At 43.0% G+C, this 1,153,433-nt stretch overlaps 1 protein-coding gene and 1 long non-coding RNA gene across 7 annotated transcripts; one reads left to right on the plus strand and one right to left on the minus strand.

Moving 5' to 3' along the window:
* Nucleotides 1–34,457: 34,457 nt before the first annotated feature.
* On the minus strand, nucleotides 34,458–40,636 carry LOC116974017. The gene is made up of 3 exons (XR_004412257.1): nucleotides 40,482–40,636; nucleotides 39,256–39,260; nucleotides 34,458–34,484 (listed from the first exon to the last, which is right to left on the minus strand). It is a non-coding gene; the product is annotated as an uncharacterized LOC116974017 (long non-coding RNA).
* A 13,221-nt stretch (nucleotides 40,637–53,857) lies between these two features.
* On the plus strand, nucleotides 53,858–837,075 carry pcdh9 (protocadherin 9). Of its 6 annotated transcripts, none has more exons than XM_033023038.1 (3): nucleotides 53,858–57,067; nucleotides 541,408–541,609; nucleotides 835,616–837,075. In XM_033023038.1, exons 1-3 carry the CDS (start codon nucleotides 54,041–54,043, stop codon nucleotides 835,990–835,992), a joined length of 3,606 nt encoding a protein of 1,201 aa, XP_032878929.1. In that variant the 5' UTR covers nucleotides 53,858–54,040; the 3' UTR covers nucleotides 835,993–837,075. The 6 variants fall into 6 exon arrangements, with proteins under 6 accessions (XP_032878929.1, XP_032878930.1, XP_032878927.1 ...); XM_033023039.1 differs by having other exon boundaries at nucleotides 541,534–541,609; XM_033023036.1 differs by lacking the exon at nucleotides 835,616–837,075 and adding an exon at nucleotides 587,176–588,364.
* Nucleotides 837,076–1,153,433: the final 316,358 nt, after the last annotated feature.

Genomic DNA, 1,153,433 nt, shown 5'->3' on the forward strand with positions numbered 1-1,153,433 from the left:
TAAATAAGGTAGATATAAGAATCATTTTCCTCATGAGGAGGTGTGTCTAAGACAGGAGGACATAAGTTTGTGAGAGGTAGGAGATTAAGATGATGATCTGAAGCAACTTATTTCATACAGGGACTAGTTGGAGTGCGGAATGTCGTTGCCTGGGGAGGTGTTGAAAGCGGGTACTCACAACACTTGAAAAGCATTTTAAGCACTTAGAAAACGATGGATCTAATGTGGGTAAATTTGGTTGGTTAATATGATTACAATGGTTGGTATGGATGGGATGAAGAGACTATTACTACGTGCGCAACCTATAATTCAAAACTGTATTTTGGGCACTCATTTGTTTTTGATTTTTTTACACAAACAAAATCTCAAAAACTTTATCTACTTTTAAAATATCTCACATCAACACACAGGAGCAGGCTGGCGATGAGATATACAGATTTCAGGACCTGGCACATATTATAAATAACTATTCTTGTTATCAGTCAGATAAAGCAACTTTTGTATCATGCTGGGTCAAACACATGCTGAGAAATAGTTCAGCTTCAAGTAGTTCAAGAAAAGCACCAGGATGATAATGAGCTTGTATTACAGAACACCAGTGCAGGGACAGAATAATAAAGACATGGTACAGTGCAATCACATCAGTTGTAACTTTTCATATTCTTCATGTTTTCTTAAAACTTTGTAGACCATTCAGTCGGTTGTGTCAATGCTGTAGCAATGTTACAAAATTTTGAGATTTTAAAAATCAAGTCCTTAATTTATCCCATCAGATAAAGAATAAAAATAAGTTTAATTTGACACCTAATTCACTTTCATATCTTCAGTATTAAAAATTTAAGAGAACTGAAAGAAATTTTCAGTTAATGTAGATTGAAGCATTCTGAAACAAATATGAAACAATCTTACTTAGATGACTTGAAATTAAAGCATATAATTAGTTAGTTACCTAATCGTAGCTAATTACAAAATGCAATTACTAGATCTAAACATCTATCCATTTCTTAAGAATAGATTAACATTTTTAATAGCCTAAGTGTCCAAATAACATTCACACAAGAATTCAGAATATAACATAATTTTTAAATCTCATTGTCATGAGTTTATAGGCCAAATGGAAGGAATTTAATGTTTAATACCTGTAAATTAATGGCCATTTAAATCAGCTTGCGAACGGGATTTTCTGGAACGGGACCATTTGGAACGTTCAGGTGCGGTGAATTTAGTCCCCCATATCGGCAGCAAATACACTGCTGGTTCTTCGGGGGGGAAAATCACCGTTTCGCAATTTAAAATGTGAATTAAATACATCTTAAGAAACACTTTTATACATAAAAATAAACTACTTTCTGTTACCTGGTCCTCCATAAAATCCGTCCCCGTTGTCGGCATGGACGGCTTCAGAAGCTGATTTTAAAATCATTCCAGCGATTAACTTGTTGGGTGAATTTTTTTTTAAAACACACAGAACGGCCGTAGGAACGATTCTTTAGCAACATCTTGCACTCCAACAAATATAATTCAGGACCAGGTCGGGAAAAAACCCCGTTTTAACCCCGCCCCCCCCCCCCCCCTCAAACGCGCCAAAATCGCGCACACGGCCAGTGGCAGAATTGCAGTGCCGTTGAAGGTAAGTTTTGTAACATACCTAAATGCTGGTTCTCAGAGTGTTCCCATCAGTCCCATTCTACTCCCCCTCCATTTGCATTGCTCTAATTGCAGATGGCCATCGATAATCCCAACCCCTTGCTTTTTCTGCTGCCCACCTATACAAGGGACAATTACACTGGAGATACAAGAGAATGCAGATGCTGGCATCTGGAGTAAATAAAAACATAACTGTTGGAGGTACACATTGGGTCTAACAGCATCAGCGGGGGGATAAGGAATTGTTGATGTTTCACCTTGAGAGTGGAGAGGGAAGATGGCTATTATAAAGAGGAGAAGAAGTGATTTAAACAATGTACTCAAATCCCTGAAAGTGGCAGCATGGGTAAATAAGGAGGTGAATAAGTCATGTGGTGTGCTCATCTTCATTGGTGGTGACATAGAATTAGGACATCATATTACGACTTTCTAAACGTCAATCACACATGGGTTTTATGTGCAGTTCTGGTCACCACATTATAGGAAAAGTGTAATAGGGCTGTAGAGGATGCAGGTTGCCTGTAGGTGAGCATTTCAGTTAAATGGATAATTTGGATAGGCTGGATCTGTTTTCCCCAGAGTGTAGCAATCTGAGGGGTGACCTGATAGAGGTCCACAAAATTTTGAGAGGGATAAATAAAGTAAATAATATGAATCTTGGTTTTCTTTGATGTGGGATGTCTAAGACTAGAGGACATAGTTTAAGACTAGAGATCAAAGGTGTCTAAGAGATTAACTATCAGTTCATCTTTGCTGGTTAAACTGAAGGTAAGTACTTACCTAAAGCTTCCTCTTTCAGGCTTGTAGCGGGAGCGCCTGACTCCCGCCTGCCGCTGTTGCCTGCTGAAACGTAATGCCGCGCATGTGTGCTGAGCGGGTTCTTCACGGAATCACTCACGTGACTCCGAAGTAAAATCTTTATTTTAGCAAATTGTATACCCTTGCTATGCCATTCTTAATATTATAAACTTCTACCTGGTCTCTCTGTAACCTTTGACAATCCAGTAAAAAGAATCCCAGTCTAACCAATCTGTAACTAATACCTCTAATCCAGGCATAATTTTGGTAAACCTCCTCTGTACCTTTTCCAAAGCCTCCATATCTTTCCTATAATGGGGCAACCCGAACTGTGTGTAATACTCCAGATGCAGCCAAAGTCTTATATAGCTGCATCATGACTTGCTGACTCTTATACTCAATGCCTCAACCTCTGAACGCAAGCAAACCAAATGCCTTCTTTACCATTCTATCTACTTGTGTTGCCAATTTCAGGGAGTAGTGAACTTCAATCTCAAAATCCTTTTGTACATCAATGCTGTTAAGGACCACTCTATTAATTATATATATTACCCTTACGTTTGACCTCCCAAAGTGCAACTCCTCGCACTTGCTTGGAGTGGTAAGGTTTGGGAATTTTCTGCGAAATAGTGTGTTACTTTTGCAGGTGATGGGCATAGTGTCAGGGGTTCAGGGTACTGGTGTAATGGGCTATGGGGAGAATGCCGGAGAATGGGGTTAGGAGGGAGAGATAGATCAGCCACGATTGAATGGTGGAGTTGACTTGATGGGAAAATGGCACAATTCTGCTCCTATTACTTATGACCTTATGAGAAGAAAAAATTAAAGGATTAAGCTCAGATATTCCTTAAGACAATCTAAAGCTCCCACAAATTCCTGGGAATTTTCTGGCCCGTGACTTTTCAAAGTGAAGAAGGTGCATTCAGATGGTCTCAAGTTCCTCATGAGAAAGCAGTGGGGAGCACACAGAAACTCGTCTGTAAACAACAGAGCAGTGCACCACGTCAGAGATTGCACATCAATCCCATCAGTCAGCTCCTGCCCTATCTGTGGAAGAGCCTGTGGCTCTCACACCCGGTAACATCTGCCATCTCCGAATCCATGAAAACAAAATAGATGTGAGTCACCCTTGGTCTTGAGGGAAGGAAGATGAAGAAGAAGTAAGAGGAGAAGGGGAAAAAGAAGGAAAAGTAGAAAAGAAGAGAAGGAGAAGTGGCAAGAAAAGAAGGAAGGAAAAACATATGAGACAGGGAAGGAAAAGAAAGGATGTGAAGAAGGAAGAGAGAGGTGGTGAAAGAGAAGGAAAAAAAACCCAACATGACCTGAGTAAGTGCTTTGGAACATGATAACTGATATTTTAAGAATGTGAACAGTTACAAATCAAACTATGTATCTGACACAGAATCTACTTTACAGCAATTTTGTTGAAACTAAGAAGCTTTCCTAAATAAATAAAATATAGCGTAGGCTTCCACATGATATACATCTGCAAGAACAATTTCATGAAGCACTATATGATGCATTATAAAATCCAGCTTTATGGGACTGAGCATCTTCTCATAAAACAGACAGACATCTACAGTAAATGGGATTTCTAATCCACAAGACAGCAAGTGGAAAGCAAAAAAGGTCCTCCTTTACAGAAATGTTAGATTTTACACCTTAAATAAAAAAGGATTTGAAAAAGTGGATAAATCAGAATTGCCAAGCTTGCTTTATTTACAAAATGGTCCTGTTCAAGGTCATGGTCAGCTGACAGTTCATGCGGAGAATCAGATAACTGAAGTGAAAGCATCTGATTGTTGTAGATGTCCATGTCTTTACGCATCAAGAGAAATACATTTCTCCACAAACTATTCCATCAGCAACTATATGGATAAACATTGGTGTGGGTTTACTTAAATGTTACATCACATATAGAGGCCACTCGGTCTATCATTGCCTCTGCTAGATATCAAATAAAGTGTGAACTAGGAGTAAGCCAGATGCCCCTTTCCACACGCCCGACCATTCAATAAGATATGGATGATTGGTCACCTCCAACCACTTTCCAAAAATCTATTAATCTCTGTCCTGGATATACTCAACAAATATTGGATATACTCAACAAATGATGATTGGTGCTGTAGTTATTGAGATTGGGGCAAATGACCTGCACTTTTTTGGAATAATTTTGTGTGACCTTTTGTATTCATCCAAGGAGGCATAATGTGGCTTGGGTTAAGACTTCACCTGAAAGTGTTCATCCTGGTAATGCAGCACACTTGGCTCGAAAGCTTCAATCTTGGTTACTTCACTCAAATCTCCCATAACTTTCCAACAGAATCAAATGTGCTACCAAGTCAGCCTGTAGCTGCAACTTGGAGAGCACTTCTGTAAAAGGCTTTGCAGGCTTTTGTTGTAAACAGAATTGTAGACATAGAGATATACAGCACAGAAATGGCCCTTCGGTCCACTGAATCTGTGCCATTCATATACCATCCACTTACCCTAATTCCACATTAATTATGTCTTATTCTCCCCACATTCCCACAACTTTCCCCAGATTCAACCATTCACCAAAGCACTAGGGGCAATTTGATCAGTCTGAAGAAGGGTCCCAACCCGAAATGTAAGCTATCAATGTTCTCCAGAGATGCTGCCTAATCCGCTGAAATACTCCAGCACTTTGTGTCTTTTTTGTAAACTGGCATCTGCAGTTCCTGATTTCTACTCGGGGCAATTTATGGTGTCCAATTAAACTAACGACTTGCATGTTTTTGGGATGTGGGAGGAAACTGGAGTGCCAGTGGAAACCCATTGAGTCCACTCAGACAGAGGTTGGGGTTAAACATGGTTATTTTGTGCTGTTAGGTTAAATATGGTTATTTTGTGCTGTGAGGCAGTGGAGCTACAAGATTTGTCACTAAGCCACCCATCCACTATTGAATACAGATCATGATTGCCTCAAGTAACAATGACTTTGCATTTTAAATAAAAATAAATGCATTAATATCTCACTTCAGAAACAGATAAAATAATATATATATATTTTTTAAAAATATTTTTATTTAAGTTACAGTAAGTTACAGTAGTACAAGCCACTTATATCTTATTACATTTATTGTACCCCTTCATTTTTTAAGCTTTAAGGAAAGATAGAAATAAAGAAAGTAAAGAGAGATAGAGTCGTGTTAGTGTAAAAGGGTGATCAAAAAGAAAAGCCCATTAAACAAAGAATTATGGAAGAAAGTTAAGAAATAGGCCATAGATAAAATAACATCTTAAGTAACCAATGAGGATGCTAAAAAGAGGAAGAAATGAAACTGTGTTGTATTGATGACAGTGACAAAAACATGGGGCCCAGTGCACGCAGCTGGTAGATCTGCTGCCTCACAGTGGCAGAGACCCAGGTTCATTCCTGACCTCGGGTGCTATCTGTGTGGAGTTTGCATGTTCTCCCTGTAACGACATGGGTTTCCTTCGGGTGCTCCGGTTTTCTCCCACATCCCAAAGATATGTAGGTCAATTAGCTTCTGTAAATTGCCCCCTAGTGAGTAAGGAATGGATGAGAAAGTGGGATAACATAGCACTAGTGTCAACGAGTGATCAATGGTCAGCGTGGACTTGGTGGGCCGAAGGGTGTACTTCTGCGTTGTATCTTTAAAATAAATATAAAAATATTGAGCACTTTATTTTCTGTATTTTGACTTGGTTTTAATGGGCTTGTTTCCAGTTTTTCAGGAATATGATCGACCGCACTGGTTTTATGAGAAGTGTCTTTCCCATTTCAGGAAATCATCTTTGGGATGTGAGAGAAAACTGGAGCGGTCACAGGGAAAAAAGCAAACTCCACACGGACAGGTGAGGATTGAATACCTATCTCTGGCTCTGAAAGGCAGTGGGTCTACTAGCTACCCATCTGTTATTGAACATTGGTCGTGATTCCCTCATAAACATCTCAACCACACAATACAATCAATGTACTGTAGAAGCTTGCAGCATTAGGAGTTATTAATCTATTTTATAAACTTTCTGAGAACGCTAGTGAATTTCACTACCTGACATCCACGAGCAAATAAAATCTGCAGATATCTGCATCAATAACATGCTTTCTAAGGTGTGTCCACAGCAGTTCTCCCTTTAAGGATTGCATGGAATAAATGTTCTTGTGTGTACTGCACTCTTTGCTTTCATTAACACAAGCTTGGATTAATATTCCAGAGTTGTATTGTGAAACTGAAATTAAACTTGCATCAATTCACTACAAACTATGACTATCGGTGTAATGCATTTAAGGAGAGCTTATTTATTTCGAACATGTAAAAAACAGACCATAACAAACAATGACACATGATGGGCTGTCAAAAGGTGGCCCTTGTTAACAAGGATAATGACACTTGTTATGTACTTGCAAATACCACAGTAATTTCATTCAAGGGACAGATGTGTAATTAAATACGTAACTTCTGAAGCTCCAATCTGAGTTGCAATGCCCTGCTATTAGCAATTAGCTTTAGGAAAAGTATTTGCCACGGCATTGAAATGCATTGAATGGTAGAAAGTTATTGAGCTGAATCTCACTGGTCAAATCTAATGCTTTAACTTGCTGTTGGTTGCAAGAACCCAATTTACATCAACAAAGATAGGCGAAGTCTTGCTGCAGCTGCATGGGGCATGGATGAGACCATTCTGGGAGCCATCTTTTTATGGAGGTAAATACTTGCTTGGAGGTAGCTCAGTAGGTTGAGTCGTTTGATGTAGGCTTTTCGTAATGAGAAACAAATGAGCAGGTTGGCTCCATATTCAATGGAGTTTAGAAGAATGGTAGATGACCTTTGTGTAACATGTAATATTCTGACAGGTACTTACTGAGAAGATGCTTTCCTTAATGAAGGAAGCTAGTGCAAAGGGTTTCGATTCAGAATGAGGGGTCACTGATTTAAGATGGAGATGAGGAAGACATCTTATCTCAGAGGGTTGGGAGTATTTATCCCTGGCAGCTGTGAAGGCTGAATCATTGAACATAATCAATGCTGAGAGAGACTAATTTTAACCTACAGGGAAATAAAGGGTTATGGGGATCAGGTAGGTAACTGGAGTTGAGACTAAGATCAGAGCATGGCCATATTGAATGACAGAGCAGGCTTGATAGATCGATTTCTTCTGTTCTTACAGAATGGAAGAGTGCAGATCAGGAAGCAAAGGGGAAAATAAGTTTGCTTTTTAAAGTTATTTTACTTTAGTTTAAAGTTTTCATGTATGTTTTGGGAAGTTTTGTTAATGTTTTTAATATAAGACTTAATGTCAAGATTTTAATTTATTTTAATAATATACTGCAATTTCTTCCCCCTCTTTTTCGTCTTCTCTCTCCCTTTCTCTTTCCTCCTCTCTTGTTTTCCCCCTCTTCCTTTGTCTCTTTTTACACTCGCACCCTCTCTCTCTTTCCGTCTCCTTTTTTTCTCTCATAGAAACATAGAAACATAGAAAATAGGTGCAGGAGTAGGCCATTCGGCCCTTCGAGCCTGCACCGCCATTCAATATGATCATGGCTGATCATCCAACTCAGTATCCTGTACCTGCCTTCTCTCCATACCCCCTGATCCCTTTAGCCACAAGGGTCACATCTAACTCCCTCTTAAATATAACCAATGAACAGGCCTCAACTACCTTCTGTGGCAGAGAATTCCAGAGATTCACCACTCTCTGTGTGAAAAATGTTTTTCTCATCTCGATCCTAAAGGATTTCCCCTTTATCCTTAAACTGTGACCCCTTGTCCTGGACTTCCCCAACATCGGGAACAATCTTCCTGCATCTAGCCTGTCCAACCCCTTAAGAATTTTGTAAGTTTCTATAAGATCCCCCCTCAATCTTCTAAATTCATCTTTCCCCCCTCTTCTCTCTTTCATCTCTAAATCTTCTTAGAAAGCCTAGGTTTATTGGAAGGCATAAATACTTTAGAGGTAATCTATTACCTAGAAGATGGCTGGAATACAGATTGTACTGCCTGCGTAGATGGTGGGGCAGCATCTCTCAAAGTTTATAAGAAGTATCCAGACAAGCTCTTGAATCACTAACGTTGAGAAGGCTATGGACCAGCTACTAGTTAAAGGAATGAGTGTAGGCAGTTACTAAATGGTGGCATATACTAACCCTCTGTTGGCCAAAGGACTTGTTTCTGTGCTGCATGGCTCTGCCTCTATGACTCCAAACAGAAATTTGTGAAAAATGCAGGCAATTATTCCTAGACGGGGGATGTAGAAATAAGGAACTGCAGATGCTGGTTCACAAAATAAGACACAGAGTGCTGGAGTTGATCAGCGGATCAGGCAGCATCTCAGGAGTACATGGATTGGTGACGTCTCGGGTCGGGATCCTTCTTCTCATCAGTCAGAAGAAGGGTCACGACCGGAAAAGTCACCTATCCATTTTCTCCTGAGATGCCGATTGACCCGCCGAGTTACTCCAGCAGTTTTTATTTTCATTCCCAGAAGGGAGATGGTTTTGGGAGCTAGTTCAGCAGGATATGGCTTGCTTAGTTGCACGGTAAGCCTTTCACAGAAAATTAAGCTTCTCCGCCTTTTAACAACACAGTAAGATAGATACTGCTGATCTCTAGAAATAAAAATAATAGTCATCACTTATAGAAGTTCTATCCTTTGCATTTTGATTGTTGTTACAGACCTATAGAGGAAGTGAATTTATTGGAGATGTTCTTTCTAAATCAAATCTTTCTGGCATCTTACTTCCTTGCACAACTGATTCAATACAGTTGATCCACCTCCTCATATTGAAACTTCCTTCTCAATTCTTGTGCAGTGAATATATCACAGTCCTTTCATTTGGGTCAGGTCGGGGGGAGTTCCCCCCATCCACGGGTACCACGTAATCCCATGCTACCTGCTCCATGGTAGGATAGTCGGCGACTTAACCATATCTCCCACCTGGTTTGCTAGGTGAAGTGGGGGATGTGGACCTCCAGCAGGACCAAAAACAAGACCTCTCAAAGGGCGGATGAGCTTCTGGCGAGCCAACAGCCATCAACACTTCAGTGGAAGTTGCAATCACTATCGTATATAGCATTGTAAGGAATGATGATAAAGCACACACACCAAAATCTATACTTCCAGTGGTGGAAGTCCGCAGGAACTGGTAGGTCGGAGAACTGTGGTGTGTCCGTCACCGTTCCTGTTGAAAACCAGCACCACTGCATCGCTAATGTTTTCAACGATGATGATGATGATTTCATTTGATAGGTGGAGGAGATGCCCCATTGATTTTTCTGTCCATTCAGGTCTCTTATGACCTATTTCACACACTTGCCACTACCCATGAATCTAGTCAAAGAAAGAGTCACCGAGAGAGATGGACAGCACAGAACACCAAGCCCACACTGACCATCAAATCTTTACACAAATCACATTTACATTCATATTATATATACATATATATTCATGCGAATTATGCATTTAATTTTATAGTTCTGGGTATATATGATATAGATCAATATATTAATGCTAATCTTGAAAGGTTATTCTCACCACATTCCCCCTAGATTCTACCACTCTTTTACCAGGGAGAACGATACACAATAGTCAACTTGGCTACAGACCACCATGCCTTAGTGATGTAGGAGGATAATGGAGCTACTTTCAGGAAAGCCATGGAGTCATAGGGAGAATGTGCAAACTTTATATGACACCACTTGAGATTAGGATTGAATCCAAGTATCAGGCACAGCGAGGTAGTGACACAACTTGTTGCGCGTTTGTGCTGTCCAACTGCCTGGTTTAATACTGAACCATTCTAGTGCAATTGGGATATCAAATGTAGACAGAGGTCAGGCAGGAAATGATCGAAACAGCTATAATCATATCGAAAGATGATTATATGTTTGCAAATTATGATTATTTTTGCATAGATGATTATGAGAGCAGTCCTGGCTCTTGCTCTTCTTAACAATTGATGCAGCTCACTGTTTGTTATCCAGACTCGATCCCCTTTAAGTATTTTGTAAATTACATTTAAACTCATGTTATGATTGTATTTTTTTTTAAAAACACATCTCTGGCTATCACTTTAGTTAAACAAGAATATATATTGTTTTTGTGTAAATGCTTCACAGAGAAAAATATGGGTACAAGTGTTACATCTTAACCATTGCAGTAATCAGACACCGGATAGAATGCTGGTATCCTCTGATTATTTCTTGCCTTGTTTTCCTTAGGCAAGATACTGGAAATCAGACTTAAATTGGAGCTGGCACTGATGTCACAGTGGGTGAGAAAGAGAGGGAGAGAAGAGGATGAGACTACACAAGGCATTCATAGCATGGTTGTATGTTAGAATTTGCAACCTATAGGAATAGGAGATGAGGTGGCATCCATCTCGTATTGAACAGGAATTTAGAGACGTTAGATTTTAATACGATATATAAACATAATATATTAATATGCATTATGCAATTTATTCTATTGTTCTGTGCACAGATGATATAGATCAAGATATTAATAGTGATCTTGAAAGCTTATCCCTGTGCCTTACAATTTTACTTTCATCATCACATAGCTTCCCATTCTCTGATTTTTAAATATATTTTTACTTGCTTACGTGCAGTTAAGTAATTGTAAGTAGGTAATAAAGTAAAATGCAGAAACTTGGCTCCTTTCCGAAATACTTACTTGATCGGTGCCATTTGTGCAGCGTCATGTGAAATGAACACTAAGCAAAATATGAATTGGGGACCTATATGCATTGTTAAAGAGAATGTGTTCAGTCAAATCAATCATGTTTGCTACATGTAATTGGGCTGTTGTAATTGCTGATGTTGTCTTGTCCATTGGTTGCATTTTATTATGTAACTAATGCAACATAGCATAAAGTTAGAAAATATGCTAAATCATATTATAGTAAACATACCATGACTGCCTTTGATGCAGTGATGACAATGGGCGGAACTTACAATTGTAATGTGGTAATGTAACAAAGTGGTACTGGTCCAAAATGTCCAATTAAAGGGTCTGATGACAATGGTTTGGTTTGACAACCATGTTAAAATACATCGTGACAGCATTCTTAAACAATACTTCTGCCTTGTTCATTATTATATAATGCATTTCTGTTTGGTTATATTTTGTGTGATTGAGTTTCTGTCTGTGCAAAGCACTTTCTATCGTACTAATGTTAGCCAATAATAAAATTATGCCTCGCTTTATGTCAAAGCCAATCTTCCTCTATTGAAATCTTTGAAGAGTCGGTCCCTGGTGGCAGGCTGACACGACACCTACACATGAAAACTTCATACACAAAAGCAATTTTGGTGAAGAAAAGTACTTACATACACATTTTGCTTCAGTGCTGTGAATTGGATCTCAATGCAATCTCTGTTAACGCTTTGCTTTCCCTTTGCGTAGCTAGACCCAGAGAGAATGGAAGCGAGTAAAAGCTTCTATGCTTTCTGTAGTGTTAGGAATTCCTGTACTTTATACAACCTCAAGCAAAGTATACCTGAAATTACAACAGCTTTATTTTTGAACATATTCACATATAAGGATATCAATCCAACATTAACTGAATAATTATATCAAAAGGAGCTTTATGTGGATCAAGTTAAACCATGTTGGCTGTAACTGATGGTGTTGAGCTGTTTTCATTCAAGTAAATCTGGAATTTGTGTGAGAAAAAAGACACAAAGTGCTGGGGTAACGTAGTGGGTCAGGCAGCATCTCTGGAGAAGAAGAACATGGCTAAATGATGTTTTGGATTGGGACTCTTCTTCAGGCTGATTGTGGGTGGGGGAAAGCTGGAAGAGAGGTGGTGGCAGGACAAAACCTGGCATGTCATTAATGGATACAGGTGAGTGGGGGGGGTGGGGGGGGGGGGGGGGGGGGGGGTTGACCCATCATCAAAGGCCAGAGATCAAAAGACAAAAAGTGTGAGATAAAGGACAAATGAAATATGAATTGTGAAGCCAGAGGAAGGAGTATACGTGGAAGGAGATGGGGAAGGGGAAAAGGGGAGAAACGGGTGCAAATCTGGGCAGGGTACAGGGAAGAGAGGAGGGTAAAAAGGGCAGAGAGAAGGCTGAAGGGGGTTTGTAAGTTAGTGTCCTAAAACTGGAGAATTCAATGTTCGTACCATTCGGTTGTAGGCTACCCAGGCATTGGCTTTGTGTGTTCCTGTTGTAATTTTGCTTGCACTGGTAGAGAGATGTCAAAGTAGCTGCTGTTCAACTCTAACATTAGGCTCTGCACTGTTCCATCCATCAGTCCTTCCTCCATTGGTAATCATGACGTCATTCGCCACAGCCTGAAATCTTGACTGCATTAAAATGTATGTCTTTGATCACCCTGATATCTAGGCATCACTAGCAAGACCTGCATTGATGACTATTCTTCATTTTCTTTTCCAAAAAAAATAACTTTATTTCTAATATACACAGTAAATACAAATGGGACACATCTTCCTCTATATACATTACACTGGAAGTTCAATACATTCTCTTACAAGGTGTGAAAGTCATTCATATTTCCCCCTTAAACAAAAGACCCATGATGTGTTTGAGAGCTTGTTACACAACACCCAGTTCCTCAATGTGCAGTGATGGCAGGACTCTAGTGAGTGGTCCTTCAACACAAAGATTTTACAATGCTTCAGTGCATCCCTCACTATGTACTCCGGCACCTTGGAATATCCCAGTTGGCAGCATACACTTGCAGACAAGTTGAATTTATTGTTACAAGCACAAATACAATGATTTCTAAAAGGAAGTAGTCTTCAAAAAAAACGTCCTTGGTTGTGCAAGGGGTGGACCATATTTTCCTATTGTCGAGGTAGGATTAGGATTGAAAAAGAACAAAGTGCTTGAGGAACTCGATGGATCAGGCAGCATTTGTGGGAATGTTCAGACTGAAGAAGGGTCCTAACCTGAAACATCATCTGTCCATTCTCTCCAAAGATGTCGCCTGACCTGATGAGTTCTTCCAGCAATTTATATTTTGCTCAAGAATCCAGCATCTGCAATGTATGTAGAATTAAGATTGTGCAGGTTAGTTCACGAGCCAGGTAGTTTATCGGAAATAAGCTGTTCCTGAACCTAGTGGTGTGTGGGACTTCAGTCTACCCTACTTCCTGCCTAATGGTAACAGTGAGATGAGACTATGTCCCGATGGTGGGGATCCTTGATGATTTCTTAACACTGAAGACCAAGAGGTCTTTAAAGGTTTAGGATTGGTTAAAAAAAAAAGCAACAAAAGCCACAAAGGCAGTTAGAGTTTTAAAATTACAAGCAATATTAAAGTTCATAAAATTATGAGGGGCATAGATAAAATAGATAATCACAGACTTTTTTCCCAGGGTAGTGGAGTCTAAAATTAGAAGGCAAAGTGAGAAGAAAAAAAGTTAAAGGGGACCTGAAGGGCATGTTTATTTCCCCCCCACAGAGGGTGGTGGGTACTTGAAGCAAGCTGCCAGAGGAAGTGGTAGAAGTGGAAGCAATTACAACATTTCAGATCTGGTTGAAAAAATTTGCCCTCAGATCTCTTTCGAATTTCTCCTCACTCACCTTAAACCTATTCCTCTGCATTTAGACTGCCCTACCCTGTGAAATAGACTCTTACTAAAGGGCCTGTCCCACTTACGCGACCTTTACAGGCAACTACCGGTACTCGTCATAGGTCGCCGAAATTTTTAACACGTTGAAAATTCAGCGGTGACCAGAAAGACACTACGACTCTTTGGAGACCTCTCACGACCAAAGGAGATCTCTCACGACCATACAGGCGACCCCTGGCGACATGTCGCCGGTGACCACTCACGACCATAGGAGACCTCTCACAACCGTGGTCGTGAGAGATCTCCAAAGAGTCGTAGCGTCTTTCTGGTCACCGTTGAATTTTCAACATGTTGAAAATTTCGGCATCCTATCATGGGTGCCGACAGTCGCCTGTAAAGGTCGCGAAAGTGGAAGAGGCCCTTAAGTGCACAATGAGAACAAACCCCGCCTATACTGTCCAAGACATTTGGACAGTTATATAAACAGAAAATGTGTATATTTTGTGTAAATATCCTGTGGCATATGGGCCAAATGCAGGCAAATTGAATTAGCTTAGAGAAGGACCCTGTTCGGCATGGACAAGTTGGGCCAAAAGGCCTACTTCCATATTGTATAACTCTATGATTATAAATTTTTAGCAGATCTCTAATTTACATTGAACAGAGTAGCTTGCTAGAATATTTCAGACGGTAATTAATAGTTACCCACTCTGCCTGAGGTTAGGATTAATATATAAGCCAACTGAGTTCAAACAGTATATTTCCTCCTTTGGAAGCACTGGTGTACTAGAAGGGTTTTACAACAATTCATTGTCATCGTTACCGATACTAACTTCCTTTTCTTCCATTGACTTAGTTAATTGAATTTAAATTATCCACCTGCCTTGCTGGCAATGGGATTCTCGTAAAGACAAGCCCAGTTTCGGATCCGGTGACCTTGACAATAACCCCAACACTACACAATCCCTTCATTTCTTTGGACGGCCTGACAACACTGCCTGTCCAGTAATAATCCTGTGCAGCATCTTGGATTGTTTTGTTGCATTGCAAAATGTAAATTGAAATGACTATTGTTGATGGGGGCTTCATCTCTGATGTGTTATTTACCCTGGGGTGCATCAGGCTTAGTCCTCTGATATCAGTTGGCAAAGGTTAATTGAACCAAGTCATACAAACAAAATTCAAACAACTATTTTAAAATTGCATATTCTTATCCCATTTTTATATTTCCTTTGTAAACCTTCCCTTCAAAATTTTAGTGACGTAAGCAAGCATTTGTGCCAATGCCTCGCTGTGGTGTAACAATGTTTCCACTAATAGGAAGGTACATTTGGCATGTTTACATTAGTAATTTTCGTTGCATTATCCTAGAGTTCAGCATCCCTCACTGTGAGCCTTTTGTCAGACTTGCAGTCTGCTGCTGGCCGGAATGATGAAGAATAACAGTATAGGGAGCATAACAGGCACATCAAATAGACCTCAGTGAAAAGCAGGAGCACTAGATGCTCAGAATGTCAAACCTGCCAGTTCACTTTCCCACTGGATTCCAGAGGCAGAACTTTGTCTTATGGGCCTGTCCCACTTAGGCGATTTTTCAGGCGACTGCCGGCAACTGGGACAGCGACTGTCAGAGTGGAACACACACACACATCGCTTCCTTCGCCAGCCTGTTATGCAGGCGGGGGACAGGGCAAGCGGGGGGAGCACTGTCTGAGTGAAATTCACACGGTGCAAAGCCAATGTGATACAGACACACACCGCGATGAACAGGAAGGTTGGCGCTGTAATTAAGACGGCTAAAGCACAGTGTACGGTAAGTCCTTTAAAGGGGGGGGGAGAGTGGGGGAGAAAGGGGGAGAAGAAGTGGAGACAACTTTTAAGAAGCCAGAGATACACGGCTGTGAAGCTCGGCAGACATTAACATTTCCGGTCGGTTATCCTTGGTTCTGAAAACTACTGCTTACATTTTTTTCCCCCAATGAATGAGCCAATGAAATTCACCGGTCAGCACCGGCTACAACCTACAAGAACCTACAAGAACCTTCGAACTCCTGGCAACCCACCTATGGCACGAGAATTCTCCCTACTCTCCATGGCGATAAATGTGAGGTTATCCATTTTGGTGGCAAAAACAGGAAAGCAGACTATTATCTAAATGGTGGCCGACTAGGAAAAGGGGAGATGCAGCGAGACCTGGGTGTCATGGTACACCAGTCATTGAAAGTAGGCATGCAGGTGCAGCAGGCAGTGAAGAAAGCGAATGGTATGTTAGCTTTCAAAGCAAAATGATTTGAGTATTGGAGCAGGGAGGTTCTACTGCAGTTGTACATGGTCTTGGTGAGACCACACCTGGAGTATTGCGTACAGTTTTGGTCTCCAAATCTGAGGAAGGACATTATTGTCCTAGAGGGAGTGCAGAGAAGGTTCACCAGACTGATTCCTGGGATGTCAGGACTGTCTTATGAAGAAAGACTGGATAGACTTGGTTTATACTCTCTAGACTTTAGGAGATTGAGAGGGGATCTTATAGAAACTTATAAAATTCTTAAGGGGTTGGACAGGCTAGATGCAGGAAGATTGCTCCCGATGTTGGGGAAGTCCAGGACAAGGGGTCACAGCTTAAGGATAAGGGGGAAATCCTTTAAAACCGAGATGGGAAGAACTTTTTTCACACAGAGAGTGGTGAATCTCTGGAACTCTCTGCCACAGAGGGTAGTCAAGGCCAGTTCATTGGGTATATTTAAGAGGGAGTTAGATGTGGCCCTTGTGGCTAAGGGGATCAGAGGGTATGGAGAGAAGGCAGGTACGGGATACTGAGTTGGATGATCAGCCATGATCATATTGAATGGCGGTGCAGGCTCGAAGGGCCGAATGGCCTACTCCTGCACCTAATTTCTATGTTTCTATGTTTCTATGGCGGCTTCATTCTGGTCGCCGCAGCTTTTTCAACATGTTGAAAAATTCACGGCGACCATAATGAGGCCGCGACTAGTTCCCAGATTATGGGAACTCCTTACGATCATGAAGGCGACTCCCCGGCAACCTCCCACGAACTTGTGGCGACCACGTGGTGACTGCATAGTCTCCTGCAGTCGCCTAAAAAGTTGCCTAAGTGGGACAGGCCTATTACGGAGGAAATTCCTCATCACTTTGCCTGGAGAATTGCCTCTTAGATTTATAACAAGCAGATTATCCACAATCCCATTTACTGCAAGGAGGATTGCAGAAGTGTGAGCAAAGGGGAAAATATAATTTCATGTCTACTTAATTAAACAAAAAACATTTGTGATAAATTTTAGCTGGATGTAACTTATATTATAAAATTTTAAATAATATTCTTTATCTTTATTTACATTGTCGACTTCATTTTTAAAAGTGTTTAAACATCTCTGTGTGTCTGAAACAATGCAATTTCATTAAAACAAAGGGCACTGATCTTACAGCCAGCAGAGCAGTGGCCGACAGAGACTGACAGGCATGGGGTCTCCTCACTGCATCCTCAGAGGCCATGGTGCCTCCGAGTCCATGCTGAAACTCTGGGAGCCAGACAGTCTGCCCTTTACGTCCACTACAGCTCTGTAGAGGGACTGTGGATATCAATTCCAGGCTGAGAGAGTGAGCCAGCAAACTCTGACCCGTTATTTCTCTTGGGATCCATCTTATTTTAAATCTGGAGAGAGCAATTTATGATGTAGAATGAAAAGGGAATGTGACTTAACAAATCACTAGATTGTTATCCTTGGTGCTACCTGCTGGGTTATGAATTTGAGGGCATAAGAATTAGATCAGAGATAGGCTTCAGTTGCGATCTGCCAATCACCAAGGTCATATCTCATTTTTTAATCTCATCTCCATTTTTCTGTACCATTCTCACATTCCTTGTTTCCTTTGATATCTAGAAATCTACAGATTTCTATTTTGACTGGATTCCATGATGGGGAGTCCACAGGCATCCAGCATAGAAATTCCAAAGATTCACCACCTTCTGAATGAAGGAAACTCTCGTCATCCCAATCGTAAATGACCTACCCTTTATTCTGGGACTGTGTCGCTGGTTCTTGACTCCTTTGCAAGGAGAACACCCTTCAGGATACCCCTTGTCAAACTTGGTAGATATTTTGTATGTTTCAAAATATAAACGCAAAAAATTGTGATCAAAAGCTGGCTATTCGTCCACTCAAGCCTGTCCTGTCTTTCAATTTGAACATGAATGGTCAGGCCAGGTCTCGTTTCTTCTTTTGTGCCCTGCCCTCAATTTCTTAAACTTTACAAATGTAAATAACCCCTACTATCCTTCCTCCACAACCTGGCTTAGAGCCATTCAGAGATTCACCACCCTATATGAGAAGAAATCCTACACTAAAATCCAACTAATTTGCAACAAAGCCAACATCCCATTGCCTTCCTTACTTCCTGCTGCACCAGCCTGCTGACCTTTTTCAATTTATACACAAGAACGCCAAAATCTCTCTGTGCCTCAATCAGCTGAAATCGGTCTCCATGGACTTAATAGTCTACCTTTGGGCTTATTTGACCAAGGTTCATGACATCACACGTTTCCACTCTGAACCCATTTGTCAGATTTTCACCTACTCATTCAACCAATCTACATCCTGTTGCACAATCCATCTTTCTGCTAATTTAATGAACATCTACTTATTTTCATTTCATCAGCAAATCTGAATATCTTATGCACTTATTCTCCAGGTTATTAAAGTAAATTGTAAATAAGTGAGTGCCAGTCACTGATGCTTGGGACACTCCATAGGTACACTCTTTCAGCCTGAAAAATATCTATTTCTTCCAATTCTCTGTCTTCTATGTGATAATCAATCTTCAATTCATACATACACACTTCCCTCAATTGGAGTTCTTGTCTTGTGCATTGTCCTTATATGAGGCATCCTATCAAATGCGCTCTGTCAATCCAAATACACTTCATCTACTGGTTCCCCTCTACCAACATTGTTTGCTTTATACTCAAATAACTTGAAAAAATAAAATTGCTTGTTCGTCTAAACTCTAGAAACTAATGTCCTAAACTATTCAAACTCTCCTCATACACCAATCCCTGTTTAAAAAAATGAGTTTCCTGACTCTTCGTGGGATCTTATTGCTTTTACTTGTTCTTCTTTTCTGCTATCAATTGATCTCAGTCTTATACTCACTTTCATGAATTATTTTTCTGTTTTCCTTCTGGCCTTCTTCATCACTCCTGTTTTTCGGGCTACTTGTGTGTCACTAGAAATAGAACCGTGGCTAGTTCCAGGCAATGCTTAAAATGAACTGGCATGAAAAAGTATCATTGGACCAAAACCATGCTCAACCCTCACCTCCTCACAACCCTCTGCCTGCATATAGATTTAGATTAGATTAGATTAGATTCGTTTATTGTCATTCAGACCTTTCGGTCTGAACGAAATTTTGTTTCCCTGCAGTCATACATATAATTAAAAAATGACAAAAACACACAATCAACACAAATTTAACATCCACCACAGTGAGTTCACCAAACACCTCCTCACTGTGGTGGAAGGCAAAATCTTAAAGTCTCTGTCTCTTCCCTTTGTTCTCCCTCTGCGCCGAGGCCACGGTTCAAACTCCGCGGGTGGTCGCTGCCGCCGCCACAGCTCTGAGAGTCGGGTCTCCACTGCCGCCGCCACGGTTCCGGGGCCGAGTCGGGTCTCTGCTGCTGCTGCCGCCGCCGCCACAGCTTCGGGGCCGAGTCGGGTCACATACCCAACCATCCAACCATTGATGCTTAGGTTCAGTCACTCCAGACATGCCTACCCAATGCAGGGCTGGAATGATGTTGGGGGAAGAGGCAACGCCAAGTAGCAAAGCCATAGCTGACTTACCATTGAGGGAATGCTCTGGAGTGCTCTTACTGCCTTTGACAAGTGTCATGTCCTTTGGGTACAGCCTACCATCCTGTCAAAGGCTATGAGGTTTTCCAATCTTTTTGTTGTATGTCTATTGCATTCAAACTCAATTAAAAGTATTGAAATCCATTAAAATATTTTAAATTAAAGTGATTTATAACTAATAGAAAATAAATAACATTTATCAGAACAGTAATAAATAATTTTAAATGTTTAAACAAAATAATTTAAAAAAGCGAATAATTGGATTTGCCATTATCTTCTTAATCTCTACATCACAAAGTCATAATGCAGAAAACAGGCCTTTGATTCAAGAAGTCCACATTTAACTCCAGCACACATCTATATGAAGCCCATTTCATTTCTTCTTCCTTCTTTCCAATCATTTTCCTCCCTATTCCAATGCGTATCTACACACTCAGGCAATTCACGGTAGTTAATTGACCCACCAAATCACATGCCATTGGGATATAGGAAGAAACTGCAGCACCCAATGAAAATCTGTGATCACATTTAAAACATGCCTACCTCATGGAAGTAGCAACTGAGGTTAGGATCAAACTTCCTATTTGATGCACTTAAATAATAATGCCTCTTGGGATTTAGGATTACTGTCAAAATTAATAAATCACCATTTTCCACCAATGCCAAATGTTTCAACAAGTAATTCAATTGTGTATCCCATAATAACATAATCCTGACAGATTTTGAATTTATTCGATTTTGTTTGCAAACATTAACATTTAAGCATTACTAAATTGTCTCTTTTTAATTGATACTGGGGGAAGTATTAACTCTGCTTATGAATCCAAACAAACTCATCGGCTTTGGATCATACATTTACATTATACAGTGTGAAAAACCTGTATTCTCCATCTTCACTTTCGATTAGAAACACTGCACTTAATAAGTTTACCATCCTGGAGAAGCCCAATAGAGTATAAGGTATTTTTGTTCCTGTAAAGAGCCACTGACAATCAGATTATATACCTAACAAATAGCTATGGTTCTGATGCAGGGAACACCATATCAAGTCGCCAAGATATTTCATGACTGCTGGTCACAGCCAGCAATAATCATACTGTTCACTGGCTCCGGATTTCAGAAGGGAGTTGATATTATTACTGGCCAGCATGACTTTAATCCATCCTGCTTTGTTTATAGAGAAGGTGCATTAGCGCTGCAGGGTTGCACTGACCAATATGTTCTGGATTCAGTCTGATCAAGGAAGTTTTGAATGCTAGGAGAGAAAGCTTCAAGGTTTTCCAAGGCTGAACAAAACACAACAAAAGGATTGTAGGAAGGAATACAGCACCGAAACAGGCCTTTTGGCCCACCAGGTTCCTGCCACCCATCAAGCACCTCTTTTCCTTGTCTCATTGAGTCAATGAGGTATACTGTGTGCACTTTTGCAATGGCCAATTAACCTACCAATTTGCACATCTTTGAGATGTGGAGGGAACTGGAGCAACTGAGAGGATCCTTCCTCCCTGTACCCTCCCACCTATATCCCTACCTCTGGCTTCACCTTTCAAGCATCTTCTCTTCTTATTTTACATTTTTTTTTCTCTTTTTATCTCTTGCCTTTGTCCATCCATCTGCTAAATAAAACCCCTCTCACTTGTATCCACTTATCAGTTTCCAGGCTTTATCCTGCCCCCACCTCTTCATCTTTCTCCCCCCTAACGCAATCAGTCTGAAGAAGGGTCCCGACACTAAATGTCACCTATCCATGTTCAGCAGAGATGCTGCCTGACCTGTTGAGTTACTCCAGTATTTCATGCTCAACCCATATGATAACATGCAGAACCGGCTAATTCACACTATTTACACTCGAGGTCAAGACTGAATCTGTCTCTGGTAGAGTTATGCCCCTGTCCCACTTAGGAAACCTGAACAGAAACCTCTGGAGACTTTGCGCCCCACCCAAGGTTTCCGTGCGGTTCCCGGAGGTTGCAGGTGATTGTCGGGGGTTGCGGGTAATGGAAGCAGGTAGGGAGACTGACAAAAACCTCCGGGAACCGCACGGAAACCTTGGGTGGGGCGCAGTCTCCAGAGATTTCCGTTCAGGTTTCCTAAGTGGGACAGGGGCATAAGGAACCAGCTTTACTCAGTGCACTACCATGCTGCCACACAGTGCTTCCAACATATTAGAAGGAGTGGAAATATTCAAGATATCAGCAGGAGCTGACATGGTATGGAAGCAGGAGCATCATCAGATAAACTTAGCAAAACCACGGTGGCTGAGAGCAATAGCAATTAATCCACTCCCTCTGAACCACAAAGACAGCATTGGAGGTCAGGGCTGAATCTGGGCTGCTGGACCTGTTAAGTTGCAGCTCTACTAGTGTAAATAGGTTCAATAATCTCCAGCGGTACAACGATGTTTGATCTGTGGAACATCCTGAGGTACAATCTTGTGTTGGCTCTGTGTCAGGTTGATAATATATGCTTCCATTGATTTATAAGGAAGGGAGGTGTAGTGGCAGATTATTATATCATTCAAGGAAATTTTTCCTCCAACCACTATGATTGAAGACAGGGGTAAGGAGATAGTTTATTTACGCATCCACGAGCTCTCCATGAGACATTCAATGCCGTCGAAAGATAAATCTTCAATACACAGTTTATTGATGAATATCTTTTCTCATTTAGCAGTGGATATTTACAGCAGCAGCAGGGTAGTTCTTCTGGTTCCTGCTTTTGCTGTTCCTTCTCAAGGAGCCGTAGATAACCCATCCTAGTAGGGTTTTCACAGTAAACGGTCCATCACCTTGCTCCTCACAGTCTGTATAGGTTCCAATGCCTTCAAAGCATTAGTTCCAATAAGTAGATTAATACTAGAATTTATTTTAGGAATCTTGACATCCTTAAAGTAAGGCCATTGTCTCAAGTCCTCATGTCTGGGTATATTTTGATGACAAACAGGCATGGTCTCACGTGTAAACACTTCAGATATTGTTATAAAATTGTCTTCATCCAGACTAGACATCTCCATACTTGTAATGTAATGACTAACGCACTCCTTCTCTTCATTCATGGTACGCAATAGAATCTTAACCTCTTCTCCTGTGATGTCCATCCTTCTCATCAAGCTTTCTGTAGCCAAACTTCCGTGTTCCAAAAATGCATATGTTTGCAACACTGTTCTCGTCTTGCTATTCCTTACCTGTACTGGTAAAATAGAGAAGATACAGGTTTTTACCCTGGCCCCAATATGAGCAGTTATCTGAGGTGAGGTGACAGCATCATTAGTAGCTGGCTTCTCCTTCTGTTCTATTTGCTCTGGCTTCTTCTTTACAGTGCAAAGTGCTTCAGGATGATCTTACTTGCACTTATCACAAGTTATAGGACTCTCACAGTCTTTAACCATGTGTCCTTTTTACAAACATCCAAAACAGATTCCCTTCTCCTTTAAGAAATCCATCTTTTCTTTATATTCCTTCTTCTTGAATCTTCGACTCCACCTTATGGTGTGATCAACTTCATCACAAAAAACAAAATCCTCTTTGCTTGATAGTAGATACATCTCCTTTCATTCCACCTGTCGTGTCCACAGGTATTATAGCGGTAGCAAAACTGCCTCCCTTAGGTCCTGATCTTCCTTTAGTTTTAGTAAAGGTAGAACCTTTGACAGTTGCAATTGGTTTATGATCTTGAATACTTCTGTGGCGTGGATCTAACATGAACCGTACTTCCCTTTCCAAGAAATCCACCAGGTCTGATAACATGGCTACTCGATTCTTCATTTCCATTATCTGGCCTGCTTTATCTCTCCACTTAACTCTAAGTCTGAAGGGCTTAGAATGATGGCTCTAGTGTTACTAACAAGTTTCATCTCCTCCATGTGGTCGAGATTTTTAATCGAGTTGCAACAACCTCCAAGAAATATCGCAAACTCACTTAATGCCTCCACATCTTCTGACTTGATATCTTTCCAAGCAGAGGCCTTTTTCATATATGTGTTAGCAATCTTCTGTTCATTACCATAACGTTCTTGAAGTAACCTTCTTGCCTCTCGATAGCCTTGGCTTTCAGGCCTATTTTGACAACTTTCGACAAGTATCTTAGCAATTCCGCTTCTGTAATACGCCAGAAATCGTAGGCGCTCTTTTTCATCAGTAATTTTAATTTCTAGTACTTTGTGAAATGTCATTATGAAAGCTTCATACCGCCAAGGATCACCATCATATCTAGGAATTTCTATGGGTGGTAGGGTGGAAGAGAGATTTTGTTGAGCTATGAACTTGTTGAATTCAGCTTGATTCTTCGCCAATTCAAAGAATTCACCTTGAGATCCTTGGCTTGGCACAGACAGATGATAAACAGGTCTCTGATAATCATACTGGCTTGCTTGAGCCTATGTATCAGGCCTCAGAAAAGGGTACTGAGTTGATGGTTTGTCCCGAGACTCGACAGAAGCCCCATAAGTATTTGTTTCGGGCTAGCACCCAGTTGCCGAGATGAAGTTTTATCGGCACGCCATTGTTCCGATGGGTTCGTCACTGTTCCGTCAAAGCCATGAAATCTGGTGGTCCTCGGTTGTAGAATTAATCCAACTTCTGTCTCACTTTGAGCAGTTCTTTTTCCTCAAATAAGAGTTCTTCCCTTCAGATACTTTAGAGCCACCTCTTGAAGCTTGGCCCTCCAGTATCTTAATCTTCGTCCTGGCTTCTTCCAACTTCATATCCAGTTCCAACTGTTCCTTTTCTCTCTTTAACTGCCTTCTTCGTTCCTCAACTTCGCTGTTCGTCTGTTCCGCACGTGCCTCGACCTCTCTCCTCAACTCTTCCAACTGATCTTCCCGTGATTCAATTGCATGCTTTCTCGCCAAGGCGGCTGATCGTAGCATAAGAGCAGCCACAGTTGCTGCAGCTTCCATACTTTCAGGAAACATCCAAATATTTTCGAAGTATTGAAGTGACTTTGGTTCAGAAAGAATGTGTCTTAACTCAACTTCAAAACAAACCAAGGCTAGCACCTGGATCTCCAGTCACTTACTTCCAGTCACGCTGCCTTCCAAAAACTTAGCAGAACTTGCTTCTCCAGCCTCTTTTATCAGAGCCTGTAATTTAAAAAAAACACGACCTTTGTCGAACTTTCACAGCATCTCATTAAGAAGCTGTTGTACATTAAAGCATTCCAGCTTTCAAATTTACAGCATAATACAATAGCTGTTCTACTCACGATTTTGTGGTGAAGTTTTCAATCAGGTAGGCTCTAAATCTCTAAGCCAATCTCTGGCTGAGATCTATTTTCTTCAGTTCCTCTTCCTCGGAACCAGTCTTCAGTTCCTCTTCTGGAACTAATTCTTCTGGCAGTAATCTCTCCCCAGAGATCCAGCCCAATCTTCTGTCCCTCTTCTATGGGACCAATTCATCTACCTCCTGTCTGTAAGGTAGCTTTCGACTGGATGTAGTGGCCGATTATTATATTGATCAAGGGATATTTTTCTCTAGTCACTATGATTGAAGACAGGGGTAAGGAGAGTTTCTTTACACATCCACGAGCTCTCCATGAGACATTCAATGCCGCCGAAAGATAAATCTTCAAAAAACAGTTTCTTGATTAATAGTTTCTTTATTGTCGTAGTAAAAACAGTGAGATATTCATCCAAACTTCTTCTTGTTTAAGTACATTTTGATCTTACTCATAGTCAAACTCGTGCATGGCTGAAAGCTGTCACCTTCCCCATGTTCTTCAGAACTAAACTAAAACTACTCGCGCGTCGGCGTGAAAATCGCAGCCGTAAACACGCCACCAACTACGTAATAAATCCCAATTACAGGCAGACAAAATTTAAAGGTAACTGGTTATAACTGGTTATAGTTTATAACATACTGAGTTAAGCTAAATGGCTACTAGAGGAGGCAGAGAATGCATCATAACAAGCTACCCTTCACGTACATTTAAGAGTTAAGTCAACAGTCAAGAGTGTTTTATTGTCATGCTCAGATAGAACAATGAAATTCTTACTTGCAGCAGCACAACAGAATATGTAAACATAGTACTCTGTACACTATAATGAGAAAATAGTTCAGTCTATATACTGTATATATATCATAAGATCATGTGATAGGAGTAGAATTAGGCCACTCAACCCATCAAGTCCGCCATTCAACCATGACTGATCTATCTCTCCCTCCTAACCCAATTCTCCTGCCTTCTCCCCATAACCTCTGACACCCGTACTAATCAAGATTCCATCTATTTATGCCTTAAATGTATCCACTGACATTGCCTCCACAGCCTTCTGTGGCAAAGAATTCCACAGATTCACCACCCTCTGACTAAAGATATTCCTCCTCATCTCCCTCTTAAAAGAATCTATATACTTTTAAAATTCTGTGTGTGTGTGTGTGGGTGTACGGCAATTTGCATTTGAAATGTTTCTCCTTGAAAACAAGACGCAAAAACAAGGAGATTTTTAAAATTTCGTTAGGGATTTAACTTAGGAATTCGGATATCCACTCATTAAATTTTGTCATTTATCTCTACACATTTTCAATAAAATTCTTCACAAAACTTACTGTTTTGTTTAAATCAGAGCGTTTCCCAGCTGCGGCAGCTGCGGACATCACAATGCCCTTGCTCGTGGCACAGCACCCCCCCCCCGCCCCCACTCTCGATTCAAGCAGATGCTGGCATCGCACCCTCCCCCCCCCCCCCCCACTCAGTCCTGGACTAATTGTTCAACATTATTAATATTTCAAATGCAAATTGCCATACACCCACACACTAAAGTCTAAAGTCCCGCACCCAGCCCAAGTACGCTCGCGCCACGCCTCCCGCAGCTGGACTCCCACGCCCGCCCGTGCGCCCATTCCAACCCACCCTCCCCCCCCTTCTCAACCTCCCGTTCTCAAAAATGCTCTGCAGATTCGGAGGTCACCGGAGGTCACAGCAGGTCACAGCCGTTGATCGTGCTGCCAGTCGCGCCTCTCGCAAGTCCTTTGATAAAAACCTTGCGACCCCCCCTCTCTCTCTCTCTCTCCCCCACCTCTCTCTCTCCCCCACCTCTCTCTCTCCCTCTCTCTCCCCCACCTCTCCCTCTCTCTCCCACACCTCTCCCTCTCTCCCCCCCCCCCACCTCTCCCTCTCTCTCCCACACCTCTCCCTCTCTCCCCCCCACCTCTCCCTCTCTCCCCCCCCTGTTCCCCCCCCCGTTCCCCCCCCCGTCCCTGTCCCCCCCCCTCCCTGCCTACGTCTTTATTCCTACTACCAAATGCATGATTCCACACTTTGCTACACTGTATTCCATCTGCCATTTCTCTGCCCACTCTCCCAACCTATCCAAGTCCTTCTGCAGAGTCCATGCTTTCTCTACACTACCTGCCCAACACTACCTGCTCCTCCATCTATTTATATATCATCCGCAAACTTGGCCACAAATCCTTCAATCCCCTCATCCAAATCATTACAGTTTTTGCCCATTGCTTGAACACTATAGACCCATGCTTAGACCAAAGTAACACAACTTGAAGTTTTTGTTACTATACCTTAAACACATGTAACCATACCTTAAACAAAAGCGCTGCTTTGCACTTTAGTTGCAATTCTGCAACACACTTGCTCCTGCACACTCCACACTATTTCATACATAAGACACTTCGTTCAAAAATGAAATCTCAGGGTACCATTGGGAAGACACAGCTATTCAAAATACAAAACACACCGGGTAATTGAAAACACTAAGATACACACCTGAAAATACTTACTTACAACACTGAACACCAATCAGCCAGCTACAAAAAGGCCTCAGTTAAGCCATTTTGAGAACTTTGCAAGCATGGATGCAGGGAGAGCAAGAGGAAGAGGAAGAGGAAGAGGAAGAGGAAGAGGAAGAGGAAGAGGAAGAGGAAGAGGAAGAGGAAGAGGAAGAGGAAGAGGAAGAGGAGGAGGAGGAGGAGGACGAGGACGTGGTCGAAGAGGCCATGCACGGACCATTATTTCCGATGACATAAGAGCAACTTTGGTGGACCATGTCATAAACCATGGCCTGACTATGAGGGAAGCTGGGCAGAGAGTCCACCCTAATCTAAGCCGTTGCACAGTTTCATCCATAATAAGGACATTTGGACTGGAAAACAGGTATGTCTTCAACTCTCTACTTTCTACTCTACTCGGATGGTATCTAGAGTATTTACAGTACTGTACCATATCACATTACCGTATCACATGTATTGTATTGCAGGGTGGCTAATGCTCCTTTTGGAACAAAAGTGGTAGTTTTGTGAAACATACCGTGATTGCGTATATTGAGATGTTTCAGTACAGTGTATGGTATATACAGTAAAGTACAGTATATACAGTACTGTAAAAAATAAGCAAACCAATAACAATTTGTGGTTGCATTTTGCTATAGAATGACTAGAAGACCTTCTGGGGGTGGACGCCAACGCCTGTTCACCCAACAGCAGGAACTTGCCATTGTGGACCTAGTCAGAGCAAACAATGCAATCCGTCTCCAGCAGCTACGGCAACAAATACTTGCAGATAGGCAAGTGTTCAACAACATAAACCGAGTAAGCATTACCACTATAAGACGCATCTTGGTAAAGCACAAAATGACCATGAAGCAACCGTACAGGGTCCCATTTGAGAGGAACAGTGTCAGGGTCAAAGGACTTTGACGTGAATATGTACAGGTAAGTGTTACAGTTCTTTACATTTACAATACAGTATTGGTGTAATCCAGTAACAGCTGAATATGTACCATTGTATCAGTACCACATAGCCATCCACAATATGTATTTTTTGTTACAGAGAATCTTGGCCATGGATGGAGCTGCACAGCCTCATGAATTTATTTACATTGATGAGGCTGGATTCAACCTTCGCAAAACAAGACGACGGGGTCGTAATATAATTGGCCAAAGGGCAATTGTGCACGGCCCGGGGCAGCGCGGGGGAAATATCTCATTGTGTGCCGCCATAAGCCTTCGAGGGCTTCTGTACCATCATGCAAAACTAGGTCCATACAATACACAACATATCATCACATTTCTAGATGCTCTTCATAATATAGCTGTACAGGACAGACCAGAGCAGCCCAGGTTTGTTGTTGTCTGGGATAATGTCAGTTTCAATCGGGCTGCTCTGGTCCGGACCTGGTTCACCAACCATAATCAATTTGAAGTGGTATACTTGCCACCTTACTCGCCATTTCTAAACCCTATAGAAGAATTATTTTCGGCTTGGAGATGGCGTGTATATGACCGCCAACCACATGCCCGCATGCCTCTTCTGCAGGCAATGGAACAGGCCTGCGGAGACATTGAGGTGAGGTCAATCCATGGATGAATTCGGCACACAAGGGGATATTTTCCCCGATTCCTAGCGGGAGAAGACATTGCTTGCGATGTGGATGAGATCCTGCGGCCAGACCAAAACAGACGGCAGGATCCATAAGCCCACCTACAAACGATTGCCGTGTTTTTCTGTGTTTACAGTATAGTGTATTTTTGGTTTTATTTTTGTTTTATTTTTGCTTTAACTGAATTTACAGTACAGTGAAGTACAGTACTGCAATGTACTGTATTGAGTATTTGATTTTTTGGTTGTTGTGCCTTCTGTGGAACTGAATCAAAACAGTGAAAATTAAAAACTGCAGTGTTTTATATAAAGTAGACTAGTGTGTTGCTGCTGATCTGAAAGTGTATTCATATGATGCAAGTGTGTATCATTTTGTCATCAGAGTGACGTTAAGACAAAGGATTGTTAGGTTTTCATAGCAGAGTTTAGGTTTCGATAGCAGAGTTTCAATTTGACATGGATGTGAATGGTTTATTTCCCAGTGTTTTGTCTTATTTGCTTGTGTGTAGAGTTTTGACACAATGAGCGAAGTTTTGCAAAACGTGTTCAAGCAACGGGCAAAAACTGGACACACACACAGGACACCGGCCTGAAACTGAGGAGAAAGAAACGTGAGAATCCTATGAATATCTATCCTGCTGCTGGAGTGCGGTCTTAACACATAGGTTTTTCAACAGATAAAGAACAAGCATGGTATTCACTGAAGATTAGAACTCACACACAAGTGATAGCCTTTCCTAGATAAGGATTTAGCAGGCACGAATTTCTGACTTTCTTTTGTGTACTTTCTCTCCTTCTGTTATGGGCTTGTGGTTCTAAGGTTGCTGATAAGTGGTACCTCAATTTGGCTGCAGCTCTTCATCTGTGAACCTAGATATTAAATGATTGCAAGCTATTCCGTCGCTGAGCAACAGAGAGTGCCATTTCTATGCTTACTTGACATATAATCATGGACATTTTCCAAATGAGTTTAGCTCTGGTTAGAAACTAGGAACAAAATCCTTGGTTTTGCCTGCTGATTTCACAGACAGTGATGCCAATTACAGTGCAATGCTGTCATTTGGCTGCAATCGGATTGCTCAGCACAGTTGGATATGGTAACCTCATTGCTCACAGTATATGCCTTTTGCAAAGTAGCAAACTGTGCATTACCCCCAGAGCTATTTAACAATTAATTTTTAACATCACTGCTTCACCATATTTGAGGAGTTTGATCTGAGAGCAATATGGCAATTGTTGCTACAGTTAACAAAATTCACCATGTGCATTATATTGATGCTAACACCATTTTAATGATGGTAACTTGTCAAAGAAGCCAGAACATATTTACACTTACTTCTTCTTCGAGTCCGTTGCAATCTCAGATGTCATTCTGCCAGTATCTGGCGCAGGTCACAGCTGGTCGGGTCGGTTCAGCCAGGTCCTGGGGGCTGCACTGGGGGGCGTCGTCACACACCAGTAGGTGGGACATTGTCTGTACTGCTCCACAGCTGCATGTGTCTTCTGCCTGGTAGTTCCATGCTTTCATAAGTGCTTTGTACCTCCCCTGCTCCACTCGTAATCTGTTGAGGGTCTTCCAGGTTGGCCATGGGAGGTCGTGCCCGCTGGTGAGGCATTCAGTCGGAGTGATTCCTCTCTCCATTCAGTCGTGGGCTCATGTGTTGAGCTGGTTCCATTCATCTTTCCAGATGTTGGTCCTTGCTGTTTCTTTGGTTGTCTGGAGAGGTGGGACTGTCTGCAGGAAACTGGCTCTGGATTTCAGTCGGGGTGGAGGTGCTGTGTGTCCGTGCAGGCGGTGCCTGGTATCGATCTCCTGTGCTCTCCGCTCGTCTTGGGCAATGATGGATCGTCTGATATGTGGGGGGGGCAATACCAGCTAGGGCGTAGAGGCACAGGACTGGCGTTGTCTTTATGCATCCCGTGATAATGCGGCAGGTGTTGTTGAGGGCTGTGTCAACCAGTTTGGTGTGGTGGGAGCGGCTCCAGCTTGAGCATGCGTATTCAGCTGTGGAGAAGCACAGGGCTAGGGCAGTTGCACGGATGGTTGGTGGATCAGCGCCCCACTTTGAGTTTACCAGTTTGCGCAGGATGTTGTTGCGAGTGTGGGCCTTGGCTTTGGTGTTCTGAAGGTGGGTTTTGAAAGAGAGTGTCCTGTCGAGTGTGACTCCGAGGTACACGGGGTGGAAGTGGTTGGAGAGTTTGTGGCCATCCCATGAGACGCTCAGTTGTTTTCCTGCATCTCGATTTTTAAGATGGAAGCTGCATAGTTGGGTTTTTGATGGGATGGGTTTCAGGTGGTTGTTATTGTAGTAGGTTGTCATCTCTTGGAGGGCGCTTTCCAGGACAGACTCGATCTTCTGGAAGTTCTCCTGTTGGGTGGTGATGCAGAGGTCATCAGCATAGATGAAGCGGTGGCATTGTGGGGGAAGTGGTTGGTCGTTGGTGTAGATGTTGAAGAGGAGGGGGGCCAGTACGCTGCCTTGTGGTAGGCCATTCTTTTGGGCTTTCCATTTGCTCTTCTTGTCGTTTAGTTGAACGAAGAAGCGCCTGTTGTTGAGAAGGCTTTTGATGACTTGGCACAGGTCGAGGTCACCAGTCATGTCAAAAAGTTTCCTGATCATGGTGCGGTGCTGGACAGTGTCGTAGGCAGCGGTGAGGTCTATGAAAGCTGCTCCGGTGAAGAGTTTGCACTCAAAACCGTCCTCAATGTGTTGGGTGAGGTTCAGTAGCTGCCCGGCACAGGAGCGGTCACTTACTGAATTCCCCTGACACCGTCATTACATCCACTTGCATTATTGATCTCCCTGATGTTCCTTTACACAAACGATTCCAGTCGCTTCAATTATTACAATAAATACAGTTTTTAATGATAACACAGTATTAGCCAGTGTGCTGGATGCATAGCTTAGAAAATACTTGATGGTATGGCAGGAAGTTATTCATAATAAACAATCTATTTAAATAGCAAAGTATGAACTATGGGAATTGCTCCTTATGAAAGTAGGGTAGTTGTTACGGTAGATTTGTACAGGTGTCAGCGGTTATGGGGAGAATGCAGGAGAATGGGGTTAGGAGGGAGAGATACATGATTGAATGGTGGAGTAGACTTGATGGGCCGAATGGCTTAATTCTACTCCTATCACTTATGGCCTTATGACCTTATGATCTTAAGAATGCAGTGAGTGCAGGAGAGGTACACACAGATTACATGTGTAACATTGATCATTTTCAGCAGTGTGTTCTTAAGGGGAAACATCTCTTTGGCTGGGAAATACATTGTCACAAGAGGAGTATGATGATACATCAAAACATCACCAGCTTCCTTTGTATAAAAAACAACGTGCTGGAGTAACTCAGCAGGTCGGACAGCATCTGCGAAGGAATGACAGGCAACATTTGGGTTGGGATTTTCGGATTTATTGTAGAAGGAAAGCTGGACGAAAGGTGGGTGGGGCAAAGCCTGGTATTCACTAAAATTTAGAAGGATGAGAGGGTATCTTAGAGAAACATGTAAAATTCTTAAAGGATTGGACAGGTGAGATGCAGGAGAAATGTTCCCGATGTTGGGGGAGTACAGAACCGGGGGTCACAGTTTAAGAATAAGGGGTAGACCATTTAGGACTGAGATGAGAAAAAACTTTTTTCACCCAGAGAGTTGTGAATCTGTGGAATTCTCTGCCAGATGAAGTTCATTGTGTCACCAGAAACCTTTAAACATTTTTACTGTCCCCACTCTACCTATCTCTCGCAAGTTTAGTAACATTGTATTTTTCTTTATAGACAAGTAATCTTAAGGGGAGACACAAAATGCTGGAGCAATTCAGTGGGACAGGCAGCATCTCTGGAGAGAAGGAACGGGTAACGTTTCAGGTCGAGACCCTTCTTCAGACTAGTTATTTTAAGGGACTTGATTAATAATCTACAAAATGCCATATTCAATGTTGCCAGGAATTTGAAAACCAGCAACTGTAAAAGGTCTCATCAAAGCTAATACATTGTTCATGCATTTTAACTTTCTCACCAATATATTTTGAAGAAAAAAAGTCTGTCGTACAATTGGAAGAGGCATGAGTTGATTATGTGCTGCTACAGACAAGCATGGTTATATGGCACCTTTAAGTGCCAGGAATCCTCCTGAAATCACTACCCGTGGACCCACCTAGCTTTCTTCCTCCATGTGTTACCCCCCCCCCCCCCACCCCCTTACCACAATCAGAAGGGTCCCAACCCGAAATGTTACCTATCCATGGTCTCCAGAAATGCTGTCTGTAGGTATTTTGCAAAGCCTACCTGAAGATCGCTGAAAATCTGTCCCAGCCCGTGTGCGCGATTTTGGCGCCGTTTAGAGGGGGACGGGTTTAAAACGCGATTTTCCCTAGGCTGTTCAAATCGAGGTTTTTCAGCCTAGTTCATTATTAACGAAAAATCGCTGGTAGATTCCGTAGCTGGAGCTATTTTTAGTTTTAAGGGGTTTCTTTACTTGTTATAGTAGGTTAAAAAATAACCTCTAAACCCCCGACCGCCGACAACGGGTCGGATCTCATATAGGGGGAAACGGAAGGTAGGCTGTTTATTTTTACGTTAAAAAGGGCTTCTTAAGATCCCTTTATACAAAGTTTAATGTTGCGAGTAGCTAATTTGGGCCCCATTATATCCCGCAGTATTTTTCTGGGCATTTGAGGGCACAAATCTACCGCAATGTGAACGTTCTAAACCAGCGCGTTCACAGGATCCCACTAGAAAGCTGATTAAAATGGACTTTAATTTACAGCAATTGAACACTAAATTCCTTCCATTTGGCCTATAAATTAATGTAAATGAGATTTAAAAATCATGTTTTATTGTGAATTATTTGTGAATATTATTTGGACACTTAGGCTATTTAAAAATGTTAATCATTTATTAAGAAACGGATAGATGTTTAGATCTAGTAATTGAAGTTTGAAATTAGCTACAATTGGGTAACTAACTAATTGTATGCTTTAATTTCAGGTCATCCAAGTAAGATTATTTTATATTTGTTTCAGAATGCTTCAATCTATGATAACTGAATATTTCATTCAGTTCTCTTAATTTTTAAGAAAGTTATGTGCTTTTGACTGTCCACGATCACAGCTTTTTTGTTATGTCCATAGAAAATCAATAGGGAACAAGATGCTAATTTCCGAGTATGAAAATGGCCATAACTTTTTAAATACTTGAGATATGAAAGTGAATTAGGTGTCAAATTAAACTTCTTTTTATGCTTTATCTGGTGGTATAAATTGCAGACTTGATTTTTAAAATCTCAAAATGTTGTAACATTGCTACTGTCTGACCCACTGAGTTATTCCAGCACTTTGTGAACCATGGACTCAATGTCTTTTCTCATCCTACCCTGTCCTTCCAGGTTATCAAAATTACGAGGTCAATATAAAGGATTTTAAGTAGCTGTGAGGTAAATTGAACATAAATAAATAAATAAGAAATTGTTAAAGTTATTTACCTTTTCAAAGAATAAAACAGATAAGAGCAACAATACAAATAGTAAATTATCAAAAATAGCCTTATTTCACTCCTCCCCTCTCCTGTGCTCCACCAGGATTCACATTTATTATTACCACCCCCCCCCCCCCCCCCCCCCCCCCCTTCCTGTTACTTTCCTCACTCTAGCTTCACAATTCACAACTCATCAATCCTGTCTCATATCTTCTGGTTTATCTCTGGACTTTGCTGCAACCATCTGCCCATCAACCCCCACCCCACTTGTCTGCATCAACTTATTACCTGCCACATTTTGTCCTGTCTCTCCTTTCCTCTCTTCCAGCTTCCTTCTTCCCCCTACAATCAGTCTGAGGAAGCCTCTCAACCTGTTCTCCATAGATGCTGTCTGACATGCTGAGTTACTCCAACATTTCTGTGTCCTTTTGCATATTAACCAGCATCTGTAGTTCCTCGTTTTTGCATTCCAACAAAAACATTGCTGTGATTTTGAAATCAATGGGTCATTGGATCTTGCACCATGCTTGATCCGAGCAAGACTGGGCTCCACCATTGAGCTCATGTGGAGACCCAGAGTTCTGAATATATTGGTGCATCTGGGACTTCTGCACTTCATGGGCATCCATAAAGGAACCAGGTTAAACCTTGGGAGTCACTGGCATTACAGAGCAAGACCTGGCCAAAGGTAAAATTAGCATCTATGCAGCTCCAACCCCAGACTCCATAAAGTTTGGTTCAATTTTAACTACCCTGGGATGCCCTCACATTATTATACTGTTTTCTCAGGACATCTGGACATAATTATCGGTCTTGCTAAGAATGCCCAAAATTTTTAAAAGTTTTTTTTAAATATCAATAACAACTTTTTTAAATTTAAATATTAATGACAACTTCCGTGGTCAGACCTCAAGCTTCATTATAACAAACTAAGTTGATAAAACTGGAAAAAATGCATGTTTAATTTTCTTCCTGAGCTGATATAACTCATTAATCAATAATAATAGTAAAATACTCAGCAAGATATCGTCAGAATTACGCTGAAAAATGTCCATTTAGTTAAGATCATACAGTGCTGCCACTCTGGAGCAGTTGCCTCACAACTTCAGTGAGATTAATTCAATTGACCTTGGATGCTATCTGAGTGTAATTTGTACATTCTCCCTGTGGTCACGGGGTTTTCCTCTGGGTCCTGCAGTTTTCTTCCACATCCCAGAGACATGTGAGTTGGTAGATTTAAATTGTCAGCTGTAAATTGGCCCTAGTGTATAAATGGGCAGTAAAATATGGGGGGAATAGATGGGCAAATGGGAGAATAAATTGAAATAATTGTAGGATTAGTGTAAAACGGGTGCTTAATGACTGGCACGGACTCAGTAGGCCAAAGGGCTTGTTTCTGTGTTGTTTGACTTTATGACTCTATCACTCAATGACTCTCTTTCCTTCTGAGACAATGCAACTCTGCACATTCAAACTATGTAATGATTTTTGTCCAAGTGTGATGCTATCGCTCTTGGAGTATGTTACCATTGTTATTATGTTACTGACCTAGTTATCCGAAAGCCTGGATTTGGGACTGGGAGATGTGAGTTTGAAACCTTATTACGCTGCTTATGGAATTACAATCAAAATGAATTAAGATGTAATTTTAAGAAAAATTAACATTGCCCTATAAATAATATTGAAACTGCCTGATTATGGTCAAAATCCCACCTAGTTCAAAAATCTCATTTGTAAATCCTGAACCACAAATCAGGCCAGATCATGATGGAGTTGGTTTGTTCTGCTGATCACATCCACATTTTGCAGAGGTGCAATACTGAATAATTTGTGGCCTTGATCTCATGATCATCCAGTAAAGGGGAGCAGTGATCAATAGACAAAAGTGCTTTATTTGTCACATATACAACTGCACAGTGATGTTCATTCTGCATATATTACACTTGCGGGCGCTGCCATCTTTGGCGCCATTATTCAAAGTCCAAAGTCCGGTCGGCCCATCTGGCCATCATTGTGTTTAATGGACTTTGAAGGCGCTGGAAGCACTAGCCTGGTTCATCCTCCGACAGGCCCCTGTTCCTCACATCCAATGTCTCCAGCTCCTACCCGGTTACACCGTCCAACAAGCCTTTGGGCACATTACCGGTCCTGCTGGCCGACAAGCCTTCGGACAGGCCCCAATCATGAAGCCCTGATGCCCTTGTTCTTCCAGCTGGTAGATGTTGTAGACTTGAAAGGTGCCTTGGTGAGTTGCTGCATTACATCATGTAGAGGTGCACAAACCACTGCTGATCCTATGCTGAATGATTGTGGATGAAATGTCTGCCAAGGCTCTTCTTCAATCTGAAGAAGGGTCTGTAGATTAGCCCTTATTAATTCATGCCATTTATAACCTTCACCACACATACATGCATGCCACCCTTTACATGGTATTATGGTACTACACAAAGACTCTCTCTCTCTCTCACTCGGGCACACTAGTTAGTAAGCCAGACGCAAGCAGCTGGCCGTTGAAATGTTCCAGTGTATTTGATGGAATAAAGTTGGATTTCACCATGAGTGTGTTTTTATTATTGGGCCGCCGATAAACATGGTGTCAGAAGTGGGATGAATTTTCCAAGGTAGTTTACCATGCCTAAGAATCGTTGAGAGCAGTCATGTCCATAGGTGCTGATATTTCGTTGATGGCAATGGTCTTAAATGGGTCTGGCTTAAGTCCGTTCTTGGTGAACACATGGCGCACATAAGTCACTTTGTTAACCCAAAACCTGCATTTGAGAGGGTTGAGTTTGAGATGTACCTCCCTGGCACGATCCAGGACCTGTTTCAGGTTTGAGTCATGTTCTTGTGCATTGCGCCCGGTGATCAGGATGTCATCTACAATTATGTAACATGGGTAGCTATCAAAGAGTTGTTCCATAATAAGCTGGAAAACCTCACTGGCTGAATTGATGCCAAATGGCATTCGTAAAAACCGGTAGCGTCAGAGGGGCGTCGCGAATGTGGTTAACATGGAGGATGTCAGGGCTCAGGGCCTGTGCTGCGCAGCTGACAGACGTCTGGACTGACATCTTCAACCTGTCACTTGCCCAAGCAGTTGTCCCCACGTGCCTTAAAACCACCTCCATCATGCCAGTGCCAAAACACTCCACTGCGGCAAGCCTCAACGACTTCCGCCCAGTTGCACTTACCCCCATCATCACCAAGTGCTTCCGCCCAGTTGCACTTACCCCCATCATCACCAATTGCCCAATGCATCACCGGTTCCTCGCTCCCCTCCATTGAGTCTGTCCAAAGCAAGCGTTGTCTGCGGAGGGCGCTCAGCATCGCCAAGGACTGCTCTCACCCCAACCATGGACTGTTTACCCTCCTACCATCCGGGAGGCGCTACAGGTATCTCCGTTGCCGAACCAGCAGGTCCAGGAACAGCTTCTTCCCGGCGGCTGTCACTCTACTCAACAACGTACCTCGGTGACTGCCAATCACCCCCCCACCCCCCGGACACTTATTATCACTTATTATTATTTATTTAAATCATTTGCTATGTCGCTCTTCCAGGGAGATGCTAAATGCATTTCGTTGTCTCTGTATTGTACACTGACAATGACAATTAAAATTGAATCTGAATCTGAATCTGAATCTGGATGCTTGGTCTAGTGGCATTTGCCAAATTAGTTCTTTGCATCTAGGACAGAAAAAACTATGGCTTTACCCAGGTTGGCGGCGGCGACTTCTTCCACTGACCCATTGGGTGGTGTGGCCATTGATGGCAGTATTTAACTCCTTAGGGTTGATGCAGATCCTTATTTCGTATTTGTTCTTCTTGACTGCTGCAACCATGGTGGAGACCCAAGAGGAGAGGTCGTTGACAGGTGCTGTTACACCCAGTGATTCCATTCAGTCTAATTCAGCTTTAACGCGGTCCTTCATTGCATGCGGGATTTTGTGAGGAGAACGAATGACAGGTATAACTTCCTTGTCGGTTACAATGCTGTATTCTGTGGAAAGCTTGCCCAGCTGATTGTCAAAAAGGTCTTTGTATTGTTCGAGTAGTTGTTGGGTAGGACTTTCAGAGGTCGACAGCTGATACACAGTTTTGCCGAAGAAAACTAGGTTCATATTATGGCATGCATCATTGCCCTTTTATGATACAGATGGCTTTGTAGTGTAACCGTACCCACTGGTTGCAATTCCCCCCCGAAATGCTGCAATCGCTGGCCACTATCATCCGCCGCGATTGGCCGGAGAAACAGCACCACCTGCCACAAGCTGTCCGCCAATTTTTCCCTGTCCGTGACGAACTGGTTATTCAGGACGGCGTGATAATGAAAGGCCACAAGGCGGTCATCCCGAAGTCTCTTCACAGCAAGTAATTCGGCATTGTCCATGGGGGCCATCCCGCTGCAGAAATAACCCTTCAACAAGCGAAAGGAATGATGTTCTGGCCAGACATGGCTAACTACATTCTAGAGAAGGTTGCTGCCTGCCCGATCTGCAATAGCTTGACCCCACACCAACAGAAACAACCACTCCTCCTGTACCCCATGCTGGACTTATCTTGGTCCACAGTAACAGCCAACATCTTCGAGTGGCACGGCCAACAATACCTGTTTTTTATTGATTCCTACTCAGGACGGCTTGAAATCGACCTGCTCAGTAGCCCGACCTCAGCCATTCAGAAACTAACTCGACACATCTCTATCCACAGAGCCCCCCTAAAGTTACTCTCAGACAATGGACCTCAGTTCTCCAGTCAGCTCTTCAGGAATTTCGCGAAAAACTGGGACTTTCACCACATTACCAGTAGCCCCGAGTACTCACAGTCCAATGGCCTGGCCGAGCGCGTGGTAAAAAGTACAAAAGAACTAATGGAACGCTCACACAGGGCCGGCTCTGATGTTTATCTTGACACTCAACCTTCGGAACATCATCCGCGACCCTCTCCTGGGATCTGCAGCTGAACGGTTCATGATGCGTTGAACCCGCTCCACTCTGCCTATGGCCAAGCAACTACTACAACCACAAGTTTGTGCGCCTCAGTTATCCAATCCCAGCTCCACCACCGCAACATACAAATAAAATACTACGATAAAACCAGCTCTCTGCTTCAACCACTCAACAAGGGATAGGTTGTCCGTTTGCGGTCACTCCGAGGTTACATCCACCTCGGAATCATTCTGGGGTCCACCGCAGAACCACGCTCGTACTTGGTCAGTATTGACAACGGCATTTATCGGCGAACCCGCCAACAACTCCTTCCGGTTAATGAACCAGAACCAGCACCTCCACGTCCTTACCCGGACCAGCTTCCCTCACGCTCTGCGAATGCTGCTCCAGCGATTCCTCTGCCAGTGCCGGTGCCATCCCTGCCTTCCCCGGTGCCCCAAACTTCACCGTCTTCTCCACGTTCACCCGATAAGGGACTTGCTTCCCCAGTGAAGGATGAGGTGTCTACTGGAGGTTATTATCATACACGTGCAGGTCGTGTCTGTGGAATTCTCTGCCTCGGAGGGCGGTGGAGGCAGGTTCTCTGGATGCTTTCAAGAGAGAGCTAGATAGGGCTCTTAAAAATAGCGGAGTCAGGGGATATGGGGAGAAGGCAGGAACGGGGTACTGATTGGGGATGATCAGCCATGATCACATTGAATGGCGGTGCTGGCTCAAAGGGCTGAATGGCCTACTCCTGCACTTATTGCCTATTGTCTATTGTCCATTGCAAGCCAAACCCGCTAATTGGAAAATGTACTGGCTATACCTGAACTGTGCATAACCTGTATAGTTTTATGTGCTCTCAAATGCAGTAAAATAATAAATGCCGCACCTTATACTGGTGTTTTCTATTTGCTCCACTAACACTATATATGCTTTACTTCTTTAAGAGGAGGGATGTCGATTAACCCTTATTAATTCATGCCATTTATAACCTTCACCACACATATATGCGTGCCACCCTTTACATGGTATTACGGTACTACACAAAGACTCTCTCTCTCTCTCCCCCTCTCTCTCTCTCTCTCTCTCTCTCTCTCTCTCTCGCTTGGGCACACTAGTTAGTAAGCCAGACGCAAGCAGCTGGCTGGTGAAATGTTCCAGTGTGTTTGATGGAATAAAGTTGGATTTCACCATGTGTGTGTTTTTATTATTGGGCCGCCGATAAACAGTGTCTCGACCCATAACGTCACTTATTCCTTTTCTCCAGAGATGCTGCCTGACCTGCTGAGTTACACCAGCATTTTGTGTCTCTCTTCGATGTGTACTAGCATCTGCAGTTCCTTCCTACATATGTGTATATGGTTACTCAAGTTCAATTTCTGTGTCTAGTTGTAGTTGGAATACAGCTGAGGGCAGGTAAAGTATAGACGTTGGGAGGTCATGTTGCAGTTGTACAAGACGTTGGTGAGGCCACATTTGGAGTATAGTGTTCAGTTCTGTTATAGGCTGGGATGAGAGATGCAGCACATTGCATTCCTGATTTTTGGTTAGCAATGCATAGGCCTGCAGTCAGGAACATATTAAACTTGTGCTCTTCAGCCAACCAATACTTATCCCCTGAAACATCGACTAGCCATTCCCAAGAGCCCTCCCAATGCAGTGGACTCTTAACTATCCATTGATCTGAGTAATTAGAGATGGGGAAGAAATCTTGGTACAAAATGTTAACATTGTTCCAAATATCTGGATCTGCTCAATTTAACAGGGTCTCTTTTGGGTAGTAAATAAATTATGATAAAGTACATGCTTCTTGCAGACTATTTAAAAACAAATCATTTTGTTTACTGCTGGCTTCTGTCTGGTTTATTTAATTCATTTTTGCAGTTTCACAGTGATCTGGTAAAAGCAAATTTCTTCTCCAATTTTGTTTTTCAGTGTTTGTATTTTGGTGAAGCGGTTTCATATTTGTTGATGCAGCATTTATGAAAACTTGCTCTGATTCACTGAACCTAATGATCTACTTGGAAAAACTGATGTAGTAAGCATTCCATCCTTTATATTGTGCGCACTGCAACCATTTCACTGGAAGGTCTATCAAAGGAGGCATCAACTCTCATGACAGCTTGTTTGGAAATTATCGGAATGTAGGATGAGTAGTGTCTTGACTACCGCTCATGATGGGCACCCATCCTATTATTTTTAGATATTCCTAGTGGGTATGGATAAGGAAAACAGCCTTTGCCCTCAGACAACCGGAACAGTGGCAGCTGGAAATCGGCATCCATGCTGAGAAGTTGCTCTTTAGCCACAGGCTCATTCTCCAAAGCTACCTGCATCCTTGCCCACATTCTCAAGGTTGTCAGCCAAAATATAGGCCACAAAGATTGCATTATATAACAGCACAAGGACAGAGAAAGGCAGATAGTAAAGAGATGTATAAGGGTAATTATTTGGTTTATATGCACCCTATACGTATTTCCATTAATAAATTTGGAATGGAAAATTTACTTACAGATTATTTCAATTATTATCAATTATTTTTTCCTGTGTGGACACTGTCTTGTTAACTAACGTCATATTTAAATGTATCACATGTAACTATGAGTCAGAAAGGTCAGAGGACACATGTTGCTGGGATGTAAAGGAATAGCGGACGAATAAAACAAAGCATTTATTTTCAGTGTCCTTGAAGCGTGTTTATTCCATTCAGATCCAGGCAAGGATATGACAGATACACGAATGCCGTGCTTGTCAATGAGATAGGAACAACAAGGTTTGGGACTTGTGCTCCATGAAGAAGTGGAGATGCATGAATGTTATTGGAAGCAGATGAGGATGATGCACGATGAGGGCTATCTAGGAAGTTGCCTCTTCCTTCCCGTCACATCCACCTCTTCACTCCTCTTCATTCCTCTGCCTCCTCCTCAATCCTCTGGTCCTCAGCTGCTCGCTAAGTGGATAGTTGCAGTGGGTATTGCCTCACAACCACTGCAACAGACTGTCTGAAGAAGGGTTTCGGCCCGAAACGTCGCCTATTTCCTTCGCTCCATAGATGCTGCTGCACCCGCTGAGTTTCCCCAGCAATTTTGTGTACCTTGTCCCAAATGTCTGTAAGGCTCTTCCAGAGCACATATTTTTTATTTGGCCAGTCGATATCCTCACTCTGCACAAGCAGAAGAGGGCAAATATTTACTCTGAATTGTTTCTGGAATCTAAACTTGCTTTCAATCCAATCTGAAGGATTGTTAGCAAATTGCATTGCTGGATAAGATGGGTGATGTGTGCTGGAAGGAAAAAAGCCGACATGGGAAAGCTTTTAAGTGTAATACTTAATTGTACTCATAATGTTATTATTTTACGTTTGTAATTTATTAATAACTCTTACATAATTTATAAATTGCTTACAACGGTAATAAGTGATACAGACAATCCCACTTGTGTGAATACCCACAAACTAAATTGAAAACAAATATCCTGTCCTGAATACTATTTGTGCTCACTGCTGAGGGAGTATTAAAACAAGGTCATTTTATGATATCACAAAAAGAATTCATCCTCTGGCACTGATGTTCAACTTCATCGAGTCTGTGCAGTATACTCCTTAGCTGAAAATCGGTTCCATTTAAGTCATTGACATGAATTTGAGAACCAGAGTAGAAATCAGAGTTTTGACTATTGGTGTTATTAGTCAAATGACATATCGGGCAAGGGAACCCACCAGCCAGAATTACCTTATATCCAATGTTCCCACATACCTTGGCTAATTTCATTGTAGATAGCCAAAGTTGCATGTTTCTGGCTATTACCTATATTAATTGCAACTCTAGTGAATTACAATAAGGTTTAAATCAATACTGGCACATACATGTGTACATTACACTCAATTTTATAATTAAATATATATATAACGATTAGCAAAATTCCCTTCTGTTATAACTGCAGAAATTTGAGATAACTGAGTGTATACTTGCCAAACATACATTCCTGCAATTTTCTGAAGAAAATTATTTTATACTGTGATGCATTTGCATAGGCAACATCAATCACTCACCATGTTCAATGGTTGAGCATTGGTGGAACTGGAAGGGATTCATTGTTGCCAGGCCCGTTAAGACATATAGGGAACATGGGAGAAGTGAGAGGGGTATGTTTGGGAGGTGTTTGTAGATAGTTCACCAAACCTCCCCTTCCCCCAACCCTCTCTTCCCTATGCCCCACCTGGATGCATACCAATTTCTCCCCTTCCCCTTCCCCCTCCCAATCCACCTATATTCCTTCCCCTGGCGCCACAATTCATACCTCTTCTATACTTATCCCATAGCTTTTGTTTTTTCATCTCTGGCTTTTCTCCAACAATGTGACTATCAAAACAAGCCCTTACCTGTATCCACATATCACTCGCCAAGCTTTATCCTGCCCCTCCTTTCTTTTATCGCCCCCCCCCCCCCCCCCCATCAGTCTGAATGTCACTTCTTCACATTCTCAAGAGATGATGCCTGATCTGCTGAGTTAATCCAGCACTCTGTGTCTCTTATTGTTCTCTAGCATACACCTGTAGAGATTCAATACAATATTCATCAACATACTGCATCACCTCAATCATCGAAGGAAGTAAAGGTGTTAATGTGTGATTGCATCGATATGCTGGACCCAGGACAGATCTTCAGAGATATGCATGCCCAGGAACTTGAAGCGTTGACTCTCTCACCGCCATCCTGTTGACAAAGATAGTTTTGTGGATCCTTGGCTTTACTCTCTTGAAGTTAACAGTCAGCTCCTTGGCATTGCTGATGTTGAGAGCAAGATTGACTCATCAATGCCCATTATGACCCTCATATGGTCCTAATATCTTTCCCTCTGCAACCCTCCTCCACCACTACCAACCAGCAGTTTGCTGTAGTTTTGAGGGTTGGCTTCTAGTGGACTTCTAAATGACGTCCTCAGCAGAAGCCCAATTTTTCTGTTCTGCTCAAATCAAAAGAGCCCATCGGCACTTTGAAAGAAAACAAGCTGGAGCCCCTGCTGGTGTTTTGACCACAGTTAACCACTCAGCAAATTGTTTGGTAACTCATCTCATGGCTTGAGGTGGGAATGCTGGACACAAATTAACTGCACCATTTTTCACAAAGCAAAAATAACTTTTCAAAAGGATTCCATTGAGGGGAGGTAGCAATTTTTTTTAACCTGGTTTACTTTCGGAGTACGAGATGAACATCTGGCTCCTGAACATTCTGGCTCCTGTTCCAGCATTGTTGCTGCTCTGTAACTCTCTTCCACCTGCCTAACAAAAAGAAAAGCTTGTATATTTAAGAAAGACAGATCTGTAGCATGTAAAGACAGAACTTCGGAGAAGACGCTTTGTAGGCAGAAACACTTGCTGTGAGTGCAGATATATGAACTTAGAATTGTCTGTTTGTTTTTGTCAGCCTGGTAATGCATTATTCTCTCCAGAAAATTTCCGTCTGATCATAACCTGAAAAAGGTGTAAATCTTGATGGTGCTACAGTTATCAAGTCAAAAATGTCAAAATCATATTTTTGCTTTTGATGCTCTCAAGCTTGTAGCTTAGATTGCTGACGGAACAATCTCATATCTTTAAAGTTGTTTACGGTGTACATAGCATCAGTCAGCAATTTCCTATCTCTTTTCTGTCTTACATCTTATTTCTGCAAGTTTGTGCAGAGTGACGGAACGGAATATAAATGCGTCTGTTAATTCTTCTCAATTGTTCACAGACCATTTCCTGATTATGACAATGTTTAGAATATTGTAGAATAAGCATCATAGACAAATGTGCAAATCTCTTCAGAAAATAATTATTACTGGTAAAACTTCACCAACCCTCTGCCTTTTTCTGTGGAGAGACAATGTCAGCAATTGCATATCCCGATTTATTAATGAGTTATTTATTTTTGGATTGAGACATTGCGTGGTCTGTCAGCATTTATTACCTATCCCTTATTACCCCATAAGTAACCAGATAGTTATATGTAGCCCAAGTTAGGGCACAGAACTTTGTATACATACACACTCACAAGCACACTAGGGGTGATTCACTGTGGCCAGTTAATCCACCAACCCACATAGTCTTTGGAATGTAGAGGGAAACAGAAGAACATGAAAGAAACCCACAAGATCACTAAGATAATGTACAAACTCCAAACGGACAGCTCCCGAGGTCAAGATTGAACTCGGGTCCCTGAAGTTCAATCTTGTAGCTGAGTCACCCATTGGTGAATATGGAGTCATACATCAATCAGATAGGATAACACTAGCAGATTCCTTCTATGAAGGATATTGGTTTACTAGATGGGTTTTATAACAATCTGCTATTTATACAGTCACTGTTGCAGGGGAATAAATAGTGAGGGCTAATAACTAGTAAATAGGGATGTGGATTACATAGAAAATAGGTGCAGGAGTAGGCCATTCGGCCCTTCGAGCCTGCACCGCCATTCAATATGATCATGGCTGATCATCCAACTCAGTATCCCATACCTGCCTTCTCTCCATACCCCCTGATCCCTCTAGCCACAAGGGCCACATCTAACTCCCTCTTAAATATAGCCAATGAACTGGCCTCAACTACATTCTGTGGCAGAGAATTCCAGAATTCACCACTTTCTGTGTGAAAAATGAAAACTGTGACCCCTTGTTCTGGACTTCCCCAACATCGGGAATAATCTTCCTGCATCTAGCCTGTCCAACCAACCCCTTAAGAATTTTGTAGTTGGACAGGCTAGATGCAGGAAGATTATTCACGATTGTGCTATTGTGGTGATGGGGAACCACAGAGAAAGCATAAAAGCAGAGACATTGAATGCAGCAGTGACAACACCCAAGTTTCAGGAACTTCATTATGTTATATTTAGTAATCAAGATCTAGTTTTACTGTTAATCCGGATTATGTGAAATCTTGTCAACTGGGAATATAAAAGTTGTACCAAAGTTGCGCACAGGAGATCAGCTTTCACTGGTCTCCTGATTAAATAAATAGCCCGTTACCTCGAACGCCACCTCCATGTGGCCTTTCCATTTGCACCTACAGTCACCATTATGGATTTATTCAATGACTTGAATTTTACATCTCTTGTCGCATGGCAACCAGAATCACTCCAGCTTGGAACTTGGACCTTCAGGGTGTCCACTGAGGTGCACATGTTCCAAATACTAGGCTTAAATAGGGACCTAATAGCTACTGTGATGCATCAACCGTGCATCTCTATTGTGATGTCTGACACAGATGTGTACCACTGCTTATTTTAATTTGGATAGATGCCAACAAACCGCCACTGTTCACAGCTGGCATCATATTTTTGGTAGTTATTTCAAGAGAGCTTAAGAGTTAGGCCTGTTTAATGTTGATAAAGTGCTATTCAACGTTCTACTATAATCCAGGTGCTTCAGAAGTGCAAATGGTTGTTATAAATGATTCAAGATATGGGGAAGATCACATCACAACCAACAAGGGCTCTATTGAAGTCATTGAGGAAGAACTTCAGAAGCTTTAATATACTGTGGGCCATGAGCATATTATGCAGTTAGTTCATGTGACTAAGAATAATTTTTACCACAATGTGTTTATCAACATTGACATTTAACATTAGTTACCAGCAGACACTATATTGTATTTTTCACCTCCATAAAAGAATGTACTGTATGTTAACACTGAAATACAACTAATGCAAATAATGCAACTTCTTGCTCAGAAGTTCCTTATCCACTACTTTGAAAATTCTGTGCTCCTTCAGTTCCCTTCTTTATCTGTGCCTGATTCCCCAAATCTCTCTATATTTCCACTCCTCTCTCCTTTGAACTCTTTCATAAAGCTTTTGGTAGTGTGTTTTAACATCTCTTTAAGCAGTACAATAAGACATTTTATTTGATGATGTTTGTTTATTTTGCAGGAATTTATTAGCCTTTATTGTCCATCTCTTATTGCCATTGTTTGTTTGATGAATCTAAAACCACTGCAGTCCTGGTAATTGTGTCCCACAGTGCTGTTGGAGAGGGAGTTCCAAGATTTAGATCCAGTACTGATGAAGGAATAGCAATGATTTGTAGAAAGTGTCTAAACAACTGCAGATGCTGGTTAATACACAGATGGTCACAAAATGCGGGAGCAGGTCAATCAGCATCTCTGGAGAACAAGGATAGGTGAGGTTTTAGGTCGAGACCCTTCTTCAGACTTTGAAGTCCAATTGATTTCCAAGGTTCATTTTGGAGGGGGATGTGTTGGTCTGGTGTTCCCTACTCCGGTCCACCTTGGCAACAATCACTGGCTTAGTAGTTGCTGTCAGTGTAGAATTAGTAATGGAACGATGGTACACTCAGTTCCCAGTGGCAGAGGGAATGAAAATTAAGGGTAGTGGAAAAGCGGTCAATCAAGCAGGCTGGGGTTTTTTTCTGGATTGTGTAGAACTTTATTGCAGCTACACCCATCCACAATGCTTGCAGTTTATTACCTATATTAAAATCACAATGTAAATAACAGATGTTGCAATTTTAAATTAAGTGGAAAATTTGCATTTATATCTACAAAAAGTTAAAATGCAAAGAGTGCACCATCTGAGCAAGGTTTTGCTTTAGTACTATAACATTAAAGCAGCAGAAACACTCGGCAGGTCAAGCAGCACCTTGGAAAGAGAAACATAGTTAATATTTCAAATCAAAGAACTTATGGCATTACTTCACCCCGCCCTCGGGCTCCTCCTCCTCCCCTTTTCCTTCTTTCTCCCCCCCCCCCCACCCCCCATCAGTCTGAAGAAGGGTTTCGGCCCGAAACGTCGCCTATTTCCTTCGCTCCATAGATGCTGCTGCACCCGCTGAGTTTCCCCAGCAATTTTGTGTACCTATGGCATTACTTATTTGGTGTGCCCATTTTATTTCCATATTATGCTCTCCTTGAAGAAGTTCTGCTCTTCAAGCGGATTTTATTTGGCTGGTTTATGTAATAACTTTCTGGTTCCTACTGCAAAATCTTCTGATGAAAGAAGTAACTTCAAAGGTCCATGTTTCACTACAGTATCCACATTTATTGCTTCATTTTGCATTGATAGCTTCCTTTGCAGTTATTACAGGAATACATCTACTGTGCCAGCTTTAACAAAATGCTGTTAAATATCTAATGTTTATAGAAAACAACCTTGTGTGACTAAAAGTAAAGTTAACAAAGAAATGAGATTGACGGTTACATTCTACTGCATATATATTAAAAAGTACAGAAAATCACCCACAACTTGACTTGATTGAACTATAATGCAATGGGATTGTATTTTCACCCTTTTATATGCGAGACAGACAATCTACTGCAGATGCTGTGATCTTGATCATACACAAAATGCTGAAGAGACCTTGCGGATCAGGCATCTGTGGAGGGAAAGGGACTGACAACGTTTTGGGTTGGGACACTTCTTCAGACTGATGAAGTTGATGGCAGAAAGACGCTAAAGAGAGGCAACGATAGCGTGAAGCCTGGTAATCTTTATGAACTCCGAGTACTCCATTTCCTTTTTATCTCCTCCCTTTCCCTTCCTTCTCTTTCCTTATCTGACATCCTTTTGTCTCCGTTTTCCCCTCAGCCTTTGTCACTGACTCCCCCCATCTACCAATCACCATCTGAACTATACTGTATATCACTTGCTAGGCTCTGCCCCACCATTACATCTGTTTTCCACTTTCATTCCTTTATTTCACCAGTCTGAAGAAGTGGCCTGACCTGAAATGTAGTCTGTCCATTCTGCTCAACAAATGCTGCCTGACCCACTGAGTTCCTCCAACACTTCTTTGCTGAATCTACTCCAAGCTCCGTCACAGTAAGGGATTGCCAGGTGGAGGGATAGAAAGATTTAAGGACTTTCTCAAAACCTCCTTGAAGATATGCAGCATTCATGGGAATCCCATACCCATGAATATTCAAAATGGAGAAGGAGCATTTGGGATAGTGTTGAGAACATTAGTTCATTTGGATGGACTGCACAGAAGTCCAGCGTAAACAAGCACCAGCCACCCTTCTCACCAAGTATGTCCTGTGATACAATCTGTAGATCCCACATTAGCCTCATCATTGTCCTCAGAGCTCATGGTAGCAAGTCATCAAAAGAAGAAGAAGGTAGCCACAAAATTAACCTCATTTATTAACTTCACAGCCAAAGCATACAGACTGTGGGTTCAAGTCTTTAGCAGTAATTTGAGCACAAGAATCTAACTTAAGATCAATTGCAGCTCTGAGTGAGAAATCTTGTCAGTGGTGCAGTATTCCAAATATGATACTGAAATATATTACTTCCAACTCTTTCAAATTCCTTGAAATTATCTCAAAAACCAAAGCAAGAAGTTACTCTCACTATCCTGACCAATATTACTACTCAATTATTGTCCCTAAAACCGATTACTCAGTAATGATTGATTGCTATTTCAGCAAGCTGAATGTGTAAAAATAGACTGCTGCATGGCTAACATTTGGAATTGTTGCATTGGCTGCATAGAGCTTTAGCATGTTGTGGAAAGACCCCAATTTGAGTCCAGTCAAGTTGAGTTTATTGCCATAATTGTTTATTAAAGTAATGAGAATATTAGAAATAGAAGCAGCAGTATGCCCCTTTGCCCCTCATACCTAAGCTGTCCTTCAATAATCACATTGAATCTGTCCATTGACCTCATCTCCACTTTCCTACCTAGTCTCCATAACCATTGACTCACCTTTGTTTAGCTCAGGCATGAATACATCCTGGGTAGACACAAAATGCTGGAGTAACTCAGTGGGTGAGGCAGCATCTCTGGAGAGAAGGAATTGGCGACGTTTCAGGTCGAGACCCTTCTTCAGACCGAAACGTCGCCCATTGATCAGTCTGAAGAAGGGTCTCGACCAGAAACGTCACCCATCCTCAGCCTGAAGAAGGCTCTCGACTCGAAATATTGCCCATTCCTTCTCTCCAGAGATACTGCCTCACCCTCTGAGTTACTCCAGCATTTTGTGTCTACCTTCGATTTAAACCAGCATCTCCAGTTCTTTCTTACACATGAATACATCCAGTATCTCTGCTACATAGTTCTCTGGGTTTAGAGAATATCAAAGATTTAAAACCCTCTGTGAGAACAAATTCCTCCTCATCCCCAATTTAAATCAGTGACATATTATTTTAAAACAGTGTTTCCATCATTCATGATTCCCTCAAAGGAGAGCCATTCCACACTTTTATCTACCCTATCTGTGGCTCGCCCCGTAGAGTAGGAGAAAGGCTCACCTAATGCCAACACAAAGATTTAGGGGACTCCTTCGAACGAAAGAATCCACATCCTTCAGGTGAAGAGGGCAGTGTACATTTTGAGTGCAACTGGACAGATGGAAAGGAAAGCGTACCTTGGATAAGTTGTTATTGATGAAAAGCCCCTCTAGATGGCAGTATTGACTAATGTAGAACCACGAGATTTTCTTACTTGAGAAGCTCTCGGGAGAATTTTGTGCTTGCCATATCTCAGTTTTTAAAAAAGTGATCAGAACGCATTAAAGTTTTGTTTTGCGCATTCTAAAGGGCGTCCTCGAAGCAATCCTGATTTCGATTGCATTTTCACGTTACTTGCCGAAGGGTTCGACTATAAGACTTCAGCGCTCTACCCCTGTGCGTCTAGAAATTGATGGCCACATACTGTGTTTCTGCTTATTTCTATTAATGAGGTTATTTAGCATTGCCCTTATGGCCCGAAAACCGGTGCTCGCAAAATAAGCCTCAACATTATTCAGAATTAACTTAAAACAGAATTCAACAAAGGTTCCAACTTTGTGTGTTTCAAATTCCGGGATTAAGATTTGTTGGGCGTGCAATTGGAAAGGCACTGTGTGTGGGGGATAATAGCGTTGAAGTTCAACTACTAATTCCGCACTAGTTGCTACGCCCCTAACCTTTGCTGCTCCATGTCATGCGCCAGGAAGATTGAACAGGATGACAAGTGTTTTTCGGCAATTTGTCATTGTCTAGGCAAGTCGTGGAACCAGTCATTTCAGGTAAGGATGGCTTGATTCACCCTTCCCCTTCACTCTACGTCTACAATTGTGGTTAATGAGCGAAACATGCCGCACACTCAAGACGAGAGATACGGAAATAATTCTGACAACTACACCACTAACGCGTTAGTCCCATACAGAATGAAGCCAATTCCTGCAAAATTATCTCCGGTTGATTTTTAAATCTCCTGGGAATAATAAATTTACTTTTAAAATGCTGGCAACAAATCTCCCCAATAACAGGACTTTTAATGTTTCAGTTTGTGCTGTGTAGTGCATTGGTTGGTATCGCGCTTGTGGTTAAATCAAAACGTTGAAATGTGCGCTAAAGTAGTGTTAACCGCTCGAACTCTTATTGTGTGATTCCCCGATGTTTGAGTCGTGACACTGTGCATTAGGAGCTACTCTAGTATCTTTGATTAGGAGCGTGTAACACGTGGCCATATACCACTGGCACTGACGGTAAAGACGCAAGATATTTGTTTTGCCTATTCCCATCCCCATATTTGCCCCTCCTCCATAAAATGCAAACAAGTTAATGGCCTGTGTTTTAACACACGTCGACTTCCATCTCAGGTGGAGTGTATCATACTCAGCATTTGATCGCGTCTAAAGCGGAATTATTGTTTACATTTCCTTGTACATTTAATATCTCCGTATGGACACCTTGGTATCTGAAAGAACTGTACTGCGGATATTTTTGCCTCCTTAAACAAATTATTAAATACAACTTTTTTTTTTTTTAAATGTCACCCGTTAGGGAATAAATCCTAAACGTGGATAGAGGGCAGGGCTTTTGAACCATGCGGGACTGGGTCCACTTGGGTCATGTTTGTGTGCATGTTTAAATAAAGGTTAACTCATGGTCACCCGAATGCACTTGATGGCAATCGCTGGGTTACGTGAATGTGCCTTGTCTACCAATATTCAATCGCAACTCTCTGATTCATGTGGTAATTGTATTCATGATGTTCCTTTTGCACTAACTGCATTTAAGTCAACCGACACATTTGCAGTTTGGTTAATTTAAAACTTAAAAGAAAAAAATCTAGATTCATTGAATAAAATGCCTATTTTAATCAATGATCACTGGTGTGGGTGTGCGCGAATGGAGATGTCAGTTTGAAAGTCGGATATTATGTTTTTGATTCGGGAACATTCAATTAATGAAACCAATGCAATACCTCAGATATTAAATTGAATTGGTGGCACATAAACGAGCCGTACAACACAAAGGGTGTCCCTTTCCCACAATCTATTAGCACATCCTTTCAAGCGTTTGCTGAGTTTTCTCTTGGACATGTCGGTGTTATTTACTTTAAAACATCCCATTTTGTGAATGAGTTATCCATATGATATTCTCCATACTCAGGATAGATTATCCAGGGAAGGTAGAATGGATTTCTTTAAGACTATTATTTGCTATCACCTGCTTGCTTGGTGTGCGTTCTGTAAGTATGCAATAAAAGCCTCTTTGGGGCTGGTGTTAGCTTGGCGCAGGTTGCTGCTTGGGACTGCTACATGACATCAGCTTTTTGGCTTATTAGGAATTCTGCTCGACTTTCAAGGCTGCGCTGTTGATCGACGGACGGTGGATCCAATGCCTGGGCTTCGCCGTCTTCCAGCTGACGGGAGGAGAAAAACCAATGGACATCGGGCCCAGAGGCGGGATCAAGAGAGCTTATACTCACTTCGGCTCATTGAGAGTTAGGGAGAAGATTTAGTGGAGAGACGTGTATGTGGGAGAGAGAGAGAGAGAGACAGACAGAGATAGGGATCGGAGGCGACTCAGACAGACAGAAGGAGAAGATGCAAACTCCTGCCTCCTGCAACTTGCTCCATCCGTAGTTAATGTGCGTTGGCCTTTTAAGAGAACAGTCTGGAATTAAGCTGCAGAAGGTGAACAGCATTTAAGAAAACTGGGATTTAAAACGGAGAGAGTCAAGAAACGAATCTTCTGCATTTGGGTGTAGTGTTCGCAACTTCTGATGCAATGCAAACTGTCGCAACAGTGGAATAACTGCAAATATTTCAAGACTACGCCAGCGGTTTCGTGTCTTTTTTTAAACAAGAATAAAGCCAAATGCTTATCCTCATGCGGCCGAGTCACACTAAGAAGATTCTGCAGGCTGCTTCTGCTGCTTGGCAGTTGCGTGCAACCTCCGACAGTTTTGTGCACTGTGCATTCTGAATACCGCACCGAGGAGAATATAGTGGTTAACCCTCTCTGCAGCAGTCTTCGCTAGCCGGTAAATAAATACGGTGAGGGGGGGGGGAGGTGGTGAAAATAAACTTGTTTGCAAAAACCAATGGGGGAATCGCCTCGGAGGATAGATAGCATCGCTCCCAACATTGTGCATAATTGTGTAGGTCGGAAAGGGGTGGGTGGGAAAGGAGTCCGGGGGTTGTAAAAAGAAGCGGTGTGATCTGCCTTTGCATATTCGCGGGATTATGGACATGCGGGATTTTTACCTGTTTCTGGCGCTGGTTGCTCTCCTGACGGTGGACTCCGCTCTGGCTCAGGAGCTCGTCTACACCATTCAAGAGGAGCTGCCCGAGAATATCTTGCTGGGCAACATCCCCAGAGATCTCAACATCTCACGGCTAAATGCGGCCACGGGGTCGAGTGCCAACCTTATCTACAGGCTGGTGTCCAAGGCAGGCGAGGTCCCCCTGTTGCGGGTGTCCAGCAGCACCGGGGAGATCTTCACCACGGCCAACAGGGTGGACCGCGAGAAACTCTGCGCCGGCACCTACACCGACACCGACTGCTTCTTCGAGGTGGAGGTGGTCATCTTGCCCAACGACCACTTCAGGCTGGTCAAGATCAAGGTGGTCGTGCGCGATGTCAACGACAACGCGCCCATGTTCCCGTCTCCTGTGATCAACATCTCCATCCCGGAGAACACTCTGGTCAACAGCCGCTTCCCGGTGCCTTCGGCCACCGACCCGGACACGGGCAGCAACGGGGTGCAGAGGTACCAGCTCTTGAACGGCCAGGGGGCTTACGGCTTGGACGTGGTGGAGAGCCCCGAGGGCGAGAAGTGGCCGCAGCTGATAGTCCAGCGCAGCCTGGACCGGGAGCAGAAGGACACCTACGTGATGAAGATCAAGGTTGAGGACGGGGGGAGCCCGCAGAAGTCTAGCACCGCTATCCTGCAAGTGACGGTCAGCGATGTCAACGACAACCGGCCGGTGTTTAAAGAGAGCCAGCTGGAGGTTCGCTTGCCCGAGAATGCGCCGCTGGGCACCTCTGTCATCCAGCTGCACGCCACCGACGCCGATGTGGGCTCCAACGCCCAGGTCCGCTACCTCTTCAGCCCGCAGGTCTCCGCCGCCGTCCGCAGGCACTTCGCCCTCAACAGCACGGCGGGTCTCATCACGGTGCAGCGAGCCTTGGACCGGGAAGAGACCTCCCTGCACAAGATGACCGTGCTGGCCACCGACGGCAGCTCCAGCCCGGCCAGGGCCACCGTCACCGTCAACGTTACCGATGTCAACGACAACCCCCCAACCATCGACATCCGCTATATCATCAGCCCCATCAACGGCACCGTCTACCTGTCCGAGAAAGATCCGGTCAACACCAAGATCGCCCTGATCACCGTGTCGGACAAGGACACCGACGTGAACGGGAGAGTGGTCTGCTACATTGAGAAAGAGGTGCCTTTCCATCTGAAGGCGGTGTATGACAACCAGTACCTCCTGGAGACCTCTGCCTTATTGGACTATGAGAGCACAAGAGATTACAGCTTCAGGATTGTGGCATCGGACTCTGGTAAGCCCAGCCTGAATCAAAGTGCCCTGGTCAGAGTGCGCCTGGAGGATGAGAATGACAACCCTCCCGTATTCAACCAGCCTGTCATCGAGCTGTCTGTGGCCGAAAACAACCACCGTGGCCTCTACCTCACCACCATCAGTGCCACGGATGAGGACAGTGGCAAGAACGCCGAGATTGTCTACCAGCTGGGTCCCAATGCCTCCTCCTTTGACCTGGACCGCAAGACCGGGGTCCTGACCGCATCCAGGGTCTTCGACCGGGAGGAGCAGGAGCGCTACATTTTCACGGTGACCGCCAGAGACAGTGGCAACCCTCCCCTCCAAAGCCAAGCAGCCGTGATTGTCACCATCCTGGACGAGAACGACAACAATCCCAAATTCACGCACAACCACTTCCAGTTCTTTGTGTCCGAAAATTTGCCAAAGTACAGCACCGTAGGTGTAATCACGGTGACGGACGCAGATGCCGGGGAGAATGCAGAGGTGATGGCCTCTGTTGTTGGTGACAATGACAATTTTATCTTGCACCCAGTGAACGGAGTTATAAGATCCAACGTCTCCTTTGACAGGGAGCTGCAAAGCTCGTACACGTTCGAAGTCAAGGCAATAGATCGAGGTAGACCGGTCCGTACCTCCATTGCCAAAGTCACCATCAATGTCATAGATGTCAATGATAACAGTCCCGTTGTAATCTATCCACCTTCAAACACCTCATTCAAACTGGTCCCCCTCTCTGCCATCCCTGGTTCAGTGGTGGCAGAGGTATTTGCAGTGGATGTTGACACAGGAATGAACGCCGAACTCAAGTACAGCATCGTCAGTGGAAATACCAAGGGCTTGTTCAGAATTGATCCAGTGACTGGCAATATTACCCTGGAGGAGAAACCCGCTGTTGCAGACCAAGGTTTGCATCGATTGGTGGTAAACATTAGTGATTTAGGGTACCCTAAACCCTTGCACACCCTGGTCCTTGTCTACTTGTATGTGAATGACACCATAAGTAATGCTAGTTACATCAACGAACTCATAAGAAGAACGATGGAGACGCCATTAGATAAGAACATCGGGGACAGTACCCAACCTTGGCAAAATGAAGATTATCTTACCATCATGATCGCCATAGTAGCGGGGGCAATGGTGGTGATTGTGGTCATATTTGTCACCGTGTTGGTGCGTTGCCGGCAGTCGAGGTTCAAAGCCACTCAAAGAAACAAGCAGGGTGCAGAATGGATGTCCCCAAACCAAGAGAGTAAGCAAAACAAAAAGAAGAAAAGAAAGAAAAGAAAGTCTCCAAAGAGTTCTCTTCTAAACTTTGTTACCATTGAAGAGTCCAAACCCGATGACCCTGCCCACGAACCCATCAATGGGACCATTACTCTTCCAGCTGAGCTGGAGGAGCAGACTATAGGAAGGTTTGACTGGAACACAACACCACCAACAACCTTTAAGCCGAGCAGCCCAGACCTTGCAAGGCATTACAAGTCAGGCTCACCACAGCCCTCTTTTCATCTAAAGCCGGACACTCCAGTTTCTGCAAAAAAGCATCATGTGATTCAGGAGCTCCCTTTGGACAACACCTTTGTTGGGGGGTGCGATACCTTGTCCAAGCGCTCATCTACGAGCTCAGACCACTTCAGCGCGTCGGAGTGTAGTTCCCAAGGTGGCTTCAAGACAAAAGGCCCATTGCACACCAGACAGGTAACTGAGAGCTTTTATTGGTCTTTCAGCACTTGCATGATTCAATATCACAATTCCCTGGCACCATCCAGAGCAAAACTAAACTAGTAACTGCTCACTTGCAAGAGATGGTTTCCCCACAAGTCTTTTTATTGAAGTAAGTTATCATTTAAGTAAGTTACAAGCAGTGGAAACAAAACAGTTATTTCCTTTTCATCCAAACTTTTTTTTTTTTGCCTGGGCTCATTTCTTATCCACTATTAAAGATATCCAAGGTGTTTTGGGGTTGCAGATAAACAAATTGGAGAGCAATGTGGATGGCCTGTAGATGGCACTGGAGCACTTTCTGCTAATCAGTGGCAAATTGCCAACTACAATCTCTGCAGTGGGGGAAGGTGCGGAGGAAGAGGTTGTTGCTTGCTGATGATTATACTGGAAAGGACCAGATAGTTGCAGTTTGTTTGTTATGTTCAAATGCCCAGTATTCCACCCGTAATGTTGCTTTGTGGAGAACTGTAGAATGCAATTGATTTGTTAGGCGTGATGTGTGACAGAGACAAGACACTACAGATAAATGCTGCTCGTCTGGAAGACCCTATATAATTATCATGCAGAGTTCCAAATAGAAGGCTGATATTATTTGCTGAAGTCTGATGTCAAAAAAACCTTGCGAATATTTGTGTTTCTATTTTCCAACTGTTTGATTATGAATGCAACAGTTGAGAGTCCACCAACCCTATATTCAGAGATGTATACATATACTATTGCTTTTTATCTTCATGTTATTTTGCCTTTGGATTTGTGAATTGAATTATTTCAGAATTTGGGGAGAGGGGTACAAGAAACTTTTTTTTCAAAATTAGTACAATTATTTTTAATATAATAAAACTTGGATCGGGGGCCCAAATAAAATGCCAACACAATAAACAATTACTGAGTACCTTTTAAGCATTGGCTATTGATAAGATTTACCAGAGTCTCTTTGAACACACAGACAAAGCATGCATTTTGAATCTTTGGTTTGAATTATACTGTGCATAGGATGTACAGCAGGCATGATATTTGAGTGAGAAGGAAGATGATGTACATAGGGTGAGTGTTGTATTTGTGGGTAGCATGTGCGAATATCACTACGGCCCACAGCTTGGTACTTTCGCAGGCACCAATCCACTGAATTGTTTTCCAATGTTGAAGAGTTTTGTTTTTCCATTCAGTTGAAGCAAATTCAGATTCAGCTGCTGCAAAACTCAGGATACTGCAGGGATTTTTCAGTTGTGCAATTAATGTCGGGCATTCTAAATATCAGAACTTCCTATTCTAGATTTCTGCCTATTTAATTCAGAACTCTGGGGGGAGAGGGGGGGGTTCAAACAAGTGGCTGTAGTTTTGAAGTTGATCAACAATACAAAAATCCAGTTTGCAACAGTATCAGGCTTTGCAAATATTCTGGTGCTCACTGGAGGTTGGTCACTATGTCACCACTAATAGTCTCCAAGGATATTGCAATGCTACCCGGCCTCTGGCCAGTAGTGAGATGGTAGGGGCTGCTAATTCCAAACTAGAGATGTGCTGATTTCCTGTTTCAGTATGCTATTATGAGAATGTTTTTTTTTAAAGTATCTGATGTTTTTGGGAAGCTGGTTTGAAACCATTCACCAGGTACAACTTGGTCATCACATTGCTGGTTATTGAATAGATTTTACACTAGTATCATAAAGAACACAGCTCACTTAAGATCACCTCATTGGTCCACTTTTTGTACAATCTTTGAAGAATGTTCTACAGATATAGGGTGATTTCACGAAAGGTCACTGGATCATAGATCCTCACCCACGTGACCGCAAAATCCAACTGGGGTACAAACGTCACTTCCAGTACATGTTATTGATGCTGAAAACGCGTACTTTCAAACCTGTTAAAAAACACGAAAACGGCCCGTTTTTGAGCTGTAAATAACTGTGCCAGTCGGGGTGACCGCGAGGCACAGCTATCTTACTTTAGAGTCCAGAAGATAAAGAAGAACGAAGGTAAAGACAAGAGAGCGCTGAAGGGAAAATAACAGCGGAAGTTGTTGGCCATGCAGATATAAAGATAGAAAATATCGGGATTTTATCGCGTTTGCTCACTGCATTTCATCAAAACATCAATAATGCCTTAGTTTTGATGAAATGCAGTGAGCAGACGTGATAATTCCCGATATTTTCGAGCTTTATATCTGCACGGCCAACAACTTCCGCTGTTATTTTCCTTTCAGCGCTCTCTTGTCTTTACCTTTGTTTTTCTTTATCTTCTGGACTCTAAAGTAAGATAGCTGTGCCTCGCGGTCACCCCGACTGGCACAGTTATTTACAGCTCAAAAACTAACCGTTTTCGCGGTTTTTAACGGGTGTGAAAGTACGCGTTTTCAGCATCAATAACATGTACTGGAAGTGACGTTTTGTACCGCAGTTAAATTTTGCGGTCACGTGGGTTAGGATCTATGATCCAGTGACCTTTCGTGAAATCACCCTATAGACGGTGCAATTTAATTCTCACATTTTCTTGCCATCCTAAAAATATTTATTGAATTCTGAAAAAGGTAATACCTAATTGAATGATTGCTTTAAATTAGTGATGAATACTACCATTTCTATTTGGGTGAGGGGGAAATATTTACAAAAATTGTAATGAAATAATACCTCGGGGTACATTGACACAATAAGATGGTTTTAGCAGCACAGTGCAAATATTACACTTCCTGTTCGTTCATAAAAATAATATATTGGATTATATCGCAGTTTCTGGTTTAATTCCTAATTTAGAAGGATTATTTTTGATTAAATTTTGCACCTACATCAAGTTCTTGGACAACTTGAATGTGGTAGCAGTACATTGTAAAATCACAGCAAGCAATTTTAATTAAATAATGTGTGTGTTGGACTCTGGGAACTAATTGGTCCTAATTTTCTTATCTCGCAGAAATATTCAGGTGAGTGCTAATTTGACAGGCTGCATGACGTTTATTTTGTGTTGATGCATCTGATCGTGAAGTTCTAACATGTTAGCTATTTACAATGATGTATAAATTTAGAATAGCAGACTTGGCCGCTTAATTGCTTTACACAGTCACAAACCTTGTTAGGATTATCTGTGCAGTTATGTGTGCCTAACAGATCCATAGAGCTGAGCCAGTGGACAGTTGGGAGTTAACTGGAGTCCTTCATTTCAAATGCAAAACTTCCATCAGTTTTAAGCCCGCTTAAATCTGACATTTTGTTCTGCTTCCACGAAAAAGAATGTGTGTATTGTTTCCATAGACTTTTTGCTTCACAGAATCTATTACTTCACATTTCATTCTGTCATCTACTTAACATTTTTGCTTAGACATTTAAACTTCCTGTAAACAAGTAAGAGAGAGTGAGGCACTGATAGTTGTGATGCATGGTGATACAACAAGAATAATGTTTTGCTTGCCAGCCAAATGTTCTACTGGTACATATTTAAAGGACATTAAGTAACCACTAATAACATTGCCAACACTTTTGGTGCCCATCTGTGTTAACGTACCATTCCTTGGACTCTGATTAGTTTTACGAGGCAAGGTAACAGGAATCCAGTTTGTGCATTTCCAAAGGGTTCTCGGAGCAAACCTTGTACATTTACTCACACTTTGGTTAAATCAGAGCATGCAACAGACAATGGATTGAGACTTTGGAATATCTGCTTCTTTTCATTTATTTATTTATTCATTATTATTTTTTTAAATTAGGTGAGCTTTGTTTTTATTGTTGAATGAGAAGTTAATTCTATAAATAGAGTAATATTGGGCTCTATTCTTTTCCAGAATCCTGCACAGTATTCCCAAAAGTATGAGATGGAAACATGTTATGGTTAAACCCTGAGCAAAGTCAGTTCTCAAAAGGGTTAAGATGCTTCTCATCCGACGCTTGCACATCCCGACATTCACCAAGTGCACACTTAAATTGTCGGAGAAATTTCTGGCCAATATGTTGGAGTGATTTATACATAAGCATAGTGCTCATGGTTATGCCTTGGCTGAAATTTGAACATTGCCTCCTTTAAGCAGGGATTTATACAGCAGAGGAAATAAAGTGAACAGTCTCTTGCATTTTAAACCGTGGAACATCTTTTGTAGCGGAAGTCCTTGAGACGATAACTTGATGCCTGATCCGTTTAAATTGTTACCAATGGGCTGTTGTCAAAGAGAAAATATGAGAATTTCGGTTTTCTGCCAAAATGTTTCTTTAAGTTGCTGCATTTCGAGTGCAGGGTCAGAACAGAATCTATATTGCCATGACCTTAGCAAATGCAGTAAAATGTTCAGCTTGGATTCACTTACAAAGTTGGCTGCGTTCCCACGTATGTTGAGACTAAAATCACCTGATAAGATTTCATTATCAGTCACAAAAATATTATGGTGCTAAATATTATGGGTGTCTTGTGACATACCAAGAAAATTTAGGCTACTAAAAATCTGCCCCTTGTTGAGGGAATTCATGTTATTCTGAGATTCCATCCCAATCGGACTCATGGAATTTGGAGATGAGATGAAAGAGTTAATGAAATTTATTGGAAGCATATCCATAGAGAAACTGAGCGATGAGGAAAGGCTGCTCCTGTTAAAATAGCAGACTGCCGAAACTGCCCTCCAATCCTTGCCCTTGGGTATTTTGAGCTGGTCTTTTCCTTTAAGCCGGATCACTGAATGGCTGGAAAATACTTTGTGGAAAGCTTTATCAGTAACCAGACACCACACATTTTACTGCATCTGAAAGGACTGGTCTTCTGGGACTTGCTGAAAAGGGTCAGATAGTCATGTCAGTGCTGGAAGGGTGAATTTATAAATATTATAATACAGTATTCGCAGAGACAGTGGTTTGAATCGCTATGTACACTTAAATATTTCCAGTTATTATACACTATTTATTTTGCTGTTTTTACCATTGTATTTAAAAAACTATATGCTGATATTGTGGTTGAAGATTATTGTACTAAATAAAGTAGAGCCTGATTATTAAATTTATTTTGTATCATTGTGTAATTTATAATTTTGTGTATGGTGATTTTTGTTTTGTCCCTGTTTATTCATTTATTTCTGTTGTCTCTTCCTGTAAGAGTTTTTTTCTGATTTTACCTAGATTAACAACCTAATATTTTTGTTTTTCACCCCAGTAAATGTACTCTATTTCAGTCTACATAGTTGCTCAGATTCCAAAAGTGAGTATAAAGTTTGTGCCCTGGTAATTCTTCAGTGCCTAGTTTAACACCTTTATATTTGTTATCCTTATTTAATTGCCCTTGCATTGTGACCTGAACTGGTTGTTTCAGTAAATTGACAACATTTTGGATTTTCTCAGGCTAGAAAAGAAGACATTTGTAGCACCTTTCGTTTCTCTCTTACAATGTCAGAAAGCATTTTTTTAAATTACAAATTAATCACTTCTGAATTGTGGTCATTGTTATAGTGCAGAAAGACGCTCTTGGTTTTAACATTGTGCTCTCAAGCATTGCAATCTAATCATGACATAATAATCCATTTAACACCATACTAGAGGATTAAATGTTCATAATGATGTTTGGCTTGCCTCTGCTGGTGGCCTTCAGATTAATGCTGTACGATCTCTTGCCTACCCAAGAGAGAAGACTGCTTTTGTTTTGCAGCTCATCTAACAGACTGCATCTCCGATAGTGCATGGCTACACTGGGGTGTCAGCCCAACGGTTTGGGAGCATGCAACTTGAATTCAAACCTTCTGACTTGGAGGCAAGATTACTGACCCACAACATAAACCTAGCCAGGAAATAACACTTACAAGACTGAGCAGACCGTATGAGAGATCTGGAAGGTCAGGCATTGGGGTTAACTACCATCCAAAGTGTTGTATAAATGCAATGAGATTCAAACATATTGCGATCTGATTTTACGTAACTACATTAGAGGCAAGTGTGTTTAATTGTCATATGGAACAATGACATTCTCACTTGCCAAACATTTACAAGCCCATTAATGCAATAGCACAGCAAAGTAAAATATATTAATTGATAATGCAATAAATAAAGTTATACTGGGTAATCAAACCATAATAGTGCAAATTCAAAGTATGTTGTGCAACCAAATCAAAGTCCATAGCAGATCGTTGCTGAGGTAAGATTGTGGTTAGGGATGTGCCGTGTGGTTCATGAATTGTGATGGTTGCTTGCAAGAAGCTATTCTTGAAGGTGGAGGTCACGGTTTTCAGGCTCCTATAGCTTCCTGATGGTAACAGTAAGATGAGAGTGTGGTCAGGGTAGTGTGGGTCTTTAATTTAGCTGCCTTTTCGAGGCAGCACCTCCTGTAGATCCCATTGATGGTGGGGAGATCAATATCAGTGATGGATCACATATAGGCTGTATCTTTTTTCAGCCATCTCTGTTTCTGGGCATTTTAGATACCAAACCAGGCTGTATTGGCATGTTTTCTACTGTACACATAGAAACTGGATAGAGTATTCAGCGATATAGTGAATTGCCTCAATCTTCCAGTAAAGCAGACACATTCGTGGTGAGAGAGAACTGCAGAAACATTGTAATGAACATTTAGGGAGGGGAACTAATGGAGAATGGTAAGGTGACTAGCAATACATTGACATGATTTTATGTCTTTATTGGTTATAAAATCAGCACATCCAAAATTGTTGTAGCCTCCCCATGTATAGCAGTTCTCTCTACAATACGTAGATTAAAACGTGCTAAATCACTTAAGCCCCTGTCCTACTTACGTGTCCTAGGCATGCTAATTGAGGCACGACAGTCCCGCGAAGGTCGCGCGCGACTTCACGTGTCTGCACAACCATCTGGTGCACGTGACGTCATTTGAAGATAGACACAAAATGCAGGAGTAACTCAGCGTGACCGGCAGCATCTCTGGGTGATGTTTCTGGTCGAGACTCTTCTTCAGTCTGAAAGAAGGGTCTTGACCCGAAACGTCATCCATTCCATCTCTCCAGAGATGCTGCCGGTCCCGCTGAGTTACTCCTGCATTTTGTGCCAATCTTCAATTTTCTTGGCCCCGCTATGGGAGTAGAAGTGGGGGCGGATTTGTTGCTGTTGGAGGTGAGACGTTGCGTCGCACCAGGGTCTTGGGCCTGTTCCACTTTGGCCGTCAGTTACGCGACAGGCCGGTGGCGCGCGTAAATTTTGTTTGCGACAAAATTTCGGAGCACCGCGCGATATCGCACACAACTCCATACCCCTCCATGCTCCTCAGTGGGACCGGCCTCGCGCGGCCACACGATGCCACGAGGTCGCATAATTTGCGTGCCAGGGACACGTAAGTGAGACAGGGCCTTAACTGATCACGTTTAATGCAATGGATGCGTGCATCTTACAGGGTGAGAGCATTCAAGCCTTCCAATTCATATTCCCTTCTGCACAAACATATAGTACCCAGTTATGTTATATTCAAGAGTCCCCCAAGGGAGAAAATTGCTTAAAGTGTGAGATTTTGGACAAGGAACTCTCCTTGCTAACATTTGAATTTTAGAAATCCAAGTTGATTTGACTAAATTATATGCTGATAACTATTTTGCCTGTCATTCAAACAATTTAACTAGTTTTTGCTATCCTGTTGAGACTGCAGTTCCTTCGGCAACTCGACAAAATGCAGAAAGTGCTGGAGTAACCCAGTGAGTCAAGCGACATCTCTGGAGAACATGGAAAGGCAATGTTTCAGGTTGTGACCGTCAGTCTGAAGAACGGTCCCGACCCCGAAACACGGCCTTATCCATATTCTCCAGAGATGCTGCCTGACCTGCTGAGTTACTCCGGCATGTTGCACCTTTTTTTGCAAACCATCATGTGCAGTTCCTTGTGCCAACAAAATGCATATTGGCTATTTTTGGTTTGCAAGGATAATCCAGATTCCAACATTAAATTGCCAAACAACCATTTTTAGGATTTAACTGCACACCAGCTAAAATTCGGCATTGGATCATTATCATTGCTGCAGCCAAATAGAGATATTACATTTATGAAATTCCTAAATGTTTCACTGAACATTTAAATATGGGACAATTTTGCTATAATTGCTCTGAACAAATTACTCCGGGGTGTTGTCAGTAAATTTGCTGAAAACACTTGTACGAGGCAATTTGCAAGCAAGTCTACTGGCAAGGCACAGCTGTAGTAAGAGAGAGGGAGCACAAGCAAGTGGGGTAGGGGTGTTTGCAGCTAACTGCAGCCAGGGTTGGGGGTTGTGAAACCACTGTTGCTGCTTTTGATCCTTTTTGTTATTTACGTGCCAAATTCACCTGTCCTCAATCACTCAATCCTTAAACTGGCTCCAGATCCACCGTTAACATAATCTGAACAAGCCTGAGCTCTGATTTAAGGGAAGATATTTTGACCCCAAGCAGGCATAGGTTCAATAGGTTATTCATTTGTAATTTATCTGTGTTTGCGGTTTAAAGTCAGAATCGCATGCGTCTCCTTCTGAGGACTATTACAAATGCAACTAAGATATACATTTCTCTGGGAAAAAAACATAAACTGAAATAGATACAGTCTAAGCTGTTCCATCACAAGTCCAAGGACTGCATTTGGTATTCTTGGTTAAAAATAGATCGCTATCTCATTACATTGTGAGCTCCCATTGTCTTGGCTGCTATTTGAATCAAACCAGAGTTTATTGTTTCAATTAATGAGAAGGAAGAGAATGTATTTATTTTGTTAACTTGAGACAGATCGGAAACCTAATGTTATTTATCAGCAGGGGTGAGATGTCTCTCATCTGATTTTTGTTTGTACTGTAGCATAGAAGCCACCACAGAGGAATGAATCAGCTTCAGGCTCAGTGATGACACATTTGGGAACAACACACTTGTTGTTTACAGAACATTTGCCTGGGCATCTTGAGAGGTTGAAGAAATAGGGGTAAGGGTTATAATAAGATATTTTTTTCCCGGTATTCAGGAAAGATTCAGTGGCAAAAACTGTACCGATTAAGTTGTTGGGAGATTGACATTGATGGGTTAGGTCAGGAATTGATTACTGGTTTATTGATAGAACTTCACTATATACACTGTTCGGTGAGTGCTCTGCCCCACTCATTCAGCAAAAAGGTCAACCTTTAACTCTTGATGTGAAAGATTTTCAGCAAGATCTAATACTTGTAGATGGACGTCCAATATAGTTGTATCTTTGAACTATGGTTTATTGGACACTTTGTTTCACACCATTGGGTATTGAGAGTCCAAATTGTAACTGGCAGGACATCCCTGACAGAAGATAGACACAAAATGCTCAAGTAACTCAGCATTTACTCAGGCAGCATCTCTGGAGAAAGGAATAGTTGACATTTCAGGCCGAGACCCTTCTTCAGGCGGAGAAGTCCCTGATGGAAGCCTGGATGGGAATCTAGGTCAATAATAATATTGTGTTCCCAAAGTACAGAAGAATTCCTTCTCGATGTAGGAGTGGCCACTTTGTGCTGAAATGCAACACATTACCATCAGAGCAGCCGGGACGTTGTTGTCAATGCTTTGTGATGTCTAATGCCCCTGTCCCACTTAGGAAACCTGAACGGAAACCTCTGGAGACTTTGCGCCCCACCCAAGGTTTCCATGCGGTTCCCGGAGGTTTTTGTCAGTCTCCCTACCTGCTTCCACTCCCTGCAACCTCCGGCAACCACCTGCAACCTCCGGGAACCGCACGGAAACCTTGGGTGGGGCGCAAAGTCTCCAGAGGTTTCCGTTCAGGTTTCCTAAGTGGGACAGGAGCATTAGGTATGAACCAGTGAGGATTGCAGCAGGGTGCAGGAGATGGCAGGGGTCTGTCATCTTATTGCATGATGATGACTGACTTTGCCCCTTGAGGCGCATAAGAATTACCTTTTCTAATATCCTGCTAGCTCCTCTGCATAACTTGTGCAGAGGAGAGAGTACAGATAAAGACCAAGCCTGTGTACCAGTGGGTAGGTGATGAGAGCTTTTCATCATGCAGGCAACAGCAGCTTAATTCATCCCTTGTCCAGACACCTCTTCATTCATTACCTTGCGTCTCAGCTGAGAGTCGCACAGTGGTCAGCTTTCAGTATCCATTTTAGTTACCAGCCAGCACAAGCAATATGTCACACTCTTCCCTCTCGCAAGTCCAGGAACTCATTAGGATGCCTCAGTTCACTTCACTAGTTCCAGACGTAAGTGCAGTCTTGTCGGAATGAGCATTTGGGGTCCCCGACAGCCCGTTTGCATGACAGCTGCTGGTTCAGTTTACTGCCAGGCTCTCAACTGCTCCGCGTCGAAAGACTGTGCAAAACCGTGTGCACTGAATTGAATACATGGTGTAAACTGTGTGTGGTGAATTAAAATGCCTGCTGTAAATGGTGCAGCTGTAATTAAAATGTGCGGCCCAAACCGTGTCCATAATTAACATGCGTGGTGTAACCACATGTAGTGAATTAAAATACATGATGTAAGTGGTGTGTAATGAACTAAAATTTATCATGTAAACAGCATGTAGTGAATTGTGTTGTGTTAATAGAACACGTTAGAAACATAGAAACATAGAAATTAGGTGCGGGAGTAGGCCATTCGGCCCTTCGAGCCTGCACCGCCATTCAATATGATCATGGCTGATCATCCAACTCAGATTATGGATTAAATGGACAGTGTAAATCGTGTGTGGTGATTGTGAGTGAATAACAACCATTTATGTTCTGCCGTTCAGTGCACTAAGCATCATATTTTAATTCTCATGAGTGTTACAGTGTGAGTGACACACATACACGTACAGACTGAGAGATTTATGGATGAATTTCAGAGTTTAAGGCCAAGAAAACAGCATATAACTGCAAGGGGAGTGATAAATGAAACTGGGAATGCACAAGAGGCCAGGATGGACCGTAGAGCTGGGGAAGGGAGCATCATGGAACATAATACATTTTAAACTGACATGGAGCCAGTGTGGGTCTGAAAGCTCTTGGGTGATGGGTGAACAGGACTCACGGTGAATTAGATATGGTTGCACATGGTTGAGTTCATGGAACATAAGAAATGGGAGGCCATACATGGAAAAATTAGATAATTCAATGAATTGCAGTAAATCATGTACACCCTTGTGAATTAAAATATGTAATGTAAATCATCTGCAGTGAATTAAAAGAACAGCATGTCATTAATCTGGAATTGGTAAATGGGTGTGAGATTTTGTATCAATTTAAACCATGGTTTGATCTGTCATTTTCAACACTACCCAACATGTTTCTCTCCAGCAGGAATGCACTCTCTCAACACTATTCTGCCTATCAGACCGGTTGCACTGTGCAAATTCCAGAGTACAAATTGAACCCAGATGTAGAGATGATGATACACGCTGATCAATCCCTGTTGTTAGAGTAATAATAAACACATATTGAAAAGTTTAAAGATTGAAAAGGGACTGGAGCACTGGGAAGCCACATGGATTTTAAAGCCCTGAACAAAAAAATTAGACTTGAAGAAAAAATTAATTTGATTTAAGAAAGGGACAAAAGCACAAAGACAAAAGTTGATGCTTGTGTTGCTTGACAGGAATGTGAGAGGAATGTTTTGGTGATAACCTAACCAGGTTTTTAATTGATAGAATACGGAGGGTAGTATAATGGTCTGAAATTTAAATTTGAAAGGTGGAGATCAAAGGAGATCTTTTATACTTGCGAGCCCATTTGATTTATTACGTTATGTGAGCAGTGATGCATTTCACGTACAACTTTTGCTACCATGAAAATGTTTCCACATCACAGTTCTAAAACAAACACATTCCCACATGGACTTCTTGTTTAGATTAGAGATACAGCACAGAAACAGGCCCTTCGGGTTACGTTTACCGACTTCGCTCTGACCAGCGATTGCCGTATACTAGCACTATCCTACACACTAGGGACAATTTACAATTTTTACCGAAGCAAAATTAACCTACTCTTTGGAGCGCGGGAGGAAACCAGAGCACCCGGGGAAATCCTACACGATCACAGGGAGAATGTACAAACTCCATACAGCAGCACCCGTAGTCAGCATTGAACACGGGTCTCTGACGATGTAAGGTAACAGCTCTACTACTGCACCACCGTGCCGTCCTCGGTCTCAAAGGAAATGGCAGTTTAATCTGAGCTAAATCTGATTGATTTTCCTTGGGATGATGAGAATTTATCTCCTGCACCTACATGTCAAAATCTTCTTTTGCAAAGTTAATCTTTCAGCTGCACCATACTGAATATCATCAACAGTTCCTTAGTCACAAAGCAACCAATTTTTACTCATCTTATTCCCCCAATCTGTGCTGCTTTAAGTCAACACTCAAGCAGTATTGATTATCTTCAACAAGATTTCCGAAGACCACACTAATGGAAAATCAATAATATTGCTATTCTTACTGAATTAGCAAAGTAGCACCTCTTTGCCTTTCATTATTTTGATCAGCTTGAAATTGCTGATCTATCATTACCTTAACTTGGTATTCTGCACTCTGAATTCTTTGAGAATTCCAGGTGACATAACTTTTTGTTTTCAATAACAGATGCAACCTCACAGAGACTGTCATCTTTGGTGTTTCAACTTCTCATTTTGATTCCAATTCAACCAATCTCACTGTGTGCATATCGCACAGTGTGGTGTAGCTTTGCTTCTCTTCCATGCATTGCTCCGTGTAATTTTTATTGGGCATTGAAATCAGTGATGTGAAAGTCTCTTAAAAAGCAAGAATTTCCATTTCCAGCATTAACACGCACCAGCACTCGCATTTCACTGTGTAATTCCGTGCTGAAATTATGTTGTCGTCTCGGTCAAATATTTTGTATTCTGGTGTTGTCACATTCAGAGGATTTTTCAAAGTAAAACATGTGGGATCCTTGCAGGCAGTTCTCCAGGGGACCCAGTGCAGTACAAGAATATGCTTCTAGCTTCTGGGAAGCGTTGGCCTTGAATGCAGTAACGGTGGTGTAAAATTTGGGTGAGGCTGTTCCCACAGAGCAGCAGTCGTAGACAGGAACATTCCCGTGAGGAATATTCTTTTAGGGAGGACTCAGATCTCTGGAGATGGACTACAGTTTCGGGGTTCCAGCCAGATTCGGTTGAAAATATATGTGGTCAGATTAGTAAATTTGCAGATGACACACAAGTTGGTAGATTTCTGGATCATGAGGAAATATTTTGAAAGATGCAGAAGGATAAGTTGGAAATTTGGACAGAGAAATAAAATGGATAAGTGTGATGTGATGCATTTTGTGAAATTAAATATATACGAGGAAAACATACAATAAATGGAATGACCTTGCTCATTGGGAAAGCTTGCAATGCAGGTAAGTCCCGTAATAGTTCTCCCTCCAGCTGTGGAATGAAAGAAAAGTAGCTGACATCTCCTCTTCTGGAGAATAGAGTTTGGGCGACCTCCCTTGTGAGCAGTGAGCACCTGAAATGTGGCTGGACAAAAGTTGCAACTGCAAAGCACGGTGCTATGGTGAGAAAGCTGAGAGTATCCCTGCCTCTGCCCTCCATAGGCAATGCATCCTTGACACGTGTGAGGTTCCTATTGAGGTGCTAGGAGATCGTAGATCTCAGTGATGATAAATATTGCTGCACAATGCTGATATTTGAAGTAGCAACATTTCACGGCAATGAGAGCAAAAGCCGCTATTTGTGAATAAATAATAGGTGATCTTCAGACCAGCGAAGTTAAAGATCTTACCGCAGAGGAATTTGTGCAACTTACTACAATTTACAATGTTCAATGGAGCGTGTGAAGCAGGGTGCAGAGAATGGTAGCACTCTGACCCAAAATGTAAGGGAGAGAGAAGAAAAAGAAAATAATCAGAGAATAAGAGAGGGTGGGTTTCTTAAATGTGTATATTTTAATGCTAGGAGCATTGTAAGAAAAGTGGATGAACTTAGAGCCTGGATTGACACCTGGAAGTATGATGTTGTGGCGATCAGTGAAACATGGTTGCAGGAGGGCTGTGATTGGAAACTAAATATTCCAGGATTTCGTTGCTTCAGGTGTGATAGAATTGGAGGGGCAAGAGGTGGAGGTGTTGCATTGCTTATCAGGGAAGATATTACAGCAGTGCTTTGGCAGGATAGATTAGAGGGCTCGTCTAGGGAGGCTATTTGGGTGGAACTAAGAAATGGGAAAGGGGTAGCAACACTTATAGGGGTGTATTATAGACCGCCAAATGGGGAGCGAGAATTGGAAGAGCAAATATGTAAGGAGATTGCAGATATTAGTAGTAAGCACAAGGTAGTGATTGTGGGAGATTTCAATTTTCCACACATAGACTGGGAAACACATTCTGTAAATGGGCTGGATGGGTTGGAGTTTGTAAAATGTGTGCAGGATAGTTTTTTGCAACAATACATAGAAGTACCTACTAGAGAAGGGGCGGTACTGGACCTCCTGTTAGGAAATGAGATGGGTCAGGTGGCAGAGGTATGCGTTGGGGAACAGTTCGGGTCCAGTGATCACAATACCATTAGTTTCAATATAATTATGGAGAGGGACAAAACTGGACCTAGGGTTGAGATTTTTGATTGGAGAAAGGCTAACTTTGAGGAGATGCGAAAGGATTTAAAAGGAGTAAATTGGGACAGTTTGTTTTATGGGAAAGATGTGGAAGAGAAATGGAGTACATTCAAAGGTGAAATTTTAAGAGTACAGAATCTTTATGTCCCTGTTCGGTTGAAAGGAAATCGTAAAAATTGTAAAGAGCCATGGTTTTCAAGGGAAATTGGACACTTGGTTCGGAAAAAGAGGGATATCTACAATAGTTATAGGCAGCATGGAGTAAATGGGGTGCTTGAGGAGTATAAAGAATGTAAAAAGAATCTTAAGAAAGAAATTAGAAAAGCTAAAAGAAGATATGAGGTTGCTTTGGCAAGTAAGGTAAAAGTAAATCCGAAGGGTTTCTACCGCTATATTAATAGCAAAAGGATAACGAGGGATAAAATTGGTCCATTAGAGAGTCAGAGTGGCCAACTATCTGCAGAGCCAAAAGAGATGGGGGAGATATTGAACAGTTTCTTTTCTTCGGTATTCACCAAGGAGAAGGATATTGAATTATGTGAGGTAAGGGAAACAAGTAGAGTAGCTATGGAAACTATGAGGATCAAAGAAGAGGAAGTACTGACACTTTTGAGAAATATAAAAGTGGATAAGTCTCCAGGTCCGGACAGGATATTCCCTAGGACATTGAGGGAAGTTAGTGTAGAAATAGCAGGGGCTATGGCAGAAATATTTCAAATGTCATTAGAAACGGGAATAGTGCCGGAGGACAGGCGTACTGCGCATGTTGTTCCATTGTTTAAAAAGGGGTCTAAGAGTAAACCTAGCAATTATAGACCTATTAGTTTGACGTCAGTGGTGGGCAAATTAATGGAAAGAATACTTAGAGATAATATATATAAGCATCTGGATAAACAGGGTCTGATTAGGAACAGTCAACATGGATTTGTGCCTGGAAGGTCATGTTTAACTAATCTTCTTGAATTTTTTGAAGATGTTACTCGGGAAATTGATGAGGGTAAAGCAGTGGATGTTGTGTATATGGACTTCAGTAAGGCCTTTGACAAGGTTCCTCATGGAAGGTTGGTTAAGAAGGTTCAATGGTTGGGTATTAATGGTGGAGTAGCAAGATAGATTCAACAGTGGCTGAATGGGAGATGCCAGAGAGTAATGGTGGATGGTTGTTTGTCAGGTTGGAGGCCAGTGACGAGTGGGGTGCCACAGGGATCTGTGTTGGGTCCACTGTTGTTTGTCATGTACATCAATGATCTGGACGATGGTGTGGTAAATTGGATTAGTAAGTATGCAGATGATACCAAGATAGGTGGGGTTGCGGGTAATGAAGAAGAGTTTCAAAGTCTACAGAGAGATTTATGCCAGTTGGAAGAGTGGGCTGAAAGATGGCAGATGGAGTTTAATGCTGATAAGTGTGAGGTGCTACATCTTGGCAGGACAAATCAAAATAGGACGTACATGGTAAATGGTAGGGAATTGAAGAATGTAGGTGAACAGAGGGATCTGGGAATAACTGTGCACAGTTCCATGAAAGTGGAATCTCATGTAGATAGGGTGGTAAAGAAAGCTTTTGGTGTGCTGGCCTTTATAAATCAGAGCATTGAGTATAGAAGTTGGGATGTAATGTTAAAATTGTACAAGGCATTGGTGAGGCCAATTCTGGAGTATGGTGTACAATTTTGGTCGCCTAATTATAGGAAGGATGTCAGCAAAATAGAGAGAGTACAGAGGAGATTTACTAGAATGTTGCCTGGGTTTCAGCAACTAAGTTACAGAGAAAGGTTGAACAAGTTAGGGCTTTATTCTTTGGAGCGCAGAAGGTTAAGGGGGGACTTGATAGAGGTTTTTAAAATGATGAGAGGGATAGACAGAGTTGACGTGGAAAAGCTTTTCCCACTGAGAGTAGGGAAGATTCAAACAAGGGGACATGACTTGAGAATTAAGGGACTGAAGTTTAGGGGTAACATGAGGGGGAACTTCTTTACTCAGAGAGTGGTAGCTGTGTGGAATGAGCTTCCAGTGAAGGTGGTGGAGGCAGGTTCGTTTTTATCATTTAAAAATAAATTGGATAGTTATATGGATGGGAAAGGAATGGAGGGTTATGGTCTGAGCGCAGGTATATGGGACTAGGGGAGACTATGTGTTCGGCACGGACTAGAGGGGTCGAGATGGCCTGTTTCCGTGCTGTATTTGTTATATGGAGCTGCACGCTAGTGACAAACTATTTGAATAAAAAGCCATTCAGAAGGGAAAAGTGTGTGCAAAATTGCTTTACCCCATTAACCCAATTTTCATCAGTGGTCACATGAATATTTCTGATAGATACATGTTCCAGAAGTAATAGACCATGTAATTCTTCTAAGGAGTGCCAAATCTGAACAAAGGGAATGGTAACGGCAGAGTGTAGAAATATGTATGAATGTATTGGAGGTATAAGTATTCAAGCGTCAAGAGAGTTTCATAGAAATAGAAACTTAGAAAAAAGGGCAGGAGGAGGCCATTCGGCCCTTCGAGCCAGCACCGCCATTCATTGTGATCATGGCTGATCGTCCCCAATCAATAACCCGTGCCTGCCTTCTCCCCATATCCCTTGATTCCACTAGCCCCTAGAGCTCTATCTAACTCTCTCTTAAATCCATCCAGTGATTTGTCCTCCACTGCCCTCTGTGGCAGGGAATTCCACAAATTCACAACTCTCTGGGTGAAAACGTTTTTTTCTCACCTCAGTCTTAAATGGCCTATCATTATTATATATCCCAGAGAGAACAATGACAAGCTTACTGTGGTGGAAGGAACTGCAGATGCTGGTTTAAACCAAAGACAGATAAAAAAGCTGGAGTAACTCAGCGGGACAGGCAGCATCTCTGGAGAGAAGGAATGGGTGACGTTTCAGGTCGAGACCCTTCTTCTTACTTGCAGTAGCAGAACAGAGTATGTGAACATAACATACTGTAAACAATATAATAAACAAAAACAAATTCAGTGTGCGGGTAAAGGAGCATAGACAGGAGACAATTATTCCGAATAGTATTTGGATGGAGGGGAAGTGATTTCTAAACAAGCCCATTGAACCACTTTTGCGGTATCCTGAAACCAAATATGGCGAAGTCTTGATGATTATGCTCTCTCCTAATTCTTGGGTTAGCCTATAATCCCGTAACATACTGCATGGAATGAAAACAAGTAGATAAATGATAAATAGCGTTTAACAGGTTTTTTTGGGGGGTTCAACGATAGTAGGTTTATTCCTGAATGCTAAGATTCTTTGAATCCTGCAGAGTTTCTCAGTCATGCAGAAAAAGCCGGCACTCTTTGCATCTGTCAAGTCCTTTCTCCTGCAATCCATCAATGTACATCAATCAATCATGTTCTGTTAATGACCTGATAGCAAAGGTTCTAGCCTTTGGAATGTGGTTCTCTGTCTTTCTAAGGTTTGGCAGAGAGTGGTTCTCAAGGGACTGTATTCAGTTGCTCCTTGTTTGAAGCAGTGTACCTTAAAACAAGGGTCAAAGTAGTTAGTCTGAATTCCAGCCGTTAACATAAACAACAAGAGACATCACTCTGATGGATGGCAGGGTAGAACCTTTCAAATATACTGATGCAGGCATTCCACAGTAGGACCTATGTTTGTGAACAAGTACATAGGAAAACACGGGTCCCGGTTGGGAAATACCTATAAACCAGACCAACATGATTGACTCATGAATTGCTTTTAACAGACCAAATAGAAAAAAATCACGTTCATACCACATTTGTAGTTGAAGGTGATCTTTATGGTAGGAAGGGATGCCATTGAAAAACTGGAAGAAAAGAGCTGTCATTTGAGTTTCAAATGCTCACTTTCAGTGATTCTTTGTATTTAATTTGTATTTAATCCTTTATATTTAATTTAAGCAAGGTCATGTTGTCCTGATCCAGATAATCGATTAATTGAGGAAGAAGGCAGTTCTACTTTTTAATCCATCAGTCTGAAGAAGGGTCTCAACCCGAAACATTATGTGTCCATTTCCTTCCACAGATGCTGCCTGACCTACTGAGCTTTTCCAGTGGTTTGGTTATTGCTCAGAATTCCAGCAACTGCAGTCTCTTGTGCCCTACTTCCTTTTTTCATTCTTCAACTTAAAATCATAGTCATACTGCACATAAACTGTTCATTCGACCCTACCTACCCATGCCAACCAAGATGCTCCAAGATGTCCCACCTCTCTGCATTTGGCCCATATCTCTCTAAAACTTTCCTGTCCATGTACCTGTCCAAATGTCTTTTAAATATTGTTATAGTATTTGGCCCAACTACCTCCTCTGGCAACTCGTTCCATTTACCCATTGTGTGAAATAAATTGTTCCGCAGGTTCCTGTTAAATATTTCCCCTCTTGCCTTAAACCTATGCCCTCTGGTTCTTGAACTAACTTGAACGTGCTTAATCATTACACGCTAGTCCTTTTGCTTTGATCTCACCCGTCTCCATCCTCCTCCAGCCCCAAGCCTGGGAACTGCAATCTTCTAATGCCTGCCTCTTATCCTCTTACCCTTTTGCCACACTTGGTCAGAACCATTTCCATAGGCAAGCTGCAAGAATTGCTACTTCTTCCTTCACAACTCTTACCACTTCTCCTCCTTTGGATACTAAAGCATTATTTCCTGATGTCTGACATGTACCAGTTAGGTACCTATGTGACAATTCCTGGGTAAAATGCAATTACGTTTTAGCAACAATATTTTAATGATTTTCTGTTTTATCTATCCAAATTACTGGACTTTTTTGTTCATAGGTTTAAAACTTAGAACCGAGCAGCAAAGGAAAAGGCCTTTCTGCCCACAATGTTGTGCCAAACATGATACTAACTTAAACCAATCGCATCAACCTGTATGTGATGTAAATCCATCTGTTTGCAGCATATGCATGTGCCTACAGTACCTAAAAGTATTTTAAATGCGAATATCATATCTGTTTCTACTGCACCTCTGGTAGCAAGTCCTAGGGACCCACCACACACAGTGTAAAAAAAATGACTTGCACATCACCTTTAAAATGTCCCCCTTTGACTATAATGCTATGCTCTCGAGTACTTGACATTTCCACCCTTATTGGAATTTAACACAATTCCTGGAGACATAGAAGAAGGACATTTGACCCCTTGAGCATTTATCAGCTCTCAGAATAATTCCATCAGTCCCCTGTCTCCACTTCTTTGCTTGTAATTCATTCTCTCTCAGTTTCTATCAACTCTCCTAATTCTTTTGCCATATCATTTACAGTAGCTAATTAACCTACCAATCAGCTCATTTAAAATTCTGCATTTTTACTAAAGGAAACCAAAATTAAGCAGGGACATGTTCATTCATCTTTCTAGGAAATCCTTAGTCTGATATCGGTAGTTACATGAATTAATAATTAGCGATTATCTTAGTATTTTATTTGGTTAGTAGTGGAAGTAGGAAAGAGCAAAACATGTGTTTCTATCCAATATTTTTGTTGCGGGCTATGAATGCTCCCCTGTCAATTTTTGTGCCTGTGTGTTTGAGTATGTGCGTACATGAAAATAATTGTGAGTTTCAAGCTCAAATCACTTTAATCATTCGAGGAAAGTCAAAACAGAGCCGCCATTGGTTTATACTTTTTTTTAAAAGCCTTTGCATTAACTTCTCCCAGATGTTATGGCCCTGATCAACAGTGCAGAGATAGGGGACAATGATATTGCATCTTTACATAATTTAAAATATCATTGAATATGCAACTTAATTAGATTTTAAGATCAGAAGCACGTGTCTAACATGAAGGAAGCTCGTAAGATCATAAGTGATCGGAGCAGAATTTGGCCATTTGGCCCATCAAGTCTACTCCGCCATTCAATCATGGCTGATCTATCTCTCCCTCCTAACCCCATTCTCTTGCCTTCTCCCCATAACCTCAGACACCTGTACTAATCAAGAATATATCTATCTCTGCCTTAAATATATCCACTGGCTTGGCCTCCACAGCCTTCTGTGGCAAAGGATTCCACAGATTCACCATCCTCTGACTAAAGAAATGTTCCAACCTACACAGGTCCTGTGTTTCTCTTTATCTCTGTAACCTCCTCCAGCCCTCCAAGATTTCAGTGCTCCACCATCACCAACGGATTTTTGGCATTGAACCACTGGCCGTGGGTGCCTTCTAAGGTGCTTCAACCTTAGTTACCGCATCTCACTCCTTCTGCCTCTGTTTAGGTCATGCTTAAAGCCTTCCTGATATCTCTTTCACATCCCTCAAAGTCAAATGTTTGATCAATAATACTCTTTGAAATGCCTTGAGGCATTTGCTGCCTTAAAGAAGCCCTTTAGGTATATTGTTGTTTGGACTACGATGGAATCATTGCAACAATACGGTGTGTAGCTCTTGTTCAGAAGACATCATTTCAGATCGCAATCTGAGCTTTTAATATAACATGAGTGCTATTACTGGATAAGATTTGAAAGCATTCCTCTGGGCTGTTCGGTTGATAACTTTAAATAATACATTCCAACTCATTTTAAGAAATATCGCTAAAGCTTCCTTTCCACATTATTGAAGTCATATCAATAATTCTCCCTTCTACACCTCGTGTCATGTGTTGACCTAGTGGGAGAGTTGCTGAGGAGATAAGGGAAGATACAATTTTGAATGCAGTAATTTCTTCAATTTTCTTTTGCAGCAACATTGAATTTTGGAGTTCTTCTCGCCAGGCAGTCTTCAGCTAAACGGCATGATCACACTCCTGAAATAAATCGGGTTGCAGGGGTCTTGTTCTATGGACGGTTTCACCAGCCAGGGTTTTGTGATCTGATTGCTGTATTTTCTTGCAATTTTGTTTTCAAGGTTTGGTCAAAGCTAGTTTGCTATGGGGTCCACCTTAAAAGTTACAAATATTGATTCCAAAAAGAGCAAAGGACTCAAAGTGCTTCAGTAACTCAGCAGCTCAGGCAACATTTCTGGAGAACATGAAATAGGTGGCGTTTCAGGTCGAGACCCTTCTTCAGACTGATTGTAGGGGGGGAGAAGAAAGCTGGGAGATAGGAGAAGCAGGACAAAGCATGGCAGGTAATAGGTGGGTGCATACGAGAGGGTTTATTGTTAGGCAGATGGTTGAAACAAAGACCAGAGGTAAAAGTGGAAGGTGTGAGATAGGGTTCAAGAGTTGCGAATTGCGAAGCTAGAGAGAGGACAGTAGCACGAGGGGAAGGGGAGAAATTGGTGGGAATGTAGGTTGTGCACAGGGGAAGAGAGGAGAAGGTTGAAACAAAAAGTGGCAGTGTGGGGTAAAAAGGGGAAAAGGGCTGTGGAGGGGGGAGGGGGGTTAGTAGTAGGTTAACTCAAATTAGAGAAATCAATGGGTTTTCAATGGGAAATCAATGAAACTCACAATTATTTTCATGTACGCACATACTCAAGTGAATTCTTCCTGTCCCTAATATGCCAAGTGTTATGGCAACAGTTCTGTGGTTCCTCTGCTATTGTTGCTGGACCGAAGGGTTATTGCTATACCCAGCAACTTGACCACTAAGTTGGACAGGAATATTTTATGCAATGAATTTTTATGGTCATTGGATATGGAGGGAAATTTTGATCTTTCGCTGTTTACAGGGTTAAATTCTTGGTTCAGGGGAAAATGTCCAGAATAATTTTAAAATTATACAATAGCATTGTGACTGATATAATTTTTAATTTAGTTCGTCACGCAGAAGAGATTCACCAGGATGTTGCCTAGATTAGTGGACATTAGTACAAATTAGTACAGATGCCAGGGGTTATGGGGAGAAGGCAGGAGAATGGGGTTAAGAGGGAAAGCTAGATCAGCCATGATTGAATGGCGGAGGAGACGTGATGGGTCAATTGGCCTAATTCTTATCCTCTCACTTATGAACTTATCAACATTAATTCTCAGGAGTGATTGGATAGACTGTATTTGTTTCCCCTCCAACGAAAGAGACTGAGAGGTGAGCTGATACATAATTATGCATAATTGTCTGAAGAAGGGTCCCAATCCGAAACATCACCCATCCTTTTTCCCCAGAGATGTTGTCTGACCCACTATGTTATTCCAGCACTTTGTGTCTATAGAAGGCTACAGACCTTATGTGGGCAGAAGAGATTTAATGTAGATGAGCACAATGATTAGTGATGGGCTGAAGGACCTGTATCGGTGCTATATGACTCTTAAGACTGTATGAATGAGTGGTGAATCTCTGGAACTCCCTGCCACAGAGGGTAGTCGAGGCCAATTCATTGGCTATATTTAAGAGGGAGTTAGATGTGGCTCTTGTGGCTAAGGGGATCAGAGGGTATGGAGAGAAGGCAGGTACGGGATACTGAGTTGGATGATCAGCCATGATCATATTGAATGGCGGTGCAGGCTCGAAGGGCCGAATGGCCTACTCCTGCACCTAATTTCTATGTTTCTATGAACACCAGCAGTTGAAACACCTCTGGGAGTCTGATTCATTGCTAGATTTTCCATTGGAAATAGACAATAGACAATAGTTGCAGGAGTCCCTTCAAACCAGCTCCGCCATTCAATGTGATCATGGCTGATCATCCACAATCAGTGCCCCGTTCCTGCCTTCTCCCCATATCCCCCGACTCCCCTATCTTCAAGAGCCCTATCTAACTCTCTCTTGAAAGTTTCCAGAGAACCGGCCCTCTGAGGCAGAGAATTCCACAGACTCCCAACTCTCTGTGTCTGTCTAAATGATGCTGAAATAGATAGCGTTGATCATGAAACTGGCGATAACTTCTTCAAATCGCAGATTAAAGCACAAATCATAGTTTCTGTCACTTATTCCCTGATCACCCATTGAGCATGCTGTTTTGCAGCTGCTTTCAGTGTTATCTTCTGAAGTTAATGAACTGATGGGAACCAGGCTATTTACAAACTCTTCGTTCAAGAAGGAACTGCAGATGCTGGAAGATCGAAGGTACACAAAATTGCTGGAGAAACTCAGCGGGTGCAGCAGCATCTATGGAGCGAAGGAAATAGGCCTATTTCCTTCGCTCCATAGATGCTGCTGCACCCGCTGAGTTTCTCCAGCAATTTTGTGTACCCTATTTACAAACTCTGCTTGCTGTTAGACGTAGAAAACATACCGCACCACTGCATGCAAAGCTCTCTCTGTTTGAAATAGGAACTTTTATGTGCACTTGAGGGGATTGACAGAACTTTTGTTAATGTCTGTCTAAATGGATCCTTGCACTCTGAAAGGAAAGATGCACTGAGTACTCTACTGATGCTTTGTTGTCACATGTACAGAGATTGCCCAGAGTAGGTGAATCGAAGACCAGAGGACATAGATTTAAGGTGAAGGGGAAAAGATTTAATAGGAATCTGAGGGGTAACTTTTTCGCACAAAGGGTGGTGGGTGTATGGAATAAGCTGCCAGAGGAGGTAATTGAGGCAGGGACTATCCCAATGTTTAAGAAACAGTTAGACAGGTACATGGATAGGACAGGGTTTGGTGGAATATGGGCTATACACAGGCAAGTGGGACTTGTGTAGCTGGTACATGTTGGCCGGTATGGACAAGTTGTGCCGAAGGGCCTGTTTTCACGCTGTACTCTATGTACCTAGGTACAGTAAAATGCTTTGTTTTGCATACAACCCAGTAAAATCGCAGCCCTCGCCACAACTCTCGTCATATTTTGGCGCCGACAAAGTTACAAAAGTTCACTGAACAGTCCTATCTACAGTCTTCCCCTCGCCCCTCCCACACCTCAATAGGCCCCCCCATTTTTGGCACCCCATCTCTCCCTGCCGGGTCCCCCCTTTGTTCTTGGCGGCCCCCTTCACTTTCTGACAGCCTTTCTTTGCTCTCCGATGGCTCTCTGGTGGCCCTACTCGCTCTTCGACGGCCTACCTAACTCTCCGACGGTTCCCTCGCTCTCGATGGCCCGCCACGCTTTCTGGCCCACTTTGCTCCCGGTGGTTACTCGTGGGTCCCTTCTTGCTCTCGTAGTGCAGGTCCTATTGGCGCTGGTGGCACGGGGCTGGGTTCAGAGTCCACGGTGAGCGAGCGGGCCTACCAGGCTGTGTCCTTGGTGAGATATGGTGTGGGAGGAGCGAGGAGAGGACTGCTGCTACGAGCAGCAAAAGACAGTAAGTAGAATTGTTTGGCGAACTTTTGTAACTCTATCGCCGCCAAAACGTGGTGACAGTTGTGTACTGCCGAGGTGTCTGTAATTTTACTGGTTTGTATGCAAACCAAAGCATTTTACTGTACCTAGCTACATAGTGTCATAGAGGAGTCTTACAGTGTGAAAACAGGCCCTTCGGCCCAACTTGTCTACACCGGCGAACATGTCCCAGCTACACTTGGCCCACCTGCCTGTGTTTGACCCATCTCCCTCCAAACCTGTACTATCCATGTACTAGTCTAAATGTTTCTTAGCCTGCCGAAGGGCTTGGCCCCGCTCACCGGGAACTGTTCAAAGAATGTGCAAAGCACAAATTGTGCTAAAGTCGTGCCTTAATTCTGAATAAAATCTAATTCCGAGGACTTGCGTATTTCCACTTACCAATTATTAGTAGAAAGGACCAATTTAGAAGTTGCTTGCCTGCATTAGTTTCTTTTTGTTAGCATGGCCTGTTCAAAAGAAAATCTGTAATGCATGCGGTTGAGTGCAGGAAAGAAGTAGGAGCCTGATAATGACATAAGTAGAAAAAAGGGATATTTAAAACTTTTTCAAAGAGAGGATATTTTTTATGTTAAGATTAAAGCAGATTTAAAAGTCACATCCTATTGTTAAAGTCAAATAAGCTTTGGCAGATGAAAATTTGAGTCAGGGTGATTCACTTTTGATTGACCAAACGACTGCTTTAATAAGAGGAAATTGAACATGAAATGTAGGGCAGTGCAGTACTGATATACAGGAATAGTAGACAATGAACCACCTGATTCATAGAATGCTGTATTGTATGCTCATCTAGTGTGAAGGCGTTACATGCTGATCAAGTTGCAGATGAAGTACATTTACTTCTGATATGTAGAGAAATCCAATTTGTGAAGAGCTTAGAAAACAGTTTGAGAGGAATGAGAGTTGCATGTAAAGCAACAGCGAAATGTTTGTCTGACACACCAACCCGGTAGACGAGAAAATATCCATGTCATTCCAGAGACCAGACTCTTAGCTTTCATCTAGTTGCCCTAAACATATCAGGGCTGTCAATTTGGCAGAGGTTTTACCCATTTTCTTTCAAAAATAAACTTTATTCATACACATCTTTACATTCATAGTGTCGCCAAGTTGATACACTTGTTGTGTCATCGAAGCAACATATTCTATGTACAAAGCTCTCCTGTGGCCCTGTTTTCTTCAATGTTTTGTAGCTTATAGGAGATAAACATGAAAGATAAGGTAATGTTAAATGTCCGCTAAACTTTATTAAAAGTTGTCTGGCTTCTTAAAAGTGTCTCCACTCCTTCTGCTCTCCTTCTCCCCCCTTCTACCCCCTTCTCTCCCCTTCTCAGTGCCCTCACCAATGAAGGCCAGCATACCGTATGCCGTCCTTACCACTCTATCTATGTGTGTTGCCACTTTCAGTGAATGATGGACTTGGACCACAAGATCCCTCTGCATATCAATGCTGTTAAGTGCCATTGTTTCAATAAGTTGGGAGCGTCAGAGATTTGAACCCACATCCTTATGACTGAGGGGCAACACAGCTGACATAGGCTTTTCCTCATAAACCAATAGAAAAAGCTGCAATTCAGCTAACATTGCTGAGTGGACTAATTTCCTCACTGTAATAAATGATTTTGATTGGAACAAATCTCACAGCTGATTAGCAAGTTGAAATGGCTCCAATGTCTATATGCAGAGATCCTAACATATCTACAAGCACAACATTGTTGATACACAGAATATAGACACAAAGTGCTGGAGTAACTCAGCAGGACAGGCAGCATCTCTGGAGAAAGGAATGGGTGACATTTCATGTCTCGTCTCGACCCGATGCTGCCTGTCCTGTTGAGTAACTCCAGCATTTTGTGTCTATATTCGGTTTAAACCAAAATCTGCAGTTCCTTCCTAAACATTGGTTGTTCCTTTCCCAACAGCACTGAAAATAATGATTGAGTTAAATACTTTTTCATGGTACACAAATTTTAGGCTGTTAATGCAATAGCAAAAGCAAGAGATGAGTAAAAATATGAGTTTTCTACGATTGCTGAAATCTTGTAAAATTTGTGAATTTTTATTTTGCTGATAAACAGTTTATAAGGTCAGGACAAGATGCTTCAGCAGGCTACAGATTCTGTTATTTTAAACTGAAATGTTCCTATCGTTTCAAGGAAGACTCTTCACATCAGTCATGTGCCTTACAAAATGGAGGCTATTCTATACACAAGCAGGCCAGACTTTCCTTGCTCTTGCCGCTGGATAAATACAGCGGCCATCCTCACACAATGTCTCTGGATACGTATGTATTGCACAGCCTTCCACAGATAAAATGGCTTGCACAGTCTCCGGCTTGTACACAGGTAATCTGACAGCAACTCGTGTTGATTCCTTCTCTTGAGGGTTTTTTTTCCACGAAAAGGTCTGCACCAACCAGCGATCCCAGCACATTACCACTACCGTACACCCCACTAGGAACAATTTTTACATTTACCAAGCCAATTCATCTACAAACCTGTACATCTTTGAAGTGTACGTCAGGGAGAACATACATGCTGAGTGTTTCCAGCATGTTTTTAATGTTTTCTTTAAATTTACAGCATTCTGATTTCCTTTATGATAAGTTATGGCATATATATAAACAGAGATTTGGTTTTCAGATATTGAACCCCATTTGTTTTTGCATTGTTCTGTCTGATCTTCTTTAACTGTTTACTCAGTTAGAAGTCATTGACACTTATTGTAAAGCCAATTGGAGGCTTTCAGCTGAAGCTTTGAGATAGTTTTATTTTATTTTAACGAAAGTTTTTTTTTTAATTTTTCTCTAAGTCAGCTGCATATGGCTTCCTGATTTATGGTCAAATCCATTCAAAGGCGTATGGTGATCTCTCTTCCCATCAAATATAGACACAAAATGCTAGAGTAACTTAGCGGGACAGGCAGCATCTATGGATAAAAGGAATGGGTGATGTTTTGGGTCGAGACCCTTTTTCTGACTGAGCTTTTCCCATCCTTGTTCTTTTAGTGGTGAATGATATGGTTGGGCATAGAAGATAGAGAGACTAACCGCATTAAATGCATATCGGCCTGGGGCTAATTGAATTATGGAGTAGGCCAAAGAGCCTGTCTCCATTCCAATGTTCTTGTAAGTATAGAGTGTTTATGTTGAAAGTAACTAGCGGAGTCAGAATTCAAGACAGCCTTGAAATTTTTGATAGAGTTAAACAGCCTCTTGTGAACAAGAGATGCATTTTGTACAGTTTATACAAAAGATGAGTTAGGCTTTCAGTTTGCCTGACATTTTATTGGGACAATGCTTTAATTGTGATCTTTATAGAGTCATAGAATCATACAGCATGGAAACAAGCCCTTCGGCTCAATTTGCCCACACCGACCAACATGTCTATTCTACACTAGTCCCACCTGCCTGCGTTTGGCCTATATCCCTCTAAACCTGTCCTATCCTTGTATCTGTCTAAATGCTTCTCAAACATTGCGATAGTACCTGCCTCAACTACCTCCTCTGGCATCATGTTCCATATACCCACCACTCTTTGTGTGAAAAAGCTACTCCTCAGGTTCCTATTAATTTTTTCCGCCCTCACCTTAAACCCACGTCCTCTGGTTATAGGTTCCCCTGCTCTGGGCAAGAGACTCTGTGTCTACCTGATCTATTCCTCTCATGATTTTGTACACATCTATAAGATCACCACTTCTTCCTCCTGTACTCTAGGGAGAAGAGCCCTAGCCTGCTCAACCTGTCTGAAAAAGAATATTGGTGAGATTCCCTCAGAGTGTATCAACAGTTCTGTGGGGAAAGGAAGAAAGGCTAGCGATTATTTATTTTCTTACCTGTCTCTTTCAGAACATGCTGAGCTGCCTGACTGTCGATTAAGTACTTTGAAGTAGAATTGCTGTTATAATGTAGCAAGGCCACAGTAATGTAATAATGTTGGTCCAGGAAGCACAGAAGCTTGCAGATGCTGGAATCATGAGCGAAAAAAAAACAAACTGCTGGAGGAATTCAGAAGATCAGGCTGCATTTGTGAAGGGAAACAGGCAGATGACAGGAGGGTCCTGACCCGAAACGTCATCTGTCCATTTCCTTCTACAGATTTGGTTTGTTGTTGGTCCAAGGATAGCTCATTGTGTCTGCTCTGCTCAGAGACGAGAACTTGGCCTAAACCTTTAAGCACTAGATCTATGACCCTGAAGATAATAGCGTTAAAAGTATTGTTCACATGAAATGAAACATTGCGACTTACAGCACTTTTCCATGCACCGTGGTTCAGACCCCAACATCTCCTTGGAGTGAAAAAAAACATTTCCTTGTCTGCTGATACCCTACAACCTCATGAGTAGATATCAGCTGGGGTACTTAGTCTATGTCAACTACCTGAGGGAATTATTTGTGATCTGTAGAGCGTAAAAGAGTCCACAACCCATTGGAATGCTTTAGATGTTGATGAAACATCTTCTGTGGCGAATAAAGTATTTTTAGTAATGCTAGGTAGACCTTGCTATTGAAAAATAAATAATTTGTTGATTTGCAGCTATGAGCTTGCTCCACGAACATCTGAAAATGGGAATATAACATTGATACATTACCAATTCAAAATCACTCTCTCAAAGAGCAAAAAATAAACTATTGAAGGGACTCAGCGGGTCAAGCAGCGTCGGTGGAAGGAAATGGGCAGACAACGATTTGGGTTGTGGGCCCTTCTTCAGACTCTCTCATTGCTAGAATTCTCAATAGCCAGCCAGATTTGGAGCTGTTTGTTTCAATGCTCATCATTGTATTCAGCATATTGTATTCAAGTGCTTACATCCAGCATTCGTTGGAAGCAAATTCATTACGAAGCAACTTTTGGAATGATGTTTATTTTCATAATTATAGGTTGCCATGGTGCCACACCAGAAAAGGAGAATGGTTCAAATTCTAAAATGAATCATACAAATAAATCCAATATGAATTATAATAAAGGCCATCATCTTAAAGTGCTGAATCCTCTTCTTGGTTAACTTAACAGAGCTGTTGAACATTATTGTAACAGTAGTTGCATGCACAAACAATTAATAATTTGGTTCAACGCCACTTTTTGTGTTACCAAACAAGGATTAACGGATAAACATGTTAATGACAAAACCACAGAAGGCTCTAAGTTGTGCAGGATGGAAATGTTAGTTCAGTTTTCCTATTACAATGGGCCCAATCCTATTGCCTGTGATTTGTTTTTTTTCTGGCTACGTTAAACAAATGTGATTGAAGACAGGCTTTTTCTAGCAATTTGGTGCATTTCCTTCTTATTCCTTTGTGTGATGGAATTGTGAACCCTATTTGTTTTTGTTTTTCATTTCAGAGTAAACAATTCCATTTTCTGATTTGTATCCAAAAAATGTAATGAAGAGTGAATCATATAGTCCCCAATGTATTCCTTTATTTTGCCTGTACATGGGTGAGTTCCATCTCAACTCTACCTATTTGCCAGCATTGGAGGGCCTTAGTTCTAAGGACAGATTGGATAGACTGGAGTAACTCAGTGGGACAGGCAATATCTCTGGAGAGATGCCTCACTAAATTCCTTCTCTCCCGAGATGCTGTCTGTCCTGCTGAGTTACACCAGCATTTTATATCTATTTATTGGGTAGACTGGGCCTGTTCTTCTTGAAGCAAAGGAGGCTGAGTGGTGACCTGATGGTACATAACCTTTTTAAAGGCATCGGTAGGAAAGATAGAATCTTTTCTCAATGTTAAAAACAAAAGATCATATGTTTAAAGTGAGAGGGAGGAGGTTTAGTGGGGATTTGAGGGGAATGTTTTTCTCACAGAGACTAGTTAATATCTGGAACACGTTGCCTGAGGAGATGGTGGAATCAGATTTAATCATTATGTTTCAGGTATTTTAATAAACAGTTGAATAGGCAAGATGTGGAGGGATATGTACCTAATGCAGCCAGATGGAATTATAGCAGATTGGTACAATGGTCGGTTTGGATATAGGGCCTGTTTCTATGCCGTGCTATTTTGAAACTCTATTTACCTTCATCCCTAACCTTTAATACTTTAGCTAAGAAAAATAAAACGTTTGATCCTTGGTCCACCATACAAAGCTTTTTAGGCAGTTCATAAATTTCCATTTATTTTGTGGAAAAAAACCCTTTAGAGTTTAGTGAGGCAGTTGCCATTAGATTTCCCCATCTGAATCAATAGTTTATCTGCATCTGTGCTCAAAAACAATTATCATACTAAACAAGTTGAATTGGATTGCATCTTCACCATTTAAGCTCAATCATTCCTACATGATGTGCAATGCCCAAAATAGGATCCAATAGTCTAGGGTACGATCAAAATTGCCTCAAACTTGTAGCTCACTTTAGTCACACAGCTTGGAAACCGATTCTCCGGCCCATCGAGTCCATGCCGAACATCTTCCACTCATTCACACTAGTTGTATGCTTATCCCATTTTCGCATCCACTCCCCTACACACAGCCAATTTATAGTGGCCAATTAGCCTCCTAACATGCACGTCTTTGAGATATGGGAGAAACCAGAGAACCCATGCCGTCATGGGAAGAATGCACAAAGCCCAATTAGACAGTACCCGAGGTCAGGATTGAACCTGGGTCTCTAACGCTATGAGGCAGCGGCTCTACCATCAGTGCCTGAGAGAACAGAACTCCCTTGATCTTGGGGCCCACACATTATGCACAGCAAATAAATAGACTTGTCTTTACAGGAACAGTTCTGGACTCTACAATCTGCTTTATAGCCAACTGCATCTTTTTTGAGGTATAGTCACTTCCTAAAGTGCTTTGAAAGTGAAATGCAGAAAATCCACCAATTAATTTCCATGGAAAGTTTCAAAAACAACAACATTGTAAGATTCAAATTTGTTTCTGGTGATGTTAGTTGGTCAGGAAGCAGACATTTTGTTTGGTTTCTGCACCCAAATTCGTATTTGGTCTTTTTAGATGCAAGCTAATTGACCTTATATTTTATTACATTGATCCCCAACTGCCCTCGTTTTATCCATTCACTTAATATCTTAAGATCTGCAAGACATATCGTGTCTTCGATGAGTGTAATATAATGCCACCAATTTGAGCTGTTGTTGTGTTGGAAAATGACAGCCAATTTGAGGACATCAAGCTCTCAAAAAAAACAAGTGATAATCACCAGGTAGTTTGTTTTGAAGAGGTCACTAGAGGGATATGAATTGGCTAGATTTCTAAAAATAATCCCTTTTGTCAAAGTAGATGTTGAGTTGTTTTCTCGCATGAGAAGTTTCAATGAGGAGGCATAGTAACAAGATCGGGGGTGCTCATTTAAAACAGAGGTGTGTAAGAATTTATTTTCTCAGTCTGCTGAATTGTTGGAATTCTGAAGAAAAAAACTCAGAGCATTGTGGAGGTATTTAAAAAGGAGGTAGATATTTTTTTGAATGATCAGGGAACTGAAGATTATATGGTACAGGTAGTGTATGCCCCTGCCCCACTTAGGAAACCTGAACGGAAACCTCTGGAGACTTTGCGCCCCAGCCAAGGTTTCCTTGCGGTTCCCGGAGCTTTTTGTCAGTCTCCCTAATGGTCGAAAGTGGTTTCCGCTTCTTCTATGTTCCGGCGATTATTTCAAAAAATTCAAAACCGGCCGCGACTAAAAATAGGTTGCCGTTTTAAAAATCGGTAATCTTTTATTCAATGTCGGTTGCGATGCTAGTTGAAGGTGGTTGCCGGAGGTTGCAGGTAGTGGAAGGTAAGACCATTAGGTGGAGACACAAAAATCTGCATATAACTCCTGCTGAAGGTTCTTGGCCCATAACATCAATGATTCCTTTCCTTCCACAGTTGCAGCTCAGCAGCTTGCCCCAGCAGCTTGTTACTTAAGAGGAGGAGGCCAGGACAAGATCAAATGTGATTAAATTGAATCAGCTGGCTGGGCAGGTTAAAGTGGTGGCTTACTCCTGTTTTATTTTCTTGCGTTTTTATGTAATAAGTACCAATGTTTCCACTAGTGGGAGAGTCTAGGACTAGAGGTCATAGCCTCAGAATTAAAGGACATTCCTTTAGGAAGATAAGAAGGAATTTATTTAGTCAGAGGGTGATGAATCTGTGTAATTCTTTGCCACAGAAGACTGTGGAGGCCAACAATGGATATTTTTTAAAGCAGAGTTAGATAGATTCTTGATTAGTACGGGTGTCAGGGATTATGAGGAAAAGGCAGGAGAATGGGGTCAGGAGGGAGAGATAGCTCAGCCATGATTGAATGGTGGAGTATGGGCCGAATGGCCTAATTCTGCTCCTATCACCTATGACCTTATGACCAATGGATCACTCAGAAGGCAGTGGCCAAATTATGTCACTTTTGGGAGTGCATTACTTCCTCCGCCCATTTTCCCAAGTGGTTGACATTGCAGAACAAAGTTCCCACATATGAGTATGTATTTGTCAATGCATATAGTGCAAATCACAAAGTGCTGGACTAACCCTGTGGGTCAGGCAGCATCTGTGGAGGAAGTAGGTGAGGCTTGGCCTAACGTTCCATCCAAAGGACATCAGCTTGGACAGTGCATCACCACAGCGCCAATCCAGATCTCATGCACAAGGCTGACGAGAAGGTCGTGGAGGAAATAGATCGACAACATTTTGGGTCATCAAGCAAAGGCTGCAGGTGAATCATAGCAACATAGAAACATGCCCTCCACCCACTGAGTTTGCACAGACCACTAATACCCATTTACACGAATCCTGCATTCATCACTTTTTTTGTATTCTTCCCACATTTTACTCCCTGGTCACTTGCATACACTACATAACTTGTTTGTCTGGTGTTTCCTGTTATCAAAACAAAGCTATCAGTTACAAATGTAATGGAAGATGAAGCATAACATTTGCAGAACATTTGTAAAACATTTCTACCGCTTTTTGTTTGCTCACCAGCAAGTGAGAATGGTAATTCCTACACCTTTGACATCCACATATGGAAGCGTTACAACCAAGTAATAAATGTACTTCAAGATGGCAGCATTTCAACAGAAACAGATTTGCCTCAGTACTGTCACAGTTTTAATCTAGATAATTGGTTAACAGATTGTACATAATTAGGTCATTTCTCTAGTGCTGCGTTCAGCTGGTACAGTGTGAGTGTGTTTCCATTTTCTGTAAAAACCGTTAACATATTAGCCTCCTGCCTCTGAATCAGAAGGTTGTGATTGCACGACCTTCTCGTCAGCCTTGTGCATGAGATCTGGATTGGCGCTGTGGTGATGCACTGTCCAAGCTGATGTCCTTTGGATGGAACGTTAGACCGAGCCTCACCTACTCCTTCCACAGAGAGTTAGTTGGAGGGGACGAGGGGGAGGAGGGGGTGGAGGGTGTTTGTTTATCCCTTCTGTCCTGGCCAGCGTTCACCCCTAAAGTGCCATCAGTAAACAAATTATGCTGTTTGCAGGTGGTACAAATTGTCTTTTTTCCAGCTGACTCTATGTTTCAGAAACACTTGCGTTAAGTGCAAAGCATTTTTCGGATCCCGTGAGACCCCAAAAGTTTCCATTCACATGGCATCTTTTAGTTTGGTTCTAAGTGGCTTGTAATTGTTTTTGGATGATTTTCCATGGATTCTCTGCTCAGGTTGCAGGGAAAGAGCAGAAGGCCTTGGAGGGAATTGTCTCTCAGTGTATTAATCCTCTACATGAGCCTCGCTTGTGCCCACAGGGGCGGCATCAGCTGCTTCCATCAGAAGTGAGTGGTCATTAATTTCACCTGTATGGAAAAGAGACGGTTCCACCAATGTGGCTGTTCATGCTGTTCACACGGACCTCCTTCCACCCTATCTCACCCTAACCACCTACCTCTTTATCCCTCTCATTCTTTACGTTTCATCTTTGAGGGGTGGCACGGTGGTGCAGTGGTAGAGTTGCTGCCTTGCAGCACCAGAGACCAGGGTTCGATCCTGACCACGGCTGATGTCTGTATGGAGTTTGTACGTTCTCCCCGTGACCTGCGTGGCTTTTCTCCGGTTGTTCCGGTTTCCTCCCACACTCCAAAGACGTACAGGTTGTAGGCTAATTGGCTTTGGCAAAGTAGTAAATTGTCCTTTGTGTGTAGTGTAGTGTTCATGTGTGGGGATCACTGGTTGGCATGGACTCAGTGGGCCGAAGGGCCTGTTTCCGTGCTTTATCGCAAAACTAAACTAAATCTCAACCACTACCTGTGATAACAAGTGCCACATTCTCACCAATCTGTGTTATGATTCACCTCAATTCTTTATGGATTTATCGGGTATTCCCTTTTGGGTGCCGCAGAATTGAAAACATCTCTCTCCAAACCTCAGCTTCATATTTTTGACAGAAGAATGGCTCAGTTGGTTAACTGTCTCTTGACATTTTCTAAGCTCTCAGGTCTTGTCTCATCATTGGCATCTGCTCTGATGTTGCTATCTACTTGCAATGTACAGATGAGAACTGGAGACACCTGCTACTTATTACATGTAAGATGAGGTAATGGAGTAAAATGGCAAACTGTGTCCTCAATAGCAATTTCTGTTTAGTTTATGAACTAATTACTACGTAAAAATGACATGGTGCGAAAAACCAGCTAGACTCAGAAATCAAGGTATTAGGAGGCATCAATGTCCACTTCCTTTGAATAACGGAGCGGGATTCAATAAAATAAAATGTAAGTATATGATTTTGATTTTGAGGTACAGTGTGGAAACAGGCTCTTCGGCCCACTGGACACTAGTTCTATGTTACCCTACTTTTACGTCGTACACACTAGGGGCAGTTTACAGAAGCCAATTAGCCTGCAAACCTGCACGGCTTTGGAGTGTGGGAGGAAACTGGAGCACCCGGAGAAAACCCACACAGTTACAGGGTGAACGTACAAATTCTGTACAGGCAGCAACCGTTGCCAGCTGGTGCTGTAAGGCAGCAACTCCACTACTGTGCCACAGTGCTACCCCAGACCAAGGAGCATTTAATCTAAAGGGATACCAGACAAGCAATCAAACAAATAATCCTTGTGTACCTTCGATCTTCCAGCATCTGCAGTTCCTTCTTGAAAACAAATAATCCTGGTGTCTCATCTTGGTCCAGATGATCACACATTCCTGTGGCCTGCTGATTGGAGGGGAAGTGTAAGAAACAGTCTACAGCCATGTACAAGCTGCCGTCATAAGGTGAAATCTTTCACTGTGCCCTCACGAGGAGGAATCTTGGGTTGTGGGGGAAACAAGCCAAAACCAAGACTCTGCCCTTACTGTATTACTGTGACAAATCCCTTATATAATCAAGGGAGTGGAGAGTAGAAACTTTAAGTATCCTCTAGGTAAAGAATGTGGTTATTCATCTGTGTTGAAGTCTGTTTCTGATACTCAATTCCATTGAAGCAAAAGTAACTGAATTTCAAGTGGACTTCATTAAGTCTACATTACTGTAATTACGTTTTTAGCGAATGCAATCGAGAATGGATTTATAATGTTAGAAAGGCACAACATAGCTTCCAGTGTCACCGACCACAACAACTAGAACATTTTAATTCCGTTACAAAATGTTGGAAACACTCAGCAGGACTGTGCCCGATGAAGGGTCTTCAACCTGAATGTTAGCTCCGTTTCTCTTCCCAAAGGTGGTGCCTGACCTGCTGAGTGTTTCCAGCATTTTCTGCTTTAATTTCAGACTTCCAGCATCCACAGTTTTTTTTAAATTTTCGATTATCTTATTTTTGCAACAGGCTTACACTGTAGTATGTCCCATATAATTTATTCATGACATGTTGGTACCAATCTTTTTGGCTCAGGAAATCTTGCAGCCATCTGTCTTTTATTCTCCTCTACATTTGACGTTGACCCAGGCATTTGTCTGCTGAGTGCTTGCTCATTCAGTTCTATCGATAGAAGTGTCTTTGCTGCAGAAATAATTGCTAAACCTCCCATAGTCCTGCCGTAAAGCAGCATGTGTACCACACCAGCCCAAATGCAGGCCAAATGTAAACATTGTGAAATTAATTGATTTATTAATTTTTATTTAATATACAGTGCCCTCCATAATGTTTGGGACAAAGACCCATCATTTATTTATTTGCCTCTGTACTCCACAATTTGAGATTTGTAATAGAAAAAAATCACATGTGGGTAAAGTGCACATTGTCAGATTTTAATAAAGGCCATTTTTATATATTTTGGTTTCATCATGTAGAAATTACAGCAGTGTTTATACATAGTCCCCCCATTTCAGGGCACCATAATGTTTGGGACACATCAATGTCGTGTAATGAAAGTACTCATGTTTAGTATTTTGGTGCATATCCTTTGCGTGCAATATAACCATATAATATAACCATATAACAATTACAGCACGGAAACAGGCCATCTCGACCCTTCTAGTCCGTGCCGAACACGTATTCTCCCCTAGTCCCATATACCTGCGCTCAGACCATAACCCTCCATTCCTTTCCCGTCCATATAACTATCCAATTTATTTTTAAATGATAAAATCGAACCTGCCTCCACCACCTTCCCTGGAAGCTCATTCCACACAGCCACCACTCTCTGAGTAAAGAAGTTCCCCCTCATGTTACCCCTAAACTTCTGTCCCTTAATTCTCAAGTCATGTTCCCTTGTTTGAATCTTCCCTACTCTCAGTGGGAAAAGCTTATCCACGTCAACTCTGTCTATCCCTCTCATCATTTTAAAGACCTCTATCAAGTCCACCCTTAACCTTCTGCGCTCCAAAGAATAAAGCCCTAACTTGTTCATAAAGCCCTAACTTGTTCTATGATTGACTGAAGTCTGCGATTCATGGACTTCACCAGTTGTTGGGTGTCTTCTCTGGTGATGCTCTGCCAGGCCTGTATTGCAGCCATCTTTTAATTATGCTTTTTTGGGGGCTAGTCCCCTTCAGTTTTCTCTTCAGCATATAAAAGGCAAGCTCAATTGGTTTCAGATCGGGTGATTGACTTGGCCACTCAAGAATTGACCATTTTTTTGTTTTGAAAAACTCCTTTGTTGCTTTAGCAGTATGTTTGGGATCATTGTCTTGCTGTAGAATGAACCGCCGGCCAATGAGTTTTGAGACATTTGTTTGAACAAACAGATAGAATGTGTCTATACACTTCAGAATTCATTTTGCTACTACCATCAGCAGTTGTATCATCAATGAAGATAAGTGAGCCAGTTCCATCAGTATCCATACATGCCCAGGCCATAACACCCCACCACCGTGTTTCACAGATGAGGTGGTACGCTTTGGATCTTGGGCAGTTCCTTCTCTCCTCCATACTTTGCTCTTGCCATCACTCTGATATAGGTTACTCTTTGTCTCATCTGTCCTCAAGACCTTTTTCCAGAACTGTAGTTGCTCTTTTAAGTACCTCTTGGTAAACTGTAACCTGGCCATCCTATTTTTGCGGCTAACCAGTGGTTTGCATCTTGCAGTGTAGCCTCTGTATTTCTGTTCATGAAGCCTTTTGTGGACAGTGGTCATTGACAAATCCACACCCGACTCCTGAAGAGTGTTTCTGATGTGTTGGACAGGTGTTTGGGGAATATTCTTTATTATAGAGAGAATTCTTCTGTCATCAGCTGTGGAGGTCTTCCCTGGCCTGCCAGTCCCTTTGCTATTAGTAAGCTCACCAGTGCTCCCTTTCTTCTTAATGATGATCCAGACCAGTGACGGAAATCGCTATCAAAATATGAAGGGGACCGGGGGGACACAATTTCTTGGCGGCCGCGTGCGAGGCTTTGAAGGCTTCTGCCGTGGGCCCTGTGAACGGTAATTACAGCTTAATCCAGCACTAAATGCAGCTCAACTCTGCCTGTCTCGCCGGGTTAACCTACAGCCCTTCCTGGACTGACGGGACACCAGTCCGGAGCAGTGGAACTGCCGCTGCTTCTCTGCGCTGGCTGTAAGCCTGGACCATATTTCCCTTAACTGCAGGCAGGGCTGTGGGTTAATCTGGCGGGACAGGCAGAGTTGAGCTGGGTTTAGCGCTGCTTCTCTGCGCTGGCTGTGGGCCTGGGGGCTCTGCGCCTGTCTGACTCCCGATGTCCCTGGCCACCCCCGGGCGTGGGGGGAGGGGCACTCGGGTGGGGACGGGGCGGTTCGGCAGCGATTGCAGCGCCGGAGGGCCGTCCGGGATCGATCCTGGCTGCGTATGAGGCGCAGGTCTGTGTCCAGGGCTGCTGTTGTGACCCTATGAACTGGGCACGTCTCCTTCTTCTAATGACCGCGCTCTATCCTCAGTCCCACCCCCCTACTTCCGCCTCTGACCGACACCTCCCTCCTCTAATCTCGCTGAATCATCATGTCCCGCTACCATTGCCTGCTGACCGACGTCTCTCTTGTCTAATCGTCGCCTTCGATAATCCGTCCCACCCCCACTGTCTTGCGGAAAGCGGAGTGTTCACCACTTTTCATCCAGATTTTAAAATCCGGATTATAAAAAATGGGGGGGATCGTCCCCCACCTCTCAAAACAGAGGGGAGACCTGGCCCCCCCCTAGCCCCCCCTGGGATTTCCGCCACTGGTCCAAACAGTTGATTTTGATAAGCCTAAGGTTTGGCTGATGTCTCTAACAGTTTTATTCTTGTTTCTCAGTCTCATAATGGCTTCTTTGATTTTCATTGGCACAACTTTGGTCCTCATGTTGATAAACAGCAATAAAAGTTTCCAAAGGTGAGGGAAAGACTGGAGGAAAGACTAGGTGCTGAGAGCTCTCTTATACCTGCATTAAGGAGGCATTTAAACATACCTGTGCAATTACAAACACCTGTGAAGCCATGTGTCCCAAACATTATGGTGCCCTGAAATGGGGGGACTATGTATAAACACAGCTGTAATTTCTACATGGTGAAACCAAAAATACCCTTTAATGAAATCTGACAATGTGCGCTTTGACCACATGTGATTTTTTAAATATTACAAATCTCAAATTGTGGAGTACAGAAACAAATAAATAAATGATGGGTCTTTGTCCCAAACATTACGGAGGGCACTGTACATCCTGTAAGAGTTTTTCTTCATTTTATTTGATATTAGGGCTTTTACGCTATCGATTTTAAGTATGTGACAGGGTTATTCCACCCACTATTGGACAGCCAGACAACAGCATGTTCTAAGCCTGCAGTGCCTTGTGTTTGTTTAAGCAGAAGAGCTTTAGGCATAAACCAGAGAGCCATCTGCTGAATTATTTATCCCGGCTCGTAGGCCGGTGCTGTTGTATCATTATTTAGGAAAGAATATTATATTGTTATTGATTGTAGCACTTGCTGTTACATTTCATTTGCCAGGCAGTGTGTGCATAGCATTTTGATGACTGCTGTAGCTCAGCGCTGTGATCAGAGATAAACTGAGGAGGAAGAAATGCGAACCTCCTGTATTTGAACATATGTCCGAAAACCCATGAATCCTTCGTCTCTCAGAACTGGATAAAATACACGACTTTAAAAGCTAGAGGGCAAATCGGCAGACGGAAACAAGAACAAGGCAAAGCTACATAAATAGATACGATGTCCTAAATTACCTACATGTGTTTTGTAACCTTCATCAACAAAACATTGTAGTTATAAACCACTTTGAACCAAGCTATCATGTCCTTTGCCAATAATTCTTACAATGGCAGGGCTGCTTAAATTAACAACTAATTACATTTAATTGGTGACATTTTACCATTAGAATTGTGGACACTTTATGGACAAGGAATAAGAGGAAAAAAATGGACATCAAATCACAAGCGTTTAGGTCGGATGATCAAAATGTTGGTCAAAAGGTCAGGATTTAAAAGGCATTTTAAAGGTAGAAAAGTAAAGAGGACAAAAACATAAGGGGTGAAAAATGATTGTAATATATACACACATATATATTTATATATACATATATATACATATATATATATATATATATATATATATATATATATATATATATATATAGTAAATGATCTGGATGAAAATGTAGATGGTGTAAGTTTGCAGATGACTCAAAGATTGGTGGAGTTGTGAATAGTGAAATAGTGAAATAATTTGTCTTACAGCAGAATATAGATCAGTTGGAAATCACTAAAGGTAGACAATATTCTGTAGTTTTCAATATTCAGTAGGGACAGGCAGCATCTCTGGATAAAAGGAATAGGTGATGTTACGGGTCGAGATCCTTCTTCCTGTTGAAAATCACGGTGGAGAAATGGCAGATGGAGTTTAATCTAGACAAGTGTGTGCGATGCATTTTGTAATGTCCAATATTGGAGGAAATATATGGGAGGATCCTTTTTAGCATTGATGTGCAGAAGATTTGGGGTACAAATTGATAGCTAAATTGAAAGTGGCAAACACAAATAGATAAGGTGGTAAAGAAAATGTATGGCATGCTTGACTTCATAGGTCAAGACACTGAGTATAAAAATCAACAAGTCATTTTGCATTCATGCTGGGCCACACTTGGCATATTGTCTACAGTTCTGGTTGCCACATTATAGGAAGGATTTGGAGACTTTTGAAGCGGGTGCAGAAGAGATTCACCAGGACCATTACCTGGATTTGAAGGTATAAACTATAAGAAGAGGTTGGAGAAATTTACATTGCTTTCTCAAGAGGATCGGAGCTTTGAGGGGTGACCCGATAAAAGTGTATTAAAATATGTGAGGGATTGCTACCGTAGATAGTTCAATTTTTTCCCGGAGGGTGGAAATGTAAATGCATGCAGGCACAGTTGAGAGGGGGAAACTTTAAAAGCGATGAGCAAGGCTAGTTTTTTTTATGCAGAGAGTGAAAGGTGCCTGGTACGCACTGTGCAGGAAATTGGTAGATGCAGATACGATAGCAACATTTAAGAGGCATTTAAACAGTTAAATTAATAAGAATTAAATAGAGAGATATAGTCTAAGTCGAGGCAAATGGAATTAATGAGATTGGTGTGATCGTCGGCAGACATGGTGGGCCAAGCAGCCTGTTCCTGCACTCTATGTTTTACGTTCCAGAAATTGGCAATTGAAAGCATGAACTCCAATCGTGGACTAGTGAACACTTTGATTTCATTGATCAACGTTTCATTGGCAAGGTCAGCATTTATTGCTCATGCAATTTACTGGGCCATGTTAGACCATTCTTAGACGTCAGCTACATTGTTGTGCTTGAAGTCGCATTTAAACCGGTGTGGGTAAGAATGACAGATGTATCCTTACTGAAGGAAATTAGATGCATTTTTATGACACTTTCATGGCTCCATATTGTAAATGCACTTGAATTTATATTTCTCAGATTTGGAGGATTGCCATGAACGAAAGTTTAGATTACAGAAATTGAATGGGACGATGTTGTAGAGAGGTTTAAGTTTAGTACAATTATCATGTACTGAGGAACAGTGAAAGGCTTTGTTTTGCATGTTATCCAAAGAGATCAGATATACTACAGGTGTATATAAATGCAATCATCAAACTCAAGTACAATCGGATCGCTGGTCGGAGGAGGACTCAGTGGGCCGAAGGGCCTGTTTCCATGCTGTATCTCTAAACTAAACTAAACCAAACAGGAGCCTCCTGAGGTCAGCTCATATCCAGGTGATGGACAAAGGAGACTTAATGCAAGTTATAACCTGAGTGGGGGAAAAAATTCAGATCAATTCCAAATACTCAGAAGCAAGAACTGGTACATTTCCATTACTTTATAAAATGTTATACCAAGGGAGCAACAGAATATATATAGAATTAACAAATCAAGGAGGCTCATTTCTGCACATTCATTGGCATTGCTGACTTCCTGCAAATTCAGTTGGATACAATCTAGTTGGATCGGACTTGCTTGGAGAAACTTAATTGGCTTAGGCTGCATTTAAAAATGGAACAAAGTGTGAGTGAAGGGCACATGGGAAAAACTGCCTTTTTTGTGTCTTCCTCCAAGATGATAGATTCCATTGATAATCTGCACTCGCTGTGAAGCATTAAACAGAAGAGGAATTTAAGAATGAAAGGAAAAGGGTGCCGTAAAGGGAGAGTAATTTGGGCTTGTAGAGGCTAATACTGAGCAGAAATAAAAAACACTTTTTTGATAGGCATGCAACTGAGTTTTCTAAAATCGACATTGGAAGATTGCAGAGGAAATCTCCAAATTGAGGTGCTGCATATTCTTAACTCTACCTCATTCGATTATTCCGTCATTGCACTCGAGTATTTTTTTTTGTTGCATTACTCCAGATTGCATTACACCATTCAGCTCTTTTGTGTTTGTTGGCGTATTTATTGCTGTACCTGTCATATCATGTATTTTGTGTACTCTGTGCGCTTCATGCAAACAAGGAATCTCCTTGCACCCAGTGCCTATCGCAGTAAATTAATCTGAATATTAATCTGAATGACTGCTGCACTTTTTAGAGAGGCATTACAAACATTTTATGCTCTAATAATTCTGCCACATTTGATGTTACCACTTGAATGCTTCCATATCCTTGTCGTTTTTTTAACCAATTTCTAGAAAGCTAGAAATTGTCACACTGTAAATGAGGGTGAAGCACATAAAAATAATGCCTTTTAGGAAAGGAAGTAGCTGATCAAGTGATCCATATTCTTCATGGTAACTTGACATAATATACTTCGTCTTAATTTTCTGGATGTAGGTTAAGTAGGTAATAATGTTCCTATTACCCTTGTGTGCATGTGTGGAGATCTGTTTGGACATCAGGGTTGATCTAGGTTCACCAGTCAGGGCATTGAGTATAGGACTTGGGACATTAGTTGCAGTTATACAAGACATTGGCAAGGCTGCACATTAACTATTGTGTACAGTTTTGGTTTCATCTTATAGAAAATACTTTATTAAGCTGCAAGGTAGACAAAAGTGCTGGAGAAACTCAGCGGGTGCGGCAGCATCTATGGAGCGAAGGAAATAGGCAATGTTTTGGGCCAAAACCCTTCTTCAGACGCTGCAATAAGTGCAAAGAAGATTGATGAGAATTTTGCCGGGACTCGATGGCCTGAGATTAAGGGAGAGGTTGGGTCGGCTAGGACATCATTTCTGGGAGCATAGGAGACTGAAGGATGACCTTATGGAGGTGTATACATCAGGGCTGCCAACTGTCACGCTTTGAGCGTGAGAATCACGCCCTCAAACAAACTCTCACGTCCTCACGCTGATCAGAAATTTCTCACGCTCTGTGGTGAGAAATTCGGTGATCTACGAAAATTTCAAAACTCGGATAAACTGCATTGCCCGCGGGTGTTGGAGAGCCGGGGCTGAGGGAGGGATGGGAGCAGAACCAGCGGCGGGAACAGATGCGAGGAGTCAGGACTGGCGATGTGTTTGCGGGGCTGGCGTGTCGCTTGCTGCAGCTCTGGCCATGGAGCACTCCGGTCAGTGCAAGTCCCGGGCCGTCGGGGGGCGTCGGAAGCGTTGTGCCGCTGCCGCGAGAGTCTCTGTGCCGAAGGGGCAGACACTCAAAGGGAGGTGGGGAGAGAGAGAGGGGAAGGAGACAGGGAGACAGTGGGGAGAGAGAGGGGGGTAAGAGGGAAGAAAGAGGGAAGAGAGAGAGGGGGTGGAGAGGGAGTAGAGGGTAGGAGAGGTGGGAGAGGGGAGGGAGAGAGAGAGGGGTGAGAGGAAAGAAAGAGGGAAGAGAGAGAGGGGGTGGAGAGGATGGGAGAGAGAGGGGGAAGAGAGAGGGGTGGTAAAAGAGAGAGGGGGAAGAGGGTGAGAGGGGGAAAGAGAGAAACGGGGGAAGAGAGAGAGATGGGGGGGAAGAGAGAGAGATGGGGGGCAAAGAGAAAGAGGAGATAGAGACAGAGGAGAAAGAGAGAGAGAGCCAGGGGAGAGTGAGGTGAGAGGGAGAAATGGGGGAGAGGGAGAGAGAGGAGGAGAGAGAGAGGGGGGAAGAGAGAGAGGTGAGAGGAGAGACAGAGAGAGAGGGGGGAGTGTGTAGAGAGGGAGGGAGAAAGAGAGAGAGAGGGGAGAGAGGGGGAAGCAAGGGGGGGGAGAGAGGGGGAGAGAGAAGAGGGGGAGAGAGAGTTAGGGGAAAGAGAGTAGGGGAAAGAGAGGGGAGAGAGAGTTATGGGAAAGAGGGGAGAGAGAGAGGAGAGAGGGGACAAGAGAGAGGGGGAGAATGAGGTGGCAGGGAGAGATGGGGAGAGAGAGGGGGAGGGGGGAGAGAGAGAGAGAGAGGGGGAGAGAGAAAAGAGAGGGAAGGGGAGAGAGGGGGAGAGACAGGGGAGAGAGGGGGGAGAGGAGAGACAGAGAGAGAGAGGAGAGAGAGAGGGGGAAGAGAGGGGAAGGGGAGAGATAGAGGGGGAGAGAGAGGGTGGTTGAGAGGAGAGAGAGCGGAAGAGAGGGGGGAGAGAGAGAGAGTCTCTGTGCCGAATTCGCCCAGGTGACCGGCATGGATCAGGCTGTGGCTCGGTGCATCCTGGAGGACAACCAGTGGCTGCTGGAAGTAAGTACTGGGTAGAAACGGTGGAAGATAGTGGACTTCAAATGCGGGTGGTTGGTGAAAGCATCCTGCTTGCCTGCTAGATTTTCACTTACTGTAACTGCAGGAGAAATGTTCCCGATGTTGGGGGCGTTCAGAACCATGAGTCACAGTTTAAGAATAAAGAGGGGGCCAGTTAGGACTGAGATGAGAACAAACTTTCTTCACGCAGAGAGTTGTGAATCTGTGGAATTCTCTGCCACAGAATGCAGTGCAGGCCAATTCACTGGATGTTTTCAAGAGAGAGTTACATTTAGTTCTTGGGGCTAACAACATCAAGGGATATGGGGAAAAAACAGGAAAGAAGTACTGACTTTAGATGAATAGCCATGATCATATTGAATGGCAGTGCTGGCTCGAAGGTACCGATGGCCTATTCCTGCAGCTATTTTCTATGTTTCTACGCTTGAGTATATGGCAATAAAACTCGATCACTTGATTTTGAAGCATTCATGCATGGTGGAGGTATAATGTAGTCATAGAGTGATACAGTGTGAAAACAGGCCCTTCGGCGCAACTTGCCCACACCCGCCAACATGTCCCAGCTACGCTACCTGCTTTTGGTCCATACCTCCAAACCTGTCCTATCCATGTATCAGTCTAACTTTTTCTTAAATGTTGGGATGGTCCCTTAAAAAGTTACATCTTAAAAATACTTCATACAAAAAAATATTGAAATCATACTTCTACAGTGCACTAAAACATGATTTTAATACATCAAATTTCAAAAAGTTCCTACCCTGGGAGGGGGGACACTCTTCTTCCACACCCTCTCCCCACTCGGTTGCTCCACTCCTTCACCGGGTACCCCCAAGGCCAGTGATCAGTGATCCCTTTCAAAAATGCTCCAATCCAATTTAAAGCATATATATTGCATTCAAGTGTAAGTTAAAAGACTCGCTACAGTATGCACCATATTGCACAATTTCAAGCTGAAAAATGCAAACGTTCCGTACCAATGGGAGGGGGACCCCCCCCCCCCCCCCCCTTCTCCAACCCCCCCCCCCCTCCCCCGGTCGCTATGCTCCCCTGGGCTTGGTCTCTCGCAATTTCTCACTCCAAACTCTCACCCAATGTTGGCAGCCCTGATACATTCATGAAGGCCACAGATAAGATGAATTTTTTTAAGAGAGTATTGTGTTCCGTTTTGGTCACCGTGGTGTAGGAAGGAAGTCATTAAGTTGGAAAGAGTGCAGTGAAGATTTATGACAATATTGCCAGAATTCAAGGGCCTGAGCTATAGGGAAAGATTGGACAAGCTAGGATTTTATTCCCTGGAACAGAGAAGCCCAAGGGTGATCTAGTAGAGATGTATAAAGGAATTCATTGAGTGAATTTACACAATCTTTTACCAGGGTTGGGGAAACAAGAACTCTGGGACATGGACTTAATGCAAGAAGGGAGCCCCCTTCTCGAGCCCCCATTCGCTGTGATGGCATTTCAGTCCCAGTCACAGAGGCCAGCGTCACAAAATCCTTCAGAGCGGTGAACACTCGAAAAGCGCCTGGACGTGATGGTATACCCGGTCGTGTTCTAAAAACCTGTGTGCACCAACTGGCTGGAGCTTATACGGACAGTTTCAACCTCTCACTTCTGAGGTCTGAGGTTCCCACCTGCTTTAAAAGGGCATCAATAATACGGTGCCCAAGAAGAGCAAGGTGATGTGCCTCAACAACTATCGACCAGTGGCACTAACATCGGTGGTGATGAAGTGCTTTGAAAGGTTGATCATGGCGCAAATCAACTCCTACCTCGACAAAAACCTGGACCCACTACAGTTCGCTTACCACCACAACAGATCAATGGTGGATGCGATCTTGCTGGCTCTCCACTCCGCTCTGGACCACTTGGGCAACAAAAACTCATATGTCAGGTTGTTATTCATTGATTACAGCTCGGCATTTAATTCAATCATCCCCTCCAAGCTGGTTACCAAACTCGCAGAACTGGGTCTCTGCGCATCCCTCTGTAATTGGATCCTCGACTTTCTCATTTACTCCTTGACTTTCTCATTTACAGACCACAGACTGGTGGAAAGCCTCAATAACAATCAGCACGGGAGCACCTCAAGGCTGCGTGCTCTACCCCCTGCTTTACTCACTCTATACACATGACTGCTGGTCATACTGCAAACTCCATCATCAAGTTCGCTGACGACACCACTGTTGTGGGACGTATCACTGATGGGTTTAAGAAGGAACTGCAGATGCTGGAATATCGAAGGTATACAAAAATGCTGGAGAAACTCAGTGGGTGCAGCAGCATCTGTGGAGCGAAGGAAATATGCAACGTTTCGGGTCGAAACCCTTCTTTAGACTGATTGGGATGGGGGGAGGCGGGGAGAAGAAAGGAAAAAGGAGGAGGAGGAGCCCGAGGGCTGAGGGAGAGCTAGGAAGGGGAGGAGACAGCAAGGGCTAACAGAATTGTGAGAATTCAATGTTCATGCCACCAGGATGCAGACTCCCCAAGCGGAATATGAGGTGCTGTTCCTCCAATTTCCGGTGTTGCTCACTCTGGCTGTGGAGGAGGCCCAGGACAGAGAGGTCGGATACGGAATGGGAGGGGGAGTTGAAGTGCTGAGCCACCGGGAGGTCAGGTTGGTTAATGCGGACCGAGCGGAGGTGTTCGGCGAAATGATCGCCAAGCCTGTGCTTGGTCTCACCGATGTAGATCAACTGACATCTAGAGCAGCGGATGCAATAGATGAGGTTGGAGGAGATGTAGGTGAACCTCTGTCGCACCTGGAACGACTGCTTGGGTCCTTGAATGGAGTCGAGGGGGATGGTAATGCGACAAGTGTAGCATCTCTTACAGTTGTAAGGGAAAGTGCCCGGAGAAGGGGTGGTGCGGGAGGGAAGGGAAGAATTGACAAGGGAGTTACGGAGGGAGCGGTCTTTACGGAAGGCAGACAGGGGGGGAGATGGGAAGATGTGGCGAGTGGTGAGGTCATGTTGGAGGTGGCGAAACTGACGGAGGACTATTTGTTGTATGTGACGGCTAGTGGGGTGAAAGGTGAGGACCATGGGGACACTGCCCTTGTTGCGAGTGGGGGGATGGGGAGAGACAGCAGTGTTACGGGGTATGGAAGAGACCCTGGTGCGAGCCTATAGTAGGGGAGGGGAACCCCCGTTCCCTGAAGAATGATGTGGACGAGTCAGAGTATAGAAGAGAGATCAACCGACTGACCAAATGGTGCCAGCACAATAACCTGCAATAAGACTGCAACATGCAGTATCAGAAACAGCTTCTTCCCCACAGCCATCAGGCTATTGAACTCAACTCAAACAAAACTCTGAACATTAATAGCCCATTATCTGTTTATTTGCACCATCTGTTTTATTTATTCATGTGTGTATATATTTATACAATGGTATATGGACACACTTATCTGTTCCGTATTCATGCCTTCTATAATTCTGTTGTGCTGAAGCAAAGCAAGAATTTAATTGTCCTATCTGAGACACATGACAACAAACGCTCTTGAACTTGAATCTTAAAAGATTTAGAAGGGATTTGCGTGGAAACCTTTTCACTCAGAGAATGGAGGGTATATAAAATGAGCTGCCAGAGCAGGTAGTTGAGGCAGGTGGAGTAACAACATTTAAAAGACACTTGGACAGGTATATGAATATGAAAGGTTTAGAGAGATTTGTGCCAAATACTGACAAATGGGGCATTTTGGTCAGAATGGAGTTGGGTTGAAGAGCCTGTTTACATGCTGTATGACTATGAGTCTTAAAAATGTATTTTTGACCATTATTAACTAACTTTGGTATAGCGAAACACCAATGATGCATTGACAACCAAGTAACATGATTTCCAACAATGATGGGACAGCAATTGACTTTTCCATCTTGAATAATGGACATTAACGACTTCCATTTACAGTGCCAGGATAACGATTAGCACATAGGAGTGTATCAAACCAGATTTAACAATGGGCCATGCGGAAAGTATTAGGATGGGTGAATGGAGAAGGAGATCAATGATAACGGTATTGGAGACATCTCAACAAGAAAGATACATATAGGTTTGTGGTGGGAATCCACGAATTGAGGATCCAAGCATTTGAATATAAGGCTGCCCATAGTAAATGTGGAAAATGTTGTTTCAGGCTTTTTGGAGAATTTACAGATATAGCATGGAAACAGGCCCTTCGGCCCACCGAGTCCATGCCAACCCAGTTTTGTATCCTAAACACTAGGGGCAAATGAAAGAAGCCAATCAACCTACAAACCTGCACGCCTTTGGAATGTGAGAGGAAACCGGATTTGATGCAGATGTTGGGATGCCCCTTTTCAACACAAATTTAGAACATAAAATATAATACACAGAAAAATACAGCACTGTACCAGGCCCTCCAACCCACAATGTCCGTGCCAAACAGGATGCCAAGATAAACTAATCTAATCTCGCTGCACATGATCCATAACCCTCTATTTCCTGCATATGCATGTGCCTATCTGAAAGTCTCTTAAATGCTACTATCATATCTGCCTCCATCACTTCTGCTGGTACCTCTTGACAGAGAGTAAATCATCTAACAGCTGTTAGATGATGTACATTTTCTGTGGAAATGTTCATTACTATTTGATTGACGTTTAATATATATGACATTTAAAAAAATTAAGACCCGCAAAGAAATCAGTCATATCAGAGCATATCATCATATTCGATGAAGTGACATTTTGAAAGGTGAGATCAGATTGGGCTTTCTACATTGCAGCAGAGTTGGTAGAAATAAGCAGCTAATATTTAGCCAACCTTCTTTTAATCAACCTTCTAAATTATATTACAGCCATTTCACTTAATCCTTCTGAGTGGTTAAAAACTAGAGGCAGCCTTTTAACTGGTTATCTTCATAATTTGCAACGGGGACTTTCCTTAAAGTACAACAATATTATGTTGCATTTATACAGTCCCTCTTCTGCACTAAAATAGAGTATTAACAAAAAGGAAGTTAATAACATTAGGAGAGTGATAAGGATAGAAGAAGTATATAATAGATATCAGGATTCTCAGGAGCAATGAAGTACAGAAAGGACTTAGGGTGCCAGCCCATTGCTCCTTAAAAGTGACCACACAGGTAGTTAGAGTTGTAAAGAATGTGTATGAGTTGTAGCATTGCATACAAAAGTCGAAAAGTCATGGTGCAGCTGTGTAAAACCTTGGTTGGCCCACATTTGAAGTATTGTGTTCCATTTGTCACACTGTAGGAAGACTGTGGAAGTTATGGAGAGGGTGCAACAAAGGTTCACCAGGATGTTGCTTAGATTAGATAACTTGGATTGTTTACTCTGGACCATTGGAGGCTGCGGGGAGACTTGGTATACAACATTATGTGAGGCAGAGATAAGATAGACAGTCAGAGATTTTATTTTCCTTGGTTAAAAAGGTCAAATACTTGAGAGCATAGCTTTAAATCGAGAGGGAACATTTTAAAGGAGATGTATGATAAAGGAGTTTTACACAGAGCGCCTGGAACCCGCTTCCTATGGAAGTGGTAGAAGCAGACGTGATAGCTGTGTTTAAGAGGCATTTCGACAGGCATACATACAGCCACTGTTCAGAGGTATATAGACCATGAATAGGGAGGTGGGATTAATCTAGATTGGCATCATAGTCGACATAGACATGGTGGGCAAAGGATTTGCTCTTGCACTGTACTGTTCTATATTCTATGAATGGAAGTTTGCTTGAAGATGTGGACTTTCGATGGGTATGTGCAGATGTGAACAAAATGAAAAGACATGATCATAGCATTCACTTTGTGCAAATCACTCTGATGGATCGCAAATTTGATCCACCACACTAAAATTGCCAGGATTGTCTTGTGCGGGTGAGGATTATTCTCTAAATTCTTACTGCAAAAAGCACAAGAATAATCAGGAATAAGCACAAGGACATTTTGAAAACCAAAATAATCTTTTGATCCCCATTGTTCAATTGTAAAAGAAAGTATGATATTGGGAGGTGAGGCTGTTTGACTGAATCAAAATTTGGTCAGCCAGCAGGATGAAGAAAAAACTGGTGCATTTCCAGGAGAAGGTGGGAAACCATGTGGAATAGATCTACTCCCCAATCAATGCGCACTGAAGGGTGGGGATCAGGTGATGCCATCTCCAGGAGTGTGTCTACTAAGATTTTCCGGGTATGCCTGACTCAAAACTGTAAAATCACATGGATCCTTTACAGTTTGCATATCAGCCTAACATCAGTGTCGATGATGCCCTCATTTACATGCTGCAGAGGGTGTACACACATTTGGACACTACTGATGCATCTGTAAGGATTACTTTTTTTGACTTTTCAAGCGCCTTCAACACTATTCAGCCCCGACTGCTAGGGGAGAAGATGGAGAAGATGAAAGTGGATCCATCACTGGTACTGTGGTGTTTGGATTACCTTTCCCTCAGACCACAGTACGTGCGCCTACAGAACAGTGTCTCGGGCACCATCCTGAGCAGCACAGGGGCTCCACAAGGAACTGTGCTGGCTCCGTTCCTGTTTACCATCTACACAGCGGATCTCCAATGGAACACCAACAGCTGCTTTTTGCAGAAGTTTTCGGATGATACAGCTGTTGTCGGCCTCATTAAAGGGGGCAATGAGGAGGAATACAGAGACATTATAAGTAACTTTGTGGAGTGGAGCGCACACAATAATCTCCATCTTAACACCAAAAAAACAAAGGAGATAGTGGTGGACTTTAGGAGGGGGAGGAGGAGGACTCAAGCAACGCCGATCACCATTAAGGGCACTGAGGTGGAGGTGGTTGCTAATCACAGGTACCTTGGGGTGCAGCTTGACAGTGAGCTGAACTGGAAGTGTCATATGGAGGCGGTGTACAGGAAGGGACAAAGCCGACTGTATTTTTTAAGGAGGCTGAGGTCTTTTAATATCTGCCAACCCCTACTGTGCAGTGTCTACCATTCAGTGGTGGCCAGTGCTCTGTTTTTTGCTGTGGCCTGTTGGGGAGATGGCGCCCGTATAGCGGATAAAAACAGATTGGACAAACTAATCAGGAAGGCCGGCTCAGTGGTTGGGGCTGAGCAACGAACGGTCCGGCAGGTGGCAGAGGCCAGAACACTAAATAAACTAGGTTCCATAATGACAAACCCCACTCACCCACTCCATGCCCTGAAGGTGATCAAGAGCAGCATCTTCAGCCAGAGGCTGATTGCACCAATGTGCAAAACGGAGAGATACAGGAAGTCCTGTTTACCAGCTGCTATAAGACTTTATAATGAGCATAAATAACTGCACTTTTTTTAAATTAATTGTATTTTAACTTGTATTTTAACGTATTTTAACTTGTTATGTATGAAAGCGTGGTGTTATGTTTGTCTTGAAGCTGTCGTGGCACTGTAATTTCCTGAAAAAGGATTATTAAAGGAATAATCTAATCTAAAAAATCAAACTCAGCACATGACCTACTGAAATCCATTTGCAAATTAGCTTCTACCTGACGCTTGACAAAAATGCTCTTTGTCAAAGGTTGGAATCCCTGTTTTCCTCCCTCTTCCCATTATGTGGTGGTTAGTGGGTTAATTGGCTGCTGTAAATTACTCCTGTGGTGTTGGTGAGTGGTGGAATCTGTGGAGAGTTGATGGGAATATGTTAAGAATGAAATGGCATTTGTGTGAGATTGGTGTGAATGGGTCACCACAGACTCGATGTGCCGAAGGCTCTTTAGCTCAAAGAGTCTTATCGTTCTGTCTTATCTACATGACGTAAGGCACATTTCATGGTTGAACTATTTTCCCCTTTTTTCTATTTAACTCATTGCCAGAAACAATTTGCTGCTGCTATTTTCATGCGGAGGTTTGAGTGGATTCCTCACTTCGGAATGTTTAATTCCAATAATAGTTTACAGAAGAATCCAAATAGACAAACAGCGTGAAGCCTTGATCTGATGTGCTGCGAGCTGCACTAGTTTCACAAGAGCTATCACTCAAACTTGTGTGCTCCTTATGCCCTGTGGTGTTCTTGTCAATGTAATCCCATTGGTTTACACCCTGTTCGACAACAGAATTGTGCCTGTTACCAGCTTGTATTTTCCATTGATTGCAGACTGTTCTGGAAACTGTGAAACATTGGTTGCTCCCTTCCAAACCAATTGTGCCACGTTAGTGATCTGTTTCGATGATCAGAAAAGGAAACTGTGGCAGATTACGGGTAACCGTTTGCCACCATCAGCTGCTCTGTGTGCATTCTTGCTTAAATTCTCCAATTTTCTTCCAAGTAAATTTCCAATCTTGTTTACTGACTTGGCTTGAGAGATTCTACAGATGTGCTTTACATTTAGAAAGGATCTGATATTTGCTCTGTGGAGGATATCTGCCCTGCAAAATTAGGCTTTTTTTGGTTTCAGAATCTTACACCCAAGTACAGTCAGATGCTCCAACTCTATCTGCCCCTAAATTCACAGCAATTATATGGGCCAATCGATATGATCAGCTTATTTATAATTATTTATATCTGCACTATTATTTTTGATCTTTGGGTATCATTGATTTGCTCACCTACAAGTCATAATCCAGAACTAAGCATAGAATCCAATATGGTGGATCATTATTGGAGGTGGTATCTTCTGATGCAACTTCAGAGTGAGAACCAGTTTACTCACTCACCTTGACTTAACAAACACTGTACTCTCATGCATCACTTATCACAGAGCTGTTTCTGAGATCCTGCTATGTACAAATCGGCTGCCATATATTCGTAGGCTGTTTAGGAGACTAGAAAATAGACACACAATGCTGTAGTAACTCAACGGGACAGGCAGCATCTCTGGAGAGAAGGAATGGGTGAAGTTTCGGGTCAAGACCCTTCTTCAGACACTTCTTCTGAAGAAGGGTCTTGACCCGAAACGTCATCCATTCCTTCTCTCCAGAGATGCTGCCTGTCCTGCAGAGTTACTCTGGCATTTTGTGTCTATCTTCAGATTAAACCAGCATCTGCAGTTACTTGCAACACAAGGATGCTAGAAGGACAGGCTGTGACATGTGCAATAGAAATACAAACTTGCTGTTCGGAACTCTGAGACATACAAGGTACTTTGCAACTAGAGTCGTACAGCGCAGAAATGGGCCATTGGGCTCACCACATCATTCTGACCGTTTTTGACCAAAAGGCACAATAGGACTGATGGCTTTGTTCTGCAAGATGCCTGCATTAGGATTGCATCCATCTATGCCTCTTAAACATCTTAAATGTATCTGATTGTATCACCTTCTCTGGCAGTGCATTCACCAGATACCAAATATTATTTGTATTTTTAAAAATCCCTAAAAACCCTCTTTAAATATCCCAGCCCGCCCCTTCAAACTGTAGTCTTTTGATTTTGATACCACTGCCATGTTTTAAATTTTATTTTTCTTATGGGCTCATGATTAGTTCCATCCCAATGCTCCAACATCAGTAGTACAGGCCACTTTGTCAAATACCCAAGCATAATCTTTTCTTCAATAATCTTTGCTCCTTCTTTAGGTCATGAACACTGACCTCTGTTCTCCTCCCCTGCACAATTAATGATGTTCTACGTCCATTATATGGGCACTGCCATTCTGTGTTTTGCAATATGTGATACTGTATATCTTCATTGGCATTTCACAGCTCACATCCTTGTCTTTATTACAACAACACAAAAGGAGGACACGGCCTGTTGAGTCCAGATCGGCATCTTGCAGAACAAAGCCATCAGTCCTATTGTGCCTTTTTCTTCTTTTTCCATGGCCTTGCACATATTTTATCTCACACCTGCCTGTTAAGTCCCCTGAGATTCCTTCAACACTTTCCTACTGTATGGTTTGATTTACATCAGCCAATTAACCTTTGGGATGTGGGAGGTAACAGGACCACCCAGTGGATACTCAAATTGTCACCGGGAGAACATGCAAACTCCACAAAGACAGCACCCGAGGGTAAGATTAAGGTGCCCTGGGGAGTGTTGTCGAGCAGCGAGATCTAAGAGTACGTACATAGCTCCATGAAAGTGGCGTAAAGATAGAAAGGGCAGTGAAGAAACTGTTGGCATTCTGGGCATCATCTATGGGTCTATGACTCTTAACAGCTGCAGATAATGAACCAGCTGGCCAACAATATTTTATTTTTCTGGTTGGTGGAACTACTTGCAAAATAATCACTCTGGAGCCATGTTTATTAAATATTTCCACTTAGTTAGGCCAGGTTAATCAGACTGTTCCTGTAAGAGTGAAGTACAAGGTTGGCAGCATTAGGGAACCCTGGTTGATAAGACATATTGAGGCTCTGGTCAGATAAGGGCAGCTGGGTACAGGAAGCAAATCCACTGAGTATAAGGGATGTAGAAGTACATTTCTGCCATTCTGTACGAGATTCTTTCAATATGTATGGTGCAAGGGAACAGAGGATGAGACAGATGTTCGGCAGCTGTGGCGGGGCCTGAATGCGCTCACCTCCTACAAGGCGAAATCAGGAGGCAGCTCGAATGTCAGTGAAACATCACTCCCTGACGAGCTCAATGCGTTTTACGCACGCTTTGATAGGGAGAATACTGATGTGCCTTCCCAAGCCCCCATTCGCTGTGATGGTATTTCAGTCTCAGTCTCAGAGGCCGACATCAGGAAATCCTTCAGAGGGGTGAACCCTCGAAAAGCGCCTGGACCTGATGGTATACCCGGTCGTGTTCTAAAAACCTGTGCGGATCAACTGGCTGGAGTTTTTACGGACATTTTCAACCTCTCATTTCTGAGGTCTGAGGTTCCCACCTGCTTTAAAAGGGCATCAATTATACCAGTGCACAAGAAGAGTAAGGTGATGTGCCTCAATGACTATCGACCAGTGGCACTAACACCTGTGGTGACGAAGTGCTTTGAGAGGTTGATCATGGCGCAAATCAACTCCTACCTCGACAAGAACCTGGACCCACTGCAGTTCGTTTAAGGCCACAACAGATCAACGGTGGATGCAATCTCGCTAGCCCTCCACTCCGCTCTGGACCACTTGGACAACAAAAACTCATATGTCAGACTGTTATTCATTGATTACAGCTCGGCATTTAATACAATCATCCCCTCCAAGCTGGTTACCAAACTCGCAGAACTGGTTCTCTGCGCATCCCTCTGCAATTGGATCCTCGACTTCTTCATTCACAGACCACAGTCTGTTCGTATTGGTGGAAATGTGTCAGTTTCGATAACAATCAGCACGGGAGCACCTCAAGGCTGCGTGCTCAGCCCCCTGCTGTACTCATGACTGCATAGCCGGTCATAGTGCAAACTCCATCATCAAGTTCGCTGATGACACCACTGTTGTGGGACGTACCACTGATGGGGATGAGTCAGAGTATAGAAGAGAGATCGAGCGACTGTCCATATGGTGCCAGCACAATAACCTGGCCCTCAACACCAGCAAAACCAAGGAACTGATTGTGGACTTTGGAAGGAGTAGGATGGGGACCCACAGTCCCGTTTATATCAACGGGTCGAAGGTTGAAAGGGTCAACAGCTTCAAATTCCTGGGCGTGCACACACCTGAAGATCTTTCCTGGTCCGAGAAAACTGATGCAATTATTAAGAAAGCACATCAGCGCCTCTACTTCCTGAGAAGATTACGGAGAGTCGGTTTATCAAGGAGGACTCTCTCTAACTTCTCCAGGTGCACAGTAGACAGCATGCTGACCAGTTGCATCATGGCTTGGTTCGGCAACTTGAGTGCCCTGGAGAAGAAAAGACTACAAAAGTAGTAAACACTGCCCAGTCCATCATCGGCCCTGACCTCCCTTCCATCGAGTGGATCTATCGCAGCCACTGCCTCAAAAAGGCTGGCAGTATCATCAAGGACCCACACCATCATGGCCACACACTCATCTCCCTGCTACCTTCAGGTAGAAGGTACACAAGCCTGAAGACTGCAACGACTAGGTTCAGGAATAGCTACTTCCCCACAGCCATCAGGCTATTAAACTTGGCTCGGACAAAACTGAACATTAATAGCCCATTATCTGTTATTTTATTAACTGGAGGAAAGGCTGGCATGACAAGCACTTTAGAACATGGATGTGCACTCTGGGAAGTTGGTGTGAAACAGCACATCCCTGATGGACATCCAAAAAGTGTTTAACTAAGCTTGAATAGCATCCAAACACATATGCACGTGAAAAAAATAACGTGGCATTTTAAAATTCTTGCATACTGCCATGGTTTAGAGGGAAGGAACGAGAGTTCTAAGGAACTAATTTGTGGTAAGACTTTGGTTCCTTTGGTGGTGTGGGGGGTTGGCGTAGAGAATGGAAAATGCATCAATGGTTTGGACAGATGCTCTGAATTATTTAATTCAGTTATGTTTACTCTGGTATGCGCATTGAAGCAATGTTGATTGACAGGGAAAGGAATGCAAAGGATTAGGAATGCTATTGTGTGGAGAGGTTTGAGGAAGGACATCCTTGCTATTGAGGCAGTGCAGCATAGGTTCACGAGGTTAATCCCCGGGATGGCGGGACTGTCATGACGAAAGATTGGAAAGACTGGGCTTGTATTCATTGGAATTTAGAAGGATGAGAGGTGATCTTATGGAAACATATAAAATTATATAAGGACTGGACAAGCTAAATGCAGGAAAAATGTTCCCAATGGGGGAGTCCAGAACCAGGGGCCACAGTCTAAGAATAAAGGGGAGGACATTTAAAACTGAGATGAGAAAAAACTTTTTCACCCAGAGAGTTGTGAATTTGTGGAATTCTTTGCCACAGAAGGCAGTGGAGGCCAATTCACTGGATGAATTTAAAAGAGAGTTAGATAGAGCTCCAGGGGCTAGCTCAAGGGATATGAGGAGAAGGCAGGCTTGGGTTACTGATTGTGGATGATCAGCCATGATTACAATGAATGACTGTGCTGGCTCGAAGGGGCAAATGGCCTCCTCTTGCACCTATTTTCTATGTTTCTATGTTTCAAATATGTTTTTCGTTGCATAGAAATCATTCTTGCAAATGAAGATCACGCTGTTGTTGTTTCATTGACAATGCAATGACAACAAAACAGTTCCAGCATGTGACACATAAATAAATATGCTGTCTATTGGAATTGCAGTGCGTTCTGGCTCAAAGTCCTTGAAATATATAACAATGAATTCTGAATAGAGTCATAGAGTGATACAGCATGAAAACAGGCCCTTCAGCCCAACTTGCCCATACCGGCCAACATGTCCCAGCTACACTAGTCCACCTGCCCACTAGTCCCATTATTCAGAAGATGACAATAACATATTTTATTATTTTGGGGACTTTGTAAGCAAAGTATTTTTGTTTGTGTCCATGAAAAGACACCTAATAGGAAATATTTAAAAGACGTGCCACTCATATCCAGGTTTTCTAATGAATTACCTTTGAAACATTATCCTGTATCTACAGTGGACAGCTTTATAAAAGGTTGGTTTGACCACAATCAAAGAACTGTGCAGGCTCTGGGTACCACACTTTGGGAAAGATGTGAAGACATTGGAGAGGCTACAAAACAGATTCACTAAATGGGCTAAAGTATTTAAATTATGCAGAGAGTCTGGGGAAGCTAAGATTCTTCTCCTTGGAACTGAAACATTATTGAGGATTTCTGAGAGAGATACTTAAGATCATGAAGAATATAAGTAGAGTAGATTAAGAGAAATGGCTTCTTTTGGGGGCAGTGTCAAAGGGATGACATAAAGGTAAATAGCAGAACAACTGCATGTAACATGAGCAAAACATTTACACATCAGTCAGTCAGTATCTGGTGTCAGTGAAGCCAAATTCAGTTGCAGTGCTCAAAAGAGAACTAAATATGTATCTGAAAGGAAATAATTTGTAGGCTGTGGGGACGATACACTGATGTAAGATTAGCTGGATTGCTTTTACGTAGAGCCAGTATGGATTCAATGGGCTGAATAGCCTCCTTTCTCCCACAACCATTCTGTCAGTCTGTAACGCAAAAAGATAGGCAAATTACCCCAAATTTGCATTTGGTTACTTGTGTAACACCGTCAAAATATATCATGGCAACTAACTAATTATTTTTCCTTTGATCAGCTAATTTGAATAATGTAACGATAAACAAATCACTCGTTATTAAAACAATATATTTCTTACTGCCTATTTACAGGACTTGTAGCTATGCATCTCCAGGACTTGTAGCAATGCATTTACAGGACTTGTAGCAATGTCTGTCAATCCTAGCTAACAATACATTGATTTTGTCTAAACAAGTTGGATTGCAATTCACCTCACGGAACATGCAAAGGCCAAGAGGGGAAATGAGGCCAGTTTTCCCTAACAAACCAGCTTCCCTGTAAGTTTATGCTACAAGTTTATGTGGTGCAAAATTAATAGGAAAACAATTAACTTTATAAATAGTAGTGCTGTTGCTTTCAGATATAAGTAACCAGTCATAAATAATTTGCTGTTTCTTGGACTATTAAAAGGAACTTAACTGTGAACAGAACAGGGACAGTGGTTGAAGATTTAACAACTGAGTGTTCTGTCTTCATTCATACTGCATTGTGCCAAGCGGGTATAATTAAAGGATCACAGCTGGAAAGATATTGCAGCGATATTGAGCTAAGAAAATCACTATTTTAAACAGAAGAATACCCTTGCCTTTAAGGTTCAAATGTTAATAACCCAGGCAATATGTGGAACAACAGAATGAATTTTTATGAGGGCAAAGTGATTTTTGAAAATTACCATCTGCTATGGAAACTAACAAACAACCTCTTCCAATAGTCAGTAAACAATTGTGTGTGTGTGTGCGCGTGCATGTGTGGGTGTATGTGTGTGTGCGTGTGTGTGAAGATTAACTACCGGGCATTCAGGAACGGGTTTCTGGCCTTGCCATATTTATGCAACCTAATGCTGGAATAAATGTTCCCAATTAAAGGGGAATTACATGCTCAAATGGAGAATTTTTCATATTATTCTTTTAGCTCCTGGGGAGAGCCACTAATGAACCATCACTGTGTTGATGGCTCTGTCAGGTCTGAACTGCCAGAAGCTGTGTATCTGTTGCAGGATGATAGAGTTTTGATTATTACAGATAATGTAAAAAATAACACTGTGTTTACCAGACACAGGTAGCACGATGTGTGTGTCTTTGTGGCTTCTTGAATTTCGAAATGGAGTTCAGTATCTTTTGCAGGAAAAGATAGTACTGGTAGAAACAAGATAGTTACAGTTCCATCAAGATCACCTTGGTGCTGTTTGTAAATGTTTGCTAAACAGTGGGGCATGTGAACATAGATGAATTTGTAACCTGTAAACATGCAGTGCTTATGATTTTGGTCTTTATCACGTCTACCTAAGATTCAATCTGCTTTAAATGGCATGCAGTGAAATATAATGGAAACCAACAAAGCGTGTGGGATATAAAAAAAATCAAAATTCAGTCAATAGGATAACTGCTTTCAGCTTCTGTGTAACTATCACGACTTTTGAATCGAATAACTTTGTAACTATGGAGGTTTTAAAAACCAAAAATCTTAGATTAACAAACACACTTTAAATAGGTTGACATTCATTCGTTTACCAAATTGAGTATAGAATCATAGTTAAACAGCATGGTAACGGGACCTTTGGCCCAACTCATCCATGCCAACCAAGATGTCCCAAGTACCCGCCCGCATCTGACACACGTCCCTCTATTATTTTTCCTATCCATGTACCTGTCCAAATGTCTTTTAAATCTATACCTATCTATCTTCTATATTATATATATTATATATTGTATATATATTTATATATATATTATATATTACTTAACTAAAACTCTCATCTTGTCCTCTTGCGTTTTTTACATTTGCGCAAAAACGGTACCCGATAGCGCTGCCTTACTCACCGTTCTCCTGTGCTGCAAGTGCACCAAGTTTTGTTCCGATCGGTGAAATGGTACAAAAATTATGAAGGTTTAAAAATCGTACAGACCGCCCCTTCCGGCAACTGCTGTCAATCACCGGCGGAAAGGAGAATAAAGCTGAAGGAGCGGAGAGAGCAGAAGTGCGGAGAGAGCGGAGAAAACGAGTGCGGAGTGAGCAGTGCGGAGTGAGCAGTCAGGAGAGAGCAGAAATGCGGAGTGAGCAGAGTGAAGCCGAAAGCTGAAGGAGCGGAGTGCGGAGTGCAGAAGTGCGGAGAGAGCAAGCTGCTTCTGCAGAAACCATCACGATGAGCCGGGAGCCGCTGCGTGAGGCTGAAGGTGCGGAGTGAGCAGAGTGTGAGCTGCGTTTGCAGTGACCACACCCCCCTCCCCCCCCTGCCACCCCCCCCCCTTTGGAATACTTGACTCCAGAAAACTGTGGAGGTAGAGTTGTAGAGCTATACAGCACGGTAACAGGCCCTTCCGCCCAACCCGTCCATTTTGACCAAATTGCTTTCCTGAGCTTGTCATTCAATATATAGTTAACATGTTAAATTTAACATTTAATAGATTTACGGTAAAGACTGACAGTTATTTTAACAACAGGGATGTGGGCAAGAGGGGGAAAGCCACTCCATCTGCCAAACATTTATTTCACAACCGGAACGTTTACCAGCTCTTACCCCACCCCTTCCCGCTCACCTCTTTAGGCTGGCTATCTCCGCTCTATTCTTTAAGTCTAAATGAAAGATCTTGGCCCAAAACACCAACCAAAGCCCCACTGGCCCACTGATTCCCTCCAGCAACTTGCTTTTTGTCCTGGACCATGTACTCTTCACCTCATTGTGTAATGATGTTCTATGTGTCTTCACCCTCTCAGCGATAATAACTTTGTCCTTATCTATCCGTTCTACCCTCTTCTCTGCAACTTAAAATAATTGTTTGTTTTTTTCCTCTCTCTCCCGGTTCTGATGAATGGCCTCGGGTCAGAGACATTGACTCCATTCCTCTTTCCACAGATACTCCCTGAATTTGCTGAGGGTTTCTGACAATTTGGTTTTTAGTTTAGCTTCTTCTGTGCCAATTTAATCTGCCGCTGATGTTAAAAACACACCTCTATTATATTAAGAGCAACTTGACTCTAATTGAAGCTCGAGTGCAATCTTATGTGAGCACAGAGTGTAGAGCAAACAGCTGTCTTTCAGATGCCCTGTGCTCCTTCATTGTGACATTTTTGCTCTCACCGTTTGGGTACGGATTAAGTGTACTGCTCATTGTGAATATATATATATATATATATATATATATATATATATATATATATATATATATATATATATGTCCTTCAAGTGTCTATGGCTCTTTGCTGAGAAAATAATATAATTATACCATTCACCAGCTAAAGAATAATTATAAATGATGATCCCGTTTGCACCAAACAATTACAAATTGTCATGGTAAAATGCATATGCAGATTAGATTTAAGATCATAAGTTTAATACGATTAGAGTGACTATTTTGACTCAATCATTTGTCAATTCTTCTCTGCATCCACTTGAATAATTCCAAAGCTGTCAACCTCCCAGACATTGCTTGTATTGGTCACCCTTTGCCTGACAGCATAATCAGCAGTCAACCATACATTTTCCTTCACTGGTGTGAACCTGCAGCCAACAAGGCTGTTGTCAAGAACAGGTTTGAAGTACTGCTGCTAAAATCTTAACCAGTACAGGACTGCATCCAGCAAGCATCCCACGCAAACTGAACTATGTTGCCTTCTGGTTCAGCAAGCCTTTAATGTTCAAATTTTAACATTGTCTTCAAAATCCTCCATGTTTCTCTGTCCCTGCCTGTCTGTCTGTCTGTCTGTCTTGTCTGTCTGTCTGTCTGTCTGTCTGTCTGTCTGTCTGTCTGTCTGTCTGTCTGTCTGTCTGTCTGTCTGTCTCTGTCTGTCTGTCTGTCTGTCTGTCTCTGTCTGTCTCTCTTCTCTGTCTGTCTCTGTCTCTCTCTCTCTCTTTCTCTCACTGTCTCTCGAAACAATCCTCCATTATATATGTTGCTCCAGATCCGGCTTGATAAGTTCATAAATCATGGGAGAAGAATTAGGCCATTCGGCCCATTTGGTGTACTCCGCCATTCAATCATGGCTGATCGATCTTTCCCTCTGAAGCCCATTCTCGTACCTTCTCCCCATAACCCTCAACATCCTTGCTATTCAAGAATTTATCAATCTCCGCCGTGAGAATACCCATTGACTTGACCATCGCAATCCTCTGACAAAATAAAATCCTCCTTATCTCCTTTCTAAAGGTACGCCCTTTTATTCTGAGGCTGTGCCCTCTGGTTCTAGACTCTCCCACTCGGGAAACATCCTCTCCACATCCACTCTACGCAGACCTTTCACTACTCGGTAAGTTCCAATGACGTCTCAGCTCATCTTTCTGAACTCCAGCGAGTACAGGTCCAGTGCCGTCAAAAGCTCCTCGTACATTAACCCAATCATTCCCGGGATCATTCTCGTCAACCTCCTCTGGACCCTCTCCAATGCCAGCACATCCTTCTGCGGATATGGGGCCCAAAACTACTCGCAATACTCAAACTAGTTATATATACATAACTAAAGCTCTGATCTTGTTATCTTCCGATTGCGTGGTTATTCTATCTGCACAAAAACGTTATGCGATAGCGCTACGATTTTTCGCCAGCTTACTCACCGTTCTCCTGCGCTGCGATTGCACCAAGTTTCGTTCCGATCGGTGGACTAAAGTAAACTTTAGCAAGGTTTAAAAATCTTAAAAACTGTGCGTGCGCAGATCGATCTCCTCTCCTGCCGTTCAGCGCCGCGTGGATTGGTCTTTTCTCCTGTCACTCGGTCCGCCCCTTCCTGCGCCATCGCGTCTTTACTGTAGCGGTGGATGGCTGGCGGAGGTTTCCAACCGGACACAATATTCGGACGGACTGGAAACGGCCTGGCCCGGCACGGGAAATGTCGCCAAACGGAAAGCGTAGAATCTGATCTCGGCTGAGTAGAACGACCAGCGGCCAGCGGTCCAGCGACCGCTGTGAGTCCGCTCCAGCCCCTTCCCGTCTTGTCCCCCTCCCTGGCTCCTGCCCCCCTCCCCCGTGATACCCCCCAGAACCCCCGTATTTTCTCCGAGCTCCCTCCCCCCCGCCCCAAGAACTCCCCCACACGCACACACGCCCTCCCCCCCCACCCCCTCCCTCACAATCCCCATCCACCCCACACCCTCCTTCCCCGACACCCCCCCTCCACAACACCCCCCTCCCCCACACACAACCCCCTCTCCCACAACCCCGCCCACACAACCCCTCCCACACACCCCCCCTCCCCCACACCACCCCCCTCCCCTACCCCCCCCCCCCATCCCCCACACCTGTCAGTTGCGCCTGCGCAGTAATACCTGCGTGTTCTACATCACAATGAGAACCCAATGGGCAGGAATGGCTGCGCCACCAGAGAGCCGCTAAGTGGATGGAGTGAGTGCGTGGGGATGGAAGGGCAAGAGGTGGAGTGGGGGGGTGAAGGGGGGTGGGGGGGGATCAGTGGCGTCACAACGGGAACCCGTCAGCTGTGCCTGCGCAGTTAGGGGCTATGGAATAATGCATCGGGGGAACGGGTTGTGTTGGGGGAAAAGGTGAGTGGTGGAATATTGCGTTGGGGAATGGGTTGCGTTGGGGGACCAGGCCTCCCGTGTGACTGGGACCCAACAGGTCCCACTTAGTCTAGTTTCTTATAAATCTGTGATTTTAGTTGATCCAGTATTGGTGCTTTCAGTTGCTGAGGCTTTTGTCCTGAAGTCCCTCCCTCCATCTCTCCACCTGTCTAACTTAACAAAGAACAGCACAGCACCAGAACAAGCCCTTCAGCCCACAATATCTGTGCCAAACATGATGCCAAAACCTTCTTTTGTCTACCTGCACATAATCTGTATGCCTTCATACCCAGCATATACATATGTCTATCAGCATGGGATCACATAAACGTCTTTAAGATCTTCATGAAATCTTGCTTTACCCGCCCTGATGACCAAACCTTCTGCTTGGTCCTATAACATCTGCCATTCGATATGCTATACCTTGACTACCCCAATGTAATAATCTTCTGCTCAGCAGTGTTAGCCACAAGACACTTGTACTCCTCCATTAGAATCCAAAAGTTATCCTGCTGGTGCAGTAGGGAATTATCAGATTTAGCAATCTGGATGCCGAAGATAGAATCCCTCTATGGCAGCTGTGGAATTTAAATTAAGTTAATAATGTAGAATTAAAAAAAATAAAGTTGTTATTGTTGCACCTCACCACAAATTTCCTGAGTTTCACAAAAAAACCCATTTGCACTAATCTTTGAGAATTTTTTTCAAAATTAATGGTATTATATAAATTCAACCTTATTTTTTAATAGGGTTCTGAGTTTATGGTGTCATCCAGCAATGAAACTGATCCTTCGGCCAACCATGTTAACAATCAGGAACCCATATGCATCATTTAAATGTCCCCATTTTCCTATCACATCCCCCCCAGATTCCTCCACTCGGAGCAAATTACAGCAGCCTATTAACCTACCAACCCGCACATCTGTGGAATATGGGACACGGGCCACTGATGCTGTGAGCAGCGACTCTCTGCTCACTGCAACAATGCGCTGCTTTATCTTTTACTTACCCTTTGCTGTCTCATAAATGTTCCTCACGCCTCATTCCAGCCTCGCTTCCTTTAAAGAATGAACTGATAAAATTGCTCCAGTCACTGCCAATCAATCAATCTTCTCACTGCAGGGGTTATAGCTCCACTTCAGCACTGCCCCTGGAGTTCCCCTGTTTTACTTGCACATTGACAACTGACACCCAGTGAGATGTCTAACAAGTACACCCTGTTTTCAACATAGCGCCTCATCCTATAATTTTACTGATTTAGTAAAAATAACCCTGCATTCTATTTGTTTACTGCTGGCCTGGAAGGCCTTAACTTTGTGCTGGATCTGTCTGAGTTCATTCATTTCACCTCTAATTCAAAGTAATCCGCAGCATAATTTTCCTTTTTTTTTCTTGACAATGTCAGAATCTTGCATCTGTTCATACTGATTTATTACTGACTACCTCAGCTATTTTCTTTTTGTTTCAGGGTAAGTGTTCGATGTCTAGAGAGAATGATGAGAAACAGTATAGATTAAATGGCACCGTCCTGCAGGGTGTGCAGAAACAAAGGGACCTGCATGTTTACATGCATTAATCTTTGAAGAGACAGGACCTGTTGGTAAAATGTGCAGGAAAGAACTGCAGATGCTGGTTTAAGTCGAAGATCGACACAAAATGCTGGAGTAACTCAGAGGGACAGGCAGCATCAGACACAAGTTATCATTTGCAGATAGTTCAAAATATGTCAACTGAGTCAAGATGATGGGCAAAAGACACAAGGGATATGTGGGGAAGAACTTATTTATATATAGAATTGTTATCATCAGTAATCTGCGACCTGTTAAGGTGCTGGGATACAAGAATAATTCATGAGGGCGGCACGATGGCACAGTTGGTGCCTTACAGTGCCTGAGACCCGAGTTCGATCCTGATTATGCATGCTGTTTTGTATGGAGTTTGTACGTTCTCTCCGTGGCCTGCGCGGGTTTTCTCTGGGATCTCCAGTTTCCTCCCGCACTCCAAAGACATGCAGGTTAATTGGTTTGGTAAAGTTGTAAATTGTCCCCAGTGTGTGTAGGATAGTGTTCATGTTAGGAGTGAGGATCACTGTTACCGCACTGTATCTCTAAACAAAACTAAACACTGGAGGGAAAATGGCCATGGGATAAGAGTGGAGGAATAGGGCTAACTAGATCATTGTACAGGGAACCAGCAAGGATTTGATGGACAAAATGGCTTCCTGTGTTGTAATAATTCTGTGATTCAACCAAAGCGGACCCCAGCAACGGTCCTGCTCAGCTCAGTCTGTACTGCAAATAGAAATAATTTACATAGAGATCTCTAGACAATTTCAACACTTAAAGGCCTTGATGCTCTGACCAGGACTTGCACTGTCTGCTGATCCCTACAATAATTGCATATCAAGATAGGCAATTAAGACAGGAATTTGTTTCAACAAAGTTATTTTTAAATTTAGAACAGTAAGGATGGGGTTTTCTCCTCCCCTCTTGCTGCTTTTAGCATATGAGATTCTTAAAGACATGGTTTGTGAATCAATTCCAGATGGACTACTTGCTGCTCAAGAAGTACATAAAATAATATGCAGTTTTCCATCCCCTGACATATTGAAACGTTTCAAATGTGCTCCTCACAATTAATTGCTTCCGCACTGTTGACATGCAGACATATTGAGGAGCTGAATGATGTAGCAATCTCATTATAAGTGGGAGGCTCACTCATTAATGCTCTGGTTGTCCTTATGACTTGTGACAATCGGTGATATTTGTGTCTTGGTGTGAAACCTTGTTTGTTTAGAAGAGCAGGAACCTGCATTTCTAAAGCACCCATCATGGGCTAACGGCGTCCCGGAATGCTTGACAGGCAACAACATACTTTTGAACTCGTCTTCCCATTCCCACACTGACCAGTCTGTCCTCGGCCTTCTCCACTGCCATGGCGAGACTAAATGAAAATGAGAAGAACAGCATCTCATATTCCATTTTGGTAGCTTACAGCCCAATGGCATGAATTTCCCAATTTTGATGTTGCACTCTCCCAATGCTCCCTTACCATTCCCACCAGTCCACCAGTCTCACTTCCTTTGTTTGCCATTTCCATCCCCTCCCATCATTAATTAGGCTCATGAGGGAAAAACCTTCACCCAGAGAGTTGTGAATCTGTGGTATTCTCAGCCACAGAAGGCAGTGGAGGCCAATTCACTGTATGTTTTCAAGAGAGAGTTAGATATACCCCTTATGGCTAATGAAATCAAGGGATATGGGGAGAAAGTAGGAACGGGGTACTGATTTTTGATGATCAGCCATGATCATATTGAATATCATGGCTGGCTCAAGGGCCAAATGGTCTACTCCTGCACCTATTTTCTATATCTATGTTTCTACATTTTATTACCCTCACTCAACTGATTTTAGTTGGCCATCACCCACATAGATATCCACTTGACTTTTTTTTCTCATGGTTCATCTTTTCAAACCAATATTCCACCAGGTTTGATGTGCCTGACATCCCTCTCTTATCTTGTTCCATTGATCACCTAACAGCTTCTGACTCAACAACCACTAACTGATCCCCCTCCTCTCTTGGTTTGACTTGGTCTGTGGTCCAACAGCCTCTGTCTCACCCCCTCCCTCGCACAACCTAGGCCTACCTTGTCTCTATACTTTTAGTCCTGAGTTCCAGCAATTTATTTTATCCTCCAGAAACTAGCTTCCACAGTTGCTTGTCTCCAATGTACTTTTGATCTGTTGATTTGTTGCAATGCAAAATCCAAATTGCATGCAGCAAACTACCATAAATGACAACATACTGAGCTAATACGAGGAAAGAAATTTAATCTAAAATTCAATCTCTGGAGAAAATTGATTCTACCTTGTGTGGGCTTTGAAAATTTGGGCTCCCTGTCTAGGACATCCATGAAAGCTGATGGACCTGTACATTAAAGTGGCTGGCACCGTGGCGGAACAAGTAGTGCTGCTGCCTCACAGCTCCAGAGTCCCTGACCTCCAGTGCTGTCTGTGTGGAGTTTGCATGTTCCCCCAGGGGCTGTGTCTGGTTAGGTTATTTCGCCTTTGTATATTGCCCTAACTGGAGGTGAGTTGCAGAGGAAAAGGGGAAAGCGAGGAGCAAGTGGAAGAGATAGAACTTGGATATGTAAGCGAGGGGATGGGACAATTAGTAGTTCTCTGAGAACCTGCATAGACAATGGGCTGCATAGTCTACTTTTTTTTCAGAAGGAAATCTGTAAATTTATCATCCAGCATGTAATGGATATTCTTACATCACTTACAGAAAATGAATTTGTATGTCGTAGGCATGTGATTGTTAGAGGAAGTACCTTGTAGACTTTTTCCCATTGAAGGCCTGTTGGCTTGAGCATGACGCTTAGGGCCATGTATGCACCTGTAGATTGCTGCAAGTTCAGCATGCTGAGGTGCTGAGGAATTTCAAGGTCTTTCCTCTGCTGAGATACGCTGGCCTGCACACAATGCCAAGTATCCTTACCCTTCTCTAGAATAGAATTCTCATTATTTTTTCTATATCACAAGTTGCTGATATCTGATCCATGGACATCTCCTATGGCCTTACCTCTTGGGTGTATGCAATGGTATCAATGCAGGAAGTAAGTAATAAGGTGGGTAATGTTCTCCATCCCATCGGTGTGGTCATGACCAAACTAGAGGCATAGAGTTGTACACGCCATGAATAGAAACGGATCGGAACTAAGTTTACTTTAGAGATACAGTGTGGAAACAGGCCTTTAGGCCCACCAAATCCAGTCCGACCGGTGATCCCTGCATACTAACACTATCCTATGCCACTAGGGTCAATTTCCAATTACACCAAGCCAATTAACATACAGACCGGTACGTCTTTGAAGTGCGGGAGGAAACTGGAGATCCCGGAGAAAATCCACGCAGTCTCACGGGTAGAATGTACAAACTCCGTATAAACAAGTACCCTTAGTCAGGATCAAACCCGTGTCTCTGACGCTGCAATGGGCCTGTCCCACTTGCAGATATTTTAGGCAGCTGCCGGCGACTGTCATAGTCGTAGCAGGTCGCCGAAAAACCAGCGACAACATGCGTCATCCTGGCGACAACCTATGACAGCACCTACCTCAGGAGAATTCAAGCTACGCTCATTGGCGTCATACCCACTGTTGCCGAAAATTTTTCAACATGTTCAAAATTTAGCAGCGACCAGAAAGACGCAACGACCTTTTGCGCGACTGAGGAGACTACTCCCGGTGACCACCGGCGAACATTTGGCGACAAACTAGTCACCTGTAGTTGCCTTAAAAAATCGCCTAAGTAGGACAGGCCCATTAGACAGCAATTCTCCCACTGCGGCATCGTGCCTCCCTGGAATTTTACAATTCCTTATAGGAATTCTATTTTGGGTGAAATGAAACTGCTCTAGCCACCAGGACACATTTGAATTCACAAACCATTGTGAATGCTAAGACTGCCATTGAATTTAAAAAAAAACTGCTGATGCTGGAAATCTGAATTAAAAACAAAAAAATGCTGGAAACACTCAACAGGCCAAGCTGCATTTCTGAAGCGTAAAACAATTAATGTTTCAGGTCTGGAACCTTTCATCTGACTTTGATTTAAAAACATAGAAACATGGAAAATAGGTGCAGGAGTAGGCCATTCAGCCCTTCGAACCAGCAACGCCATTCAATATGATCATGGCTGATCATCTTCAGTACTCCGTTCCTGCTTTCTCCCCATATCCCTTGATTCCGTTAGCCCTAAGAGCCATATCTAGCTCTCTTGAGAACATTTATTTTCAACATATTGTTATTTATTTAACAACAGCTAAAGTAACATGCAACATGCTTGAGTGCAACCACTCTCAGTATTCTTGTTAATTGTACTAAACACTACTGTATTTGGTTTCTTAAAATAATAATCTTCCAAAAAAAACAGACATTTAGTTGTAATTCGATATGTAATCACCACAGATTGGTGGTATTTTATGGAAATTCACTCAGCTTTGTACAAGTATTTGCATATTGTTACTGATTTTATCAGCTGCGAACTGCATTGCAGATATGAAACTTGGTTATTCAGCATTTCCTCCTTGATATTCTTAAGTCTTTGAAGTTTCCACAGCCCTGTACCTTCACTGCTGAGGCCGTTTTTGCAGCTCATTAACTGTCTAAGTTTCAGAAGCTGGCATAATTACAGGTACATCAAGATGGGTTAGCTTTTGACCATGAAAGTGAAAATGTAGCTGACATATTTTATAACACGGTGAGTGAGGAATAAAGCTTTCTCCCTCATGATCCAAATTTGCCTGTCAACATATTTTACATCTCCGCAAAGAAAGTTTTGTACCTGTGAAAGAATCATTATTTCACAGACAAGGCCTGTTTTCCTTTGAGCATAAAAGATTAAGAGGTAGTCTAATTAAGTATTTAAGGCGATTAAAGGATTGCAAAGATAGACAGGAATTGTTTTCTCCGGTGGACAGATCCAGAGCAAAGGTCATAACCTCAGAATTAGTGGCATTTTGGGGATGACATCAAAGGACAACTCTTTATGCAAAGGCTCATGTAAATCTGACCCTTAGTCAAATGCAAATTTTGACTGATGTATTTTGAAAACAAAATCATCAACATGTTAACATGTTCCCGATGTTGGGGGAGTCCAGAAACAGGGGCCACTGTTTACGAATAAGGGTTAAGCCATTTAGAACGGAGATGAGGAAACACTTTTTCACACAGAGTTGTGAGTCTGTGGAATTATCTGCCTCAGAAGGCAGTAGAGTCCGGTTCTCTGGATACTTTCAAGAGAGAGCTAGGTAGGGCTCTTAAAGATAGTGGAGTCAGGGGATATGGGGAGAAGGTAGGAACGGGGTACTGATTGTGGATGATCAGCCATGATCACATTGAATGGCGGTGCAGGCTCAAAGGGCCGAATGGCCTACTCCTGCACCTATTGCCTATTGTCCATTGTCTAAAATGCCTGAAATACTATGCAGACTTTGTGGAGAGAGAAAAGTGGGTCAAGATTTCATGCTGATGACCCATCATCTGAACTGGAAAACATAACTTTATTTTTGTGCAGGAAGGAACTGCAGATGCTGGTTTAAACCGAAGATAGACACAAAAAGCTGGAGTAACTCAGCGGGACAGGCAGCATCTCTGGAGAGAAGGAATGGGTGACATTTCGGGTCGCAACCCTTCTTCAGACTTTCTTTTTCCCACCTACACAGTTCATGTGTGATCATACGTTCAAGTTCAAGTTGAATTTACTGCTGTATGCACAAGTACAGGAGGACACAGAAGAAATGAACATTTTGCTTGAGGCATCATCACAGGCACGGACTCAGACAACACACAAATGCATAAATTATACATAAATTACACATAGAATTTCTAAATGAAGGACTGTGGAAAAACAAAATACTTTAGTACAAAAAACATATTTCCAGCATTCCCTTTTGTTTATTTTTTCAGCAACTACTGTGCCCTGTATCAAACAGATTCCATTGTGTTATTTTATCGTTTTCTCTTGGCCTTAATTGCCAACACAACTAATTGATTCCTGGACAACTATATTACATGCACTGCCCCACTCTTACCCCTCTCAGTAACGTTAAACACAGTTTGTTTCTTGCTCTGATGAATTTGGCATATCTAGCTCTGATGAAGGTTTGTCGTCTTAAAATGTCAACTCTGTTTTTCTCCCCACAGATGCTTTCTGACATACTGCAAATTTACCACATTGTCTGTTTGTTTATATTTCAGATTTGAGCATCTACATTTTTGTTTTGGTTTAGCTGGGAGAATTTGATTGGGAAATGTATTAATTTTTACTGAAGTTGAGATGGTGGTTCATAAGTTCTTTACATTTTCTGCAGGTTTCCCACATTGGGCCCCCATTATCGAAATGAAAACAGCAAATATTTATATATAGCAGATAATCCTATTGTTTGTGGCAGTTTGCTGTGTACAAATTGTCATCTATGTTTCTTAGATTATGCAGTAATCGGGGTCAGGAAGTACTGCTGTGGTCCATCTTGAAGGACAAATGTGCTGGAATAGCAATCTTACTTCAATGCCTCAGTTGCCTGAAAACTATTACATACCTGTTACTGTGCTCTGAGCAGATGTGGACTAAATATTGGAAGACAGACTTAATATGGATGGGTCTAATGGGCCAAATGGCCTGTTTCCATGTTGTATGACTCTATGGGTCTCTGTGACTAAAGCGGCAGACCAGTTGCTGGTAACTGAGATAAATAGAGATAGATAGATAGATAGAATCTTTATTTGCCACACGACCAGGGTTGGTGGTATTTGGGTTTGGTACATGATGGTACACTGCTTTAGTCACATTAACACTAATAACAACACAGATCACAGTAATAAAGTGCATCCATACCACATCACAAATCTCACCAACAATACATAGTGCAAAAGAACAGACAAAGACCATAGACAAGACACTGTATACATCAAAAGTCCTTAATATTGACTGTTATTGGAGGGAATTGAGTGTTCTTATTGCTGAGGGGAAGAAACTGTTTTTAAAGCGGGTGGATTTTGTAGCAAGTGACCTGAGGCGCCTCCCTGAAGGGAGAGACTGGAAAAGGTGGTTTGCTGGATGGGAGGGGTCCGAGATGATCTTTATTGCCCGTTTTGAGGTACGTTGGAGGTAAATGGAATGGATTGAGGGGAGGGGGGAGTTGATGATCCTGGAGGCCTTGGAGACAATGCGCTGTAATCTGTGTAGTGAGTGACTGTCAGTGTTTCCGTACCAGACTGTGATTGAGGAGGTGATGATGCTTTCAATGATGGATTGATAGAAACGGACCAGGAGGTGTTTGTGGACTCTGAACTTTTTGAGCTGTCTGAGGAAGTATAGGCGTTGTTGTCCTTTCTTGATGATGTGGTCTGCGTTGATGTGCCATTTTAGATTATTGCAGATATAGGTGCCCAGAAACTTAAATGGGTTTGTGGAGGTTATGGGATGGGAGTTGACATGGACCGAGGGTTTGGGGTTTTGTTTGCGTCTGAAATCTATGATGATTTCTAAGGTTTTTGAAATATTAAGCTGGGGGTTGTTGTCTGCGCACCATTTGACTGCGCTGTCCACTGTTTGATGGTATTGTGATTTGTTGTTGTCTGAGATGAGGCCAATTATTGTAGTGTCGTCTGCATATTTAAAAATGGTCAGGATGAGCGAGGTGGGCCAAAGGGTCCCTCTCTGTGCTGTATAATTATTCTCACACGATTGGGCAGGCATGCTGGAGAGAATGGAACAGAGGTAATATGTTGGGTCAGTCATCATTCATTGGAACCATGATTCAGATCAATGATCTTTAATTGGTCAATGAAACGTCGTAATCTGAAGCATTAATACTTTATTTCTCTTCACAAGTGTTTATTGAGTATGCCCACATATTTCTAATCTCCATTATCCATTGCAATTTGGATTTTTGTGTCTCCATTGCTGTGTGCAAATTTGCCCCTCCTTCATTGGCAAGACCGTGTGTGATATTTTTATTTTTTGATGAAATTGTGGAACATTTTAGATTGATACACCATGTGAAAGACTACTTTTTTTACTCCTACTCCATAGCCAAACCAGTAAACTGCCAGTCTGGATGTATGAGACAATATCAGGTGCTAAAGAGCAATTTTACCAGCAGCAAGTAATGATGTGATTTTATAACAAGAACCTGTTCTCATGTCTGAAGAAGGGTTTTGGCCCGAAACGTCGCCTATTTCCTTCGCTCCATAGATGCTGCTGCACCCGCTGAGTTTCCCCAGCAATTTTGTGTACCTTCTCATTTTATTAATTATCTACTGTAAAACCTGATCCCTAAATCACGCTGCATGGCTTGTTTGATATACCAACATTTCTGTAATTTTCCTTTATATCTCTACAGTTATATATGTTTAGAAATTGCAAGTTACTGCTGAACAGTGAGGTTACAATTTGGTTGAATAGAATTATACGCTGCAGATAATTCATATCTGTTGTGAATCTAAAAAATTTGGAAGATAGCTTGTTTTTTGCTTTTCACAAGGTGCTAGAAAATAAAATGTAGATGAACTGACAGTATCATAGGATGTATAGTGCAGAAATGGATTATTTAGCCCAACCAGTCCGTGTCACTACTTGTCTTCCATTTCCTCAGACGTTTAAGGAGGTTCAGCATGTTGACGGGCACTCTATTGAGCTTATTCATGCACGGTAAAGAACATACTGACTGGTTGCATCACGGCCTGGTTCGGTAATTCGAATGCCTAAAAACAAGGGAGGCTGTAGAAACTGGTGGACACTGTCCGGTCCATCATGGATGGTGACCTCCCCAAGGGGCGCCAAACGATGGCTGTCTCGCCAATGGTCTTTCTCGTCTTTTTCCTTCTTTGTATTTTTCGTCTGTTGTATGTTTTAGTTTATCTTTAGTTTTGTGTTATATAGAAGGGAGTGATAGATCAGCCATGATTTAATGGCGGAGTAGACTTGATTGGCCGAATGGCCTAATTCTACTCCTACACTTATGACCTTTTTTTACAATTACTCCCCTTGCTGAGCTCATCAGTGGTCATGGGGCAGAAATGGAGACAGCATTATACTCCAACACCCTCTCCCCATAATCCTAAAGTGCTGTGGCAGTTTGTGTTAACAAAACTCTTTTTCACATTTCTTTACAACATAGGAAGAAGTGTTTATGGCCCATTTAGTCTGTGCTAGCTCACAGAGTAATCTCATTCCCCACTCATTTTTCTTGTAACCTATTCTTTCCACATTTCCTTTGATTCTTCCTAAATTCTACTATTCACCTACACATGCAAGATAATATATACCAGTCAATTAACCTTCTAACTTGCACGTCATTGGGACGTGGGACGGAATCCGAATAAACTCCACGCGGACAGCACCAGAGGTCAGAATTGAGCATGGGTCAGTCAGCCACACAAGAAACACAGAGATAAGGCCAGGATTGCCCTGAAGTCCTTCCGCTTTAATACAGACCCTGTGGTTTTATACCCAAAAAAACCTTCAGATTTATTACTGCGACCTTATTCCTAAAGGGATTAGGGAGATCTACACACTGCAGTTCTGAATGCACCTCAGGAGATTATAGCCTTTGAGAAACAAGAAATATAAAAATTGTGATTTGTAAACTATTGACAGTTCAATTTCACACTTTTTAAGCAAATATACATGCACTTTTGAAGCTGCTGAAAATAGACATCAATACGGTTTTGTGTTAAAAGTGCATTGATTTTTGCCGGTGCACCGTGGACTCTTCAATGTGTCAGCTCCAAAAGATGGTTTGTGAACATAGAAATTAATTTCATGGCTACAAAACTTGGTGAGAGTAAGCCGCAGGGAGATAATCAAATCACCTCAGCTGAGCTTGTGCAGGAGCAGATTATAGATACTGTGCATAGAGGGAGGGAGAAGTTGTACAGTGTGTTTGTGGAATAAAGGAGAAAGTTGTAGATTATGCATGTGGAGTGAGGGAGAAATTGTACAGGATGTTTGTGGATTAAGGGTGTGTGTGGATTGAAGCAGAGGGTGTGTGTAGAGTGAGGAAGAGGTTGTCCAGGGTGTGTGCGTGGTGTGACAGAGAGGTTGCAGAGGTTGTCTGTGTGGTGTGTGGGAAACATAGAAACATAGAAAATAGGTGCAGGAGTAGGCCATTCGGCCCTTCGAGCCTGCACCGCCATTCAATATGATCATGGCTGATCATCCAACTCAGTATCCTGTACCTGCCTTCTCTCCATACCCCCTGATCCCTTTAGCCACAAGGGCCACATCTAACTCCCTCTTAAACATAGCCAATGAACTGGCCTCAACTACCTTCTGCGGGAGAAAATTCCACAGATTCACCACTCTCTGTGTGAAAAAAGTTTTCCTCATCTCGGTCCTAAACGATTTCCCCTTTATCCTTAAACTGTGACCCCTTGTTCTAGACTTCCCCAACATCGGGAACAATCTTCCTGCATCTAGCCTGTCCAACCCCTTAAGAATTTTGTACGTTTCTATAAGATCCCTCCTCAATCTTCTAAATTCTAGCGAGTACAAACCGAGTCTATCCAGTCTTTCTTCATATGAAAGTCCTGACATCCCAGGAAAGGTTGTATAGTGAATGGCTGAGTGAGGGAGTAAATAGCATTGTGATTATGATGATTGCCATGAGTCGAAAGATAAATCAGATGCAAGCTCTCGACTTTCTTCAGAAAAAAATGCTCCAGAATCTCCTGCTTCTACCCGATAGAGCAGATGGTTCAATATTTGAACACTTCTCTGAAAGATAGAACTGCTGAATAGGTTAGCACTCCCACAGGACTGCCTGGGTGAGTCAGTGAGGTTTCCCACCTAAGCTGAATTACTAAGTGAGGAATGCCTATCAATTACATTGTGTAGGAAGGAACCGCAGAAGCTGGTTTACACTGAAGATAGACACAAAATGCTGGAGTAACTCAGTGGGGCAGGCAGCATTTATGGATAGAAATAGAAGGAATGGGTGATGTTTCGGGTCAAGACCCTTTTTAGACCGCATTTACAGATGATAACCAGCCTCACAGAGATGTGTGCAAGTGATTGGAAGTACCCGTCCTTGTGCATTTCATCAGTTTGCTCTGGGTGTATTCAGACTGGGCAGAATTTTAATTTGCAGGGAAGCTTGGGAGGATCGATCTGGCAAAATTGCCAGCACAGCAGGAGTCTATCTCCAACACTTTATCTGTTGCTCGTTAGACCGCAGGCAAGAAAATTCTCTTGGATAAAGCAGATTGACAATTTGAATTGAATTGAATTGAATACATTTTATTAGCCAAGTGTGTACACATACAAGGAATTTGCCTTGGTGCTTTGCTCGCAAGTAACAACACGATTACAAATAAAACATTATAATTTAAACATGTGAAGAATGAATTAAAATACAAGAGCACAAGGAGGCTACAGACTTTTGGCTGTTAAGTCGAGCTACTGCTCGTGGAAAAAAAGCTGTTTTTATGTCTGGCTGTGGCAGCTTCGACAGTCCGGAGTCACCTTCCAGATGCAAGTGCTTCAGAGTTTGTGGCCAGGGTGAGAGGGGTCAGAGATTATCTTACCCGCTCTCTTCCTGGCCCTTGCAGTTCGGCGATGGGGGGGGAAGGTTGCAGCCAACAACCTTCTTGGCTGATTGAATGATGCGCTGCAGTCTCTGGATGTCATGCTTTGTGGCTGAGCCAAACCAGGCCATGATAGAGAAGGTGAGGACAGACTCTATGATGGCAGTATGAAACTGGACCATCGTTGCCTGTGGCAGATTGTGTTTTCTCAGCTGCCGTAGGAAATAAATCCTCTGTTGAGCCTTTTTGACTGTGGAGTCGATGATGGCCTCCCATTTAAGGTCCCTAAAGATGATGGTTCCAAGGAACTTAAATTACTCCACAGATATGACTGTGGTGTTGTTGATGGTGAGTGGGGTGAGGGGAGGGGGAGCTCTCCTAAAGTCTACAATCAATTGCACCATCATAAGAGTTTTGAGCTCCAGGTTATTGCGATGACGCCAGTTGTGTCACTTCCTGTCTGTAGGCAGATTCCTCCCCATCCTGGATCAGTTCAGTCAGGGTTGTCTTGTCCGCAAACTTGAGAAGCTTGACAAAGGAGTCAGTGGAGCTGCAATCATTGGTGTAGCGAGAGTAAAGGAAAGGGGAGAGTACTTAGCCTCGCGGTGCTCCTATGCTGAGGGTTTTCTGGTCCGAGATGTGCTTTCCCAGTCTCACATATTGCTTCCTGTCTGTCAGGAAGCTGGTGATCCACTGACAGAGGGGTTCAGGCACAGTCAACTCGGAAAGTTTGGAGTGTAGTAGCTCTGGCACAATGGTGTTGAATGTAGAGCTAAAATCCACACACAAAATCCTTGCATAGGTCCCCTGGCGGTCTAGGTGCTGGAGGATGAAGTGCAGGCCTAGTTTGACTGCTTCGTCCACTGATCTATTTGCCCGGTATGCAAACTGCAGAGGGTCCAGCAGGGGGTTTGTGATATTTTTCAGGTGGGCCAGCACAAGTCTCTTGAAAGAGTCTTCATGATTACAGAGGTCAGTGCGACAGGCTAGTAGTCATTAAGATCAGTAATCTTTGGCTTTTTGGGTACGGGAACAATAGTGGATACTTTGAAGCAGGCAGGGACTTTGCAGGTTTGCAGGGACCGATTGGAAAATGTCTGTGTGGACTGGTGCCAGTTGTTCAGCACAGTGCTTGAGGGTAGAGGAGGAAACATTGTCGGTCCTGGAGATTTTCGGCCTTTCTGTCTCCTGAATAGCTTTTCCACTTCCTATATTGCTATTGTTGGTGATGGAGAAGTGGCCAGACTGATGTTGGGCAGCAAGGAGGGGGTGGGAAGTGGGCGAGGGCCCAGTCTTTGCAGACTGGAGTCAGGCAGCAAGAGGGTGTGAAGTGGTGATTGAGGAGGAATGGGTGGGGATGGGTCCAGTCTTTGCAGACTGGAGTCAGGCTGTAAGTAGGTGTGAAGTGGTGATTGGGGAGGAGTGAGTGGGGAGCTCGGATTCCTCTTCTCAGCTTGTACCTGGCCTGCCTGTAGAGGTCTTCATCCCCGGTCCAGTAGGCTTCATCTTTAGACTGGCGGAGCTGTCTGAGTTCTGCTGTAGACCAGGGCTTGTCATTGTTGAACCTGATCCGGATCCTAGTGGGAATGCAACTGTCCTCCCAAAAGCTGACATATGACGATACAGTGCCTGTACATTAATCGAGGCATGTGGTTGCTTCCCTGAACACATTCCAATCCGTGCAGTCAAAGCAGGACTGTAGGTTTTCATTGCCCTCGTTTGTCCACTTTTTCATTGTTCTGACCACAGGTTTAGCAGATTTTAGTTTCTGCCTGTAGGGCGGAATAAGTTGAAGAGAACAATGATCAGAGTCCAAGAGTCACACGGGGAACAGAGCGATATACATTCCTGATTGTAGTATAACAATGATCGAGTGTTCTCTCCCCTTTGGTGGGGCAGGTAACATGATGTCTGTATTTTGGAAACTCTCCAAAAGGCTGAAGTTGGCCTGTTAAAATCCCCCATAACAATGACCATGTAGTCTGGGAAGTCACTCTCTACCCTAATTATCTGATCAGCGAGCTGCGTTTGCACCTCACGTTTGCAGGCTTGGGGGGGGGGAGGGATGTAAACTTCAGGGAGAATGAAAGAGGTAAATTGCCTCGGTGAATAAAAGGGTTTGCAATTTATTAAAAACGATTTCAGATTAGGAGAACAGTAGTTAGACAGTACTGTGATGTCGCTGCACCAGCCCTGGTTGGTAAAGAAGCATAGTCCACCGCCTCTTGAGTTTCCCGCTGCCTCCACTTCGCAGTCCGCACTGTGTAGTTGAAGCTAGTTGTAGCACATTGTCCGGGGTTGACTCACACAGCCAGGTCTTGGTGAAACACAGGGCAGAGGCTCGAGAGAAGTTCTTGTTTGTTTGGCACAGGAGTTGCAGTTTGTCCACCTAGTTGTTGAGAGAACATAGATTTGTAAGGAATATACTCGGGAACGGTGTGCGTAATCCTCATCGCCGGAGTTGGGTGAGTGCTCCAGAGCGCTTCCCACGGGTCCTCGAAGACCTTGAACACAGCCATAGCCCTGCCGACGAGTACGTCCAAATAATCCAGCGAGTCAGAGAAATCCAGAACAATGTTTGGAGGTACCGAATATCTGATGTAAATGAGTACCTCTGTCATGAAATTGATCTTTGTGGGATTTTCACAAAAGGAACAAACACAGACAAAACAGCAAGGAGCAGTACACCGTGGCAGCCATCGTCGGCGCCACCTTTGCAAGAGTCTCTTATTAATAGGTTTCCTCTGGACAATTTCCTCTTATTAATAGGTTAGTTACTGCAGTTTAACTGCTTGCATGCTGGTATTTGAGGTAGTTCAAAGTCCTAGTGATTGGATCTTTCTCTGCACACTTTGGAGATCTGATCCACACTTCAGAGCAGCAAGGGCATCGTTGCCTGCTGAGGAGAAATCTAACCAAAAATGTTAATAAGAGCAACAAGAGCTAACTGCTTACAGCTTTGTAGGTCCACAACTTAGCCCTGAGAGGAACATTTTGGTGGAGAACAGAACCAGTCACGTATTTGGTGAAAACAGCTTCAATTTGGTTTGCTCCTTTCATATACTGGATTGAAATATGTCGTGGGGTTCATCAGCATCTAATGGGTGTTGTTTGGTTGCGAAACCCCCAAAACTTAAATATTAACACAGCATTAGTGCATTCTGGTGTTAGCTCCCGTTCTTGTGACTATTCCTTGCCCTGCCATTGCATTTGAAGGTTAAACTCTGGGTCTGGGAGTTAATCACAACACGGTCAGTAGGAAGCCCGCCTTTGCTCCCAATGATCACAAGAACAGGCTGCTTTGTGCTGTTACTAATTCCCATTGGACATATTCCTGGAGTTGTCATCATCTCTGGCTGAGGCTGAGGCTTTATCAGACACTGGTCTGACGGCATTTGGAGTATTGTGAGCAGTTTTGGGCCCCATATCTGAGGAAGGATGTGCTTGTGGTGGAGAAGGTCCAGTGGACTTTTACAGGAATGATCTGCAGGACAATCGGGTTAACATACAATGAGCATTGGAAGGCACTGCTGGTGTTTAGAAGGATGAGTGGGGACCTCATTGAAACTTACCAAATAGTGAAATGCCTGGATAGAGTGAATGTGGAGAGGATGTTTCCACTAGTGGAAGAGTTTAGGAACAGAGACCAGAATAAAAGGATGTACCTTTAGAAAGGAGATGCAGAGGTTGGTGAATCAATGGAATTCTGCTACAGGTGGCTGTGGTGGTCAAGTTAATGGATATGTTTAAGGCGGAGATTGATAGATTCTTGATTAGTTAGGGTGTCAGGAGTTATGGTGAGAAGGCAGGAGGATGGCGTTGAGAGAAAATGATTGATTGACCAGCCATGATTGAATGGCGGAGTAGACTTGATGGGCCGAATGGCCTAATTCTGCTCTATGAACTTATGTAGCCACAACTTTCATCCACTTCACTCCCAATTCCCTCAACTGTTCACCCAACATGTCCATCCTTGTATTGCACCGCCATTCCGTCAAATGGGATGTCAACTGACTTTTTTGCTGATTGCACGATTGTTGATCATTAATTTTCCAGCTTTCAATACATGTTTAGTTAACAATATAAAGATGGTTCTTTTAAAACCTTGATCATTTACATCTGTTATTTTCTTGAAGGATTTTTGGTGGAAATCAATTTTCATGTTATCCAAGGCTATTTTAGAAGGTGGGCTACCACACCAATCAGATATTATTCTGCCCCAATACTGCCTTCCTTTCTTGTCAGAACTATTGGTTTGTCCCTCAGTGTCATGCTACCTCAAACACTTGCAGTCAGTTTGAAGACATTGGTTGTTGCATAAGTGCAGTGTACATTGTGAAAACCACTTCAGAGAAACATTAAGGTGATTGCATATGTTCAAGTTCAAGTTCAAGTTAGTTTATTGTCATGTGTCCCTGTATAGGACAATGAAATTCTTGCTTTGCTTAAGCACACAGAAAATAGTAGGCATTTACTACAAAACAGATAAATGTGTCCATATACCATGATATAAATATATACACACATGAATAAATAAACTGATAGTGCAAATAACAGAAAGTGGCTGGTAATAATCAGAGTTTTGTCCGAGCCAGGTTTAATAGCCTGATGGCTGAGGGGAAGTAACTATTCCTGAACCTGGTTGTTGCAGTCTTCAGGCTCCTGTACCTTCTACCTGAAGGTAGCAGGGAGATGAGTGTGGCCAGGATGGTGTGGGTCTTTCATGATACTGCCAGCCTTTTTGAGGCAGCGACTGCGATAGATCCCCTCGATGGAAGGAAGGTCAGAGCCGATGATGGACTGGGCAGTGTTTACTACTTTTTGTAGTCTTTTCCTTTCCAGGGCGCTCAAATTGCCGAACCAAGCCACGATGCAACCGGTCAGCATGCTCTCGACTGTGCACCTGTAGAAGTTAGAGAGAGTCTTCCTTGACAATCCGACTCTCCGTAATCTTCTCAGGAAGTAGAGGCGCTGATGTGCTTTTTTGATGATTGCATTAGTGTTCTCGGACCAGGAAAGATCTTCAGAGATGTGCACGCCCAGGAATTTGAAGATCTTGACCCTTTCAACCATCGACCCGTTGATATAAATGGGGCTGTGGGTCCCCCTCCTACTCCTTCCAATATCAATATAAGACTCTCGCCAACTCCCTGATCTAAGATCATAAGGTCATTAGGAATAGGAGAATTAGGCCATTCAACCCATCAAGTCTACTCCGGATTTCAATCATGGCTGATCTATCTCTTCCTCATAATCCCATTCTCCCTCCTTCTCCCCATAACCTCTGATGTACTAATCAAGAATCTATCTATCTCTGCCTTATAAATATCCACTGACTTTGTCTCCACCGCCTTCTGTGGCAAAGAATTCCACCGATTCACCATCCTCTGACTAAATAAATTTCTCCTCATCTCCTTCCCAAAAGAACGTCCTTTAATTCTGAGACCATGACCTCCAGTTCTAGACTCTCCCACTCTCCTTCACATATACTTATCAGAGGTCTAAAGGGCAAGATACAGAATCTTTGGGAAACTTGTGTGGTACATAGTGTAGAATTGAAGGTAAGAAACTTTAGATTCCAACCACAGTGGTTATCCCAAGATTCAAAAGCCAACACAGAAAGCCATAGCATTGATGTACCACAGTAATATCTGTAGATACCATTGTCATAGTACTGTGCAGCTTTGAGGATTGCCCCTCTCTAGATTCTGAGCTTCTGTTGTAGAGAATTGAAGAGAAATGTGCCCATTCTTCTCCCCCGCAGAACCATGCAGGTCACCCTGGATACGTCAATCACCATCTTTTATAATCCCTGCCCACCGCAGCCCAGCAAGCACTCCTCACAAAAACAGCTCAGACTTGTATATTGTCGAACCAACAAATCAATAAGCATTAGGAGAGCATCTAGTCACTGAACACTGTTATGCACACATGAATAAAAGGACGATAATTAAAAGATATTCATCGAGAAATGAGTGGAGTTTCATTAGATTGACAATGGAAATAAATCAGTGCTCCTACTCTACCAGTTATTTGCATCGAAACATTCTCTCTCATTATTGAGGCAACTGGTGAGTCGAGCCAGGATTGATTTAGGTGAAGTGCTGAACACTGCCAGCAATGGGAAGGGACTGACTGTCCTACTCGTTTCATAAGCAGCTGTCAGAGTAGTGTTATCCACTAGCAAATCAAATGGGGCATGAAATCTGCCATTTCCTTGCTTAGAAAGTGAGCAATATATTGGGGTTGGATGCGCATTATTTTAGAAATGGCAGCGCCCTTTTGAAGTTAAATCTCTATGTGTGGAGAGACTATAATGTGAATATGCAGCAATCTCGTGCATGATTTAAAAAAATAACCTGACATCTTAAATTATCTCAAAAAAAGACATAATGTACTTGAGGAAATAAGCGGGTCAGGCAACATCTCTGGAGAACATGGATATGTAACGTTTTGGGTTGGGACCCTTATTCCGATTGATTGAAGAAAGGTCCCGACCTGAAAAGTGGCCATATTCCATGTTCTCCAGAGATGTTGCATGACCTGCTGAGTTACTCTAGCACTTGGTGTTTTTGTTAGTAAAGCAGCATCTGCAGTTTCTCGCATCTTAATTTATCTCCCTTTCAAATTCCAGGTAGTTTGCTGTGGGTTATGATGTATGTGTTCTCCCAAATATATTTCTATGAATGTAGTGTGCTTCCTATTACCAGGACATCCCAAAGCACTTGACACCTATTTAGCAACAGTCACTGTTGTACTGCAGGAAATGCAGAAGCAGGAATCTCCCACAGACAACAATGTTATAGCACAAAGGTACACAAAAATGCTGGAGAAACTCAGCGGGTGCAGCAGCATCTATGGAGCGAAGGAAATAAGTGACGTTTCGGGCCGAAACCCTTCTTCAGACTCGTTATAGCACAGATTGGTGGTGATATCAGCTAAGGGAGAGAGGAATGGGGAAAACTTAGACCTAACATCAGAACCCAATATTTTGGGCTTACCTTAACCCATCATCAGACAATAGAATGGGTATAGACACAAAAAGCTGGAGTAACTCAGCGGGACAGGCAGCATCTCTGGAGAGAAGGAAAGGGTGATGTTTTGGGTCAAGGCTTTTCTTCAAAACGTCACCCATTCCTTAGACTTAGACTTAGACTTAGATCCTTTATTTGTCATTCAGACCTTTCGGTCTAAACGAAATGTCGTTGCCTGCAGCCATACATGTAATAATAAACAACAAAACACACAATAAACACAAATTAACATCCACCAAAGTGAATTCACCAGGCACCTCCTCACTGTGATGGAGGCAAAAATCTTAGGGTTACTGTCTCTTCCCTCCTTTTCTCCCTCTGCGCTGAGGCGATACCCCACCGGGCGATGGTAAGTCAGTCCCGCGGCTCACCGAGCTCCGCAAACGGGCCGGTTCAAGCTCCGCGGCCCGGGGTGGTCGAAGCTGCCGCCCTCCAGTCCAGCGGACGCAGCTGTTGCCGCGGGAGCTCCGGAAAACAGGCACCAGCCTGTGACCTGCGAGCTCCCGACGATGTCGTCTACTGGCCCGCGGCCGAGCCCCGGATTCAGGTCGCCGCCGCCAGAACGCCGCCTCAGCTACCGGAGCACCGTCTCAGAGATGCTGCCTGTCCTACTGAGTTACTCCAGCTTTTTGTGTCGATCTTCGGTTTAAACCAGCATCTGCAGTTACTTCTTACACAATAGAATGGAGATGATGAGACAGAAGGAACTTGGTCCATCTGGGCAAGTTTGGCCAAAGGACCTGTTTCCACGCTGTATGACTGTCTCTGATATTCTTGAATAATACCTTCCATGCATTTTGTCAGACCTGCTCCTTAATTAACAGAGTGCAGAGAATCACATTGCGGTTCACTGCCACATCCAAGTTACACCATACTCCCTCAGTGCTGCACTGGAACATTGTGCTTAAGCCTCCAGAGTGGAGCTTGAACCTCTGAATTAGAGGTGAGATGCTCCCAGCTGGGTCACAGTGGCACCTGAATAAAAATCTACATTACTGGTTGTAGAATAGAACTTGAAACCACAACCTTCTAACTTCAAGCCAAAGTAGTTGGTGACAATGATAATTAGAGCTTGCCCCAAGGAAGCTGTGATTATTGTCAGCTTAGATATTGTAGCAGTAAAGCAAACTGCCTTAAAAGTTATACAGATACAAGACTGACTCACATTTTACGATTGTCAATTTAGCCATTTTTTCTTGATTTATTTGTTCCTTAAACTAAAATATCCACGTGAAAATATTACAAGGCAACCTTTCTTTAACCTTTTCTCTTAAGACAAAACAATCCTTCATTTCCAAGTAGAAATATTTCTGCAAAACAGCACCTTCAGTTGATTATTAGATTGCATTTCATTTCAGTACATTGAATGCTGCAGTTGACAAAAGGATACACAATTGTGATATATGTTTCTCTTCTGTAAACCTTGTTTTCTTGCACATTGTAATTGCTGTATTTGTGTCATCAACTAAACAGTGAAGGTCATATCCCTCAGCTTTTTCTTTGCTCTAACTGCTCTGGCAATTTAGAAGCTGTGCTTCATAAATCCTGTTGCTTACCAATCTGTTTGAAGGGGGTTGCTACTTTCAAGCCTGCCTCTCCATTTTGTGATGTGAGAGATTGAGGGATGTGTGGAGCAATAAGGTTCAACATTTCTCCAGCAAGGGAAAGGGTTATGTCAACATACTATTTGGTGGCACCATGAAGGAGCAAAGGTATCCGTAAAACAGATCCGGATCAAGCACTGCCAGTTTAAAATTAAAGAAGACGGACACAAAATGCTGGAGCAACACAGTGGTTCAGGCAGCATCTCTGGAGAAAATGGATAGGTGCCATTTCGGGTTGGGACCCTTGAAGCATTTTGGGTCTATCTTTGGTATAAACCAACATTTGAGGTTCCTTTTTTAATTAAATTTAAGGAATTTGGAAAATCAGAATAAAGGGTCCGACCTGAAACATCGCCGATCCATGTCTTCCAGAGAGGCTGCCTGACCCGCAGAGTTACTCCAGTACATTGTGTTTTATTTTGTAAACCAACATCTACAGTTTTATGTACTGTATCTATGTCAGAACAACGTTCTCTGAACCCGGACGTGGCTTCGAAGGATGAGAAGCCAAAGGGAAGCCAAATTACTGAATGGAAACAACGCCAATAAACCAAATAACCGAAAGGGCACAACGCCGAAAAGCCAACTAACCGAATGGACGCAACGCCGAAAAGCCAAATAACGGACATGATGTCGCGGGGGGGGGGAGGGGCGGGACTTGTCAGTGATTGGTCCAGACCCCCGCGTCCATCACATCACTGGCCGGGTGAGACGGGAGGGTGGGGGTCATTTTCACACACAAGACCACCCGGGGCTGGAGGGTGACTGGGCGCTCTGAACCCGAGCACCAAGGCGTAAGCGGCCGAAGGAGCGCATCCCTCGGGACAGCCCCCACACTCCCCCCCAGGTACAGCGCTGTCCGGTCACGGCTGCCCTCCGCCTCATCTCCCCCATGCGGCCGCACTGTGACGGGCTGTGGGTCGGCAGCACATGCCCACACGGGGCCGGGTGGAGCAGAGTTGGGGACAGTCTGGTCCCTCCACCCACCCAGAGTCACTGACCGCGATGCATCACCATTGGACCCCGACCCCCACATCAGGGTGATTTACCCCCGGAACCTGACCCACACACCGAGTGATTCACCCCCCCCCCCGGCCGCAGGGGATGAAGTGTAGTCACCATTGTGAAGGCGATCAATTTTCAAACAGCAAGCCTCTTAAGAACATTGTGATTATGACCAGATAATGAATTCATTCTTGGAACTTGGTGTATTAAACAGTTGAGGACCAATTAACATTTTGTTTGTGGAACCACTGTGTATCTGTCAGGAGCACAGATAGGAAATGTGTACAGTCTATGGCAAAATAAATGGAATGGGGTGGAGAGCTAGATAATTGAGAGCAAGGTAGACAAACATGCTGGAGAAACTCAGCGGGTGAGGCAGCATCTCTGGAGCGAAGGAAATAGGCAACGTTTTGTGTCAAAACCCTTCTGACTAATTGAGAGCAAGGTTGTTGTTCTAGCGCCATTCAATCAGATGATCTATCTCCCTCCTATGCTGTGACTCATCATTACTTGTAATGCGTCCAATGACAGTGGTGTTGTTGGCAAATTTAACGATGGAATTGGAACTGTGTCCTGCTAAACCATCATAGGTATAGAGTGAGTAAAGCACGGACTGATTACACATCCTTGTGGTGCCCTTGTGCTGATGGTTATTGAGGTGGAAGTGTTGTTGCCAATTTATACTGATTGTGTTCTGTTGATGAAGAAGTTGAGGATCCAGTTGCAAAGGGATGCACTAAACTCCCTGAGCTTTGGAACAAGTTTGCAGGGGATGATGGTGTTGAATGCTGAGGTATAGTTTCTGAACAAAAGCCTGACTTATATGTTTATATCGTCCAAGTAGTCCAGTGTAGTGTGGAGAGCCAGCGAGATTGCATCCTTCATTAATTTATTGTGACGATTGGCAAATTGAAGTGGTTCCAGGTTCTTGCTAAGATAGGAGTTGATATGAGCCATTACCAACCTCTTAAAGTTATTGTGTAGGAAGGAACTGCAGATGCTGATTTATACCCAAGATAGATGCAAAATGCTGGAGTATCCCAACGGGTCGCACATCATCTCTGGGGAAAAGGAACAGGCGAGGTTTTGGGTCAGAACCCTTCTTCATCCGGCAGTCTGAAAAAGGGTTCCAACCTGAAACATCGCCTGTTCCTTTTCTCCAGAAATGCTGCCTGATCCGCTGAGTTACTCCAGCATTTTGTGTCCAGCTCTCGAAGTGCTTCATCACCATTGACGTTAGTGCCACCAGTCAGTAGTGATTGAGGCATGTCACCTTACTCTTCTTGGACACTTGGGTATTATTGATGCCATTTTAACAAAGGTGGGAACCTCAGACCTCGGTAATGAGTGGCTGAAGATGTCTTAAAAAACTACAGTCAGTTGGTCCGCCCAGGTTTTGAGAACATGACTAGATATGCCAATAGGTCCAGATGTTTTACAACGGTTCGCCCTCCTGAAGTATCTTCTGACGTCAACCTGGATGACTGAGATTGAAATGCCATTCGGGGCTATAGGGATCCGATATCAGCAGTGTTGCATCAATGTGCTTGTAGAAGCTGTAGCAAGTTAAAGACATCACAGTTCCTGTTCATGTCTGGTGCATATAACAAATAATCTCTCTTGAAAAGAGACTCAAAGATACTAATAGTCATTAGGATGGGAGATTTAACCATCTCACCAGTGCACATAACGTTCGAGTCATTGATCACCAGAGCAGCTCACATTCTATTTTCTACTGCTCTGCTCAAGCAGAATTCAGGAGAATTAAATACAATGTCTCTGAGGATTGTATTTTTTAAAAGAAAGGAATCAATTCTTTATGAGAAGAGATTAACAGTGTTTTTAAAACACAATGAGGAATGGAAGTACTTGAAGACTGACTATTGCTCTGGGGTTTGTGGTTGCAGACGCCCGGGGGAACTGGATGGGATTGTCACATTGTGCTGATCAAGCTTCTGCCTGCTGACACATAGTAGTTTTCCACTCTGATGGACGTGGCCAGAACTCCCATGACAGCCTGGGGGTAATAATCATGGATTCAATTCTTCCAGCTTTACACACTGGAGAAATGTAGCCATTATATGAACTATTAATTTCATCCGCATGGCATTACCCAGCTGTTTTCGCTCTCATTCTCCCTCCCCTCCTCAACCGCCAAATTTTCCAGTGGTAATGTTAACAGACTGAGTAACAGATTATGTAGCTGAAGCATGGTTTAAGCAATCGTCTGATTAAGGACAATTTGTGAGCAGTGATGTTGGAAGGTTACAAAACTGAAGAGCAACTTTTATTTGTTCTGCCCCTATCTTTATTTCAGAAGAAAAGTTTATTCAGGAAAAAATATAAATATATAAAAATATATTTATATAAAATATAAATATATATTTTTTACTTTATATTGTAAAACAGCCATGTGTCATTACATCCATAGAAGGTACACAAAAATGCTGGAGAAACTTCTTCAGACTGAAGAAGTGTTTCGGCCCGTAACGTCGCCTATTTCCTTCGCTCCATAGATGCTGTTGCACCCGCTGAGTTTCTCCAGCATTTTTGTGTACCTTCGATTTTCCAGCATCTGCAGTTCCTTCTTAAACATTACATCCATAGAGTTGTGCAGTCAATACATTGATAATGTTATCAGAACGATAGTTTAATTTAGTTTAGTTTAGAGATACAGCGCGGAAACAGGCCCTTCAGCCCTCTGAGTCTGCACCGCCCTGTGATCCCCGCACATTAACACTATCCTACACACACTAGGGACAATTTACGCATACACCAAGCCAATTAACCTATATACCTCTACGTCTTTGGAGTGTGGGAGGGAACTGAAGATCTCGGAGAAAACTCACGTAGTCACGGGGAAAACGTATAAACTCTGTACAGACAGCACCCATAGTCGGGATCAAACCCTGTTCTCCGGCACTGCAAGCGCTGTAAGGCAGCAACTCTACCGCTGCGCCACCATGGCCGCCCATTTCTATACATTTGTTGTGTTGGTCCATTCTATTTACAAGGTACCATTGGCACTCATGTGGGGTCTCCAAGGACAATACACACCATATAACCATATAACCATATAACAATTACAGCACGGAAACAGGCCATCTCGGCCCTACAAGTCCGTGCCGAACAACTTTTTTCCCTTAGTCCCACCTGCCTGCACTCATACCATAACCCTCCATTCCCTGCTCATCCATATGCCTATCCAATTTATTTTTAAATGATACCACTTAGAGAGTTTGAGAAGCTTTTGCACAGGACCCCTCAGTGTTGAGTGGCGACAGGAACTTAGACTGCTGTTCTTCCCCATAGAATCATTAGGTTGGCTGCACTAAGCTCCACTCCATCCCTCACTCAACATGTATCCCTGTACCATATTGATGATCTTCTTGCAGTACTTAATATCTGTCTCCAAATGTCCCTGGGAGCAGCCGGTAGCTCAGAAACTCATCTGTTACACATTTGTTTGAGATGAACATTGAAAAGGACCCTTGTATCCTTTTCCAGACCTTCTTTGCCATGCACAGTCCACAAAGATTTGGAAGACTTGGCTCATCCTCATCCCCGCTATCTCGAGGGCAGTGTCTGTGGAGGATCAGTTATTGACCTAGAAGGAAGGTTTATACCTTTTACTTGAAACAAGCTGAAGAGCATCTATCGATTTTAACATGATTTCCCCAATAAAGACGTCAGGTTTGTAGGTTAATTGGCTTGGTATAAATGTAAAATTGTCCCTTGTGTATGTAGGATAGTATTAATGTGCGGGGATTGCCAGTCGGTGCGGATTCGGAGTCCCAACAGGCCTGTTTCTGCACTGTATCTCTAGACTAAACTAAACTAAAGAACAAGCTGCAGTTGCACAACTAGTAGATCCCCTGTCTCACAGTGGCAGAGACCCGGGTTCAATCCTGTGTGGAGTTTGGAGTTTCTTCCTGTAACTTGGTGAGATTGTTCTGGGTGATGCTGTTTCCTCCCATATCCTAAAGACATGGAAATTGGTTGGTTAATGGGCTAAAATAAATATGGGTGAATGTTGGACTCTGGGGAAATTTATGTTGGATTAGTGTAAATGAGTGGTTGTGTTCAGCAAAGACTTATTGGGTTGAAGGGTCTCTTTCCCTGCTTTATCTTCCCCTTTTTATTATACTTACCCTAGTTCACTCTGTCGATAGTCAGGCTAATGCTGGATTATGCTTTAAGGTTTCAAGGTCAGTTATTGTCACATGTACCAATTAAGGTACAGTGAAATCCTAATTACCATACAGCCATTCTTTAAAAAAAAGCAACAAGACACATAACTACATAAAAGTTAACATAAACATCCACCACAGCAGATTCCCTACATTCCTCACGGTAATGGAAGGCAATAAAGTCCAAACTTCTTCTTCTTTAATCTCCTGCGGTCGGGGAAGTCTAACCATCCGCAGTCAGGGCGATCGAAGCTCCTGCAGCTGGTGGTCGAAGCTCCCGTGTCGGGGGGATCGAAGCTCCCGTGTCGGGGGGATCGAAGCTCCCGCGATCGGGACGGTCGAAGCTCCTGCGACTTGGAGTTCCCGAAGTCGGTCTCTGAGCAGAGACCGCGAGCTCCATGATGTTAAAGTCCACATGCCCCTGCGGTTGGAGCCCAGAGGTCGATCCCTGGCAAAAGGACCGCGAGCTCCGTGATGGTAAGTCCACAGGTACCTGCGGCGGAGCTCGCGAAGTTGGTCTCCAGCAAAGGCCGACAACTCCTCGATGTTCGGCCGCAGTGCGGACGGAGATACGATACGGAAAATAATTGCATTTGTGTCGAGGTAAGAGAGTCGAAAAAGTTTCTCCCAAACCCCCCCCCCCCACTCCCACATAAAACAAGCTATGAACACTAAAAACATACATTTAACACATACAAACAAATAACAAAGAAGGGAGGTTGAAAGACTGTTGGCAAGGCACCACCCGGTTTCCCATTAGCTGTGAGATGTTAGTGGCGGAGGCAGTGGCGAACTGGGTCTAAAAATATTGGTTGCCAGGAGACAAAGGAGGCCCACTTCATCAGTGGCCCACTTGATATAGGGAGCCCACTTCATCAGTGGCCCACTTGCCATCGGGCAAGCTGACACCCTGGCCAGTCCGCCACTGATTGCAGGAGTATCCTTGATATCAAAACCATAAACTTGTCTTAAACTGGCAAAGCAAATCCATTGCATCTCTTTCTTCGGCATTCCCTCACCCTCCTCAGATGCTGACAGCTGTTCAGCCCCACTCCTGGTCCCAGCAGCCAGGCCTAACCCAGACCTCTCCCAGAAAACTCTTCAGAGCGGCACAGTGGCACAGCGGTAAGTTGCCGCCTTACAACGCCAGACACCTGGATTTGATCCTAACTACATGTGCTGTCTCTACGGAGTTTGTACGTTCTCCCTGTGACTGCGTGGGATTTCTCTGGGTGCTCCCGTTTCCTCCCACACTCCAAAGACATGCAGGTTTGTCCATACCCTGTAAATTGTAAATTGTTCCTAGTGTGTAGGATAGTGCTACGTGTACGAGGTGATCTCTGGCCGGCCTCGACTCGGTGGGCCAAAGGGCATGTTTTCACACAGTATATCTCAAGTCTAAAGTGAACTACTGCAGAATACAAAGAGGTGGTGGGTATATTGATGTCTGTTTATTATTAGTACCTGTACTGAGATGCATTGAAAAGGAAAATATTTGCATGTCATCCAATCAAATCAGTATTATTCATGAATACAATCAAATCATAACAAGTCCAAAGAGAAGAACTACTAGAGTGCAGAATATAGTATTACAGTTTTATAGTGTCATAGTAACAGAGAAACTTGTGCACAATATTTAAGTCAAGAGTGTTTAATTGTCAGATGCACTGGAATGGGAACAATAAATTATCAGTTAAGCTAAGTAAATCAGACCATGATAGTGCAGGTCAAAAGTATGTAGTGCAAAAGCTACAGTAGTTTGGTGCTGAGGTAGGGTTGTGCATTTGGTTCAAGAGCCTAATAGTTAATAGGAAGAGGTTGTTCTTAAACATGGAGATAGTGGTTCTCAGGCACCTGTATCTTCTTCCTGATGGTAGACGTCAGGTGATAGTGCAGCTAAGGGTGTATATTTAAGATTTTCTAGACCAGCATTTGAATTGCCAAGAGAGAGATAGCTATTGACCAAGTTCTGATAAATGGGATCAGATAAGTTTTGATAGATACTTATGGTCGGCATGCACACGATGGGTTGAAGGGCCTATTTCTGTGCTATATGTGCCAATGACTGGCTACAGGAGAAGAAGCTTTTTGCTCAGCCACCACTCATCACTCAGCACATGCAGGACTCTCAATTCGGGCCTCTTTGAACACAGTATAGGCTGCAAACTTATGGGCTTGTCCCACTTAGGCAACTTAGAAGACTATGCAGTCGCCATATGTTCGCGGGTGGTTGCCGGGGATTCTTCATGGTTGTGAGGAGTTCCCGCATTCTGGGAACTAGTCGCTGCCTCATTATGGTCACCGTAAATTTTTCAACATGTTGAAAAATTAGCGGCGACTAGAATGAAGCCGCCATGGAGAGTAGCGAGAATTCTCGAGCTGTAGGTGGGTCGCCAGGAGGTCCTAGTGGGTTGCCAGGTTCTTGTAGGTTGTAGTCGGTGCTGACCGGTGAATGTCATTGGCTAATTGAGGAAATAAAAGGTCAGCGGTAGTTTTCAGAACCAAGGATAACCGACCGGTAATGTTAAATGTCCGCCGAGCTTCACAGCTTGTGTATGTCTGGCTTCTTAAAAGTGGTCTCCACTCCTTCTCCCCCCCCCTCTTTTAAAGGACTTACCGTACCCTGTGCTTTAGCAGTCTTTTTACAGCGCCAACCTTCCGGTTCATCGCGGTGTGTATCTGTTTCACCTTGGCTGTGCACCGCAAATTTTTTAGACAGCGCTCTGCCCGCTTGTCCTGTCCCCTGCGCAATGGGCTGGTGAAGGAAGCGATGTGTTTGCCTGTGCGTTCCACTCTGACAGTCGCCATTTCAGTTGCCGGTTTTTCAGGCGACTGCTGCCAACTTGGCAGTCGCCGGCAGTCCACTGAAAAATCGCCTAAGTGGGACAGGCCCATTAGGTCCTTCATCTCCCACTCTCTCTTTAAACCCTTTTACCGAGGCAGGAGAAGACGGGACACTTTTCACTCACTGATTTTCAACACTTTCGCCTCTTTCCTATCAATTTCTTTCCCTTGAGTGTTTTTGTTGTTGTTTATTTACACATTGCAAAGTAAAGGAAACAAAAAACATTTATTTCTGCAACCCCTGCCATGGTCTCAGGATGCCTGAAACACTGCACAAACTATGAAGCACTTGCGATGTGGGAAACATGACAGCCGGTTTATGCACTGCAAGTTCTAACAAACAGTAACGTGATAACCATCAGATGATTTGTTTTTTGGCACGTTGATTGTGTATTAGATAATGGACATCGTGGTTAATACTCCTGCTCTATTTTAATGATTGCAGATGTTGGGAATCTTTTTTTATATCCAAATAAAAGGGCAGGCAAGGCTTCTGCTTGATGCAACGCTCCCTCAGCCTTACACTGAAGCAGCAATCAGGACCTTTATGCCCAAGCTCTTGAACCCATTGGAGAGCAGGTACACTGACAATGGAGTATGGCTTACACTACCCACAACACCATGGCTGAATGCAAGGCTTCAGGTGGAGGTATGGGTAATTTCACTGAAATGAGGATCCTTGTTGATTGCCAGATATACTTGAAAAATATCAAGAAGCACCGACTTGCTTTGCATACGTTGGAGGTGACACTGAAATGTGAATAAAGGCATTTGAGAGCAAAGAGAGTGTAGTGCTTCGGATGAATGATCGTTCTGCTCGGATGAGCGTGTATTGTTGTTTATGCTGCTGCCTCTTAACCTGGGCTGGATTTCACCATCATTTGCCAGTGAAATGTTTTAAGCAATTCACTTGTGTGGCAAGTAGATAATAAAAGCCAAGATTAACATTTTCCACAGTCATACTTCATCGCCTGCTTCATGTGGTCACCAAGACTCCTGTGTACTTAGGTACAGTGAAATGCTTTGTTTTGCATACAACCCGGTAAAATCATACAACAGAAGTTCACAAGAGTCGCCACGTTTCTGGCGCCGATAAAGTTAGAAAATGTTCACCGAACAGTCCCATCTTCTGCCAGCTGCCGCACGTGGCAGCAGACAGCCCCACTCCCAGGTCTCCACTTCATTCTCGCAGCCCCCCCCCCCCCCCCACCAGGTTCCCCCTCCCCCATTGCTCTCAGCGACCAGTGATCCCGAACCTCGAATGTGACCTGTGATTAATTTTTATCTCTATAAAATGCAAATGTTTTCACACCTTTCCCAACTTAACTTATAATAAGTCAGAACTTTACCATAATCATAGAACCCTCTCTGCCCACCTCGTCCAAGCTGACCCAGATATCTTTCGACATGAATCGCATTTGCCTGCATGAGGCGTGTATCCCTCTAGGCTTTTCCTATCCAAGTACCTGTTCCAATGCCTTTCAAGCATTGCAATTGTACCTGCCTTTGCCGCCTCCTCTGGCAACTTGTTCCAGATTGCGACATGTTTTGAGTGTGTGCCGTGGAGTGATCTTTGTTATGGTCACACAATGGTGTGCTGGTTGCTGATTGTAAGTGGGAGCTGAGTCTTGAAGGGTCAGCTGTCCATTGCATCCAACCCATGGCTTACAATTTACCAGATTGCAGTTAATGTTTCTGATGGGAGGTGGAATATCACTGTTTTTGGCTGCTTGGGTGTTCTCTCTGTGTTCAGATGCCAACCTCTTGTCCTTGGAGAATGGCAGATGGTGTTGTTATTGTTATAAGTGAGAGACCAGGGCTGCAGTGCTCAGTCAGCAAGGTAATGCATTTGGCAGTGATGAAGTTGCGTTTTACTGCTGAGGTACATTCTGGTACACACTGTGCTCAGCCCATTTCCAGATTTATTGCCACATTGTTAGTGTGCATCTAACGTGCAAGATGTTGCAGAGTGACTGGACCTTGGCATATTTAAAGGGGCAGCAGGCGCTGTTTCCCTGCCGTATCTCTTTTTGTTATATCTTCCCTAGTTCACCCTGTGGATAGCCAGGCTAATAGCAGATTATGTTTCCCATTAACTGTGAGATGTTAGATGTCTAGCTGTAACCTTATGTTAAAACTGTAAACCTGTCTTAAACCAGCAAAGGAAGGTCCATTGTTTTTCTTCCTTCAGCAGTTGAATTGTCCTGAAGGTCCATCCTTAGTCATAGAATTGCATAGTGCAGGAACAGGCCATCTCAGTCCATGCCGACTATTTTGTAACAATTACGAAGATAATTTCCAAGATGTTAGTGAGCTTGCACATGGAGTATTATGTTTAATTTTGGGAAGAATCCGTTAAAGCTGGAAAGAGTGCAGGGAGGATGTTACCTGCACTCGAGGGCCTGAGCTATAGGGTGAGATTGGATAGACTAAAACTTTATTTCTTGGAGAGCAGGAGGCTGTGGCGTGATCTTATAGAAGTGTATAAAATCATGGGCGGAAAAGATTGTCTGGGCGGAAAGTCTTTGTCAAGTGTATGCGTATCAAGAACTTGAGGGCGTGGGTTTAATGTGAGATGAGAAAGATTAATAGGATCCTGAGGGGCATCTTTCGCATACTGAGGGTGGTGGGTTCATGGACCAAGCTGCAGAGGAAATGGTTGAGGCAGGTACAATTAAAAAATGTAATAGATATTTGGACAGGTACATGGAGAGGAATGGTGTTGAGTGATATGGGCCAAACGTGGGCAAATGGGACCAGCTTTGATGGGGCATCTTGGTCGACATCGATGAATTGGGCCGAAGGGTTGTTTCCATGCTGTATGACTATATAACTCTGTGACACCTGAGCATTTCAGTTGAATATAATGACTAGGGTACAGATAGATTGTGCCGATGAAGAACAAAAGTCAGCACCACAAATTAGTTAAGGCTTTTTGTTCGTAACTCAAAATGCCACGAAGCAGCATGTGCTTAATTGTTCTCTTTCCCCTCAATGCACACGTTCATAGGCCTGGCATTACCCTGTAAAATAGTCAGAGGGTTGTAGAGGGCTAGAGAGCATAAAATAGGCCCATATTCCTCCAAACCTTGGAGACACAAGAGATTGCAGATGGTGGGATTTTGAGCAATAAACAAACTGTTGGAGAACTCAGCAGTTCAGGCAGCATTGGTAGAGATAATTGGACAACACTTTAAAAACCCTTTCTATCCATGTACCTGCCTAAATGTCTTTTAAGTGTTGTAATTGTATCCACCTCTCCCATTTCCTCTGGCAGCTCGGTTCCTTATACGCACTACTGATGCACTTTAGAAAGCTTCATAGGGGGTGCATCACAGCTTTTTCTGGCAATAATTCTGCCCAAGACAACAAGAAATTACAGAGAGTTGTGGGTGTAGCCCAGCTCATCGAACAAACAAGCCTCTTCATCATTGAACCCATCTATACTTCACACTGGTACACAAAATTGCTGGGGAAACTCAGCGGGTGCAGCAGCATCTATGGAGCGAAGGAAATAGGCGACGTTTCGGGCCGAAACCCTATACTTCACACTGTCCAGGGAAAACACGCAACATAATCAAGGACCTTTTCCACTCTGGCCATTCCCTCTAAACCCCTCTCCCATCAGGCAGAAGCAAGAAGCATCTAACATCTTCATATCTTTTTTTTTTTACACTATTTCCAATTTAATTACATCCTTCCTATCACAGAACAACCAGATCTGTACAAGGTATTTTCCAACTGTGGCTTTACGAACGTCTTGTACAGCTGAAACATGATGTCCAGATTCCTGCACTCAATATCTTGACCAAAGTAGACAACTGTGCAAAATGCCTTTTCACCGCCCTGCCCGCCTTCTCAATAATGGTGAATATCAAATTGAGAAAATTGCAAAATAAATTGCTGAAATAGAAAGCTGTGAAATCTCAAAATAATTGTCTTCTTTTTATTTATGAAAGTCTTTGGTGAAGTCCGAAAATAGTATCATAGTGTTTTCAGATAAAGATTATGATCAAGAGACCTCTGATTGGTGGCAGTGTTATCACATCACCATCAGAAAAGATGCATGATTAGGTTTTAATTGTGATAATGAATACCTCTTTGTGTGAAAATCCTTTGTTCGCTCTTTTAACAAGAGTTGTTAAATTGTGCTAATGTTTTCTTTTGTGACCTTTTCTCTGGCAGCCACGCTCTGTGCTATTAGATGTGTCTCAGTAGGCAGAGCTGTTGCTTCAGCGTTAAGGGTATTGTGAGTTCAAATCCCACTCAGCAAAAAAAACACAGTGCAAATTCTAGCTTAAACCAGTCGCACTTGAGGAAGTGGTGCACTATTTGCGCACTCTGGCGCACTTGAGGAAAGGGCAGAACAGTGGCGCAGTGGTAGAGTTGCTGCCTTACAGAGCTTGCAGCGCCGGAGACCCGGGTTCGATCCCAACCACGGGTGCTGTCTGTATGGAGTTTGTACGCTCTACCCGTGACCTGCATGGGTTTTTTCTGAGATCTGTGGTTTCCTCCCACAATCCAAAGACATGGAAAAAAAGTAGGTGCAGGAGTAGGCCATTTGGCCCTTCGAGCCAGCACCGCTATTCAATATGATCACGGTTGATCATCTAAAGTCACTCAGTACCCCGTTCCTGCTTTTTCCACATATCCCTCGATTTATTTAGCCCTCAGAGCTAAATCGAACTCTCTCTTGGAAACATTCAGCGAATTGGCCTCCACTGCTTTTTGTGGCAGAGAATTCCATACATTCACAACTCTCTGGGTGAAAAAGTTTTTCCTCATCTCAGTCCAAAATGGCCTACCTCTTATTCTTAAACTGTGACCCCTGGTTCTGCACTCCCCCAACATCGGGATCATGTTTCCTGCACCTAGCCTGTCCAATCCTTTAAGAATTTTATATGTTTCGATAAGAAACCCTCTCATCCTTCTTATTTCCAGTGAATACAAGCCCAGTCGACCCATTCTTTCATCATTTGTCAGTCCCGCAATCCCGGGAATAACCTGGAAAACCTCCGCTGCACTCCCTCAATAGCCATAATGTCTTTCCTCAAATTAGGAGACCAAAATTGCACACAATACACCAGGTGAAGTCTTACCAGGGCCATGTACAACTGCAGTAGGACCTCTTTGCTCCTAAACTCAAATCCTCTCGCAATGAAGGCCAACATGCCATTTGCTTTCTTCACTGCCTGCTCTACCTGCATGCTTACTTTTAGTGACGGATGTACAAGTACACCCAGATCTCCTTGCACCTCCCCTTTTCCTAATCTGACACCATTCAGATAATAATCTGCCTTCCTGTTCTTGCCACAAAAGTGGATAACCTCACATTTATCCACATTATACTGCATCTGCCCACTCACCCAACCTATCAAAGTCACCCGACAGCCTCATAGCAGCTCACACTGCCACCCAGCTGTGTGTCATCCACAAACTTGGAGATGTCCCAAATAATTCCCTCGGCTAAGTCGTTATTATATATTGTAAATAACTGTGATCCCGGCACTGAGCCTTGCGGCACCCCACTAGTCACTGCTTGCCTTTCTGAAAAGGACCTGTTAATTCCTACTCTTTGCCTCCTGTCTGCCAACCAGATCTCTATCCATGTCAATACCCTACCCCCAATACCATGTGCTCTAATTTTGCACTCTAATCCCTTTTGTGGGGCCTTTTCAAAGGCTTTTTCAATGTCCAGATACACCACATCCACTGGCTCTCCCTTATCCATTCTACTTGTACATCCTCAAAACATTTCAGAAGATTAGTCAAGCATGATTTCCCCTTCATAAATCTATACTGACTTTGACCAATCCTGTCACTGCTTTCCAAATGCACTGCTATAACATCTTTAACAATCGACTCAAGCAACTTCCCCACTACCAATGTAAGGCTAACTGATCTATAATTCCCCATTTTCTCTCTCCCTCCTTTCTTAAAAAGTGGGGTTACATTGACTACCTTCCAGTCCACAGGAACTGATCCAAAGTCGAGAGAACATTGGAAAATGATCACCAATGCATCCACAATTTCTCAGGCCACCTCCTTGAGTACTCCGGGAAGCAGACCATCAGGCCCTGGGGATTTATCTGCCTTCAGTCCCAACAGTTTACGTAACACCATTTCCTGACTAATGTGGATTCCCTTCAATTCCTCCCTCCCACTAGTACTGGTCTCCTAGTATTATTGGGAGAATGTTTGTGTCTTCCTTTATAGGTTAATTGGCCTCAGAATATTGCCCCTGATGTGTAGGGTGGATGAGAATGTGGGATAATTAATATGAATGGGCGATCAATGCTCAGCGTAGACATAGTTGGCTCCAGGACCTCTTTCCATGCTCTATGTCTAAACAAAGTTAAAGTATGGGCACGTAGTGTCTTATGCAAATTTAACATAACTTGTAGGTTATGTTCAACTTTAGAAATAATGTGAGGATTGCAGAGGGGACACAAAGTATGGGGAATGGGAGTGATGTAGAGACATAGAAACATAGAAAATAATTGCAGGAGGAGGCCATTCGGCCCTTCGAGCCAGCACCGCCATTCTTTGCGATCATGGCTGATGGCTGTGAATGCTGCATTGATCCGATGGTCCAAATGGCCTCCAGCTCTGCCAAGCAAATATGGGAAGAGTTTTATTAAGGAATGGTTTTAAGGTGTGAGTTGGACTGGAATAACTAGGGTGACCTCTTCAGAGCAAAGACATGTGAGAGGGGATCTGATGGATAAGATCAGGATGAGTTACGCCAGCATGGAGAGAGGATTGCCATTCTTTCAGCTGTTTGTTCAAGGAGATGGGACATGGATTTATAGTGAAGCACAAAAGCTTCAGGGAAAATGTGGAAAGTTTCCTTGTATGAAATGGAACTTAACTGTGAAGGCGATTAAAGAGGTAGGTCTATGTAGAAAGAGCAGAGGAATGAAAATTACTTTCTCTTCAAGGAGCTACCTTGGAACTAATAGGCGGACTGTCCCTCTTTTCGTACCTGAGTAGTTTTCTCCTATTTTCATAATACTGGATGGTCCAATTTCACCTCTTCGTCTGAGATTGTTACATTTCCTTGTACACAATTTCTCCTTTAATTTTTGCTTGATCTTCTGAAGTTGTTACATAGTTTTTACATACAAACAGTTTTTATCCACGAGTAGTTGCTCTACTCAACAGCCAAATATCTGTAGCCTCCCTTTGATCTGGTATTTTGTTGGTTCACATGCTGGTGTTTTATCATTAATGTCTATTATTATTAATGTTTAGTGTTTTCTGAGTTATTCGTAACTGTCACTGTATGTCATGATGTTACTTGTGGGCGGAGCACCAAGGCAAATTCCTTGTGAACACTTGGCCAATAAACTTACTTACTTATATCATGGAAATCATGCCCCAGATTGATGGAGCAAATTAGTCGGTTAGATGGAAGTGCTGATTAATGCTGATAGGAAGAAATTTGATGAGATTTGCAAAGCCACATGTGCAAATAAAGAATATTGCACTGTATTACGTTCATTAAAGCAAAAATACACAAGCGTGGAAATGGCATAATTTATCAGCAATCAAGCCAGTGATTGATAAGTACCTGATTTGAGTAATTTATTTACTATAACCAGCATAAATAGATTCAGCAGCAAAAAGACACAGCTTGACAAGTGTTTCCTTGCAGCGTTGCTGGTTGTAAAGATTTTCCTCAGGGCTAAATCTTATTTCTGTGCACCAACTACGCTCAGCTGTTTTATTGCTGGTTCTGCTTTCACACCATAGTTTTGCAAACTTTTAAAATCCTGAGAAGTCACTTGTTTTTTTTAGAAAAGATTGACTTCTATTTCTGGAGTGCAATTCGCATATGTTTCCCCAACATGTAGAGGAACCAACGAGAGAGCAGGCTATTCTAGACTGGGTATTGAGTAACGAGGAAGGGTTAGTTAGCAGTCTTGTTGTGCGTGGCCCCTTGGGCAAGATTGACCATAATATGGTTGAGTTCTTCATTAGGATGGAGAGTGACATTGTTAATTCAGAAACAAGGGTCCTGAACTTAATGAAAGGTGACTTTCAGGGTATGAGACGAGAATTGGCCAAGATAGACTGGCAAATGATTCTTAAAGGGTTGACGGTGGATATGCAATGGAAGGCATTTAAAAACTGCATGGATGAACTACAACAATTGTTCATCCCAGTTTGGCAAAAGAATAAATCAGGGAAGGTAGTGCATCCGTGGATAACAAGGGAAATCAGGGATAGTACCAAAACAAAAGATGAAGCGTACAAATTAGCCAGAATTTCAAGGACTGGGAGAAATTCAGAGTCCAGCAGAGGAGGACAAAAGGCTTAATTAGGTAATGGAAAATAGATTATGAAAGAAAACTGGCAGGGAACATAAAAACTGACTGCAAAAGTTTTTATAGATATGTGAAGATGAAAACATTAGTTAAAACAAATGTAGGTCAGAAACGGGCGAAATGATCATGGGGAACAAGGACATGGCAGACCAATTGAATAACTACTTTGGTTCTGTCTTCACTAAGGAAAACATAAATAATCTGCCGGAAATAGCAAGGGACCGTGGGTTAAATGAGATGGAGGAACTGAGTGAAATCCAGGTTAGCCGGGAAGTGGTGTTAGGTAAATTGAATGGATTAAAGGCCGATAAATCCCCAGGGCCAGATAAGTTGCATCCCAGAGTACTTAAGGAAGTAACCGCAGAAATAGTGGATGCATTAGTGATAATTTTTCAAAACACTTTAGATTCTGGAGTAGTTCCTGAGGATTGGAGGGTAGCTAATGTAACCCCACTTTTTAAAAAGGGAGGGAGGGAGAAAACGGGAAATGACAGACCAGTTAGTCTAACATCGGTAGTGGGGAAAATTCTGGAGTCAGTTATTAAAGATGGGATAGCAGCACATTTGGAAAGTGGTGAATTCATTGGACAAAGTCAGCATGGATTTATGAAAGGTAAATCATGTCTGACGAATCTTATAGAATTTTTCAAGGATGTAACTAGTAGAGTGGATAAGGGAGAACCAGTGGATATGTTATATCTGGACTTTCAGAAGGCTTTCGACAAGGTCCCACATAAGAGATCAGTATACAAGCTTAAAGCACACGGTATTGGGGGTTCAGTATTGATGTGGATAGAGAACTGTCTGGCAGACAGGAAGCAAAGAGTAGGAGTAAACGGGTCCTTTTCAGAATGGCAGGCAGTGACTAGTGGGGTACCGCAAGGCCCAGTGCTGGGACCCCAGCTATTTACAATATATATTAATGATCTGGATGAGGGAATTGAATGCAACATCTCCAAGTTTGCGGATGACACGAAGCTGGGGGGCAGTGTTAGCTGTGAGGAGGATGCTAGGAGGCTGCAAGGTGACTTGGATAGGTTGGGTGAGTGGGCAAATGCATGGCAGATGCAGTATAATGTGGATAAATGTGAGGTTATCCACTTTGGTGGCAAAAACAGGAAAGTAGACTATTATCTGAATGGTGGCCGATTAGGAAAAGGGGAGATGCAACAAGACCTGGGTGTCATGGTACACCAGTCATTGAAAGTAGGAATGCAGGTGCAGCAGGCAGTGAAGAAAGCAAATGGTATGTTAGCATTCATAGCAAAAGGATTTAAGTATAGGAGCAGGGAGGTTCTACTGCAGTTGTACAGGGTCTTGGTGAGACCACACCTGGAGTATTACGTACAGTTTTGGTCTCCTAATCTGAGGAAAGACATTCTTGCCATAGAGGGAGTACAGAGAAGATTCACCAGACTGATTCCTGGGATGGCAGGACTTTCATATGAAGAAAGACTGGATAGTCTCGGCTTGTACACGCTAGAATTTAGAAGATTGAGGGGGGATCTTATAGAAACTTACAAAATTCTTGAGGGGTTTGGCAGGCTAGATGCAGGAAGATTATTCCCGATGTTGGGGAAGTCCAGAACTAGGGGTCACAGTTTAAGGATAAGAGGGGTCTTTTAGGACCGAGATGAGAAAATCATTTTTTACAGAGAGTGGTGAATCTGTGGAACTCTCTGCCACAGAAGGTAGTTTAGGCCAGTTCATTGGCTATATTTAAGAGGGAGTTAGATGTGGCCCTTGTGGCTAAAGGGATCAGGGGGTATGGAGAGAAGGCAGGGATGGGATACTGAGTTGGATGATCAGCCAGGCTCGAAGGGCCGAATGGCCTACTCCTGCACCTATTTTCTATGTTTCTATGTCTATGTTTCTATGTTTCAGACCACCTCGTAAGGCACTTTGGAAGTGTGCTTGCTTTTGCATTGTAGGTAATGCGGCAGCCACTTTTTACATGGCAAGATCAGCTATGCTCCTCTCTATTTTGTTGTCTTTAAAAACTGCGGGTCCATCAATGTCCATCAGGGCCACAATCCAATAATTCAAAAGCCGGAGAGAAGAGACTTGGAAATTGGGAGCAGGTTAAAAACGTGAAACAGAGGGAAAAACTGGGTTTCCCGGGAGAATAATTGGGATTTGGAATTCACTGTTGTGGAGAAAACAAGGTAAATTAATAACTGCACAAAGGGAATTAGATGGATGCTTACATGAGTGGAATTTACCAGGTTATGAGAAAGAGCTGGGAATAAAATTGACAATGAATGGAGGGGACATATTTACAGTACCTTTTATCCCCTTTCCCCCTTTTATTGCCTTTTCCCCTTCCCTATTCCCTTCCACTGAAATCCCTCCCTCTGGCTTGACATTTCATCTCATCTCTTCTTTCCTAATCTGACACCCTTTTGCTTCTTTTGCCCATCTTGCTTTTGTCACCATAACCACCCATCTACCTATTATCGCCCCTCATCTTATGTGATACCTGCATCACTTGCCAGGCTTTGCACCGCCCTCACCTCTCCTTTCCAACTTTTTCTTCCCTACTTCACTTAGTCTGAAGAAAGATCCCAACCTTAAATATTGTCTGTCCGTCTTCTTCTACCGTCTACCGTCTGACCCGCTGAGATTCTCCAGCACTTTGTTTTTTAAATAAGACTGACAGTGTTACTCAGCAAGGAAGCCAGCATGAGCTCAATAAGCCTTGTGTGCAATAACAATTCCATTATTCTATGTACCGTCAACAAATCCTGACCTCTCTTCCACTCTCTTTGTTGTATTCAGCTGAACAAAAGGTATATCAAAATATATTTAAATATACAAAAGGTATAACAAAAGGGATTTTTGTTTCAGTAAACTGTTGGTTATATATTTTGAAACCAACCAGGTAAACTGGTTGATTTCGATTGCAAAGTCGAACACCCATTGGCCTATCACATCTGCAGCAACATCTCGAATTTAAGGCAGTATTTCATGGTTAGAATGACAAGCTTAAGTTCTTGTTTCAGTAGTTTTTGAAGCATTACACACACTCAGCTCAATTGCTGGTTTGTAATACTTCAAGTGATATGTTTATTTTTGCAACACTATAAATTGCGTGGATGTCGTTTTCTGCAGAGACTGATAAAATGGCTTTTATGCTGGCAGAAGCAATAATATCATTTTGCATTTACGCTGGGCTACTACACATTGAGGGAAGAAAAAGTGAGGACATCTTGATACAAAACTTGGTGTGATCAAGTGGAGATAACAAACCAGAAGCAGTCCTTAAGCTTGCTCTGCCAATCAATATGATTGTGACTGATCCTCTGTTTCAAAGTACGGCATCTCCACCCCACACACTAATTCACATATCCAAAAATCCATCCAATTTAGCATTGAATAGCCTCCACAGCCCTCTGGGCTGGAGAATTGCAAAGATGTTCCACCAGTTGGAGATTTTGATCTATCAGTCTGGCTGATGAAGAATAAGATTTAGAAGGAAGGGTGAAGAGATGGAGCAAAGTGAGATGTCAAAGGGGCCAAGAATAGGGACAGAGGGCAATATGAGATCTAGTGATAAGGATCACTTTGCCAGTGGCTGTGTATGTTTTTCTGTACTGCAAAATTGACCACACTTCAAAACTGCTACACTGGCTAAAAGATCTGAGAGGAACATAAGATGCTATATAAATGCAAAATGTCCTAGAGCAGCATGATTTATAAACATTATCTGAAGCTCTTCTGAGCTTAAATTAGTGCATGCTTAACATTTTTTCTTCTTTTGAGCTTAAACATGTTTGTTTTCATGAGATACCTTCCCCATGCTTTTACAATTTCCCTTGCACATACATGCTTCTGACACTGGATTCATACTTTCCTTTATATTTTGAAAATCGTTTTTAACATGGAAAGTGTGCAAACTCAACAGAACTGGAGTACAGGGTGAGAGTGTATCCAAGAACTATTCTGGTTGGATGCTGGTGAGATTTGTTTAATCTGTGTTCACAGGTATCAGAGTTGGGCTCCATTTATTTTGTAAAGTCCTTGCTGTTAGAGTTAACAATTCCAATGTTACATTTCAATCCCAATGATCATTAGATAATTCCGATCAGTCTGAGGAAGGGTCTCGACCCGAAATGTCAATTATCCATGTTCTCCAGAGATGCTGCCTGACCTGCTGAGTTACTCCAGATATTTGTGTCCCTTTGTGTATTAACCAGCATCTGCAGTTCTTTATTTCTACATTCTTTGTTATTTGCTTTGGTTCCATAATCTGCAGGTTGTACAAAATTATATCCCTGTAAAAGACAGAGTGGGGTTACTGGGCAATTTCATAGATACATAGAAAATAGGTGCAGGAGCAGGCCATTCGGCCCTTCAAGTCTGCACCGCCATTCAATATGATCATGGCTGATCATCCAATTCACCACTGTTGGTCAAGACAGGTTCCCCATGATTATAAAGGGCTTGTCCCACTTGGCGATTTTTTCGGCGACTGCCGGTATCATTGACTGATGTATCAGGTCACCGAAAAATATGCGGCGCGACGTGGCGTGATGACGTATGACGCGCGGTGTTTTTTCAAGTGTCCAAACATTTTTTTTGTCGCCGCTGGATTTTGAAATGATCAAAATCTTTTGGCGACACTGATATGACGCCGACAGTCACCGAAAAAATCGCCAAGTGGGACAGGCCAATCTGCTGATGTAGATTGGAAGCAACATAATTTGTTATTGTCCTCCACTGATTGCAATCATCGTAGCAGCTTACTATATATTGAGAGAACTTGCTACAGTTTACGTCATAAGATTAATTTCCTCCATTCTGTTTTATGAGCATATTATCTCTGCCATAAAAATTATGGTTTATTATGAGACTGGGCACCTTGGATACACCAGCAAGGTTGTCAATAAACATTAAGTAACCGTTGGTATTTTTGTCTAACAATGTCTATTCATCTCAGCTTTGAATATTTCCACTGGATGATACACAACAACATTTTAACGGGGGAGTTTCAGATTACCACCTCTTTCTCCCCACTATAGAAACAATTTCTCTACATCTTCACAATTTTATCCTTGAATCATCTTAAACATCTCTATTATATCAGCACTTCATCATCGGTAAACAAGAGATCTTAGACTTGCAGTCTTATACTGTATGTTTTGTGACACGCTATAGTCATGACAGTATATTGGGACTTAATATGTGGATCATTAAGACCATAGGTTTCCTCTAGAGTTGTCTGTGATTTTGACACGCAAACACGTGGAGTTACGCAGATCTGCTTTTGGCATCCGAAGGTGTTAAATGCATGCTCATACATAAATTATGTGATTTTCATTGATACGTTGTAGTGAACAGGCTGCTTGCCTGATCTGCTCAGTCAGGACTCACTTGTGAGATGAACGTCCTAGTAAGTTAATGGATGTCTGTGCAGGCCAAAGAAGGAGCCGTACATAAGCTCTGTACAGAATCAAGCCGTACATAAGTACTGCAGGTAATGCAAAAAGAAAAATACCAGAGTGCAGAATATAGTTTTGCAGTGTTATAGAGAAAATATAAATATAAAAGTGTAAGAGCAGCAATGAGGTAGGTTGGGAGATGTAGTTGCAATCTTTGATTTACGAGAAAACTGTTTAGAAGTTGATAGCAACGGGGAAGAAGCTGTTCCGAAGGGGGAAGAAGGAAGATCTTGAACATAATTTCGCACTAATCCTGTATCCAATGGGACTGCCAGTCTACCGTTAACAATTTTTTTGAAAGGTTGATGAATTCCTACTTAGTCAGTTCATTGACTGAAAGGGGTTTACTGCTTCGTACCCACTGGGGCCTGCCTATTTAATTGCCCAATTATGAAGCCATTGTCAGATGCCTGCAGAAAGCTGTTGGTTGTTCATGTGGAAGTATGTTTGCACAGTGGCACTTGAGCATTTCACGTGAAGGAGCGTTGCAAACTAAACATGCTGTTTTGAAATTGGTTGAGAATATTGTTACATTTTTATGTAAAATATTAATGGAAATATCACACAGTGGAATTTTAAAAGTGTATCACCATAAATGTTCAAAACTATTTGATCCATTTCTTTCGAATCAGTGTTTTGATCATTGAGGGTGCTTGACATTCCAGTAGAAATATTACAATTAGATTTGGGGTTTTTTAATGATTAATAGACTCAACCCAGAAGTAAAAGACACTTCTATTGGAGGAAGGGACAGACAATTCAAATAATTCAGTGTGGTATGATGGCGTAGCGGTGGAGCAACTGCCTTACTGCGCTAGGGACTCGGGTTCCATCCTGACCACGGGTGCTGTCTGTCCACCGTTTGTAAGTTCTCCAGTGATCTGCGTGGGTTTTCTCCAAGATCTTCTGTTTCCTCCCGCACTCCAAAGACGTACAGGTTTGCAGGTTAATTGGTAGTATAAAATGTAAAAATTGTCCCTAGTGTAGCAATGTTACAAAATTTTGAGATTTTAAAAATCAAGTCTGCAATTTATCCCAGCAGATAAAGCATAAAAATAAGTTTAATTTGATACCTAATTCACTTTCATATCTCAAGTATTTAAAAAGTTATGGCCATTTTCATACTTGGAAATGAGCACCTTGTTCACTATTGATTTTCTATGGACATAACAAAAAAGCTGTGATCGTGAACAGTCAAAAGCCCATAACTTTCTTAAAAATTAAGAGAACTGAATGAAATTTTCAGTTATCATAGATTGAAGCATTCTGAAACAAATATAAAATAATCTTACTTGGATGACCTGAAATTAAAGCATATAATTAGTTAGTTACCTAATTGTAGCTAATTTCAGACTTCAATTACTAGATCTAAACATCTATCCATTTCTTAATAAATGATTAACATTTTTAAATAGCCTAAATGTCCAAATAATATTCACAAATAATTCACAATAAAACATGATTTTTAAATCTCATTTACATTAATTTATAGACCAAATGGAAGGAATTTAGTGTTCAATTGCTGTAAATAAATGCCCATTTAAATCAGCTTTCCAGTGGGTCCCTGTGGAACGCGCTGGTTTAGAACGTTCACATTGCGGTAGATTTGTGCCCCCAAATGCCGAGAAAAATACTGCGGGATATAATGGGCCCAAAATGAGCTCCTCGCAATATTAAACTTTGTATAAAGGGATCTTTAGAAGCCCTTTTTAATGTAAAAATATACAACTTACCTTCAGTTGTCTGCTTTATGAGACCCTGCGGTTGCTGGTGGTCGCGGGTTTAGAGATTGATTTTTAAACTACTATAACTATTATTCAAGGCCTTTAAAACTAATAATAGCTTTTGCGACGGGGTCTTTCAGCGATTTTTCGTTAATATTTTACAAGGCTGAACATCTTCGATTGGAACAGCCTAGAGAAAATCGCGTTTTAAACCCGCACCCCTCTAAACGGCGCCAAAATCGCGCACACCCGCAGCGACAGATTTTCAGCGACGCTTCAGGTAGGCTTTTGCAACATACCTACCTAGTGTGTATAGAATAGTGTGGTTGTGTTGGGATTGCTGGTCAGCGCGGACTCGATGGGCCGAAGGGCCTGTTTCCACACTGTATCTCTAAACTAAACTAAACTAAATGAGTAATAATGTTGGAAAATACTTCCACAAAATTTTACCAAAGCAAAGGACTAAATTTTTAGATACTGCTTGGCTGTGATGTAATCTGAAATGTCTGAAGGAGCAGCTGTAAGGAACACTAGAAAAACACAAATAGCTGTGGGAACTGAACAGGTTAAGCAGCAGCGGTGGAAGCATTTTAGGTTCATGAATCAGAATTGAGAGTGGAGAGGTAAGACAGCAGGTAAAAAAAGGTAAGAGGGAGTGGTGAGATGGGCTGGTAGGTGATGGAGGGGAATGATACATTGATGGAACCAGTTGAGGGAAAGGATGGGGGGAGTTTAGAGACAATGGGCGATAGGTGGAAACAGGTAAGGAAATTGAAGGAAGAAGTGAGGTACAAAATCATGAGAGAAATAGATTGGGTAGACGCACAGTGTCCTGCTCAGAGTAGGGTGAAAGATTTAATAGGAACCTGAGGGGTAATCTTTTCATACAAAGGGTGGTGGGTGCATGGAATGAGCAGCTGGAAGAGGTAGTTGAGGCAGGTACTATCGCAACGTTTTGAGAAACATTTAGACAAATACATGGATAGGACAGATTTGGAGGGATATGAGCCAAACACTGGCAGATGGGACTAGTGTAAATGGGACATGGTGGTCGTTGTGGGCAAGTTGGGGTGAAGGGCCTGTTTCCATGTGACTCTATGAGTTAACTCTAAAGCCCCTGTCCCACACGTTTCCTTGGCACGCTAATTACACAACCTCGTGGTCGCATTGAGGCGCGACGGTCCCGCGAAGGTCGCGCGCAATTTCATGCGCCCGCACAGTCGTCTGGAGCGTGTGATGCCATTTGAAGATGGACGCAAAATGCAGGAGTAACTCATCGGGACAGGCAGCATCTCTGGAGAGAAGCAATGGGTGATGTTTCGGGTCGAGACTCTTCTTCAGTCTGAAAGGAGGGTCTTGACCCGAAACGTAATTGATTCCTTCTCTCCAGAGATGCTGCCGGTCCCGCTGAGTTATGCTAGCATTTTGTGTCTATCTTCAATTTTCTTGGCCCCGCTTTGGTAGTAGAAGTGGGGGCGGATTCGGACCGCAACGGCCGTGAGCCCCAGGCCGAGTTCAATGATCGTTTGCCTGCTTCTGCTGCTGTTGGAGGTGAGACGTTGCGTCGCGCCAGGGTCTTGGGCCTGTCCCACTTTGGCCGTCTCTTATGCGACAGGCTGTTGGCGCTCAAAGATTTTGTTTGCTACAAAAATTTCGGACCCCTGCGCGATGTCGCGCACAACTACATACCCCTCCGCGCTTCTCAGTGGGACCGGCGTAATTTGCGTGCCAAGGACATGTAAGTGGGACAGGCCCTTAAGAGTTTAAGCAGATTGAGCCATAATATTCCAGTATCCTCCCATCTTTCCATCTCCTCCTCATTTAATACCTTGAATGGTCTTGAATGGTCTTCACTTTCTGGTTTTAACCGTGCATTAGATTTCAAGATCATGATCAAGATCAAGAGAGTTTATTGTCATGTGTCCCAGTTAGGACAATGAAATTCTTGCTTTGCTTCAGCACAACAGAAATTAGTAGGCATGAATACAGAACAGATCAGTTCTGTGTCCATATACCATTATATAAATATATACACACATGAATAAATAAACAGACAAAGTGCAAATAAACAGATAATGGTCTATTAATGTTCAGAATTATGTTTGAGTTGAGTTTAATAGCCTGATGGCTGTGGGGAAGTAGCTATTTCTGAACCTGGACGTTGCAGTCTTCAGGCTCCTGTACCTTCTACCTAGCTAAAAGCTAAAAGAAGATATGAGGTTGCTTTGGCAAGTAAGGTAAAAGTAAAAGTAAATCCGAAGGGTTTCTACCGCTATATTAATAGCAAAAGGATAACTAGGGATAAAATTGGTCCATTAGAGAGTCAGAGTGGCCAACTATCTGCAGAGCCAAAAGAGATGGGGGAGATATTGAACAGTTTCTTTTCTTCGGTATTCACCAAGGAAAAGGATATTGAATTATGTGAGGTAAGGGAAACAAGTAGAGTAGCTATGGAAACTATGAGGATCAAAGAAGAGGAAGTACTGACACTTTTGAGAAATATAAAAGTGGATAAGTCTCCAGGTCCGGACAGGATATTCCCTAGGACATTGAGGGAAGTTAGTGTAGAAATAGCAGGGTCTATGGCAGAAATATTTCAAATGTCATTAGAAACGGGAATAGTGCCGGAGGATTGGCGTACTGCGCATGTTGTTCCATTGTTTAAAAAGGGGTCTAAGAGTAAACCTAGCAATTATAGACCTATTAGTTTGACGTCAGTGGTGGGCAAATTAATGGAAAGAATACTTAGAGATAATATATATAAGCATCTGGATAAACAGGGTCTGATTAGGAACAGTCAACATGGATTTGTGCCTGGAAGGTCATGTTTAACTAATCTTCTTGAATTTTTTGAAGATGTTACTCGGGAAATTGATGAGGGTAAAGCAGTGGATGTTGTGTATATGGACTTCAGTAAGGCCTTTGACAAGGTTCCTCATGGAAGGTTAGTTAAGAAGGTTCAATGGTTGGGTATTAATGGTGGAGTAGCAAGATGGATTCAACAGTGGCTGAATGGGAGATGCCAGAGAGTAATGGTGGATGGTTGTTTGTCAGGTTGGAGGCCAGTGACGAGTGGGGTGCCACAGGGATCTGTGTTGGGTCCACTGTTGTTTGTCATGTACATCAATGATCTGGACGATGGTGTGGTAAATTGGATTAGTAAGTATGCAGATGATACTAAGATAGGTGGGGTTGCGGGTAATGAAGAAGAGTTTCAAAGTCTACAGAGAGATTTATGCCAGTTGGAAGAGTGGGCTGAAAGATGGCAGATGGAGTTTAATGCTGATAAGTGTGAGGTGCTACATCTTGGCAGGACAAATCAAAATAGGACGTACATGGTAAATGGTAGGGAATTGAAGAATGTAGGTGAACAGAGGGATCTGGGAATAACTGTGCACAGTTCCATGAAAGTGGAATCTCATGTAGATAGGGTGGTAAAGAAAGCTTTTGGTGTGCTGGCCTTTATAAATCAGAGCATTGAGTATAGAAGTTGGGATGTAATGTTAAAATTGTACAAGGCATTGGTGAGGCCAATTCTGGAGTATGGTGTACAATTTTGGTCGCCTAATTTTAGGAAGGATGTCAACAAAATAGAGAGAGTACAGAGGAGATTTACTAGAATGTTGCCTGGGTTTCAGCAACTAAGTTACAGAGAAAGGTTGAACAAGTTAGGGCTTTATTCTTTGGAGCGCAGAAGGTTAAGGGGGGACTTGATAGAGGTTTTTAAAATGATGAGAGGGATAGACAGAGTTGACGTGGAAAAGCTTTTCCCACTGAGAGTAGGGAAGATTCAAACAAGGGGACATGACTTGAGAATTAAGGGACTGAAGTTTAGGGGTAACATGAGGGGAAACTTCTTTACGCAGAGAGTGGTAGCTGTGTGGAATGAGCTTCCAGTGAAGGTGGTGGAGGCAGGTTCGTTTTTATCATTTAAAAATAAATTGGATAGTTATATGGATGGGAAAGGAATGGAGGGTTATGGTCTGAGCGCAGGTATATGGGACTAGGGGAGACTATGTGTTCGGCACGGACTAGAGGGGTCGAGATGGCCTGTTTCCGTGCTGTAATTGTTATATGTTATATATGTTATATGTTATATGTTATAATGTAGCGGGGAGAAGAGTGTGTGGCCAGGATGGTGTGGGTCCTTGATGATGCTGCCAGCCTTTTTGAGGCAGCGACTGCGATAGATCCCCTCGATGGTAGGGAGGCCAGAGCCGATGATGGACTGGGCAGTGTTTACTACATTTTGTAGTCTTTTCCGCTCCTGGGCGCTCAAGTTGCCGAACCAAGCCACGATGCAACCGGTCAGCATGCTCTCTACTGTGCACCTGTAGAGGTTAGAGTCCTCCTTGACATACCGACTCTCCGTAATCTTCTCAGGAAGTAGAGGCGCTGATGTGCTTTCTTTATAATTACATCAGTGTTCTCGGACCAGGAGATTCCCTTGCAATTCAATTGAATGTTACGTTACATATTTCCATATTAAATCCTTGATTACACTGTTGTTGGAAGCAATGTTTTTATACCTAAATATTTTTCTTTATTTTAAAACAACAGAAATGTTTCGTGAAAAAATATGGCATTAAAACCCATTCGCTGTTGTGGACCATTGAGATGTTTTTTTTTTAATATGTATTTTATTAGAAGCAATTGTACAAGAATAAAGCAATCGGCATGAGAGTTATACAATTTTCGTACAGCTTCATTGAGATGGTTTTGAATCTCTTTGTTTCGTCATTAATCCTTGAACCAGTTAACTATTATTTTGCGTCTTTTTCTTTATATATTTTTTATTTTTAGTCTACACCTGATTTTTGATGTGATCAAATATAAAAAACTAATTTTACTTCCAAGTCTTTGCCATTGCACAGTCTACCTGGATTTAAATCTACAATGTTAACACCAGTCATCTTGTTCCTAGTTTTCCATCAACACTCTCTCTCTGCTGAAAATTAGATTCCTCCTATCTCTTCTCAGCAACACTACCAAATCCAATTTTCAGTCGGCTAACTGCCAGCACCTGAAGGGAGAACTTAATGTATCAGGTATGAATCTCCAGTCAGATCTTGGAGAAAGAAATTGCAGATGAATAGCATTTATAGAGCAAAGAAAATGGATGAGGGGGGCAGGGGGTTGTTAAACAAAAGCAACATGCACAAGTGAAATGCATCTACCGCCTTCACCAGATGCCCAGTATTGGATATAATGAACATTAAATTACTCTTCGGCAGTTCAATCCCATTAGAGTCATAAAAAGACACATAGAGCTATATGGCATGGAAACAGGCCCTTCGGTCTACTGAGCTCGGGCTATCAGCACCCATTTACACAAATTCTTCCCTCATTCTCGTCAACTCCATCAGATTCTATCACCCATCTACAAACAGTTGATAATGGCCAATTAACGTACCGACCTACACATGGTTGGGATGTGGGAGGAAACACACAAGATCACAGGAAAAATGTGCAAACTCTGTGCAAGCAGGATTGAACCCGGTCTCTGGTACTGTGAGGTAGCAGTACCACTGGGCCATCCCATTTGCATCTAACGATCTCGATTTCAAAAGTAGCATATCTTGAGTAGCTGCTACTTTATATTTTCAATATGCGCAACTGACAGGATGAAGCTACAAATCACATTTAACAAGTGTGTTCATCAAAAACAGGAGATGGTTGCATTATTGTTACAAAAGGCTGGGCTTTGCTGATACTCAAACTTTTCCACCCCTCAAACCCACCATATAGCCAGTAGTGCCACAGTGACCTTGTGCACCAATACTTATTCTTCTATCAAAGCCATTTATTAATATATGTGGGGTCTTGTTTGTGCTCAATTTGGTTGGTGTGTTTCTTGCATTTCATCAAAACGTGTACTCTGGTGTCTACTTTAGGACATTCTAAGTTTATGCAAAGCATTAGATCGGGCCATTTATACAAAACATAATAATAATAATAATAATAATAATAATAACTTTATTTATAAAGCACTTTAAACAACTACAGTTGCCACAAAGTGCTGTACATGAGAACTCATGAACAAAAAGCTATTACAAACAATTAAAAACCATTAAAAACCGTAAAATGAAGGACTATAAAAAACACACTAAAAATTAAAAGACATTAAAAGCACTAAAAACAGGAGCAATGCCTCAGCCAGTGTCGAAAGCCAAAGAATAAAAATGTGTTTTTAGGGAGGATTTGAAGATGGACAGTGAGGGGGCCTGTCTGATGTGCAGCGGCAAGGTGTTCCAGAGTGCCGGAGCAGCAACAGAAAAGGCTCTATCCCCTCTGAGCTTCCGCTTAGACCTTGGTACCTCAAGGAGCAGCTGATCAGCTGACCTGAGGCACCGGGCAGGAGCATATAGGTGGAGCAGCTCAGAGAGGTAAGGCGGGGCGAGCTAACATAAGACATAATAGAGTTAATCAAGTGAGATTGGATTCCCAGTTGGAAATCTTTTCTAGCTAGGAATGGACAGATATGCATCACAGTTCATCTCATTGGTTCCCACAAGTAAGGTCTTCACCACTCAACCTTGCAAAATCCCATGCAGTTGAGTGAACATGAGTGACACTTTTTACACCTTACTCCACAGGAACTTTCAAAGGTTGTAGCCTTCACTTTCATTGTTGTCTTACATGTGTCACGGCAGAGAGCTGGGCAGTGACGTCTGAACCTCAGGTGAAGCCAAATGCATTAAATACCAGGACTGGATCCTCTGGCTCACTTCTTACAGTTCCAATATTTTGTGCAGCATGAAATACCCTCCCCACTGTCCATCCAAATACTACAATCCTCTGGGAGAGCATAGAGGACATTTGATGGGAAGTTAGGAAACATCTACAGAAAAAAGGTTGGTATTGTTCTATCTGTAAAAAGTTTGACAGAATTACCCAGATATTGCAGGGTAACAACGTTGTTGACTTGTAGAACGAGGAACTGCAGTTGCTGGTTTACAAAAAATAATACAATGTGCTGGAGTAAATCAGCAGGTCAGGCAGCATCTCTGGAAAATATGGATAGGTGAGATTTCAGGTCGGGACCCTTCTTGGGTGGGGGAGGGGGTGTGGAAGACCTTTATAGAACATGGACCCACTGAGTTACTTGCCTAACTGAGTTACTCCAGCAGTTTCTGTCAAACTTAGTTGACGTGTTTACCAGGCAAGCTGGGAATCCATACTTTTTTGTCTTCAGTAATTTTATTTTATTTTTCTATGGCCTAATCCTCCTGAAGGTTGCTTCAGCAATGAAATCATCTGCTTGCAGAAAATTAGGATCTTTGCAACATTAAAAGGAGGAGCAAGGTCTCGATTCAATTATTCTCAATCCTTTGTAATCCGTTCATAACGGGCTGATCTATGCAGAACGTCGATCATAAGATTCAGCATAAGAGTGAATGGACTGACTTGGAGTCACCAATTTGATCATTGCAAGTTCCTATAAGTACTAAAGTCATAGTGATCGCTAATAATAGTCTGTTATTTACTGATGTTGATTATGGAATAGACATTGACCTATCCATCAGTTTGTTAAACTGATGCCATGAAATCTTTTGCATCAGTTTATTATTTTATTCTGAAAGATAACATCTCCAACGATGCATCACTTTCTGAATAAGACATTGCAAGATCAGCCTAGATGCTTTTAAGTTGTGAATTCGGAGTGGGATTTGAACCTGCAACAACTCAGAGGTAAAACTCCAAAGGGATCCCACTACCGGCCACATCTTCCCATCTCCTCCCCTTTCTGCTTTACACAGAGACCGTTCCCTTCACAACTCCCTGGTCAACTCGTCCCTTCCCACCCTAACCATCCTCATCCCAGGTACTTTCCCCTGCAGCCGCATGAGAATGGATTGAATTGAATTTATTTGTCATTCAAAAAATAATAATTTGAACAAAGTGTCGTTACCATACAGTCATAACAATTAAAAGCAAACAAAACACACAATTACATAAATTTAACAAAAACATCCATCACAGTGGGTCTCCTCCAGTCACCTCCTCACTGATGGAAGGTAAAAAAAGTCATCTCTTCCTTACTCCTTCTCCCACGGTCAGGCAGTCAAACTGTTGCATCAAGGCGATCGAGGCTCCCGATATTGAAGCCCCCGCCGGGCGATGGAAGATCCTGTGGCCTAGCTGCGCCTGGGGATGAAAGGTCCAGCGTACGGGCCGATTCAAGCCTTGCGATTCGTGGCGGATGAAGCTGCTGTGGCCGGAGCCCCCAAACACAGAGCTACACACACGACTGCAGGTGTGGTCTCATCTGTATAACTGCAGAGAGAGCCTTGCTCCTGTATTCAAATGCATATAATCTCGGTCTATACTATGCAGAAGTCTTGAGGAAGTCTCTTTACTTTTTCTTGCATGATGACATGCTGTCATCATCATACATATTTCAGGGTTTTTTTTGTCATGTACATCAGTTTAATTTATACTCATGTCCATATTTTCCGACATAGCCAAGAAACATTGATCTTCAGAATTAACCTTTGAAGAAACCAACCTCCTGATCGTGGTTTGTGAAGTGAGATGAACCCCTTGTGGGGAATGTTACATCCTCATCATATCTAATACTTAATGTTTGTTCTCATGTAATGCCAATCAGACAAGCATTGTAGGCTGCACAGGCTGGTCCTTGGAAACTCTGCTTAACAGTGATAAACTACATCTGGTGACGTTTAATATGATCTGGACTCCAAGGGGAAAAACAAGAAAAAAGAACATTTATTACTACAAGGGTTGGTCAGGATTGAAACTGAAATTTAATTTGACTGGGAATCGTATTTAGATCTTCTGCAGAATTAAATCCAAAAGAAACAGATATTTAATGTTGGAACATCAGGATTAGAGGGGATTCAGTTTAATACATCTGAGATTGAAATGGCAGTGTGTGATTAAGAGATTTTTTTTTGTTTGATGTTTTTATAATTGCTTGGTATTTCATTTAATACTGCACTTTGGTAACATTTGAAAATAACGTGCTACTGACCTATTTTATAAATACAATTCCTGCCTGGATTTTAATAAGTTGCACTCTGTTGCTTAAAGTTTCTGCTCCTAATATCCTTCTCCACACTAATTAAATGTCACAATTTCTATCTATTTGAATTATTTGAATTCGCTTACTTCACATGTATGAGGCAGAAGATTTCTATTTAACATATTTAATTAAGTGTTGATTTCTTTAACTGTTTCATGGTTTCAATGGCAAAGTATAATTATTTTACATTTATCGATCCTACTGACGTGTAGTGTCTTAAAACCCAAAGCCTTAAACTATGTGTGAAAGGGTGCTATTGAAAGACAGTTTCCTCACAAGGCTAAAATTTAACTTTAAGGTGCGAACAGGCTATTGTATAAGATTTTCTTTTTCTAGATTTTAATTCTCAGATTTTACTTGAAGGAGAGATTATATCTCCCTCTGTGTCCTCTTCCATCTCCTTTTATTCCCTCATTTGTAAAATACCTGGAAGTCCTGCACAGGCTTGGAAAATACAAATAACCTGTGGGGGGGGATACTGATGCACTTTTTTTAAATCATAATTCTATTTCCTTTCCTCTGAGAATTTCCAAAGTATATTTTGAGAGGTGATCAACAATATTTTTTAATGTAGAATGCCTGCCTCGCAGCACCAGTTACCCTAGTTCAATCCAAACCTAACGTGCTTTGTGTAGGAGGTTTACATGTTCTTTTGCGCGTGTTTTCTCCAAGTACTCTGGTTTCCTACCATATCACAACGACATGTAGCTCGGAAGGTTAATCAACCACTATACTGCATTGCTCTAGTGTGGAGGTGAGTGGTGATAATTGGGCATAGTTCAAGAGTGTTTTTACTGTATTATCAAAAGTGTTTCATATTTTAGTGTTTTTGTTATTTTAGTTGATGAGAAAGGGTAATAATAATATTAATATTATGCAGGCTCTTTTGTATGTATGAATATCCACACGTTTACTGTTTACTAACCATGCACGACCTGTGTCTGTTTCTATAAGGTTGCCTCTTATTCTTCTAAACTACAATGGATTCCTTTACTGCTTGTGATAGACTCTTGATACAGGTTAATAAGGCTTTGATGAACCATATAAGGAGAATGACATCCAGATTGTTTCTGGTTATTATGGAGGGTTAGACTTAAACAAGAGACAGTCCAGAGAAGTTTCTTCATTCTGGGGATTAAGAGAACATGTTATAAGAAGAAGAATTTCTTCTCTTGGACCATCCTGAAACTTTAGAGTTCTCTACCCCAGAGAGCTACCATTAACTATATTCAGAGAGCATGTTGGACACCGCACATCTTGAGGAAATGCGATTCCTCCTAATGGATAAATCAGACCAATTCATAACGAGTTGGTCTCCATTTGTCGTCTTTTTGGAATCATATGGTGCAACACAATCGTAAAAGATAACTGTTTCAGGACTGGACGAGGGATGGTCAAGATTATAAACAATGATCTCCTTACTTCTTTTCTTTATGTCTTATTCTCTTTTTCCTATTTTCTTTTCTCCAACTTTCTTCATTCATTCGTCTTTTTTCTTTTTCTTCACACACTATATATCTCACGTCTTTCTATCCTTTACTATCTAATTTCTTTTTCTTATTCTTATTTTTCTTTATTATAACAAAACTATATTCAGAGAGGAGAGTGGAGAATAGGGGAGACAAGGATTAAGACATCAGGCAGGAAGATGGAGGTGAAGCAAAGATCAGATCAGCCACAAACATATTGAAAGGCAAAGAGTGTCAAGGACTTTATGACCAATTCTTGCTCCTGTTCATTATATTACCGTCTTTATAGCCACTGAAGTACTTTTGATCACTTTGTAATGAGGAAAAATGATCACATTTGTTCTTAATTTTCTGAGGAGAGACTACTTATAAGATGGTTTGTATTAATCGTGTGTTGTTAGCACAATAAAAATCTTCAGGGTGAGTGTTTGGAACTGGATCACCTATTTAATTATTTTAAATGTCTCGGGATGTACCATTTGCTCATGTACAATAAATAAATGCAAACTGTTCTTATTGTTGTAGCGGCATTTGTACCCAGGCTCAGACACTGGCAAAGTGAACCACATGCAAATTAGGACATTTTAGAGTGTATGCATCATGTTTTCTATGGAAGATAGACACAAAATGCTGGAGTAATTCAGCGGGTCAAGCAGCATCTCTGGAGAAAATGGATGGGTGACGTTTCAGGTTGGAACCCTTCTTCAGTCTGGAAGTAGGGGGGGGGGTAGGTTGGGGGGGGAGGGGAGGGGGAACTGGAGGTAGGAAAAGGCCAGAACAAATCGGGGCCAGCAACAGACGACCAAGGAAGGGTGGCGTCCATCATGGCCCATTGTCAGCTGGGGAAGGGGTAACAATGAAGCGATACACATGCGAACAGTGAAACTAGTAGAACGACTAGGATGAGGGAAGGGGGGGAGAAAGACAGCCAGGGGTTACTTGAGATTTGAAATCTCCACTTCTTTTCTATGGGTTATTACACAACATACTTTATCCTTTCTTTTTATTCATCTCGTGTCATTGGTAAAACCAGCATAAAGGTTTATTTATTAGAGGGGCAATATTGCCCATCGCTAATTGTCATTGAGTTGGAGAAGGTGAGCGCCTGAGTGCTCACCTCCATCTTCTGATGATAGTACCTCCAGATTGCATTTGCTTGGGGATATATATTTCTTAGATCTGATGATGATCATCAGAAAATTGTCAACACTTTATTGTCTTTTTCAGAGGTAGGAGCATACCTATTTATAAAAGAACGTTGCTATTGAGAGAGAAAGTTCATAAAGCATAATTAGGCAGAGTTCCAGGTAAAGTCTATGAAGTCATGGACAGTCTGAGAGCTCTTTATTAAATGTAATGCTGCTTTCATTCTCTTTACAGGCTTCTTTCTGTTCTCTTATTGTCCATGAACTTTTGCTCTTTTAAGATCCTCAGTAATGAAAAATTTGCACAGATACAAGGACAGGAAATTGTATCCAGTTCATTTACATATATATAGCGTGCCTGTAAAATATATGTGGTTTCATTTGGTATTCTTCTCTTTTACCTGGTAACTGCTTCCATTATATTCAGATGCAGATAGCAAAGTAGGTTGAAGTAGGCCTTTTCTATTATTTCTAATGCAGATTTTGTTGACTTCACTCCATCTGTGTCAACATAGTGTAATTATTTTAAATCTTCCACAACTTAGTAGATTGAAATCCTTAAACCTGATCAGGAGTCAAAACTGTCCAAAAACAATTTGTAATGATTTTGCATGGCCCTGCTCATGAAAAATACCGTTAAAAAACAAGCAATCATCGTTTAAATATTTCACTTTGGTTCTTTTATCTTTTGTGTTGTTTCTTCTTTTCCAGTTGTATTGTTTAAGAAATCTATGAACTTAATTGCTTTTATTCAAGAGGAGGCATTGCCTGTAGGAATAAATTGTAGGGAAGTTATTCCATAGGGAATGGTAGGAATTGTGATGTTGATTGGAAAGTGATATCGATCTCTGTCTTGTTCATCACTGTGAATAAATACATCACATGGGTGAATAAACCTCACTTGTTTTAAGAGCGTCTGGACCTGCTCTCCCAGTGAGACTGAATGCTCCCAGCACTTTATCTCCGATACAAGCTTCCTCTATTCACAAGAAGTTAAATGCCCAATCCTGAAACCATATGTAATGAGCTCACGTTAGCTCAGGATCCATTAGCCAAGTAGTCTCAGAGAATGGAGTTCAAAACAAGAGATGTAGAAACAAAGAACTGTTGATGCTGGTTTACAAAAAGGACACAAAGCACTGGAGTGACTCAGCGGATCAGACAACTTGGCTGGAGAATAAGGATAGGTGACGTTTCGATCATGCCACTATCCATTTTCTCCAGAGATGTTGCCAGCCCCATTGAGTTACTCCAGCATTTTGCGAACTTTTTTTGAAACAAGGGACAGCACAGTGGCACAGCGGTAGAGTTGCCAGAGCGTTAGAGACCCGGGTTCGATCCAGACTAAAAGTGCAAACTGGGGAAAGAACTTTCAAATAACATAAGAATGGATCAGAATCTCTGGTCCTACTTGAGGACCTTTGGATTGTTAGTCCAGGCTATCTTTGTCTATCTGTCACCCATTAGCCACTGTCTTCCAACTCCATCCCTCCCTCACTTCCAACTGGCTTAATCTGCACATCATCTCCAGCCTCACCTGGTTCCACATATCACCTACCAATCCACTGCTTCACCGTTACCTCTCACCTCTTTAAATGGCTATTGCCCTTTTATAGTCTCAACATCGAAACATCTGCAAAACCTCTGCCACCAGAGATGCTGCTTCACTGGTTGAGTTCCTCCAGCAATTTGCTTGTTGCTCCACATTACAGCATCTGCTGTCTCTTGACTTTCCTCTGGATCACTAGTCTGGTAATTTAACCACTGCACCTGCATTATTATTGGTTTTATTTCGGGGTCATCCCAGAATTCATTAATGTTTTAATCCAATAACCTTTGTCAAGAATTAACGATATTGGTTATACAAGTGAAAGTAACCTTGCATTTCACAGTGTATTAATAACGTATAATTAATAATATATGTTGTTTTACTTTTGAGGAAGGCAACTTAGCCCAAAGACTTTATGAGTTTGATGTCCCCAATTTGAGTGTCAATCTATTTCAGTGCTCAGAAAAGTATTTCATGCAAATGGACCTTAAATACATTGATTTTCGCAGTGTCAGCTGTTCAGACAATTCATTTTGCTTAATGCATCTGTGTAATTTTTTAAAAACAATTAGAGAAGATAGTATAATTGGATTGAAAATAGTGTGCTGAGTGAAACATTATCTACTAATAGATTCCATGAATCTTTTGTATCATTCTCTAAGCATTTTGGCTGGCAGTTCTACTCACCTTCAATGGAACTGGAGGAAATAATGCTTGATACTCATGCACATGTTTAATACTAAATACCGCAGACAATCATGTCAAAATTAAAATCAAAGAAACTGAAGATGTTAGAAATCTGAAATAAAAACATAAAATGCTTTAAACCCTCAGCAGGCCAGGCAACATCTGTGGGGAGAGAAACAGAGTTATATTTCAGGTCGAAGACTCTCCGTCAGAATTAGATGATTATCTTAAGCACTTTATGATCATTTCTGCAGATCACTTTGGACATGTTTTCAGTCTCGATTTTTAGCTGTAAATCATATCCCAACCATTGATCACCTTGACTCATTGTTTTTTTGTCCTTGCAAAGTGAAGGCAGACCTAAGCTTCCCTCTCCACCGATTATGAAATACATTTGGAAAAAACACAAAGTGCTGAAGTAACTCAGTGGGTCAGGCAGCATCTCTGGAGGACATGGATAGGTGATGTTTCGGGAAAGACATTTGGAAGGGGATAGGCTTCGATAGGCTGGGTTTAGCGGGATATGGGCTAAATGCAGGTAAATGGGTCCAGCCCAGAATGCCAACTTAGTCAGCAAGGACATGGTGGACCGCAGGACCTGTTTCTGTGCTGTATAGCTCTATGACTCTATAACTTAACTATTAATCTCAAAAAATGAAATCAGTCGCTTTGAGGAAACAGCTTAGGAAAATAGCTTTTGCACAAGGAGTGCATTGTTGGATAATTGCAGGGATAAGAGAAGAGCTCAGAAAGTGGGACTGGCTAGATAGGAACTGTAAAGGAGTTAAGTCTGACACACTGTAACTTTACTGAGTCTTTAATAAAGGCACATGTCAAACACGTCCCAGTACTGACTGCATCTAGTCTTCAGGCGTACTGGAACCAAGGGAGGAGCAAGGGGAAGATATCACAGTTATACTGAGATGACTGGGCGTGGTTAGTGGTATTGAGGTAGCTACATTATAGGTTGCATGCATAAACCATCTACATCCTTTCCCTTAGAAATCTAAAATTGAAGTTATAACAGTGGCAGTGTGATTATACAAAACATGCAAATTTAAACGAAATCACCGTAGCGGACAGGAGGTTTGACAACCCGACCCGAGCATGTGCGTATAGCACCATCACCCTCCCCACCAGATAGAAGAGGAGGCGGAGCAGTAGCAGCCGGGAAGGAGAAAGTCGGCGGAGACCCAACCGGGAATGCGGGAGGTGACCCAACCGGCACAGGTGATCCAGGAGGAGGAGACGGGGGAGAAGGAGGAGAAGGAGAATGAGCAGGGGAGGAGATCATCTGCCCAAAACCAGGAAGCGCAGAGGGAGGAGAACGCGGCAAGCGAACTGACCGGGGCATGCAGGGAGCTGTGGGGTAATTAGTAATGACAGGCTTGAAACGCAACGGAGGAGCGCAGGGATCCGCAGGAGGAGGCAGAGGCTCGTTAACGGCCAACCGGTGCTGGCGGCTCCGGCGGTAGACAGTTCCATCAAAGTCCACCAGGTAAGATCTCGGGGAAGTGTCCACACCAACAACGGTTGCGAGTCGGGAGAATCCGGTGGCTGTCTGCATGCGGACGACCTGGCCAGGCAGTAGTGTTGAGAGCGGGCGGCAGGTCTTGTCGTGAGAGCGGCGCTGTACCTCATGCTTGTGAGCAATCCGTTGCTGAACGGCGGCAGGCTGGAGGACCTTGGGCACCAGGGATTGTTGGGCGATCGGCATCGGTGGGCGAAGCACGCGGGACATCAGACGCTGGGCAGGGGATCGCATGGTAGGGTCCCGTGAGATGTTGCGAAGGTTTAGTAGACCCAGGTAGAAGTCACCATTGGAGAGACGAGACTGCTCGAGCAAATTCTTGGCACTGCGGACAGCTCGCTCGGCCAGGCCGTTGCTCTGCGGGTATTCGGGGCTGCTGGTATAGTGAGTGAAGTTCCACTTCACAGCGAAAGCCTGGAATTCTGCACTGGCGGACTGACGGCCGTTGTCGGTCTGCAAGCGGACCGGGGACCCAAAGGTAGCAAAATGTCTGCGCAGCTTACTGATAACCATTTCAGAGGTGATAGCAGGGAGAAGGTCCACTTCGAACCAGTTGGAGTATGAATCAACCAACATCAGGTAGTGCTTGCCTCGCCATTCGAATATGTCAGCAGCCAGCGAGGTCCAGGGCATGGCAGGCGCAGGCTGCTGCAGAAGTGGCTGGCACTGCTGATGTGGGGCAAGAGTGTTGCAATCAGGACAGGAGGCTACTCGGGCTTTAATGTACTTGGCCATGCCGGGACAATAGTACTGTTCTTGGGCATGTGAGACGGTGGCATCGGCTCCGGGATGCCCCATGTGGGCAGCGTTGTAGTACAAGTCGTATAGGGAGGCAGGGACGACCACCTTGTGACCCTTGATGATGATGCCGTCCCGGAGCACAAGCTCGTCGCGGACCAGAAAGAAAGGGTGGGCGCCCACAGGCAGTGAGGTGCGTCTGCTGGGCCACTCCCGCTGGATGACAGCTGCGAGCTGTTGCAGGTCGGGGTCGTTGGCTGTGTGCTCAACCAGGCACTGCAGCTGCTTAGAGGGAACAAAGTTAACATTGAGTACCTGCAGATCCTCCTGTTCGTAGGGGTGCCTGTCAGAGGAGGACGGGGGGCCCGGGACAGCTCGTCGGCCACATGCATCTCGGTGCCCCTCTTGTACACGATCAGAAAGTCGAACCGCTGGAGCTGTAACATCATGCGCTGGAGTCTAGCTGGAGCGATATGGATAGGCTTATTGAGGATGGTCACCAAGGGTTGATGATCCGTCTCGACGGTGAACCTGGTACCGAAAAGGAAGTCCTTGAACTTGGAGCAGGCGAATACAACCGCAAGAAGCTCCTTCTCGATTTGTGCATAGCGCTGCTCAGTGTCTGTCATGGTACGCGAGGCATAAGAAATGGGCTGCAGCGAGCCGTCATCATGGAGTTGCAGGCAGGCAGCACCGAGTCCGAAGCGGGAAGCATCACACGTAACTACAATTGGACGTTGCAGATCGAAAAACTTGAGAGTCGGTGTGCTAATCAGCTTTGTTTTGAGAAGGTCGAAAGCCTGCTGGTGTTGGGGAAACCAGGACCAGGCAATGTCTTTTTTCGTCAGTTGCCTCAGGGGTGCGCTCAAGTCGCTGAGGTCGGGGATGAACTTTCCCAAATAGTTGACCATGCCCAGGAAACGCTGCAGGCTGGTCACGTCGGTCAGGGCAGGCAGCTCGGAGATAGCGTTGGTCTTCTGCGGATCAGGTTTCAGCCCGTGGGCTATGAAGATGTGGCCAACATAGGGTACTTCAGCTACACGGAACTTGCACTTTGACGGGTTAAGTTTTAAGTTGATCTGGCGAGCGCGGTCCAGAATCCGTCGGAGGTTGTGGTCGTGCTCAGCAGCATCTTTCCCATAAACCAGGATGTCATCCACGATAATGGCACACGGCAGGCCGGCAAACAGTTGCTCCATGGAGCGTTGAAACACTTCGCTCGCAGAGTTGATGCCGAATTGCATCTGCAAAAATTTGAATCTTCCGAAGGGGGTGCCAAAGGTGGTTAAGTCTGAGGAGTACACAAAATTGCTGGGGAAACTCAGCGGGTGCAGCAGCATCTATGGAGCGAAGGAAATAGGCGACGTTTCGGGCCGAAACCCTTCTGAGGAGTGTTTGTCTAGAGGTATTTGCCAGAATGAGCTCCTGGCATCAAGGACAGAGAACACCGTGGCCTGACCGACCTGGGCAGCAACATCTTCAACAGTCCTCATGGGGTAATGAGGACGTCTTATTGCCAGATTTAAGTCTTTGGGGTTGATGCACACCCGTATCTCGCTCTTACCCTTCTTCATGGTGGCGACCATGGTGGAGACCCACTCGGTGGGTTCGCTGACAGCTTCAAGCACTCCCATGTCAACCATGTTCTTCAGCATGGCTTCGACCTTGCCCTTCATGGCAAATGACACCCTGTGTGGAGCACGGACCACTGGTACAACCGACGGGTCAGTTGCGATCTTGTATACAAGGGGCAGCTTACCCAGTTCATCATCGAATAGGTCAGGGTACTCGGAGAGTGGATTCAGCATCACCCGCACTTCGTGGACAGTACGGTCAAAGGACACCAGCCCGAGATCCTGACACGCCTGATTGCTCAACAGAGTCACACAGTCACAGTCAAGAATGAAAAACGACAGGTCACGCAAAGATTTCTTCAGCACACAGTGGAAGGTGGCCCACCCCACAGGTTTTAGCTCCTCTCCCCCATAAGCACGCAATATGGAGCGATCAGCAGTTAACAGCTCATTATTCCTTATCTTCCTGAACAGGGATGTTGACATAACATTCACCTTCGCCCCCGTGTCCAGTTTAGCAGTGAAGGATTTGTTGTTGACAGTGACAAGCACAGAAGGATCGGGGAGGCGAGATTGATTATGAAGGAGAGAATAAACACTTGCATCTCCCATGGAAATACTGGGCTCAGAGTCGAGGGCAGTGTCGACAGAAGACTGGGAACCGAATTTGTTATTAACTTGTTGAAGGTTGTTTATAACTTGTCTGGGAGCTGGAGGAACGTTCCCATGGGAGCGACAGGCAGCTGAGAAATGGTTCATCTTCTTACAGAAATTACAAGCTTTACCAAATGCTGGGCACTGCGACTGCATAGAGTGGACATAATTGCAGTTGGGGCACTTCTTGACAAGCGGGACCCGAGCGGCATAAGTCAGCCGCGGTGCAGGGCGAACGTTGTCTTGCTTGCGACAGGGCATAGCAACACCAGTCAGATTAATAGCCCGATTGTCAGATCCCCTCTGCCCATGTAGCGGGGCAACCACCTCAGCTATTCGGCATGCATGCATAGCCTCAGTCAGGGTGAGATCCGGTCTTCGCAGCAGCTCCGCTCGTAGCTTTTGATCTAGCATGCAGGTGACCAAAATATCTCTGGTGAGCTGATCACGCATGTTCTCGAAACGGCACCGCTGAGCAAGGTAGCGCAGGTCAGCGATAAAACATTCAACAGGTTCATCAGGCTGCTGTTTCCTTGTAAAGAACCTAGCCCGCTCCAATATACGGTTGGAGGGCAAGTCACAAATCTCCGCAAACTTGTGTAAGAGACATACCGGGTCATTGGCAGATTCCGCCGGCTCGACGACCTGGTCGTTGTCATCCAGGACCGCTGGATTGTAAGTGAAAGCCTGAGCACGCTTCATAGCATCGGGACCGGCAAGGTTCAGCAGGAGTGAGGCTTTGACCACCGCATCAGGGTCATTTCGGTGCACGATGTTGATGAAGTGGTTGTAGTCCACCACAAAAGTAGCCCATCGCTCCGCAATGTCAGCGTCAAAGACAAGGGGAGAGGGCTTGCGGCACGAGAATGCCATGGTAAATAGGGAATTAAACACTAGTAAAACTAGGAGCAAATAAAACCCGATAAACAGGAGCTGTGCGTTTAACTTACTGACACCATGTAAAGGAGTTAAGTCTGACACACTGTAACTTTACCGAGTCTTTAATAAAGGCACATGTCAAACACGTCCCAGTACTGACTGCATCTAGTCTTCAGGCGTACTGGAACCAAGGGAGGAGCAAGGGGAAGATATCACAGTTATACTGAGATGACTGGGCGTGGTTAGTGGTATTGAGGTAGCTACATTATAAGTTGCATGCAGAAACCATCTACAGGAACCAATACAGATTCAACAGGAAGACATCAATTCAAGTTGAGTTCATTGTCATGGTTTAGTTTAATTTATTGTCACATGTACCGAGGTACAGTGAAAGGCTTTTGTTGCGTGTGAGGTACAGATACAATGAAAAACTTGCTTGCAAGGACTCAGTAACTCCATATCTCTAGAATGTCCCAGTAACCAAGAATTCAGTGTGGTTCATCCATGTTGCTTCCTCTCCAATTACCCCTGACTAATATTTCCGCATTTCTCTATCCCAAGTACTTGAATATTCGTTGTAATGTTTGCATCAGTAATGAACCAAAATCAAATCTACGGCGTGAGTTTGGGCTGACCGTGTCAATGTGCTGATAAATGTCTATCAGTTTAACAAATGCTTAATTCCAGTAATTGAATCGACATTTCTAGAATATGTTCAGCATTAATTTGAATTGTTTCTGTGAAGCTGTATGGATCTACAGTGAAAGGAAAGACACATTCTAAGGGAACGGGACTCTCTTTTCTGTTCGCGGCAATCAAATGCCTTTCGAGGTTGTACTTTATGGCATCAGTTCTTGTAGAAATCATTTTGACACATAGGCTGCAAAGTGTTTATATAAGGAAGTCATTTGCAACCTATTCATGTCAAAAAGACATTTATACAAAGTAATAACATGAATTGGATTTAGGGATTAACAACTTGAAAATATGAATTCTAAGCAGTGCCATTCATTTCTCCCTTCAAGACAATGCAGCAACGTTGCCTGACAGTTTCCTTTGTAGCTGTGTGGCAGGAATAGCACCTATATTCTGAATTGATTTGACTCTTCTCAATCCATCTGTGAAAAGCTGAATTTCAGCTCAAATAGCTGCAGCAGAACAATCCCAGATTATCAGTGCCGTCTTAATTCTAGAAAATGAATAAGCTGCCCTTTTTGTTGGATTGTTGTTACTTGCTGCTTTCACCAACCTGTGTTCTGATTTCCGAATCAGAACAGTTTAAAGAAGGGTCTTAACCCAAAACGTCACCTATTCCTTTTCTCCAGTGATGCTGTCTGACCCTCTGAGTTACTCCAGCTTTTTGTGCCTATCTTTGGTTTAAACCAGCATCTGCAGTTCCTTCTTACACATTCTGATTTCCGGTGACTGATTGTGCAGAGTTCGAGCAGCACAGTTTGCGCAGTGCTAGAATTTCTGCCTTACAGCATCAGAGACCTGGGTTTAATCCTGACTATGGGTGCTGTCTGTACGGAATTTGTAGGTTCTGCCTGTGACCATGTGGGTTTCCTCGGCTTCGGGTTCCTCCCACACTCCAAAGACGTGCAGGTCTGTAGGTTAATTAGCTTCGGTAAAATGGTAAATTGTCCCTAGTGTGTAGGATAGTGCTAGTATACAGGGTGATCACTGGTTTGCACAGACACAGTGGGCCGAAGAGCCTGTTTCTGCGCTGTATCTCTAAAGTCAAAAGTTAGTGGGCAGTAAGGTTTGCCTCCAGAGAGCATGGCAAAACGTTCTCCTGATGCTTCTTGGTTCTATATTTCTGAAGCTACGTGTGCATGGCATGGTAGACAATCAGAATCTTTTCTTCCCCATTGTAGGGGTATCAAAAGCAAAAGGGTATAGTTTTAAAGTGGAGTTTTAAAGAGGAGCTGAGATGGAAAATGTTTCCATGGAGAGTGGTTGGATTTCTGGAACATGCTGCTAAAGAAGGTTGTGGAGCCAGACACAATCATAATTCTTAAGAGATATTTAGGTAGGAAGTTAAAGAGGATACGGTCCCAATGCAGGAACATTGAATCATTGTTGTGGGTAAAAAGGTTGGTATGGATGTGGTGGGATGTTTCTGTGCTGTACAACTCCATTAACAATGTGACCCTGTCCTCGCTATTTGCCCTAATGCCTGGGTTTTGGAATTGCTTCTCACAAACTTACTTATCTCCTTATCTTACTTATCTCCTTCCAGAACAAGGGGTCACAGTTTAAGGATAAGGGGGAAATCTTTTAGGAACGAGAAGAGAAAACCATTTTTCACACAGAGAGTGGTGAATCTCTGGAATTCTCTGCCACAGAAGGTAGTTGAGGCCAGTTTGTTGGCCATATTTAAGAGGGAGTTAGATGTGGCCCTTGTGGCTAAAGGGACCAGGGGGTATGGAGAGAAGGCAGGTACAGGATACTGAGTTGGATGATCAGCCATGATCATATTGAATGGTGGTGCAGGCTCGAAGGGCCGAATGGTCTACTCCTGCACCTATTTTCTATGTTTCTATGTCTCGCTGGCCACATTCTTAGCTAACAATCCTGATATCTCCTCACACATCAAATTAATTTGAGGACAACACACTACAACAGCTAGTGATGTCACAGCTTCACAGCTCCATCAACCTGGGTACAACACTTACCTCGGGTGCTGCTTGTGGGGAGCTTGCACAGTTTCCTTGTGACCACATGAAGTTCCCCTGGGTGCTCTGGCTTCTTCATCGCTTTCTAAAGACATGCGGGTTGGTACATTAAGTGACCACTGAACATTGTTCCGAGTGTGCAGTTGAGTGATGGATTCTGGGAAAGTTGTTGGAAATGTTTGGAGAATATAATGGGGTAAATTCAGATTAATGTAAATAAATGTTTGATGATCAGTTCTCCAAAGGGCTTGTTTTCATGTTAAAAGATTCAAACATCTTAGGACCTTTAATTCATGCAAGGAGCAATAGCCGGCATTTGGGAGAAAAACTCATGCATGGAAAATTGGGGTTGATCTAAAGGTTAGAATTCAGGGTTTGGCAGAGGCGAGAGAATTTGATCACCTTTTGTATGGGTTGGTCAAAGAGCTACTAAGACAGGTTTTGGCATAGGTGGGAAATCATCAGCTTGGTCAGTTAAGTGAGTGGGGTTGAATCTGAAAAAGGATTGGGAGAATGGAGAATGTGCTGGGTGGTCCTTAGCAAAGGTTGGTTGAGTGAAGTTGTGGATCATGGAAGGAGAGCAAGTTAGTAAAAAACTCGAGATAGACACAAAATGCTGGAATAACTCAGCGGGACAGGCAGCATCTCTGGAGAGAAGGAATGGGTGACGTTTCGGGTCAAGACCCTTCTTCAGTCGATGATGTAGAGAGATTAGAATTAGAATTAGATCCTTTATTTGTCATTCAGACCCTACGGTCTGAACGAAATGTCGTTACCTGCAGTCATACATACAATAATACAATAATAAACAACAGAACAGACAGTAAACACAAATTAACATCCACCACAGTGAGTCCACCAAGCACCTCCTCACTGTGATGGAGCTAAAAATCTTAAGGCTGCAGTCTCTTCCCCCCTCTTCTCACTCTGCGTTGAGGCGATACCCCACCGGGCGATGGTAAAATCAATCCCGTGGCTCACTGAGCTCCGTGAACGGGTCGGTTCAAACACCGCGGCCCGGGGTGGTCGAAGCTGCCGCCCTCCAGTCCAGAGGACACAGCTGTTGATGCCGTCGTCCACTGGCCCGCGGCCGAACCCCGGACTCAGGCCGCTGCCGCCAGAACGCCGGCTCAGCCACCGGAGCACCGTTCCAGCCCCGAGCCGGGTCACCCACACGTGAGCGTCTCAGCCACGCGCCAGGCCGCCCCCACGGGAGCGCCGTTACCCTCGAGCTGGGTCGCCCCGACGGGAACACCGTTACCCTCGAGCTGGGCCGCCCCGACGGGAATACCGTTACCCTCGAGCTGGGCCGCCCCCACGGGAGCGCAGTTACCCTCGAGCTGGGCTGCCCCGATGGGAGCGCCGTTACCCTCGAGCTGGGCCGCCCCCACGGGAGCGCCGTTACCCTCGAGCTGGGCCGCCCCCACGGGAGCGCCGTTACCCTCGAGCTGGGCCGCCCCGACGGGAGCGTCTCAGCCCCGCGCCAGGCCGCCCTCACGGGAGCGTCACAGCCCCTCACGGGAGCGCCGTTCCAGCCCCGAGCTGGGCCACCCTCACGGGAGCAAGCCCACGGCGAGTCCTGACAGGCTGCCTCCGGAGCCTCGAGGTCGCCAGCTCCGCCATTAGGCCTCAGCGCAGACGCAGGCAGAGAAGGGGGATACGACAAAAAAGTCGCATTCCCCCGAAGGGAGAGACAGCAAGCCCTGTTTCAAACCCCCCCCCGCCCCCCACACATAAACACAACCTAAAACCAAAACCTTAGCTAAACAAAACAAAAAAAACAACACAAAAAAGTAAAAACAAACGGACTGCAGGCGAGCCGCAGCCGTTCACCAGCGCCGCCACTTCCGGAGAGATGGAGAGATATAGAACGAATGAAAGAAAGTTATGCAAAATAGTAACAATGATAAAGGAAACGGGTGAGACCGAAGAGCTGGTGTGATGGGTGGGGGAGAGATGGAGAGAGAGGGAATGCAGGGGTTACTTGAAGTTAGTGAAATCAATATTCATACCCCTGAGTTAATCAAAGAGTTAATCAGTAAGTCATCAGAATGAACAGTCCCTGCGGAAGACAAAAAGAGGTGGAGATGGGAAGATGTGACTAGTGGTGGAATCCGAAAATGTCGGAGGATTATGTGTTGTATGCCACGGTTGTTTGGGTGAAAGGTAACAACTAGGGGGGCACTGTCCCTGTTGCGACTAGGAAGAGGGGGGGGCAAGGGCGATGCTGTGGGGTACCGAGGAGACATGTGTGAGGGCCTCAGCTAGGATCAACAGGTACCTACCTGTATTGGTTCCCAGTGTTAAGCTGAGACCCACTCGAGGAGCCCTTTTAAGTGCTACAAAACAGGTCTTAAATACATTATGAAGCCTCAATCTGCAGAAGTAGACCAAGTATAACCTAAGCCACTCAAATTTAATCAAAAATTCCGGAAATTGCATTCTGAAGTGAATTCCATGTGTTGTGTGATTGATACATGAGGAAAGTGGAAATGAAAATTGCTAATTTATTTTTGTGCAAATTGGCAAAAGACATGATGTTAAGTGATCTCATTTTTAGATGTGTGGGACTTCTTATCTCTATTCCTAACTTTAACATCAGACTTGTCATGAAGCTTGGCTTCACAACATTATGCCCAACTGTTTCCTAATTTACTTTATACTCCCTTCAACTTTTATATTGTATTTTTTTCCTTTAGAGAGTTGGTAATGAGTGCAGATGGGTATAACTCTTACTGATAACTAACAATACTCTGCCTCCCTTACTGTGCCGGTCAGCTGGTGAATTTTTAATACAGGCTTGCATTGCTCAGGAATGAGCTCAGCGGCCGTTTATCTCTTGTATCGAGGAATTATCTAATCCTCAGAGGGAACACTAGTGCATGTGTAGCAGGAACACTTGGTTAAGCCATCACGGAGGTGAGCTTCACTTTAATGTCTCCCCCATAGGACAGCAGCTTCAATGCTGCAATGTTCAATCAGCAGCACACTGGTCCATTGGCTGATTCAGTGATATGTAACTTTTTTTTGCATCAAATAATGCTATCAAATAAAATCAGAAAGTTGGCTGTACAAATACAGAAGTGCAGATGCACTGCCCAACTGCTGGATTCCAACTTTCTGCCATTTCCCAACAGAATTACTTGGGTAATGGCAGAAATCTGGAAGCGATATCTGTGGAGGATTAGCCATGAGGCCACAGACAGCACGGAAACAGGCCATTCGGCACATTGAGTTCAAACCGACTATCGACTACCCATTCACACTTATTCCACATTAATCCCATTGTTCATTTCCCCCATATTCTCATCAACTCCTGTGTTCAAAAGGGAACTGCAGATGCTGGAATATCGAAGGTTCACAAAATTGCTGGGGAAACTCAGCGGGTGCAGCAGCAACTATGGAGCGAAGGAAATAGGCGACGTTTCGGGCCGAAACCCTTCTTCAGACTCACTCACACCGAGGGGAGGTTTAAAGTGGCCAAGCAACCTATCAATCTGCAAATCTTTGGGATGTGGGAGGAAACCAGAACCCAGGCTGTCACAAGCAGAACATGCAAACTCCCTAAAGGCAGCAGCCAAGGCCAATGTTGAACCTGGGTCTCTGGAGCTATGAGGCAGCAATTCTACTTGTTGAACTGTGGTGCAGCCATTGACTTGACCTGGCATAGTTTAAATCATTCATGCCAACAAAGAGGAATGGCTCTGATGGACAAAGGCATGTTTCAGATGTTTTTTATGTTATTTGGATGCATTCATTGTTAACAAATATTGTTACATTTTTTTCAAATGGTATAATTTTAATTTTAATTAAGGGGATGTTGAATTTTACTTTGATATGCAATCTGTGTATGGGATGGGTGAGGGTTAAGTTGCTGGCAAGAGATCAAGTGTAGGTTATGGGAAGTGCTTTTATGCTTTTATATCATTTAATAGTAAGATTAAACGAGAACATACCAGTTTGAAGTTTGATCGTTATTTTATGAGGAGTAACGTTGAGGGATTACGTGAAGAACCCCGCCAGGAGGCATGCGTGTCATTCTTCAAAGCAGCGGTGTGAAATCACAGATAACTGTAATGACTAAACATAGTAAGATTAGAGAAGAGATACCAGTTAAGTATATGATCAAGGGTGGGAGCGGAGGGCACGTAATCCCTCAACGTTACTCCTCATAAAATAACGATCAAACTTCAAACTGGTAAGTTCTCGTTTAATCTTACTATTTTACTTTGGAGTCACGTGAGTGACTACGTGAAGATTTTAAAGCTCTGTGGTTTCATGCCGTGGAAACGAGTCCATGCATCACATCTGCCTTGATGACTGTAGGAGGAATTGTGTCAACATATTTTAGACATGAATCCGACATTGAAATCCATGAATTTATTAACACAAATTATAACCCCTATTTATGGGGTAATTAAATTACAGAACTTAAATTGTTTCTGCAAATGTTCCAGGTTTAATGACTGGTTTATGATAAAATAGTTGGAATGTTTTTTCCCCTGACCATCCTGCTGCCTTGAGGGTTTGGTCCATTGGTACATCCAACTGCATAGCTGCCGATGTAGCTGCAGCCCTGGTGGAATGAGATTTAAAATATTAGTATCCACCCCAGCCTGTGTTAGAACCTGTTTCAGCCATCTTGAAATGGTCTGGACCAACACTTTTTTGTGTGGTTGCTTATGGCTGACTAAAAGTGCCTTCTCATTGCCTCTGATGATTTTTGTTTTCTCCATATATAACGACAAATGTTTTACTATACAGAGACGATCATCTGTTAGGTAAGACCTAAATTCGATATTGAGGCACGCTGATCCCTGTCTGTTCTGTTTCACTAATTCATAAATATGAAACGTAACGTTTTTAGATGAAGAAGTCATGTTGTCCTGTCTTAATTTATGTAATGACTGTACCCTTTGTGCCGTGACCAATGCCATTAGCATGACTGTTTTTAATGTCAGTCTATGTAGGGACAGAGCTGTTGCTGGGGACCAATTCCTGAGCATCTTCAGGACAATACTCACATCCCATATTTGGGAGTACCTGGTTCTTGGGGGATTGGTATTAAAAATTCCCCTCATAAGTTTTGTTACCAGTGGGTGAGTTCCAACAGAGTGACGCTCTGTTCCTTGCCATAGATAAGTCGATAAGGCACTTCTGGCGCAGTTGATGGCACTATAACTGAGCCCCTCATCATAATGGAGGCCTGCCAGGTATTCCAGAACAGACGGGATGTTCATATCTCTGTAGGTGATGCTGTTTTTGTTACAATACATCTCCCACTTCCTGATATAGACCAGATACTGTTTTTTAGTGGACTGTCTTTGGGCCGCCGAAATCATGTTCATTGTTCGGTCCGTCAGTCCCAGCTGTATTAGAGGTATTTTTAAACTCTACAAATTAATAAATTCAAATAGTTATGGCATGGGTGGCTATCCCTTGTTACGGGATGAACCAAGAAGTCTGGTCTATTCGGGATGGTGATACATGGTTCTAATACCATGTTCATTATCACTGGGAACCATGGTTGAGTAGGCCAATCGGGTACTACCAAAATACCAGACGCAGAGTCCTGCTGTATTTTCCTTAATACCCGACTGATGAGGCAGAAAGGAGGGAATGCATAAATAAACAATTTCCCCCCCAATGCAGCGAAAATGCATCTGTCGCCGCTGCCCCAGGGTCTGGTTCCCATGAAACATAATTTGATAACTGGTGATTAAGCCTGGATGCGAATAGATCGATATCTGGTGTTCCATATCATGCTGTAATATCAGCAAATACTTTTTATTCAACATCCATTCGGTGTTTTCATTAAATTTGCGTTACCTGGTATCTGCTACTAAATTTAGTTTACCTGGTAGGTAAGTAGCTGATATCCAAATATCTCTCTGGATACACCACTGCCAAATTGTATTAGCCAGATTGTCACATGATGTTGATTTGTTTCCACCCATGTGGTTGATATATGCTACCACGGTGGTATTGTCAATCTGTAGTCTAACATGCTGGTGATATGGCCCAGTACAATATGACTTTAGGCCATAGAATACACCCAACATTTCCAGGTAGTTTATGCCCAGTGTTAGTAATAATGATGCCTCCTGAGCAGTCCATCTACCTCCACAGCTGGAGATGGAATTGGTGGCACCCCAACCAAGTGCACTGGCATCAGTTTGTAGCACCATATAAGGGTTACTGACAATGATTGGATTGAAACAAAGCCAAATGTTATCTATCCACCATTTTGGTTCCATTATAGCTTTGATTGGTAGCTGCATTGGTCTGTCAAAATGACCAGCATCGATTTTGAGTGCTTGTATTTTTGCTCTCTGTAAATTTTGGTAATGTAAAGGTCCAAATTGTGTGGCTGGAAAAGCAGCCACCATTTTGTCAATTACTTTTGCTACCAATCTGATGGATGGGTTTCTGATGTCAATGAGGTTATTGCAAGTCTCTATTAAGTCTATAGCCTTTCCCTTTGGCAAAGTCACCGACATGTGAACTGAGTCAATTGTGAACCCCAAATAGTCCATAGTAGTGGAAGGCGTTAATTTAGATTTAACTGGATGGATAATAAACCCCAGTTTCAAATAACTGTTTTGTGGCTGTTACAGTTTGTTTGGCCAATTCCAAAGTTTTGCCCACAATAAGTATGTCATCTAGATATGCCATGACCATGTGTTTTTGTTTCCGTAGAAACGCTTGGGCTGGTTCCAAAATTTTTGTGAACAGCCTGGGGCTAATGATAAACCATTTGGTAGTGCTGTATACTGCCAGAGCTGTCCCATCCAGTTGAATTTTAAATGACATCTGTGGTCACCTCGTATAGGCACTGAATAGTAAGCATCTTTTAAATCGATGCTGGCCATGAAGTAACCTTTGGAAATTAATTGTTTAGCAGTAACAAAGGTTTCCATTTTGAAATGAATATATTGTACAAATGTATTCAATTTGGTCAGATCTATGATGATGCGACAACCACCATCTTTTTGTTTTTGGTAAATATATTGGACACAAATTCTAGTGGTTCGTGTTGGGTTTTTTCAATTACACCTTTGCTCCATGCATTCAGAAAGGAGTGTATTCTCCCCCCCCCCCAACCTCCATGCTCCCTGTATTTTGTAGGGAACCAGACCCACCTACCTTCATAGTGGCAGGTTTACTTCTTTTTGTAAGTTCTTCGCTGATGTTGATGCGCTGGTGTCTGGATTTGTGGTTTGGTTGACGTTGGAGATCCGCGTATTTTCCAGGAAGGCCGGCCTGGGCCATGGCCTAAAAAAGACTCGTGTTTTGTGTACCGGGCCTTCAAGCTTTCACCAGTCGTTCTTGCTCTACTGGTGGGTGCTGTCTATGGCTGTAGTGGGTCTTGATGTGGTGTCCAGTACAGCCTGTTCTTGTAGCTGGTTTAGAGACATATAGTCTACACTGGCAGCTAGGTTTTGCTCCAGGTTTTGGCCAGTCTGGTCTGGCTGTATGAAGTTGGACACCATGTCCAGTAGGTGTTCTTGTTCCTGCACCCCCTGCACACTTGACTTTTCTTCTGCGAACCCCTCTTCCAGATCAGCCCAGAACTGACCCGCAGTGCTCCCCTCTGATGAGGTAGAAGCACTGTGCAGCCCTTCATGAGGTACTGCTGTGGGTTTGCCATAGAGCCCACTGTGACCCGACTCCATCTCCCGGAGCCTGTCACGTTGGAGAAAATGCTCCACACACCGCTCCATCCGGCTCCAGCGCTCACGGTCGCTGGCTGCCCGCGGCTGCTCAAAGTCGGAGTCCTCTGAGTCCACGACTTTGATGGTTTTTTGTTTTGCCTTACCACCCGGCCGCGGAGTGGATCTGGCCGGTGCGGAGGCGACACCCGGCACAGCTGATCCCATTATAGGTGATTCAAGTGCCGCTGGCCGCTGCTAGCCCACCAGCTTTGTCGCAGCCCGTTGGTTTCTCCACCTGTAATTCGCATGGGAAAACACAAAAAGACCGCAGCTCTTACCTGCAGGTCCTGGGTTTAAATTGTCGCTACGGGGGAACGTCGTTCCACCCCGCCTCCTGCCATTTTTGACTTGTCAAAAGTTGACGGCCCCATCTGAATAGTCTCCCGCCCGGCCGTGGTGTTCTGGCCGGCGCGGGACCAAAAGTCGGCACAGTTGATCCCTTACGGGGCTTGTGCCTTCAGCTGCTGCTGGCTCCCGCAACTTCGCGGTCCTCCCCAGCCAGCTTTACTCGCAGCACTTGTGGACACTATTTTGTCCAGCTTCCCCCCCTGTGTAAAAACAGCGCGGGGACAAAAACTACCGCAGAGTAAATCACTTACCTGCAGGTCGCGGTTTCAAACTTACCGCTGCGGGGGAACGCTCCACCCCGCCTGTTGTTTCGCAAGCGTGAAAGCGATATGACACGCAGGCGTCCTGGCGGGGTTCTTCACGTAGTCACTCACGTGACTCCGAAGTAAAATAGGTGGTAAAGAGTACTGTTTGCAAATGTAAAGACACACTTAAATGTTGTGATTAAACTGTGTCCAATTTCACAGTGACCATTAGGAATTCTAAGCTTATCCTTAGCACCAAGATATTCCTCAGTCGTGATGGTCAAAAGAACGACTGGCCAAATCACAACATTTAAGAAACATTTAGACAGGTACATGGATAGGATAGATTTTGAGGGTTATGGGCCAAACGCTGGGAGACAGGACTAGTGTGGATGGGACATGTATGGGAAAGTTGGGCCGATGGGCTTGTTTCCACGCTGTATGACTATGTCGCTATGAGGTCGAAACTCTCTGGTCCGGCATCTTGGGGCTCTGCCCAGTTCCATATCGCATAAGTTGCCCAGAGGAACGCCATATGCAAACGTGTACATAACCCCAAGGCTTGTCAGTTCATTCTGCATAAACCTGACCTCATTCTGCATAACTAGCAGCTGCAAGTATCAATTGAAGAGATTGCCTTGTCAGTTTCCAAGGCAAATCCCTTAAGTGGCCTCCAGCTGTGAATTCTTGTTTATATATGTTTTCACATGAATTCCATGAAAGTGGATTTTTATTCCGTATCTCAAGTTTCGGTAATACCAAAAGTGCTGCTGATTCAAAATGTTAATATACCTGCTCACAGTCTACAGTGGCTACTGCAAACTAATGGTGCTAGACCATGGGAGTTGCTGGACTACAGAATGATAGACTAGGGGATTTCAACCTATTTTATGAGGGAAGAAATTCTGGTAGACCTGTGTGATAGGAACATTATGCAATCCAAACTGGAAAACATAACACCCTTTCACACAAAGGGTGGTGGGTGTATGGAATAAGCTGCCAGAGGAAGTAGTTGAGGCAGGGACTATCCCAACATTTAAGAAACAGACAGGTACATGGATAGTACACAAAAATGCTGGAGAAACTCAGCGGGTGCAGCAGCATCTATGGAGCGAAGGAAATAGGCAACGTTTCGGGCCAAAACCCTTCTTCAGACTGGTATGAGGGTATGCCTACTTTGAAGGTATGCCTACTTTGAAGAAGTTCTCCTCCTCTCTCCGGAGACAGTTTCACAACCTCCTCTCTAACTGCCCCCCCTCTGTGGATCAGTCTGAAGAAGGGTTTCGGCCCAAAACGTTGCCTATTTCGTTCGCTCCATAGATGCTGCTGCACCCGCTGAGTTTCTCCAGCATTTTTGTGTACCTTTGACTTTCCAGCATCTGCAGTTCCTTCTTAAACACAGGTACATGGATAGGACAGGTTTGGAGGGATATGGACCAAATTCAGGCAGGTGGGACTAGTGTAGCTGGGACATGTTGGCCGGTGTGGGCAAGTTGGGTCTTGGAAACTGACAAGGCCTGTTTCCACACTGTATCACTCTATGACTCTATGACCCTGATGAAAAAGTTCAGATGGCTCACAGTTTGAGTCTCAACCACAGGCACCATGTCCATAAGACTGAAGCCCCAGTAAGAAATCGACAGTGTGAAAATGCAGCCTGCTTAATATAATGCCTGTTACTTTCATCAAAGGGATAGTGTATTATGTTTTATATCATTAGGAGAATAATCCCTGTAATGTTAACTGAAATAAATGACACGTTCTTGATTGACTACTTCAGCTCTGCTCCACAGGATTCAGCTACTCAATAAATTGCCACATTCGGGAACAGTTTGAATCCTTGTCAAGCTATTACACACCTGCACCAACTGTCAGGCTCAATCTTTAAAGCTCTTAAGCATTGGTAGTTTTTTAATTGGCTGCGCAATTGTTCTCTCCTTCAAAAATATTGTATTATTTCATTAGACAAACACTTACAGAACCTCTATTTTATGCTTGCTTTGTTTTGCTCTAACATTTATTTTAAAAAAATCTAAGTACATCTAATTATAAAATCGACCATCATCACTGAACAGTATCTCTTGCTCTATGTATCTGTCAAATGAATCATGGCTGGGTTTCAATATTTGCTTTGAACTTCGCTCCTTGTAATGCAGAGCGTTGACGTATTTATGTAACACTTTTAACATTGGAAATGTGTCACTGGTTATCCAAAGCTTATTCCTAATGTACTCCTATCATCGAATAAAATTTCACACTTAGATGATTCCATAGGAAGACATGCTTGGCTTCTCAAACCTACTCTGCTATTCAATAAGATCACAGCTGAACTAATATTGACCTTGACATTTTTTTCCCAATCTCTTTCACATCACTTGACTCTGTTTGCCAGTCTCCACCTTGAATACATTCAATGGGCCCTTCTTCAGTTTTCTGCGGAAGAGATTTCCAAAGAGTTGATACCCCTGGAAAAATTCCTCCATATCTCCGTCATAAATGGGTGATTCCTCTTGAGACTATGTCCCCTAATTTTAGAGACCTCAGCTCATAAAAATATCCTCTCAGCATCCATACTGTAAATCCCCATCAGAATCTCACATGTTTTAATACAGTCACCTTCATTGTGTCAAAAACCAGCTCAATTCATCCTATTCAATCCATTCATCCAGAATCAACATTGTGAACTTTCTCTCCATTCCCTCCAATGCGATTATATCTCCAGTAAATATGCAGAATGAAACTGTGCACGGTACTCAAGATGTGATCCCATCATTATCTTCATCAAAACTTCTCCACCTTTATGCTTGCAATAAAGACCCATTTCTGTTACCTTTTCTGATTACTTGCTCTACCTGCTTGTCACTTCTTTGCATATTGTGAAATGGGGCACCAAGATTCCTTGGCTCCCCAAAGGTGAAGTGATTAAATTCAGGAATGATCATGAGAACAGAACTGGGGGAGGGGAGATTTCCCAAAACATTGCAGATTTGGAGGGGTTGTGGAAGAACATTGGAAGGGTTGGAACATTGGGCTGAGAAAACTCAATTTGAACATTAATTAAGTGGGAGTCAACATGGGTTAGCAAGCACAAGATTGGTGTGGTGACTGGAATACTGAGGCAGTAAGTCAGGTATCACCTCATGTTTATGGGGGTAAATGTAATCTTAAATTTGTAATAAAAATTGTTACTAAGATCCAAGACTCAAAAGTTGGGGTAAAAATATTCCTTTGGTTGCCTGGGCTGAATATCCAATGTAAAAGGTGTATCGAAAATAGACACAAACTGTTGGAGTAACTCAGTGAGTCAAGCAGCATCTCTGGAGAAAAGGAATACTTGACGTTTCAGCTCGAGACCTGAAGGAAGAATGATCTTGACCTGAACCGTCACCTATTCCTTTGCACCAAAAATGCTGCGTGACCCACAGAGTCCTGCATTTTTCTTCGGTGTATCTTCGGTGTAAACCGGCATCTGCAGTTCCTCCCTACGCATAAAAGGTTTATATTTTACTTCACTTTTAAAATCTGTTCCACAGCTGAACCTCAATTATTGCTCAGATGTTATCACATTTCATGTTAACATTGGCCTCCAAGATCTATCCTTCTCCTGTTGATATAGATTTGCAAATATGCTTGGTTACCTGATTCTGATATGAAATAATTGATTGCCATCAGGTTTTGTTTGATGATGGTTTGAAATGTTTTGGGATGTTTACCTTCATTGGAGATGTAACATAAATGCAGGTTATAAAACAAAATACCTCAGATGCAGGAAATCAGAAATGAGAACAGAAAATGCTACAGTATTTCCGCAAAGGTAGACAAAAATGCTGGAGAAACTACCTTAGATTTTCCAGCATCTGCTGTTCCCTCTTAAACAGTATTTCAGCAGATATGTTGTGTCGGTGGAGACAGAAACAGAATTAACGTTTCAGTTTGAAGATATTTCAATGTCGCTTGGCTAAATCCTGGAACCATTCAGATTTTTGGGATTCAAGAAAGTGGGTCACTAAGGAGTTAGGGATAAGAATAAATGCTGGCCCTGAATGTCATCCACACCCAAGAAATGAATAAACTAACTAGTTCTGAATTAAAAGTTATTGAGTCACAGGATAGAATGATTCAAAGATTCAATGACATACATTGGAACTGCAGAATGCTATTCATTTCTGGGAGATATAATTTTATAATTCAAAGCTTATATTGCCATTGATATAATATGATTTAATGAAAAAATATGAATCGATGCGTACATAATTTGTGAAATATGAGGACATATTGATTTTAGATTCTGTGGTTACCTTTGTCTGATAACTGAGATTAGACTATGCTTTTATGATTTTTTTCGTAGCGGTAAAATGTAAACAGAGAGAGGAAAAACCTTTCTACTGGTCAGGAGCCCTAGATGTGGGGACTTTTTTGAAATTCGACTCCAACCTTTTAAGGAAATTGGGAAAAACTTTTACACTTAGAGTTGTTGAAAGTCTAACACTCTTCCACACCACAAATGACAATTGACGTGAGAACTATTCATCTTAAACCTTTAAGACTTCTCGCACATTTTTATCCCTATTATATTTCAAGCATGGATTGATGGATTTATGTAAATCAAATAGTGTCAGAGGGTGTGGGCCAAAGATTCAGTCGCAGGACCGCGATCCCAATGAGTGAAGGAACAGAGTCCAGGGGACACTCCTGTCATATGCACCCTTTCCCTTCAAGTTCAGTGCATCCATAATCCTACCTCCACGATACATCCCTATGGACCACCATTTGCTCTATGACTTGTTTTTTATTTTCTCTCCAGTCATATTTTGTATTAATATCTTGTATTTTTAGTTCAGTTTAGTTTCAAGATACAGTGCGGAAACAGGCCCTTCGGTCCATCGAGTCCGCGCCGACCAGTGATCACCACACATTAACACTATCCTACACACTAGTGACAATTTCACATTTGTACCAAGCTAATCAACCTACAAGCATGTACATCTTTGTAGTGTGGGATGAAACTGGAGATCCCGGAGAAACCCCACGCAGGTCACGGGGAGAATGTACAAACTCTGTACAGACAGCACCCATAGTCAGGATCGAACCTGGGTCCTTGCCGCTGTCAGGCAGCAACTCTACCGCTGCGCCACCATGCCGCCCGTTTGCGTGGTCCTTTTTTAAAATCATTTTTACTGTCTTACAAAATTTCATGTGAAATATCTGTACAATTTATGTTTATGTGCGTTGCCCAATTCCTACTGCAAGCACATTTTCGGTTCACCTCTACGTCACCATACATGTGTGCATGACAATAAAGTCAACTTGACTCGTATTGCTTGAAATATAATGGGGAGTAAAGTGTCTAAGAAGTCTATGAGTCCAAGAGGTAGCCAATCTTACTTCTACATTCGCAATTCCTCATCGTGGTCATATTCTATCTTGTGTGAGAAAATAGCTTGGGATGAATCTCCTCTATCCTCAGCTACCATCCTCTATTAGAAGTATGAGTGGGAGAGTTTTTGTTGTTTTTGTCTCCAAAGTTAAGGTACTGTCTGATGCATTGTATTAGGTAATGCACCATCATCCTTTAAAGAGGATCTTCATGATTGTTATTGTAAGAAAGTCACATTCAGTAGTTCTGCTATTATGTGTGTTTCCAAGCCATGAATTGGATATAACATGATTGATGAATTAGACAACACTATTGTGCATTACATAGACGGAATTGGTTATAAAGTCATTTCCATTGGAAACTAGAGAACTACTTAAAAGTTACTTTGGAAATTGACAAGCCGATAAAGAACTCTCTTGCAAAAAAAAAGTTTTGGTTTCATTGTGACCCACTGCATTAATCAGACATCATTATGTCTTAAGAACATAGTCTGTCACTTTCACCACGTGTGGGCAAATTAAATTGATAAGCAGGAGTAGGCCATTCGGCCCTTCGAGCCAGCACCACCATTCAATGTGATCATGGCTGATCATCCACAATCCGTACCCCGTTCCTGCCTTCTCCCCATAATCCCCTGACTCCGCTATCGTCAAGAGCCCTATCCAGCTCTCTCTTGAAAGTATCCAGAGAACCGGCCTCCATCCCCCTCTGAGGCAGAGAATTCCACAAACTCACAATTCTTAAACTGTGGCCCCTGGTTCTGGACTCTCCCAACATCGGGAACATTTGACACTTGTGCAATTGTTCTCCATTAAACAATGTAACCTGCAGCATTACATATTTTTAGCTTACAGTACAAAATTAATCTTTTTTGCTATTAAAAAAGATCTCTATTTTTGAAAATCCCATTGCGAATCTTAAAGTATCATGCCCTTTGGCCCATTGACACAGTTGTTTTCCTAATGTGATTTTGTGCAATATGAGGTATCTTAGGAAAGCAACTATTGCATTATAGCAGAACTACCTGTATTTTTAAGGGGCTTTTTACAATACCCTGCAGCACTTATTAGCCATAGAAGTGATGCGGAGAGGTTTGCACAGCAAGATTCCGTAAATAACATTGGGATTATAAACAGATCGTTTACTTTGGTGTTCTCAAGGGAGAAATGTTGGCCAAGGCACCAGCAGTAAAGAGCCTGTCCCACTTGCATGGGATTGCGTGCGTTTGGTGCGACCAAACGGAAGCGGAGTTCATGCGAAGTTCGCGCTGTGACGTCATTTGCGTCATGCTTACCAATCAGCTGGGCGGGAGGCGGGCCGACTGAATTTGGGCGATACACGGCGTCGGGCGATGACGTCACCACGCAACGCCACGCCAGGCGGTGACTTCATCACGCAACGCCACGCGCTAGGCATACGCCGTCAAGACACGGCGTACGAGCGCAATGCGCCTGCGTGCCGACAGGCCATTGGCGTGCGAAGATTTCGGCCACTGTCAGAATTTCGGAACCCCCGCGTGATGTCGGGACCAGCCCCGCACAACTCCACGCTTCTAAGTGGGACCCGCCCCGCGCGGCCATAAGGTGCCCATACGCCTCAAACGACCACGAGGTCAGGTAATTTGCGAGCCAAGGTTGCGTAAGTGGGACAGGCCCTTAACTCCCTGTTCTTCATCAAAAAAGTGCCAAATGTTATTTCACATCCACTTGTGAGAACAACTTAACAAATGCATGGGAAAGGCGAGCAGAGAGAGATCTGGACCATTGATTTAGAGACACAAGTTCAAATCCCAGTATCCTGGCTGGGGTACTAAAAATCAAATAAGGAATTATAACTGAAATTTAAACCATGTCCCTCTATTTATTTTTCCTCATCATTAAGTTCCATTAAATGCATCCATATTATTCACTTCTCACACTTCAGCCTCACCACTCTTTGAGCAAATAAGTTTCTTCAGGATCCCTTGTCGGATCCCTTGGTTATTAATTTTATATCCAGCCATGCTCATTGTCAACATTTTCAGTTTCAAAAACCCGACATAATTTTTGTGAAATATATATTGGGGCCTTTTCAACTGCATTTCTCAAGCGAAGAGAGGGGCGGACACTGAATGAATAAATACAGAAAAAATCCACCAGTGCTCCCTTTCCTCAAGCTCCAATGTGGTTAAATCCATAGACTGGGATTTGAACCTCAACCCCGGAATAATGCCGAACATCCTGGCTTTGCAGGGTTGCGTCTCAGAGCCACTCACCTTTAATTTAGCTGATTCTTGTTGCTGAGAATATCTCCTTCCACTTGGTATCCAGGCCTACAACTGACCTTCCTTTTATGTTGAGGATGACTGACTCTTTGAAGAATGGAGTGGCATATACGTTACGATGGGCGATCAGCTCCAGCTAATTACTTTTGAGCGGTTAATTCACAGTCTGTGTCAGTGCCGATTAATTAAAGGCTTGAGATTCACCTTTCTTTGAAGTTGGAAGTAGTAAGAGCTTCTCTGCAGGGTGAAATTATTTCTTAATTGATTTCACACTCCAATCTTTCTTCCCATTTTCATAGTCTCTCCCTTTACCAGTTTGGCTTGGATTCAGATAACTAATTACAGGCAACTTGATATGGAATAGTATTTTTGGAGTTCATTGTGAAGCAAAAAATTGATTTCTCAATGACCGCTGTGGGAAGTTAATAAGTCTGCAGCAGAACCTGCCAAGATAAGGAAAGTGCCATCCCCCTTGAAAGCACAGACCAGTGGTATCACGTTTGTAATGGACTGCCATGGTGTACCTTGAAAGTGGTTGAAGAAGAGACAAATGCAAGTTTTTTACAGCATCTTAAGCGGACTCAGTAACATTCAAAGCACATTCTGGACAATGAAGATCACAACACACTTATCAAGTCCCTGTTAATGTTGGTCACTGGGAAACCAAAGAACCATAGAGGTATACAGCATGGAAATAAGTCCTTCAGCCCAACTGACTCGCCCATGGCAACTAAACTGCTCACTGAACGAGTCCCATTTGTCTGCATTTGGCCCACATCCTTCTTAATCATTTCCTTGCATTCACCCCTCCAAATGTTTTTCACCATTGTAACTGAAAACATCTCCTCTACCACTTCCTCTGGCAGCTCATACCACATGCCAACCACCCTTTGTGTGGAAAAGTTGTCCTTAGATCACTTTTAAATCTTTTCCCACTCACCTTAAAAGACAGGGACCATTCACTTTATCTGAGCCCTTATTATTTTATAAATCTCTATAATATTATCCCTCACCGTCCATTGCTCCTGGGGAAATAAAGTTCCAGCCTATCCAGTCGCTCCTTGTAACTCAAATCCTCAATGATCTCTAATTAACAAACCATTAGTTACCTGTCAGCGCATGGAATTTGTTTTGAAAACAGTACCTTAAGCTTGCTCCACTGTACAGAAGCATTTGATGTTATTCACAGGGGGTGAATTTGTAGCCAATTGTCTGTTTTTTTAAAATCACATTGCTGTTTGTGTCTGCAATGCATAAAGGGGATGTCACATTCTCAACATCACAACTATATCTACACTTCATTGCCATCTGAAATACAACACTTCCAGTGTACTAATACCTAACAAAAACTGCCCAATGGTCTCTCGGTGCTCTGCTGGAGTATGAGACTGGAATGCGAGACCAATTTTAACAGTATAAGAACGAACTGCAGATGCTGGAAAAATCGAAGATAGACAAAAATGCTGGAGCAACTCAGCGGGTGAGGCAGCATCTATGGAGCGAAGGAATGGATAAAGTTTCGGGCCGAGACCCTTCTTCAGTCTGAGATTTCCAACAGCCCTCAAATTTTATTTGATAGCAGCCCTCTGAAGTGTATTGTAAAATAAGGTAGTTGGTGTCTTGATTCAGAGATTGTGCAGAGATGTTGAATATATTGCTATTTAAAATAATATATATATTTCATTTCTCTTATCACCTGCAGCGGAAAGATTTGAAATAAATCTGTTCCTTCTAAATACCTGCGTCACATAAGGGACCTTGACCAAAGTAATATTGCGTGCATTTTTCATGAGGGTGACGTGTTAATTTTATGTTTTCATAGCCTAACTAAAAAGTCCTTAATGTAGAAAAGATTCATTGTATTTTATCAGATCTATTTCTCATATTACAAGAGGGAATAATATATTTCTAGCCGTGCATTATCACTGGCACTGGATCACAGCTCATGATAGTTATTTCATAAAGATGTACTGCATATTCTGCAGACATGAATTAATTGTCTGAAGCGAATCTTTCAGTGGTTTCATATGCATGAAATATGTAGTGGGTCTGAGGAATAGAGCTATCAAATTTTACTTCTTCTGGTTGTTACAAGGCTGGTTCATCTGTATAACCCACTGGTTTACATACAAATAAGGTGGCTCTGTTTTCCAAGCCTATCTGTGGAAGAATATCAATTTTACATTATATTAGTTTTGCAGCACACACTCAATGAACTGTGGTGTATGAATCTATTAATGCTTACAATTGAATGCTCAGTAGAAATAAAGAGAGTTAACTCTTAGCAGTCTGTCTCTCAGGACCGCCAACATTGCTAGGATTTAAATTAGATTTAAAAGCAAATAAAGGAACTGCAAATGCTAAAAATCTGAAATAAAAACACAATGCAGGAAATACTCAAAGGTAGACAAAAATGCTGGAGAAACTCAGCTGGTGAGGCAGCATCTATGGAGCGTAGGAATAGGTGAAGTTTCGGGTCAAGACCCTTCTTCAGCCTGAGATCTCCAACAGCACTTTGCCTTCAAATTTTATTTGATAGCGGTCGTGTGAAGTGTATTATAAAATAAGGTAGTTGGTGTCTGAAGAAGGGTTTCGGCCCGAAACGTTGCCTATTTCCTTCGCTCCATAGAGGCCGATGCACACCCTGAGTTTCTCCAGCAATTTTGTCTACCGCTGGAAATACTCACCTGGCCAGCCAGCATCAGTGAAGGAAAACCATGGTTAACGTTTCAGGTTGATCATTAGGACAAGGGAAAATTGCAGTGCATTGGGGGTTTAAGTGGTTTGGACTATTGCTTTCAAGACATGGATTTAAATACTAACATGGCTGCAGTAATATTTAGTTCAAGTAATTAATTTAATCTGAAATGAAAATTTTGTGTCCATAATAATGATCATATATCAGTTGGGTCGTTAATGCCCACTGGGAAGCAAAATTAGTCATCTTTTCTACATATGGTTTCAAATCCACTAAAGTGGTTGACTCATAACTGTCCTCTGTAGTTTCCCAGTAGGTTCAAAGTTTTAAGAATCATTAGGATTGCACAATAAACAATAGGCTGTCAATGACCTCCACATCCTACCAATTAATTAAAAAAAAGTTTTAAGAAACAAAAGGTGAAACACAATGGAGAAAAATAAAGGAAAAGTAGAAGTAGGAGAGATTAAATTATGCAGGAAAAGTGGTGTGACATAACACTTTTTTTTACCCTGTAACACAACACAATGGATAAGAGAGGAAACTAAACTGGAGAAAGAGAGAGGGTGAACAATGCACATAGGAGGAGAGAGAGGAAGAGCAACATTCTCTGGGGAATTAGAGAGTGAATGAATCGGGGGGGGGGGGGGGGGGGGGGGAGAGAGAGAGAGGCTAAAATTGGAAGATGGAGGGAGATAAGCAAAAGGGAGGAAGAGCTCATGGAGGAGCTAAGTAGCATTGTTGCTTTATGCAGAGAACAAAGATTTGACCTTTTGAGCTGAGCTTCATTAGCAAGGTATTTTTGTGAAATGTCAGAAATCATCTGAAAGCTTTCTAATGACGGGCCTTCAACGTGAAACAGTTTATCTTCATGGATGCCACCTGACATGCTGAATGTTTCCAGTATTTTGTGTTTGACTGAGATCAGTTACCTTTTATTGACGCAGTGATGTGTTATGCACTTGCCTGTTAAGACATGTATAGTAGTCAACTAAGCATGATGTGACCATAAATGTGATGTAAGTGATTCATTATCGGAAATACAAGGAACTGCAGATGCTGGAACCTTGAGCAAAACACAAAGTGCTGCATGGGCTGCGGAACTGGGGGGGGGGGGCTGCAGCCCCCCCACTTTTTTAGCGATGTTTCCCCCAGGAGTTAGCAGCCAGCTCAGCGGAAGTACTTTAGTGACCGACACGAACGGTTCAGTGCCTGCAGGAAGCACCAACTCACCGTGGCAGGGGCAGGCTGGCGGGCCGGTGAATGTGAAGGGGGGGGGAGGGGGGGGGGGAAGGTTGGAGAGAGAGTGGAGGCTTCCCACACTCACACACGGAGCCGTGTGGAAGCGAGCGATGGGAGGAGGGGCCCGGGGTCTGAGGGCACGAGGTCAAGGGGTCGGACTAATGGAGAACGCTGCTCACCAACCCAACGTTCCTGCTCCTATTTATATAGGAATCAAGAACAAAAAACACAGAGAGCTGCCATGTCAAATACTGGCTAGCCCAGGATAGATTCCATGGTCAGCTCTGGTCTCACACCAGGAAGGATATCAAGTTGTCACAGGGGAAGCCAGAATGGGTGAGCAATGAAAGGTCTCAGTCATGTGCAGACTCTCGGGCTATTTACGTTGCAGGGGAGGGGAGTAAGAGACTGAGAGCATGTTCACAATCCTGTGGTGGAACAAACAAGGAGAAGTTGTTCCAAGTAGAACATGGACTTCGGGTGGTCATAGCAGAGGCAATCGGCATAGAATGGAGAGACAGCGCTTCAAGAGACCCTTCACAAAGAGGGCTGGGCCAAGCACTGAAGGGGAAACCTTGTAAAAGTCTGGGAGGAAGGGCAAGGCAATAGGGGAGATATACACAAAATGCTGGACTAACTCAGTAAGGCAGCATCTCTGGAGAAAATGAATGGGTGACATATCGTTTGGGATCGGGACCCTTCTTCAGAGATGCTGCCTGATCCACTGAGTTACTCAAGCATTTTGTTTCTATTTTCAGTATAAACCAATGTCTGCAGTTACTTCATACACAAGGTAAAAGGAGACCTAGGAGGGTGCTTGACAAAGAGACGGGCTAGGCTTAATGGGCCAAATGGCCGCCACCCACTGCACCCATTGACTCCAGCAGCAATATTGGTGCCATCTCCACACCTCCCTGCATGCCAACATCTCCAGCGCAACACAACCACTCTTGCTCAACACCACCCTCCCGCCCCAACACCCCTCTCTTCCCCCCCCCCCCCCCCCCCCCACCACTGCGTACCCCACCCACCCGCGGCGCTCTGCCCTCCCTCGGGTCATGGGGTACTACGTGTGCCACCCTGTCTCACTGACCCTGAGCCCCGTTCCCGGGGCATTCTCGCCGTCACCCCGGAACTACATGCCCGGAAACACAGCGATAAACGGAGCGAGCGCGGGTGCCCGTTAACCAGTACCTCAGTGACCTGTCGCACCAGATCCCCCCGGTAACCGGTTCCCCTGATACCTGGTACCCAGTGACCGGTGTCCCAGGTAGGTGGGGGATACATCCTCCCATTTTTTGAGGTGGGGGATGGCCTGTATTATTATGATCAGTGACCAGTAATCGCTTCAGCCCCCCCACTTTCAAAAACGCTCCGCGGCCCCTGTGCTGGTATAATGCAATATGTCAAGCAGCATATGTGGAGGGATAGCTGATGTTTCAAAAGGTTGTTAGCTACCTAATCAGAATATGAGGTGCTGTTCCAGAATCTGTGTTATTTGTTATTGTTAGTTTGCAATTACTAATGCCCTTATTCTGGAACCCCAAGTATTTCTCAGAGATTACTATACTTGATGTTTGTATCACAGCAGCCTCAAAGGCCAGATTACAAAAGCTTGAAAAAACATACTGTAACAGATTCATGAACACCTTATTTCCTACTGTTATCAGACCTGGCAAATGCTGGTGATGAATTCCTGATCTTCCAATCTACCACCTTGTAGCCTTGCACTTTTTTATGTGCACTCTCTCTGGAGTTGTAACATTATATTGTGCAATCTGTTTATTTTTCTTTTGCACTACCTGATGTAGTCTCGTGCAATATAGTTTGTCTGGATAGCACGCAACATAAAGTTTATCACTGTATTGCAGTGCATATGACAATAATAAACCTATACCAATACCTCCAAATGCGGTTCAGTGGAGTTTATTTAACATTTCACGTTGTGTTTACTGGTGAAGAGTCATTACAGTAATATTTTTTATTCAAACACTGCATCAGAAATGTATCTGTGACCTCTTATGCCACAGACATTGATATTAATGAGGCTGATTATTGGGAAGGATGAATAATGAATAGACTATATTCTGGTACTATTTAGTGCTGACAACCAAAGATGAATTTCCGCCCTCATTTATCTGTTTTTCTTTTATTTTGTTTTATGTTCTTTCTTTAATCCATAAAGTCTGCTACTCAACTCATCACAAACGAAACATCGAGTATGTTACTAGGCCTTTGATGTCAGAAAGGTACTCTATCAATATTGATTTTTAAAGCACTGGTAAATGCATGATCAGCCATGATCATATTGAATGGCGGTGCAGGCTCGAAGGGCCGAATGGCCTACTCCTGCACCTAATTTCTATGTTTCTATGTATGTTTTCATGTGTTTGTGAAATGTGATTGAGTGTCATATAAGCAAATGTGCTTAAATATGGCAAACTATTGCAACAGAGGCCTGAAATTGGCCCTTGGTGTGTGTTCCAATTTGCCAATGAAACAATTCCTGTGTGTTGAATTGTGTTTCTGATATTTGGTTCCAATGGCTGTTCCACTTTGGTGACCCTCATCATCCCACCATCTCCAAGGCAGATGGTTGTAGGTTCATGCCTCACTTTGGAGACTCGAACACCTGATATTCGTTCATGCTCCAATGCTGAGTGGAGATAGTGTTGTATCTCTGGTGGGCTGGGTTTTCAGTTGAAGCCTGGCTCCACCACTAATAAAAAAAAGCCCACAGCTACAATGTTAACAAATGAACATCGGTAGGGGTTGGGAGTGAGGGGGGAACTCTTAAAACTACTGGCATGGCTAACGGCTTGCGGGAGCCAGAGGGGAGAGATCGAGGTGACTCTGCTCGAGAGCGAATGGAGTTTAGCCAGTGCAACCAAAAGTCTCCCACACAGGCTGAATCAATTGGTCCCGCAACGCAATGTCTTAGATGATATTTATTATTCAACTGATAGCTAAACCAAAACAAAAAACATCACCATCTTTTAGCTGGTTGTGGGAGCTTGTTGCACATAAATTGGTTGCCAGGTTTCCTATATCATGACCATTGCCTAAATTTGAAAAGGTACTGAATTGACTGTCGAATGCTTTGGATGATGTGGAGCTATTGGGGCACAACATAGAATATGTACCATAGAAAAGCACAGCACAGGAAAAGGCCCTTTGGCCCATAATGTCTGTGCCGGTTGTAATGCCAAGATAATCTAATCTCATCTGCCTACATATGATTCATACCCATCGTTTCCCAGCACATCCTAAAAGCCTCTTAAACACCACTATAGTGTCTGCCACCACCTCCAGCCCTCACATCTCCTTCCATGCACCCACCACCCTCTGTGTAAATAATTTGTCCTGCATATCTCCTTTAAACTTTGGTCTTCTCATCTTAAAACTGTGTTCTCTAGTCTATGACATTTCCACCCAAGGAAAAAAGGTTCTGACCGTCTATCTATGCCTTGAAACAGGTCTTTGGTGTCATACCCTGGTAACAAAGGTGAACATTTGCCCATCTTCTCCAGCTGGCTGCCTATTGTCTTGACAAACGGTCAGGAAGTTGTCTTGTCAAGTTCCCAGTATCATCCGATATTGGATTGCTCTCTGGACAATTATCACACTTACCTTTAAATAGTAAACTGACATTCATCACTTAAAACCATGATCCAGCTACTTGCAATGTTTATATTTTTAAAACTGCTTGTAAATCTGAAAGGGAAGTATGCTTTGGGGACAGGCAGATTTTGAACATTTCCTTGTGTTTGGAAAAGCAATCTGTTATTTATTTCGCTTTATGATGATAACTTTTCTCTTACGATGAGGCAGAAATGTCAACACCCACTCCAGAGGTTTGAGCATGAATTTCAGGCTGACATTCCAGCACAGGACTGAGGGACTGCTGTGCCTTTCGGGGTGCTGAATTTTTTCAACGAGAAGTTAATTTATAGCTCTGCCTGGCAATGGAGGTGACAGTCAAGTCACCGGGATGAGGAAGAGTAAGGATCCATCCCCAGTGTGTTGGTCCATCTTTGCCCCATCATCAAAATCATTTTTGCAACAATACATAGAAGTACCTACTAGAGAAGGGGCGGTACTGGACCTCCTGTTAGGAAATGAGATGGGTCAGGTGGCAGAGGTATGCGTTGGGGAACAGTTCGGGTCCAGTGATCACAATACCATTAGTTTCAATATAATTATGGAGAGGGACAAAACTGGACCTAGGGTTGAGATTTTTGATTGGAGAAAGGCTAACTTTGAGGAGATGCGAAAGGATTTAAAAGGAGTAAATTGGGACAGTTTGTTTTATGGGAAAGATGTGGAAGAGAAATGGAGTACATTTAAAGGTGACATTTTAAGAGTACAGAATCTTTATGTCCCTGTTCGGTTGAAAGGAAATCGTAAAAATTGTAAAGAGCCATGGTTTTCAAGGGAAATTGGACACTTGGTTCGGAAAAAGAGGGATATCTACAATAGTTATAGGCAGCATGGAGTAAATGAGGTGCTTGAGGAGTATAAAGAATGTAAAAAGAATCTTAAGAAAGAAATTAGAAAAGCTAAAAGAAGATATGAGGTTGCTTTGGCAAGTAAGGTAAAAGTAAATCCGAAGGGTTTCTACCGCTATATTAATAGCAAAAGGATAACGAGGGATAAAATTGGTCCATTAGAGAGTCAGAGTGGCCAACTATCTGCAGAGCCAAAAGAGATGGGGGAGATATTGAACAGTTTCTTTTCTTCGGTATTCACCAAGGAGAAGGATATTGAATTATGTGAGGTAAGGGAAACAAGTAGAGTAGCTATGGAAACTATGAGGATCAAAGAAGAGGAAGTACTGACACTTTTGAGAAATATAAAAGTGGATAAGTCTCCAGGTCCGGACAGGATATTCCCTAGGACATTGAGGGAAGTTAGTGTAGAAATAGCAGGGGCTATGGCAGAAATATTTCTAATGACATTTGAAATGGGAATAGTGCCGGAGGATTGGCGTACTGCGCATGTTGTTCCATTGTTTAAAAAGGGGTCTAAGAGTAAACCTAGCAATTATAGACCTATTAGTTTGACGTCAGTGGTGGGCAAATTAATGGAAAGAATACTTAGAGATAATATATATAAGCATCTGGATAAACAGGGTCTGATTAGGAACAGTCAACATGGATTTGTGCCTGGAAGGTCATGTTTAACTAATCTTCTTGAATTTTTTGAAGATGTTACTCGGGAAATTGATGAGGGTAAAGCAGTGGATGTTGTGTATATGGACTTCAGTAAGGCCTTTGACAAGGTTCCTCATGGAAGGTTGGTTAAGAAGGTTCAATGGTTGGGTATTAATGGTGGAGTAGCAAGATGGATTCAACAGTGGCTGAATGGGAGATGCCAGAGAGTAATGGTGGATGGTTGTTTGTCAGGTTGGAGGCCAGTGACGAGTGGGGTGCCACAGGGATCTGTGTTGGGTCCACTGTTGTTTGTCATGTACATCAATGATCTGGACGATGGTGTGGTAAATTGGATTAGTAAGTATGCAGATGATACTAAGATAGGTGGGGTTGCGGGTAATGAAGAAGAGTTTCAAAGTCTACAGAGAGATTTATGCCAGTTGGAAGAGTGGGCTGAAAGATGGCAGATGGAGTTTAATGCTGATAAGTGTGAGGTGCTACATCTTGGCAGGACAAATCAAAATAGGACGTACATGGTAAATGGTAGGGAATTGAAGAATGTAGGTGAACAGAGGGATCTGGGAATAACTGTGCACAGTTCCATGAAAGTGGAATCTCATGTAGATAGGGTGTTAAAGAAAGCTTTTGGTGTGCTGGCCTTTATAAATCAGAGCATTGAGTATAGAAGTTGGGATGTAATGTTAAAATTGTACAAGGCATTGGTGAGGCCAATTCTGGAGTATGGTGTACAATTTTGGTCGCCTAATTATAGGAAGGATGTCAACAAAATAGAGAGAGTACAGAGGAGATTTACTAGAATGTTGCCTGGGTTTCATCAACTAAGTTACAGAGAAAGGTTGAACAAGTTAGGGCTTTATTCTTTGGAGCGCAGAAGGTTAAGGGGGGACTTGATAGAGGTTTTTAAAATGATGAGAGGGATAGACAGAGTTGACGTGGAAAAGCTTTTCCCACTGAAAGTAGGGAAGATTCAAACAAGGGGACATGACTTGAGAATTAAGGGACTGAAGTTTAGGGGAAACATGAGGGGGAACTTCTTTACTCAGAGAGTGGTAGCTGTGTGGAATGAGCTTCCAGTGAAGGTGGTGGAGGCAGGTTCGTTTTTATCATTTAAAAATAAATTGGATAGTTATATGGATGGGAAAGGAATGGAGGGTTATGGTCTGAGCGCAGGTATATGGGACTAGGGGAAATTATGTGTTCGGCACGGACTAGAGGGGTCGAGATGGCCTGTTTCCGTGCTGAAATTGTTATATGGTTATATGGTTATATGGTTATTTAAGCAAATCACCTGCCCTATATTACATTGTGGTTAATGGAATCCTCCTGTGCACAGCTTACTACTGCGTTTGCATTTTGCACTTTGGGCACAACGTTTAGACTCCAGACAGAGAAAACAGCCTCTTGGCATTTAGCTGTTCAATCCATCTCAGTATCGGATGTTACATCTGATATGTTTACCAACATGTTCATTACATCTAGCTGTGTTTTTATTTATTCCGAATGGGCACTAATATTCTCTCCATTAACTTGCCATGGTCTATGGCAAGTTAGAAAGTAAGGGGTGGTAAAGAAAGCTTTTGGTGTGCTAGCCTTTATAAATCAGAGCATTGAGTATAGAAGTTGGGATGTAATGTTAAATTGTACAAGGCATTGGTGAGGCCAATTCTGGAGTATGGTGTACAATTTTGGTCGCCAAATTATAGGAAAGATGTCAACAAAATAGAGAGAGTACAGAGGAGATTTACTAGAATGTTGCCTGGGTTTCAGCAACTATGTTACAGAGAAAGGTTGAACAAGTTAGGTCTTTATTCTTTGGAGCGCAGAAGGTTAAGGGGGGATTTGATAGAGGTCTTTAAAATGATGAGAGGGATAGACAGAGTTGACGTGGATAAGCTTTTTCCATTGAGAGTAGGGAAGATTCAAACAAGAGAACATGATTTGAGAATTAAGGAACAGAAGTTCAGGGGTAACATGAGGGGGAACTTCTTTACTCAGAGAGTGGTAGCTGTGTGGAATGAGCTTCCAGTGGAAGTGGTGGAGGCAGGTTCGATTTTATTATTTAAAAATAAATTGGATAGCTATATGGACGGGAAAGGAATGGAAGGTTATGGTCTGAGTGCAGGTAGATGGAACTAGGGGAGAATAAGTGTTCGGCTCGGACTAGAAGGGCCGAGATGGCCTGTTTCCGTGCTGTAATTCGGGCCACCCGGGGCGGCGACTGCGGGTGCTAGGAAGGCCTCGACCACGAGTGAACATCTGGGAAGAACGGAGTGGAGGCTGGCTGGACTATGGTGCCTTCCTCACCTTGGTGCCACTGTGTTATGTTGTGTCGTGGACTTTCACTGTTTGTGCTTTTTTTTAAATTCTATTTTATTTTTAATATGTTTTATTATTTATTATTATTTATTTATTTTTATTTTTATGATACTGCCTGTAAGGGAAATTCATTTCGTTGTCTCGAACTGAGACAATGACAATAAATTTGAATACAATACAATACAATACAATACAATATGATTATATGGTTGTTATATATGGACCATTTGCACAATATGTTTCTGACGAGATATAGCTAAACAGATCTAAAGAAAGGCCCCAACCCGAAATGTCATCTACCACTTCTCTCCAGATGCTGCCTGGCCTGCAGAGTTTTTCCAGCACTTTGTTTTCTGGGAACTGATTATGTATATCAGCCGATAGTTTCTTAGATATTCAGCAAATACCTGAGAGGTAATCCAATGGTATTGAATCAAGGTTTCAATCTATCCATGGTGGCAGACACGATATAGGATTTTAAGAGGCTTTTTAGATAGGCACATAGATATGCTAGGAAAGGAGGGGCATAGATCATATAGTCAAAGAGTCAGAGTCATACATTGTTGAAAACAGTACCTTCCCAATGTACCTTCTCATTCAGAGTCAGGGACCCTATTCAGATGAATGGGTGAATGCTTCTAGTACCAGCCCTCACTGGTATAATGCTGGGGGATGGATATAAAAGGCATCTTGATCATCATCTGTTGCTGCCTCTGCTCTGCAGTGAATTCTGTAGCAGTGCAGAGGGTCTGATCTGCCCTGAACTTGGAACTTGGAGACGACCTCAGTGGCATGCAGCATGATATGGACCTCTGGTCTAGAGGCCTTTTGCAATATGAATCATTCTTGGTTGCTTGTGCTAAATGTGTGATTTGATAATGAGTGCGCATGGTTCATGTTTCCAACCTTTGCCTACAATGAAATTGTGGATTGGATGTTGTTTGCAAAGCCAGTTAGCAACTACACTGTGCAGATAGCACAAGAATGCAAGGATGAATTTCCATTGAATCTTGATGCACCGAATGAGGCCTTTCAGCCTTTTATAACCAGGACAGTTTGTGGCCCAATTTCACAGCTTGCTGCCCCATACCATCAAGTTGCAATTACCCTCTGGAGATCCAAGGGAGCAGTTCCCTCCAAGGGGATCTCAACCCCCTTTGCAAACCAAAGTTCAGTGCCACCCAGCAGTATATGTTCAGTTCCTTTCCCTAAACTCAATTGCACTACTCCACTACCATTAATGTTGAAAATCTCAACAACCCTCTGTGTGGTAAAGATGCTAGATAATCATTTTAAATCATTGATGCTCGTCTCTGACTCGATTTGCCCGAGGAAACTTCTATCAAATGCCTTAATAATTTAGAGTACTTCAATTTGATTTCCTTCTTAATAATAGTTCAAACTAATGGTAGCATCTTAGAACCATAGGTGCAAAACATATTATCATTGGTAAAAAATAGTAGTTACAAAGGGAGAAACAAAGCTCAAAGCTGCAATTTAGCACCAGTTTTTAAAATAAATAATAGTGTTTAGCTGATTTCTAGAAGTGTAAATCTTTGGGACAACAGGGACAACAAAACTTGAAATGGTATAATGTGATGGTCTTACAAAATAATCTGTTGAACAAGTTATAATATATACATATTATCATACCTTTGATTATACCTTAAGATATATTTGCATAATTGTCTATTTTTATTGTAGCAGACAGGGACGTTTGTTTTTGCAGCTTGCTTTTTTCTCTCACTTAGTCTTCAAATCCTATAGGTCCCCTCTGTAAATTTAGCATTTACTTATTTCCCCTGCACTTAAATATTCCACTCCTTACTTTAATGAACCCTGACCATTTTTATTTTTGTGTTTGAACTGGTGCCAATTCATTTATTCATTGAGGCTCTGTAAGGCACTAATACATTCATTCTACCCAGCATTTAATAAGAAATTGAATTAAAAATTGGCTTTTGCTATGACATGCTTAGTACTGCCCTTCTGGAGTGTGAATTTTGAACCATTGGCCCTCTTAAGAACATGATGTGTCATCAATCTCCTCGTTTTGTGACAAGGCCACTGATTCTTCCAATTGTACTCCAGGCAGTTGTTTAATAATTAATTTTTTCGTTGCTGAAGTACTCAATAAAGTGGATTGAAACATTTTATTCAAGGGCAGGATATTACATCTTCACCACTGGAAGAAAAAAATATATAATTCCCATGCAAAGGCAGGAACATAAATCAAAATGTAGTTGAATAAAAGTCTAATTCTGCAGCAATTATTATTTTTTTCTTCTGAGACGTGGAATATGTTTTAACGGCTCTTAAATTTATATTTTTTAATATGTGGCAATATCATTTCCATTTACTTCAACTGTGAAACATAATGCTGTCTACACTAATGTATTAAGTTTGATGTTCATAGATTATATTGTTATTGGTTAACTAAGTAACACCGTGTCTGTTCTGTGAAAGCATTAAATGTGATGCAAGGGCCGTTTTAGGTATTAATAGCAATGAAGAACTGGTCCAGATTGTCAAATCAAAAGCATAGCAGTAATTCAATTGAAAATAAAATATTTTCACTTCTACGTCTGCCCTTGATACACAAAAATCTTTTGAGGGTCAAGCAGGGTAGATACAAACCTAATGTTTCCTCTGGAGTCCAGAACTGGAGGTTACACTCTCAAAATGTATTGAGCAGAAGCCTCCTCATTCAAAAGGTAATGAATCTTCAGAATATCTATCCCAGATGGACAGTAATGGGGGTGGATACTCTCATAACATTTAAGAATTGCCGAAATGAGGACTTGAATTGCTAAGTCATAGAATGTTGCTAGTATAGATGGTTGGCATGGACATGGTGTGCCAAAGGACTTGTTTCTATGATGATGGCTCCATCAGTGTGGAGTTTCAGTTGCTGATTGCATTCAAAATGTAAGTAGGTAGATTTCTAGAAAGTAGAAGAGTTAGGGGCTATTCTGAATAAAAACAATAAAATGCTAGAAATTCTCAACGTCAGGCAGCATCTGGAAAAGGAGAAATGGGGTTGACATTTTAGATATGGAGCCCTCCATCTATTGTTATTATTAACCCTGTTTCTCTTCTTGCAGAGTGTTTCCAACATCATTTGTTTTTATTTCAGATGTCTGGCATCTGTAGTTTAAAAAATATATATTTTTCTCTTCCTCAGTACTCTGATTTTTGTACATAAATCCTGGGATTGGGACTGAACCCGCAGCTTTTTGCTACAGCAAAGAAAACAGACAAATGTCTCTACTTTCACGGAAGACTATGGGAATTTGGCATGTCTACAAAGACTCTTGCCAGTTTGCACATATACACCTTAGAAAGCATCCTATCATGATGCATCACAACTTGGTTTGGCAACTGCTCTGCTCAAGGCTGCAAATAACTGCAGAATTGTGGACACAGCTTAGTCCATTAGGCAAACAAGTCTCCACTCATCGATTCACTTCACACTCTCTCGGAAAAGCAGCCAGCATAATCGTGAATCACTTACACCTGCTTCTCCCTACTCCTGCTGGGCAGAAGGTAAAAAAACGGGAAAGCAAGTATCATCAGAATCAGGAACAGCTTCTTCCCTACAAAACAGAGAATTCAAAATGTCAGGGTACAGTCCCGATCGCTTAACCCGCCTCTTTGTGGCCCTTGTACATTATGTTTATTTTTGATCTGCACTTTCCCTGTAGTTGTAACACTCTTTATTTCACTCTGGTATTTCTCTCTTTGCACGACCTATTGTACTTGACTATGACTTGATTGTATTCATGTATAGTATGCATGAGTGGAAGGCATGCAGAGGTTTTCATTGCATCTGACGATAATAAAAGAATGCCAATACTCGGTGCCTTTGAAGCAAGTGTGTTATGCACGGAGCCACAGCTGACAAGTGGGATGATAGTAGCCAATTAAAGTTCCTGGATGTGACAGCATCCACATAAACACCTATCATTGCCAGCATTTATTTGTTTGGAGCTGTGTTTAAAAATTGGAATAATCTCTGAAAATGTTTTTGGAGTCTCTATAATGTGCATAATATTGTGTACACTTCCATGGTCAAATTAGCTTTCGTTTATAGATCAGCAGACATGTAAATTCGAAAAACATATTCTGAGATGTTTTGATACTTCACAAATGGTGTGAGGTTTTCTTTCTGATTATGTGAACTTTGAGGCACAGACTTCAGTCCAGCACAAATGCTGCATTGCTTTCATTTTGACTTTGGTCCTCAGCAAACACAGGATCAGCCTTAGGCAACATCTGTGGAGGGAAGAAGACAGGCGATGTCATAAGGTCATAAGTGATAGGAGTAGAATTAGGCCATTCGGCCCATCAAGCCTACTCTGCCATTCAGTCATGGCTGATCAATCTTTCCCTCTTAACCCCATTCTCCTGCCTTCTCCCCATAACCTGTGACACCTGTACTAATCAAAAATCTATCTATTTCTGCCTTAAAAATATCCACTGACTTGGCCTTCACATCCTTCTCTGGCAAAGAATTCCACAGATTCACCACCCTCTGACTTAAGAAATTTCTCCTCATATGAATCGGCTGATTCAGAACTCCAAGCCGCTGAGAGTGTTCTTTCCGAAGCTGGAGCTCCATCATCCGGCGAGAGGGCCTGAAACATCGGGCCCCCGCTGCGGTGACTGCGGAGGCCTCAAACAGGCCCCGACCACGGGTGAAAACAGAGGAAGAGGACTGAACTTTTTTATTGCCTTCCCTCACAGTAGAAAACGTTGATTCCGCTGTGGGGGGACGTTCATGTTAAATTCTATAGTGTGTTGTGTGTTTCTTTTTATTTGTATGGACGTATGGCAACCCAAATTTTTCTATGTTCAGCACTTTGGTTCAACGTGAGTTGATTTTAAATGTGCAATATAAATAAAAATTGATTGATTGATTGATTGATCTCCCTCCTAAAATAACCGTCTTTAATTCTGAGGCTATGACCTCTAGTCCTAGACTCTCCCACTCGTGGAAACATCCTCTCCACATCCACTCTATCCAAGCCTTTCACTATACTATATGTTTCAATGAGTTCCCCCTCATTCTGCTAAACTCGAGCGGGTACAGGCCCAGTGCCGACAAATGCTCATCGTAGGTTCCTACTAATTCCTGTGATGATTCTTGTAAACCTTCTCTGGACCCTCTCCAGAGCCAGCACAACCTTCCTCAGATACGATGCCCATAATTGCTCGAAATACTCCAAATGCGGTCTTACCTGTGCCTTATAGAGCCTCAGCATTACATCCCTGTTTTTGTGTACAAACCGTCTTGAAATGAATGCTAGAATGAATGTGATGTGTTGTGACACTTCTTCAGTGATGGAACAATCAGGGTCAATAGACAATAGATAATAGGTGCAGGAGTAGGCCATTTGGCCCTTTGAGCCACACTGCCATTCAATGTGATCATGGCTGATCATCCAAAATCAGTACCCTGTTCCTGCTGTAAATTGCTCGTTCTAAGCTTCTAGTTTCAGTCAAAAACCACTGAATCAAGCACTTGCGCAACTAATCTTTATTTTGACAAAACACAAATAGAGTTCCAACTACACCATGGGTTCGATCCTCGTATCTGCCTGATCAAGCCCTCTAGGCCTCGCTCAAACAGAAGTTCACGCAGTCCTAAGTGCTCTCCCAGAAGATCGACACAGGACCTCGTGGTAGCGGACTTTTACAGGTCCCTGGATCTCGAGGGACCGAACCACATGGGGGTGGTCTCTTTACAATCCAATTACAGATACCGATTAACCCTATACATAACTGACATTTCCCTAACCCAATAATACAGTGGCTAATACATTGTATTCAAACAGTGTTTCTCGGAGGAAGTGAATCTCGCAACATATACCCTGATATGCAAGAAAACTAGACAAGGCTCAATACCTCATCCAATTACCATTCGGCAAAGTAAAGCTTTGCAACATTATTTACAATTATTTACAAAGTGTATGTCTGGTTTGCATTCATCCAATCCATTCTATGCATTTTGCATCTAATTGTCAGGGTCTGCAGATGTTCCCATTCTCTTCCTGCGGCTCAGATCTAGGTTCTAGACAAACTGGCACCACTCTGCAGCTTGTCCCATTTCTACAGAGAGCAGTTTTAAATTGACCAAATGGCCTAGCAGCCCTGAAGCCTTTACTCAATTTTAGAGTTCTGGCCTCTCCAATCTGGTCAGGATTAACACTGCCTTCTCCCCTTATCCCCTATCTTTAAGAGCACTATCTAGCTCTCTCTTGAAAGTATCCAGAGAATCGGCCTCCGCCGCCCTCTGAGGCAGAGAATTCCACAGACTCACAACTCTTACCCCTTATTTTTAACCATTAATAAACTTTGTCTCCCTCCACAAATGCTACCTGACCTGCTGAGTTCCTCCAGCACATTGTTTTTTTGCTCAAGATACCAGCATCTGCACTCTCCTATGTCTCCATTTTACAGGCCCAGTATCTCTCCTTGCATGTCGGAAATTAATTGAATTATTTTTTGCTTTTATCACATTATAAATTGTGTCCTTGCTAATTTCCTTGCCTATCAAATATCTTAAAAATGTGCAAAGGGCCCGTCTGCATTGCCTTTGGAGAAAGAGAGTTCCAAATACTCAGAACTGCGGGAGAAAAATATTTACACCTCATGTCTCCCTTAAATAGCCTCCAATTTATAAACAACACCCCCTTCTTCTTGATATGATATTCAGTTACATTTATTGAAATTAATTTAAGCTATAACAAATGTTAAAAAGAATAGATAACATGTGTTTAAAAAAAAAATTCCACTCATTAAATAAAACCAGAAGCACTCAGTCTCCAACATGAAACATCAATTCATTCTCACTCCACAGCTGCATGGTATTTGCAGCATCTTTTGGTTTTGTTCATATTTCTAACCCCTGAAGTATTGTATTTTTTTTGTTAATTCATTAAAAACTAAATATATAATGATATAAACAAAAAGACCCTGAGCTTATCTTTTCAATGAAAGTGGATACCTGGTTCTGGTGAGTGGATTAGCCAGTCATGGATATTGTGGGGATGAAGGGACGTAACCAGTCCTCATCTTGGTCGTTACGCAGTGTTCCTGGATTTAATAGTGAGTCAAGGTTGGAGCAGAAGGCCAGTTGATCTCCAACACATTCCAGACATCCCTGCCCTAATGTAGGCTGCAGAAAACCACAAGTAGCTATCACATGCACTGTAGCTTGCCATTGCTTCTCTTTGAACTATCAGCAAGCTGTTTGGTGTGCCAGCAGTTCTTCCTCTTTATTACCTTTATTTTTGTCTGCCATCTAGCAGTACGTGTTGCAACCTCTCATGGGCCACAATGACCTTCCAAATATTCAAAGCCATACTTTATTATGGTGCTCCATTTCCCCAACATTATGCACTGTTTTCAAACTTAGTAACTGAGTGAAAAAATTTAACCATGTAATCCTTCCACGGTTTGTCTAGAATTGCTTGAATTGAAAACAATGCAGTGCTGCTCTGAACCCTTTCAATTCATCTCCATCCAGGTCTGAAGGACTTATCCAACAACCTCAATGGACTAATCAAGTTTCATCTCACTACTATTTCATGGTGTGTTGTTGGCTTAATCTAATGATGTGCATTGAGGTCTTTAATCTGGGCTCACAAAGAATGAGGTCATTTGAAGACCATGGGAAGAGCAGTTGAATGTGTCCTCAACACATTAATATGCCTGGCTCTGACTAACTGACCATGACTGTTGCCCAAGGGAGACTCCAAGGAGATGATGCAGTGAGAAAGTATGCAAGGACATGGTCTGAGAAACGCATCCTTGTCTAGTTTACTTCTTTTCATATTGAAATTGATTATTACGAGACCAGGACACTTAATCTGCTGTTACCCAACACTAGTATTTGCTAGAGCTGCTGAAGCGATCTGCTCTATATGCAAAGTAAATTGTAATTTAATAAAAGTCGCTGTTTTCTCAGGAAATGCCGGCAAGTGGCTGGCAGACATTACCATCTTCAGCAGAGAGGTTTAATTGTTTTCTATTTCTAATCATTGGTGCTGAGACGTTGGGCTAATGCATAATGCATTTTGCATGATTGCACTTCATTGGTTAATTTGAATATATTTGATGTCTGTGTCCGTCTAGGCAAGGATTTCATAATAATAAAAAAAGCTGGAGCCTCGGAGTTCACTTGCATGCAAAGCTAATCTCCTGGCTGCTCTGAAAAATCAATGCTTTTATCCAGTAAGCAAACCATAAGGATGTAGAATACAATCTTTTGCCTGTACTGAGTTAACTGATCGCAGCTGGGGAGCATCAGTCGGAGGTGTTTACGTTGTCACTGCATTTGGTTTTAATACTCTGAGATTAGAGAAGGGACAAAAACAAATTGGCTGTGGATCCTGTTTCTGATCACTCCCTAAAGATCTCTGCCGGAGCTGTGTAAAGTTTCACTGAGCAAAAGATGGACTCGGATGCGAGACTCCAGAGGGTTGGCAGCTTGATGGCATGCATGTTCCCCCCTGGCAAGAGAGCTACGTGTAAGATTTACCAAAAACATGTCTGCAATTAAGAACTATTTTCCAAAGCACGATGCAGTTCCTAATTCAATGGTAGAAATGTATATTGTGTTCAAGCTTATTTTTGCTTTGCCTATTTCTATCTGGTCATATTTAGCAGAGCGATGCAACAGTTCAATGGTTAAAATACTTGCTACATGACCCTGCGATCAGTGATCTGTATCACAGGACTGCCTAAGATTTCCCTAGCTTGTTTGCTTCTCAGCACAAAACAGATTTTTACCAGTTTATTTCTTGGTTAAACACAGATGGGGTGCCCCATGTGAATGGAGTTTGTGTTCCCAGGAGATAAAAATCTGACACAGTCCACCTTGCCTCACAGTGTGGCCTGTGCCCTAACAGATTGCTGACAGTAGACAGGCTGACAGCAGTGGAGATATTTGTGGAAAAATAAGGGAAAACATATGGGAAATGGGAGATGATAATAAATAGAGGGAACCAGTTGGAGTAAGTTGTGGACCACCTGCAACTGAAGCGTTTAGCAGCGTTTGTATCTCGGAACTGTTTGTCTTTTATGCTTGGGTACCCAAGCTAAATTTAGCCTTTTATTCATTGAGATCGCTGTGAATTGATGGGAGGTAACCTAGGAGCTTTGGATCACCCAGCTTTGTATATATTCTCTCTGGTGGCATGCACAGAGTGAAAGGCTTAGAAGTTTGGCGCAGCGGTAGAGCTGTTGCCTCACAGTGCCAGAGACCCGGGTTCAATCCTGACTAGGGGTGTTGTCTTTGCGGAGTTTGATGGAAGATGTGTTATGGGGCAAATGGTCGACCTCTGTTTCCGTCCCTTCAGCCAACAGGGTATCGAGGAAGAGCAAACTATCGCAGACCTTGTACATACACAGAAAAACCTGAAAAATGCTGGTGAATGCCCTACAGGTCGTGTGGCATCTGGCAATAGAAAAATGGGATAGTGTTCCCATCCAACGAGAGGGAAAGGTTAGAGAAACCTGCCATAGTTGTAGAAAGGAGACTTCTTCGGAAGCTGAGTCTGAGGCATTGGCCTGCCAATTCTCATGCAGGAAGGGCTACCATTGTAATCTGCCAATGACTCATAAAGAGGAAGGATAGGGCATGAGTCAAGAGTGTTTTATTCCCATGTGTCCCAAAATGGAACAAGGAAATTCTTACTTGCAGCAGCACAACAGTACTCTGTAAAACACATCAGAAACAAACACAACTCGACTATAATAACGTGTTTAGGATCATGAACTATGATAAACAAATAATAAGAGTGCAGTGGAAATTCACATCCGGGTAGGTTTTGTCAGAATTTGAAGATTGACGGTTGGAAGTATGATATATCCTCAACCTCCACCCTTTGTAATTGTACAACATGACCAATTTTGGACAGTATGTCTAAGAATGCATGCTGGTCTTTCACCTAACTATTAACAGTGAAATCTATACTCCTGCTCACTTCAACTGGATTTTAAATGAAAGGTTAATTTACTCAGCCAATATTTTAGAAAACTATATATTCCTGACAATTATGTTAATTGAGTAGCTATCCTGTTGGGTTTTGACACAGTAGAACAGGATCTTTCCACCTTTTCACATGAGACACAGCAAATGTCAAATATCATCGGATAAACAATGAAATCTAATTTATTGTTATAAATGTTGTTGCTTCGCTTGGAAAGCAACACACCATATTTGAATCAGCATGTGTTAAAATCCCTGCAGACTAAGAATTGTAATGTTCTTTTTGCTGCTTGTGCCCTCCCATTGAAGACAAAGCCTCACAGTAAATAAAATTGCAGAATGTTTGGGAAAACTGTTAGCTAGAAAATAAATAACAAAGGAAGACATTATTATTTAAAACCCATAAACATGCTTTTAGCATTTAATCAACTGAGAAGATGCTGTAGTTTGTGAAGAAAAAAAAAAAAATCTTCATTGAAGTGTAATCAACCTTTAATAATTCAGCCCCATCAGGAGATTGGTGGTGCTGGACTGGCAGTTTTCAGTTCAGTTCAGTTTAGTATATTGTCACATGTATCGAGGTGCAGTGAAAAGCTTTTGTTGTGCGCTAACCAGTCAGCGTAAAGGCAATACATGATTACAATCGAGCCATTTTACAGGGTGTAGATACATGATAAGCGAATAACGTATAGTGCAAGGTAAAGTCAGTAAGGTCCGATCAAAGATAGTCCAAGGGTCACCAATGAGGTAGATAGTAGTTCAGCACTGCTCTCTAATTGTGATACGTTGATTCAGTTGCCTGATAATGGCTGGGAAAAAACTGTCACTGAATCTGGAGGTGTGCGCTTTCACATTTCTATATCTTTTGTCCGATGGGAGAGGGGAGAAGGGAGAGTGGCCAGGGTGCGACGCCCTTGATTATGCTGCTGGCCCTGCTGAGGCCGCGTGAGGTAGAAATTGAGTCAAATGAAGGGAGGTTGGATTGCGTGATGGTCTGGGCTGTGTCCACAATTTGTTGCAATTTCTTGCGGCCTTGGATGGAACTGTTCCCCAACTAAGCTGTGATACATCCTGATAAAATGCTTTTCTATTGTGCATTTTTCAGACTATTGGACGTTACTCATAATTGTTATCACAACCAATTTTTAATTCACTTTCTATTTTGATGTTACACAATAGGCTAAGCATATTTTGAATAAACAGGGCAAATTTAAAAAGGTGTGGGAGAAAATAAAACAGAGCATTTAAAGGGAGCATTGGAAACAGGGCCCCAAGCAGTTTTAAGGCGTGGAGAATGGTGTCCCTGTGAGTTTATAAGGAGCAAGAGATTGGGGCCCCTGTGAGAGTGTAAGGCGTATGGAAATGGGGCCTCACTGAGTTTAAAAGGAGCATAGGAACATAGGGGTGTTGGTGTCTTTCTAAGGAACATGGGATTTGGGCACTGTTGAATTTCTAAGGAGTGTGGAACGGGGCCCTTAAGGAATGGGAACAGGGTTTCAGTGAGTTTATTAGGAGCGGGGGAACGGTGTCTCGCTGAGTTTATAAGGAGTGCGGGAATGGGGTTCCAATAAGTTTATAAGGAGCATGGGAACGGGATCCTGGAGAGTTTACATAGATTATAGGAAAGATGGCCCAGTAATCCAGGGTCCAAACCTCTGGGATATCCAAGCAGTTAGATGGTGCATTATCGGAGTTTCACCATAACTCATGTCATTTCTATCTTTTTTTAAATTTTCAGTTAGTCCAAAGTCTGTTTTAGGGGGAAACCTTAACTTTTCTATGTGGGGGAGGGGGGCAGGGTAAGGGGGAAACCGTCTCCCAGTCTCTTCCTGGCGGGGACGCGACTATTTCCCCGAGTCGCGTCCTCGCCCCCCACCTCGCGGCCTACCAGCTGGATCGGAGCGGCCTTTCCTGCCGGGGACCGGGAACCGGACCGGGGCTGCTACAGCGGTGGCGCAGCGCTGGAGTCACCGCGGAGCGGGCGATGCCTACCTGGTTCGCCGTTTGGAGCTCCGGAGCGTTGAGCCGTTGCTCCAACATCGTGGAGCTCTGGTGCGGAGAGCTTCCAACGCGGGCGGCGCTGAACAACATCGTGGAGTCCTGGGGCGCCTTGCAGAGGGCCTACAGCAGCAGTCTCCACCCGGCGCGGCCTACGGACTTTGTAAGCCACCGACTCCGGTAGGAGGGGGCCGACTCTGTGTCCACGCCGCTGAGGACGTCCCGCAGCCCCGACGTCGGACTTGTATCACCCCGGCGAGCGGTCCTGGACATCGGGCCGCCCGTAGCTGCAACTGCGGAGGGCTTGGGGAGGCCCTGACCATGGGGAACAGTGGAGGAAGAGACTGACTTTGGTGCTTTCCCACACAATGGGGAACTTTGATTCTGCTGTGTGGGGATGTTTTATGTTAAATTCTATAGTGTGTTGTGTCCTTTATTTTTATTTTTATTGTATGGCTGTATGGGAATTTCATTTCACTCTGCCATCTGGCACATGTGACAATTAAATCTATCTTGAATCTTGAATCTATAGGGAATATTTTATGTCCAACACACAGGTTTTGGAGATATTGACTACAATATTGCACCATATTTGATTCGACTTGGTGATTTCTGACTCATTTCTTTTTCATAATCAAAATATACTTTGTTTCTTTTCCACACTTGCTTTTATGAGCGCATCAAAAGTAGGGGAATGTTATCAAGGGAACAGAGGGAATTTTCTCATACAGAAACTTAACTACTATGTTATCTTGATTTGCAACTTAGAGTTATAATGAGTGTCTCTGAGGAAAATTAAGAGAGTCGCACGATTTGGAGTTACATCCATGAGAACAGCCCAGAAGTTACATCTGAAATTGAGCTAGTTTACACTCTAAAGTGGTGCTCGTAGTCCCAAATTTCAAAAACGTTGGTTGTTCATTTCCCTCCTCAGATGCTCCCTGACCCGCTGAGTTCCTCCAGAAATGTGTTCCCCCCCCCCCCCCCCCCTTACTTTCAATGTACTCATGAATGCAAGCATGGGGAAGTTTAAAAACAAGTATATTTTAATATTAGTGGGGTCATAACATCCTTCTAATAAACCAAAACAAACCTTCACAGGGATCAGTCTGTGCATTCCATTTATTACCTGTAATCCTTCAGCAGGTTGACCAGATGTATATACAATAGCCCAGATGTAGATTCACCAGGGCTCTCTATAATTGGAGCAGTCAGTGTCTACTCTCTTACTCAAATTCTCTTTTAGTAAAGGCCAACATATCCTTCCTAATGACTCACTGTACCTACATGTCAACTTTCAGTGATTTATTTGCAATGACACCAAGAGCAAGTGTACTCCAACATCTTTTATACTCTCACCATTTAGGAAATATGGTTGACAGTCTGTTTAAGTCAGCCTTAGAGTTTCAAATTAATATAGTCAAAAGCCTTGTAAGAATGAAGTACTGCAAAAAATCACCGGAAAACTATTAAAATTATTCAGCTGTTAAATAATTAATAAAATATTGAAAGCACTTAAAATGATGGTAAACAGAGGTATTTGGCCTGCAATGCAAATTACCTGAAACATGCATCTTCTTCAGTAAATAAATAAAAGTACATGCTGAAAATCTAAATTTAAAGTATGAACATTAGTCTTAGACTCATAGAGCTGTACGACATGGAAACAGGCTGTTAAGCCCAATTCATCCATGCCAACCAAGATATCCATTTAAGCTAGTCCAATTTGCCTATATTTGATCCATATCCCTCAAAAGATTGCCTATCCATGTACCTATCATCTGATGTCTTTTTAATGTTGTTGTAGTAGCTGTCACAACCACTTCCTCTGGCAGCTCATTGTATATATGTACCACCCTCTGTGTGAAAGGTTGCCCCTTAGGTTCATATTATCTGTTGCAAATATGCAATGGGTAAGGCACAATCTGTGTAGAGAGAAATAGACTATGTTTCAAATCAATAACCCTTCATTAGAACAGGCCAGTTCTCATGAATGGTCAGCATCTTCACACATTCACTGTTTTTCTCATCACAGATGTTGCCTGACCAACTGAGTATTGTCAATATTCTGGTTACATTTCCAACTTCCTCGGAGATGTTCTGCTTTTGGAGTCAAGTTATTAGAGTGCAGCCAGAATGACTAAAGTAGGGGGGGGGGGGGGGGGGGGTTCAGGAAATTTGACGTCTGTTCAGCTGAGAGGATCTCAGACACAAGTTATGTTGTTAATCTGTCCAGAAGATTGCTCCAGGAGAGAGCAAGAAGGAGCATACTGGAGAAATCCCCAGTGAACAGGGTTCAATCCTGACATCAGGTGTGAAAGGTGTGGAGTTTGCTTGTTCGCCCTGTGGCATTACAGGTATAGAGGATGGTGATGAAGCCTTTTGGCATTCTAGTCTTCATGAGTTAGGGAATTGAGTATAGAAGTTGTACAAGACGTTGATGAGATCACACTTGGAGTATTGTGTCCTGATTTGGTCACCAGCTATAGGAAAGATGCCATGAAGATGGAACTAGTACAGAAGAAATTTGCAAGTGTTGTCAGGACTCGAGGGACTGAGTTATAGGGAGAGGTTTGCTCAGGATAGGAATTTAATCCTTGGTGCATAGGAGACTAAGGGGTGATCTCACCGAGGTGTGTAAACAACGAAGGGATTAGATAGGGTGAATGTATACAGTCTTTTCTCCGGATTGGAGAACCAAAAATTATAACTCATTGGTTTAATGTGAGAGAAGAAAGGTTTAATGTGAACGTTAGGGGGATTTGTACATAGTGTAAAATACAAGACTAAGTGGAGGCTTGGTCCCCCAATGCAATATTCCACCACTCACCCATAGCCCCCAACTGAACAGGCGCAGCTCATTTCCCCTCATCCCTAGCACTCTCTCTCCATCCTCTTCACACTCCCTCTTCTTTTCCCTCTCCTCCTCCCCTCCACAATCCCTCCCTCACCTCTCTCTCTCTCTCTCCTTTCCCCAACCCGTAGTCACTCCCTCCCTTCATGACTCATCTACCCTCCACCTATCCCTCTATCCCCCACTCCATACCTCCTCCACTGCCCCCCTCATCTCCCTCGATTCCCCACTCACTACCTCCCCCACCCCCCCGTCCTCTACTCCCCCCCTCCTCTCCCTCTCGGAGAAAAGACGGGGGAAGAACCATGGGGGTGAGGGGGGTATCACGGGAGGGGGGCAGGAGCCAGCGAGGGGGACCAGAGGGGAAGGGGCTGGAGATGCAGGGTGTTGCGATGGCGGTGCGTTTGGGACTCACAATGGGCGATGGACGCTCTCGTCCGCCCGGATCAGATTCTCTGCTTTCCGTTTGGCGACATCACCCGCGCCGTGGGGGGCCGCTTCCGGTCCCTCTGAAAACTGTGTCCGGTTGGACACTTCCGCCGACCATCCACAGCTCCAGTAAAGACGCGATGGCGCAAGAAGGGGCGGACTGTCCCGAGGAGTGACAGGACAAGAGACAAATCCTTGCGACGCTGACTGGCAGGGGAGGAGATCGATCTGCGCACGTGCGTTTTAAAAACATTTGTAAACCTCGCTAACTATTACAATATACCACCGATCAGAAGGAAACTTGCTGCACTCACAGCACAGGAGAACGGTGGATGAGCTGGCGAAAAATCGTAGTGATATCGCGTAAAGTTTTTGCGCAAATAAAAAAATCTCCACAAACCGGAAAAGCACAAGATCAGAGTTTTAGAGATAGATAGATAGATAGATAGACAGACAGACAGACAGACAGACAGACAGACAGACAGACAGACAGACAGACAGACAGACAGACAGACAGACAGACAGACAGACAGACAGACAGACAGACAGGTAGCTGTATGGAACGCGCTGTCAGAGGAAGCAGTTGAGGCAGGTATTATATCAACATTTAAAATACATTTGGACAGATACAGGGATAGGAAAAAGGCTTGGAGGAATATGTGTTAAACATGGACTAATGGGACTAGTTTAGGTAGCCATTTTGATTGGCATGAACAAGTTGGACCGAATGGTCTCCAGCCGTGCACTGTTTCTCGGGCTTTGAAACTTTCCTCCACATCCCAGAGACTTGCGGTTTGACAGGTAGATTGGTCACAATAAATTGTCCCCAGTTGTACCACTTCTACCAGAGTGGGAGAATCTAAGAGGAATTGGGGAGAATAAAATGTGGTTAAAGTTGCATTAGTGTAAACAGATGGTTAATGTGGGCTGAAGGGCCTGTTCCATGCCGTGACTCAATGCCCATCCCTCTCAAAAACGTGTGACCCTTTGCACCTAAGGATCTTTTCACTGGCATTCATACAATAAAAATGGACATAATTCATTGAAAGTAAGTGGAAAGCTACAAACAAACAAACCAGTATATCCACTGTAAATATAATATAAATGCTAATAAATCCAGCAATAAAATGTTCTCTATCTAAATAATGCTCAGAGAGTGAACCTTTCTTTATATGAGCAATTGAGGTGAATAACAGGGATACGATGAAGAAGCTTACAATGAAGAACAAAAGGATATGCTGATGGGAAAAAATACTTGAGTAACTCAGCGGGTCAGGCAGCATCTCTAGGGAAAACGAATAGGTGACGTTTCAGGTCAGGATCCGTCTTCAGACTGATTGTGATGCAGAGGAGGAGGTGGGGAGGTGGGGAGGTGGGGGGGAAGCGGGGAAAACACATTGGAAGCACGAAGGAGCCAGATAAATCACGGCTGGCAACAGAGTGTGCGAGTGAGGGTACTCGCTCAACAAGTGAGCGAGTACCCTGACAGGATACATAGTTGTGAACAGTGAAGCCTGACCCGCTGAGTTAGTCCAGCATTTTGCGTCTATCTTTGGTATAAACTAACATCTGCAGTTCCTTGTTATGGCATACTGATGGGATTTGATTGATTCGAGACTCATTTGTTGCATGTGTGTGAACAGACCGGATGCAAGCATCATGTAACCATGAGTCCTAAATCTAGAGGGTTCAAACTGTTACCGTTGTCCATGTGTGGAGAATGGAGCATGTTTAGGATGTTGCTCTGAAAGTAATGCAGAGGAGATTCACCAGGAGGTTGCCAGGATTGGAGATCTATAATTATGGGGAGAGACTTGATGGACAGGGTTAGTTTGCCTTGGAGCAAAAAAGACTGAGGGGCAACTGAGGACAATGAGAGGCATTGAAGGGGCAGATGGTCAGAATCTTTTTTCCCATGATGCACCATCTACACTCGTCCCACATGCCTGCACTTGGCCCACATCCCTCTAAACCTTTCCTAATCATATACCTATCCGAATGCCATTTAAATATTGTTATAATAATAACATTGAAAAGAAAACTTTAAACATTTAAATAGGAAAAACAGAAAAATGTTTCCTGGTATAGCAGATTGAGAAATCTTTGGATGGGGGGGGGGGGGGGGGTCATTAAAGTTGAAGATTGTTATATTTATTAGAAGCCATAGGTTCAACGTGAGAGAGGAAAAGTTTAATGAGAATCTGAGGGGATGGTTTCAAGCTGATCCTCCATATCTGATTTTTCCTACAAAGTGTTCTCAACCTGAGGTGGTAGATCCTAAAGTACCAGAACACCTTCACGACCATTTGACAACTCGCTACTGTCATAGTTTGAACTACTATTGAATTTCTGTAATCATCGGGTGTATTTAGAAACATTGCAAGTAAACTTTAAAAGCTAAAAGTGAAGTTACTAAAATTCATTAAAATATTATGGCTAAAGTAAAATAAAAAAACTTCCCCACACCATTTTACCCAAGCTGAATGCAAAGAATGGAGGGATATAGATCATGTGTAGGCAGTTAAGATTAGTTGATCTTGACTGTGTTCGGTACAGACATTGTGGGTCGAAGGGCCTGATCGTGCTCTATGTGTCTATATTGCAAGTTCTGAATGGAGAATAGATTACACTGAATGGTTCTCTTTGAGTGTATGTAGTACAATACAGCCCATTATTTCTTAAACTTACCTTCTTGACACACATACCTTGTGTTAAATCCATGTGGCTTATTTTTGTAGGAGCTGAACCCCAATTCTATCCACTGTCACCGTTACAGGCATTTTACAACACATGAATATGTCGAGGTGAACAAGACTGATTGATTTTTAAGTTTTCTTTCACATTTACATTATGTCCATCTAGGCCAGTGAGATTGGATGTACAGTATCCTCTTTTGTGGGACTTTCTGTGGGTTTTCTCCCAAGAGTGGAAACTCCAGAGAGAGGTTGTCACAAGCAACCGTAGCTGTGTGTAAGCTCTTCTTAATTAAAATTCAATTATACCAAAATTTTGCAGAGCGGGTTCATGTGCACATACATGTAGTGCTGAATTTGCAAGCTGATTATACAGTATAAAGTGAAACAAATAAAGGACAACTTGCTAATTGTATTGGACTCTTTTGCATTGCAGAATAATTCTGAGACAGCAATTTTCCTCTGTGGAGTAACAAACTGTCTATCATTTATGTTAGTTTCTTGTACAATTTTGGAATTTCTTTCCAGATTTTTTCAGACTGTCACAGCAGGTAATATGGTTTGATTCAAAGAAATTACAATATTTTATTTTTCCCACGAGAGAAAGTTATAATTTATGAAAATCATTTATAAGTTGCATACAGCTCTTATAGTTGCCATTTTCCTTCCATCCCCCCATCCCCGCCCAACAACCCCCATTCCCCTTCCACCCCCTCATCCCCGCCCTACACCACCACCACTGTTTTAGCCAACATTTCAACAAAAGATTCCTGTATTTTCTCAGGGTTGAGGAGCCTGAAGCTTGTGATCTCAATAAAGATGGTAATGATTGGGTATGGCACAATACTACTGGGCGGCACTGTGGAACAGTTGTAGAATTGCTGCCTTACAGCGCCAGAGACCCAGGTTCAATCCTGACTACGGGTGCTTCTCTGAACGGAGTTTGTACGTTCTCCATGTGACCTACGTGGGTTTTCTCTGAGATTTTTGGTTTCCTCCCACACTCCAAAGACGTAAAGGTTTGTAGGTTAAATGATTTGGTATAAATGTAAATTGTCCCTAGTGTGTGTCGGATAATGTTAATGCTCAGAGAAGAATGAGGGGGGACCTCATTGAAACATACAGAATAGTGAATAGAGTGGACGTGGAGAGGATGTTTCCATTAGTGGGAAATTCTAGATTCATAGAATCAAAGGATGTACTTTTAGGAAAGAGATGAAGAGAAATTTATTTAGTCAGAGGGTGGAATTCTTTGCCACAGAAGACTAGAGGCCGAGTCAGTGGATATTTTTAAGGCAGAGATAGATAGATTCATGATTAATACAGGTGTTAGAGGTTATGGGGAGAAGGCAGGAGAATCGGGTTAGGAAGGAGAGATGGATCAGCCATGATTGACTACGGAATAGACTTGATGGGCCAAATGGCCTAATTCTATTCATATTCTTTATGACAATGCATGGGGATCACTGGTTGGTGTGGACTCGGTCGGCCAAAAGGCCTGTTTTCGCGCTGTATCTCTAAACTAATCTAAACTGAACCAAACTAAACTAAGCTTCTGTAACTCAATTCACCAATGTCAATTAAAGCGATTTTCAAAAGCAGAGGGCAAAACAGAGCCGGCTACAATATTGCACATATAATATATGTGTGTGCAAGAACAATTTTTTAGTCTCTAGTTTTCTATGCTTCTTTCTAACAACCTCTGCAGGCAGTGAGAAATTGCACATATGCAGGGACCGAAGATAAAAGTCTGATGCTCAGCCGTGGCAATGTTTACCCATTCAAGACTAACACAGTACCTAAATATTTGAACAAGGGAACGATTCTCCATATGCCGCATAACAAAACATGCTGCAAAAGATTCAGTTGGTTAACCAGCATTCGTAGAGAGATTTTCTCATCTTCAATCTGGTGTTTGTGGAGAAGGGTGATCACTCTCTTCTTAGATCCTACCAACATTGTTTTCCATTTTAAATTTGCTTTATATGAGCAATATATCTATGCTTTGACTGCAAGTTACTTCAATGACACTCAATCCCAGGTGTCTTCTTCATCATTCTAAAATGCTTTGTGAATGTGAGCACAATGCTCAATGTATTGGATTAATTAAACCCATTAGAATAAAAATTGACATATCCATTTTTTCAGAACAAATCTTTGAAACCTTTGACGTTTCCCACCTGAAAGGGGGGAAAGCACGAGAATGGAATACAATCATAGCATAAAGAAGTATGCGAACATGCTTCTCTAGAGATGAATAAACATTTCAAAGAATTGTCATGTTCCTGGCTTCATAACTGGAGGCATTAGATACAAAAGTGAGGAAGTTGTAACGAATCATTAAATATCATTGGTTTAGCCACCCTTTGTGTATTGTGTCCAATTTGGATCACCGCCCTAGAGGAAGGATATGATTAAGTGGCAACAAAGGGAAAAATTATCTACGGGAGTAATTACAAGAGGGACTTCTAGAGTCAAGAGTGTTTAATTGTCAAATCTATACATAACTAAAACTCTGAACTTGTTATCTTCTGGTTTGTGCGGCCTTTCTATTTGCGCAAAAACGGTTCGAGATAGCGCTACGATTTTTCACCAGTTCACTCACCGTTCTCCTGTGCTGCGAGTCCACCAAGTTTTGTTCTGATCTATCTATACATAACTAAAGGACTGAAGTTGTTCGGCACGGACTTGTAGGGCCGAGATGGCCTGTTTCCGTGCTGTAATTGTTATATGGTTATATGGTTAACTAAAACTCTGATCTTGTTACCTTCTGGTTTGTGCTGTCTTTCTATTTGCGCAAAAACGGTTCGAGATAGCGCTACGATTTTTTGCCAGTTCACTCACCGTTCTCCTTTGCTACGAGTCCACCGAGTTTCATTCCGATCGGTTGAATGTTGTAAAAATCAGCGAGGTTTAAAAACCGCGTGTGCGCAGATCAATTTCTTCTACTGCCATTCAGCATCGCACGGATTAGTCTCTTCCCATATCACTCACCGGAACGGTCCGCCCCCTTCCTGTACAATCGTGTCTTTACTGGAGCTGAGGATGGCCGGCGGAGTTTTCCAACCGGACACAATTTTCGGAGGGACCAGAAGCAGCCCAGCCCCAAGCAGCCCAATGTCGGAAACTCGACCCAGCCAAGTCCAGCATGGGAAGCCCAGCCCAGCATGGGCGACCCAGCCCAGTCCAGAGTCGGAGACCCAGGCCAGCCCAGCCCAGAGTCGGAGATGTCGCCAAATGGAAAGCAGAGACTCTGATCTCGGCGGAGGAGAACGACCAGCGACCAGCGCCCGCTGTGAGTCCCCATCGCACCGCCAATTCCAGCCACAATTCCTTCTGGTCCTCCTCGCTGGCTCCTTCCCCCTCCCCCTGATACCCCCCTCTCTGACCAACGATCCCCATACACTAGCACTATCTTACACACACTGGGGCCAATTTATATTTATATATAGCCAATTAAACTACAAACCTGTATGTCTTTGGAGTGTGGGAGGAAACCGAAGATCTCAGAGAACGTAAAAAACTCTCTATAGTCAGGATCGAACCCGGGTCTCTGGTGCTGTAAGGCAACAACTTTACCACTATGCCACCATGACACAAGCCACAAGTAAGAGATAGCAAGGTATAATATACTCTTGTTTCTAGAGTCAATGATCAGAGTTCACCCATGGGAGGCAATTGGTGGAGGAATTAACACAACATAGGGAAAAGCTTTAAACTGAGTGGTCTGCAGTTGGCATGCAGTCTATCGCATGATCCAGGAGACTGATTCAGTCATCCTCAAAAAATCCAGACGTGTATAATAAATTTAAATTTCTTTATTTATATAGCACATTTTTAGTCAACTTGCATTGACCCCAAAGTGCTTCACATAATTACATCCACACACACAGGCAAAGGTGGGTGAAGTGTCTTGCCCAAGGACACACACAGGCAAAGGTGGGTGAAGTGTCTTGCCCAAGGACACAACGACAGTATGCACTCCAAGTGGGATTCGAACCAGCTACCTTCCAGTTGCCAGCCGAACACTTAGCCCATTGTGCCATCTGTCATCCCATTTTAATAAAGAACAATAGTGAAGGACTCTTGAGAAAGGCTAAGAGGGTCGGCAAATGAGATTGGTTGCAATACTCTTGCAGAAACCCAGCAGAGGTTTGAAGGGCCAAATTGCCACTTTCTGCCCTCCACCTTCTAGACAAAGGGGTTGGCCATTCAGCTTCTTGTATCTGCTCCACGGTTCAAATGGACCATGACATATTTTATCTTCTAGAAACGGTATCTCATTCCTTGATTCCTTTAATTTCCAAAAAATCCATCTCTTTGTTACCAATTTTCCCCTTCAGGTTTCATGCTCTTGGGAAGGTCCACATTAGCAGTTTAACTGTGCTAGAGACACCACAGGACAATTAGTAGCAATGTTACAACATTTTGAGATTTTAAAAAATGAAGTATTTAATTTATCCTATCAGATAAAGCATAAAAATAAGTTTAATTTGACATCTAATTCACTTTCATATCTTCAGTATTAAAAAAGTTATGGCCATTTCATACTCGGAAATTGGCATCTTGTTCCTTATTGCTTTTTCATTGACTTAACACAAAAGCTGTGATCGAGAACATTTAAAAGCCGATAACTTTCTTAAAATTTAAAAGAACGGAAATAAATTATCAGTTATTATAGATTGAAGCATTCTGAAACAAATTTGAAACAATCTTACTTAGATGACTTGAAATTAAAGCATATAATTAGTTAGTTACCTAATTGTAGCTAATTACAAAATTCAATTACTAGATCTAAACATCTATCCATTTCTTAAGAATAGATTAACATTTTTAAATAGCCTAAGTGTCCAAATAACATTCACACAATAATTCAGAATATAACATAATTTTTAAATCTCATTGTCATGGGTTTATAGGCCAAATGGAAGGAATTTAATGTTTAATACCTGTAAATTAATGGCCATTTAAATCAGCTTGCGAATGGGATTTTCTGGAACGGGACCATTTGGACGTTCAGGTGGCGGTGAATTTAGTCCCCCATATCGGCAGCAAATACACTGCCGGTTCGTTCGGGGACTAAATCACCGTTTCGCAACTTAAAATGTGAATTAAATCCATCTTAAGAAACACTTTTATACATAAAATAAACTACTTTCTTTTACCTGGTCCTCCATAAAATCCGTCCCCGTTTTCGGCAGTGACAGTTTCAGATGTTGATTTTAAAATCATTCCAGCGATTAACTTGTCGGGTGAATTTTTTTTAAAAACACACAGAACGGCCGTAGGAACGATTCTTTAGCAACATCTTGCACTCCAACAAATATAATTCAGGACCAGGTCGGGAAAAAACCCCGTTTTAATCCCGCCCCGCCCTCAAACGCGCCAAAATCGTGCACACGGCCAGTGGCAGAATTGCAGCGCCACTGAAGGTAAGTTTTGTAACATACCTACAGTTAGTCATCCTTTGAATAAATCCACTGTCTCTGTGTATAGACATAATGGATGAATATGAGGACAAAGCAGATGTGGGTGAAACTTATGAAGGATAACGATGTGTAGGTTCACAGGTTAACTGGTTGTTAACAATTACTGGGATAGTGGGTAAAATAGGTTACAGCGAAAACCACTGCTGGAATGGGATTGCTCCATGCATGGGTATGAACTCAACGGGCCAATTGGCCTTCTCTCGGATCATAGGAAAGCACAGATTATGGAAAAAGAAATTTGGGAGAATATTTGTGTAAACATTTTAAGACCATTTGGGCTGAAAGACCCGTTCTTCAAGAACATCTCTAGAAGATACATTGACTCGTACTCATCTTACAGAACATCAATGTGAAATTATTTTGCACAGTATGACACTTTCATGAGTGCATTTTAGCTGATGCCACCTTTTACGGAGGTTGAGCCTAGATCTTTATGTGTGTTATGCATAGGCAGGGGACTATATAAGACAATACATAAGACTATCCAACACACATTTGACATCAAGTATGAAAATGAGTAGTGTTGAATCACTTGGAGATCACTTTGAAGTCTTAAGAGTGACTGGCATCTTGTGCCTCTTTTGATTGTTAACCAATTGTAACTTTGAATTTACAACTTCAATTTGAATGTTAAATATTTATGAAAAATGCTTCATTGGGCAGATTATGATTAGTTGTGAGATATCTTTGCTCTATTGATATTTATTTTGGAATGATCTATTATCCATTTCTGTCATCTTACTCTCAGTCTCAGCTTTCAGTAGGTATCTCCAGATACTTATTTAGATTCTGTCAAATGATGTTCCGTTCTGATGTTGAGAGTGGAAAAGATTGTGGAAAGTAATAGCTCTGAATGAAGGAGATTTGTGATTGAATCGACATGCATTTAGAAAATGGACGAATGAAACCTTTCATTTGATGTGTAAGAAAGAACTGCAGATGCTGGTTTAAATTGAAGGTAGACACAAAATACTGGAGTGACTCAGAGGGTGAGGCAGCATCTGATCCATTCCATGAATAGGGTTTCCTACCGGGGCAGGGTGTTGGTCATTAACCAACTCGTGGTCTCCATGCTCTGGTACACGTTGACCACATTGGTCCCATCAGCCACCTTTGCTGGAATTATCCAAAAGAAGTTGGTGGACTTATTCTGGGGCAATGGAAAGCACTGGGTCTCTGCAGCGGTCCTGAGTCTCCCGATCGAGGAGGGCGGTCAGTCGCTGGTGTGCATTTGCATCAAGTTGGCGGCTCTCTGCCTCAGGACCCTGCAGAGATCCCTGTACTCAGGGCATCCTCCCAGGTGGCACGTGCTGGCGACGCACTTTTTCCAACGGTGCCGCTGCCTTCAAGGAGGTACACGGATCCCGATGATGGGCGCCAGCCGTGCCGTCCTGCTGGGGATGCCCGGCTTCTACAGGGACTTGTTGAGAGTCTGGAACCTGGTTGCCGTTTAACGGGCCCCCCATCCGCCGGCGATGGCCTGGGCTTGAGAGCAGCCGGGCCTTGTCCCACCCCACCGGGTGTCGGGGGGGCTCAAACGTGTGGAGTACTTGCGGTTGAGCAAACCCCCGCTCAGGCGGAAATACTCGTCGGACCCAGGCGCCGTAATCCTTCCCGGGAGCCGGTCCCACACAACTTGAGCCGCCTTTCCTCGACACCCATCACCTCCCGCCAAGACGCAGGGAGGTGTGTCCTGTACGGGCTCCTCCTCCACACCCTGCACTTCCTTGCACTGGTCCACCGTCCGGACACCGGGCGCGCGGTGTTGCCTTCCGAGTCCATTAACTGCCGGTGGGGGTCTCTCTACACAGGGATTCTCCCCCTCTACATTGGGGACCTGGGGTGGAGGGTACTGCACCGAGGAGTTCCCTGCAACCTGTTTCTCTCACGGTTCACAGACTCGCCAGGCGTCTGCCACTTTTGCGGGCTGGAAGAGTCTGTGTACCACGTGTATATGGAGTGTGTGAGGCTGCAGCCACTGTTTCAATACCTAAAGGGGCTGACCCTTGCTTTCTAGCTGCATTTTTCACCCACCATCCTCATCTTTGGCCACCCTGTGCCTAGGGGAGAGGGTAGGGCTGAAGATGTCCTTGTAGAGTTGCTCTTGGGCCTGGCCAGGCTGGCCATCCAGGAGTCACGGGACCAGGCAGAAGAGGGCTCTGCCCAAGCCAGCTGCCTGCCCCTTTTCCGGGGTTACGTCTGCGCCCGGATGGTACTACAAAGGGACTACGCGTTGTCCAGGGGCACCCTGGGGGATTTCCAGGACCGTTGGGTACCGAGGGGGGTTGAATGTATCCTGACAAGGATTGTAATGTTTGGTATTATATTTGTGTGGTCTTGTACTATGGTGGTGGGTTCTGTTTTGTTTTATTGTGTTGTAAATACTATTTTAATATTTGAATAAATATTTTTGATTTAAAAAAAAAGAATCAGGTGAAAAATTGCTATTTGTTTTCTGTACTAAACATTTGTTTTTTGAAAATAGAACTGAAAACGTTGAAAAACTCAGCAGGTCAGACAGCATCTCAGTTATAAACAGATACAGCACAGAAAAAGGTTCAATATCTACCCATTTACTCTAATCGTACTTTCATCCCATTTTTTAATTTCCCCACATTTTCATAAATTTCTCTCAGATTCTACCACTGACATAGACACTAGGGGCAACCTGCAATGACTGATTAAACTTTCAAACTTCTGAAGAAGGGTCTCAACCCGAAATGTCACTTATTTCCATCGCTCCATAGATGCTGCCTCACCCACTGAGTTTCTCCAGCATTTTTGTCTACCTTCGATTTTTCCAGCATCTGCAGTTCTTTCTTAAACGTTCAATCTCCACATGTTTGGGGTGTGGGAGAAATCCAGAGTACCCAGATGAAATAGGGTACCACATATTCATAGGGTGAACATGTAAACTCCACAAAGACAAGCATCTGAGGTTGTTTCCATCTGTGGAAGGGGAAACAGAATTACCGTTTCAGATCAAAGAACCTGCATCAGAACTGCAAATGTGAAAAAAACAAGTTGTTTTAAGCTGTGCAGAGGGTGTTGAGAAGGGAAGAATAAATTTGAACACCCAGGCGCTTACAAAGAGAATATGTAGACTCCACACAGTCAGCACCAGAGGTCGGGATCGAATCCAGGTCACTGGAGCTGTGAGGCAGCTGCTCTTCGAGCTGTGAGACAGCTGCTCTTCTCACTGTGCCAGCCACAGGAGCTTAAAAATTGGAAGAGAAAAATAATCATATTTTTAAATGTAGACAGTTCACTCGAGTTTATGGAAGATTATAAGATGCCATGATTTCATGATAAGAATTGACTAGTTTTCTTAATAACACCAAGTAATGCGAGAATGGAGAAAGTAGAAGACCAGGAGATGGGTTTTTTGGGGGAAAATCTATCCAAATAAATATTTCCCTTTCACAAACTGAATAAAAATAACAATGATGTCAAGAGAGATTGTGTTTAAATATGAAATGCTTAATTAAGTGCAATGTCTATTTACATAGGTGAAACAGAGTGTCAAAAATCAATGGAGCTAGAAAATATCCCTTGTGTTATTTCTTGTTCACTTTAACAAGTATGTAATTTTAATGGTTCAGTTGTTATTTATGTACAGTATAATCAGTACAAGCATAATTCTAACGTCACAGGAGAAACGTCTAATTGCTATAGCTTGTCTGGCCTTAGTTAAATGACAGCCAGTAACCTCCAAGAAGGGAATTTACAGTGTAAGACTTAGGAGATAAAAAGTGATGATTTTAAAATTGAAACAAACTGGGAAGATACAAAAGCTCATTAAATACCGAATTGTCACCATTGCTTAGACGACTAGCAGTAAAAAGAGCAATTACAATGGTCCAGAGCAATTTGGAATGGTATTTCCAATAATGAATTTAAGATTTGGAACAAAATAAATATTTTTTAAATGTTGCCGACTGAACAATAATTGGAAACTTGTGGAAGGTTTAAATGTTTGTCCTTTGCAACAAATAAGCTCCAGGAGAAACTAAACTAAAATGTCACTTCTAAAAACGAGTTATTTGAGAGCAACCTATTGTTGGATAGATGATTGTTGATGGCAAAATCACTGTCTTTGTTCCAACATTTTACTGGTGCCCTCGACTATTGCACCTGGTTTGTCAAAAACAGCCATTATCACAAGCAGGAAAGTACTTTGTCCAATCTGAACCAATCGCTTGCCAGTGTGATATAATACTGACACTTCCTTTTGATATGCAATCTATTCGCATTGAGTTGTAACAACTTAGCATGTGATTTATGAAGATGCGGGAGGATGCAATTTATATCCTGCCCTCGCAATGATTATACAGTAGGTTCTCTACCATGTGCAAATAATCATGGGCCATTCTCTTGTATCAATAGTATCCTCCCAAGTGTTTCACTTCAGACTGAGTGCATGAATTGCTAACTAGAAGTTAAGTGAGGTCTGATTTAAATGTCCAGAAGGAAAGCATTTTGTTTCAAGGGAGTTTTATTAGTACTGTTGTCCTCAGCAATTTCAGTTTAATCTTTTGTATTTCTCAAGTGATCACGAGGCATGTTTAGCAACATCGGAACTTTATGAAAAGCTGGTTCCGTAATTCAATTAGGCTGTCGCTGATCCATAACCGATCTCCTCGTTAGGCATTAGTTAAAACCCTAGTAATGTGTAGGAAGGAACTGCTGATGCTGGTTTAAACCGATGATAGACACAAAAAGTTGGAGTAACTCAGCGGAACAGGCAGCATCTCTGGAGAGAAGGAATGGGTGATGTTTCGGGTCGAGACCCTTCTTCAGACTGGTTAGGGATCAGGGAAACAAGAGATATAGACGATGATGTGGAGAGATAAAGAACAATGACTAAAAGATATGCAAAAAAGTAACGATGATAAAGGAAACGTGCCATTGTTAGCTGTTTGTTGGGTGAAAACGAGAAGCTGGTGTGATTTGGGTGGGGAAGGGATAGAGAGAGAGGGAATGCTGGGGCTACCTGGTGAGAGAAATCAATATTCATACCTCTGGGCTGTAATCTGCCCAAGCGAAATATGAGATGATGTTTCTCCAATTTGCATTTAAACTCACTCTGACAATGGAGGAGTCCTTGGACAGAAAGGTCTGTGTAGGAATGGGAAGGAAAATTAAAGTGTCCGGCAAGAGGGAGATCAGGTTCAGGCAGGCTGAGCGAAGGTTTTCCACGTAACGATCGCCCAGTCTACGTTTGATCTCGCTGATGCATAAGAGTTGGTGAGACCTAACGTAGACTCTTATACATCGGCACCTCAACCCAAAACATCACCCAAAACCCTGGTAATGCTCGCTGAACAAAACACCATCAACCATGTTTTCAGAGTTTTCAATTCAGCTTTATTGCAGTAAACGCCTCAATTTCTGGAGAGAAGCAGATGGATCTCCTCAACCCTTTTTCACATGAAACAAAAGGATTTTCATTGTACCTTTGCCTGATCATACCAATGCATATGGTAATAAACTCAATTTTACTTCCTGAACATCACCTCTTCACAACCCAGTTCTCATTTGAAAGCTAGGGTTCTTCATTTTCCTCTACCTCACTAGGAAGATTCTCTGTCTGTGTCTGTGTCTGTGTCTGTCTCTGTCTCTGTCTCTGTCTCTGTCTCTGTCTCTGTCTCTGTCTCTGTCTCTGTCTCTGTCTCTGTCTCTCTGTGTCTCTGTGTCTCTGTGTCTCTGTGTCTCTCTCCCTCTCCCTCTCCCTCTCCCTCTCCCTCTCCCTCTCACTCTCCCTCTCCCTCTCCCTCTCCCTCTCCCTCTCCCTCTCCCTCTCTCTCTCTCTCCCTCTCTCTCTCTCTCTCTCTCTCTCTCCCTCTCTCTCCCTCTCCCTCTCCCTCTCTCTCTCTCTCTCTCTCTCTCTCTCTCTCTCTCTCTCTCTCTCTCTCTCTCTCTTTTTCTCTATGTGTCTGTCTGTCTCTCTTCTCTCTCTCTTCTTCTGAAATCCTCTAATCAATTTCAACACTTCAAATGGAACTTTACAAAGTGTTGCTCCAACACTTACACACTCCCTGGACGCAGCCTGAAAGAGACATTGATCTTTGATCGATAGTACAGATTGAACAATAAGCTGCTTTTGAGCTTTTGATTTTCTCATGTATTTCATAAAAAATGGAGAGCTCAGTGACAGAACTGTCCATCCACCCTGCTTTCAATTATTGGTCACGATCATAGGTTCATACAAACAAGAAATGAGCCATTCATTCCATTGAGCCTGTGCCAACTCTTGAGAAGAACGAACCAAACGCTCCCATTACCATGCTCAATATTTCACTACAATGTAGAACGATGTCCCATGTCCCTAGAAGTCTGTGTCAGCTCACAGGGAAGTCAATTTCTCTATATCCTATTCTCTCCACATTCCCATCAGTACTCCAATTCATCTACACTTGGGGCAATTTACCAGCAGTCAATTAATCTATTGACCCCCACAACTCACAATGCTGGAGGAAACCAGAGCACCCAGAGGAAACCCACAGGGTCACAGAGAAACGTGCAAACTCCACCCAGACAACTCCTGAGGTCAGGATTAAACCCCAGTCACTGGCACTGTGAGGCAGTAGCTCTACTAGCTGCGCTACTGTAGGATAACTGATGTTTTGTACATTCATTTGTTTGCTTAATTCTGTTAGCCTTTCAATGAATGATAAAGGCAGAAATTAAATGTCAGCTGTTAATCCCACTTCTACCAGCAGGTTTATCTGCGGCCCCAGATAACTATTAAACAGTGTGGTCCATTTGCTTATGGAAGGAAATATAGGCAAATTCTGTGTTATGGCTATTTGGGTAATGGAAATTTCCCAGTAGAGAATTCACAAAAAAAAATTATGCAAGAATCATGAGTGTTTAATTGTCATATGCACTGTGAACGGTAATTCTTATTTGCTACAGCTTTACTGTACATTAATGTAATGTTTCAGGTGGGCACCCTTTCTTCAGACTAATGGAGTAGAGGTGGAGGTAGAGAGTGGTGAGAGAAAAGGTTTGGGTGGAAACTGGCAAGTGATAGGTAGATGAATGTGAGCTGGGCTTGATTGGTCTGGTGGAGGAGAGAATGGTAAAGATAGTAAACAAGGCCGGAGGTGATAAGTGGAGAAGACAAAAACGGTGCGGGTGGTGGAATTGGACAAGGATGGAAGATGAGGAGTTCAGTATAGAATCAGGGAAGGGATGGTGGATGGATGGGACCCAAGTGGAATATAAGATTCTGTTCTTTCAGTTTACATGAAGCCTTGTTCTTGAAGACAGAAAGGTCATTATGTGAATGGGAGTGGGATGGGCATTTAAGTTGACTTCAACTTAACTCCTGACATAAACGTACGATAGCTAAAATAAAACAATTCCTCCAGTTTGATGACCTCGAAAAGATCATCCACACATTTATCTCCTCCTGCCTCGATTACTGCAACACCCTCTCTCTACCCTGGCATCAGCTTATCTTCCCTGTCCCGCCTGCAACTGGTCCAAAATGCCGCAGCGAGACTCCGAGACAGCGAGATGGGCACCCGATAAAGGGACCACATCACCACGATTCTGGCCTCTTGCCACTGGCTCCCTGTGCGGTTCCGAATAAATTTCAAGATCCTTCTTTATGTCTACAAAGCCCTTAACGGGCTTGCCCCCACCTTCATCAAAAGTCTGCTTACCCACCACACCACCTCCAGGACTTGACTTGACTTGACTGTCTGTCAATCGATTTTCTGTCCATGTCAGTACTCTATCCCCAATACCATGTGCCCTAATTCCGCCCACTAATCTCCCATGTGGGACCTTATCAAATGCTTTCTGAAAATCCAGGTACACTACATCCACTGGCTTTCCCTTGTCCATTTTCCTAGTTACATCCTCAAAAAATGTCAGAAAATTAGTCAAGCATGATTTCCCCTTCATAAATCCATGCTCTCTCGGACCGATCCTGTTACTGCTATCCAAATGTGCCGCTATTTCATCTTTTATAATTGACTCCAACATCTTCCCCACCACCTGTCAGGCTAAATGGTCTATAATTCCCAGTGTTTTATTTCCCGCCTTTCTTAAAAAGTGGGATAACATTAGCAAATGATTGATAATTTACAACCGGCACCAAACAGTTCGGAGAAACTTTATTTTTGTGCAGTTAGTCAGACCATGGTCATGAGAAGCAAATTACAAAACACCCACACAAACAAACAAAGAATAACACTGACTGGGAACTCTGCTACCAATATGTGGAATGAGTTGTCTAATGCAAGAACTATATAAAAACAAGTCAGCTTACACTTTGGAACAGCAGTGGTGTACAAATACTTCTGAGTCCAGATCACAGAAGGGTCAGACCAATATGTATTGCAGAAGGTCATGATATATTTTCCTATTGGTCTTCATCATTACTGCGCAAGCAGACCCAGAATTTGTAATGCCTTGACTATTTCTATCATGCCAGCGAGCTTTAATAATCATCTTCTTAAATAAAAAAGAACTACAGATGCTGGTTCATAACAAAGATGGACACAAAATGCTGGAGTAACTCAACAGATCATGCAATATCGATGGAGAAAATGGATGTAACATTTTGAGTCGGATTCCTTCTTCAGACTGATTGGAGGGAGGAACTAGAAGCAAGAAATCACCAGGACAAATCAAAGCTGGCAATAGATTACCTCAGGCAGGGAGGTTTCCTGATCGGCCGATTATTAGCTTGGGATTGTGTGATCATGTGAGGGATATGTTGTTGCGAACTGTGGAACTAGTTAACCGACATTTAGTGGAGAAAGTGGTCGAGGGGGGGAGAGGGGGAAGGAGGGGGGATTGGGGAGTATTTGTAGAAGTTAACCAAAATTAGAGAATTCAACATTCATACCACTGAGTGGTAAGATACCTATGCAAAATATGAAGCTCTGTTCCTCCAATTTTTGTGTGGCCAATCGTGGAGGTCTCAGTATGGGGATGGGAAGGGGAGTTGAAATGGTTAGCAATTTGGAGATCCAGTAGCCGTGGCAGAACAAGTGCAAGAGTTCAGCAAAACGGTCTACACTTTGTCTCGCCAGTGTTCAGGAGAGCCAAAGCATAGACTCTGCGTCCGTTTGTCAATACATTTACACTTGGTCCGCCAAGGCCTACTGGATCTCCTTATTGCTAACCATTTTAACTCTCCCCTTCACGTTCCTATAATGACTTTTCCGTCCTGGCCTTCCCCCATTGCCAGAGTAAGGCCACATGCGAATATTGCTTGGGTAGCTTACAACCCAGCGGGATGAATGTTAAATTCTCTAACTTTAGGCAATGTCAAGAAATACTCCCCTCCGGATGACTTGATTAGCGCCAATCCATTAAATATGCTTTTGATTGTTGACGAGACTCATCACTGGAAGTGGATAAGAGAGATTTGAAGATCAGCTGACAAACAAGTATCATAGAAAAGCTTGTGACGGATACCTGTATTTCCAATGGCACCATCACTCCTGGACAGTCAACAGTTCTCATGGAGAGCTGACATATTTCAATCCAGTGAGGGATTTGTTTCCTGAACGGGTGTCAGGGGTTTGGGGGGGGAAGGCAGGAGAATGGGGTTGGGAGGGAGAGATAGATCAGTCATGATTGAATGGTGGAGTAGACATGATGAGCTGAATGGCCTAATCCTGTTCCTATCACTGATGAAGTTACAGTATGAATCTCTCTGCTTCTCCAACTCCTTTTAAGAATCGTTGAATCTCGCTACCTTGTCTAACCTTTGGTTGCTTCTCCAAACATTGTAGAAGCTCAATGTCAAATGCTTTTTTATAATGCTGTCATGAAACATCTCAAATTGTAAATATTTTAACTACGTTAAAGCTGCTGTCTAACAGGAAGTGTTTGATGCAGAATTGCAGCAATGCCTGATTCTGCCATGTGTTCTGTTCAGGAATGGGACTGGTTCTTGGCCCCTTTCCTTAATACAGTGTTAGTGACTGGTCCAAGTTACTGTGGCTTAGACCGCTCGCTGAATAAATGTGTGCCATTCTCCAGCTCCCAGCAACTCAGATTAAATAGACGTAGCTCAGTTTTATAACTGAAGCCATTGAATAGAGGTTCTATTTTACCAAGTTCAACGAGAAGGAAACACAGCTGAAATCTAGCACAAAATTGGTTTTCATGACACTTGATCTCATCAATTTCCTGACACCGAGTTCTGTTGTGTTTTAACATTTTTTTTAAACACTGTATCATGAGAAACTCGGTTATCAATTTCCCAATGCTTGGACCCAAAGTAAAATATGGCAGATTATGAACTAAAATGTTCTAATGAAAGGCCATCAACCTGACATTGTGACTGTTTCTTCCTCCACTAATGCTGCCTGACCTGCTGAATATTTTCAGTATTTTGTTGTCCGTCTTCCATAACTTTGCAATCTATAAGTCATACAAGGCACATTCATCGATTGGAAAAAAATACGTTCCAAAACTCACGAGCATTATTTTGAAAGGACAAATAAATTAAAAAATAATCTTTAGTTTGCGGCAACTAACCTCTTGCAACAAATTACATTATTCATTAATCAGTAAAGAGCAATGAAAATGCTTCTCCTGATCAAAGTAGCTCATTAAACAGTGGAAATTTGCTAATATTTACTGTATAAAACCTTGGCATGATGAAAATCCAGTACCACAGTAATGTGGAGAAACTTTCCCAAGTGAATCACTAATATAATTTCCTAAAGATATTGCATTGATAAGTTCATTTTAATCTTGTCTTGTTGCTTTTCCCACCTCTGCCCCCAATCAAGCATTCAAACTATTAACAAATAGCAGTTGCCATAGTTACTGTGGCTAATGTATCATCTGTGGACAGGAATTGTAGCAAGCAAGATTGAGCCTTTCCATTCTTTGCATAGAATTACAAGGTTCCATCAGGAGAATGAATAGAGTGACTAAGCATGTAGATTGTCGTGTGACAATTTAAAATGACAAAACCAATGATTATTTCACCTACACATTGTTTTGATGTGAGTTTGGCTTTGTCAACTTTTTTTCTTTATCTTTTCACAGAAACATTAAAATCACACAGAAGTTACCACATGTTAGGAGATAATTGGCTTGTTGACAGTATAGAATTTTGTAAGAGTGAACTTGCTAGTGCCATCCTACACCTTCTCTGCATGACTGTTGTATTTTCTTTCTTTCAAATATGTGTCCAGTGCCTTTTTTCACAGAATATACAGTAGAATTTGGCTCCATTAGTGACACATTCCGGACCCCAACAACTCACTGCGTATGTAAGATTTTCCTCATGTCCCTCTTTGGTCTTTTGCCAATCACCTTAATTTTATGTGTCCTCCCTTACATTTGCTGCAGTGGGAACAATTTCACTCTCTCCATATACCCTTCCTGGTATTACATCTCTTTCTCAGATCCTCTCATAATCACCCATAGATTTAAGGTGAGAGGGGGAAAAATTATTGGGAACGTAAGGAACAACTTTTTCACACAGAGGGTAGTGGGAATGTGGGTTGAGCTGCCAGAGGAAGTGGGTGATGTGCATACAATTGCAATGTTTAAAATACATTTATGTTGGTACATGGATAGGAAATGTTTAGAGGGATATTGGCCAAAGACAGGCAAATAGGACTAGCTCATATAGGCAACTTGGTCAGCCTGGATGAGTTGATCCAAAGGGCCTGTTTACCTGCTGTATAACTCTATGACCTTTGTTCCAAGGAGAACAAGACCATCTTCTTCAATCCATTCACATAACTGAAGCCATCATTCATACAAGTCCGTAAAAACTCTGAAGCCTTTCTTAGAATGTTATACCCAGTCATGGCTGAACCAGTATTTTAAAAAACGTCCACCCTGACTAGCTTGCTCTGTGCTCTATATATCAGTTTACAAAAAACTCAATATCCCACTATAATAAGAAATAAAGGGCAAGTTGCAGACCATTGAAAGTAGCTGCAGCAAGCCTATCTGGGAATTAGGTCAGGCATTCATTCACTTAGAGTCATAGAGTGATACAGTGTGGAAACAGGCCCTTCAGCCCAACTTGCCCACACCGGCCAACAAAGTCCCGCTACACTAGTCCCATTTTCCTGCGCTTGGTCCATATCCCATCCAAACCTGTCCTATATGGATAACTGTCTAACTGTTTCTTAAACAATAGGATAGTCCCAGCCTCAACTACTTCCTCTGGCAGCTTGTTCCATGCACCCACCACCCTTTGTGTGAAAAAGTTACCCCTCGGATTCCAATTAAATCGTTTCCCCATTCACCTTGAACTATGTCCACTGGTCATCTATTCCCTACTCTGGGCAAGACACTCTGTACATCTACCCGATCTATTCCTCTCATGATTTTGTACACCTCTATAAGATCCCTCCCTTATCCTCCTGCGCTCCATGGAATAGAGACCCAGCCTACTCAACCTCTCCCTATAGCTCACACCTTCTAGTCCTGGCAACATCCTCATAAACCTTTTCTGAACCCTTTCAAGCTTGACAATATCTTTCCTATAACATGGTGCCCAGAACTGAACACATTATTCTAAATATGGTCTCACCAACGTCTTATACAACTGCAACATGACCTCCAAACCTCTATACTTAGTATGACTGATGAAGGCCAAAGTGCCAAAAGCCTTTTGACCACTTTATCTACCTGTGACTCGACCTTCAAGGAACCATGCACCTGTATTCTTAGATCCCTCTACTCCACAACACTACCCAGAGGCCTACCATTTACTGTGTAGGTCCTGCCCTTGTTTGACATCCCAAAATGCCACACCTCACACTTCTCTGTATTAAATTCCATCAAACATTCCTCCGCCCACCTGGCCAATCAATCCAGATCCTGCTGCAATCTTTCACAACCATCTTCACTATCTGCAAAACTACTCACTTTTGTATCATCAGCAAACTTGTTAATTTTGCCCTGTATGTTCTCATCTAAATCATTGATGTAGATGACAAACAGTAACGGGCCCAGCACCGAATCCTGAGGCACATCACCAGTCACAGGCCTCCAGTCTGAGAAGCAACCTTGCACCATCACCCTCTGCTTCTTTCCATGGAGCCAATTTGCTATCCATTCAGCTATCACTCTTTGGATCCCATGCGATCTAACTTTCCAGAGAAGCCAACAGCTCTGCCCTCATCGACCTTTTTGGTCACGTCTACAAAAAAATCAAACAGGTTTGTGTGTACCTCCCAGGTACAAAACCATGCTGACTATCCCTAATCAGCCCTTGCCCATCCAAATGCCAGTATAACTTATCCCTCAGAATACTCTCTAGTAACTTTCCAACTACAGATGTTAAGCTCACCGGACTATAGTTCCTAGCACTTTCCCTGCAGCCCATCTTGAAAAGAGGCACAATATTTGCCAACCTCCAGTATCCCGGAACCTCTCCTGAATTAAGGACGACTCGTAAACTTCAACCAGGGCTCCCGCAATTTCCTCTCTATTTTCCCACAATGTCCTCGGATATATCTGATCTGGCCCTGGAGATTAGTCTACCTTCATACATGACAGCACCTTCAAGTACGTCTTCGACAGTAACACTGACTTCCATTGACTGCCCCAAGTTCCTCTGCCTACTCGGTAAATACAGAGCAGAAATACTAATTGAGGACCATCTCCTGTGGCTCCACATAGAAGTCACCGCTATGATTCCTGAGAGGTCCCACTCTCTCTTTCTAGTTACCCTTTCCCCCCTTATGTATTTATAAAATCTTTTGAGATTCTCCTTAATGCTACCCGCCAGAGCTATCTCCTGGCCCCTTTTGGCCCTTCTGATCTCCTTTTTCAGTTTACTCCTTATTTCCCGAAACTTATCCAGGGACGCACTTGATCCCAGCTGACTATACCTGTCCCATGCATCCTTCTTGTTTATGACCAACGCCTCAATTTCCCTCGTCAGCCAAGATTCCTCATGTTTGCTTGCTTTGCCCTTCACTCTAATGGGGACGTACATATCCTGGGCTTTTGTTAGCACACTTTTAAAAACATCCCACTTAGCCGATGTTTCTTTTCCCTCAAATAACCTGCTCCAGTCAACATGAGCGAGGCCTTCTCTCATACCCTCCAAGTTGGCCTTACCCCAGTTGGGCATTTTTATCATGTGGACCCTCTCTGTCCCGATCCATAACTATCCTAAACCTAATCGAACTGGTCCCAAAAGGCTCCTCCACAAACACTTCATTAACTTGCCCTTCCCAATTTCCTAATACTGGATCCAGTGTTGCTCTCTCACATGTGGGGGCCTCTACATACTGCTTAAGGAAACTCTCCTGAACACTTTTGAGGTATGGCACCACATTTAAACCCTTCACATTATGATTTTCCCAGTCTATATTGGGAAAGTTAAAATCCCCTGCTGCACCAACCTTATTTGACCTGCAGCTGTCTGCAATCTCCTGGCATTTTTGTTCTTCTAATTCCCATTGACTATTCGGGGGTCTGTAGTACACCCCCAACAAGGTGACCATCCCTTTCTTGTTCCTCAGGTCCACCCATATAGCCTCACGAGAGGAACCGTCCATAATGTCACCTCTGATATCTACCGTGACACCTTCCTTAACCAACAATGCAACCCCCCCTCCTCTTTCTCCCACACCCCATCTCTCCTGAAGCTCCTGTACCCCGGAACATTGAGCTGCCAGTCCTGCCCCCTACCAGGTTTCAGTAATGGCTACAATGTCCCAATCGCTCATACCTATCCATGCCCTAAGCTCATCTGCTTACCTGTCAGGCCCCTTGCATTAAAATAGGTGCAGTTTAAACTAACTCTCCTTCCTCGCTCGCTGCCTTTCACCTGCCTATTCTGTTCACTAACTTCATTCAATAATCAATGCAGATGGTGCATTTGAAAGATTATTGTATCATCTGAATTTCCCGGCATGTTTATATACATTACTGGTAACCACCTGAGTGTCGGCAAGGATACTCAATTTGGTTAGGGGATCACGGAGCAGGTCCCCAAACCAAACCAAAGCAAGTTGTTCTTTACAACAACATAATTGAGGCTTCGAGTGTATTTAGACAGGGAAGTCAATAGATACTGATATGTTAGATGGAACATAATGTGGACAAATGTGAGGTCAAAGTAAAATGGAATAACATTTCATTTTGAAATAAAAATGGAAGAGCAGAGCTTTCTACATGGTAATTGACAATTGATTGTGTTCAAAGGGTCTTCATAGACAAATTATGTAAAGGTTTAGCAAGCAATAAAAAAGGTAAATGGCCTGTTGGCTTTTATTACAAGAAGATTTGATTCCAAGAGCAATGTAGTCTTATTACCATCAGCTATCTCTGACCCCTATTGTCTCTCTTCCCCCACACCAGGAGCACAGTTGAAACACCCAAATTATGACTGACCTTCATATTCTTTCCTGACAGCATTGACAACCAATGCATCGGGAAGTAGAAAAAATGTTTACCCAAAAACATTGACAAATGGGATTAGCGTGGATTGGCAAAAATGTTTTCATGGAGATGATGGGCTGAAGGGCCTGTTTCTCTGCTGTCCGACTCCTTTGGACAGGATTATTAACAGGATTACCAGGTCTTTTGGTCAGAATACATATAGTGGGAAAATCTATCAAAAAAAACAACATTTGAATATGTAACTATTTTAAGGCAGAACCAGCTTAAGAATTTCCAAAGCAGTGAAATTTACAAAAGCAGTAATTATATTCATTAAAAAATAAACCTTGTTTTTGTGTCCTATGTGTGAAAAGGTAGGAATGAAAAGAATGAAACATACTTTGCTTTCCACGAACAATCTAAACATAATTCATTTCCCAACCAGAATTGTCCGAAGATCAGTTTCTTGTAGAATTGGTTAACAGGATCACAAGGATAGTAATTAGTAATTTCTCATGTGCTACTGATTACAGAAATAGAAATACAGCTACATGGTGTGAGAACCGATGCAGATGGTTTTCAGATTGCTGAAGAATTGGGACTATTTACAGTATGAGGGAGGTGGGACCTCAACAAGTCAGATAGCATGGACCTTAACAGGAAAATAATGAATTCCCTTACGGATAGATTTTGTAAGTGGTGTTGGGAATAGATTTTGGAAGGACAGGCAGGGAGAAAAAGAAGATAAGGTAACATTGCTAACCAAGAATGCAATTAAGGCATTGGTGTGGAATGATACTGTTCCAGGAGTACAGGATTTAGAGTCAGTTTGGCTTGAGTCATATTTTTGTTTGGTGAATGAAAGAGCAATTCAAAACTCCGCTATCATACATAATGTAGAACCAAGGAACTGCAGATGGTGGTTTATACCAAAGATTGACACAAAATGCTGGAGTAACTCATCAGGTCAGGTAGCATTTCTGGAGAAAAAGGATGAGCGATGTTTCGGGTCGAGACTCTTCTTCAGCATCTGGATGACAGAGTTACAGTGGTTACAAACCTTCACTGCTGGTAACCACTTACTATAATCTAGACAAGTATGTCGCCAGACCCTCTGGGTTCTGGGCTAATGTGGGAATATCAGACTCTTGCCCATGCAGGGTAGAATGTACGTGAAGGGACGGGTGAGCATGTCATCGGTGAGGGGGTGCATTCCTTCGGCTAATTATGCTGAGCTTCTGCGATCAGTGAGAAGTGATCTTGTTCCATTTACATCTTCAGTCTTTTCCACTGTCCACCTGGTAATTTCTTCCCCCAAAATCACATTAGAATGTCTATATTGGGATTCTAGTGTCGGGTTTATTCATTGTTATGTATTGCCCGCCACAATAACCACAACAGGGTAAGTAATGTAATGGTAGTTTACTAATTATTTTTGAACTTGAAACAACATCATAACTTACAAAAGATGGCTGCAGCCTTTCAGACTGTGAGTCTTGCGCAAGTCCCACGTCACCATCCTCTGACTGAACAGTGTTTCCTATCTACCGCGCACACGTGCAACCTTGACCGTCCCGGCCGGCAGGAATGACGGAACGCATGCACGTAAGATACCGGCGCCCATGCGTGGGAGTTACCGTTCGGAATGGTACACTCAGCTAAGTAAGCCAGTGTAATTTAAGCCTCAATGCTGGGCATGTTGACCAAGGAGAGGATGCCTGATTCTTCCAATATATCTGGAGGATTTTCTGGGGAAGGATTGGTGGTGTCTTATTATTACTTTGAGGTGCTTATTGTTAATACTATAAACTGTGAAACATACTGGACAACATGGATTAGTGCCACCTAAGAGGCCCTGAGTTACATGCCAGGTCTTATTCTGCAAATGTCTATTTCCTCATCGACCAAAGCATATGCTGGCTATGTTGCCATAAGGGCATATCCTTCATTGTTCCTGTTCTCTATGTTTCTTGGTCTAAGTACTGAGATAACCACCAATACAAAGATTGTTTATTCAACTAATCATCCTAGCTATCCATCCTCACTTCCTGCAGTCACATAGAGGTTAAGCACAGTAACAGGCCGACCAAATCCATGCCAACCACCAAGCACTCATCTGATATTATTTTCAGGCTAATGCTGCAGTACTGAAGAAGTGCAGTGTTGTTGGAGGAGCTGTCGCTGAGACACCAAATCGAAACTCCTTCCATTGTTTGACCTGGGTCTAGAGAGTTTTGTAGAGATGCAGCACAAGAACAGGATGGCACGGTGGTGCAACGGTAGAGTTTCTGCCTTACAGCGCTTGCAACGCCAGAGACCCGGTTCGATCCCGACTACAGGTACTGTCTGTATGGAGTTTGCACGTTCTCCTCGTGACCACATGGGTTTTCTCCGAGATCTTCGGTTTACACCCATACTCCAAAGAAGTACAGATATGTAGGTAAATTGGCTTGGTAAATGTAAAACAAGAGTGTGTAGGATAGTGTTCTTCTTATTGAGTCCACATCATTAGCTTAGATATTGTTCAGCCCGAGCTTAACACATTTCTCGATATCTTCATTGTAGGCAGCGAGATCGGCAGCTGTGCATTGGTTTTCCAGTTGAGGGCATTTCAGCAGGTGTTCCATTGTTTGTGGTTCAATACCACATTCACAGGTGACATCCTTAGAGTTATATCTTCACTTGTTTAGAGACCTTGGCTCTGCCAACACCAGTTCTCAATCGATTGAGGCATTTCTATCTGGCCCAACTTGCGGCCTCACCAGGTGTGAATTGCTCACTTGCCGTTAGTCCCATGGTAGTGGAGGGTGGTAGAGTGGATATTCTATTATCCCATATGGAGACTCGTGCTTCACTTGTTGTAATGCCAGACTCAAGAGGAGCCACACAGTTAAGAAATCTTTTCCTCGACTTTAGGCGGCTTAGAAATGGTGTCTGTCCGAACATTGGATGTCGTTCATTTGTTATTTACCGCTGGCGCTCCTTCATGCTGGCTCCTGCTCTTCTGATGTCTGGCGGGGGAACTATCAGGAGGTAGAGGCTTTCAGTACTTGTTGGCTTGAGACACTGCGTGACAAGTCGAACGTACACAAAAATGCTGGAGAAACTCAGCGGGTGCAGCAGCATCTATGGAACGAAGGAAATAGGCAACGTTTCGGCCCGAAACTTTGCCTATTTCCTTCGCTCCATAGATGCTGCTGCACCCGCTGAGTTTCTCCAGCATTTTTGTGTACCTTCGATTTTCCAGCATCTGCAGTTCCTTCTTAAACACCGTGTGACAAGGCTGCAGGAAGCATTGAGGGTTGGGTCCAGCTTCTTGGCATGGGTGGATCTTTCCCATACGGGGCATGTATACTCAGCAGTAGAATAGCAGAGGGCTAAGGCAGTGGAACGTAGGGTCTGGGGGGCTAGCACCCTATCTTGTGTTGGTGAGCTTACTAACAACATTGTTGCGTGTGGTCACTTTTGCCTTTGTCTTCTCAATATGGGTCTTGAAGGTAAGACATCGGTCAAGGGTTACACCAAGGTAAGCCGGATGCTCACAGTGTTCCAATTTGTTCAGACCAGTTTACCAGGTCTGAAGAAGGGTTTCGGCCCGAAACGTCGCCTATCTCCTTCGCTCCATAGATGCTGCTGCACCCGCTGAGTTTCTCCAGCAATTTTGTGTACCTGAAGTTGTCTCTTGGCTTCCCGGTTTCTCAAGTGGAAGGTTCACACCTGTGTCTTAGATGGGTTCGCACGAAGTTGCTTCTCTTCATAATAAGGTGTTAGTTGATTGAGAGCATCGGTCAGCCTTTTGTCCACTACTGAAAAAATCAGTGTCTTGGGCAGAAACGCACACATCATCAGCATGTGCAAAGCACCGAGTTCTGTTACTTCTTGGTTGATCATTAGTGTAGATGTTGAAGAGTAAGGGAGCAAGAACGCTTCCTTGAGGGAGACCATTCTTCAGCTTACACCATCTGCTTCGTTTGCCACCCAACTCCACAAAGAACATCTGTTCCCCAGCATAGACAATAGACAATAGGTGCAGAAGTAGGCCATTCGGCCCTTCGAGCCAGCACCGCCATTCAATGTGATCATGGCTGATCATCCCCAATCAGTACCCCATTCCTGCCTTCTCCCCATATCCCCTGACTCAGCTATTTTTAAGAGCCCTATCTAGTACTCTCTTGAAAGCATCCAGAGAACTTGCCTCCACCACCCTCTGAGGCAGAGAATTCCACAGACTCACCACTCTCTGTGAGAAAAAGTGTTTCCTCGTCTGCGTTCGAAATGGCTTACTCCTTATTCTTAAACTGTGGCCCCTGGTTCTGGACTCCCCCAACATCGGGAACATGTTTCCTGCCTGTAGTGTGTCCAAACCCTTAACAATCTTATATGTTGCAATGAGATCGCCTCTCATCCTTCTAAACTCCAGAGTGTACAAGCCCAGCTGACTATGGGTGGACATGGGGATGGGGACTGGACTTTGTGCCTTCCCTAATAATGGGAATCATTGTGGGGGGGGGGGGGGGTTTATTTTAACATTTCTTTATTACTGTTATGTTGTATTGTTTTTTTATGTGCTGCAATGGCAATATGCATTTCACTACACCAATTGGTGCATGTGACTAATAAAGAACCTTTGAACCTTTGAAGTGGCTCGACTAGCTACACCACCCCAGTGCCACCCACGGCACAAACAAGATGCCATGGTGTGGTTTCAAAAAAAAGCAATCAAGTCCCAGAGTCTTCAACTGGAATCCTCCTAACTTCCCCCATGAGAATGGGCTGTAGATTCTTAACTGATCAACAACACTGGAACTGCTTGGGCCAGGAATGGGTCGAGCAACACCTTTACTATGCCTTTACTCTCACTTAGGATAGAGGATGCTATTAAATCATTTTGATTTTCAAGGTTGGCACACAGCACCTCGCTCTATTATCCACAGGAGATTTAGTTGTTGAATTGATTATTTACAATGCCAATAAATCTTGTCTCTCCTTTCCTGCAAGAGCAGCTTGTTAACTTGTCAGTTTGTCGTACAGACATGTACATCCCTGAGTTGGAATGCTTTGCTCAATGATGTGATGTACAGAGCTGCCCATTCTAGTTGAGATGATGAAATTCAACTCATTCCTCTGCTTAACTCTAAGACAATCCTGGGATTTTAATATTAAACCACAGGAGATGCAAAGAGAGCTTCTTCGTATTGAAAACAAAATGTACCTTGGATTATAATGAACATGGAAAGGTTCACCTCTGAGGAATAAGCACTCTGTTAATCTGCTGCTGACTGCCAGTCTAGATATCAGTTTATAAACATAGCATGCAAGCACCCAAGAGACAATTTTCCAATTGCTTTCCATGTTGAGATTGGAACTCCTGCGAGATTGAAATGTGAGATCCATGCAGTCCGGAATAATGCTCTTACACCAATGTGCTTGCAGAAGAAAGTTTGTTTATTTCAGCAAAGCTGCAGCTTGGCATGATTTCTAACTACCTGTGGAGTTTGCGATGATCTGGATTTCATAAGACTTGATTTTTGATCTGGATTTCATAAGACTTGATTTTTGATCTGTTTTCATGCTATGCAAGTGGGAGTAAATTGATTATGATTATTTATAAGGGTGCATGGATTATTCTCTGCACCAGACCAAATCTTATTATTCGATGGAATAAAGACAATGATGAGGTTTCTTTGTGATTGATGTTCAATCAAGTTATCAATCGCCTCTTGTATTTTGACCATTTGTCAGCAACAGAATTGGTCAAGATTAGATATTAGGCGGTTTGAACATAAAATTGTTTCTCGAGACAACGCGGTAGAATTAATGAAGGGGTAAGGAGTTTGGGGGAAGATTGCCCATTTGATCTGTGTGGTGTGTCAGGCTGCATCCATAACTCTGAAATTTCCTGCTGGCAGAGCAGTTGCTATGGACTCCAATAATGAGGAAATGCTGAGCAAGTTGGGCCTGTAATCTGAAGTCTAGAAAGGTGACCTGTGATTTCAGTGACATATAAATGATTTTATGACGGCTTGACATGGTAAATGTTGAGAAAATATTTCCCCTGTTTGAGGAATCTTATTCTCGCGAGAGGAGTGTAGTAATAGACTGCAGGTGTTGGTTTATACCAAACATTGGCACAAAGTGCTGGAGTAAATCATCCTTTTTCTTCAGCGATGTCGCCTGACCTGCTGAGTTCAGGGGCTGTCCCATTTGGGCGACCTAATCTGCGAGTTCTGGCGAGTTTGCCCTCGACTCATACTCGCAGCATGGTCGACACGAGGTCGTAGGAGGTCTTTGTAACTCTCCTTCATGCTCAAGAGTAGTCCCCGTGTACTCGAGGCCTCAGCTAGGTCGCGGCGTATTTTTCAACATGTTGAAAAATGCCCGCGAGTAAAAAAGGTCACTATGGAAACAATCAATACTTTTTTTACTCGTAGGTTTAGTCGTAGTAGGTCGGCATATTAGTCGTAGGTAATCGAGGGTAGTCGAAGGAAGTCGTAGATAGTCTTCATCATGGTCAAAGGGAGGTCGAAGGGAGGTCGAAGGAGGTCGTCTTCATTCTCCACTATTCGGTGTCCAATTTTCCCGAAGTTAGTCGAAGCTAGTCTTCAACACAGTCGAAAGAGGTTGAAGGAAGTCTTCTAAATAGTCGAAGGAGGTCTTCAACATGATATTTTTTCAAACTCTCCTAAACTCGCCGATTAGGTCGCCCAAGTGGGACAGCCCCTTTTCTCCAGCACTTTGTGTCTATCTAGCAAGACTAGTCTTAGGATAAGGTATCAGCCATTTGAGAAAGAGATGAGAAAGAATTGGTGGTTGCTAGGTCATTAGGTATATTCTCTGCTGGGGTAGCTGGAATTTTAAATGACAGGCAAATCTGGAGTTAGGGGAAGCAAACAAGAATATTGTATTGAATTCAAGACCAGATCAGCCATAATCCATTGGCTGCACGGATGACTCTGCTCCTACTTCCATTGATAAACGAACCCACATAGCCCAGAGAATGTATACCTTGACAACAAAATGAAAGTATGCTCAAAATGACCATGACTCAATTAATTAGAATTGAATACATGTTGCTTTTCACATACCTGAACAGCAATAGTTGCAGTGCCACAATATCAGGTTTGTCTCTGGGATCACTGGATCTCTTTTTCCGTTTCTTTCTTCACACTTGCTTTATGGTGCAACATGCATGATGAGTGACGCGGTCAATATATAGAATCACCTTTTCAAGGATAGTACAACCGGGTGTTTGCAGTCAACTGAAGTTCATTCTGATGGCCAGAGTGATGCAGGACGAGAAATATTGTAGACTGAATTAGTGCTGTTGTTTCAGAAAATGACCTCAGAATTCGCCTGTTAGAATCTAACAATAACATCTGCCAATGCATGGCTGATTCCATCGTGCCCTTCATAACAGTCTCCCTTAACTCAAAACTGATTAAAGCTGGCGGGAGCAATAAAAACAGCAAATAAAAAATGATGTTTCCATTATAAATCTGTCTCTGGATTACACACGGCAAGTTGTATCCTTGATTATTTAGAGTACTATTGTTATCACAACACATTTTAGCATTGTCAAAGCAGATGAAGCAAGATTTATCTGTAATTATGTACATCTTTTGAACTGTTATTGAGAACATCAATTAGAAATAGTAGCTGGAATTTCTAACACAGCGCAGCCTAGAGATTGCAGAATTAGACAGAGGCCCGATCTATTTAAGGTCAAAAGATCAATGTTGATTGGTCTAATATGACCTGTCTTCAAATTAACCATGTAATTACTCCAATTACTCCATCATTAAAAATAAGGGCACAGAAACTCAACAACGGTAGTATGGATTTTGTTTTTATTTGTTCTATAATTGATTCAATGTGGAATATTGATTTCAAAATGCGATCAAGTCTGAAGTGCTGTGTGAAATTGAATTTAGGCATCTGGATTTGTATGGCTAAATCTCTGTACAGAGAATGGCAGGATTATGGGGGTGATATTAGAGTTTAATATGCTGGTTGTTGTTTCTGCAAGATTAGAGTGTGAGTATGTACTGATGGGTATGGCTGTAAACATTTGGCCTTAACTGGGAGCTGAAGCCCTGTTGGAGCATAGGTAAGACTGAAATGTTTTCAAGTTGCTCACATTGAACCCAGCAATGGAATCACATTGATGATACAGATGCGTATAACACCCTGATGCAATTTGGGATGTTATATAGTGGCAGTCCGTATACAATTAATGACAGTGACCTTAGGAATATTGGTATTCTGATATATCTTATACTTTAATTTCAGAATTCACTGAAACTGATGACACAGGCGCATTGGGTACGGAATAAGATATGTGGCATGCTTGCCTTCATAGGCCAAGGCTTTGAGTAGAAGAGTTGGGACGTCATATTGTAGCTGTATAAAATATTGGTTGAACCTCACCTAATGTACAGTTCTGGCTGCCACATTACAGGAAGGAGCTGCTTTAGAGAGAATGCCAAAGAGATGTACCGAGCTGTTACTTGGAATGGAGGGCTTCAATTGCCATTGGAGATTGAATAGGCTGGGGTTGTTCTCACCAGAGCATAGGAGACTGAGGGGTATCCAGACAGAGGTGTGTGAGGAACATAGATAGGCGAGATGGTGTATTTTCTACAGGATATGAGGTAGTCTAGAATTAGAGGGTATAGGTTTAAGGTGAGAGAGGAGAAATTGAAAGGCGATCTGTGGGAAGTTGTTCATACAGAGGGTGGAGGTTAAATGGAATTATCTGCCAGAGGAGGTGGTAGAACCAGATACAATTACATAGTATCAAATACATTTTGACAAGTACCTGGATAGGAAAGGAGTTGAGCGATATGGACTTAATGCAGGCAAATGGGATTAGCATTTATAGGCATCTTGGTCGGCATGAATAAGTTGGGGAGAAGGGCCTGTTTCTGTGCTGTGCAGCACTATGACTCTCTGCCACATTGGTCAAACAAAGAACATCATTCTATTCAAATTGGGATGTTGACCCCATCAATCCTTTCACATATGATGTCTGCCTCTAATGCCACATACCCAATTGGTCATTGAAGAACAGGAGGTTTGCATTTATCTCTGACCCATTACCCCTGGGACCAATGTATCTCCACTAGCTGAAGCAACATGTCCCTTTGGGAACCCCAATGTTGAGAGCTCTTGCCATCACCTTTTGTGTGAGACTTTGTGCACAATGTCCATTAGGCATCCCTCCCTCATAGCTCCACTGGTATAAATCCAACACCGTATGGAGCATGCTTTTTCACCCACTTAACTGCTTTCGGCCTTGAATTACTACAAAGAATACTGATTAAGAAATATGAGTTAGAGCTGCAAACCATTAAATAACAAAATAGAATAGAACGACTTGTGTTAATATAATGCCCTTCATGACCTTGCAACCTCACAAAGTGTTGCAGCCAATAATGTCCTAGTGAAGCTTAACTCCTAATTTATAATATTGCAAGTGTTCAACAAGAAAGAGAGAAAAGTCAACTGAAATGTAAGATTGATCGATAACTTAAATAGGAATAAAAAGACTTGAAAGAAATAAGGAATAAAACCCAGATTGGATAGCATGATAGATTGTGCAATAAGGGAGTAGACCAAAGACAGGTGATTGCTGGATGCTATATTATAGTAAAGAGAGTAAGGCAGTTGTCACTGTTTGCATAGTTTAAAGATTTTCATATAATTAATCACTGCAAATGATTAAAAAGATATGGAAGTCTTGAAGAAGAGGCAGAACATTAACAGCTGGCAAGACCAGTAGAAAGGAGAGGAAAAAAAATAGTTTTTTTTTAATTTGCACTTTCTCTGCAGCTGTAACATTAAGTTCCACACACTGCTTATTCTCTCCGTTAAATGATTTGTTAAACTTGTACATGATTTAAATGTAATCATGCACATTATGATTTGCCTGTACAGCATACAGAACAAAGTTTGTCATTATATTTCAGTACACGTACCAATAATAAACCAATACCAATATTGGGAGCAGCTGGAATGGTAGTAACTGAAATCCTTGCTTTGGAGATTGGTGGGCAGCCTCTTGCACCTGGGTCTGATGTCTCCGTACTGACCAGAATCTCCTTTAAGCTATGAACTATAGGAATTGCTCATGACTTTCTCCTAAAATTGGACATCACAGAAGTTGGATCTTACATGAATTGCCTGTGAGCACCCAGAATTCATGTGATTCCAACAGCATGCTTGTACGTGAACTTAGACCTTTTGGCCTCTATGCAAACTAAGTGCATCCAAACAATTCAGGAATGTAAGAGGACCATGTGGTGTCTGACATCGTCGGGATATCTCGCTGAAAGCTCTTTGTGCTTCATTCACACAACGTGGGGGCAAGGTGAACACTTATTTTCATCCCTTGTTGCACACGAGAAGATGGCAGTCAGTTGTTTTCCTGTTGGATTGCTTTGGGATTGTTGTCCGCTGTGATACAACCAAATGTTTGGACAACCCTTTCAAAGTCTAATGAAGAATTAACATTAAGCGTGTTCATCTGGGTTTGGAGTCATGTATAGGCCAGAGAGGATCGGAATGATAAATTTCTTTCCCTGAAGGGCATTAGTGAATTTAATTGGTCTTTTAGCAACAAAACCATTACTACTTCTAGCTTTATTTTAACTTAATTTCAGGCAATTTTTAATAATTTATTGAGTTTGAATTTGCTGTGATGAGAACTTAAACTCAAGATCAATTGGTCTGGCTAAGAATTACCAATCCATTAAATTGAACGTTGAACCACATATCCTCAGTAGATTGCAGCTCCATACCTTTTCCCATCTGAGATTGGCTTAATTGGGCCACGATTTTCATGGAAATGTTACAGGAGAGAAGGAGGCCAATGAACACATTTAGTTCATGCTGGTGTCTAGTAGAACAATCCCCGCTCATTCCTCAAAGTTGTGCAGATTATTCTCTTTCATGTCTCTCTTTTGCGATTATTAATTCTTTGAAAGGCTATATTGATTATGAATCCACTAGTTCGAGAGGTTGTGAATTCCAGATCCCAACCATATCTTGAGTAAAATAGTTTTATCTCATATCCTCTTTTCCATGCATTTCAAATCCGCACCTTAAGACCCCCTCTAATATACAGATGAACACCCTACCCTCTGTGCACTAATTGTAAATGTTAATCACACCTCCATATGTAGTTGTTCACTTATCCAAAACATTGATGCCTCAAATAAGACAACACAGAAAATGCCACAAATACTCAGCGTGTCAGACAGCATGTTGTTTAAGAAGGAACTGCAGATGCTGGAAAATCGAAGGTAGACAAAAGTGCTGGAGAAACTCAGCGGGTGCAGCAGCATCTATAGAGCGAAGGAAATAGGCAAAGTTTCGGACGGAAACATTTCTTCAGACAGCATCCATGGAGAGGGAAACAGAGTCAATGTTTCTCGTGAATATCCTGTTATCCTAATGTCTGGTAATCCTCTCTTCAATCCTAAAACTCTCTGATTTCTACCAGTTTATCTCTTGCTACAACATTATTACCACTCTGTTTGGTTCCCCACTGAGCGAAAGTTATGACTCACCAGTTGTTCAAAAGAAAGCACTCAACCTTTATGTATTTTTACAGAATGGCCTGCGGGGTTGTCTTTTTCCACAAAGCGATCGTCCAACTAAACTAATGCTTTATGTGGTGCAACATCAATTTGTTGTTCAACAATGTTCCCATGAAGCTTCTTGCAGCACTTATGCTCTGTTAAAGGTTAGTTAGAAACAGGCTGTTGTTGTTCTAGAATGATAGTTGATAATCATTCATTGACTAATTGTATGATTGGACATTTAAAGACTCACAGATTCTTTCACCTTGTCAGTTGCAAATTATATAATTTTGCTTGACCAATTTCCGGTGTACTAATATCATCCATCTTTCCTGACAATATCCAACTTTAACCCGTAAGAACACCACAAAACATGTTAAGACACGAGTGCTAGAGTAATTCAAATGGTTAGGCAGCATAAGTAGAGGGAATGAATAAGCATTTTTTCAGATTGGGACCTTTCTGCAAACTGTTTGCAGTAGAAGGAAAAAAGCTAGAAAAAAAGGTTGGGGCAGCACAAAGCCTGGCAAGTGATAGACAGATACAGGTTTAAATTGGCAGATGGGTAGACAAAGACCATAGATGAAAAATATACTAAACAGTGTCAGATAAACAGAGCAGAGTTGTGAAATGTAATGCCAAAGACTTCCTTGTGATACAAACATGTTGTTTATTTCAGAATGACATTATCCATTCTTTGTCTCATTTGTGGTGTTTTTATTTTTAAAAGGTCAATGCAATCCTTCTTTGAAAGTGCTTCCTCATTCTCCTTTTTGACTTCCTATGTTGAGGGCTTTCTCCGAAACAAGGAGGTATATATACCAGTCTCATTTTGTGAAACATAACCTAGATCTAAGTCTTTTTCTTTGAATAATCTGGGCCACACTCAATTTGTGTTCACGGATTTTATTGGGAAAGTGCGCAAAGGTTAAATGGACAATCAGACATTCATCGATTAAGTTATCATGGGGAGGAATTCAATTTATTACATTGTGTTTGCAAAATGAATACAATTTATTACAATATGTTTGCAAAATGAATACAAGAAAATAATATCCATTTGCTGTTCGGATTCTCCACAAGAGTTTGTTATATCAGCAATCCCATTGATGTTGTCAGTTAGAAAATCAGCAACGGTTTCAGCATGAAGGACATGTATTTATAATTGTTAGGTTGGGAATCCCAGTGAAGCAGCAATGCCTTTAATCTGCCATTTGCACTGCAGGGAACACATCTTACATGCATGGAAGGGGTACATTACAAGACATTAAAGTTTTGCTGAAGGTCAGATACTGAGATCTTTTGCATTTATTCATCGGATGAATGTGACCAGAACTTTTTTTCTGATGAAAGCAAAAAAAGTGGAAAATTAAAACAAAAATGCTACAAATACTGTAGGTAAGGAAAAGTCGACAGTAAAATATGTTTTAGACTCTTCATCAGAATGTGCAGGAATGCCATTCTCTTTGTTATCATGTGTTATTAGATTCATGGATAGGAAACATTTAGTGGATTTATGGGCCAAATGCAGTGAGGTGGGACTAGTGTAGATGGGACACCTTGGTCAGCATGGCCAAATTGGACCGAAGGTCTTGTTTCCATGCTGTATGACTCAATGACGTCTGGATGACCTATCTGGTAGAATCCTTCAAGTGGGTCTCTTGTTGGTGCATATATTTCCCTGCTATTTTCCAACTAAAGTTACTGAGAGGGCTGGTTGGCACATAACATCGTAATCAGAGCAGTATGTTCAAGCAAGCTTCGATTTCTGGGTTCAGAAGGCTTGCATATAATATCAAAGCATCCCAGTCCCTAATGAAAAAACTTCTCTGTGCCTAATGTTATTCTGTTTATTTGTCATTCAGACCTTTCGGTCTGAACGAAATGTCGTTGCCTGCAGCCATACATGTAATAATAACAAAACACAATAAACACAAATTAACATCCACCACAGTGAGTTCACCAAACACCTCCTCACTGTGATGGAGGCAAAGTCTTAGAGTTACTGTCTCTTCCCTCCTCTTCTCCCTCTGCGCCGAGGCGATACCCCACCGGGCGATGGTAAGTCAGTCCGCGGTTCAAGCTCCGCGGCCCGGGGGTGGTCAAAGCTGCCCGCAGTTGTTGCAACAGGAGCTCCGGAAAACAGGCACCAGCCTGTGACCTGCGAGCTCCTGACATTGTCCTCCATTGGCCCGCGGCCGAGCCCCGGATCCAGGTCGCCGCCGCCTCAGCCGCCGTAGCACCCGTCTCCGCTCCGCACCGGGCCGCCCACAAGGCAGCGTCTCAGCCCCGCACCAGGCTGCCCCCACGGAAGCACCTTCCAGCCGGGAGCCGGTCCGCCCGCACGGCAGCGTCTCAGCCCCGCACCAGGCCGCTCACACGGGAGCACCTTCCAGCCGGTAGCCGTGCCGGCCGCACAGGAGTGTCTCAGCTCCGCACCGTTCGCCCTCACCGGAGCGCCGAGTCGTGCCGCTACCCGGACGTCGCCACAGCTCGAAGACGGCCAGCCTCGCGTTGGTGAGTCCTGGCTGGCTCTACCTCCGGACCCTCGAGGTCGGTCGCAGGTTGGAGGCCGCCAGCTCCGCCATTAGGCCTCAGCGCAGGCGGGGGAAGAGAAGGGGGATACGACAAAAAGTCGCATTCCCCCGAAGGGAGAGACAGAAAGCTCTGTTTCACCCTCCCCCCCACACACATAACACCACCTAATAACCAAAAAATGTACTAAACTAGACAAAAAAAAACAACATAAAAAGTAAAAACAGACAGACTGGCAGGCGAGCCGCAGCTGTATCACAGCGCCGCCACTTCCGTACACATAATCATGGTTTATTTAATAATTATTATAGTTTTAATTTCAAATTAAAGTGATACTGCTACATGATAGCTTTAATGACCTGGGATATTCCTATTCCACAAGTGACTATCTCAGCTGAACACACTGTACTATTTTGCACTATTGCTTGTACTCCCGGTTTAACATGCGTCCAGAGATTATGGCTAATTTTGATCAGCACTAATAATCCTCAAATAGGTGGCTAATTCTATTTGGTAATTACTAACGAAACTGCTTCTGAGGGGGTAAAAATATATCAGAGCTGGACCTGCACACGGCTCAAATTGTAATCCACTTACGAAATATTACAATTAGTGGGGCGTCTGGGTTTCATTTATATGCAAATTACGGATGGATACTGTAAGCAGCTTATTTCCTCTTGAAGGGTTTTAATGGCCATGGTTCCCAACAAAAAAGAGAGAGAGAGGGAGACCTGTGTTTCCGCCTCGTGACCGGCGGCAGTCACGACAATAATTCTGTCCTGTCATCGGGGTTCATGCAAAGCAGCACACAGAAACTGTAGAAAGCAACAGTTTATGCACTGTTGGCATAGAAAACTGGTCTTTTTGTAGCTGGCGAAGTTACTGAAGTAAAACTGCATTCCATAAATTGGAGCCACCCTGCTGCTTGTGGCTTGGCAGGGGGCAACACGAAGAAATACAACACTGCTTGATATGCAAACAAAGACATTTTTTATGATGAACTGTTCCATGGCAAAAAATAAACTTTGGTTAGAACAGACTGTCTGTTTTATACACTATTTACAGGGTCCCGATTTACAATGATAAAGTGAGTGTTTTCCTGATACGATCCCTGTATTTACCATGGTCCCTTGAGATTAAATATGATCAGAAAAGACCTGACGTTTTTATGTCCTGGCCACAACAAACATCACCAGGGGTGGAGATAAACACACCAGAGATCAAAAACAACATGGTTTGCAAAGCAAAGCTTTGTAATCCCCATTATGTATGGTGGGCCATTTACTTGTATTTATTAATGAGGTACCTCAGTGATCCCTCCTGAAATAAACTAAAATAAGGAAAAGAAAGGCAGCTCACCATTAATCATTTATAATCTTGCAAGTGCTCTGTCGAAGATTGCACTGTGTCATGAGGGGTTCAGTGTTGAAGTTTAACTGCTCTTCTTAAAATCTGGGAAATTGCCCAATTTAATATATTCTTACCATCCATGGAGTAATATTTGGAAAGAGGTGACTAACACTGAATATGAGGGGCATGCAATGGGTACATTAATTGCGTCGTGAAACACGACATAGGTAATCCATCAAGCGCCACAGAGGAGACTGTAGATGCTGTACTCATGACTGAAACACACCCTGCTGGAGGAGTTCAGCCAGCCAAGCTACATCTGTGGAGGGACATGGGCACAGGAGACAATGTCCATTTCCCTCAAAGATGCTTCCAAACCATCTATGGGCTATGCAGATTTATTCCATGGCGTAATTTGGATTCGCATTGCTCGAATTGCTCGAAAACTTGAATTGGTTCGGCAATTTGGGCGCCCTGGAGAGGAAAAGACTACAAAAAGTAGTAAACACTGCCCAGTCCATCATCGGCTCTGACCATCCTTCCATCGAGGGGATTTATCGCAGTCGCTGCCTCAAAAAGGCTGGCAGTATCATCAAAGACCCACACCATCCTGGCCACACACTCATCTCCCTGCTACCTTCAGGTAGAAGGTACAGGAGCCTGAAGACTGCAACAACCAGGTTCAGGAATAGCTACTTCCCCACAGCCATCAGGCTATTAAACCTGGCTCGGACAAAACTCTGATTATTAATAACCACTTTCTGCTATTTGCACTTTATCAGTTTATTTATTCATGTGTGTATATATTTATATCATGGTATATGGACACATTTATCTGTTTTGTAGTAAATGCCTACTATTTTCTGTGTGCTTAAGCAAAGCAAGAATTTCATTGTCCTATACAGGGACACGTGACAATAAACTCACTTGAACTTAGATTTCCATTGGTTTAAAATGTGAGGATTCCATAAAAAAGCGGTGTTAGATAAATATCCTGTGGATTAATTTCCAGGGTTGCAGTGACGGAGCAGGAGATTAGAGTAATAGAGAGCTATTTATGGGAATCTTTGAATGTGTGATGGGCCAAATTGACTCCTCCTGTGTTGCATTTTGCGCTTGAAGCCTATTAGTTTGATCTGTACATGTACCTGAATGAATCAGAAGTAATTTTGAAACAGTGGGAATTCCAGATAAATGTGCCTTGATGATCGGAATCCCCCCCTTTCAAAACAATAGCATTCCCCTCAATGGGGATGATATTAACCTTACCTCTGAGACCATAGAACCATAGAGCCATAGAGGGAGTACAGAGAAGGTTCACCAGACTGATTCCTGGGATGGAAGGACTTTCATATGAAGAAAGACTGGATAGACTCGGTTTGTACTCGTTAGAATTTAGGAGATTGAGGGGAGATCTTATAGAAACTTACAAAATTCTTAAGGGGTTGGACAGGCTAGATGCAGGAAGATTGTTCCCGATGTTGGGGAAGTCCAAAACAAGGGGTCGCAATTTAAGGATAAGGGGGAAGTCTTTTAGGACCGAGATGAGAAAAACATTTTTCACACAGAGAGTGGTGAATCTGTGGAATTCTCTGGCACAGAAGGTAGTTGAGGCCAGTTCATTGGCTATATTTAAGAGGGAGTTAGATGTGGCCCTTGTGGCTAAAGGGATCAGGGAGTATGGAGAGAAGGCAGGTACAGGATACTGAGTGGATGATCAGCCATGATCATATTGAATGGCGGTGCAGGCTCGAAGGGCCGAATGGCCTACTCCTGCACCTATTTTCTATGTTTCTATGTTTCAAACCCTATGGATTAAACGTGATTTTAGTTATACACCCCATCCAGTATTACTCACATAGTCTGAAATGGCAAGGATTCCCACCTTGTCAATTTCATTTTATGCCTTTTAAAATAAAAGCACTTCAGCATATGAGTCAGCATGAGGCTCATCTCCTGAGTGCACAAATACAAGTGCATCTGTGGTATTGCAGCTCAGTGGATCAGGTCGGTGTGATCTTGATTCTGATCGGACTGTTTCCCGTTCATCCACTTCAGTGAAGGTCTTATTGGAGGCAAGGCATAATGTTCCAGTGAGGAACACAACCTTGCTTGACCCCAGTCTTCTCAGGATTGGGTTTGCGATGGAATTGCAGCTTGCTTGTGTGGAATCGTCCCACACATGTAAATAGAGATGGTTTTTTGAGAGCAGTAAAACATTAGTTCCCTACAGTCCCTCCCAGTTAATGCGTCAGAAGCTTTGGTGAGGTTAAGAAAGGACATAAGCACAATGTGCTTGACCGTGAAAAATCTTTCAGATATATCCATTGTGGTGAAACCTGAAGATTGCTTAATTTAGACCAGCAAAGTTAAGCACAGATTTAACGGAGGTATTCAGACTTATGAAAGGATTGAATAAGACTGAATAAGGACATTTTATTTCTTTAAGAAGTAGAATAGGCAGAGACATTGTCATGTGTTCCTTGTAATTGTTTGAACTCGGCATTAAAAGCAAAGGACAGATGGAGATGTGTCGGAAGGAACTGCAGATGCTGGTTTCAACCAAACGCAAATTGGAGGAACATCACCTCATATTTTGCTTGTGTGGCTTATAACCCAGCGGTATGAATATTGATTTCTCTAACTTCATGTAACCCTTGCATCCCTCTCTTTCCGTCCCTCCCCCACCCTAGTCCTTGTACTAGATTCAATGTCGCCCCGGTGAGTTTCATTGTCTGTAACTCATTTTCACCGAGCTAACAAGAGCCTGTTTTCTTTATCATTGTTACTTTTTTTGCATACCTTCCATTCATTTGTTCTATACCACTCTACATCAACATTTATATATCTTGTTACCATTTTCACTGACTCTCAGTCTGATCTGTTCACTACTTCCAATATTCTGTTATTTTGGATTTTCCAGTTTCCAGTTTCCTTTTATTTCCCTTCTCTTTCTCAGCATATACCCTCTGGACAAATGAGCTATGATCCAAGGAGTCATTGAATCACAAAGAGAGACAACAGTCTGAAGAAGAGTCTCGACCCTAAACATCATCTATTCCTTTTCTCCATAGATGCTGCCTGACCCGCTGGGTAACTCCAGCTTTTTGTGTCAATCTTAGATTGAGAGGCCCATTGGTTCTGCATGCTGTGGTCTCATTTTGATCGTTTTAATGAATGAGTTACTCTGCATGCCATGTATCAAAATATATTGCAGAGTTTGTAATCACTGCTCATTGGTAACACAATTTCTAGTGAGCATTGTGAGGGTTCACAGACTTGGGTCAGACTGCTACAATGAAGTTAAGGGCCTGTCCCACTGTACGAGGTAATTCAAGTGTTCTCCAGACTTCTCCCCTGATTCATGCTCGTGTAATGTACATAGGGGGTACGTAGGGGCTCGTACGAGTAAAAAGTAACAATTTTTTTCATCACGAGTATTTTTTTACTCGTGGACATTTCTCACAGTGTTTTAAAGAAACGTCACGAGTTTACCGGATTTCCCAAGTACCTATCGCTACTCGTACGAGCCGCTACATTACATCCACGAGCTCCTACATACCCGCTACGTACATTACACAAGCTCAAATCTGGGGAGAACTCGGCAGAACTCTTGAATTACCTCATACAGTGGGACAGGCCCTTTAACTCCTCTTTGTGGTGGCATTGTGTTTTAGGATTCAGGTAAGAGATCAGGGAGGATGGGAAGAAGATAAACAAGCACACGGCATTGGGGGTTCAGTATTGATGTGGATAGAGAACTGGCTTGCAAACAGGAAGCAAAGAGTAGGAGTAAACGGGTCCTTTTCACAATGGCAGGCAGTGACTAGTGGGGTACCGCAAGGCTCAGTGCTGGGACCCCAGCTATTTACAATATATATTAATGATCTGGATGAGGGAATTGAAGGCAATATCTCCAAGTTTGCGGATGACACTAAGCTGGGGGGCAGTGTTAGCTGTGAGGAGGATGCTAGGAGACTGCAAGGTGACTTGGATAGGCTGGGTGAGTGGGCAAATGTTTGGCAGATGCAGTATAATGTGGATAAATGTGAGGTTATCCATTTTGGTGGCAAAAACAGGAAAGCAGACTATTATCTAAATGGTGGCCGACTAGGAAAAGGGGAGATGCAGCGAGACCTGGGTGTCATGGTACACCAGTCATTGAAAGTGGGCATGCAGGTGCAGCAGGCAGTGAAGAAAGCGAATGGTATGTTAGCTTTCATAGCAAAAGGATTTAATTATAGGAGCAGGGAGGTTCTACTGCAGTTGTACAGGGTCTTGGTGAGACCACACCTGGAGTATTGCGTACAGTTTTGGTCTCCAAATCTGAGGAAGGACATTATTGCCATAGAGGGAGTGCAGAGAAGGTTCACCAGACTGACTCCTGGGATGTCAGGACTGTCTTATGAAGAAAGACTGGATAGACTTGGTTTATACTCTCTAGAATTTAGGAGATTGAGAGGGGATCTTATAGAAACTTACAAAATTCTTAAGAGGTTGGACAGGCTAGATGCAGGAAGATTGCTCCCGATGTTGGGGAAGTCCAGGACAAGGGGTCACAGCTTAAGGATAAGGGGGAAATCTTTTAAAACCGAGATGAGAAGAACTTTTTTCACACAGAGAGTGGTGAATCTCTGGAACTCCCTGCCACAGAGGGTAGTCGAGGCCAGTTCATTGGCTATATTTAAGAGGGAGTTAGATGTGGCCATTGTGGCTAAGGGGATCAGAGGGTATGGAGAGAAGGCAGGTACGGGATACTGAGTTGGATGATCAGCCATGATCATATTGAATGGCGGTGCAGGCTCGAAGGGCCGAATGGCCTACTCCTGCACCTAATTTCTATGTTTCTATGTTTCTAATACAGTTTAATGAAGACTGGGCTAAACAATGCATGCATAGATTTATTTAAGAAGGGCCTTCTACGTACACCAAGCAGTATCTTCTGTGTAGGAAAGAACTGCAGATGCTGGTTTAAATCGAAGGTAGACACAAAATGCTGGAGTAACTCATCGGGACAGGCAGCATCTCTGGAGAGAAGGAATGGGTGTTGTTTCTGATCGAGGCACTTCTTCAGACTCAAATTTAGATTCTACAGTACTTTCTGTAGCTGGAAAAGCCAATAACAGTAAAATGGAAGCTTATATAAAGCAGTAAAGTGCTTCAAGCAATGACCTTTGCATGACTGTATTTCACAAATTATAGTTTATTGTTGCTTGAGCTTCCTCGAGCAAAAATCATGTGTTAGTTACAAAGGCTCATATTTTATAGCAACTTTCAGTACCTCATTGTTTTCTAAAATGCTCTGCAGGCAATAAAGTGTAGTCTTCATTGTAACAGTGGAAATTATTATCCATTTTTTCATACAACAAAGGTCTCACAAACAGCAATGTTCCAGAGATAAATACTCACCAGGGAACATTCCTCTCCATTGCTTCAGAACCAAATTGTCAGGCACCACCCTGTAGGCAGGATCGAACCTGGGTCTCTGGTGCTCTAAGGAAGCAACTCTATCACTGCACTGCTCCGACAGGGTTGCATGTCCACTGCATTGTTTTGGAGAGGCAGTCAAGATTTGTAGTGGGATTCACACTGAGCTACAAATAACACACTGTGTAACCTATTAGCATATGAACTGAAATGTTTACCCCGGTACTTGATTTAGTCAGGCCTCAGTTTGAAGATTAGTTATATCACCCTCTCTGTTACTTAAATACAGCAAATGCATGCGTTATATATATTAAATATTATTGTGCTTGGCAAGGATGTTTCTGATTTCTCACTTTATTTTCACACGGTGACTTCATGTATTACTGTTGTGGTTGAAACTGATTTTTATTGTCACACGTTTTCCTTGCAGAGACAAAATAAATGGTTTGCTGAGCCATTCTTTTCCTTTAACATGCTAGTCTCATTCTTCAAATATCTAATCTTTTCTCATTGCAAGGTGGCAGATCTCGAATATTAGAGAATGTGGCATTGCTAATGTAATTCTGAAAGTAAAACAATAAATTATCAAGTTAAGTCAAGTCAAGAGAGTTTATTGTTATATGTCCCAGATAGGACAATGAAATTCTTGCTTTGCATCAGCACTGCGGCATATCACCTCTGTCAAAGTATTTCCATCGTTCATAGAAGGGAATAAATTTCATATATATATGGCCTCCAACAAACTGTTTCAACTGTTGCAGGTTTACTGCATGCTGTGTTCATGAGATTTATTGGTGTCTGCATGTTTCACATTGTTACCTTTTGAGTCCACCCCCTACAGCAATGTATTATTGATCAGCACTCTCCTTCCAAGTCATACCATCACTCTTGGATAGGGCCATGTCTCTATACTTTCTCTTGACTCATTCAGTAGAAGATCCTTCCAGGGAGTCTGACAGATGCCCTAAAAGCTTCAATAGGCTTGAAAGTACCTGTGTTTGAGATTGATGGTATCAGTGAGCTAAGGCCAGTAACAGTCCTACAGCAGGCCAACAGGAGCTGCACGGCAGATGTTCCCAGCTAGGTTTGTCTCAAATTCCCCCATACACACTCAGCTAGATACCCAAGAACAGGATGGGCTGAGGGGTAAAAATGGAGTCCCTTTCCCCCCTTGCAGTCCCCCCCACTCCTCTTGCAGAGTCCTATAGCAGAACACTGGTGTGCTGAGAGAGTCACATCTGACCCTTTGTGTTACTCCAGACAAGGCAGATGTTAAAACTGTGGCACTTGAATAGGACACTAATCGATGGATAAAATAAATTATTTTATTATTGTAAAAAATATATTTGTGAGTATTATAAGTGTCTATAATTTAATGTAAAGATTTTGTTTTTAATTACTTGTAAACATTTAAATATTTTGTAATTACCTTAACAAACTCTTTGGGGGACTATGATGGTGATGAAATGTTCGCTAAAGGCCATCAGTAGTTCTGGGGTGGAGCACAGACACACTAACTGCGGTCTAGACCCTTGCTTGCCCCTTGGGGAGTGGGAATCAGCTGAGTTGAACATCTGTATCCAACACTGACCAATTTATTGTGACGATGGACATTACAGGTGGCACATGGCCTGGGCCAATTAGTGCTCTTTAAGATGGTGGGATAAAGACATTAAATGTGTTTCCTCTCAATTGAAGATTGAAGAAGGGTCTCAACCCGAAATGTCACCCATTCCTTCTCTCCTGGGATGCTGCCTGTTCTGCTGAATTACTCCAGCTTTTTGTGTCTATCTTCAGTTTAAAATAGCATCTGCAGTTCCTTTCTACACATTACATGTTTCCTCTCATTATTCAAAGGATGGTTGATCACAATTTCAGAATATAGACAAGGGGTGATTTCCTGAGCTGGCATAATATTGTGATCTATCATCCGTCATCTTAAATTTAAATTTAAATTCAATTATGAACAGATTTTTTTGCATGTGGAATCTTATGTACCAAAGAGCTAAGGACAACCAATGCATTAATTTCTGTCAATCAATATAGGTTTATACAGATAAAAATGTGAATCTTGCTGTTTATGTCAGCATGGATCGCATTGACAATCACTGACAGATCATTAGAGCTATTGGCTGGTTTAGTGTGTTGCTCTGCTTTTTCTTGACTTTCGCATTGTCAAATTCAGCATAGAAGGACGGAAAACATTTGACATCAAATATGGCTCTCGTCTGTCGCTTGGTTCTTGGTTTCTTGGTCCTCCAAAATATTCCAAATGGAATTTAAACTGGTGGTGAAGGGAGGGCTTAAGCCAGAAAGGGTTATTGGGAAGAAAGAGCTACTTTAAATTTAGTTGCATCTGGTTGGGTAACTATAGTTGGGTGGAGATTATTCCATGCTTTAATTATGCGGGGGAAGAACAAATTGCTGTATACATCTGTCTTTGTAGCTGGGATCACAAATTGGATCGAATGCCCTCGTTTGCTTGTTATTGAGTCCAGCTTCATTCTGTTATAGCCAGACCCAAAGCTTTAGTGAAGCTTAGTAAAGTGGGTAAAGCTTTAGTTTCTGTCACCTGAGGCCCAATGGCCTTTTTCAGCTTGTTCCACTTTGGGGAAGCCCCAAAACAGCATGCTACCTGGCCACAAATGCCCATGGGCTAGTGTGAGCTGAAATTAGTTGTACTGTAGAAAGTATCCTGACTAGTTGTGTTATGGCCTGCTACAGTAATTCCAACACACATGGACGAAGAAGACTGCAGAGAGTGGTGGGCTCAGCCCATCCAACATGGGCACATCCCTTCCCTTCATTGAAAGCATCTGCATTAGGCTCTATTACCAAGGATCCCCATCGTTTTCTCACTGCTACCATTGAGCAAGAGGTAAGAAGTCCCACACCACCAAATTCAGGAAGTGCTACTTTCATACAACTATCACCTTCCTATCACAATCCTATTCTTATCTCAACAACAGAATACTTTGACCCATGTCCTGCATTACCATAGGGGTGTTGTTTTAAAAAAAAATCTATTTGAGTTTTTGCACTGATGACGTTTAATTTAGCAACATATTCTTTCTTTTGTGTATAATTTTTGTATAATTTGTTTTCTTTTGATGGTTTGAGTCTGTGTGCCCATGCTGCTGCTGCTAGAAATTCATTGTAGCTGCATCTCATCGTATTTGTACATATGATAATACACTCAACTTGACTATACAACAGATAGGTTCAGACACATGATAAAGCAAAGATAGATACAAAGTGCTGGAGTAACTCAGCAGGTCAGGCAGCATTATTGGAGAACAAGGATGGGTGATGTTTCTGAAGAAGGGTCCTGACCCGAAATATCACCCATCCTTTTTCTCCAGAGATGATGCCAGACCCGTTGTTACTCCAGCATTTTGTGTCTATCCTTGGTATAAACCAGTATCTGCTTTGTTTCCACATGATAAACCAAGACTGAAATAAATTCCTACACTGAGAATCGTCCAGTGTTCCTTGTGGAATAAATTTATGGTGGTATAAAAGCATCTCCTCTTTAAATAGATCAGGCATTTATTGCATTTATTGATTGTGCTATCTGTATCAATAAATGACCATCACTGTTCTAAGGCTTTACCTCAGGCAGAATGATGCATCAGGTAAATTTAAGAGGCTTTTAAATGGGCACATGCATAGGCAGTGAAGGTAGAGGTATGGATTATTTGCAGGCAGATGAGATTCGTTTAGTTTGGCATCATGTTTTTCACAGAGATTGGGGCTAAATGACCTAATCCAGCTATACTTTTCTATATCCTATGTTCTAAATGTATTTGATACCATTGTGAATGTAGATTGGAAAGGAAGACGTTAAAACCAACTCTTCCCCAACTTCACAGCACAACATACAACTGGATCCTCGATTCCCTTAATCAGTACGAATAGGCAACCACATCACCTTCTCACTGGCCATTAGCGTAGGGGAACCACTAGGCCGTACGCTCAGCCCCCTGCTCTGTTCACTCCATCCCCTTCTATACCTTTGAACCCAAGACAGTGTAGCCAGACACATCTTCAATGCTATCTTTAAATTTGGAGAATTAAATTTGCAGTCAACATGGATTCTTGGGTCACTACTATGGATTCCAATGGGCGACAGATAGGCGGAGGCCAAGTCAATGTATATTTTTAAGGCAGAGATTGATGGATGCTTGATTAGTATGGGTGCAGGGGTTATGGGGGGAAGGCAGGAGAATTGGGTTAAGAGGGAAAGAGTGATAAGCCATGATTGAATGGCGGAGTAGACTTGATGGGCCGAATGGCCTAATTCTGCTCCTATAACTTATGAGCTTATGAGAACAGTTGTCAACAGTGAATGCAGTACACTAGTTTGGAAGAAATGCAAATGAATCGCTACTGAACTTGGAAGACCTGATGAGATCCCTGGGAACGGAAGACATAAAATGACAGATATTGCATCGTATGTAGTCACATGGGAATCCAAAAGGCTGCAACATGCCCAGACAGAAGATGAGATGCTGTTCCTTAAGATTATGTTGGGCCTCATTAGAAGAAAGGTATATTATATTTTTGTTAGTCCATGGCAAACTATAATTTGCTTGGTGTTGAGTATATGTTAAGAAGTCAATTGTATGTTTTAAGGCTTCTTTTCTTTTGTTTAAAGTTAACAATTAGGCTTATTTTTCTGCCTATTGCAAACATTAGTCTTCTGTAATGTGTAATGATTGGAATATAAGTGCCAAGCATTTGACATGTAATAGGTCACACATTTTTGGAGAGAGATGCAAAGGTCGCAAAAGATACCAATGAAGTTTTCCATCTCGATTTCCACTATCTGTTGTACTCGTACAAGGATCCTGTGCTTTCATCTGTTCCAGAGCTCGGGTTGTCAGGGTTACAGCGTTTAAGAGATGGTGATAAATATTTTTGCTTAGAGGGCTTTATGCCTTTGGAATATTCTATATTAGAGACCTGTTGATTCTCAGTCATTCAGCATAGACAAGGCTCCCACTGATGGAGGATTCAGAGATGAAGAAAGTGAACATGAGGCATATGATCACCCATGACCTTAGCAGGTTCAATCGTATGTTTCTGTTAATTTCCTGTGCACTCTAACTGGGCCTTGTATGCAATCTTTGAAATCATTTAGGGGTCTTCAGTGGATGCAAAACTCTCTGGACACTTCCTTTCCATCATTGTCTCATTGAGGTCTCGCACAATAGATGGCAAAGTGCAAAAAAACCCAGCATGTCAGCCAGCATCTGCAGAGGCAAAGGGATTGTAGATGTTTTTGGATGAGACTCAACATCGAGACTGAGGGTGCAGATGACCTGTATTAAGTTCTATGGGAAAAGGGGTGAGGCAGGAGTTGGCAGGTAATAGGTGGAACCAGGTGAGGAGGTGGATGGTGGGAAGATGAAACCAGTGGCAGACTGGTTTGCATATTCTCCCTGTGACATTGTGAGATTCCAACGGACTTTTTGGTTTCCTTCTCTATCCTAACGACGTGCAGGTTGATGGCTTTATTAGCCACTGTAAATTGTCCCTCTTGTCGTGCAGTAGAACCCGGGGATAGTTGGTGGGGATGTGGGGAGAATAAGTAAAAAGATAGAATTTGTGTAAATGCGAGAGGGATTTGTGTAGAAATTGTGTAAATTGGGCGTGGGGTTGATATGTCTGCAAGGACTCAGTGGGCTGAAGGGTCTGTTTCTGTGCTATATGTTTCAATGCTCTATGTCACCAAGAGTACTGTGGGGAACTATTCCTCTGATCAATATAAACAAACATACAATTTATTTTATTTGCTGTCAGCAGTCATTTTGGGTGTACTTACAACCCAGGAAGCTGGGGTGGGGGAGGAGGGGGGGGGGGGGGGCGGTGTGTGGGGAGTAGGTGGGATGGGGGGGAGGGAGGGGGGGGGAATGCAGTACTGTGAAGATTGCTGCTGGAACCTGAGTTGTAATCATTGGGCTGTTTAATCTTCCTGCCACAAGCAAGGATTTACAGTAGTGACAATCTGTATTCATGAGCGAGTTTATTGAACTACTTGATGAATCCTTCCTTAAGATGAGGAGAGCCGCACACCGAAGGCAAGATTGGATTGGCACCTAATTAATAAGGTGAAAATCATGAATGCAGCGAAGGAGACAAAGCAAGTGGTGCGGGGATGGGGGTGGCTATATATGTCGTGATCGTAAATTTGTTGCTTTTCAGGTTGAAGTAGAACAGAACAGATAATAAAAAAGAGCATTAAGGGATTGGATTTCGATGGAGCAATCTCTGAGGGGATGACGAGAATGGGCTAGATGTTCCTAGGGCAGACATTAATCTGTCAAAGTGCAGACTGCCAATGATCGTTTGGGTACAGGACCATCGCTTGAAAATTTAATGGTGCCAAAGGCTTTGGTTGCGATGAAATTGGCGTTATACCAGAATAATGTCTTTCTTTCAAATGCTGAAACAAGGCAGAGAGCGTGCAGGCAAAGTACAAAGAAGGGAGAGTGCTAATGGAGAAGCAGCTGGGGGACTGCTGGATAGGGAGGGGTCTTGGGGAGGGTCATCTGTCAGTGGGTGGGCAAATGTATGCACTGGGAAAAACTGTCAGCAAATGAAACTGGTGTTTTTCCAGGGTGGTGGAGCCGGAATTATGTAAGAAATCAAGCTGAGTATTCCACAATAGGCACAATTTGGAATCACATTGCCTGGAATCATTTAAAAAAAATGAAATTAGGGGCAAGATGAGGCTGTTTGGCCCTTTTGAGTCCGTTCCACAAATCAGTGGTTCATGGCTGATCTTCCAACACCATTGCCTTTCCTCAGTGAAGAAGTTTATTCTCATTTCAGTCCTTAATGAATTACCCCTAGTTCTAGACTATCCAACTAACGAATCCAGCAGTCAAGCTGTAACCAGCAGTCAAGCCCTATTAAATTTTATACATTTCAGTGAGATCTCCTATACACCCGAGGAAGTGGCCGTAGTCAATCCAGTACTTTCTTGTATGGCACACGAGCCTTTCCAGGACAGTTTGGGAAACCTGTGTTTTATTCCGAAGATAGACACAAAAAGCTGGAGTAAATCAACGGAACAGGCAGCATCTCTGGAGACCCGAAATGTCACCCATTGCTTCTCTCCAGAGATGCTGCCTGTCCCACTGAATTACTCCAGTATTTTGCGTCTATCTTCGGTTTAAACTAGCATCTGTAGTTCCTTCCTACACTGTGTTTTATTCTGACAAGGGCAAGTGCATTGTTTGTTTAGGATTCCAAAACTGAACATAATATTCCAGGTGTGGTCTCACCTGCATAACTGTAATAAATGGCTCCATGTGTAATTGTAGTAATTGACTTACTGACCAATTGAAGCTGGCATCCATCTGTAGCATCACTGAATGTGAAATGATATCTCACTGTACCTTACACTCAATCACAACTCGTGTCCAAGGACGAATGTCAGCTTCAATTGGTCAGTTAGTCAAAGAGGGTCCTGGATAAAGATTTGACAGAGAAATTCCTATCTTCATTTCATTCTGGGAGAACAAAAGAAATTCAATGCTAATAGAAATGAAGGAATACCATGGAAAAAGTTGTGTTTTTGAGAATGCAATTCAAGTTTAATGATACTATTAAACAAACAGCAAATTTTAGCTAGCGGTCTTAGTTCACTTGCAGTTCTAAATATAAAATGTTCTCATTGCTTCTAATCTAGCTCATCTGTTCGGGTTTGGCACGATTTTACTCATTCTAGGGAATTATATGTTTCTAAAGGCTGATTCAACAGTTCATTTGAGGGCAATTGATTCACTGTCTAAAGCCAACAAGTTTCTTCCTCTTAGTTTCAAATATCTTTGCTCTCACAATCTTCCAGCTGTGCAGGCTATATTCAACAGCCCAATGTCTGGATTCAAAACTCCGCAACCCGGTAAGAGCACAGAGGCTGAGTTTAATCCTGGTGCCACAGTTCATAGCCAGGTACACCATGAACATCTGAACCACAGAATGTCATTGATGTGCTCTCAAAGTTCTCTGCAGAATTGGAATTGATTTGTGATTCGGTAAATCGGCTTGTGCCCGACATTGTTGCATATCCAAGGATATAAAATAGATCAACAAGGTGAAGTTCTCATGTTCTCATGTTGGTTCATCATCCCGAAATAGCTACCTATCAAAGCTCCACTTCTTATATGAGACTGCAGTGCATGGTAATTAAGTTAGTAGATTAGTATCCTGAAGGCTGAACTATAGATCAGGAGTCAGGATCATGGCTCATCTGGGTAGCTGGAGTATTGAATTTCAGATTGTTTTAATCTGGAATAAAAATAAAACTAAAGTAATATGATGACTGTGAAATATGTAGGTTGAAGTTCAAATGGATACCAGAGGAGCGAAGGTGGGTGACTGCGAGAAAGAGGAGTAAAAGTGGAGTGCAGGAGACCCCGGTGGCTGTACCTAATGAAAACAGGTCCACCATCTTGGAAGCTGTTGGGGCAGACGACGCTTCCAGTCCGAGCGGCGGACAGGTCGATAGCTCCAATCCTAGCAATGAGACTTGACCGGCGAGAGGAACGTTGGGTAGAGCCATAGTGATGGGTGACTCCATTGTCCGAGGTGCGGACAGGAGATTCTGTGGCAGCAGGCGAGACTCGAGGATGGTCTGTTGCCTCCCTTGGGCCAGGGTTCAAGATGTCTCGGACGGACTTCAGAACATCCTCAAGAGGGATGGTGAGCAGCCAGAAGTAGTTGTGCACATAGGCACAAACGACATTGGGAAGAAGAGGAAGGAGGTTCTGCAATGTGAGTTTGGAGAGTAAAGGGCCTGTCCCACTATGGCGACCTTATTGGCATGTATAGGAGACTCTGCGCTTGCCACAAGCTCTTAACATGGTCGACACATGGTCGTAGGTGGTCTCTGGTGAGTCTCCTACATGGTCGAGAGTAGTTCCTGCATAGTGGTTACTACTCGAGGGCTCAGTATGGTCGCGGAAAATGTTTCAACATGTTGAAAAATGGGGTGACATAGAATCAGGAGATGGAGAGTCAGTATGGATAGAACTGAGGAATTGTAAGGGTAAAAAGACCCTAATGGTAGTTACCTACAGGCCCCCAAACAGTAGCCTGGATATAGTGTGCAAGTTGAATCAAGAGGTAAAATTGGCATGTAGCAAAGGTAATGCTACATTGGTTATGGGAGATTTCAACATGCAGGTAGACTGGGAAAATCTGTTTGGTTTGGTGGAGTGGTGGAGTGCCTCCGAAATTGATTCTTAGAGCAGCTTGTACTGGAGCCTACCAGGGAGAAGGCAATTCTGGATTTAATGTTGTGCAATGAACCGGATTTGATAAGGGAACTCAAGGTGAAGGAGCTACTTATGCAATTTTTTTGGCGACACCCGTCATAGTCGCAGCAGGTCGCCGAAAATTTTCAAAATGTTGAAAATCCAGTGGCGACCAGAAAAAGATACGACTCTTGAGGCGACTACTCATGACCATACAGGCGTCAGTCACCCTGCGACATGTCAGGCAGTGACTAGTTGGGTATCGCAAGGCTCGGTGCTGGGACCGCAGCTAGTTACATTATATACTAATGATTTAGATGAAGGGATTAAAAGTAACATTAGCAAATTTGCAGATGAAACAAAGCTTGGTGGCAGTGTGAACTGTGAGGAGGATGCAGGGTGACCTGGACAGGTTGGGTGAATGGGCAGATGCATGGCAGATTCAGTTTAATGTGGATAAATGTGAGGTTATCCACTTTGGTGGCAAGAACAGGAAGGCAGATTATTATCTGAATGGTGTCAAGTTAGAAAAAGGGGAAGTACATCGAGATCTGGGTGTTCTTGTACACCAGTCACTGAAAGTAAGCATGCAGGTACAGCAGGCAGTGAAGAATTCTAATGGCATGTTAGCCTTCATAACAAGAGGAGTTGAGTATAGGAGCAAAGTGGTCCTTCTGCCTGGTGAGACCACACCTGGAGTATTGTGTGCAGTTTTGGTCTTCAAATTTGAGGAAGGACATTCTTGCTATTAAGGGAGTGCAGCGTTGGTTCACGAGGTTAATTCCCGGGATGGCGGGACTGTCATATGTTGAAAGAATGGAGCGGCTGGGCTTGTATACTCTGGAATTCAGAAGGATGAGAGGGCAACATTGCAACATATAAGATTATTAAGGGTTTGGACACGCTAGAGGCAGGAAACATGTTCCCGATGTTGGGGGAGTCCAGAACCAGGGGCCACAGTTTAAGAATAAGGGGTAAGTCATTTAGAACGCAGATGAGGAAACATTTTTTCACACAAGAGAGTTGTGAGTCTGTGGAATTCTCTGCCTCAGAGTGCGATGGAGGCAGGTTCTCTGGATACTTTCAAGAGAGAGCTAGATAGGGCTCTTGAAGATAGCAGAATCAGGGGATATGGGGTGAAGGCAGGAACGGAGTACTGATTGTGGATGATCAGCCATGATCACATTGAATGGCAGTGCTGTCTTGAAGGGCCGAATGGCCTACTCCTGCACCTATTGTCTATTGTCTAAAACGACAATACAGCTCGCCTCTGGCAAGGAAATAAAATTGCAGTCCTTGCCTCAGCCTAGCCTTTGTGTGAATCCAGTCCTGCAGGAATGTGACTGGCTCATAACTGCCCTTGCAAATGACTCAGCATTCTTCATAGTTCATGACTCATGAGGAATGGGTTTTAATCACTGTTCATGATCCACAGTCAGCCACTTACTATTCCAGCATCTGCAGTTCCTTGTGTCTCTACCATCAGTAACATTTACTTCTGTGAATGAGGCTACAATTCCTGTTAGTTCTGATCCACCCACCTGCTTAACCTCATTGATTATTCTTTAAACACAATAACTTCCTGACATTGCCTGGCCAGATTTAAACAGACTATTTACAGTCTATTTGTGTTACATTTTATTTAGTGTCTGGACTGACTTTTTCTCTGCTGAATAACACTTATCTTGGTCATCTCCTTTGAAGGCCTAATTTTCTTCAGTCTGGCATGATACTCAATCTTTCTCCAGCATTGTTCAGCTTCTTAGACTTTCTTCATACCCCTTCCAAAGCAATAAAGAAAGTATTGAAAGCACAGAATGAATGGGCAACAATCTGGAATCTAAACAGGCAGAGTTGCAAATGAATGTCAACTTTTCAAAATTCTAATTGTATTTTGGTCTATTTTTGTTTCTTTGATTTAAAAAATATAAGCAAGAAACACAAAGAAGAATAAGAATTGGCGACTCAAGAGACTGCTCGTAGTGGGCAGGCAGCCGCTGTGAAAGGACATGGGCAGACAACTTTATAGGCTGGGAGCCCTCATCAGTCCTGTGAGCTAGAGGGGAGATAGCTAGCAGAAAGAAGTGAGGGGAAGGAATGGGGCAAGAGCTAGCCAGTGATAAATGGGGATCCATGTGAGGAGGGAATTCATTGACAGATGAGTCAGATGTGGGAGAGAAGGATGGAAGTAGAAACCAAGGCTGAAGGTGATAAGTGAAGGAGGCAGAAGGGTGCTGATGGTGGATTCTGAAAAGGAAAGAAAAAGGGTCGTGAAATGTAGACCAGAAGGATTGGTTGCACAGGGGAATGGGCAGGTGGGGGGGTGAAAAATGGGTGGAAGGGGGGGGGAGAGAAAAATGGGTGGAAGGGGGGGAGAAAAATGGGAGGGGGGGAGAAGAAAAACAGGGGGTGGGGGGCGGGGAAATAGGGGGATGGGAAGGAGAAAAGAGTGTTCAGGAATTGAGACATACCTTTATATGCTTTTACAACCAATTTATCATATTGGCAGATCCTGTTGGCATTGAAATGTATTGGCAAAAAACAAGCAATTTAAGTTTCTTAATGATATTTGCTCATGTTTTTTTTCTTGCTGCTTTATTTGGAAGGTTTCAATCATTATTTAATGTTTCCCATTAGATTGAATTCACTAAGTCTAATCATTTGAGTTTTCTGACTCATTTCCTTCTGCCGATAAGAGCTAATGGGTAGAAGTAGTTCTCTTCAGTGCCATCCATATATATTGCTGTGTGAAGATTTTGAAAGGCGCTTTCACCTACTTAATAGTTTATTTGTCCTTCCTCAAATCCTGACCCCTCTATCACATTGCATGTCTCAAAAAGTTCAGTGAGGTGAACACGTCAAGGGAAATTATTCAGAGGTTCATGGAGTTTAATCTGCTGTGATTCACTGCACATTAAATATGTTTAACATCATCATATCATCCATGATTTTGTTTAGGAATTTTCCCCTGCACTGTGAGTCTACACTACACAACAGAGACAAGAATAATTTTAATTAATTAAGAATTAATTTAATTAGAGATGTTTTAAATCTTCAACTTCCTCGGAGTCAATATCACCAACAACAACGCCTGGACCACCCATTCTGAAACAACAACCAAGAAAACACACCAATGCCTCTATTTCCTTAGAAGGCTTAGGAAGTTTGTCATGCCCCCTACAACTCCCACCAGCTTCTACATACGCACCATAGAAAGCATTTTATCAGGATGCATTACAGCTTGGTTTGGGAACAGCTTCATCCAAGACCGCAAGAAATTGCAGCAAATTGTGGTTGTAGCCCAGACCATCATACAAACCAACTTCCCTTTTATTGACTCAATTTATACCTCACGCTGCCTCGGCAAGGCCAGCAGCATAATCAAGGACAAGTCACACCCTGACCACTCCCTCTTCTCCCCTCTCCCATCAGGCAAATGGTATAGAAGTGTGAAAACGCACATCACCCCATTTGGGCAACTGAAGCATCCTACCACAACCAGAGACTAGTGCTGAACTACTATTTACCTCTTTGATGACCCTCGGACTATCCTTGATTGGACTTTGCTAGCTTTTCCTTGCACTAAACGTTATTCCCATATCATGTATACACTGTAAATAGCTCAATTATAATCATGTAATGTCTTTCTGCTGATTGGTTAGCACGCAACAAAAGCTTTTCACTGTACCTCAATACACATGCCAATAAACTAATCTGAAACTGAATTTAGCAGCTTATTCGACACAGGCATTGTGGGGTGACAGGCCTGTTCTTGTGCTGTGTTGTTTTTTGTTCTGCCTTCTATGTTCCTGCATTTGAGCAGTTCCAGAGACCAAGGCTTGTGATCATGTCACTGCATCAAAACTTGTTTAAGCTGATATTAATAACATACTCTGTTATGAGTCACCTTGCCGGCTGTGTTTTCCAAACAGTTGAACTTACTATTTGAGTCCTATGGGTCTGATTAAGTTAGAGGCTTGACTGCTTGTGACTGGCAACTAAATCTCAGATGGTGCATCCTGCAATTAGATAGATAGATAGATAGATAGATAGATAGATAGATAGATAGATAGATAGATAGATAGATAGATAGATAGATAGATAGATAGATAGATAGATAGATAGATAGATAGATAGATAGATAGATAGATAGATAGATAGATAGATAGATAGATAGATAGATAGATAGATAGCCAGCCTTTATTGTCATTCAGACCGAAGTCTGAACGAAATTGCAGCAGTCATACATATAATACAATAAAAACAACAATAAACACATATTAACATCCACCACAGGGAGTCCACCCCACATCTCCTCACTGTGATGGAGGCAAAAGTCTTAGGTCTGCAGTCTCTTCCCTCCTCTTCTCCCTCTGCGCTGAGGGGATGTTACAATCAGTCCCGCGGCTCAAACACCGCGGCCCGGGGTGGTTGAAGCTGCCGCCCACCAGTCCTGCAGACGCAGCCGCCGGCCCGCGGCCGAACTCCGGACTCAGGCCACCACCGCCAGAACACCGTCCCAGCCACCCTCACGTGAGTACCGTACCGTCTTCAGCCTCGGGCTGGGCCGCCCCGACATGGGCGCCGAACCTCCCCCGGGCCGGGCCGCCCCGACATGGGCGTCGCTTCTTCCACGGCCGGGCCGCCCCGACTTGGGCGTCACTTCTCCCTCTGGCCGGGCCGCCCCGACTTGGGCGTCGCTTCTCCCTCTGGCCGGGCCGCCCCAACTTGGGCGTCGCTTCTCCCTCTGGCCGGGCCGCCCCGACTTGGGCGTCGCTTCTCCCTCTGGCCGGGCTGCCCCGACTTGGGCGTCGCTTCTCCCTCGGGCCGGGCCGCCCCGACAACCTCTCACGGGAGCACTGTTCCAGCCCTGAACCGGACGGCCCTCACGGGAGCGAGCTCAGGGCAAGTTCTGACGGGCTCTGCCTCCAGAGCCTCGAGGTCGCCAGCTCCATTTAGGCCTCAGCGCAGGCGGAGGCAGAGAAGGGGAATACGACAAAAAAGTCGCATTCCCCCGCAGGGAGAGACTGCAAAACCTGTTTCAACCCCCCCCCCCCCCAAAACACAAACTAAGAACCAAAAACTAGACTAACCAAACAAAATAAACAACACAAAAAACACAAACAAAACGGGACTGCCGATGAGCCGCTGCTGCCAGTGCAGCGCCGCCACTCCGCAATTGCCTTGATGATGAACTTCTGACAGGAAAGAAACTAACAAATCAAACAAATAAAAACTTAAATAAATTAAACATGTTCATGTCCAAAAACTGTTAAAATACATATTAAAAAAAATAAAAGATCCACGTTTAATCTATCACTCCAGATCATCACTCCTTTTAAGTGAACAGGGTCTGTTCCTGACACCATGTCTCCATGGGCAGGTGCATCGGGACCCTACTTAGGACATTAGTGCTTCACCCCTAATCTCGGTGCTGATGCACTTCACTTTGTTCAGCTTCTTGCATTGGAGGTCACAGGAGTGGAAGCCACAAAAGTGCATTCCATTCAAACAAAATCTTCCTGTACATTACGGGAAGTCGTTACTTACTTTGGGGTCAAGATCTAATAATGGCCTTCAGTAAACAAAATAAATGTGTTTATTCCTTTCCTGGATGGTACTTTTGTAACTTTGTAGATGCGTATATGCACATTTGGAGAAAAATGGATCTTTGATTAGAGTCTGATTGTTAAGCGGAGTTGGATTGTTTGTGGCCAATGTGAAACACGGTCATATGAACACATCTAATAGCATGTGAAGGGGTTAATATGAAAACAAATGTAGCTGATCTACCAAGAGGAACTCAGCTGAGTAAAGCTGTGAGACTGATGGGATGTTTAGTTGAAGTGGCATTTCGATTAGTACGGGTGTTCGGGGGTTTGGGGAGAAGGCAGGAGAATGGGTTTGAGAGGGAAGGATAGATCAGCCATGATTCAATGGCGGAGTAGACATGATGGACCGAGTGGCCTAATTCTGCTCCCAGAACATATGAAGTTATGAACTAGATCAAAAGTGCCATATATTGACATTGATTGTTTGGGCCCTCTATGGAGATTGTGCATAAATCTAAGCATTTAAGGAAGATTCATACAGGTTCATGGATCTTAGGGGAATAAAAAAAAGTAGATGATAAGACTGAAGCCAACATCACCTGTGTCTGAGAAGTTCCAGAGAATGAGTCTTGTGAGCTTGTCAGGCAGTTGCAGAGAGATACAGCATGGAAGCAGGCCCGTCAACCTTTTAAGTCAATGCCTAACATCAACCATCGCTTTTAAACTAATCTTATATTAATCCAATTTTTATAATCTCCCCCACATAATCATTAAATTCCTCCCTGTGATTCCTCCACTCACCTATACACTCGGGGGAATTTACAGCAGCAAATTATCCCAACCAACCGGGTGGCGCCGCAATGGCTGCCTCGCAAACTGTCTGTCTCGTCCTTTTCATTCTTTGTTGTTTTTTTAGTGTGCGTTAACTGTATGTTTTAGTGTTCTTTAGCTTGGTTTTATGGGGCGGGGGGGGGGCCGTTGGGAGAAACTTTATATAATCTCTTACCTCGACGGAGATGCGATTTTCTTTCCGTATGGTATCTCCGTCCGCACTGCGGCTTAACATTGAGGAGCTGGCGGCCTCTTGCTGGGGATCGACTTTGGGAGCTCCAACGGCGAGAGCCTGCGACTATAACATCTTGGAGCTCGCGGTCCCTTGGTTAGGGATCGACTCTGGGAGCTCCAAGCTGCAGGAGCTATGACTGCCCCGATCGCGAGAGCTTCGATCTAACCGAACTGGGGGTTTCGATCGCCAGCTGCAGGAGCTTCGATCGCCCCAACTGTGGATGGTTCGACTGCCCTTACCGTGAGAGAATAAAGAGTGAAGACGATTAAACTTTATTGCCTCCCATCACAGTGAGGATTTTGGGGAATCCACTGTGGTGGAAGTTTATGTTAACTTGTATGTAGTTGTGTGTCTTGTTGCTTTTTCTAGTATGACTGTATGGTAAATCGCGATTCACTGTACCTTAATTGGTACACGTGACAATAAAATACCTTTGAACATTTGAAGTCCGGAATGTGGGAGGAAACTGGATCGTCCTGAAGAAACCTACGTAGTCAAGTCAAGAGTCAAGTCAAGAGAGTTTTATTGTCATGTGTCCCAGATAGGACAATGAAATTCTTGCTTGCTGCAGCACAACAGAATATGTACACATAATACAGAATGGGAGATAAAAGTTCAGTGTGTCTATAGACCATAGACCATATATACACAATAAATAAACAGATAAAGTGCAATAGACTGGCATTGTTCAGAGCTTATTTGATGTTGTATTTAATAGCCTGATGACTGTGGGGAAGAAGCTGTTCCTGAACCTGGATGTTACGGATTTCAGGCTCCTGTACCTTCTTCCCGGTGGCAAGTGAGGGATGAGTGTGGGTCTTTGATGATGTTGGCAGCCTTTTTGAGGCACCACTCAGGATTGAACCCGATCTCTGGCACTCTGAGAAGCAGCTCTACTTGCTGCGCCATTATAAAACCTTCAACTATCGCCTCTTGTTAAGTATAGAACTTTATATTTACCAAGCAGTTGACCTTTTACATAAATATTCTTGCTCATTTTATCTTGTGCAAATAACAGGACCGTCTTACAGATGCTATCAATCAATATCATGCTGGGTGAACCTTCTATATTTACAAGGGATTAAAATATTAAAATATAATCCCAAGAAGACTACAAATGCACAACAATGACTTCTAATGTACTTTCTGCTGTTGTTGTGGGATTAAGAAAACAAATCTTCACCAATATGAATCAATCAATTACCGACTGTATGATTTCTCCAATTTCTTTTTACCAATTTTCCACTTAAATTCCACCTCCCTATTCTGATCAGAAGGACACTCCAAATAACTTTTGATGTGGGTTTGACAAATCATTCCCAAGTATGTTCCAGTGTATTGCTAAAAATTAGGCAGATGTTTATACTGAGTTCTGCTTCTGAAACAAAAGAGATTAATACCTTAATCTACACAGAAAGCACGCATTCATCCTTCCTCACGCTTATGTTTTATTTAACCAGGTTTGAAAAAAACAAAATGTTTGTCGTCAATTATCAAAACCTTGATCCTGTACACAATCCAATTATTTTTTAAATTCACTGTTGTAGAAAAAGCTTAAGCTTAGAAATTATTAATTAGTCTCTGAAGGCACTTGCTTATGGATATGACCAGAGCGCCAAGGGTTAAAATGTAAGGAGATGTCACATAAGGCAGACTTGTAGACCTGGGCTAAAGAAGATTAAAGCATTATTACAGCGTTTGATTGGGGTGAAATGATAGGGCGGATGGAACATTTTTTTTCCTATCATGGGGCCCTCAAGGACAAGCTCTGAGTTCCAATTTAGACCATTCAGTAAAGTGTTCAGGAATACACTTCTTTGTCTAAGATTGATGCATTGTGGAGCTCACCACAAGAACTAATGAATGCTAACTTCGTTAATAATTTTGATTTTTTGTTAGTAGCCATATCGCATTAGATGAATGAATGAATGAATACTTTATTGTCACATGTGACAAGTCACAGTGAAATTCTTTGCTTGGTATGCAAATAGCCACCACATAAGGGCACTGACAAAGTTACAAAGTATACACAGTCTCCACGCCAGAGCCCCCCCATCCCCCCCCCCCCCCCCCCCCCCCCCCCCCCCCCCCGCACATAGATAGGAATGAGATGCCTGAATATTCCCAAAGATAGTGGTAAAAACAGTCTGGAGTTTGGTTGTTCTTTGCCCCTTCCTATCTTCGTGACAGTTGAGTTTCCAGTGCTGTTTGTTAGCAGGTAATCTGTGAGGAAGATATCTTTGTTAATGAAAAGATATACTGTACAATTTCATAGACTTTACAAGGATGTCAAAATGAATCAGAAAATTTGTTATTCCTCATCCTTTCATTTGATGTTACCTAATTTCACATTTATCCCCTACCTAAATCCTACAATGTCTCACCCTTGTTTTGTTCATCGAAAACAGACTCATTCAGGAACATTCTGTTGTCATTTGTCACACTACTATTCTTGGATACGTTATCTGTATATTTTCCTTTTTAGTTCCCATTATGATATGAATAGGTAAGATACTTGCTGAATTTCTTTAATCTTCTAAGAAAGAGGCACTGGTGTGCCTTATTAATGGTTACATCAATGTGCTGGGCCCAGGACTGATTCTGAGATAAGAACCATGGAAGGCACGGTGGCGCAGTGGTAGAGTTGCTGCCTATTACCCCTGTCCCACTTAGGAAACCTAAACGGAAACCTCTGGAGACTTTGCGCCCCACCCAAGGTTTCCGTGCAGTTCCCGGAGGTTGCAGGTGGTTGCCGGAGGTTGCAGGTAGTGGAAGCAGGTAGGGAGACAGACAAAAACCTCCGGGAACCTCCAGGAACCGCACGGATACCTTGGGTGGGGCACAAAGTCTCCAGAGGTTTCCGTTCAGGTTTCCTAAGTGGGACAGGGGCATTACAGCGCTTGCAGCACCGGAAACCTGGGTTCGATCCTGACTTTGGGTGCTGTCTGATGGAGTTTGTACGTTCTCCCCATGGCTGCGTGGGTCTTCTCCGAGATCTTTGGTTTCCTCCAACACTCCAAAGACATACAGGTATGCAGGTTAATTGGCTTATTATATGTGTAAATTGTCCCAAGTGTGTGTAGGATAATGTTAATGTGCGGGGATCGCTGGTCGGTGTGGACTTGGTGGGCCGAAGGGCCTGTTTCCACTCTGTATCTCTAAACTAAACTAAACTAAATTAAAACTAAGAACCACCAGGAATTTGAAGTTGCCAACCTTCTCCACCATCGTTCAATTAATGAAAACTGGATTGTGGATTTACGACTTCCCCGTTCTGAAGTCATTGATTAGTTCCTTGGTCTTGTTGATGTTGAACGAGAGGTTATTATTATGGGAACACTCAACCAATGATATCTCTCTCGTACACTGACTCATAACCAGCCATGATTTGGCCAACCACAGCGGTGTAGTTGGCAAATTTAGAGATGACATTGCAGCTGTGCATAGCAACAGTCATGGGTTTAAAGAGAGTAGAGCAAACTCTAACTAATCCATACATTTTCCAGCTCTGAATTGATTTTGAAACTCAATGGGGACATCTTGACTATCAGTGGGAGGTCATATGTATTCTGTCCTGCTCCAAATTTGAAGGCTACTTCCATAAGTTGAGTACAACAAACCTTTTGGGAGAATGAAGCTTGCCTTAACACTGATGCAGATAAAAGTAAGATGGTGATTCTGTTGCCATGACATTTTGCCTCGGTTCATGTTTTACTCTTCCTACTGTGCCTTCTAGTTCATGCCTCAAAGGGTCTGGACAGCTCCTGAATGTGTAACAAAAACACAATTCTGGAAGTGTTCAGTGAATCAATCAGCATGTGTGAGGCCAAGTTGTAAGTCAATATGTTGGGTCATGTGCCTGCATCAGGATTAAGAGGAGACAAGAAGGTTTGCCAATATTAAGTGATATGAACTGGGGTGGGATAGAGGCTGATAAGTGATAAGTGGAATGAGATGAAGAGGGGATGATGTATCCTCAAGTGAACTACAGACAGTTCAGCCTGACTTGATCATGGTGATATACATTTTCTTCTGATATTTTGCTGGTGTTCTGCACCTTTAACTCATCATTACTTGGCAAAATGGAGACAAGAAAGTTTCCAGCTCACCTGGTGTTAATTTTGGAGATGTCCTACTGACTTAGAAATTACATTTCATATTCTTATCTTACATTTGCTCCCAGGGGTAATACCTTGCGATAATGAAGTGGCATACCTGTGTGCAGTCAAGATGATTCGATTCATTACACAGCTGAATATGGAAAGTGAAAATTTTCAGGCAGAGATTTTGATTATAACACATCTAAAGATCCCTATTTGATTTTTGTTTCAGTATGTGTAGTCAGAGGGAAAACCTGATCGCTTTTTGATGTAACTGATGAAATGAATTCCAAATATGTTAACTTATCATTCTCATCGTGTTTTATAAAGAAGGTTATTTAAACTGCACTCTACGGCTGATCCTACAAGTTATCTCTTGTCCATTTTACTGGGATAGCCCACTCTAACACCCAACAAGTATTAGACCACGACTTCTCTTTGCTACCTTTTAGAAATTACTTGTTTACATGTTTGGTTGAGTATTAAAGCAACATAATTATTCAAAGCATTGTCTTAACAAAATTCAATATTTATGCTACATTGTTAAGCAAGGTCCTCACACCCAATTGATGGCAGACCATAATACAAATGATAGGCTACTCAGTTTGTTTCTGAACAGCACTTTATTCAAACTTCCCTTGCTTGGTTCCTACCAAAGCTGTGATATTTGTGCTATCTGAAGAAGCATTATGGACACAAAGTATTAGTCTACATTTTTTATTTTCCTTTGGATATAACTCACATATAACCATATAACAATTACAGCACGGAAACAGGCCATCTCGACCCTTCTAGTTTTGGATAAGGATCCTTCAGGTTTCTCCAACACCATTTTTGGCTGGATTCCAGCATCTGCAGTCTCTTGTCTCCAAAGATGAGCTGTTGATTAATGTAACCAAATTTATAGTATTGGCCTTTAATTTTCATTTATAGAAGGGTAATAATTTGGTGCCCACCAACCGCACAAGTCATTGTGAACACATTTGAAATCAAGTCTTCACCGAACAAGTACAAAGTTGTTGATTTGTTGTGCGACCTCAATGAAAAAAAAGTTAATTGATACAAATCGTACAACATTAAATGTTCCTAGTCATTGAACAAGTCTCGGTTCCACAGGGACGCCTCAGTGTTGTAGGTGAAGCGACGGCAGTGAATGTGAACCCGCAGCGCTTACATATGTGACTTACAACATGCGTAAAGGCCCTCCGGCTCACCTGTGCCCATTTAGAGTAATCCCATTTTTGTGTTATTTTCCCCACATTCTCACCAATTCTACCATGCTTATGGCAAGCAGTGAATGTTAGTAGTAACGAGGGAAAGTTGGAAAGAAGTAAAGGTGTAAGGTTTGTATGGGGGATATTCTAGAGCTGAGGGCTGTTGCATGGCTGCCAACACAACAAGTACATGTATCAGGTGGAGGGAGCTTAGAACGGGAGAAGGACGGATAACTTCAGAAGCAGGAGGAAGTTACAGGGATAGTGAAGGGTGAGACTATGAATGGATTTAAAAACAAGGATGTATATTGATATTGGGTTATCGTTGCAACTTGGACCATGATATTGTGAAAAACATTTTATTAACTCAACTTCAGGCCAATGTAGGTTAGTGATCATAGGGATGTCGTGTGACCGGAACATGATACCAATTAGGATACGGGCAGCAATGTTTTGGATGAGCTAAGGTTTGAATGTAATGGAATTTGGGAAGTTAAAGGATGATTATGGAAATCTTGAAACACAAGATCAGGTTCTCGTGGTCCATTGGTGAAAGATCAAAGGCGTTTGACATCTGGAGATAGGAATCTATTCTTAGTCTCGTTTTTCTGATACATTTAAATGTCTGCAACTATATATACTCCGCTTCCAATATCTGGCTCCAATGGACTGTATTTGTAAACTAAATACAGTGTGTGCCCTCAACCCTTATTGGTATGATCGTGTATTGGCTAAATTACTGAATCAACAGCCAAAGATCTGGGCTATTGATCCAGATGCATGACTTCAAATTCACGACGGTGGTGTACAAATTAAATAAATCTGGAATGTAAAATAATGCTAGCTCAGTTATGAAATGACTGCATTGTTGTATAATCTTATCCGAATCCATGATATCCTTCATGGAACAAAATCCCACAGCCTTACCATGTGTTAGTTTAGTTTTAGTTTTGTTTACTAGAGTCACATGTACTGAGGTATAAAGAAAAGCTTTTGTTTGCATGCTATGCAGCAAAGAAAAGACTATACATGATTACAGTCAAATTATCCAAAGTGTACAGATAAAAGACAAAGGGTACAACATTTTGTGTTAGATAAAGTCCAAAAAATACTGATTAGATAGTTCAGAGGTCTACAATGAGGTAGTTGGGAGGTCAGGTCCACACTCTAGCTGATGAGAGGACCGTTGAGTTGCCTGATAACAGTTGGGAATAAACTGTCCGTGAATCTGGAACTATGCAGTTTCAAACGTATCTCTTGCTTGATGAAAGAGGGGAGAAGAGGGAGGAACTGGGGTGAGACTGGTCCTTGTGGTTGCCTTTCCAAGACAGCATGAAATGTAGATGGAGTTGATATCTGCCCTACATGTGGCTGCAAATCCATCTATGTGATTGAATATTAACAGCCACCTGAGTTCAGGGACATTTAGGGATATGCATTAAAGAGGCCATCCTTGATTCATGAATGAATAAATGTAAAAATAAATACCTTTTCTTTGGCGCAAGCTATGGGTAAATATATTACAGCGGCAGAACAGGCTACCTTTTCTTCTTCTGTCATGAGAATGGAATGGCTTTCATTTTATCAAAGTGAATTTATGAAAGATAAAATAGTCACAAAAGGGAAGTACAAGCAAAAAAATAAATATATTTGAAGTCAGCCTTTCTTAACCTATCAATAATTTGTCTTTTGTGGAATATATATTTCTTATGCTGTGGTATTGAAAAGTAGTTTATTAATGGAGACCAGTGATCCAACATCAAATCATTTTTGGTGAAGTCTCTAATCCCCTGCTGTTTTACTTTTATTACTGTGTTTGGCATTTTCACTTAAATTTATCCTGACTGCTGTAATTTTTGTTCAAAAATGTTTTGCTTTCACATCTGAAAATTGAGAGCAGCACAAAATCTGGAATGGTAAACGACTCACAACTTGGAGTAGTCACATTTATAAATATTTCACATTGATTTTCCACAATTGTAAAGTGCTTTTTCTCTTGTTAAATGCTACTTCTGAATTGGATGCAGTCAAATCCCATATATCTGATTCCTTGCCTTCACAAAAGATCAGATATGTAATCTGGGGAGGGGGGGTGCAGAAATATTTTTAAGATGATCACATAACCACTAGTTTGTGAAAGTTTGTGAAACCAGGCTCTTCGGCCCACCGAGTCCACACCAACCATCGATCACCCCTACATTGGTTCTATGTTATCCTACTTTTGCATCCTACACATTAGGGACAATTTACAGAACCCACAAACCTGTGCATCTTTGGCATGTGAGAGGGGAAACTGGAACAGCTTGAGAAAACCCATGCGGTCATGGGTAGAACATACAAACACTACAAAGACAGCACCCATAGCTAGGATCGAACTGGCGTCTGGTAGTGAGACAGCAGCGCAGCCACTGTACCGCCATCATTGCCATCACTGGTATAATGATGGACTATCTTGTGAACGGTTGAATATAGATACTTAGTGCAGACATGTTACACCCATTTTCCTGTTTTGTAATATATTAACCCTTGTACTTTGCTGAAATATTTGGGAGTGTAATTTTGGGTCAAGCCATTGTATGGGGAGAATAGTTATTCTGGCCTTGTTTCTTAATTGACGTAGCCTGTAAGGATTTAACTAGTCCCAATGTTAAGTTGTGTTTCAATGTAATACCTTATACAGTAAAAACAAAGTGCTAGAGTAATTCAGCCAGTTAGGCGACATCTATGGAAGGAATGGACAGGCAACGTTTTGGGTTAGGGCCCTTTTTCAGACTGACTCAATATATCGTCTATCCATTTCACTCCACAGATGCAGCCAGACCTGTTGTGTTACTCTAGCACAATGCTTTTTCCTCAGCATTCCAGCATCTGCTGTCTTTTATGTCTTCACCCGACACAGTAGCCTGGTTTTCCAGGTGCAGAACTGGATATAGTGTTATAATCTTACAGCATTTTTTCAGAAGATTGGGATATTACTGGATTTCTTGCAAGACCCCATGAAAAAAGGAAAAGCTAGCAAGCATTCTTAGAAGTAAAAAAAAGATGAATAACATAGTATTTAAATTAATTTCATAGATTTAATTAGGTTTGACAATGTTCTCAATCCTGAAACCTAACATTTCTGGCATTTTGCAGAACTACCCCAAGTTGCTTGGAGAGATATGAGGAGTTAAAAAGCTGCATTGTGCTGGGTCAGAAGAATTTTGATTCAGGTCTCACTCTGGAGACTGATGGCGAGGGAGGGTGACATGGACTAGCTGGGTGTTAATCTGAGTATGTTTATGCTCTATCAGATGAAAGTACATTGGGTGATTTTTCCAAAAAACTGTAAAAATTGGTGTCAGAGGTTATGGGGATAAGGCAGGAGAATGGGGTTAGGAGGAAGAGATGGATCAGCCATGTTGAATGGCGGAGTAGACTTGATGGGACGAATGCCCTAATTCTGCACCTATCACTTATGATCTTATGATAATTGTTGACTATTATATAACTGGGGACATGGAATTCGTTATATTAATGCATGTTTTCTTTTGTCCAAATGATCCTAAACTCAAATGAATTCTGGACGTGCTTTGCATTATATTTTGTTTTTTACTGTAGTTTTAGCCAAGTAGTTCTCCAATAATCAGTCAAAATGCACTTTTTGGTGTTTTTCATGCTGTAATAATAGATGCAAGAGGGTACAAGAGGAAGTCTTTCAGCCACTCGCGAGTGTTCCACAATTGATTGAGATCATGCCTTGTCTATAATCAATAGATTGAGACAAAATGATTAAAGCCTCACTCTAGCAACCCAAGTCGGGTCCACATTAATTGGATGACATCTCTCAGGTTGTAAGCACACAGATGCTTGGGGAATAATGAAAAACAAATATCAGAAAGCTGCATTTGGGATATTGCAATTTATATTTAACTATCTCATACAGTGCATTTTATGGAGAAATTAACTTGCTTTATTGGAAGAAATGCCTTTAGTTTCTGTTTCCGCTGTGGTTGGAATAGACTCTTATTTTTCGACTATGTTGACTATGTTTGGTATCCAGCAGACTATTTGCAATTAATCATATGCCCTGTTCTATCTACAACTTAGTCATTGATGTGGTCTTGGTGATAAATACTCTGCTCTTCGATTGAAGGAACTGTGCAATGCATCTGCTTCCCATGCTCCCCCTAAACCTGAGTTTTCAAATCTAATCAAAAAAACCATGAGAACAGGAGGAGACCTTTCAGCGCTTCAGCCTATCAATCATCCAGTGGGATGACAGCTCACCTGAAACCTCACAGGATATTCTATATCCTTGAAAACCTTTGGCTAACAACAACCCATTAATCTTGGAATTGCATTATTAGTTTAGCATCAATGTCCTGTTTTTACCAGTATTTGCGTTTTCCCTATTTTTTCTTACTTTAGTTTTATACTTTAGAGACACAACATAGGCTGTTTGGCCCACTGAGTCCGCGCCGATCAGCGATCATCCCGCACACTAACACTATCCTACACATACGAGGGACAGTTTATTGGTATTGGTATTGGGGGTTCAGTATTGATGTGGGTAGAGAACTGGCTGGCAGACAGGAAGCAAAGAGTAGGAGTAAACGGGTCCTTTTCACAATGGCAGGCAGTGACTAGTGGGGTACCGCAAGGCTCAGTTCTGGCACCCCAGCTATTTACGACATATATTAATGATTTGGACGAGGGAATTGAATGCAACAACTCCAAGTTTGCAGATGACACGAAGCTGGGGGGCAGTGTTAGCTGTGAGGAGGATGCTAGGAGGCTGCAAGGTGACTTGGATAGGCTGGGTGAGTGGGCAAATGCATGGCAGATGCAGTATAATGTGGATAAATGTGAGGTTATCCACTTTGGTGGCAAAAACAGGAAAGTAGATTATTATCTCAATGGTGGCCGATTAGGAAAGGGGGAGATGCAACGAGACCTGGGTGTCATGGTACACCAGTCATTAAAAGTAGGCATGCAGGTGCAGCAGGCAGTGAAGAAGGCGAATGGTATGTTAGCATTCATAGCAAAAAGATTTGAGTATAGGAGCAGGGAGGTTCTACTGCAGTTGTACAGGGTCTTGGTGAGACCACACCTGGAGTATTGCGTACAGTTTTGGTCTCCTAATCTGAGGAAAGACATTCTTGCCATAGAGGGAGTACAGAGAAGGTTCACCAGACTGATTCCTGGGATGTCAGGACTTTCATATGAAGAAAGACTGGATAGACTCGGTTTGTACTCGCTAGAATTTAGAAGATTGAGGTGGGATCTTATAGAAACGTACAAAATTCTTAAGGGGTTGGACAGGCTAGATGCAGGAAGATTGTTCCCGATGTTAGGGAAGTCCAGAACAAGGGGTCACAGTTTAAGGATAAAGGGGAAATCTTTTAGGACCGAGATGAGGAAAACTTTTTTCACACAGAGAGTGGTGAATCTGTGGAATTCTCTCCCGCAGAAGGAAGTTGAGGCCAGTTCATTGGCTATATTTAAGAGGGAGTTAGATGTGGCCCTTGTGGCTAAAGGGATCAGGGGGTATGGAGAGAAGGCAGGTACAGGATACTGAGTTGGATGATCAGCCATGATCATATTGAATGGCGGTGCAGGCTCGAAGGGCCGAATGGCCTACTCCTGCACCTATTTTCTATGTTTCTATGTTTCTATTTACAATTTCACCGTCAATTAGCCGACAAACCCTTACGTCTTTTTGGAGTGTTGGAGGAAACCGGAGCGCCCGGAGAATTCCCATGCGTTCACAGAGAGAACGTACAAACTCCTGGACGTGCCCCTGAAAACTTGGTTGTGGATTTTTGATTTTCTTCCCTGATCAGTAGGAGTTGTTTCTCTCCATTCAATGTACTTAACATCCAGAAATATATCATCAATCTTTTAAATGCCATGGACTGCGCCAACGTTTTTTGTTATCCCTCCTCATAATTTAACTTTGGAATCCAGGAATCATTCCGATAACCCCTAGCTGCATTCCCTTTAAGACAAAAACATCATTCCTCTGGTGCATTGTACCTCACACTGCTCTTGATGTGGGCTCATCCAATGCTTTGCATTGATGTAGCACAACTCCACACTGAAGGTGGTGGGCATTCACACAGAGGGTGCTGGGTATATGGAACGAGATGCCAGAGGAGGTAGTTTGGGCAGGTACTATAACAACATTTAAAATACATTTGGACAGGTACGTGTCCTAAGCATAGATGGGACATCTCGGTTGGCATGGACAAGTTTGGCCGAAGGACCTGATTCCATGCTGTATGCTGTTTGACTTAATAACTTCCACATACTGTCTATCCTCATTATTACGGACCTCTTTATAATGGATTTTGGTTATAACGGATGGAGCGTCTCCACAGTAATCAGACCACTGTCTCTTTAAGAACACTGGCTGCTAGTTACACTGCGGGAGGCCATCAAAATTGACAAACAATTACTTTGATGACACTTATGCAATGCTACACCATTAAACAATGTAACAAACAGCTTTTAGTATTTTTAACTTGAAGGAACAAAATAGAGTTATAGCTGTTGGAAAGAACTTTGCATTTGAAAACAACTTGTTGTTCCACGGAGTGACCACTGGGTGTTTGGAGGGAATCCCGTACTTGGTTATAGCGGACAATCAGCAATTATGAACACCATTCCCCCTCCACCACCCATGGTCCATTATAACATGGGTTAACTGTACTTAAACTCCAGTATTCCATGAGCTTTTTTTTTGTTGTAATTTGCTGCAATTGTCGATGTTAGTCAGCACAGTCTAGTGAAAGCTTGTGGCTTTCTATTCTTTCTTCTAAAGGGCCTGTCCCACGAGCATGCGACTCCATGCGGCAAGAGCGACCTAACGTGGTCGCTTGAGCCGTACGGCCTCGCGGGGCCGGTCCCACTTCGATCGCCGGAGCCATATGGAGTTGTGCGGAGCTGGTCCCGAAAAACTGACCGTGTTCAAAAATTCCGCGCGGCACCTGCCTGCCGGCCCGCAGCCGCCTCGACGCCGTAAGCACCGCATCGACGGACATACGCAGCGTCTCGACGCCGGACGCAGCGTCTTGACGTCGTACATCATGCGCGAACTTCCCGCGGACTTCGCTCGAACTTCACGTCACTCACTCGACCACCGTCCGGCTCCCGCTTCTGGTTTGGTCGCGCTTGCCGCATGCAGTCGCATGCTGGTGGGACCGGCCCTGTACGGGGATCACTCGACCTCCCGGAAGTTACTAATCAGTGCAATTGATAGCTGCAGCCCCAACATAAATGCAACGAGAGATACACTGCCAATCTGAGTCCCTGCCCATCATTCTTGCTCTCTCTCTCTCTCTCTTCTGCTGCTGTGCAACTTTGCTAACCAGTTCGATAACAGGCTTATGAGGGACTATTAAAAAATACCTTCTGAAATCCAGTACAAATACAATACATCGACAATCCCCTCGTCACCTGTTCATATGATCTGTTATATTCATCGTGCTGTCAAAAATGTGTGAATACTTTCTCCGTACATTGGCTGCAGGCATTCTTTCATTGGAAATTTCAATCACTTCTGGCATGGTGGACAGGACAAGAGCTTCCATAATTCAGTCAGAGAAGCTATGAGGTGGCTAACAGAAAAAGCAATCAAGTAACCCACTGATGCAGTTTATGGTGTGAGTGTGGTTAAAGAAATCTGTGGGGAAGTGCAGAGTTTAGGCAATTGACCGTATCCTATGTGGTTCTGAAAGTTCTTCTCTCAAAGATTCCCAATATGTAAGATTATAAGTGGCATAGATAGGGTTGATTGTCAAAATATTTTTTTCCTATTTCTGTACCATACGTCTCTATGACTCTAAAATAACAAAAGATAACATAATGTCCTCACTAAATAAAAATTCTCCTTCATTTACACAATTTAAAGATAGAGAAAGAAACAGAAGATTGACAAAAAATAACTTGTACAGTCATAATGACACAATCCATATCTTGGGAGAGTTCACAGTGACCAGAAATAGACATAGACATAGAAACATAGAAATTAGGTGCAGGAGTAGGCCATTCGGCCCTTCGAGCCTGCACCGCCATTCAATATGATCATGGCTGATCACCCAACTCAGTATCCCGTACCTGCCTTCTCTCCATACCCTCTGATCCCTTTAGCCACAAGGGCCACATCTAACTCCCTCTTAAATATAGCCAATGAACTGGCCTCAACTACCCTCTGTGGCAGAGAGTTCCAGAGATTCACCACTCTCTGTGTCAAAAAAGTTTTTCTCATCTCGGTTTTAAAGGATTTCCCCCTTATCCTTAAGCTGTGACCCCTTGTCCTGGACTTCCCCAACATCGGGAACAATCTTCCTGCATCAAGCCTGTCCAACCCCTTAAGAATTTTGTAAGTTTCTATAAGATCCCCTCTCAAGTTCCTAAATTCTAGAGAGTATAAATCAAGTCTATCCAGTCTTTCTTCATAAGACAGTCCTGACATCCCAGGAATCAGTCTGGTGAACCTTCTCTGCACTCCCTCTATGGCAATAATGTCCTTCCTCAGATTTGGAGACCAAAACTGTACGCAATACTTCAGGTGTGGTCTCACCAAGGTACAACTGCAGTAGAACCTCCCTGCTCCTATACTCAAATCCTTTTGCTATGAAAGCTAACATACCATTCGCTTTCTTCACTGCCTGCTGCACCTGCATGCCTACTTTCAATGACTGGTGTACCAGGACACCCAGGTCCCGCTGCATCTCCCCTTTTCCTAATCGGCCACCATTTAGATAATAGTCTGCTTTCCTGTTTTTGCCACCAAAATGGATAACCTCACATTTATCCACATTATACTGCATCTGCCAAACATTTGCCCACTCACCCAGCCTATCCACGTCACCTTGCAGTCTCCTAGCATCCTCCTCACAGCTAACACTGCCCCCCAGCTTAGTGTCATCCGCAAACTTGGAGATATTGCCTTCAATTCCCTCATCCAGATCATTAATATATATTGTAAATAGCTGGGGTCCCAGCACTGAGCCTTGCGGTACCCCACTAGTCACTGCCCGCCATTGTGAAAAGGACCCGTTTACTTCTACTCTTTGCTTCCTGTTTGCCAGCCAGTTCTCTATCCACATCAATACTGAACCCCCAATGCCGTGTGCTTTAAGTTTGTATACTAATCTCTTATGTGGGACCTTGTCGAAAGCCTTCTGGAAGTCCAGATACACCACATCCACTGGTTCTCCCCTATCCACGCTACTAGTTACATCCTCGAAAAATTCTATAAGATTCGTCAGACATGATTTACCTTTCGTAATTCCATGCTGACTTTGTCCAATGATTTCACCACTTTCCAAATGTGCTGCTATCCCATCTTTAATAACTGACTAGCAGTTTCCCCACTACCGATGTTAGACTAACTGGTCTGTAAATCCCCGTTTTCTCTCTCCCTCCCTTCTTAAAAAGTGGGGTTATGTTTGCTACCTGCCAATCCTCAGGAACTACTCCAGAATCTAAAGAGTTTTGAAAGATTATTACTAATGCATCCACTATTTCTGGAGCTACTTCCTTAAGTACTCTGGGATGCAGCCTATCTGGCCCTGGGGATTTATCGGCCTTTAATCCATTCAATTTACCCAACACCACTTCCCGACTAACCTGGATTTCACTCAATTCCTCCAACTCCTTTGACCCGCGATCCCCTGCTATTTCCGGCAGATTATTTATGTCTTCCTTAGTGAAGACGGAACCAAAGCAGTTATTCAATTGGTCCGCCATATCCTTGTTCCCCATGAACAACTCACCTGTTTCTGACTGCAAGGGACCTACATTTGTTTTAACTAATCTCTTTCTTTTCACATGAACTAGTGTAGCCATACTCCAGAGGAGCACTGATACATTGCACTGATCGATGTATCTTTATCCTTCATCTGTGCTCTGTGGACGGCTTGATTGTGTTCATGTATAGTCTTTTGTTTGACTTTCTAGCAGGCAAATAAAAGTTGTTTTACGTACCTCAGTACACGTGACAATAATAAACAAAAATGAACTAATATACACAACACAGCTTACAAGAGCACATCAGAGGCTAGGAATCCTGTGGTGAGTAACTCACATGCTAAAGCCACCAACTAAAAGGATCAAGCCCAGTGTGCGAGGGAATACTCTCCACTTGCTTAGATTAATGCAGCTACAGCAATACTCAAAAAGCCCAACACCATACAGGGCCATGTCCGCTTAATGGGCATCCTATCCACAACCATTCTCTCGCTCCACCACTGACGCACAGTGGTTGCAGTTTGCACCATCCATGGGATACTCAACAGAAGCTCACCAAGACTCCTCAGGCAGCACCTTTCAAATCCACAACCTCTACCAGCCTGAAGTAAAACGGCAGCAAAAGCATGGGAACACCACCACCGCACACCAAACCAAAACACCATCCCGACCTGCCAAGCTATGCACCATCCTGACTTGGAAATATATCACCGTTCCTTCATTCCAGGGGTCAAAATCCTGCAACTCCCTCTTGAACAGCAACCTGAAGGACTATAGTCTGTAGTGGTTCAAGGCAGATCATCACCACCTTCTCAGGGGTAATTGAGGTTGGGCATTTAAACACTGACTCGGCCTGCGAAGCCCACATCCTTTGAATGAATAAAAGAATACATATATTAAACTTATTATTATCCTAGCAACAACCTTCCCTTTTGCCAACATCTTTCAATATAAAAATAAATTGGGTCAGAAATGGAGGATTGCATCTCAGTAGACCTAATGGGAAGTATTTTACGATTAATAACTACAGTTATGGTGAGGTGGACCCTTCTAATATAATATTGGTTGGGTTTGGTTGGAAATAATCTTTTAGAAATTGTTCAAAATGCAGGAGAAATACAATGGGTCAGACAGCATCTGTGGAGGGAAATGGACAGACTACATTTTGGGTCAGTCTTCAGACTGACCTGCTGAGTTTCAACAGCACGTTGGTTTTTTGCTCAAAATTCGAGCATTTCCAATCCCCTGCATCTCCATTTTAGAAGTTAAACGTCTGAAAATTCAGTTGCTCTGCATTTAGCGTGGTGCTCGGGATATCTTCAGTTGTTAGTACATCTGGGGGGAGCAATTTGATATTAGTTTAATCTTCCTTTCTACGCTTGGATGCGTGTAGACAAAGCAAATGAATCTTGATGTTGATGCTCAAATTACATAGTCAGTGGAACAGAACCGAAGTGAATGTTGCAAATCTATTTTGTTATAAATTGATTATCATTTTCCTCACTGCTGGGTTTCAAGCTAGAGAAAGCATTTTTATAGGATCGTGGGTCAGCAGTCCCATTTTTAAACCAGTGGCTCTGTGTGCAGAAGCGAGAAAGATATAGGAATGCTGATGGATTGGGTAAACAACTCACAGTCTGAACCTTTTTTATTAGGCTCCAGGCTTTCTTGATGATCTTTGCTCCTCGGCTTAAAATTGACTTATTCAACATTTCAGATTTCTTTTTCAGCCGGTTGTACATTTATCTGATCAGAACCTGATTTATTTCTGAATGAAATTAAAGCATTTTCAGTTGGATGCACCGTGCAGCGATGGAGGTGTCTCTCCTCCCACACAAACTCCACGCTTGGCATAATTAGTCGTACAGATGAACAATGAACCCCCTGCCTTCACAACCCCTTCCAGTACAAGACTTCGACAGGGAATGGAACAAACATCTCAAATATCATACAGTGATTTCTTGCTTAATTTATATGCACACATATTAGCATAATATTCAGGTTTTCATATTTCTAAATCCACATAAGTAAATATTTGATTGGTAATCATTTAATCTAGAGAAAGGATGATGTCATGAATGAGCGGTGGAAAGTTGAATTAGGAAATACATTGATTTGTTGAGCCTCCACTTAAAACAATTCTGTAAAATGCACATTCGGGAGATATTTAAATATAATGAGGTTTGTTCTTTTGTGAGCCTAGTTAACATCTTGTTAGTGCACCAAGGGTACCGTGCACCTTAAATTAATTCAAGTCACTGCCTTGAAGCCAGGAGGAAGGATTGATGTGAAACATTGGAAAGTAACTGTTATTGAATACTGTTGTCTTTTCAAGATAAAGCAGGGAACTGAAACTAATAATTATCAGCCTGACCACATAAAAGTATTGGGGATGAGCATTCAGCATTTTGGTTCAGAGGATGGAAAGAAGCCATTTGGCCTGATCGTTCTTCCCATTTCTTTCATAAACTTCCTATTCAACAATTAATCATTTCCTTTTGAACAATGTTATATCTGTGCCTTCTGCCTGATGGTACCAGCGAGAATAGGGCATGGCCCTGATGTAGGGGATCCTTAATGATAGATGCTGCCTTCTTGTGGCAGCACCTCATGTAGATGCTTACGATGGTGCGGAGGTCTATGCACATAGTGGACCGGGCTGAGTCTATCACTCTCTGCAGCCTCTTATATTGGAATTGCCATACCAAGCGACCTGCAACTGGCCAGGATACATTATATTGTACATTTGTAGAAGTTAGAAGTTTAAGTAACTGGACACAGAAGTGCCTTTTTTATTATGCCTTTGTAAGCCATAGGGCCAATCTACTCCTGTTGCCTTACAGTTAAGGAAGACCAAGAGGAATGGCATTCCTCAATGCATTCTGGCAGAGTACATTATTTTCACTAAGTTGTTGCCAACCTGACCACTGTTTACAAATTTCTCATTGTTTAAGAAGGAACTGCAGATGCTGGAAAATCGAAGGTTGACAAAAATGCTGGAGAAACTCAGCGGGTGAGGCAGCATCTATGGAGCGAAGGAAACAGTCAACGTTTCGGGTTGAGACCCTTCTTCAGACCAAATTTCTCATCGGTTATTTGGCTTATCGGGGAGATAGTTCAAATATCTCAACTACACCTGAATCACTGGCCAATAAAGTATTCATTGACTTTCATGGAAATAGTATACACCAGCTCTCAAGTTTAAAGCTTTGAACTCTTGGACCCAAAATTTAGCATTCAGAAGAATGAAGGGTGATCCTTCTTGAAGCATAAGTTCCTTAGGGAGCAGGTCAGGGCAGATGTCGAGATGTTTCTACGAGTGGGGAAACTCTCAAATGAGGGGACATAGTCACATGAGAAGGTGGTGATCATTTAAAACTGAGGTGCATAAGGCAGCAAATGCAAAACTGGTAGAACTGCTGCCTCACACTGCCAGAGACCTGGGTTTGATCCTGACCTCAGGTGTTGTCTGTGTGTGGTTTGCATGTTCTCCCTGTGATCGCATGGGTTTCCTCTGAGCATTCCGGTTTCTTCCCACATCCCAAAGATGTGCGGGTTGGCACATTAATTGACCTCTGTGTGTAGGGAGTGGACACAAGAGTAGGATAGCATAGAACTAATGTGAATTGGTGATCGATGGTCGGCATGTACTCGATGGGCCAATGGGACTGTTTTCATGTTGTATCTCCTAAACTAAACTAAACTCCCACAAGATTTTACCACTCATCTCCTCTGTAGGACCAATTTACATGAGTCAATTATCAATGCACTTGTCTTTGGCTTGTGAGAGAATGGCAGAGTGCTGCTTCCTTGTCTGAAGAAGGGCCCCAACTCAAAATGTTGCCTATTCTTATCCTCAGGAGATGCTGACTGACCCGCTGAGTTACTCAAGCACTTTGTGTTCTATGCAAGTTTCCAGCATTTGCGGTTCTTGTGTCAACATGTCAGATGGCAGGGCAGGCTTGAGTGGCCAAGTGGCCGACTGATCCTCTTATAATTCTCACGTTCCTATGCAAGTAATAGTGACTTATTTTATCCAATTCTTGCCTTATTTATAGAGTCAAAGAGTCACAGAGTGATACAGTGTGGAAACAGGCCCTTCGACCCAACTTACCCACACTGGCCAACATGTCCCAGCTACACTAGTCCCACCTGCCTGTGCTTGGTCCATATCCCTCAAAACCTGTCCTATCTTCTTTTCTTAATTTCTAATTTCTTCAATTATTGACTTGCCTCGGGAAGGGCTCAGCAATTTACTCAAATCAAGGGACAGTTAGAAATGGGCAATGAATGATGGTCTTGCTTGTAAAACCCACGTACCTCAAATGATACAAAGAAAATGGAGGTAAAAGCTTTGAGGGAAATATCTTGTGAATCAACAAGTAAAATCAGGCGAATAGGAAATATAATGGGCCTTGAATGATTCATTCCATTTAGACACTAAATCCAATCTCTTAGAAGGCCCAAATCTCTTGTGTAGTTGGACACTTTTTAGCTATATTTTAAAATATATCCCAATGCCTAAGGCTAGAACATTTGATCAAAGCCATTGCTGCAGCTTTTTATTTTACTCTCTGCTCTCTTTCTTATACAGCATGCAACTCCTAGCCATTCACCCTTGCTGAATGGTTTCTGACAGCTTCCTTAAGTTCGCTTGAATTGCTGAACCTAATTGATTTCAGTGAAAGGTTTGCCATTGGTGCTCTTGATGGAACCTTCCACAGCCTTGCCTTGTAGCTGTCTTCTGCTTCATCTGTTCCCAGCTGAGATTCTCTTCTCTATTCATTTCAGAGAATTACCGGTAATGAAATTCAGACACAATGCACCCATCTAATCCATTCCTTTGCTGTGTTTTCCTGTAACCTTGCCTCTGCTGGAGATGCTGTTTTGATGGGAGCTACATTGGAATTACATGGAGCAGGGGATTCAGCCCAACTGCTGTGTGTGAGTGTTTAGCCTCACAGCAGTTTCCCGAAACCCTTCCCCCTCCCTAACATTGCCAGTTCAAGTCAAGTGAAGTCGAGTTTATTTTCATATGCACAGGAATGTGAGGTACAAGTTTAGTTTAGTTTAGAGATACAGCGTGGAAACTGACCCTTCAGTCCACCGAGTCCACGCTGACAATCGATCACCCATACACTAGTTCTATGCTATCCCATCATACGCACTAGGAGCAATTTACAGAAGTCAATTAACCTACAAACCTGCACATCTTTAGAATGTGGGAGGAAACCGGAGCACTCGATGAAAACCCACAGGAAGAACTTACAAACTCCGCACAGACAGCACCAGTGGTCAGGATCAAACCCGGGTCCCTGGCGCTGTGAGGCAGCAGCTTTATCGCTGTTCCACTGACCTGCCTCTCCAATTAACATTTTGCTTGCAGCAGGCATGTAGACTCAGAGAACACACAAAATACATAAATGGAACAGTGAACAGAAAAAGGCTGTGCAGAACAGTAGTACATTAGTGCAAAACACAATTAGCAAACAGGTCCATGTTGGTGCAAGAGGAGGTCTGTATTGTTCTGTTGCCAGGGTAGGTGTTAGTAGGTGTTGCTCTTTAACCTACTCCTTGTATTTTCCACGACAAGCTATGTGCTCTTGATAGACGCAAAAAGCTGGTGTAACTCAGCGGGTCAGACTGCATCTCTGGAGAAGAGGAATGGGCACCCATGTTCTCTTTCATCATGCTTAATTCTACAATAATGGCAGAAATTCAATGCATAAAACGAGGCCATTATATCCGTAGACCCATTGGGTCTAGAAATAGATTTTAACTTAATCCCTTGGTCCCCTTGGTCCTCAGTCTTGCAGATCGCGACTCTTCAAATGTTCATCCAGGTCGTTTTTAACCATGCTGGGAGTTTCTGACTCCACCACCCTTCAGGCAGTGAGTTCATGTTCCCATTGCATGTTGAATGAAAATATTTTTTCACAGCTATCTTCTAATGCTCTTACATAAACCTACACTCCTGGTTAACGTTCCCTGCTAATGCAATGAGATTGTTACTGTTCCTCTAATCCAGGCCCCTCGTTGTTTTATGTGCTCAATTTTCCCTCGGTCTTCTTTGTTCCAAAGAAACAGCCGACACCATCTGTTACGCAATTCAAAGCCATGTCTACAAAATCCCTCCTTCCAACGAAGGTTCTCCAGCTCTTGGAATGTCTTCCTAGGTATCTTCTGCACCCTCTCCAGTCCTCTCACATCCCTCCTGGCCAGAAATGTGCACATTATTCTCAGCTGTCCTCTGTATGGGCCTCAACAAATCACGGCAGTGGGTAACACCTCTATTTTCAAAGAAGTGACAGCCAAGTAGCAAATACACTCAGGCAACTTCAGACTGACAACCTTAGCAATGTCTCTACTGATCATGCTACAAATCTGACTGAGTTCCTGCTATATACGCCTACCTGTGCAATAATGCACTTCCAAATGCATCCATCAGAAGAAAGACATCTGCCAAGACATAAAACAAAATACTATCAATGGTGGAGATCTGAAACTTTTGGAAATGCTCAATGTGTCAGACAGCATCTCAAGCTTAATACAATCCTTCCTATAATGTGGTGACCAAAACTGTACACAATACAAAAGTTAAGTCTGGCCAACGATTTGTGTAACTGTAACATAACATCCCAACTCCCATACTCAATACCTCAATCAATGAAGACAATCATCCCATATACCTTCTTCACCACTATTATCCATTCTGTGGCAGGGAATAATGTACAGTGTACATCAAGGTCCCTCAATAACACTCCCCAGTGCCCTGCTATTCACTGTGTATATTGCCCTGGTTTAACTTCCCAAATGAGGCACTTCACACTTTGCCAAGTTAAATTCCTTCAGCCATATCCTTAGACTTTCATGAAATGCTGGAGCAACTCAGCAGGTCAGGCAGCATCTGTGGAGAATATGGGTAGACGCCACTTTGGGTTGGGACCTTTCTGGATTTTCTTGTGTCTCCTCAGATCTTCAGTTCTAAATCCACTGGCACATTTAGGAATATTATAAAGAGTTGAAATTTAGAAGTTCAAGGTTATAGAATGTAGGTCAGCTAAAGTAATATTGGATGGGAGTCATGCCTCAAGGAGAAAGATTCTGTAGAATGGGCCTAAATCCTGTGAAGAATAAGATGTGGACTGTATAATTTTGAATGTTTTAACTGGGTAGATGCTGAGAGAGTGTCTCGTTTGATGGGGAAAACAAAAACTAGCAGGTATGATCTCAGGATAACAGGCAGCCTCTATGATTGAGATGGAGATGGGGTTTGATCCTTTGGAGTTCACTATCCCAGAGTAGATGCCAAGTCATTGAATATATTCAAGGCTGGAATGGATGTTCCAGGGAAATCAAGGATCCTGCAGAACCAACAGTAAAATGTTGAGTCGTCCAACATTTGGCTCAAGTGTGATCTTGAATAGCATTCAAGATGTAGAGAAGGTGACTTGGGAGTTTGTGTTGTACCACTGCACAAAATCATGAAACAAACTGAAATTAAATCAGAATATTACTTTCTTTGAAATACAGAATCAGAACTAGATAGTGCTCAAATCACAGAAGGATTTAGCAAAACACCTTTGATTTGGCATGTTGGGTACTTAGTGTGTGTAACAGACTTATAGATAGACTATATAAGAAGGTCTGAAGAAGGGTCTCGACCTATTCCTTCGCTCAATAGATGCTGCCTCACCCGCTGAGTTTCTCCAGCATTTTTGTCGACCTTCGATTTTTCCAGCATCTGCAGTTCTTTCTTAAACATTATAGATAGACTATTGACAGCATAATTGTATGGATATATCTGTTAGATGATGTGAGAATTTTACGATCTGTTAATCTAAACAATCAAACTGGATCATTTATCCTCCTTCAACTGTAATTACTTTGTGAACTTTAGAATAAAGCCTTAGGCTCTGTGAAGTTTTATATCTCATACAGTGACATTTAATATAGTCTCCCTGACCTGTGGCTGAGATTATTAGTCATCAGTGTGACACCTGTCTGTACAGATGGAAAGACTGCACTGCACTGTCTGACTCACACTTGTCAAATGACATCTTCTGCTGGCTCCTTGGTTTGTTGACAGTGGTGTGGCTTATTTGCATAATACAGAATATCTCTGGCGTTGAATGATTGAACCCGACAATGAAATCACAGAATCTCAATGGAGTTATTTTGTTGTGGAAGTAGATATCACATAATTAATTATATAGATCAAAGATATAATAATTAAAAAAATTCTAGTGGGAAGCTAATTATCAATGTATTAACGCACCAAACATTTTCTACTGAAAGGTATGTGAATATTAATGTCTATTAAAATTGCTCTGAACTCTATCAAATTGATGTAAAGCAAAAAAAAAAATGCAGGAACTGGAAATGTATGTAAAAATATAAAATGCCAGAGATACTAACAAATAAGGCAGCATCCAGAGAACGATGTTTTGTTAACAAACCTTCATTCAAATGGAAAAGTGCAAAAAATAGACGCATTCTTTCAGTTGCAAAGATGGGGAGAGGCAGGAAAGAAAAAATGGAATTCTGTGACAGGGTGAAGACCAAGGTTGTTCAGGTGATACAATTGCTTTCATTCTTGCCTTAGAGAAGGAAAGTAAGTTTGGGGTGGCATAGAATCATTGCCTCCCAGCTCCAGAGACCCAGGTTCGATCTTGGTCTCTGCTGTTGTCTGTATGGAGTTTGTCCAGTCTCCTTGTGACCATGGGTTTCCCTCGACTGCTCCAGTCTCCTTAGACATCCCAAAGATGTACAGTTTACTTCCTGCACAGACCTTTCCGTCCTTGGTATCCTCCATTGTCAGAGTGAGGCTAAACGCAAATTGGAGGAACAGCATCTCATATTTCACTTGGGCAGCTTACAGCCCAGTGGTATGAATATTGATTTATCTCACTTCAGGTAGCCCTGGCATTCCCTCTCTCTCTATCCCTCCCCACCCAAGTCGCACTAGCTTCTCATTTTCACCCTAGCTTACAATGGCCTGTTTCTTTTATCATCGTAACTTTTTTCCATATCCTTCATTCATTGTTCTTTATGTCTCCACATTATTGTCTATATCTCTCATTTCCCTTATCCCTAACCAGTCTAAAGAAGGGTTTCAACCCAAAACCATCCTTCTCTCCAGAGATGTTGCCTGTCCCGCTGAGTTACTCCAGCTTTTTATGTCTATCTTCAGTTTACTTGGATAATTGGCTAGGTTAATTGGGTAAGTTATCTCTAGTTTGAAACAGTAGCAATGTTACAAAATGTTGAGATTTTAAAAATCAAGTCTGTAATTTATTCCATCAGATAAAGCATAAAAAGAAGTTTAATTTGACACCTAATTCACTTTCATATCTTCAGTATTAAAAAAGTTATGGCCATTTTCATACTCGGAAATTAGCATCTTGTTCCCTATTGCTTTTCCATTGACTTAACCCAAAAGCTGTGATCGAGAACAGTCAAAAGCCCATAACTTTCTTAAAAATTAAGAGAACTGAAAGAAATTTTCAGTTATTATAGGTTGAAGCATTCTGAAACAAATATGAAACAATCTTACTTAGATGACTTGAAATTAAAGCATATAAATAGTTAGTTACCTAATTGTAGCTAATTACAAAATTCAATTACTAGATCTAAACATCTATCCATTTCTTAAGAATAGATTAACATTTTTAAATAGCCTAAGTGTCCAAATAACATTCACACAAGAATTTACAATATAACATAATTTTGAAATCTCATTGTCATGGGTTTATAGGCCAAATGGAAGGAATTTAATGTTTAATACCTGTAAATGAATGGCCATTTAAATCAACTTGCGAGTGGGTTTTTCTGGAACGCGATCAATTGGAATGTTGCGGTTGAAGTGGATTTAAACCCGTATCGGCAGCAAACATATTGCCGGTTCGTATGGGGGAAAAAATCACCGTTTCGCAACTTAAAATGTGAATTAAAGGCATCTTAAGAAACACTTTCCTGTTTATACATAAAAACACTTTCCTGTTTATACATAAAAATAAACAACTTTCTTTTACCTGTCCCCTACGTAAAATCCGTCCCCGTTGTCGGCGCTGACGGCTTCAGAAGCTGATTTTAAAATTACTCCAATGATGAACTTGTCGGGCGTATTTTTTTAAAAAAGACACAGAACGGCCGTCGGAACAATTCTTCAGCAAAAGCTTGCACTCCAACAAAATATAATCCAGGACAAGGTAGGAGAAAACCGCGTTTTAACCCCGCCCCCGCCCCCCTCAAACGCGCCAAAATCTGCACACGGCCAGTGGCAGAACTGCAGCGCCGCTGAAGGTATGTATTGTAACATACCGAGGTGATAGAATCTGAGTGGAGCTAATGGGATAAAATGGAGAGAGTAAAGTGAGTTAGGGTACAGTTAGTGTAAAAAAATGAATACCTAATAATTGTCCTAGACAAGGTGGGCTGACGGTCCTGTTTCTCTGAAGATCGACACAAAAAGCTGGTGTAACTCAGCGGGTGAGACAGCATCTATGGAGAAAAGGAATAGGTGACGTTTCGTGTCGAGACCCTTCTTCAGGCTCTGTTGCCTCTCCTTGTGATTCAATGACTCCGTGGATTATAGCTCTTGTCCAGAGGGTTTATGCTGAGGAAGATGAAAGGGGGCGATAGAGAAGGAAAATAAAAGGAAACTGGATTTATGAACTACACCTGGAGCAAATGCAAAATAAAAGAATGTTGGAAATAGTGAACAGATCAACCAGCACCTCTGGAGGTAGAATAAATGAGCTAACATTATAAATGGATATTTTGCATCAGAAGTGGCCAGTTCTGACACAAGCTGGAAAGGCTGATTAACCTGCAATTGCTGAATTCAATGTGACATACTAAGGGTTTCAATGTACCCAGAAAAAAGTGACCTCATGTTCCTTTTACCCTGTTCCATGTAAGGGTTTGTTTGCAGTCTGAGTGCGAATGGGATGAAGAATCAGAATTAAATTAAATTAAAATAAAATTTGTTCCAGTGCACCGTTGACACAATTTTTAAGATTGAAATGCAATGGGGGAAAAGAGTGGTGGAATGTTAATGATGGGAATCTTCATCTTATAGCTGGCTTAAGCCCAATGGACGGAACAACCTCATTTTGTACTATATCAATCCAGCAATGTAGACATTTATAGCAAATAATTTTCAAATAACCAAAGAATTTCCTTCTGACGCATGAAAATGGGTTGAGTATTGGGACATGATTTATTTTGAGTAATGATGTGAGATTGAAATATTCAATGAGAGCCAGATGGATAATCCTTCCTGCTAGTGTGCCGTTGCCCAAGGTGAAATTCATCACCATAAGATTCTGAACTGTAAGGATATTTATATCACCTTCGAGGATGATGTCATATGACTAGACTGGGAAACATTGCCATACCGGAGATTTCCTGTCCTCATGAGTAAAAAAGGATAATTGATGATAATTAGCTTGCATTTGTCATAGTGATCTCATGCCAGTAAGTAACCTTCCTGCCTTTGCATTACTAAGTTGTGCCTAAAATCTCACTTCAAAGTACAAAATGTCCAGACTGATTCTACAGGGCAGTGCTGAGCTGACTGTGCATTCAAAAGTGCAATTTTTAAGATTAAAGTAAAACTCTATATTTTTTCTCAGATGTGAAAGATTCTATGGCATGAAATAGAGAGAAATTTCTCCCTCCTATCCTGGTCAATATTTATCTCTCACTCAGCATTACATATCAACATCTTGTTCATCATTCTATTGCTTGTGGCAGCTAGCTGTGTGAAAATTGTCACCTATGTTTCTTGCGGACAACTGCAATCAGGTTTAACTCAATTTGATTCATCTTGAAAGGACAAATACACTGGAAAAGCAATCCATACCTCTGTGCTTTGATTGCCTTAAGTCTATTCCATTCTTCTTGGTCCATTGTTCTGAACAGATGTTATTATTGCACTCTTGTTGTTTGTTTTTTTGTGTGTACGTATGTGTGCGTGTGTGTGTAAATATATACTATATACACACATATATATACTAGATCAAGGGGGACCCATTGGGTCCCATCGGGTCCCGTCCCCTCAAAGCGCAGTTGCGGGGGGGGGGGGGGAGGGGGGGTGGGGGGGGGTGGGGCAGCCTGCGGCGTCACACACACACTAACCACCCCCCACACACAAACCACCCCGCTTGATATTTTATTAATATTATTCATTGGCTCCTTTAACCCATCCCCACTCTATCCACTGACGCATAGCCCCCACCTCGCAGGTGCATCTAGAGAGGGAGGGGGGGGATAGAGAGAGAGGGCAGAGAGAGAGGGGGCAGAGACAGAGAGAGAGAGGGGCAGAGGGAGTGGGGCAGGGAAAGAGAGAGGGGGGGAGGGGGGAGAGAGGGGGGATGGAGAGGGGGAAGATGGAGTGGGGGAGAGGAGGGGGGAGAGGAGGAGGGGGGAAGAGGAGGAGGGGGAGGAGAAGGAGGGGAGAGGAGGAGGGGGGGGAGAGGAGGGGGGAGAGAGAAGGGGGAGGGGGGAGTGGGGGAGAGGAGGATGAGGGGGGAGGAGGTGGGAGAGGGGCTAACGTGCATCGTGCGCCGACCTCGGAAGCGCTCAGAATGTTCTCGAAATGCGTGCATCGTGCTCTCTCGGCAGCTCTCGGGAATTCTCGGGGAACCCGAGCCGAGGCGCTAGCATTCATCGACCTCGGAAGCGCTCGGATAGTCTCAGGAAAGCCGAGCCGAGGCGCTCTGAAGCTCTCGGAAGCACCTTTGGAAGCCCTCGGGATCTACAGAACAGACCCCACTTGCTCGTTCTTTCTGTGTCTTTTGAAGAACTGGAGGGGGAGGGTGGTGACGCCACTCGCTGCGCGTGGAACATGGGGCAGCAGGCCGCGAGGAGCAGAGCCATTGTGATGTCATCAGCTCGTTAGCTTTAAAACATATCTCAGATTTGTGAACAATTTTAATAAAAAACTCAAGGAATAATGAATCAGATTTTCAGATGAGGTGATTTTCGAGGTCATGAGGTAAATCTCTATCGGAATATGTAAAAATTTCACCGTTAGCCCGTCGTGTTTTCGAGGAGATGTGAATCACAGAAAAACCCACAAATACACACAAATACATCCACATCCAAGATCAGAGTTTTACAAGTATATTGATATAAATATGATCTATATATATGTGTATTTGTGAGTATGCCTATATATACACACTGTACTTTTTTTTCTCTCTTTTATTATATTGTTTGCCGTAAACTATGTTCACATATTCTATTGTGCTGCTGCAAGTAAGAATTTCATTGTTCTATCTGGGACATATGACAATAAAACACTCTTGACTCTTGAGATGTGGACCAAAGACTGGGAGATGGATGGGCACCCACTGGTCTACATGAGTGGGTTGGGGTGAATGGCTGGTGTCGATGCTGTATGACTCCATTACTCTTTGTGTCTAAGTCAACAGACCAAGTGCTGGTAAATGGGATTGGTATAGGTGTGTGCCACGATGGTCTGGCTGGATGAGATAGGCTGACTGGCCTGTTTCTAATCTGTATGACCATGAATCTATGACTCCATGACTATGTTAAAGGAACAAATTATTGCTAAATGGTTTCTAAGGATCTTGGGCGACATCCCTCCCTCATGTCCCATCACCTGGACATGATGTGACAATGAACTAATCATTGAATTAATTAATTAATTAATTGTTTGAGTAAAGCAATTATATGACAGAGAAGCAGGGATAGGCTACTCCACCCATGAAGCAGCTCTGCCATTCAACAAGGTCATGACTATTTTGACTGAAACCTTGGTTTCATATTAGAAACATAGAAAAATAAGTGCAGGAGTAGGCCATTCGGCCCTTCGAGCCTGCACCGCCATTCAATATGATCATGGCTGATCATCCAACTCAGTATCCTGTACCTGCCATCTCTTCATACCCCCTAATCCCTTTAGCCACAAGGGCCACATCTAACTCCCTCTTAAATATTGCCAATGAACTGGCCTCAACTACCTTCTGTGGCAGAGAATTCCACAGATTCACCACTCTCTGTGTGAAAAATGTTTTTCTCATCTCGGTCCTAAAAGATTTCCCCCTTATCCTTAAACTGTGACCCCTTGTTCTGGACTTCCCCAACATCGGGAACAATCTTCCTGCATCTAGCCTGTCCAACCCCTTAAGATTTTGTAAGTTTCTATAAAATCTGGGATGCAACTTATCTGGCCCTGGGGATATTCTCACCCACAATAACCATACACCGCTTGTTTTTCACAATTCTAACCAGCTCAGCTTTAAAAATATACAAAGACGGCCTTCACCATCATTTGAGGAAGAGCTAAACATTTACAGCCCTCTGAGAAACTGAGTTTTCCTCACCTCTGTCTTCAAAGAGCAACCCTTCATTTCAAACAGTCATGTCTTGTGCCAGGTTCCTCCCACTAGAGCAAATGTTCCCTCTAAATTCACCCTGTCTAGACCGTGTAAAACTTGCATTTGAAGATATTATTCAAATTAATACCCTTGCTTTCTTCTGGAAAGCTCAAGAAGAATAACTGCCCCCCAAGAGCCAAAAGTGAAGGGAAAAGGATGTGAAGAAGGGTCTCGACCCAAAACGTCGCCTATTCCTTCTCTCCATAGATGCTGCCTCACCCGCTGAGTTTCTCCAGCATTTTTCTCTACCTTCGAATTTTCCAGCATCTGCAGTTCTTTCTTTTAATATATGTGGTAATGATATTTTCTTCTGTGTAAACTTCTAAAGTGAGGCTTCTCTGTGATTAGTCGGTTGCATATCTAACCAGGTAGATAAAAGCCAATGGTCTGAATATAATGTGATATGCCTGAAGGTTTATTTGCCATATGGATTAACTGCATCTCACAGTGATAATGTACAAAACAGCAAACTATTAATTTCTCAATTTCTCATCTGTTCATTCTTTTCATTACATTATTTTTTTGTATTAGAAATGGTCTTTGTAAAATGCAAGTGTGTGTTTTTGAGAAATATCACAGAGCTCTTGTCACATATAAATGGACAATTGATTTACAAATAGACAGAAACGTCTTCCAAAAAGAAGGAACATGGGGAATGATGTTAGTGGCAGGGTTGCATAGATGTCTCGGGCCTGATAAATCCTTTGCTGGATTCTGATGCTAAGCTTTCCAAAAAACCAAGGCAACTTAAAGGAGTTGAGTGTCGACACAAAGAACTGTGGATGCTGATTTACCAAAAAAAGCCACAAAGTGCTGGAGTAACTCAGTGGGCCTGGCAGCATCTCTGGAGGATAGAGATAGGCAACATTTTGGATGGAGACCCTTCTTAATTGAGTGGTGGAAAGTGCTTGAAGGCTGATAATATCTCTCCTGTTTCCATGTCCCTATTCCATTTGTGCTCTTACCCATGTTTTGGGCAAGTGAGTAATGCCCCTGTCCCACTTAGGAAACCTGAACGGAAACCTCTGGAGACTTTGTGCCCCACCCAAGGTTTCCGTGCAGTTCCCGGAGGTTTTTGTCAGTCTCCCTACCTGCTTCCACTACCTGCAAACTCCGGCAACCACCTGCAACCTCCGGGAACCACACCGAAACCTTGGGTGGGGCGCAAAGTCTCCAGAGGTTTCCTAAGTGGGACAGGGGCATTAGTGAACTCCATATGATTAGTGAAGATTGGGATCCTGTCACCCTTTGTGTTGGCACCTTCAGCAATTGTATTAACTTACTAACAGGCCAACATGCCTTCAACTATTGAGACTAAAATGAGAATTATTAATGTTTATGTACTGCCATGGGTGTAATTAATATTGGAAAAAATCATTTTGTAAACCAACCATCGCTTCATTACCATTTAACACACTTACTTACACCTACATCAGAGTGAACAAACAGACCTCAGTTGTCAGTGATGAAAGACTACACAAAAATATTACTGCAGACTAAAGATAAACTGTTCGGAGCATCTCGCTGTATGTTCTCGGAAGTAGCTGGAATTATATTGGATGCAACAATGAGAGACGGTAAATTCATAGCCTTGTTTATCAGAAAGCCTCATGTGGTGACTCTTTAATGCACCAGCTATTTGTGCACCAGCTATAACATTTGTACATCTGAGTCAACAGGTTGTAGGTTCACATCCTGCTCTTGAAACTCAGGCATGAAAATCTAGACTCCCATTTCAGGGCAGTATAGAGATTGTCACGGACACACTCCCGTTTGTGCGAGATTTTAAACTTTAAGCCAATGCTCCTTCTGCTTTGATGTGAACATAACGGTTTCACCATTAATAGAGAGGAGTTTCCTTGCAAAAAAAATACCACTATCTGTCACTGTTCATTGTTTGGAACCACTTGCTGATTGTGGGAGCTTGCTGTGCTTACAATTGGCTTTTTCTAAATTAAATATAAACATTGTTTTAGATGTCACGAGGTTGTGAATAAATGGAATGGAATGGAACAAACTTGAATTGATTTTATTTTCTTGCCTCTCCACATCATCTTCAGCTTCATTTACTGCAAAGCTTCACAATACAAACATATCCAAATTCAGACAAGCTCCCAAAGTCCCAAAATTGTCGCATTGGCAGCTTTTATTTAGGATACACTCATGATTAAAATACATCTTCTAAACCTTACACTGCCAAAAAATGCTTGATCCATGTTTGAAAATACTATAAGTAACATCATTTCTACCTCAATTGCTAATATCTTTTGCAGTTGTAATCTTTTGTTTAGAAATAGCTAGATGAGGATATTTTATTGACAGTCCTCTTGGTTAATGTTATGTCAGTTTGTTCCTCCAGATTCATTCTTTGGTGACATAATAGTTTGGTTAATTGGCCACCGTAGATTTCCCTCAGTGTGTTGGTTAGTGGGAGGATCTGAGGAAATTATGGGGAATGCGGAAACGACAAGAAGGGATAGTGTAGGATTACTATAAATGAGTACTTAATGTTCAGCAAAGCTTGGTGGGCCAAAGGGCCTGTTTTCTTGCTACGTGCCTCTAGGGCTTCACAACGACACTCGTTTCATATTAGAAGTATAATAATTGTTTCTAAACCGCATTCACAATGCTTTACTCTTAACCCAGAGTTGTGAGTTCATATCTAACACAGCAGCTGAGTAATTTAAATTCCAGTAATTAATACATTCAGAATTGAATATTGAATCAGTAATGGTGAATATAAAACTACTGGACTGTTGTAAAAACATAATGGTTCCCCAATGTCCTGTTGGAAAGGAAATCTGCTATTCCCGTCCAGTCTCAATGAGTCCAGTCCCACAACATAGTTTCCCTGTTAATGGTCAATTAGGGATGGACAATTAATGTCTACGTTGCCTGTGATATCCAAATTTTGTGAATGGATAATATTTTGGATGTGTGTTTTACACAGGTGAACACCTCTGGTATTATAATAAGAGGTATTTCAGATATCTAGCTTGAGTTATCCCACAGCCTATTTACAGTGGCATCATGATGAGTATCAGTGATAGTATCAATGAAAAGCCAGAACCAGACAAGGTGTCTGATGCCATGTTATCATTTACTGTTGTAGATACCTTCTCACCATCAGCATATTAATTGGTCCTAAAACACCTCAATTTTTTTGGGGTGTTGAACTGTACTATGTTTTACTCAATATGAAAGTAACTTGACCCACAAATGTAAATGTTACATAACTGGATATTTATTGATCTAGTTAATAATGAATCGAGTTAGTGTTTCCGCAAGTAAAGTGCAGGCGCGTTAGCTCAGTATCAATTGCTGGTAAACTTACTTCCTAATTTCTAATTCTACATGTCCCTGTGTGGATAGTTGCTTATGCAGTTGAACTGGCAGTGATCTCTTCAGTGGCTGCACACAATAAGTGACATTCAACTCCTTTGAAGGTAGACAAAAATGCTGGAGAATCTCAGCGGGTGCAGCAGCTTCAATGGAGCGAAGGAAATAGGCAACGTTTCGGGCCAAAACCCTTCTTCAGACTGATGTAGGGTGGGGGGAGGGCGGGGAGAAGAAAGAAGAAAGGAAGAGGAGGAGCCAGAGGGCTGAGGGAGAGCTGAGAAGGGGAGGATACAGTGAGGGCTACCTGAAATTGGAGAAGTCAATGTTCATGCCGCTGGGGTGTAAACTGCCCAAGCGGAATATGAGGTGCTGCTCCTCCAATTTCCGGTGGTCCTCACTCTGGCCATGGAGGAGGCCCAGGACAGAAAAGTCAGATTCGGAATGGGAGGGGGAGTTGAAGTGCTGAGCCACTGGGAGATCAGGTTGGTTATTGCGGACCGAGCAGAGGTGTTGGGCGAAGCGATCGCCAAGCTTACACTTGGTCTCACCGATGTAGATCAGCTGACATCTAGAGCAGCGGATGCAATAGATGAGGTTGGAGGAGGTGCAGGTGAACTTCTATCGCACCTGGAATGACTGCTTGGGTCCTTGGAAGGATTCAAGGTGGGAGGTAAAGCGACAAGTGTATAATTTCTTGCGGTTGCAAGGGAAAGTGCCTAGGGAGGGGGTGGTACGGGTGGGAAGGGACGAATTGACCAGGGAGTTACGGAGGGAGCGGTCATTGCGGAAAGCAGACAGGGGAGGAGATGAGAAGATGTGGCGAGTGGTGGGGTCACGTTGGAGGTGGCGAAAATGACGGAGGATTATTTGTTGTATGTGACGGCTAGTGGGGTGGAAGGTGAGGACTAGGGGGACTCTGGCCTATGGGGAGAGAGAGCAGTGTTACGGGGTGTGAATGACACCCTGGTGAGAGCCTCATCTATAGTAGGGGAGGGGAACCCCCGTTCCCTGAAGAATGAGGACATCTCCGATGCCCTGGTGTGGAACACCTCATCCTGGGAGCAGATGCGGCGTTGACGGAGGAATTGGGAGATGGAGTCCTTACAGGAAGCAGGGTGGGAAGAAGTGTAGTCTAGATAGCCATGGGAGTCAGTGGGTTTATAGTGGATGTCGGTCAGAAGTCTATCACCTGCGATGGAGATAGTGAGAAGAAATGGTAGGGAGGTGTTGGAAATGATCCAGGTGTATTTGAGTGCCGGATGGAAGTTAGTGGTGAAATGGATGAAATCAGTGAGTTGTGTGTGGGTGCAGGAGGTAGCACCAATGCAGTTGAACTCCTTTGAAACTTGTTCTGCACAGAAAATGGACTGATAAAAGTAAACCATTAATAGCTGATAGATATTGGAGGAGCCATACATGCATTGAATTGCAGTTAAACAAGAGCTCACTTTTTCTCACTTTTCTTAGTCAGGGCATTGGGTATAAGAGTCAGGAAGTAGTGATACAGCTCCATAAGGCTTTAATTAGGCCACATTTGGAGTGCTGTGTGCAGTTCTGGTCACCCATTAAAGGAAGGATGTGGAGGCTTTGTACAAGGTGCAGAAGAGGTTTACCAGAATCTGCCTGGATTATGGGGTAGACACAAAATACTGGAGTAACTCAGCAAGACAGGCAGCATCTCTGGAAAGAAGGAATGGGTGACGTTTCGGGTCGAGAACCTTCTTCAGACTAGGTTTAGGGGGTATTTCTTTGAGCGCAGGAGGATGAGGGGTGATCTTATAGAGGTGTATAAAATTATGAGAGGAATAAATCGGGTAGATGCACAGAATCTTCTTGCTCAGAGTAGGGGAATCAAGGACCAGAGGACACAGGTTCAAGGTGAAGTGGGAAACGATTTAATAGGAATCTGAGGGATAACTTTTTCACACAAAGATTGGCGGGTGTATGGAACAAGCTGCCAATTGAGGCTGGGACTATCCCAACAATTAAGAAACAGTTAGACAGGTACATGGATAGGACAAGTTTGGGGGGATATGGACCAAGTGCAGGCAGGTGGGACTAGTGTAGCTGGGACATGTTGGCCGGTTTTGTCAAGTTGGGCCGAACGGCCTGTTTCCGCACTGTATCACTATGACTCTATAGATTGTTTCCTCTGCAACTGGAGGATGCGGAGAGACGTGATAGAAGTATGATGAGAGGCATGGATAGGGGAGACAGTCAAGGTAAATAAAGCTAAGCAATATGAACACTAGCAAACAGTAATAAGCCTTTTTTTTTTCCGCTGATGGAGAAAGATTTTCTCTCTTGCAGATTTGCTTCCAATCACGTCTGTTTGGTCTAAGTCTTGCATTTTTTTATCCTTTCACCTCCACAATCCCCTTCCATGCATCAACTAAAATAATTAATAATTTAATGTTTGCTAAGTGAAGTTAAAAACCATGCATCCATTGTACTCACTCATTTCAAATACTTGTTTCTGTCATCAAACATGTACTTGTGTTTCAGTTCATTGATATCTTTATTTGCATCTTTCCACATATTTCATCAGATATCAAATTGCATAAATAAAACACTTTACTGAACTGGTTTTATCTTTGAAAAGTAGCAAACATGCATTTTTTTTTAAAGACATCCAGACTTCAAATAGGTTAATCTCTACTATTTCTTCTTAATGATATTTTCCAGTTGTAAAAATGAATCAAACAAGAAATGGAATTTTAAAATGGTTTCTTCAACATTTCTCTGAACACTTCTGAAAAATGAGGAAGTTAATTTGCTCATTTAACATGAATTCTATTGTAACACCATTAGACAGAGATTGTTTTTGTGAAAGAATGAATCTCACTTGCAAGCTTTCTTTCCATATGAATAACCTTGTGATTTTAGGCTGTAAAGACCTGATATTGTAACATAATCCAATGACCAAATAAAAATACTTGTATTTGGTTAGGAAACAAGCTCGAGAGATTTAAAGGATGGAATTCGTGAATTTAGTGTCTGAGAATCTGAGGGCATAGATAGATTCAATCCCTTCAATCAAGAGATTGAATCTTCAAGAGATTAAAGGCACAATCTCTCAGTTTTCATTCATTCCATTCTACCTACACATCCTCCAACCAGATCAGTTACAATCCTTCGCCTCCTTCCAGCCAGCACCACTTTTGTTCAATGCCAATCAGTTTCTCTTCGTTTCTAGCCTATTGCAGAGATTCCATTTGTTCTCTTCATCCCTCCCCCTATTCTACAACTTAAAAAATGATTGATTTCTAAAATTTCCTTGTTGTGATAAAAGGCCATTGCCCTGAAAAGGTAATTCTCACTCATAAGGTCATAGGAGCAGAATTAGGCCATTCTGCCCATCAGGTCTGCTCCACCATTCAATCATGGCTGATCTATCCCCCTCCTAACCCCAATTCTCCTGCCTTTTCCCCATAACCCCTGACACCTGTACTAATCAAGAATCTATCCATCTCTGCCTTGAAAATATCCATTGACTTGGACTCCACAATTTTCTGTGGCAAAGAATTGCATAGATTCACCACCCTCTGACCAAATAAATTCCTCCTCATCACCTTCCAAAAGGAAGACTCTCCCATTAGTGGAGACATCCTCTCCATATTCACTCTATCCTTCTCCACAGATGCTGAGCAGTTTTTTTTCATTTTCTTATTTTGTTATTGATTGCCAGCATCTGCAGTTGTGTTTTTTTTTGTTATTGATGATTTAGTCTATGAGTTAAGGAGCTTTTCTGATTGATGAACAGCTGTTATTATAATGCATGCTAGCCACCATTACAAATTATCTTAGCTCAATCAATATTCATTTTTATTTACAATGACACAGTTGGTCATAGGCTTTGATACATGGGACTGAATTTCCTTAACTTAACAGGATCACCTATAAAGCTGAGGCATACTAGCTTGCAAGATGGGGAAGGTGGGTTTCATGTGGCGGGATGGTGTCAGAAAGAGACTGTAGGCCGAGGAAGTGTCACTTGGAGACAAACATTGGGTAACAAGGAATTAACAGTTGCCACCAACAAACTGGAGTTGTAGGTGTTTTACCAGAAACCATGGAGTCATACAACATGGAAGCAGGCCCTTCGGTCCAACTCATGGAGACACAAATATTTTCTGTCTTCTAATGACTCAAATAGCTCTGCAAGCCAACACTTTGGTAAACATGGTTGTTGGAATGTTTGAGTATGAGTCAGGAGGCATCTCCTCCACGTAACATGATCGTGATTGATTAAATGACGAAAGAGGGGGTGGAACATGGTGAAAAACACTGGTAAGAGCATTAGTCAGTAATAGCAGGTGGGTCGGAAGGAGATCTGAATAAGCAAAGACAAATGATCGTCCAATTTCTATTCCTCCATCTTCGGCAGATGTGTCTTCAGGATTCAGTAAATTCCTCTATAAACATTTCTACGCTCCGCCATCCTTTAAGCTGTGCTTGTAAGCCTGCTTGTGACTAAGCTTTTGATTACTTACCCTACTCTCTCTTCCTGACATTTGGTGGCAGATTTTGTTTGATAATGCTTTTGTGAAGTCCCTTGGACATATATTCTGCGACTACTGATATTTTTTTAAAGAGATGTAATGATACCAAGCAACATGCTTGAAGTTCTGACAGTAAAATAAACAGTCATTTGATGGGGGTTTTTGTTTGAAACTCACAATATTGCAGTCCTGAAAGAAATCTATAAATATTTCTAAATGCTAGTAAATTTTCTCATATGTTTTTCTTCAAAATTGCAGGCTCACCCTCAGCACTTTTTGAAAGCAGTTTTTAAGCTTTTATGTGATCATGAAAATCGTTGTTTGTCTGATTACCAGGTTGTGATGTATTGGACATAAGCACCTAATCAACCTTAGCAGGAATTGATCCACATGTCACGGGGGACCTATATGGTCCGTGAATTGGAAAACAGATTTTCAACATCTTAATCTTGAATCTTAATGTGGAAATGCCCATTTGTTAGTATTTTCTAATCATGATATCAGAAGGTCATGATGTCTCACACGGGCATTTGGATGTGAAAGTGCTTTGAGGAAAACTGTTTAAACCACCTTTTAGTGCAAAGGAAGGAAATAAACATATTATAAGCTAATATTATTTGAATGTTGCATACATTACCCAGGAATGATAGGAGAATTAATACCATTCCATGTTACAGAAGCATTTAATGAAGCCAAACATTAAATATAATATGGTTAATTAGGACAGTTTGGAGGCAAAAAAAAAACAGAGGCTAAGAGGGCATGTGCAATAAAACTCCAATCATCTAATATCCGACTATACAAAAATCGCAGTGATTCATCATTTGGCTTCCAGGTGATGTTACCTGCACTAGCACTCCCATAACATTCATCTGTTCCTCATTTTACGTACTCCCCTTAAACTGACCAGGGCCCCCTATTTCCATGTTCCTTTTAAGGTTGATGGGTTCACTGGAGAATTTATTGGAAAAAAATCATCAAATTATGAATTTATGAGAATTTATGAAAAAACGACGAATTAGTGTATTGGGTATTAACAGTGAATAACATCCAATAATCCAAGACTCCTGAATTATTAGAGTGTGACTGTAATCGGGCAGCAAAATATTTGAATCGAAGGGACTCTGTGGTAGTGTTGGCATTGTTCTCAGAAGTTTCTGGAATTTATGCCTCACATCACAGACATAGTGCAGAAAAAGTTACGCTGACACATCAGTGTATTACTGAGAGAATGCTGCACTTCTTTGGATGAGTCTTTGAGTTGAAGAATAAACTATTACCAGGGTACTTGAGATAACTCTTCAGGAACATGTTGGCTGAAAGATAAGATCATGCGCGGCCTTCATAGTAGGACCATAGATCTTTTATTTCAAACTGTATGCTCCATTGCATTTGCACAATTACCTGTATTTTCCAGAGATGTTGCCGCTCATGTATTTTTTTGGGTCTCACCAGAAATCATGGAGTCATACAACATGGAAACAGGCCCTTCTGCCCATCTCAACCATGCTGACCAAGATGCCCCATGTAAACTGATCAAATTTGCTTACATTTGACCCATATCCTATTAAATCTTGTGTAAGAAGAAACTGCAGATGCTGGTTTAAACCGATGATAGACAGAAAAAGCTGGAATAGCTCAGCGGGTCAGGCAGCATCTCTGGAGGGAAGGAATGGGTGACGTTTCAGGTCCAGAGATGCGGCCTGTCCCGCTGAGTTACTTCAGCTTTTTGTGTCTATCTTCTCTTATTAAATCTTTCCTCTCTCACTTTAATCCAATACCCTCCAATGATTCCAAGTGTAGCTTCAACAATGAATTTTTTAACCATATTACTTCTATATTTAATTATTTGACTGATATCGCAAATCGAAAGCCTACTTCACCACCCGATTAACCTGTGATGACACTTTCAGTGAACTAGGTTTTGTTCCCCAGGGTCTCTCTGCTCTACAATACTCATCGAGGCCCTATCGTCCAAGAGCACACTTGATCTCAGCGACCTATACAAGACCCATGCCTTCTTTTTATTGACAATAGTCTCAGTTCTTCTCTTCATCCAGGGTTCCTTTCTCCCATCTGCCTTGCCCTTCACTCTAACAGGAACATGCATAACTTGCACTCGAAACAGGGGTCCCGACCTGAAAAATTCCCTGTCCATTCACTCCATAGATACTGCCTGACTTGTTGAATTACTCAAGCACTTTGTGATTTTCTCAATATTCCAGCATCTACAGCTCCAAGTGCCTCCATTAACTTTCATTGGCATGGAATTCATGGTGGTATAACTAGGCACCAAATGAGAGGTAAAGATAATAAAACTATTTAGGTGGTACTTGTAGTCCTTACAGCAATGAGAAAATGGAATTGAAGTTGTTCATTATTTAACACCTTGAACCTCTTTAAAATGGAGAGGAAAAATAAATGTTTTCTATGGGCACTTAGTCCAGAACATGGTATGGTTACATAATTGACTTTGTTTCCATCGTTGAATGCTGTGCAAGTGTGAGTATTTTCCCTTATTGAATGCGTATTTGTAATGTGAGCTTTTATTTCTCATAGAATTAAATTATATTGAAGTAAATTGCACATTTTTTCAACTTAGCCTCTACAATTACAAAATCCATTTCAATGCTTAGTGTTGACACAGTAATAGCAGATGGTGGAATCTTCAGTGAAGATTGGAGGAACTCAGCGGGTCAGACAAAGTCTAAAGAAGAGTCTCGACCTGAAACTTCATCTGTCCATTTTTATCCACAGTTGCTGCCCGAACCACTGATTTCTGAATTCCTGTCCCCAGCACCGATCCCTGAAGAACATTTATTAAGGAATCAAATCCTAAATGGTTGCTTTTCTAAATCAGAAGGCCCTCCACATTGTGTTAATTTGTTGGATATTGCAACAGGCTCCCACTATGAAGACGGAGTGCTGGAAAGTAATTAAATGTGAATCGTCCCCGTGTTTCAGCTTCAGAATGGACATTGGCTATTGTAAGCACGGACATTAATCTCAGACTGCATCTGGAGGAAATGATTCATTGATTATTTACTTCATGCCAGTGTGCCCCATACTAGGAAGCTGTTCAGTCCATGAAATTGACACCCAGAGCAATGCCATCAATCCCAACCTCCCACTTATTGCCCTGTAACATATTCTCTCCCTTATTTTCCTTGCTCCCTCCAGATTCTACCTGTCCCCTACATACTAAGGGAAACTTACATCAGCTAATTAACGTCCCAGCTTGCATGACTACTGCCCAAATGTCCTTTGATGGCTAATATTCTTATATAATTGTTCAACAGAAATAGAAATGGAACAAGGGTGAAATAAGCAAATAGTTTTTATGAAAAAGGAGAGATGATGAAAGCAAAATACAAACAATATAGATGCCCTGTGATTTTATACTTTTATTGGCTTGCAGTTCTATCAGGGGAATTATCGTGAAATCCAAAGATACTTAGGACTGATTTTTCTTTCCATTTTGAAGTGATTGTACTTTTAAAATCCGAAGGATTGCACTATTCTTTATTTCAAAAGAGAACAAATTGCGAGCTCTAGCTTTTAAACTCTTGAAGTACTTTCAGAAATATCTATTAGTGCAGATTGCCCTCACGGATACTTTGCATTTGCGATAAAATTTCCATCCATGCTGCTTGAAAAGAGATTCATTCAACTGCATCATCTGAAGGAAAAGCTGAGGAAACAGAACAATCTGAAAGAGGAGAGGAAATAAAATTCTGCATTACGTCTTGTGGCAATTACATTGCTACCTGCCTGGCTGGCCCTTGATACTATTTCATATGCCAGCCATAATTTAATCCCCAGCTCCCAAAGTGCTGTGTCCAAATCCAACTCAGGACCCTTAAAACCAGTAATCTAGGCTAAGTGCAAAATAAAGCTGCTGGAGGAACTCAGCCACTCATACAACATCTCCAGTCGCTTGTGTCTGCAGCCTAATGTAAGACACCAGTGTAGAACAGAGGGAGTGTTGAGTGGATGGAGGTTTTGTTTCTTAGACCTTCATCATTACTGGCCTTTTTAGAACCAATTTTGGCTGTAGAGTACAGATTTACTGACCTTCACCGCCGGCTGGTCTGTGGACACCACTCCTGGGCCACACCACTTCCCTGTCTGTTTTCAGGCCAGGCTGCAGACACCACCACCGGCCCACACCACCTTCCCTGACTGCTTTCAGGCCAACCTGCCAACGCCATCCCCGGCCTACACCGCATCCAAGCCAGACCTACTGCCACCACTTCCAGCCCACACAATTTCCTCGGTCGTTTACCGGCCGCGCCTGCCACTGCCACCACCACCACCACCACCGGTGACACTTACCTGCACTCTGGCCACCTGCGGACCGCAATCAAAGACTTCACCGATCCTCACCACTCCCCTGATCGCCAGCAGGTCGAGGCTGTCAACTCCCCTGGATTCCAGTTACAGACTGAGAGGCTGAAGAATGGTCAGAACCCGAAACATCACCTATTCATGATCCCCAGAGATGCTGCCTGACTTGCTGAGTTACTTCAGCACTTTGTGTCCTTTTGTGTATTAATCAGTATCTGCCATTCTTTATTTCTACTACATATACAATGATAATCTACTACTCGGTAATCCCTTAGTAGGTTATAGCGGACAATTGGCACAATTCCCCCTCAACCCCCATCGTCTGTTACAATGAGGGCTTTCTCTACACATATGTTACACGTAAAAATTCTAAAAGAAAGAAGGCTGTGCAATAAAACAAGGCATCAGTGCAAAACACAATTAGAAAAAGAAACAAGTCCATGGTCATACAATTGTGGTGGTCGTTAGTATTCTGTTGCAGAGGGACACTGCCCACCTACATTCGGGGCGAGATGCCAATTAATTAGCAATCAGTAAGCACCTGCAGAGAACTCACACGGTCACAAGGAAGGCGTGCAAACAGCACCGACAGCACCAGAAGTCAGGACTAAACACGGATTGCTGGAGCTCAGAAATAGCACCATTAATTTCTACATGGAGCCTGATAAATGGGTTTTGTCTTGAAATGTTAACATTCTCTTGCAGCGGATGCCGTCTGATCTAATGAATGAGTCCAGCATTTGCTGCTTTTTTTATTTCTACAAACGGAATGTCCGTTAATTATCACATTACTTTGTGGGATCTTGCAGTGTCCACATGAACTTCCCCATTTCCAATGCTATCACTGTGACCACATTACAAATGTACAATATTACCTTTAATTTACTTCGGGTCTTTGTCATCCAAAACCAAGATGCTGGATTTTTTTTTCTCCAAAACCAGTTGAGAATTTGCAGCAGCCTTTGTTTTCATGTGGAACTTTGTAAATTGCAAGGTTTACTTTTCTAAATGTTTTGTATATGAATTATGATTTTGGCTTGCTCTCAGTTTCTGTCACAGATGCTGAATTGCAATGGCCACACTGCATTGCAGTCATAAAACATGCTTGAGAAATTTAACTAAAACCCCAGTGTTTCACCTTGGATTATTGTGGTACAGAAGCGGAAATTTACTGGCAATTTTCTGGCCTTTAGTCCCTTTCACCAATTTATAAGCAACTGAATTTATCACAGGATAACTTTGCCAACAATTTTAAAGGGATAATACACATGAACTGATAAGCTTAGCTCCAAATGTCAGACTTGGACAAAACCACAGGTAATTGGCAATTATTTTAACAATTGCCAAAATATGCCTTTCTCCATAACTAACATCAGTATACAAAGACCTGAGCAGTTAAATATAACAGTATAACTTGATGTTTGGCCAAATCAAGTTGGAGGGAACCATTTAGTATTGTCCTGGTGTTTTTTTCCATTAAGATATATTTTCAGAGGGGTTGAAATGTTTCTCTAGTCAATGCTCACATTTTAAGAATGACAACTTTTTAAAAATGTATTCACTCAAAATGTATCCAGTCAATTAAAAGCAAAAAAAAACAACCCACCTTTGCTGGAAATCTGTACTGTAGCAGCCAGTCTTGAAGCTGCATGATTGAGTTCACTGCTGAACCCCAGTGGTACCGGGGGAAGGTCTGGACTAAAGCGGAGCGTGACAAAGAGAAAACTAAATGGTCAGTGAGATGAAGGAGTCTGCTAAATCAGGATAGTAGTTAGTGAAAAATGAAAGATAGATCTGGACCAAGTGTAAATGGGATGGATGAATAAATGGATGAAATTACCACCAGAGATAGGAAAATAATTTTGTATGCTAGAAATAAGAAATGAGAATTGCTGCTTATCTGAAATTGATGAAGTTGCATTATAAAGGTACATTTGGGATTGCTTGATTTTTTTCTATGAATAAAATCATTTGGGATTCATTCTGGAACAAGGTTTTTTTGCTCCAATTTAAAACGAGAACTGTATAATTCAGTGTTCCTCCAGGAAAATTGCCAATTATACATTTGTTGGCTTTTGGGGGAAATTGCTGGTGTGTAGGCTAATCATATGCGGCAGCAATGTTTCATGTTTGAAATGGAAATGAGTGTTGGAGAACCGGCATTAATGCCAGATGAGCTACTTTAAGAGGGGTCATTTCAAGCTGATGAATATAAAATTACAAGAAGCGTTATAGGAAGAATCTATATCCCTGCACCGACAGGGGCAAATACCAAGGGGCATTGATTTAAAGTTATTAATAGAATGATCGGAGCGATATTTAAGGGTGATGTGGTCTGGAACTCATTACTTTAACAGAAGTTCAGTTCAGGCCCGAGTGGGGGTGCCATCAAGAATGGCTGCTCTGCCTGCAGCTGTTTGTCCTTTCACACTGTTTTTTTAGTGTGTTAAAAGTTTTTGTTTTGGGGGGGTAGGGGGAAACTGTATTTCTCAGTCCCTACCTGGTCGGAGATGCAACTTTTCTCCGAACCGCATCTTCGCCCCTTCCTCGTGGCCTACGAACGGGACTGGAGCGGCGTTTCCTGCCGGGTCCGGCCAGAACCTCAGCTTCGGTGGCTGCACAGCGCGGAAGCACCATCGCAGAGCGGGTGATGCCTTACCCGGGTCGCCGTGTGGTAAGCTCCGGAGTGCTGAGACCGCCGACTCCAACATCTGTTCTTCCGACGCCAGAGCTTCATCAGCCGGCGAGAGGGCCTGAAACATCGGGCCGTCGTCGGGCGACTGCAGAGGCCACAATAGGCCCGACCATGGGTGAACAAGAGGAAGAGGTCTGGACTTTGCTGCCTTCCCACACAGTGGGAACCATTGTGGGGGATTTTTATGTTTTATGTTAAATTCTTTAATGTTGTGTTTTATTTTTATTGGTGTGCTGCAAATGGCAACTCAAATTTCACTACACCATTTGGTGTATGCGACAATAAATGTCCTTCAGTTCAGAGATACAGCATGGAAAAAGACCCTTTGACCCACCAAGTCTGCACCACCATCAATTGCCCTTTCAGACTAGTTTGATGTTATCCCACTTTCTTAGCATTTCCTTACACACCGGGGGCAATTTTATCGAGGCTAATTAACCCACAAACCCGCACATTGTGGGATGTGACAGGAAGCCTGAGCACTAGAGGAAAGCTACATAGTCACAGGGAGAAAGATGAAAACTTCACACAGATAGCACCTGAGGTCAGGATCGAACCTGGTTCTCTAGGATTTGCGCTACAGTTCCCTCATATAACTTTGATGCTTGCCTGAAATGTTTTAACGTTCCAGGCTATGGTCTGAGTATGGTAACATGGGATAGTTTAGGTAGCTCTTGTGCAACTGGGATAGACATAATGGGCTGAATGGCCTTCTTCTGTGTCATACATTTTCAATAATTTTATGTTCCTCCAGGGGCCTGGTATTGTATATCTGCTGGTCTCAGGGAAAATTGGTGATACATGGGCTAATCATAAAGAGCAGCCAAGTTTCATTTTTGATATAGAAATACCATATAATAGGGGATTTTTGGCCACCCTGCATTCAACACCCCAACCTTGTGCCTTGTTATTGTTCTCCCTTTACCACTTTAAATAACTTGCTCGTACATGTCTAAGCTCAAAGATATGTCATAGTGATTCTAATGGAGTCTAATGCTGGGCATGTGAATTTTTCATAGCATGTCCATTTAAATACCTTTCAGATTTGCTTCATGGCTGTGGAAAGCAATTGCATCAACATTATGCCAGAGTGAATGATGGTAATGGGGAGAACAATTTGAACTGATGACTTAGGAGTGTCACACAAGACAGATATTGGCACAACACTGGGATGCGTGTGTGCTTTATGACTGCATATTGACATTGGTGCTCTGATGTTAAGATCAAATCCAATGAGCAGACTGTGAGGATAACACATTTTGAATGGGTTGCATTCATTCCTGACAGCAGATAGTGGAAATATCTGTCCCGGGACTTTGCAAAACGAGATTATTCAGTCACCAAGATCATTGCAGTATCTGACTATTATTGAGGCACTTCTACCTGCATTTCGGGACTTCCTTGGGTATCGCTATGGAGCTCATAGTTCACAGCACTACTTTCAAACTAAGTTGGCATTGGTTTCTTCTGATTAACTTCCATAGGCTGCTCTGCCCTCCTGTGCTGCTCTAGAGGTATCTTGTGAATTCCACCAAAACAGTGGGATCCTTTGCTGGCTTCCCACCTCCAGGTTTGGAACCTCTCCTATTACAACATGGACCAAGTGTACAGCCCCACACAATGAGAGGAAGACTTTGGACCTTGAGAGAAAGATAAAGTGGGGATGTTCGTACGGGTTGCGTGGCCATCATTTTAGTCGATTTTTATATTTTAGCTTTTTAAACGTAAGGAAAATATGTAATAGTTTAAAAAATAATTTTAATTATTCAGGAGTCTTGTGCAGTGCACAGTGTTTGTGAATGACAAAGAATTTCAAAGCCTCAGGGGCAGGACTTTGCCGGCTGTCGGAGCCATTGTCTGAGAGCAGTAGTCAATCTGTGCTGAGACGGTCATTATGGGCTTGGGTCCCAGTGAACTGCTGGGAATAGGGCTTCTAACAGGGTTTACACCGAGTCCCACTGGAACAGACCACTTGGCCTGTGACAGGTGGCCAGTGATATCCTGGAGGCGGATGATTACCCCTATTATGAAATTACATTGAAGTAATTATTTCCATTTGCAATCATGAACAAAATGACAGGGTGCAAACAAGCAACCATAGGTTTAAAATGTTGCTTCTTTCTGAGCCAAGAAATTACTGCCTCATGTCCAAAATGAAAAATTTAAAAGTTTACAGTTAAACATAATTTCATGAGCTCTGGATATTTGCTAATCTGTTTATAGCAATTGTCTTGGTTCTGAAATGCAGCCAGTTTGAATGTAGCAATCTCCTGCCAAACAGCACTGTGATAATGATGATGACAATCATTTCTTTAGTGATAAGGATTGAGAAATAAAAAATTGAGCAGGAACCCAAGTAGAATTCCTAGGCGCACATACCAATGAATGTTGGATGATTGAAACAGTTGAGCTGCATCCTTTGGTTGCAATTGGCTAGCTAGATCCAATTTCTCCTAGAGAAGAACTGTTGGATTGAAGGATGAATTCTGAATTTCTACTGACATAAAGAATAAATTCCACCAGAAGGGAACTAAATAAAAGTGGGGGGAAAACATTTGGAACTCACCCTGAGCTCTCTCCTGCCTCATACAGTGTATGGTCAAGCCCTTTTCAGTGCAGAGTAGAAGATTTCAAGATAATGGAATCACTCTGCTTTGGGCACTTGTTTTAATTAGCTGTCTGTCCCCATTTCAGTAAGAAACCTACAGGACCCTTGGACACGTTCTTCTAGGCATAATTTCTTCACAAGTGGTGGAGCAAAATTAACACATGCTACATGAACCCAATATTAAATGAGCTTATTCATGTTTTGGAATATCACATCTGATGGAGCAATGAATGTTCAGAAAATGAGGCAATGGGGTTGGTAAGCCTTTTGCCAAGCAAGGCTTCTCATGTGAAGCAGTGCCTAACGACTTTGGGGCCATTCTGTACAGTTAGATAATGGTGAGATTATGAGGTTTGACCGAGCACCAAGGTGTCACCGCATCTAAATAAATGTCTGCAAAGCCCAAATGTAATGACAAAACCAATATACCATGGAATATACAAAGTTGAAATAATAGACAAAGTGCTGGAAATGCTGAACAGGTCAGGCAGCATCTGTGAGGAGTTAATGCTTCAGTAGATATGGTGGCATTTCAAAAGCAATACCCAAGGTTAATTTTCTGGGATAAGAGGGTTGTCATATCTTACGCAGCTAAATAAATTAGACAGTATTCTTTGGAGTTTAGAAGAATGCGGTGTGTTCTTACAGAAACATATAAGATTATGAAGGGGCTTGATAGGGTAGATGTTGAAATGTTTCCAGTTGTTTTTATTTTATACTCAATAAACCACCACCATTTAAAATCCAGGCTTTCATTAAAGACACTGCATGACGGTATAGTAACAGAACATTCCAGAAACACTCAGCAGGCCAGGCAGCATCTGTGGAAAAAGAAACCGCCGATGTGCAGAAGCGGGGGAAGAGGAGATGGAAGAGGCAGGCAAGGAGCAGTGAAGGGAACTGACTTCAGAATGGTGAAATGGGCAGGGATGGGAAGGTCTGTTGATGATAGAAACTCGAAGACTTTGTGTGTGCTTTGTTGCAGTTTGTATGTGAAATAATGCAAGACCATTAATGTGATATGAGCACGCAGATAAAGTTTGTGACAAATTGGTTCAAAGACATAATTGACAGAAATTTATTGAATCAATTTGTCATCAAGCCAGCTGACAGGTAGTGATCCTTTTATGTTGAACGCATCTAATCAGCTTGTTCATCCCTGTTTGATGGAAGGCATCTCATATAATACTTCACAACATGGTATTTTTAGTATCTAATTTATCAACTGATCAATCAGCATATGTATTAAATTAAAAAAGAACAAGTGACAAGGGATTAATTTGACAAAACAGACTTCAAGGTTTCAAGGTCAGTTTATTGTTACATTTACCAATTTCAGGTACAGTTAAATTCGAATTGTTACAATGGAAGACTTTGAACATTGTTGTGATTTAGCAGCTTTGCCCTTTTCAAAAGAACTGGTTGATGTTCAATTGAAATGCCACATTGACAAAAGCTGATCACATTTTACAGGTATCAAGATTGTTTTTGACCATGTAGCAAATACATGGACTTAAATGTGATTTAAAGTAATATATCAAGCCAATTCATTTTGGAAATGGTACTTAGTTAATGCTAAATATTTGTCATGGTTATGTAATATTAGTGTGTCTTCAGTTGTTAAAGCTTCCATTTATATAATACCTTTATCATATTGTAAGTATCTTAAGTTGTTTCACACGAGCATTGTCAAACAAGCAGAGTCAAGCCAAACAAAAAGATATTGGGGCAGATGACTAAAAAGGATATTGGGGCAGATGGCAATAATTTGGTGAAAACTTACATTTTAAGAATGAAAGAGAAATGGGGATTATGAGAGGTTTAGTTTAGTTTAGAGATACAGTACGGAAACAGGCCCTTCGGCCCATCGAGTCCGCGCCGACCAACCATCCCGCATATTAACACTATCCTACACACACTGGGGACAATTTTACACATACACCAAGCCGATTAACATACAAACCTGTACGCCTTTGGAGCATGGGAGGAAACTGAAGATCTCAGAGAAACCCCACACAGGTCACGGGGAGAACATACAAACTCCATACAGACAGCACCCGTTATCGGGATCGAACCCGGGTCTTCGGCGCTGCAAGCACTGTAAGGCAGCAACTCTACCGCTGTGCCACCATGCTGGTGTGGAAAGAAAGTTAGAGCTTATCGCCTTAGCAGCAGAAAGGATATCCATCAAACAGTGGACTTTGCCCTTGTAATGTCTCCTACCCCATAACCTCCTGAGACTGCAGGTTCTTCTGAATCACTGATTTTAATTGTTCGACTATTGGTATCTTCAGTTGCCAAGATCCTCAGCACTGAATTCGCTACCTAAATTAATCTCTCATTCATTCCTTTATTAATTGTCTTCATGTGAAGATTTAATGTTGTTGGACATTCCTTCCAAATATGGGAATATGTTGTTCACAGATGTCATCTTGAGCTGAGGGAGGAAAGATAAACTACTTGATTTTGACTGAGGCAACATTTTATCATTGGGTCTAACTTATATTCTTTGAGACTTTGGTTATAATGTGACCTGAGTGAGCATTCAGCAAACCAAAGAAAGCTTAATTTACCAATTCTTTATGCTCTGCAGGGGATATGGTGATAAAACAATTGTTGCCACAGCTCCCATCATGTAACAGTGCATAGATATGATGTTGTTGTGCAGCATTAAGGTCCATCATCAAAAAATACTTCTTTGTTTAGCAACATACCCTTTAATTAACCAATAGTGGAAAGCAGTTTAATGATGCCAAATAAATGCAAATCTGTAGAGTTAAAAGTAATCTTGGTTTTCCTCAAATGCTAACAATATGTCTCATCTTGTTTGCGAAAAGCATTGATGAATTGTGATAAAGTAGACCTACTTTTCTTGTTTGTGAATAATTTAGGATTTTTCTGAACATTGTCCTACAATAATTAAGTATTTTTCTCAGTAAGAAAGTTATGCCTGACAGTCATTTTTAGCACATCTGGGTTGATAATAGAGATCCACGGCATCCTAATGACCTTGATGCTAATTTATTATACACCTGTATAGAGTAAACTTTCAGTTTTTGCAAAAGAGCTACTCTTCAACATTTTAAAATCTAAGTAAACCCTTGAAAGCTTCAATGGCATATCGAACTAAACAACTTAATGTAGGCAGACAAAAAAAGCTGGAGAAACTCAGCAGGTGAGGCAGATTCTATAGAGCGAAGAAATAGGCGACGTTTCGGGACGACCCGAAAAGTCGCCTATTCCTTCACTCCATAGATGCTGCCTCACCCGCTGAGTTTCTCCAGCTTTTTTGTCTACCTTCAATTTTTCCAGCATCTGCAGTTCTTAAACTTAATGTAGGCCATCAGCTCTGCTCTGCCACTGAAGACTGATAGGGGGTGGCGGGGAGAAGGAAGGAAAAAGGAGGAGGAGGAGCCCGAGGGCTGAGGGATGGGAGGAGACAGCCCGAAGCTATTTGAACATTGAATTCTCCCAATTTTGTTAGCCCTTGCTGTCTCCTCCCCTTCCTCAGCCCTCGGGCTGTCTCCTCCCATCCCTCAGCGCTCGGGCTCCTCCTCCTCCTTTTTCCTTCCTTCTCCCCGCCACCCCCTATCAGTCTGAAGAAGGATTTCGGCCCGAAACGTTGCCTATTTCCTTCGCTCCATAGATGCTGCTGCACCCGCTGAGTTTCTCCAGCATTTTTGTGTACCTTCGATTTTCCAGCATCTGCAGTTCCTTCTTGAATTCTTTTTGCTGCAGTCTCCTTTCAGGCAGTCACTCCATCTTTTTTGTGGTCTTCCTCTTGGGCGGTTTCCATGGACACGTGCCTCAAATGCTAGTTTGGGAAAGCGTGATGGTGGCATTCGCTGGATATGGTCGAAGTAACGTAGTCTTTTGGTTGTAATTCTGTCCAGAATGGTTAATTCCATACCAAGGATTGCACGTATGGAGGTGTTCCGGATCCTGTCGAGACGTGACACTACTATTATTTTGCGAAGGCACATCATTTCAAATGTTGAACGTCTGTTTTCATCTTCCGTCTTTAGTGTCCATGTTTCCGCTCCATACAGCACTATTGAGAGCACGTACTTTATAGAGCTCGATCTCAGTGCTGCTTCGGATGTCTTTGGCGCTCCATATCTTTTGGAGTTTTTGAACATTCCCAGCAGCTTTCCCAATGTGTTATTTTACTTCTTCGGATATATATCAAAAATATTTTCAAACTTGAAGTACAAAGCTTTCTTTTAAATGTACTGTATCTCCTTCAATAACCTAACATTATAGTGGGTTATACAGTTTAAGGCACTTCCTTGGTCTAAAAATAAATCTTTGATTTTCTTTATTTGATCTGCTCATAGCTATTCCTTTAATTAAATTATTTTGTTTTGGACTCACTAGCTAGTAGAAGCACATTCACCCTAACTAGTTCCTTCATCGTTTGATAAATTTGTATCTGTTTTTTTTCTGATCCTAATCCTGGCATTGAAAAATAAAACCATCTTTCCCATCTTTTTTGATAATTGCTCTGTATCATTTCTGATAAAATCTTTTAAGATCTCTTTTTACATTTACTACAATGCTCCAATATCTCTTTTGTAGATTCCTAACTAATGGTGCACACCTTTCCAAGTTTGGTTTCAGCATTTCTCTATATCAATATGATTTTATCTCATTGTTCATATCCTATTTATTTGCAAGTCCATTCAAATTTTTCATATGTAATCTTTGTGGTGTTATGCACCAGTAATTTGTCTTCAGAATTTATGTATTTCCTGTTCATTCCACTTAATTATTTGCTACATGAGCCTTACACCAACATGAATACTTTGCCCATCTCTGCCTTCCGATTCACTCTGCAATGATATCTTCCTTCTTGATGCCTTACTCCAATTTAAAACACTGAATGTGGAAGTAGCACCAAATTTGTACAAGGAAATGTTTCTCTTTCATCATCATCACTGAAATATTATTGCCAGTTTTAGGTACGTTGGCATATTTGCTCTCAGCAGACCCATATGTGTGACAGTACATGCAATTAATGGCTGATATGCTCACAGGAGTTTATTGCTTGCAACCAAAAATGAAATTCTCCTCATTCTAAGTCTATGTGAATTGAGACGGACTATGTTTCCAGCACAGATTACAGTGGAGCATTCTTACTTCTACCATTCTGCAGATATTTTCTCCAGACTCAACCCACTGACTTACTCAGCTTTTTGGGTCTATCTTTGCTTTAAACCAGCATTTGCAGTTCCTTCCTACACACAGAGATGTCTTAATCTCTTACTCTCAGTTTGTAAGTGATGCAGACGCTGAAACTTTAATAACAATCAAAATGCTGAAGGAAGTTTGTGGGTCAAGCAGTATCTTTGGAGGGAAATGGACAGAACACATTTTAGATCGGGACCCTTCTGCAGGCAGATGGAGTGAAGGAAAGTGGTGGGACCAATGTTGATAAGTGATAGGTGGATCCAGGTAAGGAAGGAGTTGATCGGCAGATGAGTCACGTGGGGAAAAGAAGGGTGGAGATAGTAAGCAAGGTTAGAGATGATAAGTGGAGAAGGCAAAGGCACCAAATGATGAAATCTGATCAGAAAATAAGTTCAGGAGTGAATTGTAGAAACAGAGGAAGGACTGGTGGGGTCAGTTCATTGATCTATATCCATCTTTCCATTATTGATACATATTTCCATAGCTATGCCTTTGACATTTATCTCTATTGTTGCCACTGATACATCTGAAGGTATTGGTCATTGCGATGCAGATGAATACTTGTCTTTTTTATCTATTTCTTATGAAAGAATTCAATAAAGTTGAAGGAAATTGTAAGATTCCGTATTGGCTATTTTTATTAACACAGTTAGATGATTTATGATCTCATCCTTTGGCAAATATTCTAATATACATCCCACTATCAATGTTAAACACAATAGATTTCTGGATGATTTCCATTTCTCTTGAAGGCATATTTGTTGTGTTTTATTGCTCTTAAGATGAAATAATATGTAAACATAAAAATATTATATTTTTGTAAATATATTTAATAAACTGTTCTGAAGTGTACATTTGAACTTGACACAAGAACGTAGAAGCAGCAGTGGACCACCAAGCCCCATTAGCTTGGCTGGCCTTTCAATGTGTTCATTGATCACAAATCCTCTTCTGTGCCAATTCCCCATTACCCTCAATTCCTTTACTTTGTTTCAATCTATCTCCCTTCAATGTATATCATGATCTGACCACCACCATCCTCAGATGAAAAAAATTCCAGAGGGTCACTACCGTTTAAGAGAATACATTTCTACGCACCTCAGTTTTAAATGACTGGCCCCTTATGAGGGAATGATAGTCCAAATACACAAAATTATGTTGGTCTATTATTCTTACAGGTACCAAGATACAATGAACACTTTATTTTGCATGCTATCCAGTATAATCATCCATTCATGAGTACAATCAGACCATATGTGAGTACAATAGCCAGTGCAAAAACAGAATGGAAACGGAGTGCAGAATATAATGTTATAGATGCGGAGAGAGTTCATAAAGGTTCAATGCACAGAGTAGCAGAATCAAGAATCCAAGGACGTAGGTTTAAGGTGAGAGGTGGATAATTTGAAACCTGAGTGGCAATTTTATTTTTCACACTGAAGGTAATGGGTACATGGAATGGGTGCCAGAGGAGATAGTTGAGGCAGGTATTATAACAACATTGAAAAGACATTTGGACAGGGACAAGGATAGGAAAGATTTCAAGGGATATGTGCCAAATGCGGGGAGGTGGGACTAACATAACGGGTCGGCTTGGGCAAATTCGGCCAAAGGCCTTGTTTCCGTGCTGTATGACTCTAGGACTTTAAGACTCAATTATAAAATGAGCAAGGGCTGCATCAAGGTAGACTGGCAGATCAGGTATACATTCCTGAGTTTTAAAGTCCACCATTCAAGAGTCGGATAACAATGGGAAGAAGCTATTCTTGAATCTGGTGCAATGCGCTTTCAAGCTTGCTTGCCCATGCTCTGTTTGTGTGCTTTCCACATCAATAAAAACAGATTGTACTTATACAATGCAGAAACAATCACAGAGAATACTGGAAATACTCATTGGGTCAGGCAGCATCTGTGAAGGAGAAAAACCGAGTTAACTTCTCTGGTCAATGACCATTTTAATTTGCAAAGTGTAAGAGTTGAAGAAAAATAGATTGCACACCAAAGATAGATTGCACACCAAAGTTGATCATCACTGTTGGAGTCATCTATTTAATGGAAACATTAAGGCAAATAAATAAAGGAAGTCAAATAAAAGGGTATAGAGGAACAATGCGCTGCAGAACACAACAGTTCTTGGAAATCTGAAATACTATAACATAAAAATGTTATTGGGATATTTTAAAGTGACTGGTTTATAAATTGCTGTTTTTCTAACAGCTATTTACTTCAAACTTTGATTGCAGTGGATAAAACTGCAAACATTGCAACTTGTAAAATAGAGATGACACTTTAGAAAACCTCAGGATCTCTCCATTAAAGACACATGTCAAAATCCGAGCTTGCTGTTAACGTTGTTACAAAAGACGTTTATATTTTTGCCGTAATTTCATTAGCTAGCTTCAGCCTTCAAAGGCTGTGAAACCTTTTCAGTTTTTCCCAGAGCCCTTTTACACATATCAGATAGAGAATGTTGGAACCCAGCATTCGTACCCAGTGGTATGAATACTGATTTCTCTAATTTCAAGTAATCCTTGCAATCCCTCTCTCTCCATCCCTCCCCCAACCCTAGTCATGCTGCTAATTTCACTGTCATCCTGCTAGCTTCACTGTTCATATCTATATTGTGGGCTCCACCTTTACTTTGTCATCTGATTTATTCTGTACCTTTTCATAAATCTAGTTCCCCTCTCCCCCGACTCTCAGGCTGAAGAAAGGTCTCAACCCGATACCGCCTCTTTTTTTTCTACAAAGATGCTGCCTGACCCGCTGAGTTACACCAGCATTTTGTGTCTGTCTTCAAAGAATGTTGGAGATTAGGTTGGGGGTGGGGGGGAATTTTACCCATGATTGTGTTTAACAGAGTAGAGGGTTTAATAGCTTATTCCTTCTCCTATCCCTTATGCTCCATATTCTTAAAATGTAAAGAGAGAGCTGGAAGTGGCACAGAGCCAAATATAAAGGTAATAACTAGAAACCAATTGTACCGTACTGTAACCAATTATTCACAAGCTGTCTTGACTTCTTATGCAGCATGTGACATAATTCATTTGCAGTTCTATGGGACCTGGAGGATCATAAGAAGCAGGGTTAGTTAATTTTACAGTAAAATATATACTCACTTAGCTGAGTGATGAGGCCTTCAAGTGCTTGACTAAGTGAATCATTGAACTAATGGCTGGTCTTGCAACAACTAAATTGGTATTCTTAGACAGAGTGTTATAGAACCATAGGGTAAAATGGGTACCAGATTTATGGGGTGGAACTGAATAAATCTAAGTGACTTCTTGGACTGATGAGAGAGTACTGATGTTAGTATTACATATCCCTTCTCACAACCGATATTTGAAATGTGGTAATTATTTTTATGGAGGGGACGAGCATCCTTCAAGGTCAAAAATAGCAGAGGGTTATTGAACAGTCTGGGAAATGAAAGATAAATGGTTGGTGGGAACACAGACGTATTCTCAACTCTTCCTCGACTATCACATATGATCATCAGTCTGAAGAATAGTCCCGACCCATTCATATCTCTCCACAGATGCTGCCTGACCTGCAGAGTTCTTCCAGCACTTGTTCCTTGGAAAGTGATAGTAATATAATAAAGTAATATCATAGGATCTATTATATTATACAGGAAAATGTGGCATCGGTTTCATGTTTCCCTAAAATATGGCACTATCAGCAATGCAGCGCTCTCATGGTACCAAATAACTCTCAGGAGAGTGACTCTGGAGCAAGAGCACTGAGCCAAGTTCAAATAAATAACATGAGCATCTTCCCAACCTGATATATATATAAAAATATTTTTCACAAAGAATAATGACTTCAGTGATTAATGCTATTATCACCTGCCCATTAATACAAGATTATCATGTTTAGATACATTTAATACAATCTTGAGGTCATTGACATAATTAAATCATATTTACTCATTTGTGTATATTTTTCTTTTCATTTGAAGAAATTTAAGTCCACGCATCAAATTAAATTATAAATTAATTCATCTGGCAATCATCCCTCATTTTGGAAGCCAACAATATAAAAAACACAAGAAAATGGGAACAGGAGTCGGCCATTTAGTCCCTCAAGCCTGCCCCGCCATACAACACGATTATGTCTGATCTACGCTGGTCTTAACTCTTCTTCTGTGCCATGTTCCCATAGCCCTCAATTCCTTGATCTTTCAAATAGTTATCGATCTTCACATTAACCATATATAATAGCCTGACCTCCACCACCCTCTGGGGCAAACAATTCCTGTGATCCACTATGCTCTGTGGGGAAAAAGAGAAGCCTTTCCACCTCCTTAAATGTTTTTTGTCCCAGTCAACCTCACTATTGGTCATAGATGCTGAAGAAAAGATGAGCAAGTAGAATGTTAAGATTGAGAACTGATTAGCTATCCATTTCTTTCCTATTAAAATTGAAGGGCAATTGCTGTGATGATTTAGCTTAGAATGGCACATCGGGTTCACAAATAGCAAATGCACTGGCAGAGGAATGTTTGCCGAAAAAAAAGAAATAAATCACAATTCTCTCAGAGAATGATTATGTTTTATACCCAGGTGGGGCATGAGGAGAGAGTGGAATTGGTTTTGAGATGGAGAATTACTCATATTGAACGATGAAGCATTGTTGACGGGCCAGATAGCCTTCATTTGCTCCTTTTTCCTATGCTTTAGTGTTTTAATGTTGTTCTAGAAAAACACTAAAATATAGTTTTATGTTTCAACGTTCACTAGAATACTAAAACATAAGTGTCTTAGTATAATCTTTCCAATCCCATACAAACATAGAAGGCTTTTTCTAAAAGCATAATGACTTCAGTGATTCATGCTACCAATGCCATGCACAATAATACAGGATTATCCACTTTAGAGAAATTTAATACAATCTTGAGGATGCTGATCTAGCCAAATCATATTTACTTATTTGTGTATTTTTCTTTTCATATGAAAAGAATAAGCTTGGCACGTGGAAGGCCTGATAGATGATTTTCATCAGCTGAACTTTTCCCTCAGAGGTTGTGGAACATTTTTGTTGAAGTTCAAATTAATATGCTGCACATACTCAGCAGGTCAAGCAGCATCTGTGGAGAGAGGAAAACAAAGTTAAAGATTCACTTAAGGATGTTTTTTTTTTCATCAGAACTATTTGTTTGTAGAAATTATGTTTGCCCGTGGAGAGAATAAAATGGGATACAAATGGCTTATTAAGGCTAAGAAATGGGAACATGTATTAGATTTTTGTTTTGGAAAGGCGTTTGCAGTGTGTTCAAGGCCAGGATGTCCAAACCAACTTCTGCCTGTAGTTTCCCCCAGGATCTATTCTATGGGCATGGCTTTTCCTAAAATACAGCCTTTAACAGACATAGCACAAGAACATAGAAAAGTACAGCATTGGAACAGGCCCTTCGGCCCACAATGTCTGTACCGAAAAGACGTTGAGAAACCAATCTCATCTGCAAGCGTATGATAAATATCCCTCCAATAGTATGACAGCATTAGATAGGGAGAATAGACAGGGAGTGCTCCCTTTATATGATAGATCAAGGCTCTAGGGGCAGGGAATTTATGGATTTTATTTTTCTTTTGCACAGAGCTCGAATAATATTGGGAGCTCGCTAGAAGAGTGGTGTAAATAGTATAAATAAATGTTTTCAATAGGAACAAGCATTTGAAAACAAGTTTCTGAAAGAACTGCAGATGCTGGTAAAATCGAAGGTAAACACAAAATGCTGGAGTAACTCAGCGAGCGAGGCAGCATTTATGGAGAGAAGGAATTGGCGAAGTTTCAGGTCGAGACTTCCCAGACCAATGTCAGGGGAGGGGGCAGGACAGAGAAAGAATGTAGGCGGAGTCAGTAAGACTAGTGGGAGAACTGGGAAGGGGGAGGGGATGGAGAGAGAAAGCAAGGACTACCTGAAGTTAGAGAAGTCAATGTTCATACCGCTGGGGTGTAAACTACCCAAGCGAAATATGAGGTGCTGTTCCTCCAATTTGAAAAGTTTGCAGGGAAAAGGTAGAGCATTTATCTACAAGCACGATGGTCTGGAAAAATCTGGCATAGATTTGATGGAATAATTATTCTCCTCTGCTGTAATAGTTCTACAGTCCGTAGGGTGGGAGAAACAAAATGCTTTTTGATTAATGAAATCTTGGCAATAAAAGATGCAACATATCCTGTGCGTTTGCAATGGTGGTATGTTGTGAATAGATGTAGGTTCTCCAGATGTACTGCGTGTGTTCTTTACACGGAAAACAGCTTTCAATGGTAAACAACTGCAGGCACTTTGCAGACTCCTGTTTGCACCCTCTCTTACATGGTAAACAGCTGTTGATGGCTGAACCTCTTGTTCCGCAGTCCGCTGTTTCGTAAACAGCTGGAGGCAGTTCATGAGTTTCTGTCGCCGATGCCTCTTATGAGAAACAAGGAAAAAAAGTCATTTGCTGCTGTAGTGTACTTGTTATATAAGACATGTCGAGTAGATCACAACTCCTGGACTCCGCTGTCATTTTGACAGGATTTGAATACACTAATACACACAGGATAATCCCAGAGGTATTGCATTGTGAGTGCTGGAGAGAAGCACAACTTTCTGTTCACGACACTCATCCTAAGTACATACCGGAGGGATAATTTTTACTGCTATCTTGAGCCGCAACAACTTCCACTTATATAGCACCTTTAACAGTACGAAAACATGTCAAGACATTTCACAAGTGTGGTATCAAAAAAAACAAAAACTATCTGTCTAATGAGATATTAATAGAGCTGGCATAAGACTTCATGGTGTGACTAGTCGAGGTGTTGCCTCACAGATCCAGAGACCTAGGTTCATTCCCGTGCTTAGGTGCTGTCTGTGTGGAGTTTGCACATTTTTTTCTCTGTGACTACATAGATCTCCTATACTTTCCTCCCACATTTCAAAGATGTATGTAATGGTATCTTAATTGGACACTGTAAATTGCCCCTAGAGTGTTGGCAATTTAAAATAATCTGCGTGCAATTGATGAGATTAAGATAAAAAATTTGATTAATGTAAAATCATTTAAAAATGTGGGTTTAATGTTTGGCGGAGACTCAGTAGGCTGAAGGGTTTGTGTATAACATCGCACCAAGACACTGCAAAATAGGTTTTAAGGAACATTAAAGGGGCCAAAAATTGACTGCAGAGGTTCAGAGAGGAAATTTCAAAGGCTGGGCATTAGCAGCTGAAGGCAGAGCTGAAAATGATAGTGTTTAAAATCAGGGACAATCAGATGAACACAAACAATCGGCGGGTCAGAGAGGGACAAGGCAGTCAATGGTTTGAAGACAAGGAATATGAGTTTCAAATCAAGGCATTATTTTGGAGGTTGCGATCCAGGTCAACTGCACAATGTTCACAGATGATACAACCATACAGTCAGGACCAGGGCAATAGAGTTCTCGAAGCACTCAGGTTTGCAGAGTAAAACAAACTCCTTGGTATGATTAAATCTAGAGATACCAGAAGCCTGGGTGAGGTACGGCAGGGAAAGAGCTGAGCGATTATGAAGATGGTGACATTTAGTGCTGACACGGATGTGCGGTCAAAAACTTAATTTGGCCTCAGACTCAGATATGACTTAATGGTTGTAAGCAGCCTCGATCACTTTCAGGCAGCTGCCAGGGAGAGCGATAAAGTCAACATTGAGGGAATGGAATTTGTCGAGCGAATGTTTATCTAAAATGCTCCTGCATTTCCCCGAGGTCAGGTTGGTTTGCATGCAGCTGCAAACATTCATGTCGATGCTCAGGCAAGGAAATTGTAACTAAGAAAAAAAGACTTGATAAAGCCGTGTAATTTCTGGCAAAATGCCATCGGGAAAGAAAATACTTAAGGCAGACGGATGCTGCCAAGTAGGCCAGAGAGTTTGATGGACAGCAACTTGCCTTGCAGTGGCCCAGAAGCATCTAATTAGCTACTCAGAGAATTCACACATGATTTAGGTGTTGTCCAATCAAAACAATGCCCATTTGCTTTTATCACCGTGACAGCATAAATTAGCATGTATGCCTCAATGCATTCAAGTGAACTTATATCTGTGAGCTTCAGTCGGGGTGCAGTTATTTTATTGTATAACACATTTGGCCCTGTGCATGGGTGTTTGTGTGCGTGTTGTAGCCTATTCATTCAGCTTGTCTATATCCCCTTGAAGCCTTTGTGTATCCAAATCACTACTTACATTCCTGCTTAGTTTCATATCATCAGAAAACTTAGAAATATTACTATTTGTCCCTTCAGCCAATTAATTAAAATAGATGATGAATAATCCAGGCTCGCTCGATAATGCTTCACTTAACTTTCCCTGCCTAACTGAGGAGAATCTCTTTATTCCCACTTGTTGTTTTCTATCTGTTAACCAACTCTCAATCTATACTACTATATTACCACCAATTTCATGTGCTCTAGCTTTGTTTACCATTTTCCTGGGAGAGCCTTGCCAAAGCCTTCTTAAAATCCTAGAACAACCAGTTGTTCTCCCTTTTCTACTCTGTAGGATATAATCTTCAAGTCCAATAGATTAGTCAAACATGATTACCCTTTTATAAATCTATGTTACCTTTCCCAATCCTATCGTTGTTTTCTAAGTATCTTGATGCCACATCGATTGTCTCGGTTCAAGCTTGTTCTGAACTACCTGTGTTAAGTTAATACGTCAGTTATTCCCTGTTTTCTCTCTCCAAGATCAAAAGTATTTCGAAAAATAATAACCAGAACATCCGTTATATCCACAGCCACGTCATTCAAAACTCTAGATCACCAAGTTATTGGGATGTAGCAGTTTACAGGTTACACTATGGGAAAGCCATGATTGCACAACAGAGGAGATTAGCCAGTTTTGATGAGAGACTGGATAGCCAGGGTTTGGTTTCCTTGGAGTGGAGGATTTTGAGAGAGACCTGATAGAGGTAGACAAATAATGAGAGGAATAGACAGGGTGAAAGGTGAGACATTTTCCACATATCAGAGACATCTAAAACAACAAAAATAGAGGGGATAGGTTTAAAGTGAGCGGTAAGAAGATTATTGGTGATGAGAGGAAATTTGTTTTCAGCTAAAGAGATGGTTGCAATCTGGAATGCACTGCCTGAGTTTAGAGAGATATAGGCCAACTGTGGGCAAATGGGGTTAGCTTAGATGGGGCACTTTGGTTGGCATGGTCAAGTTGGGCTAAATGGCTTGTTTCTCTGCTGTTTAACGATGAGAAAGAGGTGCGCAGCTAAGTCCTTTCACAACATTTAGCAGGTAATTGGGCCTGTGCAGCAAATTATGGACCAAGTGCTTGTAAATAGGATTAGTATATATGTATACCTGATGGTTGACATGGGGACAGTGGGCCAAGGCTTTCAATTAAACCTTTTCCCTCTCTTCTTAAATATATGTCCTCTGGTTTTTGATTACTCTACCTGGGGTAAAAGACTATGTGCATTCACCTCCTGATTTTATGCACCTCTATGAGATCACCCTTCAGATTCCTGCGCTCTCAGGAATAAATATCTAGCCTGCCAAATCTATCCCGATAGCTCAGGCCTTATTTCTGGCAACATCCTCATAAATTTACTCTGCACTCATTCCAGCTCAATGACATCCTTCCTATAGCAGGGTGACTAAAACTGAAAACAATACTCCAACTGTGGCCTCACCAACATCTATACAACTAAATCACTACCAAAAATGTGAGATACCGAACAAAAAATTGCTTATGCATGATTTATATGAGAAAGAAACCCCTAAATAAACAATGCGTGAAAGATACAACAGATTTTGCCAATTTTCATCAGGGGTTGGTGTTGGGGGAAATGGTAATATGGAAGTTTTTCCAGTATTACAACCTCTTCACGAGGCAGGGATATACTATATTTATTTTCTGCCTGCCTTTAATTTGTTTTGTTTCATTTCTAACTTCTAATTCCAGCTTTGTTTTTCACCTTCCTCATATTGGTATTTGTATTGTTTTATTATGATCATGAAAAACACAATATAGTATAAAAAAACCTTGATGCTTTTCTCAGGCTCCCACTTCCCTGTCACCTTTGTTTAAACCCTCCTCACAACACAGTAGCAAACCCTCATCCCGCTCCATGAGTAGTCATTGTCAGAGAACATCGGGGGAATGGAACAATGACACAGCTTGTAGAAACAAGGAACTGCAGATGCTGGTTTACAACTGCCAGTAGTACTGCTTCCTCATAGCTCTGATGACCTGGGTTCGATCCTGACCTCGGGTGCTGTCTGTACATGGCCGTACAGTGACCACGTGGTTTTCTTACTGGTGCTTTAGTCTCCTCCTACATTGCAACAAAGTGCTGGTTGCAAGACTAGAATTGGCCACTGTAAATTGCCCCTATTGGGTCGGTGATGATAGAATCTGGGGAGAGTTGATGGCAATGTAGACAGAATTGAGTGTAGGGTACATTTGTAGAGGAATGAGATTGCTCTGTGAGCTGGCAGAAACTCATTGAGCTGAATGGTCATCTCCTATCTGGTGGGGACGTAGGATTTGCAGTGTTAGAGGTTTGCAATTTGAAATGCCATCCTGACACGACTGCAAGATGCACATCATATCCCTGTAACATGTGACATTGTCCGAAAATCCAGGAAAATCCCATTGAATAATCAGACTGCTGAATAGGAATGAATTATTTATCTGCAGAGGATGTAGTCTGTTGCAAGGTATCCAATGATTGAGGGCTGCTGCAGCAGGAGAAAGGTAATATGAGAGGCTTAAAGGTTGCAATTACACCACAGAATCCGGCAAATCCTTGTAGTTGAGGAAAGGTTCAGAATGCGGTGAGCAGCTCCTGTTTTCTCAAGACTGGCATGTCATTCCCTTAAAGATAGCAGGAGGGAAAGAACAGTACAAATTGACTGTCTCCTTGGAACACAACTACATACGTATTAAAGCCTCGTTAAACTGGACAAGTGTTGTACATGGTGAGCAGGGTGAGAAAAGTCATCAATGGGCGACACTGGCAAGAATTGACCAGTTTGAGTTTTGTTTCATTCCATTCATCTACTTCCTTTCATCTGCTGCACATAATCCTTCTCTAGTCATGCTACCAGCTGGTAAAAAGCAAGGGATATTACAGAGCGTTTTAAGAAAAAGCTGCAAGGGTATTAAATCACACCAATTAAAAGGAACCGTTAAGGTAGCAGCCCTGAAATATTTCACCTGTGCTGCAATTGATGGGAAATTCCTTCAGTGAACATATTAAATTTATGAACTGTGTTCACTTATGCTCAGTATTCTCCTGGAGCTATTAATTGTCCTGCCACTTTAAGGAGTCTCAGACAGATACAGGCGCCACAGAACCAATCTGTCAACAAGAATGCTGACATATCATGCTCATATTCGACCTTGAGAAACAGGACAAATAGGTTCGGGGACAAAGAACAACAGAAGTTTGAGATACAGCGTATTGCTGAAACTCCAGTGAAATTGATAAATGGTTAACAAGTACACCAGCAGAGGGATCTGAATAAGTTGACTGTTAGCGCGCAGTAATGAGTTTCTCATCAGAATGCAATTTGTTGGCAATCAGGAGCCCCTCAGTAACCCTCTGTGGAAGGTTTCCTTCCAGTGGTTTAATTCACATCATGGCTCTGGCAGTAGCAATTGCAAGGAAGGCCATTAATCACTTTGTTGGATCTCTGCACCTGTATTCAACCTTCCTGCAGTCAGCAAGCACTGGTGTCTGGGTCAGATTATTCATTATCCGATAACAGATGCAAGCAGTCACCTTGCTGTACCTTCTTGCCCAGTCAAAGATCATCATTCAGAATGTAGTGGGTCTATTCTAATATTTCATAATACTAGTTTATTTTGTAACTTCAGGAAATCTCATAGTGAGCATTTAGAGCCTCTGATCCTCTTAAAAACACAGTGCCCTGGGATGTCTTGGATCTACATATAAATAGGATTGGCGAGAACAGGCCCTTCAACCCACTGGGTCCGCACCGACCAACGATCCTCGCATATTAATACTCTCCTACACACACTAGGGACAATTTTCAAATTTAGCAAGCCAATTTACCTACATACCTGTACGTCTTTTGAGTGTGGGATGAAACAGAAGATCTCGGAGAAAACCCACGCAGGTCATGGGGAAAACGTACAAACTCCATACAGATAGCACCCGTAGTCGGGATCGAACCCGGGTCTCCGGCGCTGCAAGCGTTGTAAGGCAGCAGCTCTACCGCTGCGCCACCGTGCCACACTTAATTGGATAAGTTGGACAAACTTGGATTGTTTTCTCTGGGACATCGAAGATTAAGGGGAGACCTTATAGAAGTTTATTAAATTATGAGAGGCATAGATGGGGTAGACATTCAGAACCTTTATCCCTGGGTAGAAATATCCAACATTAGAGGGCATAACTGTAAGGAGAGAAGGGGAAAACGCAATAGAGATTTGTGGGGGCCTGGAACTCACTGTCGGGTGGTGGTGGAGGCAGATATGATTGTGGTATATAAGAGGCTTTTAGATGGGCACATGGAAGTGCAGGGAATAGAGGGATATGGATCATCTATAGGCAGATGAGATCGGTTTAAGGGCATTATTTTTGGCACAAAACATGCTGGGTCAAAGGCCCTGATCCTTTGCTGCACTGGCCTTTTTTCCCTTTGATAATGTGGACAGACATGATGCCAGTTGCAAGATGATAATATCTGGGATATAAAGAAATAACCAAATTTGTAAACAAGTGCATTTTCAGTATCATAATAAAATGTCCAGGAGACCTACAGGATGGAAGCAGGCCCTTCAGCCCACTGACTCACTACCAACCATCAAGCATCCTGTAACACTATTCCCATTTTATTCTCCCTTCCTTCCTACCTACCAACTCCCCCAGATTCTACTGCTCGCCCACACATAAGGAGAAATTATCAGCAACCATTTAATCGACCAACCCACACATCTTTGGGATGTGGAAGGAAACCAGAACCGACAGGGAAAACACCACGCAATTCCAGAGGGTACCTGCAAACACCACACAGAAAACACCAGAGGTTAGGATTGAAATTTGGGTTCCTGGAGAATTGAGGCAGCAGCTCTACCAGCTGCACCACTGTGGCATGTGGAAAGAAAAATGTAACACAGCAATAAAGAACATAGGAATAGGCAAGTCCAGTTACTATTTTCATTCTATTCTAGCATACAATTAGATCAATGCTGATAGAGCATGGAAACAGGCCTACCAAGTCCACGCTGCCTATCAATCACCCATTCTCACACGAGTTCTATGTTATCCCACTTTCTCATCCAATCTGTTGATTGGAACGGCACTCTATACAGTGGAGGATGTGTTTGTCAATTTATTTGGCTGGAAATTACCTGGTCTGTTGCCTTTAAACTACAGCAAATAGAGTTAATAGCTAGCATTTATATGATAATATAACTACCATTCCACTATTAACCTTTATTTGATTGCATATTTACTTTGGCCCAGAACATTAAATGTAATTGTAATTCAAGCCACACAAAGCAGAAGTGCATGATTTTCTGTGCCCCAGAAAAATGCTGGGAGATGGAGCCTTTGGGAAAAAGGTCAGGACTGGTGAAGTAGCCAAGTAAGACTGTTAAAAGGATGTGAACCGGTCCACAACTTTAGTTTGGTTTGTGGTGCTGTGTTAGCCGGTTTAATGTATGTTGAGTCAGTGTTTGATTGAAGCTTCACCCACCATCAGTGACAATCAATTCATTTTCACGATCCACCATATGTCTAGTGTAATCATGTCCTTGAGTGCTTCCTATGATTGGCTTGCTAAATGAGCAATTGGCAACAGTTTGTGAGTCTTGAGTGCCCATAAGGCAACTGGTGGCTTTATTGGTGCATACTAATATGATTTATGTGCAACGATTCTGCCAGTAACTCTGAACAAGAATCTAATCATTATGGAGTTGCCACTTTTGTTTGCCAAGAATGTATGAGTCATCACCTGGTGAGTTTGGCAAGAACTGTTGGTTTCACACAGTCCCAACGATTCCACCAGAACCCCTCAAAATTTGAAAACAAATTCAGTTTTCTACAACCTATATTTTGCCTATACAATATCAGGTGATAAATATGCCCGAGATTGTGACAGTGGCTATGGGTAATTGTCGAAGAGCTCACCATCTTTTTAGTATCTTCCAATCCAAGCTTTATTCCTTTTGTGAGTAAAAGAGTTGTAATTTGTTCAATGAAGCCAATGAAATTTGAAAGTTAGGCACTGCATCTGTCAGTGAGTAAAACTGGCATATTTGAAACAATGACTACAAGTTGATTTCCTTAGCATTGAGAGCTTATTAACGGGGAGAGCAGCAAACAGATTCAGTGCTCAAAATTCCCACTGATTTTCCAACTTTTGCAATCTGGCCCAGCCAGATAGTGTCCCAAAGCAAAGCAGACATTTTCCAATCGTACCATAGTTTTCGCTTCTTCCTCTCTTCTGTCCTGGTGTCTGAGTGAGTGTATAAGACAACTGAGAGCACAAATGCCATTGGCTGGAATTTTATGGCAGCTGCCACAGTGGCATCATGTTATATTTTATATTTTCTCACAACACAGAAGGACGTCATCTAGACCACCTAGTTTAGTTTAGTTGTGAGGTACAGCTTTGAAACGGGCTCTGCGGCCCACCAACTCCACGCCAACCAGGAATCCCCACAAACGATGCTTTCCCTCTGGAATTAAAGCCCTTAACAATACTTATTGACAATGTATATCTGTTCATTGTGTTGATAGTTAGTTGTCCAAATGCAAGATTAAAAAAAAACCCCAGCTATTATAGAAAGCTTGGCTTACTGTTCTATTTGGGGAGAGAACTGTCTATTTTACCATTTCAGCATATGAAAGGTCAAGCATACAGTGCTGCTGCTCAAGTGATGCCTGGTTTAATGATCACAGGGGTCTTTACACTCCCAGAAATATTCCTCTCATCTCCGATAAGCAGCAGATGTTAGGCCAAACACCTGCAGAGGGAGAGGAAAGCAACAGGACACTCAAATGACTTGACTTCCTTCCTTCATTTATCTCTGCACTGAAACTGTTCTATGAAGATAAGGTTTTACAAATGTCAATGAGAAAAGTAGCCCAAAGGGCCACTGCTCTCACAGGCACTGTAAACATTGCAGTCTGGTTTTATCCCTGCTGAAAAAAGCTCATGTTGTGATTGTCGAGGCCAGACAGGGCTTGTCAACAAGTGGCACATTAGGCCGGATGTCTTTTTGTGGACTACCTGCGGAAACTCTACCAGTAATTTGCTCGTGCATTATTAAAATGCAGAGACAGGGACTGGGGAGAAGGCAGGCATGGGTTACTGATTGTGGATGATCAGCCATGATCGCAATGAATGGTGGTGCTGGCTCGAAGGGCCAAATGGCCTCCTCCTGCACTTATTTTCCACGTTTTTGTGTTTCTATATTTTTTGGATGATTAGATGAATTAAAAAGGATTACAAAAGAGATACTAGGGTATAGAGATTGAAGTCAATGGATCGAAGCTTTAGGATCTATTGTATGCCTGATATTGTATGTGCATTCAGCACTTAAAACAAAGGAAAGATTTATACTCTTCAATCCCACCAATAGAAGTTCAGAACAATTTTCCTCAACTCTGGTTCCAATGTATAGGCAATGACAGGAAGAACACTTTCATTCAAAGGGCAGTGCAATCTGGAACTCTCACCACCAGTCACAATTGCCAAATGGTAATTTCAACACTCAAATTTTGGAATGCTCCTTTTGGACAGCGGTGGTAGTGTTAAGGGAAATGGACCAAGTTGAGTTGGAATACAGATTGCCACTGGACTGATTGAAAGCCAGAACAAGTCTGAGGACTGGATGATCATTTTGTTTTTGTTCTTAACTGAAAAAAAAAGTAAAAATGCATATCAGAATCATAATTGCAAAACTCCGTGTTAATTTGACATTGAGAACAGTACAGCGCAAGAATAGATCATTCAGCCTACAACTTATGTGCTGAACATGATGCTAAAAGTAAATTAATCCCTTTTTCCTTCAAGTGATCTATATCCCACCTTCCTCTTAAATTCCATTATCTTATCTCCTTCCATTACCAACAGTGGTTATTGAAGTGCATTCCAGGCACTCTCTCTCACTTTCTATGCAAAAACAATTGTCCTAATCATCTCCTTTAAACTCTCCCTGTCTGACCTTTTAGTCATATACTCTGGTTTTGACATTTGAAACATAGAAACATAGAAAATAGGTACAGGAGTAGGCCATTCGGCCCTTCGAACCAGAACCACCATTCAATATGATTATGGCTGATCATCAAAAAATCAGTACCCCGTTTCTACTTTCTCCCATATCCCTTGATTCCGTTAGCCCTAAGAGCTATATCTAACTCTCTCTTGAAAACACCCAGTGAATTGGCCTCTGCTGCCTTATGTGGTGCTCTGGGAAGATATTCTGACTATACCCTATTGTCTCTCACAATTTCCATATACTTCTATCAGGTCTCCTCACAACCTCCAACGCTCCAAAGAAAACGATCCAAGTTTGTACAAAATCTCTTTATAGCTAATGCTCTCTAATCCAAGCAGCATCCTGACCAACCTCTTTCACACTCTTCAAAGCCTAAATAACAATAAATAAAAATTGTGTGGAATTTACATTTTACTCTCACACTGTAAGGCCAGTTTCAATGTGTACAGTCTGATAATTTGCAGGCTCAGTTGCTGTGAGATGCACCAAACATTGATGTGACTCTGGTGAAAAAAAATAAAGGAAGCGTTTCAGAAAAGGTGCCTGAATGTATGAGAGGAGATGAAGGTTCAGTAAAGTTCAATCTGAGGGATTTTATTCCAAAAGAAGTGTAATCTCAATGTGGAAATGCTCTAGGAATCAACTAAGCAGGGAACAAATGGAAATCTAGACATTGTGACAGATGGGATCACTTTCAAAGCTAAAAGTGTTTCTTTGCAGTTTGCTAAAATAGAATTCTTCATCTCCTACATATGGATGAATGAAGTGTCAGTGTAAAAGGTGAAATACACTAACTCCTCGAAAGAAGCAGAGTTTTAAGTCGAGCCTTTATCACCAAGAATCTCCCCAGAGGTAGCTTTCAAATCACAGCATAGAATTGGCATGTAAGCTGCAGAATCAGTGTTTGGATATACGGTATCCAAGAATTAAGAGGGTTTAATTGTCATATGCGCCAGTAGCGGAACAATGCAATTCTTACTACCTGTCACTTTGCAGGGACATTAACGCAATGATATATCTAATAAATAAACAGTAAACAGTAATAAATGGCGCAGTATTAGTTGCTGGCTTTCAGCGACAGAGACTCGAGTGCTTGACTGTACGGAGTTTGTACATTCTCCCCGTGACTTGCGTGGGTTTTCTATAGAAACATGGCAGTACTTCCAAAGATGGTGCTCTCATAGTGTTGCTCAAAGGGTGTTCCAGGATTTAAAACCAACAACAAAAGAATGATGATATATTTTGAAGCGTACAATGGGAAAGAAACCAAAGGAGTGGTGTCCCCACCATTTGATGCCATTGTCCTTCTTGGTGCTCAACTTCACGGGTCAGGACCTTCTGTCAGAGTAGCCTAGGTAGGTAAAGGCAGCATATTTGTAGATGATACACACTATCGTCATGGGTGCACCGGTAATGGAGTGAATTTTTTAATTAATGTTTAGGTGAGTGGATGCGGTAGCAATTAAACTAGTTACTCTGACCTAGATGTGGGTTGGACTTTCTAAGAGTTGTTGGAGCAGTATTCAGCCTGGGAAGCCGAGGGTATTCCATCTCACTCCTGACTTGTGTGCAAAGGCTGTTGGATGTCAGGTTGGTTTCTTGCCAGTGATTTTACATTCATTTATTTTTTTTATGTTAAAACCAACCGGCTTACACAGCTATATTTACAGAGGATCTTCTTTGGCCTCCCAAAACATTTTGCAACTAATGCGGTCTTTTTGACGTGTAGTGACTCATGCCATGCCGTGTGCCCATTCTCTTCACACCAAGTTCCCGTAAACATCAGTGTGATAATAACACTTCTCTTGTTTCAGTCCCATGTTCCACAATGAAACTCCACCATGAAATACTTTAGAGTCTCAAAAAGATAACAGCATATAAACATGCCCGTCAGCACATCTAGCACTCACTGACTATTGCGTAAGCATTTTTACGCCAATTTTACATGAATCCCATATTATTCTTCCCACATTCCCATCAATTGTCCCCAGATTATACCACTCATCTACGCACCAGTGGCAATTTACTGCAATCAATTAACCTACCAACACACAAGACTTTGGGTGAAAACCAGAGATAACCTATGTGGGCACAGGGGGAATGTGCTAACTCCATTCAGACAACACTAACGATAGGGATTGGACCTGCATTACTGGAGCTGTTGGACAATACCTCTGCTAGCTGCACTACAGTGCTATTGCATTATTTCCACTTGGGAATGCAAGTGGCTCCTCAATTTAGTATCAGATCAAAGGCATGAACTCCAAAATGCTCTGTCATCTCAGTATGGCACTTGCACAGACTGAGTTATTGCCTCCGCTTCTACTCAGAGTGAGAGTCCCATCATGAACACTGAATGATTGGTAACACATAAACATTGATGACTTAATATTCCTCTGATGGGACTGGAAGTCTTTGATAATTTTAGATGTGAGTTTATAAGGCTGAAGCAGAAAATGGTCAAGTAGCCCAGAGGCAAACAAATTAATTGCTTTAGGAAGACAATAAAGAATCCTGAGTATAAGGCAAACAGCCTGGATCACAAATGTCAATGACCCTTTAAGCCAAATAGAAACAAGATTGTGTTAATTGGCACGTTTAACATCTGATATTGAAAGCAATTTCAAATTTGCAAAATACATCCACTCATAACAGCAAGAAGTTAGTGTAGAAAGAGTCTTCCCTGATCTCAGGAAACCCCGTGTACTGAATTATTCGAACTCATTTCCTCACTCACAGTCAGTTAACCTATTAATTTTACATTCAGGTTGGCTCAATGGGATTGATCTTGAGATACTGAGCTAATAAGCAACATAAAAATGGTTGTAATGAGGACATTAAAACTTAAATAAAGTGAAAATGTACAGGAGATGATTTTGAAATGCTTAAACTACTTAAAAAAAAGATGAATGGAACCTGGCAGAAGCTGCTGGTTTATGAGATTGCTGAGCAGTTCATTGCAATCATCTGCACCACTAGATTGCTTTGCTGTGTTATAATATCGATAGTAGGAAGACAGAGCATTCAATTAAAATGAACTCATATCCTCAGGAATTTCTAGTGGTTTATGGCCAAGGATATCATTTTGTAGTCTTCTTGCAATGACAGCAAGTATCACAGTTCATTTGCAAACCAAGATCCCACATTGAATACAACCCCCTCAATGCTTTTGGTCAAGGGATGGTTATTGGTTCCAGATGCCAGGGGAACTAGCATGCTTGTCACCAATTTGTGGAATGCATTCATTTGACTTCAGTGTGAGATGGGAGATAGGGACATGACTTAAGCCCCTGTTTCACTTTGGCGACCTCCACCGGGACCTCTGGCGAGTTTGCCCGCAACCCATCGTCGCGCTTGCCACGAGGTCGTAGGAGGTCTTCGTCACTTTCCTTCATGGTCGAGATAGGTCTCCGCGTAGTCGAGGCTTAAGCTAGGTCGCGGCGTATTTTTCAAGATGTTAAAAAATGACTAAAAATAGGTCGGCGTGGGAAAAATCTATATTTTTTTAGTCGTAGGTCTATTTGAAGTCGGTCGCAGTAGATCGTGATGCTAGTCGTAGGTAGTCGAAGGTGGCCGAAGGTAGTCGAAGGTAATAGCTCCGGGGTGAAAAAAGAGGTCAGTAGAAAAAAGGTAATTTAAACAGCAGAACGTCACCTCTTTCACTCCAAGGCATGTTCATTCGTAGCTGGAGAGTTTTTTGGATAGGAGACTTGTGTTTTAGAGATGGCACCAAAAAGGCAGCAGCGCAGGGGGAGGGCACGACCCTAAAAAAAAACATGCCATGCAGGTGTTGCCCACCCAGGAGGAGGAGTGGCAGGAGGTGATGCCACAGGAGGTGATAGTGCAGGAGGAGGTAGCCCTGCATGAGAGACCCCTGGAGGAAGAGACTAGGGTGGTAGTATATGTCCCCACCACCACCCCATCCTTCACTGCCTCATTTGAATGCAGCAAAGCAGTCCTTTCTCCTGTGTCTGACACAGCATCAGAGGCAGATGCCCCATTGGTGGTGAGGCAGGGCTGGAGGAAGGTTATGCCCTACACCTTCACCAGGCAGCAGGAGAGGGACCTTGAGGAATGGTTCCAGCAGAATGTCATCCTGTACGATAAGGAAAATGAGGGGTACAGGGACAGGGACAAGAATGGCATGCTTGCCATCCACTGCCCCACATGTGTGCTTAAAGTTCCATCTTTTGTGAAACCCCAGCGCCACTCTCTTCCAGTCATCTAGTGTACTGGGACATTCCATCACATCTCCATTCACCCATTGAGACCTCTTCATGTGCTTCCTCTTCACGCTTGCTCTTCCCCTTCTGCCTTTCTTAAAAGACTGCTGAATCAAAATGGCTACTGCAAACAGCAGTATTTTTACTAACATTCTCCAAACTAGTTCCTTCCTTGCTTGCATGGTTCAGAATTATTTAAAAATAAACCTGGGAGGCATTTTTTAGTGAGAAAAAAAATGTAGACATGAGATCATTTTATCAGGTGATCATTTGAACTGTAGACACTCGTCACTGGTCGTTGTTGGTTTTCGGTGTGGTCCTCTGAGGTGGAAGGGGGTCGTGCTTATTCATGGACCAATTTGCCAGAGACCATCCTCGAGTAAAATGTACATGGTCGAAGCCAGTCTTCAACATAGTCGAAGGAGGTCTTCTTTATAGTCCAGGGAGGTCTTCAATATAGTTGTAGGAGGTCGTACACATAGTCGAAGAAGGTCATAGGTCACCGCGACCTTGATTTTGATTTAGTCGCTTAAGGTCGCCAGAGGTCGCGGTGGAGGTTGCCCGAGTGGGAAAGAGGCTTAAGTCTCTCTTCCAAATTATGGCTCCTGTACAGACAGAGAACCCCCTTCTTTCTGCGCCTCCAAAATAGTCAGCCATGTCATGTGTCTGGAACAGGGCTAGAACAAAGTGGGCTTTTGAATGAGGACCTGCAATTGCTAATTCTGAGCCAGTCGAGGCGTGGAATTTTGACCTTGGATTGCAGGTAATTTAAAGTACACATAAACAGGCCATTTCATCCAAAAGCGCAATGCTGCTCTGTACATTCAATTGGGGCCATCTCCAACCCATCTCATGTCCTAGGTCAGCCAGTACTTCTCCCCTTCCTCCTTAACAGGCTGTTCCATTCATGGGCCGTTGGCATTCATCACAACATCACCCCGGAATATTTTATTCTACATTCCAACCAAATACTATTTGCTTCATTATTTAATTACTCAATGTTAGATGTGGGAAAACCTCATTGTTAATGTCAATTAGCTTTCCCCCTTGAAGGAGAAAAATCACCATCTTCCTTGCTTCGCTGCCTTTGAATCTCTAGCTCAGTTTAGACAACAATGTTTAGCGATTTGAAATAAATCCAGAAAATACCTTGAACAGGTTAGGCAGCATCTGCAGAAGAAGAAACATTTCAGGTCCAGGTCTCTTTTTCAGAGCCAAAAATATGTTGATTTCTAAATTCTGCTGAGATAATCAGGTGAGTAAAATTGTACAACTGCAATGAAATACTTACAATAGGTTGGTCAAACCTCAAGTAGCAAGCAAAAGCAACTGCTTTCAAAATCATTTTTGCTCTTGAACATCTTGCTGCGCAATGCTTGCAGGCTGCCACATGCATGGTACTGATGATACATGGTCTCAACCTTAAACGTCAATCATCCATCTCCCATCACAGATGCTACCTGATCCATTGAGATTTCTCCCTCAGTTTGTCCAGCATCTGCTGTCTCTCGTGACTCCATTTAACATTTTTAGCTGACCACCCACCTAGCGTCAAGAAAATCTTATAGGGAGAGAGCTGCATCCTTTAATGTGAAGTACTGTTTTCCAACTCACTCTAATTCTAATGCTGTATGAAATATTAAAGCTCTCAAGCAAATACAAATTAACCCTTTTCTTCAGTAGTGAGTTGAGGGAAATGAAGCTTTGGGTTGAACATCAGTTATTCTTGTAATACAAATCAAGGAAAGATTTGAATTGCTCTTGCTGTTTTGTGGCCTCAGAGCGTCACAAAACACCTTACAGTCAGAGAAGCACTTTTTGAAGCAGAATCAAGAAACAATGCTTCCCATTACATGGCTGTTATCTTTAATAAGAATACAGTAAAATTGCAGCAGAAACTTTTGTCCCGGGTGTAAATAGTATAAATATCAGTTGTCTTATTTATGGACTTGTGACTTTAAAATAAACTTAAGGTTAATATTTTCACTTCCCATGGTGTAAAATTGCATTTGACACACCCAACAGGCTACAAAACTGTTTATACTTGACCAACCAATATCTGTCGTTATTGCCATGGATATTTAATAAAAGTTCTGTTAAGTAAAAGGACCATAAAAGGTCATCACAATTTTCTTTGGATATCGAAAAAGCATTTTATTTTTCCATTGGTCTGCAAAGTCTGTATGTCAAACATAATAAAGCTTAATAATTCCCATTCTCTGTGGAATTGTTTCACCATGCTGTTGGTGCCAGTCAATTGCCAGGTGAATGTGTTGTTACTGTAACGATTATGATTGATTGTTGTATGTCTTGTTTGCACAAGCCTATATTTAATGTCAGGTGTTGTGCATTTGACTGACAACTATTGATCTCTCAGCTTTCCCCAATGCCTGGGATAGTTTAATAGCAGATCACAGTGTGAAGGGATGGTTAATGCCCCCCTTCACACAATCTTTCACTATTAAATAAAATTTATTGCCACTGCACCATATCCTCTCCTGGCTTCTGAAGCCTGGCTTCTTGTACATAATAGTGAATCTGTGGAATTCTCTGCCTCAGAAGGCAGTGGAGGCCAATTCTCTGAAGGCTTTCAAGAGAGAGTTAGATAGATCTCTTAAAGATAGAGGAATGAAGGGATATGGTGAGAAGGCAGGAACGGGGTACTGATTGTGGATCAGCCATGATCACAGGCTCAAAAGGCTGAATGGCCTACACCTGCACCTATTGCCTATAGTCTGTTGTCTATAACAAATGCCAGCTCAAAACTGTATCACAGGAATGTATTTATTTTATTACATTTTTGTGAATTTTATAATTTCGAGTATTATGTGCAGTTCTGGTCGCCCCATAACAGGAAAGATATGGAGGCTTTGGACATGGTGCAGGGGAGGTATACCAGAATGCTGCCTGGATTAGAGGGTTTCAGCTAAAGGGAGAGGTTGGATAGACTTGATTTGTTTTCTCTGGAGCATCAGAGAATGAAGGGAGACTTGACATTAGTATATAAAATTATGAAAGGCACAGATAGGCCCTTCGGACTGTAGACAGTCAGAACAAATGTCCGACTCTACTGGGGATAGCGAAAAGGGGATAGAGGGAAAGTTTAATGGAGATGTGTGGGGCAAGAGGTGGGGGCCTATAACACATTGCCATGGGTGGTGGTGGAGGCAGATAAGAAAGTGGTGTTCAAGAAGCTTTTAGATAGACGCATGGCAGTGCACGGAATAGAGGGATATAGATCATATATATGCAGATGAGGCAAATTTAACTTGGCATCATGTTCAGCATAAACTATGTGGGCCAAAGGGCCCGTTCCTGTGCTGTACTGTTCTATGTTCTCTATGAGCTATAATTTAGTTGATCCAGTGTATTTATTTTAAATCGTTGTGACGGATAGGTATTTTTTCCTCAAAATAGTTTGTGGAAAATTTAGCAGTGATTTTGGTTATTTTATCTGTTGGTATCAGATGTGGGAAAGTTGATCAGGGGTCAGTCATTGAGCTCCAGTATGTAAACAAGGCTAAAATTTGCATTCATTTGGAGGCCTTGTTTGGAAGTCACTATTGTCTCACTGACTGATGTGTTCTGGAGCATTGGCCTTGCACTCATCAAGCATCGAACAGAAAGACCTGCTCCCGCCCTGAGGGGTCAACGATTTAACCCTGAAAAACATAAATTATTTCACATACTAGGTGCAATCTCTCAATAAATCCTAACAACATTGATCGCAATGATGACATTTTCATTCACCTTCGATATATCAGACCAGCTTTTGTGAGCCAAAACGAAATAATGTTTGAAGTTCAAGATTTCAAACCTATGCCCTTAAACATATGCCCTTTTGAATTTCACCTCCTTATGTAATTTGGAAACATGGCCTGAAGGCCTCCAAACACACTGAAGCATCTACGTTCTATTATGGTTCATGAGATTTATATGATTATGCAAACAAATTTTAGCAGCTACTTGAAGTTTAACCTGATGAAGTGTGTCTCGGTGCTAATTCCTGATTGCACCTTAAGTGAAATTCCATCTTGTGGCCTTTAAGGGAGCTTTGAAATGTCAACTATTTAATCATGTCCTCATGGCCAAATACATTGGCGATCGCCATCTAGTTTACAAGACAGCCTTCGTTTGCTAATAACTGCTGGTAAATTTGTATTTTTCTCATGTTCATCCATCACTGTAATGCTTCCTTCCACTGGTGCACACAAGTGTATGAGCTTGCATGTTGAATACTGATAGGAAGTGGCCAGTCAAAAGAATCCCAGAACAGCACAAGGTAGCTTCTACTGTGGTCCTTCTGGTAAAATATAATCATGCAATAGCGAAACATAATGCAATAGCAAGGAGAGACATTAGCTTGGGTGCTGTAGAATCGGTATGGGTAAAACTGCGAAATAGCTAAGGGCAGAAAACGCTTGTTGGAGTGGTATACAGAGCACCAAACAGCAGTAGGGAGGTTGGGGATAGCATCAAGCAGGAAATTAGAGATGTGTGTAGTAAACGTACAGTGGTTATCATGGGTGACTTTAATCTACATATAGATTGAGCCAGCCAAATTGGTAACAGTGCTGAGGAGGAGGATTTCCTGGAATATATATTGGATGGCTTTTTAAACCAATATGTAGAGGAACTGACTAGAGGGCAGGCTATTCTAGACTGGGTATTGTGTAATGAGGAAGGATTAAGGGCCTGTCCCACTTTGCAATTTTGCCGGCGTCATATCAGTGTCGTCAAAAGATTTTGAACATTTCAAAATCCAGCGGCGATAAAAAAGTGGTTGCGACACTTGAAAAAAACACCACGCGTCATACGTCATCATGCCGTGTCACCGCCGCGTCACCGCCGCGTCATACATCACGCCGCATATTTATCGGTGACATGATACGTCAGTCATTGATGCCGCAGTCGCTGATAAAATCGCCAAGTGGACAGGCCCTTTACTTAGCGATCTTGTTGTGCAAGGCCCCTTGGGCAACTGTGACCATAATGTAGAAACAGTGGTTTCTGCATTAGGTTGGAGAATGACATGGTTAATTCTGAGACTAGGGTCCTGAACTTGAATAAAGGAGACTTTGAAGGTATAGACATAAATTGGCTAGGATAGACCGGCAAATTATACTTAAAAGGTTGACAGTGGAGATGCAATGGGGAAGATTTAAAGACTGCATGGATGAACTCCAGCAATTGTTCATCCCAGTCAGGCGAAAAAATAAAACTGGGAAGGCGGCTCAACCATGGCTGACGAGGGACGTCAAGGATAGTGTTAAAGCCAAGAAAGAGGCATATAAATTGGCCAGAAGAAGCGGCAAACCAGAGGACTGGGAGAAATGTAGAACTCAACAGAGGAGGACAAAGGAGTTAATTAAGAAGGGGGAAAAAGAGCATGAAAGAAAGCTTGCGGGGAATATAAAAACTGACTGTAAAAGTTTCTATAGGTGTGTAAAAAGGAAAACATTAGTGAAGACAAATGTTGGTCCCTTAAGGGCCTGTCCCACCAGCATGCGATTGCATGCGTCTAGCGCGACCAAAGGGTGTCGCTTGAGGCGTACGGCCCCACTTCGATCGGCGGAGGCGTATGGAGTTGTGCGGGTCTGGTCCCGACATCGCGTGGGGCTCCAAAAATCCACAGCATGTCGGCCCACAACTGCATTGAGGCCGTACGCAACATCTCGACGGGCATATGCACGTCTCGACGCCGTACGCCTAGCGTGTGGCTTTGCGCGATAAAGTCACTGCACGGCGTGCTGTTGCACGATGACGTCACCGCCCGACGCCATGCTGTGCGACGTTTTGGGTCGAGACCCTTCTTCAGACTGATCTGTCTGATCTGAAGAAGGAGCTTGACCCAAAACCTCGCCCATTCCTTATCTCCAGAGATGCTGCCTCACCCGCTGTGTTACTCCAGCATTTTGTGTCTACCTTCGATTTAAACCAGCATCTACACATGTGAATCTGTGGAATTCTCTGCTACAGAAGGCAGTGGAGGCCAATTCTCTGAATGTTTTCAAGAGGTAGTTAGATTTAAGGTTCAGGGTCTTTTATTGTCATGTACCAATTAAAGTACAGCGATATTCGATTTACCATACAGCCATACTAAAAAGAGAAACAAGAAACACAACTACACTGTGATGGAAAGCAATAAAGTCCAATCTTCTTCCGCGGTCGGGGCAATCGACCAACCGCAGTCGGGTCGATCAAAGCTCCCACAGCCGCCAATCGAAATCCCTGCATTGGGGCGGTCGAAGCTCCTGCAGTCTGGATCTCCCGAAGTCGGTCTCTAACCAGGGACTGCTAGCTCCATGATGTTAAAGTCCGCAGGCTCCCACGGTTGGATGATCCGAGGTCTATCCCCACCAGGGATCGCGAGCTCCACGTTAAGTCTGCAGGCTCCCGCGGTTAGAGCTCCTGAAGTCAATCTCCAGCTCCTCAACGGGGATATGATACGGAAAAAATTGCATTGCCCCCCCCCCCCACATAAAACAAGCTAAAGAACACAAAAACGTACATTTAACACATGCTAGAAACATCAAAGAAGGAATGGATGAGACAGACTGTTGGCGAGGCAGCCATTGCTGGTGCCACCCGGTGGAAAGGCTATGGGAATCAAGGCATATGGGGGAAAAGTCAGAACGGGGTACTGATTTTGGATGATCAGCCATGATCAAAATGGCCTACTCCTACCCCTGCACCTATTTTCTATGTTTCTATTTGTGTAACAAAGACCCCCTTTCTATTCAGTAGCTGTGAGTGAAACATCCAGAAGTATTAGAGCTAATACAAATCATTTATTCTTTAATTTATTTTGTAAAAAAATTGATATGTTGTAAGACTGATCCAAGAATAAAATGTGTCAGCTGGTTGAACTGTGGAAGAATATGCCGGCATCTTTGCATTCCTGATGACTAAGCTGTCAGATTTCTACTTGCTTACTGCAGCCACAGGTATACCCCAGGCCTGAGGGAATAACATCATCAAGTAATTAATTGCCATCTTTGCTACTTAGTTGTGTGGGTTTGTTTTGAGCATTGGAATCAATGTTGATTTTTTATTCTCTTTCTCCCAGTTCCTCAGAGCTATTAATTCCTCACTCAATTATTTTGAAAAAAAAGGCAGTTTGAAGGAGGTAACCATTCTCATATCCTGTGTCCTGTAAAGTCAGTCAGGCAGATTATAAAATAGTTGGCATGTCAGGCGTTGATGGAGATAGAACAGGACCAATCAATTCACTTCATAATTACCTTAACCTGTACCCCTTGTGTGTGCAATGTCTAATCAAAAACAATCCAATCCGGCCTGGAGTTTCATTTAATGAAAATCGAATATATTCCACTGTGAAAAGAACTGACACCAATCATTTCTTTGCCTTCCATCTAGAAGAAGTCATTTACTTTATTTTTAATTCATTTAGATCATAATATTGCCACTATCTATTAATTTCTTGGTGTTCCTAATTTTCGCCTTGACTCAAATTGTTATAGACCTCACTTTGGGAGGAGAATTTATCTCCGACTGACAGCGTGGATAACTTCTAATTTTTGACATGAGACTTTTTTCATTTGTGTTTACACTGGAAGAACCTGGTTGTCAATGAATTTCATTTGAATAAGAAATCTACAGGTTAGTAATCAACTGTTAGCCAGGAGCAGTGGTATTGCCACTGTGATTTATTTCGCTCCAACTGTGCATCTCTTCCGGTGGAAGGAATTATTAGAAGGGAAAACCACAGAGAATCAATGGTGTGGTATTTTGGGAATATGGGATTAATGGGAACGTTCTGAGAGTTGTCATGAGCGGGTGGGCTGAATGGCCTGCTTCAGTGCTGTTAGGAAACTTGGAAAGTTATGTCCTGTGTCTCCACTCCATTGCAGTAATTTGACTGGACAGTAATGGTTCATTCTACAGTATTTGAAGAAGTGGAGGGAATATTCAATATTGTTATTTCATTATGCAAAGCATTTGCCCATAAACAGGCCTCCTACACAAACCTACCTGTGAACCCATCTGGGAAATATCCTGGAGTGAAGTGCGGCATTATGAAGCTCCCCTTCTGTAATTCACTTTTAGATCGTCTCATCAGTTTCTGTGACAGACCTTATATATTCAATGGTTCCCCGGGTCTGTGGCCTATTCTCAGTTCTTATCCTCTGCTTCAGAACAAGCTGTCTGACTGTTGATCACCTGTCCCAGTATCAGGGGTACTCCTGACAATTGGAGGTCCTATAGAGTCATAGACTCATTGAGTCCTACAGCATGAAAGCAGACCCTCAGGCACAACTTGCCTATGCTGACCAAGATATGCCATCTGCACTAGTCCTATCTGCCCACAACAACCACCGCGGGTGGACTAGACTTGATAGAGAACTGGTTGGCAGACAGAAAGCAAAAAGTAGGAATTAACGGGTCCTTTTCAGAATGACAGGCAGTGTCTAGTGGGGTGCTGCAAGGCTCAGTGTTGCGACCGGATCAGATTTGCAGATCTTTTACAGATGATAATACAAAGCATTGCAATTCTGTTAAACCTGCCACCTTCCTATCAGAGATATTGCCTTGGTCCTAACCATACATACCTACATCACTCAACTTCAAACTAACTTGTCTTTTAGTTTAGTTTTAGTTTAGTTTATTGTCATATGTACCGAGGTACAGTGAAAATCTTTTTTTGTTGCCTGCTATCCAGTCAACGGAAAGACTATACATGATTACAATTAAGCCATCCACAGTGTACAGTTACAGGATAAAAGGAATAACGCTCAGTGTAAGATGAAGTCAGATTAAAGATAGTCCAAGGGTCTTCAATGTGGTAGACCCTTGAGCTCAGCTCTCCAGTTGGTGATGATGCCTGACAACTGTTGGGAAGAAGCTAGCTCTGAACCTGGAGGCCCTGATAAAAGATCTCCAACTGAAACATTAGGTTTTTCTTTCCTGATGTGCTGCCTGACCTTATATAATAAATAATATCTATCCAGACGACTACTTTATTTAAAAAAATGAAGAGATTGGCTGCTGAGAGTGAACTGAGCGAGCAAGAGAATTGAAGTCACTTCTATGAATTTCCTCTCAATGCACATTAAAGGCAATAGGTCTCAAAATAATTGGATAACACTGTGAGGAAGATAAAATTCCACTTTTAATGAACAATCAGCCACTTTCTCACTGTAAGTAATGAACTGCCATGTGACTTTGAAATGTGCAATTTCTGAGAATGTCTTTGCTTCCCAGATATTTAATCAGTCAAAAAATGACAGGTGCCAATAACTCATTAGCAGATGAATTTTACGCCCTTCAAATTATGTCAGGTGCAAAATGCATCATTTTTTTAAAAAAACACACGTATTTATTTTCTAAGATAAAGAAGCTCATTGGTTTAAAAATAATGGGAACCATTTTTAATTACATCAAACTCGTGACTGAATCTTAAAACCACAGCACCCATGGAATCAGATGATTATATGGAATTCTCCTGAAAGAGGCCTTTTTTTTACTGAGAGAGCAATCAATATGATTTATTCAGGGCCATATCTAAAGCTCAAAATTAGCAACGCCAACCCATCTCACAGACACCTGTGCAACTCAGCAAATGCGTGCCTGAAGATTTCTCGGGATAATGTACTCCTGCTCAGTTGCGTAACAAAATGGAAGACTTGGTTTTGCTGTCTCGGTGATAGCTTCAGTGTAATTATTAATAAATATCATCATCTGATGTTCATCATGTTAATCATTATCTGATGTTCATCATGTTCCCTTCTCCTCACATGACAAGACTCTTTTGCATTGAAATTTGATTTTGTCTTGGTTTTGGTTGCGGTAAAACATGAAGCAAGTCAGGATCCCGCAAATTGTGGGTGAGTTTGGCTGCAAACATGTGTGTGTGCTGTTACAGTGGTTTCCACCCAGAAGGAAGCATTGAGTCATGCCCGGCTTGCCCCAATGGGAGCACTGCTAATTACAACTGCTGCCACTTTAGCATGCAGCAATCATGGAAGGTGCCAGCCCTTAAAGGTACACTTCAATGCATGCTGCTGATGTTTTGGTAGAGAGAGAGGAAGGAGAGAACATGCAAGGAGCACCAAGGTTTGTCCGAGAGATATATTAAAATGTTAGCGTGAAATACATTTTAGAGCTGGCAACAGGGGTTGCAGATAAGGTGGATGGAGGGAGAGTCCAATGGAGCAATGTTGGAAAAAGTGTCATGACATATTCAAGGACTTCGACACTTCAGGTATTGAAATATTGCTCTTCAATGTGGATAGTTAAGTAAAACATGCACACCAATATGCAAGTATGCACACACGCACATGTGTGCCCACACCCCCACGCAAGCATGTGCACACACACATGGACATACGTACACCCATATGCAAGCATGCACTCATGAGTATGCACAAACACACATGCAAGGTTTCACACATGCAAATGCACACTCGCCCTATGCAAGCATGTACAAATGCATGGGAACACACACCCACATGCACACACACACACATATGCATGCACACACACACACATATGCATACACACACACACACACACACACGCATACACACACACACACACACACACACACACACACACACACACACACACACACACACACACACACACACACACACACACACACACACACACACACAGACAAACATCTCCAGAATAGTTATCCCACTACCCCCACTAACCCAAGATTGACGACAAACATATAATAGTTCCTTCATTAAATCAGAACCTAGTGCGGTGACTTATGACTTAGACAGCCGGACAAAACCTCTTGAGCATAGTGCTCCACCACAATGGATAATTCTAAATGGCAGAAGGAAATAATGAGGTATACTGTTTAATAAATTTGCCATATAGCACACTTTACTGTTTTGAGCATAGTCTCAGTGTTTTGGGAGGTTTGTGTGCAGCCTCTTGTAGGTTTTTGGAACCGCATTATTGTAAATAGCTCGTTCTAAGCTCCCGCAGTCTAGTTTCAGTCAATAAAATACTGAATCAAGCACATGAGCAATTAAACTTTATTTTGGATAACACAACACAAATTCCCCTATATGATACCAAACAACCATGGGTTCGATCCTTGTATTTGCTTGGCCAAGCCCTTCTAGCCTCGTGCAAGCAGAGACACTCCAAAAGGTCACGCAGCCCCAAGCGCTCTTCCAGAAGATCGACAAAGGACCTCGGGGGGGGCTGCCCTTTATAGGTCCCTGAACCTTGAGGGGCCGAACTACACGGAGGTGGTCTCTGTACAGTCCAATAACACATATCGTTTACAACAGTACATGATTGACAGTTCCCCACCCTTCGAGAAGGAAGCTAAACTAGATGAATAATGCAACGTGTGCCTTGGGATTCAGGCAACCCAGACAAGGTTTAACATTTCAACCAATCAACAACTAACAAAGTAAGGCTTTGCAGCATTATTTACATAGAAACATAGAAAATAGGTGCAGGAGTAGGCCATTCAGCCCTTCGAGCCTGCACCGCCATTCAATATGATCATGGCTGATCATCCAACTCAGTATCCTGTACCTGCCTTCTCTCCATACCCCCTGATCCCTTTAGCCACAAGGGCCACATCTAACTCCCTCTTAAATATAGCCAACGAACTGGCCTCAACTACCTTCTGTGGCAGAGAATTCCAGAGATTCACCACTCTCTGTGTGAAAAATGTTTTCCTCATCTCGGTCCTAAAAGATTTCCCCCTTATCCTTAAACTGTGACCCCTTGTTCTGGACTTCCCAAACATCGGAAACAATCTTCCTGCATCTAGCCTGTGCAACCCCTTAAGAATTTTGTAAGTTTCTATAAGATCCCCCCTCAATCTTCTAAACTCTAGCGAGTACAAACCAAGTCTATCCAGTCTTTCTTCATATGAAAGTCCTGACATCCCAGGAATCAGTCTGGTGAACCTTCTCTGTACTCCCTCTATGGCAAGAATGTCTTTCCTCAGATTAGGAGAACAAAACTGTATGCAATACTCCAGGTGTGGTCTCACCAAGACCCTGTACAACTGCAGTAGAACCTCCCTGCTCCTATACTCAAATCCTTTTGCTATGAATGCTAACATACCATTCGCCTTCTTCACTGCCTGCTGCACCTGCATGCCTACTTTTAATGAGTGGTGGATCATGACACCCAGGTCTCGTTGCATCTCCCCCTTTCCTAACCGGCCACCATTCAGATAAAAGTCTACTTTCCTGTTTTTGCCACCAAAGTGGATAACCTCACATGTATCCACATTATACTGCATCTGCCATACATTTGCCCACTCACCCAGCCTATCCAAGTCACCTTGCAGCCTCCTAGCATCCTCCTCACAGCTAACACTGCCCCCCAGCTTCGTGTCATCCGCAAACTTGTAGATGTTGCATTCAATTCCCTCGTCCAAATCATTAATATATATTGTAAATAACTGGGGTCCCAGCACTGAGCCTTGCAGTACCCCACTAGTCACTGCCTGCCATTGTGAAAAGGACCCATTTACTCCTACTCTTTGCTTCCTGTCTGCCAGCCAGTTCTCTATCCACATCAATACTGAACCCCCAATACCGTGCGCTTTAAGTTTGTATACTAATCTTTTATGTGGGACCTTGTCGATAGCCTTCTGAAAGTCCAGATATAACACATCCACTGGTTCTCCCTTATCCACTCTACTAGTTACATCCTCGAAAAATTCTATAAGATTCGTCAGACATGATTTACCTTTCGTAAATCCATGCTGACTTTGTCCAATGATTTCACCACTTTCCAAATGTGCTGCTATCCCATCTTTAATAACTGATTCTAGCAGTTTCCCCACTACCGATGTTAGACTAACTGGTCTGTAATTCCCCGTTTTCTCTCTCCCTCCCTTTTTAAAAAGTGGGGTTACATTAGCTACCCTCCAATCCTCAGGAACTACTCCAGAATCTAAAGAGTTTCGAAAAATTATCACTAATGCATCCACTATTTCTGGGGCTACTTCCTTAAGTACTCTGGGATGCAGCCTATCTGGGCCTGGGGATTTATCGACCTTTAATCCATTCAATTTACCTAACACCACTTCTCGGCTAACCTGGATTTCACTCAGTTCCTCCATCTCATTTGACTCCCGGTCCCCTGCTATTTCCGGCAGATTATTTATGTCTTCCTTAGTGAAGACAGAATCAAAGTAGTTATTCAATTGGTCTGCCATGTCCTTGTTCCCCATGATCAATTCACCTGTTTCTGACTGCAAGGGACCTACATTTCTTTTAACTAATCTTTTTCTCTTCACATATCTATAAAAGCTTTTGCAGTCAGTTTTTATGTTCCCTGCCAGTTTTCTTTCATAATCTATTTTCCCTTTCCTAATTAAGCCCTTTGTCCTCCTCTGCTGGACTCTGAATTTCTCCAAGTCCTCTGGTAGGCTGCTTTTTCTGGCTAATTTGTATGCTTCATCTTGTGTTTTGATACTATCCCTGATTTCTCTTGTTATCCACGGATGCACTACCTTCCCTGATTTATTTTTTTTGCCAAACTGGGATGAACATTTGTTGTAGTTCATCCATGCAGTCTTTAAATGCCTTCCATTGCATATCCACCGTCAACCCATTAAGAATCAATTGCCAGTCTATCTTGGCCAATTCACGTCTCATACCCTCAAAGTTACCTTTCTTTAAGTTCAGGACCCTTGTTTCTGACTTAACAATGTCACTTTCCATCCTAATGGAGAACTCAACCATATTATGGTCACTCTTGCCCAAGGGTCCACGTACAACAAGACTGCTAACTAACCCTTCCTCATTACGTCCTCATTTGGACGACAGATGGCACAATGGGCTAAGTGTTCGGCTGGCGACTGGAAGGTAGCCGGTTCGAATCCCGCTTGGAGTGCATACTGTCGTTGTGTCCTTGGGCAAGACACTTCACCCACCTTTGCCTGTGTGTGAATGTGTGTGAGTGATTGGTGGTGGTCGGAGGGGCCGTAGGCGCAGATTAGCAGCCACGCTTCCGTCAGTCTGCCCCAGGGCAGCTGTGACTACAGAAGTAGCTTACCACCACCGAGTGTGACTGAGGAGTGAATGTAAAGCGCCTTGAGTATTCTAGAAAGGCGCTATATAAATCCCATCCATTATTATTATTATTACTCAATACCCAATCTAGAATAGCCTGCTCTCTCATTGGTTCCTCTACATGTTGGTTTAGAAACCTATCCCGCATACATTCCAAGAAATCCTCTTCTTCAGCACCCTTGCCAATTTGATTCACCCAATCTATATGTAGATTGAAGTCACCCATTATAACTGTTTTACCTTTGTTGCACGCATTTCTAATTTCCTGTTTGATGCCATCCCCAACTCCACTACTACTGTTAGGTGGCCTGTACACAACTCCCACTAGAGTTTTCTGCCCCTTAGTGTTTCGCAGCTCTACCCATATCGATTCCACATCCTCCAAGCTAATGTCCTTCCTTTCTATTGCGTTAATCTGCTCTCTAACAAGCAACGCTACCCCACCCCTTTCTGTCTATCCCTCCTGAATATTGAATATCCCTGGATGTTCAGCTCCCAGCCTTGGTCACCCTGGAGCCATGTCTCCGTGATCCCAACTATATCATAGTCATTAATAGCTATCTGCACATTCAACTCATCCACCTTATTACGAATGCTCCTTGCATTGAGACACAAAGCCTTCAGGCTTGTTTTTACAACACTCGTACCCCTTATACTATTATGTTGAAAAGTGGCCCTTTTTGATTTTTGCCCTGGATTTGTCTGCCTGCCACATTTCACCTTGCTACCTATTGCTTCTACCCTCATTTTACACCCCTCTGTCTCTACGCTCACACATTTAAGAACCCCTTTCCCTTTAACTCCATCCTCAACTATCCCATTCGACACCCCACCCCCCTTATTCAGTTTAAAACCACCCGTGTAACAGTGGCAAACCTGCCTGCCGGAATGCTGGTCCCCCACCTGTTAAGATGCAATCCGTCCCTTTTGTACTGTTCCCCCTTACCCCAAAACAGATCCCAGTGATCTAAGAATCGAAATCCCTGCCCCGTGCACCAGTTCCTCAGCCACACGTTCAGGTCCCGTATCTCCCTGTTCCTGCTCTCGCCAGCACGAGGAACTGGAAGCAAACCGGAGATAACAACCCTGGAGGTCCTGCTTTCCAGCATTTTTCAGAGCTCTCTAAAGTCACGCTGCAGAATATATATACTTGGTTTACATTGATCCAATTAGCTCTATGCATTTCACACTTCATTGTAAGAATTCTGCAGATGTCCCATTCTTTCTCTGCAGCACTTATCCACAGACATGTTGGCACCATTCTGCAGCTTGTCTCAGTTCTGCAGCGGCACATTTAACTTGACCAAAATGGCCTAGTAGCACATAAGCCCTTACTCAATTTTAATGCCATGGCTGCCCCAATTTCGCCAGGATTAACATTGTGCCATGCCCGATTGTGAGCTGTAGCTCTCGAAATGCCATCTAAATTCACAAATTAATGTGGCACTTTCCATTTATTTTTGTGACTTGAACAATATCCATCGCCGTCTGTGTAATGCCTGGGAAAAAATAAGTGGATGTATTAGTGTGAAACCTCAGCAGAGCATTTGAGTACACGTGTAGTTCACTACTAGTTGTACAATGGTCTGGTGAGATCACAAATGGAGTATTGTGAACAGTTTTGGGCTACTTACCTAACAAAGGATGTAACTGATTGAGGATTCACCTGTTTCCTGAGTTGGCAAGATTGTTATTTGAGAAGAGGTTTAAGCAGATTATTCTACTGGTGCAAAAAACAACCAACTGGAGAACTTATCCGGTCAAACTGAGTCTGTGGGGAGAAAGGAATTGTCAACATTTCGGATCGAAATTCTGCATCAGGATTGAGAGTGGAGAGGGATATAGCTAGCATGATAGGTGGACCAAGGGTTGAAGGATGATAGGAAGATGAAGCCAAGTGGAAGAAATGTGGGTGGAATTGGGAGACAGAGGCAGGTGGGTAATGGATGGAAGCAGACAATGGAAAACGAAGGCAGGTAAAGGTGGAAGCAACTACTGGACATTGAGAAGCAGGGACACAAAGGCGGCTAGAGTCTGTTGAGTGAGGAAGGTGATAATGCGAACCATTGAGGGAGAGATGAAGGGTAGATGGAATCAGGTAGAGAAGGGGAGCAGGATTATTTTACTGTGTTGCCTAAAGTTTAGATGAATGAGTGATAATCTCTTTGAGACTAATACAATTAAATCAGGGCTCAACGGAGTGGTTGCAGGGAGGACATTTCTCCTGGTTGATGAGTCTCGCACCAGTGGTCACAATCTGACAAGAAGGTACCCTGTTTAGGACTGAGCTGAGGAGAAATATCTTCACTTTGAGGGTGTGAATCTCTGGAATTTTCTATGCTCGAAGATTCATACAGCTAAGTCTTTGACGATTCAAAACAAGATTGATAGATTTCCACATGTTAAAGAAATCAAGGGATATGTGTATTGTCAGGGACTGGAGTATCAAGAAGTTAAACTGTGATCTTGATAAAAGGCTGGGTTGGCTTGAAGGGTTAATTAACCAACTCCTGTTCCTAATTCTTAACAGCCCATGTCCTATTTTGCAATTGATGCAATTTCATCCAAAAATGATCACCAATGTGATTCAACCCAATTTTGGCTAAAAACAACAGCATTTGGCCATTCATTTTCTAGACATTTAAAAGTTATTTATGTTTTTATTATTGCAAGAGGTCAGTTCTGAAGAATGTTCCCTTTGTAGAATGTCTGCTGTGGAAGCATGGCTGATGATTGTTATTTATCATGATGCACATTGGCATGCCAGTAAGCTTCAATGTCTACTATTTGTTAGATGTGCCTTCACAGGCAATGCTCCCATTCTCATCTCCACGCAGGGTCCTATTTGGTCCTACGGATGTGTTCATTCGGGGAGGTTGGTATAATCAGTTCAAAAGTACATGAAGCACGTGTCAAACTGACTCTAGAAAGCCATCGCTGACAGTTTGAACGCAAGTGATTGCTTTTCTTATGCCGTGTCCTCTCTCGCTTGATTCCCTGATGTCCTATGACAGACTTGCTGAGCCAAAGCCTTAATCAATTCTCAGCAGAACAGTGACAAATGCCGCTATGTCAGATGCAATATGGACCAGGCTGAATAAAACAAGCCAAAGCCTGAGGCACTGGAAAACAAGTAGCACTTAGCAGTACCAGAAAAACGTGGTCTGATTAAGTGAGTTTTTTTAAAGTTTTTCTCACCGCACACATGTACTGAATAAATCCTGACGAATATTTTGCTGAACAATTGATACTATCAGTAATCCATGTGCTAATTAACTCAATACATTTTTAAAAATGTTGGTAAATTAATTATTTTGAGATTAGGTTAATCACAAAACTAGTTTCCGGCTTATTATTGGCAAAGTGTTCTTCATTTGTTCTTCCTTGTATTTCAACTATTGGGCTATTTGCCTGAAATGATGTAGTTACTGGTGTAATTTTTAAGCTACATGACCTCAACAGCTCCAGAGAACTGATAACATTTGAAATATGAATAATTGAATAGTACCCAAGGCTCTTCACACTCGCAAACCCTGAAGCAGTTGTCACCCATAGATTTTAGGTTAATTATTGTTTAAGAATTCAATTATTACCTTTATTTCTCCTGAGGGTATAAATGATTGAATATATTTTTTGTTCCTATTTGGTTTGACAGCGATTAGTATAATTCATTGACCTCTAATGTGCCACGGGGTGAGGAGAAGAGATGTGCATGGAGTGTGATTAATTCCAGTGTTTTAGTTTATACACCATATTGCACTGAACTAAGAGATGATCCAGAGTGAAGTTAAGGGAGGAGGCAACACTGTGGGAGAAAAAACTGGGTGACACAGTCCCATTATAGAATAGAATAGAATAGAATCTTTATTTGCCACGCAACCAGGGTTGGTGGTATTTGGGTTTGGTACATGATGGTACACTGCTTTAGTCACATTAACACATATAACAACACAGATCATAGTAATAAAGTGCATCCATATGTTAAACAAAGTAAAAATGGAATATTGCTTAAGATCCATTGTCAGATCTTACCCCATTCTTTGTAAAAACATTGCCAAATATTGCTGTAAATCTCTTAGGAAAGTACTTTTTCTTAGGAAATTGGCATGCCGCTGGTTTAAGAATGCATTAAACAGAAGGGGTAGCATAATAGGCTTTTGAGCTTACTTCAAAATCAAACCTGTTCTTCTATCTCAACTTCACCACCAGTACCCCTTTGTTTCAATTCCCTCAGAATGTTAATTGTTCCATCAATTTTTAGCTTTGAATTCATACAAAGGTTGTGAATTCATTGATTCCCATTCACCTCTCTCCTCAGAGCTGCTTATTTACTTTTTAGATATCATGGTTCCAAATGTTAAGTCTCTCAATATTCTCCAAGAAAACACATTTTATGATGCCCGTTATGAGTTTTGTAAGCTCCAATAAACTTCTCATTTTTCATTAACACCAGGCAAAATAAAAAAAGAATTACTAGTCTACTCAATATCGTAACATCCCAGAAGTCAGTTGAATGAAATAACACTGCATTTCTTGCAAGACATGCATGTCTTTGCTTTGATGAAAACATACCTGGTTTGTCCACATAAATACGATGGGTGTCCTATGGCTAATGTGTCACTTTATCACCCAAAGCAGATCCATCATCATCAGAATGCAGCCACACTTTGAAAACATTCTTTGCTTTATCTGGATGGATGCAGTACCAATAGCATTCAAGAAGTTTAACACTATGCAGAATAAAGTAGCCGTTGATTGGTATCCAATTCACCATCCAGAACAGTAATTTACTACATTAAAGGGTATGTCCCAGTGGATAGATCTACATCTCCGAATAAAGATTTGAAAATTTCTCTTTTAAGGGGCCTTCTCTCCTATTTCTACTTTCCACTTTTTCTTTTTTTTATATACACACTTCACATTTTTCTATTCTCTACCATCTATTTTTCCTCTTTTTCCCCTTTCTATTGTTTTCTTTTTCTTGTCTTGCATACTGTTTTGTACTGTATTAACCTCTAATAAAATAAACAAAAAAAAAAAAAGAAAAAAAAAAGGTATGTCCCAATTGGGCATCATTTGCGCGTGACGCAGATGACGCACAAAGATTTTGTACGTCCCAAAATACTGTGGCGCTGCGCGCGGCCGCGTGTCACTGCGTACGTCACCACACACCATGCGCGCATCATGTGCGCGTCATGACGCGCGCGTCGTGTGTCGTGACGCGTAAATGATGTTGCGTAAATTACACGCAAATTACGCCCAAGTGGGACAGGCCCTTAATGGTGCACAGTAGCTATAATGTGAATCATTTACAAAATCTCATACTGTTGCTCATCTAGGCTAGATTGTTGCAACTTCAATTCTACAAACCAATGTTTTCCTCCAAGTCACACACCACAAAACTTGCAAATACATTGCCATTCCTTCAAAGATGAATACTAGATATCCGTTCCACACAGCATTATCAGAGAATTTTCACCAAAAGGATTTCAGCAGTTGAAGAAGGTGACTCACTGGCACCTTCTCACAGTAACTTATAAATGTGCAATAAATGCCAGCCACACCAGCAACATGCCTATTCAATAAAAATACATTTAAAAGATGCCCATAAGTTGCGTGGAATCCTTGAGATGTGATCTCGCAGCCAACATTATTCTGAAACCCACAGGACTGCCTAAGAAGAAGATGCAATAGTGTTGAATGACTCATTCTAACTCCACTGTTCTATTATAAACCAAACATAACATTTGTTTTTATTTATGTTGCTGCATCACGAAGGTAATTCTTTGTTATTGGTGTATAATGTTTTATGAATACCAACAATGTTTGGTGACTTGCCTTTTTGGAAACTGTTTAGGATTCAAGGAAATTCAATTTTCTCGTATTGAAAACAATTTAAGATAAATGTTTGCAATATGAGAAAAAAATGATTCAATATTGGTAAGGACTAAGTGAGTGGAAGGGAAGGAAATGAAGATTTTCTTATGCATCTACATTGATAGGTAATATTTCACCTGAAGATACAGTTGAACGTAAATTTTAATTTTGGTGTGAGCATTAGAAAGCTAAGTTGAGTGGAAGATAGTTTGATTGTCAGAATGTGACAAAGACAAGTATGGTGGAATATACATTTGAGGTCACAAACAGGTGTTTATGTTTAAACTCGTGTCAAGCGCGTTTGAAACAGTATATTTAATGATAAAGTTCTTTGTATTTAAAACATTGGTAGTTTTAACAATAGGGTAAACATTTATTTCTCAATTTATTTGTTCATGGGATATGGATGTCACAGGCAAGGCCCATACTAACTGCCCTATCTTCATCCCAGAACTGAGAAGGATATTAGGAGTCAGCCACTTTGGAAGGTATGGTGTCAGATCCAGACTGGCTAAAGGATATGACTTCAGTATTCCTGCACTGAAGAGCACCAGTGAACCTCATGGGTTTTTACAACATTCCAGTACTTTAATGCATTTTTATTTAAATTCCATATTTTTTTATTCAATTGCTTGAATTTCAATTCCTCAGTTGTTCTGGTTGGATTCAAACTCATCTTGCTAGAATAATGGTTAAGAATGATGTCTGTTATATTAGCAATTTCTATGTGACCATCCATGTTTTCATGTTCTTTATTGCTTCAGCTGAGATGGGAGAATGCTAAGCGTTCAGATCTACATTTCTATGTACATAGAAAAAAAATAATGTCCATGGTAAATTAATCCCCTTTGCTGGGCAAACTTAACTGGGCAATCTCTTTTAAATGTCAAGGAAACATCTCCAGCAAAGTGTTGATTGTGATCTGAGCTAGTCAGCCTACAGTGTGTCCAGAAATGGTGCATGTATGGTATCAGAGCAAACTGGATTCTATGCTTCTGTTACCAGCTAGAGTTGGGTTGATTTGGATTGCTTTGCACATTGGAGCCCGCCTGAGTGAAATTGTTTGGGTAAAACACAGCTTAATGAGCACACTGTCGGAGTGACGGGGATTGATTTTTGTCAATAAGGTTTCTATTGGTTTACTCTTTTTTCTTAATAGTTTGATGTTGTTTTTGCTGTACAATAGACTCTTTACTTGGAGTTGTACATCTCGTCTCTACCCAAACTTTTTGATTGTCGCATTATAGCCAAACGACGGTCAGAAATGTTTACAATTCAAATGTAAGATGGTTGCAAATTACCATGGTGCAGTAAAGAAAATCAGGCATTCCAATATTCCAGCTGCCATAATAGGATCTGAACTCATACTTTGGGATTTGTTTAAGAAGGAACTGCAGATGCTGGAAAATCGAAGGTAGACAAAAGTGCTGGAGAAACTCAGCGGGTGCAGCAGCATCTATGGAGCGAAGGAAATAGGCAATGTTTTGGGCCGAAAACCTTCTTCAGACTGATTAAGGGTTTCGGCCCGAAACGTTGCCTATTTCCTTCACTCCATAGATGCTGCTGCACCCGCTGAGTTTCTCCAGCACTTTTGTCATACTTCGGGATCAAAGGTCTCGGTGTCAGAATGCTACGTTTGTAACTTGATACCACTCTATCGTACTGCTACTGGTTGAGAAGAGTTTGAGATATTTTAAGTATTTGGAACTCTACTGATATTGGTACAGCAGTAAAATGTTTCTGTCCATCATCTACTCAGTTTTCAATGGAAATGATTTCAAACATTACCTTCATTCATAATATTTGCACGTATACTGATATATGTCACCATTCAAGATGCAAGACATATATCATTCCACTTATTTACATGATATCCGCATGACAACATTATTTTATTGTTCACGTACTTCCATTAAAAAAATAAGTCCAACCGATTTTAAGCTTGGGTTCCAATGTTCAGTAGTGGGAGATCCTTACATTTTGGCCTCTCCCCATTGGGTCTTTGCTATCATTGTGCTAAGATTTCGTTCATACACTTTCATGGAGGTTAGAATGCACCGATTTACAATTTGTGGTTAGCTCTTTGTAACTCTTTGTATTGGAAAGCCAGCAATTTTCAGAAAGCCTTTACAGAACTGTTATCTCTCAGTACCGGCTGAAGTTATTTCAGTGGAACAACGCCAATTCTGGGAGGTCAGAGTAATGTACCTAATTTATTTAAAGCTTTCAGTTTCAATTCGATGTTCTGATTTTTCAAATTTTTTTTCCCCGATAGCATTTAAAACGTGTTTCTTATGTTCTGCTAATTTTTGAGGACTTTTAACAGTTACTATCTAATTTAGACTTAATCATACCAGTCCTACTCAGTTCAGTTGAGCACACTTTTACAACAGTCAATGGTTCAAACTCGGCTTTGCTTGGCAAGTATTTTTTTTAAACAGTCATTTTGACCATTCGTTCCTCATTATTAAATGCTGTTATGTGTTTGGCATGGATAACAGTAAGCTATCATTAATATTGTTTTGTTTATTTACCAAGTTTTGTCAATGCAGAAGGTTGGGAAGCTTGAGAAGAGGATGGGATTTGACGGGATGTTTGATTCAATTTCATAGTAACTGAATCACAATATCATCATGCCTGACTAATAAATGACTTGTTATTACTAATGATGAGTCAAAATGCCTAAATAGAAATGTGCACATGATATACTTATTTCCCAATTGTAAACTAGTTATATTTACAGGGCAATGACAATCTTATGTAACCTTCAAACAGCTACAGGAGCCTCTGATTATATTTGTTACTGACAGACAATGTTTCTGGAAGCACAACAAGTCAAGAGAGACAAGAGTCAAGAGTATTTTATTGTCATATGTCCCGGATGGGACAATGAAATTCTTACTTGCTGTAGCACAACAAAATATGTGAATATGTAAACATAGTATATAATGGGGGAAGAGAGAAAAAATTAAAAGTTCAATAAATAACAAATATAGTGGAATAATAATATAGTCTTTTGCAGTTCAGAGCTCAGAGCTTATTCGTTGTTGTGTTTAATAGCCTGATGGCTGTAGGGAAGAAGCTGTTCCTGAACCTGGATGTTAAAGTTTTCAGGTTCCTGTACCTTCTTCCTGATGGCAATGGTGAAATGAGTGTGTGGCCAGGATGGTGTGGGTCCTTGATGATTTGGCTTCCTTTTTGAGGCAGCGACTACAATAGATGCTAATAATGCTAACATCAAAAGACGCTCAAACTGACGGGTTTGTTGCCCAGTTTCATGAAGAGGAATATATAATTAATGGCTCATTGATCCATTAGCACAATTTAAATTTTGGTCTGAGAAAAAAAGGTACGCAGTGCGTACCACGCAGCCACCTCCATCGTGAAATGCTTGAAGTTTATAAGATCCACATTGGTTTGGTTTGAAGCTCTGTGATCCCAGTCCTTGGACCAATTAATTTGCGGGGATCAAACAATTGTGTTCTAAAGTCTCTAGCACACTACAGCCATCTGCTGTCCGCATAGTCGCACAATAAGATGTTTTCAAAATTGTTCAAAGTCAAGCCTGTTCTTTTATTTATTAATTCTCTTCGCTCTATCTTTCTGCAGTTTATTACTCAAATCATTTGTATTTTATGAAGATTGGTGAGGATATGCTGTCATGTTAGAGGGCAGAATTGTTCTAAAAATGTGCACTCCTTTTTACTTTACTTTGGTGTCTGTCAACTCTGACTCCCTCTACAAAAAAGGCCAGAGCAGACTCTTTTTCCTCAGAAGGCTCAAATCCTTCAATGTGTGTAATGATATGCTGCACATGTTTTAGAACACTGTGGTTGCAAGTGTTATTTTATACGCTGTTGTCTGCTGGGGCAACAGCATTAGTGCAAAAAACAACAAGAAGCTGGACAAACTGGTTAAACGAGCTAGCTCAGTGCTGGAGGGGAGAGTAGACTCTGGGATGGATGTGCTTGAGAGGCGTATGAGGCACAAGGTGCAGGTCATCCTGAAAAACCCCGGGCATCCCCGCCATGTAATTCTGGAGAGTCAAAAGAGCACTCGGAACAACAACCGGCTCCTCTCCCTGCCCTGTAGAACGGAGCGGTTCAGGAGATCCTTCACCCCTGCAGCCATTAGATTTTATAATTCGGACCGCTAGGCTGTAGGGGGATGCATTTTGCAATTTTTAATTTTTAACTGTTAATTCTTGGTCTTTTTAAGTATTTATTGCTCTCAGGTAGTGTCCACATTGTATTCTATGTATTTTCTGTCTGCGTTCGTTTTGAATCTGTGGGTTTGTTGGTTGGGGCTTCTGGACATCTGAATTTCCCTGAGGGGATCAATAAAGTATTTTTTTTTATTATTATTATTATTATTATTATTATTATTATTATTATTATTATTATTATTATTATTATTATTATTATTATTATTGTTATGTTGCTATGGTTGTGGGTGAGCACTTCCTTCAGACCCGATTAGGATTCATGCATCACTTTTACTTCATCCTTTAAAAGACCTTCCGCTACACGTGTAGCGTCTGACAGGTCTGACATTTTGTCAGACATCAGATATTTCCACATGATAGATGGAAATTTAATTCCGAGCAAGTGTGGTTTTGGAGAGTTTGAATGCTGATGCTTTTCTCGGTTCCGAATTGGCTACCATTAGGCAAAATAAACCTCGGAACCTGAGATGTTATTCAACAAATTGCTGCTTGCATAGCTTCTAGGAAAAAACTCCATTAAATGACTCCTGGGTCAGCTCTTCATATCCAAGAAGATGAACCATACTTGGTGTTGCAAATCATAGTAATTCTCCTGTCCAGAAGGCTGTAGATGGTCATCACTGAATACATCCAAGGAATCATAGGATCATAGAGCATGTATTAAGGTAGTTCAGCACATTGACCGCATGTTAGTAGCAAGTACCAGAATTCTATCAGTCCAGTTTCTTGCAGTCTTGCAAATTCTTCTCTCTTATGCCCATCCAATTTCCTCTAGGAACCCATGACAATTCTTTTTTTAACCATGATTTCACATCATTGCTGCTCCCTGAGTAAAATATTTTTTTCTTGCATCCCTCTTTGAACATATTGGATATTATAATTCTGTGTCCTAGAGTCATGGAGTCATGCAGCACAGAAACAGTTGCTTTGGCCCATTATGTTCATGCTGACCATCAAGTACCCATCTGTACTAATCCTATTGACCAGTACTCGGTCCATGGCGATTTAAGTATCTTGTTGTTGGCATCCGTCTATCCGCAAGAGAAAATGGAGCGGCTTTGATGTTATCCTGCTCTGAGAGGGGATTGTTTAGATCCTCTAGTTCAGTAATTATCTGTGAATGAAAGGCATAGACAGAGTGGATGTGGAAAGGATGTTTCCACTGGTGGGAGAGTCCAGGACCAAAGGTCATAGCCTCAGAATTAAAGGGTGCTCTTTAAAAAAGGTGGTGAGGAGGAACTTCTTTAGTAAGAGGGTAGTTAATCTGTGGAACTCATTGCCACAGAGGGCTGTGGATGCCAAGTCAGTGGATGTTTTTAAGGCAGAGATAGACAAGTTCTTGATTAGAATGGGTGTCAAGGGTTATGGGGAGAAAGCAGGAAAATGGTATTTGGTGGCAGAGTTCAGCCATGATTGGATGGCTGAGTTGATTCAATGGGCCAAATGGCCTAATTCTACTCCTATAGTATAACTTGTGAACTTGTGAATGGAAACAAGTCACCTCTCTCTCGCTTGTCATAATGTTCTTCACCTCCATCAAGTCCACTCAGAATCTTCTTCATTTGAAGGAGAACAGCTCCAGCTCATCTAGTTGAGCCTTGTAGCCGAAATCCCTCTTGCCTGGAACCATTCAAAGCCGAAATGGATGGAGACTTGGAGACCCAGGAATGCTCAGAATCGGATTCAGTCGGAAAGTGGAACTTTTCTTTCGTATCAGACATGATCTCATTGAATGAATGAGCAGGCTCAAGGCACTATATAACTCATCCTTCTTTTAACTGTGTATGTCACTGAAGTGACTTCCAGCAATTTCTAATATTTGCTCTCTCTATTGCACCAAACAATTTGGTGCTTGGAAAGTTATTTCCTTTCAGTTGATGTGGAAGTTACAAAATTGATTTTCACTTCTCGTGAGATTAAAGCAGGGAATCAAAATCCCGTTTCTTTAATTCTTTACATTTCAAGGAACAAATCAGATAAAGGAACTTGAATCTTTTGAAGCAATCTTTCTTGCAGAAAACCTGCGACTGTCCTCAGAGAATTAACTGCCTAACGCTGATCTTCTGGGAATAATTAAGGACACTTGCTGAGCTCATTATTATTCTTTATCAGTGATCAAACCACCTTCCAGTTATGGAAGAAGAACATTAGAATATTAGAAATAAAAATAAATGCCATTGCTATTCAAATACTTTGGTTGCACAATTGATTGTTAATGACTGGAGGATGGTATTCGAATGGAGTAAAATATGTTTGTCCATATCAAAAAAACAACAAAGTGCCAGAGGAACTCAGATAGCATCTGTGAAGGGAATGGAAAGATGACCGTTTGGTTTAGGAACATTCTTCAGACTGAGTGGAGTAGTGGGGGAGAAAGTAGGGGAAAAAAAGAGATAGGGATTGGGGAAAGCATGATAAATAAGAGATGGTGAGCGAGTGATTGGTGGATGGGTATAAATGTCAATTAATCAATCAAGCACTTTATTCATCCCCGAGGGGCAATTTAAAGGGCGCATTACAGTAGCTTTTTAAAAAAGAAAGGGACACAATCAACGAAGAGACAAACATTCAAAGTTACTCTCTGCACCAACCAGTCGACCGCACGAGCAGTGACCCGGCAAGGATTGGGTTGTCAGCAGCGATACAATAATAAAGAACACACAAAATGTAATACAAACATCCACCACAGCATTCATCACTGTGGTGGAAGGCACAAAACTTTGGACAGTCCTCCTCCATTTCCCCCCCGTGGACAGGACCAGAGTCCAGAGTCAAATGTGACAAAGATTAGGAGTGAAAAGGAGACAAAAGGGTGTCAGATAAGGAGGGGAGAAACGTAAAGCCAGAGTGAGTGATAAGGGAAATGAAAGCGGGGTGGGGGGGGGGGGGGGGGAATAAAAGGAAAATATCGAATTTGAGGATGGGAGATTAGTGTACAGAGAAATGGGAATGAGCAGTGTGACTGGGGTGGTGGGAGATGATGAGATAAATATATGCACACCAGAGTGGGGGTTGCATCTGTAGGCAGCCACTTTTTCTTTCTCTCTATCCTTTCTACCTCGTTCTCTTCTGATTCTTCTCACCATTTCCCCTCCTCACTTTATTTGGAATTATTGCTTTTATAGGGAGTAGGCTGACGAGGTTCCAAACCAATATCAGCTAACTGGACCCAACTGTTACTAATGATGCTGGCCATTGACCTCTCCTTGCCTGTCAGCCAGTGATAGGGATCAGAACGACATCCAAGGAAGGAGGCACTGTCGCAACAGGTTCGGCAAAAAACTGAGTGGGGTTAATGGGAACAATATGAAACATCAAGTAAGGATCAGGTTGCAGAGAGTGAGAAGCAATTCTTTAACATGTTTTTAATCCCTTACCAACTCCTCTATATCTATTCAAGATGCAGATATAAAGAAAACGTGGCAATTAATCTGAAATCGGGGATTACGTAGAAGGAGGATGTGGGACCAGAGCACCCATGGGAAACCCACGTAGTTACAGTGAGAACAGTAAACCTCGCACAGAGCACCGGAAGTCAGAATTGAACCCATAACATCAAAGCCAAGAGGCAGCAGGCCAACCTGTTGACCACTGTCCTACCCTGATCTAAAATAAATACACAACATTCTGGCAATACTCAACCAATCAGACAATCTGTGAAGGGAGACAAAGGGTTACTGGCTGAGACTTTTCATCAGAACAAGGAAATGTTAGGAAAAGAAAACATGGTTTAAATTGCAGATAGGAAGGGAGATTGGGGGAAACAAAGAGAATGACTGTGATAGATTGGAGATGAGGAGAAACTGAGTGACACGGTTAGGCTGGCAAAGGTTTGTTAATTGTATCTAACCTGTTGGGACAGAAAATGTGAATGCAAGAAGATAACAGAGGGAAGAGGCAAAAAAAAGCAATAGCTGGAATTGTGAGATATAACACAGAACAGTTGCTGGAAATTCAAAATAGAATAGCATGCTGTAAATATGCAGCAAGTCAGGCAGCATCTGCAGGGAGAGATACACTGAATTAGTCTCACAACCTTAAAAAAGATAGGATAAAACAGGCTGATTCTGATGGTAATTCAATTGAGATGTCGTCAGAAAACAAGCAAGGGAATCTACAAATCAAAGTTGTGTAGGTTTGTAAACACAGAGGTGATGGGAGGGTGTACTAGTTGCAGGCATCTTAGTTGCTTAAATGTAATCAGTCCAAAACCATCAGCCAGCCTCCACCTCTCATTTCCAGCTTTCTCCCTTACTACAATCAGTCTGAAGAAAGTCCCGACCCAAAACATTGTCGGTCCATTTCCCTTCATCGGAGGAACTGAACACCTGTCCTGCTCAGTTCCTCCGACACTGTGTTTTGCTCAAGATTCCAGCATCTGCAGTTCCTTTTGTCTCCTTTTTATCATTCAGATCTTCAGAAAGAGCCTAACAGACATTAAGAGATAGCAGCAGTTCAGGAAGAAGGGAAGGCCATCAGCTATTAATCTATCTTAGTTGTCCTAAAGAAGGTCATACTAAGCCATTTCAGCGACCAGTTGAGAGCCATTTACATTGCATTATTGCCCTCTGCCGTTGACCCAGTCGCTCTCGACCAGATCCCACAAAAGCCAACATTTGACGACCTTGACCTCCACCCATCTTTGGAAGAGATAAAGAGATCAGTCAAACCAGCACAGGCAAGGCAACAGGCATGGATGGAATACCTATTGAACTCTACAAGGCAGCAGGTCCTGAGACACTAGACGCCTTCCACAACTTCTTGTCCAGCATCTGGGAGACATGAATCCCGATGAATTCAGGAACGCCACTGTTGTCTCCTTATTCAAAAACAAAGGTAGCAAAGCTGACTGTGGCAACTATCAAGACATCTTCTTGTTGTCCGTCGCTGGAAAGATAGTGACCTGTATCATCCTCAACCACCTAATCAATAAGGTCGCAGAAACAAGCTTGCCGGTGTCTCAGTGTGGTTTCAGACCTGGTCGCAGTACTGCTGATATAATCTTCATGGTGAGACAGATACAGGAAAAATGCATCGAGCAGAAGATGGACCTCTACGCAGTCTTCATCGACTTGACAAAGGCCTTTGACATTGTCAACTAGGAGGCTCTGTGGTTGATACTTCACAAGCTCGGCTGCCCAAGAAAGTTCATCCAGATCATCCGCCTCTTCCATGATGGCATGACAGGAACAGTTTTCGTCAACGGCAAAACTTCTGCACCTTTCGACATCTCCAATGGAGTGAAGCAAGGTTGCGTTCTGGCCCCTGTACTCTTCAACCTCTTCTTCGGCCACGTCCTGACTCACGCACTCCAGGACCTCGACCATGGCGTGTACCTGAAGTACCGTCTGGACAGATCTCTCTTTGACCTTCGACGACTGAACACCAAAACTAAGACGCACGAACGGCTCATTCTCGAAGCCCTTTTTGCGGATGACTGCGCCCTCATGGCTCACGAGGAGTCTGACCTCCAGTTCATTGTGACCAACTTTGCGGAAGGAGCACAGGCTTTTGGTCTCACAATCAGCCTCAGCTAAACGGAAGTCATCCACCATCCGGCTCCAGACTCTGCACACCGCCCCCAAGTGTGCACATTGACAGCACACAGCTGCAAGCCGTTGACTACTTCAAATACTTGTGATGGCTCCTAGGACACGGAAATCTCAACGAGAATCAGCAAAGCCAGTCAAGCTCTTGGATGACTGCGTACACGAGTGTTGAACCAACACAACATCAAGCTGTCAACTAAACTCAAAGTCTACAAAGCAGTTGTGCTTTCCAGCCTGCTCTATGGCTGTGAAACGTGGATCTTGTATAGGAATCACATCCATCTACTGGAGAAGTTCCATATGCACTTGTTACAGTCTATCAAGGGCATTTGCTGGCAGGACAAAGTGTCCAACCTAGAAGTATTGGACAGACCCAGCTTCACAAGCATCGAGGCAATGATCATCAAAGCACAGCTTCGATGGACTGGGCACGTCATCAGGGTGGATGAAACCTGCATGCCTCGACAGGTCTTCCACGGCGTGCTCTCCCAGGGACAAAGGAACCGTGGGCTTCCCAGGAAGGGGTACAAAGATTGCGTCAAGGACCATCTCCACTATTGTGTTCTTACGCCCAAGCAACTGGAAGCCTGTGCCAGCGACAGAACACGCTGGCGCGCAGCAGTGCGAACAGCAGCCAGCAGCTTCGAGGAGCGCCACCTACAGTGACTTACCAAAGCCAGGCAGAGGAGGAAGGCTGCTGCCCAGAACCCGCCAGCGATGATCTTCATCTGCCCCCACTGCCCTCGAGTGTGCGGTTCATGAATTGGACTTGTGAGCCATATCAGAACTCACCAGATATATACTTCGTGCCACCCTTGAAGAATCCAAACAAACCAAGTATCCTGGCATCAAATTGCAGAATGATCTGCGTTGGAATGGTCAGACTCATCATGCAACGGTGAAAGCAACAGGTGTCCTAAACTTTCTGAGGCGCAACTTTCATCATTGTTCAACTTCTGTCAAGGAGAAGCTACACTTCACCCTCGTTAGACCTCAATTGGACTACGCAGTTGCAGCATGGGACCCATACACAAATAAAAACATTTCTTCCATCGAACATGTCGAAAGACAGGCAGCTCGATTTGTTACTAACACCTATGAGAGAGAAGCGAGTGTCACCAAACTTCTGAATTCTCTGGGGTGGAACCCTCTCCAAGACAGACGTGAAGCTCACCGTTTGACCTGTTTTTACAAAATGTTAAATGGTCAGCTCGACATAGATTACAAGACCTACACCAAACCCAAACCAATTAGGAGCAGACGAGGGCATTCGATCCAATTTGTGATCCCAGCTACAAAGACAGATGTGTACAGCAATTTGTTCTTCCCCCGCACAATTAAAGTATGGAATAATCTCCACCCAACTATAGTTACCCAACCAGATGCAACTAAATTTAAAGTAGCTCATTCTTCTCAATAACCCTTTCTGGCTTAAGCCCTCCCTTCACCACCTCCAGTTTAAATTCCATTTGGAATATTTTGGAGGACCAAGAAACCAAGAACCAAGAACCAAGAGACTTCACAACCCGCCATTGTTGTTACCGATGAGCCACCACCATTAATTAAGTAATATAGACACAATAATAGGACAATCTTGTATGGGGTCACATATAAGCCATGTCAGGCTGGGTAAGGAAGGCAGGTGTCTTTCTGCAAAGGACACAGTGAACCAGCTGGGCTTTTATAACAATCCAGCAATTTCCTGGTCATCATTACTAACGCTAGCTTTTTATTAATCAGCCTAATTAAAATTGTCAGCTGCCATGGTGAGATTTAAATGAGTGTCTCTGGGCTATCATTATTGTCATTTGCATTGTTTATTCAGTAAATTAACCGCTATGCTCCCAAGCACCCTGTTGACTACACTGGCTCAAGTTCCTGGTTCCACTCTACCAGCAAGCTTTTAAAATCAATTAATTTGACAATTATGCAGGTGCAAAGTGGATACTGATCAATTTTCGTTCACCCTTTTCAGTTGACAGGGTTTCACTGAAGAAGCCTGTGGCTTAATGGACATAATCCGGAGAGGTGAAATAATAACCCTGAAAATGTGAGTTTCAAATCACTTCTTGAATACTGAATTAGCTTATTCACCATCAGTGCTATTGAAAAGGCCAACTGGCTCACTAATTTCATCAAGGGGAAGAATTGTGTCTTCCGTATTGGTCTGGTGTACATGTGCTGAAGCAAAATACTGCAGATGCTGGAAATCAGAAATAAATACTGAAGTCCTCAGCAGGTGAGAGAACATCTACAGAGAGATAATTAGCATTAATATTTCAGGTTGATGACATATCATTACAAATGGTTCACCAGCAACAGTGGTATTGGACTGGACATTTTGCAACCAGTCCAATGTGGCTGAAATTCGAGCCTCCATTGCTCCAGAGAACACAATCCAAATTGTGCAAACTTTTCCTTATAGCTAATATTTCTAATCTTGGTAACGGTCAACAAAATGAGCATTTAAAAAAAATTCTAGATATACTTGGGCCTTTCAATTTAAATTTTTCAATTGCCATGCTGGGATTTGAACTCATCAAAAGATCAATAGTTTAGATCTATGACTGCCAACCCAGTAACACAACGAGGATATTACAGTATGCGTATTAAGAAGTTGCTGCATGGTCTGATGACCTAATTTAGGATATCATTTTTTTTTAAATGTCGAATATATGAATTGTAATTAAAATGATGGCGAATGCGAGGCCGTTTGCATTGGTTGGGGAACCAAGTCATGAGGGCATTGGTTAAATATTGGACAGGCTTTCATGAGTGAAGTGAGGAAACGATCATTCGGTACATGCAAGAAATAACAAAAGTATGAAAATCTGCCCAACTAGATGATGAGTCAATTTTTAATATTAAACCAAAGATTGATAGATTTCCATTAAACTGAGGGCATTAGAAAAACACTGGCTACATAGAATTTGGTCAAAGATTAGCCATTATCTAATTGAACATCCGGACATCAGGTGGGGCTAAGTGGTCTCCTCCAGCACATATCCTAAAATTAATAGGATTTCAAAGGGTTATCGACTGGTAGTACCTTGAACGTGGAATCATATTCTAGTCCTGACATCCTGCTGCATAGCTCATTTTCTCACTTAATATCTTTAATGCCGGAAAGCCTAACAATTGCAAAAATTGATCCTTGGCGGGCATAGAATAAGTGGCATCTCACCAAAGAGCAACAGGTGAAAATCAGAAATGACAGATGCCTAGACTTTGCTGGCACTTTGTCAGATGGCAAATATCGATTGGGTTTATTGTGTTTTGTTTTCGTGGAGGTATGGAGAGCTACAGATTTTATAGCGTCCTGTATCATTTGGACATCAGTGTCATTACCCTGGCAGCTGATCTGTAACTAGGTAGGCAGTCGCAGTCAACCATTGAGTCAGTATTGTCAAGCATAGTTAGGGGAGATTTGTCAGACTGCTTTCGGGAAACGTTTTTCACTAAAGATTTACTGATACTAGAGATTTTGTCATGTCGATGTACTCAATGTATTCCAAAATGAGCTAATTATTTTGTTTTGAGGAAAGATTGAGCAAGATGCACCTATATGCCCCGAAGCTTGGAATGATGAGAGATAATTGCAATCTCTGAAAGAGATTTCTAAGATTCATGTCAGGACGGCATTTTACTCTGGATAGTTAGCCAAGTTGTTGGGCCAGGCGCTGTTTGGAACTGAAGTAAAGATAAATTTATTTGAATAAGAGACATTTTTGGAATCCTCTAGCCTAAAAAACTATGGATATTCAACCACTGATTATATTCAAAGCTGAGCAAATTAGATATTTGGACACATAGAGATATCGTGATATTTGGGAATTGGACGGAACAATGGACAAGAGGAAAAAGATCAACCAATTCCTGCTAAAGGCAAGTAATGGCAGAGCAGACACGAGAGGCCAAATGGCTTACTCCTGCTCCCATTTGTTATGGTACTATTTAATTCTATTCTGAAGATATTGGGGTTGTCAAAGTGTGCCATTTGTGTCTGACTTCACAGAGTTGGATATTTAGCAACTTCAAAAATATCTTCTGAAGTCGAACATTATATTTCACTTTTGAAGAAAATTGCTGATCGGACCTGATGTCTGAAAAACAGTTTCATTGCATCTAAAATTGGACTTAACTGGAAGCCCCGTGAAACCTGTGACATGAATTCAATGTAATAAATAATTCAGGCACCAAAGCCTCAGAAGGTGCTCTTTATCCAAGATTAAAGTAAATCATCAAGAAGGAACTGCAGATGCTGGAAAATCGATGCAGGGTGGGGGGCACTTTCCCTTGCAACCGCAAGAGATGCTACACGTGTCGCTTGACCTCCCCCCTCGACTCCATTCAAGGACCCAAGCAGGTGCGACAGAGGTTCACCTGCACCTCCTCCAACCTCATCTATTGCATCCACTGCTCTAGATGTCAGCTGATCTACATCGGTGAGACCAAGGCTTGGCGATCGTTTCGCCGAACACCTCCGCTCGGTCTGCATTAACCAACCTGATCTCCCGGTGGCTCAGCACTTCAACTCCCCCTCCCATTCCAAATCCGACCTTTCTCTCCTGGGCCTCCTCCATTGTCAGAATATTCCGCTTGGGCAATCTGCACCCCAGTGGCCTGAACATTGACCTCCAATTTCCGGTAGCCCTTGCTGTCTCCCCCCCCTTCTCAGCTCTTCCTCAGCCCTCTGGCTCCTACTCTTCCTTTATTCTTCCCACCCCTCCCACCCTGTATCAGTCTGAAGAAGGGTTTTTGCCCAAAACATTGCCTATTTCCTTCACTCCATAGATGCTGCCGCATCCGCTGAGTTTCTCCAGCATTTTTGTCTACATTAAAGTAAATCACATCATGGCCCAATTTATGTTGAGTGTTGAGTACAGGAGAAAGTCAAGTCTTCAGTTTTCATTTTAAATCTACTGAAAGCAAAATATAGAATATTCACTCTTAGAAAAAGTAATGGGCCTATCCCACTTAGGCGACTCTTTAGACGACTGCCAGGGACTAGTTTTAATGGAATTCATCTACAACACCTACGTCAACCTATGACAGCAACAATTGTCACCACTGTCGCCGAAAAATGTTCGACATATTGAAAATTTTGCGGCAGTCACCTGTAGTCGCCCAAAAAATTGCCTAAGTGGGACAGAAGGTTGCAGAGTTAAAAAGTCAAGATTATTTTTTTAAAGTATCGCTTGATCTTCTATTGCAAGTCCTATTTCTCATTCAATCTTTGACCTTATGTAATTTATTGCCTACAAATCTATTAATCTTAATTTTGAACATACCTGATAAGTAGGTGTGCACAGCCGTGCATGGGAGAGCATTCCAAAGATTCACAGGGTTTGTATTGAAGAAATGTCTTCTCATATACCTTTTTACCTATACTTTTTCTGTAGCTGCAACGCTATATGCTGCAGAAGAGCAGTCTAAAGAAGGGTCCCAACCCGAAACATCACCCATCCATGTTCACTAGGGATGCCGCCTGTTCTGCTGAGTTACACCAGTATTTTGTGTGTTTTACTGTAAACCAGCATTTGCAGTTCCTTGTTACAAAATTCTGCACTCTTTTCTCTTTTGCGCTACTTGTTATACACACGTATGATATGATTGTATTCATGTATGATCTGCCTGGATGGCACACAAAACAAAGTTTTACAGTATATCTGTTTTACAGTGACAATAATAATAAACCAATAATTGGCATTATAGTTGACATGGACATGATGGGCTGAAGTGCCTGTTCCTATGCTATGCTGTTCTATATTCCCTGCTCTATGTACTGGATATCATAAAATACGGCTGATAGATTGCAGTATTGAGGGAATGCTGTGCTGCTGGAAGTCCTGGTTTTTTGTGTGAATTTTAAATTGAGGCTCCATCAGTACTTTTAGCTGCCTGTAAAAGATCTTGTGAAACTACTTCGAAGAAATGTGGGGTGGCACAGTGGTGCACAGGAGGTGTTTCTGTCAAACTGTGGCAGAAACATAGCTTTGATCCTGACTTTGCTAACTATTGGTATGGAGTTTTTATGCTTTCTCTGTGACCACATGGGCATCCTCCTCTGGTTTTCTCCCACATCCCAAAGGCATTCCTTAGGTTATCTGGCAACTGCAAACTTCCTTTAGTGCAGATGGATGGCAGAAGACTCGGGGAATAAATTGATGTGTGATGGTGAATAGATATGGTGGAATAATATCAATGAAAATGAGCTGAGGGCTGGCTGGCTGGTGTAAACTTGGAATGAATGGCTGAATGGCCTTCTATGCCTTATGGAAATATAAAATATGGATGGTTCTTGTGATATGCTGGCAGGTAACTATCCGCAATCAACATCACTTAACCAGTTTGTCATTTTGCGGTTGTTTGCGAGAATGAGCTGTGTGTGATTTGGCTGCTGGTTACCTTGGTAAAAACAATGAATACATTGGAGTGCATCATGGCAATGTGAAGAGAGATGAGCAAATTGAAGTCTTCAGTCTTATTGATGCTCGAGTTTTGATTTGGCCATCTCAGTATTGCAAGTTATTGGTGACATTAGTGCAGATGGTGATTTACAAAAAAAAGACACAGAATGCTCGAGTAACTTATCAGATCAGACAGCATCTCTGGAGGCCATGGATAAGCAATGTTTCTGGTTGGGATCCTTCTACAGACTGATTGTAGGAGGGGGCTGTAAAGCTGAAGTGAGGCATTGGTGGGACAAGGCCAGGCAAGTGATACGTGGATGCAGGTGAAAGAGGGAGAGGTGTGATTGGCAGATGGTTGGACAAAGGCCAGAGATAAAAATAAGAAATGTTAAGCCAGAGGAAAGGACACAGATGGAAGAGAACAGGGGAAGGGGAATGACAGGCCAGATAGGGGGAGAAATGGGTGCACATCCAGGTGTAGCACTGGGAAGAGAAGGGAGGAAAATGGTGGCGGAAGGGGTGGGTTGGTAAGTCATTGTACCGCTTCACAGGACCGAGTGAAGCAGGCACTCTGTTACTATCAGTGGTAAGAATGTATAACGTGGAAAGGAATTATATCAGTATAGATTCTCTGATTACTGCAGAGAAAATGAATCCATTTGGCAAAGCCCAAGTCTTTGTTATTAGATTATCTTCACTTAAACACGGGAGTGTTGTTGCTGTTAACAGAATTAATTTATTTTCTTCCCAATTTTGCTACCAGTCTTGCTTTTCATCGTCATATGGATACTAACTCTTTGCAGGGAGCTGGAAATTGCTCCAAGACTTGTGTGCTGTGCAGAGGTGTATAATGTGCCAATCATTATCTTATGAGACATACAAATAAAAGTCTTTGAGATCGTCTTGTGAAAGGCAGATAATTGAGCTTAATTTTATTTTTTAGAAATGGGTTACATAGAAACATGGAAAATAGGTGCAGGAGGAGGCCATTCGGCCCTTCGAGCCAACACCACCATTCATTGTGATCATGGCTGATCGTCCCCTATCAATAACCCGTGCCTGCCTTCTCCCCCTATACCTTGATTTCACTAGCCCCTAGAGCTCTATCTAACTATCTCTTAAATCCATCCAGTGATTTGGCCTCCACCGCCCTCGGTGGCAGGGAATTCCATAAATTCACAACTCTCTGGGTGAAAAAGTTTTTTCTCACCTCAATTTTAAATGACCTCCCCTTTATTCTAAGACTGTGGCCCCTGGTTCTGGACCTGCGGCCCCTGGTTTTTCCTGCATCTAGCTTGTGCAGTCCTTTTATAATGTTATATGTTTCTATAAGATGCCCCTCATCCTTCTAAACTCCAGTGAATACAAGCCTAGTCTTTTCAATCTTTCCTCATATGACAGTCCCGCCATCCCAGGGATCAATCGCGTGAACCTACTGCCTCAATCACAAGGATGTCCTTCCTCAAATTAGGAGACCAAAACTGTATACACTACTCCAAATGTGGTCTCACCAGAGTCCTATACAACTGCAGAAGAACCTCTTTACTCCTCATAACAAATCCTCTTGTTATGAAGGCCAACATTCCATTAGCTTTCTTCACTCACTGCTGTACCTGTAAGCCAACTTTCAGTGACCGGTGTACAAGGACGCCCAGGTCTCGCTGTACCTCCCCCTTACCTAACCTAACCCCATTGAGATAATAATCTGCCCTCTTGTTTTTGCCCCCAAAGTGGATAACCTCACATTTATCTATATTATACTGCATCTGCCATGCAACTGCCCACTTACTCAACCTGTCCAGGCCACCCTGCAACCTCCTAAAATCCTCTTCACAGTTCACACTGTCACCCAGCTTTGTGTCATCCGCAAACTTGCTAGTGTTGCTCCTAATTCCCTCTTCCAAATCATTAATATATATGGTAAACAGTTGCGGCCCGAACACCGAGCCTTGCGGCACTCCACTCGCCGCTGCCTGCCATTCTGAAAAGGACCCGTTCACTCCTACTCTTTGCTGCCAACCAATTTTCTATCCATGTCAACACCCTACCCCCATTACCATGTGCTCTAATTTTAGTCACCAGTCTCCCGTGCGGGACCTTATCAAAGGCTTTCTGAAAGTCTAGATCCACTACATCTACTGGCACCCCTTCATCCATTTTACTTGTCACATCCTCAAAAAATTCCAAAAGATTAGTCGAGCAAGATTTCCCTTTCATAAATCCATGTTGACTTGGACTAATCCTTTTACTGCAATTCAAATGTCCCATTATTACCTGTTTAATAATTGACTCCAGCATCTTTCCCATCACCGAAGTCAGGCTAACTGGTTTGTAATTCCCCGTTTTCTCTCTCGATCCTTTCTTGAAAAGTGGGATAACTTTTCTATCCTCCAATCCACAGGAACTGATCCTGAATCTATTGAACATTCGAAAATGATCACCAATGCGTCCACTATTTTTAGAGCCACCTCCCTGAGGACCCTGGGATGCAGACCATCAGGCCCAGGGCATTTATCATCCTTCATTCTCATTAGCCTATCCAATACAATTTCTCGCCTAATGAAAATTTCTTTCAGTTCCCCTTAGATCCTCTGTCCTCCAGTAAATCTGAGAGATTGTTTGTGTCTTCCTTAGTGAAGACAGATCCAAAGTACCTATTCAACTCTTCTGCCATTTACTTGTTGCCCATAATAATTTCACCCGTGTCTGCCTTCAAGGGACCCACATTTGACTTTGCTACTCTTTTTCCCTTAACATATCTAAAGAAGCTTTTACTGTCCTTTTTTATATTCCTGGCCAGCTTCCCCTCGTACTTCATCTTTTCAGCCCATATTGCCTGTTTTGTTTCCTTCTGTTGTCTTATGAAAGTTTCCCAATCCTCTGGCTTCCGGCTACTCTTTGATGTGTTATACATCTTTTCTTTTAGTTTTATTCTATCCCTAACTTCTCTTGTCAGCCACGGTTGCCTTCTACTCCCCTTAGAATCTTTCTTCCTTTTTGGAATCAAATGATCCTGCATCTCCCGGATTATGCCCAGAAATTCCTGCCATTGCTGTTCCACCGTCATTCTAGCTAGGATCCCTTTCCAGTTTACTTTGGCCAGCTCCCCTCTCATGCCTTCATAGTCCCCTTTGTTCAACTGCATCACTGCCACTTCCGATTTAACGTTCTCCTTCTCAAATTGCAGATTAAAGCTAATCATATTATGATCACTACCTCCAAGAGGTTCCTTTACCTCGAGTTATCTTATTCATTGGACAACACTAAATCCAGAATTGCCTTTTCTCTGGTCGGCTCCATTACAAGCTGCTCTAAGAATCCATCTCGGAGGCACTCTACAAACTCTCTTTCTTGGGGTCCTGAACCAACCTGACTTTCCCATCTACCTGCATATTGAAATCCCCCATCACCACAGTGGCATTACCTTTGTTACATGCCAGTTTTAACTCCTGCTGCAACTTACACCCTACATCCGGGCTACTATTTGGGGGTCTGTAAATAACACCAATTAGTGTCTTTTTGCCTTTACAATTCCTCAACTCAATCCACGGTGACTCTACCTCGTCAGTCCCTATGTCTTCCCTCGCAAGGGACTGAATTCCATCCCTCACCAGCAGAGCTACCCACCCTCTTCTGCCCACCTGCCTGTCCTTTCTCTAGGAGCCTCTAACTGAGCCTCAAGCTCAACTACTTTACTTCTTATACTTCGCGCATTCATATACAATACTTTTAATTCCATATGCATCTCACCTTTCACATCGATCCCTATTACACTTGGCCATACTCTCCTATCCCTTTGTGAGCTTCCTTTCCCGTTAATTCTGGGGTCATTAACCATCCCTTTACTCTCTTTCCCTTTAACTCCATCCTCGACTACCCCATTTGACACCCCACCCCCCTTATTCAGTTTAAAACCACCCGTGTAGCAGTGGCAAACCTGCCTGCCAGAATGCTGGTCCCCCACCTGTTAAGATGCAATCCGTCCCTTTTGTACAGTTCCCCCTTACTCCAAAACAGATCCCAGTGGCCTAAGAATCTAAATCCCTGCCCCCTGCACCCGTTCCTCAGCCACACATTCAGGGCCCGTATCCCTCTGTTCCTGCTCTCGCCAGCACGAGGAACTGAAAGCGGGTTTGACAGACATTTTTGAGATATTTGTTGCAACATACAAGCTCAGAGAGCAAGAATTTGTCACCAAGATGGTCATCCTGAAAATTGGACCCACTCTGTTCCAATTTACTGCGTAGAATGGTAATAAAAATTGTTTTACACGATTGCTCCCATTCTGGATGAAATCCTGCCCATTGGAAAATTATAGATAACAAAATTCTGCGGTAACTCAGCGGGACAGGCAGCATCTCTGGACAGAAGGAATGAGTGGCCTCATATCTGGTCGAGACCCTCATATCTCTCTTTTCCTTTAACCCTAACCAGTCTGAAGAAGGGTCTCGACCCAAAATGTCACCCATTCCTTCTCTCCAGAGATGCTGCTTGTCTCGCTGAGTTACCCGGGCAATTTGTGTCTATCTTTGGTTTAAACCAGCATCTGCAGTTCCTTTCTACAGCCTTGGAAAATCAGTCAGGTGTAATGTAGCAGATGTAATTTCTCCTTAATCATCGGTGCTCTTGACGACATTACCAGTGTGTGAGAGGCTGTTTCTTTATTAACAATTAAAATCATTGTGCAAACACTGTATGCAACCTATGCCTGTGTTTCTTACTCAACGTCAAACAAGCAGCAAACCGAACTACACATTAATTAATATGCCTCTGCTGGGCATCAAGGTTTCATTGTATCATGGCCCCCCCCCCCTGGCTAGCTACTGGAACAACTCAGCTCTGTGTGTTTGAGTAACTGCAACATGTTTTCAATGGAGGGGTCGGAGTTCTGATCTTCACTTGCCTTATGATCTCACCTCACAGTGGTTTGACACTGTTTACTGGACTGGAATGAAAGCGTCGTTGACATCACAAGGTGGACGACTGTGGTGCAGATTGGGTGGGTCATATGATAAGACAAATATATTTTTGGTTCCCATTTTGATTTTCTTTGTTGTATTTTCCATGACAGCCTTCGTACAGCTGCTTGGCACCCTGACAATTCTTTAAAGATAAATTTCCTTAATTTAGTACGTTTTTGCAGTTCTTCTAGTTTGCCACTCACATTAAATACAAGACAGATTTAGTCACCAAAATAGTGTGAGGAAGGGCCTCGGCCCGAAGCGTTACCCATTCTTTCTATCCAGAGATGCCGCCTGTCCTGCTGAATCACTGATGTGTCTATTTTTGATGTAAACCAGCATCTGCAGTTCCTTCCTACACATAGGACAGTACAGTTTGTCACAGAATCATAATGTCCTGCAATTTGGAAACAGGCCCTAAAACTTTGTTAACGCATCCCGCTCTCCATTTCTTGTTTAACGTCACCTCCGCTAGATCTTGTCACATTCCTCCTCCTTTGTTCCTTTGATCCTGCAACTCTCTCCATAGAGCCCGCTTAAATTCCTGAATTTACTTTAGTTTAGTTTAGTTTAGAGATAGAGCATGGAAACGGGCCCTTCGGCCCACCGTTTCCGCGCAGATCAGCGATCCCTGCACATTAACACTATCCTACACACACCAGGAACAATTTACATTTATACTATGCCAATTAACCTACAAACCTGTACGTCTTTGGAGTGTGGGGGGAAAGTGGAGAAAACCCACATGGTCTGGGGAGAACGTACAAACTTCGTACAGACAGCACCCGTAGCCGGGATTGAACACGGGTCTGCGGCACTGAGGGGGCATCGCTGCGCCACCATACCGCCATATTCTACTTGTTTCACACGTTTTTTCTTTTTACTGTCTGCCGAAGGTTCTATAAGTTATGAAGCCTCCATTCAAGTCACTTTAAGGCAACAATTCTGAATACTTAAATGATGGCTTGAAGGTGAGGAACAGGAGATGCTCATCAAGTTCAACCCTCCACTTAGTGCAGACATGGCTGATCTGTAATCTAAGTCCTTATGTTACCTCTTAGCCCCTTATACCTTCAGTAAATCGCAGACAGTTTTGAACTAGGTCCTTCGGCCCACCATATCACTGACCATCCATTAACACTAATTGGACATTATTTACCATATCCCCATATTACCATCAATAACGCGCAGATTCTGCCACTCTCTCACACAATCAATTTGGAAATAGGCCCTTCGGCCCACCATGTCTGTTCTCACCATCCATTTACAGTAATCAGACATTATTTTCCCCCACATTACCATCAACTACCCCCAGATTCTGCCACTCACTTACACACTCAACTTACAGTGGCCAGTTAACCTAACAACCAGCACATCTTTAGGATGTGGGAGGAACTGGAGCACCCAGGGGGAACCAATGCGGTCACAGAGAGAAGCATAAACACAGCCAAAGATCAGGATTGAACCCAAGTCTCTGGCATTGTGAGGGAGCAGCTCTACAAACTGTGCCACTGAAATATTTTATAAAGCTAATCATCATCTACAGAATAAAGTTCCAATTCACTATTACCTCTTGTGTCAATATGTCAAAGTATATGCTAGCTTCACTACTTAAAGATGTACCTCTAATTTTTATGCTATATTTGATCCTTGAACTTCCAAATAAGAAATAATTCTTGCAAGCAAGAATATCAGTTCCTTGTAATAGGCTGACAGCTTCAATCCAAATGCTGGTTACCCATCTAAAGTCAAGGGTATGCAATCCTGATTTGTGCAAGCTCTCCTTGAAATCTTTGCACATGGAGTCTTGTTATTATCCTCAAGTAAAGTCAAGATGAGTTCATTTTCATTATTGTTGTTGAAGAAAACCTCCTTTATTTGGTTCGAAGATAGACACAAAATGCTAGAGTAACTTAGCGGGACAGGCAGCATCTCTATGTTGAAGGAATGGGTGATGTTTCGGGCCAAGACCCTTCTTCAGACTGAAAGTCACGGGAAACAAGAGATATAGTCAATGATGTGGAGAGATATAGAACAAATGAATTAAAGATATGCAAAAAAGTAACAATGATAGAGGAAACAGACCATCGTTAGCTGTTTGGTTGGTGAGAACGAGAAGCTGCCGTGACTTGGGTGGGGGAGGGATGGGGAGAGAGGGAAAGCAGGGGTTACTTGAAGTTAGAGAAATAAATATTCATACCCCTGCTTTATAAGCTGCCCAAACAAAATATGTGATGCTGTTCCTCCAATTTGTGTTTAGCCTCACTCTGACATTGGAGGAGGCCTAGAGGAGAAAAGGTCAGTTTGGGAATGGGAAGAGGAATTAGAGTGTTTAGCAACCTTTGTTTTGTTGTTTCTCAATGGAATTGCTCTGTGTTATTTACCAGTGGCTACGACTAGGCAGTGTGAGGATTGGTTGGGCTGCAGGCTCCGTTCTTTAATGAGCAAAACACAGTGCTCGAATGAACTCAGCTGGGTCAGGCTCCTTCTCAAATTGAAGATTAAAACAAACCATATTATGATCACTTCGTCCAAGCGGTTCCTTTACGTCGAGTTCTCTTTATCAAATTTGGTTCATTAGACAACACTAAATCCAGAATTGCCTTTTCTCTGGTCAGCTCCATTACAAGCTGCTCTAGGAATCCATCTCAGAGGCACTCTACAAACTCTCTTTTTTGGGGTCCTGAACCAACCTGATTTTCCCAATCTACCTGCATATTGAAATCCCCCATCACCACAATGGCATTACCTTTGTTACATGTTGGTTTTAACTCCTGTTGCAACTTACACACTACATCCGGGCTACTATTTGGGGGTCTGTAGATAACACCAATTAATGTCTTCCTGCCTCTACAATTCCTCAACTCAATCCACAGTGACTCTACCTCGTCAGTCCCTATGTCTTCCCTCGCAAGGGACTGAATTCCATTCCTCACCAGAAGAGCTACCCCTCCTTCCTCTGCCCACCTGCCTGTCCTTTCTATAGGATGTATATATAACCCTGAATATTAAGTCTTGGAATGGGATCCTTCTTCAGACCAGGCTCTTCTTCAGGTCCGGACCCAAAACTGCATCTGACCATTCCCTCCACAGATGTTGCCTGATCCGTTGAGTTCCTCCAGCACCCTGTGTTTTGCTCAAGATTCTAGCATCTGCAGTTCCTCTGTTCTTAGATGGTTGTGTCTAGTTGGGTGTGAGGTATTTATATTACCCCAGTTAAGGGATATGCCTTTGGAATTTAGGTGGGCAAAATGGGCACCACTGATTGGCATTGTGAGCTGTTAAAGCAGCATGTAATGTTTTATTTATTTGATGAAAGCAGACTGGCAGGGTTACATGAGAGAAAAATGCACTGTGAAAATGGGCACTTACAGTAAGTATGCCAAATAATGCTTGAATGAGCACACATCGGCCTTCTATTTATTTGTTGTGGAGAAATAAGTCTTCTGCGTCCTTGCACAATTTGCAAGCAAGGATTACAGAAGTGATTTCTGCTGCGTGACCAGGACACTTTATCAATAAGTAAAATTAAAATGGCTGCCGACTTTAACCCTTGACCCACTACATAATGAGGGTGACTCGCATTCCGGGCCTGGGGAATTGCAGATGTAAGAAGGATGAAGGAAAGCAATCACTTCATTTAAGTTCCATAGACCATTTGAATTCAGCGAGGAGGCAAATGGGAAGATAAGTTGCATGAGGTTTTCTGCAGAGCTGCAGCTGTCTGTCTGGTTTTATTTTCCCATATTTGCCAAAAACATCAGACTTAAAAGAAAGATAGACAAAAATGCTGGAGAAACTCGGCAGGTGAAGCAGCATCTATGGAGCGAAGGAAATAGGCAACGTTTCAGGCCGAAACCCTTCTTCAGACTTAAAAGAAAGGCCAGTTGGCCTGTTATGCCTATGCAGATTTGTAGCTTAATTGGCCTGTGTAAAACTGCCCCTAATGTGCATGGTGTGGATGCCAAAGTGGGATAACATAGAACTAGTGTGAATGGATGATAAATGGCTGTCAAAGAAGGTGAGCCGAAATGCGTGTTTCAATGCTGTATCTCTTAAAACTCCCTTAGTTACACAATAAGATATCGGAGTGGTGCTCAACCCTCTGAATTACAACCCGAAGATCTGTTTAGAGGTTACCCCCCCCCCCCCACCCACTCAGTCATAGTACATTACAGCAGTAACTGTATTACACTGAGAATACTGTAGAAAATCATACCTGGTTCCTTACTGACTCCAACAATGGTTAAGATTCAGCAAAATGGTTGTTGATGGAACACTGTGGACATTGCATTATACTCTAATTGAGCAATACACTGTCCTCCATTTGTGCAAAAGCTTTAAAGATGGTGAACTATTTGTGGCTTTAATGCCATTTGATGGTCATGAGTCAGAAACATCGCCAGCCTTTTGATATTGAAATGAAGCATGGATTTTTCGGTGAATGGTACATTATTCTGTCCCTGTCTAAACAACCTGACCATTGTTGAAATAGAAAAGTACTGAAATCATTTTAAATTGCTTGAGGCTCAAGTTTGTACATGAACATTTAGTAGACAATTTGACTTCTCATTTTGCCCCATTTTTCTTCAGATTCATGTGCTGTTAGCAGGCTCAACAATGGTACCCAGCTGGGAAAATAACACAGGTCACCAGGCTTTGAATTTCGGTCTGGGCAGTGAGTTGACCCAACAGTAGGACTGGCCAGTTCAAAAACTAACTGATAAAGAAAGTGTGTAGGAAGGAACTGCTGATGCTGGTTTAAACTCAAGATAGACTCAAAAAGCTGGAGTCACTCAGCAGGAAGGCGAGAAGGAATGGGCTTTGAATCGAGACCCTTCTTCAGACTGGACTGAAATTGTTAAAATTTATATTCATTCTGGAAGGAAGCAACATTCCCAGACCTATGATGAGGTACTGTTCTTCAAGTTATATGGGGCCTTCATGAATCAGCATGAGGGTGCAGACACAGTGAGACATTAAAATGACAGATAACAGGAAGCTCAGGGTCACTTCTGCCAATAGAGTGGAGGTTTTTCACAAAGCGGTCTATTTGAACTATTTCAGACAACTTGCTTTTTTCTGTTTGCTTTTGTGTGAGCCAGTTCTGCAGTAAGGTTTACCCCTCTCAACACATCTCTTCTGTCACCACAGATACTGTCTGATCTGTTGGGTATTTCCAGCATCCTTCTTGAGGTTAAAGTTTTCAGCAACCTGCAATTCATAGCTTTAATGTGACCCTTTGACCCTCTTGTCACTCTCACTCTCTCTCACTCTCAAATTGCCCTCATTCACCAGCACCATAAACAACAGGCGTCACTTGGTAGCCATGGTCTCACCCTACCAGAGATATTCAACACTAAATCTTGGTACAATGTTGATCGTTTAGTCCTTGATGTCATTTTGAACATGAATCAAATTTCCTGTCTATTCAGAAGAAGGTTGTAGCGGCACAGTTCAAAGACAAATAGGATAATTTTCAATATAATTATGGAGAGGGTCAGAACTGGACCTAGGGTTGAGATTTTTGATTGGAGAAAGGCTAACTTTGATGAGATGCGAAATGATTTAAAAGGAGTGAACTGGGACATTTTGTTTTATGGGAAGGATGTAGAAGAGAAATGGAGGACATTTAAAGGGGAAATTTTAAGAGTACAGAATCTTTATGTTCCTGTTCCGTTGAAAGGAAACAGTAAAAAGTGGAAAGAGCCCTGGTTTTCAAGGGAAATTGGACATCTTGTTCGGAAAAAGAGGGAGATCTACAATAATTATAGGCAGCATGAAGTAAATGAGGTGCTTGAGGAGTATAAGGAATGTAAAAAGAATCTTAAGAAATAAATTAGAAAAGCTAAAAGAAGACATGAGGTTGCTTTGGCAAGTAAGGTGAAAGTAAATCCAAAGGGGTTCTACAGCTATATTAATAGCAAAAGGATAACGAGGGACAAAATTGGTCCATTGGAGAGACGGAGTGGACAGCTATCTGCAGAGCCAAAAGAGATGGGGGAGATATTGAACAATTTCTTTTCTTCGGTATTCACCAAGGAGAAGGATATTGAATTATGTGAGGTAAGGGAAACTAGTAGAGTAGCTATGGATACTATGAGTTTCAAAGTAAAAGAAGTACTGACACTTTTGAAAAATATAAAAGTGGATAAGTCTCCAGGTCCTGACAGGATATTCCCTAGGACATTGAGGGACGTTAGTGTAGAAATAGCCGGGGCTATGACAGAAATATTTCAAATGTCATTAGAAACGGGAATAGTCCCCGAGGATTGGCGTACTGCGCATGTTGTTCCATTGTTTAAAAAGGGTTCTAAGAGTAAACCTAGCAATTATAGACCTGTTAGTTTGACTTCAGTGGTGGGCAAATTAATAGAAAAGATACTTAGAGATAATATATATAAGCATCTGGATAAACAGGGTCTGATTAGGAACAGTCAGCATGGATTTGTGCCTGGAAGGTCATGTTTGACTAATCTTCTTGAATTTTTTGAAGAGGTTACTAGGGAAATTGACGAGGGTAAAGCAGTGGATGTTGTCTATATGGACTTTAGTAAGACCTTTGACAAGGTTCCTCATGGAAGGTTGGTTAAGAAGGTTCAACTGTTGGGTATAAATGCAGGAGTAGCAAGATGGATTCAACAGTGGCTGAATGGGAGAAGTCAGAGGGTAATGGTGGATGGTTGTTTATCGGGTTGGAGGCAGGTGACTAGTGGGGTGCCTCAGGGATCGGTGTTGGGTCCTTTGTTGTTTGTCATGTACATCAATGATCTGGATGAAGGTGTGGTAAATTGGATTAGTAAGTATGCAGATGATACCAAGATAGGGGGTGTTGTGGATAATGAAGAGGATTTCCAAAGTCTACAGAGTGATTTAGGCCATTTGGAAGAATGGGCTGAAAGATGGCAGATGGAGTTTAATGCTGATAAATGTGAGGTGCTACACCTTGGCAGGACAAATCAAAATAGGACGTACATGGTAAATGGTAGGGAATTGAAGAATACAGTTGATCAGAGGGATCTGGGAATAACCGTGCATAGTTCCTTGAAGGTGGAATCTCATATAGATAGGGTGATAAAGAAAGCTTTTGGTATGCTAGCCTTTATAAATCAGAGCATTGAGTATAGAAGCTGGGATGTAATGTTAAAATTGTACAAGGCATTGGTGAGACCAAATCTGGAGTGTGGTGTACAATTTTGGTCGCCCAATTATAGGAAGGATGTCAAGAAAATAGAGAGAGTACAGAGGAGATTTACTAGAATGTTGCCTGGGTTTCAACAACTAAGTTACAGAGAAAGGTTGAATAAGTTAGGTCTTTATTCTCTGGAGCGCAGAAGGTTAAGGGGGGACATGATAGAGGTCTTTAAAATGATGAGATGGATAGACAGAGTTGATGTGGATCAGCTTTTCCCTTTGAGAAAAGGGAAAATTCAAACAAGAGGACATGACTTCAGAATTAAGGGACAGAAGTTTAGGGGTAACATGAGGGGGAACTTCTTTACTCAGAGAGTGGTAGCGGTGTGGAATGAGCTTCCAGTGGAAGTGGTGGAGGCAGGTTCATTGGTATCATTTAAAAATAAATTGGATAGGCATATGGATGAGAAGGGAATGGAGGGTTATGGTATGAGTGCAGGCAGGTGGGACTAAGGGAAAAAAGTTGTTCGGCACGGACTTGTAGGGCCGAGATGGCCTGTTTCCGTGCTGTAATTGTTATATGTTATATGGTTATATGGATATTCCACTGCTATTCACTTGAAAAACAATGCATAGTTTGGAACTTGCAGTTTATTGTATGCTGCATACATTGAAATGACCACAACCACTGAACGTAATTCTTTGTGAAGTTTCTTAAATCCTTTCCGAGGCTTTGTTTTCATTAGTGTGCTTTGGCACTTAAAAGTGGTAAAAGAATGGGACCTGTATACATCATCATAGAATGCAACTGACCGAAAACAATAGACATTTTTTGGATTTGTGGGTTTGGTTTAGTTTAGTTTAGTTTAGTTTAGTTTAGAGATACAGTGCGGAAACAGGCCCTTCGGCCCACCGGGTCCGCGCCGACCAGTGATCCCCGCATATTAACACTCTCTTACCCACTGGGGACAATTGTCACATTTACCAAGTCAACTTGTCTACATACCTGTATGTCTTTGGAGTGTGGGAGGAAACCGAAGATTTCTGTACAGACATACAAACTCCGTACAGACATCACTCTTAGTCGGGATCGAACCCAGGTCTCCGGCGCTGCATGCGCTGTGAGGCAGCAGCTCTACCGTTGGGCCACTGTGCGGCCTTGGTCGCCATAAATAGCCCAAGTGAGTTGAAAGTTGTAGAAACTGGGGAGACTTGATAGAAATGCAGGAAGGATGAAAATGGGATTAGCAAAGGGTTAAGGTAAATGGATGATTCATAGTTGGCATAGCCTTGGTGGGCTGAAGGCCCCTTTTCAAGAGGGTTAGATTTAGCTCTTACGGCTAAAGGCATCAAAGGATGTGGGGAAAAAGCAGGAACGGGGTACAGATTTTTGATGATCTGCCATGATCATATTGAATGGTGGTGCTGGCTCGAAGGGCCGAATGGCTTACTCGTGCACCTATTTTTCTATGTTTCTATGCCAATGACTTTTAGGATCTGTTGGTTAAAGTGCATATTGTCAGATTTTATTAAAGGCCATTTTTATACATTTTGGTTTCACCATGTAGAAATCACAGCAGTGTTTATACATAGTCCCCTTCATTTCAGGGCACCCTAATCTTTGGGACACATGGCTTCACAGGCATTTATAATTGCTCAGGTGTGTTAAATTACCTCCTTAATGCAGGTATAAGAGAGCTCTCAGCGCCTAGTCTTTCCTTCAGTCTTTCCATCACCTTTGGAAACTGTTATTGCTGTTTATCAACATGAGGACCAATGTTGTGCCAGTAAAAGTCAAATAAGCCATTATGAGTGAGAAATGACCCAGCCAAACCTCAGACTTACCAAAATCAACTGGAACATCATTAAGAAGAAAGAGAGCACTGGTGAGCTTATTAATCTCAAAGGGACTGGCAGGCCAAGGAAAACGTCCATAGCTGATGACAGAAGAATTCTCTCTATTATAAAGAAAAATCCCCAAACACCAGTCCGACAGATCAGAAACATTCTTCAGGAGTCAGGTGTGGATTTGGCAATGACCACTCTCTGCAGAAGACTTCATGGACAGAAATACAGAGGCTACACTGCAAGATGCAAACCACTGGTTAGCTACAATAATAGGATGGCCAGGTTACAGTTTGCCAAGAAGTACTCTTAATGAGTAACCAAAGTTCTGGAAAAAGGTCTTGTGGACAGATGAGACACAGATTAACTTATATCAGAGTGACAGAAAGAGCAAAGTAGGGAGGAGAGAAGGAACTGCCCAAGATCCAAAGCATTCCACCTCATCTGTGGTACACAGTGGTGGGGGTGTTATGGCCTGGGCATGTATGGCTGCTGAAGGAACTGGCTCACTTATCTTCATTGATGATACAACTGCTGATGGTAGTAGCATAATGAATTGTACATAAGGAAGTGTACAGACACATCCTATCTGCTCAAGTTCAAACAAATGCCTCAACACTCAATGGCTGGCGGTTCATCCTACAATAAGACAATGATCCCAAACTTACTGCTAAAGCAACAAAGGAGTTTTTCAAAGCTAAAAAATGGTCAATTCTTGAGTGGCCAAGTCAATCACCCGATCTGAACCCAATTGAGCACGACTTTTATATGCTGAAGAGAAAACTGAAGGGGACTAGCCCCCAAAACAAGCATAGGCTAAAGATGGCTGCAATGCAGGCCTGGCAGAGCTTCACCAGAGAAGACACCCAGGCCTGGCAGAGCTTCACCAGAGAAGACACCCAGCAACTGGTGATGTACATGAATCACAGACTTCAACCAGTCATTGCATGCAAAGAATATGCACCAAAATACTAAACATGACTAGTTTAATTCCATGACATTGCTGTGTCCCAAACATTATGATGCCCCGAAATGGCATCATAATGCCATTTCAATTTTGGTCGCCAAACTACAGGCAAGATGTCAACAAAATAGAGAGAGTACAGAGGAGATTTACTAGAATGTTGCCTGGGTTTCAGCACCTAAGTTACAGAGAAAGGTTGAGGAAGATAGGTCTTTATTCTTTGGAGCGCAGAAGGTTAAGGGGGGACTTGATAGAGGTCTTTAAAATTATGAGAGGGATAGACAGAGTTGACATGAATAAGCTTTTCCCATTGAGAGTAGGGAAGATTCAAACAAGAGGACATGATTTGAGAATTACGGGACAAATATTTAGGGGTAACATGAGGGGGAACTTCTTTACTCAGAGAGTGGTAGCTGTGTGGAATGAGTTTCCAGTGAAAGTGGTGGAGGTAGGTTCGATTTTATCATTTAAATATAAATTGGATAGGTATATGGACGGGAAAGGAATGAGTGCACGTAGATGGGACTAGGTGAGAGTAAGTGTTCGGCACGGACAAGAAGGACCGAGATGGCCTGTTTCCGTGCTGTAACTTTTATATGGTTATAAATGGGGAGACTATGTATAAACACTGCTGTAATTTCTACATGGTGAAACCAAAATATATAAAAATTGCTTTTATTAAAATCTGATAATGTGCACTTTAACCCCATGTGATTTTTTTTTTTCTATTACAAATCTCAAATTGTGGAGTACAGAGGCAAATAAATAATTGATGGGTCTTTGTCCCAAACATTATGGAGGGAACTTTATACATTAGTGTATTACTTACACTGGCAATTTACACTACATGCATTAGAGTGTTGAAGCAACATGCATATATTACAATATTGGGAAGTGGGAGAGAGAGAAAAAACCTATTTAGTTTAAGTTATCATTTTCAGTATTCAGATTTAGTATAATATCTGTTACTCAATGATGATTGCAGAGTACCCTGGGTCAATTTAGTGTTATTGAGTCATAAAGTCATAAGGTAAAGATAGAGGCACTTTGCCCTGCAATGGCCATGCTGACCTGTTGGCCCATGTACATATTTTAGCCTGCATTTGCACAGTATTTTCCATGCTCTCCCTATTTATCTGTTTGCCTGGTTAACTGTAGTAATAGTATCTGATTCCACCATCTCCTCTGTTAAAATATGCCACATCATTTCAAGTAGTCATGGGTGTCTGAATGGTTGAATCATAATGGGCAGAAGGGAAGAATAATGGGAGTTCCACATATTGAGGGTTTGACTTTATAATTGTCTTGCTCCTTTAGTTCAATCGGACACATTATCATCCCATGCAAAATTGTGTTTTACTGCTTAGTTTATCTCCTGATTTAAATTTCTTTTCAACCAGTGCTATCTTTTTGCCTGAAGGGACTGCTTCGGAACAAATTAGTTATGGATTCCCTGACGTTCCTCGAAGTAATGAAAATGTTAGCACTATAATTTGTGGGTACTAAAGAGCTGGAGGTACTTCAATATGCAACAGAGTATTTAACTTTTGTCAAGTGTTCCACGACCCTAGCCTCTCCACACAATTAATCAAAGCACAATCTCTGTTCAATCTACTTCCACATGTGCTAAAGCCTTGGAGCTTGAGGATAATATTGTTTTTTTTAAATGTGCGTTATTATTTATTAATATCACAGTTTGGGAATTTGCGTTTGGTTGTTCTTGGTACAACTTGAGTAAAATATTCAGGTTCATTTATGTCAAAGAAAAATCACAGAGAGAAACGAGTGAAAAAATACCCCAAAAGAACACCAGAGGCATTAAAATAAAATTAGATTAAAATGTAATTATTTGATTCATGGGCATATTTTCCAAAATGGTTGAATAATGATGGTGTACAGTTAGGTTATTTTATGGTACTGAACTAGTAATCCATGAGCATTGACTAATGATTCAGAGATCGAGAGTTCAAATCCAATCCATTTAGTTAAATGAACAAATAGATAGCTGGTTTTAGTTTTTGGTGACAAAAGAACCTATCCAATTCATGAATGTGCTTTATAGGAAGAAATCTGCTGTTCCTATCTAATTAGCCTCTATGTAACTCTTGGCCACAAAAGTCTCTTTCAGTCTCAGGCATTCCCTGATAACTTGTTTCCACTCTGGTTTTCTGATCTCAACTGCCACTTCAGAATAGGAATCACAGACAATCCCACTGGTGCCTGATGCGGACCGGAAGGTGATGTCCTCTTTCCACTGATTATACAGTGCCTCTGCGTGCTTCCTATATATGGAGTCAAAGGTTGAGGGCCATAGATTCATGAGGGTAAAGGATGATGTTGGATTCCTGAATTTGGAGATTAGACTGGGCAGAGTTAGTCCATGATAGGTATTTGATCTCAGTTCCTTGGCCAAGCGCCCATTGATCAGGATGGCATTGAGCTCTGATATGGTTCTCATTGCAGATTAATAAAAGTTTGGTAGAGACACAAAAGACTGCAGATGCCTGACACTGGACCAAAAAGGGATAATTCTTTCAGTCACTCATTAAAGGGGGTTTGTGTGCCAATTTAAGTTTGTTTATTATTAAAAGGGCTTGTGAACCTACATATATACATACATTTACACACAAGCAAATTTTATAATTTCTGGTGGATGGTGGTGAGGAATTTGACCATGCGTTCTAGACTGAATGCTGAGCAGAAACTTGGTGTATTTTATACCCTTCTGTTTATTCTTCGTGCACCCCCAACCTCTAAGATAGAGGATAGAAGACATATGACCCATTTGAGAGATCTGAGCAGAGAAATATAGGCTGACACTCCAGTTCAGTACTGAGGGAGTGCCACAGTACTGGAGACACAGTCTTTTACGTAAGACATTAAAGCAAGGCAAGGCAGCCTTTTAATGCTTAGCATAATTCATAAGACTTTAGAGATACAGTGCGGAAACAGGCCCTTCGGCCCACCGAGTCTGCAAGGACCAGCGATCACCCTGCAAACTAACAACATTCTGCACACCAGGGGCAATTTATAATTTTACCAAAGCCAATTAACCTACAAACCTGTATGTCTTGGAGTGTGGGAGGAAACTGGAGCACGTGTTGAAAACCCACATGGTCACAGAGAGAAGGTACAAATTCCATACAGAGAACACCCATAAGGGCCTGTCCCACTTGGGCGACCTAATCCGCGAGTCCAGAAGAGTGCCTTCGACCTTCAAGCTCGAGGACACTCGCATGGAAAGCCTCGAGCTGGATCGGCCGGCCGTGTTGAAACCAGGGCCAGGGACAACGGAGGAGCGCTGTCTGCGCGATGAAAACGGCTTCCACAGAGTACCGTAAGTCCTTTAGAGAACGCGGGGGGGGGGGGGAGGGGAGGGGGAGAGAGAAGGGAAGAGAAGGAGACAGAAGGGGATGAGAAGGAGAGGAGAAGGGGGGAGAAGGGGAGGAGAAGGAGTGGAGACATTTTAAGAAGTATAATAATGTTAGCGGGCATTTTACCTACCGGTAGGTCGTGAAACTCCAATGAGCCAATCAAAATGGCCCGTCAGCGAAGGAGATGGCCTACGGCTGCCCTCGAGTGCCTGTATGTAAATGGCAACCCCTCTCTACTGCATTACGAGTGAAAAAGACCCAAGCCGACCAAATTTTACTCACGGAAAATTTTTCAATATGCTGAAAATTTTTCCGCAACCTAACTGAGGCCGGGAGTAGGCGGGAACCTCCCTCGAGCATGAAGGAGAGTTCCAGCCACCTCATACAACCTCCTAGGACCTCGTGTCAACCCCTGCGAGTTTGAGTCCAGGGCAAATTCTTCTAAACTCGCAGCTTAGGTTGCCCAAGTCAGGATCAAACCCGGTCTCTGGAGCTGTAAGACAGTAACTCTACAGTTGTGCTACTATGCTGCCCCAATAACTCTGCCCCTTTTGAACAAGAAAATAACTACTGACATTGTAAATCTGAAATAAACAAAAAATACCAGAAAATCTCAGCAGACCAGGCAGCATCTGTGGGAAGAGTGATGATACGTTGATTTTCAGTGGGGAGAATTTGGGATGAGATGTTTAGAACAAAGGGAATGTTTGTGAAAAGCTAAATGAAGGCAATTACTAATACGTTAAGAGTCAAGAGTCAAGAGTGTTTTATTGTCATATGTCCCAGATGGGACAATGAAATTCTTAACGCCCTGTCCCAAGGTACGAGTTCATTCCAAGCTCTCCCGAGTTTAAAAAAAATCAAACTCGTGGTAAGCACGGAGAATGAACGTAGCGAGTCAGAGCTCGGGACGTCTCTTAGCAGCTTGTAACGCAAACGGCGGGTACTCGGGAAGACTCTCTAACGGCAGGTAAGCACGGGAAGACTCGTGAAGATTTTTCAACATGTTGAAAAATGGCCATGAGAGCCACGAGTACCGACGAGTGGCCATTACCGTAAATCTCTGAGTTCGAATCAGAGCAAACTCGGGAGAACTCTTTGAATGAACTTGTACCGTGGGACAGGGTTATTACTTGCTGCAGCACAACAGAATATGTGAGCGTCTTGGTCTACATATAATATGTTGTTAATAGTAAGGTTGTGGGATATGCTGAAAAGGCAGACTCCTACAAATAGAATAAAAACAATACTGGGCCAAACTGAAAATGCAAAATACTGATGAAAATTAAGCAGGTCAGGCAGCATCTGTGGAAAGAGAAACAGTTATTGTTCAGCAGAAAAAGGAACAGGAAAAGGACAACAATTTGCAGAATAAAAGCATTTGTAGTTTCTCTCATGACCTTAGGATGTTCAGTAATGCTTTGCATCCAATGACACATGTTTGATTTGGCAATCATTGTTCAGTAGAAAATGTCGCAGCCAGTTCACTCACAGCAAGTTTTTTTAATTCCGCAGGTGCTGCCTGAACAACTGAGTTTATCCACCATTTTCTGTTATTTATTCCATTATAAATAATCCAAAATAGTACGGTAATATATTACTGCAGGTCATAAGGTCATAATGAATAGAGGTAGAATTAGGCCATTTGGCCCATCAAGTCTATGCCATTCAATCATGGCTGATCTATCTCCCCCTCCTAACCCCATTTTCCTGCTTTCTTCCCATAACTTTTGACACCTGTACTAATCAAGAATCTCTATCTCTGCCTTAAAAATATCCACTGACTTGGCCTCCGCAGCCTTCTGGGGTAAAGAATTCTACTGATCTTTCTTTCTTTCCATGTTCAGATCCACAGTCAGCCTGTCAACAAACAACTGAGCAGCACAGTTTTACTTATCGTATGGAAGTCCGTGGCAGGCTGGCCTTATTTTGCACAGTAGGATTTACTGGGCATGGATTGAAAGTGAAGCAAAATATTTTGTCACTGTTTATAAACATTAGTTTACTCATAAGTATATGTTTTTAGCGAAATAACAGGGAGATGATTCATTGAACACATTGCAATGCTTTTACAGGTAGATACATAACAAACTGCACTTCTACACTGTTGTTTATCCATCTGAAGATCTAGATTACACGAGCAACTAATGGGCCCTGAGCTGATTAAACATCTTCATCCTTTTGAAATGAAATTCATTCAAGCTTTCAAACATGAATTTCAACCATATGGTTTCATTGCTCAAATCAAGGATTGAAATGATTTTTGGTGATATTAATCAGAGATGGATCATTTGCATCTGTTATTTTTATTTTATTTTTTTATTACAGTAAAGGCCATTGTATTTCAAACAAATGTGTATTCTGGACAGCACTGGTGAAATATTATTTATTTATTTATTATTAGAAGTAAGTACAATAATATGGTACCATAGGTACCTAGTATATATTGGCATGTTTCAATTCATGTACAGCTTCTTCTTATTTTAATTTTAACATAATAGAAAAGAAATAGAATGAAGAGATAGAGATAATAGAAAAGAAATAGAGACGTGTGTGATATCAGAAAGTGAGAAAAGGAAAATGAGAAAATAAATAAAATGAAGAGAAAAGAAGCAGAGATAGTAAGCAGAAGAATAAAGGAGAGATAGCTATTTGTTATTCTTGACCACCATTCACCCAGTCCTGAAACGGATCGTTTCTAAGTTTGTGTTGCACCATATGCTTCTAAGAAGTCGACAAATGGAGACCAAATCCTTTGGAATTGGTCTACTTTGTTTGTTAGGACAAAACTTATACTGATACTGACATACTTATACTGACATTTTGGAAAAATACATCGATACCAACGCTTAAAATGTGGATTTCAAACATGTTGGAAACCTTACATCTTGAAGAAATTATGAATATCTTGAGTGAAAGGGAAACTGTTTAAATTGACTTTGGCAATGGAATGGCTGAAAACAGCACTCATCAAGACAGAAGGATACAAAATGCTGGAGTAACTCTACGGGTCAGGCAGCGTCTCTGGAGAACATGGATGGATGACGATTTGGGTCGGGATCCTTCTTCAGACCCATAAAGGCGCCTCTTTATGTTCTCCAGAGATCCTGCCTGGCCTGCTGAGTTACTCCAGCACTTCATGTCCTTTTGTGTCAACCAGCATCTGCAGTTCTTTCTATCCACTTATTCAGGCAAGACAGGTATCGGGATTATTGGTTTTACAGCTCTGCTTATATTCCTCGCCACTCTCTGTTGCAGTGGGACAAATGCAAGCAATGTCCAAGACAAATTACACTCAGTCACATAAATCTTCTGGTAATTAACTCTTGTTAAAATAATTTCTCCTCACTCGACGTTTTTGTTATAAAAATGTATTAGAGACAGCTGTGTTAATTTAATTGAAGGTTAAGGAATAGTAGCAGCACTGAAACATTCTCATCACTATGGTCTTAATATTTGTCTACTCGTGTTTTTACTGAAACAGCTTCTGTGTTGTGGGCACCTGGATATTATTTTGTTCTGATTATTATCCCAGAATAATGCCATCTTGAGCATAGATTTATGATATGCAGCAATTGGGACACTCATGCAATATGCCATGACATAGAAAATCATTTATTAGACAAAGCTGATAAAGGGCTCAATTATAAAGGGCTCAATTATTACCACTGAATAACATTAGACTCATTGAATTTAAAGAGTTAGTGAAGAAATTTGAGAACAGATTATACTATAAAATACAGAGCTTAAATGTCAAAATATTAGAAGGAAATATACGATGAATGTGAAATATTGCAGTGAAATGATGGACTGCAGCATACGACTGCATTTTGGATGAGGTACTGTGTTCCTTTTTCAGAGGTCTGGATAAACGATTTGGGGAAATGTCATCTTGTATGCAGCTCTTTGATAATGTCCATTAAAGTTGTACTTGTCACTAATGAGACCCAGCTCTACTTGATTCTCCCCTCCACTTCGGTTGACATCTCAACATCCTATAAGGTGTGGACCCCAATTCTTGGATTGGCTTGCTTGTAATACTGAAATTCTGCTGTTGACTTCTACCTGACGCCATGCCTCATTAACCCCTGTGTTGCTGGCCTACATTGCCTTCTGCTGAAGCACCACCCACAAGTTCATTCAAATTCCTCATAGTCATCCTACCCCTATAACCTCTCCCATCCCTAAAACTCTTGAAGATCTTTGCTCTCTCCCAATTCCCACCTCCTGATTATCCCAAAATGTTGGTACTCCACTATTAGAAACCATGGCTTAAATTCTAGAATTCCTAATCCAGTCAACTCCAAAGTGCCGGAGTAACTCAGTGGATTAGACAGCATCTCTGGAGAACGGACAGGTGACGTTTCGAGTTGGCAACCCTCCTTCACTTACTTTAGCCTGAAGGAACGTCCTTTCTTTAGTCTGAAAAAGAGTCCCGACCCGAAACGTCAATGTCCTCCAGAGATGCTACCTGACTCGTACAATTAGTCTAGCGCTTTGCATAGTTTTTAGTAAACCAGCACCTGCGATTCCCTGTGTCTACATCTAACCATTTCCATCTCTTGTTTCTGCTTGACGTATATAAGGTTGTCAATTTGTCATTTATTTCACTTTTCAAGATTTGATGGCAACTGACTTAAAAGGCTTGTTTGTCACAACAACAGACCACCAAGGGTGCAGGTATATCGATCATAAGATTTATTAAGAAAGTTGCATCTAGCGTAAAAGAAGCAACACTTAACAAAGAAGATAGACACAAATTGCTGGAGTAACTCAGCTGGACAGGGAGCATCTCTGGATAGAAGGAATGGGTGACGTTTCAGGTCGAGACCCTTCTTCAGACTGAGCTTAACAAATACTTAACAAAGATGTTTGTCATAGTCTGTTCTTCTGAACCTCAGCGCGACTGTGGTGATATCTCTCTTCTTCCTGCTGTGCCCTGATGAATGCAAATACTTTTCCTTCTGCACGTGCTTGCTCGTTCTTTCTGACCTTGTAATTTTATGTGCTTTCCCTCTTTGTTCTTACATGCCAACAAATGGTCTCCTGAGCCATATCATCCCTGGCCATTCAAAATACATTTTATGTTTTATTCATTACGAGCCCTACTTCTTATCATCAGTCTACGCTTCCTCTGAGACTGAGCTGCTTTGAGTGGAATCCTCAAACTAATTGTCTTGCGTTCTCGTGTAAAATATCTGTTGCTGCAGTCGAACATATTTAAACCCCTCCTTTGTTCTCTCTATCTCTTAATCACTGTTATGGCCCTAGTTTACTAATTCTGAGTGCAATAATTTGTTTGTCTGTTCCTGGCGGATTTAATATACTTATGCTATCCCAGGCATGTTGTCATTTTCAACATAACTCCATATTCTAAATTAGTGCTCTGACCTTTACAGTGTTCAAGTTTTAAACAGAATCCTGTTTCATTACATTTTTTTATAGTTGGCAATGTTTTTTATTTAACTAGCTGACCATCTTACTTTGCTTCTCGACATTGTGCCATGTTAATACATAGTATTTGCTTTAACAAGTTAAAGTACAATACTAAAGGGCCTGTCCCATGAGCATGCGACTGCAACCGGCAAGCACGACCAAACCAGAAGCGGGGGCCGCGCGGAGGTCGAGTGAGAGACATGAAGTTCGAGCGAAGTCCGCGGGAAGTACGCGCGTGACGTACGGTGCCGAGGCGGGTGCGGGCCGGCAGGCCGTTGCCGCAAGGAATTTTTGAACACGGTCAGTTTTTCGGAGCCCCGTGCGATATCGGGACCAGCTCCGCACAACTCCATACGGCTCCGGCGATCGAAGTGGGACTGGCCCCGCGAGGCCGTACGGCTCAAGCGACCACGTTAGGTTGCGCTTGCCGCATGGAGTCGCATGCTCATGGGACAGGCCCTTAAGACACCTCAGCAAGACTTTAAACTAGACATACGTTTAAAACATTTCACGATTTGTTTAAGCTACTTCTTGCATGCTAGCTGTTAATCCTATCTCTTTGATCAAATCATTTAGCCTAATATCTCCTTATGCTGCTAAGTGTCATATATTGTTTGATCGCAATCCAGCAAAATGCCTTGGGACATTTTATCACATTATGTATGCTACATAAATGCACATTGTCTTTGCTATAACAGCTGCCTCATTTTCATTCCGTTTTCTATATCAAAACACCAATTTCATGTTCTTGGTGTATTAATAGATGGAATGAGCTGGAAGTGATTGCAGTAATTTCCAGGCATATTACAGAAATTGCATGTCAGTGCCACAGAAACATGTCACTAACTGTTGCAGGAGACTGCAAAAATAGAGGTCCATTCCAAAGACCAGCACGATGTGTGCAAAATCCCCGCTTTGTTCCCAGTCACTGACTCTGATACGGTTTGAGTCATCAGTGTAATTGTGTTCATTCACAGAATAACTAGTAGCGCTGCATTTGGAATGACACAGGAATAGAATGATCGCTGAACTGTGGACTGTTTGTATGAAACTATTTATATGAAAGTAAATTGATGGCATCTGAACATGCATTAATGTTAATTGATAATATTACATGATTTGTTCTAAAAAATGTTGACTTGAACATTCTAGGCTTATATCATTCAGAATTTGTTATTAATTAAGTATACTTAGAAATATGGGTGAGACAATACGTGCAGCCCTGTGGCAGGGTGAAAATGTTGCTTGGATTTTCTAATTAAATATCCAGCTCAATTAACATTGTACAGCCCACAAAATGCATGACTGCAGAATGGGATGTAATCATCATAAACCAGTCTACCCCTCCCTAAACCAGAGTCCATCTTTACGCCATCTCTTAGTTAAAGATAGATTTTGCACATTACTTTGAAAAAATTGAATGGATTGAGAAATAATGAAAATATACCTGGGTGGAAGAAAGAGAACATTTCCATAACCATTTACAAAATATTCCTCAGGCAGTTTGGGATAGTTGTGGTTGTAATGTCAAAGAACAGGGCAGCCAATTTGAGCAGAGCAAACTCTACAAACAGCAAGGATATACAAATGTCAAATAAAGAACAGGGTATCGCAAAAATTATGACATACTTTAGACTTTAGAGATATAGTGCGGAAACAGGCTCTTCAGCTTACTAAATCCGTGTCGACTAGCCATCACCCTGCACGCTACCACTATCCTACACACAAGGGACAATTTGCAATTTTACCAAAGACAATTAACTTACAAGCCTGTATGTCTTTGGAGTGTGGGAGGAAACCGGAGCACCCAGAGAAACCCCACTCAGTCACAGGGGGAACTTACAAACTCTGTGCGACAGCACCTGTAGTCAGAATTGAAACCAGGTCTCTGGTGCCATACGGCAGCAACCTTACCGCTGCATCACTCTGCCACTTCACATATGGTCAGCAGAATGTGAAAAGTGTGTAGGATAAAACAATACAGTCAGAACCTTTTTCTCAGGATGGACATAGAGAACATACTGTATCTTTATGGTGATGGGGAAAGGTTTAGAGAAGAAGTGCAGGGAATATTTTTTTTACACTGTATTTTGTTCTGCACTGCCAGGGATGGAGGAGGGGCAGATACAATAGTGGTGTTTGAGGAACATTGATATGCAGCAAATGAAGAGAAATGGATCATGTGCAGGCAAATGAGATCAGTTCATCTTGGCATCATGTTTGGCACACACTGTTCCTATGGTGTACTGTTCTATGAGGGTAGACATTTGCACTCTATTTCTCAACTGGCAGTACTGTTAGGGGGTGTGTATTGGCTTCCAAAATGCAGTTCATTTAGCAAAATTGGGACTGAATTTCTAAAGTGGAGAATTATTTACTGCCAATGTTGCATGTGTGTGACTGAGAATGCGTTGCTATTCTATGGAATCCATTATCAATACCGTTAGACAATGCTGTACCATAATAAAAGAAATATTAGTTCCACTCTACTTTTGCCCAATGTAATCTTCATGGACATCGCAACCACAGTTGCTAAAAAAAAAAATAACGTTTAGTGTTCTGACTCCAGATACATGCTGGAGATTTTCAGAAGGTGTTGTCACTTATATAACAATATAGCCATGTCATTGAGTTATGCAGCAGAGAAACAGGCTATTTGTCCCAGCAATGCTGAGCTGACCATTAAGCAGCCATTTTCACAAATCCTACACTGATCCCATTTTATGCTTCCCACATTCCCATCATCTCCCTCCAGATTCTACCACTCAATCAATCAATCAATCAATCAATCAATCAATCAACCTTTATTGTCATCTTGCAAAGCAACAGTTGTACAGTGCAAAATGAGAAGACGTTTACCAGGAAATACCAGAGCATCGCAAATAAACTTAAACATTTCACACATAAATAAAAACAATGAAAACAATCCAGTCCCTGATAAAAACAATACTAATAGTTAAAAAGTGCAGGTAAAAAACAGCAACATTAAAAATACAAGTAAAAACCGTCATACATTGTCCAGGACAGCTGATTTAAGTGGCCAGTGCCAGAGTTGTTATTAAATTGTCAGTGCAAAAAGCAGCACACTCACCAACACACCAAGAGCAATTTACTGCAGCCAATTAACATATCACCCAGCACATCTTGGGGATGTGGGATGAATCCAGAGCACCCGGGGGAAACCCATATACATTAGCTCTTGGAAGAATGTGCATAGTTCACATAGACAGCAACCAAGGGCAGGACTGAAGCCATGTGGCTGGAGCTATGAGGTAGCAACTCTACCAGCTGCATAACCGTGTTCTACAAGTCCAACGCATAATAGATCTCTCAGCATATTTCATGGACACAGGAAGTCCCACTATACTTTGCAGCAAGTATAAAATCATGAAAGGAATAAATCGGGTAGATGCACAGAATCTCTTGCCCAGAGTGGGGGACCAGAGGACATAGGTTCAAGGTGAAGGGGAAAAGATTTAATAAGAATCTGAGAGGTAACTTTTTCACACAAACGGTAGTGGGTGTATGGTACAAGCTGCCAGAGGATGTAATTGAGGCTGGGACTATCCCAACATTTAAGAAACAGTTAGACAGGTACAAGGATAGGAAAGGTTTGGGGGGGATATGGACCAAGCGCAGGCAGGTGGGACTAGTGTAGCTGGGACATATTGGCCGGTGTGGGCAAGCTGGGTCGAATGGCCTGTTTCCACACTGTATCACCAAAGTGAAGTAAGTTCCGAAGTGCAGTCTCTGTCACAATGAAGGAAACATGCCAGTCAATTTGTGCATAACAAGCTTCCATAAAACCAAAATGCTTATAACCCAATAATCTGTTTTTATCTTGCTGGTTGAAGAGTAAATATTGGCCAGGAAATTGGATTGGCAAGAAGATAGATGCTATCTATGTTTCTCAGATTTTCTCCCCCGTTCTCCTTCAAAATAGAGCCATGGGTTTAATTAAGTGTACCCAAGACAGTCTCATCCAACAGACAGCATTCCTGACAGTGCAGGACTCCTTCTATGCTGCCTCTTGGTTGTCAGCACAGATTTGGGGGTTAATAGAAACATAGAAAATAGGTGCAGGAGTAGGCCATTCGGCCCTTCGAGCCTGCACCGCCATTCAATATGATCATGGCTGATCATCCAACTCAGTAACCTGTACCTGCCTTCTCTCCATACCCCCTGATCCCCTTAGCCACAAGGGCCACATCTAACTCCCTCTTAAATATAGCCAATGAACTGGCCTCAACTACCTTCTGTGGCAGAGAATTCCAGAGACTCACCACTCTCTGTGTGAAAAATGTTTTTCCCATCTCGGTCTTAAAGACTTTCCCCTTATCCTTAAACTGTGACCCCTTGTTCTGGACTTCCCCAACATCGGGAACAATCTTCCTGCATCTAGCCTGTCCAACCCCTTAAGAATTTTGTAAGTTTCTAAAGATCCCCCTCAATCTAGACAGAGTTAGACAGAGTTGACGTGGATAAGCTTTTCCCATTGAGAGTAGGGAAGATTCAAAGAAGAGGACATGACTTCAGAATTAAGGGACAGAAGTTTAGGGGTAACATGAGGGGGAACTTCTTTACTCATAGAGTGGTCGCTGTGTGGAATGAGTTTCCAGTGGAAGTGGTGGAGGCAGGTTCAATTTTATAATTTAAAAATAAATTGGATAGGTATATGGATGGGAAAGGAATGGAGGGTTATGGTCTGAGTGCAGGTAGATGGGACTTGGGGAAAATAAGTGTTCGGCACGGACTTGTAGGGCCGAGATGGCCTGTTTCCATGCTGTAATTGTTATATGGTTATATGGTTATAATCTTCTAAATTCTAGCGAGTACAAGTTGAGTCTATCCAGTTTTTTTCATATGAAAGTCCTGCCATACCAGGAATCAGTCTGGTGAACCTTCTCTGTACTCCCTCTATGGCAAGAATGTCTTTCCTCAGATTAGGAGACCAAATCTGTATGCAATACTCCAGGTGTGGTCTCACCAAGACCCTGTACAACTGCAGTAGAACCTCCCTGCTCTTATACTCAAATCCTTTTGCTATGAATGCTAACAAAGCATTTGCTTTCTTCACTGCCTGCTGCACCTGCATGCCTACTTTCAATGACTGGTGTACCATGACACCCAGGTCTCGTTGCATCTCCCCTTTTCCTAATCGGCCACCATATCTGTAGTGGCAATTTGCACTTGCATCAGATTTACTCACTAATTCACGGCTGCCACTGAAGCTAAATTCAAAAAGGATCTTGTAATAAGCTGTCATACATACATCAAGGTCTTTATACTCTTAATACTCTGATCTTGGATGAGTATTTAGATGTGAGTGTGTTTGTGTGAATCACATCTCCTCGAAAACACGACGCGCTAACGGTGAAAATTTTACATATTCCGATGGAGATTTACGCTATGATGTCAAAAATCGCCTCATCTGAAAATTTGATGCATTATTTCCCGAGTTATTTACTAAAATTGTTCACAAATCTGAAATATTTTTAAAAGTTAACGAGCTGATGACTTCACAATGGCTCTGCTCCTCGCGGCCCATTGTGTACTGTTTTCAATGCGCAGCCTTCTGTGCACTGTTTTCCACGCGCTGCAAGTTACGTCACACCCACCACCCCCGCGACTCGCAGTCGACTCGCACTCGGCCGGCTGTCCGCAGCGCCCCTCCCTGCCCGCAGCCCAGCCACCCTCCCTCCCGGGCTCTGGATTGAAGCCGCTGAACACGCAGTAATTTGGTTGGGCTTCCGAGGTCCACCAAGGTCCTGAGTGCTCCCGAGGCCCGCCGCCCGCTCTCAGTCGGCCCCGCCTGTTCAGTGTTCGCACCGCCTGCTCGCTGAGTTCAAGTCCGCCCTTTCACTCTCTCTTCCCCCTCCTCCCTCCGCTCCCCCCTTCTCCACCCCTCTCCCCCTCCCCCCTCTCTCTCCCCTCCTCCACCCCTCTCCCCCCCCTCTCTCCCTCCTCCCTGATCCCTCCTCTAACCCCCTCTCCACCCCCTCTCCCACCTGTCTCCCCCTCTCTCCCCCTCTCTCCCTCTCTCCCCCTCTCCCCCTCCCCTCTCTCCCTCCTCACCTCCCTCCCTCGCTCTCTGTCTCTGCCCCCCCTCTCTCTGCCCTCTCTCTATGCCCCCCCCCCCTCTCTAGACGTGCCTGCGAGGTGGGGGCTATGCGTCAGTGGATAGGGCGGGGATGGGGTAAAAGGTTCCAATGAATAATATTAATATAATATCAAGAGGCGTGGTTAGTGTGTGTGTGATGCCGCAGGCCCCCCCCCACCCGCTACCGTGCGTTGAGGGGACCCAACGGGTCCCTCTTGGTCTAGTGTTTATTAAAGTTCACACAGCATTCTTCTGCAAGGTGTTACAGTATACTAGCAGCTACTCAGACTAATTATTTAAGAAGGAACTGCAGATGCTGGAAAATCAAACGTAGACAAAAAGTGCTGGAGAAGGGTTTCGGCCCGAAACGTTGCCTATTTCCTTCCCTCCATAGATGCTGCTGCACCCGCTGCTTCACCCGCTGAGTTTCTCCAGCACTTTTGTCTACTCAGACTAATTACTTAAGCAGACTTCTGATAATATAAATCACATAGTAGGCGGAGCTTCTACTAACAAGCACTACAATTGGTTAGTAAAAAGTAACCAATCTACATATTTCCTTGTAGAAACAAAATAAAGCATTGATACATGGTGGCTAAATAATACAGTAGCCAAAATGGGGACGTATAGCTGATTACACAAAATCTCCGTATCGAAGGGATGGCCTGCTGACCCGTCCGGCGCGCGTGGCTACCGTGGGCCACGGCAGAGAAGGAACCGGGTGCGATAGTAAAGGTTGTTTCTGCTGGTGTGGCGTTAGGCTTTTGCAGATGGCGCAGACCTCAGTTTTTTCACGTAGGTACTTGGTCATACCAGGCCAGTAAAACATGATCTGCGCACGTTGTAAGGTTGCCTCTACACCGGGGGCCCCCTGTGGACGGCATCGTAATACTTGTCCCGGAGAATGGCTGGGACAACTGCTTTGTGACCCTTGACTATAATCCTTCCTGTAGCATCAGTTCGTCACAAACTAGGTAGTATGGGCGGATCGCGAGCGGGGTGCTGTGTTGTTTATCCGGCCAGCCACGCCGGATGACTGCAGACAGCAATTGTAAAGTCGCATCTGCAGACGTGTGCTTTGCCAGGCTGCTTAGGCAATCAGTGGGAACATACGATACCTTCATTACTGAGAACTGGTCCTGTTCAGAGGGCTGTTTTTCACTGGTTTTGCGTGGGGTCCTTGATAGCGTGCCAGCTATGTGCATGTCCTTGCTCTTTTTGTAGACTATGTTGATATCGAAACGCTGCAGCTGCATCATCATCCGTTGCAGGCGAGCCGGAGCGGCGTGGATGGGTTTGTTCAAGATAGTGACCAGCGACTGGTGGTCTGTTTCCACAGTCACAGATTTCCTAACATTAAAGTCTTTGAATTTTGTGCAGTCGAAAACCACTGCTAATAACTCGTTTTTAATTTGATAGTAATGTTGTTCAGTGTCGGTCAGTGTGCGGGAGGCATATGCAACAGGCTTGTAGTCGCCATCGGTGGTGGTCTGTAGGCAGGCCGCCCCAAGTCCGTACTGGGACGCACCACATGTGGCTGTCACTGGCAACTCTAAAGCGAAGTAGGCGAGGGTGGGTACGCTGGCCAGCTGCAACTTGAGGATGTCAAAAGCTCTTTGGTGCTGTGGATACCAGGACCATTCAGTGTCTTTGTGTCTGTTCCCACGGGGGGGGCAGATATATCGCTGGGGTTGGGAATAAATTTCCCTAGGTAGTTGACCATTCCAAGGAATCTTTGTAAACTCGTAACGTCAGTAGGAATCGGCATTTCGTTGATGGCAGTAGTGTTTAATGGGTCTGGTCTGAGGCCATCACTAGTGAAGACATGCCCAACATTGGTAACTTCCGTGACCCGAAACTTACATTTCAGGGGATTCAGCTTTGAGCTGAATGTCTTTGGCACAGTCCAGCACCCTCTTCAGATTGGCGTCATGCTCAGCCAACTCGTGTGTGAAAATGAGAATGTCATCCACAATGATGGCGCATGGATACGCCGCAAACAGTTGCTCCATTGTGCGCTGGAAAACCTCGCTGGCAGAGTTGATGCCAAAGGGCATTCTCAGGAACTTGTAACGGCCGAATGGGGTGCTGAACGTAGTAAGGCTGAACGAGTCTGGGTCAGGCGGGATCTGCCAAAACGAGCTTTTGGCATGCAGAATGGTGAACACAGATGCGTTGCCTATTTGAGCAGCAACTTCCTCTGCCGTTCACATAGGGTAGTGGGGGTGTTTGATTGCTGTGTTTAGGTCCTTGGGGTTGTTGCAGATATGGATCGCTTCCTTGTTTTTTTTTCCGTTGTCACCACCATAGTGGAAACCCAGTCAGATGGATCAGTCACAGGGAGACCATCCGCTGGAGCTCATTGTGTAGTCTGTCGCGCATGGCATGTGGAACACGGTGTGAGGCTCTGACCACAGTAGTGATTTTGGGATCAACGGCGATGATTTTAGGGGCAGCTTACCAAGCTCATCGTTAAACAGTTCTTTATATTGTGAGAGTATCTGCTGAGTGGGGCCCTCGGCGAGAAAGAGTTGATGGACAGCAGGGCCAAAGTAGACTAGGCCCAGATCGTGGCACGTATTGATACCAAGCAGAGTTGCAGAATCCCCTCGGATGATAAAAAAAGTTAGGGGTATGAGGCCGCGAGTCTATGATGCAGTTCAAATCAGTTTATCCAAGCGGGTGCAGAACCTCACCCCCATAGGCCCGTAACGTGGCCAAAGCTTTTTCAACATGCTCAGCATTACGTATTCTTTTAAATTCAGATAAAGAAATGGCATTACACTTCGCTCCGGTATCAACTTAGCGATCGCAGTGTTGTTATTAACAATCATGATGACTTCAGGGTCGAGTTGCTCATTAGAGGAAGGGAGGAGGGAATGAATGTCTGAACTGTTATCTTGGCTTTCAGAGAGGAGAGTGGGGGATGGCACATCCAGCTCTTGGTTTTTGTTAGCAGTAGGTTCGTGTTTTAGCAGGTGTACATTGGTCCTTGTGACGGTTCGAGTTTCACCGGAACGGCAACATTTTGTAAAGTGGTTAAATTTCTTACAGTAGTTGCAAATTTTACCATAAGCAACGCAGAATTCCCGACCTGGAGCATGAGAATTGTTACAATTAGGGCACCGAGCAGTAGACCATTGGTGCTGCCATGGAGGGGAATGTTGTGAAGGCTTGTAATGATAGGAAGTATCAGCAAGGTTGACACTATACTGGGAGCACTGCCAAGAGGTTACAGACCTTGTGAGAGATGCCGTTATCTCAGCGATCTGACAGGCGTGTTCGGCTTGATTTAGAGTCAGTTCAGTGTTACGAAGCACTTTGTCACTGAGCATACCTCCATTGAGTTTGTCGCAGATCAGATCATCGCATGAATTCTCAAATCGACAGCCTGCAGCCATGTGCTTTAAGTCGCTCAAAAAACACTCAATGGGTTCGTCCTGCTGTTGGAAACGAGCAAAAAACTTGGTGCTTTTGATTATAGAATTCGAAGGGAGATCGCACAGCTGTCTGAACTTTGCAAGTAGAACAGCAGGGTCATCAATCTTTTCTGCAGGCACCAGGACCAGATTGAACTGCAGGCGCAAAAGTAAAACGATCCGCTAAAAAGTAAAAAGTAAAAAGGTTTAAGAGGACGGAAGCACGTACCTCTGGTGGATTGTTGCGATGGACGATACGAATGTAGTGGGTGTAGTCGCACTCGAAAAGGCGCCATCGTTTGGCGATATCAGTCAAAGATCAGAGGACTTGGGCGGCGAGACAAATTTACCATGATGGAGATAATAAGCACATAAAACAAGTTGGAAAGAAATCAAACCCGATAAACTTAAACTGGGGTGGGTAAGAAACTACTCCTTGACACCATGTAATCAGCTGAGTCATACGTACGTCAAGGTGCAACACATGTTTATTAAAGTTCACTCACAGCATTCATCTGCAAGGTATTACAGTAAACTAGCAGCTACTCAGACTAGTTACTTAAGCATAGGAGGTGGAGCTTCTAATAACAAGAACTAGTCAGAAGAATTAGTAAGAAGTAACCAATCTACCGATTTCTGTCATTAGAAGTATTAGAAACAGTCATCTGAAGCTAAACTGCCTAACATGGATACCTGTTCAATTTCTAAACCAATTCCAAAGCAATAACTTTGATCTGTAGCGATCCTTGGAGATTGCTTCCATGAAGACCACTTTCAATGAACACAAGAGGAGACACAAAGCAAAAAATTATAATTGCTTGCCATCCAAAATCAAACAAATAACCAGCAGGTCAGGCCACATCTACGAAGAGGTTTATGCCCCTGGCCCAATTAGGAAACCTGAACAGAAACCTCTGGAGACTTTGCTCCCCAGCCAAGGTTTCCGTGCGGTTCCCGGAGGTTGCACGTGGTTGCCGGAGATTGCAGGTAGTGGAAGCACGTAGAAGAACTGACAAAAACCTCCGGGAACCGCACGGAAACCTTGGCTGGGGCGCAAAGTCTCCAGAGGTTTCCGTTCAGGTTTCCTAAGTGGGACAGGGGCATAACAAGGTTAAATGGTGACTGTTTCTCTAACCACAGATACTGCCTGACCGAGTAGGTATTTCCAGCATCTTTAGTTGTAGGTGGGTGTGGAATTTCAATGTTAAATCTGTATTGTATTGCATATTGGCACGGCAACAGCATTTCTAAACTGTGTGCCACAGAAGCTTAGTCTGATACACTGCCAGGGATAATCTCACTATTTGAGGAAAAGTTCCTATTTCCTGTGGCACCCAACCGTGCCATCAGCGTGTTGCATTCCGAATGAAAATACTTTGGATATGTGCTGGTAAAGTTTGACAAAGTGCAGCTCTTGATCTTGGCAATGCTGTTGAGGGGTGGTGCCATAGACCCACTGCATATTGTAGTGTGAATGGCACTGTGTGATACGCATATTTATTGAGATACAGGCACACAATGTGCAATAGATGTGAAATATTTTTTATGAGGTTTTTTTCTGCCAGAGAATGACAAGTTCCATTTGCAGTGAAAAATATAACTATTTTTAATAAACTATAGTGAATGGAAAACATAGTCGCCAATTTGCAAAAATTATTTTGCACCTGCAAAATTTTGGGGATGATTTTAAAAATTTAGTACGTTCAGGTATGTTACTGAGTAAAGGGCAAGTCACAGCCTGTATTATCTGCAGAGGTCAGTACTGTAATTGTGGACTATAACAATTGCCTAATAGTCACAAAACTCTCGCAAGAACAAATAAACCGCAGCAATCAACCCCAGAGGTTCACCATTGGGTGGAGGCATTTTATCGTGTAGTTTAGTTTGTTGAACATTGCCAGGTATGTAGAATATTTTGGTAATGAGTCACTTTATTCATGGGTCACAGAACAAAGCTGCCCATTTGTCCCATCAAGCCAATGATCGCTCCATGTAAGGCCTACCTATGCAGAACATAGGGTCTACGTTTGCTCTGAAGACAGGCCCAACTACCGTACCAAGGCATATCTGGTGAATGTTACACCATCACTGCTGCCATCTTTTGCAGAGGTGAAACCATGCCCTGTCTCCTCTGCTAAGTTACCATAAAAGATGCCATGTCATTGTTTTGAAAAAAATGAATGGATGTTCTCCGTGGAATCCTGAGTAATATTCATCCCTTAACTAATAACTATCTCGCATTCACTACATTGTTATTTGTGGGAGCGGCTGGCTTTAAAATAACTGCTGTTCGAATTGCACTTCAAAATTATTTATTTCTGCTAATTTCTTTGGTATTTCCTGGAAGTGACATGAAATTCAAGAACAAATGCGTTTTTTTCCCCCAATACATTAATGAAAGGGAAAACAGCTTTCTGACATTGTAAGATTTCATTTTAACATTTAAAGTTCTTGTTTCTCCAAATTTTAAATTGATGGCTTTAAGTAAATTACAACCATGCAGAATATTTTGGCTGTTTGTAACCCAATTGATCAGTAAGTAGTTCTGCTATAAGCCGATAAATGTGTTCATAAGAAATTATATGTTATAGAAAATCATGTTATAAAGGCAATTATATCAATGGGGAAAAGGGGTTTAGAGACTGGAGAGTTTCAACTTGCAACAACAAGGTTATTATTCCCTAGGTTTTTTTAAACTAATGATCTTTTCAATAACAATAAATTTATTTTTGTTACTGCAAACTAAACATACTAAAGATTGTATGTTACATTATTTAATCGAGTATCATTGCACAAGTGTCAGTAGGAGCGATTGCTTGTCAATTTCGATGACTACCTGCAGTTGAAGTAGCAGCTGTGTTAAGAGACAATAGTGGCTGATTACTGCAGGGAGGTTACAACAAAATAATAGGTTTTATTCACCTACACTTTAAATCCAAGGCAGTTTTTTTCTCTCTGCTTGTTAATTTCCAGAGTAACGTTATAACCATTGGCCAGAGCAAAAGAAATAGCGTTCCCCAATTCATCACTCGTGTTATATACAATTCATGTTTAGTTTATATATACAGCATGGAAATAGGGCCTTTGGCCCATTGGGTCCACACCAACTATCGATCACCTGTTCATGCTAGATCTATTTCATCCCACTTTTTCATCCACTCCCTACACACCAAGGATAATTTTTCAGAGACCAATTAAATTACAAACCCGCACGTCTTTGGAATATGGGAGGAAACCAGAGTACCTGGAGTCAAACCATGTGGTCACAGGGAGAACGAGCAGACTCCACACAGACAGCAACCAAAGTCAGGATTAAACCTAGGTCTCTGAAGCTGTGAGGTAGCAGCTCTACCGCTGCACCACTGTGCTACCCTTATGGAGACATGCATTATCGGAGAATTACTTGTATTTGTTATCAATTGGCTTTCGTACTGGGCAGACTGAAAATGGTGCCTGTGAGTGATTAGAGGGCAACAACTGGCCAAGACATTGGTATGAAGAAGGAAACACAAAATCTAAAGGTTAGAGGCAGTCCTTTCAGTGGCAAAGTTATAGAACAGGGTGGTGGAAATTTAGAAACTGCACTACAAATGGTAACTGATAACAGGTAAATTATAAACCTGAGATTGCTAGATCTTTGTTCATGATAGATGTTGAGGGCTATGGGATCAAGGATGAATGTCAGAGATTGTCATGCAGTGTAGAGATTGTCAGAGATTGTCATGCAGTGTAGAAACTGGACTTTTGGCTCATCGGGCCCAAATTGAATTTTGGCTCATCGGGTCCATACTAACCATATTACACCCTTTTACATTAATGACATTTTTTCCCTCCACATTTCTTCAATTTCCCCCCAAATCATAACTAATAGCCTTATGATTCTCCAAATCCACACATCCTTAGGATGTTGGGGAGAACCATTTCCCAGAGGGAACTCCTGTGATTACAGTGAGAATGTGTAATCTCCCCACAGAAAGCACCCGAGGTCAAGATTGAATCTGGGACGTTGGTGCCAGCTGCAATTACAAAGTGATGAAATAGCAGGATTGGCTTCACAAGCTAAATTGCTTATTTCTCCTGCTACATTTTGACAGTAACCTTTGACATGTATAAAGCCAATGGCTTGTTGACTTCCATTAAATACTCACCTCTCACTCCCTTCCACAACCCAATCATTTAATGTCGCAGGCTGTTGTGAAACACTGAGGACCTAAATTCTAATGAACGGTTGGAACATCCAAACCGCATTTACCAAGAGTTTAATGTTTATAGTCTATTCTTATTTTCCCTTGTTAAATAGAGTAGTTCTCTCTCGCATTGTAAATTACTGACATCTTAAAAAAAGATAGCACTGCTCTTTGTAATAGGCCTAAGTTATTTTACCGCAGTAGAATTAAACTCGTTCACCAATCACTGAAGCTTGAATAGAATGATGACTAAGAACAAACGAGATAAGATGAAAATAGAAATGGAGCATCTGAAGCTATTTGGATTTCTGAAATCCTTAAAATGTAGAGCTATTTTCACAAAGTGCCGGTAGAGGATTTTGCTTGCAGTAATTTTGAGACTCAATTCCAGGAAAAAAGGGCAATAGTGTTCTATTTATCTGTTCAGTGCTGGTAAACAAAAAAAGGCTAAATTGCTTAACGTCTTCTGCTGGGACTCAGATCAGCATATTTGAAATTGTGCCTTCATTTATTTTTAATTTTATCCTCCAATTAATGATTTTAATAGGAGGATACTAGTCAAGTTCTTTTTACTAATAAAATAACTCATTCCATCTGTGCAGTATACTGTAAGACCTATCTGTTGTACTCTATTCTGCAATTTGGATGCAGTCCAATTATACTTCAGTTTGCTTTGAGAATCACTATGTAAATCTGTAAGATTGCTTAATTTGGCCTATATCCAGTTTCTGCTGTGTCTGCTGTCATAATCTGTCAGTATATGTTTCCCCTTCATTCTTACATATCAGTGTTTGATCACATATCATCAAGAAATGTGCTATTTTGTTCATTTCAGAGGGAAAAAAATGAAGGAATAGGGGCAGTCCTGGGCATTAATTCCCTCGAGTCTGCTACATCAATTAATAAAATCACCGCTCATCCTCAACATGGTCCTCCTAACCACCTAATCTCTAATTCCTTGTTTCCTCTGGAGTGAAAACATCTACCAATCTCAGTCTTGAAAATACTCTGGTGTTGAGCATTCAGCATTCTGGTACAGAGTACTCTAAATCTCCAATATTCCACTGCAGTGTTGCACATTGTGGGTGGGAAGGTGAGTTTTCAGTGTGAGGCGGTCTGGTCAGAACGCATCCTTTGCCGGTTTTACATTAGAACCTCGATTGATCACTTTGTGTCTGTCAATTCGTTTGATGCAGGGCAGGGCTTAATTTTGGGCTCGCAGCAAAGAGTTGATCATATGGCGAACAAAAGTCTAATTTACTCAGTGTAAGAAAGAACTGCGAATGCTGATTTAAATTGCAGATAGACACAAAATGCTGGAGTAGCTCAGCGAGACAAGGCCCTGGGGAGAAGGAATGAGTGATGTTTGGGGTCAACGGGCTGAAGAAGGGTCACGACCCGAAAAGTCACCCATTACTTCTTTCCGGAGACGCTGCCTGTCCCGCTGAGTTACTCCAGCATTTTGTGTCTAACTTCAATTTACCCATTATTGGGCTGGAAAAGGAACAAGAAAAAGAGAACAAAAGAAAGTTGCAATGGATTCTCCAGGCAGGTATTTTCACTCGAAGTGCAGTATATGGAGGACAGCTACACATAAATAACGTGATTCAATTCAATTTCAGTTAACAGGCATGATTGACAATGAAATTACCTAATCTTGCGCATACTGTCTTTCAATTGTCCCATCAATATATGCAGTTGTTTTGTTTTTAATCTTTTCGACAAGGAAGAACATTTTCTAACTTGTTACTTTGTAGTAGTATGCATTCTCCGATCAAAAACCCAAAGTTCTATTTTTTAAAATTAACTATAGTTCTGAAAGCCATACTTTCCCCCAAACAAGATATCATCGCAATCAGGTTCTTAGAAGCCATGAGAAGCAACTAACTTCTATAGCTTCTAATTTGCTCTTACGTTAAACAACAGAAAAATACTATCTCACAACCTTCTATTGTATATATGGTCAATCCTTAGCAGCTCTCTAAAATGTTCGCGCCGAGCATTGACACATTTAGAGAGTAACATCACTGTAAATCCTAGCCAAAACACCATCCACCTATCTGAGCTTACAAATGACCAGAAATTCTACTGTGCATTTCTGTGGCTTCATGAGCAGGTCAGGTGCTGGGTATCTTGGGTCAAGTGACTTTCAGCCTCACATCCCAATTCAAGGCACATCGGGAATGCTACGGAATTCTCTCCACTCTTCTAGATGAGCGTTGCATCTACAGCACTTGATAATGCTGATGCCATCCAGGATAAAGCACTCTGGATGATTGGAATCTCATCCACCACTGGTACAGTTAAACTTTATTCCCTTCACCACTAGTGTATCTGAACATCCATTCCCTCCACCCCTGGAGTGCAGTGGCTACAGTGCAAAATACACCTTAGTTGCTCACTCAGGCTGTTCTGTCACCACTTTCCTAATCCATGACCTCGAACACCAGGAAGGACAGGGCAGCAAGCATATGGGAATCCCACCCCTAGAAAGTTGCCCTCCATGTCCTGACATTAGAAATGTATCATGGGTCCTACATCATTCATTACAAGGTCTAAATCTTGCTGCTGTCTTCACTGTGGGAGGACTACAGGTACAATATGTAGCTTGGCTTCATTTAACGAAGGGTAAAGATGGAGATAGACAATAAATGTGCAAGAAGGAACTGCAGATGCTGGCTTAAACTGAAGACAGGACAATAAATGTTGGCCTTACCATAGAGACCCACATCCACAGTGATGTTCACATTTTGTGAATGGCTAAAATAAAATATTAATGAGTGGTGCATTCTGCTCCAATTGTAATGCATGGTGGCATTTCCACTTAAGAAGGGTCTCATTTTTAATTGACTGCCTCTTGCAGTTCAACTGAACTCAGTTACTTCCCATAAAGAATCATGTTTCAGTGAATGTTTTGGAATAGATTTAAATTTCACTGCAAATACTCAGCTTGTGCCCTTTCTTTGCCCATTGGGACTGCTGCTGAATTTTGAATATTTGAACAAATTAATTACAGATTCCCTCCCCTTTCTCCGTCTTCCTTATAAGTATGGCAAAATATAATACTTTCTGGGATAGTGGAGAGATAAAATTGCTTTGAAGCACAGTGCAGGATTTCACATTTCATGCATTCATGTGAATTGATGATAGGATATGCACCATCGGAAGAGGGCTTGGGATTTCTGTGGTGCTTGGTGCCAAGTTTCCACAAAACAGTTATATCGAGGTCTTCAGTGGTGTCGTCTCATAATATTTTTTTATCTGAATTTGACACTTGGGAGGAAAGGGAATTGAGTGGTGCAGTGGGATTTAAACACACAGCAATCCTTGGTCCAAACTGAATGATTTGCTGATCCATAGGGAAAGATAGAGGGAATGGGACTAATTCATTCATTCATCATAATTGAAAACATTAGCGACGCAGTGGTGCTGGTTTCCAACAGGAACAGTGACAGACACACCACACATCTCTGTCCTCCAGTTCCTGCAGACTTCTGCCGCTGGAAGTATAGGATTTTGGTTTATGTGCTTCATCATTATTCCTTACAATGCTATGTACGACAGTGATCACAACTTTTACTGAAGTGTGGATGGCCGTGAGCTCGTTAGAAGCTCATCCGCCCCTTTGACAGGCCTTGTTTTTGGTCCTGCTGGGGGTCCACAGCCCCCTCCTCACCTGGCAAACCAGATGGGGAAGACGGTTTAATCACCGACTATCTAACCATGGAGCAGGTAATACGTGATTACATGAAATTGCTTTATTATGACCAGGCATAGGCTCCATGGGTGGAATGGCTTCTCTTTGTAGCTGACTGATCTATAATTCTGCAGTTTCAGAGAAACAGATACTTTAGTTGGAGTCAACAAACATCACACTTGGGGACATGGTGGTGGAGAACAGAGACAGGGCTGTTCGTTGACTTTACCTCCAAAATTAAACACAGGCATAGACTGCAGAGGTAAAACAAAAATGTGCTAATGTTAGAAATCTGAAAAAAAAAAGCAAAAGGTACAGCACAAACTCAACAGTTCAAGCACCATTTGTGGAGAGAGAAAAGCTTTGACTTTCCACCAGAGTTAATGTGTAACCAACTTCTCCGAGTTTTTCTCTCTCCCTCCCTACTCAGTCTTAAGAAGAGACTTGACCCGAAATGTCACCTATCAATGTTCTCCAGGGATATATACAATGTGCTGGAGTAACTCAGCGGGCCAGGTAACATCTCTGGAGAAAAAGGATGGGTGACATTTCCTCTTCAGACTTCTCCAGGGATGCTGCTTGAGTTACTCCACCACTTTGTGCCTTCTCCACATGTCACCTGATCTGCTGAATATTTACAGCATTTACTGTTTTTTGAACTACAACAATAATATCTATGTGATTCATGTATACAATTAACCAAGTAGCTTGAAAATGTGATCAGAGATCTGACCATATTTATCCATTCATCTGAGCTGTTTAACAGTAGAACATTTATCACATCCCCGATTATCTTCTGAACTCAGATTGTACTACCATTGTTAATTACTTTAATAATATTCTAAATAACAAGCTGAATTTAAATTCTGGATTGGTAGTCTCCAAATGTAACCATCAGGATATTACTGCATCCTGCATGTGTGATTTTTGGTTCTGTACTGTGTGGCCAAATGGAACATCTACATTGGGTGTGAAATTGTCATCTTCCAAGAGTATCATCTGTAATTTTTAAGTTATATCAAATCTACATGTTTTATTGGGGCGCAGCAAAGATCATGTGATCTACTATCTTAGTTGCTGGTGACAACACTTTCTTAGTTTCATGCATGATCGATGTGGAAATACCAGTAGAATTTCTGAGCCATGTGCCCCTAACCAAAGAAAGACTAAGTTTTTGAGATTCAGAGTGGAAACAGGCCTTTCGGCCCACCAGCAATTAATAATAATAATAATAATAATAAATACTTTATTGATCCCCTCAGGGAAATTCAGATGTCCAGAAGCCCCCAACCAACAAACCCACAGATTCAAAACGAACGCAGACAGAAAATACATAGAATACAATGTGGACACTACCTGAGAGCAATAAATACTTAAAAAGACCAATAATTAACAGTTAAAAATTAAAAATTGCAGAATGCATTCCCCTACAGCCTAGCGGTCCGAATGATAAAATCTAATGGCTGCAGGGGTGAATGATCTCCTGAACCGCTCCGTTCTACAGGGCAGGGAGAGGAGCCGGTTGCTGTTCCGAGTGCTCTTTTGACTCTCCAGAATTACATTACCCCGGTCACTAACACAATTCTACACACTAGGAACAATTTTACAACTTACCAAAGTCAATTAACCTACAAACCTGTAGACTTTACATTGTGGAGGAAACCGCAGCACCCGGAGAAAACTCACACGGTCACAGGAAGAATGTACAAACTCCGAATCGCCATCACCTGTGGTCAGGATTGAATCCTAGTCGCTGGAGTTGTGAGGTAGCAACTCTACCCCTGTGCCACTGTGCCACCCCAGACACTGGTACGAAATTTCAGTGAAGGTTTCCATGTCAATAAACTGGATGGATGCACAAAAGCGATCTGGGGTCACACCTAACAAGGGAGTGATTCTATTAAATTTCTAGCTGGAATAGGAAGAAAAGGGAGACATTATGATCTCTGCCACAATGTAGATTTTAATAGATTTAAAATACTTTGCCAGCTTTTCACCAGTTTTTCCTCCCACAATGATTTCTTACTGAACTGGTGGTATAAAGTAAAGTATTTCCTTTATAATGTAAAATATTTCATGAAAGGCTCATCAAATTTCATGACATTCTCCCCCCTCCACGCCCCCCCCCCCCCCCCCCCCTGGGAATGACAGTGTTCATCTTGATATCTGCATGCTGAGAACCATCTACTGAGTATCAATGAGAAGTCTTGCAATTGTTTCACAAAGTCAATCAACCTTTAAAAATATGTCGCTAATTTACATTAATTTACTGAAATCCTTTCTGTATAACATTTCTTGTTCCTCTGAATTATTTTTAATATAAATTCAGATCAATGTAATACAGGAGAGGTTTGTAAAACTGTGACCTTAACCCGAACAGGTTTGTCGAATTCTGATTAATTTATTTAATTCCATCAATTCTTTCCAAACCTCTTGGGGAAAAGAATTTTTGTAGTGTTGCTGATGTCTCTGGGAAACTAAAATCTATCCTCACAACTCCTGCAGCTTACATCTCACACAAAAAGTCTGATTGTACTTTGCAAAGAAGTGTTGCTTTTATCTTATCATTGAGCTTGAAGCTATTTGGAATTTCAAGTTTTGGCAAATCCAGTAATTAATCCAGCAGTGTACTGATATTATCCCTTTCAATAAGGAGAGATGCGCTTTGGAGATCGATGGATAGTTAGCTGATTGTTAGCATTCTCCCCACCCTCTCCTCACCCCCTTCCTCTCCCCCTCCCCCCTCTCCATCCTCCCACCCCCCTCTCCACCCCCACTCCCCCCTTCCTCCACCCCCCTCTCTCCCCCCCTCTCTCCCCCCCCCCTCTCCCACTCTCTCTCTGCCCCACTCTCTCTGCCCATCTCTCTCTCTCTCTGCCCCTCTCTCTCTGCCCCCTCTCTCTCTGCCCCTCTCTCCCTGCCCCCTCTCTCTCTGCCCTTCTCTTTCTTCCCCCTCTCTGCCCTCTCTCTCTACCCCCCCCTCACTCTCTAGACATGCCTGCGAGGTGGGGGCAATGCGTCAGTGGATAGGGCGGGGATGGGGTAAAAGGAGCCTATGAATAATATTAATATAATTTTAAGGGGGATGGTTAGTGTGTGTGTATATGGCAGGTGGTTAATCTGTGTGTGTGGGGGTGGTTAGTGTGTGACTATTATTATTTCTTGAGGTTTTTATTAAAATTGTTCACAAATCTGAAATCTTTTTTAAAGCTAAGGAGCTGATGACGTCACAATGGCTCTGCTCCTCACGGCCCGCTGCGCATAGTTTTCAACGTGTAGCCTGCTGCCCCTCTCCTCTCCCCCTCCTCTCCCCCCCTCCCCCTCTCCCCCCTCCTCTCCCCATCCGCCTCTCTCCCCCCCTCAGGCCGCCCCCCCCTGCAACCGTGCGTTGAGGGGACGGGACCCAATGGGTCGCCTTTGGTCTAGTGTAATTTAATAAGCATATTATTCTTGATCATAACTTTTAGAAATATTCATTGGTGCTGCTGCCTCAATCCTGACCTCCAGTGCTGTTTATGTGGAGTTTGCATGTTCTGTCTGTGACCGCATGGGTTTCCCTGGGTGATTTTTTGGCAATTTGTCAAGATGTTCTCAGTATTTTCCCAGAAATTCTGAGGCAATACTTAATTGGTCCAAGATGCCTAACATTTCTGATTGGATCTCGAACCTCCAAATGTCTGGATTGAAGATCAGTGCTAGGAGCTAAGTTAGCCTATAATGTCTAATAACCATATTGTTTCATATGTTATGATGAGAAAACACAGGAGGATGCTCAAGTGAAGCACTTCCTCACAAAGGAAGAATGATATATGAAAGGCGACGGTTAAGAAACAAATAGACAGGTGCATGGATAGGCCAAGTTTAGAGCGATATAGGCCAAATGCAGGCAGGTGAGACTAGTGTAGATGAGACATGTTGGTCGGTGTGGGCAAGTTGGGCCGATGGCCTGTTTCCATGCTGTATGACTATAACTAATTCTAATATATTCTGGTCTGCTACTCTCTACATTAAGCCATTGAAATCAGTAGCATCACTTGTTTTTGATTGTTTTCTTGACATTCCATTCTATTTTCCATGTAGATTCATTCAAAAGATTCATCATGTCCAACGATTCATTATAACCATAAGTAATACCATAGGATATGAGGAACAAAACTCATCCGGTCAATGTCATCATTTATGCTACACTTGAGCATCCTCCTGTGTTTTCTCATCAAGATCTATCGATGTAATCCTCTATTCACTTCATCCCAGAACATATCCAGTCTCTTTGCATCAAAATGCTCACTTCAACTATTGCTTTTGGGAGCAAGTTTCCCATTTGCAGCATTTTCTAATTGAAAATGTTTCTTCCAAATTTCCTACTGGACTCCTTGGTGATGATTTTACATTGATGGCCTCCGGTAATTATTCTCTGCCACATAAGTAGAAACATTGCTTCTGCATTCACTTTGTAAAAATGCCTCAAAATTTTAAATTCCTGCATTCGATCAGTCCAGAAACCCAGTTTATTTGTGCTTTCTTGAGACTAAACATCCTCACGTTACGGATATCATCTTTCTGAATTTTCTCTGCGCTGTCAAATATCTTTGTCTTTATAATATGATGACTAGAAGGGTATGTAGCTGAATTGTTCAGTTAAAATGTTTTACAAATGATTGGCATTAGCGATGCAGTGCAGAGTTAGCAACTTCAGCTAACAGATGTTAACTGTGGGAAATTGCTCTCTCAGGTGTGGTTAGTTAGTTTTGTACAGATGTAATTATCTTATCTGAGAGCCATTCTACTGCTCCTGGTGAGATATGATCTCTTCCAGTTCCTGTGTTTAAGTGAGCATTGGGCAGTTGTTTGTAACATGGAGGATCATTTTGAATTTCATCAAACTCACAGTAGCTCGATTCACCATCTTCTATTTGGATATAAGAACAAGGTGCATTCATCCATTACTCTAAGAGTTATTTTGAAGGATTCTGCCTGAAAATCAGTTGCAATAGTCCACAGATGTAACAGATTAAATCATGCCCCACTCAGAATTCTTGGACTCATGCTGTCAGGCCACATGTTCTATAGTTGAGGTTCGAAACATTAGTATCAGCAGGAAGAATTATTGTGTTTTATTTTTAAATCACACTATCGGTTGTTACTCTTAGTTATAGAAACCGCAACAGTATTTGAGGATAAGCAGGGAAGAGTTGGACAACTTTGTTTGCCATTATGATAATGCACCATCAAAGTGCTTCTAGATTTTGGTTTCTGATCTCCAAAGCAAAGTAAATTTTGAAGCCATTCATTCCATGTTCCCTCCGTGAATCTGAAACCATCCATTAAATCGCACTACCAACAAAACTTAGACATTGATGGACCTTGCACTGTTGATTTAAGATTAGGTGTGCTGAATGAGGTAATCAGTGATTCTGAGGTATTATTTGGTGAGCTTCGTTTAAGTGTCTTCACTAAGATAGGAGGTGGCATCATGAGTCCACAACACAGAAGTAGATTAAGTATTCAGAGTTTCACCTCACAGTCTTGCTTTATACCAGTAAGTACATCAATTTAATGTGCACATTGAGTTAAAAAATGTAGTTTGAGTAAGTTGCTGCAATGTATAACACATGCAGTATAATGTGGATAAATGTGAGGTTATCCACTTTGGTGGCAAGAACAGGAAAGTAGACTATTATCTGAATGGTGGCCGATTAGGAAAAGGGGAGATGCAACGAGACCTGGGTGTCATGATACACCAATCATTGAAAGTAGGCATGCAGGTGCAGCAGGCAGTGAAGAAGGCAAATGGTATGTTAGCATTCATAGCAAAAGGATTTGAGTATAGGAGCAGGGAGGTTCTACTGCAGTTGTACAGGGCCTTGGTGAGACCACACCTGGAGTATTGCGTACAGTTTTGGTCTCCTAATCTGAGGAAAGACATTCTTGCCATAGAGGTAGTACAGAGAAGGTTCACCAGACTGATTCCTGGGATGGCAGGACTTTCATAAGAAGAAAGACTGGATAGACTTGGCTTGTACTCGGTAGAATTTAGAAGATTGAGGGGGAATATTATAGAAACTTACAAAATTCTTAAGTAGTTGGACAGGCTAGATGCAGGAAGATTGTTCCCAATATTGGGGAAGTCCAGAACAAGGGGTCACAGTTTAAGGATAAGGGGGAAGTCTTTTAGGACCGAGATGAGAAAAAAATTTTTCACACAGAGAGTGGTGAATCTGTGGAATTCTCTGCCACAGAAGGTAGTTGAGGGCAGTTCATTGGCTATATTTAAGAGGGAGTTAGATGTGGCCCTTGTGGCTAAAGGAATCAGGGGGTATGGAGAGAAGACAGGTACAGGATACTGAGTTGGATGATCAGCCATGAATCAGCCTCCAAAGGTATGCAGCCTCATGGGTGCAGCCTCGAAGGGCCGAATGGCCTACTCCTGCACCTATTTTCTATGTTTCTATGAACAGGCTAATTAACCTAATTGGTTTTACTCTTAAGATACAGTATGCAAACAGGACCTTTGGCCCACCAAGTGCACGCTGACCATCAATCACCCACTCACATTAATTAAGTGTTATCCTACTTTCTCATTCACTCCTTACACACTTGGGACAATTTTACAAATTTTGATTAACCTACAAACCAGCAAGTCTTTGGGATGTGGGGTGAAAGCTGAGCACCCAGAGGAAACCCACGAGGTCAATGATAGAACTAACAAACTCCACATAGGCAGCACCCAAAGTCAGGATTGAACCTTAGTCTCTAATGCTGTAAAGAAGCAGCGCTACCAACTGCACCACTGTGTCGCCTTTAAATTGCTTTGCAAAAATCACATTCTTACCGCATCTAATCTGGAGGATCCAATCTCTGTTTTCCTTTCTACCAAGTGGCTTTTGCTAGCTTTTCTATAAATTTATGTTGTTCCCCGTCTTGTAAGTGGCCAGCAGGGTTCTGAACTCTCAGGTAAAGAAACATAGTTAATGAACTGGGTTTCATTCCCACCTGTGGTTGTCTCCATTAACGACCTTTGGTTTATAAGGAAATGGTTCATTGTACAGAACAGAAAATGTGTTTTTTTTAATATATAAAATAAATAAAGATGCCATACTTTTAGGCATCAACATATTCAAGTAAGTTTTCCCTTGAGTGGTTAGAATCAGTAGATTTTCCACACCAGAGGCTAATTTGACTTGTGCTGTTTACCACGTCACTCTTTGAGTGCGAAGCGATCTCCTGAGAGATGGGAGGTGCAGGTGTGATAAATATTACATTGGGGAGTTTCTTGAGGTTTATACCTTTGGGGGAGCTATACTCTTTTGACATTAATCTGCAGCTTGTTAGAAAATCCAAACAATTAAAAGCTTCAAAGAAACATCACTAATAACTGCAGGGCCATTTGCCCACACTCTTGATCTTGAGTCTTGATGTAGTAAATGCCTACTATGTTCTGTGTGCTGAAGCAAAGCAAGAATTTAATTGTCCTATCAGGGACACATGACAATAAACTCACTTGAACTTGAACTTGTCTTGAACTTGATCATGAACACCAAGGCATGAGTGCAAATCCCATCACATGTTCCTTTCTGTTTGCCTCATTGGGACTTGGGGCTCGAGGCCTCAAGTTAATTAGGCAAGAAGAGGTCTGACAATTCTCATGAACAATGATTTTCCTTTGTTTATATATTTTTCTCCTTCCCTTCCCTTTCTGCACCAAAATTCATACATTTTGGTCTGGTAGCACATCTGAACACTTCTCAAACCATTAAAAAGGAAATATCAGAATTTTCTTTTATTTATTCATGTGGATGTCTTGGGCAATGCCAGCATTAATTCCCTATCCCTGATTGTCCCTGAACTGGGGATCCACTGAGGCTATGAAAATCATAAAATACTTCAGATGTTGTAAATCTAACAAAACCAGAAAATACTGGAAACACTCAACTGGTCAGGCAACATAAAATGAACTGAACTGAGCATCTACTGATTCAGAAATAGACATGGGAACCTGTACGGAACTCCTCAATTTTATAGTGCACACTACCAACTTTCACCCCACTCTCATATTCATGTGGACCATTTTTGACACTTCTCTCCCTCTCCTGTGTTCACCTCAGGAGACAAACTGCCCACTGACATTTACTGTGGGTTTACATTCTCTGTTTCTGCCGCATCTGCTCTCAAGATGAGTTTCTTTTCATTTCAGGACTTCTGAAATGTCCTCCTTTTTCAAGAAATGAGGTTTCCCCACAAGTGTGGTTGATGTGGCCCTCTCTCGCGTTTCTTTTGATTTTGGGACTTCTGCTCGCTGACCTCCAGAGAGAACAGAGGTAGAGAAACAAGAAACTGAAAATGCTGGTATCTTGCACACAAAAAACTAGTGGAACTCTGTGGGTCAAGCAGCATCTGTGGAGGAAAAGGACAGGCAACAATTCGAGTAAGGACGGTTCTTCAGTTGAGTGCAGAGCCCTGGAGAAGAAGTGTTTGAGGAAGTGTCCTGACCCAAAATGTTGTCTGTCCACTCCCTCCACAGATGCTGCCTCTAACAAAGAGATAGCATTCCCCTAGTTCGCATCCTTCATATCAGTAGCCTCCACACCCAGCACATCCTTCACCATTTTCTACAGCTGCATCGAGACCTGACCACCAGCCACAACTGCTGCTCTCCACCCCTTTCCATCTGGTAACCTGCCTGAAGGCTCGTCGGATGGCGTAACCGGGAGGGGGCTGGAGATGTCGGATGTGGGGAGCGTGTAGGAGGGTGAACCGGGATAATGCCTCCAGGAGCTTCATGGTCAGTTGCAGGGCGTGCCCCCAGGACACAAAGATGGCCAAAAGGGCCAACTGCACTTTGGACTTTAAATCATGGCGCCAAAAACGGCGGCACCCACATGTGTAATATATGCAAAAGGAATTTTCCTTTGCGGTTGCATTTGTGGCAAAGGAAGCACTATTGAACTATAGTGCAGGGACAACTCCCTTCATGACTCCTTGGTACGCAAAACCATCATCACCCACCCGTCCCTGTCACTTTCCCCAAAATCCACCGGAGGTTCAACACAAGTTGTAACCCTTGCTCGCTCATGCCAATCCAGGAATCTAACCAGTCCTTCCTGTTGAAGGAATGACTCATGTACACCTCCTCCAAACTCATCAACTTAATTTGGTGCTCACAATGTGGCCTCATCTACATTGGTGAGACCAAGTGCAGACCTGGTGACCAATTTCCAAAACACCTGTGCATTGTCTCCAATCGTAATCCCGTGCTCCCAGTTGCATGCCATTTTATTTCCTCTTCCCATTCCCACATCGATCTGTCTATCTCGGCCTTCTCCAATGCAAACTCGATGAGCAACACCTCTATTCCTTCTATAGCCTACAACCCAATGGTGTAAACATTACATTTTCAAACATTCTTCCCTCCTGTCTGTACCCTCTCTCTCTCCCCTCTGATCCTCCCTCAGTCCTTCCGTTGTTGAACAGAGACCTTCAAGTACAGGTACATAATTCCCTGAAAATAGCAATAGAGATAGAAAGGATGAAGGAGGCAAATGGCATGGCTGCCTTCATCAGCTGTGATGCTGAGTATAAGACATGTGATGTCATATTGCAGTTGTACAAACATTGGTAAGGGTGCACATGGAGTATGTTGTGTAATTTTGTTCACCATATTATCAGATGGACTTGTTTAAGCTGGAGAGGGTGCACATAGGATCCTGCTGCTTGGATTAGAGGGCATGAGTTATTAAGTGAGATTGAGGAGGCTATTTATTTTGTTACTGGAGCAAAGGAGGTTGAGAGGTGATATGAGATTAGGAGGCATAGAGAGAGTAGATACACATAGGTTTAAGGTAAGAATAAGGAGATTTAAAGGAGATTTGAGGGGTAAAGTTTTCACACAAAGTGTAGTTGGTATCTGGAATGAGCTACCAGAGGAGGTGGTAGAAGCAGGAACTTGAACTGGACAGGTACTTGAATGAGCAGGGTATAGAGGGATATGGAATTAATAAGTAGCATTCGTATGAATTTCATGAAGTGATCTGAAGGGCCTATTTCTGTGTTGTACAACTCGGTGATTCTCTAACCACACACTCATACACAATCACCTACTACATAAACAAGTGCAGACATACAGATTTAATGATAATGAAATATAAATTGTGGTGAAATAAATATGGTTATCAAAACATTAAAATACAACAATATTACTTACATTTTTTGGATTATTCAAAGCAGTAATCCAATTGCCGATTGTGTCTCAAGCTATGTTATTATGCTTTCATCGCAACTGAACCCTTTATTATGAGTGCATTCATGTGCCAAATATTAATTTCAGCAGCATATCTTCTTGCATAGTTCAGTCTTTGATGGTTTTGGAAGGTGAAATCATGAAATTAGATCCGAAGAGTTATAATTTGCAAATGGTTTTGAATGATTAGCTATGTAATTTGGCATGGTGGCCAATTTGGAATCCCTGGAAGGAATTTCTACCCAAATCAACATATGAAGCATAACAAAAAGTGCTGGAGTAACCCAGCAAGTCAGGAAGCATCTCTAGATAACATGAATAGGTGATGCCTTAGGTCAGGACACTTCTTCAGTAATTAATGTTATATAATGAGATCCACTCCAGTTACTACTGATGTTTCTAAGTGTTGGAAGGAATGAAAATGACAAAGTCCTTCATCTGTACCATGATGGAGAAACAGGTGCTGCACAGTTGAAAAGCTTGCACACTCATGAACTTAAAAAAGGTTCCCATTTATGCTCTTCCCCTGAACTTCCTTGTGACAATAATTGTCACTTTCTAACAATACTGAGGATAAAGACATTTATCCTGAACTGCTTATTACACATGTAAACACTGCATACAAATACTACATGCACAACCTCACATATCTATGGGCATTCTTCATGTGTATATTATACATTCGCAGAGGAGGGGGAGGGGGCTAGAAAATAGGAGGAGCCGACGGGGGACCTTTGTAACTTTGTCAGCACCGTATGTGGTGACTAATACAGGATATGCAAGCACCTTATGTGGTGACTAATACAGGATATGCAAGCACCTTATGTGGTGACTAATACAGGATATGCAAGCACCGTATGTGGTGACTAATACTGGATATGCAAGCACCGTATGTGGTGACTAATACTGGATATGCAAGCACCGTATGTGGTGACTAATACAGGATATGCAAGCACCGTATGTGGTGACTAATACAGGATATGCAAGCACCGTATGTGGTGACTAATACAGGATATGCAAGCACCGTATGTGGTGACTAATACAGGATATGCAAGCACCTTATGTGGTGACTAATACAGGATATGCAAGCACCGTATGTGGTGACTAATACAGGATATGCAAGCACCTTATGTGGTGACTAATACAGGATATGCAAGCACCGTATGTGGTGACTAATACTGGATATGCAAGCACCGTATGTGGTGACTAATAAAAGGTATGTCAGCACCTTATGTGGTGACTAATACAGGATATGCAAGCACCTTATGTGGTGACTAATACAGGATATGCAAGCACCGTATGTGGTGACTAATACAGGATATGCAAGCACCGTATGCGGTGACTAATACTGGATATGCAAGCAAAGAATGCCACTGTCCTTGACACATGTGACAAAGTATTCCATTCCATTCCTTGTACATGGACAACAGCTCATGAGCATATGACATAATATTCTATATGCATATACATACATACCAAGTATAAACACAAGCATACATATGTAATGATAATAATAGATAATTTGGGAAAAAGAATACAGTGTAAAGAATATTGTCTTGCATTGGAGGACCCTTTTTGTCACAAGGATCATTCCGTAATTCACTGCTGGTGCTGGTGCATGAAGTGGCAGAGCTGTATTTGTTGCATCACACTCCTGTCCCGTCACATGTGGATGAGAAAGGGTTGGATGTTGTAAATTGCTCATTCTAAGCTTCCCCCCAGTCTAGTTTCAGTCAAAAACCACGGAACCAAGCACTTGATCAACTAATCTTTATTTTAATAAAACACAATTACAGTTCCCACCAATGTACCTAACCAACGAGAGTTTGATCCTCGTATCTGCCCGTTCAAGCCCTCTAGGCTTCGCTCAAACAGAGACCCCCCAGAAGGTCACGCAGTCCTAAGTGCTTTCCCAGAAGATCGACGCATGACCTCGTGGTAGCGGACTTTTTTAGGTCTATCTTGGCAGCGGACATTTATAGGTCCCGGGACCTTGAGGGGCTGAACCACATGAGGGTTCTCTCTTTACAATCCAATTACAGATATTGATTAACCCCGTACATAACAGACATTTCCCTAACCCAATAACATAGCATCCAATGCATTGTATAAGAAAGAAAGCTCTAGAAGGAAGCTAACAAGAACAAACATCGAAACATGTGCCCTGAGAGTCAAACAATTTCTCCAAGGCTCAACATTTCGACCAATCATCAATTAACAGGATGACCGTCTTGCAACATTATTTATACTATTTACAATGCTTTTGCAGCGATCCAATAGAAATGATGCATTTAAGGTTAGTTTGCAAAACCGCTATACATGTTATCAATTTAAGAGAAACAGGGAGAACACCTGGACCCCTCACCATCCTGCATATCAGTCTGAGCCTAGACTGGCTGGCGCCAATCAAAGCCTGTAAAGTTTAGTTGACAAGGGTTAAGCAATTCTGACAAGTGCAGGGATCCTCCATTTTGTGGTGTATTTAATTTAGCCAATATTAACAATGTCAGCAAGGGATTTCTGGTTCCATAGTTTATTTTGTAAAACATAGGATGCATTCTCTCAGAGATTTAGGTGATCGGAGTGATGAAGAGACCAGATTCTTAGAAGCATATGGATTTACAAAAGATGCAACTGTATAAAATACACTTGGCACAAAACAGGATAACAGTATCATTGAGTTCATTCCAAGAGCCTGATGAGACACCAGATTTAGATCAGTTTTAAAAGACAACAGCTGTGAAATTCTAATGTTCTTATGGGGCATAATGGAGTGGTGGTCAGTCAAATTGCACTAATCGAAGCCAGGCTGAGAATGTGCTAAATTGGTAGGTATATTGAATGGTGGATCTGTTTAATTGCAGTAGTTTATAAATTCACAACCACCAACACCGTTTACTGATGGAAGTATGAAACGTGAGATTTGAGGAGAACTGCGACCAAAACCGACTCACACTTTATTGTCAACAAGACACCACTGGCTACTGGCCAATCTCGTGTGATTTACAACGCATGGTTCCTCACATCTGGCTAACCTAAAGAAAATATATTAAGTATAGGTCACAATGCACGAGCTTGGGGATTAACAAAAGAAGTGCACCATCTAGACTTAACTACAAATTCAATAATTTCAGATGATTAAAAATCCATCTTTTCACATTTCCAGCATATTCACACTTTAAATTTGAGATTTTATTCATGTTTTCTAATTGAAACTTCCCCAAGACTCTTCATTTCCACCTTTTCCACCAATCCTATCACCACTTATCATTCAATAACTCCTGATTTCTACACTATCTTTCTTAATTCTCTCACCCCTTTCCCCTTTTTAGCGTAACAACTCCTCATCAGCTCTGATGAAAATTCGTCAACTTGAAATGTAAACAGTTTCAGTGTTCATAGATGCATCCTGACCTATTGTTCATTTCTGCATTTTCTGATTTATTTTATATTTCCAACCTGTATATTATATGTTTGTGAAATAATTATGCTCATCTTTATAGAAGGAAATATGGGCTGATGGCTTGAGGAAAAGGTTTTTACAGGGTGGGTTAAAATCAGCCAGCATCTAGAAGAGTGAGGGTCCGATTGAGGGCAGATAGTGTTCACACGGAAGATGTGGAGAGAACATCCTCTCTTATGGGAAAAATTAAAATTAGGTGGTCAATGTTTAAAAATAAATGTCGCCCATTGAAGTCAGAGCAAAAGCAAAGTTGGTTTTCTCAAGGGCTCTGAGTCTTTGGAATTTTCCTTCCCCAAGGAAGGTGGGAGCAGAGCTTTTGAATAGTGTTAAGGCAGAGATATTTGATAAGCATGGAAGTGACAGATCATTTTGTGTAGATAGAGATGTGAAGTGTGTCAACCATAACTTATTGAATAGAAGATGCCCAAATACCCTAATCTATATGTTAGTTATGTATTAGATCCATAAACATGGAAAACGATCCTTTGGCCCAACACGTCCATACCGACCTTCACTCATCCCATTTGCCTGCATTTGACCCGTATCCCTTGAAACCCTTCCGAGCTTCAGTGTATGAATGTTATTTTGTTGGCATTAGCCATTTCCTCCAGGTTTAGTACCTACTTTTAAGGTGTAACACAGCCCAACTTTCATCCACTGCCCCAAACCTTCTGCTGACTGTTGAGCTGCCTGCTTATTTTGTTTACCTAGCTTTCGAGAGATCAGAGTGGTGCTGGGAAAATCAGTATGTATTGCCCATCCTGGCCTGGAACCGAGTGACTTACTGAGAAATGTAAGAGTGACACTGGGGAAGGTTGTTGATGAGCAACAAACCAGTAATTTTGTTGTTGACTTGTTGGCGGGCAGCTGATTGATGAGGTTCAACACATCTATCACAACCATAGTGGCTGGTATATAATGATCAGACCCTGCCCCTCCCTGTTATCTCTTCCTCACATGCACTGTATACCTCCCGTCCAATTCTAAGCACTGGAGAGAGAACTTAAGAACACACAGAAGAGGATTCTGTCATCCAGTCCTTTGTGATTGTTTCCCCTTACAGAAAGATCACTGTCAATCCTTTACCTCACATCCATTATCCTGCCCAATCCCAGAAATCCATGCAATTTACCCTGGAAGATAAACTAAAGAGGATTTTACGAATAGAAAATAGAAAATACAGGATCAACAAATTAATTGCTTCAAAAATATATTTCCAACGTTGCCTGACCTTTGAAGGGAAATGTGTGAAGTGAACGTGTGAATGACTCATCTGTTGCTGATGTCCATTATTGGACATATTTAAAAGACTGAAATCTCCTGCAATCTGTAAGAGGCAATGCTTCACTCTGTCACTCATGAATGAGCAGGGAATGCATTTGACCCCATGAACGTCAGCTATTACTGGAATCTGGCAAGGACCATCACTAGGACCAAAAATTATTATTCATTAAAATTCCTCATGATAAGGGACTGAACTCAAAATAACTCTAAATACATTAACTGATAATCGTACATGATCAAGATCATTTTCTGATCAAAGCAAACCTATTTCTATGCAGTAACTGGTATGGGGGGGGGGGGGGGGGGAACTGTTCCTTTAATGAGGTTCTTTTTATAATTATTGTCCTAACCAATGGCTGTGTCCAATTAAGTACTAATCCACTCATTTCAGTAAGTGGTTTATGATGGGTGTAATTTTACCCTGTAGAGCTAATTATCTCTGTGGGCTTCCAATTAATGCATTTAATTATTTAATACTTATTTCATTGAGCTCTACATTTGGAATGCTACACTTTATCGTCCATAATGTATTTGAGTTTGGTTTGTGCATCTTTCCAGCGCTGGTACTGGTGGGTGTGTCTATGAATTAGCTCTCTTAACTGCAGACCTGAGTAGTCTCTTGAGAGCCCACATTGTTCAGCGGCAATGCTTGTTAGCTGCAGTCTTAAGATGTCCCAAGGGCCTCTGAGACTCACTGCGCAGCTGGGCTCAGATGTTTGTGGGTGATGTGTCAGGTCTCATATCGCTCGATGCAGAAGAGATGGTAGGTTTGTCTCTTCAGGATCTGGAGCATATGTTCACTCCAATCAAGCCACATATGTTATTTTACACTGGCCCTGGCTGTTATGGTTGAGGAAAGGGCTTTTCAATCAGCTTGGTACATTCAGCATTTCAAACTGTAATCTGCAGTAACAGAATCTGCACCTTTAAACATAATCAGTTTCCTTGCAACTATTTTTCTCCTTTTTATTACCTTTTTGATAACTTGAGCTAAAACAACGTTAAATTCACAGCCCTAGGTTTTCCCCAGACTTGAGGCATAATGATCAGGTAGACTGTAGCTGATTGTCTGTGTCATTATTTAAACTAACATGATCATTTCTGGGCAGATTTTGGACCTTATGTTCAGGATCATGGTTGGAAAGGAGAACTTTCAGCCTTGAGTGTGTTCTGTTTTTCAGTGTGATCACAGCAGATCTGAGATCACAGAAAGATCTGTGATCTAATGACCCTTGCTCCATATCTCTAAAAGTTTTTTAGTGAATAACCTATGGTCTCAGCTTTTAATTTATCAGTTGATGAAGCATCCATTCCCATCCACAGAAGGTACTTCTGCCAGTGTCAAATCAACCTGGAATAGATACAGAGAAGATTTACAAGAAAGTTGCCAGGACTTGAGGGGTTAAGCTATAGGGAGAGGTTGATCAGGCTAGGACTATTCCTTGGAGCATAGTAGGATGAGGGGAGATCTTATAGCGGAAATAGATAGGGCAAATGCACAGAGCCTTTTAACCAGAGTAGGGAAATCAAGAACCAAAGGTGAGAGGGGGATGATTTAATAGGGACAACATTTTCACACTGGGGGTGGAGGGCATATGGAATAAGCTGGCAGAGGATATATTTGACACGGGTACTGTCATGACTTTTAAAAAACATTTGGACAGGTACATGGTTTAGAGGGATTTGGGCAAAACATAGGCAGATGGGTCTAGTGTAGATTGGGCATCTTGGTTGCAATGGGCGAGTTAGGGTGAAGGGCCTATTTCCATGCTGTATGACTATTCATGGGTTAATTATAAGTGTTCTGACCTTCAATCCCCATTTGGGGAAAATTATGTATAATACTGTATGCTCTAGTTTACATACCACTCCCATTGACCAAGAAATGTGCCAGTACATTCAAACTTCTTGTTTTTATAAATATTGAACCATCTTGGATTGAATTGCCTGTGCATAAAATCCCGCAACATTATTTTCTTATTTTTTACATCTCTTTGAACTTCCCTTAATTGCTGGATGGGCAGTCCAAATTCAGGACCAAAGAGAATATCGGTATGAACCAATGTGACAAGAGCGCAATGAACATCAGCACAGATAAAATGGGCTGAAGGCCTTGTTAAATTATGTCTTCTCACAAAGCATCACCGTATAAAATGTGATCTGAGTTACTGCCTTGAATTTTATATGCGTGAAGTGCTTTGCCTGTTGTAACTGCATAGAATTTGGCGAGCTGGGTATGTAAATAAGGCCAGGGCATGCTCTTTAATTTGCATAGCTTTTAACTCTCACTGTGAATTACTGCTATTCACTTGCAAGTTGGTCGTTTTAATTCAGCATCCCAAACTGTCACGTTATATGGTCAATTTGTGGAAGAAAGTATCTCAGCACATCCCACCAAGTAAGGATTAAAATCAAATGGATTGTGTACATGAGTCGGTATTGACGGTTGTTTAGTGATACATGCTAGGAAACTAAACATAGGAATTGGGAGGGGGAGGGTTTTTCTTTTCACGCGATGACAGTTTTGAAATTCATGATATTTTTGTGCATGGTTTTTAGAATGGTGATAGCGAAATTGTTTGTAAGGGTATTGTTAAATTAATAAATGAATTGAGATACAGTGCATATGCATCCAAAGATGCAAAGGTTCATTTGCAAGATAATACATTAATTATGGAGGCATTTTGACTTATTATGTTCAACAGTCTGTGAAATTGTTTCATTATTTGAGAAGCAGGCACACTGTTGTCCGGTAGGATCACAATACAAAAGCTCACACAGTTGTAAAAGAAAACAGCATGCTCCATGCTTAAAGAAGCATTATGTTTGTCACAATAATCAAGAACGTGCTGAAAATAAAATAAGATATCATAATGTGCGGAGTGGCCCGTAGAATGTAAACCCAACCAATGCAGAAAGAATTGTCTCAACAGTGATGCAAACCAAGTGGTATTTATTTTCCCACCAATATAAAACTTTCTATTCCAGTTCTATTTAATTCTAAAGGCCGAACATCAGGTGTGTGAGGCAGGGTGTGTGAGTGGATGTGTGGGTTCCATCACCAGGGGTAGGTAACCCCTTGGTGTTAACATTAGTTTATGTGTCCCTCCGAGCTATTTCATCCCCTGTGAGTAAAATGACCAATTTGTTTTGTTCAGTCCATTTTGTTGTAGAGCAATAACTATCATTTTTACATTTGGATGTTCAAGCTTTTGGGGCACTTGGGGAAATGTACAGGAGTTTAAATGTATCACCTTTTGTAGTGGTGATAATACCATAATTAATATGATTAAACAATTGTGTATGTCAGCATCTACAACCTCTTTTTATACTAATTTATACTGATTATTGGGGTAGGTCAGGCCTGTATTTCTGTTTACCTGTACCTGTATTTGAACTGCAAATCGCTTCATTACGATATCTTGTTGTGTCTAACCATGAGCATCGACAAGACGTAAAAAGTTGTATTGCAAATATTATTTTCATTTGGATCTATTTTTTGAAGCATGGGTGATATCTGTGCAATTTCTTTTATACATACAATGCTGTAAATTCACAGTAAGTCAAGCAACACCCACGGAGATATAAACATTCAGAGTGTCAGGCCATTATAACAGAATCATTGTGAAGCAAGGTTCTCAATATGAAACAACTCTCTTTCTTTCCCCAGAGATGCTGCTTGATCTGCCAAGAATTTTCCAAATGCCGATATCTATTATTGTGTTTTCATGAATCATACCATATTGCTTTTGTGTTTGCGTCCGACTGAAGTGGGGCAGGAAATAAATATAATGGTCTGGAGAGTGCAGGCTCAGGGACCCTGCCCAGAATTATCACCTGTTGACCATCCCTTTCCTCCTCAAATGCTGCTTGACCCACTGAGATCCTCCACCATTTTTTTTTTCTTCCTCCAGTTTCCAGCATCTACCATTGATCTTGTGTCATCCTTCTGGTTAATCCATGGCCTCACGTATGTGGTCCAGCTGTGGAAGGCCAGTCTCACTGGTAGTTGAATAACAGGTGAACCCTTGTGGAAATCCAGGCTTAGATAACTCAATTCACATTGATAGAGGCAAAGCAAGGGTGGAACTATGCCTTGTGTTAAAGCTGTCATTGATTTCAGAAGTTTTTAAATGTCCCTGATATTTTGAAATGTTTAAAAAATAATTAACACCAAAGAAAATAATTACAAAAAGTAATTAAATTCAGTGAACTAACCCATGAGTGCTAAGAAATGTAAACTAAAGCAAAATAATCTGTTTTTAAGAACTACGTTCTGTCCCTGTGTCTCTTAAATCATTGTCTGATTTTCCTCTTGAAATTTGGATCCTGGACTAAATTTTCCAATCGATTCTCCTAATTTCTACTGCTCACCCTTGCACAAGGGGCATTTTACAGTGGCTGATTATCCTACCACCCTGCATATCTTTAAGATGTGCGTGGAAATTGAAGCATCGAAAGAAAACTCACAAGGTCACTGGGAGAATGGACAAACTCCTCACTGAGAAGACCCAAGGTCCAGGTTGAACATATATTGCTAATTTTGTGAGGAAGCTGCTCTACCAATCGTGCTACTGTATGCCATTATTGTGGTAGACCCTGCAAGTTGTACCGTGGCCAGAACACTGAAATCTGCACCGTTGCAATGGTTATGGGTGCTGCTGAATATCCTCTCTCCAAACACTTGCTGCAAGGAAACCTACATACACAGTGTGTGATTATTTCCAAGAATCCACATCACCCCACCTCCGTGGCGATTTCACGGATTTCCCCGCATACTATTCATCTCCTAAAAACCTTTGTGGACATGTGTGCACACTCTTCTCCCACCTAACAGCTTGGAGGAAAGTGTGGAATGAAACCACCATCTGGAATAAATATCGAGTCTCCAACAATTTTCCTTGGTTTTTAATTCTTTGCAAAAATAACATCGTAGGCTTTAAAATCTGATCCAAACCAAATTTAGCTCCTCCGACACTTGACGCACAATTAGTATTAGGAGTTCTGCAGAATGTACTTGTGGCAACTTCAGTCTAACTGGAGACCATCTGCCCTCTAATCACGTTTGATTGTGAAAATACTGAGGTATATTCCCATTCCTGCACTACATTAGATAGGTTAAATGAGATTTACAATTGTTAGCCATGCGAAAGTAGAACTCAACACTGTTCATCTTTGTATTGATAGTACATTTTTCAACTTATCATTGTGGCTAGTGCTTTGTGCAAAAGCAGTAGAGGAAAAACCAAAGGTATTGATGAAAACTGGAACAGGCACAAAAGCTTTGTTTTCAAGGACTGTCACTTTGTGGAACAGGCTGCCACCTAGTGTAACAATTGTTAACTCAGTCGTAAGTAATAAAAGAGAAATTCAATCAATTGATAATTTGGTTGAAGTAAGGTCAGAGGGAGGTAAAGAGGTGGCAACTGATCCAAAACCATGAGCTGGGGTGGTGAGTCGAACTGAATGGCAAGATTTTGCAGATGTTGGAAACATGAAATAAAAACTGAAAATGACATGAACATTCAGCTGGTCGGTACAATCTGAGGTGAAAATTAATGCTTCAGTTAGGTCTTTGTAGACGATTGAGGTGCCATGTGTTTTATCCACTCCAAGCACAACCCTTTTCACATTAAAAATAATAGTTAAGGTAGAAATATGCTTATATGACTAATACCATGTACTATCACAATATTCGCAAATTTAAAGTATTTCTCATCTTATTTATGTTGATTAGATGTGATGCAAAACCTATTATAATCACATTGTTATTTGTATTGAGTTATTATCATATTTTGGGATGGACTCACAAATAAGACTGACAAAGCAGGCTGAGAGGTAAACCTGTCATTTCTAGCCAGGATTAAGGAAGGATTGGATGCAGGAACACAATGGAAAATTGAATTACTGTGCCTTCCAGTTCATCAGAAAGGTAATGTTAATTATGAATAATTGGAAGTATTGCACTGCCTGGCACATTATACTATTGTTTGAGCCATGTAACATTATTGCCCCTGTCATTTGATCCGATGGACAAGTACCAATGACTTTAATTTACATGGAATCATTACTGAGGAGGACCAGAAAGGATCATAAATTAAAATGGTTAATTTGTAGCGGATTTTCAATCAAGTGGACAACCTCTAACCGGGTGTAAGTAGTTGTGGCACAAGGTTAGACAGACTGTTGTCTTCATTAATCAATTGCTGGGTTTCTGAGAATAATCACATAAAAGTAATAAATTGAAGAGGTAAAAGTAATAAATATTCAGCCTAGTTGCAACGGATCACTTTCATGCTCATCTCCCCATACATTGGTTTTCTCGATGTTTGGAAGGCCTTTGGTTTTCTTACTGAAACGTACTGAAGGTTGCAGCATCCACTGTTCTCAGAACAGGAGTGAGAAGAATATTGTTGCAGAAGACTCTGAGGGGCAGGATTTATTCTCACTTTCAAAGCCTGCGACTGATTAGGATAAGTCAGCATGTTTTGTGCAGGCAGAGGTAACAGGCTGCAAATCTCACAAATCAGATTGAGATATTTGTGGAGATGACTAGGAAAATTGATGAGGCCAGAGCAGTAGGCATGGTTTACATGGACTTTAGCAAAGGTTTTCGTCAAGGTTCTACATAGTAGACAGGTCCAGAAAGTTAAGGTACGAGGAATCCAAGACGTAATGATAGATTGGATCCAAAATTAATTTGGTGAAAGGAAGTAGAGGATTGTCAATGGTTGTTTTTTTCTGATTGCAAGTCTGTAACTAACTAGTGCTTGATCCTTTATTGTTTGTAATACACATATAACTTACTCGGATAAGAATGTAGGAGGTATGAGTAGAAGGTTTGCAGATAACATGAAAATTGATGGAGCCATACAGAATGAAGAATGTTGTCCAATACTTGTCCAGTGGGACAAGTATCAGCTGTAGCAGACACAATTTAATCCAAACAAATGTGAGGTAATGCACTCTGAGAAGTTTAATTCAGGTAGCACATATGGAGTCAATGGCAGAGCTCTGGGAATATTGAAAAAAGTGAGGGACCTTGGAGCGTAAGTCCATAGCTCCCTGGAAGTAATGACATAGATGGATTGGGTAGTGAAAACAAAGCATTTGGTATGCTTGCCTTCAGTGGCTGAGGCATGGAAGTGTCGGGACATACTGTTGCACAAAATGTTGATTAGCCCACAATTAGGATACTGTGTACAAACACATAGGATATTGTGTGGACACCAGACTGCAGGAAGGATGCGGTAGCAATAGAGAGGGTGCAGAAGAGATTCACCAGGTTGCTGCCTGGAATGGAGGGCTGTAGTTCCAAGGACAAATTGGATAAGCAAGGTTGAGGGGTATCCTTCCAGAGATTCATAAACTTTTTTTTGTTTTTTTTTGTTTATTTTATTAGAAGTTAATACAGTACAAAACAATACAGTGGTACCTAATTTTAGGTGCCAACTATGTCATAACATAATACATTCTATGTACAACCTCTAGTTTTATGTTTTTGAAAAGGAAGTAAAAAGAAACAGAAAAAATAGAGAGAAGAAAAGAGGAAAAATAGATAGTAGAAAATAGAAAAACATGAAGTGTGTATATAAGAAAAGAAAAAATAGAAAGTAGAAATAGGAGAAAAAGACCCTTAAAAAAGAAATTTTCAAATCTTTGTTCGGAGATGTAAATCTATCCACGACCTGACCTGAAATCAGTAATCTTTACAGTACTGCTGCATCACATGATTCCAAAAAGTCGATGAAAGGGGACCAACACCTTAAGAATTGGTCATGTTTATCTATTAGGTGGAGTCTCATTTCTTCAAGGTGTGCTATGTCCATCATATTCCTAATCCACATTTTAATAGTTGGTATAGCTGTATTTTTCCAAAATTTAAGTATCAATTTCTTTCCAATTATTAACCCATAATTAAAGAATACTTTTTGGTCTTTATTTAAATTGATATCTTCTGCTATTATTCCAAATATAATCCATTCCGTATTAGGTTCTATTCTTGACTTGAAGAGCTTTGTAAATATATCAAATATATCGCTCCAAAATGTATTCAACTTTGTACATCCTACAAATGAATGTGTTATATTGGCGTTATATTGGGAGAGATTCATAAACTTATGAGGGATATGGATAGGATGGGTCATCAGAATTATTTTTTCTGGTACAGGGGAATCTAACACAAGATGTTACAGCTTTAAGGTGAAAAGGGAGAAATGTAAAGGTGACCTGAGAGTTAATTATTTCACACTGAGGTTTGGGAATACCTGGAATGAGCTGGTAGTGGAGATACTGGCAGAGGAGGTACTGGAGGCAGATACAATTACAATGTTTAAAATGCGCTAGGTTAAGTATAAACCAAAAATGGACAGTGGGAAACGGTCAAACATGAACAAATGGGATTAGAGTAAATCATCATCATGGTCACCAAGGATGAGATTCTTGGATGCGCCCATTCCTGTGCTGTAGGTTTCTACATGTACATGATGTTAAAATAATTTCCACGGTTCATCAGGTCATAAGTGATAGAAACAGAATTAGGCCATTCAGCCCATCAAGTCTACTCCGCCATTCAATCACGGTTGATCTATTTCTCCTTCATAACCCCATTTTCCTGCCTTCTCCCCATAACCCCTGACACACGTACTAATCAAGAATCTATCTATCTCCTACTTAAAAATATCCATTGACGTGGCCTCCACAGCCTTCTGTGGCAAAGAATTCCACAGATTCACCAACCTCTGACTAAAGAAATTCCTCATCATCTCCTTCCTAAAGGAATGTCCTTTGATTCTGAGGCTGACCTCTAGTTCTAGTCTCTCCCACTAGTGGAAACATAATCTCCACATCCACTCTATCCAAGTCTTTCACTGTTCGGTACATTTCATATTTCTAAACTCCAGTGTGTAGAGGCCCAGTGCTGTCAAACTCTCATGATATGTTAACCCACTCATTCATGGGATCATTGTTATAAACCTCATCTGGACCCTCTCCAGATCCAGCACATCCTTCCTAAGATACAGCGGCCAATATTGCTCACAATTCTCCAAATGCGGCCTGACCAGCACCTTATAGAGCCTCAGCATTACATCCCTGTGTTTGTATTCTAACCCTCTTGAAATAAATGCTAGCATTGCGTTTGCTTTCTTTACTACCGATTCGACTTGCAGATTAACTTTTTGGGAATCCTGCAATACATTTCCCAGCAAAGACATTTCTCCTCAACTCAATCATAAATGCCCTTAAGATGAAACAACATTCCTAACTCCTCTGGAACCTGTAGGTTTGTAATTGTGAGAGGATATATTTTTAGTTACACAATACACAATATACAATACAATTTATTTGTCACTTGAACCTCATAGAGGCTCAAATGAAATGTTGTTTCTACAGTCATACACACAAGAAAAAAAGACCCAAGACACAACACAATTTACACAGACATCCATCACAGCGCATCTCCTCCTCGCTGTGATGGAAGGCAAAATAACTTATCTCTCCCCTGCACTCCCCATTCCCCTCCCGATGTCAGAGTCAAAGCCCCCGGCGGGCGATGTCAATTGTCCCGCGGCCATTAACGCCGCGCCGGGCGATGCAAGGCCGCGCTCCGGGTCTTGTTGTTGGAGCCTCCGGTGGGCGCTAGCAAAGTCCCGCAGCCGTTGAAGCCACGCGGGGCGATGATGTAAGGCCCCGCTCCAGGTACTCCTCGACCCCGCGACTCGGGCAGGAGAAGTCGCCGTTGCGGAAGCCCCGAAAAGCGGTCTCCCAGCAGGGGCCTGCGGGCTCCCGATATTACTGTCTGCCAGACCTGCGGTAAGCCTCCGAATCTCCGGGGGTCGGGTCACAGCAGCGCGCCACCACAGCTCCACCCGCTCCGAACTCAGCCAGCTCCATGATGGTGAGTAGGTCCGCAGCTCCGCGACTGGAGCCCCAGGTCGTTCCTGCTGGAGGCCGCTCCACGTTGCAGCCCCAACGACAACGGAGACCCGACAGGGAAAAGGTCGGGTTCTCCGTGCAGGGGAAAGATTTTAAAAGTTTCCCCCCCGCCCCCCGCCCCCCACACAAACACACACACACATACCCCATCAAAAAATAAATAAAAACTACATTAAAAGGGGACAAAAAATAACAAAAAGACAGACGGACTGCAGAGGCCGCTGCGACGTGAGTCGCGCTGCCCACCGGAGTTATAGATCAACAAAGGAATTTTTGTCTTTTCAATAAAGCGCAATTTCAAATATATTCAGGATATCTCACAAAGGGTCTGGTGATCGCATTTGGAAGCACCAAGCCTCTTTCCGATCTCCTGCTCACCTTTCATGTGGCATTACAGTTTATTTACAATCAGTAGACTACTGGAGAATACAGTTTGTAATAAATTACAACTTCATTTGTTAGTTTTGCAGTTGTTTTTAGTGGACAATAACCATAATTAGTACATTTTTAAAATTTGTTTGTGAGATCTGGATAGTGTTGGCACAGCATGTATTTCCTCTCATCATTTCCATCGGGAAGATGGTGATGAGGAATTTTCTTGAATTGCTGCTGCTGGTGCACCCACAACAATATTGGGAATAGTGTCTCAGAAAGTAGAGAGATGATGAAGGAAGGGCAATATACTTCCAAGTCTAAATGGTGGATGAATGGTGGTTTACAGATTTTACAGATGGTGGTGTTCTTAACTTAACAGGGCAATGCAGATCAGAAAACATGGTTGATGGTGAACTAAATGCAAGGTAGGACATGAGCGACAGAGTTTTAGATGATCTCAGACAAACAAACTATCTCCCAGAGTGTGCAGAAGTAAATCTTGCAGAGCCGCAGAGTGTTCTGGTAGCTAAAACTGGCAAGAATCCATTCCTCATGGCCAAGTGGTTGAAAACAATTATTGTTGGCTTCTGCAACTATTGAAACTATTTTATGTTCCTTTAATCCTATTCCATGCTGTTTTTCAGGAGACCCCAGTGAGCTTCATCGTAGGAAACAATTAAATTAATATACTCAACTGAAAATCCCAGGTTACTCAGCTCTCGAACATGACTTCATCTGCTAATATGAACCCAGTTGACTCACACTGTCAGAACCCAAGGGAAATGTAGGGGTAAAGGAGGACAGTCAGCTATTTAAATCCATGAAGACATTCAGTTGGAACTGATCAACATCTCTAACTAACGGCATTGGCTTTGTAACCCACAATATACTTGTTCAATGAGAAATCCTTGTCGGGTTGAAGGGAGCTCTAGGTACCCAAGAGTCAGGAAAGTTTAATTATCATATGCACCAGAAACAGAAGGATTAAATTCATACCTGATGCAGCTTTACGGGCATATAAACACAACAACTAACAAATAAATATACAATATACAATAGTACAATAAATTATCAGTAATAGAGATAACCAGATCAGAATAAGCCCAAGTATGTAAAATAACTAATTTTAAAAAGTCCATAGTAGCTCATCGCTAGGGTAAGGTTGTGGTTAGAGTTGTGTCATGTGGTTCAAAAGCCTGATGGTTGATGAGAAGAAGCTGTTTTTAAACTTGAACATAACAGTTATCAAGCCCCTGTACCTTCTTCCCAATGGTAGCAGCGAGACGGGAGTGCAGCCAGTGTAATGATATTTGTTGTCTGCTTGAGGCAGTGCTTCCTATAGATCTCTTCAATGGTGAATACATAAATACTCATGTCCACTACTATTTGCAGCCTCCTTTGTTCTTGGGCATTCAAGTTACTGAACCAGGCTATGGAGCATCCACTCAGTATGGTTTCCACTGTACAGCTGTAGAGCTTAGATAAAGTATTTGGCGAAATGCTGAATCTCCTCGGACTAGGAAGATTGATTGATTGATTGATTATACCTTTAATAGATTAGATTAGATTATTCCTTTAATAATCCTTTTCAGGAAATTACAGTGCCACGACAGCTTCAAGACAAACATAACACCACGCTTTCATACATAACAAGTTAAAATACGTTAAAATACAAGTTAAAATACAATTAATTTAAAAAAAAGTGCAGTTATTTATGCTCATTATAAAGTCTTATAGCAGCTGGTAAACAGGACTTCCTGTATCTCTCCGTTTTGCACATTGGTGCAATCAGCCTCTGACTGAAGATGCTGCTCTTGATCACCTTCAGGGCATGGAGTGGGTGAGTGGGGTTGGTCATTATTGAACCCAGTTTGTTCAGAGTTCTGGCCTCTGCCACCTGCTGGACCGTTCGTTGCTCAGCCCCGACCACTGAGCCGGCCTTCCTGATTAGCTTGTCCAGTCTGTTTTTGTCCGCTATACGGGCGTCATCTCCCCAACAGGCCACAGCAAAAAACAGAGCACTGGCCACCACTGAATGGTAGACACTGCACAGTAGGGGTTGGCAGATGTTAAATGACCTCAGCCTCCTTAAAAAATACAGTCGGCTTTGTCCCTTCCTGTACACCGCCTCCATATGACACTTCCAGTTCAGCTCACTGTCAAGCTGCACCCCAAGGTACCTGTGGTTAGCGACCACCTCCACCTCAGTGCCCTTAATGGTGATTGGTGTTGCTTGAGTCCTCCTCCTCCCCCTCCTGAAGTCCACAACTATCTCCTTAGTTTTTTTGGTGTTACAAACCTGATACCATTGAACTTGTCAGCATTCACTGGTAATGTATTGATTTTATTTCATTGTATGGCAATGATTGGAATAATTCCCCTCATTAAGAGCTGAATCCTGCCATGGATCATTGCATCATGTGGAGCTGCTCTATGATGTCTAGTGATTAGCTTTCTTTACGAGCGTAAGTAAAATCTCACTGTTACACTTGGAAATGACAAGCTTCAGGCAAAATAAAAGAACGTAGCAACCAGATAGAGATAGCTACTGCTTTCTCTTAATTGAGTTTGGGAAGAAAAGACTTTGAGTTGTTCTGAAAAGTTGGCATACAACCTGGAGCCTGAAATTCATTAAATGCATTTTGATTAAGTTAAAGCTGGAGCAAAAATACAGGAAGGGGAATTCCATTTCACTTAGTTTGCTCAAGTTAGGGGATGTAATAACATACTGAATTCTGCTTCTGACTTCAAGGGATCAAATTTCCAAAGTTAAGTTTTAAAAATGTATATGAATAAGTTCATATTTAACATATACAATCAAGGATGAATTTCCTTCCCCCATCCCCGCTCACTTGAGGTTTATAGTTTCCAGTTGTTTAAAATATTTAAAGTTTGACTATTCTCTTAACTGTTCAGTGAAGGGTCCAGCAAGTAAACCTTGTACTGTAACCTCAACATTTTAGCATGATCAGCCTGTATAATGGCACATTCCGCTGTTCAATTGTTGCTGCATTTCTAACATTGTTTTGGTCAGTTCTGATTCAAACGGAAACAGACTGTCAGAGGTGTAGTGAGTAGGTGGAAAGAAACATGTAGTTAGGGTTTTCTACTGTCCTTAGTGTGGGGCAGGCTTGATGAACCATCTGGTGCATTGCAGCCTGTCAACTCTGCCTTCACATAATATGATACTCAATGACTCAGTCTCTGGCAACTGGTACCGTGTATTCAGTCAATAATACAGAGAGAGGGCCAGGGAGCTACCTTTTACCATGGTCTGGTGAGGGGGACTGATGGAGTTGAAACTAGCTGCTAACATGGTAGGGCCACCTGTCCACAGATAGGACAGATGATACCAAATTCTCTTGGAGTGGTTTGCATAAAATTCTCCTTTCACTTGAGAAAGGTTTCAACAGGCTAATTCAATTCAGCTCGCTCAAGGTATAGTCTGATGGACAGAATTGGTGGTTTTAATTGACCATTGTAGATAACTCCTAGTGTGTGGGCAAAGGATAGAATTTGGCAGGCACTTGAGGGGAATGTGGATACAATACAATGGAATTAGTGCAACATTAGAGTAAAACATGGTGATCAACACAAGGTCGATGGGATGAAGGGCCCACTTCTGTGCTGTATCTCTCTGACTCTCTGATGCCTTGAGGCTTTTTCTGGGAAGCCACCAATTTATGAGCTCCTGCCACGATGGCTGATTGCACTTGGTTAAGCTTCCGATGTTAAACAAAAGGGATGCTGACTGAACAAAAAGCCCACAACTAGTACAGGGTGATAGGGAGGAGGGAAGTGGGGAGGGGAGAAGGGAACAAAGGGGATCGATGGGCTTGAGACAAAATAAGTTGCAGGGATGCAGGGTCGAGGAGATGGACTGTTATTGTGTTGGGAGTTGGTTTGAATTTATAGGGCTGAATGGGCACCTTCTGTGTCATGAGAAGAAAGGAGCTATACGCTCTGCAGTTGGAGGGAGGAAAAGAGGGAGGGTTGGGGTATAGATACCAAAATGGGTTTATATCAAAATGCCTTTTTGCAATTTTCCAATACTCAGACACCATCCATGAAACTTTATATATTTGGACTATTCTGGGATCAATGTATGATTACTGGAAATAGAAACATAGAAATTAGGTGCAGGAGTAGGCCATTCGGCCCTTCGAGCCACCACCACCATTCAATATAATCATGACTGATTATCCAAAATCAGTACCCCATTCCTGCTTTCTCCCCATATCCCTTGAGCTATATCTAACTCTCACTTGAATATATCCAGTGAATTGGCCTCCATGGATAATGTCCACAATAATGAATGCATAATTGTCAGCATGGATTTCATGGGCCAAAGGGCTTATTTCCATGCTGCCTCTATGACTATGGATGTTATACCTACCCTCATCCATAGAAATACCCAAATAGACAAGTTGTGCCAGCCTCAGTAATGGTCGTTGATGTCACATAGCTGCTAATTCTATCAACCTTGAGCAAGTTGGATTGAAAATTTCCATTGAAACATTTGTAAAGCAATGGCAAATTAAATGCAGTGCAACAGCTCCTCCTAGAGAGGTTAGTATTATCTGTTCCAACTGTGCATGGGTGGCACTCCTCTGTTAGCAGCTGTTCCAATGCCATCATCAGTCCTGGTGAGCTCCTTCCCGCTGCTTAGTGGCTGCATTAGACGTAATTGCGTTAGTGCAAAGAAGCTGAAAAAGTTTGTAGTTTTAATGGAAAATAGTCAAATCATCTTCCTCAGACTTGTTAATTTACAAAGAGCTTGCTTTGACAAGGGCTTGCCTTTTGTATCAGAACCGGAGCAGGTTTGGTTAATAAAATGAAAAGGCTGTTATCTTTTGAATTCTAACACTTCCTGGATTAATCCCCCATTCAGGGATTTGGTGATAATGAGGTGAGGTCATATTGAGCAAGTCACAACACGCTCAGATGCCATCTTCAGACAACACGTATGGAAAATTCCACGCAATCAACAGAAGGCTAAAAATAGCTTTTAGCATGTTTGTTATTATTGCAGGCTATTAACATAATGCTTGAGAGCCTCATTCCAATGAACCCCATTAAATCCCATTCTGTGGGGGGGACTAACAAATCAAATACAGACGAGAGTAGGAATAACAGCCATAGTCATAGAGAAATATAGCACGGAAATAGGCCCTTTGGCCCATCATGTCCGTGCTGAAAACCATACATCAATTCACAGTAATCATACATTGTTCACAGAATAGTCCAAATATATAAAGTTTTGTGGGTGGTGTCTGAGGAGTGGAAAACTGCTCAAAGACATGTTGAGATAAACCGGCATGAACAAATATTACAAGTTTGGCCAGGACCAGGAATAAAAAAGACTGATTCAACAGTACATTATATTTTGTATGATATAGAGGGAAGACACTCAGCCCATGCTGGCTCTCAGAGAAGTCATATCAAATCCCATTTGAATCAATTATTTCCTGGTAATCAGTTCTACCTCATCTGCTCAGTAACTCCTCCCCAGTCTCCCTCCACTTGTCTTCCACCTTCCTACTCCAGGGAAAATGTACGGCGGCCAATTAACCTTCAAACCAGCATGTTTTTGTGATGTGGGACGAGACCAGAGGACCCAGGGCAGTCACAGGGGGAATGTATAAACTCCATACAGAAATCATCAGAGGTCAGGATTGAATCAGGAAGCAGCTACACTGATATTGTGGAACAGACATTTTTATTCTAACTGATGCTGTTTCTTAACATTGGTTGGAACTGTAAATTTAATTTCTCAGAATCTTTTTGTGCAACCGTGAATAGGATTTGCCCTCCAAGCAAACACATAATCTGATTAGTCGCAAAGTTGTTAACAGTTTGAAGAAATTATCATTGCAAATAGCAAATGGTATTTGATGTTGATTGTTCTGTGGTCAGACAGTTGTGTACGGGTTTTTACATGCATACCATCATTTTCTCTCTAAAAGGGGTTTAGAATTTGATCATTCATTGGACTGTATTTTATTGGTTTAAAATACCTTGGGAGTTGGTTACTTATATGACTGGACATGTGGTCAAAACCAAACTAAGACTTCAATCCTGCTTTTCATAATTTCTTCTCTATTATCCCATGGCTTTTCTCTCAAAGCTTACAACCCTTAGAGTAAACCATGCATGGAATCAAAGTATTGTTGTGGCACTGAGAGAGGCTATTCATCTGATTAAACTATTGCCAGTTTTTAATGGAGCAATCTTTTCCTTGTGGCCCTGCAAATTATTCTCTCATTCATTGGCATTGACATGGAATGATAGCTCTGTTTCTTTCTTCACAGATATTGCCTGATCTGGTCAATATACTCAACATTTCCAGCATCTGCAGTTTTTTTAAAAAATATTTTCATTCTCTGCTGCCTTTCCTATTCCCTGCTCCTGTTGATTTTTGTTTCCATTATCTCTTTCGGCAGTGAATTCCAGAATATTATTCCAGATTTGGACTCCAGAATTCCAGGACGTTTTTCTTCATATCCCCCTGGCACTATTGGATCATTAATTTAAACTTGCTTCTGCTGGTTCTTAAAACTTTTGTCACCAGAACAAATTCCATCAGTTTACCATTTGTCGTGTTAAATAAATAAAAATGTGGATGCTGGAATCTGAAACAATATTTAAAGGAGATGTGCGGGGCAAGTCTTGCCTAGAACTTACGGCCATGAGTAGTGGTGGAGGCAGACAAGATATTGGTGTTTAACTGCGATTTAGATAGGCACATGGATATGCATTGAATGGAAGAATATAGATTATGTATGAGATTAGTTTATCTTGGCATTATGTTTGGCACAGATATTGTAGGCCAAAGGGCCTGTTCCTGTGATGTATATTTTTATGTGTTGTACTTTTTTAATGTTCTATGTTCTATCTATACCTGTACAATATAACATTGTATACCTCCATCAAATCTCCTGTCAATCCTCTTTGGCCCAAAGAGAAAAATTCCAGATTCTCCCATACAATGTTATGGCTGAAAGCACGATTCCAAGAAATAACCCAGTAAATCTTTCCACACTCTCTCCAGGACCTTCTCATACTTCCTAAAGTTCAATGCCCATGCTCCAATTTTGACTCAACCTTTGCTTAAACTAGAGGCTGGAGTTTGGAATAGATTGAATATTTTTGGTCATAAGCAGAGAATGTTGGGGAGACTCGGCATATATCAAGACCACTAATCTATCGGATTCTGATTAATTGCTATGTAATTCCATTGTTTTGATTTATATTTTGACTGCTAGTTTTCTTCTGCTATTTTCCTTTTTCTTAAACAGTGTGTTCTTGCTATTTCCCTCTTTGACACTGTGAATAATCAGTGTAAAAATCCTGCAGTCATCAAACCACTTCCATTATTAATCCATGTGTCTGATAATCAACCAGTGACCTTCAAAATGGCAAGAATGCATCAAACATAGATTTCAACTGCAGGCACATAGTTTATGGGAATGAAAGAGATGCCTCCTGTGAGTTCAAGGTTGTATCTTTATCTTGAGATTCAGATGAGTGACTAGGAAGCCTTCCAACTCCCTGTGAGGCTCATGAACTTGTTTAAACCGACAACCAGATGATAGTATGAGGACTCCATCGCTTTCGTTTTACTACTGGAACTATGAGAACATAGAATTATTCACTCATTTACAGAGAAATGGGCAACATGTGAAACTTTAGAGTAAGGGGCTCAGGAGCCTAGATGGTATATCTTGCCCTCGTGGGAAAGCAAAAGAGAGAAAATCGAGGTAGTGATCACACACAAAGATCTCCACCCTATTAACCACATTTTTTTTCACTTCCGTAACCATTTGCTTTGCTGTTCTGATCCTTGCATAGGAATTATTATATTATCTTCTATTGTGGATGAGGCTCGCAACAGGGTCTCCTCTATATCCCACAGCTCCGTTCTTACTCCGCATCCCGCCCACTCGTCCTCACCTTCCACCCCATCGGTCGTCGCATACAACATATAACCCTCCGACATTTTCGCCACCTCCAATGGGATCCCACCACTGGCCACATCTTCCCATCTCCTCCCCTTTCTGCTTTCGGCAGAGACCATTCCCTCCATAACTCCCTGGTCAATTCGTCCTTTCCTACCAAAACCACCACCTCCCCAGGTACTTTCCCTTGCAACCACAGGAAATGCTACATTTGTCGCTTTATCTTCCCCCTCGACTCCATCCATGGACCCAATCAGCCTTTCCAGATGATGCAGAGGTTCACCTGCACCTCCTCCAACCTCATCTATTGCATCCGCTGTTCCAGCTGTCAACTTCTCTACATTGGCGAAACCAAGCGCAGGCTCGGCGAACGCTTCACCCAACACCTCCGCTCAGTTTGTACTAACCAACCTGATCTCCCGGTGGTTACTCAGCACTTCAACTCCCCCTCCCATTCCCAATCTGACCTTTCTGTCCTGGGCCTTCTCCATTGCCAGAGTTGGGCCCAGCGCAAATTGGAGGAACAGCACCTCATATTTCGCTTAGGTAGTTTACACCCCAGCGGTATGAAAATTGACCTATAATTTTAGATAGCCCTTGGTTTCTCCCTCCTTCCCCTCCCCCTTCCCAGCTCTCCCACATAGCCTACTGTCTCCGCCTCTTCCTTTCTTTTTCCCGCCCCCCTCCACCGACATCAGTCTGAAGAAGGTTCTTGACCCGAAATGTCGCTTATTCCTTCTCTCCATAGATGCTGCCTCACCCGCTGAGTTTCTCCAGCATTTTCTGTCTACCTTCGATTTTTCCAGCATCTGCAGTTCTTTCTTAAGGGGCTGTCCCACTTGGGCGACCTAATCCGCGAGTTTGCCCTCGACTCATACTCGCAGCATGGTCGACACGAGGTCGTGGGAGGTCTTTGTAAATCTCCTTCATGCTCGAGAGTAGTCCCCTCGCAGTCTCAATACCTCAGCTGAGTCGCGGCGTATTTTTCAACATGTTGAAAAATGCCCGCGAGTATAAAATGGGCGCCATGGAAAAAATAGATACTTTTTTTACTCGTAGGTTAAGTCGTAGGAGGTCTTAGTAGGTCATCCAGTTAGTCGTAGGTAGTGAAGGTAGTCAAAGGTAGTCGTAGGTAGTCTTCATCATAATCGAAGGAGATCGAAGGAGGTCATCTTCACTCTCCACTATTCGGTGTCCAATTTTCCCAAAGTTAGTCGTAGCTAGTCGAAGCTAGTCTTCAACATAGTCGAAGGAGGTCTTCTACATAGTCGAAGGAGGTCTTCAACATGACATTTTTTCAAACACTCCTAATCTCTTCTAAACTCGCCAATTAGGTCGCCCAAGTGGGATAGCCCCTTTAAACATTTTTTGTCAACCTTGCATAGGGAGAGTTACTTTCGGATTTGACACCTTCCGAGCTATGAGCTTGGCAAAGTTGCGCCATTTGGGCCCTCTCAATGCCGCTCCTATCAAGGCACCTGCCAGTTCAACTTTAGCACAGGATTCCAACAAGCAAGACTGCTGAAAAAATCTTCAGTTATATTTGTATTATTTTCCTGAATCTCTGGTGGGTAAGGGCATTATATGATGCACGCGTTTAGCGCAACAGGGAAGAATGGAATAGAATTTCATGGCATGGGTGCCCTAAGAGAATGATGAAAGATGAGGAAGGTCTCTCTATTTGTTGCTTTCTTTGCAACGGGTTAACAAAAGAAGTGTTGAGTGTTTGAAAAACCCTGGTTCTCTGCAGCGGCAGATGCTGCCAGCAGGATTTCCATTGCTGAATGGTTTCCCTGCTGTAGTGCAAAAGTAATGCTCAAACAGTGCGATACAACACAGGGAAGGCAGTGCTGTGAAGGAAACTGCTGAATGAGGACAATTCTGATTTAACCAGGTGCATGAGGATGCTCTATCACTGGGCACTTAATTATTTGGCTTAATGAATTATTGCCCTTCTTTTACAATATCCTGAGGTTTGACAGATTAAACTACCAAAATGGACAAGTAGGTGCATGTGAAAATATATAATCAGTTGTCCTCTTCCATGCTACCACATGATGAGATCTCTACATTATTCCAAATGATAGCTTCTTGCAAATTTTCTTGTTCTTAATTTTTCCTGTGATATCACAATTTTTTGCACGCTGGGACCTAAACCTCTGCTGCTCTATTCCTTTGCTAAATATGTTGAAACATACCTTTTCAATGATGCTTTTAAATTACTTGAGTAGGGAGTCCAATACTTGCTGGCAGACTTGAGGAAATGACTATGCTCTGTTTTTGAGTCCACATGGGGTTGAATAGTGAGGCCCAATCTCATATTCCTACACTGCTTGAGAGAGTTGGCACTCAGATCATGCATGAGTCAGGCTTGGTGTGGTATCCAAGATCATACTGATTTCAATGGTAATTCTAAGCATGAGGATCATGAAGCAAAGCTGTTTGTTTTCTTTTTCGTTCCTGTTAAATGCTTAAAAGGGCCTGCCCCACCTGGGCGTCATTTCCACATCATTTACGTGGCAGGCTGGTAGTGACTGCCACGCGAAAATCGTCTAGCAGTACGACAGTCGCGCGCCAAGTGCTCTTGAGGGCCCTGCTTCTTTTGGGAACTATTTGCGATGTCATTCATACATAGTCCAATCTCCGTGGCAAGGATTTTCCCAGCGAAAAATTTTCAAATCTATGCGCACTTTACACTTGGGTGGTCACTTGGTGCGGCACTCAAATGACGCGTAAATGGCACGCCGACGGCATACGGGCGGCGCGTGGTTTACGGACGTTGATGCACGGTGACGCATAATAAATTAGCATACCCAATGTTCGTGCGCCACCGTGCATAACCATGCGTCACCACGCGCTACACGTACGTTACCGTACGCCATCAGTACGTCAGCGTGAGCAAGGGATATGTCAAGCAGGTGGCGTGCGAGGCTTTTGAGCATTCCAAAATCCTGGGGTGACGCGCCAACCAATTTTTAGGATGTTGCGTAAATGACGTGCAAATGATGCCCAAGTGGGACAGGCCCTTAACATGCAAGCGCACATCACAGAAATACATTGGCACAGGCATTATATGAAGTGCCTATATAGTGTAACAGGAAAGAATAAGTCATGAATAAGAATTGGATAGGAAAGGTTTAGAGAGATCTGGACCAAATGCGGACAGGTGTGACTAGTGTAGATGGGACTTCTTGGTCGGCATGGACAAGTTGGGCCGAAAGGTATTTTTCCATGCTGTGTGAATCTATGACTCCATGTCATGCTGAACTCTTACTTTTTTTCACTTCAATTTTAATTTCAGGACAATTAAGCACTTAAAATAAATGACAGCTATGACAGAAGCCAAAACCCACCTCACAGACCTGGTTTCCATGAGGAAGGTTTTGGGGTGGGATGGATCTGACCTTGCCACTGGACTCAAGGTTGCAGAGAACAGCAAGGACCAGCCCTTGACATCTGGTCCAAATGGGGCCTCAAAGAGTGATTCTGCCAATACAATCTGCCAGTACAATCTGGCCCAATATTTCCTTCTGCAGACAAGAGGAACTGCAGATGCTGGTTTACACAAAAAAGACACAAACTGCTGGAGTAACTCAGCGGGACAGGCCGCTTCTCTGGAGAACATGGATTAGTGATGTTTCAAGTCAGGACACTTCTTCAGATTTGTTTCTGTGACACATTTCTGTGATTTAGAGCTGCATGCTAGAACGTTTAACAAGGTCTGAAAAAGGGACCCAACCTGAAACGTCACCTATCCATGGTCTCCAGAGATGCTGTCTGACTGCTGGGTTACTCCAGCTCTTTGTGTCTAGTATGTAATTCTGTGCAATAAATGCGAAATACATTTTGACATTTTGCATCAAAATGGATTTTAAATATCAGAAAAGTGTGCAAAATAAGAATTAGATATAAATGCAAACTATTATAATATCCAATATATATTTCTATCTGTTTGTTTCTGGAAGAACTCATTGGAAAAAGTTGGTTTAGTTCCCAGGTCACAATGTGATAGGGCACCCTCAAGTTTCTAATGGTGATACCCCTTTGCGACGACAGGAGTTAGTTGAAGATACATTTAAGAGTCGTTTGGAGAGGTATATGAATAGGAAAGTTTGAGAGGGATATAGGCCAAACACAGGCAAATGGGACCTGCTCATGTAGACACCTATGTCGGAATAAACAAGTTGGGCCAAAGTGCCTGCTTCCATACTGTATAACTGTGACTCTCTGATTCAGTCTGTATCATGGTGGAATTGTTATGTTGGGCAGCATTGCTGTTGGAAGTGTCTGCTTAAATCTAGTTACATCTCCTCTATTCGGATCCTCTCCATTAGTTTTCCTTTTGGGTGCTTAATGATGACATGGAAATCTCGAGTGATAAAGAGAGAGAGCATGGAAACGGATTCATCCACCAAGTCCTGATTAATCATTGTCTCTCCACATTTATACTAATCCTACAGTAATCCCAAAATTTTACTCGCCTAACATTTTAATAAGGTCTTCTCTCCCGTCCCTGATTTTCCCACTTTCCTTCATCCCAGGGGTAAATTACAGTGACCAAATACTATATCATCCTGCAGGTCATAGGGATGATAAGGAAACCCAGGCCTTCCCTTCGCTGCAAGCTCCCCGTCTAAATCTCCACACCTTTATTTCCATTTGTCTGTAGCTTGGCACTAAGGATCTGAAGCCGGTGTTGTAAAAATCCATTTGTTTTCGTTCAATTGCTGCCTTTCCTCTTTGAAATTTTGCAATTGCTACAGACCCCAAATTACTCCCGTCAATCAACATCAGCAAACACTTTGCAAATGCAACAACAAAGATTGCAAAGGCAGCTACCAATGCTAAAAATATACTGACCATTTATATCATGTCCTTAATTAGAGCCACAGTCTCATTGGCTCTTAAACTCAAATTAAGCTTGATCGCAAAAAATACTTTGAGCAAAAATCAATATTCAGTCTGAAGAGAAACGTTTCTGGCTGACACTCCCTTACATTTAAGGTTCTGTTACGGATTATTGTTGAGCCTTATCGATGGAAGCATGATGCTCTGAAACCTGCTGGAAAAGCCAGCATTGTTCATTAGGCTTGGGGAAGGTCAAGTGTTCAAATGCAGCCTTGCAGGTGCCTTTGTTGACTCTGGCAGAAACACAAAGACAGAGACTAAATGGGCTACTGAAAAATAAAATGATAGCCTTGCACTTCTGTGGTGTTTTTCCTGACCTCGTCAATTCCCAAACCACCTCACAGCCAATATAGTACTTCAGAAAAGTGGCTCCTAACATTAACCATCAAATTCAGATGCCAGACTGCAGTCTACAGTATCCAATACAAAGCAGTGTGTTTGTGGACAGAAAACCCTTCTGTGGGCACACAGGGAATGCAGATGCTGTAACCTAGAGCAAAAATACAAACTTTTGGAGAACCTCAACAGGTTGAGAAGCATCTGTGGAGGAGAGGGAGGATCGACATTTTAGGCCAAGACCCTGCATTGATTCTCTATGTGGGGTTGTGAATTTCAGTGATATTGATTAAAAAGCCACCCTGGTTAAGTGAACAAACAAAATAAAATCAATAATAAAATAATAAAAACAATAATAAATCAATAATGACAAATAACAAAGCAAATCCTAATAAATCCTAACAAGGACTGCACAGTGGCACAAGAGACCCTGGTTCGATCATGACTTTCTGTGTGAAGTTTGCACACTCTCCCCGTGACCGCGAGGGTTTTTCCTCCCACATCCCAAAGATGTGAAGGTTTGTTAATTAATTGGACTCTGTAAAATTGCTCCTAAAATATAGGGTGTGGATGAAGAAGTGGGATAACATAACATAGAAACATAGAAACATAGAAAATAGGTGCAGGAGTAGGCCATTCGGCCCTTCGAGCCTGCACCGCCATTCAATATGATCATGGCTGATCATCCAACTCAGTATCCTTTACCTGCTTTCTCTCCATACCCCCTGATCCCTTTAGCCACAAGAGTCACATCTAACTCTCTCTTAAATATAGCCAATGAACTGGCCTCAACTACCTTCTGTGGCACAGAATTCCAGAGATTCACCACTCTCTGTGCGAAAAAAGTTTTTCTCATCACGGTCCTAAAAGATTTCCCCCTTATCCTTAAACTGTGACCCCTTGTTCTGGACTTCCCCAACATCGGGAACAATCTTCCTGCATCTAGCCTGTCCAACCCCTTAAGAATTTTGTAAGTTTCTATAAGATCCCCCCTCAATCTTCTAAATTCTAGTGAATACAAGCCGAGTCTATCCAGTCTTTCTTCATATGAAAGTCCTGACATCCCAGGAATCAGTCTGGTGAACCTTCTCTGTACTCCCTCTATGGCAAGAATGTCTTTCCTCAGATTAGGAGACCAAAACTGTACGCAATACTCCAGGTGTGGTCTCACCAAGACCCTGTACAACTGCAGTAGAACCTCCCTGCTCCTGCTCCCAGAACAAGTGTGAACAGGTGATTGATGGTCAACGTGGACTCATTAGCTGAAGGCCTTGTTTCCATGCTGTATCTCTAAACTAGACGATACAAAGTCACCTCAGAGACACAAGGAATTACAGATGGTGAAATCTTGAGCAAAACACCAAGTGCTGGAGGAACTCAGTGGGTCACATATGATTTGTGGAGGTAAGGTGGAGGCAAACTTTCTGGTCAGAACCCTTCTTTAGACATTGGAGTAGGGGAAAGAAAGCTGGAAATAGAAGTGGAAGTGGGACAAAGCCTGGCAAGTGAACGGTGGATACAGGTGAGGGGGGTTTGATTGGCAGTTGACTGGGTAATTGACAAAGGCTAGTGTTGAAAAGAAGACAAAGGGTTGTCAAATAAAGAGAGAAGAGTAGTGAAATGTAAAGCCAGAGGGTGGTGGAACTGGACTGGTGGGGGTTGAAACATACAGAATAGTGAATGGCTTGGATAGAGTGGATGTGGAGAGGATGTTTCCACTAGTGGGAGACTCTAGGACTGGAGGTCAAAGCTTCAGAATTAAAGGACGTTCTTTTAGGAAGGAGATGAGAAATTTTGTTAGTCAGAGAGTGGTGATTCTGTGGAATTATTTGCTACAGAAGGCTGTAGATGCCAAGTCAGTGGATATATTTAAGGCAGAGATGGATAGATTTTTGATTAGAACAGGTGTCAGAGGTTATGGGGAGAAGGCAGGAGAATGGGGTTAGGAGGGAGAGATAGATCAGCCATGATTGAATGGCAGAGTAGACTTGATGGGCCGGATGGCCTAATTATAATCCTATCAACTATGACCTTATGACGTGTGATCACTTGTGTGAACTCGCACCCAAGGTCAAGATTGAACCCTGGTCTGTGACATTGAGGCACTCCCTGCGTCACCCATTCCCTTCACTCTCTGAATCAATTGTGAGCATGAAGTGCAGGAGCTCTTTTTTAATTCAAAACACTATCAAGTACTTGAGGGCATAGATTTAAGATGAAAGAGGGAAAGTTTATGAAGATTTGCAAGGCAAGTATTTTAAACAGATGATGGTAGGTGGCTAGAACATGCTGCCAGAGGAGGTGGTAGAAGCAGTTACAGCGGCAACATTTAAGGGGCAGTTAGATAGGCACATGTGCAAGCAAGAAACGGAGGGATGTCGATCACGTACAGGCAAATGGGATTAGTGGAATTAGCAACATGGTCAGCGCAAATACGATAGGCCAAAGAGCCTGTTCCTGTGCTGAACTGTTCTGTGTTCTAATTCCCTATTCTGAATGCATTCAGTAATCCAGTGTTGAACGAGAGGCAGTTCACTGCCCATTAAGCCTGATGCAACTCCTTTCAATGGAAGACTCTTGCAACTGATAGACAGAAACAATTTGAATCCTATTCAAACTCAGACTCAGGAGGAGAAAATGTGGAGTCTAATCCAGTCCTTTTCCCCCCAGAAAATAACTAGTTACTTGCTTGAAAATAGAAAAAAAGTCAATTCCAAAAAAAGCATGATATGAATGTTGATGATTAATTGCAACATTTTCCAGTCATATTCTATTTGATACAGACTTCCTTTTTATAACATACACAAAAGACATGCTGTTTATTGAAGACCATCTATTTTTACAAAAGAACGAAGGATTGGCAACCACGGAGTAAAATTTGAACTGTCAGATCCCCTTCTCTCTCTCAGTGCCAAGATTTTATTTTATTGACTTGCATCTCCATAATGAGATGAAAAGCTGCGCTCTCTCCGACTGGCAACACACTTGAATAAGAATTAAGGGAATCTATGTTACATGAGCAACTCGCAGTGATCAGCATTGGCTGCTTTTCCGGCAGCTTGAACAGAACATGGAAAAGCTAGTGTGGTGACTTGAATACAGACGATGGGTGCTTTCATATCACCAAAGGCCAAGTCTGTCAAACACACTCTGTTAGACACTGTAGCTGTGCAACGCTGTCTGCACTAACAAAGCATGGAGAAGACCCTTCTGTTGGGATATGACTATCAGTCAAACCATTACCAAAAGCTTGTAAAAGCGTTAAAAGAAAATCAATAGAATGTGGAGGAATAAGGCATCTTTTTGTTTCAGACTCTGAATGCCGTTTTATTTTTACTGCATTTGGGAATTTAGGGAACAGGAAAGGCCATTCAACCTCTCAAGCCTCTCCTACGTTCAATGAAATTATTAGTCATAATTAATAAAATTAATAATTTTTAACCTGCAGTCCATAAACTTTGCAATTAACTATCATGCAATTAAAGTCAAAGTAAAATGTATTCTGTCACATGCACTCAAAGATGTATATAGAGATATAGAGACAGCCAGCGCAGTAACAGGCCCTTTAGTGGACTGAGTCTGTGCAGACCATCAACTACCCCTTTACCTTAATCCTACGTTTATCTCATATTTTATTCTCTCCACATTCTTTTTTTTTGTAAGAACTTGGTAAAATCGTCATAGAAATATAGAAAATAGGTGCAGGAATATGCCATTCTGCCCTCTGAGCCAGCACCGCCATTCATTATGATCATGGTTTGATCATCCAAAATCAGTACCCCGTTCCTGCTTTCTCCCCATATCCCTTGATTCCGTTATCCCTAAGAGCTCTATCTAACTCTCCCTTGAATACGTCCAGCGAATTGGCCTCCACTGCCTTCTGTGGCAGATAATTCCACATTGCTTGACTTTTCATTCAGAGGCAGGCCAAATGAGTTGGAGACATTAATTCAAAACGATACCAGCCGGCAGGAGAACTTTAATTTAGTGAATTGAATAAACCTGGAATAAGAAGCCAGTTTTAACAATAGAATAAATGAATGAATGAATGAATTGATTAATTAATTAATTATTTGGCTTTATTGTCACATGTGACAAGTCACAGTGAAATCGGTTTGCTTGCATACCCAAGGTATGCAATAGTCACCACATAAAGGGCACTGACAAAGTCCACCTTTGTTACCCCCACCCCCCTCCCCCTCCCCCATCCCCCTCTTCCCGGCGGTCGCCCATCGCCAGGTCCTCCATTGTTCTGTTCCATAGTGATTAAGACTTAGTTTTCTTATGTACATCAACAAACGTTAAGGGCCCATCCACTGGCAGACAGGATGGGGTTGACTTTTTTGATAAATGGTGTTGGCAGGAGTGAAGTTTATAAGGCCATGAAGTGAACATTCCTGCAGTAACTCTGGGACTACAGTAAAACAGATAGTCCAACACCTTCAAAACTTTGGAGTTGCTGAACTGGTCTCATCTTTAACTCTTCAGTGAAATCCTGCCTTGTTTTTGCTCATGCATTGTGTTTTAATAGCATGGAGAGATAACATATAAATGAGTGTGGATCCAAATGTGTAAACATTTTTTTTGTTTTCCTTTAATTAACTGTGCAGATTCATGGATTTCAGTCTTGCCTTACAATCAGTAGCAAAATTCAGCAGTTTTCACTGATATAGAATATCACTCTCGTTGACAAACCAACACACTTCTAATTCATCAATTTTAAATATTTACTATGTTCGAGGGATCAACAACTGAACCTCCACAACTCTTGCAGAATAGGGATTTCCTCTCCTTTAAAGAAAGACAGCGGTAATGGAATTAAACAGCATCCCAAAATGCCACTCAGTTTAAGGGCACTCAGTAATCATTGCATTGGTTTATTATTGTAACTTGCACTGAGATCAAATGAAAAATTCTGCTTTGTGTGCTATCCTGGTAAATCATACCACAATCAAACCATCCACGGGTACTTTCTTTTTCTTTTAGGAAGGAGATGAGGAGAAATGTCTTTAGTCAGAGCGTGGTGAATCTGTGGAATTCTTTGCCACAGAAGGCTGTGGAGGCCAAGTCAATGGATATTTTTAAGGCAGAGATGAATATATTCTTTATTAGTACAGGTGTCAGAGGTTATGGGGAGAAAGCAGGAGAGTGGGATTAGGGGGGAGAGATAGATCAGCCATGATTGAATGGCGGAGTAGGCTGATGGTCCGAGTGGCCCAATTCTACTCCAGCTCCTTATGACTAGAGCTAATGCAGAAAGAGGATGGAAACCGAGTGCAGATATAGTGTCACAGCCAAAGAGAAATTACAGATGAAAATAAAATTACAGCTGTAACTAGGTAGATTGCTGACATCCACTTAATTAATTCAAAGAACAGCATCACTAGCTTTGCCAAGTAAACTCCATCTAACAACCTTTTGAACAGACAGTTTCCAATTCCAGCTAAAAAATGTGTCCTCAAGTCATTTCTGGGGGAAAAAAGTTTAATTTTAGAGTTAATTCTCCTTGTTTTAGGGAAACTTTTTATCACCTTCTTTCAAGTCTTGTAATCATCTTAAACATCTCTGTCTGATTACCCTGAATCTTTTATATTCACTGGTAGCCAATTCACTGCAAGATTTTCACAATTTAACCATACAGCAGCAACCTCATCCACATAATGTATGAATATCAGTCCCCTCCATTTAGAGTGCTGCCCTGAAGAGGTAGTTATGAATATTTTATGTTTTGGGGGTTTACAACTCTTATTACAGAGTATCCATCCAGGGCATTTTCAAATGATGTATATATCCTTCCATATCAGCTGCATATTTTTAAGTTTAATTTAGTTTAGAGATACAGCACGGAAACAGGCCCTTCGGCCAACCGAGTCCATGCCAACCAGCGATCCCCATACACTAACACTATCCTACACCCACTAGGGACAATTTACAATTATGTCAAGCCAATTAGCCTACACACCTGTATGTCTTTGGAGTGTCGGAGGAAACCGGAGCTCCTGGAAAAAACCCACGCAGATCACAGGAAAATGTCCATACTCCATACAGACAGCACCCATAGTCAGGATTGAATCCTAGTCTCTGGCGATGTAAGGCAGCAGCATTACCATTGGCCACCGTGCTGCCATATGGCTTTCATATCCATTTGAACAAACTCCCGTCAGAACTTCCCAAACCCATAACATTTTGGGTTCCCCTCATTGCAGCTTCCCTTTACAGGTTCCCCTGCAAGTTACACACCATCCTGATTTGGACATTTGTCATTGTTCCTTTGCTGTGACTGAATGCATATCCTGAACCCACCTCTCCAATGGCACTGTGGGAGCTTCTTCACCAGAAGAACTGTAGTGGTTCAAAAAGGCAGTTCACCTACCCAAAGAGCAATAGGGATGGGCAATGGGTTGGCCTTGCCATTGCAAAATAAAAAGAGCACAAAGAATGAATAGATAAGATGTGGGAAGGTCAGCAAATATGGAATGGCATAGATCTGATTTGAAATTAATTCCCCCTTCTGGCATCTCCCCACCTCAGTGAGTCAGTTTTAACTTGTAATATTGAACTGGCTGCGCTCTGTACTCTGTGTCATGTTCATAAGTTATAGGAGCAGAATTAGGCCATTTGGCCCATCACATCAACTCCGCAATTCAATCATGGCTGATCTATCTTTCTCAACCCGTTTCCCTGACACCCGTACTAATCAAGAATCTTTCAATCTCCGCCTTAAAAATACCCATTGACTTCGCTTTTGAGATTTGGTCTCTGGAATTGCAAATAATCTACAATATGGTACATAAAAATGCGGGAGAAACTCAGCAGGTGAGGCAGCATCTACGGAGCGAAGGAATAGATGTTTCATAGATGCTGCCTCACCCGCTGAGTTTCTCCAGCATTTTTACAATCCTTCGATTTTTCCAGCATCTGCAGTTCCTTCTTGTGCAATATGATGCATGCAGTTTTCTCCAGCCTACTGAATATTTTACTTGTCTTTAACTCTTCAGTAAAATCTTGCCTTATTTTTGCTCATGCACAGTGTTTTAATAGCATAGAGAGATAACATATAAATGAGCGTGGATCCAAATGTGCAAACAGTTTGACATTTTGTTTTCCTTTAATTATCAGTGCGATATCATGGATTTCAGTCTTGCCTTGCATTTAGTAACAAAAGTCAGCAGTTTTTCACTGGGATTGAACCAGCACGTTGCATAACAAGTAAAAGGCCAGCTTCTTAGTAGATGCCTAGTCAAATGGGGAATCTTTGTTAATATGGAACATCTGAGCTTTACCTAAGCCTTACTCACGCAGAGAGGTAACAGCCACCGTATCACCAGTATGCTGAACAAGAGTCATCTAATTAATAGCAGCTTGTGCTATAATTTACATTTTGAGAGTAAGAGAGTTGAGTTAATGCAGATGCACGCTGTGCCTAAAGTGCATTGAAGCAAGGTTCACATGCAGATTTATCTTTTTCTTCCTTTGAATATCTTTGTCCAGGTATCTGCTTCCATTCTTCCCACATCTGTCGTGCTGGGAGGCTTTAGTGTGTTTTTGCCATAAATCAATCGATTCTTCAGCACAACATGTTTTATTTGGTTCTCGTGTTATGAAGACGCACGCAGTGTGAAGGCCCACTCTCCATAAACATGAGCAGAGAGAAGATGTCAGGGCATTAATGTGATTATTCCATGAGCTGAAGATCTCAGGTTGAATCCGGACTGTTCCTGTAGATGAATGACTGATCTTTAGTTATCTACTTGACATCCTTTTCTACATCTCCTAGTCACTGATTATAATATATTGATGGAGACTTATCGACCAGACCTCCCAACCAATTGCGCTGCCAGGAACAATGCAGGCTAATTAAAAAAAAGGAGAGAATATATAAATAAATAAATCCAAGACTGATTTGCAAATTCATCACTTTGCACCATATAATCACCGTTATAGTGTGGGAAATACAACAGCAAATATCTGCACAGCATGCTCCCACAAGCAGCAATTAAATAACTGGCCAGCATTCCAGCATTTTCTCCAGCATTTTGTGTCTGGACTCATCCTCTGTCTTGTTGCTAGATGAGTTGTAAATATTTGTGAAAGTTCCTAAATGTATCACATAACTACATTGTGGAATTCTCTGTCACAGAAGGCAGTGGAGGCCAATTCACTGGATGTTTTCAAGAGAGAGTTAGACAATAGACGATAGGTGCAGGCGTAGGCCATTTGGCCCTTCGAGCCAGTTCAATTCAATGTGATCATGGCTGATCATCCCCAATCAGTACCCCGTTCCTGCCTTCTCCCCATATCCCCTGACTGCTATTTTTAAGAGCCCTATCTAACTCTCTCTTGAACGCATCCAGAGAACCTGCCTCTACCGCCCTCTGAGGCAGAGAATTCCACAGACTCACCACTCTCTGTGAGAAAAAGTGTTTTGTCGTTAAATATAGATCTTAGGCCTAACAGAATCAAGGGATAGCTCAAAGGGCTGAATGACCTACTCCTGCACCTATTTACTATGCTTCTATTAAACTACAAATCTGGTACAGGGTTATGACTGCTCGCATTGTGTACATCCCGTAAAGGAGATGTACGGGGCAAGTTTTTTACACAGAGAATTGCGGCTGTTGGAATGCGTTGTCAGGGATGTTTTAATGGGATAACATTAGCTATCCTCCAATCCACAGGAACTGATCCTGAATCTATTGAACATTGGAAAATGATCACCAATGCGTCCACTATTTCGAGAGCCACCTCCCTGAGGACCCTGGGATGCAGACCATCAGGTCCAGGGGATTTTCTTTTTTGCCTTTTCTCTGGTCGGCTCCATTACAAGCTGCTCTAAGAATCCATCTCGGAGGCATTCTACAAACTCTCTTTCTTGGGGTCCTGAACCAACCTGATTTTCCCAGTCTACCTGCATATTGAAATCCCCCATCACCACAGTGGCATTACCTTTGTTACATGGCAGTTTTAACTCCTGCTGCAACTTACACCCTACATCCGGGCTACTATTTGGGGGTCTGTAGATAACACCAATTAGTGTCTTCTTGCCTTTGCAATTCCTCAACTCAATCCACGGTGATTCTACCTCATCAGTCCCTATGTCTTCCCTCGCAAGGGACTGAATTCCATCCCTCACCAGCAGAGCTACCCCCCCTCCTCTGCCCATCCGCCTGTCCTTTCTATAGGATGTATAACCCTGAATATTAAGTTCCCAGGCCCGATCCTCCTGCAGCCACGTCTCAGTAATCCCCGCAATGTCTTATCTACCAACCTCTAACTGAGCCTCAAGCTCATCTACTTTACTATTTATACTTTGCGCATTCATATACAATACTTTTAATTCCTTACGCATCTCACCTTTCACATCGATCCCTATTACACTTGGCCATACTCTCCTTTCCCTTTGTGAGCTTCCTTTCCCGTTAATTCTGGGTCATAAACCATCCCTTTACTCTCTTTCCCTTTAACTCCGTCCTCGACTATCCCATTTGACACCCCCACCCCCCTTATTCAGTTTAAAACTACCAGTTTAAAACCACCCGACATTACCTTAACTTGTGTGTTCACTTACTCTAAGAGTACAGCTCAGTTTTGCGACCTCCTCTTTTAAGAAAGTTAATGGCAACGGCGTGCAGCTCCTCCAGTGCCAGACGGACGTCTGCCTGGGGTGGGATGTAGACCGCGGTCAGGATGACGGAGGTGAATTCCCTTGGAAGGTAGAAGGGACGGCACTTCACTGCCAGATGTTCGAGGTGTGGAGAGCAGGAGTTGGACAGGACTGCCACGTCTGAACACCACGCAGAGTTGACCATGAGGCAGACGCCCCCTCCTCTCACTTTCCCAGATGCCAGGGTACGGTCCATACGGTGGATGGAGAACCCTTCAGGCTGGACCGCTGAGTCTGGGGAGCTGGGGGTGAGCCATGTCTCTGTGAAACAGAACACAGAGCATTCCCACTGCTCCATTTGATAAAGCAGTCTTGCCCTTAAGTCCTCCACTTTGTTTTCAAGGGACTGTACATTGGCCAGTAGGATAGTAGGGAGAGGGGGCCGAAGTTCCCTGCGCTTCATTCTGACCTGAAGTCCTGCCCGTCGGCCACGTTTCCGGACACAATGGAGGCTTCCCCTTTGTTTCCAGGTACTGTACTTGCTGTACCTGCTGTTTCTGCGGACCTGCGCTGGAACGGGGATTCCCTCACAGACGGCAGCTCCAGCTCCGTAACGAACGGGGGTCCCCTCAAAGTCAGCAGCCGCAGCTCCGTTGTTCCTGGAAAATTCCAGTTCCTGGAAGATCCAGGGCCAGGCAGCATCCCTGGAGAATAGGTGACGTTTCAACTCAAAATCCATCTTCAGACAGAAAGATAGACGGGCGAGGGGGAGGGATAACTGGAGGCGAGAAAAGGGCAGAACAAAACAGATGACACAATTGAGGATTACTTACTCCTACTCCTTATTGGAATCTTTTTCGGATCGCAGGCACGCCACTGTTTTCAGACTTCTTGGTAGCCAAGAATGATCGGGCTGTTGTTGCTTTGTTAGGGAACTGAGGGAAGTGCAATGCTGAACAAAGGGTTCCAGGTCACTGAAGCAGTGTTTGCAGGTAACTTAGTTATTTGATTCAGAAAGAAAGGCAACTAATACAGCCATTTACTTGAACTCAGCTGGAACCAGGGCTGTTGCCAGGGCATTTATCCTCCCGGTGACCTGACTACATATGTTATGTGACCAGATTTTACAGTAAAGTCAGCAGCCAAGAGTTTAAATGTGTGGGGTGCACCTTTCCCCAGCTCAGGATAACCCAAACCTCTTTGCTCTGCGGGTTTAACTCTGATCTTCGAGGTATGTGGCAGCTTCATTTTACCCAGCAAGATCCCACACTCAATGTGACAATGACTACTGGACAACCATCTTCAGGCACAGGTGCCAAAATTAAATAGATTCAATTTCAACACTGTGGTGTTCGCATTGTTGCAATGATCAAGTCACGTATTTTGTACATGAAACCAGGGACCGGTTTTATGGGGCATAGAATCAAGTGGATCATCGTAGCCTTTTTTTTTTAACTAGGGCAGCAAAGTCTAAAACTAGAGGGCATAAGGCAAAAGGGGAATTTTTTTAAAGAGGCCTGAAAAGAATAAATGTTTCACACAGTGTGTGGTGGGTATATGGAACAAGCTGCCAGAGAAGGAGGTAGATGCAGGAATAATTACAATGTTCAAAAGACATTTGATAGTTACATGGATAGCAAAGGTTAATGGGAATAGGAGCCATACACAGGCAAATGGGACTAGTTCATGTCAACGTGGATGAGTTGGGTGATGGGCCTGTTTCTGTGCTGTATAACTCAATCATTCAACAACTAAGTGAATAATGCCAGCCCAGAGACTGGGAAGGTCCAGCTTGTTCTTCTTAGAAATGGCATTGCAGGATAGTTTGCAACCTCAAATGATAGATTAAACCTTACTTCAACATCCCCTGTAAAATATGGCATCTCCAGCTCTGAACCACTTTCACAGTACCACAGGTGAAAGTCTGGGTTGTGTGTAAGGGTTTCTGTCTGAAACCCATAACCCAGAAACAAATGTCATGCACATTGAGAGTCAAAACACAAAATAACTGGTAACTGTGAGAAAAAAAATAGTCGGAAAACATGTTGTTTTAGATACGATTTTGTTTACCCTTAAAGGTACTGTCATAAATATTTAAACAAACAAAATGAAAGAGGAAGTATTATGCAGGCACAATGCTGTTTTTTTTTGTCATTTCTATGTTATTATTCGGTGGAAGTCATTGAGTGACAGCTAACTGTGTTTTAATGTTATTTTTACTTTAGCTTTAATGCAGACAGTATCATGTCTGTAAGGAGGAAGATTATCATTAATTATATAATGAGCTGCTATAAATTCAGTGTTGGTTATTTTGGCTATAATCTAGCAGTTAACAAACTTCAGTGAAAATAAAATAAAGCAACATATAAAAAGTTAGTGGACAAAAATTTTGGAGAAACTCAGCGGGTGAGGCAGCATCTAAAAGGAATAGGCAACGTTTCGGGTCGAGACCCTTCGGTTATCACTTAATAGATTGTTTCATGTGATGCATTCCTGCAGGGAAGCTTTCATCTAATACAGCGTATGTAGAACATTCTTGATGAATTCATGTTTTCCTTCATACACCTAAAACAAAGCAACACAAAACAGCTTAATTAATTCCCAGCATTAGAGAGTTTTAAGTGCACTTTTACTGTGGTCTGTCTCCAGTAATAGTTCATTCATGTTCTGCTCCAGAAGGATTTTTCCTCTCTCTTTCATTGAGTGAACAGATACTGATTTCTGGATCTTAACGCACATCAGAGGATTTGCAATAATGAGGATACCAATTTCCGCTGAGGACCATCAAGCACACATGTTCACGCATTCTCACAGTGGGCGGAATCAAATACAACTTGCGGGTTTAACTTATGATGTTATTTATCTAGTTTAGTTTAGTTTGGAGATACAGCGCGGAAGCAGGCCCTTTGGCCCACCGGATCCGCGCCGACCAGTGATCCCCGCACATTAACACTATCCTACACCTACTAGGGACAATTTTTACATTTACCAAGCTAATTAACGTACAGACCTGTACAGCTTTGGAGTGTGGGAGGAAACCGAAGATCTCGGAGAAAACTCACGCAGGTCACGACGAGAACGTACAAACTCCGTACAGACAGTACCCGTAGTCGGGATCGAACCCGGGTCTCCGATGCTGCAGGCAGCAACTCTACCGCTGCGCCCTGTGACCGTTTGGCAGAATGGGAGTTGATTTTATTGAGACATGGAATTATTGACAGGTAGACGCAAGGAATTGCAGTTGTTGGATTTTTGTTTAAATACACAAATTGCTGGAGTAACTCTGTGGGTCAGGCAGCATCTCTGGAGAACATGGATAAGTTCCTTTTGGATTTGTGGTTTTGGGTTGGGTCCCTTCTTCAGATGACATCAAACTCTCAGCCCTCAATTAGTAAAGAAGAAAAGCTGAAAGAGAGATGGCAGTGGGACAAGGTGATGTGGATATGGGAGAGGGTTTTAATGGCAGATGGTTGAACAAAGGCCAAAGATGAAAGGTCAAAGGCTGTGAGATAAACAGTTCATGGGAGAGGAAGTGTGAAATGTGAAGTCAGTCAAAGGGATATGGGTGGATGGAGACAGGCACCTGTGGAGGGAATGGACAGGCGACATTTTGGGTCGGGACCCTTCTTTAGCTGCCTGACCTGCTGAGTTTCTCCAGCTCATGATTCCAGCCTCTGCAATTCCTTTGTCTCAATCTCATTTCCCTGCTCTTTCCTATTGCCTTGGAAATTAAGCCTTTGACTGTTTTCATTAATTCAATTTAACCACTTCTCTTTACCCAAGAGGGCCTATTTCCCAAAGTTCTGTAGAGAAACTCAGAAAAAAAAACTTGTAAGAGGAGCAGAGAGTTTTGTTCCTCACGCATACTTCATTTGGTCATGGCTAATGTTACATCTCAGCGGCAATGTGCGTTCCTGAAATGTCAGGATGTGATTCTCAGGTCTCTGTTGCCATTGGGAGCAACAGGCCTGCTGGCATGATACGGCCACATATGTACGTGCCCTGGATTCAATTGTGGAGTTCAGAGAATCTCCAGCAACCAAAGATCAATGTCAATTTCTCACCTCTGGAGTGGGTGCAAGATCCTTCTGCAATTGCCGTGACAATGCAGTCTGCAGTCTTTTTAAGCCACCCCTGCAGCATGGCAACAACAGCAATGGGCGTTGTAATTTCAGGAGAGCCCCGAGATTATTTTCAATATGTGTAACATTAAATGCAATAAAGATTGGTTTGTCTCAATAAGATTCCCAGTCCGAGGTTATTTCCACTGCAGGGGGTGAACACTGCTCCCCGGCAAGGGTGATTTCAACTCTTTTGGGGAGACATGTCCAGAAACATCAGTGTCATTCGGAAGAATTGTAAAGCTTCCTTTGTTCTGCTGTACACATGGGTACTTTGGAAATGACAGCTCCAGGAAGCTTCGAACTGAAGCCTGTCATTTTAAATCTACGTCGGAGAGCAGGAGGTAGTTTGCAATCTTTTTTTTTTTCTTCCTTCGTGTACGAGCAACGTGCAAAGGGGAAGCGGGCTATTTGGGCCTCGTTTGACAAGGCGAAGAAACCTGCCTGTGTGTTATGATGTTTGCTGTGCTTCGGGTGGGTCAGTTGCAGAACAAGGTGCATTGATCACCTCTCTGTCGCATTCTACTCTCAGCCCTCAATTAATCCGAACCTGACACTTTACATCTTGCTGGTGTTTTTGATCGGGAAGTGCTGAGTGCAGCCAGTGAGTGAGAAATTGTTACTTTGAAATGTCAGAGTGTCTGAATGATATTTAGCAGTGATGATGTGCAGGGTACTGACACTGTGATGGTACTGACTGGTGCTGACAGTGCTGAAAAAAAATCAAGCACTCAATCTCTCCCTCAGCTAAGCACAATGATGCTTTGTTCAGCTATCCGTTTGTTCCAATTGATAAACAAAGCTAAGATTTGGAATCGAGTCTTGGCATTGATCATCACATTAGTGCATACTCATTGTGCTGCTTAATACTTTGAAAGTCACTGCACTTTGCCTGTGTCGTGTGTGGCCAGTTTTATTTTCAGCTGGTTTTATTTGGGCTCTCTTTGTCTAGCCACCCTGGTTTACTTGTTGGTGGGTGGAACTAATTCAAATTACATTGAAATAAAGATAATTGAGTCCCCAGTTGTTGCTGTAGATTATATTAGTGAATCTGGACAGGATTGAACAACTCAGTTGGATTTTAAATGTATGAATTATGTCTAAAGCACCACGTATTTATTTTTTACTGCAAGTTTTTTTAAATGTGTTCATAGAGTGTTAGTGTCACAGTCAACACTGGCATATATTAGTCCATCTCTACGTGCCCCTGATACACGAGGCAGTTGAAAAATAACGATACCAGCAGCTGCAGGAGACATTGGTGAGAACACACCTGGAATATTACAAGGATATGAGGATACAAAGGACATTTATTATCACATACACTAATTGAGGAAGGCACAAAGTCCAGTCCCCATCCCCATGTCCACCAATAGTCGGGCCTATTGAGGCCTCCGCAGTCGCCGCTACGGGGGCCGATGTTACAGGCCCTTCTTCACCGGGTGATGGTGCTCCGGCGTCGGGAGAACCCTCTCAGCAGCTTGGGATGCCTGGAACGGCCGCTTCCTTACCAGAGGCCGCGGCATCCGAAGCCAACAAGCCGCGCTGGACGGAGTTCCACTACTGGCGATCTCGGCGAGAGATCCCAGGCTCCCGATGTTAAAGTCAGCGCCGCCGCCCGCGGCTGGCCGCTCCACAGTCCCGCAGCACCGCGATGTTCACCTGCGGTCTCAGCATTCCGGAGCTCCAACGCGGCAACCCGGGCAAGGCATCGCCCGCTCCGCGATAGCGCTCCAGCGCTGCGCCGCCGCCAAAGCCAAGGTTCTGGGCGGTCCCCTCAGGAAACGCCGTTCCAGGCCCGCTGGTAGGCCGCCAGGACGGGTCAACGGTGCTGCTCGGAGAAAAGCCGCCTCTCTGACCCCACATAAAAAAGGCTTGAACTCCGAAAACAAAAACTCAACAAACTAAAAATAAAAAAAAGATGAAAAAACGGACAGCTGCAGGCTGGGCAGCCATACCCGTACAGGATGGTGCAGTTCTAGCTGCCATACTATAGGAAGGATGTGATTGAGAAAGACAGAGTGCAGAAAAGATGAATAAAGATGTTGTTTGGACTGGAGGGCTTGACTGGATCAGCTGGGATTGTTTTCCCATGAGTGAAGGAAGCTGAGGGGGTGACCTTATTGAGGTTTATGAAACCATAAAGGGCATATAATACACTGGTTGGTCACAACCTTTACCCCAGGATGGAGGTCTAAAACTAGTGGGCATTGATTTAAGGTGAGAGAGGAAAGAGTCAAAGGGGACCTGAGAGGCAGGTTTTCCTATGCATAGTTTGGTGGATATATGAAAGGAGCTGCCAAAGGAAGTAGTGGAGGCGGATATAATCACACAGTTTAAAATGCATTTAATCAGGTATGGATAGGAAAGGTTTAGAAGGATATGGGCCATCCACATGCAAATGAGACTAGCTCAGGAAGGCAGCTTGGTCGGCATGGGCAAGTTGGGCTGAAGGGTCTGCTTCCGTGCGATATAACCCCATGACTGTGACTATATCAGTGGGTCTTAAATCACATATAAACTAGACCGTGGGTGGTGGAAGGTTTCCTTCCCTGAAGAACAGCAGAAAACAGATGGGTTTTAACAACAGTCCAATCATTTCATGGTCACCAGTATGAGAAATGTTTGTTTTAACACGTTTCGTTTAGTTTAGTTATTCAGCATTGAAACAGGCCCTTCGGCCCACTGTTTTCGCCAACCACTTTTTTTTAGTTTAGTTTAGAGATACAGCAAGGAAGCTAGGCCCTTCAGCCCAACGAGTCTGTGCTGACCAGTGATCACCCATACACTAGTTCTATCCCGAACACTCAGGACTAGGTGCATGTGCTCACTATGTTATCCCACTTTCTCATCCTCCCTACATGCTGGAAAGTTCAGCAGTTCAGGCAGCATCTATGGAAAGAGAAACAGAGTTACCTAAGACCATGCATTAGAACTTCCTAACTTGTTATTTCCCAGCATTTTATTTTCAGATTTCCAGTTTTAGTTTAGTATTGCAAACTTGCTTTTAATTACTTTAAATGCATAGGATTCAAACTCACATCTCTGTATATAATGCTCCATAACCCAAGCCGTTAATTCTGTAACATGAACGCTACACTATTGTTAGGCTGGCTCAAGTCTGATTATATCAGGATCAAGTTGTGCCTCATTGTTGGTCAATGCTGCACAGTTTTGTCAATTGTGCTGGCCCTGCAAACTATTCAAAGTTTACTCATTATTTTGCCTACCCAGTCATGGGTCTGCAGGCATTAAGTAGCAATGTCACAAAATTTTGAGATTTTAAAAATCAAGTCTGCAATTTATCCCATCAGATAAAGCATAAAAAGAAGTTTAATGTGATACCCAATTCAATTTCATATCTTCAGTATTAAAAAACGTTATGGCCATTTTCATACCCGGAAATTAGCATCTTGTTCCCTATTGCTTTTCCATTGACTTAACTCAAAAGCTGTGATCGAGGACAGTCAAAAGCCCATAACTGTCTTAAAAATTAAGAGAACTGAATGAAATGTTCAGTTATTATAGATAAAGTTAAACGCTTAAACAAATAGTAAATACCCAACAAGAAATTCATATTCATCAGTTTCATCAAATCAATGTAATCAATTAAATTCATCTATCCATTTCTTAAGAAAAGGTTAACATTTTAAATAGCCTGTGTCCAAATAACATTCACACAAGAATTCACAATGTAACATGATTTTAAAATCTTACTGTCATGAATTTATAGGCCAAATGGAAGGAATTTAATGTTTAATTCCCATAAATTAATCCAGAAACATCACTCAAAATATAATCAAAATTATTGTTTTTTGCACAATACATGTGACTCAAACTGTTGTGAATATTTCGTTTAAAAATAATGATCATGGAGAGAGAATAACACAAAATATAGACAATTTAGACGGCTTATGACGTGATTGTCCAAAATAAATGAGCATTTTAATCATCTTGCGAGTGGGTGATTCTGGAACGCGATCGATTGGAACGTTGCATTTGCGGTGAATCTGAACCCCATATCGGCAGGAAAGACATGGCCGATTCATATGGGGCCCAAATCACATTTTCGCAATGTAAAATTAGATTAAAGCCATCCCAAGAAGCAAGATTATATATAAAATACATGACTTACCCTTTGTTTTGTCCCGTTCTTGCGACCCATCACGTTGTAGGCGTTGAGGGTGTTAGAAGTCGCTTTTTATTTTAATCCAATTATTAAATTGTCCAGCGAATTAAAAAGAAAATAAACCGGGAACGGAAGTCCGATCGATTTCTCTTCATTAGCTAGCAGCCCGAGGAAATCTGCCTCCGACAGGCAGTACAAAACTGCATTTTAATCCCCCCCCCCCCCACTCAAAGGCGCTAGAGTCGTGCACACGGCCAGTGGCAGAACTGCAGCGTTGCTGAAGATAGGTTTTGTAACATCTCTACATTAAGGTGTCAGTTGCTTGACTTTATGTACAATACATATTCAGCTCTAATTTTGAAATCCTTAGTCAGCGGGATTGAATGTTGGGATGTGAGGGAAGTTTTAATTTATTACAGAATTGCGGTTTACCAAAAGAAAATAAATGCTTTGGTTCAGTTTTTAAACCTTTTGCAGTAATTTTACGTTGGGTTAATTACAGGTTGAGGCCAACTTAATAAGACTTGGTTTTCAGCTGAATTGGTAGAAATGCACCTGCTTATGTCTTTGAGATACGTCACAGAGTGAACGTAATGGACAAGGAAAGCAAAATATAGAATACAGGGTTGGGTTACCCTGGGCCCCGCTGACAGCCCCCGTCCCACCCACACCCACTCACTTTGTATGGATACACAGGACTGATGCAATTATAAAGAAAGCACATCAGCGCCACTACTTCCAGAGAAGCTTACGGAGATTTAGTATGTCAGAAGGATTCTCAAACTTCTGTAGGTGTACAGTAGAGAGCATATTGACTGGTTGCATCACGGCCTGGTTCTGCAACTTGAATGCCCAGGAGTGAAGAAGACTGCAAAAAATTGTGAACACTGCCCACTCCATCACCGGCTTTGACCTCCCCACCATCGAAGGGATTTACCAGAATCACTCTAAAAAAGGCAGCCAGCATAATCAGAGACCCACACCATCCTGGCCACACACTCATTTCACCCGCACCATTGGGAAGAAGGTACAGGTGCCTGAAAACTGTAATGTCCAGGTTCAGGAACATTTTCTTCTCTACAGCCATTTGGCTATTAAACACTACAATCTCAAACAAGCTCAATAATAGACTATTATTGCTATATTATTGGGAGTTTTTTGTATGATCTATATATATGATTTGTGAGTATGTGTATATATACACACGCAACTTTTTTTTCTCTCGTTTATTATTTGTTTACATTGCACCATGTTTACATATTCTGCTGTGCTGCTGCAAGTGAGAATGTTTTTGTTCTATCTGGGACATATGATAACAAACCACTCTTGACTCTTGACTGCTGTAGCAGACCATCCAACCTCCACCCATCCAAGTGACTTAGCAAGGTCTGACTGACAAGGTGCAATCTCCTCCAGAACATTTCAGCAGCATTTTAGAACCCACCAAGCCTCTTGAATGCTTTCTAAATGTCTTTGATGGCCAAGAAACATTTACAAAAAGATTTAAATCATTTTTGAAAAACATGATATTAGCAAAAATAAACATATTAAAATGGTAACTTGATTTATAAGAACATTAAAATAAAAGCAAATGTATCATCTGCAATTCACCACTGACAAGGCCAGCATTCATATCTTTAATTTGACCTTAAGCAGATGATGGTGAGGCACCTTTTTGAATAGCTGCAGTCTTTCTGATGAAGGTGTTAGGCAGGAATTTCAATATTTAGACAGTGAGCTAACTTGAAGAGATAGCAAGGTGCAATGTTTAAACGCAAATTCCCTTTCTATTGTAAAACCATGATTGATTCTAAATGGACTGACTTAAGTTCTTTCAAATCTTATGCCTTTGGATCACATGGTCATAGAAACATAGAAACATAGAAAATAGGTGCAGGAGTAGGCCATTCGGCCCTGCGAGCCTGCACCGCCATTCAATATGATCATGGCTGATCATCCAAGTCAGTATCCAGTCATGATTCACATCCGTACAGATCCTTAACTTTTGCTTTTCTCTTCCCATCTTACCTAGAATCAAAACATCAACAATAAATCTTAGCAACCTTTGTCAGCTAGTTCTGGACAAATACAGCATGGAAATAGGTCCTATGGCCCACCAAATCCACGTCAACCCATCAACCACCCATTTACACTAATCCCTCGCAAATCTAATTTCTTTAATTCTTTCCACAGTCCCATTAACTCCCCCAGATTTTGCCCCTCACCTGCACACTTGTGGCAATTTACAGTGGCCAATTAACCTACCAACCTTGTGGGAATGGGGGAGGAAAGCTACATGATCACGGGGAGAATGCACAAACTCCACACAGACATCACCCAAGATCCGGATTAAACCTGGATCTCCGCTGCTGCGAGACGGCGCCTCTGCTAGCCTGCCTCTGTTCTTGGAGCTAGTTATTTGCTGAAGTTCGATCTCTTATCTCAACACATTGCAATCTTGGCAGTGAGCAAGAATCTTAATTTTAATTCATTCTCTGGAACAGGGGCAAAGTTTATTCACAAACCTAATTGCATTCTGAGTATCGTACCTTCATCTCAAAGGCAGAGTCAACTGCATTGGAAGGTCTGAAGTCACATACAGGCCAGTTTAGGTAATGTTTGCTGATATCTTTCCCTGACAGACATTAGTTTGGAAATGATCCCTCCAGATTTCTCTGCTTGTCTCTGTCACTCATTCACTCACCCTGATTGCTTTGTCTCTCTCTCTCCCTGCCTCCTTGTACATCTGTCAAACCCTTTCTTTCTCTCAGTAAAACAGCTAATATTTCCAAAGAGATTCAGGATTTGAAATTACTGTGGGTTTATAATTTCCTCAGACAATGTCACGAGGCAGTTGCTTTATGAAAGGTTTGCCTTAGGTAGGTAATGCAAATTGATTTCTTTTCACACTAGAAATTTAAGTTGTACAGCAGATGTGTGACGTCCAGACCTGTGAGTCACACTAAATGGCAGCAATAATCCTCAGAAAACGATGATACCGCTTAACCAGATTTCTGGGCAGGTCTTAATGACAGACTGTGTTAACCTAATCATTATCTTTTTTACTGCTGGTGTCTGAAACAATGCAGAACTGCCATTTAGTGCCCAATGTTCAGCAGTTTTTCTGCCTATCTTTAGAGTCTGAAATGAATGTGAATAACTGTTGTGGGGCCTTTGTTGCTCATGAAGTGCATTAACACGCAACCAACATTCACTTTGTGTTCAAAGGGGAGCTCTAATTATAACAACAGCTTTACCCTAACAATAAAATGATTCTTGATGTAACAGCCACTTACAGCCTTGCCTGCTGACAAACTAAACATTAAATGATTTCTCATTTTCCCATTACCAGACTCCTTATTTTTCTCTGAGCTTAGGTTACGTTCAAGTATAGCACATTAAAAACAAATTTTATTTTTAATCAAGCGAGGGATGTTTCTACTCGCCCTCCTCCCTCCAGAGCACACGGGGAAGTAGGAGGGACAAAGAAACAGAGCCGTATTATTGTCATGAAATGTTAAATGTTGTTACCGGTTATTGTAAATTTACTCCAATAGCTCCATCTGCAGTTTACGGACAGGCTGTGTTGCCATCAGAAGATTACATGCATAGACACACACTCACAAACACACACACTCACTCGCACACACAAACGCATTCATTTACACACACATTCATCTGAACACTCACTCACACGCACACACATGCAGATATACACTGCTCATGTTAAATGTGAGCTCCAATATTACATAAAATAGTCTGGAGATTGAAGATTTGGCGATGTCAGATTTTATACGCTCTGAATTTACTCATCTGCAAGCCTTGAAGTTGACAGCTCATTGAAGAAAAGTATTAAGTGTGTCTGAGGGGCAGCATTCAAGCATAATAAACACTCCAGTCAGCTGTTTAAACAAGCATACAGCAAATTACATTTCAGTTTATGAGAGTGCTTTTTTATTGCGTAGATTGTTTTATCAAGGGTCTATCCTCCTTTAAAAAACTGCGCAGCGTTAGATCAGAATGTTACATTTCCTCTGCCGATATGGGGCAAAATATTTCATGTTGCGAGAGCCTGAGTTCCTGGAAATCTTCTGCTGTTGCATTTTTCCACCATGTGTTTGAGCGATGTTTGACTCTGGCTTAATAGTGATATTATGCAGCAGCTCCAAGCCAAATCCAAGACAGAAGTGTTAGAATATCTGTGGTTGATGGATTCCAGCAAATGAAGAAGTGCAGAAACCAGGCACTCATTCAATCAATCAATACATGAATTCATCCAAAGCTTTGCTGTCCATGCCTCAACTGGCATTAAGATCCATTCAGCCTGGTAACCCAAACTGGCTCCTGGTGCAGAAGCTGTTCCATTCTAACATTGTTACCTTTGTGTCAAATAACCATTCCATGACCACTGTTAGAAGCTCCAAACTACTGAGTACCTTGAACAGAAATTCTAACATTACTTTTAGAAGGGCAGGTTAAGTATGGGCTGTGTGCAGGCCCTGGACTCTGTGCAGTCCCTGGGTTGTGTAGTGCCCTGGACTGTGTATTGTTTCTGGATTGTGTATTTCCCTGGACAGTATACAACCCCTGGAATGTTTCATCATCTACTTTGTCTCTGCCTTCTGGGTTGCAAAAGGCAGGTGATGTAGTCAGTGACAAGATAACCCACACGGAGGATGTCACTGGTTGTCTAACCATTGCCCACAAGTGAAGACATTGCGCCCATTGTATAATTTGCGTAGATATACCAGTATTCTGCATTTAATGCTTCATACCCAGGCCACTGCTGACATTCCATGCACTTTCTCCCTGGCCTCTTAAATATTCCCCATTTCATCCCTCCATCACAACAGTTTTACCTTCAGCTGGCTGGACCCTATGCTCTGGATATCCTCCCCCAAACCAACCTTCCTTCCCCATCTGTCTTTAAAACAATTTTCAAAATCTTTCTCGTTGACTAAATTTTAATCAGCAGTCTTAACATTGCATTTAGTGTCAATCTTTGTTTAGTAACTGTCCTGTGAAGCTCCCTGGGACCAGTTACTACAAGTGCAATACAAACAGTATTTACTATTCAAGGTATTCCATTCAAGGTATTTGCTATTCAAGGTAAAACATTCCATGATAACTGAATGCGGGACGAGAAAGGGGTCGGTGATGGCGATTATTTGCAAGTAATGCTATACCATATTTTTCACTTAGTTAGCTTTACCTGCCTAGAACGCAGTAAAAACATCTAAATATTTCTGCTCCGTAAAATAATATTCCACAGGAAATCAAATTACACCAATGCCAGTCTCCTGTTTATAGATCTGCAAATAGCAAAACAATAAAAAAGCATGGCTATTGATTTTGTATCTTCATGATTTTGTTTTGTGTGAGGATGGCAAGATGTGGAATCAATCCTCCAAGTCCCAAGGGAGACAATAGAAACATAGAAACATAGAAACATAGAAATTAGGTGCAGGAGTAGGCCATTCGGCCCTTCGAGCCTGCACCGCCATTCAATATGATCATGGCTGATCATCCAACTCAGTATCCCGTACCTGCCTTCTCTCCATACCCTCTGATCCCCTTAGCCACAAGGGCCACATCTAACTCCCTCTTAAATATAGCCAATATAGTCTGTATAGAAAAGGAAAATTTATTTTATTCCAGGAGTTACAAGATATTTATGGATTGTCTCCACAACATTTGTTTAGGTATTTACAAATTAGAGATTATATTAAATCCAATACACAAGATTATAAAAATAAAGAAGCAGGATTGTTAGATGAACTGTTTAATTTATATCCAAATACAGAAAAATTAATAGCTTATATATATAACATCAGTTTGGATAAGGAGAATCCAATAACGGAAGTATATCGTCAAGCATGGGAAAATGAAATGGGATTGGCTATAACAAAAGAAAACTGGGAAGAAAGTCTACAACGAATACACCGGTGTTCATTAAACGCCAGACATATACTGATACAATTTAAAGTATTATATAGGTTACATTATTCGAAAACTAAATTAAATAGTATTTTTCCGAATCTCTCCGCTATTTGTGATAAGTGCAAGAAAGCAGAGGCAAATTTAATACATAGTTTCGTTACATGTCCTAAATTGAATTATTACTGGACAGAAATCTTTAAAGTTATTTCTGAAGTCATCAAAGTTAAATTGGACCCTAACCCAAAGCTAATAATATTTGGAATTCCGGATTTACATCTATCACTTACAGTAAATCAAAGAAATTTCTTTGATTACTGTTTAATAATTGGAAAAAAAATCATATTGAAATTTTGGAAGGGAACATTATCCCCCACAACCAAAATGTGGGCAACAGAGATGATGGAGACGTTACATCTGGAAAGAATTAGATTTGTCCTATTGGACAAGTATAATTCTTTTGAACAGATATGGTCTCCATATATACAGTATTTAGAGAAGTAGCTGTTCTTGGCAACACAGCTCGACGTGCACCCTGCGGGATTTGGTGAGAATAATTCATTTTTATATTGGAATTACATATATGTCTTTATTGATACTATCACTTGTAGTAGTGTTATTAATAATACATATTGTGGTTACTAAAAATTTTTTTTTTTTTTTTTTTTTTCGTTTCTCTTTTCTTTCTTATATATAATCAAATTATTATTTAATCACTCTCTTAATGATTTATAACTGTTCTATTCTTTCTCTATCATTATTTCTAAAAAAATAGTAGATAAGTATTACTAGTGTTTTACTTAATGCAAATTGAATTAATTTGATATAAAGTTGTTTGAAGCATTGTAATTGATTACCTTTAATAAAAAAATATATTAAAATAAAAAAAAAAAATATAGCCAATGAACTGGCCTCGACTACCCTCTGTGGCAGGGAGTTCCAGAGATTCACCACTCTCTGTGTGAAAAAAGTTCTTCTCATCTCGGTTTTAAAGGATTTCCCCCTTATCCTTAAGCTGTGACCCCTTGTCCTGGACTTCCCCAACATCGGGAGCAATCTTCCTGCATCTAGCCTGTCCAACCCCTTAAGAATTTTGTAAGTTTCTATAAGATCCCCTCTCAATCTCCTAAATTCTAGAGAGTATAAACCAAGTCTATCCAGTCTTTCTTCATAAGACAGTCCTGACATCCCAGGAATCAGTCTGGTGAACCTTCTCTGCACTCCCTCTATGGCAATAATGTCCTTCCTCAGATTTGGAGACCAAAACTGTACGCAGAATAATTAGCTGTATCTTGTTTTTCTCTGCCTTCCACTCCACAAAACTAGGTGACCAACCTTCATATTTGCCCATGAATGAAAAATTAGTCCCCTGGGAAAAATCAAAAGAAAACTTGTTTAGGGAAAGCAATGTATTCACATTTCTTATGTTTTCTCTTTTATTGATTGTAAAGAGTTAGAAATGGTTGAAATGGAAGACCACTGACTGTTTCACTGGGTCAGCCATTTGGAGTCTTATTATGAAAGGCTTCTTCAGAAACGTGACTAACTGAAGTTGACAACACCAGGCTATGGAGGTGGAATGAAAAAAAATAGATTAGATCAGAAGGAAAGATGTTTGAACCAACTAGAGAGGTTTTGAAGCATTTACAGAACAAGGCTCAAATGGGGACCAAAGAAGATTAAGGAGGGATTGAAGAAAGAAGAGATAGAAAAGGAATATGCGTGAATTGTGGCATTTGTGGTTAAAGGGTTCAGGGGGTATGGAGAGAAAGCAGGTACATGATACCGAGTTGGATGATCAGCCATGATCATATTGAATGGCGGTGCAGGCTCAAAGGGCCGAATGGCCTACTCCTGCATCTATTTTCTATGTTTCTATGAATTTGATCAAGAAATGAAATTTAAAATAAATAAAAGGAGACAAAGGCTGCCTTGTGAAATAAGTCATGAGACAAAATTTGTAGTAAGTTAATGTGTTTTTGACACTTTTGTAAAGTATCAAAGTGTGGCATAAGAACAAATGGCTGCCATTCGGCCCCTTGAGCTAGTCTTTCCCTTCAGTCCAGTTAGGGCCGATCTGCTTTCCAGTCCCATTTATTCACCAAAAGATAAGACACAATTTGCAAATTTACAGATAAGACGCAAAATGCTGGTGTAACTTGGTGCGTCAGGCAGCATCTCTGGAAAACATGGATACACAAATGTTTTGGTTCAGGAGCCCAAACATTGTCTCTCTATGTCTTCCAGAAATGCTGCTTCTGGAACTCTAGCACCTTGTGTCTTTTTTGTCAATCAGCATCTGAAGTTCCTTGTGTCCCCATTGACCCACCTCCCTGCACAGGCCAGGGAAAGGAGGGGACTTTGAGGGATAGGAGGCTGAGCCAGTGACAATACAGGCCACTTTATCTTCACAAGGTTGCCCCACAATGATGCTGGTGGGTAATTGTACAAATTCTGCCTGGTGGAGGGAGATTTATCCTCAGCTTAACCCACTATAGCTGAAATATAGTAACATGTAAACATTGAGCTAAGTGTTCCAAGTTTTAGTTAATGGGAACCAATAAGACAAAATCACAAGACATAGCTTTAGTTGTACAGTGCGGTTAACAAGAGCACAGTTCATGTTATAGGAGCCGAATTAGGCCATTCGGCCCATCAGGTCTATTCTACCATTCAGTCAAGGCTGATCTATACTTCCCTCTCAACCCCATTCTCCTGCCTTCTACTCATAACCCCTGACATTTATACTAATCAAGAATATCTCTTTGGGTGCTCCGGTTTCCTCCAACATTCCAAAGTAGTGCAGGTTTGGCTCCTGTAAATGATCCCTAGTGTGTAGGATAGAACTAGTGTACGGGTTATTGTTAGTCTGTACGGACTCAGTGGACCGAAATGTCTGTTTCCATGCTGTATCTCTAAACTACACTAAACAATCATCCCTCACTCAAATAGCTAAACATGTATGCACTGGGATCCAGTGAGTTGTTTGGGTTGAAGCAGCCTCACACTATATTGGGGCTTTTAGTGCAGGCATTTGTAAGTCAGGAGATGTTCGCTGGGTGTTGAGTCACCAAATCACTTCAGCACAGTGTGGGAGAAGGAATAATAAAGTTCAACAGGAAAGCATTCCATTAGTCTCCATAAATTGGGAAACTTGTCAAAGCCCCCACAAAGCCGGTTTTTGGCCTCACATTGAGAGTAGTCATAACAGGCACCATTAAGCAAGTGACTAGCATTACCACATTGCCAGCCAGCCTCCTCCTCCCATTGCTGGGAGTAATGCAACAAATATGTCTGCCTCTAGCAATGGGAGGTTGCCCTCCGGCATTTGGGTGGCCTGATTGCCGAGCTTGAATCACTTCGCTGGTCATAAAAAACGCAGCTGAGGTTGGAACTCTTGATCGTGTACTGGAGCTGACTCAGCAGAGCTGTCAGATGGTAACTGTGGGCCACAGAACTATTTTACGCTGTATTAGGTTTCCAATGTTCTTGCATCTCACAGATCTGGCTGCAGTAATACACCACATGATATCAGGGAAGGGACCAAATCAGCTGCTCAGACTGCAGTGCATTTGGTCTGCTGGCTGTCATTTGATTAAACTGTTGGGTTTGTGCTGTTCATAACCTTGGGATAGATTGGATTTATTCTGCATCACCCAGGATTTTAATACCAAGTTTCATTAGTTTAGTTTATTTTAAAAATACAGCACGGAAACGGGCCCTTCGACCCACTGAGTCCGCACCGATCCCCGCACATTAACACTATCCTACACACACTAGGGACAATTTACACATACACCAAGTCAATTAACCTACTTACCTATACGTCTTTGGAGTGTGGGAAAAAACCGAAGACCTCGGTGAAAACCCACGTGGTCAAGGGAAGTATGTACAATCTCCATACAGACAGCATCCATAGTCGGGATCGAACCCGGGTCTCCGGCGCTATGTGAGGCAGCAACTCTACCGCTGCGCAACCGTGGCCGATCCTCAGAGATTTTGTTTTAATATTTTAAAAAACCTGAAATCTGAGGTTGAAACTTTGCCCTCTTCACAAAAAAGGGTTTAGTTAATACTTTGATTCAATTAAAATTCCGTAGAAATGCTTCAGTTATAAAGACCTCCCAGCACAATTTCAATCCACTTGAAAACTAAATGCATCAGGGCTCTATTCATGAGTCAGTGGCTGTGTGCTTGTCTGGTGTTAGCTATTACCCATACGAGTTCCCAGGTTCCATCTCTGCTGCTGATCTCCATTGGAATAGCAGTGAGACAAAGCTGCCAACATGAGGTTTATTGTCAACACTGAAATTTTATGATGCGGAAGAGCGAAATGCTTCACTCTCTTTTGAAAATCTATGAGCTGTGCATAATTTTTGAAGAGCTCATCATCCAATTAAGTGACACCATTTTTCTGTGGTAGGAACTGTCCTTATTTGGAGTGTTAAATGATAATCCTACAGCATAACTCGTGTTAGACTCGACTTCTGAAATCTAATTCCATTGAGTAAAAATAATTTCTTTCAGAGATGAGTTAAACATAGAAACATAGAAAATAGGTGCAGGAGTAGGCCATTCGAGCCTGCACCGCCATTCAATATGATCATGGCTGATCATCCAACTCAGTATCCTGTACCTGCCTTCTCTCCATACCCCCTGATCCCTTTAGCCACAAGGGCCACATCTAACTCCATCTTAAATATAGCCAATGAACTGGCCTCAACTACCTTCTGTGGCAGAGAATTCCAGAGATTCACCACTCTCTGTGTGAAAAATGTTTTCCTCATCTCGGTCCTAAAAGATTTCCCCCTTATCCTTAAACTGTGACCCCTTGTTCTGGACTTCCCCAACATCGGGAACAATCTTCCTGCATCTAGCCTGTCTAACCCCTTAAGAATGAGTTCTGGAACTATTGTTTCCTACATATGCTTTCAATGCACATAAGCAGGGACATATTTGGGATATATGTTGGAGTTTCCTAGGCTATAATGATCTCAAGGTAGAAATGTCTGCACCAATCCCAAATATCAACTGAAGCCAAACCTTGTACTTCTCCAATTCAATCATGCACAGATTAAAGGTCTCAATTAGAAATATCAACCGTCCATTTCCTGTCACAGATGCTACCCGACATGCTGATTTCCTTCAGCAATTTGTTTATTTTGCTCTAGATTCCAGGATCTGCAATCTCTTGTGTTTCTTCAAATTCTACCAGCTAGCACACTACCCAGTTTAATCCTCTCCACTATTAATGGTCAAGACCTCAGTTGAGTACCTCTTGAGCTGTGGAATTGGCTCTCTAAATCTTTCTACCTTTAAATAGCTCCCTTAAAAGTTAGCACACTAATCGAGGTTTTGCTTACCCCTCATAATTTCTCTGCAAGAGACTTAAGTAAGTAAGTAAGTAAGTTTATTGGCCAAGTATTCACATACAAGGAATTTGCCTTAGTGCTCCGCCCCCAAGTAACAACATGACATACAGTGACAGTTACGAATGACTCAGAAAACACTAAACATTAATAATAATAAGACATTAATGATAAAACACCATTGATCAAGGATGTGAACCAGCAAAATACCAGATCAAAGGGAGGCTACAGATTTTTGGCTGTTGAGTAGAGCAACTACTTGTGGATAAAAACTGTTTTTATGTCTGGCTGTGGCAGCTTTGATTATCCGGAGCCGCCTTCTAGAGGGAAGTGATTCAAAGAGTTTGTGGCCAGGGTGAGAGGGGTCAGAGATGATCTTGCCCGCTCGCTTCCTGGCCCTTGCAGTGTACAGTTCATCAATGGAGGGAAGGTTGCAGCCAATAATCTTCTCTGCTGATCGGATGATTCACTGCAGCCTCCAGGTGTTGTGGTTGGTGGCCGAGCCAAACCAGACCATGATGGAGAAGGTGAGAACAGACTCTACGATGGCCGTATAGAATTGGACCATTATTGCCTGTGGCAGATTGTGCTTCCTCAGCTGCCGCAGGAAGTACATCCTCTGTTGTGCCTTTTTCACTGTATCAGATTTTCTCAATGTGGAATGAGGCCTTTGCTTGATTGTAGTTCTGTGCACAAGGCTTAAAAGGCATTTAGATAGACATGTGAACAGACAGGAAATGGACGGATATAAACTATGTTCAGGCAGATAAGATTCATTAAAATTGGCAAAATGATAGGACGAAGGGTCTGTTCTAGTGCTGTTTTGTTCTATGTTCAAGTGAAATCTTGTGTGATAATAGCTGAGTGCTATATTTTTAAAGGAGCATGCTCTTGTGTTGCATTACCTTTTGCTCGCAGTTATAAGGTCATAAGGAATAGGAGTAGAATTAGGCCATTTGGCCCATCAGGTCTACATCTTGCCTTCTCCCCATAACCTCTGAAACCCGTACTAATCAAGAATAGTAAGATTAAACGAGAACTTACCAGTTTGAAGTTTGATCCTTATTTTATGAGGAGGAACGTTGAGGACTACGTGAACAACCCGCTTACGACGCATGCGTGTCATTCTTCAAAGCAGCGGTGTGGAATCACAGATAACTATAATGACTAAACATAGTAAGATTAGACAACAGATACCAGTTCAGACTATGATCAAGGGTGGGAGCGGAGGGCACGTAGTCCTCAACGTTCCTCCTCATAAAATAAGGATCAAACTTCAAACTGGTAAGTTCTCGTTTAATCTTACTATTTTACTTCGGAGTCACGTGAGTGACTACGTGAAGATTTTAAAGCTCTGTGATTTCATGCCGTGGAACGAGTCCATGCATCACATCTGCCTTGATTTTTGGGGAGAGTAGAGTTAACAACATTAGACATCAATACGATATTGAAATCCAACAGTAAAATTATGAACACCAATTATTGCCCCTATTTATGGGTCTATTATATTACAGAACTTAAATTTGTTTCTGTAAATGTTTCAGGTTCAATGACTGGTTTGTTATAAAGTTGTTGGAAAATTCCTCCGTTGGCCATCCTGCTGTCTTGAGGATTTGGTCCATTGGTACGTCCAACTTCATAGCTGCTAATGTAGCTGCAGCCCTGGTGGAGTGAGATTTGAAATGCTAGTTCCCACTCCAGCCTATTTAGGACTTGTTTTAGCCATCCAGAGATGGTCTGGACTGTCACTGTTTACAATGGCTGTTAGTAGCTGATTAAAGTGACATTCCTCCCCTCTGATGATCTTAGTATACTTCAAGTATGATAGTAAGTGTGTTATAATACAGATACAACCATCTGTAGGGTAGGCCCTGAATTCTGTTTTTTAGGCCTGCTGACCCCTGTCTGTTCTGTATGACTATTACACTGATGTAAACCTTAATTTCCAGATGAAATAATCATGTTGTCCAACCTTGTTTTCTGTGGTGACTGGACCCTTGTGGCGTGACCAGGACCATCAGCATGACTGTTTTCATAGTCAGTTTCCGTAGGAACAGAGCTGTAGCTGGAGACCAGTTTCTTAACATGGTCAGTACAATGCTCACATCCCATATTTGGGAGTACCTGGTTCTTGGGGATTAATTTTAAAAATGCCCCTCATGAGTTTGTTTACCAGGGTTTGTCCCAACAGAATGCCGCTCTGTACCTTCGACAGGTATATTGACAGAGCACCTCTGGCGCAGTTGATGGCACTATGACTGAGCCTCTCATCGTAATGGAGGCTTGCCAGGAATTCCAGAACAGACGGGATGTTCATAGATCTGTGGGTGATGATTATTGTTGTGACAGTACTTCCCATTACTAGATGATACCAAGTACTGATGTTTAGGTGGACAGTCTGTGACCCGCTGAAATAATTCCGCATTCGGTCCGTCGGTCCCAGGTGTAGAAGAGGTGCTTTCAACTCTAAATAAATAGGTTAATATATAATAGTGACGGGTAACTCCCCTTGTTGCGGGAAGACCCAGTAAGTTAGGTCTATGATGGGTGGTGATGTATGGTTCTGACCCATGTTGATATCACCAGTACCCCGGTTGCGTAGGGCAATCAGGTATATCAAGATTCGAGACGTGAAGTCTATAGTTTCTTCCTAAATAACCGACTGATGAGGCAAAGGGAGGGATGCATAAATGATCCCCCAATCAGCGAAGATACATCTGAACCACTGCCCCAGGTTCTGGCTCCCAAGAACATAATTTGATAACTGGTAAGAGCATGGATGTGAATAGGTCGTTATCTGGTGTTCCATACCAGCTGTTCCAGCAATACATATTTTATCCAACATCCATACAGAGTTTTTAGACTTAGCGTGACCTGTTGTCTGCCACTAAATTCAGTTTCCCTGGTAGTTGGATGCTGATATCCAATCTCTATCTGGATACGCTATTAATCCAGATTAATAGAGACAGTGACTCTAAGACTATTGCCTGCATCACAGTGTGGAGGTACCCGGTGAACTCACCGCGGCGGATGCCAGCCCGTGTCCATTGTGTGCTGCTAGTATTACATGTATGGCTGCAGGCAACAACATCTCGTTCAGACCGAAAGGTCTGATTGACAAGAAGGATTCAATTCAATTCAATTCACAAATAGTGTTGGCCAGATAGTCAAATGGTGTCGATATGTTTCTACCCATATGGTTGACATATGCTACTCCGGTGGTGTTGTCAATTTGTAGATTAACATACTGGTGTTATAACCCAAAACAATTTGACTTAAAGCCATGACTAGCTCTCACTTCCCCAGGTATATATGCCCAACGTTAGTAGTGATGCCTCCTGAGCATTCCATCTCCCCCACAGCTGGAGATGGAATTAGTAGCATCCCAATCCAAGGCCCATCAGTATGTGGTTCCATAGACGGGTAACTGTGTTTGGTTGTTTCATAAGTCTGTCAGAATGACCCCCACATAATTTCTTGAGTGACACGTGTAGCGCTCTGTACTATGATTATGTAAAGGTCCGATATCATGTGGCTGTCACACAGCCCCTAATGCCAATTATTCTACTACCAGTCTGATGGCTGGTTTAGTTCCCTGGAAGCCTCCATAAAGGCTGTACCCTTTCTTACGGCAAAGTACTGCCATGTTATATGACATCATCATAAAAATCAACATCCCAAAAGGCTGAACTGACTTTGCCGCAAGGAAGTGTTAACGGTGGACCGCAGTCGATCTGTTGTGTTAAATACATCTGTGGGCACCTTCAATGAGTCCTATATAGCAAGCGTATTTTAATACCATGCTTGCCATGTAGTACCCTAGGATCAATCCCTTAGTTGCACCAAAGGTTCCCATTTGTAATGAATATAAAGTACGAAGTATTCAAATTAGTCAATCTAAGATGAAGTGGCAACCACCTCTAAATTATGAGAAGGATATTTAGGACACAAATCCCTGTGATTCGTGTGGATGTCCTCCATAAGTCCTATAATATATGGGCACTGTAGTTCAGTATGCACTTTAGTTGTTTCTTTCCCTGTAAGCATGAACATTCAGTTCGGTACATGCTGAACTGGAGGATAATGGAATGAAGAATTCTAAGGTATGCCCCTGTACTTCTGAATTTTAAGTGTCGGTAGAATAATTCTATGCATACAGATAGATCTGTTATCCACTACCAATCTCCCTGGTTCCTATTAGTAGGTTAGTTACTATTTCGGCATCCTCCGTGGTCGTTGAGGTGCCGGTGTCTGATGAGGGTAGCACATTTCTCAGGAAGTAGTTTTTAAGACGTTCCTTAATGTGTCCCAGAGTTCCCTCGATGTGAAGATCTTTCCCTGTTAAGATAAGATGCCTCCAAATTTTAATATTGGAGGTTGGGAGGTTCCAGGTTTTCATCTGTTAGGACTTAGAACATTCTTTCGTTTCAATTCCGTGCCCTACCATGTTTAGGTTGATATTGGGAACATTCAAGTTTTGCAGTTCCCTGATGGTAAGTGTTTTCCCATAGGTTTTCCGCACCCTAAGTGTACTAGGGGTATGTTCTGCTCCCCTGTTCAAGTGGAGCCCAAACTTGACCCCCTATACTCACCTCTGAGAAGGGAGAACACTGTGCAGCCCTACAAGAGGTACCGCTGTAGGACTTACTAGCTGCCTTTCTGTGACTAGCCTCCATCTCATGGAGCTGCCACTTACATGCTCCAACAGCTGCTCCAGCTGGTCCCGATGCTCTCGGGCACCCAACCGGCTCCAATGCACAAGATCACTGGCCATTGCGGCTGCTTCTGAAGCCGTTACTCCTGAGACTGCTCCTGCTGCAGTTCCTGCAGCCACTCCATCTGGCTCCAATGCTCACGGGCAATGGCCGTCACGGCTGCTCCTGAAGCTGCTTCTGCAGTCAGCCCAGGATTGAGTCTCGGTGTTCCCCTCTGATGAGTGAGAAACTCTGTGCCGCCCCACAAGGAGTACTGCTGTGGGGCTTATTAGTTGCCCACTGTGGCTTTGCCACTTTGGAGTATTTCCACTCTGCAGCCCCACAAGGGGTACTGCTCCTGCAGCCGGTCCAACCGGCTCCAATGCTCTCGGGCACTGGCCGCTCCCGGCTGCTTTATCCTGCATGCTGCAGTTGCTACAACCGACCTCGGTGCTCACGGGCACCGGCCGCTCACGGCTGCTCGTCATGCTGCAGCCGCTCCAACCGACCCCGGTGCTCACGGGCACTGGTCGCTCGCGGCTGCTTAATTTCTCCTGCAGCCGGTCCAACCGGCTCCAATGCTCTCGGGCACTGGCCGCTCCCGGCTGCTCTTTATCCTGCATGCTGCAGCCGCTACAACCGACCTCGGTGCTCACGGGCACCGGCCGTCACGGCTGCTGGTCATGCTGCAGCCGCTCCAACCGACCCCGGTGCTCACGGGCACAGGTCGCTCGCGGCTGCTTGCCATCTCCTCCAGCCGCTCAAACCGACCCCCATGCACACGGGCACTGGTCGCTCGCGGCTGCTCCTCTCCCGACCGGCCGGGGCCGGCGCGGGAGCGAAGTCGGGAGCGAAATCGGGCACAGCTGTTCCCATTACGGGAGATCAGCGTGCCGTTTGCTGCTGCTGCTGCCGGCTGCCCGCAATTTTGCAGGTTCTCCCCCGCCAGCTTTCTCGCTCCTTCCAGCGCCTCGTACCCATGTATAGGTCCGTGGGGCTGTAGTCCGAGTCGTCGGAAATGACTGCTCCAGGCTTGCTCCACCGCTGTCGGCGTGCTCCTGGAGCTGAAGTCGGCTCCGGCTCCCGTTTTAAGGGAGATAGCAGTGCCCCGGCCGTTGCTGGCTTCCTGCAGTTCTGCAGACTCTCCCCAGCCAGTTCTCATCAGCCTTCTGTAGAAAGAAAAAAGGTAAGTAAAAGAAACGACGTTCCCTCACCTTACTGTTGCAGGTTCAACCCCTGCCGTTTGGGAGGAACATCCTTCCTCCAGCAATGACGAGTTCGAATGCGTGTAGCGTAATGACACGCATGCGTCGTAAGCGGGTTCTTCACGTAGTCACTCACGTGACTCCGAAGTAAAATCTATCTATCTCTGCCTTAAACAACTCTCTATCTGATTTATCACGTGTGCAAATGGAATCCAGCTTGAATTGTGCCTATAGTTAAAGGTTTTCATTTTGATATTCAGATTGGAAGAAAACGGATATCCTTGCAAATAAAATGTGCTTTCATGCATTAAAATGTTTACTCTTCTCATACCCAGTGACTGACACACATTGCATTGTTTCCTCGTTCTTTGTTCACTACCCATGGACCTGATGCCATTAAAAGTCATATTTTCAGTGGGTGTGTAGTGGGAAATATTGGTCAGAAAATGTCAAACATCCACTTCATACATACTTAGCTATTTGTATTATTTCCCTGGAGGTGACCAGGATTGAATTTTCCATGTGCAATTTGCATTGTGTAATTTACTCCACCTGGTTTCCATAACAATGTGATGAATTTTGTTAGACAAGATTACTGAAACCAGCCGAACGCAAAGATACTCGGATTTAAGGGGCTGAAGTCCTGATTCATGAAGGGAAGGTAAATCAATCGCCTGCCTGACACTAGACTTCAGAACACGCAACCCAAGATTCACAGATTGGCTGTGGAAAAGATTCATGGATGTTCTCAAAGTCTCCTTGAGAAAGGGCAACATTTCCACTGATGTCTTAGAATTACTGGCCCTTGATTATTTAAAGCAAGAATGGATCATTCTGGGTGACTGTGAGACCTTCAAGTTGTAGGAGCCCAGTTGTACGAATCAAAGAGCAAACCAGCTCACAACTGCCTGTCCACCCATTTCTTCGGGCATACCCTGGCCTATGGGTGACACCATTTGTAGCTCATTCATTGGTCTTATTAGGCATATCATAACCAACAGAACCAGAGTAGAAACAAGTCCACAGTTGCTGCTGCTGCAAAAAAAAAAAATTACTGCAGAGAAACAAATCTCCCAAAATATCAGCTACATTAGATGAAAATGTAGTGATTATCACATATTTATTTAGAAAGAAAACATTGTATATTAGATTTCTGAGCAGAAATATGACAGCATTATCTTCAAGTTCTAAAGCACTAAGAGAAAGGCCAGTGTCCAATTTGGCCATTATCCCTCTTTCAAAAACTTCAATTGTAGTTTTTTGAGAATCCACCGCATTATTTATTTATGGCCAGATATTCATTAGTAAGTGTTCATAGGACTGAGAAGGTTAACATTTTGGCTAGAGTGGATGGAGTGTGTTGGTGGGAGTTTCAGAGTGAAAGAGTGGGCCCTGAGACTAAGGAAATACAGTATGTGTCAGTCTGCCCTCTCCTCATTCTCATCCACTTCACCTCCCAGTACTTTTCCACCGGTCCCTCCTTCTCCTCACCTGCCTGCCTGCCACTCCCCTCTCATCAGCCCAACTCTCCTCACCTGTTGCACTCAGTTGCCTCTGATCACCAATTAACCCGGTATATAGACTCTCCTCACCGTTCACACAGTGCCAGATTGTCTCAGCTTTCATGCAAGACTCTCCAGCGATTTCCCGACTGCCTACACGGATTCGAACCTGCCTGCCCCTCTTCGGAACCCTCGCTCAATCCTGAGCCTCTGTGTGAGTACGGTGTACCCATTCCTGTGTTATTACTCTGTGTTACAGTATCGTAATAAAGTCATTACCAACTATACCTGCCTGATTCTGTGCTGCTATTGGGTCCAAGCTATACCCGTTACAGTATGTCTCCATGTCAAACCTCCACTTTATACATACATTATTTACAATGTTCTTTTAGGAAGGAGATGAGGAGGAATTTCTTTAGTCAGATGTTGGTAAATCTGTGGAATTATTTGCCACAGAAGTCTGTGGAGGGCAAGTCAGTGGATATTTTTAAGGCAGAGATAGATCGTTTCTTGATTAGTACAGGTGTCAGAGGTTATGGGGAGAAGGCAGGAGAATGGGGTTAGGAGGGAGAGATAGATCAGTCATGATTGAATGGTGAAGTAGACTTGATGAGCTGAATGGCTTAATTCAAGTCAAGTCAAATGAGTTTATTGTCATGTGTCCCTGATAGGACAATGACATTCTTGCTCTGCTTCAGCACAACAGAACATAGTAGGCATTGACTACAAAAGAGATCAGTGTGTCCATATACCATTATATAAATATATACACACATAAATAAATGATAAAGTGCAAATAACAGATAATGGGTTATTAATGTTCAGAGTTTTGTCCAAGCCAGGTTTAATAGCATGATGGCTGTGGGGAAGTAGCTATTCCTGAACCTGGTTGTTGCAGTCTTCAGGCTCCTGTACCTTCTACCTGAAGGTAGTAGGGAGATGAGTGTGTGGCTAGGATGGTGTGGGTCTTTGATGATACTGCCAGCCTTTTTGAGGCAGCGACTGCAATAAATCCCCTCGATGGAAGGAAGGTCAGAGCCGATGATGGACTGGGCAGTGTTTACTACTTTTTGTACTCCTTTCACTCTACTCCTATCACTTATCACTCTTAATTCTATTCCTATCACTTATGACCGTTAGCAACTTCCAATGATGCACTACAGAAGGAATGCCGTCAGGATTCATCACAGCTTAGTTTAGCAACTGCTCAGCCCAAGACAACAAAAAATTGCAGAGAGTTGTGGATGCAGCTCCAGTCAATCACGTAAACCAGCCTCCCCACATTTACACAGAGAGTGGTGAATCTCTGGAATTCTCTGCCACAGAATGTAGTTGAGGCCAGTTCATTGGCTATATTTAAGAGGGAGTTAGATGTGGCCCTTGTGGCTAAAGGGATCAGGGGGTATGGAGAGAAGGCAGGTACAGGATACTGAGTTGGATGATCAGCCATGATCATATTGAATGGCGGTGCAGGCTCGAAGGGCCGAATGGCCTACTCCTGCACCTATTTTCTATGTTTCTACATTTCTATGTAACTCATTCACACTTCATGCTGCATCAGGAAAGTAACCAATATAATCGAGGAGTTATTTACACCCCGGTCATTTCCATTTTCCCTTCTCCCATTGGGTAGAAGATACAAAAGCCACCTGCTGTTTGCTTCCTGACCGTATAAAATACTGACCCTGCCACCTGATCCGCCACTGTAACCCCACTGAAAATACTAGTGCCAAAAGGTCATTATTAGTTTATCACTGTAACATACCAAGATACAGTCAAAGACCTTGTTTGCTTGCTATCCAACCAAATCATGTTATACATGGAGTACAGTCAAGTCACACGGAAGTACAGCAGGTGATAGAAAAATAAAAATACCCGAATGGAGAACGTGGTGGGCGGTGTTTGCAGTGTGAGGGTAATATAATTGCCCCAGGATGTGTCACAGCTTGGTTTGGGGACAGCTCCATCCAGGACCGTAAGAAATTGCAGCAAATTGTGGACACAGCCCAGGCCATCACACAAACCAACCTCTCTGAAGAAGTGTCTCGAGCCGAAACGTCACACATTCCTTCTCTCCAGAGATGCTGCCTGACCCGCTGAGTTACTCCAGCTTTTTGTGTCTATCTTCCCTTCTATTGATTCAATTTATACCTCACTCTGCCTCGGCAGGGCCAGCAGCATAATCAAGGACGAGTCGCACCCTGGCCACTCTCTCTTCTCCCCTCTCCCATCAGGCAGAATGTAGAGAAGTGTGAAAATGCACACCGCCAGATTCAGGAACAGTTTCTTCCCAGCAGTAATCGGGCAACTGAATCATCTTACGACAACCAGAGAGCAGTACTCCGCTACTATCTACCACTGATGTCACTCGGGCTATCCTTGACCGGACTTTGTTGACTTTACTTTGCACAAAATGTTATTCCTTTATCTTGTATCTATGCACTGTAAATGGATTGATTGCAATCGTGTTTTGTCTTTCTGCTGACTGGTTAGCACGCAACAAAAAGCTTTTCACTGTACCTCGGTACACATGACATTAAACTAAACTGAAACTGATAATTGCATTGCAGGAGATTTGAATGGGGAGGGGTGGTCTGGTCCGAAAGGATGAAAGCAAATACTTTACTTACCTGCCAAGCATCCCAGTATGGTGCTCAACTGGTAAGAGCGACACCAGGCACTTCCCACCAGCATAAGATGATCTAAATTCCCCTACAATGCTCCAGAAGGGAAGCAGCATGGTGAAATCTGGATCAAAGCAGAAACTACAGTTTCTACTGTTTGTGGCAGTTTTACCTTAGATTAAGATCTTTCAGCCACAAAGGTACTGTTGTCAGGGAAAAGTAACCTGTTCAGCCACTGGATCCTGAGAGGATTAACTCCCAGGATAATCATGGATGTTCAGCTCATGGCATTGAAGAACAGAGATAAAGGGAAGTCTACCCTTGTGTATACTGTTAAATTAAGACTATTGTAAGCTCTCAAACTGAAATAGAACTATTTCTCTATGGTATAAAGAATTCTATTTTTTTTCGTCATTTGCTACAAATCCTTCGTCAGGAGTTCTACAAAGGCAGTGGTAATTCACTCACGTACTTATTGTAAATGTAGAGTTGGAGGGGGGGAGGGGGGAAGCACAACAACTGTTTGCATTGGATGGCTACATTCAATTAACCTGCATGAAAGTAGAAAAGAACACATGATGTGAATAAGTAAATTATGAAATGAGTGTTTTGAACTAGAATGAAATAAAATTGCAGCCAAAATCACATGCAGTGCTCTGTCTATGAATACATTTGGCATCAGCAATGTCAGCCCCCTTTTGTTTGTGCAAGGATACAAATGTGGATTAAATGTTGAGGTGCATTAGTCTGGAACAAAGAAGAGCAGGGGGGAATTATCCACTGTATTCTAGCCAAAATCTATCCCTCAACCAATATGATTTGAGAACATAAGTACATAGGAAATAAGATAAGAAGCACTTACCCCTCGAGCAACTCCACCACTCAATAAGATCATGGCTCATCTGATCTTGGCCATCTAATTTCCTGCCTATTCCCTATAAACTTATTCTATCTACATAGCCTGGCTGTGTGGTCATTAAAATACAATACAAAATACAATACAATACAATACATGTCAGCCCTAAGGAGCAAAATCTTATTATAGTAATAACCATTTGCTGTGAGGTTGCTGAGGTGAAAGGTGAGATGAAGAATAAGGACCAAAGGACCTGCTTCCATGCTGTGTGGCTCTTTGACTATATTCTACCATGAAATATGCCTCTTGCAAATGCGAGTCCTGCGCACAGTCACCTCAGAAATTGAGTCATTGAGATTCATGCGCGGAAACAGGCCTTCAGCTCAATTTACCTATGCCGATCAACATGCCCCATCTACACCAGTCCCATCTACCTGTGTTTGACCCATATCCCTCTAAACTTATTCTATCTACATAGCTTCTCTGGTAGCTCCTTCTATACGCCCACTATCCTTTTTGTAAAAAAGTTACCCCTCAGGTTCCTATTAAATCATTCTCCCCTCATCTTAAACCTTTGGTTCGCGATTCACCTACTTTGGACAAAAGACTGTGCATTTACCTGATCTATACCTCCCATGATTTTGTACACCTATATAAGATCACCCCTCACCCACGCGCTTCAAGGAATAAACTCCTCGCCTGCTCAACCTTTCCCTATTGCTTAGGCCCTTGAGTCAACGAATATTTGTAAAATATATTAAAACAATTATATGTTTATTCCATTGACTGAAAAGTAGTTTCTCTCCAACTTGCTGTAAATTAGTAGAGCAACTAAACCATACGGAATTTTCTATTATAATTTGGAGTTTTGCATTAATCAGCATCTTCAGACTGGAGAACCAAGTACAATAAGTAATTAAGAAAGCTAACAGAAGCTTATCGTTTATTGCAAAAGGAATTGAATTCAAAAATTAGTGAGGTTATGCTTCAGTTATATACCTGTACGTAGGCCTTTGGTGAAACCTTATGTGCAGTGTTGTGTACGGTATGCATCTCCTTAATTAAAGGATAAAGTTAATGTTTTGGTAGCACTACATAATATATTTAATAGATAATGTCTGGAATGGGCAGGTTGTCTTATCAGGTAGCGTGGACAGACTTGGCTTGTATCCATTACAAGTTTGAAGCGAGGATTTGATGGTAACATATGAGAACATGGAAAGTCTTGACAGGATGAATGCAGAGAGAAGATTTCCTCTTGTGGGAAAATTGTAAACTATAGGTCGATGTTTAAAAAATAAGACAGAGACAAGGGAATTATTTTTCTCTCAGACATTGAGAGTATTTTTGGAAATCTTTTCAAAAAAAGGCAGTGGAAGCAGATGCTTTGAGTCTCTTTAAGACAGATGTACAGAGATTCTCGACAAACAAGATATTGAAAGGTTACCACAGGCAACAGGTAGATGGAGTTGAGGTTACAATATGTTCAGCCTTGATTTTATGAAATGGTGGGATGGACTTTAATCTGCATGACCTAGTGGATTCAGTAGGACCTAGCCCACTGAATCCACATGGACCAGCGATCTCCACACATTAACACTACCTTAACACACTAGGGACAATATTTTTTTACATTTATACCAAGCCAATTAACCTATAAACCTGTACATCTTTGGAGTGTGGGAGGAAACTAAAGATCTCAGAAAAAACCCATGCAGGTCCCGGGGAGACCGTACAAGCTCCGTACAGACAAGCGCCCATAGTCAGGATCGAACCCGTGTATTTGGAACTGTAAGGTAGTAGCTTTATTGCTGCACCACCATGCTGCCCAAATTTATTTGGATTTGTAGATAAATCAACGGACACAGATTCTTCAGCCCATTGAGTCTGCACAGGCACCCATTTACTCTAATCCTGCATTAATCCCACATCCACTCAACTCTTACCAGATTCTATCGCTCACCAATACACTCAGGGAAATTTACACTGGCCAAATAACCTACTGACCTACTCATCATTAGGATGTGGTAGGGAACTGGAGCATCCAGGGGAAACTCGCGTAGTCACAGGCAGAATGTGCAAACCCCACACAGACAGCATCCAAGGTCAGGATTGAACCTGGGTCTTGCGCGCAAGGAGATACCACCTCCACTAATGTTTATATGAACAGTCACAGTTTGATGCTCAATCTATCGCAGACTGCTTTGCCGAGATCTTCATTTGTGTTGGAGGATACATTTCTCCATCATTAATACAACATTTATCGTGGTAAACAGAATCTAAATCACTGTAGGCAAAAAGAAGCAGTAATTCAGCTCCTGTTAGCTACCATAAATGTAGCACATTAAGACCCAATTTAAATAAACCTCACATTACTAACGGTATCATTTATTGATGATTAACTCCTGTAGATGCCAACGGGCTGCACAGCTGAATTCACATCTGCCAAGTGACACGGTGATGCCTTCCTCCCACTGCTCAGCACCTCTTTACGTATGTTACAAATGTCTTCTTAAAAAGAAAAGATGGGTGGGCGTAGGGGGCAATGGAAAGAAAGCATCAATGAACCAAAATACAGTGCACACACACAGCAGGCACACAGTTTTATTGTCTTTGATTCCCCGATTGAAACAATACATTCTTTTTCCTCTGTTTCATTTGTGAATTTAAAATCAAAAGTGCAGATGAAGTCAGCTCAAAAGGCAGGGGAGGTGAGTGAGAATAAAGCTGGTGATTTTGCCACTCATGGCTGACTGACCACCCAAGTATGGCAGTTTCACCAGATTAATTTGGAAGCCACTGTACCCAGACAACAAGTTAACTGTTAACAGTTGGCATAAAGGAGCAAATCAGACACATGAAGCTCTACCAGTAACAACATCGAGCTCCAGCTTCTACTCTTGTGTGTGAATGTTGTGCATTTAACAGATGCCCACAACAGCAGTTTCATCAGAATTGGAGCGTAACTGTCAGTGATTTGCAGGGTTTATTTAGAGTTGAGTTGACACCAACCAGATGTAGCACTGTTCTAAAAGTTGACTGCAATATGGTGGAAGTTGTTACAAGCAAACCCAAGGTGTTAACACATGAAACACTTGCTTCAGATTCATTTTCTCTTATTTCAACACAGATGATAATCTGTTAATATCAAGTGGATTAATCATGCTTTCAGGCCAGAGTGTAACTTAATCCAAATTGATGGAAAGCCAGTGATTTATTCAAGTTCATAATTGAGCAAGGAAGTATGAATGTTTAAGAAAGAACTGCAGATGCTGGAAAATCGAAGGTACACAAAAATGCTGGAGAAACTCAGCGGGTGCAGCAGCATCTATGGAGCGAAGGAAATAGGCAATGTTTCGGGCCGAAACCCTTCTTCAGACTGATGGGGGGTGGGGGCGGGGAGAAGAAAGGAAAAAGGAGGAGGAGGAGCCCGAGGGCTGAGGGAGAGATAGGAAGGGGAGGAGACAGCCAGGGCTAACAAAATTGGGAGAATTCAATGTTCATGCCACCAGGATGCAGACTCCCCAAGCGGAATATGAGGTGCTGTTCTATGAAAGTTCTAAGGATGCACATGTAAGGCTTAGCATCTGGGACACTCTATTGTGGCTTTCAGGGATGCATAGATGTGAGATGTGTAAGATTGAAAGGAAAGAAGGCTGAGATGAGGAAGCTCTCCTCAAATGTTTAACTCATTGGTTATGTGAAAGAAGGGAAAAATACCTTAATCACTCTGCAGTTTATTGCCAAAACTTTAATCTCAGGAATAAAGTTAGGATATGTGAGAATCACTCAGCGGGTCAGGCAACAGCTGTGGAAAGAGAAACTAAGTTAGTGTTTCAGATCAAACATCCTTCTTCACAACTGATGAAGGGTCATGTTCCTGAATGTTAACACACTTTTTCATTCCAGGTGCCGTCAAACCTGCTGAGCATTTTAACAATTTTCCAGTTTTACTGCAGATTTCCAGCATCAGTTTTATTTATTTTCCTGAATCTTTGTTTAACTGTCATTTATTTTCCTTAATCTCCCCTCTTTATTTGATGATTGCCATGTTGTTATTTGAAGGAACTTCTTTTCCTCAATCTGCTTGCAACCTTATCATAGTGATTACAGCTCAACGCCCACTTCGCCAATGGCACAGCTTTTGGGGAAAGATGCTACTTCAGACTCATTTATTTCTGTGTAATATTAATGCTGGAATCAAAGGCTTCCTTTGCCACAGACTGGCTAGACCAGGACACTCAATGTCACAGCGAAAGGTTGAGTTGAAAGCCACGAGCCACGATATTTAAGGGAAACAGGATTGGTTTGATTTTGATTTATTGCTTTGAGTAATTATTTTTTAGATTTCAGGTTAGCTAAAATTTAGTGTTCATCCAATACTGCACCTGATCCATCCAGTGCAGGGCCATTTAAAATCACCATTAAGAGTCAATCACGATGCTGGAATGGTTTGTGAGTCAAAGCAGTAATGGATGGAAGGTTTCCTGCCTTGTCAGGTATGAGTGAACGAAACAGGTTATTTTTAGCACTAATTCAGTAGCCGAAGTTTATCATTCACAATCACAATAATACTTTATTAGCCAAACATGTTTTGCAACATACGAGGAATTTCATTTGCCAAGTCAGTCATAGAAACAAAAACGGAATAAACGGAACACACAAAACACATTTTAACATAAGCATCCACCACAGAGACTCCTCCACATTCTTCTCTGTGATGGAAGGCGAAAAAAGTTCAATCTCTTCCCTTTGCTCTCCTGTGGTCGGGGGCCTCAAGCCCTCTGTTGACGAGATGATCTTGACTCCTGTAGCCTGTGGTGGGCCCTCCACATCGAGGCGATCTGCTCATGCATCGGGGGAGTGTCAGCTCCCCCGCGCTGGGTGATCAAACCTCGCATCGGGGCTGGTCGAGCTCCCGGCATCCACGGTCTCTCCGGAGACTGCGAGCTCCTGATGTAAAGACCGCAGGCCGCGGTTGGAACGATCCCAGACAAGCGATCGACTCCGATGTAAGTCCGCTCCCCGCGGTGGGGCCCAAGTTCAGTCTGAGGAGGCCTCCAGCTCCATCGATGTTAGGCCGCAGAACGACCGGAGAATGCGATCCGAAAATTAATTGCATCTCCAGGTAAGAAACTGAAAAAAAAAAAGTTTCCCCCTTCACCCCCCCCCCCGGCCACACTGGAGAACTGGAGAACATTTACACAAACTTTTAACGCACACTAAAAAATTAAAAAAAGACGAAAAAACAGACTGTTGGCGGGGCTGCCAATCGTACGGGGCCCCTGGTGGTAGATGACAGACGTGGCTTCCTTTATATATTCCCGATTTGGTGTGATTCATTGAATCAGCACTAATGCTGATGTGACAGAGAAAGGAATGGAGGCAAATGTTAATAAATCAGCACTTGAGAGGAATTAAATTACAACAATATTTATTTCTATAAATGCAGCCTCTTTTCATCTACTCTGACCAGGACAACAAATGGTCAGTGAGAAACAGGATATTAAGTGACAAAACTCGTGCGGGAATAATCTACTGTGCTGCCTATTTTAAGTTGATTTTAGCTGACATGTACAGCACGTACATTTACCAAACCACCACAAACCAATTAAGCCAAATTCCTGTTTTTCAGCAGGTCCATCAGTCACAAGGGACAAAGTCCATTGGACGTTTTCCACGCAGCTCAGTGCCTGCTACAGAAAATAAAAATAGATGTGGATTATGTTTGTCAAGTTATTCTTATAATAAGGCTCGTACAACGACGTAATCGGAGTCTGTCTTTATTTAGCAACTCTGTACAGCAGCAGCAGGCTCGTGTGCATGCCCGGGCATTCCCCTCGGTAACCACGTCACATCCGGTTACGCCCACAGCGCCAACTTCAGGCCGGATGCCATCACTGCAGCCTGACCACTGGCAGCAGCGCCCCCTTCCGATTACTACAAAATAAAGGCATTCCTTACACTATTATTCCATAATACCACATCTCCCTTTCTTTGAGAAAAAAGGGTGGACTACCTTTGTCTCTGCAGGTCTTAAGGGGGTTATTCTGCCCTTTTGCTGGAAGACCTGTCCCTGATCTGTCCCTGTTTCAAGCATGCAAAATAGAAATAAAATAACTTGCGCGTTACCATACTGTGAACTATTACTTTAGCAGGCTGTGTTCTTCAAAACTTAAACTCTCAGGTTTCAGGTAAATGTAACAGGTTTAGCAGAACAATTTCACAATCACATTTCACTCTCTTTTTCTTTACTGTAGAAAACAAATCAATAAATCACCAATCAAGTCTCTTCGGCTTTCCAACCTCTCTCCCACACCTGGTCCGCACAGTCTCTGTGGTGGGGCCCTCTCTGCTGGGTGATGTTGTCACTGGTGGAGCTGGCTCTGGTGTAGGTGAATCTTCTCCCACCGGTGGCTCATCAGCGTCGACTACCCCACTGTTGGTCTGCAGCAGCACCAAGTGATGCCGGTTCCTCCTCAGTGTGCCCTGAGGCACCTGGACGATATAAGAGCGAGGGGTATTGTGTGTAGATAGCACTGTGCCCTGGACTCGTGCATCGGTGATCCACACATCCTCCCCAGGTACGAGTGGCTCCAGATTTCTCGCTCCGTGCCTCTTGTCGAAGGATCTTGCGTCGTTCCTCCTCTTCTCCCTTTCTTTGGCCCCCAGCGTGTTGTAGTCAGGCAAAACTGGATTCAACAGGGTTGGAAGGGCAGGAACTGTAGTGCGGAGGTGGCGCCCCATCAACAGCTCGGCCGGGCTATAGCCGTTCTGTAGAGGGGTTGCTCTGTAGGCCAGCAATGCAAGATATGGGTCTGATGCCTTTGTTAGCAGGTTTTTCACGGTTTGTACAGCGCATTCCGCCTCCCCATTGCTCTGAGGAAACTTGGGGCTGCTCGTGATGTGCACAAAGCCATACTCTGCTGCAAAGGCTTTAAAGTGGCTACCTGAGAACTGGGGCCCATTGTCACTTTTAAGAAATTCACAAATTCCATGACGAGAAAACATGGATTTCAGGTGCACACCACATCTGTGGACCTTGTGGGTGACAGCAGCGCAACTTCCACATACCTTGAGAAATAATCTACTACTAGTAGATAAGTCTTGTCTTTCAGCGTGAACAGGTCAGCTCCCAAGGTTTGCCAAGGCCTGTCTGGCATCTCCGTTGGCATCAGCGGCTCTTTGGCGTTCCTTCTCTCTTGGATGCAGGTTCTACATTTCAGCACCATGTCATTCAGCTGGCTGCTGAGTCCTGGCCACCATACCGTCTGTTTGGCCCGGCCCCTGCACTTTGTCACCCCCAGGTGTCCCTCATGTAGTCTCTGCAGCACATCACCTTGTAAGGCTGATGGGATGACGAGCCTCGTGCCCCGCAGCAGCAGCCCATCGTGCACAGTCAGCACTGCTCTATCAGCCCAGTAATGTCTCAGCACTCCCTGCAGTTGGCTTTTGTCGGGCCAGCCGTCTGTGCAGTACTCCATCAGTGCAGAGCATGTGCTGTCTGCCTTCAGGTGCTCACGTAGGCTGCTCAGTTAACCTCCACTGACAGGAAAGTTGCTGATGACAGAGTCTACATAGATGTTGGTGTCCTCTAATAGGCTTGTGTCTGTGTGTGTTCTTGCGGCTCTCAGAGAAGCACGAGATGAGGTGTCGGCTGTCCACAGGCTTTTGCCAGGGACATGATCGACTGTATAGTTGTACCCCATGAGTCTCATCCTAAATCTTTGGACTCTTGGTGGGAGGTCATCCAAAGCTTTCCCTCCCAGCAGACTCACCAACGGCTTATGGTCAGTTTCCTATTTTCCATGCGAGGGCATTTTTCCACATCTATAACAGGCCTTTGAACCTGGCTGTGGCTGTATATTAAGTTTATTTTTGCCTGGTGTTATTGCTTGTGGCTGAGGCTTTGAGGGAAATTTGGGTTTTCTGTAGCTTTTAGCATGCACAGCATCAACATGAGAGCACTTGCTAGCACCGTTATTTTCTCCTCTTAAGTCAGACCGCTGTCGTCTAACTTCTTCAGACTGCCTTGTCTTTGTTATAGCAGTTCCAAGGGTTAGGTCTCTGTCTAGCTGTAGCTTTTCTGACAATGAGACGTTTCTCAGCCCGACCACTAACCTGTCGCGGATCAGCTCGTTCTGTAACTGTCCATAGTTGCAGTGTTCAACTTTTCATTTGATTCAAAGTCAATGAAACCTCAGAACACAGCTGGTGCTATGTTGTACAATTAGCACTATAGATCACTGATGCATTTCCAGGCAATTCCTTCACAGCCAAACAGTATGCCAACAACATTGTCATATTCATAGGTACTAGAGAAGAATGACCATTTGGGATTAATTACTAACCCCAATGGAATATTCAGCAATAGTCGGCAGAGTACATGGTTAAAGTAATGGCTGAACAAGTCCCATATTATCTGCCCATGGAGTCATCCCCCTGATACTTTGTTCCATGACCTATGTGTCATATCTGCCAATTGAGCACAAAGATTGGAACGGATTGAATAAGAATTTTGAGGGTTAACTTTTTCACACAAAGGGTGGTGAGTGCATGGAATGAGCTGCCTGAGGAGGTAGCTGAGGCAGGGACTATCCCAACGTTTAAAAAATAGTGATATAGGTAAATGGATAGGACAGGTTTGGAGTGCTATGGGCCAAAGGAATGGATAGATTGGAATGGAGGGGATGTTTCCACTAGTGGGAGTAGGACTAGAGGTCATGGCCACAGAATTAAAGAACGTTTCTTTAGGAAGGAGATGAGGAGGAATTTCTTGATTCAGAGGGTGGTGAATCTGTGGAATTCTTGGCCACCGAAGGTTGTGGAGGCCAAGTCTATGGATATTTTTAAGGCAGATTCTTGATTAGTACGGCTGCCAGGGGTTATGGGGAGAAGGCAGGAGAATGGGATTAAGATGGAGAGATAGATCTGCTATGATTGAATGACGGAGTAGACTTGATGGGCCCAATGGCCTAATGCTGCTCTTATAACTTATGACCTTATGAACTTGGGCAGGTGGGATGAGTGTAGCTGGGACACATTGGCCGGTTTGGGCAAGCTGGGCCGAAGGGCCTGTTTCCACACTGTATGACTCTATGAGAGACTTAATAGAATGGGGCTTTACCTGAGCAGAGGAGGTGAGGTGAACTTATAGAGGTTACAAAATCAGAGGAGGAACCTTTTTACGCCGAGTGTGGTGGGTATGTGGAACAAGCTGTGAGAGGATGTGAAAGGGGTGGGTTCAACATTTAAAGGACATTTGGACAGGTTCACGGAGAGGAAATATTTAAAGAAATATTAGCTAAACACAGTCAAATGGGACTAGTTCAGATGTTAGTTTGGTCAGCATGGATATGTTATGATGAAGAGCCTATTTCCATGTTATATAATTATATCACTTTATAACTTGAATATGGATGGTTGGGCAAGATTTGAGGGGCTTCCATCAATCTTAATTTAGCTTTGTGGTTGTGATGTTTTGTTTTAATCAGCCAGTAGTTATTTGTGAAATTGCTGAGAAATCTTGTATTTTTTGTGATATCAGCGGAAGCTCTGGCCTGAAGCTGGAAGTGCATTTCAATATTTTGATCAGTGGTCTAAAGGCTTCCTTCATGCGAGCCTAACTTGTGATTGTTTGTCCATTCTGATCTAGCATGTGAGTTTAAAAGAATGAAACCGTGTACTAACACTCCACTGTAAGCAGACCAGCTGCAGTTTGGAACCATGTGAAAATAATGGGTTCAAGACTAAAGTGGGCAAAGTTGGTTTACAAATAATTACCAGAGTTTATTAGCAATCTAGGGAATGTGGAAGGGTGGGAATGGGAATGTTGAGAATGGGAATACATTGTTTTGTGTTGCACCAATACTACCCAGTAAACAGGAATGCTTCAACAAAATGTGACGGTGACTTGTTAGGATGATTACACTTGGTGCAGGAGAGGTGGAAGTTTACCATTGAATGAAATAATTTATCATGAATTTTGAAAAGGACCTTTCCTACTGCTGCTTCAAGCTGGTTTCTGAATGCACTATGGCAGTAAATCAATGAGACGTTACACTCAATGAGCGTTATTGGAAAATAAAGATCCTGCTACTTCTGATTGTTTGCTGGATTTACAGAAGAATGGAGTACATTTTCATCAGTTTCCTATCACTGAGGCTCAATGAGGTGGTCTCTGCATCTTAGTAACATGTTCAGAATTCAAAAATATATATCCCCACCAACCCATTCTATATTGGTGTGTCTTATCAGTTATTGTGTTGAGTTTTGCTGTTAAACTACAGAGCAGATAGATTCTTGGGATTCAATATCCTGGGTGATTCAGGACAGTGTTGATTATATAGAACAGTCAGCATCAATGAGTGCAATCTGTTGTGAATAGATGTTAATTAGTTTTTATCTATTTGTGGACTAGAGACAGGACCTTTAGTGAACAATACTTGGCTTGAATGAATTATCTTAATCAGAATTAGATCAGCCAATCCCTGTGAACTGGATAACGTTGTCAGCATGTCTGTAACCTCAGTAGGCAGGGCAGCTAAAACAGTCCTTCTCTCCAGAGATGCTGCCAGTCCCGCTGAGTTACTCCAGCATTTTGTGTCTGTCTTTGGGGTAAACACCATCCTACACCATTTCATCAAAAATGATTTTGATTCGCTGTACTATTGTTTGCAAGAAACCAATTTAATCACTGCCATAAAGTCATAGAGTCATACCGCACAGAAATGGGGCCTTTGGCCCAACTCATCCATGCTGACCAAGATGCTCAACACCAATGTAAAAACAAGGAACTGCAGATGCTGGTTTACATAAAGGGGCATCCTGGCCATTTCCTTTTCTCTCTTCTACCTTCTGGGAGAAGATAAAGGTGTCTGAATACTCAGATTTCCATTGCCATTGCTATTGTTTCATCATTGCTATTAGACTCCTGAACCAATTGGCTCTTTCAATCCCCTTCCCAAAGTGTTGCCATCTATTCTTACTCTTAACTTTACCTCATTTGGTTATTCAATTTTTATACTTTTTTTTGCACTACTTCAGTTTGCACTACAATCTTTGTAGCATTCTGCTGTTTTAAACTGGGCACTTTATGAGTGTCTTGCAAACAAGGAACTACATTGCACCCTGGTGTCTTTGAGAATAAAGTAATCTGATTGGTAACCTGATCTAAACAAGTTATATTAATGAACATACACTTCTGGAGGCTTTGTTTACATTGCTCATATCGTGGTCCACAGTGAATTCTATCTTGCACAAGTAGTAGTGTTTCAAGCTCTATCCAAATAATGCAAGCTATCAGATCTCTGTTGGTAAAGCTATGGTGAGGTAAAACACTGTTCTATAGCACTGGGGGTGTTATCAGCAAACCATTGGTCAAACTGTGACAGGAGCTGAACATTACGCTCATGAAATCAGAGAGCTGCAATTGAGGCGTTAAATATATGATTCACAACTACCCTGCGGCGTAGCTCCAAGTGATTTATAATGTTCCTAAAATTCTGTTGGCATCCAGCTGGAATTGTGGAGCATGGTGAGCAGTTTCCTCAAAGTTCCCATGTAAACAGGTTAACTCCCCTTAGCCTGTCTCTCTGTGCATTCACCAAGCTGAAGATATCAGAAGTGGGAGATCAGGGGAATGTCTGCCATTGACATAGGATAACTAAATGAATTTAGTTTAGTTTAGAGATACACTGCGGAAACAGGCCCTTCGGCCCACTGAATCTGCACACCGACCAGCGATCCCTGCACATTAGCACTACCTTACACACACTAGGGACAATTTACAATTTTACTAAACCAATTAACCTACAAACCTGTACGTCTTTGGAGTGTTGGCTGGACACCGAAGATCTCTGAGAAAATCCATGCAGGTCACGGGGAGAACATACAAACTCCGCACAGACAGCACCCATTATCAGGATCAAACCCGGGACTCTGGCGTTGTATGGGCTGTAAAGCAGCAACTCTACTGCTGCACCACTGTGCCGCCATCAGTCAAAAACATTTTTATCCTATGGTAATTTTGTTAAGGCAGTGTCTTGAGATCAGATTCCACAACCATATGCATAATTCTCTACAACCTCTAAATATATAAATAATTGAATATAAGTCTTCACTTATACATTTCAGTAGTTAACAATTCCTATATTCAAAGCTTTAGGTACACAATGTGAGCATTCTTGCAAGTAAAGTTTTCTGGTTCTAGATAGGCAATTAAATGTTTGTGGTGCCGGGATTATGGCAGATGCCCAAGTGTTTATAAAACGTCTCCCAGATTATGTTCACTCTGCGAATGATCCTGGAATTGTGGTAACATTAGAAGGAAGTCCAGGGATGTAGCAAGAATGAGAATTTGACTGGCAATTTATTTACATTATCCACTGTTAGTGATCTGAAGTCAAGAACAAGTAGAGTCTCTACTGGGGGAGATTAGCCCCCTCACTTCAATGACTGGACATCCAGAGACGTGTAAAACATTACTAAACATCTGATGAGATTATAGGTTGGATAGCTATTAATTTAATGTATACTTCAGTTAATTGTAAAGCTGATGCAGGCAATTTGGCTCACTGCAAATTGTGAAAAGTTTGTTGGTTCCAAACTCAAAAGCTTTAAGTTGGGATCAAAAAAAGACACAAAGTGCCTCAGCGGGTCAGGCAGCATCTCTGGAGAACATAGATAGGGAATTCATAGAATTGGATTGGGACCCCTCTTCCTGTGTCTATATAGTACTAGAGGGCCATATCACTACCCTTATCCACTTCAATCTCACCTCCTCTGAATGTGCAGCCATCTGCTCTGTAGAAATCAGTAAGAATCATTAGAGACATGCTGAATTTCCTTATAGATAACATGCAAGCAGATGTGCAGTTTAAATTTGCATCCTGGTCATTAGAGATATGGTGAGCCAAAGGGCATGTTCCTGTGTGGTACTGATCAATGTTTCATTAGACCACAGTACATGTAACAGGCTGAATCTGCAGTGCATGCAAATTGCAAATAGATACATCTCCCAAGTATTTCTGGCACCAGATGGAATGTAGAAGAACAAGAGCTGGATTCTTGATAGAGTGGATGTGGAGAGGATGGTTCCTTTTATGGACAATCTTGAACACGGGTCACTGTTTTAAAATAAGGGGTCACACATTTAAGAGGAGATGATGCACATGTTTTGTGTCTCAGAGGATCATGAGTCTTTGGAACTCTCTCAAAGGGTGGGAGAGTAGATTCTTTGAACAATTTTAAGGCAGTGGGAAATAAATTGTTGATAAGCAGTAGCAGTGAGTGATTACAATGGATAGAAATGAATGTCGAGTTGAAGTTGTAATCAGACCAGCTATGATCTTATTGAATGGCAAAACAGGCTTGAAACTGCTGCTACTACACATTCACAAGTTCCGATGTTTGGATGATTAACACAGTTTGTTGCCAGAGTTCTGTGGCATTTCCATTAGAATCAACTTGCATTATAAGGCTAGATTTACTTGGAGTTTCATCCTTTTTTTTACCTAATAGTTAAAGTTCTGTTTTTATTCAACATAAAACTGTGCAGAATGCAAATGTGACCACATCTGGAGGACTGTATGCAGTTTGGTCTCTTTCTCTAGGACAGGACATTTTTCTTTTGGAAACAGTACGGCAAAGGGAATCTGGAGGTCAAGTTGATGCAGGAGGTAAGATTGTTTGGGCTGGATCTACACTCTTTGTGGTTGAGACAAGAGAGGGCTTTTGACATAGTGGGTACTATGTGGATGTTTTCCCTGAAGGGAAATCTAGAACCAGTGGGCAAAATCGCAGGGGAGGAAAATGGCTATTTTCCAATTTATTACATCTATCAGAGGCCTATTGAGATTTGAATTCACAGAATATATTCAGAGCTGAGGTAGAAGGATTTTGTATGATGTGGGGAATCGAGTGTTCTGGGGATCAATAATGTAATCAATTGATCAGATCAACCATCGAAGAGCAATGCTGACTCCATTGTCTTCTCCTGCTTCTATTTCACATATACATCTGTAAAGAATGTGAGCTTGCAGTTGTTTTTTCCCCCCATTCGTTTAAAGGCATTGTGGTTCGGAAATCAGACATTTCAAAAGCTGTAAGCACAGATCAATTGGTTATTTGTCTGAATGCCTGAATAAGTTCCATTTTGGTTAAGTGTTCTGCTCAAGGAAGGGAATCCGGCAGCCGCTTAGCAAAAGATGCCTCTCTGATGAAAACTCAGTGCATATTCCTTGCTTGGAGAGGCAGTGGGAAGCTGACCAGAGAGGCTGGTGCCTCAAGGAATGTGTTTTGTTTTCTGAATTCCTTCCTTTGAAAGCAATAATATTGCAGAGGGACAACAAAGCAGCAGTTGGTGAGAATTTAAAACAAAATGCTAGAGCTATTTTCTAACAAGGAGAGTCATTGTCCCATTCATTAGTGGCTGAATGTCTTGACACTAATGAATCAGTCTCATTATGGGCGCCTTCAGTTTCACTTCACAAAATTGCTAAGCCTTGCTGGAATGTTATGGAATAAATTGGAAGTAGGATTCCACCAGCAAACATTATCGCCCCTTTTGTATCAAATTATCGTCTTTGGAGATTCATCCTCCCGTCATGTGTAATGTTTGCACTTCAACTACCAAGTCAAAAAATCCAGCCTTGTTCTAAACTGATGCAAAGTGCAGGATGAAGCAAATATTTGGTGTGCAAACAGCAATGTGAGAGAAACAGGGCATCCAATGCAAATTTTTACTAGCAAATATTTTCCCTACTTATTCCACGAGTAGATAATGTCTCAATATCTGACACGTGCCATGTTTCATAGTAAAGAAGATGCTTGGTCTTTTTGGGTCATTGGTTGCCCTTACAATGCCCCCTGAAGCTTGTAAAGCAGCAGGAATCCAGTTTTAAATATCAACAAATGCTGTACTATTTTCCCTTTAGGTCCAATATGTGATTGAGAGCCAATGTGAGTGTGATAAAGGTTATACCCTGTGAACAAGGCTGTTGTCATTCTGCAGTGTGGCATAGGCTGCCTTAGATCATGATATAGTTGAGAAACGTTGAAAGAAGAATAAAAACAGATGTTGTAAATACTCACCAGGCCAGGCAGGAGGGTGACTGGAACCCAATGCTTTGGGGAAGTGGTGAAAACATATACAATAGCAACATTTAAGAGACATTTAGAAAGTTAATTTTGAACGAGCATGCAGGTGATGGAGTGTTATAGACCGTATGCAGGCAAATGTGTAGTTGAAATTGGCATTATAGTCGACACATGACATGATGGGCTGAAGGGCCAGTTCTATCTTCCATATTTAATGGGAAACAATCTCCTGTTCATTGAAAGGGCAACCACACTTGGTCAGGTAATACACATCACAGGTTTCCTGACCAGACACCTGGACGGCCAGCAGTGGATGAGTTGCCCCATCGGACTCCATGAGAAGCCCACCAGAGACAATTGATGCCAGGGAAAGGAGATGGAAGATACTATCGCTGATCTAAAGTAATGTCAGAACTGGAAACTAGGTTACTCTGTGTACTCTGTGTTATTGGTTTAATATTGTCATATGCACAGGTATACAGTGAAAAACGTTGTTTGTGTGCTATCCTTACATGAGTGCAATCAAGCCATATGCACGTACAACAGCAGTGCGAAGAGAAAAATGCCATCATGCAGAATATACGATACGATACGATAAAACTTTATTCATCCCCGGAGAGCAATTGGTCTGCTGACAGTCACAACAGACAAGTTACATAAAAACTTGAAATTAAAGTGAAAACAGCGACTGCTGGCTGGCTGACGTTTGAAAGCGCCTTCAACTGAACAAACGAACAAACAAACATAGACTTACCCCTGGGAAGAGGATTCTTAACTAGAGTGTTACAGTTACAGAGAAAGTGCAGATAAGAAAAATGCAAAGACTGCGGTGAGGTAGACTGGGAGATTGGGCCTGCACTTTAGCAACACTGTTAAGTAGTCTGATAACAATGGGGAAGAAGCTACTCCTGAATATGGAAGTGTGCGCTTTCAAGCTTTTGTATTTTCTTTTCGACAGCAGAAGGGAGAATGACCCATATGGCAATGGTCCTTGATTATGGTAGCTGCTTTTCCAAGGTAGCAGTGGTGTAGATGGAGTTGGTGGGGGAAAACTGGTTCAGTTTGATGTATGGGGTGGCATCTACAATTTTCTCAAATTTCTTACAGTCTTGGGCAGAGCTGTTGACAGACCAAGCTATGAGCATCCAGATAGGATGCTTACTATGGTGCCAATGTTGAGGTAGGTAAGAGACATGCCAAACATCTTCAGTCTTCTGACAAAGTAGAGACTGTTGATGTGCTTTATTTGTGGGTATGTCACAGAATTGTTCCTGATCCCTTGTAATGGATTCCCAAGTTTGGAAAGGGTGTCGTGAAAATCATGTCACATTTTCGATTTGCAGCTTATTAGCAGCGAGGCACAGGAGGGAAGCTGATCATTCTTCAAAAATCAGCAAAGAGTGATGAAAGTTAAAGAAAGTGCCAGCATTTGTCTTGCAGTTTTAATTTCTTAGGTAGAGAACTCCGATAATTTACAATCCTTCACACTCAAGATCAAAATCATTTACATTTTACCACACAGTTCACTGTGTTTACACATACACACACACACACACACACACACACACACACACACACACACACACACACACACACACACACACACACACACACACACACACACACACACACACACACACACACATACACACACATAAACACACACACATACATATACACATAATAACAACAATAATAGTCTATGTAGTTCATTGTTAATGTAGTTAATTGTTGTACAATTGTGCTACAATTCATTTAAACGTACTTAATTCTCCTTTAAATTTTGTGATTTAATGCTTACAATGCCCAGAATCTCAAGTGAGAGCACAGTGTTAAAAAATGTGCAAAGCTTTAAGAGCTAGATCAGTCAGATCTGCAAACTCTCTTTCTCTCCATCTTTCTCCATCTCTGTCATGGTGATCTGAAAATTTTCATTCTTTGATCAAGTTTCTGATCACCCTTTTTTTTTAAAACATCTCCTCCTGTGACACATTTTCAAGTTGTTTGATTCCACTCCTGTGAAGAGCATTTGAATGTTCTGCTGTTAAAAATGCTACATAAGCCCCTATTGTTGTTGTTGATGACATAAATAAATGAATCTATGGTAGTTGACAAGGCTGTTTTTGTTCAGTAGGTCAGTTCCAGGAAAGAGCATTCGCTCTGAAATTAATAACGTTTTGAGGCAAATGTTATGGTATGTAAGAATCATACAAAATCATGGGAGCAGACCATCAGTCCTCTCATGCTTGCTCCACCAATTAACTGGATCATGGCTGATTTAATATTTGTCTTGGCTTCACTATATATATCTGAGCCTGAAACTCTTCACTTTGCTGCTGTCTAAGCCTGTCTCCTTTAACTTTGAATATACTAGATGATCTGATCTACACAGATTAGATTAGATTAGATTCAACTTTATTGTCATTGCACATAGTACAAGTACAGGTACAACGAAATGCAGTTTTGCATCTAACCAGAGTGCAAAGTAGTAGTGCTGATTTAGACAATATATACAAATGAGGATATATTGGTGTATGTGCATAGGCATATACATATATACAGATAGTTGTTAAGGTGCAAAAGATTGACATGTGCTATATTCTGTTGAATAAGAGCTTAACTATATATTATATAAACTATAAGTAATACTGATGAGAAGGGGGGGGGGGGGGCTAGCGCCAGGCCAGTGAGTTCAGCAGGGTAATGGTGTTGGAGAAGAAGCTGTTCCTTAGCCTGCTGGTTCGAGACCTGAGGCTCCTGGTCCGCCTCCCTAATGGGAGGAAGGCAAACAGTCCATGGTTGGGGTGTGAGGGGTCCTTAAATATTTTGCCAGCCCGTCTCAGACACCGTGTGCAGTGAAGGACAGCCATGGCAGGGAGCGGGGCACCGATGATGTGATGGGAGGTTTTCACCACCCGTTGCAGTGCCTTCCTGTCAGCTATGTAAACTGAAGATTTCCAAAGTTGCACAGCCTTTTGAGAGGGGAAATTCATCCTCTGTCTTAAATGGGTGGTCCCTTAGTCAGAGAATATGCCTCTAGATTTTAGTTTCACCCAGCAAGGGAAACATGCTCTCTCCACCTAACCTGTTGAACTTCCTCAGAATCGTGTACCTTTCAAGATCAGCGCTTATTCCTTGAAATTTCAGTGGATAGCTGCTCAACTCACTCAATGTTCCCTCAAAGATGACAACCCCTCCATTCCAGCAATGAACCCAGTGAACCTTTTCTGAACTGATCTTATGCAAACATGTCCCTCCCGAAATTTGATCTAAACTGTACATTACACTTCAGAGCAAAAATAAAACGAATTGCTGGAGGAATTCATCTGTGATCAGCATCTGTGGAGGAAAAAGAATTATCGATGTTTCAGGTTGGGACCTGCATCAGGACTTACCCAAAATGTCGACAATTCCTTTACCCCCATAGATGCTGCTCAACCTGCTGACTTCTTCAAGCAGTTTATTTTTAGCGCCAGACTGCAATCTCTTGGGTCGACATTTTACTGCTCCACTACAAAGTATCTTCAAGGCACGATGACTTTGGAGAAGTTTTCCTCCTCACTTCGACAGGAACTGTGTGTCCATAATACTCTAGATGTAGTCTTCCACTACTCTGCGCAGTCTAACAAGACTTTACTACTTTTATATTACGACCACTTTAGAATTGAAAACAACAATCCATTTGCTTTCCGCATTGCTTGCTTCCAAAATGAACTCTAGTTGACTATAGTGGTGTTTAACCGAATGGGATGTTTTTTGTGCACTTAAGCTGCTACAGATAGCGTTGTGTCACAAAAAAGAGGTGCATTTTCACAACATCCTCCACAACCTCAGAGCATTTCATTGTACTTTACCACTACATAAATGAATTGAAAAAATACTCTGTGGAGAAAACAAGGCAGCCAATTTGTGCACAGCCACTTCCCTTAAAATTAGCTACTGGAAAGTGGGTATAAAACTATGGATGCTTGAAAACTGAAATAAAAGCTGAAAATACTTGCAAGTCAGGCAGTATATGTGCAAAGTGAAACAGAGTTAATGTTTCAGAATTAGATTTTCCTCTGAATTGTGGCAGTTCTGAAGTTCTTTCCAGAAATTGTGCGTGACCTGCTGAGTGTTTTCAGCATTATCTTTTTTCTTTATTTATGATTCAAGCCTGGGGATCTGCTTTAGGATTGTTGGTTGGCAGAAAGAAATATTAACTAGGACATTAGGGAGAACTCTTCTTTGAAATAGAACCACACGATCTTTCACGATTCACTCGAGCGAACAGACAGGGCCTCTGCTTAATACCTCATCCAAGAGGCAGTAATAAAGCTGGCACTGAACTCACTCAGTGCTGAAATGTCAGCTAGATTTTTGTGTGGAAATGTAGCCCTGGATTTAGTCCACTAACTTTCGGCTGGGGGCAATTAATTAGGGACACAGTCAAACCAACTTCAAATGTGATAAGATCATATGTGATAGGAACAGAATTTGGCCTTTCAGCCCATCAAGTCTACTCCGCCATTCAATCATGGCTGATCTATCTCTCCATCCTAACCCCATTCCCCTGCCTTCTCCCCAATACCTCTGACACCCGTACTAATCAATAATATATCTATCTCTGTCTTAAATATATCCACTGACTTGGCCTCCACAGCCTTCTGTGGAAGAATTCCACAAGCTTCCACAATGCCAAGCTTCCAAACAACAATGTCCCCACTAGCCAACATCTCCACAATTAGTACTGAACTGCAGGTTTTTTAAATAGCTGAACATGGATTTCCAAGACACAATGTGATTTACAGCTGCCATTATGTCTTGTTCTTGTTGGCTGACAAGAATGAAATTTAATCCCCATTAGGGAGGGCATAGTGGCACAAGTTCAAGTTCAAGTTCAAGTGAGTTTATTGTCATGGGTCCCTGTATAGGACAATGAAATTCTTGCTTTGCTTAAGCACACAGAAAATAGTAGGCATTTACTACAAAACAGATACATGTGTCCATATACCATGATATAAATATATACACACATGAATAAATAAACTGGTAGTGCAAATAACAGAAAGTGGTTATTAATAATCAGAGTTTTGTCCGAGCCAGGTTTAATAGCCTGATGGCTGAGGGGAAGTAGCTATTCCTGAACCTGGTTGTTGCAGTCTTCAGGCTCCTGTACCTTCTACCTGAAGGTAGCAGGGAGATGAGTGTGTGGCCAGGATGGTGTGGGTCTTTGATGATACTGCCAGCCTTTTTGAGGCAGCGACTGCGATAAATCCCCTCGATGGATCGTGGTAGTCGTGTTACAGTCTCACAGTCCCTGAGACCCAGGTTCAATTCCAATGCAGTCTGTGTGGATTTTGAATGTTCTCCCTGTGCTCTGCCCCCCCCCCCCCCCCCCCCCCACCCACCCCGCATCTCAAGGATGTGCTACTTGTTGTGTCAATTGGCCACTGTAAATTGCCCTTAGTGTGTGAGTGAATTGAATAATCTGGAATGAGTTGATGGGAATGTGGGGAGCATAAGGTGGAATTAGTGTAGGATTTGTGTCACTGAAAGGCCTGTTTTCATGCTGTATTTATTATTCTATGAATGACCTTATGGCACTTGTAGACACAAGGAACTGCTGATGCTGGGATCTTGAACAAAACACAAAGAGCTGGAGGAACTCAGCAAGTCAGGCAGCATCCGTGGAGGGAATGGACAAGCAATCTTACCGGTCCGGACCTTTAGAAAGGTTGCGACCCGAAACATAATCTGTCCTTTCCCTCCACAGATGCTGCCTGACCTGTTGCGTTCCGCCAGCACTTAGTGTTCTGAGGTATGGCTCTTGTGCAAGCGTTAAATGGCCATACATGGATTAGAGTTGAAAATTCTACCAATGGAGTTCCCTTTAATTAAGAAGCCATGATTAAACATCTAAACATACCTGTAGGTTTCTTTGTAAATGTCTTTTTTCTCCTAAATGATTGCTTGTTTTAGAAGAGAATAAATAGTAAGTTGCCCTTTATTCTGAAGTAATCGGGGCAAAGGATTAACTCAGGATAGTATCTCCGAATGTGGGGGTGGGAATGAAGCAAAGAAGAGCATTAACGCCCATGTTCTTTGCTCTTCTTTCTAGTCTCAGAGGCGCGTTACATTTCACCTCCCCGATGGCTCCCAGGAAAGCTGCAGTGATAGTGGTCTAGGAGACCATGAGCCGGTAAATGGTGGCCCGCTGATCTCACACCCTCTCCCTCTGGTTCAGCCGCAGGACGAGTTCTACGAACAGGCTTCCCCAGACAAGAGGACCGAGGCCGATGGGAATTCTGACCCGAATTCTAGTAAGTGACCGCTTCTTCGTCTTCCAGACATTAGTGCTGTACAATCGAAACCTCACTCCGCTAGAAGCTGCATTAACCTTTTCCTTAGTGCTGAGTTCTTCCCCTGCCAGAGGTTAAGAGGTCATTGTCTCCATTCTCTATTTTGAAAGTGGTTCTCGGGTTAATGTGGAGCTACTGGTCAGATTACTTACAGCAATGTTTCTGAGCCTCTCCTTCCACAGTGCAGAGGAAAACTTGCAGCTTCGTTGCCTCTGAGGAGGCCTCATTTTAACAGTGTATAAACTAGGATGTATATGATCTACGCAATGTCATTTTCTCCAAAATGGTGCAATTCCAAGCTATGTGTGCTCTTGGGATTCGGCAGGGTTGGATTTAGGACTGGTGGTAGGAAGTGGTTAATGAGGGAGATGGTCAAGCTGACTTCCTTTTCCCCGTTGATTTTCTCCAATGACCTCCAATTCACATCACTAGAGACTAGGAACTGTGGTGCAAGTTTAAATATTGTGCAAATTCCACCATCCTTGCAAATGGTACTTTGGTGAAGCAGCAGAAATAGATGCTGTGGCTATATATCTTGGAACGGGCCACTGATATTTGGATGCCAATTTCCATTCACTGCGATATGTTGATATCATTGGTTGTTGAATGGGTTTCCTTACACCGCAATGTTTATTTTGTGCGTGAATTGTAACCTGATCTTCTGTGATCTTGTCTGTTGTAACAGTTTATGAAAATTTATCAGACATAGTCATGAGTGAGATGTTTACAAACCCTTTTTGTGTGGCATTTTAAATTTATTTATGATTAGCATATGTCATTGCTTTTGTAAGATCTAGTTGGTTGCCTGCTGTTCTTTAATTCCAAATATCTGCATAATTTGAATTTTTTTCAAACTTCAATGCTTTACATTGTGGTATATTAATGGAACCAACATTTGCATTAGTGGGACAGATTGCAAGCTGGAAAAGTGTGCAGATTAATTAGCTTCTGGTCTTGCTTTCTAATTTATGAAATAATAATTCTAAACTCTCCCAGAGCCATAGAGTCATACAGTACAGAAACAAGCCCTTTGGCCCAAATTTCCTCTGGCGACAAGGTGATCTATCTACACTAGTTCAACCTACCTGCATTTGGCCAATATCCCTCCAACCTTTCCTATCCATGTACCTATCCAAATGTTTTAAAATGTTGTTATAGTATCTGCCTCAACTACCTCCTCTGGCAGCTCATTCCACATACCCACTGCATTATGTGTGAAAGAGTTGCCCTTCAGTTTCCATTAAATCTTTCCCTTCTCACCTTAAACCCACTATGTCCTCTTGTTTATGATTTCCCCTATTTTGGGTTAAAAAACTCTTGTTTGTTTATCCTATCTATTCCCATCATGATCTAATACACCAATATAAGATCTCCCCTCATCCTCCGGCGCTCCAAGGAATAAAGTCCTAACCTGTCCAACTTCTCCCTCGAGGTGCTTGATGAAGTAAGAGTGAAGATAATGGATTTCACCAGAGCGGAAATAATGGATTTGGCAAATTGATGTTATGGTATTTAGATTGACCAGAAGTAATAGTTCTGATTTTGTGTGATGGTTCTGATTTGCCTTTGGGGAAGAGAAGGAGCTTGCTGACTTCCGGCAGATGTGCTTACTGCCTGCTCAGCACAACTTGTTAAAAATTTCAATGTTGAGATCCTGATGGATAAGAGACTGGCTCATTTATCTGCTTTACTCCAGTATACAAGAAATGAAAATAGGAACACCTATAGGTCATTTGGCCTATCATGCCTGCTCTATCATTCAATATGATCATGGCCAATCTATGCTGGCCTCCATTTCTCTTCCTCGTCAGTTCCTCATAACCCTCAATTCCAAAGTCTTTCAATTATTTAACTGCCTCCACCTTACCTATATCTAATGATCTCACCTCCGCCATCTTCAATAGCAGAGAATTTCAGAGATTATTGATTTCCCGATGCACCTCAATTTTAAAAGACCGGGACTTTTTTTTTGCAGCTACGCCCCATTGTCCATGACTCTCCCACTCGTGAAAACATCTCAACACTTACCCTGTAAAACCCCCTTTGGACCTTAAGTTTGAATAAGGTCACCTCTGATTCTTCTAAAATCTAGCCTCTCATGATAAGACAACTCTCGCATCTTCACAATTAACCTGGTGAATCTCCATTGAACTGCTTCCAATGCTCTGTATCCTTTTTTTAGGTAAAGGCCAAAACTATTTTGTTACTGTACAGCTGTAACAAAAACCTCCCTATTACTAAACTCCAGCCCCTTCGCAATGAGGGCCAAAATGAGGGGAAAAGAGGAAGTACAACGGGATCTGGGGGTCCTTGTACATCAGTCTATGAAAGTAAGCATGCAGGTACAGCAGGCAGTGAAGAAAGCGAATGGCATGTTGGCCTTTATAACAAGAGGAATCGAATATATGAGCAAAGAGGTCCTTCTGCAGTTGTACAGAGCCCTGGCGAGACCACACCTGGAGTATTGTGTGCAGTTTTTGTCCCCTAATTTGAGAAAGGACATTCTGACTATTGAGGGAGTGCAGCGTAGGTTTACAAGGTTAATTCCCAGGATGGCCGGACTGTCATCTGCTGAGAGAATGGAGCAACTGGGCTTGTTTCCACTGGAGTTTAGAAGGATGAGAGGCGATCTCATTGAAACATATAAGATTGTTAAGGGCTTGGACACGCTAGAGGCAGGAAACATGTTCCCGATGTTGAAGGAATCCAGAACCAGGGGCCACAGTTTAAGAATAAGGAGTAAGCCATTTAGAACGGAGACGAGGAAACACTTTTTCTCACAGAGAGTGGTGAGTCTGTGGAATTCTCTGCCTCGGCGGTGGAGGTAGGTTTTCTGGATGCTTTCAAGAGAGAGCTAGATAGGGCTCTTAAAAATAGCCCTGTCAGAGTCAAGGGATATGGGGAGAAGGCAGGAACGGGGTACTGATTGGGGATGATCAGCCATGATCACATTGAATGGCGGTGCTGGCTCGAAGGGCCTACTCCTGCATCTATTGTCTATTGTCTATGTCATCTGCCTTCTTAATGTATTTTTTTTGACCTGCCTGCTAACCTTCTGTGATTCATGCACAAGAATAATGAACTTCAATCATTTGCAGTCTTGTTTCATTTAGATGATAATCTGTGTTGTTAATCTTGCTCCTGATTGTTGATGAGGTTTGAGTAGTGCCTTGAGATGGGAAGGCATATGTGCTGCATTAAAAATTCCACACAGTCGAGGAGCTGAAAGGAACCCAAAGAGGACTCATGTTTTAAACCTTGTGTGTATGAGCTGCAATGTCAAAATATGTTTACGTCTGGCATATCCCTGAAAGTAACCTCGGGTGTATGTGCTTTGTATCATCCTAATACTGAAGGAAAGTAGCGCAAGCATATGTTAGAGAAAAACAGTTTGCTCAGAGAAGCCAAAAAATTGGGAGTGGGTATGCTGCAAATGTGAGTGAGTAATGCTGAATTTCATTAATAGTACAGGTGCACAACCTTTTATCCAAAGTTCCAAATAACGAAAAGCTCCGAATAGCGGACATTTTTTCGGTCCTTGAAGAAAGATCCTTGAAGACGTTCACCGAGGGCGGCCCGCAGAGGTGACAGCGGGACCTCCGGTCGGTCCTCGAAAAAGGGGAACTAAATCCCCATTCATAAAAGAGAAGGTGAGGGTATATTGCGCGGGAGGGTTAATAATTGACAATCTGCTGCTGCCTGCCCGCTGAGTTAAAATGTTCCCACGGTAGACTCACGATACACAGTGTATCGTGAGTCTTGCGTGGGAACTTTTTAATTCAGCGGGCAGGCAGCAGCAGATTGTCGCTCCCTTCAGTTTCACCCCACCTACACCCGTCTGCTTCCCGGCCATGTGTGTGACCCCTTCCCTCCCCTCTCCAGCTCCCCACCCATTGCACCGGCGCGGGAGCTTTGCACTGTCTTCACGTCGGCGATGCCAGCAGGTTAGTGCCAGTCACCGGAGACGTCAGGACCAACGGGACACCAACCCCCAGGCCCACTGCAAGCACGGAGATCCCAGAGACCCACAGCCAGCAGCAGCCCAGCCCCGTTCCAACTCCAGAGGAAAACTGCAAACTGGCCGGAGACGTCAGGACCACCAGAAGCTGCTCCCCGATGGGCCGCTACGGCAACAAGTGGCAGTTCGCCCACAGCCCGAGCTGCGCCCCCTCATCGGGACACCGACCCCCAGGCCCACTGCAAGCACGGAGATACCAGATCACCAACTCCAGCCCAGCCCCATTCCAACTCCAGAGGAACACGCAGAAGCTGATGGTGTGCAAGGTACGTCTTGTTCTTGGGGTGGCGGATGAGGGGGCGCAGTTCGGGCTGTGGGCGAACTGCCACTTGTCGCCGTAGCGGCCCATCGGGGAGCGGATTCCTCTGGAGTTGGAGGGGGAGGGGGATATTGTGCTGTTTGATCGCCCCCTGCTATCCCAGGGACAGGGAGACACAGCGGCTTTTGAGACTGGTGGGCAATCACTTCCAAAGTTCTGCCCACACAGTCAGTACACCTCTCCTACACTGCATTTCATACAAACATTTATTCTGCAAGAAAAAACTACATTGAAGACTCAAACCCGCGACCGAGTAACTGCCGGGATCGATGCGCAAACTCGCGACTAGGCCGCCTAAGGGCATGTAGCCCCGCTAGGGTGACATGAGTATGAGAGGTGATTCGAGGCGCAAACTCGCGACCTTGCGGATATGAGCCGAGCACTCTACCACTGAGCCAGCCGTTAAAATCTACGCTAAAAATCTTCCATTCCGAAGGCCGAAAAATTACGAATTACGAAAAGTGTCTTTTCCCAAGGCTTTCGGATAAAAGGTTGTGCACCTGTATTATCTTTAAAATGTCTCCTTTTGGACATATTTTCACTGCTTTTCTTTGATAGCAAGAATAACATATGATTTATAAAGCAAGGGAAGAAAACATTGGATGAAAACCGGAAGTCCAAAAAAAATAGCTTACCTAATTTTAAGATAAAATGGGATTATTTTTCATGTAAGTGTTTTAAAATAGATCACATTAGGCGCAAATTTGTTAAATTAAAATACTCCTATCTTGGCCACATGAAGCGGGATATACTCCACATCTGGAGTATTGCGTACAGTTTTGGTCTTCTAATTTGAGGAAGGACATCCTTGTGATTGAGGCAGTGCAGCGTAGGTTCACGAGATTGATCCCTGGGATGGCGGGACTCTCATATGAGGAAAGATTGAAAAGACTAGGCTTGTATTCACTGGAGTTTAGAAGGATGAGGGGGGATTTTATAGAAACATAGAAAATTATAAAAGGACTGGACAAGCTAGATGCAGGAAAAATGTTCCTAATGTTGGGCGAGTCCAGAACCAGGGGCTACAGTCTTAGAATAAAGGAGAGGTCATTTAAGACTGAGGTGAGAAAAAACTTTTTCACCCAGAGAGTTGTGAATTTATGGAATTCCCTGCCACAGAGGGCAGTGGAGGCCAAGTCACTGGATGGATTTAAGAGAGAGTTAGATAGAGCTCTAGGGGCTAGTGGAGTCAAGGGATATGGGGAGAAGGCAGGCACGGGTTATTGATAGGGGATGATCAGCCATGATCACAATGAATGGCGGTGCTGGCTCGAAGGGCCGAATGGCCTCCTCCTGCACCTATTTTCTGTATTTCTATGTTTCTATGCAGATGTTGGCACGTAAAGTTGTCAATTATTTGCACAGGCAGTGTGGATAGGGTTGGAACCAGATGGGGAGGGAGTATGGACAGATGGAACTACATGCAGGGAGGGGCAAGATAAAAGTGAACAAAAGGGAGAAAAAAAGGTGGATGGGTGAGTGTGGGTGGGAGGAGAATTCTAGCGGTGTGGGTTAGCTGAAAATAGAAAATTCAACGTTGAAACAATTGGATTGTAGGCTGGATTACTGGTACATGCAAAGCAATCACATCAGCACCATTCCCTCAATTGCCTGCACACCCACAACTAATTATGTCTTACACATGCTGAATAACACCTTTTGGAGGGTTAGGAAAATACAGAATAACAAAGCAAGAGCATAAATCAAAATTGTTGGACATTCTGAAGATCAACTGAAGCTGCAAGTGGTAACAGGTTTGAGAACTGGGTCTAGAATCAGATGACTGCTTCCTATGGTAGATGTGAATGGAGAGACTGATTCAAATGCATCTTATGCCTATGGTGATGTTGTATGGTCTTTGAATGTTGTTGATTGATTAAACACATGAGATTTGAAATTACCCTTAATGATGTTGTTATAGCGACAATTAACCTGGTTCTTTTGAATTTATCTCTTATTTTAATGGAAGTGTTAGCATACTTGAACTAAATTGTTTGAGCTTCCCATTAATATAATGAAGGGAGGAGCTCCATACCAGCCACTTATGATAAGTAATTGACACTAATTTACAGACTGAATAGATTCTTGCCATGTTCCTGTTTGACCCTTGCATGGGGTGATACCCTGAAGTATTAAAACTGTTTTCTGTCTTACAGTGTACATGTCTTCATCAACTAATATAATGTACAGAGTCTCTACAGGTACCTGTAATACATTTGTAAGATGATTTGTTTTGATGTACAGAATATGAACTAAGTAAACCTTGGAGATTTCGAACAGCTAAAATAAGCACCTTTAGAAGCTTCTGAGATTTTATTGAGATTTCACTGGTTGGCTGGGGGAAAGAAAACCATATTTGGGAACGTTTGGAATAGAAATTTATTGTAAAGATCCAACTCATTTACGTAAGTTACATTTCCTGTATCCGGGTAATGCCAATATATTGTGCCTCTGTTACTGATACTTGGTGGAAATGCTTAATGTTTTCTGTGAAGAGTCCTCTTATGTGACCTAGGATTGCACACTTCCTTCCCACTGTATCAGAGATTACTGTTTGGAGTGGAAAGCAAGATACAGGTGTGCATTGACCGCTGCCATTTCTAGGGGGTCAATTATTGATTATGGATGGAACTCATGGCACATAGAGAATCTTTACTATCGCCCATCAAACTTTACTTGGTCAGATTCACTTCAGGAAGACTCACAAAAGCAGCCAGCACAATCAATTTTGTTAGTCCTTGCTGTGTCCTCCCCTTCCTCAGCCCTCCTGCTGTCTCCTCCCATCCCCCAGCCTTCGGGCTCCTCCTCCTTTTTTCTTTCTTCTCCCCCCCCCCCCCCCCCCCCCACCCCCGATCAGTCTGAAGAAGGGTTTCGGCCCGAAACGATGCCTATTTCCTTCGCTCCATAGATGCTGCTGCACCCGCTGAGTTTCTCCAGCTTTTTTGTGTACCTTCGATTTTCCAGCATCTGCAGTTCCTTCTTAAACAGCATAATCAAGGACCATTCTGACCCTGGACATTCGCTCTTTCCTCTCTTCCATCGGGCAGAAGATATAAAAGCTTGAAAGCAGTTGCCACCAGATTCAAGAACTGCTTATTGCCCACTATTATCATTCTCTTAAATGCCCTCTCATAAGCTAAGGATCTTTCCTATCTACTTTGTTGTGACTCGTGCATTATTGTTTTATCTGCTCTTTCTCTGTAGCTGGAACTATTTTCTCAATTCTGTTTCATTTTTCTTTTTGCACTACCTGATGTAATCGTGTAAGTTATGATTTGCCTGGACAACAAGCAAAACACATTTTCACTGCATCTCGGTACAGGTGACAATAATAAAGTAATAGCAATACCAATACCATTAGCAACTTCATTCAAACTATTCCAGTATAATGTTCTGGCTTCAACCTGATAGCAAAAGTGTTGTGGTCCAGCTGGTTATCTTCACTTCTGAGCTTTGCGGGTTCAAGTCCCACTTAATGTGCTTAATCATAAAATCTAGGCTGAGACTGTCTGATGTGCTTAATTTTGGATGATTTTTTTTTTCTCAAAGCTCCTCAGGTAGGTTTAAAAAAAAAATCCCTTGTCCTCTATTTTGAAGGAGAATAGATACATTATCCCCAGCATGCTTTCAAATATTTTTATCCCTCCAATCACATTATTATGACAGACTGAGATAGAAATGTACTCACTGTTTTATGCGCCGAGCTCATGATGTATGTTCATTGTACTAATTTTGAACTCTGCTTCTGAAATTTGGTTGCCTAGACTTTAAATCTGAGATTAACGTGAACATTGTGCATTTAGCACGTAAAACCGAGCACAAATGTGTCCTCCAATCTGGCACTTATCGCATAGGATTGTTGCTTCAGTGGTTGTAAAATATCTTGAGCCGTCCTGCAAGGCAATGAAATGATACGTGGGAGAAATAGTTAATTTTGTCGAACATTCACCTCCCAGATCCCAACTCTCCTTGTGGCCTCTGAATGGGATGATCCTATTGCTGTCAATAAATGGTGAGCTATAATTTCTTGCGGACTTGTATGCATAGGCCACATGGATAGGCAGCCTACACCTAAGACTGGAAAGAATACTTCTGTCCCATTGATGATATGCTAACCAATAGCATCTCCTGATATGTGACATCTCGTATATTATACTGGTGCTTTCTAATGAGGGTGAGGTTTTTTAGAATTTATTTAGTTGCTCCTTTGGACAGTAAGATTAACACATTCTGTGAACTTCCTTGCAACCTATTAGATACAGATTGAATATTGATTGATATCACACCAAAGGCTTTTGTTAAATTACCTGTGGACAACTGTGTACAACTGCTGTGGTAATACTTGTATTCCCACGTTTGGCTTCACTTTCAGATTTGGTTTATAGCTCCACGGAGATTACCTTAATCACAAACCAGCAGTATCCATGCAATTTCAATCAAGACCATACAGGTTGAGTGCACCCTCCTAAGGTCAATGCTTGAAAGCAGCCGAGGTAGTCGTGTTAACTCGTGAGGCTGATGCACACATTGTAGTCTGGCAAAAGTGTGTTAAGTAGTTGCTATGATCCATGACTGTTTGGCCAAATAATAATCTACAAATGCAACAGTCGCTGAATTGGCATTGTACCAAGGGAGACGGGGGCTTAGCAAAACGTAGATAGATTCATGGTCAGGTTGAGGGTTGTATAGGGATGAGGATGAATGGATTTGACTGGAGAATGGAATAGAGATGTTCCAGATGCATTAGATAGACACAAAAAGCTTGAGTAACTCAGCGGAACAGACAGTAGCTCTGGAGAAAAGGAATAGGTAACGTTTCGGGGAGACCTTTTATGTAAAATTACCTGGCCTGAAACGTCACCTATTCCTTTTCTCTGAAGATGCAGTCTGACTCACTGAGTTACTCCAGCATTTTGTGTCCATCTTCATTTTAAACCAGTATCTGCAGTTCCTTCCTTCGCATCACACTTACAGCATTTGGCGGTGGGGGGAGTGGATGTGGCAAGAAGTAGTTGGAAGCTTTAATCACAAATCAGCAATTATTTGAGGGCTCAAATAATTAATACTTGGTGCCTGGAAATTAGTGAGTGGGTGTGGGAGATTATTGAACAAGAGTTACCATCAAGGAGGTGGAGGAGATGGGAGAGCAGGAACCCAATGGAAATAGGAATATATTAAAGTGACCTGCCTCTGTTGAGTTCCAGGGCCTGAGTGGAGAGACTCTCTTTAAATTGGAAAGCTGCAAGCAAGGAGTGCTATGAAAACACATCTGGGTTACCCAAAGAATGGTGCACTTTGGAAACTCTTAAATACATTTTGTGGAATTCCCTGCCACAGAGGGCAGTGGAGGCCAAGTCACTGGACGGATTTAAGAGAGAGTTAGATAGAGCTCTAGGGGCTAGTGGAGTCAAGGGATATGGGGGAGAAGGCAGGCACGGGTTATTGATAGGGGACAATCAGCCATGATCACAATGAATGGTGGTGCTGGCTCGAAGGGCCGAATGGCCTCCTCCTGCACCTATTTTCTATGTTTCTATGTTTCCTGCCTTGGATGGGTTGATCTGAACCAACATCTGCACCAGTGCATTCACACTTTTCACCGTTTGAATAGATGGTTTGAATAGGTGGTGTGCCAATATGGCTCAGAATCAACACTTGAAAGATTCCTGGGTTTGTAAACACAAACTGGCTTCAAAAAGACAAGTAATTTTTGCATTGGTTCAAACCCACATCAAGTCAGCATGTACCGGATCAAGATGGCAAGCACAACATGCTTAACTGTTGCAACTGATCCATGGCCAAAGCCTAACATTTATTCCATGCAAACATTCCACGTCTCTGATCTCAAGAGATGTCGAAAGGATGAGTGGGCACATATACAAAAACAGAGAGATACAGCCTGAAAATACGCCTGTAGGTCCTTCAGCCGACTGAGTGCATGCCGACCAACAACTACCCATTCGTACTAATCCTAAATTAATCCCATTTAATTCTCCTCATTTTCCCCATCAATTCTCCCGACCGTAAGGGCATTTAATCTCCCTCCTCACATGTCTTTGGAATGCGAAAGAAAACTGAAGTAACCGGATGAAATCCACACGGTCATAGGGTGAATGTGCAAACTCCACACAGACAGCACCAGATGTCATTGAACCTGGGTCACAGGCGTTCTGACATGGCAAAGGTTCCAACTGTGTTGCTGTGCCATCCAAATATGTCCAGTCCAGGCGAACAAACTAGGTCATGTCCAAATTTTGATGATTTGTAGCTTTGGTGATATTGGCCTGAGATTATGCGATTGTGTCAGGAGAATATTCAGTCTATTAAAAACATGTCAGCTCATAGAATAACGATCCCAGAGTCAAACTCATCATTTGAACAGGGTCCATAATTTGTCTGAAATTCATCATATTTTATAAAGGATGATAAGACGACTGAGTTTGCTCCACCATTCAATTGGAACACAGCGGGTTTGTATGTAAACTGTATGTAGACCTTGTTTCTACAACCATGTTTACTCTTGTCCGACAAAATCCTATCATAGAAATCATAAAATATTTACAGCTGGAGAAGGAGACCACTCGGCACATCAATAAGGAGCTAATCAGCCAAATCCCACCTTCTACAGTTGGTCTTTATTCCTCTATACCACGTACACCTCCAGGCACTGTTTTTGCTTCCACTCCACTTTCAGACAGTGAGTTCCAAAATCTCACCACCCTAGAGTCAAAATAATTTCTTCATCTCCCCACTTAAACTTCCTATCAAAGGTTCAAAGGTTCAAAGGTTATTTTATTGGTCACATACACCTAGGTGTAGTGAAATGCTTCTTGCCAATGCAGCACATGAAGAAAGAATACAGACATAACAGTAATAAAGAAATTTAAACATAAAAACATCCCCCCACAATGACTCCCACTGTGGGGGAAGGCACAATGTCCAGTCCCCATCCCATGTCCACCCATAGTCGGGCCCATTGAGGCCTCAGTGACTTACAATCTATGTCCTTTGAATTTTTTTTAATTTACTCTGTTCGGGCCCTTCATAATTCACTCTTGACATAGATGTCTTCAATAGATGTCTTCAATTATCATTCAATTTCAATTGTGTTTTGTTTTGACGTTGAGGAGAAGTGAATGCGAAGATTGGAAAGTTGCATTGTATGACAGATGGAATTTTTTAAATTCTGGGATTTGCAGGATGAACAGTGCAGGTTAAGATCAAATGATTCAAATGATTCAAGTGGCAACAGTTTCTCCCATGATTTGAAGGCCCAAATGCCTTGTTTATGCCTTAAAATATATCCTTTAATTCTGTGAAAGCTTTTATGCACAGCCTGAAAATTCAGCATAGGTGTGCTCAACATGCTGTGTTGTAATACTTGGACTTTCTATAGGATTAATTTGTAGACAAGTGTATATTACCCACAACCTACACACATATGGCCACAGCAATCTTTAAAATCCAACTACCTATGTTTGGGGGGAAAATACCCAAATACTGAGACAATCCAAGTAGTTTTTCATCTCTCTCTCAAATTAAGCAAACAAATGCCTTCATCTTGTCACATTCATTGCCAAATAAAAGCATCAAAATGTCACGATAACCCATAAAGGTCTTGCAGCTAGGTGAGATATTTCAAGGACGTTTTCCTTTCAGTGATTTTGCCTCCTGTAATGAGATCAGCATGTTTTGGCATGCCATTTATGCTCTCCTCCCTAGCGTTTCATAATCTCTTTCATATTTCTTTATGAAAATTGCACAGTGAGTTACTCTGTTTGATAGGTTATTTGTGATTACTGCTTTGGCCCTTTTAAGTAAGTGGAGCAGAGGACTAACTTATTAATAATTTTAATGGAATTCTTTTGACCTGCTGAGTCAAAGTATTTGAATTTCAGTCCCCAGTTTGTTCCACTTCTTTTAGTATGCTAACTGTGTGAATTTGTTCCAGTTGGGGAAATAGTTTGCTTTGAATGCTTGTCTTTTTATTTAACAGTACAAGATTAACTTGTAAGTTCTGCACTATTGTTGAACTATGCAAGCCCCTGGCCACCATCTCATTCAGTTTCTTCTTCACTTTGCAAAATGGAATGGATTTTAATTAAATGATTCACCTCCAATGGATCTGGGAATGTTCTGCTCATGAAAAGAGTAACCTATTTCAGAAGCAGAGGGATCAATAAACAGTTTCTGTGCATTTAACATGATTATTTTAAAGATAAGCGTGGAGTGCTGGAAATTCAACCTGGAATAAACAGCAGGAAGTTTGCAACTTCCTACTTCCTTGAGGCAAAAGCACGCAACTCACTTATCGAAACACCTAGATCTTGTTCTTGACAGTTCTTGATGTCTCTGCAAAGTCCACAACCCAGAAGCAGGAATGGTTTACAGAAACGAAAGAGGCAATTTGGTCCGACAAGGCAATATCACCTCTATTTAAAAGCATCCAATTGGTCCCTTTACCCCAGACTCCCCTTGGGCCTACAAACGCTTGCCTTTCACGGGCCCAGAGTTAGAACGCAGAACAGTACAGCACATGAACAGGCTCTTCGGCCCACAATATCTGTGCCGATCAAGATGCCAAGTTAAATTAATCTCCTCTGCCTGCAAGTGATCCCCATCCCTCCATTCTATGCATATCCATGTGCCTATATGGTTCTTAAAGACCATTATCATAACTCCTTCCACCACCCCTCCTGGCAGCGCATTCAGGGGTTTATCACTAACTGTATTCTTTTTTTAATTGCCCCGCACATCTCCTTTAAACCTTCCCCCTCTGACCTTAAAACTCTGCTCTTCAATCTTTAAAAAAGTTCTGACTGTCTACCCTATTTATGCCTCAGGCTTGTATCAGGTCTCCCCTCAATCTTGTATCAGGTCTCGCCTAAATCTCCAATCTAAAGAAAACAGTCCAAGCTTTTCAAAGTTGATAGGAGGTTTCCCCAGCCTATAGAGCATTATGGATGGTCACGGACTAGATCGGCTAAATAACACACAGTCATGTTTTCAGCAAAAGTAAATGTGTAACTGTTCTCAAGTCTTTAATGCACAAAGTGCTATTCATCCAACGTAAATATTTTATTTTACAGCAAAGCATTGTGTTGAAAATAACTTCTTTATATCCAAGGCTCTTTTCTCCCTGTCCACCTCTTGCTCTAAAAGCTACTTTTGTGAACCAATTTCATGATATCAGTGACAAACAGCAAACACTGCAGATGAATCCACTCCATCTCCTTCTGCATATATTTTGATTCATCACTGTATGTCTCCTTGAAGCATTTAATTGGGTAAATGTGGCTCTCACTGTGAACTCGGTTTGTTCCCAGATGAACTTAATGTTTGGCCGGAATGGTTATATGTGCCAGCAGGTGTCTGTCTTACAACTACCCATTTCAGGACATTTGCTGGATTACTATATGGTCTGCAGTTGAAAATAACCTGGCATTCCCTGTCAGGTTTTATACTGTCAGCCAGGGGTTGTGGAGCTCATTGCTAAATTTAGTGCAGTGACCTGTGCAATTGATGCACCCATACTTGGTTCCGAAGGGACCGAGATTTGTTTTACAGAGGTCGCGCATTCATCAGTAACACACTGTGCAGGTGTCAAGTGACTTCATGGAGCTTTCTGATGGAGATGATTATAAGGAAGCATTGCCCCGCACTGCTCTAGCACAGCTCCGAGCTTCCTGCTGAAATGGCTTTAATATAAACCTGATAAATGCTGTAGTACCTGGTATGTACAAAATCATGAGAGGAATAGATCAGGTAGATGCACAGATTCTCTTGCCCAGAGTACTGGAATCGAGGACCAGAAGACATGGGTTCAAGCTGAAGGGAAAAAGATCTAATAGAAATCTGAGGGGTAACTTTTTCACACAAAGGGTGGTGGGTGTATGGAACAAGCTGCCAGAGGGGGTAGTTGAGGCTGGGACTATCCCATAGTTTCATAAACAGTTAGACAGGTACATGGATAGGACAGATTTGGAGGGATATGGACCAAGCGCAGGCTAGTGGGACTAGTGTAGCTGGGACATTGTTGGCCGGTGTGGGCAAGTTGGGCTGAAGGGTTTGTTTCCACACTATATCACTCTATGACTCTATGTGCTGTTGGTACAAAAGGCAGTGGGAAGCGGAATGAATATACAGGTATGTTGGACAGGACCGTGCTGGGGTTGAAGATCTGTAGTAAAACTCCTGACATTCGCAAAGTAAGCAACAGCTTGTTCCAGACTTCTGCACTGATACACAATCACGATACACAGTAATGGGGCTGTCCCACTTGGGCGACCTAATCCGCAAGTTCAGGCGAGTTTGCCCTCGACTCATACTCGCAACATGGTCGACACGAGGTCGAAGGCGGTCTTTGTAACTCTCCTTCATGCTCGAGAGTAGTCCCCGTGTACTCGAGACCTCACCTTGGTCGCGGCGTATTTTTCAACGTTGAAAAATGCCCGAGAGTAAAAAAAGGTCGCCATGGAAAAAAAATAGATACTTTTTTTACTCGTAGATTTAGTCGAAGTAGGTCATGGTAGATCGTAGTAGGTCGGCAAGGTAATCGAGAATAGTCGAAGGTAGTCGTACATAGTCTTCATCGTAGTCGTAGGGAGGTCGAAGGAGGTCGTCTTCACGCTCCACTATTCGGTGTCCAATTTTCCCAAAGTTAGTCGTAGCTAGTCGTAGGATGTTGAAGCTAGTCTTCAACATAGTCGAAGGAGGTCTTCTACATAGTTGAAGGAGGTCTTCATTATGACATTTTTTCAAACTCTCCTAAACGCTTCTAAACTCGCCAATTAGGTCACCCAAGTGGGACAGCCCCTTAACATAGAGATAAGTAATGTGGGCTTTAATGTGGGCTTCTTACTTGTAAAAACGTTATCAAATGCAACTTAAGGCAATTTTGTTTCAGTTCATTTTAATTATATCAGAACATAGTAGCTTGTTAAACAGAGGATGCAGGCCTGCCCCATCGTTCAATAAGATTGTAGTAGACATCATTAATTTAAATTAGTGAAATCCGTTTGAAACAAATTTATTCTTTTAAAAATAATTTTGAAGTATTAAAAGTTTTTGGATGTCTCTGATCATTGGGCTCATTTGGAAACAGTGAGGAAGCCTTTCACAACTGTTAAAAGGTTATCAGAGCTGCAGTTTCTTGTACTTAATGTTGGCCATGATTAATTCCACAGCATGTGGTTGGACTTTAGGACCGCAAAGATGACAATTTAAGCATGGGATTTAAAGTGAGGGTCAAGCCTGGTCTAAAGTAATCCATCTGGTTACAGAGAAACATAGAAACATAGAAAATAGATGCAGGAGGAGGCCATTTGGCCCTTCGAGCCAGCACCGCCATTCATTGTGATCATGGCTGATCATCCCCAATCAATAACCCGTGCCTGCCTTCTCCCCATATCCCTTGATTCCACTAGCCCCTAGAGCTTGTTGGAAGAGCTAGGTTGTTGTTGGAAGAGCATTAAATTCATTGGTGAATTAAAAAAAATAATACAAGTTTGCAGACGAGGTGTCAATTCCATTGCTCTGAAACACTTGTCCTTTATTCCACTTTATGGCACTATTTTGGGCTGAATAACAGAAGAACTTGGGAAGTAGTTTGTATCTGGCAATAGAGCAACTCAGGCAATGTTGATCTGTTCAGTTGGAACATCTTCTACACTCCCAACAGAGCAGCATACTATATAGATAGATCTTGCATTTTATGTTCCTGCTTATGACTCTTCTTATCGAGCCCACATCACAAGATTAGAACATTTTCAGCCAGAGCCGAACACACTTCTTGGCTTCTGCATACAATGGCATCTTGCGCTTCTTGTGCTTCTTGCGCGTAGTGGTGGAAAGATTTGTGGAAACATGGTTGTGACATGATCGCTCTTTCCTTGACCCCTGCTAATGACTAATTTCCACTAATATGTTCATGAGTGTACTGGCACACCCATATTCCTATTTTGGCAACAAAAGACCAGGGACATCCATTTGCTTTAACATGAGCTTGTTTGTTAATTGTGCATATTTGCACCAATGTCTTTTTTTTCTGCACGTTCTTTTTGTTTTCGTCTTTTTGTAGAATTTGCGTGTAATTTATGCATACTTTATGTTTCATGTTGTCTGGGCCTACGTGCCTGTGATGCTATTGCAAGCAAATGTTTCTCTGTACCTCTCCGGACTTGTGCATATAGCTATGAATTCAACTTCACTTGACTCAACTTTAAGCTGTTCAAATGGAAATGGCGAAGTTCTGTCAGTTTTATTGATTTCATATAACAGGGAATAAGGTTCAATATGCTTCGATGCAGACCCAGACAGGTCAGGTCTGTGTGCTTCAGATGAACACCTGCTTCTGGTGCAACCAGGAAATCCACGTACTTCATTAAAAACAGGTGTTGAACTAATCTGAACTCTCTGTAATAATCAGAATCCAGGCACCCACAGTATTTCTGATTAGCCCAATGCTTTCTTCCATGGATTCAATTAGATTATCCATCAGTGCATTTTCCTCATCTTGGCAAAGGTTCAAAGACCAAAGGCTCTTTTTCGTGTCTCATTTGTTTTGGTCATATTGATATTAGTGTTATTGCACCTTTCACATCTAATGGCAATATATTTCCTACTTAGTGAACTGGTCCTTCAGTTCACCCGAAATGCGATAAATCAGATAATTTTATGTAGAATAGGGAGTGCTTTTTAATGAGACAAATGTTACAGGTAAAACCTCACAGATCAGCATCAGTCAAAGGCCTTGGAACGGTTTTAATTGTCACTATTATTCAATACATTTATAAACTACTCAAATAGATCTAATGAGTTTTAAATGCAACATATTTAAAAAAAACACAATAACATAGCAACTTAAAACAATCAACATAGCAAATTAAATTGTCAAAAGAACATCGAAGTACTAAAAAATAAAGATATTAAAGAAAAATAAAGAAATTACTCACCTGCACTTTATTGCCATGTTGGTGGTATCAGTTTAATGAACAGGATCAATGATTGCACCCAGAGCTCCTTGGTTTAAATTTGTGGGTCAGGTGAATTGCATTCGCTTGTCTGATGTTGTATGTGAGTCTAGCCATGTTCCAGAATGAGCGGAGGTCAGTTGTGTTGGTGTCTGATCATTAGTATTCACACATCATGGCCTAGCTTGGCAATGCCAATTCATGAGAATGCAGGAACTGCAAAGAGTGTTGAATTCAACTGGGTACAGCCATTATGGGTACAGCCCTCGCCATCATTAAAAATATCCCCATGAAATGCCGCCGAAAAAAGTTGACATCTATCATAAGGATCCTTGCCATGCAGCCCATGCCCTCGTCCTGCTGTTACCATCAGGCAGGAGTTACAGGAGCATGAAGTCCCACACTGCCAGGTTCAGGAACAGCTACTTTCCTACGACAATCACGTTCTTGAATCAACCTGTACATCCTTAATCCTACCTCCCAAAGGGAACAATACGGACCACTTCTTGCATCACCGTGGACTTGTTTAGTTCTTTTTTGTATTGTGTTTTGCACTAATGTCTTGATTTTTGCAGACTTCTTACTTATAAAAGTATTGAAAAATTACTTATAAAAGTATTGAAAAACATGTTGAAAAATTGGCGACGTTCATAATGAGGCTGCGACTAGTTCCCAGAATGCGGGAACTCCTCACGACCATGAAGGCGTCGACCCGGCAACCATCTGTGAACATGTGGCGAGCGCATAGTCTCCTGCAGTCGCCGAAATAGTCGCCTAAGTGGGACAGGCCCATTACACTCCCAGGTGTAGTAAAAGATCCTTAAAAGATAGGGAGGAGCAGCAAACTTTTCAGCTGACAGAAACAGCTCGACCAGCATTTCTAAAACAGAATTACTTAATTGTATATTTTCTGTTTGTGGGATGTTTCTAGCCACAATTTGCCTGCGTGCTTCTTATTTCACTGATGTTCTTTGTTGTTGTTTGGCACACTGGGATGCCCTGAGTTTGTGGAAGTCACCTTCAAAGTCCAAATCTTCCTTTCCATTTTTGTAAATTTTAAATTGGAATGCTGCATTTTTCAGAAGTCTCATGATTGCCGTGTTGATGCATTTATTTACATCTCCGCATTTTTTCCCCTTGGGTCTCCTCGGGCTATGTATATCATATGATAAAACAAGCGGACATGTGAACTGACTCATGGCAACATTTTGACACCACTTTGAACCAACCCCTCAGATTTGAATGGCTGAGTTTTCCAGTCTTCATGGGAGGTTCAATTTGACTTCTGTCAATACCCACACCTGAGGAGCAGGGAAGTAACTGGTTTCCTCAGTTGTGGAATAATATTCATTTCTAATACATGTGGAAATCTTGGACATTGCCTGGCTCAATTCATGATGCCAGTTGACAAGTACATATGTAGACAGGACGCAGCAGTAGGACATCAGAGATCCAGGTTTGATCCTAATTGTAGGAGCTATCTGTACGAAGTTTGAACGTTCTTCCCGTGATCTGCCTGGCTTTTCGCCGGGTCCTCTAGTTTCCTTGCACACTCCAAAGACATACAGGTTTGTAAGCTAATTGGCTTGGTAAAATTATAAATTGTCCCTAGTGTGTGGGATAGTGTAAGTGTGCGGGGATTGCTGGTTGGCATGCACTCAGTGGGCAGAAGGACCTGTTTCCACACTGAATTTTTAATTTAAACAAAACTAAACTGCACATGCTGAAATCTTGAGCAAACCACAAACTGTTGGGTCAAGCAGCATCTGTGAAGGAAGGTCCTGACCTTCCACAGATGCTGCCTGGCCTGTTGAGTTCCTTCAACTCTTTATGTTTTGAGCAAGTTCAAATAAGTTTGTTTTAATTTCTCATTTATAGTTCTTAGAACCCTGAGCAGATATTGGATTAGAGAAAATATAAAAATTAAAAGAGAACTTACCGTTTGAAGTTTGATCTTTATTTTATGAGAAGTTGAAGTGAGGGAATACGTGAAGAGCCCGCCAGCCCGCATTCGCGTCAATCTTCAGAGCAACTGTATGAAGCCACAGACCAGTTGTACGGATTTAAACTATAGAAAAATTAACGACCCTAGACCTACTGGATGATCTTTATGAGAATCAGGGTTGGGAGTGGAGGGCACGTAATCCCTCACTTCAACTTCTCATAAAATAAAGATCAAACTTCAAACAGTAAGTTCTCGTTTAATCTTTCTATTTTATATCGAAGTCATGTGAGTGACTACGTGAAGACTTCAATGCTCTGTGGTTTCATGCAGTAACCCAATCTGTGTTTGAAACACTTAAACAGATAAACCATAAATGGTAGAAAACATGGGTTATTAATACCATGATGCTAACTTGCATACATGGCCATCGCTCTTAATCGGACCACAGTCCCAATTGGCTTTGAGTTAGACAATAACTCATGTAACACTGTTCTGAATTCTATCTGCAAACATCCAGACATATTCAACCAAATTTTATAACTTCTGAAAACGCACTATGTAAGCCTCCTGCTGTATGATGAAAAGGAAATATCCATTCTATTGCCTGCTAATGAGTCATCAGCAATCTCTTGTGAGACTATTAAATAACAAAGAAGAAACTATCCTTCATCTCATAGGTACTAGCAAGCCCAGTGTACCTGTATACATAATAACACTCCCAATCTTCGATCTGGTGGGTATGCTGTCAACTGCAAATGTACGCAACCATGCCCGTAATGCTTTATGAGATCATTCCCATAACAAGCTACCCTCATGTCAGTTATGACCCAGAGACCGAGGCAGAGATTGAGGAAAGACTGTGTTCTTTGTGCTGAAATCAGTTGCTAAAAGCATAATCACCTTAAAAGATACTACTCCCATTAGGAATACAGTAGATGAATATCTGCATTATAATTTACTGATATACATTGCACACTACGATGAGTGTAGGCTTTTAGAGTGGTCACATAAAAGACACCTTGCATAATGTTAGTGAACAGCAGGTGAATAACCAATCATTTATTGTCCCATTTATGGGACAATAGAGAATGACAAAGCAGCACAAGCAGTGTCAATTGTGCTATCACATAAATGCTTCTCTAAGCCCAAACTGAAAGCAACACAAACCTCTGTTACTTCCGTTTAAATGTAACTCGCATATCTAGTTCACAAACTTCCCATACAATCGTGCAGAGCTAGCTGCCCGAGAAAAAGGCTGCACCAGCCATCACTCGTGATTTCGAGTAAATAGGAGCTTCTTCAGCCGCCTTACCATGGCCTGAATGAATAGGCAAAGTTGGCCCTATTAAATTTCAAGTTGCCTCATCCTTAAAATCATAAGAGGCATCTACTGATAAACCCCTAAGTCTTATCAGCTGCAAATTTTGCATGTCATCTAAAAACTCAATGACACAATGCCCTTTGATCTGTGCAGGGCAGCATTAGCTTCCACCACTGGCTTTGTTATCAAAACACCAGATATCTGTGCCTCTTGTGTACAGATATGGCAAAGTATGCATCTTCAAGATCAATTCTCTGAATCGGCTAAATTGCTGAAAGCCAATCATCCATCTCAAATTGGATAACCAAACACATGATCAGATTAGCCAAATCCTAACCTGTTTTGGCATTCTCCACGTTTCTGCAATCTTGAGAAATATCAGAAATATACCCCTCTTGTTCTTGGGCAAACTACTCATCCTCTGTGAGCTGCCACTGATTCCACTTGGAATCACCGTTCCTCTATAGACCATACGGATGGATATTTTTGGCTTCTCTTGCCGTGGAGGATGCATTATCTAGTTATTCATTCATTTCACTGATAACATACAATCAGAACCTTATGAATAGAGCTGAAACACAGTATCCACTTGATGTGCGAATACGAGTTCCCTATCAACTCTTGACTATTAGAGTCACCACGAATCCTCAGCGTTCTTCCTCAGAGTGGAAATTAGCATAATGCAAGCCTGAACCAGGAATTGCTTCGCAGTCACACAAAAATGCTGGAGAAACTCAGCGGGTGCAACAGCATCTATGGATCGAAGGAAATAGGCAACGTTTCGGGCCGAAACCCTTCTTCGCAGTCCTCTTACTGAAACCAACCTTCTGAGTCGCCAATGTGCGCAACACAATCTCTTCGACCAGCCACTCAATCAGGAATACTGGTATTGAGAGCCTACAGATTATTATATATACATTTTTGATTCACAACATGAATCTGCAGATCAGATAAAAATACTATATGCCAGACCAGCTTCTTGCTGGTAGCTACCTATCCCAGAGAGGATGGCAATGATGTTTCCAACGTACTAGCAACTCCACTAACTGAGCAGAAATGTGTGTTGAGGGAGACTTCAACTACTTCACTCTACTGAGCAGCCTGATAACCTCAATCACAGATGTTGAGGCAGTGCTTCCCTGGTCAATATGACCCATATGGCCAGCCAGTTCCAAGATGGTCTACCCTGAACCAGGGTAACCAAGTTGTTCCTACTTGGAACTTACAGAGGTTACTATGCAATGCACCCTGCCAATGTCTCTGCATCAACCTGATCTTCTCCACAGACAGTGAAAAGATACTAGACAGCCCATGCTGCCAGTAAACCCAAACCTGGGGCGACAGACTGCTCCATTTCAGAGTTTTACGGAGGTTAATAAAGAGACCTTACCTGCCAGCGTCTCTGAACCTGGGTTGACCTGCTTGTTGGAACTCCAGCGGAGTTCCATTTGCAGAACCTGTCTGACCACATCTTCAGCCCCACGCTTGCCAACAGCTCGTTTCCGGAGCTCAAAACCAATATTGCTGTGCAAGGCATGCCTGCCAGCATTCCTGAGCCGAATGGGACAGACTACTTCTTCGACCTACAGGCCTTGCTGGAGCTTTATTGTGCAGGCCACGCTACAAGTTTATTCCCAGCCTGGTTAGACAGGCTGCTTCTTTGGCCAGCTGCTCCTACAGCAGGACTCACTGGATAGGTCACACCTGCCATCACTGCAAGCCTGGTTCAACAAACTGTTCTTGCGAGGCCAGTATCCTGCTCCTTGAATACAGGGTGGAAGTCCGCAGGAATACTGGAGCTTTACCCACATAGAATGGTACTCCACACCCGCAGCCGATTTAAATTTCCCCAGCAAGTCTTCAACTTGCTACATAAGTTCTTTCTGAAGAGATACTTTGCAGGCTGCACGTTACTGCCATTTTGGGAATTATCTCATGCCTTAAAGCATTTTGCGAAGGCAATAGCCCTAACTGGGTATAACAGAGAAGTGATAATGCAATTCCCTGCATTTCCGAGAGGTGAGCCCATCTTCTGACTTGCAAAAGCCGAAATGACTCCAGAGTGGTTTTTGAACCTGCTGGCATAATTTCGCTGCCTACATATCATCACTGGGATATCCCAACTGATGAAATTGGCATATGGAAACATCCAAAAGTCTGGCAGTTATCTGGACTGACATATTTCTCAGATAATTCTAGCCAGATCTTTCTCCAGTGAATCTCCCATCCCCAAAGGGATGGCAAATATGTGACAAGAGCCGGTAGCTCCTTCATAAGATTAAAAATGAAGCATATCCCCCATTAGTTCAGGGATTCGATTTTCTTATCGATATCCACATAGTGGAGTCACATATGTAAGAATCTCCAACACTCCCCTCTTCTGAGCGGGAAATATAACTCAACCCTGTGCCAGGTATTGCTTCCCTTCTACTGAGTGGAAGATATTATAGCGCAACCCTGAATCAGGTGTTGCTGCCACAGGCATCTGACTAACACAGCCTGTAAATGTTTCCTGAGCTAGGAGCACATATCCTTCCCCTTTTATTTATTCATCCATTTATTTTACTTTATATATTTGTATGTTTGTTTATTCATTTATTAATTGTACTTTCCAGACAGGTTGCGCCTGCTAGTGACTCCGAGAACTCGCTCCCTTCTGGAACCTCAACGGAGTATTATAGGGGAGGAAATAGAGCGCAACCCTGAACCAGGTGTTGCCTCCTCAGGCCTCTGGCCCCCATATGTCCTGGTCGAGCCGGCATCGCATAATCGGAGTCACCTCTCTCCGTTACTCCCCTCATCAGAGTGGGAGGAATACTGCAACCCTGAGCCAGGTGTTGCCACAGGCATTTGGCTGGAACTGCCTGTTAATGCCTCCGGTGCACGGAGCATTTTAAACGCTAGTTCCCATGAGCCTCCATAGCGTTCAGCTGTCCTGGCCTTACCGGCCGTTGGAATGTGAGCTCCCGCGGCTCCACAACGTTCATTTAACCCGGCCGCACCGGCCGTTGCTATTTTTAGAAAATTAGCTCCCGCAGCTCCACAGCTTTCCACTATCTCAGCCGTAGAATTTGTCTATTTTTGGAACGTGAGCTCCCGCGGCTCCATAGCATTCAGCTCTGCCGCTATTTTAATCCCGCCTCCACGGCGGCAACTGCACAATCTGTGCCAGCTTCTCCGGGCCCACTGCCCCTGTTTTCCTGAAATAAATGTTTTCTCTTACCCGCGCCATGCGTTGACGTATTGACTCGCATGCGGGCTGGCGGGCTCTTCACGTATATATTGATATAAAATCAATTTGTGCCCTTGGTTTTTGTGTTGATAGCTCATGTCATGTGTTTCAACCATGTGCTGTACTGTTTGCATACAATTCCTCATGGAATCCCACCCATTATTTTCACTATTTACCAAATTACTGATGGCATTTGACTATGAGACTTTGCACATTCTGCGTGGAGTTTTCACGTGATTATTCTCCACGTGAATATGTGAATTTCCTCCCGATGCTCTGGTTTCTTCTCACATCCCAAAGACTAGAAAATTGGTTGGTTGAGTGACCAATGTAGATTGTCCCTAATGTGAGTTGTAAAATCTGGTGGAATTGATGAGAATGTGGGGGAAATAAAAATAAAATGGGATTTAACATAGGATAAGTGTAACTGAGTGGTCGATGGACAGCACGGTGGGCCGAAGGACCTGTTTCATATTATCAGTCCATCACTCTATGATTCAATGGCATCATCAAAAACCATAGGACGTTTTATTAGTTTAACTGCAGGAATTGAATCAAAAGCCAAATCTTTATGATCTGTTATTACTACACTGTTTTAACATAGAGTACCTCATGCAGAAAATGAAAGTGACTAAAGGCAAGATTGATGATTAAATTTCACTTCATATTTAATAATGTAGTCAGTGGTTCAACTGAGCTCTATTTGAATAAAAATGTTCACCATCTTAGGCAAAGGCAGGATAGGCACCTCCTGTTTATCCCTTTCTCAGTCCGGGTTCACAGTTCTTAAAAACTGCCCAATCACTGCTCCGTGGTTATAGTTTTGAAAGCTTGAACGGTTCAGTTCACTGCCCTCCCTTGCCATTCTCTCTCTATTACTGCTGTGCGCTCAGCAAGCTTACCCCCTGTAAATAAACCACTGGAGGAACTCAGTAACTCAAGGAGGATCCCAACCCGAAACATCACCTACCTATTCTCTCCAGAGATGCTGCCTGACCCGCTGAGTGACTCCAACATTTTGTGCCTATCTTTGGTATAAGCCAGCATCTGCAGTTCCTTTTCATTACATAAGGATGAGAGGGATATGGGCAAACGCAGGCAAATGGAACCATCTCAGATTGATATCTTGGTTGGCATGGATGAGTTGGGTTGAAGGTCTTGCGTTCGTGCTGTGTGGTTCCATGATGTTTATAATTTCTTGTTATTAATTAAATGTCAATGTGGAATTTGTCTGAGTTTAACAGTGGGTGAAGACAAAATGTTTCCCAACCCAATTCTGGCACATTTTCTTGTGGTCTTAAGACATTTAGGACAAAGACAAGGTTGAATTTCTTCACTTGGAGGGTGGTGAACTTAAAAAAATCTCTACGTGAGGTTGTTACCAAATATATTAAAGAAGGAGGTAGATAGATTTGTTGACACAAATGGGATCAGGGTGAATAGTGAGGGTGGGTAAACAGAATTGGGATGAAGGATAAGCCATGGTTATATTGAATAGTGGGTCAGTCATGACAGTTTTCATGCTCCTATTTGTCTGTATCTATATATTACTAAAAGTCTGTTCTTGACCGGTTTTCGCCATCTGTGCTGCGATTTCCGAGAGAACGCCGCCACCTACGGCCGTCATTTATGGCCACCTTGCTCAGAGCCCCCCTCCGCCACATGTGTGCTGAGGATTTTTCCCGTCGATTAAAAATGACAGATATATTAATGTTTTTACAAAATTCCCCATTCTCTCTGCTGCCCCTGCTGGCGGCAGGGGGGAGGGACTATAAAACCAGGAAGTGGTGTGCCTCACTCACTCTTCAAGATGGAGGAAGGCAGAGGGTCACGTTTCTCTGAGCTGTGAATAACACTGAACACATGTCGACTCAAATGTAAGTGCCCTTAGTGCTTCTAAAATGCTTGCAGAATGTGTCTATTGGTTCTAAAGCTTGCAAAAAATGTCTATTGGGTCTAAAGCTTGCAAAAAAAGTGTCTATTGGTTCTAAAGCTTGCAAAACAATGTCTATTGGTTCTAAAGCTTGCAAAACAATGTCTCTATTGGTTCGAAATCTGGCAAAAAATGTCTCTATTGGTTCTAAAGCTGGCAAAAAATGTCTATTGGTTCTAAAGCTTGCAAAAATATGACTATTGGTTCTAAAATGGTTCATACTAGCGCTCCAGAATGCGCCATCCCCTCCCCTCCCCTCCCCTCCCCTGGTTGGCTTGGGTGTGTCTTGAAATTGAAAGGCACTACTTACTGCAAATGGTGGCATGAAGTTGAAAGGCACTACTTACTGCAAATGGTGGCTTGGGAGCTTTGGCTTGAAGTTGAAAGGCACTATTACTGCAAATGGTGGCTTGGTTGCTTTGGCTTGCAGTTGAAAGGCACTACTTACTGCAAATGGTGGATTGGTTGCTTTGGCTTGAAGTTGAAAGGCACTATTACTGCAAATGGTGGCTTGGGAGCTTTGACTTGAAGTTGAAAGGCACTACTTACTGCAAATTGTGGCTTGAAGTTGAAAGGCACTACTTACTGCAAATGGTGGCTTGGATGCAATGGCTTGAAGTTAAAAGGCATTACTTACTGCAAATGGTGGCTTGGGTGCATTGGCTTGAAGTTGAAAGGCACCACTTACTGCAAATGGTGGCATGAAGTTGAAATGCACTCCTTACTGCAAATGGTGGCGTGGGTGCATTGGCTTGAAGTTGAAAGGCACTACTGTAAATGCACTTACTTCCTGTTTGCACTGTATATTGATTTTAGATAAAACGCTACCACTTGCGGCTGTGAGTTTTGGCCATCTTACTCAGTCCCCCCTCCGCTGTGCAGGTGCAGAGAATTCTTCCCATCAATGAAAAATAAAAGTGTTATTAGTTTAAAAAAAATGTTGAGAATCTCTCTCCTGTCAATCACTCCATGAAAGCCACACATTTTCCGGTGGGGTAGGGGTTATAAAACCCGGAAATGTGGGTGTGGCTCAGTCTCTGCAAGATGGAGGAGGGAGAGGTCACGACTCGCTGTCTTTAGTGGCTTTGCACCCTACTTCAAATGGTATGAAACTGCACTTGAATTTGGTGGCCTTGCACCCTGCTAGAAGTGGTAAGAAACTGCACTTGGATTTGGTGGCCTTATACCCTGCTTGAAATAGAATTTCAAGGATTAGCGGTGAGTCAACTACCAGCCCACCAGCCGTGAGTGAGTGAGTTGCCAGCACAACAGGCTTGATTGACTGAGGCGCCAGACCAAGAATCCATTTGGCGCACAATTTGCATACTAGCCCTCTGGAAACCAGTCCCTTCAGCCCACAACACCCATACTAGCGCTCCAGAAAGCCCTCCCCCAACTGGCCACCAATATTAGAATTGGTGGAGAGGTGGAATATTGCGTTGGATGACCAGCCCTCCTGTGTGATGCTGGGACCCAACGGGTCCCACTTAGTCTAGTTTGTCTCTAAATATTTGATATGGTACAAAACATTACATGCTGACTTTACCACACCCAAACTTTTCACTCTGAAGTAGATGGGTATATGGAATAAGCTGCCAGAGGCGTTAGTTGAGCAGGTGCAATAACAACATTTTGAAAGGCACATGGACTGGTACATGGATTGGAAAGGTTTAGTGGGATATGGGCCAAAGGCATGGATGTGTGGCTGAAGGGTTTGTTTCCGTGCTGTATGTTTCTATGACTGTGAATGGGAATGTTGCCATGAGAAACGGACAACACCAGAACCATTTCGCTGGTTTACTACTCTGTAACTCTTGCATACAATATGCATGGTTGACATTTCTTCCAGTGGTCTGACAGACACTGGTCTCAGTGTGATGCATCTGCATAGGAACATTTCTTTCGGGATTCTATGCAGTCTTCATCTGGTGATAAAAAGATTTTCTGTGTTTCTTATTGGCACTGGCATTGGACAAAAGTTATTTAATGAAAACTTAATTGTGAATTCAGCAGTGTGATCAAGTCACGACGTCCCATGTGTTTGTGATGTTTTCTGCATGCTGAAGTCTACCGTGTGTATTCTTTACTTTCAGTAGTAGTCAGTCACAAGCTGTGTGGCATAGTGACACTCACAAAGTAGGGGTCTGCACAGCTACAGTCAGGAGACATTGTCCATTTGAAACTATCTATCCTTCATGTACGTTTGAATCAATTTGCTGCAATCAAATCTCAACACTGTGGAGCACTGACATGATCATTCTATTGAAGTTGCCAGCATGCTAACAATACACAATAGCCCAGCAAGATGTCAATAGAATTCTTCCAACTCAAAAGCCACAGGGAACTATTCAACGAGGGTGCAATTAGTTCAAATGATATAGATTATATTTTTCAATAACTATTATCTGAGCAATATTGACTTGACATGAGAGAGTGATCACTTGCAGTGTAGGAAACATACATTTGATTTACTTGTGTACAGGATGTGGCCTGAGTGAAAAGCTATCATCTATTGCCTATCATTAATTGCCTTTAGATAACCCCCAGTCCTTTTGGTGAAGGTGTTCCACAATATTGATGGGGAGAAGGTCCCAGGATTAATATTCAGCAAGATGAAGAAATGGTAAGAAATGTCAAGGTGTGACTTGGAGAGGCAGTGTCCCCATGCACCTTGTCCTCATTAGTGGTGAAGGTCATGTTTTTGAGTGGTGTTGTCGAAGAAAATTTAGAGCGTTGCGCAGTGAGTATAGAACATCCATAGGAGAGATTAAGGTGCTAATCCAGTAGGCTGTTTTGTCCTGGATGGTATTGAGTTTTTGTGCTGTTAATCTGTGATCATCCTGTATTTTATTTGTATGAAGGTCATATCTTAACTGTCATCTGCATATGTTTTATAATGTAATTTCATCCAACATGTTGTGGTCTTTCAAAGGAAAGTGATAAGATAGAAGCACTTATCATCTCACCATATTAAAATCTAACAATATATTGAACAACCAGGAGCTAATAACAGTAAAAGCCAATGGCCAATATGATTCATAAATGGGACAAGAACATCTGTCATTATTTTGTTATTGAAAGCCTGTCTGTGAGTAATTTTTTTGCCCCAGGTTACAGTGAGTTTAAAGGATTTGTGTCTTAGAAGAAAAATTGAAAGCAGCTCCAAGGTCAGAAAAGTATAAAGGGTTGTTGAAGGTATTGTTGCTCTAGCTTTATTAAATATTGAACAGTGCGCGGGCATAACCATGTATCAGTGCATGTGGAAAAGATATCTTGAACAAATATGAAATTAACACAAGAAAGATTAGTTGTTATATGGGTCAGGACCAGTCCAAAATTGGTTTAATGATGATCTTCACAGATTAATACAATATCAAGGGTTAACAGCCATTATTGATTGGTAATGCAGACATACAGGACATTCCTGGGTTACAGGCGTTCAATTTACAGACCCCACTACATATGAACAAGCTCAGATCATATAATTCAATTTAAAAGACCAACTTATTACATACTGCACATGCATTCCTAGGGGAAGAGCACAGCTAGTTCGCTCTTTCTTTCTTATCAGCCTTATGTGGTTTTAATGTCATTCATTGCAAAACTGAGGACATGTGGTTAACATTTTTTAATATAGTTTCAGGCTTGAAAATATATGGACTTTCGTAAAAGCAAATTTTTTTTTTTTACCCCAGGACAGCTTGTAAAATATACTTGCTGATATAAAATATAGTGTTTTGATTTATTTTAACTGATTTTCAAGAGTTTCTTTGATTTGTGCCAATTTCCGACTGTGAACGTTGCTTACGTGGATGCAGGATTGGCATATTCTTCAAAATAAACTTCAAAGGGTAGATTTTTTTACAAGCACCCATTTGGGCTCATACCAAAGGGTTCACCATAATAATGGAAAATACTGGCCATGTTCAGCAGGTCAGGCGGTATCTGGGGTGGGAGAATCAAAGCAAATGCTTCAGGGTAATGACCCTTCATCAGAATTGGAGATTGTTGGAAGTCAATAGCAGAAAAAAAGGAAGGACAAAACAAAATAGGTTCATGATAAGGTGGTGGCAGAATGGCAAAGGGGACAATAATGAAAAACAGATGGTATTATAATTGGACAAGAAATACAAAGGACGAGGTTCTATTATTCCCTTTTCACTTAATCCAGAAGTAGTTCTGGATTAAGTGAAAAGGGAATAATAGAACCTTGACCAGCATTCGACCATTGAGTGTTAAGAGTATGGAAACCATATTGCAGCTTTATGAAACTTTGGTCAGGCTGCATGTGGTATTGTGTGCACATTTATTCACCCCATTACAAAAAAAGATGTGGCTTTGAAGAAGGTGCAGAAGAGGTTTACCAGGATGCTGACAGGAGCAGAAAATATGAGCTATAAGAAGAGGTTGGACAAACTATGATTGTTTTATCTTGACCCCGGTAGACGGATGGGAGACCTTATAGCGTAGAGGTGTACAAACTGATGAGATGCATTGATTTGTTTAGTTTAGATTGGAGGTACAGAGTGGAAACAGGCCCTTCGGCCTACTGAGTCCACACTGACCAGCGATCCCCGCACATTAACACACATAATTTACGCTTATACCAAGCCAATTTAACCTACATACCTATACGTCTTTGGTATGTGGGAGGAAACTGAAGATCCCGGAGAAAGCCCATGCAATCACGGGGGGAACATACAAACTCCATACAGACAGCACCTGTAGTCCGGATCGAACCCGGATCTCTGGCATTGTAAGGCAGCAACTCTACCGCTGCGCCACCATGATGGCGTAAATAGATAGGGATGCCATTCAGAACCCTCTTTCCAGGGTGGAAATGTCAAAGACTAGAGAACATAGCTTTAAAATCAGAGGAAGAAAGTTTAAAGGAAATGTGTGGGCAAGATTTTGTGCATAGAGAATGGTTGGTGCTTGTAACATGCTGTCAGGGTTGGTGGTGGAAGGAGATATAATCGTGGCATTTAAATGGCTATGAGATACGCACATGAATATGCAGGAATGACGGGATATAGAACAAATGCAGGTAGAGGAGACATAATGCTCATGATGTCCATCCACATTTTGAGAGCAAGTGCTCATGTTATTGTACAAAATCAATCTAATTTCTTCTTGTGCCATTTCTACTCACAGGTAGCACTGTAGTTGTAAGAATTAGTCTCTACCAGCTGTCAGGGGAAACTATTGAGGGTTCTGTCATGTGTTCCTTCACCAAAGCAGGGGTTTTATATTTAGATACACACTTATAAACATCTCTGCATGATTTACTTTATCTCCCTCTCAGCGAGAGAAAATATCAGTGCTGAGATTACAGTGGCTGAATGAGGAGATTGAACAGAACCCAAAGGCTACATGGAATTGTTTTAAAGGAAGCAAAAGCAATGAAGCTTATCTACAGTTGAGTGAAGCAGAAGTTGTTCATGTGTTGAGAGAAATAGCTGTATGCCCGATACACTTTACATTCAGCGGGAGTCAATTTAACTTAAGTCAGCAAGTGCTGCAGGGTGGGTTAATAAAAGATATAAGGTTGATTCCCAGCCTTGGGCTTCACAAAAAATTATATTTTCAGAGTCAAAGTCCTACTTTCAAATCCTGACCTTTCTTTGTATATTTTCGAAAAAATGGAATGAGAAGTCCATTGCTGACTTGCCACGCAAAGGCAAAAAATAGGTTTTGTTCCTAAGTGAGTTTCCCACATTGGCTGAGAAATATTTTCACAGAGGGAGGCCATTCATCCCATTGTACCTGTGCTAGCTCATTGAAGGAGTTTGCCATTAGTCTCATGCTCTTTCTGAATCATATTGAATCAGTTTCCACTGACCCTTCAGGCTGTTTGTTCCATTTGCAGCTTGCAGAATGAATTATCTCACTCTCTCTTCCTCTGACCATCTTGGGGTAAAGCTTTTTATCATAAGATCATAAGTAATACGAGCAGAATTAGGCCATCAAGTTCAATCCATCATTTAGTCATGGCTGGTCTATCTCTCCCTCCTAACCCCATTCTCCTGCCTTCTCCCCATAACTCCTGACACCCATACTAATCAAGAGTCTATCTATCTGCTTTAAAAATATCCAATGATTTGCCTCCACAGCCTTCTTTGGCAAAGCATTCCACAGATTCACCACCTTCTGACTAGAGAAATTCCTTCTCATGTCATTTGGCACCATGGTACACTATACCTCAGTACACATGACAATAATAATAACTAAACCAACCTTCTTGGGCACATGGTCCAAACTACTCAAGGTGTGAACAGCTCTATTTGTTCTTCTCTCTAGAGATGCTGCCTGTCCTGATGAGTACTCCAGCATTTTGTGTCTATTTGTCTTTAATCTGCTTTAATCTTTTTTGTAAACTTCCTTTAAACCTTTGTGGACCAAGACGACTATGGAATGCAGGAACATATTCATGGGACATCTTTATCATTTCCTTTCTCCTTTCTTTTAACCCAGTCATATGTTACTGATGTTGATTTTTGTCAGAAAACATAATATGTTCCCAAATAATTATCAGCTGAGTTCGCAAGTAGAGCAATAGATGACATGTTTAAGGCAAGCTCAGGAAGCCAAAGTTATTCTGATATTGGCAAGGTCAACAGTACAAGCTTGCTAGCCAAGTATTATCTCGATGACTACTATTTGAGTGCCTGTTATCAAGACATATTTGAACGGTTCACAGGTCACAATAGTATCCAGCGTGCGCTTGAAAGCATTGAGGTCACGGCTGACTTATCAACTGGGATATTTTGAAGAGATCAATGAATGAAGCTTATCAGGAAAATAAAATAGGACCTGAATACTTGCAAAATATTTTTCGCAGTTTCATGAGTAAGAATTTCAAAGAAATTAGCAGCTTGTGCTCTCACTAAAATAGCAAGCAGAACATGCTGGCTATTTAAAAAAGATCATTTTGAATGGAAGGCAGAGTGTTGAGCATTGACCGATGAGGTTTTGGAAGGATCATTCTTGCTCTCCGCACGTGGTGTCACAAGTTGAGATGAGAGGGAGAAAGAATGCTTCAGATCACTGCAAAATGTTCATTAATGTCTCTAAGCTCCCTTCTCAGGAGTATGGCTTAAGAGAGGGCTTAGAGGCATGTAAAGAGATTTGGACACATTGATTTTATGAGAACTGAATGCACCCTATTGTACCTGTTTGTGAAGAGGTTACAGCAAATATGGAAAATTAACAGTATTTTTTTGTGGATCTAGAAGATAATAAATTGATGCAAATAATTTTGATATGCATTGCTCACTATAAGATCGCATTGATAACACCACATGCTTTCTCACCCTCAAATGCAACTGACATATAGAATAAGCCTTAACCAGAAAGGTTCCAATCTTTGGAATCTAAGACATGGTGTACATCTTTAAAAACAGAACTTGTTTTTGTTCGAGAGGAACATATTAAAAGGCACATGATACAAGCTATTGAAACCATGAGAGATGTGATTGAAGCATATGGCTGCAGGATATTTAAGTTAGCCTTTGATGACAGAACCCCCGAGTATGAATGCATGCGTAACAGTCTTTGAGTGAAGGAAGAGAGAAGTTTTATTTTTCCAGAGTATGGAATGTGTGGCATAGTCTTTAGACAGAAATAACTGATGCTATTTTGGGTAATTTTTTTTTTTTAAAGGGAGAACGTGATAAATATTATTTTAATAATGCCATTGAAGGTTTTGCTGGAAGTAGATTATTAATATTCTATGTAATTAAAGTGTTCATCAATCTTAATTTAAGGATAAACAAGCTAAAAGATAGAACTGATTAGAGTTCAGAGGTTGGGTTCCAAAATAACATTATTTAATTTTAAAAAATAAACTTTATTCAGAATAGAAATGTTTACAAAATAAAACCCTGCAAAACTCTCCCTATATTTTCAGTGTCAATGCATTCAATAGTGTCATACTCAGTAGTGTTTGCATCTATCTTTAATCTGTTTTATCTGTTTTGGTAATGTGATGTTGGGCATGTGAATGTCAGGCCTTGTCTAGCGTAGCATCATCAACTCAGTTCACTCTAAGATGCCCCATGAAATGGCCTTGCAAGCTAATCAGCTGAAGGGCAGTGAGGGATGGGAAATAAATGTTGAAGTACCTACTTCCTGAAAAATCAACAAATTAAAAAAGAAATCTGTGAGAAGGAATCGGATTTAGAATTTCTTTTTGAATTTATAGTTGACTACCTTACAATGGTTACTTCATGTTTTCGACTCTGCACATATGTGAAGACGTTTGGGAAGATAGACACAAAAGCTGGAGTAACTCAGCAGGTCAGGCAGCCTCTCCGAAGAAAAGAAATAGGTGCAGTTTTGGGTCAAGACCCTTCTTCAGCCTAGGAGAATCAAAGGAAAGGGAAACAAGAGATATAGAGGGCAAATAGAACAAATGAATGAAAGGTATGCAAAAAGCAATGATGATCAAAGAGGATGAAGCTCACAATGGTCCATTGGTGGCTGAAGGGTAGGTGATAATGAGTTATACAGACAGTGAAACTCAGTAGGACAACAGTGAAACTAGTACGACGACTAAGTTGGGGGAGAGGCGGAGAGAGAGAAGATGCAAGGGTTGCTTGAAGTTAGAGAAAACAATATTCATACCACTGGGTTGTAAGATGCCCAAGCGAAATATGAGGTGCTGTTCCTCCATTTTATGTTTGGCCTCTGACAATGGAGGAGGCCCAGGACAGAGAGATTAGTATGAGATTGGGAAGAGGAATTGAAGTGTTTGTCAACCGGGATATTGTGTAGACCCAGGCGGACAGAGCGAAGGTGTCCAGCGAAACAATTGTCTAGTCTGCCCTTGGTCTCGCCGATATAGAGGAACTGGAATAGCGGATACAGTAGATGCGGTTGGAGGAGGTGCAAGTGAACCTCTGCCTCACCTGAAAGAACTTTCGGAGTCCCTGGACAGAGATGAGGGAGGAGGTATAGGGACAGGTGTTGCATCTTTTGCGGCTGCAGGGGATTTCATTAACTGAACTTTAACTTCAGTGCACAATGCTCCAGTTTGGTGCAATGCTGTGAGTTTTCGCTATTTGTATTTGGGTGGACTAACCTCTCAAGAGCTCGGAGAAATTGTGTGAGGAGGAGTTCCAGCAGAGACTACGCTCTTTTGGAACACCTTGAAGTGATGCAGTACTATTGTGTCAGGAAGGAAAATCAACGAGCAGTCAACATTTAAAAAGAAAGCATTGGAATTTTGGAGGAAGGATAGAGCACATGAATGGTCAAAGTAGCCACAGAGTGGATGATTACTGCTTTTGTAACCACCCCCACACATAGGTGCATTAAATAGATTGCTTGCTGAAACTGATGAAACAATGCTGCCAAATTTATTGATTACTTCCCTATGGAAAATTAAAGGTGTTTAGACGGCTCATTAAATAAATAATGAAGCTTTTATAGAAATTGTCTATTGACCAATATCCTGCAAATGAGTGATTAAATTCCACATGAAAAGCAGCACAGTGAGGCTCCAGGAATCTCATTAAAGTGAAGGATGGCGCTGCTAAGGTTTATCCACTCGAGATTACACCCACGTGTTAATTCATTGAAAAGGATGCATGGTAACCTAAACAAAACCAGGCAATAAATAACTGGCTGCGGTTGCTTTGCTACTGAAACACTTGAATATTTTCTTGCGAATGTAGAACAGAAAAGACCAGTGGGTGGGGAATGTTCTTGAAGACCACCGAGGTAGCAAAAGATGCAAGTATTTAAAGCTTCAATGTTGACCCACCTTTATAATTCCACAGATTCCAACAGTTTTTTTAAAGCAGTTGCTAGTTTACAAAAATGTTAAAAGTAAAGTTAATGAGCTTACTGCGGTTAAAGCATTTGTCTAGCAGTTTGGCGCCACTGATTATATTCTGTTCAAGTCTCCTCCTACATGAGAACTGTTCCCTCTCACCTATGGGTTTATTAGTTTGCAGCTTTCTTCTTTTCTCCCCACAGTTTTTTCTTGTGGGAATGAGTTCCACATTTCCACCACTCTCTGTTTCTCCAGAATTCTTTTCAGAATTTACAAATGATGACCTTACACTGATACCCTCAAATCTTGAATCATCCATATGTGTGAAAACATTTAATTTAAAGTCTCTAATGGTCTAGGAATTCTTAAATGCAGTGTTTCAGGTTGATGCAATACAACAAGTGTCAGTTTGGGAGGGGATCAGAGGTTGGGTGAGGTGAGTGAAGAGTGGTACAGAAGGGGGCGAAGAAGGTGATGAGAAGGTAGGAGAAATGACTGAGGGAGGAATGGAACAATGACCAGGTAGAAATTAGGCAGGGCTTGTGATGTTAAGAGCGATAAAGATTATTGGATGTATCCAATCCTTGGTGGGGTGTTGGTGAGATGTTTGGTGGGTGATCATTATTAATAGAGGTAGAAACTTACTTAACCGCTGATTTTTTACACCCTAGTGAAGGGAAGAGTGGTGAATCTCTGGAATTCTCTGCCACAGAAGGTAGTTGAGGCCAGTTCATTGGCTATATTTAAGAGGCAGTTAGATGTGGCCCTTGTGGCTAAAGGGATCAGGGGGTATGGAGAGAGGGCAGGTACAGGATACTGAGTTGGATGATCTGCCATGATCATATTGAATGGCGGTGCAGGCTCGAAGGGCCGAATGGCCTACTCCTGCACCTATTTTCTATGTTTCTATGTTACCCCTTCATCTACCCTGTCAGTTCCTGTAATAATTTGTATGCTCACCTCCTATTCTTACAAACGCATGAGAATATGGCCTGGTCCACTTAATTTCTTGTCAAAATACATTAATCCTGGTTAATTTTAAACAGCCAAGAACATCAAAGCAGATTGAAGTGATAGACTTTATATTATAGGGGCGGCATGGTGGCGCAACGGTAGAGTTGCTGCCTTACAGCTCTTGCAGAGACCTGGGTTCGATCCCGACTGCGGGTGCTGTTCGTATGGAGTTTGTATGTTCTCCCTGTGACCGCGTGGGTTTTCTCCGAGATCTTCGGTTTCCTCCCACTCTCCAAAGACATACAGGTTTGTAGGTTAATTGGCTTGGTATAAGTGTAAATTGTCCCTAGTGTGTGTAGGGTAGTGTTAATGTGCGAGGATCACTTGTTGGTGCGGACTCGGTGGGCCGAAGTGCCTGTTTCCGAGCCGTATCTCTAAACTAAACGAAAACTAAATTTAAATCCATTAATTTACAAATTATCAATAATACCATCAGCTGCACAAGCCTTTGCGTTTCTAAGGGGGTTTGTACCCTTACAGCCAAGTAAACTTGTATTTGTGACAACAGACATTTAAAGGATGTATCATGCACATTAATATTCCTTTGCAAATTTGAAGTCACTCTTGAAACACAGCATATAAATGCAATTCACTAGGCAAAGGTTTTTCTGACAGTGGCGTTACAGCAGCAGATAAACAACTAATCAAAGTGCCAAAAATAATGTAGATCAATGACATTCTAAGCACATAAATGCACACCAAAAATGACACTGGAATCAGTCCAGAAACACAGCAATATTTGATGACCTAAAATCCAACTTTACCATGGGAGCAAACCTCTGTAAATGGAAGCTGACAAGGCCAATTTAGCTGAAGACTAACAAAAGGGAAAGAATTGCAGATCCTGCATTCAGCCACAGTAAATACTGCATGCCACAAATTAAGACATAAAACAAACCTGCAGATTTTCAGACCAAGTTCACCACAATAATAACTTGTAATGCACATCTAAAACAGTAAAACATTGCAAGGCATTTCAGTTGGACATAATTTGAACTGCACTGCATAAAATAAAAAGATGAATAACCTAAAATGTGGTCAAAAATCTTCTCTTTTGAACAAAATCAGAAAATGCTGGAAATACTCAACAGGTCAGGAAGCATTTGTACAAAATCAATATTTCTGGTTATTGATCTTTCACCAGAACCATAAAGCAAAAGAGAGAGTGAGGAAAAATTTATGGGAGGGAATTCTGTAGCATCTAGGCTCGCCAGCTGAAGGCAACATGTGCAGTGCGGATCAGGCAGCGACCATGAACAGAAGAGTGCAGATATTTGGAAGAGTGGGTGGAGATAAGAGGAATGATGAGGCCACAAGGGGAATTTAAGATAAGATAATGCTGCCAGGATAATGAGTCCCTGCAATACCTAGATATTACAACTTCTGCGAGGTCACAAGAAAGAACACCACAAATAAAAGGACCAGCGGAGAATTCACATGTTTGAGAATACACAGCAGGTTTAAATGGAATGCCACACCACAAGGACAACGGATATTCATGAAAGAATGGTGGTTGAAAACGGATAATCCAAAGCATTGAAAACCCTACAATGCAAGCACAGATACTTAAAAAAGAAGCTGTGTGTTTGTAACACAGAATGTCAGGAATTAGTTTCAAGTAAAGAAAGAGCAGAATTGTTGGAGGTGGGGGGAAAATGAGTGATTGCGATGAGTGGTTACCCAGAGCCAGTTTGATATGAATGCAGTCTAATCTTGCTACTGAATTGTGTTTTAATGCTACTTGGGCATAGGATATAATCTTTTCAGTGGAATGTTTTGTTCAGTGCGGAACAATCAAGGACTGGTTAAACGTTTGAAAGTTTCACCTCTCAGTAGATAATAAAATAAGACAACCATCACGGTCAATGTGAGACAAAGTCTTTATTCCTATTTGACAAAATAAAAAGACGACTTCTGGCACATATTGAGAGAAGGTGCATCACACCAAACAACATTTGTCTAAAAAAACCCAGATTATTCTTCAGCTCATTAAAGAGCTCGGGTGAAATTCTGACAAAGTTTGTGAATGCACTTTTATCCTCTTCGCACAGCACATTAAGCAGCTGATCATATTGTCCAAATTGAGGTCTCCGTTGAAAGATGGGCTTCACCCAGTGAGACTTCCTCTTAATTCTCTTTTTAATTAATCTCACCCTTCTGCCTTCACGCAAGCGTTCTCGATGCACATAGTGGGCTGCTGCATACAGCGCGTCAATGAAAATAACCACCATCCTGTACTCGAAAATACTTAGTATAGGCATGTCTCCAAATGAGCCAATTCAACCAAGGGAGGAATATAGTGTGTGAAAAAAACCAATATAGTGTGTGAAAACAAAGTAACATCATTTGTGCCACGTGATTAACAACACTACAGTTCACGATGTTCACTCAAGATTAACGGGAAAGCTCGGGAGACGGACAAGTCACTCGCACAAATAACAGAAATGCCGAGTACCGTGGGAACTCTTTATCTACACCCCGTTATATCGTGCGAAACTCGTGCTGGACCACGACCACTTCACTCTGGTGACATCTTGCGTCAACTCGCCCCGTGAAAAAGCCCCATTACCTGGAGTGCTACCTCTGTGGAGTTTTCACATTCTCCCTGTGACTATTCTGGGTGCTTCTGCTTCCTCCCACAATGTAAAGACGTGCTGATTAGTAAATTAATTGGTCGCTGTATATTATCATTGGAGTTTAAGTAAAGGGAAGAATCTGGAGGGAATTTGTTGAGAATGTGGGGGAAATAAAATGTGAGTGGATGTTTGCTGATTGGCACAGACTTAATGTGCCTGGTTCTGTGTTGTATGACACTATGACTCTGAAGCAGAAAGTGTTGAAAGTCTCAGATGGTTGGGCAGCATCTGTGGAGAGCGAAACAGCTCTAACGTTTCAAGTCAGAGACCATTTGTCACAACTGGATAAAATTGACTATTGTGCTTTTCTCCACGCACGAACTGGCATTAAATCCCAGCATCCTTGAAGTATGTTTTACCATTGAACAGTCCTTTCATTTTATTTATATTGCACCTTTGCAAATCAAAACAAGCTGTTGGTCAGACTTGGTGAGCCTGTATCCTAGTCTGAAACTGAATATGCTGGAAATTGCTTTGACTGATTGGTACTGATTGTGGATGATCAGCCATGATCACATTGAATGGCGGTGCTGGCTCGAATGGTCGAATGGCCTACTCCATTGTCTATTGTTTATTGTCTATTGTCTATTGCTTGTTATCGTGTTTCAACAGTGAGACTGGTAAGGAGATACTTGAGTTAAAACTTGATCTTTGATGTAGCTTTCAAGGGAGTGAGAGGAGTAGAGGGTCCAGAAAGGGAATGTTGGACCTTTGGAACTAAATAACAAAAAAGCATGGTCACCAAAAGTGGATTGGTTAAATTTCCGAAGAATCAGAATGTTAGATGTGGAATATTGCGGAGATAGGGTCAAAAAGTTAGAAAGCATAGAAACAAGCCCTTCAGCTCATTGTGTCCATGCCAAACTCAACTAACCTGATTTGCCCGCATGGGGATCATACCCTGAATTATTGGTCTCTGTCTAAATGTCTCTTGTAGACAGTAATTGCATCTGATTTTAAAGAGTTTTAGCCTGGAGCAGATTACAGGGATAGAGGCGACAAGGATCCTGGAGGAATTTGAAAACAAGGATGAGAATATTCAAGCTGTAGCTGTGATTAATTGTGAATCAATTAATGTCTGTGGGCACAGGCTGTGGGTGGACAAAACTTGGTTCAAACTAGAACAGTAAAATGTGATTGATTCCCTGCTTATTGTACCTTGATCTGTAGTCATTCAATTTTGGATCAATCCTGCTTGCAAAGGTCAAACCCATAAGTATGCTATGGAACAGATGTTTTAATAAGAACTTCATAATTGTTCCCGTTGTTAAGGCAGAATATATTACTAAATATTTGCAACAGGTTAATTCTTCTGACAGCAATAAATTCCACACGAGTCATTTCCTATCACTTATTATTTAACCTACCAATATATATTCTCTATTTCTTTCTCCCTTTTATATTTATCTACATTCCCCCTTCTATGACAGGCAGCACTATGGTGCAGTTGATGGAGCTGCTGCCTCACGGCACCAGAGAACCAGGTTTACTCCTGCTCTTGGGTGCTGCCTGAGTGGAGTTTGTCTTATCCTGCAGACATGTGTGTTTGTAGGTTATTTGACCTCTGTAAATTACCCCTCGTGTGCATGCAGGAAGTGGGTGAAAAAGTGGATCTAACATAGAACTAGCGTGATCAGGTGATCGATGATCAGTGTGGACTCAGTGGGCCGAAGGTCCTCCTTCTCTGCTGTATCTCAAAATTAAATTAAACTTAACTCTCTGCTATTCGCCTCAACCATTCTTTGTGAGAACCACTTCCAATTCTCTCTTCGGGAGAAGATGATCGTCTTCTATTCCAGTCTGAACCAATTAGTGAATAATTGCGCATAAGCTGTTTTCATGGCCACTTTCTAGATTTCTATAATGGTTGTAGGAAACCATTGCTCACTAGAAGGAATGGACTATGCAATTCTTTCTGCTCTCTCTAAACACATTGCAATGACCATTCCACGTAGCACCGTTAATCTATTGTCATAGTCTGGCAGTTTGATCACCGAGTTTAGGTTGAATACTCTGTTAAGTTACTGGTAATAATGTGGCTGACACATGATGTAGCTGGTGCGAAGGCAATGACTGCGACACTGGTTCAGAACGCCTACTCCTGTAAGTGATTAATTTGTCACATACCCTCACTGTAACCCTGCACTGACATTTTCACCTTGGAATGGGTAAGTGCTTCAGGGTCCTGGCAGACTTGGTGGACACAGGACCTGTGCTGCAAGAACTCTATGACACTACATTAATTCCCACCCTCATTTTAAATGCTTCCCTGGTCTCTCCTTTCACATTTTGTTACTCCTTCAGTCTATCGGTAAGTTTTAAGCTGCCAAAGTCAGCAGCTCTAGAATTCCCTGCACAAAACCTGCCATCTATCTTCCACCTTGATGTAATCATATAAAGCCTATCTCCTTAAGAATGGCGAGAGAATGTAGATTTGTATCATCTGCGGTTTACAAAACTGAGGAATTATCTTATTGAAACATACGATCCCTGGGGGCACAATGGGGTTCATATCACCCTGTTTCCACTGGTGGCATAATCTCAAGCACAGGGAAATAGTTGCATGATAAGGACATGCTATTAAAAATTTGAAGTGCATAGGCTGGTGACTCTCCAGAATTCCCTATCTCAACAGATTGTACTGCAAATTATTGGGGCATTTAAGGAGAAATTGGATGCTATGGAACAGAAGAGGAGATGTGGACTGGGGTTGATCGTATTGAACAGCAAGGCAGACCTGAAGGGCCGAGTGGCCTATGTTGTTCTTATTTTCTTCTCCCCTTTTGGTTGGGCTTTCCAGCACCTACCACAATATCGTTTCCTGAGGTGCAAAGTAATTTTTTGTTTGATACTGCTCCTGTGAACCACCTTGGGACAATTTTATTATATAAATAGCACAATGTAAATGGAGTATTTTGTTGTGGAAGAAAAAAACAATTACAATAATGTTGAAATAAGGAACTGCAGATGCTGGTTTACACAAAAGGACACAAAGCACTGGACTAACTCAGCGGGTCAGGTAACATCTCTGGAGAACATAAATAGATTGTATTTCAGGTCAGGACCTTTCTTCAGTCACCTTCTTCAGGTCTGAAGAAGGATTCCGACCCAAAATATCACCTATCCATATTCTTCAGAGATGCCGCCTGAGCTGCTGACTTACTCCAGCACTTTGTTTCCCTTACAGTATTATTGGCTGTTTATTGGAGAATTTTGATACATTAAATATCACATAATCAGTGTAGATATGGACAAAGCTTACCTCAATTGGTCAACTGTTGAGTGAAGGAGTTGGCTGAGCAGGAGCTCTTTATGAACTGTGCTCTTTCTCAGCTGTTTCTCGGGAGCCAGCAACACTGACACATCCTCATTACAGTATATATCCAACATCAACAAAGCAATTTACGCAATCTCAAATATGATCCAAAGCTTTGGAAAGTCTAAGCTAAGTACCTACAATCGGTGTGATTTTTAATGGCTTTTCAAGTGAATAGGACAACCTTGAAAATGACAACATTGTAAACATTTTGGGATTTGTGATGAAGTCAGCTTAGACACAAGGGATTGTACAACTTTAAAAAAAAAATGCTGGTTGATGCTGGAAATCTGAAATAAAAACAACATTTTGGAAATACTCAGCTGGTTAGGCATCATCTGTGGAAATAGAGAAAAATAATTAACGTTTCAGGTCCAATCACTTTGTCAGAACTGACAAAGAATCTTTGAATGAAATGTTAACTCTTTCTCTTTCCATAGTTGCTACCTGACCTGCTGAATTACTATTGAGAAAGAGTGCAGCATAGGTTCACAAGGTTAATTCCCGGGATGGCGGGACTGTCATATGCTGAGAGAATGGAGTGGCTGGGCTTGTATACTCTGGATGAGAGGAGATCTTATTGAAACATATAAGATTATTAACGGTTTGGACAACTAGAGGCTGAAAACATGTTCCTGATGTTGGGGGAGTCCAGAACCAGGGGCCACAGTTTAAAAATAAGGGGTAAACCATTTAGAACGGAGGTGAGGAAACACTTTTTCACACAGAGAGTTGTAAGTCTGTGGAATTCTCTGCCTGCCAGGGCGGTGGAGGCTGGTTCTCTGGATACTTTAAAGAGAGAGCTAGATAGGGCTCTTGAAGATAGCTGAGTCAGGGGATATGGGGAGAAGGCAGGAACGGGGTACTGATTGTGGATGATCAGCCATGATCACATTGAATGGGGGTGCTGGCTTGAAGGGCCGAATGGCCTACTCTTGCACCTATTGTCTATTGTCTATCTTTTCAGCATTTTCTGTTTTTCTTTCGGATTTCCAGAAGCTACAGTTTGCTTGAGATTTTCTTTTCAGGTTTAGAAGCCTTCCTGCTACTGTTAACATGTTCCCATCCTGAAGTCAAGGAACTATGGAGTTATATAGTATAGCCCAACTCATTCACGCTGACCAAATTACCCAACCAAGCAAGATCAGGCAGGATCTGTGGAAACATAAATGCCATGTTAATGTTACAGGTGGAAAAATACCAGGTCTGTCAAAAACAGGAAAGGCAGGTTATCTGAAAATGTAGAAATTATTATTTAATCCTGAGATTGCAACATGTCTCAATAGAGATAAGATGCTGTTCCACAAAACTATGTTAGCTGACCTTTTTTTGGATTACTGTATAGAATAATATATAATTACCTCTGCAGATGGTAATGATCCAATGCAACAATTTTAATCAATCCCGATCATTTTGCTGTCTCCTCATTTCATCAAGGTGCTGTGTGGCATAACGTCTAATCTGTTTCTTTACACATCAGAGAACAGTGTACTCTCTTCCTGACATGCCACAGGAGGAGAAAACTAAGCGCGATTTAATGCCCAATCAATGATTATCACAAAATAAGCTCTCCATCTCAATTATTATCTCTGACACTTGTACATTGTCACCTGGCACATGTTCAAATGAGGATGATTAGAGTTTATACAGTGAAAATGGTTTTATTAACAAGCACCTTGGGAGGTTTTACAGAGTTAAAGAAGTTACGTGAGTGCTAGTTGTTGGCATTGTACTGTGAATCGTTGTATACCTGATATTGTTTGGACAGGAGACAAATTGTTGTTGACTATAATGATATGAATACTACTTTGGGTTATTATTATCTGTTTTCAGCTGGAGTCTAAGTTTGAACATAGTCTGAATAGAGAGATGCACATTTCCTTTCCCAATTACTTATAACCATAATGTGCTTGGAAGACATAAAATGCAGGAGTAACTCAGCAAGTCAGGCAGCATCTTTGGAGAGAAGGAATGAGTGACATTTCGGGTCGAGACCCTTCTTCAGTCTCAAGAAGGATCTCGACCTGTAACGTCATCCATTCCTTCTCTCCAGAGATGCTGCCTGGTCCGCTGAGTTACTGCAGCATTTTGTGTCTACCTTCGATTTAAACCAGCATCTGCAGTTCTTTCCTACATATGTGCTTGGAAGATGTGGATTCATATACAGGTCACCACTATTCATAAAAATGCCCATAATCTGATGTTCAGCAAAAGTCAATTGGCAATGCCATTCAGAAGCCACAAGGTTGACAGGTGTGGAAAATGAAAGCAGTGATCTGCAGGCAATCAAATCAATGATGCGTAATGAATGCAGGTGCACTAATTGATAATTAGTATCTTAACTTCAAAAGGAAAGCAACTTGACCTTTGCAAATGACTTTTCTTTCCACTCCGCACAGGCGGAAAGCTGACGAAAATGGCGTTCAAAGTAACCAAGCGGCAGAAGCCTGCATTCTCCATGTGGGCTACATGCATGCTTATGAAACAGTTCACAAAATTACAAAGATTGGTCCGGGGCACAAAATCCAAAATGCCCGCTAGTGAGGGTCAACACCGTGGCTGCAACCTTACAGCTGCCAGAGTCAACAAAGTTTCCAAACTAGGCCGAGCAGTCAAGGACTGTCGAAAGCGTATCAGTGACTTACGACTTGGTGCCCGGAGGAAAGGCGCTTTTAACAAAAAGAGAGGGGCAGTCCAGCACAAAGATGTGGCAAAAGAGAAAGTCCTAACATGGGAGGAAGAGAAGGTGACCCCAATAGTCCACCTTGTGGAACATGGACCTGATGCGTCCTGTAACTCCAGTGACTCTGGTGAGTGTGCATTGTTTTGTCAAACCCATCATTGCTTGCCTCAGTCTTGTCTATTAACATTAAGCATGCATTGCAATGTTTACATAAGCAAACTTTCAAAGCATACACATAAATGGTTTTGCTCTATAATTGATTACAAGCTTTCTTGCAACCAAAGCTCTGTTGCAATCTAGTTCTTCAGTTTATGAATCGCCCATCAGCGGCTAAACAAACATTGTTTTTTTATCTCCCCAGATGAGTATTGCACTTCAGAACGAAGACCAGAGCAGCATCAGATCACTGTGGTATTGGAAGAGAAGGTTTCTGCCCAGAAACAAGGACATGGAATGGTGAATCAAGGTACAGAGACTGAAGAGGTTCCACAAGGTTCATGTGAGGAATGTAGAGAAGACTCTGCAGATGGACAATGGAAAGCAGCCCGTTACATGAAAGTGCCTTCCTCAGAGCAGTCTAGGCCGCAAGGGACATATCAGCCAGAGGCAATGAGACCTGCCCCTTCCGCTGTCCCACCAAATTCCCATAACACTCCCGAAGGGGATCTGTGCCCCATATGCCGCAGGTTAGACGCCCTGGTGAGCACTTTGCAGCGTGGCTTCAACCATATGCACAGAGACATAAATGCATTGCAGAATGCCTCGCAGTATCGCGGGGCCCGGCTGTCCCAGAATGTCATGTCTTTGGTGGGTGCAATGCACACACTGGTGAGGCTGCATCACTTCTCTGCCTTGCCCCGGCGGGATGTGGCTATTCAGACGTCCATTGTACTGACAGAACAGTGCCAGGGGGAGAATGTTGGGGCAGCATCTAATGACCTCCTAACAACCTCCACCGAGACTGTGGTGACATCCTCTGATAATGTCCAGACAGCTAATAACACAGCTGCACCTGGAGACACAGTGGTTGAAATATCACTTGATCCTAATGGTGACTCTGATGAGAGTATGTCCATTGAGGAATCATCGCTAAACTCCTCAGATAATGACTGGTAAAATCATCAGAGTGAAAACCCATCTACACATGTTGTTGCGACTATAAATACTTCATCTTTCTTACTGTACAGTTAGATTTAAGGTTACAGATTTTCAACTTGTCGGTTCCAGGGATTTATACAATAGCGTAAAATGATGTGTGCAAGCATTTTTCATGGGTTTTGAATTAGGATTAGCCTCTTAAGTAATAAATAAATTGCCTTTTATCATGCAGTTAATCTAAACATTGTCTTTGCTTATCTTTGTTGTTTGGAGTTCTTTATAAATGTATTCCACTTCCATAATTATTAATGTTGTTTGATATATTTAAAAAAAAACATGTTATTCATCTTGTGTTGTGTTGTCTGTTGTGGTTTTGTTGTTGGGAGGGAGAGGTTTTGTTCTCTTGTTTTCCATCTTTACCCACGTGCTGTGGAATAAACATTGTGTATCAACCATTCTTTGTCTTGTGCCTACTTTTCATGCCCATGGTGTTTCCATTCTGTCTCAGTTTCACCCAAGCCCCAACTTGCAGTGCAGCCAGAGTTCTCCAGAATGCTTCATCTCATGTAGTTTTGTTTCACCCTCTGCTACATGCCTCATTCACATTGTCACCAAGGCATGAAGCTCAGATCACACCATGATAGAGACATGTTGCTATCCACGGTCATATATTTTTTTTACACAAAGCAAGTTTGAAAATTATCCCTTTTCTATACAATGCAGTGACAAGCCAGCATGGCTTCTGTAAGGCAATTCAAAATGATTGTGTATTTGCTAGATAAATATCTCTTAAATTTGTCAGTACAAATGTGTCTTTCTACAGAACTGCGGGTGGTACGATGTTTAAAGCTTCCCTAAATAGATGTATTGCCCCAGTTACAATGTGGCTATTGTGTTAGAGTAATGAGACTTTGCATGTGATTCAAAATTGAGACTGACTGTGCATTTGGCCCAGACCTTTGATTCCACACTTGAGCTGCAGCAGTACGGATAAAAGTGCAACAATTTTGTAAAGTGCCTAACCTTTCCATTCCAAAAACTTGGCAATTAGATGTTTACATCAGTTCAGTACAGGTGTCTGAATTTGGAATAGAAATCACCATCTATTATGTACTCGGCACGCATGCTATGTAGTAGTATGGTACTTTGCCTCTGAATGTTGGCTCCATTGAACAGACAACATATTTTTTGTGCCTCCGTATTACCGAGCATGACAGAGAGATGGCAGTAAAGGTATCCATGGGTGATTCCAGAAGCACCAGGGGAAAACAAAATCAGCATGTTGCACTTTGAACAAGAAAAGACTGAGGGAGTTCTAATTGACATTTGTGAGAAAATGAAAAATGTTGATGGTACAAGATGCACTATAGTTCTTTGCTAACAATATCAGCTCCTAAACACATTATTTCTAGCACCAAGAAACAGGAGTGTAGCTGTAAGCTTCATTCTAAATAACACACAATTTTGTTATTCTTTCATCTTCACTGGATCCAGCTCCTCATACTACTGATATATATATATATATATATATATATAGTACACTGGGAGCCCCTTCACCAGAAGAACTGCAAAGGTTAGAAGCCACCTTCCCCTTGCCGGCTCCATGACCAATTAGGAATGGGTAATAAGGGATGGGATTGATAATTAGGGATGAGCAATTAAGGATGGATATACTTGTCAGTGCACTCATATAGTAAAGTAATATAGGAAATTACCAGAGTTTGGGGTTTAAATAAAGAATTGATTGCCAATAAATCCAGTAAATTGGAGACACTTTTTTCACTCATTGTGGTTAGATGCAGCAGCAATGAAATAAGGAACGGTACGACTGACTAGCAGAATGATAAATGTGGATAATTGGATGAGGATGAAAGGAATAGGTTTACAGTTTTTGAGGGCGGATTTTGGCTCGTATGAAATAGAAACATTGACTTGAATCACAAGCATTTACAACATTGAAGAGTCCATTCAGCCTATTGTGTCTGTTGTCCATAAAAGAAAGTACTATTGGTTTAATATCCTCACAGTTTACAGGCCTTTATGAACTAGTTGATCGTGCAACTATGCTCTCTTTTTCATTTTCTTTAATTCTATAAAAGTACAAAACATCAAATTCCAGCAATGGATCAATGCACCTAATAGAATCACTGCCTTGCAACACCAACAATCCAGGTTCAATCCTGACCTTGGGAGCCGAATGTGTGATATTGGTCACATTCTCTTGTGACCAAGAGAGCTTCACCAGAATTCTCCAGTTTCTCCCACATCCCAAAGACGTGTGGTTCGGTAAATTGCCCCTAATATTAAGTGGGTGATAGAGTCTTCGGGGGAGTTGAGGAGAACTTGTGGAGAATAAGGTGGGATGAGTGAAAATCAATGCTTGATGGAAGCACAGATTCAAGAGGCTATATTCTGTGCAATATAACCGACTCATCACCCATACCAAATCCTGGCATCACATCACTCCAGTCCTCAAACAACTTCACCTACAAAGCCCTCCACCATCTGCCCCCCCCCCCCCCCCCCCCATATCTCACTGACCTCCTCTCCCCCTACCAACCCTCACGGTCCCTAGATCCACATCAGCCGGTCTCCTCTCCATCCACAAGTCCAACCTCCGCAGTTTTGGGGACAGAGCCTTCTCCAGGGCAGCTCCCAGGCTCTGGAACTCCCTCCCCCAACTGATCCACAATTCCGTGTCCCTCACCATCTTCCAGTCCCGCCTCAAGACCCATCTCTTCACCTCTGCCTATCCTTAGCCCCACGTCCCCGTCCCTTTTCATCTGTGCATTAATTGCCTCGTACTGTGTTTTGTATTGAATTCTGTCTTTACTTTGTGTACTAGTCATGTCTCTACTATTTATTTCATTCCCCTTACAAGTTTTTCCTCTACATGCTCAATTTTTGTAAGGTGTCCTTGAGACTCTTGAAAGGCGCCCATAAATAAAATTTATTATTATTATTATTAATATGATTTAACAGCTCCAAACTGCAGGCATTGTTACTCGCATTATGAAAGGACACAATTGTTAAAAGATCCTTCATACGTAGAGAACATCACACATAGAATAGTGCAGTGCAGGAACAGGCCTTTCAGCCCACAATGTCTGTGCCAACCATGATACCTATCTCCTCTGTCTACAGATGGTCCATGTCCCTCCATTCCCTGCATATTGATCTGTCCATCAAAAAGTCTCTTAAACTTTTATCGTACCTGCATCCTCCACCACCCCTGCCAGTGTGTTCCAGGGACTCACTACTCTTTCTGTAATAGTATTATTCCCTGCATATTCTCTTTAAACTTTCTCCTTCGGAACTTAAAGCTCTGCCCTCTAGTTGTTGACATTTGCACACTGACAAAAAGGATCTGAAACTCTACCTTATCCATGCCATTCATAATTTTATAAACCGCTGTCAGGTAACCCTTCAGCCTCCAACGCACCAAAGAAAACAATCCGTTTGTCCAAACCTTTCAAAAAAACTAATACTAATACCCTCTAGTCCAGGCAGGACCCTGGTAAACCACTTCTGCACACTCTTCAAACTCTCTACATCCTTCCTGTAATGGGTTGACCAGGACTGTGCATAATATTCCAAATATGGCCAAACCAATGTTGTATAAAGCTGCAACACTACTTCCTGACCCTTATACTCAATGCCCCAACCAATGATACTATAATCATACTATATGATCCTTTTTTGGTTCAACTAATTTTGAATGAGAATATGTTATTCCATAATAATTGGTTGATGTGTGAGGTTTATAGACTGTTGCAATATTTAGCATGGATGTACAATTCTGCCTGATGCTGAATATTCAGAAATCAACCATTAATTACCTTCCCTTTTTACAGAATGTGGCAAAGTCAACATTTATTGTCCATCCTAAATTGTAATTCCAATTGTCCACCAGATAGCAATATATATTCTCAAATCCTAGTTATATCTAAAGCTTTCTTAGGTTGGTCTGTAGGGGATGTTTGGTGCTCAGACTAAGATTGAAAGTGAAAAACACTCACTTGGAACTTTGTTCTAGATTGCAATAGCTGCCATATATATTGTACTCCATTTCAGATTGGTTCCATAGACTTAGACAGAAGCAAATTTGAGAAATGTAATGTTATCCAGCACCTGCCTATTGCATGCGTAATAGGTGTATAGGTGATGTTTAGGTTGAGACCCTTCTTCACCATCAACTATTCCTTTTCTCCAGAGATGCTGTCTGACCCGCTGAGTTACTCCAGCTTTTTGTATCTATCTTCGGTTTAAACCAGCATCTGCAGTTCCTTCCTACACAGGATATTTTAACTTCAGTGTTTTGCAAAAAGATCTAATTGAATATTTGATGCCTTTGGAGGTAACATGTGTTTTGATAACAATCCTCTCTGTGACATATTTAAGCATGAACAAGTGAGATGTCACAGCAATATTAAATAGTGCAGAATGCTCAAAGTATGAGGCATCAGAATGACCCAGGCCTTGAACCTACTACCATGGTCTATTCATGCAGCAATGCTTAATGTTTTTTTTTTGGGTGGTAATTGCTACTATTATCTCAGAATTCCCTGATTTGGAACAATGGACATTCAAAAATAATTATTTTAACGTCAATCCTAACCTTGGGTGCAATCTGTGTGAAGTTTGTATGTTCTTCCTGTGACTGCATGGGTTTCCTGCATTACGCAAAATAGTGGTGGTTGGTGTCTGTAAATTGTCCAATGTAAATGTCTCCTTTTGTGTGGATGACTGGTAGAATCTAGATGAAGTTAATGAAAATGTGGGGAGAATAAAAAAAGGTAATGAATGTAGGATTAGTTTACATGGAAGATAGACACAAGAAGAAGCTGGAGTGACTCAGCGGGACAGGCAGCATCTCTGGAGGGAAGGAATGGGTGACGTTTTGGATCGAGACCCTTCTTCAGACTGGTTAGGGATGAGGGAAACGAGAGATATAAACGGTGATGTGGAGAGATAAAGAACAATGAATGAATGATATGCAAAACGGTAACAATGATAAAGGAAACTGGCTTGTTTGTAGTGTGAAAATGAGAAGCTAGTGCGACTTGGGTGGGGGAAGGAATAGAGAAAGAGGGAATGCCGGAGCTACCTGAAGTGAGATAAATCAATATTCATACCACTGGGCTCCAATTTGTGTTTAGCCTCACTCTGACAATGGAGGAGACCGAGGGCAGAAAGGTCTGTGTAGGAATGGGAAGGAGAATTAAAGTGTCCGGCAACCGGGACATCAGGTTGGTTCAGGCGGGCTGAATGAAGGTGTTCAACGAAACGATTGCCCAGTCTGTGTTTGGTCCCGCCGATGTATAAAAGTCCACATCTTGAACGATGGATACAGTAGATGAGGTTGGAGGAGGTGCAAGTGAACTTCTGCCTAATCTGAAAGGACTGTCAGGGTCCCTGGACAGAGTCGATGGAGGAGGATTTGCGACAGGTGTTGCATTTTTTTGCGGCTGCAGGGGAAGGTACCTGGGAAGGGGGTGGTTTGGGTGGGAAAGGATGAGTTAATCAAGGAGCTGCGGAGGGAACTGTCTCTGCGGAAGGCGGAAAAGGGTGGAGGTGGGAAAATGTGGCTAGTGGTGGGATCCCGTTGGAGGTGGCGGAAATTTTGGAGGATAATAATAATAATAATAATAATGGGTGGGATTTATATAGCGCCTTTCTAATACTCAAGGCGCTTTACATCGCATTATTAATTCACTCCTCAGTCACACTCGGTGGTGGTAAGCTACTTCTGTAGCCACAGCTGCCCTGGGGCAGACTGACGGAAGCGTGGCTGCCAATCTGCGCCTACGGCCCCTCCGACCACCACCAATCACTCACACACATTCACACACATTCACACACAGGCAAAGGTGGGTGAAGTGTCTTGCCCAAGGACACAACGACAGTATGCACTCCAAGCGGGATTCGAACCGGCTACCGTTGCCAGCTGAACACTTAGCCCATTGTGCCATCTGTAGTCCCGATTATGTGTTGTATGCGACGGCTGATGGGGTGGAAGGTAAGGACTAGGGAGCCTCTGTCTCTGTTGCGACTAGGGGGAGAAAGGGTGGAGCTACATGGGTGGTTTGATGGGTGGTTTAATGAACATGAGTGATTTTATTACGAAACAAGGCCAAACTGTACCTTGGTTCCTTCTGTGCTCTCGAATTTTACTCAGTATTCTGTTGTTGAGCATTCTGAGAAATGAGAATGTCACCCGGCATTAGTATTTGGAGAATTTACTCAAAAGTACAGATTGCAGTTCATAAGCAGGATGTGCTCTTACAATCCTGAAAATGTCACAAGTACTTTCCACAAGTGACCGTTCTATTTCCATGGAAACACTTAATCCCTCCAAGTTTTCAGGGAAGATCACACATATACATCACTTTTCCTTCCATTTTTGATATGAAATCAATATGTAACAATTCTACTGAAAGTCCTGAAGCAACTAAGCATCCCAATTAATTGCTGATATTATCCAGGTCTCACTGCCAAATTCTGAATTTGTTGTATCATCCTATATCTGACACTGTGACACTGACAAAGCATATCATAATCTTCAGATTTTACACAGCCAGAAATTTAACACATCTGCACCAATTAAGCAGATCAATGCTGGCATGACCTGACACATTTGTAAATTGCTCGTTCTAAGTTTCACCCCAGTCGAGTTTCAGTCAAAAATCACTGAGTCAAGCACTTGCACATCTAAACTTTATTTTGTCAAAACACAATTACAGTTCCCACTTCTGCACCTAACCACCGTGGGTTTGAACCTCGTATCTGTCTGATCAGACCCTTTGGCCTCGCTCAAACAGAGACACTACAGAAGGTCACACAGTCGCAAGCGCTCTCCCAGAATATTGACACAGGACGTCGTTGCAGCGGACTTTTATAGGTCCCCGGACCTCGAGGGGCCGAACCACATGGGGGTGGTCTCTTTACAATCCAATTACAGATATCGATTAACCCCATACATGACAGACATTTCCCTAACCCAATAATACAGTGGCTAATACATTGTATTCAAACAGTGTTTCTCAGAGGAAACAATCATTGCAACATTTGCCCTGATATGCGAGAAAACCAGACAAGGCTCAATACCTCATCCAATCAACATTCAGTGAAGTAAAGCTTTGCAACATTATTTACAAATATTTACAAAGTGTATGCCTGGTTTGCATTCATCCAATCCATTCTATGCATTTTGCACCTAACTGTCAGGGTCTGCAGGTGTACCCATTCTCTTCCTGCAGCTCAGATCTAGGCTCTAGACAGACTGGCACCATTCTGCAGCTTGTCCCATTTCTACAGAGAGCATTTTTAAATTGACCAAATGGCCTAGCAGCCCTGAAGCCTTTACTCGATTTTAGGGTCCTGACCTCCCCAATTTGATCAGGATCGACACATTCAATTCAACATTTCGTATCTCTTTAATCTTGATGTCCGGCAGCATATCACTTAGGGCTTTGTTGCAGAGTCAGGGTTGCTGCAGAGTGAGTGGAGGGCAGCACGAAGAAGGCTCTGATGAAGAGTCTCGACCCGAAACGTCACCCATTCCTTCTCTCCAGAGACACTGCCTGTTCTGCTGAGTTACTCCAGCTTTTTGTGTCTATCTTCATTTAGGACTTTCTTTATTTGTTATTCAGGGAATATTCACGTGCCTGGAATTATCTACTTAGGGATTATCCTGAGCAAAAAAGTTTCAGGTTATTCAAACCAAACTTTGTGTAGAATGGGAAAAGAGGCCTTCAAGGTGCCTGATCTTTTGTAGCAGTGGCTGAATAAAGCAGGCACCTAGACCTTTGCACATAATGAGTCCAATCATCCTGGATCTAGCCCACTGTTCAAACTGGCTTATGGATGCAGAAGACCAGCTGTTGACATTCCATACTTCAATCAGTCCCATCTGGTTCCGTACTTCAAGCAGGCCTCGGGCGTTAGGTCCCAGAACACCCAGGCAGTCTTGGATGGTTTATTCAGTCAAAAGCCTTTGGATATTTTTACAGCATGTGTAGTTATTCAGGGAACCAAGGGAAATGGGTTTAGTGTAGGAAAGAGGCACTGAGGTGAAAGACCAGCCGTGGTGTTATTGATTGGGAGAACAGACACTGGGAGCCGAAAAAGCCTCTTCCTGCTCCTAATTCTTACATTGGTCTTTTGGCTGAATATTCTCAAAGATGAGACCATCACCTAGTTTTTAATTTGAAGAATCTTCTCTAAATCTGAGATTAATTCGTGAAACAAGGTGACACCTAAAAACTGAGAGATGGTCCATAGATGTGCTTTCTGCTGGATCAATGACTGCTCAAATTGAAGGAGTATTGAGGTGGAACTGAGAACTATAAATCTATATTGTAGGAGCATGCAGAGGCCACATGCAAATACTGAAGGGAGAGTGCAACATCTGAAGCTACTCACTCACCACCCCGTCCTGCATCACCTGACCCACCTGAGCAGAGCCTCTGATGTGACCAGAGATCTGGGGTGAGAGAAAATCATCCTCTGGTGGAGGAACTGCCCAAAATAAAGAGACGCATCGCAGAAACTGGCCCATCAGCCCACCGAGTCTGCGCCGACCGATGATCCTCGTGCACTAGCGCTATCCCACACTCCAGGGACAATTTACAATTTTTACCGAATCCAATTAACCTACAAACCAGTCCATGAGTGGGTGGGTGGGTGGGAGGAAACCGGAGCACCCGGGAAAAAAACCAAGCGCTCACGGGGAGAACGTGTAAACTCCATACAGACAGCACCCGTAATCAGGATCGGACCCGGGTCTCTGGTGCTGCAAGGGAGCAACGCTACCTCTGCACCACCGTGCTGCTCCTCATCTTCAAAATTCTTACCCCTGTTTTAACTCCCTCCAAGACCTTGCCCCTAACCACTACATTGTGGTGTTTGTGCTCTTGTGTCTTTCTGCACATAGAACATTGAACAGTATAGGACAGGAACAGGCCCTTCGGCCCAGAATGTCCGTGCCGACACGTTGCCAAGCAAAACTAATGTCCTCTGCGTGCACGTGATCCGTATTCATCTGAATCTTTCTCTGACTCTGTCACAGATGGGCCTGATTGGGAAGATGAGTGAGCAGTTTGGGATGCTGTCAGGGTGAAGGTAATTACAAGATTTAGCAGGCATGTTTCATTTAACGTTACATGACAGTTGCACGCCAACGATCACATCATTTTGTCAGAATGGGCCTGACAAGGAGTTACAGCACCAGCCTGTGTAGGGTTTACAGAAATCAAAAGGGGTAAGGCCAGCCTCTGGGTGCAAAAATACAATTAGCGAAACAAGTGTAGGATAGTGCAAGAGGTGATCTGTAGTGTTCTGTTGCCGAAGTAGAATTAAGATTGTGCAGGTTGATTCAAAACCTTGATGGTCATAGGAAAGTAGTTGTTCCTAAACCTGGCGTTGAGGGACTGCAGTCTTTTGTTCTTCCTGCCCAGTGGTGGCAGCAAGAAAAGGGCATGACCTGGATCATGGGGATCCTTCTGCAGGTCTTTCTTGAGGCAGCATCTAAGGTAGATGCTTCTGATAGTGGGGGGTGCTGTGCCTGTGATGAACTGGGCTGAGTATATCACTCTCTGCAGTCTCTTACGTTTTAGAGTTTTAGATTCTTAGAGTATTTTAGATACAACAAAGGAACAGGCCCCTTGGCCCACTGTCCACTCTGACCATCAATCACCTATTCACTCTAGTTCTATGTGATTCCACTTTCTCAGCCACTCTCTATACATTAGGGAACATTTTCAGAGTCCAATTAACCTACAAACATGTGCGTACTAGTGATGTGGGGGAAAACTGGAGCCCCCAGAGAAAATGCACGCTCTCACAGAGAGAACTTGCAAACTCCACACATAGAGAGCACCAGAGGTCAGGATCAAACCTGGATATCTGGTGCTGTGAGGCAGCCACTCTACAAGTTGCATCACTGTGTAGCCCCCATGTCCTTCGGTACTGCAGAACGAGGTCATGATGCAACCAGTCAGGTTACGTTCTACAGTGTACCTGCAACAGTTAGAGTATTCGGTCACATGCCCAATTTTAAAAACGTTACCAAGTCAGCTTTTCTGAAGTCCAGTGAAGAACCAATACATCGTTTTTTGATACCATTCAATGTCAATTATCTGCACGTAATTTAATCATGCTAATGGAAGGTCTAATTGAAACCGGTGACATTTGTGCTCACCAAATTCTGACTGAAAATATTATTTTTTGTTTAATACACTATTGCAGAGATCAAACAGTCTTGGGATGACATTTTTGTAGAATATCTTTATTAGTTGTTCAAACGTAACTCAAAATGTCTGGTCATCTATCTTTTAATGGTACATGGTTTCTACACAATTTCTTTCCCCTCCATCCTCCTGAACTGCAACAATGAAACTCAATGTAAACTCGCGGGATAGAATATAAACATATAACAGCCACCTGTACTCAACAATTCCACATCTTGACTCTGCAGAACAAAACTGAAATCCAAACAGAAAATAGTGGAAATGCACAGCAGGTCAGGCAGCATCTGTGGAGGGAAAAATAAAATTAATGTTTTAGATTGACAACCTTTGGTCCAATTTAAAGATGAAACAAATGTATAGTTACAAAACTGTGAACAGCAATGGGAAGGGGACAGATGGGGTCAGCTAGGTCCTGGTCCAATATTAGCATGATTCTGAATAACTATTATTTTCTTTTGGTTTTGTTCTCTCACCTTTCTATGCATCCTGACCCAAACACTTATACTTATTATTGCCTGACCTGGGTGGTCTTCTACTCTCGAAGGTTGTGCAGTTCAGAGCTTTGGGGTTATTTGAAGAGGAAACAGTTACATTTTTGAAAATTTCATGGTATTAAGATCTATGTGTAACTGGCAACAAAGTGGAATTGAGGCCTGAGTAGATAAACCATGATAGTATTGAATGGTGGGGCAAAGTGAGGAGTTTTAGTGTTGTTGCCACTTGAATATTTCCAGCATCTTCAGTTTTACTATGTTTGTTTTGATGTGATTTCCTCATTCCTTTGCTTATTAATGCACCACTTCTGAATTGATGCATTTCACACATGTTATATTTGTCACGTATCACTATCACACAGATGTAATTAGACTGTCACAGATCCTCCCTCGAAATAGGATTTTGTGACAATGAACACTGTAGTTTGCAGTAGAGGAAAGGTTGTGTGAACAGATAATCCCGATAAGCAAGCACTTCTTGAGCAGGCCAATTCATTTGCTCCATTCACAGTGCAGTGGGCAGGCTTGGCAAAGTTTCCAGATCCTGCAGAGCTATTAACATGCAATTAAGTCCTTTTTGAAATGTTGCCATGGTTGTGGTATAGGATAGGCGGTGGCTTATTTGTTTAAAGCAAACATAAACAGCACTGTGATGCGCTGATAGTTCCTTTAAGGAAAAAGCAAAAAATAAATTAAAAATGCTGGAAACACTCGGGCAACATCTATGGAAAGGGAAACAAGTTAGCATTTCAGATCCATGCCTTCATCAAACAGGGTATCCCAGGGGAATCCTGGAAGTAGTGCAACTTTTCTGCAAGTGAGGATGCTCAGTAAAACATTTTTCACCGGAGTAAGAAGCAATCTACAGTTCTTAAACTCACCATTTTGTAAATAAGGAACATGTAATGTCAGCACCTAAGCCGTTTGTTGCAGGTCGCTACATTACAACAGGGATCCATTCCTGCGAATCGTTTTTAACCCAAACATTTTGCAAGTTGGAAATGTGGCCACTTGACAATATGCTTAACTAAAAATGTGTAGGAAAGAACTGCAGATGCTGGTTTAAATAGAAGGTAGGCACAAAATGCTGGAGTAACTCAGCAGGACAGGCAGCATCTCTGGAGAGAAGAAATGCGTGATGCTTCGGGTCGAGACTCTTCTTCAGACCTTTTTTTGTACTGGGAGGTTTTTTTTTTGAACTGGAAGGTCTGTTTAACTAAACTTAACTAAAAACATAGATCCACCAAGGGCAAGACAGTTGAATCAGGGCATTTAACACAACCCTTCAGATATTGCCATTAAACTGATTTCTTGCACAGCAGAAGATGCTTGTAACCCTGCAGAAGCCAACTTTTCCATCCCTTTACTATTCTGAATGCTTGCTTGTACATAAGTCAGGCATTCGTAACCCGGGGAGGATCTATATTTTTAAGATCCACTAGATACAACATGGTTTTTTAGGTAGTGGAGTTGGCTGAAGAGATGGAAAATTGGGATGCAACTTTGGTGTTTTAAAATAGTCATAGTCATAGAGTGTGGAAACAGGCCCTTCACCAAATTTGCTCATGCCAACCAGCATGCGCCATCTACACTAGTCCCACCTGACCCATATCCCTCTTGAACCTATTCCATCCATGTACCAGTCTAAATGTTTCTTACACGTTGTGATAGTACCTTACTCAACTCCCTCCTCCATCAGCTTGTTCCATTCACGTACCACCCTTTGTGTAAGAAAAGTTGCTCCTCAGGTTCCTAGTACATTTTTATCCTCTCACCTTAAACCTATGTCCTCTGATTCGCGATTCCCCTACTGTAGGTGAAAAACTCTGTATGTTTACCCTATCCCTCTCATGGACTTGTACATTGTGATAAGATCACGCCTCATCCTCTTGCATTCCAGGGAATAAAGTCCTAGCCTGCTCAACCTCTCCCTATAGCTCAGGCTCATGTCCTGTCAACATCCTTGTAAAGGTAGACAAAAGTGCTGGAGAAACTCAGCGGGTGCAGCAGCATCTATGGAGCGAAGGAAATAGGCAACGTTTCGGGCTGAAACCCTTCTCCAGTCTGAAGAAGGGTTTTGGCCCGAAACGTTGCCTATTTCCTTCGCTCCATAGATGCTGCTGCACCCGCTGAGTTTCTCCAGCACTTTTGTCTACCTTTCATTTTCCAGCATCTGCAGTTCCTTCTTAAACATCCTCGTAAATCTTTTCTGGACTCATTCCTGCTTAACAACATCTTTCCTATAACAGGGTGATCAAAACTGAACACAATGCTCTAAATGTGGCCTCACCAATGTTTTGTACAACTGTAACATGACCTCCCAACTTCCATAATCAATACTCTGACTGATGATGGCCAATGTGCCAAAACCAGTCTTAACTACCATATCTACTTGTGATGACACATTTTCAAGAAACTATGTATCTGCATTCCTAGATCCCTCTGCTCTACAAGTAAATCTATATCCCTCTTCTCAATGAAAGTCAATGAAATTCAACCAAGAAAAGTCGAATCACTGCACATCGATACTTATTATTGCCAAATGAGTTAGATTCACACCATATGCATATTAAGGACAAAAGATGCCCCTAATTACATTGCAACCTATATTAGAGCCAGACTAATACTCCATTCATACAATAGTGAGAAATGATCAGAGGTCCCGTTGATATTCATTGAAATTCATGATTCAGTGAAATTCATCTGCTGCAATTTAACGGCCTGTACTACTTGCCGATTTTTTTCGGCGACTGCTGACATCGTTGATTGACGTATCAGGTCACCGCAAAATATGCGGGGTGACGCAACGTGATGACGTATGACGCGCGGTGTTTTTTCAAGTGTCGCAACATTTTTTTGTCGCCGCTGGATTTTTAAAATGTTCAAAATCTTTTGGTGACACTGATATGACGCCAGCAGTCGCCAAAAAATTCGCCAAGTGGGACAGGCCCTTTACAGCATTTGAGATTGCAGCAGAACATATTAGGGGAAAAGTAATTCCTGTAGACATTTGGCCTGCAATCCTTGTGACATTAGCCTGCAGGTTTTAAAACAGCAGCATTAGTATGTTGCTGTTTGGGAGTAATTCTGCTTTGTTTTGTCTCTTCAGATAATTAGAAAAGATCCTTATAAAGATCCTTACACACACTTGGGTCAATTTACTAGGAACAACGGAAGCAAACTCACTGTCACTATGATTATTTGGCATCCACCAAATCCGCACAGACAGCAGTATGAAAATTGCCATTCAGTCTATATCAGTGATGTTTACTGGAAGATTAAAATTCACCAGGACTCTGCAGAGAACTCACTTGCTCCTTTTCAGCATGGTGACCCAGGCGATCTTTCGCAGCCACCTCTGAGAGCAGATGTGGCTTTTATTTAACATTTCGGTGAGCTCTGCCAACGGGACTACAACTTTTATCCCTTTTGTAAAATAAGCACCAGACCAAATCAAAACCTGGAAGCATTCCAACCATGGCTTGGTATTGAGTCACAACATTTTGGAACACTTTATATTTTAAGCAGTTGCCCCATTTAAAAAAAGATATACAGACAAAGCAAGGTTTGTGCTAAGATTTTGGCTGAGTTTCATTTTCCCACATTGAAATAGTCATCCAGATTGGGTTTGGAAATCTCAACACGCAATACAATTTTCGTTGTCTTGTTTGAAAATCGCTCCCTTCATATAAAAAAAGATAAGTAAAAGTGAATGGGTAATTATGTTGCAACCTTTTTCTATTCCAGCATCAACTTAGTCGACTCCTTCAATCATGTCTGATCTATCTCTCCCTCCTAACCCCCTTGTCCCCATAACACTTGACATCCCAAGGGTCTGGGCCTATTTTCAGACTGATTGTAGTGAGGGTGGGGGGGGGGAAGCTGGAAGAGAAGTGGGCAGGGGACAAAGTCTGGCAAGTGATAGGTAGATGCAAGTGAAAGAAGGCGGCGGCAAAGGAGAAAGAGAGAAATGGGTACCCATCCAGATGGGGCACAGGGAAGAGAGGGGAAAAGGAGGAAAGAGTGTTAGATTAGTTACCTAAAACTGGGGTGTTCAATCCTTGTGACCAATTGTAGACAAGGCGAGGTTTTCAACGAACCCTTGTATTCAGTCTGCCAAGGCCTGCTGGATCACCCGGATATTCATTATTCTAACTCCCCTTCCCATTCCCCAACTAAACTCTTTGTCCTGGGCTTCATACATTGCCAGAGTTAGGCCATGTGCAAACTGGAGGAACAGCACATCATATTCTGCTTGGGTAGCTTACAACTCAGTAGTATAAACATTGAATTCCTCAGTTTTAGGTTAACCCATTTTTCCTCCCTATCTTCCATGTGCCCCACCTGGATGTGCACACATTTATACCTTTCCCTTCCCCCCCCCCCATCCATTCCACCTACATTCTTTTTATGGCATCACCAGTATCCACCTATCACTTGCCAGACTTTATGCCACCCCTCTTCTCTTCCAGTATTCTATCCCCCCGACTGCTACCAGTCTCGACCCGAAACATCAACTGCCCGACCCGCTGATTTCCTCCATTTATTCACCATTTTAACAAGGAGCAGCCCCCTCCCCTATCTCTTCTTCAAACAGGGAACCTCAGTAATGGCACCACTGGGTCCTGCTGCCCTTCCCCCTATTCCGACCATGAGACGTCTCCTAACCCCTACCCCGAAAGAGCCCCTCTCCCCTCAAAACACCCATCATCCTCCCGCAGTGCCACCCCGAGTCTTCCTCCATCCTTTCTGCCCTCTGAGCCTTGCTCTGACCCCAGCCCCTGTTGGGTTTCACTATCCCCGCAGACTTCCCTCTTTCTGATGCAGAATGGTCATTCCTCAACAGAGGCCTTACCTTTATACCCCTACACCCATAATTCAAAGAGTCCCATGCCACTTCCTCGCAGTTACCCCAGTAGTCATTCCAGCGTAGACAAAGGTTCACATGCACCTCCTCTAATCTCACTTCTACATGCGCATTCCTGATATGGCCTTCAGTACGTTGGCGAGACCAAGCATAGTTTGGCGACTGTTTCGCCGAACACTTGCGCTCGGTCCTCCAAGGCCGACTGGATCTCCTGGTTGCTAACAATTTCAACTCCCATTACCATTCCTATACTGACCTTTCTTTCCTGACCTTCCACCATTGTCATGCAAGCTGGAGAAACTGCACATCATATTCCGCTTGGCTGGCTTACAACCCAATAGAATGAAGATTGAATTATCCAATTTTCAGTAACTACTAACAGTCACTGCTCCTCCTTCTTCCCCCACCCCACATTATTGTCCTCCCCTCTCTCCCTTGTGCCCCACTTGGATAAATAAAGTGTAGAAACAAGGAACTGCAGAGGCAGTTTTACAAAAAAAAATCACAAAGTACTGGAGCAACTCAACGGGTCAGGCATCATCTCTGTTGAAAAATTCAGTTCTAAAATGTCCTCCCTAGAAATACCTCTTACTATTATTCTCATCCTTCAGGCAGATTTTATCTTGGCATTGTGTTCAGCTCAGACATTATGAGTCAAAGGGCGTGTTCCTATGCTGTGCTGTTCTATGTTCTATGTTCTATGTTCAACGTCTTTGATCAGATTGAGCCTAATGTGGAAATTATTGATTTAGATTATCAAAACATACATGATGCATGCTTTGATTTTCTAGTAAGCAGGAGTTGCTGTAAAAAAAGGATATTCTTGATTAAAAATAAAATGCTCATCAGAACAAAGGAAAACATTCAGTTCACGCACAACTCTTTACTGATCACCCCACAAGTCTTGTGGTAAGCTTCACAATTACAATTCAGCGAGCAATTATGGAGCTTTGAATTATTTCCAATTAAAGGCTTGACTGAGTGGATATTTCAGAATCCCTTTCTTTGGATATTTACTGAACATAGCAAGTAATATCCACAGATTAAACCCATTTCCAGATGATAAGAACATATGTTGAAACCGTGTTATTCATTTGAACTGCTAAAGACCGCATCAGTTTTCTTCTTAGAGTTTCAAGAATGTTTATTTGTCATGTGCATCGGATGTGAAGCGGAATGATGAAAGTTTAACCTGCTATAGCTTGACAGGCACATTAGATGCAACAAAGACAGCAAATAATTGTACAATAAATTATCCGTTTATATGCAGCAACATCTATCTATCTATATATTACTAAAACTATCATCTTGTTTGTTTCTATGTCTGTCTGTGTGTTTATGTGCCTGTGTGTCGGTGATGTCCCGAATTACGCCAAAACAGTACACGATAGCGCTACAATTTTTGGACCACCTTATTCACCATTGTCCTGTGGTGTGTTTTATCAAAGTTTCGTTCACTATGATGTTATATTATATGTTATTCACATTTTTAACTATACAAAATCCAGAGAAAAAAATCACTTGAATTTGCAGTTGCAGTGACAGTTAGCAGCTATGATGTTACAATGGGATCTCATTTATATAAACTGCCCGTGAGCAGTGCTCCACCCGACAATGACATCACAATGGGATCTCATTTACATAAACAGCCCATCAACAGTGTTCCACCCAGTGCAATGAAAGATTTGTTATATTGTTGTAAGGAGAGGGAGGGAGGATGAGAAATGTTATATAGACATTGCGTTTATTAGGGGAGTGCGATACGGGAGAGGTGAGAAGTGGGGGAGCAGGGAGACGAGGGGGACAGGGAGGGGAGAGGGGTTATGGAGGGAGGGGGGGGAATTACTGAAGGTAGGGGAAAGGACAGGGAGGGAGAGGTGAGGAAGGGAGTGGAGGAGGGGATGAGGAGAGGGGCGAGAAAAGGGATGGTTAAGAGGAGGGGGAGGGAGTATGAACCGCACCTGCGGAGTTGGGGGCTATGGATGAATGGTGGAATATTGCATTGGGGGAACGGGTGAGTGGTGGACTATTGCGTTGGGGGAATGGGACCCAATGGGTCATGGGTGTAGGGAGAGGAGAGGGGTTATGGAAGGAGGGAGGGACTGAGGGTAGGGAGTGACTGAGGGTAGGGGAAAGGAGAAGGAGGGAGAGGTGAGGGAGTGGAGGAGGAGAGGGTAGAGAAGAGGGTGGGTGAAGAGACTGAGGTGGGAGTGTTGGGGATGAGGGGAAATGAATTGCACCTGCGTAGTTGGGGGCTATGGGTGAGTGGTGAAAAATTGCATTGGGGAATGGATTGCGTTGGGGGAACGGGTGTGGTGGAAACAGGTTGCGTTGGGGGAACAGGTGAGTGGTGCAATATTGCATTGGGGAAACGGGACCCAACGGGTCCCACTTGGTCTAGTATATATTACTAAAACTCTCATCTTGTTTGTTTCTATGTCTGTCTGTGTGTTTATGTGCCTGTGATAGTACATGATAGCACTACAATTTTTGGACCACCTTACTGACCTTTGGACTGTGGTGTGTTTTATCAAGGTTTTGTTCAGATTGGTGTTATATCTTGCAAGTTATTCACATTTTTAACTTTACAAAATCCAGTTTGAGAAAGAATCACTTGAATTGCAGTGGCAGTTAGCAGCTATGACATCACAATGGGATCTCATTTACATAAATTACCCATCAACAGTGTTCCACCCAGTGCAATGAGAGATTTGTTATATTGTTGTAAGGAGAGGGAGGGAGGGAGGATGAGAAATGTTATATAGACTGTGTTTATTGGGGGAGTGTTATAGGGGCGCGGTGAGGAGTGGGTAGCAGGGAGATAGAGGGAGAAGAGGGGTGTAGGGAGGGGAGAGGGGTTATGGAGGGAGGGAGTGACTAAGGGTAGGGGAAAGGAGAGGGAGGGAGGGAGGGAGAGGTGTGAAAAGAGGGAGGGTGAAGAGGAGGGTGAGGGAGTGTATGAGCCGTGCTTGCACTGTTGGGGACTATGGGTGAGTGGTGGAATATTGCGTTGGGGGAACGGGTTGTGTTGGGGAAAGGGGTGAATGGTGGAATATTGCTTTGGGAGAACGGGGCCCCACGGGTCAGGGGGGTAGGGAGGGGAGAGGGGTTATGGAGGGAGAGAGGGAGTGACTGAGACAAGGGGAAAGGAGAGGGAGGGAGAAGTGAGGGAGGGAGGGGGTGGAGGAAGGGAGGAGGAGAGGGGGGAGAAGGGTGGGTGAAGAGGAGGGGGAGAGAGTGTTGGGGGATGAGGAGAAATTAGCTTCACTGCGCAGTTGGGGGTTATGGGTGAGTGATGGAATATTGCGTTGGGGGAATGGGTTGCGTTGGGGGAATGGTTGTGTGGAGCAATATTGCATTGGGGGAACGTGGCCCAATGGGTCCTACTTGGTCTAGTTATACAATAAATTCCAAGTAAACTAGAACATGATGGTGCAAAAAGAAAAGTAAGTGGAGCAGCCATAACAGCCTGTGGTAGTTCTGTGCTGAGGTGAGGTTGTGGCTAGGGTTGTGCAGAGTGGTTCAACAATCTTGTGTTTGATAGGAAGAAGCTGTGTTTGAACTTGGAGTTCATGGTTCTTAGGCTTCTATATCCAGAGGTCATATCTGGACATGACTTTGGATCGCATGACTTGGATGCTACAATCTGAGTCATCAGTAGTCTGTGGGTCTCCTGGTTCATCCAAGGTTTCTGGTTGTGGAATACTGGGATGGATATGGTAGGAACACAATCTTCTATATATTTCCTTACGAAGTCAGTAACAACCGTGGCATATTTGTTCAGGTACATGGCTGAGTCCCTGAACATCACCCAGTCTATTCAGTCCAAACAGTCGCAGAGTCGCTCTTCAGCTTCCCCTGACCAACACTGTACAAGTATCTTCAGCGAAGCTGCACTCTTCACTCGATGTCTATATATAGGAAGAAGGAGCTCAGCCAGGCAGTCCAATTTTCCAAAGTGTGGACAAAAGTTGAATAGTGTCTTATCCATTTGTTATGAGTCCAATGTTACTATCCCTGAAATACAATTCTCCCCCTCACTTCTGGAATAAAATGCTGTACATCTCTCACTTCAAGATGATGGCTGAGCACTATCTTCTACGGGCAATTAGGGATGAGCAAAAAATGTTGGCTTTGCCATGGATGCTAAAATTGCAAGAGGAGCTAAATCAAGACAAATATTTCCTAGTGATGGTTTCTTTTCTCTCATATTTTAATTTATCTATTGACTTTACAGTTTAAATGCTGCTTAATAAATAGAATGCTAAAACTCTCTCTTGTATCTTGCTGCGTGGGCTAGATTTAACCACTGGCTATGCCGTCAGACTCTGCCAGCTATTTACTCTGGATGATAAGCCATCCTCAGTTGAACTCAGACCAATACTTTGAACAATTACGTTGGAAACTCCCATGCAGCTTGTCAAGAGTTTTGGAAGAAATATTCAAGTTGCATTGACATATTTTGTGGATTAACTCTTGGTGATTGCATTTGATATCGTCCAGTTATCAATTACAAAAGATGATTTGTTTTTATTTATTGGAGCATTATTTTAAACTTTCCCTATTCATGAAACTTTGGTAAGTATTGGGGACTGGAGTGGTTATGGGGTAATCAGACTCGCATGAATTGATTCAGAGAGCAAAATACTGCAACTGGTGGAAATCTGAAATTTAAACAGAAAATCACTCAGCAGGTCAGGCCGCATCTGTGGAGAGAGGAATTGTGTGATGTTGTAGCTGAACTAGGAAAAGTGAGAACTAAACATGGTTAAAGTTACAGGGAAAGGTCAGAAGGATGGACAATATCAAAGGAAAGGTCTGTGCTGGGGCAGGAGTGCAGGATTGAATTGAATTGAATACATTTTATTAGCCAAATATGTATACATACAAGGAATTTGCCTTGGTGCTTTGCTCGCAAATAACAACACGATATACAGTAGACAATTAAAAATAAAACATTATAAATTAAACATGTGAAGAATGAAATAAAATACCAGAGCACAAGGAGGGCGACAGACTTTTGGCTGTTGAGTAGAGCTACTGCTCATGGGGAAAAAACTGTTTTTATGTGTAGCTGTGGCAGCTTCGACAGTCCAGAGTCGCCTTCCAGAGGAAAGTGCTTCAAAGAGTTTGTGGCTAGGGTGAGAGGGGTCAGAGGTGATCTTACCCGCTCGCTTCCTGGCCCCTGCAGTGTACAGTTCGTTGATGGGGGGAAGGTTGCAGGCAATAACCTTCTCAACTGATGATGCATTGCAGCCTCCGGATGTCATGCTTGGTGGCTGAGCCAAACCAGACCATGATGGAGAAGGTGAGGATAGACTCTATGATAGCAGTATAAAACTGGACCATCATTGCATGTGGCAGATTCTGTTTTCTCAGCTGCCACAGGAAGTACATTCTCTGTTGGGTCTTTTTGACTGTGGAGTCGATGGTGGCCTCCCATTTAAGGTCCCTAAAGATGATGGTTCCAAGGAACTTAAGTGACTCCACAGATGTGACAGTGGTGTTGTTCACGGCGAGTGGGGGGAGGGGAGGGGAAGTTCCTAAAGTCTACAATCAATTCCACCGTCTTAAGAGCATTGAGCTCCAGGTTGTTGCAATGGCACTAGGAGGCCAGTTGTATCACTTCCTGTCTACAGGCAGATTCCTCCCCATCCTGGATCAGTCCAATCAGGGTTGTGTCATCCGCAAACTTGAGAAGCTTGACAGAGGAGTCTGTGGAGGAGCAGTCGTTGGTGTCGGAAGGTGTTTACACCGAAGATAGACACAAATGCTGGAGTAACTCAGCGGGACAGGCAGCATCCATGGAGCGAAGAAGTGGGTGACGTTTCGGGTCGAGACCCTTCTTCAGGCTTTTTTTTTGTACTGGGAGGTCTTTTTTTTTTAACTGGAAGGTCTGTTCAACTAAACTTAACTAAAAACATATATCCACCAAGGGCAAGACAATTGAATCAGAGCATTTAACACAACCCTTCAGATATTGACAATAATCTGATTTCTTGCACAGCAGAAGATGCTTGCAGCCCTGCAGAAGCCAACTTTTCCATTTCTTTACTCTTCCGAATGCTTGTTTGTATGTACAAGTTGTACATAAGTCATGCATTCTTAACCCGGGGAGGATCTATATTTGTAAGATCCGCTAGATACAACATTTTTTTTTGTGGTAGCTGAGTTGGCTGAAGAGATGGAAAATTGGGATGCAACTTTGGTGTTCTAAAATAATCATAGTCATAGTCCGAAGAAGAGTTTCGGCCCGAAACGTTGCCTATTTCCTTCGTTCCATAGATGCTGCTGCACCCGCTGAGTTTCTCCAGCACTTTTGTCTAACTTCGATTTTCCAGCATCTGCAGTTCCTTCTTAAACATAGTCATAGAGTGTGGAAACAGGCCCTTCAGCCAAACCTGCCCACGCCAACCAGCATGCGCCATCTACACTAGTCCCACCTGACCCATATCCCTCTTAGAATTAGAATGACCTTTATTGTCATTCAGACCTTACGGTCTGAACGAAATTTTGTGCCTGCAGTCATACATACAATAATAAACAACAATAAACACAAATTAACATCCACCACAGTTAGTCCTCCAAGCACCTCCTCACTGTGGTGGAGGCAAAAATCTTAGGGCTGCAGTCTCTTCCCTCCTCTTCTCCCTCTGTGCTGAGGCGATACCCCACCGGGCGATGGTACAAACAGTCCCGCGGCTCACCGAACCCCGCAAACGGGCCGGCTCAAACACCGCGGCCCGGGGTGGTCAAAGCTGCCGCCCTCCAGTCCAGCGGACGCAGCTGCCGGCCCGCGGCTGAACCCCGGAATCAGGTCACCGCCGCCAGAACGCCGTCCCAGCCACCAGAGCACCGTTCCAGCCCCGAGCCGGATTGCCCACACGTGAGTGCCGTTCCTCCCTCGGGCTGGGCCGCCCCGACGGGAGCGCCGTACCTCCCTCGAGCTGGGTCGCCCTGACGGGAGCGCCGTTCCACCCTCGGGCTGGGCCGCCCCGACGGGAGCGCCACAGCCCCTCACGGGAGAGTCTCAGCCCCGCGACAGGCCACCCTCACGGGAGCATCACAGCCCCTCACAGGAGCGCCGTTCCTGCCCCGAGCCGGACCGCCCTCACGGGAGCGAGCCCAGGGCAAGTTCTGACTGGCTCTGCCTCCGGAGTCTCGAGGTCGCCAGCTCTGCCATTAGGCCTCAGCCCAGACGGAGGCAGAGAAGGGGGATACGACAAAAAAATTGCATTCCCCCGAAGGGAGAGACAGCAAGCCCCGTTTCAACCCGCCCCCCCCCCCCCCCCCCACACATAAACTCAACCTAAAAACCAAAAACTTAACTGGACAAAACGGAAAAAAAAACGCTGCCACTTCCGGTTAAACCTATCCCATCCATGTTCAAGTTCAAGTGAGTTTATTGTCATGTGTCCCTGTATATGACAATGAAATTCTTGCTTTGCTTAAGCACACAGAAAATAGTAGGCATTTACTACAAAACAGATAAATGTGTCCATATACCATGATATAAATATATACACACATGAATAAATAAACTGGTAAAGTGCAAATAACAGAAAGTGGTTATTAATAATCAGAGTTTTGTCCGAGCCAGGTTTAATAGCCTGATGGCTGTGGGGAAGTAGCTATTCCTGAACCTGGTTGTTGCAGTCTTCAGGCTCCTGTACCTTCTACCTGAAGGTAGCAGGGAGATGAGTGTGTGGCCAGGATGGTGTGGGTCTTTGATGATACTGCCAGCCTTTTTGAGGCAGCGACTGCGATAAATCCTCTCGATGGAAGGAAGGTCAGAGCCGATGATGGACTGGGCAGTGTTTACCACTTTTTGTAGTCTTTTCCTCTCCAGGGCGCTCAAATTGCCGAACCAAGCCACGCTGCAACTGGTCAGTATGCTCTCGACTGTGCACCTGTAGAAGTTAGAGAGAGTCTTCCTTGACAAACCGACTCTCCGTAATCTTCTCAGGAAGTAGAGGCGCTGATGAGCTTTTTTGATAATTGCGTTAGTGTTCTCGGACCAGGAAAGATCTTCAGAGATGTGCACGCCCAGGAATTTGAAGTTCTTGACCCTTTCAACCATCGACCCGTTGATATAAATGGGGCTGTGGGTCCCCCTCCTACTCCTTCCAAAGTCCACAATCAGTTCCTTGGTTTTGCTGGTGTTGAGGGCCAGTTTATTGCGCTGGCACCATATGGACAGTTGCTCGATCTCTCTTCTATATTCTGACTCATCCCCATCAGTGATACGCCCCACAATAGTGGTGTCGTCAGCGAACTTGATGATGGAGTTCGCACTGTGGTTGGCTACGCAGTCATGGGTATAGAGTGAGTACAGCAGGGGGCTGAGCACGCAGCCTTGAGGTACTCCCGTGCTGATTGTTATCGAGGCTGACACATTTCCACCAATACGAACAGACTGTGGTCTGTGGATGAGGAAGTCGAGGATCCAGTTGCAGAGGGATGCGCAGAGACCCAGTTCTGCGAGTTTGGTAACCAGTTTGGAGGGGATGATTGTGTTAAATGCCGAGCTGTAATCAATGAATAACAGCCTGACATATGAGTTTTTGTTGTCCAAGTGGTCCAGTGCGGAGTGGAGGGCCAGCGAGATCGCATCCACCGTTGATCTGTTGTGGCGGTATGCGAACTGCAGTGGGTCCAGGTTTTTGTCGAGGTAGGAGTTGATTTGCTCCATGATCAACCTCTCAAAGCACTTCATCACCACCGGCGTTGGTGCCACTGGTCGATAGTCATTGAGGCACGTCACCTTACTCTTCTTGGGCACCGGTATAATTGATGCCCTTTTAAAGCAGGTGGGGACCTCAGACCTCAGAAGTGAGAGGTTGATAATGTCCGTAAAAACTCCCGCCAGTTGGTCCGCACAGGTTTTTAAGAACACGACCGGGTATACCATCAGGAACAGGTGCTTTTTGGGGGTTCACCCCTCTGAAGGACTTCCTGACTTGGCATCTACAGCTTTCTGTGGCAAAGAATTCCGCAGATTGACCACCCTCTAGGTAAATACATTTCTCTGCATCTCCTTCCAAAAAGAACGGCCTTTAATTCTCCAGTCCTGGGCTCTCCCACTAGTGGAAACATCCTCTCCACATCCACTCAATCCAAGCCTTTCACTCTTCTGTAGGTTTCAATGAGGTCCTCCCCTCATTCTTCTAAACTCCAGGGAATATAGGCCTGGTGCCGACAAATGCTCATCATAGGTTAACCTACTCATTCCTAGGATCATTCTTCTAAATCTCCTCTGGACCCTCTCCAGAGCCAGCACATCCTTCCTCAGATATGGTGCCCAAAATTGCTCACAATATTCCAAATGTAGCCTCACCAGCAACTTATAGACCCTCAACATTACATCCGCCATCAGCCATGATCATATTGAATGGTGGTGCAGACTCGAAGGGCCGAATGGCCTACTCCTGCACCTATTTTCTATGTTTCTATGTTTCTAACCCTGTTTTTTGTATACCAGTCCTCTTGAAATAAATGCTAGCATTGAGCTTACTACCAATTCGACTTGCAGATTAACTTTTTAGGAATCCTGCACCAGCACTCCCAAGTCCCTTTGCACCTCCGATTTCTGGATTCTCTCCCCATTTGGAAAATAGTCTATGCCTTTATTCCTGCTACCTAAATGCATGACTCCATACTTTGCTACACTATATTCCATCTTCGCTGCCCACTCTCCCAACCTGTTCACGTCCTTCTGCAGAGTTCCTGCTTTCTCTACACTACCTGCCCTTCCACTTATTTTCGTATCATCCACAAACTTGGCCACACCGACCAACATGGCCCATCTATGCTGTTCCCATCTGGCTGCATTTGGCCCATATCATTCTAAGCCCATCCTATCAATGAATAGAGAGGTTAATTGCATAAGAAAGACACAAAATCCTGGCGTGACTCAGCGTGTCTGGCAGCATCCCTGGAGGTTGGGTAAGTGACATTTCAGGACAGGACCCTTCTTCACACTGACCTTCTTCAGACATTTCTTCAGTTAAGTCTGTAGAAGGATTCCGACCCGAAACGTAGTCTATCCATGTTACCCAGGGATGCTGCCTGAATCACTGAGTTACTCCAGCATTTTGTGTCTTACCTTGATAAACCAGCATCTGCAGTTCCTTGTTCCTAAAAATGAATTGTGTATTCAGTTTAACAATGTTTCCCAAATGCCTCCAGTTCTTCTGTTATCAAATTCAAATTAGATGGAATGTTCACCTTTCCAGGAAGGTGAGGTGTTGTTCCTCAAGCTTGCTTTCGGACTCACTGTGATTGTGCAGAACAGGAGATGAATGTGGCAAGCAACGGAAAGCTCGGAGTCGCCCCCACGTAATGAGCACGAGTCCTCCACAAACACCTAGTCTGAGTTTGCTCTCTCCAATGGAGGGAGACGACATTGTGTTTTCAAGTAGGATTTTGTTGTGTCATGGGTATCCAAGTGAAATATTTAACATAGCTTGGTAATGATTAATACCAGATAAAACCATTTGGCATTGTGAGAAAATTACTAAATGCATTTCTCGTGTTAAAACTTTTGAAATCTCAGCTGTGTTCCTGTACTTTATGTTTTGAACACTGAATTCAATGGTCTTAGCCCAACAGCATTGTCCCTATCCTTGTGGACAATGGAATTGGGCTCTCATTGTCTGCAGGAGTAGAATAGAATAGAATAGAATAGTTTCTTTATTGTCATTGTAACATGAACCATGTACAACGAAATTGTAAAATGTCAGCCAGTCAGTGCACCATTCAAACATTTCTAAACGCTAACGATACATACAAAGTAAAATATTTAAAAAGATAAACAACTAAAATAAATATCATAAAAATAGCACGCATAAACACCCAGCCCTACATCCTTCTGTCGATTTCATGTATGTATGTATCGCCCCTGCGTTCCTTGGCGGCTACATTTAGTGCCTTTATAGCAGTGGGGTAAAAACTGTTTTTAAGTCTGTTTGTCCTTGTCCTTGTAGATCTGTACCGTCTGCCTGACGGTAACAGTTCAAACAGGGAGTGTCCGGGGTGGGAAATGTCCTTTATAATACTCTGGGATTTTTTGATGCAGCGGGAACTGTGTAAGTCCTCCAAGGTAAGTAGAGGGCACCCGACAATCCTCTGGGCGTTGTCAATGGCCCTCTGGAGCGCTTTCCTCTGAGCCGCTGTGCAGCTGGTGTACCATACGCATACACAGTATGTTAGGAGGCTCTCAATGGAGCACCGATAAAAGGACAGCAGCAGTCTCTGAGTGATGTTATTCTTCCTGAGCACCCTCAGGAAGTGCAGTCTCTGCTGGACCTTTTTCAGCAGCGCAGAGGTGTTCACGCTCCACGTCAGGTCCTCCTCAATATGGATTCCCAGGAAGCGGAAATCCGCCACCCTCTCCACACAGTCCCCTCTGATAATTAATGGTACCATGTCCGTTTTATTCTTCCTGAAGTCTATTATTATCTCCTTGGTCTTTAAGGTGTTAAGGAGCAGGTTATTTTCTCCACACCACACTGTCAGCTGCTCCACCTCATCCCGGTAGGCGTACTCGTCCCCCCCGGAGATGAGTCCCACCACCGTAGTGTCATCCGCAAATTTGACAATGGTGTTGCTGTGGTGGGCGGGGATGCAGTCATGTGTGTAGATGGTGTAGAGCAGGGGGCTCAGCACGCAGCCCTGTGGAGAGCCGGTACTGAGGCTGAGGGCCGTGGATGTGTGATGGCCCACTCTGACTCTCTGGCTGCGACCCGACAGGAAGCTATTTATCCACATGCAGGTGGAGTGTGGAAGTCCCAAGTCCCCCAGTTTGTCCACCAGTTTGTGGGGAAGGATGGTATTAAAGGCAGTAATGTTAATAGTTGCAGCACAATTTATAAAATTGCTGCATGTTTAGCAACAGGATCAGTTATTTTTCAACTTTAGGGATGGGACCCTGATGGCACTATTTTCAATTTGTTTGTGATTTTTGATATATTGGTGCAACATGTTACTATGGAAGGTAACACAGTCACAGTCGGTACCGCCCAAGTTATCTGATTGATTTGGGAATGCTGTTGTGATGAGAAGCTTGGCGTAAGTTTAGCACCACCAATCTCAATCTCCCTCACCCCTCACAACCTTCTGCTTCACCCCTCGCATCAAGTTCATGAAAGCCAAGCCAGAAGATTGTATGCTCTCACCATTCACTATTTAAAAAATCATCTCTTACAAAGATAAGCTACCGTAGATTGGAGATCCAATCAGCCCAACTACAGCAATCTAAACCCAACAAGGCTCCAAGTACCCATGCTTTTCTCCATGCCTGATCAGACCTGACCATCATTGTGTGTTGAACAGTCTTGGGCATACAATTCACATGTGGTGATGCTGGGTGAGATGTTCTTAATATGGTGTAGATATTTCTGACCTGAATCCAAACATTTGTTTGACCCTAATATATGATTAGGCCCGCAACCAATCTTGAATGTTATGTTTGGCATCATCTGCAGAGTTATTTTGTATTTTTATATGTGACAACCATCTGAAGGAAATATACTTCATTCAAATTTGGTCTTCTTGTTTAAAATCTTTGAAACATATTTTAAATGATTTTGTGTTCATCTGTTTGAGGTCAGAAATGTAGTCTTATTGTTTTTGTTCTGTTGGCAGACACTGTTGTGAAAGCCTTTTTATTTTTCTGATAACGTGGAAATATACAAAGCAGCAACTTTTGGTGATTAAGATTCTAGGTAGGGGTGTTATTGCTCAAAACATGGTTTTAGTAATAACATGTAATATTGAAATATTTGCTTTCAACTGGTCTCAGTTTTTTGACATGGTATTTAATTAGCATGCAATTGTTCAATATTGAAAACTGCGCTACTTCAATAAAGGATCTATCTATCTATCTATCTATCTATCTATCTATCTATCTATCTATCTATCTATCTATCTATCTATCTATCTATCTATCTATCTATCTATCTATCTATCTATCTATCTATCTATCTGTGTATATATCGCCTCTTACATGTTATCTTGTCACTTAATTAGATGGGCTGACTCTTTAATATGATCGAGTGAATTTTTATTAGGTAATATATTAAAACGCAATGTAATGTAATAATGTCAGACATTAATATGAAGGCAGCTCTATGCCAAAGTCTTTAGTCAGTTCAAACTAGTGTAGGTTGCAGAAAGACTAAAACCTAAATTTTTTCAAAGTGTAAAGGTAATTATGTGCGAATCAAACAATGTGTTCTTCAGCAATATTTTTCAGCACATTAAAAATGACAAATTTACAGCTGAAGGAAATAGAAGTTGAGGATAAGTTTGGATGGTTTGATTTAGTTTGGTTTAGAGATACAGTGTGGAAACAGGCCCTTCGGCTCACCGAGTCTGCGCTAACCAGCGATCCCCACACACTAACACTATCCTACACACACTAGGGATAAATTACAATTTTACTTAACCAATTAGCCTACAAACCTGTAGGTCTTTGTTACGTGAGAGGAAACCGGAATTCCAGTTCACGAGGTGAATGTACAAACTCCGTACAGACAGAACCCCTAGTCAGGATGGAACCCGGGTCTCTGACGCTGTAAGGCAGAAACTCTACTGCTGCGCCACCGTGCCACCCCAAGGCCAATAAGTACCAAGTCAGCTGATTCACAGTACAAAACGTACTAGTATCAATGATCTCTGTTACATCAAGTTACATTGAGTCTGCACCATAGAGGAAGGTATTTAGGATTTAGGCTTTGGAGGTTTTATAACCCACATATTTGATCTTGGTTCACAACAGTCCTTAACTCCACTGTCGACCAAAGTTCAAATTCAAATATGAATACATTCAATAAGTCCACCCCCATCATTCCCTGGGATAGAGAACTCCAAACATTCCTCTACAGGAAGAAATTCCTCATTATCTCATTAACCTGCAACCAACTGCTCCATAGCTTGTTGAAATACTTCACTAGCAGAGCTTATGCCAAAAGGCATGCGAAGAAATCTGTAATGCCCGAACGGTGTGCTGAAGGTGGTTAACTTGGAGGAGATGTGTTCCAGCAAAATCTGCCAGAATGAACTCCTGGCATCTAGAACAGTGAATACTGTTGCCTCAGCCATCTGCGCTGCAATCTCGTCCACAGTGCGCATGGGATAGTGAGGTCATTTTTAAGTTCTTAGGAGTGATACAAATCTGTATTTCGTCCTTATTCTTCTTCGTTGCCACAACCATGGTGGAAACCCAATCCGAGGGGTCAGCGACGGGAGCAATCACACCTAGAGACACCATTCTGTTGAGTTCACTTTGAACATGGTCCTGCATCGCATGGGGAATCTTGGGAGCTGGATGGACAACTGAAATTACCTCAGGGTTAATGGTAATTGTATACTTAACAGGCAACCTGCCCGGCTTGTCATCAAACAAAGTTGTGTATTGTGTCAGGATTTGTTGCCTAAAGTCACCGGTTGTAATCGGATGACAAACAGAAAGGCTGAAAGAGATAAGTCCCAGGTCGTGACATGCGTTGGCACCCAGCAGAGATGGAACTTCTGAACCTTGTCTGAACTTCCATCGATGCAAGTATGTAACCCTTTATTTAAGGAGACCACAATTATATGCCGTATTCCAGTTGCGATCACACAATTGCAGCAGGACTTCCCTGTTTTCTTGTCCAATTCTCCTGCTGCAAATCCCATTGAAATATTCCCATGGTGTCAGCCCCAGAAAATGTTGAATAGGAATTAGATAGATACCATTTTTGGTGGATAAGGTGGTGGTGGAAATACAGTTTGACCCACATGTGGTATTTGTGAGAATACGCCCACTTTATCACCGCTTTGGGCTTTGAGAAGTATTTGTCAGTTTTACTTTACTCAAGGAAGATGCATCATTGAAAAGACAGCTCTGACCTTGGCTATTTTTTAGTAGAATTAACTTGCACTTCTTAAAGTTTATTGGGAGATCAAACCTACAAGATAGGGATATAAGATAAATCCAATTGTATAAATGTTGTGAAGAAATCAGGAAGACCATCTTTACCAATAATGTAACATTAGCTTCCATAAGGAATAGTCCATACAGCGAATGTGGATCTGTATAGGGAAATAATTTACAAGGAAGAGATGATTAGAAGGCTGTGCTGGTGGGGGTCAGGTGGTGGGATGGGCCTTTTTGAATGGCAGAGTAGAGACAGGGAGGCCAACATCTGCTTCTAGGCTTTCTGTTCTTAAAGGGGCTGTCCCACTGCGGCGACCTAATCTGCGAGTTTAGAAGCGTTTGCCCTTGACTCAAACTCGCAGCATGGTCGACACGTGGTCCTAGGTGGTCCTATGAGGTCACTGGAACTCTCCTTCATGCTTGGGGGAAGTTCCCGCATACTTGCGGCCTCAGCTAGGTCACGGAAAATTTTTCAGCATGTTGAGCAAAATTTGGTCGGCATGGTTCCTTTTAACTCGTAGTGCAGTGGAGTGCGGTCGCTATTTAGTTACAGGCAGTCGAGGGCAGCTGTAGGCAATCTCCTTTGCTGACCAGGCATTTTGATTGGCTCATTGGAGTTTTCAGGACCAAGGAAAACCGACCGGTAGGTAAAATGCCCTCTAAACTTCATTATACTTCTTAAAAGTGTGTCCTCCCCCCCCTTCTCCTCCCCCCCTTCTGCCCCCCCTTCTCCTCCCCCCCCTTCTCCTCCTCCCCCTTCTCCTCCTCCGCCCCCCTTCTCATCCTCCACCCCTTCCCCCCCCTTCTCCCTCCCGCCCTTCTCCCCCCCTTCTCCCCCCCTTCTTCTCCCTCTCCTTCTCCTCCCCCCCTTCTCCTCCTCCCCCTTCTCCTCCTCCGCCCCCCTTCTCATCCTCCACCCCTTCCCCCCCCTTCTCCCCCCCCCTTCCTCCCCCCTTCTCCCCCCCTTCTCCCTCCCGCCCTTCTCCCCCCTTCTTCTCCCTCTCCTTCTCCTCCTCCCCTTCTCCTCCCCCCCTTCTCCTCCTCCCCCCTCCTTCTCCTCCCTCTTCTCCCCCCCTTCTCTCCCCCTCAAGGTACTGAATGAACTCAGAGTAATTAATAAGGCTGAAGAAAGGACCCAACACAAAATGCCATCCGTCAATTTCCCTCAACAGATCGCTGTCTGATCTGTTGAGTTCTTCCAGTCAGGTGTGATTTTTGCTCAAGAGTCCAGCATCTGCAGCCTCGAGTCCACTTCTGACATGTCTGGTTGGAATCTTTGCTCAGCAGGAAAAGCCGGGAAAAAGCACACCTCAACTGGCAATGTAGTTTCTGTGATGGATATTCAGCTTAAGTAGATTGATGTTGTTGTCGCTTAAATTATGCCGGCCAAATAAGCAGGTGAGATTGTGAATAATGCAGTGTGCTTTCCACATAGGGAAGATTTTGACAAGAGCCACTTTGCAATCAAGTCGCTATGGATCAAATCCCTTTTGGCGTTGACTGCCAATGTTTACAGTTCTTGTGAGCCCTGATTACAGTGGAGAACAGAGTGCACTTCTCGCAATGAGGAAATGGTGCAAATAGATAAGTAGGAAATGGAAATTACAGCAAACAGCCCTGTATAAAGCAACTACTACTGGCAAGTTATCTATTTGTGCAGAAGCGTTTGGTTTTGGGGCTTAAACCAAACACCTTCTGATAATGTGACTAATGTAGGCCGTGCTTTGTTGAGTGCTTTCATCTTTAGTGTTCTCACATTTATTTCAAAGGTACATTACAGTTTATAATAAGTCCTTTTGCTGGTTTAGGAGGAATGCCTAATGTATGCAGTGTTACCCATTTAACACACAAGCAAAGCTGTGTCTGGGCACAGTGCTCAGACATTAGCGTCTCTGTTGTACTGCCTAAGAAACTTGCCATACTTTAACTAAAATCCACAGAGATATTACTACACTGACAGCGCATGCAAGTACTTAATCGCAAAGACATCGAAGGCTATGCACCAAATGCTAAGTGGGAACAGTGTAGATAGATAATTGATGGTTGGTATGGAAATGACAGGATGAAGGGACTGTTTTGATGCTGTATGACTCTAATGAGTGCTGTATTGTGGTATAGTATGTAAATTACAATCAGGGTGTAAATATAAAATATATTACAAATTTAAGGTGGCAAGGCTCGACAAAGAACTTTGGAGTTTGAGAAAGCTTTGCATTCTGCCCAAAAAATGATAGATTTTAAACAAAATAGAAAAACCATCAATTTTTTAATAGTTTAATTAATATGTTGACTTTGTAGTTGCTTTGTGAGAACAAAATAGTTTAATTTTATTTTTGCGGGAAGCATAAAGTTCATTCCATTAAGCATGTAAATGCTATTTTTAATTGGAACAAAATGAATATGTTGTGCACAGATCAAATGTAGAGTTAAAAGCCACTCAGTTTCCAGAACAGCAGTGTCAGTGCTTTGTATGTTTAGAGATGCCATACTTTCAGGCCATTATACCAGCAGCAACATGTCAGTGAACTGTGGCCTTCACTGTAAGAATCATAATTGACCTTGTAATATGGGCGAGCAGGGAAAGAATGAGTTGGGATGTTAAAGCCGGTTGTTTTCAAGGGTCATTGGTAATCAGTGACCAATGTGTAAATGGAAAACTGGCAGTAGAGGCTGAGACGTAATGTCTACAGCCCAAATGAATCTGTCTCTACCAAAGGCATTAAGAAGAAAGAGCTTTCATTTGTGTCACAAAACCAGGGTTGACAACACACAAGCAAAGCAATTTAGAAAATATGAAGGTAGACAAAAATGCTGGAGAAACTCAGCGGGTGAGGCAGCGTCTATGGAGCGAAGGAATAGGTGATGTTTCGGGTCGAGACCCTTCTTCAGGAAAAAATGAAGTACTTTTGAAAGGCTATCACTATTGCAATGTAGGTGATGGGACAATTAATTTCACTGGAGATATCACTTTGTCTTTCACTGTCATTTAAGATTATTGCAGCCCTTGGCTCTACATTCTCTTTAACATGAGCATCAGTACATTCAGGCAAACTGCTGGCTCACCTCCTTCCAGGAAGGGTTTGCGTTGAGATGTTTAACTCCTTGCTCAGCCAAACCTTCAACTGGACTATTGTCACATCCCACGTACTATGGTTCCGAATTCTTGCTACCCATCCCTTAACAACCATGCCAGCCCCATGAGCAGATCTGTCTATCTTTGTAGCATGGCAATAATGGAGTCAATGTTTACCTCTCAAGATCAATAATGAAGTCCACTGCCAACTATCATCAGTACTCCACTTGGAAAACCTTATTCTCTTATGGAGGAGTTAGGCTGAAAGGCATATTTCCGCGCTGTATAACTCTAACTCTATTTTGGTAATGCTAGATCAGTGTGTTGCTCCTTAGTCCATTAGCAGGATCCTATACTTGGTTTCAATAAGGCTCTGCAGTGTTGCTGCTCACCAGTACAAATAATAGAAGCAGAGCTACCATCCTTTGCTAAAGGTAGTATAAATGCTCCCCGAATTACGTAAGGGTTACATCTCGAGGACACTTTTGTAAGCCGTAAAACCAAGTGCTTCTGCACACACGTAAATTTACTATTCAACATGGAGACTGCGTGGGAGCTCTGGCGCGAAAAGCATGTGGGAGCTCTAACGTGGAGACCATGTGGGAGCTCCGATGTGGAGACCATATGGGAGCTCCGATGTGGAGACCACATTAGAGATCCAACGCGGAGACAACATGGGAACTCCGGCATGAAGGCCATGTGGGAGCTCCCACGTGGAGACCACATGGGACACTGATGCGAAAACCATGTGGAGCTTTGACATGGAGACCACGTGGGAGCAATGTTGAGAACAGCTGACAGGCTTGCGGAAATGGCCACATGCAACAGCAGTAGCGTACGGCTACCAGGACTACTGAGATGCGCAACTCAGAAATAAAACAGTGGGCTTAAAGCATTGCTCATGTTATTGTGAGTTTATGTAAGTTGCATATTACATAAGCTGGAAGTGCCTGTACTTCTCAACAAATGGCTGCCACAACATTGTATCGAAAATCATACCACATAGTACACTCAATTCTTCAGGAGATCATTACATTTTTATAAACAGAATGCCTTAAAGTATAAAATGTTGAATTAAATGTGTATTTAGTATGCTGCAAATGTCATCTGGCTGCTTCAGTATCATTAAAATATACAACACGGAATAAAGCCCTTTGGCCCAACTTGTCCATGCCGATCAAACTGCCTACCTGAGCAAATCCCATTGCCCGTGTTCAGTCCACTTCACTCTAAACCTTTCTTATCCATGTACCTGCCTAAATGTCTTTTAAATGTTGTAGTTGTTCCCACCTCTGACACCTCCTCTGGCACCTCTTTCCACAAATCCACTCCCTCTAAGTAAAAAGGTTGCCCTTTAAATGTTTCCCCTCTCATCTTAAATTTATGCACTCTATTTCCAGATCCTCACCTGGGTGAAAGATTGTGACCATCTCCCTTATCTATGTCTCTTGTAATTTTTTTTAGAGGTCTCTAAGGTCACCCATCGACCTCCCATGGTTCAAGGGAAAAAATCCCCAGCCAATCCATTCTCTCCTTACAACTCAAGGACTCCAGTACAAGCAACATTCTTGTGAGATATTTTCTCCACCCTTTCCAGTTTAGTGATGACATCTGTCCTAAAACTGGGCAACCAGAACTGCAGGGTTAGTACTTGTACATGATCACTTAAAGTAACAAAAACAATATATACAGTGTCATCTGTGGAACAAAAGCCTAACTCACATGCCAACTGTAAGTGTAGCTGAAACAATACTAATCGAGGTCTTCGGCAGGAAATTTTAATGGGATTGCTCCAGAAAAATGGACAGGAAATGAGTTTAAAGGCAGTCTTTCACTGAAGACGCTCAATAAAATGAAGAGATTACTACATATATTATCATAGAACTGAAGTCATTCTGTCTGACTGACAGGTTTTGAGTGATATGGCATGTGTTGAATTTCAATGCAGTTAAAATAAATCAAGTACAGCAGAATTTAAGTAGCTTTTGACTATTAAAATTATGTTAGTTTCCTGTTTAGCAATGACCCAGCCTCAATTAGTTATAATTGGAATACTTCATTTCCTATGTGTATCTACTTGTGTAGATCAATAATTTATTTATATGATTCCAAGCCATCTGGTGCCTCTTCATGTGCTTACACTCTGAACTCCAAATGCACATACAGCGCACTCACATATTCAATCACTCTTTCACTTGCTCCCCTTCCTCCCTCATTCACACACACATGTACACACAGTAAATCTGTTGTTATTTCTCAACCAAGAATATTATTGATCATCTCTTTGGTTTCTACATTTTCCCCAGTAAGGATGATCTTTCTGACTGTGCTAACTGTTTTGTCTGCACACGCTCGCCTTTAAAATAATGATTAATTTATAAATAGCAGCCATTTAGAAACATTTCAGAAAATATTCTCATGGCAGTAACTTACATTCATATGCCATCATTAAATTCATTTAATGCCAAAATGTGCTCCACCTAACCATTGTCAATCAAAGCTAAATAATACCACAAGCAATTTTTTCCTTAAAACTGTTACTAAAAGTTCTGGTATTATGACATGTTATTATTCTCAAAGGAATCCAACCTTACTTTATAAAATTACAACTGCCAACAGTTAAAGATAATCTGTTTATTTATAAACAATGAAATTGCTCTTAGGTGCTATCATGAACAATACCTTCATAGAGATGAGATAATTAAGGCATCCACTTGGCGCACAAGTGCCCTGTCTTTGATTATCAGAATTCCAGAGATGTTTCCTGTTTGTACCAGTCAGTTTTCCAGAGAGTGGCAGAGTCTGAAGAAGGGTCTCGACCCAAAACTTCACCTATTCCTTCTATCCAGAGATGCTGCCTATCCCACTGAGATACTCCGGCATTTTGTGTCTATTTCCAGAGCGTGGATTTTCTTCAAAGTAGCCATTGAATAGACCACCTCATGAAGTGTCAGAATCTTCCACTAATTAGGTTATTCATATTTCCCATTGAGAGGCAAAGATAATTTTTCCAGAGGTTAAAAATAGAAAATGGCAGAAGAACTCAGTAGGTCAGGCCGCGTCTTTGGAGAGGGAAACAATGTCAAGGTTTTCGATTGATGATCTATCAACCGATCAAGAGTCTAAAAAAGGGTCTCAACCTGAAACGCCCACCAACCTTTCCTTCTCTCCAGAGATAATGCCTGTCCAGCTGAGTCAATCCAGCATTTTGTGTCTATCTTCGGTGTAAACCAGCATCTTCAGTTCCTTCCTACATAAGAATTTACCTCCCCAAGAACATGCTCCCTGGTCTGTTGACTATTTCCAGCATTTAAAAATATATTTTAGACAATAGACAATAGGTGCAGGAGTAGGCCATTCTGCCCTTCGAGCCAGCACCGCCATTCAATGTGATCATGACTGATCATCCCCAATCAGTACCCTGTTCCTGCCTTCTCCCCATATCCGCTGAATCCGCTATTTTTAAGAGCCCTATCTAGCTCTCTCTTGAAAGCATCCAGAGAACCTGCCTCCACCGCCCTCTGAGGCAGAGAATTCCACAGACACACCACTCTCTGTGAGAAAAAATGTTTCCTTGTCTCCGTTCTAAATGGCTTACTCCTTATTCTTAAACTGTGGCCCCTGGTTCTGGACTCCCCCAACATCAGGAACATGTTTCCTGCCTCTAGCGTGTCCAAACCCTTAACAATCTTATATGTTCAATGAGATTCCCTCATCCTTCTAAACTCCAGAGTGTACAAGCCCAGCTGCTCCATTCTCTCAGCATATGACAGTCCCGCCATCAAGAGAATTAACCTTGTAAACCTACGCTGCACTCCCTTAATAGCAAGAATGTCCTTCCTCAAATTAGGGGACCAAAACTGTACACAATACTCCAGGTGTGGTCTCACTAGGGCTCTGTACAACTGCAGAAGGACCCCTTTGCTCCTATATTTAATTCCTCTTGTTATAGAGGCCAACATGCCATTCGCTTTCTTCACTGCCTGCTGTACCTGCATGCTTACTTTCATAGATGAACAAGGACCCCCAGATCCCATTGTACTTCCCCTTTTACCAACTTGACGCCATTTAGATAGTAGTCTGCCTTCCTGATTTTGCTAACAAAGTGGATAACCTCACATTTATCCGCATTAAACTTCATCTGCCATGCATCTGCCCACTCCCCCAACCAGTCCAAGTCACCCTGCATTCTCATAGCATCCTCCTCACAGTTCACACTGCCACCCAGCTTTGTGTCATCTGCAAATTTGCTAATGTTACTTAGGTTTTCAGCACCTGCAGATTTTTGCTTTTCAATTTTCCAGCAAATTTGTGTTTGAAGGGTCAGCAAATGTTAACAGGCTTACTGACTGCATGGATTTGATTGTCTAATGAAGGCTAAGAAAAGCTGGCAACAACAGGCTGTCTGTGTAAGTAAGTAAGTAGTAAGTAAGTAAGTTATATTTATATAGCACGTTTTAAGTCAACTCGCATTGACACCAAAGTGCTTTACATAAAATAGCTAATAAGTTTCCATACCATAGAAAAAGGTTAACAAAAAAATAAAGAAAATGGACACAACACATTATAGAGTTCAACACAAACGTCCCCCCACTGTAGAATCAAAAATTTCCACTGTGGGGAAAGGCACCAGAAAGTTAAGTCCTCTTCCTCTGAAACACCCGAGGTCGGGGCCCATTTGTGGCCTTGCATCCAGTCCGATGATTTTCAGGGCCCTCTTGCCGTGAAAGATGGAACTCCGGCGCCGGGTGAAACAATTCCTCAAGCGGCTTGGAGGGGTGTCTGTGGGAGTGGTACGTATTGTGAGGAGATGGGAACTGAGGACATCTCTGATATAAAAGGACACAAAGTGTGGGAGTAACTCAGCGGGTCACACAGCATCATTGGAAAACATGGAAAAGGTGATGTTTTGGGTTGGGTCCCTTCTTCAGACTGTTGGGAAGGGAGGAGAAAGTTGGAAGAGGAAAGGCCAGGCAAAGTGTGACAGGGAATAGGTGGCAAGGGTGGGGGTGGGGGTGGGTTTGGTTGGAACAAAGGCTAGAGATAAAAGCAGGAGGTGTGAAACTGGGATAGCAGAGTTGCAAATTGTGAAGAAGACAAATTAATGTTGGGGGGGTGGGGGGGATGGGGGGAGAAATATGTGCAAGTTCAGCTGGGGCACATGGGAGCAGGAAGAGAACTGGGTGTTGAAAGAGAAAGGGGAGAGGAATAGGGGAGAGGGCTGGGTTGTTGTTAGAGGTTACCTAAACTCATAGTATTCAACTAGAATAAGTGGGACCCATTGGGTCCCAGCATCACATGGGAGGGCTGGTCCCCCAATGCAATATTCCACCTCTCCACCAATTACAATATTGGTGGCCAGTGGGGGGGGAGGGAGGGCTTTCTGGAGCACTAGTATGGGTGTTGTGGGCTGAAGGGACTGGTTTCCAGAGGGATAGTATGGACATTGTGGGTCGAATGGATTATTGGGTTGGCGGCTCAGTCACTCAAGCCTGTTGTGCTGGCAGCTCACTCACTCATGGCTGGTGGGCTGGCAGTTGACACGGCTATTCCTTGAAATTCCATTTCAAACAGGGTGCAGGGCCACCAAATTCAAGTGCAGTTTCTTACCACTTCAAGCAGGGTGCAAGGCCACCAAATTCAAGTGCAATTTCTTTCGTAAATATGGTTTCCCCATCTTGGATGTCTTCAAATGGTAAACCTAATTTTGATGTAGAGCAGATGCGGCAGAGAATTCAAACAAACATTTACAACCAACGGTATGAACATTGAATTCTCCAATTTTAGGTAAAAATTCCCCCCTCGTATTTCTCCCCCGTGCCACCCCTTTCACCCCCGCCACCCCCCAATACCTTGTGTCTCAGTTGGACAAGCCAATTTATCTCCTCCCCTTTCATGTAAAACCCTTTTATTGCAGTTCCTCGTATCTACTGAGATAGGTTGGGGTTGGATGTTTTATGTCCCCTTGCAAGAAATTCCTTCATGTTTAATTCAATGAATTCTCCTGGTTCAGGCTGGAACCTTGTTCAAATGCAATTTCATCTTCAAATACGATTTTGGTTGTACAATAAAATTGTACAACCGTATCTCTTGAGGAACCAAGTTTGCTTTCCATATGTGTTGGACTATTGAGTGTCTCTTCCCATGAATATTGTTTTAAATAATCAGTATTTTTCCCCTACATCTATGTCCAAATCCTTTTCCTTTGATAAAGTCAGGTCACATAATGTTCTGAAAGTATAATGAAAGATTCATCTCCAAACAAAATAAAGATGAAGTACAAGATTGGTTTTCAATAACCAATTACAGAGCGTTAAGTTTTCGCAAAAAGGCAGAAATCTACAATCAGCCCATGTCAGTCAATGATCTTCAATGCCATTTTTAAATTATGTTGTTAGTATCTTGCCAAAGATGATCAGATACCCGGGAAAGGGCACAAAGGCCAGTTTAGTTCAGTTGTAAAGGGAAAAATGAAAAAAAATTAGCTGCGCAAAGAAAACATTTTGACAGGCTGGTGGTGGGAAGCGAGCAGTCAAAACGTGACCAGCTGGAAGGACAGTTTCACAACAGAAATCAGCCGCTAAGTGTATGCAGAGTGTGGGGAAGTGACTGTAAAGCAATCTGGAGCTTCTTTTATAAAACGCCATCGAGAATAAACAGGCCATGGCAGCCGCTGGTCATTGCTGCTTGGATTAGTTACTGAGGCATGCCAGATGACCAGTTTGAAAGCGGGTCTTGGGGTGCCACGCAGTTCTATTGAACTGAGCCGGATTTGAGGAAAAAACAGCTCTCATATCAGTTTGGACTTTGTCATGTTGGTTGTCATCCTGTGCCTGCTTTGCCTGGAGGAGCATCAGCTGCTTTCCTTGGCATTTGGCCCTGCAGACTTACAAATCCTGGCTCTCCATCTTCTGTCCTTGAGAACACCATCCCATGTCTATATCCTGAAGCATAACACGGCTTAGACACACTGTCCCTCTCTGATCTCCATTCATGTGCAGCACCACCAATTTAATATCCCCATTCTTGTGTCGCTGTCTCTGCAACTTTCTCCAGCCACAGAATCATTTAAGTCATCTGCACTCCATTAGTTCTGACCATTTGCATCATCCTCAATTTTCTTCTTCCTTCCATTGACAACCCTGCCTTCACACCAGCACTTTGTGAATTTTGAAGTTTTTGTCCTTGAATTTCTTAAGCAATACCACAGAATATATAACAATCCTTTGGCTGCTTATTTTTAATCTGCCCACTTTCCTCGATAAGATATAGGTTTAGTGGGGGGGCTGCATTATCACCCAGAACTATGGGCTGTCTCCAGAGGTGGCTTGAACATGTGACCATCTGAGTTTGAGTAAAGGCTATCTCCCACAAAAGCATGGTTGATGCGCAATAGTCCCACATATTATACAATATCTCTGCCAGAATATGCACTTTAACGGCTTGTATTCGTTAGAATTTAGAAGATTGAGGGGGGATCTTATAGAAACGTACAAAATTCTTAAGCGGTTGGACAGGCTAGATCCAGGAAGATTGTTCCCGATGTTGGGGAAGTCCAGAACAAGGGGTCACAGTTTAAGGATAAGGGGAAAGTCTTTTAGGACCGAGATGAGAAAAACATTTTTCACACAGAGAGTGGTGAGTCTCTGGAATTCTCTGCCACAGAAGGTAGTTGAGGCCAGTTCATTGGCTATATTTAAGAGGGAGTTAGATGTGGCCCTTGTGGCTAAGGGGATCAGGGGGTATGGAGAGAAGGCAGGTACAGGATACCGAGTTGGATGATCAGCCATGATCATATTGAATGGCGGTGCAGGCTCGAAGGGCCGAATGTCCTACTCCTGCACCTATTTTCTATGTTTCTATTAACCCCAAAATCTGTGCTGCCAACCAAGAGGCAGCGTCGAAGGAGTCCTGCACTGTCAGGAATGCTGTCTGTTGGATGAGACTGTCTCGGGTACACTTAATTAAACCCATGGCTCTATTTTGAAGGAGAACGGGGGAGAAAATCCAAGAAACATAGATAGCATCTATCTTCTTGCCAATCCAATTTCCTGGCCAATATTTGGTGCAGGCTCGAAGGGCCGAATGGCCTACTCCTGCACCTATTTTCTATGTTTCTATGTTTCTATGTACCCATCCAAACCCCTTCATGAATCATGTTTTTTTTTCCTTCCAATACCCCCCACCCCCCCAAATAAAACTACAATCGGTCTGAAGACGGGTCCTGACCGAAAGCTTCACCTTTTCATTTTCTCCAGTGATGCTCTCTGATCCGTTGAGTAACTGTAGCGTTTTGTGTCTATTCCCCATGATTCGAACTTGCTAATCATCAAAGTTTATTAAGAAATCCCACAGAATACTTAATGGTGCTGCGGATGTTTAGATTTAATCTGCCTGGTTTTTGCCCTCCTGCTTGATTCATCCATAAAGAAGCCAATAATTAACAGAATTTATTAATTCAATAATAACAATTATTAATTTAATGATTAATTTAATAATTAATAAAAATAACAATAATTAAAATCTGAATTTTCCCAATCTCTCCGGCTCCCAATCTCCCCTGCTTCCATCAAACCCACAGCACGTTCTCGCACCCCTGCATTTTATAAAGTCACGAATTATGAAATGATACATCAGCTTCTTGAATAGCATCTGACTTACTGAAAAGGCACATTAGTTTTGTTTCTGACATTTCCAAGGCATTTTATTTGAGTCGAAGGGGTCACGTACAGCTCCAATCTCTGTAAATTTCAAAACATGACTAATTACTGAATGTTCAATGTAAATATTATTTGTTTGAAAAGGCTGCAGCTGGAAATCTCTTCTTTTATAATTTAATATATAATTTGAATATTTGAATTTTCTTTGTTCAGAGATTGACAGGCACACATTTGTAAAGGCAGAGACCAGGTCTTGAGAAACATTTCTGCCCAGAATGAAATATGCAGTTATTAAGACTTGTTAAAGATGTGGAGAATTGTGAAATAGATATGTCATGCATTCCTGTTGATAGATACAGTAAGAACATTAAATAGTGATTTTGGCATCAATCCCATAAATGTTTGTGATGTAAAGGTACACTTCTAAAACTAGTATAAAAACTACAAGCTTTAGCAGCTTGTTTCATCATCAATATGACACTGTTAAGCTGATAAGAACGACCAAACATAGATCATTGCCAATCTTTCAGACGACACTGAGATTTACAACCCATTGAAATGATGAGTGTTGAGGTAGTTGTGCAGAGAGTAACTTCAGTTCTCTTGAGATGAACGTGAACATTTTCACCTTTTATTGATCTGTGCGTTTTTCCCCACGACTTAAACATTTTTAAACATTGGTCAATGAAATAACTTGCATTTATGTCTTAGGTTTTATCACCCTTCATCTTATGCACTCCCTTAGAATTAGATAGTTATAGAGTTCTAAAGTTATAGAGGCACAAAGCATGGAAATACGTTCTTGGGCTCATCAAGTCTACACTGACAATCTCACTGTACCATAATTGGTACATGTGACAATAAACCGACCTTGAAACTTTGAAACAATCAATGTAACCTGCAATAATCACATTTAAAAAAAATTCTTCCCACATTGTCATTAACTCCACCCAGATTCTGATTACATAGAAACAGAATATTTAGAGCATGCGTAGGCCATTCGGTCATTCAGGTCTGTTGATCATGGCTACGTCTCTACTTAAATGCTTTCTTCTCCTCCTTGCTGCCTTTTGTGTCTGGGAACATTTAATGAAGTCTGGTTATATTCTGATTACATTCTCAACTAAAGGTTCAAATTTCAAAGGTTCAAATTTATTTGTCACATGCACCATAAGGCGCAGTGAAATGAATTTACCATGCAGCGTTACAATTAAAAAAGGATATAATACACAACAGGAGAGCTCCCCCTCCCCTCACCCCACTCACCATCAACAACACCACAGTCATATCTGTGGCGTCTTTTAAGTTCCTGGGAACAATCATCTCCAAGGACCTTAAGTGGGGGGTGACCATCGACTCCACAGTCAAAAAGGCACAACAGAGGATGTACTTCCTACGGCAGCTGTGGAAGCACAATCTGCCACAGGCAATGATGGTTCAATTCTACACGGCCATCGTAGAGTCTGTTCTCACCTTCTCCATCATGGTCTGGTTTGGCTCAGCCACCAAGCACGACACCTGGAGGCTGCAGCGAATCGTACGATCAGCAGAGATGGTTATTGGCTGCAACCTTCCCTCCATTGATGAACTGTACACTGCAAGGGCCAGGAAGCGAGCGGGCAAGATCATCTCTGACCACTCTCACCCTGGCCACAAACTCTTTGCATCACTTCCCTCTGGAAGACGACTCTGGATTGTCAAAGCTGCCACAGCCAGACATAAAAACAGTTTTTATCCACGAATAGTTGCTCTACTCAACAGCCAAAAATCTGTAGCCTCCCTTTGATCTGTTATAGTGTTGGTTCACATCCTTGATCAATGGTGTTTTATCATTAATGTTTTATTATTATTAATGTTTAGTGTTTTCTGAGTCATTCGTGATTGTCACTGTTTGTCATGTTGTTACTTGTGGGCGGAGCACCAAGGCAAATTCCTTGTATGTGAATCCTGAAGAAGGGTTTCGGCCCGAAACGTTGCCTATTTCCTTCGCTCCATAGATGCTGCTGCACCCGCTGAGTTTCTCCAGCATTTTTGTGTACCTTCCTTGTATGTGAATACTTGGCCAATAAACTTACTTACTTACTTACATAATTCAACACAGACATCCACCACAGCATCCTTCACTGTGGTGGAAGGCAATACAGTTCAGTCAGTCCTCCTCCTCCCTTGTTCACCCATGATCGGGACCCTGACCCACCGTAGTCGCCGGTGTGGATGGCCCGATGTTCAAGCCCTCTGGTCAAGATGGTCGTAACGCCGACTTTTGGACAGGTCAAGGACACCCTGCGGCCTGGAGCTTCCAAATCAGCCACCTCCTTACCGGAGACCAAGGCTTTAAGATGTTGTAGGCTGCAGGCCGGCGGTCGGAGCTCTTCTCCGGCGACCCCAGGCAAGGGATCGCCCGCTCCGCGATGGAAAGTCCGCTTCACGCCTGCCGCCAGAAGTTCCACAGACCGATGCTCCAAGATGTTGTAGGCCGCAGGCCAGCAATCGGTGTGCTTCTCCGGCAATCCCCGGCAAGGGGTCCGCTCCGTGAAGTTAACTAGAAAGCTGGCCAGATAATCGTGCATTAAAAGTGCAACTTGCGGCTGGAATTAAAATTACCTTAATTAATCAAATCTTAAATCATATAGCCGGTGACAACCAAACCTTATTGGATTGTTCACCCAGATTGTTAATACCCTTCCGGGACTGAAATCTGCCACTTTCACTCTGACTGGATATACCTGAATCCAGATATATCACGAGCTGGCCGATTTTTAATTCCCTTCTGAAGTGACTGAGTAAGACTCTTGGTTCAAGGCCAATAGATGGTGATCTTCACAGTGATACCTGCATCCTGTGGGGCCAGACCCTAACCAACTGCTGGTTGAAGCCCAGCTTGGGCGAGAGAAGGTAGCTACATTGCTAGTTGGTTTGCCAACAATGATTTATTTGATTCCTCCTTGGATATGAAGGAATTTTCCACTTCATCCATCAGGATTTAATAGAAGAAACAGGCACTGGACAATATCTTGCAACTTGAATTATTGTGTGTCATCTGCTCAACACTAAGAAGGATGTGATTGCATTGGAAAGTGTGCAGAGGAAATTCACCAGTATGCTGTCTGACTTGGAGGACTTTAATAATGAGAAGAGATTGGATAGGCTGGGCTTGTTTTCTTTGGATTGTGGGAGGCTAAGGGGTGATCTGATAGAAGTATATAAAATTATGAGGGGCAATACAAGTAGATAGTCAGGATTATTTTTGCTATAATAGTGGTATGCAAAACAAGAGGACATGGGATTAAGATGAGATGCAGGAATTTTAAAAGTGAATTGATGGTTGAGTTTTTTTTTTACATAGTGAGTGGTTGATATTTGGAACATTCTCCCAGAGGAGGTGTTGGAGTCAGATACAATGTGTGTTTATGTTTAGTTTAGTTATGAGATCCAGCATGGAAACAGGCTCCTCAGCCCACTGACTGTGCGCTGAACAGCGATCACCCGTGCACAAATTCTATCATATACACTAGGGCCATTTTTTACAGAAGTAAATTAACCTACAAACCTGCAACATACAGACTTCGGACAGACAGCATCCATAGTCAGGATCTAACTTGGGTCTCTGGCGCAGTAAGGCAGCTGCGCCACTGTGACGTCGTTTTTGAAATTGGATTTAATGGTTCTCAGGCTCTTTTTGCTGGAGGTCGTATATGGACTTATTGTATGACTTTAGATCACCACAACCTTGTCCTCAGAAGCGTGTGGGCCTTCTGGCTCAACCTCTGATACTTTAATAGAAAGGTACAGTCCTAAGGTGGGAAAATGGTATTACTGTGGATGGATTAAAAAAAGGTTTGCATGGACATGGTTTTGTGAAGGGCCCGCCCCTGTGCTGTACACTTTGTCTCTAATGATGTTGAATGAAAGGGCACAGGAAACAGCTTATAATCCCAATAGAAAGGCTTACTCCAAGTGAAAATCACGTCTCCTTGGGCGCATTGTGTAACTTTCCAGTCCTGTGGTTAATTTATCTGAAGACTGTGGCTACCAGTGAGGTGGAAAATGTCACCTCCAATGTCTATGAATTAAATGGCATAAAATAATTGAAGCTTGTGAAAATATTACCACTTGAATTATTTATTGAAGATAAATGTTTGTCAAAAGAATATGAGCTTCACCAGCCATCTGACAATATACCTCATGCAATCTTACATTTTCCTATAATTTATATTGTCGCACATCTAATGGAAACTGCCTACCCTTAGGCAGGGCACCTGTTGTCCAAATGGTCTAGTGGATTGTAAGTAGCAATCTCTCATCAGCCATGTGAAAATGATAAACGAGGAAAAAGAGTGTGCGATGTATTAAGGAGATCAGATATTTAAAGTGGATGGATCACCAGGTTTCATTAATAAAAAGCAAGAAAGGAGATAATCTAGGTTTGAGCTAATGGTTTCCTGTCTGCATGGGCTACAAGTGCTCTGCTGGAAGATTGAAAAATTACTAAAGTAGTTTTTCATTTTAAAACGAGAGATAGAATAGACTGAGCAATGGCAGGCCAGATGATTGATAGAAGGCAAATTCTGAGAGACAACTTTGAGAGCCGCACAGGTTAGTCAAGAACCGCCAGCAGGGATTGCTGAGGGAAAGTTGTCAATGACTGAGTACATTAGATTTTTAGGGAGGCAATGTGAGTTGAGGAGACCAATTTACTTAATGTGGTTTACGTGGACATACTTTGGTGGCGGTAAATGCCTTTGCGACAACTTGAATTTGCAAAGTGTAAACTATAAAAGTAACGACCAACAGAAGCAGGTGAGAGGATAAAATCATGAAAAGAGATGAAAGGGCCAATTTGGCTTTGCATCATCATAAGAAAATGAAAGCAGGAGTACACCATTCAGTCCCTTATGCCAACTCTGCCATTCAAGAAGATAACCCTGATCTTCTGCTTTCCGCCACTTCCCTGCACCAACCCTATATCCATTATTTCTTGGAAAATGTAACAAACTGTATTAAATGCACTTGGCAACTGATCCTCTGCAGCCATCCAGATAAATAATGCCAAAGATTTACAGACTCTTGTCTCCAAATATCTGTTGTTAATGCACATGTTTACTTTATATGTTTCACTGACATCAATCATAAAACTTTTTTAGATTGCAAGTCTAATGGGTCTGTCCCACTTAGGCGACTTTTTAGGCGACTGCAGGAGTATGCAGTCGCCACATGGTCGCCACATGTTCGCGGGTGGTTACCGGGGAGTCGCCTTCATGGTCGTGAGCAGTTCCCGCATTCTGGGAACTAGTCGCGGACTCATTATGGTCGCCGCAAATTTTTCAACATGTTGAAAAATTAGCGGCGACTAGAATGAAGCCGCAATGGAGAGTAGCGCGAATTCTCGTGCCATAGGTGGGTCGCCAGGAGGTCCTAGTGGGTTACCAGGATGTTAAGGTTCTCGTAGGTTGTAGCCAGTGCTGACCGGTGAATTTCATTGGCTCATTGGGAAAAAAAAATGTAAGCAGTAGTTTCCAGAACCAAGGATAACCAACCGGTAATGTTAAATGTCCGCCGAGCTTCACAGCCGTGTAACTCTGGCTTCTTAAAAGTTGTTTCCACTCCTTCTCTCCCCTTCATGTATTCATGCATATTCATGCATATGTTATTGAGTTGGTGTTGTATATAAGCAGGGAATGTTGGGTAATAAATCTCTCTCTCGTGATCCAGGGAACCTGTGTGTAAGTTGTTATTCATTCTGCCGTCTAGAATATAACAAAATTAACGATGAGGATGGGATAGAGTCTGTGAACTCATCCATTAAATACAGTGCAGGACTGTTTTGCAACATGCAGTATTGTTTAACATTTTAAATAGTAAATAAGGAGTTGTGTCGCAGTTGTTTGCGAGCTGGACACGATAGGCCGCAGATCCTTCTTTGCAGGGGACTGGAGTTTAAAACAGCAGCTGTACAAATCGGCGAGAGTTTGTCAGGCTATCTCTATGTTGTGTCTACGTGGCAAGATGTTGTCCTTTGGATTGTATAACATTTTAGACTGAGTTTTTTTTGTCAAGTTCCTTAAGCTGAATAGCCTTTGTACAGCTAAGTTTTAGGTGAATTGTTACACCAGAACAGTCAGGAAATCGGGGTCTTTCAACAGACTTAAAAAAAAAAAAGAGAATGACACGATGGCAGCGTCCATGGGCTACATCAGAAACCTTGGCACCTTTGACAAGAGTAGAGAGCCGTTCAGCTCCTATATGGAGAGAGCGAACATGTTTTTCACGGCAAACAACATAATGGAGATTAGTGGGGAAGGAGAGATAGTGACTGAAACAAATAAAGCCGTTTGCGAACGCATGAAAGCGATTCTGCTCACGGAGATCGGTCCTGAAGTGTACGGCACACTCGTGAATCTCCTTGCGCCCTTAAAGGCAAAAGACGTGCCATTCAATGACATTATGAAGAAGTTGGAGGGGCACTTCAACCCAAAGCCTCTGGAAATTGCAGAAAGCTATAAATTTGGCACTAGAAATCAGAAGCAGAATGAAACAATCAATGAGTACATTGTTGCCCTTAAAAACTTAAGTTTGCACTGTAACTTTGGAACCTTTCTCGGAGGTGCACTGCGTGACTGATTTGTTTGTTGGTCTAGTGGATGAACGAATTCAGCTCAAACTCATGAACACTCCAGATCTTACATTCGATAAAGCATGCAAGATTGCTACCACAATGGAGATGGCATTAAAGAATGCGCACGAGTTTCGTCCACCATGGACTCCAGTGGCCGTTTACAGTCACAAGGCAGTGCCTATGGCCAAACCAAGAGGCGCTTAACCAAAACCAAAGTATGGCGGGGAGTCGAGTTCAGCCAGTTGTTATCATTGCATCGGTAATCATTCATCCCAATTTTGTCAGCTCAAAATGGCCAAGTGCTGTAACTGCCAGAAGAAAGGACATATCGCCTCAGCATGTCGGACCAAGCTTAAATCAGGAAACCAACAACCTGCAGGAAACAAGCGGCAACACCAGAGAGGAGTTCATTACTTGGAGATGAACCCAGATGGAATTGAACTTGGGTTGTACACCATTTATGCAACCAACATCGATAAGCCTGCAACCAGCCAAGGCAAGAAATTTCTAACTAAACTATTGCTTAATTAGCAGTTAATCGATATGTGTATTGACACGGCAGCAGATTGTTCGGTCATGAGCTAAGACCTGTACGAAACAAAGTTCCCACAGATACCATTGTTTGAGAATAAGGTCAAACTGCGAATCCACTCGGACAAAGTTTTGGAGACATGTGCATAAATGAACTGTAAAGTTCAGCATAATGGTCAGTCAATAACACTGCCCATCATAGTAGACAGCCACAGAAATAAACCAACCTTCCTTGGAAAGGATTAGCTGAGTAAAATAGAATTAGACTGGAAGAACATTTTCAGCGTCGATTTGTCCAAATCATGTCTTGAGAACGTCATAAGCAAACATGCAAACATTTTTGCCGACAGTTACACGGGAATAACAGGGTACTCTGCACACATTTAGCTTAAGCAAGATGTGAGACCTGTGTATTGTCGACCAAAACCTGTACCAAATGCACTAAAGCAACAAGTGGAGGAAGAACATGACAGGTTAGAGCGGAATGGAGTACTCGTGAAGACAGACCAGAGTAACTGGGCAACGCCAATTGTGGCCGTACCCAAGGCCGTCAAAACTGTTCGACTATGTGATGACTATGTGATGACAAAGTCACAATCAACCAAGCCGTTGATGATGAACAATATCTGTTACCAACCTCGCAAGATCTGTACCCAGAACCTAGCGGAGCAAGAGTCTTCACTAAACTGGATTTGTCTCACGCTTACGCCCAACTCAATGTTGACAAGGAAAGTCGGCAGTACTTGACTATCAACATACATAAGGGCTTGTATTAGAAACATAGAAAAATAGAAAATAGGTGCAGGAGTAGGCCATTCGGCTCTTCGAGCCTGCACCGCCATTCAATATGATCATGGCTGATCATCCAACTCAGTATCCCATCCCTGCCTTCTCTCCATACCCCCTGACCCCTTTAGCCACAAGGGCCACAATCTAACTCCCTCTTAAATATAGCCAATGAACTGGCCTCAACTACCTTCTGTGGCAGAGAATTCCACAGATTCACCACTCTCTGTGTAAAAAATGATTTTCTCATCTCGGTCCTAAAAGACTTCCCTCTTATCCTTAAACTGTGACCCCTAGTTCTGGACTTCCCCAAAATCGGGAATAATCTTCCTGCATCTAGCCTGTCCAACCCCTTAAGAATTTTGTAAGTTTCTATAAGATCCCCCCTCAATGTTCTAAATTCTAGTGTGTACAAGCCGAGTCTATCCAGTCTTTCTTCATATGAAAGTCCTGCCATCCCAGGAATCAGTCTGGTGAACCTTCTCTGTACTCCTTCTCTGTATTCATATACAAAGCTGCCCTATGGTGTGAAATCCTCCCCGAAAATGTTCCAGTCTCTCATGGACAAAATGTTACAAGGCATTCCGCACTGTGTGTGCAGCCAGGATGACCTACTGATATTCACAGAGGGCATGGTAGAACATCTGGAAATCCTCAAGCAAGTTCTCACACGACTGAACTGCCACAATGTCAAACTGCGACAAAGTAAATGCGCATCTGCGCAGTCAGAGGTGGTCTACCTTGGACTCAAAGTAGACGCCAACGGACTTCGCCCTGTGAAGGCGAAAATGGAAGCAATAGTGAATGCTCCAAAACACAACAATGTGTCAGAGCTACGATCATTCCTTAGGATGATGCAGTTCTATGCACGATTCCTTCCAGATTTAGCAACTGTGCTAATGCCACTACATCATTTGCTACAAAAAGATGTGAAATGGATGTGGGGAAAGGAACAGCAACGTGCATATGACATTTGCAAGGAAAACTTGACAAGTGACAAACTCCTTGTTCACTACCATACAACACGCGAGATGAAACTTGCTTGTGATGCTTCAAGTTATGGTGTAGGTGCAGTGATCTCCCGCGTAATGAATGACGGGCAGGAAAAGCCTATTGCTTTTGCATCCTGCACCCTATCACTGAGTGAACGCAATTATGCACAAATAGAAAAGGAAGCACTCAGCATCGCGTTTGATATCAAGAAATTCCATCAGTTTCTTCTCGGCAGACCATTCACCCTAGTGACTGATCACAAGCCGCTACTACTGATACTTGGTCCCAAGTCAGCTATACCTTCCATGGCGGCATCAAGGACCACAGTGGTCTTTTCAAAACATCTCCAGTAACTTAACAACTGCCACAAATAACTTTATTTTGAAAGAAATAACATGTTCATACAGATCGCCTCCATGTCTTGAGGTGTAATGGCATCACTGAAGTTTTGACAGAATAATTATCACCTGTACTGCAGCTGAAATCCCTCTTCTGTGCCTTGTCCCAATCTTGCACAAGATGTTTTGCATTTGTCGAAAACCTTTACAAGTTCAGAGACAAAGCTTTTATTATCTTGGCGGAGTTTATGCCATCATGACATTTACATCAATGTCTGAGGCTGCTCACAGAAGGATTCCAACAAGAACATTGATGGACAGTTGACAAGACACACACACGTTGCCTCAACGTGTACTTGCTGTTATAAAATAGACACAGTGAAAGGTTAAACTAAAATAATCCACAGATGCTTTTTTACCTGTTTAACCATTTTGAGACTGCACATTATATTCCCTTATAAGCTAGAATTTATTTTCCAAGTTATGTGAAATATTAGGCCCACCAAGGACCAGATCAAAAGACAAGTCCGCGTTGCCTTTGAATTGAAAATAAATCTCAAACAGAGAGCATGAAACATTGAATCATACATCACAGAAAGAATTGAGAAGGGAATGTAGGTATAGTGGTTAAGGTGCCAGACTGGCAGCTAGAATTATTGACCATAGTTCAAATCCCACCATTATTCTGGATTTTATTTTTGTTTAAACTACTAGTGTCAGGCACAAAATCCTCCAAGGGAGGAAATTTATCATCTATGTCTTCACTGGCCTACATGTTACTCTTAACTACTTCAGTTGAGAAGAATATGAGATACACAAATGTCCATAAAGAAACATAGAAACATAGAAAATAGGTGCAGGAGGAGGCCATTCGGCCCTTCGAGCCTGCACCGCCATTCATTATGATCATGGCTGATCATCCAACTCAGTATCCTGTACCTGCCTTCTCTCCATTCCCCTGATCCCTTTAGCCACAAGGGCCACATCGGACGTAGCTAACATTGGGCGTAGCTGGAGGTGTTGGAAAGTGTGAAAATCATGGATATGGTCAGGTAGAAGGAGGGAAATGGTAATCTTTGGACCAAAGCTGATTTAGTGGGACCTGTTGCCATGCTTTATGACTATTGATATTTATAACATTGATTTTTAATTTAAAAATTATATTTATACAATATTGCTGTCTATAGATGCATTCAACCCCCCGTGATGCCCAGCGGTCCCGGAAATCCCCCAGGGTGCCCATGGACAGTGCGTAGTCCCTCTCTAACACCACCCAGGCATGGACGTAACCACGGAAAAGGGACAGGCAGCTTGCTCGGGCAGGGGCCTCTTCCACCTGGCGCCGTGACTCGCCGATGGCCAGCTTGGCCAGGCCCAGGAGCAACCCAACCAGGACATCTTCGGCCCTACACTCTCCCCTACGCACAGGGTGTCCATAGATGAGGATGGTGGGTGAAAAATGCAACCAGAAGGCAAGGAGCAGCCCCTTTAGGTAATGGAACAGGGCTGCAGCCTCACACACTCCATATACACGTCGTGTACACAGAATCTTCCAGCTCAATAAAGTGGCAGACGGCTGGCGAGTCTGTGAGCCGCGAGAGAAACAGGTTGCAGGGGACTCCTCGGTGCAGTACCCTCCACCCCAGTTCTTTGATGTAGAGTGGGAGAATCTCTACGTAGAGGGACCTCCACCAGGGGCCCCCCGCGTGATCAGAAGGCAACACCGACCACCACAGTGTCCGGACGGTGGTAACCAGCTTTATTTTTAATCAAAAATATTTATTCAAATATTAAAATACTATTGACAATACAATAAAACAAAAACAGAACCCACCACCATAATGCGACAAACAAATATACTAAGTAAGTTACTAAACAACTATATTGTAATCCTTGTCCAGGATAGATTCAACCCCCTCGGTGCCCAGCGGTCACGAAACCCCCCCAGGGTGACCATGGACAGGGCCTAGTCCCTCTCCAGTACCAACCGGGCATGGACGTAACCACGGAAAAGGGGTAGGCAGCTGGCTCGGGCAGAGCCCTCCACCGTCTGACGCCGTGACTCGCGGATGGCCAGCTTGGCCAGGCCCAGGAGCAACCCAACCAGGCCACCTTCGGCCCTACCCTCTCCCCTACGCACAGGGTGTCCAAAGATGAGGATGGTGGGTGGAAAATGCAGCCAGAAGGCAAGGAGCAGCCCCTTTAGGTTTTCAAACAGTGGCTGCAGCCTCACACACTCCATGTACACGTGGTACACAGACTCTACCAGCCTGAAAAAGTGGCAGGCGGCTGGCGAGTCTGTGAACCACGAGAGAAACAGGTTGCAGAGGACTCCTCAGTGCAGTACCCTCTACCCCAGGTCTTCGATGTAGAGGGGGAGAATCCTTGCGTAGAGGGACCTCCACCGGGCCCCTCTGCGTGACCAGAAGGCAACACCGACCACTACAGTGTCCGGATGGTGGTAACCAGCTTGGAGAGGATGATGGTATTGAACGCCGAGCTGTAGTCCATAAACAACAGCCTGACGTAAGTGTTTTTATGGTCCAAGTGATCCAGTGGGGAATGGAGAGCCAGTAAGATTGCATCCTCCATTGACCTGTTGTGACAGTAGGCGAACTGTAGTGGGTCGAGGTTCTTGTTGAGGTAGGAGTTGATAAGCACCATATCCAACCTTTCAAAGCACTTCATCACCACGGACATTAGTGCTACTGGTCGATAGTCATTGAGTGCTTTGGAAGATATCAAGTTCACAGAACACAGGAGGACAAGCAAAAATGCATTTAGACTAGTCAAGTGTGGAGATAAATGTGGTTGAGTATTTCTGCAGTAGATGAGCTGAAATAGTGGGAGAATTGGGAGACACAAAAGGCATAGAAATTGACAATCATACTGTTGATGGCATGGAATTGTGGTTCAAAGGTGTCCTTAGATCCGATTGACTTTGCAATAGGTGTGAAGGTCTGAAAAGGAATGAGTGGCTGATCATCTGCATTTGCAACAGGATTACAGACGACAGCTTTGGCTTTCCCATTATTTGTTCGGGTTGCATGTTTCCTCCTGGAGAAGTGAATGCTGGCAGTGAAGTCTGGCAAATTAGGAATGGTGAAGAGGTAAAGCTAGTTATAGAGTCAGTCATACATTCTTACAGAGTGGAAACGTGGCCTTCAGCCCAACTTGCCCACACTAGCCAACACGTCCCATCTACACTAGTCCCACCTGCCTGCATTTGGACCATATCCCTCTAAACCCATCCTATCCATGTACCTGTCTAAATGTGGGGGATCTTATAGAAACTTACAACATTCTTAAGGGGTTGGACAGGCTAGATGCAGGAAGATTGTTCCCAATGTTGGGGAAGTCCAGAACAAGGGGTCACAGTTTAAGGATAAAGGGGAAATCTTTTAGGACTGAGATGAGAAAAACATTTTTTACACAGAGAGTGGTGAATCTCTGGAATTCTCTGCCACAGAATGTAGTTGAGGCCAGTTCATTGGCTATATTTAAGAGGGAGTTAGATGTGGCCCTTGTGGCTAAAGGGATCAGGGGGTATGGAGAGAAAGCAGGTACAGGATACTGAGTTGGATGATCAGCCATGATCATATTGAATGGCGGTGCAGGCTCGAAGGGCCGAATGGCCTACTCCTGCAGCTATTTTCTATGTTTCTATGTTTCTTAAACGTTGCGATAGTACCTGCCTCAAGTACCTCTTCCGGTAGCTCATACCATACACCTTCCACCCTTCGGGTTCCTATTAAATCTTTCCCCGCTCCCCTTAAACCTATCTCCTCTGGTTCTCGATTCCCCTACTCTGGGCAAGGGACTCTGTGTGTCTACCATATCTACTCCTCTCATGATTTTGTACTTGATCCCTCTTCCTGTTAATGTACAGCCATTGCCATATTTTTTTATTGTGCTGCTTGGTGACTTTTAATCTCAGATTACAATACCCTCACGTTTGCTGTTATATTTTCCATAGATAGGCACATGGCCAAATTAAAAAAAATATCCTGTAGACCAGCTTACTTGCAAAATTCCTTCTGTTTCCCAAATGTCTGCCCAGTGTCTCATTGCAGTTAGATATCCATTTATGTGAGGAAATCTCGATACCTCATGAAATTTGAATAATTGCTGTGAAACTTGAAAATAAATGCCTTACGTTCTCAGAATAATGTAGTTTCTGTATTTCTGTTTGCTATTGGTACAGTAAGTACCATGATATTAACTTACTGTGCGCAATTTCCCACTTGACTGAGGGGAAACAAACTAAACAAGGCATTTCATTGCTTAAATTATGTCCATGAAAAGGCAATTTCTAATTATAACTACATATTAACATGTGTAACAAGACTTGAGGTCAATGTGAATCTCCAGCCAAATGCTGAACCAGGCACCATAAACGTTCTCTGAAGTGATGATCATACGCAACTAAAAAGCTGGTCTTTGTTTTGTCTGTGCATTTGTTAATGATCAAATACATTTTTCTTGTGATTCAAGCAATGCTTAGAAGCCATGCCTCCAGCTTATGCCTATTTTCACAGCAACTTGTGACAGAACTGCTGATAACCATGGGTATTGGCAACGTGACAAAGAAATGCGTTTGCACAACATGGTTTTATAAAACAAAGCTTGGGTTTATGTACGATCCTCACATCAAATGCATGTGGTCTATAAAATAAGGACACAGGAGACTGCAGAAACTGGAATATCGAGTATAATGCCTCACCAACAGTCTGTCTCGTCCCTTCCTTCTTTGTTGATTTATAATATGGATTAAATGTATGTTTTAGTGTTCTTTAGCTTGTTTTATGGGGGGAGTTGGGGGAAACTTTTTTTAATCTCTTACCTCGACGGAGATGCGACTTTTTTCGTATCGTATCTCCATCCACACTGTGGCCTAACGTTGCGGAGTTGACGGCCTCTTGCTGGGGACCGACTTCGGGAGCTCCAACCGTGGGAGCCTGCGGACTTAACATTGTGGAGCTGGTGGTCCCTTTTGGGGATCGATCTCGGAGCTACAACCGCAGGAGCCTGCGGACTTTAACATTGTGGACCTCGCGTCCCTGCTTTGGGACTGACTTCGGGAGCTCCAGGCCACAAGAGCTTTGACCGCCCCGATCACGGGAGCTTTGATCGCCCCGACTTGGGGGCTTCGATCGCTGGCTGCGGAAGCTTCGATCACCCTGATTGTGGGTGGTTCGACTTCCCCAACCGCGGGAGGATAAAGAGGGCAGAAGAATAGACTTTATTGCCTTCCATCACAGTGAGGAATGTTGGAAATCCGCTATGGTGGATGTTTATGTGATCTTTTATGTAGTTGTGTGTCTTGTTGCTTTTTTTTTTTGTATGGCTGTATGGTAAATCGAGTTTCACTGTACCTTAATTGGTACACATGACAATAAATGGCCCTTTGAACCTTTAATAAAAAAAACTGCTGGAGTAACTCAGCGGGTCAGGGACCACCTGGGAAAAGCCTGAGAGAAACGAGGAGTGCTGTAGGAATCACAGAGGGAGATTAGTGAGTGAGGGTCTTCTTCAATGCATAGCAATACATTGTGGAGCATTCTACTCCATGGTTGAACCAATTCAAGCATAATGTTTGATTTAAAAACAGACAAGATGAACAAACATAGATAAAGAGGCGTATGGAATGCTTGCCTTCATCGGTAGGGAATTGAGTATGTTATGTTGCATCATTACGATGCCCTCTAGTTTTACCTACCTCTGGCGGCACGGCACGGGTGGCATGAGCAGCACGGTGGCGCAGTGGTAGGGTTTCTGCCTTACAGTGTATGCAGCGCCGGAGATCCGGGTTGGTTCGATCCCGACTGCGGGTGCTGTCTGTATGGAGTTTGTACGTTCTCCCCATGGCCTGTGTGGGTTCTCTCCGAGATCTTCAGTTTCTTCCCACATTCCAAAGACCTACATGTTTGTAGGTTAATTGGCAATTGTCCTTAGTATGCGTAGGATAGTGTTAATATGCAGGGATCACTGGTCAGCGCGGACCCGGTGGGCCGAAGGGCCTGCTTCCGCGCTGCATCTCTAAACTAAACTAATCACAAGGAGATTTCTTGCAGTCTATACACCTCATAATTTGATATACCTCAATCTTGTTCTGCCTTAGCCTCCTATGTTACAGAAAAAACAGACCTTGCCTGGCAAATTTCTACTGAATCATTTAGCCCTTTGAGGAAGGAAATTCTAATGCCCCTCAAAACACTGTGGGTGGTGAGAAGAAAAATGCCTCTCTTTGTTTGGAATAGGTCATCACTTATTTTAAAACTGTGATCCTCTGGTTATGGATCCTCACAAGAGAGGAAGCATCCTCTCCACCTGTACGCTGCCAAGACTCCTCATGAATGTATATGCTTCTGTTGAGTTTCCTCTTTCTTTTCTAAACTTCATGGGATACAAACTTATCGCATAAAGCCTTTCGTCAGAAGATAACCTGGCCATTATGTTAGCATTCATAGCAAAATAATTTGAGTATAGGAGCAGGACGGTTCTACTGCAGTTGTATGGGTCTTGGTGGGACCACACCTGGAGTATTGCGTACAGTTTTGGTCTCCTAATCTGAGGAAAGACATTCTTGCCATAGAGGGAGTACAGAGAAGGTTCACCAGACTGATTCCTGGGATGGCAGGACTTTCATATGAAGAAAGACTGGATAGACTCGGCTTGTACTCGCTAGAATTTAGAAGATTGAGGGGGGGATCTTATAGAAACTTACAAAATTCTTAAGGGGTTGGACAGGCTAGATGCAGGAAGATTGTTCCCGATGTTGGGGATGTCCAGAACAAGGGGTCGCAGTCTAAGAATAAGGGGGAAGTCTTTTAGGACCGAGATGAGAATTTTTTTTTTCACACAGAGAGTGGTGAATCTGTGGAATTCTCTGCCACAGAAGGTAGTTGAGGCCAGTTCATTGGCTATATTTAAGAGAGAGTTAGATGTGGCCCTTGTGGCTAAGGGGATCAGGGGGTATGGAGAGAAGGCAGGTACGGGGTACTGAGTTGGATGATCAGCCATGATCATATTGAATGGTGGTGCTGGCTCGAAGGGCCGAATGGCCTACTCCTGCACCTAATTTCTATGTTCTATGTTGCTATGTATGAATTGTGAAGCCAGGACAAGGAATATAGGTGGGAGGGGAAAAATAGGTGTGAGTTCTGGTGGACATAGGGAAGAGAGAGAAAGTGGTGAGGGAGAAGGGGGGGGGGGGAGGGTTGCTGCATGTGGCCCTGCTCTGGCAAAGGAGGAGGGCCAGGACAGAAAGGTCAGTATGGGAATGGGAAGGGGAGTTGAAATAGTTAGGGACCGGAAGATCCAGTAGGCCCTCGTGGACCGAGTGCAAGTGTTCGGTGAAATGATCGTCTAGTCTACACACGGGCATGCCAATGTAAAGGAGGCCATATCGGGAACACCAAATGCAATGTTAGAGGAGGTGCTCGTGAGCTTCTGTCTCACCTGGAAGCACTACTGGATGTGAAGGAGAAGGTATAGGGATAAGTGTTGTAGGAAAAAGTACCTGGGGAGAGGGTGGTTTGGGTGGGATGGGATGAGTGAACTGATGAATTGCAGAGGGAGCGGCCACTGTGGAAGGTGGAAAGGGGTTGGAAAGATGTGGCTGGTGGGGGGCGGTGGGATGGAAAACGTTAAAGGTGGCAGAAATGTCAAAGAATGGTGTATTGAATGCGAAGGATGGTGGGGTGAAAAACTATGACCAGAAGAAATCTATCCTTGTTCCATCTGGAGGGGCTGGGAGTGAGAGCAGAACTACAGGATGATGAGGAGACGTGGTTGAGGATCCAAAAGCTATGTTTACCAATTAAAGGGAACATCTTGGACCTGTACGTCAAGACCTGCTGGATCTCCTGATTGTTAACCATCTTAATTTTCCTTCCCATTCCCATACTGACCATTCTGCTTTGGACCTCCTCCAGTGCCAGACTGGGACATAGAAACATAGAAATTAGGTGCAGGAGTAGGCCATTCGGCCCTTCGAGCCTGCACCGCCATTCAATATGATCGTGGCTGATCATCCAACTAAGTATCCTGTACCTGCCTTCTCTCCATACCCTCTGATCCCCTTAGCCACAAGGGCCACATCTAACTCCCTCTTAAATATAACCAATGAACTGGCCTCGACTACCCTCTGTGGCAGAGAGTTCCAGAGATTCACCACTCTCTGTGTGAAAAAAGTTCTTCTCATCTCGGTTTTAAAGGATTTCCCCCTTATCCTTAAGCTGTGACCCCTTGTCCTGGACTTCCCCAACATCGGGAGCAATCTTCCTGCATCTAGCCTGTCCAACCCCTTAAGAATGTTATAAGTTTCTATAAGATCCCCTCTCAATCTCCTAAATTCTAGAGAGTATAAACCAACATACAAATTGGAAGAACATTGCCTCTTCTTCGGAAGCTTACAATCTAACGGTATGAACATTAAATATTAGGTATCTAATAAACAACCTCCCCTTTCACCCTTGAGTCAGAGGCTACATACAAGAGATATCAGGCAGAGTATTGATTAAACACAGCAGTGCTGCGGATAATATCATGAAGTCAGGCATTTCTCAGATGAAGGAGAGATATAATCAGGGCTTCTTGATCTTGCTTTACTCAGTTCTGCCTGCTCCCAAGAAGTTTCCATCTCCCGTCTATGTCACTCCACTCTGCATTCTTCACTCTATTTTGATACCTCAGAGGAATATTAATAACAAAATGAATGAACTTAACAAAAGGCAACTTTGCAAATGCGCAAAACCATTTTGTGCTTCTGAGATGTCAAGAACAAATGGTTATAGATTTTGCAGTCAAAGTTGAAGTCAGCTTTTCAATTATGTTCTTTATAAAATAGCCGCCTTCTGCCTTCAATGAAATAAAACAGTTTATTATCCACTGACCCCTGGTTCAAGGAAAAAATTGTCTGCCAATAATTTATAAAATCACGTGCTTTTATTGATCGTGGTGAGGTTTTTTTTCTGAAGACTAAACAATTTAATTCCTATTATGGGCTTAACAATGTTGTGTTCAACAGTAATGTTTTTGATCTTTAGTGTACAACAATAAGCTCTTTAAAAGGCCTGAATATGTTGTGTTTTCCGAATGCCTTTGGTTAAATTCTGAAACCTAAGTAAGATAAGTTCAACTGTTGCTGAAAAAAAGCACAAAATTGTCAGGCCAGATTTCTTCTCTTCAATGGCACGGTGTTGGAGCTGCTGCCTCACAGTGCCAGAGACCCAAGTTTGATTCTGAACTTGGGTGTTACTTGTGCAGAGTTGCATGTTCTCCCTGTGACTGCATGGGCTCTGATTTCCTCCCACATTCCAAAGATGTACAGGTTTTCAGGTTAATTGGCTTCTACAAATTGCCTCGAGTGTGTCGGGAGTGGTTGGGAAAGTAGATAACACAGAACTAGTTAGAAAGGTTGGTGTGGACAGGATGAGCTGAATGGCCTGGTTCCATGCTGTATCTGTAAAAAAATAGACGTGGGAAGAATAGGGCAATGAGATACTAGGCAGCAATTCATTAGCAAGACAAATAGACAATAGCATATTGGTCTTTATTGTAAGATTGCTGCAGTTTTTTGAAATAGAGATCAAATCTTACAATTACATAGGGGTATTGGTGAAGCACAGTTTTGCTCCCTTATTTAAGAAAGGATAGACTAACATTGGAGAACATTACAGAATAGATGAATTGGAATAATTCCCAGGATTTAAAGAGACGGTATTTAAAGATTTTTTTCTAAAAGATCAAGGACCACTGTTATGGGGAACTAATATAGTAGGTGAGGCCTAGAACAAGCCAGCTATGATCATATGCAAATATGGGTCAGACTTGAGGAGCAGAGTGGACTGTTACATCTCCAATTTACTTGTGTAAGAAGGAGCTGTAGATGCTGGTTTTAACCGAAGATACTGTAGATACAAAAATCTGGATTAACTGAGTGACGTCACTCATTCCTTCTCTCCAGAATGCTGCCTGTCCCACTCAGTTACTCCAGCTATTTGTGTCCAATTTACTTGTGTTCTTCTGTGACCTTCTCAAGCCTGCGCTGCTGTGCAGTATTAACTACAGACCTCAACTGCACTGTTTTGTTCATTGGCAGATATCTATCTAGCTCAGCCTTGTGTGCACTTTCACTGTGCATGGTGCAGATAATTCCAAACATTCACAGCCCTCTGAGAGACTAAATTCCTCTTCATTCTAGTCTGACCTATTGCCCTGAGGCCATGCTCCTGATCCCTGACTACCCCAACTGGGAAACAATACTCACACCATCTTAATACAAACCCATGGACATGCTGGTAAACTGAACCAAAGCAAAAATAGCTGCAGGAAATGTTCAGCAATTCTAGCTGTATTTATGGAGAGATAAATAGTTGTTGACCTTTTTCAGAGTCTTGTTATTTGATATAATCACCATAAATTATTTCACCTCCAAAGAGGTCAATCGACTCACCCTTTCTTGTCAGAAGGGGTGAGTGGACTGACCTCAAAATTTGAGTATAGGAGCAGGGAGGTTCTACTGCAGTTGTACAGGGTCTTGGTGAGACCACACCTGGAGTATTGCGTACAGTTTTGGTCTCCAAATCTGAGGAAAGACATTCTTGCCGTAGAGGGAGTACAAAGAAGGTTCACCAGACTGATTCCTGGGATGTCAGGACTTTCATATGAAGGAAGACTAGATAGACTCGGCTTGTACTCGCTAGTATTTAGAAGATTGAGGGGGGATCTTATAGAAACTTACAAAATTCTTAAGGGGTTGGACAGGCTAGATGCAGGAAGATTGTTCCCGATGTTGGGGAAGTCCAGGACAAGGGGGCACAGTTTAAGGATAAAGGGGAAATCCTTTAGGACCAAGATGAGAAAAACATTTTTCACACAGAGGGTAGTGAATCTCTGGAACTCTCTGCCACAGAAGGTAGTTGAGGCCAGTTCATTGGATATATTCAAGAGGGAGTTAGATGTCGCCCTTGTGGCTAAAGGGATCAGGGGGTATGGAGAGAAGGCAGGTACAGGATACTGAGTTGGACGATCAGCCATGATCATATTGAATGGCGGTGCAGGCTCGAAGGTCCGAATCGCCTACTTCTGCCCCTATTTTCTATGTTTCTATGTTTCTAAAACATCTTGTCTTGCACGGCGTCAATGTAGAAAACTTTACATGAAGACAAAGTAAATCAAGAATGAAGAGTGATTAATTGTCATCTGTACCGAAAACGGAACAATGAAATTCTTACTCGCAGCTGCATAAGAAACATAGATAGAAACAAAAAAAATAGGTGCAGGAGGAGGCTATTTAGCCCTTCGAGCCAGCATCGCCATTCATTGTAATCATGGCTGATCATCCACAATCAGTAACCCATGCCTGACTTCTCCCCATATCCCTTGATTCCGCTAGCCCTTAGAGCTCTAATCATCGAGTGAATTTGCCTCTACTGCCTTGTGGCAGAGATTCACAACTCCCTGGGTGAAAACATTTTTTCTCATCTCAGTTTTAAATGGCCTCCCCTTTATTATTAGGCTGTGTGTTATGGTTTGTTGCACTTCAAACAGATGAAAACGCAATAAAATTAGAAATAAAGTAGTAAAATCTTTATTTCGCCAGGCGGGTGTGGTAGTAACTCTTACAGTATGTAGATACAGACTATACAGAGCAACTCTATCCCCACACAAAGGGGTAATGTTTAATCAGATATAGTTATACCCCAATAATCAGCGATTCAGTAATATTTTATCTCACAGTGCATTGTACAGCCTCTGACTTGTCAATATTGTCAGGTTCTTCCGAGGAAGCTAGTTTTATCAGCACTCTTGTTATTTGACCTTGTTGATCTATTGTTTAAGTACATTGCAATCTGTAGAGAAGAGGGAAAGAACCGTTGTCTGTACATTCCTCTGATTATTTATATTATAGAGCAAAAACATCGAGTGTTATGGTGCTGTAGCCTTGCGAGTGTAATGGGAGAAAGGTGAAAAGCCTTTCTGCTTCTAATTCTCCTGCTGAATCCATTTTGTAATAGTTTAAATATTTTAAACTTCCTCATGTGGCCCCTGGTTCTGGACTCCCCCAACATTGAGAACAATTTTCCTGCATCTAGCTTGTCCAGTCTTTTTATAATTTTATATGTTTCTATAAGATCCCCTCTTATCCTTCTAAATTCCAGTGAATACTAGCCCAGTCTTTCCAATCTTTCCTCATATGCCAGTCCCGCCATCCCGGGGATTAACCTCGTGAACCTACGCTGCACTGCCTCAATATCAAGGATGTCCTTCCTCAAATTAGGTGTCCAAAACTGCACACAATACTCCAGATGTGGTACAACTGAGAAGGACCTCTTTAATCCTATACTCAAATCCTCTCGTTATGAAGGCCAACATGTCATTAGCTTTTTTCACAGCCTGCTGTACCTGCATGTTTACTTTCAGTGACTGGTGTACAAGGACACCCAGGTCTCATTGCACTTCCCTTTTTCCTAATCTGACACCATTGAGATAATAATCTGCCTCCTTGTTCTTGCTGCCAAAGTGGATAACCTCACATTTATCTACATTATATGGCATTTGCCATGCATCTGCCCACTCATTCAAACTGTCCAAGTCACCCTGCAACCTCCTAGCATCCTATTCGCAGTTCACATTGCCACCAAGCTTTGTGTCATCTGCAAATTTGCTAGTGTTACTTTTAACTCCATCACTTAAATCATTATGTTTTATTGATGCGTCCAAGGCATTTGATAGAATTAATCATGAACAATTGTTTGTAAAATTGCTAGATAGAGGTGCCCCTAAATTTTTGGTGAGAATTTTAGTGTCTTGGTATGCCCATCAAACGTTTCAGGTTAAATGGGACAATGTTGTATCTGTTCCATTCTGTGTTAGTAACGGTGCGGCAAGGAGGAATTTTGTCTCCTATTTTATTTAATGTTTATATGGATGAATTATCAAATCAGTTAAATAGGTTAAATACTGGCTGTCTTGTGGGCAACACTATTGTTAATCATCTTATGTATGCAGACGACCTGGTCCTGCTCTGTCCATTTAGTGCTGGGCTGCAGCAGATGTTGAAGGTGTGCTCTCAGTATGGCCTTGATTATGACATAAAGTATAACGCTAAGAAAAGCCGCATAATAATAATAATAATAATAACTTTATAAATAACCACTGTTGCAACAAAGTGCTGTACATGACTAATCATGAACAAAAAATTATTACAAGACAATAAAAACATTAAAAAAGAGAGTAAAAACAATAAAAAACATTAAAAACACTAAAACAGGAGCAAAGTCTCATGCAGGGTCAAAAGCCAAGGAATAGAAAAGGGTTTTAAGACTGGTTTTGAAGATGGACAGTGAGGGGGGCCTGTCTGATGTGCAATGGCAGAGTGTTCCATAATGTCGGAGCATCAACAGAGAAGGCTCTATCCCCTCTGAGCTTCCGCTTAGACCTCGGTACCTCCAGGAGCAGCTGATCAGCTGACCTGAGGCACCGGGCAGGAGCGTAGGGATGAAGCAGCTCAGAGAGGTTAGGCGGGGCGAGACCATTTAAAGATTTAAAAACAAATAAAAGAATCTTAAAATGAACTCGAAAGTACACGGCAGCCAGTGGAGCGAGGCCAGAATTGACGTTATGTGCTCCCTCTTTCGAGTTCCAGTTAAAAGGCGAGCAGCAGCATTCTGAACCAACTGGAGACGAGCCAGGGAAGATCGAGTAACTCCAAAATAGAGTGCGTTACAGTAATCCAGCCTAGACGTTATAAAGGCATGGATTACTGTTTCAAAATGCTGCTGCTCAAGAATGGGCTTCACCTTTGCCAGCTGCCTTAAATGAAAGAAGCTGGACTTAACTACCGCGCCTATTTGATGATCTAATTTAAAATCACTGTCCATCTTAAAACCCAAGTTCAAAACTGTTGGCTTCACATACAGTGCCAGGGGACCCAAGTCAACAGGGGGAGGTTCACGGCAGCCATTCGGACCAAACACTATCACCTCTGTCTTCTTTTCATTAAAACCTAGAAAGTTTAGGGCCATCTAGGATTTAATGTCATCAAGACATAACAGAAGTGATTTGACAGAGAAAGCATCTTCCTTCCTCAGCGGCATATATAGTTGGCTATCATCAGCATAACAATGAAAAGAGATGCCATGCTTTCTAAGAATGGAACCCAGAGGAAGTAAGTACAGTGAGAAAAGCAGGGGCCCTAAAATTGAGCCCTGTGGAACCCCATATGACAGAGGAGCGGAGGAGGATTGTTAGAAGCGCTGAGGACAGGAAATCAACTTTTCCGACCTTTTATTTGTCAGACAGTCCTCTTGCTGTGTGTGAGGAAATTAAATACCTAGGTCATGTCATATCCGATGACTGGACAGATGACAAAGACCTCCACCGACAGCGCTGTAAAATTTATTTTCAAGCTAACATGCTTATAAGGAAGTTTTCTATGTGCTCTGACTCTGTGAAGTGTTCCTTGTTCAGAACCTACATCACACCGTTATATACTGCTCAATTGTGGTCTAACTATAAGAAAAAGAGTATGCAGAGGCTCAAGGTAGCATACAATGATGCAATGAGGTTGCTGCTTCATGTCCCTAGGTGGCATAGTGCCAGTCAATTGTTTGTGTCCACTAGAGTGCCAACCTGTGAGGCACTCTTAAGACAGCTGATGTTTAGTTTTATGTGTCGCCTGGACAAGTCAGAGAACCACATAATTGAAGCCTTAGTCAGCCCTCTGAAAAGCTGCTATAGATTCACTTCTAGGCTAAGATGGCATTGGTGCAATAGCTTGTATATCTTATAGGCTAATATGCAATTTTTTTAATGTATTTTTTGTATCTCCTTATACTGTATGATGTGTTATATGGACCTGTCTGAAATAAAGCTTTATTATTAATATATATTGTAAATAATTGCGGCCCCAGCACTGAGCCTTGTGGCACTCCACTCGCCACTGCCTGCCATTCTGACAGGGACCCGTTTATTACTAATCTTTGTTTCCTGTCTGCCAACCAATTCTCTATCCATGTCAATACCCTACCCCCAATACCATGTGCTCTAATTTTCCCACTAATCCCCTGTGTGGGACCTTTCTGAAAGTCGAGATACATTACATCCACTGGCTCTCCTTCATCCATTTTATTTGTCACATCCACAAAAAATTCCAGAAGATTAGTCAAGCAGGATTTCTCCTTCATGCTGTCTTAGACCAATCCTTTTACAGCTATCCAAATGCGCTGTTATTACATATTTAATAATAAATTAATCCAGCATCTTTCCCACCACCAATGCCAGGCTAACAGGTCTATAATTCCCCGTTTTCTCTCTCGCTCCTTTCTAGAAAAGTGGGATAACATTAGCTACCCTCCAATCCACAGGAACTGATCCTGAATCTATAGAACATTGGAAAATGATCATCAATGCGTGCACAATTTCTAGAGCCACCTTCTTGAGTACCCTGGGATGCAGACCATCAGGCCCTGGGGATTGAACAGCCTTCCAATACTATTTCTCGCCGAAAACAAATTTATTTCAGTTCCTCCATCTCACTAGATCCTTTGTCCTCTAGTACACCTGGGAGATTGCTTGTGTCTTCCTTAGTGAAGACAGATCCAAAGTACCTGTTCAACTCATCTGGCATTTCCTTGTCCCCCATAATAATTTCACCTGTTTCTGTCTTCAAGGGACCCATATGTGTTGTTACTAATATTTTTCTCAACGTGCCTAAAGAAACTTTTACTATCCTTCTTTATATTCTTGACTAGCTTACCATCGTACCTCATCTTTTCACCCCGTATTGCCCTTTTTATATTACCTTCTGTTGTCCTTTGACAGTTTCCCAATCCTCTGGCTTCCCGCTACTCTTTGTTATGTTATACACCTTTTCTTTTAGTTTTCTTCCGTCCCCAACTTCCTTTGTCAGCCACAGTTGCCTCTTACTCCCCTGAGAATCTTTTTTCCCCTTTGGAACAATCTGGACTCACAGAAAACACAGAGCAAAAAATAGTTCAATAATTTAAAAAAATACAAAACTAGTGCAAAACAAAAGCCCAAAGTCCCTAGAGCAGCCAAGGGAATTTATAGTTTGTACTTTTGTCTGTGTTTGTAGTTTTCAAGAGGCTGTTGGGAAGATACTGTCCCTGAACCTGGATGTCACAGTTTTCAGACTCCTGTACCTTCTTCCTGATGGCATGTGTGAATAGAGAGCATAGCCAGGTTGGTGTGGGTCCTTGATGCTGCCAACTGCCTTTTTCAGGTAGCCCCTCCTATAAATCCTTTTGGTGGTGGGGAGGTCAGTACCTGTGATGGACCTATGATTTCTTCAGTAATATCTCAGAAGATCTCTTGTGGTTTTTACTTCATAGAAAGAGAAGTATGCAGAAAAGCAGATATTTTGCTTTGTTTTCCATACTCCTTGAGTAAATGTTTGCCATGTTCCTGCAACGCAGGTATAATATGCATAGTGTTGCAAAGAAATGAAATGGGTTATGAAGAAAGCTTCTTCTTCGTTCCAAAGATATAAAGTTATATTCCAAAACATTTGTGTCTAGTGATCAGTTTTAGTTCTATATCCATTAATAGTTTGGAACTCAAAGAACAAAGGACAAAAGGACAAAGGACATTTATTGTCACATACACCAATTGGTGCAGTGAAATTTGAGTTACCATGCAGTACACAAATAAGATAAACACAACACTTTAGAATTTAACATAAAACATAAAAAACATCCCCCCACAGCGGAATCAACATTTCCCACTGTGAGGGAAGGCACCAAAGTTCAGTCCTCTTCCTCTGTTCACCCGTGGGTCACTGCTATTGAGGCCTCCGTGGTCGCTACTACGGCGACCTCGATGTTTCAGGCCCTCGAACAGGAGAACACTCTCAGTGGCCCGGAGCCTCCGAATCGGCCGCTTCTTGATGTAAAATTACTTGATGTAAAATCAACTCATGAAGTAATTTCATAATATTTCATAATATTTGTTAAAAAGGAATTCTGCATTATATGACTGCACACTCAAGATTTCCTCACATATTTATAAAACTGCAAGATGTTAGGATGTAACAGATTTGAGAAATTACAATCTCAAAGGATGTACTCCCTGGTTAAACAATACTAAAGCCTATGTGTGAATGTTTTATACCTTTCTCAAAAAATGCGTGCTGACAAATCAAATTTATACCTGCTCCATCCGAGAGCTTTACAAACTCTGAGATATAGCTGCCAATAACTGCTCTCAGTCCTGCTTGCCCATCAGCATTGTTTTGCTCCTTCAAGGTATAAAATGAAATTTATGTTTATTGTGAATTGTTCAATTACCCCACTCTACATTCACAACCTAAGTAAGATTCAGGAATAGGTCTTCCCCGCTATTATCGGACTACTAAACAGCCTCTTTTATCGGATCTCCCAACCTGCCTCTTTGTGAACATTGCACTTTAAAATAAAATTGCACTTTTTCTGTAACAGTTACATTAGAACACTGCAACATTATATTCTGCATTCTGATATTTTTCTCTTTGCACTATCTGTTGTACTTGGGTTTAGCTTGATTCAACTTGTATGATTTGACTGGCTCACACGGAAGATTTTTCACTGTATGTCAGTACATGTGACATTCGTAAACTAACACCTAAATATTTACATGAACCTTGGTCTCTTGAGTGCATATCCTTCCTTATACATATTTACTGAGAACAATGAAGAATTGTCATCATGAAATGTTTAGTTTGTTTCTCTCTCCATTGATACTATTTAAGATGTGAGGAGTTGAGAAGAAGATGGGGGGCAGGGAGACCTAAAAGAAACAGAACAAGGTGAGATGCTGAAGAATAACTACCTTCCTGTCTGTGATATGCTTTCTTTTAAACCTCTATCCAAATCCTTCAAACTTCTGACTCATCATAAGTCATGACCCTGGATAGACTCTGGAGATATGAAAATGTTACAAGTGATGAGGCAATTTCCTACATTGCATTATTCTCCAATTCAGTAGTTCAGAGATATCTTTACTTTCTATCAAGCCATAAAGCCTTAAAAAAAATTAATGATTTTATATATTCACCGTGCAGCAGCCTCTCCCTTTGAGGTAGGTCTAATGGTTTGAGACTCAGATATAGTGATAGCAATTCCATGGTTCAAAGAGATATTCTGATTAATAATTCAACAATGGATGGAGTCAATGATACTCACCTCCCATTGCATCTAAAACCATTCACTTGCAAATGTCAATGGTCAAAACAAGGAATAGAAGAACACCATGTGGCTCCTCAAGCTTCCTTTACCATTTTGCACAATATTGGTGGCTCTGGTCCTGGTCCTGGTCTATGAACTCTTTCCCGATCGTTCAAACCATGGATTTGCCACAAGTTTTAAAATGTTTCTATTTGAGCCTTGAAAATATTTCTTGACTCGGCATCCACAGCTTTCTGGAAGTATGGAATTCAGAATGATTCACAATTACTCCTGCATTTAGGTTTAAGTTGCCGACATCTTATGCTGAGACGATGCCACAATGAACTGCTATCTCCACAGAAAATAAACATTTAAGAAAGAATGGAAAGAGAAAGCAGTGGACCCCAGGCCAGTGAGCCTTTCAGTTATTATCGAGAATGCATTATTACAAAAGAAGTAACAAGAAGATATTAATATGATTAGGCAATCAACATGGCTTATGAAAATGAAATTGTATGTGCAAATGCATGAGAGTTCTTTAAAAAAAGGACAGGATGCGTAATAGGGAACTAATAACTAGTTTTTTATACATCTTTCATGAGTAACATTCTCTCAGCTTGAACCCCATCAAACCCCTTCGGAATGATATATGCCTCAAAGAGGTCACACTCATTCTGCCAAACTTCACAGAGTAGTAACCCTATTGCTCAATCTCTTCAAAAGAACCCACTCATCCCAGAAGGGAAGACACACAAAAATGCTGGAGAAACTCAGCGGGTGCAGCAGCACCCATGGAGCGAAGGTAATAGGCAACGTTTCGGGCCGAAACCCTTCTTCAGAAGGGAATCTAATGAACCTTCTCTGCACTGCCTTCAAGACAGCTATGCTATTCTTTGAACAAGACAAAAACCTTCAAAGCCCTGATGAAAACAGTTGCAGCAAACTTCCCTACTTTTATACTCTATCTGCTATGAAATAAAAACCAAGGGAGTTAAGATTATAGAAAAACGGCAGGAATGTGGATGAGGAATGTTGGATCAGTCATGATGCTACTGAATGGTGGACCAGCCTTGAGGGGCTGAATTCGGGACAACCATTCTTACATTTTATGTTAAGTATCCACAGGTATTAATCCTGTCTTTTGAACCGTGGCCAGCACAATGGTACAGCGATAGAGTTGCTGCCTAATGCCCCTGTCCCACTTAGGATACCTCAACGGAAACCTCTGGAGACTTTGCGCCCCACCCAAGGTCTCCGTGCGGTTCCCAGAGGTTTTTGTCAGTCTCCCTACCTGCTTCCACTACCTGCAACCTCTGGTAACCACCTGCAACCTCCGGGAACCGCACGGAAACCTTGGGTGGGGTGCAAAGTCTCCAGAGGTTTCCATTCAGGTTTCCTAAGTGGGACAGGGGCATTATGGTGCCAGATACCCGGGTTCGATGCTGACAGCGAGTGCTGTCTGTACGTTCTCCCTGTGAGCGTGTGGGTTTTCTCCGGATGCTCCAGTTTCCATCTACTTTCTAAAGAGGTGCCGATTTGTAAGGTTAATTGGCTTCTGTAAATTGTCCGTGGTGTGTAGGATTGAACTAGTGTACGAATGACCGTTGGTCGGTGTGGATTCAGTGGGCTGAAGGGCCTGTTTCCACGCTGTATCTCTCGATGTAAAACTAAAAACTAAACTCAAATAAATTTACAAATACAATTTCCCTTTCATAAACCCATATTGACTGCCTAATCATGTTAAAATGTCTTGTTACTCCTTTTGTAATAGTGCATTCTCTCTCTCCTTTCATAAACTTGTATTCCCTGTGCAAATAACAGCTCACTGGTGGTCTTGCACTTGTCAATTGTTGGAGAGCCGCTCTTCAATTTGATAAAGTTGCATGCCAGCACACAAACAGGGTCTCTCGCCAGCTAATTACATATTCTCTCATGGAAAAGGTGTCTCATTTATTACATTACAGAATATGCCAGGCAGCAAAGGGGTCACCATGAGTTTAACAAAATTAGCCGCAATCCTTCTGTGCCTATGATATGTGTGACATTGGCAACTTGGCCATCAGCAGGTAGTCTTTCTGTGGCTATTGCTCGAAATTGTAACTGCAACTGCAACTGGAGGGAAGATTTAATCCCTTTTTTTGTTAAACGAGGCAGGGAATTGTGAAGATGTTATGGTTGTCAGGAGAATATAATTTGTTGAGAGTGTGAGAGCAGCTAAGCACTTGGAAGCCTGCATTGCACAGCAGTGGGCTGCGTAGTCAAACTGGCCTCACAATGCCCACAGTAGCCTTAGTGTGACAATTTGTGGATGATTTAATTTTAAATGTTTCAATTAATTCACAACCGTAAGATCCAAGTCAAAGAATGCTCCCATCGCCTGCTGGTCCAATCAGGGAATAATTGCTAGTTGGTCTACCTGCCTGTTGTCTACTGCAGTTCACCAACTGGCTAATAGGATGTCAAGTGAAAATGAAGCTGGGGGCTAACTGTGCCGGTCTTTTATTGAGAAACTCAACTCAGGTACTGAACTAGCAGTTTCTATCCCGAAGGCAGATAAATCAAGAAAACAAGTTAAAAAAGCACACCCTGATAACTTGTCCATTATGTGTTATAGATATTGAAAGAAGAATTTCATTCTGGTTTCAATTTATTGTTCTTTGACTGTGATGAGAAATGATCCATAACCAGCCTGAGATTTGGCCTGGGCTCACTGTTCCTTTTCACATTCATATTGGATTCTTCACTTGCAGGTGTGATAGTTGGTCAGTTGTAAAAGCAATAAAAGCAAAAGGCAAGATTGCTTTGTCGTTTCGTCAGTGCAGTTAGTCTGGGGACCACTGCCTCTTCAAAGGGGGATTCCTTCTTGTAAGGCACTCATCTAAAATTAACATTGTTAACTTAACTCTAGCCACCTATTCTACATTCTTCTTTGGGGACTAAGTTTGGTCTGTTTTGGATAATGGGTCTGGCACTGGGACAATGTACCGTACTAAAGATGCTATATGAGAGCAAGTTCTTTACTTCAGTTTATTATTATAACAATAGAGCCAAATTGGTGACTGCTGCAGAAGTCTCAATACAACACAGAGGCCACTTTATAAACGTTAAAGTCTATTTTAAATTGGAACAAAAAACAGTACTCAAATGTACTCAAATTGTCTTAGAATAAAGGGGAGCACATTTAAGACTGAGGTGAGAAAAAACTTTTTCTCCCAGAGAGTTGTGACTTTATGGAATTCCCTGCCACAGAGGGCAGTGGAGGCCAAGTCGCTGGTTGGATTTAAGAGAGAGTTAGATGGAGCTCTAGGGGTTAGTGGAGTCAAGGGATATGGGGAGAAGGCAGGCACGGGTTATTGATGGGGGATGATCAGCCATGATCACAATGAATGGCGGTGCTGGCTCGAAGGGCCGTATGGCCTCCTCCTGCACCTATTTTCTATGTTTCTATGTTTCTATGTCCTGTTTCAGGCTATCTCTCAGTTTTCTGAACTCCCCAACAAATTTCCTGGAGGGATAGGAGGAAAATGGCCGTTCCTGAATCAAAAGAGTAGATTTTCATTAAAAGAACATGTCCAATGCAAGAAGAATGGCCATTTATGATCCCACCTGTTCCCTGTCCAACCTCTGCTAGCAACCTCTGCTAGGGCGGGTGGCATGGTGGCACAGCGGTAGAGTTGCTACTTTACAGCACCTGACTTGGTGGGTCCCTTGGGCTTGTTTCCGCGCTGTATCTCCAAACTAAACTAAACAACCAGCAATGCTGAAGCTCAGGTGTCTAAAATTAGCTTGTGCCAGTGCCAACAGCCTCAGTTGGTCATTACACTACTTATAAACGCAATTGACTCAAAGCATGAGATAGCACCAACAGAGTATAAACGAAGGTATCGGCTGTGGCTGATAGCACTTCATCACCTGAGTCAGAAATGTCCAGACACTTCAACAACCTAATTGGACAATAAGAGAAACTAAGCTGACTTCAGTGCCATTGTGTTGTGGAACAGTGCGGGGGTGGGGGGTGGGGGTTGGGGGTGGGGGTTGGGGGGGGGGGGGGGGGGGGCAGCAGGTAGTGCTGTTGCGTCACAGAGCTAAGAGTGTGGGTTCAATGCTGATTTCAGCTGCTGTCTGTCGTTTTATTCATGAGCATCTCAATTTCCACTTGCTTGTCCAGTTTACTCCCAAAGACATGCGAGTACGTTAGTTGGCTAGTGCAATCAACCCCTTTCAATTTGTGCTAGTAAGTGTTAAAGGGGGGTTTGTGTGAGAAAGAAAATGTTGCAGGGTGCAGGGAAGAATGGAGAGAGGGAATTGGATAGCAGCATGGACCTCATGGGGCAAATGGCCTCCTTCTTTCTCCTTATATTTTAAAATCAGATATCATAACAAAACAACCTTTATTGATGTGCAACCAACTCTCAACTAATCATGAAAGCCTGGCACAATAATATAACCAAAGTCATCTCAGACATTACACAAAAATAAAGCAAAATACTGTGGCTTAAAATCTGGAATAAAACAGAAATGTTGCAAACATTCAGTAGGTCAGGGAGCAGCGGTGGAAAGTGAGAGTAATGGGCCTGCCCACTTAGGCGATTTTTCACCGGACTGTCGTCTAAAAAACTGGCAACTGGGACGGCGACTGTCAGAGTGGAACACACACATCGCTTCCTTCACCAGCCTATTATGCAGGCGGGGGATAGGGCAAGTGGGGGGAGCGCTGTCTAAAAAAGTCACACTATGCAAAGCCAAGGTGAAACAGACACACACCGCGATGAACAGGAAGGTTGGCGCTGTAAAAAGACGGCTAAAGCACAGTGTACGGTAAGTCCTTTAAAAGAGGGGGAGGAGAGGGGGGAGAGGGGGGAGAAGGAATGGAGACAACTTTTAAGAAGCCAAATATACACGGCTGTGAAGCTCGGCAGACATTTAACATTACCGGTCGGTTATCCTTGGTTCTGAAAACTACTGCTTACCTTTTTTTTCCCAATGAGCCAATGAAATTCACCAATCAGCACTGGCTACAACCTACAAGAACCTCCGAGAACCTCCGACCTCCTGGCAACTCATTAGGACCTCCTGGCAACCCACTTAAGGCACGGGAATTCTCACTACTCTCCATGGTGGCTTCATTCTAGTCGCTGTTAATTTTATAGTCAATGCCTACTATGTTCTGTTGTGCTGAAGGGACACATGACAATAAACTCACTTGACTCTTGACTTAAGTTTCTACGCTATTTGTAAAAAATGATGCAATCATCTATGACAGTGAGAGTGCATTCCACTATATAGGAGTGACCATGTGCACAATGAGTGAAAGAGAAGCAGAAAATGCTGGAAACATTCAGCAGGTCAGGCAACATTTGTGAAGAGAGAAACAATGTTAATGTTTCAGGTCATCGGTTCTTCCTCAGTTCACCATTAATCTTCAATCTGATACGGTAATGGGCCTCTCCCACTTAGGCGACTTTTTAGGCGACCGCAGGAGACAATGCAGTCACCACAAGGTTGCCACATGTTCGCGGGTGGTTGCCGGGGAGTCGCCTTCATGGTCGTGAGGAGTTCCCGCATTCTGGGAACTGGTCGCGGCCTCATTATGGTCACCCGCTGAGTTTCTCCAGCATTTTCATCTACCTTCAATTTTTCCAGCATCTGCAGTTCTTTCTTAAACATTGCTTCATAATGCTTATTTCATAATTAAGATGGATTCCTGCAGCCTCAGCTCCTGAGAAATATACTGAATATATTTTCTCAGGCGCAAATGAGCATACTTGTATTCTTAGATCTCAGCAGGCTGGTGAAGAGCAGGATAACTTTCCTGATAAGTCTTTTTTTCTGCTGGTATTGTTAAAAATAATGTTTCGAATGAAGATGGCAACAATCCTGGTATCTCCAAGCTGTGGCCACATAATTAGATTGTATTTTCACTGGTTGTATGCAATGCTTTCATGGATTTGGCATTTTAAATGTCACTAGACCAAAGGGGACCCGTTGGGGTGGGGGGTGTGCTGCTGTGTCACACACACACTAACCACCCCCCACACACACGGAGGGGGGTAAGAGGGGTGAAATGGGGGGGGGGGGGGGAGAGAGGGGAGTGGGGGGGGGTGGAGGGGGCGAGAGAGGAGGGGGGAGGGGGGCGAGACAGGGGAGAGAGAGAATGGGGAGTGGGGAAGGGGGGTGGGAGGAGAGGGGAGGTAGAGGGGGAGGTGGAGGGGGAGGGGAGAGGGGAGGGGAGAGGGGAAGGGGAGAGGGGGAGGGGAGAGGGGGGAGGGGGAGAGGGGGGAGAGGGAGGAGGGGGAGAGAGGGGGAGGAAGGGGGGAGAGAGAGGAGGGGGAGAGGGGGGGATGAGGGGGGGCAAAGTGAGGGGGGGAGGTGGAGGGGAGTGGGGAGAGGGAGGCTGGAAGGGGCAGAGGTGGGAGGGGGAGAGAGAGGAGCGGGGAGAGAGGAGGAGTGGGGGGAGGGGGGCAAATGGAAGGGAAGGGAGGTGGAGTGGGAGGGGAGAGGGAGGGGAGAGGGAGGCTGGAGGGGGCAGAGGGGGGAGGGGGAGAGATGGGGGAGTGGGGGAGAAGGGAGGGGGAGGGAGGTTATTGGGGGGGAAAGAGGGGAGGTAGAGGGCGGTGGAGGGGAGGGGGGCTGGATGGGGGGAGGGGGGGAGAGAGAGGAACGGGAGAGGGGGAGGGGGGCATAGGGAGGTGGAGGGAGGTTGAGGGGAGGGGGGGAGAGAGGCGGATAGCAGCTGGTGGGAGGATCAGGAAAGGAGCGGTTAGCAGCAGGGAGGGGCAGTTAGCAGCGGGAGGAAGGTGGGCGGGGAGGGGGTGACTTCATTTGCTGCGCGTGGAGCTTCACGCAGCAGGCCGCGAGGAGAAAGTCCTTGAAAAGCAGGCCGGGAAGCTAGTGAGTGGTCGTGAGTGCCCGTGAGTGCTCGTGAGCGTCCCTGACCTCGGATGACCTCGGAAGCGCTCTGAAGCTCTCGGAACCCAGAGGGTTGTGAATTTGTGGAATTCCCTGCCGCAGAGTGCAGTGGAGGCCAAATCACTGGGTGGATTTAAGAGAGAGTTAGATAGAGCTCCAGGGGCTAGTGGAGTCAAGGGATATGGGGAGAAGGCAGGCACGGGTTATTGATTTGGGATGATCAGCCATGACCGTAATGAAGGACCGAATGGCCTCCTCCTGCACCTATTTTCTATGTTTCTATGTACCTATGGAAGCGCCACCGGGGCCTGCAGAACAGAGTGCACTTGCTTGTTCTTTCCGTGTCTTTTGAAGAATCGGGGGTGGGGGGGATGGGGGGGTGGGGGAGGCGGGAGTTGACGTCACTCCTGGAAAACAGTGCCCAGCAGGCAGCGTGTTGAAAACTGCGAGGAGCAAAGGCATGGTGAAGTCATTCAGCTGGCTTCAGCACATTAGATTTTAAAAATATGTCAGATTGGTTAACAAGTTTAGTAAAAATGTCGGGAAATAGTGAATCAAATTTTCAGATGAGGGGATATTTGAAATCATGAGGTAAATCTCTATCGGAATATGTAAACATTTCACTGTCACCGCGTCGGGTTTCCGAGGAGATGTGAATCAAAGAAAAAGTTCAAGCTTGAAAGCAAGCATCCGCACAAGCGAACATCCAGAGTTTTATAAGTCCCGTCCCCTCAACTCGCAGTTACGGGGGGGGGGGGGGGTGCTGCGGCATCACAAACAGACTACCACCCCCCACACACACAGGGGGGGAGGGCGTGGGGGAGGGGAGGGGGTGATGGGAGTAGGGGAGAGAGAGGAGGAGGAGAGTGGGGGGAAGGGGGAGAGAGGGGGGGTGAGAATGGGGATTGGAAGAAGGGGAGTGGGGGGAGATGGAGGGGAGAGGGGAGGGGAGAGGAGATGGGGAAGGGAGAGTGGTGAGATGGGGAGAGGGCAGAGGGGGGGAGGGGGCAGATGGGGTGGAGAGAAAGGGTGGAGAGAGGAAGGGGGGGAGAAGGGGGAGTGGGGCAGAGTAGGGGAAGAGGGGGGGAGATGGAGGTGGAGGGGGGAGGGGAAAAGGGTAAGGTGGAGGGAGGGCAGGGGGGGGGGGTTAGAGAGAGGAGGAATGAATGAATGAATCTCTTTATTGTCATTGCACATGGTACAACAAAATTTAAAAGTCAATCCCACGGTGCGATTCACAAGAGCAATTTTAAATATATAAGAAAAGGTAAAAATATGTACATATAAAAATAATTACAGATAAATAACAACAGCAGCTGAGGTAGAACCATTCAGTTGAATGTGAGTGTTATTTCTTGTTTTGCATTGTTAAGTTCACGTATGGCTATGAGGTAGAAGCTGTCTCTGAGTCTGTTTGTGCGAGTTTTGAAAGACCTGTACCGTCTGCCAGAGGGCAGCGGGTGGAACAGGTTGTGTCCAGGGTGGGAAGGGTCCTTCAGGATGTTGGCTGCCCTGCCAAGGCAGCGAGAGCTGAAGATGTCCTTCAGGGAGGGCAGTGGGCAGCCAGTGATTTTTTGTGCGGTGTTGATGACCCTTTGAAGGGCTCTCCTGTCCGCTGCAGAGCAGCCGGCATACCATGTGGTTATACAGTACGCCAGCACACTCTCGATGGAGCAGCGGTAGAAGGACACCAGCAGCTTCTCCTCCAGGTTGTTTTTCCTGAGGATCCTCAGAAAGTAGAGTCGCTGCTGGGCCTTCTTGACTGCTGTGGTGGTGTTTGTAGTCCAGGAGAGATCCTCTGTAATTTGTGTGCCCAGGAATCTGAAGTCTGAGACCCTTTCCACACAGTCCCCATTGATGAATAGGGGTTTGGGGGCTGCACTGTTCTTACGGAAGTCTATGATAATTTCCTTTGTTTTTGTGGTGTTTAGGATGAGGTTGTTGTCTGAACACCACGCTGCCAGTCTTTGGACTTCCTCCCTGTAGGCTGTCTCATCTCCTCCTGAGATACGTCCAACCACAGTCGTGTCGTCCGCAAACTTGACGATGGTGTTGGTGGAGTGGGCGGGGGCACGATCGTGGGTGTAGAGGGCGTAGAGGAGGGGGCTCAACACACAGCCCTGTGGGGAGCCGGTGCTGAGTGTGGTGGGGGTGGAGAGGTGATGGCCCAGTCTGACGGTCTGGGGGCGGTTAGACAGAAAGTCCTTAATCCAGAGGCAGATGGGTTGGGAGAGTCCTAAATCCATGAGTTTGGTGACCAGTCTGCTGGGGATGATGGTATTGAAGGCGGAGCTAAAGTCAATGAAAAGCATCCTCACATAGCTCCCCTGGTGTTCGAGGTGGGTCAGTGCAGTGTGAAGAGCAGTGGCGATGGCATCCTCAGTGGACCTATTTGCTCTGTTGGCAAACTGGTGTGGATCGAAGGTGGGCGGGAGGCTGGCTTTGATGTGCTGCTGGACCAGCCTCTCGAAACACTTCATGATGACTGGTGTGGTGTGGAGGAGAGAGGGGAGTGGGGGAGGGGGGGGGAAAGGGAGGGGGAGGGAGGTGGCGGGGAGGGAAGTGGGGGAAGGGGGGTGGAGGGGTGGAGGGGGCAGAGGGGGGGAAGAGGAGGAGGAGGGGGAGAGGAGGAAGGGAGCGAGAAGGGGGGAGCATAACTGGCTGCACATTGAAAGTCTGCGCAGCTGGTCGCGAGCAGCAAAGACATTGTGACGTCAGCAGCTGGCCAGCGGCGATATTTGAACAGTCAGTTTGATGAACAATTTTAGTGAAAATATCGGGAAATAACCGAATTTACACAGGAGTGGATTTCTAAAATCATAACATAAATCGCTACTGAAGTATGGAGATATTTCCACGTTTCGGCGTCTGGTTTTTGAGCAGATATGTTTCAAAGGCAAAATTTCACACACACACACACACACACACACACACACACACACACACACACACACACACACACACACACACACACACACACACACACACACACACACACACACACACACACACACACACACACACACACACACACACACACACAGTTTTAATAAGTATATGATGATATGACTGGATTGCCAGTTCAGAAATTACTAGGAATATTAAAACGTATGTTGTACACATTCATCGATAATCGCAGGGATATTTGCATCGGGAAATATGTTTCAAAAAAGAACATAGACATTTTTAAAAGGTGAAAACATAAAACATCTTCTCTGCTAAAAAACATAATACTTTAGCAGAGTTCATATTTTATATTTACTAGCAGCCACTTAGCCCATTGAGTCCTTGCCAACAATCCCATCTCTCCCACTAATGTTCCCTCTAATGTCCCCTCTAATCTATGGTCCTACCAGTTGCAGATTCCAGACTGCTGGCCAATTAACCTGTCAAACGACATGTCTTGGGAATTTTGCAGGAAACCAGAGCACCAAGAGTAACCCCACACGGCTGTATGGAGAACATGCAAACTCCACCCAGACAACAGCAGGACCAGAATTGAACCTGGCTCACAGCAGCTCAATTATGCAGCAGTTGTACCTCTATGCTGCTCCAGTTTAATGGTAGTAAATGTCCATCTTTAACATGGTAAAATCATCTCAGGAGACACTGAATGTTATTTTTGTTAGAATGCGAACATTGGCAACCTCAAAAAATAAGGTCAGTCCTTAAGGCTTACATTAGGGTTCTGTTCCTGAGAGCTATCCATAAACCAATTTCTCTGTGTCAGAAACTTCAATTTTGTTACCACTCCACGATATTCATTTCATTAAACATTCAACTCAACTCTATCCATAATTAAACTAATGGAACATATATTCTATCCAGTCATTCATGAATACCATGAAACATTTTATTATTGATATTTCTACCTTGAAGTATACTTTAAAAATGTATGGGCGAATACCCATGCGGTCACAGGGCGAATGTACAAACTCTGTATAGACAGCACCATTGTCAGGATCAAACACGAGTTATCTGGCAGTATAAGGCAGCAACTCTACCGCTGCACCACTGTGTTGCACTCTGCACCACTGTGCTGCACTCTGCACCACTGTGCTTCCCTATTGTGGTATATCACAGTGGTGATATCACTCTGATAAGAGGCCCTTTGGCATAACTTGCCCACACCGGCCAACATATCCCAGCTACACTCGAGCCACCTCCCTGCATTTCATCTATATCCTTCCAAACCTGTCCTATTGAAGTAGAATGGATAAGGGAGAGCTGGTGGATGTGGTGCATTTGGACTTTCATAAAGCCTTTGACAAGGTCCCATACAAGAGATTAGTGTGCAAAATTAGAGCACATGGTATTGAGGATAAGGTATTGTCATGGATAGAGAACTGGTTGGCAGACAGGAAGCAAAGAGTAGGAATTAATGGGTCCTTTTCAGAATGGCAGGCAGTGATTAGTGGGCTGGCGCAAGGCTCGGTGCTGGGACCCCAGTTATTTACAATATATTTTAACGATTTAGATGATGGAATTAAATGTGATGTCTCCATGTTTGTGGATGACACAAAGCTGGGTGGCAGTGTGAGCTGCGATAAGGATGCTTTGAGGCTGCAGGGTGACTTGGATAATTTGGGTGAGTGGGCAAATGCATGGCAGATGCAGTATAACGTGGATAAATGTGAGGTTATCCACATTGGTGGCAAGAACAGGAAGGCAGATCATTATCTGAATGGTGCCAGATTACGAAAAGGTGAGGTGCAACAAGACCTGGGTGTCGTCACTGACATCAATCACTGAAAGTAAGCATGCAGGTACAGCAGGTAGTGAAGAAAGCTAATGGCATGTTGGCCTTCATTGCAAGAAGATTTGAGTATAGGAGCAAGGTGGTCCTACTGAAGTTGTACAGGGCCCTGGTGAGACAGCACCTGGAATATTGTCTGCAATTTTGGTCTCCTGGAAGGACATTATTGCTATTGAGGGAGTGCTGCATAGGTACACCAGGTTGATTCACAGGATTATGAGAGCATGTATAGGGCTCTGGTAAGACCACATCTGGAGTATTGCGTAGTTTTGGTCTCCTAATTTGAAGAAGGACATCCTTGTGATTGAGGCAGCGGCCCGGAGCGGAGACTGCGGGACCCGGAGCTGAGGCGGCGGCCCGGAGCGGAGACTGCGGGACCCGGAGCTGGGGCGGCGGCCCGGAGCGGAGACTGCGGGACCCGGAGCTGGGGCGGCGGCCCGGAGCGGAGACTGCGGGACCCGGAGCTGGGGCGGCGGCCCAGAGTGGAGACTGCGGGACCCGGAGCTGGGGCGGCGGCCCGGAGCTGATGCTGTGGCGGGCCGTCTCGGAGCGGAGACGGCGTTCCGGCTTTCGGCGGCGGTGACATCACCACGGAGGTTCGCTGAACTGGAGGGCGGAATCTCCGGCCTGGATCAATCGCCTCAGCGCAGAGGGAGAACAAGGAGGGAAGAGACGGAGACTAAGACTTTGCCTCCATCACAGTGAGGATGTGCTTGGTGAACTCACTGTGGTGGATGTTTAATTTGTGTTTATTGTATGTTTTGTTTTTATTGGTTCTGTGTATGACTGCAGGCAACATAATTTCGTTCAGACCGAAAGGTCTGAATGACAATAAAGGAATCTAATCTAATCTAATCAGTGCAGCGTAGGTTCACGAGATTGATCTCTGGGATGGCGGGACTGTCATATGAGGAAAGATTGAAAAGATTAAGCTTATACTCACTGGAGTTTAGAAGGATGAGGGGGGTCTTATAGAAACATATAAAATTATAAAAGGACTGGTCAAGCTAGATGCCGGAAAAAAATTCCCAATGTTGGGGGTGTCTAGAACCAGAGGCCACAGTCTTAGAATAAAGGGGAGGCAATTTAAGACTGAGGTGAGAAAAAACTTTTTCACCCAGAGAGTTGTGAATTTGTGGAATTTCCTGCCACAGAGGGCAGTGGAGGCCAAATCACTGGATGGATTTAAGAGAGAGTTAGATACTCTAGGGGCTAGTGGAATCAAGGGATATGGGGAGAAGGCAGGCACGGGTTATTGATTGGGGACGATCAGTCATGATCGCAATGAATGGCGGCTCTGGCTCGATGGGCTGAATGGCCTCCACCTGCACCTATTTTCTATGTTTCTCTGTTTCTATGTTAATATATGATGAAAGAATGTGTCGACTGGGCTTGTATTCACTGGAATTTAGAGCATGAGATGGGATCTTATAGAAACATATAAAATCCTTAACGGATTGGACAGGCTAAATGCAGGAAAAATGTTACCGATGTTTGGGCAGTCCAGAACCAGGGATCACAGTTTAAGAATAAGGGGTCGGCCATTTAGGACTGAGATGAGGAAAAACCTCTTCACCCAGAGAGTTGTGAATATGTGGAATTCTCTGCCACAGAAGGCAGTGGAGGCCAATTCACTGGATGTTTTCAAGAGATAGATTTAGCAAATAGGGCTAAAGGAATCTAGGGATATGGGGAAAAAACAGGAACAGGGTACTAATTTTAGATGATTAACCATTATCATATTGAATGACGATGCTGGCTCGAAGGGCCGAATGGCCTACTCCTGCACCTATTTTTCTATGTTTCTCTGTTTTCTATCCATGTACCTGTCTAACTGTTTCTTAAATGCTGTGACAGTCACAGTCTCAACTACCTCCTCTGGCAGCTTGTTCCATATACCCACCACCAATATATGAAAAAGTAACCTCTCAGGTTCATATTAAATATTTTCCCCTTCATCTTAAACCTATGTCCTCTGACCTTCGATTCACCTAATCTGGGCTTTGTGACTAATCTAAGAGACTTTGTGCATCTGCCCGATCGCACTCCAGGGTATACAGTCCCAGCCTACTCAACCCTATACAGAAACAATATAAAACAAAATGGGAAACAAGGTAGAGTGAAGAAGGGTGAGTTGAGACTGGTGTAGAGCATTAGCATATTCCGTGAGAAATGATAGCCTGATTCTGCACTGCAAATCATCATGGACTGAATCAACCAATGCTTTTGTCTTCTCGAGGAGGAAGATCTCTGACTCCGATGGATGGAGATGAAAATAAAATTCCGTGGAACATTTAGCTACATGTAGAATCACTGTTAGAGGGAGTTTAGAGAGCTCAAATGTAATTGGATTTAACAATTAATGCTAAACAATGAGGATTTAAATGCAAAAGAGTTAAACAAGACATTGATGAGATGCTTGAAATTTAAAAAAAAACACTTGAGTATGTAAGCAAAGGTGACAAGCTCTACATTTTTCAAATTGTTTTAGCTGCGGATTTAAGAGACATAATCTTTACGTTTAACTTGTAAGCCATTCTTTACCACAATTCAGCCCAGGCAGAAAGATCAACATTTGCATAAATACAATTTTTTTTGTATTATTTGCAATATGATGCTTTTGAGAGGTTGTTAGGAAAGAAGCAAGCTAACTGCATGCTGAAATCTCAGAAAGAATTCTGTTGACATTTGCAGGGACTGTCTGATATAATTATCATGAATTAGTACCAAATTATTATACACTGACAATGTTTCACCAGCGCCTGTTTTCCCTTAATAAATTTCTTAATTGTATCAATGAAAGATGAAACAGAAGCTGAGGAAATGTTGTCAGTGCATAATAACTTGCCACTAATTTGTGATAATTATATTGTACGTATATAGTTCCTGTGAAATCTACTGCTGTATGCAGTAACAGTTTGAGGTGTGAAAAATGTTGTGTAAATCATTTGTTTTCACCAGTTTTGTTCTTCACTTTGTTAAATATACAGGCCACTATCTCCCAGATGGTTTTCTGTCCTTTTCACGATAACATTTAGCGTCCTTTCTCATGGCACCTTTAACAGAACAAATCATCTCATGACATCTCTTAAGTGCATCACCAAAGTCAATTTAGATTTGTGTTTTTAATTGTCACGTGTACCGAGATACAGTGAAAGTCCAATCAGATGAGGAAATATTATACTATATGTGAATACAATCAAGTCAAACTCAAGTAATATATGTAGAGCAAAGGGGAAGGTACAGAGTGAAGAATATTGTTCTCAACATTTTAAAGCATCATGGATCAATTGACAAATACCAATGTCCACAATGGGGTAGGCATAAACAGTAGCTTATGTCCTAGCTTATGTAATAACAAAAAGTCAATGTAGACATTTGGAATGGTCTAAGCATGGTCAAAAAAGGTATTAAAAAGTATTTTGAAAACAGAGGAGAGCAGAGAAACAAGGAGGTTTCACGAGAGAATCACAGGGCATAGGATATTGTAGGCTGAATAGTAAAGCAATACCATTAGGGAGTAAAATTGGCTCCATAAGCAGAAGAATGCAAGGATCTGAGAGATTTATAAAAGGCTTCAGGCGACAGGAATCATGAGATTTTGGAAGGATTTTAAAAGAAAGATTTGGAATAAAATTTGTAATTTCACAAATTTAAAATCCCCAATAACAATTAAAACTTGATGGGAATGAGACTCCACACTTGGCATGGTTAATTTTCAGCAGCAACAAATGATAAAAAAATGTTTGCTGTATCTGTATCTCATCTTACTTGTGTAGGAAAGAACTGCAGATGCTGGTTTAAATCGAAGCCTCACTCAGTGGGTGAGGCAGCATCTCTGGAGAGAAGGACACAAAATGCTGGAGTAACTCAGCGGGTCAGGCAGCATCTCTGGAGAAAAGGACACAAAATGCTGGAGTAACTCAGCGGGTCAGGCAGCATCTCTGGAGAAAAGGACACAAAATGCTGGAGTAACTCAGCGGGTCAGGCAGCATCTCTGGAGAAAAGGACACAAAATGCTGGAGTAACTCAGCGGGTCAGGCAGCATCTCTGGAGAGGACACAAATGGCTGGAGAATATCTGAAGAATCTGAAGAATGCTGCACAAAATCTGACGAAGGGTCTTGACCCGAAACAGAGTCTGAAGAAGGGTCTCGACCCGAAACCATTCCTTCTCTACAGAGCTGCTGCCTGACCCGCTGAGTTACTCCAGCATTTTGTGTCTCACCTTATATGACAATAAATTCAACAGAAACAGGCCCTTCAGCCCACCATGTCTATGCCAACCACCAAGTATATCTTTACAAATCGCACTTACCTGCATTAATTCCATATCCCTCTATGCGCTGCTCATTCAGGCACATGTCCTCAGGCACATTACCTCTTAAATGTTGTAATTGTTTCTGATTTCATCATCATCACTGGCAGATCAACCCAAATACCAGCAACTTTGTGTGAATAGTTAACCCATGAACCTCTTCTTTTTCACTTTAAGCCTATGCCTCCCAGTTTTAGACATCCCTTCCATGGGAAAAACACATTGCCTACCCTAACTATATATCTCATAGTTTTTGACTATCCTTCATTTGTCACATCTCACACTCTTTGGCTCCAGGGTAAATAGACCAAGCCTATTCAATCTCTCCCAATAACTTGAGCCTTCCAAACTAGGTAGCAGATTTATTATTTTTTCTCTAGACCCCAAGTAACTTCATTACATTCTTCCTATAGTGTGGTGACCAGAATAGTGCACAATACTCAAAGTGTGGCCTAACCAAGATTTATAGATTTGACAGTAATTAACATTTGAATGTTATTAAAAGGATAATTGAACTTGAAGTGACTTAATTTTCTGTGGCAAGCTCAATTTATATCAATGGCTTTGTTACCAGCATCTTGCTTATGAGCTGTAAGGTTGTGGGTTCAAATCCAATTTTAAAGACACATGCCTTGGATTGGTGCTTTAGTGCTGTGGTAGGTGAGTGCTGATGTATTGGAGGTCTGGGTCTATCTCTTCAATGAGACATTAGACCAAGGCATTTCTGCCCTCTACTGTTAGGGTGATAGATTCTGGTTTGAAGAAGAACAAGGGAGTTATTACCAGTTGCCAAAAAATATAGCCCAAAAAAATAGAAAGTCAGATCATATTACAATGCTGTTCGTCAAAGTTTGACGGGCATTTGTCGACCACTGCTTTAACCTACTTTAGAACAGATGCCATTTCAATAGTACTCCAAGAGCTGAACAGCACTTTGAAACCTAAAGGCTAAAAATAAATGGCATTCTTTTTTTATCAAACAGTGGTACTTTATTGTCACTTTAGATAGTGCAGTGTGAATTGTTCAGCACTGATTTGAGACATTGTGAAGAATATTCAGAGGTAGGCCTTCAAAAGAGTATTGGAAAGATTGAGAGATTGTTTGATTGATTGGAAGGTTGAAAGAAACAGCATGGACATAGGCCCTTCATCGACTATCGATCATCCGTTCTCACTAGTTCTATGTTACCCCACTTTTGCATACACTCCCTACACACTGGGGGCAATTTACAGAGGCCAATTAACCTATAAGCCCACATGTCTTTGGGATGTGGGAGAAAACCAGAGCACCCAAAGAAAACCCATACAATCACAGTGCGAAAGTGCAACCTTCACACAAACTGCATCCAAGGTCATGATCAAATGCAGGTCTCTGGCACTGTGATGCCTTATTTTTATACTAGGATAAAGAACAGTTTTTGAGATTGTCGGTCCCTATCATGAGGCCCACGTCCGATATGAATGGAGAGCTGGTAACACAGTCCATCTTCGGGAGAAAGATCGGTGGATTTATAAAATAACTTTATACATCACAGAATCGTGCTACACAGAAACAGGCCCTTCAGCCTGTTCATCTCTGTGCAGACCTTCATTGTTCCTATTTATATAAATCCTATTTACCAGCACTTGGACAATAATTTTCCATGCCTTGGAAATTAAAGTGCTCCTCCAGATGCTTATTAAATGTTGTGAGAATCTCTGCATCCATTACCTTCTTGTGTGGTGTCTTCTACTTTGTAACCACCCTCCTTTTGACCTACTGATTGAATGGTGGGCGGAAGGTAGAAGAAACTTGCTCCTGATTCTTATGCTTTGTATTCTTTTTCCTTCTCTACCAGCAATTAATGAGCACTTTGGAATAGTTGCCTTGCTCTTGGATAGGTGCTCCAAAATGGCCAATACCAAATCAGCAGCCTGATCTTTCTCAATGTCTTCCAATTTGGAATAAATGGCCATTGACTTCCCTCCCAAACTCAATCTTTCCCCCATTATCTCAGAGTTTTGACATTTTCAACCAGATAGGCTGCCCGATGATGTGGCAGGCATTTTACTCTATAATTTGAAGCAAAGTAGTAGGTCCCCCCTTGGTCATGACTGACCATGGGTGATGCATCCTGGTCGGATGCAAGCCTGGGCGATGTCGTATGGATGACAGGTTGTTGCCCATGCAGCACGTCCCCCCTCTCCACGTCGCTGATCGATCCAAAGGAACAGCAGGGCCGTTACAGTTTGGCACCAGCGCCATCGCAGGAGCTACCAGAGCGAGGTTGTAGACAACACCAAACTGCTTTAGGGGCTCCAACTGCGGATTTTCTTGAGATTTACTCCTGGAGCCTTTACCATGACTGGATATGGCCACAAGGCAGTGGAGGTTTTAAATCAGAGTTTTCCCTCTCCTAGATGGACTGCATTCCCAGGCTGACGAGCCCCATCTGCCCGAGACTCATGGGGGCGAGAGCGTCTACCTTGCCGTGCAGGTCTATAGCACCTGCCCACTGCCCACAGAAGCAAAGTCACCTGCTGTGAAATAGTCAACACAGAACCTAGCATATAATCAACAAGTTTCCAGCTGCAATTGAACTCAACTTGTTTGCATTGTTCGAGAAATTTAAGAATAATAATTGCCTGTAAGCTTAGCAGCCCACTGAGGCTTTTGCACGGTCTGAATTTCTTTTCACTAAAATATGAATACATATGAATGCACAAGTAAATCCTTTTTGCTTCACATTTATTGCTAAGGAAGATTTCATTATTCTGGTGGGCTTTCGCAGCGTGACTGTGGGCAATAAGATCCACAAAAATAAAAGCCACAGATGCATTATTATTAAATAGCTCTGGGAGCCCATTTATGTAGACTTGGTTGTTTAACTGCATGTGGCTGAATGAAATCTGACAGCTGTGTAGTGAAACATTCACATATTTCAACCACAAAGGCGTCTGTGCCTTTTCAGAATAGTGTTTGCTTGCAATAAGAAGTAGCTTAGCAGTGCTGTCAAAGCTGACAACATGATCAGAGACACTTATTGATAGTTCCTTGGTGACTTCTCTGACAACATCGGGAATCACGATTGCTGTTCCTTTTCCTGAAATTAGTAGAGAAATATGAATGGAATAATTGCCCATGTGTTGTTATCTCGGTATGAATTCTCAACTTCTGATAGATGTTTTTTACTTCCAACTCAGCCAGAAGATGCAAATCATAATCTGAATCCGAAGAATGGTCCCAACCTGAAATTTTGTCTGTCCATTCCCTCCACTGATGCTGAGTTCCTCCAGCACTGATTTTTTGCCCAAGATGTGATTTGTCACTTGACATTTGGCACGTATTCCCATTTGGGCATGCAGTTCTCACTGAACAGACAACAAAAGCAGTAATAAATCATTAATGGAATTAGTTAGCAGGTCGAGCATTCAAACAGTGAAATGGGATACAAATCCGTGCTTTTTTATGTTGAAAGGAGCCTAAATGGCTCACCATTTTCTTAGGAATATAGAAGAATTAGAGTTAATTAATTAGAACATTTATGATGGGAATGAAAAGCAATGCAGAAGCAAAACACATGATAAGTTCCATGTGTTATATAAAATGAAACAATCCCTAATGCGATGTTATTACATCTTCTAATCACCTGGGAATATGAGATATCAAATCTCCACAATACAGACAACCTACTGGTGTTCATTAAAGCCAGAATCATTCCTCAAATGTTAGATAACAACTCATTTTTAAAAAGCCTGCCAAATGTTTCACCAAAGCTTCTTTGATCTGACCTTGTAAGATTAATTGGCTGTGTGAATTCAGATATGAGAGAGAGACTCGACTTGCATTTTATAATCCTTTATTTATTTTCCCCTTCTGCAAGTTCTGACTATTTGTCGTTTAAGGAATTACTTGGAGCATCTTTATTGTGATGAGAGCAAATCTTACAGTTGTATGCAAAAAACTAAAAAGTTAATGTTTGATGTGATCAAGCTTTTCCCTTTGAGAATAGGGAAGATTCAAACCAGAGGACATGACTTCAGAATTAAGGGACAGAAGTTTAGGGGTAACATGAGGGGGAACTTCTTTACTCAGAGAGTGGTAGCGGTGTGGAATGAGCTTCCAGTGGAAGTGGTGGCGGCAGGTTCGTTGGTATCATTTAAGAATAAATTGGATAGGCATATGGATGAGAAGGGAATGGAGGGTTATGGTATGAGTGCAGGCAGGTGGGACTAAGGGAAAAAAAAAATTGTTCGGCGCGGACTTGTAGGGCCGAGATGGCCTGTTTCCGTGCTGTAATTGTTATATGGTTATATGTTATATGGTTAATAAACTGAATTGTAACAACACAGAACTGTGGAGATATGTACAGTGCATACAGTGGAACACAGGCCCAAATTGTCATTGTCAGTAGTTAATGAGCCATCAACATCCACCTTCCTCTTTCCTATTACCAAGTCTTGGGACGACAGATGGCACAATGGGCTAAGTGTTCGGCTGGCAACCGGAAGGTAGCTGGTTCGAATCCCGCTTGGAGTGCACACTGTCGTTGTGTCCTTGGGCAAGACACTTCACCCACCTTTGCCTGTGTGTGTCCTTGGGCAAGACACTTCACCCACCTTTGCCTGTGTGTGTGGATGTAATTATGTGAAGCACTTTGGGGTCAATGCAAGTTGACTAAAAATGTGCTATATAAATAAAGAAATTTAAATTTCTATATCACTGTCCCTTGTTTGTTTGTTCAGCTTCTCCTCAGACCCCCATCTCAGCTCTTCACCCCATGAAGGAATTAGTTCCACATTCCCACTGCTTTGAGTAAAGAACCACACATTTAGTTTTATAGAATCATAGTATATTATGCTTTATGTTTAGTTTAACTTAGCGATATAGTGTGGAAACAGGCCCTTCAGCCCACCGATTCCACGCCGACCACCGATCCCCGCACATCAACACTGTCCTACACACACTAGGGACAATTTACAATTTACAATTTTTACCGAAGCCAATTAACCTACAAACCTATACGTCTTTGGTGCATGGGAGGAAACCGGAGCACCTGGCGAAACCCCACGCAGGTCACAGGGAGCATGTACAATTTCTGTGTAGACAGCACCCATAGTCAGGATCGAACCTGGATCTCTGGCGCTGTAAGGCATCAACTCTACTGATGCGTAACCGTGCCATCCCATAAGGAGTGCATTCATTTCATTGAATATATACTGACCAATACATCGGTCTGAAGAAGGGTCTCGACCCGAAATGTCACCCTTCATAGATGCTGCCTCACCCGCTGAGTTTCTCCAGCATTTATGTCTACCTTCGATTGTTCCAGCATCTGCAGTTCCTTCTTAAACAATACATTAGTTAATCTCACTTTCCAGCTTCAAGAACACATCCAGATCCATTTTAAATAAGATTAAAATGTCTGCCTTCATCATATTCTTAGGCACTGTAGTTCAGAATCCCACCACCCCATGAGTGAGATCATTTATTGTCAACTTTGTCCACATTCTTTGCTGATTATCTTATGTCATCGCTCCCAGTACTTCTGTTCACATTTTGTTCAACATTTTGTCCAACTCAGTTAAATTTCCCCCGAGTCTGATAGTATTTCCACATAACTAGAATTAACTCGCCCTGGCAATCTTGTTATTGCCCTTTTCTTCCTTTTCTACGACCATCATATTCTTCCTGTAAGAGTAGTGACTACTTTGTAATTAAGGTTCCTTGCATTGGGAAATGTGTGTGAATATTTGTCCTGGTCCATCAACAATGACTCTACAGCCTAGAAAACACACCAATACATCTCATTCCAAGAGAGAAAAGTAAATTCAGCATGTCCCTAATGGGTCTTACTAATTTCTACAAATGTATCAAAGAAAGCATCTTATCCAAATGCATCACAGCGTAGTATGACAAATGCTTGCCCCAAGGCTACAAGAAATTGTAGGACGTTAAGGATGCAGCCCAGTCCATCATGTCAAGCAGCATTCCTCCACTGACTCCATCTATACCACACGCCGCTTTGGGAAAGCAGCCAACATTTATTTGTGGATTTTAACTCTGCATTCAACACTTAGCTACCACACTCCAAACTCTCCCAGTTGACTGTGCCTGAACCACTCTAAAAAATGGATCACCAACTTCCTGACAGACAGGAAGCAGCATGTGAGGCTGTGAAAGCAAATCTCGGACCCGCTGACCCTCAGCATAGGAGCACCACAAGGCTGCGTACTCCCCCTCCTCCTTTACTCTCTCTACACCAATGACTGCACCTCCACAGACTCCTCTGTCAACCTTCTCCAGTTTGCGGATGACACAACCCTTGATTGGACTGATCCAGGATGGGGAGGAATCTGCCTACAGACAGGAAGTGACACAGCTGGCGTCCTGGTGCCATCGCAACAACCTGGAGCTCAATGCTCCTGAATTGATTGTAGACTTTAGGAGAGCTCCCCCTCCCCTCCCCTCCCCTCACTCATCATTAACAACACCACAGTCACATCTGTGGAGTCATTTAAGTTCCTTGAAACCATCATCTCCAGGGGCCTTAAATGAGAGGCCACCATTGACTCCACAGTCAAAAAGGACCAACAGAGGATGTCCTTGCTGTGGCAGCTGAGAAAACACAATCTACCACAGGCAATGATGGTCCAGTTTTATTCTGCCATCATAGAGTCTGTCCTCACCTTCTCCATCATGGTCTGGCTTGGCTCAGCCACCAAGCATGACATCCGATCACAGGGAGAATGTACAGATTCCGTACAGACTCTAATAGACAGCATGCATGGTTAGGATCAAACCCAGGTCTCTGGTGCCGTAAGGCAGCAACTCTACTGCTGTGCTACTATGCCGCCCCTTTTTGTATATGGCTATTTGAAAGCAATGCCGAGATTTAACAATGTGTATTCCATTGGCTACAAAGCACCACTGGTAATGAAAAACTGGTACCTCATCATACTTGTGCATATGCCAATAAACTTGAGCTGATTTGCCCCACACCCAGCATAATGGGGAGTCGGACAGCTTCCCGGTACCACATAGCCTGCTGACTAACTTTTCATTGTCATCGAGTCATACAGAGATACAGTATGGAAATAGACCAATCCGCCCATCTAGTCACCACTGACCATCAACCACACATTTACACTAATCCTACATTAATCCTTTTTTTTTCCATTCTCCCCACATTCGCTTTAACTTCCTGCACTCATTTCCCAGATTCCCTCTCCCATCGGGCAAATGGAAAAGTGTGTAAATGCACACCTCTTGAATCAGGGACAGTTTCTTCCCAGCTGTTATCAGGCAACAGAACCATCCTACCACAACCAGAGAGCATCTACCTCATTGGTAAACTTTGGACAATCTTTGATCGGACTTTACTGGCTTTAACTTGCACTAAACTTGTTCTCCCTTATCATGTATCTGTACGCTGTGAATGGCTCGATTGTAATCGTGTATTGTCTTTCTGCTGACTGGTTAGCGTGCAACAAAAGCTTTTCACTGTACCGTGACAATAAACTAAACTGAATTGAATCACAGCCGCTCATCTACATACTAGGGGCAATTTACAGATGTCATTAAACATACAGTATCACTTGGTGCCTTTTTGGAAGAGGAAATCTAAGCACCCAGGAGGGTACACATGTGGACAGAGGGAAAAAGTGCAAGCACCATGCAGACCACGCCTGAGGTCATCATTGAATCCAGGTCTCTGGCTGACAGAATTTTCTCAAACTCAGCACTTACCTGATTGGAATTCCAACAATTGCTGACGTATACAAAGGCTGGCAGTTTTGATGAATGTACACAGCAAGGGGGCAACACAGCTAGTAGAGCCACTGCCCAACAGAGTCATTGAGCTGGGTTTAATCCTGACCTTTGGGAATGTCCATGTGGAGTTTGCACATTCTCCCTCTTTCTGGTTATCTCCACATTGGTAGGTTAGTTGGGCGGCGTAAGTTAGTGTGTTGGTGGGTAGTAGAAATTGAGGGCGGGGCCAGGTGGGGGGTTGACACAAATGTGTGGAGTATGAATAAAGTAGTATTTGCGTACTTTCTGGTCTGCATGGGTTTGGATGGGCCAAAGGGCATGTTTCTACGCTGTATGATTCCATGACTCAAACCAGCTTCGGCTGGGTTGTGCCTTCAGATCTCCCTAGGGTGAAATGCATTATGGCTTTGTGACAAATCTCTTTAGAAAGCAATTTGCCATCCAGCTTTGGAGGGGAAATGAAGCCAAATAAATAAATAATTCAGGCAGGGACTTGCAAACAGCCTCAGATCAAATGGTAGTGTATCTCCCACCTCCCTATTAGTGTATTTGTACCATCTGTACCTTACGCAACGTTTGAAAATCCCTGGTGGTATCAGGAAAGGGCACCATCCTAGTTCAGTTTAAATATTAATTAGGCACACTCATGCATGCCCCAATGAATCTGTACAAGGCCTTGAGGATAATTTTCCCTCTGCAAAATTGTGTTTGTCTAGCATCACATTAAAATAAAACTGTTCCACAGTCTCTATGGAAACAAATCAAATAGATAACAGAATATATAACGTGCGTCCTTGGGAAAAGATATTTCAGAAGAAATGTGCGTGAGGACATTAGTCGTTCTAGGCCCCCTTTTGTTGCTTAATTGCATGGAGATTAGTGAATTGAAATGGCCACCTGGTCCAAACACTGCAACCTCCATCACAGTACAGTTTTTCGCTCTTTGGAGCCTCGGTCTTCCCTGCACACTGTTCTACATAGAGGGAAAGAAACAACAAGGACGGATCGTCCAGTGACCCTGACGTAACCTGTCAACAAAATTATTATTTCGGACAGTTTATACAGATTTTAATTATTACATGGATAACATAGTGGAGCAGCTAGTCAAACCGCTGCCTCACAGTTCCAAAGACTCAGGTTCAATCTTGACCTCTGGTGCTTTCTGTGTGGAGTCTGCACGATCGCCTTGTGACCCTGTGGCCTTTCCTCCTACATTTCAAAGAGGTGTGGGTTGGTAGGTTATTTTGCCAGTGTAAATTACCCCTGTTGAGCAGGTGATTCATAGAATCTGGGGAATGGGTGGTTAGGTAATTGTTGAGAATATGGGAGAATGAAAAACATGGCTAAAGCAGAATAACTGTAAGTGGGCCGAAGGCCCTGTTCCTGTGCTGTAACTCTCTACAATTATAAGTTTTGGACAGTTCTATGAGAAAACTAAAATAAATCTGACCTGGAGTTTTATTAAGGATGTAACAAACTGCACAAATAAGGGGCAAATTCATGGATGTGTATATTTGGTTATTTCAAAGGCATTTGATAAGGTATTGTACTAAAAAAATTGTTCTTACATAAAATAGGGAGTCACAAGACAAAATTGGCAATTAAAGGGAGAGAATAGATTGATAACTCAGACTTAATCGAGAAGTTACAAGTTCACAAGTTACAGGAGTAGAATTAGGCCATTTGGCCCATTGAGTCTACTCTGCCATTCAATCATGGCTGATCTCTGCCTCCTAATCCCATTTTCCTGCCTTCTCCCCATAACCCTTGACACCCATTCTAATCAAGAATGTGTGTATCTCTGCCTTAAAAAATATCCACTGATGGCCTCCACAGCCCTCTGTGGCAATGAGTTCCACAGATTAACCGCCCTCTGACTAAAGAAGTTTCTCCTCTCCTCCTTTCTAAAAGAGCGCCCTTTAATTCTGAGGCTATGTCCTCTGATCCTAGATTCTCCCACCAGCAGAAACATCCTTTCCACATCCACTCTATCTATGCCTTTCATTATTCTATGTTTCAATGGCGTTCCCCCTTAAACTTCTAAACTCCAGCGAGTAGAGGCCCAGTGCTGTCAAGCGCTCATCATATGCTAATCCACTCATTCCTGGAATCATTCTTGTAAAACTCCCCTGGACCCTCTCCAGAGCTAGCACATCCTTTCTCAGATATGGGCCCCACATTTGCTCACAAGTTTAATATGTTTGGGTTTTCCGATGAAAAAAGGGATAGGTGCGAAGATGAGCTGTGAGGAGGATACAGAGGTTCCAAAGATGAGTTAACCCAGTGTACAAAAAGATGCCAGATAGAATTTAAGGTGAAAATGTGAGGCTGCGTACTTTGGTCAGAAGAATAGGGAAACAGAATAGTTTTGTTTTCAAATGAGGTAAAGTAGAGGTGTTATACAAGACATTGGTAAAGCCATATTTGGAGTAGTGTGTTCAATACCGGTCACCCTGCACTCGGAAAGAAATCGATGGGTATATGGAATGAGCTGCCTGGGGAAGTGGTTAAGCCAGGTACAATAATGGCATTTAAAGGACATTTTGGCAGGTACATTGATAGTAACGGTGTTGAAGTATATGAGACAAACATGGGAATATGGAACTATCTTAGTTGGAACAACTTAGTCACTGCAGAATGATTGGGTCGATGGGTCTGTTTACATGCGGTGTGACTCTACAACTCTTTGTTGATGTATAGAGAAGTTGCAATACAGAGAAACATGTCCAGGAGATGTATGAATATTAACGTCAATTGAAAAGTTCATTCCTTTTGCATGTAGGATGGAGTACAAAATTAGCGATGTCTTCGTAAGATTTTATAGAGCTTTGCTAAGACCTATTTGGAGCACCTTGAGAAATTTGGGTTTCTTCCCCAGAGAAAGAAAGCCATTTCTCGGGTCTGGCAGGTATGAGGTCACCAGCTTGATTTCTGGGATTAGAGGGGCTGTTTTACCATGAAAGCTCTCTATTCATTTACCTTTAGAATAATTAGATTATGTCACTAACATGTACAAGATTCTCACAGTGCAAAAAGACAAACTGCTGGAGAAGTTCTGTGGATGAGGCAGCATCTGTGGAGATAGGGAGTGGTTGACCTTGTGGGTCGACAATCGCTTACCTCCATAAATGCCTCCTCACCAGTTGAGTTCCAAGGCAGTTTGTTCAAAGTACAGCATCTGTAGTCTCTTGTGTCTCTGAAGTGCTAAATAGAGTTTGACACCAAATTAATCCACACCATCCTGTCCTTTTCACTCCAACCATTGGGAAGAAGGTATAGGGATCTGAAATCCACGACCTCTGGGTTCAAGAACAGCTTCTTCCCAACAAGCATCGGGCTCTGAACATGACAAAACACTAAACTAGGAATGATCTTATTTTCACTGAGGACTTTTGGCCTTTTGCACTAGTATTGACATTTTTCTTTTCCTTTTTGTGTGGTTTATTATGGGAACCGGGAAAGGAATGGAGGGTTATGGTCTGAGCGCAGGTATATGGGACTAGGGGAGAATACGTGTTTGGCATGGACTAGAAGGGTCGAGATGGCCTGTTTCCGTGCTGTAATTGTTATATGGTTATATGATTATATGATTATATGATTTATGAGTACTGTGTTTACAGGTCTGTTATGCGGCTGCAAGAACGAATTTCATTGTTTCTTTGTCAATGCATATGACAATTAAACACTCTTGACCTGACTCTTAACTTATTACAAGGTAGACGGCAGGGCCCAGATCACCGAGCATACTCTTAAGAATAAATATTAGACCTTAGACTGAGATAGGCCTCATCTGGACTGAGATGAGAATTATATTTTTGCAGTAGGTTTGTAAATCTCAGGAATGTGGGTGTGGTTGCTCAATAACTGAGTATATCTGAGTATATCCCACTTATTGGGACGACAGATGGCACAATGGGCTAAGTGTTCGGCTGGCGACCGGAAGGTAGCCGGTTCGAATCCCGCTTGGAGTGCATACTGTCGTTGTGTCCTTGGGCAAGACACTTCACCCACCTTTGCCTGTGTGTGAATGTGTGTGAGTGATTGGTGGTGGTTGGAGGGGCCGTAGGCGCAGATTAGCAGCCACGCTTCCGTCAGTCTGCCCCAGGGCAGCTGTGGCTACAGAAGTAGCTCACCACCACCGAGTGTGACTGAGGAATGTATGAATAATGCGATGTAAAGCGCCTTGAGTATTCTAGAAAGGCGCTATATAAATCCCATCCATTATTATTATCTGAGTGAATAGATTAGAAAACAAACTGCTTGAGGAACCTAACAGGTCGGGCAGCATCTGTGGAAGGAAATAGATACCAGTTTCCCCCAAAGATATTGCCTGAACCACAGTTCGTCTCTTAATTGGTTTCATGCTCTAGATTTCAGCATTCATATCTCCTGTAAGGTCAGATGAAGTGTCCGCTTAAAATGAATTAATGAAAATGGAGACTGAATGACAAAATGTAACAAAGAGGACTAGTCATGATCTTATTGAATAGCAGAGCAAGTTCAAAGGGCCCGATGACCCATTCCTGCATTTATTTTATTCTGAACATTTTCCTATGTTATGAAATAAGTCTATGTACTGTTCACCCCCCACTCCATGTGCCTACCTATGTATGTTGGTTGTTAATTAGTTAAAGCCGTAACCTAACTTTCAAATATCTCACTTTTGCTTTTAAGTGCCTTTGTAACCCGGTGGATAAGTTTAGCACATGCATCCAAGTACCAATTTATTTCTCTTGCATGTGTCACTGAAATATATATGTGGTACTTAAATGTAAATGTAAAGAACCTTGACATTGTAAAATGATAGTTCAATATATGGATTAGTGATGCAGAATATCAGATAGACATCAAATTAAAGATTTCTCATCCCTGGAATACTATACATTAAACAGTATATGAAGGACGTGTTTTGATATCCTAACTGGAAATGTTTTAGGAGTGTGGACAAAAAAATTGGTACTTAGATGTCGGAATGCAAATATCTATTCCATAATGATGACAGCAAATGTAATTGAAAGATTTACATTTATATGATAGGGGCAGCTTTCACAACATCAGAGAACATTTTATAGCATTTGAAGTGTTAGCACAGAGGAAACATATCAGATAATGTTCGCAGTGCAGTCTCCTGCAAAGAGTAAAATGATAATGACCAGATAATCTCTTTTATTTTGGGAATCGCTGATCGATAGATAAAGATGCCCAGCGACATAGGGAACAGTTGCCCTGCTCTCTGAGATTATTCCTTAGGATTTCCATGTCCATCCGAGAAGGCAGATAGTTTATGGAGTACTCTAAAAGATGTGGGGAGAAGGAGGACATATGGCCCGATGAACATCATCCCCTTTCCGACATTAGATCTGTTGTCCTGCAGGTCATGGCTTTTCAAGTCCATATCCAAGTCCTATTTAAATGTGATGAGGATTTTGCCTCCATCATCTTTTTATACAGTGAGTTACTGACCCCTAACATATTCTGTATCCTACCAGTTACTAAACTCTTTGCCCCCTGATTTTTGATCTCTCTGCTGAGAAAACTAGGTCTTTGCTATCTACTCCCTATCTCAACCTTTTGGTCTCCTAATCTGAGGTAAGACGTTCTTGACATAGAGGGAGTACAGAGAAGGTTCACCAGACGGATTCCTGGGATGTCAGGACTTTCATATGAAGAAAGACTGGATAGACTTGGCTTGTACTCGCTAGAATTTAGAAGATTGAGGGGGGATCTTATAGAAACTTACAAAATTCTTAAGGGGTTGGACAGGCTAGATGCAGGAAGATTGTTCCCGATGTTGGGGAAGTCCAGAACAAGGGGTCACAGTTTAAGGGTAAGGGGGAAATCTTTTAGGACCGAGATGAGAAAAACATTTTTCACACAGAGAGTGGTGAATCTCTGGAATTCTCTGCCACAGAAGGTAGTTGAGGCCAGTTCATTGGCTATATTTAAGAGGGAGTTAGATGTGGCCCTTGTGGCTAAAGGTATCAGGGGGTATGGAAAGAAGGCAGGTACAGGATACTGAGTTGGATGATCAGCCATGATCATATTAAATGGCGGTGCAGGCTCGAAGGGCCGAATAGCCTACTCCTGCACCTATTTTCTATGTTTCTATGTAACCACTCTCATACACATTAATTGAGTATTTCCTCAGTCTTCTTGATTCTAAAGCAAAGAACCCTAGTTTCCTGGGGGCATGAACATTGAATTCTCCCAATTTTGTTAGTCCTTGCTGTTTCCTCCCCTTCCTCAGCCCTCCTGCTGTCTCCTCCCATCCCCCAGCCTTCGGACTCCTCCTCCTTTTTCCTTTCTTCTCCCCGCCCCCCCCACCCCCGATCAGTCTGAAGAAGGGTTTTGGCCCGAAACGTTGCCTTTTTCCATCGCTCCATAGATGCTGCTGCACCCGCTGAGTTTCTCCAGCTTTTTTGTGAACCCCAGTTTATTCATCTTTTTTGTTATTATTACAATTTTCCAGTCCTGGTAACACACATAAATTATAATACACAGAAATGAAGCATCCTGTTTTACTCTCACCAGATACCTCATAATTTTATACACGACAAATAAATCTCCTCTCAGTCTCTTCTCGCCCAGAAAAAATACTCCTAGTTTATCCATCTTTCCTCATGTTTATTCTTATTCCAGTCCTGGCAATATCTTTGTAAATCTCCTCTGCATCCATGGACAATATGTGGATAGGACGATTGTGGAGGGATATGGGCCAAATGCAGGCAAATGAGACTAGCTCATGAAATCCCCATGGTCAGCATGGACAAATTGGGCTGAAGGATCTGTTTCTGTGTTGTATAAATCTATGACTCTGAGCTCTCCAGTGCATTTAGTTTTCCTTTTGCATTGGAGTGAAACCGAAACTGTATTTCAACTTGTTGTCACGTTTGTTTATAGATTGTTGTAACATAACTTGCTCACTTTAATCCTTCTATGCCTCGGCTAAAGGATGAAAGTCACCTGGATGACATTTCAATCACTTTATGATCTGCTCTGCTACCTTTAATGATATATGGACATAACCTCCAATGCTCTTTGTCACTCCATACCACTCAACACATTCCCATATATAGTATATTTCCGTTTGTAACTTCCCAAGTGCAAAGCCTTACACATTTCTACATTGAAGCATTTTCCAAACTCACCGCCCCTCTGTATTACCCTGCTGTCTAAAGCTTTCCTCCTCATGTTCAATTATTCAGCCAGTTTTGTGTTATCTGGGAATTTCTTCAATTCAGTAAACTCTTATTTTTATAGACATCTTTATAACTGATTTTGGTAATAGCTGATGGACCTACCGATATTCACCGCCAGTCTGGGCTACTGTGACACCCACAGCCCACACTGCCTCTTTGGCCGCTTCCAGGCCTGGTTGCCGACACCAGCCCTGGCCCATCCTGGCTCCGTAGCCATTTCTGGCCTAAAACCCTCATTTTTACGGACCACTTTATAACTGATTTTGGTTATAGCAGATGGACCTACCGATATTCAACATCAGGCCGGGCTGCCAACGCCACCCACGGCCCACACCACCTCCCCAGCTACTTCCAGGCCACACTGGCTGGTGCCACTGCCAGGTCCACACAGCTTCCTCAGCCGCTTCCAGTCCATACTCGCCGCCATCACTGCCACCCCTTACCTGCACTTCGACTGCCCGCGAGCCACTCCCAATGACTCCGCCGATCCTCGCCCCTACCCCAGCGCCTGCAGGGGTACATATCATAAAAAACAAGGAACTGAGGACTGACCCACATGGATCTTATTTACAATCCAAATTAAGTGTGGGCAGTGATGCAAAATGAATACATTTCCTCTACAAGAACACTCTGTGCATTAGCTCTTTACAGTTCTGAGCATGCCCAGTAATTTGGGTATGGTAAGAAATCATCCACTGTGAGGGTGGCAATGTACAGCAGTACGTCTGATCAATCACACAAATCAAGAGCTTAATCATCACACTGCACAGGAAGCACAAGTTTAATATCTCTTTTGAATAATACCAGCTCTAGTGGTGCAGAATTCCATCAGCACTTTATGGGGAGCATCAAGCTAGATTCTTACCGTTAAATCTCTCTCTCTCCCTCTCTCTCATGTAGTCAGAGAGTCAAACAATATAGTAACATGCCCTTAGATCCACCAAGTCCATGTTGATCATTCGACATACATTTGCATTAATCCCATTTTATTATCCACACATTGCCAGTAACCACAGATTCTACCAGTAGGTCTTTGGGATGTGGAAGGAAAGCAGAACACACAGAAGAAACTCACAAGGCAAACGTGCAAACTCCAAACAGACAATACTTGAGGTCAGGATTGAATCCAGATCATTGGAACTATGATAGGGCAGCTCGTCTACCTGCGTCACCTATCCATGTTCCCCAGAGCTGCTGGCTGATCTGCTGGGTTGCTCCAGCACTTTGTTCCTTTTTCGTAAACTGGAGTTCCTTGTGTTTCCAGTTCATTTTGCTGAACTCGGCCATTTCTCTTTTAACTATGACAAGGAGGCGATTCTGGCATCTTGAAATTAACGAAGTGCCCGCCTGTTAGTTCAGAATGAACACATCGCAGAACTGGAGAAAAAGTACAAACACATTGCTTTTGGTCGGGCAAGTGATGGCACAGTTGCTGCCTTGCAATGTCAGAGACCCAGGATCGATCCTGACCATGCATGCTGTCTGTACAGAGTTTGTACGTTCTCCCTGTGAACGTGTGATTTTTCTCCGGGTGCTCCAGTTTCCTCCCACATCCCAAAGACATGCAGGTCTGTAGGCTAATTGGCTTCTGTAAACTGCCCCTGGTGTGTCGGATAGAACTAGTGTGTTAATGATCGTTGGTCGGCAAAAATGACCTGTTTCCACTCTGTATCTCTGAACTAAACTAAACTAAACTATATCAAGCAACCATTGGTTGTATGTTGTGTGGTGTATGTTGTATGTTGTACTTGGTATATGTTGTATGTTGAAGGTTTTTGCAGGCAGAATGCTTTGATCTGAGTAGGAAAATTCTGGTACTATTGCCTGCCTGTTGTCCTTTTCTCTGGCATCTGGAAGCATGGGTACAGGTACACAAGCCAAAATAATTTATTTGTGGTTCAGCTTCTCCTGGTTGGGTACATCTGCTTTCCCAAGGTCAAATGTTCTTCCCTTCATGCTGAAATACAAAATTAACACAGAGTCCCTTTTCACTAATCAGAGATACATCTAACCCTGAATGAACCAAATTTTTTTATATCCTTACTAACCAGGCCAGGAATTTATTTGTGTGCTTCATGTCATGGCTCGATTAAGTAGAAGCGTGTAACATGGCCCTGTTTGCCAAGTGGTCAAGTGATTTATTGGGTTATGGTGTTCCTTCCACATTTAGCTCCTCACAGCTGAAGATTGATAGGTTAAAGGTTAGAGTTAGAGTCACCAGTGTTACCAATTAACAGACAAAGGCTGCATTTGATGAGAGCAGTATGCCCGGCAGACACTTACTTATTTATACACTTTCACGGGATGCAGATATCTTGGACAATTCATCATTCATCTCAAATTGTCCACAGATAAGAGTCAGCCATGGTGATTGGTCTGGGGTCTCACACAGACCAGATGGTGCAAGGATAGCAGATATTCTTTTCTGGATGATATTAGTGAAGCAAATAGGTTTTCATCATTGTTTGAATTCTTGATTCATTTAATTGCCTGAATTTAATTTTCCCAGCTACCATGGTGACTTTCAAACTGGTGAAGATCAGTGGACACTGGCACCTTCTGGTAACTATGCCTTCAGGTGGTTTAGTACTGGCTTGGTCGATCGCAGTGAGGCCCAACAGAGGTAGGTAGATAGATCGATAGATAGATAAGGCAGAGATCCTAAGCAGTGGCAGGAAGAATGTGCAAACTCCTTACAAATAGTATTGTTGGATTTGTGAGGCAGTACCACTAACTGCTGTGTCACCGTGACAGGCAAATGCTTTAGACAATAGGCCATAGACAAGAGGTGCAGGAGTAGGCCGTACGGCCCTTCAAGCCAGCATCGCCATTCAATGTGATCATGGCTGATCATCCACAATCAGTACCCTGTTCCTGCCTTCTTCCCTAATCCCCTGACTCTGCTATCTTCAAGAGCCCTATCTAGCTATCTCTTGAAAGTTTCCAGAGTACCGGCCTCCACCACCCTCTGAGGCAGAGAATTCCACAGACTCACAACTCTCTGTGTGAAACTTTAGATGTTCTAAAAGATTCTTCTAAAGTGTAAGTAATTCTTTCTTCCCACTGTTGGTCAACAGCTCCAGTTATGAGCCTAGAGTTGGGATTCACAGTACTCATAAAGTCTGGCATTAGTCATGATTAGAACATGTGTCAGAGGTTATGGGGAGAAGGCAGGAGAATGGGATTAGGAGAGGTAGATCAGCCATGATCGAATGGCGGAATATTCTTGATGGGCCAAATAGCCTAATTCTACTCCTCTTATGACCTTATGCACAGAGATACAACCTTCTGCATTGTGGTAGGCTCTTTACTGCCTTCATTTCTGTCAGTTATAATGGTTTGATGCATCTCTGATCAAAATCACTTACTCGACTATGCATGCACCTGTTCATTTACAACTACTCCTCATGCCCATGAATTGTTCACCATTACTCCCGTGCCAGTTGAGTTATCTTTACTCCTGTTTAAGCAACACCTTGATTTTAACATCTCACAATTGCTTATGAATCCAGACTTAACCTTCTAACGTCTGTAATATCCTCCAGCATTGCACCTCCACTTCAAGCACCTTGTCTATTCCTGATATTAATTATGCCACCAATAACACTGGTCAGCTGCACTCACGTATAATCTAATGGGTAAGCACGTGAGTATTTGATTAAGAGTGGTATAGGAAGGAGAGGAAGCTGGTCTCATCCCCCATGCAAGCACAAATGTCCCTCAAGGGAAATTGTGCAAATCATTTAATGAAAAATGTTCCTGAAATAGGATGGGAAAACTTTGGACTCTTCCAAACACTAATGCTGTTAACAATAGCACTAAAATCGCATTAACAGCAATCATGCACAAATTTGTTATTTCAAATGCTGGTGCAGGAGATTAATTAACAACACTAATTAAATTTGTACTCGTGAATCGCCACATGTGTTTTTGCCACATTCAGGTGTTATTACCAGTGTTTATTGAAATAGGCATCCTGGAGTTCTGGCCTGGAAGGTGATGGGCAAATCCAGTGATGATTCCCGGTCCTCTTTCCATGAAATATTGCTTGTTGTATTATGAGTGGCCAGAGAGAAAATCTATACTTTTGGAAACTCCAGAACAGGTTTTCCAAAAAAATATTTCCTCCTTCTTCCAGTGAAGAGAATATCGTTGTTCTAGTTCTCTAACCAATCTGTCTTCCTGATTAAATGTTATCTTTGTATGCATCTTGTCACCTTCTCCTTTCTACCAATGATCAATTCTACATTTCCCTTGAACTTTGTCCCTTTTGATCTCTCATTTTGACAACTTAACCTTCCATATCTCTGTCTCCCTCTCCCCTGACTCTCAATCTGATGAAGGGTCGCGCGCGATCTAAAACGTCACCCATTCCTTCTATCCGGAGATGCTGCCTGTCCCTCTGAGTTACTCCAGCATTTTGTGTCTATCTTTGGTGTAAACCAGCATTTGCAGTTCCCTCCTACACAATAGTTGTGTGATCTAATTGTGAGCTTCGGAACTATGACACAGAGAGCAATAGGCAGAAAAAAATCCTCATACAATAACTGAAAGAGAGGTGAGACTCCTCTTCGGAGATTTGTTTCAGTTGATTAAGCTCATTTTAGAAGTCCACTGCACCGTACATACAGGGGAGGACTAGTTTCTACCATACGGTTTTCACTTACTGATTTTCAGATCTAAGGGGCTTAAATATAAAGTGATGGCAAATAAATGGAACATGAAATTAAAAATAGATTTATTCCTAGAATAGGTGTTTAGAATATGCAAGTTGTTGGCAGGTAGAGAGATTGTGGGGAATAGTGCAAGTACACCTGTACATACATAAGGAAGTTTGTTAAGAAACATAGGGAATAAACGAAAGAAACATAGGGAGAAGGTATAAAAATATATTGATAGTGTGAATGGAGTAAAAACGATTATAGGCACCAAAGAGATCATCACTGACATTATCCGATTTCTGAGCAATAAATTCTGCCTCGTTTTATCGTTTAATTGATTTTTGAACAACGTAATGAGTTTTGATGGTGTTGTGCCTTTATTAGGCTGCACTGTTAATTATCACACAGGGAATATGAGTGTCTTCAATGTGTGACGACCAAATCATCAAATTCGTTGTGGTCTATTATATAAAGGATGATTCCATCCCAGGTTATTTAAGTAATAATATTGTTATATGTGCCAGACATAATTATAAAGTTGACAGGTCAGATGATTAAAAATAGGATATTATAAACAGATCATTGTTAAAAGAGCAAAAATAGATTGTAAATTGATTATGAGAAATAATTTGGGTTGAAAGCCTGAGGAAGGAAGCAAGTTATTTTGAATCAGTCATAGAGGATCTTTATCCATGCATCCCATTAGCTGTGTCCCAATGGACAGCACTTACCTCTCAAAAAAAAAACTAGATACAAAAGATAAAGAGGTTCTGAGTTCAAATCCTCCTCCAGGCATTAAACATAAAGGTCCAGCGTATTACAAAGGGAGAGTTATACTATCACTGGGCTGATTAAGGATGAAGTATTAAAATCAAAGCTATGTTTGCTATCATTATATCAAAGTGCAATGCTTATGAATGTGACCAGCGCTCTTAAAGATGTACAAGCCATCCTCGAGTTACAATCATCCAATCTCTCATAAACTCTAAATATGAACAATCCCCCACAATATTATTAATTTCAAAATTCCGACATACATCTGTATTCGTCCCAACATGCGGCAGAACTAGTTTCCTTTAGTTATTGTTCAAAAGGGAACTGCAGATGCTGGAATATCGAAGGTACACAAAATTGCTGGGGGAACTCAGCGGGTGCAGCAGCACCTATTTCCTTCGCTCCATAGATGCTGCTGCACCCGCTGAGTTCCCCCAGCAATTTTGTGTACCTTCCTTTAGTTATTGTTCATTTCTATCAGTCATACGTGCTTTTTGATGTCTTTCATCATATTACCGTGGAAACGTTATTTCCATATTGTGTGATTTTTGTGCATCTTTCCACATGAACAAATTCGACCTAGAGAATCAGAACCTGTTTGTTACCTGGGGGTGGCATGTGTGAGGATTGATCCTCACACATGCCACCTGGTGTTAGCTGGTGTTAGTGGTGGCGCCTAACGGCAGCGGCTCGACAACAGTCGTCTGTCTTTTTTTATTTTTGTCTTGTTAAATGTATGTCTTGAGTTAGATTTTATTATTTTTTTTAGCTGTGTATATGTGGGGGGTGGTGGGGGGGCTGTGGGGGAAACCGTTTTAAACCTCTTCCCTGTGCGGGGACCCGACTATTCCCTGTCGGGTCTCGGATGTCGTTGGTACTAACATCGTGGAGCCGGCGGTGACCTCCGGCCGGGACTAACCTGGGAGCTCCAGTTGCAGAGCCTGCGGAACTGACATCGCGGAGCTGGCCAACTTCGAAGCGGGAAGAGCTGTGGTGGCGTGCGGCTGCGACCTGACTTTGGGAGTTCGGAGGCACCGGCCGCAGACCCGGTGGACGGGAACATCGGGAGCTCCAAGTCCCTGGTGGGAGACCGCTTTTCCGAGCTCCGCAACAGCGACTTCTCCCGCTGGAATCGCGGGTTTAAGGACATGGAGCCGGGGCCTAACATCGCCCGGCGTGGCTTTAACGGCCTCGGGACTTACCATCGCCCGCCGGGGGCTTTAACATCGGAGCCCCAGTTCGCCTCGACACTGCAGTTGGACTGCTGGACCACGGGAGAAGGAACAAAGGGAAGAGATAAAGACTTTGCCTTCCATCACAGTGAGGAGATGTTGGAGACTCACTGTGATGGATGTTTATGTAAACTGTGTTAAGTGTGGGTCTTGGATTGTTTTGTAATGTAAAAAAAAAACCCGTAGAAATGATATTTCGTTCAAACCTAGGTTTGAATGACAATAAATTGCATTCTATTCTATTCTATTCTATCCAAAGGCCTTTGATAAGGTTCCTCAGAGACAAATGAAGAGGTCAAAGAGTCCAGTGTCAGGGAGAAAGTAATAAAATGGATTATCTTCCGAAGGACATAAAGCAGTGAATGCACAAAGACCAATTGTTGACAGTGGGAGGAGGTGGACAGTGACATTTTATAGTATCAGTGTTGGCACTGTTGCTACATACAATTTCCACCCAGAGGTGGGTGTATGGAACAAGCTGCCAGAGGAGATAGTTGAGGCTGGAAGAAACAGTTGGACGGGTACATGGATAGGACAGGTTGGAGAAATATGGACTAAGCACAGGCAGGTAGAACCAGTGTAGCTGGGACATGTTGGCCGGTGTGGGCAAGTTGGGCCGAAGGACCTGTTTCCATACTGTATCACTCTATGTCTCTCTGACTCTAAGCACAAAAATATGTCCAAAAGACATATTAAGGGGAGGGTACATGGGTAGATGGAGCTGGTGGTCAGTCATTTGACTACAGCAAACTTCAGGAAGACATGAAGAACTTGCACAGTGGGGAGACCAGTCATATAAATCACAGACAGGAATGTAACATCTGCATCTTGGAATGGAAGGAATGTGGAACTCACTCCCACAGGGAGGAGTTGGGGTAAGTAATATGGGCACATTTCAGGAAGGAGAGGCAAGCCTGAGTGTGAGAAGAGAAAGAGAATGTCAGCCTGATATATGTAGATGAAGAAAGGCAGGATGAGGCTGGAGTAGACGGATACAAGTTTGTCTAGTCACAGCGGGGCCAAATGATCTGTTTCTGTTCCATAAGCCTTGGGAGAATTATTTCTGGTGTTCTGGACAATATCTATTCCTTGAAGAACTGCAGAACAGTGAATTCTGTTCGGCATCACACTGCTATTTTAGCAGGAGTTATCGTTACGCTATTACAACAGTGACAACACTCTAAAAGCACTTTGTTGGCTATAAAATGCTTTGTGATGTCCAGAAAGAGATGTGAAGGTTGGTGTATTAGTGCATGTTTTCTGTTTGCTTCTCTCTGGAGATTTGCAGCATTTCGGATATTCCAGATCCAGGACAAGAAAGGAATAAAAAGGAAAGGTCGGTGATGGAATGGTGAGCAAGAGAATTACATTTCCAAAGGAAAATATTATTTTGTATTACACAGTAAAGGTTTATGATGAGCACTCTGGCCTCCAAATGACTTCCTTAAGTCTCAGCTAGGCAGCTGAGAAAGGGTGGAAGAATCTGAAGTAAACTGCATTAAGATGACCTGGCAGAGAAAACTGGACTGACTTTCTAAAGTTGTTAACATTAAGCACTGCACCAATAATGGCTGGTTATGACATAAGAACACATCAGGCCATAGTAAAAAAAAAGGATTCACTGATGTTCATTGGAGAAGGAAAACTAGCATCTTTACTCGGTCGGGCCTACTTAGTAGTAATAGATGGAAGCTACGTTATTGTCACTCTACCTAAATACAGTAAAATGCATGGTTTTGCATACAATGCAGTAGAATCATACTATACATAAGCACAATCATCTCATCCCTTCAGTCCAAGGGCAATAGTTGATGGCCTTACCAATGATATTGACAGCTCTGGAGTGAATTTGAAACCCCATGAACAGTGGCCTGCGAATAGATTGTTCCTTTGGCTAGCCCCTGCAGATCAGGGATTTGAACAAGGTCCAAGGGAAATTAGTTTAATACACATCAATATGGGTCAATGATTAGTTGCAAATTCATGCAGCGCCAAAAAGGCCCTTCAGTTTACCGTTTCCATGCCAACCCAAAATACATTCTATCTTTGTTACGCCCCCTCCCCTGACATCAGTCTGAAGAAGGGTCGCGACCCGAAACGTCGCCCATTCCTTATCGCCAAAGATGCTGCCTCACCCGCTGAGTTATTCCAGCATTTTGGGTCTGCCTACCATCAAGTGCCTGTTTACGCTAATCCCATTGTTTAATTCTCTCCACTTTCCCATCATGTCAGCTCCCCAACCCCCAAGATCCTCGAGTAGTGAATTTGTGTAATTTATTGCCACAGATGGCTGTGAAGATGCCAAGTCTTTGGGTATTTTTAAAGCGGAGGTTCTTGATTAGTAAGGTTCTTGAATACGGTGAGAAGGCAGGAGAAAATGGGGTTGAGAAGGTAAGATACATCAGCCATGATTGAATGGCAGAGTAGACCTGATGGGTAGAATGGCCTGGTTCCGTCCCAATGACCTATGAACATAAATTCGAGCACCCATCAATGCAAGAGGTACGATCGACTGCAATCAACCTACAGACCCACATGTGTTGGGATGTTGCAGGAAACCAAAACTCCTTGACTAACCCTCATGGTCACGGGGAGTATAAGATGACTCTACAAATCCCTCATTTCCCAGCTTCTGCCAATATAAGGAATGAGCCATAATTCTTTATTATTGTTAGCAGAGTAGAAGACCTCCAGTCTGAATATCTGTGGCCAAAAACAAATTGCAATCTAGATCTCATGAATCAATCAACTCTTCAATATTTTTTTAAAAAATATCTAATAATTCAGTAAATAAATATACACAATATTTTAAAAGTATAATTATACCTTCAAAGTATTGATTTGCTTATGAGACATAGCACAACATACAAAAATATTTTTAAAATTACACCAATTTTCCACCACCTCTATAAAATCTGAAGGTATACAATTGCAATATCTAAAGAATTTGGACTGGAGACTTGTGCACTTATTGAAGACATTGTACCTTTGTTTCAAATTCCCATCTGGCTTTTCTCAAGGTGTAAGTGGAACGAATGCAAGGTGTTTCTTTGCTATTTCGAGAGCCACTGAAGACCATAGGTGATACATTTGCTGCATGTAAGTGTCTGATCTTTAAGTCCTATGTGATTTTTCTCTTGGATCCCATTACCCGACACACAGAAAGATTGGAAGATTCTGTTCTGAGAATATACAAGGAGAAATCATATGTCAGTGAAGGTCACCAGGCTGTCAGGTTGTAGGATGAAGGGTAACGCAGAGAGGAACTCATTCTGAATCCTATTCCTGCATTTAAGCAACTTACAATGATGGATGTTGAATTATGTGCTGCAGTGCTACCGGGAAATTTTGCCTTTTAAAGAAATTTTGCATTCATGATGTGCCAGTGGGAAGAATTTCCAAGTCAAGTGACAAGCTTTTATAAATTACCTTGCAATGTTTCTCCGATAAATCTGATGCAGTACAGTGGGTTCTTGGACTCAGGTCCAACACTAAGCTCTGCACTAATCACCGTCTTATGGGTGAATCATTGTGCTAACCTTGCCATAAATGTGGACTGCTGGATTATTGCACAGCGCCAGTAGATGATCGGAGCAGTCTGAACTGTAACCGGCAGGACAGCACCAATCAGTATGGCAAGTCGCCCTGGCCACTCCTTCTCCCCTCTTCTATCAGGCAAAAGGTATATAAGTGCAAAAACACACACCTCTAGATTAAGGGACAGTTTCTTCCTAGCTGTAGTCAGGCAACTGGATCATCCTACCACAACCAGTGAGCAGTGCTGAACTACTATCTACCTGTTTGGTGACCCTCAGACTATCCTTGATTGGACTTTGAAGGTACACAAAATTGCTGGGGAAACTCAGCGGGTGCAGCAGCATCTATGGAGCGAAGGAAATAGGCGACGTTTCGGGCCGAAACCCTTCTTCAGACTGATGGGGGGTGGGGAAAGAAAGGGAAAAAGGGAGGAGGAGGAGGAGCCCGAGGGCGGGCGGATGGGAGGGTGGGAGGAGACAGCTAGAGGGTGAAGGAAGGGGAGGAGACAGCACAGGCTAGCCAAATTGGGGGAATTCAATGTTGATGCCATAAGGACGCAAGGACCCCAGACGGAATATGAGGTGCTGTTCCTCCAATTTCCGCTGTTGCTCACTCTGGCAATGGAGGAGACCCAGGACAGAGAGGTCGGATTGGGAATGGGAGGGGGAGTTGAAGTGCTGAGCCACCGGGAGGTCAGGTAGGTTATTGCGGACTGAGCGGAGGTGTTCGGCGAAACGGTCGCCCAACCTACGCTTGGTCTCACCGATGTAAATCAGCTGACATCTAGAGCAGCGGATGCAGTAGATGAGGTTGGAGGAGATACAGGTGAACCTTTGTCGCACCTGGAACGACTGCTTTGGACCTTGATTGGACTTTGTTGGATTTACCTTACACTAAACATTATTCCCTTATTATGTATCAATACACTGTAAATACAGTAGCTCGATTGTAAGCATGTATTGTCCTTCCACTGACAGGATAGCACGCAACAAAAGCTTTTAACTGTACCTCAATTCTTGCTGTTGGGGGAGTGCAGCGTAGGTTTACAAGGTTAATTCCCGGGATGGCGGGACTGTCATATGCTGAGAGAATGGAGCGGCTAGGCTTGTATACTCTGGTGTTTAGAAGGAGGAGAGGGGATCTTATAGAAACATATAAGATTATTAAGGATTTGGACACTCTAGAGGCAGGAAACATGTTCCCGATATTGGCGGAGTCCAGAACCAGGGGCCACAGTTTAAGAATAAGGGGTAAGCCATTTAGAACGGAGACGAGGAAACATTTTTTCACACAAAGAGTTGTGAGTCTGTGGAATTCTCTGCCTCAGAGGGTGGTGGAGGCCGGTCCCTTGGATACTTTCAGGAGAGAGCTAGATAGGGCTCTTAAAGATAGCGGAGTCTGGGGATATGGGGAGAAGGCAGGAACGGGGTACTGATTGGGGATGACCAGTCATGATCACCACATTTAAGGGCTGAACGGCCTACTCCTGCACCTATTGTCTATTGTCTATTGTTACAGTAAACTAAACTATAACAGTAGTCAATGCACTTTCCTTCGAAGTAAGCTCTGTTGGGATAGATTTCAATCTAAAGAATTTTACCCAAAAACGAGATGGTGTGAAGACTGATTAATTCCCTAAATAAATTCTAATTTGTGTTTGTATTTTTTGGATGGATTTCAGTTGACTATTTTTATTGGGTATTATACAAGAGAATTAGAAAGGGAGTAGACAATCTGGCTCGTGAGATTTGTGCCATCATTAATCTTGGTTTCTCCCTGACCTAGGATGAGATACTACAGTGTCAGAGGGAGATACATCAAAGATACAGGATTCAGATCCATGACCTTTCATCCAAATTGTTTTTATTGTCTGCAGCTTGGATCAGCATGTGTTGCTAAGTTATAGAAGAAGTCAAGACAGTAAATGACATGACTCTAAAGAGCATTGACCAACAGAGGGATCTTGGCCACAAGTCTATAGCTTTGTGAAAATGGCAACACAGGTAGATAGGGTGGTGAGAAGACGTTCTGGACGCTTGCCTTTATTGGTTGAGGCGTTGAAAAGCAAAGTTGGCAAGTCATACAGCAGCTGTATGATAGTTTAGTTAGACTACATTTGGATTATTGTGTGCAGTTCTGGTCAGTTCAGAAGGATATGGAAGCTTTGAAGAGGGTACAGACGAGATTTACCAGGATGTTACCTGGATTAAAAAGTCTAAGCTAGAAGGAGAAATTGGACATTCCTGGATTGTTTTCTCAGGAGTGTCAGAGAAGGAAAGATGATCTAATATATAAAATTATGAGAAAATTAGATGGGGTATTTAGTGAGAGTTTTTTTTTCCTTGGGTGGAAATATCAAAATAGTACAGGGGATAGATTTACTGTGAGGGGGCAAAGTTTAAGGGAAATTACGTTATTTTGTAACGTAATAAATTACGTTATAAATGAAGGCAAGACATGTTATTTGCACAGAGTGGTAGGTATCTGGAATGCACTGTCAGGGGAATAAGCAGAAGCAGATATGATTCTACAGAGGCATTTAGACCGGCATATGAACAGGCAGGGATGGAGAAATACATACCATGTGCAGGGAAATGTGCCTTTTCATAGTGGAAAATATCTCCTAGAAATGTCCATTGCATTGTAGCATGAGGTGAGTTGTAGACACAGGGAAGAACAGGAAGGCAGATTATTATCTGAATGGTGTCAAGTTAGGAAAAGGGGAAGTACAACGAGATCTGGGTGTGCTTGTACATCAGTCACTGAAAGTAAGCATGCAGGTGCAGCAGGCAGTGAAGAAAGTTAATGGCATGTTGGCCTTCACAGCAAGAAGAGTTGAGTATAGGAGCAAAGAGGTCCTTCTGCAGTTGTACAAGGCCCTGGTGAGACCACACCTGGAGTATTGTGTGCAGTTTTGGTCTCCATATTTGAGGAAGGACATTCTTGCTATTGAGGGAGTAGGTTCACGAGGTTAATTCCCGGGATGGCTGGACTGTCATATGTTGAAAGAATGGAGCAACTCGGCTTGTGTACACTGACATTCAGAAGGATGAGAGGGTATCTTATTGAAACAAATAAGATTATTAAGGGATTGGACACGCGAGAGGCAGCAAACATGTTCCTGACGTTAGGGGAGTGCAGAACCAGGGGCCACAGTTTACGAATAAGGGGTAGGCCATTTAGAACGGAGATGGGGGAAAACTTTTTCACCCAGAGAGTTGTGAATCTGTGTAATTCTCTGCCTCAGAAGGCAGTGGAAGCCGATTCTCCAGATGCTTTAAAGAGAGAGTTAGATAGAGCTCTTAAAGATAGCGGAGTCAAGAGATATGGGGAGAAGCAGGAATAGGGCAATGATTGTGGATGATCAGCCATGATCACATTGAATGGCGGTGCTGGCTCAAAGGGCCAAATGGTTTACTCCTGCACCTATTGTCTATTGTCTATTTGAACAGCAGATGCTGGTTTATAAAACAAGACTCAAAGTGCTGGAACAACTCCTCACATCATGCGGCATCTCTGGCGAACATGGAAAGGCAGTGTTTCAGGTTGAGACGTTTCTTCAGAATGATTTTGGTGGTGTGTGGGGGAAAAAACTGAAAGAGAGGTGGGGGCAGGACACGTCTGGCAAGTGGTAGGTGGATACAATTGAGGGGGGTGTTTGATTTGCAGATGTTTGAGCAAGATTAGAGTATGTCTATTGTTTGATCTGGGTTAGTGCAGTCTCTGAGAGTAGGGATTTAATACACAATTTTAGTTTACTTTAGTTTAGAGATACAGCGCAGAAACAGGCATTGCACATTAACACTATCCTACACTCACTTAGGACAATTTTTACATTTACCAAGCCAATTAATCTATAAACCTGTACGAGTTTGGAGTGTGGAAGGAAACCGAAAATCTCGGAGAAAACCCACTCAGGTCATGGACAGAAAGTACAAACCCCGTACAGACAGCACCCGTAGTCGGGATCGTACCCAGGTCTCCGGCCCTGCATTCGGTGTAAGGCAGCAACTCTACCGCTGCGCCACCGTGACATACATGTTCCAGGGTTAGTTGAATCAGGAACAGAACATAGGCGATGTGACCACTCTGACACAAAATAGTAGGTTTAAACACCACGGTGAGTTGGACATAGGCGTGGGATTATAGAAACTCTAATGGTGCGCGGGTTATAGCCTGATTGCATGAGAGTGGTGACAAGCATATGACAAAATTCAGCAATGAAACACACTTCATAGAACCATCCACATATCTCTGAAATTCATTCCATAAATTGGGTTATTTTTCTGAACAAATTCCATTTCATCCACATCATAAAGACTCCTTAGTGACAGTGGCAGGGTGATATCAACACAAGCCACTTGTGGGGACCGGGGGATTTGTGGGGGCGGGTGGGGGGTTGTGGGGGCGGGGGGGGGGAAGGGGTTTGTGGGGGAGGGGGATTGTGGGGCAGCGGGGTTTGTGGGGGAGGCGGGTTGTGGGGGATGGGGGGTTGTGGGGGAGGGGGGTTATGGGGGAGGGGGGTTGTGGTGGAGGGGGGGGTGTGTGTGGATGTGTGCATAGGGGGGGTGGGTGTGTGTGGGGGGATGTGGGCGGGGGGCTTGTGGGGGGGAGGGGTGTGGTGGGGAGTGGTGTGTGGTGGGGAGGGGTCTGTGGTGGGGAGCGGTGTGTGGTGGGGAGGGGTGCGTGGGGAGAGGGGTGTGTGGGCGGGGATATGAGCTCGGAGAAAAGACAGGGGAAGAGTCATGGCGTCGCTGGTCTTCTCCACCGGGATCAGGTTCTCCACTTTCCATTTGACGACATCGGCGACATCTCTGACTCCAGGCTGAGCTTGGTCTCCGACTCTGGGCTGGGCTGGGTCAGGTCTCCGATGCTGGTCTGCTGCTTGGGGCTGGTCTGCTGCTTGGGGCTGGTCTGCTGCTTGGGGCTGAGCTGCTGCTTGGGGCTGGGCTGCTGCTTGGGGTGGGTCTGCTTGGGGCATGGCGGGGCTGCTTTGGGTCCCACCGAAAGTCCGGTTGGAAACCTCCGCCGGCCACCCTCAGCTCCAGTAAAGACGCAATGGCGCAGGAAGGGGTGGACCGTCCCAGGGAGTGACAGGGGAAGACACTAATCCATGCGACGCTGACAGGCAGGAGAATAGATCGATCTGCGCATGCGCGGTCTTTAAGATTTTTCAACCTCGCTAACTTTTAGGACATTCAACCGATCAGAACGAAACTTGGTGCACTCGCAGCACAGGAGAACAGTGAGTGAACTGGCGAATAATCGTAGCGCTATCGCAAACCGTTTTTGCGCATATAGAAAGACCACCAAACCGTAAGATAACAAGATCAGTTATGTATAGATAGATAGATATAGAGATAATACGTTATTGGGTTACAGGGGAAATAGAGGAGGAATGGGACTGATGGGATTGCTCTGTAGTCAGCCAGACAGATTGGAGTGGCCACCCTCTCTGTTATAATAAGCATACTACGAGACCCACAAGAACACACACGGTCATAAATGCACACATACATGGCCATGTATGCACACGTGCACACACCTGCACACATACGCACAATCATATACACATAAAGACACAATTAAAGATTTAAACATATCCTGACACTTTCTGATCTTGTTCTTTGCATGAATTATGCATTTTGAGGGTCTCCAACAATTAAGTAGTTTCCTTTGAGTTAGTTAGAAAATATTTGTGACTGTTCTTTCTGGGAGAACTGATTCTCACAAAGTATATTTTAAAGTAAAGTTAGATCAATTTTATTTGGTTTGCCTGTCCACCCTTTAGGTTGACAGATGCCATCTGATCAATGTATAATGTTATGTGTTTGGTACTTTATTGCAGATCAGTGACACTGAATACTGCAAATGTTTGGAAAGGCACAATATATCACAGAGAAACTAATAAAACGGATTAGCTCACGTTATTGCCGAACTTCAAAGTGACTTTTTAAAAGGAATAATTCATAGTGCTCACTAATACCAAATCCCCAAGTTTAGCCATCAATGTGCCATTTCAAAAGGTAAATGCAGCTAAGATCTCTTAAAATGTCAATTATTTCTCCCCATAGGAAAAATAAAAGCAAACCTACATTATGTTGCATCTAATCTCCTCCCTCAGGAGGTCCCATAATGGTCCAATGAATCACTTCAGAAATGCAGTGGCCTTTGCTTAGGATGGTGGACATTATTAAACAAGAGTTCTGATTCCTATCTTCAAGTATATGCCACTGCTAAAAGAATAGGGCGACTTGGATGAAGGGAAAATGGTAAAGGACCATAAGTGGACTGGAGATTATACTATCTACACAGTAGTGTAGAAGGTCTTGATGCATAAGGTCATGTGATAGGAGTAGAATTAGGCCATTCGGCCCATCAAGTCTACTCCGCCATTCAATCATGGCTAATCTATCTCTCCCTCCTAACCCCATTCTCCTGCCTTCTCCCCATAACCTCTGTCACCTGTACTAATCAAGACTAATGCTTGACTTTATGAGTACTGTGAATCCCAACTCTAGGCTCAAAACTGGAGCTTTTTGACCAACAGTGGGAAGAAAGAATTACTTACACTTTAAAATAATCTTTCTGAACATCTAAAGCATTTGCATGGCATGGTGACACAGCAGTTAATGCTACTGCCTCATAAATCCAACAATACTATTTTTAAGGAGTTTGCACATTTTTCCTGCCACTGCTTAGGATCTTCCAGGTGCTCCAATTTCCTCCAACATCCCATAGATGTTCTGACTGGTAGATTAATTGATTGCTCCAAGAGTCAGCAGGTGGAGAGTTGAGCGGCAGTTTAGAATAGGTCACAGGAAAAGAGTAGGGGATGTGATAGGATTACACAAAGAGATGGCATAATCTTGATGGTCTGAATGGCTTACTTCTATGTCATGAGAAATACAAGATATAAATTGTGGAAATAACTTCTACGGTATCAGCGGAGACAGTGTTCCATTGTAGCATTGAAAAGTGAGCAGGATAAATATATAAAAATATATTAAATAAATAAATTTAAGGGGCTATGGGTAAGAGGATGGTTGGGATGGGTAGCAATTTGAAGTGGTTGAATTGGTCTTGCATAGAGCTAGCACATCCTCGATGGGCAATTGGGCTTGAAGGGCCAAGAGGCCTACTCATACTCTTATTTTCTTGTGTGCTTATGGCATGTTATTTCAATTGCCTCACTCTGCCACTGATGACTTAAGTTACAACCTTTTTATATGATCTTTGCACATTTAGTACAGGGCTAGGGAAATCATTTAAAATGTGAAAATTGATTAGCAGACAAGGTTGATAATGAAGATAGACAAAAAATGCTGGAGTAACTCAGCAGGTCAGGCTACATCTCTGGAGAAAAGAAATAGGTGACGTTTCGGGACAAGACCCTTCTTCAGACTGAGCGTCAGGGGAAAGGGCCGGTCAAGTTGCACTGAGGTAGGACATCTCTAAATGGGTTATTTTGTTTACAGCATCACTATTAAGCATATTATCGAAAATTATGGCTGGTTAGCTCTACTTTGGTAGCTACCTACTGATGAGGTATAGAAGATAACACAGGGGTGGCACAGTGGCGCAGCGGAAGAGTTGCTGCTTTACAGTGCCAGAGACATGGGTTTGATCCTGATTAAAGTTGCTGTCTGTATGGAATTTGTACGTTCTCCTTGTGACCATGTGGGAGACACTAGGGACAAATTTGGATGATCTGGCTTCCTCCCATATACCAAAGACGTGCAAGATTTTAGGTTAAATGGCTTCTGTAAATTTGTCCATCATGTGTAGGATAGAACTAGAGTATGAGTGATCGCTGGTCGGCGTGGATTCCACGCTGTATCTCTAAAACTAAACTAAAACTGAAAATAGAGTCATGGAGTTATACGGCACAGAAATAGGCCCAGTGACTCAACTTGTCCCTGCAGACTACGTTGCCTAGCTGAGCTAATCCTATTTGCCTGCAATTGACTCATATCCCTTTGGCAGAAACAGTTAGATTAGAGTCTGGAACCATAAAAACACAAAGCTGTGAAAAATTGAAATGATTTAGAAAGAAGCAGTGGGATAATGGGGAAGGTAAACGAGTGAGAAGGAATCATGAAAGAAATGCCGAGAAAAACAATTGGAGAGTGGGATGGAAAGTAAAATTGAAGATTTTTGACATTTAAAAAATATTTGACATTTTACTAGATGGATGATTGAGGTTCTGGTGATTAATTGGTTCTCTTTCTGGGCTGTTGAGGCTGATTGCTATTGCATTTACAATTATCTTTATTAAATCATACTTATAATGTTCAATTCTAACCTAAGCTTCTTGTGGTGAGTTTATAGCAGTTAAAATACAAATCAAGCAAGTTGCTAAAAATAGGAAGGTAATTTGCGTAACTTGGAAGATGTCATTTAGGCGAGAATAGACTGGATTACATGTGTAAAAAGCATTGGGTAAACCACATCTGGAGCATTTCAAACTGTTTTAGTTACCACATCTTTGAAAGCGCATATTTGTCTTCAATAAATTAAAGGATTGGTTTACCAGAAAAATGTTTGGACCTCAGAATTTAACAGAGAGAATCCACAGGCTGGAATTGTAAACCACAGAATTTTGATTAAGGGATGATTTAGTTGAATCTTTTACAATATTAGTAGAGGACAGATGTGGAATCTATGAACCAGGACAAGATGTGAAGGTTAGTGTCAGGCCATTTAAGAGTGATATACAAACAGGACATACTGAAATCATTTAGTAGATCTGGCAGCATCTGTGGAAAGAGAAACAGAGTTAATGTTCCAGGTCAGATGCTGCCTAACCTGCTTAGTTTTACCAACTTTGTCTGTTTTCAGATTTCCGGCATTTGCAGTTTTTATTTGGCTTACATGAGTGAAGTTGAGAAAAAATTCTACACTCAAAGATGATGGAGATGTGGAACTCTCTGCTGCAAAAAATAGTAATTGGTGTGTCTGAGATGGACGTATTTTTGTTAATCAAAGTCGTCGAGGTAGAAGTGCATTGTGTGATGTCAGAGATCATCCTTTATCTCATTGAATGGTGAAACAAGCTCAAGGGACGGTATGACCTCCTCCTAATTTTACAATAGACAATAGGTGCAGGAGTAGGCCATTCGGCCCTTCGAGCCAGCACCGCCATTCAATGTGATCATGGCTGATCATCCCCAATCAGTACCCTGTTCCTGCCTTCTCCCCATATCCCCTGACTCCACTATTTTTAAGCCCTATCTAGCTCTCTCTCGAAAGCATCCAGAGAACCTGCCTCCACCGCCCTCTGAGGCAGAGAATTCCACAGACTCACCACTCTCTGTGAGAAAAAGTGTTTCCTCGTCTCCGTTCGAAATGGCTTACTCCTTATTCTTAAACTGTGGCCCCTGGTTCTGGACTCCCCCAACATCGGGAACATGTTTCCTGCCTCTAGCGTGTCCAAGCCCTTAACAATCTTATATGTTTCAATGAGATCCCCTCTCATCCTACTATTACTCCATTGTTTCAACATCAGCTGATTCCTGAGAACCAAAGCCTCCCTATGCTGAACTTTTCAACTTTTCTAGTTACTGCGCGTAAACTGTCCCTTCTGCCCACTGAGTCTATGCCGACCAGCGATCATACACTATCCTACACACGAGAGACAATTTTACCATTTTTACTGAAGCCAATTAACCAACAAACCTGTATATCTTTGGAGTGGGGGAGGAAACTGGTGCACCCGAAGAATACCAACGCGGTCACAGGGAGAGTGTAAAACTCTGTACGGACAGCGCCCATATTCAGGATCAAACCTGGGTCTCTGACGCTGTAAGGCTGCAACTCTACTCTTGTGCCACTATGGTGCCCCTGTTGTGCCACTGTGTCACAACAGGGGTGCCAACTTGCAGGATTAATTAATCGGATTGAACTGCGGGATGACAGGTTTGCCATAGGAGGAGAGATTCTATTTGGCTCTATTAGTTTAGATGAGAGTCCATCTCATAGAAATTCAGTTGGAAGAGATCTCATTGAAATTTAAAAATTCCTCTGGGCCCAATAGGTTAGATGCAGTGGTGAGGCAAGTGGTATTTGAATTGAATTGAATTAAATTAAATTGAAAGACACATCATGGAAACAGGCCCTTCAGCTTAATGACTCCATGCCAACCATCAATCATTTGTTCACACTAGTCCTATGCGATCCAATTTCTGTATCCACTCCTTACACATGGTGGGCAATTTTACAGAGACGGATTAACCTATTAACCCACATGTTTTATGGATGTGGGAGGAATTCAGAACACCTGGAGGAAGCCCACATGGTCACAGGGAGAATAACTCGACACTACAGCATCTAAAGTCAGGATGTGAGGCAACAGCTCTACCAGCTGCTTCCATTGTGAGCTTTCTCTTGGCTTAAACCAGGGACCATCCCTCAGGATAAGAGGTAGGTAATTTAGTACTGAGATGAAGAGACATTTCTTCAACTAGAGGTGGTGAATCATTGGAATCCTCCATCATCAAAGGCTGTATAAGCTAAGTCACTGAATTCATTCCAAGCAAAGATCTATGGATTTCAGCAAAATCGTACTGTGGTAGAAAACTAGCCCTGTTCTTGATACAAGATAGAGCAGACTTGAAGGGCCAAATGGCCTGCCCCCACTGCTATTCCTTATGTTCGTATAATGTATCCTTTAATAGCAGTAAGCTCGAACATGGTTTGCCAGGTATTAAATAGACAGTGAGTCAGTAAGTCATTGACTGAATTCTAGCTATAAAATAAATTTGAAATAAAACATTCCAGAAGAAATTCTTTACTTAATCTTCTAAGCCCACTGATTTTATACAGCAGACGACAAAATAAATGTACTTTTGCACAGATCACTAGACAGATAGAGCATCTCCTTGTGAAGCATCATTACCTCAGTTAACTGTGTTAGATGTGAATTATTGGAGACATTTCTCTCATCTCCACACTCCTAAGGTCACATAACTATTGTTTAAAATCAAATGATGCAAATTAAGGTGTTAAAAACTATCATGATTAATTCCCCAATTAAGAAAAATAATCATAAATTAATCACACTATTCACTGCAATATGAAACAATAAAGCACCAATGTTCTTGAGTGGCACAAGAGTAAATGCTTTGCCTTCATAATCCTTAATATTAAATACTTCCTCTATGGGCTCACCCCTTCCAATCACCCCTCCAGTCCTACGATTGTGCCCGTTAACTGTGATTAATTAACAGCACCGGTCCAAACAAAAAGGACCGCTTGTTGAGGCAGACCTTTGCTGAGGCTACTTGCATTGCACATGCAGCAGACTCCTGCCTTGTGCTGTGGTGTGCAACTTTAGCCGAATGCTACGCGATCAATTAAGAAGCCTTTTTAGGACAAATTTAATTGCAGTGAGGGGGAGACAAAGGTGCTCTCCCCTGTGTGCAGTGTGACATTTGGAAAATGAGCTTTCCTCCTACACATTAACATTTCCAGTTTCTGATAGCATCAAATTAAAGTACACATTGTTTCGTGGGGTACCAAGAGTACCACCCCACAAAGTAAAGTTGCTGTCATTTAATATGAAGAAAGCTAGAATAGAATCTCAATTTCACCTGTTTTTTTATATTATTGTTATGTCTCTTACTTCCTACTTGTAACTTTTTTATTGTGTAAGAAGGAACTGTAGATGCTGGTTTACATCAAAGATAGACACAAAATGCTGGAGTAACTCAGCGGGTCAGGCAGCATCTCTGGAGAAAAGGAATAGGTGACACTTTGGGTGGAGGAATAAGGGTCTCCACCTGAAACTTCACCTATTAATTGTTTCCAGAGATGCTGCCTGACCTGCGGAGTTACTCCAACATTTTGTGTCTATCTTCTGTTTAATTTTTTAATTGCCTTGCTTTTGGGAAGAAGCCATCTTACGATTAAGGGAAGGAGCCTTCGTAAACAGATGATGAAAGAACAAATCTTTCCACATACCTCGACTCCATCCTATCCCCCCTGGTTAAATCCCTCCCTACCTAAGTTCAAGAAACCTCACACGCTCTTCGTCGCCTCCAGGACTTCCATTTTCTAGGCCCCCATTCCCTCATCTTCACCATGGATGTCCCGTCACTTTACACCTCCATCCCCCACCAGGAGGGTCTCAAAGCCCTCTGTTTCTTCCTTGACCGGAGAACCAACCAATCCCCGTCTACTGATACTCTCCTCCGCCTAGCGGAGCTGGTCCTTACCCTTCATAACTTTTCTTTTGACTGCTCCCATGTCCTCCAAATACAAGGCGTAGCTATGGGCACGCGCATGGGCCCTAGCTATGCCTGCCTCTTTGTAGGGTACGTCGAACAATCTTTGTTCGAGACGTACCGTGGCCCAATCCCCGAACTCTACCTCTGCTACATCGACAACTGCATTGGTGCTACCTCCTGCACCCACACACAACTCACTGACTTCATCCATTTCACCACTAACTTCCATCCGGCACTCAAATACACCTGGACCATTTCCGACATTTCCCTACCATTTCTTGACCTCACTATCTCCATCGCAGGTGATAGACTACTGACTGACATCCACCATAAACCCACTGACTCCCATGGCTATCTGGACTACACTTCTTCCCACCCTGCTTCCTGTAAAGACTCCATCCCCTACTCTCACTTCTTCCGTCTACGCCGCATCTGCACCCAGGATGAGGTGTTCTACACCAGGGCATCGGAGATGTCCTCATTCCTCATGGAATGGGGGTCCCCCTCTTCTACTATAGATGAGGCTCTCACCAGGGTCTCTTCTATACCCCATGACTCTGCTCTCACTCCCCATCCCCCCACTCGTAATAAGGGCAGAGTCCCCCTTGTCCTCACCTTCCACCCTACCAGCCGTCACATACAACAAATAATTCTCCGATATTTTAAGCCACCTACAACATGATCCCACCGCTTGCCACATCTTCCCACCTCCTCCCCTGTCTGCTCTCCGCAGAGACCTCTCCCTCCGTAACTCCCTGGTCAATTCGTCCCTTCCCACCCGAACCACCCCCTCTCCTGGCACTTTCCCTTGCAACCACAAGAAATGCTACACTTGTCGCTTTACCTCCCCCCTTGACTCCATTCAAGGACCCAAGCAGTCTTTCCAGGTGCGACAGAGGTTCACCTGCACCTCCTCCAACCTCATCTATTGCATCCGCTGCACTAGATGTCAGCTGCTCTACATCGGTGAGACCAAGCATAGGCTTGGTGATCGCTTCGCTGAACACCTCCGCTCGGTTTGCAATAACCAACCTGATCTCCCGGAGGCTCAGCACTTCAACTACCCCTCCATTCCGAATCTGACCTTTCTGTCCTGGGCCTCTTCCATGGCCAGAGTGATGACCATCGTAAATTGGAGGAGAAGCACCTCATATTTTGCTTGGGCAGTTTGCACCCCAGTGGTATGAACATCGACTTCTCTAATTTCAGGTCGTCCTTACTTTCTCCTCCCCTTCTTAGCTCTCCATCAGCCCTCTGGCTCCACCTCTTCCTTTCTTCCTCCCGCCCCCACCCTCACATCAGTCCGAAGAAGGGTTTCGACTAATAACGTTGCCTATTTCCATCGCTCCATAGATGCTGCCTCACCCACTGAGCTTCTCCAGCATTTTTGTCTACCTTTGATGATCTGTGGTTTTCATTTTCCTACTGGCCCCTCCACTAATTCTGACACTAACAGGGTTCTGTAAGGAATTGTTTTGTTGTGATTTATTATCAGAGGCAGTTACTAATCCTATTGAAAAGACTGCAAGAATTTCAGACTTAAATAGACAGAAACTCCCATGGAGCCTGCTGACCTGATACCTGAATTCCCTGATTGCATTCCTGGCATATGAAACTCCGTGCAGAAGGATATGTTTTTCAGATTCTCCTGTCCCTTGACTGTCTTTTGTTGAGCAGACTGGTCTATTCTTGTATAAAACAGGTTGACCTGGATGAAAATTCTTCCATCATCATCTGTACTGTAGGCAGTGCTCAACAAATGTTCCAAAATCTGATGGCAAAGTATAATCAGGAACCAAGAATCGTTATTCCTTGTATTTTCAGTTACATATTCTTCAGCATTTGTATAGCGTTCCTAAAATAATTTTGAGCAAGTGGCTGAATGGACGAATCTCTTTACTTTGATCGTATGGCATTGAGAACAACTATGTCATGAGTATCCCTTAAAACTTTTGCTAGGAGGTTTACAGTAATACCTTAGCACTCTAGATTGCTTCCTCAACATAATAGCATGAGAAATAGAAGCTGGAGTAGGCCATTCGGCCCCTCTTGCCAGCCCCATCATTCAAGAGGGTCATAGCTAACCTTTGACCTTCGCTGCATTTCCTGCACTATGCCTGCTTTGCTAACTCCATCTCATTTTCCCTTACAATAGCCTATATCCTTATTAGAGCCTCTTACTGTAGATGTTCAGCCATGATCATATTGAATGTGATGATCAGCCATGATCATATTGAATGGCAGTGCAGGCTCGTAGGGCCGAATAGCCTACTCCTGCACCTATTTTCTATGTTTCTATGTTCCAACAAAACATGCCAGCATGACCAGATGGTCACTAAACCCTGCTTTATCATTCAATGTCAATGCAATACATTCCTTGCCAGTCAAAACCCACTCACCACCACTGAAGCATTGAATATTAGGTACCAGCAATGTCTTTCACATTAGGTACCAGAAATCAATAAGCTTTCACATCCGCTCCTCCCATTCATGCTTCGATTTTCACTGCTGAAACATGGAGGGAATAAGTATTTACACGGTTACTAGGTTGTCCAAAGATCTACCCATCTCACTAATAAAATTATGTGTATTTACAGCCCTTTGGAGAAGGGAACTCCAAAGATCTACCACACTTTGAGCGAAAAACGTTTTTTTCCCTCTTCTCTGACTTGACTCACCTATCCATAACGTGGGAAACAACAATTCCTCATGCTAGACTCAAGAAAACATCTTCTCAGCACCTCTCCTCCCTACCTTGGAATATTTGTTCTATTTTCAAAGTGATCACGTTAATTCTCCAGAGACTTTAGGTATATTCTGCTCACTCGTAAGTTTCAGTTTTAATTGGCCTGGTGGAACTACCAGATAGATGTGAAGCCAACCACAAGTATGGGAGAAGACTTGAACTGTGACAAAAAAATTAGATACATTTCATATCCATGGCCTTGTCTGCCATGACAGTACCTTCTAATGATAAATTTATATATATATGAGATTCTCTAAACATTATCTTCCTACAGCAGTTTTTATTGAATGTTTACCTGTTTCAATGTTGCCGTCAACCTCATGCATAATCCATTCTGTCATGCCTCATCAGGATTGATTGTGGCACCTATATATTGTAAAACACCTTGCTACGGTTTGCAAGTTGAGAATTCCTTTTGTGTGGAATGTGCTCAGCTGATGTTACAGTGTTGATTGTGGTTCAGCTGGTAGCAGTTTCTCTCCTCAAATGGAAATTTGTGGGCATGAATCCAAATATAAATATTTAGCTACATAAGGTAGGGTGACACTTCAGTGTTGTGCCAAGAGGTTGCTACAGTGGCAGAGTTTACAGTTTTAGAATATGTTATACTGAGGTATTGTCTAGAATACATTATGTTAAGTTTCACAAAACTATTAAGAAGAAGGACAGGGTATCTATCACTGGTTTCCAATAAAATATTTATCCTTGACAAACACAAATAAAAAGCAATTATCTATTCACATTATATTGCTGTTTTTGGAATATGACAGTATGTTAATTCATTGAATTTCTTCCTGCCTTCCTACAATGCTACAGTGACCACAGTTCAAAAGTACTTCATTGCATTGGGAGACAGTGAAAGGGTGCTATCTAAATGCAAATCTTGCTTTCTTTATGGAACATATCCCACAACGGTTTCAACAATAGAAACTCAACTATAAGTGGGACTATGTTAATTGAGGTCTTCTCAAAGGAGCAAAGAAGGCGGAGAGGAGATTGATGGAGGTGAATACAAGATCACAAAGGTTTTTGATTGAGTAAAAAAGTAAAAATCTTCCCAATAGCATTTGGTTCAAGGATCAGCATGCAATTGATTTAAAGTTTGGGGCTAAAGATATTTAAGAGGGAGTGTGAGGGAAACCTTTCTTACACACAATGGTGATCACCTGTGTGGGTGGTTGCAACAGAATCAGTTAATGTTTTCTGTAATAAATTGGATAAGCTCTCGAGAGGGCATAAGTTGCAAGGTGACTGGGCATGAATAGTGGAAGGAGATTGCTTCACAACAAGATGACAAAAACACGATCGCCTTAATGGTCTTTTTTTGCATTGTAATGATACAACATATAAATCGTGTTTTGGATGAATCGTGAATGAATTGGCATGGGGGGACCGCCGTGGGGGAGGGGGAGAACAAAGGGGGACCAAACGGATACTTTGTAACTTTGTAAGCGCCCTTTGCATACCTTGGGTATGCAAGCAAAGAATTTCACTGTGACTTATCATTTACATAGAAACATAGAAACATAGACAATAGGTGCAGGAGGAGGCCATTCGGCCCTTCGAATTAGCACCGCCATTAATTGTGATCATGGCTGATCGTCCCCCATCAATAACCCGTGCCTGCCTTCTCCCCATATCCCTTTACTCCACTAGCCCCTAGAGCTCTATCTAACTCTCTCTTAAATCCATCCAGTGACTTGGCCTCCACTGCCCTCTGTGGCAGGGAATTCCATAAATTCACAACTCTCTGGGTGAAAACGTTTTTTCTCTCCTCAGTCTTAAATGACCTCCCCTTTATTCTAAGACTGTGGCCCCTGGTTCTGGACTCGCCCACCATTGGGAACATTTTTCCTGCATCTAGCTTGTCCAGTCCTTTTATAATTTTATATGTTTCTATAAGATAGCCCCTCATCCTTCTAAACTCCAGTGAATACAAGCCTAGTCTTTTCAATCTTTCCTCATATGCCAGTCCTGCCATCCCAGGGATCAATCTCGTGAACCTATGCTGCACTGCCTCAATCACATTTGTGATAATAAAGCATTCATTCATTCATTCATTCATTCATTCATTCATTCATTCATTCATTCATTCATTCATGCATTCATTCATTCATTTATTTATTCATGAATGTCTGATTATTTTGCTCCTGTCCACTAGTCTATTCTCTACCTGCAGTGAACAGACTAACAGTAGCTGGAGACCATGGTTTTGTTTGCCTCTTGGTCAAAGGTCAGGAGCATAGATTGGGCAATACCAGATCAACCTAACAATTGTCAAGAGAAGCCAAGGCAGCTATATTATTTTCTCCTTATTATCGTATTTTATAACCACTTTGGAGGAAGGAATAAAGTATTATCCCATTTATGGTCGTTTTTCCAAAGTTGAAGCTAATGTGAGTAACCTGCTTTGAATTCTGCTAACCATTGCAGAGGGGGAGAAAGTAGCAACCGACTTGTGCTCAGCAAGATACAACATTCAGTATTCTTTTCCAATGACTGACCTTAAATTAACTTATTTGATGCATGATCTCAGTGTTGGAGGTTAAGTTGTCATGGAAGGCTTGCATGCCATGGGGAGATTATACATTTGGATTCCAGGATGCACCTGATAAGCTATTGTATCACAGTCTTAGTCTTAGAATAAAGGGGAGGTCATTTAAGACTGAGGTGAGAAAAAACTTTTTCTCCCAGAGAGTTGTGAATTTATGGAATTCCCTGCCAGAGGGCAGTGGAGGCCAAATCACTGGATGGATTTAAGAGAGAGTTAGATAGAGCTCTGGGGGCTAGTGGAGTCCAGGGATATGGGGAGAAGGCAGGCACGGGTTATTGATAGAGGACGATCAGCCATGATCACAATGAATGGCGGTGCTGGCTCGGAGGGCCGAATGGCCTCCTCCTGCACCTATTTTCTATGTTTTCTATGTTTTCTCTCACTCGTTGTAAAGATATGGTATTGTTTAGAACCAACCATTCCTGCCTTGTAGTTTATAATATTGTCATATTCATTGATGCAGTATATAATAGGGTTGCTGAAGATATGCTGTGGAGAGGGCAGTCTTGGTCGAGCACAATCAGTTTGAGAGCGATGAAGGAGATATCTTTCTGAAGCTGGATTGAATCCTCCCTCTCAGGTATATCTGTTTAGTTCAATTTAAAGATACAACATGGAAACAGGCCCTTCGGCCCACCAAGTCCACATCGACCAGCGATTCCCGCACCCTAATGCTATCCTACACACACTGGGGACAATTTACTAATTTACCAAGCCAATTAACCTGCAAACCTGTATGTCTTTGTAGGAACTGGGGAACACACTAACTCGATGCAGACGGCACCCGTAATCAGGAACAAACCCAGGTCTCTGGCGCTGTAAAGTAGCAATTCTGCTGTGCCACTAAATCTTTTGAGGATAGAGAAGATCTGCAGCCCCTGGAGCGAGTACAGGGCAGTGGGATTAGTTTAGGATTACACTAGCAAAAGGCCAGCTCAATCACCATGAGTTCACTCTCTCTCGCTGGGTTTTGACACTGTTTTGGCCCATATATAACTCACTGCCGATTGGTGTGCTCCCACTCCGGCGACAGTAAATTACCATTTTTATATCACAGGCATGAGTGCCCATGAATCAATGAGCAATGCCAATCTGCTGGGTAATGAAAATCCATCTCACAGCAGCTTGCTATTCGATAACCAACATTCAGATCACACGTACTGTAAGCTGCGTGCAGAGTGGAGTGTTTAAAGCAATTTAAGCATAAATGTCATCACGGGGGAAGTTATGAAGCAGAAATATCACTAAGGGTTGTAGCTATATACTGTAACTGGGTGCCTGTGTTACGTCCAATTGACTGATTAGATGACAAAACCAGGGAGTAGAAATGGCGAATGCAATTTCTTTATTCATTCACGGGAGATGGGTGTTGCTGGCATAGTCGGTATTTATTGCCTGTAAACAGAATGATTTGCTAAGTCATTTGGCCAGTTAAAAGCAAGTCACTTTGCCGCAGTTTGGAATCACATACGAAAACCAGATAAGAAAGGCAATTTGTTTTACTCCGGAAGAAAGGTGATGATGTTTTTAACTTTTTCAAACAATTCAATGTTAATGGTTTCCATTACTGATAGCAGCATTTAACTAAAAATGTATGCACTTGGTACAATGCTGCAGTGGTGGTTTCTTAGATTAAGAGCTAGTCTTCTGGACCATTGATCCAGACTCATGAGTTCGAATCCCACTGCAGAAGCTGGAAAATTGAAATTCAAGCAATTAACTAAATATAGATTTTTTTTAAAATTGTTCACCATTTTAGGTTTTTGTTAAATATCGAATTCATTCAGGAAGTCTGCCATTCTTACCTGCTCTCGTTCCTATGTGACTCCAGACCCACCGTTGTGGTTGAGATTTAACTCATAGATAGGACAGATAATCTTATTCCCATGTTGGGGGTGTCAAAAACAAGAGGGTGTTGTTTTAAAAGAAGAAGGAGGACATTTAAAGGGGATCTGGTGAAGGTATTTTTACACAGAGAATAATTATGTTGCCAGAAGACGTGGTTATCCCCACTATTCTAAACATTATTCCCTTATCGAGTATCTATACACTGTAAATGGAGATTGTAATCATTTATTCTCTTTCTATTTTTTTTTTAATTAAATTTTTTATTAGAAGTAAAGTACATAATACAATACATGAATAACATATTACATTTCATGTACAACTTATTTAAAATTTGATAGTAAAAGAGGTGAGAAAAGCCAGAAATAGAGAGAGAGAGAATATCATATAAAGTAGTGATATTGTTAATTTGTGAAATAGTGAAAAAAGAACGAACCCATAGAGCTGTGTAGCCCGAAAGAGGAGACAAGAAAGCAAGAAGGTGAGATGTAAGCAAAGAAAAGAATAGAGAAGAAAAGCGGAAAAAAAAAAGAGATTGAAAGGGATATGCCTGCTTCGTATCTTTACCCACCCCTCATCCGGTTCCATATGCTTGTAATAAGTCGATAAAGGGAGACCAAATCCTCAAGAATTGGTCTGATTTGCCTGATAGGACGAATCTCATATCTTCAAGATGTAATATTTCCGTCATATTTGAAATCCACATTTTGAGCGTTGGTGTGGGTGCATTTTTCCAGAATTTAAGTATAAGTTTTTTTGCGGTTATTAAGCCATAATTAGAAACGGGAATAGTGCCCGAGGATTGGCGTACAGCGCATGTTGTTCCATTGTTTAAAAAGGGTTCTAAGAGTAAACCTAGCAATTATAGGCCTGTTAGTTTGACTTCAGTGGTGGGCAAATTAATGGAAAAGATACTTAGAGATAATATATATAAGCATCTGGATAAACAGGGTCTGATTAGGAACAGTCAACATGGATTTGTGTTGGGTCCTTTGTTGTTTGTCATGTACATCAATGATCTGGACGAAGGTGTGGTAAATTGGATTAGTAAGTATGCAGATGATACCAAGATAGGGGGTGTTGTGGATAATGAAGAGGATTTCCAAAGTCTACAGAGTGATTTAGGCCATTTGGAAGAATGGGCTGAAAGATGGCAGATGGAGTTTAATGCTGATAAATGTGAGGTGCTACACCTTGGCAGGACAAATCAAAATAGGACGTTCATGGTAAATGGTAGGGAATTGAAGAATACAGTTGAACAGAGGGATCTGGGAATAACCGTGCATAGTTCCTTGAAGGTGGAATCTCATATAGATAGGGTGATAAAGAAAGCTTTTGGTATGCTAGCCTTAATAAATCAGAGCATTGAGTATAGAAGCTGGGATGTAATGTTAAAATTGTACAAGGCATTGGTGAGACCAAATCTGGAGTATGGTGTACAATTTTGGTCGCCCAATTATAGGAAGGATGTCAACAAAATAGAGAGAGTACAGAGGAGATTTACTAGAATGTTGCCTGGGTTTCAACAACTAAGTTACAGAGAAAGGTTGAATAAGTTAGGTCTTTATTCTCTGGAGCGCAGAAGGTTAAGGGGGGACTTGATAGAGGTCTTTAAAATGATGAGAGGGATAGACAGAGTTGATGTGGACAAGCTTTTCCCTTTGAGAATAGGGAAGATTCAAACAAGAGGACATGACTTCAGAATTAAGGGACAGAAGTTTAGGGGTAACATGAGGGGGAACTTCTTTACTCAGAGAGTGGTAGCGGTGTGGAATGAGCTTCCAGTGGAAGTGGTGGAGGCAGGTTCGATGGTATCATTTAAAAATAAATTGGATAGGCATATGGATGAGAAGGGAATGGAGGGTTATGGTATGAGTGCAGGCAGGTGGGACTAAGGGAAAATAATTGTTCGGCACGGACTTGTAGGGCCGAGATGGCCTGTTTCCATGCTGTAATTGTTATATGTTATATGTTATGTTATATAGTAAGGAGACATTTTTGAAACAAAGTTAGCTTACATTTATTGTCTTTCTGTTTACTGGTTAGTACGCGACAAAAAGCTTTTCACTGTATCTTGGTACACGTGACAATAAAGTAAACTGAAATTTAGTACAGGTGTCAGAGGTTATGGGTAGAAGGCAGGAGAATGGGGTTAGGAGGAACAGATAGATCAGCCATAATTGAATGGCAGAGTAGACTTGATGGGCCGAATGGCCTAATTCTGCTCCTATCACATGATCTTATGATCTTATGAAACTGGTGGAATCAGGTATAATTGCACAATTTAAGAAGCATTAACATACACAATTAAATTAGCAAAGACAATGTGGACTGATGAGTTTGTTTCCATTCTAAATCGCTAGAATACTGTCTTTGGAATAACATCCATGCCCTGTGGGTGAATACATTAAAATAAACACTAAGATTGATGGACTGATTGAAAGAATACAAGTTAAAGGGTGAGCGGTAGAATATGAGCAGGTATCTGTGAAACTGTGAGCTAAAGGTAAGTACAAACCAGGCCAGAATGCTTCTATTCCTGTGTTAATATTAAGGAAGAAGATTGTTATTAACTGACTTCTTGCCTTTAATCTCAGACTGAAATGAGATAAATATATCATTATAATATAAATTGCACACAAGAATCTTAGTAGCGCACTGGCATGCTATTTTATAATCTATCTCAATTGCACAGTTTACATCTATTTAATGAATGCACCGGTTAAACTCTCTTTTAAAACAGTTCTGGCAGATTAATAGACACTCACATTCAGAAGCAAAATCTGCTAGTTCTTCCCTACAAATAATAAGGTGCATTTCAAGGACAACTGAGCATGTGAAATCATCATTTAAGGGATTTACATAAGTCATAATCTATTATTAAATGATCATGGCACTTGTCTAGAGGGGTCAAGGAAAGAACGTTCATGTTGCGGGCCTGTTTCCACCAATCTTTCCACCACCACGCACAAGAAGCGACAAGACAGACACCAATGTATGCAGATGCCGAGAAGTGTGTTCAGCTCTGGCTGAACAACTTCTAATATTGTGTGTGGACTCGATAAGAAGAAGATATGTCTAGAAATTCCAATGCAAAAGGATGATGGAGGTAGTTTGGTGTTTATATGACTGCTTTATGATTTGATGACAATAAAGGCTTGAAGATGAAGGGGATCCAGGCATGAGAACTAAGGCAAACCTTTTACTTATCCGCAGGTGTCCCAGGTTAGCAGTGCAATTTTAAAATCCTGTTCTCCCATCACACGCGGAACAATGTGTAGGAAGGAACTGCAGATGCTGGTTTAAACCAAAAATAGACCCAAGCTGGAGTAACTCAGCAGGACAGGCAGCATCTCTGGAGAGAAGGAATGGGTGACGTTTCGGGTCGAAGGCCCTTCTTCAGACTGGTCAGGGATAAGGGAAACGTAGAGAGATAAAGAACAATGAAAGAAAGCTATGCAAAAAAAGTAACGATGATAAAGGAAACAGGCCATTGTTAGCTGTAGGTGAAAACGTGAAGCTAGTGTGACTTGGGTGGGGGAGGGATAGGGAGAGAGGGAATGCTGGGGCTACCTGAATACATCGGCGAGACCAAACGTAGACTGGGCGATCGTTTCGCTGAACACCTTAGCTCAGTCCACTTGAACCTACCTGATCTCCCAGTTGCTAAACACTTCTTCCCATTTCCATTCTTCTTCCCATTCCTACACCCATCTTTCTGTCCTAGCTCTCCTCCATTGTCAGTTTGAGGCTAAATGCAAATTGGAAGCACAGCATCTCATATTTCGCTTGGGCAGTTTACAGCCCAGTGGTATGAATATTGATCTCTCAGCTAGCCCCGCCATTCCCTCTCACTCTATTCCTCCACCACCTAAGTCACACTACTTTCTCGTTTTCACCGAACAAACAGCTAACAATAACCGGTTTCCTTTATCATTGTTCATTTTGTGCATATCTTTCATTCATTGTTCTTTATCTCTCTACATCATCACCTACATCTCTCGTTTCCCTTATCCCTAACCTATCTGAAGAAGGGTCTCGACCCGAAACGTCACCCATTCCTTCTCTCCAGAGATGCTGCCTGTCCTGTTGAGTTACTCCAGTTTTTTGTGTCTACATGGGGAACAATATCAGCACATGTGTAATAGTATCACAGCATGGATAAAGGCCCTTCAGTCCACCGAGTCTATGCTGACCATCAACCACCCCTTTAACCTAATCCATCACTCATTTCATTTTATTCTCTCCACATTACCATCATCCTCCCAAATGCATAAGTTCTAGGAGCAGAATTAGGCCATTTGGTCCATCAGGTCTACTCCAGTATTCAATCGTGGCTGATCTATCTTCCCCTCTCAACCCCATTCTTCTGCCTTCTCCCCTTAACCCCTGTCACAATTACTAATCAAGATTCTGTCAATCTCTGCCTTAAAAAATATCCATTAACTTTGGACACGCTAGAGGCAGGAAACATGTTCCCGATGTTGGGGGAGTCCAGAACCAGGGGCCACAGTTTAAGAATAAGGAGTAAGCCATTTCGAATGGAGACGAGGAAACACTTTTTCTCACAGAGAGTGGTGAGTCTGTGGAATTCTCTGCCTCAGAGGGCGGTGGAGGCAGGTTCTCTGGATGCTTTCAAGAGAGAGCTAGATAGGGCTATTAAAAATAGCGGAGTCAGGGGATATGGGGAGAAGGCAGGAACGGGGTACTGATTGGGGATGATCAGCCATGATCACATTGAATGGCGGTGCTGGCTCGAAGGGCCAAATGGCCTACTCCTGCACCTATTGTCTATTGCCTCCACAGCTCTCTGTGGCAATGAATGCCATAGATTCACCACCCACTGACAACAGAAATTCCTCCTCATCTTTCTAAAGGTACATCCTCTTATTCTAAGGCTATGGCCTCTGGTCCTAGACTCTCCCACTAATGGATACCTTCACTAATGGATACCACCTTCACCCTCTGCACATTCACTCTATTCAGGCCTTTCACTATTCAATACATTTCCACCCCCTACCACTCTCTTACAAACTCTCTTACAAACTTGGGCCAATTTATAGTGGACAATTATCCTATCAAGCTGCACATCTTTAGGAGTAAGAGGAAATTGCTGTACCCAGAGGAAACCCATGTGGTCACAGAGAGACTGTGTAAATTCAATATAGACAGCATGCTGTATGACTCTATAGCACTATAATCTGAGTAGCAAACTTCTCTCATAAAGGGTCTGTCCCACGAGCATGCGACTGCATGCAGCAAGCGCGACCTAACGTGGTCGCTTGAGCCGTACGGCCTCACGGGGCCGGTCCCACTTCGAACGCCGGAGCGGTATGGAGTTGTGCGGAGCTGGTCCCGACATCGCGCGGGGCTCCGAAAAACTGACACTGTTCAAAAATTCCGCGCGGCAATGGCCTGCAGGCCCACAGCCACATTGACGCTGTACGCACCGCCTCGACGGGCATACGCACCGTCTCGACGCCATACGCACCGTCTCAACGCCGTATGCAGCATCTTGACACAGTACGCCTAGCGCGAACTTCCCGCGGACTTTGCTCGAACTCCACGTCAACTCGTACGGGATCACTCGACCTCCGCGCGGCCCCCGCTTCAGGTTTGGTCGCGCTCGCCGCATGCAGTCGCATGCTAGTGGGACAGGCCCTGTACGGGGATCACTCGACCTCTGCGCGGCCCCCGCTTCCGGTTTGGTCGCGCTTGCTGCATGCAGTCGTATGATCATGGGACAGGCCCTTAATGGTTCGGTAAGACCTTTTTGTCACACGGTTTTATTCCACCGGGGAGGTTTTACTTTCCACTACCTGCAACCTCCAGCAACCACCTTCAACTAGTATCGCAACCGGCTTCGACTAAAAAATTACCGATTTTTAAAACGGCAACCTATTTACAGTCGCGCCCGGTTTTGAATTTTTTTAAATAATCTCCGGAACATAGAAGAAACGGAAACCACTTTCGACCATTAGGGAGACTGACAAAAACCTCTGGGAACCGCAAGGAAACATTGGGTGGGGCGCAAAGTATCCAGACGTTTCCGTTCAGATTTCCTAAGTGGGATAGGGGCATAAGGAAAATGATGGATTTTCTTGGGATCCAGGGAGTCATGGGAAATTTGTCTAAATCAGACCCAACCCATACACTGTAATTTCTATTCAGCTTCCTAGACAACAATAACCTATCAAACAAAGTCACATTGACTATTATTTTCTGAAAGATTACTTGAAAACAACATGAAAACATGTAAGATAGACACATAAATCTGGGTTGGAGGTGATATGAATTTTGACCATCTCCTTCCATGTACTGCTTCGTTATGTGGATTGGAATGCGCGCAAATCCTTACTCCCTCGTTTGTGCACTGTTTCAGGAGGTGCAATCAGCGTGATTTGATTAGGGATAAAGATTAATCTAATAATGCCTTGCCATTGATCACAGCAGTACAAACAATGGCTGTCCATGGCACTCAATAGACAAGGTTCAGAGATAGAGAGGAATTCTGATCAAAAGGATTATTGTTAATCTTCCAAGTACAGGGCTGTGGGGATTTGGGCAGCTTTGTTAATGTTTATGTGAAGGCTAGAAGGTGCAGAGAGGGTAAGTATTAATTCTTAATGTGTCGTAGTACGAGAATAGCTCAGTCCCTGCGGAATAGCCTGGCTCACTGAAAATCAGATATTAGCAGATTATAGTCTCATCCTTACTCCTCCCAGGGAATAGAGATAAACACAGTCAGTTTGCAGATGGAAAGGCTACAAGAAGAAAAGCTGATGTTACAAAATTAAATGTCTGTTCCAAGGACGTTCAAATGTCAGTTTGATTGAAAGCATCACAACAAGAATTGGTGTGTGAGGAATAGCTTTTTAAAATTGTGTTCATTGTTTCTTTTGTCAAATTCATACAATCCAAATGAGTAGACTGTTCTATTGTTCCCAGCAAAAGGTAGAGTTACGTAGCAGTTAAAAGGTGCAGAGGTCTGAAGGTACAGAAACATGAGTTTAAATCTCACCCTGGCAAATACAAAGTAAAAATTCCACTTACTTAATAAATTAACGATGGTAACATTGAAATTAAAGATTGAAAACAAAAACATGTTTCACCAACGTCGAGAAAGAAATTGATTCCCTTTATCCTGTCTGGCCTACATTTAACACCAGGCCTGTCTCTTATTCACCTCTGAGATGTCCCGGTGAGGCACTCCAATTAAAGTAACTAAATAAATGACCAATTAAAAGCTAGTGGCTGTAATGATAAAAGTGTAGACATAAGGAACTGCAATTGCTTGTTTACCAAAAACGACACAATGTGCCGGAGTAACTGAACGGGTCAGGCATCATCTCTTGAGAACACGGATAGGTGACGTTTCAGGTCAGGACCCTTCTTCAGATTGATTGTATTGGGGGGGAGAAAGCTGGAAGAGACATGGGGGTGAGACAAAGCCTGGCAAGTGATTGGTGGATACAGGTGAGGGAGGGGGGGGGTTGATTGCCAGGTGGTTGGACGAAGGCCAGAGGTGAAAAGACTGAAGGCTGGAGATGAAAAGACAAAATGTTTGAGGTAAGGATAGAAGAGGTGTGAAATGTGAAGCCAGAGAAAGAAATGCAGGTGGAAGGGATGGTGGGGGGAGAGAGGGAGGGTAAAGGGAAGGATCCAGATTGAGCGCAAGGAAGAGAGGGAAAACACAGCAGGAGGGGGTTATTTACCTAAAATAAGATAATTAATTGTTCATACTGTTGGGTTGTAAGCTAACTGTGTGGAATAAACGGTGCCAGTTTGTAAGTGGTATACATTTACCTCTTAGAATATTGTAAAATCTGATCTGGTCCACTCTTGATCTTGAGCTGTTGGCTCTTTCTGGCCTGGTCTTTATGTGACTGCAGACCCAGCAGTCTGTTTGGTTGCTGAACGCTTCTTATGTTTTTGAGTGATTAGAGATCCCAGCAATATCCAAATTCAGGGAAACAAATTAATTCTGTGAAATAAATTAAAAAAGCTGAAAGGGGTTAAGGTCTATTTTTAGTCCTATATCAAGTAGGACAAAGAAAACATTGCATGCGCATGCTAATTCCTCCACATTTTTTACATTAAATGCATTCCTCAATTGATTCAATTTTTTTTTCTCTGTTGATTTGGAAAGGAGTCAGTTATTTAGCTGTTGAACCAAGTGATGCAGTATGTGGCAGAAAGCTTCTGTTTTAACCGTAAGGCATCTGAACGCAAGTGTTCCATTTGCTCTATTATGCTCTCCTGCTAATGTTCCTCTAGAGGCTACTAAGCAAACGGGAAAATGTTGCAACTGAAATTCATTTCTTATTATGACATATTTTTCTCCAAGTCCCGCCATACTTCACAGGCAACTAAAAATACGAACGTGAGTTTTAAGTGTGGAATCAGCACAATACGTCAAATCTATGGGGGAAAGCAGCATGTTTTCAATCAAATAGTTGATTTTGAAATGTTGTCGAAGTCGTTAAGGAAGGAAGTTTGGATCTGATGGAGCGTTTGTGAATTTGTCTGGACGTCTTTGTTCAAGCAACACTGTCAGTAAGGATGGTGAATATGGATTTAGTGTTGAATTTGAAAAGGGAATTGGGTAGATATCCGTGACAGAGATAAAATATTGTAAGAAAGTACCAAGAATGAAGCTGTTGGCTCCCCCAAATGGCTTGCATGAGCATGATTAGTATCATTCTGACCTCCGCCATTACATAATATTATCTTTGCTTTTATTTTTTATTTGTTTTATGAGATCTAGGCGTGACTGGCCAAACCAGCACATTGCATGCTCCCCCTACCTCAAGCCGTGAGTTGTCATTGCTTGAATCTGACGACTTGCTGCCTCATTTTGAGGGGGAGGTTAGAGACACCCATCATATTGTGGGTTTGGAGCCATGTGCTGAGTAAGTGTTGAAAGCAGATTTCTTGACTTTGAAGGGCATTAATTAACCAGGTGGATTTTTACATTGCTGGATAGTGATTATCATCATTAAAGATACAATCCATGCAATCCAACAGATAATTTCAAGTTTCCTGTCAGTTGAGTTGGGTCTTGAATTCCTGCCTCAGAAGGGTGTATGAAGTAGGGGCAGCAGTTGGCCATCCATCCCTTTGAGGCTACTCCTCCATTCACCAGAAGCATGGTCGATCTACTATACCAGTGTCGTTTTCCAGCACTCTGCATGAACTGAGTTCCTAGTCCTGTGCCTACTGCACCTAAAAGGATTACGACTGCATAAACAGAAAGGAATGCTATTCAATATTATGAGGTACCAAGAGAAAAGGATGGAACCAATGTCAAAATGAGGGTATTGAAATACACTGGGCTTTATGGAATCCGAGGGGGCACGAGAATATACAGTAGATGCTGGAACCTTGAGCAAATCGAGAACATCATTCATTTTCATCCCCCTTCCCTTACTGGTTCCATTATTGGTCACCTTTGTGCTGCTGCTTCCAACCTCTGGAGTCTTTGTCTCCACCTTTGCCATCCCCTCGCTCCATCTGATCTATCTGCTCTTTTGTTTTCTCTAGGTCTGCTTCTACCTATCACCCACCTGTCTCTGTCTACCAATTCCACCCTCGCCTTCCCCCACCTGGGTCCATCGGCCCATCATCCCTCACCCTCCTTGATTCATCTATTGCCCCTGGCTCAGCTTCCCCTTACCCCCACCTCTCCAGCTATCTGGAGAACTGGCTAACTTCCCTCTGCATGCTCAGTACTGATGGAGGGTCACATCCTGAAACCTCAACCTTTTTCGACCCGCTGAGTTCCTCCAGCTCTTTGCTTTTGGCATAAAGTCCTGTCATGTCTGGCGTTATTGGCTTCCTTCATGGGATGAGGGCTTGCATTAATCATCTATGCTTTTCCCTAATTAGACTTTCACCTCCAGGTGGAAATTTTATTTTGTGAATCATTTTCAAGATGAAGAATACATTCCTCTGAGGCTTTCATCGATTAGGTCCCAACCAAAGTGATAACCAATGTTTAATGGCCAGTTTTATGATATAACTTTTACTGTCATGCATCCGACAATGCAGCCATGACAGACTTTTAAATTGAGTACTGAATGTCCTACATTAAACATTTATATTAAAGACACATCCATCCCACCGTTATCAAACTAAAGAATGGTCCTCAAATATGTTTGAGTGTAGTCCTGATCTTCCAACCTACCTCATTGCGCATCTTGCACCTTTTTATTATTTTCATTTTCCCTGTAACTGTAACACCATATTACTGTAGGCTTAGATTTATTATTGTCATGTACCACAATACAATGTAAAGCTTTGTCTTGCATGCTATCTAATCAGATAATACTGTACATAAAAACAATCAAGTCAAACTCAAGTACAATAGGTAGAGCCAAGGGGAAGATGCAAATTGCAGAATGTCATTTTCAGCATTATAGTGCATCAGTTCCACAGACAAGGTTAAGTATCCGCAATGGGATAAAGGCGAATTGGATAATACCCTATCTTATGGAAGGACCATTCAGAACCTGATACCAGAAGGGTAGAAAGAAGCTGTTCCTGGGTCTGGTGGTGCATGCTTTCAAGCTTCTGTACCTTCTGTCAGACGGGAGCAGGTAGAAGGAATGACCAGGATAGGTCAAGTTTTTGATTAGGTTGGCTGCATTTCCAAGGCAGTGTGAAAAGTAAATGGAGTAATTGGTGGGAGATCTGGTCAATGTAATCGACTGAGCTACATCTACAACTCCCTGCAATTTCTTGTGGTCTTGGGCATAGCTATTCCCAAACCAAGCTGTAATGTAGTATGCTTTCTATGGTGCATGCGTAGAAGTTCCAAAGTCTCATTGGAGACATGCCAGAGAAATACTCTAACATTATATTCTGCAATCTGCTATTTTTTCTCTTTGCACTACCTGTTTAATTTGTGTATGGCTTAATTGTACACATGTACAGTATGCTATGATTGGACAGCACACACATAAAGTGTCTCACTATATCTCAGTACACACGACAACAATAAACCAATACCAAAATAATTATCAATAAGTGAGTAAAATCAAGCCATACACAGCCTGTGAGAGTAATTGGAAAAATGCCAAATTTCATGAACCTTCTGGGGAAGTAATGGTATGCTATTTTGGCCAGAGCATTAATGTGGTTGGACAACATTGTGTTACATCATTTTGGACTTGGTGCTCAATCCATAGACCCCAGCCACCTGCACCATCACAAACTAGATATGGAAGATCTACCTTGATGGCCCTTAAAACTCTTAAGTCTGCAAGATCCCAATTACAGCAAGGTTGCAGGCAGTTTTGTGCAGTCATTCTGGCCGTAGAAGGCAGGCTTTGCCAGGATGTAAGGTGAGGGACAAAGAATTGCCTTCTGTCAAAGTAATCAAAGATGGTAAATATCTTTGATGATTTGAGACTCGTAAAAATTATAGTAAATACGTTTTTTAAATTTATTTTATTTTTTATTTTTTATTTATTAGAAGTACAGTAAATTACAATAGTACAAGCCAGATATATCTTATTACATTTATTGTACCCCTTCATTTTTTTAAGGTTTAAGGAAAGATATAGATAAAGAAAGTAGAAAAAGTGAGAGAAAGTAAATAAGTTTAAAATAACATTTTAATACAACATTACTAAAACATCAACTAGTAATAATCAAAAATATTAAATTACAACCAAATTGAAAGATTGTACCTTTCCCTCTGCTCCTATTCTCCATTAAAAGTAGGACAGTGGCAGATTCTGGACCAGGTAGACATTTTATTCAAGGGATGTCGGCTTCGCATGCTGAGCCAGCATTTAATTGTCCATATCCAATTGCCCCATGAGAAAATGATGGTGAGCTGCCTTCTTGAACTACTGCAGTGTTTGAGGTGTGGGTGCACCCATGATGCTTTTTGGAAGGGTGATAAAGGAAATTGACCCGGTGTCGGTGAAGGAACTGTGATACATTTCTAAGTCAGGATGATGTGTTGTGATGGTGAAGACCCTATGCATTTGTTAACCTTGTCCTTCTAGCTGATCGAGGTCATGGATTTGAAAGGTGCTGCCCGAGGAGTCAAGCTTGACCTGGCGGAGGATCTGGTAGCTGGTTCCCCAGTACAGTCCGAAGTCTAGCAACAAGCCTTGGACTCAAAGAGAGTGCATGTAACTCCAGGACTTCTGTTTAGATGGCTGAATACTGTACGAGTCATTGGAGACATGCCAGAGACATGCTGTAACATCACATTCTGCACTCTGTTATTTTTTCTCTTGTATGGGTTGATTGTACTCATGTACAATTTGCCTTTGGAACTGCTCGCCATAATTTTGGAGTGATATATAATTACAAGCTGGTGTCTTTGTACAATCAGAAATGCAGCCCACATTTGGATCAAATGCCTATCTATTAGCAAGGCAAAATAGAGGTGAGAATGAATTTGCATTCTGTGTGCTGCTGCTTTACTGCATTATTCGTTGACACCGACACCTTTCATGAAATTATTGACATGTTTCAAACTTGTCACTCTTCAACTTTCTTTGACCTTTCTAAGCAGGCTTTTCACAGCATGTGATGAGTTGTGTTAATGTGTTCGTAGCTCTTTGAATACATTGTAAGTGCATTGCATAATAAAAGCCACATTGTGTTACTACTGCAAGAAGAAATCGGAATGACTGGCTTATGGCATTCACCCATATTATATATGGCTATTCATTTTTGATAACTATCAAACATAAATGCACGGTAAGCCTTTTGAGGTCTTTTTTCCAAGGAAGACTAAAATAAATCAAGGTTATTTCCCACATTTCGCAGCATGATCAGAAAAATAATACAAAAGAAAATTAACAATAGGTGACTATTTAATTTTCCATTCAGACCCCCAGACTTAGAATGCAACATAACTTTTGCAATGCTGTCCGAGGAACTTGAAATTGAGTTATTGTGACACATATTTAAGAATCACAGAGGGGATCTAATACTTGCCAGAATCAGAAACAAAAATTAAAGATACTTTAGACAGTGCAATTGCAACACAAATAGGAATGGGATTGCATAAAATCTTACCAGTAAATGTCGTATTTTCTAAATGGTGAATAGTCGTTATTGAAGTATATGAAAGGTAAAACATTGCATGTTGAATCGTGTCTCACAGTGACCCATGGACATAGTGTTTAGTGCAGAAAAGTGTTAAATATAGTGGCAATCTGGGAACAGATACTTTGCAATATTGTTCAAAAGGGAACTGCAGATGCTGGAATATCGAAGGTACACAAAATTGCTGGGGAAACTCAGCGGGTGCAGCAGCATGCTGCTGCACCCGCTGAGTTTCCCCAGCAATTTTGTGTACCTTCTTACTTTGCAATATTGTCAGACCCTGTTCCATCAAGGAGAGTACTGTTTGCTCATAGATACCTCTGAAAAGTTGTCATTACACAGCAAATCCCTGTGCTTAGATTGTTGCTCGTCACTTGTTCTTGAGTAAGAAGATGACATCTATTCTGCAGTTTTGTGATGTGCACAGTGGTGGCTGATTAGACTGATCTGGGCTTGTAAGTTCCTACCACACAGATGCTAAAGGTATAGGAATGCAGTAGCATCAGTGGTTCTCGATTTTCTCTTTGCTTCTGCCATTTTAGCTTATATAAATCAGTACCACCTTTTACATGGGCATACCCGAAAATGCTTGTTGTTCCTAATGATGTGTCAATGTTGAAATGCTTCAGGGATTTTCCAGGAGAATCTTTGAATCTGTTTCTTCTGCCCACCACACAATCGTTTGCTCTCATTCAGCCCTCCATACAACAGCTACTGCTAGGATTGGTGTAAATGCATGGTTGATTGTCAGCATAGACTTGGTGGGCCAAAGGGCCAGTTTCCATGTTGTATTTCTCTGTGACGCCATGACATAGAGGAAGTAAAGTGCATAAGATAAACTGACACAAATCTTGCAGCTACAATGAGCGAGACTGTTATGAAAATGTACAATTCCACATCAAAAGCCCCTGGTAACTGAAGGCAATGGAGAATTGATGTAAACCAGGGATACACAGTATCTGAACTGGTGAACTTTAGAGAGGTGGGGAGATTACAACCTGGAAGAGGTTATAATGATAGGGAGATTGTAACATCATGAAGGGATTTGAAAACAGCGAAGGGAATTTTCAGAACTAAAGGGAAAAGTACACGATTCTACCTTGTGGCCAAAACGATAACGACAACACATCTACATTTATGCACTAGTTTGTAACCAGCAGTGCCTCAGCAAGTCTCTAAGTCACTTTAGTTGGGTATTTGAACATAAGGTTTCACTTTGTGAAGGTCACCAATACTCAAAATGGTTATGATCTATTATCTCATATTTTTAATAAGAAGAGAAATCCACGTAACACAATAGAATAAAATTAGGATCAGATTACTTCAGCGTCACACACACACACTAACCACCTCCCACACACACTAACCCCCCCTTGATATTATATTAATATGCAGAGAGGAGGGGGCAGAGAGGGAGGGGGGCATAGAGGGATGGCCCCCTACCCCCCTCTCCTCCTCCCCCTCTCCTCCTCCCTCTCCCCCCTCTCTTCTCCCCCTCTCCTCCCCCCTCTGACCCCCCCCCCTCTGCTCCCCCCTTCTATACCCCCTCTCTCCCCTCCCTCCACGTCTCCTCTCTCCCTCTTCCCCTTCACCCACTCTCTCTTTCCCTGCCTCGGGGAGGGGGTAGAGAGGGAGGGGGAGGTGGTAGAGGCAGCACCAACCCAGGTTGTAGAGTAGGCCTCCCCACCAGGCGCCGGGCCAGAGTTAGGCTGCAGTCGGCGTGGACCAGAGCGAGGCCTAGATCAATCTGAGCACAGTGAAATGCAGCGTAGGGCCAGCCAATCGTGGCTTCGGCGAGGATAAGCCCACTCACCAGTGTGACAGATGATCAGGCGGGGGAGACGGAGAGGAGTTCATCCCCTGTGACGGCTGCCACGGCTATTTTTCCACCGCGCTTGTCCGCGGCTGCGCTGCGATAACGACCGCCGCTGCCATGTTGTAGAACTTGAAGGAGCCCAGCAGAGCGTGCTGCACGACTTGATCACGTGTTCAATGGCTTATATCCAGAGTGGGGGGGGGGGGAGGACGGCTGGGCCACGTAACTTGCAGCTCGTGGCTGCGCGTTGAAAACTCTGCGCAGCATGCTGCAAGGAGCAAAGGCATTGTGACATCATCCAGCTCGCTTCAGCACGTCAGATTTTAAAAATATGTCAGATTTTTACTAAAAAAAGTCAGTAAAAAATTCGGGAAATAGTGCATCACATTTTCAAATCATGAGGTAAATCTCTATCGGAATATGTAAACATTTCACCGTTACCGCGTCGGGTTTTCGAGGAGATGTGAATCACATATGAAAACACACACACACACACACAAATACATCCACATCCACATCCAAGACCAGATTTTTAATAGTTGTATGATAAAATAATTATTGCACAAAGTGTGTAGAGTGAAACAAAATGAGTTATAATAGAAAATGACATTTCTGTTTTACAATAAATCAGCTCACGGACAGATCTCACGAATGTGATCTTATGAATGTGTACCCTTATGTAACCTGGGGACTGCCGGTATTATCATAATATGCCTTCTAATCTCTTAATACAGTATTTGAGTTTCAGTAATAAAATGTCAGTACAGGTGCACAACCTTTTATCCGGAGTTCCGGAAACCGAAAAGCTCCGAAAACCGGACATTTTTTCCAGATGTCGTCTGCACACCAAAGCTCGCGTTTGGCGCCAAACTTGACCCGAAACGACCCACGGTCAACCCAGGTCTGTACTACTGTAGCGGCTGCCTCCTCCTCGGAGACCGGGGAGACACTTAACCATCTGTAAATCATTGCTTAAATGTTAGTCAGTTAGTTTGGTGGGCTTTTATGTGAAGAGGGGGGTGAAGGGGGAAACTTTAATTCTTAGTCCCCTACCTGGTCGGAGAGGCGGGGAGCGGGCAATGCCTTACCGGGTCGCCGTGCAGTAAGCTCCGGAGCGCTGTGGCCGCCGACTCCCAACATCGCGGAGCTGGGGCTGCGGGCGTCCGGTCGCGGGCGGCGCCGGTTGTAGCTCCGACCCCGGCAACTCTACCCCTGGCTGCGCGGCGCTCCAAATCCAGCGCGGCCCGCGGCCGGACGCCCGCAGCCCCAGCTCCGCGATGTTGTGTGTCGGCGGCCACAGTGCTCCGGAGCTTACTGCACGGCGACCCAGTAAGGCATTACCCGCTCCCCGCTGGTATCCCAGCGCTGCGACGCCGCCGACTCCCAACATCGCGGAGCTGGGGCTGCGGACGTCCGGCCGCGGGCCGCGCTGGATTTGGAGCGCCGCGCAGCCAGGGGTAGAGTTGCCGGGGTCGGAGCTCCAACCGGCGCCGCACGCGGCCGGACGCCCGCAGCCCCCAGCTCCGCGATGTTGGGAGTCGGCGGCCACAGCGCTCCAGAGCTTACTGCATGGCGACCCGGTAAAGCATTGCCCGCTCCCCGCCTCTCCGACCAGGTAGGGGACTAAGAATTAAAGTTTCCCCCTTCACCCCCCCCCCCCCCCACCACATAAAATCCCTCCAAACTAACTGACTAACATTTAAGCAATGATTTACAATGATTCCTCGGTCTCCGGGGAGGAGGCAGCCGCTCCAGTCTTTTTAAGCCGCCCGCGCTACCTACCTAATCGACGCTAAAAATCTTCCATTCGGAAATCCGAAAAATTCCCGAAATCCGAGAAGTGTCTGGTCCCAAGGCTTTCGGATAAAAGGTTGGGCACCTGTAAATGTTAAATAATTGAATTCCTTAATTCTTATTTCCAAGAATGGTGTGCCAAGAACATTACCTCAAAACATCACAGGAAACACAGCAAGAAAGGAGGTTGCATATAATTTCTTTATGCAAAGCAATTCTTCCAAATTATATCTGTGTGCATCATTGCACAATCTTTTTTCTAAGACCCTGTGCTAATACCTTGGTATGCGATGTCTTGTCATTATAATTTATCAGGATCAGATATTTGAATATGGTCATTAAAATTCATTGTGTTACTTACACTGAGAACACCCTCTTATCATTGTATATATATTTTGTGGAAAAGACAATTCTAGAATTGAAATAAATCAGCTGCTGTACAGTTTTTGTCTCTGAACAAAAGATTTACAAATTGGTCCAATGAGATAATTGTGCAGAAAATTATGTTCATATTAGTATTAGAAAAATACCCACAAATACCTTTACTTCATCATTATATATTAATTAACATATTTTTTATTTAAAAATCAGACTGACATAATTGTTTCAGAATGACATAAAATTGCCAGGAGAGTATGGATGCATACAAGACTGCAGATGATGGAATCTGGAGCAAAAACCAAACTGATACAGGAACTCTGCACATTGATCAACATCTTTAAGGAAAAAGCAATCATTGGCATCCCATTGCAGGGTCTCGACCGGAAATGTCAACAATTCCTTTCTGTCCACAGATGCTGTCGGACACACCGAGTTCCTCCAACAGTTTGTTTTTTGCCTGGATTCTATATCGTGCCCCAGACCACCACGTATTCTCACCCTCCTGCTCTAGCCCCATGGTATCACTGGCCTTTTAAGGCCATGAAGCTCCCAGAATCTTCAAGTGCTCAGGTGCAGTGATCGTCCCAGAATTAGTGGCCAAGTCACGGACTCTGTTTCCTAAAAGCCCCCCACCCTTAGCACTGCCCAGAGGGCAACATTGTACATTTAAAAAAAAGATAATTAACAAAAATAAATTAAAAATTAAAATTAAAAATAAAAACAAAAATGAATATAACAAACAGGTTATAATGTATTAAAACATAAAAATAAAGTGAAAGTACAATGTAATTTAGAAAAAAATATACAAACAAATCCAGCTAAGTTTACTTTTTAATGAAGGTTGGAAACCCCATTTAATTGAATGTGATTGTGTTCAACAATATATCTGGGCCCTAACCTCAACATGTCACAGAGCGATCCTGGATTCAGTGCTGAGTCAGTGAGAGGACAGATGCATCAGAATTGTCCAGCTGCACATTCCACATTTTAGAGCTGCATTGTATTGATACAGAGGTCTAGGCTGTGTGGATGCATACAGCAGGTAGAGCCTGTGCATCTCTGTGGACCCTCAACATGATGCAGCCCAATGAGTGCAACATAGTGATTCCTGCTGTGTTTGTAATCTGATTTATTATTGAAGGAAGTTATGCCTTAAAAATTGGCATTCGTATAGCACCTCGCATACCTTTTTGTTAAATATATTGCTTGAGTAGTAAATGGAATAAAGAAGGTTCTGATATCATTTAGTTATGATTGGTTTGATTGGCAGAGTGTTCTCTGGGGTTGAATGATCCAATTGCCCTATATATAAAGTGAATTAATAAATACATGTCAATATTTTAGAGCAATAATTAGTTATTGCATATTTGAAGGTCATTGAATTTTGTGCACAGCCCTAACCCTCATTTTCATTAAAAGACATCATATTCCCACCATCAGCATTTGTTTTGAGCTTTGCCAATTACCATAATTAACATAACGTAATACTTTAATTAGAAAGAAAAGCTTTTCTTATGAAACCTTTTATGTTCCTTTCAAAACAACCTGAAGCATTTTAAAGTCAATGAAATAAGCCACTATTACTGTATATCCTGAAAATATGGCGACCAATTTGTGTCCAACAGGTTCTCACAAATGCCAGATGATAACGTTGTTAACATTATCTATGTTATAGTCTTGAGTCAGTGAATGGTCTTGGTCAGTGAATCCCGTAACATGCTGGAATGATTCAGCGAATTCAGCGGCCGCATCTCGGGAGAAAATGTACAGTTGACGTTTTGGGTCAGGTCCCTTCTTCAGACTGAAGAAGATCCCAAGAATCCGCGTTTGACAGCACTGGACCTGTACTAGCTGGTGTTTAGAAGAATGAGGGGGGACCTCATTGAAACTTACCGAATAGTAAAAGGCTTAGAAAGAGTGGATGTGGATAGGATGTTTCCACCAGTGGGAGAGTTTAGGACTAGAGGTCATAGCCTCAGAATTAAAGAACATTACTTTAGCAAGGAGATGAGGAGGAATTTCTTTAGTCAGAGAGTGGCAAATCTGTGGAATTATTTGACAGAGGCCAAGTCAATGGATATTTTTAAGGCCTACTCAATATTGCACTGAAGAATCAGCACATTCTTGATTTTCATTCCCAATCCATAATTCTTTAGCTCAACCGTGAGTTCAAAACTACTCATTAGAAAGGAAAAATCTCAATAAAAAATAAACAAAGAACTTAATGTGTCAGGCGGCATCTGTGGAGGGAAATGGATGTTTCAGGTCAAGACCATTCATCAAGACTGAAACAGTACAGGTGATGTATCTAGTATATGAAAGTGGGGGTAGGGGTGGAATAGGAGCTACCAAGTGGTAGGGGGATACAGGTGAGTAGGGGGCGATTATAGATATCTGTCAGGTAGGAAGAAAAGGGTGGGAATAGCAGGAGGCTGGAAGGTGATAAGTAGAGAATGCAGTGCAGATTCTAGAATCCAATGGGAAGGGAAGTTGAAGAATGGAACTGATTGAGGAGTTATGGTCAATGGGAATAATAGAAAAAGAGGGGGTTGAGCAATGAAAGAAGTATGGTATCCAGTGGGATGAGTATGTTTGGGGAAAGTGTAGTGGCCATTTGGATTGTTTTGCATGTCATTGATGATGGCATGTGCCTTTGAATTTTAGACTACCCGTTATATTGTGGGTGGGAATTATGACGTGTTTTAGGGCGTGTTTTGGGTTATGTATCTTGCGCAGAAGCTTAGGAGTTAGTGTAGTTTGGAGAGACAAAGGAGAAGGTTAACCCTTCGACCATGTGAGGTCTAAAGGAGATCATGCGAGGAGCCAAGGAGATAATGCGAAGTGTTACGGAGACACGAGGAGTTTTCTAATGTTTAAAGTAATAAGCTGGAGTTCGATGAAGATAATAGTAACGTCAGAAGAAATTTAGAAGTATCTCATTGTTTTCTATCAACAATAAAGCATTTATTCATCTAAAGACTGTGTTTTGAAGTCATATCTGTGAAGAATGGTGAATCTCTGGAATTCTCTGCCACAGAAGGTAGTTGAGGCCAGTTCATTGGCTATATTTAAGAGGGAGTTAGGAAATGAGACAGGTCAGGTGGCAGAGGTATGCGTTGGGGAACAGTTCGGGACCAGTAATCACAATACCATTAGTTTCAATATAATTATGGAGAGGGTCAGAACTGGACCTAGGGTTGAGATTTTTGATTGGAGAAAGGCTAACTTTGAGGAGATGCGAAAGGATTTAAAAGGAGTAAATTGGGACAGTTTGTTTTATGGGAAAGATGTGGAAGAAAAATGGAGGACATGGAGGACATGGAGTAAATGAGGTGCTTGAGGAGTATAAAGAATGTAAAAAGAATCTTAAGAAAGAAATTAGAAAAGCTAAAAGAAGATATGAGGTTGCTTTGGCAAGTAAGGTGAAAGTAAATCCAAAGGGTTTCTACAGCTATATTAATAGCAAAAGGATAACGAGGGATAAAATTGGTCCATTAGGGAGTCAGAGTGGACAGCTATCTGCAGAGCCAAAAGAGATGGGGGGAGATATTGAACAATTTATTTTCTTCGGTATTCACCAAGGAGAAGGATATTGAATTATGTGAGGTAAGGGAAACAAGTAGAGTAGCTATGGAAACTATGAGATTCAAAGAAGAGGAAGTACTGACACTTTTGAGAAATATAAAAGTGGATAAGTCTCCAGGTCCGGACAGGATATTCCCTAGGACATTGAGGGAAGTTAGTGTAGAAGTAGCAGGGGCTATGACAGAAATATTTCAAATGTCATTAGAAACGGGAATAGTACCGGAGGATTGGCGTACTGCGCATGTTGTTCCATTGTTTAAAAAGGGGTCTAAGAGTAAACCTAGCAATTATAGACCTGTTAGTTTGACGTCAGTGGTGGGCAAATTAATGTAAAGGATACTTAGAGATAATATATATAAGCATCTGGATAAACAGGGTCTGATTAGGAACAGTCAACATGGATTTGTGCCTGGAAGGTCATGTTTGACTAATCTTCTTGAATTTTTTGAAGAGGTTACTCGGGAAATTGATGAGGGTAAAGCAGTGGATGTTGTATATATGGACTTCAGTAAGTCCTTTGACAAGGTTCCTCACGGAAGGTTGGTTAAGAAGGTTTAATTGTTGGGTATTAATGGTGGAGTAGCAAGATGGATTCAACAGTGGCTGAATGGGAGATGCCTGAGAGTAATGGTGGATGGTTGTTTGTCAGGTTGGAGGCCAGTGACTAGTGGGGTGCCACAGGGATCTGTGTTGGGTCCACTGTTGTTTGTCATGTACATCAATGATCTGGATGATGGTGTGGTAAATTGGATTAGTAAGTATGCAGATGATACTAAGATAGGTGGGGTTGTGGATAATGAAGTAGATTTTCAAAGTCTACAGAGAGATTTATGCCAGTTGGAAGAGTGGGCTGAAAGATGGCAGATGGAGTTTAATGCTGATAAGTATGAGGTGCTACATCTTGGCAGGACAAATCAAAATAGGACGTACATGGTAAATGGTAGAGAATTGAAGAATGCAGGTGAACAGAGGGATCTGGGAATAACTGTGCACAGTTCCCTGAAAGTGGAATCTCATGTAGATAGGGTGGTAAAGAAAGCTTTTGGTGTGCTGGCCTTTATAAATCAGAGCATTGAGTATAGAAGTTGGGATGTAATGTTAAAATTGTACAAGGCATTGGTGAGGCCAATTCTGGAGTATGGTGTACAATTTTGGTTGCCTAATTATAGGAAGGATGTCAACAAAATAGAGAGAGTACAGAGGAGATTTACTAGAATGTTGCCTGGGTTTCAGCAACTAAGTTACAGAGAAAGGGCTTTATTCTTTGGAGCGCAGAAGGTTAAGGGGGGACTTGATAGAGGTCTTTAAAATGATGAGAGGGATAGACAGAGTTGACGTGGATAAGCTTTTCCCACTGAGAGTAGGGAAGATTCAAACAAGGGGACATGACGAGAATTAAGAGACAGAAGTTTAGGGGTAACATGTGGGGGAACTTCTTTACTCAGAGAGTGGTGGCTGTGTGGAATGAGCTTCCAGTGAAGGTGGTGGAGGCAGGTTCGTTTTTATCATTTAAAAATAAATTGGATAGTTATATGGACGGGAAAGGAATGGAGGGTTATGGTCTGAGCGCAGGTATATGGGACTAGGGGAGAATACGTGTTCGGCACGGACTAGAAGGGTCGAGATGGCCTGTTTCCATGCTGTAATTGTTATATGGTTATATGGTTATATGTGGCCCTTGTGGCTAAAGGGATCAGGGGGTATGGAGAGAAGGCAGGTACAGGATACTGAGTTGGATGATCAGCCATGATCATATTGAATGGCGGTGCAGGCTCGAAGGGCCGAATGGCCTACACCTGCCCCTAATTTCTATGTTTCTATGTTTCTAAGATGCTCTGAAGGTCTCTGTGAGTGAGCTCACATGCGTTTCGAAGACATTCCCCTTATCCATGCTCATCCATTTAGCGGCTAGATGGTTAATTTCCCGAACGATTTGAAAATCTGCCACTACAGAGAGTACATACAATACAATACAATTCAATTTATTGTCATTTGGACCCCTTGAGGTCCAAACCAAAATGCCGTTTCTGCAGCCATACATTACAAACAAATAGACCCAAGACACAACATAATTTACATAAACATCCATCACATTGCTGTGATGGAAGGCCAAAAAAACTTTTCTCTCCACTGCACTCTTCCCCCCCCCCCCCCCCCCCCCCCCCCCCCCCCCGATGTCAGAGTCAAAGTCAAAGCCCCCGGCGGGCGATGGCGAATTGGCCACATGGAGTTAAGGTGGGGAGCAGAGGGTATGAGAGAGGACCAGGGTAGACAGGGAAGAGTGAAGGGATCAGAGGAGTAGCAGGTTATTGAAATTGGAAAATTCCATGTTCATGCTATTTGGTTGTAGAATACCAGGAGGAATATGAGATGTGTAATTCTTCTAGTTTGTGTTTGGCTGCGATCGCCTGATCTGCATTTCTGTGACCTTTCATGGCACTATAGCATTATAATGTTTTCTCATCTACTACCTGGTGGTCACTCCATGTTCAGAAATCAAAAGGCTAACGGTGAAGCTGGGAACTCTTCAAAGACTGATTCCACTAAACTGTTCACATCCCTTCCACTCACGCCATGGAAGCTCAAATTGTGATTGACCCTTAACCACTTTAGTGAAAGAATGAAGCTTTAGCTACTTCCAGATAGTTAACCCCATCCAGGACAGGTCTATCTGCTTTGAAAGAGTGTATTCTGTTGGATTCGTTATCCAAGTTCTCCAAGTACCTTGCGTCTGAGTGTATTCATCAATTTAAAAAGATGCATCTTACAGAAACCAAACAATACTCTTTACATTAAAGCACTACAAAGCCCAATAAACATGGACAACTTAATACTGAGATGAGGAAAAACTTCTTCACCCAGAGAGTTGTGAATCTGTGGAATTCTCTGCCACAGAAGGCAATGGAGGCCAATTTACTGGATGTTTTCAAGAGAGAGTTAGATTTAGCTCTTAGGGCTAAAGGAATCAAGGGATATGGGTAAAAAGCAGGAATGGGGTACTGATTTTAGCTGATCAGCCATGATCATATTGAATGGTGGTGCTGGCTCAAAGGGCCGAATGGCCTACTCCTGCACCTATTTTTTTACGTTTCCTATGTTTTGTAACTGCAGTTTAAGCCAGGAAGAATAGCGAAGGAAGGATTTTAATGTTAATTTATGGTAAGTTTGAAATAAATCAGAAGAGAAATCCCTTTTCATAGGAAGTCAAAAATAAGTCATGCAAGATTTGATTTAATCAGCTTTATTTCACAATCTAAGACCATAATATAACTACCTATTAAAATAAAGAACATAAACATGACTACTTCAGAATGTTTTGTAAAGACCAATAAAAATAGAAGAATTGAAATAAAATGGAAATCCACCAAATGAATGTTTGTGGAATGCTTTCATAATGCAAAGGTGCCAATGATAATGGAGAATAGTATGGATGTATAAATATTGAATATGTATTTGTAGTGTTGCTTTTAAAGTGCCTGTAAAGCTGCTGCAGGTGAGGATTTCATTGCTTCAGTCCCAGTGCATTTGACAATTAAGTACTCTTGACTTTTGAAATGCGATAAATACCATTTTCAAAATATTCAATCCAGGAGCGATTTATCTTCCTTCCTCCTCTTGGCCCACGGCTCAAATCAACTTGCAATTCGATTCATTGTAAAGGTAGCTAAAAGCAGGAAAGAAAGGTTTGTGAGTCTTGTACCTATAGCAGCTAATGTACTGCACCAGCAGTGCCTGTGTCAACCCTTTATTTTAATCAGGCAGGGTGAGAGTAAATAAAAGGTGCAGGAAGAAACTGCAGAAACTGGTTTACATCAGAGATAGACACAAAATGCTGGAGTATCTCAGCAGGACTGGCAGCATTTCTGGAGAGAAGGAATGGGTGACGATTCAGGTCGAGACCCTTCCTCAGGCTGAGAGTCAGGGGAAAGGGAGTCCAGAGATATGGAGGGGGTAAGGTGTGAAAATGACAGATCATAGCAGATTATGATAAGGAAATGTAGAATGGTCCATTGTTAGCTGAGGGGAAGGTGACAAGGAGGCATACAATCAGTAAAATGAGAATAAATCCAGACACTAAAAGTGCTTGTGAAGGGGCAATGTGTCAAACAGAAACAGGGGATGTCAAATACACAGTGCATTTGCCATTCAAAGAGACCTTGTGGAAGCTCAAAGGAGGCTGAAAGCATTATTGATAAGACCTGAATATCAATGAAAGGATCATTCACTCTGCTTTCCTGAGATTTGTGGGAAAAGTCAATGGGATATACTTGTCAAAAGTTTTACAAGGTACTTAGTTCAATCCAGAGTACGATGATGCAGAAATTCTGTCAGTCTGTTGAAAAGACAAGGAGGCCATAACCTTAAATTTAGACCCAGATCATGGAACCAACAATACTAAGAACAAATTCTTCACAAAGGGGAGTGAAGGAGATAGAATTCTCAATCTAAATGAGTATTGAGGTTGGGGATGAATTAAAAATTTAGAATTGAGATTACTAGTCCCTTACTTGGAATCTCTGAATTATTTCAGGGCACCATGTCATAGGAAGCATTTTTTTTCACACAAAGGGTGATGGGTGTATGGAACAAGCTTGAAAGGGAATAGAGAAGATTTTCGGGGATTTTGCCAGGACCAGAGCGTGTGAGTTATAGGGAGAGGTTGAGAAGGCTGGGTCTCTATTCCTTGGAACGCAGGAAGATGAGGGGTAATCTTGTAGAGGTGTACAAAATCATGAGAAGAATAGATCCGGTAGGTGCACAGTCTCTTGCCTAGAGGAGGGGAATTGAGGACCAGATGACATAGGTTCAAGGTGAAGGGGAAAAATATTTAATAGGAATCTGAAGGGTAACTTTTTCACACAAAGGATGGCGGGTGGATGGAACAAGCTGCCAGATGAGGTAGTTATGGCTGGGACTATCCCAACATTTAAGAAACAATTAGTCAGGTACATGGATAGGACACGTTTGAAGTGATATGGACTAAGCCCAGGCAAGTGGGACTAGTGTAGGTGGGACATGTTGGTTGGTGTGGGCAAGTTGGGCCAAAGGGTTTGTTTCCACTCTGTATCAGTCTATCACTCGATGACTCTTAAAAATGGAAAGAAGACATTTAATGCATTGAGCCCCCACTGGCTTTATATAAATACCATCTACCTAATCTCACTCCCCCAATCCCCCTCTCACAACCCTGCAAACCCTTCCTATTCAAGTATTTATCCAGCTCTCTTTTGAATGTGACAATTAAAAAAAATTGTCTCCAATATTACCCCAAAATTAAATCTAGACCCTGGCCACTTGGTCCGTAAAAATATGTCCCAATAACATTTTGCTAATTACCATCACTTTCTATCCGCTAGTTCTTGAATATACTTTATTACCATCAGAACAATTTATCCGTGGATTTTAGCAGAATGAGAAGTGATCTTGTTAAAATACACAAAATTCGGAAGGGGTTTAACATGGGTGATGTCAGGGATGATTGATTTTTCCCTTGATGGGGTGAATAGAAGTTGAGGTCACAGTCTCAATACAAGGGAATTGGCCTGGCAGGACAACAACATGATGACATCTGTTCACCTGGGTGCAGGTTGATCTTTGGAATTCTTTACCGGAGAGGACTGTTATCGATTGTATCATGAATTGTCTTTCTGCTGACTGGTTAGCACGCAACAAAAGCTTTTCACTGTACCGCGGTACATGTGACAATAAACTAAACTAACTAACTAACTATAATGACTTGAGTACAATAAGAAGGAAAGTAAGAGGCTTTTGTATATTAAGGGTATCAAGGGGAAGAGGGTTAATACATACAGGTGGCTTTGGGCGAAAGGTCAACCATGATCTTACTGAATGGCGGAGCAGGCATGAAAGGGCAAATCGTCTATAACGCCTATTTCTTATGAATTCAGAGGTAAGATATATTTGCTATGATGTAACAGTTGATAGAAGAAGCTTGAATGGTCAGCTCTCTTGTTATTATCTGAGACAAGTTCTAGTTTTCCCTGGAGGCTCCACAATTGTCTAATTAATCCAAAAAAGGATTCTTCAATTGATGATTAAACACTGCTTCAGAGAGAGCAAACACTGAGTTTCTTCTTGGTGAAAATCAACCATGTGAGGAAACTGCTCAATAAATTCAGTACTGCACACTGAAGATAAAGTGGTAACATTTGGGGTTACTCAGATATTTACCATAACTGGGTAGACTTCAAGCCATGCCTTCCAGGGAAACAATATTGTACACTGGCATGTTAAACATGCAATTTGAGAGGGAGAAGGTTAAATCAGAAGTGTCAGTGTTGCAGTTGAACAAAGGGGACTATGAAGGCATGAGAGAGGAGCAGGCAAAGGTCGACTGGAAAAGGATCCTAGCAGGAATGGCGGTGAAACAGCAATGGCAGGAATTTCTAGGCATAATCCAGAAGATGCAGGATAATATCATTACAAAGAGGAAGAAAGATTCGAAGGGGAGTAAGAGGCAACTGTTGCTGACAAGAGAAGTTAGGGATGGAATAAAACAAAAAGAAAAGGTGTATAACATAGCAAAGAGTAGCAGGAAACCAGAGGATTGGGAAACTTTCAAAGGACAACAGAAGGTAACATAAAGGGCAATACGGGGTGAAAAGATGAAGTACGAGGGTAAGCTGACCAAGAATATAAGGACGGATACTAAAAGCTTCTTTCGGTATGTTAAGAAAAAAAGATTAGTAAACACAAATGTGGGAGCCTTGAAGGCAGAAACAGGTGAAATTATTATGGGGAATAAGGAAATGGCAGCAGAGTTGAACAGGTACTTTGGTTCTGTCTTCGCTAAGGAAGACACAAACAATCTCCCAGATGTACTAGAGGACAGAGGATTCAGGGAGACAGAGGAACCGAAATAAATTTTGCATTAGGCGAGAAATAGTATTGGCTAGACTGATGGGACTGAAGGCTGACACTGTAAATTCCCTGGGCCTGATGGTCTGCATCCCGGGGTACTCAAGGAGGTGGCTTTAGAAAACGTGGATGCATTGGTGATCATTTTGCAATGTTCAATAGATTCAGGATCAGTTCCTGTGGATTGGAGGGTAGCTAATGTTATCCCACTTTTCAAGAATGGAGCGAGAGAGAAAATGGGGAATTATAGACCTGATATTTGTAGTGGGGAAGATGCTGGGGTCAATTATTAAAGAAGTAATAATGACGCATTTGGATAGCAGTAAAAGGATTGGTCCAAGTCAGCATGGATTTATGAAGGGGAATTACTGCTTTACTAATCTTTTGGAATTTTTTTAAGATGTGACAAGTAAAATGAATGAAGGAAAACCCTTCGTGTATCTGGACTTTCAGAATGCCTTTGATAAGGTCCCACACAGGAGATTAGTGGGCAAAATTAGAGCACATGGTATTGGGGGTAGGCTATTGACATGGATAGAGAATTGGTTGGCTGAGAGGAAACAAAGAGTTGGAATAAACAGGTCCCTGTCAGAATGGCAGGCAGTGGAGAGTGGAGTGCTGCAAGGGTCGGTGCTTAGGCCGCAACTATTTACAATATATATTAATGATTTAGATGATGGGATTAAAAGTAACGCTAGCAAATTTGCAAATGATACAAAGCTGGGTGGCAGTGTGAACTGCGAAGAGGATGCTAGGAGGTTGCAGGATGACTTGAACAGGTTCAGTTAGTGGACAGATGCATGGCAGATGCAGCAAAATAAGATAAGTGTGAGGTTATCCACTTTGGCGGCAAGAACAAGGAGGCAGATTATTATCTCAGTGGTGTCAGATTAGGAAAAAGGGAAGGGTAACGAGACCTGGGTATCCTTGTACACCAGTCACTGAAAGTAAACATGCAGGTGGTGGAGAAAGCTAATGGTATGTTGGCTTTCATAACGAGAGGATTTGAGTATAGGAGTAAAGAGGTCCTTCTGCAGTTGTACAGGGCCCTGGTGAAACCACATCTGGAGTATTGTGCGCAGTTTTGGTCTCCTAATTTGAGGAAGGACATCCTTGCTATTGTGGCATGCAGCGTAGATTCACGACGTTAATCCCCAGAATGGCGGGACTGTCATATGAGTAAAGATTGGAAATACTGGGTTTGTATTCACTGGAATTTAGTAGGACGAGAAGGGATCTTATAGAAACATATAAAATTATAAAAGGAATGGACAAGCTAGATGCAAGAAAAATGTTCCCAATGATGGGGGAGTCCAGAACCAGGGGCCACAGTCTAAGAGTAAAGGGGAGACCATTTAAAACTGCAATGAGGAATTTATTTTTCACCCAGAGAGTTGTGAATTTGTGGAATTCTCTGCTACAAATGGCAGTAGAGGCCAATTCACTGGATGAATTTGAAAGAGAGTTAGATAGAGCTTTAGGGACTAGCGGAATCAAGGGATATAGGGAGAAGCCAGGCACGGGTTACTGATTGTGGATGAGCAGCCATGATCACAATGAATGGTGGTGCAAGGTCGAAGGGCCAAATGGCCTCCTCCTGCACCTATTTTCAATGTTTCTATATTTCTATATAAAACAAAAAGCATGGATGTAGCATTTTTTGATTTGCAGCCTGCAGGTCTTCATACAATTGGCAAGTGGCAAATGCCTGTTAGTCAATGGTGCATTAAAGATTTTGTAGTATTTCTAGCTACTAAATTTTACCGTGGATGTAAACTGGAAAGCAGTTTTGCTAGCCAGACAGCAACTAAGGAGAAAACATCTTTGTGACTATTTCTCCATTTCATATTTTATAGAATCACAGAATTGTTATAGTACAGTAGGGGCCCATTTGCCCCATCGAGTCAATATTAGCGCTTTTAAAGCAAACAATACTGTATCTCATTCCCAATAAACCTGAAAATCATTCTCTCCCAAGTGCCTTGCCAATCCCTTTAGAAAATTCTGTCCCCTTCAGTCCTATATGCCGTGTTTCAGCTGATAACCACTCTCTACATAACAAACATGTTTTCTTCGCACCATCTTTTGCCCCATATTTTAATCTTTGTCACTCTCGCCCTTCCAAGCTTTGGTTAATGGGAACACTTTCTCTCTTTTACCTTACCTAAGCTTATCGTAGATTTGGACACCTCCATCAAATCTTTAAACCATGAATTTTAGACTAAGATGACAAACCCACCAAGATTTCTCTTTAGCTTTCACATCCAGCATTAATGTGATGAGCTAAATGGCCAATTTTCTTTGATTCATAGTTATCTGAATTTCTTGTGATTTGGGGGGACAATTACTTCTTTGGATATATTATACAGGAAGATTATTTTGCAAACACACTCCAATTTGCATCCCTACATTTATCTTCCCTCTTAATAAACATTATTTATTTTTAGATCAATAAATCTTTCATGGCTCTTTACCCTTTGCCTAGGCCGCTCACCTTCCTCATCGAAGTAGCAGAAGATTCAATCTTAAATTCTCGGCTCTCCTTCCTACATCTTCCTCCCGCTAACGTTCCTAAGATCTACAACCATCTGTTTTACTGCTTGGTCTCCAGAGGTGGAAGCCGCTCATTGTGAGAATATAACCACCTTCCAAAAGGTGTGAGGTGCCTGCAAGAACTAATAAACTTAAGTGAATTGTATGTAAAATTAATAATGCATGAAGCCATCTGTCATGCAGGCAAAGGTGATTATTGCTCACACATGGATCACCTCCAGATGAGTAGTAATTTTAATCAATGCTATAAGAATATTAACACCTTCTGAACTTCATCACTCTCAGCTAATTTTACAAGGTATAGATTTCTGCTTGTTACTCGGTCTTAATTTTTGTCTTCCGACTGTTGTTGAGCCATTTTGGGTGCTTTACAAAAAATAATAGAAATACTCAGAGAACAAGATGCAGGGTCTCTTCTTGAAATATCAACAGTTCCTTTTCCCCCTACAGATTCTGCTCAACCCTTAGTCTTCCAACAGTTTTGGGGTTTTTTTGTTGCAAATACTGGGCAGGCAGCATCTTAGAAGAAAGCCAATGCATGACATTGATCCAGACGTTTATTCTGTTTTTTTCTGACTTAAGGGAGATGCACATTCATAATGGGAATGTGCAATTCACAGTGAGGGAATTTAAACCCTTAAAAACTTCCCAAGCCTTGCTCTTAAACCAACCTCATGTGCAAATAAATGGACCATTCAGCTTTCTTTCCAAGGGGTTTTAAATAGTAAGATTAAACGAGAACTTACCAGTTCGAAGTTTGATCGTTATTTTATGAGGAGTACGTTGAGGGAATACGTGAAGAACCTCGCCAGGATGCATGCGTGTCATTCTTCAAAGCAGCGGTGTGAAATCACAGATAACTGTAATGACTGAACATAGTAAGATTAGAGAAGAAAATACCAGTTGAGTATATGATCAAGGGTGGGAGCAGAGGGCACGTATTCCCTCATCGTATCTCCTCATAAAATAATGATCAAACTTCGAACTGGTAAGTTCTCGTTTAATCTTACTATTTTACTTCTGAGTCACGTGAGTGACTACGTGAAGATTTCAAAGCTCTGTGATTTCATGCCGTGGAAACGAGTCCATGCATCACATCTGCCTTAATTGACTGTGGGAGGAATTGTGTTAACATGTTTAGACATGAATCCAACATTGAAATCCATGATAAATTGTTAACAACAAATTATAGCCCCTATTTATGGGGTGAAATTATATTACAGAACTTAAAATTGGCTCTGCAAGTTCCAGTTTAACTACTGGTTTGTGGTAGAATAGTTGGAACATTTTCCCCTGATCCATCCTGCTGTCTCGAGGATTTGGTTCATTGGTACATCCAACTCCATAGCTGCCGATGTAGTTGCAGCCCTGGTGGAATAAGATTTGAATATGTTAGTATCCACCCCGGCTGTTGTTAACACCTGTTTCAGCCATCTGGAAATAGTTTGAACCGACACTTTTTTGTGGGTTTGTTTGTGGCTGATTAGTAGTGCCATCACATAGCCTCAGATGTTTTTGGTGTTCTCCATATAGAACAATAATTGTCTTAATATACAGAGACGATATCTGTAGGGTAATCCTAAATTCTATTTTGAGGCCTGATGATCCCGGTCTGTTCTGTTTGACTAATTCGTAATATTAAACGTTATATATTCCTGTTGAAGAAGTCATATAGTCCAGCCTTAACTTATGTACGACTGTACCCTTAGTGCCGTGACCAAAGCCGTCAGCATGTCTGTTTTGTGCATCAGTCTTTGCAGGGACAGAGCTGTTGCTGGAGACCAATTCCTTAGCAACGTTAGGGCAATACTCATATCCCATTTAGAGAGTACCTGGTTCTTGGGTGATTGATATTAAAAATTCCCCTCATAAGTTTGGTTACCAGGGGTGAGTCTCAACAGAATGACGCTCTGATCCTCGCCATAGATATGTTGAAAGGGCACTTCTGGCGCAGTTAATGGCACTGTAACTGAGCCCCTCATCATAATGGAGGCCTGCCCGGAATTCGAGAACAGACGTTATGTTCATCAAACTGTGTAGTTTCTGTGACAATATATCTCCCATTTCCTGATGTAAACCAGATATAGTTTTTTGGTGGAATGTCTGTGGCCCGCTGAGATAATGTTTAATGTTCGGTCCGCCAGTCCCAGTTGCAGTAGAGGTTTCTTTAGACTCTACAATTTGATAGGTTTGTTGTTTTTGACATGGATGGGTTCCCCTGTTACGGGATGAACCAATAATCTGGTTGTTTCAGGATGGTGATGCATGGTTAAAACCCATGTTGAATATCACAGGGAACCATGGTTAAGTAGGCCAATCAGCACTACCAATTAACAGACGCTGAGTCTTGTTGTATTTTTCGTAATACCCGACTGATGATGCAGAGAAGGAGAGAATGCATAGATAAACAATTGCCCCCTCAATGCAGTGAAAAGCATCTGTCCCTGCTGTCCCAGGGTATGGTTCCCAAGAAACGCAGTTTGGTAACTGGTGATTAAGTCTTATTTTATTGAATTTGCGTGACCTGATGTCTGTCACTGAATTTTGGATTACCTGGTAGGTAAGTAGCTAATATTTTAATATTTCTCTGGATACACCATTACTAAATTGTATTAGTCAGATTGTCACTCTGTAGTCTAACATGCTGGTGATTTATCCCAGAGCAGTATGACTTTAGGCCATAGAACGTACCCCACATTTCCAGGTAGTTTATGCCCAGTGTCTGTGATAATGATGCCTCCTGTGCCTTCATCTACCTCCACAGATGGAGATGGAAATTGGTAGTACCCCAACCAAGCGCACTGGCATCAGTTTGTAGCACCACTAAGGGTTTGCTGATAATGATAGGGTTGGAACAATGCCGAATGTTATCCCTCCACCATTTTAATTCCATAAGCTTTGATTGGTGGCTTATTGGTCTGTCGAAATGACCAGTATTTACTTTGAGTGTTTGTATTTTTGCCCTTTGTAGATTTTTGGTAATACAAAGGTCCAAATTGTGTGGCTGGAAAGGCAGACACTATATGCCAATTATACTTGCTACCAATCTGGTAGACAGTTCACTGATGTCAGTGGGGTTGTTGCAGGCCTCAGTTAAGACTGTAGCCTTGTCCTTTGGTAAAGTCACCGACATGTGAGCTGTCAATAGTGAACCCCAAATAATCCATTATGTTGGTAGGCGTTAGTTTAGATTTAACTGGATGGATGATAACCTCAGTTTTCACCCAATTGTATGGTGGCTGTTACGTTAGGCCAACTCCAAAGTTATGCCCACAATTAGTATGATCATATGATTATGTATTTGGTAGAGCTCTATACTGCCAGAGCTGTCCCATCCAGTTGAATTTTTTAAAATAACGTTTGTGATCAGTCCGTGTCGGCACTGAATAGTAAGCATCTTTTAGGTCGATGCTAGCCATGGAGTAGCCTTTGGAAATCAGTCCTTTAGCAGTTACCAGTTCTCATTTTGTACTGAATATATAGTACAATATATTCAATTTGGTCAATTCGATGATGATGTGACTGTCACCATCTATTTTGTTTTGGTAAAGATATAAGACACAAATTCCAGCCAGTGTTGGGTTTACCCATTACCACTTTTGCACAATTCAATGGTATATCCCTGGATACTGCTTAGGATATAAGTGTCTGTAGTTAATATACACCATGTATCCAAAAGAGTGTAATCTCCCACCAATGTGTGTATTATCCACTCTTCCTATAATTTGTAAGGGACCAGACCAACCTACCTCCATTGTTACCAGTGGAAGTTTGCTTCTTCTGTGTGGTGTTTGTGGAGGTTGAGGCGCCGGTGTCTGGGTTTGTTTTTGGGTTGGGGGTTTGCGCATCTTCCAGAAAGGCCGGTCTGGGCTATGGTCTAAAAGACCGCTGTCCTGTATACCTGGCCTTTGAGCTTTCACCAACTTCCTTGTTCTGCTGGTGGGTGCATAAGGGTGCTGTCTTTGGCTGTAGGAGATCCTTAATGTTGTCGCCTTTATGAGCCCCAGGGCTTTCCTAAGTCCTGCTCCGACATGTTTCCAGATGCTATTTCCACGACTGCAACATTCAGGGATGCGCAGTTTCCTGGTCCCAAGTATTTTTGCAGTGGTGTCCATCGTGGTCTGGCTGTATGTATTTGGACACCATGACCAGTAGATTTTGCCTTCCTGCACCCCCTGCACACTTGTAGTTTTGTTCGTCAAAACCCCTCTTCAGGGTCAGCCCAGAATTGACCCCCCAGTACTCCCCTCTGACGAGGGAGATGCACTGTGCAGCCCTACAAGAGGTGCTGCTGTGGGTTTTACATAGTGCCCACAGTGACTAGACTCCATCTCCCGGAGCCTGTCATGTTGGAGCTCGGCTCCATAAGCCGGTCCAACCGGCTCCAGCGCTCACGGTCGCTGGCCGCTCGCGGCTGCTCAAAGTCGGACTGATCAGTCAACGACTCTTTTCGTTTTCTTCTTGCCTTCCCGCCCAGACGCAGTGTTTAATCTGGCCGGTGCGGTGGCGAAGTCGGGCACAGCTGTTCCCTTACGGGTAATTCCTGTGCCGCCAGCCACTGCTGGCGTCCGCAACTCCGCGGCCTTCCCCCGCCAGCTTTGTCGCAGCTCTGGTCGACTTCTTTGCCTTGTGCATGTTTCCCCCACCTGTAGAACAGTATGGGAACAATAAAGACCGCAGTATCATTTACCTGCAGGTCCAGGCTTAAAACGTGCCGTTTAAGGGGGGAACGTCCTTCCACCCCTCCTCCTGCCGTTTTGACTTGTCAAAGCCAACGGCTCCGTTCTGTATAGTCTCCCGCCCAGCCATGGTGTTTAATCTGGCCGGTGCGGGAGTGAAGTCGGGCACAGCTGTTCCCTTACGGGTGATTCCTGTGCCGCCTGTCGTTGTTTGCACAGCTCTCCATGTTTCCCCACCTGTGAAACAGTATGGGGAGAATAAAGACCGCAGTTTCACTTACCTGCAGGTCCAGGTTTAAACTGTTGCTACGGGGGAACGTCGTTCCACCCCGCCTCCTGCCGTTTCGACTTGTCAAAGTCGACAGCCCCATTCTGAATAGTCTCCCGCCCGGCCGTGGTGTTCTGGCCGGCGCGGGACCAAAAGTCGGCACAGCTGATCCCACTTACGGGGCTTGTGCCTTCAGCTGCTGCTGGCTCCCGCAACTTCGCGGACCTCCCCAGCCAGCTTCACTCGCAGCACTTGTGGACACTATTTTGTCCAGCTTCCCCCCCCTGTGTAAAAACAGCGCGGGGAAAAAAAACTACCGCAGAGTAAGTCACTTACCTGCAGGTCGCGGTTTCAAACTTACCGCTGCGGGGGAACGCTCCACCCCGCCTGTCGTTTCGCAAGCGTGAAAGCGATATGACACGCATGCGTCCTGGCGGGGTTCTTCACGTAGTCACTCACGTGACTCCGAAGTAAAATTAGATATTCATTTTTGACTGCAGTAAAACGTTAATAATCCAGAATCTGACACTATAGAAAACCCAATGGTTTGGCATTTGGCTCACTAGATCACACTTGGTGAATTCTGTTTATTCAGGACAGAACAATATTGTGTGTTCAGTAAACCTTCATTGTTACGGACCTCCTTATTAAGTCCAGTACAGAACACCACAGGAGATCCTTTTTTCCTGTGGCTATCAAACTGTACAATTCCTCCGCCTTCTGTCTTGGGGTAGACTGACTACCCTCCCCCTCTCCCCCCCCTTCGGCCCCACTCCCCCCCCCCCCCCCCCCCCCCCCCCCCCGGTCCCCCCCCCCCCCCCCCCCCCCCCCCGTTGCCAGATCCTGGTACCTTTTATTTATTTATTTATTTATTTTTTAAATTACTATTGCACCTTATGCTTGTAATAGTTCCAAAAACGTAGACCACGTCTTTTGGAATTGGTCTGCTTTGCCTGCTAAGAGGAATCTCATCTCTTCCAGATGTAGTGTTTCAAACATATTTGATATCCACATTTTTATTGTTGGTGTAGGCGCATTTTTCCGGAATTTAAGTATGAGCTTTTTTCCCATTATTAGCCCGTAATTGAGTAAATTCTTCTGAAACACGTTTAGTTCAGGGTTACCTTCCGATATTCCAAAAATGATCCATTCTGGTTTTGGTACCAGTTTTATTTTAATTAATTTTGTAAAGATGTCAAATATTTCATTCCAGAATTTTTGGATTTTTGTACAAATAACATAAGAATGCGCTATGGTAACTTCTTGCCACAGACATTTATCACAGATGGGTGAGACATTAGGGAAGAGTTTATTTAGATAATCACGAATTTGAAGATATTTAAAATATTGATTATTTTTCAAATTATATTTCAGTTGTAGTTGTTGAAATGATAGTAATTTTCCCAATTCATACAGATCTCCGAGCGTTTTGATTCCCATTCTTTCACATTGTATAAATGATTTGTCTATAATTGATGGTTTAAATGATGGATTATTAACTATTGGTATTAAAAGAGATAGGTTTTTTAATTTTAGATTCTGTTTTATTTGTTTCCATGTTCTAATTGTGCTATGTATAATTGGATTTTTATTATAATTTTTGTTATTCAGATGTATTGGTGAGAGGAGAGTCGCTCCTATATTACACGGAGAGCTGTTCCTCTCTTTCCATTACAATCCAGTCCACCTGCTGGGCAGAATTGTCCAGCAGGTGAATCATATTTTTAATATTTACTGCCCAATTACAATACATAAAGTTAGGGAGCGCTAGACCACCCAACTCTTTTCGTTTATTAAGGTGAGCGCTTTGTATTCTATGGGATTTATAATCCCATATAAAATTTGTAATGTCTGAGTCCAATTTTTTCAAAAACTTTTTTGGGAGATATATAGGTATTGATTGAAATAGGTATAGGATTTGTGGTAAAAAGATCATTTTTATAGCGTTTATTCTGCCTATTAGGGACATCGGAAGTGTTTTCCAGAATTTAATCAAATTATTTAGTTTCTTAAGTAAGGGATTATAATTGGCTTTAAGCATATCATGGTAGTTTCTAGTAATTTCAATTCCCAAATATTTGAATTTTTCTGTGGCTATTTTAAAGGGGAATTTCCGGAGGTGTGTTGAGTCTTTTGGTTTTATCGACATAATTTCACTTTTGTTCCAGTTTATTCTATATCCTGAGAAGGATCCAAAGTCCTCAATTAAATTTAATATGTTTGGTATACTAATTTGTGGTTTTGTGATGTACAATAGTACATCATCGGCGTATAAAGATATTATGTTATTTGAGTATTTTGTATTATAACCATAAATATCCGGGTGTGTTCTTATTTTTTCAGCAAGGGTTCAATTATCAAAGCAAATAACAGCGGTCCCAGGTTCGATCTTGACTACGGTTGTTGTCTGTACAGAGTTTGTAAATTTTCCTGGTGACCTGCGTGGGTTATCCCTGGGTGTCCCGGTCTCCTCCCACACTCCAAAGACATACAGGTCTGTAGGGTTAATTGGCTCAGTCAAATTGTAAATTGTCCAAATTGTCCCTCATGTGTAGAATAGTGTTAGTGTACGTGGATCACTGGTTGGCGTGGACTCGGTGGACTGAAGGGCCTGTTTCTGCACTGTATCTCTAAACTAAACTAAACTAAATAAACTGAACTACTCCATCATAATGAAGCACGATCCCGATCCAAAATGCTGTCTGTCCATTCCCTCCACACATGCTACCTAGCCTGCTGAATTCCTCCAGCAATTTTTTTTTTTTGCTCTTCAGAGAAATACCTAGGCGGTGATAAAGGAGTAAATAAACCCTTCATTCACTGTTCCAGATTTCACGACCTCTGGTTATGTTTCAACGTCTGAAAACCCTACGAAAGCTAATTAGAGAGCTCCCGACACCAGGTGATTATTAATAAATCATTTGTTGCTAATGAGGCTCCAATTTCGGTGTCAACATGGCACGTCCCTAAAGGTACTAAGTTCAAGAAGAATATTCCACCTTTAAATTCATTAATATTGCCTGTTGAATAAATACCAAACATTAAACATCTCAGCATTTATGAATGTAGCCGACACCAAGTTGTTTTTTTTGGTTTTAATCAATGAAAGATTTTACTAAAAACTAAAGTCTACCTGGAAAATCTGTTCCCTAACTGATAAAATAAATACCACCCATGCAGAATACACACCATCTGGTAATTTTGTTTTAAGAATGGTATAACTAACCTTCAAACATTTATAGAAGACACTGACTATCCCATTTGTCCAAGTGATCTGCAAGTGATCTTAAGGGGTTGGACAGGCTAGATGCAGGAAGATTGTTCCCGATGTTGGGGAAGCCCAGAACAAGGGGTCACAGTTTAAGGATAAGGGGGAAATCTTTTAGGACCGAGATGAGAAAAACATTTTTCACACAGAGAGTGGTGAATCTCTGGAATTCTCTGCCACAGAAGGTAGTTGAGGCCAGTTCATTGGCTACATTTAAGAGGGAGTTAGATGTGGCCCTTGTGGCTAAAGGGATCAGGGGGTATGGAGAGAAGGCAGGTACAGGATACTGAGTTGGATGATCAGCCATGATCATATTGAATGGCCTACTCCTGCACCTATTTTCTATGTTTCTATGTTACAAGTCACGTCCGTGAAGATGCAGAAAAAGGACGTAAAAAATAAAAAATATAGGAGTTAGACAATGGATGAAAAGCAGGTTGCTAATGGTTACACTGCGCTGCAGATAGTATGATTGTCATGCAGCTCCAGTGACTCCGAGTTTGATGCTGACCTCCAATGCTGTGTATGTGGAGCTTACATGTTTCTCATGTGACCACATTGGTTTCCCAAGGATGCTCCTGTTTTGGTCTCCATCCCATTGATGTGCCGGTTAATAGATGAATTGGCTTTTGTGAATTACTCTAGCTTTTATGGCAAGTGGGAACTTTGGGGTGAGGTGTTGCTACTGGGAAAGAATAGATTACTGGAAAATGTAGGAGGCCCTGAAAGCTGTCATAAACTTGATGGAGTGAATGGTTCCTTCTATGTCCAGAGAACATATGAAATACAAAAAAGTCAAATAAATAATTCAACAATACCTGTACAAGTCTGTGATCACTGCTCATCCTGAGTTTGTTATTTGTATATTGTACAGACTGGAAGACGTACATCGTGACTAAAGTTGTTCTTTAGTATAAAAAATACCTGATTTTGTCAAACACCAATAAACATGAAACAGCCATCCAGGTTATGCAGGAATGATAGAGTTATACTACGGCACAACTTGTTCATGCCAAACAAGTAGCTTAATCAAATTTGTCCGTCTTCTCTGCACCTGTCCCATATTAACAATTTAATAGAGTGTACACAAAAATGCTGAAGAAACTCAGCAGGTGCAGCAGCATCTATGGAGCGAAGGAAATAGGCAACGTTTCGGGCCGAAACCCTTCTTCACAGTTTAATAGAGTGTTCGGAAGGGGTTGGAGAGGAATGGTGCCCGTTATTGCCAATTGTCCACTATAACAGAGTAAGGTATTATCATTGTCTAGTCAAGTCAAGTCAAGTCAAGTTTATTTGTCACATACACATACGAGATGTGCAGTGAAATGAAAGTGGCAATGCTCGCGGACTTTTGTGCAAAAGACAAACAACCCAACAACCAAACAAACTATAAACACAATCATAACACACATATTCATTTACATAATAAATAATGGAAGGAAAAACGTTCAGTAGAGTTAGTCCCTGGTTAGATAGGCGTTTACAGTCCGAATGGCCTCTGGGAAGAAACTCCTTCTCAACCTCTCCGTTCTCACCGTATGGCAACGGAGGCGTTTGCCTGACCGTAGCAGCTGGAACAGTCCGTTGCAGGGGTCTCTCATGATATTGTTGGCTCTGGAGTTGCACCTCCTGATGTATAGTTCTTGCAGGGGGGCAAGTGAAGTGCCCATAGTGCGTTCGGCCGAACGCACTACTCTCTGCAGAGCCTTCTTGTCCTTGGCAGAGCAATTCCCAAACCAGATGGTAATGTTCCCGGACAAGATGCTTTCCACCGCCGCTGCGTAGAAGCACTGGAGGATCCTCGTCTGTAGTTGAAACAAAGAACTGCAGATAATGATTAATACACAAAAGGACACAAAGTGCTGGAGTAACTCAGTGAGTCAGGCAGGATCTCCAGATAACATGGATAGGTGACGTCAGAACCTTTCTTCAGACCGATTCAGTCTGCTGAGTTATTCCAGAACTTTGTGACATTTCACCTTAAACTTAGGCGCCGATGCCATTGGTCTACACCAGCAAGCCCTTCTTCACCAGCTGCCACACCGTCCGATTGACAAAGCTGTTGTTGCAGCTCACGTTGTAGCCCCTAGCCGTCAGCTTTTCTTTCAGGCCATGGCCAACGCCAAGATGCACTCGGTCACCGTGGGGCTCCCTCCTCTCTCACCTGCTGCCACGTCTACCTGCTAGCCGTTGCTTTGCCCGCTTCCCGCTCCACTGCTGACCACTTCTCCTCCCATCTTTGTCCACTCAGCCACTCCCTGCTCCTCCTCCTTCTCCCCCGCGGTTGCCAACATCTTCCAAGGTGGAGTATGTTGATGACTCCAGGAATGAAGAAGAAGGAGGCAGCGGCGGATACCTCTTGCCCTAAATACCATGAAATCTAACCTTCCAGACCAGCCCACCATGCAATACCTTGTCAAAGACCTTTCTAAAGTCCGTGTAGACAACATCTACTACTTGCTCACTTCAATCTTCTTGGTTATCTCTTCAAAACACTTTATTAAATTGTTGATATGGGACAGGCACAGAGAAGAGGGACAAATTTGCAGCTCTCCATCACTTCTTGAGGGAGAATAATGGTGGAAATATATACTGCTCTTGCCAAAAACATGCAGATTCCTTAAATGACGAAGACAAAAAGCGTTATCTTGTGGATGCTCCACTGCATCATACCTCCTATTTCATGCCCATCTCTCTCCTCACCTCTCTAGACTCCTATAACAGTGGAATGAGTGGAGGAAAAATTAATCACACAACCCATTTTACTGCATGTAATACTGTGAGCCTATGGCACAGTAAACATTTGCATCATTAGATCCTCAAAAAATCATTCAATTGATTCACACTGCCTATTCTTCTAGGCAATTAAGAATTTCTAAGTTGTTTTATTTTGTTGTTCGATGTTGGAATATATATCGACGAGGACATCAAGATTAATGCTCCTGGTCTTTGAAATATTGCAATGAGACCTTTTATATCCAACTGTTTGACCAAACAGACCTTGGTCTCATCCAAATGATGGCACTCCTCTAAAACATTGCATATGCCAACCTCAATTTTTCTGTTCATGTTTCTTGAAATTATAACTTACTGACTGAGAGCCACCCGATGATCAACAGCCAAAAATAAGTCAGAATGAAACTGTCAAGATCGAAGGATTGCTGTAATTATGGAAGCTGATTGGCAACAGTGATCTTGCAGACTCGTTCTGTAGGCTGAATAGTTCAAAATTCTGCTTATAAATAAGTAGCATTGTGATTAGGAGCAAAGTGATGCTGAAAATATTATTGGCAATGAACTCTGCTTGTTAGCAGTGATATGTGCTGTTGCAAAGGGCACTGCTAAGTTCAATATTGGATTCTTACAAATGGAACAGTGAAATGCTCAACTAATAGGCACTTGTTCATTGCAATCCACAAAATGTGCCTTTATAGTACCATAAATAGGTTAAGCTGTATTTCAATGGAATTGAAACTGAGTTCAAATGGCTTACCTTTATTCCCACAGTCCCACAATGTTGATACAGAGGCTTAAGGTGGGGAGAGGATTTATAAGGTGGTGGTCAGGCCACATTTGGATTATTGTGAGCAATTTTAGGCACCATATCTGAGGAAAGATGTGCTAGCTCTGGCGAGGGTCCAGAGGAGGTTTACAAGAATGATCCCAGGAATGAGTAGGTTACATTTGATGAGCGTTTGACAGCACTGGGCCTGTACTCGCTGGAGTTTAGAAGAATGAGGGGGGACCTTATTGAAACGTACAGAATAATGAAAGGCTTGGATAGAGTGGATGTGGAGAAGATGTTTCCACTAGTGGGAGAATCTAGGACTAGAGGTCATGGCCTCAGACTTAAAGTACGTTCTTTTCGGAAGGAGCTGAGAAGGAATTTCTTTAGTTGCAAAATCCAGAAACATTCAACCATTTACAAATACCTCCCAATAGTTGGCTTCCCAATTTAATTCAAATACCAGCAGCTGCCGGAACTGCTGCCTCACAGCTCCAAAGACCCAGGTTTGATCCCGACTCTCACTGCTGTATGTATGTAGTTTGCACATCTTCACCATGATGATGTGTGCTTCTTCTGGGTGCTCCAGTTTCCTTCTACATCCTAAAACCCCTGTCTCACGGTGCGAGTTGACCCACGAGGTAACCCGAGTTTAAAACAAATTTAATTTGTGGTAATCACGTACAATTAACGTAGCGGGAACGTCGGAACTAGTGGACACAACTTAGCGACTCGTGGCGCTAACGGCAGGTACCCGTGAAACTTGATAACTCTTGAAAAAATTCAAACATGTTTAAAGTTTTCCACGAGTAAAATGCACTGTTGAAGTTAAAAATTGAAACATTTAAACTCGTTGTAAGAACTTGGTGGCCCTTGATTTAAACTTAGTGACTCTTGAGTCTACCGTGTTAACTCGTGGGCACTCTGAACTCGGCAGCTGGACAGAGAAAAAATGAGAGCAGTTAAGATTAAAAGCAGTTTACTCTGTTCCAGAAAAGAGCTCATTGTAATCATAATAGTCGCGTTATTTGTGATGAAATATCTCGAGATTTATTTGTAAAATAACTTTTAGAGTATTATTTTGTTTTTAACTTTGCATATCAGGATTATAAATAGCCGGCCAGGCGTTCGATTAACTTTAATGTCAACTCTCTGCCACAGAAGGTAGTTGAGTCCAGTTCATTGGCTATATTTAAGAGGGAGTTAGATGTGGCCCTTGTGGCTAAAGGGATCAGGGGGTATGGAGAGAAGGCAGGTACAGGATACTGAGTTGGATGATCAGCCATGATCATATTAAATGGCGGTGCAGGCTCGAAGGGCCGAATGGCCTACTCCTGCACCTATTTTCTATGTTTCTATGTTTCTAACAAAATAAAACAAAGTAAGCAACAGCGACAATCTACATCTCCTGGTGACAACCTACGTTAACCTGGCGACAACTATGACAGCGCCTACATCAGGAGAATTCAAACTACGCTCATTGGCGTCAAACCCACTGTCACCGACTGTCTCCGAAAAATTTTCAGCATGTTGAAAATCCAGCGGCGACCAGAGAGATGCTATTGCCCCTGTCCCACTTAGGAAACCTGAACGGAAACTTTGCGCCCCACCCAAGGTTTCCGTGCGGTTCCCGGAGGTTGCAGGTGGTTGCGGAGGTTGCAGGTAGTGGAAGCAGGTAGGGAGACTGACACAAACCTCCGGGAACCGCACGGAAACCTTGGGTGGGGTGCAAAGTCTCCAGAGGTTTCCGTTCAGATTTCCTAAGTGGGACGGGCATAAGACTCTTTGGGCGACTGAGGAGACTACTCATGACCATACAGGCGACACCCCGGCAACCATGTGGCGACAGCCTTGTTGTCTGTAGTCACCTAAATAATAACCTAAGTGGGACAGGCCCTTAAGGGAATACCATTTAGTGCAAATTAAAGCCGGTAAAGTCCGATTAAAGATAGTCTGATAGTAGTTCAGCATTTCTCTCTGGTTGCGGTAGGGTGGTTCAGTTGCCTGTTAACAGCTGGGAAGAATCTGTCCCTGAATCTGTAAGTGTGCGTTTTCACACTCCTATACCTTTTGCCCGATGGGAGAGGGGAGAAGAGGGAGTGTCCAGCGTGCGACTCATCCTTGATAATGCTGTTGGCCTTGCCGAGGCAGCGTGAGGTATAAATGGGGTCAATGGATGGGAGGTTGGTTGGTCATGACTTATGCAGCATTCCAATCCTCCAGGATCTCCACTGCTGCTAATAACTGGAATATAATCAGCTCTAAACATGGAATGTACAGTTTATGCAATCCTGAGCAAAATACCCCAATCATCACAAACCTGGAAAATGTATTTCTTGTTATTTTGATACATTTACTTTGGATACATTGGTGATCTGCAAAAATCAAAGGACAAGTTTTAGGTGCAGATGCATTGCGAACAGACAACAAAAGTTGATTCCTTTCATTCACACACTGTGCCCATGTAGTCTGTTATTATTCAATGATTACAAAATCATAGCAATCGGAGCAATAATTTTCTGCATTTGAATGAGTGAGGGCGAATACCTGATACACCCAGTAGAACAAGTGTCAATGTGATGAGGCAATTAATCGGTGAATCATTTTAAAATAGAGATATATATATATTTCCTTTGGCTTTATAGGCTTGCAAGGCACGGCACTATGATGTAATCTTATTCTGTTAAAGCAAAACAGCAGCTCACAGCAAAAGTGCAACCGTTTCAAGTGATGAGAAAAATATTGAAGGCTGTAGTACGGCCTTCTGTCCGGTAACACAAACCCAGGACATAATCATGCTGGGTTAAGGTCATAAGTTATAGGAGCAGAATTAGGCTGTTTGGCCTATTGAGTCCACTCTGCCATTCAATCATGGCTGGTCTACAGTATATCTTCCTCCTAACCCCATTCTCCTGCCTTCTCTCCATAACCCCTGACACCCATACTAATCAAGAATGTATCTGTCTCTGCCTCAAAAATATCCATTGACTTAGCCTCCACAGTTTACTGTGGCAAAGAATTCCACAGATTCACCGCCATCTGACTAAAGCTGATTTACCAGACTTAAAGACCTTGGCATTGAAGGTTCTGCACTCAGCTGGCTCCGTTCCTACCTTTCCAACCGATCCCACTTCATCTCTCTCCATAATCACACCTCTGCTACAGCCACTGTCACTCAAGGCGTTCCCCAAGGCTCTGTTCTCGGTCCCCTCCTCTTCATCATCTACATCATCCCCCTTGGTCATATACTCCGTCACTTCAAACTGGACTTCCATTGCTATGCTGATGACACCCAGATCTATCTCAGCACCACCCCCCTCTCTCCCATATCAACTCCTGCCTGTCAGCCATCAAATCTTGGATGCAACTCAACTTCCTTAAATTAAACAATAACAAATCAGAATTTCTCCTCATTGGCTCCAAATCAATAATTACCAAAATTAACAACCCCACTCTCACTATTGACGGCACCACTTTCTCCCCATCTCCTCAGGCCCGCAACCTTGGCGTGATCTTTGACTCAACCCTCTCCCTTGAGCCTCACATTCGCCATGTTGTCAAAACATCATTTTTTCACCTCCGCAACATTGCCAAAATCAGACCCTCTCTCACACCCCCCGCTGCTGAAAGACTCATCCATGCCTTCATCTCCTCCTGACTGGGCTACTGTAACTCTCTTCTCTTTGGCATTAATTCCAGCAACATCAACCGACTCCAACTGGTCCAGAATGCAGCCGCCCGACTCATTACCCACACCAAATCCTGGCACCACATCACCCCAGTCCTCAAAGAACTTCACTGGCTTCCCATTTCCCACCGGATCATCTACAAAATCCTGGTCCTCACCTACAAAGCCCTCAACCACTTGGCCCCCCCTTATCTCACTGACTTCCTCTCCCCCTACCAACCCTCACGGTCCCTCAGATCCATTTCAGCAGGTCTCCTCTCCATTCTGAAATCCAACCTCTGCACTTTTGGAGACAGAGCCTTCTCCAGGGCAGCTCCCAGGCTCTGGAACTCCCTCCCACAATTGATCCGAACTTCTGAGTCCCTCACCATCTTCCAGTCCCGCCTCAAGACCCATCTCTTCACCTCTACATACCCTCAGTCCCCTGTCCCCCTCCCCTTTGCATCTCTGTCTTACTGCTCTATTTTGTTTTGTTCTTGACTCACCATGTAAAGCGACTTTGAGTCCTTGAAAAGCGCTATACAAATAAAATGTATTATTATTATTATTAAAGAAATTCCTCCTCATCTTCCTAAAGGAACGTCCTTAATTCTCAGGCTATGACCTCTAGTCCTGGACTCTCCCACTAGTGGTTTGCATTGAATCATATGAACTAGCTGTTCAGATGGATGGCATTCAACCCATCCTGTTGATGCTAGCCACTTGAGAGAGAGAGAGAGAGAGAGAGAGAGCTGTTTCGGCTAATCCCAGCTCTCGATCCATAGATCTGGAGTTTCAGTCACATCAAGTTCTAAGCATGTTCTTTTAATTGTGGTGAGGAGTACTTTACTGTCCTCTCAGACACTCATTTGCATTCCACCCACTATGTATTTAGAGTGCACTTTTTACTATCACACATATTCCCAAAGCACTTTATGGCTGAGTACTTCTGAAATGTACACGCAGTTGCTGTTTCATTTTGGTAATGCAAGCAGAGAAACTAGCACATTGCTTCCCATTATGTTCAATAGTTTGAGAAAAATCAACATTTTTAATGTCACTATTCTTTTTGGGGATTTTAGATAATTAATCATTCACTTTACTCACACCTCCTCCTGACTGACATTGGTTTCTCTACTTTTCTCCTATCCACTATGGAAAAAGGGTCCCAGACTTGAAATGTTAACCGTTTCTCTTTCAACAGATATGCTTGACTTGTTGAGTATTTACTGATTTTATTTCAGATTTATTTATCCCCACTCATGTTTACCATGAACCATATCCGCCTTTATTTTTTTTATACCCCCCTACGACAAATTCATCCATTTATCTTTTCCTCCCATTCCTCAGCCTGTTAAAATTGTGAGCTATTCATGGTTCTGTTCAAAGTTAATTGATCTGATGAAGCCATGGTAAAGATTCCCTGCTGCCCAGTGCGTTCCCTAACACTGTTGTCTCTTTCAACCTTGGGACCTGCTGACAGATTAGATTTGAAACCCCCCATCCCCAGGCTCAAACACCTATCAAAGCTACTACTTAAACAATTCAAATTACTTTGAACTTATCAGAGACATGGAATTATACAGCACAGAAACCGGCCCTGCAGCCGACTGATTCACACCTTGCACTCGTCCTATATTAATCTATTTTTTTTTATTCCCCACACATTCTTATTAACTTTCCCCAGATTCTACCACACACCTTCATATTTAGGCACAATTTTCCGTAGTTCCCTCTATCTCCAGGAGCCGATTATCTCCAGTAGCTGATGTTTCTCACTGAGATCCTCTAGCAGATTGATGCTCAAGATTTCAGCATCTACAGACTCTTGTGTTTGTGTCTATCTGCTTCTGCTCCAATAGACTCGGCTCGTCTTTACTCGACTGGAGTCGGCTCGGCTCTGCTCCACTCGGTTTTGCACAGCTCGGGTAAAGTCCTGAAAACCTACTTGCATTTCTCATTTTCCCAGTTCTCATGAAGGGTTGCAGGTTGCAATGGGTATTTCTCTTTCCACATGTGCTCCCCAATTTACTGAATTTTTCCAGCATTATGTTGTGGTTTGGTTTAAGATTTCCAGCACATACAGTATTTTTGTTGATTTTTCACTGCCTTCACTCTATTGGTATCTGGCCTGCAGTGAAAATTGCTGAGGTTGTTAATTCCGGCCAAATTGGAGCTGCCAGGCCACTAAAATTGAGTAAAGGCTTCTGGGCTGTTTGGTCAATTTAAATGTGCCTTCTGCAGAAATGGGACAAGCTGCAGAATTGTCCCAGCTTGTCTGGAGCCTAGATAAGAGTTGGAGGGAAAGAATGGGATATCTGCAGATTCTTACAATTAGGTGTAAATTGCATGAAACGGATTTGGTGAATGCAAACCAGACATACACATTGTAAATATTGTTGCAAAGCTTTACTTTGCTAAATGTTGATTGGGTTAAGTGTTGAGCCTTGTCTGGGTTTCTTGAACATCTGGGCAAATGTTGCTATATTTGCTTCCATCCAGAAGCTCCATTTGAATACATTGTATTAGGTACTGTATTATTGGGTTATGGAAATGTCTATCATGTACTGTGTTAATCGATATCTGTTATTGGACTGTAAAGAGACCACCCCCATATGGTTCGGCCCCTCAAGTTTTAGGGACCTATAAAAGGTAGCTCCCACGAGGTCCTGTGTTGATCTTGCTTGGGACTGCGTGACCTTTTGGAGTGTCTCTGCTTGCACAAGGCTAGAAAGGCTTGGCCAAGCAGATACAAGGAACAAACCCGCAGTGGTTAGGTATAGTAGAGGGGAACTGTTATTGTGTTTTTCCAAATTAAAGTTTAGATGCGCAAGTGCTTGACTCAGTATTTTATTGACTGAAACTAGACTGGGGGAAGCTTAGAACGAGCTGTTTATAAGGTGTGACTGTCATTTTTACTTTATTTTGCTGTTCCTGGGTTCATGCTGTTCTTGTTAAATTCTTGCAACATTAGTTCTGGTTGTTCTATAATTGTCCCTCTGTGTGGTAGATAAGTGTTCTTTTTAAGCCCATGGTCCCAGGATCATGTTCAGAACTGGTTGTCTCTCATTTACCTCAGAACAGTTACTTTCACTTTTGATGCCTTGTGCCTTTCCAATCATCTTCATTGTTTTCTTTCTCACCAATACAATGTGTTTTCATTTCAGCAATCCTTTTGCTCTGATTGGCAATTGGCAATAGTATTCTTTTCAAGTTCCAATTAAGCTTTGGAAAGGCTCAGCAGGTGAGGCAACACCTGTGGGCACAAGAATAGAGGAAGGAAGTTTGATGGTGATTGCTTACTGACAGACAATTTAGCATTTCAGTAGCCAGGGAGAAAAAAACCCAAAAAGATCTGTTGTCACTTGTCGCTTTACCTAGAGGTTCACCTGCACCTTCTCTACATCGGCGAGACCAGGCGCAGGCTCGGCGATCGCTTCGCCCAACACCTCCCCTCAGCTCGTATTAACCAACCTGATCTCCCGGTTGCCCAGCACTTCAACTCCCCCTCCCATTCCCAATCTGACCTTTCTGTACTCCATTACCAGAGTGAGGCCCGGCACAAATTGGAGGAACAGCACCTCATATTTCACTTGGGTAGTTTGCACCTCAGCGGTATCAACATTGACTTCTCTAATTTTAGATAGACCTTGCTTTCTCCCTCCTACCCCTCCCCCTCCCAAGCTCTCCCACAAAGCCTACTGTCTCCGCCTTTCTTTTCCCTGCACCCCCCCCCCCGGCCTCAGTCTGAAGGGTCTCGACCCGAAACGTCGCCTATTCCTTCTCTCCATAGATGCTGCCTCACCCGCTGAGTTTCTCCAGCATTTTTTGTCTGCCTGTTATTGGGTGGAAATTAAGAGATTAAATTACATAAGGGATGACAGTGCAAAGGAAAGGGTATGAGTAATTATAAAATCTATTCTAGTCCTTCATTCAATTAATTATACAGGATCATTCTGAGCACAATATAAATGATTGCTGCTTTCTTTATTGCCATACCCAAGTTATAGATTTGTTCAGAATGACATATACTTTAGAGTGGGAACACACATAGTGTTCTTAAAAGGGAAATATAACATGGCATTGCAGTAGAAAGGAAAAAAAAAGTTCATAAATTCATGTTATAGGAGCAGAATTATTTTAATATTCGGCGATTCTGCCTATCAAGATCTTAGATCTTAGATCCGTCCAGCATAGAGCCTTCAGCGCACAATGTATGTGCCAAAACATGATGCCAAGTTAAACAGATCTTATCTGTCTATACATAAAGGCTGTAATATTCTTGGCCAGAGGTCCAAGAATTACTCCATGAGCTGAAGATGTCTTAGTGTTATCCCATGGGCTGACAATGAGTTTTATTGGTATAGTGTAGGTGGCCATGGTCAGGGAGATCAAAGCTGACAACACTATTGGTATAAAATCGCCGAATTGCTGAGCATCAAAAGAAGCCGTTTGATATCAGGCCTTTCTGGATCATATTGGGCGACTTTCATCACTCACATTCTCATGTTCCTTCCCCAGACTCCTCCATATTATTCTCTCTCAGCTGCCAACGCAATTCCGATTTGAAGACCCTGATTGATAATGGTTGCAAATAATGAGTTCCAGATTATGTAGGAAGGAACTGCAGATGGTGGTTTAAACCGAAGATAGACACAAAAAGGTGGAGTAACTCAGCGAGGCAGGCAGCATCTCTGGAGAGAAGGAATGGGTGATGTTCCAGTCGGAAGAAAGGTCTTGACCCGAAACATCACCCATTCCTTCTCTCCAGAGATGCTGCCTGTCCCGCTGAGTTACTCCAGATTTTTGTGTCTACCTTGAATTCCAGTTTATAATATACTGTCTGAAGAAAACATTTTTGTTAAATCCCCTTTATATTTTTTTCCTGCCATTTTAAAATTGTGCCACCGAACCTGCTTATGAGACCAACTTCTCTACATTTACTCCCTTTCAAAACCCACCTTGACTTTGTCCACCTCCATCAAATTTGCTCTCGACTTTCTTTGTGCTAAAGAGAACAACCCCATCGACTCCAGTCCAGTTTGAATTACAGGTGCACAACCTTTTATCCGAAGATCCAAATAACGAAAACCTCCGAATAGCGGCCATTTTTTCGGTCCTTGAAGAAAGGTCCTTGAAAACGTTCACCAAGGGTGGCCCGCAGAGGTGACAGCGGAACCTCCGGTCGGTCCTCGAAGAAAGGGGAACTAAATCCCCATTCATAAAAGAGAAGGTGAGGCTATATTGCGTGGGAGGGTTAATAATTGACAATATGCTGCTGCCTGCCCGCTGAGTTAAAAAGTTCCCACGGTAGACTCACGATACACAGTGTATCGTGAGTCTTGCGTGGGAACTTTTTAACTCAGCGGGCAGGCAGCAGCAGATTGTCGCTCCCTTCAGTTTCACCCCACCTACACCCCTCTGCTTCCCAGCCATGTGTGTGACCCCTTCCCTCCCCTCTCCAGCTCCCCGCCCATTGCACCGGCGTGGGGGCTTTGCACTGTCTTCACGTCGGCGATTGCAGCAGGACCAACGGGACACCAATCCCCAGGCCCACTGCAAGCACGGAGATCCCAGAGACCCACAGCCAGCAGCAGCCCAGCCCCGTTCCAACTCCAGAGGAAAACTGCAAACTGGCCGGAGACGTCAGGACCACCAGAAGCCGTTCCTCGAGCTGCGCCCCCTCATCGGGACACCGACCCCCAGGCCCACTGCAAGCACGGAGATCCCAGAGACCCACAGCCAACAGCAGCCCAGCCCAGCCCCGCTCCAACTACAGAGGAACCTGGGTTGCGGATGACGGGGCGCAGCTCGGGGCGTCGTAGGGGCCCATCGGGGAGCGGGTTCCTGTTGGTCCTGACGTCTCCGGCCACCTGCCATCCTCCGGGAACTGTACCGCCCTTGCAGGAGAGTGGGGTTGTTTGCAGTTGCAGAGGGAGGGGGCAAGGGCGGTACAGTTCCCAGTCTCAGCTCCTGTCCATGGGGGTGGCCGGAGACGTCAGGACCAACGGGACACCGACCCCCAGGCCCACTGCAAGCACGGAGATCCCAGAGACCCACAGCCAGCAGCAACTCCAGCCCAGCCCCGCTCCAACTCCAGAGGAACACGTAGGGGCAGAAGCTGATGGTGTTAAAGGTACGTCTTGTTCTTGGGGTGGCGGATGAGGGGGCGCAGCTCGGGTTGTGGGCAAACTGCCACTTGTCGCCGTAGCGGCCCATCGGGGAGCGGATTCCTCTGGAGTTGGAGGGGGAGAGGGGTATTGTGCTATTTGATCGCCCCCTGCTACCCCAGGGACAGGGAGACACAGCGGCTTTTTAGACTGGTGGGCAATCACTTCCAAAGTTCTGCCCACACAGTCAGTACACCTCTCCTACACTGCATTTCATACAAACATTTATTCTGCAAGAAAAAACTACATTGAAGACACAAACTCGCGACCGAGTTTACTGCCGGGATCAAGGCACAAACTCGCGACCTTGCGGATATGAGCCGAGCACTCTACCACTGAGCCAGCCTTTAAAATCTACGCTAAAAAATTTCCATTCCGAAGACCGACAAATTCTGAATTACGAAAAGTGTCTGGTCCCAAGGCTTTCGGATAAAAGGTTGTGCACCTGTACTGAGATTCATCGTTCCTGGAACCGTGCTAAGAAATCTCTTCTGCATTGTCTCTTGGAGCTTCGCATCTGCTCTAAATGTGCTCTGTTTGTAAAGTAGGCTTAATGGAATAATCTAATCTGTAGTATCTCCAGTATTTTACTTCCTTTATGTTATTTAGCTGATTCTTTATACCAAGATTTATTATTTGTACCATTAAACTGTTTGTACTTTCTGGGATAGATTTTCAAATTGTCAAGTTTAAATATAAAAATGCTGCACTCTGTATAACAACAGCTCAGATTAATTTGCATTGAACTGCAGTGACCTGCTATTGAGGTGGCAAATGCACAGTTGTCCAATACAATTATGTCTCCTTCAATACATAAAATACTTTTATTCTGTATCTGTAGCTTGTCTGCAATCCTTTCAGATCACAACGCATGAGGCAAGTGAATTTTGGCTGACTGCCAGCTTCCCATCATCAACTGTGGTTGGTCCTAATGGATATCTTGTGGTCTGACTATTAGGCATTTGTCAACACAGACACTCCTGTTGGCTTAAGAGCCTGTCCCACCAGCATGCGCCTGCATGCGGCGAGCGCGACCTAACGTGGTCGCTTGAGCCGTACGGCCTTGCGGGGCCGGTCCCACTTCGATCGCTGGAGCCGTATGGAGTTGTGCGGGGCTGGTCCCGACATCGCGCGAGGCTCCGAAACAATGACACTGTCCAAAAATCCCCCGTGGCAACGGTCTGTCGGCCCGCAGCCGCATTGAGGCCGTACGCAGCCGCATTGAGGCCGTACGCAGCCGCATTGACGCGGCGTCTGGACGCCGTACGCAACGTCTTGATGGCGTACGCCTAGCGCGTGGTGTTGCGCGATGACATCACCTCCCGGCATGCCATTGCGTGATATCGTAACCACCCGGCGCCGTGCGACGTCCAAATTCAGTCGGCCCGCCTCCTGCCCAGCTGATTGGTGAGTGTGATGTCGGGACCAGCCCCGCACAATTCCAGACGGCTCCTCAGTTGGAAGTGAGACCGACCCCACGTGGCAATATGCCTCAAGCGACCACGCTTGGTCGCGCTCGCCACATTCAGTCGCATGCTGGTGGGACAGGCCCTTAACGACATGGGGGCGGGGGGGGGGGTAACATTTATTTAATGCCTCAGGCCACCAGGACCATTTGTTATTTCCTGCTAGTTTGATAAACAGTACAAATGGACTGTGGCTAATCTTTGGCTAATGTCTTTAGGGCAGAGTTAGTGCTGACATGTCAGTGAACTGGGGGTTTTGGATATGTTTATCAGACACTTACAACCATAAGGAGGCCATTCAGCCCATCTAGTCTCTGCTTGTTTTTAGATCAGTCCCATTACTCCATTTATCTTCTTGTAGTCTGTTCCCTTGCACCTTCTCCCCCTTTCCTCAATCCCAAACCAATTCTCCTGTGCCCACTAATATTTTGGGTAATTTACAGTGACCAGCCAACCAACATCTATGGAAATCTGTAAACATCATGAGAAGGAGGTGATTAGTAAAAAATAAAGTATCCATGGTAGTGCAATAAATTGTTTGGAATGTTCCATAGGATTAGGCTTGTGCAGGTTGGTTCAAATAAGTAGCTGTCTATGAACATGGTGCGTCATTGTAGGAAAGCAGCTGTCCAAGAAATTAGTGTTGTTGAACTTCAGGGCCCTGTATCTCATGCCCGAAGGTAGCAGTGATATGAGAGCATGACCCAGATAGCAGGGATCCTTAATGATAGATGCCACCTTCTTCAGGCAGAGCCTCGTGTAGATATTTCTGATGGAGGGATGGACTGTCCTTATGATGGACCCAGCTTTCGTATCATAACACAAGGAAGACCATTCAGCCAATTAGGTCCATGACAGCTCCAGGCAGAGCAATCCCATCAGTTCCATTCCCTTTCTGTTCTGCAATTTATTCTCTCTCAGGTGCCCATCAACTCTCCTTTGTTTAGGCAAACAAAAGGGTAAGGAATCTATCTACCTGCCTTAGTTGAGTCTCCACAGCTCTCCTGAGTTGAAAATTCCAAATATTCACTACTTTCTAGGTGAAGAAATATCTCTTCTCTCTGAATGACTGAATCCTTAATTTGAGACTCTGACCCCGGTTTGAGACGCCTCTGCCAAAATGTTGTACATTTCAATGAAATCACTTTTCATTCTTCTAGACTCAAGAGGCTATAAGCCCTGTCAGATGGATGAAAAATAAATATTTGCTTTCATGACTCGTCTTCATGAAATTTCAATGTGCTTTACTTACAGCCAACGAAGGTACATCTGAGAGGCAGAAAACATGGCAAATAATTCCTCAACATTAACTACCACAAGCAATGTGTAAATTTCAAGAAAATCTCTTACTTACCTATTTAATCTCTTATGAGAATATTGACTAGGCACTAGAAGGAAATTTCTTAATCTTCGGTATACAACCTAGGGAGCAGACAGTGCCCTGACTTACCATCCCTTTAGAAAGGCAGCATTTGGAATGATGAAGATAGATACAAAATGCTGGAGAAAGTCAATGGGTCAGGCAGCATCCTGGAGAAAAGGAATAGGTGACAATTTGGGTCGAGACCCTTCATCAGACTCAAAGTCAGGGAGGGGGAAAAGTAGAGCTGTGGGAAGGTACAGAACAAAGCAGAGCCTGCATCGATGACTCAGGAAAGAAAGGTGGAACCCCCAACAATCCATTGTTGGCTGGGGACAAGGTGATAATGAAGGGATACAAGCAGTGAAATTAGCAAGAGGACTAGGGTGGGGGATGGATGGAGAGAGAGAGGGAATGCATGGGTTACTTGAAGTAAGAGAAATAGTAAGATTAAACGAGAACTTACCAGTTTGAAGTTTGATCTGTATTTTATGAGGAGTTACGATGAGGGATTATGTGAAGAACCCCGCCACGGCGCATGCGTGTCATTCTTCAAAGCAGCGGTGTGAAATCACAGATAACTGTAATGACTAAACATAGTAAGATTAGAGAAGAGATACCAGTTAAGTATATGATCAAGGGTGGGAGCGGAGGGCACGTAATCCCTCATCGTAACTCCTCATAAAATACAGATCAAACTTCAAACTGGTAAGTTCTCGTTTAATCTTACTATTTTACTTCGGAGTCACGTGAGTGACTACGTGAAGATTTTAAAGCTCTGTGATTTCATGCCGTGGAAACGTGTCCATGCATCACGTCTGCCTTGACTGTAGGAGGAATTGTGTTAACATAATTTGGACATGAATTCGACATTGGAATCATAAAATTTGTTAACACAAATTTATAACCCCTTTTTATGGGTTTAAATTAATTTACAGAACTTAAAATTGTTTCTGCAAACGTTCCAGGTTTCATTACTGGTTTATTATAAAATAATTGGAATGTTTTCCCAAGACCATCCTGCTGCCTTGAGGATTTGGTCCATTGGTACATCCAACTGTATCGCTGCCGATGTGGCTGCAGCCCTGGTGGAAAGAGATTTTAAAATATTAGTATCCACCCCAGCCTGTGTTAGCACCCGTTTCAGCCATCTTGAGATGGTCTGGACCGTCACTCTTGGTGTGGTTGCTAGTGGCTGACCAAAATGTGCCTTTTCATTGCCTCTTAGGATTTTCGTTTTCTCCATGAACAACGACAGATGTCTTACTATACACAGACGGTCATCTGTTGGGTATGACCTAATTGTATATTGAGGCCTGCTGATCCCTTTCTGTTCTGCTTACTAACTCATAAATATGAAACGTAATATTTTCTGTTGAGGAAGTCATGTTGTCCAGTCTAGTTTTTGCAGTGACTGTATCCTCTGTGCCGTGACCAATACCATTAACATGACTGTTTTAATGTCAGTCTGTGTAGGGACAGAACTGTTGCTGGAGACCAATTCCTGAGCATCTTCAGGATAATTCTTATATCCCATAATTGGGAGTATCTGGTTCTTGGGGGATAGTATTAAAAATTCCCCTCATAAGTTTTGTACCAGTGGGTGAGTCCCAACAGTGTAATGCTCTGTCCCCTGCCATAAGTAAGTCGATAGGGCACTTCTGGCACAGTTGATGGCACTGTAACTGAGCCCCTCATCATAGAGGAGGCCTGCCAGATATTCCAGAACAGACGGGATGTTCATGTCTCTGTAGGTGATGTTGTTTTTATGGCAGAGCATCGCCCACTCCCTGATATAGACTGTAGCAATAAATCTGGTCTATGAGGGATGGTGATACATGGTTCTAATACCATGTTTGATACCACTGGGAACCATGGTTGTGTAGGCCAATCGGGTACTACCAATACCAGATGCAGAGTCTTGTTGTATTTCCTTAATACCCGACTGATGAGGCAGGAAAAGGAGGGAATGCGTAAATAAACAATTCCCCCCCCCCCCCCAATGCAGCGAAAATGCATCTGCCCCAGGGTCTGGTTCCCGTGAAACATAATTTGATAACTGGTGGTTAAGTCTAGATGCGAATAAATCGATATCTGGTGTCCATATTTTGCTGTGATATCAGCAAATACTATTTTATTTAACATCCATTTTAGTGTTTTCATTAAGTTTGCGTGACCTGGTGTCTACCACTGAATTTAGTCTTCCTGGTAGGTAAGTGGCTGATATCCAAATATCTCTCTGGATACACCATTGCCAAATTGTATAGCCAGATTGTCACATGATGTCGATTTGTTTCCACCCTCTGGTTAATGTATGCTACCACGGTGGTATTGCCTATCTGTGTCTAACATGCTGGTGATATGATCCAGTACAATATGACTTTAGGCCATGTAATGCCCCAACATTTCCAGGTAGTTTATGCCCAGTGTGAGTAATAATGATGCCTCCTGAGCAGTCCATCTACCTCCACAGCTGGTGATGGTATTGGTGGCTCCCCACCCAAGTGCACTGGCATCAGTTTGTAGTACCATGGAAGTGTTACTGACAATGATTGGATTGGAACAAAGCCAGATGTTATCTATCCACCATTTTAGTTCCATTTTAGCTTGATTGGTAGTTTCATAGATCTGTCAAAGTGACCTGCATAATTTAGAGTGCTTGTATTTTGCTCTCTGTAAGTTTTGGTAATGTAGAGGTCCAAATTGTGTGGCTGGAAAGGCAGCCATCATTATGCCAATTACTTTGCTACCAATCTGATGGATGGTTTGCTGATGTCAGTGAGGTTATTGCAAGCCTCTATTAAATCTCTAGCCTTTCCCTTAGGCAGAGTCACCGACATGTGAACTGAGTCAATGGTGAAACCCCAGATAGTCCATAGTAGTGGAAGGCGTTAGTTTAGATTTGACTGGATGGAAAATGAATCCCAGTTTTCCAAGAACTTTTTTGTGGCTGTTACAGTTTGTTTGGCCAATTCCAAAGTCGTGACCACAATGAGTATGTCATCTAAATATGCCATGACCATGTGAGTACGTTTCCGTAGAAACGCTAGGGCTGTTTTCAAAATTTTTGTAAACAGCCTGGGGCTGATGATAACCCATTTGGCAGTGCTTTATACTGCAAGTGTTGTCCCATCCAGTTGAATTTTAAGTAACATCTGTGGTCACCTCGTATAGGCACTGAATAGTAAGCATATTTTAAATCGATGCTGGCCATTGAAGTAACCTTTGGAAATTAATTGTTAAGGAGTAACAAAGGTATCTATTTTGTCAGATCTATGATGATGCGATAACCATCATCTTTTTTGTTTTTGATAAATATATTGGACATGAATTCTAATGGTTCATGTTGAGTTTTCTCAATTACACCCTTTATGTAAAGCCGCTTCAGTTCAGCTTGCGCTTTTGATATTCCTTTATCAGAAGGCACGAACATTCGGTTCAGTATATGTTGAACTGGAGGGCTGTACTTGTGTATAAACTCTATTGTATATCCCTGGATACTGCTTAAGATGTAAGTATCGGTTGTTATCATGCTCCATGCATTCAGAAAGAGTGTAATCTCCACCCAACCTCCGTGATCCCTGTATATTGTAGGGAACCAGACCCACCTACCTCCATAGTTACCATAGTTTACTTTTTGTAGGTTCTTTGCTGCTGTTGTCGCGCTGGGGTCTGGAATTTCGGTTTGGTTGGCGTTGGAGGTCCCCGCATCTTCCAAGAATGCCAGCCTGGGCCATGGCCTAAAAAGACTCATGTTTTGGGTACCGGACCTTCGAGCTTTCACCAGTTCTGCTGGTGGGTGCGTGGGGGTGCTGTCTTTGGCCGTAGTGGGTTCCAGTAGGTTCTCTTGTTCTTGCACCCCCTGCACACTTGTCTTTCCTTCTGCGGACCCCTCTTCCAGGTCAGCCCAGAACTGACCCGCATTGCTCCCCTCTGATGAGGTAGAAGCACTGTGCAGCCCTTCAAGAGGTACTGCTGTGGGTTTATCATAGGGCCCACAGTGACCCGACTCCATCTCCCGGAGTCTGTCACGTTGGAGCAAAGCTCCATACACCGCTCCATTCGGCTCCAGCGCTCTCGGGCGCTGGTCGCCCGCGGTTGTTCAAAGTCGGACTCCTCTGAGTCCACGACCTTGTTTGTTTTGTGTCTAGCCTTTCCGCCCGGCCGCATGGATCTGGCCGGTGCGGAGGCGACATCGGGCACAGCTGATCCCACTATCGGTGATCCGAGTGCCGCTGGCTGCCCGCTGCTCCACGGTCCTCCCTCACCAGCTTTGTCCTTACTGCACTTCCGTGGAGTGGATATGGCCGGTGTGGAGGCGACATCGGGCACAGCTGATCCCATCTAGCCCACCAGCTTTGTCGCAGCCCGTTGGTTTGTCCACCTGAAATCAGCATGGTAAAACACAAAAAGACTGCAGCTCTTACCTGCAGGTCCAGGTTGAAATTGTCGCTACGGGGGAACGTCGTTCCACCCCGTCTGCTGCCGTTATTGACTTGTCCAAAAGTCAACGGTCCTCTTTAAATAGTCTCCCGCCCGGCCGTGGTGTTCTGGCCAGCGCGGGACCAAAAGTCGGCACAGCTGATCCCTTATGGGGCTTGTGCCTTCAGCTGCTGCTGGCTCCTGCAACTTCGCGGTCCTCCCAAGCCAGCTTCCTAGCAGCACTTGTGGACACTATTTTGTCCAGCTTCCCCCCTGTGAAAAATCCAGCGCGGGGAACATTAATTTTTGCTTCCCTCTCCCACCCGGCCGGGCCCGGTGCGGGAGCGAGTAGGGAGCGAAAGTCGGGCACAGCTGTTCCCATTACGGGAGATTAGCGTGCCTTTGGCTGCTGCTGCCGCTGCCCGCTACTCCGCGGTTCTCCCCCGCCAGCTTTCCCGCAGCCTTCATGGATCCGGTCCAAGTCTCCACCTAAAAGGTAAGTGGAAGGAACGCAGAGTCTTCTTACCTGCTGTTCCTGACTTTCAAATTCTGGAACGCAGAGTCTCCTTACCTGCTGTTCCTGGCTTTCAAATTTTGCCGCTAGGGGAACGTCGTTCCCCCTTGCTGTGACTTGTTGCAATGCATGTAGCGATATGACACGCATGCGCCGTGGCGGGGTTCTTCACGTAGTCACTCACGTGACTCCGAAGTAAAATCATATTTCATGCTGCTGGGCTGCAAGCTGCCTTAGCAAAATATGAGGTACTGTTCCTCCAATTTGCGTGTTGCCTCAATCTGACAGTGGAGAAGGCCCAGGACAGAAAGTTCAGTATGGGAGTGGGAAGGAGAGTTAAAATGTTTGGCAACTGGGAGATCGCATAGGCATATTTGTAATTAGACATTGGCAAAGCTGGCCGAGTCATTGCCTCACAGTGCCAGAGGCCTAGGTTCTGACCTGACCTTGATGTGGAGTTTGCACATTTTCCTTTGACCATGTGGGCTTCTACCAGGTGCTCAGGCTTCCTCTCACATCCCAAAGACGTGTGGGTTGCGAGATTAATTAGCCACTGTAAATTGTGTGTTGTGCGTCGGTCAGTGGTAGAATCTGAGGGATTTAATGATAATGTTGGGAGAATTAAAAATAGGATTAATGTAAATGGGTGGGTGATATTTGATGTGGACTCAGTGAGCCCAAACATCTGTTTCCATCCTGTATCTTTCTAAGACTCTAAGCCAGCAGTGTGGCACTCAGTCAATATTTGACAGGGAATGCAAGTCTAGTGAATCTGGAGTGAGAGTTGAACCAAAATCGTCTGATAGCTGATACTACCTGCTAAGTTCCATCATGCTTATGCACTGACCATAAGGACAACCTTAGGTGGAATAGTATTTATGCTACTTTTTCACTTCAAACAATTTGTAATAATACAGAGAATAAAACATTGTAAAATATTCAAAAAATATTTTTGAGAGCAGTTACCAATGGTGGAGCTAATGCTACTTATCCTGGTAAAAATCTATAATGTTCCTAGTTCCTCTGTGAATTAATTAAAGACAAACTTTTCCTGAATCATACAACATGCCTCCACCCACAACTGAGAAGATGCCATTGCATTTGAGAGATAATTTAGAATTTCCCGACAGTGCTTAAACTTGTATCATTGCACAGGTCTCTCTGTACATTGACCTTGCAATGTACCTTCATCTAAATCCCAGAGTATTTCTTATTCCACATAACACCAACATGACATTTCTGTGCCTTACATCTGTACCACCTGACTAATCCAAATCTCTCCAATTAATCATGAATTCAATAGTTACAGTATCTGTTGTCACAACTAAGGCAGGTAGATATCTGCTGGCGAATTAGGACTGAATGAGGCAAATATTAATCTTGTCCCTCAACAGCCACGAGGGAGTAACTTTCACCCATCAGCACAAGATCCAGTTAAAGCCTCCCGTGGGTGAAGGTACATTGCTTCAACTATCTTTTCTTGTCCTAGTTTTAAAATATCTTCCGAAATCTACCATGAGCCAGCTTTTCCTGAAAAACTCCCGCATTTATGGGCATTTCCCCAAAAATATGTCAGTAGGTTTTGGACACATTAGTGTGCATGATTCTCCTGAGAGGTCACAGCAGATGTTGCAAGGCAAATTTCCACCCTGACTTGCCAGTATTTCGTAGCTACATTTTCTTTTTCGGATGGATCCAATGTCGAGTAGTAATTGAGATGCACAACATCAGTAGAGGTGTGATGGTGTTTTAACAGCCATAATTGAGTTAAACAAATCCTTGGGGAAATTCTCGTGATGACGGCAATGTGTGTGCTGGCAGACAAGGGTGACTTTGTAATGATATCCTCGGGTTTGAAAAGTTGTTGTCCTTCTGAGCTGTCAAGTGCTTAATTTAATATTTTGTTAATAAAATTGCAGCAGGGTTGCAGAGTCTGATACCGAGTGGAGATTTGCTGTGATTTAAACAGCTACAGTGAGAAAACAAATGCAAAAATGAATGAGTGACATTTTGCGAAAGAAAAGATTCATTGGGCACTGCTCTAGTAAATTAATATAGCTGGCTTATTTATAGGTCTTGAATTTTTCATGTTAGCCAATAAAATCTGATGAAACACCCATGAAAGCAGACCTGGGAGATCACATTTTATTATTTTTGATCGATAAACATGGCACAGCAATAAATGTCACCCATGTCGTCTTTACATTTTCATTTGATCTACTTTAGGAATCCTGCCAACGGCTTTCAAATGCTCAAAAGGAGGACCCGGTGTGGGGAGACCACCGTAAGGGAAGGGGTAGGGGGAGGGGGCAGGGGTGGGGGGGGGGGGGGGGTAGAACAAAGGAGGACTTGGAGCAGGATACTTTGTAACTCGGTGGGCACCCTTTATGTGACGACACTTTGCATACCTTGGGCATGCAAAACAAATAATTTCACTGTGACATGTCACATGTGACAATAAAATATTCATTCATTCATTGATTCATTCAGATACAACTAGCCAAACCACTTGTGTGTGGGATGTGCTTGTCCCTGGTATTACTTGTATCTGGTATCACTTGTGACTGGTATTACCATTGGTATTCGTTTGTTATTATGCCAAGTACCACATACCATGATTTGCCAAATAGCGCTGGATAGTATTTGCTTGAAGAGCATTTGCCTCCATTCCTGGTCTTTCTCATTGCGGGTAGTATCTTCTCAATTGTGGGTGGAGGCACGTCTATGATTCAGAGAAAGTTTTATTTGTTATTTCATTCACAGCAGAACTTTGCAAAAAGTTGGAACTTCCCCAGGATAAATTGTCATTGGCTCCAAAATTGATAGATGCTTCTAACCTGCTTACCTAGCTACAGTACGAATGCAGCTGATCTGGATGAATTTCTGGTCAGTGGTGACACCGAGGCTGATATTAATGCCATTGACTGTCAAAGGGAGGTGAATATACAATAGGTGCAGGAGTAGGCCATTTGGCCCTTCAAGCCGGCACCGCCATTCAATGTGATCATGGCTGATCATCCACAATCAGTACCCCGTTCCTGCCTTCTTCCCATATCCCCTGACTCCGCTATAGACTCTCGCTTGTTGGAGTTAGCTATTTCCTGGCACTTTTGTGACACAAATGTTAAATATAGTGTCATAAATTCATAGGGCCATACAGCATGGAAATAGACCTGACTGCTCAATATGTCCATGCTGACCAAGTTGACATTCTTGGCTGGTCTCATTTGCTTGCATTGGTCCATGTCCCTCTAAATCCTTACTCACCATATACCTATCCAAATGTATTTTGATAGTTGGAGATGTATCCACTGCTATACCATCCTCTGGCAGATCATTCCAGATAGGGACTACATAAGAGTGAGAAAGTTGCCTCAGAAGTACCTCTTAAATATCTTCCCTTGCCTATTATCATATTTTCCATTTATTAGCCCATGAGGCATGAATTGTTTTCTATGGTGCTTGTACTATTTTAAGAGGAAATACTTAGCCATTTTTTTGTGTCACTTTGTCTAGATTTTTTTACCCCAACTGTCATGATAGCAACATAATAGCAACAAAAGAATGCAGAATTTTAAGTGCAAGTCACATTCGCATCAACACAATTTTTTGCTACTTTTAAAGACAACTTGCCTGAAGTTGGCATCTGTTTTAAAACTAGCCACAATCTCTGAGTATATTAATCGCCAGTAGGGATCCCTGTGAATTACGCCCTATCGTTGATTCAATGTCATGCCCATAAACCCTTTTGATGTCTTTCTGACAGCTTGGTCCTTTTTGACATTTTGCCTACTCTAAAACACACTTAAAATTAAGGCAGATTGTTTGGTAGTCCAGGAATGTTCGGAACTAATTTTTACTTTATTTACAAGGAAACTAGCTACAACACCCCCAATCTAATTAAAAAATAGTTTCAGAAATTTAGTATCAGCTTACTTGGAGATGGACAGAGACTGTGACCACTTTGTGTGTAAACCAATTAAAGTAATTCATCTTCACCATGTTAACATTTGCTTACATCAAGGAATACTTTTAAGACAAAGTATTTCAAAGCTGCTATGTTGCAAAGGGCTCTCTGATCTGGCTCATGAACATTTTGATTTGATTTGATAATATGTTAATTGCAGTTGATCAAAAACTTGAAAAAAGTAAGGCTCTTGGCTCAGGAATTGCCAATCATTACCAGGTCGGAAATACTTCCCCAATGTATCTGCATTATTTGCATATGGTAATTAATCCAACTCTACTTGTGGATCCAACCCTACCCTAACAGTTGCAATGTTGAGCTGAGTCACCTCTGACAATGAGCTGCATTGGCAGAGGTAAAAATATTGAATTTGAGTATCGAGATGTACAACAAAAAAATAGGTCCTTCGGCCAGTCACGCCTTCGTTGATCGTTGTACCTACCGATGCTCATCTCATTTGCCCATGTCAAGTTGGTATCCTTCCGTGCCGACATAAGTTCACGGAGAGGTGCCTCTTAAATGTTGTTATTTTATTTCCCTGCACCATTTCCGCTAGAATCATTTCCACATATTCACCACTCTCTGTGTGATACCATTTCCCCTCTGACCATCACTAAGTCTCCTCCCTCTCACATTAAACTTATGTCTTCCTGCTGTTGATAACCCTACCATGGGGAAAAAAACACTTTCATTATTTACATTTTCTATTCCTTCTCAGAATCTTCCATTTTTTCAGGTCACCTCTCAAGCTCTTCATGCCAGGGAATGCAAGCCAAATCCATCCAATCTCTCTATGTAACTTAAGTCCTCCACTCCAGGAAACATCCTAGTGAATCTCCCCTACTCTCTCCAGCCAAATGAGTTTATGTAACTGCAGTAATAGGATGAAAACTCAGAGTCATTGAATTATGTAGCCTTTTGTCACTGAGCCCGCATCAACCTTCAACCTTCTTCTCTGACATCCTCATACATTTCCACCAACTCTCCTAGATACTACGACTCACCCACAAATTTGGGGCAATTTACAGTGGCCAAGTAGCTAACCGACCCGCACATTTTTGGGATGTGGGAGGAAACTGGTAGCACCTGGAGGAAACTCATGCAGTCACAGGAAAAATGTGCACAGACAGCACAGGAGGTTGGGATTAAATCCAGATTACTGGATCTATGACATAACGAGTCTACGAGTTTTGCTGAACACATGATTATGAGTTCAAGCAAACAATTACAAAATAGTAATGTGCTATAAATCTGATTAATAAAGCATGGAACATATGCACCACAGATATATACAAACAGGGAACAGAAACAGGCCTTTCAACTCCTTGTACCTGCTCTATAATTTAATATGCACTGCTTCCAGTGCATTTAGTATCTTTCCTTAAAAATGGTGAGCAATACTGTAGCTAATGTAGCTATATAAAAAAAGCCTATTATTTTTTATATTCCTCCAATCTACGAACAAAACCGGCATGATAGCATTCCGAATAAGTTGTTATACCCATTTACTACCCTTTCTCGATAATGCAGAAGGACTCTTAGATTTCCTGCTTATCAAAGGTTCATAATTTTTCACCTCATGTCTTTTTTTTAAATTTTCTGTAAAAATTTACAATTTTCTCACATTATACCCACTGCTTATTTCCCTGAGAACTGCTCCTCCCATATTCTACGTTGGCCACTGCAAATTGGCCCCAGTGTCTAGTGACTGGTGGAATGTGGGGGGATTTCATGGGCATGTAGGCAGAATTAGAATTCTGATGTAGAATTAGTGTAAAATTTGTACTTGATCGCTGGCCTGGACTTGAGGGGCGAAGAGCCTGCTTCTGTGATGTGTGACTTTATGATTTTAATTGATGCTGTGAAGCGGCAGATAGATTCTTGACAGGCATAGACACATAGAAACATAGAAATTAGGTGCAGGAGTAGGCCATTCGGCCCTTCGAGCCTGCACCGCCACTCAATATGATCATGGCTGATCATCCAACTCAGTATCCTGTACCTGCCTTCTCTCCATACCCCCTGATCCCTTTAGCCACAAGGGCCACATCTAACTCCCTCTTAAATATAGCCAATGAACTGGCCTCAAATACCTTCTGCGGCAGAGAATTCCAGAGATTCACCACTCTCTGTGTGAAAAATGTTTTTCTCATCTCGGTCCAAAAAGTTTTCCCCCTTATCCTTAAACTGTGACCCCTTGTTCTGGACTTCCCCAACATCGGGAACAATCTTCCTGCATCTAGCCTGTCCAACCCCTTAAGAATGTTGTAAGTTTCTATAAGATCCCCCTCAATCTTCTAAATTCTAGCGAGTACAAGCCGAGTCTATCCAGTCTTTCTTCATATGAAAGCCCTGACATCCCAGGAATCAGTCTGGTGAACCTTCTCTGTACTCCCTCTATGGCAAGAATGTATTTTCTCAGATTAGGAGACCAAAACTGTACGCAATACTCCAGGTGTGGTCTCACCAAGACCCTGTACAACTGCAGTAGAACCTCCCGCTCCTATACTCAAATCCTTTTGCTATGAATGCTAACATACCATTCACTTTCTTCACTGCCTGCTGCACCTGCATGCCTACTTTCAATGGTACACAAAATTGCTGGGGAAACTCAGCGGGTGCAGCAGCATCTATGGAGCTGAAACTGTCTCCGGAGAGAGGAGGAGAACTTCTTCAAAGTAGGCATACCTTGAGGAGATATCGCAGTGGAGTAGACAAAGTGTTCAAAAGGGAACTGCAGATGCTGGAATATCGAAGGTACACAAAATTGCTGGGGAAACTCAGCGGGTGCAGCAGCATCTATGGAGCTGAAACTGTCTCCGGAGAGAGGAGGAGAACTTCTTCAAAGTAGGCATACCTTGAGGAGATATCGCAGTGGAGTAGACAAAGTGTTAAAAAGGGAACTGCAGATGCTGGAATATCGAAGGTACACAAAATTGCTGGGGAAACTCAGCGGGTGCAGCAGCATCTATGGAGCCACTTTAAAGTTGTTGTAGTTACATGTTGCTTAGCATGTTGCCTACTTTCAATGATTGGTGTACCATGACACCCAGGTTTCGTTGCATCTCCCCTTTTCCTAATCGGCCACCATTCAGATAAAAGTTTACTTTCCTGTTTTTGCCACCAAAGTGGATAACCTCACATTTATCCACATTATACTGCATCTGCCATGCATTTGCCCACTCACCCAGCCTATCCAAGTCACCTTGCAGCCTCCTAGCATCCATCTCACAGCTAACGTTGCCCCCCAGCTTCGTGTCATCCGCAGACTTGGAGATGTTGCATTCAATTCCCTCATCCAAATCATTAATATATATTGTAAATAGCTGGGGTCCCAGCACTGAGCCTTGCGGTACCCCACTAGTCACTGCCTGCCATTGTTAAAAGGACCCGTTTACTCCTACTCTTTGCCGTTTACTCCTACTCTTTGAGCATGGGAGTGAAGAGTTATCATGGGTAGATGGAAAGGTTTAGTTGAGCATGCTTTTACATCAGTTATGTTCTTATTATTTTGCAGAACAGACTCGAGTGACCCTTGTCCTTGTGGAGGCTGTTAAAACACAAACACGTTGGTACTTCTGACTCACATTCGACCAGACATTAATGAACAACTTTTTACCAGATATTAATTAACAACTATTTTGTTTTACAGCAATCTGATAATTTCTGACTTCCTGCAACTGAGATTTTCTTTTAATATAACCATATAACCATATAACAATTACAGCACGGAAACAGGCCATCTCGACCCTTCTAGTCCGTGCCGAACACGTATTCTCCCCTAGTCCCATATACCTGCGCTCAGACCATAACCCTCCATTCCTTTCCCGTCCATATAACTATCAAATTTATTTTTAAATGATAATAACAAACCTGCCTCCACCACCTTCCCTGGAAACTCATTCCACACAGCCACCACTCTCTGAGTAAAGAAGTTCCCCCTCATGTTACCCCTAAACTTCTGTCCCTTAATTCTCAAGTTATGTCCCCTTGTTTGAACCTTCCCTACTCTCAGTGGGAAAAGCTTATCCACGTCAACTCTATCTATCCCTCTCATCATTTTAAAGACCTCTATCAAGTCCCCCCTTAACCTTCTGCGCTCCAAAGAATAAAGCCCTAACTTGTTCAACCTTTCTCTGTAACTTAGTTGCTGAAACCCAGGAAACATTCTAGTAAATCTCCTCTGTACTCTCTCTATTTTGTTGACATCCTTCCTATAACTAGGCGACCAAAATTGTACCCCATACTCCAGAATTGGCCTCACCAATGCCTTGTACAATTTTAACATTACATCCCAACTTCTATACTCAATGCTCTGATTTATAAATGCCAGCACACCAAAAGCTTTCTTTACCACCCTATCTACATGAGATTCCACTTTCAGGGAACTGTGCACAGTTATTCCCAGATCCCTCTGTTCACCTGCATTCTTCAATTCCCTACCATTTACCATGTATGTCCTATTTTGATTTGTCCTGCCAAGATGTAGCACCTCACACTTATCAGCATTAAACTCCATCTGCCATCTTTCAGCCCACTCTTCCAACTGGCATAAATCTCTCTGTAGACTTTGAATATCTACTTCATTATCCACAACCCTACCTATCTTAGTATCATCTGCATATTTACTAATCCAATTTACCACACCATCATCCAGATCATTGATGTACATGACAAACAACAGTGGACCCAACACAGATCCCTGTGGCACCCCACTAGTCACTGGCCTCCAACCTGACAAACAACCATCCACCATTACTCTCTGGCATTTCCCATTCAGCCACTGTTGAATCCATCTTGTTACTCCACCATTAATACCCAACCATTGAACCTTCTTAACCAACCTTCCATGAGGAACCTTGTCAAAGGCCTTACTGAAGTCCATATATACAACATCCACTGCTTTACCCTCATCAATTTCCCGAGTAACCTCTTCAAAAAATTCAAGAAGATTAGTCAAACATGACCTTCCAGGCACAAATCCATGTTGACTGTTCCTAATCAGACCCTGTTTATCCAGATGCTTATATATATTATCTCTAAGTATCCTTTCCATTAATTTGCCCACCACTGACGTCAAACTAACAGGTCTATAATTGCTAGGTTTACTCTTAGACCCCTTTTTAAACAATGGAACAACATGCGCAGTACGCCAATCCTCCGGCATTATTCCCGTTTCTAATGACATTTGAAATATTTCTGTCATAGCCCCTGCTATTTCTACACTAACTTCCCTCAATGTCCTAGGGAATATCCTGTCCGGACCTGGAGACTTATCCACTTTTATATTTCTCAAAAGTGTTAGTACTTCCTCTTCTTTGAATCTCATAGTTTCCATAGCTACTCTACTTGTTTCCCTTACCTCACATAATTCAATATCCTTCTCCTTGGTGAATACCGAAGAAAATAAATTGTTCAATATCTCCCCCATCTCTTTTGGCTCTGCAGATAGCTGTCCACACTGACTCTCTAATGGACCAATTTTATCCCTCGTTATCCTTTTGCTATTAATATAGCTGTAGAAACCCTTTGGGTTTACTTTCACCTTACTTGCCAAAGCAACCTCATATCTTCTTTTAGCTTTTCTAATTTATTTCTTAAGATTCTTTTTACATTCTTTATACTCCTCAAGCACCTCATTTACTCCATGCTGCCTATAATTATTGTAGATCTCCCTCTTTTTCCGAACCAAGTGTCCAATTTCCCTTGAAAACCATGGCTCTTTCCGATTTTTACTATTTCCTTTCAACCGAACAGGGACATAAAGATTCTGTACTCTTAAAATTTCACCTTTAAATGTACTCCATTTCTCTTCCACATCTTTCCCATAAAACAAACTGTCCCAATTTACTCCTTATAAATCCTTTTGCATCTCCTCAAAGTTAGCCTTTCTCCAATCAAAAATCACAACCCTAGGTCCGGTTCTGACCCTCTCCATAATTATATTGAAACTAATGGTATTGTGATCACTGGTCCCGAACTGTTCCCCAACGCATACCTCTGCCACCTGACCCGTCTCATTTCCTAACAGGAGGTCCAGCACCGCTCCTTCTCTAGTAGGTACTTCTATGTATTGCTGCAAAAAAACTATCCTGCACACATTTTACAAACTCCAACCCATCCAGCCCATTTACAGAATGTGTTTCCCAGTCTATGTGTGGAAAATTGAAATCTCCCACAATCACTACCTTGTGCTTACTACTAATATCTGCAATCTCCCAATTTTCTTTCTAGATTTTATTTAATTTCTTAAATTTAAATTTCCCATATACCCTTTTGGGATTCAGACTCCTGTTTCTGGATCAATAACCCAGAATTCTGCAAACCAGTCCAGTAACTTTAAAAAACTCTAATTGTACCCACTTTAAAGTTGTTGTAGTTACATGTTGCTTAGCATGTTGCAAGTAAGTTAGAATGAATGCATCAGAAATAAATGAACTTTCAATCCTGGATCATAACATTTATTTTACAAGTTCCTTTACAACCTAAATAATATTGGAGACATTTCAAAGTATGTGGCGTTTTCACATTTTCTTTCCCTCTCACCTTCCTTTCACAAATCTTTGTGTTGCATGTAATTTAGGTTTTAAATTAAAACTTAAGCAAATCTGCATGTAATTTAAGTTTTATTCTAGCTCAGTGTGTGAAATTGGTTTAATTTTCACTATGTAAGACTTATGCATCCTTCCAAAATTTGGAATTAGGCTTCATAATGCACATGCATGCCTCAAATAAGAAGCACCGTGGAAGATGTTTTGGCAAATAGGAGGTGTCAATTATCCAACTTTAGATTTCACTGAAGCATGGCTAAATTGTTTCTTGTGTTTGGAATTTGTTTCCCTGGACAAAGGGCAAATGTTTTCCGATCACTGCCATTCCTAGTCATAAGGTATGTGACTCCCCTATGCATCCCGGCTCCATCACCATCCCTGGGCCTCACCCCCCAAAATAGTAGTCCATCTGTAATCCGGGGTCTCGACCAGACACATCAGCGATTCCTTCTCTCCAGAGATGCCGCCTGTCCCGCTGAGTTAATCCAGCATTTTGTGTCTGTACTAGTTCACCTAATGGGAACTTATTGGATGGTGGTAAAGCCCACCCTCACACACTAAAGAAAAGCACAGTGCAAGCCTCCCTGCTCTTTTAATGCTGAAAAGCACCCACATATCCAAGGATGGCACATGTAAAGATTGAAGCCTAACTTTCATATGTCTGTGTTGTGCAGAAATTTATTTTCCACAGATTCCACAGATTGCAGTAAATTATTCATCCTGTCCTTCACAAAATTAGTTCAGCATTTTGTACAAGGCCCCAAAGTAAAAGGGTTTCCAAAGATACAAGTGGTAAATGTTTTGATGATCTCAATCCATTTCCCAGTTGATCAAAATCCATATATGCTTTAGATTAATAATTAACTGTAAACAGTCTGTAAACCAAATTTGTGAGACTTGCAGAAGCCATGCTGAGAAATGCTGAGATGATTCATGGTGTAAATGCTTCAAGGGTTGAAGTGAGATGCTAACTTCTAACGTGACCCAGCAAGATCATTAATTTTCAAGGTTTTTTTTGGCAATAAGAGGAAAATTATACTACTTGTTTTACCTGACATGTAAGGACCAAAGTTCACTGCAGTTTAGAAAATGCACAACAATTAAAGACGTTTACTAAAACCGCACCTTCCAAACCACAAGCAGTCAGGCTGTCTGACCCACTGAGATACTCCAGCACTTCATGTCTTTTTTTGTAAACTAGCATCTACAGTTCCTTATATCTCCATTAACTTCCCCTAATTTTCCAACAAACCCCGTACACAAGTGGTAATTTCTGGTAGCCAATTTTTTTCACCAGTCCAGCATGTCTTTTAGTCTTGAATGTAGGGACAAAGTTTCAAGGTAAAGGGCTGGTCATTGTAAACTGAAGAGCAAAGAAATGTCTTCTTATTGAGGGTGCTGAATCTTTGGAATTATCTATTCCAGTGCTTGTAGACATTAGATCCTTGTAAGTATTTAAAGTGGCGCAAGATAAATTATTGAAACATCAGGGATTGAGGGCTGTGAGAAAATAACACAGGAGTTCATACCGTGATTGCACTGATCGGTGGTGGCCAATATTTGCTCCTTTTTTCTTGTGTTCTTGTGTGGGATGAAACCAGAGCACCCAAGGCAAGCCCATGAGGTCACAGGAAGAATAAGCAAACTTCACATACACAAGCACCAGATGTCAGGATCAAACTCGGGTTGCTGGAAGTGGAAGGCAACAGCTTCACTGTTGTGCCATTGTGTTAAATGTGGCATGAATCTTCCCCTTGCGAATAATGCCATGGAGCGATACAGCAGCCTGGTAGCAGATATTCCTCAGATCGTAAAATCTCATCTAAATATTACATCCCCTCAAGCACAGCCTGATAAATCATCACTCCTTAGTAACTTACAGATAGATTTATAATGAAGGGCCATAATGTCTCTATGTATCAGTATTACTTTCATCCACTTGGAATCACACAAAATAACTGTGCCAAACAATTTAGGTGCAAGAGGGAAAAACAGTTTATAGATGTCTCATTACTTTTCAGGTTTAATTTGAGGAGAATTAAAGATAAGAATAATTGACAGAATTCTTACTTGCTTTTAACGTTGCGTTTTGCACTAATGTCTTTTTGTTTTGCACAGTCTTTTTTTTTTCTTTTTGCGGTCTTGCAGAAGTACAGTATGTGTAATTTATGGATAATTTATGTTTGGCTGGGTTAATGTTCCTGCAACACTTCTGCAAACAAGGTTTTCATTATACCTGGACCACACCATACTTGTGCATCTGACAAACTCAACTTGACTTGACTTTCCAAGTTAGCAGTTACAAAGAGGTTACATCTGTTTGAAGCATAGTTATACCCTTTATCCTGGAACTATACACTGTGGATTGCTTGATTGTAGTCATGTGTGGCATTGTCGTTGACTGGATAGCACACAACAAAAAGCTTTTCACCGTACCTTACTACATGTGACAATAATAACTGAGCTAAACTAAATTGCCATACCAAGCTGAGAATCATCCTGCAAGATCACTTTTTATTGTTTATCTATAACTTCAAGGACTTGGTGAGCATGCTGAATTTTCTCAGATGCCAAAGAAAGTACTGCGCGGTCTACTGATTTCAGCCAATTTGGCGATGTCAACTGGAACCGGTCTCGATAGCTTTGGGTTAAGGAGAGAAAAGGCAGGAAAGATTCTACTGTGTTGCTCTTGGGCTGCAGATCCTGAGTGGAAATCTGCACACAAGGAACTGCAGATGCAGGTTCAACAACAATGATACAAAGTACTGAATAGTTCACCAAAAATGATACAAAGCAAGTTCACCAAAAATTATGCAAAGTACAGATAGAACCTGAAGAAAGTTTTTATGCATTGTCAAAGCTCATGCACAAATATAAATCCTTAACCAGTGAAATTAATGTTGAATGTCAGATGGTCATCTTTCCAGCACTTTTATTCTAGATGAGCAACACTCCTTCCAAATGCCATTGGTAGATCGGCTTTGCTAGCAGTCATGTCTTTTGTCATTGTAAACATGGTCCTTCTGTATTTTTATCTCTCCCGGATTTAACATTTCCTATCCCCATCTCTGGTGAAGGTTTATTCGCCTGAAACATTGACCTTGTTCTGCTCTCATGACCTAGTGAGCATTTCCAACATTTATTTCAGTTTTTTGGCATGTACAATATTGTGCTTTTGAACCAGAGAGTATCCCAGGTGCAGTAATAGTCCCACATATCCCCAAACTATGACAGATATGTACACTGTAGTGGTATGAAATTATCACTACAGACGCTAACTCTGAGTATTTACTAAATTGGAGGAGCAGAGAGTTTGAGAAATCATAAAAGGTCAATGACAAGTGCAGAACAATAATTAGAAAGCTAATTACATTTTCATATTGATTCTGCTATATGCTGAATTGTAATGATTTACAAATTCCTTTAAATGGAACATTTTAAATTTCATTTGGATTACTCTGTCCAATTCCAAATCTCATTCCCAAATTGTCTGCATGAGTGCAGCAAGAGCAATACTCAGGACGCTCAATGCTATCCAGGGGAAAGAGTATGCTTCATCGACACCTCATCGAGCACTTGAAGCAGTCATTCCCTCCATAATTATTTATTAAGGGAAGACTGCAGCTATTTACAATATACATCAATGATTTAGATGAAGGCATAAGTTGGCGGCGCGACTCACCCGTTGCAGCGGCCCCTACAGCCTGTCTGTCATTTTTTTATTTTGTGTCGAGTTAAATGTAGTGTTGGTGTTTTTTAATACTGGTTTTAAATGTGTACATGTGGGGGGCGGTGGGGGAGGGGGAAACCGTTTAAAATCTCTTCCCTGTACGGGAGACCCGACCATTTCCCTGTCGGGTCTCCGTTGTCGTTGGGGCCTAGCACCGTGGAGCGGCCTCCAACCTGAATGACCCGGGGGCTCGGGAGACTGCGGAGCTGCGGACTACTCACCAGCGTGGGGCTGGCCGGCTTCGGAGCGTGGGGAGCAGCGGTGACACGCTGCTGCGACTCGACTCTTGGGGCTCGGAGGCTCCAGCAATGCAGCCGTAGGTCCGGTGGACTGTCGGGGTATCGGGAGCTCGCGGGTCCGGTTGAGGAGACCGCATCCCGGAGCTCCCGCAACGCGACTTCTCCAGCCCGTGTCGCGGGGTTGGAACGACCCGGAGCAGGGTCGTACATCGCCCGGCGCGGCTTCATGGCCGTGGGACATTACAGCGCCCGCCGGGGGCTCCAACACTGTGACTTTTAGACCGGGAGCGGGGCCGTAAATCGCCCGGCACGGCCTAAAATGGCCGTGGGGCTTATCATCGCCCGCCTGGAGCTTGGACATCGGGAGAGACATGGAGAACAGGGGAGAGAAAAGACTTTGCCTTCCATCACAGTGGGTTCACTGTGATGGATGTTTGTGTGAATTAAATTGTGTGTATGTCTGTAGGAAATTGTCTTTGTTTGTATGGCTGTGGAAACGGAATTTCGTTTGAGCCTCACTGAGGCTCAAATGACAATAAATATTGTATTGTATTGTATTCAAAGTAACATTAGCAAATTTGCAGATGACACAAAGCTGGGTGGCAGTGGGAACTGTTTGGAGGATGCTATGAGAAAGCAGGGTGATTTGGACAGGTTGGGTGAGTGGGAAGATGCCTGGCAGATGCAGTTTAATGTGGATAAATGTGAGGTTATCCACTTTTGTAGCAAAAACAGGAAGGCAGATTATTATCTAAATGGTGTCAAGTTGGGAAAAGTGGAAGTACAATGGGATCTGGGGGTTCTTGTTCACCAGTCAATGAAAGTAAGCATGCAGGTACAGCAGGCAGTGAAGAAAGCGAATGGCATGTTGACCTTCATAACAAGAGGAGTTGAGTTTAGGAGCAAAGAGGTCCTTCTGCAGTTGTGCAGGGCCCTAATGAGAACACACCTGGAGTATTGTGTGCAGTTCCCCTAATTTGAGGAAGGACATTCTTGCTATTGAGGGACTGCAGCGTATGTTTACAATGTTAATTCCCGGGATGGCGGGACTGTCATATGCTGAGAGAATGGAGCGGCTGGGCTTGTATATTCTGAAATTTAGATGGATGAGAGGAAATTTTATTGAAACATATAAGATTATTAAGGGTTTGGACACGCTAGAGGTAGGAAACATGTTCCCGATTTTGGGGGAGTCCAGAACCAGGGGCCACAGTTGAAGAATAAGGGGTAAGCCATTTAGAACAGAGATTAGGAAACACTTATTCACACAGAGAGTTGTGAGTCTGTGGAATTCTCTGCCTCAGAGGGCAGTGGAGGCCGGTCCTCTGGATACTTTCAAGAGAGAGCTAGATAGGGCTCTTAAAGATAGTGGAGTCAGGGGATATGGGAAGAAGGCAGGAATAGGATACTGATTGGGGATGATCAGCCATGATCACATTGAATGGCGGTGCTGGCTCGAAGTGCTGAATGGCCTACTTCTGCACCTTCTGTCTATTGTCTATTGTCTGTCAATGGCCAATTACTGCAGCCTGTGCTGTCTACAAAATGCAATGCAGTTACACACCCAGGCTACAGTATGTCAAAAATACCTGCCAAACCTGTGACCTCTACCTCAAAGAAAGATGGTGGCAGGAAAGTGGCAGAACACCACTATTTGTAGAAAGACAGAACTGCAAATGCTTGCCAATACACATAAGTACACAAGTGCTGGAGTACCTCAGCAGGTCGGAAATCTCTGGAGACCATGGATTGGTTAATTTTGGGTCTTGACTCAAGTCACCTACCATGTTCTCTCGAGATGCTGCCTGACCTGCTGAGTTACTCCACCACTGTGTCCTTTTGGCCACAATTTGAAGGTTCCCATGGATTCATATGCCATCCTGTTTGGAAATGGATTCTAATTGATTTCATTGTGTCTACATTTTTGAAAGCCTTTCCACACATCATCTTCAACAGATTGACTGATGCGATTCAAGAAGATAATTCACACGCGCCTACCCAAGTGCATCTCATGATGGGCAATAAATGCTTTGGTGCAATGCATTCTGCAGAACTATGCCTGTGCACTGGGTTGCAAAAGACAGGATTTTTCAGGAAGTGAGATGCATGTGCATCTAACCTCTTGCTCAGTCCCTACACTCATTGCCAAGTCTCAGGTTGTTCTGTAACTTCAGGTACCGTACTGTACATAACCATAGATGGGCATGTAATGGGACTGAGAACTTCAAACCTTAATTTAAAAAGGAGATTTAGCTAAATTTGATGTATTTCATTAATTTCAAAGTACAGCTCACTTAGTTTAGTTTTAGTTTTAGAGATATAGCGTTCAAACATACCCTAATGCCCACCAAGTCTGTGCCGACCAACAACCACCCGTACATTATTTCTATTGTACACACTATTTTACAGAAGCCAATTAACCTACAAACCTGCACGTCTTTGGAATGTGGGAGGAAACCGGAGCACCCGGTGAAAACCCATGCGATCATAGGGGGACTGAGCAAACTCCTTACAGACAGCACCCATAGTCAGGATCGAACCCGGGTCTCTGGCGATGTAAAGCATCAACTCTACCGCTGCGCCAATATGCCCTGTATATCTCGTATGCATGAAACAAGGCACGGACAGGAATCATTACCAACCGGCCACTCAATGCAAGTGACATCTCAGAAATTCTGAGCTCAAAAGCAATTTAGCCAGTGTCACCAATCCATCAAGTGTGCACTTTGATGTTGCCTGCAGACACAAACCCCACTTATTGGTCAGTGAATATAGATGAAATTTGCAGCAAAAATTGAACTTATCTTATGATTGACACATCACGCTCTCAGCCGACAAACATACACGCAGTGGAGCTTTCTATTTTGACTTGTCTGTCATTTCTGAATAAAGCAGTTTAGAATGCACACACAGAGGCTCTGCAAACAGGATGGTAATGGCACTTACCATGAATTTCAGGTATTCAATAGGCAAAGAATGGAAATAAAACAGGTAATTAAATAGACATGGGAGAGAAAGTGACACTGTCCTATTGTTGGGCCTCAGGAGTAGTCCAACTGCATGCACTTCATTAACTCGTCCCACTAATTGAATGGTCTTGCTGATTGTAATGTTGGGTTCCCACCGATGTTTCAAAAGGATGAACAGCTTAAGCAGATTGCAAAGGAAAACACCAAAGTTATCTAAATGCATCCATTATATATCAATGTTCCTTTCACTCCTTGTTGTTAATACACCATAAAATAACATTGAATAATTGATAGTGTAATAGGCTTAATTAATTGGGGCCCTAGTCCAGAGAACCATTATTTAGGCATAGTAGTTCCAGGATTGTCCAACAAATTATGTTCCTGCAATGTTGTGGTCTAATTTCCCCAGAAATGCTTCATTAAAGATATTTAACATCAGTAGGGATGGTCTCAATATTGATTCTAATTCCCATGAAATCTCACTGGTTCATGTCAAACAAGAGCAACCATCACCCTAACTTCTTAAATTGATGAATAAGTTCTGCCCCTTTCAGCAGAACTAAGAGTGGGAAGGACGTAATATGCACTCTGGTTGGGGGACTTCAATGCCCAAATTTAAGTGTGGCTTAGCCTTAGTGGACCCGATGGCTGGTAGTTTAGCCTCACTGCGGAGTAAGTACATCAAAAACTTAGGTAGAGGATGCAGTAGAGTTGCCAACTGACTTCTGCAAATACTTATTAACAGATGAAAAATTCAGAGCTGTATGTGTCAGTAAAACACTTTTTTTCCTAAATTGTCCAGTGCTTCCAAGCCAAATTTGGAAATACCACTGCAAATTTGGCGTGTGGTATCAAACAGAATTTGGAGATAATAAGGCCAGTAGTCAAAAGCTTGGTTGGAGATTTAAGGAGCTTTGAGACATTTGGAGGTGGAATTCCATGATCAAGGGCTGGAGGCAGAACACATGGTTGCCATTGCTGGCACAAACTCCAGTGAAAAATGTAGAGGCATTAAAAATAAAATTTGCCTTTTTTATTCCCTTTGAAGATTTTCTTATAATTAGTTGGAAAAACATTGGAGTTGGAGATAAGAAGTTGTTTTGCTGAGAGGGCAAGTGACTGGCTGGAAGTTATGAGATGGACTCTTGGGAATATATCCCATTAGAGCTGGGAAGCCTCGGGTGAAGTGGAAGGAGCTGATATTTATGCGGCTGCAGTTTACAATTTATTCTGTTAACTCATTTTGATAATTAATGTTACCCTTTGGATTTGGTGACTGTTGGCTGCTCCAATAGTGACATTAGATCTCTCCCCAGTTTCTGTTAATGCGCGCATAAGTTTGTACACATGATTTAAAGCACTTAGCGGAAAGTTTCACTTGCACAGAGGATGTTTGTGGAATTCACAACCACTGGCAATTGTTAGAAGAGTCTACAAATTCTTCAACTAGTTATTTGAATACAATAAATATTGAAGAATGTGCTGGTCAGTCAGGAGAATGGACTATGTGATTCATGTGGAGAAATATACTATAACACCATTTACAGGACAAATGGCCTGTTACTGTGTTGCAACATTCATTGATTCAATATAATACGGGGGAAGAAATATGGCTCTACTCTTCCAGTATGATATGGTTTTGGACTAGTTAATATACGACTCTGTTGCTGCTTTGTAGCTGGATTCATTAAACCATCGATTTACAAGGTGGACACAAAATAAGTGTGTTATAATCTGGATAATCTCATCAAAAGCACTGGAAAAGAACGAATAAGGTTGTCTGAACAGGATTTTATGCACATTCAAAAAGCATTGGACAAATGCATTTCTGTTACCTGCCTTTGTGCCCCCATTAAAACAGCACTGCAGATAGCGCCATTATTCCATGCAAGGAAATCATACATAATGAATTCTTGGTAATGAGATTGTAGTTGAAGATAATTAATAATTGTATTGACTGCATTTGACTTGACAGAAAACATGAGTAGAATTGATGTACTTTTGTTGTAACCAGGAGGGTATTTAGAGTCATGAACTATTTAACAATGAACACTGCTCAGTGAATACAGATTTTATACAAGCCGAATAAACTCATGAATTTTGAAGTGCATCTCATTTTGAAAAGGTGCTTTTAAAATTTTCTGTCATTGCTATTTCCATTAACCTTTAACACTCAAAATTTGGATAGGGGGCGCCGTCCTGTATGGGTATGGCTACTCAGCCTGCAGCTGTCCATTTTTCACTTTTTTTATTTTTAGTTAGTTGAGTTTTTGTTTTTTGGAGCTCTAGTCTTATTATGTGGGGGTGGGGGGGGATGGGGAAATTGCTTTTCCTAGACCCTACCTGGTCGGAGAGGCGGCTTTTCTCCGGGCAGCATCTTCGATCCGTCCTCGCGGCCTACCAGCGGGCTTCCTGAGGGGACCGGCCAGGACCTCGGCTTCGGCGGCGGCACAGCGCTGGAGCGCTATCGCAGAGTGGAGCGGGCGATGCCTTGCCCGGGTCGCAGCGCTGGAGCTCCGGTGAGCTGAGACCGCCGATGAAACATTGCGGAGCTGCGGGACTGTGGAGCAGCCAGACGCAGGCGGCGGCGCTGAACTTTATATTGGGAGCCTGGGATCTCTCGGTGAGATCGCCATTGGTGGAGCCCCATCCAGCGCGGCCTGTCGGCTTCGGAAGCCACAGTTTCCGGTAAGGAAGCGGCTGTTCCTGGTATCCCAAGCCGCTGAGAGGATTCTCCCAACGCCCGAGCACCATCACCCGGTGAGAACGGCCTGGAACATCGGGCCTCCTTAGCGTTGACTGCGGAGGCCTCAATAGGCCTGACTATGGGTGGACATGGGGATGGGGACTGGACTTTGTGCCTTCCCTCATAATGGGAATCATTGTGGGGGGATGTTTTTTATGTTTAAATTTCTTTATTACTGTTATGTTGGGGTTTTTTTTAATGTTCTGCTATGGCAATCCGCCTTTCACTACACCAATTGGTGTATGTGACTAATAAAGAACCTTTGAACCTTTGAACAGTGCAGGCAATCCAATTAAGATTATTGGTCATGTAAATTGCTAGTTTCTAAGCTTCCCCCCAGTCTAGTTCCAGTAAAAACACTGAATCAAGCACTTGAAACAACCACTTTTTATTTTAACAAAAGCGCCTTACAGTTCAACTACTGTACCTATCCCACCGCGGGTTCAATCCTCGTATCTGCCTGTTCAAGCCCTCGCTCAAACAGACACACTCCAGAAGTTCATGCAGTCCCAAGCACTCTCCCAGAAGATCAACTCTGGACCTCGTGGTAGCGGACCTCGAGGGGCTGAACCACATGGGGGTGGTCTCTTAATAATCCAATTACAGATATCGATTAACCCCATACATAACAGACATTTCCCTAACCCAATAATACAGCAGGTCAATACATTGTAATCAAACCGGACTTCACAAGGAAGCCAATTTAGAACCATTTATCCAGATCTGGCAGAAACCCAGACAAGGCTCAATACCTCATCCAATCAACACTCGGCAAAACAGAACTCTGCAATAGCCATCCAATCAATTCTGTGCATTTTGCAGGATCATATTCTTATTCTTTTCTTGCAAATTGTATATAGGCTCTAGACACACTGGCACCACTCTGCAGCTTGTCCCAGCTCTGCAGAGAGCAATTCCAAATAGACCAAATCTCTCAGCAGCCCTGAAGCTTTTACTCACTTTGAAGTGCTAACCTCTCCAATTTAGCCAGGATTAACAGTCACATTCAGATCACAATGAACTGGGAAGAAAATAAAGTTAAGTGGGGCTTTATTCGGATACCATATGGAAAACATCTGTGCTTTGCGTATCACACAACGCTGTCCTTGAATGAACAATCACTGTTTCTGAAACCCCTGCCTGTCCTGTAACAGTTCTGCACTCTATTTTTAACCTCTTCCCTATCTCCATTTTCAATCACCCCTTCACTGACAAACACGCCTTTCGATATCAGGGCACCAAGCAATAGGATTTTCTTTCTAAACATTTATGTTTTTTTATCTCTTTGACATATTTCGCTGAAGTTTATCTCTTTGACCATTCTTTAGCTCATCTCTCTGGATGCATCTCTGAATATCTGGCACTGTCATCCACAACAGATCTATTGCCCAACCAATTTATCTGGATTATTGCAGAGTTGGGGGTGGGTAGAGTATGGGGGACGCCAGTAAGATACAGCACAAATTATATCCAATGGCACTGTTCTAAAGTCTAAAGTCTATTGATCATGTTGCCATGTCACTCAAACATTGAGTAATAGGTACCCACATGATTCAGAGTTAAAACATACAGACACCAGCTTTTTGTTGTGTGCTAACCAGTCAGCAGAAAGACAATATATGATTACAATTCTCCCAATTTTGCTAGCCCTTGTTGTCTCCTCCCCTTCCTTAACCCTCTAGCTGTCTCCTCCCATCCGCCCGCCCTCGGGCTCCTCCCCCTCCTCCCCTTTTCCTTCTTTCTCCCACCCCCCATCAGTCTGAAGAAGGGTTTCGGCCCGAAACTTCACCTATTTCCTTCGCTCCATAGATGCTGCTGCACCCGCTGAGTTTCCCCAGCAATTTTGTGTACCTTCAGACACCATCTTTACTTGTTTACAAGAGAGGATTGTTAATAACAGGATCACTTTATTCTACGGGTGCTGTCTGTTCGGAGTTTGTACATTTTCCCTGTGATCCCGTGGGTTTTCTCTGGCTGCTCTGGTTTCTTCCCATGTTCCAAAGAAGTGCAGGTTTAAAGTTAATTGGCTTCTGTAAATTGTCCCTAATGAGTAAGATGGAACTGGTATACAGGTGATGGCTGGTCAGCGTGGACTCAGTGAGCCAAAGAGCCTGTTTCGATGCTGTATCTCTGAACTAAACTAAACTAAACTAAACTAAACGGTTAATATTCCATTAATTGAGATAGCCATTGGAAATGTGTGAAATGCATTCAGATTCGTATTTAGTTCCCGTAAAAATTACCCTGTATTTAATTTGGGATTTGATTGGGCCTGTGATGGGGATTTTATTTCTGTTGCAACTTTCACAATTTGACCATATTCCAAGGCCCTGTTTTCAGTTCAGTTTGGTTTATTATCACCCGTACCGAAAAGCTCTTTGTTGTGTGCTAACCAGTCAGCAGAAAGACAATATATGATTACAATTGATCCATTTACAGTGTGTAGATACATGGTAAGGGAATAACGTTTCGTGCAAGTTAAAGCCAGCAAAGTCCGATCAAGTATAGTCTGAGGGTCATCAAAGAGGTAGATAGTAGATAAGCACTGCTCTCTGGTTGGGGTAGGACGATTCAGTTGCCTGATAACAGCTGGGAAGAAACTGTCCCTGAATCTGGAGGTGGGTGTTTTCACACTTTTCTGCCGTTTGCCTGATGGGAGAGGGGAGAAGATGGAGTTTTTATAGCCAATGCAGTATTAAAATGTGTCACCACTGTTACAAGCAGCTAGCAGTTTGCCCACAGTTTAGTGTTATGAAGGGAAACATGACATAGATCAGATAATCATATTTTATGTTGTCAAGAGAAAATTGGCCAGGATCCCAGGGGCAAATCTCCTGCTTATCTTCCACGTTGTGCCTTGGGATCTTTACCTGAGAGTAGGCAGTGACTCAGTTTTATATCCTGTACAAAAGATAGCATCAAAATGTAGACCCATCCCCAGTACTATATCTTGTCTTGAACTCGCAACCCTTCGATGGCACAGTGGAGCAGTGGCAGAGTTACTACCACACAGCACCAGAGACCCGAGTTCAATCCTGACAAAGATTGCTGTCTGTAAGGAGTTTGCATGTTCTACATGTGACGGCGTATGTTTTCTGCAGGTGCCCCAATTTCCTCCTACACTCCAAGGTTTGTAGGTTAATTGGCTTCGATAAAATTGTAAATTGTCGCAAGTATGTAGGATAGTGGTAGTGTACAGGGGGTGATCGCTGGTTGGCATGAATTCATTGGGTCCGAATGGCCTGTTTCCGCTCTGTATCTTTAAAGTCTAAAGTCTATTGATCATGTTGCCAACTGCAGCAGAGCTGCCGCTTGCATTTTTGAACTTGCGTGGGGGAGCGCCAGTCCTGCATCTTCAAAAGCATGATGTTTTATTATTCCATAGAATGCGGCAGACATAATTGATTGGAAGGCATCACAGAGGAAATTAGTTTAAATTCTATTCACTTAACGGAATGGTTCCCTCGGGAGGAAGAAACTTGGATCAAATGCACACAGGCAACACTGAATAACATTTTCAGGATGAATAGAAAAGACATGTGACATTAATAAATGAAAAGAACAATAGTTACTGGTAATGTTTGGTGAAACCAAGATGGCTCTGGGCCAGTGTATTTTAAACTTGTGGTCAATCATCGCCTATTTTATAAAAGGGGTTGGCAAGAATGTCTCCTGGGTTATTTATCAGAAATGACATTATTTTTATCTGTAGATTGCTATTTAAACACCGTTAGTGCTGTTTGCCACCATCAAAAGTTGACATGTGCAAATTAGACCAAAGCTGTGCCTGCATTGATTATGAAGAGCTTCTTCCTTGACTACCCAGAAACTGGGAGATCAAGAGAGGTTGATTCTTGTTTTAAATTCCCCTAATCTTCACCAGCCCATGTACAAAACTGAATATGAAGGGATTACATTGGCTTTGATGGATCTTGCAGGCTTTCCAACCACAGTTTTGGCTTCAATATATTAAGCAGCAGCGATATTGATTGGACTGCTGATAAATCTTTCCATTGCTACAGCCCTGCTTACTTCTACAACAACATAAATAGGCCCTCTGGAAAACATGTACAGCAAACAAATTATACTCTGATTACAAGAAAATTAAAACAGCAGGGTGGATGATGGGTCTGTGCTCATTCACCAATCAATACCATTTGACCTTTCCCTGTCAATGATTGATTTGTTCTTCAAATCGTTAAAAAGGTGGATTGGCCTCCCCGGTTAGAGAGAGTTGTTTTACAGCATCGTTATAAGTTAGTATTGATTATTACCCTGTTCTTTGCCATAATTATGATTTAATGGATAGATCAATTGGAAGAATTCATTAACCCAATTCAGGAGATTGCGCCCTGGTATTAAGCTGCGGTCAGAGGCAGATTCCAGCATTATAGATCATTACAGGAAGGGATAAGGGAGAGAGAAAAGCATTTACCATCAGCATTAATGTGTTGGTCATCAGCTTGCTTAGTGGTTGCAGTCATCACCTGTTTAAACAGATGCCTGGAAATTGAGTTCATCATTTTTTTGATAGGTTAAAGGGACACCTATAAAATTTGCCTTCTGAATATTAGGCTTGTGTTGGTATGGCATCGGGGTTTACCGAGACCCAGCTTCTGCCCCTCCTTTCCCTCATTGGGGCCCTAGTTCTGTGCTCCCTTTCCCTCATTGAGACCCCCTGTTTCTACACTCCTGTTATCTCACTGGCTCCCTCAATTTCTGTGCTCCCCTTTCCTTCACTAGGACTCTGATTTTAGTTTAGTTTAGAGATACAGCACGGAAACAAGCCCTTTAGCCCAACGAGATGGCACCGACCAGCGGTCCCCGCATATTAACACTATCTTACACTCACTAGGGACAATTTTACATTTTTTATCCCAAGCAAATTAACCTACAAATTTGGATGCTTCTCTCCAGAGATGCTGCCTGTCCCTCTGAGTTACTCCAACATTTTGTGTCTATGTTCTATTTAAACCAGCATCTGCAGTTCCTTCCAACACAACCTACAAACCTGTACGTCTTTGGATTTCTGCGCTCTCCTGCCCTCACAGGAGCCCTGGTTTCCACAAACCCCTGAAGCTCACCTTATTCTATGCTCCCTTAAAACCTACTGTAATATATACATAACATATTATTTTAATATATCAAAACATTAAAACATATTGATAGTCCAGAAAATCTATTAGTCCACCATTGTTCAAAGCACGCCAGATTAAAAGAGTTTATTTGTACTTGTAACACAGAACAGTAAATTTGGAACAAAAAAACATAGTTGGCTGATTATCATCCATGTTGATGGGGTAAAAGTTTACCTGTGAGGTTCTTAATAGCAGGTGGCAGCCGAGACAATATCTGTTATGTCATTATTGATGGAATCTGGATATACGGAGCTCCGGCCATTAGATTGACATAGAAGCCACAGAAAAGACCACGGTGGAGTTGTGGGAATTATATAAAGCCTTGAGATTGTAGCTGGAACATTATATGTAATATTGGCCTCCATACTGAGAATAAGTTTAGTTTAGTTTAGCTTAGTTTATTATTGTCAAGTGTACCAGGGTACAATGAAAAACTTTTGTTTGCGTGCTATCCAGTCAAAGAAAAGACTATACATGAATACAATCAAGCCACTCAGTACATAAACAAAGGATAAAGAGTGCAACATTTAGTGCAAAGATATAACATTGAAAAACTCCCACAGAAGGGGTTTAGTTAAATTTATTATTGTCACTTGTACTCTGATAGAGTGGAACATTTTTTTTCTTCTATCCAATCAAAGCATGCCAGACATGAGTATAACCATACACAAATAATAAAGTCAAAGAATTGTAGTGGATTATCATAGATCGTCTTTGAGGATCTGTTAGGAGACTGCAAGGTGACTTGGGATGCTAGGAGACTGCAAGGTGACTTGGATAGGCTGGGTGAGTGGGCAAATGTTTGGCAGATGCAGTATAATGTGGATAAATGTGAGGTTATCCATTTTGGTGGCAAAAACAGGAAAGCAGACTATTATCTAAATGGTGGCCGATTAGGAAAAGGGGAGATGCAGCGAGACCTGGGTGTCATGGTACACCAGTCATTGAAAGTAGGCATGCAGGTGCAGCAGGCAGTGAAGAAAGCGAATGGTATGTTAGCTTTCATAGCAAAAGGATTTGAGTATAGGAGCAGGGAGGTTCTACTGCAGTTGTACAGGGTCTTGGTGAGACCACACCTGGAGTATTGCGTACAGTTTTGGTCTCCAAATCTGAGGAAGGACATTATTGCCATAGAGGGAGTGCAGAGAAGGTTCACCAGACTGATTCCTGGGATGTCAGGACTGTCTTATGAAGAAAGACTGGATAGACTTGGTTTACACTCTCTAGAATTTAGGAGATTGAGAGGGGATCTTATAGAAACTTACAAAATTATTAAGGGGTTGGACAGGCTAGATGCAGGAAGATTGTTCCCGATGTTGGGGAAGTCCAGGACAAGGGGTCACAGCTTAAGGATAAGGGGGAAATCCTTTAAAACCGAGATGAGAAAAACTTTTTTCACACAGAGAGTGGTGAATCTCTGGAACTCTCTGCCACAGAGGGTATTCGAGGCCAGTTCATTGGCTATATTTAAGAGGGAGTTAGATGTGGCCCTTGTGGCTAAGGGGATCAGAGGGTATGGAGAGAAGGCAGGTACGGGATACTGAGTTGGATGATCAGCCATGATCATATTGAATGGCGGTGCAGGCTCGAAGGGCCGAATGGCCTACTCCTGCACCTAATTTCTATGTTTCTATGTCTTCTGGGACAGCACGGATAAAGGTCGCCATACTCTGCTGCCATCTTGTATCGATCAAGTCTCAAGTCTCTGCAAATATCAAGTCTGATCTACGGTGGAATAAATAATCCTTTGCTCAGTCCTGGGTTTTCCATTTGAAGTAAGAATGAGCGGACTGGGCCTGTGTTTTCTTGAGTTGAGAGGAATTGGAGGTGATCTCATTGATACTTAAGAAGTTTCAGAGTGCTGGTTACGGGGAGGTTGTTCCCCTGGTTGAGTTATCACGGTCCTAGAATCATAAACCACTACACTCTTCTCATTCAATTTTGCAGGTTATGATATACAGGATGATATCGTTAGATTCACATCCAACAGCAGTAAAGTGTCAGCTGCCAGCATGGGATCTCAACCAGAAGAGTTGGCAGGTGTGATTTCATCAAGGATCGGTTACTCATATGATTTTAGCCACTACAATCTTTAATCACCCACATGGGTTTTATGCTAGATTTATGCAAAATAAAATCCTGGGTACATGCTCCAGCCTGTGCAATGGAATTTTACTTCACCCCCAGTTTAAGGTAATTTAGTTCACTTTAGAAATGTAGTACATGCTCTCTAGTACTCATGAATCATGAAGGCTAAAAGATTGAACTATTTGCTTGAAGTCACAGAGATGGCCAAGAATCTGACACAACTGCAGAAAGCATGCGCCAATGCCATTATTACACATTTCTGTTAAAGAACAGTTAGTCACTTAAAAGATAAAATGTCAGTCACAGTTTTATTAAATCTTGAGACTAAAGCTTTAGGGTGTCATAAAATAACAATTTATCTTTCTGACAGTGACTTTGAAATAATATTTCTGGTGTTAGTCACCCACTATCTCTGTTAGGGAACAATGCATGAACTTTAAATGTGAATAACATATTTAATTTACGTCAGTGTTAATCTCTATCAATAATGTATGATAATGCTTTGCTAAAATTAACATGGAATGGTATATGTAAAATATTTGTGAGTATTTCTAATCTTTAAAAGGAAGGTTGAAAATTCGGCTGAGTGGTTACCAATGGCAACAGTGATGAATGATTAATTTATTGATACTTTTTAAAGGGTGGTCATGGATAATAGTATAAAGGCCAGTACCAACAACTCGAGTATTATATAGGAAAAGAAAATGTTGGAAGCACTCTGCGTATCCAGCAGCACCTCTGACAAGAGAGACAGCATTTAACAGTTGAGGTCCAAGCCCCTTCACCGGGACTGCGAAGGATATGATGCATGGTCCTCAACCTGAAACGTTAATTCTGTTATTATCTCTCCACAGATGCTGCCTGGCTTGCTGAATTTTTACAATATCTCTGGTTTTATGTGTTGGTAGGATGCTGGTTTATACTGAAGATACACACAATGTGCTGGAGAAACTCAGCGGGTCAGGCAGCATCTCTAGAGAAAAGGGTTGGGTGACGTTTCGGGTAGTGACTCTTCTTCAGACAATTATCTCTTTTTTTTTGTCAGATTTCCAGCAGTGACTGTTTTGATTTTCATCTCTGTCTCTTATGGCACATGGTTGTATACATGGGCGGAAATCCCGGGGTGGGGGGGACAGGAGGGACATGGCCACTCCCCCCCCATGTTTTGAGAGGTGGGGGACAATCCCACCCATGTTTTGAGGTCCGGATTTTGAAATTTGGGGGGAAAAAAATCTATTAAAAATCTCAACTTTCCGCGAGACAGTGGGTTTGGTACTGATGTTCGAGGGCGCCGATTGGACGAGAGAGACCTCGGTCAGCGGGCAGTGGGGGGGGGACCATGATGATTCAGCACGATGATTGGAGGAGGGAGGTGTCGGTCAGAGGCGGAAGTAGGGGGGTGGGACTGAGGATAGAGCACGATGATTGGAGGAGGGAGACGTCCTGGTGGAGGAAAGATCATAGAGCGGACCTTGAATCGGCCTGTTCGCGGCAAAGCTCCGCTCTATGATCTTTGGTTCGCAGGACCTTTCATCGCCCAGCGCGGGGATGTAAAGTGGCAAACTTTAAAATTAGACTGAGGGATGATACCATGAAACACATTTTCAACGAGAAGTTGGAAGAGCCTGGCAGTAGTCAATGGAATATGTAGGAACAGTCCAATAAGCCTCTTGTGTAGGAAAGAACTGCAGATGTCAGTTTAAATCGACGATAGACACACAATAGACACAAAATGCCGGAGTTATTGTCAATTACAAGGTAATGCTACACTGTGGTAAGTAAGTAAGTAAAATAAAAGCTTGAAGAAGGGTTTCGACCCGAAACGTCACCCATTCCTTGTCTTCAATAAGCCTCTTGTCGGGCAAAGATGCCTAGAGACATAGAGCCATGGTTAGCATGTGGATTAGTCATGTTCTAACTAAATGAATCTAACTAAATGATATCTAAAAACCTGAGGAGGGCTTTTTAAAAAAAACATGCATTGGGATGCAGCATTCACTGCAAAAGTCAGCATTTAGAGCCCATCCTTAATTACTCTGGAATTGGATGATTTTCTAGACCATTTCCAAGGCAACTCTGAATCAACAACGTTGCTGTGGGTCCAGGGTCCCATATTGGTTAAACTGGAAATATCCAATAGGACATGGTGACTTGGTCGGTTTTACAAAAAACACTGTACTTTCATGCCCATCATCAATTTGACTAGTTTTTATTCCAGAGTTATCTGTTTAGTTTATGTGTCTCAAGATCATTAATAGAGGTTATGTGATTACGACAATGGAACAGAATTATTTGAAACATTCACAGGTCAGGTAGCATCATTGGAGAGAAAAGTGATAGCGTTTCAGGGTAAACGTACATCAGAACGACATGATTTTTTTTCAGGAGCTGCTCTATACTTCTATCATTTTCTGTTTTATTTCAGATTTTCAACAACTGCAATGCTTGTTGCTAATCCCATCCATATCTTACTCTTCATACCATATCCCTTTTGTGCAACAATTCTACCGCAGAACTTTGTAAATGAATAGCCCTGATGATATCATGTTCTTGTGTACTGGGAGGCTGATGCTCGCTCCAAAAACATACTGAAGGCAGCCAGAGGGTGATGCTTTTTGGTAGATTTGCACTTTGCTGTGAAATATTTTGCTTCTCCGTGAGACCAGAAGACCCAGAAGTATTTGTCTTTCTTGCTGTCTTTCTTTTGTCTTCCCAAAGAAACAAACTGGGAGGCTTTGACGTGTGACTGATAAAGCTTTCTTTTTGAATTGAATTGAATTGAATTGAATACCTTTATTGTCATTCAGACCTTACGGTCTGAACGAAATTTCGTGCCTGCAGTCATACATACAATCATACAATAATAATCAACAATAAACACAAATTAACATCCACCACAGTGTATCCTCCAAGCACCTCCTCACTGTGGTGGAGGCAAAAATCTTAGGGTTACTGTCTCTTCCCTCCTCTTCTCCCTCTGTGCTGAGGCGATTCCCCACCGGGCGATGGTACAAACAGTCCCGCGGCTCACCGAACCCCGCAAATGGGCCGGTTCAAACACCGCGCCCCGGGGGTGGTCGAAGCTGCCGCCCTAAGTTCAGCACACGCAGCCGCTGGCCCGCGGCTGAACCCCAGACTCAGGTCACCGCCGCCAGAACGCCGTCCCAGCCACCGGAGCACCGTTCCAGCCCCGAGCCGGATCGCCCTCACGTGAGTACCGTTCTCCCTTGGGCTGGGCCACTCCGACGGGAGTACCGTTCTCCCTTGGGCTGGGCCACTCCGACGGGAGCGCCGTTCTCCCTTGGGCTGGGCCACTCCGATGGGAGCGGCGTTCTCCCTCGGGCTGGGCCACTCCGACGGGAGCGCCGTTCCTCCCTCGGGCTGGGCCACTCCGACGGGCCACAGCCCCTCACGGGAGAGTCTCTCAGCCCCTCGCCAGGCCGCTCTCACGAGAGCGCAGTTCCAGCCCCGGGCTGGGCCACCCTCACGGGAGCGAGCCCAGGGCGAGTCCTGTCAGCTGCCTCCTGAGTCCTGAGGTTGCCGGCTCCGCCATTAGGCCTCAGCGTAGACGGAGGCAGAGAAGGGGGATACGACAAAAAGGTCGTATTCCCCCGAAGGGAGAGACAGCAAGCCCCGTTTCACCCCCCACCCCCCCCCACATAAACACAACCTAAAAACCAAAAACGTAACTAGACAAAACGGAAAAAAACAACACAAAAAAGTAAAAGACAAACGGACTGCAGGCGAGCCGCAGCCGTTCCCAGCGCCGCCACTTCCGGAAGATGGATAGATACATTGATTGGCAACACCGGAGAAATAAAAGTAAACACAAACAGCTCTGAAGCACAACTCAATGCACAAACAGCTCTGAAGCACAACTGTAGTAATCACCATTACTACAGAGTGGCATTACCTTGTAATTGACAGCAGTAGTCAGTAGAATTATTAGGTAATTGGAATGGAACTGTCAAATCAGTGCTGCTAATTATGAAGATAATGGGAGGGGACTATTTAAGCACCACTTTTCTGGTCTGTTCCAAAAGTTGCAGTGGTCTTTTGTGTTGTACTCTGGTGACCAGCTCCCCTCCACACAACCTCCAGTCGATGGAGTGTGACATGTGTGCTGTCCTCACATAGGGGACTTTTGATCAAAGCCTTCAACTGGAAACTGACAGCTTAGCTGGGCTGAAAACTGCCCCCACTGCCATTTGTGGTTTCGAGGTGACAGGATTTAATCTGGCGAAAGGACAATAGAATGAAATCAAAGTCTGCCAAGTGGATTTGTTCCTCACCGAGGTGGCGGCTATATGGGAAGCTTATTGGGGCACAAATACAAGAGTTGCCAGGCAGCAGAGCCCGTCAAAACACGACTTTTACTGAACAACAGTCACAGGGAGTCAGGGGGAAAGAAAAGTGAACACTGAGCTTGTAGTTTCAGTGAGCTGGTGGCTAAAGCAAACACAATATCATGGTTCACAACACTGAACCAAGATAGAGACAATTCAGTGGACTTCTCTACTGAAGGAAGTCCCTGCACATTCCAAAGCACGTACAGGGTCATGGCGAGAATGATTTACAATGGAGAGGCACTCCCCACACTTGCTTTTGGTCTTTGGTGCGGAGCTGCAGTATGGATGTAACTTTACATCCTCATACTTCAGTCGGGACACTTAAAGTCAGTCATAGTTTCATGCCTCATTACGAGATCAACTATCCAGGATGACACTCCAGTGCAGTGCTGAAGCTTTCAGTTTTAAACGAGGCCACAGAGAGTTGTGAGTCTGTGGAATTCTCTGCCTCAGAGGGCAGTGGAGGCTGGCTCTCTGGATGCTTTCAGGAGAGAGCTAGACAGAGCTCTTAAAGACAATGGAGTCAAGGGATATGGGGAGAAGGCAGGAAAGGGGCACTGATTGTGGATGATCAGCCATGATTACATTGATTGGCAGTGCTGGCTCGAAGGGCCGAATGCCTACTACTGCACCTATTGTCTATTGTCTATGTCTACCAGTTGAGATGAAGTAACCCAGAAAGTCAGTTGTCCATTCCCCTCCACAGATGTTACCTGATCTGCTGAGTTCTGTTGCATTATATAGAATAACAGTGGGTTTTCCTGATGTTCTGCCCAATCTTTATCTCTCAGTCAATACCTTTGGAAGATATTATCTGGCCACTATCACATTGCTGTTTGTGCGAATTGCTGTGTACAAATTGGCTTTAGGATTTCTAACATTTCTTTGGCTGCAAGTAATTTTTGGATATCCTAAGGATGTTGAAATAGCTTTAAAAATGCAAGTCTGCTATTTTTTATGAATCACCTTTACCCAGTAAGGCATACTTAGCAGTGAGAGAGCAGAGTCATGGCAAGAGAACAGTTATGAGCCAGAAGGATGGGTTTTAAACTGTGCCTATCAAGGAAAACAGAGTAGCAGTATGGAGAGGTTTAAATAGGGTGTTTCAGAGCTTGAGGGCCATGCATTTAAGGACAAAGACGAAGTGAGAGATGGAGGTGCAAGAATTGGAGGAGAGGGCAAACCTTATACGGTTACAGGACTGGCAATATTTACAAGGTCAGAGAGTAAAGAAGATTAAGAAATACATATTTTAGGAATTTGTGACCACATACGTGATCCAGAGGACATAGGTTTAAGGTGAAGGGGAAATAATGTAATATGGATCTGAGGGATAACTTTTTCACTAGTGGATGTATGGAACAAGTAGCCAGGGGAGGTGGTTGAGGCAGGGACTATCCCAACATTTCAGAGGCAGTTAGACAGGCACATGGATAGGGCAGGTTTGGCGGGATATGGACTAAATGCTTGCAGGTGGGACTAGCATAGCTGGGACATGATTGTGGGCCGAAGGGCCTGTTGGTGGGCAGGCTGGGCTGAAGGGCCTGTTTCAACAATGAATCACTTTGTCTCTATGACATACACCACATCTCATGTTATTGTCCAATTAGATATTCCCAAAAGTTTGTGAAATTAGTCAAAACTACATTAAAAGTAAATAAATACCACCAATGCCACTGTGATCTACAGGAGGGGGGGGGGGGGGGGGAGAGAGGCACAGCATGCATCTCCAACACATATGATCACTCCCAGCAAATAATTCCACTGTACTGAATGAGTCCAGTGGTTAGATGAGTGTCACTGCACTGTGAGGTACAGGCTGATCAGTATGGCAAAGTTCGGAGACTCCTACATAGAGGTAGGACTATTTTAACAGCATTATAGGCCCCCAGGCAAAGCAGTGCACTGGGGCCCCTACACTTCCAGTTTCTTTATGCCGAATCAAATATGCCGTCATGCACTTGCGATGTTCTTCTCCGTTTTCATGTTCTACAATAACATTCTACAATACATAGATTAGCATGGGGCCCCTATGCTCGTGGGGCCCCGGGCAACTGCCTAGTGTGCCCATGCGTTAAGACGGCCCTGCATAGAGAGGCTAAATGTAAAGTGCTTCAGCCACCAAGCAGGATACACACTGAGCCGCAAATCAGCCCAGTACTGGCTTTGACTCAAACATCAACTGCACATCAGTGAACAATAAATCCTAGTCTGAAGAAAGATTTCGACCCGAAATGTCACCCTTTCCTTCTCTCCAGAGATGCTGCCTGTCACACTGAGTTACTGGTACTCCAGCTTTTTGTGTCTATCAACAGTAAACACGGGTATCCTTGCAAGATTTGCTCTCTATAGATTGTTCCTTATATGCAAAAGTGGGCGGATTGTTCTATAATGCACCAATCTAGTTCAGTAATTTAAAAAAAAGCTTTTGCTCTCAATGGCATAATTATCTGTGTGATTATAGCCATAAGAATGCACTAAGGGATACCAACCATAGGGGTGGCACAGTGGCACCGCGGTAGAGTTGCTACCTTACAGCGCCAGAGACTTGGGTTCAATTCTAACCATGGGTGATGTCTGTATGAAGTTTGTACGCTCTCCCTGTGACCGCGTGGGTTTTCGCCGGGTGCTTCCGTTTCCTGGGCCTGATTCCATGCTGTATCTCTAAACTAAAGAAAATGCCCGGCTAATTCCCTAATGGGTGTTATTTGATCCATAAATGATTGTCAGCATGTCCTGATCCATCGAAAAAACACTTTTATGTGTTATTTGCACAACATTTATGCGCACAAATGGGGATCTGATTTCTTGCCGTCAACATCACACATGAGTGATAGTCAAGTGGCCGTTTTGTCACATACTCAGAGTCATGAGTGCTTAATTGTTACATGCTCTGGGACAGGAATAATGATATTCATACAGGCACATTAAAACAAAAGCACAACAAATAAATATATAATATACAGTAATACAATAAATGATCAGTTTTATCAGGTAACCTGACCATAATAGTGCAAGCTATAGTATGTAATACAACCTTATATAAAGTCCATAATATGTTACTGCAGGATTGTGCAGGGTGGTTCAAGTGAGAGGCAGCCAGAAGGAATTACCATGTGTTTCACTATAGAAGCTTCATAAAGTGTCCAAACTTGTAAAGGTTAAGCATAAAAGTCTTCCTTTCAGCTGAGACTGGTAGTGAAAGAAAGTCTTTGTATGCTGAAAAATAGTGCAATATTATCTTGTTATGTTAAAGTGCAAACAAATCCAGAACATCGCTGACGATCGATGGGGTAGGACAGAACCTAGGTATAAATGATAGTGAAGGAGAGAAAAAAGGTAGCCTCAATGTGATCTATAAAGTGGAATGGGGAAAGACAGAAACAAGGACATAAATTACCAAGTGGAATAGGTAAAAAAACTACTGACAGCTTTTGAATCAGAGTGTGGGATGTAGAAATGGGTGAATATAACCTCCAGAAAGGCAATGAGGACATTATCCATCATTCTGTCATGTTGCACAAATCAATAGAAATTGTGCTGTCCCAAATAATTCACAGGCAAATTTTGTAAAGAGTTTGTTTCTCTCCCTTGTGATCTTTACATGTTGTATCTTGATAAGAGGCAACAATGCTAGGCAGGCGCATAGGAAACCCGGGTCCCAGCTGTCCCTGTATTTCAGTCAATGGTGAGCACATTCTCCAGTCTTATGCCATTATGGTGCCCAGACATCATAAAGAGCCAAGGCACCATCAATACACATGAGATGGGCACAACTGGGCTTCCACAGCCATGTTAAGACTGTTAGTTTTGGAAACTGTCCATGAATAAGAAACATAGCCATGATCAGCCATGATCACATTAAATGGTGGTGCTGGCTCGAAGGGCCAAATGGCCTACTCCTGCACCTATTGTCTATTGTCTACAGGTGGTCAAAAAATTATCTGCCATAATCGGTCATTTAAATCAGAATCATCCTTATTATAACTATAAAACTCTGATCTTGCATGTGTGTGTGGTGTGTGTGGTGTGTGTGGTGTGTGTGGTGTGTGTGTGTGTGTGTGTGTGTGTGTGTGTGTGTGTGTGTGTGTGTGTGTGTGTGTGTGTGTGTGTGTGTATTTATTTGTTCGTGTGCAATCACATCGTCTCGAAAAAACGACGCTCTAATGGTAAAATTTTTACATATTCTGGTAGAGATTTATCCCGTGAAGTCAAAAACACCTTATCTGAAAACTTCATGCATTATTTCTCGAGTTATTAATCAAAATGTTCAAAAATCTGAAGAGACTTGGATAAAAATAACTGCTTTTTCCCTGTGCTTACAACTGTGATGTCACAATGGGATTGTAGCCCTGCTCGCAACATTGTTGCTATCCATGTACACTGTCCTGATAGCCCTAGCAAGTGCAAATGCATTTTTTTTAAAGTTAAAGTACTGAGTTCTGTTAGTCCCTGCAGTGCAAATGCATTTGAGGTGCATAAGGCGAAATGAGCAGCCCCTGGGCAGTTGTCGGCTATAGGTGAGTGGTAGAATATTGCGTTGGGGAAAGGGTTGCATTGGGAGACAAGGCCTCCCGTGGGGGCTATGGGTGAGTGATGGAATATTGCGTTGGGGAATGGGTTGCGTTGGGGGACCAGGCCTTCCTGTGTGACAGGGACCCTAATGGGTCCCACTTGGTCTAGTAGAATTATAAAACTGCATCATAGTCATAAAGTTATACAGCATTGTAACAGGCCCTTCAGCCCAACTGCTGATTAAGTTGCCTACCTGAGCTACACCCATTTTCCCGCAATTGGTCCACATCCCTTTAAACGTTTCCTATCTATGCACCTGTCTAAATATTTTTTACGTTGTAATGCTACCCACCTCTACCACTTCCTGAGGCAGCTCATCTACATGCCCGCCACTCCCTGCATGAGTAAGTTGCCCATCAGGTCCCCTTTAAATTTCTCATCTTAGAACCATGTCTTCTGGCTTTAGACACTGCCACCCCGGGGGGAAAAAATTGTGACATTTGCATTATCTATACCTCTCATGATCTTATGTACCACTGTAAGGTCATCCATTAACCTCCAATGCTCCAGGGATTTAAAAAACAGCCTATCCAGTCTCTCCTTATAACTCAAGCCCTCCCATCTCCAGTTTATTCTGCGGTCTTTCTAACCTAATGACATCCTTCCTTTAGCTGGGCGACCGGATCTGTACACATTAGGCCAAGTGTGGCCTCACCACGTCTTGTACAGCTTCTACTATGAGATACCTTTGTCGAGTTGGTCAATCCTTTCAAAGAGCCATGAGTCAAAACGAAGATTTCTATTCTACATCTACTTGTTAAAGAGCAAGAAAATTCAGGAGGAAATTACTTCTGTTTATTGTATAGCACGGAATTATAGAATGCACAACTATTGCTAAATGTTTGAGTTGCACCTTTTGCTGGTATTATTTCTCATGGGGGAAAAAATGCTCACAAATGCAGAAAATTCACCATCCTTACAGAGAAGAAATTCTGATGTACCTCAACTTTAAAAGACTCACTCCTTGTTTTGCAGCTATGTCCCTTTGTTCATGACTCTCCCACTCAAGAAAACATCGCAACATTTACCTTTTCACACCCGCTTAGGATCTTCGATAAATGAATAATGTCATCCGTCATTTTTTTAGTCTCCAAGGAAAACAAACAAATGTCTAACCTAACTCGACCGGACAATCCTCTCATCCATAATGTAACAGGATGATGATCTTTCATCAGATGTCATCTATCCTAATTTAAGTTTGGGTCTCTCCATAGATGCTGCCTGACCTGCTAATTATTTTTGGCATTTCTTGTTTCAATTTCAAATATTACAATTCTGAAGTCTGGGGTTTTCCAAAAATTGGGATTGCTGATGGTGCAGCACTCTCTCAGAAACACAATAGGGTGTCAACTTGTGCTCAGGGTTGCTGGGGGGGATTTGACCACAGAACGAACCAAGGTTTGTGTGTTTTATCCACCGAGCAAATAAGAACAGATAAACATCGGCAGAAAAGTTCTGGTATTTGGACTGAGTTGGGCATAATTTACTTTAGAATGTGAGGCAAAGGGAACATATTTGTTATTAATCAGTGCTGAAGTGATTGAGAAAGTTTTACGTCACAGGCAGAATGTGGTGTGCTTGATATCAAATTGAATGCAGAGAACCACAGAAGAAATGTAAAATAATCACAAGGAGGATTAGGTTAACTGGAACTTAATACAGTCTTATATAAATAGTCATTAAAGATAGCAAGCAGATACATTATGATAGATAATTTATGTCCCTCAGACTTTAAGATAAAATCCATGCAGTTTATTCCAATCGCAGTGTTAAAACATTTTTTTATATAAACCAATCAACCACAGGCAATTTGTAAGTAACTAACAACAAAGACAGCTGCAATGATCGGAAAAAAATGCTGAATAAATGCTGTTTTGTTAAATCTCATCATTAATGGAGGGGCCTGTGATAGTAGCAGGGAAAGGGGGATCTTCCTCCCATTCGGACGAGCTGGCAGTGTGGACAAACCAAGCACTTATCACATATCCTTCTTGATTAATACGAGTGTCAGGGGTTATGGGGAGAAGGCAGTAGTATGGGGTTAGGAGGGAGAGATAGATGAGCTATGATTGAATGGTGGAGTAGACTTGATGGGCCAAATGGCCCAATTATGCTCCTATCACTTATGACCTTATGATATACTGAATTCACTCCAAGTGCAGGAGAAGCATTGGTTGGAGTCATGTCTCTGCGAAGAGGGACCTGATGCCTTATCATTTCGCTCTGCAATTATTGCATTCCACATCACAGCCTCCAATCATGTTCATAAGTTCATAAATGATAGGAGCAGAATTAGGCCATTTAGCCCATCGAGACGACTCCATCATTCAATCATGGCTGATCTATCCCTGCAATAAATTGCTGTTTGACTGGCTGGAAATTGGAGCATCAAACAATCTGCTGGAAAAAAAACTCAACAGATCAAGCGGCATTTGTGGTGGAAAAGGAATCGTTGATATTTTGGTTCCTGATGCAGGGTTTCAATCCAAAACATGGACAATACAGCGATCTCTTAAAAGAAGCAAGGAAGGGAATTGAAATGCTGTGATTCTCATTTGGTTGCCTCATTACAGGAAAGATGTGGAGGCTTTGGAGAGGGTGTAGAGGAGGTTTACCAGAATGTTGCCTGGATTAGAGGGTTTCAGATCGAGAGAGAGATTGGACAGACTTCGATTGTTTTCTCTAGAATGTTGGAGGTTGAGGGGAGATTTGCGAGAAGTACATACAATTGTGAGAGGCATAGATAGAGTAGGCAGTCAGAACCTTTTACTCAAGTGGGAAAGCCCAACATTAGAGGGTATAACCATAAGGTGTGAAGGGAAAAGTTTAATGGAGATGTGCGAGCATGTTTTTTACACAGAGAGTAGTATGGGCCTGCAACACATTGGCAGGGGTGGTGGTGGAGGCAGATGTAATGATGGTGTTTATGATGCCTTTAGATAGGCACTTGGAAGTGCAGGGAACAGAAGGATATAGATTATGTGCAGGCAGATGAGATCAGTTTAATTTGGCATCATGTTCGGCACAAACATTGCGGGCCAAAGGGCCCATCCTGCGCTGTATGCAGGATGGGCCCTTTATGTTCTATTTGTACCAATCCAATTTGTCTATGTTCTATTTGTACCAATCCTCTTTGGCTGTAGTCATGATTCTCGTGGGCAGGAAGGCTGGGGTGTTCTAGATGTTGGCATGGTTTGTCCTATGTTACTTGTGAAAGTCTGGTCCGCTGGGCATTTCTCAGTATTTTCCTATCAACACCACATTACACAGTTTAATGTACTGGTATCTGAAAGCATTAACCCATTTCTACTCATCCTATTACATACATTTCCTTTGTTCTAAATTTCTACACATTCCTCTCCTGCTGAAAACAAACTTTTTTCGCTGTCTATCCCAGTAATAGTGAAATATCACATTCACTTTCTTTTTCCACAGGTGCTGCATGACCTGCTGAGTTTTTCCAGCATTTTCTGGTTTTATTATAGATGTGGAGTCACAATTTACAAAAAATAAAAAGGGTAGAATAACAGTTTATCCAAAAGGAGATTGGGCCCTCCAGGGTTGTTTCTTCAGTTATTATCAGTTAGAATTCATCCTTAATTCATTGGTCGCAAGTTGTGAATTACAGGATGTTCATGCACATCTTTTTATCAGAACAGCAGCTGTAACAGCAGTACGACGTGTGACTTTACCTGTAGCAAGCTGTCTCACTTTTTGACAGCCAAATACTATTTACAGTTCGACAATCTCATTATAAACTGAAAATTTCAGTCATGTTTGCTTTATCACTCTTCAACTTGTCGTTTTGTGATCTCTAGATTTGCCCATTTCCATTTGCTCACTGTGTAGTCTGAGTCATAGTCCTAGAATCATTGAGCTATACACACAGACTCAGACCATCAACCCATCTGGTCATGTTAACCGAGTTGCCATTCCGGGCTAGTCCCATTTCCCCACATTTGGCTCATATCCCTCTTAACCCATCCTATCCCTATATATGAATATTAAACCCATTACCCACTGTCAGTAATGTTCAGTCTCATGATTTGGATCATGATGGGGTTTTTTGCATGCCTCATTTTTGAAAAAAATGAAGTATCGGTGATGAAGCCAATTACATTGTGAATTTCTTCATTATCCCTCCTGCGTGACAGAGTTGAACACTATTGAGAGTTTGAGAAAGAGGCCTGAACGATTGATGCTGCTGCCTATGATTTGTTTTTAATGTGACACCCAGGAAAAATAATTTCCGTGTCCCTAGGGATATGAACATACTTTATCGATCCTTAGTCTGAATACATCAAAATTAAAATGTTTGAAATTAATTGCTGGAAGTCACCACTTTGCTTTCCAAGGGATTAGATAAACGCCATGCCATCATTTTTTTCCTTATTGGCAAATATATTTTGCGCTTTGACTTTATTATGTACAAATCACATTTAAACATTAGGTGAGGTGTACAAAAACATTACTGAGAAAGATTAGCAAAGATTTTTATCCATAATCCAAATTGATCCGTACTTTGAAAAGTGTTTGGTCACTCGGAATTAGAAATATGGCGTCTAGAGATCTGTTTGGGAAATCTCCTATAGATTGAAGATCTTGCACTGTATGGAGTTATTTCTAAAAGGGTGAAGAATCTATATTCATTTACAAGGCTGATGTCCAGTTTTTGGAAGCTGTTTAAATGTTAATAAGTCAATCTGAAGTAAAGGGTGTAAAATACCAAATGTGCAGCTCTTGTTTTAATGTATAATGAAATAAGAAACTTGCACCAGTATGCCCTGTCATTTGACAATGTTCAAATATTTAAGCCAGGTCATTGGCTGCCTAGTGATTTCAATGAGTTCCAGGTGCTTCTAAGGCATCAATATGCCTGGTTTGAGAAACAACTTGCCGGAGGTCATCTTCTAAATGCTGTGCAGAGTAGATCAATAAAGTTGTCTTGGGACCACAAGAAGAAGAGAAATTAAGAAATGTTTGCCTCCTCCAATGTGTAGAGCATGAAATAGTATTTGTTTGAAGCAGGGTCCTCATCTCTGTTTATCATGCAGTGAATAGATTTACAATCGACCAGGAGCTGGAAGTTAAACAATTTAACTTGTGTCCGATTAGAAGTCTTCGGACATTTTAAATTGCGTGGGCCCCATCAAAATGCAAGTTTGAGCATGCAGAACGAAGAGGAGAGGTGAAATACTAACATAACATGCTGACAATATTCAGGAGGTCAGGCAGAATCTATGGAGTGGAGTGGAGAACAGAATAGAAAAGTGAGATGCAACAGTAGAATAACACTTTTACAATAACAATTTTGTCTTAGCACTGTTCAACAAAGCAAACTCAGAGGTAACAGTTAAATGTAATGTTGGTGGGGAGTGGCAGAAATAGCCTCATATTTGCAATTGGAATTGATATTTACTAATGGAATATGTGACTGCAACCAAATGTCAAGAGTCTGTGAGGCACTCAATGAATACTCCCTTAGATATTGTACAATCTCGAGTATAGTATGAGAGGTCACCCACATAACTATTTAATTCAAAGCTTGATGGATTTTGCACAACAGGTGAGATCATACGAAAAAACAAATTGCAATCTGCAGGCAAAAAGATAATCTTATATTTATACATTTCCTGCCTCTCCTTCGGTACTGAATGCACTCAGTTTAAGCTTGATTGGAAAGCAGTCTTTCAACAGCTACAAAAGGCTGGTCCATTGGAGATTGTGCCAAAGCTTACTGAGCAGAAAGCTTCACGGGATTAATTGCAATACTACATGAGATGGGAGATTCACAAGTATGATTGCAATCTTCCTGCTTTCCACTCGAGAGTTGCAATGTTTCACCTATTTTGAGTGTACTAATAATTCCCAATGACTTTCTCTCAAAAGAACGAGAAAAGGTCAGTGGATGAAGCCGAGTCAGGAATCTAGACGTTATGCAGTGTTATTGTAACTATCTCAAGGACACTGTTTTGAGCATGTGCAACAGCTAGTACAAAACACTAAAGCCGAGGCAGTATATTACATTTGTATTAAACTGTAATATATGTGTTTAATTATTAACATAGGAAGCTAATTCTTGCTATTGAAGGAGTGCAGTGTAGGTTTACAAGGATAATTCCTGGGATGGCGGGACTGTCATATGCTGAGAGAATGGAGCAGCTGGGCTTGTACACTCTGGAGTTTAGAAGGATGAGGGGGTATCTCATTGAAACATATAAGATTGTTAAGGGTTTGGACACGCTAGAGGCAGGAAACATGTTTCCGATGTTGGGGGAGTCCAGAACCAGGGGCTACAGTTTAAGAATAAAAGCCCTGTCTCACGGTAGGAGCTGACCAACGAGGTACCCCGAGTGAAAGACTCGTGGTTGTGTACGAGATCCCAAGTGTATGATCAAGAGTTTAACCGAGTTCCCACGGGTATGACAAGTTTGCCGTTTTCTGCGATGTTCCAAGTTCGTCTCCCGAGTTACTAAGTTCCTCTCCCGAGTTACTCTTGAGTAATTACCAGGGTGGTGGGAGATGGTGTCGGAAATATTGAATGGAACACAAGCCTTGCTGTACTGTAGACTCTGCAGAAACCTGGTGGGTATGAGAGGTTTAGAGGGATAGAGGCCAAATGTGAGACGAGGTCATCCCTCAGCCTCCTGCACTGCAAAGAAAAAAAAAACTCAAACCTACCCACCTTCTTCGTGCAACCCAAGCCCTCCAGGAAGGACCTAGCTTGGCATGAACAAGTTGGACCGAGGGGACGGCAAATTCGTTGCGAAATTCGATTTAATAACAACCGCAATATTTTAAACGGGAAGCTTGTGCATTTGGCACTTTCATGAATGTTGAACTTCTCCGAGAGCTTGTGAAACTAAACGGAAAATGCGATGGATAAAGTTGCATGTTAAAAACTGCAAGTTGTTAGAGAGTCGCCCGAAGCAAGAGGTGGACAGCACTGGAGCAGTGATACCCGAAGCGTTTATTTCTACTTTAGTGCCAGCATAGTTCACAACACGCGAGGATTATGTGTGTCATGTATTTGTGTGAATGAAGCGTGTTGGTTGGGGGCAGTGTGTAAGGCAAGCAAGATGGATAACAATACCATGGGACAAACTGGAGTCATACATAAACAATAAAGAATAGGACTCGAGAATAGAAAACTCACCACTAACCAAAGCTTCAGCGGTCGCCATGTGCATGAGCGTATCGAATGGAGCCCTCCACTGAAATGGTTTTAAAACCATTATGTCTATCTCTGCTGATAAATCAGACTCGGTCAGCTTCGTACCTCTCCATTGTACCGGCTTCCTGAAGCCTGAGTAAGAAGCGGCTGTCCCTCGACTGGGCCGAGTCCCCACACCGGGCTCTCCTGTAGTGTTGAAGCGTGTGGGAAGGAACTGCAGATGCTTAAACCCACGAGGAGAGAGAAAAAGCCGGAGTAACTCAGCGGGACAGACAGCATCTCTGGAGAAAAAGACAAGAAGGGTCTCGACCCAAAACATCACCTATTCCTTCTCTACAGAGCTGCTGCCTGGCCCGGCCCGCTGAGTTACTCCATCTTATGTTGTCTATCTGCGACTTGGTACTCTGCAGATTAATAAACAAAAACAAAGTTTCAACTTACCCACAGGGAATCGTCGTACACAAATTAAGGCTGTAAATTGGGTTGAAGAATGTCATTCTTCAACCCAATTCAGGGATATCAAGGCCCAATTACTAACCCTGCAGGACAAAAGACCATCACTAACACTAATTGGAAGATGTAATATATCTTTGACAAACTTTCTGGAAACGTCATCCAAACTTGGCGACGTGTTTCGCCAAACCTCGTCCAAGATTAAAGGATAAAATAGATATATCACGAACTCTTTAGCAAGCTTAGCTTTCTCATTAGGTTTAAGCCTGGTCTTTTCTAACCAGATGGCTAATTACACTGGGCTCTCGCTAAATCTTCCGATCCGGTCAATCCTCGCACCCAGATATTCTTCAAAAGATCCCGCTCTATGAACGCTAATGCTGCCTGCCCGCTGAGTTAAAGAGTTCCCACGGTAGACTCACGATACACTAAGGTAAGCGCACGGGCCACTACGTTCTTACAACGAGTTAAAATGTTTAAATTCTTAACCACAAGAGTAAATTTGACTCGTGGAAAACTTTAAACATGTTTGATATTTTTCAAGAGCTGACAAGTTTCACGGGTACCTGCCATTAGCGCCACGAGTCTCTAAGTTGCGTCCACGAGTTCCGACGTTACAGCTACGTTAATCGTACGTTATTACCACGAGCTTTAACTCGGGGTACCTCGTGTGTCAACTCGCACCGTGAGACAGGGGTTTAAGGAGTAAGCCATTTAGAACGGAGACCAGGAAACACTTTTTCTCACAGAGAGTGGTGAGTCTGTGGAATTCTCTGCCTCGGAGGGCGGTGGAGGTGGGTTCTCTGGATGCTTTCAAGAGAGAGCTAGGTAGGGCTCTTAAAAATAGCGGAGTCAAGGGTTATGGGGAGAAGGCAGGATTGGGGATGATCATCCATGATCACATTGAATGGTGGTGCTGGCTCGAAGGGCCGAATGGACTACTCCTGTACTGTCTATTGTCTATTGTCTAAATCAATGGATCCGTGCTGTTGCATTAGAATATATAAAAATAATGAAAGCAGTATACAAAAGCTGAAGAAGTGGGCTTTTGCTGACATTGGAGAAACTAGTGAAAGAATTCTGCAGCAAAGATTTCATAGAGATACAACATTTCACGGTTGGTTTACTTAAGGTTAGGAGGGAAATACTTTCCTGTTAGCAGATGGTTCAAGGGCCAAGAACACACATTTAAAGTCTTGGGCAAAAGGTGTTAGGGGGATGTAATGGTAAAACCATCATGCAGCATGGAGCTAAGTGTCTGATAGGATGTGTAATCAAAGCCGATCAGAAATGTTTAAAAAAAGTTGTGGATACGTATGTGAGAAAGAAGTGGGAGACTCATTGGGGCAGCCACTAGACCTGTTCATAGATAGAGTGTCATGCAACATGGAAGCAGGCCCTTCGACCCAACTTTCCATGCCAACCAAGCTGCCCCATCTACACCAGTCCCACCTGCCTCACAATTGACTCACAATCGCAGAGATTGCATTCAATCCTGACCTGTGAATCTTTGTGATGGAACTTTGCACATTCTCCCTGTGACTGCATAGGTTTCCCCCTATGCTGCAACTGATAAATGAGGGTTGTGTCAGAAGTGCTGTCTTTGAGATATTGCAACCAGACCCAGTTTATTTTTCTCTCAAGTGACCATTCATAATTCCATGGAACCAAGTCCATCAGCCAACAAGACATAGGAGCAGAATTAGGCCATTTGGCCCATCGAGTCTACTTCAACATTCAATCATGGCTGATATATTTTTCCCTTGCAACCCCATTCGCCTGCCTTCTCCCCGTAATCTTTGAAACCCATCCTAATCAAGTATCTATAAATAGTAAGATTAAACGAGAACTTACCAGTTCGAAGTAAGATTAGAGAAGAAAATACCAGTTGAGTATATGATCAAGGGTGGGAGCGGAGGGCACGTATTCCCTCAACGTACTCCTCATAAAATAACGATCAAACTTCGAACTGGTAAGTTCTCGTTTAATCTTACTATTTTACTTCGGAGTCACGTGAGTGACTACGTGAAGATTTCAAAGCTCTGTGATTTCATGCCGTGGAAACGAGTCCATGCATCACATCTGCCTTAATTGACTGTGGGAGGAATTGTGTTAACATGTTTAGACATGAATCCAACATTGAAATCCATGATAAATTGTTAACAACAAATTATAGCCCCTATTTATGGGGTGAAATTATATTACAGAACTTAAAATTGGCTCTGCAAAGTTCCAGTTTAACTACTGGTTTGTGGTAGAATAGTTGGAACATTTTCCCCTGATCCACCCTGCTGTCTCAAGGATTTGGTTCATTGGTACATCCAACTCCATAGCTGCCGATGTAGTTGCAGCCCTGGTGGAATAAGATTTGAATATGTTAGTATCCACCCCAGCTGTTGTTAAAACCTGTTTCAGCCATCTGGAAATAGTTTGAACCGACACTTTTTTTGTGGGTTTGTTTGTGGCTGATTAGTAGTGCCATCTCATAGCCTCAGATGTTTTTGGTGTTCTCCATATAGAACAATAATTGTCTTATTATACAGAGACGATATCTGTAGGGTAATCCCTAAATTCCATTTTGAGGCCTGTTCTGTTTGACTAATTCGTAATATGAAACGTTATATTCCTGTTGAAGAAGTCAAAGTCCAGCCTTAACTTATGTACGACTGTATCCTTCGTGCCGTGACCAAAGCCGTCAGCATGCCTGTTTTGTGCGTCAGTCTTTGCAGGGACAGAGCTGTTGCTGGAGACCAATTCCTTAGCAACGTTAGGGCAATACTCATATCCCATTTAGAGAGTACCTGGTTCTTGGGGGATAGATATTAAAAATTCCCCTCATAAGTTTGGTTACCAGGGGTGAGTCCCAACAGAATGACGCTCTGATCCTTGCCATAGATATGTTGATAGGGCACTTCTGGCGCAGTTAATGGCACTGTAACTGAGCCCCTCATCATAATGGAGGCCTGCCAGGAATTCGAGAACAGACGTTATGTTCATCAAACTGTAGGTGATGTTGTTTCTGTGACAATATATCTCCCATTTCCTGATGTATATCAGATATAGTTTTTGGTGGACTGTCTGTGGCCCGCTGAGATAATGTTCAATGTTCGGTCCGCCAGTCCCAGTTGCAGTAGAGGTTTCTTTAGACTCTACAAATTGATAGGTTTGTTGTTTTTGACATGGATGGGTTCCCCTGTTACGGGATGAACCAATAATCTGGTTGTTTCAGGATGGTGATGCATGGTTAAAACCCATGTTGAGAATCACAGGGAACCATGGTTAAGTAGGCCAATCGGCACTACCAATTAACAGACGCTGAGTCTTGTTGTATTTTTCGTAATACCCGACTGATGATGCAGAAAAGGAGAGAATGCATAGATAAACAATTGCCCCCTCAATGCAGTGAAAAGCATCTGTCCCTGCTGTCCCAGGTCTGGTTCCCAAGAAACACAGTTTGGTAACTGGTGATTAAGTCTTATTTTATTGAATTTGCGTGACCTGATGTCTGTCACTGAATTTTGGGTTACCTGGTAGGTAAGTAGCTGATATTCCAATATTTCTCTGGATACACCATTACCAAATTGTATTAGTCAGATTGTCACTCTGTAGTCTAACACGCTGGTGATTTATCCCAGAGCAGTATGACTTTAGGCCATAGAACGCACCCCACATTTCCAGGTAGTTTATGCCCAGTGTCTGTAATAATGATGCCTCCTGTGCCTTTCATCTACCTCCACAGATGGAGATGGAAATTGGTAGTACCCCAACCAAGCGCACTGGCATCAGTTTGTAGCACCACTAAGGGTTTGCTGATAACGATAGGGTTGGAATAATGCCGAATGTTGTCCCTCCACCATTTTAATTCCATAAGCTTTGATTGGTGGCTTATTGGTCTGTCAAAATGACCAGTATTAACTTTGAGTGTTTGTATTTTGCCCTTTGTAGATTTTTGGTAATACAAAGGTCCAAATTGTGTGGCTGGAAAGGCAGACACTATATGCCAATTATACATGCTACCAATCTGATAGACGGTTCACTGATGTCAGTGGGGTTGTTGCAGGCCTCAGTTAAGACTGTAGCCTTGTCCTTTGGTAAAGTCACCGACATGTGAGCTGTCAATAGTGAACCTCAAATAATCCATTATGTTTGTAGGCGTTAGTTTAGATTTAACTGGATGGATGATAACCCCAGTTTTCACCCAATTGTATGGTGGCTGTTACAGCTAGTTAGGCCAACTCCAAAGTTATGCCCACAATTAGTATGATCATATGATTATGTATTTGGTAGAGCTCTATACTGCCAGAGCTGCCCCATCCAGTTGAATTTTTTAAAATAACGTTTGTGATCAGTCCGTGTAGACACTGAATAGTAAGCATCTTTTAGGTCGATGCTAGCCATGGAGTAGCCTTTGGAAATCAGTCCTTTAGCAGTTACCAGTTCCCATTTTGTACTGAATATATAGTACAATGTAATCCAGCCAATCGTGTTGGGTTTACCCATTACCCCTTTTGCACAATTCAATGGTATATCCCTGGATACTGCTTAGGATATAAGTGTCTGTAGTTAATATACACCATGTATCCAAAAGAGTGTAATCTCCCACCAATGTGTGTATTATCCACTCTTCCTATAATTTGTAAGGGACCAGACCCACCTACCTCCATTGTTACCAGTGGAAGTTTGCTTCTTCTGTGTGGTCTTCGTGGAGGTTGAGGCGCCGGTGTCTGGGTTTGTTTTTGGGTTGGGGGTTTATGCACCTTCCAGAAAGGCCGGTCTGTGCTATGGTCTAAAAGACCGCTGTCCTGTATGCCCGGCCTTTGAGCTTTCACCAGCTTCTCCTGTTCTGCTGGTGGGTGCATAAGGGTGCTGTCTTTGGCTGTAGGAGATCCTTAATGTTGTCGCCTTTATGAGCCCCAGGGCTTTCCTAAGTCCTGCTCCGACATGTTTCCAGATGCTATTTCCACGACTGGAACATTCAGGGATGCGCAGTTTCCTGGTCCCAAGTATTTTTGCAGTGGTGTCCATCGTGGTCTGGCTGTATGTATTTGGACACCATGACCAGTAGATTTTGCCTTCCTGCACCCCCTGCACACTTGTAGTTTTGTTCGTCAAACCCCTCTTCAGGGTCAGCCCAGAATTGACCCCCCAGTACTCCCCTCTGACGAGGGAGATGCACTGTGCTGCCCTACAAGAGGTGCTGCTGTGGGTTTTACATAGTGCCCACAGTAACTAGACTCCATCTCCCGGAGTCTGTCATGTTGGAGCTCTGCTCCATAAGCCGGTCCAACCGGCTCCAGCGCTCACGGGGGCGAAGTCGGGCACAGCTGTTCCCTTAAGGGTAATTCCTGTTCCGCCAGCCACTGCTGGCGTCCGCAAATCCGCGGCCTTCCCCCGACAGCTTTGTCGCAGCTCTGGTCGACTTCTTTGCCTTGTGCATGTTTCCCACCACCTGTAGAACAGTATGGGAACAATAAAGACCGCAGTATCACTTGCCTGCAGGTCCTCCCCAGCCAGCTTCACTCGCAGCACTTGCCTGCAGGTCCAGGCTTAAAACTTGCCGTTAAGGGGAAACGTCTTCCACCCCTCCTCCTGCCGTTTTGACATGTCAAAGCCAACGGCTCCATTCTGTATAGTCTCCCGCCCAGCCATGGTTTTTAATCTGGCCGGTGCGGGAGTGAAGTCGGGCACAGCTGTTCCCTTACGGGTGATTCCTGTGCCGCCTGCCGTTGTTTGCACAGCTCTCCATGTTTCTCCACCTGTGAAACAGTATGGGGAGAATAAAGACCGCAGTTTCACTTACCTGCAAGTCCAGGTTTAAACTGTCGCTACGGGGGAACGTCGTTCCACCCCGCCTCCTGCCGTTTCGACTTGTCAAAGTCGACGGCCCCATTCTGAATAGTCTCCCGCCCGGCCGTGGTGTTCTGGCCGGCGCGGGACCAAAAGTCAGCACAGCTGATCCCACTTACGGGGCTTGTGCCTTCAGCTGCTGCTGGCTCCCGCAACTTCGCGGTCCTCCCCAGCCAGCTTCACTCGCAGCACTTGTGGACACTATTTTGTCCAGCTTCCCCCTCCTGTGTAAAAACAGCGCGGGGACAAACACTACCGCAGAGTAAATCACTTACCTGCAGGTCGCGGTTTCAAACTTACCGCTGCGGGGGAACGCTCCACCCCGCCTGTCGTTTCGCAAGCGTGAAAGCGATATGACACGCATGCGTCCTGGTGGGGCTTTTCACGTAGTCACTCACGTGACTCCGAAATAAAATCTAGGTCTTCAAATACCCAATGTCTTGGCCTCAACAGCCGTTGTTGGCAATTGATTCCACAGATTTGCCACGCGTTGGCTAAAGATATTCTTCCTTATCTCCATTTTTGAAGATATGTCCTTTTAAACTGAGGCTGTGCACCTGCCTCTGGACTCTCTCATAACTGGAAACATCCTTTCCAAGTACAGGAAAGAGATGAGGAGGAATTTCTTTAGTCAGAGGGTGGTGAATCTGTGGAATTCTTTGCCACAGAAGGCTGTGGAGGCAAAGTCAGTGGATATATTTAAGGCAGAAATAGATAGATTCCTGATTAGTATGGATGTCAGAGGTTATGGGAAAATGGCAGGAGAATGGGGTTTGGAGGGTGAGATAGATCAGCCATGATTGAATGGCAGAGTAGACTTGATGGGCCGAATGACATAATTCTGCTCCTATCACTTACGATCTTATAACTCTGTCTTTTATTATCCGGTAGGTTATAATGAGACCCCCCCCCCCCCCCATATCCTCCTGATCTCAGCAAGTACATGCCGAGAGCCTTCAAATGTTCTTCATATGTTATCCCAATCATCTCCGGGATCATTCTCGTCACAGTTCACAAGAAGAGCAGCGGAAGAGTACATTTCATCTGTCAATATTCATCCCACACAAGTGGACAGTTGAAGTGATAGTAGAATAAATGGTCAGTAGGTTGGTTGGGAGGACAGTTACAATAACATGCAAGTGATAGATGTACACAATACAATGATTTGCATTCTAACTAGATGCTCTTGCCTTGATCAAAATGTGCTGGGCTAATGCCAGTATGTAAACTCCTGGCCTGTCTTTGACAGGAGCGAGCATTACATTCTGTGTCCCTGGATGGCTGGAGGAGCGTGAGCAGCAATGATACAAGTCATTTGGCAGCCCTGATGAACATGCTTTGCTTAATTGTCAGGAAGGCCGATCAATTCGGTTTATCATCAAATAAATCATTTCTGCATTTCTTTATTCATTCCCTGACCTCACGAGGGGAGCGATCCCTTGGGGGAAAAGTACAGAGGGTTGGGCATTTTATTTATTGCAAGTAAAGCAATTACTGAGAGTGGATGTAAGACTAATGCATTTAAAGTAGCATGATTCTGTGATCCTAATGAAGGCATCTAAAATTAAAGGTACATTTAGGGCAGGAGGAAGTTGTTCTGCCCATCATGAGTGGACTATCCTTTTGAAACATCAATCGTAGACTGGTTCCATTGTCAAGCGCCCCCATTTTTCCTTTATGAACATAATGTTTTTAAATACCCCTCGCATTGTTTAGTTTAGTTTAATTTGGAGGTATAGCGTGGAAACAGGCCCTTCAGCTCACTGAGTGTGCCAACCAACGATCACCCACACACTAGTTCTATCTTACACACTAGGGACAATTTGCAGAAGTCAATTAACTTATAAACCCTTCACATCTTTGGAGTGTGTGAGGAAGCCTTAGCATGCAGAGAAAACCCATGCAGTCACAGGGAGAACGTACAAACTCTGTATAGATAGCCCTCGTCATCGGGATTGAACCTGGAACCTCAAGGCAGCAACTCGACTGCTGTGCCACTGTGTCATACAATAGTAAACCGGAAGAGAGAGGGATGTCACGTGGATGTACTAGCATTTGTTTGGTCCTTCCGACAGTGGTCATTTTTGGATTTAATCAGAACTGTGGCCACAGGGGACACAAACACGAGGACATAGCTACAAAATAAGGGACTGGTCGTTTATAACAGAGGTGTGCAGAAATGTCTTTTCTCAGAGGATAGTGAGTGTTATGGTCTCTCTGCCTCTGAGATGGTGGTCTCCAGATCATTAGATCTATTTAAGGTGGAGATAAATAAATGTTTGAAAGATTGAGGCATTGAGGGTTATGGGGAACTGGCAGAGAAGAGGAGTTGAGGGCAGCATAGATCAACCATGATCATATGAATGGTGGGGCAGGCTTGAGGAGCTTGGTGACCTACTCCTCCTCCTGCTCTTGTGGGTTTTTGTGACATGTTCACTGGCTATTCTCTGCACTTTCAAAGACAGGGATTGAGTAGTGCTTTAGAAACACTATTTAAGGCTTGTACTCGGTTACAGGACTTCACTTGCTGTACTTGCAGTAACGTGGCCCGGAGCTCTCCAAAATTTACTTTCAAAGACAGCCTCCTAATTTCACGCTCGATGCTGGCTGAATGTCCCTTCGGCGAAGCTGAGTTTGTGGTCCTTATGAGGACATGGTCAAGGGGGATCAGGTTTTTGATGGGTGAAATAGCTAACTGTGCTCCAGGGAAGTTTCCTTAAAGCCACCTGAGCTCAACCTTGAGGAGGAATCATTCACTTACTGGAAAGTATTTGGGAAAAGATACCTTATACATTCACTTACTGAAATGCATCCGGGAAGGGAGAGGGAGATGAGAGATGGGGGCAGCAAGTAAATGTGTGTCTTAAGAAAATAATGCAAATGATCACAGGAGACATCAGTGACTACAGATGCTATATTCTTTTGTGCTGGTGGGACTCAGTAGACTGCGTGGCATCTGTTTTGAATGGCTGGTGAAGAAGCGCCCTGATCCGAATCAGTTGGGGCACACTTTAAAGACGCTGCCTGGCCTGCTGAATTCCTCCAGCACTTTGCTTTTTTAGTGCATATGATCACTGTTTTTTCCAAACAAATTTTGCATTATGAAGTCTTACAACATGGAAACAAGTATTTCAGCCAATTCAAATAAGAAAATCATCATTTGACACAAGTCTTGTTCATTCTAATTATGAATTTCCTCACCTCCAACTGTTAACGCTGCGCTTTTCACCAGCTGAAGTTCTGGCTTCAGTTGGATGTTTTTGCACACCACATAGAAACATAGAAAATAGGTGCTGGAGAAGGCCATTCAGCCCTTCGAGTCAGCACCGCCATTCAATAAGATCATGGCTGATCATCCAGAATCAGTACACCGTTCCCGCTTCCTCCTCATATCCCATGATTCCATTAGCCCTAAGAGCTATATCCAACTCTCTCCTGAATACATCCGGTGAATTGGCCTCCACTGCCTTCTGTGGCAGAGAATTCCACAGATTCACAACTCTCTGGGTGAAGACGTTTGTCCTCATCTCAGTCCTAAATGGCCTACCCCTTATTCTTAAACTGTGACCCCTGGTTCTGGACTCCCCCTACATTGGGAACATTTTTCCTGCATCTAGCCTGTCCAATCCCTTAATAATTTTATATGTTCTATAAGATCTCCTCTCATCCTTCTAAATTCCAGTGAATATAGGCCCAGTCAATCCATTCTTTCATCATATGTCAGTCCCGCCATCCCAGGAATTAACCTGGTGAATCTACACTACACTCCCTCAATAGCAAGAATGAACATCCCTCATTGAACTGATTCATAACTCAAGCACCTGATCCTGACCTTTGATGTTGTGTGCAGTGTTTCTTTACTCCCAAACTATATATTGGTTTATTACTTGACCACTGTAGATCACTGCTAGTGTTGTGGTGACATGGGAATCAAGGGTAATATATGGTAATATAAGGGGAGACTAGTGGGTGGAGTGATAAGTGGTGGAACGGGAATGCTCTGAGAGCCGGCATAGCTTTGATGGGCTGAACAGTTTTCTGTGTCCTAAAGAATTATAAGAAGACAGTGATTCATTCCTACCTCCCTATGTTAACCCAGTGGTCAACCCAATTATGTTGCATGTTTGTGATTAACCCAATTATGTTGCCCAATATGGCTTTTGCATATTTCAGCCAATCGCATACCCATTGACTTGCCTCCACACTTTAACTGATAATTAAAATATTATGTAGGATCTAGGGAGTTGATCTAGAAATGGGAAATGTCAATTTTGGATCTTTCAATCTTGAAATAGGAAGTTTCACCTGTTGATTTAAAGGGTCCATGTAAGACATTCCTATTATAAACAAGAGTCCAAGGTGTGGTTTCTCTTGAATGAAGCACAATAAAGGTTTCTTCTAGGTAAAGATGAAGAAAATAATTTTTAACAACAATAAATGAAAAGATTCTTTATCATTTCACCTGAAGAGTATTGGCTCAAGGTTTTAAGGTGATTTATTTCAATATCACCATTTATTTTCAACAGAAGTGTACCCTGTGTTGGGAAAAAAACACAAACACAATTCCAGATCCCAGATCCTACATATGCTCATCCCTTCCTTATTTCCTGAACACCCACTTAGAATTTGTAGTGTACACTCCAATTTAAAAAAAACACTTATCTGAAGGAACTTATTTTCCCTGACTGTTAGAAACATAGAAAAATAGGTGCAGTTGTAGGCAATTTGGCCCTGCAAGCCAGCACGGCCATTTAATATGATCATGGCTGATCATCTAAAATCAGCACCCCGTTCCTGCTTTTTGCCCATATCCCTTGATTCCTTTAGCCCTAAGAGCTAAATCTAACTATCTCGAAAACATCCAGTGAATAGGCCTGCAATGCCTTCTGTTGCAGAGAATTCCACAGATTCACAACTCGGTGAAGATTTTTTTCCTCATCTCAGTCCTAAATGGCCTACCCCTTATTCTTAAACTGTGGCCCCTGGTTGTGGACTCCCTCAACATCAGAATTTTCTTTCCTGCATCTAGCCTCTCCAAACTTTAAGAATTGTATATGTTTCTATAAGAATCCTCTCATCCTTCTAAATTCCAGTGAATACAAGCCCAGTCGATCCATTCTTTCATCATGTCACCCAGTTGACCGATTCTTTCGTCACATAAAGATAAAATGTGAAGCAGTAAATCTTGTGGAATTGTTTTTGCTGATCACTCAATGATTGACGATATTGCCTGTTAGTAATACAATGTGAATGAAGTACCTGACAGCTCAAAAAGTAGACCATCAAGAAATAGCGCTTTAGTTCAACTGTTGTATGAACAAAACTATACTTAAACATGACACACTGATGTCCTCTACCACTAAGAAAATAATTGTTTCTATTCATTAATACATGGTCAGCTAGGTAAAGCATGCAGTTGTTACTCCACCACCATGTCTATCCGTTCAGAGTCCAGACTACTTAAGACAAGGACTTTGAAAATATCTCTCTGCTTCGGAGTAAGCAAAAGATTATGTGAAAATTAATAAGGGTATGATTAATACACGGACTGTTACAGAGAATAACATTGTTAGCCCCAACGTAATCCTCAATTACTTATGCAAAATCCTATTACAGAAAAGAAAGTAAATAGTCTCTGGTCATTAGCAAATCCACACGAACATATTAATCTCAGATTAAAATAAGCATAAATTAGTCCATATTTATAAGATAACCTACAGACCTGCAGTCAGTTTCAAAGAGACAAGGCATTGCAATTTAACTCGTAATTGGCCATCAGGAGACACAAGGAACTGCAAATGCTGGAATTTTGCATTGAACACTAAGTGCTGGAGTAAATCAGAGGGTCAGGCAACATCTCTGGAAGACATGGATAGGCCGATCTGATGCTGCCTCTCCTGCTGTGTTAGTTCAACACTTTGTGTTCTCGTAATTGACCAAGTTGTCTTTCTTGATGAAAGGTACACAAAAATGCTGGAGAAACTCAGCGGGTGCAGCAGCATCTATGGAGCGAAGGAAATAGGCGACGTTTCGGGCCGAAACCCTTCTTCAGACTCTCTTGATGATATTGTTTTGACTTATGATTATTCCTCAAAACAGACAATTTCCCAATGTCGTAATTTCCTATTCTGCAAGAATTATGGCTGAATTTGCTTCTTGATCCCCTTTCAATTAGCAGCAACTATCACATGCAAGGACAAATTTCGTTCAGACTGAAAGGTCTGAATGACAATAAAGGAAATTCAAATGCTTGATATTTCATTGTCATCCTGTTAGAAACACTTAAATGGCATAGCTAAGATTTACTTTCCCATTTTTGTAAGAATCATTAGTCCCACATAGCACAGTGCCAGATTTTCACAATTTTTATTTTAGAGATATACAGTAGCCTGGAAACAGGCCTTTTGTGCCACTGAGTCTATATTAACCATCATCTCCCATTTACACTAGTTCTATGTTATCCTACTTTCACATCCGCTTCATACATACTGGGGACAATTTACAGAGGGCAATTAACCTACAAGTCTGCATGTCTTTGGGATGTGGGAGGAAACTCAAGCTCTTGGAGGAAACCCACATGGTCACAGGGAGAACATGCAAATTCTGCACACATAGCACCCGAGATTTGGATCAAACCTGGTTCTCTGGCATTGTGAGGCAGCAGGATTACCAGATGTGCCATCGTACCACCCTAAAGTGGCTCCCTAACTAAGTTTGTTCATATTCACAGCCTCAACAATTCATGATCTCAACAGATCAATGTTGAAAATGACCCTTCCGTTATTTAAAATATTATCAAGAATAATCTGACACAAAGGAGGTCATTCATCCATGCGTGTTCCAACAAGAACAATCCTATCTACTCCATCCCACAACTCTTTCCCTAAAGTCTTGGTATTATTGCTTTCAAATGCCCACCTCACTCTCTCTGTTACTATTTTCACCCAACCTTACTGGCAATGAGCTGTAGATGGTATTAACCTTCTTGATAAGGATGTTTCCTCTCACATTCCTTTTGTATATATTGCTCAACATTTTAAATCTGTTCCCCTGTTCCTTGAACCATCTGCTAGTGTGAACAACTCCCCTCACTTTGCCATCATCATGACCTTCTACAGATATGTCAAATCCCCTCACAAATTTCCAAGGTGAGAGAACAACCCCGACTTCTACTGCAGACACAAGGGACCACAGATGCTGGAGTCTGGAGCCTAAAACAAACTGCTGGAGTCTGAGTAAGGGTTTTGACCCAAAACATCTCCTACCCATTCACTCCACAGAAGCTGCTTGACCTGCTGAGTTACTCCAGCACTTTGTGTTTTGTGGCAAGAACTCAACGTGTCAGGCAGGATCTGTGAAGGAAAATGGACTGTTGATGTTCATATTCAGTCCATACAAAGGCTCTCAACCCGAAACGTTGACTGTCCATTTCGGTCCACAAATATTGCCTGACTCATGGAGTTCCTCCGCTGGTATTTTGCTCTTGGCGCTCCTGTCTAACGTTGCTAAAGTCCCTCATCTCCAAAAACAAGCTTGTAAAATGTTATTGTATCCTCTCTGGGAACTCTAAAGAATGAAGATTAAATACAAATTCTCTCTCTAATATCTTTCAATGCAACATTTGCTACCATTCAGTCACTCAGATCTGAAGAAATAAACTATTATTTTGACCAGAATTTTTATCAAGCACAGTGGATATAAAATTCCCTTGGTGTTATACTTATAATTAGCACGTTCACCAGTGAGATGTCAGGTGTTTATGAATGAAAGGATTAAGCAGAGTTAATGAGAGATATAGTACAGTAACAAGCCCCTTTGCCAACTGTGTACATGCTGACCATCATTTATACTAATCCTACCTTAATGTCAATTTTGATTCTCCCCGCATTATCATCAGCTCCTCCTAGATTCTACCATGCCCCTAAAGGTAGTTCACCAATTAACTTGTGCATCTATGGGATGTGAGAGGAAACTGATGCACCTGGAGCAAACCCACATGGTCACAGGGAGAACGTGTAAACTCCACACAGAGAGAGCACTGGGTGACAGGATTAAACCCAGGTTGCAGTTGCAAGTTAGTAGCTCTACTAGTGGTGCTAGCATGCTGTCTGTTCCTGTTTGTTTTAATTAAAGCAGAATGGGTCTGCGATTCACCCAGTCAGCCTGACCTCGGTTCAAACATTAGTTTGCACACCACATGCAAATGTAAAACATTACTTGGTCCCATGTCATTAATGCACAATTCTCTTTCTTTCTGCTTTTTTTCAGGTGATGTTCCTCTTGGTCCCAGAGGTTTAGCCGAAGCAACAGAGATGTGCACTCAAGAATGCTTGGTCCTCGGGCACTCAGACAACTGTTGGATGCCTCCTGGTCTTGGTTCCTACCAGCAGCTCAAATCACCCCTCTCCACATTTGGATCGCAGAAGGAATGGATCAAGAAGGATAAGCTGGTAAATGGTCACGCGCTTTCAAGGACCTGGAAAGAAGATGGCAACAGAGGGCAGTTCAATGACAGGAAGCTGATCGGTTATGGTGACGGGCAATATACCAGTGGGAATCCAATGACAGATATTCCTCTAGCGAGCCTGAAGACTTACAAACAGGCACCATCATCCCTGGAGACAGCTAAAGAACATCAACTATGAAGAGTACTTTCCCATTCTCTAGCTATTAACTCATATCAGCCTGGTTGTAGGCTATAGTGGTAGAATATGCTAATCCTATGTGTCCGAATTCTGTGTTACGGGTAGGAATTTAGACCACTGTTGCAGCAAGTACTTGAAGTCGTCTGTGTTTTAGGAACCTTGGAGTTTGATAGTTCTGTAGTCTACTCGATGTAAACTCACATCCAAAAAGGACAGAGCTAAACTTTGCGATGGAGTAACTGGGCCTGGTCACCCCACCGGAACTGCATCTCAGACAGAAACAAATGGTGGGCCTATTCGTGACCTTGGGGGCACTGAAAAAACAATATGAAACAAGCGAAGCAGAAATTGTGGAGGAAAATAAAATGCTGCTTTTAATTGAGACCGATTGCTGCTGATGTATGTAATGAGAAAGGGAAAAAAAATCAAAATGGGAGCAAGATTAATCACAACCACAAACTGGACAATCCAACTTTAAGTGATCCAAGCGAACATTCAAAGTGTTTGTAAATAGGAAAAACTCATCAGTAAACCCTATTTTATGAAACTATATTCTCCCCAAACTGTAGCAAAAGACTGTGGTTTCCCTCCGCAACCCCCTCCCCCACATCTCTTTGTCTGCATCCTCTTTGGGGTTTCTTTTAAGCTTCATGTAGCTGAATTCCTGGTGAAAGTGGTTGAGTGTTTGTAATCCGTCCAACAGCACTGCTTCCACGCTCACAGAATGTTTTAATGTGTTGTGCCTTCATTATGTACTAGAACATAATACTAGTTGTCATAGGGGTCGACTAAGACTCTAATTTCTAGCTCTGTATATTTGTTCTATGCCTGGCAGGTACCAGCAATGTTTAGTTCAGAATGAGGAAATCTTCAATGTAGCTTTTAACAGCATGTTTAAGCAAATGAGAATCAATGCTTCGTTTTCTTTTTGATTTTAAAATTCAGCAGTCTGGGCATGGTAAGCCAATTTAACAATTTGATAGATAGCATGTTTTTTGCAGAAATGGATGATTTGCTTTCAAACACATTCCAATAGAGGTACACTGAGCGTAAACAAGTGAAATAGCAACCAAAAAAAAAAAGAAAAACGAAATAAAAAAGTGGCAACCAAAAAAAAATAATCTCACATCAGTGCTCATTTTAGAAACATTGCTGTCCCTGTTTTTTGGGATTCATTTCCGAACATTCTTAGAATGATGTAAAATCATGAATGGGGAAGCAGGGAGCGTACATAATTAAAAGTTGCATTTGATTTAAACTGGATAGTACAAGATCAACGAGAGACTGCTTTGTAACATGACTCAGTAATCCATTTATACCTGTTATTTATATCTATTGTTATTTATTTTGATACATATAGCGTACTTTTTGAAGTTTTTATAACGAGAAAATTGAAGGCCGTCATTGAGTGCAATGGGTCAATACATAAATTTGACACAAGGATCATATATTAATTACAAAGATTATTTTAAGGTGACATATTTTACCAATGGAATTTACAAAATATAAAGCATTACAAATACAGGAGTATTTAGTACGCTGTATATATTACAATTGAATAACATCCTCCCTGATGTATTTAAAAATTCCCATTACTTCAATCTTATAGTTGTTGATTTTCCTGAGAGATTTTATTTCTGTGTACTACTGTTCAACAAATAACATCTTTAATGTAACCATACAAAGGAATAATTGAAGAATATTTTTAAACTTAGGATACTTGTCAGGTAAAATACATTTTTTCTTAGAACATGTGTTGATAAAATATCCACGGAATATAAGTCACATGTAACTGAACATTAGGGTTCAACTCTGAGGGTGTTTCTGATACTGAGCTTTGAAAAGTTAGCATGTTAATATGAAGTTGACAATGGATTTATGTGAAAAACAGTGTAAAAAGGTTTGCTGCAGCTTTAACTGTCATATGCTGAAAACATTTTTGAAACCCTTTGTGATTCAATGCAAATGCAAAACAATCGCATTTTTGAAAGTGCCGTTCACAACCTCAGTTTATTCAATTGCCAACACCATTCCCCACTCCAAATCTCTTTCCAACCAATGATTTTTTTATTGAAGTCCAGTTATTGTCACAATGTAGACAAAGGTAAAATCCAATCTTTACACAGCCATGTGTGGATAGCCATTGACTGTCTTTTTGTTCAAATTGACATTGGGTTGAGGAATGAAATGCTGGACAGAGTGCCAAGGAGAGCCAAGGATCCTCCGAGGACATTGAGTCATTGCTGTGGATTCTTCTGTGATGACCAAAGCAGCTGCTAAATGGCCTGATCTCTGTGCGGGTTTGGTGATTGGACAAGTTTCTGATGGCCTATCATCGAGATTGAGGGCATAACAACGTATCCATGTGTATGTACTGGGTGCATATGTACCAGAATAGGGCTTTAGCCCACAACCTTCTGGGTTAAAACAAATAACTAGGTGGATGAAGCTGAAATCTGATGCTTGCTGGCCTCCACAGGTAGAATTTTATCCTGCAGATAAGTCAAGCTGTTTGTTTTTGAAGACCTACAACATGCTTTTAATCTATTCATTGCCTCAGGTGAAGTTCCTTGAAACGATGTGCATTCTTTCACCACAGTTCAAGGGCATTTTTCTGCAGAAACTTGGCTCTCAGTCATATCGGATGTGTAGGCATTTAAGTTTTCACTTGTCATTTGTTTTAATTGAAATCAATTGGTTTGAATTTCAAGAATAGAGGTCTATACATCTATTCAACTAATAGACATGCATCTAATTATAAAATGCCCGGTTTAGCATACATAACCGAGGATGAATTTGAAACATTGACTCTTCCCTACGGCTTCCCACATCCTTCGTAATCTGGAGGCTAAAACGGAGGGAGATTGTCACAATAAATCATCTGATGTCCTGCTCCTCCAAGGTTTTTGGAAGGGTTTCGGGAGTTGGTGGCAAGAACAGGAGAAAGAAGTAGGCCGAAAGGCCTGGTGCAATTTGAAGATGCAAGATCCACAGAGAGGATAAGATGCATTTGTGGTTCTTTTTTTTGCACACTGCTGCAAAATCTCAGGAGCGTACTCCTGTGTCGATCCACAGTAGAGTCCAGCAGATGGGGAGCAATATTTGGCTTTAAATAAACTAAATAATAATGATTTTAAAAAGCCAAAAAAAAACCTTTGAATGGGAAAATACTTTAACTTTGGGTGTGCATCCCTACTGGTCATCTGTATGCAATGAAGGAAAAGTCCTGTAAGACAGGATTGTGATACCATATATAAATATATATATATAAATATATATACACTATTTAAATATGCATTTACTTACATGCTGAGCACTAGAAGAGAATCCAAGAGTCACTTATTTGTGCTTGTGCATAGCACGGAAAGTTTGTCCATGTTTTCAGTTTTGACAGTCAATGTATTATACTTTCTGTAAGCAGTTCATGTGTCTTTGATTTTGTTGAAATGTTATGACGTGGATCATGGCTGACCTGTTTAGTCACAGTAAAGTCCGTCAGTTTGCAAGAAGTGTTTAGATGACGATGGCAAAATATATGACAGTTACCCTTGTTACCGCATTGTTGGTTCAGCGTCATTAACAGTTATTCTGCTCTGCAATAAGTGTTTGGCATTCTGTAGTGTGTTGTATAAATTCACCACTAGAATTGAATCCGAGTACAATGGTTCACATTAAACCTTGTTATTCTTCAAGTTTCTGGTAGTCTGGCTATTAATCATCTACTCCTGAGACCTTTTACATCACGGACTATTTGTTTATTGCCGTGATGAACAACAGACTTCTCGTTGTTTTGTTACAAAATGGTTGGTTACCCATCTTAGACATAAACTGTTGACAAGGTAAACAAGAAAGGCTGTTCTGAGAAACTTTTCAGGTTAAGTTAATAAAAAATCGCACAATGAGAAAAGTGTATCATCTAGCCTATATTCTGATATTAAAATCAACTAGGATATTGCAATGTGCAAATTAATAAATATGACCACTCATTACATAGAAGGGCAACTTTAGTTGACCACATACTTAAGTCCATTCACTCGCATTATCCCTTCAGGTCAAATTCCAAGTTTGTCAAAGATTTAACTTTTTCAAAGAGTAACATGTAACATTAACCTTGGATTCACCGCCCACTGGATTCACCACCCACTGGATTTCAAGCAAGAATGTTACCGGTTATATAAAGGTGAGTCTCATGGTGCTAAGTGGTCCCTATGGACAGAACTATATCCTTAGGGGAATTCACTCTCTTGCTTCTGGTGACTGCTGATCCTTTATTGTCTATTTGACAGCTTGAGTGAATTCCCTTGAAAGGATGTATTAAATATGCTGTTAAACAAGGAACTGCAGATGCTAGAAAATTGAACGTACACAAAAAAGCTGGAGAAACTCAGCGGGTGCAGCAGCATCTATGGAGCGAAGGAGATAGGCAACGTTTCGGGCTGAAACCCTTCTTCGGACATGCTGTTGCTACAGTTGAAAGAGACCATCTTTCTGTCACTTGGCTGTTATTCATTCTTGAAGTCAACACGTAATCCCCATGTAACACTCATATCAGCATTCAGATTTACACTTTTCAATTGGCTAGAGAAATCAACATTTTAAGACTATGACATTAACATTTCTGATTCTGTCTTATTCAACTGGATTAGGAAAATTCAAAGCAAATGTTTGAAAAGGCTAAAGTATGAGGGGGCAAAAATAATGATCTTGAAACAAATGAAGAAGCAGATGAGAAAGAAAAAATCATGTTGGATGTGTTATTTTAGTTTTTTTCTACATGATTTAAATGCTCTTATAAGCATTCAACAAATGTTCAGCAACGCATTCAACAAGGTTCCACATGGTAGGCTGCTCAGGGAGGTTAGTTCGCATGGGATCCAAGGAGAGATAGCTGAATGGATAGAAGATTGGCTTCATGGAAGGAAGCAGAGGATGATGGTGGTAGGTAGCTTCTCGGACTGGAGGCCTGTGACTAGTGGTGCGCCTTGGGTTCGGTGCTGGGCCCGTTACTGTTTGTCATCTATATCTATGATTTGGATGATGACATGCATGGCAAGATTAGCAAGTTTGCAGATGATACGGAAGTGGATGGGCTTGCAGATAGTGAAGATGGTTGAGAAAAATTGCAGCAGGATCTTGGCCAATTGGCCAGGTGGGCCGAGGAATGGTTGATGGAATTTAATACAGATAAATGTCAGGTGTTGCATTTTGGGATGTCTAACATGAGCAGGACCTACACAGTCTGGGGAGTGTTGCAGAGCAGAGGGATCTAGGAGTGCAGATGCATGGTTCCTTGAAGGTGGAGTCACAGGTAGATAGGGTGATCAAAAAGGTGTTTGGCAAATTGGCCTTTATCAGTCAGAGTATTGAGTATAGAAGTTGGGAGGTCATGTTGCAGTTGTATAAGACATTTGTGAGGCCGCATGTAGAGTATTGCAGTCAGTTCTGAGCACCATGTTATAGGAAAGCTGTTGTTAAGCTGGAAAGCAATGAAAATTGCTTTCATTGCATTCCAATGAAAGCAAACCTGGCAAAGCCCTACAAAGCTTGTAGGACTTTGCCAGGGCTAGAAGACCCTCTAGCCCTGACAAAGCCCTACAAGGATGTTGCCAGGGCTAGAGGGTCTGAGCTATAGGGAGAGGTTGAGTAATCATAGAAATATAGAAAATAGGTACAGGAGTAGGCCATTCGGCCTTCTGAGCCAACACCGACATTTAAAATGATCATGGCTGATCATCCAAATCAGTACCCCATTCCTGCTTTCATCCCATTTTCCTTGATTCCGTTAGTCCAAGAGCTATATCTAACTCTCTTGAATACATCGGTTGGCTGGGTCTCTAATTCTTGGAGCGCAGGAGGATGAGGGGTGATCATATTGAGGTGCATAAAATCAGCAGAGGAATAGATTGCGTAGATGCCCAGAGTGTCTTGCCCAGAGTAGGTAAATCGAGGACCAGAGCACCTCTGTTAAAGGTGAAAGGAAAAGATTTAATAGGAATCTGAGGGGTAACTTTTTCACACAAAGAATATTAGGTGAAACAAGCTGCCAGAGGAGGTAGTTGAAGCAGGGACTATCCAAACATTTAAGAAACAGTTAAACAATTACATGGATAGGACAGGTTAGGAGGGATATGGACCAAACACGACCAGGTGGGACTTGTGTAGCTGGGACATGTTGGCTGGTGTGGGCAAGTTGGACTGAAGGGGCTGTTTCCACATTGCATCACTCTATGACTCTATAACATGGAACTGGAGTTTTCGTTGTGAAATTATTGTTGGTATTCTGAGGATATGTCTACTTTAAAATCACAGTGTAGAGGCTCATATAAAACCAACTGTGCCATGTTTTAAGCCTGGCCAGGTTTAATCCTCTATCCTCTGTAGTCACCGTTTGATCAACTGTATTTAAAAGAGATACGAATGTGCTTTTCAAAAACATTATAGATGTTCATACAAATGGTAGTTCTTCATAATCAATTTTTAAAGAAGTTGCAAAGGAGAGATGATCTCTAGGGGGCAGAAAACGCTGGTGGGTGTTGTGTACAGGCCACCTAACAGTAGCAGTGAAGTTGGAGATGGTATCAAACAGGAAATTAGAAATGCGTGCGACAAAGGCAAAACCGTTATATAGGGTGACTTCAATCTACATATAGATTGGGTGAATCAAATTGGCAGGGGTGCTGAGGAAGAGGATTTCTTGGAATGTATGCAGGATAGTTATCTAAATCAACATGTAGAGGAACCAATGAGAGAGCAGGCTATTTTAGACTGGGTATTGAGTAATGAGGAAGGGTTAGTTAGCAGTCTTGTTGTACGTGCCCCCTTGGGCAAGAGTGACCATAATATGGTTGAGTTCTTCATTAGGATGGAGAGTGACATTGTTAATTCAGAAACAATGGTTCTGAACTTAAAGAAAGGTAACTTTGAGGGTATGAGACGTGAATTGGCCAAGATTGACTGGCAATTAATTCTAAAAGGGTTGACGGTGGATATGCAATGGAAGACATTTAAAGACTGCATGGATGAACTACAAAAATTGTTCATCCCAGTTTGGCAAAAGAATAAATCAGGGAAGGTAGTACATCCGTGGATAACAAGGGAAATCAGGGATAGTATCAAAGCGAAGGATGATGCGTACAAATTAGCCAGAAAAAGCAGCATACCGGAGGACTGGGAGAAATTCAGAGACCAGCAGAGGAGGACAAAGGGCTTAATTAGGAAAGGAAAAATAGATTATGAAAGAAAACTGGCAGGGAACATAAAAACTGACTGCAAAAGTTTTTATAGATATGTGAAAAGAAAACAAATGTAGGTCCCTTGCAGTCAGAAACAGGTGAGTTGATCATGGGGAACAAGGATATGGCGGACCAATTGAATAACTACTTTGGTTCCGTCTTCACTAAGGAAGACATAAATAATCTGCCGGAAATAGCAGGGGACCGCGGGTCAAAGGAGTTGGAGGAATTGAGTGAAATCCAGGTTAGCCGGGAAGTGGTGTTGGGTAAATTGAATGGATTAAAGGCCGATAAATCCCCAGGGCCAGATAGGCTGCATCCCAGAGTACTTAAGGAAGTAGCTCCAGAAATAGTGGATGCATTAGTAATAATCTTTCAAAACTCTTTAGATTCTGGAGTAGTTCCTGAGGATTGGCGGGTAGCAAACGTAACCCCACTTTTTAAGAAGGGAGGGAGAGAGAAAACAGGGAATTACAGACCAGTTAGTCTAACATCGGTAGTGGGGAAACTGCTAGAGTCAGTTATTAAAGATGGGATAGCAGCACATTTGGAAAGTGGTGAAATCATTGGACAAAGTCAGCATGGATTTACAAAAGGTAAATCATGTCTGACGAATCTTATAGAATTTTTCGAGGATGTAACTAGTAGCGTGGATAGGGGAGAACCAGTGGATGTGGTGTATCTGGACTTCCAGAAGGCTTTCGACAAGGTCCCACATAAGAGATTAGTATACAACCTTAAAGCACACGGCATTGGGGGTTCAGTATTGATGTGGATAGAGAACTGGCTGGCAAACAGGAAGCAAAGAGTAGGAGTAAACGGGTCCTTTTCACAATGGCAGGCAGTGACTAGTGGGGTACCGCAAGGCTCAGTGCTGGGACCCAGCTATTTACAATATATATTAATGATCTGGATGAGGGAATTGAAGGCAATATCTCCAATTGCCATAGAGGGAGTGCAGAGAAGGTTCACCAGACTGATTCCTGGGATGTCAGGACTGTCTTATGAAGAAAGACTGGATAGACTTGGTTTATACTCTCTAGAATTTAGGAGAGGGGATCTTATAGAAACTTATAAAATTCTTAAGGGGTTGGACAGGCTAGATGCAGGAAGATTGTTCCCAATGTTGGGGAAGTCCAGGACAAGGGGTCACAGCTTAAGGATAAGGGGGAAATCCTTTAAAACCGAGATGAGAAGAACTTTTTTCACACAGAGAGTGGTGAATCTCTGGAACTCTCTGCCACAGAGGGTAGTCGAGGCCAGTTCATTGGCTATATTTAAGAGGGAGTTAGATGTGGCCCTTGTGGCTAAGGGGATCAGAGGGTATGGCGAGAAGGCAGTTACGAGATACTGAGTTGGATGATCAGTCATGATCATATTGAATGGCGGTGCAGGCTCGAAGGGCCGAATGGCCTACTCCTGCACCTAATTTCTATGTTTCTAATTCTATGTTTCTATCAACAGAAGCCAAAAGAATGGCACACAGATACAACAATTAATCAGGCACAGTTCTTTGAGATGCTTTCTTGTACACTATAAAGAAGAGATTTTGACAATTTGTTTTATTAATTAGGTACACTGTGAAATCAAAGTAACTATGACACATAAGTAAGCTATTCAGTCCAGAGGAATGATGTCAAATCCCACCAGCTCCCTTCTTTCTCCACAGCTGTGGAGTTTTTTTTTCCACTCATTTCCTTTGATATTTTTGCCTTCTGCCAAGATGCTGAGCCATAATTTGCAACAAGCAATTAAATACCAGCACTTATTTTGCAAGATATGGGAGGAAATTTCAGAACTTTCAGGAGGCTTTCGACAAGGTATTTACGATATATATTAATGATTTGGACGAGGGAATTGAATGCAACATCTCCAAGTTTGCGGATGACACGAAGCTGGGGGGCAGTGTTAGCTGTGTGGAGGATGCTAGGAGGCTGCAAGGTGACTTGGATAGGCTGGGTGAGTGGGCAAATGCATGGCAGATGCAGTATAATGTGGATAAATACGAGGTTATCCACTTTGGTGGCAAAAACAGGAAAGTAGATTGTTATCTGAATGGTGGCCGATTAGGAAAGGGGGAGATGCAACGAGACCTCGGTGTCATGGTACACCAGTCATTAAAAGTAGGCATGCAGGTGCAGCAGGCAGTGAAAAAGGCGAATGGTATGTTAACATTCATAGCAAAAGGATTTGAGTATAGGAGCAGGGAGGTTCTACTGCAGTTGTACAGGGTCTTGGTGAGACCACACCTGGAGTATTGCGTACAGTTTTGGTCTCCAAATCTGAGGAAAGACATTCTTGCCATAGATGGAGTACAGAGGAGGTTCACCAGACTGATTCCTGGGATGTCAGGACTTTCATATGAAGAAAGACTGGATAGACTTGGTTTGTACTCGCTAGAATTTAGAAGATTGAGGGGGGATCTTATAGAAACTTACAAAATTCTTAAGGGGTTGGACAGGCTAGATGCAGGAAGATTGTTCCCGATGTTGGGGAAGTCCAGAACAAGGGGTCACAGTTTAATGATAAGGGGGAAATCTTTTAGGACCGAGATGAGGAAAACATTTTTCACACAGAGAGTGGTGAATCTGTGGAATTCTCTGCCACAGAAGGTATTTGAGGCCAGTTCATTGGCTATATTTAAGAGGGAGTTAAATGTGGCCCTTGTGGCTAAAGGGATCAGGGGGTATGGAGAGAAGGCAGGTACAGGATACTGAGTTGGATGATCAGCCATGATCATATTGAATGGCGGTGCAGGCTCGAAAGGCCGAATGGCCCACTCCTGCACCTATTTTCTATGTTTCTATGTTTCTATGAAATGAGAACATTCTTCAGAAACCCACATGGTCACATTGCGCCTGAGGTCAGGATGAGAGCATATCCCTTGAACAGCGAGGCAGCAGGGCTGACGTACACACCATAATACCACGCTTAGCTTATCTTTGCAAAATTACAAAGCAGACAGAGAAAATAGACAAACTTAATCTAGCTCCTCTATCAGCATCTGTGGATGGAAATACACTGATGACTTTGCGGGTGGAGACCCTTCTTCAGACAGATCCCATTTCCTTCCACTGATGCTGCTTGGCCTACTAAATTCCTCCAGCAGTTTGTTTTTTTGCTCTGGATTCCAGTATCTGCAGTTTCTTGTGTCTTGATCTCGCTCCAATGAAAGCAAACTTCAATGTTATCAATGCACATACTATATTCATGTTTATCGTAGGGGGGGACAAAAGTCTGTTCTGCTTAAATCTACAATAAATAAGCTCAAGAGTTCAGAGGGCAAGCTGTCCTAAATGTCCTGACCTGCATGGAACTAAGTCACCAGTTTGAGGATGTATTTTGAAGACAGTCATGATGGAACTTCAGCCAAAGCTTCTCATTGACCACACATCTCTTTTCCAGCTTTCTCCTTCATCACTGACCAAAAAAGTTGTCTATACATTCCCTGCTGCCTGACCCATTGAGTTCCTCCAACACTTTGTTTTGTGCTCAGTGTTAATTGTTTGTGGGAATTAAATGAAAATTGGGAAGGATGAGTTGAATTTAAATGGAACCGAGTTAGTCCAACCTGGATGGCTGCGATCAATCTTGGTTTCTATTTTATGAAACAATATATATACATATATATAATGGACAATGTAAGATGATTTACTGAGATGAAACAAGAAGTGTGAGGTTATGTCCATCAAGAGAGAATAGCCTGGACTATTTTTCATGTTAACAATGGAAGGATAGTCTGGTAGGTTTATTTATAAATTCTGAAATAATTGATAGGGAATAGAAATAAAATAAAAGTAAAAGCAAATAAAATAAAACCGGGTGGCACAGTGGTGGAGCAGTAGAGCTTACAGCGCCCGAGACCCAGGTTCAATCCTGACTATGGGCGCTTGTTTTTACATAGTTTGTACATTATCCCCATGAATTGCATAGGTTTTCACTGAGATCTTCGATTTTGGCCCACACTTCAAAGACGTACAGGTTTGTAGGCTAATTGGATTGGTATAAATGTAAAATTGTCCCTAGTAATGTTTATGTGCAGGGATCGCTGGTCGGTGCGGATTCGGTGGCCGAAGGGCCTGGTTCCATGCTATATCTCTAAAACCAAAAGGAGCCCATAAGCCTTCAAAAGGTATCTTTCAGTAATGTCATATCCAATCTTTTTCCTCAATTCTTTCTTGCACAATCCCTATAACCCCCAATTCAGAATTCCTAGCCCTCTACATTATAGAATTCCAAGGACTGACGATTTATTCTCAAGGACTGAGATTTATCTCATCTCAAGGTAAGGCTTACTTCTTACTTTGAGACTATGATCCTGATCCAAAACTCTCCAGGAACTCCAGGGTGAGCAATGAGCTTCCCCGCATCCCCTATGTCGAAGCCTCCTAGAATCAAATTACTTTCTATTCGTCTCAACCTCTCTGAGTATTGGCCAAGTTTAACCAATCCCACATTGAAGAACAATCTCTCATCCTTGAAAATAATCACAGAATCTATGTTTGATACTTTTATGAAATGATTGCAGATATTTGGGAGGCACACAAAAGAATTTGAACTCAGTGAATTTCAACTGACTCAAAAGGAGAGCTGATGAAGATTCAACCCCTTAACCTGGCATGGTTTTGACTACCTGTTCTACTTTAAAACATTTTTTTAGAGATACAACGTGAAAACAGGCTGTTCGGTCCACCGAATCCGCGCCGACCAGCGATCCCAGTGCATTAACGCTATCCTACACACACTAGGGACAATTTTACATTTATACCAATTAACCTACAAACCTATACATCTTTGTAGTCTTTGGACTATTGAAACATATAAGATTATTAAAGGTTTGGACACCCTCGAGGCAGAAAACATGTCCCCGATGTTGGGGGAGTCCAGAACCAGGGTCCACTGTTTCAGAATAAGGAGTAAGACATTTAGAACGGAGACAAGGAAACACTTTTTCTCACAGAGACTGGTGAGTCTGTGGAATTCTCTGCCTCAGAGGGCGGTGGAGGCAGGTTCTCTGGATGCTTTCAAGAGAGAGCTAGATAGGGCTCTTAAAAATAGCGGAGTCAGGGTATATGCGGAGAAGGCAGGAACGGGATACTGATTTGGGATGATCAGCCATGATCACATTGAATGGCATTGCTGGCTCGAAGGGCCAAATGGCCTACTCCTGCATCTATTGTCTATTGTCTATTGACAGAGTTGTTCAGGCACAGCCAACTTGGAAAGTTTGGAGTGTAGTAGCTCTGGCACAATGGTGTTGAATGCAGAGCTAAAATCAACAAATAAAATCCTCACATAGGTCCCCTGGCGGTCTAGGTGCTGGAGGATGAAGTGCAGGCCCTTCCTCATTCTCCCCATCCCCCTTCTCATTATACGTTCTCCCCATGGCCTGCATTTGTTTTCTCTGATATCTTCGGTTTCCTCCCACTCTCCAAAGGCGTACAGGTTTGTAGGCTAATTGGCTTGGTATAAAAATGTAAATGGTTAATGTGCGGGGATAGTGTTAATATGTGGCGATCTCTAATCATCGTGGACTCATTGGGCCGAAGGGCCTGTTTCTGCGCTATATCTCTAAGCTAAGTGCTATTCAATATCTGCACAGGTTTCTAAGGTCTGAGAGCCTTTGTGGAAGGAAGATTAGGTGCTGTGGGAATTTTTAAAACTCATTTTTCAGGATCTGGGCTTCAATGGCAAAGCCTAAAATTCTTCCTCACCCTAATTGCCCTTGAGAATTGCCTGGTTGTTGTCTTTCTGGTGAAGGTGCTCCCACAGTGCTGTTATGTAGTGAGTTCCACGATTTTGACCCAGAGATGATGAAGTAAGTACATGTTTTCAAATCAGGATGTTATGCAGCATGGAGCATTATGGAAGTTGCTGTCAGATTTGCCTGGCAGGTAACTGCAGTGGGTTTTGCAGAAGATATGCATTGTAGCTACTGTGCATTAGCTGTGAAGGAAATAATTGTTTTGGGTGGTTCACGGGGGTTCCAGTCAAGTGGCAGCTCTGTCGTGGCTGTTGTCGAGTTTCTGGAGAATTCATGCAGCTCTCAACAGGAACTAGAACACAGAGAGAGGGACTGCAATCAACAAAATCAACAAAATGAATTGTTCAGTGATTCCAAGTGACATTCCTTGGGATCATTGGTGAATTGACTCCTGGACAGTCATGAGTTTGAGCTCATTGCAAGGAGAGAAAAGCAAGGATATTCTAGTATTAGTTGTAAACTTAAGGTGACTGTGATCTCTCAAGCAGAACTGAAGTAATTTCACTTTTGTATCCTGGGGAGGACCTGCAACAATCTTTAGTTGTATTTCATTTTTTAGTTTTAGTTTCAAAGATACAGCGCAGTAAAAAGTCCCTTCAGCCCACCGAGTCGACACCAACCCGCGATCCCCGCTCATTAAAACTATCCTACACGCACGAGGGACGATTTTTACCTGTGCATCGTTGGAGTGTGACCTGACGCAGGTCACAGGGAGAATGTACAAATTCCATACAGATAGCAGCCTTGGTCAAGATCGAACCAGGGTATCCAGGGCTGTAAAGGAGTAGCTCAACCGCCACGTCACCGCGACACCCCTTGTTGCGTACAAATAAAATCCCTAATTGGAACTTCTGCATGAATAATTCTAATCACATTACCAAGCCATTAGAAATGTGGAGGAGTGCAGCTCCTATTCCACAAAATTACTATATAAGTACGAGCTGTGTTTGCCATGTGTGCTGTGAGGCAATTATTGATGCCGTGCCTTTTCCCTAGTAGTAGGTCTGGCTCGCCCGCTGCAGAGCCAGGGAAAAGGTCCACAAGCCACCGGGCCTTGCTCTGCTCATCCCCGAGGGCCGGAGAGGAGGGTAATGAGATTCAAGATAGTGGAACCAAGATAGTGGAAACAAGGGCCAGTAAATGGAACCGGGGTCTTGCCTCACACACCCTCAAAGTGCTCTTGATGCTGAGGTCGGCTGCGGGAGGCGTCCCTGAGGCATTAAGACTGAACGAGGTGGCTGGATGAGGCCATGGATGACGGTTCATTGGCCGATGCGCGGATCCAGATTGAAGTGACGGCAGAGGTGGCTGCTGGAGGCCCTGCAGCAGCCTGGGTCTCGACTAGAATGAGTGCTTCCCCTAGAGACCAAGCATGAGGAACGGATTCTACCTGCAGCGGCAGGGAGAGGCAGAGCAGCAGTGGATGACACCAATGGCCTTGCTTGGTGCAATTCCGAGTTTGGACAACAGGGCTTTATGGCCAGATTAAGAGTCTGCATTTACAGTTTTACAACTTAAACTTGGAAATGGCAAAACCTGACGACTCTTGTATATTGCCTCAATTTGCTATTCCTATACACTAGTACTTAATCTAAGATTGTGCTTATGTGTAGTAATACTTACTGAACTGTATGCAAAATAGAATTTCACTGCACCTCGGTACATGTGACAATAAAGTACCAATGAACCAGAACCAGAAATTCATGATCTCATGTCTCCATCTCTTGGTACCTGCAACATTGCAACTTCTTAGGTGCAGTTTGGCACTGGAAATAAAGTGGGTGCAATTACAGCAAAATAATATCAGTCTGCTAAAATTGCCATGCAAAGGTTAATGTTAATTCAAATCATAGTTATCTCTCTCACTACCTTAAAAATATCCAGGGTCAGAGAAATCTCCAGACACTCATCTTAAGCAGGTTTTATAACTTACTGGCTAGTACCTGACAAGTGAAAAAAATTATGTTCAGCTCTGAAACTGTTCATTAGTCAGAGCAAAGTGCTGGAGATTGTGCATCATTTACTCCGAGCCATAAACAAGTGCTGAGTTTCAAAGCTAAATGTTATTTTTCCTCTCATAAACTCTTCTTGAGGGCTCATTTTGAAACAAATGCATCTCATAAAAAGAGCCAGCAACAAAAAATACGAGTACTTTTGGTGGCACAGCGGCACAGCAGTAGAGTTGCTGCCTTACAGTGCCAGAGATCCAGATACAATCCTGATCTCAGGTGCTGTTTGTACGGAGTTTGTATTCTCCCTGTGACCACGTGAATTTTCTTCAGGTGCTCAGGTTTCCTTCCACACACCAAATGCATACAGGTTTGTAGGTTAATTGGCTTTGGTAAAATTGTAAATTGCCCCAAGTATGTGCAGGATAGTGCTAGTGTACGGGGGCGATCGCTGGTTGACACAGACTCAGTGGGCCCAAGGGCCTGTTTCCATGTTATTTATCTGAAGTGTCCCATTGAAACCTATCCATTTGCAGAAAGAGATGGCAACTGCTATTTGTGACTATAGAAGAGGCATTTGGTGGACTTTCACATGTTCATTTTTATAATTTTTCAATACTGCCCATGCACTGTAAGAGAATTCCCAGCTAGCTGATGAGGCTGGCAGGTGAAGTTTCATTTTAATTGGGCTGATGGCAATGAAGGAAACTATTTGAGACACGATCCACAACTCACAATGCAGGTGCACCTTAATGACGAGGGCAATAATTACAGATGATTGTGTTCAGTCATTTGTCAGCTACAATCAGTTTCCATCTGATTGAACTCTGCTAACCTATACGAAGAAATGAGCTCCAGCTGAACTTTTGTATTTTCTTGTTTCTAGCTCTTTTTGTGAGATGCCTTTGTTTTAAAATTAGCCCTCAAGAAGACTTTAATCTGAACTCTGGTTTCATCATGGATTGCTGATGTTTTAGCAAGTTGGCAGTTGCCCTTTAGATCTTGTTGAAGAGTAATTAATTATCTGCCGACTCATCTGGTTCTGTAGGTCCTCTGGCTTCCCATGATGTGTTGTGCAAAGGCAGAGATCCACTTAAAGGCAGATGGCTGGTGCTACAATTGCTGTTGATGTCTACTTAATAACTTTCTCTTGCAACTTGACAGCATGACCTGTTGACTATCCAAAGTTGGCTGCTCCAAGCGATTCTTGATGGTGCCAACTTCAGGTTCTCAATCAAGAAAAATAGGAAAGACACAAAGTGCTGGAGTAACTCAACTTTGAAGGGGCTCAACTTGTAACGTCACAAAACCCCAAATCAGTATACCAAACATATTAAATCTAATTGAGGACTTTGGATCTTTCTCAGGATATAGAATAAACTGGAACAAAAGTGAAATTATGTCGATAAAACCGAAAGACTCAACACATCTCTTGAAATTCCCCTTTAAAATAGCCACAGAAAAATTTAAATATTTAGGAATTGAAATCACTAGAAACTATCACGCTACGTTTAACGCCAATTATAGCCCCTTACTTAAGAAACTAAATAATCTAATTAAATTCTGGAAAACGCTCCCGATGTCTTTAATAGGTCAAATAAATGCTATAAAAATGATCTTTTTACCACAAATCCTATATTTATTTCAATCAATTCCAATATATCTTCCAAAAAAGTTTTTCAAAAAGCTAGACTCAGACATTACAAATTTTATACGGGATTATAAATCCCACAGAATACAAAGAGCACACCTTAGTAAACCAAAAGAAATGGGTGGTCTAGCGCTCCCTAATTTTATGTACTATAATTTGGCAGTAAATATTAAAAATATGATTCACCTGCTGGACAATTCTGCCCAACAGGTGGACTGGATTGTAATGGAGAGAGAGGACTGCTCTCCGTGTAATACAGGAGCGACTCTCCTCTCACCAATGAATCTGAATAACAAAAATTATAATAAAAATCCAATGATACATAGTACAATTAGAACTTGGAAACAAATAAACAGAATCTAAAATTAAGAAATCTATCTCTTTTAATGCCAATAGTCAATAACCCGTTGTTTAAACCTTCAATTGTAGATAAATCATTTACACAATGGGAAAGAATGGGAATCAAAACGCTCGGAGACTTGTATGAATTAGGAAAATTATTATCATTTCAACAATTACAACTGAAATATAATTTGAAAAATAATCAATATTTTAAATATCTTCAAATCCGTGACTATCTGAAAAAATACACAAAAGACTATCATAACATGCCCCCAGACTTATTGGATGAAGCCATGAAGACAAAGGCTGAATCAGCAAATCTAATATCATATTCCACAGTTTTCTCAGAGACTGTGGACTCAAGGATAAGGGGGAAATCCTTTAAAACCGAGATGAGAAGAACTTTTTTCACACAGAGAGTGGTGAATCTCTGGAACTCCCTGCCACAGAGGGTAGTCGAGGCCAGTTCATTGGCTATATTTAAGAGGGAGTTAGATGTGGCCCTTGTGGCTAAAGGGATCAGAGGGTATGGAGAGAAGGCAGGTACGGGATACTGAGTTGGATGATCAGCCATGATCATATTGAATGGCGGTGCAGGCTCGAAGGGCCGAATGGCCTACTCCTGCACCTAATTTCTATGTTTCTATGTTTCTATACTTATACAACATTATTTTAAATATAGAAATACCTACAACTGATGGTATTAGAAGAGACTGGGAACAAGAACTAGCTATAAAAATTTCAAAAGAGAGCTGGGATAAACATTTACTATATGTGCATAAATGCTCGATCAACGTACGACATACTCTAATTCAATATAAAACATTATATAGACTATATTATTCAAAAACTAAAATAAATAAACTTTTCCCCAATGTCTCACCCATTTGTGATAAATGTCAGTCACAAGAAGCTACCATAGCGCACTCTTTTGTTTTTTGTATAAAAATCCAAAAATTTTGTTACGAAATATTTGAAATCTTCACAAAATCATTTAAAATAAAACTTGTACCAAAAGCAGAATGGATCATTTTTGGAATATCAGAAGGTAACCCCAAATTAAACGTGTTTCAAAAGAACTTACTTAATTACGGGCTAATAATGGGAAAAAAGCTTATACTCAAATTTTGGAAAAATGCTCCAATACCAACAATAAAAATGTGGATTTCAAACATGTTCGAAACACTACACTTGGAAGAGATGAGACTCCTCCTAGCAGGCAAAGCAGACCACTTCCAAAAGACGTGGTCTGCATTTATGGAACTATTACAAGCATAAGGTGCAATAGTAATTTAAAATATAAATGGTACCAGGATCTGGTAACGGGGGGTATAAAATAAATAAAAATAAAAAAACAAGGTTGGTGCATCCTTTTTTGCGAGTTTTGTGTTATAATAGAGCGATTGTTTTTCCTTTTTTTTCTTTTCTTTCTAGGGTCTTATTTCCTTTCTTTACTTCCTTCTCTAACTTCCTCCCTAAGGGGCTTTCTTTTCCCAACACTTTCCTGCACCTTCACGATTCTTGCTCACTTTCCTTACTTCTTTTATTTCTATCTTTTTTAAAGCTCGAAAAACGAAGTGGTACAACAAATGTAAAAATATATATCTGATGTGTATTATGGTAATTTACTGTACTTCTAATAAAAATAAAATAAAAATATAAATAAATAAAAAACTTGTAACGTCACCGATCCATGTTCTCCAGAGATGCCGCCTGACCTATTGAATTACCTCAGGTCTTTATGACTTTCCTTGATAAGCCAGCATCTGCAGGTCCTTGTTTCTACAAGTAAAAAAAATGTTTTGGAATCATTGTAATTCTCTTCCTGAGAAAACTGTGGAATTTGAGTTATTGAACATGTTCAATATAGATGGATTGTCAGTTTGTTGATGAGTTGAGGATTTAAGGAGCAGACAATAAATATTGTAGTCAAAGAGTTATACAGCATGGAAAAAGGCTCTGCAGCTCAACTCAACTCACACATGCCAGCAACGTTTTCTATCTGAGCTAATCCAATTTGCCTGTGTTTGTCCCATTTCCCTATAACCTCTCAACCATTTCAATCCATGCTTGTCGAAATACCTTCCAAATGAACCAATCGTATCTGCCTCTACAGCTTCCTCTGGCAGCTCGTTCCATATACACATTATCCTTTGTGTTACAAAGTCATACCCCAGGTTCCTTACAATTATTTTTCTCCTCACCCTAAAACTATGGCCTCTAGCATTAGGCCCTCTTACATTCTGCTCATCCCATCAAGCAGGTCTGATTATTGGAGAATGAAAGCACTGTGAGAACATCCTTCCTAATCAACTTTCAGGTGCAGCGTGCACAATTGTTCATCACATGGATCACACGAATCAACAGCTGATAACCCCCTCAGTTCATCAAAAAAGATGGATGCATTATCCAGCACCATTACTGTATAAGATCAAGAGAGGAATAGATTGGGTATATGCACAGAGACTCTTGCCCAGAGTAGGGAATTGAGAACCGGAGGACCATAAGTTTAAAGTGAGGGGGGAAAGATTTAATAGGAGCCTAAGGGGTAACTTTTTCACACAAAGGGTGGTGGGTGAATGGAACGAGCTGTTGGAGGAGGAAGGTACTATCGTAATATTTAAGAAACATTTTGACAGGTATATGGGTGGGACTGATTTAGAGGGATGTGGGCAAAATGTAGGCAGTTGGGACTAGTGTAGATGGAGCATGTTGGTTGGTGTGGACAAATTGGCTGAAGGGCCTGTGACTATGACTCTGTGACTTGTGTGTTCCATGGATGGAGCCAAACTCTTTGGGGAAGCGATCGATCATCTGGAAAGCAGCGGACTCCCCTTCTGTTCTATGGCAAACCAAACAGTATGAAACCCACACCTGTCAGATCTTGGCATTCATCTCATGGTGTACATTGTCCCTGGCTGTGCTTGATAGAAACATAGAGACATAGAAATTAGGTGCAGGAGTAGGCCATTCGGCCCTTCGAGCCTGCACCACCATTCAATATGATCATGGCTGATCATCCAACTCAGTATCCCGTACCTGCCTTCTCTCCATACCCTCTGATCCCCTTAGCCACAAGGGCCACATCTAACTCCCTCTTAAATATAGCCAATTAACTGGCCTTGGCTACCCTCTGTGGCAGAGAGTTCCAGAGATTCACCACTCTCTGTGTGAAAAAAGTTCTTCTCATCTCGGTTTTAAAGGATTTCCCCCTTATCCTTAAGCTGTGACCCCTTGTCCTGGACTTCCCCAACATCGGGAGCAATCTTCCTGCATCTAGCCTGTCCAACCCCTTAAGAATTTTATAAGTTTCTATAAGATCCCCTCACAATCTCCTAAATTCTAGAGAGTATAAACCAAGTCTATCCAGTCTTTCTTCATAAGACAGTCCTGACATCCCAGGAATCAGTCTGGTGAACCTTCTCTGCACTCCCTCTAGGGCAATAATGTCCTTCCTCAGATTTGGAGACCAAAACTGTACGCAATACTCCAGGTGTGGTCTCATCAAGACCCTGTACAACTGCAGTAGAACCTCCCTGCTCCTATACTCAAATCCTTTTGCTATGAAAGCTAACATACCATTCGCTTTCTTCACTGCCTGCTGCACCTGCATGCCTACTTTCAATGACTGGTGTACCATGACACCCAGGTCTCGCTGCATCTCCACTTTTCCTAGTCGGCCACCATTTAGATAATAGTCTGCTTTCCTGTTTTTGCCACCAAAATGGATAACCTCACATTTATCCACATTATACTGCATCTGCCAAACATTTGCCCACTCACCCAGCCTATCCAAGTCACCTTGCAGTCTCCTAGCATCCTCCTCACAGCTAACACTGCCCCCCAGCTTAGTGTCATCCGCAAACTTGGAGATATTGCCTTCAATTCCCTCATCCAGATCATTAATATATATTGTAAATAGCTGGGGTCCCAGCACTGAGCCTTGCGGTACCCCACTAGTCACTGCCTGCCATTGTGAAAAGGACCCGTTTACTCCTACTCTTTGCTTCCTGTTTGCCAGCCAGTTCTCTATCCACATCAATACTGAACCCCCAATGCCATGTGCTTTAAGTTTGTATACTAATCTCTTATGTGGGACCTTGTCGAAAGCCTTCTGGAAGTCCAGATACACCACATCCACTGGTTCTCCCCTATCCACGCTACTAGTTACATCCTCGAAAAATTCTATAAGATTCGTCAGACATGATTTACCTTTTGTAAATCCATGCTGACTTTGTCCAATGATTTCACCACTTTCCAAATGTGCTGCTATTCCATCTTTAATAACTGACTCTAGTAGTTTCCCCACTACCGATGTTAGACTAATGGTCTGTAATTCCCCGTTTTCTCTCTCCCTCCCTTCTTAAAAAGTGGGGTTACGTTTGCTACCCGCCAATCCTCAGGAACTACTCCAGAATCTAAAGAGTTTTGAAAAATTATTACTAATGCATCCACTATTTCTGGAGCTACTTCCTTAAGTACTCTGGGATGCAGCCTATCTGGCCCTGGGGATTTATCGGCCTTTAATCCATTCAATTTACCCAACACCACTTCCCGGCTAACCTGGATTTCACCCAATTCCTCCAACTCCTTTGACCCGCGGTCCCCTGCTATTTCCGGCAGATTATTTATGTCTTCCTTAGTGAAGACGGAACCAAAGTAGTTATTCAATTGGTCCGCCATATCCTTGTTCCCCATGATCAACTCACCTGTTTCTGACTGCAAGGGACCTACATTTGTTTTAACTAATCTCTTTCTTTTCACATATCTATAAAAACTTTTGCAGTCAGTTTTTATGTTCCCTGCCAGTTTTCTTTCATAATCTATTTTTCCTTTCCTAATTAAGCCCTTTGTCCTCCTCTGCTGGTCTCTGAATTCCTCCGGTATGCTGCTTTTTCTGGCTAATTTGTACGCATCATCCTTCGCTTTGATACTATCCCTGATTTCCCTTGTTATCCACGGATGTACTACCTTCCCTGATTTATTCTTTTGCCAAACTGGGATGAACAATTTTTGTAGTTCATCCATGCAGTCTTTAAATGTCTTCCATTGCATAACCACCGTCAACCCTTTTAGAATTAATTGCCAGTCAATCTTGGCCAATTCACGTCTCATACCCTCAAAGTTACCTTTCTTTAAGTTCAGAACCATTGTTTCTGAATTAACAATGTCACTCTCCATCCTAATGAAGAACTCAACCATATTATAGTCACCTTGAAAAGGAGTTAAGACATATACCTTCCATATTATAGTCACTCTTGCCCAAGGGGGCACGTACAACAAGACTGCTAACTAACCCTTCCTCATTACTCAATACCCAGTCTAAAATAGCCTGCTCTCTCGTTGGTTCCTCTACATGTTGATTTAGATAACTATCCCGCATACATTCCAAGAAATCCTCTTCCTCAGCACCCCTGCCAATTTGATTCACCCAATCTATATGTAAATTGAAGTCACCCATTATAACGGTTTTGCCTTTGTCGCACGCATTTCTAATTTCCTGTTTGATACCATCTCCAACATCACTACTACTGTTAGGTGGCCTGTACACAACACCCACCAGCGTTTTCTGCCCCTTAGTGTTTCGCAGCTCTACCCATACCGATTCCACATCCTCCAAACTAATGTCCTTCCTTTCCATTGCGTTAATCTCCTCTCTAATCAGCAACGCAACCCCACCTCCTTTTCCTTTCTCTCTATCCCTCCTGAATATTGAATATCCCTGGCTGTTCAGCTCCCAGCCTTGGTCACCCTGGAGCCATGTCTCCGTGATCCCAACTATATCATAGTCATTAATAGCTATCTGCACATTCAACTCATCCACCTTATTACGAATGCTCCTTGCATTGAGACACAAAGCCTTCAGGCTTGTTTTTACAACACTCTTACCCCTTATACAATTATGTTGAAAAGTGGCCCTTTTTGATTTTTGCCCTGGTTTTGTCTGCCTGCCACTTTTACTTTTCACCTTGCTACCTATTGCTCCTATCCTCATTTTACACCCCTCTGTCTCTACGCTCACACATTTAAGAAACCCTTTCCCTTTTACTCTATCCTCCATTATCCCATTCGACACCCCACCCCCCTTATTCAGTTTAAAACCACCCGTGTAGCAGTGGCAAACCTGCCTGCCAGAATGCTGGTCCCACACCTGTTAAGATGCAATCCGTTACACAAATCGCAGGAGCTTGATTTCATTCAGATACTGCTGAACGTTTGGATTTCTCTGCCCCGAAAGGGTGTGGAGGCCAAATCAATGACTTCATTCAAAACATAAATCGATGGATTTCTGGTGTTTGAATGAATGATACATTATTGTCACATGTGATGTCATAGTGATATTCTTTGTTTTGCACATAAAGGTCACCAACAAAGTTGCAAATTATCCCACATCAGGTCCTCCTTTGTTCTCCCCCCCCTCACCCTCCCCCCCCTCCACCCCCTCGCCCCCTACTCATGGCGGTTTCCCCATAAATTTTAAGCTACAATTTGAGAGGGAGAAGGGATAATTGTAAGTGTCAGTATTACACTTGAACAAAGGGGACCATGGAGCCATGAGGGAGAAGCTGGCAAAAGTTGACTGGAAAGATACCCCTAGCAGGGACGACAGTGGAACAACAATGGCAGGTATTTCTGGGAATAATACAGAAGGTGAAGGATGAGTCCATTCCAAAGAGGAAGAAAGATTCCGAGGGGAGTAATGGGCGGCCGTGGCTGACAAGGGAAGTCAAATATAAAAATAAAAGTGAAGAAGTATAACATAGCAAAGATAAACGGGAAGTCAGAGGATTGGGAAACTTTTAAAGAGCAACAGAAGATAACTAAAAAGGCAATGCGGGGAGAAACGATGAGGTACGAAAGTAAGCTAACTAAGAATATAAAGGAGGCTAGTAAAAGCTTATTTAGGTGTGTAAAGAGGAAAAAAATAGTTAAGCCCTAAGTTGTACCGTTGAAGACTGAAACAGGTGAATTTATTATGGGGACCAAGGAAATGGCAGATGAGTTGAACAGGTACTTTGGATCTGTCTTCATTAAGGAAGACAAAAACAATCTCCCTGATGTACTAGTGCCAGAGGATCTAGGGTGACAGAGGAGCTGAAGGAAATCCACATTAGGCAGGAAATGGTGTTGGGTAGACTGATGGGACTGAAGGCTGATAAATCCTCAGGGTCTGATGTCTGCATCCTAGACTACATAAGGAAGTGGCTATAGAAATTGTGGACGCATTGGTGATCATTTTCCAATGTTCTATAGATTCAGGATCAGTTCCTGTGGATTGGAGGGTAGCTAATGTTATCCCACTTTGACGAAAGGAGGGGGAGAGAAATCAGGGAATTATATACCAGTTAGCCTGACATCGGTGGTGGTTAAGATGTTGGAGTCAATTATAAAAGATGAAATAGCGGCACATTTGGATAGCAGTAACAGGATCGGTCGCAGTCAGCATGGATTTACAAAGGGGAAATCATGCTTGACTAATCTTCTGGAATTTTTGGAAGATGTAACTAGGAAAATGGACAAGGGAGAGTCAGTGGATGTAGTGTACTGGACTTTCAGAAAGCATTTGATAAGGTCCCACATAGGAGATTAGTGGGCAAAATTAGGACACATGGTATTGGGGGTAGAGTGCTGACATGGATAGAAAATTGGTTGGCAGACAGGAAACAAAGGGTAGGGATTAACAGGTCCCTTTCAGAATGGCAGGCAGTGACTAGTGGGGTACCGCAAGGCTCTGTGCTGGGACCACAGCTAAGTACAATATACATTAATGTTTTGGATGAATTGATTCAAAGTAACATTAGCAAATTTGCAGATGACAAAGCTGGGTGGCAGTGTGAACTGTGAGGAGGATGCTATGAGAATGTAGGGTGATTTGGACAGGTTGGGGAAGTGGGCAGATTCATGGCAGATGAAGTTTAATGTGGATAAATGTGAGGTTATCCACTTTGGTAGCAAATACAGGAAGGCAGATTACTACCTACATTGCGTCAAATTGGGAAAAGGGTAAGTAGAACAGGATCTGGGGGTCCTTGTTCATCTGTCTACGAAGGTATGCATGCAAGTACAGCAAGCAGTGAAGAAAGCGAATGGCATGTTGGCCTTTATAACAAGAGGAGTCGAGTATAGGAGCAAAGAGGTCCTTCTGCAGTTGTACAGAGCCCTAGTGAGAGCACACCTGGAGTATTGTGTGCAGTTTTGGTCCCATAATTTGAGGAAGAACATTCTTGCTATTGATGGAGTGCAGCCTAGGTTTACAAGGTTAATTCCCGGGATGGCGGGACTTTCATATGCTGAGAGAATGGAGCGGCTGGGCTTGTACACCCTGGAGTTTAGAAGGATGAGAGGGTATCTTATTGAAACATATAAGATTGTTGAGGGTTTGGACACGCTAGAGGCAAGAAACATGTTCCCGATGTTGGGAGAGTCCAGGACCAGGGGCTACAGTTTAAGAATAAGGGGTAAGCCATTTAGAATGGAGACGGGGAAACACTTTTTCTCACAGAGAGTTGTGAATCTGTGGAATTCTCTACCTCAGTGGAGCCTCGGTGGAGGCCAGTTCTCTGTATACTTTCAAGAGAGAGCTAGATAGGGCTCTTAAAGATAGCGGAGTCAGGGATATGGGGAGTAGGCAGGAACGGGGTACTGATTGGGGATGATCAGCCATGATCACATTGAATGGCGGTGATGGCTCGAAGGGCCAAATGGCCTACTCCTGCACCTATTGGCTATTGTCTATTGGCTGGGTGTAGCGGCACCAAACGTGGTGAATAAACATAATAGGTTTGAAATACATACACGTTTGGTCCTCTATCATGCTACCCAGACGTGGCGTCGAAGGATGACAAGCCGAAGCAAAGAAGTCGAAGCCAAATAGTCGAATGGAAACGAAGCCGAAACGTCAAATAACCGAAAGCATACAAAGCTGAAATGCCAACAAACCAAAAGGGCAAGACGCCTAAAAGCCAACTAACAGAAAGGCTGCATTGTCTAAAAGCAAATTCACCGAATGGCCGCTCACCCGAAACGCCACCTAACTGAAAGGCTGCATCGCCTACGACTGGGATGATCTCAAAGTGAAATATGCTTATGTAGCAGGACACTCCCCTTAGCCCATGACGTCACATGCCAGCCCTCGTAACTACTGACGAGGGTTTGACCGCAAATAGTCTGACTATTAGCTGATGCCACATGGGCATGTATACTTAGAATTTAGAAGGATGAGAGGAAATCTTATTGAAACATATAAGATTATTAAGGGATTGGACATGCTAGCAGCAGGGAACATGTTCCCGATGTTGGGGGAGTCCAGAACCAGGGCTACAGTTTAAAAATAAGTGGTAGGCCATATAGAACGGAGATGAGGAAAAACTTTTCACCCACAGAGTTGTGAATCTGGGGAATTCTCTGCCTCAGAAGGCAGTGGAGGCCAATTCTCTGGATGCTTTCAAGAGAAAATTAGATGTACTGAATGTGGATGATTAGCCATGATCACCTACTCCTGAACCTATTGTCTATTGTCTATTGTCTATTATCTATTGTCTCCTTTGTTCTCGGCAGCACTTCCTTCCTCCGGCACCCATGTGGCCCTATCTCGGCTCCCGGCACCTCATCTACCACTGGCCCGACATCCACGCCAATCACCGGCCAGACTTCCACTCCCACTTGACTTCTTTATCAGCCCTACCTCGACTGCCAGTGTCCTCATCGACCGCTGGCCCGACCCCCTTGATGATCACCACTGTGTCCACTCCTGACAACTCCGTGGCACCGACACAGAATCCGGCATTAGTCCATATCTGTTGAGTAAACATTAGTCTAGATCTCTATTGGTTCTAAGTAATTGTAGTTGCTATAGGATCCTTTGTGTATGAAAAATACAACCTGGGTGACAGTCTTAGAATAAAGGGGAGGTCATTTAAGACTGAGGTGAGAAAAAACTTTTTCACCCAGAGAGTTGTGAATTTATGGAATTCCCTGCCACAGAGGGCAGTGGAGGCCAAATCACTGGATGGATTTAAGTGAGAGTTAGATAGAGCTCTAGGGGCTAGTGGAGTCAAGGGATATGGGGAGAAGGCAGGCACGGGTTATTGATAGGGGACGATCAGCCATGATCACAATGAATGACGGTGCTGGCTCGAAAGGGCCGAATGGCCTCCTCCTGCACCTATTTTCTATGTTTCTATGTTTCTATGTTTCTATGACACTGTAGTGCAGCCGGTATAGATACTGCCTCATGGCTCCAATGTAATCTTGACCTCTGGGCTGTCTATATGGAGGTTGCACGTTGTCCCTTTGAGCACGTGGTTTCCACCAGATACTCATGTTTCCTGCCACGTCTGAAAGGTGGGATGGTTGCCAATTTTAATTCCCCTTTGTGTGTGGGTGAATATTAGAATTGATGGAAACATTGGAATAGATTTCAAAGAAAGTTAGCATGAGAAAATGATTGCTGTAAGCAAACATAGATTCAGTGGGGAGCATTGCCTCCTTCTTGGTCATTAGGAAATAAGAAATATGATACCAATCAAATCAGAGTATATTTATTTCCACAAGCATTTTTCTTCTATATTTGGCTAGATAAATCTTGGGCAGAGTGGATGATTACATGTGTGTCATTGTTACTCCATCTTAAAATTGCTTGTGAATAGTTTTCTTAAACTCTCCTTGAACTTGTTATTACATGCCCTTCATTTTTCCCGGTTAGAGAACATGGTGTTTGTGTAAAATTGTATCAATTTAACAAATTCCCTACATCCAGTTTAATCTATCCAGCATCACTCTGGTGTCTGTGCAAGAATTGAAATGAAACTTCAAACAGGATTTATTTGTTGCAATAGATCTACTTGCCAGAAATGTGGGGCTTGTGTGCTAACAAACTAATTTACATCAACTTGATGTGGGGCTTGTGTGCTTTTTTAATAAATGTTATGAATAAAATAAACTTGATTCATAAAAATATGTAAGAAATACAAAAAAACAGTGCTTGCACAGTTGAACATTTATTAAACATGGAAACCAAGACCACGTGCAAATGATTCCTCGCCCTAACTAGTCTTCCATATATTTAGTCTCCAGTTGTGTAGCACCTACCACCAAAACTGTTATCTGGTGAATATCATGTAGCTGTGTTTGAGAGCATTATTTGGCCCAAATTGGCTGATATATTTTCTGTACCACAACAGTAAATACACTTCAAAAGAGAAGCAATGCCCTTTTTGATGTTATATTGTAGTAAAATCTTTGCCAGATTGCAAATTTTGGACGGATTGCTAGTACTCTGCAAAACAATTGAATGGTCTATGTTTGGTTTCACCAAGATAGATGAGGTACATTGCAATAACCAGGTTGGAAGAGTTGCAGGGGGAGGATCAGGTCTCTGGGTAGTGGTGAGGTAGGAGGTGAAGTGACACTAATGTTATTCCTCCAGGGGAAAATGCCATGATGACAGGGAGGGATGGGTGCAGAGGGATAAGTGGACCAGGGAGTCCCAATGAAAAAGATCCCTGTGGAACCCAGAAAGATGGGGGACGGGGAAGAAATAATTGTTGATGGGATCACGTTGAAGCTGGAAGAAATAGTGGAAGATGATGTGTTGGATGTGGAAGGCGTTGGGGTGAAAAGTGGGTATTCAGGGAAAGCGATCTTTGTTCTGAATGGGGAGAGACGGTTGGGTAAGACTGCACATGCAGGAAATGGAGGAAATGCATGAGAGACCATTGCCATGGGCGTCAGTCTATTTTGTCTTAATTCCCATCTCTGATTGTATGGTGGGGAAAAATGTCCTTGATGAAACCGCTGAAGATGTTTGGGCCTAGGCGTTGCTCTCAGGAACCCCTGCAATGTATTCCCAGACTGGGATAATTGATTCTTTAAACCACAGCTGTGTTGTATGACACAGGAGTCAGAGTAAAGACATCTTGGTGACCTTGTGCAAGAGCAAGATGACTTCAATAACTGTGACTGTAAATGTCCCAGCCATGACCCGTCTTTGTTTAGGTGAGCAACACTCTAACAACTGGAGGTCTTTGCGTTTTGAGGCCAATTGACTTCAATTTTACTGGGGCCACTTGGTGCCACACTTGGTTAGAAACCCTGCTTTCATGTCACAAACTTTAGACTTTAGACATACAACGTGGAACCGTGCCCTTCGGCTCACTGAGTCCACACTGACCAGTGATCACCCCGTACACTAGCACTATCCTACACACTATGGACAATTTAAAAATTTTACCAAAACCAATTAACCTACAAACCAGTACAGCTTGGGAGTGTGGGAAGAAAGCAAAGCACCCAGAGAAAAATCATGCGGTCACAGGGAGAACATACAGACAGCACCCATAGTCAATATAAAGCCCCTGTCCCACTTAGGAGACCTCAACAGCAACCTCTGGTGACCTTGCCCACCACCCAAAAAAAAATCAAGGTTGATGTGACCTGCAACCTCCTACCACCTCCCACGCATATGTTGAAAACCTCCCTCGACTATGAAGAAAACCGGCTTCGACTAGACTGCAACAAAAAAATAATCGATTTTTAAAACGGCGATCTATTTTTAGACGAGGCCGGTTTTAAACATGATGAAAAAATAGCAGCAACCTAGATGAAACCTCGACCACTCGGAAACCACTTTCGACCATTAGGGAGAATGACCAAAACCTCCGGTGACCTCATGGAAACCTTGGGTGGCGGGCAAAGTCACCAGAGGTTGCTGTTTAGGTCTCCTAAGTGGGACAGGGGTAAGGCAGCAACTCTACCGCTGCGCCACTGTGCCACAGTTACTCTCAATTCACCTATGGAATTCTGCTCTTTGGACCATGCTTGGGTCAAGGCTATGATAAGATAAGAACTTCTGTGTTCCTGGCAAAACTCAAAATGGGCAACAATATCTATGTTATGAGCGAGTAAGTGCCCTGTCATAGCCCTTAATTTCTGACAAATAAGAATAAGCTAATTGGATGACAATTACCTAAATTGGATCTGCTTTGCACTTTGAAAATAGGACAGATGACGTTTTGGGTCGGGACTCTTTATCAAACTGAAGAAGAATCCTGACCCAAAACATTGTCTGCCCAATTCATTTCACATTGCTGCCTGGCCGGCTGAGTTCCTCCAGCAGTTTATACAGTATCATCGTTCTGAAGGAGCTCTTCAATTAATCCCACTCCCCCCAGCCTCTTCTTCCCAACCCTGCAATCTTATCTTTCTTTAAATGGCGATGCTTTTTTCCTTTCGAAAGTCACAGCTGATTATGCTATCAGTGCCTTCTGAAACAGTACAGTCGAGATCATTAAAATTCATTGAGTGAAATAGATTCTAGTCACTCCTCTTGGCTTCATGACAATTATTTTGGATCTGTGCTTTTCTATTAGGTGTAAAAAAAAAAGAAATTCCTGCAAGTGAAGAAAGCTACAATTGATTGAAATGAGCTGCTGGAAAAGTAAATCGTACACTGCAACTAAAAACAGTTGCCATTTGAGTTGTTCCATTATATCATTTGAACTTTGGGAAGAACTGTTGCTGATTTACAAAGGTTAAGATCCCAACTGAATGCACATATTTGATTCAGCTGCAGTTAAATCTAACAGTAATCTCAGCGGTATAGACTTTAATGTTCTTTGAAAAATTCCAAAAGATACATTGCTGTGCTGGGATGTAAACTCATTTAGTCTCACCCTATGAAAGATAATCTCTTTATTCCACCCGTCCCTTTCTCATTTTCTCTGCAGCTGAAAACTACCTGGTTTTCTCTCTTGTGCGGGAAGGAACTGCAGATGATGGTTTACACTGAAGATAGACACAAAATGCTGGAGTAACTCAACGGGTCAGGCAGCATCTCTGGAGAAAAGGAATAGGCGATGTTTTGGGTCGAGACCCTCCTTCAGATTCCTTCAGCCTGAGAAACGGTGTAGTCCCGCAACATCACCTAATCCTTTTCTCCAGAGGCGCTGCCTGACCCACTAAGTTACTCCAGCGCTTATTTTCTCTTTTTTCTATTTCAGATGGAGAGTCTCAGACCTAGAAAGTTAACTCTTGCTTCAGACACTACCAGTCTTGTTGAGTGTTTTCAGCATATTCTGTTTTTATTTCAGATATCCAGCAGTTGCGGTTTCATTTCGATTTTCAATATAGTGGAAATTGATTCTTCCTGTGCATGACAATGGTCCAGGTCTCTGGGTAGTGGTGAGGTAGGAGGTGAAGTGACACTAATGTTATTCCTCCAGGGGAAAATGCCATGATGACAGGGAGGGATGGGTGCAGAGGGATAAGTGGACCAGGGAGTCCCAATGAAAAAGATCCCTGTGGAACCCAGAAAGATGGGGGACGGGGAAGAAATAATTGTTGATGGGATCACGTTGAAGCTGGAAGAAATAGTGGAAGATGATGTGTTGGATGTGGAAGGCGTTGGGGTGAAAAGTGGGTATTCAGGGAAAGCGATCTTTGTTCTGAATGGGGAGAGACGGTTGGGTAAGACTGCACATGCAGGAAATGGAGGAAATGCATGAGAGACCATTGCCATGGGCGTCAGTCTATTTTGTCTTAATTCCCATCTCTGATTGTATGGTGGGGAAAAATGTCCTTGATGAAACCGCTGAAGATGTTTGGGCCTAGGCGTTGCTCTCAGGAACCCCTGCAATGTATTCCCAGACTGGGATAATTGATTCTTTAAACCACAGCTGTGTTGTATGACACAGGAGTCAGAGTAAAGACATCTTGGTGACCTTGTGCAAGAGCAAGATGACTTCAATAACTGTGACTGTAAATGTCCCAGCCATGACCCGTCTTTGTTTAGGTGAGCAACACTCTAACAACTGGAGGTCTTTGCGTTTTGAGGCCAATTGACTTCAATTTTACTGGGGCCACTTGGTGCCACACTTGGTTAGAAACCCTGCTTTCATGTCACAAACTTTAGACTTTAGACATACAACGTGGAACCGTGCCCTTCGGCTCACTGAGTCCACACTGACCAGTGATCACCCCGTACACTAGCACTATCCTACACACTATGGACAATTTAAAAATTTTACCAAAACCAATTAACCTACAAACCAGTACAGCTTGGGAGTGTGGGAAGAAAGCAAAGCACCCAGAGAAAAATCATGCGGTCACAGGGAGAACATACAGACAGCACCCATAGTCAATATAAAGCCCCTGTCCCACTTAGGAGACCTCAACAGCAACCTCTGGTGACCTTGCCCACCACCCAAAAAAAAATCAAGGTTGATGTGACCTGCAACCTCCTACCACCTCCCACGCATATGTTGAAAACCTCCCTCGACTATGAAGAAAACCGGCTTCGACTAGACTGCAACAAAAAAATAATCGATTTTTAAAACGGCGATCTATTTTTAGACGAGGCCGGTTTTAAACATGATGAAAAAATAGCAGCAACCTAGATGAAACCTCGACCACTCGGAAACCACTTTCGACCATTAGGGAGAATGACCAAAACCTCCGGTGACCTCATGGAAACCTTGGGTGGCGGGCAAAGTCACCAGAGGTTGCTGTTTAGGTCTCCTAAGTGGGACAGGGGTAAGGCAGCAACTCTACCGCTGCGCCACTGTGCCACAGTTACTCTCAATTCACCTATGGAATTCTGCTCTTTGGACCATGCTTGGGTCAAGGCTATGATAAGATAAGAACTTCTGTGTTCCTGGCAAAACTCAAAATGGGCAACAATATCTATGTTATGAGCGAGTAAGTGCCCTGTCATAGCCCTTAATTTCTGACAAATAAGAATAAGCTAATTGGATGACAATTACCTAAATTGGATCTGCTTTGCACTTTGAAAATAGGACAGATGACGTTTTGGGTCGGGACTCTTTATCAAACTGAAGAAGAATCCTGACCCAAAACATTGTCTGCCCAATTCATTTCACATTGCTGCCTGGCCGGCTGAGTTCCTCCAGCAGTTTATACAGTATCATCGTTCTGAAGGAGCTCTTCAATTAATCCCACTCCCCCCAGCCTCTTCTTCCCAACCCTGCAATCTTATCTTTCTTTAAATGGCGATGCTTTTTTCCTTTCGAAAGTCACAGCTGATTATGCTATCAGTGCCTTCTGAAACAGTACAGTCGAGATCATTAAAATTCATTGAGTGAAATAGATTCTAGTCACTCCTCTTGGCTTCATGACAATTATTTTGGATCTGTGCTTTTCTATTAGGTGTAAAAAAAAAAGAAATTCCTGCAAGTGAAGAAAGCTACAATTGATTGAAATGAGCTGCTGGAAAAGTAAATCGTACACTGCAACTAAAAACAGTTGCCATTTGAGTTGTTCCATTATATCATTTGAACTTTGGGAAGAACTGTTGCTGATTTACAAAGGTTAAGATCCCAACTGAATGCACATATTTGATTCAGCTGCAGTTAAATCTAACAGTAATCTCAGCGGTATAGACTTTAATGTTCTTTGAAAAATTCCAAAAGATACATTGCTGTGCTGGGATGTAAACTCATTTAGTCTCACCCTATGAAAGATAATCTCTTTATTCCACCCGTCCCTTTCTCATTTTCTCTGCAGCTGAAAACTACCTGGTTTTCTCTCTTGTGCGGGAAGGAACTGCAGATGATGGTTTACACTGAAGATAGACACAAAATGCTGGAGTAACTCAACGGGTCAGGCAGCATCTCTGGAGAAAAGGAATAGGCGATGTTTTGGGTCGAGACCCTCCTTCAGATTCCTTCAGCCTGAGAAACGGTGTAGTCCCGCAACATCACCTAATCCTTTTCTCCAGAGGCGCTGCCTGACCCACTAAGTTACTCCAGCGCTTATTTTCTCTTTTTTCTATTTCAGATGGAGAGTCTCAGACCTAGAAAGTTAACTCTTGCTTCAGACACTACCAGTCTTGTTGAGTGTTTTCAGCATATTCTGTTTTTATTTCAGATATCCAGCAGTTGCGGTTTCATTTCGATTTTCAATATAGTGGAAATTGATTCTTCCTGTGCATGACTGGAGTGGCACAATGGTGTAGATGCTACTGCCTCAGAGCTAGACCTTCTTGGGTTCAATCCCGACTTCCGGCTTCATCTGTGTGATGTTTGCACGTTCTCTCTGTGAGGTGTGTCAAATCTAGAGATATAGAGCTTATAGAGGTGTATACAATCATGAGAGGAATAGATTGGGTCTATGCAGAGCATTTCTTGTCCAGAGTAGGGGAATTGAGGACCAGAGGACATAGGTTTAAGGTGAAGGGGAAAAGATTTAATAGGAATCTGTGGTATCTTCTTCACACAAAAGGTGGTGGGTATATGGAACAAGCTGCCAGAGGAGGTAGTTGAGGCTGGGACAATCCCAACATTTAAGGAGCAGTTAAACAGGTACATGGATAGGACAGGTTTTGGAAGGATGTAGACCAAACGCAGGCTGGTTGGACTTGTGTAGCTGGGACATGTTGGCCGGTGTGGGCAAGTTGGGCCGAGAGGTCTTGGTTCCGCACTGCATCACTCTATGACTCTATGACTCTCTGATTATGTAGGTTTTCTCTGGGTGCTCAGATTTCATCACACCTCCTGAAAATGTGGGGGATAATAGGTTAATTGGCCATTGAAAATTGACGTCAGTATTGGAATGAATGGTAGATGGGGATTATTGATGGAAATCAGAGGAAAGTAAAATGGAATGCGAGTAGAAATAGTGTAAATGGTCACTTGATGGTGAGCGCATCCTTCCACAACCCTCCCTTTGAGGCTTGTGAAAATCTGGAACTACCTCACACTGCTCCAGGCCCTACAAAAGTTGTTAAGATTTGGGATTTAATTGAAAATTGTTAGGCAAAGATTGCTAGAATGTGGTCAAGCCAGCTAGTTTTAGTTTGGTTTCGAGATACAGCACGGAAATGGGCCATTCGGCCCACAAAGTCCATGCCATAACCTAAATCTGTTATAAAGGGGTCCGTTAAAATGAGGGTTTACTGTATTGGTATATGTATCGGTTTATTATTGTTAGGAGTACCGAGATACAGTGGTAAGCTGTATACATATGCATGTTACTCATACATATCATATTGCACATAAATACAACAGGTTGTGCTAAAGACAAAATAGAGTGCAGATCCAAATGTACCATGACTGGGCTGGCACGGTCACATTAGGGTGCCATTGTAGAGTGATTGGCAGGTTTTTATTTCAACTGTTCCTGTGTTATTATGACTGGGGATAATAGTGGCTATAAACACTGGGGAAGGCCTTTCTTCATGGGCCTTCTATATGAGGTGTGCATTGATTACCCTTGGCATGCTAACAAAATACATTTTTCATTGCCTGTTAGCAGTGCATAATGGTTGGTCCTTCAAGGAAATTCAACCGCCAAAACGACACAATACTTGAATCAGCAGTTCCCAATCGATGATAAAGCCCTCACCCCATCACCTCTGGAGTTTGCACAGTCACTCCTTGTTTCCTGAGCTTTATAGCACACATCAGGGTGGCATAGTGGCACAGCGATAGAGTTGCTGCCTTACAGCACCAGAAACTCGGGTTCAATCCTGACTACGGGTGCTTGTCTGTACAGAGTTTGTACGTTCTCCCCATGACCTGCATGGGTTTTCTCAGGGAAGTTCTGGTTTCCTCCAATGATGGACAGGTTTAGACGCTAATTGACTTGGTATAAATAGTATATGTAGGTTAGTGTTAATGTGCGGGGATTGCTGGTTGGCACGGACTTGGTGGGCCAAAGGGCCTGTTTCTGTGCTGCAACTCTAAACTAAACTAAAACTAAACTAAACATGACTGTATTTCTACTTCTTATCTCCAGATGTTCTGGCCTGATCAAATTCTAGCAATTTTTGCCTAGAAATGTTCAATTAAATTCCAAATCTCAACAACTTTTGTGGGGCCGAGAGCAGTGTGAGATAGTTCAAGATTTCCACAACCCTTCCCTCGGAAGAAGTGCATTCTGAGTTGGCTCTGACTGGATGTCCCCTTAATTGGGACTTCACACCATAGAAAGATTCCTGTCTATGTTCCCTCTGAATCACTGTTAATTTCTGCATGAAGCAATGATCGGTCCATCATGGAGGACCTCGGACATATTGGCATTAAGCCTCGCAAGTATTTCCATGTCCATTTATGCCATTGAGTCAATGGCATTTCTCATAACAATATTTGAATCAGCAGTTCCCAATCGGTGATAAAACCCTCACCCCATCCCCTCTGGAGTTTGCACAGTCACTCCTTGTTTCCTGAGCTTTATAGCACAAATAGGGTGGCATTAGGCTGGCTCGAAGGGCCGAATGGCCTCCACCTGAACCTATTTTCCATGTATTTTCTATAACACAGCATATTCTGTTTTTATTTCAGATATCCAGCAGTTGCGGTTTCATTTCGATTTTCAATACAGTGGAAATTGATTCTTCCTGTGCATGACTGGAGTGGCACAATGGTGTAGATGCTACTGCCTCAGAGCTAGACCTTCTTGGGTTCAATCCCGACTTCCGGCTTCATCTGTGTGATGTTTGCACGTTCTCTCTGTGAGGTGTATCAAATCTAGAGATATAGAGCTTATAGAGGTGTATACAATCATGAGAGGAATAGATTGGGTCTATGCAGAGCATTTCTTGTCCAGAGTAGGGGAATTGAGGACCAGAGGACATAGGTTTAAGGTGAAGGGGAAAAGATTTAATAGGAATCTGTGGTATCTTCTTCACACAAAAGGTGGTGGGTATATGGAACAAGCTGCCAGAGGAGGTAGTTGAGGCTGGGACAATCCCAACATTTAAGGAGCAGTTAAACAGGTACATGGATAGGACAGGTTTTGGAAGGATATAGACCAAACGCAGGCTGGTAGGACTTGTGTAGCTGGGACATGTTGGCCGGTGTGGGCAAGTTGGGCCGAGAGGTCTTGGTTCCACACTGCATCACTCTATGACTCTATGACTCTCTGATTATGTAGGTTTTCTCTGGGTGCTCAGATTTCATCACACCCCCTGAAAATGTGGGGGATAATAGGTTAATTGGCCATTGAAAATTGACGTCAGTATTGGAATGAATGGTAGATGGGGATTATTGATGGAAATCAGAGGAAAGTAAAATGGAATGCGAGTAGAAATAGTGTAAATGGTCACTTGATGGTGAGCGCATCCTTCCACAACCCTCCCTTTGAGGCTTGTGAAAATCTGGAACTACCTCACACTGCTCCAGGCCCTACAAAAGTTGTTAAGATTTGGGATTTAATTGAAAATTGTTAGGCAAAGATTGCTAGAATGTGGTCAAGCCAGCTAGTTTTAGTTTGGTTTCGAGATACAGCACGGAAATGGGCCATTCGGCCCACCAAGTCCATGCCATAACCTAAATCTGTTATAAAGGGGTCCGTTAAAATGAGGGTTTACTGTATTGGTATATGTATCGGTTTATTATTGTTAGGAGTACCGAGATACCGTGGTAAGCTGTATACATATGCATGTTACTCACACATATCATATTGCACATAAATACAACAGGTTGTGCTAAAGACAAAATAGAGTGCAGAACCAAATGTACCATGACTGGGCTGGCACGGTCACATTAGGGTGCCATTGTAGAGTGATTGGCAGGTTTTTATTTCAACTGTTCCTGTGTTATTATGACTGGGGATAATAGTGGCTATAAACACTGGGGAAGGCCTTTCTTCAAGGGCCTTCTATATGAGGTGTGCATTGATTACCCTTGGCATGCTAACAAAATACATTTTTCATTGCCTGTCAGCAGTGCATAATGGCTGGTCCTTCAAGGAAATTCAACCGCCAAAATGACACAATACTTGAATCAGCAGTTCTCAATCGATGATAAAGCCCTCACCCCATCACCTCTGGAGTTTGCACAGTCACTCCTTGTTTCCTGAGCTTTATAAGAACACATCAGGGTGGCATAGTGGCACAGCGATAGAGTTGCTGCCTTACAGCACCAGAAACTCGGGTTCAATCCTGACTACGGGTGCTTGTCTGTACGGAGTTTGTACGTTCTCCCCATGACCTGCATGGGTTTTCTCAGGGAAGTTCTGGTTTCCTCCAATGATGGACAGGTTTAGACGCTAATTGACTTGGTATAAATAGTGTATGTAGGTTAGTGTTAATGTGCGGGGATTGCTGGTTGGCACGGACTTGGTGGGCCAAAGGGCCTGTTTCTGTGCTGCAACTCTAAACTAAACTAAAACTAAACTAAACATGACTGTATTTCTACTTCTTATCTCCAGATGTTCTGGCCTGATCAAATTCTAGCAATTTTTGCCTAGAAATGTTCAATTCAATTCCAAATCTCAACAACTTTTGTGGGGCCGAGAGCAGTGTGAGATAGTTCAAGATTTCCACAACCCTTCCCTCGGAAGAAGTGCATTCTGAGTTGGCTCTGACTGGATGTCCCCTTAATTGGGACTTCACACCATAGAAAGATTCCTGTCTATGTTCCCATTGAATCACTGTTAATTTCTGCATGAAGCAATGATCGTTCCATCATGGAGGACCTCGGACATATTGGCATTAAGCCTCGCAAGTATTTCCAAGTCTATTTATGCCATTGAGTCAATGGGATTTCTCATAACAATATTTGAATCAGCAGTTCCCAATCGGTGATAAAACCCTCACCCCATCCCCTCTGGAGTTTGCACAGTCACTCCTTGTTTCCTGAGCGTTATAGCACACATAGGGTGGCATTAGGCTGACTCGAAGGGCCGAATGGCCTCCTCCTGAACCTATTTTCCATGTATTTTCTATAACAAACCCATCCATCTTATTGCCCTACTTATTTTCCTGTAATATATTTTCCCTCACATACCTATCAGCTACATCTTTTATCCTCTTACTACTTCAGGGATAATTTACTGAAGCCAATTATCCTGCCATCCTGCATGACCTTCACCTGTGTGAGAAACTAAAAACATCCAAGCCAAATATATGTCATCAGTGGGAGACCATGCAAACTCCTCACAGACAGCACCAAAGACAAGGGTAAAATCTAGGTTGCGGGAGCTATTAGGCAGCAGCACTACCTGCTCTACCACCTTGGCACCCTATACCCTCAGTGCCAGCCCTGTGACGGATTTTTCACATCGCTAACATACCAGATAAACACAATTGATCAAGACCTTTTCGAAGACTTCAATGCTGTAGTCCTGAAAGACACAGTGGTTTTCCTCCATCACTTCCAATTGCCCCTTAAATTAACCTTTATTATGTGTCTTTGCTTGCCAACTCAATAATCTAGTTCAGTGCCTGATAACTTTTGATATGAAGAACTTTGTGGTGTTTGCCTTAAATTTATATTAATGAGTTTGAATCTCTCTCCCTTGACAAATGCTCCAGATTTAGTCTGCAGTGAATTCACAGATCTACCTTTGAAGTACTACTTTCTGATTTATTTACCTCTGGAAGGTCACCTCTCTGTTTCCATCTTTCAAGGCTGAATAAATCTAAGGTTTGTCTAGACTTTCTTCATTAACTTCTAATTTAAAAGATCATACTCTTCGCTGAAATTGCTCAAAGGCTTGAATTTCACTCTTGGCTATTGATGGTCAAAACTGCACAGAATTCATCAGAAATCATCCAATCAGAAATTATACAAATTGATGAGGATTTCTTCTGAAGTAGACTTTATTGATATCTTTGTATATTTCTACATTATATTCATTTCAGGAGTTCATGGATAAAATATTGCTGAAAGACTCCAATAAACATTACTCCATAGTAGAGATAGCTATGTAGGAAGCTTAAGAGTAAAAGGCTTAGAGAGAGTCTAAGAAATATTGTTTTCACCCAAAGGGTGATTGGAATTTGGAGGTAACAAGGTAATGGAAGTAAAGATTCAAACAATAGTTAAAAAATATCTGGATGAACACTTGAATTGTCAAGGCATAGAAAGCTACGGAGCAGTTACAGTATCTGACCCGACCAGCAATCCCCGCACACTAACACTATCCTACACACACTAGGGACAATTTATATTCATACCAAGCCATTTAACCTGTATGTCTTTGGAGTGTGGGAGGAAACCGAAGATCTTGATGAAAACCCACGCATGTCACGGGGAGAACGTACAGACTCAGCACAGACAAACGACCGTAGCCATCGTCTAACCTCAGACGTTGGTTAGGTTGGACATGGTGGGCCGATGGGCCAGTTTCTGTGCTGTATGTCTCAATAATAATCCCTGCACTGTCAATTAATTTGACATGATGGATCAGATCATCCACTTCGCTGTCAGTGCTAATGCCTGAATTTATCAGGGTAAATCCCCTCTCCCTTGTGTGCTTCCTGCTTTCCAGTATTGGTGTTGGGCCTTATTCATCTGCTCCAGCCTCAATGATCCTGGTTGGCCCTGCGCTGTTCCAGTGGGCTACTCGTGAAGTCTGATGAGCCGGGAGGTTCTTCATGGGCCACCTGGCTCTCAGGATGGAAACCTTTCCCTGAGCCTGTGTCGGGTTAAACTTGGAGCAAGCTTGGCACCCCATTCAGTATCTGTGTCATGACCACTCCTGCACTTGTCAGGGGCACACTGAAGCACTGGGAGCCTGGCTTCATATGGAGACCGAGTGCGAGGTAGGGGATGTAAGTTGGTGAAAGGCTGACATTGGGGCAGTCCTCAGATCCAGTGTTGAGACATTGCATTAATGCTTGGTGCAGGAATTTTGGAAATTATAAGAAAATTGGGTAAGTTTGTAATATAGTTAACCAAAGAGACTTACCTACTAGAAAAGTTGATTGGAAATTCGGAAAAAATTGTGAAGATAACAGAAGGTGATGTTATAAGAGACAGTAAGTTGTTATATTGCATTGTAAAGCAGGCTAAATGTCCTCCAGTGTGGAAACAGGCCCTTCAGCCCAACTTACCCACATCGGCCAACAAGTCCCACATGCCAGCATTTGGTACATATCACTCCAAACCTGTCCTATCCATGTACATGTTTAACTGCTTCTTAAATGTTAGGATAGTCGCTGCCTCAACTACCCCATCTGGCAGCTTGTTCCATACATCCACCACCCTTTTTATGAAACTGTTACCCCTCAGATTCCTATTGTCTTTTCCCCTTCACCTTAAAACTATGCCCTCTTGTCTTTGATTTACCTGCTCTGGGTAAGAGACTTTGTGCATCTACCTGATCTATTCCTCTCGTGACCTTATACACCTCTAAAAGATCACCCCTCATCCTCCTGTGCTCCAAGGAATAGAGTCCCAGCCTACTCAACCTCTGCCTATAGCTCACACCCTCTAGTCCTGGCAACATCCTCGGAAATCTTCTCTGTACCCTTTCTAGCTTAACAACATTTTTCCTATAACACGGTGCCCTGAACTGAACGCAATACTCTAAATGTGGCCTCACCAATGTCTTATCAACTGCAACATGACCTCCCAATTTCTAGCAAAAACAGGAAGGCTGATTATTATCTAAATGGTGTCAAGTAGGGAAAAGGGGAAGTACAATGGGATCTGGGGGTCCTTGTTCATCAGTCAATGAAAGTAAGCATGTTCTCCATAGGATCAGTTCCTGTGCATTGGAGGGTAGCTAATGTTATCCAACTTTTTAAGAAAGGCGGGAGAGAGAAAGTAAGCATGCAGGTACAGCAGGCAGTGAAGAAAGTGAATAGCATGTTGGCCTTCATAACAAGAGGAGTATAGGAGCAAAGAGGTCCTTCTGCAGTTTTACAGAGCCCTAGTGAGACCACACCTGGAGTATTGTGTGCAGTTTTGGTCCTCTAATTTGAGGAAGGACATTCTTGTTATTGAGGGAGTGCACCGTAGGTTCACAAGGTTAATTCCCAGGATGGCGGGACTGTCATATGCTGAGAGAATGGAGCGGCTGGGCTTGTACACTCTGAAATTTAGAAGGATGAGACGGGATCTTATTGAAACATAAGATTATTAAGGGTTCGGACACGCTAGAGGCAGGAAATGTTCCCAATGGTGGGGGAGTTCAGAACCAGGGGCCACAGTTTAAGAATAAGGGGTAAGGTATTTAGAACGGAGATGAGGAAACACTTTATCACACAGAGAGTTGTGAGTGTGGAATTCTCTGACTCAGAGGGCGGTGGAGGCCGGTTCTCTGGATACTTTCAAGAGAGAGCTTGATAGGGCTCTTTAAGATAGTGGAGTCAGGAGATATGAGGAGAAGGCAGGAACGAGGTACTGATTGTGGATGATCAGCCATGATCACATTGAATGGTGGTGCTGGCTCAAAGTGCTGAATGGCCTACTCCTGCACCTATTGTCTATTGTCTATTGTATTGTCTATTGTCTATTGTCAGCCCACTTGGCCAATTGATCAAGATCCTGCAGCAATTTTTCACAACCATCTTCACTATCTGCAAAACGACCCACTTTTGTATCATCTGCAAACTTGCTAATCTTGCTGTGTATGTTCTCATCAAAATCATTGATATAGATGACAATCAATAGCGGGCCCAACACCGAAACCTGAGGCACACCACTAGTCACAGGCGTCCAGTCCGAGAAGCAACCTTCCACCATCACCCTCTGCTTCCTTCCTTTAAGCCAATTTTCTATCCATTCAGCAATCTCTCCTTCGATCCCATGCTATCTAACCTTTCAGAGCAGTCTACCATGAGGAACTTTGTTGAATGCTTTACTGAAGTTTATATATAAAACATCTACAGCTCTGCCCTCATCGACCTTTTTGGTCACGTCTTCAAAAAACAATCAGATTTGTGAGACACATCCTCCCACGTACAAAACCATACTGACTATCCCTGATCAGACCTTGTCCGTCTAAATGCCTGTATATCCTATCCCTCAGAATACCCTCTATGAACTTTCCAACTACAGACATTAAGCTCACTGGGCTATAGTTCCCAGTATTTTCTCTGCAGCCCTTCTTGAATAAAGGCACAACATTTGCCACCGTCCAGTCCTCCGGCACGGCACCTCTCCTGTATTTAAAGACAACTCGTAAATTTTAACCAGGTAAAATAAAGCTCATAACATAAGAGGAGACACTTTATGGCACTCGTTTATAGATCAAATGCTTTTAGGCAAAGACAATGTCATAGCTGTCAAACAGATAGGGGGAACTGGGTAGGCTGGGGCTGTTTTCCCTGGAGTGCAGGAGGCTGAGGGGTAGCTTTATATATGTCTTTTATATCATAAAGGTCACAAGCAGTAGATCGTCACAATATTTTTCCCAGGTTAAGGGAGTCTAAAATTAGTGGGCATAGGTTTGCCGTTTGGGGGTGACATATTTACAGGTGACATTTCGAGGGCGGTGGATAGATGGAATGAGTTCCAAAGGAGGTAGTAGAGGAAGGCACAATTACAACCTTTAGCAGACATTGGGAAGGTACTTCTAATATTATGCTATTCCTTGGTGTCTTGTAAAACACAGTTAGACACAACTATTGTTTGAACCTGCAGCAGCTTTGCCTTGCTATTTGATAATATTAGAATTGTTTCATACCATTTTGTTTTTTCTGATATCAGGGGGTGGAAATGGAATGAAATTCTTTGAAACTCCGCTGCTTTCTGCTTTGTTGTTGTTGCCAGAAAATGTTGTCCTTTTATTTTACTGACAAAATGGATTTTGTTAGTTCATTCCTGGTACATGGGCAACTTTGCCCACTGTGGTGTTAATTGGCCATTCTATAATTGCCCTATGAACTGGATAGCTTGCTTAACTCAGAGAGCAGTTTTATTGTCTGCCGCGTTAGTTTGGACATCCAGCCTGACCAGGTAAGGCTGACATATAATCCTTTCCTAAAGCGAATCAATGGTCTAAAAATGCTGTAAAACAGCAACAAAGTAGACAGCAACAGAGAGAATCTGAGTTACCTTTCAGATAGATGATTCAGGCCAGACCTAGGAAAGGTTAGCCATCAAACATATTTCAAGCTGCAGATGATTTTATTTAACAACGGGGTACTGATTGTGAATGATCAGCCATGATCACATTGAATGGCGGTGCTGGCTCGAAGGGCCAAATGGCCTGCTCCTGCACCTATTGTCTATTGTCTATAACTAGACTAAGTGGGACCCGTTGGGTCCCAGTCATACGGGATGCCTAGTCCCCCAACGCAACCCATTCCCCAAAGCAATATTCCACCACTCATCTGTTCCCCCAACGCAATAGCGGGAGCGTTCTATACCCGGGGGACGGGGACGGCTTTAGGTGGGAAGCATCCTGCAGCCAGGGAAGGGGGACGGCTTCAGGCGGGGCTTGTCGGGGACTGGTGGGGGAGGGGGGGGTGTGGGGGTGGGGGGGTTGTGGGGGAGGAGGGTGTCTGTGCGGGAGGGGGGATGTGTGGGGGAAGGTGTGTGTGGGGGGTAGGGGGCGTGTGGGGGAGGCCGGTGTGGGGGGGGGGATTTGTGGGGGAGGCGGGTGTGGGGGAGGGGGGTTGTGTGGGGGAGGGGAGTAGAGGGGCTTGAGGGGGTAGGGGAGGGGGTATATGTGGGAGGGAGAGGGGTGCAGGTGGTATGGGGGAGTGTGAGGGAGGGGAGGTGTGGGGGTGTGGGAGAGTGGGTCTATGTGTGTGGGGGAGGGGCTGTGGGGAGGGGGGTGTGGGGAAGGGTGGGTGGGTGTGGGTGAGGGGGGTGTGGGGAAGGGTGGGTGGATGTGGGTGAGGGGGGTGTGGGGGAGGGGGGCTGTGGGGGAGGGGGGTTTGGGGAGGGAGGTGTGTGGGGGAGGGTTTGTGTGGAGGAGGTGGCTGTGTAGGGGAGGGGGGGTGTGGGGGAGGGGATGTGGGTGGGGAGGGGGTTGTGGGTATAAGTGGGAGGGGGAAGGAGTGTGGGTGGTAGGGGGAAGTGTGGGTGGGGGATGTGGGCAAGGCTGTCTAAACGCATGGGCACGCTGGGCAGTTGCCCGGGGCCCCACGAGCATAGGGGCCCCATGCTAATCTATGTATGTTGTGAATTGCTGTCAATAAATAAATACTATACAAAACTATAAATATTTGTTGTTGGAAAATGCGGATTTAGCATGTGTTTTACTAAATATAATGAACAATATTAATGTTAATTTTTATGATAACAAGTGGATGTTGGCATTCGCCTCTGATTTAGCAGCACGGTCACCTCTGCAACCACACGTGCAAGTATGTGTAAGTATCTCACGCGCTACATAACTGGAAATCCTGGAAAAGGGAACCCATCATATGTATCGGCAAACATATGTGAGGAATTTATTGATTTAATGGGCCAACATGTTCTTTGTGTCAAAGTATTATTCAATAAGTGTGGATTCCACTCCAGACATCTCACACACTGATCAACTGACATTTACTGTCCGGTACATTCGAGGATGTGAGCCTGTGGAACGTTTCATTAAGTTCATCCCCATTTTTTCTCATGGAGAAAGGAATCTAGCAGACACTGTTGTGGATTTATTTAATGAGAACAAAATTCCACTGTCAAACTGCCATGGTCAGTCGGATAATAATGGCTCAAATATGTCTGGACGCTCTACTGGATTGCAAGCACAGATTCATCAACTTAGTGAGTTTGCCACCTATGTCCCCTGTGCTGGACACAGCCTGAACTTGGTGGGAATAAAAGCAGCAGACTGTTGTCTACAGACTGTAAAATTCTTTGACTTTGTTCAGTGTCTGTATTCCTTTTTCTTTGCTCCTACACATCGATGGAATGTTCTGGCATCATCTTTAGGAATAAATGTTGTGGTAAAGCGTCTGTCTGACACGAGATGGTCGTCACATTTTGATGCTGATCATGCTCTGTATGCGGGTTTTGAGAAAATTAACCATGCACTGGATTCTGTATCAGCTGACACTGAACAGGAAGTGAACACAAGGCGAGAGGCAGAAGGATTGAACGAGAAAATGGAGAACCTGGAAACGATCTTTCTCATAATTCTTTGGAATGACATTCTTGAAAGAGTGAGCAAAACAAGTCCTGCAGTCAGAGGATGTGAACATACTTGTTGCCATGAATCTTCTTGAGTCTCTGAAAACCTATCTTCAGGAAATTAGAGACAAATTTAGTGAATACGAATTGAAAGCCAGGAGGAGGTGTCCAAATTCAGATTATAGCTATGTGAAAAAACGGGAACGAAAACGAAATGTGTAGGTAGGCACCTAAGTGCACTGCTTTGCCCGGGGGCCTATAATGCTGTTAAGACGGCCCTGGGTGTGGGGGAAGAGGTTGTGGGTGTGGGGGAGAGGGGGTGTGGGGGAGTGTGTTTGGGGGAGAGGAGGTGTGGGTGTGGGGGAGGGGATGTGTGGGGGGGGGGGGGGGGGGGTATGGGAGAGGGGAGGTGGGGGAGGAGGGGGGGTGGGGAAGGTGGTGGTGTGTTGTGTATTTTTGCACAAATTTAAAAACAACGCAGATCGGAAGTGGTCAAGATGAGAGTTTTAGTAATAGGATAGATAAATAAATAATCTGATATGTTCATGCAACTGCAGGAAGTGTGATAACTTTCCTATCAACTCTTGCCTTCCCTCCTCCCTAAACGTGAAGCAATGATTCACTTGTACTTCTTCCAATAACCATGTGGCTTTAACTACAATGGAGAAAGTACATGCATTGTGTCCTTGCCGCATTAATGCACCATCCCCTTTCCACTCTGATCTACCTATCTGCGGCCTCCTGTACTATTATAATGACGCCCAACGAAAGTTTGACGAACAGCAGCTCATCTTGCATCTGGGCAAGTAATAGCCTTTAAAATTCAATATTGAATTCTCCAACTTTAAGCCGCTCATTTTTTGTGTTTGACTGTATAGACCTGATATTTTTGCCTGTAATCATTTTGGATCAGCTATTCCTATTCAATTTAATAAGTCTGCTGGTCATGTATTTACTATTAAAACACGTTACATGTTCTCAGAGGTTTTAATGTGCAGGTAGTTATCGTTATTAAGCCATTCATACTCACCCTACCAGAAAATTCCCTTTAATCCATTCATCCCTCTTCCACCTTCTCTGCTACTGAAAACAAACTTGTTTTACACTCTTTCCCAAGGGTTGCAGAATCAAAATGCTGCCTGAGTGCGTTCAGCATTTTCTGGTTTTGTTCTATTCATGTGTACTTATGAAGAAGTCTGATAAAGGTTCCCGACTTGAAACGTTACCTATCGATTTTCTCCAGAAATGCTGCCTGACCTCTTGAGTTATTTCAGTGCATTGGGTCCTTATGTGAAAACCAGCATCCACAGTTCCTTGTTTTACTTATACTGATGCTTGCTTTATAATCCAGACAGATTTTGTCAACAGAATTAAGATTTCTTAGCCACTAACGTGGGATTTGAACTCAAGCCTTCAAATTTTTAATCAAGGTTTCTGGATTGTTTACCACAAATTTAACCACCATCCTGAAAATGTAAAATGCAAATGAAAGGCTTGAGTTGCAATCCTGCTTCTACACCACTGTAAAGCCAACCCACATGAAAAATAAACATATGCATCAAGTTTTTAAAAACTATTTTGGTGATTGGTTCAGTAGGACATTGACTAGAAGAGATGGAGGAAGAAAAATCTCTCTGATGCCAACACTGAAAACTTTGTCATGAGCCATTCGTTACATTATTTTAGGACATGAAATGTTTGGAGAAATTTACAAGATGAAGTGTATGCAGAGGACAAGCTTCTTCTGGTGAAATTGATTACCATTGCAAAGCTCTCCCAAAGAGAGAATCATTTGACAGGATCATTTACAATGTTCCACAGATATGAACTAGTTTTGTAGGCACCTGTTGAAAGCGTGGGGAATTTTGCAAGGTTTCAGCTGCTATAAAACCTGGTGCACAACAGCTAATATAAGGACCAGGTGATCATCAGATATAGATATTGGATAGATATTATATCCAAGCCTACTCTTTGAAATTGGTTTCAGAAACTTTTAGGAATAAGTAGGAAGGTGTCAGAAAATTCATAAATGATGTGGCTGCATTTTCAGCTGAGCTAAAACTGAAATTCTAACGTGTGCTGTGCCAGACTATTTCAATATTACACTGCAACAATAAATTGTATGGATACTCAGTTTCACTTCCAATTTAGAATTAAATTTGTGTTACCAAAATGGCTTCTGTAAATTTGCATAAAAAGCTGAAGTAACTCAGCGAGACAGACAGCATCTCTGGATAGAAGGAATGGATGACATTTTGGGTCAAGACCCTTCTTCTGTCACCCATTGCTTCTATCCAGAGATGTTGTCTGTCCTGTTGAATTACTCCAGCTTTTTGTGTCTATCTTTGGTGTAAACCAGCATCTGCAGTTCCTTCCTACACATTCAGTAAATGGGCATGGCTGATTAACTAAAACTACATAAATAATAACTACTAAATGGACTGATATTGACTTATTAATACATTTTGTTGTAATGGATTGTTAGAAACATAGAAAATAGGTGCAGGATTAGGCCATTTGGCCCTTCGAGCCAGCATTGCCATTCAATATGTTCATGGCTGATCATCCAAAATCAGTATCCCGTTCCTGCTTTTTCCCTATATCCCTTGATTCCGTTAGCCCTAAGAGCTAAATCTAACTCTCAAAAATTCTGTTGTAATGGATTGTTCACTGATAATTATCTGATTGCTAATGGAATCTAATTGTCTGATGAAGGGTCTCACCCAAAACGTCACCTATTCCTTTTCACCAGAGATGCTACCTGACCCGCTGAGTTACTTGAGCATTTTGTTTTTATCATTGATTGCCAATAGATCTGTATTACTTGTCTTGGCTCTGATCGTATGATGTAAAATTAAGCACAGAGGAATCTTGAGAGTGACTTGTTTTTATTGTCAAGTGGTGCTGTGTAGGTAAAGATCAAACATGGTGGTCATCCAACTGATTTTTGCAGTTCAGATAATCATTATTTTGTTTTTCATGAGGAATTGTGGACACATTTGTTTTTTTTATTATTAGGAATCTTAGGTTTATTGTTTTTGCGGGGTGGAAGTTAAAGAAATTAAAATTAAAATTAGTGCATGTTGATTAGATCCAAGTAACCAAAGTCAATCAGGTTTAGGTTTAGGCTTATTATTGTCATGTGTAACAAGATACAGTGAAAAGCTTTGTTTTGCATGCTATCCGAACAGATTAAATATACTATGCATAAATACAATCAAGTCAAACTCAAGTACAATAGTTGAGCAACAGAGAAGATACAGAACACAGAATAAAGTTCACAAAACCAATGTCCACAATGGGGTAGTGGTGAGTTGGACAGTATCTAGCTTATGGAAGGACCATTCAGAAGCCCGATAACAAAAGAGATGAAGCCTGTTGTTGACCACTTTCAAGCTTCTGTGCCTTCTGTCAGACGGGAGCGGGGAGAAGAAGGGGTATGTAGTTATTGTACAGGGGGATTGTTATACAGGGAGGCAACATTCAACCTTTGTTCTTGTTTATCACAAGCTGTTGCAAGATTATTTTTTGTAAGGCCAACAACATTTCCTGGCTCTATCACATCAATCAGATCTGCAAAGACGGATGGTGGATGCCACAGATATATTGGTTGTCAAATTCAAGACAATGGTTAGGCCAATAACAAGGGAATTAGGGAACAGAGATATATGGAATTAGAGATTTCAAATCATTGTTGAAAGCTGTAGATTAGGTTAGGTTTATTATTGTCACGTGTACAAGGTAACTTTGTTAAGGTAACTTTGAGGGTATGAGACATGAATTGGCCAAGATAGACTGGCAATTGATTCTTAAAAGGTTGACGGTGGATATGCAATGGAAGGCATTTAAAGACTGCATGGAGTATAGGAGCAGGGAGGTTCTACTGCAGTTGTACAGGGTCTTGGTGAGACCACACCTGGAGTATTGCGTACAGTTTTGGTCTCCTAATCTGAGAAAAGACATTCTTGCCATAGAGGGAGTGCAGAGAAGGTTCACCAGACTGATGCCTGGGATGTCAGGACTTTCATATGAAGAAAGACTGGATAGACTCGGCTTGTACTCGCTAGAATTTAGAAGATTGAGGGGGGATCTTATAGAAACTTACAAAATTCTTAAGGGGTTGGACAGGCTAGATGCAGGAAGGTTGTTCCCGATGTTGAGGAAGTCCAGAACAAGGGGTCACAGTTTAAGGATAAGGGGGAAATCTTTTAGGACCGAGATGAGAAAAACATTTTTTACACAGAGAGTGGTGAATCTCTGGAATTCTCTGCCACAGAAGGTAGTTGAGGCCAGTTCATTGGCTATATTTAAGAGGGAGTTAGATGTGGCCCTTGTGGCTAAAGGGATCCCCCTGATCCCCCTGTATGGAGAGAAGGCAGGTACAGGATACTGAGTTGGATGATCAGCCATGATCATATTGAATGGCGGTGCAGGCTCGAAGGGCCGAATGGCCTACTCCTGCACCTAATATCTATGTTTCTATGTACAGAGCTACAATGAAAAACTTTGCTATCAAGCGAAGCTCAAGTACAATAGGTGGAGTAAAAGTGAAGGCACAAAGTGCAGAACATAGTTCTCAGCATTGCAGCACATCAGTTCCACAGATAAAGTCCATTGTCTGCAATGGGATAGAAGTGAATGGGACGATACCCTAGCTAATGGAAGGACCATATAGAAGCCTGATAACAGGTGGAGCAAAACTGTTCCTGAAGGTGCCCGCTTTCAAGTTTCTGTATCTTCTGCCTGACAAGAGTGGGGAGAAGAAGACATGACCAGGGTGCGACAAGCCTTTGATTATGTTGGCTGTTTTTCTGAGGCAACGAAGTATAGATGGAGTTATTGGTTGGAAGTGTAGTCTGTGTGAAGGGCTAGGCAACTCTTTGCAATTTCTTCGGTCTTGGGTAGAGCTGTTTCAAAACCAAGCTGTGATGCAGGCCAACAGTGTGCTTTCTATGGTGTATCTGTAGAAGTTTGCAATAATCATTGGAGACATGCTGAATTTCCTCAGTCTCCTTAGGAAGTAGAGGTATTGGTGTGCCTTCTTGACTGTTATTTCAATGTAGTTGGTCCTCAATAAATCATTGGTAAGATTAACATCAAAGAATTTGAAGCTCTCAATCATTTCCACGGGTACTGTTGATGCTGATTGGGCATGTTCTCCACCGCACTTCCTAAAGAAAATAACACGCTTCTTTGTCTTGCTGACATTGAGGAAGGTGATTGTCTGAAGACCATGTTATTTAAGTTCTCTATCTTCTTCCCTAGTTCTTAAGTTCTCTACTTCCACCTTGTTATTATTTGTAATATGGCCCAGCACAGTGGTGCCACCTGCCAATTTGAACATGGAGTTAGAGCCGAAGTTGGCCTCACAGTTGTGAGTTTACAGCGAATATATTAGGGGACTAAGAATGCATTCTTGTGGGGCATTGGTATTGAGAATTATCAGTGATAAGGTGTTAAGTTCAAGTTCAAGTGAGTTTATTGTCATGTGTCCCTGTATAGGACAATGAAATTCTTGCTTTGCTTAAGCACACAGAAAATAGTAGGCATTTACTACAAAACAGATAAATGTGTCCATATACCATGATATAAATATATACACACATGAATAAATAAACTGGTAAAGTGCAAATAACAGAAAGTGGTTATTAATAATCAGAGTTTTGTCCGAGCCAGGTTTAATAGCCTGATGGCTGTGGGGAAGTAGCTATTCCTGAACCTGGTTGTTGCAGTCTTCAGGCTCCTGTACCTTCTACCTGAAGGTAACAGGGAGATGAGTGTGTGGCCAGGATGGTGTGGGTCTTTGATGATACTGCCAGCCATTTTGAGGCAGCGACTGCGATAAATCCCCTTGATGGAAGGAAGGTCAGAGCCGATGATGGACTGGGCAGTGTTTACTACTTTTTGTAATCTTTTCCTCTCCAGGGCGCTCAAATTGCCGAACCAAGCCACGATGCAACCAGTCAGCATGCTCTCGACTGTGCGCCTGTAGAAGTTAGAGAGAGTCTTCCTTGACAAACCGACTCTCCGTAATCTTCTCAAGAAGTAGAGGTGCTGATGAGCTTTTTTGATAATTGCGTTAGTGTTCTCGGACCAGGAAAGATCTTCAGAGATGTGCATGCCCAGGAATTTGAAGTTCTTGACCCTTTCAACCATTGACCCGTTGATATAAATGGGGCTGTGGGTCCCCCTCCTACTCCTTCCAAAGTCCACAATCAGTTCCTTGGTTTTGCTGTTGTTGAGGGCCAGGTTATTGCGCTGGCACCATATGGACAGTTGCTCGATCTCCCTTCTATATTATGACTCATCCCCATCAGTGATACGCCCCACAATAGTGGTGTCGTCAGCGAACTTGATGATGGAGTTCGCACTGTGGTTGGCTACGCAGTCATGGGTATAGAGTGAGTACAGCAGGGGGCTGAGCACGCAGCCTTGAGGTGCTCCCGTACTGATTGTTATCGAGGCTGACACATTTCCACCAATACGAACAGACTGTGGTCTATGGATGAGGAAGTCGAGGATCCAGTTGCAGAGGGATGCGCAGAGACCCAGTTCTGCGAGTTTGGTAACCAGTTTGGAGGGGATGATTGTGTTGAATGCCGAGCTGTAATAGATGAATAACAGCCTGACATATGAGTTTTTGTTGTCCAAGTGGTCCAGTGCGGAGTGGAGGGTCAGCTAGATCGCATCCACCGTTGATCTGTTGTGGCGGTAAGCGAACTGCAGTGGGTCCAGGTTTTTGTCGAGGTAGGAGTTGATTTGCTCCATGATAAGCCTATCAAAGCACTTCATCACCACCGGCGTTAGTGCCACTGGTCGATAGTCATTGAGGCAAGTCACCTTACTCTTCTTGGGCACCGGTATAATTGATGCCCTTTTAAAGCAGGTGGGGACCTCAGACCTCAGAAGTGAGAGGTTGAAAATGTCCGTAAAAACTCCCGCCAGTTGGTCCACACAGGTTTTTAGAACACGACCGGGTATACCATCAGGACCAGGTGCTTTTCGGGGGTTCACCCCTCTGAAGGATTTCCTGACGTCGGCCTCTGTGACTGAGACTGAAATGCCATCACAGCGAATGGGGGATCGGGAAGGCACATCAGTATTCTCCCTGTCAAAGCGTGCGTAAAACGCATTGAGCTCGTCAGGGAGTGATGTTTCACCAACATTCGATCTGCCTCCTGGTTTCGCCTTGTAGGAAGTGATTGCATTAAGGCCCCGCCACAGCTGCCGAACATCTGTCTCGTCCTCCAGTTTGGAGCAGAAGTCCCTTTTGGCCTTTTTGATGGCCTTACCAAGGTCGTATCTGGACTTCATGTAGGCCACTGTATCTTCGGACATGAATGCCCTGTGTCTGGACTTTAGAAGAGTGCGGATCTCAAAGTTCATCCAAGGTTTCTGATTGGGAAACACTCAGAAGGTTTTTGTAGGGATGCAGTCCTCCACACATTTCTTTATGAAGTCTGTAAGGACTGTGGCGTATTCGTTCAAGTCCGTTGCCGAGTCCTTGAACATTGCCCAGTCTACAGACTCCAAACAGTCCTGGAGTTGTTCTTCTGCCCACCCCCCCCCCCCCCCCCGACCAGCTCTGTGCTGTCCTCACTTCTGGGGGTGCGCTCTTCAATTACCGCCTGTAGGCAGGAAGAAGCAGCACCGCGGTATGGTCGGACTTACCGAAGTGAGGGCGAGGGATAGAACGATAGGCATTCTTGATGGTGGTGTAGCAGTGGTCGAGGGTGTTAGGTCCTCTGGTGCAGCAGGAGACATGTTGGTGGAAGTTGGGGAGTGATTTCTTGATGTTCGCCTTATTGAAGTCCCCAGCAATGGTGGTAAATGCCTCGGGGTAAGACGTCTGGTGTTTGTTGACCACGGCGTGCAGCTCCTTCAGTGCCAGACGGACGTCTGCCTGGGGTGGGATGTAGACCGCGGTCAGGATAACGGAGGTGAATTCTCTTGGGAGGTAGAAAGGACGGCACTTCACTGCCAGATGTTCGAGGTGTGGAGAGCAGGAGTTGGACAGGACTGCCACGTCGGAACACCACGCAGAGTTGACCATGAGGCAGACGCCCCCTCCTCTCCCTTTCCCAGATGCCAGGGTACGGTCCATACGGTGGATGGAGAACCCTTCAGGCTGGTCCGCTGAGTCTGGGGAGCTGGGGGTGAGCCATGTCTCTGTTAAACAGAACACAGAGCATTCCCTCAGCTCCCTTTGATAAAGCAGTCTTGCCCTTAAGTCCTCCACTTTATTTTCAAGGGACTGTACATTAGCCAGTAGGATAGTAGGGAGAGGGGGCCGAAGTCCACTGCGCTTCATTCTGAACCTGGAGTCCTGCCCGTCGGCCACGTTTGCGGACACAATGGAGGCTTCCCCTTTGTCTCCAGGTACTGTACTTGCTGTACCTGCTGTTTCTGCGGACCTGCGCTGGAACGGGGATTCCCTCACAGACGGCAGCTCCAGCTCCGCAACGAACGGGGGTTCCCTCAAAGTCGGCAGCTCCAGCTCCGTTGTTCCTGGGAGATCCAGCCCGTCGGCTCTGGGGGTCATCATGGGGTCTCCAGGTACCGTACCTGGGATCCTCAGTCGGGTCGGGAGTTCCACAGCCAGCGTGGGAAAGTTTAAAGTCTGGGGTTCACGCAGCTGCGGGAGATCGAGAAATTGTAAGAGCCTTGAGGTGCTCAAGCAGCTTGTCCGAAACGGCACCGATTTCTGCAGTTTTTCTGATCCAGGTAAGTTGTTGGAAGTTGTAGTTGAGCCTTTTATTTTCCGGAGCTCCGCAAAAGTCGCTGCAGGCAGGCGCCTATCACCTATCCTCACTGATTGTGGCCTTTGAGTTCGAAAGTTATGGATCTGGTAGCAGGCAGGGCTGCTGATTCCTAGGTCCATGAATTTGCAGGTGAGTTGGATGGCATTATGGTGTTGAATGCAGAGCTTCACAGTGGCAGAACGGAAGAGTTGCTGCCAGTGCAACAGAGCACCAGAGACCCGCGTTCAATCCTGACTGCCAGTGACTGTGGTTTTTCTTCAGATCCTACACACTCCAAAGACATACAGGTATGTCGGTTAATTGGCTTCTGTAAGTGTATATTGTCCCCATTGTATAGGATAATGCTAGTATAAGGGATGATTGCTGGTCAATGGGAGACGGTGGAACGAAAGGCCTGTTTTTGTGCTCTAAAGGCTAAAGGAGAGAGTCATTGGTGTCTGAGTGCTGCAGATGGGGAGTGTTTGAAGAATGACAAACGTTTTTTTTATTCTCACTCCTCGTAGTTCAAACTCATGTTAAAGCAAACACTTTTTTCATTCTAAAGGACAGATAGTGGTTTGTCAATCTTGGAACTGATAATATCGGCCAATTTAGTATGTGTCAAAATGAAGGATTTCTGCCTTTGCAAAACCTGCTTGGCATCTTTCTGCAAAAGCTGCAAAACCATGGCTCCAGAATGTCTGGGTCATGGGAGGAAGCTAAGCACAGGATGATGTCCAGATGTCCCCTCAATTGTCAATATGTATGAGGGTTTTGCAGAAGAGCTGAGCCTTACTGCAAATGCATGGTCAGGATTGGTTGGGGAAAGGTATGTTATAATACCACTGTTAACGATGTTGCATGGTCTTTGCACTGTTATCTTGTGATTGGTCAAAGCAGTGCCATTTTCGCAGCGGTGTCGAATAAATCATACTCTTTTCCCCCGCAGACGATACATTACTCTCAAATCCCATACCTTACCTCTATTACCCCTCTACATAAAAACAAAGTGTCAATACCTCTTGCAAATTATTCAACTGCAACTTTCACCCTTCCCCGACAAAAAGGCACCAATAACATATTTGCCACATATTTGCCTTCAGACTCAGTCTTCAGGTCTGAAGAATGGTCTCGACCCGAAACGTCACTCATTCCTTCTCTCCAGAGATGCTTCCTGTTCCGCTGTTACTCCAGCTTTTTGTGTCCATCTTTGGTTAAAACCAGAATTTGTAGTTCCTTCCTACACAACTGTCACACCAAACTAATTGTCCAGGTTGGCTTGCTGAATATTGCATAAGACATGGTCAGAGGAAAGGGAAGGTCGGGGGAGACGGGATAACGGTATATATGTACTGCCTCTTTTATGCATATTCGGGAAAAAGATTAAACAGGTGGCAAATATGTTATTGCTGCCTTTGTGTTGGGGAAGGGGGAAGTTGCAGTTGAATAATTTGCAATTTCCATTTCATTCTTTTCCACTCTGTGTGATGTGCTGATCGATACTTTGTCGCTCGGCTATCTTTCACTCTTGCTCATGAGATTGATTTCAAGATGCTCAGATGTTCTTCCAATGCGCCCCGGTCCGTCTGTCCCCACGGTTGGGTGGGGGGATGAATCTCCCGGTGTGGGTGTCATGGGGTGAATCACCCCGTGTGTGGGTCGGGGTCCGGGGGTCGGGGGTGAATCAACCTGATGTGGGGGTCGGGGTCCGGTGGCGGTGCATTGCAGTCAGTGACTCTGGTTGGGCGGAGGGACCAGACTGTCCCCAACTCTGTTCCTCCCAGCCCCGTGTGTGTGTGCGCTGCTGACCCACAGCCCATCAAAGTGAGGCCACATGGGGGAGATGAGGCGGAGGGCACCCGTGGCTGGACAGCGCTGTCCCCAGTGGGAGCTGTCCTGAGGGATGCGCTCCTTCGGCAGCTTACACGTTTGTGCTCGGGTTCAGAGCGCCCAGTCACCCTCCAGCCCCGGGCGGTCTTGTGTGGGAAAATGACCCCCACCCCCCCGGCTCCCCCGGCTAGTGATGTGATGGACGCAGGGGTCTGAACCAATTGCTGACAAGTCCCGCTCCCCAGCGACGTCATGTCCATTATCTGTTTTTTTGGTGTTGCATCCGTTCAGTGAGTTGGCTTTTCGGCATTGCGCCCTTTCAATTAGTTGGCTTTTAGGCATCCCGCCCTTTCTGTTAGTTAGCTTTTAAGCGTCCCGCCCTTTCGGTTATTTGGTTTTTCGGCGTTGCGTCCGTTCGGTTATATGGCTTTTCGGTGTTCCGTCCGTTAGATTATTTGTTTTACGGCGTCGTACGCTTTCGGTTATTTGGCTTTTCGGCGTAGTTTCCGTTTGGTTATTTGGCTTCTACTTCTTCGCTTCGGCTTCTCGTCCTTCAACGCCACGTCCGCGCACGTTATAGACCAGTTAGCCTAACATCGGTGGTGGGGAAGATGCTGGAGTCAATTATTTAAGAAGTAATAACGGCGCATTTGGATAGCAGTAAAAGGATTGGTCCAAGCAGCATGGATTTATGAAGGGTAAATCCTGCATGATTAATCTTCTGGAATTTTTTGAGGAATTACTTGTGACAAGTAAAATGGATGAATGAAGCCAGTGGATGTAGTGTATCTAGACTTTCAGAAAGCCTTTGATAAGGTCCCACACAGAAAATTAATGGGCAAAATTAGAGCACATGGTATGGGGGTAGGGTATTGACATGGATAGAGAATTGGTTGGCAGACAGGAAACAAACAGTAGGAATAAACGTGTCGCTGTCAGAATGGCAGGCAGTGGCGAGTGAAGTGCCGCAAGGCTTGATGCTGGGGCCGTAACTATTTACAATATATATTAATGATTTAGATGATGGGAATAAAAGTAACACTAGCAACTTTGCAGTTGACACAAAGCTTGGTGGCAGTGTGAACTGCGAAGAGGATGCTTGGAGGTTGCAGGGTGACTTGGACAGGTTGAGTAAGTGGGCTGCTGCATGGCAGATGCAGTATAATGTAGATAAATGTGAGGTTATCCACTTTGGCGGTAAGAACAAAGAGGCAGATTATTATCTCAATGGTGTCAGATTAGAAAACAAGTCAAGTGCAACGGGACCTGGGTGTCCTTGTCACCTAAAGTAAACTTGCAGGTAGAGCAGGCAGTGAAGAAAGCTAATGTCATGTTGGTCTTCATAACACGAGGATTTGAGTATAGGAGTAAAGAGGTCCTTCTGCAGTTGTACAGGGCCCTGGTGAGACCACATCTGGAGTATTGTGTGCAGTTTTGGTCTCCTAATTTAAGGAAGGACATCCTTGCTATTGAGGCTGTGCAGTGTAGGTTCACGAGGTTAATCCCGGGTATGGTGGGACTGTAATATGAGAAAAGATTTGAAAGACTGGGCTTGTATTCACTGAAATTTAGGATGAGAGGGGATCTTATAGAAACGTATAAAATTAGAAAAGGACTGGACAAGCTAGATACAGGAAAAATGTTCCCAATGTTGGGGGAGTCCAGAACCAGGCACCACAGTCTAAGAATAAAGGGGAGGCCATTTAATACTGAGATGAGAAAAAACATTTTCATCCAGAGAGTTGTGAATTTGTGGAATTCTCTGCCACAGAAAGCAGTGGAGGCCTATTCACTGGATGAATTTGAAAGAGCGTTATATAGAGCTCTAGGGGATAGTGGAATCAAGGGATATGGAGAGAAGGCAGGCACAGGTTACTGATTGTGGATGATCAGCCATGATCACAATGAATTATTGTGTGCAGTTTTGGTCCTCTAATTTGAAGAAGGACATTTTTGCTATTGAGGGAGTGCAGCATAGGTTTACAAGATTAATTCCCGGGATGGTGGGACTGTCTTATGCTGGGAGAATGGAGCTGCTGGGCTTGTATACTCTGGAGTTTAGAAGGATGAGAGGGCATCTTATTGAAACATATAAGATGATTAAGGGTTCGGACACGCTAGCGGCAGGAAACATGTTCCTGATGTTGGGGGAGTCCTGAACCAGGGGCCACAGATTATGAATTGTGGGGTAAGCCATTTAGAACGGAGACGAGGAAACACTTTTTCACACAGAGAGTTGTGAGTCTGTGGAAGTCTGTGAGGATGGTTCTCTGGATACTTTCAAGACAGAGCTAGATAGGGCTCTTAAAGATAGCGGAGTCAGGGGATATGGGGAGAAGGCAGGAACGGGGTACTGATTGGGGATGATCAGCCATGATCACATTGAATGGCGGTGCTGGCTCGAAGGGTCGAATGGCCTACTCCTGCACCTATTGTCTATTGTCTATTGTCTATTGAATGGCAACGCAGACTCAAAGGGCCAAATGGCCTCTTCCTGCACCTATTTTATTTGTTTCTATTTGATGGTTTAAAATGACATAAGGAAATACATTGATTTTAAATGTAAAGTCAAGACATAATAAACTGAAGGAGTTAAATACTTTGTAGAGTCTTCAGTGGAAGGCAGATCTCTGGATGAGGATTAAGCCGCTGGAGAAACTCATTATGCAAGTACAATGCAAGTACTCATGTTGAAGAAGTTACAACAAGCAAAACAAAAGGAGACATAATTGAAAGCAAGTTCTATCCAAAGCAGTTCCATGTTACATTAATACACATTTGAAAAATATGATTATTGCATTTATAAATTACACTATCAAGAGCAGTAGAACATCTCCATTTGCCTTTCCCCAGATCTCTGCCTTAATTATTATACACTTTGACTGTAAGTGTGATCATAACTAAATTAGTTTTATTTTCCTCTCTACTGCGTAATCGTTGTTTGTGAAAATTGCACCCATAAGCTTGAACACCTGTTCAAATGAAAATTTGCTGGCTGTATAAATACAACATTGAAAAATAGCTGCAGCAAAAGCAGACATCAGACTATAAATCTGTGTCATTAAACTAAATGAAATATTAAAACCATTTGAACAAATTTAATTACTTTGGATTCTCTATTTTATCTGGCATGTCACAGAAAATTAATTTGCCATAACACAGAGAAAGAAAGGAGGAATGTTGTCAGGCATTTACATAGTTACATAGATACATAGACAATAGGTGCAGGAGTAGGCCATTCAGCCCTTTGAGCTAGCACTGCCAGCCATTGTGATCATGGCTGATCATCCACAATCAGTACCCCATTCCTGCCTTCTTCCCATACCCCATGATTCCGTCAGCCCTAAGGGCTCTATCTAACTCTTTTTTGAATGCATCCAGTGAATCGGCCTCCACTGCCTTCTGAGGCAGAGAATTCCATAAATTCACAACTCTCTGGGTGGAACTCTCTGGTTTTTCCTCATCTCAGTTCTAAATGGCCTACCCCTTATTCTTAAACTGTGCCCCCAGGTTCTGGACTCCAGCAACATCGGGAACATGTTTCCTGCATCTGGCGTGTCCAATCTCTTAATAATTTTATATGTTCTATAAGATCCCCTCCCATCCTTCTAAATTCCAGTGAATACAAGTCCAGTTGCTCCATTCTTTCATCAAATGAAGGCCCCGCCATCCTGGGAATTAACCTCCTGAACTTACTCTGCACTCTCTCAATAGCAAGAATGTTCTTCCTCAAATTAGGATAGGTACTTGGTAGAATCCTCTATTTTATTTTTTGCAACAGTGAAGCACAAGATATTTCACTTAATAATAAACTGTTATAATAATTGGAATGTGAATTATTTCATCAGGAATTTCAATGACTATGCAGCAGGCAATGAAAGGGATAATGTTGTCAGATGCAATGAATCCTTTCAATGTTTTTTCACATATCCTTCCTCTATTTTGATGTGGCACAATTAAAACTGAGATTAAACATCAAAATTGTCGCAGTTTCTCAAACCATGTTAAAACATTGATTAGTTTTGAAGGTGTTGTGTTCGCTTATGATGAAACATAATTACACCATCAGTTACTTGCGAGACGGTGCAATTTAGAATTGGAAAAGAGGTAGGATTGGCCCATATAATCTTCACTATTAAACTTTAATTCATGCTGAGTGGATATTATTACTTGTTTACCTTTGGTGCGTGACGAAAATATTTTAGAATGTGTCCATAGGTTCAACACAATTTTCTTTTTCCAATTTTCTATGTCTGTGCACACGGAATAATTGTATTTATTTAATTAAACATCTATTCGGGTTCCTTTCTTTCGATGTTCATTCACCTGGCTGGATGAGCAACCTGTTTCCAAGTCTTTACTCTTGTGGTTCAGTTGTGGCTTACTGTAGCTGTTAAAACTATTGGCTTTGAGCCCATTCAAATCTCTTAAACACAAAAATCTAAATTGGCACTTCAAGGCAGCATCGAGAGATTGCTGCATTATCCGAGCAGCATCTTGCACACAAAACACTTGCATGCATTCATTCCCCACTTTCCTGCATTCATTTTTTTCCCTCCACGTATACATATACCTGTCCAAACATCACTGAAATGATACTACTTTTCATGCATCCACAGCCTTCTCTGACAGTTTATTCCAGATGCCAATTAATCTTCGTAAGAACAAAAATGACCTCTCAGATCCCCTTTAAATCGCTTCTCTCTCATTGTAAACTCTTGCTCTCTAGTCTTAGATAGCCCTACCATGGGAAACAGACTATGGTTATATACCAATCTCTGCCGCTCATAATTTTATATACCTCCTTCATGTCAGCCTCTGAGTGCAGGGAAAACAAATGCAGCCCATCCAATCTCTCCTTATAACTCAAGCCCTCCAATATAAGCAATGTCCTTATGAATCTTTTCTGCACCTTTTTTTAACTTAAGAACATCTTTCCTGTAGCGTGGTGATTAGAACTGTACATAATCCTCCATGAGAGCTAACTAATGTATTGAACAACTGACATCTCAACTCTTGTACTCAATGTCTTGGCTAACAAAGGCAAACATGCCACATGCTTTCTTATTTGCCCTCACATCTCCTTTAAAGTTTGCATTCGTCCCTTCCGGTGGACTCTGAGTGAGCACATAACAGATTCACAGGTTATGGAGTTCATGGCACTGAGTGAAATATCTTTGACCCAGTTTTCTTTTTTTCTTTCTTTCTTTCTTTCTTTCTTTCTATCTATCTATCTATCTATCTATCTATCTATCTATCTATCTATCTATCTATCTATCTATCTATCTATCTATCTATCTATCTATCTATCTATCTATCTATCTATCTATCTATCTATCTATCTATCTATCTATCTATCTATCTATCTATCTATCCTATTTCTCCGAGTCGCGTCCTGGGATAAATATTGGACAGGATGCCATTGACATCTTCCATGTGCTTCTTTAAACAAAGCCATTTGATTTTGGGGGGAAGAATGAGTCTCCTTTTAATATTCCATTTGAAAATCAAATTCTGGGATAGTTTCTTCCTGTCAGACAACTGAACCGTCCTATCACCAACTAGAAACCGGTTCTGACTTCATTGGGGACCCTCGGACTTTCTTTTATCGGGACTTTACTGGACTTTTTCTTGCACTAAATATTATTCCCTTTATCCTGTATCTACACTGTAGATGGCCTAATTATAATCATGTACAGTCTTTCCGTTGACTGGATAGCACACAACAGAAAAGCTTTTCCCCTTACCTCAGTACAGTTGACAATAATAAAATTAACCAAACTAAACCAGAAGTTTGAAACCACATACCTTCAGATTCAACTAGTTCCTTCTCAGCTGCAATTAGACATCTGAACGGTCCTCTTATAAGCTAGAGTGCAATCCTGACCTCCGATCTACCTCATTGGAGACCTTTGAGCCATCTTTAATTGGACTTTATCAAACTTTATCCTGCACTAAATGTTGTACCCTTTATCCTTTATCTATGCACTGTAAATGTCCTGTATTCATGTATAGTCTTTTCTTTGACTGGATAGCACATAGACTAAAGCTTTTCATTGTACCTTGATACATGTGACAATAGTTATAAACTAAACTAAACTAAACTGAAAAGCAGCAGTGGGTGACATGATGTCATGGCTGCTTCATAGATCCAATCACTTGGGTTCCATCTTTATCTTCAAAGGTTCAAAGGTTCAAAGGTTGATTTATTGTCACATACACCTAGATGTAGTGAAATTATTTTAACCAATGCAGCACATTAAAAAAGGAACACAAACATAACAATAATAAATAGCTTTAACATAAAAAACATCCCCCCACAATGGTTCCCATTATGGGGAAGGCACAAAGTCCAGTCCCATCCCCAATGTCCACCCATAGTCGGGCCTATTGAGGCCTCCACAGTTGCCTCTACGGAGGCCCGATGTTCCAGGCCGTCCTCGCTGGGTGATGATGTTCCGGCGTCGGGAGAGCCCTCCCAGCGGCCTGGGAACCCTGGAACGGCCGCCTCCCTACTCGAGACCGTGGCTTCCGGAGCCGACAAGGCCGCGCCGAATGGAGCTCAACTGGCGATCTCGTCGCGAGATCCCAGGCTCCCGATGTAAAGTTTCAGCGCCGCCGCCCACAGCTCCGCGATGTTTTTAACGCCGGTCCCAGCTCACCGGAGTTCCAGCGCGGCGACCCAGGCAAGGCACCGCCCGCCCCGCAATGGCGCTCCAGCGCTGCACTGCCGTCCTCAAACCCGCAGCTCCTCCTCCACCGCCGATGCCGGTGCCGCCGCCGATGCCGGTGCCGCCGCCGATGCCGCCGCCGCCGCCGATGCCGATGCCGCCGCCGCCGCCGATGCCGCCGCCGCCGCCGCCACCGATGCCGAGGCTCCGGACGGCCCCGTCGCTCCTCGGACCCACAGCTCCGCAGCCGCCGCCGATGCCGCCGATGCTGATGCCAAGGCTCCGGGCGGTCCCCTCAGGAAATGCCGCTCCAGGCCCGCTGGTAGGCCGCGAGGACGGGTCGAAAGTGCAGCCCGGAGAAAAGCTGCATCTCCGACCAGGTAGGGACCCTGAAAATTAGTTTTCCCCTTCCCCCCCCCCCCTCCCCACACATAAAAAAGCTAGAACTCCTTAAAAACAAAACACTAAACTAACTAAAAATAAGAAAAAAGAAATGAAAAACAGACAGCTGCAGGCTAGGCAGCCATACCCCCTACAGGTCGGCGCCAAAACTTGGGAGTTTGGATTTGGTTGCATGGTGTTTCAGTTTCCACCTACATCCTAAAGATGTGCAAGTAGGTTAGTTGACCACTGCAAATTGTCCCTGGTGTGTAAATGATCGGTATAATCAGAAGTTGACATGAATGCAGGAAATTTTGAATGTGTGTATAATGGTCTATGTGGAATCAGTGAATTGAATCACCTGTTTTGTGTTCTATGACTCAATGACAAACGTAAGACAATTTGCCCCACCATCAAAACTGCACTGCCCAGGTCAGCCATGATTTTTATTTTGAATTATCTGGGGAGGGTCTTGAATCTACAGCATTCTTACTCAGAGGAAAGAGGGTTCTCCACAGAACAGAGGGATATGAAGGTTCAGAGTGGGCACAGAAGAGGATGTTACTTGTACTAGAGCATTAGCTGTAAAGAGAGGTTGGACACATTTTGATGGTTTTCTCTGGAGTGCCAAAGGCTGACGAACAACCTGGTAGAGATTTATAAAATTGTAAGAAACATGGATAGGGTAGATATTCAGATACTTTTTTCCCAGGGTGGATATATGAAATAATAGTTTAGTTTAGAGGTAGAGCACGGTACAGGCCCTTCGGCCTATCGAGCCAATGCCGACCAGCGATCCCTACACACTAACACTATCCTACACACACTAGGAACAATTTACAATTACTGTATACCAAGTCAATTAGCCTACAAACCCAATACATCTTTCGAACGTGGTAGGAAGCAGGAGATCCTGGAGAAAACCCAATGCAGGTCACGGAGATAATGTAGAAACTCCGCACAGACAAGCACCCATGGTCAGGATCAAACCCGGGTCTATGGCTCTGTAAGGCAGCAACTCTAATGCTGCGGCACCATGCCACATGTAGAGGGCACAGCGCTGAAATGAGAGTGAGGATGTTTAAAGGAGATGTGTGAGGCAAGTTTTTTTTTACACAGAGAGTAGGGGTGCCTGGAATTCCCTATCAAGTGTGGGGGTTGATGGAAGCAGATACAATAGTAGCACTTAAGAGGCATTAGGTGAGGCAAATGGGAGCAGTGTTGATGGGCATCTAGGTCGGCATGGACAAAATGGGATGAAGGACCAATTTTATGCTGTTAGACTCCATGCAAGTAATAAGTAAGAAGGAAGTGGGAGACCTTGGGGACACCGGGATAAGCTCTAGGATCAGAAGGAGTGGCTCGTATTTAATAGAACCACCTTGGACAGATACATATCTGTTATAATCCAGTTAAAATGCTGGAATTATTCAATGGGTCAGGAGGTATTTGTGGAGGGAGAAACAGAGGTATCATTTCAGGTTGATGTTATTTTATCAGAAAGTCATGGACAGGTTCCGCTTCAACATCGAAGGGACACCAATCCCAACTGTCTCCGAAAGGCCAGTGAAGAGTCTTGGCAAGGTGTTTAACAGCAGCCTGAAGGATACAGCATCTGTCCAGGCAACCTGTCAGGAGCTGGAGAGCTGGTTGAGAGTAGTGGACCGGTCGGGGCTTCCCGGCAAGTTCAAGGCATGGATTTACCAGCATGGTATCCTGCCAAGGATACTCTGGCCACTGCTTTTCTACGAAGTCCTAATATCCATCGTAGAGAGATTGGAGAGGAAAGTCAGCAGCTTTCTCAGAAGGTGGCAGGGACTGCCCAGGAGCCTTAGCAGCATCGCCCGTTACGGAAATAACACCAAGCTCCAGCTGCCCCTGAAGTCCCTGGAGGAGGAGTTCAAGGTGACTCGGGCCAGAGAGGTGATGCTGTACAGGGACTCCAGCGACCCCAAGGTGGCTCAGGCAGGGGTGGAGGTGAAAACTAGGATGAAGTGGTGAGCCGGCGAAGCCGTGCTGCAAGCGGAGTCTCGGATACGCCACAGAGTCCTGGTGGGAGCAGTGACTCGGGGAAGAGCTTACCTGGGAATTTTCCCATCTCCCCAGTTTGACAAGGCCAAGGGCAAGGAGAGGGCAAGGCTGGTCCAGGAGGAAGTGAGGGCAGTGGTGGAGGAGGAGAGGTGAACCAGAGCAGTTGGATTGAGGCAGCAGGGAACCTGGACAAGGTGGGAGCAGGCCATGGACCGAAAAGTCACATGGACTGAGCTCTGGCAGGCTGAACCACAGCGCATCAAGTTCCTGGTCCAGGCAGTGTATGATGTCCTGCCCAGCCCATCGAACCTCTTCATCTGGGGCAAAGCGGAATCTCCGGATTGCCCGCAATGCTCAGGCAAGGGGACGTTGGAACACATCCTGAGCTGTTGCCCAAAGGCTCTTGGGCAGGGCCGGTACACATGGCATCAAGACCAGGTTCTCAAACCCATTGCAGAAGCCATCAGCATGGGAATCAGCAGCTGCAGACGAGAACGCCCCACCACCCAGATGATCACCTTGGTGAAGGCTGGAGTGCAGCTGCCAAGCACCACAGCAGCCAGGAATCCGTCACAAATCCTGGCGACTGCGCAGGACTGGCAGCTTTCTGTAGACCTGGTGAAACAGCTGAAGTTCCCACAGCATATTGCCACGACCACCCTGAGGCCAGATATCCTCCTGGTCTCAGAGGCGACCAAAAACATCATCTTGTTGGAACTGACAGTGCATGGGAGGACCGTCTGGAGGAGGCCCATGAGAGGAAGTTGGCCAAGTATGAAGAGCTGGTCATAGACTGCCGCAAGCAGGGTTGGAAGGCAAGGTGTATGCCCATCGAGGTTGGCTGCAGAGGTTTTGCAGGGCAATCGCTCTACAAAGCCTTGAGTGCACTGGGCATCAACGGAGTGGCGAGGAGAAGAGCCATCAAGAACACCACAGAGGCAGCGGAGAAGGCATCAAGATGGCTCTGGATCAGGAGAGGAGGTCCATGGGGAGGAGCGAATGCCACCTGAACACAAGTCGTGGTCTGATCAACCACGGCTGGGTCGCCTGGGTGAGGGTGTCTGATGTTGAAGACCCGAAACACCCAATGACCCCAGGTTACATCACTGATGATGTGTTCAGGAGCATCTATAGATGTATTTGTATCAAGTTGAGATAATCTGACATTTCTCCATAGATTCTGCATGCTGATCCAGTTTTAATTTCTGATTTAGTTCTGTTGCAGGAAGTATTAAGCAAATGCTGAAAGAGCAGTGATGTATATATATATCAAACCTTAAAAAGTCATAAGCACGTACCAACAGATTTAGGAACAACGTTTGCCCTGCTGTTATCAGATTATTAAACAGGGGTCTCACAAGCTAAGGATGTATTCCTGTTCTCCCAATCTACATCACTGCAAACCTTGCACTTAAAAAAAATCAACATTTTGTCTGTAGCTATAACGCTATATTCTGCATTCTATTTTTCTCTGAGCGCTGTCAGTTGAATTTGATTGTACTCATGCATGGTATGATAACAGGCAAACATAATGTTTCACTTGGTACACATGACAATAATAAACCAGTATGAAAATGAATGCCATAAGTTGAGTTTTAGACTCGGCTCGAGAGAAAAGAGAATGATAATAGGAAGGGTGCTGGGAATCAATTGAATGCTGTTTGATAAAAAGAAAGATACATTCAGTAAAATATTAAAACATTGAATTGATTAAAACATTGCAGATTAAAAGAAAAAAAGTGAAATAATTATTTAAAATTATGAAGACCAGGTTAAAAGTAGTTTTGAAATAAGATCATTTCCAGTGTTTGAAGAGTCTGTTATGTGGTAGACATGGGATAAACACATATCAGGGGTTTTGCTTCTCTGAGCAGAGAGGTCAAAGAACAGATAGAGGCGTTTAACATTATGAAAGGTTTAGATTGAGTAAATAAAAATGATTTGTTTCCACTAATACACAGGTCAATAAAGGAAGGCATGGATTTATGGTGACTGGCAAAAAGACCAGAGGTGTCAAGAGTAAAGACATTTTTACAGATGAGTGATCAGGACTTGGAATCCACTGACTGAAGGAATGCCAGATACAGATTCAATACTGACCTACAAAAGGCAATTGAATAACTCAATGAAATAAAATGAATAGTAAGATTAAACGAGAACTTACCAGTTTGAAGTTTGATCTGTATTTTATGAGGAGTTACGATGAGGGATTACGTGAAGAACCCCGCCAGGACGCATGCGTGTCATTCTTCAAAGCAGCGGTGTGAAATCACAGACAACTGTAATGACTAAACATAGTAAGATTAGAGAAGAGATACCAGTTAAGTATATGATCAAGGGTGGGAGCGGAGGGCACGTAATCCCTCATCGTAACTCCTCATAAAATACAGATCAAACTTCAAACTGGTAAGTTCTCGTTTAATCTTACTATTTTACTTCGGAGTCACGTGAGTGACTACGTGAAGATTTTAAAGCTCTGTGATTTCATGCCGTGGAAACGAGTCCATGCATCACGTCTGCCTTGACTGTAGGAGGAATAGTGTTAACATAATTTGGACATGAATTTGACATTGAAGTCATAAAATTTATTAACACAAATTATAACCCTTTTATGGGTTTGAATTAATTTACAGAACTTAAAAAAATTTCTGCAAATGTTCCAGATTTCATTACTGGTTTATTGTAAAATAATTGGAATGTTCTTTCCCCTGACCATCCTGCTGCTTTGAGGACTTGGTCCATGGGCACATCCAATTGTATTGCTGCCGATGTAGCTGCAGCCCTGGTGGAATGAGATTTAAAAATGTTAGTATCCACCCCAGCCTGTGTAAGCACTTGTTTCAGCCATCTCGAGATGGTCTGGACTGTCACTCTTTTGTGAGGTTGCTTGTGGCTGATCAGAAGTCCCTTCTCATTGCCTCTTAGGATTTTTGTTTTCTCTATGTATAATGACAGGTGTCTAACTATACAGAGACGGTCATCTGTAGGGTATGACCTAAATAGTATATTGAGGCCTGCTGATCCCTGCCTGTTCTGCTTTACTAGCTCGTAAATGTGGAACGTAATATTGTCAGGTGAGGAAGTCATGTTGTCCAGTCTAAGTTTATGCAGTGACTGTACCCTCTGTGCCGTGATCAATGCCATTAACATGACTGTTTTTAAAGTCAGTCTGTGTAGGGACAGAGCTGATGCTGGAGACCAGTTTCTGAGCGTCTTCAGGACAATGCTTACATCCCATATTTGGGAGTGCCTGTTTTTTGGGGGATTAGTATTAAAAATTCCCCTCATGAGCTTTGTTACCAGTGGGTGAGTCCCTACAGAGTAACGCTCTGTCCCTTGCCATAGGTAAGTCGACAGGGCACTTCTGGCACTGTTGATGGCACTGTAACTGAGCCCCTCATCATAGTGGAGGCCTGCCAGATATTCCGGAACAGACAGGATGTTCATGTTTCTGTTGGTGATGTCATTTTTATGGCAGTACATTTCCCACTTCCTGATGTAGACCAGATACTGTTTTTTAGTCGATTGTCTTTGGGCCGCCGAGATCATGTTCGCTGTTCGGTCCGTTAGTCCCAGTTGCAGAAGTGATGTTTTTAAACTCTACAAATTAATAGGTTCAAATATTTATGGCATGGGTGGCTATCCCCTGTTACGGGATGTAGCAATAAGTCTGGTCTATGTGGGATGGTAATACATGGTTCTAACACCATGTTTTGTACCACTGGGAACCATGGTTGTGTAGGCCAATCGGGTACTACCAAAATACCAGAAGCAGAGTCTTGTTGTATTTTCCTTAATACCCGACTGATGAGGCAGAAAGGAGAGAATGCGTAAATAAACAATTTCCCCCAATGCAGCGAAAATGCATCTGTCACTGCTGCCCCAGGGTCTGGTTCCCATGAAACATAGTTTGGTATCTGGTTGTTTAGTCTGGATGCGAATAGATCGATATCTGGTGTTCCATATTTTGCTGTAATATCAGCAAATACTATTTTGTTCAACATCCATTCGGTGTTTTCATTAAATTTGCGTGACCTGGTGTCTTCCACTAAATTTAGTCTCCCTGGTAGGTAAGTGGCTGATATCCAAATATCTCTTTGGATGCACCATTGCCAAATTGAATTAGCCAGATTGTCACATGATATCGATTTGTTTCCACCCATGTGGTTAATGTATGCTACCACGGTGGTATTGTCTATTTGTAGTCGAACATGCTGGTGATATGACCCAGTACAATGTGACTTTAGGCCATGGAATGCACCCAACATTTCCAAGTAGTTTATGCCCAGTGTGAGTAAGAAAGATGCCTCCTGTGCAGTCCATCTCCCTCCACAGCTGGTGATGGTATTGGTGGTTCTCCACCCAAGTGCACTGGCATCAGTTTGTAGTACCATGGAAGGGTTACTGACAATGATTGGGTTTGAACAAAGCCAGATGTTGTCTATCCACTATATTAGTTCCATTTTGGCTTGGATTGGTAGTCTCATAGGTCTGTCAAAGTGACCTGCATTAATTTTGAGCGCTTGTATTTTTGCTCTCTGTAAGTTTTGGTAATGTAGAGGTCCAAATTGTGTGGCTGGGAAAGCAGCCACTATTTTACCAATTACTTTTGCTACCAATCTGATGGATGGTTTTCTGATGTCAATGAGGTTATTGCAAGCCACTATTAAATCTCTAGCCTTTCCATTAGGCAATGTCACCATCATGTGAACTGAGTCAATGGTGAACCCCAAATAGTCCATAGTGGTGGACGGCGTTAGTTTAGATTTAACTGGATGGATGATAAATCCCAGTTTTTCAAATAGCTGTTTTGTGGCTGTTACAGTCTGTATGGCCAACTCCAAAGTTTTGCCCACAATGAGTATGTCATCTAAATATGCCATAACCATGTGTTTACGTTTCCGTAGTATTGTATAGTAAGCATCTTTTAAATCGATGCTGGCCATGAAGTAACCTATGGAAATTAATTGTTTAGCAGTAACAAAGGTTTCCATTTTAAAGTGAATATATTGTGCAAATGTATTCAATTTTGTTGGATCGATGATGATGCGACAACCACCATCTTTTTTGATTTTGGTAAAAATATTGGACACGAATTCTAATGGTTCGTGTTGAGTTATCTCAATTACACCTTTTATGTAGAGCCGCTCCAGTTCAGCTTGTGCTTCTGATTTTTCTTTATCAGAGAGCACGAACACTCGGTTCGGTATATGTTGAACTGGACGGCTGTACTTGTGTATAAACTCTATTGTATATCCTTGGATACTGCTTAAGATGTAAGTATCGGTTGTTAATATGCTCCATGCATTCAAAAACCAGTGTAGTCTCCCCCCAACCTCCATGCTCTCCATATCTTTTAGGGAACCAGACCCACCTACCTTCCATTGTTACCAGTGGCAGGTTTACTTCTTTTTGTAGTTTTTCCGCTGTTGTTGTTGCGCTGGTGTCTGGTTTTTCGGTTTGGTTGGCGTTGGGGTTCCCCGCATCTTCCAAGAAGGCCGGCCTGGGCCATGGCCTAAAAAAGACTCATGTTTGAAATACCGTGCCTTCGAGCTTTCACCAGTTCTGCTGGTGGGTGCGTAGGGATGCTGTCTTTGGCTGTAGTGGGTTTTTGTTGGTGTTCCTTTTATTAATCCCAAGGTTTTGGCTTCCTCATCGAGCTCTTTTACCTGCTTCGATAGGTTGCCTCCGAACAAGAGTATGGGTGGTTTCGTGGTCCCAGGTTTGCACAGTCCCGCGAATTTTGGGTTCAGTGTGGGTTGAATGGCACTTTTCCTGATGTTATTTATTTCATGCTGGGTGTTGCAGAATAGTGCTAGTGCATCTTGTTTGTCCTGGGACATGTCCCTGTCGTCCACTGTACGGGCAAATGCTGTTATCCCTGCGGTCAGTACTTTCAGTACTTTTTGCAATTTTACATCCATGCTCCTGACTCCTGTTCCAATGTGTTTCCATATACAGTTGTTAACTATTGGAACTTTCAGAGATATGCCCGGTGCCAGGTGTCTTCCTGTGGTGTCCAGTACAACCTGCTCTTGTAACTGGTTTAGAGACATGTAGTCTATACTGGCAGCAAGCATTTGGCTCCAGATTTTGTCCAGTCTGTTCCGGCTGTATAAAATTGGCCACCATGTCCAGTAAGTTCTCTTTTTCCTGCACCCCATGCACACTTGTCTTTTCTTCTGCGGACCCCTCTTCCAGGTCAGCCCAGCACTGACCCGCAGTGCTCCCCTCCGATAAGGTAGAAGCACTGTGCAGCCCTTGAAAAGGTACTGCTGTGGGTTTACCATAGGGTCCACAGTGACCCGACTCGACTCCATCACCCGGAGTCTGTCACGTTGGAGCAAATGCTCCACACACCGCTCCATTCGGGTCCAGCGCTCTCGGTCGCTGGCCGCCCGCGGTGGTTCAAAGTCGGACTCCTCTGAGTCCACGACCTTGTTAGTTTTGTGTCTAGCCTTGCCGCCCTGCCGCGTGGATTTGGCCGGTGCGGAGGCGACATCGGGCACAGCTGATCCCACTACGGGTGATCCAAGTGCCGTTAGCTGCTGTTGCTGGCTTCCCGCTACTCCGCGGTCCTCCCTCACCAGCTTTGTCGCACCCTTGTCTTCTTTGTTTTCTCCATTTTCCTACCTGTAGTTGGAAATGGGAACAAAAAAGACTGCAGAGTAAACGCTTACCTGCAATTAGCGGCTTTTAAACTGCCGCCGCGGGGGAACGTCCTTCCACCGCGTCTGACGTTTCGCAATGCGTGTAGCGATATGACACGCATGTGTCCTGGCGGGGTTCTTCACGTAGTCACTCACGTGACTCCGAAGTAAAATTACAGGGTAAATGGGGAAAGTCCAGAGAGTGGGAGCATCTGAACTGTTCTGTGAAAGAGAGGGGCCGATTTAATGGAGATAAAGCTATTCATGTGAAGGACATAAGATACATTAGTACAAATGAAAATGTTATTTAATTGTGATCCAGATTGTGTAGGCGGTATGCAGTTTTAGCACATCCAGGTTACTCCTTGGCCTGTGCTACGGACATATGGGTCAGGGAGTGAGACACAAGTTTTGTCACTATTCAATAAGATCCCAGCTGATGTGATTGCATACTCTGTTTCAGTTTAAAACTATTCTATGAAAACTGGAAATGCCAACCGTCAAGTCCCACGAGATTGCTACACCAGTCAATATCACGACTGACCCAGAATGGCAATGTTTCAATATTGTCTGTATTGGTTTATTATTGTTAGATGTACTGAGATGCAGTGAAAGACTGTCCAGGCAATCCATGCCATGCATGAGTACAATCAAACTATACTGAGTACAACAGGTGTAAAATGAGAACAGTCTATAGCATGGGTCGGCAACCTTGTTCTGCATAGAGGCCGGGACGCATGTCTGTGAGCGGATGGCGGGCGACATATACCACGTGCACACATGGATCCCGCCCCCATCCCGCCCCGGATGGCAGGCATCCAATCACGTGTTCACAGAAGATAGACAAAAATGCTGGAGAAACTCAGCGGGTGAGGCAGCCTCATGCAATCCTTGCATGTTTCACCTGCTGAGTTTCTCCAGCATTTTTGTCTACCTTCGATTTTTCCAGCATCTGCAGTTCTTTCTTAAATGTGTTCACGGAAGGTGCATGGCTGTGCCGGCGGCTTTGCGCAGGATGCGGTACTGCCAGAGCTTGGCGCTCGGCCGCGCTCGGCGGGCCGGTTGATTACGTGGAAAAAAATCCGCCTGCGGGCCGGATGATTTCGGTTTGCGGGCCGCATTCGGCCCGGGGGCCGTAGGTTGCCCATCCCTGGTCTACAGAATATAGTATTACAGCCACAGAGAAAGAACAGATGAAATAAGAGAAGGGGCTGCAACGAGGTAGATTGGGAGATCGGGAATCCATCCTCAGTATGGAAGAGTCTGTTCAAGAGTCTGATAACAGTGGGGAAGAAGCTGTTCCTAAATCTGGTGGTACGTGCTTTCAAACATAGAAACATAGAAAATAGGTGCAGGAGTAGACCATTCGGCCCCTCGAGCCTGCACCGCCATTCAATATGATCATGGCTGATCATCCAACTCAGTATCCTGTACCTGCCTTCTCTCCATACAGGGGGATCAGGGGGATCCCTTTAGCCACAAGGGCCACATCTAACTCCCTCTTAAATATAGCCAATGAACTGGCCTCAACTACCTTCTGTGGCAGAGAATTCCACAGATTCAACACCCTCTGTGTAAAAAATGATTTTCTCATCTCGGTCCTAAAAGACTTCCCTCTTATCGTTAAACTGTGACCCCTTGTCTGGACAACATCGGGAATAATCTTTCTGCATCTAGCCTGTCCAACCCCTTAAGAATTTTGTAAGTTTCTATAAGATCCCCCCTCAATCTTCTAAATTCTAGCATGTACAAGCCGAGTCTATCCAGTCTTTCTTCATATGAAAGTCCTGCCATCCCAGGAATCAGTCTGGTGAACCTTCTCTGCACTCCCTCTATGGCAGAGCAGGTTAATATCTTCTGCCTGATGGGAGAGGGGCGAAAAAAGAATGGTTACCTAATCCCCATTTCTTGAATCCCTTCATGCACGAACATCTCTCCAACTTAGCCTTGAATGTACTCAAAGTTTTTGCATCCTGATCCCTTTAAAGTAGACAGTTGAAAGGATTTGCAACAGTCTGAGTATTAGGATTTATTACCACTATATACCTCTCAATACCAGAGATTTTGAACTAAAGCAGGGGAACATGTGTTATGCAATGCCAATGATTGCAGTTGCAGGTTTAGTAACTCAAGGAAATACAAAATTAATCATTAAAAAATAAATTAGCTTGTTGCTGAAAGGATTGTAAAGAATATAGAAACAAAAAAGATGCTTGGAATTAGTGTTAATCATAGAAATATTGGTAAAATAAAATGATTTTAGGACAGCCAGAATTTATAGTCCGTACCGCTTTAGATTGTCCAGGTCATGCTTAAGCATGAGTTACAAAAATACTGAAGATGGTGTTTACCATTTGGCCCATCTGGCCTGCTCTATCAGTCAATGGGGTCAAGGCTAATATGACTGTTACCTCCACTATGTATTCTCATCTATCCCTGGCAACATCAGATCATCTCATGAATTCTGACAGAAGAATACCTTGGAATTTTTGTTGGCTATCAGAATAATTTCATGTGAAAGTGCAGTTAAAAAAAGAAGAAGGGCCCCAATGAGGTGGATTGGCAGATCTGGCAATGCACTAGTTATTTCCATGCAATCTATCCTCTCTCACATGTCAACCAACATCTCCTTCCCCTCCCAAAGATAGACAAAAAAAGCTGGAGTAATTCAGCGGGCCAGGCAGCATCTCTGGATAGACGGAATGGGTGATGTTTCAGGTCGAGACCTTTCTTCAGATGGTTTAAACCGGTATCTGCAGAGATCCTTCTTCTCACGGATTAAACCAGCATCTGCAGATCCTTCCCACATCTCCTTTCCCCTCCCTTTAGTTCAGTTATTTTAGTTTTTTGCTATGTGTACCAAGGTACAGTGAAAAGCTTTAGTTGCATTCTAACCAGTCAGCAGAAAGACAATACAATACAATACGAGTCTGAAGAAGGGTTTCGGCCCGAAACGTTGCCTATTTCCTTCGCTCCATAGATGCTGCTGCACCCGCTGAGTTTCTCCAGCTTTTTTGTGTACCAGCAGAAAGACAATACATGTTTTCAATCTATCCATTTACAGTGTATAGATACATGATAAGGGAATAATGTTCAGTGCAAGTTAAAGCCATTAGAGTCTGATCAAGGATAGCCGAGGGTCACCAATGAGGTACATAGTAGTTCAGGACTGCTCTCTAGTTGTGGTAGGATGATTCAGTTGCCTGATAACAGCTGGGAAGACACTGTCCCTAAATCTGGTGGTGTGCATCAATCTCAATGTTCTGCCACTCTCAATCTTCCTGGCACGTACTCACACTGGGTAACGCTGTAGCCAATTAACCTGACATCGCAACCTTGTGATGTGTGACTGAATTGGAGAAAATGGAAGGAACCTACATGGTCACAGGGAGATCATGCAAACCGCACTAAAGGGCCCACTTACGCAATTTTTTTGGCGACTGCCAGCACCCGTCATAGTCGCAGCAAGTTGCCGTAAATTTTAAAAATGGCAACTACATGTCGTGGCGTAACGCCTGTTTGGTCGTGAATAGTCATGCAAGTGGGACAGGCCCATTAGGCAGCACCTAAGATCAGGATTAAACTTGGTTTGTTGGAAGTGTGAGGCAGAATATTGCCATTTCAAGATCTGTTTATCAAGAATCTATCCACCTCTGCCTTAAAGATATTCAAAGATCCTACTTTCATTGCTCTTTGGGAAATCATTGAATATTGATAAAATGTGTTTTGGCTCGATGTTTGCATATTAAATATAAATCTCCACCAGTGTTTATTTGATCCTTCAATAACATTGCATACCAAGGGAAGTATTTCCCCTTCCTGAATAGAGAACATGAATACAATCGGTATCTTTAGGACATAGAAACATAGACATAGAAACATTGATAATAGGTGCAGGAGTAGGCCATTTGGCCCTTCGAGCCTGCACCGCCATTCAATATGATCATGGCTGATCATCCAACTCAGTATCCTGTACCTGCTTTCTCTCCATACCCCCTGATACCTTTAGCCACAAGGGCCACATCTAACTCCCTCTTAAATATAGCCAATGAACTGGCCTCAACTGCCTTCTGTGGCAGAGAATTCCAGAGATTCACCACTCTCTGTGTGAAAAATGTTTTTCTCATCTCGGTCCTAAAAGATTTCCCTCTTATCGTTAAACTGTGACCCATTGTTCTGGACATTCAACACTGGCAAGAACATTCAAATATTGCTCAAATCAAATGAATTTTATTGTCATATGCACAGATATATATTACGATGAGGTTCAGGAGCAATGCACGCCCTGTTTGTATCCAATGTCCAGTTTTGGCCGAAAGCCTCTGTCTGTGGCCAAAATGTTTTGATACCATGAAAGTTCAGAACATCATAACATCATTGTTGGACTTTTAGATTTTCAGCATCAAGCATTGAAAATCCAGGAAAGAATGCAACACAAGGATATAAGAACATAAGAAAATAGTAACAGGAGTCATCCACTCGGCCCCTCGTGGTTCCTCTATCATTCGATTTGATCGACTAATCTGTCCCAGCCCTCATTTCTTCACTGTGCCTGTTCCCCATGGTCCTCAATTCCTTGATCTTTCAAAAATGCATCCCCTTCCCCTGTCAGTACCTTCAATGATTCTAGCCCCAACGATTCTCTGGAGTAGAAAGCTCTAGAGATTCACCACTCTCTGTAAGAGAATGTTCCTGCACATTCCCTCAACACGCAATTAATTGAGTTTTGTGCTCCTCCACCATCCAATATGATGACCAGTCCTCCACCTTATCCATCGTGCTACCCAACCCCTATATTTCTTTAATCACTTAACCCTCCAAATTTAGTCTTCCATACTATTAGTGTTTGAGCATCCTGAATCCTTGAAATGGAGAATTCCAAAGATTTACAACCATCGAGGTGAAGGAATTTATTAAGATTGAATAATGCTCATTTTAGAAACAGTGGTGCATTTGTTACGCAGAGGCTTGTGAGGTTGTGGGCGGCAGCTTCACACCAGCTTAAGCCTGCATAGCATGTAAAACTATGATCTACCTTCCCATTCTGCAGCACATTGTAACTTTGTACATTCTTCGTGAATCAATTAGAATTAATGAACAGTTGAAATAGAGAAATCTGGCAAAAAAATAGCACTTAATTTAAAAATAAGTTGTGGAGTGATTGCATGATGCTGTGAAATATGACAGGATCTTCTGATATCGAATAGTAAGATGTAAATTAAAAAAATGATTAAGTGGATACCTTATTTCTTTATCGAGAAATGTAATGTTAATGCTGGTCTCCGTCCATAGGCTTGAACAATGAAATGGCCCACTCTTTGAAATGGTACGGTGTCCCTGAATAAAAGAGGTCATGGGCAATCAACATCAAGTTAACCTGACGAGCTCACTAAGTGTGGAGACAATTCATAGTCCTTGGAAAATAGGGGAAGAATGCGTGTCAAGCTGTAATGGGAGTGAAGAATACAGAGACAGGGCACAGAATCCATAGCAACCAGAACAAAAGATGCACCCTACATGCTAAGGGAAGAGAACACAATGTGTTAGAGTCATTGTCATAGTTTAATAGAATCATACAGCATGGAAACAGGCCCTTCATCCCAACTTGTTGCAATAGTAACTGCCTCCTCTGGCATCCCGAAACGGTCTGACGTGGAATAGTTTGTAACTATGTCATGGCCCTTCATGGGGATGACTATTGCATACCTTGGGTATGAAAGCAAATCATTTCACTTTGACTTGTCACATGTGACAATAAAGTAAAGTATTCATCTTGTTCCATATACCAACCACCTTCTGTGTGAAAATGTTGCCCTCACATTGTTTTAAATCATTTCCCTCTCACCTTGAACTTATGTCACCTGGTTCTTGATCCCCGACTCTGGATAAAAAACTATGCATTCACCCTATCTAGTCCCCTACTGATCTTACATCCCCTCTATCTACTTCTCTAGTAAAACACAAACCACTGGATTAATTCAGTGGGTTATACAGCATCTCTGGAGCATACGGAGAGAGGAGGGTTTGATTGGCTGATGGGTGTACAAAGACTAGAGATGAAAAGGAGATGCTGTCAGTCCCGCTGAGTTACTCCAGCATTTCATGTCTATCTTCGATTTAAACGGCATCTGCAGCTGCTTCCTACAACATTGCAATTTATGTTTGATGAGGCTCCTGCGAAACATTAAAGTTGTTGCAGGAGAAAATGAGAAGGAATGGCTTGAAAGGGAGAGTTGGAAATAAGGGTGTTTGGTGCAACGTATGATTGAAAGGAGAGGGAGAGGGAGAGGGAGAGGGAGAGGGAGAGGGAGAGGGGAGAGAGAGAGAGAGAGGGGGAGAGGGAGAGAGGGAGAAAGAGGGAGAGGGAGATGGAGAGAGGGAGGGAGTGAGGGAGTGAGGGAGAGGGAGAGCAAGATAGAGAGAGAGAGGGGAAGAGAGCGAGAGGGAGAGAGGGAGAAAGAGGGAGAGGGAGAGAGAGAGAGTGAGAGAGAGAGAGAGAGAGAGAGAGAGAGAGAGAGAGAGAGAGAGAGAGAGAGAGAGAGAGAGAGAGAGAGAGAGAGAGAGAGAGAGAGATAGAGAGAGAGAGAGAGAGAGAGAGAGAGAGAGAGAGAGAGAGAGAGAGAGAGAGAGAGAGAAATATATGATTGAATCTTGAAGAATGTTTTCAACAGATCTGAATTTCGCAAGCAATGGTCAATGTGTGTAAATTATTTTTTTGTGTGATTAGTCTACAATGGAATATGGATTCCTACTCCAATGTCCCCGTGGACGCCTCAGATCTTTTACAGAGATTGGATCTTAACGTGATTTAAATATGAGATGATGTTGAATTGACTGTTGACCTTATTATAAAAACAAATCAATTTGCGCTAAATAAAACATGAATGAATGTACGGTAAGGCCACTGCTAGTTTACAATGAACTATGTACAAAATTAAGCAAGTGTAACTAAATTTTAGTCAGTTAATTTATAAAGCTGATAGGGATACAGAGCCTGAATAATATTTTCAAGACATAGACCAAGAATTAGACTTCCAATTAATGGAACAACGCATAGACTTAAATTTTCTTGAATGTCAGCTGTAAGAATTAGGTGAAACTATTGAGTGACCAAAAATAAATTCTATCCCCTGGAATTTAGAAAACAATCGGTAATTGTTATTGGTTTATTTGTGTCACAATGCAGTGAAAAGCTTTGTTTTTTGTGCTATCCAGATAAATCATCCACACAGGTTTACAATCAAAATTCAATTTGATCAAAGCTTCCAAGATGAGAGGGCAGATGAGGAGGAGCTATTTCTACTGCTTGGGGGTTGAAAATCTGGAAGCAAAGTACTAATGACTGGAGGAACTCAGCAGTTCGAGTATCATCTGTAAGTTAAAGGAATTGTTGACTAGGAGCGAGACCCTGCATCAGTCTTGAGAGTGGAGAGTGAAGATAACTGGTAGAGAGGAGAGGAGGAGAAGACATTGAGACAGCAATTGGTGTACTGAGGTGGTATGAAACTGAAGAGCAGGTGGAACCAAGTGGGGCAGCGAGAGGGGTGCAGTTGGGTACAGAGATAATAAGGTAGTAGGTGAATGCAGACAAAGTAAAAAAAGGCAGACAGAGACAGGTGGGGGAAGGGAAGGTGAAGGTGAATGAATGAATAAGTTTATTGGCCAAGTATTCACATACAAGGAATTTGCCTTGGTGCTCTGCCCACAAGTGACAACATGACATGCAGTGACAGTTAAGAATGATATATAAAACATTAAACATTAATAATAAAACATTATTGATTAAACATGTGAATTAAATAACATACCAGAGCAAAAGGAGGCTACAGATTTTGGGTTATTGAGTAGAGCAACTACTCATGGAAAAAAGCTGTTTTTATGTCTGGCTGTGGCAGCTTTGACAGTCCGGAGTCGCCTTCCAGAGGGAAGTGATTCAAAGAGTTTGTGGCAATGGTGAGAGGGGTCAGAGATGATCTTACCCGCTCGCTTCCTCGCCCTTGCTGTGTACAGTTCGTCAATGGAGGGAAGGTTGCATCCAATAACCTTCTCAGCTGATCAGACGATTCACTGCAGCCTCCAGGTATCAAGCTTGTTGGCTGAGCCAAACCAGACAATGATGGAGAAGGTGAGGACAGTCTCTACAATGGGCGTATAGAATTGGACCATCACTGCCTGTGGCAGATTGTGCTTCCTCAGCTGCCGTAGGAAGTACATCCTCTGTTGTGCCTTTTTGACTGTGGAGTTGATGGTCGTCCCCCACTTAAGGTCCTTGGAGAAGATAGTTCCCAGTACCTTGAAAGACTCCACAGATATGACTGTGGTGTTGTTGATGGTGAATGGGGGCAGAGGAGGGGGAGCTCTCCTAAGGTCTACTATCAATTCAACTGTCTTAAGAGATTTGAGCTCCAGGTTGTTGCGATGGCACCAGGACGCCAGCTGTGACACTTCCTGTCTGTAGGCAGATTCCTCCCCATCCTGGATCAGTCCAATCAGGGTTGTGTCGTCCGCAAACTTGAGAAGCTTGACCGAGGAGTCAGTGGAGGTGCAGTCATTGGTGTAGAGAGAGTAGAGGAGAGAGGAGAGTACGTAGCCTTGCAGTGCTCCTATGCTGATGGTTTGCAGGTCTGAGATGTGCTTTCCCAGCCTCACATGCTGCTTCCTGTCTGTCAGGAAGCTGGTGATCCACCGACAGAGGGGTTCAGGCAGTCAACTGGGAAAGTTTGGAATGTAGTAGCTCTGGCACAATGGTGTTGAATGCAGAGCTAAAATCAACAAACAAAATCCTCGCATAGGTCCCCTGGCGGTCTAGGTGCTGTAGGATGAAGTGCAGGCCCAAGTTGACTGCGTCATCCACAGATCTATTGCCACGATATGCAAACTACAGAGGGTCCAGCAGGGGGTTTGTGATATTTTTCAGCTTGGCCAGCACAAGCCTTTCAAGGATCTTCATCACTACAGACCTGTAGTCATTAAGACCAGTAATCCTTGCATTTTTGGGTACAGGGACAATAGTGGAGACTTTGAAGCAGGCAGGGACAGTACAGGTTTACAGGGACTGGTTGAAAATGTCTGTGTAGATCGGTGCCAGTTGTTCGGCACAGAGCTTGAGAGTAGAGGGGGAAACATTGTCCGGTCCTGGAGATTTACGGCTTTTCTGTCTTCTGAAAAGCCTCTCCACCTCCTCTATTGGTGTGGCGGCGCCTAATGGCAGCGGCTCGACTGCAGTCCGTTTGTCTTTTTTTTAATTTTTGTCTCGTTAAATGCATGTTTTGACTCTAGTTTTTATTATTTTTCTAGCTGTGTATATGTGGGGGTGGGGAGTGGGGGAAACCATTAATCTCTTCCCTGTACGGGGACCCGACTTTTTCCCTGTCAGGTCTCCGATGTCATTGGGCCTAACATCAGGGAGCCGGCGGCAGCCTCCGGCCGGGACCAATCTGAGGGCTCCAGTCGCGGAGCCTGCGGACTCGCCATCGCGGAGCTGGCCGTCTTCGGAGGAGCTGTGGTGGGGCGAAGCTGCGACCCGGCTTCGGAGCTTCGGAGGCTCCGGCCGCAGGCCTGGTGGACAGGAACATCGGGAGCTCGCAGGTCCCTGGTGGGGGACCGCTTTTGGAGCTCCCGCAATGGCAACCTTTCCCGCCAGAATCGCGGGGTTATGTGACTTGGGGCGGGGCCTAACATCGCCCGTTGCGGCTTAACGGCCACGGGACTTGTCATCGCCTGCCGGGGGCTTTAACATAGGGAGCCCCAGTCGCCTCGACGCTGCAGTTGGACTGCTGGACCGCGGGTGAAGAACAAAGTGAAGAGATAAGACTTGCCTTCCATCACAGTGAGGAGGGTTGCGTAGAACAGAAACTTGCGTAGAATACAAAGTGCTGGAGTAACTCAGTGGGTAAAGCAGCATCTCTGAAGTACATTGATATGTGACAGTTCGACTCCAGCTCTACCTGAAACTTTTCCCATTCATGAGATTTGAGTTCAAAGTCCATCACAGCAACTTTGGAATTTTAATTCAGATTAGTAATCTAAAATCTGGAGAACATAATAATGACTGCAAAAAATAACTAAATTGCCATTAAAAAATCCATTTGAATCACTTGTTCCCTTCAGTAGAGAAATGTTGTCATCTTTAACCAATTTGGCCGATATCTGACTGCACCTCCTTCATATTGTTGAGTCATAAATGCCCTTTAAAATGGCCCAGCAGGTAAGATAGTTCAGGAACAGGAAGGGATGGGCAATAAATGTTGGCCATACAGAGATACCAGGACTTGAAAAAAAAATGGAGTTTAGGTCATAGTTCAGTCTTAATCTCATCATTGATAGAATATTTAGTTTTAGTTTCAGTTTAGTTTATTATTTTCACATGTGCCGAGGTACAGTGAAAAGCTTCATCCTGATCCAATGTTCTAAGAATAGTAAAAGAGGAAGAATGATGTCAATTAAAGACAAATGTGTCTCTTATCTTCACCTAGGTGTGTTAATTATATCTTTGTACCTCAAACACAAGCCTCTGCCCAGGAGATGGACAGAGTAAATGCAGGAACAAATTGTCAGTGTGTATTGCCTGCACAACACTGACCGGCTGTGGTCTGGGAACGGGGCCAGAGGCCTTTATCGAGGCGCAGCGGTCTCGATGCCTCCCGGTTGGCTGTGTAGAAGCCTGGATCGGGGCCTGGCCAGGGCCTCTCGGGTCAGACGGAGGAGCCAGGCATCGTGGGTCGGAGTCCAGGTCAGCGGAGCAACCGACGTCCATGGATGGAGCGGCATCATGGAGGCGTGAAGTGGTGCGTCGATAGCGGTGAGGCCTCAGCGGCGGTGAAGCAGCGGCAGCGGTGATGCCTCTTGGGTCGACCCATGGTTGACGGTCGATCAGAGCATGGAGGACTGCCGTGGGGGGGAAGGGAAGAACAATGGAGGACCAGGCATGAGGGAAGTGGGGAGAGAACAATGAAAAATTGGGGACCCGACGAAGGGGAGTAGGGGTGGAGGGGGGGGAGAACAGAAGGAGGCGCCAGCGTGCTTTGTAACCTTGTCAATGCCGTAGGTGGCTGCTATGTGCATGCATTAGGTATACAAGCAAAGAATTGCACTGTGCCTAGTCACTTGTGACAATAAAGTATTCCATTCCATTCCATTCCAAACAGTGGTTTTATTCAACTTGTCCGATTTGGAAGAGCAAAAATATGAAATAACTACAGTATGATTTGAAAATGTTGTTCAAACCTCATCATAGCAACTGTGGAAAGCGCCTAGATTTGAAGCTTTGCGATCGAGAAAATTTTCAATGCAGATAAAGAAACATCGGAGGTTTGATGTGTGGGTTCTGTGCAAGGTTTAACGGCTTGGAGATTGATATTTTAATGCTCCCAACAGGGAAAGTGTTGTGTTGATTTGAATTACCGAACATGTAACTAATTTGTGTAACCACAAACAGTGCACCCAAATTTAGCGCAACCCTGACCTAGTTTAAATTCAAAGGCACAGTGAATACAAATGTTTCCCTATTTTAGGGAAATTACATTTCCTGCCTTCTGCATTCAGAATAATGCCAATTATTTGTTTCCATGTGTGCTTGTTCTTGCAGAACTGAAGGCAAAAAATATTTTGTGAGCAATGAACAAAGCGCTGGTGGAACTCAACGGGTTAGGGAGAATCTGTGGAGGGAAATGGACACACAAGGTTTTGAGTCAGGAACATTCTTCGGACACATTTTTTCTTCATCAAAATTATAACCATGGGCACTTTCAGGTGCTGTGCTTGTCTTTTTGTTGGTTATGTTGAACACTCCTTATTCCAAAAGACCCTGGCACCATTCCCCAATGTTTTCTTCACTAAATCAGAGTCTGAAGAAGGGTGCCAACCTAAAATATTGTCTGTCCTTTTTCCCTCCACTGTTGCTGCCCTGACCCACTGAGTTCCTCGAGCACCTTGATTTTTGCTCAAGATTCCAGCACCTACAGCCTCTTCTGTCTCCACAATGTGTTGTGAATTCAATTTAGGCAATTTTCAGTTTAATTGTTGCAAAGCCAGTTCAGTAACTATTGCAACTGGTACAACATTACAATCCTGATGAGCATAATGGGAACATTAAGGACAAGATATGTCACTCATGGTAGTCTAGTGATGCAGCTGGTAGAGTCAGATACATGGGTTCAATCCTGACCTTGGGTTCTATCTGCATAGATTTTGCATGTTTCCCCATAACCACGTGGGTTTCCTTCGGGTGCTCTGGTTTCCTCCAAGATCGCAAAGATGTGCGGGTTGGTATCACAATTGTCACTATAAATTTCCCTGTGTGTGGGTGAGTAGTGTAAATAGATGATGAATTGTTGGCATAGCGTCAGTAAGCCAAAATGCCTATTTTCATGGTGTAGGGGGGGTGGCATGGGGGGTTGCGGTGGTGAGGGAGCTTGGGGTAGTGTGGTCGGGTGGTGTGGGGCAGTGGGGTGGTGGGGGGGTTTGGGGTGGTGTGGGGGTGGGGTGGTGTGGGGGTGGGGTAGTGTGTGCGGGGTGGTGTGTGGGGGTGGGGGTGGGGTTGGTGTGTGGGGGTGATGGTGGTGTGTGGGGGTGGGGTGGTGTGGGGGTGTGGTGGGGGTGGTATGGAAGGATGGGGTGGTGTGGGGGGGGGGGTGAGGTGGTGTGAGGGGTGGGGTGGTGTTGGGAGGAGAAATGGGAGAGGGGTAAATGGGGTTGTGGGTGTGTGGTGGGGAGGGGGATGTGTGGGGAGGAGGGGGATGGGGGAAGGGGGTATGGGAAACGGCGTGTGTGTGGGGAGGAGAGGGAGGGGAGGGGAGGGGAGAAGAGGGGTGTGGGTGGTGTGTGGGGGAGGGAATCCACTCAGCGGCCACCGGCTGCGGCACCAAACTGCGACTTTCCCGACTCCACACTGCAACTTTTCCGACTCCACTCTTGCTGACTCAATCAGCACTTTTGGACTCAGCCCCGCCTCCGGGATTTTATTCTCCAGCGGGTGCCGGAAGGGGCATTACCTTCATGGTGGCTGACAGGCAAGGAGACCAATCTGCTGAATTCATGATTTTTTAAACCTTCATAACTTTTGTAATCTTCCACCGATCGGAACAAATCTTGGTTCGCTTGGAGGAGAGGAGAACGGTGAGTAAGGTGGCGAAAAATCCTTGCGATAAAGGGTGCCTTTTTTGCAAAAAAAAAAAAAAAAGTAAACCAGAAGTGGCAAGATGAGAGTATTAGTAATAATATAGATATCATGGAGAGATGGCGGCAGTTAATTGCTCACCAGTTCTCTGACTTCACAGCAGAATTAGCCAACAGTCATACTGTGCAGTAAACATTTTTTGTTTTTTGTTAGATACAACTATACAAAAATATACTATCTACTACATGGGCACCAATTATTTCATTAGTCATAACATATTTTTTGTTTATATCAATCTTATTCAACAACAGGTGGTTAATGCGTCAAACGCAATACAAGGCGTCTTCCCTCTAATATTTTGTTGACACACCAGACATGTTCTTGCACTTTATCAATTATGACATATACCTGGTGCATACCATTGTTGGGATAATGCGTGTGCCATCCTCTCTTTTCCCATGTGAGCCTGTTCATGGGGTAGATGAGACAGGGACAAAAACAGGTTCCTGAGCCAAACTACCCGACCATCAGGGTGGACCCAGACAATGGGGTCTTGATAACACCCTGCTTTGCTCCAGGAATTCTTTTCCTGGAGTGATACTAGGCTCTGGGCATCATGTAACTGGGTTATATCACTGTTGCCTCCCATATTCTTTTCACAAGTCTGAAAAACAAAAAATAGGTTTCCGCGGACAATTTCTTATAATATTCTATTCACAGTTTGTGCGCACTGGTTTTACTCCATCCACAAAACTCGAGGTCACCTTTCAATTTCTATAGCGTGCTTTACGGCACCTGCTTCAATTTATCTTCTACGCCTAGCGTGAGTAATTTTATCTTCACCGCAATTTTGCCTCACACTGCAGGCCTCTTGACTCAGCGTGAGTCACCAGCCGGATAAGCTAGGTTGCCTGGCGGCTCTCGCTTCTCTCGTGGGAACCCTCCTGTCCCCCTTTCGGTTATGACTACTTTATCATTCCCTTTTATTTCCCATTTGTATTTGTTCGAATCCCGTTACTATTGGGATCCTGCCGACTACGCCAAATTCTGTGGAATAAATTAATTTAGAGGGAAATTGAAGGGAACTGAAAAGCGGAGATTTCACAGGTTTGCGTCAAGTGTTTTTAATACATGATATCATGGAGAGATGGCGGCAGTTAATTACTCACCAGTTCTCTGACTTCACAGCAGAATTAGCTAGCAGTTATACTGTACAGTAAACAACATTTGTTTTTTGTTAGATACAACTATACGAAAATACACTATCTGCTACATGGGTACCAATTATTTAATTAGTCATAACATACTTTTTGTTTATGTCAATCTTACTTAAAAGGGCATCTTGACATTATTCTATCTCACCTTTTAGGTGGCCCGCACCACCATCCCCTTTCCGAGCCAGTCATAATTCCCAATTTACTAAAACGTATCTACGCTAATAGCGATAGGGGGCGTGGATGGTCTACTGTAACACACTGCTGAGAGAAACAAGCTTCCTTATCTACGTCTACTATTGCATATTTACATTTACCATCCACCCTTCAACACATTCTTAGACAAGAGGAAATACGTCTAAACATACTTTGCCGATTCCCACAAACCTCTTCTACACCTGGTCAACGAGAGATGCCAATTGTCACATACAAACACCCTTTTGTTATCTTGTTCAATTCCAATCAAAGTGGGAATTAAGTGATTAATATTTTCTTCCACAATCTGGTTATGAAGAACTTCTTCAGTATTTTTATGCAAGAAATTTCTTGTTTGCAGGTTACGTAAATTATTTTGCGGTAATTATGAATGAAACATATCAGTTGCATAAGAGTGTATATCGTAAGTTGTAAAAGAATAACTAGACATCTGTGTGAGAAGGAACTGCAGATGCTGGTTTAAACCGAAAATGGACACAAAAAGCTGGAGTAACTCAGCGGGACAAGCATCATCTCTGGAGAGAAGGTATGGGTGACGTTTCAGGTCAAGACCCTTCTTCAGACTTCTTCAGACTCCAGTCTGAAGAAGGGTCTCGACCCGAAAAGTCACCCATTCCTTCTGTCCAGAGATGCTGCCTGTCCCGCTGAGTTACTCCAGCTTTTTGTGTCTAACTAGGTATCTGTGGTGCTGTAGACAGCATTCTGAGCTCTGAGGCAGATGGTTCATGTTTCAGGTTTCACAGCCTAGTAAAAGTTCTGGTTAACATTGAGGTACTGTAAATGCTACATTGCCTTGAGCATGATATGTTAAACAGTTTCCCTGCTCTGCTAGGAGTTGCTTTTTGAAAACTCAAAGATTTATCCACATTTCCCAGTCAATGTATATCGTATTATCAATCAGGAACTGAGTTTATCAGGTCATCACATTTTGGCTTAGGATGGAAGGGCATTGTTAGAATGGAAAAGAGGGAACATGATCTAGGTATATGAAATGAGAGGGGTATAGACAGGGTACTACAGAAACATTTTTCAATTTCAGGGGTAGATAAAGCTAAAGGACATAGATTTAAAGTAGATTTGTTTAGTTTATTTTAGTTAATTGTTGTCTCACGAACCATATAACCATATAACCATATAACAATTACAGCACGGAAACAGGCCATCTCGGCCCTACAAGTCCGTGCCGAACAATTATTTTCCCTTAGTCCCACCTGCCTGCACTCATACCATAACCCTCCATTCCCTTCTCATCCATATGCCTATCCAATTTATTTTTAAATGATACCATCAAACCTGCCTCCACCACTTCCACTGGAAGCTCATTCCACACCGTTACCACTCTCTGAGTAAAGAAGTTCCCCCTCATGTTACCCCTAAACTTCTGTCCCCCAATTCTGAAGTCATGCCCTCTTGTTTGAATCTTCCCTATTCTCAAAGGGAAAAGCTTGTCCACATCAACTCTGTCTATCCCTCTCATCATTTTAAAGACCTCTATCAAGTCCCCCCTTAACCTTCTGCGCTCCAGAGAATAAAGACCTAACTTATTCAATCTTTCTCTGTAACTTAGTTGTTGAAACCCAAGCAACATTCTAGTAAATCTCCTCTGTACTCTCTCTATTTTGTTGACATCCTTCCTATAATTGGGCGACCAAAATTGTACACCATACTCCAGATTTGGTCTCACCAATGCCTTGTACAATTTTAACATTACATCCCAGCTTCTATACTCAATGCACTGATTTATAAAAGCTTTCTTTATCACCCTATCTATATGAGATTCCACCTTCAAGGAACTATGCACGGTTATTCCCAGATCCCTCTGTTCAACTGTATTCTTCAATTCCCTACCATTTACCATGTACGTCCTATTTTGATTTGTCCTGCCAAGGTGTAGCACCTCACATTTATCAGCATTAAACTCCATCTGCCATCTTTCAGCCCATTCTTCCAAATGGCCTAAATCACTCTGTAGACTTTGGAAATCCTCTTCATTATCCACAACACCCCCTATCTTGGTATCATTTGCATACTTACTAATCCAATTTACCACACCTTCGGCCAGATCATTGATGTACATGACAAACAACAAAGGACCCAACACAGATCCCTGAGGCACCTCACTAGTCACCTGCCTCCAACCCGACAAACAGCCATCCACCATTACCCTCTGGAGTCTCCCATTCAGCCACTGTTGAATCCATCTTGCTACTCCTGCATTTATACCCAACAGTTGAACCTTCTTAACCAACCTTCCATGAGGAACCTTGTCAAAGGCCTTACTAAAGTCCATATAGACAACATCCACTGCTTTACCCTCGTCAATTTCCCTAGTAACCTCTTCAAAAAATTCAAGAAGATTAGTCAAACATGACCTTCCAGGCACAAATCCATGTTGACTGTTCCTAAACAGACCCTGTTTATCCAGATGCTTATATATATTATCTCTAAGTATCTTTTCCATTAATTTGCCCACCACTGAAGTCAAACGAACAGGTCTATAACTGCTAGGTTTACTCTTAGAACCCTTTTTAAACAATGGAACAACATGCGCAGTACGCCAATCCTCGGGAACTATTCCCGTTTCTAATGACATTTGAAATATTTCTGTCATAGCCTCGGCTATTTCTACACTAACTTCCCTCAATGTCCTAGGGAATATCCTGTCAGGACCTGGAGACATCCACTTTTATATTTTTCAAAAGTGTCAGTACTTCTTTTACTTTGAAACTCATAGTATCCATAGCTACTCTACTAATTTCCCTTACGTCACATAATTCAATATCCTTCTCCTTGGTGAATACCGAAGAAAAGAAATTGTTCAATATCTCTCCCATCTCTTTTGACTCTGCAGATAGCTGTCCACTCTGTCTCTCCAATGGACCAATTTTATCCCTCGTTATCCTTTTGCTATTAATATAGCTGTAGAAATCCTTTGGATAAGCAACCTCATATCTACTTTTAGCTTTTCTAATTTCATTCTTAAGATTCTTTTTACATTCCTTATACTCCTCAAGCACCCCATTTACTTCATGCTGCCTATAATTATTGTAGATCTCCCTCTTTTTCCGAACAAGATGTCCAATTTCCCTTGAAAACCAGGGCTCTTTCCAATTTTTACTGTTTCCTTTCAACCGAACAGGAACATAAAGATTCTGTACTCTTAAAATTTCCCCTTTAAATGTCCTCCATTTCTCTTCTACATCCTTCCCATAAAACAAAATGTCCCAGTTCACTCCTTTTAAATCATTTCGCATCTCATCAAAGTTAGCCTTTCTCCAATCAAAAACCTCAACCCTAGGTCCAGTTCTGACCCTCTCCACAATGATATTGAAACTAATGGTATTGTGTTCACTGGTCCCGAAGTGCTCCCCAACGCATACCTCCGCCACCTGTCCCGTCTCATTTCCTAACAGGAGGTCCAGCACTGCCCCTCCTCTAGTAGGTACCTCTATGTATTGCTGCAAAAAACTATCCTGCACACATTTTACAAACTCCAAACCATCCAGCCCATTTACAGAATGTGTTTCCCAGTCTATGTGTGGAAAGTTGAAATCTCCCACAATCACTACCTTGTGCTTACTACTAATGTCTGCTATCTCCTTACATATTTGCTCTTCCAATTCTCGATCCCCATTTGGCGGTCTATAATACACCCCTATGTGTTGCTACACCTTTCCCACTTCTCAGTTCCACCCAAATAGCCTCCCTAGATGAGCCCTCCAATCTACCCTGCCAAAGCACATGAATATTGTTTGTACCCTGCCAAAGCACGAACACGTGAATATTGTTTGTGCTCTATCCAGGCTATACATGAATACAATCATGTTGTCCATAGTACAAAGCTAAAAGATAAAGGGTACAACATTTAGTGCAAATATATATCATTGAAGTCCGATAAAGGGTAAGAGCTTTAGAAGGGGTCTAAGGGTTTCTTCACCCAGAGAGTAGTGAACGGTGGAAACAGATTTGAAAATTACAGCTTTGAAAAAGTATTTGGATGAACAGTTGAACTGCCATGGCATAGAAAACTACAGGCAAAGTGCCAAACGATAGGATTAATGCAGATGGGGGCCACTGATGGTGAGAAAATGGTGGGCCAAATCGGCTGCTTCCATGCTGTACATCTCTATAACTATAAGTTGCTTTGAGAACATGTTGTGCATACTGTATTGCCTGTATCATTTCCTTGGTTACGACAATAATGAAACTTCAAAATAATTTAGTTTAGTTTAGAGATACAGCACAGAAACAGGCCCTCCGGCCCGCCAAGTCTGCAATGACCAGTGATCCCCGCACATTAACACTATCCTACACAGACTATGGACAATTTATATTTATACCAAGCCAATTAACCTACAAACCAGTATGACTTCAGAGTGTGGGAGGAAACCGAAGATCTCGGAGGAGATGGGGAGAAAGTTTAAACTCTGTACAGGCAGCACAGACAGCACAGACAGTCGGGATCAAACCCAGGTCTCTGGCGCTGTAAGCGCTTTAAGGCAGCAACTCTACCGCTGCCCTATTGTGCTTCCAATTTCACTGGCTGTTGCTATTTTGAAAGGAATATGAAAATTGCTATATAAATACACGGCTTTTTGATAGAAGCTTGTAATGAGGTGATGTATTCAGATGAATCTACGTGTGAAAACCTACTGACACGAAGGATGAAAATAACAGCTTAAAATCAGATATCTGGATGTTGAAAGCAAAAGTCGGTGAGACAATACCAAATACGTGATCTCAGAAGGCATTCTAAATGAGGGAGAATCTCAAAAAACATATCCATGTCTTCTATATTCGATGTAAATCCTATTTAAGTAAATCAGGTGCAATTACTAGTTTCCCCATTCACAACCATTGATGCAAATGGGAGCATCAAGCACCCATTTAAATTAAGCCCATTTGATTTTCCCCATATTCCAATTGACTCTACCTGGATCCAAGACACAGCTGCCAGTTAACCTACCAACCTACTCGGTAACAGGGTGAACAGCAAACTGCATAGTGGTGCAGCTGGTAGAGCTGCCACAGAAGGCTGTGGAGGCCATTAATGGATATTTCTAAGGCGGAGATGGATATATTCTTAATTAGTATGGGTGTTAGGGATTATGGGGAGAAGGCAGGAGAATGGAGTTAGGAGGGAGAGATAGATCGGCCATGATTGAACAGCGGAGTAAACTTGATGGGCCGAATGGCCTAATTCTGCTCGTATCGCTTATGCCCTTAAGAGCTGCTGCCTCACAGCACTGGAGACCCAGGTTCGATCTTGACTTCAGGTGTTGTCTGTGTGGAGTTTGCATGTTCTCTCTGTGATCGCATGGGATCATGGGGTCTATCCTAAATACGTGCCAGTCTGTAGATTAATCAGCCTGTGTATATTGCCCCTAGTGTGTATGGAGTTGATGAGAAAGTGGGATCATATATAACGAGTGTAAATGGAGCTTCAGTAGTTGGTGTGGGCTCAGTGGGCCGTGGAGCCTGTTTCCATGCTGTGTCTCTAAACTAAACTCCACATAGACAATACGAGAGTTCACTATCAAACCGGGTCACTGGAGCTATTAGTTAAGCATCTCTAACACCTGTACCACTGTGTCATGCAAAACAGGCAACCCACTCAAAAATGGGGAAAACTTTACCTGAAAATGGCCTCCAAAAACATGATTGTCATACACATATTAAACAGGATATTTCAAAACTAAGGTAAAACTCTGAAACATTTCACAAGCAACCAAGAAGCTTTTGATTTGGAATGAGTACAGAATGTCGGGCAGTGAAAATACTCTCTTTTTTAACTGTTAAACCCACAATTCAGGCCGGCTGTGTGAATAGGAAAATAAGCATTTGATGTCATTTCCTATCATTCTGTGACTACATGGTATGAAAAACTGGTAGCTTAGCTACATGCAGAAGAAGCCTACAAAACACTGTCAGGAGAAATTACAAACTGTGGCAAAAGATCAATTTAATTGAACAAAAGAGAAATGCGGTCGTATCAAATTGGACACATCGTACCAATTTCAGAAAATGGTTAGCGTATTCAAAACAGACTGATATCATCCTGGGCAAAGCTGTATGAAGAGTGGCATGTCAGTTCGTTGTCAAACAATATATATTCAGCTTTTTCCCACACATCATAAATATAGATTCCAGCATTAATAATGCCAATTACAATCATAGGTTGTTTTTGGCGAGTCTAAGTAAACTGCTACCTATCCTAATATCGCCGTCAAGTAACATGTCCCAGTTTCTGCACTAACTTTAAACACATTTAGCATCTAAAAGAGAAAGTTAGATTAATGTTTTTGGATGCTCACCTTCAAAAGAACCTGCAAGAATCAGGATCTGAAACCTCAATCTATTTGCCTCTTTTACTGTAGATCCTGGCTACCTTCTGTGTACTTGCAATATTTTTCTATTTTTATCTATGATTCACAGCTTTCCTTTTCATCTTTTCATATTTATTAAAAGACGTCCTTTACAATGAATCCATATTCTATTACTATAAATCCATATTTCATTAGCGTTGCAATACATTTTCAAAAATGTCATATGCATTGCAAACCCGACACCTCAATGAAAATAGCTTTGTGATTTTGAATTGTTCTTCCACTAGAATTAACGTCTGCGTTCATTATTATTAATTAATTATTATTTGTAATTTTTAGAGGAGCACTAGACATTCTCACACGGGAGGCCTGGTTTTCCAACACAATATTCCACCACTCACGCATAGTCCCCAACTGTGCAGGCGCAGCTGACTCATGGCTTTCTGGACTTACTCACGGCTTTCTGGACTCGCTCACAGCTTTCCAGATTCACTCACGGCTTTCCGGACTCACTCACGGATTTCCGGACTCACTCGCCGCTTTCCAGACTTACTCATGGCTTTCCGGACTCACTCACGGCTTTCCGGACTCACTCACGGCTTTCTGGACTCACTCACGGCTTTCTCAAGTTTCAAGTATCAAGTTCAAGTTTCAAGTTTACATTTATTGTCACATGCATCAATTGGTACAGTGAAATTTGAGTTACCATACAGCCGTACGAATAAAAAAGAACACAACACAAGATAGACTTTGACATAAACACCCCCACACAGCGGAATCAAAGTTTCCCATTGTGATGGAAGGCACAAAATTTAATTCATCCTCCGCTTTGTTGTTCACCCATGGTTGGGGCCTTTGAACCCTCTGCAGTCGCTTCTACGACGGTTCTCTCGCCACGATGACCGAAACTCCGACGTCGGAAAGGAAGAACATTCTCAGCGGCTTGGACTTCCGAATTGGCCACTTCTTACTGGTGACCGCGGCTCCCGAGGTCCACAGGCCAAGCTGGGCGGAGATTCACAATGGCGGCCCTTGGCAAAGGGATCCCAGGACTCCACGATGTTGAAGTCAGTGCCGCCTGCAGTTGGAAGCTCCGCAACTACAGATCCATGATGTTGAAGCAGGAGGCCCAACACTCCGGAGCTCAGGTAAGGCATTGCCCGCTCTGCGGTGAATCCAGTGCTGCGCCGCCGCTGATGCTCTGGTCGGTCTCCGGCAGGAAAGGCCGCACCAATCCAGTTGGTAGGCCGCGAGGGAGGGGGGGGGGGAGAAGACGCAACTCAGAGAATAGTCGCATCCTTGCCAGGAAGTGACTGAGAAACAGTTTCCCCCTTACCGTCCCCCACATAAAACTATAAAGAAACCTCCAAAACATACTTTTTAAACCGACTAAAAATAACAAAAAGATGGAAAAACAGAATGCTGTGGGCATTATACGACGCCCCTAGTGCTTTCTGGACTCACTCACGGCTTTCTGGACTCACTCAATCATGGCTTTCTGGGGTAGGCGGGGTGTTGGAGGTAGGGGGTGGTGGGGTAGGGGAGGGGTGTGTGTGGGAGAGGGGAGGGTGGGGTGGGCGAGGGGAGCGTGGCGGAGGGGAACATTGGGGAGGGGCGGTGTAGGGGAGGGGGTGTAAGGGAGGGGCTGTAGGTGAGGGGGGTGTGGGGGAAGGTGGTGTAGGGGAGAGGGGGTGTAGGGGGGTGTACGGGGTTGTGGGGTGGTGTGGGGGTGTGTAGGGGGGGTGTAGGAGGTGCACAGGGATGCAGGGGGGGTGCAGAGGAGGGGAAGGTGCAGGGGAGAGTGGGTGCAGGGGATGGGGTGCAGGGGAGGGAGGTGCAGGGGGGGTGGGTTGCTGGGGAGCGGCGGTCAGCAGATGAGGGAGGGGGTGCAGGGGAGGAGGGGTGTAGGGGAGGAGGGGTGTAGGGAAGGGGGGGTGTAGGGCAGGGGGGTTAGAAACATAGAAACATAGAAAATAGGTGCAGGAGTAAGGCATTCGGCCCTTCAAGCCTGCACCGCCATTCAATATGATCATGGCTGATCATCCAACTCAGTATCCTGTACCTGCCTTCTCTCCATACCCCTGATCCCTTTAGCCACAAGGGCCACATCTAACTCCCTTTTAAATATAGCCAATGAACTGGCCTCAACTACCTTCTGTGGCAGAGAATTCCAGAGATTCACCACTCTCTGTGTGAAAAATGTTTTTCTCATCTCGGTCCTAAAAGATTTCCCCCTTATCCATAAACTGTGACCCCTTGTTCTGGACTTCCCCAACACCGGGAACAATCTTCCTGCATCTAGCCTGTCCAACCCCTTAAGAATATTGTGTTCAAGAAGGAACTGCAGATGCTGGAAGATCGAAGGTACACAAAAATGCTGGAGAAACTCAGTGGGTGCAGCAGCATCTATGGAGCGAAGGAAATAGGCGACGTTTCGGGCCGAAACCCTTCTTCAGACTGATGGGGTGTGGGGGGGAGAAGGAAGGAAAAAGGGAGGAGGAGGAGCCCGAGGGCGGGGGATGGGAGGAGACAGCTCGAGGGTTAAGGAAGGGGAGGAGACAGCAAGGGCTAGCAAAACTGGGAGAATTCAACGTTCATGCCATCAGGACGCAAGCAACCCAGGCGGAATATGAGGTGCTGTTCCTCCAATTTCCGGTGTTGCTCACTCTGGCAATGGAGGAGACCCAGGACAGAGAGGTCGGATTGGGAATGGGAGGGGGAGTTGAAGTGCTGAGCCACCGGGAGTTCAGGTAGGTTATTGCGGACTGAACGGAGGTGTTCGGCGAAACGATCGCCCAACCTCCGCATAGTCTCCCCGATGTAAATCAGCTGACATCTAGAGCAGCGGATGCAGTAGATGAGGTTGGAGGAGATACAGGTGAACCTTTGTCGCACCTGGAACGACTGCTTGGGCCCTTGAATGGAGTCGAGGGGGGAGGTGAAGGGACAGGTGTTGCATTTCTTGCGGTTGCAACGGAAGGTGCCCGGGGAGGGGGTGGTACGGGAGGGAAGGGAAGAATTGACAAGGGAGTTGCGGAGGGAGCGGTCTTTGCAGAAGGCAGACATGGGGGAGATGGGAAGATATGGCGAGTGGTGGGGTCACGTTGGAGGTGGCGGAAATGGCGGAGGACTATTTGTTGTACTTGCCGGCTGGTCGGGTGAAAGGTGAGGACTAGGGGGACTCTGCCATTGTTGCGAGTGCGGGGATGGGGAGAGAGAGCAGTGTTGCGGGTTATGGATGAGACCCTGGTGCGAGCCTCATCTATGGTGGCGGAGGGGAATCCCCGTTCCCTGAAGAACGAGGACATTTCCGATGCCCTGGTGTGGAATGTCTCATCCTGGGAGCAGATTCGGCGTAGGCGGAAGAATTGGGAGTAGGGGATGGAGTCTTTACAGGGGGCAGGGTGGGAAGACGTGTAGTCCAGATAGCCATGTGAGTCAGTTGGTTTGTAGTGTATGTCGGTCAGAAGTCTGTCCCCTGCGATGGAGATGGTGAGGTCAAGGAATGGTAAGGAAGTGTCGGAGATCGTCCAGGTGTATTGGAGTGCCGGATGGAAGTTGGTGGTGAAGTGGATGAAGTCAGTCAGTTGTGTGTGGGTGCAGGAGGTGGCCCCAAAGCAGTCATCAATGTAACGGAGGTAGAGGTCGGGGATGGGGCCCTGGTACGTATTGAACAAGGATTGTTCAACGTACCCGACAAAGAGGCAGGCGTAGCTGGGGCCCGTGCGTGCTGGGGCCCAACTGCCGCCGCGACGTCAACCGCCTCAACTTCTCCACTCCCCTGTCTCACTCCAATCTCTCCCCCCTGAACGCACTGCCATTGAATCACTCCGCAAAAACCCAGATTGGGTTATCAAACCAGCCGACAAGGGAGGTGCCGTGGTAGTCTGGCGCGTCGATCTCTACAAAGCTGAGGCCACGCGCCAACACCTCCTCCTACTTACCCTTGGACCATGACCCCACTGACGAGCACCAGGCCATCATATCTAGCACCATCACCGACTTCATCAATTCCCACGCCCTGCCCGACCAAGCTTCCAACCTCATCGTTCCCCAGCCCCGCACGGCTCGTTTTTACCTTCTCCCCAAAATCCACAAACCCGGCTCTCCCGGCAGACCCATTGTCTCTGCTTGTTCGTGCCCCACCGAACTCATCTCCACATACCTTGACTCCATACTATCCCCCTTGGTCAAATCCCTTCCCACCTATGTTCTAGACACCTCAGACACTCTCCGCCGCCTCAGCGCATTCCACTCTCTAGACCCTCACCCCCTCATCTTCACCATGGATGTCCAGTCACTCTACACCTCCATCCACCACCAGGATGGCCTCAAAGCCCTCCGGTTCTTTCTCGACCAGAGGAGCAACCTATACCCAGCCACTGACACCCTCCTCCGCCTAGTGGAGTTGGTCCTCACCCTCAACAACTTTACGTTTGACTCCTCCCATTTCCTCCAAACACAAGGCGTAGATATGGGCACACGCATGGGCCCCAGCTACGCCTGCCTCTTTGTCGGGTACGTTGATCAATCCTTGTTCAATACGTACCAGAGCCCCATCCCCGACCTCTACCTCCGTTACATTGACGACTGCTTTGGGGCCACCTCCTGCACCCACACACAACTGACTGACTTCATCCATTTCACCACCAACTTCCATCCGGCACTCCAATACACCTGGACCATTTCCGACGCTTCCCTACCATTCCTCGACCTCACCATCTCCATCGCAGGGGACAGACTTCTGACCGACATACACTACAAACCCACTGACTCACATGGCTATCTGGACTACACGTCTTCCCACCCGGCCCCCTGTAAAGACTCCATCCCCTACTCCCAATTCCTCCGCCTACGCCGCATCTGCTCCCAGGATGAGACATTCCACACCAGGGCATCGGAAATGTCCTCGTTCTTCAGGGAACGGGGATTCCCCTCCGCCACCATAGATGAGGCTCGCACCAGGGTCTCATCTATACCCCGCAACACTGCTCTCTCTCCCCATCCCCGCACTCGCAACAAGGGCAGAGTCCCCCTAGTCCTCACCTTTCACCCCACCAGCCGGCAAATACAACAAATAATCCTCCGCCATTTCCGCCACCTCCAACGTGACCCCACTACTCGCCACATCTTCCCATCTCCCCCTATGTCTGCCTTCCGCAAAGACCGCTCCCTCCGCAACTCCCTTGTCAATTCTTCCCTTCCCTCCCGTACCACCCCCTCCCCGGGCACTTTCCGTTGCAACCGCAAGAAATGCAACACCTGTCCCTTCACCTCCCCCCTCGACTCCATTCAAGGACTCAAGCAGTCGTTCCAGGTGCGACAAAGGTTCACCTGTATCTCCTCCAACCTCATCTACTGCATCCGCTGCTCTAGATGTCAGCTGATTTACATCGGGGAGACTATGCGGAGCTTGGGCGATCGTTTCGCCGAACACCTCCGCTCAGTCCGCAATAACCTACCTGAACTCCCGGTGGCTCAGCACTTCAACTCCCAGTAAATAGCTGGGGTCCCAGCACTGAGCCTTGCGGTACCCCACTAGTCACTGCCTGCCATTGTGAAAAGGACTCGTTTACTCCTACTCTTTGCTGCCTGTCTGCCAGCCAGTTCTCTATCCACATCAATACTGAACCCCCAATACTGTGTGCTTTAAGTTTGTATACTAATCTATGTGGGACCTTGTCAAAAGCCTTCTGAAAGTCCAGATATAACACATCCACTGGTTCTCCCTTATCCACTCTACTTGTTACATCCTCGAAAAATTCTATAAGATTCGTCAGACATGATTTACCTTTCATAAATCCATGCCGACTTTGTCCAATGATTTCACCACTTTCCAAATGTGCTGCTATCCCATCTTTAATAACTGACTTTAATAACTAATTCTCCCAGTTTTGCTAGCCCTTGCTGTCTCCTCCCCTTCCTTAGCCCTCGAGCTGTCTACTCCCATCCCCCCGCCCTCAGGCTCCTCCTCCTCCTCCTCCCTTTTTCATTCCTTCTCCCCGCCCACCCCCATCAGTCTGAAGAAGGGTTTCGGCCCGAAACGTCGCCTATTTCCTTCGCTCCATAGATGCTGCTGCACTCTTAAGAATATTGTAAGTTTCTATAAGATCCCCCCTCAATCTTCTAAATTCTAGTGAGTACAAGCCGAGTCTATCCAGTCTTTCTTCATATGAAAGTCCTGACATCCCAGGAATCAGTCTGGTGAACCTTCTCTGCACTCCCTCTATGGCAAGAATGTCTTTCCTCAGATTAGGAGACAAAAACTGTACGCAATACTCCAGGTGTGGTCTCACCAAGACCCTGTACAACTGCAGTAGAACCTCCCTGCTCCTATACTCAAATCCTTTTGCTATGAATGCTAACATACCATTCGCTTTCTTCACTGCCTGCTGCACCTGCATGCCCACTTTCAATGACTGGTGTACCATGACACCCAGGTCTCATTGCATCTCCCCTTTTCCTAATCGGTCACCATTCAGATAATAGTCTGCTTTCCTGTTTTTGCCACCAAAGTGGATAACCTCACATTTATCCATATTATACTGCATCTGCCATGAATTTTCCCACTTACCCAGCCTATCCATATCACCTTGCAGCCTCCTAGCATCCTCCTCACAGCTAACACTGCCCCCCAGCTTCGTGTCAACCGCAAACTTGGAGATGTTGCATTCAATTCCCTCATCCAAATCATTAATATATATTGTAAATAGCTGGGGTCCCAGCACTGAGCCTTGCGGTACCCCACTAGTCACTGCCTGCCATTGTGAAAAGGACTCGTTTACTCCTACTCTTTGCTGCCTGTCTGCCAGCCAGTTCTCTATCCACATCAATACTGAACCCCCAATACTGTGTGCTTTAAGTTTGTATACTAATCTATGTGGGACCTTGTCAAAAGCCTTCTGAAAGTCCAGATATAACACATCCACTGGTTCTCCCTTATCCACTCTACTTGTTACATCCTCGAAAAATTCTATAAGATTCGTCAGACATGATTTACCTTTCATAAATCCATGCCGACTTTGTCCAATGATTTCACCACTTTCCAAATGTGCTGCTATCCCATCTTTAATAACTGACTCTAGCAGTTTCCCCACTACCAATGTTAGACTAACTGGTCTGTAATTCCCCGTTTTCCCTCTCCCTCCCTTTTTAAAAAGTGGGGTTAATTTAGCTACCCTCCAATCCTCAGGAACTACTCCAGAATCTAAAGAGTTTTGAAAAATTATCACTAATGCATCCACTATTTCTGGGGCTACTTCCTTAAGTACTCTGGGATGCAGCCTATCTGGCCCTGGGGATTTATCAGCCCTTAATCCATTCAATTTACCTAAAACCACTTCCTGCCTAACCTTGTTTTCACACAGTTCCTCCATCTCATTTGACCCCCGGTCCCCTGCTATTTCCGGCAGATTATTTATGTCTTCCTTAGTGAAGACAGAACCAAAGTAGTTATTCAATTGGTCTGCCATGTCCTTGTTCCCCATGATCAATTCACCTCTTTCTGACTGAAAGGGACCTACATATGTTTTAACTAATCTTTTCCTCTTCACATATCTATAAAAACTTTTGCAGTCAGTTTCTTATGTTCCCAGCTAGTTTTCATTCATAATCTATTTTCCCTTTCCTAATTATGCCCTTTGTCCCCCCCTGCTGGACTCTGAATTTATCCCAGTCCTCTGGTAGGCTGCTTTTTCTGGCTAATTTGTATGCTTCATCTTTTGTTTTGATACTATCCCTGATTTCCCTTGTTATCCACGGATGCACTACCTTCCCTGATTTATTCTTTTGTCAAACTGGGATGAACATTTGTTTTCAAGAAGGAACTGCAGATGCTGGAAAATCGAAGGATTTACAACATATAGATTGGGGTGAATCAAATTGGCAGGGGTGCTGAGGAAGAGGATTTCTTGGAATGTATACAGGATAGTTTTCTAAACCAACATGTAGCGAAACCAATCAGAGAGCAGGCTATTCTAGACTGGGTATTGAGTAATGAGGAAGGGTTAGTTAGCAGTCTTGTTGTGCATGGCCCGTTGGGCAAGAGTGACCATAATATGGTTGAGTTCTTCATTAAGATGGAGAGTGACATAGTTAATTCAGAAACAAGGGTTCTGAACTTAAAGAAAGGTAACTTTGACGGTATGAGATGTGAATTGGCCAAGATAGACTGGCAATTGATTCTTAAAGGGTTGACGGTGGATATACAATGGAAGGCATTTAAAGACTGCATGGATGAACTACAACAAATGTTCATCCCAGGTACACAAAAATGCTGGAGAAACTCAGCGGCATCTATGGAGCGAAGGAAATAGGTAACGTTTCGGGCCGAAACCCTTCTTCAGACTGATAGGGGGTGGGAGGGAGAAGGTGGGAAACAAAGGAGGAGGAGGAGCCCGAGGGTTGGGGGATGGGAGGAGAGAGCTCGAGGGCTAAGGAAGGGGAGGAGAGCAAGGGCTAACAAAATTGGGAGAATTCAATGTTCATGCCCTGCCGGATGCAGGCTCCCCAAGCGGAATATGAGGTGCTGTTCCTCCAATTTCCGGTTTTGCTCACTCTGGCAATGGAGGAGACCCAGGACAGAGAGGTCGGATTGGGAATGGGAGGGGGAGTTGAAGTGCTGAGTCACCGGGAGGTCAGGTCAGGTAGGTTCTTGCGGACCGAGCGGAGGTGTTCGGCGAAACGATCGCCCAACCTCCGCTTAGTCTCACCGATGTAGATCAGCTGACATCTAGAGCAGCGGATGCAGTAGATGAGGTTGTAGGAGGTACAGGTGAACCTCTGTCGCACCTGGAACGACTGCTTGGGTCCTTGAATGGAGTCGAGGGGGGAGGTAAAGGGACAGGTGTTGCATTTCTTGCGGTTTCTTTGCCTTGTCAATTCTTCCCTTCCCTCCCGTACCACCCCCTCCCCGGGCACTTTCCGTTGCAACCGCAAGAAATGCAACACCTGTCCCTTTAAATCCCCCCTCGACTTCATTCATACCTGACCTCCCGGTGGCTCAGCACTTCAACTCCCCCACCCATTCCCAATCCGACCTCTCTGTTCTGGGTCTCCTCCATTGCCAGAGTGAGCAACACCGGAAATTGGAGGAAAAGCACCTCATATTCCGCTTGGGGAGCCTGCATCCGGGAGGGCATGAACATTGAATTCTCCCAATTTTGTTAGCCCTTGCTGTCTCCTCCCCTTCCTTAGCTCTCGAGCTGTCTCCTCCCATCCCCCAAACCTCAGGCTCCTCCTCCTCCTTTGTTTCCCACCTTCTCCCTGCCACCCCCTATCAGTCTGAATAAGGGTTTCAGCCCGAAACGTTACCTATTTCCTTCGCTCCATAGATGCTGCTGCACCCGGAGTTTCTCCAGCATTTTTGTGTACCTGGGATGAACATTTGTTGTAGTTCATCCATGCAGTCTTTAAATGTCTTCGATTGTATATCCACTGTCAACCCTTTAAGAATCAATTGCCAGTCTATTTTGGCCAATTCACGTCTCATACCGTCAAAGTTACCTTTCTTTAAGTTCAGAACCTTTGTTTCTGAATTAACTATGTCACTCTCCATCCTAATGAAGAACTCAACCACATTATGGTCACTCTTGCCCAAGGAGCCATGCACAACAAGACTGCTAACTAACCCTTCCTCATTACTCAATACCCAGTCTGGAATAGCCTGCTCTCTCATTGGTTTCTCTACATGTTGGTTTAGAAAACTATCCCGCATACATTCCAAGAAATCCTCTTCCTCAGCACCCCTGCCAATTTGATTCACCCAATCTATATGTAGATTGAAGTCACCCATTATAACAGTTTTACCTTTGTTGCACGCATTTCTAATTTCCTGTTTGATGCCGTCCCCAACTCCACTACTAATGTTAGGTGGCTTGTACACTACTCCCACTAGCGTTTTCTGCCCCTTAGTGTTTCGCAGCTCTACCCATATCGATTCCACATCCTCCAAGCTTATGTCCTTCCTTTCTATTGCGTTAATCTCCTCTCTAACCAGCAACGCTACCCCACTTCCTTTTCCTTTCTGTCTATCCCTCCTGAATATTGAATATCCATGGATGTTCAGCTCCCAGCCTTGGTCACCCTGGAGCCATGTCTTCGTGATCCCAACTATATCATAGTCAATAATAGCTATCTGCACATTCACCTCATCCACCTTATTACGAATGCTCCTTGCATTGAGACACAAAGCCTTCAGGCTTGTTTTTACAACGCTCTTACCCCTTATACAATTATGTTGAAAAGTAGCTCTTTTTGATTTTTGCCCTGGATTTGTCTGCCTGCCACTTTTACTTTTCACCTTGCTATCTATTGCTTCTACCCTCATTTTACACCCCTCTGTCTCTCCGCTCACACATTTAAGAAACCCTTTCCCTTTAACTCCATCCTCGACTATTCCATTTGACACCCCATCCCCCTTATTCAGTTTAAAACCACCCGTGTAGCAGTGGCAAACCTGCCTGCCAGAATGCTGGTCCCCCACCTGTTAAGATGCAATCTGTCCCTTTTGTACTGTGCCCCCTTACTCCAAAACAGACCCCAGTGATCTAAGAATCTAAATCCCTGCCCCATGCACCAGTTCCTCAGCCACACGATCAGGTCCCGTATCTCCCTGTTCCTGCTCTTGCCAGCACGAGGAACTGGAAGCAAACCGGAGATAACAACCCTGGAGGTCCTGCTTTTCAGCATTTTTCCGAGCTCTCTAAAGTCACACTGCAGAATATTCATCCCCTTCTTTCCGACATCGTTTGTGCTGACATGCACCCCCACTTCCGGCTGTTCACCTTCACCCTTGAGGATTTTTGGCATTGTCCGTGACATCCTGGATCCTGGCACCAGGAAGGCAGCACACCATCCGTCTGTTGCCGCAGAAACCCCTGTCCATACCTCTCACAATGGAGTCTCCCACTACAATGGCGTTGCCTGCCTTAGGCCTATTTGGCTCAACAGCCCTATTTGCTTCGCAAGTCAGTCCGACGCTCAATTTAATAACGTCTTCTGTCCCAACAGCTTCTAAGTGGGTGAACCTGTTCACAAGAGGTACAACACCCGGGGACGTTTGCATCCCATGCTTCCCTCCCTTTCTCACCGTCACCCACCTTCTCTCATCCAGTACCTTAGGTGTAACAATCTTACTGTAGGACTTGTCGAGGAACGACTCAGTTTCTCGGACGAACCTGAGGTCATCCACTTGCTTCTCCAGTTCCCCAACACGGTCCTTCAGGAGCAGGGCCGGTGCTAGGAATTGCGGGGCCCAATTAGAAAACTGATGGCAGGGCCCCTACTCTACAATAGTAAAATGCTCGTCTTTAACCAAAAAAAACATTAAATGCTTGATATACTAAAATTTTGAAAAACTATATGAAAGTTTTATTTTTTTTAATACAAAGTAAGGCAATTACAGACATACTGATTATACACAGGTCTTTTAGAAAAATACTTTTCTGGCTTTTTTATTTGCAAAGTCTCTCAAAATATTTTCAAGGTCAATGGTTTTAGCAATGTCATTTTCTATAGATATCATTGCCAAATTGTTTAGTCTCTCTTGTGAAATTGTTGACCGTAAGTATGTTTTAATCAGTTTTAGTTTTGAAAAACTTCTTTAACCTGATGCGACTGTTACAGGCATTGTTAAGTAAATCCTCAAAGCAATAAAAACATTAGGAAATGCTGTAAATCGATTGTTTACTATCAGGTATTCAAACAGAGCATGAGGCTTAATGATACTGGAGGGAAGAAAAGGTTTCAGAGCTTCAAGTTCTTCAGCCAATAGGCTATGTTTACATTCATTACAAACATTCATTACAAACAGGTGATTCCTAGCCAAACCTACCGCTAGATAAATTTTGAGTCATCTAACGAAACCAAACCAAACCAAACCTAACCTGCGATTGAACTTTTCATAATATAACATTAATTTAGGCCACATGTCGCGGATCTACTTACCCGGGCGGAATGATTTGGCGGCGCCGGGCTGAAGGATTTGCCGACGGTAATGCGGTGCATTCCCCAAAAGTAAAAACTACCCTATATAAGTATCCATGGAACACGAAAAATAATCATTATATTCAGAATCAGCTATTCCACCCACAAGCCATTTTTGATGCATTGTTTACATTCATGACAGCTGATCGTAGGCTAGACATATTTCCATTTCCATGGCTAATTTCGTACTGTTCTTATGTAGTCTTTCTCTATGATATCCCAAACACTCTCTAACACTGTCATATCATTATCATGCGCTAAATATATATAAATATCCATGGAACACGATAAATAATCGGTATATTCTGAACCAGCTGATCACTCACCAACCATTATTTCGTCTTCGGAGACGCACAATATTCACACTGTCATATGTCATTTATATGGCTAATTAGCCCATTCTTTATGTTTCGTTTTTTTCTATACACTAATGTTTTGTAAAATTATGTTGTTACAGCACAATATATCCTTAAATACGTGTCAAAACACGATATATCCAAAGAGCAATGATACTCACTTGAAGAAAACAGTCTTTACACAATATACAAGGAAATTAAAGTACGACACATAAAAAATGTCACCATTCAGATAATAGTCTACTTTCCTGTTTTTGCCACCAAAGTGGGTAACCTCACATTTATCCACATTATATTGCATCTGCCATGCATTTGCCCACTCACCCAGCCTATACAAGTCACCTTGTAGCCTCCTAGTTTAGAGGGGTTTAAACGGTTTAGAGATGTTTAGAGGGCTTCAGATATGTTTAGAAGTGTTCAGAAGTGTTGTAGAGGGAAATAGGGGGGGGAATAGACGGGGTTTAGAGGTGTTCAGAGGGTCCCAGAGGGGTTTAGAGACATTATAAGCCCCCCGTAAGAAATTGTATTTCTCTGAAATTGAAGATAGACATAAAGCTGGAGTAACTCAGCAGACAGGCAGCGCAGCGACTCTGGAGAGAAGACCCTTCTTCAGACTGAATTGAACTCTAGTCGGTGAGAGTACTTGTGATTGTCTGAAGAAGGGTCTCGACCAGAAACGCAACCCTCTCCCCAGAGCCGCTGCCCGTCCCAACTTCAGAGCCAAACAAAAAACACAGAGTGCTGGAGGAACTCAACGGTCAAGGCGGCTGCCTCACCCGCTGGGTTTCTCCAGTATTTTTGTCTACCGCTAAACGTCAATGATTCCGGGAATGCTGAGGAGACAGGGTGATAGAGAGGGAGTGGGAGAGCTAGAGAGAGACGAGATGGAGAGCGGGAGAGAGAGAGAGACGAGATGGGGAGCGGGAGAGAGAGCGAGAGAGAAGGAGGGAGAGAGAGAGCAAAACACAGGGGGACACAACGTGGGTCGGTAGGTGAATGACTAACCTGCCCACCAGGAAGAAGCCCCTTCTCGCGGTCCGGGGCCCTCACTCATGATGGTGAGTTTAAAGAAATTCTCAACGTGTCATCGAGCTACATTCCTCAGTAAATGTAATTGTGTTTTAAACAAATATTTATGACGCCGCGTGAATTTTATTCAAAGGAACATGGCGTCATTAATACTCATTCAAAACACAATAACATTCACTGAGGAATATGGATGGATGCAGATTGATATAACAACTTGTTAACTACTTCATGTTAAGAAGTGCTAACAGTACTAGTTAACAAAGGTACACATAATTACTGGGGAAACTCAGCGGGTGCAGCAGCATCTATGGAGCGAAGGAAATAGGCGACGTTTCGGGCCGAAACGTCGCCTATTTCCTTCGCTCCATAGATGCTGCTGCACCCGCTGAGTTTCCCCAGCAATTTTGTGTACCTTCGTTATTCCAGCATCTGCAGTTCCTTTTTGAACAGTACTAGTTAACAAATCATTTGTGTCTGATGGCCGTGCATCGGTTGTTATACATGGTCGTTTAAAAAAAAAATCCGCATGGCGAATTAAAAAAAAAAATCGTTATTTAACAAAGAGAATTCGTATTTCCTTACGAAATACGGAACATTAGTGCGGGGCCCCCATTAGGCGCGGGGCCCAATTGGGGGCAATCGGTCAAATCGGCTTAAATCCGGCCCTGTTCAGGAGCTGTACCTGGATGCACTTCTCACATTTGTAGTAGCCAGAGGCACCAGCAGTGTCCTTGACCTCCCACATACTACAAGCATCACACTGAATCAGCTTGCCTGACATCTCCTTCTTTCGTCTCTCCCTCTCCAGCGTTTTGTGTAGCCTCGTCTCCTCAGCCTCCTCGCCGAAGACTCTCGAGCCAAAGACTCACACTTTAACTCTCGAGCCAAAGACTCACACTTTTCTCACGGGCACTTCCCTCACTGCTGCTCCCTAAGAGCCGTTTTACTTATATTGACAGATAAATTGCCTAATTTACCAATTTACAAACCAAATTCCTCAGTTTTCAACTGTTTTCCCCCCTCTTACTCACTTCTAACTCTCCTCCCACTTGGGCTAGAGCCAATCAGTGTTTTCTCCTGATTCTCTTTGTTGCTGTTGCTGTTGCTTCCAAATCCACAGGAGCGCTGAGTAAAGTCTGCCTGTGCTTTGTGGGTTGTGGTGTTAGGGGAGGGGTGTAGTTTGGGGGGGTGGGGGGAAAGGGGAAGGAACTGGGGAGAGGTAAAGGGGGCGTGTGTGTGGGGGGGAGGGGGTTGTGTGGGGAGGAGGGGAAGGGGGAGAGGGAAGGGGTGGGCGGAAGGGGGAGGGGGGAAGGAGGAAGGGGGGGTGTGTGGGGAGGAGAAAGGGATGAAGGAGGTTCATGGGGGGAGGGGGTGTGTGTGGGGGGGGGGGGGGACTCCACTCAACGGCCACTGGCCGCGGCACCACACAGCACCTCCCGACTCCACAGCAGCTTTCCCGACTCCACACAGCGGCTTTCCCGACTCCACACAGCGGCTTTCCCGACTACACTCTTGCGGACTCAATCAGCGTGGCTTGTTTACTCAGCCCCGACTCCGGGGTTTTATTCTCCAGCGGGTGCCTGAAGAGGCGTTACCTTCATGGTGACTGACAGGCGAGCAATCTGCCGATCTCATGATTTTTTAAACCTTCATAACTTTTCTCATATTTCACCGATCGGAACAAAACTTGGTAGCTTGGATCAGAGTAGAACGGCGAGTAAGGTGGCAAAAAAATCCTAGCGATACATGGTAGCGTTTTTGCGCAAATTTAATTACAACACAGTGGTCAAGATGAGAGTTTTAGTAATAGTATATATAAACAGATATTAGTTTATTCAGGTATTTACCGTAACTTGATTGTGATCCTGTATACAAGGCCAACGTGCTTCTCTTTCCTCCTTTCTTGTTTACAACTGCTTGAAAGAAAGCAATGGAAATAAACTATTTACGGTGCAAGAAAATCACCAGTGGTAGAAGACAACATAAAATGCAAGAAATAGAAACAGAGGTAAATCATTTGGCTCATCAAGCCTGCTCCATCAATTCAAAAACTTAATGGTTGATTTAACGAAAGGATAATGTTTGATTTAACGAAAGGAGTAGATAATGTATCAGGTCAAGACCCTTCTTCAGAAGAAAGGCCTCGACCCGAGACGTCACCATTGCTTCAGAAATACTGTCACCCGCTGAGTTACGCCAGCTTTTTATGCCTATCTTTAGTATAAACCAGCATCTGCAGTTCTTTCCCACACGTGGTTGATTTGATCTTGGTCTCATTTCCACCTGCCTGTATATCAAACATTGTCCCTGTTCCAAAGCACTGTATGTCTCAGCCTTGAGTAATGCAGTACTTCAGCATCCACAACGAAGTGGGACAGAGAACTCCAACAGTTCACAGCTCTTTGAGGGAAGAAATCCTTCTTTGAGTCTATCATAAATTGGTAGCCCCGTATTGTGAAAAAAATGCTTCCGTGTTCTAGCTTCATGCAGGGAGATATAGGATGTACCCAGCCACCATGGCAGAATATTTAATGTTTCAAGAGACCAATGTTCCTTCTGAATTCCAGTGAGTGTCATATCCAATTATTCCTCAGAAAACAATGCCTCCATCCCAAAATATTGAAGAAACAATACAATAATACAATACAATACCTTTTATTGGTCATTTGAACCTCACATGAATTTGATTTCTGCAGTCATACAAGAAAAGAACCAAGACACACACCAACACAATTTACACAAACATCCATCACAGTGAATCTCCTCCTCACTGTGATGGAAGGCAAAGTCTTGTCTCTCCCCTGCTCTCCATTCCTCTCCCGAAGTCAAAATCAAAGCCCCCGGCGGGCGCTAGCAAGTCCCACGACCACTCAAAGCCACGCCGGGCGATGTAAGGCCCTGCTCCGGGTCCCGATGTCGGAGCCCCCGGCGGGCTCTAGCAAGTCCGCGGCCATTTAAAGCCGCGCCGGGCGATGTAAGGCCCTGCCTCGGGTCACTCTCAACCCCGCAATTCGAGCGGGAGAAGTCGCTGTTGCCGGTGCCCCGCAAAGCAGTCTCCCACCGGGGACCCGCGAGCTCCCAGTGTCACCATCCACCGTAGTTGGGTTGCAGCAGCGCGCCACCGCAGCTCTCCACGCTCCGAAGCCGGCCAGTTCCACGATGGTAGGTCCGCAGCTCCGTGACTTGAGCCCCCAGGTCGTACCGGTTGGAGGCCGTTCCACGGTGCTAGGCCCCAACGGCAACGGAGACCCGACAGGGAAAAGGTCGGGTCCCCGTACAGGGAAGAGATCTAAAAGTTTCCCCCACCTACCCCCCCGCCCCCCACACATACACAGTCAAAACCCCACCACAAACTGTACCCTTAACAGGACAATAAAATAAAAAAAAGACAGACGGACTGCAGAGGCCGCTGCGACGTTGGTCGCGCCGCCAACCCACAGGAAGAGTTGTGAGAGTTTCCAAGCTGCCCCAGCTCATATGTAACATTCAGTTTTGTTGAAGAAGACGTTAGTCCCAGATAATGAGTTATCTGCAGACATAAGGAACTGCAGATACTGGATGACACGAGGAACTATAGATGCTGGCTGATACAAGAAATTGATTTATTTGCATTTGTTTTTGATCAATGCTGGCCCCTTGCCACTGCTCTGCTTTGACTGCTACTTCATTCTGGCTCCTTTCCCCTTTTGCTCTTTTACTTCTCCATTTGTTTCTGTTAACTGTATCTCGTTCAGTTTGTTATATTACTTATTGATTCACCTTTTCCTTCTGTGGGAGTGATACCATAGCCCACCGCCTAGACTGCACTCAGCCTTCTTCTTCTTGCGAATGAAACACAAACCAAAGGAATAGTTAGATCTCAAGCCGGGTGTTGAGCAGCCAGGTTGTTGTCTCTGTGTTAGGGTCTGCCAGGCCCTGAGCTCCATTTGGTGGTTGGTAGAGTGGGCACCCAGAGATGACATGGTTGGCTGTCTGTTGTTCTGCTCCGCATTCACAGGCTGGGCAGTGACTCTCAGTGTCACACCCAGTGGTCCAATTCAACTCTTCATTGCCAACTTAGATAAAATAACTACACTTTGTGTTCCTTAGTCATTCCTTTGCATTTCACTGGAGAATCAACTGTAGCACTGTATCGCAGATGGTATTGATCACATGTGAGATTGGAATAAAAAAGAGGATATGTTGTTTTGCTTCAGGTTAGTGCTTATATTTGTAACTGCTTCCAAGAGTATTCAGTTTAGATTTATTTCTCATTCAATTTAAGATATATAATTTTTCACTTCATTTTTAATTTTCCCTCTCTGCGAATACTACCTGACCAGCTGTGATTCTTCCAGATTTGTTGTTGTTAATTCAAGTTCCAAGTTTTGGTTAACAAAAAATGCATTCACTTTTCCATCTTTTCATACCTCTGTTTCCCAAAGGGTCTTATAACCAATCAACAACTTTTGAATTGTTGTCACTGATGTTGACTTAACACTGGAAACACAGCAGCCAAGTTACATCTAGCGATCTTCCACAAATTGCATTGTTATAGCAGCCGGAATATCCTCCCTGACTGGATGGAGTTGGCAAGTTATGCTTTCTACTAGTGAGCCAATTAGATGTTTGGAACAATCCAAGAGAATCCTTACCTTTAAGTTGTAAAAACTATGCCAATTCAACTCTGAAGGCTTTTTAGTACATAATATGAAATGTCGACATCCCCTTTTAAATAATAATCTGTGTGCATTGGTCAGACTTTTTCATGCAATGTGTTAGAATCGGGCCCTGCTCTTGTACACAAATTCCAAAGTGTAAAGGTATAGTTTGTATCCACTCGTTATCACCTTTTCCACAGCCAGCAATGGACTATTTTGGGCTCCACCTCTTATTGATCATTGTTGCTGACTTTGATTTGTTCTTTTCATACCTTTCAATCCTCTGTCCTTTGTACATTTTAATACCTCAAGTTTCCCTCTGCCCTGGCTCTCAGTCTGAAGAAGTGTCTTGACCCAAAATATCACCTATTTCTATTATCCAGAAATATTGCCTGACCCGCTGAACTACTCCAGCATTTTGTATCTATCTTCGAAAATGTAAATGTTTACAAACATCCCCATGTTACTTTCCTGGAATTGGCAGCTCTAGGCAGTTATGATTGCATTCTTAAAGGGCCTGTCCCACTAACGCGACTTATCAGCGACTGTCTTCGACCTTCAAGCATGAGGGGACTCGCCTGAAAAACCTCGAGCTGGATTGACCGTCAGCGATGAAACCGCAAATTGGATCGACCGTATGCGCGCGCACACACACACACACACACACACACACACACACACACACACACACACACACACACACACACACACACACACACACACACACACACACACACACACACACACACACAAACACATCGCAAAGGCGGGGGCCAGGGAAAGCGGGGAGCGCTGTCTGAAATTCACACCCGCGATGAGCAGGAAGGTAAAAGATGGCTGGCACAAGAGAGCGCGGAGAGGGGGGGGGGGAGAAGGGGAAAGAAGGGGGGAGAAGGAGTGGAGAAGGAGTGGAAACACTTTTAAGAAGCCAGACAACTTTTAATAAAGTTTAGCGGACATTTAATATTACCGGTCGGTATGCTTACCTTTTTTTTCTCAACGAGCTTTACCTTTGACTACCTTCGATTACCTTTGATTGTCTTCGATTACATACAATAGCATTACGACCTACTACAACCTACCTTTACTAAACCTACGAGTAAAAAAAATCGATTTATTTCCATGGCGACTTTTTTTACTCGCGGCATTTTTCAGCATGTTGTAAAAAACCGCCGCAACCTAGCTGAGGCCTCGAATACGCGGGGACTACTCTCGAGCATGAAAGAGAGTTACAAAGACCTGCTAGGACCTCGTGTCGACCATGCTGCGATTGTGAGTCAAGATCAAACTCTTCTAAACTCGCCGCAGTGGGACAGGCCCTTAACTGGAGAGAGAGCAGCATCTCTGGTTTGGCTGCTATCCCAAAACTATGATATGCCCACAGAGTAATGACTCCTAGTAATGTAAGGAGGGCCAACAGAGTGTTGAGGAGGTCAATACATGATGAGGAGGGTCTGTTCCTTGATGTTCCAGGGAAGATGGCGTCTGCCATGGACCTGTTGTGACATTAGGCAAACTGCAATGGATCAAGGCTGTCTAGGAGGCTGGAGTTGATGTGTTCCATGACTACTCTCTTGAAGCAGTCCATGAAGATGGATGTCCAAGCCACTGGATGGTAGTAATTAAGGCATACTAACTTTATTTGGCACCGAGATGACAGTGGCCTTCTTAAAGCATTTGGGATCCTCAGATCAACGTTAGGGGAAGTTAAAGGTGTCTATGAATACTCTTGCCCGTTAGTCCTTGCAGGTTCTGAGGACACTGCCAGGGTCTCCATCCAGATCAATTGTTTTCTGTAGGTCAACTCTCAGGAAGGCTGATCTGACACCTGTAACGGTAACCCTGGGTGCAGGTACACTTGAGGCTGTTGCTGCAGGTGAGGTCACTCCACCAGCTTTCTATAGAAAGGCCTGGATAGAGTGGATGTGGAGAGGATGTTCCACTAGTGGGAGAGTCTAGGACGAGAGGTCATCGGCTCAGAATGTACCTTTTGGAAGGTGATCAGGAACAATTTCTTTAGTCATAGGGTGATGAATCTGTGGAATTCATGGCCATGGAAGGCTGTGGAGGCCAAGTCAATGGATATTTTTAAAGCAGAGATGGATAGCTTCTTGATTAGTTCAAGTTCAAATTCAAGTTTACCTTTATTGTCACATGCACCAATCGGTACAGTGAAATTTGGGTTGACATACAGCCATACGAATAAAAAAGGAACACAACACACGATAGAATTTAACATAGCAGCAGAATCAACACACAGCAGAATCAACGTTTCCCACTGTGAGGGAAGGCAATAAAGTATGGGTGTCATGGTATGTGGGAGAAGGCAGAATGGGGTTAAGAGGGAAAGATAGGTTGATCGAATGGCGGAGTAGACGATGGGCCAAATGTCCTAATTCTGCTCCTATCACTTATGAATTTATGAAATTATGAAGAGGATGAATTGTTGCCAGCATTTCTGCTCCACTTTGCTTTGTAGCCCGTTATAGCGTGTAAGCCTTGCCACAATTGAAGGGTGTATATGTGGTTAGTCTGAGACCACACAGGAGCGAAATCTGAATAAAAGTAAAACCCATGCATTAGCTAGCTGCGATTAAATATAATATGCTAATACTCTGAAAGCAATTTGCACCTTCCCCAGGTGTGATTTTCTGTGCCATTAGTTCCCGCAAAATATTAACATATGAATGGCCTTCACCTGTGAGCTCATCTTTTAACCCTTAAAGTGTCCATAAAGGCATTCTTTGCCCTCAAACTTTACATATCTTCTCTTTCACACATCCTTGACAATGCAGAAATATTTCTCATGTAGAACACTGTCAAAAGGATATAGTCACAGAGGCCAAGATACACTCTACCTATTACACCGTGGCTGTTCTATTTTTTCAGTCTATGCTCCTGAAACATTAATGCTTTGTTTTATTTATCCAAGTGGTAGTTCATCATGGATCTGCTCGCTATTTAATCTTTACATGACAACTGCACAAAGGCGTCTACACTTTTCTTTAGGAGCAGGACCTCCTGCTAATTTTCCCCCCAGGTAAATTGTGCCTAGCTGAACTCAGTGATAGTCAACATGTAGTTAAGGATCAAAGCTCTGATTACTTAAGTATTTGGCTGAGACTTAAGGGGCAGGTCCCACTTGGATTTTGAGAATCTCCAAATCCTGGGGCTACCACGCGTCACTGCATACGCCACCACGCGCCATGCGTGCGTCACGCGCCATGACGCGTAAATGACGTGCAAATGACACCCAAGTGGGACAGGCCCTTTACACTGGATTTCCATGTAGAGATCTCTGCAATTGTGTCTTGGCCTAAAGGAACTGATCTATAGCCCCCAAATTATAGGTGTATAAATATTTCCAATATGTGTATAAATATATTTATGTGAATAAATATTTCCAAACTGTAGTTTGCTGGTTTAAACCGAAGATAGACGCAAAAATCTGGAGTAACTCAATAGTTCAGACAGCATCTCTGGAGAAAAGGAACAGATCTCCAGAGATGCTGTCTGATCCACCGCGTTACTTTAGCTTTTTGTGTCTATCTTAGTGTTAAGTGTTCGGCTGGCAACCGGAAAGTAGCCGGTTCGAATCCCGCTTGGAGTGCATACTGTCGTTGTGTCCTTGGGCAAGACACTTCACCCACCTTTGCCTGTGTGTGAATGTGTTGTGAATGTGTGTGAGTGATTGGTGGTGGTCGGAGGGGCAGTAGGCGCAGATTGGCAGCCACGCTTCCGTCAGTCTGCCCCAGGGCAGCTGTGGCTACAGAAGTAGCTTACCACCACCGAGTGTGACTGAGGAGTGAATGAATAATGCGATGTAAAGCGCCTTGAGTATTAGAAAGGCGCTATATAAATCCCATCCATTATTATTATTATTAGTGATATATGCACCTTGATTTATACATTCCACTCGGTATTGGGCATTGTATAAATGTAGTAACATTGATGTATATATGATCTATCAGTGCTCAATGTGGAATGTATGCATGTTGCGTGATTCCCAATATTGTAATATTCACATGTTGCTTTAACACTCTATTGCATGTAGTATAAATTCCCAGTGTAATCTATCTATACAATTACTAAAACTCTCATCTTGTTCGATTCGGTTTGCGTTGTTTTAAATTTGCGTAAAATCGATCCCCCATAGCGCTACGATTTTTCGCCACCTTACTCGCCATTCTCCTATGCTGCAAGTGCATCCAGTTTTATTAAGATCGGTGAAAGATTTTAAATGTTATCGGTCTGTTATTCGCCAGTACGGCGACGCCCCTTCTGGCACCCGCTGTCAATCACCGGCGGGGAGAATAAAGCTGAAGGAGCGGCGTGCGGGCGAGGGCTGCTGAGTTTGCGGGCGGGGGCTGCTGGGTTTGCGGGCGGGTGCTGCTGAATTCGTGGGCGGGGGCGGCGACCACCACCATGAGCTGGCTGTCGATGAGTGCAGCCGGGGCTGTGAGCCACTGAGTACGACACACCCCCATCCCCTTGCGGCGCCACTCACCTGCTCACGATTGTGGACCGTTTCACGAGGTGGCCTGAGGCCGTTCCACTGTCTGACACCTCCGCCGCGACTTGTGCTCGGGCCATCGCGGGCCCTCCAAATGTGCCACAATTTCATGTTTTATAATTGATTCCAGCATCTTCCCCACCACCGATGTCAGGCTATAATTCCCTGGTCTATAATTCCCTGTTTTCTCTCTCCCGCCTTTCTTAAAAAGTGGGATAACATTAGCTACCCTCCAATCCATAGGAACTGATCCTGAGTCTATAGAACATTGGAAAATTATCACCAATGCATCCACGATTTCTATAAACACTTCCTTAAGTACCCTGGGATGCAGACCATCAGGCCCTGGGGATTTATCAGCCTTCAGTCCCATCAGTCTACCCAACACCATTTCCTACCTAATGTCGATTTCCTTCAGTTCCTCCGTCACACCAGATCCTCTGGCCACCACTATATCAGGAAGATTGTTTGTGTCCTCCTTGGTGAAGACAGATCCAAAGTACCTGTTCAATTCATCTGCCATTTCCTTGCTCCCCATAATAAATTCACCTTTTTCGGTCTTCAAGGGTCTTAACTAATGTTTCCCTCTTCACATACCTAAAGAGGTTTTTACTATCCTCCTTTATATTCTTGGCTAGTGAGAGAGAGAGAGAGATTTATTTTGAAAATGCACCTTTTTTTTTCAATCTCTGACACCAATTAAATTTTGAAGGTACAAAACTCCATACTTGTGAAATGTAATCTTAAGTGTCAGGGTGTTCATATTTCAGTAGTTAAGACATATCACAATATTTTTTTTAATTCTTTATGCCTGAATGCACCAGCACCAACATTTAAAAATGTGTTTAGCAGGTAACTAGTGAGAAAGTGCAGCAACTTGACACACTCACATAGAGTGAGCCTTGGAGATTCATCAGCAAGGCTGTTACGGTATAAATCAAAATGATGGAGGAACTCAAATTCTGCATACAATTTAAAACCAAGTTATGCTTCCTAATATGTTAGAAATGAATTTATTCTTATAGACAATCAATGCAAAATATTGTGAGATTATAGTACTATGTTTGTGAACTGGGTCAGGCAGCATCTGTGGACATAGCGTTATAAAGCAGGTCAAAGAATGATAATAAAGGGGGCTTGAAGGCTTTGTGGCCAGGTTTGCAGATGATACTAAAATAGATGGAGTGGGGAGGTAGTGTGGAGAAAGCTGGGATCCTGCAGAAGGACAGATTGGGAGAGTGGGCAGAGAAGTGTCAGATGGAATATAGTAAAGCAAAGTCTGGAGTCATGCATTTTGGTTGTAGGATTAAAGGCGTAGACTATTTTCTAAATGAGGGGAGAATCCAGCACATCATTACGATATGGGAGAAAACTGAGCACACAGAGAAATCAAATGGTGACACGGAGAGCATGCAATTTTTTGCAGTCAGCACCCAGGGTAAGGAATCAACATGGGTCACTGGGGCAACAGCTCTGCTAGCTGCATTACTATGCTGCCCTGAATTGGACTAAAAAAGCTCTATGCGTCAGGAGCATAACACGGAAAGCACATGCTTTAAAGTAAGGAGGCAACACTTTGGAAAGATCAGAGAATTAAATGAGGTAATATTAATTTAATGAGGTTCAAAAATTCAGATGAGAATGAGGCTATTTCGATCTGACATACTAATGTCTTTTCATGAAAGCACTATCCAGTTAATGTCCCTCTCTCTCTCTCACGTTGAATTAATCTACTCTAGCCTTTACTAATTACTAGACCAATTACTAGACCAAGGATTTAAGGGAGGGACGGTGGGGGAGGGGATGGAGGGGAGGAGGGGGAGAAAAAGAGGGGAGAGAGAGAGAGAGAGATAGATGGGGAGAGAGGAGATGGGGAGAGAGGAGATGGGGAGAGGAGAGGGGGAGGAGAGGAGGGGGGAAAGGAGAGGGGGGGAGAGGAGAGGGGGGGAGGGAGAGGAGAGGGGGGGAGAGGAGGAGAGGAGAGGGGGGGGAGAGGGGAGGGGAGGGGGGAGAGGAGAGGGGAGGGGGGAGAGGAGAGGAGAGGGGGGGAGGAGAGGAGAGGGGGGGAGAGAGGAGAGGGGGGGGAGAGGAGAGGGGGGGGAGAGGAGAGGGGGGTGGAGAGAGGAGGGGGTGAGAGGAGAGGGGAGAGAGGAGGGGGGAGAGAGAGGAGGGGGGAGAGAGAGGAGGGGGAATAGGAGAACGGGGGAGAGGAGAGGGGGGGAGAAGAGGGGGAGGGGAGAAGAGGGGGAGGAGAGGAGAGGGGGAGGAGAGGAGAGGGGGGGGGAGAGGAGAGGAGAGGAGGGGGGGGGGAGAGGAGAGGGGGGAGAGAGAGAGAGAAAGAGAGAGGGATATGGAGAGAGAGAGAGAGAGAGAGGTGGGAAGAGAGAGGAGGTGAGAGAGAGAGAGAGAGAGAGAGAGAGTGCCTTTTTACTTCAACCCAAACCCAAACCCAAACAACCATTTGCAGGCAGTGCTTTTTTACCTCTAACCATATTTTCATTTTCAAACCAAATTCAGGGTACTCACAGTGCTGTAGACATTTGTTCAGTGTCATTCATAGCTCAGAGCGACAGATACTAATTGACAGAGCTCCATCTTGCAGAGATTAATTGAGGCACACCACTTCCTGGTTTTATAGTCCCTCCCTCCCCCCTGCCGCCAGCGGGGGCAGCAGAGAGAATGGGGAATTTTGTAAAAACATTAATATCTCTGTCATTATTCATCAACGGGAAAAATCCTCGGCACACTTGCGGCGGAGGGGGGCTCTGAGCGAGGTGGCCAAAAATGACATCCGTAGGTGGCGGCGTTCTCTCGGAAATCGCAGCACAGAAGGCCAAAAGCGGTCAAGAAGAGAGATTTAGTAATATAAGATAGATATTAAATCTGTACCTTCTAGTTCCCGATCTTCTTGCCAATGGATATCGTTGTTGTGCAATAAACCTTTTGAAAACTTTTTTTCTATTTTCGAAGATTAAATTGGAAAGAGCGCAGTTAACACCTTCACTTTGTTAATTGGGCTCCTTCTGTTAGTTCAACTTATTCATGGTAAAACTAGTAATGCACCTTCATGATTTAAAAAATCCCTGACGAGTTAAGGGGCTGTCCCACTGCGGCGACCTAATCCTCGAGTTAAGAAGAGTGTCTTCGACCTTCAAGCTCGCCTGGAAAACCGCGAGCTGGATCGACCATCCGCCTTGAAACAGCGAGCTGGATCGACTGACCACACACACACACAAACACATTGCAAAGGCGGGGGCCATGGAAAGCGGGGGAGCGCTGTCTGAAATTCACACCCCCAATGAAAAGGAAGGTAAAAGACGGTTGCATAGTGTACAGTAAGTCCTTTAGAGAGCGCAGGGGGGGGAGGGGGGTGGGGGGGAGAAGGGGAGAGAAGAGGAGGGAAGAGGAGAGAAGGGGGGGGGGGGAGAAGGGGGGGAGAAGGAATGGAGACACTTTTAAGAAGTCAGAATACTTATAATAAAGTTTAGCAGGCATTTTACCTACCGGTCGGTTTTCTTTGGTCCTGAAAACATCAATGAGCCAATTAAAATGCCCGGTCAGCGAAAGAGATTGCCTACGGCTGCCCTTGACTGCCTGTAACTAAAAGCGACCCCACCCACTGCACTATGAGTTAAAAAGAACCATGCCGACCAAATTTTACTCACGGAAAATTTTTCAACATGCTGAGAAATTTTCCGCGACCTAGCTGAGGCCGCGAGTATTCAGGAACTTCCCTCGAGCATAAAGGAGAGTTCCAGTGACCTCATTGGACCTCCTAGGACCACATGTCGACCATGCTGTGAGTATGAGTCGAGGGCAAACTCTTCTGAACTCGCGGATGAGGTCGCCGCAGTGGGACAGCCCCTTTACATTCCTCCTTCTGTTCTTGAGAGATTTATTTGAATTATGTAGGGAGGAGGGTGGGGGGGGGGAAGTATCATATTATTTGGGAATTTCTATTATACAGCCAACTATCAGAGGAGCGTGCATTGCCTGATTTTTCACATTGTTTTATGTTTTTACTATCTGGTCTTTACGAAAACAGATTTCAGGAAAATCTTTTCTCTTCCTGGAGAGGAAGAACACTCAAAATGTATCATTTACGGAACAATGGTTCATTTCGCCGTGATTCAAGTCATTATGGTGAACAAATGAAAATGCAAAGCACCTTCATCCAGATGCCACTAGCCTATAACTATTACAATTCATCTAATGTTAGATTAATAGTTAATTACTCTTGAGGTTGTAATGGTATTGCAATTGAGATGAAGTACAATACAGATAGGATGTTTTTTGTTTGGGTTCCGATATGTCTTGCCTGTACAGTTTGAACTTGAACTTCACTTCCATCTCATTTGAAGCCAACAGAATCAGATTTAGATTGGTTTATTGTCATATACACAGTGGCGGACTGGCCAGGGTGTCAGCTTGCCCGATGGCAAGTGGGCCCCTGATGTAGTGGGCCCCCTTTGTCTCCTGGCAACCAATATTTTTAGACCCAGTTCGCCACTGCATATACACTAGCGTGCAATGACATTTTGTACTCATACGAAGTTTATAGAATAAACAGGATAAGGAAAAAGCCCTGTCCCACTGTACGAGTTTATTCAAGAGTTCTCCCGAGTTAAAAAAAAAAATCAAACTCGTGGAAGCACATAGAATGTACGTAGCATGTACGTCGGAGCTCGGGGACGTCTCTTAGCGGCTCATAACGCTAATGCCAGGTACCCGGGAAACGCGGTAAGCTCGGGAAGACTCGTGAAGATTTATCAACATGTTGAAAAATGTCCACGAGACCCCCGAGTACCTACGAGTGGCCATTTCCCGTAAATCCCCGAGTTCGAATCAGGGCAAACTCAGGAGAACTCTTGAATGAACTCGTACAGTGGGACAGGGCTTTAACAATAGACTGAGAGGATGTCAAGGTAATATTACTTACTCATTGATTATGCTTGGATTGGAACCAACCAGCATGTCGAACCAACTAGCAACACTGAAACACAAGGGTGTGTCTGACATCCTCATTTGAACAGGCAACTGATTCTCTTACTTCTACGTACATCTTGCTTTGAAGGAACCATGTTTCTGCTTCAGGGGGTTCTAACTTGAAGTCCCACACCAGAGATCTGATTACTAAATCTAGACAGGCACCCCACTAGCACTACTGATGCTGCATCACTTGAGGTACTTTGAGGATGGGTCATTAGGCGAAGTGCTGTTTACTTTCAAATGTGGATCATGTAAAGGATCCTTTTGTTCAGCTTTTAAGATAAGCAGGGAAGTTATTTCCCAGTGTTCAGCACATGCTTAGTCTACAGTCAAAACACTTGGGGCAGATCACCAATTCATTATTGTTTTGTTATTAATGGGAACTTGCAGCGTACATATTAAACCTGTGGTTGATGAAAATTGGCTTGAAATGTTATTCATTTGACCATGTGCAGAAATAGTATCCTTATTTGTGTCTAATTTTAGATATACGCCTCAATAGACAAAATCTACAATACACTGTTTAGCAACGATGTTAAAAACCAAAAAAACATGAAGAAACAAAGAACTTCAGATGCTGGTTAATACACAAAAGGATATAAAGTGTCAGAGTAACTCAATGGGTCAGGTAGCATCTCTGAACATGGATACGTGACGTTTTTGGTCAAGATGCTTCTTCAGACCCAGTTTGTGATCTTTTGTGGACAAAAAATACACAGTACAGGTTCATGAAATTATAATAACCAATGGCAATAATATAATTACGCTCACTAAGGCTACAGCGTGGGAATAACTAATTTGTTGTATTCCATTTTGCTCTCTTATCAACTGCTATTGCCATTGAGTTTGTGCTTTATTGTGGAAATATCCTGCTGTGTGTTTGCAACTTGCTGGAACTCCCAGAAGAACGGGGATTGGGTTGAATATGGGTTAAGGAGATAAGCATGGTATATTAAGCACAAGGTTTCACATAGTATCCTTAAGACAGCAAAAGGCTATAGTCCTTAAGACTACAAATACATTCTGTAGCTGAAAACAAAGTATTTATTTTATACTTTGGTGGGATGTAGCTATATATTGCCGATGTATAGTATGTTCTAATATTTCTTGTATGCTCTAACTTGCCTCTTGAATGGAGTAACATTTTCAGAGAGTTAAACGTCGACCACATCCCTGCAGGTTTGTAATCAAACTTTGTAAAAACCACGATGGGGAATTAGCACACTAGATGGAGGTTTTTTTCCAATTATTTTCCAATTTTTTTTTTCAATTATTGCAACTTAACACTAACAGTTCCTTTTTATTTAGAGTATTGTATTTGATTATTTAAATGTTATGTCATCAGTTACATAGATACATAGATACAGTGCATTCAGAAAGTATTCAGACCCCTTCACTTTTTTTCACATTTTGTTACGTTACAGCCTTATTCTAAAATGGATTAAATTCATTTTTTTTATCATCAATCTACACACAATACCTCATAATAAAATAAGCAAAAACAGGTGTTTAGAAACTTTTGCAAAGTAATTGAAAAGCAATAACTGAAATATCACATTTACATAAGTATTCAGACCCTTTGCCATGACACTCAAAATTGAGCTTCAGTGCATCCTGTTTCCATTGATTATCTTTGCGATGTTTCTACAACTTGATTGGAGGTCACAAGTGGTAAATTAAATTGATTGGACATGATTTGGAAAGGCACACACCTGTCTACATAAGGTCCTGCAGTTGACAGTGCATGTCAGAGTAAAAACCAAGCCATCAAGACACAGATCTGGGGAAGGGTATAAAACAATTTCTGCCACAGTGCAGGTCCCGAAGAGCACAGTGGCCTCCCTCATTCTTAAATGGAAGAACTTTTAAACCACTAGGACTCTTCATAGAGCTGGCCGCCCGGCCAAACTGAGCAATCGGGGAAGGTGACCAAGAACCCGATGGTCACTCTGACAGAGCTCCAGAGTTCCTATGTCGAGATGGGAGAACCTTCAAGAAGGACAACTATATCTGCAGCACTTCACCAATCAGGCCTTTATGGTAGAATGGCCAGCCAGAAGCCACTCCTCAGTAAAAGGCACATGACAGCCCGCTTGGAGTTTGCCAAAAGGCACCTAAACAAGATTCTCTGGTCTGATGAAACCAAGATTGAACTCTTTGGCCTGAATCCCAAGCGTCACATCTGGAGAAAACCAGGCACCGCTCATCACCTGGCCAATACCATACCTACGGTGAAGCATGGTGGTGGCAGCATCATGATGTGTTGATGTTTCTCAGTGGCAGGAACAGGGAGACTAGTCAGGGTCGAGGGAAAGATGAACGCAGCAAAGTACAGAGAGATCCTTGATGAAAACCTGCTCCAGAGCGTTCTGGACCTCAGACTGGGGCAGAGGTTCACCTTCCAACAGGACAATGACCCTAAGCACACAGCCTAGACAATGCAGGCTTTGTGACAAGTTTGTGAATGTCCTTGAGTTGCCCAGCCAGAGCCCGGACTTGAACCCGATCGAATATCTATGGAGGGACCTGAAAATAGCTGTGCATCGACGCTCCCCATCCAACCTGACAGAGCTTGAGAGGATCTGCAGAGAAGAATGGTAGAAATTAACCAAAAACTGGTCTGCCAAGCTTGTAGCGTCATAACCAAGCAGACTTCAGGCGGTAATCACTGACAAAGGTGCCTCAACAAAGTACTGAGTAAAGGGTCTGAATACTTATGTAAATGTGATATTTCCGTTTTTTTTTTAATTTACTTTGCAAAAATTTCTAAACACCTGTCTTCACTTTTTTATCATGGGGTATTGTGTATAGATTGATGATAAACAAAGAATTTAATCCATTTTAGAATAAGGCTGTAACGTAACAAACTTTGGATAAAGTGAAGGCGCCTGAATACTTTCTGAATGCACTGTACATAGAAAATAGGTGCAGGAGCAGGCCATTCGGCCATTCGAGCCAGCACCACCATTCAATGTGATCATGGCTGATCATCCACAATCAGTACCCTGTTCCTGCTTTCTCCCAATATCCCTTGATTCTGCTAGCCCGAAGAGCTCTATCTAACTCTCTTTTGAATGCATCCAGTGAATCGGTCCCCACTGCCTTCTGAGGCAGAAAATTCCACAAATTCATAACTCTCTGGGTGAAAATGTTTGTCCTCATCTCAGTTCTAATTCTTAAATGGTGGCCCCTGGTTCTGGACTCCCCCAACACCGCAAACATGTTTCCTGCATCTAGCATGTCCAATCACTTAATAATTGTATATGTTTCTATAAGATATCCTCTCATCCTAAATTCCAGTGAATACAAGCCTAGTCATTCCATTCTTTCATCACATGACAGTTCTGTCATCACGGAAATTAACCTCGTGAACCTACGCTGCACTCCTTCAATAGCAAGAATGTCCTTCCTCTAATTAGGAGACCAAAATTGCACACAATACTCCAGGTGTGGTCTCACCAGCGCCCTGTACAACTGCAGAAGGACCTCTTTGCTCGTATACTCAAATTCTCTTGTTAAGAAGCCAACATGACATTAGCTTTCTTCATTTGCTGCAGTACCTGCATGCTTACTTTCAGTGACTGATGTACAAGGACACCCAGATCTTGTTGCACTTCCCCTTTGCCTAATCTGACACCATTCAGATAATAATCTGCCTTCTTGTCCTTGCCACTAAAGTGGATAACTGCAGTGTTTGGATTTGAATTTATCTCTCCAGGTTCTAGTCCATGTATCTGAATGGTGGCTTAATAACAAAGACACAGGGGGGGGGGGGGATAGACACAAAATGGAGGAGTAACTCAGTGGGTCAGGCAGCTTCTCTGGAGGAAAGGACTACGTGACATTTCAGGTCAAGACCCTTCTTCAGACATACCCCCATACTCTCACAATTGTCGGGCCAAATTCTGCTCTAACTCCATTAGCAAATTTGCAGATGACATACTGTAGTGGCCCAGAATGCAAATAATGAAAACATGGTATAAAGGAAGAGAGTTGAGTAGCATGGTGTCAAAATAACGATCGCGCACTCAATATCTGAAAAACAACCGAGCTGGCAATCTACACAACAGAATGCACTAGAATACATGAAACTGCAGATGTCAATTTGAACAGAAGATAGACACAAAAAGCTGCAGTAACTCAGGCAGCATCTCTGGAAATATTTTGGGTCGTGACCCTTCTTCAGACTAGTCAAGGTAAAGGGAAACAATTGCTATAGATGATGATGTAGAGAGATAAGGAACAATGAATGAAAGATATGCAAAAAAGTAACGATGATAAAGGAAACAGGCCATCTATATTACTAAAACTAAGATCTTGACCACTTCCTGTTTTCTGTTTCATGATTTTTGAAAAAACGCTGCCACTTAAGGCTGTGATTTTCAACCATCTTACCCCTCCGCTGTGCAGGACAAGAGGATTTTTCCCATCGGTGAAACATAAAAGAGTTATTAATGTTTAAAATATGTTGACATTCTCTGTGCTGCCCCTGCTGGTGGGAGGGGGGAGGGACTATAAAACCCGGAAGTGTTGTGCCTCACTCAGTCTCTGCAAGATGGAGGAAGCGAGTGGATCACGTCTCTCTGAGCTGTGAATAAAACTGAACACATGTCTACTCAACTGTGAGTGCCCTTAATGTGTTTTCAAAATGAAAATGTGGTTGCTTTGAAATGCTGCACTGCAAAATTGGTTGTTGTTGGTGGTGGTAACTGCTTTGACATGCTGCACTGCAAAAATGGTTGTGGTTGGTTGTAGTAACTGTTTTGACATGCTGCAATGCAAAAATGGTTGTTGTTGGTGGTGGTAACTGCTTTGAAATGCTGCACTGCAAAAATGGTTGTTGTTGGTGGTAACTTGACAACTTCCTATTTGCACTGTATATTTGATTTTAGATAAAACGCTACAATTTACGGCTGTGATTTTTGGCCATCTTACTCAGACCTCCGCCGCTCATCAGGTGCAGAAGTTTCTTCCCATCAATGAAAAATAAAAGTGTTATTAGTGTTTAAGAAAATGTTGAGAATCTCTCTCCTGTCAATCACACCATGAAGGCCACGCCCCTTCCAGTTGGAGGGGGGAAGGATTATAAAACCCAGAAGTGTGGCTGTGGCAGTCTCTGCAAGATGGGGGGAGGGAGAGGTCTCGACTGTCTGAGCTGCGAATCAACTGAACACACTGAATGTCTACTGAACTGTGAGTGTGGTGTTTATGTGGTGTTTATGGGGTGTTTTGTGTGGTTTTATAGTGGTTTTATGGTGGTTTCACCCTGCATGAAATGGTATGAAACTGCACGCATTTGGTGGCCTTGCACCCTGCTTGAAATGGTATGAAACTGCACTTCAATTTGGTTGTCTTGCACCCTGCTTGAAGTGGTCGGAAACTGCACTTGAATTTGGTGGCCTTGCACCCTGCTTGAAATGGCATGTAACTGCACTTGAATTTGGTGGCCTTGCACCCTGCTTGAAATGGCATGAAATCGCAATTGAATTTGGTGGCATTGCACCCTGTTTGAAGTGGCATGAAACTGCATGAATTTGGTAGCCTTGCACCCTGCTTGAAGTGGTCGGAAACTGCACCTGAATTCGGTGGCCTTGCACCCTGCTTGAAGTGGTAGGAAACTGCACTTGAATTCGGTTGCCTTGCACCCTGCTTGAAGAGGTAGGAAACTGCACCTGAATTTGGTGGCCTTGCACCCTGCTTGAAGTGGTATGAAACTGCAATTGAATTTGGTGGCCTTGCACCCTGCTTGAAGTGGTAAGAAACTGCACTTGAATTTGGTGGCCTTGCACCCTGCTTGAAGTGGTATGAAACTGCATTTGAATTTGGTTGCCTTGCACCCTGCTTGAAATGGAATTTCAAGGAATAGCTATGAGTCAACTACTAGCCCACTAGCCATGGGTGTGTTCCCAGCACATCAGGCTTGAGTGACTGAGCTGCCACCCCAAGAATCCATTTGGCCCAAAATGTCCATACTAGTCCTCTGGAAACCAGTCCATTCAGCCCACAATACCCATACTAGCGCTCCTGAACAACCCCCCCGCCCCCCCACTGGCCACCAATATTGAAATTGGTGGAGAAGTGGAATATTGCATTGGGGACCAGCCCTCCCATGTGAACATGAGACCCAACGGGTCCCACTTAGTCTAGATGTTATCTGTTTGCTGAGTGAAAACGGGAAGCTGGTGCGACTTGGGTGGGGGGGGGGGGGGGCGGATGGAGAGAGAGGGAATGCCAAGAGGGAATACATGGCCTAATCCATATCAATGGTGTAGGAGAGGGAATGTTCGAGAGCTTCAAATTCCTAGATGTAAATATGTAAATATCAGCAATAATATGTCCTGGTCAAATAACATTGATGTTATGGCCCAGAAATCACACCAACACCTTTACTTCCTCAAATGTCGAAGGAAATTGGCATCTCCAGCAACTCTTACCAATTTCTACAGACTATCTTCAGTGTAAACCAGCATTTACAGTTCCTTCCTACACAAAACTATAGTGGGATTGTGTCCCGAGAGTGCCACATATATATTTTCCAGGAAATAATATACCTCATCGATGACTATTATTAGGTGGCAAAGTTGTTCAATTCAGTTTAATTTATTGTCACCCGTGCCGAGGTGCAGTGAAAAGCTTTTTGTCGCGTGCTAACCAGTCAGCAGAAAGACAATACGCAATTACAGTTGATCCTTTACAGTGTATAAATACATGATAAGGGAATAACATTTATTGCTAGTTAAAGCCAGCAAAATCTGATCAAGGATAGTCCGAGGATCATCAAAATCTGATCAAGGATAGTCCGAGGGCCATCAAACTAATTCGGGTTTTCTTCCTTTAGCCTTTTTAACAGCTAGATCCATGAATTGAATTTGATATTTCAAAGATATTGGAACTGCAGAGTGCCAGAGAATACCAGAGGCTGCAAACTGATTGATGTACACTGTTGCTTTGTATCATTTATAACCCATGTACATATGCGAAGAGCCAACACTAATCGTTCATTATGACATCTCAGAACAAATGTCATGTTTTAACCTGTCCAAGATACCTGGTCTACTATAACTGACAATATTATAATTTTCCTTTGTTCAAAATAAATATTTTGTAGATTCATGAATGATTTTGTTTAACTTTCATGCAAAAGGGCCCGCGCACACATCAATTGACTCAACATATCGCTAAGATCGTTGAACAATTGCCTGTGATGAAAATAAAGATATATTGCACCCAAAACAATAGGTTTTTCCAGTCAGTTTCTTATTTATAAATGTTGGGCATTCAGCCCACATATCCAATTTAAGACTAAATGCATTCACTTGGCTTTTGAATACAATGTTCATCTAACTGCAATATATTGCATTGTATAGCAAAAATAAGAGATCCCAGGTAAATACTCCGTCAGAATTATTTTCCAAATAAGGAACGTGAATAATTGATCCTTGAAATAACCACAGACAGCAAGACCTCCAAATGGATTTTAAAATATGCCTGAAACTTCTGCTGGGAGAAATAAATTATTGATATTTTGGGTTATGGTTTTGCGTCAGGATTTAGAGTGAAGAGCAAAAATAGCCTAAGGGGGGAGGGGTGGTTGGAGGGGGAGAAGGAGTAGCTGAGGCAGGGGTCAGTAGATGAACCAAAGAGGAGCTGGGAGACAGAGGCAGGTGGATAATAGATGGTGGCAGACAAAACAAAACTAACAGCTGGAGGCAGATGTGGGGAACATGAAGGTGGGTACACAATGGCTACCAGTGCTAGAAACTGATAAGTAAGGAAGATAATAATATGAAGTGTTATGGGTGAGCTGATGGGCAGATGGGGGAGATGTGATCTGGCAGGTAAAAAGCGTGGGTTGTAGATGGATGGAATCCGGAGGTGGACAAAAATGGACCTTGGGGGAGCAGGAAGGGAACATGGGAAAGGAGACAATATGGGAGAACCAGACGTAATAATAATAATAATAATAATAATAATAATAACTTTATTTATAAAGCACTTTAAACAACTGCAGTTGCCACAAAGTGCTGTACATGAGCTCATGGATAAAAAAGCTATTACAAACCATTAAAAACCATTAAAAACCGTAAAACGAAGGACTATAAAAAACACACTAAAAATTAAAAGCCATTAAAAGCACTAAGAACAGGAGCAATGCCTCAGCCAATGTCGAAAGCCAAAGAATAAAAATGTGTTTTTAGGGAGGATTTGAAGATGGACAGTGAGGGGACCTGTCTGATGTGCAGCGGCAAGGTGTTCCAGAGCGCCGGAGCAGCAACAGAAAAGGCACTATCCCCTCTGAGCTTCCGCTTAGACTTTGGTACCTCAAGGAGCAGCTGATCAGCTGACCTGAGGCACCGGGCAGGAGCGTATAGGTGGAGCAGCTCAGAGAGGTAAGGCGGGGCGAGCCCATTCAACGATTTAAAAACAAATAAAATAATTTTGAAATGAACTCGAAAGTGCACTGGGAGCCAGTGAAGGGAGGCCAAAATTGGCGTAATGTGCTCCCTCTTTCGAGTTCCGGTCAAAAGGCGAGCGGCAGCATTTTGAACAAGCTGGAGACGAGCCAATGAAGCTCGTGCGACTCCAGAGTAGAGTGCGTTACAGTAATCCAGCCTAGATGTAATAAAGGCATGGATTACTGTTTCAAAATGCTGCCGCTCGAGAATGGGCTTCACCTTTGCCAGCTTCCTTAGGTGAAAGAAGCTGGACTTAACCACCGCGCCTATTTGTTTATCTAGTTTAAAATCACCATCCATCCTAAAACCCAGGTTCAAAACGGTTGGCTTTACGGACAATGCCAGTGGACCCAAGTCAACAAAGAGAGGTTCACGGCAGCCATTGGGGCCAAACAAAATCACCTCTGTCTTCTCTTCATTAAGTCCCAGAAAGTTTAAAGCCATCCAGGACTTAATGTCCTCAAGACAAGACAGAAGTGATTTTAGAGAATAGTCGTCTTCTTTCCTGAGTGGCATATATAACTGGCTATCATCTGCGTAAAAGTGAAAGGAGATGCCATGCCTTCTTAAAATTGAGCCCAGAGGAAGTAGGTATAAAGAGAAGAGCAGGGGCCCTAAAATTGAGCCCTGTGGAACCCCATATACCAAGGGAGTGGAAGAGGATTCAAAGCCAGCAAGGCTTACACGCATGGTTCTGTCTGCCAGATAGGACCTGAACCATCCCAGGGCACTGCCACAAATGCCCACTTGGTGCTGTAATCGGGAAATTAAAATTCCATGGTCCACTGTATCGAAGACGGCAGATAGGTCCAGCAAGACAAGAACCACATAATTACCAGAGTCGTTTGCCAGGAGGATGTCGTTGAAGACCCTTAGCAGAGCCGACTCTGTGCTATGCATAGCCTTGAATCCAGACTGGAAAACCTCCCGAATATTGTGCTCATCCAGGAAGAGTTTCAGCTGAGCATAAACTACTTTCTCCATGATCCGGAGGAGGCGCTGTCCTGAACGGCTGCCTGTCCTGCAGCTGTCCGTTTTTTCCCCTTCTTTTTTATTATTTTTAGTTTGTTAAGTGTACAGTCAGGGGGTCTAAATCTTTTATGTGTGGGGGGTGGTGGGGGGGAAGGGGGAAACTGCTTTTCTAAGTCCCTACCTGGTCGGAGGGGTTGCCTTCCTCCGAGCAGCGACTTCGACCTGTCCTCGCGGCCTACCAGCGGGTCCTGGAGCGACGTTTCCCTGAGGGGACTTGGCCAGAACATCGGTGTTGGTGGCGGCGCAGAACATCGGCTTTGGCGGCGGCGCAGAACATCGGCTTTGGCGGCGACGCAGCGCTGGAGCGCTGTCGTGGAGCGGGCGATGCCTTTCCTGGGTCGCCGCGCTGGAACTCCAGTATGCTTGGTACCGCCGAGGAAAACATCGTGGAGCCGCGGTTCTGCGGAGCGGCCAGCTGCGACGTTTGAACTTACATCTCGCCGAGATCACCAGTGTGCGGAGCTCCGTCTGGCGTGGTCTGTTGGCTTGGAAGCCGCAGGCTCCGGTGGGAAGGCGGCCGTTCCTGGCACCCCAAGCCGCTGGGGGTTCTCCCGATGCCGGAGTACCATCACCCGGCGAGAACATCGGGCGCCGTGGCGGCGACTGTGGAGGCGTCAATAGGCCCGACTATGGATGGACAAGAGGATGGGGACTGGACTTTGTGCCTTCCCCCACAGTGTGAATCACTGTGGGGGGATGTTTTGGTGTTGAATTTCTTTATGAATACTGTGTTGTATTTTTATTAGTGTGCTGCAAGGACATCAGAATTTCCCCTGAATAAGGGGATTAATAAAGTAATCAATCAATCTTAGAGATAAAAGGTAACTTGGAGATCGGCCTAAAATTGGCCAGAACAGTTTGATCCAGGCCTGGTTTCTTAAGTAGTGGTTGCACTACAGCATGTTTAAAATTTATGGGGACAACCCCAGAACACAAGCTACTGTTTATGATGGCGAGAACCGACTGCCCTATACTCGGGAAAACTCTTTAAAAAGAAGAGGAGGGACAGCATCACAAGGGGAACCCGACGGCTTAATATGCCTAACCACATCCTCTAGACCCGACAATGTCAGAGGCACAAACTTATCGAATGCCACCAGGCATGGGGCCGGAACAGAGGGGTCAGAGGCAGGAGCTGAGATGAGAGCCCTTATAGAAACAACCTTATTGATAAAGAAGTGCAGGAAGTCATTGCACAATTCGGACGATGTTTCCAAGCAAACAGGCTGTGGGGCATTTAAAACAGAATCAATAGTTTTGAATAACACACGTGGGTCGTGACGCTTAGTCACTATTATATTAGACAGGTAATATCTTTTGGCCTCTTTAACAGTATTTTGGTAATTTCGCCAGCTGTCCTTTAGGATTTGCGATGAAACCTGCAGCCTGTCCTTCTTCCACTTTCGTTCAGCTCTGCGACACTCCCGTTGAGCTGTACGAGTTGCGTCACTGAACCAGGGCTCGGGTTTAGCTCTGGGCTGCAAAGTTTTTAAAGGAGCCACAGAGTCCAGTATAGTTGTGCAGGAGGAGTGGAACCAAGAACTAATCTCCTCCGTACCAAGGGGAGTGGACGCAGAGGGGGCACAGAGCTGATCAAAAGCAGCAGAGAATTGGCCAGCAGCAGAAGGGTTAAAGGACCGACAGCGCCGAGCAGACGCTACAGGTCTAACTGCAGCACTGGAAAAACCAACATCAAATAGTCCAGGTATGTGATCAGAAAACACACTATCACAGACCTCCAAGTTTAATACAGGCAAGCCATAGGAGAGAACAAGGTCCAATGTATGTCCATGTTCGTGTGTGGGACCAGACACACACTGCACAAAATTAAAAGAATCAATAAGACTTAAAAAGTCCTTCGCCAACGGCTTATCAGGACAGCACACGTGTATGTTAAAATCCCCAACCATAAGGACACGGTCATAGTTGGGCATAATCCCAGCCAGAAACTCAGAAAAGTCAGTCACAAAGTCCTTGTGGTATTTGGGGGGTCGGTAGATGACAGCACAAAGCACCGTGTCGGAGCGGCCCACCTCAAATAAAGTTGCCTCAAAGCTGGAGAACGTTGATAATGTAGTGCACTGTTTGCATTTAAAATTGCTTTTATAAATGACTGCAATTCCACCTCCACGGCCCGACATCCGTGGCGAGTTGAAATAAGAGCAGCCCGCCGGCAAAAGTTCAGTAAAAGCGCTGCACTCACCAGGACCGATCCAAGTCTCTGTCACACAGAGGAAGTCCAGGGCCCGGGAGCAGAAGAAATCCCTCAAAATAAAAGTTTTGTTTGCCAGCGATCTGGCGTTCACCAGGCCAACCCGGGAAGGGGATGGACTCTTTAGGTCTGCAGATCGGGGAGCCCGGGGCAGTGTCCGGATATTCACCCCGCGATGGCGGGGCCGAGGAGAGCAGGGGGAGCGGAGCCGGTCCCGCTGCAGCCTCCGATCGTAAGAGGGTAGGGGGAGAGGGGGGGAGAAAGGAGCAACCTGAAGCTGCCGGCACACCCGGCGACCGCCCCCGTCCCCTCCGAGGCGGCGTGTCCGGCCAGTTTTCCGGGCCGTAGCAGGCGGGCAGCCCTCTACACCTTCCGGGAGGAGTTGGTCCGGTGGCAGCTGAGAAGCACCGGGCTGGAGACCCCGGAAGAGCGGGCTCACCTGGTGGCTGCCCCCCTCCCCTCCGAGGCGGCGTGTCCGGGCAGCTCTCCAGGCCGCAGCAGGCAGGCAGCGCTCTGTATCCACTGGGAGGAGGTGGTCCGGTGGCAGCTGAAAAGCTGGAGACCCCGAAGGCGAGGCCCACGAAGAAGTCGCTGACAAGGGAGCTGCTGATGGCCGCGCCCGGGCGCACCCAGTCTAAAACTCACCAGTCGACCGCCGCGCTTTCCACGGCGACGGCGACGCTTCCTTCGAGGCAAGGCCCAGTCCAGGTGAGTCGAGATTCCGGATAAGAACGGTGGCAGGGTATTATATTCAAACGCACCGACAAACGCACCGACATTATGTCGTAAATCTTGGAGAGATTGACGGTCGTACACCAGCAGAGACTTTACCTGTATAGTGCCAAGGAAAAACACCAAACACCAAACACAGACAGAGCGACAGACGAGCAACCACACACACCGGCGCCATCTTGAATCAGGAGGTGGACAAAAATGGACCTTGGGGGAGCAGGAAGGGAACATGGGAAAGGAGACAATATGGGAGAACCAGACGTAGCTCACAAAGAGAGAAGATGGGGGAATTTGCGAATAAAATACAGTAAATAAAGCTTACCTGGATTTGGCAAAATCAGAGTTCATACCACTGGGTTGTAGACAACCCAGATGCAATATAAGGTGTTTAAGAAGGAACTGCAGATGCTGGAAAATCGAAGGTACACAAAAAAGCTGGAGAAACTCAGCGGGTGCAGCAGCATCTATGGAGCGAAGGAAATAGGCAACGTTTCGGGCCAAAACCCTTCTTCAGACTGATGGGGGGTGGGGGGCCGGGGCGAAGAAAGGAAAAAGTAGGAGGAGCCCGAAGGCTGGGGGATGGGAGGAGTCCCCTTCCTCAGCCCTCCTGCTGTCTCCTCCCATCGAGGCGGTCATTGTTAAAATAAAGAGTTGCCCATTCATTACAGAAATGAAAGCTCTTATTTATTTCAGAGGGTTATGATTCTTTGGAATGCTCTTCCTCAGAGGGCAGTGACAGCAGAGGTAGATAGATTGTTTATTAGGAAGGTGTAGATAATTATATAGATAAATGTGAGGTTATCCACTTTGGCGGCAAAAACAAGGGGCAGATTATTATCTCAATGGGGTTAGGTTAGGTAAGGGGGTGGTGCAGCGAGACCTGGGCGTCCTTGTACACCGGTCACTGAAAGTTGGCTTACAGGTACAGCAGGCAGTGAAGAAAGCTAATGGAATGTTGGCCTTCATAACAAGAGGATTTACAGTATAGGAGTAAAGAGGTTCTTCTGCAGTTGTGTAGGGCTCTGGTGAGACCACATCTGGAGTATTGTGTACAGTTTTGGTCTCCTAATTTGAGGAAGGACATCCTTGTGATTGAGGCAGTGCAGCGTAGGTTCACGAGATTGATCCCTGGGATGGCGGGACTGTCATATGAGGAAAGATTGAAAAGACTAGGCATGTATTCACTGGAGTTTAGAAGGATGAGGGGGTTCTTATAGAAACATATAAAATTATAAAAGGACTGGACAAGCTAGATGCAGGAAAAATTTTCCCAATGTTGGGTGAGTCCAGAAACAGAAGGCCACAGTCTTAGAATAAAGAGGAGGTCATTGAAGACTGAGGTGAGAAAAAACGTTTTCACCCAGAGAGTTGTGAATTTATGGAATTCCCTGCCACAGACGGCAGTGGAGGCCAAATCATTGGATGGATTTAAGAGAGAGTTAGATAGAGCTCTAGGGGCTAGTGGAGTCAAGGGATATGGGGAGAAGGCAGGCACGGGTTATTGATAGGGGACGATCAGCCATGATCACAATGAATGGCGGTGCTGGCTCGAAGGGCCGAATGGCCTCCTCCTGCACCTATTTTCTATGTTTCTATGTTTCTATGTTTCTATGGTGGTAGGTTATAGGAGAACAGAGAGGAATGTGAAGATGAAGTTACAACCATGGCCTTACTGAATGGTGGATCAGGCTGGAGAAGCCAAACATGTAGGTTGGTTTGTAGGAACAAGGAAATAATTGCACTAGATTGTCATCACTCACAAATGCAGGATGCCGAGATTAGTAGAATGCAGGTGAACAGAGGGATCTGGGAATAACTGTGCACAGTTCCCTGAAGGTGGAATCTCATGTAGATAGGTTGGTAAAGAAAGCTTTTGGTGTGCTGGCCTTTATAAATCAGAGCATTGAGTATAGAAGTTGGGATGTAATGTTAAAATTGTACAAGGCATTGGTGAGGCCAATTCTGGAGTATGGTGTACACTTTTGGTCGCCTAATTATAGGAAGGATGTCTACAAAATAGAGAGAGTATAGAGGAGATTTACTAGAATGTTGCCTGGGTTTCAGCAACTAAGTTACAGAGAAAGGTTGAACAAGTTAGGGCTTTATTCTTTGGAGCGCAGAAGGTTAAGGGGGGACTTTATAGAGGTCTTTAAAATGACGAGAGGGATAGACAGAGTTGACGTGGATAAGCTTTTCCCACTGAGAGTAGGGAAGTTTCAAACAAGGGGACATGACTTGAGAATTAAGGGACAGAAGTTTAGGGGTAACATGAGGGGGAACTTCTTTACTCAGAGAGTGGTGGCTGTGTGGAATGAGCTTCCAGTGAAGGTGGTGGAGGCAGGTTCGTTTTTATCATTTAAAAATAAATTGGATAGTTATATGGACGGGAAAGGAATGGAGGGTTATGGTCTGAGCGCAGGTATATGGGACTAGGGGAGAATACGTGTTCGGCACGGACTAGAAGGGTCAAGATGGCCTGTTTCCGTGCTGTAATTGTTATATGGTTATATGGTTATATAGTAGAGAAACAATTATGCTTGCTGCTTTAGTCAGAGAGCTCCCTACAAAGATCAAGTGATCTCTTGAGGGAAAATATTCAATTTTATGCTACATATTGTTGTCATTGTAAAACATTGCACCTATCTAGCTGCTGTGGCATCATTAAACTGGCTGAAAACATATTACATTAAATCAAACCAGCTTGGGAAAGAAAATCATACTATTGAACTGGTAATTGCTAAATAAAGATTGAACTGATACAGGAGGCTAAAGTGCAAGCTAAAATATAACAATTTGAATAATTAATTTGAACATTCATCATATTTTATTAGATTTATGTCAGATTTGCTATCAACGTGCACAAAATCAGTATTTGAGGGCCGGAAAGAGTGCTAAAGGGCCTGTCCCACTTGGGCGACCTAATCTGCGAGTTCTGGCGAGTTTGCTCTCGACTCATACTCGCAGCATGCTCGACACAAGGTCGTAGGATGCCTTCGTATCTCTCCTTCATGCTCGAGAGTGGTCTCCGCGTTGTCGAGGCCTCAGCTAGGTCGCGGCGGTTTTTTTAATATGTTAAAAAATGCCCGCGAGTAAAAAAAGGTCGCCATGGAAAAAATCGATACTTTTTTTACTCGTAGGTTTAGCCGTAGTAGGTCGTAGTAGGTCGGTATGTTAGTCGTAGGTAGTTGAAGGTAGTCATAGATAGTCTTCATCATAGTCGAAGGGAGGTCGAAGGGAGGTTGAAGGAGATCGAAGGAGGTCGTCTTCACTCTCCACTATTCGGTGTCAAATTTTCGCGAAGTTAGTCGTATCTAGTCGTAGCTAGTCGAAGCTGGTCTTCAACATAGTCAAAGGAGGTCTAAGGAGGTCTTCTACATAGTCGAAGGAGTTCTTCAACATGTCATTTGTTTAAACTCTTCTAAACTCGTCAATTAGGTCGCCCAAGTGGTACAGCCCCTTAAGCAGCATTCTGGTTTAATACACCATTAAAAAACTCTTCCTACAAAGTGTTAGTTTTTGGGGGTAATTTACAATGGGACGAGTTCAAATGTATATCTGACAGTGTGGCTTTTCTTGATTGTAGTGCAGGAGGCTGCAAACAGCACAGTTCACAGGAGGAATAACTGCGTACTTGCATTATACAATGCATTCAGGGAAATCCCAGAATCACCAGCAATGTTATGGTGGTATGATGGTGAATGGTACAGTTTCAGTGTTATTGTTACCACAAGACTCGTACAAAACCTGGCATTTGCTTTTGAAATCTGAATCTCAAATAGAAAACCATAATCGCCACACTTTGTGGTTAATGCCTTTGTTATTCTGGACGTGGGAGGATGATAAGGCAAAAAATTGTCTTCGCCAGCAGTGCAGTAATCAGAAAGAAAAGGTGCTTTTGTTCTGATTAAATTAATACAGTCTGGACAAGCTTCTTGGAAATCTATGGCTAATGATGTTAAAATCCATAACTTAATTTCATTTTGATAAAAATGTGAAGTGCTTTAAGTCTAAGTAAAAGTTGCAAGTGTCATCAAATCCGCCCAGAGGTGAATCTGACCCCAGTAATATTTTTCTGGCTTGAGCACAGCTTGATCCACCTCATCTCAGCACATCCTCTTTGCCAATTAATATCTCACTAGGTACTGGGCTGACTGAATCTATCGACTTTTTTTTGCACGGCAGCAGAATTTTATATAAATAACCTTTTAACCAGCATAAAATGTCCACTGACAATTTTTTTTTAAAGTACCCAACAGCAACTGCTGCCTTCCCCAGTGTTACTGTGAGAACAGCAAGAACGGCAGGCGTACAGTGGGTGGTAACATCTTTTTGGTTACTTCTGCCAATGTTAGAGCTTGTGAGTGGATCTTCCTCTTGGCAGTCTCAAATTTCAATCTGCTCAATTTCAATTAAGTGACAAATGATGCTCCATTGAGCTCAGAGTTTTAATTGCCAAAGAGGTTTGTTGTGTGTGATTTATAAAGATGTAGAAATCTTCAAACAATTACAATTTGTTTCCAAAGAAAAATATTGCAGGCCAATGATTATATGAATTTTGAAGGAATTCACTGTACTAATAACTCCTGGTAAAACATATTTTATAACTTAATAAACTGTCGTCTATCAGTTCTGACAAGTTTTCAAGCTGTAGAAACAAGCTTGGACGTCAGTCAATGACTGCAATACTATTTTCAGTGCTCTTTCTTGGGGCTCATGTTGTCGACCTCCCCGTCTTGAGCCCTCTCAGTCAGGCGAATGACAACAAACATAGACAGCAGCTATGCCGCAGCTTGGCGCCAACCCAGAGCATGCGCCCTTTTTAGGGTGGGCACCTACGGATGTCGAACCGGATGGCATCACCCTGCTGCAGACTTCTGATGCCTCAAACGCAAGAAGAAGACTGCTCTTCTGACATAGTCATAGAGCTATGAAGCATAGAAATGCCCTTTGGACGACATTGCCCGTGCTGACCAAGTTGCCATACTTGGTTCGTCCCATTTGGCTGCATTTGGCCCATAGCCCACAAAACTCTTCCAATCCATATTTCCGTCCAAAGTCATGATTTGATCTGTTTTTATACCTTTGTCTGGCAGCTCGTTCCATTATTGGCTAACCTGTGCATGAAAAACAATTGCCACTTAATCCCCTCTTAAATTCCTCCTATCTCACCTTAAGCATCTGCTCTCTAGGTTCACCATCCTCCACCCTGGGATAAAGACTGAGTGTTCACTTTATCCATGCCCCTTATGATCTTGAACATCTTAATAATCCTCTGACGTTCCAAAGAAAAAAGTCACAGACTATGCAACCGCTCCCTATCACTCAAGCCACAAGCCCAATTAACATTCTGGTGAATCTCTGCTGCACCATTTCAACAATGATATTCTTCTTCTAACTGGATGATATAGAATTATATAATATTTTCAAAATGCATCCTAATCTTACTTGTTCAATACAATACAATACAATACAATACAATACATTTATTTGTCATTTGGACCCCGTTGAGGTCCAAACGAAATGCCGTTTCTGCAGCCATACATACAAAACAAAAAAAGACCCAAGACCCAACACAATTTACACAAACATCCTTCACAGCGCATCTTCTCCTCGCTGTGAAGGAAGACAAAAAAAACATATCTCTCCCCTGCACTCCCCTCTCCCCCCCCATGTCAGAGTCAAAGACAGAGCCAAAGCCCCCGGCGGGCGATGTTAAATGTCCCGCAGCCATTAAAGCCACGCCGGGTGATGCAAGGCCACACACCGGGTCTTGGTGTTGGAGCCTTGGCGGGCTCTTGGTGTTGGAGCCCCGGCGGGCGCTCACAAAGTCCCGCGGCCATTCCAAGCCGCGCAGGGCGGTGATGTAGGCCACGCTCCAGGTAAACTTCAACCCTGCAACTCGGGCGGGAGAAGTCGCCGTTGCGGAAGCCCCGAAAAGCGGTCTCCCACCAGGGACCCGCGGGCTCCCGGTATTACTGTCCACAGACCTGCGGTAGGAGCTTCCGAATCTCCGGGTGTCGGGTCACAGCAACGCTCCACCACAGTTACACCCGCTCCGGACTCGGCCAGCTCCGTGATGGTGAGTAGATCCGCAGCTCCGCGACTGGAGCCCCAGGTCATTCCTGTTGGAGGCCGCTCCACGTTGCAGCCCCAACGACAACGGAGACCCGACAAAGAAAAGGTCAGGTCTCCCGTGCAGGGGAAAGACCTTAACGTTCCCCCACCCCACCCCCACACACATACCCCGACAAAAAAAACAATAAAAACTACATAGAATAAGACAGAAAACAATAAAAAGACAGACGGACTGCAGAGGCCGCTGCTGACAAGAGTCGCGCCGCCCACAACTCATCAATGCATCAAATAGGAAATTAACATCTTTGTGTTCATTATTAAAGCTTTTTGATTTTTTTTGTTTATTTAGTTATGTATTTATTTATTAGGTTCTTAGAAATAAACCATTCAGATCCTAAAAGGTGAACAAAATTATACATATCTATAAAAATATACAAATTATATATGGCTGATGGGCTGCGTGGAAGAAGGTACCTTCCCTGTGGGCCGCGGCTCACTGCCGTGGCAACAAGAGTGGGCCCAGAGAGGTTGCCACCGAGCACAGCCTCGTCCCATGCACTTGAGAGAGAGAGATGGGACTGAGGACTGGTAAGCGGACTGGCGGCAGGAAGCAGGGCTGGGCCTCGATGATGGACAGGGCCGATGGAGGCCCTGCAGCAGCCTGGAGCCCAACCACAGGCCCGGCTCACCAGGAGAGAGAAGGCGACCAAGCCCGGTCCCTGCTCACTCCGTGGATTGGGAGTCAGACAGGGGGTGGAAGGAGCTGGTGACCGGGGCGGACGCAGGAAAAAGGGCCCAGTGAGAGGAACCGGGGGGGGGGGGGGGTCCTTACCTTCCGCACCCTCAAGGTCGACTGCGGGAGGCGCTCCCCCCCCCCCCCCCCCAGGGAACAAGAGGTGAAGAGGGCCAGACGTGGAGAGGGACGTAGGTTCACAGGATGTCCGGAATGGAGAAAGCGATGGCTGCAATGGACCTTTGCGGCTAGCTGTAACAGGGACTGTAAAATGGCTCCAAACGGCGCATCTTACATATGGACTCAGTGGGCTGCTCTGTACATTCCGTACTAACCCGGGGGTTATGTGTATGTATGGGGATAGTCTTGCTCATCTGTATGCAAAGAATGTATTTCACTGCACCTGGTACACGTGACAATAAAGAAACCATTGACCTTTCACCATTGACCATATTGTTACTATGAATTTACTTAAAAGTTATTATCTTATTTAATACAGGAATCCTCACATTTCTTGTTGATCGCACTTAGCTTTTCCTTTTTTGATAAACACAGTACCCAGCGACGTCTTCTAAAATAAATCTATTTCAAGTAGTGATTCTGTGAAAAAGAGAATGCTGAATCAGATTCAACACTTCTACTTTCACAGAATCGCTTCATCTCAGGCTAATTTTATATTATTTGAGCATCATGTATCTCACAAATTGTTGTGTATTTGGTTTTAATCAGGATTTACATTCTGTCTGGACTTTCCCCTTCAGGAGGTCCATGCTGAGAAATAACATTGAAAACTTTATTTATTTATTTATTTTATTATTTATTTCGAACAGAATAAAATAATAAAAAGCAAGTGTGAAACAGCATACAAAAAACAAAACAAAAATATTTATAAAGTGTCATAAACAATATCTATAAATAAATGAAATCATATGTGTCCGAAAAGGAGCAGGAAGAAGCTAAAGCTTATTAATTCCCACCCCTTATTCAACTGCTTGTAATTATCTTATACAAATTTAGCAGCTATATGTACACCATATGTACACCAGCCACTATATGTACACCAAATTATTTACATTTGAACACAAATCAAATATTTACAAAGCCATACAAAAAAGAAAAAAAGAAAAAGAAAATAAATTTGACAAGATCTCAACTTCAACTTGGGGTTTCTGTTGATATAACTTTTTGCTCCACTATTGAGCAGTTAAATTCCCATCCTAACCCTAATGCTCTCTAACCTGTTCCTCCTTTGTGATGCAGTTTGAAAATTATCACTTTAATTAAACTTTACGACACCAACCTTAGAATCAACTTATCTGTCTCAGTGGCTCAGCAAGAAGGCATTTGGTATGCAAAAAAATGTACCAAAAAAGTTCAGATTGTCATGTCTTTAATTGCTAACTCAGAGTTCACTCATTGCACTGTGTGTTATTGTATGTGAATGAAAAATAGGCTCTGGCTTTCTGAGAGAAAATAATGTAATTGTGGTTAGTGTCTGCCACAGGACTGTGATTGATCTTCAGGTCAAATGTCATAATAAGCGATTAGGCTTCACATTTGAGGTTATTAATCTTCTTGATGCTTCTGGTGAAACAGGCAACTTTTCATTAAGCGTTTGCCAATCTCAAAATTCACTAAACCATTCACATTGAAATATCACCAACTTCCTGCTGCTCCTTCAGGCTATATTATTGATTTTTAACAGAGCACATACTTTCCGGGTCTATTTTTCTGAAATGGGAAAATTCCTTGGCTTTCATTTTGTAAAATTAAATGCATTCCATGCCCCCTTTTTTCCCATTTATTTTTGTTCTTACCTATTGATCTAATACATAACTATGATAAAGCACATAGTCAGGGGATGTATGAAGGGGGGGGGGGGGGGGAGGTGTGAAAAAGCTGCCATCACCTTCCCGGTGGTACCAGTAAAGTTCAATCAGAAGCATTTAAAGTCAATAATCATCAAAGTAACAAATTGAAAAAAAAAGTTTGTAAAGTTAAAAGTAAATGTAATTACAATAAAACTCTCAGTGGATGTTGTGTATATGGACTTCAGTAAGGCCTTTGACAAGGTTCCTCATGGAAGGTTGGTTAAGAAGGTTCAATGGTTGGGTATTAATGGTGGAGTAGCAAGATGGATTCAACAGTGGCTGAATGGGAGATGCCAGAGAGTAATGGTGGATGGTTGTTTGTCAGGTTGGAGGCCAGTGACGAGTGGGGTGCCACAGGGATCTGTGTTGGGTCCACTGTTGTTTGTCATGTACATCAATGATCTGGACGATGGTGTGGTAAATTGGATTAGTAAGTATGCAGATGATACTAAGATAGGAGGGGTTGCGGGTAATGAAGAAGAGTTTCAAAGTCTACAGAGAGATTTATGCCAGTTGGAAGAGTGGGCTGAAAGATGGCAGATGGAGTTTAATGCTGATAAGTGTGAGGTGCTACATCTTGGCAGGACAAATCAACATAGGACGTACATGGTAAATGGTAGGGAATTGAAGAATGTAGGTGAACAGAGGGATCTGGGAATAACTGTGCACAGTTCCATGAAAGTGGAATCTCATGTAGATAGGGTGGTAAAGAAAGCTTTTGGTGTGCTGGCCTTTATAAATCAGAGCATTGAGTATAGAAGTTGGGATGTAATGTTAAAATTGTACAAGGCATTGGTGAGGCCAATTCTGGAGTATGGTGTACAATTTTGGTCGCCTAATTATAGGAAGGATGTCAACAAAATAGAGAGAGTACAGAGGAGATTTACTAGAATGTTGCCTGGGTTTCAGCAACTAAGTTACAGAGAAAGGTTGAACAAATTAGGGCTTTATTCTTTGGAGCGCAGAAGGTTAAGGGGGGACTTGATAGAGGTTTTTAAAATGATGAGAGGGATAGACAGAGTTGACGTGGAAAAGCTTTTCCCACTGAGAGTAGGGAAGATTCAAACAAGGGGACATGACTTGAGAATTAAGGGACTGAAGTTTAGGGGTAACATGAGGGGGAACTTCTTTACTCAGAGAGTGGTAGCTGTGTGGAATGAGCTTCCAGTGAAGGTGGTGGAGGCAGGTTCGTTTTTATCATTTAAAAATAAATTGGATAGTTATATGGATGGGAAAGGAATGGAGGGTTATGGTCTGAGCGCAGGTATATGGGACTAGGGGAGATTATGTGTTCGGCACGGACTAGAAGGGTCGATATGGCCTGTTTCCGTGCTGTAATTGTTATATGGTTATATTATATGGTTATATGGTTAATTAATAGATATATTAGATCTGCAGTAAAATATATATATATATTGTGTTTGTTTTCCAATGTGTTTGTTGTCATATGGGTACCAGCTCTGTCTAGTGATTTATTTGTGCAAGACTGTTCAGTGTTGCAGGAATAGAAGTCTGAGAGTTACTGACGTTTTCACATCAAATTTTGGCCACCATGATTCACCCCACAGAAAATAAAGCACAGAAAACAAAGTGCATTATAGTATTAACATATTCTATAGAGGCAGAGAGCTTGACAGCATAGAAATCAGCATTTTGGCCCAACACATCCATGCAGACCAGGTTGCTTAACCAACCTAGTCCAACCTGCCTGGATCTGGCCCTGTTCCCATCCATGCATCTCTCTTTTAAATGCCGTAATTATACCAACCTCTGCCACTTCCTCTGCCAGTTCATTCCTTTTGCTCACAACCCTCTGTGTGAAAAGGTTGCTGCTCAGGTCTCTTTCAAACCTTTTCCTTCTCATTTTAAATCTATGCCCTCCAGTTTGAGACTCTCCTACCTGAGGAAAAGATTGTGGCTAATCACCTTATTTGTTCCCCTCATCATTTTACAAAATGTCACCTTTCAGCTTCCTTTGCTCCAGGGAAACAAAGGGTTCTAGCCTATCCAGTCCCTCCTTATAACTCATATCCTCCGGTCCCAGTATTATCCTCATAAATCCCTTTTGCACCATTTTCAGATTATGGACATCCTTCCTATAGTAAGATGACCAAAACTGTATACAGTACTTAAAATTTAGTTTAATCAGTGTCTTGTACTGCTGTGATGTGATGCCCCAACTTTTAGTTTAGTTTAAAGATACAGCGCGGAAACAGGCCCTTCGGCCCACCGAGTCTGCATCAACCAGCGATCCCCGCACATTAGCACTATCCTACGCACACTGGGGATAATTTACACATACATCAAGGCGATTAACCTACATACCTGTATGTCTTTGAAGTGTGGGAGGAAACTGAAGACCTCCGAAAAAAACCCACGCGGTCACGGGAGAACGTGCAAACTCCGTACAGACACTCAAACCTGGGTCTCCGGTGCTGCAAACACTGGAAGGCAGCAACTCTACTGCTGGGCCACCGTGTTGTCCTTGAACGATGAAGGCAAATGTGCCAATTGTCTTCTTCACCACCCCTGGCTATTAGCCCAGGGGCTGAACCTTCACAAGAACCCACTCACCCAATAAACGCAGTCTTTCACCCACCGGGCCATCTAACACTGACACCATGACCAGGGGCCAGATTCATGGGGCAGAAGACCTGCCACCTAGTGAGGAAACAAGGGAAACACATTCAGCTGTCAATGAGACAACCAATGTGGTTTCATATTCCCTGACTGTGAGCCCATAGAAGGCAACTGGCCTAGATGCATTCCCTGGCCACATCCTTAAGAACTTTTTTCATTTCTTCCTACTCTGTTCTAAAAGCATTTTATCAGGATGCATCACAGCCTGGTTTGGGAATAGCTCCATCTAAGACTGCAAGAAATTACATAGAGATGTGGACGTAGCTCTGACCATCACGGAAACCAACCTCCCTTCCATTAACTCCAGTTATACTTCACATTGTCTTGGCAAGGCCACAAGGATAGTCAAGGACTACCTTCTGTGTTACTGCTCAAGGTCTTTTCATATCTTACCTCTCTCACCTTAAATCTATGTCCTCATGTTTTACACTCTCCATCACTGGTAGAAATCTAGGTTGCAGCATGTTCTAGGGAAATAATATGTTTTTGGGTGGCCTAGTGACACAGCAGTTGGTGCTAGTGTCTCCCAGCTCCAAGGATGCAGATTCAATCCTGACCACTGGTGCTGTATTGCACGTTCTCCCTGTGACTGTGTGGGCTGGGTGCTCTGGTTCATCCCGTATCTCCAAAGCCATGCGAGTAGGTTTTTTAGGTAGACAAAAGTGCTGGAGAAACTCAGCGGGTGCAGCAGCATCCATGGAGCGAAGGAAATAGGCAATGTTTCGGGCCAAAACCCTTTAAACTCAGTATTGTTTAATGGCAAAGGGGAATATGTTGATTACATAGAAAATAGGTGCAGGAGGAGGCTATTCGGCCCTTCGAGCCAGCACCGCCATTCATTGTGATCATGGCTGATTGTCCCCTATCATTGTGATCATGGCTGATCGTCCCCTATCATGGCTGATCGTCCCCTTGTTCCAGGCAAACCAAGTTGGAATATTGGGCTAGACCCATTTGCCTGCATTTCGCTATAACCCTCTACACCTTTCCTATCTGCATATCTGCCCACATGTCTTTTAAAAGTCAAAATTTTATTATCAGTAGAGTCAAATTCTGATAACCTGACTTCCATTCATTTGTTTGATATTTATCCCCCCAGTGATGTTTCCTGTGCTGCCTGACAACTTGTCAGGAGTTGGTGCCGACACTCCCCATTCATTCCCCAAGGCTTCAGTTCCTACACTCACCATCCATTCACCTTGGTTCCCACGCGGTCTGCTACTCCCCAGGGCCCCGGCTTCCACACTCTCCACCCAGTCCCCAAGATATTAATTCCCACACTCCCTGTTCACCCCCTATCCAATCATTCATCCCCAATTCTTATGCTCCCTTTAAACTCTCCTGATTCTGTTTCCTACACACTTTTTCAACTTACCGATTTTATTGAAATATCACCACGTAACATCATCAAAAAAGTGAATTGAGGGTGTGTGCGGAAGTTCAGGACTGCTCTCTAGGTATTGTTAGGATGGTTGCGTTCCCTGATAACAGCTGGGAAGAAACTGCCCCTAAATCTGGAGGTGTGGGTTTTCACACTTCTCTACCTTTGCCCCAATGGAGAGGGGAGAAGAGAGAATGGCCAGGGTGTGACTCAACCTTGATTATGCATGTGGCCTTGTCGAGGCAGCATGAGGTGTAAATTGAGTCAATGGAGGGGAAGTTGGTTTGGGTGATGGTCTGGGCTGTGCCAACAATTCTCCACAATTTCTTGCGGGTCTTGGATGGAGCTGTTCCCAAACCAAGCTGTGATGCATCCTGATAAACTGTCTTGTCTTTGTATTTCATCATTGCGCATTATCGTGGTCTTGTAACTTTACCAAGAAGTAATGATGTTGCAACACCCGGCTTATAATCATATGTATGCACCCTAAGGGTCATTAGCAACATTAAAAATAATCCAGTAAATTCATGACCAGTGTTATTGAAACTTGCTTTTTTAATCAGGCTTAGTTTTCAATTAATTACCGTAAGTGAATATAAATTTCCCAGCTGCTGTGAAGGGATTTGAATTCTCAATTCACGATCTATGTGTATACTTCTAAATTATTAGTCCATGAAAAGGCATCATGCTGGCCTTATCCTTTCTAATGATAACTATGGCGCCAATGGCAACAGCTGGAATGAACAAATAAGATTCACGCCAAATTTTGCACGATCTCAACCTGAAATGTCAACCTACCCTTTGCCTGCACAGATGCTGCCTGGCATGCTGAGTTCCTCCTGCAGCTCGTTTTTTTGCTCCAGGATCCAAGCATCTGCAGTCTCTTGTTCTCTGAACACATAAGATGCTTGGTTGGAGCTTCAACCTTCTGCTGCACAGATGAAAATTGCATGGTATTTATCCACCCAGTTATTTAAATATGAAATATTGCAGGCTTTCGGCTTCTTGCCACAACTTCCTTTAGGGTGCAGTGGGATGACTGAATAGTCCAACAAGCTGAGGATATTCAACATTGAAAGAACTCAGAAAGAAATGCAACAGGATATATTTTTTAAATTATTTTTGCCTTTTATTGGAGTGCACATCATAATCATAATAATCCTAATCATTCTTTATGAGCCAAGTATGTTTTGCAACATACGAGGAATTTGATTTGCCATACTGGCATACTAATAAAAACCAACAGAACACACAAAATATATTTTAACATAAACACCCACCACAGTGACTCCTCCACATTCCTCACAGTGATGGAAGGCAAAAGAAAGTTCAATCGCTTCCCGTCTTTGTCCTCTAGCAGTCGGGAGCCTCTAACCCGTTGACAGGACGATTTTACTCCCATAGCCGGCGACGGGCCTCCGCGCCGGGCGATCTACCTCGGGTTGGGGTTAGTCGAACATCGTGCAGTTTGAGAGCTTCCTGACTCAGTCTCTCCCGAGACTGTGAGCTCCTTGATGTTAAAGTCGATCCCAGGCAAGGAATCGGCTCCTATGGAAAGTTCACATCCAGCGGTGGGGCTCAGTCAGTCCCGATCAAGGCCTCCAGCTCCACAATGTTGGACCGCAAAGGGACCGGAGATACGACCCAGAAAACAATCGCATCTCCGGCAAGGTAAGAGATTGAAAAAAAGTTTCCCCCCAACCCCCACCCACCTCCCGGCCCCACATAAAACAAACTGGAGAACATTAACAAAAACTTTTTAAACACACTAAAATAATAAAAAAAAGACGAAAAGAACAGACAGACTGAAGGCGAGGCTGCCGTCGAAGCGCCACCCGGTGGTATGTCAGCTTTTGAATGTTCACGCAGTGTTTTACATTGCTTTCACTTAAAGGATAACTAGATTTGAGTTAATGATGAAGCTATAAAACATGTCAATTTTTAAAGCATTAATGATGGTCTTCATACGTTGAGTGCACGTGCCAAAGTAAAAGCTTTAATTTCCAGTAAATCTGAGTTTTATAACTTTATCTTTTAATCACAGTTTATAATTGCAATGAATTTGTTTAATATATTGGAATAAAATGTGTATACCGTTTCAATGAAAATTCCCTCCTGAAATCAAATATGCTTCTGTGCAGACCGAAGACATCTTCTGTCCCTTTCCTGTGTACCAAGGTCATCCTGCGGTTGGGTAGAGAGACGGTCTGTACCAGGGGAATAGACTCACTGATGAAGGTGACAGTGGCGTTATTGATTGGCTACATTTCAGCTGAATTGACTTTGACATGGCAAGACTTGTCTAAAAATCCTGTGTTTATTTCATGCACAAATAACTTTTAATTTAACTGGCGCAACATTGGAATTACTGCAAAACACTCCACCACCCCCTGCATTGTAATTCCTGATGTCAATAATCTTGGGGATAATATGGTGACTTTTGGCAGTTTTTTTAATTGATTAGATGACAGAAGTTTCTGCACAGAAAGCCCTGCACCGATTGAACCTTCCTTTTGTTTTAGGTCAGCTAAATTCAATAAGAGGTCATAGGTGAGTTGCAGAATCCACCCGTGGATTGATGAATGGCTGTGCTTGCTGTGAATGTTAAAGCTTTGTGTGATCCACCCGCAGTCACAGTTTGAGAAGACATGACCACATTTCTAAAATAACTTAATTGATTGGGATCTAAATCCACAGTGAGATTTGACACATCAAACTGATGCTGTACTCAGACTTTATGAGTGCAATCATTAAAAAAAAGATAATTGATTAATCCATCATAATCAGCTGAAGTCCATTTAATGGAAAAATAATTATTATATGAAGTTAGCATTTCAGTCAGTTGTATTACATGTAATGTCAAGCTTTTAGTTGAGTAATGTGTGGATCAGTCTATGGCAGTGAAATCTTGCAGAGTTTCCTACAGGGTCAGGCTGCCTCCACATTAAATTGTAGGCTTTATTTTTTATCCTTTTGATAATATTTCTCCAAAGCAGGCATTTGAAAAATGATTTATTAGCAGTCCAAGCAGGGATCTGTCAGCTGAGTTTTTGCTTTCTCCATGTGAATGTGGCATATGCCTGTCTTGACTTTTCAACAAAAGGGTTGTGGAAATCTGAACCTCTGCACCCACCTGCCCACATGCTCTCAAATGCTCACGGACACGTACGCACACACGCACACACACTCTCATATGCACTCTCTCACACACTTGCAAACTCGCCACTGACAGGATTGAACCCCTGAGTCACTTGAGCTCGGAGACAGCAGTTTTACAACCACTCTTAAAATTCCACAAGAACTTATTCTGTTTCCCCCTGCGTAGATGCTGCCTGAATTGCTTTTCCAGTTTTAAATGTTGTATTTCAAATAGCCCATGAAGCTGTGGGGGGAAAAAGAGATTTTTAAAATCAATTTTATTGGCAGACATTATAGAACTTAGGTGAAGAGCTGAAGTTAATGTACAGGTTAGCCACAATCTAATTAAATAGAGGAATTTGATCAAAGAGGCAAAAAACATTCTTTGAAGTCGAAACCGTATTAAAGCCTTCGGGTCATATAGTATGTACACAGGCCCTTCACCCATCAGGTCCATGCTGCCCATCAAGCACAGAGTTATATTAATCTTATTTTATTGTGTCCACATTCCCATCAACTCCTTCCCAGACTTTAACACTCCTCTATACACTAGGTACTATTTACAGTAGTTTATTAACCGACCCTGGGATCTGGGAGTTGTGTGTAGGATAGTGTTAATGTGTGTGGGGATCTCTGGCCGGCACGGACTCGGTGGGCCGAAGGGCCTGTTTCTGCTTTGTATCTCTAAACTAAACTAATGGTCTGGACTCCCACTAACACATTACCCAAACCCAGTCTACATTGGTGTCACACTCGACCGCTGCTTAACATTCAAGGCACATGTGGAAAAACCTAAAGCAAAGGTGGGCAACCGCAACAACATATTGAAGAAACTCACCACCATCAAATGGGGTGCCAACCCAACAACAGTACATACTACAGCCTCAGCACTCTGCTTCTCCGCTGCAGAATAGGTCTTCCCTGCTTGGGAGAGATGTCCACATGCAAAGAAGATCGACTCATCCTTGAATGCCAGCTGCCGTAGCATCAATGGTTGCCTCCTATCTACAGACATAAACAACGTCTACCTACCGGCTGGCATCGCTCCCCCAGACATCAGGAGAGCTGTTGCAAGCAAGACAGAGCATCTGAAACAACTGACAGACTATAGACACCCATTACACAACCATGTGCCCCCTCCTATGCAGTTAAAATCACATAAGAGCTAACCAGCGTCACCCCATTGGAAACAACACTAACTGAAGCTTGCCTCCAGATGTGGAAGAACAGACTAGCCACTGTCCCTATTTCCACCAAGATGGGCATACCAGCAGCAGAGTGCTTACCACCAGGTGTTGATGAACACTGACTGAACTGGAGATGTCTCAACCGACTGCAAACCGGGGTCGGACGGTCAAGGGTGACAATGCACAAATGGGGCTACATCGAGGGTACAACAACCTGTGACTGTGGCACACAGACCCAGACAATGCAACACCTACTGCAATGCCCATTGGTGGATAATCCATGTACTACTGCAGACCTTGCACTTAACACTCCAATAGCGCAAATATGTTGACAGCAGTGGCGAGCCACTATATAGCATAAGGACACGAAAGAAGAAGATCTAAACTAAAGTAAATTAAACAAAACTGGGATTGGAACAAAAATAAATATGATACCGGGGAGTGGGGGTGGGACTTGCGGGCCGGATAGGGGGCGAAATGGGTGTGACATTGGGGTGGGGGAAGGGCACAGGAAAAAGAGGAGTAGGAAGTCTAGCGATCGAGCAGCGATCTAGCGAGTGAGCGAGTCTATCTAGCGATCTGAGCGATCTATCGATCTATCTAGCTAGCTCTCTGCTATGATAGCTATCTATCGACGATGCGAGCCAGGCGAGGCTAGCGTAGCGATCAGCGAGCCAGGCGAGCCAGCGAGGCCAGCGAGCAGCGAGCAGTAGACAGCGAGCCAGCGAGCCATGCTAGACGAGCCAGCAGACAGCGAGCCAGCGAAGCAGCGAGCCCGCGACCAGCGGAGCATGGAGCCGCGAGCCAGCCAACCAGCCATCCATCCATGCCATCCATCACATCCATCCATCAATCCAGCCATCCAGCCATGCAAGCCATACATCCACCATCCAGCCATCCAGCATCCATCCATCCATCCAGCCATCCATCCATCCATCCATCCATCCATCCATCCATCCATCCATCCATCCATCCATCCATCCATCCATCCATCCATCCATCCATCCATCCATCCATCCATCCATCCATCCATCCATCCATCCATCCATCCATCCATCCATCCATCCATCCATCCATCCATCCATCCATCCATCCATCCATCCATCCATCCATCTATCCATCTATCCATCTATCCATCTATCCATCTATCCATCTATCTCAGCCCCCGCTTAGAGCCATCCCTCTCCCCCTGCTGCAGAATGCAACAAGAGACACAACAAGAAAGAACTGAACAAATCTCATCTTTAACATTTAAATTATTGTTATTTTATAAGAGTTATTTTAAGCTTTAATAAATACCTTTTCCACTTGCCGTGCCCGTCAGCTGTGCCTGCGCAGTGATGCCTGCGTGTGCTACGTCACAATGGGAACCCAATGGGCAGGAATGGTTGCGCTGCCGGAGAGCCGCTAAGAGTGGATGGGAGGGTTGAGGGGGGGATGGAGTAAGTGTGTGTGGGGGGGGGGGGGTGAATGGCAAGGGGCAGAGTGGGAGGGGAGTGAGGGGAGGAGGGGGGATCAGGAGCGTCACAACGTGAACCCGTCAGCCACGCCTGCGCAGTTGGGAGTTTTGGGTGAGTGGTGGAATATTGCGTTGGGGGACCAGGCCTCCCGTGTGAGAATGGGACCCAACGGATCCCACTTAGTCTAGTATTACCTAAAATTGGAGGATTCAAATTACACGGTAACTAAACTCGATAAATAAACCTGGAGGTCTGGATTGAAACCACGAGGCAGTGAGAAAGCAGCACTACCTGCAACACCACTGTGCCACCATCTTTCATTAACCATCATCAGTGTTCACTTTAATTCACATCATATAAAAAATTAAATCTTCAAATTAAAAAAAAAACAAACATCTTTACCGAATGAGGAGTATAAACATTTTATAATTAGTGATAATATTAACTGCCAATTAGGCTTGATGTGCATATGGAAATTTGATTAATCAGATGAGATTTTTCAGGACTCAATCCTTATCTATCTGAACATGAGGGAAATAATGATTATCCTATTAGGGATAATTTCTCAATTAGTTATGCTAATTGCCTTTCATTTCAAAGCACATTTCTCTCCCGTTAGAAAATAACTTCTGTATTTAAAAATATTAATCTTGTTTCAGGAATTTTAAATTGATGTCTCCTCTAATACTTTTAAAGTTAATTATGTGAAGCCAAATACAAGCTGTTTTACTTATGAATTAGAAGAGAGTTAATTATAAAATCTGCTTTCCTTAACAGTCCCACATTTAGTGAAAGTGGAGATTTTAAGTTAACTGATGTGTAAAATCACTATACTATTAAGGGGCACTGCAACATTGACTATGGTACCATTCCCACCTTAACCTCTGCTTAAAATTATAACAGGGGGCATCAACAGGATATGGTCACAAGTCTTATGGACACCGCCTTATAAACAAGCTCCCACAATATATTCAAAGGTCCGACATATGTACGTTGTCCGATGATTGGAAGAACTAGTTTCCTCTCTGCACTTTTATTAATTGTTCTTACTAATCTGACAAGCAATTTTGATGCATTTCACTGCAATACTCTGTTTGTACGGTTAACCGATTAAGTGTGTTTTGTGTATTTTCGGACAGACAAAATCAACTCAAGGACGTCTGTGAAAAGGGGAGCGGATGGTTTGAGGTTTGGATGCACTAGGGAAGAGCACAGTTGTAAACATGTAAATACCTTGTTGCACTCAACTGCTCAGGGAAATGGTGCTAAATCTATATAACTAAAAGTCTCATCTTGACCACTTCCTGTCTGCGCTGTATATTGATTTTAGAAACAACGCTACCATATATCACTATGATTTTTGGCTATCTTAGAGTCCTCCTCCGCTGAGGCAGTCCCGAGGATTTTTCCGATCGATGAGAAATAAAAAAGTTATGAATGTTTAAAATATCTTAAGATCGGCTGATTGGTCCTCTCCCCTGTCAATCAACATGACGAAGGTAATGACCCTTCTGGGGAGCTAGGAGTATTAAAGCCACGGAGGCCGGACATGAGTCAGTCACCCTGGAAGACTGTGAGTGAGAGTTTGAGAGTGGAGTCCAGAACTGTGAGTCTACGCCGTGAGTGAACTGAACACTGCTTGAAATGAAATGAATTGGTAGGCTGCACTCTGCTTGAAATGGTATGAAATGAATTTGGTGGCCTGCACTCTGTTTGAAATGGTATGAAATGAATTTGGTGGCCTGCACTCTGCTTGAAATGGTATGAAATGAATTTGGTGGCCTGCACTCTATTGAAATGGTATGAAATTGAATTTGAATTTGGTGGTCTGCACTCTGCTTGAAATGGTATGAAATTTAATTTGAATTTTGTGGCCTGTATTCTGCTTGAAATGGTATGAAATTAAATTTGAATTTGATGGCCTGCACTCTGCTTGAAATGGTATGAAGTTGAATTTGAATTTTGTGGCCTGCACTCTGCTTCAAAATGGTATGAAATTGAAATTGAATTTGGTGGCCTGCACTCTGCTTGAAATGCTATGAAATTTCAAGGAATATCCGTGAGTGAACTGCCAGCCCACCAGCTGTGAGTCAATCAACTGCCAGCCCACCAGCCGTGAGTCAGTCAACTGCCAGCCCAACAGCCGTGAATCAGTCAACTGCCAGCCCACCAGCCATGAGTGAATGAACTGCCAGCCCACCAGCCGTGAGTAAGTGAATTGCCAGCCCACCAGCCGTGAGTGAGTGAATGAACTGTCATCCCACCTTTGGCCAACCTGAAACCACTCATTTTGGCCCACATCCCCTATTAGCCCAGAAACCAGTCCCTTTTGCCCCAAATGCCCGTATTAGCCCACAAGGAGCATTTTGGCCCAAAGGGCACTTGCCAAGCCAGGAAAAGTCCTCAAAAAGTGCCTTTCACTGAGATTGCACTCTGATTTTTTAAAATTCCCTTCAGCCCATCAGACCTGTACTAGCCCAGGAGGAGTCCCTTCAGCCCATCAGTAAATATTCCCCCTGTAAGTATTAAACCTCACCCCAGTATTTTTCTCCCTCACTTCATTGGCTCCCTGTGAGATCCAGTCCAGTCCACTTTCCACCTTCATTGCTGTGATATATAGAAAAAGATGAAAAATGTCTAAAATTGATTCTCCACCCTCTTCCCCTTCTCTCTCGCAAAGTCTCTCACCTGTTTTGGGCAGAATTTCTGGCAGTTTCTGAGCTGCCAGCCCACCAGCCCTGAGTGTAAATTAAACGAAACTGGGATTGGAACAAAAATAAACTGCTGATACACGGGGGGAGTGGGGGTGGGACTTGTGGGCCGGGATAGTGGCAGAAATGGGTGTACATTGGGGTGGGGGAAGGGCACAGAAAAGAGATAGGGATCTATCTATCTATCTATCTATCTATCTATCTATCTATCTATCTCAGCCCCCGCCTAGAGCTGTCCCTCTCCCTCCGCTGCAGAATGCAACAAGAGACACAACAAGCAAGAACTGAACAAATCTCATCTTTAACATTTAAATTATTGTTATTTTATAAGAATTATTTTAAGCTTTAATAAATACCTTTTCCACTTGCTGTGCCCGTCAGACCTGAGTGACTGAACTGCCAGCCCACCAGCCCTGAGTAACTGAGCTGCCTGCCCACCAGCCCTGAGTGACTGGGCTGCCAGCCCACCATCCCTGAGTGACTGAGCTGCCAGCTCACCAGGCCTGAGTGACTGAGCTGCCAGCCTACCAGGCCTGAGTGAATGAGCTGCCAGCCTACCAGGCCTGAGTGACTGAGCTGCAAGCCCAAGAATCTAATCGGCCCACAATGTTCTTACTAGCCCTCTGGAAACCAGTTCCTTCGGCGCACCCATACTAGCGTTCCAGAAAGCCCCCCCCCCCCTCCACTGGCCACCAATATTGGAATTGGTGGAGTGTTGAAATATTCCGTTGAGGACCAGGCCTCCCGTGTGAACATGGGACCCAATGGGTCCCACAGTCTAGTTTGTTCTATAATTAGAAACATAGAAACATAGAAAATAGGTGCAGGAGTAGGCCATTCGGCCCTTCGAGCCTGTACCACCATTCAATATGATCATGGCTGATCATCCAACTCAGTATCCTGTACCTGCCTTCTCTCCATACCCCCTGATCCCTTTAGCCACTAAGGCCACATCTAACTCCCTCTTAAATATAGCCAATGAACTGGCCTCAACTACCTTCTGCGGGAGAGAATTCCACAGATTCACCACTCTCTGTGTGAAAAAAGTTTTCCTCATCTCGGTCCTAAAAGATTTCCCCTTTATCCTTAAACTGTGACCCCTTGTTCTGGACTTCCCCAACATCGGGAACAATCTTCTGGCTGTTTGTTTCCCTGCCATGAAATAGATTCATAGAGTCTATTCACAGCACATAAACAACTTGTCCCTTGGGGTCAACTTGTCCATGCTCAGCTAAACTAGTCCTATTTGTATACATTTGACCCATACCTCAAATCTTTTAAGACCATGTACCTGTCTCAATATATTTAAACTATTGTTAATGTACCTTCCCCAACCACTTCCTCTGGTAGCTTGTTCCAATTCGTTACCACCCTGTGTTTAAAAATATTGCCCCTCAGGTTCCTATTAAATCTTTCCCCTCTCTTCTTAAAACCTTCCTCTGATATTTCATGTTCAACCTGTGTAGGCTGCAATCCAATGGTCTGAACAATGAATTATCCAATTTTAGATAATATCCCAATCCCTCTCTCTCTTTCCTCCCATTCCCCAATGTACACCTATTTCTCCCACTATCCCAGCGCTCATCCCCCTCCCTCCCCCCCCCCCCCCCCCCCAGTGTATTAGTAGTTTATTTTTGTTGTTCCAATGCCAGTTACTGAATATTATGCCAGCAACAGATTTAGTTCTACATCAAAGGCATTTTTATCACATTCTTTTGCCATGACAATCAGTTGATCCCATTAACTTTACTTGCATATTTTTACCCTGTGAAAGAAAAGTGTGACCCCCAGGTTCTAAACACCCATGCCAGAGAATACGTTCTTCCTGCATTCACCCTGTCAAGCCATGTAGAAAGCCATCCTGAGGTGAAGTGTACTGGTATTAAGATCAATGATTTCAATATAAATTACGACAGCTGCTTTAATTGAACACCTGACATATCTGAACCCAGGCAATATTATCACTCCCAAATGGCATCTTTTACAAATGTTATATGGTATAATTATAAAATGACAGAATATGCAGAGCTTCATAACTTCAGGGCTGCCCAAAGCACTTTATGGCCAATTAAACACTTCTGAATTACTCATCAAATTGCATACCGCAAGCTCCCACAAACAGTAATGTAATAATGATTGTTATCTTTTTGGTTGTTGATTACAGGATAAATCTTGACAGGGACCCAGGGTTCCATCTCTTCAGATAGTTTTAATGGTTTACGTCCATGCAGGGATGGCGAGAGCTTGGTGTAATAATTGAAGGGTACCTCTTCCACCATGGTGGTGCAGCGGTAGAGTTTCTGCCTTAAGGGCCTGTCCCACTTAGGAGACCTCCACAGCAACCTCTGGTGACCTTGCCCGCCATCCAAGGTCGCTGCAAGGTCACCACGAGGTCACAGGAGGTTTTGGTCACTCTCCCTAATGGTTGAAAGTGGTTTCCATGTGGTCGAGGCTTCATCTAGGTTGCTGCTTTTTTTTCATCATGATTAAAACCGGCCTCGACTAAAAATAGGTCGCCGTTTGGTCGAAGGGCAGTGGAGTGGGATCGCTATTTACTTACAGGCAGTCGAAGGCAGCTGTAGGCAATCTCCTTTTGATTGACTCATTGGAGTCACAAACTAGAAGACCCACCGGTGGGTAAAATGCCCGCTAACTTTATTATACTCATAAAACTGTCTCCACTCCTTCTCCCCCCCTTCTCTCCCCTTCTCTCCCTTTCTGTCTCCCTTCTCTCTCCCTTCTCTTTCTTCTCTCCCCTTCTCTCTCGTTCTCTGCCCTCCCCTCCGCCCCCCCTCTCTAAAGGACTTACCGTACTCTGTGGCAGCCGTTTACCTTCATCTTCATCGCGCAGACAGCGCTACTCCGCTCTCCATGGGCCCCACCTTCGTGATGTGTGTGTGTGTGTGTGTGTGTGTGTGTGTGTGTGTGTGTGTGTGTGTGTGTGTGTGTGTGTGTGTGTGTGTGTGTGTGTGTGTGTGTGTGTGTGTGTGTGTGCGTGCGCGTGTGCGTGTGTGTGCGGTCTGTACGAAGCTCGGTGTGTGCGAAGCTCGCGCTTCGGTCGATCCAGCTCGCGGTTTCAACGCAGCCGGTCGATCCAGCTCGAGGCTTTCCGGGCGAGTGCCCTCGAGCTTGAAGGTCAATGACACTCTTCTGGACACGCGGATTAGGTCGCCCAAGTGGGACAGGCCTTTTATGGGCATATCCCACTTAGGTGACATTTTAGGCGACTGCACGAGACTATGCAGACACCACATGGTCGCCACATGTTCGCAGGTGGTTGCCAGGGAGTCACCTTCATGGTCATAAGGAGTTCCCGCATTCTGGGAATGAGTTGCAGCCTCATTATGGTCGCCATGAATTTTTCAACATGTTGAAAAATTAGTAGCGACTAGAATGAAGCCGCCATGGAGAGTAGAGAGAATTCTCGAGCCGTAGGTGGGTTGCCAGGAGGTCCTAATGGGTTGCCAGGACGTCGAAGGTTCTCGGAGGTTCTCGTAGGTTGTAGCTGGTGCTGACCGGTGAATTTCATTGGCTCATTGGGGGAAAAAAAGGTAAGCAGTAGTTTTCAGAACTAAGGATAACCGACCGGTAATGTTAAATGTCCGCCGAGCTTCACACCCGTGTGTCTCTGGCTTCTTAAAAGTTGTCTCCACTCCTTCTCCCCCCTCTCCACCCCTCTCCCCCCCCCCCTCCCCCCCCCCCTCCTCCCACTTTTAAACGACTTACCGTACACTGTACTTTATCCGTCTTTTTACAATGCCAACTTTCCTGTTCACCTTGGCTTTGCACCGTGTGACATTTTTAGATAGCGCTCCACCCGCCTGCCCTGTCCCCTGCCTGCATAACGGGCTGGCGAAGGAAGCAATGTGTTTGTGTGCATGTTCCACTCTGACAGTCGCCATTCCAGTTGCCGGTTTTTCAGGCGACTGCCGGCAACTGTTAAGTTCCAATGAAAAAATCGCCTAAGTGGGACAGGCCCATTACAGCGCCAGAAACCCAGTTTGATCCTGACTACAGGTGCTGTCTGTACGGAGTTTCTATGTTCTCCTTGTCATCTGCGTGGGTTTTCGCCGGGTGCTTCGATTTCCTCCTACACTCTAAAGACATACAGGTTTAAGGCTGATTGTCTTGGCAAAATTGTAAATTGTCCCTGGTGTGTGTAGGATAGCATTAGTGTATGGGGATTGCTGGTTGGCGCAGACTCGGTCGGCAGAACGGCCTGTTTCTAGTCTGTTTTGTCTAAACTAAACTAAACCAGTGCAACACTCCATCAGTACACCAGGGAACGGTGGTCTGGATTTTGGATTCAAGTTATTGGAACCAGGCATGAACCTCACTTCTGCGAGAACACTTCACACAAAGAACCATGCGGTAATATTCCATTGCTGGTCATTTTCATAATGGTTGGGAATTTCCTTGGTGATGCTCACCAATAAACCATGAGGCACCTGTACAATACTGAATGAGGCTTAACACTTTCGTCAAGGTGAAATTTCAATGGGAGCAGCAGGATCAGATCTGCACTGTATTGCTGCGGCTTTGCACCTGTGATTTAGTACATCTTCTGTGCTATTTAATTAGCTCCCAGCTGCCAAATAGACTTCAGATTGATTTTTTTATTTTATGGATTGCACGCACGGATTGTAAAATGACTGCTGCAAATACAATTTATCTCCCAATCACCTGGCACCATAACTTATCACTTACTATTCTCCTTTTCTGAAGTTTGTTGGCATCTTTTTTCCGAAACGTACATCAAGGTGAATTTTGATCACATTCAAAGAAGTGTGTCAGGCACGTTTACAAAATAAAAATACTGAATTCCCATTGAATTTATGAATGACACTGTTTCTCATTTTAAAGGTCCTTACTATAGATCTCCCCCAAAATTGGAAAAATCCTCAGCAGGTGCTGAAGAAAAATCTTCACAAAATTAGAGAACTTTTTCCTGTTATTAATCTCAGTGTAACATCTCAGTTACAGTGTTGTTTTAGTAGATTTTCAATGTAAGATTTTGCCATGCTTTTTGTAAAGGGGAGACCAGAAGTATTCATAATATTCTAAGTGTGACTTCACTGTTACTCCAATAGGTTTGAAACAAATTTGTTCTACTGGAAAGAAAGGCCAATTCTTGTTTTCTTTCAATTAATTTATTATCTGCATTACTATCACCTGCATCACTACTTCCAATGGCAGCCAATTCTCTACCTCAATTGGATATTTGGCTCCATTAACTAATATATTTTCGAGGCAGATTAGAAAAACTATTATTACTTCACTACTCTATTGGGTAGTTGGTGTTTGCAACAAGGAAAGGTTTTTCATCTTAAATTTCCAAAGAATGGGCGATTCATTGTTTCGAATCATGCCACCTCACACTTACCCTGATGTATTGATGAAGGGACCTGACCTGAAGCGCCATCTAACCATTCACTCCATAGGTGCTGCCTGACCCCACTGAGTTTCTCCTGCATTTTGTGTTTTGCTCAAGATTTTAGGACCTGCTGTTATGTATCTCAGTGTTAAACATTATGGGCTTACAATACTCTGATTCTACACGTGTATTACTATCTGCCACATGCCCAATTTTGTGTTAACCACAAAATTATACTACTAAAGATTAAGACCTCAACTCACTACAAATGGAACGCAGTGGACCACCTCTTGCACTACTGTGGACATATTTCTAATTGCCTTTTACACTCATGTTTATGTCCTTTTCACTGTCTTTTAGAACTTTTGAGAAATGTATGTATCATTTACGTTTATATGTGTTGTCTGAACCTATGTGTCTGTGATGTTGCTGCGAGCAATATTTTCATTGTACCTGTACCTCACTTTACTTACGCTTATGATAATAAACACAATTTGACCTGACTTGATTTGAAGCTTATGGTCTACAAGGTAGCAATGCTTCCTGACCTCCCGTATGCAGTTCAGTCATGGATTACCTACAGTCGGGGGAACTCAAAGCACTCAATGATTTTCTCTTGTAGATCCTAGTTTCTGATCAATGGTGCATGACTGTGATTTCAATTCTTTGTCTATGTTTTGACTGAGTATATGACAAGATCAGAGATAAGTTTTCCAAATGAAATCCCAGTGGTGAATCCCGCTTTTCCAGGGATTCCTCAGCATTGTGCTGGGGAATTGTTCTCTGTTCCAGTTTCAGGCTATAGGGCTCCCTCATTGATTTCGCATCATGCACTGGTGAGCAAAGAGAGTATTTTGATTATTATTTTCCATTAGTTTAATCATTTTAATTATTTCTGCATATTTTAATCATTTTTTAAAATGTTTTTTTAAGTAAATTATTTTTTATATTTAGTGACTGTATCAAGTTTAGTTTACTCCTGGAGCCTTTTCCATGACTGTGGAGGTTTTAAATCAGAGTTTTCCCTCTCCTAGATGGACTGCCTTCCCAGGCTGACGAGCCCCATCTGCCCGAGACTCATGGCGGCGGGAGGGTCTACCTTCCCGTGCAGGTCTATAGCACCTGCCCACTGCCCTCAAGAAAATCCGGAGTCAGAGCCCCTAAGGCAGTTCGTCATTGTCCACAACCTCGCTCTGGCAGCTCCTGTGACGGCGCTGGTGCCAAACTGTAATGGCCCTGCTGTTCCTTTGGATCGATCAGCGGCGTGGAGAGGGGGGACGTGCTGCATGGGCAACAGCCTGTCCTCCATATGACATCGCCCAGGTTTGCATCCGACTACACATCACCTGTAAAGCTAAACCTACAACCTGGAGAGAACACTCCAGCTTTGCCTGTGGTGTTGACACAACATGCGGAGCAACAATTACCGGTTATAAGCGATCGCTAGATTGACGTAACACGAGGCGCCAGGGTTGTTCCCGACGGTGGGTGGGATTTTCGGATCTCACTGGGCAGCTACCTCCCGCCTCAAGCTGGGCAGCCCCCAGCCAATAAGGTGCTGTTGGCATGAGAGCAGCCGGTCCTTGTCCCGCCCCACCGGGTATCGGGGGGGCTCAAACGTGTGGAATGCCTGTGGTTGAGCAAACCCCCGCTCAGCCGGATGTATTCATCAGACCCAGGCGCCGTAATCCTTCCCGGGAGCTGGTCCCAAACAATTTGAGCCGCCTTTCCTCTTCATCTCCCTCTGAGATGCAGGGAGGCATGTCCTGTACGGGCTCCTCCTCCACACCCTGCACTTCCTTACCCTGGTCCACCATACGGACACCGTACGGTGTCCTTCCGGTCGCGAGGGTTGGCCCCCGGTGGGGTCCCTCTATGTAGGGATTCTCCCCCTCTACATTGTGGACCTGGGGTGGAGGGTATTGCACTGAGGTGTTCCCTGCAACCTGTTTCTCTCGCGGTTCACAGACTCGCCAGCAACATGCCACTTCTGCGGGCTGGAAGAATCTGTGTACCACATGTACATGGAGTGCGTGAGGCTGCAGCCACTGTTTGAATATCTAAAGGGGCTGCACCTGGCTGCATTTTTCACCCACCATCCTCATCTTTGGACACTCTGTGCGTAGGGGAGAGGGTAGGGCTGAAGATGTCCTGGTTGGGTTGCTCCTGGGCCCGGCCAAACTGGCCATCCGCGAGTCAAGGCACCAGGCGGTGGAGGGCTCTACCTGAGCTGGCTGCCTGCCCCTTTTCCAGGGTTACGTCCGTGCCCTGGTGAGGTTAGAAAAGGAATACGCCCTGTCCACGGGCACCCTGAGGGAGTTCCCGGACTGCTGGGCTCCGCAGGATGTTGAATGTATACTCAATAAGGATTGTAACATAGTTGTATAGTAGTTTATTATGGATATATGTTTGTATTGTATTATGGTGGTGGATTCTGGCTTGTTTTATTGTAGTGTAAATATTATTTTTTAATAATTGAATACATTTTTTGATAAAATAAATCTAAAAAATAAATAAATAAATAAATAAAAAATAAGGTGCTGTCCCACCATGATCTGCTATCCTCACTGGGTGCACGGGGATTAGGAACCATTCGAACAGCAGATTGCAACCTTTGCACCTACCAACAAAAGAACACATCAAAAGAGACCTACTCTAAAACTGGGAACTTGGAGAGCATGATAGAATCCTTCCACATCAACACGAAGGGGACAGTGCAATTCATTGGCAGCTTCCCGGAGCCCTTCGACATCCGCAGTGGCATCAAACAAGGCTGCGTCCTCGCTCCCACACTCTTTGGGATTTTCTTCGCTCTGCTCCTGAAACATGCCTTCGGCACTGCAACAGAGGGGATCTACCTGCGTACTAGATCAGATGGCAGGCTCTTCAACCTCGCCCGCCTCAGAGTAAAGACAAAAGTACGTGAAGCTCTCATCAGAGACATGTTGTTTGCCGACGACGCCGCAGTTGTGTCCCACACCCAGCAGGAACTACAGTCACTGATGGACCACTTCTATCGGGTTTGCAAGGACTTCGGGCTGACCATCAGCTTGAAGAAGATGAACGTGTTGGGGCAGGATATAGAGGCGTCGCCTGTCATCACCATCGACGACTATGAACTTGATTCCATCCTTCAGTTCATGTACTTCGGCTCCACCATCACCGACAACCTCTCATTGGACACAGAGATTGATAAGAGGATCGGGAAGGCAGCTACAACTCTCGCTCACCTCACAACTCGAGTGTAGACCAACCCAAAGCTGACAGTGAAGACAAAGATAGCAGTCTACAAAGCCTGTGTCATCAGCACGCTGCTATACGGCATTGCGACATGGACTACATATGCCATCTACCTTCCACCTGAGAAGCATCCGCCGTATCCTGGACATATCCTGGCAAGACAGAGTGTCCAACGCTGAGATCCTGTCTCAAGCTGGCCTTCCCAGTATGTACACTCTACTCAGGCAGCGCAGACTGCGGTGGCTGGGCAATGTCCACCGCATGGAGGATGGCCGTATTACAAAAGACATCCTCTATGGAGAGCTGACATCTGGGAGGAGAACCATCGGCTGCCCCCAGCTACGTTACAAGGATGTCTGCAAGAGAGATATGAAGGCACTCAACATCGATGTGGAGTCCTGGGAGAGCCTTACAGCTGACCACATGAGGTGGAGAGGTACCCTGAACCAACATCTCAAAACGGGGGAAGAGAAACTGTTGAACGCAGCGGCAGACAAGCGGGCGCCCAGAACAGAGCGCAGCAACTTCAACAGACCAGAGACCACACACAAATGTGACGTCTGCCACAGAGTCTGTCACTCCCGCATTGGTCTCTTCAGCCACAAGCGACGCTACTCCAGCTGGGGTTTGGAGCAAGCAGGCAACAACTAGGATGCATCAACCATGGTCAGTCATGACCGAGGGGGGGCCTACATCTTTAGTAGTTTTCTTAAATATTTCTGAATGACGAAGATATTTCCTAGCTATTTATTTGACAGGAGGTAAAACTTCTCTCCAGTTTTGCCCGCAGTCAAAGATCAAGGGAAGAGTTCTGAGGTCAGAGACGAATCCTTTCATGGCTGTGGCCATTTGGAACGTCTCCAAACTCAAGCATAATGGAACAATGAGATTCTAGATCCACAGTGAGAACAGGGGAATGCAGGTGTGAAGAGAGCCCTGACACGGATACAGACCAATAGTCAGAGCCCAAACTAAAAACAGACATTCAGACCGAACAGTGGCTTTGCTTTGACAGCTAGGCACCTGTCAAAGCAAAGCCACTGTTCGGTCTGAATGTCTGTTTTTATTTCAATTATTAGGCCTATTTTAGATATGGTAATTTTAATTTTTAAAGCTATATGTATTTATTCTGTTTTTATTAACTGCACTGACGGGAACTGATTGAGAAATAATTTTTTGTTTCATCTGTGTATGTAAGTACTCAGTTAAAATGACATTAAAGTAAATACTGAATACTGAATACTGAAACTATTGGTGGAAATTGCTCAGCAGAATCTGTGGAAAGAGAAACAAAGCTAATGCTTCTGATCAACCTACTATTTACATCTTTGGTGACCCTCGAACTATCCTTGATCGCACTTTTATGGCTTTACCTTGCTCTAAATGTTATTTGTTTATCATGTATCTATACACTGTAAATGGATCGATTGTACTCGTGTATTGTCTTTCTGCATGCTGATCAGCACGCAACAAAAGCTCTTCATTGTACCCCGGTACACGTGACGATGAACTAAACTAAACTAAACTGGAAAGAGAAAAATATTTAATGTTCAGGTAAAAATTCTGACAGTCTATCACCTGAAAGAATAGCCCTGCTTCTTTTTCCACAGATGCTGACTGACCCACTGACTGATTCAAAGTTAACACTTTAGATGTGAGACCCTTTATCAAGAAACATCAGATTGTACAAAGTAATAAAATAGAAGATAATGCCCAGTAAATGTAAATAGTTACAAATGACCTCTTGGTAGCACCCAACCTTTAAAGGCTTTCCAATTTTTCATGGAATGGGTTCTGGTTGTCACAATGTACGCATCTTTTACGTGACAGGAAAACTTAAGACCTGAACTAAAATGTAAATGCATAGGGGCTTGGACAAGTCGAATTCCAGTAAAATTTCATTAACATGCTAATTTTTCACTCGGGACCATTTATCAAGTTCTTGCTTATAAGTGAATCAGAAAAAAAACAGATTATTGATCGTACGGTGGTCTATTTATAGTTGCACTCTATTGATTTAAAGATAATAAGTGAACTCTGAACCCTTGCAATGAAAAATTGTTTAATGTGAAATGTCTATACAAAGCAGTTCTGTCTGCTGAATGTCATTATTCATTTGTACACGAGAATTGTCCTACATTGTGGTTTATCCATGTCAACGTGAAACCTAACCTCATCCCATGAATTGCTGTTCATTATCCACTGGTAGGAGCTGGCAAATAATAATGTCAGTATTTAAGATCCATATTTAAATACCTGTAGTATTGTAGGTTAAGAAACCGATCCATGAATAGGAAAGGTTTGGAGGGACAAGGGGCTAAATGTGGGCAGGTGGGATATATGTAGATGGGGATGTCTTGGTCAGTATGGGCAAGTTGGGCCGAATACCCTGTTTTGTGCTGTATGACTATGACCCATTTTGTGGGAGATACAGAATATGCGATTTTGAAGCTATATATATATATATATATATATAAAATATTAACTTGGAATTATTTTTCAATAATCACAAAGTGTAAATACTTATATTCCTTATATCTATATTACTAAAAGTCTCGTCTTGACCACTACCTGTTATTCTGTATATTGATTTTGGAAAAAACACTGCCACTTACGGCTGTGATTTTGGCCATCTTACTCAGATTCTCCCTCTGCTGTGCATGACAAGAGGATTTTTCCCATGATGAAAAATAAAAGAGGTATTATTGTTTAAAAAATATTGACATTCTCTGTCCTGAAGGCCACGCCCCTTCCGGAGGGACTATAAAACCCGGAAGTGTTGAGTGCCTCAGTCAGTCTCTGCAAGATGGGGGAAGCGAGAGGGTCACGTCTCTCAGTCTGAGCTGTGAATAATACTGAACACATGCCTACTAAACTGTGAGTGTGGTTTTACTGATCTTGAGTGCCCTTAATGTGGTTTGAAAATGAAAATGTTGTTGGTTTGAAATAAAGCACAGCAAACGGTTGGTGGTGGTTGATTTGAAATAAAGCACAGCAAACGGTTGGTGATGGTTGGTTTGAAATAAGGCACAGCAAATGGTTGTTAGTCTAAACTTGACAACTTCCTGTTTGCACTGTATATGGTGGTTTTCTGGTGGTTTCATCCTGCTTGAAATGGTATGAAACTGCACTTGAATGTGGCGGCCTTGTACCCAGCATGAAATGGTATGAAACAGCATTTCAATTTGGTGGCCTTGCACCTGCATGAAATGGTATGAAACGGCATTTGAATTTGGTGGCATTGTACCCTGCTTGAAATGGTATGAAACTGCACTTGAATTTGGTGACCTTGCACCCTGCTTGAAATAGCATGAAACTGCACTTGAAGTTGGTGGCCTTGCACCCTGCTTGAAGTGGTATGAAACTGCAATTGAATTTGGTGGCCTTGCATCCTGCTTGAAGTGGGATTCAAGGAATAGCCGTGAGTCAACGGCCAGCCCACCAGCCGTAAGTGAGCTGCCAGCACATCAGGCTTGAGTGACTGAGCTGCCACACCAATAATCTATTTGGCCCACAATGTCCATACTAGTCCTCTGGAAACCAGTCCCTTCAGCTCACAATACCCATACTAGCTCTCCAGAAACTGTTATGTGGCAATTTTAGGGTTTTTGCATTCATGTAGCAATGTGAAAACCTCTGTCAGTTTTATGGCAGCAATGTCTTTATGAAGCTCGGAAAGAGTATGTCCTTGAGATGTTTCACTGAGAGTAGAATTGTAGGCAGCGGCTTGCACCGCTGCCTGCAACTCGGGCCTGGCATCCGGAAACATGGACGTCTACAAAACATGGACGTCTACAAGAGTCCTACCGACTGCGAAGGGCGGTGAAGGACGCAAAAATGAGGTACAGGAACAAGATGGAGTCACAGATGGAGCAGCAGGAAACCAGACACCTGCGGCAGGGGCTACGAACTGTAACCAACTACCAGAGCACCCCACCCTCATCCGCAAGTGCCGGCACCTCCCTAGCTGATGACCTAAACTCCTTTTACGCTCGTTTCGAGATGGGTAACACCACCCCAGGTCTGCCGACTAATGACAATACCGCCAGCGGGCTGGCTAATGAAGCTGAAGGGAGGAATGTGCACCCATTCTCGCTGTCTGAGCACGATGTGAGGATGGCTCTGACACGGGTGAACACGAGAAAAGCTGCAGGCCCCGATGGCATCTCGGGGCGAGTACTTAAGTCCTGTGCTATGCAGCTAGCTCCTGTGCTCACTACAATATTAAACCTCTCCCTGGACAAGTCCGTGGTCCCTGCCTGCTTCAAAAAATCCATCATTGTACCGATACCTAAAAATGCCTCCCCAGCCTGTCTGAATGACTACCGTCCTGTGGCCCTCACCTCGGTAGTCATGAAATACTTTGAGAGGCTGGTGAAGAATCACATCTCCACCTTCCTCCCTCGCAACATGGACCCGTTACAATTCGCATACCGTCCGAACAGATCCACGGACGATGCGGTCTCCCAGGTTTTGCACACCGCTCTCTCTCATCTTGATAGCCAGAAGGGGGGCTACGTGAGGATGCTGTTCATAGACTTCAGTTCAGCCTGTAACACGATAGTCCCCACCAGACTGGCCAAGAAGCTACTGGAATTAGGGCTCAACACCCCCCTGTGTGCCTGGGCCCTGGACTTTCTCACCGCCAGGCCCCAGGTAGTCAAGATGGGAGGGAATACATCAAAGTCCCTCACCCTGAGCACAGGTTCCTCCCAGGGTTGCGTCCTCAGCCCCCTATTGTACTCCCTGTACACACATGACTGTGTGGCTAGGTTCAGCTCCAACTCGATAATCAAGTTTGCTGAAGACACTGTGGTGGTGGGCCTGATCTCAGACAACGATGAGAAGGCCTACCGGGAGGAGGTGGCTGACCAGGCACTCTGGTGTCAGGACAACAGCCTCCTATTGAACATTAAAAACACTAAGGAGTTGATCGTGGACTTTAGGAGGGCACATCATCCGAGGACATACACACCATTGAGGATAAATGAGGATACTGTGGATAGGGTGAGCTGTTTTAAATACCTGGGAGTCCACATCTCTGAGGATATGACATGGACATCACACGCTACAACACTCGTGAGTAAGGCAAGGCGGTGCCTTTACCACCTCAGGCAATTGAGGAAATTCAGAGTGTCTCCGAGGATCCTACAGTGCTTCTACTCAGCGACTGTGGAAAGCATCTTGTCCGGAAATATTACAATCTGGTTTGGGAATTGCTCTGCCCAGGACAAGAAGGCTCTGCAGAGAGTAGTGCGTTCGGCCGAACGCACTATGGGAACTTCACTCGCCCCTCTGCAGGAACTATACATCAGGAGGTGCAACTCCAGATCCAATAAAATCATGGGAGACCCCTTCCACCCCTGCAACGGACTGTTCCAGCTGCTACGGTCAGGCAAACGCCTCCGTTGCCATGCTGTGAGAATGGAGAGGTTGAGAAGGAGTTTCTTCCCAGAGGCGATTAGGACTGAAAACTCCTATCTCACCGGGGACTAACTTTACTGTACCATTCTGTGTTTTTTTTTTAATTGCTGTTTTTTCCCCCCTTTTCCTTCTGCCCACAATATTTAATATGTAAAAGAATATGTGATTCTGTTCCATTCTGTTTGTAGTTTGTTTGTTTATTGCACAAAGTCCGCGAGCATTGCCACTTTTCATTTCACTGCACATCTCGTATGTATATGTGACGAATAAACTTGACTTAACTTGAGCATGTCTAATGCATTCATTATACAGAGGAAACAGCATGCAGACATCAACCAGGAACTTTTTATTTTAAATGTTTCAAACTCTTGTTTAAGAAAATGCAACAAGAATTAACTCTATAAAGTGAAGAACCAGCTCACTTTGATAAGATTTTCCATTTTCCCTATTGCTTAATTGCTCTACAACAATGTGAAACACCAGGGCACCGCACGATCGGCAGCCCCCCCAACAGTCTGTTTTTTCGACTTAAAAAAAAATGTTTTTGTGTGTGTTAAAAGTTTGTGTAAATGTTCTCCGGTTTATTTTATGTGGGGGGAGGGGGAGGGGGTCAGGGGAATTTTTCTGTTTCTTACCTTGCCGGAGATGCGATTGTTTTACTGGTCGCATCTCCGGCCGATCTGCGGCCTACCATCGATGGAGCTGGAGGCCTCCTCGGACTGACTTGTGCCCCACCATGGGACGTGGACATAACAACAGAGCTGATCCCTTGCCTGGGATCGCTTCAACCGCGGCCTGCGGACTTACCATCAAGAGCTCGCAGTCTCGGGAGAGGCCGAGTCGTGAAACTCCAACAACGCAGAGGCTCGACCAGCCCCGACCTCAGGGTCCGATCGCCGGCATGGGTGAGCTCACATCCCCCCGATGCAGGAGCTGATCTCCCCGATGCTGAGGGCACAAACACCACCGGCTACGGGGTGATCAGCTCCTGCAGTGACTAATGTATTTTGTGTGTTCTGTTGCTTTTTATTTGTATGACTGACTTGGCAAATGAAATTCCTCGTATGCTGCAAAACATACTTGGCTAATAAAGTATTATTGTGATTGTAAACAGTCTCTACATGGTCTAATGGTTGAGTAACTTGCTGAGATACTTGAGCTGCTCAAAAATGTGCTTACAAATCCTATTATAGTATTGTGAATGAGGATCGTGGTATAACCAAAGTGAAAGTTGAAAATAAGATAACATATTTTGTTAGAATATTTTGCTTAGTTTTACATTTGTAATAACCTTAAAAGTGTTTGGTTGATTTTAAAAATTACATTTTTAAACCTATTTTTACTTTTAATAGTTTCCATGTGTTTCTGAGGGTCAGTGACTTTAAGAAACCTTGAGAAATATTGACAACTTTGATATCCATATTTGAGATGAGGGTTGGGGTATGGTGTCTGTCAAACGTTTCTGAGGATAGACACAAAAATCTGGAGTAACTCAGCGGGACAGGCAGCATCTCTGGAGAGAAGGCATGGGTGACGTTTTGGGTCGAGACCCGTCTTCAGTCGGAAGAAGAGTCTCGACCCAAAACTTCACCCATTCCTTCTCTCCAGAGATGCTGCCTGTCCCACTGAGTTACTCCAGCTTTTTGTTTCTATCTTCGGTTTAAACCAGCATCTGCAGTTCCTTCCTATACAAACGTTTCTGAGGGCTTTGTAAAGTGTGGTGAAATGGCCTGGGACATCCACATTACATTCCTCGACGTCCTGCCTTCACCTAGTGGGCGTGGAAATCACAGGTCTGTCACTTCCGCTCTTCCTGAGCAGCAGTGAGGGAGACCTTTGCCAATATCGCTCGTGACTAGTTTGAGGAGCAGTGTGAGTCTATTTCAGAAGGCTCTGATCTCAGATGCCAATTCAGTTGAACGTGTTTGCAATTGTCATCCATCTGAACCTTCCATCTGAACCTTACATCTGAACTCATTTGTTTCAGAATTTAACAAGAGGTGGCTTTTCGAATGACACCATTGCATGTAACAAGGTGCATGTATACTTTTCCATTGAAAATGTGGACTTGAAAATAAGATGACATTTGTTTGCAAGTGCTTCAAGAGTAATAGGTTTCTAAATTCAAGAATTGCACCAGAGCAAATTTCCTCAAGTCTAATGCAGCATTGAGAGGGTAGACAGTCAGAATCTTTTTTTTCCAGGGTGGAAATGTTCAACAGTAGTAGGCAGAGCTATAAGGTGAGAGGGAGAAAGTTTAATAGAGATGTGTGGCACATGTTTTTTTTACACAGAGAGTGGTGAGACCCTGGATTGCAATTCTAGGCATGGTGGTGGAGTCAGATATGATAGTGACATTTAAGAGGCTTATGGATAGCCACATGGAAGTGTGGCTCTTTTTTGACAGATGGACCAAATGGTCACCTTCTGTGCCACAGGATTTCCATGCATCCATGATTAGGATCACATTTTTCACCTTTCCTTGTTTTCAGAGAATGTATGTAGTTTTCACTGCTGATGCAGGGTTTTGACCCAAAATGTCATTCTTTTCTCCGCATATTAGTGCTCGGCCCATTGAGTCCCTCCAGCAGATTGTTTGGTGCTCCGGATTGAAGAATCTATCCTCTCTTGTGTCTCCAGTCTTTTCATCTGTTGTTGAGCTGTTCTCTGCCAGCCGTCGCAGATCTAGCCTGGAGAAGTATGTTACCACTGTAATAAAAGCAGAAAATTCTGGAAATGCTCAGCAGGTTCAGGTGCCATCCCGGAAGAGAGCGTTAACATCTTAGGTTGATGACCTCTCTCTGGAGTTAATTGTATTGCTATTATATTGTCTGCAGGTTCCCCACAATCAGCAGGAGAATTGTTTCTCTGTAAGGTGAGTTATTCCTTCTCGAAATAATTTGATTTTGATATTCTGAAGGGCTTTTCAAACTTCCATCTCTCATGGGTCTTGTACATTTTGACTCCACTCACTTTATCAACAAATCATGTCTCGATCCAAGCAGTTGGAGAAGGCTTGCTTTAAAGGTATAAGGTACCACATCTTTCTTGCCCTTGACTTCTGAATGCTTGTGGCAGAGAAATCAATCGAGGACTCGGACTTATGGTGAGCGAGACTTTATTACATGATATAACGGTGGAACTGCCCCGGGAGGCAGTCACTACAAGTACATATGGCACGGGTTTATATACTGTCGAACAAACAAGTGTATGTGCAGGCTAGCACATATCTTAGGTCCTTAAACAGCTTAGTCAGGCAGTTGCGATTTTATCAAAACTGCCTAAATTACATTACTCAGACCCGTACATAGGCGCTGTTGGCTTTGCAGGTAACAGATATTAACATCACGCTCAAAGAAACAGATGTCTGCACACAATGCTCCAATCATTTGGCCATGGCTTTCCTAAGAACAATGCGGCATTCTTTAGTTTTGCGATACATTTCAACAAGCAGAACAATTAAGGTTTAACAAAATTCTCTCAGTTTGTGTTGCTTCCTCCAACTTCCATCCTACCTGTGAAAAGCAAGGTCCTTTTTCTTGATCATATGGAAATTAAAGGAGAAAGGTTTGCAAAATTGTGGCATCTCTTTTACGAGCTCAGGATATCTCAAGGGCTTTACAGTCAATACATGTTTTGATATAAATGGCATTGCCACCTTAAAGGCTTTGCAGTGGTGCAACTTTGAAATGCAAAATTAACAGTTCTCATCAATAAAATGTTTTGTTTGTCTCTCTAACTCAAAGCTAACTTTTCAGGGTCAAACAAATCTGAACAGTAAATATAATCACATTAGCTGTAATTGCCCTGGAAGAAATACGTTTCATAATGAGTTGGCTCGACACAAAATTAAATAGCTTCTATTTTTAAAATTTTCTTCAGTTGCTCAATGGGGTCCTTTATTATCACATCATACAGTGAAATTGTTTGTTGCATACAGTTCAGTAAAGTGTCTGTCGTTGGACTCTGTTGTTGGAATAACTTAACTCACGCAATGTGATTAAGATCCAAATACTTTTATTAGCATTACAGCATAGGTAGTTTCATCTTAACACATAACTCAATACTGAGGAAGAAAGGGAAGAGAGGCTTTCTATTAAACTAGTGGATGGAGCTACAAAGTATGACTCATAACATGAGAGACACTGATCTACATCCTCCCTCTTAAAGAATTAAATGTCAGTACAAAACCATTGACTAATTAAGGCATGCATAGCAATGAATAATAAGCTGGAGATAAGTCAAACTTAGCCTGGGTACTTCACAGTGGGCTTGCAAACATGACCAGCACGTGTGCGATATAAACTACCGTTTTTTGCCACCGGGGACAGAGTCGGTGGCATGCGGAGATTGAAACAGCATTCCCGGAGATGAAACAGGGGACTTTGGCACAGGCAGAGGGGGCGTTGCCACTGTCAGAGCGGCCGTTTCAGAAGTGGGGTGTTGTGCTGGTACAGGCGGACCAATGCCGCTGGACGTGGACGGAAGTACACTTGTACGGTCTGGATAATACGGAGGTGGAGCTGGCTCATTCACAGGCAGGATATGTTGTCTGTTACGTCTGTAGGTGCCGGCATCAGCACTGACCAGATATGAGTGTGGTTCAGAGGCAGTTCCAGAAATTACACCGATACGGTCATGACATTTGTCAGTTTGTAAACTAACCACCTGTCCCTTGGTTAATGGCGGCAGCTGCCTGCTTGTTATGTCATACCACTGCTTTTGAATGTCACACTTTTGTTGTCAGTGTTGATCTGCCACAGGCACCATGGTTCGGGCCTGCCTTGACAATAAACGTTGAGCAAGTGAACCCAAGATGGGGTCGCGGGAAATGTTGCGTAGGTTGAGTAGGTCCATGTACACATTGGAATTAACTCTGTGGGTTTGTTCCATGAGCTGTTTGGCACTCTTGACAGCCCGTTCAGCTAGTCCATTCGACTGTGGATATTCAGGGCAGCTGGTGATGTGGCAAAAACCTCAGCGTGCAGCAAACCCCTTGAGGTGTTGGCTGGTAAATTGACTGCCATTATCAGATAGCAGTATGCAAGGAGCTCCACGGTCTAAAAAGTGGCGAGCGAGTTTAAAAACTTCCCCGCGAGAAGTGGGGCAGCTAAGAAAATCTATGTCAAACCATCCGGAATACGAGTCGACAAGTACCAGGTACTGCTTGCCTTGCCAGTGCAATATGTCGGTTGCCACTGTAGACCATGGGAGGGCAGGAGCCGGATGTGAGAGAAGAGGTTGCATTTGTTGTTGAGGTGCCAAGCTGTTACACACTGCACAGGATGCCACATTCTCGAGGATGTATTCAGCCATTCCTGGCCAGTAATGATTGTTTTTTTGCTCATAGGGCGGTGGCTTCAGCACCTGGGTGCCCTGCATGGACAGTGTTAAAATACTTGCTGTGCAGTGAAGCAGGGACTACAGCCTTGTGGCCTTTTACGATAATGTCATCCTGCAGTACTGCTCATCACGGACGGCAAAGAAGGATCGCACTGGCAGTGGTACATTGTAATGTTTGTCTGGCCAGCTGCATTTAATGACAGAGGCAAGCGACTGTAAGGTTCAGTCAGCAGCAGTGTGGGCAACCAGGTCCTCCACACAGGACGAGGGAATAAAGAACATAGTCATTATGATAAAGTCGTCATCCGGCGAGGGCGGACCCTCGCAGGTCTTTCGGGGTGCATGCGAGAGAGTGTCAGCCAGGTGCATATCCTTACCATGTTTGTAGGTCAGAACAATGTCATATTTTTGAAGTTGCAGCAACATCCACTGCAAGCATCCTGGAGAGGCATGAATCAGTTTGTTAACGATACTGACCAGAGGTTGGTGGTCAGTTTCAATCGTGATCGTATGACCGAAGATAAAGTCGTTAAATTTCTTGCAGGCGAAAACAATCGCTAGCAGCTCTTTTTCAAGCGTTGTTCTGTGTCAGTCATGGTGCGCGAGGCATAAGCAACAGGCTTGTTGGCGCTACCGTCATTTTGAAGACATGCTGCGCCAAGTCCGTGTTGCGAAGCATCACAAGTCAGCGTGACCGGTCGTTAGGATCAAAATAAGCGAGAGTAGGAGCACAAGACATCTGTGTCGAGCGCCCTCTGCTGTTCGTGTCAGGCCCAAGCAGTGTCTTTGTGGGTAAGCTGGCGCAGCGGGGCTGATATTTCACTGATGTCCGGAATAAACTTACTCAGGTAGTTAACCATGCCAAGGAATCTCTGCAGACTGAGCACATCTGTGGGTGCTGGGAGCTCGTTGATGGCACTGCTTTTCTCCGGATCAGTTGTTAGGCCATCCTTAGTGAACACATGGGCTATGTATTTCACCTCACTTACCCCGAATTTGTATTTTTGAGGGTTTAGCTTGAGGTTGATGACATTGGCCATGATCGTATCGGTGTTATTTCTGGAACTGCCTCTGAACCATGCTCATATCTGGTCAGTGCTGATGGCGGCACCTACAGACGTAACAGACAACATATCCTGCCTGTGAATGAGCCAGCTCCACCTCTGTATTATCCAGACCTTCCGTCCACTTCCAGCGGCATCAGTCCTCCTGTACCGGCACAACATCCCACTTCTGACACCATGTCGTTGGTTTCTGTTGTTGGAATAACTTCACTCACTCACAGTGATTAAGATCCAAAGACTTTTATTAGCATTATAGCATAGGTGGTTTCATCTTAACTCATAACTCAAGACTGAGGAAGAAAGGGAAGAGAGGCTAGTGGGCGGAGCTACAAATTATGACTCATAACATGAGTGACACCGATCTACAGTATCTCCATACCTAGATACAATCCCCGATTAGTAAAAACCATACAGAAATAGTCCACTGAGACCACATGCAAGAGTCACCAGGATATGGTGCCATTTTCAAAGTCCAGTCCAGTCCGTTTGCTTGTTCTTCTGGAGCGACGCTCGATCCAAGCGAGCCCCAGATGTTGCAGTGCCTCCAGTTTTGGCTTGGTCCAGATTGTACAGTGAACCATTGTCCCTCTCCTAGGTGGCCACCTTCAGCTTTTGTGCCCAAGGGGCTCCTCTGCAGCTGACCTTGAAGACACGGAAGGGTAGACCAGGTTCACTCTCTTACCGCCCCTTGTATCCGCCATCACTGGCTCCCTCAACCCTCCTCTCTGTTTCTCTGGTCCTTGGGATATGAGCAGGGGTCAGGCCAAGGAATAGGTGATGCTGGGGGTTGAGACCTTCTTCAGACTGAGTCAGGGGAAAAGGCTGCTTCTAGCTTTCTTGCTTCGGGCCGCGCAGCCCGTTAGTCTCTTCAGCTCTTAATAAACCATCATTAATAAACACAAGCAAGCAAATATGGCAAGCTAAATATGACAACAGAATATTGCCCTGTTTTCCTGATTAAGTTGTACATTCGATCTTTGAATAAGATACATTTTCCCTCCGTGGATGGCAGAAAGATTAAAAAAAATAAGGATGCATTGATGTATAGCTGTATCAAACAGTTAAAGCAAGACGCAACATCAATTGAAAATATGCCATCTGTCAGATCGAGTTTTGATTACAAAATTAGTAATGGCATTTGTGCATTTTTCCTCATCAAAAATTAACTTCCACTGCCAAAAAAGCAAAATCTTTATTCCTACAGAACACCTTCTGGTGTTCGTTTGAATCACAGTCTAAAACTTTTTGTATTTAATCTTCCCATTTAATGTATTACTGGTTTCTTTTCAGAAGTCATATTCTATTAAATCATTACAAAAATTAAACATCCAACAGTTTTATTAGCAATGTTCCTTTTGTGCAATATCAATCATGCTCAAAGCCAAACCATATTAGTTATCGAACTTTGAAACATTAACTAGATTTTTCAATTGCAGAAATACACCGAGAAGGAAGTTATAGAGATTCTAGCTCCCCATGTTGGAAATTAGAGGATACAGATTTAAGGAAACAGGGCGAAAATTTAAAGGGAATCAGAGGGGGTGCTTTTTCACACAGAGAGTGACTGGAATGTGGATTGAGCTGCCAGAGGAACCTGTGGAAGTGGGTACAATTCCACACTTTAAAAGCCATTTGGACAGATACATGGAATAGGAAAGGTTTAGCGAGAAATGGGCAGTCAAATGAGACTAGCTCAGGTCAGCAACTTGGTTGGCATGGATGAGTTCGGCAAAGGGCCTGCTTCCTTGCAGTTTATGTCATAGGTTTCTGGTCCGATGATTCCTAGACTCTATAAATGAAGAAGCTCATCCAAGTTGGTCATTTACCTTTCCTCTTTCTGGTCTGTTGTTCTGAAGTGACTGTCGAGGGCAAAGTGAGACCCATAGATTCTGCGAGAATAGGCAGGAACTGTTTGATGGGGCGGGTTCATAGGTAGTTTGTAAGATGGGACACTTATTCCACTGTTTACAGTGAACATCCATGTACCTGATGCAGGACCTATAAGTTCATAAATTCATAAGTAATAGGAGCAGAATTAGGCCATTCGGCCCCATCAAAACTACCCCGCCATTCAATCATGGCTGATCTATCTTTCCCTCTCAACCCAGGTGAGGGCCTGAGGACTTCAGATTCTCAGTGTCATTAGGAATGCTCTTCCCCACTTTGAGTGGTTATAGACTGGAAATTCCAATGGGAATGTTGCATCTTTTTAAGGAGTAGAAACAAAGAACAGCAGTTGTTGGTTTCCCAGGGAAAGATGCAAATGCTGGAGTAACTTAGTAGGTCATGCAGCTACCCTGGAGAACATGAATAGGTGACGTTTTGGGTCAGGAGCATTCTTCAGAGTGATTGCAGGGGTCAATTAATTCGAGAAGATTGGAGGGGTAGGACAAAGAATGGCAGGTCACCTACCCCTCCACTCTTGTAGCTTTCTTCCCCACAGCCCCACAATTAGTCTGAAGAAGGGTTCTGACACAAAATGTCCCCTATCCATGTTCTCCAAAGAAGCTGCCTGACCCATCGAGTTACTCTGGCAATTGATGTCTTTTCCTTTTAAATAGCTTTTGACAGCTTGCGTGAATGTTTTTCAATGTGTGGTAATCCCATTCTTTGAAGTACTTTGGAATAGAATGTCGCCTTGAGTCTGGTGTTGGCCTGCCCAGGGGAGCCAACTGCATGTAACTGGGGCACCACTGCTGGGAGGGAGCACTGACTATGGTTTTCTCATCCTTCCGGTGGATTTAGTGGATTTTGTTGAGAAAATGTTAGTGTTTTCCCTCCGGTGCCTCAATGTGCTTGCCTTGGAAGCATACGGAGGAGCAGGAATTAATGCTGCCTGTTAGAGCTGAGTTTCATGCTGGTTTTGATGTCATGAGCTTGAAACACCCATTCCTTAGTCAGCCAAAGGTGCTGCTGCCACAGTGATGAATTTCATCATCGATTTTTTGTGGTGAGAAAATAACACTGTTGAGGCTTTTCCATTGAAAATCGCTCGAAGAGTCAGGATTTGTTTGCCAATGGAGTAACCTAGATCAGTGGTACTCCTTTGACGAGCTCCTATCGTTCAACACAAAGGGTTGGAAATTGTACAGTGTAGTACTATGCTGCTCAGGGATTTGTTCAGGGTCTTGGCTGCAATATTCCATCACATGTAACATGCAAAACATGCTAGCTTCAAGTGTCCCACACATTATACGAACAATGCTGCCCATACCTTGTGTTGGTATCAAAGATGTCCACAAGGCATAGTCTCCTTTTATTATCTCCCACTGCAGCACATGAAACCTTGCCAGAGCCACTGGAGTTGGTTCAGTACAGATGTTTCTCTATGTTTAGCAGTGGTAGTCGGGGTGAAATTGTGGCAAGTCACCACCATATAACACTGGCTAATGGGTCACCAGTCATCAGTGGTAGGCACCCAACATCTGCTGATGATTGGAGACCCCAAAAGGACAAAATAAAATACAAATGTTTTAACTTCAGGAGCATCAGAGAGAACTGAGAACCGCAACAGCCATTCTGAAAGCATTTGCTGTTGGGTCACGGTATTCAATGGTTCAATGATGCTTCATTGTCACATGTGCGAATTGGAGACATACAGTGAAATGTATTTCTTTCAAACAGTCCAGTAGAGTATCACCATAACACCCACGATTAGCTGTTGTACAGAAATAGTCCACTGAGCCCGCATGCAAGAGACACCACGTTTGGTACCATATTCCAAGTCCACTCCACCCACCAGTTGTTAAGAGCAGTGCCCGATTCAGGCATGCCCCAGACTGCTGTGGGTCTCCAGCCCTCACCCTGCCTTGGTCGACCAGCAACCAAGCACCTACACACCAAATGAAAGGCAACACTCTGTAGCACTCCTGTCTGGAGGAGTATGCTCCTGACCGATGTTATATTGAATTCACCATCAAGTGTAGTAATCAGACCAAAAGTGATCATGGTCCATTGCACCATGCATAAAAGGCTTTGCACCATTCTGTACAATCCTTGGGGCACCTTTCTGTATATGGGGGTCATATCATGCATGAACTAGTCAGTTGTCTGCCTCGGCTTTTTAAATCTTGTACAAGATTTGGCAGCTAGCTGCTTAGCTTGAGAAAGATTGAAAGTGATTGGCATTCAGGTTCTCAAGAGTCTTATGTTCCCATAATGGAATGAATGTTTAATGTACAGTGTATTAGCCGAACTTAAAGCGCACATGTTCGTTGGTTTCTGAGAAGGGAAACGGACACACTTAAGTGGTTGCCAGGCAACTCGAGTGTGATCACCTCAAAACCTTGTTGCTACTAAAGTGGTTGAACCTTGATATGCTATTTGCAGAATTGTTGGAAGTGTTAGGGTGGAGGAAAGCCATTAGGCTCATTTAGTGCATACTGGCAAGATGTAAAAGCAATCCAGCCAGTTCCCCTCCCATGCTCTCTCCGCCTTAGTCCTGCAAATTATTTCAGATCCAGATCCATAGAAATGTAGAAAACATAGAAAAATAGGTGCAAGAGTAGGACATTCGGCACTTCGAGCCAGCACCGCCATTCAATATAATCATGGCTGATCATCTAAAATCATCTAAATTCAAGATTCATATCTCTTGTGAATTAAATCTAGCTCTACTAATCCTGAGAGTGTATTCTGGGCTCTGACAACTTGTTCTGCAAGAAAGGTATTTCTCAGGTCATTTTCAACTCTTTCGTCACTCACCTTCATTCTATGTTTATTTGCTCTTGATGTTTTTGCCAATGGTAAAAGTTAAATCCAATCTACTCTGTCTTTACTCCTTAAGTTTTTAAATCCCATCTTTTTTTTCCTCTCAACCTCCTCTGCTGCAAGGAGAATAACCCTCGATTCTCCATTCTATTCATATATCTAAAGTATCTCATCCTTGGAATAATTCCAGTAGATCTCTTCTGCACTTTCTCCTGAATTCTTCATGTGTAATGTATAGTGCGGTGCCCAGAATGAGACTTCTTACTCCAGTATGAAAGAAGCCTCTATATTTTTAGCCCTGCAAGTTATGACCCAGTTAGTAGGATTCTTGCTCAGAATATTACAGATTCATATCCTTTAATGGAGACATGAGCACAAAAATCTAAATTAGAAATCTAGTGCAACATTGCTTCTCAATCAATGTCAGTTTCAGAGACTAGGTTGCTAAAAGGAAAGGCTCCAGAGAGTGTGGACTGCTTATGGTATTGGTATTGGATAATTATTGTCATGTATACTGAGATAGCGAGAACATTTTTGTTTGCGTGCTATCCGGTCAAATCATCCGATACATGAGTACAATCAAGCATACACAAGTGCAACAGACAGTGCAAATTGAAAAATACAAGAGTACAGTGTACCGTGCTACAGTGTTATTGCATTACAGTTTCTGAGAAAGAGCAAATAAAATAAAAATACACAGTCCGCTGTAAGGTAGATTGGGAAATAGTTTGATGACAACAGGGAAGAAGGTGTAGGACGGAACTGCAGATGCTGGAGATACACTGAAGATAGACATAAAATGCTGGAGTAACTTAGCAGAACAGGCAGCATCTTGGTATAGAAGGAATGGGAAAGAAGGTATTCCTGAATCCTGTGGTTTGTGTTTTCAAGCTTTTGTAACATTTGCCCAATAGGAGTGGGAGAAGAGGGAATGACCAGGTTGAAAATAGTCCTTTATGTTGGTCATTTTCCAAGCAGAGTGAAATGTAGATGGGATTGATGGGGGTTTGGGCAGGGTGGGCTTCAATTGCTGAGAGGATTTAATAGCAAACATGTAAATGTTGCTATATCTGGCTATATGGATGGTATGTGCCTCTGAGAATTAAAAAAAGTCTTGCCAGAGGGATATTGGAAGTGGAAAGTGAAGAAGTACACTTTACATTGGATTAGTTTTCTCCTGTTATGTGATTGCATAACTCAAAAAGTTCTGATGCCTGAAGGAGGAGCATGTGAAAGAACTGATGTAAACTTTCTCTGGCACTTATATCATGTCATCATGATAAGAAACTTCAAACTTAGGGAAAAATACCAGACATAGACCATGCGGTCCCTATTCAGCCTCCTCCTGAGCTAAAGTTTTCCTTGAGGATGCAACATCTTTGTGCGTGCACTGTAGGGATGATTAAAATGTGTGGGGTGTCTGCCGAGGTTCAGCAGGTTCTCTGGCATTTCTAGTTCACGAGTTTACGATAGTGTTAAGAAAGCTGTGAACGTAAAATCACAATGCGGTGATCAGATGGGAGAGGTGAATAAAGATCTGGATGGAGCATGATACTTTTCTATTTATTCATTGGGGATCTGAGCATTTTGGACAAGGCATTTATTTTCCTTCCATTAAAAATATGTATTGGTGTGCCAAAAGAGTGAACCGCAGCAGAGAGACTGGTAAATGCACTCGAACAATGTTGTTGGGTGAATTCCAACAGACCCTTATACAATGAGGAATGGTAATTAATTTCCATAAATCTTTCTTATATGGACGGAATGTGACTGTGAAGGGATGCTGCACACGAGTCCATCTTGATAATAAACGTGCCGAATATGGATGTTGTTGGAATGGACTTTTGGCTGAATAGGGACCGCATGGTCTATGTCTGGTATTTTTCCCTAAGTTTGAAGTTTCTTATCATGATGACATGATGTAATTATCATTTTTGAAGTAATAAATGTAATGACTTCCAAACACGTGATGTCTTCACTACATGTTTTATTATAGATACTGGTATAAAACACACACTGTGCCCTAGCTGTCCGTGGTCTGTCACTGGAGCTAGAGAGCGAGAGAGACGTGGGGAGGCTACAGTTATACAGAAGATAATGGGGAGTGGTTAGTAGTGGTGAGGTCACTATGTTAAAGGAGCATGCACTGATCTACATCCTTCCCCTCGGAAAACAAATTATTATAGCAGTGACAGTGCGACCACGACTCATACGCTAGAAACACCCTCCGCGCGTACACCGGCAGGAAACAGTTAACACATTCACGCAAACTCCCCGTAACGTACAGGCGGCTTGACCAACCGGCCGGAGCGGGTGCGCAGCCCACCCTCCCCCCCCTCCGCAGGAAGAGCAGGGACGAGAGCCGGGGCGGCGACAGGGGAACGGGCAGGAGAACTGGCGGGAGAGGGAGGACGAGGAGAGCGGGGAGGTGAAGCGGGAGAAGCGGGCACGGGAGCGGGCGAGGAAGGCGAAGGCGGACTGGGAGAAGCCTGGGGAGAACGGGGCACACAGAGCTGAGACGGCAGAGTCCTGGGCATGCGAGGAGTGGAGGGCAGAGAGGAAGGAGAGGGGCAAAAGGGGCAGCAGGGGGTGGAGCGGGCTCGTTGACAAGGAGCAAATGCTTGCGGGAACGGCGGTAGGTGGTACCCTCGTAGTCAATGAGGTAAGACCGAGGAGAGCCCGCAGAGCCGACGACCACGGCTAGCCGGTAGTGGCCGGAGGGGGACCGCATCCAGACCACCTGATTCGGGAAGAGACGCGGAAGGGGACGACAGGACTTGTCGTGGGAGCGCTTCTGGATGGCTTGTTTCTGGACAAATTGATCCTGGACGGTGGCAGGGCTGAGGACCGCGGGCTGCAGAGATCGCTGGGAGACAGGGATCGGAGGGCGTGTGGTGCGGGACATGAGCCGCTGAGCAGGCGAGCCCAGGGCAGGGTCACGGGAAATATTGCGGAGGTTGAGGATGGCCAGGTAAAAGTCCGACTGCAAAAGTCTGCAATGCTCCAGCAACTCCTTTGCACTGCGGACGGCGCGCTCAGCAAGGCCATTGCTCTGCGGGTACTCGGGGCTGCTGGTGATGTGGCGAAAGTTCCAGGATGCAGCGAAGGCGCTGAACTCCGCACTGGAGAACTGGCCGCCGTTGTCAGACTGCAAAGTAACTGGAGAGCCAAAGGTCGCAAAGTGGCGGCGCAGCTTCCCGATGACAGCAGCAGATGTGAGGGTGGGCACCTGATCCACCTCGAACCAGCTGGAGTAGGAGTCCACAAGGACCAGGAAATGTTTGCCACGCCACTCAAAAATGTCAGTGGCGACCGACATCCACGGCAGGGCGGGGGCAGGCTGCTGCAGGAGCGGCTGGCGTTGCTGGTGGGGAGCGAGGCAGTTGCAGGTCGAGCAGGCAGAGACCCTGTCCCGGATGTCTTGCGCCATGCCGGGCCAATAAAACTGACTTTGGGCCTGGGACAGAGTGGCTTCGGCCCCTGGATGGCCGCTGTGGGCAGACTGGAAGTAGTGGTCCCGCAGCGCAGTAGGCACCACGACCTTGTGGCCCTTCACCACCACGCCGTTGTGCAGTACTAGTTCATCCCGGACGAGGAATTATGGCGCATCACCATCAGGCAAGGATGAGCGACGTTCGGGCCAGCCACGGCGGATGACGTCCGCAAGCTGCTGCAGGGCAGGATCCTTGGCAGTGTGATGGACCAGGGACTGCATCTGCTGGGAAGGCACAATGTTAACGTTAAATATCATCAGGTCAGACGACTCGTACGGGTGTTGGGCAGTGGACGCCAGCGGTGCGCGGGACAGCGTGTCGGCCACAAACATGTCCTTGCCCTTGCGGTACACAATTCGAAAGGTGAAGCGCTGGAGCTGCAGCATCATACGCTGCAGGCGGGATGAGGCAACGTGTATCGGCTTATTCAGGATCGTGACCAGCGGCTGGTGGTCGGTCTCAATAGTGAAGGTGTTGCCCAGGATGTAGTCCTTGAACTTCGAGCAGGCAAACACCACGGCAAGGAGCTCCTTCTCGATCTGAGCGTAGCGCTGCTCAGCAGGGGTCATGGTGCGGGAAGCGTAGGAGACAGGCAGCTGCAGCCTGTCGTAGAGCTGCAGGCAGGCGGCACCGAGGCCGAACTTCGAGGCATCGCAGGTGAGGACGATGGGGCGCTTTAGGCCGAAAAATTTGAGAGTGGGGGCGCGGACCAACTGGGACTTCAGGGCTTCGAAAGCCGACTGATGGTGCGGGAACCAAACCCAGGCGGTGTCCTTCTTGGTCAGTTTCCTCAAGGGCGTACTCAGCTCGCTGAGGTCGGGAATTAATTTCCCCAGGTAGTTCACCATGCCCAGAAAGCGCTGCAGGCTGGGCACGTCGGTCGGAGCGGGCATCCCCGAGACCGCAGCCGTCTTCTGTGGGTCTGGCTTCAGACCCACAGCCGTGAAGACGTGTCCCACGTACGTGACCTCCGGGACGCGGAAACGGCACTTCTTGGGGTTCAGTTTGAGGTTGACCTCACAAGCCCTATCCAGGATTTGACGGAGGTGGAGGTCATGCTCAGCGACGTCCCTCCCGCACACCAGGATGTCGTCGACAATGATAGCACACGGCAGACCGGCAAACAGCTGCTCCATGGTGCGCTGGAAAATCTCGCTGACAGAGTTCATGCCGAAAGGCATGCGGAGGAAACGGAACCTGCCGAAAGGAGTGCTGAAGGTGGTCAGGAAGGAGGAACGTTCGTCCAGCGGAATCTGCCAGAAAGAGCTCTTGGCATCGAGGACAGAGAATACAGTGGCGGGGCCAACCATGGATATGAGTTTGAATCTTTTCACAGTAGTTGGGGAATTTTATTTCAAGTAATAAAGATTTGAAATCACAACAAAATAGCTGGTTTTGTTACATTAATATTGTTCAGATATTGAAATCAAGGAAGGATTCCTTGGTCTGGTCTGGTTTATAAGTATTTCCAGGCTAACAAATATGGTTACTTTGTCTCAGTTCAGGTTAAATTAGCATGCAGAATAAGTGCTAGGGGTGGAGACACCAGAGATACAGAGGCAGAGAACCTTGAGTTAAAACAAACTGTTTAGTTTACTTTGGTTAAGAGATACAGCGCAGAAACAGCCCTTTTGGCCCATTGAGTCTGCGCCGACCAATGATCACTGCACACTAACACTAACCTACACACACTGGGGACAATTTATAATTTACAATTTACCAAGCCAATTAATCTACAAACCTGTACACCTTTGGAGTGTGGGAGGAAACCAGAGCACCTGGGGAAACCCCACTCAGGTCACAGGGAGAACATACAAACTCTGTTCTGACGGCATCCGCAGTAGGATGGTTTCTTGTGAATTCATTTTATTGCTGGAAGAACTCAATGGGTCAGGAAGGAACTGTGGAGGGAAATGGATAGGTGTTTGTTGTGTGGACCTTCTTTCAGACTGGTGGGTTGGAGGAGGGGCAGTGATGGAAAGAGATGAGGGGATGAAGAGTGGCATGAGCTGGAATGTGATAGATGGATCCTGGTAATGAGGGGTTGATTGGCACAGGTATTCCTAGTGCAGGTGGGAAGAGACTGAATGAGTGGACAACATAAAGTCACGTTATGAGGAGATGAGATTAGTTGATCAAGAACATGGAGATACAATGGTGATCTAACAGGATAGTCCTGTTTGTAAGTTTTGGGTATGGGATAGAAACAGGCAGATTAGTGTTGGGGAACTATTACATTGGAGGCTGTGGAGGGGATATTAATGCTAGGATTACCTGGATGCTCTCCCTGTGAACAATTGTGCTAAAATCTAGTCAATAATTAACCATAATTTTCTGCCTCAAGTTTTTCGCTGTGTTGGTGGCAACAGAGAGTGAATTTTGAATCAAAGTACATCATTGCGCTGTAAATCATTGCAATGCTTCAAATAAACACACTGCATTTGGGGTGATTTATTATTTACAGAGGGCTTGTAAACAGCACGTTACTGTAGATGTTATACAATGTTCTGCTGTATCAAATACATAACCATAAATGTTCGCATTGGAATATATTGTCAGAAATACAGAGAGCTTTCTCATTAAAAAGCTATGGTATTTGCAGCCATAATATCGGTTTATTGGAGTGCAAAGATGAGCTGACAATAATAAACATATATTTGCCATTTCTAGCTGACCACTTAAATGTCAGTAATTCTTGACTCCTATTACTATGATTCCTCGGTAAAGCATTCTTTTCTCCAGAGAGACATTTTTGAGGAGCTGAGTATCGCTACCTTGACAGAATCAATTTGCTTTTGAAAAGAGACATGATCTTATTGGAGAATTATGTGACTGAAAGGCAATACATCATCAAATTATACAAGGTGTGCCTGGACTATTGTGATTTTATGACATAATTACAAAAGAATTGCTGTGTAGCAATAACTTAGATCTTCAAATGGACATTCCGATGTTGTAACTGCAAACTGCATTACTGACAATCATTAAATGAGATAGCATGCAGTTCTACCTGACAGCTAAAATAGATTGTGTTCATGGGCTGACAGAATCATTGTAGCACAGGAGGCTCTTTAGCCCATCCAGCCTGCGCTGTCATGCTGGACAATGCCAAAATTCAAGGAGAAAGCATGCTGCCTTTCATTTTGCATCAGGCATTTGAGAATCCCTGTCAAACCAAATAATGATACCTTGGAAACAAGGGCTCCTGACTCTGGTTCACCGTCCCCAGAGGCATGGACAAATAATGAGTGATAAACTGCATACATATTCCAACAGCGTAGACCACCAGCATGTTGAAATATCACTTCCTTCTATAGAGGAGTCGTTTGCTTAATAGAATATGCTAAGAGACATGAAAGCTTTGACATCCAAAATGTAGTTTAAGTGCTGACAGGTAATGACAGAGTACAAAATAAATCCCTTACTAATGCAATTACCTATGGCTCTGTACTTGGCGAAATGTGCAATTAGTTCCTTCATGAAAATTTCCATTGATTGCAGTTTTGAGCCTTCATGTAGAGTCACAGAACAGGGAAACAAGCCTCTCAGTCCATCGAGTAAACATCGACTATCAACCACCCATTTATATTAATTTTACAGTAGTCCCATTTTATCTAATCCCATTTTATTCTCACCCCAGATTTTATCACTCAGTTTATTTTATCGTCATGTGTACTGAGGTTCAGTGAAAAGCTTTTGTTGCATGCTATCTAGTCAGCAGAAAGACAATACATGATTACAATGAGCCATTTACAGTGTGTAGATACATGATAAGGGAATAATGTTTAGTGCAAGGTAAAGCTGGTAAAGTTTGATCAAAGATAGTCTGAGGTACACTAATGAGGTAGATTGTAGTTCAGGATAGGTCTCTAGTTGTGGTAGGATGATTCAGTTTCCTGATATCAGTTCAGAGGAAACTGTTCCTGATTCTGGAGGTGTGCGTTTTCACACTTCCATACATTTTGCTCGATGGGTGAGGGGAGAAGAGTGAGTGGCCAGGGTGCGATTCATCCTTGATTATGTTGCCGGCCTTGCTAAGGCAGCGTGAGGTATAAATGGAGTCAATGGAAGGGAGGTTTGTTTGGGTGATGGTCTGGGCTGCGTCCACAATTCGCTGCAATTTCTTAAGGCAGCCAATTAACCAACTAACCTGCAGGCCTTTTGGATGTGTGAGGAACCTGAAGCATCTGGAGGAAATATGCTCCACACAGTATCTAACATCAGGATTGAACCTGGGTTGTTGGATCTGTGAGACAGAAGCACTGAAAGCTACACCTCTGTGTCAATATAAATCCATATACAGTAAAACAACAATCATCCAGAATGCAACAACAATATTTCACAATATGTCTCACCTGGTTCTGACTTTTAAATACACCAGGTTCTTTTCCTTGTGCTCATAATAAAATCACCACCACCATGTTTTCTGTGCTGCTTTTAAACTCACTGAGTTTCTTCGAAAGTTTATCATATAACCATATAACCATATAACAATTACAGCACGGAAACAGGCCATCTCGGCCCTACAAGTCCGTGCCGAACAACTTTTTTCCCAAATTATACCTTTGTGTAACATCAAAAGATGTGAATCAAAAGTACATTGGTATATTAATAAAATCTGATAATATGGAACAACTGCTAGTCTAAAAATGACCTAAAATTCCTGACTGTGCTGAGATTTCCCTGCATTGGCCTGAGGAATTGCTCCTCGGATACTCGGAGTTATAATTCGACATAGAATCAGAGGCAGAATTGATTTCAATGGGACTTTAGTTCAGTTTAGTTTAGAGATATCGTGTGGATACAGGACTATCGGCCCACTGAGTCTGCACAGACCAGCAATCACCCACTCACTAGCTCTATCCTACACACCAGGGACAATTTAAGAAGCCAATTAACCTTCAAATCTGCATGTCTTTGGAATGTGGGAGGAAACTGGAGCACCCGTAGGAAACCCTCAAGGTCACAGGGAGAACATGCAAACTCCGTACAGGCAGCATCCATAGTCAGGCTCAAACCTGGGTGCCTGGCACTATAAGGCAAAAGCAATTACTGCAAGAATAGTTCTAGTCTAGCTGGTAAATATTGCAGAGAAGCCAACTAGGCAAGTGGGAATACCTCATACTCGTTCAACTCTGTACCGACAGAATAGGGATTAGAATATTAGTTTAGTTTAGCGATACAGCATGGAAACAAACCCTTTGGCCAACAAATCCACACCGACCAATAATCACCCATACAATAATTCTATCCTCCAAACTAGGGAAATTTACAGAAGCCAATCAACCAACAAACCTGCACATCTTTGGAATATGGGAGGAAACTGGAGCAACTGGAGAAAACCCCCACGATCATAGGGAAAATTGTACAAAGTCTATACAGACAGCACCCGTAGTCAGGATCTTTCTGGCAGCAACTCTACCACTGCGCCACCATGCCACCCCTAATGCATTAGGGACAAGCAAAGAGATACATTAGTATTTTTCAAAATGACAGATAAACTTTAGGAAACCATTTAGAAAACCCAATGGTTTGGCATCTGGCACACCAGGTAACGTTTGCTTCACTCCCTTTCCATTCCCCACTCTCTCTTTAAAGTTACTGTGTTAATTGGAAAACTTGTTATAATATTGTCCATTTGCTAAAGTAAAGCACTTAGTAAAAGTGTTGGAACTATGAATGGTATTAACATCTGATTGTCTGGAATATCGCCATGTCCTGCACCAATATCCTGAGGATGTTGATTATCGAAGGTTGGTTGTTTCTCAGTTATCTTTTATCATTTTTCAACAAAAAAAAATGTCACTGTATATATCTGGATATTGGAGACCGTTTCGTTTTTTTTTTAATTTAGAGATACAGCACGGAAACAGGCCCTTTGCCCCAACGAGTCCGCAACGACCAGCGATCCCCATTCATCACCAACAATCCCCGCACATTCACAGTTAAGAACTGTGAAAGATAACCTACAGTTTTTGCAACTGGAAAAGCAGGGGATGATGGCTGATAAAAGGTTTTGGCACTGTACACTTCTCAGTCGATAGCTAGATGTCTTCGCCAGCTCAGACTAACCACTTGAGTCCAGATACCAAGGGCAGACATATCAAATCCGGATTGGATAAAGTACAGCCCATGGGAGGGATCAGATGTAGATTTTAGGCAGACATCCAGACCAGTGAGGTCTGAGTTGTTAAGTAGACCGGGGAGAGTTTTGGTCTCAATATCCAAGAAAAGAAAGAGAAGGAAAGAGCTGCACATGCTGGTTTAAATCAAAAGTAGCCACAAAATGCTGTAGTAACTCTGGAGACTTTGCGCCCCACTCAAGGTTTCCGTGCGATTCCCGGAGGTTTTTGTCAGTCTCCTTACCTGCTTCCACTACCTGCAACCTCTGGCAACCACTTACAACCTCCGGGAACCGCACGGAAACCTTGGGTGGGGCGCAAAGTCTCCAGAGGTTTCCGTTCAGGTTTCCTAAGTGGGACAGGGGCATAACTCTAAGACTATCTCTAAAACATCTAAACTAATCTCATTTGTCTACATTTGGCCCATAACCCCCTAACAATTCCTGTCAACGTATTTGTTCAAATGTCTTTTAAATATCCTTCTAGTACCTGCCTCAACCATTTTCTCTCGAATAGGAAGGTGGAGAGATGACCATTAGAAGTATTGAAAGTGGAGGTAGTTACATTTTTGAAAGAACTGGAAATTGAGAGCAATTGTGATTAGTTCAGTTTAGTTTAGTGATACAGCACAGAAACAGGCCCTTCGTCCCACCGAGTCCGTGCTGACCAGCGATCCCCACACATGAACACTGTCCTACACATACTAGGGACAGTTTGCATTATTACCAAGCCAATTAACCTACTAAACTGTACGACTTTGGCGTGTGGGAGGAAACCAAAGATCTGGGAGAAAACCCACACGGGTCACGTACAAGCTCCGTACAGACAAGCACTCGTAGCCAGGATCAAACCCAGGTCTCTGGCGCTGTAAGTGCTGTAAGGCAGCAACTCTACCACTGTGCCACCGTGGCCGCCCTGATCTGTGATCTGCCACAGAAGGGAAGTTGCAGCTTGAGGGGTAGTTTACTCCTGCTCCGATATTCTTGTGTTCATGTAGACTGATAGAATGCTTTAACGTTAAAGTTTGTTAGCGAAAGATGTAAGTATATGAATTAGAAGAATTCAGTATTAGAGAATGTGTACAAGACAGCAATAAATTAAAAACAAGGATTCATAAGCAACTTCATTACCCAAAAAACAGTGGAAATAAAAATAACCGTAGATAATGGAAATCTAAAATGGAAGCAGAGAATGCATGAAATACTCTGCAGGTCAGGCAAAGTCACAGGAGAGAGAGTCAGAACTAATGTCCCAGGATAATTAAACATGAACTTTGTTTCTACTCCTGCTGAGGCCGAGTAATTTCCAGTGTGTTCAGCTTTCTTTTAATAATGGGTAGTATTAAGGAGAATTGCAGTTAAATCCACAGGGAGACAGTATTAGGAGATGGGCTGATACGTTGAAATAAATTTGGCAGGTGAAGATTTTTTTTTAGAAATCTAGCATTAGCTAGTTTCAGGATGCCAAATAATTATTTTCATTTATGTCTAGATTATTTTTATGCAACAACTTGATTGGGAACAAAATTCACAATAGACAAGGAATAAAAGTTACCGGATATAATAAGTAAGCAGCCCCCTTATCTGAGTCAACTCACTTAGTGGGAGTTTTATTTCCGTAATTTAAAATGTAGCAGTTCACCTTTGTTTAATCTGGTCCATGTGTCAGAATATTTTACCAGCCCACACACTTGCTCTAAGTATCTCCATTGTTAATAAAAGTGACTCATCTGGTCTGGAGATATCTTATGATTACTGAGATATATGTTAAAAAGCTAATTAGGACAGTCCCCTTTATTGTTCAATGCACAAAATACAAGGGAGGTCATGTTAGACATATATAAAATATTATTTGGTGTATAGTGTACAGTTCTGGTCACCATATTGCAGGCAAGATAGGGTTGCACAAATGATTCACAAGGTTGCCACTTCTGAAGATTTATAATTATGAGGAAAGGCAGTACTGCTACCTCAGATCTCCAGGGACCCAGATATGATCCTGCTCTTTGCTGCTCTCTGTATAGAGTTCATGTTCATCAGTAATTGGAGCAGAATTAGGCCATTCGGCCCAACGAGTTTACACTGCCATTTAATCATGGCTGATCTATATTTCCCTCTCAACCCCATTCTCCTGCCTTCTCCCAATAACCTTTGACAGCCTTACTAATCAAAAATCTGCTTTAAATCTACCCAATTACTTGGCCTCCACAGCCATCTGTGGCAATGAATTCCACAGCTTCCAAGCTCTCCCTGTGGCTGTGTAGGTTTACTGCCACTGTTTTCTGCTCTGGTTTTCTCCCATGTATTATGGGTGTGATTGGCGAGTTAATTCATTACTGTTAATTGCCCCTAACATAGATGGGTGGTGTGAGAATCAAAGGGTAATTGATGGGCATCTGAGAGACAAAAGGAGGGGAACTAGGATTGATGGGATTGCTCTGATAGTTGGCACAATGGACTGAATGGCCTCCATCTATGATGAATCAGTCTGAATAAGAGTCCCAATCTGAAATGGAGTATGTCTATGGAGTATTACCATTCCATCCACAGATACTGCCTGAGTTTCTCGAGCACTTTGTGCTTTGCTCATGATTCCAGCATCTTTGTAGTCTCCATCTGTGCTGTCATGGAATATAGTAAAGTGATCTGATGTAGTTTGCAACAAAGGAGAATGAGTGAAGGTTTAATCAAGTCAAATCAAGTTGTTTATTCGTCACATACACATACGAGATCATTAAGCTCAGGAAAGGCCTGAACATGGTAAATTGAGGTGTCTCATTTGTCTGGGGGGGGGGGGGGGGGGGGGGGGAGGATTAGAGAGAGATTGATGAAACAAATATCCAGTTAATGATTGCTGGAAGTCTGTATCTTACTGTTTGAGGGTGGGAGAGGCAGAGGCCTTACCCCATTTCAGTCCTAATGCAATGGGGCTTTGACATTAAACATCAACAAATATTTCACTCCACAGATGCTGTTGACTTGCTGTGTTCCTCCAGCAGCTTGTAGTTGGCTCCATGTTCCAAAATCTGCCGTTTTTTGTGTCTCTATTTAAGTAATACTTAATACTGGTTGAGCTCTTGAAAAGACCTAACCTGCAGAGGTTTGGATCAGATTCAAAATCAGATTAATTTAGATTAGTTTATCGCCTTATTCACCAGGGTGTAATGAAATTCCTAGTTTGCATAAAGCTCATAGAATAAACAATAAATTCAATAAGTACACAATGAATACAATGATAATAGGGCAGCACAGTGCCATAGCTGGTAGAGATGCTATCCCACGGTGCAAGAGACTTGGGTTTGATCCTGATCTCGTGCTGTTTGTGTGGAGTTTGCACATTCTCTCTGTGACTGCATGGATTTCCTTCGGATGCTCTGGTTTCCTCCGACATCCCAAAGGCATGTGGATTTGTAGGTAAGTCGGCCTCTGTAAATTGCCTCTAGTGTGTAGGGAGTGGATGTGAAAGAAGGATGATAAAAGAACTAGTGTGAACAGATGATCGATGGCCATGGTGGAATCAGTGGACTGAAAGGCATTTTCCATGCTGTTTTTTTCAATCAATCAATCAATCAATCTATCAAATGCAATAAAAGCAATATGGTCCAAAGATTGTAGTACAAACTGAAACAGCACAAAAGGTACTGAAGGGCAATAATGGAATAACAGAGTGAGACAGAATTAAGAGTAAGAGCACCTTCAGGAAAGGTACATAAAAGAGTTTAGCTCAGATAGTTCAGTTTGATTTAGAGATACATTGCAGAAACAGGCCCTTCGGCCCACTGAGTCCGAAACGACCAGTGATCCCTGCACATTAATATTATCCTGCACACATTAGTGATAATTTACACTAATACCAAGTATACAAACCCAAGCCAAATTAACCTACAAACCTGTACGTCTTTGGAGTGTGGGAGGAAACCGAAGATTTCGGAGAAAACCTACGCTGTCACGGGGAGGACGTACAGACAGCACCCATGGTCGGGATTGAACTCAGATCTCCGGCGCTGCAAGCACTGGCAGCAACTCTACCGCTGAGCAGCGTGCTCCCAACCAAGAGGTGATTGGTTCAGCAAACTGATAGATGTGGGGGAGAAACTGTTCCTATGTCTGGATGCCTGTGCTTTAATGATCTTGTATCATCCAGAAGGTCATTGGGAGAAAAGAGAAGAGGAAAAGTAAAGGGAAAAGGGTGGCAGGCATACTTGACAATATCTCCAACCTTCCTGCTGGTGAAGATGGACTGGATGGAGTGAAGTGATGAGCCCATGATGTTCTGGGCAGTATTCAGCACTGGAAAGAGGGATTATTCTATCTTGCCATCACCTGAATTACCTCAATCTGTGGCATCACTGGCTGTAGTGTTGTACCTTTCATTACTTCACGATAACTTACTTCATCAATATCTCAGGTTTAACATGGAAAGAAAGAACCCCAAATTTTCTTCCAAAGTTTATTGTGTCACAAGATGATGTGGTGGATGTAAATAATCTGTGCTTCAATTTTTACACTTCATTACACTTTTGCTATCTCCCTTTCAGCTGCAAAATACTAACCATGCTCGTCCTTCCTAAGAACTGAATTATAATGGGTAGCCAATCAATGAACTCAGCACTCCCACAAATACATTGGCCTGTCTCTCTCAGCAGTGACTGACAACACTGAGTGATGCAAAATGGTGAAGCAATGTCCACTTTAATCAAAGATGAGACAAATTGTAAAGCACGAGGACATTGTTCAGCAAGGGCACCAAAGTGCTGATATACTGTATCTTTTAGATGTGACCAGAGAATTTGAGGACACCGATCAGAAACTTACTCGGAAAATTCCATTAAAAGGACGTTTGCAAAACTCTCCTTTTTTATGGCAGGAAGATCGACAAGCATTGTGGAGAAATTGCTATCATAGTGATCTGAAATGCAACTTTAATGAAAAAAGATTCCTCTGCTCATGTAAATGTAATTCAAAAGAACATTTACTTTGCAATGATTTTAATAATGTAATGGTTTAGCTTAAAGAAGTCTTTGATGTTTTCTTGACAGATATTACAAAAAGCTGTAGCGAGAGTGATAAATATGAATTAAATAGTACATTAGTTCCTGGGGCATTTACATTTATGACATTCGCATCGCTGTGCTGTTTCTGTCGAAGGTAAAAACACCACCTTGTACTATTAAATATTCAGAACTCCTTTAAAATTCCCTTTCTTTTGTTCCTTTTCGGATGGTATTTAAAGCCCAGCAACACTAATTTCCGTCCATGCCACCTGTCAACATGAGCGATTGACTGTGAATGTAGGTGGATATGGGTTAGGCAGGAGAAATGACCTCAGATGGTGTTGATTCAGTATTATCATTCCAGAGGAATGGGTTTTCCATGTTATTTAATGAAAATTTAAATTGGAGAAGGAATTAGCAGACCTTTGTAACATGATATTAAAACATTTTTTTATACCGTCATCAAATCTGAATAGTTGGAGAGTTGGTGGAATACGTTTTAAAAGTGAGTTTGTTCATCTTGTGATAGACGCAAAGAGCAGGAGTAACTCAACGGGTCAGACAGCATCTCTGGAGAAAAATAATAATTGAAGTTTCGGGTCGAGAAGGGTCTCGACCAAAAATGTCGCCTATTCCTTTTCTCCAGAGATGCTGTATGACCCGCTGAGTTACTCCAGCTTTTAGTGTTTATCTTTTGCATCTGCAGTTTCTTCCTACACATTGTTCATCTTGTGGTTGGTGATGAGAAGATGATTCGAGAAGCAACACAATCTGAGAATCATGAATGAGCTAGGAGATTGGAGATAGCTTTGAATTGTGTGATGCAAGACCGTGCAGTGATTACAGGCGCCTTAATGCAGTAACCACCGCGGACCGATACCCGGTGCCTCATATCCAGGATTTCTCCGCGCACCTCAAGGGCGCAGCGTTTTCCTCTAAGGTGGACCTAGTCCGAGGTTGTAACCAAATCCCCGTCCACCCCGATGACGTTCCTAAAATCGGCCTGTTTGAATGGCTTCAAATGCCTTTCGGCCTGAAGACAGTGCGCAGGCGTTCCAACAGCTCATGGACCAGGTCGGACGGGGCATGCCTTTTGTTTTCATTTATCTGGATGACATTCTGGTTGCCAGCGGTTCCCAGGCGGAGCACGTCGCCCACCACTGTCTTTTGTTTCAGCGCCCCCGCGATCATGGCCTGGTAATTAACACAGCGAAGTGTCAGTTTGGCCTGAGTTCCATTTCATTCCTGGTGCACCGGGTTACCCCGCAGGGTGCTACCCCGCTCCCTGCGAAAGTGGCGGCCATCCGGCAGTTACCCTGACCGCTCACCGTCAAGGGGCTACAGGAGTTCGTCGGAATTTTTATCACCGTTTAGTGCCGGCAGCTGCTGCCATCATGCACTCCCTGTTCCGGTGCCTGGCGGGCAAACTGCGGGACCTCGTGTGGTCCGCAGAGGCAGACGTGGCGTTTGAAGGTACCAAGGCAGCGTTGGCTGATGCCACCAAGCTGGTGCACCCGCGTGGGTCCGCTCCCACAGCGCTCACTGTCGACGCCTCGGATGCTGCTGTTGGTGCAGTTCTGGAGTCGTTTGTTGACAGACGCTGGCAGCCGTTGCCGTTTTTCAGCCGGCAACTGCGTGCTCCAGAGTGCAAATACAGCACTTTCGACCGAGAGCTCCTGGCGCTTTACCTGGCCGTCCGGCATTTCAGGTATTTCCTCGAGGGCCGCGCTTTCACTGCGTTCACGGACCACAAACCCCTTACTTCTGCCCTCAGTATGATCGTGGATCCGTGGTCCGCCCAACAACTGTGGCACCTTGCCTATGTCTCTGAATTCACATCAGATATCCGTCACGTAGCCGGGAAGCTTAATGTCGTGGCCGACGCCTTGTCCCGCCCCGCCATTCCCTCCGTTTCAGCTCTAGATCACGGCGTCAACTATGGTGAGCTGGCAGCAGCGCAGCAGGCTGATGCCAATGTGGCGGACTACCGCACCACCAGCACTGGCCTTTGGCTAGCCGAAGTTCCTTGCGGCGCAGCAGATGTCATGGTCCTGTGCGACGTCTCCAGAGGGCGCGCCCGCCCGGTCATCCCCATCAGTTGGAGACAGCGGGTTTTCCACGCAGTTCATGGTTTGGCCCACCCATCCATATGCGCAACGCCCGCCCTGTTGGCTGTCAAGTTTGTCTGGCATGGACTCCATAAGCAGGTGGTGCTTGGGCCCGCGCATGCATCCCGTGCCAGACCTCCAACGTCCAGCGACACTTACGCTGTCCCTGAGGGCAGGTTCCTGCACGTGCATGTGGACCTCGTCGGTCCCTTGCCACATTCCCGAGGCACCCCGCACCTGCTCACCATCGTGGACCATTTCACGAGGTGGACGGAGGCGATTCCACTCGGATACCTCAACCGAGGCTTGCGCCCGGGCTATGGCGGCCCACTGGATCACTCGGTTTGGGGTGCCATCCGACATCACCACGGACCGAGGGGCCCAGTTCACCTCTTCCTTGTGGCCGTCCGTGGCGCAGCTCTACGGTGCCCTGCTGCACCAGACGATCGCCTATCACCCACAGGCTAATGGGCTGTCCGAAAGGTTCCATTGACACCTTAAGTCGGCGCTGAAGGCCCGGCTTACGGGTCCAGACTGGGTGGACCAACTGCCCAGGATCCTCCTGGGTACCCGTACCACACCTAAGGAGGATTTGGCTGCTTCCTCGGCTGAGCTTGTGTATGGCTCAGCCTTGCAGGTGCCTGAGAATTTCCTGCCTGCTGCCGGGGGTCAGGAGATTTCGGCCCCGGCATTGCTGGTTAGCCTTCGTGAATGGGTGTGCACGTTGGCTCCCATTCCCACTTCCAGGCATGGGTCATCTGCGGTGCATGTGTTACAACAGTGTGCCTATGCTTTCATCCGCAGGGACGCTCACCACACACCACACTATGGCCTTTTCGGGTGCTGCGGGCCGGAGCTGCCACGCTCACATTGGACGTGGGTGGCTGGCAGGAGTTTGTTTCTGTCGGCCGACTCAAGCCCGCCCACGTGGATGTGGACAACCCGGTGGTCGTTGCTCCACCGCGACGTAGGGGTTGTCCGCCGGCCATTCCGCCCGTGCTGAGCGCATCTGTTTCCGGCTTTGTTCCACCAGCACCAATTGTTGAGACCGTCCCGCTTTTGCGGCCCTCGCGTCCTACCGGCCCTGTTTTCCGCCCCCTACTGTTAGAGTGGCTGGGCAACGTTTGCGACGATAAATTTCCATTTGTACGAGCAGGAGTCGAAAGTGAGGGCCGTTAATGGCTGAGAGAACGGGGCCCTTCTTACCAGCACGGGTATCACAGCTGGTCGGGGGCAGTATGCTGGCAATCGTGCCAGAGTCCACCAGGAAAAGGTGACCGGAATGGCGGTCGGGGATGTAGAAGCGTTCGATCTGGCCATCGCGATCACCTCTACAGACGATCAACCGAGGCATTTCCCTGAAACGTGCAGGGATGGCGGCAGCGTCAAGCCTCCAAGCCTCAGCGGAGGTGGTAGTAGCACCAACAGTGCCTACTGCGAGTCTCGGGACGCTTCTGCGCTCTTCAGTAGAAGCTGAGAGCGTGCCTTCCTCGCGGAGCCGCCGAGGTGAAAGGCGCGCTGGTGCAGGCACGTGGTCAATGGCGCAGATATCCTGATGCTTGGTCATCCAGAGCTCATCAGCCCGCTCCGCGAGCTGCTGGGGATCGTTGAAATCCACGGCGGCGAGCATTAGACGGACATCATCGGGCATCTGTTCCAGAAATGTCTGCTCGAACAACAGGCACGGGCGGTGGCCGTCCATGAGAGCGAGCATCCTGGCCATCAAAGCGGACGGCCATCGATCTCCCAAGCCGTCCATGTGAAGGAGGCGGGCAGCACGGTCCCGTCGGCTGAGACCGAAGGTGTGCAAAAGGAGGGCCTTGAGGCCATCGTACTTGGCAGTTGCGGGTGGATCCCGAAGGTAAGGCAGTAGATGGGAGGCGGACTCCAGCGACAGGGCTCCCACCACATGGAAGTATCTTATCTCATCTGCAACGATGTGGTGCAGATGAAACTGTGATTCAACATGGGCGAACCACACCTGAGGTTGATCGGGCCAAAAAGCGGGCAGTTTCAGGCTGACAGCATTCTGATGGGTGTTGGAAGCGCCGGCGGGAAGATAGTTATCTTGCATGTCGTTGTCCAATCTTCGGATGGACGCGTCGGGGTCACCAATTTGGCGGATAGAGACCAGAGTCGATTGTTTAAATTAAGTTTTATTTGCAAAATGATTAAACTGGAAGAGATAGTTCCTGAACAAGGCATTTCCAACACATTTTGTTTTAATTTTAGGTTTCCAGGCCTTGCAGTTTACTGCTTTTGAAGGCCAAGAAATAAGTGGAAGGAACGCATGTTGCTCACATACCAAACACAGAAGACACAACATGGCATGAGGGAAGTTAATTGATAAAATAAAGAATTCTGAAGTTTCTTTGCAATCTCTTTTTATTTACATAAATATTGAAGCCAGAAAAGAACTATTTGACTTGTTTTGGAAGTCAGTAACTGAGTTGAATAGATTAAAGGTTGTTGACACAGTGATCAGCAGCGGCAGAACTAACTAACCACAAATTGGTCGTCAGAAACAATCATATTTAAAAGATATTTGGACATGTATTTGAAATGGTGCAACCTACAGGGGTATTAAACATGAGTTGAGGTGGAATTAGAATGACTCGCCTTTGCCCCTCAAAGATACAGTGAGCAAAGTGGTCTTCCATAAACCTTTGATACTTCGATAGCATTTACCCATGTCTGAAGAAAGTCATAGTCAACAGCATGGAAACAGGCCCTATGACCCAATTCATCCATGCCGAACAAGATACCCCACCTAAGTAGTCCCCTTTGTCCGTGTTTGTCCCATCTATCTTCTATCTATCTATCTATACATAACTAAAACTCTGATCTTGTGCCCTTTCTGTTTGCACGGTTTTTCTATTTGCACAAAAACAGTACGCGATAGCGCTACAATTTCCCATCAGCTCACTCACCGTACTCCTGTGCTGCGAGTGCACCAAGTTTCGTTCAGATCGGTAGTATATTGTAGAAGTTAGCTAGGTTTATAAATCGTAAAAACCACGTGTGCACAGATCGATCTCCTCTCCTACCAGTCAGCGCTGCGCAGATTGGTCTCTTCTCCTGTCACTCCCCGGGATGGTCCGCCCCTTCCTGCGCCATCGCGTTTTTACTGGAGCTGCGGGTGGCTGATGGAGGTCTCCAATCAGACACAATTTTCGGAGCGACCGGAAGCGGCCAGGCACGGCCCGGCGCAGCTCGACGCGGCCCAGCGCGGCATCGGAGATGTCGCCAAATGGAAAGTGAAGAGTCTGATCCCAGCGGAGGAGATGGTCCAGCGGCCCGACTTCGAAGCTGTGGCGGCGTTCCAGCGTTCCGGCAGCGGACCTGACTTCGGAGCTGTGGCGACGTTCCGGCGGCGGCCCGACTTTGGAGCTGTGGCGGTGTTCCGGCGGTCCAGCATTCCGGCGGCGGGGCTTCGGGGCTGTGGTGGCGTTCCGGCGGCGGCTCAGTGGACGACATCATCCGGAGCTCGCAGGTCACAGGTTGGTGACCTGTTTTTTCCGGAGCTCCCGCAACAACAGTTTCGTCCGCTGGATTGGAGGGCGGCAGCTTCGAGCACCGCAGGACGCGGAGTTTGAACCGGCCCATTCGCGGAGCTCGGATTCAGCCGCGGGACTGACTTACTTACCGTCACCCGGCGGGGTCACAACATCGGAGGCCTGGATCGCCTCAGCACAGAGGGAGAACAAGGAGGGAAGAGACAAAGTCTTTATGAGAGGAGGTGCCTGGTGAACTCACTGTGGTGGATGTTAAATTTGTGTTTATTGTGTGTTTTTGTTATTTTTATTGCAAGAAAGACAATTGTCAAACCACAAACAGCAATGTCCCAGCACCAATCCCTGAGACACACCACTTGTCACGACCTCCAGTCCAATAAATAACCTTCCACAACCACCCAATGCTTCCTTTCAAGAAGCCAAATCTATATCCAAGATCTCATACATGGGTGAATCTTCAGTAAGTGTCTACTTTGAAGTTTCTGGAAACGATTATAAAACTTCAATTTTTGCAACATTGAATGATGTTTCAAATAGATGAACCTCTACTATGGGAAAAATATGTTTGGCACAATCTTTTAGAGAATTTAATTCATTTTTTCCTCTACTTTTTACAGGTTGCCCATTGCATTCGGTCATATCCGTCGCATTTTTATGATGAACAACACTGTAAAATATAACTGATTTAAGAATTAAAATCAAATTTTTGTTGCAGTTTTTCAAATTATAGAGTATCTTCCTCAAATTATAGAGTATCTACCACCAAAAAAAACTTTTTCAGTCTAACGCATTGATTTTAAACCATCGTAAGTTTACTGCCGAAAAAAGTATTGATTTTCAGCAAGAATGGTAACCGTCACATAACTTTCACCAACTTCCTCTCAAACAATATTAACTTCACAAGAGACAAGAGACAAGAGACAAGAGACAAGAGACAAGACAAGAGACAAGAGACATTTATTGGTGGTCACCATACAGCCATACGAATAAAATAACAGAACACGACAGTCTTTAACATAAACATCCCCACACAGCGGAATCAAAGTTTCCCACTGTGAGGGAAGGCACCAAAGTTCAGTCATCCTCTTCTGTTGTCCCCTGTTGTTCACCCGTGAACTTCAGATGAATAGGCAGAAACATGCTGTTCATTTATTAATTACAATTCATAATTATGGTCATTGTTATATTATTTTACACATTAAGAGCATAAAATACTCATGTGACGGGCATCTCAGCATGATGGAGATGATCAAGTTCGAGAGTTTCTATATTGTTAATAAACATAATCCTCATAAATAAAGATTAAACCCTAAATGAATAAAGCGTTATTTTTAAATGTATTTCCCGATGTACGTTGCCCTCCTCCCCCCCCCACGGAAAACCGCATGTCCCGATGGTTACTTCTGAAATTTTTAATGCATTGTCTGATGCGTTAGAAATTAGATAACCTTGTTCCCCCGCTGAAGAGGACCGGGCGTGGAGAGGGACACTGGGTCACGGGAAGAGGCGACAGTTGTGTCCGGCTGGAGCTGGAGCTAGATGGAGATCGGGGGTTAACTTACGGAGGTGGCAGTGACAGGTATGGTGGCCCAAGCCTTTAGCCCAGGATGGCCTCGCCGGAAAGCCATGCCTGGCCATATCGTTTGGTCAAATGGCGCATGGCACGATTTGTTCTCCAGAACAAATCAAAAGAGGACAATTAAAAAAATAAATTCTAAGAGTTAATCACCGTTCGGGAATGACACTGATAAAGGTACATACCCGCTATGCAGCAAAAAGTGGAGTTTTCACACGCTTCTCGTCCCGCGAATCAGGAGAAATGGTAAATGACTCCAATCATCGGGACAATACATTTTTGAAAAAAACGATAAGATTTATAATTTTATCAAGACTAAAAGAATAAAAGACTAACTTCTTTACTCAGAGAGTGGTAGCTGTGTGGAATGAGCTTCCAGTGAAGGTGGTGGAGGCAAGTTCGTTTTTATCATTTAAAAATAAATTGGATAGTTATATGGATGGGAAAGGAATGGAGGGTTATGGTCTGAGCGCAGGTATATGGGACTAGGGGAGATTATGTGTTCGGCACGGACTAGAGGGGTCGAGATGGCCTGTTTCCGTGCTGTAATTGTTATATGGTTATATGGTTAATAGAGGAATTTTTTTAAGGGTGATAAATATTTTAATTATTAATACCTATCATTTAAAAGTATTTTCATTTCAGATAAATCCCCCATTAAATAAATATGCCGACTTGAAATTTCAGAAGTAACCATCGGAACATGCGGTTTTCCGGGGGGGGGGGGGGCATCGAACATCGGGAAAAAAAATAAAAATAACACTTTATTCATTAAGGTTTATTCTTTATTCATGAGGATTATGTTTATTAACAATATAGAAAAAGAAGAAATGGTATTTTCCTTATATACAGCATCAAAGTAGCGGGACACCAAAGTAGACACTTACTGAAGAATCACCCACATCCAAACATTAATATTAATTCCTGCACAAAGCCAATCTCCAGAACTTGCTTATCATGAGGTGTTCAAAAACAACCCTGGAGTCAAATCAGGTGAATTGAATATAGGTGGAAGAATTGGATTACCTAACAAAGCCTTGAATGCTCTCCATCCCAGATATGATCTGCATCTTAATTTACTCCCTGTGTTCAGGCTTCAATCCCCAACCCTTGCATTCAAAGGATAATTTTCTCCATCTGTTGAACAAGACTGATGTAACATCAACTCCACATTCCACACTTAAGGACACCAGGCTCTGGGAATTATCACCATAAAATAATCATGGATTGACTTTCAGGTCCTTGCCATTTTCAACCATGAAATGACCATGTAGAGACATCAAGAGATACAGTACATTATGACCTTTATTGAAAGGTAATTTCTGCAGCAAGGCAGCAGTTTAATAGCTTTTTCTAAACCTGGAATTTTAGTTCTTTGAGCTGATTGATTCTTTCTAATCAAAGGGAAATTCTGGGTGGGATCAAAAAGTGTGGTTGATTTTTTTAAATGTTGCATTGAAGCAAAAGATGTAAAGAGATATTGGCCTGATGCACAGATCTTGGTTGAAAATTTAACGTTGAACATGGTGATAACTCTCATGTTCTTCTACTTCACATTGCCAGGAAAACTTTTAGATCCACTTGAGAGAAGTATTCAAACATCATTTTGGGCATTTAACCTGATGATGTCCTCTCTGAAAGTGTGGGACTCCCTCAGCTTTGTGGTGGAGTATTTTGGCTGGATATCCTGCACACATTTCAGAGTGGGATTTGTGCTCAGAGCATCTCTGAATCTGAGGCAAGATTGCTACCCACTGAGTTAAAGGTGACACATAAATGGAGAGCAATGTTATATAGTTGGCCTGGATGTTATAACTAAATCCAGGCCAAAAAAAAGACCATTGGTTTGCCAGGATAAATTCACCACAAAACAGTAATCTAATAATGTTATTATTTTTACAATTTATCTGAGCACACAAAAAATTGCTTGCTATTTACAACAATGTTTTCCCTCTCTGATGCCTGTGATTTTATTTTCAATTTTCTCACAATTAAATTAATTCTTAATGATCAATGTGCTCAGAATAGCTGATGAACTATTTTCATCTTGACGAATCAGTCCCATTTTCCATTGAGCCAGCAGGTTAAATTATAATTGTCAATTGGTGGAGGTGGTGAAATAACTATTTGCGTAAAAGATAAGTAATCATTTCAATTTCTTCGTGGAATGTTCTTGGAATGGCAAACACAAAATCTATTGCCCTAGATCACAGTGAGCCAGTTGTCATTGAGGAATCAGTCAGGGCAGCACGTGACATGCCAGAGACCCGGGTTCAATCCTGACTATGGGTGCTTGTTTGTATGGAGTTTATACATTCTCCCCTTGACCTGCGTGGGTTTTCTCCGGGATCCTCCCACACTCCAAAGATATACAGGTTTGTAGGCTAATTGGCTTGGTATAAGTGTAAATAGTCCCTAGTGGGTGTAGGATAGTGTACGTATCGGGGATCATTGGTCAGCGTGGACTCGGTGGGCCAAAGGGCTTGTTTCCGTGCTGTATCTCTAATCAAAACTAAACTAAACCAATGATTTGACTAGAATTGATAAAGATGGCACATAAATAAATCATGAGATTAGCGCTCATTCTTTCCTTCTCGTGCAGGCCTGAAATATCAGTTTTATTGAATTTGACCTCATGGCTGATACTGTGATGACATTAAACACTGTGGATGCTGGAATCTGGAGCAACAAATTGGCCTCTGGTTCTGGACTCGCCCAACATTGGGAACATTTTTCCTGCAGAGTGGAACTGGGCCGAATCCATCACTTTCTGCAGCCTCTTGCATCAACTGCATTGAAACTGCTATAGCAGCCCATGATGCAACCAGTCAGTGTACTTTCTATAGTACATCTGTAAGAGTTTGTGGAAGTATTTGGAGACATACCAAATCTCTAACCATCTAAGACAGTAGAGGTGCTGGCATACTTTCTTCATGCTGGGCCAGGACAGGTCATCCACAATGTTAACTTCTAGGAACTTGAAGCTGGTAACTCTCTCCACCACCGATCCACTGATCAAAACTGGTGCCTGGTCTCCTAACCTCCCCTTTCTGGTCAATAATTAGTTTCTTGGCCTCGTTGACATTGAGCAAGTGGCTGTTCTTACATCACCACTCACCAGGTGTTCCATCTTTCTCCCGTACACTGACTCACCACATTCCATGATTCAGGTAACTGCAGTGGTTCATTGGTGTAATTACAAATGGAAGTAGATCTGTGTTTAGCCACACAGCCATGGGTGTAACGAGAGTAGAGCAACAGTTAAGCACAACGCCTTGAGGTGCACATGTGTTGTTGGTCAGTGAGGAGGAGATGTTCCAGATTTGCAAAGAGAAGTACAGAGGTCCAGAACCTGGAGCTTGGTGATGCATTTGAAGGGAATTATATTTTTGAACACTAAGCTGTAGTCAATGAACAACAGTCTGATGTATTCTTCATGTTATCCAGATGGCCCAGAGCAAAGTAGAGAGCAGGTGAGATGGTGTCTACAATTAACCTAGGCAAATTGAATTACATCCAGTTCATTTCTGAGGCAGGAATTGATTAGTGCCATACTAACCATACAAAGTGATTCATTACAGTGTATGTAAAGGCTATCAGATGGTAGGCAGGCTCCCATGCTCTTTTGGGGCACCAGTACGATAGATAGTCTTTTGAAGCAGGTGAGGATCGAAGACTGTAGAAGCAGGAGGTTGAAGATGTCCTTGAATACTTCAGTAAGGTGGTCCATATGGCTCTAGGATTCACCCATGCTCAGGTTTAAGTTAGTTATTGGAGAAACATATCTTGTTCAGCATGAAGGGAAATATTTCACAGAATTGTAAGAAGAATTATTAATTTGACATTCAGCATTACTCGAATTGAAGACAAATTCTTGTTGTAATTCTTCCAAACTTTTCCAATTGTGGAAAAGTTGCAGGAATAAAATATACTCCATTTATCAAATGTTTCTGTGGCAATGTTTTGACAGGTGAGTAGGAAAACAATTCTATTTTTTTACCTTGATTAGTTAGGTTTTTAAGTTGAATAGGAAGTTGATTATTGAATACAAAGATTAACGGAGGTTTGCCAGTCAAGTTGGAGATTGAAACAAAAAAGATCGAGGCTCAGTTTTATATTCCACATTATAGTTAAAACAAAATTAATTACTTGAACAGATGTCTCATTAGCATATGTCCTGTGATTACACAGGATTGTAAGGAGGAGCAGTGCAATCAGGTACAGAAAGACTTTGTGTAATTGTGTTGCTGGGTGGCAAATGGAATAACATAGGTTCTATAGAATTTGTGAATGAGGAATTGTAGGGATGAATGTCCATGAGCATTATACTGATACCTGCAATAAATTCAGTAGCACGAGAGAAGTTATTTTTCAGATCTTCCTCTAGATTTTTTGCTTTACAAAGACATAGACGATATTGGGAAAAATCCCAGTGAAAATGTAGTAAAGTTGAAGTTTGACCCACAATGCTGATCAAGACAGAGTTCTTTGAGTGAATGTAAATAAATCCATGAAATCTATGGCTGCAATTCTATGTAAGGAACACAAATAACCTTCTTGGTTGTGTTCACAGTTGAAGAACAAATCAAAAGACAAACAAAAAATCAGTTGTTCTGATTGAGGATGGATAAATAATAGCCAGTACAACAGGAACTATTTTCCTATTCCTCCTTGTTATGATACCATAGGATCTTTAATATCCATCTGTTTAGTTTATGTTTGGAGATACAGTATAGAAACAGGCCTTTCGGCCCATCAAGTCCATGCCAACCATCAATCACTTGTTCTATGCTATCCCAGTTGTGCACCCTTCACACTAGGGATAATTTACTGGCACCAATTAACTTAGGGATGTGGGAGGAAACCAGAAAACCCTCATGGGCACATGGAGAATGTACAAACTCCGTATGGACAGCACCCAAAGTCCAGATTGAATGGAGGTCTCTGATGCTGTGAGAAAGCAGCTCTACCATTGCGCCACTGTACCACCTCTTGGTCTGGTAGAGCAAAAAAAGCTTTGATCTGATAGATGCACCTCTGACTATACAGCACTCTGTCAGTATTGGAGTGGGGCCGTAGCCTAGGTGCTGCTGCTGAATTGTGACCTGAATTAAAACATGCCAATTAAGATGGAAGGATTATATCCACCTGAGTGCAATGTATATTCTGACATAAAAGAGTCGCTGATGAAAATTCAAATAATAAATTGCAGATACTGGAAGTCTGAAGTAGAAGCAGAAAATGACAAAATGCTCAGTTGGCCAGAAAACATATGTGGAGGGAGAAACTGCGTTCACAATTTGAATCTGAAATTGACTGGGCCACTCTGCAAAGAGTTGGTGCAGACTTGAACATGGAATTGTCTCTTTCTTTGCTGTCAAGGTATTAAATAAAATCAAATTTAAGGACTATATTCAGGGAAATTAATGAAAATAAGGACAATAGATTGTTTAATGCCAGTGATCCATAATTCATAATCAGTTTTCATAATGTAACATAAGTACAAAATTATTTCTTATATAAGTTTCTCGGAACCAATTGTTCCTTTTATACTGAGACAATAATCTCACAATAGCTTTTGCTTGTTGCTAAGGTGATAACGTGGTAATAGTTAATTATCTATCATAAAGCTACTCAATTTGTAGATACTATTCTCTTTGAATTAGCTATTACTGTTTTACTGTGATGACAAGATAATAGCTGAAGGAACATCTTTAAGTCTGGGTTAAAAGGGTCCACATTGCACTCCTGACCCTGTTCAAAAACAATATAGCAGCAAATAAAAAAATATTGTTATTTTGATTCTAGTGACTGTTTAAAGTGTCAGGTAGGGTTCTCTTCACAGACGTTAGAATGGAGATCCAGATCTGAAATAGAATGAACACAATGTTAAAGATATTGGATATCAGTGGATGATGATGACTGCAACGACCAGGTTCAGGAATAGCTACTTCCCCACAGCCATCAGGCTATTAAACCTGGCTCGGACAAAACTCTGATCATTAATAACCCATTATCTGTTATTTGCACTTTATCAGTTTATTTATTCATGTGTGTATATGTTTATATAATGGTACTAGACCAAGTGCAGACCCGTTGGGTCTGTTCCCCCAACGTGCGGTTGTGTGGGGGGGGGGGGGGGGAGGTGGCATGCAGCGTCACAGACACTAACTATCCCCCCCCGCACTCACGCTAATTACCCCCCTTGATATTATATTAATATTATTAATTTGCTCCTTTTACCCCATAACCACCCTATCTACTGACACATAGCCCCCAACTTGTAGTCACATCTAGAGAGGGGGGGGGGGGTGGAGAGGAGGAGAAGAGGGAGGGAGGGTGAGGGGGGAAAGGTGGCGGAGGAGGAGAGAGAGAGAGAGGGTGAGAGAGAGAGAGGGTGAGAGTGAGGGGGTGCTGAGAGGGGGGTGAGGGGGAGCATGGAGGGGGAGGGAGAGGGGGGAGGGGGGGAGGGAAGAAGGTAGGGGGTGGAGGGGAGGGGGGGAGAGTGGGGGATGAGAGAGAGGGGGAGGAGGGAGGGGGGAGAGGGAGGGGGGGTAGAAGGAGGGGGGGGAGAAGAGAGGGGGGGGAGAAGAAGAGAGAAGTGGGGGGAGAAGCGAAGGGGGAGAAGCGAAGGGGGGAGAAGAGAAGGGGGGGAGAAGAGAGGGGGGAGAAGAGAGAGAGGGAGAGAGAGAGGGGGGGGGGGGGAGAGAGGGGGGAGGAGAGGAGAGAGGGGGGAGGAGAGAGAGGGGGGGGAGAGAGAGAGGGGGGAGAGGAGGAGGGGGGGGAGAGAGAGGGGGGGAGAAGAGAGGGGGGGGGAGAAGAGGGGGGGGAGGGGAGAGAGGAGGGGGGGAGAAGACGAGGGGGGGGGAGGGAACGAGAGGGGGGGGGAGAGAAGAGAGGGGGGGGAGAAGAGAGGGGGGGGGGAGAAGGAGAGGGGGGGGGAGAAAAGAGAGGGGGGGGAGAAGAGAGGGGGGGAGAAGAGAGGGGGGGGACGAAGAAGAGAGGGGGGAGAACGAGCAAGAACGAGGGGGGGAGAAGAAGAGAGAGGGGCGCGGAGAGGGAGAGAGGGGGGGAGGAGAAGAGAGAGGGGGGGGAGAAAGAGAGAGGGGGGGGAGAGGAGAGAGAGAGGGGGGGGAGAAGAGAGAGGGGGGGAGAAAGAGAGAGGGGGGGAGAAGAGAGAGGGGGGGAAGAAGACGAGAGGGGGGGGAGAAGAGAGCAGGAGGGGGGGAGAAGAGGAGAGAGGGGGGGAGAAAAGAGAGAGGGGGGCGGGAGAAGAGAGAGGGGGGGGGGAGAGAGACGGAGAGGGGGCGAGACAAGAGAGAGAGGGGGGGAGGAAGAGAGAGGGAGGGAGGAGAAGAGAGATGGGGGAGAAGAGAGAGGGAGGAGGAGAGAGATGGGGGAAGAGAGAGGGGGGGGAGAGAGAAGAGAGGGGGAGAAGAGAGGGGGGGGGAGAAGAAAGGGGGGGAGAAGCTAGGGGGGGAGAGGGGGGAGAAGAGAGGGGGGAGCAGGAAGGGGGGGAGAAGAGAGGGGGGGAGACGAGAGAGAGGGGAGAAGAGAGAGGGGAGAAGAGAGAGGGGGGGAAGAAGAGAGGGGGGAGAAGAGAGAGGGGGCGGAGAAGAGAGGGGGGGGGGAGAGAGAGGGGGGAGAAGAGAGAGGGGGGGAAGAGAGAGGGGGGAGAAGAGAGAGGGGGGAGACGAGAGAGGGGGGGTGAAGAGAGAGGGAGAGGAGAGTGGGGGGGAAGAGAGGGGGGGGGAAGAGAGAGGGGGGGAGAAGAGAGAGGGGGGGGGAGAGGAGGGGAGAGGGGGGGGGAGGAGAGGGGGGGGAGGAGAGGGGGGGGGGAGGAGAGGGGGGGGAGAGAGGGGGGGGGGAGAGAGGGGGGGAGATGGAGGTGGGAGAAAGGAGTGGGAGGAAGGGTGGTGGGAAGTGGGTAGGGTGTGTGGAGGGGAGGGGGGTTTAGGGGAGGGACGGTGGGGGAGGAGATGGAGGGGAGGAGGGGGAGAAAAAGAGGGGAGATGGGGGGAGAGGAGAGGGGGGGAGAGGAGAGGGGGGAGAGGAGAGGAGGGGGGGAGGAGAGGTGGGGGAGGAGAGGAGGGGGGGAGAGGAGGGGGGACAGAGGAGGGGAGGCAGAGGAGGGTGGGAGGAGAGAAGGGGGGGGGGAGAGAAGGGGGGGGAGAGGAGAGAGGGGGAGAGGAGAGGAGAGGGGGGAGAGGAGAGGGGGGGGGAGAGGAGAGGGGGAGAGGAGAGGGGGAGAGGAGAGGGGAGAGGAGAGATGGGGGCAGAGGAGATAGGGGGGCAGAGGAGAGAGGGGGGAGAGGAGAGAGGGGGGAGAGGAGAGAGGGTGAGAGCGGAGGGGGAGAGTGGAGGGGGGAGAGAGGAGGGAGGAGAGAGGAGGGGGGGGGGAGAGAGGAGGGGGGGGGGGGGAGAGAGGAGGGGGGGGAGAGAGAGGGGGGGGAGAGTGAGAGAGAAAGGGAGAGAGACAGGGGGGAGAGAGAGAAAGAGAGAGGGATAGGGAGAGAGAGAGGGATAGGGAGAGAGAGGTGGGGGGAGAGAGAGGTGGGGGGAGAGAGAGGTGGGGGGAGAGAGAGGTGGGGGGAGAGAGAGAGAGAGAGAGAGAGAGAGAGAGTGCCTTTTTACTTCAACCCAAACCCAAACAACGATTTGCAGGCAGTGCTTTTTTACATCCAACTAACCATATATTCATTTTCAAACCACATTATGGGTACTCACAGCTGTGGAGACATTTTTTCAGTGTCATTCAGAGCTCTGATTGAGGCACACCACTTGCAGAGACTGATTGAGGCACACCACTTCCTGGTTTTATAGTCCCTCCCCCTCCCTCCAGCGGGGGCAGCAGAGAGAATGGGGAATTTTGTAAAAGCATTAATATCTCTGTCATATTTCATCGACGGGAAAAATCCTCGGCACACATGCGGCAGAGGGGGGCTCTGAGCGAGGTGGCCAAAAATGACGGCCGTAGGTGGCGGCGTTCTCTCGGAAATCGCAGCACAGATCGCCAAAACCGGTCAAGAACAGAGTTTTAGTAATATAGATATGGACGCACTGATCTGTTTTGTTGTAAATGCCTACTATGTTCTGTGTGCTGAAGCAAAGCAAGAATGTCATTGTCTATCAGGGACACATGACAATAAACTCACGAACTTGAACCTATGATTATTTGTGCACAGTTAGCAGTTAACATATTTTTGTGAAAATACACTATTGCAGTTAATTCAACCTTTATTAAAAATTCTTGGTCATCAAGCGTCACCGCTGAAGAAGCAAGTCACAGATATTGTATAATTAATACAAAATTGAAGCAAGCCATTTGACCCACTTGGTTCCCATTGAACTGGCAATGAAGACTCCATTGTCCTTATGTTAGTTTATGCTACTCCTGAGCCTCTTCATATCTCTCAAGAACTCCATCAGCATAATTCTCCATTACTTCCTTCTAATTAATCACAGTTAAGATAAATAATTAACAGGGGGAATTATCCAGTCTAGCCACATTCTGTATGTAGTGTTGAGTTATAAATGGCATGAAGCTATCCTCCATTCACTGTTATGTTATGTCAAAATTACCCTTTTTTTGGCAGATGGTGGTGCAGTTTCCATTTCCTCCACTCTTTGAAAAGTCCTCTTACCAATTAACTTGAATGCATCTGCTATGCAATCAACTGTTTGCTGTGAGCTGATGTAATCAGAATGTCCAAACTCCAACTTATTTTCTGAATTTTGTCAATAGGTATCATCCTATTAATTAACGCTTGTCCCTTTTAAATACTATTCACTGCACCATCTCGTATGGTGTTAAGTTCCGTGGAATGGGTGCATGTTATTTTCCCAAATGCTATTCACCAACAATTCATGGAGTCACAGTCATAAAGTCATACAGCATGGCCTTTGGCAGCACAAGGTGTCGGAAAGCTGTCTGAATGGTGCATGGGCAGCTCCAGCACTTCTTCTGGCTTTACTCATGGTTTGTAAATCACTCTGCCTCACAGAGCAGTTGCAGTAGCAAGGCAGGCAGCATGTCAGCAGCTGTACAGCCACCAAAGGAATGTGTGAGTGGAACAACCTACTGAGAGAGATAGCAAGTCACAATCCATCCCAATCCATCCACTTGTCCGTTGGTGAAGCTCTTTGTTTGGGATTTTGTATGTAAGTTATAAGAACCTCATGCGGATGTTTATATTCATACGACTCCAGCTTGTGACCTATTTTGGATGTAAATGTCAGCGCATGATCTTTATTACTTGTTCAAGGATATTGCTGTTGGAAGTGGAGTAATTCACTAAGTGGAGATGGGCTGAATGACCCATTTAAATGTAAAGGAAATTGTTTATTAACACCAGTACTTGCACCAAGGTGTTTTTCAACAAACACAAATAACGTTATTTCTCCAAGGATCTAATAATCGATTAATAATACAGCAAGAATCCTCATCTATGCAAGATAATCAGATAGCACACAACTATGTTTATGGATTATTAATTGCAGCAAAAAAGGAACTATTTTCTTTATTCATTCCATGCAGCCTCTTGCTTTCCACACAACTCCACCACAAGCTGTATTTCTCTGCAGACGGTCAAATTTTGCCACAGCTTATCTATTTCTACTAATACAGTCTGGGCATGTACCATAGCTGTGGCCACACATTACAAAGCCAAAGAAGTATGATCTGATCCTAACAGCTAACCCTAAATGCAATATTAATTAATTCAGTCTCACCCCATGAGAGATATTCTCTTCATTCTAACCATTCTCAGCTCCCCCCCCCCCTCCCCCTCCCATCTTTTCCACTACTCCAAGCTAACATGTTTTTTTTCAAATTTCCAGGCCTTGGACCTGAAATGCTAACACCCTTTCTGTTTCCACAGATACTGCCTGACCTGTTGAATATTTCTGACAATTGTTTTGTTTTTTAGTTCAGATTTCCAGCATTTGTAATTTTTTGATTCCCATAATGTGGCGCTTCAATCCCTCACAATTACAAGTTTGAAGCGAACTTGGCTACTTGTCCTTAATCAGCCTACTCAGGACCTTTATCAGCCTGCTCAGGAGCCATTAGAGCCCTTTATACTGACTAGAGTTTGGCAGCATGTTTCACTTTAGCAACAACAGATGCCAGACTGACCTTTTCGGATCCGACCTGGAGATATGCCCTCACCATATAGTTGAAGTATGGAGCCTCAAGGTTTGGAGGAACCATGCTTGCTTGTTTTAATTAATCCACTCGAGATTGTCCTCTTTTTCAATTCACATTGCGGCTCTCTTTACTGAAAGTACTGTTGGTAAACAACGCAGTCAGTCCACTCAATTAACAATCTATTCAGGCAAATCTGAAGTTACAGATTCTCAGTATCTACCAAATTTTGTTAATTTTGGTTGTGCTAATCACCACCACATCTACAGCCTATTAGTAGAGTCCCTCACCCCATTGTGCCCGTGGCAGCTAAAGTGAAGGCATTTAGGCTAGATTTGCATCCCAGCTCTTTGTTTGAGGCCTTATGGATTATTTAATAAATTGATAGTGTTCCCTTTTCATGTTTCATCAGAAAATGAACCAGCACATGGGTTTGCAACTGAGACTGCAGATTCCAATTTAAATTCTATTCTATTTTATTCTATTTTTGTTAGACTTGTGCTTGTGGTTAACCCTGATATGTAGTATTCCACAAAAATATGTTCTCATGATTTTCAAAGATCCACACTCAGATACAGATGGACTAAAATACTGACTCTTTCTCTTTCACCATAGAATTACTGTGGGTTTCCAGCAATGTATGTTTTAATCCGTTTGTTTGTTTGTTTGTTCTGCTGGCCATTGCAGTTAATAGCTTATTCTGGACACTACACTTTATTTTTCATAACTTTTCATTATAGAGTGATAGTCATAGAGTGATAGCGTGGAAACAGGCCCTTCAGCGCAACTCGCCCACACTTCCACCGGGTGGCGCCGCGATGGGTGCCTCGCCAGCAGCCTGTGTGTCATATCGACATTTTTTGTCATTTTTAGTGTGTCTAAAATGTATGTTTTAATGTTTCTCGGTATGTTTTATGAGGGGAAGGGGAGGGGGTATTGGGGGAAATCTTTTTCAGTAACGTACCTCAACTGAGATGTGATCTTTCTCCGTCCCCCCCCCGCCCCCCAACAACATGGATTGGTGCGGCCTTTCCTGGAGACTGGCCTGGAGCATCAAGCCGCAAACACGGCGCAAACTTATCATCGCAGAGCAGGCGATCCTTTGCCGAGGATCGCTGTGGAAGTGCTCTGACCGCGGGGCCTGTGGATTTTAACACCATGAAGCCGCAGTCTCCGGTAAGAAGAGGCCGACTCGGAAGCTTCATGCCGCGGAGTGTTCCAATCCTTCCCGACGCCGGAGTTTACATCATCCCGACGAGAGGGCTTGAACAGCGGACCGTCGGCAGAGGCAGTGCTGAGGGTTCCAAAGCCCCGCCCACCACGGGTGAACAAAGGAGGAAGATGACTGACCTTTATTACCTTCCATCACAGTGAGGAATGTTGATTCCACTGTGGTGGATTTTTATGTTAAATTGATGGTGTACTAGACTGGGGGGGGGGGCTGCTGTGTCACACACACATTAACCACCCCACACACACAGGGGGGGTGAGAGGGGGGGAGGGGAAGGGGGGCGAGAGGGAAGGAGGGGAGGGAGGGGGGAGGGTGGGTGAAAGGAGGAGGGAGGGGGAGGTAGGACGAGGGGGAGAGGAGAGGGGGAGGGGAGTGGGGGAGAGGGGAGAAGGGAGGGGGAGGAAGGTGGATGTGGAAGTGTGAAGGGAGATGGGGAGGGGAAAAGGGTGAGGTGGAGGTAGGGCAGAGGGGGAGAGGGGGGAGAGAGGAGGGGAAGGGGGGAGAGAGAAGAAGGGGAAGATGAGGGAGTGAGGGAGAGGGGGGAAGTGGGGAATTCCCTAGGGGGGGCAGAGAGGGAGGGAGGGGCAGAGAGGAAGGGGGGGCAGAGAGGAATGGGGGTAGAGAAGATGAGGGGGCAGAGGGGGGGGGGCAGAGGGGGGGCAGAGGGGGGGGGGGAGGAGAGGGGGGACAGAGAGGGGGGGACAGAGAGAAAGGGCCCTCTCTTCCCCCTCTCCACCCCCTCTCCACCCCCACAAATCCCCCCATCTCCATCCACCACTCTGCCCCTCCCACTTCACCCCCTCTCCCTCCCTCTCTCCCCCCCCCCCCCCCCCCCCCCCCCCTTTCACCCCCTTCCCCCCTCTCTCTCTCTCTTTCTCTGCCCCAGGGAGGGGGTAGAGAGGGAGGGGGAGAGGGTGGAAGCAGAACCTACCCAAGTCATGGTGCACAAGCCTCCCCATCAGGCGCTGGGCCCAAGCAAGGCTGCAATGGTTGTGGACCAGAGCGAGACCCGCAGCGCTCTGAGGACGGTGAAAAACAGCGGAGGGCTGGCCGATCGAGGCTTGCGCAAGGGAAAGCGCACTCATCAGCATGACAGACGATCGGGCGGGGGAGACTGAGAGGAGGTCATCCCCTGTGAAGGGGCAGGTGAGATCGGGATCACCAGCGAGGAAAAGCCGTCACGATTCCCCGTGTCCCTGTGATCAACGGAGGAATCGCAGGTCTCCATAGACGGCCCCTCCCAGAGGGAGTAATGGCCGCCAGGGCCACATTCCCCTTGCGCTGCCCCACGCCCGCTCGACGATAATGGCCAATATTTTGTACGTTTGGTGAACAATTTTCGATATAATTAATGAAATTTACAGATGAGGGGATTTTTGAAATCATGAGGCAAATCTGTACCGAAATATGTAAAAACCTCACCGTTTCAGTGTCGGGTTTTCGAAGAGATGTGAATCAAAGGCAAAATCACACACACACACACACACACACACACACACACATACATCACACACCACATACACACACACACACACCACACACACACACACACACACACTCACACACACACACACACACACACACACACACACACACACACACACACACACACACACACACACGCGCGTATAACCCCCAACTGCGCAGGCGTGGCTAGAGAGGGGGGGGGAGGGTTGGAGAGGGAATAGGAGGGGGCAGAGATTGTGGCGTGGGGGGGGGGGGGCTGGTTCCCGAACTCAATACTACACCACTCAACCATATGTCCCAATATTCACCACTCCCTAGAGAGGGAGGGGGGCAGAGAGGTAGGGGGGGGCAGAGAGGAAGGAGGGGGCAGAAAGGAAGGGTGGGTGCAGAGGAGGGTGGGCAAAGAGGAAAGGGAGAGCCCCCTGCCCCTCTCTCCTCCTCCCTCTCCCCTCTTCCCTCTCCCCTCCTCCCTCTCCCCCCTCTCCTCCCTCTCCTCCTCCCCCTCCCCTCTGCCCTCTCTGGGAGTGGGTAGAGGGGTAGAGGGGGGGGGGGAGGGGATAGAGGCAGCACCTATCCAGGTTGTAGAGCCGATCTTCCAACCAGGCGCCTGGCCCGAGCTAGGCTGTGGTAGGCATGGTCCAGGACGAGGCCCGGAGCGAACTGAGTATGGTGAAAAGCAGCGGGGGGACCAGCCGATCGTGGCTTCCGCAAGGGGAAGCGCACCCACCAGTGAGACAGAGCCTGACCGGGGGGGGGGAGAACGGACGATAGGGCCGGGGAGACGGAGAGGAGGTCATCCCCTGTGACAGGTAGAGAGGAGAGGGGAGAAAGGGAGGGAGGAGAGGGGAGGAGGAGAAGAGGAGGGTGTGGGTGTGGAGAGGATCCGGGCGTGTGAGTGGGCTGCGAAAAGCGCAGAGAAAGAAAACCGGCCTGAGTCTCTGGAAACCCGCAACTGGAGTGAGCGGGCGGGAGGGGCGTGGCTTCACAAGCTGCACCGACCGCGAGGAGAGAGAAAGTTCTTCAACGCCGGTGAGCGCCGGTGACATCAGGATCTGCAGAACGTTCTCGTTCTTTCTGCGCCTTTTGAAGAACTGAGGGTGGGGATAACGTAACTCGTGGAAAACTGCGCATGCGCATTGACAACAGCTGCATTAATCCAGAGTGGCGGGGGGGGGGGGAGAGGGGGGGGGGGCACGCGAGGTGGGCCATGAGGAAAGGCATTGTGAGGTCAGCAGCTGGGCATCCGTTATATATATTTTTTATGTCAGTTTGGTGATACATTTTACTAAATAACTCGTGAAATAATTAACCACATTTGCCGAAAGATATGATAGTAGACAATAGACAATAGACAATAGGTGCAGGAGTAGGCCATTCGGCCCTTCGAGCCAGCACCACCATTCAATATGATCATGGCTGATCATCCCCAATCAGTACCCCGTTCCTGCCTTCTCCCCATATCCCCTGACTCTGCTATTTTTAAGAGCCCTATCCAGCTCTCTCTTGAAAGCATCCAGAGAACCTGCCTCTTCGGTAGAGAATTCCACAGACTCACCACTCTCTGTGATAAAAAGTGTTTCCTTGTCTCCTTTCTAAATGGCCTACTCCTTATTCTTAAACTGTGGCCCCTGGTTCGGGACTCCCCCAACATCGGGAACATGTTTCCTGCCTCTAGCATGTCCAAGCCCTTAACAATCTTATATGTTTCAATGAGATTACCTCTCATCCTTCTAAACTCCAGAGTGTACAACCCCAGCTGCTCCATTCTCTCAGCATATGACAGTCCCGCCATCCTGGGAATTAACCTTGTAAACCTACGCTGCACTCCCTCAATAGCAAGAATGTCCTTCCTCAAATTTGGGGACCAAAACTGCACACAATACTGCAGGTGTGGTCTCACTAGGGCTCTGTACAACTGCAGAAGGACCTCTTTGCTGCTATATTCGATTCCTCTTGTTATAAAGGCCAACATGCCATTCGCTTTCTTCACTGCCTACTGTATCTGCATGCTTACTTTCATAGACTGATGTACAAGGACCCCGAGATCCCGTTGTACTTCCTCTTTTCCCAACTTGACGCTGTTTAGATAGTACTTGTACTAGTACTTTAGATATAACTTGTGGGCATTCAGGTCCAATTTTCTTATCAACATACTGTAGTAGTACCCTCCTTGAGAGCTGATTTAATTCATTAGTAATAATCGACTTGTCCACCTTCTTATAATTTTACTGTCCTGGTCTTTACAAGCTTACTTCCACCCAAAACATAATTTGCCCTTTTCCTTTTACAGATGCTGCCTGGCCTGCTGAGTTCCACCAGCACTTTGATGTTTGCTGAAGAGTACAGCATCCGCAGACTCCTGTGTCTCCATTTTACTTGTACCTTTGGCTGTTTGGCAGTGCCTCCCCCAGCTTCACTTCAACATTAGAAGGTCCATCAACAGATCGTCCAGTAACATTTCTACAGCACCGTTGCAAGGCATCTGCCTAAACACCTCACCACAGGTTAGCCATTCATAGTTATTTGTCAACTGACTTAGCCAGCCTGAAGAAGGGTCTCTGAACAAAAGACTGTCTGTCTATTTCCCTCCATAGATGTTGCTGACCCATTGGATTCAGCTGATTGTTCTGTGGTCAATATTCCATTGATTGGCATATCTTGCATCTTCTAAGCCAGGGGAATTTGCTTAAATAGTGGTCCAGTTTTTTCAACTTTTTTGTGAACCTCAGACCTCGGACAGACATGACAGGATATACGCCTGCGAAATATGTCAGGGATATGTACTGAGGATGTATGCCTGGAAGGCTCGGCCATTGCACATCGAGGATGGAGCTGGTTTTACCTCAAATGACTTCAAGAGATTAGTACCAGCTAAATACAGGCTTGTATCATAGCTTACTAACGGGTAGGATGGATCAGCAATGACGAAAAAATGCAGGCTATGTCGTTCGCTGAATCGTGGTTACTTTGTGCTCAATCATTAATACAGCACTTTGTTTTTGGTCCTTTGTCCACTGATTCTGTCATTACATCTACACTCCACAACCTCTTGGTCCCTTGCACATAATTGTCCCTACTCAATTTTGCAATCATCTGTTCCGATCAACAGTTATCATACCGCGCAGTTAAACACCACAGTGCCTTTCACACAGTTACCTGTGCCTTCTGCTTCCAATCTGTGCTTTTGTCACCTTTCCAGATTGTGGCAAAATAATAAAGATCCTTCGTCAAAACTGCATTTTTTCATTCCATTCTTTTGGAAATGAACAGAATATAATTTTGTTCAATGCGTTAATTATCCAAACTAATCCTGCAAGCTATGGCTGAGTGAGCATCACTTAAAGTCAGATGTTCATAAGTTCATGCCCCTTGAGTGATCAGAGTACATTATCCAGGCTGACAACAGAGCTGACAAGGTGATCCCAGGAATGAGGAGGTTACCATATGATGAGCATTTGACGGCACTCGGCCTATATTTGCTAATGTTTCGAGGAATGAGGAGGGACATTGAAACGTACAGAATAGTGATGTTGTGGATGGGACAGAGTGGATGTTGAGAGGATTTCACTAGTGGGAGAGTCTAGGCCGAGAGGTCATAGCCTCAGAATTAAAGGACATTCTTTCAGGAAGGAGATGAGGAATTATTTTTTTAGTCAGAGTGTGGTGAATCTGTGGAATTTTTTGCCACGGAAGACTGTGGAGGCAAAGTCAGTGGACATATTTAAGGCAGAGATAGATGGATTCTTGATTAGTACAGGTGTCAGAGGTTATGGGGAGAAGGCAGGAGAATGGGGTTAGGAGGGAGAGATGGATCAGCCACGGTTGAATGGTGGAGTAGACTTGATGGGCCGAATGGCCTAATTTGACCTATCATTTATGATCTTGTGATCTTATGAGTGCAGTGCTGAGGGTGGTTCAAGTGGCTGCAGACTAAGGCCCTTACTCAATCTCTCATGTGGACTTTAAAAGACTACATGGTAATATTTTTAGATGGAGGAAAAAATGTCCCAATGTTGTAGCCAGTATCTATCCCTCGTCTTTACGAGATGATCTGATGATATCATCACCTGCCTTTCTACCATTGTTCTGGATTAATGCATGAGAAAGCTCAGATCCACCTACATCTTGTTCTAAGATTCTATGCTCTCACTAAATAATTAAAGCCCATTTTACACATTTAGGAACTTTTGCCAGTTACTGATTTATTTGAGGGCTATAAATATTTTAATAGCCCCAGTGGGGAGATTTCAAATCAGCAGAAAATGAACTATCACACAAGAAAATATTAACTGATCTGTCACACCAGGAGGCAGCTACATTGAAAAAACTAAGTAAATATCGTTAATCAAAAAGTACTCAGCTGCTTCTCAATGTCATTTCAAGAGAGAAATACTTCCAATAAAGTTAACCCTACTGAAACATTTAGCTTCTTCTCCCATTTTGCATGATTCTGAAATGTAAATAGCTGAGATCTTCTCAGCATTATGTGGAAATAAATTTAGTCAAGAATATTTGGGCTGCAGTGTCGTAGATTTATTCTTTCATTCTCTTTGTCTGCTTTTCATTGCTCTTATATTACGGGCATAGGCTGCAGAGAATATTCAGTTAGTAAAGGAAGCATTAGCTCTGCTTCAGTTGGTAGCACTCTTGCCTGGGAGTTTGAAAGTTGTGCATTCCTATATTGGTATAGAAACATAAACTGAAATATGTCGTCCAGCATGTTCATACTGTATGTTGATGAAAGAGCAGTGTAATGAATGGTAGGTGTTTTGATTTTTGAATGAGATGTGAAATTGAAGCCTGATGTTACTCCAAAGCCTGATATTCCTTTTTGCTGAATTTACTGTAAGAAAGCAATTAGGAGTGTGTTATGATGGCCGGGCTTTGTAGTTTTTTCAACATGGCTGAGACCATGTGATTGCAATGCTGCTGCACGCAAGACTTTTATTGCGCATGTAACTCACCATACCTCTGCCCCTCTGTATCTACTCCTCTGTAATAGCAACTGCACTTACTTCTGCCTCGCAATTCTCTTAATGTTCAGCACATTGCTGATGTCTTCCACTGTGAAGACTGACGCAAAAAAAGTATTCACTTCATCTGCCATTTCTTTGCTCCCCATTACCACTTCTCTAGTATAATTTTCCAGTTTTCCAATGTCCACTCTTGCCTCTTTTGCCCGGTGGCGCTGAACAATGGCTGCCTTGCAAACGGTCTGTCTCGTCTTTTTCCTTCTTTATTGTTTTAGTCTGTTGTTAAATGTATGTTTTAGTGTATCTTTAGTTTTGTATTATGTGGGGGGTGGGGGAAACTTTTTTTATCTCTTTCCCCGAAGGAGATGCAACTTTTTTCGGTATGATATCTCCGTCCGCACTGCGGCTTAACGTTGAGGAGCTGGCGGTCCCTTTGCCAGGGATCGACCTTTGGTGCTCCAACCGCAGAAGCCTGCGGACTTAACATTGTGGAGCTTCCCTGGTTGGGGATCGACTTTGGGACCTCCAAGCTGAAGGAGCTCCAACTGCCCCGATGCAGGAGCTTCGATCGACCCAACGCGGGAGCTTCGATCGCCGGCTGCAGGAGCTTCGATCGCCCCGACTGCGAATGGTTTGACTGCCCCAACCGCGTGAGAAAAGGAAGAAAGACTTTATTGCATTCCATCACAGTGGGGAATGTGGTGGAGCCACTGTAGTGCATGTTTATGTTAAATGTTATGTTGTTGTGTGGCTTGTTGCTATTTTTGGTATTACTGAATGGCAAATCAAATTCTTTGTATGTTGCATAACATACTTGGCTAATAAAATTATGATTACGATTATGATTTTTTACTTATTTATCTGTAACAACTTTTGGTATCCTCTTTTATATTAATGGCTAGCCTGACTTCATAATTCATCTTTTCTCCCATTATTAGTTTTTTAGTTGCCTTCTGTTAGTTTTTAAAATATTCCCAATCCTTCAGCGTTCCACTAATCTTTACCATGTTATATGCCTTCTCTTTTGCCTTTATGCTAACTTTGACTTCCTTTGTCAGCCATGGTAGTCTCATTCACCACTTGATATGTTTCCTTCTCTTTGGGATGAAAAGATCCTGCGTCTTCTGAATAGTTCCCAGAAACTCCTACCATTGCTGCTCCACCTTCATTCCTGCTAGAGTCCTCCTCTAATCAACTTTAGTCAGCTCCACTCTCATGCCTCTAGAGTTAACATTACTCAACAATAATACCAATAAATCCAATTTCAGCTTCTCCCTCTCAAACAGCAAACTAGGTGGCATAATGAGTTCAACAAACCAAATAATCACCTCTAATTCCAATATTCATAACTCACTCTTTCAGGTGTCAATCAATGCTGCGCAATCTTTTTGGTTGCTTTTAATTTTACAATCACACTCTGCCTTTGATTCCCACTTAAATATCTTTGCATTTATTCCCCTGCAGACTTTCAATAATCAAATGCCTTAAGGGCCTGTCCCACTCACATGGCCTTTACAGGCGACTGCTGGCACCCATGATAGGTCGCCGAAATTTTCAATATGTTGCAAATTCAGCGGCGACCAGAAAGACGCAACGACTCTTAGGAGACCTCTCACGCCCATAGGAGACCTTTCACGACCAAACAGGTGACCCCTGGCGACATGTTGTTGGTGACCTCTCACGACCATACAGCCTATATGGTCGTGAGTGGTCTCCTATGGTTGTGAGAGGTCTCCAAAGAGTTGTAGCGTCTTTCTGGTCGCCGCTGAATTTTTACGCATGGGTGCCGGCAGTCGCCTGTAAAGGTCGCATAAGTGGGACAGGCCCTTTACTGCATTAATTTAGATCCAGGCTCTGATCCCTTTCTTCTGACTTCTCCTTGTGCCAACGTGCCTTCCTTGTCAAGTATTCTGAACTGATTTTATATATCATTACCATTTCTATATCTGGAAGTGGTAATAAAATGTTCCACATTGCAATATCCTCCATTGTTCCAATTGCCTCGATCATTGTGTTTGGGTCAATGCAACATTCATTTTCCCAAGATCCTTGATCTTTGTTTGCTGAATGCAGTTTTTCATAATTTCACATTTTTCACCTAGAGATGGGTATTCGATAGTCAGCCTTTTCTGTGCTCTATGACATTAAAAGCAGAAATATAAATAATACACTCCCCCTTCTCTTTGGTCATTTATGATGCTCTAATTTTTTTAAGCACATCTAAGATTTTCATGCCCATTAATCTTAACTATACACTTTCTATGATTCCAAATTATTTCCTGTCATCTTGCCAAAAGCTTCATGTAATTTGCTTCCAAGTTAAGAACTATTGCTCAGTTTAGACCCTCCTGTTTATTAAGACGCGTTCTTCTTGTGCTTGGGCATGATTATGCTGAGTAGTTAATTGATAGTGAATGTAATTATTTCCAGTTAGCCACCATACAATCACCGGATGTGGATAGGAAGTGAAGACCATCATACTCCCTCAGTAGAGACTCCAACAGGGGGATATGTGCACTCTGCAAACTCTCTTTTAACTAGGTTAGACCACAGAAGGGAAGCATAGGTAATCCACAAAAATGTGTACACTAAATGAGCCTACCTTGCTAATGTTGAAACAAGGCATTGATATCTTCAGTAGAGCAGAAAGAGGAAGTGCACACACACCATCATTGTGAATACTTTTGAGGTCATTGTATTTGTTGGGAAGAATATAATGAGGGAAATGGTGTGCAATAAAGAAGTATACAAAAGATAGACACAAAAGCTGGAGTAACTCCGTGGGACAGGCAGCATCTCTGGATAGAAGGAATGGGTGATGTTTCGGGTTGCGATCCTTCTTCAGAATACAAAATAGGCCATGTGATACCTGTTGAGAGATTAAAAAATAACTTCAAATTTCAGGTGAATCATTTTTGGTCAGAAATGCATCAATATTTGGATCAACCATGTATATGGGTTACAGTTGAGGTCACCTAATATAGTTTTGAAACTGCTGTCTTAACTAACCTTTGTTCATGGGTATCTTTATTGTTAACTTGCCCGGCAGTTTCACAGTTCAGATGACTTCTAAGCATTGCGACTTTTGATATTCACTCAGAATTATGCTGTCTGGTTTCTCTTGCTTAAATACCTGCAGGGCTGAACTCCAAGCAAGTCCCAAATGAGGACTCATGTCATTTGTAACAATTGAATGGATGGTCCATTCCATGAAAGGAACACGAACGGCAATTTATCAGTGCAAGTTCAATCTAAATTTAGCTTTCTTTTTTTAATCCCCATTGTTTTAAGGAGTTGGTTGTAAATTACACTCAACCTCATTAGAGATAAAGTCTGTTAGAATTGCAACCTCATCACCAAGGGATTGGTATTTTGTACTTCTCCATAAAAGTAGCACACTAAGGGTTTTTTTAGATGTAGCATTACATGACTATTCAATGTTATATGTTCCATTTTTACTTTTTTATTCTGAGGTTTTACTGTTCATATGCACAAGGGGGGTGAAAAGGGGTTGAATGTGTGGTGTACAAAGGGAATTAGGGATTACCATAAACAACCCAACCTTCTCTTTGGCTAGTTATAGTGGGGGCCAACGAGATAAAAGTTTTCCCCTATTGGATGTGAACCATTATGTTGCCTGTTTCCGATTAGTTCTGTCTTTGTGTGGGCTGATACACAAACATTTCTGTTCCAGCTAGAGTATGTGAGGCTATGCAATGAACTGATTGCCTGCATGTTTCTGTGGTCATTCAATCTGAATAATTATTTGTAGCTACTTGATTACTTGTCTTCTTAAAGTCTTGGATTGAGCATAAAGTGATGCCTAATTGCTCTGGCTTCCCTTACAAGAAAATATAGTGTTTCTACAGTTTCATGGACTCTGAGGGTCTAATGCGTTCAATGTGGGATCCCACCGATTCTGCCACAGTGGGGCAGGTAGAATTTGATGGGATGGACGGGTGGGTTGTTTGGGTTGTTGGACTCTTTCTCCGCCCTTGTCCTAGGTGTGGTCTTGTCAGAAAACTCAAAGCGCTCAGCCCTTTCCCAAATGCCTCTCCACAGAATTAAGCAATCTCAGGGATGTCCCTGATTATATTATCCCAAGAAGTCTTTGTCCTCACTGTCCTCCTGGAATTCACTTGTAATGGTGGAGATCAGAGTAGAGCCTGTGGTTGTGGTCTAGTGTCAGGCATGTGGAGGTGTTGCTAGTCATTGACAGGAAGCCAACAAAATCATGAGCATGGAAATTCATAGGTACCATACTCAGGCTGTTTCACCATGGAATTAGACCTTGGATAATCTTTAGGCTAATTTTATTTGATCTTCGTTATTCTATAACCATCAACGTCATTGGCTACATATCCCTGTCTCACTGCTGAAAATCTACCATTCTTCTCCTCAATAACTTTTTTTCTGAGGCAGGCTATCACAGATTCCAGCATCCTTTTTATGAAAGGGAGTTCTTTCACATCTTCCAATAACCCTTCTTTAATTTTTAAGTTATACTTCCCCCGTGGATTTCTCTCCACTCAAGCAATCAATTCCGTTAGTAATTTTGAATACCTCAACTGACCCGACTAACTGTAGGGTGTGCACCTCCTCATGCTTTAAGTTATTGTTAAGGTCCCTTTTCAGGAAATTCAGTACAAATTTCAGGCGGACATTCTTAAGGAGAGACTGCACTGCTGTTCAGATTAAATATTAAACAAAGGGTAATAAGAAAAACTAGAAATACTCTGCGGTCAGGCAGTGGCCATAAAGAGAGAAAGAGAATAGATATTTCTGGTCAGCGATCTATCTGCTCTCGCAGGTTAGCTTGCAGAATCTTTAGTTGGGTCAATGCTGAAAGTGGGTTATCTTCTTGATCTTTGTGGAAGTTTGCCATGCTGAAATTCCTGTCCTACTTCAAAAGTCTTTCACTTCTTATAAAGCAGTATCAAACAGCCAAAGATCATGAATGCTGTTAAATGTTAAGTAATAGGATAGATTTGCATTTATATAATTCTCATTGAATGATTGATTTGCATTTATATAATTCTCATTGAATGATTGATTGTAAGATTCAGCGTGGACACAGACCCTTTGAGTCCATGCCAATCAGCAATCATCCATTCACACTAGTTCTGTCATAAAAAGGATGCTGGAATCATATCCACTCTCTACACACTATTGGGCAATTTATACCAGCCAATTAACCTGCAAACTGCACGCTTTTGGATTATTGGAGGAAACCAGATAACTCAGAGCAAACCCATGCAATCACAGGGAGAATGTGCAAACTCCACAGAGACTGCACCCAAGGTCAGGATCGAGCCCAAGTATCTGGCACTGAGAGACAGCAACTATACAAGCTGCTCCACTGGGTTGCCTGTACTGCGTCCATTATAGAATGTTCCAAAGTGTTTAGAAACAATGAAGTACTTTTCAAGTGTAGCCATTGTTGTAATGTGGGAAATTTGTACAATTGTGGGAGCATTGGACAATTTGTACATAGTAAGTTCCTGCAAATGACTACATGATAGTGTCCAAATAAATTATGTAGTAGCTTTTCCACTAGCGATAGTTGCCTGCTTTTCAAGGGATCTGTTATATATGCTTCAGAGATCAGGTGTCAGCATTAATTCAGCGCCTCAATCAAGAAACCTCCCTCCCAAAAGTGCAGCCCTCTTTTGGTATACCACTGGAAGGTCAGGTTAGATTTTCTGCTCATGGCTCTGGAGAGGAATATCATGGTCAATCCTTCTGATGTGTAGGAAGAAACTGCAGATGCTGGTTTACACCGAAGATAGACAAAAAATGTTGGAGTAACTCAACGGGTTAGGCAGCATCACTGGGAAAAAGGAATAGGTGTTGTTTTGGGTCGAGACCCTTCTTCAGATGAGAGGGTTCCCCCAACTAAACTATAGACAACACTAATGCAAAGCTTTCTCTTTGCACAAAACACAAAGTACTGTATTAACTCAGCCAGTCAGGCTACATCCCTGGAGGACACGGATAAGCAAATTTGCGGGTGGGGACCCATTCAACACTATTATGTTTGCATGCAGGTTTTGAAAAGTGTGCCAGATTGTACATCAGTAGTTTTGAAGGGCATATCACTGCACTGGAATATTTGGGGTTCTATTCAACAAAATGAAACAGAGAAGGGGAATAGTTACAGCTCGAAACTGTGAACTTGGCAAACAGATGAGCAAGTGCTATTGGAATGTAACAATAAAGCAAGAGGAAGATCACACATACAGGCACGGAGTGAAACAAAAATGATGTTTTTCCAACAAGCTGTCAACAACAGCACAGAATGGGGTCCAGGATGTTGCGTGAGATGAAATGTATTTTATTACAGCTCCATATGGGGTGACGGGATGATCAAGGCATTTTGTCTCACATTGAAAGTCAATGTCATTCAGTTTTTAATTTTTTTAAATACTTAATAGAGTGACTACTACAGAGGTGATCGAGCGAGAGAGAGAAAGAAAGAAAGAAAGAGATACATAAGGCTTGCTTGATCATCATAAATTCTAGTTGATTAACAGCAGAGTCCATCAAATAATCAAAAGGAGCATTTAAAAATCAAATTGTTAAGAAAATCAGGCACTTACTGGAGGAATAACAGAAAACAGCAAACTGCACTGAATTTGCTATGAAATTGTAGTTTTATACTGATCACAGCTGATATAGTGATGATCATTTTCCTGAGTTTGGGATTGACCTATTGGAGTTATTGGAGGATATGTTAAAAAGTCTGCTTTCGATCACATTATCCATGGTGTTGGAAGCAATTGCTGCATTATTCATTATTTTAATTGGAAAAATATGGGGTAAAGAATGGGTAAAAAGAAATGAGAGGCTTACTTTTCACCACCAAAGGAATAAGTGGCTAGTGTTATAATGAAGTAAATACAGTGGTCAATATGAGCACACAAAGGTCAAATGAGTAGTGACTCGCTAGCTTTGTGATGTTGAATGAAGGGTAGATATTACCTACTAAGGTCGGCAGCACAGCAAGTGGTGGTGATGCCTCACATGCCAAAGACATGCGGGTTGGTAAATTGCCTATTGTGCATGTGGGTAAGTTGGGGAATTGAGGCAGCAATGATGGACACAAAGAAGAGTGAAAGGGTAAAAATGAAATAAGTGGGGTAATAGGATTAATAAGATTGTTCTGAGAGCTATTGGGAACCTGATGGGCTGCAAGGCCTTTATCTCTTTTGTAATGGAATATGTGGAATATGAAGTATGAGATATTTATGCCTTCTCACTTGGCCAGAAGGCAATATGTGGAACATGAGAAGCTAAGATTCCATTGATGTTGGGTATGTCCTGTAAGGACAGTTTAAGAAGACTAAGCCTATACTGTCATGTTTGAAAGAAGTAGAGGTGATTTCATTGCAATGTATACATTTTTTATGTGGCTCAACATGATAGAAGTGGGATAATGTTTCCCTTGACTGGGAATCTAGGAGATCACAGTGTCATAAAAAGGCCATTCAGAACTGAGATGAGAAGAAATTTCCTCACCCAGAGGGTGGTGAATCTTTGGAATTTTCCATCCTAGGCTGTTTAATTCAGTTTAGTTTCAAGATACAGCTTGGAAATAGGCCCTTTGGCCCACCCAGTCCACGCCGACCAGCAATCACCCATACACTAGTTCTATCCTACACACTAAGTGCAATTTACAGAAGCCAATTAATCTACAAATGTGCATGCCTTTGGAATGTGGGAGTTAATTGGAGCACCTGGAGAAACCCCCGTGGTCACAGGGAGAATGTACAAACTCCAAACAGCCAGCATCCATGTCCATGATCAAACCCGGGCCTCTTATGCGCTGTAAATGAGCAACTTTACCACTGTGCCACTGTGCCACCGTTCTGCGCCACTGTGCTGCCCATTGAGACTCAGATTACATCCAAGAAAGATTGGTAGATTTTTACATCTTAAAATATCAGTTGTATCAAGGGATACAGAGTTGATGCCGGAAGGTGGTGCTGATCTAAAGGAACAGCTGTGGTCACATTGAATGGTGGAGCAGACATGAGAGGCTGAATGGCCTATTCCTGCCTGTGACCAGAGCAGCAGGGAGAACCGTTCCCTTCTATTCAAAAGAATACCATGGGATCTGAAGTTGGGCTTCAGTTTGGGTTATAATTTGAATGATGAGAGCTTTGACAGTTTAAACACTCCTGTGGTATTACACCAGATCATAATTATAGATTTTGTGCTTTAGATTTATAACAGGGATTGGAATCAGAACTTGTGACGAAGAGACACTGACAAGCATTCACCCAAATAATAAAAAGAAAACAATATTTTTCAAGCTGTGTTCTGATGAAGAGCTTTGACCTGACTCTTTCTGCAGATAATGCCTGACCTGCTGAAACAAAGAGTACCAGTTTTTCAGAAACATTACATCAATTATAATGTCAGAATTCAATGGGTTATTTCTATTATTTAGATGAAGATGTAATTGGTGAAGTGCCTGTTTATTAGAGTCGATTAATCTAACTCAATTGCAAATAAATTGCTGCTTAATGCAGTATTTAATATTTCATTAAACATATTTAGATCAAGCTTCAAGTATGACTATCCTTTGTCTGAGTTGTTTTTTTATTTGCCTGGAGTCAGGTTTGCAAAACACTGGAAGGTGCAGAAATGTCGGAGCAGGAGGAGGTAATTTGGTTATTTTTTAATCATTCATCAAGATTACAGCTGTTCTGCCTCGGTCCCATTTTCCTGCACTATCCTCAGAGTTGCTTTGTGTTTGAGAAAAGTATTTGTTCCCTTCTCACCTTTTACTGCTGGTGGACAGTTCTGGCACATTGCTGCATTGATAGCTCTCCTATTCATCATCTTCAATGCCATTGTAAAGCAAAAAGAATGCACATAGAGTGCCAAGTCTTTACCTACTGTTCCTGATATGCGCCCTAGTATCAAGAATATTAATTAATCATGAAAGAGATTGAGTGATATGGTCCTCAAATAGAATGTGAACAAAGGCATGATATTAGTAATCATCCTGTCAGGGATCTGTGAATATTATTAACATCAGGCCTGCCAACCATCGATCATTCGGAGTCACTCCAACTAATGTAGGTTTTGAGGATGATTTTGACTGTTGAAGCAGCTCCAATTTGTGTCTTTCTGTTAAGAATGTCAGCTTTTTTTTTTAACCTCTTCTATTGAAGGGTTGGAGTCTTTCCTTGGGTCATGAATTCATAGAAGTGTTGACCAAATAGACATTATTCATGAGAGAGTGAGAGTGTGAGCCAATTTATCCCTTCTACTTGCAGTGCAAAAGGCTTCTTTGATGTTCATTGCTACTGTATATATGAATACTGGTCATTGAGGTCAGACGCTACAGGGTTCTCTGGGTTTTTAATTTGCACTTCTGATAATTCACACCCTGCTGTGAAAAATAGCTACAAAAATCCAGAGGTTTTGGATTCTAAGGATGTTTTGTCTCAAAACAGTTCTGACAAAAGTAGAAAGAGATTGCATCGATAGAGCCTTCATAATTAGAGGACACAGATTTAAATTGATTTCCAACAATAATAGGCAGGTGGTATATCCAACAAGTTTTTAGGATCTGTAATTCTCCATCTGACTGAGGGAAATTAGGAGATTTAATAGTAATTTTCAAAAGGTGAATTTTATTTATATTAGCAAAGGAAAATAAATGGGGAAAATGTTTGGAAATGAAACTAATTACATGGATCCTTTAAAAGTCTGAAATAAGTTTGAATTGTTTTATCCTAATTTACTTTGACACATTACGATGCCTTCAGGTTGTATGAATGAGTTAAATTGACTGAAAATGTCAGCCACTAAACTTCTGAGTTTCTAAATTAACATCCAGCAGTTAAAACATTTATAAAGATAGGAATGGATATTTTTATTCCATTGTAAGAGTGTCTATTTGCAAGGCCAAGATATGACAATACTTATCCTGCCCCCTATCCTTGCCATTATATCGGTATTAATCATTCGCTAGATCTAAGGCAGTATCCATTCATTATGAATGAAGACTGTTGAGGTCGTACACAAGTGGTAGCAGATTGGTGAGTGTTCAGGCAGGAACAAATCTAGTCAAGCTTATTGTCATATGCACAAATATGGTGAGGTACAGGTACAATGAAAATGTTGTGTGCAGCAGCATCACAGACACATAGGAGATTAATCCGAGCAAGTGTGAGGTGTTGGACTTTGGGAGCTCAAATGTAAGGAGAAAATAAACAATTAATGACTTTACCCTTATCAGCATTGATGTTCAGGAGAATCTTGGGGCCCAAGTCCGTAACTCCTTGAAAATGGCAACCTGTTTTCACCCAGAGAGTTGCGAATTTGTGGAATTCTCTGCCACAGAAGACAGTGGAGGCCAATTCACTGGATGTATTCAAGAGAGAGTAATGCCTCAGTCCCACTTAGGAAACCTGAACGGAAACCTCTGGAGACTTTACGCCCCACCCAAGGTTTCCGTGTGGTTCCCGGAGGTTGCAGGTGGTTGCCAGAGGTTGCAGGTAGTGGAAGCAGGTAGGGAGACTGACATAAACCTCCGGGAACCACACGGAAACCTTGGGTGGGGCACAAAGTCTCCAGAGGTTTCCTTCAGGTTTCCTAAGTGGGACAGGGGCATTAGATATAGCTCTTAGGGCTAATGAAATCAAGGGATTTGGGGTGAAAGCAGGAACGGGGTACTGATTTTGGTAGATCAGCCATGATCATATTGAATGGTGGTGCTGGCTCGAAGGGCCGAATGGTCTACTCCTACACCTATTTTCTATGTTTCTATGTTTCTAAGTAGATAGAGTGGTAAAGAAAGCATATGGTATGCTTGCTTTCATAATTCAGGATTTTGTATAAGAGTATTAGTAGTATTTAGTATAAGAGTCAGAAAGTTATGGTGCGGATTTATAAGACTTTGTTTAAGCTGCATTATGGAGTATTGTGCACAGTTCTGGTCCCCTCATTGCAGGAAGAATGCAGGGGAGGTTTACCAGAATGAAGCCTGGATTGGGGGGTATTGCTAAAGGGAGAGGTTGGACAGACTTGGATTGTTTTCTCTGGAATGCTGGATGTTGTGGGGTGATGTGATAGAAGTATATATAATAATGAGAGGCATAGATAGGGAACACAGCCAGAACCTTTTTCCCAGGATGGAAATATCAAGTACTCTGTGGTGAGGGGGCAAAGTTTAAAGGAGATGTGCAGGGCAAGTTTTTTACACAGATAGCGGTGAGTGTCTGGAACACTTTGCCAAGGTGGTGGTTGAAGCAGATACATTGGTGGCTTTTAACAGACTTTGGATTGGTTTATAAATATGCAGGAAATGGAGGGACATGGGTTATGTGTAGATAATAGAAACATAGAAACCTAGAAAATAGGTGCAGGAGGAGGCCATTCAGCCCTTCGAGCCAGCACCGCCATTCATTGCGATCATGGCTGATCGTCCCAAATCAATAACCCGTGCCTGCCTTCTCCCCATATCCCTTGATTCCACTAGCCCCCTAGAGCTCTATCTAACTCTCTCTTAAATCCATCCAGTGACTTGGCCTCCACTGCTCTCTGTGGCAGGGAATTCCACAAATTCACAACTCTCTGGGTGAAAAAGTTTTTTCTCACCTCAGTCTTAAATGGCTTCCCCTTTATTCTAAGACTGTGGCCCCTGGTTCTGGACTCGCCCAACATTGGGAACCTTTTTCCTGCATCTAGCTTGTCCAGTCCTTTTATAATTTTATATGTTTCTATATTACCAGCTACAAGAGGAAAGCCCCCCGCTCTTTGGACAATCGTATGCTGACCAACGACCTGAATGAGTTTTACTGTAGGTTTGAAAATCAGAAACGTAACCCTGGTACCCCCTACCCCCTCTCCAACCAATGCAGCCAGACCCCAGTCTACAAACAATGGACCCTGCACCATCTCCTTCCCATTCACCACTTCACACCTACTTAAGGCAAGACTCCAGTATGAAAAGAGTGGTCCATTTCCCACCCCAACCAACACTTCACACCCAATCACAGCCTGACCTCAGTCTGCAAAGACTGCGCCTTTCTACACCCACCCCCCTCCAATCACCACTTCACACCCAATCACCCACACCCTCTGTGCTGCAGGACATAACAATATCAACAATAAAAACAGAGGAGGTGGAGAGGCTTTTCAGAAGACAAAAGAGCCAGAAATATCCAGGAGCTGACTATGTTTCCCCCTCTAATCTTAAACTCTGTGCCAAACAGCTGGCATCGGTCTATACAGACATTTTTAACCAGTTCCTGCAAAGATGTACTGTCCCTGCCTGCTTCAAAGTCTCCACTATTGTCCCTGTACCCAAAAAGGCAAAGATTACATGTCTTAATGACTACAGGCCTGTCGCACTGACTTCTGTAGTCATGAAGTCACTCGAAAGGCTAGTGCTGGCCAAGCTGAAAAATATCACAAACTCCCTGCTGGACCCTCTGCAGTTTGCATATCGGGCCAATAGGTCTGTGGATGATGCAGTCAACCTGGGTCTGCACTTCATCCTACAGCACGTAGACCGCCAGGGGACCTATGCGAGGATCCTGTTTGTTGATTTTAGCTCTGCATTCAACGCCATTGTGCCAGAGTTACTACACTGCAAACTTTCTGAGTTGACTGTGCCTAAACCCCTCTGTCAGTGGATCACCAACTTCCTGACAGACAGGAAGCAGCATGTGAGGCTGGGAAAGCACATCTCGGACCTGCAAACGCTCAGCATAGGAGCACTGCAAGGCTGCGTACTCTCTCATATCCTCTACTCTCTCTACACCAACGACTGCACCTCTACAGCCACCTCTGTCAAGCTTCTCAAGTTTGTGGATGACACAACCATGATTGGACTGATCCAGGATGGGGAGGAATCTGCCTACAGACAGGAAGTGTCACAACTGGCGTCCTGGTGCCGTAGCAACAACCTAGAGCTCAATGCTCTTAAGACAGTGGAATTGATTGTAGACTTTAGGAGAGCTCCCCCTCCCCTCACCTCACTCACCATCAACAACACCACAGTCACATCTGTGGAATCTTTTAAGTTCCTGGGAACCATCCTTCCGGAGGAGGCGCTGTCCTGAACGGCTGCCTGTCCTGCAGCTGTCCGTTTTCCCCCTTCTTTTTTATTATTTTTAGTACGTTAAATGTACAGTCAGGGGGTCTAAATCTTTTATGTGTGGGGGGTGGTGGGGGGGAAGGGGGAAACTGCTTTTCTAAGTCCCTACCTGGTCGGAGGGGTTGCCTTCCTCAGAGCAGCGTCTTCGACCTGGCCTCGCGGCCTACCAGCGGGTCCTGGAGCGACGTTTCCCTGAGGGGACCTGGCCAGAACATCAGCGTTGGCGGCGGCGCAGAACATCGGCGTTGGCGGCGCAGAACATCGGCTTTGGCGGCAGTGCAGCGCTGGAGCGCTATTGCGGAGCGGGCGATGCCTTTCCTGGGTCGCCGCGCTGGGACTCCGGTATGCTGGGACCGCCGAGGAAAACATCGTGGAGCCGCAAGCTGCGGAGCGGCCGGCTGCGACGTTTGAACTTTTTTGAACTTACATCTCGCCGAGATCACCAGTGTGCGGAGCTCCGTCTGGCGTGGTCTGTTGGCTTGGAAGCCGCAGGCTCCGGTGGGAAGGCGGTCGTTCCTGGCACCCCAAGCTGCTGGGGGTTCTCCCGACGCCGGCGTACCATCACCCGGCGAGAACATCGGGCGCCGTGGCGGCGACTGTGGAGGCCTCAATAGGCCCAAGGTGGACAAGAGGATGGGGACTGGACTTTGTGCCTTCCCCCACAGTGGGAATCACTGTGGGGGGATGTTTTGGTGTTGAATTCTTATATGAATACTGTGTTGTATTTTTTATTAGTGTGCTGCATGGACATCAGAATTTCCCCTGAATAAGGGGATTAATAAAGTATTTATCTATCTATCTATCATCTACAAGGACCTTAAGTGGGGGGCTACCATCAACTCCACAGTCAAAAAGGCACAACAGAGGATGTACTTCCTGCGGCAGCTGAGGAAGCACAATCTGCCACAGGCAATGATGGTCCAATTCTACACGGCCATCGTTGAGTCTGTTCTCACCTTCTCCATCATGGTCTGGTTTGGCTCAGCCACCAAGCACGACACCTGGAGGCTGCAGCGAATCGTCCGATCAGCAGAGAAGGTTATTGGCTGCAATCTTCCCTCCATTGATGAACTCCATCTCTGACCACTCTCACCCTGGCCACAAACTCTTTGAATCACTTCCCTCTGGAAAGCGACTCCGGATTGTCAAAGCTGCCCCAGTCAGACATAAAACCTGTTTTTATCCAAGAGTAGTTGCTCTACTCAACAGCCAAAAATCTGTAGCCACCCTTTGATGTGGTATTTTGTTGGTTCACATGCTTGATCAATGGTGTTTTATCATTAATGTCTTATTATTATTAATGTTTAGTGTTTTCTGAGTCATTCGTAACTGTCACTGTATGTCATGTTGTTACTTGTGGGCAGAGCACCAAGGCAAATTCCTTGTGTGTGAATACTTGGCCAATAAATTTACTTACTTATTTAAGAGACCCTCTCATCCTTCTAAACACCAGTGAATACAAGCCTAGTCTTTTCAATCTTTCTTCATATGACATTCCCGCCATCCGATCAATCTCGTGAACCTATGTTGCACAGCCTCAATCACAAGGATGTCCTTCCTCAAATTAGGAGACCAAAACTGGACACAATACTCCAGATGTGGTCTCACCAGAGCCCTATACTACTGCAGAAGAACCTTTACTCCTATACTGAAATCCTCTTGTTATGAAGGCCAATATTCCATTAGCTTTCTTCACTGCCTGCTGTACCTGCACGCCAACTTTCAGTGACTGGTGTACAAGGATGCCCAGGTCTCACTGCACCTCCCCCTTGCCTAACCTAACCCCATGAGATAATAATCTGCCCCCTTGTTTTTGCCGCCAAAGTGGATAACCTCACATTTATCTACATTATACTGCATCTGCCACGCATCTGCCCACTCACTCAACCTGTCCAGGTCACCCTGCAACCTCCTAACATCCTCTTCACAGTTCACACTGCCACCCAGCTTTGTGTCATCCACAAACTTGCTAGTGTTGCTCCTAATTCCCTCCTCCAAATCATTAATATATATGGTAAACAGATGCGGCCCCAACACCGAGCCTTGTGGCACTCCACTCGCCACTGCATGCCATCCTGAAAAGGACCTGTTCACTCCTACTCTTTGCTTCCTGTCTGCCAACCAATTTTCTATTCATGTCCACACCCTATCCCCAATACCATGTGCTCTAATTTTAGTCACCAGTCTCCCGTGCGGGACCTTATCAAAGGCTTTCTGAACATTTTACTGGTCACATCCTCAAAAAATTCCAGAAGATTAGTTAAGCATGATTTCCCTTTCATAAATCCATGTTGACTTGGACTAATCCTTTTACTGCTATCCAAATGCCCCATTATTACCTCTTTAATAATTGACTCCAGCATCTTTCCCACCATCAAAGACAGGCTAACTGGTCAGTAATTCCCCATTTTCTCTCTCGCTCCTTTCTTGAAAAGTGGGATAACGTTAGCTATCCTCCAATCCACAGGAACTGATGCTGATATAAAAGTAGAAGGTCATCTCATGATTCGACACTGTGGCCTAAAGGGCCTATTCTTGTGCTGTACTGTTCTATGTTCTATAGGATCAGACAATACAGATAAAAACATAACTTATACGTAAATAAATTATGCAAGGTAGTAAAAAGGAGGAAGACTGTGTGACAAGACTTTAGTGCAAAACATGTTTAGAAGCAAGTTTGTGGTAGTGCAAGAGTTGGTCTGTTTTTGAGATAGGATTAGATTATGCAGTAACATAGTTATGGTCAATGGCCCTCTTGTAACTTTGTGAAATAAGTTATGAACCCCCGACTGCAACAGTGGAATAAAATAAGCTCTGCCCCTGGCATAAGCAGCCTGTCATGAAAGCATCGGCCTTTCATCATTATAGAGTGCCGGAAAGATATTGTTACAATATTAGTCATAAATCCACTTCTGACACAAAAGATGCCAACTCTATAATAGTACTAGACTTGGTTGACAATTTAATGGATTATTCTAACATTTAAATAACATACAAGCTTTTGTGCAATTTGGACACAATTTAATAGCATATTTAGTAGGTATGTTGCAAAGCCTACCTGAAGCGTCGCTGAAAATCTGTCCCAGCCCGTGTGCGCGATTTTGGCGCCGTTTAGAGGGGGGCGGGTTTAAAACGCGATTTTTCACTAGGCTGTTCAAATCGAGGTTTTTCAGCCTAGTTAATTATTAACGAAAAATCGCTGGAAGATTCCGTAGCTGGAGCTATTTTTAGTTTTAAGGGCTTTCTATACTTGTTACAGTAGGTTAAAAATTAACCTCTAAACCCCCGACCGCCGGCAACCGGCCGGATCTCATACAGGGGAAAACGGAAGGTAAGCTGTTTATTTTTACGTTAAAAAGGGCTTCTTAAGATCCCTTTATACAAAGTTTAAAGTTGCGAGTAGCTAATTTTGGGCCTATTATATCCCGCAGTATTTTTCTGGGCATTTGAGGGCACAAAGCTACCGCAATGTGAACGTTCTAAACCAGCGCGTTCACAGGATCCCACTAGAAAGCTGATTTAAATGGACTTTAATTTACAGCAATTGAACACTAAATTCCTTCCATTTGGCCTATAAATTAATGTAAATGAGACTTAAAAATCACGTTTTATTGTGAATTATTTGTGAATATTATTTGGACACTTAGGCTATTTAAAAATGTTAATCATTTATTAAGAAATGGATAGATGTTTAGATCTAGTAATTGAAGTCTGAAATTAGCTACAATTGGGTAACTAACTAATTATATGCTTTAATTTCAGGTCATCCAAGTAAGATTATTTTATATTTGTTTCAGAATGCTTCAATCTATGATAACTGAACATTTCATTCAGTTCTCTTAATTTTTAAGAAAGTTATGGGCTTTTGACTGTCCACGGTCACAGCTTTTTTGTTATGTCCATAGAAAATCAATAGGGAACAAGATGCTAATTTCCGAGTATGAAAATGGCCATAACTTTGTAAATACTTGAGATATGAAAGTGAATTAGGTGTCAAATTAAACTTATTTTTATGCTTTATCTGATGGGATAAATTGCAGACTTGATTTTTAAAATCTCAAAATTTTGTAACATTGCTATATTTAGTATGTTTGCGTAGATCCAGTGTCTTGGGGGCATTGTCCACTGACAAACCTATTCTTTCATGCTGTACATAACTACAGATAACAAAGGACCATGCTCACTCTGAAACCTTAGATAGGCACAAAAAGCTGGAGTAACTCAGCAGGACAGGCAGCATTTCTGGAGAGAAGGAATGGGTGACGTTTCGGATCGAGACCCTTCTTCAGACTAGTTAGGGATAAGGGAAATTAAGAGATATAGATGGTGATGTGGAGAGATAAAGAACAATGAATGAAAGATATGCAAAAAAAGTACCGAGTATAAAGGAATCAGGCCATTGTAAGCTGTTTGTAGTGTGAGAAGTTAGTGCGACTTGGGTAAGGGAGGGATAAAACCATAACTGGTTCACAGACACTGCCTGATCTGTTCAGTATTTCCATTCCTCTTTCAGTCATCTTGTGGGTTCTTACCCTACTATTTTCAATGATCCCTTGTGTCACATCTTGGCCTCAGATGTGGAATAATAATGATACTGACAATATTTAGAGGTTACATTCCTTGATCTCTGTGTTTATTACCTCACTCAGCCATGGCCACCTGCCTAGGCTTACACAGTGCACATGCGATCTGACCTCCAGGTCAGCTGATACAAAGGTCATGATATTTGCATATCATCATCATGACTCATCGCCATGACATCCCTCCTTTACCAGAATTAAACATTAAATTAATATGTGTTCTTTCTAATATACTTTCCAATTAAATTCTTACAAAACATATTTGTGGTTTAATTTGTGTTCCAATAACTCACGAAACAGATGCATTACAACTACCAAACAAATGCAACTTTTTACACCCTTGTAACCTTAATGAACACCTTGCTCATAATAACAGTCTTATAATAAACAGTATCATAATAAACACTATCATAATACACAGTATCATACTAAACAGTATCGTAATCTATAACACAAAATCGTTGTATCGCTTGGGGACTCTCCTTTCACGTTCTGGTTTACCAGCTGGCACAGAAGCATCAGAGCCTGTTGAATTTGCCAAAGTGTTGTCACCCAGACACCTTCTCTGCTCACCACCTGCGTTGTAGTGTGCTGCCTCTGGAACTCTGGTCACCACCTCGGAAATGTCATCTGGCCCCTCTGAATCAGTAGCTCTTGGTGGATTTTGGGCTACCTCGTTTTTTGTGTCCCTGGATATGTGCTTTTTGATGCTCAATACATTTCTCTTGTAGTTAACACCTTCTGGAGACTTGACTGTCACCATGCTGCTGCTCCTCGATACAACATTGCATGGCTGGCAATGGTAAGGAGTGTCCATCTTACCGCCATCATCTCGCCTCACAAGCACATCATCCCCAGGAATTATTTCAGTGCCTGGCTCCTCGTTTCAAGTCGGCATACCATTTTGCCGCACCTTTCTTTTCGGCATCACAGTCTCTCAGCTCCTGGTCTTCCGTGATCTCTTGCACTTATGGTATTTTAGTCTGAATTTTCCTTCCAAACAAAGCTTCTACTGGAAGCTTTTCCCTGTCATTGAGTGAGTGATCGCCCGATATACAGCTACGTATGCTAACAGTGCCTCCCTCCAGTCTTTCCCTTCGGCATATGCGATTCATATCCTCTTCTCTATGGACTGGTTTTGTCTCTCTACTTCTCCGTTAGCTTGTGGCCATTTCGGAGTCACCTTGTGATGATGTATACCTGTGATTCTCATGTATTCAGTAAACGTCTCAGAAACAAACTGTGGTCCATTTTCGGAATACAATGTAACAGGCAATCCGTGTCTGGCGAAGATCTCTGCTAATGCCTGTACAGTCTTTTCTGCTGTAGTTGACTTCATCACTGCATACTCATAGCACCTACAATAGTAATCTACCACTACCATAATTGATTCACCTGTTGGAAGTGGTCCAAGAAAGTCAACAGCTATGTCAACCCATGGTCCTGTTTGCAACTTTGTACTTCTAATTGGTTCTGGTGGGTTGCTCCTGCTTGTGATTTGGCATCCGTGTCATGTCTTGACAAATCTTTCAGCATCCTTCTCACAACCTGGCCACCACAAATTCTGTTTAGTACCGACGATGCCTAAATGTCCTTCATGCGCTAATGACACGATCCTTGGCCGTAGTGCCGGCAGGGTCACCAATCTGCTACCTCTCAGCACACACTGACCAATTACACAAAATTCATCTATTATGAGAACATATGCTTTGTAAGGGCATTGATCCCATTGCCCACTGTGAATACGCTCTCTGATATCTTTGAGTTCAGGACCGTGTTCTGATTCCCTTTCACCTTCCTTTGTTGTCACGGCTCCTGGCGTTTACTAAATTGCGACAAATCGTTCTCTGCTTCCATTTCTAGCGTGGATGTTGCTTCCAGCTGTTCATCCTTCAACAGTCCCGACAGCGGGTCCGCGATGTTTGCTTTCCCAGCAATGTGGACTACTTTGTACTTGTACTGTTGGAGTCTCAGCACCCAACGTTCTATTCTGGCACATGGCTTAGACCTTGTCAAATAGATCACTTCCAGCGGCTTGTGATCTGTAACAAGTTCAAATTCAATGATGTACAAGTATGCATGGAACCTTTCACAGGCCCACACTAGTCCCAGTGCTTTCTCAGTTTGAGAATACCTTCTCTCCACGCTGTTTAACAATCAACTGGCATATGCTATGATTCTGGGTTCATCAGCATGCGTCTGTACCAGCACTGCTCCTAAGCTGACCGGACTAGCATCTGCTATGACCTTTGTTGGTGCAGCTGGATCATAATATCCAAGGGGTTTCTGCACTCATTAGACTCTGTTTCAGTGATTTGAATGCCTGCCTCTGTTCACTACCAAACTGGAACGGTACGTCTTTCCTGGTCAACTTTCTCAGCGGATCTGCCAGTGTAGCAAAATTTGGAATACATTTTGCACAATAATTGACCAGTCCTAGAAAACATCTCATCTCAGTTGCATTCTGAGGTTCACGTGCATCTGCAACAGCTTTCACTTTAGCTTTGGCTGGGTTCAGCCCTTCACTTGTGAGTCTGCGTCCCATGAAATCCATCTCAGAGACGCCAAACTTGCACTTGTCTTCATTCACAGTGAATCCTGCTTCTTGAGGTTTAGTCAACACTAGCTTCAACCTCCTGTCATGCTCTTCACGAATTGATGCATGGACGATGATGTCATCTGATATGTTTGTTACTCCTGGTACACCTTGAATCACTGTGGATTTCGTACTGATAGATCTCGAGAGCAGCATTGATTCCAAACATCAGTCATTTGTACCAGTACAATCCGCAGTGAGTGACGAATGTTATCACCTCTCTTGACTCTGGATGTAATTCCAACTGATGATATCCCCACTTGTGATCATTTTTGGAAAACACTTTACTGGTTGATAACTCTCGTGGCACCTCAACAACCGTAGGAATTGGGAGTCTTTCTCTGATTATTGCCTCATTGGCTCTCCTCATGTCAACGCACAGTCTAATGTCATCATTGGGTTTCGGCACAATCACAACTGGACTCACCCATGGTGTCGAACGTTCAACTGGTTCAATAATCTCCTGATCAATCAATCGATCAATCGACTTCTTGATTTTAGCTTCTACATTTCCACGAAGTCCAAATGGCGTTCTCCGCACCGGTTGAGATATCGGCTTGACAGTTTCATCAATGGCTAACTTCACTTGCCGGCCTTTCAATTTTCCAACCCCTTGGAATACTGAATGAAATTCCTGCCTCATGTCATCATATGACTGCACTGAATTGACATGCACCCCGATGTGAAGCACTCCCAGCTCTCGAGCTGTATCTCTACTCAGTTGAGGTTCTCCCTTCTCCTCTATCACCACAAATTCTGCTTCTGTTTCTCTATCTCCGACTTCTACTTCAGCCGTGAAACATCCCAATGGTCTGCAATGGTTTCGTTGGGGTGTATGGATATAACTTCCTACTACACTTCCTTGACATGTACTTGATTTTCTGCTGTTTCAAGCATTCCCAAAGTGATCCGTCAATTACGTTGTTGTCGCTACCAGAATCTACAATTACTGGCACTATAACACCTCCGATGGTCACTGCAACTTTCTGGTGATGGCTATCATCCAATGCAAACTGATAATTCCCTTTAACAGCAAGCTCACCACCTTCATCACTGTCTTCATCACTTCCGAAATCACCTTCTACGTGACGGACATGACCCTTCTTTTTCTGCCAAGGTCAGTCTTTCTTTTCACTGGACTTCCCTTTCTTGTTGTAATCACTTGTCTTGTCCCTGGTCTTAATTTTACATTTCTTTGCAAAAATGATCTTTATCTCCACATTTCTTACATGTTCTACCTTTTGCTGGACTACATGCATCTTTCCCTATGTGACCCTTGTTGCCACACCTGTAACACTCGATCTCATGTTCGGGCATGCTTCTTGGTCTACCGTAGGACAGATGGTTAACTTGACCAGTCTTGGAATCTTGCAATATCATGCTGTGAAATTGTCCCTCAACAGCTTCCAGTGCTGCTGCAATCGACAAAGCATCATTAAGTTTTAACTCACCCCCTTTTTCTAGCAGCCTTCTCCTGAGCTTGTCTGACCTGCAATGCTGGACAACCTGATCCAATATCTGTTTTTCCACATCAGCAGCCACATATTTGCATCCTACTGAAACCTGTCTGAGTCTCGTCACAAATTGAGCAACAGCCTCACCCTCTTCCTGCATTGTTTTATGGAATAAATAGCGTTGAAATGCAGCATTCGGCACCACCACATAATGACTGTTCAAAGCATCAACGGCTTTCTCGGTATCAGGGAGTGTTTTAAAAACTTCTCGAACTGCTGGCAACACTGAAGCAACACTCTCCGCTGCGCTTTCTGCCCCAGCGTACTCTCCTCAAGAAAGAGCCCTCGACTGTCGACGTAAGCTTCGAATTCCTCCAGCCAAGCATTTCACTTCACACTGACGGTACTCGCATCACCCGTCGGATCGAAGTGTAGAACTCCACGAAGTGCTAAGAAATCAGCTCCAGCGACTGCCATTTAATAAAAAACATATTTTTCCCGCTGATAGCCACGGATTCAGAATCCAAAATATCCAAAATATCTGAAATACCCTCATCGCCAATGTCACATCTTGGCCTCAGATGTGGAATAATAATGATACTGACACAATATTTAGAGGTTACATTCCTTGGTCATTCCTTGGCTCACTCAGCCATGGCCTCCTGCCTAGGCTTACACAGTGCACATGCGATCTGACCTCCAGGTCAGCTGATACAAAGGTCATGATATTTGCATATCATCATCATGACTCATCGTCATGACACCTTGATCCAAATTTACTCCCTCCGGAAGTGGCGGCGCTGTTGAACAGCTGCAATCCGTCTGTCTTTACTTTTTTGTTGTTGTTTTTTTTGTCTTGTTTTAGTAAAATTTTGGTTATTAGGTTGTGTTATGTGTGGGGGGGGGGGCTGAAACATGGTTTTCTGTCTCTCCCTTCGGGGGAATGCAACTCTTTCTGTCGTATCCCCCCTTCTCTGCCTCCGTCTGCGCTGAGGCCTAATGGCGGAGCTGGTGGCCTCCAACTGCGACCGACCTCGAGGCTCCGGAGGCAGCGACACGACTTGGGGCTGAGACTGCGCTCCGGTGAGTGCGGCCCGGCTCAGGGCTGAGACGGCGCTCCGGTGAGGGCGGCCCGGCGCGGGGCTGAGACGGCGCTTCGGTAAGGGCAGCCCGGCTCAAGGCTGAGACGGTGCTCTGGTGGCTGAGGCGGCGTTCCGGCGGTGGCGACCTGAATCCGGGGCTCGGCCGCGGGCCAGTGGACGACATCGTCGGGAGCTCGCAGGTCACAGGCTGGTGCCTGTTTTCCGGACCTCCCCCGGCAACAGCTGCGTCCGCTGGACTGGAGGGCGGCAGCTTCAACCACCCCGGGCCGCGGAGCTTGAAACGGCCCATTCGCGGAGCTCGGTTGAGCCGCGGGACTGACTACCATCGCCCGGTGGGGTAACAACATATCGCCTCAGCGCAGAGGGAGAATGAGGAGGGAAGAGACAGTAACTTTAAGACTTTTGCCTCCATCACAGTGAGGAGGTGCCTGGTGAACTCACTGTGGTGGATGTTAATTTGTGTTTATTGTGTTTTTTGTTGTTTATTATTATATGTATGGCTGCAGGCAATGACATTTCGTTCAGACCGAAAGGTCTGAATGACAAATAAAGGATCTAATCTAATTTAAAAGGCTTGAGGGTTTGGAGTTCAAAGAAGGCTGCATCATCCTGGTTTTGGTCTCCTTTAAAGAACGCTACTGACGTTTAAATGGTTGTAAGACTGAACTAAAGCACATGCCCAGGAGTCCTGAAGTTCTGCCTAGTTAAGTGGATAAAAATCTGTAGATCAAACAAGTCTGCTTTAAAAATAAGATCAGAGCTGTTAAAATGTCTACGAACATTGTAATGAATAGAAAATTAAACCAAGCCCGCTGCAGTGAATGATGTCTCTACCAGTTTCCCCATATGACTAATTCTGCAGGATTGTTAGAGATTTCCCTCCACACCTTTGCACTAGTTTCTTATTACCCTGCAGGCCTAAGTCATTAATATGTAAGAGTGAATGCCAATAAAACAGATTATCTGGTCATTATCGTGCTGCTGTTTGTGGAAACATGCTGTGCACAGCTTGCTGTGTTTTATACATTACAATATTTCAAATATACTACATTGGCTATAAAGAGTTTTGGGATGTCTTGGGTAATGAAAACGCTTTATAAATGCAAGTTTTCCTTTCAGACGACTTGAGGCCTGGGCATGTATTACCGATGTCAATTTGAGCTCACTACAGAGATGACAAGTTGTTAATAAAGTATTTTGGTAAATTGGATTTTGCAAAGTTAGCTTCCACAAGGTAATCAAATTAGAAATAGCATCATGAAGTCATAGAGTAAAGTATAAAATGCTGGAGTAACTCTGCGGATCAGGCAGTATCAATGGCGGGAATGCATAGGTGATGATTTGGGACAGGATCCTTCTTGAGTTTGAAGAAGGGTCTCAAACGAAAACTTCACCTAACTGTTCCCTCCACAGTTGCTGCATGGCCTGCTGAGTTGCTCCAACACTTTTTATTTTACTCAAGATTCCAGTATCTGCAGTTCCTTGTGGCTCCATGAGTTCATAGAGTTGTACAGCCCAAAATCAGGCCCTTCAGCCCATTATGTCCATGTTGACTGCTGTATTCGTCTATGCTTGTTCCATTTTGTGTCAGCCTCTAGCCTTCTATGCCTTGGCAATTCAGATGATTGTCCTAATGATTCATGAGCATTATGAGAATATCTGTCCCTACCACAACCTCAGGAAGCCCAATCCAGAATGCAGCCACTCTCTGCATAAAAATATACCAACCAGTTCCCTTCAACCACCCCTCTTCTCTGCCTGGTGGAACTTGTCCTCACCCTACACAATTTTTCTGATGATCCATCTCCTTTGCAAAAGTTAAAAGTGCAGCCACGGGCACTTGCATGGGCCCCAGTTATGCTTGTCTTTTTTTGGTTATGCTGAACATTCTTTGTTCTAAACACATCCTGGTACCATTCCCAACTCTTTCTCCACAAAATTGACTGCATTGGTACTGCTTCCTGTATCCGTGCAGAACCCAATGATTTAATCAACTTCACCACCAACTTCCACCCTGCCCTCAAATTTACTTGGACCATCTCTTCCATTTCTTGACCTCTCTGACTCCATTTCCGGCTATCCACTGATATCTATACAAACCCACCAGCTCCTAGAGCTACATTGATAACATCAACTCCCACCCTGCTCCGTGAAAGCACATCATCTCTTTCTCAGAGTTTCTCTGTCTCCACCGCATCTGCTCGCAAGATGAGGCTTTGTCCTCCAGAACATCCAAGATGTCCTCTTTCTTCATTAAGTGTGTTTTCTCCTCAACACTTGATGGAGCCTTCACTCATGTATTCTGCTTTTCCTGCATTTCTGCATTACCCCCCTCCCCCAGACAAAACAGGGATAAGATTTCTCTAATTTAAGGTAACCCCTCCATCCCTTTCATCTACCCTGCCCATTCCACTCTCAAGTGCATACCTTTCCTTCTACTCCCCCTTCCCTTGTCACCCAAGTCCTTTTCTCTCATCCATCTGCCCAGTTCCCACCACCCTCACTCCAAGTCCACTATATTCCTTCCTCTACACTCCCCCTGGCCCCCATGTTCCCTTCCACCTGCTGCACCTTCCTCTGGTTTTACATTTCAACAACCTTTCTGATCATCAGATTTTACATCTGCACCCTTTTGTCTCCAGCCTTGGGCAATATCTCCACCCATTTGTGAATCTCTCCTCCTCAGCTGAATCCACCAATCATTTGCCACCTCTTCCCCTTAATTCTTTTTACCAGTTTTATCCCCTCTGCTCCATCATTTTGAAGAAAAGTCCCAATCTAAAACGTTGCCTGACCATTACCCTCCATAGATGCTGCCTGACCCGTTGATTTCCTCCAGCATCTGCAGTCGCTAGTGAGTCCATGAAGGCAGTTCAACAACATCTTCTCAGATCCATTTAAGGCGATAACTTTTAGTCTTGCCAGCAAACTGTACAGAGAAAATGAAATAAAAATGAGAGATGATGAGGTATTTTAAATAATAGTCTATTCCTGTGGAGAAATTGGCATCATAACTCTGGTACAGTGTCACATCCATGAGAAACATTCTGTTATGATACAAAATCATATCAATCTTGACAGACTTAATATTGGCAGTTAATAAAATGAAAATTCAAGTCATAACATTTAATTGGGCAATTTTCTGGCATGCTTTAAAAAAAATACAGAGCTAGTTTAGATTCGGTAGTTTATGACTATTATCTCTTTACCGTAGTCACATTCAAAGTCTTGAAGGCAGACAAAAATGCTGGAGAAACTCAGCAGATGAGGCAGCATCTATGGAGCGAAGGAATAGGTGATGTTTCGGGTCGAGACCCTTCTTCAGACTGATGAGGGGGTGGTGGGGGGGGGGGGGGGGGGGCCAGGAAGAAGAAAGGAAGAGGTAGAGACAGTGGGCTGTGGGGGAGCTGGGAAGGGGAGGGGAAGGAGGGAGAAAGCAAGGACTACCTGAAATTGAAAGTTCCTTTTAAGTGTTAATTATTTAGAAATACAGTACCATTATTAATAATCTGATAAATGCGCAGTACAACTCAGTGAAAGAGAATTCAAATAAAAATCCGTCTTGTCATTTTCTTTTGAGAACCATGTATACTTTATACTTACTGAAATTCTCTGAAGAAATACTGCCCTATAAAATATGCGCTTCATTAACATCAGTGAGCAGAATGTTGGCATTTTCAACAACACCCGAAAGGAAGATATCGTGGTATTTTTCCACTGTAATTCCAGTCCAAGGTGCCTCTATCAATGGTTCAACAAGCAATTTACTTAAAGACAAGAAATTTGTACCTTTTGAACTGCAGCTACTTTAGTACTTACCAATACAATTAAACGAAGGCATGTGGTAAGCGGAAATCATAAATAAATAATTGGGAAGGACATTCAATGGCAGAGCAGGTTTGATGAGATACAAACCCGTGTGAGGTTTTTACACAGTTATAATGCCCTCCAAACTGACAGAGCACACTAAAACAGATTGAACGTCTGCAAAGTAAGAATGCAGAGCTACGTAGAAATTATATGCCAATGTGTGATTTTTACAGGTTATTTTCAAGTTAAAACCACACATTGACATATCATTTGATATAATAGTAAAATACAGTCTGCACTATTCTGTAAGATAAATGCTGAATAGTCTGTTGATTGATTTCATTTTTACTGTATGGAGGTAGTGATTTTGGCTCCTACAATCAGCTTGTTTGATCTGAACTGAGGTGATGGTGTTTTACATGATAATTTGTTTTGTAAAATTGAGTCTTACATAGCTGTATTTGACAGTGGCGCAGCATATCCTTAAGCCTGCTACTTCTGAACTGTCTATTGTTAGTTGTATAACTAAGTGTTTCATCATTCAGTCTTTTAAAAATGGAAACATTCCTTGCATAGCCACCTCTGTTCCATCCCTTCCATCATATCCTCTGCTATCAAGCTGATTTTATAGCTGTTTTGTGTGCGACAACAAGTCAATGGAACTGAATGTGAGAATGTGAATAAAACCAATGGCCAAAACTCACAAACAACAAAACTAGCAAGCAGGCACTAATATTCCCCCTAAAGAAGATAACAGCAATAATATTTAGATTAGCACATACGTGAGAAAGAAATAGAAGATTTTGCCCACAGATTAATATGCAAAAAGTGATTTTTTTGAAGCATTCATCTGACTGGGCAAGTTAGATTAAATTAATCCTTTCAACTTTAAAATTTGCTGCTGACAAATGGCAATAATTTTACCATCAACCGAGGTTCATTATTATTATCTTTTTGGTCGTTTTTTTACAGTATACTGTTGTCAGTATCACAAATGGTTTCCACTTCCAGTAGAGGTTGCTATTTCTTGAGTAATTTCAATCACTGGTGATTTAAGTTATATAATTTCCATTTATTTGTCTTTGAGTGTTAGGACAAGGCAGTCATTAAAATGTATTTAATTATCAACCCTAATTATTTATAGCTCATTACTCACTCATCTTGTTCCAGATTTGAAGTCTTAAACCAAACAATCTAAACAAAATGTAAATGCTGGAAATATTAAATAAAACTAGAAAATGCTGGCAACACTCAGCATTGGAAGGAGAAACAGAGTTGGCATTTTTGGGTCCAAAACATGGAAAACAGAGAAAACAAATTAGTTTTCAGAACAAAAGAGGTCACCATGCACGTGACAGCATCAGTGGAAAGAGAAACAGTTATACATGTCATTTTAAAGATGTTTAAAGATGCATTTATCAAATTGGAAGCTTCACTGGATTGATCTATTCAGTCCAGCTGCTTTCACATTCCTACAGGTGAAATGCTGCAAATTAAAAACTTTCAATTAAGTTTGTAGATGACAATTAACTTTACAGGAATGGTGGGAGCAAAGTTGATTGATCTAAGTATAGTGCTTGTGCTCAGTTTTGATAGGAAGATGTAAAATATATAAATAGGGTGATATGGAGCTCATTACCATGGGTGGCACAGTGGTGCAGCGGTAGAGTTGCAGCCTTACAGTGCCAGAGACCTGGGTTTGATCCAGACTACAGGTGCTGTCTGTACGGAGTTTGTATATTCTCCCCGTGACCTGCGTGGGTTTTCTCCAGGAGCTCTGGTTTCCTCTCACACTCCAAAGACGTACAGGTTTGTAGGTTAATTGGCTTAGTAAAATTGTAAATTGTCCCTAGTGTGTGTTGGGTAGTGTTAGTGTGCGAGGATCATTGGTTGGCGTGAATCGATGGGCCGAAGGCCCTATTTACGTGCTGTATCTATCTTCAAACTAAACTAAACTAAACCATGCAGAATTAGAGGTAAATTGGATAGGTGCTTCAAGGGGATCCCATACAGCACCTTTGGGAGAAAGTGTAGAGAGCCTTGCAAACAACAGGAAAGGAACAAGGAGCACAGTAGCTTTGAAGGGAATATAACCTTTGGCAAGAATGTTCGGATCATATAGCTGCTTAGTTACAGTCTATGCTATTTAACAAAGACTCTGCTGTTGTTTTGGGGTGAGGGGGTCTTTCCATTTCAACAGCAAATTCAGGCATGCATTCTGTATCACTGACTTACCATTTGATAAACTGGCCACAAAATGGTATGCAAAATGTCATCCCAATACATGATGTGCACGCCTAGTTAAAAGCATTTTGCTGACTGTAAACACAAAGCAAAAATGATTACATTTGAGCTTGGATAAGTTTCCACTATAGCTATAGTTCTCCAACAGCTCCAACAACTATCAGAAAGGATGACACCATCATGGACAAAGCATCTGCTTGATCTTCATCTTTATCACCCACCATAACATGCACACCCTCCCTCCTGCAACACTGGTGCACCATAGGTAGTGGGTATGCCATCTAAAATGTACACTCCAATTACTCAGCTAGGAAACTCCAACAGTATGACCAAAACCTGTGGTCTTTACCCTTTGAAAAATTACAGATGCCTGGGATCATCAGATAGATCCAAAATGCTGGAGTAATTCAGCAGGTCAGACAGCATTTCTGGAGAAAAGGAATAGGTGATGTTTTGGGTTGAAACCCTTCTTCAGCGAGTCAGGGGAGGGGGAAGCTGGAGGCATGAAAAGATACAGAGCAAATCATGGATGGCAGCGATGACTCAGGAAAGGTAGAGCCCACCATTGTTCATAAGTTTATGTTCCGAAGTCATAGGAGCAGAATTAGGCCATTTGGCCCATCGAGACTGCTCCACCATTTAATCATGGCTGACCTATCCTTCCCATTCGCCTGCCTTCTCCCCGTCACCTTTGGCACCCATTGGTGGCTGTGGAAGAGGTGATTGCCTGCAGGTTCAATTCCGAATTGCACACTATCTTGACTTAGAAATATACCACTAATCCTTCATCGTCACTGTGCTCAAATCCACTGTGCTCAAATGCTGTCTCACTTGCTGAGCACTTTCAGCAGATTCCGCTTTAGTTTCTAGAATCTGCTGGTTTGATTTTTCTTGGTCTGAAGAAGGATCCTGATTCGAAACGTGTCTGAAGAAGGGTCCCGACCCGAAACATCACCTCTTTTTTCTCCGGAGATACTGCCTGACCCACTGAATTACTCCAGCATTTTGTGTCTATTTAGTTTTAGTTTTTTTGTTTTAGAGATACAGAGCAGAAACAGGTCCTTCGGCGCACCGAGTCCATGCTGACCAGCGATCCCCACATATTAACACTATCCTACAAACACTAGGGACAAATTACATTTCTACCTAGCCAATTAATATGTATGTCTTTGGAGTGTGGGAAGGAACTGAATATCTCTGAGAAAACCCTCACAGTCACGGGGAGAATGTACAAACCCCATACAGAGCCAGGGCCGGATATAGATGAAGAGAGGCCCTAAACTGTTCCACTTGTGAGGCCCCCTCCGCGTTGGTTTTCAGCGCTGGCGGCGAGGCAGCGACCGGACAGCCATGGTGGCCAAATCTCCCACAATTCAAAGCGAGGGAGAAAGTGCCCAGCGCCGACTAGTTGCCGTTGCAGTGCGCATGCGCAGGGCGGCCGATGATGTGCTGGCTGTGGTTGTGCGCATGTTCAGGGGGGGGACGTGCAGGCCGCAGCAATGCGCATGTGCAAGGCGGCCTGCCGTGCCGGCGGATGAGGAGCGAGCGGAGCCCAGCGGCCCGGATACGGATGGCGGGGGGAGATGGAGAGAGATAGAGAGGGGGGCCCGCCCAGAGTTGAACGGTAGGTGTCCTGCCTTGGCCGGAGGCCCCCTAGATTTCGAGGCCCTAGGCTTCAGCCTATGAAGCCTAGTGGTAAATCCGGCTCTGCGAGGCCCCCCTAGACCTCAATGCCCTAAGCTTAAGCTTGTCTAGTTTATAGGTAAATCCGGCCCTGTCCAGAGCTGTAAGTGCTGTAAGGCAGCAACTCTACCACTGTGTCACCGTGCTGTCCAGCATCTGCAGTTCTTTGATTCTACGTTCTGGTTTGTTTAAATGAATGACCGCCAGTTGGTTGGAATTGTTTACTTATGTTAAATTAAATCCCATTGCTGCTTTCTAAGTGGTTGCATGTTTTATTTTATAAAACATGCATTAAGTGTATTAAGTCAAGGAACTTGGACTACTCGTTTGGGGTCAAAAGGTCAAATGCAGCAGGAGAATTTAAATTCAGTTAAATTAATTAATTTACTAAATCTGGAATTAAATCTGGAATGATAATGGTGTCCAGAAACCACCATGAAGATTAAAAACCCATCTGCTTCAATAATCCTCTCTGAGACTATTAGCCCTACCTGGATGAGCCTGTATTTGACCTCTGAGATAGCACAGCAAGCTACCAGCTCAACAGCCATGAGATAGGAACAACAAATATCCTGCATACTTTTATAGGACTCCCAAATCCTATGAAAGGATAACAAATAGCTCACTTCTACTGCTAGTGGGGGGGACTTCCATTTTATACTTCAAGCCATAATGAACATTAGGCAGGGGATTAGAAAGTGAGTCTCCGCAGCCATTATAACATTCAATGATTTGGCTAGTGAAAGGGCTGGAAAGGACAAAGGGAAAATTGAATGTGTTCAGGAGTGGGAGAGTGAGTGATACCCTGGTTGAACAATACTTGTTGTATTGTTCGACCAGAGTATCACTCACTCGTGTATTTGTGCAACATAGAATCCCAAGCCATGCTTTGGAATTCCAGATGTCCCCGACTTTAAACGATTAAGCTGAGGAATTTAGTGGTAGAGCTGGTAGAGCTGCTCTTATATCACCAGAGATCTGGGTTCAATTCTGACTTCAGATGCTGTCTGTGTGTTTACACATTCTCCCTATGATCATGTGGGTTTCCTTCAGGTGCTCCAGTTTCGCCCTGGTGCCCTGGTTTCTTCCCACATCCCAAAGACATGCCAGTTTATAACTTAATTGGCTTCTGTAAATTACCCACAGCGTAGAGGGAGTAGATGCAAATGTGGGATAACATAGAACTAGTGTGAACAGTGTGGACTTGATGGTCTGATGGGGCCATTTCCATTCTGTATATTTCACTCAAGCAATGTCAAATTATGCTGCTTTCCCACTTCCACACGCACACACTCAAACACCAATGCACGCACGTGCACACACACACACACACACACACACACACACACACACACACACACACACACACACACACACACACACACACACACACACACACACACACACACATACACACGTAAATCCTGGCTAAAACAGAGCAGTAATAGCACCAAAATTTAGTAAAGGACTCATGTATTGTTAGGCCATTTTGGTCAAGTCTGATGTACTCTGCATAAATAAGACAAGCTGCAGATAAGAAATGTATGAGTATCTCTTCAATTGACAGGATGAATGAGATTTCTGCAGTGCCCCTCCAAGGAAGTGTAAAATGCATGAAGTTGATTGGATTACTGCAGCAGCATTGTAAATAATGTTGCTCGACAGTTACCCTGCTGTTTGTTGATTGGCAGGTTTGTTTGAATTCCAGGGTAAATGTTGCATTATTCAAGTTAAGTTAGCTTCTTCCAGAAGCTTCTCCTGAAACAATGTATGGGAGACTCTGTTTTTGGTTTGGGGAACTGTCTATAATGTACTGATATAATTAATATGTTTGATTGGATTGTAAAGTGACCATCCCAATGTAGTTCGGCCCCTCAAGGTTCGGGACCTATAAAAGGCAGCCCCCACAAGGTTTTTGGCGATCTTCTGGAAGTGCGCTTGGGACTGCGTGACCATTTGGAGTGTTTCTGCTTGCATGAGGCTAAAGGGCTTGGCCAGGCAGAGACATGGATCGAACCAGCGGTGGTTTAGGTAACATATAGGGGAATTTGTTGTCATATAGGGAGCCTTTGAAAAGGGTGTTCACCAGAATGCTGGCTATTAACTAGAAGAGGTTGGATAAACTTGGATTGCTTTCTCTAAAGCATCAAAGGTTGAGGAGAAGACCTGATAGAAGTATATAAAATTACAAGAGGCATGGATAGGCTAGACAGTCAGAACCGTTTTTACCAGGATGAAAATATCAAAGACTAGAAGGCATGGCTTTAAGATGAGAAGGGCAAACTTCAAAGGAGATGTGTGAGGCAGGTTTTTTACACAGAATGTGCTGGGTGCCTGGAACACTCTGCCAGGGGTGGGTGGTGGAGGCAGATTTTATACTAGTGTTTACAAAAACTTGCAGATAAGTATATGGATATGTAGGGAATGGAGCGATATGGATCAGATGTTGACAGGGAAGAGTAGTTTAACTTGACATCATGTTTAGTGTGAACATTGTGGGCCAAAGGGCCTGTTCCTGTGTTGTACTGTTCTCTGTTCTATCGTCTACATTTTAAGTTACCTTAAATTTGTCAATGAGTGGATGGAAATATGTTGAAACATATAGGAATAAAGATGGAAACTCTCAGGATCTTAGTAAAATAGAGTAAAGGTTCCTGGTAATCTGAAATAGGAATGTGAAGTGAAGTGAGCTGTGGGTTTTTAAGTTGGAGCATTTCCAACATTCTGTTATCTTCTCTTTTTGTATTTCAGATGTTATTTATCTACTATTGATACCGTTACTATCCTCTTTCACCTGACACCACCCCTGATGGTGCCAGTGAGCTTCCTATGGTTCTTGTCCCATCACATATATTCCATTCATATTTTCTCTGCCTCGCCCAGCCTTTCACTGCAACGTTAAACATTTCATTTCCAATCTTCCCAGTTCTGATGAAAGGTTATCGACATGAAACATTAATTCTGTTTCATCCTCCGCAGTTGCTAACTGACCTGCCAAATACTTCCAGTGATTTCTGATATCAATTCCGATTTCCATCATCTCCAGCATTTCGATTTCATTTGATGCAGATTCTTGCCTGACTGCTAAAATTTGGCTTCAATATATTCAACCTTCTCATTTTCAGAAGGTTTAAGCGTTTAAGTGTTTTGCAAGCCGTCTTTGGGAAACCAATGAATAAAGATGAAGTATCTTTACGACATAGTTTGTCTTGTAAATTATGCTAATGCAATGGTTATGAGGAGCTTCACATTTATAAACTGAATGTTATGAGGCTGAAAAACACTTTAAGTACTATTTATTTGATTGGGCTTTCACTATAAGGAACTCCTCAATGATGAAGATTAATTAAAGATGAAGCCTTGATTGTACCAAAGCTACAGCTTGAGAAAGAAGTTTACTATGTGGCGATGAAAATCTAAAATACTGCAGATGGTAGAAATCTTACATGAAAACAGAAAATGCTGGAAACACTCAGCAGGTAAGCCAGCATCTGTGAAGAGGGGGGAAACAACAATCAGATCATAACAAGTTAGCAATAATATTGTGGACCATTCTGAATGAAAGCAGAACAAAAAACACCTCATTATTGATGTTTTGAGGCTTCTTCTATTTTGTGAGAAATAATATTGAAATGTGCAATGTTTCAATTAGGGGATATACTGTTGAAACTATCTCAACAAACACAAAACTACTCAACCTCTTGTATTCGTAGAGGCACAGTGCAATTGGCATTCATGATCATGGTCAGTTTAACTGATTAACCTATTAGAAGGGTCCCGACCTGAAACATAATCCATCCATGTTCTCCAAGGATGAGACTTGACCCGCTGGCACTTTGTGTCTTTTTTAACAGATCCATTGATGGAGAGAAAAACAATGGTTGAATCTGCAGCTAATGTGTCCTCAAAGGCCTTCACTAGGAAAGATTGAAACAGTTCCTTGTTTTAATATAAGATCTCTTCAACTACAATTTATTAGTCAGCTACTGAATAGGGTGAACATTCTGTATCTGTTATTTTAATATTTCTGCTTTTGATATCAAAATGTTAACAAGTAGAACATTTTAAACTGAAAAGGGAATTATTTGATGGTTAATAATGATATGAATGAATTAATAATTAGCTGGGCACACAATGGTCCTGCTGGTAGAGCTGCTTCCTCATAGTGCCACAGACCCAGGTGCGCTCCTGGCCAAGTCAAGTCAAGTCAAGTCAAGTTTATTTGTCACATACACATACGAGATGTGCAGTGAAATGAAAGTGGCAATGCTCGCGGACTTTTGTGCAAAAAGACAACCAACCAAACAACCAAACAAACTATAAACACAATCATAACACGCATATTCTTTTACATAATAAATAATGGAACGAAAAACGTTCAGTAGAGTTAGTCCCTGGTGAGATAGGCGTTTACAGTCCGACTGGCCTCTGGGAAGAAACTCCTTCTCAAACTCTCCGTTCTCACCGCATGGCAACTGAGGTGTTTGCCTGACCGTAGCAGCTGGAACAGTCCGTTGCAGGGGTGGAAGGTGTCTCTCATGATATTGTTGGCTCTGGAGTTGCACCTCCTGATGTATAGTTCCTGCATGGGGGCAAGTGAAGTTCCCATAGTGCGTTCGGCCGAACGCACTACTCTCTGCAGAGCCTTCTTGTCCTTGGCAGAGCAATTCCCAAACCAGATGGTAATGTTCCCAGACAAGATGCTTTCCACCGCCACTGCGTAGAAGCACTGGAAGATCCTCGGAGACACTCTGAATTTCCTCAATTGCCTGAGGTGGTAAAGGCGCTGCCTTGCCTTACTCATGAATGCGGAGGCGTGTGAAGCCCATGTCATATCCTCGGAGATGTGGACTCCCAGATATTTAAAACAGTTCACCCTATCCACAGGATCCCCATTTATCCTCAATGGAGTGTACGTCTTCAGATGATGTGCCTTCCTAAAGTCCATGATCAGCTCCTTCGTTTTTTTGATGTTCAAGAGGAGGCTGTTATCCTGGCTCCAGAGTGCTAGACCAGCCACCTCCTCCCGGTAGGCCTTCTCGTCGTTGTCTGAGATCAGGCCCACCACCACAGTGTCATCAGCAAACTTCATTATTGAGTTGGAGCTGAACCTAGCCACACAGTCATGTATGTACAGGGAATACAATAGGGGGCTGAGAACGCAACCCTGGGGCGATCCTGTGCTCAGGGTGAGGGACTTCGACGTATTCCCTCCCATCTTGACTACCTGGGGCCTGGTGGTGAGAAAGTCCAGGACCCAGGCACACAGGGAGGTGTTGAGCCCCAATTCCATTAGCTTCCCGGCCAGTCTGGTGGGGACTATCGTGTTGAAGGCTGAACTGTAGTCTACGAACAGCATCCTCACGTAGCCCCCCTTCTGGCTGTCAAGATGAGAGAGAGCGGTGTGCAAGACCTGGGAGACCGCATCGTCCGTGGATCTGTTCGGACGGTATGCGAACTGCAACAGGTCCATGTTCCGAGGGAGGAAGGCGCAGATGTGTTTCTTCACCAGCCTCTCAAAACATTTCATGACTACTGAGGCAAGGGCCACCGGACGGTAGTCATTCAGACAGGCTGGGGAGGCATTTTTTGGTATCGGTACAATGATGGATTTTTTGAAGCAGGCAGGGACCACGGACTTGTCCAGGGAGAGGTTGAATAATGTAGTGAGCACTGGAGCTAGCTGCGTAGCACAGGACTTGAGTACTCGCCCCGAGATGCCATCGGGGCCTGCAGCTTTTCTCGTGTTCACCCGTGTCAGAGCCCTCCTCACGTCGTACTCGGACAGCGAGAATGTGTGCACATTCCTCCCTTCAGCTTCGGTAGCCAGCCCGCTGGCGGTATTGTCGATAGTCGGCAGACCTGGAGTGGTGTAGCCCCTCTCGAAACGAGCGTAAAAGGAGTTCAGGTCATCAGCTAGGGAGGTGCCGGCACTTGCGGATGAGGGAGGGGTGCTCCGGTAGTTGGTTACAATCCGTAGCCCCTGCCACAGGCTTCTGGTGTCCTGCTGCTCCATCTGTAACTCCATCTTGTCTCTGTACCTTCTCTTTGCGTCCTTCACCGCCCTTGCAGTCGGTAGGACTCTACCTTGTAGACGTCCATGTTTCCTGATGCCAGGCCCGAGTTGTAGGCAGCGGTGCGAGCATTCAGGGCCACACGAACAGACCTGTCTACCCAGGGTTTTTGGTTCGGAAAGGTGCTTACCCTTACCGTGGGGACGATGTTGTTGGTTACTGTTGCGATGAAGTCCGTGACTGCTTCCGCGAACTCACTGACGTCACTGGAACTTGCTTCGAACATATTCCAGTCGACATCGCTCAGTGCATCTTGCAGCATGGCCTCTGACTGGTCGGACCACCGCTTTACGTCCCTCGTCTCTACCGCTTCCCGAACTATCCTCTGTTTATACTCCGGCAACAGGAAAATGGCAGCGTGGTCAGATTTTCCTAGGGGAGGGAGTGAAACGGCCTTGTAGCCTTTCCTGAACGGTGTGTAGCAGTGGTCCAAAGTTCTCTCCCCCCTGGTGGCACACGCGATGTGTTGGTAGAAGTTCGGCATGACCTTCTTGAGATTTGATTTATTAAAATTTCCAGCCACCACCATAGCCGCATCCGGGTACTTGTTTTGATGTCGACATAGCACATCGTGTAGGGCCGATAGTGCCACGTCGGTGTCCGCCTGCGGTGGAATGTAGACGGCTGTGACGATCACTGAGCCAAACTCCCGGGGAAGGTAGAATGGGCGGCATTAGATCGTCAGGTGCTCCAAGTCCAGCGAGCAGGAATGGGAAAGCATCTTGATATTTCCAAGGTTGCACCAGTTGTTATTGGTCATGAAGCAGACTCCTCCACCCTTGGATTTCCCAGATGCTTCTGTTCTGTCAGCACGGTGGACAGTGAAGGACTCGGTTGGGCAGATTACCTGATCCGGAATCAGCGAGGTCAGCCATGTTTCAGTCAGGCAGAGGATGTTGCAATCTGTTATGTCCCGCTGGAATCTGACCCTCGCCCTGAGGTCATCCAGCTTGTTTTCCAGGGACTGGACATTCACCAGAAGAATGCTGGGCAGATGTGGACGAAAGGCTTGGGCTTTCAGCCTATTCCGAATCCCCCCCCCCCCCCCCCCCCCCCCCCCCCCCCCCCGCTTCCCTCGATGTTTTCTCCGGGTTTTCCTTGCAGCCGAGCTCCCATAGTTGTTGCAGCAGCTTCTGCTGATCTCTGCTGGCCATGCTGGATCAGTAAGTACAGAGTTTAAATAGTCTACGTTTGCCCTGGAGTTTAGATTTAAGAGGGTTTCCCTGTCATACTTTGTTAGTACTAGGGAGTTAGAACTTAGAAATAAGTTAAAAAGGAACATAAAAGTTAAAAACACACACAATTTTCGCGGAGCTGCCACAACGGCGACTGGACAGGGCCGTGACATTTAAAAAAAAAAATGTTTTGGCCATGGGTGGTGCCTGTGTGTGGAGTTTGCATGTTCTCCCTGTGACTGTGTGGGTTTCCTCCAGGTGCTCTGGTTCTTTCCCACATTCCAAACATACACATGTCTGTAGGTTAATTGGTCTCTGTAAATTGTCCCTAATGTCTAGGGAGTGGCTGCATCTCCAAACTTTTAAACTCTAAGCAAATTTAGTATGAAATAATGTGCAATGAAATAACTACAATGTTACACAAAAAGCTTTGTATAAAATTTTTGAATGCCCGCATAGATGGGTTGGTTTCTTGAGAATTTGAAATATTTACCTGTAATTATCATCAAATGTTAATTAAAATGCATCGATTGCAATGTGATAAATAGGGACTCAGTAATAAAAATATCCACGTGCTAGTTTGTTGAATGCATTCCAATGTTATCCCATGCAACTAAACCACATTTACACAACAGTGTAAACAAGTTGTCCAATGTTATTGAATTATCTGGTTAAATACCCAGCACTTTCTAACAATAAGTACCATGACTCTCCATTTAACAGGCCAGCTGAGTACAGATGAGGCGCATTCAAAGCACTGGCAGGCAACTTGAATGACAGGGAGCTATGTGATTAACACTCTGCCATCTGGTAGGGAGGTTATTGGTACAATTAGACAGGTTATGCTGCAAAGTATTTCTTCAAGAAATGCATTTTGTTCATTTCTAAAGCTAATAATCTTGATTTATGAATAACCAAGTAATCAGTCTTTTATAATGTTGCAGCTTTCTGATGTTTAGGCAACTCTCTTTAATGTTGTGATCAGTTAATAATTAGTACTTAATAAAGAAACAAGTTGTATAAAGTAATTTTTATTCTTCCAAAACATAACTTGCTGGGAGTCTGCCATTTACACAACTGTGGGGAAAAGCTTACATCTTGAGATTCAACAAAAAATGTTTTATTAAGTATGAAGTAAAACGTAGTACTGTACATGGAATAGTATAACTTCGGCCGAAAATGTATGTGTTGAACATTTTGCCAAGACCACCCCTTATGTGCCAATATAATGCAATATGTTCACCTCCGCCCCTGCGGCATATTCCAAGCACTCACCAGCCTCTGTTGTAAAAAAAAAATGCCCACAAACCTCCTTTACACTTTGCCCCTCTCACTTTAAAACTATGTCCTGCAATATTTGTTATTTCCATCCTGGAAAATAGGTTCTGACTATATACCCTAACTACGCAAAGTACTTTATATATTGTTTATATTGTTGGCGCAATGTTAAAAATGAAATAAGTAAAGAAATGAAGTGAAACTTGTTTAAAATAAAAATAAAATAAAATAAAAATCAAGCAATGCAATAACTCATTATTTTTTTTAATACAAGTATTATTGAAAGAATCACGCAACATTAAAAATGAAAGAAGTAAAGAAATGCAAGAATCATTTAAAGAATCGCGCGACATTAAAATTATATAAAAGCTTATCATTAAAGAGAGCGGTCAGAATAAAGCAATCAGCTCTGAAAGGGATCTTCACCCGACAGTCTTGGGAGAGGGTTTGAAGAACGTTGTGGAAGACCAGTTGGAAGAGTGACCAATGGCGAATTTGCAGCATACAAGAGTGACCAATGGCAATGTTGTTTTTAAAGCAACTTTGCCTGGAGTGGCCCATCCTGCCTTGCGAAGCGCCATTGGAGCGCTGGAGTACCCCTCCCACCTGGAATGGCCCATCCTGCCTTGCGAAGCGCCATTGGAGCGCTGGAGTACCCCTCCCACCTGGAGTGGCACATCCTGCCTTGCGAGTGCATTGTTACGTCACTCGAATTTAATCTGGAAACTGCCGTTGGAGAGCTGGAGTGCCCCTCCCGCCCGGAGTGGCCCATCCTACTTTGCGAACTGCCGTTGGAGCGTTAGAGTGCCCCTCTCTCCCCGAAGTGCCCTACCCTGTCTTGCGAGAGCATTGTGATCTTGCTCGGATTTCTTTTCCCAAAATGGGTGAGTTTGAAGAAATTTGGCTGTTTTTTAAATTTCATTGATTAATAACTTCGGAAATATAGTTGGAAATGCGGCGGGAAGATGGTTATCTCCACCACTTGAAAAATGTAAGTGCTATTGTATTGTATTGTATTGTATTGTATTCAAATTTATTGTCATTGTCTCAGTTAGAGACACCAAAATGAATTTCCCTTACAGGCAGTATCATAAAAATTAAAATAAATAAATAATAATAAATAATAAAACATATTAAAAATAAAATAGAATTTTTAAAAAAAGCACAAACACTGAAAGTCCACGACACAACATAACACAGTGGCACCAAGGTGAGGAAGGCACCATAGTCCAGCCAGCCTCCCCTCCGTTCTTCCCAGATGTTCACTCGTGGTCGAGGCCTTCCTAGCACCCGCAGTCGCCGCCCCGGGTGGCCCGATGTTCAGGCCCTCACGCCGGGCTGGTGGAACGCCGACGCCGAACCCCGACGGTGAACATCCTCCTCCTCAGCGGCCCGGACCTCCTGATCAGCCGCCTCCCACAGCCCGAGTTCGCAGCTCCCGAGTCCGCAGCTCCCGAGTCCGCAGCTCCCGACCCCGCGCTGTCCATCAGCGCCGCCCGCGTTGGGAGCCCGCAAACCGCAGCTCCATGATGTCGGTGCAGCAGGTCCAGCACTCCGGTCTCCAGACGGCGATCCCCGGTAAGGCATCGCTAGCCCCGCGATGTTACAGCGCTGTCCCGCCGCTGCTGGAGCTCTGGTCGATCCCGGCAGGAAAGGCCACGCCAATCCAGTAGGTAGGCCGCTGGGGGGGGGGCGAGGACGCGACTCGAATAATAGTCGCGTCTTCACCAGGAAGCGGCTGAAGGACGGTATCCCCCGCACCGTACCCTCTTCCCCCACATAAAAACACAAAAAAAACACAATTTTACATAACTAAATAAACAAAAAAACAAAAAGATACCGGGCTGTAGGTGGAGGCTGCTGGCACCAGCGTCACTGGAAGTACAACTACCCATCCTCTCTTCCAGCTGTCTCCCCCACCCACCACTATGATCAATATTAATAAGGATCCTGACCTGAAGCAACACCTATGTTCTCCTGAGCTGTTGCCTGACCTGCTGAGCTTCTTCAGAACTCTGTATCTTCTTCCAGCAATTTGATTTTGCTCAATATATCAGCATATGCCTTCTGTAATTCTCTCCTCAATACCACTGAGTTACCTGTAGGAAGGAACTGCAGATGCTGGTTTAAAACGAAGACAGACACAAAATGCTGGAGTAACTCAGCGGGACAGGCAGCATCTCTGGAGAGAAGGCATTCCTTTTGTTTCAACCTGAAATGTCATCTATACCTTTTCTCTAGAGATGCTGCCTGTCCCGCTGAGTTACTGCAGCATTTTGTGTCTCACTGAGTTACCTGCCCATTGTGATATTGTCCTATATCAGAGCTTTTTGTGCTCAAATTCATTGTTATGTCAGCTAATTATAAAATCACCTACACTATGAAAGTGCTTTATTAACGGTAAATGTAGTTCAGGGATTCTTGATGGGAACGTGAAAGGTGCCTGTACGAGTTTTTATTAAATATCTGTCAATCTTTCTTACTTGAAGAAACGCATTTTACATTTTGCAAATATCAGAACTGTCAATCCTCCTGAGATACTACTTCAATGGTTAGCACCACAACATCAAGTGTAGGATTTTTACTTAAACAGCCCAAAGGTGGAGTTAAATACTTAAACTTAATTATTTTTAGTGGTCTGCCAGTTTTATTTTCAGCAGGGGCAACATTGGTCAGAAATGACAAAATCCCAAGCAGCCATTCGGAACCAATGATGATGACAACATTACCACTCAGTGCAGGCCCCACATTGTTTTGAATATGATGTGAAGAGTCGTTTGGACACCCCATAGAGTCATAGAGAGATACAGTATGGAAACAGACCCTTCTGCCCAACTCGCCCACACCGGCCAACAATGTCTCAGCTACACTAGTCCCACTTGCCTGTGCTTGGTCCATATCCCTCCAAACCTGCCCTTTCCATGTACCTGTCTAACTGTTTCTTAAACAATGAGATAGTCCCAGCCTCATCTACCTCCTCTGGCAGCTAATTCCATACACCCACCACCCTTTGTGTGAAAAAGTAACCCCTCAGATTTCTATTAAAACCTTTCCCCTTCACCTTGAACCTATGTCTTCTGGTCCTCGATTCCCCTAATTTGGGCAAAATACTCTGTGCATCTTCCTGATCTATTCCTCTCATGATTATATATTCCTCATTTCCACTCATCCTCCTGTGCTCCATGGAATAGAGACCCAGCCTACTCAACCTCTCCCTGTAGCTCACACTCTCTAGTCCTGGCAACATCCTCGTAAATCTTTTCTAAACCCTTTCAAGCTTGACAATATCTTTCCTATAACTTGGTGCACAGAACTGAAAAAAATATTCTAAAGCCTGCCTCACCAATGTCTTATATTACCTTCCAACTTCTATACTCAATCTAGCACAAAAATATTTAACTTGAACGATTGAAGGTCTAAAACCAAAGGTCAAATCTAATGAAAAAAAAATGTCCAGATGCTTGTAAAACCGAAGTGTTTTCCCTCTTTGGAAATGTGTTACTAATTACGTCTGAGTGGCTGCTAGTTTAATACAACGTGAAGTACAACAGCATTGCCTCTGTGCTTCTGGGGAAACAGCTTACGACATGGAAGGGGATTTATCACTGTGCAACTACATTCCTTGACAAGCATTATTTAAATGTTTGCAACTGTTTAACAACGTCCTAAAATGAAAATTAAAAATAAATGTGGTCCATTCTGATAAGGAAGGGAAGCGGCTTGTTCCGTCCAAAATTTATTTATATGATATAGTGGAGGCGAATAAAATTCATCACTCACAAGGCTGCCATATGGCAGTGTTGCTGTTTCGTTGTAAGACCACAGCTGGTGAAGGTGACACACATTTTGTGTTGGTACTTTTGGGACCTGGCAGATGTTGAAAAAGCCACAAGCTCTCTCCCGTCATTTTTGCTATGTAGATTTCCAGTGCGCAAAGTTTCTTAGCCAATTTTCAGCAATCTATGTCAGTCTGAAAACAGCTAATTACTATAGGATCATGCCCCTCTGCGAAGCTTCTGTCCTCAGACTTGATTCAGTCATTACTAGTAAAATAAATATATATATATTTCACATCTGTTAGTCTAAGACATTAAAGATGTAATTTCAAAGGCTTCCTAAACCTTCCCCCAATATGAACATTTAATGACTAGAGATCTTTTCATATCAAAAGCCATTGCTTAGAAATTTGATTGTGAACTTTTTGTTTTCAGATTGATATGATTTAGAATGCATTGATGATTGGAGTGAAATGCAGCAATGACTACTTAATGCTCTGGTAATTCCATTGGATGCTTCTTTGCACGACCCCCTTTTGCATGTCTGCTGAGATGCCAATGTTAATCCTGGCTGAAACCGAGCAGCCACAGTACCCAAACTTTAATCAGGACTTATGTATTGCTAGGCGTATGGATAGGAAAGGTTTAGATAGATATGGGCCAAAAGCAGGCAGATGGGTCGAGTTTAGATGGGGCATTTTGGTCGGCATAGGCAAGTTGAGCTGAAGGTACACAAAATTGCTGGAGAAACTCAGCGGGTGCAGCAGCATCTATGGAGCGAAGGAAATAGGCGACGTTTCAGGCCAAAACCCTTCTTCAGACTGATGGGGGGTGGGGGGGAGAAGGAAGGAAAAGGGGAGGAGGAGGAGCCCGAGGGCGGGCGGATGGGAGGGTGGGAGGAGACAGCTAGAGGGTTAAGGAAGGGGAGGAGACAGCAAGGACTAGCAAAATTGGGTGAATTCAATGTTAATGCCATCCGGACGCAAGGTCCCCAGGCGGAATATGAGGTGCTGTTCCTCCAATTTCCGCTGTTGCTCACTCTGGCAATGGAGGAGACCCAGGACAGAGAGGTCGGATTGGGAATGTGAGGGGGAGTTGAAGTGCTGAGCCACCGGGAGGTCAGGTTGGCGAAACGATCGCCCAACCTCCGCTTAGTCTCGCCGATGTAAATCAGCTGACATCTAGAGCAGCGGATGCAGTAGATGAGGTTGGAGGAGATACAGGTGAATCTTTGTCGCACCTGGAACGACTGCTTGGGTTCTAGAATGGAGTCGAGGGGGGAGGTGAAGGGACAGTGTTGCATTTCTTGCGGTTGCAACGGAAAGTGCCCGGGGAGGGGGTGGTGCGGGAGGGAAGGAAGTTGAGCTGAAGGATGTGTTTCCGTGCAGTATGACTCTATGACTCTATCCCATCCCAACTGCACCTAATGTTTGAAAAGAGTACGTCATACATTCAGGTGATTTCTTCCTAGTATCTTTGTGTGGTTCTCTTCATCTTTTAATCCACTGAGTTCCAAAGCAGGGAATTCTGTTCTCAGAGAATCATCATGCTTGCTGTAAATTTTTTTTTTGCCTTTCCCCTTCCTTCCAGCCTTGCTGGTCCTGGAACTGCCTCAAATCTGGAGAAAAGCAATGGATAAGGTTTTGGCCTACATGTGAAGCCAGCAGTGTGGATTGTTTGCCCTTTATAGAAACTGTCTGATTATCTAAAATCAGCTTTGACCATGCCAGCTGTAATCTCAGGTATCAAGTTGTATAGTTGGGTCGGCTGGAAGCCACAACAAATTAAACATTCCTGTTCTTTCAAGTCGTTGTGGAAAACCTCAAAGTATTATTTCACAGGGACTCAATGCTGGTGTCCTAGCCAATGGTTATTCCTGAATTTGTATTATTAAAACATGTTATCCTATCATTACATTTTGTGGGAGCTTGCTGTGTACAAATTGCCTCATTACCACTTATCAGTGACTGTAATGAGCTGAAAGCGATGCTACAGTTAATATATAAATCTATGTCTGCTTTTATAAAATGTTACAGAATTCCAGTCAGACAGCACAGTTTTTCAAGTAATTGATATGATCTTTCGATTTCAATGGATTTGTCCTCTGGTTTATTTAGAAACATGTACTAGATAAGGAAATTGTTATTTTGAACTGTAAACATTGGACAGCCAGGAATAAACCTCTAGACGGGTTGTATTGTGATTGTGAGGCAGTGATCGCAACATAGATGATGTCAAAAAGAACATAACTGAAAACAGCATTGGCATAAATATTCTGCAGAGTGGCAGTGATTCACTTTGGCAGAAAAAGTACAAGAGAAGTGTAGTTTTATTTAAATGGTGAGAGATTAAAATGTTTTGTTGGTCAGAGGGAACATGCAATCATTTGAGAATGCAAATGGTATGTTGACCTTTATTGAGAACCAGAATAAAGATTTCTTACTGTCATTATGAACAGACCTGAAGGGACTGTGCTTGGAATATTGTGTGCCGATCTGTCCTGCCTACCTAAAGAAGATTGAAATTGTGACAAGGCAAAAGCTGCAAAGTTTATTACTGTTATGGCAATTTTTATGTATGAGGAGAGATTATGCAGACTGGACCTACACTCTGTTAAGTTCAGGAGTTCAGAATAATGGAAAGTGATATTAGTGAAATGCAAGGTCGACAAAAATGCTGGAGAAACTCAGCGGGTGAGGCAGCATCTATGGTGCGAAGGAATAGTTGGTCTTAGTGTGTAGGGCAATAGTGGGATAACATAGAACTAGCGTACACATGATCAACGGTTGGCGTGGATTCGGTGGGCCAAAGAGACTATATCCACACCGTTTCCCTAAACTAAAGTCTAAACTAAATCTAGTGGAACTTTTGCCTCACAGCACCAGTAATCCAGTTTCAATATTGACCTTGGGTGCTGTGAGTGTGGAGTTTGCACATTTTCCTTGTGACTGCGCCGGATTCCCTTGGGTGCTCCAGCTTTTTCCCACATCCAAAACACCTGCTGGTTGGTAGGTTAATTAGCCACTCTAAATGTGTGCATGAGGGGGAGAATTTGGGGTGCAGGGAAAATATAAAATGGAATTCATGTAGGATTAGTGTAAATGTGTGAATGATAGTTGGTGAGGATTTAATGGACCAAATACCATATTTCCATTCTGTATCTTTCTATGACCAAGCAGAGAAAGACTGAGGAGCCTGTCCCATTTCGGCGGGTTTTGTGGCAACTACTGGCGACTAGGCCACTGGAGGAGACTTTTCACATGGTCACGAGGTGACGCCTGTATGGTCGTGAGCAGTCTCCTCAAGTTGCCTAAGGAGTCGTAATGTTTTTCTGGTTGTCGCGGGATTTTGAAATGTTCAAAACTTTTCGGCGACTGTGGACTTCACGTAGCTTGTCTTCTGTCATAGGTGCTGTCGTAGGTTGTCGCCAGGTGACGTTGGTTGTCGCCGGTTGCTGACTTTGGTGAATTCTATTGGCGACTACCTACATCAACCTTCGTCAACTGGTGACAGGTACTGGCGACTGAATTGTCTTCAGTTGTCGTCGATAGGGTCATTGCTTGTCATGGACGTAGGTTGACTTCGGTTGTCGTAGGCGATGATTGGGTCGCCGGTTGTCCGTAGCTTTCCATAGCTTGACTTCGACTAGGTGGTAGGTTGTCGTAGATATTGTCGTAGGTAGGTCCAGTCGCCACATTTTCAGCGACCAGCTACGACTGTGACGGTCGCCGGCAATCGCCGAAAAAATCGCCGAAAAAATCGCCTAAGTGGGACAGGCCCTTAAGAGAAGCTATGGCAGGCACGTGCCATGAGTAATTACTCAGGGTAGGCACTGGGCAGTCAGTTGACCTTTAAAAAACATTAAAAACCGTGCATGCCCAGATTGGTCTCCTTTCCTGTGGGCATGTGCAGCACCTTGCGCGCAGTCCATGGTGCAAAGGCGGGATTTCAGCTGCCTTTATTGCCCATTGTAAGTGAAGGTTTGAAGCAGCGTCCACAGCACATGAGTTGAACATAGGTGAAAGGCACAGGCGAATTATGCCTAACTAAGATTGATTCTTAAAATATTATCCATTTAATAATAAATGCTGAATTTAGTAAATGAATTGAAAATCTTTACTTTTTATATTTAATAATTACCTTTTTATAGTATTAGTCAGGGTAGGCACTGCCTACTTTGCCTACCCTGATGGCACGTGCCTGGTCTATGGGTGCTGGAATCTGGAGCAAAACAAAGGAGAGCTGCTGGAGGAACTCAGTGGGACAGACCCCTTGTTATGGGATGAGATATACTCCTCCCAGATTCTCGCACCAACATACTATGAGCAATTTACAATATTTGGCTAAATCGGTTTGTTTTGAATTTGAAATAATTTGCAGTTCGGAAAGACCTACTCTATAACAAGTGCACTCAGGTATTGAAAGAGATTAAAACTGCAGTAAAAATGCAACCAATCATTATTATCTTTAGACATTTTCCATGAAATGTCGATCTAACACGGGCGATATGCAAATCTGGGCAAAAGTCATTTGTGTTATATGAAAGATTAATGGGCCAATGGCAAATGATTCTAATCAAATGAAATGAGACCCTGAAAACTGAAGTTAACTACCTTTAAAAACAAATGAAGCAATTATGACTCTCTCGAACCGACAAATATCTGATTTCCCTGCTTAATAATATCTACCTTGTCAATGATGAGTTATGAGGCTTCTGGCTCCAAGAAATCTCACCCATATATATCCAATTCCCATCAGCACATTCATCATGAACAGTAATTGCTTCTTTTGAAATCAATTGCATCAGATAATTTTTATTCCATTTTTTGTTATACTGTAAGTAGCAGCATACAAAATTGTAAAATCTTGAACACGTGTGAGAGGCGGGGATTAGGTCCATCTTCTTCCCCAAGCTCTGCCATCTTTTTCAAAGCATGGACATGGCGGGTCACTGCGAGCAAAGATGGGCCCGTCAGACCACCGTAAACAGGAGGGAGCCGTTGGCGATGACAAACGCAAGGTGTCTGTTGTTGGGAGAGGTATGGCCTTCAACACTTTCAAGGTCGGCTGCAGGAAGCGCCCCCAGGACATAAAGGTGGTTGGGCAAGTTTGCGGGCTGAGCTGGTCATGCATGACTGAAGAGGTCCTTCAGCAGCATAGGACTTACCTGGGGTACCTGGATCAGGGGCACTCCAGTACATCCAGCACGTGGATCAGACTTTGGACGTCAGAATTTTTCTTTGTGTAAATGGCACCAAAATATGGTGACTTGTGCATGTGTAAGATATCCAAAACAGATTTCACTGTGCAGTGCATATGTAGCAATAAAGAACCGTTGAACCATTGAACCATTGAGTATATTCACTGTTGTATTGTTAGACATGCGGCCACGTTGGCGCAGCAGTAGAGTTGCTGTCTTACAGCGCTTGCAGCGCCAGCGACCCGGGTCGATTCTGACTACAGGTTATGTACATTCTCCCCGTGACCGAGTGACTTATCTCCAAGATTTTTGGTTTCCTCCCACACTCCAAAGATGTACAAGTATGTATGTTAATTGGCTTGGTGTATATGTAAATTTTCCCGTGTGAGTGCCGGATAGTGTTAATATACGGGGGTCGCTTTTTGGTGCGGACTCAGTGGGCCGAAGGACCTGTTTCCGCGCTGTATCTCCAAACTAAACTAAAACTAAACTAAACGTGTCTTTGTTGATGGGTGTAAGTTTGAATCTGTATAGAAATTGAGATACTTTAAGTAATTCAGTACTTATCCTATTCTTGAGATTTGTGGTGGTTTAAGTTGAAATTTAACAGATATAAATCAGGAGTGGAGTGATTGTTGGGAAGTTGCAAGGACATTTTAATATCTTGCATCAGCTAAACAAAGTAACATACTGTTCCCATTTGACTCTTGGATACAGCTAAAAGGGCTAACTAAAGTGAGAAGTAATGCTCTAATAATTTGCCACGTGGGATCAAAGGAGGGCATTGGAAATTCAGATCTGGCAAAATTCTGCTGAGTCGAAGCTAAGGGACATCTTCATTGGCTTTGAAGTAGAATTTGGTGGAGGAAAAATTGGTGGAATACTGACTCTGTCTTTTGAGCAATTCACAGAACCCAAATTTGACAGTTCACATTCTGTTCCTTGTTCATTAAAATTCACACCTTGGAATAAAGTTCAGTAATGAAGGGAGTTTCATCTGTCATTGCACCAGCTGTTCGAAAGTCCTGATTAAACCCCTCATAAGTGAATTAATCATGCATGTGCCATATGTTTCAGTTTACCCTGCTGTCTTGCTAGAGATAATCAGACCTAATTATCTGATGCAGAGGTTTGAGATTTCCTTTTAATATTTTATGGCCCTGCTATTAGAATACTTTTCTTTATCAAGTGGAATATTAGACTAACAAGCCTATAGGATGTGTACTTTAACTTGTAAATATTAGGGATGTTTTTGTAATATGTCATAAGTGATCTAAATCGTTATCAAGACTTTTTTTTGCTTTGAAGGCAGCACCTAATTTTGTCAGTTTTTTTTTCTCTGGTTATATTCTTTGCAGTTTAGTTCTAAAACGCTTAATGCAGATACATCTTTTTAACAAGAATCTACTCTGGAAGATTAATGTGCTTAAAGTCAAAGTGAACTTAGTTTCTCAACAAAAGTATTATTTTCACTTTCCTTTGTCATTACAGGTCACTACAGGTTTAAGAGGTGGCACAATGGCACAGCGGTGGAGTTGCTGCCTTACAGCGCTTACTGTGCTGGAGATACGGATTCGATCCTCACTACGGGTGCTGTCTGTATGGAGTTTTACGTCCTCCCCGTGACAGCGTGGGTTTTCTCTAAGATCTTCGGTGTCCTCCCACACTCCAAAGACGTACAGGTTTGTAGGTTAATTGGTTTGGTATAAATGTAAATTGTCCCTAATGTGTGTTGGGTAGTGTTAATGTGTGGGAATCGCTGGTCAGTGTGGACTCGGTGTGCTGAAGAGCCTGTTTCCGCACTGTATCCCTAAACTAAACTAAACTACATATGTTGTGCAAGCAATACAACTTCTCTTGATGTGCTGGCGGTAAGAATGTTGCTTACACTTAAAGTACTATTTCTGCAATATCTATTTACAGCTGTTATAGCGTCACCAAACACGTCCCCACAAAAATAAAATGTTTCATCTACGTTATGTTTTAAACACTGAAAAACACTGAATACACCAAAAGAGAACATTAATATTTATTACTACATTTCTCAAACAGCACTATAATTTAGACAGGTTTTTAAGGATTTATGTACCCTGGTTGCTAGGATTACTGATTCGCCATGTCACGAGGAAGGTTAGAATAGAAGAGAGAACAGCTTCCTCGACATATTTTGATGGTTTATGTCTCAATTAATCTACAAAGATCAGACATCACGGACCTGAAGAACACTTGTTCACAATAATCTCATGAGCAATTTTGGGGAAGTGTAAATTTACTTTACATTGTTTACTCCGCTATCTATGGTAACAATATGTTGACTAAACTTGATGTTAGATTGGCTCTTTGTCTATCCTCAGTGAGAAAATTACAGTTTCAAAGGTTGTTTAAGAACCATTTATAAAGTATAAATTAAGTTAGTTTTTAATAATGCAAGAGCAGTTTGAGATGAAGAACTTGGGGCATTTGAAGAACATTAAGGTGGATAAATCTGCAGAACCCAATGGGATGTATCATAGCACATTAAGAAAGGCAAGATAGGAGATTGTGGGTGCATTGATGACAATCTTTGCATCTTCTCTAGCCATAGGTCCCAGAGGCCATGGCCATTTAGAACTGAGATAAGGAAAAACTTTTTCACCCAGAGAGTTGTGAATTTGTGGAATTCTCTGCCTCAGAAGGCAGTGGAGGCTGACTCACTGGATGCATTCAAAAGAGAGTTAGATAGAGCTCTTAGGGCTAGCGGACTCAAGGGATATGGGGAGGCAGGAACGGGGTACTGATTGTGGATGATCAGCCATGATCACAATGAATGGCGGTGCTGGCTCAAAGGGCCGAATGGCCTCCTCCTGCACCTATTTTCTATGTTTCTATGTAAGAGTGATAATTCTAGATTTGATTAGATTGTTTGAAGAAGAAAAGTGTACACAATCGTGAGAGGAATGTTCAAAATCATGAGAGGAATAGATTGGGTAGATGCACTGAGTCTCTTGCCCAGGGTAGGGGAATCGACGACCAGAGGGCATAGGTTCAAGGTGAAGGGGAAAAGATTTAATAGGAATCCGAGGGGTAACATTTTCACACAAAGTGTAGTGGGTGTATGGAACAAGCTGCCAGAGGAGGTAGTTGAGGCTGGGACTATTCCATCTTTTAAGAAACAGTTAGACAGGTAGCTGGATAGTGCATGTTTGGAGGAATATGGATCAAGTGTATGCAGGTGGGACTAGTGTAGCTGGGACATTTATGGCCAGTGTGGGCAGGTTAGGCTGAAGGGCCTGTTTCCACTCTGTATCACTCTATGACTCTAATGGGCTTGTTTTTTCAGAAACAATTTTTTCGGCGATTGCTGGCGACTGTCATAGTCGTAGCAGATCGCCGAAAAAATGGTGACTGGACCCCCCTATGACAATGTCTACAACAACTTACCTCCTAGTCGACGTCAAGCTACCAACAACCGGTGACCATTAGGACGTCTACCTACGACCACACCTACGACAACCTACGTCCACCTGTGACAAGCTACGACAAGGTAAGCCAATTCAGTCGCCGGTACCTGTCAGAGGTTGATGTAGGTAGTCGTCAATAGAATTCACCGAAGTCAGCACCGTTGACAACTTACGTCATCCTGGCGACAACCTACGTCATCCTGGCGACAGCACCTACGTCAGTCTACGATCGTTGGCGTCAAGCCTATGAGCGCCAACTGTCGCCGAAAAGTTTTGAACATTTCAAGATCCAGCGGCAACCAGAAAAAAGGTACAACTCGTTGAGCGACTGAGGAGACCATACAGGCGACACCCCAGCGACCTAGTCGCATGTAGTCGCCTAAAAAATCGCCTAAGTGAGACAGGGGCATAAGTGCGTGATACAGGAAAAAGTGTAATCCTATAGGGAAAGAGGGGAAGAGTGGAACTAATTGGAGTGCAAGTGGAGTGGACGGGAGTGGAATGAATTTATGATGCAATTAAGCTGGAGGGTGCAGAAAAGATTCAAAATTACGTTGCCTGAACTGGAGGGCTTTAGTTAAAAGGAGAGACTAGATAAACTGGGACTGTTTTCCCTGAAACAAAAGAGCTTGAGAAGTGACATGGTGGAGGTTTACAAAATTATAAGGAGTATAGATACGGTAGATAGTCACAGTCTTTTTCATAGGTTAGGTGAGTCTAAAATTAGAGTGCAAAGGTTTAAAGTGAAAGAGAAAGATTTAAAGAGGACTTGAGGGGGCAAGAGTTTGACACAGAGAATCATAGGTATATGGAAAGAGCTGGCAGAAGAGGTGATAGACACAGGCACAATTTTGCAATGTATAAAATACATTTGGACAGGTGCATGGATAGTAAAGGTCTGAAGAATATGGGCTAAATGTAGGCAAATGGGATTAGTTTAAAATGAATTAATGAATTGGATTGAATGACAGACCTGCTTTCATGCTGTATAACTCAATCTATAATTGGAAAGTTCTTCCAATAAACTAGTGTAGGTATATTGGACAGGCTGTGCTCCTTCTGTTGTGTGATCAAATCTGTTCTAAACTTTGAAACTTGACCAGTCCTGACCAGACTGAACATTCTTCAACTTCACTGGTTCGTTGTTAAAATTAGTCCTTTGATTCTGTTCTGAACTGTTTTGAGTCAGTTATTTTTTAGTGAGCTTCTTGCAGCAGCCAGCCTCATACCTGGGTGTGAATGTACAATAGATTATTAGTAACTTTGTAGATTACATTAAAATAGATGGTTCCATAAACAGTGAAGATGGTTATCAAGACTTTGATCAGCTGGGCACATGGGCCAAAGAATGGGAAATGGAGTATAATTCAGATAAGTGGGAGGTGTTGAATTTTGGGAAGTCAAACCACAGCAAGACCATCACAGTACATGATGGGGCCTTGGGAGTGTTGTAGAACAAATGAATCTAAGAGTACAAGTACATAGAAGGGAAAGATAGGGTGGTGAAGAAGACTTTTGGCATGCTGGACATCATCAATCAGACAATTGATTATAGAAAATGGGATGTTATGTTAAAAGACATTGGTGTACTGTGTTTGGTTTTGGTCATCCTGATATATGAAAGATGCTATTAAACTGGAAAGAGTGCGGAGATGATTTACAAGGAAGTTGACAAGACTTGAGGAGCTGTGCTATAGGGAGAGTTCAGACAACCCAGGAGTTTATTTAAAGTAGTTTGAGAGTGATCTTATAGATGACCGTGTATTCCTTCGCTCCATAGATGCTGCCTCACCCACTGAGTTTCTCCAGCATTTTTGTCTACCTGTAAAATGAGGAGGTGATTAGATAGGGTGAATGCAGCCTTTTTTCCCCGGGATAGGAGAATCAAAAACTAGAGGGAATATTTTTAAATTGAGAAGGGAAAGATTTAACAGGAACCTGAGAGGTAACTTTTTCATATGGAGGGTAGTGGGTATATGAAATGAGCTGCCAGATGAAACAGTTGAGACAGTACAATAACAAAATTTAAAAGATATTTCGACAGGCACATGGATCGGAAAGATTCTGAGAGATATGACCCAATTGGGGAAACATGCAGGACTGTTTCCTTGCTGATTGACTCTGTGGCTTTATGGAAAGGTAACAAAGAGTGCAAGATTTGGTGAAGTACTAAATGGGAAAAGAAAAGAAAACAAAAATAATATATTCTCCAGTAGATTTAGTCATCTAAACATTGTTGGCCTAATGCAAACTGATGTTCTAAAATGGACAACGGAGACTATTGTTTTACTGAGTAATGTCCATCTTAATTCTCAAACCATACGCAATGAAAAGGAATCAATAAACAACTGCACATGCTGGGAATCTAATATTAAAAAGAAACAGAAAATGCTTGAGACACTCAGATCAAGCAGCATCTGTGCACAGTAAAACAGGGTTAATGTTTCAGTTCCAAGACCTTTCAGCCAAAGAATCACAAAGTGATACAACATGGCCCTTGTGTTCACTGAGCCGCACCAACTATCAACCATACAGTTTACAATAATCCTATGTTAAAGAGCTGTAATGTTATTTTATGGCAGGTGTTTTACTAATATTGGGTTGTTTTTCGCATTCACAACCAGAAAATGCGTTGAATATTGCTAATCACTGGAAAATGTCACTGCCAAAGCAATGGTGGCAAGACCAATCTTGCTATTGTTTTCTCCACTCTTGTCTACCGGTTGATAACAGATGAATCAGAAGCTAAAAGGTTTAATGGCAATCAATCACACATGGCTACATTCAAGCAGTTTAGTGGAAATGTGGAAACATTTGAAAAGCAATTGGACACCCTAGAGACTCAATGATTAAACCATCTACCCGAGCCTATTCCCACCACTTTACTCCTAAACTGTTCCTACTTTGTAGTGATCCAATATTTTCTGAAGAGCACAGGGGAACAGATTTTCCCATCACTTTGATGGTAAATGACAAATTTTCACCTCAACCAGTTCTTGCTGAAATTGGATGCCCTTGCGTGGCAGTTGTGGCTAATAGCATCAAACCCACAGGAGATCAATTTAGTCATAGCCTGCCATTGGCTTCCAGATATTCTTTGTCATTGACGCTGACACGTTTATCAACTGCTGCTGCTAATAATGTTCAAGATGTGCTGAATGAAAATGTATCCCAATTATACTGCGAGGTGAGCAACTTCACATCTTCTGATGATAAACTCCTCTGTACACACTTCAAGAAAATGTTATGTTTTCCATGCCTCTCATTATGTTTTGCCTGTTGATTATCAACAGATAGCAATGAGGTTTGAAATACTGTTCTAGCTATTACAATAAATGTCAGCAGAAGCAAACAGCAGGTGTCATACATCTTTTACTCATTTTAAATTGACGGCACCCTGACAGATTTGGATTAAATAAATGTCAGACGTTAAACATTAACAGTTCTTGTTGCAGCGTGTTCTTTAAATTTGGTAATAATAATTTTGTTTTCCAAAACACTAGTGAAAGCGATGAATTGCTATCACAGTTTATCTGTGGTCAAAATGGTGTGGTCTCATTGATTCAAGTACATAATTCAAGACGACACAAAACATGGAATTGTTTTTTTCTCTCTCCTGTTCCCCTTTCCTTTCCTGCCCTCTCTATTTTATTCTTTATTCTCTTTTATTCTCTCTCGTTATTCTATTTCTCTCTCTTGCTATTTTATCATCTATCAGTCATATAGAATTACTCCTGATAAGGTTACTTTGTTGAAGTTGCAGAACATTCTTGGGTCATTGGGCAATTGTCTTTTCAGTCTTCACCACATACTCACTCACCTACCATATTTTTCTTCCAGCAGAAATCACAGGAAGATTGGAAAGTTGATTTATTTTCTGAAAGAAGATATCAATGCAAGATCTACCAGGGATAATGCACCCTGGTAGATCTTATTTGTAGATTCTGTTTCAGGGCAGAACGGAACTGACCATTGTTCTTCATTCAGTCATGGCTTCAGGATGTTGCATATAAGGCAAACATTTATTGGCTTTACCTAATTGCCCTTCAAAAGGTGATGGCAAACGGCTTGTAGTTCTAGTCTTCAGAGGCTCACATTGAAAGGATAGACAGATTATATTTTGTGAATATCTACAGATACATTAAAATGGCCTGAGCTAATCAGTTGTTATTTGTCACTTTTCTTGAGTAAGACATGGCATGTTGTCAAAAGTGTGGTATATGAATTGAGGCTGTGCTAAGGTATGGGAATACTGTAGTGTATTGTACTGTACTGTACTATATGTAAGAAAAGAATTCCACTGTGTGTTTGCACATGTGACAATAAAAATACCATTGAATCATTGATCCATGTACAGAAATGCCTGATCATACCAATCTGGGCTCAAATGTTCCTTCCAAACAGTTGATGGAGATGTAGGGATGTTGTAGCATCAGTGATTCCTGATTTTAGCGATTCTCTTTTCCTCTTTGGTTTCCCATTCAATCAATCAATCAATCAATCAATCAGATTTATTCATCACATACACAATAAAGTGCAGTGAAATGAACTTGCCAGCAGCGGTACAATAAAAAAGAACACACAATGCACAATAAAAAATTAACACAAACATCCACCACAGCATTATTTGCTGTGTTGGAAGGCACAAAGTACAGTCAGTCCTCCTCCATTGTTCCCCCGTGGTCAGGGCCGTAAACCTCCACAGTCGCCACTGCGGGCGACCAGATGTACTGGCCATCTCTCGTCTGGAAGGTAAGTCCTGAATCGGTGCTTCAGGATGTTGTAGGCCGCAGGCCGGCGGTCGGAGTTCTTCTCCAGGGATCCCCGCACCGGATAGTAAGTCCACGCTGCCAGCGGCTAGAAGCTCCGCAGACCGTGGCTCAGGATGTTGTAGGCCGCGGTCGGAGCTTTTCCGGCGATCCCTAGCGAGGGGTCCCAGGCTCCGGACGCCGCGCCCGCGGCTAGAAGCTCCGCAGACCGCGGCTTCAAGATGTTGAAGGCTGCAGGCCTGCGGTCGGAGCTCTTCTCCGGGGATCCCCAACGAGGGATCCCAGGCTCCGAACGCCGTGCCCGCAACTAGAAGCTCTGCAGACTGCGGCTTCAAGATGTTGAAGGCCGTGGGCCGGCGGTCGGAGGTCTTCTCCTCCGGGGATCCCCAACGAGGGATCCCAGGCTCCGGACGCTGTGCCCACAGATAGAAGCTCCGCAGACCGCGGCTTCAGGATGTAACAGTCTGTGGGCCAGCGATCGAGCACTCCCTTCTGGTGACCCCGGCATGGGTTTGCCCCGCTCCGCGATGAAAAAAGTCCACGCTGTGCCCGCTGCTGAAGCTCCGGGCCCGGCTCCGGGAAAGGCCGCACCAATCCATGGTGTTATGCTGTGAAGGAAGCGACATGGAAAAAATCGCCTCTCTGTGGAGGAGGCAACAAAAAGCGGTACCCCCTTAACCCCCCCTCACCATCCCCCACACAAGACACACCAAGATACATTAAAACACATATTTGGACTTACTAAAAAAAAAAAAAAAAGTAGGAATGACGAACAAACCATCTCGCAGCGCCCATCCTCCATTCAGGCTTTCTCATATGAGCAAGCACCACTTTTTATGTGGGTATGGCAACAGGATGATCAAATGCTCGTTGTCCCTACTGGTGAGTGTCAATGTTAAAACTTAAGTGAGCTTTTGCCCTAGGTTAGCTCTCCATAAAGTAGTAACTTTGGTATTCTGCTCCATTTGTGATTCATGAAAGGAACCATGATTTTGAAATGAGATTAGTTTTTTCAGAGGTCCTCAGGAAGGTAGTCAAGCAAGAGTCTGAGAGATATGGTACTGAAACAGGTCCTTTGGCCAATTTAGTCCAGGTTATCCATCAGCCACCCAAACTAATTTAGCAGTAATCAATTTTTTTTTATTTTCCTTGCATTCTCTTTAACTCCCCCAGATACTACAATTCACCCACACACCAGAGATGATTCACAGTGGCCAATTAACCTGCCAACTAGTACATCTTTGGGGCGTGAGAGGAAACCAGAGTATCTGGCGGAAACCCATACAGTCATAGGGAGAAGGTACAGATGCACACAGCCAGTGCCCAAGGTCACTCTGGTCTGAATTGCCGTGAGACAATGGCGGTATTAGCTGTGTTTTGAGCCACAGTTCCTGTGCCAATCATTCAGGGGACTGGCACATTCCTGAGCAGTACTAAGGACTTTAGTTTTGAAATCGTCCCTCCACCTCTCAACAGTTCACCTACTCCGTGCAGCATGATGGGGTACAGTTTCTATTAAAAAAAAAGCTGGACATGTGGCCCTCAGTTTTGAAAAAAATCCCACAACTGAATAGTTCAATTCAACCAGTGCCAATAACTTTGGTGGAAAGGGAGAGCTGAGGATGTAGCAACCATTTAGATAGGTAGATAGCAACATGAGCCGTTAAGTCCAATCAATGCTTTGCAGTTAGGTAAGAACAGGATCAAGAGAACAGGAAAAGGTTCCTGGATAAGATGTGCCAAGGGAGGACATAAAAATAAAGGATGAACAAAAATGGAGCATATGGTCTGCAGCTACACTGAAGGATGAGGTGAGGATGCATGTCCACGACCAAAATTTGTCTTGAGCGGTAAACCAAAAGATGAGAATGCTAAGGTTCCTGAACCAGTGATCCCTATCTTGGCGACTTGATTAAGGTAAAAATGGATGAACAGAGAAATAATTTAAAGAGGTGATTAGCAATAGAGATAATGGTTTTATATTTAATATCTTTATTCCATGTATCTGGGATTCTAAACAGCTTTGCAGAGTGGGTAGCTTTTAGCAGACTGATGCGAGCCCTGGGAGAGTGTAATGAAGGAAGGTCAGCGAATAGACCATTTGGCCAGATACCTACTATCTATATACTTATAAAACTGTCATCTTGTATGTATGTGTGTATGTATCTATATGTCTGTGTATTTGTATCTTCGTCAACACGCTACGCGGTAAAGCTGAAATGTTTCCACATTCTTACTCACATTTTTCCCGCCCACACCAAAATCAGGTTCCCTTCAGATTTGATGCTATATTTCAAAAGTTATTGATGATTAAAATTAAAAAAAAAAAAACAACTTTGAGAAGAATAACTGTGACTCTGCTTTGTGATTTTTCTGGCAGCTTCCAGTGATGACATCACAATGGCATCTCACAGTCATCCAATCAGAATGGGATCTCATTTACATACGCTGAAACAATAACTGCCTGTGAGTGGGAGACCTTTCTAGCAGCTTCCAGTGATGATGTCACAATGCCATCTCACACTCATCCAATCACAATGGGATCTCATTTACACACCGTGAAGATTTTGAAAACCAAAAATGACATCACAATGTGATCTCTGCTGATCTCTGTTGTAAGGAGAGGGATGTAGTGGGGGTCATTTAACATTTTTAAAGTGGCATTTAAAATACGTTTTCTTCAAATCTGCACTGGCTGTTAGGCAGTTATGATATCACAATGCCCTACAGGCTACAATGTTTCTATCCCAGAACACTGAGTCCTTCACAGCAAATGTCCCTCAGAGAAAGAATCTGCCAGCCTAACTCAGCACAGCACATTTTACTTCGGAGTCACGTGAGTGATTCCGTGAAGAGCCCGCATTAACGCCAGCAGTGCAACAGCGGCGCACCAGGAGTCAGGCGCTCCCGCTACGAGCCTGAAGGAAAGGACCGTTAGGTAAGTACTTACCTTCAGTTTAAAGTCGGTCTTAGCGTTTGTTTTAGCTCCTGGGGGAGCAAAGCAGCAGAGGGAAGCGGCCCCCGTTCGACTCCAGGGAAGGAGCCGACAGTGGAGGGGGGAGAGGCAGCAACGGGACCGCACATGCTGCGGTCCACAGACACGGGTGCTGCGCTGATGCCCAGTCCGCTAAAACAGCTGTCTGACCAACAGCAGCGGACTGGAGGGATATTTAAAAACTGGCCGGCACCCCTGCAGACTCCCGACAAGGAGACTCGTCGCCCGAGAACCGCTGAAATGCCGCCCGAAAACGGCAGACAGCCTCTAACAGCAAGGTCAGGACCAACCTCAGGCTGGAGACAGACACGGAAGATGGGATCAGCACTTCAAACAAGAAACAAGAGTGTCCGTTTCTCCAAGCCAGAGGAAGGTCATGGAGCTAAAAACTCCAGCGAGACTGCCTCAGGAGCAGGGGCAAGTCCGCCAAGGGAGCTAACACTCCCACTCCAGTGCCTAACAGCACTGGCCATCTCCCTTGTTGAGGGATTGATGGGAACGAGAGCTGGGCTGGTCAAGAAGAGGGGTCACTGGCTGAACAACATCGGGAGTAAGCTTGAGGTACAGGATCAGGAAGAGCTGCTGGGTGTGGCCACTATGTGGTTCCACCACTAGCGAGATGACTTTTCAGTCTCAACTGGCGGCCAGCTTACTACCTGTTCTTTTCAAAAAACCTCTCCAAGACAGGTAGTCATGAGGTGTTGGATTTCATCACGCCTCCCCTAGATTGCATTTACTCAAAGTGCCCACCGTTATTGGGGGGTACATTGAGCATAGCTTTTAAAAACCCAAATATCTTAAAATGAATTTGATATCCCTGACGTCGGTTATCATTTTTGCATGCTCTTTCCAGAGGGTCAGAGTAGTATGGCAAAACACCTGACCCTACTGTTCACAGTGCTCTGCAACTTCTCAGGAAGTTATAAAACCTGCCCTCAACTCAAAAAAATTTACAGGACTGTGAGAACGCCGACCTCACAACTACAGATCCTGCTGCCTGGCTAAGTTACCAAACCAAGCCTAAAAAACTGGACGAAGTGTCCAAAATATTCGGCGCAAGATGGCAGGGTCTGGAATGAGCACCACACGTAAACCAGTCAGCAGTACCTCTAACGCGTCCACCTGGAGGGTCTACCTCATGGTACTGGTGAAAGCTCGGGGCCTGCATGCCAATCCCATAAGCCTTTCAGGCCAGGGCCCAGAGCAGGCCCCATGGAAAATGCGCCACCCCCCAACATCACCGCCACGTCAGACAACGTGCAAGACTCGTTGGACCGGCAGGAAACAGAAGAATACCCATAACCATGGAGGTAGGTGGGTCTGGTTCCTACCAACGTATAGAAAATAGGGGCTTAATACTAACAGGGGGGAGATTACACCTGTTTTAAGGAGCACGGGAGTCGATCACGAGTGATCAGTATATACTCAATGGCTTTAGTGGATACAAAATACAATTCATACTAGAAAAATTGCCACCAGTTCAACATTTACCCCAGAGGGTATTTTCCCTCTCCGTTAAAGAAACGAGAGGGACAAGCTGAACTGGTGAGACTAATTACAAAGGGTATCATGGGAAACATGAACCCTTGGAATTCGTATCAAATATTCGTCACTAAACCCAAAAAGATGGTGGATGTCGCATCATCATTGACTTAACTTCACTAAATATGTTTGTTAAGTATATTCATTTCAAAATGGAAACGGTTGTTACTGCCAAACAACTAATTTCCAAAGGATACTTCATGGCAAGCATTGATCTTAAAGATGTTTACTATTTAGTACCATTCACAAGGGTCATCGCAGATACCTGAAATTTACCTGGATGGGGCAGCTATGGCAATTTAAAGCGTTACCCAATGGATTCACATCAGCCCAAGATTATTCACCAAGATACTAAAACCAGCTCTGGCAATATTCACAAGACAAAAACATATTGTCATGGCATATCTTGATGATATCTTAAAAAAATAGGCAAGACCATGGAATTGACTATGTTAGCTGTATCAGCTACCAAACAGTTATTCGAAACCCTGGGATTGTCTTACATCCAGATAAATCAAAGTTGAAGCCATCCACAATCATGGACTACTTGGGCTTCACAATTAATTCAGTCGACGTGACTGTAACATTGCCAAGAGACAAAACAGTTAAATTGGCACAATCATGCAACAATTAATGGTCCACGTACTCCCAACTATTCGACAAGTAACAGAGTAATTGGAAAAATGGTAGCAGCATTTCCGGCTACACAATTCGGACCTTTGCACTGTCAAAACTTACAAAGAGCAAAGGTACAGGCACCAAAACGACATATAGGTCATTATGATCGTGTCATGAAGTTACCCACTGAAGCAATATCATAAATACAGTGGTGGGCAAAAAACGTTTGGCATAATTTCAACCTATTATCATCACTAACAAGTAGTAGATGGACTAACCCAGAGTCATCGTTACCACTTACACTTGGCATTAATTATCTACAGATGTTGGGTGACTTTTATGGTTTAAAAGCATATGTACAAATATGCATCACTTGCATGTACGGTTACAAATAGATAATACTACGGTGGTGGCCTACATTAACCATATGGGCGGCATAAAATCGGTATCATGCGACAAGTTGGTCAACACAATTTGGCAATGGTGTGTCGAAAGACATATTTGGCTATCAGTAACTTACCTGCCAGGTAAGCTAAATACAGTGGCAGACACCAGGTCACGTAAATTTAATGACAACATCGAATGGATGTTAAACCCCCAAAAATCTGCAAAAGTTATCAAGCAATATGGCACGCCAGATATCGATTTATTTGCATCAAGGCTAAATCACCAGGTACCTATGTATGTCGCTTGGGAACCAGACCCTGAGGCAGCAGCAGTAGATGCGTTCGCGCTGGATTGGGGAAATTCTTCTTCTATGCATTTCCTCCCTTCTGCCTCATCAGTTGGGGACTACGCACAATACAAATGGACTCTGCTTCAGGTATTTTGACAGTACCCGACTGGCCTACGCAGCCATGGTTCCCAAAACTCCATGACATGGTTGTTGAAACTCCGATGGTATTCCCCAGTGACCCAGAGTTATTAACACCCAGTGTCGGGCACAAGCCACCCGTGCCATGAAAAAATCAAACTCCTGGGTTGCAGATTCTGCACAAACCACTTCTGGGACTGGGATTATCAGAACAAACCGTCGACACCATGTCAGCATCCCTCCGAACATCCACTAAAACACAGCACTTGTCCAGCATCAAGAAATGGGAGAAGTACTGCTTGGATACAGGGACCACCTACTCAACCGATACAATTACCAACGTACTGGAATTCCTGGCGAACCTTCACCACGATGAAGGACTCAGCTACAGAGCCATCAACACAGCTAGAAGTGCCCTGCCTGTCTATTTAAAACCAGCTCCAGGACAACAGGCCATGGGGTCCCACCCGCTGGTGGTCAAACTAATGAAGGGTATTTACAACTCTAACCCCCTAGACCAAGGTACACCCATACATGGGATGTCAGTGTGGTCCTGACATACCTCAGGGAAGGGCGACCAGCCAGATCCCTCAACCTGGAACAATCTATGCTCAAAATACTCATGTTGATGGCACTTGTATCTGCACAGAGGGTCCAGTCACTACACCTATTGCGACTGGACAGCATGCTCACAGCTCCAGACCAGATCTCTGTCGTTATCCAGGGACTGATCAAACAGAGCATGTAGAAGGAAAAAGTACATGCTTGAGTGGAGCCAAAATGTCTGTCCTTGTGTTGCGAACATAATGTATTTCTCCATATGCAGATTATTCTTGTTTTCATGAATCTTTTATTGTGCCGTTGTGCAGAGATGGGACATGGTGATCATTTTGATTCATCCACAATTTGTTCTCCCAATTTTAATCATCTGGTTCTGGGAAATACCAGAGGGCAGATGCTTCCCTGGAGGGAGAACAAACGTGACAGAGCCTCCTTGGTGCTCACAATCGCTTCCTGTCCAGCTACCAGTACAGAACTATGTTGGCAGATGCCTTTCAGTTTTGAGATTGCCTGAAGGCACCAAATGTGAAGTGCAAGTATTTACCTTCCTTTTCTCCAGGATTATTTCCAAGTGGAGAGCTTGTGATGTAGTAAAGCTGTAAAATGCTACTTCCAGTGTAATTCCTTAGGTTTTGTGAGTGATTCCCAATTATTACTCTGCCTCCTTTCCAGAAACATTTTGCTGAAGGAACAATTAAGATATTGCACCAGGATATTAATAAGAAGAATATTTTTGAAGCATAAGCTTTAAATTACATCTGCATTAACATGTTGAACTATTTGTGTGATCTAATATGTGTCTGCATTGCAATTAAATGTTTTATAGTTATTGGGTACATAGGTTGAGAATAAAATGTAATTCTAACTTGTTAATCTAAGAAGCCCAAACACAAATTCTACAGTGAATTAAACTCATTAAAATTATTCATTATATATAATTAAAGATTTTAAATATAAAATTCCCTTCTATAAAGCAGGATGTTTTTTGTTTTTGCTTAGTCAATGATGTCATCTTGCAATAAAAACTTGAGAAAGGTCATGTTTTCATGGTTTCCTGAGTCAATTAATTTGACTGATAAAAGAGTACCAATGGCTAAAGATTTTAAAATCTTGGTCAATGCTAGATAAATTTACCTGTGTTTGAAGTAAATGGATTATCTGATTACAAATTTAGTAAGCTAATGGTCCCTGTACTAGATTTATAGATTGTTTGGAGTCCATTTTAAAAGGTTAATTTCTAATCAATAATCAAGTATAATTGCTATTCTGAAACAAGTTTGCCTTTTAGCATCTTGTCAAAAAAATTCATGACTTTTAATTTAGGGCATTTCAGGTCTGTAAACATTTCTAAAATAAGCATTTTATCCCAATGGTCGCTGTACAGTCAGTTTTCATGAATCTGGAAAGCATCATGGCAGTCATACCAACTTGGAAGTAACTCAGCTTCTCAAACACCTACAAATCAACATGTTGCATCTAAAGAAAGGGCAGGAGAGTTATATTCATCAAGTGCCTTTTACATACATTTCAGGATGCAGCAAAGGACTTTGCTACCAACAGGTTTTGATATTGTGTGCAGGAAGTTCTCACAATAGCAATGTGATTATGACCACATCATCTGTCTTTAATTAGTACTGAAGGATCAATGTTGGCCAAGTCACCAAAGATTCCTTGCTATTTTTTAATTTTTGCTACCTAATAGATGACCGCCTATCATTTCTTGGATCTGAACACATAAAGCCCAGGCTCAGTGGTAAACATGATGAGTGTTAACCATGACATTAATTGAAAATCCTAACGAAATCCATTTCTAAACAACCTGTTTATGGTGCCGAAGATAAAAATTGTAGTTCTGCCCGAGGAAATTTTGCAAGTGTACTGTTCTTTCTCTGTGTTTCCATGCCTTTAAAATGTTCCTGTCCCATTTTGAAAGTCAATCATGTGACATATGATTGGACTAATTTTGTGAGCTACTTGTACATGTTGAAGTTGTTCTAAATTTGAAAGCTACTGAGCCTGGTTTTAGAAGAATACGCATATGGAAAGTCTGCCACTTGTTAGATACGGTCGCGTTGAGCAACTTGAACTCTGCTTCTTTTAATGAGGTAGTAGATTTCATCTTTAATGTTGGTGCTTTATCCAAACAAGTGACCAATTAAAATCTACATGGTGGTCTTCTAGAAAATAGGTGAAGTGTCAAAGGCACATTGAAGTGTCACGTCAATCTTAACATCAGTCTGATATTACTGAGTTGCTTGGTCAACTACAGGAAATAAAATATTTACCAGAAAACACTGGAGTGAAATCCCAGAGGCTGAACAAAGAAAGGTGCATCTTATTTTTCCAGCTTGTTTCTTTACATTCGGAAAGAAAGTACAGGAGCCGGAGAACCATCAATTCCAGGTTCAAGAACAACTTCTTTCCAGCGCTTTTGATTGCAACATGCGCCTTAATTTAGTTCAACAAAGAAAGTGAATCACTCTGCACAACCCTAACCACAATCCTATCTCAGCAGCAAACTTTTATACACTTCATATAAAGATGCATTATGTACTTTTGGGGTGCTCTATTATGGTCTGGTACCGAGAATTATTAATAATGTATTGTATTGTAATTCATTGTAAATGGAACTGTGCATTGTTCCATTAAATGCACTTGAAAAACTGCAGCTTCAGAAATTTAATTGTTCTAATCCTGGTGCATACGGCAATTAAACGCTCAAAATTTAACAATTGATCTACCTATTCTTTGGATGTAGCGATGCCAGCAATCACTGCTCAGCCCTAATTGTCCCTGAACTGAGGAAGTGGTTAAAAGTCAACCTTTATTGATAGTTTTGGATCTGTGACACATAAACTCAGTCCTGGAAGTGAAAGAATGAAAGTTCGAGAAAGTAAAGCGATCTCTGTCCTCTCAGTTTACATTAGACATGGTGAGTGAATTATGATCACACTTTGCTGATCATGGACCATAAATTTGTTCTATGCTGAACTCCCAGCGATTCAATATACTTATATATGTAGATACTTAGATACATAGACAATAGGTGCAGGAGTAGGCCATTTGGCCCTTCGAGCCAGCACCGCCATTCAATGTGATCATGGCTGATCATCTACAATCAGTACCCCGTTCCTGCCTTCTCCCCATACCCCTTGATTCCACTAGCCCTAAGAGCTCTATCCAACTCTCTTTTGAAAGCATCCAGTGAATTGGCCTGCACTGCCTTCTGAGGCAGATAATTCCACAAATTCACAACTCTATGTGGGGGAAAACGTTTTCCTCATCTCAGTTCTAAATGGCCCACCCCTTATTCTTAATCTGTGGCCCCTGGTTCTGGACTCTTCCAACATTGGGAACATGTTTCCTGCATCTAGCCTTGAGCAGCTTTTAATGCATTTCTTAAGTGGAAGATAACAATAGGGCGCTTCGATAAGGCATTACAATTTCAGACTGAAGACTCATTTCGGGTTTGTATCTAAAGCGTTCACCCTCTATATAAGGAGCAATTTTTATAAATCTTTATAAATTATATCTTGACCTTTAACTATTTTGTGAAGGATGAAGATCAAATGGTGTGTCAGTGTCAGTGTCAGTGTCAGTTCATGTGGTACATAATCACTCCCCTCTCTAATTTCCAGATACTACAGCACTAGCATACAAGTGCCACAATGGCTAGATTTACCTGTTTTTTTTTTCATTGCTGCCAGGGATCATATGTGGTTCCGCTCTCAGAACCAGGTCACTAATGTTCACAGATAAATTATGTCAGTGTCTGTAGGTTCATTAAAACTGTCTGCTCTGATCCATCTCAATGGACTTAGTGAATCTTAATGTTAAGTATGAACATCCACATTCTAGCAGTTGTACTAGAATTAACATAAATTATTACCTGGTCTGGTCCCTACCTCAGGAAGAGCATAATGTATTAGGGACTGCGATGATAGTTCACCAGATAGATTTCCAAGACAGAGATTGAGCGGAGATCAGAGATCGAGCAGACCGCTGGAGAGGAGATGGAGCAGACCAGTCTCATACCCTCCAGAGATTAGGAAAATAAGAGGTGATCTGACCGAAACTTTTGTCATTTTTTTACAAGAATGATGTGGGGAAATATTTCCTCTGTCTATGGTCTCTTGAACTAGGAGTCACGGTACCTGGATGTAGCATCAAAGGACGTGAAACCGAAGCGAAGAAGTGGAAGCCAAATAACCGAACAGAAACAACGCTGAAAAGCCAAATAACCGAAAGCGTACGATGCCGAAGAGTCAAATAACTGAAAGGGCGCCACGCCGAAAAGCCAATTAAACGAACGGACGCAACGGCGAAAAGCCAAATAAGCGAAGGGACGCAACGCTGAAAAGCCAAATTACCGAAAGGGCGGGACATCTAAACGCCAAATAATCAAAAGGGCACATCGCCAAAAAGCCAACTAACCAAAAGGGTGGGATGCCGAAAAGCCAAATAAAAGAAAGGGCACATCGCCGAAAAGCTAAATAACCGAACGGACGCATCGCCGAAAAGCTAAATAACGGACATGACGTCGCCGGGGGCAGGACTTGTCAGCGATAGGTCCAGACCCCCAAGCCATCACATCACTGGCTGGGGGAGACGGGAGTGTGGGGGTCATTTTTAATTTTCCTTTGCCGTTTTTGGATTTTCCTGAATATAAAATAAAACCCCGTGTGATTGGAACTTTCGGTTGATTTAACAAAATAATAATCCAAATTGGTTCCATAGATATTTACACCAACTGTAACAATTATATTCGGACTACCACAACACATACACTACCGTGCATCGTGAAGGCACGTGGTCCTTTGGGTGTGAATCGGGAAAACCAGACGAAAAAAAATTACTGTTTTTTTAAAGAATATCTTAGCTGCCTGAGTCGGTTCAGTGATATGAGTAAGTGTGAATCGGAGTGAGTTAGTGTCATCGTGCATGCCCGAGAGACATGAAGTGTTCACGCTGCGCTGCCTCGGATCATTATTCCCAGCTTTTTGGCCTCATACGCTTTCGGTTATTTGGCTTTTCAGCATAGTTTTCTGTTCGGTTATTCGGCATCCACTTCTTCGCTTCGGCATCCCGACCTTCGACGCCACGTCCGCACACGGGAGTCACAGTCTCAAAATAAGGACATGTCCATTCAGAGTTCGGGTGTCTCCAAACAAGGGGTCAATAGAGGCTAGTATAGTCCGCAATAACCTACCTGACCTCCCGGTGGCTCAGCACTTCAACTCCCCCTCCCATTCCCAATCCGACCTCTCTGTCCTGGGTCTCCTCCATTGCCAGAGTGAGCAACAGCGGAAATTGGAGGAACAGCACCTCATATTCCGTCTGGGGTCCTTGCGTCCTTATGGCATTAACATTGAATTCTCCCAATTTGGCTAGCCCGTGCTGTCTCCTCCCCTTCCTTAACCCTCTAGCTGTCTCCTCCCACCCGCCCGCCCTCGGGCTCCTCCTCCTCCTCCCTTTTTCCTTCTTTCTTTCCCCACCCCCCATCAGTCTGAGGAAGGGTTTCGGCCCGAAACATTGCCTATTTCCTTCGCTCCATAGATGCTGCTGCACCCGCTGAGTTTCCCCAGCAATTTTGTGTACCGTCAACAGAGGCTAGATGACTTCAGGACAGGAAATTAAAGCTTTTTGGATATTAAAGGAATAAAGAGATTTGGGTTAGTTCAGAAAAGTGGCACTAGTCATAGATTAATACAGTGTAGAAACAGGCCCTTCGGCCCAACTCACCCCCACCGGCCAACAATGTCCAAGCTACCCAAGTCCCACTTGCCTGTGCTTGGTCCATAACCCTCCAAACCTGTCCTATCCATGTACCTGTCCAACTGTTTCTTAAATGAAGGGATAGTCTTAGCCTGAACTACCTCCTCTGGCAGTTTGTTCCATACACCTGATCAAAAGGGCACACTCTGTGTGAAAAAGTTACCCCTCGGATTCCTATTAAATCTTTTCCCCTTCACCTTGAACCTATGTCCTCTGGTCCTCGATTCCCCTACTCTGGGCAAAAAACTGCATCTACCCGATCTATTCCTCTCATGACTTTGTATACCTCTATAAGATCTCTCCTCATCCTCCTACGCTCCATGGAACAGAGACCCAGCCTACTCAACCTCTCCCTGTAGCTCACACGCTCTAGTCCTGGCAACATCCGCGTAAATCTTTTATGAAACCTTTCAAGCTTGACAATATCTTTCCTATAACATGGTGCCCAGAACTGAACACAATATCACTCTACACCTCCATCCCCCACCAGGATGGCCTCGGAGCCCTCCGGTTCTTCCTCGACCAGAGGAGCAACCTATACCCAGCCACTGACACTCTCCTCCGCTTAGCGGAGTTGGTCCTCACCCTCAACAACTTTACATTTGACGTTCCCATTTCCTCCAAACACAAGGCGTAGCTATGGGCACACGCATGGGCCCCAGCTACGCCTGCCTCTTTGTCGGGTACGTTGAACAATCCTTGTTTGAGACGTACCAGGGCCCCATCCCCGACCTCTACCTCCGTTACATTGACGACTGCTTTGGTGCCACCTCCTGCACCTACACACAACTGACTGACTTCATCCACTTCACCACCAACTTCCATCCGGCACTCCAATACACCTGGACGATTTCCGACACGTCCCTACCATTCCTTGACCTCACCATCTCCATCGCAGGGGACAGACTCCTGACCGACATACATTACAAACCCACTGACTCACATGGCTATCTGGACTACACGTCTTCCCACCCTGCCCCCTGTAAAGACTCCATCCCCTACTCCCAATTCCTCCGCCTACGCCGCATCTGTTCCCAGGATGAGACATTTCATACCAGGGCATCGGAAATGTCCTCGTTCTTCAGGGAACGGGGATTCCCCTCCGCCACCATAGATGAGGCTCACACCAGGGTCTCATCCATACCCCGCAACACTGCTCTCTCTCCCCATCCCCGCACATGCAACAAGGGCAGAGTCCCTCTGGTCCTCACCTTTCACCCCACCAGCCAGCAAATACAACACATAATCCTCCGTCATTTCCGCCACCTCCAACGTGACCCCACCACTCGCCACATCTTCCCATCTCCCCCCATGACTGCCTTCCGCAAAGACCGCTCCCTCCGCAACTCCCTCGTCAATTCTTCCCTTCCCTCCCGCACCACCCCCTCCCCGGGCACTTTCCGTTGCAACCGCAAGAAATGCAACACCTGTCCCTTCACCTCCCCCCTCGACTCCATCCAAGGTCCCAAGCAGTCGTTCCAGGTGCGACAAAGGTTCACCTGTATTTCCTCCAACCTCATCTACTGCATCCACTGCTCTAGATGTCAGCTGATTTACATCGGTGAGACCAAGCGTAGGTTGGGCGATCGTTTCGCCGAACACCTCCGCTCAGTCCGCAATAACCTACCTGACCTCCCGGTGGCTCAGCACTTCAACTCCCCCTCCCATTCCCAATCCGACCTCTCTGTCCTGGGTCTCCTCCATTGCCAGAGTGAGCAACAGCGGAAATTGGAGTAACAGCACCTCATATTCCATCTGGGGACCTTGCGTCCTTATGGCATTAACATTGAATTCTCCCAATTTGGCTAGCCCTTGCTGTCTCCTCCCCTTCCTTAACCCTCTAGCTGTCTCCTCCCACCCTCCCATCCGCCCGCCCTCGGGCTCCTCCTCCTCCTCCCCTTTTCCTTCTTTCTTTCCCCACCCCCCATCAGTCTGAAGAAGGGTTTCGGCCCGAAACGTCGCCTATTTCCTTCGCTCCATAGATGCTGCTGCACCCGCTGAGTTTCCCCAGCAATTTTGTGTACCTACAATATTCTAAATGCCTGTTCAGATCAATGTTTAGCAATGAATTGCAGAGTATACAGAAGGGGCCAAAGGACATACTCCCACTTCTTTGTCTTATTATCATGTCTTATTATCATTATCATGGAGGTGGGCTCAACATGGTAAAATCTGAAAAAAATATTTTCCAGCATGGGGGAATCTAGACCGAGGATACATAGTTTGAAAATAAGAGGACTTTGACTTAAAATGGTAATGAAGAGGAATTTCTTCTCTAAAAAGCATATGAATGGCAGGAATTCATTGGCCCTCCCCACTCCTTCACTGCTTTGTGCCCAAACACCAGGATTGTGGGACCAAAATGCAACCAGAACTTGATGATCAGCCCCTTCAGATATTGGTAGAGGGGCAGCAACCTCGTTACCGTTGGCAATGACCCAGCTTGATAGCCCATTGTGATTAGTGCACTGTGAGATGCATTATGACATCATCACCGTGAGAGGTTGGAAGCTGTCTGTGAGAAGGCGATTTGGCTTTTTTTTTAAACTTTAATCATGAATAATATTTGAAATATAGCATGAAATCTTAGGTGAACCTGATTACGGTGGGAACGGGGAAAATGTGAGTTAGAATGTGGGAAAATTTCAGCTCTGCAACGTAGGGTTTTGACGAAAATACAAAATAACACATACACGAACACACACACACACATACATACATACAAGATAAGACTTTTAATAGTATATAGATATATACACACACATATGCACACATGCATACACACATAAAAACAAATGATAATAGTGCAATAATGACAATAATAGTATATGTAGTTCAGAGCTTATTTGAGGTTGTAGTGTTTAATAGCCAAATGGTTGTAGGAAGAAGCTGTTGCTGAACCCGGACATTACAGTTTTCAGGCTCCTGTACCTTCTTCATATTGGCAGGGGTGAAATGAGTGTGTGGCCAAGTTGGTGTTCATCTGATTATGCTGGCTGTCTTTTTGAGACAGCGATTCTGGTTAATCCCTTCGACGATGAGAGGTTATTGTCGGTGATGGACTGGGCAGTGTTCACAACTTTTTGCAGTCTTCTTCGCTGCTGCGTGTTCAAGTTGCCGAACCAGGCTGTGATGCAACCAATCAATATGCTCTCAATTGTACACCTTTAGAAGTTCGAGAGAAATCTCTCTGACAGGCCAATCTCCGTAATCTTCTCAGGAATTAGAGACGTTGATGTGGTTTCTTTATAATTGCATCAGTGTGCTGGGTCCAGGAAAGATCTTCGGAAATATTCACGCCCAGGAATTTGAAGTTTTTTAACTCTCTCCACCATCGTCCCTTTGATATAAACAGGATTGTGGGTCCTCATCCTTCCTCTTCCAAAGTCCACCAGCAGTTCATTAGTCTTACTGATATTGAGAGCCAGGTTGTTGTGCTGGCACCATTCGGTCAATCGATTGATCAAGCTTCTTTTCTCTAACTCATCACCATCTGTAATTCGTCCAACAACGGTGGTGTCATCTGCGAACTTGAAGATGGAGTTTGCACTGTGTCCAGCTACAAGGTCATGAGTATAGATTGAGTAGAGCAGGGGAATGAGCACATAGCCTTGAGGTGCTCCTGTACTGATTGTTATCAAGGGAGAAATATTTCTGCCAATTCGAACAGAATGTGGTCTGTTAGTGAGGAGGTTGAAGATATATTCAAGGTTGAAGTAGATATATTGTTGGACTGCAGGGGAATCGAAGGATATGAGGATCATAGAGCTGTAGTTTATTTAAGATCAGCTCGATCGTATTGAATGGTGAAATAGGCTGAAGGAGACATATGGCCAAATGATGTTCCCATTTCTCATATAATATGATGGCAATCACCAGTTATTGGTTACAAAAGCCTAAAGCACAGAATACATCTGAAGAGGAAAGTGGGTTGAAATAAAACTTGCCATACATATTAATTCTGGCCATACACATTAATTCTGCAGCTGAGCCCATTATATGCTTGCAAAACAAGCATTACAATGTTGTACAATGTCTAATTTAATTATGAGAGGAATTGTATTTTGAAAGAAGAAAGAAAGATCAAATTTCTCCCTCAATTGGCTAAGGCAGATAAATGCTTCTTTTTTATTTTTGTGGCATTTTCCTTGATGCAACTTGGCAGACACATCTTCAAACCTAACTTCCAGAGTAATTAATTGGTCGCAACATTTTCAGGACTGGAAGGTGTGACAAGAGCTGCAGTTTTCTTTCTTTCTGGGAAAGCTGTTTACCCACTAAGATAATAAAGGACAAATATCAAAATATATTGCACGATTTGGTTCTTACATCACCTTCTTTCTTCAGCTGCTTGTCTCAAGTCATTCAGCACTGGTGTTTTTAATTATCTTGCTGTTTCTCATTATTCCCTAACTGGTTTCCTCATTATTGATTTGTGACAGGTATTATACCTCAGGAAGTTCAACAAGCTTGCCTGAAGCATGGTGAAAGAGAAATGATAAAAAATATTATGTTATATTAGCAGGTGGCATGAAGACACACCAGGACAATGATCTGATTCACCAAGCAGTCCACACACACATGATGCATAGAATAGTAAGTTCCCTTGCTTTAGATATTTATATAACTTATATTGGTTTATTATTGTCACCAAGATGCAGTGATTTTTTGTTTGTTTTATGTGCTATCAAGCGAATTATGACATACATGAAGACATCAGATTGTGCAAAAGCCAAAATAAACAGATCAGTGTGACAGCTACAGAAAAAAAACCAAATATATTAAAAGATTTTAAGGGCTGCAAAGTGATAGATTTGAATATTGAGAATTCGTTCTTAGCTTATGTGGTCCATTCAAAAGCCCAAAACATCTGGTAGTATATACTTACAAGCTTTTTTTTAACTTCTTCCCGACAGAAGAGGGATGAAGAGAGAATGACCTGAGTGGGAATAGTCTTTGATTATGTCAAATGCTTTCCTGAGGCAGTATAATGTGTAGGTAGGGTTACATGATAAACTATGCAGAGTTCACAAATCAGTAATTCTTGTTGTCTTGGGCAAAGCAATCATCATACCTAGCTGTGATGCATCTGGATAGGATGCTTTCTATAGAACATCTATAAAAATTGAAGATAGATACAAAAAGCTTTAGCAACTCAGCAGGTCAGGCAACATCTCTGGAGAAAAGAAATAGGTGATGTTTCAGGTTGAGACCCTTCTTCAGACTGAATGTCAGGAGAAAGGGAAACAAAATATATACATGTTGATATAGAGATATATTGAACAAATGAATGAAAGATATGCAAAAACATTAAAAAGTAATGATGATCAAGGTAAGGTAGCGTCCACAATGGTTGTTTGCTGTGGGCTAGGTGATAACGAATTATACAAGCAACCAAACTCAAGAGGACGACAGTGAATCTATTACAATGACTAGGGTGGGAGAGGGACGGAGAGAGAGGAGATGTAAGAGTCAGTTGAAGTTAGAGAAATCAAGCTTCATACCGCTGTGTTGTAAGCTGCCCAAGCAAAATATGAAGTGCTGTTCCTCCAATTTGCGTTTGGCCTCACTCTGACAATGGAGGAGACCCAGGTAGGTATGGGAATGGGAAAGGGAGTTCAAAGAGGGTGTTTGGCAACTGGGAGATCACAAAGGCCAAGGTGGACTGAGCGAAGGTGTTCAGTAAAAACAAATGATTTGAGTTAATGGAAACATGTCAAATTTCCTTAGTCTTCTGATGAAGTAGATGTGTTGGTATGCATTCTTAGCCATAGCATCAATACAAATGAACTTGGACAAATTGTTGGTAGTATTTACATCCAGGAACCTGAAGCTCCTGTCCATTCTTCAGTTCAACATCATTGTTATAGATCTGGGCAGGAACTCCAACTCGCTTCCTGAAGTCGATGACCAGCTCCTTCATTTTGCTGACATTGAGGGAGAGGTTGTTGTCTTGACACCATGCTGTTAAGGTCTCTATTTTGTTTCCGTATTCTGTCAGATCATTGTTTGAGATCTGGCCCATAATGTTTATGCCATCTGCAAAATCATAAATATAGTCAAAGTTGAGTTTGGCTGCATGGTCGTGAGTGCTTGTGGAATATAGTAAGTGCTGAGAGCACATCCTTTGCAGCTGATTTTTACAAGCACTCTAACTTGGTCTGCCTGCTCCTTTTCTGATTATTTTTCTTTACACAACTATAAGGATGGCAATTAAAGTCATAGAGTCATAGTGATACTGTGTGGAAACAGGCCCTTCGGCCCAACTTGCCCACACCGGCCAACATGTCCCAGCAACATTAATCTCACCTACCAGCATTTGGTCCATATCCCTCCAAACCTGTCCTGTCCATGTACCTGTCTGTTTCTTAAATATTCGGATAGTCCCAGACTCAACTAGCTCCTCTGGCAACTTGTTCCATACGCCCATCACTCTTTGTGTGGAAAAAGTAACCTCTCAGATTCCTATTAAATCTTTTCCCCTTCACCTTAAACCTAAGTCCTCTGCTCCTCGATTCACTTACTCTAAGCAAGAGACTCTGTGCATCTATTCCTCTCATAATTTTATCAATAAGATCCTGTTAATTCTGGCCAAATTGGAGAGGTCCGGACACTAAAATTGAGTAAAGGCTTCTGGGCTGCTAGGCCATTTGGTCAATTTAAATGAGCCTTCTGCAGAAATAGGACAACCTGCAGAATGGTGCCAATTTGTCTAGAGGCTAGATAAGAGCTGCAGGAAGAGAATGAGAACATCTGCAGACCCTGCAAATTAGGTGCAAATTGCATGGAATGGATTGGATGAATGCAAATCAGACATACACATTGTATATAATGTTGCAAAGCTTTACTTTGCTAGATGTTAATCGGTTTAAGTATTGAGCCTTGTCTGGTTTTCTTGCATATCAAGGCACATGTTGCAATGTTCATTTCCTTTGAGAAGCACTGTTTGAATACATTGTATTAGTCACTATATTATTGGGTTGGGAAATGTCTATCATGTACTGTGTTAATCGATATCTGTTATTGGACTGTAAAGAGACCACCCCTATGTGTTTCGGCCCCTCAAGGTTCGGGGACCTATAAAAGACCGCTCCCATGAGGTCCTGTGTTGATCTTCAGGGAGAATGCTTAGGACTAAGCGACCTTCTGGACTGTTTCTGTTTGAGCGAGGCGAAGAGGGCTTGATCAGCCAGATAGGAGGATCAAACCCGCGCTGGTGAGGTACAGTAGTGGAACTGTGATTGTGTTTTGTCATAATAAAGTTTAGATCCGCAAGTGCTTGACTCAGTGATTTTTGAATGAAACTAGACTGGGGGAAACTTAGACTGGGGGCTCGTCTTGGATCTCAACGGACTCCCAAACACAAGTTTGCGATCAAGGGTGTTGAGCTGTTTCGATCGCGAGTGCAGAAATCGGGCCCACTGTGCGGTTTTCGCATTGATTTTCGGCACTTCGCTAGTCGGGGCGGATCGATCATTTGCGGGCTTGGGAAAGGATCCAATCGAGAGCATTAGAACATAGTCTAGAAAGCATGGTGGGGGGAGGGGGGGGGGAGGTTAACACTCCTTTGGGTTGGGGGCCATAAAACAGGACGAGGAGTGGCCCAAAACTTAGTCATAGTTGGCAAACTGCAGCTGCTTTATCAAGAGTGTGACGCACTTTGAGGGTGAGGGGTAGCCCATTGTCCAGATTTGGTATCCAATTGGTGGGGTATTGAAACACAAGTCTGGTCTACGTATTGATCTATGTTTGCCTGGAGCGCTGATTGGAAAGGTGCGTTCTGAAAATCGGCATCAACTGGCAGCGCGAAGAGGCTATGCGCTGAACCTCCAGTGCCCAGTAGAGAGGGGTGTCTGCATGAAGGTATCTGAGTCCCTCCCTGAAGTGATGGACGAGGAACCTCGTAAAGGTACTGGGCTCGGTGGCTAGAGTATAGATTGGCTGGGAATACTCTAGTCTATTCGCGATTTCATTGGGCAATTTAGTTTGAATTAGAGAGCCCGTGTATGTGGAGTGGTATGCACCAAAACTAGGTGGTCCGAGAACGAGCCTAAATTTGCAGAATCAAATTTCGAAATACAGAATTTCATATTGAAGTTCTGCCCGTACGGTAGAATTCGAATTCTGTGTAAATAGAACTTCAGAGTTTGTGCATGTTTGAGATCGATTCCGAATAGCAGCTGATCAACAGTGAATAGTAACCCTCTGATTGATTATTGATTAGTACCTGATAGCGAAGAGTACCTGAGAGACGGGAACCTGGTTTACTTGGTGAAAAGTACCAGAAGTGCCAAGGGTACACCTAATTCTGTAGAACTTCGAGATGAGGGATAGAGGTCCCCAATAGAAGTCCAGTCTTAGCATGAGGATAGTAAAACATTTCCAATGTTGGGCGAGTCCAGAACCAGGGGCCAAAGTCTTAGAATAAAAGGGAGGTCTTTTAAGACTGAGGTGAGAAAAAACGTTTTCAAGGGCATGCGCTGTATTTCAGATTTCCAGCAACCACAGCATTTTACTTATTTTACGAGATATATTAGGAATATCTTGTACAGGTTGAAACTCTCTGGTCTTACAATTCAAAATGGTGGACATATTTTGAATTTGTAATGCAGATTAACTGATCCTAAATACTGTGGTCAGGACTTCTATGGTCCACTACTAGCCGAGTCCCAATGGTGCTGGCTGCAAAGTTTCAACCTGTGTTTTTTTTTAAATCAATACAAGATGTACATTCAAATTAAGATTATTTCCTAGAAAATAGGAAAAAAATTATATAGAAATCTTAATCAACTCAAGATATCCCAAGAGAGCCAATTAAATTCTGGTGTAATCACTGTAGAGATGTAATAGACATGGTGTAACGAGACATGAGCAGGTTTCAAGGATTCAAATCCATGATGGAGGAAGAAGACTCAAACAATAAAAAATTAATAGATAAAAACACTTTTATTGAATCAGAAAAAACTACAAATAAACAGTAACAAAACAACAAAAAAAAGGTCTAAATCTCACACATCCTTCAACGGCAAACGCTCAATGTAAAAGTTTGTGGGGATTTATTTTTTACGACAGCTGTATCTTAATCTCTATGGGTCCTGGCACTGTTCAATAATCATGGCCCAAGGTGAAGTCTAGTGAGGACTCTCACAGCCCGCACTTATATAATCAATAAGCCCATGATTCCACCCTATCCTACAAATAACAGGTCATTGTGTCTTTGGAACTAACTGTTCTTCTTAGTGCTGAATACATGGATAATTTGTTACCTCAGACACCGAGCCGGTCTTGAATGTTTCTGAGGAAAAAAAAGTTTATCCTATTCTCAAGCTTAGTGTTCTTGCAGCTGTGGATCAGTGTCCTCATTATTTAGTTTGTTTTTTTCTTAGCCACCCCAAGTATTTTGCCAAGCACATAATTGTTTTTTCTAAAGGAATCAGTTTACTTGACATAGGGTGGTGCAAACAACTCAATTTTAGCTGTAAAGCCTTTTTCACCCTTACAATACACAACAAGCTTCAAAACAGCCTACAATATCCATCAACAAGGGTAGCCAGATCACCAGGTACACAAAATTGCTGGGGAAACTTAGCGGGTGCAGCAGCATCTATGGAGCGAAGGAAATAGGCGACGTTTCGGGCCGAAACCCTTCTTCAACTAGCCAGATCACCATGTGTTTTAGTGGGCTTAATGATAAATATTTGCCGGGCATCGGGCAAGACAACTTTGTTTATGCACAAAACTATTCAAGGGATTCCCTTGTGCCAGCCTGGGATATCAGGCCAGGCCTTAGTTACCTCACCTTAGTTAACAGAGGTAGCAGCATAGATAACATAACTCTTTCAGTACTATACTGAGATTGCCAGCTTACATATTTGTGCTCAATTAGAATAGGACATAAATTATGGTGATGCAATGTGGAACATATCCACAATAGTTATTCACTGGGGAGACTGCAGAACCTGATAATAGACACTCTATTCTGAGAGTCATGGTAATTCATTACCATAGAGTCAGAGGAGCAGATTAAAGCCTCCTTGAGAAAATGCATCATCTCACTGACTCCTGGGACCATTGAAAGTGGAGAAGAAGCATTTGAGATTGTATTGAGAACTTTCAGTCAATGTATGCAGAATCCCTATGTAAGTCACAGAAGGACAATGCTACATCACAAACTACCTATTCCCTGACCAGGTTACCATCTCCTGAAGATAGACACAAAGTACTGGAGTAAGTCAGTGGCTCAGGCAGCATCTCTGGAGGAAAAGGATGGGTGTGGTTTTGAGTCGGGACCCTTTTTCAGAATGAAAGTAGAGGGGAGGAAACTCGAGATGAGTAATGGCCAGAACAAAGCAGGATTGGCAACAGATGACCAAGGAAGAGTGGTGCCTATCTCCTGCCCAATTTGTGGAATAGTCTGCAGTTCTCATTTCTGCCTCAATAGCCATCTCAAAATCTGCTAAACTAGAGTAGAAATTACGTGATAGCATGAGGAGCTATCCGAGAAGAACTATAATTGTATATAACCATTGCTGTCTTTGAGTAATAGTTGATCCGGAAGTGGCGGCGCTGTTAACAGCTGCGGCTCGCCTGCAGTCCATCTGTCTTTACTTTTTTCTGTTGTTTTTTTTGTCTTGTTTTGGTTAAGTTTTAGTTTGTTGGGTTGTGTTAGAGGGGGTGAAACATGTTCTCTGTCTCTTCCTTCGGGGGAATGCGACTTTTTCGTGTCATATCCCCCTTCTCTGCGTCCGTCTGCGCTGAGGCCTAATTGCGGAGCTGGCGGCCTCCAACCTGCGACCGACCTCGAGGCTCCGGAGGCAAAGCCAGCCAGAACTTACCAACGAGAGTCTGGCCGTCTTCGGGGCTAAGGCAGCGGTGGCCCGACTTGCTGGTGCGGCGTTCTGGCTTTCGGCGGCGGGCTGGAGCTGATGCAGTGGGGCTCGGAGCTGAGACTGCGGGACCCGGAGCTGGGGCAGCGGCCTGGAGCTGGGGCGGCTGCCCGGAGCGGAGACTGCGGGACCTGGAACGGCGACTGCGGGACCCGGAGCTGAGACTGCGAGACCCGGAGCTGGGGCAGCGGCCTGGAGCTGGGGCGACTGCCCGGAGCTGGGGCGGCGGCCCAGAGCGGAAGCTGCGGGACCTGGAACGGCGACAGCGGGACCCGGAGCTGGAGCGGCGGCCCGGAGCTGGGGCAGCGGCCCGGAACGGAGACTGCGGGACCCGGAGCTGGGGCGGCGGCCTGGAGAGGAGACTGCGGGATCCGGAGCTGGTGCGGCGGCCTGGAGCGGAGACTGCGGGACCCGGAGCTGGGGCGGTGGCCTGGAGCGGAGACTGCGGGACCTGGGAGCTGGGGCGGCGGCCTGGAGCGGGGGCGGCGGCCCGGAGCGGGGGCGGCGGCCCGGAGCTGATGCTGTGGCGGGCTGTCTCGGAGCGGAGACGGCGTTCTGGCTTTCGGCGGCGGCGACATCACCACGGCGGTCCGCTGGACTGGAGAGCGGCATCTCGGCCTGGATCGATAGCCTCAGCGCAGAGGGAGAACAAGGAGGGAAGAGACGGAGACTAAGACTTTGCCTCCATCACAGTGAATATGTGCTTGGTGAACTCACTGTGGTGGATGTTTAATTTGTGTTTATTGTATGTTTTGTTATTATTGATTCTGTGTATGACTGCAGGCAACATAATTTCGTTCAGACCAAAAGGACTAAATGACAATAAAGGATCTATCTATCTATCTATCTATCTATCTATTGCACCTCATCCACCATTCAACATGTTGATCCCCTCCACCATTGGTGCACTGTGTCCACAGTGGAGTTGATCTACTAAATTATTCATTTAGGCTGATCCAAAGGCATTCCCTTAATCTTCGACCACTATTAAAAAGGACAAATACAACATGTTACTATTTAGAAGAAACACCACCATATACAGATACTCACTGCTCCCTCATCAGTGGTGGGTCTGGATACCGAGACTACCTCCCCAACAGTGCTGTGGGAGCATCTACACCAGAAGGACTGCATTGGCACAAAAAGTTGGTTCAGCATCACCTGCTGCTTACCCACTGCGCTTATATCCCGAGGAAAGAATAAATGATAAAGAAAAATTGGTATACATTGGGAATACTCAGAAGGTTGCCTGCAGAGAAAGAGAAAGAGAGTTAATATTTAAGGTCACCGACCTTTCCCTCGGACTGACAGAGATTGGAGATGCACTCATTTTTCAGTCAGTGCTCAGACTGTGAAATTCACAGGAGGGAATGTTAGAGCAGCTGGACAGGGTGGAAAGTGGGAGAGATTAAACAACAAATGGAATGGTGGTGTAGGGCAAAAGATGATGGTAACAGAACATGTCAAGAAACAAAAGATGGGTCCGGAGTTGCTGCATGTGACTCTAGCAACACAGCTGCTGTCAAAAATGTGGTTTTACAAGTTATTCTCCTGTGTAAGACATTTCCCGGAGTTTACTGCTCTGTGATTGTTGGTTTGTTAAATCATGTTCTAGTCTATAAAAATCCCTTCAGTAGATGTGTAGAATGTACAATATGGGAGTTAAAAGTGTATTTGACTCAGGATATCAGATCAAACTTGAAACCTTTTGTCATTTCTTGCACAATGTCAGTTTTTTGGAAGATCAGGCAGCATCTGTGGAGGGAATGAACAGACAACATGTTGTGAATGGACAGACAATGTTTACCCAACCTAAAATGTTGTCTATGCATTCCCTCCACATGTGCTGCATGTATTGCTTAGTTCCTCCAGCACTTTGTATCTTGTTCAGAATTCTAACATTTGCAGCTTCTTGCTTCTCAGTTTCAGAATATGTTGCTCCCACACCAAATATGTGCATGACAAAGCTCCCTCTATTTCATCCCAGTAATATATTTTGACCCAGTCCACGCATAATCTCTTTCACTGCACTTGTGCAGCTTTCTTATTTTAAGGCCAACCACTCAGGCAGGTATTCATTTGAGAACTGATAATTTAAAGCCAATAAATGATGTGTGGACTATTGACATTCTTTGCTCATCCATTCTGGCAAATGGATTGAGATTAAATAAACTAATTTCTTTTGAAAATTCAATTGCCATGAGAGGGAAGATTGTCAGTGTATTCAACTACTAGAGCTTAAAGAGTAATGGTTTTATCCACATTGGATGCAATCCTTTTTAAACATTTAATTTACACTGATTGATCATCTTGAGTGGGTGGAATATATATATTTATTCATTCATTCAGTCAGAACAGATGCAGGCTAATCGGCCCATGTTTATCTCTAGCACAGTATAACAAGTGCTCAAGGGCTTTATGTAAAATTAGCAGATAAAAATGGTCCAAATTGATTCCGTTTCTAGGTGGCTTTCTCTGGTTAAAAGTAGATCCAAAGTCATGTTGCACATGTACCAAACCTCACTTGGATAGCATTTGGAGTACCGTATACAATAATTCTAATAGGAAAGCAAAGGAAAGGGTGCAGGGGAGGTCAAAACTGCTCTTACCAAAATTGTGAGGGTGTGTCATTCTGGAAAAGATAAAGGCTGGCACTGATTTCTCTTGAAATGTAAAGACTAGGCAATCCTTCGGATATCAATATTGGACAGTCATCAAGGTATCAAATCAGAAATTCAGGCAAAATCTCATTGCCAAATAAATGGTGCAGATGCTGTACTTAGTACCACAGGGGACAACAGAGTTGTGTGCACTTCAAGGAAAACTAGGTGAAGTCTTGATAAGGTCCCACATAGGAGATTAGCAGGCACAATTAGGGCACATGGTATTGGGGGTAGAGTGCTGACATGGATAGAGAAGTGGTTGGCAGACACGAAACAAAGAGTAGGGATTAACGGGTCCCCTTTCAGAATGGCAGGCTGTAACTAGCGGGGTACCGCAAGGCTCTAAGCTGGGACCGCAGCTATTTACAATATACATCAATGATTTGGATGAAGGGATTCAAAGTAACATTAGCAAATTTGCAGATGACACAAAGCTGGGTGGCATTGTGAACTGTGAGGAGGATGCTATGAGAATGCAGGGTGACTTGGACAGGGGGGAGTGGGCAGATGCATGGCAGATGAAGTTTAATGTGGATAAATGAGCGTTTATCCATTTTAGTAGCAAAAACAGGAAGGCAGATTACTATCTGAATGGTGTCAAGTTGGGAAAAGCGGAAGTATAACGGGATCTGGGGGTCCTTGCACATCAGTCTATGAAAGTAAGCATGCAGGTACAGCAGACAGTGAAGAAAGCAAATGGCATGTTGGCTTTTATAACAAGAGGAATCGAATATAGGAGCAAAGAGGTCCTGCAGTTGTACAGAGCCCCAGTGAGACCACACCTGGAGTATTGTGTGCAGTTTTGGTCCCCTAATTTGAGGAAGGACATTCTTGCTATTGAGGGAGTGCAGCGTAGGTTTACAAGGTTAATTCCTGGGATGGCGGGACTGTCATATGCTGAGAGAATGGAGCAGTTGGGCTTGTACACTCTGGAGTTTAGAAGGATGAGAGGGATTCTCATTGAAACATATAAGATTGTTAAGGGTTTGGACTCGCTAGAGGCAGGAAACATGTTCCCGATGTTGGGGGAGTCCAGAACCAGGGGCCACAGTTTAAGATTAAGAAGTAAGCCATTTAGAACAGAGATGAGGAAACACTTTTTCTCACAGAGAGTGGTGAGTCTGTGGAATTCTCTGCCTCAGAAAGCGGTAGAGGCAGGTTCTCTGGATGCTTTCAAGGGAGAGCTGGATAGGGCTCTTAAAAATAGCCGAGTCAGGGGATATGGGGAGAAGGTAGGAACGGGGCACTGATTGGGGATGATCAGCCATGATCACATTGAATGGCGGTGCTGGCTCGAAGGGCTGAATGGTCTACTCCTGCACCTATTGTCTATTGTTTATTTTCTATAAGTCATGAGGAGGAAGTGAACAGAAAAAATACCAACTGGAAAATGGAAGGAAAGTTGAATAGAGAAAATGTGATTAGGCTGGTGATACATTCACTGCAATGAACACTTCCCACCAATATGCTGACTTATAACGTTAACACCTTTAAATATTCTGGCGAATATTACAACTGAAACCTTTACATTGCCTTAGATTGTCATGCTGAATGTTTCAATGACAAAACCTTGAAAGTAGTCACCACCCTGAACAATCACTTATTTACACAGAGGGATGTGCAACACTGGAGTTTGTCCAGTTCATGGGCCTATGGATATTTATTCACATGTTGAGAATGATGGAGTTTCAAGGTTTCAAGACCAGTTTATTGTCACGTGTACCAATTAAGGTACAGTTAAATTCGAATTACCATACAGCCATACCAAAAAAAAGCAACAAGACACACAATTACATAAAAGTTAACATAAACATCCACCACAGCTGATTCCCCACGTTCCTCACTGTGATGGAAGGCAATAAAGTCCAAACTTCTTCCTCTTTTATTCTCCCGCGGTTGGGGCAGTCGAACCATCCGCAGTCGGGGCGATCGAAATTCCCGCAGCCAGCGGCCGAAGCCCCCTCGTCAGGGCGGTCGAAGCTCCCGTATCGGGGGGATCGAAGCTTCTGCGGCTTGGAGTTCCCGAAGTCAGCCTCTAACCAGAGGCCACGAGCTCCACGATGTTAAAGTCTGCAGGCTTTATACACCGCGGATTAGAAGATGTGAGGTTTGGTCAAGAACATGGAGGGATGGGATGTGCCATGATTTTTTTTTCAGCTCAACACTACAATCAAGCTTCAATTTGCTTGAATCCAGTTTACCATTGTTAATCTAAGCATTTTACAGCTCACTTATCATCATTATGTTTGATTATAAATTTCACGAGCTGATGATCACTTTGCTTGATTAAGCATGTGGTCTGTTTTACAGGTTCTTAAAATTGTGTCCCTTTGTGGTTTATAGAATATTTTGATTACACAAATTTGTTATCAGAGTGCTGCTTACTAATAAATGATCAATCATCCATCCCTTGAGAGCTATCAGTTGCCATAGAACTGTTGCAAATGCATTCATGTTTTATCCTGTTGATGAACAATGATTAAGAAATGAGCAATGTAGGGAAACTCTTGCAGAAATGGCTTGTATTCTCTATAAAATCATGTTACTGAAATGCAAAATTAAAAGAAAATAATGTGATAGATAGAGTCAAGTTCCTATGCAATATAAAATGGATGAATGTGCTGAAATTGGCCATGTATTCCCATAGCTGTTCTCCCAAGTGTTTCGTCTGAGTTGAATGTAATGAATTGCCAACAGTGCCTGCAGCACACTGTCGGTGGCTATCAACTAAAAAGCTTCCATTTTGCGGTGTTAATCTGGCCTATCCTCAGTCTAACAATTAATCTTGATCGTGATATAAACCTTACACTCTGCTTCTCCCTCTCTTGATAATTTGCAAGGTGTATTGTATGGCATTAACCAATTTACAAATTTAAAACATTGTGGAGGTTCGTTAGCAAATTAAGTTATGTTGATTAAGCAAGATTGTTAGATTAGCCACCTGCTTTTAGACTCATTTTGGAAAAATACATGCGTAGAAATCTGACAAAAGTGTTGTTTTGTACAGACAAGCAAGGATATATTTCCACCTGTATATAATATTTTGAGGTACATTAGAAGGTGCTACTACCAAGCTGATTGTGGACGGCTCGATCATGACTGATTATGATGGTAATCATTTAATGATTCAGTCTTCACAATTCTCTATTCAGAGTTTAGAGATACAGCATGGAAACAGGCCTTACAGCCCACCATGTGCGCGCCACCAGCGATCCCCGCAGATGAACACTATCCTACACACTAGGGATGTTTTAAAATTATACTAAGCCAATTAACCTCCAAACCTGTATGTCTTTGAAGTGTGGGAGGAGACCAGAGATCCCAGAGAAAACCACGCAGGTCATGAGGATAATGTACAAACTCCGTACAGAAAAGCACCCGTAGTCAGGATCAAACCCAAGTCTCTGACGCTGTGAGGCAGCAACTCTCCCGCTGTGCCACCGTGCCGCCCTGGGGTAGAGGAATCAAAAAAAATTCAAGCACTTGTGAGAGGGAACATTCCTTCTTGTCTCCATTTTAAGTAAGCAATTTCTTATTTTGAAATTATGCTCCTAGCTTTAGAATCCTCTAAGGGGAGAATTTATTATTCATTCCCTTGTTAAATCCCTCAGAATTTGTTGTATGCTTCAATAAAATTCTCCAGCAAACATAGGCCTAACTTTCTCAACCTTCCCTCCCCAGAAAATAACTTCTTCCCCACATATCAACCTAATGGCTTCCAGGGAATGTCATTGTTGCAAGAAAATGACAGAGTAGAGTAAATATGCCAGATCATGGACAATTAATCTTGAAGATTGACCAGGCCTCAATTAAGAAAAATCTGCAGGACAATGGGGATAAAACAAGGCCATGCAACTAATTGTATAACTCCTTCGATCAAGTGAATCGAGTGGTGAACATCTTGTTGCCGTGCAGAATGTATTTTGTGAACGTTAGAACTACTGGAAACATTTTGTTATAATATCTGCAAATTATGTTATCAACGTCTCTCTAATGAATTAATCCGTAACCCATAAGGAATTTGTGTCAAAGTTACTATATTACTGAATGATTCTGAAACAAGATTGAAAATACTACAGAGGCAAATGTAATCTGTGAATACCTCTACTAAACTCATAAATGGTAATGTGCACTCACATGTTTTATACACTTTTTTCCCTCTCAAAATTGCATCTTATTTTATTATTCATTATTTAGTAATTATCTGTTTCCCTTTCCCTGAACATGTTGAGTGTTATTGATTCATTGATTGAAATATACAGTGTGGAAACAGGCCCTTTCACCCACCAAGTGCACACTGTCCTTCAATCACACTAGTCCTATGTTATCCCACTTTCACATCCAGTCCTTACACACAGGGGGTAATTTACAACAACCAAGCAGCCTACAAACCTGCATGTCTTTAAAATGTGGGAGGAAACCGGAGCACCCAGTGGAAACCCATGAGGCCGCAAGGAGAATGTGCAAACTCCACGCAGACAGCACCTGAGGACAGGATCAAACCTGGGTCTCAGACGTTGTGAGGCAGCAACTATACCAGCTACACACAATTCCTCCTTTAAATTATGTTATGTGGCTTTTGAGCAGATTCTTCATCAGTGAAATTTAGTGGGACATATTGTAGCCTTTCCAGCTTTTTTAATCTTTGATTTAGGGTGTCATAGGTTCAGATCCCACTCCACAAGGTTGCATGCTTTCAGTCCCCTACTATTGCAAAGCTAAGGCACTGGTAAAGGTAACATCTTTTGGAGGAGATATTGAAACTTTCAACATAGTAGAGACTCCAATAGATAGACACAAAAAAGCTGTAATAATTCAGCGGGTCAGGCAGCATCTCTGGAGAAAAGGAATAGATGACATTTCAGGTCAAGACAAAGGGTCTCTAACCGAAATGTCACCTATTCCTTTTAAGCAGAGATGCTGCCTGACCTGCTGAGTTACTAGAGCCTTTTGTGTCTATCTTTGGTTTAAACCAGCTTCTGAAGTTCCTTCGTACACATAAGAAATCCCATAGATTTATTTAGAGATGGATAGGTGAGATATTCCTCTGTCCTGGTCAATATTTACTCTTCGTTCAATCATTTTCAAGAAAAAGTTGGATAATCTGGTCATTATCTCAGAGCTCTTGAAGGTCCCTACAAATCATCGGCTACATTTCATCCGCTAAAATAGAGTTACACTTCAGTAGTTCTTCTTTGACAGTAATACTTTAAATGTTCTGAAAAGATATTGAAAGGAGTATTGAAATGCAAGTCATTGGGTTCAATGGACCGATACCGGCATCATAAGTAATGACCGCAGCAACAAATGTTTCTTCCTGCTGTATTCAAACATTTTACGAACACAAAATAAGACATGAAAATAAAACATTCTTGTCTATAGCAGCTTGGTTTTAGATAATCCCTCACTAAAATAAAGGAGCAGGTCAATGACAGAGTATCCCACGGCAAGTGACTTGTCATCTCACATATCAATTCTTTCCACAATCTACAGACATGTCAGGAATATGATGGAATTCACTTGTGCAGCTCCTGCAGCTCTCAAGACACTTGCCACGATCCAAGACAGAATAGCCCAGTTGACTGGCACTCCATCAACTATTCCCTTTCACCACCAACACACAGTGGCTGTGTGTGTTCTATATATAAAATGAATTGCAGTCATCCACCTAAATCCCATCGACAATCCTTCCAAACCTGTGACCTCCACCCTTCAGAAGAACAAGGGGAGGTGGTGCAGGAGAACATGACCACCCGCAGGCTCCCCTCCAATTTTCATATCATCCTGACTCTTGAAATGTATCACAGGTCCTTCGTTGATGCTCAGTCTAAATCCCAATGGCGCTGTTGGAATACAATCTCAGCAAGAACCAGGCAATTCAAGAAGGCATCTCACCAATACCTTCTCAAGGTCATTGGGAATAAACGTGGGGGTCATATCATTAAAAAACAAATAACAAAAATCTCCTGGAAAATTAAACAGGAAATGTGACAGTTATTCCTAAGGTGTTACCTTACAATGAAAGTCAAGTCAAATTAAACCCAGCTATATAAGGGTATGATGAAATATTGTAGTGGTTTCCCATGTACTGCTAAGATTGCTCAAGTCACAAGACTAATCCGTAATTTGCTACTTCCTATTTTTATATTCCCCATACCTCAACTATCATGGCACAGTGGATGTCCTCTCAAGTGAGTCAATTGGCCAGAGATTTCATTTCATTGACGAAAACGTAATCCAAAATGACACTGTCAGTGCAGGAGCGTGGGGAGTGTGGCACTGTCAGAGGTCAGACCCGAACTGCACACTCTTTCCCCAGAACTAAGAATACAATTTAGATGAGAAACAGAAGATTGAGAGGTGGTCTCATTATGATGTGGCAAATTCCTCGAGCGGTCCATCGAAAATATATGGGAAGGATGTTTCCCTTGTCTCAGGAGTCATACGTTCATAAGTTCCAGGGGCAGAATTAGGCCATTCGACTCATCAAATGTACTCCACCATTTAATCATGGCTTATCTATCTTTCACTCTCACCCCCATTCTCCTACCTTATCTCCATAACACCTGACACCTGTATTAATCAAGAATCTGTCAATCTCCACCTTAAAAATATCCATTGCCTTGGCCTCCACATCCATCTGTGGTAATGAATTCCACAAATTCACAAACATCCAACTAAATAAATTCCTCCTCATCTCCTTTCCAAAGGTACGTCCTTTTGTTCCGAGGCTATGTTCTCTGGTCTTAGACTCCCCCACTAATGGAAACATCCTCTCCACATGTCCAGGCCTTTCACTATACGGCTAGTTTCAATGAGGTTGCCTCTCATCCTTCTAAACACCAAGGAGTATAGGTCCAGTGCCTTCAAACGTATGTCATATGTTAACCTACTAATTCCTGGGATAATTCTCATAAATGTCCTCTGACCCTCTCCAACACCAGCCCATCCTTCCTCAGATGTGGGGTCCTAATTTGCTCACAATACTCCAAATGCTGTCTGACTAGAGTCGGAGTGAAAAACCTTTGGTCTGAGTTTCAAAATTAAGGATCAGCACTAAAATTAACCCCATGTCCTTTCATAGATAATGATCGGGTGCTCAGATTTAATTATTGGCAATGTTAGACCAAAAACATGTATTCTAACCAAAGTTGTATAACCAGATCATTGATCAACGTCCAGTATGCAGGGCCAGCCTTATGAGGTGCAGGGCCCAATTGGGAACAATTTTGGTGAGCCCCAGGTTCCCAGCCAAGGTCTGTAGAATCATAGAAATATAAATAAAGTCTATTATAGACTTTATATCTCTATGGTAGAATGGAAAGTAATCAAAATGTGCGTTTAAAAAGTGCATGCAAGTTAAAGGACCAAACAGATTTAAGCTACAATTTAATTAAAAATTGCATACATGTAAGCCTACAAGTAACAAACAAAATGTGTAGATCACCTCTGAAAAGTACATAGTTACAATACCACTTGTTTTAGTGACTGTGAAATGAAAAAAAAAGTTATTTAATTAACTAAATCCTGGAAAACCAATGGCCATTGGTGAAAAAACAGTCCTGGCATTAAATTTTGGGCTTCAGCCCCATCCTACCCTTTTGGGCTTTGATTGCCGCAGACCTTTTTGAATGGAAGACTTCCATTGAATGGAAGAATGGAAGAATGGAAAACCACGGATTTTACGATTTAACCACTTGGTTTCCCTCCCAAGTTGACTCTCTCCAACTTTCCCCACGAGAGCTCGCTTAAACCAAATATAAAAAAATTTGCATTTGACCGCTTCTCTCCTTTTTTCACTAAATAGTCCCTGACACTCTAACTTATCATTTCTGGCCATGTTGCAGGATCATCTGTTAATTCTACAAAACTGGCAGATTTTGAATTCCCCTTCTCCCTGGCCTCAGAGGCACCAGCTATAATGTCAACAGGCGAGTTTCCTTGTTTGTCAAACTCAACACTTTCGAAATGGCCGATCTCACTTTCAGTAAAAAAATGCCCACTTTGATTGTCTTGTAAAACTTATTCAGACTGGCTTCCTTCGGTGTCATCATCTTCACTTTGTTGTGGCTCCACTTGCTCTTCTGCATTTTCTGAGATAGTTTTGTTGAAATACTTATCCAATGCACCTTTCTCCTTTTCTGCTTTGGCCTTCTTTGCCTTGGCTACACCCCTCTTCTTACAGCCACTCAAATATGTTCTGCCGATGTCTTTTATTCTTTTATTCATATTTACAGAAACCACAGAAATCTCGGTAGAATCTGCAATGTGGTGTTACATATATATTGCAATGTGTTGTGTGTACTTGACGAGCCGAGAGTAGATTACTCTTCTAGCGCGGGGCCCCCTTAGGCGCGGGGTCCAATTGGCTTAAGGCCGGCCCTGCCAGTATGAATTGAATTTCACTGAAGAAAAGCTGTAATTTCAATCACACTCCGCTAATAAAAGGTAAACAAGTATATTTGATTTAGATCTTAGCTTGTATCGCTATGAAGTACATATTTATGCAACCTTTGGATTTGAGTGCATATCACACAACTCCCTCAGATTGAAGTCTATTGATTTTCTATAACTGAAGAATCCTCTGCATCACTGCAGCAGTGGGACTGTAATAAACAATCTTTCCTTGAATATAGTGATTTCTCTCCTCCTTAATACACATTTTGGTTCTTTAGTTTAGTTTAGTTTAGATACACAGTGCGGAAACAGGCCCTTCGGCCCACTGGGTCCACGCCGACCAGCGATCGCTGCACATTAACACTATCCTACATCCACTAGGGCCATTTTTTTTCCCATTTACCAAGCCAATTAACCAACAAACCTGTACGTCTTTGGAGTGTGGGAGGAAACCGAAGATCATGGAGAAAACCCACGCAGCACACGGGGAGAACATATAAACTCCGTAGAGACAGCACCCGTAGTCGGGATCGAACCCGGGTCTCCCACGCTGCCTTCACTGTAAGGCAGCAACTCTCCAGCTGCGCCACTGTGATTGCCCTTTATTTTGGTTGTCCACGATTATACTGTCTCACAGGTGCATCAGGATTTATGAAATAAATGAATTATTAATAGTTGAAGATAATGCATGTGCATTTTTGGTAAGGTGTTCATGGTCACATGCTTAATTAAGACAGTAGTGTTTGATTAAAGTGAACTTGTAAAGAATCGTAACATTGCAGTGTTCACTGTTAAGTGTAACCTACAGAGAGGGATTTAGTTGGCTCAGCTATACAGTTAATGATTAAGTATATGATGCACTGTGTGATGTTGAACAAGATGGATCTCAATTCATCTCCGTTTATTGGATTAATTGATTAAGGTGATTGTCATGTGTACATAATGCAATATAGTGGTTAAATATTCCTGCTCATAATTTTTGACAGGGTAATTTACTAATTGGAGGAAACACTTCTGTTTATAAACATGACTATAAAATGATTTATCTCATGTTTTGTTCCACTTTCAAGTATGATACTGTCATAGACACCATCTTCAATGCATTTCTTCCTTTCCATCTCCTTTCAACTCTTAGAAACATAGAAACACAGAAAATAGATGCAGGAGTAGGCCATTCGGCCCTTCGAGCCAGCTAATATGAAAATGGCTGATCATCCAAAATCAGTACCCCGTTCCAGCTTTTTCCCCATATCCCTTGATTCCCTTAGCCCTAAGAGATACTTTAAATCTAACTCTCTCTTGAAAACTTGAGTTGCCAGGGTTGTGTTACACACAACCATAGAATGTTGTAGATATAGTGAGTAACATGCTGGGAATGTGGGGAGAATAAAATGCATTGCAATAGAATTGGTCTAAATGGAGGCTTGATGGTCGGTGTGGACTCGATGGGCCAAAAGCCCCGTTTCCTTGCTGTACGGCTGCATAACTTTATGATTCTGACAATGGAAGTGTATTGTACAACAAAGTGCCATATCATGTTCCTGGATTACAGCATAGAACAAGGTCATTCAGACCATCAAGACTACGATGGATGCGTGGAAGAGTAATCCAATGAGTTCCACTCCTCCTATGCTTATATAACTGCAAATCATTTCTTCTCTAGTATTTATCCACCTGTCCAGTCTATCAGTACTATTGCATTGGGTAGGGGAAGAAGAATTTCTAAACATTTATTTTACAAAAATTTAGTTTCATAGCTCCCAGTGGCCTTAAATCTGCACATGTTTAATGCTTGAAGACTCAAGGGAAGAGATGCATTGAAGATGCAGTCTATGACAGTATCATACTTGAAAGTGGAACAAAACTCTTTATAATCCTTTTGTTGGGAAATTTATCTCACCAAAGACGAAAGGAAATCAAAAGTTAACCTGAAATTATTAATTAAAGTTTGGATTAAAAAAAAATTCCCTAAAACTGGATAGGTTGTGGGGAGCAAGACTAGATTGGCGAATGGTCCTGAAAGCCTTTGGTGGAGGAGGTTGCTTGACACCAAATCACAGGAATTGGTTCATGAATTGACATGGAGAAGTAATTATGATTCCCTGACCACGAGTAGTACCATAATGGATTTAGCACTGGTTTCTTTCTTTCTTGACTGTCTGTGTCCAACACAAAAAAAAAGAATGGAGTAGAAATTGGCTCACACTCTAAAAGATACTAGGCTAAGTGGGACCCGTTGGGAGGGTTGGTCCCCCAATGCAATATTCCACCTCTCCACCAATTCCAATATTGGTGGCCAGTGGGGGGGGGGACTTTCTGGAGTGCTAGTATGGGTGTTGTGGGCTGAAAGGACTGGTTTCCAGAGGGCTAGTATGGACATTGTGGGCCAAATGGATTCTTGGGCTGATGGGTTGGCAGCTCAGGCACTCAGGCCTGGTAGGCTGGCAGCTCAGTCATTCAGGGCTGGTTGGCTGGCAGCTCAGTCACTCAGGGCTGGTGGGCTGGCAGCTCAGTCACTTAGGGCTGGTGGGCTGGCAGCTCAGTCACTCAGGGCTGGTGGGCTGGCAGCTCAGTCACTCAGGGCTAGTGGGCTGGCAGATCAGTCACTCAGGGCTGGTGGGCTGGTAGTTCACTCAAGGCTATTCCTTGAAATTCCATTTCGAGCAGCAGGCCACCAAATGTAATTGCATAGCATTTCAAGCAGAGCACAGGCCACCAAACTCAATTTCACAGCATTTCAGGTGGAGTGCAGGCCACCAAACTCAATTTCACAGCTTCAGGCAGAGTGCATGCCACAAAACTCAATTTCACAGCATTTCAGGCAGAGTGCAGGCCACCAAACTCAATTTCACAGCTTCAGGCAGAGTGCATGCCACAAAACTCAATTTCACAGCATTTCAGGCAGAGTGCAGACCACCAAACTCAATTTCATAGCATTTCAGTCAGAGTTCAGCCACCGAACTCAATGTCACAGCATTTCAGAGAGAGTGCATCATTTATTGCAAGTACATTGCATTTTATGTCTATCTTCAGTTTAAACCAGCATCTGCAGTTTCTTCCTACACAATACCATTATTTAGTTCTTCTTTGCTGGATTTTGAATTTATCATAAACTTCAGGTCTTCCACAAACTTCATATGCTTTCTCTTTCAATTGAATACCTTCCTTAATTTAATGGTTGGCCATAGTTAGTTCATTTTCCTCGTCCGGATATATTCAAGAGAGCATCTAAATCTTGCTTAATCTCTCCTCAAAACCCCTGGAATCAATCTGGAGAACTGTTGTTGTTCACCTTCTATCATAGAAATTATGTTTCATTATTCAAGGAATAACTTTAGGAAGTGAAACAAAAGGTAGTGCAAAGTGAAAAACACCAGAGTACAGGATATTGTTTAAGAGCATTGCAACATTCCAGTTACAAAGAGGGAACATTTATCACCCACAATGAAGTAGGTTGGAAGGTAGGGAATACATCCTAGTTTATGGGAGGACAGTTCAGTAGTCTGGTAATAGTGGGGGAGAAGCTGCTCCTAAATGTGGTATCAAGCTTTTATATTTTCTGCCATATAGGAGAGAGGAGAAGAGGAGATGATCAGGGTGAGAAAAGTCCTTGATTATATTTCCTCCATTCCTGAGTCATGAGTATAGAGGACGTTTAAATTGAGTCAATCTCAAACCAAGCCCTTAATGCAAGTTGATAGTATGCTTTCTACAGTGCATCTGTAACAGTTGGTAATGGCTGTTGGAGGGGTGGGAGATTGCAACCTTCACGTGGTCCGCCCTGTTTCGACGAATGCAATCAATCTGGCGTGCACAATCAAGTAAGATCAAATAGAACAAGTTGTCCTACAACTTTAGGCTGTGCACGCCATACGCAAGAAGAAGAAGATGGCTGTTGGAGATATGACAGACTTCCTTTGTGTCCTGAGGAAATAAAGGTGTTGGAGTGTTTTCTTGGCTATAGCTTCAATGTGGTTGGTCCAGGACAAGTTGCTGGTGATATTTGTGCCAAAATACGTGAAGGTCTCAATCATTTCCACTTCAGCACACTGATGCTGATTGGTGTGTGTACTCCATCCACCATGCTTCCTGAAGTCAATAACAAGACCTTTTATTTTGCTGACATTAAGGGACAGTTTGTGGTCTTGATGCAATGTTGTTAAACTCCCTATCTGCTTCCTGAAACCCATTTTGGAATTGTTCAAGATCCTCAGTTGTGTCATCTACAAATCTGTAGATGGAGTTGGAGCAGAATTTGCCACAGAGTCATGAGTGTATCAGTAGTACAATAAGAGATTGAAAACACATCCTTCTGGGAATTATTATGGAATATATTGTCTTGCCTATCCTCTGATTGTGGTCTCGAGGTCAGAATATCAAAGTTCCAGTGTGTGTTAATTCCTAGGTTCAAGGGTTTGGAGATGAGTTTGGTTGAGATTATGTTGATGATGGTGGAGCGATGGTCAATAAATATGAGTCTGACGCAGGTGTACTTGTTATCTTGATGTTCCCACGATTAGTGTAGGACCAGGGGGATAGTTTCTGCTGAGGACCTGTTGTAACAATAGGTAAAACTGGATTAGGCAAACTAGAGTGCATAGGTTTAATGTGAGAAGAAACATATTTAATAGACACCTGAAGAGCAACTTTTTCACAGAGAGGTTGATGGGTATATGGAATGAGTTGCCAGAGAGTAATTGAGGCAGGAGTGCAATAACAACATTTAAAAGATAAATATTTAAGAATAGGAAAGGTTCAGAGGTAGACACAGAGTGCTGGAGTAACTCAGCGGGTCAAGTTGGGACCCGAAACGTCACCTATCCATGTTCTCCAGAGATGCTGCCTGACTCACTAAGTTATTTCAGTCTTTTGTGTCTTTTTTTGTAAACCAGCATCTGCAACCTATTGTTTCTCAAAGTGTTATAAGAATATGGGCTAATCGTGGGAAAAGGGGAGGAGCTTAGTTCTGGCATCTTGGTCAGCATGGATGAGCTGGGGTAATTCCCTGCTGTGTGACTATAAAAAATAAGGTAATGGCCAGGTTTTCAGCGTACCCCCATTCATGGTCAACCTGAGGAGTACCTTCCGCAGCAGATTGCTTCCACCAAGATGCAGGACAGAAAGCCACAGGAGATCCTTCTTACCTGTGGTTATCAAACTTTACAACTCCTCCCCTTCTGTTGTGGGGTAGATTGAGACTGACCCTCCCCCCCCCCCCCCCACCACCACCACCTCCTCAACCTTTGCACACCCCCAAAGTCTTTCCACTTGTCACTTTAATTTCATGTTTCATGTATTTTGTGGGTTTTATAACTATTGGCAGAATAATTTCCCTCCTGGGATAAATAAAGTTCTATTGTATCGTATTGTATCGTATCGTATGACGATACTTCTAGCTCTCTTGATGCAACACAGCATGAAGTTGGATTGGATGGAAGTAAGTAAAGAATTTGTAATGGATGGATCTGTGCTCACCAGTCTGTAAAGATTCTTGCAGTCAACAACAGAAGTTTCCATACCAGGCTGGGGTGCATCTCATCAGAATAGAGCTTCTATAGAAGTTTAAGAGAATTCTATTGGAATGCTAAATTTTCTCACAAGCCTAAGAAAGTAAATACGCTGATGTGTTTTCTTTATCACTGGTTAGGTTGCTAGTGATATGGATGTTGTTAGGGCTGACCACCAACTCACATAACTATGACTCTTTGTCTCTGAGTTTGGTAATTGGCTCAGATCAAATCAGAAATCTTCACATTGTGATGATGTAGGAAGCTTCCAGACCAAAAATCTTCATATTATTTCACACATTGTGATGAAGTAGGAAGCTCCCAGACCAGACTTATTTTGTCACTTGGCACATTAAGTATTTTTGTCCATATCTGTTATTATTGTCTATTAAGAATTGGGATATTTCAGTAGTCAAGAAGATCATCCATCACAACATAGTTTTGGATACCTGAGTTCTCTATCCTCAGAAGCTTTAGACCACCATATGTTATCTCAGCTGAGGTGTTTGAATATTCAGATGTGTTTTGGCAACGATAATGTGCTCCCATTGTAAATATGCAATTCTGCACATTCAAAATGTTAAATCCCAGTAGATAATTATAGCAAGTGAGACTGTAATAATCATTTGTTATTTTCTTTGAGTGTAAAATATATAAACTTGATGCATGTTGAGTTTGGAGATTCTACCAAGTGGGTCTCTCAGAGAATGTTTGTTTATCATAATGAACAAAGATTTTTACATCAACCAGGTTTGACTGACTCAGTTCAAAAGGTCACATAAGATGCCAAGGAAATTAAAGCTGTCGTCATTTTTTACAGCCACTCTACTGTTTTCACCCCCTCAGTTCCTTAGTTCAATAACTACCTATCTGTCTTGCAGATGTTAAGCGATAGGTTATTGTCCAGATATCATGGCACAGAGTTCATGATCACCTTCCTGTACTTTGTCTCATCATTGTTGGTGTTCGTGTACAGTGTGAGACCATCCTTCTTGAAACCTTCAAGAAGAAAGGTTACTTTATTTTTTCTTGGGAACTGGAATGTAGGAAGTTTCCTCGGAGCAGCTGGCAATATAAGACTTTTGCAGTGAGAGGTTCAAGATGTTGGTGATGACTGTGGCCACCAATTTCAGAACCCATCCCAAGACACTATTGAGGCCGACTGCCTTCCGAGAGTTTACACTCATGAAAGCGGATCCGATTTCTGCCTCCGAGATGTATGAGTCATCCATTGGTGGAGCTTTGTTTGCCTATTTAAAATGGGTGTAAGAGCTCATCTGGTGGACATGAACAGTTGCCAGAGATGATCCTTTATTGCAACATATAATCATAGATATGATTCCAGCCCTGTCACAATCACCTGGCATCGACTTGATCGAATTGACAATAGACAATAGGTGCAGGAGTAGGCCATTCGGCCCTTCGAACCAGTACCGCCATTCAATATGATCATGGCTGATCATTCCCAATCAGGACCCTGTTCCTGCCTTCTCCCCATATCCCCTGACTACGCTATCTTTAAGAGCCCTATCTAGCTCTCTCTTGAAAGTATCCAGAGAACCGGCCTCCACCGC

Source organism: Amblyraja radiata, chromosome 6 (assembly GCF_010909765.2).
Source record: "Amblyraja radiata isolate CabotCenter1 chromosome 6, sAmbRad1.1.pri, whole genome shotgun sequence".
NCBI lineage: Eukaryota > Metazoa > Chordata > Chondrichthyes > Rajiformes > Rajidae > Amblyraja > Amblyraja radiata.

What these genes read in the sequence shown, in the direction of transcription:
- pcdh9 (XM_033023036.1), top strand. Translation starts at nt 54,041, where the DNA reads ATGGACATGCGGGATTTTTACCTGTTTCTGGCGCTGGTTGCTCTCCTG. An exon ending in GCCCATTGCACACCAGACAG is followed by an intron (nt 57,068 to 541,407) that starts GTAACTGAGAGC and finishes TCTTCTTTCTAG; the next exon opens with TCTCAGAGGCGCGTTACATT. An exon ending in GAATTCTGACCCGAATTCTA is followed by an intron (nt 541,610 to 587,175) that starts GTAAGTGACCGC and finishes TTATCTCCCCAG; the next exon opens with ATGAGTATTGCACTTCAGAA.